Raw genomic sequence first — 1,153,433 nt, forward strand, 5'->3', positions numbered from 1 at the left:
GGCCAAGGCCCTCCAAAATTTCCATATCAAAGGGCCAGGGCCCCCCAAACTTCTTTGCACACCAGGGGGCAACCACATGTACATCATCACGCCCCAGAGTGTGCCTGTGTGACATCAGCATGCCACAGGGTGCACTGACGTCATGCACACAAGCTGAGCACGTGGCGTGCTGAGCACATGGAGCACCGATGTCATGTGGCTCTGGGACCCCTGGGGGCAAGGGGGCGCAAATGACAGGGACAGTTTTTCGGATATTTGGGGCTTCAGATAATTTAGGGCAGGCTTCCTCAACCTCTGCCCTCCAGATGTTTTGGGTCTACAACTCCCATGATCCCTAGCTAGCAGGACCAGTGGTCAGGGATGATGGGAATTGTAGTCTCAAAACATCTGGAGGGCCGAGGTTGAGGAAGCCTGGTTTAGGGCTTTAAATGCTAATGTGAGCACCTTGAATTGAGCCCAGAACTGAAGTGACGCTTCCCTCCCTCCTGGGACAGTCTCCTGCCGACAAGTGTGCAAGTTCATAGAGTCTCAGTAGCAAGAGGCACTTGACCCATCTGTTTCTTCTTAGACCATACCACTAGGCTGCAAGTAAGGGGTGTGCATTCAAATGCTTTCATCAGAAGAGTCCTGCTGGATCAGACAAACAGTCCGTCTAGTTCAGCATCATATTTCCAATATCAGCCAGAGAAATGTCTCTGGAAGCTCACAAATGAGGCACTCAAAGCAACGCTCCTGCCCTGCCAGCTGTTCGCAATTTGTATTCAGAGGTAAGTGCCTTTGAACATGGAGGTTCCATTTAGCTGTCATGGCTTATAGCCACACCTGCCCTCCACGAATTTGCGCATTTCCCTTTGGAAGTCATCTAAGCCTGTGGTCATCACATTTTGTGGCAGCAAATCTCAGAGAGAGATATAGATATATATATATTTATAAAATCCTTGCCTATGGAAAAGTAGCTTTTCAGAAAGAAGGCTTAAGCCTAGCCTTTCCCCCAACTTGCTATTTTGTTCACATATGGATTGTTTTGCAGGGGTGACGTTTTCAAATAAACAGCCCCACACCTGCAGTCAAAGTAATAAAACTCAGGGAGAGCTTTACTACTTGATTCTGCTGATTGTATAACGTGGCTCTAGGGTCAAACTACACATAATGCTAAATGAATCCTATAATTGGGCTTCTCTGTTCCTCTGTCTCTCTCTTAAGTCAGCGTGGCTGTGAGGGCAGGGGTGACCTGGAACAGAACTGGGGAGGGAGAGTTTAACCTTTCTCCATTGCACCATTTTCCTGCTGAAAATCCACCCTGGAGCCACTTGGGGAAGATTTCAGCGGAAAAATCAGGCAGGGTTTACAGTCTACTATCCCCTGTAGCTGCTGTGAGTTGAAAAAGAGAGAAAGAGAAATAAACAAAGAATTCTGTTTCTGGGATCCAAAATCATGTTTAGGGTGCAATCCTAAATGTACAATACAGTGGTACCTCGGGTTACATACACTTCAAGTTACATACGCTTCAGGTTACACACTCCGCTAACCCAGAAATAGTGCTTCAGGTTAAGAACTTTGCTTCAGCATAAGAACAGAAATCGGGCTCCGGCAGTGCGGCAGCAGCAGGAAGCCCCATTAGCTAAAGTGATGCTTCAGGTTAAGAACAGTTTCAGGTTAAGAACGGACCTCCAGAACGAATTAAGAACTTAACCTGAGGTACCACTGTAGGGGGGAAGTAGTGGAGCTTATTCCTGAATAAACATTCTTCTGTTAATGTCACATGTAGTTTGACCTTTTGTCTCAAGACAATAAACTGGGTAAATTAATCCAGTGGAAATGCATTTTGTTCAATTTGATATTCCACCATAATCTACCATCCCAAACAATTATCAAGTTCTCCTTTTTGTCACAGTGCCATTGTCCAAATCATAATAGACAGTTCTCAAAATCACAAAGGAATTCCCCTTTCTTGCACTTCCAGCATACGGATTACTACTGCTAGTAGTACTACTATTACTGTTGTTGTTACTACTACTACTACTACTACTACTACTACTACTACTACTACTATATTTATTTATATCCTGCCTTTTTCCCTGACAGGGTCTCAGGGTGGCTTACAGATAAAATAAGAACAGCTAAAAACATAGCAAAAAAAAATCATTAAAAACAATTATTGCTAGAATTAAAACTATTAATATACAACTTCTATTAAAAACATACAGATAATCACAACAAAGGCAGCATGGTGCCTGCCCCCTCATTTAAAGCAGCCAGATCCCAAAAGCCTGTTGGAAGAAGAAGGCCTTCACCTGCCAGCGGAAGGACAGCAAGGAGGGAGCCAGTCTGGCTTATCCAGGGAGAGAATTGCAAAGTTGCCTGGGAGCAGTCACTGAGAAGGCCCTCTCCCATGTCTCTGCAAAGCATTCCTGTGAGGGCCCAGAGAGGCTGAGGGAAGGACTTCCCACCAAGACCTCAGAGCCTGGTAAAGAAACGGAAGGTACATTCTTTCACCTTTGGTGGACGTGCCCAAAGATTAAGGCTTTCTGGGAAATGATATATAATGAACTGAAAAAGGTATTTAAATATACCTTCCTGAAGAAACCAGAGGCCTTTCTCCCGGGCATTGTCGGCCAATTGGTGCCAAAGAAGGACATAACTTTCTTTGTGTATGCTACAACAGCAGCAAGGATACTCATTGCAAAGTATTGGAAGACACAAGATTTACCCACTCTGGAAGAATGGCAGATGAAGGTGATCGACTACATGGAATTGGCAGAAATGACTGGCAGAATCCGAGACCAGGGAGAAGAGTTGGTGAAAGAAGACTGGAAGAAATTTAAAGACTATTTACAGAAATATTGTAAAATTAATGAATGTTAGAAGGATGTTGGATAGAAACTAAGGGGTTTCCAGCTGTAATGCTTTAGGAAATACGAAAAAAAAAGGTTTATAAATGGGTAAAAGCTTAATGGTAAGGATTTGCTGAACTAACAAATTGAAGTGGAATACAAAGAAGGGAGGTATGAGGAGGTCTGGGGAAATAAGCGTAAGGAAGATATGGTATGGAAAATTATTTGTTTTTTAACTGTTTTTATGTTGTATTTTGTATTTTGTTTCTTTTTATTTTTATTTTTCCATTGTTATATTTTAAAAAAACTTTAATAAATATCTTTTTTTGGGGGGGGGGAAGACCTCAGAGCCTGTGCAGGTTCATATGAGGAAATACAGTCTTTCAGCTAACTTGTACCTAAGCCGTGTTGGGCTTAGCACTTTGAGCTGCATCCAGAAACAGCCCATGGAGCTGTTGTAGCAAGGGCGTTTTATGAATGAGACAATCAAAATGAGTTTAGTCCAGCTTTTTCTGTTGGGCGACTTTTTGAGAGTCTTGCATTCTGGCACCAATACGGCGATATACTGTACCAAACTATATCACATGATCACACCGTAGTCGTCCTACAGGTTCATCTGGTTCACAATCGCAAACGATCTCTTTGTACCTTTGAAGTGCATCCTTTCCCTCAAACAATTCTGCTGTCCTCCTCCACCTGCTTGCTTTCATAAACATGAGTGGAGGTGGACAAAGAGATTTGCAGAACGATGGATCACACACACCCCTACCTGTTGCAGGTACGGTATATGTAGACTCCCCGGTTTGCGAGCTATTCACAGAGGCAAACATTACAGCAGTGTGGGTGGTGAATCATTAGTATTAACAAAGGGAACTAAATGATTATCAGTGTTGGGTTGAAAAGAAACGAATCCTTAGGGCGCTCCCACAGCTACATAAATTTAAATTCCTGTGGACAATACAACTTCCCACTTGGACTTAATGTGGACCTGCAGCTTGTGAATGCATAGTAAAGAATCGTATGCGCAGGGTCTTGCTTTGGAGGCATTGATTTGTGAGTGCCTATCAATGAATCACATTGGTCACCACAGTCTCCAACTGCTCCAAAAATGCTGGAACCGTAATGAAAACCCAAAAGCTTCTCACTTTGTCACAGGGAGCCCTGAATTCCCATCTTTGTTGAGTACGCTCACTGGAAATGGCTTCTTATTGAAGGAAGCAGGGGGAAAGAATGAGCTTGCCTTCTCCTCCCAGCTAAAACACAAAATATTATGTAAAGAAGCTTAATAATGCGACATTGTTCACTGTGGAACTACCCCATAGATGATAGCTTCATTTTATGTTTTATGTTGTTTCAGTTTAAGCCTTCTGCTACATTATATGCAGGGGCATACAAGGGGGGTGGGCCGTCCCGGGTGCCACCCGGGGGGGCGACAAGATGGCCCACTGCCTCCCCCCAGCTGTAGAGTGGCTGAGGGCGCGTGCGCAGTCAGTATGGGCGCCGCTCGCATGTGGTGTCCATATAGTTGTTTGTATGGGCTGCCACGCATGCGCAGTCTGTACGGACATCACGCATGCGCCGCCACGCTGTTCGCCTTGCCTCTCGGCGTCCTGCCCCAGGTGCCAGAGAGGGTTCCTCTGCCACTGATTATATGTTCTCCTTTAAATGTTTTGTGATTATTGTATACCGTACTATGCTTTTGTAGTTGTTGTTTTTTTTTAAAAAAATTAAGCTGCTTCCTGTGCAAAATAAATAATACCCACATTTAAAATAAATACCTGGTTGGGATTACCGTACTTATAATTGAGCAAGTAGCATTGCCTGCTGTAGCCAACACTCCTTCTGCACCGAGACGAAATGCCTTTGTTTTTTGTGTGTGTTTTTTTTATAAATGATATTAATGTTTCACAAACCATAAAAACCAATTCCAACATTTAAAATACAAAAGCAAAACGAAATAAAAAATACACAGTAGAAAAACAGTTGATAGAAAAAAGAAAGAAAAATAAAGAATAAATAGTAAAGACAAAGAGTGAAGACAAAGAAAAATACCAAAGTTCAGAACTAAAAACAAAAAAGATTAATATTTTCAAATCCTATATTTTCTTCACTAGTTTCCTGACCTCCTCACACCTCCCGTTTTGTATTCCAATTCAAATATTAAATTCAGCAAATCCTTACCCTCTAACATTTAACCTTACTCCATATATTAACCTATTATTATAAATATCCATTTCCAATTATCATTCCCTATTTACATTTTCTTAGGCATCTCTTTAACAATACCACTTATTTTCAATCAAACGTCATTTCAACATTTCTTAATTTTATAGTGCTTCTGCAGGTGAGACTAAATGCCTTTGAGGCATCCATGCCTCACTGGGCCATCTCAGAACCAGACCCCACCCTTCCTTCCGTAGGTGGCATCAAATGCTTCCTCCATCTCCTGTTCCTGCTTCAAGAGCATTTCAGCTGTTGCCTCTTTCCTGCTTAGGTTAGGCTCCTTAATGGCAGACTCCTTTGGGAGGAAGGGTGGGACAGAGATTTAAGAACAGGAACCATAGAGCTCACATTGCTTGTTCTCATTCATCTGCTCTGTAATGTTCTCCTTCAGAACCTGTCCCTGCTTTTTGCAATCTCCATCCCCCAATTAAAGAATCTAAATAAAAAAATAGCAGTGCTTCGGAGTCTTCTAGTTTTAGCTGGGCCTTCTCAGACTTATTTCCGAAGATTCTTCATTGTGTGAGGCTCAGTGTTTTTCTCCTGATGTTTCCCCTGCTGTGCTCCTCGTACTTCATCTATCCCTCCCAATCCTGCTGAGGTGTCCCCCCCCCCATAGCAAACTCAAGACTGAACTGCCATGGGTGGATCACCTTAATTCCGACTCAAAGGGATTCAAATACAGTGGAACCTCGGTTGTCGAACATAATCTGTTCCAGAAGACTGTTCAACTTCCAAAACTTTCAACAACTGAGGCACAATGGGCAGTTGGCAATTTCAATGGAGAAAATTGATAAACACGCCTCGGAAGCCATTTGACTTCTGAGGCATGTTCGAATACGGACGCAATTACTTCCAGGTTTTCGGCGTTTGAAAACCAAAACATTTGGCTTCTGAGATGCTCGAAAACCGAGGTTCCACTGTGCTACATATGAGACTGAGAAAGAAATGATATTGGGCTGGTCCCTCTATGTCAAGATGCTGTCAGCGCCTCCTGGCTGGTTTCCCAGGAAAGTATAAAGACAAGGAAAAGTTTCTTACCATCCTTTTTTATTTCAATCTTTACAGAGAGAGGCTATAGAACTGAGCCTGTTGGATAATGGTATTGTCCTGAGTGAATCTCCACCACCACCCCGTCTCTCCCACTACCTCATTCATCATTCTCACCATGTCCTCTGCAGGTGCTGCTAGGTGCCCTCTGTCTTTGAGCTCTTTGCTCTCCTACTTTTAAGGCCTGCCGGGTTCTGATAGATGGGGGGTCTGGAATGCCTTCTAATGATAACGTGTCAGCTGGGTGGTGTTCTGGCTCTCCCATGATTTCCCAGTTTCCCCCCTCATCTGCCTCTGAGCTGCTACCACCCTCAAACCGCTGTTGTAAATCTATACGGTCTTCCTCTTCCTCCTCCCTGGAAGGGTCCGGACGGGGAGGCGGTCTCCACTATTCCTCCTCTCTCCAGTCCCTAACATTCTAAAGCTCAAAGGTGAAGTTTGGGTGCATCCCATTCCTTGCGGACCCAGAGGAGTGTTGTTAACAAGAAGTGGTGTTCCAATATACGGTCACAAATGGGACGGCCTCTATCTGCTCTTGGAACCTGATATCTCCAACCCCCCAGACCCCTCTGTGTGGAATTACTTCCCAGTAGAAACCCTCAGCCTTACATTTTGTTTTCTAATGTAAGGTTACCAGACGTCCTCATTTCCCCGGATTTACAAATCAATCCCCTGACAAAAGCCCCTGAATTCGACTGAAGTTGAAAAGTGTCCCCGGATTCACTGGAAAACATCTGGTAACCTTATGGGATGAGGTTTTTAAAAAGGTTTTGAAGGATTGTGCCTGTGATGACATTTACCAGTGCTCCTTTGTCCAACTTGCATTCCACTAGCATTCCATTTGTTTTTAAAGGAATTGTGCATTCATCTGGCCCCTGGTTTGTTCTTGGCTCTTTGTGGCTCTTTGTTCTGTTCCCCTCCAGGGCTGTCTCTTCTGTGAAAATCTCCTCCTGCTGTATTTAGGATTCCTGGGGCTTCCACCTCCACAAACTATCAATTGAAATGTTCACAGTCCCCCACTTGCATTCTAGCCTCTATTGCAGCAGTCACTCGTGCAGGCTCAATTGCCCTTTCTAGAGCCAGATCAGTTTTCCATAAGTCTTTTTTGTTTTTTGCAATTAGCTGTCTCTAACTTCCAACACTATCTGAGCTCAAAGCAACAGCTCTGTTAGGGTCCCAAAGTTGCGTGCCTGACTCATCAGTTTAATGTCAGCAAGGAATTATTTTACTGATTCTCCTCCTTGCATAACAGATTCATAACTTTTGGGCATGCAATACCTCTTAATTTCTTTAGAATGGCTGGAAACTGTCCTGCTCCTCTGGCTTATTTGCATGACATGGAAAACTTCAGCTGCCTCCTACCCTGCTATATGCAAATATGTGGTTGGTTTTTGAGGGTCCTTTTCATTCATTCCTCTAGCTTGCATATAGATGGCAAAGCCTTGTTGCTTTGTCACTCTCAACTCTCTTGGGGCCTTGATGCACCTTTTTATCTCAGTTTTCTGCCCCTTACTTTCCATGCTGACCCCACTCCTAGTACCACGTAATGTTACCTCTGTTTAATGATGAGCAGGTCAGAGAAATTGAACAAGAAATAGTTTTATTAAATGATTGTGTACAACAGGTCATATTTAGCTGCTCTGGCTTCTAGCCTTGCCTCCTACTTGGGCCTGACTTCCTAAACTACATAAACTAGATACAGATAGGTAGCCGTGTTGGTCTTCCATAGTCAAAATAAAAAAATTCCTTCCACTAGCACCTTAAAGACCAACTAAGTTAGTTCTTGGTATGAGCTTTCGTGTGCATGCACACTTCTTCAGATACACTAGATACTGGAAGGAATTTTTTTATTTTTACATAAACTAGAGTTACTAGACTCACATTCCTTACGCCACATTGGTGTCAGCTGTCCTCTGAATACAAAACATCACTGGCAACAAATCAAGGTGTGCTACACCTGTGCCATTACACCTTTCCATATTTAGTTACTGCTGTGTGAGAGAGTATATATGATATACACATGGAAAGTGAACAGATTTTCTTAACTTGAGGGCTCCCCATCATCTCTTTGAACCAGGTATACGCAACCTAAAGCTGAAACACATGATCAGCAGGTTTGTGTTCTATATTTGTTGCTGCACTATATGTCTGTTTGGGATGCAGGTAGGGTGTGAAATGTTTAAATATTTTTTCATGGAAAATGCTTCCTTGCCCTTAGTGATGGGTATCCTCCTCCAAGTCTGATTCTTAATGAGCCTGATTAAAATTAATTCATTTGACAAGAGTTCAATGGGCGCTTGGATTTTAAATTGCTTTAAACTAGGACCATTAATAATCAAGACCATGTCATGCCCTCACCCAATTATGTCATCACTGTCATGTTAGGGCCCAGAGGGCTTCTCCCACCATCCAGCCATAACCCCGTTTCCATTTCCAAAGCATTTTTGGTAGCAGCAATGTAGAGGCCTTGCAGCAGGGCCTCTATTAGGTCTTAGATGCTGCCTTAAGCAGGCACAGGACCATCTAGGAGCACCAGGTATCATGGCCTCTGTGAATGGTAGGAGCAGAAATAAGAATCTGTTTGAGGCTGCCCTGCAAAAGTTCCTTGCCGATAGGGGCTGAATCTGGGGCTGGGTAAGAGAAGGGGCAGTTGTGGTTGAAGGGGCATCACACATGAGAGTCAGTTTCATTCTAGAGAACTCTGACCCCAACTTGGAATGGGGTCATGGTGGTTAAACCCAGTGAATTCATTGTTTTGTGCATATGCATTGTGCATTGTGGAGAAAGATTCTAGGCCAATCTTCACCGTGATAAGCTAATTTTGCATGCATATGTGTTTTAGAGGAGATTTTACATATGATATCTCTACAGACTGAAGTCCATAACAAATAGATCACATGAACTGGCTGACCTTGGATGACCTTTCTTGTAAAGTCAACAACAAATGTCAGATGTATTGAGCTTATTCATGCACTGAAGAGAGCCTATAGTCGACTAATGTGTCTACACCAAAGTTTCAGTGTTAGCTAAAGAAAATGATAATGTAAAGCAAATACAGACACATACAATCCACCCTTGCTTTTAAACACTCTTTATTCTATTTCTAAACACACCTAAGGGCCTCCGAGTCTCTTCGCAGCCTTGGTATTACACCAAAAGGAGAGGTGTCGGCCTCTGAGGAAAACCATTCAGAGCTTTATAAAATTAAAACCAACATCTTAAATCACACCAGGAAACTAATTAGGAAGCAATGCAGGTCCCACAGCGTTGCTAAGATGTAGGAAAAGGAAAATGAACTGTGTTTTGCTTTATTGACATCACAGAAGCAGCAAAGAAGATAAGAATACTTTTACATATGAAACTGCCTTACTCTGTCATCTAGTCTACTCTGAATGGAAGTATCTCTCCAGGGTTTCAGACAGAGGCCTTTTTTAGCCCGGCTGCTTGAAATTATTTTAACTGGAACGCTGAGGATTAAACCTGGGACTTTCTGCATTCATTCTGGTGGAAAATCCAAGCGGTGTCCCCTTGTGAGAATGAACGTGGTGCATGAGCATATACGTAATTGTGCTGCTGGCTGTTAGAAGTCTTTTGTGGGTATCACAGTAAAACCTCATTGCACATACAAAAAATTATCTGTGGGTTTACCATGAAATAGACAATGAATTCTCAAACATGGCATAGATTTAGAAGACCCAGGTAACTACTGTACCAGGAAAGCTCCTAAAACAGATGATTAAACGGTCAGTCTGTGAGCACTTGGAAAACAATGCTGTGATTTCTAAGACCCAGCATGGGTTTCTCAAAAACAAGTCATGCCAGATGACTCTCATTTCTTTTTTTGATAGAGTTACAAGCTTAGTGGATCAAGGGAATGCTGTGGATGTAGTAGTATATCTGGATTTCAGTAAGGCTTTTGATGGGAGAAAGTCCCATTGCACAGGTGGAAGTCCTTGCACAGGGCTGCTGCTGGTAGGGCTGCTTAGCTGAATCCCACCCTCTGCTTCTGCTGGGTCAACAGAATAAAGGAGCACCTGCTCTACTCAAAGTTTATTCTTTCCTCTAGGGTGCAGGTAGGAAACCTGTGACACCCCCTCCCCTGGTACTGTTGGACTATAATTCCCAGCACCCCCTGACCACTGAGCATGCTGGGAATCCAACAACATCTGGAGGGGCCCCCTGCTCTAGGATCTTTCCCTGGTAGGGAGCCTATTCTATGAAGCTATATTTGATTTTGAGCCCTTTGAAGATAGGAGTGGTTTTGTTTCTACTGTGTGGTGTTGATCAGGCTCTGTGGATCTGTGATTACAGATATTTTTTTAAAAATAAGAGGCATTCTTTTCATCAGCCTGAGCTGGGGGGCAACAGAGTTCAGGCAAGGAAGGGTAGGGAGAGAGCATTCTGGGATTGGAGCTAGAGGCCTTCAGATGTCAGTTAGCATCCACACTTTGGATGAGATGGGAAAACATATGCCCATGAGGAGCTCATGACTGTTTCTTCATAGCAGGATAACCTACCAGCAAAAGTGAATATCATGTGTAGATCTATTTGGGTTTTATATTAAGTAGGAAAGACTGGCTGTGGTGCTCTGGGCATGGGTACCATTTTCAGATTTCAGCAAAGGCAAACATCTCAGTTCATTGATTCCTTTCAAGTTAAAATTGAAAGGTTGTCTCTCTGAGGAGACTTTGTGAGCGTTTAAGTTAAAAGTCACCACAGAAAATTTATGAACATCCACCATTCATTTAGCAAGCAGTGAGTTTCTCCCCCTGCTGACTGTGTTTTCTAGCCACCCCTTATTTGACATCAGGGTGTTTTTTAAAAAAAAATTAACGATCTGTAGCTTAATATGAAACTGAAGTGATCAGGGAGCCTGTGCTAGCATGTTAGAAATGGGGCAGAGGGAGTTGGATATCATAGCTGTGAGAGAATTTGAACAGAGTTCCTACTTAAAAACAACTAAAAACAAAACAATTAAAAGCAAGTGTGATTCTATGGCTTGGGACAATAGAAATCAAGCTTTAAAATGTGTGTGTGTGAAAACTAGAGCACAAACAGAACAAATCACATTTTAAGCTAACCCAGAATTCTTTTTCTCAAGTATGATCATTTCCCACTACTGCTGCCACAGCAACTGCCCTTTTTTACTTCTGGCTAAAAGGACAAATATTGGCTTCACCCAATATAGAATGTGATATTCCGTGTTGAGTTCTGCTTCCTAGAAGTCTCTGCTTGCTTTCATTTTTCTTTTTTAAGTCGTTGTCTAGCCTTTAGGGAGGAAAGGATATACTGGAAAGAAGATGGGCAAAAATCTTGCACTTTGAAATCAAGTGGAGCAGAAAGAGTAAGCTCTTGGCTGCTCTAAAAAGCTCTTCAGAGCACCACTTAGCACTGCACTTTTGTGCACACTCTCATGTGTGCAAATAAAAAGGCGTGCTCATTCAGATGCAGATAGTTCTCTGATTTGTAACAGGGCTGCACACAACTCACCCAGCTCTGCCTCATGGCTCTGATCTGGAGGGGTCCCCAATCAGGTTGACCCACCCTGAGCCAACCCAGGGACCACCCACCCCACCCGGGACCTGGTTCAGCGAAAGGCTAATTAATTAAACATACAGCGGGGGCAAGAAAAGGAGAAGTTGCATTTATTTATTTTCGCCCCAAAGCTTTCTCTGTGAAAACCTGCTCTTTAAAGCTGAAATGTAACCATTGCCTTTAGGTTTCTCCACAGATTACCGTTTGTTCCTATTCAGCGATAAAGAGCAGGTTTTTGCGAGGATAGCTCTGGGGCAAAAAAATGAAGCTTTAAAGCATGGACTGTGCCTGGAAAGCACAGAGGAAGGAAAGTATGGGCAAACCCCAAGGCTTACTTAGTTCTGAAGTCAGGTCTGGACCCAAATTGTAATGAGTCTACATAATCTATCCCATCCAATGAGTTTAACCCATGATATCAGCCCTCTGGAATAAGTTACTGGCTGAAATGAGCCAGGCAGGTGGCGCCATGACATTTAGGCCCCCACTAAAGACATTTTTGGGACGCGGGTGGCGCTGTGGGTTAAACCACAGAGCCTAGGACTTGCCGATCAGAAGGTCGGCGGTAGGAATCCCCGTGACGGGGTGAGCTCCCGTTGCTCGGTCCCTGCTCCTGCCAACCTAGCAGTTCAAAAGCACGTCAAAGGCGGGAAGGTAAACGGTGTTTCTGTGTGCTGCTCTGGTTCGCCAGAAGCGGCTTAGTCATGCTGGCCACATGACCTGGAAGCTGTCTGTGGACATACGCCGGCTCCCTCAGCCTATAGAGATGAGCGCCGCTACCCCAGAGTCGTCTGTGACTGGACCTAATGGTCAGGGGTCCCTTTACCTTTACCTAAAGACATTTTTAGTGACGCAGGTGGCGCTGTGGTCAAAACCACAGAGCCTAGGGCTTGCCAATTGGAAGGTCAGTGGTTCGAATCCCCACAATGGGGTGAGCTCCCGTTGCTCGGTCCCTGCTCCTGCCAACCTAGCAGTTCGAAAGCACGTCAAAGTGCAAGTAGATAAATAGGTACCGCTCCGGTGGAAAGGTAAACGGCGTTTCCGTGTGCTGCTCTGGTTCGCCAGAAGCGGCTTAGTCATGCTGGCCACGGAAAAACTGTCTGCGGACAAACGTTGGCTCCCTCGGCCAGTAAAACGAGATGAGCACCGCAACCCCAGAGTTGTTTGCAACTGGACTTATCTGTCAGGGGTCCTTTACCTTTAAATTTAAAGACATTTTTATTTAAGAAAGTTTCCCCAGTCATTTCGTGCTTTATCATTTTAGAGCTTGCATTCTTATTATTTATTTTTTGTATTTTATCTCATTTTTACGTGGTATACCACTTTGAGGGCTTCAGTCTGTGAAACAGTTTATAACTTTGTAAAATAAATAAATAATGAACCTGGTGCCCACGGGATGTTTTGAACTCCCAGCTGTACTGGCTGGGATTGATCAAAGTTGCATCCTGAAACATCTGGAAGGCTTGATGGATTCTGCCATGAAGAATGTAGCTACAAACTTGTGGACTGTTGTTCTCAACCATGGGTACCCACTTTGGTGGGCTGGCTGTGATCAAGGGCACATGAATTTGGGATCTGTACCACCCATTTTTTGAGAACATAAATAATGCTATATGCCCAATCCCTGTCTGCACTGAGCCAAAGTGGTTAAAACCCTGCATCACAATTCGTGCATGCACTTGGTCTGGACATCCTAAAGGTTTGGGAAGTGTGTTCCAGCCACCCACTGACCCCTTTCACTCTAAGTGGCTGCAGGATTCGTGTCTAATACCTTGAAATGATGAGAAGAGAGGGAAGGACTTTGGCTGGCATTGGCGCAGCTTACAATTGGGACAACTGGACATGCCAGGGCCTCTTGTACAACCATATAAGCAAACTGTCAGGGAATCCATGTATTAGCTGTGAATTAATGTCCTGCAGAGACTGGAACCTGGATCATGCAGGGATTAAAGAGGCATTACCCTTTTGTTAAAGCTGATGTTTCGGGGATAATCTGGAAGCTTTAGCTAATACATTATTGCAGAAACTTCTTCAATCACAGTGGCAGACAGTAAGCAGATTTGGATATTACTGCATAACTGTGTGCGGAAACCGCTTCTGGCTGCGCTTCGTAGGCTGAGTTGGCGTCATGATGGCGGGCTCAAACTCAACCCGAACCAGGGCTGGGGGAGAAGGAAAAGGGTCCTTTCAGTCAAGGAGTCACAATAGGTAGACTTCTGGTCATGCTGTGAGAGCAAAGGGCAACTGGACACTTCCCCAGTGGGAGGGTGATCATTGGAATCACTGGGGGAGGCCAAAAGAATGCAGCCAAGACTTCAGTCTTCCATCAGGACAGGGTATGGTCATCTTGGACAGGAAAAGATCTTCTCTGTCATTGATGATAGCTGCTGCGTGTGGGAACCTTCTGATGCTGCCTTCTGATGATGAGGCATCAAAATCCAAGAAAGCCGGCCAGAGCCCTGGCTCCCCACCCCCTTGCTGCCCTGAGAGGACAGGGTGGCACTTCTATATGGATCTAGAGTGTCTAGCCCAGTACTAACTCTTCTGGCCAGGACAGGCTCTTCAAGTCCTCCCTAATCCTACTACGGGGAGGATGATGTTTGTAAAAAAGCCAAAGTCATGTAATTTATAACAGACTGTAAATAGTCATTGCTTTTTTTCTGGGGGTATTCAAAGGTATACAGTACCAGCAACCCCCTCCCCAATGTTAAAAGGGTGTCACTTACTGTTACAACTTCATGGCGAGTTGTTGACTGCTTGGTGCTTGGTGACTGCTTCATGGGCGCCACCACATGACTCAGGTAAGGGAGGCTTTGGCAGGGGTGTGGGGCACCTCAGGTGGCAAAATGGAACTTGCCACCTCTGGTGGTGGGACAGGGCAGCCTAAATTGTGCTGACTTCCTGTGTTTCTGATTGCTGTGCCTGCCTTGCAACTACCGGTACCCTGTGACATAGGCGCCGACCCCATGGGGCTTGAGGGGGCTCGAGCCCCCTCAAAAAAATTTTGGGGGGGGCTCAGCCCCCCCAATAATCTCGGGCGGGCGCCCTTCCATCAGAGCGCCGCCGCCGTCCCCCGCCTCCTCCCCACCTCCTCCTTCGCCAGCCAGCCAGCCGCGCGCCCTAATCGCCAAGGCACTGCCGGAAATCCCGCAAGAACAGGGGAATCCCGACTGGCCACACCTCCCAGCCAGCCAATCGGCTGGCTGGGGGGGCGTGGCTTGCCCTATTTAGGGCCGGAGCCACTTTATTTGCATATTCATGAGCTTATTTATTATTCATGAGCTTTCCCGGGCCCCCCCAATATTTTTTCTAAGTCCGCGTCCCTGCCCTGTGAGGCAAATTAGGCAGAAAGGTAGTGGCTGGTTCAATATTGTACCAAAAGCTTCACAGATCTGAAGTTAGGCCTCCCTCCTTTATGACCAAGACTCTAACCACTGTGCCACACTAGGTCTCTTTGTCTGAAACTGCTGTTGAAGGAGTTCCGTTGTCAATGGTCCACTAATACAATGGTCTCAATTCATGCAATTGTTTGGGAGTTTCCATTTTTACTCCAGGTGCTGCTTAGACTCTTGTGCACAACCCTCTGCTCCTCCCTTGTCCCTTCTCTTCTTCTACCCTGGAGTAGCAGATCTCTCCTGTGCGCATGCGCCCTGGGGCTGTGTGTCTGATTTTGTGCCTTTGGCCTCTCTGTCCTAAACATCATTTGCTGCTTCACTCCCCTGCTGTTTTTGATCCCCCGGCGCTGTGTTGAATTAATCCTTATGGGCTGATCCTTGCTTAATGCTGTACTTGCTCATGTTCAGACTTATAATAAAGCATGATTCTGCAATGACTTGTCCAATAGCTCCAGACAGTCTCTGAGATTGTGAGCTCGGTTAGTGGTGGCGGCAACAGCAACGCTCCAATTTGCTTGCTCTCCTTTCCAAGGATGCCAGTAGAGTCTAAGGAAACACGTTTCCTCCAGCTACTGTAGCCAGTACCCACCCACCCCTTCCAAGGGTATTTAGATTCAAGAAAAAGAACAAAGAGTTTTGTTTTGTTTTGTTTTGTTTTATAAGATATTTATTTAAAAAATTTGGATATAAGAAAAAAATGAAAAATAAACATACAGAATAATAAACAATTAAAAACACACATTAATTTTCAATGACATAACTTCCATACCCTTATTTCCTCCGACGTCCTCATACTTCCCTTCTTTGTATTCCAGTTCAATTTGTTAGTTCAGCAAATCCTTACCATTAAACTTTTACCCATTTATAATCCTTTTTTCATGTCTCCTAAAGCATTACAGCTGGAAACCACTTAGTTTCTATCCAACATCTTTCTAACATTCATTCATTTTACAATATTTCTTTAAATAGTCCTTAAATTTCTTCCAGTCTTCTTTCACCGACTCTTCTCCCTGGTCTCGGATTCGAATCCGAGTCCAAGAACAAAGAGTTTTGTGGCATCTTGAGGCCTAACAAGTGTTTGATGGCATAAGCTGTCATGGACTACAGTGTAGTACAAAGTGTTGTTTGAGTTACAGTTACAATAATAGACACACTTTTTTTGCAGAGGGTGGGATTGTAAATAGTGAGGTCAGAGGGAAATGAAATCCACAGACAGTGATAATTAAGCAAATAACAGTGACAAATCACAACACAGTTGTTTATAACACAAACATCCTGGCATCAGTAAACCAATTAACACAGGTAAAGGTAGAGGGACCCCTGACAATTAAGTCCTGTCGCAAACAACTCTGGGGTTGCAGTGCTCATCTCGCTTTACTGGCTGAGGGAGCCGACGTTTGTCCGCAGACAGTGTTTCTGGGTCATGTGGCCAGCATGACTAAGCCGCTTCTGGTGAACCAGAGCAGCGCATGGAAACACCGTTTACCTTCCTGCTGGAGCGGTACCTATTTATCTACTTGCACTTTGATGTGCTTTCGAACTGCTAGGTTGGCAGGAGCAGGGACCGAACAACGGGAGCTCACACTGTCACGGGGATTTGAACCGCTGACCTTTTGATCGGCAAGCCCAAGCAGCACAGTGGTGTAACCCACAGCGCCATCCGTGTCCCTAATTAACACAGGTATTGTGCTAGAAATTGTTTGTCTCAATATAGGACCTAATAATTTCATCCACAATGTCAAGTGTTCATTTACTTGCCTCTCTTCGAATATGATAAAGCCCATCATCTGCAAGCAATGCCCTTCTGCATTCTACTTAAGACAAACAGGCTGGTCTCCGTGCAAAATAATAAATAAACGACTATTTTCCAAAGCTAGTGAGCAAACATTTCAACCGCTGAGAACACTCTATAAATGACCTTAAAGTGGCCGTCCAGGAGCAAACGAACCTTAAACATGAAACCTCTGTATTACAACTGAACAAGATGTTCAGTGCAATTACTTTTGGATTGAATTGAGACAAATAATTTTCCAAGATCCTTCATATGTTAATTAGCTGACCAATGCCAGAATGTCTGTACTGTATTATCAAAAGCTGCTTTGTGAATTGCCACTGATGTTTACGTAATTATCACTTTCTGTACTTTTCTGCGTTTCAGTTCCCTCTGGTCTCGCTGTTTGCAACCCTGTGTATGTATGCCTGTAACTCAGGATAACACTTCAATGCAGCGATGAAGTGGACTGTAGTCCTCAAAACCTTGTGCCATAATAAATCTGTTAGCCTTGGGAGGTTGTTAGAAGTAGGATGTTGAAAGCACAATAGCCAACAATTGCAGAGCAAGAAAACTTGGGTGGGTGCAAAAGGAGCTTTCTGATGATCTCATATTTTAAAGGGACATGTATAGGAAACAGAAGGAGTGTCAGGGGGGCTTAAAGCTCAGAATGAGCTTAGGCTTTCGGGATAGGTAAAAAAATCACAATAAGGGATTTTCGACTGTGTTCAGAGCTAGAGGCAAAACAAGGAGGTGTAAGTCCGCTGTGTGGAAAAGATGAAGAAAGGGCAGCTTAATGAAGCTGCTGGAGACACTTCCGCAGGGGGGAAATTCTGCACTTAGGGGCTGCCTCAGGGAAGGCCTCTGCCAGGCAGATGTGTAAGGGCGAGGCGGTCTCTCGAGGAACTTGGTCCACACCTGTTTAGGACTTCGTAAGAACTTGGTCTGGTAGCAGATAATCCACTAGTGCAATGGCTTCGACAAAGTTGTGACGCGTTGGTACTGGTTAGCTCCAAACAGCAAACACATCTTCTGGACAATCTGCAAGGGCAGCAATACTGTGTACTATGGTCATTTTTGGTGGCGGGATGCAGTGGCGTAGCGTGGGTTGTCAGCACCCGGGGCAAGGCAAGTAATTTGCGCCCCCTAACCCATGGATTTGCGCCCCCTAACCCGTGGATTTGCGCCCCCTAACCCCCAGATGTTGCGCCCGGTGCGGCCGGCCCCACCTGCACCCCCACGCTACGCCACTGGCGGGATGTATTGTATTTTTTGCCTCAGACACAGAATGTCCAGGGCAGGGTTAGGCCCTAGTTGAGACAAGAATACAGTGTCTCTGTTTCTGGAGTTGCACCTGGGCAACAGAAAGCTTTGGGTGGGACTAGCATGGAAGGTGTGTCATGGTCTGGAATAAGGCTGCTACCATGCGAGTGTTGGGATGCGGGTGGCACTGTGGATTACACCACAGAGCCTAGGGCTTGCTAATTGGAAGGCCAGTGGTTCGAATCCCCGTGATGGGGTGAGCTCCCATTGCTCAGTCCCTGCTCCTGCCAACCTAGCAGTTCGAAAGCACGTCAAAGTGCAAGTAGATAAATAGGTACCGCTCCGGCGGGAAGGTAAACGGCGTTTCCGTGCGCTGCTCTGGTTCGCCAGAAGTGGCTTAGTCATGCTGGCCACATGACCCGGAAGCTGTACGCCGGCTCCCTCAGCCAATAAAGCGAGATGAGAGCCGCAACCCCAGAGTTGGCCACGACTGGACCTAATAGTCAGGGGTCCCTTTACCTTTTACCTATGCGAGTGTTGTTGCATGCCCCCCAACCTCTGAGCAGTGTGTGAGTCCAGGGGTTCCCGGTGCTAAGCCAGGGTTCCGTTTCCTTGGAATGAGGGAGAGCGGAGACTGTGGCATCTTTATGATATGTGGTTTATTTACACAAATGTACATGATCGTATGATGGAGGGGCTTACAACACCCCAGAACATCTTGCCTCTCCCATCCGCACAGCCTTGGATTCCAGCTGAAATCAAGTGAGGCTCTGGGCTCCTAGCTTCTGCCTCCTTCCAGCTCAGCTCTCTGCCTTTATCTTTCTTTATATCAGCCAGGTGAGGAAGGTCATTTGCCCTCTGGCTCAGAGCAGCTTCCCTTGTCAGTCTAATGACCCTACTTAGATGGTAACTATGGGCATTCCCCGTCCAACAATGGGATCCTCCTTGAGAGTTTAACCCTTGCTGGGTCCAGCTCTCCAGGGATGGTAAGAGATTCAGGCATCATAAAGACAAACCCCTCAAACTCACAACAGTATGCATCATGAATCATCAAATAGCAGCATCAGAAATATGAGCAGAACAGACCTGATCTTTTTGAGAAGTTCCAATTTAAATGGAAGTAAGAATAATCTTTACTGTTTTTATAAAACAGCAAATACACTAAAGAAGCATTAGAGCCTGATTGGCTGGGGAAATGAATGCAGTAGGATGTTCCTCTTTAGACGTCCTTTAAGAAATTTAATGCTCTGTCTCATTAAGTCCTCCTCACAAAATTAAATCCATTGGCATGGATGCATTGCTGTCAATTGGACAGAAAGCTGGCTGAACATCTTGAATAAAAGATAATGAGAGGTGTCAGCATTTCAGAGAATGAGGCGGTATCTGTTTGTGAACTGCGGTGATCTTATTTAAACACCTTTCCCTAGTGATCTTAGAGATAGAGTAAATACCTAGACTAATGGGATTCAAAGATGCTAAACTGGAGAAGATCCCGTGCACAGAGCAATGAGAGAGAGATGGGAGGAGAGAGAGAGAGTTTGTTATACATTTTTCATGATCAAGATGACTGCAGAGAGCAAATACTGTGTGCAAGAGTTTACTAAACAACAACAACCTGTTTCTTTGGCAGGATTGACCAGTTTTTTGCACCTTAACTGAAAATTCAAATAGTGCCCTCCCATCCAGCAGGAAAAAAACACACAAACGGAAACACCACTTGACTAAACCAGAAACCATTTTTCACCACCTGCCTGTCTGCTTTGGCATATTCAGGCAGAACATGGCAGGTACTGGAATGATGAGCAGTTTGTCACACAGATTCTTTGTAATGCGCTTTTAATTTTCAGTTGAAACTCATGAATCCTGTTACAGTTTTGTAGATCTGTTGGTTGTTAATTGTGGGAGGGATTCACTGCTATTAAGAACTGCGGCTGCTGCTCCATTTTGGTTTCAACTCTGTGGTGGTGGCCTTTCCTTGAGCTCAGAGGATGATTCCAACAGGCTGCATACTCCTGATGGGTTCAGAGCTGAAGCGGTTAGCAAATTCAGGGCCTGCATTGGCCCCAAATGCATGGCAGGAGTTGAAAGGATGAAGGCAGGAGGCCATTCCCTCCCTTCCGCCATCCAGCCCTTTAGCCTGGCCAGCTGAAGCCTGTGCCCATGTGTTGCTTTTTGCTGAGAGGGGTTTCCCACGGCCACATGTGGACAGGCTCAAGGACATTTGGCTCACAAATCTGGGTGGGAGAACTAGGGATTTGTGGTGGATTTCTTAAGATCATTGGTGGCCAGCAAGGGGTCTCTTTCACTAAGTGACTCCTTGCAGCTGCAGCAAATAAATGAATAAACTTTCTACCACCAATAGCAGCTTTGTGTGCCTGTGTAGTGGCTGCCCCCCCCCATCCTAGCCCAGTTGCCTTGGAATGAAGCTACATCTGGGGCATTAGGGCAAAAACTAAATGGTGGACACCAGCCCACAGCCACCACTTTGGACAGCTGCATGGCCACCCACTGCTTTGCAATGGTGTGTGTGTGTGTGTGTGTGTGTGTGAGAGAGAGAGAGAGAGAGAGAGAGAGAGAGAGAGAGAGAGAGAGAAAGGAAGGAAGGAAGGAAGGAAGGAAGGAAGGAAGGAAGGACTCCTTAAACATCTTTAAAATCACCAAAATTGATCTCCCCCCCCCTCCCATTCACTGCCTCTGATGAATTTTGAGGGTCAGATTGAGATCAGCATTATGTGTGAAGCTCCCCTTCTTGTACCTTGACCCCCAAGTAAACATTTCATGGGTTTTAGCTAGTTTGCCATTCTAGCAGTTTAATGCTTTTCTTCTCCCTTACATCTATTGCTTTCAAACCACTGGAAGGGACCACAAGGAACATTTAGTCCAACCCCCTGAAATGCAGGAAAACCTTTTGCCCAACGTGGGGCTCAAACTCACAACTTTGAGATTAAGAGTCTCATGCTCTGCTGACTGAGCTACCCCAGCAGTCAAGTTATGTAAAATCACTTTAATTAACTGCATGGTTTTAGGGTCTATTTTAATTGACTGCAAGTCACTTTGAGGAAAAAGTGGCTCATAAATGTATAACAATAGAAATACCAATAAATAATTCCATTCTTCAAGTGGGCAATTGGGGCTGAGACTTGCCGAAGGCTACCCACAGAATCTATGTTTGAAACACATTGGCTTTGAGCATCATCTAAGCACAAAACCTATTACAAGGGCTGACATTTGCTCACTCGTCTGGGATCATGTGTGACTCATGTGTGTGACACAAGGAGTTTGACAGCAGGGGAAGAGGGTGCCAAGAATGCCTTTGCTTGCCAGAGAATTGTCACATATTCACATATTTTAAGTTAGAACCAAGGCCATTATTGAGCTCATGCCTTAGAACGGTTGGGGGATTTCTCCCTCCTCATTCCTAGCATTCTGTTCCTGTCCATCTTGCTTCTATTGGCTTGTCTCTTTTTATATACTAGAACCCACTTCCAAAGGTTCCACCATACTCTTTTATGACTATTGTCCCCTTCACACGCAAACATGTGAATGGATCAATTTTTAACTTTGAGAAATCCTGAGCATGCTGTTGCTTGCACCCCAATCTCTGAGTGGTACGAGACTCCAGCCGTTCCAGTTCTCACCCAGGGTTCTGTTCCCTTGGAATGAAGATCACTGGAGACTGTCATGTGGTTAGGATTTGTGCTTTGATTCACACATATATACAACACGAGCATAAGATGGAAAGGCTTATAGCATGAACTCTCCAACAGCTCTGGCTGCCCCGTTCGGTTTATAGGCATGTCCCCAAAACCGTAATTTTGGATTCAGCACAGAGAGCAAAACAAGCCTCTGTGTATCTCTGCAGCTTCAACCCCAACTATGGTAAATGGAAGACTAGCTGTTGGTCTTTTGTTCTCCTAGATGGTGTAGTAGCCTCTAGCAGAGTGAAGGGGGAGGCCCACCCCCTCCTTAAATAGCATCACCAACCAGTTGTTGCAGTGGTGACACACCTGTCCTTTCCCAGCTCTTAAGGCATGTAAATTGAGTGCATACAGGCCCATCCCAGGGACATAAACTTAATAAAGAGACTGGCTTGACCAGTTCAGCAGCCCCTTCTACCACAAACTGCAGAGATAACATCACAGGCTTGATTGGCAGCCACTGACGTCAACCAAAGCAACCCCTCTGTCGTATAACAATAGTTATGGGCTGAAGATAAATTGATTAACCCAATTACATTACATTACACTTTGCATAATTTGCTCTTCTTAATGAGCATTGCAATTAGCATTATTTTAATATCCTGCTTTATTTACAAATTCAAAATAAACGAGTACCTCACAGGTTAAATGGAACTAAACTGGCAGGAAAGCTGGATATTATTTCATGGTTAACAACCCTAAACAGATTTCAAAAGAGCATGGCTTATATTAATAAATAAACCCCTGTCCTTCTAGGGCCCCAAGTCATTCCACAATGCCACCTTATTAATCTATCTGACCTTGCTGGCTGGGAAGCAGCTACGTGTTTTGTTACTGAGAAGTATGGTAAACTAGATTCATCCATTGGTATAATGCTACATTAGAACACAGCAAACCAGATACCTAGAAATTTAAGAAGCAGACTCTACTGCATTGGTAGCTTGTTTTTTTCAAACAAGAACACCTCTAAATATTATGCCAATGCAAGCCTTTCCAGTACAGTGGCCACCCCAGAAAGGTTGCCCACCTGAGCATCTCTGCACATAAGTAAACAACACTGAGGGGTTATTGATTTAGGGCTACCTAAGGCTGAAGCCGGTCAATAATAATTTTAAAAAAGCCTTTCCACTTATAACTGTAATCCCCATTGCTTGCCATGGTGGAGGCTGCTGTGGAGATGGAAGACATTACCTCATTATCACATGTCACTCTGGTTCTTGGTAGTATATTAACAATTAAGTACTCCCTGTGTTTCAAGAATCACTCAAGAATCCTTCCAAGTTTCTTGTAAGGTGGATCAGGATTGTTATCATCCCCATAGCAGTGTCCCATGGATTACTGCTTACCAGGAACGTGCTCTAACCATGCAAAATGCAACTGTCTATAAAACATGGGGTAAGTTAATGGAGGAATCTTACCTGTGTTCTTGCCCAAAGCAGGGCCTCAGGGTTAGAGATGGCATTGGAAATCTAAATGCTATCTTCCATGTATCATAGTTCTCAAGATATAATGGACAGCCTTATGGTTCTGCTATTCAAGCAGGCCATTTGCACTGTTGCAGTGTTGGTAGAATGTATTCTGTACCTCTCCAAGAAACACAGAATGAATCACCCATACCCACAGTAGAGGAGCTACTAACAGTGACCCCTGCAGTAGCAACTGAGTCCCTGGTTCCCCTTCCTGTTAGTGTCCCATAACACTCATCTGTAGCAACAATGAATTACCACAAAGAGGGGGGGCATGGACTCCTTGTTTGCTCACTCATTGTGACAAAGATGCAAACTTTTATTGAACAGTGCCAGGGATGGGGAGGGGGTTTCTGCAACATGCATATGGGTTTGCCAAGTGGTTGCTCCAGTAGGGCTCTTCCGCCTTTGACAGCTGCATGGCCAACAGCAGGACAGCAGGGATCACATTGCCTGTGACTCCATCTCTGCTCTGCGTATCTCTTTGCCTGTTATAGAACTGCCTCTCATGGAACTTGCAAAGGTGCAGGAACCTGACTAGAACAAGGTGGTTGTCCACCGCACTGAGGAACAGTTGGGAGCACTCAGCACCCTGCTGCTAGGCCTGCTGTGAGGCCTCCCTTGTGGTCTACAAAGAACTGCGGACATGGAAGGTCCTGTTCTCTGCAGAGCACCATAGAAATGAATATGCAGCAGGTATTATCTGGTACTGGGCAGCATCGAAATCAGATTGACTATATTCTCTGCAGCCAAAGATGGAGAAGCTCTATACAGTCAGCAAAAACAAGACCTGGAGCTGACTGTGGCTCAGATCATCAGCTTCTTATAGCAAAATTCAAGCTTAAACTGAAGAAAGTAGGAAAAACCACTGGGCCGGTAAGATACAATCTAAGTCAAATCCCTTATGAATACGCAGTGGAAGTGAGGAACAGGTTTAAGGATTTAGATTTGGTGGACAGAGTGCCTGAAGAACTATGGATGGAGGCTCGTAACATTATACAGGAGGCAGCAACTAAAACCATCCCAATTAGAAGGAAATGCAAGAAAGCAAAGTGGCTGTCCAACGAGGCCTTACAAATAGCGGGGGAGAGAAGGCAAGCAAAATGCGAGGGAGATAGTGAAAGATACAGGAAATTGAATGCAGATTTCCAAAAAATAGCAAGGAGAGACAAGAAGGCCTTCTTAAACGAGCAATGCAAAGAAACAGAGGAAAACAATAGAATGGGAAAAAACAGAGATCTGTTCAAGAAAATTGGAGATATGAAAGGAACATTTCGTACAAAGATTGCCATAATAAAAGACAAAAGTGGAAAGGACCTAACAGAAGCAGAAGACATCAAGAAGAGGTGGCAAGAATACACAGAGGAACTATACCAGAAAGAAATGGATATCTCGTATACCCCAGGAAGTGTGGTTGCTGACCTTGAGCCAGACATCCTGGAGAGTGAAGTCAAATGGGCCTTAGAAAGCACTGCTAATAACAAGGCCAGTGGAAGTGATGATATTCCAGCTGAACTATTTAAATTTTTAAAAGATGATGCTGTTAAGGTGCTACACTCAATATGCCAGCAAATTTGGAAAACTCAATTCTGTAAAATCAATAAAAATTTTATAAAAAAAAAAAAAAACAAATTTGGAAAACTCAGCAGTGGCCAGAGGATTGAAGAAGATCAGTCTACATCCCAATCCCAAAGAAGGGCAGTGTCAAGGAATGCTCCAACTACTGCACAATTTCACTCATTTCACAAGCTAGCAAGGTTATGCTTAAAATTCTACAAGGCAGGCTTAAGCAGTATGTGGACCGAGAACTCCCAGAAGTGCAAGCTGGATTTCGAAGGGGCAGAGGAACCAGAGACCAAATTGCAAACATGCGCTGGATTATGGAGAAAGCTAGAGAGTTCCAGAAAGACATTTACTTCTGCTTCACTGGCTATGCAAAAGCCTTTGACTGTGTCGACCACAGCAAACTATGGCAAGTTCTTAAAGAAATGGGAGCGCCTGATCATAGAATCATAGAGTTGGAAGAGACCACAAGGGCCATCGAGTCCAACCCCCTGCCAAGCAGATGATCACCTCATCTGTCTCTTGAGAAATCTCTATGTGGGACAAGAAGCTACAGTTAGAACTGGATATGGAACAACAGATTGGTTCCAAATTGGGAAAGGAGTACGACAAGGCTGTATATTGTCTCCCTGCTTATTTAACTTATATGCAGAATTCATCATGCGAAAGGCTGGGCTGGATGAATCCCAAGCCGGAATTAAGATCGCTGGAAGAAATATCAACAACCTCAGATATGCAGATGACACAACCTTGATGGCAGAAAGTGAGGAGGAATTAAAGAACCTTTTAATGAGGGTGAAAGAGGAGAGCGCAAAATATGGTCTGAAGCTCAACATCAAAAAAATGAAGATCATGGCCACTGGGCCCATCACCTCCTGGCAAATAGAAGGGGAAGAAATGGAGGCAGTGAGAGATTTTACTTTCTTGGGCTCCATGATCACTGCAGATGGTGACAGCAGTCACGAAATTAAAAGACGCCTGCTCCTTGGGAGAAAGGCGATGGCAAACCTAGACAGCATCTTAAAAAGCAGAGACATTACCTTGCCAACAAAGGTCCGTATAGTTAAAGCCATGGTTTTCCCAGTAGTGATGTATGGAAGTGAGAGCTGGACCACAAAGAAGGCTGATCGCCAAAGAATTGATGCTTTTGAATTATGGTGCTGGAGGAGACTCTTGAAGAGTCTGCAAGAAGATCAAACCTCTCCATTCTTCAGGAAATCAGCCCTGAGTGCTCACTGGAAGGACAGATCCTGAAGCTGAGGCTCCAATACTTTGGCCACCTCATGAGAAGAGAAGACTCCCTGGAAAAGACCCTGATGTTGGGAAAGATGGAGGGCACAAGAAGAAGGGGACGACAGAGGACAAGATGGATGGACAGTGTTCTCGAAGCTACAATCATGAGTCTGACCAAACTGCAGGAGGCAGTGGAAGACAGGAGTGCCTGGCGTGCTCTAGTCCATGGGGTCACGAAGAGTCAGACACGACTAAACGACTAAACAACATCATTACGTGGTGAAGGAAAAATGAGCTGAGCAATTTGGGCCATTCCCTCCCCACAGGTGCCGTAGTCCCTCCCTTCCTCCTCTTGGTCCGTGCTCTGCATTCTGTGTGGACTCCAAAGGCCGAGGTAACGAATTAGGTCCTGAAGAAGAGGGAGCTGGAAGGCTGAATGGGTGGGAGCGGAAATGCTGCTTCATTTTGAGAAGCAGCAGAACTCAGGGTGCCGAAGAAGCACCCTATACTGTACAGGGAATATTTAAAAAGGACTGGCATCTTCTTTTGGTATTTGGAATACTAGGCTCATAGGGGGAAATCTGAAAGACATGAGCAAACCAGTGATGTAACCATTAGCAGCCAATATTTCCCTCTCTTCCAGATTTCCTTCTGGGACTTGCTTCTCAAGGAACAGGGGAATCGACAGTCAGAAAGGAAAACTGACATCAAAGGGCAGTTTGGGGAAAGGGCAACATCAACTCAGAGGGTGCAGCCATCTACATCTGGTAATCTTCAGACAAGACCACGACTCAAGGGGCCTTGGGCTTATAACGGGAATTCTCCTCTAGCTCACAGCCTCTTCCTCTTCCTCCCATCACCGCAAGGTCTGCATCAAACTGGCATTTGCAGTGGCTGACACAAGCTGCCTGTGTTTTCTTATTTTTGTTATTTTTGAGAGGATATTTTAGCGCTGAACGCATTCCCTCCTGTTGCCATGGCAGCCGTGACAGGGGTTATATACCGTGAGAAAAATACCAAAATTAATGAGTGAGTGAAAGTGCAGCAGAGAGAAAAACAAGGTTAAAGAAAGAGTTAAAACAGTAATAAAAACAACCTCTTGATAATTTGGCAGCATGTATCCTACAGGCAAGAGGAAAGAGAGAGAGAGAAAGCTTTCCAGGGAAGAGCATACATCATGGCTTCCATGAAAAGCCCAGTGCGACAGGAATCACACCTACACAACTACACCTTCCTGGTGCCACTCCAATATGTGAGTGATGCTGCAAAAAACAGAAACAAACAAACAAAAAACCCACCACCCCAAATCAATGCAAAACCTTCTCTCCTGACAACCCCAGCCCAAGGTTTCAGTGTCTGGCACCCTTCTGACTATAACCTGGACTCAGGATGAGGCCACACCCCAAATCCATGTGAATATCATACAAGAATATCAGCACATGCATTCTATCTGAGGACCCCAAACTGGCACACTTCCTGCCTATACTTGCCGATCAGCATGACAACTCTGAGATTGTCATCACAATCAACACCCAGGAATTAGCACTGTGTCTTTGAACCACCAGCATAACATTGTCTATCTCATGTCTATTCCCCAACCCCCTTAGTGTGAGCTGGTGCCCCCTCCCCAAACAGTGGTTCCTTTCTGCCCACCCATTTGGTACTGTCAATTCTTAAAAGCAGCCCAGGCGGTCCTCGTATCAGCAGAACATCTCCCCAAGTGTGCCCTAGATACTATTAGAACCTGGCTTGAAAAATCAACATTGCGCTCAGATCTAGCATGGTGCCCAGGCTGCCACACAGAGACACCCATCTTTGTTTCGCCTTGTATTTGTTTGTAGGAGCAATACTGTATGGGGGAAGAGGAAAAAAGCCCAGAGTCTTTCATGTTGCTCATTTCCTCATGTTTGTTTTTCAGTGCCTTTTGTTTTTAATTGTAGGAAGGAGAGAATTGTCAGAACATCTGTGTTATTAGCATTAGCTGCCCGAATCCTCTCCCTCCCCCCTCCTGTGGAGCCCAGAGCTGATGAGGAGAGAACAGAGGAGCCTTTGAAACAGCTCACAGCAACCAGAAGCCAGGTTTGCAGCATTTGTGTTGGGGGAGAGTATTTATTCTCATGTAAGGTTCATTTGCTCTCCTATATTTCCCCTTTTCTGGAGATTTATCTGGCTACTCTCCCGTCACAGACTTTGTTTTCCTGACAAGGCCCCGTGGCACCACACTGCAGCTGTCTCTGTGCAATGTGCCACAGCAAGGTAGGGCTGATGGACTCTTCTGCGCCATGCTGGGCTCCCCAGTGTCCTCCGGAAGGGGCAGCATCAAAACCTGCGGGTGGTTGAGGGAGAGAAGCCAAGGCTGAGAGCCGCTCTTCCTCTGAGGATCACCCACGCTTTCATGAAGATTCGCTTCCTCCCCTTGAACACAGTAGGAACCAAGCTGAAGGACATGGGCAGAGCCTTTTCAGTCATAAGCAGCTGTACCCACAAGGCGCAGGCAAGGAGCTGCCTCAGGTGGCAAATGCAGAGGATCATGCCACTCAAGGACTGGGGTGCGAGATAAACAAAAGCAGCTCTCTGAACACCACCCACCAGGAAATTAATGGGATTTAATTAATGGTACAGATTTTGAAGGAGGGACATTCAAGTGACAACCTCCCTCCCTTTGATTCTTGTGTGAGTTAAGAGGAGGGACGTTGCTACTTCAATTTCTCTCCTCATAAATCTGTCTTATAGTAACATTCAGTTCTCTTTTAAGATCTGGAAACACCTGAAGGAACAGGAACAGGAAGTGTACTGTACTTCTGGGAAGACCATGTAGCTGAACATGATCTCAACCCATCAACGTCCTTGACGCTCCAGCAAGCTTTTGAAAGCAGACAGAAAATAAAAGGAAAAAGGTAACTTTTTAATACCAGCTGCATGCTTCCTAGTCTTAACAACCCAACTAGAATAACCCTTCCCCAGTCTCTAACGCAGGTGCGGCCTCACACCAGTTACCTGGGTATCTTATGCAAACAAAGCCTTGCAGGCCTACCTACAAAGTAAACAGAGCAAAGTCCGTTGAGACTGGGCTGGGCAAAAGGCACATTACCTTAGCCAGATTTGTAGCTACAATGGGAACATGCAAACGCCATCCTAATTGGGGTCAGAGTTCACTACTGGGTGAAGATCAAACTTAAAAGCTAGAAGTGGCCAGTTCCACTGCAGTGTGTTGCTTTTCCGAACATCAGCATCGAGTGATGTACTAGGGGAAAGCAAACTTCAAGCCTTGGATATGATTTAATTTAAGATGAAATGAAACAAAAGTGGGGGGGGGGAGGGATAAACATAGCTCCAGAGCAGTGGGCAGTAGCAGAAAAGCCTGGAGCAAGCAAGGAGTGGAGGATTAGCCTGGAGAGATGAGTAGGAGCAAAGAGGAGCAGCAGGAATCCTTAGAGACTCTCTTTTTTGGGGGGAGGGGAGAGTCTTTTGATAAGAAATTCACATTCCTCACAAGACCCCTCTCTCCCAGGAAGATGCAGATACTCTCTCTTTCTCTTTTTTACACACACACACACACACAGCCCAAGGACTCAAATTCACATAAAGCCCGTCATTCCATTGAAAGACAAAGCAGCCTCTAGATGGTGCAGTGGGTTATGGAAGGCGAATGGAGCATGTATGGGAAGAAGGAACGCGGGGGCTGCGCTGCGCAACAGGTTCATAGAGCTGAGCAGCATGTAAAAAATCTGGAGCTGCAGGAAAGAAGCAACACGTGTTTTTAACAGGTTGGCTCTGCCCATAATCTACTCCTAACGATGCTACAGAGTACCCCGTGCGGACTTGGGAGCTCGCCAGCAGGGCAGCCCGGCAGCCCCCCACCCCGGTAGGGCTCCGCAAGGCGCCTGCTGAGTTGCCTGACGTGGCCGGCCTGCAGGGGCCCAAGAGCCAGGAATCTCTGGAGCCTGGCAGCTTGGCACCGGGAGCGCCAGGCTGAATGTTAACGAGCGCTCAGTCCTTGGCAAAGGACCAGAATCCAGCTTGGAAATCCGGACCACTGGCAGAGCAGGGCCCGCGCCGCTTAAAGGGGCAGAGGAGCCGGCGCTCGGCAGCCGCTTCCCCGCGTGTGAGTCCCCGCTGTTTTCTCGGCCGCCCTGGATGCCGGGGCAGCTGGCAACCATCTTGGCCTCGCCAGCCCGGAGTTCTCCCTGCAAGCCCATCGCCCGCCCGCCTCAAAGGGCCTGCGGGAGGGTCGCCGCCTGCTCGGAAGCGGCTCTCCAGAGACGGATCCCGAGGGCAGCTCCGCCGCGCGATCCCCGAGGGGCAGGGGAATGGCACTGGCCAGCCCCCTCGGGGTTGCTGCAGTGGCGGCGAGGGGGAAGGGCGGGCGGCTGGGCAGGTGCGCAGTCCCAGCTCGCTCCCTCCTCCCCCGGCAGGTGCAGCCGGCGACGCGCGGGTGACTCACCGGAACCGGCCGCGAGGACAGCGGGGGAGGAGGAGGAGGAGGAGGGCGCGCGGGCGGCAGGGCTGGCGGGGGCAAGGTCAGCGGGAGTCACGCGGGGAGAGCGAACGGCGGGCAGGCGGCGCGGCGCTCCAAGCGGCTCCGGCCAGCAGGGCAGGCAGGCAGGCGGGCGCGCAGGCCTCGTCGGCGCCTCGTGGGGAGCAGGCCTCGCGCGCCCCTAGTGGCCGTGGCCGCCGCCGCGAGTGGGACGCCTCCTGCTGCCGGGCGCCAGCGCGCGACCTCGCGGCTGCAGCGACGGGCTGCAAATCCGCGGGGCGGGCGGGCATCTGGCGGCGAGTTCCCCGGGCAGCGCGGGGCTGCCCATCGCTTCCCCCCAAGCAGGCAAGTCAGTGGCCGAGGAGCCGGGCGGCGCGCGGGTCGCGATGATGCTCCCGGAGGCGCTCGGGGAGGGCTGGTCCCCTTCCTCGGAGGCGAGCGAGCGCGCGGCTGGGCTCGGCTAAGGTACGCGAGGCTGGCTGGGTCGCTGGCGCTGCGGCCACCTCCGCGCGGAGCTTGGCTTGGGCACCGGCTCTGCCAAGGCGCCGGAGCTCCGCCTCCCTCTCCCCGGGCAGCGAGGACGACGGCGAGGAGGAGGAGGCCAGCCGGGAGGGAGCGAGCGCGGAGAGGGAGGCGGCGGCGCGCGCGCGCGCGAGGAGCGGGGGGGGGGCGATGCAATCCCTGGGCTGCGCTTCCCCTGCACTTCCTCCTCACACACACCGAGAGAGCAGCTCCGGCTCGGACACAGCCCGGCTCGGCGCGCGCCCCGGCAGCAGCGGCTGCTTGGCTGGGCTCGTGGCACGGGCGAGCGGGGCAGGCGGGCAGGAGGGAGGGCTTCCTTCGGGTGGAAGGGACTGAACGGAGCGGCGCGGATTTGGAGCAGAGCGCGACGGCGCGGGGGGCTCGGAGAGCCCGGCTGCTGGCGGATTTGCTGCGGAGAGCAGCGGGCAGGCGACGGGAGGCGAAGATGCCCGGCGAGGAGCGGCGAGCGAGGAGGAAGCCCCGGGCGCCGCGAAGTAAGGGAGCGCGGCACGGCGAGCGGGCGGGCGGGCAGCCGGGAAGCGGCCAGGGCGGACCCCGCGGCGGAGGACCGCGCTCGGCTCGCGGCTGTGTCGGAATGCGGGCGCCGGGCTGGAGGGAAGCGAGCAAGGCAGGCGCCCGCTGGAGGCTGCGGGTGGCGGGGGCAGAGGCGGGCGAGCAGCCGCGCAGCTCCCCGAAGACGGACGGGCGAGGGGTGGGTGGAGGGGCGAGGATGGGGATACTTGGTAGGCAGCTTGTGGGGGTCAAGTTTTTGCTCCAGCCGGCAGGCGACTCGCCTGCGGTCCTGCGCCGGGTCCTTCTTCCTCTCGCCGCATCCAGCTGCTTCGCGCGCCCCCCCCCCCCCGCGAGCTGCGGCGCCTCCGTTGCTGCTCTCCCTCCCGGAGCCAATTCGATTCATTCTCTCCTCCCGCGCCCCTCCATTTCGGCACCCTATTTTTTCACGGATCGGGGTCTCAATGAATCTTTTCCAATCTGCGGAGACGGGAGCGCCCCCGAAATCGGAAGCAGTTCCCGGGGGGGGGGCAGTGAGGGCTCCGCGCACATTGCTACCCCCCCTCCCGTGACAGGCGAGAAGCAGCGGGGGAGACGACGACGACAGGGAGGCGTTTGTGGGCGACGCCTGGCTTCCCCCCGATGGCTGCACCCCGATGCGCTGTGTGCGCCCCCTCCCGGATCAGAAAGGGGGGCAAGTAGTCGGGCTCCTGCCAGGACCCAAGCACCCTCGCCTCCTGCCACTTGTTGGGCGTGGGGGGGGGGAGAACTCCGCTTCGCTCGTGTGCCCCCCCCGCCCCGCCCCGACTCCTGCCCCTGCCCCGGAATGCCCTGCCTGTGTGCGGGCTCCGGGGACGTGGCATCCCTGCAAGCGCCTTTTCGGACTGCGCGTGTTTTGCTGGTGCGGCGGGGGGGGCGCGGGCGGGCGAGGCTGGCAGCTGCCCTGGCTGGCGCTCGTGCTTCGCTCCTGCGCGCGGATGGCCGAGGCGGCAAGCGCGCCTCCTCTTCCCCGGGTGAAAAGTGCGTTGCATTCTCGCCCTTGCCAGGTCCCCCCCCCTCCCCGCGCGCTCTGTCCGGGGCATTTCTGTTCCGGGGTTGGGGTCTGGAGGAGCGTCTGCACGGGAAAGGGTGCTGCCGCGCAGCGGGTTCGGGCGTAGATGCGCCTCCTTTGGAGAGAGACCCCGAGGAGTGCTTGGAGAAGGAGCAGAAGGCAGCCCAACGGAAGGCTGGGGAATACGCACGAAAGAGGAGGAAGGCGAATGGGTGCGTGTGCATGCAAGAGCGGACAGGTCTGATGTGAACTTCAGGTGTTGGGCATGTAAAGGAAGTGGGCGGGCAAGGCTGGTGGAGACCCGGGTTTCAGCGCTGGCGTGCGCTTTTGGTGAGAACTCGCGTCCGTAGCATGTCGTCGGTGAATTGGGGTGTGTGTGTGCACAGATTAAGTATGATTGGTAGAAGAGGGGGAGATGTGGAAGGTGCACAGAAAAGAGGCGCCCCTGGGTATCCCGGGGGGTGAGGCAGGCTGGAAAGATGTGGCGGTGGCGGTGCATGTACCTTCCTATGGAGGAGGGGCATGTGATGCGTGTGTATCCTATGAGGATGTTCCTAGGAGTGAGGGATGTGTTAGGTGCGCCCTGCGAGAGGGGCTGTATGGATTTGATTGTGCAAAAAGCCATTTACTGTATTGTTGCCGGATTACTTGTTGCTATTCGCTCTTAACCCGACCTCTTTGAGGGGCTGGAAGGGTGGGGTGAGGCGGAGTCCCCTTTACAGCTAGTTATGTGCAGCCTTGTATGCAGATGCTAACTATGAATCATGCTCTATTTTCCTCTTCCCGTTTGTGGTTACTGTAAGTTTCTAGTCCAGCATCTGGGGACCTCTCATTTTCCCAGCGCTAGTACTGAATGTTTCTTATGTGTTACCCAACCAATGATTATTTCTTATATAAAAAAAACCTGCAGCAACATCCAAGCATTCCTTCCAACACAATATTTGAGACCAGAGAATAAGTTTATGCCTTTTTAGCTGTCATCACTACTTAGGTAGCTGCTGTTTTAAGGGTTTTGTATCGTTGTGCACAGCACAATCTGATTTCGACCCCAAGTCCCAATTCTCATTTGTGCTTCCTGGTGTTCCTGAGTGTGTGTTCTGCTGGCCGGAGAGCTTTTATTCTGGGATGTTTCCTGTGCGCAGTGCTTTCAGTGTATGGCTTTCATCCTATAGCATCTTCTAGTAAGGTAGAGGGGTTTGATATTTTGATAGGGAAGTTATGAGTTAACTGCCATTGCCAGCTTGCTGGTGACCCCAAGGGGTTCTAGGACTCGACTTCTAAAGAAATCTTTATTGCTTTCTGAGTTGCCTTAAGGCAGATCTGTTATCTATGTGTTTCCCAGAATCAAATGCTACAAAAGACCACCACCACTGTATCCCTATAGGCAGAACATGCTTCCAAATAGGAGCCAGGAGGCCTAAGCCCTGCTGAATAGTTTTGTATATGGTAATGTGTTTACACCTAAATGAGTTGGAGAATGGTCTTGCTAAGCCAGTTGTAAGAGGAAGGAAAAATTGGTCTAACAAAGCCAGGTGTAGATAACAGGTGCTTTCTTTGGGGATTTGAAAGCATCTCAGCCAGCATAGGCCTTTGGCCAAAACTCTGGGTTGCAACAAATCAGTGGAACCTACAGGGCAAAAGACTAGGTCATGGATCATGGATCATGGGCCAAAGCCATAATCCTCAGCCCCAGGGATGGGAGTGGTCTTCCAGAATACCTGGCGTTGGCGGCCAACACCCTGTTGGCGGCCTCTGGACTCAGAGCTGGATTAAGACATGCTGAGGCCCTAAGCTATGGCAGCTTTAAGAGGCCCCTGAGCGTTACCCAGGCTGTATTATTCTAACAAGAAGGACAATGAAAATAGAAATAATGAACTATTGTATTTGTATACATGCCGATGCATAGGCTCGGATGCAACTAAAAACTTAACAATCTTGCACGTCTTGCAATAAGCCTGCTTGCTTATGAAAATACCATATGATTTATTAGCATATATTAAAAGAATATTCTTGTTATTTCTGAATAGATATATAAACACAACATGACAAATTATTGTGTAGCCGTTGAGTATATTTCATCATATCAGAATGAGTTTGTTTTCCTATTTCCTTCATTAACCAATTATGCAAAACTCCAAATTTAGGTTAGTTTAGTTTGTTTGTTTTTTACTTAGAGGCCTCTCATAATCTGAGGCCCCAAACTGCAGTTTATTTTGCTTGTGCACAAATCCAGCACCGACTAGACTAGGCAAGCAGCTCGACAAGGTTAAAGCTCTGACCCTGACTCTGGCTTAGAAGCGTTGCAGAAGGAGCCTAACGAAGTGGTGGAGCTGGATTTGTTAGGCAAGAGCTTTGGCTTGTTCTGTTGTTTTTTTCTTCTCCTGGATGAAATGTGGCTTCTCTAAGATCGCACAAAAATAATAAGAAATGCACTATTGTGAGACGATGAATAGTCGATGTGCTGAAGGTTGGTGTTGAGCTGGGGTGTGTTGAGCATCATTCTGCAGGAATGCTGCAAGGGCTTAAGCTCATAATGCACATGCATGCTCATATTGTACAGGGACATGGATAGAGAGGAATGTATGGATGTGCTTGCTTCTACTGGGTATGCACATGTATGAAGTAATCAACCATGAATTTCTCAAGGGCAAATGCGGTGCAGAATCCGTGGGCAAGAGGCTGTGACAACTCACACTGCAGCCTTGACCATTCGTTAGCCAGGTGTGGCTCAACATATGGTGCTTGAGGTGGAAATGCAAAATGGTGACTTTATTTTAGTAATGAAGCATGGTTACAATCCACTGGCAAGTTCCTTTGGGAACTTCTCAATGCCCAGAGTCAGCTATCTTCCTTTGCCTGCATCTGGTCAGATTGCACAGGTAATTACGTTAGGAAATGCAATTATTTCATTTTTATCCCATGAAGTCCTAATGCGATGGACTTTAAGGAAGGCTTGGCTATCCTATTTCCACATTTCTGCTGTTGCTAGGCTCTGAATTGAATTGGCAGTAGTATGAGTTCCTTTTTCTGCTCCCTATTGCAGGCCTACCATGTTGGCTGCATCATTAGATGACTGAAATGCAGTTCAGGAATTGCTCGGCTCTCTGCTTTCTTGGGTTTTGTTAAATGTTTAGAAGCGGAGCTCTTCGTTTCAACAGGGTTCCTTCCATTGCATTGGCCTATACTGGGTACTAAGCACAAAGTATTTTCTGGGTGATACATGTCGCAAAACGTTGCCCTGTACTGTATTGTAGCATGCCTCCTTCCACTTTATCCTCTCGCAAATCCCTCCCACATTTTGGCTTTCCTCGCCCGCACCACTGCCCCCTCCCTTTTTACTGCCCATCAGGATATAAGGATATAATCTCTCTAGTTTACAGACAACCACCCCATCCTATCTGAGGGGCAGAGTCCAGACCTTTCACTACAAGGTGGATTGAAATCAAACATCCGCAGCAATAAAGATCTAATAGTAGGGCCTGCTTCAAAGCTTATCCTGGGTGGGGAGGGGGGCAAGGTTGGCTTCCCTATGGAGGGGGTCCTGTTCCATTGCAGCTACAACCCCCACCCCTCCCAATATGTAGGGCTATCTCTGTGCTGTATTTATTTTGACTGTTGTTTCTAAGGGCATTTGCTTTGCTCTATTCTGGTTTCTGTTCTGCTTTTTTAATTGGTTTTGTGTATTTTATTCTGATTTTTAATTGGTTTTGTGTATTTTATTCTGATTTTTAATTGGCTTTGTGTATTTTCGTGATTCTTTTAAAAAAAAAAATGCTTTGTTGAATTCAATTCTTCCCCAAATGTATGTATACCAACTAGTTGCCATAATAGCATTTTTTAAAAATTGCCTAGTGCCTTCAGTGCCTTATTTCTGGAAAATTCTGAACAGTTCTTCAGAAACATGCATAGGACCAGACTGTAAGCCCTACTTTGTTCAGTGGGACTTCTTTCCAAATAGTTGTCCATAAAACCACAGCCTTAATCTCCACATACATGATCTTGCTTAGTATCTTTACATATGTAAGACCCTAATGAAGTTATAACTAAATGAAATTAGGATTATATCCAAGTAGATAAAAGCCAAGCAGAAAACACTTAGAATACTCCAAATGTTTCCTATTGCTCCTAGATCAGCGGTAGGCAACCTAAGGCCCAGGGGCCAGATGTGGCCCAATTGCCTTCACAATCTGGCCCATGGATGGTCTGGGAATCAGCTTGTTTTTACATGAGTAGAATGTGTCCTTTTATTTAAAATGCATCTCTGGGTTATTTGTGGGGCAAAGGAATTTGTTCATTATTATTTTTTCCAAAATGTAGTCTAGCCCACCACATGGTCTGAGGGACGGTGGACCGGCCTACGGCTGAAGAAGGTTGCTGACCCATTTCCTAGATTGTCCAAAAGCCCCGTGCAGTTGCAACTCAGTACAGACCCAGTTCACACGGTATGCTAAGGCAATCGATGTGGGTTCCTTCCTACAGGGGAGATTGCTGCTGCTTTGCTGCTCCTCAGTGCCTGTTGCTGTGCCACTGTGAGCTAAGCCATGGTTAGGCTTAGTGTGTCATTGGAACCTGGGCTCATAGTTTCCCTTACTCCAGACAAATGATGAGCTATAGCCACGGTTTGTTTTATGGCTTACTTCTCGTGGGGTTTTTTCTAGGAGACATATCATGAACCTAGGTACGGATGATATGCTAAACCAAACCATTGCTTAGCTCTCAGTGATGCAGCAGGATGACCCAAGTAGGAGCAAAGCAGCTGTGGTCTCTCTGGGAATGCACATGCTTTTGCATTTATGCTAAGTCAGGGTTTTGGTTACCATGATGTGTGAACTGGTGGAAAGCAAAAGCTTGCGTATTTTGATCAGGAATCATAAATATTTTTTGAGCTGTGCATTTATAATCCCCATTTGCAGCATACTTTTAGCAATGCTGTGAATCTTATTATACTGTTTTATTAGCTGCTGCTGCTACGAAACATTTTGTGCTACTTTTTGTTGTTTATTGCTGGTTTGTCGTTACATTTTAATGCTGGATTGTTGTAAACCACCCAGGTAACATTGCTACCGGGTAGCACATAAGCACTGCAAACAATTAAACAATTAAATATTCACAGTTTGAGAGCTCAACACATTGCAGAGGCCAGGTAGTTAGGTGGAAGGAATAAAACAAGGACATAAGATTATCAATATGTGTTTCATGTAGTGATGGACCCTCGAGATATTTTTGAACTACAATTTCCATTTCCATGACCATTGGCTATGATTGCCTGGGGCTGATGGGAGTTGGAGTCCAACATTTGAAGGGCCCTAGTTTAGTGGATGATGCAGGTGGGATATAGGATGGCATTTCTGGGATCTTTTTTTTTTTCCTTCAAAAGATATTTATTAAAGTTTTTTTAAAAAATAGAACAATGAAAAAAATAAAAAGAAACAAAATACAACATAAAAACAGTTAAAAAACAAATAATTTTCCACACCATATCTTCCTTACGCTTATTTCCCCAGACCTCCTCATACCTCCCTTCTTTGTATTCCACTTCAATTTGTTAGTTCAGCAAATCCTTACCATTAAGCTTTTACCCATTTATAAACCTTTTTTTTTCCGTATCTCCTAAAGCATTACAGCTGGAAACCCCTTAGTTTCTATCCAACATCCTTCTAACATTCATTAATTTTACAATATTTCTGTAAATAGTCTTTAAATTTCTTCCAGTCTTCTTTCACCAACTCTTCTCCCTGGTCTCGGATTCTGCCAGTCATTTCTGCCAATTCCATGTAGTCGATCACCTTCATCTGCCATTCTTCCAGAGTGGGTAAATATTGTGTCTTCCAATACTTTGCAATGAGTATTCTTGCTGCTGTTGTAGCATACATAAAAAAAGTTCTGTCCTTCTTTGGCACCAATTGGCCGACCATGCCCAGGAGAAAGGCCTCTGGTTTCTTCAGGAAGGTATATTTAAATACCTTTTTCAGTTCATTATATATCATTTCCCAGAAAGCCTTAATCTTTGGGCACGTCCACCAAAGGTGAAAGAATGTACCTTCCATTTCTTTACATTTCCAACATTTGTTATCGGGCAAATGATAGATTTTTGCAAGCTTGACTGGGGTCATGTACCACCTGTATATCATTTTCATAATATTCTCTCTTAAGGCATTACATGCCGTAAACTTCATACCAGTGGTCCATAACTGTTCCCAGTCAGCAAACATAATATTATGTCCAACATCTTGTGCCCATTTAATCATAGCAGATTTCACCGTTTCATCCTGTGTGTCATTTCTGGGATCTTTTCAGGGCACAGTAGGTAGCTGAGGAGAAGGGAATTAAAAGCCAAGAAAGGAGTATTGAGGTCTGCTTTGCTGCAGAACAAGCAATGGCACATATTGCCTTCAGCTTACCTTTAGCTCCTTGTTGTTGTATGAGTGTGTGTATGCCTGATGCTTGGTCAACTTCCTGATACAGAACAGAAAAAAAGTTTGGGCTGAGAAAGTGCTGGGTCACGCAGGGTTAGCAAGGAAAGGAGTCTAGTGAAAGGAAATGGGCAGGAATAGGGAGGCAGCTAACCAGGAGAAAGTAAACGGAGCAGGCAAAAGGGACTGGGAGGAAGGACTAGAGAAGAAGAGTTTGGATTTGATATCCTGCTTTATCACTACCCTAAGGAGTCTCAAAGCAGCTAACATTCTCCTTTTCCCTTCCTCCCCCACAACAAACACTCTGTGTGGTGAGTGAGGCTGAGAGTGTGACTAGCCTAAGGTCACCCAGCAGCTGCATGTGGAAGAGCAGGGAAGCGAACCCGGTTCACCAGATTATGAGTCTACCGCTCTTAACCACTACACCACGCTGGCTCTCATCTGGGGGGCAGGAGGGACCGAGCAAGGGAAGGAGGCCCCTGGGCTGAGAAGCGTTCCCCACCTCTCAAGTCCAGCAGGCAGCCTTATCCACGCAGCATTTTCTGCTCCTTCCTGGTTCTACCCTGGTATCATGCCATCCAAAAGCTCCTGTCAAATCCAGTGAGGCAGGGAAGTGGGGCTGAGCAGCTGGATCCCGCTCAGACCTGGACAGGAACAATCTGTCTTTGCTGGCTGTTGCTAGGCAACAACTCCCACTGAGGTCCTTTCAAATGTAAAAAGAAATCACAAGTAGCTCTCAGTTTGCCTATTATTATTATTATTATTATTATTATTATTATTATTATTATTATCTGTAAGTTTGCATCCACAGATCAAACCAATTACTAGCTGCTTCCCATTTGGGTATCTTGGGTAGTTCCAAGACAGCAATGAGTACAAATTCTAAATAAAGTCTCATGATAAAGACCCAGAGCACTTATGACTGCTAAGAAGGGTTTAATTAGCAGTGATGCCTTATCCAAGGCATTTTGGTGTCTGATGTGGAAAACCTAAATGGCTAGTTATTTATTTTATTAAATGTATACCGTGCCCTTCTACCCAAAGAAGCCCTATTCTCTCCCAAATGAACACAATTCACCAGGAAATTGGTTGACTGATTTAACTTATATGCCACTTTCCCACATTGAGCTGTGCACAAAGCAGCTTACAGTAAACCCTGAAAACATTCAAATAGAGGACATTGGAAATACAAATATATAGACTATGTAAGAAATGCAAATATATAAAATGTCAAAAATCAACAATTTAGCAAACAATAAATTAAATATTACCAAAAAAACCAATCTAGGCTGAAGTATATAAATACAAAGCAAAAACGATAGATAGCCAACAATAAAGTTTCTGCTACTGCTCTTGCTGCACTCTCCTGCACAAATCCTGTTCAAATGATCAGTAACTTGTGCTCCATAAGTCACCACTGTTTCCCATTCCGTTGCCCAAAGGCAACTGCAGCCATTTTTCCAGGGTTTGTGTGTGCAAAGTACATGCATGAGTGTACAAAACTAGATCTGTTGAGTAAGTGGCAGTGAAGCCTGGGCAGCAAATCTACCAAGCTGGGTAGACCTGGTCCCCAAGACACTTGTACCACACCTACTCTTCCATTGTGCCTGACCTGGTGTCCAGGCATCAATTTTCAACCCAGAGCAAAAACAACTATTCCTGAAAAACAACAGCAGCAACAACAATAAGCCAGAGCAATGGTTCATATTTAGGAAGAAAGACTAGAGAGAAAAACATCCTGGTTCATTCGCTGGTGAAGAAGTGATTGCTGCCCCAAAGGGCAAGAGCAAAACCAGAAATTCAGCATTTGAGAGTAGCTGTGACTGGGTAGTAGTGTTTGTACCCAAAATCAAAGAAAAAAATGACAGCAGGATTAATGATTTTCCTTAGTCAGATCTTACTTAATGCCCCACCCCCCAGTTTATTTTTAAAAATAAATGTGATGGGGAAGAAGCACCAGTAAGCACCATTGTTTTTATTCAGGAGCTGGGCTTGTGGTTTAGAGAGTACAAGTTACACCAGCCCTGCAAAATAGTTCAGTGCTGGACCCTTTTTGTTAGGTAATGTATGGCAGCCCTGCAATTTAGTCCTGTAATAATTCTATTATTTGTACCCCACCCATTTGACTGGGTTGCCCCAGCCACTCTGGGAGTCTTCCAGCAAATTATCAAACCAAAGTAAAACATCACACATTAAAAAAAACTTTCCTATACAGGGTTGCATTCAGATATCTTCACAAAGTCAGATAGTTGTTTATCTCCTTTACATCTGATGGGAGCACATTCCAAAGGGTGGGCACCACCACCGAGAAGGCCCTCTGCCTGGTTCCCTGTATCTTCACTTCTTGCAGTGAGGGAACTACCGGGAGGCCCTCAGAGCTGGTCCTCGGTGTCCAGGCTGGATGATGGGTGTGGAGACACTCCTTCAGCTATACTTGGCCGAGACCGTTTAGGGCTTTAAAGGTCAGCACCAACACTTTGAATTGTGCTCGGAAACATACTGGGAGCCAATGCAGGTCTCTCAGGACCAGTGTTATATGGTCCTGGCAGCCACTCCCAGTCACTAGTCTAGCTGCTGCATCCTGGATTGGTTGTAATTTCCAAGTCACCTTCAAAGATAGCCCCACATAGAGCGCATTGTAGTAGTCCAAGCGGGAGATAACCAGAGCAGGTACCCCTCTAGTGAAACAGTGCGCAGGCAGGTAGGGTCTCAGCTGGCGTACCAGATGGAGCTGGTAGACAGCTGCCCTGGACTCAGAATTAACCTGTGCCTCCATGGACAGCTATGAGTCCAAAATGACACCAAGGCTATTCACCTGGTCCTTCAGGGTAGGGTTGCCATATGTCCTCTTTTTCCAGGACATGGCCTCTTTTTCATGGGTAGAGTCGTCATAGCGATCCATAGTTAAAAGTAGAGGTCAGCAAATGTGCCCTCTTTTCTGCTCATCAAAATATGGCAACCCTACTTTAGGGGCACAGTTACCCTCTTGAGGACCAGGGGCTCCCCCACACCTGCCCTCCCCGTGTCCCCCAGAAACAGTACTTCTGTCTTGGCAGGATTTAACCTCAATCTGTTGAATGCCATCTGAGTAAAACCTTTACAGGAGATCTTGGAGTCCTTATTAGACCCCAACAGTGAAGGTGGTTCTGTTAAACTTTGAAACACCTGAAAGAGTCTCCTGGAACTGTTTTCTGTGGATGCAATAGAGGTGGCGAATAAATTTTCTTTGCTATCGCCACTAGGTAGGCTCTCACCCGTTGAGCTCTCACCCGTGTTTGGTCTGATATGAAATGAGTTTTTCGCCACAAGCATTCTGGCCTTCTCAGTGATGACTCAGCCCTGGGGAAAACCTTGAGGCCATCCGGGGTCCATGCAATTGAGAGGGCACTTTGGAGCCAGACAGTTGATAGCCCTGTTTAACTCTGCGTTCCATCAGGCCACCAGGGAATCAGCTGAGAGGCCATCAACCTGGGAAAATTCATTCCCTACCACTTTCTGGAAGCCATTTGGATCCATTGTGGCAGGGGTGGGCCATTCAAATCTGTCGCCCCTCCCTGTGGAAAGGAAAGGGTCACAGAAAAGTCTAGTTGCACCAGGAAGTGATCTGACCATGGCACTTCTTTTGTTCTACTGGAACTTAGTGTTAGATCACCCACTTCCACAGAGGAAAATGTCAAATCTACGGTGTGTCCATGACTATTGAGTAGGGTCAGATTTATGCAAGGACAGACCCATGGAGGCCATGCTTTCCACAATGTCTCAAGCAGCCCCTTGTATGGCCAAGTTGGCATGGAGGTTAAAATCCCCTAGGACAGAGGTTTTCAAACTCCCTTGACCAGCTACATTCTTTCTGTGGCACCCCTGTGGGGCCCAAGGAGCCCAGTTATGTCACCCCTTGCCTGCAGAGCTGATCGCCTCTCACCCTTTTTAAAACACCTCCCCTCATCCTCCTCTCCTCTTCTCCTTGGGAGTCCTCCACGTAGCTGCTGCTGCCATACCTGGTCTCTGAGCTGCTCCCCCGCCCTGCCCCAGAGGCATCATTCGCCTGCCGAGCTTATAGCCAGGGCTGCTGCAATAAACAGGTGTGCAAGGTCGCAGCACCCCTGATGACCATCATTCAAGGCACCCCAGGGTGCCAGAACACACTGGTTGAAAACCATTGCCCCAGGACCACCAGGTTAAAGGTCTCCAGAACAACAGGCAGGGGATCTTTGGGAGGTTGGTACACCATTAGGAATCCTGTACTGCCTCTATTGCCCAAATTCCAGAACTAGTGTTATATAATCCAGATATATACAAATTCCAGAACTAGTGTTATATAATCCAGAAATATACAGGTAAAGGTACCCCTAACCATTAGGTCCAGTCGTGAACGACTTTGGGGTTGCGCGCTTATCTCGCTCTATAAGCAAGGGAGCCAGCATTTGTCCACAGACAGTTTTTCCGGGTCATGTGGCCAGCATGACCAAGCCGCTTCTGGCAAACCAGAGCAGCTTATGGAAATGCCGTTTACTTTCCCGCCGGAGCGGTACCTATTTATCTACTTGCACTTTGACGTGATTTCGAACTGCTAGGTGGGCAGGAAATCTAGATATGTAATTAGATACGTAATTAGATATATAATCTAATTGCCAAATGGCACCTTAAACCCAAGTTAGTCGCCACAGTGGAATGTCTAGGTGGCATTCCCCCACCACAACTGGAATTTGTTGCTGTTGTTAGTTTCATTTCTATAGCATTTTATATTTTAAAGAACAAATCTCAAAGTGGTTTACAGCACATTAAAACCTCAAATAAAACAATCCAGAATAAAACAAATTCAAGCTCCAAGGAAACTATTTCAGATCCTTATCTGAGTGACATTTTGCTCTTCCCATTCACCAACCTGGCATCCAGAGATCTCCACATGGTCACTGTTGGACCTGCCAGTTGTAAAATGCGCCCAGCACTTGGCTAATTTCTAACACTGTTCTAGAACATGCACTCAGAGAACTAGGTCTCCTTAATAGGACACCTGATGAAAACTGAAGGCTTCCTAGAAACCACTGCATTCACCTCTCCCTACCCACATGACCTGGGCTGCTGTGTGTAAGAGAAACATGGTGGACAAGCAGCAGCAAGAACAGGCCCATCTGCTTCATCCAACCAAGTCTCTGTTACATGTGGTCAGTTCCCCCAGCCATGATCAAGTCATGGATGGCACTGGTTTTCTTGGTCATTGACCTGGCGCTGCAGAGCAGCACCTTCAAGTCATGTAGGACACCCTTGTTGACACCTGTATCCTTCTGGGATAGCCTTCAGATAGTGACTAAACCTGCCTCCTTGGTAATGTCATGATCTGGTCCTGCTGCTGACCATGGTCACTGAGATTGGGTGTTCCATTGCTCCCATCCTAGTGGTACCTGCCCCATCCATAATATTGGCTAGCCTTGTGTTGTTATCCACTCAGCTGTTGTGTGGTTTTGGTTTTTAAGGAAATGCTGGGGGAGGGGGTAATTCCCACACACCAAAAAAATTCTCACATATGTTAGGGCAGGCTCTGTTTAATTTGACATGAGGTTTGCTATGACAAGGATTATAACTGCCTGTTTTCTATTTTGCGATAATTGCCTGGGAAGTTGGTGTCGTATCATGTATGGCTAGTGGAGTTATTTAGAGGAGGAGGAGGAATGACGAGTGGGAGGAAGTCTGGGTCAGTGAGACTGGTAAACAGGATGGTAGGCAGATGGTATGTTGTGACTTCAATGCGCTGCACACTGTTTGGAGGAAGTGAGTTTGGGTTGCACTTTGGCATGCTATTGGGTAGGCTGAGCCGAAGTTGGGTAATGACTTTGTTTGAATGTAAGCAAGATAGCGTTTGAAGATCCTTTCTGAGAAAGGAATGTACTTTGTTTTGAGGCCATGGAAGTGGGTGTGGAGGACACAAGTCTAAATAGGATGTCGGTGATTGGGATAAATGGCAGCTGTGCCTTGCTCCCTGAAAAACAAAGGATGTATCATAATCCAGTTTGTTTCTGGAAGTATTTTTTATGTAGCGGTGCAGTTGTTTGTGGGGACAGGTGCATGTTGTACTTGAGAGTGGAGTAAGTATTTGTATTAAAAAGTTGCAAATGTGTAATGCAGGCACATTTTCAATTGATGGAAAGGCTTTTAATTTATTGGTTTAACCAGTTTAAACACCCTTTAAGGACTAAATCCTGATTAACACAATAAGAATTACTTTTGAGCAAAAACAGGATTTTGCAAACATTTAGCAATATTAGAGTTGCACACCTGTCAGCTACAATTTCACTTGATTAATCTACTGATTAACCAATGGAGGGCCAACTATAATAGGTGAGAAATAATTTTCATCTTGGTTGTCTGTATATTATGTGTCATACCCTGTGTTGGTTCTGGAGAATTAATATAATGGAAAGGAAAAGAACAGATATCCTTCTTATTTTTGTCATCTTACAACTTCCTATTTTCTTTTTTTAAAAGCACTTATATTAAAGCTTAAAGATAAAGGTAAAGGTACCCCTGCCCGTACGGGCCAGTCGTGTCCGACTCTGGGGTTGTGTGCTCATCTCGCTCTAGAGGCCGTGTGCTGGCGCCGTCCGAAGACACTTCCGGGTCACGTGGCCAGCGTGACAAAGCTGCATCTGGCGAGCCAACACCAGCGCAGCACACGGAAACGCCGTTTACCTTCCCGCTATAAAGCGGTCCCTATGTATCTACTTGCACTTAAGAGTGCTTTCGAACTGCTATGTGGGCAGGAGCTGGGACCGAACGACGGAAGCTCACCCCGCTACGGGGATTCGAACCGCCGACCATACGATCGGCAAGTCCTAGGCACTGAGGGTTTACCCACAGCGCCACCCGCGTCCCATATTAAAGTTTAGTAATATGCAAATTTTATTTTTAGTATTCTTCATTGCAACTAGGTCTTTGGCAAAGCAGCATATTTTAGAAATGTGCGCATAAATGCACACCTAACCCACAACCCTGGCTACTGCAGAGAATACAGGACAAGACAGAACCCTGGCCTCCCCTGGTATATCAGCCCTTAGCAGTATAATGATAAACACTAAGAGCTGGCCTACCAGGTCAGACCAGTGGCGAGTGTTGGGTGACAAGTGCTCACTTTATATGCAGCTGGTTTTGGAAGTTACTGTACCTGTGGCTTCCATTACTGAGCAACCACTACAAGGGATCAGTCTGTGTCAGAAGTGCTGACTTCCTAAATGTAGAACAGCCAACTGCTTGCTTAGGTAGGTAATAACAATAAGGATAACAATAATTTTATTACTTATACCCCAGTCACTCTGGGCAGCTTCCAGCACATATAAAAATATAATAAAATGCCAGACATTAAAAACTTCCTGATTTATCTTTGAGTGAAACTTGTTGTGCAAGAAGGGTATACAGGTGATTTTCAACGTACGATAGTTTACATTCCTGGGACGGCACATAAAGCCAAAATTGCATATAGTCAAAACACACTGGGTGCAATGGCAGGTGGCCTTCCTTTTTAATTTTTCTTTAATTGCCAAATGTGTAAAGCTCAATACGGGCAAGTTAAATGTGCATAAGTTGCGAGTTATCAGTATCTGAAAAGAAGCTAATATCTCCTGTCTTAACTGGGTAGGTCGTACTTCTGTCAACATTGCGTCAAAAGTATTTTGTCCATGACGAGCTGTTTTAAGGAGCATTGCACTCAGATGAATTAGTCATCCCACGCAACTACCTCTGGAAAGTGGCACAAGGGCTGTGCCACACAGTTTTTCCCACACCCTATCAGGGTGACCACATCTGGGATGTTGCAAGAACTTAATTACTGCTGAACTTTTTCCAAGCTGTGCCTTCCACTGCCTACTGTCTCATTACCCAAGAATCAGAGAACACACACTCTGGGAGCCAGGAATATGACAGCTTCCTTGGAAAAGGGAAAAACCTTGCTAGTCCTCTCCCCCCCCCCTCCCACCGCCCAGCTGTTTGCAAAGTTAAGATGCTGGAAGCCTCATTTTCTGCTGGGGATCATGTAGATTGTTATTCAGCCCACCCGCCCCGCCCAATCGCCTGCAGAGAAAGATGCTTGCAGCAATGATTCACCTTTCCTTTGCAAACAGTTGGGGGAAGGAGGAGGCCTGGTGGGCTTCTCCTGTTCTTGAAGGAGTGATGTCTGCCACCCGCTGTGCACTGGCGCATGTCTAGAGTCTGCAATCCTCACACAGAACGCTATCGTTCAAAACAAACTGGCCTCCTCTTAATATAGTCAATGTACCTGAGAAAATACTATATTTAACAAAAGTGTGGGGGGGGGGTCCCATCTTTATTTTAAAATGCCTCAGTCCACGAGAGGGCCATGTGCACACTTGCTAGTTGCTACACTCCTTCCTCCTCCTCCTCTTCTTTTAAAAGTTTAATACAGAAAATCTATTTGATATTTACTTATAAACTTAGTTTCTCCAGTTACAGTTTTGCATTGTGCAAAGCATTTTAATGACACAGTACTTAAAAAGATCTTTACAAATTGAAATGTGATACCCTTTCCTCCAAATATTTAATTGCCATAAATTTGTTTAAAAATGCACATTAAACGCATATTTCAGACACTAAACTTTCTATAATCTCAATACCACAAAATACATAGATATACTATACTATACGGGGGGGGGAATCTAGTTAGTATATAATATTTTGCTCACCCTTAACATACATGAAATGCACATACTGACTTAGAAATCCTAATTTGGAGCCCCAAAGTACCCTTTTAAAATTTCAAATATTTTGCAAAGTCAAGTAAATGTTCTTCTTCTGAACATTGGGGCTCCATTGGGCCTATACATTCTGGAAATAATGGAAATGTTTAGAATTGGATGCATTTTAGTTTGGCAAATGTAACCTTGATAGCTGGGGGTGGAGTCAACTCTGTCTCCATTCATGTTATTTCTCCTCAGAAGCATGGGTGACTCCAGCTATAATGTTCTAAAAATCAGGGGAGGGTGGTTCCCTTTCAATTTTGCTAAATAGGTTTGATCTATCTAAGGGCAGGCCATCAGACCTTCCTCTAGATCCTTCCATCATAAACACCTCTCTGCTTCCCCGAAGTACCACAGCCTCCCCTAATCTGCAGACCTTCAGATGTGTTGGACTACAACTCCCATGAGCTTCAGCCATCATGACCATGCCAGCTGGGCCTGATGGGAGTCATAGTCAAAAACAACTGTTGGGTACCAGGATGGCAAAGGCTGCACTGCCCAAAAAAAATAGTTCATTACACTTCTATGCCACTCTTCCTTCCAAAGGGGAGCCCAAGATGGCAAACGTTGAAGTGTTAAAGTGACACAATTGAAGATAAGATAAAAACATATTTAAAGTAGTTAAAAACTCCACTGCTGATCATAGAGTCCCAAGATGGAGGAGATGCAGGAGAGCTACTCCCTCAAGGACTTGAGTCCCAAGCCGTGTAGGGCTTTCTGTGCTAGTGCTAACACTCTGAATTGGGCTCAGTAGCCCACTGGCAGCCAGGGCAGAGCTTTTGCAGCTGGCAAGATACGGTCCATTTGGGCTGCTCCAATGACCAACCTAGCATCCTTATTCTTGTGTAGTTGCATGGGTAGGGTATAAATAAAATTAGTAGTAGTAGTACTTTCTGGTGATGATTCCCACCCCACAGGCAGGCATTAAACCACTGTGCAGAGCCTCTGACTTCCAGTCCTTTGAGTTGTTCCAAAAGGGCACCATGATCAAAAACTATTGTGAGGCTGAGAATTTCCAAAATGGTACTCCGGTCAAAGCCTCAAGCAAACTAAGCTTGTGGCTTGTGGGTGACTATTCTGTCAGCATCTCTTCATCTTCCATGTAGGCTTCCAAGAAGCATTGCCATAGTTCAAGGACACATTCCAGGCAGCTGAAAGCTCTCAAGGAGGGCCCAGAAGATGACCATATGGATTGTGGCCTGGGAAGAGTCCCAAGGGCCAGGATAGACAGGATTGGAGGGCTACATTTGGCCCTTGGTCCCCAACCCCTGGTCCATACCAACAGAAGGAAAGTAGAACTGACCAAAGACATTTCTCTGCCTGAGGCGAATGACAAAATGGATTGGACTGGTAGCTGAATGTTAATTCAACACTAATGATAGGACAGAGGCAGCAGGTATGGGGCGGGGAGCAATACACGCTGTGAAAGATCTACAGCTCTCTCCTCCAACAGAAGGGAATGGCTGAGGAGTGACTGTCTTCAGCACCTGCCTCACCTTGCCCAATGGTAGGGTGGGTGGGCCCTGAAGGGGAGGGCTTGTCTTCTTGTTCCCTTTTCGTTCACAAGAACTAGACCACATTCTCAGTCCCCAAGTGGGTATTCACCAGCAAGAAACGACACCTGGGGGCATTGTGGGAGGGGAACACTAAAAAGGTATGGTAAAGGACCCCTGGAGGGTTAGTTCCAGTCAAAGGTGACTCTGGGGTTGCAGCGCTCACCTTGTTTCAGGCCAAGGGAGCCGGCGTTTGTCCGCAGACAGCTTTCCAGGTCATGTGTCCAGCATGACTAAACCGCTTCTGGTGCCAAAATGTTTCCAAAACTGAAATGTAAGGTCAAGCAGGCACCATAAAAGGAAAATGCCGTGGTGTGGAGATGGTGGGGGGTAGGAGAGTTCTGGACTTTGTTTATTGACAGCTAGTACCTGTACATCCAGGGCGAAGATGTTTGGAGAGGGAGGGGGGCTTTGCTTATTGAAACGGCCCTCTTGCTTCCAAACACAGTGCCTGTGAGGAGGGATGGCCAAGTCTCAAAAGCATGACCTTCCCCCCGCTGGCTTAACTCTTTTGTCAATTTATATATAGAGAGAAAGAGAACATTTGAAAGAGCTGGTGGGCAGTTTCTTTGGTGGGTTCGTTCCATTATTCACCTTGTCTTGTTTTCCTTTAAATCTGTGTTTGCTCGCTCCCAGCCTTCCCATTCTCAGTCCCATCCTCCTTATTTTAAAATAATAATTGTTGTCTGAGTCTTATCTTAGTTTTCGATTCTGAACCTGTTTTCATGGGCACAGATGTTTTCTCCTGGGTGGTGCGTGTCTCTTAGCAGTTCTTCCCGCAGCTTGTCTTTCCGTTAGTGCTGCTTTACGGCCCTGCCTTTTCCCACCCAGTCTCCCTTACCCTTCTTGCCCAGTACCCAGCCTTGCAGCTTCTCCAGTCCTTTCCTAATTCATCATTTCCCATCCTTCCTTGTAGTAGTTTTAAAAGCAAAATGGCTGTTCGTTGTCCGTGTGTTTTCTACCTTAACTGTAGCTTTGCCTTGTGTATGTTATGTGTATTGGGTGAATCTTGCATGTGTGCATCCACCATTGTACGAGCAAGCACATCGCAGCATCACACATTGAACATAGCACAGAATGAAATGATAATAAATCAAGGCACCTGTCTGGCAGCACCATGGTGCCGACAGAGGTGCTGGCAGCAGCAGAAGCACCACTAGCCAGACCGGTTCTCTCCCAGTCAGGCTGGTTCATCTGCCTGCTCCTGTTGTGGGGGGGGGCTGCCTGCCTAAGTTACCTGAATAGCCCCTTACTGCCAAAGCAACATCTTACCTGCTCCTGTGTAAATTGCCCCAGTAGCGGTCCATATCCAATGCTGCCTGTCTAGGCTGTACCAGTCACCTAAGACCACAAAGAGTTGGGGGCAACAGTCCCTCAGTGGGGAGGGTGTTCCGTATGTGGGTCCTGTGTTTAAAGCGCAGGCAGGTCAGTATGGAAGAAGGGGGTCTGCTCCTTGCAGATTTTGGTCCTAGGCCATTTGGGCTTTAAGCATCAAAGTCAGCCTTGGAGCCACCACCATCCCTGCGCCCCTTGGGCATCCCTGACCGGGTGCTATAGGGGAGCTGATGCATTGGGCTATTAGCTTTGGTAGCTTAATGCAGCCTCCACGTTCAGGGCTAGTGTACTTCGGAATGTCGCTTTCTTGGATGGGTGGGAAGAACACAGGCAGTTATATCATTTCATGCCTGTCTCAGGGACCTCTGGGGTCAGGAAAAAATGCTTGGCCTGCAGAGGCAGCTGCTGCATGGCTACCTACCTGTCCCCATGTTGGGTATCATTGTGATGTGCCTTCTATTTCTGCTATGGCCAGCTGCCTCACAGACTTCCTACTCCCTTGCTATCTCTTCGTCTGGGCTCAAGGAAGTCCGTGTGCCCCACAACCACCCCCTTCCAATGGATCTTCTTCTTAAAGGACAGGGCCTTGAGTCAAAAGACTTTTGAATAGCCCTTTCTCCTCCCTCACTACCCACTGACCCACCTACCACAAGCCCTGGAGGTAAAAGTAAAGGGTGCCACCCCTAGCAGACAGCCTCACCATCATTTCTTCTCAACTGCTTCCTGGCTCTACAGCCTTACACCTCTGCCCAGCTGCATGCCTCTGCTGCCAGACTAAGTTGGCAACCACAGCTGCCTGCCTCCGGTCTCCAGGACTGGAGAAATCAGCCTGCAGAGCCAGCTGTGCTGCATGCCTGTCCGGCTGCCCCCACCCCCACAAAGATCTCCATCTCCAAGGCTGCTATTTGCCTAACCTCCCCCTCCCTCCTTGCCTACCTGCATTGCTGCCTGAGTCACCTCCTTCTCTGCCGCCTCTTCTCTTCCTGCTGGCCACCCAGACCCACCCGCTTGTCTGCCAGGGGTGAGTACCTGCCACTGTGCCCAAAATCTCAGCACTCTCTGTGCATGCACTATGTGTTGTTGTTGTTTTCAGTTTCCCTGGGCCGTTTGCTGTGGCTGTTCGTGGCTCATCAGATCTGATTCAGAGCCTGCCACTTGGGCTCCTGCCGCCTGCCTGCTTCCAGTGGTCTGCCTCAGTTGTCCGGTGCATTTGGCATTGGAAACTTCAACTGCCTGGCTGACGGCCTCCCACTCCCACCCCACCCCAGGCTAAACTGGCCAACCGCCCTGCACCTTGTGTGTCTGGGGCCACTCTAACATAGAGTCCTCTTACTTAGTCAGAGCCGTCTTTCCCATTGGTCTTAGTGGTGCATCACGCCTCTCAGGGGCACCCTAGTGAGTGGGGGAGCTGCGCGGCTTTGCCAGCAGCCTGCCCTTTCCCTGCATGCCCACCAGCTGCGCCCTGCCACCTATATGACTGGCGGGCCTGCAGCTTCCTTCCCAAGCCTCCGCAGGAGGAGAGCAATCCCCACAGAGGCAGCTTCCCTCCCAAGCCTCTGCATCTGTAAAGATGGCCCTGCTCCGGTCGTTGTCCTCCTCCTGCTTCCTGGCGGAAGGCGGCGTGCAGCCTTCCCGGGCTGCCTTCTCGGGCACCCCGACGCTGGAGAGCATGTCCGCCAGCGCGTTTTCCTGCTGGATCACTGCCACCACACCGGGGATCGGGGTGGTGGGGGAGGCAGAGGACATTTTCCACCCCCCGCCCCCGTTTTGGAGTTACCGGGGGGGCGCCAGAGGGATCTTTGCACCACGGCGCCGGATATGCTTAAGACGGCCCTGTGTTTAGTTTTCCACTTCCAGGTACTTCCTGGGGGGGGGGGGATTTTATGTGCTGCAGTTCCTCATGGGTCCTCCTTTCTCACAGTCATGCTGAGTGTTGACCAGGAGACTGCTGGCACCCCAGTCTTGCAGGGCCATGAGGATCCCTTGTGCTGTGGTTTTTCCATCTCTGCTGCCCCATGTGAGCCTTCTTCCCCATCACCCTCTGTGGTGCCAGCTGCCTGCTGCTCTCTCCCTCTCTCGCTGCCAGCCCCCTCTTCCTTCCCTAGGACCGGGGAAATTGGTGTGCCAACCAAGACTGCTAGGCAGGCAGGCTGGTTGCAGCAACCCCATATTTGCTTCGTCTAGTCCACTGTGTCCACTGTGCTCATCCCAGTATGATTGCTGGTGCTGGTGCTGTTACTGCCTCTTAGGTTTTAGGGCCTGGAATCAAAATACAGCACACATTCCTATTTTCTCTCCTCATTTTACTGCTGCTGGCAACATTTTGCCCCATATATGACAGGGTCCCTCTCACGTTGAAAAAGCGACTCTTAATTCTTTCTTTCCCATCACCACTGCTGCTGACAACAATCTGCCCCTTATAAGACAGGGATTTGAGTAAAAAGTCTCCCGTGTTATTTTTCTGTGCCTATCTGCCTATTAGATAAGGCAAGTTAGTGGGGTTTCCAAGGATTGGTGGTGGTTTTCTGGATTGCAGTTCAGATTCAGTGGTTGTATTACTGAATCAAGTGGAGGCATAACAATTTGCACTGCCTTCATTTTAATGCTCCAAAATGCTATTTAAATGCTAAGGCTGCAGTCCTGGATGCACTAACCTGGGAGTAAACCCCATTGAACTCAATGGGTGTTACTTCTGAGTAGACTTGTATAGACTTGTGCTATATGTATAATTATTAACCATTTACATCAGGGATTGCAAGTCAGTTTATTTACATCCGTCTCCAGATGTTCTTCCCCCTTATTGTAGCGTGTGTGTGCAACAGTGATAAAGTGAATCTTCCCTCCTGTTAGCAGTTGACTTCTTGGGGAAGAAAAGGACAGGTGGTGTCTCCTAGAAAGAGAACTTGGAATAGTGGGTCTCTGCTTGGTATGGCACAAGAATTAAGTTGTGATTATCTCTTCCAAAGTGTTGTTTGCAGAACCTATGAGGTAGGAACAGGTGCCTTCAGTCAGACCCCTGCCCCAGTTCTGCTTATACTCTGGGTGCCTTTGGACAGTGGCTGTGGGTCACTTGCAGGCCATTCAAATGCAGTTCTTATGTGTTCACATTAGCTTCATTCCCTCATTCATTTATGCAGTTCCCAGATTTTTGTATATATACATAACATATTTTCCATTACAAGTCAATTGTCTTAGGACTTCCCAGTCCATTCCTCTATGACATTCTTTTTTTAAAAAAACAACAACAACCGCTTAATTCCCATTTTATTACACTTCCACCATTTGGAATCCACACCAGAGTTTGGCCTAATGTATCCAGGCTGTGATTATTTTGTATACCTGTGTGCGCACACTTAAAAAATAAAAAAAAATCACTCAAAGATCATAAGAACAAACATTGCCAGCCCTTAGTTATCATGTCCCATAATGGGGGAAACGGGAGGGGAGGGGTAATAGCTATTTCCATTTGGTATGTATAAATAAATAAATAAATAAATAAATAAATAAATAGGTCTTGCATAAGAGTAGTATTTAGCTATTTTAACTGTTTGATTTTTCTGGGATGGAGTGAGTGGAAATGTAAAATTAAAAAACGGGATATCGGATGGTCCCTTGTAACTGTTAGCAGAACAGCCAGCCGCACAACCATTTTCATTTATTTCTTCCCCCGAAAAAAAGAAGCCCTGGTGCCACTCCTCGTGTAGGAATTAATGAGATCTAATTGCTGGCTGGCAGAAAAAAAAAGTTATGCCTGAACAGCACAGAGATTTAGAGGAGACTCCCTAAAACACGTCCGGGTGTTTTTGCATGAAGTGCCGTAGCTCACGGGCGGGGAGCCTGCGGCCCCCTAGTCCGTGGGTGACTGTTGGCAATTCTGGCTGGGGCTGAGCATACATAAAGAATGTTCTGTCCTTCTTTGGCACCAGTTGGCCAACCATACCCAAGAGAAAAGCCTCTGGTTTCTTCAGGAAGGTATATTTAAATACCTTTTTCAGTTCATTATATATCATTTCCCAGAAAGCCTTAATCTTTGGGCATGTCCACCAAAGGTGAAAGAATGTACCTTCAGTCTCTTTACATTTCCAGCATTTATTATCAGACAAGTGGTAAATTTTTGCAAGCTTGACTGGGGTCATGTACCACCTATAAATCATTTTCATAATATTTTCCTTTAAGGCATTACATTCCGTAAATTTCATACCGGTGGTCCACAACTGTTCCCAGTCAGCAAACATAATGTTATGAACAATATCTTGTGCCCACTTAATCATGGCTGATTTCACCGTTTCCTCCTGTGTATTCCATTTCAACAGCAATTCTGGCTGGGGCTGAGGGGAGCCCCACAACTTTCACTGGGCTGGCAGCCTGCCCTGCCCAGACTGATGCTATACCATTGCCCCCCAGACCAGTGTGCCTGCCCACCTGTGTTGATGACGCCACCTTCCCATTCGTGTGCAATGCTGGCCTTAAAAAAAAAAAAATCATTCCTATGGCAGTGTTGGCAAAACCTGCCTCGTGGTCTGACTTGTGCAGTTTGGATAGCATAAGAGACTCTTGCCGTTGTGTATGGGGTTGTTTTTGTGTGTGTGTGAAGAGAGAGAGAGTGCATAATACTGGTGTTTGGGTGTGTTCTTAAAGAGCAGCTGTGCTTTCCTCATTCTCGTGTTAGGTATACTGGCATAGCTGTCAACGTTTCCCTTTTTTTAAGGGAAATTTCCTTATTCCGAATAGGATTCCTCGCAAGAAAAGGGAAAAGTTGACAGCTATGATATGCAGGAGCACACAGACATTTCTGTGAAGGAAAGCTCACGCCATAGACTTGGTACGTGGCATAGTCTGCATTTATGGCCCTTTGTCCCTCTGGGATGGCGCTGTCTGCCCACCAAGAGTCCATGGGGACATTGTAGCTGCCCCCCCCCGCCTTTCTGCATCCCTGGCAGCGATTACGAGTCTTCCTGTGGTGACTAAGGAGCAGAGCAGTGGGAGGTGCGGCTTCCGACAGGGTCGGGCGGGCGGGCGTGGCCAGTCTGGTTTCGGGGTTGGGATGATTGACGTCAGCACCTCCGAGGCTGGGCACTCTTCACCTGTTTCCAGGAGGCGGCAAGGCCCATACAAGTGTTTGCCTGCTCCACAGAGGACTGTGTACATAGCCCTCAGCAGCTAACATGCTGCCTCCTGCAAATATTCGGCGAAGGCTTCTTGGAGTGTACTAATGCCTGCTCTCTCCCTCCTTTCTTCCAGCTCTGCCGCCGTTCAGGATGCAGCAGCTGATCTCCTACCTGGGCTTGTGGCTCTTCTTCCAGCTCCCCTGCCTGAGCTCCGGGACACGTGTCGTCTACAAGGTACAGGAGGAGCAGCCACCCAACACACTCATCGGCAGCCTGGCAGCAGACTATGGCTTCCCAGATGTGGGGCACTTGTATAAGCTGGAGGTAGGTGCCCCCTACCTGCGTGTGGATGGTAAGACTGGTGACATCTACACTACAGAGACCTCCATTGACCGAGAGAGCCTGCGAGAATGCCAGCAGCTGTTTCCAGGGGACCCGTGCTTCCTGGAGTTTGAGGTTTCCATCACGGACCTGATGAACAATAGCCCACGCCTGCTGGAAGGGCAGATTGAGGTGCTGGACATCAATGACAATACGCCCAACTTTGCCTCTCCCGTTATCACATTAGCCATTCCTGAAAACACCAATATTGGGACACTCTTCCCCATTCCGCTGGCCATGGACCGTGATGCTGGCGCCAACGGTGTGGCTTCCTATGAGCTCATGCCTGGTTCAGATGCCCAGAAGCTTTTTGGCTTGCAGGTAGCAGAGGACCAAGAGGAGAAACAGCCACAGCTGATCGTCATGGGAAGCCTGGACCGGGAGCAATCAGAGTCCTATGACCTGACTATCAAAGTACAGGACGGGGGCAACCCACCACGTGCTAGCAGTGCCTTGCTGCGCATCACCATCCTGGACATGAATGACAATGCGCCCAAGTTTGAGAAGCCCCTCTACGAGGCCGAACTCTCGGAGAACAGCCCCATTGGTCACTCCGTGCTGCAGGTGAGCCCCTCCTTCTGTGGGGAAATGGGGGGAACTAAACAGCTCTCAGGTGGGACTGGTGAATGTATTTCCTGTTTGAAAAGCAGGGCAAGCTTGTGTGACTCAAGGTTTAGAATGACTGGCATTTTCAGAGGCCGTGCAGATATGCCGCTGCTTTTCCCAGCTAAATTTCACTGCTGTTTGACAATCTGGAGAACGGGAAGAGGGCGTGGGGAACGCAAAAGTGGCTTAGCAAGGATTTTCATGGGGGGATGAAAGCCAGCTTGGGTGGGAAGGGTAGAAAAAAGACAGGTGTGCATGGGACACACCGTCTTCAGTGCTGGCCCAACCCTGGCTGAGACCTCATCACTTCAGAATGGAGATGGCAAATCTAATGTTTGATTTATGCCCCTATAGATTTTTTCAATTTCATTGTTCTGTATGGGACAATGACAATAAAGATTATCGTAATACATATACACAGAGAGAGAGAGAGAGAGAGTTACAACCTTGTTGGATCAGGATAATGCTGATGACTTAGGTCAGAACCTTTCCTCCTGGCATAGGTGGAATTGGTGGTGCTCAGGCACTGAAAGGGATTCCTAGGATTTGCGGTTAGATCATTTTACTGTGGGTTTAAAATTCTAATTTTTCACTCTTCTATTGGGATATCACCGGTTTATGAAGCAGCAGCCCAAGCCGAGGGTGTGAGCATTTGATTCCTCCTTTTTTAGGAGAAGGGACGGGGGTACCACCTTCCACCTTGCGTGTGAAGGTGATACCTGGAATTGACATTTAACATCAGGGCCCTCCATCCATCCAGTACAGCAAAATGATAAGCAAGAGGAGCAGACAAGAACAGAAATGACTGGCTGTAAGAGAAAAGCAAACATTAGGCAGACCTTTTAAAAAAGCAAACAATGAGTATGGGGGTGATTTCTTGGAATAGGGCACAGCTTTGAGAAATGAGTAATCTGTGGCCAAGGTGACTGGCAACCTCTGTTACTGCAGCTCCTGATGCTTCATAAAGTGCTTCTATTGGGTTACCTGGCAGGAGGGAGGGGAGCCTATGAGGCGCCATTGGCTTGGCTGGAGCCAATCGCCACCTGGTTTCCCCACCTTCCCTTCCAGAACAATCTCATACAATGTGTCTGGATTGGCTCCCTTCCCTTTTGAATTATTCCCATTAAATTGTAAACTATTATATTCAACTGTGAAATCCGTGTTTATAAAGTGCTTTTCGTGTGTTCACAGTGTGCCATGTGCATTTTCGCAAAAGCTCTTTCAATCATTCTGTTAGGTATTTTGTAAAACAAATCTCTTTCTGTCTAGATGTAACACCTGAAGTGGCTTAAGTTACTGCAGGTAAACTTTCTCCTTCAGACACAATATAAGAGCTTGGGCATATATGGAACTGTGTGCAGCAAGAAGAGGAAGGGGTGGGTCTTTGCAATTCACCATTTTTCTTTCTTGCATTTTTGGTTGTTGTTGCTCTTGCTGTGGCCCTGCTTGGCTAGTTTATACCTTCTCCATGTTTATAATTAAAGCCAATTGCTGAGTATCCATTTTCTGATGACAGCAGAGAGACATGTTGTCTTGTCAGTAGGGCTGTGTTGTTGTTGTTAAGCTGCTACTTCACAGCCCCCTTTGTTGTCTACTGAGTGGTGCAATCTTATACCTGCCTATTCAAAAGATGCTTGATAGCATCAGCTCAGATTAGTTATCTCGTATTTTAACGAGTAACTGATCGGGCAAAGATGTACCCTTGGGACAGTCCCACTGCAGGAGCAAGTCCTCACAATGAGGCATTGTTGGGGCCCACCATGCGCCTGCCATTGTGAGACGCACTGTTTCCTCTAGGTTTTGCTGACACCTCTGGGTCCTGATTTTTGGAGCTGACACCCCACTCTAATGAATGCAAAAGGAAAGTGTGGTTTCCCACAACCCAAGAGGCACATACAGATCTAGGGTTGCCTCACCTCAAAAAGGATATTGAAGAGTTGAGAAACATTCAGGAAAGGGCAGCCAAAATGATCACAGGTGTGGAACACCTGACCTATGAGGAAAGACCCCATGATTTCAAGCTCTTTAGCTTAGAGAACAAGCAAGTGAGAAGGTAGTATGACAGAAGTTAATAAAACTATGCATTGCATGGAGAAAATAGAGAAAGGTTTTTGTCCCTCTTTCATAACACTTGAACTGAGTGTTGGAAGATTAGGAAAGATAAAAGAAAGCACTTCTTCACACAGCATGTAATTAAACTATGGAACTCGCTCCCCTAGTATTGATCTTGGGTTTGTCCCTTCTCAGCTAGGGAGTCATTCAATGGTTTATGCAGTAAGGACTTTCTTTGCGGAAAGCCTTTGGCACAGCCCCACTTCTTTCTATTGCTCAGCGTCAGGGACCTGCTGGGTGGTTTTTGGATTGGTTTTCTTGGTAAATTCTTTGCATACCAGAGTGGAAGAGGTGGCCTCTCAGCTAGACCAGCCAAGCCAGTTCCACCAGAAAGAGAAATGCCTCCTGTCAGTCTCAGGCAACACCTGGGCTTTTAGCCAAGAGCTGAAAGAACTGGGGAGCCTAGCAAGCTTCTGCTGGAGTCATGGGATGTGGGTTATGGAGTTAGCTGGGGCATTGTTGTATGTGCAGTTGGGGCACTTAGAAGACAGTGTTTGGGTGTATCAGGTATGGACTGTGGGTGTCATCTTTGACTAACAGAGGACTTGAATGGCAGGATGTAGTAATAGTGGTTATTTAATTGGGACAATTTGCATGTAGTGATAAACCACGTTTAATGACGATGGGGACGGCCAGATCACTCTGGCTTTGCTCCTCCTTTGGTGGAAATGGGAGTAGGAAGCTATGAAGCCTTTGCATGTCATTACCAAGGTTGCGGTTTGTTTCTCCCTAACAAACCATGATCAGCAAGTCAACAGCAAACCATGACTTCATGTTGGCTAATGATTGTGGTTTGTTAGGGAGAACCACAACCCCAGATTTGTAATGCTGTAATGACAGGCAAAGGCCTTATGGTTTATTGCTGCTGCTGCTTGCACCAGAGAAGGAACAAAGTAGGGAGAGATCCAGCAGCATTCATTAGCACACTTCTCAATTACCCTGACTTACTGCTACATATTAAAGAGACCATTTGTTGCATTTTACCACACCATTTCTCAAACGTGGGCATTGTCTCATTTTATCCTCCCCACAACAACCATGTGAAATTGAGTAAGGTTGAGAAAAAGACTGGACCAAGATCGCCCGGTGAGGTACTGTGGACAGTTCTGGTCACCCATCTCAAAAAAAAACAGAGTTGGAAAATGTGTACAAAAGGCCAACCAAGGGATTGTAGCATCTTCCCTATATGTTTGGGTTTGGGGGTTTTTTTTAATAAAGAACTTGTTGTTTTAGAGAAAAGGAGACATGATAGAGGTTTATAACATTATGTCTCATGTGCAGATAATATATGGAGATATATTTCTGTCTGCTTCCCAGAACACTAGAACGCAGGGCTACCCAATAAAACCTATAGCTCAGCTAGTATATTCCAGACAGACAAGGAAGAACACAATGCCTGCTTTGTAATTCCTCCATCGCAGGGTGTGGATGGCCACTGCGTCACAGTGGCTTAAAAGGGGATTGCACAAGTTCATGGAAGACCGGTTTATCAGTTAGAAGAGGCACCTGGAACCTCCATGTTCACAGGCAGTGTATCTCTAAATGCTAGTTTCAAGGGGGCAAAGTTTGCACCTGGCTGGCCACTGATGGAAATAGGATGCTGAAGTAGGTAGAGCAAAGCTCTTTAATTTTTCTTATTATTTATGGATGAGAGAGGATACGAACAGATCCAAATCTGTAGAGTCCACACTACAACATCTCTTTTAATGCTTTTATGACAAGACAAGGCATGCCTCATGCTTGCAGGGTTGTTTTGTATTTTGTTAGAACCAGGAGTGGAACAGCCCAGAGCTATGTGAAAAATAGTGATTCCTGGAGGTAGACTTACACCTAAGATTAAAGATGAGGGAACCTCTGAGGACATCTTCAGTCTAGGAACACCATTCATACAAGAACGCACTCATGGCTTTCCCTCGCTGTCTTTCATTTAGACAATCAAATTCAGATTGGGGGAAAACAACCCTTTTCGTTGTTGCTATTTGTCAGGGAACTGACATCAGAGCAACAGGAGAAGGAGAGGCTCTCCGATTCTGCAGGGGAAGGTACCAGCACTAGGGGGAGACGCAGCTTGATAGAGGGGGAAGGAAATCAGCGTAACACCAAGGAGCCAGGAGAGCAAATGGGAGAAGAGGTGGAAGGGCTCTGGGATTCTTCCTTGGAAGTCAGTGAGGAGAGCACTGATCCTCCACTACCCACGCCCTCCCTGCGCAGGAGACTCCCGCGCAATGAGAGGCGGAGACGATTGGGTGTCAAACAGCTTTTATGCTGGCAAAGGTTTAAGAAACGCCCACAGACAGATTCTGCTAGCGACTGAGGCAGCCACGCTGAGATGGGCTGTGCAGTCAAGACGGTTTAACCCAGGCAGCCAAGCTCCCAAACGGGGACAGTTTACGCACGAGTAACTCCCAACCACTACACTATTGTTCTACAGTTAAGAGTAAAAAAGAGTTGCCAACCTATTACAAATCACCATTGTAGATCCTGATGTACTTTCTGCCCACCGCTATTATAGACAACAGTGCTATAAAAGTTTCAGTGTGAAACTTTTATTGGCAATCACCAAGAAAAATATTGGTAACTTTTGGAATTTTGACAGGGATGGCTCCCTTTGGCTTGCGTCTTGCCCAGTGAGAAGCAGCTGTAGTGAACTAGTGCTCTTGGTGTCGGTGCAATTGATTCAGTTGACATCACACGATGTGACGCAACACTTTGCGATGGCTGAAGTGTTCTGTCATCTCCTTGGTGCAAGGGATAGTTGGGGCACATTCTTAAGGTCAGCAAGCTCGGTTTTCTCAGGCATAATTTATCAAGGTACCTGCTCACCACTTCCTTTTCTCATTGCAGGTGAAGGCCAATGATTCTGACCAGGGTGCCAATGCTGAGATTGACTACTCCTTCCACCAAGCTTCCGATGTGGTTCGCCGGTTGCTGCGCCTGGACAGAGCCACTGGACTTATCACTGTTCAGGGTCCCGTTGATCGTGAAGACATCAATGTGCTCAAGTTCTCCGTGTTGGCCAAGGACAAAGGGGCCAACCCCAAAACTGCCCGTGCCCAGGTGGTGATTAGTGTCAGGGATATGAATGACAACGCTCCATCCATTGAAATCCGTGGTATTGGCTTGGTCACCCACCAAGATGGCATGGCTAATATCTCAGAAGATGTGCCGGTTGAGACACCTGTGGCTCTGGTACAGGTGTCTGATCGGGATGAAGGTGAGAATGCTGTTGTGACCTGTGTGGTGGCTGGTGATGTACCTTTCCAGTTGCGACAAGCCAGTGACACCGGAAGTGACAGCAAAAAGAAGTATTTTCTCCAGACCACAACGCCACTAGACTATGAGGCCGTGAAAGAATACACCATTGAGATTGTGGCTGTGGATTCTGGCAATCCACCTCTGTCCAGCACCAACTCTCTCAAGGTGCAGGTGGTGGATGTTAATGACAATGACCCAGTTTTCAGCCAGAGCTCAACAGAGGTATCTTTCCCAGAAAATAATTCCCCAGATGACTTGGTGGTAGAAGTGAGTGCTACTGATGCAGACAGCGGGTCCAATGCTAAGCTGGTGTACTCCCTAGTGACAGAGCCTTCATCCAAAGGCATATTCTCCATTGATCCAGAGTCTGGTGAAATCCGGGTTAAGACTGTCCTGGACCGTGAGCAGCGAGAACGCTATGAATTCTTGGTAGTCGCAGCGGACAAGGGCAGCCCTAGCCGGAAGGGGACGGCCTCCGTTGCCATCAACGTCATGGACCGCAACGACAATGACCCAAAGTTCATGCTAAGTGGCTACAACTTCTCCGTCATGGAAAACATGCCCCCTCTGAGTCCCGTGGGCATGGTGACAGTAATCGATGCAGACAAAGGGGAGAATGCCTTCATTCAGCTCTCAGTAGAGCAGGACAACGGGGACTTTGTTATCCAGAATGGTACTGGCACCATCCTCTCCAGCATTTCCTTTGACCGCGAGCGGCAGAGCACTTACACCTTCCGACTGAAAGCTGTGGATTCAGGTGACCCACCCAGGTCTGCCTATGTTGGGGTGACCATCAATGTGCTTGACGAGAACGACAACGCTCCTGTCATCATTTCTCCATCCAATGCTTCCTACAAGCATATCCAGCCGCACACTAGTCCTGGGCAGCAGGTCATGAGTGTCGGAGCCGAAGACATTGACTCTGGGATCAACGCTGAGCTGCAGTACAGCATCATGGGTGGAAACCCCTTTGAGCTCTTCAAGATTTCGCCCCAGAGCGGAAACATCACATTGGAGAAGGAGATCCTCCGCAAGCACCACGGGCTTCACCGCCTGGTGGTGCGCGTCAATGACAAGGGCAAGCCGTCTCGCCACGGCACCGCTCTGGTCCATTTCTACGTCAACGAGACCCTGACTAACCGCACGCTGCTGGAGACTCTGGTGGGACACAGCCTGGACACGCCTATCGACATTGACATTGCCGGCGACCCCGAGTATGAGCGCAGCAAGCAGCGCAGCAACATCCTCTTTGGGGTCATTGCAGGCATAGTAGCCGTCACTCTGGTCATTGTGCTGGTTGTGCTGGTGCGCTACTGCCGCCAGAAGGAGGCCAAGAGCGGCTACCAGGCGGGCAAGAAGGAAACCAAGGACCTGTACGCTCCCAAGCAAGGCAGCAAAGGCAACAAAGCCAAGAGCAAGGTCAAAAAGAACAAGTCCCCCAAGCCGCCCAAACCAGTCGAGGATGAGGAAGAAACGGGCTTGCAGAAATCCCTCAAGTTCAACCTGATGAATGACTCAGTCAGCGACAGCCCCCGCATCCACCTGCCCCTTAACTACCCCCCTGGCAGCCCTGACTTGGGCCGCCACTACCGCTCCAACTCCCCCTTGCCTTCCATCCAGCTCCAGCCCCAGTCGCCGTCTGCCTCCAAGAAGCACCAGGTAGTGCAGGACCTGCCGGCCACCAATACTTTTGTGGGCACAGGGGACAGCAATTCCACAGGCTCGGAGCAGTATTCAGACTACAGCTACCGCACCAACCCTCAGAAATACACCAACAAGCAGGTAGGAGAGCTTGTCCTCCACCCTCCCAGAACCCCCTCACGCCGCACCCGGGCCATATGGACAGAAGTGTGGGAGTGACGTGGACTCCGCCCACCCTGAATGAATGGACCTTGACCCCTTGGCATGTTGCAGGCCGGAGCCTGCAGGTGTCCAGGTGCCAGTTGCTCAGGAAAGGACTGCTCAGGGAAGAGGCCTCCTGCCAGCCCAGCCGGTGGAGGGAACAACTGTGTGGGAGGCGGGAGGAGACCTTCTGGCTGCAAGGAACAGGAGCTGGCAGGTGGCACCTGGGGGGAAGCAAGCATGTTGCTTGGGAGGGGCAGGATCCACTGGCGGGTGGGGTCTCTGTGCGTTCTGCTGGAGCCCTTTCACGGAGCCCTCCATGTATGGTGCTCACTGAAATAAAACGGGTCGGAAGGCATGCATTCTGGGTCTTTGTATATGTGTCCCAGGCGCCAGCCTCTCTTCCACTCACAAATCTTATACCTCGGGCAAGACGCAGAAATGCCTGTCCCAGTTCTGCCGCAGAGCCTGATGACACGAGAGCCTCAGTGTATCTGAGGACGCAGGGTAAGAAAGGCAAGTATCTTGAGCGGTGGCACAAAGGGTGTGGCTGCAAGGCTTTTGCATGTGGAAATGGCACCTGCCCCCGCAGCTGGGGCTTCTCTGCTGCTTTGAGTGCGCCTCCGCTCTGTGCATGCGTTGGGATACATCCGTGGAGTACAAGAAAGAGGTTAGCTTTGAGCGCATGTAGGGCACAGAGCTTATTGCTTCTTTTTCTTCTTTCTTCTTCTTTTTGTTCTTGCTGTGTTTGAAGCAAGGGCTGGTATCTGCTGAAATAAGAGATTCTGAACTGCATGACAGGGTACTTGGCAGCTTTGGGAGCACAGGAGAGGGAGACCTTGCAAACTGGTTAATGCACCGGGAAAGTCCGTAGGCGGTGTGGCTTCGGTAGGCTTTGTCCTTTCCTGTCTGTGCTTCAACCTGTAGAGGGTTTTCTGTGCAGGGTTCTGCAACAGATCCAAAGTACTGAGAGGAGGGGACTTGTCTCCCTGATACTGTGCCATGTTCTCCTTCCATCCAGACTTGTATGTCCTCAGAGTGAAAAGGTGTTTGCCTATTGAAGGGCTGCAATAAAATACTCGTTGCTAGTGAGCATGTTGTGAAGTGTGAATGTCTGGCTGTTGTACCGCAGCCTCTGGGGCAGTGGAGGAGAAGAGAATGAGGAGGAGGGAAGGACTTTCCTTCCAGAAGTCATTTTGCCACTGGTATCCTCCATTGTTCCTTTTTTGTTTGTAATTTAATATGGCCTGTTTGTGTATTTTTTATTATTATTTTATATGGTATGTTGGGCAAGGAAAGGGGAATATGGGGGGGAAATCACATTAAATCATGTTTCTTTTTTAAAAGAATACCATATGAACAATATTTCACAAATTAGTTTGGAATAATGCTATAGCATTATCCCAACGGGACCTACTATTTTTTAAAAAAATTAAAAATCCCCAGTTGTTTCCACACACATGCATTTCTGTTTAACAAAACAAATGGGTTTAAATCACAGTAGTGACTTTGTGTGCACTCATAACAAACTGTATTTTCTGCAAAAAAAAAGAAGAAAGAAAATCCTCATAAAAAGGACTTTTTGAGAGCTCCAGTTTTTGGCACGAGGCGTTATTGCTGCATTATCAGTGTATAATCTAGATAGCATTATTTTAATCCAAAGAACTGTTTGTATTGTTTCTCACACCCATTTGGTGCTCAGAACAACAGGGATTTCAATTTTTTATATCCTGCCTTTCCACCAAGAAGAAGAAAGCAGCCTATATGACTCTCCCTGGCCGTGTGTCATCTTCACAACCACCCTTAGAAGGAGATTAAGCTGAGGGATATTACCTGGTCTAAGGTCACCCAGGGAGCTTCATGGCTGCATAGGGATTTGAAGCTGAGACTCCCCAGTCCCAGTCTGACACCGTGGTCAATACACCACGCTGTGTTTTTATGGGGGCCCTAAGTATTTAATTTTCTTACATAACCAGCAAATCTGCCAAACATCTGTAGGGTTAGATTTGCAGTACGCACACAGCAGATTTGCAGCACAGTTTGCTCAGGGGTAGAAGTGTCCCTGCTGAGAATGTAAACAGCTTTAACAATAGATTGTTGTAAGCCAAAGTGTCTAAAGAACTTTTTGTTGAAGTGTAGTACATGTAAATGTTCCAAATAAACACACAAGTGTTTTAATTCTTTTTTCTAGCCACATTTAAGGATACAGAGGTTGCTAACTTATATAGGCACTGTCAATCTTTATCTGAAAAACACACCTGCAGGTCCAATTCCCATTTTACCTTACTTGAAAATGGTTCAGCCTCTGTTGTAATAGTATGTACCCTTTTCAATATTTCCAAAGTCATGTTGTGGCTCCTATACACACTCGCATGGGAGTAAATACTTTTGAGTACAATTTCTGAGTTGACCTGCATAAGGTTGCCCTGTTTGTTTCCTTTTTATATTATATCATGTTTGGACATTAAGAACCCCATCCCTAATGTTGGTAGTTCTGTAATTATTTATTATAGCAGCAAAAGGTAAAATTATATTGATCATCACAATATCTACTCAATTTTTTCTTTACCATCCCCAAAACAATACTTATCCTACTTATTGAGAAATATTCAGCGCCCAAATTTTAGACTATAGTGCTGGTGATACTAGGGGCACTCCCCCAGATGTTTACAGTTGCAGACTTAATTACATGATTCTTTAATTTTATAGAGCTCCTCTCCTTCTCTGCCCCTTCCCAAGGTCTATCCCTGTTTGCTCTACAAACCGCCCCTCAAGTTCACTACCTGGCTCCCACCAAAAGGATAAAACCATTAAAATGGCAGCGTAGTAATAATTGTTGCCATGCTGAGAAGTCTCAAGCCATCCTTGGATACCAATTACTGTGAATTTTCTAAGCTAATTCTTGTGTCCCTCACCCTCCAATGGATTGATAGATTAATTAAGTGGATTTGAATCTTCTTAAGTGTTTTTTGAGGGTCATAGGTAGGGAGAGGGAGCTTTCATTTTAACAACCGGAAGCCTTCCTATCCAACAAAAACACTTTCCCCACCTGGTTAAACTGTAACTTAGCTGATTAAGTAAGAGGTCTATCAAGTCTTTAAACAACCACCAACAAAGGCACTCATTTGATTACAGGCAATTCCCCATTTGTGCAGGGTTTGTGTTCCAAGGCACCAGGCACACTGGCGGGATGTACATAAGCCCCCTCCTCGCTCTGCCCCAGCCTCAAACACAGTCAAATGGGGAAGAGTATCAGGGTGAAGAGGTGGGGGGTAGCTGTGCGCAGGTGCACAGCCTGGGAGTCATTTTGGACTCACAGCAGTCCATGGAGGCACAGGTCACTTCTGTGTCCAGGGCAGCTGTTTATCAGCTCCATCTGGTACGCAGGCTGAGACCCTACCTGCCTGCAGATTGTCTCACCAGAGTGGTGCATGCTCTAGTTATCTCTCGCTTGGACTACTGCAATGCACTCTATGTGGGGCTACCTTTGAAGATGACCCGGAAACTACAACGCCGAGACCATATAACACCGGTCTTGAAAGACCTACATTGGCTTCCAGTACGTTTCCGAGCACAATTCAAAGTGTTGGTGCTGACCTTTAAAGCCCTAAACGGCCTCGGTCATGTATACCTGAAGGAGTGTCTCCACCCCCATCGTTCTGCCCAGACACTGAGGTCCAGTGCCGAGGGCCTTCTGGCGGTTCCCTCATTGCGAGAAGGGAGATTACAGGGAACCAGGCAGAGGGCCTTCTCAGTAGTGGCACCCACCCTGTGGAATGCCCTTCCAGCAGATGTCAAAGAGAAAAACAACTACCAGACTTTTAGAAGACATATGAAGGCAGCCCTGTTGAGGGAAGCTTTTAATGTTTAATAGACTATTGTATTTTAGTGTTCTGTTGGAAACTGCCCAGAGTGGCTGGGGAAGCCCAGCCAGATGGGTGGGGTATAAATAAATTATTATTATTATTATTATTATTATTATTATTATTATTATTATTATTATTATTATTATTATTATTTTCCTGTTAAGGCGTGTCTCATAGTAGTTGTTTAAACTGTTTCTATAAGTGCAATTGTTTTAACTGTTTTTACATATGTAGCTGTTTTATATTTGCTTTTATGTAAATGATTTCGTGACACCTCATAGAAAGCAATTCATAAATGAAATGGTAACAGCATAATAATAAAATTGCACAAAGGACCGGCCCATCTGCACACAGCGCAAGGGGAGGCAGAGACTCTTTGCAACGTGGATGGGATGGGGGAAGAAAGAGATGGCAGCCTACACTTAATCCCAAAGCAGCAGCAGATAGGATACCCACAAAAACTTGATGTTGGTTTAAGTCTGGGTGGAGCTTGTGCTGGAGAAGGAGGAGCAGAAAATTGGTGAGGGTGGACAGACACATGAAACTGCCAGCCGTGTGGTCATCAGGAGCTGGTTTGGGAGCAAGGTTGTGCTACTTAACTGAAGCACCAGCAGGAGAAGAACTTTATCAGAAATTGCCACTGTTATTAGGCCCCACCATCTCCGACTGCTGACCAGTGGCTGCGCAGATGCAGCAGCCCCTGAGAGCAGCACTTTGTGGTTCAGCAGCACCCCTTTCTCGCTCTGTGGCAGCCGTGGCAATGGTTCACCCCCTCTCCCCTCTCCTGTTGTTGTTTTTTTAAATAAATATTTATTAAAGTTTCAGACAAAGAAATTGCATAGAAACGAAAAATACAAGAATAAAAGACAAAAGTAAAAATACAAGAAAAATACAGAATAAGTACACAGATAAAAAAATAAAAATAAAAGCTCAACCTTTCCATATCTTACATTCATATCCTTGTTTCCCTGACCTCCTCATACCTCCCTTTTTTGTATTCCAATTCAGTTAATTAATTCAGCAATTTCTTTCCCTCCTTATTATCCTGATCCTTGATCTTAATATATTATAACATTAAATTTTTGCCTATTTAAAAATCCAGTTTCCCATATTCTTTTATATCATTACAGCTAGAAACCGCTAGAAAACATCATTCTAACATTCATTAATTTTGCAGTACTTCTGTAGATAGTCTTTAAATTTCTTCCAATCTTCTTCCACCGACTCTTCTCCCTGGTCTTGGATTCTACCAGTCATTTCCGCCAATTCCATGTAGTCCATCACTTTCATCTGTCATTCTTCCAGAGTGGGTAAATCTTGTGTCTTCCAACCCTCTCTCCCCTCTCCTGGACCAAAGAGGGCAGGTAGCATAGGGCAGCTGTTGCTTCTTCATCCATCTACTAAAGCTGGCAAGTGTATGGCCGTTCTGAGGAGGAGGAAGAGGAAGAAGCTGCTCCTGCCCCCTCCCATTTTATTTGAGAAGTCCAGCTGGGTGATTCAGCTCAGTGGGGATACGCAAAGGGAGTAGGCCCTGCTTTCCTTTGTGCACCCTTTCTGGGTATTAGGGTGGTGAAAGTTTGGGCCTGTGATCTAGATTTCTTTTCAAGACCCCTTCCATATTGCATTGCATTGCATAAGCACTCCAGCATCCCATCCTGCCTTTAGTCTGTGCAACGGAGAGCAATGGCAGGAAGGAGGAGGGAGGGCGAAAGGGACCCTTCCTTTGCTCCATCCTGCTGAGGATGCTAAGGAGAATACAGTGGTACCTCGGGTTACAGACGCTTCAGGTTACAGACTCCGCTAACCCAGAAATAGTACCTCGGGTTAAGAACTTTGCTTCAGGATGAGAACAGAAATTGTGCTCCGGCGGCGCGGCGGCAGCAGGAGGCCCCATTAGCTGAAGTGGTGCTTCAGGTTAAGTACAGTTTCAGGTTAAGAACAGACCTCCAGAACGAATTAAGTATTTAACCCGAGGTACCACTGTAGAGTTTATGTTTGGGAGGAGAAGAGAAACTTGGGGAGGTTCGGGAGAGTGGCAGGTGGTGGGTGGGTTAGAGTACACCTTTCTAAACACTTGTATTGGGTATTTTCTGGGTTTCCAAAAGTGTCCGCAGAAAGTGACAGCATTAAAATCCCTAACCATAATTATTTCTTTATTATTATTATTATTATTTTATTTATGTATTACGTTTATATCCCACCGTTCCTCCAAGGTGCTCAGGTTTTCACACATGGTTCCTCTTCCTCCCCATTCTATCCCCACAACAACAACCCAGTGAGGTAAGTTAGACTGGCCCAAGGTCACCTGGTGAGCTTCACAGCTGAGCAGGGATTTGATCCCCTGTCTCCCAGGCCCTAGTCCAATCCTCTAGTGACCCCATCACACCGGCTGTCATTTCTGACATTGACCAATCATGTTCATTAAGCCAAAAATCCTTCTAAGAACTCTGGAGATGGCAGAGAAAATGCAAGCCATGGGAAAGTGCTGGCTCTGCTCTTCTCTCTTGCCCTCATTCTGGTGCTTCTACAAAAGCAGGTGGGGATTGAACAAATGTAAGGAGTTTGGGGCCTTGAATTGGGAAGTCTGTCCATAGGGTCCCAGTGCACCACCAGAGAAGCCCTTGGGAAGAGAGGGTCTCCAGCTTCATCTCTATTGTGTTGCAGTAGTGCCCTAGTAAAAGCCAGGAATGGGGTTGCAGCTTGGCACTCTGGCCATAGCATATGACGCAAGGAACTCCTATCTAGCTCTTGCTTCAGGTTTGGTTCCTCACTCTGAGCAACTCACCCATGACAGAAGATGCTAAACAGATGACTGCTCTGCCTTCCCTCAAGTTCCCTTCATCATATCATTTGCCCATTTTGGAACCTGACCATGGAAGAACCACCAACTCAAGGCCTGATCTAAAAGCCTGCGAGCGTCTGGTTCAAGCACCAGCAGAATGATCAGGCTGCTTGTGGAGTGCCCTCATGCCCATCCCTTCTGATTCCAAAGGACCAGCATCTTGCCTGCAACTGGTAGTGGAGGTGGGAGCAGATGCTCGAGGTCCCTGGTGCATCCATTTCTGCCAGGAATGCCACTGGGATTTTAAGCCCCAGCATTTCCAGTAGAAAAACTGGCTTTCCACTTGGCTGGGAGAAGGCCCTCTGGAGATCTTTCTCTAGAACCCTTTGGTTCATTATCTCCTTTGGAAGCTGATTGTGAGTCTGTTTGGACTCTCTGCCTCTAGTGGTTCCTGACAGCTTGCTCAGACTCCATTAATCTATGGGTTTACATTACAGTGGTACCTCGGGTTACATACGCTTCAGGTTACAGACTCTGCTAACCCAGAAATAGTGCTTCAGGTTAAGAACTTTGCTTCAGGATAAGAACAGAAATTGTGCTCTAGCGGCGCGGCAGCAGCGGGAGGCCCCATTGGCTAAAGTGATGCTTCAGGTTAAGAACAGTTTCAGGTTAAGAACAGACCTCCGGAACGAATTAAGTACTTAACCCGAGGTACCACTGTACTCCCAAAAACATAATGGATGGAGCCACCACTGGGCTCCAGGCTCTGCAGGAATAGATCATCACCAGGCAGAAAACTAGTTGTTCTTAGACAAGATTCCCAACTGCAAGCAGAAGACTATCAGAAAACCATTGTACCACAAGCCAGGAACTCACAGCTCCAAATGCCTTTACACAAATGTTTTAATAGCACCCAAACTTGCATAGTTTTATTGCCCAGTGCCAAGCTATTGTCTATGCTGCAGCCTGAGACCTGTCACATGGACAAGACTGAATTGGTTCTAGCACTATGGAGAGAAGATCTCGACTGGGTATCTCCGTCCCTGAAGGGGAAAGCCCACTTCTCCATCATGGGAGGCTTTCTTGGCTGCCTTTATGAAGATTTTTGAACCACCTAAGGCCTGCCCAGAACAGCACTTTGGTGACTTATGTCACTAGCTGGTCAGGTTCCACTTATGTGGCTCAATTCTAATCCCTTACAGGGGATATCAGCAACCAGAGATGAAGGATGAGTTGGCCGTTGTGAAAACCATCACTGAGTTATTGAGCATGCCTCTGTACTGACACTCGCCTCCAAGAGCAGAAGCATGGGGGCGTGGCCAAGGAGATCTTATGGGTGTGGCCAGTTCTGGTTTTCTCTCCACCCGGCTCCCTTGCAAAGATACTACAGATACAGCCAGGATACAGCTGCTGCCACAGTTGCTTCTCTGCAGGAAAGAAATATGTGCGGCCCCACCTGTTCTGGTTCTCTCCCCTTCCCTTTGCAATGAAACAGTGGAATTTTTTTATACCTAAGTGTTGTGCCTTGGTTCAGAGTTGCCACCACAATTTCTAGTGTGTGTTCAAGTCAAAGAAACCGTACATTACTCAGAAGCAGGCCTCAATGAATCCCTGGGATTGCCACTTCATAAGCTTGTACAGAATTGCAACCTAAGTAGGTTAGTCATAAAGGTGCCCCACAGGCACTGTTTGGGAGGATACAGCGATCTTAGTCATTTCTACATCATCTTTCCAGAATGTGGAATAGGGAGAAAGGATATTAAGTGGACCAGGAGCTGGCAGACCGGGATTCAAATCCTCACTCAGTCATGAAGTTCACTGGCTGACTTGGGCCAGTCTCTCAGCTTAACACACTCCACAAGGTCTTTGTGAGGATAACACGGGGGAAAGGAGACCCATGACTGCCACCTAATAATAATAATAATAATAATAATAATAATAATAATAATAATTTATTATTTATACCCCGCCCATCTGGCTGGCTTCCCCAGCCACTCTGGGCGGCTTCCAAAAAAATATTAAAATACTGCTATACATCAAACATTAAAAGCTTCCCTAAACAGGGCTGCCTTCAGATGTCTTCTAAAACTCTGGTAGTTGTTGTTCTCTTTGACATCTGGTGGGAGGGCGTTCCACAGGGCTGGTGCCACTACCGAGAAGGCCCTCTGCCTGGTTCCCTGTAACTTGGCTTCTCGCAGTGAGGGAACCGCCAGAAGGCCCTCGGTGCTGGACCTCAGTGTCTGGGCAGAACAATGGGGGTGGAGACGCTCCTTCAGATATACTGGGCTGAGGCTTTTTAGGGCTTTAACGGTCAGCACCAACACTTTGAATTGAGCTCCTTGGAGGAAGGGTGGAATGGACACAAACCCAATAATGATTAAAAGAAATGAGAATTGTTTAAAAATTAAATATCCAGCCTTCCTGCCCCTGGTTTTACATTGGGGAGGTGTGGAGGGCCGGTTTGGAATCATTAAACAAACAAATAAAAAACAGCAACCCAAAATCAAAGGGGGAAATGATCTGATCTACAGCTGCGATATGCGGACCTAGAAACATAAGACTTTATAGGTAGCTCTTCAGCAAATCCAGCATGTGCCTTGCCTGTTGCAACAGGCTTGCCTGGGTGTGGTGTGCAAGAAGAGACTGCAACCCGTGCACAGTGTTCTTGTTTGAGCCTTTTGTAATGCAATTTAAATTTGCATTAAGTGTTGAATACTCTTTTTATCCTTAGAAGCCTTTAAAATAGCTTGTACTGCAGTACAATTTCAGCAAAACAGAGAAAGGACCAGCACGTTTATTAGTGCATAAGCTTTTGGAGGCTAAAGTCCATTTCGTTCGATGCATCATTTGTGGTAAACCGTGAACATTTACGTAACAATACACTTGCAAACCCTTAAAGTGCTCCCAGTATCTCCATCCATGTAACAAAAATTGTATAAGTAAAACAAATACATAGGGAAAGACAACAAAGCCACTTTGCAGCCAGTCCTGCTCAGTTACACAAAAAGGTAGCACGGGAGCTCAGAGAACAAGTGCACTCCTAAGGCCTGGCTGGGTATGTGTGGTCTTCAAGGAAACAGCTCTGAGCATGCTCAGAACAGATGCCTGGTTCTGATCTAGGCTAAGGCTGTTCTTGAAGCAGTCCTAACGCCTCCCAAGTCTGCTATAGTGGCTGTGCTGGATAGCCCTCTTAACCACAGATTTTTTAGCTGGACAAGTCCATTCAATCACTTGCCTTTTTTGCTTAGAGATGCATGGGAGGAATTTGGGGTTGGCTGTGTGGGGCAGAGAGCTGATTGACAGCAACGTTTGCAGAACCTCAGACTTCAATCAGAATTATAAAATGGGGGGGCAGGAAAGAGAGTGTAGCTTTGAAATAAGTTTATTTTTAAAACGCTTGACATACACATTAGGAGGGCTGTGCCCGGTGCTATTTTTGTAGAAAAAAAGGTGACAGAACTTGCCATGAACACCTCCCTCGTTCTCTTAGAATGGCAATGGTGCCCACCTGAGAGGTGCCAGAACTGAGTTCCAGTGAGTTCCCACGCAAAAAAGCCCTGGCTGTGCCCTGATAACCCTGGTGGACCAGCTTCCATTTCCCGCTTGGACTACTGCAATGCGCTCTACGTGGGGCTACCTTTGAAGGTGACTCGGAAACTACAGCTAATCCAGAATGCGGCAGCTAGACTGGTGACTGGGGGCAGCCGCCGAGACCACATAACACCGGTCTTGAAAGAACTACATTGGCTCCCATTACGTTTCCGAGCACAATTCAAAGTGCTGGTGTTGACCTTTAAAGCCCTAAACGGCCTCGGCCCAGTATACCTGAAGGAGCGTCTCCACCCCCATCGTTCTGCCCGGACGCTGAGGTCCAGCGCCGAGGGCCTTCTGGCGGTTCCCTCATTGCGAGAAGCAAAGCTACAGGGAACCAGGCAGAGGGCCTTTTCGGTAGTGGCGCCCGCCCTGTGGAACGCCCTCCCATCAGATGTCAAAACGATAAACAACTACCTGACATTCAGAAGACATCTTAAGGCAGCCCTGTTCAGGGAAGTTTTTAATGTATGATATTTTAGTGTTTTTTTGGTTTCTATGGAAGCCGCCCAGAGTGGCTGGGGAAACCCAGCCAGATGGGCGGGGTACAAATAAATTATTATTATTATTATTATTATTATTATTATTATTATTATTATTATTATTCCATTGGTTCCCTGTACAGCCATTCTGCTGATGGCTTGGAACCTGCAAGTGGATTGTGTCTGACCTAGGGGGAGTCATACCAATAGCAGCAGTACTATTTTCTTTCATGGCTTTTTGAGTGTGTGCACGTGAATTTCGCTTTAAGGAGAAGGAAAAAGGCAGAGAGAGATGGTTAATAATAATAATTATAATTATAATTCTTGTACTCCACCCAACTGACCGGGTTGCTGCAGCCACTCTGGGTGCCTTCCAACAAAGTATAAAGGAACACATCAAACATTAAAAGCTTTCCGATAGCAATCTAGATCCTAGTTTTGCTCATCTTGGGGAGCAGGCAAGGATCTAAGAGGAGCCATGGTCTAGTGGGTATCCTCAGGGTCTGGGGTCCCAGTCTCAGGTGATATGATGAGTGCAGCACTGCTCAGACAAGCCAAAGTCAAGCACAGAGAATCCATCTAGGTCCAAAATACAACCCAGAGGTGTGAGGTGGGGCAACAGCTCAAGGTCATTATCAGAGGGACTTCAGGCAAGATACAAGGAGGGGTAACTGGACCAAGGAGTCACCAGCTTGAGTTATTTCCAGCAACTGGAAGGCTCAAGAGGGAGACCTCCTTTAATCTGCCCTTCCAGATCACACCATTGCAGCTAGTAATGAAGGCATTTCCGAGATTGCTTACTCATGAGGCCAGGCGACAACTCTGGGATTGTAGAAACATGCTGTGTCATTGCTGTCTGGCCTGGACCTTGATCTTTTGGTGCCAGCACTCACAAGGACCTCCTCTTCTGACAACGCCAAGGACTCTTCAGTGGGTCTTCTCAGCACTGATTCCAAGGGGCCCTGCCAGCTCCTTAACCAGTGCTGTTTCTGGTTTGTCTCTGAGGACAAATGTCTGGTACCAGGTCAGATAAAGGCATGGCAGCAAGTCACTGAAGCCCTTCACATAACTGGTGGAAATCTTAGCTGTCCATGAGGTTCTGAGGCTTCAGCAAGATGGTCTTTGAGGCCATAAGCAGAATAAACTTGTTGCTTCATCTGAAACAGGTTCATACCCTTAAATATTACTATGAGCCCTTAAGCCATCTCTCTCTGAGCACATCACATACTGAAAAATTTAAAAAAAAAATGAGGGGAGAACATAAATCAGATTCTTTTTGTGCTATTTGGTCTAAATCATTGATATACGTCAATACAGCAGAGACGGAACATGGACCCTCAACGGTCCAATTAAGTTTGTGGAGAGGATATATTTTAGAAGATTATGGTAGAATACTTTTTTCATGCCTTGGATTGTGACTATAAAAGTTGCATCACATGAATTAATGTAGGGTACTTTAATTAATTAATGTAGGGTACAGAGCCTAGGGCTTGCTGATCAGAAGTTCAACGGTTCAAATCCCCGCAACGGAGTGAGCTCCTGTTGCTTGGTCCCTGCTCCTGCCAACCTAGCAGTTCGAAAGCACGTCAAGTTCAAGTAGATAAATAGGTACCACTCCAGCGGGAAGGTAAATGGCATTTCCGTGCGCTGCTCTGATTCACCAGAAGTGTCTTAGTCATGCTGGCCACATGACCCGGAAGCTGTCTGCAGACAAACACCGGCTACTTCGGCCAGTAAAGCGAGATGAGCACCACAACCCCAGAGTCGTCCGCAACTGGACTTAACGGTCAGGGGTCCCTTTACCTTTACTGTTATTATCTTCTATTACCTTCCCCTCCATTTTATCTACTCTAGTCACTTGGCCCCTCTTTCCTTGTGTATCCGTATGTTTTGTGTTGTTTGTAGTTTGTCTATATTTTAAAAATTAATAAAGATTATTTTATAAAATAAGATGGCACAGGTTATGGCTTCAAATGCATAGAGTGTGCCCATGATGGACGGTGAACTGTTCCAATGGTGTGTGTAGCTTTGGTGAGATTCTTTTTCATTAGATTGTAAAGACTTTTTTTCCAAGGCGTGTTAAAATAATTCAGTAGTGGAAATTGCTGTGACCTGCAGTGCAGTCCTATGCAGAAGTAACTTTCCTTGAGTTCAGTTGGGCTTGCTGTCGGGGTCTAACTGCACACAAACTTTAGTTGGAAAGGTAGGGTCTCCTCTCTTACCTGCTATCTCCATCTTGTGGCAGGTTGCTGTCAGTAATATGGAAATTGGTTCCAGCTTGTCAACCGCAGTTTGTTATAAAATTGCACTGTCCACTAAAATGAGGCTTTCTGCTTCAGGTCTGTCCATCTTCTTTTGCTAAATTGTATTTTCAGGATAGAGGCTGCTTGAATTTTGATTTATTTGTTTGCAACGTTTATATGCCAACCAAATAACAAGAGTTCCCCAGGTGACTTACAATAAAGGTAAAACATTGCCTATGAAATTAAAACCGCAATATCTAAACACAGCATAAAAACAGAAGCAATATAATGAAAGCCACAGCAGCACCCAAAATGTCACAGTTCTTTAAAATCCAGGAATACCAAATCTATAAATCAAAAAATGTTTCACGATAAAAACCCTGGGAGTCCCGCTGATTACCCCTGATCTGTTGCTGCTAAGTCAACAGCCACCGCTGCCCCCTGCCCTGGTTTGTGCGTTGGTGTGGATTGCCCACCCCCATCACCAGACCTCTCCTTGTGTCAGCAGCTCTTTATCATCTCATCTGCTGCTGCTCCTTCCCACTGTTGCTCGTCCACAGTCTCCATCACCACCTCTCTTCTTTGCAGTGCTCATAACTCACTTGGAGGTAACCACTCAGTCACTGGGCATTTAGCCAAAGATTCTCAAAATACAAGAACCTTCACATGGGCAGGATAGGGGAAGAGACGATACTCAACCTTAGTCACTACCTCCTGCATCGTTTTTCTTAGGTGTCAGTGGCCATAGGTGCGTCAGCTGTCCCTGATCCCTGCTCTAGTGTGTCCTCTTGCAAAAGAAACTCCATTTCACTACACACCTTCAGGAGCAAGAAAGCCCTCCCACCATACTCTGGGGAGGGGATGCATGGCCAGTGATCCCCTTGTTACTGATTAAGACAACAACAATAAGTGAGGGCAAAGGTAAAGGTAAAGGGACCCCTGACTGTTAGGTCCAGTCGCGAACGACTCTGGGGTTGTGGCGCTCATCTCGCTTTACTGGCCGACTGACTAAGCTGCTTCTGGCAAAGCCAGAGCAGTGCACGGAAACAACATTTACCTTCCCGCCAGAGTGGTACCTATTTATCTACTTGCACTTTGACGTGCTTTCAAACTGCTAGGTGGGCAGGAGCAGGGACCGAGCAACGGGAGCTCACCCCATTGCGGGGATTCGAACCGCTGACCTTCTGATCGGCAAGCCCTAGGCTCTGTGGTTTAACCCACAGCGCCACCCACATCCCGAAGTGAGGACAAAACCAACTAGCAATTCCCGCAGTCATGTTCTTGCTTGAGGCTTTGTGCCACACCTGGACTCACTACCATGCTCTCCAGGTTAGTGTTGCACATATCTTCCTATATACATAAAAATGCAAGGCTGCTATGATTTGTAGTGCTGCATCACAATCCTGGATTTCCTTGAAGTCGGAGCACAGCCCCCACTGAAGAAAATGCATGAATTCAGAGTCGGGTCAGGGAGCAAAGAGAAGGCAGGCTGTACATCACCAGCAGCCACCATGGACAGGGAAAGTGGTGGTGTAAAACAGCAGGAGACATTTGAGTAAAACGGGTGGAGGGAACTGAGAATAAAATGGCAGTTTTACACCATGACAGAGGTCTTGAGTAAAGTTCCGCATCTTTTATCTCTCACATGAGGAAGCTGAGGTATACAAGAGGGAAAAGTTTGAGAATAAAAAGAGAGACACTGAAAAAGAAGTGGCTGTTTTAAATAAGGGCAGAAGTTTGAGTAAAGCAGCGGTAGAGCAACACTAAGGGAAAAAATTGTTTTAAACTACAGATATTTGAGTAAAGCAGGAGTGCAGTTTTAAACAACAGCAGAGGTTTGAATGAAACCGGAATGGAAACGAAATGGAAGAGATTTTAAACGGTGGCAGAGGTTAAAATAGTGTTGAGTAGGGGTGACAATGAAGGAAGGAAAGTGGCAATTTAAAACAGGGATTGAGTACAGCAGGAAGGAAGTTAGGGAAAGCCTCGGCTTTGTTAGCTTCTGCATTGTAGCTTCTCTTGCTATTTCTCCTTCTTCAAACTGCTTTGTTTCCTTGCTTTTAGAAAAACAAGCCCTCTGTGTTATTCCACCCTGCTTCACTCAAACCTCTGCCATTTTTTGAATGCGGCAAGAAGGGAGGACACTCAAAGGGGCGGGGTGGCTGTTTTACACCTCTCCTTCCATTCCTCAGTTGTCTCAGGTGAGAGAGAGAAAGGATGCAAAGAGCCCTCAAATATTCTAGGAGGCAGGGCAGCCCGGTGATAAATGGCTCCAGTCATCAACCTTGCTACTGCATTCTCTAAACGTATTATGAGTCATCTCAGAAATATTTTACAATAAAACCAGCCTATTATTATTATTACAGAGATTATATATATTATTTCAGAGTACCTGATATTTATTCACAAATATTTGTTGTACATCATCAGAATTAACACAAAGGATTGACTATTCAACTCTTGGTACTACTCTATATAGTGATCACAGTCCAATTAGTTTTACTATTAACTAAACAATATAATGCAAATATTAATTTGTTCTTAATACAGAATAAGTCTTTTGTTAAAACTTTTTCAGAGGAACTTAAAATTTAGCTTGATAGTAATGATACCCCAAAGATTACTGATTCTATATTATGGGAATCTGCTACGGCCTTTGGGGGGGTTAAAAAAGGTGCATCTAAGGGGGGAAAGGATGCAAGGAAATGATTAATGAAAAATTATTAGAAGCTAAAAGGCTATTATAGTGAAAGTACAGTTTGGTTTAGCAAGAAAACATGTTTTTTTAAAAATAAAGGTAACAGATGATAAATTACATATTATTTAAGAAAGAAGTTTAGAAAGGAAGTTATTCCACTTAATAGGAAGGATGATAATCAATATGTTCTTAATGAGCAAGAACTAAAGGAAGGGTTTAAGAAATATTATATCAAGTTATGTCTTCCAAAAATCCACAAATACAAGAAAAAACAAAAGTTTTTTCCTAATATAAGACTGTGAAACCTAACAGGTGTAGAAAAAGAATATTTGCATGCTCCAATTCAAGAAAAAGAAGTAAGGAAAATGATAGCAAAAGCTAAAGTTCAAATATCGTCCAGACCTGATGGATTTTCATTTGAGTTCTACATAGCACTTGCCTGCATTGCAGGGAGTTGGGCTAGATAACCATTGGGATATCTTCCAACTATACAATTGTATGTTATACAGGAAACTCCCCACTCACACAGAAGTGCATTCATGACCAGCCCCACCCCCTTGCAGTGCTGAAAATGGCACATGCATGCTGATCGCATGGACATGGGGCGATGCCTGTAATTCCATGTTGAAGGAAGGTAAAATCCTACAAAAATTGAATGAGGATTGTCATGATTTTTCCCAAACCAGAAAAGAATTTATTGCTACCCATACAGCATAATCCAGTATCATTATTAAATTCTGATTAAAAATATTTCCATCAACATTGGCAAGGAGCTTTGATGTGGTAATGCATAAATAAATTTATACAGAACAGTAGGTTTTTCTTCAAAGGAGAATGGCATATAATATCCTTGAAATGATAAATATAATAATTTCATCAATGGGGGAATCATTTATCACTTTTGTCGACACTAAAAAGCTTTTGATAGGGTTGAATGGTCCTATCTTTTATATGTGCTGAAAAAAGTTGTCTTCGGAGCAAGTTTTATAAAATAGATTCTGTTTACTCCAAGCAAGAGTTTTAGTGAAAGGAAGCTTATCTACAAAATTTAATCTGCAGAGAGGGCAACATCAAGGTAATAACTTGGCAACGATTAAATATCAGTTTTATATGGGCTGAAAAACAAAAACACCACAAGTTAAAGCTAAAATAACGTACACCAACAAAAATAAGGGAGGGTTGTCATCTCCTGATTTAATAAATGAATTTCAGGCAAATAATTTGAATTACCAAATGGTATTATCAACCAGGACAAGGAGAAATAGAAGCAGTAGAGGAATGTTTTGTAACAATCCCATCAAATGTATTATTATGGATGGACCCAAAAGACAGAATATTGGAGAAGGGTTGTTTCTCCAGCACTTTGCACTATATGGGATAAATAAAAAGCATACTGTGTCTATTGACATCACTAATTACATCTCTGCTATTTTATCCACCATTCAGTAAAAATGAAACCATGGAGTAGTTTGTTAACTGGCATAAAGGAGGGCTGGAAAATTATGGTTGAACAAACTGGTAATAATCAAATAATGTCTATAGATCAAACGAGGGAAGCTTTGGATAATGTAGAATTCATATTATATTAATATTTTTGAATTAGAGATTCTTAAAATAAATGGCCAAATAAGTTTGAGAAATCAATTTGTCAAAAACCTGGAAAAAAATTGCTCCAAAAATATCAAATTGTTATTCACGTGGGAGATGGAACAAAAATTGACTATGTTACAAAATGGGAGGAAATTACTAAAGTGCTATGTTGTATTTTATTTTATTTTTCTATACATTTTTATTAGTTTTTAACATATTAATTATTATTCATATAACAAAACTTCTCATCTTATACAATAATTTTTGGACTTCCATCAACACCTCTGATGATTTTCCATTCTTATCACTTATTATGCATTTCTTAATTTCATATTTAATTATCTTTAACTAAGAATTCTCCTCATTATCTTTTTTTGCAATATTTCAAATAATTCACCTTACAAAACTTCTTGCAAACCGTGCTGTGTTGTATTTTAATGCCATTTAACAGCAATGCTACATGGGCTAACAGTTCCTCAAGGCTGGATAAATCAATATTGATGTCTGTGAGGGGGGAGACTCTGTTAAACTTTGGATATTGTGGTATTTATACACAACATATGTTGTTGTTGTTGTTGTTGAGTCGTTTAGTCGTTTAGTCGTGTCCGACTCTTTGTGACCCCATGGACCAGAGCATGCCAGGCACCTCTGTCTTCCGCTGCCTCCCGCAGCTTGGTCAAACTCATGCTGGTAGCTTGGAGAACACTGTCCAACCATCTTGTCCTCCGTCATCCCCTTCTCCTTGTGCCCTCCATCTTTCCCAACATCAGGATCTTTTCCAGGGAGTCTTCTCTTCTCATGAGGTGGCCAAAGTATTGGAGCCTCAGCTTCACGATCTGTCCTTCCAGTGAGCACTCAGGGCTGATTTCCTTCAGAATGGAGAGGTTTGATCTTCTTGCAGTTCATGGGACTCTCAAGAGTCTCCTCCAGCACCATAATTCAAAAGCATCAGTTCTTCAGCGATCAGCCTTCTTTATGGTCCAGCTCTCACTTCCATACATCACTACTGCGAAAACCATAGCTTTAACTATACGGACCTTTGTTGGCAATACACAACATATACAAAGTGGGAAATGATGAGTGCTGGAAATGGATGGATGTGGAATGGATAGAGCAGATTTTATCCACTGCTGGTGGAACTGTCCTGAGGCTAAAAAAAGTAATGACATGAAATGGTATCTGATATAAGCTAAAAGGGGATTAAAACAGATGTGAATTTTCTACATGTCTGGATAAGTTTGCCTAAACAAAAACATTTTAAACAGGCACCAAAAAAAGTACAGCAAAGGTGTCTTCCAGATATCAATAGGCAGGGGGGTTCCAAAGTGTAGGTGCTGCCACACTAGAATAATGTTTTCTAGAGCAGAATGAATATTATGTGGCACCTGTAACTGTGCACAGTTCCGCAGATCAAAAAAGTTGGACCTAATTTTTTTTAAAATATAACTATTCTCATAGGTACCCACTCTGTGATACTGTGATGTCAAAAGTTTTTTTGGGGGGGATCCAAGGTCCCCCAAATTTGACCATTAAATTCCTTTTTAAAAAAATTAAATTACTGACTGCTCCCTCCCAGAATTCAACCCTTCCCTTACAAGTTGCCCCTCAAAACTCACCTTTTGCAGGGAGCCTCTGGAACAGCCAGCACCCTGTTGTAACTAAGCCAAAATTCATGTAATTGCAATGATCACATACTCTTCCCCTTTTGCCCTGTCTCCATTCTCCGCTTCCGCTGTTGTTTCACTTGTATTTATTTTAAAACTGTAAGCTCCTGTGATAGGAACCTATCAAACACAATGCAGAACACAATGTAGATAGCATTTGTTGTTGTTGTTGTTGTTTAGTCGTTTAGTCGTGTCGGACTCTTTGTGACCCCATGGACCAGAGCACGCCAGGCACTTCTGTCTTCCACCGCCTCCCACAGTTTGGTCAGACTCATGCTGGTAGCTTCGAGAACACTATCCAACCATCTCGTCCTCTGTCGTCCCCTTCTCCCTGTGCCCTCCATCTTCCCGACATCAGGGTCTTTTCCAGGGAGTCTTCTCTTCTCATGAGGTGGCCAAAGTCTTGGAGCCTCGGCTTCAGGATCTGTCCTTCCAGTCAGCACTCAGGGCTGATTTCCTTAAGAATGGATAGTTTTGATCTTCTTGCAGTCCATGGGACTCTCAAGAGTCTCCTCCAGCACCATAATTCAAAAGCATCAATTCTTCAACGATCAGCCTTCTTTATGGTCCAGCTCTCACTTCCATACATCACTACTGGGAAAACCATAGCTTTTACTATACAGACCTTTGTTGGCAAGGTGATGTCTCTGCTTTTTAAGATGCTGTCTAGGTTTGTCATAGATTGCATATCATTATCATTAGATAGCATATCATTAGATAGCATATTATTATTATTATTATCAACAATGATGATGATGATGATGATGATAATAATAATAATAATAATCAACACAACTTTATTATTGTTATTATTCTAATAATAACAACTGTTGTTGTTGTTGTGTGCCATGACAGTGCCGTCTGAAGTGTTTGACTCTGATGAAAGCTACATCAGTGGCTCCACCCTTTGCACCACTTTCCAATCTGTACAGAAGTACTTCTGTGTATAAAAGCCCCGGCTTCTTGTAACCCCAACCCCAACCCTCTCTCTCCCTCTCTCTCTCTCTCTCTCTCTGCTGTGCAGGGATGCCAGTAGCTCTGATTGATATTCCCGGCACTGTAGCTCATGCCTCGCACATTCAGCTGCATTGCTGTTTGCTTATTAGAACTTGTGAGCCCTTTGGAGCAAGTCATTATCTACTACCTCCTGGTATCAAGCCAAGGACCTTTTGTGACCTCATCTCGCAGCATTTGGAGACTTCTGTGTATTGGGCAGAACAGACACAGGAAAGGGAGGCTGGGGTGTGGAGTATTAAATGGTGAGAGTTTATAAGGCTCTTTCTGTTGACCTGTTTTCCTAAATTTTCAATTGCAACCAGTTATTGCATACCGATAGTGCTGCATGCATGCCATTTATTCGTGATTTGTAATTATTGTCATAATCCTATGGCAGTGCAGGAAAACCGTGGGTGCATAATTCATAATCCAGGTTCATAATTCATCTCCCAGTCATTCTTTTGCTCCTTGCCCTTCAACGCCTCTCTGTTGTCTGGCTGCAGCGGTAGAAATAAAGGAACCTTAAATTGCCTCTTTAATCTGCTTCCTGTTCTGATGCGAGAAGCAGCAGTTGGTGAGGAGACTTGGCGGAGGGAAGGGAGGTTATGTAAGTCTCCATACACACCCATTGCCAACTTTCTTCCTTCTTAATTTGGGGTCTGGCTACCCACTCCTTACAAAAGTTGTATAAAGAGGCGCCACCTTCTTTTCCTAAGACCCTCATGGGAACATGCACAGGAACTTAAAGCAGTCTCACTCTCCCTTTGAACATTCATGGCTCCCCCCAAAGAATTCTGGGAACTGCAGTTTGTTAAGGGTGCTGAGAGCTGTTAGGAGACTCCTCTTCCCATCTCAAGGCTACAATTCCCAGAGTTCATTGGGAAGAGAGATTGATTGTTAAACCACTCTGGGAATCACAGCTCTGTTGGAGGGAATAAGGGTGCACACGCAAGCCCTGCTATCCAAACACAAGGCGTTTTCAGGAAATTGTTCATTGGGTGAACGTTTCACATAACGAGCTAACGATTTCCATTGCTTACTATAGGGAAATTTCTAATGCATTCTTGAACATGGAGTTTTCACACACACACACACACACACACACACACACACACACACACAAACAACCCTGGAAAACCTCTGAAAGTTTGCAAAAGGAGGGAAAGGGAGACAGCAGAAAAATAAGAGAGCACCTTTTCCTTATTTGCCTGCTTTTTGCAAGTGAAACGGTTGCTGCAGACCAAAACACAAAAAGCAAAGTTTGTTTAAGGCTGTTTATGTGTTAACAATACTACATGTAGGTCTGGCTGTTTGGGTACCTGTGGTGTGTATTGCGAGGTCTGGGCACTAATTCCTCATCTTTGGATAAGTGAATTTTTGTACAATGAGCATTTGGATAGCAGGCGCTGTGAGTATACAGTAAGGGCAAAGGCAGCTGTTGAAATAAAGGGCAGTTGAGAAGGTACTTTTGCCCTAGACCAGGGGTCAGCAACCCGCAGCTCCGGAGCCGCATGTGGCTCTTTTACACCTTTGCCGCGGCTCCGGGGCGGATACTAGCGAGGGGAGGAGGCGCATTGTGCGCCCCAACACTCCCCACTGTGGCGGGCGCTGTACTGGCTGTGACGTCACATGGGGCGGTGCGTGCGTTAGTCACGCACCGTCCCGACGTCACCTTCCCGCCCGCCCGCTACATTGTAAGGGGCATGTACGCTGGTCACTGTTTTGAAGGGGAGTGAAGAACACACACACACAAAAAGGTAACTTGTTAATTTAACGTTTATTTCTATGAGGAGGAGTAATTCTGAGGGGTCAAACAAAGAAATAATTAAAAAAGTGACAAAAAAGTTATTTTTATAATGACGAGTTTTGCGGCTCCCAGTTGTTTTTTCTTCGGAAACGGGTCCAAGTGGCTCTTTTTGTCTTAAAGGTTGCAGACCCCTGCCCTAGACCTTTAAGGAAGTGTCTTTAGAGAAGCTTTGTTTTTTTAAAAAAAAAATTTATTGGTTTTTCCACTTTTATAAAGACAAAACACACACAAAAAAGACACAAGACAAGAACATGTATAAATTCCGAAAAACCTAGTTTCCTAACCCTATTCCCAGACTTCCCCCCACCCCCCCTCGTGCATCCCAATTCCCAAGATTGTGTCAGCAATTTGGTGTTTCTCCTCTTAACCATCTTATTACCTTTTTTATAAACAAAATATAGATTTTTCCTAAGTTGGACTCAAGTTCTCTTCCGTCGATTTCTCATTTTGTCTTAATTAAAAGTCATATTAACTAAACCTAAAGGTCTTGAGTGTTTTTAAGGTTCTCTTCTTCCCTCCCTCCCATCCCCGGTTTTTGTCCCTTCCCAATACATATCCAGAATAGCAGTTCTTAGCCTGGGTTCCTCACGTCCGAGGCTTTCAAGTCTCTTTCAGTCCCTCTCCGCCGGTCTTGTTGGTAGTCCTTTATGTCGGTCATCAAATCTGGAAAGAGTTCTTTCGCCATCAAACCATATTCTCTTCCCACAAGGACATTTGAAAGCCACTGCTGAAAAATTTCCACAAATCCTGCATCTTCAAAGTCAAAGTCAGGATGGAGGCCCCAATCATATTTCTTTGTTTTAAGTTCCTGTGTTCCATAAACTCCCGGGGCCTCCTCCTTCTTCTTCTTCATCTTTCGCAGACTTGTGATAGATGTAATCCAAAAATCTCCTTGCTTGTATTCCACAGATGTCGGCTTTTGGTTATTACTTCCCAGCTTTACTTTCTCTTTTTCTTGTTTAGTCTCCTCCACCTCTTCAGATATCAGTTCCCATTCAGCTGTGGATTCTTTCTCAGTCAGGTCCTCAATACATACAGCAGAGCTGCCTGTTCCAGAAGTCAAGGTCACAAGTTGTTTATTCATAGCTAAGCTCTGCTCTTGTAGAGTTCCCACCAATTGAAACATCCTTTCGATTTCCACTAGTAACTTTCCATCCACAGCCATTGTATCCATTGTAGTTCCACAGAATTCCCCCTAGGGGGAATCTGGTTACTTATTAGTCTTTTCTCCAACAATCCTTTAACTTATTTTTGTTACTTTGTTTCCAACAATTTTGGTTCAATTATAAATCGTCTTAGTCCAGAGGGATCTTAAATAGCAATTTTCCCACTCTAAACTGCCCGCTCGACAGCTTTGACAGCTGTCAAACTCCGCAGCTCTTACACAGGCACAGAGACAGGACGCTCCCGGGCCCGGGAGGGGGGGTTGTTTAAAACAAAAAGAAGGCTTCTCAGTCTCCACTCTCCAACTCAAAATTTGATTTAACTAAATCTTGGAAGTTAGTGTCCTTTTTAACTCACCCCTCCAAGGGTAGGCTCTCCAGCTTAGTACTTTGTCGTTGCTTAGATCGTCTGCAAGGAGGGGGGTGCGGACTTCCTTTTAGCACACCCCCCGGTCGTCTCCAATTCAGGGTAATGTTTTTTAAAATCCAATTCCGTCTTACTCACGGGTTCTTTCTTTTCAGTCCAAATTTCAAGGAAGGAAGTCAGCGCTCTCTGGTCATGGCTCGCGGCTTCACTCCACCGAGGTAGCGATCGACTCTCAGTGCCACGCCACCCTCCGTATCCTCTCCGCAGCCTTTAAAAAGGCTCTTCGTGGATCGGGGGGCGCTTAAGGCACCCGCCGAGTCTTCAGTCCGCAGGCTTCCGCGCCTGCGGTTTTTAAGGGTCCCCGCGTCGCCGGCGCGGCAAAGACCCGTCCTCGGTTGAGCCGATTCCCTCCGCAGCTCGGAGGGAATCCGCCATTTCCGAATCGCGCCAACCCGGAAGTCCCATCGTCTTTAGAGAAGCTTTGGGAGAGCCAGGGAGTCCACTTGACCAGCTGCCCCTTAGATTAATATTTTGAGCACACCTGCCTGCTCTGTTTCCCTGTTGTCAATGGGTAGATAGGGGAGTTCCATTCAGCACATCAAAGCATTGTAAAGGAGAGCAATTCTGTGGAGTTTCCCAAAATTCTCCACAATTTGTAGGGAGAAAATGAAGTAGAACCATTGGCAGGTCTGAGTTGTTTCTGCCTGGGGACAAGTTATCAGGAATCTCAGGGCTTTGGGGGAGATAATTTTGTACTCAGTACTCAAACATAAAACATGCGTACAGTTTTGCTTACTTCAAAATGGATGATACTCGGAACGGAAAAGAAAATGTCTCCAAAATGGTGGTCCTTGGAGGACTGAGCTCTGTGAAAAATGGTGGTAGCCCTACTTGTCTCTGCAAGGCAGACGATTGCCAGCTGCTTCTTTTTCATTGGCTGTGCTCTTGTGAATTTAGCAACAGCCAGATACACACAAAAAGCTAATGAGAACGAAAAGTAAGCTTATCAATGCTGCAGTCCTGTGCACTAATGAATAAAATCTTTTCATCACGGGGGAACTTACTTCTAACTATACATGTAGAAGCTCAGAATGGAAGTTTCTCTAGCCAGGTGATGAATAGCTTCATCTGTTTCATTTCTTAATCTTAGCATTCTGGAGGAGTAGGAGTGCAAGTCAGTAGCAGAGCATCTTCTTTGCATGCAGAAGGTCCTGTCGGGTTAATCCCTGGTATTTCCAGGTAGAGGAAAGGTCCCTGCCTGAATCCGTGGTCAAGTGCTGTGCAGACGGTACTGAGCAAGAGGAACCGAAGGTCTGACTTGGCAGCTTCCTGTCCTGGTTCCCACTGGACGAAGAACTCAAATTATGGGTTCAACAAAACCGTTAATACTGAAATCAGTGCAGTACATAAACAAAGGGAAGTTCAAGACCCTGCAGATGCAATGCATGGCTAAGCAAGCTAAGACGTAGGTCCAACAAGCAACCTCCTCCTCACCTATGATCCCATGATATGGGCACAAACTTAGCCCGGCAAGCAGGACTGTTCCTTAGACTGGAAATGCAAGCGGGCATTCCTTTGAGAAGACTGGGCTCATGCCTGTGCTGTGAATCTTCTGGAGTAGACAGGTTTCTCTTGAGGGGCCAAACCAGAGACAGACTCAGATGCCTTTGGAGGCAGGATTAGCCTCACAAGCAAGATGTCTGGAGTGCACCCTGGCAGCTCCTGAGATGCAGAAGCTGCATGCCTGGGTGATGGGATTGGGCAGAGAGGATCCCGCCAAACTTGCACCTCTCCCTGAATCCTCATCCACAAGCCCCTGGCAGGGTCTGTCCAACCCCACTGAGACCCTCTCCAGGAGCATCCATTGCATCCAGCCAGCCCTGCTACTTGGAACTCATGGCGCTTCCTATGGGCAAAGCAAGAGGACGTGGGGGCACCAACTTTTAGCTCCACCTACCACTCACTGCCATGTCCTCTGCCCCACCAGGCCCAATGCACAGACAGGGTCAAGCAGGAACTGGGAAGAAGCAGCTATTACCATTATTTCAATCATAGTCATTGCCAACATTTCTGGCACAGAGGGGAGTAGATAGCTTTGCAAGCCTCCATGGAGCCCATTGGCCCCACATTGGTGACTTCTAGTATAGAAAGCATTATTAGTGAAAATGCTGGGTAAATCTTTCAAAATAATAATGCTAATTTACATCATTTATGCAGGTTACAGATTCAGCTTTTCTTGTGGCCAATGCAAGTTCCTCTGTGGGGCAGTCTTTTCTTTTTCTTTAAAGGTAATGCAGAGTAAACTCTAGGCTTGCAGGCAAACAGTGTACGCTTAATAATGTAGTTTGCATATAAAGGGCATAATTCTCCTCCTTCTCATCTTACTGCTTCCCCTTGACAAAATGATGAGATGGATAGCCACATAAAAGTGAGTAAGTATTGAGTAGCATCTACCAGCAGGTGTCCCTGTGGCTGCAGCTGAGAAGGAAACAAACTCCGTAAGCGGAACCAGAGCACAGAGCAAGGAAGGTACGCTGCGGGCAGTGGAAGTGATAAGAGCCCAAGCAACTCTTCCCAAGGAACACCCAGAGCTGGCTCAGGTGTTGCTGGTCAGGAAACCAAGTGGTAGTGACATTACTGAATGATAATAAATGTGTTTACTTGCTGTGTTAGATGCACTGTGACTCAGGGATAGAGCAGGCAGAGGTCCCAGCTTCAGTCGCTGGCATCTCTAGGTAAGGCAAGGACAGACTCTAGTTTGAAACCCTGGAAAAGCACTGCCAGTTACTAGCAGCAATAGTGAGTTAGAGGGACCACTGGTCTGACTTGATATAAGGCAGCCTCCTCTGTTCCCAGACTACCAAGAAGTGTGGGTGTTGTTCACACCAAATTTGCAATGTGTTGCAGGAAACCAAATGCCTCATTAAAGAGGGATTTGTTCCCCAAGATGTTCCATATCACGCTGAACAGTAATCAAAAGAGCGTGAAATGTGCTGGCCAGGAAGAGTTTTCTGCCAGCCCACCTCTGCATCAGAATATCAGCTGGTTGGAACAGGCGCCTTTTCAAGCGACAGAAATGGACCACCCTCAGACCTCGATATATTAAGGGGAAAGGAACCACCCTGCTGTTGGCAATCTGGAATCTTTCTGAGACTGCAGTTCTTTAAGATCATCGTTTTGGAAGAGACACACTCCAGTGTGTTGTTTTAAATTCCGCACTTTCTAGAACTCCTAATGAATAATTATTATTATTATTATTATTATTATTATTATTATTATTATTATTATTACAAAGTAAGTTGCAACAAATATTGTGGGATGCATGTATACTCAGAAGAAAATCGCATTGAATTAAATGGAGTAAACAGTCAGATAGTGCCTGGTGTGCTCTGGTCCATGGGGTCATGAAGAGTCGGACACTACTAAACGACTAAACAACAACAACAAACAGTCAGATATGAGGGCAACAATCTGGTTTTCTTTCTAAGTTCAGAGTTCTGAAATTTCTTATTTGAGGAGTGGCAGCAAAGCATTTGCAATCCCTTTTTCGTCAAGCTTGCTGTCATGTGCAATTTGCTGCAGTTTTCAGTTAGTATGATTATGCACATTAATTAAACCATACAAAAAGGATTGAACAGGGATCTTTTTCATATGGATTTAGTTTTTGTGTGAGTTTGGTCTTTCAAGGGGGGTACTATTGCATCCAGAACCAGTTGTAAACCTCCTTCTGGATCTCGGGAACTCACAATCTTGCTCAGATTTAAACTCAGGTTATTCACCCTCACCCACCCCAGAACTGTCTCCAGCCATCGGTTCAGAACTTCAGCAACCCCTTGGATCAGAGGATGACAAAGAGAGGTAGAGTTGTGTGCCACCAGTGTACTAACAGCACTGCAAGCTTCTCAATGGCTTTCCTCTTTGGCTGAAAATCATATAGACTCCCATGGAACTCTGTAAACCCTGGCACCACCCTATTAAGTACGGCCACCTGGGAAGGGCCAAAACTACTGTAAGATGGCGCCCCCTTTAGCCCAACCCCAACTGGTGACCTAGAAGGATACCATGGTAGGTGATATTGAAAGCTGCTATGAGAGGTCCAGAACTAATATGGTAGCACATAACCCATCCATTCACCAGTGAAAGCTACTTTTGTCCCGCAACCAGGCCTGCAACCAGACGGGAATAGATCCAAATAATCACCATCATCCAAGACTGTCTGGAATTAAGAGGTAACCACTCATCCAGCACCTTGCCCTCAAGAGGGAAATTTGAGACCGAGGGGTCCATAAGGAGTCTTATCAGCACCTCCTTGAAGCAGATAGGAACAAACCCTTCCCTCAGGGAGGTATTAAGCTACCTCAGAAGCCTAGACACCCAGTCCTAAAAGGCAAGGGTCAAGTGAGCAGGTGGTAGGCCCAGGGACAGTCCATCCCATTTCACCACCTGAGCTGAAATGGGAAGGAGCCCTCCTGCTGAAACCTCACTTAGCAGGGTTGTGCAGCTTCCAGGTTCCAGTGAGATCTCGCAAGAGGCCTGCAAGATCTCACGGAAACCTGGAAGATGCTGCTTTCCCTTGCTTTTTTGAGCAGTCATGGCAGCAGGGGCAGGCAGAGTGCTCCCCCACCGCAGGAGAAGTGACTACAGTGGCTTCTGGTTAGATATCACAAGAACCCCATGAGATCTCACCAGAAGCCACAACTGTTTATCCTCACTTCTTCACCTGAGGTGGCTGCCTCAGATCACAGGAAGAAAGCAATCTATGAAGAAAGTTTAGTGTTTGACAAGATTAAGGGAGGGAGGAAACTACTGGAAACACTAAAGAGGCTAGAATCATAGAATTGCACCGTTGGAAGGGACCCCAAGGGTCATCTAGTCCAGACCCCTGCAATGCAGGAATCTCAGCTAAAGCATCACTGACAGATGGCCACCCAACCTCTGCTTAAAAACCTCCAAGGAAGGAGAGTCCACAACCTCCCAAGGGAGACTGTTCCACTGTCAAACAGCTCTTACTGTCAGAAAGTTCTTCCTGATGTTTAGTCGGAATCTCCTTTCTTGCAACTTGAAGCCATGGGTTCGAGTCCTGCCCTCCAGAGCAGGAGACAACAAGCTTGCTGCATCTTCCATGCCTTTTAGATATTTGAAGATGTGGTCTAAACCACAGAGCCTAGGGCTTGCCAATTAGAAGGTCGGCGGTTCGAATCCCCACGATGGGCCGAGCTCCCGTTGCTCGGTCCCTGCTCCTGCCAACCTAGCAGTTCGAAAGCACAAAGTGCAAGTAGATCAATAGGTACCACTCCAGCGGGAAGGTAAACGGCGTTTCCATGCGCTGCTCTGGTTCGCCAGAAGCGGCTTTGTCATGCTGGCCACATGACCCGGAAGCTGTACGCCGGCTCCCTCGGCCAGTAAAGCGAGATGAGCGCCACAACTCTAGAGTCTTCTGCGACTGGACTTAATGGTCAGGGGTCCCTTTGCCTTTACTATCTAAATTAAAATACAGCTTCCAGCTTTGAGGTTTTACTACATAGCAGTTGAATTCTGGTTTGATTCTGTATTATATATGTGAGTAAGAAGCCTACTTCATGCTCCTCCGTTACCAGATCGCTTTTATTGTTTGACTTTCTTGGTCCTACATTCTAGTTTGTGTTTTGGTTAGAGTAAAAATGGCTGTTCTGCATTGACCAGAGTACTTCCAAGATCTCATCTGACTCCAGAATGCTATGAATGATATGATTCTATGAAAACTTTGACACAACCGCCTAATTTCTGACCCCGAGGACAGACTGTTTAGGAATGGATCTACATGAGTTTGTATTAGGGATAAAGGTAAAAGGTAAAGGGACCCCTGACCATTAGGTCCAGTCGTGACCGACTCTGGGGTTGCGGTGCTCATCTCGCTTTACTGGCCGAGGGAGCCGGCGTACAGCTTCCGGGTCATGTGGCCAGCAGGACTAAGCTGCTTCTGGCGAACCAGAGCAGCGCATGGAAACGCCGTTTACCTTCCCGCCAGAGCGGTACCTATTTATCTACTTGCACTTTGACTTGCTTTCGAACTGCTAGGTTGGCAGGAGCAGGGACCAAGCAACGGGAGCTCACCCCATTGCAGGGATTTAAACCGCCGACCTTCTGATCGACAAGTCCTAGGCTCTGTGGTTTAACCCACAGCGCCACCCGCGTCCCTCTGTATTAGGGATATGCAGCCCAAATTATGAAGTGAATTTGGGTGAGGTTTTCACATGTCTATGTTGGACTGTACCAGCAATAAGGCATCTCACATCACACCACGGACCCTCTAAAGTCTGATGTTGATCTGTGGACTTAGCCACCCCCTCCCCCCAAACCACGACATTTTCCTATTTAAAATAAAGCAACTATTGCAATTAAACAAAAAACACGCTGAGCTCAAGTGGGAAGAGGGTGGAGAGGTGGGCTTTTTTTGGTGGTCAGATCTAGGTTTTCACGAGAGCGAAATATTCTTCCAAGGCATACATATTACAATGATTTGGAGGAGGAAAGTTGAAGTAAATAAAAAGCATTTGTTTCCTTGATGCTGTTCTGCGAGTTCTGCCTGAGAAAGCAGGGGGCTTGGAAGAAGAGTGGACTGTTGGCATTCTTCCCAGTTGCTTTCTGTTTCCTAGCAAACAACTGAAAATCAATACTTCAATCAATTTGACTTCATTCTGCTGTTTTTCATTTTTTCCAGATTGTGTAAGTTTGGTTGTTATTTTGCAAACTTTTAGGAGGGATCAGTATAGGGTCATTCCATTTTACCCCTGCCTTAGTTCAGTTGTACGGCTTTTATTTATGTGATTTATTTATTTGTTTCTTTTTTTCTTCTAACCACATTCTGTTTTTTAACAACCAACACCTGCTATAATTACTTGTTTTTAATTTTCTTTGTTCCATTTAATTTTTCCTTTTGTTTGTCTTCAAAAAAAACAACCCATGCCTTGTTGCTTAATGTGTCTGTTGCTTTTATTAATTTTGCAATTTAGTTGAATACTTTAAAAATATCAAGAATACTCAGGGATGTTGAGACCTTCTGAGAGTTGCTATGGGCCACCACCTTAAAACCTCTGCATAGAATCTGCAGTCTGCCTAGTCAGAATGAAACCCGGATGGATGGATGGATGGATGGATGGATGGATGGATGGATGGATGGATTTATTAATTAAATTTCTGTACTGCTATTCATCCAAGGATCACCTGGCAGTTTAAAATATAAAATCACAAAAACATATACCATAGCAACAAACAAAACAGTAACCCCCACCACCGCAGTTTAAAAGGCCATAGATGGTTTAATTAGCCAAAGGCCTGGGAGAAAAGGGATGTTTTTGCCTGATGCCTAAAGATTTGTAACGAAGGCCTCAGGTCAGCCTCCTGGGAAAAGGGTTCCCCAAATGGGGAGCCACCACAGAAAAGGCCCGTTTTCATGTTACCACCCACCAGACCTCTTGTGAGGGAGGCCCATGAAGAAGGGTTTCAAAGGATGATCACAGGGTCCAGGCTGGTTCATATGGGGAGAGGTGGTCCTTGACGTATTGCGGTCAGTGCCGGATTTATGTATAAGCTAAACAAGCTATATCTTAGGGCCCCACTCTCTTGGGGCCCCAAAAAAATTTAAAGGGGGGGGGAACCTGGATGTACATTTCCAAAATATAAGATAAAAAACAAATAAAACAAACCTACACACAGCAACAGTGTTTTGTATTGTGTAGTCTCCTATGATGTAAGTAATGGGCCCCGCCTGCTAGCCTGCTCCCTAAAATATCACTGGTTTGCTCATTTCTATATACAGTACAGATCGACAATTGCTTTGATAAAATACATATTTTGTTATGTGCAAATGGCTTTAGATACCTATTATGGCATATATTCAACACAAAAAAACCAGTGACAATTTGTTGTTGACAAAGGACAGCTGGACATATAAAAGGCCCCATTACCTTCAATGGGTGGCATTGTGGGTTAAACCACAGAGCCTAGGACTTGCCGATCAGAAGGTCGGCGGTTCGAATCCCCGTCATAGGGTGAGCTCCCGTTGCTCGGTCCCTGCTCCTGCCAACCTAGCAGTTTGAAAGCACGTCAAGTGCAAGTAGATAAATAGGTATTTCTCCGGCGGGAAGGTAAACGCCGTTTCCGTGCGCTGCTCTGGTTCGCCAGAAGTCGTGCTGGCCACATGACGCGGAAGCTGTACGCCGGCTCCCTCGGCCAATAAAGCAAGATGAGCGCCGCAACCCCAGAGTCAGTCACAACTGGACCTAATGGTCAGGGGTCCCTTAACCTTTTACCTTCAGTAGCTTAGGGCCTCATCAAACCTAAATCCAGCCCTGATTGCGGTCCTGAGCCATTTAAGGCTTTATAGGTCAAAACCAGCACTTTGAATTGGGTCCGGAAGCTAAATGGCAGCCAGTGCCGTCTGGGCAGGATCGGTGCAATATGCTCAAACTGCACTGAGGTATCACCACACCACCATATTCAACCTTGCAGTAAGGACAGCAAAGAGGAGCTTCAGACCTGGTTAATCAAGAGGGTTGCCATGAGCCCTGTGTGGGATGGGTGATCTGCCAGAGGGAGAAAGGGATTCTGAGATGGGGCAGTTCAAAGGCAGAGGCAGTTCAAACGCCTTGCTTGCCGTATCCACCATCCCTGCAAATCGGAACAGTTCAGACCAAGCCGTGCAATCGCTGCTTGCCAGTCCGCTGCTAAGTCATTGTGGGGTGATTTAAAGTAATGAGCAATGTCTCCACCATTTGACAGGTTGTTAGTTTCACGCCTTTCCCTGGTCGGAGCCCATCCTGCACGGTATCAGTTTCATTGGCGCTTGACAGCCCCAACTAAGAATGTTCTCTTTCAGGCAGATCTAATTCAGGGGGTTTTGTATGTCTCCTACCAGATGCCAGTTGCATTCCCCTGCTAGATTGTCCGTCTCAACAACTTAGCGCATCTAAGTTATGTTGGTATAGAGCAAAAAGGACCTTGGTGGGTATGGGAGAGATTAAATTATACAGCCATCTTGCATGCTGGCAAGCCGCCACCCCCACGACATACATTTTGGGGGACTGGCGTCTACTTCATCAGGTGCCTCTGTGACTATGGCACTTATGAGCAAAGAAACCACTTTGAAAGGGTACATAACTTGAAAGGAAGGGTAAAAATATGTAAAACAGTGATTTATTATAGATAGATAGATAGATAGATAGATAGATAGATAGATAGATAGATATAGATGATAGATATAGATAGATGATAGATAGATAGATGATAGATAGATAGATAGATAGATAGATAGAGATAGATATAGATATAGATAATAGATATAGATATAGATATAGATATAGATAGATGATAGATGATAGATGATAGATAGATAGATGATAGATAGATAGATAGATGATAGATAGATAGATAGATAGATGATAGATAGATAGATAGATAGATAGATAGATAGATAGATAGATAGATAGATAGAGATAGATGATAGAGATGATAGATAGATAGATGATAGATAGATAGATAGATAGATAGATAGACAGACAGACAGACAGACAGACAGACAGACAGACAGACAGACAGACAGACAGACACACACACACACACTAGGGAATCTTGGAGGTTTAGATGTACCTTTTATGTGCTTTCTACTTTTGAGGAGGCAGCATCACAAAGTGTGAGAAGGCATCTTGAATCTCTGCTTTATGTTTAGTACAAAGATCGTTGGCATTGACTATCTTCAGGTTGCTAACAGCTCTTAGTATTTATTACTGTTGCATGTACTGGGTACGGTCTAGCTCATCTCATGATCTAGATGGGCTCTCTTAATGGAGAAGTGTTTCTCAGGTTGCATTGATAAGTTGAGCTTCCTTGCTATTCACTGTAGTCAGTGGCGTCGCAACAGGGGCGGTGTGGGCGGTGTGCCCCGGGTGCCATGTCGGGGGGGGTGACAAGAAGGCACCTAGCGGGGGCTCGTGACGGTGCGAGCAGCCATTGCGCCGTCGCAGCCACATGTGGAGGATCCTCCATTTGCGGCTGTAGCCACGAGCAGAGGATCCCAGCACCATCCGTATGGCGCTGGAGCGACGCCACCAGCAAACTGCTATGTACGGCGCATGTGCAGCATCGCTACTTTGGCGCATGCACAGTACGTAGCAATGCCACACATGCGCCGTACATAGCGGTTTGCTGCCCTGGGTGTCACGACGCCTTCGTTCGCCCCTGATTGTAGTGGCAACATTTTGCAGTTCACCTATGGAATATGTTTTTGTGATTTGTTTTGTTTTTGTTTTTGCGCAGTTACCTCATCGCCGAGTGACATTCTCTGCAGCCAATCAGGCGCAAGATCTGCAGGACCCCTCCCAACACAGTTACTATGACAGTGGCCTTGAGGAGTCAGAAACACCAAGCAGCAAGTCGTCATCGGGGCCCCGCATTGGACCACTGGCTTTGCCGGAGGATCACTATGAGCGCACCACGCCAGACGGCAGCATTGGGGAAATTGAGCACCCTGAGAATGGTAAGGACCCTGCTCAAAATGGCTAAGGCTCTTTAGGAAACCCACCAGTATGAGTAGATCTGTTTCCCACTTGCCAAAGAGCGTGCACTGCTGCTACCAAAGCAAGGAAGAGAGCAGGATTGTGCATCGGACGTGAACAGTGGCAGGGAAATACTTTAATGGTAAATTTGCTGTAAAAATTTGGGACAGATCAATATCCAAAGAGTGGATAGGGGAAGGAATGAAAGGAGCAGAAGACACACAGAGAGGGTTTCAAGACATGAGTTTGTAGCAGACTATTCAGCATATGGATGGATTTACTCTATACCATTCCATGAGTTTGCTATGATCTGCATTCTGTTCAGTCTACCTTCCGACTTGGTGTAGTTCTCAACATAATTTCCAATTATGCCTTTTTTTGTGCACCGTTTTCAGTTTGCATCTATGTTCTTGCTGCTGGTGGTTACTGATGCACACCAGAACATATGCACAGGGCAAAAAGGGACCTTGATGTGATGACACAATAGGATTCACATTCCTTTCCGTGTTGTAAATTAGTCAGTCCCCATATGTACAGGTGCACATCAGTAAACCGTAAGAAAAGAAGATACAGACTGTGGACTTCAGAAAACTGCAAAGTCCAGAAAACAAAGTGGAAGAAAAGCAGATCACTAATGCATCAACATGGGGCGTGGGTGGCGCTGTGGGTTAAACCACAGAGCCTAGGACTTGGCAATCAGAAGGTTGGCAGTTTGAATCCCCGCGACGAAGTGAGCTCCCGTTGCTCGGTCCCAGCTCCTGCCAACCTAGCAGTTCGAAAGCACATCAAAGTGCAAGTAGATCAATAGGTACCACTCCAGCGGGAAGGTAAACGGGGTTTCCGTGCACTGCTCTGGTTTGCCAGAAGCGGCTTAGTCATGCTGGTCACATGACTTGGAAGCTGTACACCGGCTCCCTCGGCCAATAAAGCAAGATGAGCATCGCAACCCCAGAGTCGGCCAAGACTGGACCTAACGGTCAGGGGTCCCTTTATCTTTAATGCATCAACACTTATGTAGAAATGAAACCCCAAAACAAAGACAGAAATTTGCATGTTTGAGGAGCAGCTTGGGTACATGCTTGCCTTTGGCTGCTAAGGATTAAGGAAGTAGGAGGGAAGAAAAAGAGGAGGCCAAAAATAACCTACCTCAATTTATTATTAAGATTTCCAGTGCCACTTGAATGAAATAATTCACCCCACTGAATTTTAATGGTGGGGGGGAGGGGCAACAGGAGGTTAAGTAACAGGGAGAGAAGATGTTTGTGTGTGTGTGTGTGTGTGTGTGTGTGTGAAAGTTTTGAGTGTGAGTGTGCTTTAGGGGAATGTGTGTAAAAGAGAGTTGTGGGTGATCCTGAAAGAGAGAACTGTAGGTTAAGGAATGGTTTTATGCTTTTGGCATCAGCCCCCACCTCTGCCTTTGTCCTTGGGTTCTGGGGCAAGTTAACTGTCTCCTTAGTTAGTATCACTACTTTTCCTTCTGTGAAATGGGTTCCTGTTGGAGCATAAACCTGGCTTAAAAGAGGTGATTTTGTGCATTGGGTATCAGATCCTTTCCCCTGCCTTGCACTCAGGTTTGGGGACACATACTGTCAGAGCTGCTTGAAGATCCTAGCTCACAGAGGATCACGCTAGCCAGCGATCATTAAGTAAAAGTCTTTATTGAATTGCAGTTTCCATTCTCACGCTGCTGCGCGCAATTCTACGTCTAGTAGCTAGATCGGCGAAGCTCCGTCTGAGTCTCCGCCCCTTGTGCACCAACTTAATATCCTAGCCCTGCTCCACCTTTTCCGCCTGACTGTCCTCCTCTGGGTCCCTCTACCCCCCGGGGTTTCTTCCTTCCTGGATTCTTCTGACGCTGACCCGGACCCTCCTGCCTCCTTGCGCCGGGCTTTAGGACCTGGTTCCCTTTCCGGGCTGCTTACTGCGCCGCCTTCCTCTGCATTTGAACTTGGCGCGCGCGCCCAACCTTCCACTTTCCGTCTGACCGTTTCTTCGCTCCCCGATGGAGGTGTGGCCACTCCTGACTCATGCCCTCCCTCCTGTGGTGAGCTGCCAGCGCTTGCCCCCTGGCTCCCTTCTTCTTCCCTGCTCCCTGGCGGTGACGCTGGTCCCGATTTCCAACTGCTCTCCCCTGAGTCCCCTCTGGCTCTATCTTCCTGGGGTGCCCCCCTAGACTCCCCCCTTGCCCTGGCCACTGGTGCTCCTTTCTGTGAATCCTCTGATTCACTGGAAAGACTAGGAGATCTCGGGTCGTCGTCATCACTCATCTTTTCTTCTGCCTCCTCCCCTTCGCTCTCTGTTTCCTCCCTTGGCCTTGCCTCTGCTCCTAAATCCCTGACATCCATCCCCCCCTCGAAGCCCCCCATTCCCCCCTCCCCTCCTTCCGGTGCTGGAGCTGGGTGCTGCTGTTGCAAAGGGACGAACGTCGGATATCGTTCGCTTCCCGTGGCGGGCCTCCATCTGAAGTCTCGCGGGTCTTCCTCCCTGCTCTCGTCGACGACGGTCACCTCCGCTTCCATCTCTGTGCCGCCGTGCTCGAAACCAGGGTCGTCCCCGAAAACGTCCATGTCCGTTTCTCCCTCACTTCCTCCTGGCGGCGTTGCTCGTCCTGGGCCTTCCAGCCACCTTCTGCGGAACTGCTCCTCTGGTTTATCGTCCCACCAATACGAGGGTTCTGATGCAGATCCCGAGGGTGACCCCTCCGGGGAACGGACGTCTTGTGTCGGGTCCTCTTCCGAGTCGAACCCCCGGAAAGTGCTGGCCGAAAGCGTGGGCGTGAAAAGCCAGTCGTCGAAAAAGTCTGCTGGCATAGGTCTATGTGGGCAGAGGGCATGAAACTCGTCTTTGAGTAGAGGTTCGTCCAAGGCGTAGCCCGGCACCCAGCTGTTCGCACTGGCCGGGGTGCCCTCCTTGGCGAGAAAGTATTCTACCCCCTCTTCCCCCCATCTGGAGTCCAAAATCTCCGTGACTTCGTTGATGCGCTCCTTCTGTGCCACTCCCGCGTGCCCTGTTCTGTCTCTGACCGGACTCGGCGCCGTTCCGGGTTCCTGGAACCTGTGCGGTGCCTTGTAGGGAGTGAGCACCGATCTGTGGAACACCGGATGCATTCTGGAACCCTCCGGAAGTGCCAGTCTGAAAGCTACCGGGTTGACCTGCTCTTCGACTTGGTAGGGCCCCAGTTGTTTATGCCCTAGTTTCTTCTTGGCCAACGACCTGGCCGGCACTGCGTGGGCTGCTAACCAGACCCAGTCTCCCACGTGGAGCTCTTCGCCAACCCTTCTGTGTCTGTCCGCTTGTACCTTGTATGCGTGTTTGGCCAGCTCCAGGTGGCGCCTCAGCTGATCGTGGACTTCCTGCAGCTCCGACGCGAACGCATCTGCCGTCTGCGGCTCCCCCTCCCCCATTCTTTCCAGTCCCGGGAAGGTTCTGGGGTGCCTCCCGTTGTTGGCGAAGAACGGCGTGACCCCCGTGGACACGTGCTTCGTGTTGTTGTAGGCGAACTCGGCAAGCGGCAGGTAATCCACCCACGTCGCAGGCTGTTGATTCGCATAGCATCTCAGGTACTGCTGCATGATGGCATTGACCCGCTCCGCTTGCCCGTTGGTCTGCGGGTGTCTCGCCGACGCCAGGTTGATCTTGACGTTCAGGAAGCCCATCAGCTTCTGCCAGAAATTCGAGATGAACTGCCGCCCGCGGTCGGACAGAATAGACCGTGGCAGACCGTGAACCTTGAACACGTGGTCTATGAACAGTTTGGCGGTTTGCTCCGCCGTGGCCACCTTAGCACACGGAATGAAATGGGCCATCTTGGAAAACAGGTCCACCACCACCAGCACTGCCGTCTTGCCCCTCGAGCTGGGCAGATCTGTGACAAAGTCCAGAGCCACCCTTTCCCAAGGTTCGACCGGAGTTTGCAGCGGTTCCAACAGTCCGGCCGGCGGTCTGTGCACTGGTTTGGCCCTCTGGCAGGTGTCACACCTTGCCACGTAGTCTGCGACCTCCCCTCTCATTCCAGGCCACCAGAAATCCCTGGCTACTAATTCCACCGTCTTCTCCTTGCCAAAGTGCCCGGCCGTGGGCGCGTCGTGCAGCTGCTGCAGCACCTTGGCGCGAAGGTCGTCTCCCGGCACGTAGATGGCCCCTTTACGGATGAGCAATCCATCTCGTAGCTGGAAACCGTCGGCCACAGCCTTGCCCCTTTGCACCTCTGCCATCTTTGCTTGCGCGAAGGAGTCATCCTGCAACGCTCGTCGCACCGCCTCCAGGTCCACGGTGGCCGCGGCGCACGCCCATACTGTTGGTGCGAAGATGTGCATGGCTGCCGCTGGCGTTGCGTCCTCCAGATACTGTGGCTTACGGGAGAGGGCGTCCGCCATGATGTTAGTGTCCCCCGGGACATACTCTATGCGGAAGTCGAAGTTCGCAAAAAACTCAGCCCAGCGTATCTGCCTCTGGTTTAGGAACTGTGCCGTGCGCCAGTGCTCCAGATTCTTGTGGTCCGTGCAAACCTGCACCGTGTGCTTGGTGCCGATCAGGAAGTGCCGCCACGCTTTGAACGCTGCATGAATGGCCAGCAACTCCCTGTCCCAGATGGTGTAGTTCTGCTCGGACTTGCTGAGCTTCCTGGAGTAAAACGCTCCCGGTCGCCACACCCCCTGCTGGTCCTTTTGCAGCAGGACCGCCCCCACGGCTCTGTCCGAGGCGTCTGTCTCCACCCTCATCGGCCTGCTGGGGTTGACGTGAAGCAGCTGCTCTTCCGACGCGAAGAGACGCTTGAGTGCCTGAAAGGACTGCTCCGCCTCCTCCGTCCAAACGAACTTCTTTTTCTTGGAGCTAAGCGTGTCTGTGATGGCCGCTGTCTGCATAGCGAAGCCCTTGATAAACTTGCGATAGAAGTTCGCAAAGCCGACAAACCTTTGGACCTCTTTCCGGTTGCGTGGGCTCTTCCAGTCCAATACCGCTCGAACCTTGGCGCTGTCCATGGCGAGCCCCTTGTCAGACAACTTGTAGCCCAGAAAATCCACCTCCGTCACGTCGAATTGGCACTTCTCCAGCTTGGCGTAGAGCCTATGTTGCTTTAGTCTGGTCAGCACTTCCTTGACGTGCCTGTCATGCTCCTGCTGCGATTCCGAAAAGATCAGGATGTCATCTAAGAAACAGACGCACGTCTTGTAGAGAAGTCCCGCCAACACGTGATGCATGAAAGCTTGAAAAACGTGGGAGCCATTTTGCAGTCCAAAAGGCATAACTCTGTATTCGTAGGTACCCAGTGGCGTGAACATGGCCGTCTTCCACTCATCCCCCTCCCGCATGCGAATGAGGTTGTACGCCCCTCGCAGGTCTAATTTGGTGAACACTTTTCCCTTCCGCACCTTCGCCAGGAGGTCGTCGATTCGGGGCATGGGGAAGTCCGACGGCTTGGTCACACTGTTTAAAATGCGATAGTCCACGACCAGTCTTTTTTGGGGCGTGTCTCGCTTTTTAACAAAGAATACAGGACTGCCCCCCGCTGCCTTGGACTCTCGGATGAAACCGCGCTCCAAATTATGATCGATGAACTCTTTGAGTTCCTGCAGCTCGTCCTCCGACATGGAATACAGTTTCCCTTTAGGCAGCGCCGCCCCCGGCAGCAGGTCAATTTTGCAGTCATATGGTCTGTGAGGGGGTAGCCTGTCCGCCTCCTTCTCGCAGAAAACTTCCAAAAATTCTGCGTACTTGTGGGGAATCGCTTGCAGCGTGCCTAGCAGCAGCTGTGACTCCTCTTCCTCTCCTTCCTGCCGGTGCATGATGCAGTGTTCAGCACAAAAGGAAGAGCCGAAGACCAGCTGCCTCTGGTACCAAGCCAGCGTTGGGCTGTGCTTGTCCAGCCAACTCATTCCCAATACAATGGGCGTATCCGATAGTTGAGTGACATTGAAGCTGATGATTTCTTTGTGATTCCCAAGTCGCATCGCCATTGGCGGCGTCTGCTTCACCACTTGCCCCCCTAGCAACTCCCTGCCATCCACCGTGACAACCTGCAGGGGCAGTGTGGCCGGCAGCAACTGTATAGCGTGCTTGTCGACAAAGTCCTGCCCTATAAAGTCCGCGTTGCTGCCCGAGTCCACTGTGATGGGCACGTCCATGGTGATTCCATTGGGCAGCTGGAGAGATGCGGTGAGCCTCACCACTGGTTTGGGCGGGAGGGGGTTCACGGGCTGTAAAATCTCTGGGGACTGCGGCACTAACACGTCTGGCTGGGCCCCAGGGCCTCTTCCTCCAGCCAGACTGCTTCGTTTCCCTGCTGTGTTCCTCCTTGCTGCGTTGCTGCAGTCACCATTGCCGAGGCTGCAGTGAGCTTGTGGAGCCTCTGGGGACACTCTTTCGCCATATGCCCTGGCTCCTCACAGACGTAACACTTCCTGTTCCCTCTAGGAGGCTTCGCTTTCACTGCTGCCGGTGCTAGGGCTCTGGTTGCTGACTGAGCCCTTGCACCTCCAACCTCCATAGGTTCGGCTCCTCCTCCTGGCGGAGGCGTGGATTGCGCCCGCGCTGCTTCTCTGGGAAGGAAGGAGGGGCCCCTGGCTGGTTCGCGCCCTCCACGCCCTTCGTCCCTGCTCCACGGGCGTTCTTCCAGCCTCACCCCCACTGCCAGTGCCCTCTGAACGACCTCCTGGGTGGTTCGGGGTCTCTCCCCCCTCGCGATCTCATCTTTAATCGAGCTGTGCAACCCCTCCCAAAAGAGGTCTCTTACAGGGGCCGAATCTCTGTCCCAATCCAGGGCACTGACCAAGGCGAAAAAGCGGGCATGGTACTGCCTGACGCTGGCCCTCCCTTGTCTTAGCCCATGCACCTCCTTCCGGGCAAGATCCACGTCAATGCTTGATAAAAAACACCTATCCATCGCTTTAATAAAGGCATCTGCATTCTGGAGCGCCGGATCCTTATCTCTCCATAAATTGCGTAGCCATGCTTTAGCATCCCCATGCAAATGAGACATGATGAATCCCACTCTCTCTTGCTCATCTCTAAAGTCTTTATGCAGCAGTTGCAGTGCGCACAGTACGTCTGCTCTAAAGTTGGGATACTGTTGCAGGTTCCCATCGAAGTGAGAGACCAGCCCGCCTGTGCGTCTCGCCAACCCAATTCCCTCCTGCCGGGGTGTCTGCTTTGTCAGCACATCTAACCTGACCTGGAGATCCCTGCAGGCGGCAGCTGCCTCCTCCTCTCTCTTCCTGGATGCGAGAGCCTCGGCATTCAGTTGTGCCACTGCTTTTCTGAGTTCCTCTATCTGCTGCTCAGCCGTCATGTCGTCTGCCGTTCGTGAGCTCGCTAGTGGGCACCTGCTTCTCTCCCCTCCTCGAGGTGGTAGATGCCCACAATTGAGAAGAGACGGAGCTTACTGTCAGAGCTGCTTGAAGATCCTAGCTCACAGAGGATCACGCTAGCCAGCGATCATTAAGTAAAAGTCTTTATTGAATTGCAGTTTCCATTCTCACGCTGCTGCGCGCAACTCTACGTCTAGTAGCTAGATCGGCGAAGCTCCGTCTGAGTCTCCGCCCCTTGTGCACCAACTTAATATCCTAGCCCTGCTCCACCTTTTCCGCCTGACTGTCCTCCTCTGGGTCCCTCTACCCCCCGGGGTTTCTTCCTTCCTGGATTCTTCTGACGCTGACCCGGACCCTCCTGCCTCCTTGCGCCGGGCTTTAGGACCTGGTTCCCTTTCCGGGCTGCTTACTGCGCCGCCTTCCTCTGCATTTGAACTTGGCGCGCGCGCCCAACCTTCCACTTTCCGTCTGACCGTTTCTTCGCTCCCCGATGGAGGTGTGGCCACTCCTGACTCATGCCCTCCCTCCTGTGGTGAGCTGCCAGCGCTTGCCCCCTGGCTCCCTTCTTCTTCCCTGCTCCCTGGCGGTGACGCTGGTCCCGATTTCCAACTGCTCTCCCCTGAGTCCCCTCTGGCTCTATCTTCCTGGGGTGCCCCCCTAGACTCCCCCCTTGCCCTGGCCACTGGTGCTCCTTTCTGTGAATCCTCTGATTCACTGGAAAGACTAGGAGATCTCGGGTCGTCGTCATCACTCATCTTTTCTTCTGCCTCCTCCCCTTCGCTCTCTGTTTCCTCCCTTGGCCTTGCCTCTGCTCCTAAATCCCTGACACATACGTTTCATGGTCTTGCAGAGAGATTGTTAATTTTTAAATTAAATTGGGGGTGGGTGGGAAAATATATATCATATACCTGCATTCAGGTGTTACATGATGAGTATCCACAAGTAAATCCAGTGCCAGAAACAAGTAAAAAGATGTCTGAAAGACAAGAATATGAACAGGTAAGGCTTGCCTCACAATTGCATTTCCATGCTAGAAAAGGCTTGCCCTGTTTAATTTGTGCCAGCCACACAGTCGTTAAAAGCACAAGAAATCATTCACTTTGTTCCTGTTCCTGTACTTCTCACTGCCAGCTGCTCCTGTTGGAAGAGAACAAATCTCTTAATCAGGGAAGATACAGAAAATCCCTCACATTCCCTCCTTCTGGTTGCTTAGCAACAGTGATTAAGTGACTAAGCACCCTTAGCAACAGCAGTGCCTCCATATCTGCCTAATAACCCTTAGAAAGTTGCCTCCATGTTCTGCTTTCTTTAAAGATGTCGAACTGACGCCTTTTTAAAAATGTAAGCTAGGAGCCCAATGGAGGCAGGGAGAGAATGAACATGAAGATGAACTTGAAATTATTCAAAGTTCTACTCCAAAATGAACTTAATTCACCTTTAGTTTACCTGGCAACTTTGGGAAACTACTTTTGTGTGTAGTTCAGTTTTTTTTTTTTTAGCTAGTTCAGTGAACTTGGTTCAACTGAAGGAATTCATTCCAAGCACTGAGGATCCCTCCACCTTATTCTGCAACAGTACCTCAATCCAGCCTAGATGCTGGATTTAAGGTGCTGCCTTAAATATACCTAACATAATGTAACATAAGGAAAAAGGATAAATCCCTCATTTGATGATTTTATTCACTAAGCAAGTCCAGGTATTTTATGTCCACCAAAAATCCATAGCTGACAGCTCCAACTGGTTTCCCTCAGACCTTCAGAATATCTTAAAGAACAACATTTTTGAGCCATTCTGCAAGTTTCACATACCATTTGGGTGGTAGATTTCTAGACACTGGGTGATATTCAACTAAGTTTTACTTAAAGTAGACTTACATGTTGAAGTTAATGGACCTAAGTCAAGCCATGTTCATTAATTTCCACGGGTTAAACATCAGATTGCAGATGGGGGGTGTCATATTTTTGGATACTTCCTCACGTAAAAACTCCCTGCATGTTAGCTCCGGGGAGGGGAATAAAATTGGACAAAATACCTGTCGAAGTGCAGTATACTCTGTCCATTTATTATACATTACATTTATTTATATCAGGATACAAATCCTCCCAATGTAGCTTTGAAGTAACATAAAGATACATCAACAAAATCACAATAATAATATTGTTTACTCTTTTTATCCACTCACCATAGTACAGTAATGTACGCATGCATCTGTATACCATTGCACTATAAGAACTATATGTTGCTGTTGTTTAGTCGTTTAGTTGTGTCCAACTCTTCATGACCCCCATAGACCAGAGCATGCCAGGCCTTCCAGTTTGGTCAAACTCATGATTGTAGCTTTGAGAACACTGTCCCACCATCTCATCCTCTGCCGTCCCCTTCTCCTTGTGCCCTCAATCTTTCCCGACATCAGGGTCTTTTCCAGGGAGTCTTCTCTTCTCATGAGGTGGCCAAAGTATTGGAGCCTCAGCTTCAGGATCTGTCCTTCCAGTCAGCACTCAGGGCTGATTTCCTTCAGAATGGTTTGATCTTCTTGCAGTCCATGGAACTCTCAAGGGTCTCTTCCAGCACCACAATTGAAAAGCATCAATTCTTCAGCGATCAGCCTTCTTTATGGTCCAGCTCTCACTTCCATACATCACTACTGGGAAAACCATAGCTTTAACTATACGGACCTTTGTCAGCTATATAGTGAATTCTTAATGAGTGGCTGGACTTCAGCTCCTGCACAGAAGCATCCTCTTTGCAAAGTTTTCACATTTTGCATTTCCACTTACTGTGCTGTAGTATTTGCAGAAAATAACTTCGGAGGAGTCCCTGTTCTCAGGTGAACCATCATAGTAAACATGTATCCTAGCTTCTAAGATGAATGGAAGGGTTGGCTCCAGGTTGTTGTAGTTCTTTGGGCAACCAAACATTAGTAGACCCCCTTTGGTACCACTCCTTGCTTCTTGTTGATTTGGATCCTGAACCAAAAGCATAGACTTCTCTATTGGACTGCTCCATTAATTATGCTCTCTTTTTGTCAATAGTGTTTATATCCTTCAAACTATACAAATCCCATTACTGAATATTCCAAAGACACTTACCAAGGAAGAAGCCCCCACACTGAACATAGTGGGACTTAATCCTGAGCAGACATACAAAGCATTCTGTGGCACAGATCTGCTGCAAAGTGCACTCTTTGCCTGCCAGCCTGAAATTCCAGTGGGTGGCTATAGACTGTGAGGAAAGATGGATCTGAGATTTGGAGGTGATGCCATCTAAGGAGGGAAGAACTCACAATAGCAAGGGGAAGAAAGAGAGACATGATTAGGCTGGAAACAGAAGATGGAGAAGCAGGGAGACCCTGAGGGTTTTGCTAGGCTTGCTTGCCAAGAGAGAAGGGAGATTTAATACCTGTCCTTGGGTGGCGGCTTAATGGGTTGGCGTCAAGGCAGTAGAAACAATTGAAACAATCTGTCTTTGTTTTGCACCACCTGCATGCTCTCTCCTTCTATCTTAACCACTGATGCCTGAAACCTTTGGGTTGTAGCCAATGTTATTTCTACTCAGAGTAAACCCACTGAAATGAATCGACATGACTAGCTTAGCCCCATTAATTCCAATGCCTTACAGGCCTCTTCCTTTTCCTTCACTTGGGATCTGTTTGCAGGCCTGTTGCCTGCTGCATTTACCTCCAGATCTTTTCCCTGTAATGCTTCTGAATCTGAGGTAGGGAGGGCAACCAAAATGATCAAAGGTCTGGAAACCAAGCCTTATGAGGAACGGTTGAAGGATCTGGGTATTTTTCGCCTGGAGAAGAGGAGACTGAGAGGAGATAATATAGCCATCACCAAATATATTAAGAGCTGTCACATGGAAGATGGAGCACTCTTGCTTTGGAGGAGAGGACCCCAACCAATGGCTTTAAGTCACAGTAAGAGGTGTTCAACAGTTGAATGGACTCAGAAGGTGGTGCACTCACCTTCCTTGGTGGCTTTTAAGCAGAGATGGGATGGCCATCTGTCAACGATGCTTTAGTTGAGATTAGATGACCCTCAGGACCCTTTCCAACTCTACTAGCTAGCTATTATTCCTAGCAATGGGCTTAAGGAATATATTGTTTCCAGCTGCAGCGTTTTCCTTTTATGGGTCCCTCCTGCTGCAAATGCAAAACAAAGATTAGCAGCATCAGTAGATGTAAGTTCCTACAGCAATCTCGCTGCCTGCTCTACAGTGGCAGGAAGTTCCATTGATGAACATCCTGCTTACTATGAGTTCTTTGGTGCTTATTCTGTCAGGGAATAAATACAAAAAAAGTAACTGCACACTGCAGATTAAAGGAAAAGCTCATTAGCAGTAAATGCTTTGAAACAAACACCAGGGGGGGAAAGGTGCCTTCAGGAAATGCATCACCAAATGCTCTGCACCGGTGCGGGCAGTAATAGATGTCAACAGTAGCAGAATGTAAGCATCACAGCCAGACACTGGAGAGACCTGTCAGGAGTAAGCATGGACCAATGGTACCAAATAGTATGGGAAACAGCCCTACTAGAAAAATTAACCAATAAACTGAAACCGACACGGGGACAAATAGAAGAAGACGCCTTCACCCCGGTATGGCTCCCCTTTATCACATACACAGCCCAACAAGACAACGACAAAAACCCACCAACAGCATACAAATCAATATGGCTAACCTGATCCAAAACACCCACCCACCCCACTCACACATGAAAACAAAGACCACCACAGCCAACCACAAATGAACAGCCACACCCTAGGCCAACCCCAACCTCTCTCACCACCAAAGGAACACAAGCGAACAGCAAAGAACCTGCACAAGCAATGCTGACAGCAAACCCTACATATAGTAAGTAAAAGAGAAACATCACCACCCGACCCCACCCCCACTCACCTTTCCCCCCTCCACCTCTTTCCCCCTTTTCTTCCTAATGTCTCAACAAATGAAACTGATTTGTAAAAATGTTACATGGGGGGGGGAATACGAGAGAGAGACATTGTAAATCAAGAAAATTTTTAATAAAAAAATAAAATAAAGTAGCAGAATGTCTCATAAGAGGCCTCAAATAAGCAATCACCAGCCGCTCTTCCCCAATAGAAACTTCTAAGGTCCCAGTGGAAATCTTAGGGTGCTTTGCAAGACCCATCCATGTCATTACAATCTTAGTACCGTCAAGCTCAGACCCGGATGGCAGACTCTGAAGGGAGATGAGTCAGAGGTTGGAGGAGATGGAAGCAGTGGCGGAGGAACCCTCTCTGGCACCTGGGGCAGGGTAGCCCGTACGTATTGCGCACATGCGGCTCTCTTGCACCATCTCCTACGGGCATCCGTACGGGCTGCCTCTTGCACGACGACCACACGGGCTGCTGCACATGCGCACTCCATTCAGGATGCCACACATGCGCACTCCATACAGGATGCAGCACATGCACAGTCCGTATGGGATGCTGCTCATGCAACAGCCTGTACAGTCATCGTGCAAGTGGCAGCCTGTACGGACTGTGCATGTGTCGCATCCTGTATGGAGCGCGCACGCGCGGCAGCCTGTGCAGTCGTCGTGCAAGAGGTAGCCCATACGGATGGTGCGAGAGAACGTCAGCCCGTACGGATGCCATGCGCCCTTGGCCGTTCTACATCGGGGGGGGGGGAGGGCAGGAGCCATCTTGTCACACACACACACACCCCAGAGTGGCACCCAGGGCAGACCGCCTCCCACTTCGTATGCCCCTGGATGGAAGCCTTTCCCTCTCTCCAAACACGTACGGCCCCAAAGTTGAGACAGGAGTTCCACCCTCTTCCCCGCTTCCTGTGGGGGAAAGAGTGCTGTCGGAGTCTGGGGAGGGCTCTGAGCCACAACCTGGGGTGACTGAGCAGGATGTAGAGGTGGAGGCCGGTCCAGCGCTCTCTCCCAGGGGAAGGCAGCTCCTATGGGGAGGCAGGAGATCCAACCATCTAGATGTAGCACCTGCTTGGAGGCAAGACCTGCAAGGAGAGATTCTCATGAGTAAGGACTGCACCCTACCTCAGCTTTAAAGCTTGGCTGGTGGGTGTGAATACTTGTTGGAACAACTTCTCAGCTCCCACGAAGTCCGGAACTCCTTCTTGCTGATCCTGGATTCACAAGCCTTGGCCCTGGTTCTTAGGCTCACGCCCCAGGTGCCTTTCCACCTGCATGCCTGTTTTTATTGAATTACCGTATTTTTCGCTCTATAAGACGCACCAGACCACAAGACGCACCTAGTTTTTGGAGGAGGGAAACAAGAAAAAAAATATTCTGAATCTCAGAAGCCAGAACAGCAAGAGGGATCGCTGCGCAGTGAAAGCAGCAATCCATCTTGCTGTTCTGGCTTCTGGGATAGCTGCGCAGCCTGCATTTGCTCCATAAGATGCACACACATTTCCCCTTACTTTTTAGGAGGAAAAAAGTGAGTCTTATAGAGCAAAAAAATACAGTAGTTTCCTTGGGACCTTTGAATCTGTTAGCTCAAAGGGCAGAGTGGTCTGTGCTGTCTGCTTTCCCTGCTGCTCAATCTGTTCAGCTGCTTAATTTGCCTGTTAGTTTGGGTCTCCCCAGGCCCAGTCCATCCCTCTAATCTTTACACAAATGTGCCTGGCCCACAGTTTGGGATTCGATGTGTGAAAATGCAGGTTAGGAGCACAAACTTTGTCAATTTAGAAGGTGGGGGGGGGGAGAAGACTGTAAAAGGTGTTGATATGAATCAGAATACTCATGGGTTCCAGAACTGGCTGTTTCTGGGGGAGGCCAGGATCAGGTCTTGGAGAGATAGCATTGCCTTGCTTTGGTGGTGAAAGCCCCATGGGATTGCTGGATGGGTAGGTGGGACAGTGAACCCTTAGGGAGTTGAGAGTGGGGCCGTATCCTGAGCAGTGCCGGATTTACGTATAAGCTAAACAAGCTATAGCTTAGGGCCCCACTCTCTTGGGACCCCCAAAAAAATTAAAGGAAAGAAAAACTGGACGTACATTTCCAAAATATAAGATGAAAATAAAACCTACATACCGCAACAGTGGCAAATGGCATTAGATACCTATTAGGTCCACAAATGACCATATAGCATAAATTCAACACAAAAAACAGCGACAATTTGTTGTTGACAAAGGACAGCTGGACATAGAAAGGGCCCCGTGACCTTCAGTAGCTTAGGGCCTCATCCAACCTAAATCCGGCCCTGATCCTGAGTGACCCTCTCCTCCTTTTTCTGCTCCTCATTAGTGTCCCCTGAATGGAGCAGACTGTGAAGGGGGCTCTGCACCCAGGTAGGTGTGCATGGCTTTCCAGGGAGAGCGTGGGCGCAGGGACCTACGAATCCCACACACACACCTTGAGAGGGTTGCGGGGAGGCAATGGACGTGGGGCTCTAGGAAGCGCAGCCCCGCTTGGAGCAGCATGGAGATGATTTGGGAGGCAGCCTTGGGAGATGGAACAAAGGCACTGCTGGCAAACTGGCGTGGGTGGAAGTGCGAGGAGAGAGAGAGAGAGAGAGAGAGGTGCTTCCGCTTTGCTGCTACCAAAAACGGGGCAAAACCAAACAGAAACGTTCAGTCCTGCATGACTTGGGGAAACGCATGCTTTTGGGGGCAAAGAGTGCAACAGGCGACAGCTGATGCAATTTCAAAAGCTCAGGAAAAGAGGATCCTGGCATGTTCTGAGCCTCCCTGCAGATATATTATCCAGTCCCTTTGCTTTTTCCTTCCCTCTGTTGTTGCTGGAATCTCTGGGCGACGGAGAGCAAAGGGGAAGGGAGGTGGCTGAGCTCAGCTCATGATTTCCATCTTTATTGTTCTTCATTGATTTGCTTATTCATTAAAGTGTTTTAGTCTGCTTCCCCATCTGTGTGAATCCTATGCAGCGATTATAGTATATATCAAAAATGCCAATGGGCAAGAGGAATCAGTCTTGGCATTTTGGGCGTGGTTATGTGGGAGGGCAGGAAAGGTGATCCACATGATCCCTTGAGACAAAGCAGTGAACCAGTGGAGAATTCAGAAGTATAGCTGTAACACGATTTCCTGGTAAGCATAAGCATAAGCCTTAGGGGACATTAGCAGAGCTAGCATTGGAGTGCTCAGGATGGGTGGCAGAAGGGGATATTTTATTTTATATTTTATTTTTTATATTTTATTTTATTTTTATTTTTATATTTTATTTTATTTTATTTTATTATTGATAGTGTATCTGCCTGCAGTCTGCAGCACACCAGTATTTTATAGCCTTTTACAAGTTGTTAGGGCAACTTTAAAGTGGGACAGGGCAAATTTCCATAAGATATTACACACACACACACACACACACACACACACACACACACACACTATCTTAGACTGACTTGTCCTTCCTTAATTGGTAGTGACAATAATTAGCGTGGATAATTGGTGTCTGAGCTTGCAGGAATGGGCCCATAAATAGAGATATTGCAGGGTATTTTTAAGCATGTATAGTAGTGGGGAATTCTCCTCCTCCAGCCCTTGTGAATTCCCTTCTAGTGAGCTCAAAGTGTCGCCACTTTTCTGTTTGTCCAGCCTGCTTCTTCACCCTCAGGGCACAGATCCCTTGGCCCACCGCGCCCATTCTGTGCCCCTTCTTAGTAAAGGCAAGCAATTGCAGGTGATGGAATCATTTGAAAAAACCAAACACAGCACATCCCCTTCCACTGAAGCTTCACAGGTTTCTGGGGGGGGCAGCGGGGGGGGGGGGAGAAGCATTATGGATGGAAATTCCGATGGCGCAGAATGCAGAAAATATCATCTCGGGCATGCAGTTATTTTGAAAATCTGGGTGCTTTTATTTAAATGTAAATACTATTTTTTTAAAAAAATCACATTTAAATTAAAGTACATTTGTCACAATATTGCTTCATAGTGTGGATTTTATTTTAATGAAAGGCTAAGCCCTCCTTTTTGCATGATTAAAAATGCCCTTCCCCAATGAAAAATTCTTTTTATAAAAGCATGGCGAGAGATCTGTTAGGCACCTTTGGCCCAAACAGCTACAGTTGGGCAGAAGCAATAAGCACCCAAAAGCAGAAACATATAATTTATTTAAGTAGTCTGAGCTAATTTTTCTTTTCCATCTAGGCATCCCTGCGAGATAGGCCAGCATGGGACAGAATGACTGTCCAAGTCCCCTGGCAGCCTTCACAGCTGAGCTGGGAGCTAAATCCAGGTTTCCCTAGTTGAAGTTCAAGTCCGTCCTCTGCACCATAATACTAGTGAGGTGCCTTGCAAGTACTTAGGCATCTAGGGTTCAGTTCTGTGCATGGAAATATTCTCATCGCAACATACATATATATGTTTATTTTTCTATGTCCACGTCAGCTGTAGCCTAGGCAGAGGAGCAGCTGCCACCTTGGGGAGCGGCCGCTGGTTTTTGGTGCCCCCTTGGGAAGGAGAGGTGGGCTCTGCTGGCAAATAAAGGAAATCTGGCTGAAATGAAAACTGGTACTACGATCCTGTAGGGTGTGGGGTCGGGGGTATGTTTGTGCATATGCACATGTGCAAAAAAACAAACCAAACCAGAGGTAAACAGAAAGACAGAGTTCTTTACACTGGCCTAAGCTATAGGCTTGGTTTGCACATGAAGGAAAATAAGATGAAAGAATCCTGGAGGAGGTAGACTGTATAGGCATTTCAGACTGTAAGTTGGAGGAATGCCAATTTTTTAAAAAAAATATATCTGCAGGTAAAAAACCAAAACCTTTTGGGAGAAATTTTCTCTCTAGCCTTTTCTCTCCTTTGCTGTGTTTTCTGCATGTAAAGATTTTCCTAATGTAGAAGAGTAGTCACACATCTGATCCCTCATCTACAGTCTGAAGTGTTAGCATTCATTTTGCCCCATCTGGACTCGGTTATATATCAGTCCAGCCTCATTCTGTTGTCTGGATCAGGCCTCAGTCTTTTTGCCTGGCATATACAATGGGAAACGGGTGGCGCTGTGGGTTAAACCACAGAGCCTAGGACTTGCCGATCAGAAGGTCGGCGGTTCGAATCCCCGCGACCGGGTGAGCTCCCATTGCTCTGTCCCTGCTCCTGCCAACCTAGCAGTTCAAAAGCACATCAAAGTGCAAGTAGATAAATAGGTACCACTCCGGCGGGAAGGTAAACGGTGTTTCCGTGCGCTGCTCTGGTTCGCCAGAAGCAGCTTAGTCATGCTGGCCACATGACCCGGAAGCTGTACGCCGGCTCCCTCGGCCTATAAAGCGAGATGAGCTCTGCAACCCCAGAGTCGGCCACGACTGGACCTAATGGTCAGGGGTCCCTTTACTTTTATAGTAATACAACTCACCTAACCCATGAGGGCTAGTGCTTTGCTTGAGTCTCTAGTCAGTTGCAGACCTTGGGTTCTCAACTTTCAGCGGCGCCCTGCGCAGCACCAAAATTTGGCACCCTCTCGCCTTGCATCCTAGCGGTGCCCCCCCCCAAGGCTCTGTGCCCAGAGTGTCTGAACCAGTGGTGCTCCCTAACTCTGCCTCTGCTCCAGTCCTCACTTCTGGTACTTCTTCTGTGAGTATTGCAGCACTGGAATAATGGAAAGGACAGGTGAGGAAGATGGCTCCTGAGGGTGTGTACTCCCAGGCATGATTTGCCTGAAGTTTGGCCATAGCAGCTTCTCACACTGCGCACTGTGTCTCTATGCGTGTTTAATCCTCCTCCCTCTCCTTCCTTTTTGTTGTTGTTGTGGTTGCAGATCTCCGGCCTCTTCCTGACGTAGCCATGACAGGGAACTGCACCCGGGAATGCACAGAGTTTGGTCACTCTGACACCTGCTGGATGCCAGGTCAGTCCTCTCCAAGCCGGAGGCCCAAGAACGCCCTCAAACTCTCCACATTTGTGCCTTATCAAGACAGAGGGAGTCAAGAACAAGTTGGGAATGGCAGCCCCAGACTCTCAGAAGAGCGCAACACCAAAATGGCTAACCTCCACCTGCTCCCCACGTACAGTGCCTTCTCCAACAGTAGCCATGAGCCCTGCAAGGACTCCCCCATGGAGGAAATCCCTCTGACCCAGACCTCGGACTTCCAGGCAGCCACCACACCATCGTCCCAAACTGCCAAGCGGGAGATCTACCTGTGAGATGAAGAGGACCGTGGAAGGTGCCTGCGAAACACCTCAGACCAGTGTCTGGATTTCAAAGAAGAATAAAAAGAAGGGACTTTTCAAACTGTGATGCTTTATCGCTCGCATTGGTGGTTCTGTGCCTGCCAGGTGAGAATGCCTTGCCCAGGCCCTGGGCACAGGAACACTTTTTTATGAACTCATTGCTCCCAGGGCAAGAGAACCGATGTCAACATGAATTACCAAGCTCTCAGTAGAGTGGTCCCTAGATGCCTGGAAAGAGGGAGAGAGGAACGTAGCGAAGAGGGCTTGGCCTCATGGCTTCAGGGCTGGGGGTGGGGGGAAGGGCTGAGTTACCAAAGGTCCACGTAGACTTGGTGGAGTCCATTGGGCACAGGGCCAAGGGCACCTGGCACAGGTCCAGGGGGAAAAGCTGCCTCTCTTGTTACTGTAGACTCCTGTAAATATGAATCTTAGGAATGACATTTGCGTCCTGCCTGATCAGAAGTTTTATTGTCCTTGAAACAAAAAGACTTTGAAACAAAACAAAACCACAGGGAGCAATTTCCAGCTTGAATCTTTCACCACACAGAAGAGCACATGGGAGCAAGTGCTTCCAAGCAGCCCACCCTCGCCTTCCGCAGTGTAAAAAGGATGGGGCACTGGCTGGTGAGGGGAGAGCTCTGGCCGGTCACCAGGACTGGGAGGAAGGGCATTGCAGAGCTTTCAACCCCAATCTCTTTCCAGACTTCAGCAACTCTTCTCGTCACATGTGAGGAGGAGGAGGAGCCTTAGAGCTGCTGGTTGTGGCTTCCATCTGGTCCTCCTGTGCCCCTGCCCCCTGGACAGTGGAGCTAAGGCCAGCTGGAAAGGTGGAAGAGACGTCCAACCCCCTAACTTCCCAGTATCTCTTCTGCCTCACGCGAGGCAGGGAACTCCCATGGGGTCACTGGGCCCCAGCGCCATGATCCCGGCCTTTGAAAAGTCTGCCTGTAAGCCACCATTGCCTTTGTGAATGGAGCTTTGACTCAGGGTCACATTGGGGGCCACGAGGCCTCTGTATGCTGGAGTCACCCCCCTCCCTCCCTCTGCCTTGAGACCAGAGAGCCAGCCTCAAGGGCTCCAATGTTCTCTTTGGGTGCCACAGGTTTAGCCACATAGGAACTCTCTGGTGGTATCGTGGTTCCAGCAGGGCCCTATAACAAATCATGGAACTACCCTTGGAAGCATTGATCCCCGCAGTGGGTTGTCCCCTTGGATGGGTGAAAAGACCAGCCCCAACTGGGCGAGGGGCACTCTTCCACCTCCAGCCACCCACGGGCTGCTCAAGTAACTTGGTTCTTCAGTTGCTCGTAGGTGTCCTGACTTAATTGGACCTGGCTCCATATAGCCAAGAGCTCGTGGCCATCCCTGCCCATCAACCTGTCCACCCTGCAAGCGGTGGGGCTTCACTCCAATCTGCATGGCAATGGAGGATACAACTGTTTGTCCCGCACAACATTCATTGGTACAAACTCCAGTGTGGGACCTCTGTTCACCTGACCACTGATACTTGTTGGGCCCGGCTCAGCCCTCTTGGTCCCTGCATTGGACTTGGTTCTTCTGGTGCCCATAGACCCTGCCCCCTCCCCACATTTTGCCATGGGTCATGGATGTGTTCTTCTTAGCTGGGCTGCAGGAGGCAGACTGGTCGTCACCCTTTGCTGTGTCTCTGTTCAACTTTCTCTGTTGCATGGATCTGGGGAGATGGGGGGGAAGCACCTCGTGGTATCTGCAGGGATACTTCTCCTTAGCTTTTGTGGTACAGTTGTGTGTGTGTGTATGTGTGTCCGGGCTGACAGTCTGGAAGCAGGTAGGTGGGGAGGAGCAGTCTCCAAGACTGAACAGCCAGGCCAGAGCCAGAAGCTTTATAGGACCCTCTTGTCCCATTGTGTCATCTGGCTCCCACCAAGTAGGTTGCTAAACTATCATCTTCTGACCATTGGCACTGGTGACACCAAAGTGCAGAACAGAGCAAACAAGCAGTTTCCTTCAATGGCTGCCACCAACCAGAGAATTAGGTGTCTGGATCTCAGTACTAGAGTCCTCCGTTTGAGATCCCTGGTGACTTGCAGTCTGCACGAGAGCAAAGGACGTTCCTGTTCTGTTGCCTACACTCTCTGAGACTCAGGGCTGGTCCAGAAGCAACTCACAGATGGTAGGGGGCGCCTTGCACTACCTATTTATTCTGGTACCAAGAGGCTGGGTGGCCAGTGGTGAGCTTTGACCTCAAAGGAGCTGGAAATGGCTGTTCTTTCCATACCCACTCAAACACAAGCTTATATCTGCTCTGCCCAGGGATCAAAGGGATTTCAGCCACCCATCCTGAACCATACATTGTCCTTTCCAGACACTTTAAAGTGCCACTCTAAGGTGGAGAGGGGGCGGGACCCTCTTGCTCTTCCATATTAGTCCTTCCCTGCTGTGGAAGGCATAGATGGGAGCCAGGCTCACTCACCAGAGAATACCTGTGGTTCCCAGGTAAGGTTACCTTATTTCATTTTTAATAATAATAATAAAAATGCCTATGGAATGGGACATTCAAATAGGCCTGTCCATAAGTTGGGCCTGCTGAAAGAAAGCAAAAAGAACACAACGGAAAAGCCCAGGCCTTTCGCTTGACAACGGGCATTTTAAGGCTACCCTCAGCCGAACGCTGCTCCCATCCTTGGATGCATTGGCCACAGGGCTCCGTGGAGCAAAATGAGCATGTACCAAGCAGGCTAGGGTTGCTTGTCCCCTTCTTAGTTAGGCAAAGGCCGATACGTGAATGTGAATGACAGGCCGGATCAATCCACACTGGTGTATCTGGTGGTATCTGACATGGTGTGTGTGCGCGTGTGAGTGCGAGTGTGTGTGTGTAAAGTCTTCCACCTCTTCCCTCTTGGTTTGCCCCTGGAAAATCGGATAAAAGAAGGCGGAGGGAGGAAAGAGAAGGGGGCTTGGTCTCTGGTCCCATGAAGGAAAACCATGAGGAAAGCCACGTTCAAGACATAGCTGCCTCCCGCGTGCGGCAGAAGAGGTGAGGATGTTTTGGGGGGACAGCGGTAGTGCCATTGGGCTGAAAGGCCACGGAATAGGGAGATGCCACAGGGTGGTGCAGAGCCCAGGTGCCACCAGGAGAAGCTCATTTTGCACAAGTCAAAGCCAGAAGGAGAGAGCCTATGTGCGCAGAGATGGGGTGGGGAAGGAGGAGGAGCTCAAGGGTCCTGGGCTAGACAAGCACATTGAAGGGCGAGGGGGGAGGGAAGGACACTTTTGAGCACTGCACTAGGACAAGCCAGGGGTGAAACCAAAGGTGGGAGGCCAGGCACAGGCCAGCTGTGTAAGATGGAGCCAAGTGACCCCTTTGTAGCTCTTCGTGTTGGTTCTATTTATATGAGATTTCAGTTCCTTGCTTGTGATGCCTTGTTTTTTGTACAGTTTTATGTACATGCAGGTGTAGCTTTTTCTAAAAGGAGGAATCCTACGGCAGAATAAAGAGTACCCAACTATTTTTCAGATGGTGACCTATGTTTAGGCGCTGCCTCTCTTGCTAAGGTTGTATTGCTCTCAATGTGATGCATTCCCCTTGCACTGGGAAGGCTTTGGGCCCGGGGCTTCGTTCTCCCCAGGCACCATGAGCACAATTGATTCCCTTGTAATCCTTTTTGTTTGGAACAGTGAGCATGACACCTCGTGAGCCCTTTTCTGTTCTCTTCCATTCTGTTTGTTTGCTGAGCTGTCAGATGACAAACTCCACTGTAATTAGCCCTCCCAAAGCTTTACAATAAAAATGTGAAAACCTTCTGGCTTGATCTGATTTATTGTCTCGGCAGATCAGTTAGGTTAGGTGTTAGATATGTGTACCATGGGCTTCTTTCCGTATCATTTCTGAAGGACAAAATATGCAACCAGGAAGACCCATGACTAGATCTCCGTGTGTGTGTGTGTGTGTGTGTGTGTGTGTGTGTGTGTGTGTAAAATGCCACTAGGCTGTAAATAAGGGTTAGTTAGCCTGGAGCAGTAGCACCAGAAGGAGGGAAGGGGATTCAATGAATTCTCCCAGCTCAGTGTCCCCTGCCAGATGATATTTGCCCACAGGAGGGAAAGACACCTATATTATGCCCATTTTCATAGCAGAAAAAAAACAGTTGTGTAGCCTCTTATAAACTTAGCTTAAATATATCGAACTTGCCTTTCAGGGCAAAGTTCTCAAAAGGCATCTTGCAGACAGAAGTTAAAGGCTGGCAAAATGTTAAAGCCTGGCAATTTAATAATATTAATAATAATAATAACTTATTATTTATACCCCGCCCACTCTGGGCAGCTTCCAACAGAATATTAAAACACAATAGTCTATTAAACATTAAAAGCTTCCCTAAACAGGGCTGCCTTCAGATGTCTTCTAAAAGTCTGGTTGTTGTTTTTCTCTTTGACATCTGGTGGGAGGGTGCCACTACCGAGAAGGCCCTCTGCCTGGTTCCCTGTAACTTGTCTTCTCGCAGCGAGGGAACCTCCAGAAGGCCCTTGGCACTGATCCTCAGTGTCCGGGCAGAACGATGGGGGTGGAGACGCTCCTTCAGGTATACTGGACCGATTTTATTCTGGCATAATGTGGATCCACTTCATTGTGGATCCAATGAAGGATAATTATGCATATGATGGAGTGGAACTCTAGTCCATGAAATTTTCATTTCATTTTATTTATTCAATTATTGCATTTATGTTCCAGTTTTTCCTCCAAGGAGCTACATGGTTCTCCCTGTCATTTAATCACCACAACAATCCTGTGAAGCAGATTAGGCTGAGAGGCAGTGACTGGCCTAAGTTCACCCAGTGAGCTTTATGCCCAATTCCGGCACTTCAGGTCCTAGTCCAACACTCTTAACCACGCTAGCTTTAACTATAAGTTAATAAATAATTTTAATAGTCTTTATTTGCGTTGTGCCAATAGTCTGTGTTGTATCAAGTCCCTCCCTCCATCCATCATCCCCTGTGAGACTTTTAGCAGCTTCAGTGAGCAAGTAAATGGCCCGGTGGAATAAAATTTAAAGTATCCCTTGTGTGCCCTGCTGCCCTGAGCCAATTCCCCACCCCGGGGGGCTGCTTTAAGAAGACTGCCGAACAAGTGTCTGAGGTCAGCAATACGGCTGGATGAGAACGAATAAACTGAAACTCAGCCTAGACCAGATAGATCAAGGAAGTGGGGTTCCGCCTGACCTCAGGGATATTGTTTCTCATCTGGGAAAGCTGTCTGCCCCACACCTGGGACACCCACAGAGTAGCTGCAGCTGCAGTTTTCCTGGATTCCTCTCTCCCAAAATGAAACCAGGCTGCCTGGGTAAATGCCCGGACAGGGCTGTCTTTTGCAGATGCAGCTCTGAGGCGCAAATATCCACCCTGCGCCCCCAAATTACCATGGATAGTGTTGGGGTGGTCGTAGCTGCGCACTGCCAGCCATTGGGGGGGGTGCAACTCTCCCCCATGCCGCTGCGGGAGAGTGATCTTTGCAGTGGCTTGGGCAGTGGCGTAGCGTGGGGGGTACAGGGGGGGCCGGCCACACCGGGCGCAACATCTGGGGGTTAGGGTTAGGGGGCGCAAATCCACGGGTTAGGGGGCGCAAATTACTTGCCTTGCCCCGGGTGCTGACAACCCACGCTACGCCACTGGGCTTGGGAGTGACGTTGCTCCCCTCCCAAGCTTCCTCGGGAGGAGAACGATCCCCGCAGAGACTTGGGAGGGAAGCTGCACGCCCGCCAGCCTTATGGTTGGCGGGGTGCAGCTGGCAGGCATGCAGGGAAAGGGGAGGCCACTGGCAAAGCCCCACAGCTCCCCCACTTGCTGGGGTGCCCCTGAGAGGCCCTGGCACGATGCACCACTAAGCCCTATGGGAAAGACGGCTCTGTGTCCAGAACTTTAGAAAGGTGGGGAGATCTTTACTTATGATGGCAGGGGCCTGTTTGGCCACCTGAGGAAAAATAGGAAGGTGCTGCCCAGGGCTGTAGTTAGGGGGTGGTGAGGTGGGCCCCCCCAAGGGGCGCAGGCAAGGGGGCACACAAAATTGGCTTTAAAATATGTCCATAAATAAAAATATTGATTATTGCCTCATAAGAAAAGGTTTTTAATAGAGGATGAATTGAATGGGGGGGAGCGTTAGAGTGGAGGCGGAAAGAAGAGCTAATTTGGGGGCGCAATCTGGACAGTTTTGCCAGGGGCGCAAGATCACCTAGCTACGGCTCTGGTACCACCCTCCCCACTCTGCAAGCCTCGCTTACTGGGATCATGTGGCGGCAGGGGTGGGTGCTGGTCCCGTTGGGGTGGGGGGGAAATCCTGCCGGATGCCTGTACCTCATGGGTGGACTGGCCCTGTTCTCAGTGAATCATTTCCCCAGGACACCCCAGTGATTTGGGGAGGGAGTTTGGGTCTGTTTTTTAACCCGGATCTATGCCTTCCCCAGCACAAGCCAATAGAGATCTCTTGATAGCATTTCCCAAAATCCACGTAGGGGGAGTATATCAAACTGGGTTGCAGGAAAATGTCAAAACACCCTTGTGAAGTTCTGAGATAGTTCTGAATCTTTGGGGCAAGCTTGATGTGACTTGAACCAATTGGAAGGTCGGCGGTTTGAATCCCCGCTATGGGGTGAGCTCCCGTTGCTTGGTCCCTGCTCCTGCTAACCTAGTAGTTTGAAAGCACGTCAAAGTACAAGTAGATAAATAGGTACCGCTCCGGCGGGAAGGTAAATGGCGTTTCCATGCGCTGCTCTGTTTCGCCAGAAGTGGCTTAGTCATGCTGGCCACATGACCCGGAAGCTGTATGCCAGCCGCCTCAGCCAGTAAAGCGAGATGAGCACCGCAACCCCAGAGTCGTCCGCAACTGGACCTAATGGACCTTTAACACCTGGAGAATTCATGGCAAAGCTGAGTATACAAAAATCAAACCTACACACATTTTCTTTGTCATGAATGCTATTGAACGTGAACATGAACGTTGCTAACTGAGCTTTTCAAGTAACTATGCTTCAGACGGCAGCCAAACAGGATGGGGGAGGGCCCCACAGGGCTGCCAAGAATTATTTCAATAAGGTGAAATACCAGAAATACAGTGGTACCTCTGGTTACAGACGCTTCAGGTTACATACACTTCAGGTTACAGACTCCACTAACCCAGAAATAGTACCTCGGGTTAAGAACCTTGCTTCAGGATGAGAACAGAAATTGCAGCGCGGCGGCAGCAGGAGGCCCCATTAGCCTCAGGTTAAGAACAGTTTCAGGTTAAGAACGGACCTCCAGAAAGAATTAAGTTCTTAACCCGAGGTACCACTGTACTTCAAATGCAGTAGACAAGCATAGAACTACACTGTAGATGTTGTTATGGTTATTGCCAGAATTTGGTGCAAGGGACAAATATCAGCGGAGCTAGATTTCATAGAGAGGAGCAGGCTGGAGGTGAGGATCCCAACAAGAACGCGCATCGTGATGAGGACCACAGCCCAAGTTGTGGAAGAAGGGCCCACCATAATGGGAGGAAAGCATGTGACTATGCAATGTAATATTTTGCCTTAGGTGCTAAAAGACCAGAGGCTGAGCCTGCCTGCTGAACTCTGGGCAATCTCTCAACCCCTGTGATACCAGGTGTGCTTTATATCCAGCCTTTCCCTGCTAGCGTTCCTAGAGTGGAATGGGGAAGGGAGCCATTGAGTTGACGGCTTGGTGCGATTCACTGGAAGGAAATCCGCAAAGGGAGACCAGAATAGCTATTGTCTGGAAAGGAAACCCGGTGGAGTGGGGGTGTCAGCAGAAGGGAACAACTTTTCTTTCAGAGTGTGTGACTGAGAACAGGAGGAAATCCTGATCAAAGTAAAAATAAGTGTAGACAGGGGGAGGTGGCTGCCTCCTTAGTATTTATTATTTGAAAATTGCTTTATGGTTTTATATATATTTTCAGTTCCTTATTTCCATAACTTACACCCTGTTCTTCCTTTGTATTTCGAGAAAAGGGCTTCAGGATGATTAAAAGTGGGGCCTTGCCACCCTTGGGTGCTCGTAGAGGAAGTGACGGCATCTCGAGTGACCAGCTGCTACTGCACAACAGCACTTCTGGCACACCCTAGTTTGAATCCAGTTGGGCCCGGCTGTGGAGTTGGGCACCAGCCGCTGCCAACCTCTTACATCCAGTTGGTGCATAGTACTGAACAGCCCAGTCCACCACCTCACAGCCCATTCCACGCTAAACTTTTGAAAACAGCACAGGATGTGGAGCATCACACAATATATTTATTTATTTATTTATTTATTTATTTATTTATTTATTTATACATACCCCGCCCATCTGGCTGAGTTTCCCCAGCCACTCTGGGCAGCTCCCAATCAAATGATACATGTGAAGCATGTGAGAATTGCAGGATTCATGTGCAAATGTGACATTTCAATGCACAAAGGAGTAGCGTTTTCTTGTTGGACCTCACCTAGGAGAATGAAAAAAACACTTCTATTTCAACATCTCAAGGTAGGGTGGTGAATTTTAGGTACAGCTGTTGATCTAACCTAATACTGTATATATTAATATTTTTGAAAGCAAAAATGGGCTTGGTCCTACTCTCTCCTGTTAGTCTTTCTTAGCCTTGCTTCCTTCATCCATCCATGAATTACTAATATGATTTTCTTCAGTATTATAGGAATCTAAACTTATTGGAAGAGATTTTTCTGAGACATTTTTCTGAGAATTTTGCTTTTCTAAACTGTTTAAAAATCCCCCTACCCAATGCCTTGCAGAATAGTTGGTGAAATTCACATGACAACATATCTGATGGGATATGTTATGTTAGTCTCAGGAGTGACATCATAACGCCTTTCCTTGTTTAAGCATGTGGTCTGCAGAACTGGAAACTTTCATAGCCATGGAAATCAGGGATATATGAGAGACCTGAGCATACACAGCCACTTCCTAACTGAATCTAATCTACAGCAAGAGGCAGGATTGAAAAGCCAGGCTTAATACTCTCTACAGCAATTACTCACAGAAAATAAAGGAGCAGATGTAGGAAGGAGCCTTGAAGGATATCTTGGGTATCACTTGCTGTCCTTTGGCTGGATCTCAGTGCTGGCAGGTACAGTGGGCTTCCTGACACCCTGGACTTCCTGTCCTCAAAAGCAGCATGTCATCTCAACTCGCTCTGCATCTTGGTGTTGGAAGCGCTCATCCCAGATCTCTGAACCAGCAGTCCTTCCTCTTGGGTATCCAAAAGCCATGGATCAGTTTCTCGTGCAAATAGCACTGGCAATAAAATGTTCCGAGGTTCTTCAGCTGAGCTCATCGGAGGCACTCAAAAACAAGGAGCCAGGATCATAAGTGTTAAGTTGTGGGTGAACATATCAGACGACACAGCGATTCTTCAAACGGCTCTTGTTTATTCACAGGCCAGAACAGAACTGAACTGAAGGGTTCAGCCAGCCTGCTTATATAGAGCTCCAGTACAACGTAACTGTAACCACTTTCTGTAACTATCCAATCACTGAACGTCACTTTCAATCCCTTATTTGCATATGTGGACCTGAACTATCTACAGTATCCCCCTGCTGGCCCAGGGTGAGAACTTCAGTACATAACAATAAGCATTTTCAGCTGCTTTCAGGATTTCTCTGAATTTCAGACTGAAAGGTACAAAGCTATGAGATGCCTGCACCCCTGCCAAGAGACAGGTCTGTATTTCTCACAGCATCGTGGGAGTAATTGGTCAAGATTAGCTTAACAGGAAAAAAATCCAGTGCGCATTTGAGCCGCTAAGGCCACATAGACTTGCACTGACAGCGGGGTCAGGCATCAAAAGTCAGGCACCCACCAGAGGCCCAAACCCTGATTCTGACCATACTAACAGGAGCCTCGTGGGACTGCTCTTCCCCATGGTAGTGAGAAGGAACAGAAGCCACTGCCTGCTTGTTCGTAATTCTAGGACTGTCCCTGGAAAGTATGGACACTTGGCATGGTATAGAACCTCAAAAGAATGTAAATTATAACTGTCAAATGGTGGAAACCCAAAATACACATTGGGGGGGGGGTCTGATTTGCATATTCTATGTAGCAATAGTATCTGTTTGATAGTCTGAAGTACTCTTGAGTCTTCCGCAGTCGGCTCTACAGAAAGCCTAGGCGATGGCTCTCTCTGCCTGGCAGTGGCAATGCAAGCACAGATGTGCAGGTCTTGGTGGATAAAGGATCTGTGGATAATTTTTAAAAAGCTAAATGAAGGTCTGCCTGGCTCTTATTCCAAGAAGAGGTGAGAGAGCAAATGGGCCATTTTGTTTAGCAGTGGCCAGGAGCACCTTTCCTCAGCTGCAGCTGGTAAAACAGCTGTGACTGTTTCTGCACCAAAATAGTTTGATCACCGCAGTTTAGGCACTGGTGACTTCAAGACCTGAATGCTGCACTCAATGTGAGGCTTCCCTATTGATTGATCCAGAAACTGCAGCTCGTGCAGAATGCTGGCATGAGGCTGATGCTGTGACATGCATATCAAAGGGATACATTGCTGCAGTCATTATCCCTCCATGTGGCCTACCTTTCAGGGTTGTTGGGAGGATAAATGCTGGAGAAGAATCCTGAACATTCCCAAAAGCTTCTGCTCAGCCTCATTCTACACCTTACCACACTGCAACCACTGATTAAGGGGTAGGGTTGGAGTTTGCAGTGCACGAGGTTAGGATATTATATGACAGCTCATGTTCCCACATTAAATGTTGGAGATGTTAAATGTCCTGCAGAAATATTGGTGAGCCCTTGCCGGACCAAACTGATGTATAGTATTCCTTAACAACAAAAAGTAGGCATTGCACATAGCAGCCACTAGGTGGCTCTCTCTGCAAGCACTGCACTTCTGACGGGACGTGTGGCTTCATTTTTGGATCTGACCTTGCCCTGTGCGATCTGCCAGTACTTTGGTTTCCATAGGCTTCAGTGGGGCAGGGAAAGCTTAATAACTTCTGAACTGCTGCTCAGAACTTCTCCCAACCAATGCATGATCGTCTTCCATGGGAAACCTGAATAAAGTACGTAAGTCATTCACACAAAGATTGGAAAGAAATGTGTTGCATCATTTCTCAAACAAACAAACAAATGGGGCAGTATCAATTTTCAGCACTTTTTAATTTGCAATTAATTTAATTTAATTTAATTAATTTAATTTGCAGTGGCAATTTTCATCAGATTGGTTTGAAATCTGAAATGGTTGTAGACCTCATCGTGCAGATCATGTATGCAAAATTTCAAGGTGTTAGCTAAGCATGTGTCATTCCTATGAACTATAGAATCTTGAAAGTGAACTTTTCCCCCTCTCACCTTAACTAAAGGGAAACGCTTCTCACCCTTTATTGCACTTTTAATTGGCTTTTTGTTCATTTTAGTAAATAGAGTCATTTGATCACATTTTAGGTGGTTGCATCAGGAGGTGTGACGGGGAATGGGTATCAAGTCTTCCAAAGTCAGGTCCCAGGTTTCCCTAGGTGGGGTCCCAAGTGAGAAAAGGGATCCCTAGATCAGGACTGGTGAACCGTTTCCATTGACATTGACAGTCAGCTTGAAGGTTGCATGACCAGCACACACATATGCCCATGCACACAAACACAGACACCAGACACAGACACGAAGCTCTCTCATGCCAGCTCTTCAGGGATTGTTCCCTGAACAGCCAGGGATCAAATGACAACGTTTCCCACCCCACTGCCCAGTCTTAGCCCTGCAATATGAGGAGAGGGGAAGCCATCTCTTGGGGAATGATCCTTGAATACCAGCAGTGTATCCCATCCCAGCAGCCCTGCCCAAAAAACCTTCCTGAACATTTCTGCTGCTCTTGTTACTATTCCTGTGACCTGGACTGCCTGCACAAAATGTGCCGGCCTCATAGATGATTGATTGGGCTTTGATTGGGTTGCACAAGAAGAGGCTGGAATCAATGGCTTTTTGCTTCCAGCTTTATGAGATTGGGCTCTCATGAAAAATGCCCCTGCATGGTGGCTGCCTTATGCAACAGATGTAGCTAGGACTAACTAGTGCTAGGTGATTGTGTCCCAAGTTACAAAGAAAATGCTGTCAGGATGCTGACGGAAGCCATAGCATTCATTCATTCATTTACAACTTTGATGACCACTCTCAAGGTCAGGGGTAGGCAAACTAAGGCCCGGGGCCAGATCCGGCCCAGTCGCCTTCTAAATCCGGCCTGCGGACGGTCCAGGAATAAGTGTGTTTTTATATGGGTGGCGCTGTGGGTTAAACCACAGAGCCTAGGACTTGCCAATCAGAAGGTCAGCGGTTTGAATCCCTGCAGCAGGGTGAGCTCCCGTTGCCCGGTCCCTGCTCCTGCCAACCTAGGAGTTCAAAAGCACGCCAAAGTGCAAGTAGATAAATAGGTACGGCTCCGGCGGGAAGGTAAACGGCGTTTCCGTGCGCTGCTCTGGTTCGCCAGAAGCTGGTCACATGACCCGCCAGAAGCTGGCCACATGACCCGGAAGCTGTACACCAGCTCCCTTGGCCAGTAAAGCGAGATGAGCGCCGCAACCCCAGAGTCGGCCACGACTGGACCTAATGGTCAGGGGTCCCTTTACCTTTACCTTTACATGAGCAGAATGTGTGCTTTTATTTAAAATGCATCTCTGGGTTATTTGTGGGGCATAGGAATTCATTCTTTTTCTTTTCCCCCCACCAAAATATAAACAATATAAAATATAAAAATATAAAGGTCGGCGGTTCGAATCCCTGCGGCGGGGTGAGCTCCCGTTGCTCGGTCCCAGTTCCTGCCAACCTAGCAGTTCGAAAGCACATCAAAGTGCAAGAAGATAAATAGGTACCACTCCGGCGGGAAGGTAAACGGCGTTTCCGTGCGCTGCTCTGGTTTCACCAGAAGTGGCTTAGTCATGCTGGCCACATGACCCGGAAAACTGTCTGCAGACAAACGTCGGCTCCCTTGGCCTGTAAAGCAAGATGAGCGCCACACACCCCAGAGTCGTTTGCGACTGGACTTAAATGTCAGGGGTCCTTTACCACTGTAATACCAGAAACTGACGCCTCCCAAGAGACCTCGAAAGCTGCTCATTGAATTTTTTAAAAGGCCACACCCACTTCTACAGTTCAGTCACACTCACTTTGAAATGCCCCTCCAGAGCATTGGGTCAATATTGGCCCTCTGCCTTAAAAAAGTTAGCTACCCCTGCCCTAAAACATGCTCTAAACTCAAGTTCAGCCAAGAGTTCTTCAAGACGTCCTCTCCATCTGTGTTCTTAGCATTGTTCCCACTGCTTCGTTGCTCCCACTCACCCAGTCCAGCATCAAACTCTGTGACCTCTTGCCAGCAGCAGAGCAATTGTGGTCTATTCCCCCCCCCCTTTATTAATAGTCTTACAATACATTACATAAATATATGATACATCTCATAAAGTAAACTGAAGTTTCAATCATATACACACAAAAATAAGAGAAAAACATATACTTTATCTTTTCTTACCTTGAACTTCTGCTGTATTTATGCTACCTTTTATGCAATTATTAACAAAAATTCTTACCAAAAATTATTAACAAAAAATATCCTAAGGACTTTTGACTTCCTGTCAATTCCCGTTGTATAATTTTATTTTGATAGTGAATGTACCTACCATTATTACTCTATTCTTTATATATTCTCTAATACCTTCTTACAACAATTTGTACCGTTGATCTTATTTCTCATATATTTCTTTCTTTCTTCAAGTGCTGCCATAGATGATAAACCACTGGCATATTTTTGCACATATCTCTTATATTTGTCCCATTTTTTCCCCAAATTCTTGTCTTGAATTACCCCTTAAACTGTTGGTCAATCGCGCCATTTCCACATATGCTTGTAGTTTATTCTGCCACTCCATTAAAGTCGGAACATTTTCCCCTTTCCAATTTTTTGCTACTAGTGTTCGGGCGGCCACCGTGTCATATAAAAATATTTCTCTTAAGAAAAACGTAAGGCAGCAATTGTGGTCTAAGCTATCTCAGGACTTGAAAGACTGGCCAAGGTGTCAACAGGAGCACCAGCCATGCTAGGTGGAAACTTCCCAAAGGCTTTCAAGAATCCATCCGCTTGCACAGGTGGACCATGTGGCTGTATCAGCCTGCAGGGGGAGAAGAATTCCCATTAGGAAAGGGTTTGAAAAGGGAGTTCAAAGAAAGTCCCCCACATGCAGACCACCATCCTCCTGTGCTGATTAAATGTCAGATCCAGAGTGGAGAATTGTACTACAAAGTGATCTTTAGCTCAGTTGGTAGAGTGTGAGGCTCGTAATCTCAGAGCCACACAGGATTCTTGCACTGCAGAGGGTTGAACTAGAACAGTGATGGCCAAACTTGGCCCTCCAGCTGTTTTGGGACTACAACTCCCATCATCCCTAGCTAACAGGACCAGTGGTCAGGGATGATGGGAACTGTAGTCCCAAAACAGCTGGAGGGCCAAGTTTGGCCATCACTGAACTAGACGATTCTATGAACTATGATTCTATGAATATTTATGTGGATCTTCTTTCATGTGCATAGGCCCTAACAAGACAAGGCATGGTGTTACTGGTTTGCCATTTTATGTTGTTTTACTCTTAATAGTAGTGTATCCATCTAGAAGGTTCTTCATCTGGCTTCTCAAGGCTGAAATAATGAAATAGATGGCCAACCTTCGACGGACAAATAGCCAGCCAGAAAGAAGACTATCTGTCCTCTCTTGCTGTGTCCCTCGCTTGCACTGATCTCATTAGACTTGCTTGCATTAAAGCTCGTGCGGTGAAAGTGCCGCTGCTAATGTCTGCCTCAGAACAAGCAGATGGGAGAATCACGAGCCCACATCCCAGTGGGATTAGACAATCCAAAGCACTTCACGTGCTACAGCTAAGACAGCTTGGCTGTGGTGGAGGGAGAAGGCCAGGGAAGGAGAGGAAAAGTAGAGACTGGGGAGAAGCAAAATCTTAGGGATGCTTGAGGTCAAGAGTGTGTATATAACATGGAGGTTGATGCCAGTGGTGGATGTGGACTAACCATGCATTCAAAATGCTTGTTTACAAAGTTATTGTACTACCAACCTTACTGTCCGCTTGTGAAACATGGACCACTTATGAACTCCTTGAAAAATTCCATCAATGGTGTGTCCGAAAATTTTTACATATCACATGGGAAGACAGGTAAACTGATGTCCTGGAAGAACTCAGTAGTGGTGACCAGGACAGGGCCCTGTTTTGGAGTAAACGCCTTCTTCAGCGCACAGAGAAACGCAAGAAAACTTGGATTCAATTATCTAAGACGCATGTCAAAAAAGAAACATAAAAGAATTAAATGATACAGACTTCCAACAGATTTATAGTCCTCAAAAAAAACCGAGCTGAAGAAGGCGTTTACTCCGAAACAGGGCCCTGTCCTGGTCACCACTACTGAGTCGTACATCTGATTCACACTCCGGATAAGCCGTTTTGGCCCTATTTGATCCTTTATTCTTTATTCTTTATCCTGACTTTTTATATATATGGACTCTTTTTGACTGCCATTGAGACTTGTATAAAACAATTGTTGTGCACTGGCATTTCATGTACCTTTGTACCATATCACTGCATATTTGAAACTACATTATTTCTGTACTTAAACGTTGTAACCAAACTTACTATTACTTTAAAACCATCGTACTTACATGTTATATTTAAATTTACTACTACCTTCAAACTGTTATTCTTAGCAGAATATACACGTTTTTCATTTCAACTCTTGAGTAGGAATTATTCCTCAAATTGAAAGTTGTGGCCAGAGTTCTTGGTATATCTTTTTCAGTACATTTCCAACAAGAATTCCAATTTCTTTAGTGTTCTGGAAGAAGCAAAGATCACTAGTGTTGAAGCAATGATCCTTCAACATCAACTTCGTTGAGGTATAAGGTAAAGGGACACCTGACCATTAGGTCCAGTCGTGTCCGACCCTGGGCTTGCAGTGTTCATCTCGCTTTATTGGTCGAGGGAGCCGGCGTACAGCTTCTGGGTCATGTGGCCAGCATGACTAAGCTGCTTCTGGCAAATCAGAGCAGAAACGGAAACACCATTTACCTTCCCGCTGGAGTGGTACCTATTTATCTACTTGCACTTTGACATGCTTTCGAACTGCTAGGTTGGCAGGAGCAGGGACCGAGCAACAGGAGCTCACCCCATCGCGGAGATTCGAACCGCCGACCTTCTGATCGGCAAGTCCTAGGCTCTGTGGTTTAACCCACAGCGCCACCCGTGTCCCATTTGTTGAGGCATTCAACTGCTCTATTCCGAACATGAAAATGGAAAGCGTAATGCTGGTGATCAACAGAAGAGGTTTAAAGACGCTCTCAAGGCAAATCTTTAAAAATGTAGTATAGACACTGAGAATTGGGAAACACGGGCCTGCGAGTGCTCCAATTGGAGAACAGCCTTTACCAAAGGTGTCGTGGACTTTGAAGGCGCTCAAACTCAGGATGAAAGGGAGAAACTGTGGCTTGATGATGGCGTCCGGCACATTCTGCTGCGCTACACTGGACACCTGTGCGTAGCTAACTGTCAGCGTCCTTCAGCAGAGTCTCCGCAGCGGCAGAAACTGTTGCAATGTGTGTGCAATAAATCAGACTGTACGCAGGCTTGTTGCTTATCTCCAACAGTCTTTAATCATGTAGCAAAACATCTTAGATCATCCCGGCGAAATAGCACACATCTTTCGCCTCTCGGTTAAAACCGAAAGAAGACTCACACACAAAGAAACCACTCCCGTATGTGAACATAACTACGCCTCAGAATGTGAGACATCACTCAGAACTGTTTAACCCTGTAAGTTCTGATTCTCTTCACAGAAATGTGCTAAGAGGAAGGTACATTTGGCAAACCCTCACCGTGATCAACTCCCACCCGGAAATCTATGTCCCCACTGTAGAAGGACGTGCGGATCCAGAACTGGCCTCCGCAGTCACCTATGGACACACCGCTAAGCCCACGCTCATGGAAAACAATCTTACTCGGCTACGAGTGATCACTAAAGAAGAGCTAATAATCATACAGGCCAATTGCTAGGTGGCTGGCCGTAATGATTGATCTCTCATCCCTGCTCTCCCTATTTTTGCTCTGGCAAACTTGCAAAATACCAAATCAATGACCCTCTGCTCTGCTTGGACTCTAAAGCAGATCTAGTCAAGATACAATAAGATACAATTGAGCGCTTCCACTGGTCTCTCTGTGGCACCCGTTTGGGAAGAATAGGTAATGATTTGCATCTTTCCCCCTCTTTAAACCTATTCTTCAAGGCTTTTCCTAAGACCTACTGCAATTTTCCCTTCCCTCCACCGCCACCCCAGATCCCTGGCTCCTATGCCACCTGGGAGGGGAGATCTGGTCATATAGAATGTCTCCTAAAGAATATCTTCCTTCTGTTAAAGTTTCTCAGACTACAATGCCTCAGATGCCTTATTCCTGGTAATCCATGAAAACCTGTGCATATTTACTCTTTTTTCAAAGTACTACTGAGCTACTGTTCAGTATTATATTTAAGTGTTGTATTTTTGCTGCAAACCATGGCTAGTTGGCTGAAAGTCCACTATTTTGGCTTACGGAGAAAGAAAATGTGAGGCCAATCAAAACACGCTGCAGCCTAAGGAGGTTCATTTAAGTTGGGGGAGGTGTGGCTAAGAATTATGGACCTCAGAAATACACAGCATGAGCATGTGCAGAGTGCACCTGCTTGACCAATGAGGAATCTCTGTACAGTGGTACCTCAGGTTAAGTACTTAATTCATTCCGGAGGTCCGTTCTTAACCTGAAACTGTTCTTAACCTGAAGCACCACTTTAGCTAATGGGGCCTCCTGCTGCTGCCATGCCACTGGAGCACGATTTCTGTTCTCATCCTGAAGCAAAGTTCTTAACCTGAGGTTCTATTTCTGGGTTAGCAGAGTCTGTAACCTGAAGTGTCTGTAACCTGAAGCGTATGTAACCGAGGTACCACTGTATTTAATAAGATGATTTCTCAACAGCTGAAATATAACTCACCCCTCTCTGTCATTATCATTCACGTGATGCATAGAAACACTGCCTTTCATTTACTAGGCTAAAAAGCAGACAGGTTTTTTTGAGGAGTGGGGGCGGGGATGGGACAAGCAGTCATCACTGTAATGTTAAGGGAATCCATTCTGTATTTTATGTGCTCCGATTTACCAGAGCCGAGAGCAGCTCCAGTCCATGTTTTACAAAAAGCTGAGCAGCCTGAAGCAGCTGAAGGAATAGATTGCTGGTGGCTGTGTTTTTTCCCTATGCCTAATGTGTGTTCCACTTTATTCTAAATAAGGTGATTTGGTCATCAACCTCCACTTAAAGAGTAAATCCTACAATCACCACAGTATTAACAACAATTGAGCGCTGCACTCAGTCGTTCCAGCAGCAATCGGTACACTTCCTTACACAGTAAATGGCCCCAGGTCGAGGCTATAAGCGAACAGCCCCCTCCGGAGACTATGTTTTACATGACATTTCAGTTTCGGTTCCAGCCTTTAAAACACCCCACAATTTAACTGGAGCTTTCATTGCTCCAAAGTTACAGCTTACTAACTGAGAAATCTTATTTCTTTTTAGGGCATTTGTTGTTGTTGTTTAGTCATTTAGTCGTGTCCGACTCTTCGTGACCCCATGGACCAGAGCACGCCAGGCACTCCTGTCTTCCACTGCCTCCCGCAATTTGGTCAAACTCATGTTCATAGCTTCGAGAACACTGTCCAACCATCTCGTCCTCTGTCGTCCCCTTCTCCTTGTGCCCTCCATCTTTTCCAACATCAGGGTCTTTTCCAGGGAGTCTTCTCTTCTCATGAAGTGGCCAAAGTACTGGAGCCTCAGCTTCAGGATCTGTCCTTCCAGGGAGCACTCAGGGCTGATTTCCTTCAGAATGGATAGTGCCTAAAATTCATCCTTAAGAATTTTAGTGCATTTACATGCCACCTTCCCTGCCCACGTTTCTCTTCCTCCCCATTTTAGTCTCAGAACTACCCTCAGAGGGAGGCTAGGCTGAGAGACTGTGACTGGCCCAAGGTCACCCAAGTGAGGTTCGTGGCTGAAGTGGGCATTTGAACCCCGTTTGCCCAGGCCCTAATCCAGGAGTCAGCAAGGTTTAACTGCCATGGGCCAGATCACTCCCACAGAGATTGTCTGTGGGCTGGACTGGCGAGGTGTTACGCCAAAAATCGCGTCTGCACATGTCCGTGGCACTGGAAATTGCTTCTGCACATGCCCAGACGCTGAAAATTGCACCTGCACAGAAGCAATTTCCGGCATCTGGATATGCGCAGATGCGATTTCCGATATCTGCGCGTGCACAGGCACCATGTCCGGTGTCGCCCAGCAAGTCCCTGCACTGTGCTGTGCTGGTTTAGCGCAGCGCATGGGGGATTCGCCAAGCGGGCGGTTCGGTTTAGGGGCGGCTGGAGTACTGTGTCCAGTTCTGGGCACCACAATTCAAGAAGGACACTGACAAACTGGAACGTGTCCAGAGGAGGGCAACCAAAATGGTCAAAGGCCTGGAAACGATGCCTTATGAGGAACGGCTAAGGGAGCTGGGCATGTTTAGCCTGGAGAAGAGGAGGTTAAGGGGTGATATGATAGCCATGTTCAAATATATAAAAGGATGTCACATAGAGGAGGGAGAAAGGTTGTTTTCTGCTGCTCCAGAGAAGCGGACACGGAGCAATGGATCCAAACTACAAGAAAGAAGATTCCACCTAAACATTAGGAAGAACTTCCTGACAGTAAGAGCTGTTCGACAGTGGAATTTGCTGCCAAGGAGTGTGGTGGATTCTCCTACTTTGGAGGTCTTTAAGCAGAGGCTTGACAACCATATGTCAGGAGTGCTCTGATGGTGTTTCCTGCTTGGCAGGGGGTTGGACTCGATGGCCCTTGTGGTCTCTTCCAACTCTATGATTCTATGATTCTATGATTCTATGATTCTATGGCTTGTGGGCCGGTAAAACGGTCTTCGTGGGCCACATCTGGCCCATGGACCGCACGCTGCCGACCCCTGCCCTAGTCAGACACTAACCAGTATTTCTCAAACTTGGTTCTCTAGCTGGTTTTGAACTACAATTCCCATCATCCCTGATGTTAATGGAGAAATCCGAGGTCTCCCTTGGACAAAAAAACAAGGACACCAGCCAGGAATACCAGAGCAAAACAGCAGCCAGTAGGCTTGGTCTTTATTGAAGACTGTCACGACAGGACTCCCACCTGCCACCAGGTGAAACAAAATGGAAGCCCAAAACAAAAGAAGACCCCAACTTTTATTAGTTACTAATCCCCCAAACTACACCCCTAGAACTACATCACAACTACATCATGACTACCTCATTGACACATCACAAAAAGGAGGGGTTGAGGGAGGAGTTGTGGAGGTAACCTGAGTATCTTGTCACCTGGCTGGTTCCTCCTCTCCCCCTCCCCATAAGTCATTTCCAGAGGACAAAAGGGAGTTGGCAGTTTCCTGCCCCCAGAGGGAAGATCTGATCATTGTCCTTTGTTCCAGTCCATGTTGAATCCACTCCCATATGCAAGTCCTTTGTGACCTTGATGGTCTTCTGTCTAGGACCATCAGGGTTGGCATAGCAACTGGGCAGGGCTCCTGTGTATGTGCTGGTATGCTCAAGGGATTATGGCTGGCCTGTATCAAACCTTCCCCATTTTGTAGTCCTTCCTTCATGGAGTAAAATAAAAGTGGAACGGTGCAGATCCGATGTATGGTTGATTTTCTATGAATTTATAACAGAAGTGTAGCGTATGTCGTGTGTGTGTGTGTGTGTGTGTGTGAGTGTGTGAGTGTGTGTGTGTGTGGAGTTTGTACAAACTGAATGATGGGGGGGGGGTTCTTGTGACACCTGACCACTGATTCTGCAAACTGGGGGTGATGGGAGTTGTAGTCCAACAACAGCTGGAGACCCAAGTTTGAGAAGCACTGCATCTACCTAATACAAGATAGCCAAGCAAACTACTATCCTCACCATTCAGCATTTCTTTTCTATTATTTTTCACAAGCTTTATTTATTAAACATAAGGCAAGAAAAACAACAGTGTTCAAAATGCAAATCTGTATTTAAGATTATGAGAAAGGAGGAGGGAGGATAACCTGCAAAGTGCTATTTCTCAGGAGTCTGCAATTCAAAATGTAGATTTTTCACATCCCTCCCCCAACCCATCCCAGATGGATGGGAGGGACCTCCTGGCCACAGCAATATTGTTCTGAATGGGGATTGGCTGGATTGTGCAGAGAGCTGATTGGTCAGAGAATGGAAGATTGACAGAACTATTTTCAGGAGTTTCTCTAAATTCAGATGGAAGGATAAGAGTATGTGGAGACCAGGAAAGAGTGTGGCTTTGGTTAGTTAGTTTTATGGAGGGGAAGGGCTTTTACCTTTTTTTACTTGCAATTCTATTTACCAGTAGACCTAGTGGATCAGCCTCCTCTGTTTAATCTATTTGCAATGTGAGGATTGACTTGGAAAACTTGTAGGACTTGTTGATTTGCCTCTGCATGCAGCCGCAGGACTGGGAACAGACATAAAATATATAGATATAGGAATAATGGCCCCACTCAACTGCTCCTTAAGATGCTATGGAGAGAAAGAATGCACGATTGCCCATAAGAATTAAAAAGTAGTTCAGGTCTCAGAAAACAACTACTGGATCTTGGGCTAAATTAGACTTTACTTGTTCTGTTCCTTTCTATGAAAAGACCCTTGAAAGAACCCAAGAAAATATTTAATTAAAACATTTTTTAAAAAAAATAAAAGACCCTTGAAATGTTGTGTTGTGTTGTGTTGTGTTGGGACACCATTGTCCTCAGGCCCATGATTGGTCGCTGGAGGGGTGGGCATCCTCAAATCTGATTACTCACATTCCCACCCTATGCAATGTAGGTTCTGAGATTCAAATAGCATTCTCAGATAAGTGATAACAGTATTTTATAGGGAAAGTACCTACAAAAATGCTTATTTTAGGGGAAATGCAAGTATATCAATAATAGTATTTTCAGAGAAAGTGTATTCTGTAAATGCATTGTTCCTACAGGAGAACTTCTGAGTAGATTCAGACCTGTTAGTTGTTACAACATACATGTTTGTACTACAACTGAAGTACACAGTTTTTGCACAAGTGTTTACTGAACTTCACATAAATTAACTATAATGATCTACAAGATGGGCCAGTGGTTGTGATTGGTGGCTAAGATAAGGGGGTTTGCTGTGGTCACATAGCTGAGATTTCCTCTAGCTCCAAGCTCACATCCTCAGCTCTCCTGGAAAGAAAGAAAAAAATATGGATGAGAGATTCCAGCAAATGTTTGCCATGCTCGCACTTAAAGAAACAGGAAATAATTAATTAAAAATACTGGTTTGACTAGACAATCCTCCAACTCTACAATGCTATGATTCTGTGAAATACAGCAGCACTTTGGTAGGGATAGTTAGTGACCAGCGCCCATTGGCCATAGCTCAGTGACAGAGCACATCCTTGGCATCAAAGATTGAGATTGAATCCCAACAAGACATCAGTACTGTTTTTGGGGGACAGGAGGCAGGCAGGTGTGGAGGATTCCTTGGTCCTGAATGGGGTAACTGTGTCCCTGAAGGAGCAGGTGCACAGCCTGGGAGTCATTTTGGACTCATAGCTGTCCATGGAGGCACAGGTCAAATCCGTGTCCAGGGCAGCTGCTTACCAGCTCCATCTGGTACGCAGGCTGAGACCTTATCTGCCTGCGGACTGCCTCATCAGAGTGGTGCATGCTCTGGTTATCTCCCGCTTGGACTACTGCAATGCACTCTACGTGGGGCTACCTATGAAGGTGACCCGGAAACTACAACCAATCCAGAACGCGGCAGCCAGACTGGTGACTGGGAGCGGCCACTGAGACCATATAACACCAGTACGTTTCCGAGCACAATTCAAAGTGTTGGTGCTAACCTTTAAAGCCCTAAACGGCCTCGGTCCAGTATATCTGAAGGAGCGTCTCCACCCCCATAGTTCAGCCCGGACACTGAGATCCATCACCGAGGGCCTTCTGGTGGTTCCCTCACTGCACAAAGCCAAGTTACAGGGAACCAGGCAGAGGGCCTTCTCGGTAGTGGCGCCTTCCCTGTGGAACACCCTCCCACCAGATGTCAAAGAGAACAACAACTACCAGACTTTTAGAAGACATCTGAAGGCAGCCCTGTTTAGGGAAGCTTTTAATGTTTGATGTATTACAGTATTTTAATTTTTCTTTGAAGCCGCGCAGAGTGGCTGGGGAAGCCCAGCCAGATGGGTGGGGTATAAATAATAAATTATTATTATTATTATTATTATTATTATTATTATTATTATTATTATTATTATTATTAACAGTTTTAAAAGGCTCTCACATAGTACCATTTGGAAAGATTATTTACCTGAGATCTTAAAGAGCTGCTGCCAGTCCGAATAAACAGCCCTAGACAAGATGGAGTTCTGTCTAACAAAACGTGACTATTTTATATCTTTGGGACCTGCTTGATTCAGTGTCTGGTACAGACTGGCACTATTAAAGGCACCTGCACACCTTCTTTAATGCACAGAAATACTGTATGGCACATCAGCCGCTCTTCAGGAGGGTGGCTGTGGAAATACTGCTATTGTGAAGGAACTGGAAATGTTTGCGTTTTCCAGCCCGGTGTCAGAGAGTGAGCCTTGGGGTTGCCATGGAAACCTTTCATGCCACCACTGCAAAAGATGTGAAATCCATAATGTGCAACTGCCTGGCTCTTTGATTTGGTGTTTCTGGGGGAGAGAACATGTACAATATTGTGTGTGGAGTGGGGGGGAGAGAGAGAGAGGAGACCTAGACTACATTCAGTAATAAAAATGATACAGACAGATGGCAACATGGAGATGGGTCAAGAGAAATAAATCTCAGTAACAAAGGTAATGAACAATTCTCCCTTCCAATATTACTGAAGAAGATTCTGATAAACGAAGAATGTGGGAGAAATGTGATCGCTTTGGAAGTATCTGTCATTGCCTTCCTACATCTATATACACTTCTGAGTGGAAAAAAGAAGGCTGTGAAGCATAAATTTCTAGTCACAGAATGGGCAAATGAAGAATATCCATTAATGTAACAAGCAGATTCTCATTTTTCATTTGCTAACTGAAAGACACCACCCCAAACTCCAAGAGATGCTTATCAAGGTCTTTGTTTCCTGTTGAGAACATTGAGGCACAGTGGAGCCTGTGGTTGACCACCTGGCAAGTTGTATCATTATACTCCAGGGGTCACCAGCCCAGTGCCTGCGAGCACCATGACACGAGTGCCCCAAACCCAGACCCTGAGCTTTCAATAAAAAGTACCTAGCTCTCCTAGAAAGAAAGATATGGAACAGAAAGTGCAGGTCCCTTCTAAGTCATTTCTGAGAAATGGGAACTGGAACCGGGGAGTGTTCCCTGTTGTTATTTAGGCGGTGACAGCATCGCTATGGTGGGTGCATGTAAAATCAGGAGCAGCAGGACATAGCTGACTTCCTGCGGTTAGCATGAAGTTGTTGCGGGTGGTTGATTTTCTAATTCTGTGAGTGCCACACCTCACACAGCAGCCATTTTGTGACTGGCGCCCCCAGTATTCTCTCAACATTCAAAATGTCCCCACTAGTTCAAAAAGGACATACAGTACAGTGGCACCTCGGGTTACAGATGCTTCAGGTTACAGACTCCGCTAACCCAGAAATAGTACCTCAGGTTAAGAACTTTGCTTCAGGATGAGAACAGAAATCGTGCAGTGGCAGTGGGAGGCCCCATTAGCTAAAGTGGTACCTCAGGTTAAGAACAGTTTCAGGTTAAGAACAGACCTCCAGAACAAATTACGTTCTTAACCCGAGGTACCATTGTACTAGATAGTCATCGATCTATGAACTGGATAGTTCACAGGTAATGATCACACACAAACATCAGTATGAATTGTTTTCTGTGAAATGACGGATCTTTTATTATGAACTAGTTGGAGTTTCCTGTTCTGTTTCATAAACATTTCAGACAGGGATCTCTGGGAGGGACCCATTCTCATTGGTCGCTGTTTAATATATAGCCTATATTTTCAAACAAGGCCAGAAACCCCTGGCTAACGTCTTTTCCCCACCCCAGTTTGTGGCTATTTGATAATCTAGAAGATGCATATGAATCACATATGTGTCTGTTGTTTGGCTCTTGCACATATCTCCGCTGAACCAAACAACATACAAATGTCATTTAGATATTACAGTTTTACTGGAGTAGGTGTCGCTTTCAGCAGCTGGTCACAGGGAACGAATTCCCAAGGTACTGCTCCAAGAAGCTAAACTAGGGCAGGAAGGGCAAAGTTCCTGGAAAAGCCCTACCTTCAGCTGGGGGCTATTGTGTAATGTCCTTCCTTTTCAATTCCTCCCTTCCTTAATCTAGGAGAGCATTCACAATAAGATGCTTATCAGGCCAGGTAATCACATCCACAGCTGTTTCCTGCTTTGTCAAAACCAGTCTGAAGACACGAAAAATAAGAATCTCATCCAGCTGAAGAAATAGACACAAAAGGCATACACTGGGTGAAGGAAAAAAGCAAGACTATATGTCTTTCCAATCACACTGATGTTAACACTCAGCTAAAGGAACTCCTTGTTCCAGTTTGCTTTGGATATTGCCTGAAATATGAACTGTCCTTTAAAAAAATATTTTTGGTTGATTTTGAAGAAAAGGGACAACAAAAAGAGCTGTGTACAATAGTGTATGCGGACGCAGGTGGCGCTGCGGTCTAAACCACAGAGCCTAGGGCTTGCCGATCGGAAGGTTGGCAGTTCGAATCCCCGTCACGGGGTGAGCTCCCGTTGCTCGGTCCCAGCTCCTGCCAACCTAGCAGTTTGAAAGCACGTCAAAGTGCAACTAGATAAATAGGTATCGCTCCGGCGGGAAGGTAAACGGCATTTCCGTGCGCTGCTCTGGTTCGCCAGAAGCGGCTCAGTCATACTGGCCACATGACCCGGAAGCTGTCCGCGGACAAACGCCGGCTCTCTCGGCCTATAGAGCGAGATGAGCACTGCAACCCCAGAGTCGTCTGCGACTGGACCTAAAGGTCAGGGGTCCCTTTACCTTTACCTTTTACAATACAGTGTATTTCTGCATGTTCAGACTGTTATAGGAAAGCAACTCATATGTGTCCATGCATCTGGAACATCTGAGTGTGTCCAGGTTCCAACAGCAAACAATCCCAAGAAATGGGTAGCAGGGGGCCATGTGAGAAATGCAGGGTTGTGTGCCAACTGTGCTTCAAGGATAGCTGCAAGGCCCCCGAGGTTCTCACCAGCTGTCTCTTGTCACAGCCAGCAGGAAGGCTGTCTCAGTCTCTGCGCCCAAGTCAGGTTCCTCACCACCCCCACCTAGTGCTATGGCAGCTTTTGTAACAGTTGTGTCCTGATATGTGTTTGGATCTTTGACTAAGAATCATGGTGCACCATAATGATGCTTGGTGTTATGTACTGAGCTGAATCCTAGAAGAATAGGTTCCAGAATGCAGCAGTCTGATTGGTCTGCAGGAGCCACCCAATCCAACTCCAGGTGGAAGTGAATCAGTGACCTGATTGGCCTGCAGGAGCAGCCAATCAGGATTCTGGAGAAAGTGAATCCGCAACCTGATTGGCCTACAGGAGCAGCCCAGAATTAGCCAATCACGCAGGGCCCATTGTGTAAATAATGTATATACAGTGGTACCTCGGGTTAAGTACTTAATTTGTTCCGGAGGTCCGTACTTAACCTGAAACTGTTCTTAACCTGAAGCACCACTTTATCTAATGGGGCCTCCCACTGCTGCCGCGTTGCCGGAGCACGATTTCTGTTCTCATCCTGAATCAAAGTTCTTAACCTGAAGCACTATTTCTGGCTTAGCAGAGTCTGTAACCTGAAGCGTATGTAACCTGAAGCGTATGTAACCCGAGGAACCACTGTATAGCTAGACATTCTGGGGAAAGTTTCATTCTTTGCTACTACGAGCTGAATAAAGATCATGAAATTCACACTCGACTCCGAGTATATTTCAGTTGGGTTGCCTGATAGAGGGGAAATCAACAAAACAAAGTCTAGAATAACAAAATAGGTTGTAAACCAGACGTCTTCGTCTGCCCCACTTACAATAAAACATTTCTCTTCCATGTCGGTCTCCACAGCCACAGCAGGTGCTCTAGCTTTCCAATGGTTTAAATCCGCCGCCCCCCCCCCCCGGCGCTCTCTTCCCTCGTATCTCAAGACAGACAGATCCCAACAACATCATTTATTTCCAATCTGTAAGAAGGACCCAACTTGTATTACAATAATATAGTAGAGGAACCGTGTTTCACAATAGAGAAACATGCAGCTTATCTGCATTATTAAACAACAGCTATTACTGCTATATCTGAGACAAGCTGCAATGACCTGTGTTAATAGGGATTGGTTGGCATCTGTCTGCCTCAGGAGACATCGATCCTCAGGAATCCATTGGTGCATGAGTACAGTCAGACAAGACTGTCTTGGAATTTGTCAGGTGATGTTCTCCTGTGTAAACATAAGGAGAGAGTACACGTTTCGGATTTTGCTTGGATGGCTCCAAAGAATTTTTCAGTTCCTTTCTACCTAGGTGGTAGACAGCAGAATCCAATGTGAAGTGTGTGTGTGTGTGTGCGCACACACACGCACACGTAATAGAATGGTAGAGAACTGTAGAATTGTACAATTGGAAGGGACCCTGAGGATTGTCTAGTCCAGGGGTCTGCAACCTTTAAGACAAAAAGAGCCACTTGGACCCGTTTCCGAAGAAAAAAAACTGGGAGCCACAAAACTTGTCATTATAAAAATAACTTTTTTGTCACTTTTTATTATTTCTTTGTTTGACCCCTCAGAATTACTCCTCCTCATAGAAATAAATGTTAAATTAACAAGTTACCTTTTGTGTGTGTATGTTGTTCACTCCCCTTCAAAACAGTGACCAGCGTACATGCCCCTTACAATGTAGCGGGCGGGCGGGAAGGTGACGTCAGGACGGTGCGTGACTAACGCATGCACCGCCCCCATGCGACGTCACAGCCAGTACAGCGCCCGCCACAGTGGGGAGCGTCGGGGCGCACAATGCGCCTCCTCCCCTTGCTAGTATCCGCCCCGGAGCCGCGGCAAAGGTGTAAAAGAGCCACATGCGGCTCCGGAGCCGCGGGTTGCAAACCCCTGGTCTAGTCCAACCCTGGCAGTGCAGGAATATACAACCAAGCCACACAGGGATCAAACCTGCAGCCTTGGCGCTATCAGCACCAAGCTCTAACCAACTGAGCTATCCATAGCATGCGGAAGAATCAGTGTAAAAGAATGAAAGCTGGTGCAGTTGGTGTCAGTGGGTACAATCTATTCCCGAGAGGGGGGGGGGACATTACACAGAGAACAGTACACTCTTCCATAAGCATGGAGATAGAGGAGAAATGCAAATTCACATTCAGATGTATTTAATTAATTAATTAATTTTCTATACCGCCCTAAACCCGAAGGTCTCTGGGCGGTTCACATAAAATACCAAATACATAAAAAATCAAAACAAAACCAAAAACCCAATAAAACACACACACACACACACACACACACAACCAAAAGAGCCAGCCTTTTTTAAAAGGGTATAGGATATAAATCAAGTCAGGCAAAGGCCTGGTTGAAAAGAAACGTTTTTGCCCGGCGCCTAAAAGTGTATAGTGAAGGCGCCAGGCAAACTTCCCTGTGGAGAGCATTCCACAGACAGGGGGCCACTGCAGAGAAGGCCCCGTTCTCGTGTTGCCACCCTCTTGACCTCTCATGGAGGAGACACATGAAGAAGGGACTTAGAAGATGATCTCAGGTGATAGAGTACATGGAATTGGCAGAAATGACCGGCAGAATCCGAGACCAGGGAGATGAGGCGGTGGAAGAAGATTGGAAAAAATTTAAAGACTATCTACAGAAATACTGTAAAATTAATGAATGTTAAAGGGATGTTGGATTGAAAACAAGTGGTGTTGGTAAAAAGATTAATAAGAATATGTAAATATGGATTGATAATGATGGAAAATGTATTTTTAATACAGGTTAAGATGTTGAGTAAGGTTAAGTGATAGAGGGTAAGGATTTGCTGAACTAAATATTTCAACTGGAATACAAAAAGGGAGGTGTGAGGAGGTCAAGAAACTAGTGATTGAAAGATAAGATAAGAAAATACTAATCTTTTTTACTCTTTTGCTCTTTTATCTGTTATTATGTTAACTCTTTTTATTGTGTATTTTGTATGTGTTTTCTTTTGTGATTTTTCTATTTTTGTTATTTCTATTGGCTTTTGTATTTTATGTTTAAATTTTGAACTTACTGTTTTTCTATGAAACTTTAATAAATAGCTCTTAAAAAAAATAATAGAAGATGATCTCAGGGTCCGGGTAGGTTCATATGGAAAGAGACGGTCCTTGAGGTATTGCGGTCCTGAGCCATTTAAGGCTTTAAAGAGATGACACTCTTTACCATCTTTTGAAGGAGCAGGAACAACACAAGTCCAGTTCAGACATGCAGCTTTCCCCATGTTCTAATGATCATGGGAATTAGGGATGTGTGTGACCCAGTTATTCACATGTACAGTCTTACACACTGTTGTAACCATTTCTACTGTTGGAAATGGCACCTACTTTAGCCGGTTTGCCGCAATAAAGATTTTCTCAGACGCAGTGAGAGAAATTCTGAAAGTATGTGTGTCCATTTACAATGTGGAAAACCATTAGTACGCCATGGAGAGCAAAGGAGCCCACTCCTAGGCACTGCCATTCAAATGATGTGCATGCCCTATAACAGGGGTCAGCAACCTTTTTCAGCTGTGGTCCACTGTCCCTCAGACCATGTGGTGCGCCAGACTATATTGGGGGGGGGGGGGAATGAACAAATTCCTATGCCCCACAAATAACCCAGAGGTGCATTTTAAATAAAAGCACACATTCTATTCATGTATAAACACCAGCCAGGCCCCATAAATAACCCAGAGATGCATTTTAAATAAAAGCACACATTCTATTCATGTAAAAACACACTGATACCCAGACCATCCACAGGCTGGATTGAGAAGGCGTTTGAGCCGCATCTGGCCCCTGGGCCTTAGGTTGCCTAGGTAAAGGTAAAGGGACCCCTGACCATTAGGCCCAGTTGTGACCGACTCTGGGGTTGCGGCGCTCATCTCGCTTCATTGGCTGAGGGAGCCGGCGTACAGCTTCCGGGTCATGTGGCCAGCATGACTAAGCCGCTTCTGGCGAACCAGAGCAGCACACGGAAACGCCGTTTACCCTCCCGCCAGAGCGGTACCTATTTATCTACTTGCACTTTGACGTGCTTTTGAACTGCTAGGTTGGCAGGAGCAGGGACCAAGCAACGGGAGCTCACCCCGTCGCAGGGATTCGAACCACCGACCTTCTGATCGGCAAGTCCTAGGCTCTGTGGTTGCTTACCCCTGCCCTATATCTTGTGACTGATTACGCAGGGAAGAGCTTACCTGCCTCCCTATTTTATTCAGGTGGCACCCCTGATGGAGATAGATGGTTCTGGGAGCCATTGACTAGGACTGGAACTTCCGCAGGTCTTGCACTGACCCAGGAATTATATGCAGCACACGGAGTCAGGCTGGCAACAGCATCCATTTGATACCTGCTGAGAGTTGGTTTTGTGAAGTCCTCTGTAGTTTCACATTAGTTCTCTGGAATACTGGCTCTTCTTGACAACTTCACCATGCCCCGAAGCCCAAGGAAGCTTTGTCACAATAAACCCGGTTCAGTTTTCCTTCGACATCCTCATTTGATCTGTGAGGCAAAAGAGGAGGAGCATTAGAAAGCCACCTGAATTTGCAAAGGATGCTAAACAGGATGCTGCAAACAGCATTTAGAACAAAAAGGAGAGAGGGAGATAAATTTAAAGGACGCAGCACTGTGCTGACCTAGCAAACACAGGTCACCTCTGGGAAGGAAATAGCAAATGAGATGAATTCTAGGAAAGTGTGATATTGTCCATCTGGAGAATAATTTGCAGAGAGAGAGAGAGAGACGTTTGCATCCTTCTCTGGCTTCCCTCCGCTTTCCTAATTCATTCACCCTCCCTATTCACTCTTAATCAGATGTAAGAGTTTGATTTGTGTTGGCATCTAGCAAACCAAACAGAAAAAGATTTGAAAACGTAAGAAACTTGTTCCTTTTAAGAACCTTGTTCCTCCTCAACTGTTATTAATGAATTTACTTATTTAAAATGGATTTACTTATTTAAAAGGTCTTAAATTATATATTTATCAGTTATGTTTTGATGACTACAGCCATACCTCGGGATAAATGTGCTTCAAGTTAAGTATTTTCGGGTTGCGCTCCGCGGCGACCCAGAAGTAACCAAGTGTGGTACTTCCGGGTTTCGCCGTGCGCACATGCGCAGACGGTCAAACTGATGTCACGCGCATGCACGGAAGCGGCAAAACGTGACCCACACACGCGCAGATGCGGGTTGCATTCATTTCAGGATGCGAACGGGGCTCCGGAACGGATCCCTTTCGCATCCCAAGGCACCACTGTATTTTAGAAGCTATTTTGTAAAGTACGGCTCTTGTGAAGTGGCTGGTGAATGTGTTAAACTGGTGGGGGTCCCTACTTCCTCCGCTTGCCAACCCCCAACCCCCTGCCTCCCCCAGGGTTTCCTTCTCCAGGACCACAATCTCCTTTCCCCCAAAATGGATGTTTCTTTTCAGGACGACATCTTCTCTTCTCCTACCTCCTTTTCCCTCCCCAGGACCACCACGGATTCTTTCTTCCTCAGCTTCCAAACTCACAAGCAGGTCCCATTCCTGAGACCACCTTGTTTCCTATCCACAGCTGCTCCCCAGGATGATGATGTCACCCTTCCTCGGAGCCTCTCCTTCCCACGTTTTCTCCTGAGAAGCCCCATTCAGGTTCTGACTTGATTCTGAAAAGGTCACTCCGTGGGCCTCTTCTGCCGCCTAGTGGTCCAGACTGTTATCACAGCACGATGACGAACTTCAGTAAACGCAGTATAAAGAGGGAGAGATAAATATCATAGGAATACAGCCCAGCAATGAAAACAGAACAGCAGGGAGAGACAGATAGTGCCACCGGTCAGAACTAAAACTAGAAAGCTTGAGTGAATAAAAAAAAGAAGGTCTTCACCTGGTGCTGAAATGGTAACAGAGCTTCTGACAGGCTAGCCTTCTGCTGAGAGCATTCCTGAGATAGTGTGCCACAACTTAAATCGTTTTATCACTTGCCTCACTTCATGGTCCTATGATCAGGTAATGGAATGACCCCAAGAAAAACCTCTGAGGAGCACCTTAATACCTGGGCAGGCATGTGTAGAAGGAGACAGTCCTTCAAAAATCCTGATTCCACACCATTTAAAGGTCAAAGTCAGCACAATGAATTAGGCCTGGAAATGGACTGCGAGCCACTGCAGCTATTTTAAAACTGGCAAGATATATCCAGGTCAAATTAATAACCTAGCTGTCATACTTTGCACTAACTGTAGCCTCTGAATTGTAGTTTCTTTAAAGATGGCCCCACAAGCATTGCAATACAGTCATACCTCATGTTACGTCCGCTTCATGTTACGTTCTTTCAGGTTACGTCCCGCAGCGACCCGGAAGTACCGGAAAGGGTTATTTCAGAGTTTTGCCACTCGCACATGCGCAGAAGTGGCAAATAACAACCTGCTCGTGCGCAGACATGCCGCTGCGGGTTGCACTCTTTTCATGTTATGAACGGGCCTCCGGAACGGATCCCGTTCGCAACCAGAGGTACCACTGTATTACAAATGGTATATTACCATAATATGATAAACTATGTCTCAAGCTGCCTCTGACTCTCTAGGAGAAACCACAAGGGACACACCTGCCTCAGTCGGTGAAGGGTGCTTCAGTCCACTGAGGCCATTCGGATCAAGCTAAGGTTGGCTCTAACCACATCGCCAGGATGAAGAAATGGTCCATGCACCTGCAGAAGAGCAAAACGCCATCCTCCAAGTCAGATGAACCACCAACCAACATCTTGTCAACTTGTCAAGACATAAAAGGTAAAGGGATCCCTGACCATTAGGTCCAGTCGTGGCCGACTCTGGGGTTGCGACGCTCATCCCGCTTTATTGGCCAAGGGAGCCAGTGTACAGCTTCCGGGTCATGTGGTCAGCATGACTAAGCCGCTTCTGGCGAACCAGAGCAGTGCATGGAAACGCCGTTTACCTTCCCGCTGGAGCGGTACTTATTTATCTACTTGCACTTTGATGTGCTTTCAAACTGCTAGGTTGGCAGGAGCAGGGACCGAGCAATGGGAGCTCACCCCGTCACGGGGATTCGAACCGCCGACCTTCTGACCGGCAAGTCCTAGGCTCTGTGGTTTAACCCACAGCGCCACCCGCGTCCCATTGTCAAGACATAGCTTTATGCAGAGGCATTACAGGGATACAGCTTCACCTGGGTTTAAACAAAAGGGGAAAGGATTTGTGCATCCTCAACTAAAACCTAATGATACCTCAACTCAAACATCTGGAGGACCACAGTGGTTGTAGATGTTGAACAGCAAGGGGGACAAAGCAGAGCTGTGCTACACAGCATCACTGCCATGGACAAGAGCAGCAGTCTCCCACTCAGGGATCTTGACCCAAAAAAATATATTTATGAACAGAATAATACTGAAAATCCAAGTGTGTGGGTGTGTTTGTTTTCTTTCTTTAATTTATTCTTTTGATTAGGTTCAACTAACGATCTAAGTGCTTGCGTAGACTGGTGTGACTTTCTTAAGGAACAGCCTCACGACTCTCTTTAGAAAGGTATTTATTACCTCTGATTGGCTCATGAAAAGGTTAAATGATGTCTTTGCACAGCGGAGAGAGACCTTCTTTCAGAGTCTCACATTCCTCCAACACATTAGTTATCCACAACCAGTGTGTTGCTACTTACCTAAAAGATTTGTGGCATGGACCTATGGGTAAAAATTGGCATAACATTTTCTAATCTACCTGTGCAGATGAAAACTTGGAAAACATTTACATGAACTTTTGTGCCTGTCTGAAGAATCACTGTGTCGTCTGATATGTTCACCCACAACTTAACAGCTTCCCCAACCCACAACACACTTGGCCATCATTCAAGGTGCCCCAGAGCATCAGTTATTTAGGACCCTGCGTGTCAAAGGAAGAAGCCATGGTGGCTTTTCATGATGGTCCTAGCATTTTCAGGGCAGTTGGAGACTATGCAATTTTAAAATGCTATAGGAGATAAAGGATATGAAATGTCAATGCATGCACCAATATTGTCCTTGGCTGGCTGGCATTCCCATCTCACAGGGCAGGTGATTATACGTATTGCATGCAATGCAGGCAGAGGCCTTCTAGCCTCCTGGAGTTCAGGAGCTTCATCTGCATAACAAAAGACAGAAAGGATTAAAAAACCCACCAATGTCATTCTTCGTAGTTGGCAGACAGCCAGTGGCGCAGCGTGGGTTGTCAGTGTTATGTAGTGTAGTTTCACCCTGGGCCAACAGGGGGATATTGTATATAGTTTTCACTCAGGTCTGTAGATAGTTTTCACTCAGGTCCGCGGCAGTTAGTTTAGGCGGGAACTCTGAGCTATTGTGGTTACAATGTTGACAGCCGGCTGCCTATAAATACAGGCCGGCTGAGCTGTTCGCAGTCAGTTCTATTCCAGCTTGTCTTAATAAAGAGCTACTTGAAGAAATCGCTGTGCCGGCTGCTATGTCAACCCACTACTTAATACTGGCGACGAAGGTGGGATTGGATGGACATCAGAGCACAGCCAGATGCGGCCAGCCTCTGAACTGAGCTGAATCACAGAGCGAAATCACTGAGCGAAATCACTGAGCGAAATCACTGGGCAGAACCAATTCAGAGCTGACTGTTCTGGCTAGAGCACTGTGTTCCATCCATCGCCCTTCACGCCGGCATCGGAATCATGGCTTCACTTGTGCCTCTACCGCCGTTTGCGCCAGCCTCTGAGTCATGGGACTCCTACCTCGCTCGGTTCGACTGCTACCTCCAAGCCAACGAGCTGACAGCAGTATCAGTGGATCGGAAGCGGGGCCTATTTCTCAGCCTCTGTGGGCCTGAGGTGTTTGAGACGGCCCGAGCATTGGTTGCGCCTGAAGCAGTCCAGGCAACACCATGGGACACGATCCAAGAGAAGCTCCGCAACCACTACGCGCCAAAGCCGTCCAAGATTGCTGCCCGCCATGCATTCTACCACCGGAACCAGGCAGAGGGGGAGTCAATCAACAACTACGCCACCGCCCTGCGACAGGCTGCAATGCACTGTGAGTTCCGAGATTTAGACGATGCCCTGATGGATCGAATCGTCTGCGGAGTCCGGGACATCCATCTGCAACGGCGTCTCCTAGCCAAGCCAGACCTCACGCTACAGAAAGCCATTGAGGAGGCTGTGGCCTCAGAAGCTGCTGAACGCTCCGCCCAGGAGATCCGCAAGTCCAGCAGCCCGCGTCTTGCTAGGGGGCCAGTTCCGGTGCATCATGAAGAGGCCAGCAGTGATGAGGCATCCTCCAGTGAAGACGATGACGTGCATCAGACAAAGCGGGAGCGCCGGAAGCTCCAACAGAAGTCCAAGGGCCAACCAGAATGTGCTGGCTGCGGAGGCGACCATTCCCGTGCCAAGTGTCGATTCAGAGACGCCATCTGTAGGAGGTGTTCCAGAAGGGGCCACATCGCTAAGGTCTGCCGATCGGCTCCATCTGACACCCCCCCTTCATCGACTCGCAAGTTCAAGTCTTCACTCCAGTCCGCCAAGGAAAGTTGTTTCGCTCTCACCAACTGCCGCTGCCCATCTGGAACCACGATTGGCCAAACCGACTCGTCTACGCGACGAAAGCTGAACGTCACGGTGCTCATTGAAGGAGCTCCATGTGACATGGAGATCGACACCGGGTCTGCCCTGTCCGTCGTGTCATGGAGCACCATCAAAAGACTGGTACCCAGAGTATCCAAAAGGCAACTCGACTCTCATCGCGTACACCTGAGAGACTACCAGGGAAACGACATTCCCGTGGTAGGCGTTGGCCGGTTCCGGATCGCCTTCAAGGATTTTTCGGGCCTGCTCCGGTTGGTGGTGGTCGAAGGTCAGTGGCCAAGCCTCCTAGGGCTAGACTGGTTTGATGCCCTCGGCCTGGAAGTCACCGGCATCAACTGCATCTCTAACGCAGAGACTGAGGGTCTGGTCAAAGACTTTGCCGAGGTTTTTGACGGCACCTTGGGACAATATACTGGTACGCCCATCTCCTTTAGCCTTGATCCACAAGTCGCCCCCATCAAGCTCAAGCCACGCCGGGTTCCCTTTGCTCTCAAGGCTAAGGTGGACGAACAACTGGACAAACTGATCGCCCAAGGAGTTTTGGAGCCCGTTGACCACGCAAAGTGGGAAACCCCCATCGTCACACCTGTCAAGCCAGATGGGTCGGTGAGAATCTGCGCTGACTACAAGTGCACAATCAACAAGGCACTTCAGCAGCACGCTTATCCGGTTCCTGTTGTCCAACACCTGCTGCATTCCCTGGGTGAGGGTAAGGTCTTCGCTAAGCTGGACCTTGCCCAAGCCTATCAACAACTGCCAGTCAATGATGCCACTGCTGAAGCCCAGACGATCGTCACCCACCGGGGGGCATTCCGTTGCCGCCGGTTGCAGTTCGGGGTGAGTGTGGCTCCTGGCATCTTCCAAAGCCTTATGGAGCGTCTCCTGCAAGGGCTTCCGGGCGTGGTACCATATTTTGATGACGTCTTGGTGTCTGCAGAATCACACCAGCAGCTGTTCGAGCGCCTCCGTGCCGTGCTGACCAGGTTCCAGGAGGCCGGGCTCAAGGTAAAGAGGGAGAAGTGCCTGATTGCCGTTCCACAGGTAGAGTTCCTGGGCTATCTTATCGATGCCTCCGGCCTTCATCCAACCACATCCAAGATCCGCGCTATCCAGCAGGCCCCCACCCCAAAGGACAAAACGGAGTTGCAGGCATTCCTGGGGCTGCTGAACTTTTATAACATGTTCCTGCCCCACAAAGCCACTGTGGCTGAGCCTCTTCACCGACTCCTTAGCACTAAGACGCCTTGGGCCTGGGGTCATCGAGAGACGGCGGCCTTCAACGCGGTCAAGGCTCTCCTTTCTTCAGACAGTGTGCTGGTACAGTACAGTGAATCCAGGCCGCTGGTCCTTGCCTGCGACGCCTCACCTTTTGGCATCGGTGCTGTCCTTAGTCACCGTTTCCCAGATGGAAGAGAAGCACCGCTCGCCTACTTTTCCAGGACACTATCTCCGGCGGAACGGAATTACAGCCAGCTCGACAAGGAGGCATTGGCACTTGTGGCTGGAGTGAAGAGGTTCCATGAATACCTCTATGGCAGGACTTTTGACCTCATCACTGACCACAAGCCACTCCTGGGCCTCCTCGCCGGTGATCGTCCAACTCCACCGGTCCTCTCACCACGCATGCTGCGATGGACTGTTTTCCTGGCTGCCTACCACTACCGGCTCATCCATCGCCCGGGGAAATCGATGGGCCATGCCGACGCCCTCAGCCGTTGCCCTCTTCCGGCATTTGTGGAAGACCCGGCCCCAGCTTCATCGCTCCTTCTGATTGAGGATCTTCCAGCAGCGCCTGTATCGGCTGCCACTGTGGCCTCCGCGTCTGCCCAGGATCGCACCATCAGCCGGGTGCTCAACTGGGTGTGGAGGGGGTGGCCACAAGGGCCTGTTGCATCGGAGTTCCAGCCCTTCACAACCAGACAACATGAACTCTCAGCTCATCGCGGCTGTCTGCTGTGGGGAGACCGCGTCGTGATTCCCCAGGGACTCCGTCAGCGCGTCCTGGAGGCTCTGCACGTTGGCCACCCGGGAATTGTCAAAATGAAGGCGTTGGCTCGGTGTTACGTCTGGTGGCCTAATATGGACGATGCCATCACTGCCTGGGTATCCGCCTGTCAAGCGTGCCAAGAGTCGAGGCCTGCACCACCGGCAGCTAAGGGACACACCTGGGAGACGCCAAAGACACCCTGGTCGAGGGTGCACATCGATCTGGCTGGCCCCTTTCACGGCCGGACCTTTATGGTAGTGGTGGACGCCTATTCCAAATGGCTGGAGGTCGCTCTGATGCCCTCCACCACTACCGAAGCTGTCATCCGGGTGCTGCGAGGCCTGTTTGCAACGCATGGGTGTCCTGATGTCCTTGTCTCTGACAACGGACCGCAGTTCACGTCAGGCACGTTTGAGCGGTATCTTTTGGGACTGGGCATCCGCCATGCCCTAACGGCACCTTTTCATCCATCCAGCAACGGGCAAGCGGAAAGAATGGTGCGCTCGACAAAAGAGGCACTGGCGCGCCTGGACCGGGGAGACTGGCATGAGCGGGTCGCCGAATACTTGTTCGTGCAGCACATCACTCCTCATGCGGCCACAGGGAGGAGTCCTGCTGAACTGCTTATGGGCCGCCGCCTCAGGTCACCGCTCGACCGGCTACACCCAGACTTTGCCGTGGCTGAACCCCCAGGCTGTGCCAACGCACCACGGTCATTTGTCCCAGGAAACCAGGTCTTTGCCCGGAACTATGTGGGGGACATTCCTTGGGTGCCAGCCACAGTAGTGGGAGTCACTGGACCTCGCTCGTACCAGGTGGCACTCGAAGACGGACGTTTGTGGCGACGGCACATAGACCAGCTTAGGCGCAGGGTTGGCGACTTAGACACTACCGAGGTGCCCCCAACTGCGCTTGCGGCTCCAGAAGAGACACGTACAGATGGCGAGGCCCCACCTACACCTCCCTCGCAAACTGCCAGCGTGGAGCCGAACCAAGCCGTCTCAGAACAGACTCAGACCACTCCACTTGCGGAGGCTCCACCCACAGCAGCGGATCCAGGGGAGTTGGGTCCAATGCCACCTAGGGTCGCACCACAGCCTCCGCGAGAACTGTGTGGCCCTCCGGACTTGGCTACCAGCCCCCGGCGGTCTGGCAGAGTTTCCAAGCGCCCAACTCATTTAAAGGACTACGTTGTTGGACAGGTATCACTGTTGGTCTAAGTATGGGAAATGTAACCGATATGCTTTTGTGCCTAATTGAACCATTACGCGTAGTGCTGTATATAAGGAAACCATTATGATTGTAACTAACGCCTTATCTCGGTGGGGAGGGGTGTTATGTAGTGTAGTTTCACCCTGGGCCAACAGGGGGATATTGTATATAGTTTTCACTCAGGTCTGTAGATAGTTTTCACTCAGGTCCGCGGCAGTTAGTTTAGGCGGGAACTCTGAGCTATTGTGGTTACAATGTTGACAGCCGGCTGCCTATAAATACAGGCCGGCTGAGCTGTTCGCAGTCAGTTCTATTCCAGCTTGTCTTAATAAAGAGCTACTTGAAGAAATCGCTGTGCCGGCTGCTATGTCAACCCACTACTTAATAGTCAGCACCCGGGGCAAGGCAAGTAATTTGCGCCCCCTAACCCGTGGATTTGCGCCCCCTAACCCTAACCCCCAGATGTTGCGCCCGGTGCGGCCGGCCCCCCTGCACCCCCCACGCTATGCCACTGCAGACAGCCAATCCCTGCTGAGATAGGGCCAGTGTTGTGATTCGCTAATTTCAAGGTGACCTATTGCAGGTGAGATGTGTGTTTTGCCTGGGCCGGCTTAAGGTATATAAAGTGGGCCAAGTGCCCCTGTTTGTCAGTCTTGTTCTTCTTGCTCCTGATGTTCCAATAAATCCTACTCTTTCCAGTCATCTCCTTGGTCCACTGATTCCTTCGTTCACCAAAATGAACTCGTAATAGAGTTCCATTAAATGAGCGGAATAATTAGCATCCCAATTTTGCTGCCCACAAAGAATGGAGAATTTTGGAAAGCCGTTTTAGCTCAGCCCATGAGGAATCGAGCTCCTTGCCACTGGCATGCTTCTGTGTCTCCAGAGAGCAACCTGCAGGCAAAGGCTCCTGCACCCGTTCACAACCTTTCGATAACCCTCATCGAAAGACAGAAAAACCGCTCCGGCTTCTAGGTCTCCCTCCCTGCTGCTGTGCTTGTGTGTGGTGAAGCCCATAGCCGTGGGGCTGCTCTGAGTGCCAGCGCCAGAGTGTGTTAGGAAGCTTGTGAAACAATAACAACGGCTTGCCCGGTGATGGGGCGAGGGAAGGAGGGGGGGAAGGCGGATATTGCTCATTATCAGGCCTCCCTGCCTGGCCTAATTGCTTGCTCGAGCTGAAACAATTGTGTTAGATGCTGCTTTGCCTAATTATTGTGAAGCTAACAATCACTGGTAAGGGAGACCCAGCGCAGCACGAGGAAGCCAAGGTGTACGCGGGGAGGTGCGTGCTTGCTGGGCACTTAAGGGATGTGATGCTAAAGCTCTGAGTTAGAAGAGAGAGAGAAAACATGACCTGAAATTGGTTGAGCAGGTCTTCTGTCTGTCTGTCTCTCTCCCACCCACCCATTTCCTCTGCCAGCTCCATGGAGAAAAATAACAACAGATCTAGTGCCATAGCAGTAGATTTAATCTGCACCTGGAACTCCAGCAAATGTAAGCTCTTAGGGAAAGAAAAATGGGCACCACAACAGGATGATATTATTATTTATTATTATTGATCCCCATCCATAGCATTAGGTTGAGGCAGAGTTTGCAACGGACACCGCCACAAAGTGCTGCCTCCCACCGCAACTCACATGTGCACACATCAACCACAGGGTGCAGTATACAGGGCATGCAGTTCTCTGTACTAAATCAGGCAGCTGCAGCTCTCTATAGGTAGAACAGATGCTTACCCAACTAATTGCCAGCAGGGACCCCGCCATTCTTTGCAGGCTGCAAAGGCATCTAGTTGTTACACTGTGGAACAAAAAGCCTGCCAGCCTGTCTATTACGTACAGAATTTGCTCCATGTCATTTGGTGTTTTCTGCTCTACTAATTTTTTGTCCCTTCCTGATTTGTGGCTTCTTTAATCCCACACACATTTTAAAGATCCAGCTACCCAGCGTAGCAGTTTTGGAAAGTTAAGAGGCATTGAAAGGATAAATATACGTTCCAGCTATGAGGAGCTGGAGCTGGAAACTAGGACTTTGCACTGACTTCAGAACTGAATGTGAATTTAGGTTCAGCACTTTTTGTTTTGATTCGCTTCGTTTTCTGGGCAGTAGAGTGGGCACTGGTTCAATACATCTTACCCACTAAATCGGATCTAAACGGATACGAGGAAAATCTGAAGAGAGATTTTGCTTAACCAAGCTCCAGTTCAGAGGATAAGATTGCATTTTCACAGGCCACAGTTGTAGAACAGCAAGAAAAGCTCCCAGACCTGAGGTAATTAATCAGTATGTAATACGGTTGAAATAAATCTGGAGCTAAAATGTGGATGAGCAGTAACCACACCCTAACTGCTGCTGCTGGCAGTGAATAAGAGAATGTTTACTCCTGAGTAATAAATAATAATAATAAATTTTATTTATACCGCGCCCTCCCCAGCCAAGGCCAGGCTCAGGGCGGCTAACAAGCAATAATAAAAACAAGTTGAATGAATACAACTTAAAAACAAGATTAAAATACAGCATTGAAACATTGAAACATTAAAATGCAGCCTCATCACAGGAGGAGAAAGGGAAAAAGAGAGGGAGGGAGGGAATCAAATTGACTCCAAGCCAAAGGCCAGGCAGAACAACTCTGTCTTACAGGCCCTGCGGAAAGAAATCAGATCCTGCAGGGCCCTGGTCTCATGAGACAGAGGATTCCACCAGGCTGGAGCCAGTGCTGAAAAGGCCCTGGCTCTGGTTGAGGCAAATCTAACTTCCTTAGGGCCCGGGACCCCTAGGATGTTGCTATTTATGGAACTTAAGGTCCTAAGTAGGGCATATCGGGAGAGGTACAAGGGTCCTAGGCCGTGAAGGGCTTTAAAGGTCAAAAGCAGCACCTTAAATCTGACCCTGTACTCCACCGGGAGCCAGTGCAGCTGGTAAAGCACTGGGTGAATATGCTCCCATGGCAGGGACCCCATGAGGAGCCTTGCTGCAGCATTCTGCACCCGCTGGAGTTTCAGGGACAGCTTCAAGGGCAGCCCCACGTAGAGCGAATTACAGTAGTCAAGCCTGGAGGTGACCTTCGCATGGATCACTGTGGCCAGGTCGGGGCGGGAAAGGTAAGGGACCAACTGCTTGATGCGGTGAAGGTGGAAAAATGTCGACTTGGCTGTTGCTGTAACCTGTGCCTTCTTGGAAAGGGAGGAGTCAAGGATTACACCCAAACTCTTAACAGAAGGCAATGGCACTAATTGGGCCCCCGCAAGAGAAGGGAGTTGCTCCCTCATCCCATGCCATCCCAACCCAGCCATAGGACCTCTGTCTTCGAAGGATTTAGTTTCAATCGGCTCCCACGAAACCATCCAGCCACAGCTTCCAAGCATCTGGTCAGTGTGTCCGGGGCTGAGTTGGTGTGGCCATCCATCAGCAGATAGAGCTGAGTGTCATCAGCGTATTGGTGACAGCCCAGCCCAAAGCTCCGGACAAGCTGGGCAAGGGGGCGCATAAAGATGTTAAAAAGCAACGGGGAGAGGATTGTGCCCTGCGGCACTCCACACACCAAGGAGTGGCACGGCGACATCTCCCTCCCTAGCGCCACCCTCTGTCCCCGACCAGAGATAAAAGAGCACAGCCAGTTACGGACTATGCCCTGTATCCCCACGTCGGCGAGGCGGTGGTCCAGAAGATCATGATCGACCATGCTGCTGGCAAATCTAAAAGAATCAGCAGTCCTGACCCGCCTCGATCCAGTTGTCTACGGAGATCATCTGTTAGGGCAACCAAAGCCGTCTCGGTCCCGAAACTAGGACGGAACCCAGACTGAAATGGATCTAAAGCTGATGTTTCCTCCAGAAACCTACCAAACTGTTCAGCAACCGCTCTCTCAATTACCTTACCCTAATATGGAAGATTTGAAACTGGGCGGTAATTGGATAGGTCTAAAGGATCTAGTGAAGTTTTCTTTAAGAGCGGACACACCACTGCTTCCTTCAGTTCCCCTGGGAATGTCCCCGTGCCAAGGGACAAATTGATAATTTCAACCAGGAGGGTCCGTGCGACATCTGGACACGCCCTAATCAGCAAAAACGGGCACGGATTGAGGAGGCAGGTGGTGGGCCTACCAGCTTGGAGGAATCTATCCACATCAGCAGGGAGTATCTGATCGAAATGGTCCAACACTGGACCCGAAGACATTCGAGGGGCCTCCAGTTCAGTCACTGTATCTAAATTGGCAGGGAGGTCACGGCAGAGCAACAGGACTTTTTCCGCAAAAAGCTCGCGAATGCCTCACAGCTGTGGGTCGAATTTGTGCTTAAATTTGGTTGTCCTCCTAAGGAGTAGACCCTTATTCACAAATAGACCCCCTTATAAGTTCTGCCTGGACACTGAGGTCCAGCACCGAGGGCCTTCTGGTGGTTCCCTCGCTGCGAGAAGCCAAGTTACAGGGAACCAGACAGAGGGCCTTCTCGATAGTGGCACCAGCCCTGTAGAACGCCTTCCCACCAGATGTCAAAGACAAAAACAACTACCAGACTTTTAGAAGACATCTGAAGGCAGCCCTGTTTAGGGACGCTTTTAATGTTTAATAGGTTATTGCATTTTAGTGTTCTGTTGGAAGCTGCCCAGAGTGGCTGGGGAAACACAGCCAGATGGGCGGGGTATAAATAACAAATATTATTATTATTATTATTATTATTATTATTATTATTATTACTATTATTATTATTATTATTACTATTATTATTATTATTATTATTATTATTATTATTATTATTGATGGCTGAGGGGGGTGGGGCACTACACTTTTTCTTCTCACATTCCCAGGAGTTCTTCATCAGATATCAGTCCGCAAGGTGCCCCCAAGGGGAACCTCAGCGCTCCATTCAGGGGTCCCTGTCTGCTCCTCAGCCTGTGTGGTGTCTAGTTCATCCTCTGAGGAGTCCATGCCTGAGCTGGGCATGACAACTGCACAGGAGAGACTGTGTGGTAGAACTGTTAGACCTCATGCCCCTATGTCAAAATAATAATAATAATAATAATAATAATAATAATAATAATAATAATAATAATTTATTTATACCCTGCCCATCTGGCTGGGTTTCCCCAGCCACTCTGGGCGGCTTCCAAAAGAATATTAAAATACTGTGATACATCAAACATTAAAAGCTTCCCTAAACAGGGCTGCCTTCAGATGTCTTCTAAAAGTCTGGTAGTTGTTGTTCTCTTTGACATCTGTTGGGAGGGCGTTCCACAGGGCGGGCGCCACTACTGAGAAGGCCCTCTGCCTGGTTCCCTGTAACTTGGCTTCTCGCAGTGAGGGGAACCACCAGAAGGCCCTCGGTGATGGACCTTAGTGTCCGGGTAGAACGATAGAGGTGGAGACTCTCCTTCAGGTATACTGGACCGAGGCCGTTTAGGGCTTTAAAGGTCAGCACCAACACTTTCAATTGTGCTCGGAAACGTACTGGGAGCCAATGTAGGTCTTTCAAGACCGGTGTTATATGGTCTCCTCGGCCGCTCCCAATCACCAGTCTGGCTGCTGCATTCTGGATTAGTTGTAGTTTCCGGGTCACCTTCAAAGGTAGCCCCACGTAGAGCGCATTGCAGTAGTCTGAGCGGGAGATAACCAGAGCATGCACCACTCTGGCGAGACAGTCCTCGGGCAGATAGGGTCTCAGCCTACGTACCAGATGGAGCTGGTACACAGCTGCCCTGGAAACGGATTTAACCTGTGCCTCCATGGACAGCTGTGAGTCCAAAAAGTAAGTCCACTGTGGCTATTTTAGTTTTGCAATGCAAGTCAATCGGATTTCCTGAGATTTGGAAAATCTGGGTAGGATTGGACCAGGTCTAAATCGGTCTGGACCAGGCTGGGCCTGATCCGGATTTACAAATCGGAGCCACGAATTGAATCTGCTGGAATCTGAGCACAGCCCCAATATTTACTTACATTCACTACTTTGTGTGCTATGTCATATGACCAGAAAGCCTGCCGAAATCTGACAGAATTAATAGCAGAGAGCTTGAGACTTTTGAGAAGGAAAAGATATTAACAAGTTAATCATCTCTCTTCAAATTAGTCCAGAGGGAGCACATTCGAGCTCCTCATAAAGCACCGGAAAGGAAGAAAACTGACAGAGGGAAGCTGTTTGTATAAGAGCAATCTTACCACCCAAATACAAAATACAAATACAAAAAGCAGTTGCACTGCATATATAATGGTGGGAGAGGGAGATGAGAGAGAGGAGGGCAAAATTGCCTTGGCACTAATGACAAAAACCTCACCAATTAGCTCAGAGTTCCTTCACTGGCATCTCATGGGACTCCCAGCCCCATTTCTCAAAAACTCCCTGTTGGTGGAAGCCAAATCCTCACTCTGGGCTGGCTGAGTGAAAGGAAGGAGGGCTTCTAAATGTGCATCTAGTTAGTTCTTGCATCACAGGTAAGTACCTGAAGAGGGAACGTCCTGCAGAGGGGAGTGGGGAGAGGAAGCCAGTGGGGGTCTTGAGGCAGAAGAGGAAGTGGGGCATCCTGCCAGCAGTGGCGGAGGAAGCTGCTCGGGCCCCTGGGGAACCAGTTACAGGGAACCAGGCACAGGGCCTTCTTGGTAGTGGCACCCGTCCTGTGGAACACCCTCCCACCAGATGTCAAAGAGAAAAACAACTACCAGACTTTTAGAAGAAATCTGAAGGCAGCCCTCTTTAGGGAAGCTTTTAATGTTTAACAGAGCATTGTATTTTAATACAATGGTACCTCAGGGACGTGGGTGGCGCTGTGGGTAAAACTTCAGCGCCTAGGACTTGCCGATCGCATGATCGGCGGTTCAAATCCCCGCGTTTCCGTCGTTCGGTCCCAGCTCCTGCCCACCTAGCAGTTCGAAAGCACCCTTAAGTGCAAGTAGATAAATAGGTACCGCTTTATAGCGGGAAGGTAAACGGCGTTTCCGTGCGCTGCGCTGGTGCTGGCTCGCCAGAGCAGCTTTGTCACGCTGGCCACGTGACCCGGAAGTGTCTTCGGACAGCGCTGGCCCCCGGCCTCTTAAGCGAGATGAGCGCACAACCCTAGAGTCGGACACGACTGGCCCGTACGGGCAGGGGTACCTTTACCTTTACCTCAGTTACAGATGCTTCAGGTTACAGATGCTTCAGGTTACAGACTCCGCTAGCCCAGAAATAGTACCTCGGGTTAAGAACTCTGCTTCAGGATGAGAACAGAAATTGTGTGGCGGCAGCAGAGCAGCAGCGGGAGGCCCCATTAGCTAAAGCTAAAGTGGTACCTCAGGTTAAGAACAGTATCAGGTTAAGAACGGACCTCTGGAACGAATTAAGTTCTTAACCTGAGGTACCACTGTATTTTGTTGGAAGCCACCCAGAGTGGCTGGGGAAACCCAGCCAGATGGGCCGGGTATAAATAAATTATTATTATTATTATTATTATTATTATTATTATTATTATTATTATTATTATTGTGGTACCTCAGGTTAAGAACTTAATTAGTTCTGGAGGTTTTACAGGGCAACAGGAGCTCACAAAAAACCCAAAAAGTTTGTTGTTCCAAGAATCTTACAAAGTTCTGAAGGAAAGTACAGGAAAGGGAGACAGAACGAAATTATGCAAAATGATAAAAATGCAGAATAAAGAATACAAATCAGGAGGAAATTGTGCACATTTGCTTGATATAGATTTTTGAACAAGCAGAAGTAACCCATGATGGCTCAATCGCAAAAGCATATGCAGGTTTTTTAGTTCACCAGAATTCTGGAGAAGAATTTGTGTGAAAAGTATTGTGTTCTATTTTGTGTGTTTTTTTGTGGGACTCTCATAATGGTATTGTTTTATACTACTCTTTTATGGAACAATGCAGGTTTAACAATTCACCTTTTCTTGCATTAGACTTTGGATAATCTTGGGCAGGCATATATATGTGCCTAGCATTAATCTAGGGCTGCCATTGGTTCACCCAGAGATGTCGGTCCAAGATGTGAAATCACCTGAATGTCTGGAGGCTTACTGAGCTTGTGGATAAGCACAAAAGGGACGTAGCAGTGATACTATAACTGGTTAGTAGAAAGCACAGTGGCATTGTACTTGCCTTAATATTGTCTTGTGGATTCAATTTGCATTTATGAAGTGAGGTGAACAGCTTTGGGAGATGAACTGGTGAATTTCCCCATCTAATAGAGCAAGAATACACCGGGATCTGAAATATCAGATGAGCTAACTGAGCAGCACTGTGAATTGATGGTTTCCCAGCTTCTGGCTGAGGAGAAAGGCACATTCACCCCTCGGGCTGCCTAGCTATGCCAAGTGCAAAGCCAGCTGCGAGGCGAAGGGAGGCAGTGAGCGAGAAAATGCCCAGACCCTTGTGTTAAATTCCTATGCACTAGCCCTGTCACTTCCTGTCACTACACTTTGCCCTTCATGTGAATCTCCTGCTCAGTTAAAGGTGATGTATTAGTGAAGCAATAACTGAGGGGTGTCGGCTTCCTGTCCCGCCCCCCCAAACCTGCTACAAGCAACCTTCTTCACCTGGCTAGGTGCCAACCACTAGCTAGGGCGATCTCACAAAGGGGAAATGTTTGGTGCCACTTTCAATTACGGTATATAGTATATACACACAAAGTACCAAATGTGGTGACAGCAATAATAAAACAACAACACCACTAACTGGCTTATAAGTATAAAACCAAATTTACTAGAATAATAGCTAGAATAGAGATAGACTTGTAACCCTTCAAACAACAAACATACTAAGGTGCCATGTGCAAGACAAAGCCTGGAAATACTGTAAACATGGAGTGGATAAATGTACAACTGTATCTTAACAAGTTACATGTGCAGTAAACGCTATACAGACTGGATAAATGAACTGTTCCACAAGCAGCATAAGTCCAATCATAGAACGGCAACCCAGTGTGTTACCCTTGCCGTTGTGGCGGCATGGGGTTGCAGTTCCGTGATTGGACTTACACTACTTGTACAATTATCCATTGTGCTGCTCTGGTTCACCAGAAGCGGCTTAGTCATGCCGGCCACATGACCCAGAAGCTGTCTGCGGACAAACGCCGACTCCCTTGGCCTATAGAGCGAGATGAGCGCCGCAACCCCAGAGTCGGTCACGACTAGACCTAATGGTCAGGGTTCCCTTTACCTTTACCTTTAGCTCAGAAGCAGCTCTTGAGATGGGGTCACTACACTAGCTTCCCAGCATGTGGGTCTCTGCTGCTTACCAGAAGATGGAGGGGCAAAGAAAGGAGAGGTTGGCATGGTGCAAACGGACTGGTGGAGCCAATTGTCACACCTGCTGGTGCGTTTGCACCATACAAACTTCCCTGCCACCTTGCCCCCTTCAGCCCCAGTGAACAACAGCAACACACCTGCCAGGAAGCTAGCATAGTGACTCCACTTTACACCCCCTTAGTTTCAGTTTGGAGCTAGAAGGCTGTCAGTGACAGAGGGGTGAACCTAAGTCCCAGTTTTGTCTATTCACTGGAACGGACACAAGGAGTCCATACAACTGAAGCATTCCGAACTTAAAAATGGAAAGTGTAATGCTGGTGGTTAATAAAAGAGGTTTAAAGACTGTCTCATGGCAAATTTTTAAAAATGTAGTATAAATACTAACAATTGGGAAACACTGGCCTGCAAGCACTCCAATTGGAGAACAGCCTTGACCAAAGGTGTCATGGGCTTTGAAGACACTCGAACTCAGGATGCAAGGGAGAAATATGCTAAGAGGAAGACACACTTGGCAAATCCACACCGTGATCAACTCCCGCCCAGAAACCTATGTGGAAGCACGTGTGGATCCAGAATTGGCCTCCACAGTCACTTACAGACTCATTGTTAAAACCGTGTTTACTCGGCTACAAGTGATTGCCAAAGAAGAAGAAGACCATTCTATGTTGCAGGCAACCAATACAATCCACATAGAATGATAGATAGGAAAATATGTCTGACTTCCTCAGTGGCCAACACAAGAGGAGTGAATCACATAGCAGATGTACAGTCTTCTCCACAGGCAGAGGAAATGAGATTGCAGATAGGACAGAGCTGGGGTGGGGGTTTGGAGTAGCATTGTGGGTTAAACCACAGAGCCTAGGACTTGCCAATCAGAAGGTTGGCGGTTCGAAACCCCGCAACAGGGTGAGCTCCCGTTGCTCAGTCCCTGCTCCTGCCAACCTAGCAGTTCAAAAGCACATCAAAGTGCAAGTAGATAAATAGGTACCCCTCCAGCGGGAAGGTAAACAGCGTTTCCGTGCGCTGCTCTGGTTCGCCAGAAGCGGTTTAGTCATGCTGACCACATGACCCAGAAGCTGTACGCCAGCTCCCTCAGCCAATAAAGCGAGATGAGCACCGCAACCCCAGAGTCGGCCACGACTGGACCTAGTGGTCAGGGGTCCCTTTACCTTTACCTATTGCAGATACTAATATTGTGCAGCTTGAAGGAACTGGATGCATAAGAACTGTCTCCTTTTGGAATAAAACATTGTCCAGACCCATAAGTTTGATTCAAAGCTTTACTTGCAGAACTTTCTTCAAAACAGAAAAAAACAGTACATCCAAACATTTTCAGAAGATCATGTGCATGTTCAGCACAGGCTCAGCTTCTTCGAAATTAAATAACTTATAATCTGAGCTGATAAATATCTCATACACAGGCTCCGTTAGCCTGTATTCCAACCCCAAGCCTGTTGAGCTCCTGGAGTGAGTCATTCACACAACTTTCTCCCACAGAGCCTGGGAACAAAAGACCACCAAAGACCAACTCCCTAAGATGGCAATCTGCAATTCAATAACTCTCATGTGATCTACAGTTAAACACTCACATGTTAGCTAGCAGAGACAGTGACAGTTAATTATCAACCCATGTATGTGCTTTTCTGTAGCTTCAGTGGAATCTTCCACTTAAACCCTTTCAGCAATGCACACAGGCATTCTCCATTTCAGTGTGAATTAAACAATTATACTTAACAAAAACAAAACAAGAAACTGGGCTACATTAATGGACACTCTGCACGTGTTGCGGTGAACTACCATCATGAAAAGTTCATTTGGTTAATTGTGCATTGATCTTAGGTATTTTTGGAATTATCTTCTGCAAAGTTGTTCTCTGTTCATTTTCTCTTCCTATGTGTTTCTGTTACATTCTTTTAAAATTGAGGGAAATGATGACAGCAAAATGAAATATTTTAAAGCCCTTTTGCTTTGTATAGGATCAAACTGTACTGTGGCATTATTAACACCACTACGAAACAGGGGTGAGGCTTGTCACCCTCCTCCCAGAGACCCTCACAGACAACAGTTCTGAAGTTGAAGCTGTTGCTAAGCAACATAGCTTCCTACTGTGCATGTGCCACAGCATACCATATCACCACTCATAGGATAAAGTAGCCAAAAATAAAATGCTTTACAAAAACTACCTACATGTTATACACTTACTGTATTATGGCAAAACACATAGTTTGCATTCCTCCTAATTTAATGCAATAATCTTTCCTCAAATGGAGAAATCTGCCAACAAAGTCTAACCATATTTTTAAAAAGCCATTTGCAAAGCAGTTTACAGTGCAATCCTAACCCCATATGTCTATTCAGCAGTACCGTAGATTCCGGCGTATTAGGCGACAGGGCATATAAGACGACCCCCCCCCAATTGGCAGCTGCCAATTTGGGGGGTCGACTTATACGCCCATTCTTATATGCGGCAGCGGGCTCCGCACTGGGAGGGAGCCGCCCAGCGAAGTTGGCTTAGCATCGCTGGGCAGCTTCATCGGGCAGCTTCCTCCCGGCGCAGAGCCCACTGCCCAGTGGCGTAGCGTGGGGGGTGCAGGGGGGGCCGGCAGCACCGGGCGCAACATCTGGGGGTTAGGGTTAGGGGGCGCAAATCCACAGGTTAGGGGGCGCAAATTACTTGCCTTCCCCCGGGTGCTGACAACCCACGCTACACCACTGCCACTGCCCACTGCCACTGCCCAGCAAACCCATACCCAGTGTATAAGACAACCCCCGACTTTTTAGAGGATTTTCCGGGGTTAAAAGGTCGTCTTATACGCCGGAATCGACGGTAAGTTATATTGAACTCAATGGGGCTTCCTCCCCCTAAGCAGAGCCATAGTTATGGCGGGGGGGCTAGCCAGCATTTTTGCCCCAGGTGAAGCCCCCAGAGGGGCACCATTGATGCTCCCAGCCTGTGTGTGTGCACGCGCACACAAATGCATTTGGGAGCGTGCCAAACCAGTTCTTTGACCCGGTGAAATAATGCCTAGTTTTGCCCCTGCGGCCTCAGTGGGGTTAGGATTGCAGCCTAATTACACACAGGTCTCACTTACCGAACATAATGCATTCCCAAGAAAGTGTTTGCTAGGTGAGCATTTGCATAACGAGTTGATGATTTTCATATAATGAGTGGGAGAATAGCGGGATCTGAGAATCCGAGGAGTTTCCACTGTCCAATATCTCCCATTCAATATCCTTGTTGGTTCTCAGACTTGCTGCCATGCAGATTGCTTTTATTCCTTGCCCTGAGTTGGAAGCAAGGAAGGAAGGGGGCACCCTATTTTGTTTTAATGTGTTGACCATTGTTTTTAATTTTTATTCTGGCTAGGGGCCCCAAAAGGTGAAAGTGGCCTGGGCACCTCTGTGTCCTTGATGAAACAGCCAGTGGTTTCATCTGATACCATCTTCTCCCTCAATCAGGCATCTCTAAGGTCATAGAATCATAGAACTTTTTTGAATTGGAAAGGACCCTGAGGGTCATCTAGTCCAATCCCCTGCAATGCAGGAATATGCAGTTGTCCCATACAGGGATCGAACCTGCAACCTTAGTGTTAAGATATCAGCTGTGATGGCCTGGGACTCGGGCTCGGACTCGGACTCGGAGCCAGAAGAGTCTCAGTCCGCACTGGATCCTGTGCCTCAGGCAGCATCTGAACCTAGTCTGGGGCCTGATTCTGAAGAGCCCCAGTCTGCACAGGTTCCCCTGCAACAAGCACCAGCTGGGCCGAGTCAGGGGCCTGAGCCTGCCCTGGCTCCAGATGTGGGTATTACCTCATTGCCTTCAGCTGGGCCATCACTTACAGCTGCTCCACTACCAGTTGGGTCAGGGGAGGCTGAGGCGGCCTCTGGGTCTAGTAACCCGCCGACATATCCCGAGTTGCAGAGACTGAGGTCTGAGAGAAGGAGAGACCTGAGTACTCGCAGGAGGAGTGCTCACCTTCAGGCGAGACAGGGAGGTGAGTCACCGGGGGATCAGGACCGGCCATTACCCCGACAGAGATAAAAGGCTGCTGGACCCTGCTCCAGGTTGTGGGAGCAATGTTGCTGTTTGCCAGTACCTGCCTATGATCCTGTGTCTGACCTTGTCTGGTTTCCTGCCTCATTTCCTGCCTTGGCCCTGTCGGACTGACTCCTTGCACAACCCTTGGATTCGGGACCATACCTGGACCGTGTTACTCGGGTTACCCCCAGGCCCAGCACATCAGCACCGCATTCTAACCGACTGAGCTATCCATTATGCCACCCTAGCTCACCAAGCTCCACCCACTGAGCCATCAGCCACTTCTCTTTAGCACCAAAACTACACTTGGGAAAATGTGGAAATAAAGGGTGTCAAATTGAATCCAGATGAACCAGGCTGATTGCATTCTTTTCTGTGATGTAGACTTAACGCTGTTAATAATAATAATAATAATAATAATAATAATAATAATAATAATAATTTATACCCCGCCCATCTGGCTGGGCTCCCCCTTCCAAAAATATATATTAAAATACTGTAATACCTCAAACATTAAAAGCATCCCTAAACAGGGCTGCCTTCAGATGTCTTCTAAAAGTCTGGTAGTCGTTGCTCTCTTTGACATCTGGTGGGAGGGCATTCCACAAGGAGGGCGCCACTACCGAGAAGGCCCTCTGCCTGGTTCCCTGTAACTTGGCTTCTCGCAGTGAGGGAACCGCCAGAAGGCCCTCGGCGCTGGACATCAGTGTCCGGGTAGAACGATGGGGGTGGAGACACTCCTTCAGATATACCGTTATTTCAGCTGTAGGTGGCACTGAGTCCAGATGAAGCCACGAGTCATGCTGCTGTTCTGGACTGTACTTTTACAATAAAGCTGCTCTTCTTTTAAGCAAACATTTTGGCCTAGCTTCTTCCCTGAAATGACCTGACGCTTCCCCTGTTCCAACACTGCCACCCACCCTGGACTCTGCCTTTCACCTTTGGCCCTTTCCTGGGGCTAAATTCTGGCCAGTTGTTCTCCATTCCTAGTTCATCAGCTCTGTAATACTGGACTAAGTGGGAAGGCACATGGAATTGGGGTGCTTGCCTCACTTTTATGGGGAGTCAGCTTGGGCTCTGTGTTGAGCAATGTAGGGATGCCAACGCACTCCTTTGCCCTGTTCACCAGCCATTCAAGGACCAGCTGTAGCAGCATCTTAGTACAAAATTTTATCTCTTCAGACAGGTGGCTTACATTATGATGCTCTCTTGGTTGCCCAGGAAGACATCCATGGCAGGCAAAACCCCACACAAAAATAGCTTTGAATTTCCCCCCACCCTGCTCTAACCTGTTCTCTTCTGGCTGTGACAACCATACAGCCAGTCCATCACAACACTATTTCTAGGGAAGATCAAAGCATGCCTTCTTCTTTTTTGCACCTCTATCATGGGGCAGCACCATCTTTATTCCTTGCACTGGAATCTCAACCTAAATACTTTTGGGGAAATGAGGTATATCGTGTCCTCCCTTAAAGTGTTGTGGTGACACCTGGAAACTGAAACCCTGTGTTGTGGGTAGGTAAGATTGGTCAGCCACAACACCCAATTGATACAGTAGGTCCCTTGATGCTGGGTTCAATCTGACCAATGGGGTGCAGTCCAAACGGATCGAGGGACCTTTATATACCCATGCACGTGACCCAGAGCTTCCTCTTTCGGCGTGTGCATTCGGAACAGCAACAGCGTGTCCTCTGTGCGTCCAAGAGAGGGCTATTTACCTTCGATGGATCGTCCTGGTGATATCTTTCCGTTTTCCCTTCTTTCCCAAATCCAATTTATTTTCTTTGTTAATTTTTGCTCCTTTCCCTTCCTTTTCCTTCCCTCCTTCGGCCCCTGAGTGCTCCTGCTTGCGGAGCTTCCCGCTGCCCATTTAATCACCTTTGGTTTCCTTGCGCAGCGGTCTTTTGATTCATTTCCTTAGAAGGGCTTTCGCCCTCACCCAGGAGTGCTTCCTGTTCGGAGCTTTCCTCTGCCTGTTCAATCGCATTTGGGTTGCTTTGTGCAGCGGTGTTTAATTCAGTTCCTTAGAGGGGCCTTCGCCCACGGGGCAGGTGCTCCGGAGTGCTTTCGGTTCATGGACCTTGCTGCTGCCCATGTAGCATCGTCCTCGGGCTCCCCCTTGAGCAGTGGCTGTTGCGAAGTTCCTTTGAAGGCTTTTCGCCTAACGGGCCTGTGCCTCTGAGCGCTCCCTGTCTACAGAGCTTCCCACTTCCCCTCAGGCTCTTCGAGCAGCGGCCTTTCATATCGGATCCAGCTGAAGTTGCAGTTTTGGAAGGAACGCCATCTTGTGTGGCGGGAGCGCCATCTTGTTTTGGCAGGAGCGTCCTTTTTTTTTCTTTTTTTTTTTTGCTGCCTGGGTGTCTTTAATTTTGTTGTAGTATCCCTGCTTGTTACAGATGGGTTTAAAATGCCTGTTAAGAGGAACCCTAGTCCTGCTCTCCCTTCAAAAAGGGTAATTAGAGGACCGTCTCAGTTATTGCGTTCAGTGCAGGCCCCAGCAGTTCCTCAGCATACGCTGGATCGCTTGGGTGCTATTGTGGCCAATATTGGTTCAGACCCTGTGGCCTTGACAAGGTTTAATACTGAGCTTAAGTCATTGGCTCAGCAGTTTGGGAGGCAGCCCGGCCCCTCCACATCTTCCACTGTTTTTGAGGCCCATGGTCCCTCTGATGCGAGTGAAGGGAGCGAGGCCTATGACCCTTCTGGGGCCCTGCTCTCCCAATTCCAACCTTCTAGGATCCCAGCCCCAGCTAGGCCTAGGGGTCGTCCTAGGAGTATGGGTGCCATGGTTCAGTAGGCGTTTCGGTCCAGTTTGCCACATTCCCAGTCGGCACCTCCGGGGTCTTGGGAGCTCAGGGCCTTCAGTTGCACAACTTCTTCCCAGCTGAGTGCCTCCCATGTTTTTAGTTCTGTGCAGGATCAGCTCCATCGAGAGAGGCGCTCAGCATCCAGTCTTCGGAGGAGGATCTCCCGGTGCCTAGGGTCCCTTCATCCCGTGGCAAGTCATCACTCCAAACGCAGGGCCAAGAGGCGCAGAGGTGGTGATTTCTCCTCTTCTACTGGTACATCTTCTCAGTCCTCTGATGATGATTCAGATGTGGTTATGGGTCTTCATTGGGGCCACGGTGAGGGGGTTTCAGGCCTTCCCAGGTGGGCGTGGCAGCGTAGCGCCAACACGCACAGGGCTAGGTACGGCCTTCCCCTCGAATGCATTGATGGCGAACCGGTCAAGGATTTTAAAGTCTCAACCAATGCTGTCAGGGATATTATTCCCAATGTGCATTTGCCTCCCAGGTTGCGAAACAGGATTCTCAATGGTTGCTATGTGGGTATCTTCAAACCAGTGGCGTAGCGTGGGTTGTCAGCACCCGGGGCAAGGCAAGCAATTTGCGCCCCCTAACCCGTGGATTTGCGCCCCCTAACCCTAACCCCCAGATGTTGCGCCCAGTACAGCCGCCCCCCTGCACCCCCCACGCTACGCCACTGCTAAGGGGACAAGGAACACGCGTGGGGTGGGTGGAGAAGGATGTGGCTAATAATGCAGGAGGGGGGTCTAAGGGGAAAAGGAGCTCGCATGGGGTGGGTGGAGAAGGAGCTTTTCGGAGAGCTGAGCGGGGAGGGGGGAGGGAAAGAGCACTGTTGCTTTAAAGGAGCCAACCGGACAGCAGCCACTTACAGCAGTGTAAGCAGCTCCTTTCCACTCCCGCTTTGCTCCTTCTCTCCCTCTTTGCTGCTTTACACAGCTAATGGCAAATCCCCTGCAACCCAAGTCCTGCTCAGCGGATCAGCTGAGACGCTGGGAGAATTGTAATTTCCCCCTCTCCCTCATCCCGTGCCCTCCTGTCCCCAGCAGCCTTTTAAAAAACTTTTTTACTGGTTTTCACTGCGCTCGTGGCTCAGAGCCCTCCTGTTCCCTGCCGTCCCTCTGCAGCCTCATTGCTCCGTTTAGAGAGCGCACGGACCTTTGCAAGCTGAGGCTGCAGCAGCTGTTGCTGGCTACGCGGCGCCTTTTCCGGGTCCCTATGGCTCCCGTCTGTCCCTCCTCGCGTGTAAGCGGCTGCTGCCCGCTTTGCTGGCATGGCTCTCCTTCCCTCCCTCCTCCTCAGCTCCACCCCCTCCTCCTGGCTGTAAAGCAAGCATGAGTGCTCGCTCCACCTCCTCCTCCTCCCGGCTTTGCTGCTGCTGCTGCTGCTGCGCGGCTCTTTTCCTCCACCAACGGCGCGCTGCGCCTTGGAGAGGTTCCCGCTTCCTCGAGGGGGGCCGGCCAAACGCGCCCCCCAAAATGTTGCGCCCGGTGCGGCCGGCACCCCTGGCACCCCCCACGCTACGCCACTGCTTCAAACTCCTTCCCCCTAATGAATGCCCGGACAAGGATAAGCAGGCTATTTCGGTGAAGGGCAAGGCCAGCTCTCTTAAAGTGGAGAGAACTTTTGAGAGATGGCTTGATATCCAGACGAGGAATGCGTTGGAAGGAACTTCTCCCTACGGTGCGGGTGAAGGTGTCTGCGGAAGGCACGCCTGTGCAGCTGGGCGAGAACGATTTGCCGGAAGCTCCTGGCTTGAGCCTGTGGACTCAAAATGTTTTGGTCGCAGCTGTTGCAGCAACGTGTGTGATGAGGTAGCTGGTGCCCAGCTGCCACCGAAAGGGCCAGGAGGTGAGTCCAGAGCGCAGTGGCCAAGAAGGTTCTGGTCTTGGACCCATCACCCAGGCAATACCTTCCGTGATGTGTCCCTTTACAGGCTTGATGGGGTTCATCTGTCTGTGATTGGGAATGATTTGTGGCTGACCTCCGTGTCAGCAGGGTTAAGGGATTGGTTACAGGTGTGAGTGGTTGGTGGCGAGCGCAGGTGCTCGTGTGGTGGATAGGCTCTGGTTCAGGTGATAGGGATGGGAGAACAGTTTCGCCATCCCTATGTGAAGGGTATTTCGTTAAAGGAATCCAGGGACTCAAATGGTTTGGTCAACCCTTGAGAGGGGGTTGTGCCCATGCCTGAGTCCAGGGGGACATCTGGGTGGCGGACATAGTCAGTTCCCGGCTTTTCGCCTACGCAGGTGTTCACCCTTGGCTCACCTATGCTGGAACCCTGGGTCAGCGCTACCTGCATGGCAGGGAGCTAGTCAAACCAGAGCCTATGAACCACTCACTTTCTGTAATCAATAAAGTTGTGGCCTAAATTCTGCCAAAAACCAAACTAAAATTTGAGTCAAGTATGAATTTATTTAGGGGGAGGTTTCTGGGTCTGAACACGCAATTAACATTTTGTTAAACGGTTTTTGCAGCTGTGGCAAAGCAGTGGCACTCTCATGACTCTTTGGGGCCACCTACCCCCACAGTGATGTAGTGGCCTTCCTCACATCGAGGCATCATATAGCAAGATGGCCGGAGGGAACTGTATGTATCCTGCCATGGTAGCAAAATCTGTTTGAGAAAAATGAGAGGAGGAAACTCTGCTTTTTAAATTTGCTAATTGAAGCTCTTCTCCCCAAAAGTCTCTGGAGCATGAGAAGCTCTGGCAGCCTCCCTTTCCAGCTTCCTGGGCACCCTGCTAACATGCTGCCTTAGTTCCCAGCCTTGTCTTCTCTAAGCCCATCTTTCCTTCCATAATATTTTGCTGGTATCCCAGCACAAATCTTGTGGATGGAGATATATGAGGGTTTGTGTCGGAATAGCAGGGGTTTATTAGGTTTGAGTAGGAAGCTCTGAAGGGCTGAGTTCACAATTAAGGTCCCAAAGGCATCCTATAAAGCATTTTGACACGGGGGAATCTGCGCCTGATTATGAGCATCCTTCATCATCAAATATTAATGCCAAAGATGCTTAGAAGCGGGCAAAAGAATTATAGAATTTAATATCTACCCTGCTCTGTCAATAGACTGGGAGAAATGTACTCGCCCCACCCCATGCACAAAAATGTTTGCATTGCTTCTGTGTAAACTGGAAGAATGGCAACATTAACAAGCACGGCTCTTGTAGCAGAACCACTGGGAACTGCAGAGAAGGAAACACCAGGGATCAGAAGTGTTTAATATGCTGGTGAATTAGCTCATTAAACTGTAGTGGGGAATCTGTGCAGCCAAATTAAAATGCAACAGAGAAATCCATCTGAAGCAAGGAGGCTGAACTGCAGTCGCTGCTGTTTATTGCACATTCATGCACCCCTGGGCTCCTGGGCTCCCTCTACTTGGCTTGCCGCTGCTCAACATACCTAAATCCTGAACGCTATATCACCTCCTCTAAAGTCACATACCGTACTTAAAACTCAATGTATGCTGTTCCGTGAAGGACTGGGAAGTAATCACAGACTCAAAAGAGAGAGCATCAGTTAAACACAGTTATACTGCAGAGGTCTCCTACTTAATTCTGTTATTGCTGTAGTATCAGTATTACAGATTTACAGTACTTTAATCGTTATTTCCTCCCCATGGGAATATTGGGAATTGTGATTCTGTATAGTTATAAGAACTGTACTTCTGTATCATCGGTTCTCAAATACAAAATCCTTAACACTCTCACCAAATTCCTGTTTCCAGGATACTCTGGGAAGGCATGGTAATAAACTGATTAAAGTCAACGTAGGCTTATAGTGGGTTTCTCCAATTCAGTGCCCATAGGGTTCATTCAGCATAGGCATTCCTTGCCCTGCATCTCTTTCAAAAGCTACACTAACCATCTCAAAATTTGAAAATTTGGGGGGGAAATAAAAATTTCAAAAGTTTGCCAAAATTTCAAAATCAAAATCTTCACTGCCTTGGGCACTGTGAACTCTGAGGGAAGGGGGCGTTTGCTTATTCCCCTCTACACAATGGAACAGAAGACCATGTGCTTACCAGGAAGTACACTCAGAAAAATACTCTTTAGCATAGGATCTCCATCCTTTGTAATCCTTGAAAAATACTCAAAAATACGCAACACTGGGGCCAATAACCCTTTGTGGGAATGTTCAGGGTGGCAGGAGAGGATATATTGTTTATTAATATCCTTCCTAACTTACATTAGCAAGTTTCTTTACTTAGCAGAGTGCATTCCCCTTTACACAGCAGAAAACTGGTTGCAAACTCGTGTGAGTTTCTTAAGACAATATCATAGGCGCCGACTCCATGGGGCTTGAGGGGGCCCGAGCCCCCTCAAAAATTTGTTTGGGGGGGCTCAGCCCCCCCAATAATCTCGGGCGGCGGTGGGCGCGTCCGCGGCTTTTATAGGGCGCCCGGCGCGCACCAGCTCGATAACGGGCACCGGCGCGGCGGGGGGCGCCGGGCCGGGGGAGGGGGGCGGCCGGCCTGTCTCCTTGGCAACCCCACTGAGCAGCGCCGGCTCCCCCGGGAGGGCCATCCCCCCGCGCCGCCGATCGCCAACATCGCCGACGCTGTGGCTGCCCGAGCCCGAGCCCGAGCCTGAGCCCGACCCGGAGCCCGAGCCCGAGCCCGAGCCTGAGCCCGACCCGGAGCCCGAGCCTGAGTCCGACCCGGAGCCTGAGCCCGAGCCCAAGCCCGTCAGTCAGTCAGTCAGGAAGGAAGGAGAAATGGGGAGGGAGACGAGGGAGGAAAATTGCGCGCAGGGTGAAGAAAGGAGAAGGGCGAACGAGACGAGCTTCCAACCCAAAAAAGGGCTGGAAGACTGGGAGGATGCAGGATCGGGAAAGAAAGCGACGCCTTCCCCGCCCGCGACGTCGCCCGCTTGTCATTGGCAACGCAGCGGGCGCCCAGAGGGGCTGGGCACCGGCGCAGGGCCGCTCCGCAGCCGCGGAGGACAGCTGCGCGGCTAGCAAGGTGTGCCGCGTAGAGCGCGGCCCTTGTGTGGCCCGGTGGCCAGGCAAGCTTGGGCGGGGACCCCCATGCGAATCTAAGACGGGAGAAGGGGGCAGAGCAAAGGGGGTCCCTTCCCCAACCTCCGGCTCTGAGACTTCCCTGCGCCCCAGAAAAGCGAAAGGATTTTCTCTCTTTTTTTAATATATAAATATTTTATTAAGTTTTCAAATACAAAGTTAGAAACATACACTGAAGAAAAAAGTAAAAGAACAAGAAAAAGAAAAAAAGAAAAAGAAGAAAAGAAAACCAACCATTCAACACATTTTTTATATAACTAACTGGACTTCCTCGTATCTCCCTTACCCTGCATTCTTTATAATAAAGATATCAGCAAATTATTACCTTGTTTCGTACCTTATTTTGTACTTTTCAAATACTATACCTCTAAATTTAACATACTTTTCATCAGTTACTTATATCTTAAATTAAACATAGTATTACCTTAGATTTTGACCTTTTCTTACTTAAAATATAATTTCCTGTTTCCCAAATCTAATTGCTGAAGCTATAGTTTCCGAATCGTGTAAATTTTTAACATTCATACAACTTATATTGTTTTTGTAAATAGTCCTTAAATTTTTTCCAGTCCTCTTCCGTTGTTTCTTCTCCCAAATCTCGGATTCTGCCAGTCATTTCAGCCAGTTCCATGTAGTCCATCAATTGCGTCTGCCACTCTTCCAGTGTGGGCAAATCTTGTGTCTTCCAATATTTTGCGATAAGTATTCTTGCTGCTGTAGTTGCATACATAAAGAAAGTTCTATCCTTCTTTAACACTTTCTGGCCAACAATGCCCAAGAGGAAGGCCTCTGGTTTCTTGGGAAAGGTATACTTAAATACCTTTTTTAACTCATTATAGATCATTTCCCAGAAGGTCTTCACTTTTGGACAAGTCCACCAGAGGTGAAAGAATGTCCCTTCAGCCTCCTTACATTTCCAACATTTATTATCAGACAGGTGATATATTTTTGCAAGCTTGACTGGGGTCATGTACCACCTATAAATCATTTTCATAATATTTTCCTTCAAGGCATTACATGCCGTGAATTTCATTCCGGTGGTCCATAACCTTTCCCAGTCCTCAAACATGATGTTATACCCAATATCCTGAGCCCATTTTATCATGGCTGATTTGACTGTCTCATCCTGAGTGATTTTCTCTTCAACCTGCCCTCCATCCTCTTGCAGAAAACTCTTTGCCTGCCCTGCCCGTATCTCGTTTTTGCTTTTTAATTCCACACACGCACCCTTCGGACTTCGTGGCAATCGGGCGCGCGGGTGCGTTTCCTAAGAGAGTGAGGACCCCCGCCTCCTCCCCACCTGCTCCCTCGCCAGCCAGCCGCGCGCCCTAGCCGGAGAGCCCCGGCCGTCCCCGTCGCGCAATCGGCTGGATCTCCCTTCAGCAGGCCGTGCTCACAACTCGGCCCAGGGACCCCCAGCAGCGGATCTCCGGCTCAGCTGAAGAATCCGGCAACAAGCCCCCTCCTCCCCAATCGCTCCGCCGAAATACGCTCCAAAACCCCCCAGATAGGCCGCCGGCCGCCAAGTCTAGTGGCGCCCTGAGCGAGGGTCTCTCCCCAACACCGCCACCTCGAACTGCGTTCTCCCGGCTACCCGAGCGAACCAGCGGCAGGACCCCGGTATGGGCCCCCCCAATATTTTTTATAAGTCGGCGCCCCTGGACAATATGTAATTCAATCTGGCTTGTCCAGATTGAAATGTGTCTAATATTTTCCTGGTAAGACCCCTTGAATCCCTCCTAAAAGAATAAAGACACCACAATCTTATTCATTAGCAATAAAAAGGAAGTTTGCTCACGATCAGGCAGAGCACAGTGTGATCCCTGAAGGCAGGCTTAAGGCTTCAAGTTACAAGCATATGCAAACAGGTTTACCCTTGCAGTTAGCAGTCCGGGAAGTTCAAGGGTGGAAAGCAGATGCAAAAGGAGGGGAAGTGGCAGCATGCCTTGGCCTTTTACCAGGTCTGGAAAGGTCACGCCCACCCACTAGTCACATGCAAGGGAAGGATGCTCCAGGCCAGGAGGAACAGGAAGTTTTGACTGGCTGGACCAAACATTCCCTTGCATGTGGACTCGTAATCTGGTGAACTGGGTTCGCTTCCCAGCTCCTCCACATGCAGCTGCTGGGTGACCCTGGGCTAGTCACACTTTTCTGAAGTCTCAGCCCCACTCACCTCACAGAGTGTTTGTTGTGGGGGAGGAAGGGAAAGGAGATTTTTAGCCGCTTTGAGACTCCTTAAGGGTAAGTGATAAAGCGGGATATCAAGTCCAAACTCCTCCTCCTCCTCTTCTTCTTCTTCTTCCCTTGCATGTCCACTCTAGCAAAACAATGAATGTTGTACAGTGGTACCTTGGGTTAAGAACTTAATTCGTTCTGGAGGTCCGTTCTTAACCTGAAACTGTTCTTAACCTGAAGCACCACCTTAGCTAATGGGGCCTCCTGCTACCGCTGCGCTGCTGGAGCACGATTTCTGTTCTCAACCTGAAGCAAAGTTCTTAACCTGAAGCACTATTTCTGGGTTAGCGGAGTCTGTAACCTGAAGCGTATGTAACCTGAGGTACCACTGTATTTGACTGCTCCCAGTAGATCACATCCCACACGGTGGAGGACTAGAGAAGTGTCCCATTTTAGCAGAAAATAAAAATGCATTTCCAAGGGTCTGTGGCTGAATTTTGGCATAGGTTTAGTTCATAGGGGTGCGTGATTGTTTCAAATTAAAAATGGAAACAAATAGGGCCTCGTTTGTTTGTTTTTTATATGATACTAGCAAAGAAATGAGTTCCAGAGTCACAAAGGAGTTCCAAACATTCATTCAGCTCAATTCTCAGGGCAGAGAGCAGCACCTGACATCCTTGGGCAGCTGGCACACCAGCAGCATCCCAGAAGAGCCTACCACGGATGCCCACTTTAACCCCACCCCTGCTTTTTGCGACCTGGTGTAGCCTTATTGGAGTTCACCGATTGGGTCTGCGTTGCTCCGGGACAGGAGGAAGAGGTCATCATCTCCAAGAATGCACTCTGGCGCTGTTCCCAGACCGGGTCTGTGGTCTTTGTGGTCAGGACATAAGATAAGGCACAGACGTGTCTTCTCTGTTCTACTGGTACAGTGAAGGCCATACTTGCCGTCACAAACTGATAAAGGAGAGAGCTTTGAGCACATCCGGGTTTTTGTTTATACATTGACTCAGAGCTCAAGTTAGTGGATTTTAGCTAAGGAAAAATAGGGATTTTGGTGCAGTTTCAAACTGCCTGCACAGTCAGTTTTGGGTTTGGGAAACCCATTCCTTCCCTGGCTTTTCAAGCAGCACCGTGCAATGAAGTGTAGCTCTGGTTTTAATTTCCCTGATGTAACATCACTCTGAAGAATTGTGGGAAATTAAAATGGCAGCTAGATCCAATCGTCTGCCCCTGCTTAGAGAGTTGCTTCCTGCTGCCCTAGACTGGCAAGTCCACCAGAGCCATCTCACACTGCTCAGGGGCCCCTCACACCTGGAGCCAAGGTGACTTCTACGTCTCAGAATTCTTTAGTCAAGGTCTGGGGTTCATGATAAAGAACATGCACAGAGGCAGAGAACATAAAATTCTCAAACTTCAAACAATAACAGTATTTTTTTCTTAATGAATGCATGTAGACAATTATAAAAGCATCAAACAAGCACTTCATGCAAGCCTGCTCTGGATCCCTTTTAGGAGTCATTTAATCAGTTAAATAATATATATGTTACTGTGATTAACAAAACAGAGTATTTTTTATTTATGTGGCAAAATGTTTCGGCTTCTGCCTTCATCAGCTGCTCTGATGAAAATGAAACGATGCAGTTTCCAAAGGTGGGAGTTACAAAGCTTTGAGGATGGGGTGATCAGGGAAGCTTCATGCCCTGAAGCGAAGCGATGCTGGTGCCAGGTTGAGGCCATGTGGTGTCCATGTGTCCAGTGGGCACATCCATAAGTTAACATTATTAGATCTGTCGGCATCCGAGTGCCTTGGAGACATCAAAGGTCAGGCCATTGGCACCAGCTAGACTACCACCCCTCCCATTTTTCAGATTGTCTCATGCCCCTGCTTTCATCTTCAACCTCATTACCATGCCTCCTACCCCCTACTTTTTTGCAACCCCATTTCCACCTTCACCCCCTTTTAGAAGGTGATGAGGATGCTCAGCAATGCAATGCAGGCAGGGCCGGCCCACTCATGAGGCAAGGTAAGGCAACAGAAGCCCATGAGGCGGAACCCCTGCGGGCCCCCTGCCACCAGCAAGAAGTGGACCGGCAACAGCATCAGTTTCCAACAACATCTGGCCAAAATTGCAAGAGATTTTTGCCAGAAGCCATTGCCACTGCTCCACAGACCCTGCCACACAACACAGGTAAGTGGGTGGGGGGCTTTAGTGGTGGTGGGGAGCAGAGCAGCGGCAGCAGGCAGTGGTAGCCTCAAGTGGCAAAACAGGAGACATCTTCCGTGAATGTAGGGGAGGAAGAAGTTGCCGGAAGTTGCCATGGAGGTGGTTTGTGAGCCAAGGGGGGTTGCACAAAAGGAGGACCAAAGGAGCAGGGTGTGTGGATGTGGGTGTGATAGTGAAAATGTGTTCAAAGTGGGACTGTGAAATCGAAGGGAGAATTGGCTTCTGAAATGGGAAGGGGAAGCTCAAAGGGGTTAATGCCAGGCTGTTGGTCACATGGAGGGAAAAGATTTATGGAGGGCCACCAAACCCCTATTGGTTCCACATTTCACCCCGGGTTGCAGTCAATGCTAGTCCTATTTGTAGTAGACCCATTGAAATTAACAGACCTAGGTTAGGCATGTTAGGAGGAAGTGTTCCATCTTCTTATAAGTCTTCTTTCCTCATAAGCCCTTACAACTACAAAGGCAAGGAAAGATGCTTGTGGAATTCTTGCAAAAGAAGGAGACAAAAGTTTGTTTCGTCTGTGTGGATTCCTTCTCCCTGGAGACGGAGCATTTGCAGGTTCCTCTGCTAGCCTATTTTTCATTTTTATGCACCAGCCATTCCTCTTGCACGTCACTTCTTACAGCCCCCTTGAGCATTTTCAATCCATTCCACGCAAGGTTTCCCTGCCTGAACCCATTTCCTTATTGTTTTTTAATTGTTTTGTGGTGGGGTGGGGTGTGTAGATAGAGATGTTAGTTAATAGCATGATCTCTGTGGGTTGAATCCAGACTTTACAGTAAACCTATTGAAATCAGTGGCACATAAGTCATGACTAACTTAAACCCCACTGATAGACAAATAGGGATATTTTTCTATGCAGGGGCTCAGGAAGATTGGCTGACTGCCAGACCCCACAGCCACAAAGGCAAGCTATTTTCAGCCTGATGGTGGGCAGGGGGTTTCCCTTTGTGGTTGTTACTTCAGGGGTGAGAATGAGGGCAAACACAGGCTGAGCTTAGAAAATGACTTTCAATAGGGACAAATGTAAGGCTCTGCACTTAGGCAGGAAGAGCCAGATGCACAAATAGAAGATGGGGGACGTCTGGCTTACTAGCAGTACATGTGAAAGGGATCTAGGGGTCTTGGTGGACCACAAGCTTAACGTGAGTCCACAGTGTGATGCTGTAGCAAAAAATGATAACACTCTTCTATGCTGCATCAACAGAAGTATTATTGCCCAGATCAAGGGCAATAATAGTACAGTGGTACCTCGCAAGACGAATGCCTCGCAAGACGGAAAACTCACTAGACGAAAGGGTTTTTTGTTTTTTGAGCTGCTTCGCAAGACGATTTTCCCTATGGGAAACTTGCAAGTTTGTTTCCTTTTTCTGAACACCGTTAATACAGTTGCGACTTGACTTCGAGGAGCAACTCATAGAACGCGGTGTGGTAGCCTTTTTTTGAGGTTTTTAAAGACTTTGGTGATTTTTGAAGCTTTTCCAAAACTTTCCCGACACCGTGCTTTGCAAGACGAAAAAAATCGCAAGACGACAAAACTCGCGGAACGAATTAATTTCGTCTTGCGAGGCACCACTGTACTACTCTATTCTGCCTTAGTCAGACCACACTTGGAATACAGTGGTACCTCAGGTTAAGTACTTAATTCATTCCGGAGGTCCGTTCTTAACCTGAAACTGTTCTTAACCTGAAGCACCACTTTAGCTAATGGGGCCTCCTGCTGCCGCCGTGCTACCGGAGCACGATTTCTGTTCTCATCCTGAAGCAAAATTCTTAACCTGAGGTAATATTTCTGGGTTAGCGGAGTTTGTAACTTGAAGCGTATGTAACCTGAAGCATATGTAACCCGAGGTACCACTGTACTGTGTCCAGTTCTGGGCACCACAATTTAAGGAGGATGTTGCAAGCTGGAATGTGTGCTGAGGAAGGCAACCAAGATGATCAAGGGTCTGGAAACTAAGCCTTATAAGGAATGGTTGAAGGAGCTGAATATGTTTAGCATGGAAAAGAGGACACTGAGAGGTGATATGAGAGCCATCCTCAAATATCAAAAGAGCTGTCACATGAAGGAAGGAAAGCAATCTTGTTTTCTTCTGACCTGGAGGGTAGGATTTGAACCAATGGCTTCAAGTTACAAGAAAGGACTAAACATCAGGAAGAACTTTCTGACATTAAGAGAAATTAAGACAGTGGAACAGTCTTCCTTGGGAGGTTGTGGACTCTCCTTCCTTTTTAAGCAGAGGTTGGATGGCCAGCTGTCAGGGATGCTTTAGTTGAGATTCCTACATTGCAGGGAGTTGGACTAGATGACCCTCTGCGTCCCTTCCAACTCTGCAATTCTATGATTCTATGGAAATCCTTAAGTCTAAAACCCCAACACTGAGCAGAGGTACAGTATTCCCCATGGTGTGCATATCTCAGAAATCTCAAAAATACGAGTGTAAAGTATGCACAAAAGTGCATTAATTAGTGAAAATGACATACATACAAACATGCATTATCATAGGGGAAATTGCTCTTCCAAAATGTGCATATTAGGCAAAACTGAATTAAGAAAGTGTGTAGTAGGAGAAAATGGTGCTAAAATGCTGGGGACCTTTTAGAAAAAAATCACAAATTGATGTGGAAATGTGGAGAACTGAACTGAAGATTGGAAAAATGAGAAACTGAGATAAACTGAAATTGACAGATTTGCTCATCCCTAGCAGGCACTACAATTACAATGTCTGTTGGGCAAAGGCACGGCAATATTTTACGTGCTCCATTCACTCCTGAGCCTCCACTAGTGAGGAGCAAGTCTTTCCCTGGCACTGAGAAAACAGTAAGGGAGCTCAGCAGCCAACCTAGTCAGAAAGCCAGCTCCCAGCACTTGCTTTCCAGGTGTGTTGAAGGGTTGCTATGGCTACCAGCACTGCCACTTTACTCAGCATTTGCTGTTAAGATAAGCTTTGGTCTATGTGTCACAGCAAGAAGCTGTTTGTGTATACTCTCTAGGGCGCTGTCTGGTTTTGCTTTGAATTACTTGTGTGATGCAGCCTCTCTTCCTGCCCTTGAGGTGGAAAGAGATAATTGTGCGACCTGGAACCATCAGGGTTCTTCCCCAGACACATCTTCTGTCTCACAATTTTATCCCAACCACTCTTACTTTATCTTATTGTCATGGATTATCACTTTCTTAGCTCTTTAGTTAGGCATCATTAAGAACACAGCAGCTCAGGGAGCTTTGTACACCCCCAGTTCAGCCAAACCTAGGTAAAGGGACCCCGGACAGTTAAGTCCAGTAGCGAACAACTCTGGGGTTGCGGCGCTCATCTCGCTTTACAGGCCAACGGAGCCGGCGTTTGTCCGCTCCGCAGACAGTTCTTCCGGGTCATGTGGCCAGCATAACTAAGCCGCTTCTGGCACTGTGGAACACCGACACCAGAGCAGCGCATGGAAACACCATTTACCTTCCCACCACAGCGATTCCTATTGATCTACTTGCACTTTGAAGTGCTTTCGAACTGCTAGGTTGGCAGGAGCAGGGACTGAGCAACAGGAGCTCACCCCGTCGCGGGTTTCGAACCGCCGACCTTCCGATCGGCAAGCCCAAGGCTAGTGGTTTAGACCACAGCGCCACCCGCGTCCCACCAGCCAAACCTAAACTTCCCCCAAAAGCTGGAATTATGGGCTATGAACATACTTTCCAGCATTTCACAAATCAAAAGCGAGGCAGGCTTTCAACACCTCTATTACTGAGTATCAGTGCCTAATTCCTACCTCTACTTCCAGTTGCACATTGCTGACATCTTTACATCCGCTGTGTGGTCTATTCCTTTCCTTTGCAACTCCTTGAGCTGTATTGTTGTTAGAAAACAAATGAACCCCAAACCCCATGACATTTGTTTCCTGGTTAATCACCCTCAAGAAAAATACAGTACTCTTACAATCTCTTGTTATCATCCATTCAAAACTTTTTTTAATAATATTTTTTATTGCATTTTTTCCAGATAAAGATACAAAGTCGGATATACAAAGAAATAACAGAAAAAAGAAAAGAAAGAAAAAGAAAATCATCCTTTCAAAACATTTTTCCATAACCAACCGGACTTCCCCACGTCTCCCTCGCCGTGCATTCTTAACAATAAAAATATCAGCAAATTATAACCTTGTTTCGTGCATTCTTTTGTTTTTTCAAATAATTATATTTTAAGTTTAAAATACTTATTATCAATTTACTCTAAAGACAGATATAATGTTATTTTAAACAATAGTCCTTTCATTAATATAACTTAATTTCCCATACCATCAAATCTTATTGCTGGAGCTAACTTTTCCAAATCATGCGAATTCTTAACATTCATATAACTTATAAAATTTTTGTAAATAGTCTTTGAATTTTTTCCAGTCCTCCTCCATTGCTTCTTCTCCCAAATCTCGGATCCTGCCAGTCATTTCGGCCAGTTCCATATAGTCCATCAATTGCGTCTGCCATTCTTCCAGTGTGGGTAAATCTTGTGTCTTCCAGTGTTTTGCGATGAGAATTCTTGCTGCTGTAGTTGCATACATAAAAAAAGTTCTATCCTTCTTTAACACCTTCTGGCCGACAATGCCCAGGAGGAAGGCCTCTGGTTTCTTAGGGAAGGTGTACTTAAACACCTTTTTTAACTCATTGTAGATCATTTCCCAGAAGGCCTTCACTTTTGGACAAGTCCACCAGAGGTGAAAGAATGTCCCTTCAGCCTCCTTACATTTCCAACATTTATTATCAGACAGATGATATATCTTAGCAAGCTTGACTGGGGTCATGTACCACCTGTATATCATTTTCATAATGTTTTCTTTCAAGGCATTACATGCCGTAAATTTCATACCAATGGTCCATAACCTTTCCCAGTCTTCAAACATAATGTTGTACCCAAAGTCTTGAGCCCATTTTATCATGGCTGATTTGACTGTCTCGTCCTGAGTGTTCCATTTAAGCAGCAAGTTATACATTCTCGAAAGTACCTTAGTCTTTGGTTCTAACAATTCTGTCTCTAGTTTCGATTTTTCCACCTGGAATCCTGTTTTTTTATCCAACTTAAAAACCTCTTGAATTTGAGCATAATGAAACCAATCTTGCACCTTATTCTTTAGTTTTTCGTAGCTCTGTAACCTCCAATTGTCTCCAATTTTTTCTATTATTTCCCCATATTTCAGCCAGCCGGCCTCCATATTGGGTTTTTTTCGGGCCTTGGCCTCCACTGGTGATAACCATCATCCATTCAAAACTAACCTCACCGGCATGTGAAATGGCAAGCAGTGCAGTGATGATGCCTTAATGTGTGTGCATTTATTTCAGGGATGAGGGATTTTAGGCCCACCAGATGTTGTTCAACAGCTGGGCAGCAGAACACTTTGCAAATGGTCCCATGGGGCAGCTGCATTTCCCCCCAGGAGTGCTTCTGGGAACACCATCACATAACGGCATTCCCAGGTGTATTCTGTCCCTCATTTGAAAATTATAGGGCATCCAACATTATGCTGATATTTATTTCTATGATGTTTTTCAGCCAAAGGCCTCCAACGCAATGCATAAGGAATTTAAAATGCACAATAAACTTCAGCAAAATCAAAAACAAGTAAGAAGAAAAACAAGAAGAAACAAAGAAGAAAATGAAACAGCAACAATATCATAAGGAGCCAGAAAAATGGAAAGAAATCAAGCAGATAGAAATAGGAAGAAATGTGCTAATTATAAAAGATCCAGTGACTGAAAGTAGAAGCAGGAGGCAGTCATGGACACTTTCTGAGGGGACCCCACAATCTAGATGCTGCTATTGAAAAGTTCCCGTCCTGTGTATACACTGATTTAATCTTAGATCTAACACCGGTCCTGAGAGATCTGCATTGGCTCCCAGTACGTTTCCAAGCACAATTCAAAGTGTTGGTGCTGACCTTTAAAGCCCTAAACGGCCTCAGTCCTGTATACCTGAAGGAGCGTCTCCACCCCCATCATTCAGCCTGGACACTGAGATCCAGCGCCGAGGGCCTTCTGGCGGTTCCCTCATTGCGAGAAGTGAGGTTACAGGGAACCAGGAAGAGGGCCTTCTCGGTAGTGGCGCCCACCCTGTGGAACACCCTCCCTTCAGATGTGAAGGAAATAAGCAGCTATCCTATTTTTAAAAGACATCTGAAGGCAGCCCTGTTCAGGGAAGTTTTTAATATTTAACACTGTACTAATTTTAACACTTGATTGGGAGCCGCCCAGAGTGGCTAGGGAAACTCAGCCAGATGAGTGGGGTATAAATAAATTATTATTATTATTATTATTATTATTATTATTATTATTATTATTATTAGATCTTAGACTGGACCAGATCTTTATCTACCTCCTGCCCACCAAAGGCCATGTTTGAAGGGGAGGGCAGGGCTAATCACCTACCAATCATTTGGTGTCACAATGATGTCAGGTTTTCACTGCCAGTGTTTGAAATAAAGCCATGCAGGCAGAAGCAGTGACAATCCGTTAATTGCTGGGGCTTCTACACAGCAAGGTTTATCTCTCGCTCTTAGCACTTTAATTAGCTATTGCTAATATCACACCAGCTCAAGGAGCTTTGCACACATCCCAAAAGCTTCCACAGAGCTTCTGAAGCTCCAACAATCAGTTGTCAGGGCTTGCAAAGTGTTTTGCAGGTGCTACTGATCAGCTGATCACAGATGCCTGTAAACCCCATTTTAGCCCTACCTGCCCAACACCTGACACAGTATATCAGGGGTGAGGCAGGTGGACTTGGCTTGGGGGGAAATCTAGGAAAAATCATATGCCCTTGATTTCCTCCTTCACTGCTATTTGATGGCTGAATCTGCTTTGTATCTGCTTATCATTTTAGGTTTTAGGCAGAAAGCCAAGGAGGAACTATAAGGATGCTATTCTGGCTGGATTTGAGGCCCTTGCTAAGCCTCCGAGCAATCTAATATCTGCTTTTTCATCTATCATTGTGAAAATATGCTTAGGCATTCCAAGCTGAAAAGGAAGTATTACATAATTAACATTCTTTCAAACACTGTCAGTATATTACATATTTTATGCCCACTGGCAACATCTCAAGACACGAATTAATGGGTAAATTAGAGCCCTAACTGTATCAAAACTTTCAAAACCAAGATGTGCAGCAAACAGGAAACTTTTGCAGAGCTCTACTCATTTGCAGGATGCCTTGGCAAGGGCACTGCCAAGAGTTTCAGAGAGCATGAAACTCCGGGTTGGGGTTAGTATCATCCCATCTCTCCACCTCGGCTGTTCCCCTACAATTCTGAGTGGGTGAGGGAGGTTGACTCCAGTTAGGGTTCCTTACCCTGTTCCATAGGCCCCACAGCCCTGAGTGGCAGGTCTCTAGAATTCTCCATCACCTTAAAGATGATTCTGGGTGCTCACTGGTGTGAACAGCAATTTTTGAAATTATCTTTACCCAGCATCTTTGGGCAATGAAATATACTCGGAGTAGAGTGTGAATTTCATGCTCTTTATTTAGCTCGTAGTAGCAATGAATGAATCTTTCCCCAAAATGTCTATACTGTACATTATTTACACAATGGGCCCCATGTGATTGGCTAATTCCGGGCTGCTCCTGTAGGCCAATCGGGTTGCAGATTCACTTCCTCCAGAAGCCTGAGTGGCTGCTCCTGCTGGCCAATCAGGTTGCTGATTCACTTCCACCTGGAGTTTGATTGGGTGGCTCCTGCGGACCAATCAGACTGCTGCATTCTGGATCCTATTGTTCTAGGATTCAGCTCAGTACATAACAGGCAAGTAGCTAAACTCATGCTATACAGAAGAGGGTGGCTGAGTGCTGTGTGGCAATGCTGAGAGGACCTGGCGAGAGTGTGCCACTGCTTTAATGGCCCACTCACAGCAGTGCTGATGAAGTATGAGAAGGGCAGCCCAAGACATTTCGGCACCTGAGGCAAACCACAAAACGGCCAAAAGAAAACCCAGCCAGGGAAGATGGGGTGGGTGAAGATCTACATCAGGAACAAGGAGGAAATTGAACTGGGAATCAAATGGGGGGAAGGGGCCTACTCTGAATCCCCCTGGGGCAGGGGCAGAACCCAGGAGACCCCAGAGGGCAGCCCCCATCATTTCCTCTCGAAAGGTGGGAGGAGACCAGCAGCACCTCCTATTTGCTAAGAGGCCACTGTAGAGATGACATTTCGGAAGGAGGTGACAGATCCAGCTCCAAGGAGCATCTCACTGCCCCCATGGCAGCAGTAGTGGGCAATGCGTTCCTTGGAGGCCAGATCTGCTGCCCCATGGATTCTGCTATCCCAGACAGTTGGCCTCACCTTGCCTCTTGAATGGGCCAGGCTTGAGTGTGGGAATACACACAAATGTTCCCTGCCTCCATCAAGGGCTGCTGCAAACATCACCTCCACCTGAACCTTGCTGAGCCAAATGGGGAAGCAGATTTTTCAGCCTCATCTCATTCGTGCCCAGGAGTGACATCTCTATCGCACCACCCTGCTAATTAAACCATTTGATTCCTGGATGCAAATTTCCTTTTGCTGTTATATGTTATTGTAGGAAGGGGGCAGTTTGTGCCGGAGGGAACGAGCTTAGAATAATCATGGTTGGGTTCCATATTTATTTCTGTATATACAAAAGCAAAAGCAGCACCTTCATTATTCATCCCCCTTCAGGGCAACTATCTCATAATAATAAAAACGTCAAAAGGAATACACAGATACATATATCCACCAATAGAGAAGGTTCTACAAATGTGCCTGGAGAGACTGTGATTTATGACCTAGCAAAAATGGGGATGGAGTGAGGATCCTGCTGCGCCAGCTGAAATGTAACTCCTTCTTGACTATCTGTGTTGGTTACTGGAATCAGTCATCTCACGGGGCAATGCTCTGAGCACCTACGTATTAATGTTAGGTGTTTAGGAAGGTGATACACAAAGCCATATGTGCAGTGTGAATGTACACTGATAGCTCACGGCTGTGCCATTCTCTCTGAGTAAATCAACCCCCCACCCTTTCCCATGGGAGTAGCCAGGGGGGCAGCTGTCCCCCCCCCATCCAGTAAATAAATAAAAATACTTAACTAACTGACCATTCGCATCACAGATAGATAGGGTCTGCCCCCCCCCATAAATCCTGCCTCCCACAAACATAAATCCTGGCTACGTCCAGGCTCCTTTCTAGGAAAGGGCAGAGTGATTTGGACTGCACTTCTTTGAACCTTTCCACTGCACAATTCACATCTGCCTTAAGATTTCCCTCTCTGCATTTCCCTTTGTTTAGTGATTTCTAGTCTTGGGTCTTTTGTCCCACCGCATTCCCCAGTAAAACCTGCTGTTTACTGCTGAATCGGAACAAATATAAATAGTTTTTTTCTGCAGATTGCATTTTTTTGTGATTCACCTGCAGGGGAAGTCCCTAACTCACGGAGGGTTTGAGACCATTGGCTCCCCTCACCTGGTTTAGGCTGCCAGTCAAAGCCGTTTCCTGGAATTGTGGCCGCTGTCACATGCTGACAGCTTCTAGGAGCTACAGGTGAGAGCTGAGTGCAGGGTGAGGACCCAAGGTGGACAAACTACCCCTGAAGGAGCACAACATGCCCCCCACCAGGAGTCCCACCCCTCCCCCAACACCCTATGGACTCCAGAGATTGCAATACTGTGCAGCTAAATAGACGCCACACCTCAGCAATAAGAATGTCAGATCTTAGGGCTGTCGTTCTTCCTAGGCTTCTGTTTCGTTTCTGGCACTTGAAAATTCCCCTCCTCAACTTCCCATACCACTTCTGTCCCTCGAGTCCTTGTGTAACACTCCTTCATCCTGGGCATCTTTGCTTTTGACGTTAATCCCATTATCTCTCTAGCCTCCATCTTTTTTACTACCTCACTTCTTTATAACCATATCTTGGTTGCCAGTGGAGTCATAAATCTCTTTTATGCCTCTGGTGAGTGACACCATGGAAATGTTCCAAAGGAAAACTCATATTGCTATAATATAGCTTACTTTGTGCACCTCAAGCACCGTGGTGTCTGGTTCCCTCACTTATTTGTGCGTGTCTGCATATTTAAGAGAAAGAACACATCAAATGAGGAGGAACCATTAATGAGTACTCTTTGGGTTAAGTCAGTCAACCAGCTACAAATCCACCTAACGGTTACATTGTCAAGCTCACATTTGACCAGCTTTTCCGCAAGAATATCAAGGCCCCAGTAGATAAAAACAAAAATGGCCTCAAACCACATAGAGAAAGTTGAAGGGATGATGGAGCAGCTCTCACAGAAGCAGCTGCAGCAAAAAGACTTGACAAAGGGGTGGATTAGAGCCCTAAGACTCCTAGGGACACAATTCACATGAAAATCACAGAAGCTGAGGCTGCAGCCAGCAAGGCGTTCAGCCTGGGTGTGAGGCACAATGAAAGGATCCAGTCTGTTATAACGGCTAGTAAGGAACTCCAGCTAAAGGTGTGAACCTGGGGGACTGTGTTAGAAGATGGACTGGTTTGGGGGTCCCAGAATTCTCTGGGTGGGCTTCCTCCATCTAGCCTTACAGACTATGGATGTTGGAAAAAACCATAGAATCTGACATACGGTATAAACCTACCTCTGAAACTCATATGGCACATAGTCATATACCTTGAGTATTACCAGGTAAAATAAGAACTCTTGAATAAAAAACACCCCCTGAAACTGGCTTGGAATGAAAAACAAGTGCTTTTCCTCCAGGATTTGAGCAAGGGATATGCCATGCAGAGATAAAACCTTGATACCAGCTACAGAGAAACTGCAGGAGACAATCTCTGGTGCAGGTGGGACTTCCCTTTTCACCTCATTGTTCATGGAGGGCATAAACCATTCAGCCACAACACACAAAGGAACCAGGCACTTTATGTCTTTATTTAAGATGGAGCAATCCTGGTCACTGGAAGAACAGGACGACAAAGTACATAAGATACAGACAAAATGGCACATCAAACAGGGACATATTCCAGCAAAGAAAAACTACATTCAGCACCACTCCAGGACATCAAGATTTTTGTGATTCTACCAAAAGCAAAGTTTCCCACAGAAACTGGAAGTGCCTCTGTTGCTAGACCACATTCACCTGAATTGGCATGGCTATGGCATTATGAACACGTCACAATTTGAGCAGCTGGCAAAAGGCTACAAGAGCAGGGAAACATCTGCTAACAGCATCACCCTCCTTTTCCTTCTCCAGTGTTCTGCCAGACACCTGCAAAATGTTTGCCTGAACAGACTGCGGGAACCTCCCTCTGGAGAATCTCTAGCAAGAGGGCACACAATGGATCAAAAGGGTATTGTGTTCGAAAGTTCTTTGTCACACCAAAAGGTTGTAAGTTGAATTGGCATCTGAAACAGGGAGTGGGGGACCTTTGAGTCATATCTGGGAGATCTCATTAAATGAAAAAGGGTTTCCAAACTTCTTTAATAACATAAACCCAATATTACTTGCTTGCAAGAGAGGCATCTCACTAAAAGCAAGTGTTAAAAGATGGAGGGAAAGATTTTTCTGCCCCAGGCTTGTCCAACTCCAAGATAGTGACAATTGTATTATGCACCCCGCCCCAGAGTATAGGAAGAGGGGCGCGGTGGGTGCGGACCGTCCCGGGTGTCATCACTGAGGGGGGTGACAAAATGGCAAAAATATGTGTTTTTAAAATAAGAAATTCCCATTGTGTGGGGGGGGGGTTTAAGTGCTTATGCTCACAACATTAAGTAAATAAACCAGAAAATAACACTTGCAACTGTATCTTATTTTTCATTCTTTTAATAATTTCAATGTGGGGGGTGGTGACAAGAAATTTTCTGCACTGGGTACCACCTGACCTTGCTACGCCACTGCACCCCCCCCTTCCCTTCCAATATAAAGAAGTAGCAAGAGACCCTGAGGGGAAGATTTATATTTGCGAAATGCAAACTTAACAATTAAATATTGGAGAGGGAAAGGGAAAGTGGAGAGGGAAAAGGGGTCATAGGGAGAGAAAATTGTGGATGGGGTCAGGTCCGGGGGGGGGGGGGCAACCTCAGGCCAGGGGTCCTGCCAGGGACTGGTTGCTTTTTTGCTTGAGTTTATAACTTTGTTCTAACTAGACTTCTTCCCGGGCCTCAGGCAAGCTCTGCATGAGCCTGGATGAGATAGTACCATTTCTGCTCCCCATGCTGTTCACGCATGGCACTCGCAATGATGCAGAAAATATGTGATCACACAGGCTACTTTCTTCCTTACTTATGACCGTGTGATACTTCTAGTTATATGAAATGCCGCCTCCGACAATATATCTCATCAGTCAAGGGCGGAATGAAGAGAAAATGTTCCTGCCACACGACGTGGGGGGCAGAGTAGAATTATAGCAACAAAATTCTTCTGGATGTTCTCCTGCACATGCTTCACTGAAAGGAATGAGGGTCACACAAGAGCGCAATGCATTGGGGTGGCCTGGTAAAAATATGCAAGCTACCAGTGCAGTTATCACAGGGTGGGATTTGGACAGGTGACAGGTGAAACAGAAATTGTACATATGAAACAAAACAGAGCCATTACTGTTTGGTTTATACAGTTCTCTGACTTCTCTGGGGGTTAACCAAGTAAATAAACTCTGTTGCAGCATATTTCACTTACAGCATCAATAAACACAGGTAAACTCACCAGTTTCAATCAACCACTGACTGACAATGTGATAGACAATCATCGACACTTCAGGCAGGCTCCATTAGAGTGACACGGCAATCGCTGGGTTCCTGGCAGAGGAGTTGCCATGGCAACGCACCCGGGACAATGCATGCGATGAGATGCACCTGTGAGAGTACAAAACGTTAGGCAGAGAAGGGGAAATATTTCTGGATTCACAAATATAAAGCAGCCTTCTGTGTCCTTGGACGTTTAAGCATTTGCTATCCGAAAGGCTTTGAAAGCAATGTTCCCCCAAGATGTGGTGGCGAATTTCCCTTTAAAAAGGGGAAACGTTGACAGCTATGGGTATAACCTCCCCACTTCAGAATCCCCTCATTTATAGTTGATGTAAAAATTGGGGTTTGGCTTTTGCTGTCCAACTCCCCATGGGACTCTGAGTCCCCTAAGACCATGATTGGATGGAGGCAGGATCCAGCGGAGAGCAAGGCGGATATTTATTTTTCTGTTGCAACAGAGTTCGTGCCCTTCCTTCCAAGGAGGGAGACCCTGAACAAAAGTGTGCAGGAACCTTTAAAGACTGTTAACACTGCCCAACCGCCTTAGCCAAAGACCACGCCGAAATCATCACAGCAAGTGGTCTACAGCAGAAATCCTGTCTGCCAGGATACCAGATAATGGTCACTGACTGCATTACCTGGGCAGCCTGGCCATTCTTTTGTGATGGTTAATACTTTAGTTCCTGGTCACAGGCTTGCCCTAGTCATACACAAACACGTCCTTAAGACAGGATTTGTAAGCAAAAAGGCAATGGGAAGGCTTTCCCAATTTGCCTCCCTTACTGCAGAGGAATACTTGAAGTCATTGGGAGAGTCAAAATGGCTTCAGGATTGCTCTCTCATACTATTTCAGATACATGGTTTATATATTTAGATATGTGTGCATTTATGAATATTTATTCTATATTTGAGACCTTAAAAATTCTTATAACATAGTACAGTAGTTAAAGTATCAGCCCAGCTCCAAGTGTCTGCTTGCAGCCCTAAAAGTCAAGGCCACACACAGTCTCTTGGTCTAACATACATTTGACCATGGGGGGAGGGGGTGGCCTAGAGCTCCAGGGGGGGGGATTGGGGGGGATGAATGGCAGAGTCTAACTCAAGGCAGCCAACAATGTCCCTCACTAGTTGGCTCCACTGCACTCCACACACAAAAAATGGTACAAGGCAATCCACATACTGGCTTTTGGAGGCAAAATTACTAACTCCCCAACAGGGATCAATAGGAACCAAAACATCTATCTGCAAAGAGGAAGTGTTTCATTTAAATCACAGGAAGCCTAGGCAATGAAAACCTGAAACGTCTAAAATAAAATAAACAAATATCAAACATGCCATTTGCTCATCAGACAAATCCATAACATAAAGGTTGCTCCAGCTACTCCTGGCTTGTTTGTTTTTACTGGCCCCTCATGAGCCAGTGGGGAGCCTAAACTGGTCTTATGGCTGTGATGCCTCAGTTGTGGGACTTCTTTGTGACACTGCCTGAAACCGAGAGAGGGCTTATACAGATTTCTTCCCACAAAGGCTAGTATTTCCCAGCAAGCAGGCAGGAAAGTCCACATTGAAGTACCTTAAATATGCAAAGATTTTCCTCTCTCAGAGTTGCTTTGGTTAATTACTTTGGGAGATGTTTAACATATTTGAAGGATTGGCTCTTTGAACTTCAGAGAGACTTCTTCAGGTGGGATAATCTCCTTGTGAATAATCCTGATTTGAGATATATCTGGCTGACCTTCTTATGACCTGGTGCCCATGATTAAGAGTGTGGCCTTGCCTTTGTGGCATCATTAGGTATCTCTCCTATTAGACACTGTTCTAGTTTTTCCTACACCTCGTGAGAGGAGAGGTCCATGGCTGCTGCTGCTGCTGCTGCTGCTGCTGCTACGCAGAACCATAGAATCACAGACTTGGAAGGGACCCTGAGGGTCATCTAGTCCAACCGCCTGCAATGCACAAATCTCAACATGTCGCCTCTTACTTACCCCTTCCCTAAGCCCCAGATGCTGCAACCTTACTCCACAGGGGAGTTGATCGATCCCCTCGATCACTTTGGTGGCCCTTTTCAGAAGCTTTTCCCATCTCTACAATATCTTTTTTGAGATGAGGTGACTAGAACGGCACACCATCTTCCAAATGTGATCACACCATGGAACAGTTATGGACCACAGGTATGAAGTTTACGGCATGTAATGCCTTAAGAGAGAATATTATGAAAATGATATACAGGTGGTACATGACCCCAGTCAAGCTTGCAAAAATCTATCATTTGCCCGATAACAAATGTTGGAAATGTAAAGAAACAGAAGGTACATTCTTTCACCTTTGGTGGACGTGCCCAAAGATTAAGGCTTTCTGGGAAATGATATATAATGAACTAAAAAAGGTATTTAAATATATCTTCTTGAAGAAACCAGAGGCCTTTCTCCTGGGCATAGTCGGCCAATCGGTGTTAAAGAGGGACAGAACTTTCTTTGTGTATGCTACAACAGCAGCAATAATACTTATTGCAAAGTACTGGAAGACACAAGACTTACCCACTCTGGAAGAATGGCAGATGAAGGTGATTGACTACATGGAATTGGCAGAAATGACTGGCAGAATCCGAGACCAGGGAGAAGAGTTGGTGAAAGAAGACTGGAAGAAATTTAAAGACTATTTACAGAAATATTGTAAAATTAATGAATGTTAGAAGGATGTTGGATAGAAACTAAGGGGTTCCCAGCTGTAATGCTTTAGGAGATATGAAAAAAAAGGTTTATAAATGGGTAAAAGCTTAATGGTAAGGATTTGCTGAACTAACAAATTGAAATGGAATACAAAGAAGGGAGGTATGAGGAGGTCTGGGGAAATAAGCGTAAGGAAGATATGTTATGGAAAATTATTTGTTTTTTAACTGTTTTTATGTTGTATTTTGTTTCTTTTTATTTTTTATTTTTTTTCATTGTTATACTTTAAAAACTTTAATAAATATCTTTTGACAAATGTGATCACACCATGGATTTGTATAACGGCACCATGTTTCTGCCAGTTCTGTTTCCAGATCCTTTCCTAAGGATCCCTCTTTTCTCTTTCTCTCCTTTTGTGCTGATGAAAGGAGAATCCAGCTCTGCGGACAAGTCACGCTTTTGAGTGCAAAATGCTTAATTGGCATTAATTTATGATGACTACAGGACACAGGTTGTGAGTTTTTGCCTCCTTTGGTTTGACGGAGTCAGTGCGTGTGTCAGGGGCGAACGAAGGTGTCATGACACCTGGGGCGGGGACGTCACCATGTAGGACACATGTGCAACATTGCTAAAGCAGCCCCCCGCGACCCTCTCCCAGCTGGAGAGGTGACACACAGCTATGGCAGGAGCCTCTATAGCAGCGCGTCACCTCCCCAGCCGGGAGAGCGCGCGCGGGGCTAAAGCAGCCTCCTGCGACTCTCTCCCAGCTGGAGAGGTGACACGCAGCTATGGCAGGAGCCTCTATAGCCGCGCGTCACCTCCCCAGCCAGGAGAGGGTCGCGGGGTGCTTCTTTAGCCCCGCGTGCGCTCTCCCGGCTGGAGAGGTGACACGGGGCTGTAGAGGTTCCTGCCATAGCCGCGCATCACCTCTCCAGCTGGGAGAGGGTCGCGGGGCTATGGTGTCTTCGCTCCATAGGACGCACACACATTTCCCCTTCATTTTTGAAGGGGAAAAAGTGCGTCCTATAGAGCGAAAAATACGGTAATTCATTCCGGAGGTGCGTTCTTAACCTGAAACTGTTCTCAACCTGAAGCACCAAGTTTAGCTAATGGGGCCTCCCACTGCCACCGTAGCACGGTTTCTGTTCTCATCCTGAAGCAAAGTTCTTAACCCAAGGTACTATTTCTGGGTTAGCGGAGTCTGTAACCTGAAGCATCTGTAACCTGAAGCGTATGTAACCCGAGGTACCACTCAGTTTCAAATACCAGCAGTAATGTTTACACATCAATAACGTGACACAAATATTTTTGCAAAAAAAATACCAAAATGGAACTGTTCCCTTGGGAGCACGCTGATTCTTACACCCTGTGGGAATTAAACTTATGAGAGACCATGTTTACTTTACTGCTTTAAGCTACTTGAGTTTAGTTAACCTGGGTAGAATGTTAAGTCCTTTGAGGATTTTAAACTGCTTAAATTGCTCCGAAGATCAGCTTAGTCTTAAACTGTTCAAAAGGTTTACAGTGCAGCAATTAATGCACTCTAAGCTGATTTAAAAGCTTGAATTTTACTTACCGCACTCCCATTGACCCACCTCACTTTTTAAATGTAATTTCTTTGTCCAGTCATATCTTACCTGAAAATGTAAAAGGTAAAAGTAAAGGTAAAGGACCCCTGGACGGCTAAGTCCAGCCAAAGGCAACTATGGGGTGTGGCACTCTTCTCACTTTTCAGGCAGAAGCCAGAGCACATGGAAGCGCTGTTTACCTTCCCGCCAGAGCAGTACCTATTTATCTACTTGCACTGGTGTGCTTTCAAACTGCTAGGTTGGCAGGAGCTGGGACAGAGCAATGGGAGCTCAGCCCACCACACAGATTCGAACCGCCAACCTTCTGACGGCAAGCCCAAGAGGCTCAGTGGTTTAGACCACAGCGCCACCTGCATCCCTACACCTGAAAATGTAAGAAATATCCAGTCATATGGTGATTCTACTTAATAGATCCTTGACCTAAAAGTCATTGCCTTGAAGATGTTATTTGAATATCAGAACAAGAACCAAGGAAGTACAGCAAAAGCGAAAGTTGTCACAATCATAACATCTCCTTAAATACAGGAATTGCTTCACATCGACATGTATTACATGTATATCATTTGACCTGTCTATACTTCTTACTCTACACTTGAGCTCTATTCGCATGATGAATCTGTGTTACCTTCTTACTTCTTACTCTACACTTGAGCCCTATTCGCATGATGAATCTGTAGACCTCTTCCAGATCTCTGTACATTTAGCCAAACCTTTAAGCAGAGACTATGTGTGGAGGAGTTCTTTGTGATCTGCATCAGTATTCTGAACACTGCACAAAGAGCATGGAGATATCCACATGGTAAGCTCTAGCCAGAGGTACAGCTGAACATGCAGATAAGGGGGGGCGGGAGTGTAGGTATAAATTTAAGAACGTGGGCAAAATCTTAGATTAGATCAAAGTCTAGATTAGCTCCAGTCTATTCAGGAATTTTTCCATGGGTTTGGGGCCCAAAAGTGAATTATCAAAGATCAGACTTCAATATACTACCCAAATTACAACTTAAATTTGCACAAATGTGACAAATACCATTAGCGGTATCCTCATTTAGATATTTAAGTGTGCAGGTCTTCAAAAATAAACTATATTGCCATAATTATGGTCGATTGTGGTCCAAATTGAAGCCAGAGATAGACACTGTCTCATTGGAATCTTTCACTTTTCAGTAGAAGAGCTACCATAAAAATGCTGCTCTTACCTTGATTCACATACATTTACGTACTTATTCTATACACTACCTTGGGAAATACCATCATCTCTAGAGATGACATCACAAATAGAATTTTTCACCCTCAAAAGCACAAAAACCAGAATAGCAAAAACCATGAGATACAAATCCCCTTTAGAAGGTGGATGTGGATCCCACAACCTTTACTTTATAACAAAGCATCCCAATTTAGATACCTAATTACCCTCATGAATGACACAGGGGAAAAACAATGGGTACAAGTTGAAAGAAGACTTTATTGGCACAGGAAGATACAGATGGCATTCATTTTGATAAAAAGGCTTTAAAGGAAAACGTAGCAAATAAAAAAATCCACTATACCATCAATACTGCACTGAAGGTCTGGCATCATAGGAAAGGTAGTTTATTGCCAGGAATCTCCCCTCTGACACCGATCCAAAGATCTCCAGACTTCTATCAAAATGATAGGAACATAAACACAGATGCACCGAAGAAGGATTACTACATAAATACACAACCCATACTGAGAGATGCATGGAAAACTAATCCAAAAAAATAAGAGTTTCGGGTGGTTGTATTGATACCAGTTGAACACTTTAATAATATGGACCAAGGGCACAGAGATTTAACACATTTTGAAAAAATTATGCATGGTAGCTTAGAGAATAGCTCCTCCTCTTCCATTCCTCTCCTTCTATTTTGTCTTTCTCCCTTTCAGGATGCAGCTGGTAACAGAAGTCATGCAGGTCTATCTGCCTGAAAGGCAGAGCAGTGGGAAACCGACACATCCATCACAGATCTGCTGTTGGATTTATGAGAGCACCACAGGTTCTAACTGTCAGTCACCAGTTCCAGTTTGCTGCTTCCATATGCTTCCAGCCAGCAGACTCTCCCTCACAATCCCTGCCAATTAATGCCTATTAAGTTCACAGCTTCATTATTGTAAAACAGAACGAGCTGACCCCTCCTTTTCTCCAACAGTCACACACATTCACCGAAGCTTAGATTCATGGTACCTTAAGGAGGTGGTGCAGAATGGCCAATATTTGACCATATTTCAGGTCCAAAGAGGGGTGCCCTTTATCACCCCAGCTTTTCATTTCAGCAATCAAACCAGTGGTAAAACAGTGTTAGGCAAATTATCGTATTAAAGGTATTAAAATAAATGGCATGGCCCACACACTTAGTAAGTTTGCTGATGACATCACTCTGGTTTTCTCCGACTTGGAGACCTTGATGTCAGACAACATTCGGGTGATTGAATGCTTGGACTGGCAATCACTCAGAATCTGAAACACCGTGCTTGAACTTTCCTCCTGCAACTCAATCTAAATTACACAAAATTGTCAAATTCAGTTTTCCTCCTAAATATTTTTAAATATACAAGTCACCAGACACTGGTCAAAAATTTGTAAAATAAGCTTAGTATGGATTGTCTGACAGGGATGGCTAACAGTGCCCTACCCCACCCTTCTTATAAAAGCTTAGCTTGTTTATCTCTCTCTCTTTGGTTTCTTAAAGAGGAAGAGAAGGGAGGGGAATGAGCAAAAGACTCCACCTTCCTACCAAAGCCGCTCCTGTGGGATGGAGATACTGGAGACAGGGGTGGGACCTGCTGGCAGTGATTATTTTTGATTGGCTAAGAAGAGGTGGGCAAAGCATTTAAAAAGCCTTTGAGTCAGTGAAAAATTTATTAATGATTGTGACAGGAGAAAGATTGGGTTATGGCTCTGGAGGTGCTGGGAGGGCTACTTTGCCCAACAGAAGAGCTTCCGCTGTGAAACGGCAAGAATTGACAGGAGACATAGATATTCTGACATGCGCTCTCTGAGAGAGCTCACAACCCTTGCTTGCTTTCCTTGGTGCAGTGCTTTCAGATAAGCAGTGTACTTTCAGCTCACCGGAACCTCTTAAAAAATTCCCCAAAGGAGCTAATGCAGTTACTTCTACACCTGCCAGCGGTCTGGCTTCAGCACCTTACAGAAGTGGCAGGTGGGAGAAGAGCCATTGTGCAGTGCCTCTGATACGATTACGCTTTCCCAATGAGTTATTGCTAGGTTAAAGGGCTGTGATAGTGCCAATATCCAAAGCTGGGTTATTGTGTTATTTATGCGCTATTGTCACTGGATATTAGCTCTATGATCAATCCCAGTGACAGAGGCTGCTTAGCCTGTCACACTTTGTTTTATCTTCCATCCTTACTACCTCAAAATTGCTAATCCAATGTCTCTATAACCAATTTAGGGGAGATCAAACCCTGCTGTTACAGAGTGGTATGAAAGCAGGTTCTTGGTCTCCAACATTGCACGGAAGATGAAGTCTTCAGGCTTTGGAGCTAAGCTGCCGCTGCCTGTTGTCTGTCTGTCTGTCCATCTATTAGCAAAACACCCATCATTAGGTGTGTGTATGTGTATTTGTGTAGCAAGAGTGGTTCCTGCTTCTAGATCCCTGTGAGGGAGATCCCTGTATACTAACAAAAGGCAGAACAAGAATGGTAAATGTTCACTTGAATAGGGGAACGCAAAGAGATACATTAAGACAAACCATTGGAGTGGAGGCTAAACCTCCTTGCAACTCAGTCACTGAGAATTAAGCTTTTTCTATCCATATAGTTCTATTCTGGATTCTTCACGGCACAGAATCATAGAATTGTAGAGTTGGCAGGGATCCCAAGGGTCATCTAGTCCAACCCCCTGCAATGCAGGAATCTCAGCTAAAGCACCCATGACAGATGGTCACCCAACCGCTGCTTAAAAACCTCCAAGGAAGGAGAGTCCACCACCTACAAAGGGCGACTGTTCCACTGCCGAGCAGCTCTTAATGTCAGAAAGTTCTTCCTGATGTTTAGTTGGAATCTCCTTTCTTGTAACTTGAAGCCATGGGTTTTAGTCCTACCCTCCAGAGCAGGAGAAAACAAGCTTGCTCCCTCTTCCATGTGACAACCCTTGAGATACTTGACGGTGGCTATCATATCTCCTCTCTGCCTCTTTTCCAAGGCTAAACATACCCAGCTCCTCCAACTGTTCCTCATGTGGCTTGCTCTCCAGACCCTTGATCATCTTGGTTGCCCTTATCTGCACAAGTTCAAGCTTGTCAACAGCGTTTTTATGTTGTGGTGCCCAAAAGTGGACACAGGACTCCCAAGCGTGATCTGACCAAGGCAGAATAGAGTTGTACTATTACTTCCCTTGATCTGGACACTAGACTTCTGTTGATGCAGCCTAGAATAGCATTAGCCTTTTTTTTCCTTTTCTTTTGCTGTTGCGTCACACTGTGGACTCATGTTAAGCTTGTGGTCCACCAAGACCCCTAGATCCCTTTCACATGTACCGCTAGTAAGCCAGGTGTCCCCCATCTTCTATTTGTGCAACTGGTTCTTGCTGCCCAATTCTGTCTTTTGCGGCATTAGCTACCCCTCCCAGTTTGGTGTCATCTGCAGATTTGATTAACACCCCCTCCATTCCTTCTTCCAAGTGGTTTGGAGGAGCCCAAATCAATTAATTTCATAAAATTTCTCTACCGCTGGATTATAAAGCAACCACCACCTTCAAAGTAGTTTACAAAATGGGAGATATTTCCTGACTTGTTGCTAGGAGCGAGACTTCACCCTTAGACCTCCTCATCCCCGTTTCTTTCTTTTTCTGCCCAGTGTGTTCTGCCAATAAACAGCTTTCCTTAGGTTGCAAGGAAGTGAAATGTTATGAGTTTGTGAGTGCCAGACTCCCCCGTTTCATGAGTTTCTGGGTGCCAGGTATTGAACCCCTGGACACTGAACATCTGGGGAGTTGATCTAAGCCTTGTTTAGATGTACCCCAAGCTCTACATTTGATTATTGGCTATTAAAAACTAGTTGAAACCATTTTATTTCATTCACAAAAGAATTGGAGCAGTACTATTACTTCCATTGATCTGGACATTATACGTCTGTTGATGCAGCCTAGAATAGCATTAGCTTTTTTTGCTGCTGCATCACACCATTGACTCATGTTAAGCTTGTGGTCCACCAAGACCCTTAGATCCTTTTCACTTTTACTGCTAGTAAGCCAGCTGTGCCCCATCCTATATTTGTGAATCTGGTTCTTCCTGCCTAAATGCAAAACCTTACATTTGTCCCTGTTGAAATTCATTTTGTTAGCTTGTGCTCAATTCTTCAATCTGTTAGGGTCATTTTGAATTCTGATTCTATCTTCTGCAGCAATAGATACCCCTCCCAGTTTGGTGTCATCTGAAAATTTGATGATCAACTCCTTCATTCGAGTCATTTATAAAGCCATTGAAGAGCAATGGGCCCAGGACCCCACTTGTGGCTTTTTTCCTGGAGGACAAAAATGTCCAGGAGGACATTACTTTTTTATTATGATTTTCAGTTTTATACATTTCAATAACTTTACAATCATTCTACTTCTGTTCCCCTTTCTGTCACTTAATATTTTATATTTTTTCCCCTGCATAGCCAAATTAACTTAATTTGATCATTTATTCATCTACTTTAAATATACTCTTATAAAACTGCAGGTTATTACAATGTTCTTATCTGTTTACAGTTTATTTGTAAATATTTCCATTCTTTTGTAAGCAGTTTGTAAGCTGTGGGTTTTGCCATTTCTGCATATTTCATAAGATTTGCTATCCATTATTGGACAAGTAACCTAAGGGACCACACTGGAGACTCATGGTGTTTTTTAAATACTGTAAATTCCGGCCTACAAGGCGACTTTTTAAGCCCGAAAAAGAGGTTAAAAAGTCGGGGGTCGCCTTATACGCCGGATATCCCCCCCCCCCCCGCTGCTGCAGCGGTGGCCTCTGCTCTGCACCGGGAGAGAGTGGCCTAGCGCGGAACCCACCCAGTGCTGCTTCAGAAGCAACAGCAGGGTCGGCGGGCTCCGCTCCGTGCCGTCCGGCCTTCTCCCGGCACGGAGCTGCCCAGCGTATTAGGCAACTGGGCTTATAAGACTAATACGCCCAGGCACCTAATACGCCGGAATCTATGGTATATATCTATACCATAGAACTGGGTCTTGGTGGGAGGAGAGCTGTATTGGAGTTGCGGGCCTCACTGCTGTCGCTGCCTGGAAGAGAAAAGACGAAGAATGTTAGAATGATGTCAGAATGAAGTTAAGTGGTTTTAGCAGCAATGTTACAAAGGAGTATGTAAAAATGGTTTGTTAACAGGTGAGAATCCAAAGTTACAATATATTAAATTAAAGGATTAGGATAAAAACAAAGAGGGAAAGGATTTGCTGAATTAACTAACTGGAATACAAAAAAGGGAGGTGTGAGGAGGTCAGGGAAACAAGTAAATGAAAGACAAGACATGGAAAGATTGATTTGTTTTTAAGTGTTTTTATTTTTCTGTATTTTGTATTTTTTCTTTTTTTCCTTTTTCTTATTTTTGTAACCTTTTTTGAAACTTTAATAAATATCATTTTAAAAAAAGGAAGAGAAAAGACGAGAAACCCAGAAAGATGGGTTATCAACATAATAATAAATGAAAATATTAAGAATCATTTTCACTTATTATGTTGATAACCCATCTTTCTACAACAATCTCAAGGTGGCTTACATTAGCCTACCTGCCTTCCTTCCTCATTCCATCGCTGAACTCTTCTTGAATCAGGGAGCTGCCCCCCACCCCACCCCACAGCCAGATTCTCTCTGGCCTCCCTGTTCCTCATGAACAAAGATCAACACTCTCCATCCATATTGGCATCGGTGGCATTCATTCACTGGTTATACAGTCATACGTATATGGTTCTCATCTTCATTAACTCCTCCTTCTCATTTTTAATTACATTTACTTCATCATCCCATTGATGTGGCGATATTTCTACTTCCTCCTCCTCACAGACCAGGGGATGGATCTTTGGCATGTGACAGAAGGAGACCAGCAGCCCATGCAGCCTTTGAAACCTAGGGAAGAAGCGGGAAAATAATCAGGAAATGGGTTCTAGAGACTTCCTTGATACTCTATATCTCTGTGCTGAATTTGGAGCACCTGGCAACTAAACCTACTTTCAGAAACCTTTGTTGGAGAGTACAGCAAGCAGTTGAACCCACGGAGGAGGGCATCTTGTCAAAGGACCCGCCAAAATTGGGAGATGCTCTTCTTGTGATGATGCCCACAAGGGGGAACGCAAGCCATTTCCCTCAAAGCATCTAGGATGGCCCCGAGGACAATCTTCAAAAATCAATCTAACCATGACCCGATTCCCTATGTTTCTAAATCTTAAGGGGTAGCAAAAGAAGCAGACTGTGGAAAGAAGAAGAGCTCCGAATCTTACAGGCGAGATGAAGACATTTTCACTTTTCAGAAGACACAATTCATGTAAACAACCTCATTTCTTTGAACTATCCTCAAATAGTTGCTCTTCCCAAATTCTCAGCCAAGTCACTCAGGAGGGGTACATGTCACAATGGAGGACATGACCCTGTTCCTGTAGCTATCATACTTAACAATTGGCATTGTTCCCCTTAACATGCATTTTTCAAATACATCTTTCAGTGGGTTAAGCGGTTTTATTCAATTTATTTAGAAAAGATTGCGAGCTGGCTTTACAGACGCATTTCTCCTCTCTGTATTCTGTGCTTTTCCTACTTTCTTGCGCTGTAAACCACCCCCCTGCCAAGTTTGGGTGAAGGGTGGTGCTGTATAAATTGAATAGGCCACATACTCATAATAATTCACCTCTCTCTTCCAGAAAGCTCCCGCCCAGGCACTTTAAGGAGTCCCCCATTCGTCCAGGTTTTCCCCCTCAAAAACGTGGTTTTTTTTTGCAGAATCAATGGGGGGTGTTTTTTGCGGACTCAACAAAACCTGGACGTATGACAAGGGGGTTTATTTTCTTTTTCCTTTTGAAAATAACCCTTTAAAAATCCGAAAAGGCCCCCAAACTACTTCTTTTTTTCTTTTTTCGTTGGGTGAGCTGTTCCCCCCCCCAAAATCTCAACATATCTGTCCGGATTTTCACTTGAGGGAATATGGCAAAGCGCGAGGATGAGCCTCCTCGTCGCGCGCAGGCGCATTCGCGTCCCTGAAACCGTTGGTGGAGAGCACCCAACGAACCGCGCGGCCGGCTCCAGGGCGCACGCGCAGGCTCCTTCCGTTATTTCCCCCTCCCTCCCGCTTCGGCCTCTTCGAGGAAGGGGCGGGGCACCCGGAGCTCGCCGGAGACCCCCCCCGGAAGTCAGCCGCTCGTGGCGCGAGCCTGACGCAAGCCGGGCGCTCTGGCGGGGGCGACGAGGCCCCTCTCTATGGTCGCCGGGACGATGCTGTGGCGGCTGCTGTGGAGCCTCGGCCGGGGAGGTGCGTCCCGCCTCGGGGCGGAGGGGGGGGGGCGCGCGGCGGGGGCCTCTCGCCCCTCTCCTCATCTCTGTCTCTTTCTCTCCCGTGCGCAGTGAGGCTCCCCGGAGGAGGAGGAGGCGGCGGCACCGTCGCCCTCTGCCGCCACCGGCCTGTGGGCCCGGCCCGGCCCTGTGACGGAGACCCCTCGCCGACCGAGGACAGGTGAGGCGCCGAACCCCCGCCGCACCTGCAGCCGCGCTCTCCGTAGGGGGGGGGGCTGTCATTGCCGTTATCACTGTTATTTATTGGGGCTTGTGAGCCGCTTCGTCTTGCCCGCAAGCAGAGGCAGGAGAAATAAAGCACCAAGCAGGGCTGACGGGAAGAATCCCACCTGCTTCTGAAAAGGGCGAAGGGCTGCCCAGGGAAACGATGGCGCCAGGTGAGCCTCCCTGGGTTACCTGCGCAGGTGTAAACGACAACCCCCTCCCCCAGGCCTCCCCAAGTTGCTGGATCAGCTTCGTCCCTTACGTTAATTCAACGAGAAGAACTTGTAATTGGATTTCAATTAAACATGCAATTAATTGGTCGCTCTTTTGAATTTTATTGGGTTCTTAGCGGGCCATGCAAACCACAGGGGCTCCCAAAAAGTTTGGGAAACAGCCAATAAACCTTTGGCTGTTACACAGAGACTTCAGGTAGAGAGCAGCATCAGAAACACAGCAGGCATGGCTGTGTGGAAAGAAGCGAAGTGCTGTCGTTTCCTTTTAATCAGACTTTGCTCCTGTGTGGGTGGATTTTGAAAAGGCAGTGAAAGTAGAAAAATAACGAGATTTATCCTTGCTTGCAATCTGAAACATGTTTTGGGTTGGATCGCTTGTGGGAATCTAAAACAATCACTGACAGAAAGAGAATCACTTTCCTGTACAGTCAGGTACTATATCAGTGGGGCAAAAGGAGAAATAAAGAACAGCGACAATTTTCTTGTTTATTTCCCCAACAATATATATATATAAAACAATATTAAAACGAAAACCTTCTGAAATTGGACTACATAACTGGCAATCATTTATTACTGTACAGTAACCATTCATGGCTGAAATAAAGTTATAAGGCATGAATTTTGTGCTTTATAACTTTAGACTACATTTGGATTGGTAAGAACAATTGTTACTATTCTAAGTGCAAAAGAAATGATGGAAATCCATACAGTGGTATCTTGGTTTGCATACATCTTGGTTTGCATACGTTTTGGATTACTAACACATCAAACCTGGAAGTGCATGTCCCGGTTTGCAATCTTTTTTTGGATTACAACCCACGGGGGTGGGGGGTGGATTACGAACGAATTATTTTTGGAGGTCCCATTGGTGAAAGCGCTCCTTGAGTTACAACCTGTTTTGGTTTACAAACAGACCTCCGGAACGGATTATGGTTGTAAACCAAGGTACCACTGTATTTTTGCAAATTTTCTTTTTAAATGGTATCACAGCTGTGGCCTTAATAAAAACAAATTGGCTAGAAATGATGGCATAGAATTGTGATTTGCTATAGTGAGGATAATAATAAGAAATGTCTAATTTTAGTTCGTTCGTTCGTTCATTCGTTGGTTCATTCATTGAAGGAGACCTAGCTGACCAAGATTGACCCACAGGCTAGAAGTTTCTCACCCCTGGCCTAAACTGACACCTCACAGCAAGCCCAGAATCTGGGCAAAACCAGGCCTTAAGGCAGAAATGGGACTCTCCCCACACCACACCCCCTGGCTAGAATGTGTCCTTGGATTTTGATCATGCTTCTTGAATGGAGGATAGAGAGGGATGTCTGAGTGTATGTAAATACAAGTCTACTATATAAAGTTAAAGTTTGTTGCTCTAATTTTGCACTGGTATTCCCCCCCCCCCCCCGAATGCTAGCTTAAAAAGAATTCATTTCTCAGTCTGAAAACAGGTTCTCCATCCCAGCCCTAACCTTGGCTCTTTTCAGCATTAGTTCTGTCCTGCGATATTCAAGATGGGTGGCAGCTCAAGCAGTTGTCCAGAAGAAGAGTTCTTGTTTGCCTGAGGCTACATTCTTTAAAGCAGATTTCCAGTGTGCTTAAAGGGAAATATGTGCAATTTATATTCTCAGCATGTGATTGTAATGATCAAAGCCATTTTTTTCTCTGGAACAAGACTTTCAAGCTCATGCTCATTTTTCAGAGCTCATTGGCTTTGGTTGCAAAACTGTACAAATAAAGGGCTTTAGAAACTGCAAAGTTTATTCACCCTGGGGTTCTTTTTGTGGGGTGCGGAGCGGGGAAACCTTAGCTATTTCAGAGGGAAGACTTTTCACATGAGGGCTCTTCAATAGAGTGTTTGCTACCTTCACCTTAGTGTAGTCAAATTTTGGCAACTGTAAAGTGATCAGGAAATATTGCTCACTGCAGACACATAGATTATCAATATAGCTTTGGCAAGGATTGTGTTATTTTAATATCTTTGGGAGTCTTATGGAAATAAAGCTTTGAGCTTCTTGTTGCCTGTGCTTTTATGACTTCTGGTCTGCCCAGCTCCACATTACAGGTGTTTCAAAGATGAATTTTGGGCATAGTTATAGTTAAGGGTGGGTTGGGGGAGCTAATGTGCCTTGGAAGAGGGCCAGGTCTCTTCTTTCTCTTACATCAACCCTCCACCTTGTTGTGTTGTATCAGTTTTAAGCTCATAGAATTGTGCCTGCAAGCATGATATTCTGCCCCAACAAGACATGGGTCCAATTAGGAAACTCTCAAATAAGAAATGTACATTTTCCTCAATTTTTGTTCAACCCAATTTGTAATAATATTAAACACATACACACAATGCTCTTTTGACATTTGGAAAAAATGGCAGAAAAAATACTGTTCGTATATTCACCACTAATGCCAATGAAGTACTATTCTAAAGCTAATGACCTCTCTATTAAGAATACATTATTTTGACAACCAAAGGGTTATTGTTTGAAATATTTTTACCAAAATTCATGCCCAATCTCAAGAAAGCAATTAACCTTGGCATTAAGGAACCTTACCTGTAAGATGGCTTCACGCTTATCAACTTTTAGATCTATTGCAAGACCCTGTAGTCCACTCTCATGCCATTCATCTGTTCTCCTAATGGAAAGGTATTTGTGGTAGCAATGTTTAAGAGCTTACTGAATTTGTATTATGAGATTTTAAACAAGTTTAAAATCTAATTGGGAGATGAACCTGAAGGAAACCAAAGATGAAGCTACCTGGTCAGGAATGTGGGGGGAAGGCCCCTTTAAATCTAACACTGTTCTTACAAGGGAACAGGCATTAAAAATCGCTCATAAATGGTATTTTACACTGGTCAATTTTTCCGGTATCTCTTTGGAGTCCTACCATTTGTGCTGGAGAGAATACAGTCAACAGTGCACATATGTGGTGGGAATGTCCAAAACAACAAATATAGTTTGAGATATAAGTAGACATTTTAAAAATTATTAAAGACCATATTCAGTTTTCTCCAAAACTTGCTTTACGCTGGCTATTTGAAGGAATAAATGGGGATATTAAATCCAAAGAACTGCATGCCTTCCTGATTTCTTGCAGCCAGACTGTCTAACTCAATGCTGGAAGACACTTTTGATTTCAATATTACAAACTAGTGGAATAAGATTTGGAGCTTTGCTCTTCAGGAAAATAATAATAATTTAATAACAATAGTTTTATTATTTATACCCTGCCCATCTGGCTGGGTTTTCCCAGCCACTCTAGGTGGCTTCCATCACATATAAGAACAAAAGATGTCAAACATTTCAAAAAAGCCAAGACGGCATTTCAGATTCCTAAAGGGAAAGGTAGAATCAGGCTCCTTCATGACAGTCTGGTGGGGAATTTTTAGACTCTGTTAAAACCCATCAAATACATCCACCTGTTCCTTCGGCAGTTACGGACCTCTGGGTCAAGTAACTTGCTCCATACTCACCTTGGCTGGAAGAAACGCAACCATAATCCTTCTCAACATAATCCTTTGACCCTCAGCTTCTTAGTTGTCAGCTTAACCGCACTGATCCTTTATATAATAGTATAGCAATATTATGAACAATTGTTATTGCCCTATGCCTCATGTTTGTTTTTCTGTTAATGTATATGCAGAATATTAGTTTTGAAACTTAATAAATAAAAAACAGCTATGCCTGCCAGCTTTCCTTGGAAAACAGTGCCCACTGTCACCACGCAATTCTTTTGTAGCCAGAGGAGCTGGTCATGTCATTCCAGTTCTTTTTCCATCGCTACCTCTACACATACACTCAGCAAGGAGCTGTGGCCAGTCCTGGCTTTGATGAGTGTACCTGCATTATATATCTGTTTTCAAGCAGCTCCCCATTAATGCTTTATATTTTTAGGTGTGTGTTTTATTTTATTTTTTAAAGTGATGAGTTCTGAAAGTGGTTTGTGTCAGTGACCCTATTAGAATATTGCTTTGATGTGGACGCTGGTGCATGTTCTCAGATTAGCATACCATGCTCCAAGCATAGCCTAAGTCCCACTGCCTCCCTGAATCCCTGAGGCACTTGGGACAGCCATTACTGATACAGATTTAATAGCACTGCAGTTCATTACATGGTCACAGGTTATTAAACAGAGAAGACTGAGGAATTAGATTTCAAGACTTTAATAATGCTCCAAATGATAGATGTAAACCATAAAATAAGCTGCAATACAATATTCCCTCATCTTACATGGGACTCAGATCCAAGGGTTTCACGCAGCACTATTTTTCTAGAAAAAGAGGTGCTGGAACTCACCATGAATGCCTCCCTTGTTCTCCTATAATGGCAGTGCTGTCCACCTGAGAGGTGCCAGAACTGAGTTCTGGTGAGTTCCGGCTGAAAGAGAAACCTGGTTACATCAAGCCCTTGGATCCGCCCCATGGCTTGTGGGGAAGAGAGCATCCCCAGCACTCCCAGATCTGGCACACTAAGTGGGCCTTGCTCAGCAAGCAAAGCATAGAGCTTTAAAACCTTTTTTACACTGGGTTGCCAAAGCAGACCTGGTGCTAAAATAGCTTTTAAGATCTCCGCCTTGCTTGGGGAGCAAGGACTGCTTGGTGTGCTGGCATGAGATCACCCCCAAAAGTCAGATTGTCCCATGAGATCTTGTGAGAGTATTCCAAAGTTGGTGTGCCAAGTGGACCTAATTCAGAGAGATCTTTTAAGCTACCTGCCTTCCTTTGAACTTCCGGTCTGCCTTCAACAGCGTATTGTTGAGATCGCATGAGTCAAATGCATGTAAGGTGAAGGATTACTGTTCTTGGATTTCTCAGTTAAACAGAACTTCCCCCTTATCCCTTTGGGGTTTCGAGTGGAACATTGCACATGCAGGGACAGTTTTTCCAGGCCTGCACTTGAGTCCATGCCTTCCTGTCTCACCTGCAGGATACTGTCCTAGGTGTGGGGTTACTGTCTGTGGGAGACACTGCTCTCAGCTGTTGGTAGAGCACAGAGTGTTAAAGCAATACATTTTGGCCAAGACACAGTATACACATATAGCACAGTGCTGAAAAGCATGTTCAGGGCACGTGCAACTGCCCACAGGGGCAGCTGCAGAAACAATACCTTGTGGCATGGTTGCTGCCTTTCTTTGTTTACCTCTGTGGGGTACTTTCTTCCCGTTGTGGAGGTGGAGTGGGAGTTGCTGTTGAATATTTGTGTCTAGAGTTCCAAGGCAAGGTATAAGTCTGGGTTCTAGTTAAAGGAGTGTTAGCTATGTGCTCTGACAGGCTGCTTTGTGCAGAGTGCCCTTTCTCCCTAGATACCATCACCCTTGGGTGTTCTAAGTGTGCACACCCTGAGGCAAGAAAGTAATAGCTCCAGCATTTGAGTTCTCTCCCTCTGTGGGGTTCATAGGCTGTTGGTGGTATGTTGTAACTGGGGGCTGGTTTGCATCATATTTTACTTCATCATGAGGGTGGCTTGAGGTGTAGGGGTAGGCAGAGGTTGTTTTGTTTTCTTTTTCTCTCTACCGAGTTTTTTTAAAAATAAATTATTTATTTAAAGTTTATCTCATCTTCTGCTGCCATGGCAGGGGGGACGGGAAGGGGTTTCTGCCATATCCAGGAGATCATGAGTACAGAATTGCAATCTAAAATCCAAAAAAAAATTCATCACCCTCTAGAAATCTGCATTTTGCTCCAGCTTGAATTACATCCATGCTGGAAAGGCAGAACACAACCAGCATCAGGCTTACACAAGTTCACAGATGGAACCATGTCCTCTACTCAAACGTCACTATACATTGGACACTTACCCAGAGCTTCCAGTGCTATTGTTCTGGATCCACCTAACACTAAATCGAAGCAAACATAGGGTGAATAGTTCATAGGGGGAAAAGAAAAATGTTCAGTTAACTTTTCTACCTCTGCTTACATACAGGAGAAACCTAGATGAATATTAATATGAAAACTGAGTGGCGGGTAACCCCGTCCGCAAAAAAGGTGGTGTCTGAGTGTAGATTTTGGAGTAGGTCGCACATAGCCTTTTCTCCAAAGCTTTGGTGCAGGCTGAATTAAATGCAAGCTTATTTTCTGGTTTCCATACCCGTTTTCTTTTCTTGTCCTTCTTTCTGAAGCCGGCATGGTAGGCACCAGCAGCACAGAAGTTGTGGATGTGGGAACCTCTTGCATCACTGCACATCCTTCACCTTGGTAAGTAGGCCTGGAATGATTGCATGGTAAAAGAGAGTGGTCGCTTTGGGGGCAGAAGTCTTTATAATAGGAACAGAGTTGTATATAGCCTTTAACAAAGCTGTTCTGATAGTCCCTAATCCTTGCTCTCCTTTGTTAGAGTGCATTGGCTGTTCTTGCTGTGGAGTTGGTGAAGCATGTTCGAAGGCTGAGCTCTGTGCAACCAGGTGGAGGAGATGTTGGGTTTTACCAATTGGAGAGTCATCTTGCTGTTTTGCCCCAAAGTCAACATTCAGGTAAGCTTGCTAGGGAATAGCACAGTTGAGTCTAGAGCATCATGTGCTGGGAAGAATACACTGCACACACACACACACACACACACACACACACACTCTTCAGCTATATGTAATGCACTTGAAACTCCAGCAGCAAAACTGTATCAGAATTGTAAAGACTCCTAGATGTTTGAAGATCTGTCTTTGTAAAATAGGGATTGAGACAGCATCCTATGTACTTCTAATATGTTTCCTCTCCTTCAGTCCCTCCCACAGCCCCTTCTGCTTGCTCCAGTGGGAAAGAGGAACAACATTTCTTCGTGGGAGACGACTCCAGCTATGCACCAAAGAATCCATCTAGCAAAACTTCACAGCCAAAACAATATCAACATGTTTCAGAAACAGGTACAGATCTTGATTTTAGAATGCAAAGACACGTCAGAAGGCATGGGGTAGTGGCCAGCTGCAAACGAGGACAGGCAAATCAGCAGGTCATGCAAGCAGCCTGTTCTGAGGCAAAAGCCTGGAGAGAATTTGGCTTGGGACATGGTTGCCTGAGATGTCTCTGGTTAAACAGGAGATTCTCTTGTGGGCTTTCCAATCAGTAGCTGCTTTATGGAACTTTCCAGTCAAGTACCTTGTGTTTCAAAAGCATTTGTTCTTATTTGGGTTGTTAAATAATGGGGAAGACAGGTTAGAATGAATATATCACCCTTATTTTCATACTTTTAATGAAAGGAGAAAGTGGGACTTAAAAATGTCTATAAAAAGAGGAAGTTTAAAGTCTTGTTGAAACAAACTGATGAGCAACATAGTCATCAATAAACTATTAGTAACACAAATAGCTGCAATTTAAGAAGAAAAATTGTTTACATTATGGTAATTACCTTCTGGCCATAGGTGAAAGGGAATATTAAAATATATTTGGGGTTCTTGTAATCAACAGGTATTTGGGTCATTACAGAATCTCTACAATTCAGTAGAGAGAGTGGGTATAGCTGTACAGTAGCCTTGTGGCTAATGTGAGAGAAATCCTGTTTCTATGAACCAGTGAAGTTTCCTTACTGTTTAGCCCAGTACTGTCTTCTCCAGGTGGCAACTGTTTTCCAAGGTTTCTGCAATAGCAATTCCCATCCCTCCTCTAAGATCCAGGGGTTGAACCTGGGACTGCTATATGCAAAGCACGTGTTCTTACACTAAGGTAATGTGGAGGCGCAGGAGCGTGCCCATCTAATCACACAACTGCTAATAAGGAACCCCCTTATTAACCACAGGTTTCATCCCAGTCTGGTGAGCTTTTGTGGAGACAGGCAGCAGTATAGGCCTAGGTATAGTGCTGTACCTGACTGAGCTCTCCTGCTTCTGTCCAAATGTGTCACAGATTCTTGGTCCTTATTCCACTTCCATGGACTAAGGACCTTATTCCACTTTCATGCCACAGGTTGCTACCCATGCTGTGCAAAGAACGGTTCTGGCCAAATTATTTATTTGACTGAGTTCTCAAAGATGAGCAGGATGACTGTTGAGTCAGAATAGACCCATTTAAATTCATGGGTAAGGTTGAGTTAAACCTGTTAATTTCAGTGGGTTTATTCAGAGTGAAAGTTAGTTGAAGGGACATAGAAGAGAGCTGTCCGCTGTAAGGCATATCACAAAATATTGCTGATTTAACAGAAGAGTAGGAGAGGAAGCTGCAACTTCCAGATCTGTGCAACCAGAACTATGGCAGGGAAGGCAACTCGGTATTGAGGCCCAGACGGTCATTGCCTTATCTTTTTTTTGTTTTTTTGCAGGGGACATCCTCTTCCTATCCAGCACAGGCTCTGAACCAGACTCGTGCCTATTACGCTTGCAGGTAATGCCTCTTTTCTTTTTGTGGGACTTGACTTTTAGCATGAATTTAGCTCAGGGTTTCTAAAGTAAGAGATAATGAGCTAGGGAAGGGTTTTTAATTTTTCGAAAGCATGAACACACTCTCTGCATAACCTTGATACCACTTGCCATATTAGTGTCATGTGGATTTCATGTACATTTTGGTATACTTCAGGGACACCCGTGATAGCTTTGAGACCAACTAAATTCAGGGTAGAAGCAAAGGCACATATTTTAATGTTTGCTTTGGAACTCCTACCTTGACATGGTTGTACAATGAGAGTAAGAAATGGATATGCCTATGTAGATTGAGCTATAAGGCAACACAGTCTTGGGCCATGATCACTAGCACCACCCCAGGTGAAGAATCTTGGCTTGTTTACTGAAGCGGTATTGTCCACGTTTCCTTTTGTTACCCAGAATTTGCAGGTATACCTTGTCTCTTGAAATGTGCCAAACATTGAGACAGCTCACTTAATGCAAACTGTATACATTGACATAAAAAGTGTTTAAAGATTTTGGCTTGACTCATCTGACAACAGTTGGTTGATGTGCAGTCACACAATGTGCATGTTCCAACTGTTCAGGGGATAAAGCCGCTAGCAACAGAACGTTCTCCAGCTTCTGTGAAAGAAGAAGAAAATACCAACTTTGGCTGGGATTAAAATTCCTATGCCTTCCCCATTCTGGCACTCTCCAGATGGTTTGGACTTCAGTGTCCATCAGCCCCAGCCAGCATGGCCCACGGTCCAAGATCATGCAAGTTTTAGTCTAAAACATGTGAAGGGCACCACATTGGGGAAGGCTGCCCAGGAACAGTGAGGAGAGGTTCAGAATGGAGCAGAGCCTCAGAAGGAGGCTGAGTAGTTAGTACAGGCTTCCTCAAACTCAGCCCTCCAGATGTTTTGAGACTACAATTCCCATCATCCCTGACCACTGGTCCTGCTAGCTAGGGATCATGGGAGTTGTAGGCCAAACACATCTGGAGGACTGAGTTTGAGGAAGCCTGAGTTAGTGTGATGAGATACAGGAACCCAAGGGAAGGATAGGTGAAAGAGACTGAAACCTTTAAAAAAGCAGGACAGAGAAGACCAAGTGGTATCTGATAAGAAAGTGGAAAGCTCACATGGCTGTACAGATAGAAGAAGCTATATGGTAATAGCAGGAAGTAGGCTTGTCCAGGTAAGGAGAATATCTAACAGAGAGTGGTGGTGTCTCAGCTAAGTGGTATCAAGTAGATGTGGGGTGAAAAACAGAGACTTGGGGAAATAATGGTGTCACAACCGAGATTGGAGATGGAACTGGATAGTGAACTTTAAACAACAGCCTTGCTGTGTCTGCCAGGTTGTTCAGGCCTGAGACACATGGTTCGGGAATTTTTCACCTAGTGCCTTACTAGGATTTCCAGTTTTACTAAAATCATGTTTAAAGATACAAGATGCATTTTAATCATGACTGTAGAAGTTTGGATTGATGAAAGAGGCAAGGAGAGTAAGGCTGGGGCAAGAGCTCACACAGTGCTGTGGCTGCGTACTCTTGAATTCAGGTTGTTGTCATTATTGTTGTTGTTGTTACAATGGTACCTTGGTTTACAACCATAATCCGTTCCGGAGGTCCGTTTGTAAACCAGAACAAGTTGTAACCCAAAGCACGATTTTGCCAATGGGGCCTCCAAAAAATTGTTGTTTGTAAGCCAAAAAAATGGGTTGTGATCCAAAAAAAGGTTGCAAACCAGGACACGCACTTCCGGGTTTGACGTGTTTGTAATCCAAAACGTATGCAAACCAAGACATATGCAAACCAAGGTACCACTGTATTATTATTTCCTGCAGCATGTTGCACTCAAAATACCATACAAAAGGAAAATACGGGCAATGACCGATTAACACGCGTCTGAATGATGCGCAATCATGCACATGTGAACGATGCCAAACCTGGAAGTGACCCCAAAAGTCTCTAAACACTTCACTAAAAGGGTGGAATGGGGGCAGGGCAGGGTGGAACGGGGGTTGCTTACCCGCACTCCACCGGTGCCCACAGGGGCCAGGGACAGGTGGGTAATTTCTGGATCCAAATCTGGAAGCACACTTTTCATGCCAGAGAGCTGCATTCACATCTTTTGTATTATTATCAAGCCAGGCTTTATAGCTTCTGATACAAAAGCATTTTTAATTTTCCATAAGGAAGGACTAACCCATCTTGCTTTCTGGCAACAGTCCTTCCTGCCTCTTAATCCCGACAAGATGAAGAGTATCCTGTAATATATACTTCTGCCATCTGATGGCACCAAATCATTCCAGTACTGAAATTGCTGACTCTGTAGATTTGCTAAAGATTCACTGAAAAAATAAAACACTTACTTGGCTTCAGTAAAATTAGCATGTGCTAACTTTCTGAACTTTCTGAAATCTTCTTTTAAAGTGTTGACTTTAATGTCAAGAAATAAGGGATATACTGAAGAGTTAAGAGGGCAAAAAAACCATTGTGTATACTTCACTTAAAAAGCCCTCTAAACATCTGACAGGAAGTGAAATAGCTATGTTGTATCTGATGATAAGAGATTCTCCAAATGTTCATTGCTAGTACCAGATTGAGAGAGGCTGGACTCAGTGAACCCTGTGATCAAGCAGAGCTGCTCTTGCTATAGCTGCATGTAAAGTCTTGAGTGCCAATAAGTTATGAGTGCCGCAGCTGTCAGGCTGAAACAGAAGGGAATAGTGTTAAAGGTGGAACTGCCTAGACCATCTCCCCACTAATGTGGTTTTCCAGGGCTTGGGAAGAGGTTTCCCTCCTCCACCACCACCCTGCCGCCTGATTTCTGTGACACGTTCCAAGTCTTCTCTTAGTAGATCCAGGGCATAGACCCCTGGGAAGAGGGATTGATTGAAGAACCACCGTGAGGGGAGTAGAAGTCTCCTAGCAACTCTCAGCACCCTTAATGAACTATAGTTCCCAAGAATCTTTGAGGGAAATTCCTCCAGGGAATCTTGACTAAACACCCCAGATACAAAATTAGTTTGATCAAGACTTACAAGAAAGGGACATTTGTTTAAATGTAGGTCAGTTAACGCACAGACATGCAACCACAATTCAGTTCTGAAGCAAACTCCAAGAGCATTTTCTTCTACTACTGCAAATTTAGCATGCATTCTAGAAAAGTAGTACAGTTTATGTGTGTAAGCAATACCATTCTGTTCTACCATAACTGTGCAACAAACATGTAACATGATAAAGAAGGAATCTGTTCTGAAGAGATGGAGAATATGATTTAAAATGCATCATTTTGGGTTTTGGGATGTAGCCATTAAAAGTGTGGCCATATGTCATGAGATACATCTGAATGTATCTAAATTTCCAATTGAAAGGAAGGATAATGGCATTTTTTGATATTTTGAACTGATCTCTTACACTATATTTCTGTTGAGTTTTTAGTTCCCTCTTTCCATCTGGGGCCTATTCACATGGAGTTGGTATATTAGATTATTTGTAAAGAGTACCAAATTCACAGCCAGGATAGCATATTTCATGTCACCAAGGTCTGCAGTCCAAAGCAGTGTGAAAATGCCAGGACAGCCACTTGTGACATTTGTCAGTTCACACCTCTGAACTGCGGGGTCACTGCTATGGCAACATTCTGACCAGCAGTTTCCCAAAGCCCAGTGACAAGTCTACACTTCAGGAAATGACTCCACCTGTCCAGTCCAGCAGGAGACTGGACGATATGATTATCAGTATATTAGCCTTGATATTCTCAGCAGTGATAGGAAATCAGACTTTGTGTTCAACACAAGTGGGAGAATGAAATAGTTTTTATCTGTCCACTTGCAAATTGCTGCAGTTGCTCCAGAAAACCATCCACTTCTTTCTCTCTTATTTTCGTGATCCTTCGGTTAACAGCCATTAGGAAAGGACAGTCTTTTAATTCTCACTCCAAATGTCTGGTGACTGTAGGATTGCCACACAGTATGAGCATTTCTTTGGTACAGAACCTGGAACTAGTCCCAAAACATCATAAAGATGTCACAGAAGGGGCGGAATGTGCGGGTTTGGAACATAACGCCTGCACAAAATGCAGATTTCCTATATGTGAAATTGCATATAATGGGGAGCACCATCTAAAAAGCCAAACTCTGCCCCAAATCCACCAATCTCCATCACAATCATTTCTTCCAAACCTCCTTTCTCAAACGCATGTAGGTGGGGAAGATGCCTGTAATGTGAAAGCTAGTGCAAAGAGAGGATTGTCCACAGATGGGCAACCTATACACGGTTTTCATTTTTGCCTCCTGTGCAGGGTAATCTGGAAGAGGAGTCATCTGTTGGTGAAGCTGCTTCTCAAGTGCACCAGGTGTTTCAAGCCAGCATTTCCGTGGCATCAAACATCCTTGGTAACAGCTTATAGAGTTACTTATCCAGTCTTCATCAGGCAGGGGCTTCTGTCTTCAACTGTGTCATAGACCTGACAGAGATACTAGAGGTTTATGCCACTCACTTATGTTAAAAAGGGCAATGACTCAGGCCCAGAGAAAGGACTTATCTAGCACAGTGTTCTGTAGGTCCCTTTCCTTTCAGTTTTATGCAGTTTACTCAGCCCCCTAAGTATTCTGCATAGATTTATCTTGTAACATTTGCTGGGAGAGCAGAGCTGTTTGTTCTGGGATGCAGCAAAAACTCCCTCTTTGCCCCCCTTTTTATATGGCTAAACCTTTCCTTGGTCTTTGGTTAAATCACCTTAGCTTGCTCCATTCTCTTGGATGACCCAGTCTAACTTTGTATAAGCCAGTTATCTTGTATACACCTCCCCCTGCTCCAGTACTTTCCCCATGAAAACCCACCCTTAACCGCTGAATCAGAGCAAACGGCAATCCGCAGAAAACTCAGAATTGCCATTCGTTCCGCTTCAGCGTTAAGAGAGCAGGTTTCCGCAGGAAAAGCACTGGGGGGAAGGGGAGTGCTCAGACCTGGCACTTTAAAGCACAGACCTTCCTCTAGGAAGTGCAGCACAGAAGGGAGTGTGAATGAGCCCTGAGCATCGCAGCAGCAGGGAGAAACTCAAAAATCCTTCTGATGAGTCTCAAAATACAGTGGGAGCTTGAAATAATAACAATGACAGTTAACATGCTGGGCTGGGGAAGGAATGAATTAATTAAAAACCATGATTTATAAACCTTTATACAGTTTTTTTGTGGGGAGGGGTTGCGGGGAAGAGGAGATGGAAGAATTAATAATGTGATTTGCACTGTCTTGAGGGGGGAAATGAATTAATTGGATGAAATGAATTAATTGCACTATCTTGAGGGAGAAATTGATTTATAAGAGTGGAAATAATAATTAATAATTTTTCGCACGCTGTCCCAGGGGGAGCGGGGATAATTTGTGCACTTTGGATTCAGTCATGGCCATTTTTGTGTGCAGTGCCGGATGGGTGGCCATGGGGGGGTAGGGAAGACCTGGGGGAAAGGTTCACCATCACGGCTCAATGGTTTGTGGCAATGATAGAGAGCATGTGTTGAATCTAGAAAGTCTCAGGTTCAGTCCTCAGCAACCTACGTTTTCAAAGGGTCTCAAGTTAGAAGGCATTGGGGGGGGTTCTCGCAATGAAAACTGCTGTTGTTGAGAGTAGATACCAAGATGTAGATACCTAGATGTACCAAAGGTATGACTTCATACGAAAGAGCTTCATAGGAGCTGTGCTTTAAGGTAGTTTCTTTCCATGTGTGCCTGGGTACATGAAATGACATGTGAAATATTTCGCATTTAAGTAAAAAAAAGCATTCATCCCGTGATGACTAGATAAGTAGGTGAGAGTGTGGTGCATTTGAACATTTTTTCACCAGAGTGCTTTTTTTGCAACAGCATCCTATTTCACTATTGTCATGTCCTGCCTAGTTAAATAAGATTAAAGGAAGACTTTGCAGAAGTTACATGACCAGCTGCTTGCTGCGTAACTCTGTCCAATTGTATACTCCGTGCCACCTTAAGTACCTGAGTATGTACTGTTTTTAGCTGTAAAACAGAGATAGTAGGACTTGCTGGATGTAGTGTAATGCAGTGGGAACTTGTCTGAAAATTAATTTGAAGGTGCATAACAGGAGGTACTGGAATCAGTACATTTTATATTGAATTGCCACTGCCTGCCTCATCTTCACTGCAGGATAGCCTCTGAATTAGCGAATAGTTTGAAGCATAAGTGTCCTCCTGAGGGTATTCTCTCTTTGATAATAGGTGCAATCACCATCTCAGGTTAGAATTTGGACCACTGTTTTTACATTATTTTCCCAGGGCTTGAGAACATGCATGACAAGCAGTGGAAAATGGCCTTTTCCTGCTTCAAGCTGGCTGCAGATCAGAACCACAGCAAAGCCCAGTTTAATGTGGGATTGTGCTACGAACACGGAAGAGGCACCAAGAAGAACATGGCCAAGGTCCTCTATTCCCATTTGTTTCTTGGCTTGTGTGTTGCTGCTGTGCACAAGAGGGAAGGAGAGTGTGGGTGCAACTTCAGTGTGTGCCATATGTGTTGGGAGACATAATTTGTTTCTCTTTCTGAGTCACAAGCTTTAACCCAGAGAACTGCAGTGGGATACTTGCTGCAGTTCATCACACACATTGGATTTGTATGTGAAAGTTCCCAGAGTCAATCCCCAGCATCTTCAGGTAGGGCTGGGAATGCTCCCTGCCTGAAACCCCTGAATTCAGCTTCCGGTCATTGTAGGGAATGCTCAGGTGGATGGTCTGACTCAGTAGAAGGCAGCTTCCTGTGTCCCTTTCTCATATTTTCCCTGATAGTCTTCCCAGCTGATCCCAAGAGAGCATGGCTATCCCTGTAACACTCACTGTCATAAGAAACTAGCAACAAAACAGCTTTATGTGCAACGGCAGGCTAGAGTGGAGCATTTGCCATAACGATGGAGGTGGGGGTAGGGGGCAGCCACTCCAGCTGCAGCAGTGACCCAGTTCATCTCTTGCTCCAGGCTGCCTGAGCTTCCTTTGTTTTTGCGTCCTTGCTCAAAGGGGGGTCAGGCTCTAGGCAGGAAATATCGGTCCTCCAAGTTGCGCCTTTTCCAAGTGTTCCAGTACAAGAGAAACTCATTTATTCAGTTACGAAGAATCTTCCATTATGCCGAAGCTCAAAGAGAACCTCAGTAGAGGTACTTAACGTCCACATTATAGCAGAGCCTCCAGTTGCATTATGCAACTTGTGCCTGCAGCTTAGTCAAAAGCTACCCTGTAAGGAGCCAATGTTTTCACACAAGAGAGCTAAAACATTCAGCAAGAGAGAGAAAGATGTCAGGGCTGTCCAAAGGAGTCTCCAGCTGCTGCCCCCTCCTCCCCCAGGCAGGTATTCCACTTTGTAGTAGTTCTTCCTTGCAGTGGGGTTGGGGCTAACATGCCAGGCCACTTTCCTGCCAATCATGTGTGGGACTGAAGCCAGCAGGGAGGAACACTTGCTTGTCTGGCAGGAGTACAGTTTATCGGATGTGTAGTAGTGTCCCTGTTCTCTGTTCTAGGCAGTCTTCTACTACCAGCGGGCTGCTCGCCAGGGACACCCCATGGCCCAGCAGCGCTACACTCAGTGTCTCCTCCGCCACTGCCCAAGAGCAGACAAGAAGGAAAATGTGCCCCAGGAAGGCGTGGGTTTGTTGGACGAAGGCGCTGCTGCTGGGCTGACAGAGGTGAACATCAGCTTGGAGAGATATGGCGTACTGTTCAGAAGTAGAAGTAGGCTGTCCATGGGTGACATGAGAATCCTTTTCTTTTGCTCTTTACAGTTTAGCTGTTTGGCATGCTTAGGTGAAGAGGTGCTTGACTGGCTCAGTCAAGGCATGTTAATGCAGGCTGTGCAACTATCCACTCCTCTTGCTTTCCATCTGGCCACAAACACAAGATCCATGAGCTGCTATGCCTCTGTTTTTGCTAGGCTTTCTTTGTTCCTTGATAGCTATTCTTCAGTTCACTAAAACAAATGGCAGCCCAGTATCTGCCACAATCTAGGTATTTTTAAAGTGAACATAAGCCTTGGCAGCTGGGCTTTTCTTTTTAATTATGCATAGTGATAGATCTGGCTTTGGAGAATTTGCAGTTTTTTAAAAGGCAGTGCATGTGGAAAGGCCCAGGGCGGTGTTTACAGCTTAAGCATGGTCTTTTGCCTTGAATTGGATGGTTCTAAAATAATAATATACTGCATTTCAGGTGCATTGGAGTGGATGGTTAATGCTCTTTATACACATGTACTTGCATGTAGGATTTCTCAAGCAGCTTTCATTTGTGTGTTTGCTGTGAAAAGGGCACTGGAGTCTCCCAGAACTCACCGACAGCAAGACAGCGTTACCAGGAAGCAGCAGCTGCTGGCTCCAAGGCTGCACAGGAGAGAATCAAAGTAATGGCACAGGAGGAGATAGCAGGTACTGAGTTGGGGGGGGGGGCGCGGAATGGTGTGGAAATGGTGCTTACTGGAGAATGAATGAAATGTTGGCTACTGCAGTTGTGATAATTATGTGATATTCTCTCTCACTTAGCTACACAGATCCGGGACCAGTCACCACTGGCAGCAAAAACCTCTTCATCCAGCCCTTGCCTTCAGCTCCTGGATCAGCTGCCAGCTTCTCACTTTGGACAGCCAGCTTTTGGCCTGCTTCACTCCTGGAGCACAGGAAGCCTTAGGGATGCAGCAAATAGCTCTGCAAACTGCATGCCTACCACAGCTTTCCCAGATAACCTCAAGCTGCAGTCTTTAGCGTGGTCTTCAGGAGTAGCAGTTGGATAACATGGCTAATGAGAAACTTTCTGCTCTAGATGGTGGCTGTGTTACCGGCTGCCACAGTGATCCTTTTAAGAGGCAAATCACATGGGCATAGCCGGCACCTGTTTCCGTCTCTTCCTAAATGTATAACTTCTTATTTGACAGTTTGCCCACAGCATAATGATACAGTGGAGGCTATCCACCTGTGAATGGAGTCAGGATACAGGGTTCCTGCTGAGTGACCCTGAGTTCCTGCTGAGTGACCCTTGCACCATGGAAGCAAATGTTGCATCCGCAAAATGAACACGGGGAGCCTATAGACTGCAGTTTTGAGGGCCAAGTCTTGAAGCACTTGGTGCTGAAGTTAAGCAGATGTGGACTTCCACATCCCATGTAAAGGGATACAATCATAAATGGTTTCTGAAAATCAGACAAGCGATTTCACACTGTAGTCAGAAATTGGGGAAGGAGTCTGCCCTAGTCTTCTTTCTCTAAAAGATTTGAGCTTACTGAATTTAATTGCACAAGGAATTCTGCTGATTCTCCCCTTCATTTCAGAAAGGAAAGGAGATTTTTAGCCACGTTTCAGAATCTTAAGGGAGCGAAAGGACCTTCTTTCTAATGGGAAGGAAATTTTAATGCAATAGAATAAAAACAGGAAGTGGAGTTTGGGAGGTAGACTGAATAATTCAAAGAACAGAATTTGGTTCCTGAGAGTTTTATTTTTATTATAAATAAATAACGGACTCAAGCAGCAGCTTCTAAATTTCATTGTTGTATTAAAGCCTGGTAATGGGTAAGAAGCACCTGCTGGAGACTCAGTGCCTGACCAAGAAGCAGCATTTCCTTACCTTAGCTCCTGCTCCCACTCAATTCAAAATAATTAAATAGTGGCCGGGAGGGGGTGGGCAGGGAGCCTTATTCTCCAGCTTGCCTTTCATTGTCCCATAGAGGTATGCTGATTTCCTGCAGCAGGGATGTGGTAAGAACAAAGAGGACTGGCCGCTAGTAGTTGTTCCGGAAGAGGTGAAGGTCTCCTTGCTACTGCAATTGCCAGTTCTGTTGCCCAAAGCACTGTCCGTTTCAGCCCCCACATCATCTCTAGTCAGATCTTGGGGCTCGCTACATTCTGAGAGTTGCTCAAGAGCCCCAATCATCAATCTACCTGGGGACTGACTTTCTGAGCCAAGATCTTCTCAAAAAGTGTATTCATCTCTGAGAGGAAGGTACTGGAAAGCCTGGGCTCTTCTGAGTTTGGCTTGTGCCCAGCTGCTTTGCCAAAGGTTGCAAAAGTGTGAGGTTCATCTCTGCCTGTGGTTTCCTCGCTCAGTGGAGACGGTACTGCCCCTGGTGAGACAATATTGTCCTTGTAGTCAGTTGAGATGGGAAAGGACAGCCTCGCCATCCATGCTGGGTCTTCCACGTTCAGCTGATCAAGATCCAGCCCTACAGGGTGGGGGAAAGAATAAATTAGGCTTCATTGATAAGGATAGACTCGGGGCTACACGAGTCCTGTAATTCCATGTGAGTACTGATTTCAGAACTCTGCATCATGTTAATCTCATTACTCGTTTTAAAATCAAAAGCAAATTTCTACCCCTTAATGTTTCCAATGCTTTGTGGGTCGGGGGGACACCACAATAAGATTTTTGTTGTTCATCAGCGGTTGACGTAACTGCTGCCCCCTCCATTTCTAGCAGAAGCAGAATGAATTATGTACTCAGGATTTTACACAGAGAGCCAGTGTGGTATAGTGGTTAGAGCAGGCATAGTCAAACTCCGGCCCTCCATATGCTTGGGACTACAATTCCCATCATCCCTGACCACTGGTCCTGTTAGCTAGGGATGATGGGAATTGTAGTCCCAAACATCTGGAGGGCCGGGGTTTTTTCCTGTGCCTGGGTTAGAGCGATGGACAGAGACTTGGGAGACCAGAGATCAAATCCCTGAAGCTCACTGGGTGACCTTGAACGAGTCACTGCCTCTCAGCTGACCCTACCTCACAGGCTTGTTGTGGAGATTAAAGGAAGAGGATGAGAACCATGTATGCTACCTTGAGCTTGGAGAAAAAGAGAGTATTTTAAATAAACAGATAAGCCTGTCTACCTCCTTCCTTGGAGGTTGGATGGCCATCTGTCATGGATGATTTAGTTGGGATTCCTGCATTGCAGGGGGTCGGGCTAGATGACCCCTGGGGTCCCCTCCAACCCTATATAATTCTATTATTCTACCTTGATCACTAGGAAGAGGATCCCAGCAATGCACTACTCTTCCTGTGTCTTTTCCTAGGTAGCATATGGGTAGCATAGGTAGCATATCACAGAACAGGGATTAGAGACAGAAATGTGTCTCTAAGGGTGCCTAGTCAGCTATTATGTGATGGGCCCGTGAAAGGATAAGATCAGCTAGGATACAGCTTCAGAGACTGCACCACTGAGACGGAGGAGACACGAGTGATGGTATCTCACCAGATGGGCAGTCCAGTAGGTTCCCTAGCTCCTTTCCCAGCAGCTCCCAATCATGATGTTCACAGCCGCTGCCCTCCTTGGTGATGAGATCCTCAACATTTGAATTGGGGTTCCTGTGGAAAAGGAGAAGCATCTTAAGTGATTGGGTCTTCACCCAACACAGGAGAAACTGTCCCTTCCATTGTCCTGCTCAGTCTGCGCTTTGCAGAGATCCCACAGTGACAAGCCTAAGGGGATATGCCCAACAGCAGCAGTGGATAAGAGAGAACGTGCATTAACTGTTAATAAACAAAACCACAGTACTATGCCTTATACAACCTTCATTGTAAGAGAACCATTAGACATTCAGTTCTTTAGACATTCAGCACATTATCAGTCAACTCTTTAAAAAAATGTAGGAACTGGCTGCACCTCTACCGAAGACTTCCTCTCAGCAAAAGTGCCTGGCTCTTTAAATGTAAAGGTAAAGGTACCCCTGACCGTTAGGTCCAGTTGCGGATGACTCGGGTTGCGCGTTCATCTCGCTCTATAGACCGAGGGAGCTGGCGTTTGTCTGCAGACAGCTTCCAGGTCATGACTAAGCTGCTTCTGGTGAACCAGAGCAGCACACTGAAATGGCATTTACCTTCCCGCCGGAGTGGTACCTATTTATCTACTTGCCCTTGACATGCTTCCGAACTGCTAGGTGGGCAGGAGCAGGGACTGAGCAATGGGAGCTCACCCCGTCTCATGGATTCAAATTGCTGACTTCTGATCAGCAAGCCCTAGGCTCTGTGGTTTAGACCACAGCGCCACCCACGTCCCTTATCTTTAAAGGTACAGGACCTATTAAACAGTGGGCAAACCTAACACCAGTGATAGGGAGACAAGTTTCTACAGGACATGAGGGATAGGCCAGTCATTTCCAGTGAAGGAGAAAAGCTGCTTTACAAGGCTGGGCATATAAGCTGCACAAAACTCACCTGCAAGAAGCATTCTTGGCAGTGTACTTGTTTCCTCTGTGGTTGGGCTTAGGCTGCACTTGGCCCTGATGCAGTAGAGACAACAACTGCGAGATTTGCTGAAAGACAGGAAGAGCCGGTATCCGCATACAATCCTGACCAGAGCTGTTTCCTAACAGGATATCCCCACTCCCCTATGCTCCGCTTGAGCTATTTATAATGTCTAGTGCTCTTCCCCTCTCTGCAAGAAAACAAGCCATTTGTGTCTATCTGCATTTCTGTTTACTCACAGCAGCTACCACCCATCATGCAAAGCTGGCAACCGCTGCAGCGTTACAGTGGTTTGAATGGTGCTGAACTTGCCAAGTTGGACAGTTTCCTCTGAGCAATTTCTAATGCACACTCTAGTTGCAAGCCTACGTAGGTTGGCACTGCTTATAAATCTAGCAACCCTGAATAGAACAGCGGAGGAACTAAATCTCACCCCTTGCCCACCACTGGCAGCTCAAAGATGTAGCCATGCAGTGCCACAGCTAAGTGTTTTGAAGCCTGGGCTCCCAATTCCTTTCGTCCCTCAGCTCTCTGCGATCTGTCACTATACAGATTAAAAGGATGATAGGTGAAGTGGCAGGAAGTTACAAAACAGAAGCTGCCCCTGGACAGTGATTTGTAAAACCAGAGTGACATATGTGAGGCTGAAATCCTAGACACATAATACAGAGCAATCCCCATTACACACCATGGGACATAACTTCCAAGTAAACTTCCTGCACAGGACTGCCCTGTAAGCAATGCTGAAGTAAAAGGGGTAGAAATCAATCCTGCTACAAGTGTTTACTGCTCAGATAAAGAAAACACAGAAATGGGTGCAAAAATAAAATTCTGCCAGATCCGACTGACTAGTTTGTCACGGCTTTCTTGAACAGAAGGACCTCTTCTTTCCTCGCTCCATCAGCCATATTTAATAGATGAACCTGTTTTACAAGGTTAGGCAAAAAGAGTAGAATAAAACCAGCTGCCCTCAGTAAGCCTATCCGTTTGCTGGCATCTGGGACTTTGTCTACCACTTTGAAAACAAAATTACTTGAATCTGAAAAGGAAGCATAATATAATTTATATTTATTTCAATAGCCAACTATGCATCACCACCCACAAGAGATGGATTACTATATATCCCTATTCTGTGGTACCTACCCCTTTCCCACAACCCACCCTATTCCCGTCCTGAAGTCTCTTACCTGGACGGGGGCAGATTCCATGGCTAGTTGTCCTCCGGGGCCTTGCTCAGCAAGAGCTGCCAGAGAAAGCCTCACAAGGCTTCTCAAGATGTGCTGGCGACTAGGAGCCTCCTCTGGACCTGCTATAGCCTTTTCCGACAAGTGGTCTTTAGGCCAGAAGATGGAGTCGAGCAGTTTTTTATCCGTGGGCTGCACATCCCGGGCGCTGGGGCTTCTGAACCTTTGTGCATAGCAAGGAGCCTGCTCAGCAAGGCTGCTGGAATTTCTCTGGTTCCTGAGGGTCCTGTACAGCGTGGGCGTCATGTGGCATGGCACCCCCAAGGCCTTAAGCCAGGCAGCTTCCGATGGATTCTCTATCTCAGCCGGAGGCTGCTGGACATCCTCCTGCTGCAGCACAGGCACAACATGGATGTCTGCTTTCTGGATGGGTTTGGGGGGTTTCTTCGGCTGCTGTTGGCTGTAAGCCTGCTCTGCTTCCCGACAGTTATATGCCATGCTGCCGTGCTTCTCCCTTTTGCACAGGGACATAATCAGCCCCAAGCCTACCAAAGAGATGGCAAGCAACCCTAGAAGGCAGATCCCCGTCACCACAGAGGGGCTGAGGGGCTGGGACACCGGGAAAGAATCAGGCATGCGCTCACAATGGCTCTTGAATGTGATCTTCACCAGAAATCTGGTGGAGAGTGGCACCGGGCCTCGGTCACTCACAGATATCAGCAGGTCCCATTCCCTGCCCAAAAGGCTGCTAGCATTGCTACCATTCAGATAAAGCTGCCCAGACTGGGGATCAAGGACACAGATGCCGGCTTCGTTGCCACTCAGGATGCTGTAGAGCAACGTCCCATTCAGACCAGAGTCTGCATCGGTTGCCAGTATAGTGAGCAGAAGGGGTGCATTAACCGAGGCGGCTAGTTCGGAGCTCCCTTCTTCCTTGGGCACCAGCACATGTCCAGTGTCAGGATCCACAAGGGCAGTGACACTTGCACGGCCACCTTCCAGCTCTGGCTTTATTACCACTGGGGAATTGTCATTCACATCAAGCACAGTGACCGTCATGGAAACGTTGGCCGATAGCTGAGGCTGGCCCATATCTTCTGCTATTACAAGGAAGTCAAGGCTGGTAATCTTCTCGGCATCAAAAGCCGCATGGGCTCTGATTTCCCCAGTGCTGGCATCAATAGCGAGCCACTCTAGAACTAGTGGATCTGGGATTCTGTACACAACTTTCCCATTAAGGCCTGAGTCTGCATCTTGGGCCCTGACCATAACTAAAACAGAAGACGGCTCACTGTTCTCTGCAATGGAAACATGATAATGGTTGGTTTCAAAGCAGGGCATGTTGTCGTTGACATCACTGACATGGACAGTGAAATGTCTGGTTGTGGCCAGCAATGGGGTCCCTCGGTCCTGGGCCAGCAAGGTCAGGTGATGCTGTGTCCAGCTCTCCCTGTCCAAGGGGGCATTTGTTAGCAACATGTAGCTGCCAGGCGAGAACCTTTTCAAGGCAAAGTGTTCTTCACCTTGCCTGAGGTAACAATCCACCTGCCCATTACGGCCTGAATCGGGGTCAAATGCTGTCACTAGAGCAACAAAGCTGCCCTGGGGTTGAGCTTCTGATAATACGGCTGCTTGTTTCGCCCAGGTGACTTGGATCTCGGGCGTATTGTCATTGACATCCAGAACACGTATGAAGAGCTTGCAGTGAGCTGGAATGGAGTTGGCACCCTGGTCTCTGGCTTGCACCTCCAACTCATAGGCTGAGTTCTTCTCATAATCCAGTGACTGCTGCAAAAGGACACTGCCTGTGTGACGCTCCACAGCAAACGTTCTTAGCACCTCCTCAGAAACATGTTTGCTGAAGGAGTATTCAATCTCTCCGTTAGGTCCTTGATCAGGATCAGTGGCAGTGAGGTTGATCAGAAAAGTCCCGGGTAAAGCATCTTCCCTGATCTCCACTGACACAGAACCCTGGGCAAACGTGGGGCTGTTATCATTGGAGTCCAGCACATGCACAGTCACAACAGTGGTCCCAGATCTAGGGGGAACTCCATGATCAACTGCAGTCAAGACCAACTCAAACGAGGAGTAGAGCTCCCGGTCCACTTCTTTAATGACCACCAGCTCTGCCTGCTGAGTTCCGTCAGAACCGGCTGTGACCTCTAAGGCAAAGTGCTCACTGGGTGACAAGAAGTAGGAACAGAAACCATTAGAGCCAGCATCTGGGTCCAGGGCTCGGCCCAAAGGGATTCGAGTCTGTAAGGATACACTTTCAGATATCTCCAGCTCCAGTGCCGCTTGAGGAAACCGAGGCCCATTGTCGTTGATGTCCAAGACGTGGATCTCCACATGGATCAGGGTGAAGTATTGAGCCGCTAGAACGCTGAATGAGAGGACACACGGGTCTCTGTGGTGGCACAGCTGCTCCCTGTTCAGCCTCCCTGTGGTGCTCAGCAAACCGTCTCGAGAGTCCATCTGTATGGGAAACACTGCAGAAGACTGAAGCAGCTGAAAGGTTCCCCAACTGCCCTCTGTCCGGCCAATTTCTTCCGACAGCCTTCCCAGAACAGTCCCAGGCTGTACTTCCTCCAGAATCTGATACTGCATGGTGAATGTAGAAACTTCCTGACAATCCATCAGCAGAAAAAAAGAGCACAATATCGGAACACATAACGCCAAGGACATTCTTCTGAATGGTGGCATTGCAAATTTCAACCCCTCTGTACGTGGGGTTGGTCTGAAAGTTGACTATCCTAAAGACTCCAAAAGAACACAAAGCCTTCCTTGGAGGCAAGATCCATTTCCACCTTTCTGCTGCAGGAAAATCAGACTCTCCAGATAATGCCAGCGATTGTACAGCTGCTTCTCTTGCTAGCGCTCAACCCCCCCCCCCCTGAGCTGGGGGCTTGGAAAGAGCAGAGAGCGTGTATTCTGCCCCCCTAGAAATGTAGACTTCGCCCTGCAGCTTCCTGCCAAGGCCATTTCCTAGGGAAACTCCACCTACAGGAAAGGGGAGGTAGACCAGCTGCACAATGGCCGGCTCTAGGTGGGATTTGCAAGGAAGCTGGGAACAGGAGTGGTCTTGCCTACATCCCAGAGCAGAGGTAATGCACAAATCTAGGGCGTGGTGATGATCAGCCTATACCTAACCTAGATATGCCAAAGCAAACAACACACATGGATCTGCTTGGATCAGCTTCTAGGGATCTGCCCCCTCTTCCCCAAGGTGTTCTTGTATAGTGTGAACTGTAGGCTCACCTGCCAAAATCAACAGGATGAAGTGTTTAGTGGCACGGAGATCACTACTATCACCTGCTAAATGTGACAGCAAGGACAGCCTTACTTCCTCTTCCCATATGTAATAATAATAATAATTTTTATTTTTACCCCACCCTCCCCGGCTAGAGCTGGGCTCAGGGCGGCTAACACCAGTAAAATTACAATAAAAACATAATAATAAATTTTATTGTACCCTGATTACAGCTGCCCCTGCTCCTATTCTCTCTTGAACACTGTCTACCACTCTGACTGTCCCATCATATGAGAAACTACAGCTGTTTGTGATTATGAAAGAGATGAGGAAAGAAGGAATTTCACATGAGGAAGCAGCAGCGTTGTCCATACTTCCCGTTTTTGTTATTTGTTTAAAGAGGACCACCACACTGCGTGTCATTTTACAGAGAAAATATGGAGCAAGAAAAGGAAATATGCCTGTTCCTATGCACCGGGAGGTGGGCGGGAATGTCAACAAAAGGGAGAGACATTGTGAATCATGTAAGCAAACACAGTTACCATGTTAACATTATCCACCAAGTATTATTTTGTCTGGATTAAAGAATCCAGTTCTTAATAAAGATTGTGCAGCAGAGGGAGCGCTAACATCACTAAGTTAAATCGCTGACCGTGGCTCTCTGTTAGAAGATCTTGCTGAAAAGATTGCCAGCAAAAAGGTTCTTGAGGTGGGTTGGGGAAACCAAAAAAAGCTTATTTAGCACATCTGAAGATACAAGTTCCCAGATATATTGTCTCAGGATTGCTTTGTCAGGGAATCCAAGAACTGTAACCCATAGCCCCTCACATTTACCTTCCCACTTAAATACACAATCCCCTCCAAAGCTCCTACAGTGGGGTAGGAGAGCTGGCGGGGGGAAATCACATCTGAAACCCAATGTGCCACTTTGGTTTCAGATGGGTAAAGAATCATAGAATCATAGAATCATAGAGTTGGAAGAGACCACCAGGGCCATCGAGTCCAACCCCCTGCCAAGCAGGAAACACCATCAGAGCACTCCTGACATATGGTTGTCAAGCCTCTGCTTGAAGACCTCCAAAGAAGGAGACTCCACCACACTCCTTGGCAGCAAATGCCACTGTCGAACAGCTCTTACTGACCCCTGACCATTAGGTCCAGTCGTGGCCGACTCTGGGGTTGCGACGCTCATCTTGCTTTACTGTCCGAGGGAGCCAGCGTACAGCTTCTGGGTCATGTGGCCAGCGTGACTAAGCCGCTTCTGGTGAACCAGAGCAGCACATGGAAACGGCATTTACCTTCCCGCCGGAGTGCTACCTATTTATCTACTTGCACTTTGACGTGCTTTCGAACTGCTAGGTTGGCAGGAGCAGGGACTGAGCAACAGGAGCTCACCCCATCACAGGGATTCAAACCGCCGACCTTCTGATTGGCAAGTCCTAGGCTCTGTGGTTTAACCCACAACGCCACCCGCGTCCCATGGGTCAGATGGGTAGACGAGTCTAAAAAGCCCAGGACACAAATTTTCATGGCCTTCTAGCGGCTCATTTACCAGAAGCGATGCATTTAGTGTTAGCTCTGGGAGTATATACAGTACCAGAGTCTGACCAAAAAAAGCCTCCTAGAGCAAAATATAGATCAGGATTATAGCAACATACTCTATGTGGGGCTTCCCTCATGCTAGATCTGGAAGCTGTAGTCGGAATGTCAGCATATAGTACCTGCGCTCAGAGATTTGCACCGGTTGCCAGTTTGCCAAAAGGTCAAGTTTAAGGTGTTACTATTAGTATATAAAGTCCTTAAAAACCAGATAATGTTTCCCCACATTTGCCAGCTCAGCCACTTCGATCTGCAGAACTTGTACTGTTACAGGTGCCACACATAAAACCTATTCAAAAAGGTAAAGGTAAAGGACCCCTGACAGTAAAGTCCAGTCGTGAACGACTCTGGGGTTGCGGCGCTTATCTCGCTTTACTAGCTGAGGGAGCCAACGTTTGTCCGCAGTTTTTCCGGGTCATGTGGCCAGCATGACTAAGCTGCTTCTGACCGGAGCAGTACCTATTTATCTACTTGCACTTTGACGTGCTTTCGAACTGCTAGGTTGGCAGGAGCTGGGACCGAGCAACGGGAGATCACCCCGTCGTGGGGATTCAAACTGCCAACCTTCTGATCGGCAAGTCCTAGGCCCTGTGGTTTAGACCACAGCGCATTTGTAAAAAAAAATGTATTAAAGTGGCAGCACCTACACTTTGGAATTCCCTGCCTACTGACATTATACCTTAACTGTACAGTGGTACCTCAATTCTCAAACGTCTTGAAAGTCAAATGTTTCGGTTTTTGAACGCTGAGAACCCAGAAGTAACTGCTTCGGTTTTTGAATGCTTTTCGGAAGTCAAACATGCTACACAGCTTCCATTTTGAGTTTTCTATAAGTAAATTCTTCCGGAAATGCATGCTTCGGTTTTCAAACGTTTCGGAAGTCGAATGGTCTACCGGAACGGATTACGTTCGAAAACTGAGGTACCACTGTACCTCGGGGGGGGGGGGGGACAAGCCTACCCAGATATGCAGAATGTTGATGTGTGTTTTGTCTTCAGCTTATCTTTTCTCAATGTTTCTCTTTTTTAACAACATTTTATTGATTGTTTCAAATAGTTTTAAAAGTTTTTACTGATTTTTTCTTCTCTTTGTAAAACATTTTGAGGTTTTTACAATCAAGCGGAATATAAATTTCATGAAATAAATGAATATTTCTCTGTATATGAGGAAAGAGGACAAGGGATCATCAACAGATTATTGCCCTCCGGAAACTACAAAACCCAGTATATTGAGGAAGAAGTCATGGCTGTAAACTGATATAAAAATGTAAGTTGATCATATAAATACCCCAAGGCAAAACAAGTTATGAAACATCCTGTACACTAAAGTTTGAATACTTGACAGTAATTTGGCCAGGCCTGTGGAGGGTGTGTGCAAGTTTATAACCACATGAATGTGCTGGGAAGGCAAAGAGACCTTCATTTTCCTTGCTGAAGCCGGGGGTGGGGGGGTTGGGGAGGAAAAGGCGGCAGCAGAGCTAAAAGTAAGAGAACATAACACAGAGAAGTGGGCAATGCTCCAAGCAAGACAGGAAATGAAGCTCAAAGTCCGTCAACAGAGAGAAGCTACAAGCAAAGAAAATTGCTGATCTAATTTCCTGCCTTCCAACCAGTAGAATCCACTTGGACATCACTCACACTCAACTTACAATCCATTGTTTTCGCTGAATTGGATTTTACAATTTAAGACAAGTACCTGGAAAAGATTTGCCAGAACAGAAGATGTAGAACTTACAAGAATATCTCCGCTTCAGCCCACTTGTGTTCCTATGCACCTCCCAGTTACATGGATAAGGCTTCAACAAGAGAACATTTGGGTGGATTGTGCCCACCCAGTACCACAAAACAGGGCTGCTTCTTGTTCAGCTGCTCTCTACCACATTATGATCCAAAAGGCACACTGTGGGACTCAATGGCAATTTAAATTATTTATTTTTGGAATCAAGAAATCTCCCAAAAGGTCAAAATATAACTTGCATCTCTAAAAAATAGGCACAACTCTGTGCCTGCATACAGTTCATACAGGAAGCAATTTCGGAGTCTTGGCCCCTTTCTTTCCATGTGTCCAGTCAGTGCCCGAAGAGAGATCATAGTCTTTGCCACAGCAAAGACACTGTCAAGGATTTTTTGAATTCTTCTTCAAGAAAAGCAGTGTCCATAATTAGAAGGTTGATCAACCTAGGTTGCAATAAGCTCTCTCCACTTACTGCTAAAATTCTAACCACTCTACCATATAAATACAATTTGATGGAGATATCTCACCACCTTCATGGCAGTCATCAAAAACCTAGGAAGAGAATTAAACATACATACAATTAGTTTATGCCATTTGCTAGATCAATTCAGTTATATGTGCATACAGTACACCCCCATTCAGCCCCAAGGACTGTATATTAGTTTCTCAATCATATCCTTAGGGCATGGGGAGGGGATCATATGGATTTAATAAGGTACCACTGTGGCGGGAAGGTAAACGCCGTTTCTGTGCGCTCTGGCGTTCGTCACAGTGTCCCGTTGCGCCAGTAGCGGTTTAGTCCTGTTGGTCACATGACCCAGAAAGCGAGATGAGCGCCACAACCCCATAGTCGCCTATGACTGGACTTAAGCATCCAGGGGTCCTTTACCCTTTTACCCTTACTACGTTTCTGATTTTTTTGTAAACACAGCTGTTGTTGGTTCCCCCACCCCCAAATAGTTATATCAAAATAGAAGCTAATAACACAAGAGCAAATGCTGGAAGTCACAGATGAGTGTGTTGTGCTTGCACTCACACCCTGCTTGCAATTTCCCCACAGGCCTCCGGTTGGCCACTGTGAGAACCGAATGCTGGACTACATGGGTCACTGGCCTGTTCTATTCCTGCTTAAACATTTTACAGCTTATAGGATTTGTTATGTATGTTCTCTGCAGTCCTGCCTGAATGGCTGTCTAAATGAGAAATAAGCTTAAATATGTCAGATTAGCTAAATATCTTCATGTTATTCCTGAGAAGTAACTCACCGGACAGAGTCCACAAGGCGTCCGAACTAAGCCTGTAGGCTGGATGATGGGGTTGACGGCTCTGTACAGTTTCATGTGCCCATCCACACTGCCGGCAGCTGCCTCTTTTGCAGCAACAATGGTCATTTCTACCTTTCCATCATAGATTAATGTGTTGAGAATGGTTTCAATATCTTCCATTGACAATTCCACCTTAAAAAATGAAACAACAGAAGAAGCTTTTTCAAACAAAGAAGATATGTATCGATATCTTAATTATCGATATTTTAAGCTTTATTTCAAGCCGTATTTTAATTAATTAACTTTTTTTCTATTACGTTTTATTGTAATTTATATTTGGTGTTAGCCGCCCTGAGCCCGGCCCTGGCCGGGGGAGGCGGGGTATAAATTATTATTATTATTATTATTATTATTATTATTATTATTATTATTATTATTATTACTTATAGACTGCGACTAACACTGCACAAAAATTGAAATTAATGCCGCAGAAATTAGAGGTGCTAGGAAATAACAGTATGAAAATCAAAGGGTTATTAAGCAGGAACTTAAGGCAGTACGGAAAAAACCTCATCTATTATTGTTAAAAACAATTTATATACTGCTTAACCACACCTTCTTGGGAGCCGAAGAGGGAATCAGGAGCTGGTAGTGCAACAACAGCATCTTCTGCTGGACCTAGACCACCCGCAGGCCTAATTAGGACCAGCACAGGTCTCCATTTGACCTGCAAGGCCCTTTTTACCAAGCCATGGCCACCTGCCCTATACCTGACATTATATGTGACATCAGGTGTGGAGCAGGTAAGGATGCGGTTCCACAGGAGCAATGAAAGCTCCTGATTATTCCTTTCAAAACTGGGGCTCACTGATCAACCCACTGGGAGTGGAGACACAGGGATCATGGCGGTGCTTGCAAGGCCAGCGCCAACAATCAGCTGAATGCCTTTACCTGAAACACTCTGATTTCACAGACAAAGGAAAACAAGCAGTAAAAAAAAAGTTTTACTGACTGCTCCCATAGTTCCCCCCAACTGTGAAGCCATAAGGTTTATTTTATCACTTTCCAAGCCCACGCCTGAATATTTGTCCTTTTTTTTTTAACTGAGCATTGTTTTTAAAAACTTTAGCAAATAACCATAGGAGATGAATTTTTTAGGGGGGAAATGAAAACCCGATAAAGTAAGATTACGCAAATGCAGACTGTAATAACGATAAAAAGCTTTTACAGTGGTGCCTCGCAAGACAAAATTAATCCGTTCCGCAAGTCTCTTCGTCTTGCGGTTTTTTCGTCTTGCGAAGCACGGCTATTAGCGGCTTAGCGGCTATTAACGGCTTAGCGGCTATTAGCGGCTTAGCGGCTATTAACGGCTTAGCGGCTTAGCGGCTTTAAGAAAAAGGAAACAAACTCGCAAGAACTCGCAAGACGTTTCGCCTTGCGAAGCAAGCCCATAGGGAAATTCGTCTTGCAGAACGACTCAAAAAACAGAAAACTCTTTCGTCTTGCGCATTTTTCGTCTTGCAAGGCATTCGTCTTGCGAGGTACCACTGTCATGCTCTCCTATACACCAACAAAGAAGTAAGTATTTCCCTGGGAAGGATATTTCTAAAATATAGGCTCATCAGAGAAATATGTAGCTGAAGTTGAGTTGAAGCTAAAAAAATTAAAAATCCAATTACAGTGGTGCCCTGCAAGACGAATGCCTCGCAAGACGGAAAACTCGCTAGACGAAAGAGTTTTCCGTTTTGGAGGTGCTTCGCAAAACGAATCTCCTATGGGCTTGCGTCGCAAGACGAAAATGTCTTGCGAGTTCCTGCGGGTTTTTTTCCTCCCCCCCCCTTTTTCTAAGCCGCTAAGCTGCTTATCAGCTGATCCGATATGCCGATAAGCCGCTAAAAGCCACTAAAAGCCGCTAATAGCGCTAATCGGCTAATCCGTCAATGGGCTTGCTTCGCAAGACGAAAAAACCGCTAGACGAAGAGAATCACAGAACGGATTCTTTTCGTCTTGTGAGGCACCACTGTATCCATAGCTACAATGCAGTATTGATCATTGTGCAGAAAATGCAAGGAAAGAAATAGAACGACGGCTTCACCTTACTGACACCTAACTCACTGATGTATTTCCACACCTCGTGAGAGGATGCAAACGAGCTGTTTCTCTGGATCATAGGGTTCTGCTTGCTTTCTCGAGCTGCTTCGGCCTACAAAATACAGAGAGAAGCACGGTGTTTGGCAGGGCCAGTCTGCATCGGTAAAGGAGGATACGTTCCTAGTTTAACATAGTTTTAGAGAGATTATTGGACGTGGGAATCAGTGGCAAAGCACATGCGGTAAAGCACATGCATCAGGTTCACTTGCATAGGGGTGGTTCTCTTCCAGTATTTAATCTCACATTCTGGGACGCAGTGAGGTTAATTACGTGGGAAATATAGCAATGCATCCCTGTGAACCATACGGCATGTCTTTAGCCTGTCCAGCAGTCAAACCACTAGGCAACACTGCCTGCCAGCACTGCACTGTTAGCACCTCAGTGCTCCTGTCCCCAATGGAGGGGAAGTGTAGCGTAGTGGTTTGACTACAGAGCTAGTTGCATTCCCTTCAGAAGGAGAGAAAGCGAGCAGGCAGTCTGGAGGGCAGTAGCCACCCTCCCCGCTGCATCTGGGCCTGAAAGGCCAAGGGAACCTGCGGGTGGATGGAATGTGTTCGGAAGCACAACTTGGATCACAACTGTGCATTGTTGCCGATTGTGGGGCATGCATGTTAAGGCACTGTTTTTGGTTTATTAATTTAGGAAGATTACAGACACTTCAGGTTACAGACGCTTTGGGTTACAAATTCCACTAACCAGGAAGTAGTTGCTTCAGGTTAAGAACTTTGCCCCAGGATAAGAACGGAAATTGCACGCCAGTGGCGCAGTGGCAGCAGGAGGCCCCATTAGCAAAAGCACGCTTCAGGTTAAGAACCGTTTCAGGTTAAGAACAGACCTCTGGAATGAATTAAGTTCTTAACCCGAGGTACCACTGTACATAACAAAAATGTAGAAAAACACACACACACACAAACCACAAAAATATTTAAAAAACAAATATACATAAAATAATTATACAACTAAATTAATTAACTAAATTAATTAACTAAATTAATTAACTAAAACCAGCCAGCTTTGTGGTGCTTGAACTAACATGAGACACCCTTAAACCGCCAGTTTTTTTAAAAAAAAAATCACTGAGTTTACTTTGTTCCTTGCAACCATATGGAAGGCATTTAGTGTCTAATATATTTGCAGAGCCCCATCCTATATTCTGTATCTGGGTAACACTAGAGTGTGATGGAACCCTTCAAACTAACAATACCAGGGCTCATCACCAACAGCACTCCCAAAAACGCGACCAGCACTGGTGACAAATAATATAACAATATATTTCTTCTACAGAATTTGGGATTGCCTTTTTAGGAATAAGGAAAACTGGAGACAGTTAAAGGACTTTATGAGTTTATTCCTGCAGACTGTTCCTTAGCAGCTGCTCCTTCCTGCTTCAAGCTGGCCAGCCAAGATATGCTATCAGTGAAAACCGCAAAGCAAAGATCTCTTTGGCACATTATTGGGATTGCAGTCTGACATGGCACGAAGAATCATGCACAAAACAAGGACACTCACCTTGGTCTGTAAGAACTTAAAACACTGTTGGTTAAGCACCTCTACAAATTCAGATTCAAAGTCTTGGTCGCTATACCAAGCTCCTCCTGTCACAGAGCGATCTGGTTGAAGGTTGTATAACATATACACTTTCTTCTTGGAAGCCTGGTGAATTAATGGTACAGGTTTTGTTCACATGTTCTCTTTCATTAAGAGAGAAAAATTAAGCCTGGATTGCTGAGTTGGTTAGAGCATGAGACTGAGAATGCCAGTGCTGCAAGTTCAACCCCTGTCCGGGACAGCTGCATGTTCCTGCGTTGCAGGGGGTTCAGGGGTTGGACTTGGGGTCCGTTCCAACTCTACAATTCTATGAAAAAGTGTGTATTCTGGAAAATGCCACAAGCAGTTTTGTGCATGCATCTCTCTGACTCTGCCAAAGTGAATTGCTTAAGCACAATTGTATATTCACCTCTACCTGCCCTACATTGTGTGTGCTCATTTTGTTTTTGTTTTTTAAAATATTTTTCATTGGCTTTTACAAAAACAAATTCAAAATAATGAAGGAAAAAAACTTTTACCATATACATATATGAGATTCTCTGAATCTTGCGACCTCCCCCCATCCCCTGCATGGGTCCTTAAAATAATTTTTCTAAAACTACATACTGTACAGTGGATGCTCGGGTTGCGAACATGATCCGTGCGGGAAGCACGTTTGCAACCCACAGTGCCATGTCTGCACACGCGCAGGTTGCGATTCAGCTCGTCTGCACACGCGCAAAGCGCATTTAGCGCTTCTGCGCATGCACCGAAACCCAGAAGAAACACATTCCGGGTTCGGCGCAGTGCGCAACCCGAAGCACCTGGAACCCAAGGTATGACAATAATAATAATAATAATAATAATAATAATAATAATAATAATAATAGTAATAATAGTAATAATTTTATTATTTATACCCCACCCATTTGGCTGGGTTTCCCCATACCTTCTCTAAATTTTCATTTCTAAATTTTCATTTCTAAAGTCTCTAAAGTTTTCATTTCTCTAAATTATACATATTTTTTCGTTTCTTTACAAGTTATTTCTACAGTCCCGCTAACATTTTTATTTGTTTACAATGGTCTCCTAAGTAAATTATAATTTTTTCCCATTATTTTTTTAAAGTCGGTATCGTCTCGATTCCTGAGTCTCATGAGACACAGGCACAGCCATGGTGTGGGCTATGGGTGGCTCTGGCAGTGTCCGTGGCAGAGGTTTGGGCAGCAGCAGCACTGCTCATTTCTTTAAGAGCATAAGAACAGTCAATGGATAAGGCCAGTGGCCCATCGAGACCACCATCCTGTTCTCACAGGGGCCAAGCAGAGGCCTGTGGGAAACCAGCAAGCAGGACCCGTGTGCACATTATCACAGAACTTTTAGATTTGGAAGGGACCCCTAGGGTCATCTAGTCCAGACCCCTGCAATGCAGGAATCTCAACTAAAGCATCCAGGACAGATGGCCATCCAACCACGGCCACCACCTCCGGGAACCAGGAATGGCTGCAGCTCCTGGTAAAGGGCGCTCATTAGAGACTAACCCATTATTTCTACCATTTAACACAGGGGTCAGCAAACCTTTTCAGCAGGGGGCCGGTCCACTGTCCCTCAGACCTTGGGGGGGGGGCGGACTATATTTTGAAGGGGAAAAAATGAACGAATTCCTATGCCCCACAAATAACCCAGGGGTGCATTTTAAATAAAAGCACACATTCTACTCATGTAAAAACACCAGGCAGGCCCCACAAATAACCCAGAGATGCATTTGAAATAAAAGGGCACATTCTGCTCATGGAAAAACAACCTGATTCCCTGACCGTCCGCAGGCCAGATTGAGAAGGCGATTGGACCAGATCTGGCCCCTGGACCTTAGTTTGCCTACCCATGATTTAACAGGTGAAACCACAATTAGACGACGACTCTTAAGAGCTATTTCTTCTGTGACACGATAGAAATGCTTTACCCCCAACACAACGGTCAGGCAGTACAGACTGTTTAGTTAGTTCAAAAGTATGAGCTACTCACCGCTACAGACTTCACAGCTTTAATGAGTTTCTTGCTTTCCAAGTTCTTCAGGATCTTGTTGATCTCAGTTAAAGGAAGATTGCTTTTATATCTAATATCCCTGCTCCAAATACCTGTTTTGGTTGTTTACAAAAAGGAAAATTAATTCATCTTGAGCATGAATCATATTTTTACATATTACATGTATCCAGGTTCTCATAATACCATCCCCATATCCTTTTCCTGTATTGAATGCCATTTCCCCAAGTAAAATAAAAACCTTTCTAACTCCACTGCATTCAGGAATTAAAAAGCTACAGTGAAGAAGACCATAAAGAGGAAAACACAAAGCAACAGACCAGCACATTACCTTTGTTTCCTGCATCCTCTATAATCTGATACACCAGCTTCTCCTGATTGTCAGATCCCTTCATTTTACTGCAGAAAGACAAAATAAGAAGTGAATAGTGTTTGGTTTTTGAAAACCTGAGTGGATTTGATCGATGTGAAATTAAATACTAAACAACTTTCAGGTCGTCGTCCCCGACAATCAAGAGGCATATACATTTTATGAAATAAATAAATACTATACATATTTTGAGATGTCAAAAAGAAACTAGAATTTGACCTCGGATGAGAGAGCTTACTACTGGTTATTTAGAAAGGTTCCTTCACCTAAGGTGATTTTCTAAGCTACAGTATCATGGTAATTACAATTATGTCCATCAGTGACAGAAGCAGAAAAAGTGTTGATGCTTTGAGAGCACAGCTTACCCAGCATTCTGAGATTCCTTGATCCTGTAGAGGAGGCCAGTGCTGCTCCTCAACAGATCCAGCTGTCCCTAAGAGAATACACATTATTGTAATATTTTGACAGATTTCTAAAATAATGATTTGACATTAGGATGCAATATGAAAGACACTCAGTACTAAACTTAGACTGTATTAATTTAATACTGCATATTCCCTTATATAATTAATATTCATTCTTAATGGATCAGAAAAAAATATTTTCCCCTTAAGATGTTATACATTTCATTTTCGTGACTCTGAAGGACACCTAAATGGATTACATTTTTAGGCATACTCTACAAATTGTAATGTGTGCACATATTTATGGATATGCATGGCACACGTTTATGGGCACGTGTGGCAAACAGATATATTTGTCAGGGAAATCTGGCTGCAGTTCTCTGTTGAGCCTATGTTCTATAGTAAACCTTGATTTGCTGTTGTACAATACAGTGGTACCTCGGGCTAAGAACTTAATTCGTTCTGGAGGTCCGTTCTTAACCTGAAACTGTTCTTAACCTGAGGTACCACTTTAGCTAATGGGGCCTCCCGCTGCTGCCGCAGCACAATTTCTGTTCTCATCCTGAAGCAAAGTTCTTAACCCGAGGTACTATTTCTGGGTTAGCAGAGTCTGTAACCTGAAGCGTCTGTAACCTGAAGCGTCTGTAACCTGAAGCGTCTGTAACCCAAGGTACCACTGTATGTGAAATGGTTCTAAGCAGCAAAGCTAGACAAATGGATGAAGATTATGAGATGAGCTAGATTAGCGGCCTTCAAGAGAAGACTTAAATCTGTGATGTTGCTTGCTGGACGGGGTTGGGATATGAGCAAGGACCCATTTGCCACCAGAGGCCCCTGCTTCACATGCAGAGGGCTCAGTGGGCAGAACACAAATGTGGTGGTGTTTCTGCCAGCAGTAGAAAGAGTAAAGCAGCATGTTACACATATTGCCCAGAGAATGTAGCCAAGATACAAACATTCTCCAATAGGCTTTGAATAAGGTCCATATCCTGGCTGCATTCTATACATTCTCTGAGCAATATGCACATTCTCTAATAAGTATGTAAAGTCTCCCAGAAACATGCTCCCCCCTTACACGCAATTCCATGAGTTTTCATGAATATGCACAATAGCTGGTTGTTACGCACATTAACCGCTTAACGTGCATTATCCCGATATATAATCCAGTTTAAATACTGTCAAAGAACTAGGTGCACTCTGTTGTCTTTTGAGACAACCAAGAACAGAACGAGGGATGGTCTTACCATTGAGAGCAGCCTGTTAATGGCCACTGCCCGTTGCTGAGCCTCCATGTGAGGCATGTCATTCTGAATCACCTGGTCTGTGATACCCTGGGGAAACTGATGGCACAGCTCAATGATCCTGGCAAAAGTAGAAATCGCAAGTAAAGTACCACTAATTGTGGAACAAATCCACAACTAACATAACATAAAGCCTCTATATCTACTCTTTTCTTAAGTCCCAAATAACTAATAAGAAAAATATAAATTGCAATAAAAAAAACAAGAACTATCACGGAGAAAACAGCAGCAGAAAAAAGATGTAAAAACAAACACCTATAACAATAAGAAAAATAATCAAGAACACGCAAGCCATTTGTTCTGCACCAGGGAGTAAAAGGCTAAAAGCTCCCTGGAGAATCAAACCTAGTCAAATTGCTGGCTGAGTGAATATGGCCTGGTCCACAGCCTGCCTTGCTACAAGAAAAGTGTCTGCCACACTGCTCCTTAAGGACCGACTGACAAAAGACTAGGAGAGGGGGCTGGTTTGGTACCAGCCTGGTATATTCTCCTACCCAGCAAGACTGTATGGTTTTTGCCTGCATTATTCTGTTTGTCCAGTGAGATATCTGCCTGCAGGTAAGAGTGGCGACTGCAGTGTATGATGCTATTTGACTACTGGTTGAATGCCACTGGAGTGTGGTCCAGAGCTTGCCTTGCTGTAAGAACAAGCTCTGTTGTGGGCAGTGGGGATGACTGTTTTGGGTTGCTACAGGGGTAGGGTAGTCTTGCACTGTTTGTCAGGATATGGCATTGTAGGTCAGGCACAGTGACTCTCACCTGGTGTGAGACCATGGTAGAAAAGTCTGGTTTGTTTCGGTTTCCCCTGAGGAAGAGACAGGAGGGATACTGAAAAGGACATCATCTGCCATCTGAGAATGTGAGATGTTGCCTGCTACTGTGCCTTAATTTATTATCTGTGGCCTAAATCTCCCAGTTATATATGCTGATACTGGATGGTGCTAAAATGTGCCTGGAGAGATGTATCTCCAGAGACTCCTCATAGAATCAGAGAGCTGGAAGGGACCCTAGGAGTCATCTAGTCCAACTTACTGCAATGCAGGAATCTCAACTAGATCATCCAACCTCTGCTTAAAAACCTACAAGCAAGGAGAGTCCACCACCTCCCAAAGAAGTCCTTTCCACTGTCAGACAGCTCTTACTGTCAGAAAGTTCTTCCTGATGTTTAGTTGGAATCTCCATTCTTGTAACCTGAAGCCATTGGTTCAAGTCCTACTCTCCACAGCAGGAGAAAACAAGCTTTCTCTGTCTTCCATGAGATGGCCATTTAGATATTTGTAGGTGGCTATCATATCTCCTCTCAGTCTCCTCTTTTCCAGGCTAAACATACCCAACTCCTTCAACCTTTCCTCCTAAGGCTTGCTCTCCAGACCCTTGATCATCTTGGTTGCCGCCCTCTACCTACATTCCAGCTTGTCAACACACTTCTTAAATTGTGGTGCCTAGAATTGGACACTGAACTCCCAAGTGTGGTCTAACCAAGGCAGGATATAAAGGTAAAGGTACCCCTGACCATTAGGTCCAGTCGTGGCCCTTGATGTGGACACTACAGCGGTACCTCTGGTTGCGAACGGGATCCATTCTGGAGGCCCATTTGCAACGTGAAAAGCCTGCAACCTGAAGCGCCATATCTGCGCGGGTGCGCGGTGCGATTTGGCACTTGTGTGCATACGTGAAGGGTGATTTAGTGCTACTGCGCATGCGCGAGCGGTGAAACCTGGAAGTAACCCTTTCCGGTACTTCCGGGTTGCCGCGGGACGCAACCTGAAAAAACGTAACATGAAGCAAACGTAACATGAGGTATGACTGTATATTTCTGTGGACGCAGCCTAGAATAGCATCAGCTCTTCTTCTTTTTGCTGCCGCATCACCCTGCAAACTTCTGCTCAGTTTGTGGTCCACCAAGACCCCCTCGGTCCCTTTCACATGTACAGTGGTACCTCGGGTTAAGTACTTAATTCATTCCGGAGGTCCGTTCTTAACCTGAAACTGCTCTTAACCTGAAGCACCACTTTAGCTAATGGGGCCTCCTGCTGCTGCCATGCCACTGGAACACGATTTCTGTTCTCATCCTGAAGCAAAGTTCTTAACCTGAAGCACTATTTCTGGGTTAGCGGAGTCTGTAACCTGAAGCGTATATAACCTGAAGCATATGTAACCCGAGGTACCACTGTACTAGTGCTAGTAAGCCAGGTGTCCCCCTCCCCACCTGTATCTGTGCAGCTGGTTCTTCCTGCCTGAGTGAAGGAGCTTAACCTTTGTCCCTCCTGAGGTCCTGAAGTAATAGTGCCACTGTATTCTGCTCTGGTCAGACCTCACCTGGAGTACTGTGTCCAGTTCTGGGCACCACAGTTCAAGGAGGACACTGACAAACTGGAACGTGTCCAGAGGAGGGCAACCAAAATGGTCAAAGGCCTGGAAACGATGCCTTATGAGGAACGGCTAAGGGAGCTGGGCATGTTTAGCCTGGAGAAGAGGAGGTTAAGGGGTGATATGATAGCCATGTTCAAATATATAAAAGGGTGCCACATAGAGGAGGGAGAAAGGTTGTTTTCTGCTGCTCCAGAGAAGCGGACACGGAGCAATGGATCCAAACTACAAGAAAGAAGATTCCACCTAAACATGAGGAAGAACTTCCTGACAGTAAGAGCTGTTTGACAGTGGAATTTGCTGCCAAGGAGTGTGGTGGAGTCTCCTTCTTTGGAGGTCTTTAAGCAGAGGCTTGACAACCATATGTCAGGAGTGCTCTGATGGTGTTTCCTGCTTGGCAGGGGGTTGGACTCGATGGCCCTTGTGGTCTATTCCAACTCTATGATTCTATGATCCTTCCCCCCCCCCCCCGCTTGTGCCGTAATCCCTTTCAGGGAATCTTGTCTCCTGCGCTGTTTGGCACCCCTTCCCTTCCCCACTTCCAACCCAGCAGAGTGGATGCGCCTCCCCTCCATTCCTTCCTCCACGTCGCTTGCGAAGACGCGGCTGAGGACAGAGCCCTGCGGCACCCGGGTCCCCTGGGTGCAGGCGTCGGTTTTGACTCGGGCTCGGCTTTTACCTGCTCTCTATCTCCAGCGGCTCCGGGGCCTTCGCTTCCGCCATCGCGGAAGCCTCCGTCGCAAAGCGAGACCAGGGGAGTCGGGGGGGGCGGTGACGTGAACAGAAGGCGCCCGTCGGGAAGGCGGGGCTGGCGTGAAAGAGCGGCTGCGGTTGCCGGGGCGACGAGGTCGGTGACGTCAACAGAAAGCGGCCGTCGGGGGGGCGGGGCTGGCGTGAAAGAGCGGCTGCGGTTGCCGGGGCGACGGGGTCGGTGACGTCAACAGAAAGCGCCCGTCGAGGGCGTGGCTGGCGGGAAAGAGAGGCTGCGGTTGCCGTGGCGACGGACGAGGCTTGGGCCCGGAGCGAGGCCGCCGGTGAGTGTCGCCTGAGGGGCGGCTGGGGCTGCCTCGTTCGCCGGGGGGAAGGGCGGTGGCTCCGGGGCTCTTCCGTTGCACCTGGTGGTTCTTCCCGATGACGAGGACCGTAATAGATACAGGACGAAGGGTGATGCTTGGTTTTCTATCTCCCAGTTTCCTCCAGGGAAAACAATGATGAAATTGGTTTGTGGTGGTTGTTTTTTTAAAGCTTACTGAAAACAGGATAATCACGATCAAATTCTGAGGCTCAGACAGCATAAAATGGTTCCAGCGATATTTTTGAGGTCTAAAACTAAAGGGGGGCAAGTGAGCCCACTGAATGAGGGACTCCTAGAGCAGGTGTGGAGAACCTCTGGCCCTCCAGATGTTACTGAACTACAACTCCCATCAACCCTGGCCATTGAGCATGCTCGCTGGGGGTGATGGGAATTGTAGTTCATTAGCATCTGGAGGGCCAAAAAGTTCCTATCACCTGTTGTAGAGCCTAGATCCAGGTGACCTATCTCATTGACTCAGCAAGTGCGCCTCAGACAGTGCCACTGAGCTTCCCTGGAAGATACTGGCATGCAAACAGACTTTAAAGGATCCCAAGAGGAGAAGTTTACAGCAATCCTTCTGCAATTCATAGCATGCACAGTTGAGATCATAACCATTTCTATTTAGATAGAATTACTGTAAATCCCACTGGCTACAGTGGGCTTACTGTCGGGTAAGTATGAATAGGATTGCAGCCTCAGTCTTGGAGTGGATGTACATATGTATTACTTATTGCATTGTTGTGTTCAAAATAATAATATTTTGCTTTGTTCCAATAGACCTTGAGGGGGAAAATGACTGCTGGATCCATCTTAGTGCCTCAAATTATACCACTACGATTGCCAACACCAGGCAAAGCTAAACATGAAATAGATACAAATACACTTATAGAGATCAAATCAGGTATTTGCAACAGCTCAGAATGCATGCTATATGTTTCATTTTATATGGGCGACACACATACTGCTGGTCTTTCCGTTTCACTTCATAAGTGATTTCATCTTGTAAAAAGGAAGACACTTTAAAACAGAGGTGGCGAACCTCTGGGCCAGAGATGATACACAGCCCTCCAGGCCTCTCTAAATGGACTTTAGGGTACTACCAACACCACACTTCTCCCTAGATCACACTTCATTCCAGCTCTGCCCCAAATCCTTCTGGGCGAGAAGGTTGCATGTTCTTGAACTGTGATAATGCCTCTTGTTTGTCCTGGATGGAGAGAGGTGTGCATAGGAGTGTGAATGAATGAATAAATGAATGAATAAATGAATGTAACCTGATGTACAAAGGTAAGAATCACACCTGTTGGCTCTTGTCCAACCCACTACAGGCATTTTTATCTGGGACAGCATAAAAACAGTGGTTAGAGGTACTGTTTTGGGGGGACAGGAGGCAGGCAGGTGTGGAGGACTCCCTGGTCCTGAATGGGGAAACTGTGGCCCTGAAGGAGCAGGTGCGCAGCCTGGGAGTCATTTTGGACTCACAGCTGTCCATAGAGGTGCAGGTCAATTCTGTGTCTAGGGCAGCTGTCTACAAGCTCCATCTGGTACACAGGCTGAGACCCTATCTGCCTGCAGACTGTCGCACCAGAGTGAGGCATGCTCTGGTTATCTCTTTGGACTACTGCAACGCCCTCTATGTGGGGCTACCTTTGAAGGTTGCAACTTACAGTTACTAATATTTGGGAAAGCTTGCTTCCAGGCTGTACAAATACTGTACAGTGGTACCTCAGGTTTCATACGCTTCAGGTTACATACGCTTCAGGTTACACACTCCGCTAACCCAGAAATAGTGCTTCAGGTTAAGAACTTTGCTTCAGGATAAGAACAGAAATCGTGTTCCTGCGGCGCAGCGGCAGCAGGAGGCCCCATTAGCTAAATTGGTGCTTCAGGTTAAGAACAGTTTCAGGTTAAGAACGAACCTCCGGAACAAATTAAGTACTTAACCCGAGGTACCACTGTATAGATTGCGGCTGAATACTGTGTGCATTTTTATGTACAGAGAAAAATGTATTCATGATCTTTAAGGGGGGAGATAGACATCTGCTCGCAGGAAGTCTATTCTTGTAATTTAAATTTGTGGGGTGTTTTTTTTAAAGGAATATTTTTATATAGAAATTATTGTTTGTGTGGAGAAGCGATAACATCCTTTTTTCATCTTTCAGATACCCCTGATGTCACCATATATTATACTATTGATGGAAGTAAACCACAGCTCTGTAGGAAACTTAATTACAGAGATCATAATACTTTTAAGTATAATGGACCAATCACATTACCAGATGGGAAAATAACAATTAAGGCACTGGCAGTTACAAAGTAAGTGTTATCACTATGTAATCCAGCTTTTAAACAAAGGCAGATTTCGGTGTGTGTGTGTGTGTGTGTGTGTGTGTGTGTGTGTTGATGGGCAATTATTATTTTTTGTATCATCTTTGATATATAACAAATATAGGTGAAATACTACTCTGTGTTATCATCTAAAGCTAAACTAGATATGACTATAATTGCATTAACACCACTGAAGCATACATTTTTTAAAATGTAAATAGCAACCAAGGAGAAGCCTGAACAGTCTAGGGGTAAAGGAAGTTTAACTTTTCTTTTCCACTGTCTCAACACAAATCCCCTCTCAAAAGCTGGTATGTACATTTTGAAGCAGTTCTTTGCTGACACTGTAACGCTGCCTGCCCTTTTAGAAATTTTGTGGCCCAAAGGCTCCCTTGCTTGAAGTCTGGATAGGCAAATACCAAGTATCACTCCTCCCCGATATACAATAGTGTTTTCTCTTTGGTTAAGAAGAGCCCAAGACAAGATTCCTCCAACTCACACCTCTTCCCTATCTAGACAAAGGAATTATTTCCCCAAGCACAACTCTCTGAAGCTTTTCTGCCTCATGCTGCTCCAGGTCTCCACTCCATTAGCTGGTTCTCCTGCCTTCTATTTTATCCTCACAACAGCCCTGTGGTTAGGCTGTGCGATAGTGACTGGCCCAAAGTCTCCCCAGACCTAGTCCAACACTGTGATGCTGAAGGTTTACTGGTCACTGTAGGTCACTCTAAATGTTTATCTCCCATGAGGTTGCTCTAGCAATACATGCCCAAGATTTGGGCAAACAGGGAATCAGGAGACGTTGGGCTGGCTCTTCCTCCCCAAAGTGACTGGAGAAAGTCTGTAAGTTTCCCCATCTCCAGAATAAGAGACTAAAGTACTAGTGAGAGGTTGGGGTCATGAGTTGCACTTGAGGGTGCCATCCACAAGGTAGAATTATACAGAGGCTTTGTAACCGTGCCAAATGCAAAGAGCAGCTTCAGCAAATAGATTTCTGTTAGGACCATGATAGAGATCAAAAGAGGTAAAGTTTCATGAGATTGAAGCATAGAATCACAGAACTGTAGAATTGTACAGCTGGAAGCGACCCCGAGAATCGTCTAGTCCAGGCATCCCCAACCTTCAGCCCTCCAGATGTTTTGGCCTACAACTCCCATGATCCCTAGATAACAGGCCCAGTGGTCAGGATGATGGGAATTGTAGTCCAAAACATCTGGAGGGCCGAAGGTTGGGGATGCCTGGACTCTAGTCCAGCCTCCATCAATGCGAGAATATATATCTCCATGTGGAAATTTCTACTGTTGTTTCTGTTACGTATTGGTTGGATGTTATTTTATGTTATTGTTTATTTTATGGATTGGTTTTGGTTTAGTTTAACTTTGATTATTGTTACCTGCATTGAGGAGTCTCTTTGAGGACTTAAAGGCAAGATAAAAAAAAATTTAATTAAGTAATAAAGTTGAAATATATTTAATCCTTATTTACCTATTATTTTCCTACTGTGTTAGAACACAGACAACATGAGACCCGCAAAGCCAAATTCTTATACATTTACCAGAGGCAGCAAAAAGAAGAGAATCCCTTATATGAGACACAAATTATGAGGCCTGATCTAGAGTTTTTTGATTCTTAACTTACAGAGACGGCAGAGAGAGTACCGTTGTAACAAAAGTATTTATAGTAGAATATGTAACTCCCAACGTACATGTACCTGATGAAGATGAGAATGAGAATTTCCTGGAAGATCTCATCAGTCAGGCAAGTTATAAAAATGTTAAATCTACTGAAAAGTGTTATGAATCATTAATGCTGTTAAATATGAAGGTCTTGCAGCATAATAGGTCTTGTTGCTGGGGAGATCTATGAGGAATGTTTCAGAAAACATTGAGGTACTGGAAACAAAAAGTAGAATTCAACGTCACGCTAACACAGTTGTTCCATCAGCATGACCATTTTTGTTTGCCAAATGGAACAACCTCCCCTTTCCTTCTCTCAAGTTCTGTTCTGGGGGTTCTCCTGACCCTCCAGAGTGGATTTGTGGGAGAAGAGAGAAAGAAAGCCCCATTGTACCAGCAGGAGTTCTTCCATTGGCTTCCACTAGTGCACTGGGTTAGTTGGATCTAACTCAAAGTAGCTCAGGTTTATACAGGGGAAGCATCTATTTAAGTAAGTCATCAGAACCCTCATGGAGCAAGTTCATGGTCAAATAAGGCTTCTTCCATTCCTGCTGCAACTTAGGGAACAACAGTGGCTTAATAATCCATGTTCTTCCTGTCTGCCTGGGGTGTCACAAAAAGTGGAGAGATATTGAGCATCTGCAGAAGTTATTCCCTCCACCCCCAACCCCTATTCATGCATACCTGGTGGTCTCCATTCATATTGGAGGGGTCACAAGTTGTGCAAGCCTGTTATAATGTACAAAGGGAGATAGGTAAAAGGTGAAGGACCTCAGGAGGGTTAATTCCAGTCAAAAGTGACTGGGGTGTGGTGCGCTCATCTTGCTTCAGGCCAAGGGAGCCAGCGTTGTCCACAGACAGTTTTCTGACGAGTACCAGAGCGCACGGAAACGCCATTTACCTTCCCGCCACAGCGGTACCTATTTATCTACTTGCGCTGGTGTGCTTTCAAACTGTTAGGTTTGCAGAAGTTGGGAGAGAGAAACGGGAGCTCACCTTGTTGCAGGGATTCGAACCACCGACCTTCCAATTGGCAAACCCAGGAGCTTCAGTGGTTTAGTCCACAGTGCCACCCGTGTCTCCCTACAAAGGAATATAGAAAGCTGCCTTACATTAAATAAGAATCATTGGTTCATTTAGCTTAGTATTGTCGGCACCAACGGGCTCATATGGCCATGGGTATCATAGAATTGTAGAGATGGAAGGGACCCCAAGGATCATGTAGTCCAGCCCTCTGCAATGGAGAGATCAACTAATGGTTGAAGATGTGGTGGAAAGGGGGAGAAAGGATTTTAGTAAGACTTAGAAAAATAAATACAGTGGCGCCTCGCAAGACGAAAAGAATCCGTTCTGTGATTCTCTTCGTCTAGCGGTTTTTTCGTCTTGCAAAGCAAGCCCATTGACGGATTAGCGGATTAGCACTTTTAGCAGCTTTTAGCGGCTTATTTGCTGATCGGATCAGCTGATAAGCGGCTTAGCGGCTTAGAAAAAGGGGGGGAAGGAAAAAAACCCAGCAGGAACTCGCAAGACATTGTCGTCTTGCGAAGCAAGCCCATAGGAGATTTGTTTTGCGAAGCACCTCCAAAACGGAAAACTCTTTCGTCTAGCGGGTTTTCCGTCTTGCGAGGCATTCGTCTTGCGGGGCACCACTGTAGGAGATACAAGAAGAGAGAGAATTATTGCCCCTTTTTGGACACCAAAGAAATGGGCAAGGAGCCAAGGGAGATAATCAGCCAAGAACTCATATGCTTCAGGAATAGCAGGGGCCAGGAAATGCAAAGAGAAAAGGGGAAACAAGACTCCAAAGAGAATTTCTGGATGAAAGGCTCCAAAGGGAAAAGAAAAGAAAAGAAAAAGAAATATTCTGGCATGCTGAATGTAAACTATACATTTGTCTTGGCCTCTGGTTTATCTCCATCCCTAATCAAATTATGGCTCTGAAATAAAAAATGGGTGGAATCCTGAAATGTCTCTGGATTGTAGAGTGTACCTAGATAATACAAAGATTAAGTGGAACATTTCATTCCATGCATGAGATGTTGTAGCAATTTATGCCAACAGATGCAGGGATTATGTTGTTTCTAGATAGCAGTAGAGGCCAACAATGTGTAGGGTGTCCACAGATGCAGACATAACCTGTCACTTGCTACCTTGCCCCATTCATAATTCCCTCCTTCATTCCTACCCCAAGGCCTATTACAAAAGCAGGCTGATAAGAGTTCTTTCAGAATGGTTAGAGCATGTGTAACAGACCAAAATATGTATATGGGATTATAAATCAGAATCTTTTTTCTTAGGAGATGGAAGATGAATTGTCTCATTTGAATCTAAGAAAGAAAGAAGCAAGTGCTGAAAGCAGATTCCATTTGCCTGATGTAGCACTGGAATTACAAGGTACTGTATTGTTAAATCCAGAATTGAGAGAACTGCAAAAAGGTCACTGGTTCAAAGAATTTGAACTGGCAGCACATGAGCTTTATGGATAACTTCCTGAACCCATTCTTTTCTGTACTCAAAGTTACTCTCTTGGATATTACCACTTTAATTTTGTATCAAAATGACCAGTGAAACTGGCAGTTCTGTAAATTTGACCTTGTGCAACTTTATCACTCCAGTTGTCAGTAAGCTTTAGGCTACCAGTTTACCAGTTTAGCATACTTATGCAAAGCATACAACCGCCTCCTCTGCGTTTTGTATTGCGTGCAAACGTGGTCCATATGGAATAACACCAGTGGACCAGTTCTTTATTATATGCCTAGTACACTTTTTGAATCATTGAACAGACTTTCAAGATACAGCAGTGCCTCGCAAGATGAAATTCGTTCCGCGAGTCTTTTTGTCTTGCGATGTTTTTCGTCTTGCGAAGCATGGTCCGTCGCAACTGCGCCTCTTCAAGCGGCTTTAAGAAGAAAGCGCAAGACGTTTTCGTCTTGCGAAGCAAGCCCATAGGGAAATTCGTCTAGCAAAGCAACGCAAAACCGAAAAACCCTTTCGTCTAGCGAGTTTTTCGTCTTGCGGGGCACCACTGTAATAATATAAATAGGGGTTAAAATAACAATAGTCTAAACTATGGGGCAGCACCTATATGTTATTATTTCCATGTATGTATTTTGTTATGTGTGAATTTGTCATTGATTTAACTCTTTTCTAATTTATTTCATTCCAGAACATGCTTTAGATGCGTTTTACACAGTTAGTCAAGGTTAACATTCTTTTGAAGTGTGATATTGAAAAATAATGAAATGAAATGTGTGCGTAATTTTAGGCTTGCCAAAAGAAAAATCATTTGTGCCCTCACAAATCATTGGAACACATCTGTTGAAAAATTACTTGAATACCTCAAGTGATGGAGAAAAGTCTAATTCTGCCACATGGATGCCTCGATCTCAGGTAATGAAAGTGGCTAGTTGGGTCAAAGGCATGTTAAGTGTTTGCACTGGCTTGTATAAAGAAGTAGTGTTAGAAAGGATTTGCAGATCTCGACTTTTTCTTAGTGGACACACAGATTTGCCCCAACCATGTCTCCAGTGTTTCCATTGCCACCAGTGTCAGTTCTTGCCACCATTGTCACTACAACACCAGGAATTAATTTCCTAGTATTTTCATAGATATGCTGAAACAGTAAAGTCTTGAGTGTGGTTGGCTGCTGTTGACGGTTCTTCCCTTTCAAAGTTTGAGGATTATTGTCCTGGTTTGGCAAGAAGATGGGTACAAATGTGTCTGTTATTTTCCTACAGATGGAATTGTGCAACAAATGCCAGACTATGGTGCCAAGGAACTCACCAACATGTATTGTATGTGAAGCTCTGATGACGCCACGGCTGCAAGAACAAGCCAGCATCCGCCAAAAGGTAGCTCAGAGTGGATGTAAAAATAAAAGATTTCTTTATAGAAACAGTTTCTTTTTTGGGGGGGGGGGTCTGCTGTAGCAGTGAGAACATAATACCTGATATATTCCCACATTGCTTGACACTTACATTTACTGAAATGTGCTTGTTCTATAATCCATAGGGCAAAGTAGTCTACTGTGTGTGCGGAGCAGGAAATCCAATTTGCATTACGCAGTGTGTGGTCTGTGGGATCCAATTTCCAGAAGCGCAAATGGTAAGGAAATTTCCGCGCAAAATAATCACACACAAGCAATCTGAGAGGCCCAGGACCACTTGACAAGTTTCTCAGTCATCTGGTTCAAGTGAGATGCCATTAAATATTTTACAGATTACTTGCTGTATAATTTGCATAATAGAATGAAAGCCTTAGTATCAAAACCAGGTCTGCTGCATAAATAAGACTGCCAGTACACAGAACTGCATTTCATTTGGGTGCCTACAAATCACTTTCTAGTGCTTTGTATCCCTTATCAGTAGCTCAAGGGAAGTCAAGCAGACAATTGCACAATCCTATACATATCTAAGTTCTACTGGGTTCAGTGGGGCTTTCTGCCTGAAATGGCTGCTTCTGACCAGCAAATTCCAAGCAAGAAAGAAAGTCGGCAAACTCCGGCTGTTCGGATATCTGAATCAGCCACTTGTATAGCAAGGTTTGGATATACTTTTTTGGATTCAGGTAACTAAGTTTTCAGAGAATGTGTGTTACGATAGTGGGACCAGCATGTAATAAAGGCTGAAGAGGAATTTTCTATGTGCCTTAGGCTGAAAATGAAAATGAGTCTGCTTTAAAATAAGCCAGTATATTGCACTTTGTTATAGCCTATGACTAAAATAAATAACAGTGAACAACTATAAGCCATTTATGATGCACATCTATTTAGACTACAGTGGTACCTCAGGTTACATACGCTTCAGGTTACATACACTTCAGGTTACAGACTCCGCTAACCTAGAAATAGTGCTTCAGGTTAAGAACTTTGCTTCAGGATGAGAACAGAAATTGTGCTCTGGCGGTGCAGCAGCAACAGGTGGCCCCCCATTAGCTAAAGTGGTGCTTCAGGTTAAGAACAGTTTCAGGTTAAGAACAGACCTCCGGAACGAATTAAGTACTTAACCCGAAGTACCACTGTACAATACTGATGAGACAGTATCTGCAGGAGGCACCCCTGCATTTTGAACCCTCAAAATGGTGAGTGTAAATGTATGTTCAGACCACCGGATCAGATAGAGAATGTCAGAGTTCCTTCAGAAAACATTTTAATTTATTTAGGGAAAATATATTGGTGGGATTTTTTGTGTGTATCTGATAAGCTGTGTCAGCCTTTTTACCTATAATACAACCTATCTTTAACAGAGCAACAGCTTACAGACCAGGCAGCAATCAGTCATTTCATTGCCACCATCAATACCTAATTTGCTAGAGAAAAAAGAGCAAGGAACTCAAACCATTGGCTTGTACTACCCATCCATCAAATTTCTAGAGAAGAAAGAAAGTGAGCTCCTTTCTCAAAAGGAAAAATCGAATGAGACAAATTATCACAAACCTCTGCTCACAGCCATCAGTCCTGGAAGAGGTAAAAAGATGCTATTCAGAATGAATCCGTCATAAAACAGCCCTTGGGTTTCTCCTACTCCTAGACTCCTTTGCAGATGAAGAACTTGAGTCATTGTGCTTACAGCAACTTTCAGCTATCCTTTTGTACTATGTTCAGTTTTTTATGCAGGTTCTTAGATTTTGATGCCAGTATGTTCTGCTGTATTTTTGATATGTGATTGATTTTGATTGGGGGATTTTAATTATCGTATACTGCCCAATTAACCATACCCTCTGGGGGATTCACTATTTATTTTTAAAGGTGATTTGTTACCCACCTTGGAGAAAATATTTTTAATGAAGGGAAAATAAATGTTTAAAGATAAAATAAATAACAAGGTTTTCAATCTGGCTGCTTAGGGGAAGTAGGGAGGGAGGGGAGATCTGGTCCAATAAGTTCCTGGAAAATGGAGACAGGATTCCCCTCTCTGCTGTTTGTGTTCATCAGGGCCATTATATGCAGTCCCACTTTCAATACTGTTTGTCCCTGCAAAAGTTTCAGGGCAGTCATACGGCTTCATTTCCAATCAGTGCATGTTCCGCTGCCTTCCTAATGAAATATTGTTGTTTCTTTGTCTCATTTTTGTTGCCCACCCACCCAAGCAATAGTGTAATAACATTGGGGAAGCATCGCAGAACTAATAAAATGAAATGATTTGTGGATGGTCCAATATGGATCCACCACTGTTGTGTTTATGACATGTTGTAGAAATCACCTGCAAGAGCCACCAGTTTTTCTTGAGCTACTCTGTAACACCAGTGATATGTTCAGTCTATTTTCCTTCATTCAGGTTACTGGAGGAAGCAACTAGATCATGTTTGTGCACACCTCAGAAGTTACACGCAAAACAATCTGGAGTTCAGGACTTTGATTGGAGAGCCTCAAATGGGGAAGGTAAGAGAAAGAAGGGACCCTTTATGGCTCTAATCTTTCTCCTGTGATGCTGATGCATAAAGGGAATTAGGGTAGTGATTTAAGGCAAGAGGTGAGATGACTCTTGGCTTTTTTAAAATAAATAGAGGCTTGCTGAGAAGAAGGGAGACAGTCCTTTTTTCCATGCAACTGGTGAGAGAAGTTAGTATCTGGATTTGTTCTATATCACTTTCTCAGTGAGAATGAGGAGGTCGAGGTTAGGATGGATATCCTTTTCTCTGGCAACATTTTCTATAGATTTATAAATTCCTTGAGTCTTCAGTTTTATAAATTAGCTGGCCAGTTTTAAGCCTCTTGCTGACTCAAGCAGTCTGCATTATGTAGTATTCTTTTCATCAGACTGAAGAGAGGCCAAACTCTGGAGGTGCAAAAGATGCTTGAAGAGAGAGACTGTTTACAAATGTTTATACACTAATGCTAGAAGCCTCCAAGCCTAGATGGGACATAATGGAAACCTGATGGAATGGGAAGAACCAGTGGGGCACAGTTTTGTCTCTGGGTATCCACTTCGTGGGAAGGACGTATCGGAGGTGGTGTCTCTCTGTGTGTCAAAGAGAGCATTGAGTCCAGCAAGCTAGAAATCCCCAAAGAGGCAGACTCGTCCACAGAATCACTGTGGGTGATAATACTGGGCTCCAAGAGTATGTTAGTATTGGGAGCATGCTGTCATCTCCCTGATCAAAATGATCAGGGAGACCTTGAGATGGAGAAGGTTAATAATCAAGCCAGTTGTAAGAGTTAATGATAAAAGGGTTGATGGTAATGGGGGGCTCAGTGGTCCACTTGGCTGGGGTCATGCCTGTTTTGGATGGGATCACACTCTCCATTCTCCTGTGAGGGTTGGGTTTGCCATTAGAACGTACTACTGAGCCTGGTGTTGCTCCTGGGTGCCTTGGTTTTAGGTCTGGCTGATTCAACAACTGCACTGCTACTGAAAGATAGACCCTAGATACCTTGGTTTAACCAGAGGATATTACTGCAGTGCACTCCACTTGGAGCTGTTTTTTAAAATAGGTCAGGAACTTTGGCAGGTGCAAAATGTTCCTGCTTGCCTCTTGGTGGGCTTGAGTCAGCATAATCATATAGCACCTATTTTTGGCAGCCAGTTTCTGCACCCAATACAAGGTGCTGGTTTTGACCTTCCAAACCAAAAATGACCAGGTCCTGATAAGTTCTTTGAAGTACCCTTTTCTTCCCTGCCTGTCAGCCATTTGAACCTCCACGTTAAAAAGAAGTAGAGCCCTTCATATTCCATCTTGTGTTGAGACCACAGTAGCCTCTGCAAGAAGCAGGGCCTTTTCCATTACAGCTCTGACATTGTGGAATACTTTCTGCAGGTGGTGTTTGGGTCCCCTCCTTGGTATCTTCTTGCCAACTGGTCAAGGCTCATCTCAAAACGCTTTGTACTGCTGATTTATTTTTCTTACTGGTATTCCGCTTTTCAACTAAGATTTTAACTGGTTTTCTATATAACTTAGCTGTATTGTACACTGATTTGAAAAATCTTTTTTGAAAGTAGCGTGTGTAAGGATCATAGCTATTTTTATTTTTAAAAGTTGAAAAGAAAACTTAATGACATTTTTTCCTTCTATAGCTTATTTCTGCTACAGTCCACAAGGACAGCTATCAAGTCAGTCTCCAGATAAATTATGCACTTGCTATAAATAAGGTCAGTGTGGAAATCAAAGCTGATAAAAATGAGAAGGTGCTATAATGAGAATCATTGGTAGTCAGGAGTTAGTAAATCGCAACTTGGCTAATCAAGGCTCATTGCAGCTCTTTTAAACCAGTGGTATTCCAAATATCTACCTTTAGGGAAATCTTTCTTCAACACTGAGGAATCTGTGTGCAGCTGCCTTAGAGCATTTTACATTAGGGGTGACCCTCCAGAAGTGGTTTTTTTCTATCTATCCTCCCACCTTTTTTGTAACTATATGTTAGACAGGCTTATTCCCTTTCCTTAGCTTTACACATGTGCAGAAATGAGGTCACATTCTCAGAGAAAAAGCATGCCTGTATTACCAGAGCTAGATGACTGGAGGATCAGTTTCTACTTTCTATCTAATCTGAGGCTGAGGTTTTCCTACACAAACATTCTTGACACGTTCTTAATACAGTCTGGGTAAGCAGATTCTCCTAACAAATATGCTTTCTAATATATTGCCCATCTGATCTTCCTTTATATATTCTTCCAAAATAACACTTTATCCTTCCTTCTTATATTGCCACCAAAATCATAGTCTGTATCCAGGAGTGGGATAGGTCTGTAATGGTTCGTGCTTTTCAGGATTGTTCCCAGATTACTGTATAATCACTATATGCACTTTCCCCAACATTAGGCACTCTACATTACTATTACTTCACTGAATTTTTTTGGTCAATCTAAGTGCCATTAATCCATTAAATTCCTGGAAGAATTCTCCACTTAGCCCATCTGGACATGGGTCCTTTTTTATTCCTTGGTCTTTTTCACTTAAAATAGAAAAATCTAATCTATATCACTGTTGTCTTGTGGTCTTAGGGATTCTACTGCTATTCATATACCGTATTTTTCGCTCTATAACACGCACCCGACCATAACACGCACATAGTTTTTAGAGGAGGAAAATCCGTAGGCATGCCACCCGTAGGCATTCCCTCCATAACACGCACAGACATTTCCCCTTACTTTTTAGGAGGAAAAAAGTGAGTGTCATGGTGCAAAAAATACGGTAACTTGTTTTATCTACTTCCAAGGGTTCTTTTTATTTTTATAGCTTCAGGTAACAACCCATACACTGATTGTTGTCATGCTTGAATTGAGAGTTTGATTAAGGATTAGTCCACACAGATTAATATGAGCAGGTATTGTACTTGTGGATGCTCCTCAAAAGTTTGTTCATTCTTCCCTTGCGCTGTGAATAAAACAAACCAGAGACTGAACCTAGGCTCATGGTTTGTTTCCTCATAGCCATGAGTGGGCTTGTATTCTGTTTTCTTCCTTACACACCATGAGTTATAACCAAGATTTGCTCTTGGCTTACCACTTTTGGTTTGTTCAAAGGAAACAAACCATGAGCCCAGGTTGGATAACTCAACAAGCCAAGACTGTTGAGGAGTGTTGCAGAACATTGAGCGTGGTGCACCAGCATGGTGCTCATTCGAATTAAACCATTGTTCGTCTTTAAACTGTTATTTAAATTTTTATGCAACATGCAAATTGCACCTAAGATTATTCCCAACACTTGCTGTAGCTACACATCATAGAACAGTGGTATGCAGATTGACTTTCAGAGAAGCTTATCTGCCATAACAGATCTTCTCACCAATAAAGTTTGCAATACAGTTTACAACCACTGTGTTGAATTATAGCTTATGTTGGTATGGCAAAGGTTGTCATATAATATACTGTTTATGCTTCTCCAGGATATTTTGACCAATAAACCACTGACATTTGGCTATCACGAACTGAGCCCCAGCAAAGCAGGAAGAGCTGGATTATATGAAAGTCAAGCCGGTCTGGGTGAGCATTCTGGTGTGATTTGGTTCAAATGCTATCCTTGTTTTGTACATTTTCAAACAGTGACTTGTACCCAGAAAAGTATGTACTACTTAACACATCTGAAAATTAAACCTTAAAGAATTGCCAATGCAATTCTGGGCTGCATCAATAGGAGTATAGCATCTAGATCAAGGGAAGTAATAGTGCCACTGTATTCTGCTCTGGTCAGACCTCACCTGGAGTACTGTGTCCAGTTCTGGGCTCCACAGTTCAAGAAGGACACTGACAAACTGGAACGTGTCCAGAGGAGGGCAACCAAAATGGTCAAAGGCCTGGAAACGATGCCTTATGAGGAACGGCTAAGGGAGCTGGGCATGTTTAGCCTGGAGAAGAGGAGGTTAAGGGGTGATATGATAGCCATGTTCAAATATATAAAAGGATGTCATATAGAAGAGGGAGAAAGGTTGTTTTCTGCTGCTCCAGAGAAGCGGACACGGAGCAATGGATCCAAACTACAAGAAAGAAGATTCCACCTAAACATTAGGAAGAACTTCCTGACAGTAAGAGCTGTTTGACAGTGGAATTTGCTGCCAAGGAGTGTGGTGGAGTCTCCTACTTTGGAGGTCTTTAAGCAGAGGCTTGACAACCATATGTCAGGAGTGCTCTGATGGTGTTTCCTGCTTGGCAGGGGGTTGGACTCGATGGCCCTTGTGGTCTCTTCCAACTCTATGATTCTAAGTAGATCCCAAGCGCATGGTATTTCCAAGGACCCTTCACTGCTCTCAGCACCTTTGCACTCTGCAGAGCCAGGGATCTTTGAGGATGGTCCACCCTCAGATGGGTTTCCAGATGGCTCTGGGGGATTTTCCAGCTAATATGACTGACGCTCCTGTCGAAGCCCTCACCAACCTCTGGAACACCCAAATGGCTTGGGCCATTGACACAATCTCCTCTGAGCGCCCTCTCCTGCTTTGTGGAGCCGATTTGGCTTCCTGATATACTCCAGAGCTTAGGGTGAGGAAAGAAGCTGGGAGACAGCTCAAACGCAAGTGGAGAAAAACTCCAGTTGAATGCATTCAAACTCTTGTGAGGGCTCATCCTGGAGCCTACCTAGTGGCAGAGAAGGCAGCAAAGGTGGCTTACTTGGCTGCCTCCATTGCATCCTTGTTGTGCTCTCCAACAGAGCTTTTCCAGGTAGTGTGAGTCTGGCCCGAAAGAGGTGGTGGAACCAATGGTAGCTCACTGTGACTTGTGACTTGTTTGCAAAGCATTTTGAGGACAAAATCGCTTGCATCCACCGGGACCTTGACTCAGTTATTACAGCAGATGAGTCTCAAGGCATGTCAAGAGGGTGGCAGCAGAATGGGCATTTTTTGCAGTGGCTCCCTGCTTATGGAACGAGGGAGGCTGGCCTGTTGCCTTCGTTGCATATCTTTAAGTGCCAGGCAAAACCATTCCTCTTCTCCCAGGCCTTTGGCTATCAGTTATAGCAACTCCTTCCAGTAGCACCTTAAAGACCAACTAACTTAGTTGGTCTTTAAGGTGCTACTGGAAGGAATTTTTTTATTTTGACTATGGCAGACCAACACGGCTACCTATCTGTAGTTATAGCAACTCAACACAATGACCCCATGGGGCTTTGCCTTGTAATTCACCTGATGCCTGATGCTTCCATCTCAGATGCTGGTCTCTTTGATAGTGGAAATGTAGCCTGCTGCTATATCTCAGGCTGTGAGGTACAGACCGAGAGCCAAAAGAGGTGGCACACACACCTCTTGCCTAGGTTTCTTGGTGTGGAGGGGAAAGGCGCTTCCATCAAGAGCTTCAGGTATTCACTGACCTGAAAAAGAGAATTTGATCAGCAGCAAAGTCAGAAAGCCATACATCTTTAAAAAGAAGGAAAACGTCCCAGGCATCTCAGTGCAAATACCGGAAGATATTCTTGGGGAGAAGACTGCAGGATTTGTTAAGAATATTGCAATAAACAAAAAACTTTTGTTAATCAGCTCATGCTGCTGTTAGGTGGGGCTTCTATGTTATTTTGCTATACTATGGGGCATCACTTGAATATCATTGTAGCTTTCTCTATTTTAGCCCAAGAAGAGAGTCAAAGAGTACCAAGCCCCAGCGAGAAAGTCAAAAGGATGATGAAAACAGGGACATGTCTAGAAAAAGAAGACAAGCTCACTGTATGTATGTGCTCTTAGTATGGCGGTTAACATCTCTGTAGGGATGCTGCAGCATAAGCAGTGTTAGTACCAAGCTGGTTTTAAAAATGAATCTTTTCTGGAAAGTATTATTTCAGGTGGGGAAAGCACAGCAAATATTATTACTTCCATTGCCTTTTCCCTTCCTCCTACTTCTGCTCTGAGGAGGGCATTTCCTTTTTTGTCTTGGTAGCCAGAGCAATCCCACAGAGAGAGCATGTAGAGCAGGTGCATGCCTGGTCAAGGCCATGCAGTATATCCCTGGCCTTGGCACCAAAGTGGGTGGGTGGCGGAAATATTGGACAAGAGCTATTGGGTCATGCTTCCATCCTGTCACAAGTGGGTCATCAGCTGGCCTGCCATGCACTCCAGTATCACTTTTGTCCGTGCAAACGGAACTGTTTACAGTGGTACCTCGGGTTACATACGCTTCAGGTTACATACGCTTCAGCTTACAGACTTCGCTAACCCAGAAATAGTACCTCGGGCTAAGTACTTTGCTTCAGGATGAGAACAGAAATCGTGCTCTGGCGGCGCAGCAGCAGCAGGAGGCCCCATTAGCTAAAGTGATGCTTCAGGTTAAGAACAGTTTCAGGTTAAGTACAGCCCTCTGGAACGAATTAAGTACTTAACCCGAGGTACCACTGTATACAAATCCTGGGAATTTGCATACTTGACTTAGAGGTCAAGTACCATGTGGCTTGTCCCTTTTCCTCACACTTGTTGCGTGCCTGCAGATGTTCCTTCTGAACAGGGCTTCCCTCAAGGTCATATGCACACTCTTGGCAACATGGCTCTGGGGAAAGATGCCTTCCAAAGCGAAACAAATCTGTTGTGAAACTGGGGCTGATGTCTCTCCAATATGTAGCCAGTGGTGATTTTCAGTGGGATGTCTCACCTCTCTGTTAGGAGCAAGGCTGGTTTGCTCCAATGAGCTCATCATTTTCCTCTTGACTGAGTTCCCGGGGATGATTTGTGTGGTTGACTTACGTCACAATTCTGGCACCACAAACCCATCCTGACGTCTATTATCCAGAACTGACCTTACCAGCAAGCAAGCAATGTATAGCTCCATTCTGCCTGCCCTGTCACCTGACTTGGGGTTGCGATCACCTAGAAAAGGGTTTATATACTGATGGAGGGCGTGCAGCCATTGTTTGGTCAGTGTGGTATTCTTTGAAATATAGCATTTCTGCCAGTAGCCCAGGGTGGTGGTGTAGGGAGGCACCTCTTGCACATGGAACACCCTCTCCAGGAGCTGAATGGCTGTTTTGCTTCTGCATTTTTCTAGACTGAATCTAGGCAGTTGCTGAAGGAAGTGGGTCCAAAAGGCCAAGGGCGACCTTTCGTTGTAGAACAACTGATTGACGAGGCAAGTTTCAGTAGTGTGGCATTCTGAAGCATTCTGTTCAACTATTAGGAATACATTTGTTTCTTTTTTTAAAATAACATTTCCCCAAAAGAAAATCAAACTATCCAATAGATCTATACCACAAAGGTACCTAAATTGTCGATACGTAGTTCTTTATGCTACTCACTTAACAGGTATAAGCTTGAATAGGTGATCCACTTAGAATTCTTCCTCTGTAGGTACACGTTTCCCTGGCATATGTTAGTCAAACAGTTCAGACAAGTTACAGTATCTGCATGTGGTAAAGGGGATGTGGGATGAGAGCTGGTGAGCTCGGCCTTGTTCCTCTCCCCGCTTCCTGCGTGTGAATCGTCAGCAAGTCCTGCTTTTATAGCCACTACTTATTATGCACAATCCTCGTTTCCTCCAGTTTAGTAAACGTGTGTGGATGTGTGAACCACATTGCCAGGATTCAGCCATCAAAAACAGTGTCTGGGCAGAAATTGCTTAAATGTCCGGAAATCCCTGTTGGCAGCGTAGATTTTGCGAATTTCCTTAAAAGTAGCTCAAAAAGTTCTCTTTTTTTTTTTTGAGATCTTGCAAAAAAAAAAAAAGTCAACAACTTTTTAAAAATATGGCAACCCTAGTATATATATTCTAATAGTTGTAATTTTGCTTAACATTAACCAGATCTTCCTGTAATTCAAATACCATTTGAGCAATGTGTAATGTGCAGTACTTTAAAAGAGGGAAGGAAGGGAGGTATGTTTGATTCTCTACTTTTCCCACACACTCCAGGGAGCTGACCCCAACTGCACCAACAGCAAGGATCAACCTGCTTTAACGCTGGCTGTGCTGAACAGGCATCATGAAGTTATTCCCATTCTCGTGCAGAAAGGTGCCAACGTGGACCATCAGTCAAGACCGTACGTCAGCCTTCTGCATTCTGATTAACTGGTCTGATTGTTTATGCTTATTTTGTTTATGCTTATTTAGGAAGAACTTCCTGACAGTAAGAGCTGTTCGACAGTGGAATTTGCTGCCAAGGAGTGTGGTGGAGTCTCCTTCTTTGGAGGTCTTTAAGCAGAGGCTTGACAACCATATGTCAGGAGTGCTCTGATGGTGTTTCCTGCTTGGCAGGGGGTTGGACTCGATGGCCCTTGTGGTCTCTTCCAACTCTATGATTCTATGATTCTATTTGGAAATGGAAGCTGTTAACATACAGAATGAACTCGAATACTTTTTAGCGGGAAGAAACTCCAATGACAATCCTTCTTGTTACATATTTTTACATGGCTGTTTATTTGTATATATGTTAAAATTTTATATATGGATGTTTTATGGTGGCCTATATTTGTAATACCTGATAAAGGTTTGGTGAAGTAACTCTGAATACAAGGGGGAAATCTAAATGGCATTTTTACATGCCTATATAGTTCACACGGCTTGCACTGCTGCCTGAAGCAGTCAACAGGTTGTTTGAAATATGCCATACCAATGTGCAGCCATTCTCACAATGCACAGTTATCCTCTCCCACCCCCTTTTAAACATTTAATCTCACATGGAAATGTGTATTTTGTATGGAAGCTGCACAGTCACACTGAATGCTGCAGATGGGACACAGAACGATCAAAATGTCAGTTCCAAGCCATCTGACCAGGGGGGAAATGAACTTCTCTGGTATGCAGCCATATTGCATATTGGTTTTTGTTCTTATTTTGTGTGTTTATACATTGTTATTATTATGTTGTGAACTCAGATGAAGTGTGGTATACAAATTTAACTAATAAATAATAATAAGTGCCTGTAGTTAATTAAAAGCAGGTTCCCATTTTATATGTTATGATTTAAAGGTGAGTTCTTACTGCTACTTGTCATTTGTGATGGCTGGAAGCAAGCCGGCCTCACAGTTGGCAGCCTAGGTTTCTTACACCTTGTCCCCTTTCCTCGCTCTGCTTTTACACAGGCTTAACAATACAGCTCTACATGAAGCAGTCTTGCTTGGATTGGAAGGATGGGGATGCATGGGTGCTTTGCTAGGGTAAGTACGGAGAAACCTTGGCTTAAAAAAGGGGTGCTGAGTGCATCCAGCACCTACTTCTTCTCAGGATAAGTATAGAGTTGACATAGTATCATTGGATGAAGGGACCCTGCGATGTTAGTTCCCCCTGCAATGTTAGTTCTAGTAATTCAGCCCCGTTCTTCTAACAGATACATCATTATAAAATAAATTTTAACTGGTTGTCCACAGTCCACCCACACTGAGGCCATGTTATTGTGATACACTACAGCTGCAGGTTTACATCTTCTCTGACAATGGTAGCAGGAGTAGTGGGATTGAGTGGCACAGCAGTCTGGGACCCCCGAGTTGGCGGTGGATTCCAGTTGTGCCATCTGCCTGCATTGCAAGGAGAAGCTGAGCAGGGAACAGTTCCAGAGACTACGCCAAGAGCAGCCTTAAAGTATACCTTTAAAGAGCCAGTGTGGTGTAGTGGTTAAGAGCAGTGGACTCGTAATCTGGTGAGCCAGGTTCGCTTCCCTGCTCCTCCACATGCAGCTGCTGGGTGACCTTGGGCTAGTCACACTTCTTTGAAGTCTCTCAGCCTCACCTCACAGAGTGTTTGTTGTGGGGGAGGAAGGGAAAGGAGATTGTTAGCCGCTTTGAGACTCCTTAAAGGTAAAGGCACCCCTGACCATTAGGTCCAGTTGTGGCCAACTCTGGGGTTGCGGCGCTCATCTCGCTTTATTGGCCGAGGGAGCCGGCGTACAGCATTATTGGCCAGCATGACTAAGCCGCTTCTGGTGAACCAGAGCAGCGCACGGAAACACCATTTACCTTCCCACCAGAGCGGTACCTATTTATCTACTTGCACTTTGATGTGCTTTTGAACTGCTAGGTTGGCAGGAGCAGGGACCGAGCAACGGGAGCTCACCCCATCACGGGGATTTGAACCGCCGACCTTCTGATCGGCAAGTCCTAGGCTCTGTGCTTTAACCCACAGCGCCACCCGTGTCCCTTAGGGTACTACCTTGAGATTCCTTAGGGTAGTGATAAAGCGGATATCAAATCCAAACTCTTCTTCTACACCTGCACATACGGTAGTAGTTCCTCTTGCTTAGGTAAGAGGCAGAGGCAGAGATGTCAGGCATGAAAAAGGTGTCCAAACAGAGGAAAAGAGAAGCCCCCACTCACTCTCTGCTCACCCCAAGAAGTAGGAGCAGCTTGGGCAGGTGACTGAAGAGGAGGAAGTATGGTCCAGGAAATGAAAGTTTCCAGCACCCAGACCAGCCGCCCCCTCAAATCTTGCTGCTCTGTGTCCAGTGCCACCCAACACCATTGAATCAGTGTCCACAAACAAAACTACTGGTAGGAAACTAATCCCTTTAAGTTTTTTCTCCTTAGCCCACCTCCCTATTTAAAGGCACCTAGAATGCAAGTGCTGGGCCAGTTTGTCTGAAATTTGGAAGCATGCATGCTATGGATGCCACTTTAATGTATGTTGTTTTTAGACCAGTTGCACTCGAAATACTAGTGAAGATTATTTTTTCCCTTTTGCTACCTACCCCACCCCCCAACTCTAAAGGTTGCCCATGTGGGGAAAGCACTGCAGTTATCCTTCTGAAATTTGGCAGGATTCATCCCTTGGGATGGGTCTATGACATGGGTAGGCAAACTAAGGCCCAGAGGCCAGGTGTGATCCAATCGCCTTCTAAATCTGGCTCATGGATGGTCCGGGAATCAGCGTGTTTTTTACATGAGTAGAATGTGTGCTTTTATTTAAAATGCATATCTGGGTTATTTGTGGGACATAGGAATTCGTTCATTATTATTGTTTTTCAAAATACAGTCCGACCCCCCACAAGGTCTGACAGTGGACCGGCTCCCTGCTGAAAAAGTTTGCTGACCCCTGGTCTATGATACCTGCAGATTTAATGAAATTCTTCCTAAAAATAAAAAGACGCTTTTACTTTGTGCTGGAGAGCTTTTAAAGTTTAATTTAAAAAACAATCATGCCAACCCACACCCACAAAACCCCTTATTTCACTGTAATTTGGTAGGTATTGTTTACTCCAGGATGGGGAAAACTCTGCCTGTTGTGAAAAGAAGTATAACTAGTTTTGACTTCCCAGTGGCAAGAAGTGGGAGGGAACAAACCCTCATTTTTCCTGAAGAGGATGCTGCCATGGACCATGAGTCGAATCAATGGGCCTCGCTTCACACCATGGCATGTTGTTTTCTGAAACAGCAAATGAGGCTCCAAAGTTAATTTTGTTGCCCGGGAGCAACCCTAGTATTAACACATTTTTATGTAGTTTTGTTATAACTGCTGACAGCAGTAAGAGCTATTGACATTGTTTGAAACAAGAATCGTGACTTCATTTTCCTGGCACAACAATCTAAGCCCTCCTTCCGGCAAGCGAGAGAAAGGCAGTTGCATTGGGTAGAGGTATCCCTGATAAAAGGTCTTTTTTTCACAGATGTAATGCAAACGTTAAGAAGAAGAATTCCAGAGGGCTGTCAGCCTGTGATTTGGCACTGAAGAGTGGCATTGACAAAATAGTTTCATTGTTTGCTAGAAAGCTAGGAAAGAGGATGTTAGACAAAACTTCCACAACACAGGCAGAGTCCACCTAATGGCTCAGGGCCGCAATACCTCAAGGACCGCCTCTCCCCATATGAACCGAACTGGACCCTGCGATCATCATCTGCAGCCCTTCTTTATGTGCCCCCTCCACAAGAGGTCCAGAGGGTGGCAACATTAGAATGGGCCTTTTCTATGGCAGCTTCGTTTGTGGAATGCTCTCCCCAGGGAGGCTCAACTGGTTCCTGCATTGCATATATTTAGGCACCAGGCAAAACCTTTCCTCTATAACCAGGCCTCTGGTCTTGTATAACTATCTGTGGCCTTTTAGAATCGGGCAGGATGCTTTTAATGTATCCCCCCCCCCCCGATTGCTTTTAAGGTATCAATGTGCCGGGGTGGTGGTGGTTGCAAGTCGTTTTGCCTTGCCTTTGGAAAAATAAAGTTTCTAACAAAACACCTCCACAATAGACAAAATCCCTAAGTAGCATGATTAAACCAACAAACCATGACATCAGACTGAGGTCACCTTGAACATGTTTGATGCCAGCATGCCTTGCTCACCTGAACATCATCACACTTATGGATGACTGCAGGAGATGTGAATGGCCAAAGGCAGGCCTAACCTACTTACTTCCAGGAGGAAATGCAAATGAGAATTAACATGGTACTAGACAAATCCCTGATAATGGACTATATCAATATAATAATTGGATACATACCTGCAACATATCTGTTTAGCATCAGTAGCATGTATGCTAATTCTCTTTTTGATAAAATAAAATTGCATTTGATTTCTCTTGGTTGTCCTTGTTAACTCTTGGAGTGTTAACGTGTGGAGCACGTTCAGGTCTCATTGCCAAAATATCCTCAAAAGGGGTGACAGGGCCACATGTGCTAACTGCATACCTCATAACACTTTATTAGTATTGAATAACTACATTAGGGATCCTATAAATTTCATGGCATTATGTGAGTCCCTAAGAATTTGCACACAGCCTTTTTATTATGTATATATCCAATCTGAATTTTGACAGGTCAGATCAGGCTTCCTCAACATTGGCCCTCCAGATTTTTTGAGACTATAATTCCCATCATCCCTGACCACTGGTCCTGCTACCAAGGGATCAAGGGCCAAGGTTGAGGAAGCCTGGGTTAGATTTTTCCACCTAATAAATGTCATGTCTAGAGAGACTGAATCAAACATTTTATTGCTTTCTGCAAAGAATAGTTTGAACATTTGTATCTTCATTCAGTATGAGAACTCGTTGGGAAACATCAACTGGTTTGTCAAAAGGGTTCTTCATGAAGAACAGGGCGACCAATTCCATTCTTACAGAAAAAGGAAGGAGTTTTTGTATTTCTGTCTTGGCCAGACAGACACTATTGTAGTAAATATATATATATATACTAATCTCAGTAAAGACCACAGACAAATAACTTGATAGCAATAAAGGCAACAAAGCACCTCAGTAAAAGCGCTAAACTGTCTTTTATTGTAGTGACCAGATTTCCCTTGCAGTATCATCGCCGCAACCTCAGAAAGAACGCATGTTTGCATTCCTTACTGTCCAAAGGGTAGTATTTGTCATAGAAATCTAAAATGTACTCCTCAGTTTTAAATCCAAACTTCTGGTACAGCAGCATTGCAGAATTACTTGCAGATACATGAAGGGTTGCATCTTTGCCCATACAAGTCTGTGAAAAGAAAAAAGAGTTGTATTACATGTGAGGAAGGAAATGAGGAGATAACTAATTATGGGAGCACTGTGTAGTCAAAGCAAGACAACTTTCAAGGAGGAAGAGATACTAAAAGCAGACAGAAGTATCATGCATTGATATACATCATAGATGGATAACAGATGATATAGTAAAGCACAGGTTACATCTTATACCAGTTTCTCTTGGGGAACTGAATTCAGGATACTAAATTTTCAGAATTGATAGCTTCCAAGTTTGACTGTCCTTCAATTCTGCTTGATAAGGACCTCAGTCATTCAGTACTTACAACTGGTAAATTACAAGAAGTAGCAACCTTCAGAAGATGCAAAGTTACAGCAGCACTGGCATAGCCTTAATTTCACTGAATAAATTAAGAAAGGTACCAGAAAGAAGAGCTGGAAGAGTGGTGGAAAGTGGAAGTATCTCATTACTTGCAAACGGGGTAAAACAATTAGCCCCAGCAGATAATAAATTTGGTCAATGAACTAACAGGTTTTGTGATGAGGAGCTTGTGAAGTCATTTAGTCTGGATATGAAAGCTACAGAACTCAAGACAACACATAAAAAAGTAGATAGTTTGCTCCGGGCTGGCCAAAACTGCCTTTGGGAATTGAGGGTTGTGCTGCTATTGGACCGACTAGGCATCTGTACCTGAATCCCAAATGCAAGCCACAAATTTTACAAGGATGTTCTCCCGTCCTTAACGAATCTGCACCAGTAGCATAGCGTGGGTTGCCTCAGCCGAGGTGCAAGAGGAATGGCAGCATCACCATGGGGAAGGGGGCTAGCACATCATCCTGGGTCCTCCCCCTTTTTTGTGCAACCTCCGAGATCTGAGCTCTCCTGGGAGGTGCTGGACGTGGACTCCAACCTCACAACCAGAGCCCCTCTTGCACCACAGCTCACCCTGCACCAGCTACTTCAGCTGCTCGTAGCACACCCACAGAAAGCTCCGCCAGTCCAGCCAAGGAGCCAGCATGCTGCCAGCCGAGGCTCGCATGGTTGCCTCTTCATTCACACCAGGCACTCCAACGGCACCTGCCGTGCCTACGGCTGCCTGCTCCCATACAAGGGCTGGGCTGGGGGCTCTGCGGTGGCCCCAGGGCAGAAGGGAGATGAGGGGACCACACAGCATAGCAGCAACCCGGCATGCACAACTGTCAGCACCAGCCATGGCATAAGAAGCGTGTTGTGCACAACACCTGCAAGCTAAGGATACGAACCTGTGGAACCAAAGGGGGCAGGGAGCAAGAGGGGGTTCTGCCCTGGCACAGGAAGGCCCGGCCAGCTCCCCACTCCCCACTCACAGCCCACCCAACCACCCAGGAAAGGTTCGCGCCACACCCATTGCCAGGCTAGAGTAGGAAGCCCCCTCCTAGTTTTGCAGCTCCTTTGGGACCATTGCAGCCCATCGGTATAACATGGTGTCAGGGGTTCAGAAGCAGAGACGCAGAGAAGGGAGGAGACAGAGAGCGAGGGGGAGGAATACGAAGGAAAGATGAGTGGGGATGACGAACCGAGATCGCCGAGCTTATCCAGTGAGTCCGAGGATTCCCAGAAGGGAGCGCCAGCGGTCAGAGCAAGGGGGGAAAGCAGGGGGACACCCCAGGAAGAAGGGTCCAGAGAGGAATCAGAGAGCAGCAGTTGGAGATCGGGACCCACGTACCCAGACGGGAACAGCGGGGAGAAAGGGGACCAGATATCGGGTTCCGGAGGCTTTCAGAAGGAGGGAGGGCATGAGTCAGGAGTAGTCACGCCCACCTCGGGGAGCGACGAAACGATCAAGAGGAAGGTTGAGAGTTGGGCGCGCGCGCCAAGTTCAAATGTAGCGGAAGCTGGCGCAGTAAGCAGCCCAGAGAGTGAACCAGGTCCCAAAGCCCGCCGCAAGGAGGCGGAAGGGTCAGGGGGGTCCGCGTCAGAAGAGAGTAGGAAAAAGGAGACCCCGGGGGGCAGAAGGACCCAGAGACGGAGGGAAAGGCGCAGGAGGTGGAGCAAGGCTAGGGTATTAAGCTGGTGTGCTAGAGGCGGAGACTCAGACGGGTCTTCGCCGGTCTGACCTAGAAGAAGTAGGGCTGCACATTGCAGTTTGGAAATGGAACCTGTAATCCAATAAAGACTCTTTTAACCTAAACGCTGGCTAGCGTGGTCCTATGTGAGCTGGGACTGAGTGGCAGCCCTGACAGTAAGACCCGTCTCTTTAAAGCTTCGGACACCTGATACCTCGCAGCGGAGGCAGAAGCAGCGAGAGGAGGAAATTGGTGTTTGGGAGCGAGCTCACAACGGTTGGCAGAGATGACGGAAGCAGAGAAAATTTCAGCGCTGCAACAGGCAGTGACCCAATTGAACGCGGAGGTACAGGCATCCAAGAAAAGGGAGGAGGATGCGGCAGCCGCCTACAGAGATCTCCACGCCAGGTTTGAAGCATTGGTTAAGCATGGGCAGCCAGGACCCAGACCGGAGGGGGTTGGGTTGGCACGGAGAGCAGGAGGGCTTGTGGCTCACTTCGATGGGAATTTACAACAGTACCCCAATTTTCGAGCAGACGTAATGTGCGCACTGCAACTGCTGGCGAAAGACTTTAGGGATGAGGAAGAGAAAGTGGGGTTTATACTATCCCATTTGCATGGGGATGCGAAAGCGTGGCTACGCAATTTGTGGAGGGATAAAGATCCGGCGCTTCAGAATGCAGATGCCTTTATCAAAGCGATGGATGCGTGCTTTTTATCTACCATTGACGTGGATCTTGCCCGACGGGAGATTCATGGACTGAAACAAGGGAGGGCGAGCGTACGCCAGTATCACGCCCGCTTTTTTGCGCTGGTCAGTGCCTTAGAATGGGACCGGGATTCGCCCCCAGTCAGAGACCTCTTCTGGGAAGGTTTGAGCAGTGCTGTTAAAGACGAAATTGCGAGGGGGGAGAGGCCCCGGAGCACGCAGGAGGTGGTCCAAAGGGCGCTGACTGTGGGGGTGAGGCTGGAAGAACGTCCATGGTGCAGAGACGAAGGACGTGGAGGGCGCGAAGCAGCGAGAAGTTTCTCTTTCGTTCCCAGGGAAGCTGCGCGTGCGCAATCCACACCTCCGCCAGGAGGGGGAGTGGAACCTATGGAGGTGGGAGGCGCCAGGGCTCAGTCAGCTACCAGAGCCCCTGCACCGGCGGCAGTCAAGACTAAACCTCCTAGAGGGACCAGGAAGTGTTATATATGCGACAGCTCTCAACACTTGGCGAAAGAGTGTCCCCAGAGGAGCTCCAAGCACACTGCAGCCTCCGCAATGGTGAAAGCGGCCACGCAACACAGCGAACAACAGCAGGGAAACGACGATGTCTGGCTGGAGACAGAGGCACTGGGGCCCAGCCAGACGCATCACTGAAGCAGTCCCCAGCAATCTTGCAACCCACGGACCCCCTCCCACCCAAACCAGTAGTGCAACTCACAGCATCTCTCCAGCTGCCCGATGGCGTCACTATCGAAGTGCCGCTTTCTGTGGATTCTGGAAGCAACGCAGACTTTATATCACAGGATTTTGTGGAGCAGCACGCTATACAGCTATTACCGGCCACTCTGCCCCTGCAAGTCGTCACAGTGGATGGTAGAGAGTTGCTGGGGGGGCAGGTGGTGAAGCAAACGCCGCCAATGGTGATGCGCCTTGGCAACCACAGGGAAGTCATCAGTTTTAACGTCACCCGCCTGTCGGACACACCCATTGTGTTGGGCATGAGTTGGCTGGACAGGCACAGTCCGACACTGGCTTGGTACCAGCGACAGCTGATCTTCGGCTCCTCTTACTGCGCAGAACACTGCATCCTGCCCGAACAGGAGGGAGAGGAGGAGGAATCACAACTGCAGTTGGGAACGTTGCAAGCAGTCCCCCACAAATACGCAGACTTTCTGGAGGTCTTCTGCGAGAAGGAGGCAGACAAGTTACCACCGCACAGGCAATATGACTGCAAGATTGACCTCCTACCAGGGGCGACGCTACCGAAGGGGAAGCTGTATTCCATGTCGGAGGATGAACTACAGGAACTCAAACAGTTTATAGATCACAATTTGGAGCGCGGTTTCATCCGGGAGTCCAGGGCAGTAGGGGGCAGTCCTGTTTTCTTTGTGAAGAAGAAGGACACGCCCCAAAAAAGGCTGGTGGTGGATTTTCGCCTCTTGAACAAGATGACCAAGCCCTCTGATTTCCCCATGCCCAGGATTGACGACCTACTGGCGACGGTGCGCAAGGGACGCGTGTTTACCAAGTTGGACCTGCGAGGGGCGTACAATCTCATCCGCATGAGGGAGGGCGATGAGTGGAAGACGGCCATGTTCACGCCTCTGGGAACCTACGAGTACAGAGTGATGCCGTTTGGATTGCAAAACGGTTCTCACTGTTTTCAAGCTTTCATGCATCATGTGTTGGCGGGACTCCTCTACAAGAAGTGCGTCTGCTTTCTGGATGACATCCTGATATTCTCCGAGTCGCAGCAAGCGCATGACCAGGATGTTCGGGAGGTGCTGGAGAGGTTGCAGCAGCATAGACTGTACGCCAAACTGGAGAAGTGCCAGTTCGACACGACGGAGGTGGATTTCTTGGGTTACAAGTTGTCGGACAAGGGGCTAGCCATGGACAGCGCCAAGGTTCGAGCGGTGTTGGATTGGAAGAGCCCGCGCAACCGGAAGGAGGTCCAGCGGTTTGTCGGCTTCGCCAACTTCTATCGCAAGTTTATCAAAGGGTTCGCGATGCAGACGGCGGCTATTACGGACACGCTAAGCTCCAAGAAAAAGAAATTCATCTGGACGGAGCAGGCGGAGCAGTCCTTTCAGGCACTCAAGCGTCTCTTCGCGTCGGAAGAGCAACTGCTGCATATCGACCCCAGCAGACCGATGCGGGTAGAGACAGACGCGTCCGATAGAGCAGTGGGAGCTGTCCTGCTGCAGAGGGACCCACAGGGGGTCTGGAGGCCGGGAGCGTTCTACTCCAGAAAGCTCACCAAGTCGGAGCAGAACTACACCATCTGGGACAGGGAGTTGCTTGCCATTCATGCAGCCTTCAAGGCGTGGAGACACTTCCTGATCGGCGCCAAGCACACGGTGCAGGTCTGCACGGACCACAAGAATCTGGAGCACTGGCGCACGGCGAAGTTCCTGAACCAGAGGCAGATACGTTGGGCGGAGTTCTTTGCTGACTTCAATTTCCGAATAGAGTACGTCCCAGGCGACACCAACATCATGGCGGATGCACTGTCCCGAAAACCGCAATACCTCGAAGAGGCGACGCCAGCGGCAGCCATGCACATCTTCGCGCCAGCTGCGTGGGCGTGCGCTTCAGCCACAGTAGACCTGGATGCGGTGCGGCGGGCGTTGCAGGACTCATTCGCGCAGGCGAAGATGGCCGAGGTGCACAAGGGCACAGCGAAGAGCGACGAGTTCCAGATACGGGACGGCTTGCTCTTACGTAAAGGGGCCATCTACGTGCCGGGAGATGAACTTCGCGCCAAGGTACTGCAGCAGTTGCACGACGCACCCACGGCCGGGCACTTTGGCACGGAAAAAACGGTGGAATTAGTCGCAAGGGACTTTTGGTGGCCCAGACTGAGAGGGGAAGTCGCGGACTACGTCGCGAGGTGCGACACCTGCCAGAGGGCCAAACCGGTGCACAAACCACCGGCGGGACTGCTGGAACCGCTGCAAACGCCGTTTGAACCGTGGGAGAGGGTGGCCCTGGACTTTGTCACGGATCTACCCAGCTCGAGAGGCAAGACAGCTGTACTAGTGGTGGTGGACTTGTTCACCAAGATGGCACACTTCATACCGTGTGCGAAGGTGGCCACGGCAGAACAAACAGCCAAACTGTTCATAGATCACGTGTTCAAAGTGCACGGGCTGCCGCGGTCTATACTGTCCGACCGCGGTCGCCAGTTCATCTCGAATTTCTGGCAGAAGCTGATGGGCTTCCTGAACGTCAAGATCAACCTGACATCAGCGAGACACCCGCAGACCAACGGGCAAGCGGAGAGGGTCAATGCCATCATGCAGCAGTACCTGAGATGCTATGCCAATCAACAGCCTGCGACGTGGGTGGATTACCTGCCGCTCGCCGAGTTCGCCTACAACAACACGAAGCACGTGTCCACAGGGGTGACGCCGTTCTTCGCCAACAATGGGAGGAATCCCAGAACCTTCCCGGGACTGGACAGAGTGGGGGAAGGGGAACCGCAGACGGCGGACGCTTTCGCGTCTGAGTTGCAGGAGGTCCACGATCAACTCCGACGGCAGCTGGAGCTAGTGAAGCACGCTTACAAGGTGCAAGCGGACAAGCACAGGCGGGTTGGCGAAGAGATCCGAGTGGGAGACTGGGTCTGGTTGGCAGCCCACGCAGTGCCGACCAGATCGTTAGCCAAAAAGAAGTTGGGGCACAAGCAACTCGGTCCATACCAAGTCGAAGCGCAGATCAACCCAGTAGCTTTCAGGCTGGTGCTCCCGGAGGGTTCCAGGATGCATCCGGTGTTCCACAGGTCGGTGCTCACTCCCTACAGGACACCTCACAGGTTCCAGGAACCAGGAACAGCACCGAGTCCGTCTCAGGAGCGGTCGGAGGCGGGAAGATTGCCACAGCAGGACCCCATCAACGAAGTCACGGAGATTTTGGACTCCAGATGGGGGGAAGACGGAGTGGAATACCTCCTAGCCAGAGAGGGCACCCGGGCTAGTGCTAATAGCTGGGTGCCAGACTACGCTTTGGAGGAACCCCTGCTCAAGGACGAGTTTCATGCCCTTTTCCCACACAGACCCATGCCAGCAGGCTTCTTCGACGACGGGTTGTTCACGCCCACACTTTCCTCCAGCACGTTCCATGGCTTCGACTCGGACGGCGAGCCCGCACAGCGCACACATTCCCCAGAGGGGTCACCGGAGGGTTCGGCGTCCGACACCTCGTATTGGTGGGACGATCGGCCAGAGGAGCAGTGGCGCCGGAGGTGGCTGGAGATGCCAGGTCAAGCGACCGACGCAGAGACTGACATGGACGTGTGCGGGGAGGATCTCGGTTTCGAGCACGGCGGCACTGAAATGGAGGCGGAGCAGCTCACCGTTGACGAACGCGAGGAGGAAGACTCGGAGGTCTTCAGTTGGCGGCCAGCAACGAGGAGCGAACTGTATCCGGCATTCACTCCTGTGATGATGGAGCACCCTGCAACCACCCTTGAAAGTGGGGAGGGGGGAAGGGGGGGCTTCGAGGGGGGGATGGATGTCAGGGGTTCAGAAGCAGAGACGCAGAGAAGGGAGGAGACAGAGAGCGAGGGGGAGGAATACGAAGGAAAGATGAGTGGGGATGACGAACCGAGATCGCCGAGCTTATCCAGTGAGTCCGAGGATTCCCAGAAGGGAGCGCCAGCGGTCAGAGCAAGGGGGGAAAGCAGGGGGACACCCCAGGAAGAAGGGTCCAGAGAGGAATCAGAGAGCAGCAGTTGGAGATCGGGACCCACGTACCCAGACGGGAACAGCGGGGAGAAAGGGGACCAGATATCGGGTTCCGGAGGCTTTCAGAAGGAGGGAGGGCATGAGTCAGGAGTAGTCACGCCCACCTCGGGGAGCGACGAAACGATCAAGAGGAAGGTTGAGAGTTGGGCGCGCGCGCCAAGTTCAAATGTAGCGGAAGCTGGCGCAGTAAGCAGCCCAGAGAGTGAACCAGGTCCCAAAGCCCGCCGCAAGGAGGCGGAAGGGTCAGGGGGGTCCGCGTCAGAAGAGAGTAGGAAAAAGGAGACCCCGGGGGGCAGAAGGACCCAGAGACGGAGGGAAAGGCGCAGGAGGTGGAGCAAGGCTAGGGTATTAAGCTGGTGTGCTAGAGGCGGAGACTCAGACGGGTCTTCGCCGGTCTGACCTAGAAGAAGTAGGGCTGCACATTGCAGTTTGGAAATGGAACCTGTAATCCAATAAAGACTCTTTTAACCTGAACGCTGGCTAGCGTGGTCCTATGTGAGCTGGGACTGAGTGGCAGCCCTGACACATGGGCTGCACCCTTAAGAATTCTGCACCCGGGGGAATTGCCCCTGCAGCTCCCCGTTCTATGCTACACCACTGATCTGCACAACATAGATGTGACAACTGAACGACGAGTAGGTCATCAAAGGGATATATATCTTCTTGAGTAAACCTGCCCTGTTTGCACTTATATTTAAAGTAAAAGGTACAGATCATACTTTTCAAGATAATAAATCATAAAACTACCTGAATAAGATGATAGATCATAAAGGTTGCAATTCCTGATCTTCTCCATTCAGGGTGAACAAACAGAAAAGAGATGTATGCTTCATTGTATTTAACATCTGGTACCATAAAACCAAACGCAACAATGACCTTTTTGTAAAGGACAACAACACTGAAGTCTGGATATTGCAAGCATTCTGAGAGGTCGATTCCTGTGGGAGAGAAAAGCACACCACAAATGATCACAGATTGTTGATGGAAAAGGAACATTATAATAAATATCTATTTAAGGCTTTTTTTTAAAAAAGAAAGAAAAAGCTTTGCTCATGTGGAGCTCTCCTATTTTCATAATTTGACATTAGCATGGAAACTAGTTCATAACATCCTAAAGGACTCAAACTCTAATTACGGGACTGGTAATAAATAATCCTACAATGAAATGTTAAGGATATTTCCACGTTAAAGGAATAATATACTGTTAGGTATTATAATTATGTGAATAAAATGACCCAGTAGTTGAATCCTGTATGCATGCATGCATGCTTACTTGGAGGTATGTCCCACTAAATTCAATGGGTCTTTGACCAGAAGTAAGTATGTGCAGGATTACACCCCAAGATCACAGTAAATGTCTGCAGGTTATTCAACTTTTCCACATATACCGTATTTTTCGTCTTATAGGGCGCACCAGCCCATAGGACGCACCTCGGGGTTTTTTTTTGGGGGGGGAAATGAATTAAAAAAATTTATTCCCCCCCCCCGCCGCGGCTGCCGCCCCAAGCCTTGTGCACACCTGCCCGAAGCACAGGGCACCCTCCGGAGGGCTCCGCGTGCTTCGGGCTGCAGGCTGCCACCCCAAGCCTCGCGCACTCAGCGGGACCTCCTGCCCAGCGCGCAAGGCTTGCGGACACTCGCCGGGGCTGCAGGCTGCTGCCCGCAAGCCTTGTGAGCCTGCGGGAACTCCCGCCGGGCTTGCAAGGCTTGCGGATAGCTTCCTGAAGCCTGGAGAGCGAGAGGGGTTGGTGCGCACCGATGCCTCTCGCTCTCCAGGCTTCAGCGAAAGCCTGCATTCGCCCCATAGGACGCACCCACATTTCCCCTTCATTTTTGGAGGGGGAAAAGTGCGTCCTATGGGGCGAAAAATATGGTACTTTCAAAAGCTACATTTATTCAGTCATGAGAGAGAATTAAAAACAGTTTTATAAGGTTATAAGATTCCATTGGGAACCAATCAGAAAAATAGGTGCTTGTTCTATTAGGAACAGGTCACTTCAGCCAATAGAAAATGCACTGATACATGCACACAGGCATTTTATTAATATTACCATTACATTTCTTTTTATTCCACAAGAGTGACTAAGCAACATACAGTGCAAAAACAAACATTTAAACTAAGTATAAGAACAATAATAAAATAAGAACCCACAATGTACAGCCATAATATATATATAGCCAACTCAACCCTCTCCACTAAAAAGACGTCACAAACATACCTAAGTAGCCTCCAAATTAAGGGCCAAAATTCAATGAGAATAAAAGTATTTTTGCCCAGCGCCTCAACACAGATAAATGATGGCACCAGGCTAAGTACACATTAGGCACAAATTCATTAATCAACGTCCCAAAACCCATTCTTTTCCTTTTCAAGAAAAGCAGCTTCATAGCTTTTTACTACCCACTAGGTTTCTTTTCCAACTGTCCCACCCATCCTTCTTCCATCTTCTCAGGATTCAAAACTAATGTATGCCTTGTGGGGGCAGCTGAAATTCTCTTAGGGAAGGGAAAAGAGAAGCAGTGGCAGCATTAGAGCCGAAGTACATCTACCAGAATGGAATGAGTAGTCGCCCCATTATTTCCCTTGACCACCTAGTAAATCCTACCTGGCCAAAAGAACTCATGGCACATTGAGTTAATAGTGGGGATGTGATTAGGGCGCACATAGCAGTAATCAATGGGTGCCTCTTGCTCAGCAGTCCAGCTGGGATCATTCTTGTGCGAATGGGCACGAATCTCATTCAGCAACCTTAGCTTTGGAGGCTTGGTTTCATAATCACGCCTGGAGGGGACACAACAGCAATATTTGTCATTTTCAGAGTATAACAGCAGTCAGACTCAGTCGGGCCTGAAATTAAGACACAGGTATGGTGCAGAGAGAACAGGAGAGATTTGCTGTTGCTGGGGTCTAGTTGTCAAAGCCAGTCACAAGTTGGAGAGCAGCCGTGTTTAAGTTCACGGGCGCAGCATTCTCCAGATGTCTCTCAAGTCTTATTGTGATACCAGGCTGGAAAGCAGGTGTCTGGACTTGGAGAGGGCCCCTTCCCTTTTCTGTCCATGCACTAAATATTTCAATCTGGGACCATGTCCATCCACCAAACTACCAAAAAGGTAACCATATCATCTATTTCACAGCAATTCAGGGACCCCATTGATGAAAATATTTTGCTATCTGTTCAGTCCTTAAGGTGCTCCATATTAATTCATTAAGCTATAAAGTGCCTTTTATTTTACTTTGTTATGAAACCTTCCTTTTTGTGGAGAGTATTCAACTACCTAGACAAAATTTCTAAAGTTGTGCATGCTGTGCTCCTGTACATTTGATAAATGTATTTGTTTCTGTCCCAACTCTAGCACACTCACAAGAAGAAGAGACCCTGGGCTGCAGAGAGAAAAGATTCTCTTAGCATTAGAGTTTTGCATCTTATAAAGTACCACCAAAACAGGAAAGATTAGCAAGTAATACTTCCTGTTTCCATGCTTTTGGTATAAAACACAAAGGGGGCAGTTGAGTATCTGCCCTGCAAGGCCACCTACACTGAGAACCCATACATCTCCCCACGACTATGGACTTAAAGGTAAAGGTAAAGGGACCCCTGACCATTAGGTCCAGTCATGACCAACTCTGGGGTTGCGGCGTTCATCTCGCTCTATTGGCCGAGGGAGCCAGCGTTTGTCCACAGACAGCTTCCGGGTCATGTGGCCAGCATGACTAAGCCGCTTCTGGCGAACCAGAGCAGCGCATGGAAACGCCGTTTACCTTCCCACCGGAGCGGTACCTATTTATCTACTTGCACTTTGATGTGCTTTCGAACTACTAGGTTGGCAGTAGCTGGGACCAAGCAACGGGAGCTCACCCCATTGTGGGGATTCGAACCGCTGACCTTCTGATCAGCAAGTCCTAGGCTCTGTGGTTTAACCCACAGTGCCACCCGCGTCCCTATGGACTATGGACTTACTTGGTGGCAAAATCACCTCTGCCAATTTCAGTTCTCCATCTGTAATATGGGGATAATAGTGATCTATTTAACAGAGTAGACTTAACAGACTGTTTTTACAAACTTTTAAACATATATTTCAGCCTGAAGTCATGGCCCTAAGAGTTGAGTGTTCAACAACTGACCAGAAAGAGAACAAATCTGTAGGGGGAAAGGAGAAAGAGTCATCTGCTCGTAAGTGAAAACAGCTCTGTGGTCTGTACCTGATGTAGGGTTTCAAAACACGGGAAGTGTAGGGACTGATAATGCTGTGGTCAGTCAAAGCATCTTCTGAGCCTACGAGTCGGCACAGAAATTTTGTTGGCATTTGTCGAAACCCCTTCACAGCAGACAGCTTAGTCTGTAAAGCAAAGCCAAAAAACAAGGAAATCAGCCTGGAATGAACATAAACAAGAGAGGTGACAGAATACAAATAACATCTGCAACTGATCCTTGCAACTTGGTAAAAAAATGCCAATGGCAAGTTAACTACAGTGTACCACTGGCTATTTTATAAATGCTAATTTGCACCAACCACATGGTGGCTGTTACTGTTGGGAAAAAGCAGCAAGGCAAAAGCCAGCTCCAGATTGCTGGAATGCAAAACAGGATGTTGTGGTTTGCTGCTGTACTGCTAGAGAAAGGGTGGAGCCTATTCTCTGTACTGAGCACCGGATGTTAGCTCAGAGTGTCATGTGACCTGTGCTGGAAGTACAGGGGAGGAGTAGAGTCTCTTCTGATGGAGACTGAAGGGTGCAGTCACATTTCTATCTACTGTTGAGTGACAGGAATAAAACATGTAGAAAGGACTCCTGTCTGTCTCATTTCTCCTCCCTGGGAGAATGCAGGGAGGGAGAGAGAAGCAGAGAAGCAGAGGGTGTGTTCTTCTCACGACTAATGAGAAGAATCGCCGGGTTTGTTTACCTAGCCTGCTGGGGTCGCAGACGGAAGGTAAACACAGTATCTCGCTCAATTGCCTCGGGGGAGGCCAGGTACCTCTGCCTGTGAGCGAAGATACTAACAGTTACTACTGTCAAGTCCAGTTTTGAAAAAGGAGAACGGACAGTATTCTGCTAGAAAGCTGCACTAGCACAATGGGATTCCCTCCCTTTCCTCCCCACATGCCACCCCCAAATGTGTACCGGGGGGTGGGAAACCCAGAACTGGTTTAGGGGTCACACAGAGGGAGAAGGGAAGAATGTTCCATTGTGCAAAGAGAAATTTTTGCACTACACATTGAACACAACCTAAGTTACCCTGTCTGCAAGACGTTGAGATTACCTAGTCCCTCTTAGGAATTCAAACAGCATTAGATTACTGGTCTTAAAAATGGAGTTACTGTGACACTGTTATCTCTTTAATGGCTGGAGGTTACCCAGGAGTTTTTGCTACCCCCCCCCCTTTTGCTTCAAGGGCAGAGCTATGCAAATGACTTTGTGACTCGTCTTCTTTCAGTGGAAGAAGCCTCCCTCACCCAGTTTCAGGGCACAGGGAGGGATTCACATTACAAGCCCATAAGCAGAATCTCTCAGCAAGGACTTCGGCTTGTGCAGCAGGGCTTTCCCTACCTCTTCTCCCAACCCCCTTGAAATTGGCTCTAGGGAGATCAGGAGAACCATCAGTGAAGCATGCAGGGGGAGGAGACGTTGGATATTTTTGTGGCAAGCTGAAATGCTTGCGCAGGTGGAACCTTTGCTAGCACAATGTTGAATTCCACCCATAATATGCTCAATAAAAACGTAACTTGGTTTCCGGTTAACCAATAACTTCTGTAGCAGTAAATTATAAATTAGTGCGTACATTAACACCCAAGCATATACAGATAAAATGTCATTCCTAGGATTTGGACAATGTTAGCTATTGATCCGAGGAGTCACAGAATGCTCCAGATGTCTACAGCAGTAGAGAAACAAGCTGAGGTGTTTCGGGATGATCTCCATCGAGCCAAGAGTGTAACTACAGATCCCTCACTAGAGGGCTCCTTAGAGCTTTATGGATTTATAGAATTCCTGAGGTCCTTTAAAGCTGAAGAAGGATAAACACATATCTAGGCTTTAGAGCTGGGTGATATATTAATACATTGTCTGAAACCGAGATGGCATTCAGATTGCGATACCAGCTTCAGACATTTTGAGCTGGCAATACATTGTGCCAGCTCAAATTGCCTACAGACAGCAAAGGCACAGGCAGGCAGGCAGATGGAGCCTGAAAGTGAACACCTGAAGGTGAACACCTTTTCAAGCTCTGCTTAACTGCCTGTCTGCACCTTTGAGAAAGGCCCCCACGCCGTCCCTCCGTCTCACCTGAGCCAGAGCGGTATGGGGGCTTGCTCAGCGGAGCAGCGGAAGGCTTCCCATCCTCCAGCTAATCAGTTTAAGGAAGTCCCGATGTCCCTCTGGCTCACACAAGCTGGAGCGGTATGGCGGCTTGGGCTGGGCGATATACCAGACATTGTGGTATATCAGAATATTGCGGAATTTAACTGCTGCTATAACACAATGATGAGAGCCAGATACTGCCCCGCCCTACTAGGCTTTGTGGTGGCAGGCTCTTTTGTTGCCCTAGAGAACACTTCCTTGGTCCTTCCGGACATAAAAGCATCACCTAAGTAAGCCTAGAAGAAATGGATATAAAGTAAATGAAAACTGCCACATATAACTTCCATAAAAACAGCAAAGCACTCACTCACTCTCTGGAAAAGAGAAGTGATTGAGCAGCCAGTGCCAAGGAATACATTGTCCCATTCCATTAAGAGAAATTTCACAATGGATGTGATCATGGGCAGTGATTCACAGATAATGACCTAAGAAAGGGTGCCTAGGCGTGTGGTGTATGGACTAGCAGGTTGTGTTCCCTTAGCCCACTATCCCCATCCAGAGTACGGGAGCTATCGAAAAAACAGTTGAATTGGAAACATTAACCTGGTATCGATCCAAGATTCTGAAATCCTGGCTGGTAGTTCTGTACATTGCGTAATTTGCTGGGGGACAGGGAGCAATTCCTTCCTTGGGTCCATAAATCCGATCAACCAGGAGAAGGGCTGCATTCACAATACTGTCCAAGTCAAAGAGGGGCAGCCCTCTCTCGCGCTTGGCCTGCCGGATTATCAACTTGCGCCGCAGTCTCTGAGCTTCGGGGGTCATGGCTGCAGCATTTGGGCAGCTCTCCAAGTTCCTCAAGAGAAGCTTTTCTTCATAGATGCTAACAGGTGCATACTTGGGCATGCCGAACTTAGCATTCTTATGTTCCAACTGCATCCTTCTTTTGTCTCGGCCCTGGTCCTGAAGGGATGTGCGAGTATTATCAGAGTTTTCAGTGTCACGTTCAAGTCTCTCTGCTTTTTCTTCCTCGCTCTCCATCTCTTGCTTAATCTGCTCTGGTGTCTTCACCTTCTTTCGGATCATTCCCACTGGACCACTCGGGGGTGGGATATACTCTATTCCTGGATCTATAACACCATCACCTTCCATCTCTTCATCATCTATAAACAAAACAAAATATTCCATAAATTTTCTGAGAGTGTAATGAATGCAACTTATTTGAAGAAGTGTGCATGCACATGAAAGCTTATACCCAGAACATACTTAGTTGGTCTCTAAGGTGCTACTGGATAACTTTTTAATATTTTAATTTATTTTGACTGCATCAGGCCAACACAGCTACCTACCTGAATCTAGAATACAACTGTGTTTTCTTCCTAGGAGACTGTGGCTTTAATATGAAAGGGTACACAGCCATTCCCCATTAATATTCAGTTGAGACTGACCTTTCCAAAGTAGTATTCTCCACATTCACTAGTTAAAGAGGTTTTGATTTATGAAAATCAGGCCACTTTAGTAGATCCAGTGTGGCTCTGAATAGGGTGCTTAATTCAGGAAGGAAGATGGACCACAAAAATCTGACAGCAGAAAAGACAGGCCTTTCTGTAGCACAAATATATCTAAAATATATCTAAAATATGATAGAATAGCCAGGAACAATAACTCAATATAAAGTATATAAAGACTGTGGCAAGTTGGTCAGAATGAAATGCTAGACTTACTAAAAGGTAAAGATAAAAGACCGCTGGACAGTTAAGTCCGCTCAAAGGCGACTATGGGGTTGTGGCGTTCATCTCACTTTCAGGCCAAGGAAGCCGGTGTTTGTCCACAGACAGCTTTCTGGGTCATGTGGCCAGCAGGACTAAACTGCTTCTGGTGCAACGGGACACCATGAGGAGTGCCAGAGTGCATGGAAACACTGTTTATCTTCCCGCCACAGTGGTACCTCTTTATCTACTTGCACTGGCGTGCTTTTGAACTGCTAGGTTGGCAGGAGCTGGAACAGAACAACGGGAGCTCACTCTGTTGTGGGGATTCAAACCGCCGACCTTCCAATCAGCAAGCCCAAGAGGCTCAGTAGTTTAGACCACAGCAACACCCACATCCCTATTAGACTTACTATGAGGTTCCATTACAGCAAAATATGTATCAGGAGGCTTGGTTTGGTCAAAATCGAGTATACACTCCCAGAATTAATGCTAAATACAGCGTTTCTGGTAAATGAGCCACCATAGCCGCTAGATCAGTGATGGCCAAACTTGGCCCTCCAGCTGTTTTGGGACTACAACTCCCATGATCCCATGCTAACAGGACCAGTGGTCAGGGATGATGGGAATTGTAGTCCCAAAACAGCTGGAAGGCCAAGTTTGGCCATCACTGCACTAGACTAGAGCAGTGGTTCTCAACCTGTGAGTCCCCAGATGTTGTTGGACTACAACTCCCATCATCCGAGCTCTGGCCTTGCTAGATAGGGGTGATGGGAGTTGTAGTTCAACAACATCTGGGGACCCACAGCTTGTGAAAGGCTGCGCTAGAGGATTGTGAAAATTTGTGTCCTAGGCTTTTTAGACTTGTCTACCCATGTAATATCTGAAACCCAAGGGGTGCATTGGTTGTCAGATGTGAAATATTTTCAGCATAATTTTCAGCTCTCCTGAAATTAGCTGTTTGAAGGAAAGGCAACATAAATTTTAATAAGCAATAATAAAGCATTAGGAAAGTTAAAACACAACTGTTTTGACAGGGAGGGGGTGGAATCTCCAGAACTAGCAACCTAGAAGGGTCAACCAAAACCAAAACAGCAGCAAACAAAAAAGGCATTTTTCTATGTTCTAGTGTTATTGCTTATTTTGTTTGTTTGTTTTGGTACAGTTGAGAAAATTATTTTTTTCCGCATTAAAGTACTATAATAATGCCCTTTATACAAGACCAAGTACACATAGTATTAAGGAAATAGCACTTGCAGCATTTTCTTCTTTTTCGCCCATATATATGCTTCCAGAAGAGTACATCAGAGAAAGTTTAACATTCCAGCAAGTACCGTATATACTTGAGTATAAGCCGACTTTTTCAGCACATTTTTTATGCTGAAAAAGCCCCCCTCCCCTTATACTCGAGTGAGGCGGGCGACGACGACGGAGGGATGAGTAGCCCAAAGGGAGCCCTTTCTCACCGCTGGTCCTGCCACCACCGCCAGCCTCTTGCAAGGGCAGGCACAGGAGAGGCTGCGCTGTGCCTCTCCCAACCACGGCTCCTATGCCTGCTCTTGCGAGTGGCAGAGGCAGCAGCGGAGGGACGAGCGGCCCGAAAGGAGCCCTTTTGGGCTGCCTCCACCACCACCTTTGCCGCTGTCGGCGGCGGAATGAGCAGCCTGAAAGCTTGTTCTTCTTCCGTCACTGCCGCCACCACCAGGTTTGTAGTGTGGTGAACCGGCTTATACTTGTCAGTAAGTTTCCCCACTTTTTTGTGCTAAAATTAGGTGCCTCGGCTTATATTCGGGTTGGCTTACACTCAAGTATATACGGTATCTAGCAACACAGATGGCACATCTGTGATTGTCAGAAGCACTGGTTGGGTACACAATTTGCTATATGAATTAACACTAGACAAGGAATAATATTACTGATAAGTTCTTGAATATTTTTCACATTAGAAAACATTTTCCTTGGCACGTTAGTGAATATAATTATTGAGAGTAAGTATCACAGTTCCTGGTAGATGTTAAATACCACCAACAATAGAACGGTGGTCAAGAAATGGTTGTGGAAATGAGATCCAATAGAGGTTAATAGACAAGGAAATGTTAAAGTAGCTTTTACCATGAAACAGGGCCTGGGGTGGCATTATATCTGGAATAAGGTCTGCTTCTGAGAGCAGGCTCGGTGTAGCTGAGTGAGATGCTGGTGTTCCGGGAGCAGAGAAATCTGGAGAAGGAGATGGAGATGGGCTTGTCAAAGGAGTTCGATCAGAGGAGCTCAGGGAAGAAAAGTCAACCACTTCCCCCTTCTCAAGTATAATGTCAGGACGCCGGCTTCGACTGATGAATTTGACTGGTGTGGAGGATGTGCTTCTGTCCAGGAAGGCGGCTGCCTCCTTCTGAGCTCTCCTGATGTCCTTGGCTTCCTGAGTGCGAGATCTCTTCTCCTTCAGCTCCATGGCAGATTCTACTGGATTGCGGCTCACTCTTTTTCTAAGTCCCTCCACTGTAATGATAGGGTCTAATGATGGTTTTGAACCTGCCAGAGAACAAGTAGTGTGTTTGTTCCGACATGCAGAGAGAACACCAATTTTAGAACTTTAGGGAAGCTTTTAACATTTGATGAATTATTGTATTTTAATATTTTGCTGGAAGCCACCTAGAGTGGCTGGGGAAACCCAGCCAGATGGGCGGGTTTAAATTATTATTATTACTCCAAAACAAAGGCAGCATCTATTTCTACAGAAGGTATCCAACATAAACAGCTTTTTAAAGACAATAAAAATACACCTTTCCTGATACAGGAAAACGTGACAAGCAGGTGCTAACATTCTTTAATTCCAGACTGCATATAACAGAATGTGGGAATGCAATATATTTTGTCACATACACTGAAAAATTTCCACCAAATTTTTAAGAGGAAGAAGAGAGGCAAGAAGTAGTGAAAAAGAGAACTGCAAAGCGGTAAAAGAAGCTGGGGAAGAAACTGGTGAATAGAGAGGCTGAATAGAGGGGTGAGCTTGGGAGTGGCTAGGGAATGAAAACAAGAGTGGCTGAGAAGGAGAAGCAGTAACCAAGAAACATATAATGGGATGTACAAGGGGCAAGATACCTATACATTACCGACCCTTTGCAGAAAGTTCACGGGTCTTTAAAAACTGAGGATGTCTGCATGATGCCGTACCCTTCACAAATTTCTACATTTGAAATTTATTGTTTTTATTTTGATTGAAATCCATAATGTCAATAGTACAGAAGAGTGCAAACCCTCTCTCTCTCTTCATGTACCCCCACCCTGCCAAAACCACCAGTTTTAAGACTATTGCATCCTTAAATGTGCAAATGATATGCAGTTTACAAATTATTACCTTTTGTTTTTAGGGCAGATGCAGAAAGCTTCTCTCCTTCTGGCTTCATTGTAGGGGGCCTATTGTGGACAAGTTTCCACCATCCTGGTTCTCCAAACTCTTGAGCCCCTGAACGGAAATATAAAGGACTCCCCACAGAAAGACAACCAGCAACAGTGCTCCACCAAGTAGAAGTCTTCTTCCTAAATCAAAGAAAGAGAAAAATGTCTCTGAAAGAGAGCTCTGTTTACTACATTGGTAGCAGATTGCTAGTTCCTCTTCAGATCTTAAGTGATATTAATGGGATGAGCACAGTAGCAAGGACTGGAAGCAGGAATCAATTTCTGCAACCAACTATAGCTGAAAGGTATACGCATTATTTCAAATTTTATTCTGGATTCTCAAAATCATAGGACAAATTACAAACGAGGGCTAGTAGATGTTAAGAGACACTCTCAACATGGTGCAATCCTGTACTATTTTGAAAGACCAGAATAAACTTTGAAATAAAATGGCCGTATATTTTGGCCTTCGCTGCTTGCAGAAACCAACTGGAGGGAGACAAACTAGGGGAAGTCATACTATGCAGAACTATACAGAACTGAACTAGCTATTGACCTTCACCCACTATGGATACCTTCTCTCTTTTACTCTCAACTAGGAGGAAAAAAATGTTTTCCTACATTTTAATTATATGTGAACGTTTTGTTCTTTACCTTCAGTTTCAAGACAACATAATGGCATTACCGGTTTCCTAGTAGAAAATTCCAGTGTTTTTCAATGAAAGAACAAATGTCTTCCTTCCACCTGAAGTAGCCTTGGCGGCCAGTTCCTTCCAAGGATAGATTGTACATTGCCAGCATAACAACCTGAAACACAAATAGGAACCTCTCATTTACAATAGGTAAGAACGATTTTTTTCTGGGATAAAATGATTCTCTTCTCCTAACGGGGTTATATAAAATAATCAACTCTTAGATAATATAGGGTTTTGAGGGGGATTAATCTGCCTGGATTAAGATTTTCCTAAATGCATCTATTTCAGTTAACGAATGTTCAGATATGTTTTATCCTTAAAAAGGAACACGACAAATGTGTCCTTTATTACCCTATCTGGGGCAATAAAAATACAAATGTAAATACAAGGAGCTAAGATCAGACAAGAGCAATTTAAAACTAACTGGTATGTGGATGAAGTCATCTGGGAAACTCCTAAATTTGTTTTACAGAATTCAATGCAATTTCCAGATACAAATTGATTTTCACAAGGCCTGAATGGTTGGGCTTCAACTTGGATAGAACTACAAAGGGAAAAACAACAGGGTACAGTATCTGATTCCATGGAGGGACTTTCTAATTAAATACTTAGAAATTTGATACTACTATAGTCCTAACTACTATGGGAACTCATGGAAGAGTTTAAGGAAGATTTGTAGCAATGGGCATACTTGAAGATACCCTAATAAGGGAAAATCTCAGATTTTTTTAATCTGTACCATTTGATAGTATTTATATTTTTAAATATCTCTCTGCAAGTACTCACTACAGCAATTACTAATTGGCAAAAACTCAAATTGCATTTCCTATTGAATTGGAAGTAGCAGAAAAAGTTATATCATGATGAATAAAAAAACAATGATGCATTAAAGAACTTTTGCAATGTCGCTATGTCAATGCAATATAAGGTCTTGCTTTATTTAGATGAGAATATTTTTGGAACAAAGTAACAAATCAATGAAACTTAAAAATACACTCTTGCAATGTAGTTAATCTGATGACAGACTTGGTTAAAACACATACAGTGGTGCCCCGTAAGACGAATGCCTCGCAAGACGGAAAACTCGCTAGACGAAAGAGTTTTCCGTTTTGGAGGTGCTTCGCAAAACGAATTTCCTATGGGCTTGCTTCGCAAGACGACAATGCCTTGCGAGTTCCTGCAAGTTTTTTTCCTTTCCCCCCCTTTTTCTAAGCCGATAAGCCGCTAATCAGCTGATCCGATCAGCAGATAAGCCGCTAAAAGCGCTAATAGCGCTAATCCATCAATGGGCTTGCTTCGCAAGACAAAAAAAACGCTAGACGAAGAGAATCACAGAACGGATTCTTTTCGTCTTGCGAGGCACCACTGTATTTAACCAAGCAAATGCTTTAAGAAGGAATTGGAGCATAAACCTTGTTAGGCAATTTACAGCTTGGAGAAGGATAACTGAGAAATTTATTTATTAAAGAAATTTTGAAATTTTATAACTGATTAGATTAGCCAACACCATTCCCTTGACTCCAATATTCACAAATAAAACATAGTTAATAGTTTTTCTTCTATATTGTGGGGTAGTAGTCCTACTTGCAATTTACTTCAGGTACTGTATCTTCAAGAGGCAATTTAGGGAATGGGATTAGCATGTCAGTCAACTGACTACATGTAATTTGTCCAAGTAAGCCACTATGCAAATGGACTTTCTCTATTTCATTATGGTATGTCATCTGTCAGCAAGGAGTAAAGGCAACTTGTCTCTTGGCACTGGAGCAGTCTGGCTAAACTGCAAAGTATCTCCCACAGTTTACCTAGTATAATATCTAATTTAACTGAAGACATCGCCCAAGAGCAGCATTAGTAGTCTTCAGTAGTTGGAAGAGTGTTGGAATAGGAGCAGGGAGCCCAAGAAAAAGGCTTCTTCCCCTTACAGAGGCACTGTTGGACTTGAACTAGTTTCCTGGGGTTTCTCCCCACACATGTGCAATACTGAACTATCTATGCTTCCTTCTCTGTATGTCATTCTGTTGAAAGAATTGTTGTATGCGTGTGCATGTTAAATTTAATGGAATTTAAGCTTCCGAATGCAAAGATGTTTAGAATGTACTCTTCTATGTACATTACTATGCTTTCAGTAAAAAAAAAGTAAAGGACCCTCTGACAGTTAAGTCCAGTTGTGAACGACTCTGGGGTTGCAGTGCTCATCTCGCTTTACTGGCTGAGGGAGCAAACACTTGTCTGTAGACAGTTTTTCCGGGTCATGTGACCAGCATGAATAAGCCGCTTCTGGCGAAACCAGAGAAACAAGTTTACCTTCCCGCTGGAGCAGTACCTCTTTATCTACTTGCACTTTGACGTGCTTTCAAACTGCTAGGTTGGCAGGAGCTGGGACTGAGCAACGGGAGCTCACCCTGTCGCGGGGATTCGAACCACCGACCTTCCGATCGGCAAGTCCTAGGCTCAGTGATTTAGACCACAGAAGGAAGCGCACTCAAATTGTTGAAACATATATATACTTGTTTGTGGGGTTGCCATTTGTGTGTGGTGAGGTACAGCAGTATCAAAAAGGCATTTCTCCGTCAATATCGCTTATGCGGGTGTATCCTCAGCACACTGTATTTGTGGTGTTGCCTTGGACACGGGTGAGTCTGGTGCTATTGCTAAATGTTATCTCTTACTTAAAGTGACATCATGGGTATACAGAATATCTAGGTTATTGATACATGGCTTAAGGTTGTTTCAAACATTTGCAAATTGATTCACATGTAGAAATCAAAGCAGCCTTGGAAATGTAACTTAGGGGTGACTATAGAGAAAGTAATGTCTTTTACAGTATGTCTATTGTTAAAAACACTGCTTCCCAGTAGCCAACATGGTGACTGAAAAGTGTACCAGCTTCAGCACCAGATAAAATCTTACTAAGCTGACACACCTAGAAAACCAGGCCTCCTATACGTGAAACAATTTACAGAGCTGTGAATCATTCCTTGGCTAGTCATAAGATTTCGTTGTTGTTGTTGTTGTTGTTGTTTCCCCAGCCATTCTGGCGGTTTACAACATATCTGAAAACATACCGGTAAATACCAAGTGTTAAAATCTCCCGATACAGGGCTGCCTTCAGATGTCCTCTAAAAGTTGTGTAATTATTTATCTACTTGACATCTGAAGGGAGGGCATTCCACAGGGAGGGTGTCACTACCAAGAAGGCCCTCTGCACATATAACACATTGAGTTTCACAGAGTCCACATTACTGTCAATGTGGTTCCCCATCTATCCACTAGAGGAGATGCTGGACCAGCACAAGTTGTATTATCTACCTTGCTAACCTCCCGAGTTTTTGGAGAGTCAAGTACTCTATGAGCACATTTCATGTTTCTCAGTTGTGTACTGCAATGCCAAAAAGGCAGCACAGCTGATTAAATTTGGAACAATTATTTTAACAATCCATGGCCAAAAGATAATTTCCTTTCTGTGTTTACATGACAAATAAAGAACTCTCAAATAAAAAAAAAATCTGGCTTTTTGCAATGAGTTTTTTAGACTCCAAAATAGTCATGTACCTTTAAGGGTAAGCAAATAAAAAACCTTAGATTCACACTTAGAAGCTTGCTAACAACCCCTCCCCCTTGCACCTTATTGTAATACACAGAAATGTGAAATCCAGTTTGGGTGCAATTACTAAGGGTCTGCTTGTTACTTACCTGCTGCCAAGTTAGCCTCAGCCGTTCAAACTGTTCCTTCCCATCTTCTGAGCAATCAGAGCAAGTAAATCTGAAAAAATTATCACCTTTGAGATAGGTGATCTGTTCTCTCACCTGATCTGTAAACAAGCAAACAAAACTTTAGGCCTTCTTTCCCAACAAATGGGGCCTACACACCAACACACTATGAGCAAGGTCCAAAACAGCATAAATGGGGTTCATTCCAACAGCATTCATCCACTCTGCATTTTGCTTTGTTAATCACCTCTTACAGAAATCCATGTAACCTCAATTGGTGGGCACATCTGTCTCTATTTTGGAGATATCACATATATATGTATCATAAGTGCAATTCCTTTTGAAATCTTAAGAATTGTGCATGCAGATTTTTTCCCCCTAAAACAGAAAAAAATTCTTATCTATAGCTTTTATGTAGTTCTTGGGAACGCCATCCAGCCACTCCCTTGAAGAGGCTAGTCTAGCCCCTTCTAAAGGGATCACTGGAGAGGCTAGCCTTGGCCTTGAAGTCCACATGCCAGTAGACTCTGCTAGAGCTGAAAACTGAAGAGCACATGCAATTGCGTCTCTGTGTAGGAACAGGCTTTAACTACTTTTCACAGTCCCTAGCGCTGATGGGTGGTGCTATGGGCAACATCCAGCAGAAGGGGCTGAGCTTAGAGGAAGCATACACTTGCCATGAGGGAAGCTGCCATAAAGGCTCTGATGGCTAAGGCTTGTGGGTCCTGCACAGCATGATCTCTGCCTTCCTTTCAATGGGGTTCTTCGGGAAATCCTCCCCATGCTTTAAAAAGGGGAATGGGGCATCCACCCATTCTTTCTTCTGAAAGGGGCATAGCTGATTTACCAGCAAGCAGGAGGCCCAGGAAGCTTCTGAGGTCTGCCACTCACTCATGATAGTGGACTACAAGTCATGTGGAAAAAGGAATCCCCTTTTGTTAGGTTTGTGCCTTGGGAGAAGGTGCTTTCAACTGGCTTTCGTCTGATCTGCTTCCTGAAGGCCCAGCTCAGCAAGAGTCACAATCTTGTAGGTCTTCCTGGCCAAGGCCTTGAGGTCAGAAGGGCAAAACAAATGACACATTTTTATTATTTAAAATAATCCATAATTAGGAAGCCTTACTTGCTGGTATCCATTTCTGACATCTTTCACAGTAATAAGACATCTCTTCTGTCCAGGATGTGTCCCCTTCATCACTATTTATAGAGTCTCCACTCTGATCATGACTCAAATCCACAGATGCCTGATCTTCAGACTCTACTATGAGAAGAGTTTCTCCTTCCACTTCTCCTTCTTCCAGCCCTTCTGAAGGCGATGTCCTTGTGGCTTCATCATCATGACGGCTCATCATCTCGCTCATGTACACATTAGTATCCATTGTGAATTGACAGTCACTTTTATTATGCAAGAAGCCCAGCAAAACAAAGACTGTTCCAACAAGTACGAAGACATTTAAATAACTGAAATGGAAAGGGAGATCCCAACTCTTCCTGGCCCTTACTGTGAGGATTCTTTTCCCATGAGCATTTTGCTTCTTTCCATTTCAAGTTGCTCAGTCAAGGCAATCTGTTGCTCCAAAAGGCGAAGATTTTCTTGCTTACGATTCTGCCTCTCAAAGTCTCTCAGAACTCCTTCACGTAGCCTCTGAAAGAAAAATCTCATCATATTATGGTATATATCTCTTAATAATCTACTGTTCAAAAACTTGAGAAAGTGTAAAGGTACTGCTATAGGAAATTAAGGCCAGCTGTGAATCTTACAAAGCAATCATACTGTTGCAAAAGTAACTTCAAAGGTTTTGCTAACTGTAGGAAGTATACATCCTCATTCCAATACAGGACTAAGCCATCTGCAAATCATAAAGGGTCATTACCTGAAGATCGCTATATCACAAACCAATAATCAGAGGCCTTCTGTGGCTATGAGAAACACTGGGGCATAAAATGCTGGGGGAAATTTATGTTACAAAGTGCAAAGATACAGTGGTACCTCGCAAGACGAATGCCTCGCAAGACAAAAAACTCGCTAGACGAAAGGTTTTTTCATCCGCGATTTGCCTCGAAAGACAAATTTCCCTATGGGCTTGCTTCGCAAGACGAAAACGTCTTGCGACTTTGTTAAGCCGTTTAAACCGTGCTTCGCAAGACGGAAAATTCGCTAGATGGCAAAAATTGCGGAACGAATTAATTTCGTCTTGCGGGGCACCACTGTAACATGGAATGGTTGAATTGGGGGAAAGGGCAGCAACAGCAGATGCAATTTCTCCTCCTATGCAAAGTGTCAAATACCTCTGTTCATTTTTGCTTCCTTTTCTCTCCAGCTCCTATACACCTTTTTGAAAAGAAACATATGAAATGGCTTCATAGCAAGTGTATGTGTGTGTGTGTAAAAAACAGCTGGCTATATAGGAAAATTTCCTACTTCTATCCCTCCAGGCTTTTGGACAGAAATCCAGGGAATATTCTCATGACTACTTGGCAGTCCAGGCAGCCCCCCCCCCAATCTCCCATTTGTGTGGGGGTTACGTTTGGAGCAGGGCTTTTTGTCAAGTGGGTGCCACTACCATGCTAGGAGGGAGGTGTTCATGGTGAGTTCTGGCACCTCTTTTTCTAGGGAATACAGCATGGTTTCCGAGGCACCACACACATTGTTGAAATTGCGTACAATTGAAAACTCACTGGAAAAGACCGCAGACACCCTGTCCCACCCTTTGAGAGATTTTCCAGTGACATCTTTACAACATTTCGGGGTCCCTTCTGGGTTCGTTGTGATGTGTGATGTGTGATACTGAACCCGTGCAGTGCTTTTTTCTGGGCAGACGCAGGGGTAAGCATACCCCTAAACATTTTGTCAATCTAACGGGAGAATAAACTAAAAATATTAAATTTTTAGTTGCTTCTCTAGTGCAGTAAATCTGTTGCTAACCCCCGACGGGTGTAGAATGCGGATGTGTGGAGTTTTACTGATGGAAGTTTGGCCCCATTGAGGGGCAGCGTTTCAATATGAGTAGGAAAATTACTGTAAGCTGTCAGCTGTGTAATACAGTGGTACCTCGGGTTAAGTACTTAATTTGTTCCAGAGGTCCGTTCTTAACCTGAAACTGTTCTTAACCTGAAGCATCACTTTAGCTAATGGGGCCTCCTGCTGCTGCCGCGCTGCCGGAGCACGATTTCTGTTCTCATCCTGAAGCAAAGTTCTTAACCCGAGGTACTATTTCTGGGTTAGCGGAGTCTGTAACCTGAAGCGTCTGTAACCCGAGGTACCACTGTATGAGGTAATGTTGCATGTTCTTTGTACTTTTGTCCATTTACTGTATTTATTTCCCCCGACTTGAACTGTACAATGGTGATTTTCTAGAGTCAAAACGAGAGTACCCCTAAACATATTTTTTTTAGGGGGGGAAGCACTGAACCCGTGTAAATTTGGGAGAGGGGGCGTGCCCGCTGCCTGTGCGCCTCCCACAGCCATCTTACCCGTTGCTTAGCACGGTTCAGTCCCTACTCGGTAAAAGGGTCGCATGCATTCACCCTAATAATAGCGCAGCCCCCGGCATGTGGGCGCCCCGGAAAGTCAAGGGCTCTTTCTGCCGCCGAATCCGCCCCTCCCCCGATGCTCCCGCCTGGCGGGGAGGGAGGGAGAGGCCTACCTCCCTGACGCGGCTCTGCTGGAGGTGGACGCCCGCGACGACGGCGCCCGAGACCGCGACGGAGGCCGCCAGAACCGCCTTGGACACCGCCGACATGCCCGGGGGTCTCGGCCTTCCCCTCAGCGCCCGCTGGGACCCCAAGGCGCATGCGCGGCGTCCTGCGCATGCCCAGCGGCTCGGCGCCTTCCGAGCGCTCTTTCGGCCGCGGCTTAAAGAGGCAAAGGCCCTGGATGCTCTCCTGACTGCCGCGATTTCCGGTTCCATTCGGAGCTCGCCGTTCCGCGCCGCGAGAGGGGCAAAGAGCGCGCAGCGCGTGTCTTATGACAGATTTGGTTCGGGTTCAGAAATCCCGGGTTTTTTTGCTGCAGCCACGAGGCTTGAACTCCCCCCGGGATGGTCGGAGGGAGAAACACGGGCTTTTCAGTTCGATGTAAGATTTTTATGGACGTTTTTCATAATTCAGTAATATATAGAAGACTAATCTAAGCAAGAAACAAACCAAAACAGCTACCCAAAATATGCAAACAGAATAAATAGAAGCTGGAATCCTGTGCTTCTACCACCCACAGAAGGTAGCAAGAAGGAGAAAGACAGAGAAGGAGAAAAAGAGGGGCAGTTTTCCTTTTTCCTCCCCCCTACAGGGTGAGCTCCCGTTGCTCGGTCCCTGCTCCTGCCAACCTAGCAGTTTGAAAGATCATCAAAGTGCAAGTAGATAAATAGGTACCACACCGGCGGGAAGGTAAACGGCGTTTCCATGCGCTGCTCTGGTTCGCCAGAAGTGGCTTAGTCATGCTGGCCACATGACCCGGAAGCTGTATGCCAGCTCCCTCGGCCAGTAAAGCGAGATGAGCGCCGCCACCCCAGAGTCAGCCATGACTGGACCTAATGGTCAGGGGTCACTTTACCTTTGTGTTTCGGGGAGTGGTGTCTCTGTTTAGGTGCAAAAACGGAGTCCTGTTCGTGGGCGTAGTGCCAAATGGGGACAGGAAGGGGCAGCTACCCCCCATCAATAAAAATACATAGCAAATTGAGGTTCTCCCCCACAACAAAAGGCCTGCCCCCCCCCCAACAAAAATCCTGGCTACGTTCGTGGTCCTTTTTATATGGAAAATAAAATTTCTGCACCCAAATGAAGGAAACGGTGAAGCTGCCATCCAAAGTCCTTCCTATGATTTGAAAGGAAAAGGTCACCAGTCCCTTTTAAATCCATTAATTGCAATGCTTCAGGAGCCAGCCATTTCTTAGGAAATGTTGGTTCCCTTGTGAGAGTCTTGCTATGGCAAAGGGATCTGGCTGAGAGGGGATGGGTATTTTTCTTTATCTTATTGCTGGAGAGGGGGCAACAGAAAGCAAGAGTTAATTCTGGAGAAGCTTGCATTGTGATGTGGGGGGCGCTGGCTGAAGAAGAGAGGAGTGGCATTCATTTTACAGTATTATTTAAAATAAGTCCAGAGTACCGTTTAAAAGAAACTAAATAAAAAAATTCCTTCCAGTAGCACCTTAAAGACCAACTAAGTTAGTTCTTGGTATGAGCTTTCGTGTGCATGCACACTTCTTCAGATACACTGAAACAGAAGTTGCCAGATCCTTCTATATAGTGAGAGGGTGGGGAGGGGTGTTACTCAGAAGGGTGGTGGGAATGGGAGATAGGCAGATAGCTGGGAGAGCCTGTTGACGACTCTTAACGACTGTAATAGGTCTTACAGGAGAAGGCAAGGGGTGAGGAGGTGAGAAATGGTTTAGTCATGTATAGTGAGATAAGAATCCAATGTCTTTGTTCAGCCCAGGTTTTTCCATTGTTTTAAGTTTGGTAATGAGTTGTAATTCAGCAGCTTCTCTTTCCAGTCTGTTTCTGAAATTCCTTTGTAGTAAAACAGCTACTTTGAGATCTTGTATAGAATGTCCTGGGAGATTGAAGTGTTCTCCTACTGGTTTCTCTGTTTTGTGATTCTTGATGGGGTATTAATAATAATAATAATAATAATAATAATAATAATAATAATAATAATGTCAGATTTATGTCCGTTTATTCTTTGGCGTAAGGTTTGGCCTGTTTGTCCAATATAGAGAGCTGAAGGACACTGTTGGCATTTGATGGCATACACAATGTTAGACGATGAGCAATTAAATAGTCCCGAGATGGTATGTGTGATGTTGTTGGGGCCAGTAATGGTGTTGTCCGGGTGTATGTGGCAGCAAAGTTGGCATCTGGGTTTATTGCAGGCTCTGGTGCCAGTGTCTGTGTTAAGTCTGGTTGTAGTATTATTGTGGGTTAGGAGTTGTTTAAGATTGGGTGGCTGTCTGTAGGCAATGAAAGGTCTTCCTCCCAGAGCTTGAGAAAGAGAACTGTCATTGTCCAGGAGAGGTTGTAGATCTCTGATGATGCGTTGTACTGTTTTAACTTGGGAGCTGTATGTGATGACTAGAGGTGTTCTGTTATTTTCTTTTTGGGGTCTGTCTTGCAGCAAGTTCTCTCTGGGTATCAGTCTGACTCTGTTGATCTGTTGTCTAACTTCATCTGCTGGGTATTTTAGTTCTGAGAAGGTTTGCTGTAGATCTTTTAGGTGAGAGTCTCTGTCTGTAGAGTTGGAACAGATGCGGCTGTAACGTAGTGCCTGGCTGTATACAATGGACTGTTTGGTATGTTTGGGATGGTAGCTGGAGGCATGTAGATATGTTTGTCGGTCAGTTGGTTTGCGGTATAAGGTGGTGTCTATGCGCCCATCCTGTATTTTTATAGTAGTGTCCAAAAAATGTATTTCTTGCATAGATTGATTCATTGTAAGGTTGATTGTGGGGTGAAAATCATTAAATTTCTGGTGAAAGGTGTCCAGGGTCTGTTGACCATGTGTCCAGATGATAAAAATATCGTCAATGTATCGCAGGTACAAGAGAGGTTTGAGTGGGTAGGAGTTCAGGAAACGTTGTTCTAAATCTGCCATGAAGATGTTGGCATACTGTGGGGCCATGCGGGTAAAAGAAACTAAGTTAGGATTCAAGCAGCCTACAGACTTATCATGGAGTAAGCTTACTTCTGAGTAAACATGTGTAGGCCTTTGCACTTAACTGCGGGATAAACCCACTCCAGCCCATGGGGGCAGCGGCTGTTATTACTGCAGCCTTAATAAACACAAGCACAACCTTCATGTGAGTGTCTCCAAGTGGATTAAACCTCCCCCCTGTCAGGAATTGTGCTTTGCGCTAGGAATTGGACAGTTAATCCAGTTTCAGCCCTAGATAACAGAAGCTTAGTCAGCCTGTAGGATTCCCTTTAAAACAGGTCACCAGTGGTAGAAGAGAATTTGACAACTAACTGCTTAATCCTAACCATGGTTCTATTCAGAGGTAAAGTCCGTTGAAGTCAATAGGGAAAGGATTACTCCCAAGTAAATGGGTTTAGAATTACAGGATAAACTGCAGTCCGAACCCTACTTCCTGGGAGTTGTAAGGTCTATTGAAGTTCTGTGTGGCACCTTTAAAACTAACCATTTCAGGCTCCAGTCCTAACTGGGAGTAATCCCTATGGCATTTAATGGGGCTTATTTCAGAGTAATGCATGGCTATAGTGACAGTTACTCAAATTATAAATTTTGACAGCAGGGAGTCAGGGACCCCTTCTAAACCAAGGTCAGATGCTTTTTGTTTTAGTTAGGTACTATGTACAGTGGTACCTCAGGTTAAATACTTAATTCATTCCGGAGGTCCGTTCTTAACCTGAAACTGTTCTTAACCTGAAGCACCACTTTAGCTAATGGGGCCTCCTGCTGCTTCCGTGCCGCCAGAGCACGATTTCTGTTCTCATCCTGAAGCAAAGTTCTTAACCTGAAGCACTATTTCTGGGTTAGCGGAGTCTGTAACCTGAAGCGTATGTAACCTGAGGTACCACTGTGCTTTATGCAACTGCAACGCTTTTGTGTCCACACCTTTGCAAGCGAGGAGGATGAGGGGGAAAAGCAAAACAACTTGGCCCCATCCATGTGACTTTATTGGCCTTCCCTACAAGTAACTTCTGGGGTAGCTCAGTCAAGCATAGAATCAGAGATGGAAGGGACCACAAGGGTCATCTATTCTAACCCCCTACAATGCAGGAAGCTTTTGCCCAATGTGGGATTTGAACCCACAGCCCTGAGATTAAGAGTCTCATGCTCTCCATGAAATTCTTAATCTCAGGGTTGTGGGTTCAAATCCCACATTGGGCAAAAAAATCCCGCATTGCAGGGGGTTGGACTAGATGACCCTTTGGTGCCTCTTCCATCTCTACAATTCTATGATTCCTTCCTGACCACTGGTCACCCCAACTGGTCCAGGCGGTAGCAGCCACCAGTGCACTGTGGTCTAAAAGACATCTCATTAGGTCCAGTGGAGGTGCTATTGCTGTATTATCCACACTGAGCAGCCTCCCTGATGGAGCTTAAGAAGGCATCTCTCAGGCATGGTGTTGGACGCAGGGCTGGGGCGAGGGGCAGCAGGGACCACAGGGCAGCAGACACTTGTGGGCTCCCACTGCCTCTTCCTCTGCAATATGGACACCTGCCACCATGCACCCACCTGCTGCTACCTGCTGCTAGGTGGGGGCACAGCAGTGGGTGGGTGGCAGTTGGGTGCACAGTAGAGGAGAAGGCAGGGGTAGACTTGGGTAATATTTTGTAATGTGGCTTAGGGCCCTCGTATTTACAGGACCGCCTCTCCTGGTATGCCCTGCAGAGGACCTTAAGGTCCATGAATAATAATAGCTTGAAGGTCCCGGGCCCTAAGGAAGTCAGATCATTCTCCACCAGGGCCAGGGCCTTTTCAGTGATGGCTCTGACCTGGTGGAACACTCTGTCCCATGAGACTAGGGCCCTTCAGGATTTAACCTCCTTCCGTTGGGCCTGTAAGACAGAGCTATTCCGCCTGGCCTTTAATTTGAATTCAGCCTGATCTTTTATTTCCCTTCTCTTCCCCCCCCCTCCCCTTTTATGAAGATTACCTGCTCTGAGACCCCACAGCTAATTCTCCCCTGGCCTCCTCGCTGGCCCAAGTAGGACCAATTCAGCCAGCTAGCCCTGGGGATTATCTAATGTTTATTTCCCCCTAAATTTATTTCTGAATTTTGAATTTTATTGTTATTCATGTTTTTATACTGTATTTTATGCTGTTTTTACAATTAAGTGTTTTAATTTTGTTGTTAGCCACCCTGAGCCCAGTTTTTGAACTGGGAAGGCGGGGTATAAATAAAATTTATTATTATTATTATTATTATTATGGTGCCCTGTGTGAGGTCAAAATTCAGTGCCCCAAAATGGATCTTCTCAAGTATGGATCTTCTTAATTTTGCCTCTCCTTAGCTCAGAGCCCTGTGCTGGGGAAGTGCTGCTCACACTACCTTTAATCCGGCGCCGCAGGGGGACAGAATATTCTGTTTTGCCTCCAATGCCAAAATATCCTGGGTCGCCCCAACTGGACGACTTATGGAATCTGATGGGGATTTTCCAATGTCAGCAATCCCTTGAGCTCCTTACCTCACTGTGGACCAGGGAGATAAGGAGGGCTATTGACTCAATCTCTTGGGAGCGTCCACCCGGACACTGCGCCGCTCATTGTGCTCCTTAGTTTTCCTCAAAATTAATGAGGACTGAAGCAGGCCAGGCAATGTCCAGCTGGCTAGCATGGAAGTGGCAGAGTGCAGCTGACTGAATAGCAAAGCTGCCTGACTGACGGGGTGCTAGAACTGTCAAAGACCTGCTGTGACAAGATTGCTAGACATTTTGAGGACAGGAGGGCTCGCCTTCATGCTGATCTTGATGCTGCTGTAAATACAGTCTCTGATGAGGCCTTGAGAGTGTTGCCTTAGTCGATTCTCCAATTGCTGAGGCTTTTCGGTTAGCATAAACTGTATATTGCCCCCTATATAGATAGTTGTCTGGGGTAGGAACTTACCGTAATTATGCTGTTTAGGTTGTATTTCAAAAAAATCAAATGTTGTTCTTGCTGCCTTCCAACTCCACCAGAAGACTCTAAACACAAACCTTGAACGAACAGGGCTTTGTCAGTAAAACTGTCTGAATGCCACCGCTGGAAATAAGAGCAGGTGTGTTTAGGATTAAAGACAAGGCAAGTCTAGAACCATATTTCACATTTTGGGTTCTTAACTGCGACATGGTTATAACATCGTCCCATGTGTCTCCTACAAAATACAAAGAAAAATGTAGACCTCAGGACAACAGAGATTTGAAATGTCTTCCTGTTGGCCAGGGGTCAGTCACCTAGGGGTGGTAGGCCCATCGTGGCCATGAGAACAAGATGGGCCCCTCAGCACGACAACAGGGTCTGATCCCATGCTGTATTGGTCATTGGATGAGGGGCAGGCCACCCTAGGGGCATGGAAGTCACTAAAGGCACGGGGGCATTTTAAACATGAGCCTGCACATTGTGGGTACTTGGAAGCAGCAACCTTGGAAGAACCAGATGCACAGGAAATAATATATATATATACAGCATATGATTTAACATTGAATTCATATCCTTTCCTATAAAAAGGTGGGACTTCTGGTGAAAAGGGATATCGAGTTCCTGCCACTTTTTTCAGTGATTGACACATGTCTTATATTCATCTTTTGTTTATGGATCTATACATCAAAGTTATTGTATTATAGGTTTTATATATTTGGTACTCACTTTTTTGGATTTTTGTTTTATTGCCTTTCTGTGCCTTTTTTAATAATAAGATTCAACTCTATGTAAAAAAAAAATTATTTATGGGCATCACAGCCATTAGATTTTGTGTATATAGATAGATTATAAAGTTCATTTAAGTTTCTTACCCTTGATTTATTTATCTTATGTTGTTGCCTTATTTATCAGGGGTCATTTTTCCTTCTTTTGGTTCTAGGGAGAAGTGGCCTATACTCTACATTATTTGCTTTGGAGCTCTACATAAAACACACAGCAGAGTCCTTGATGTACATAGCAAGCAGCTCCATCCATTATTATTTTTTAATGCACATTAAAACGTAGGCTCTCGTGTTTCATCTAGACATTCTCACGCTTACATGCTGGAGAAGCACCCTTGCCCTACCCCTTGCAGTGCTGGGAGGCATCTTCATCACCAAACTCAGAGGAGAGAGAGGCCTCTCAAGATGACTGCATGCAAAGCAGACAGCAAAAAAATAACTTAATATAAGTGCCTGGAGCTGCTTGGCTTTGAATGTCAGCTTGTAGTTACTTCCCATGGATGCACTGCGTGTCCACACACACACAAAACCTAGCTAGAGGGAAATTCTTGCATGTCCCGCAGAAGCATTCATTATATTAATATGAAATTAGCTGGTGTGTTTGTACATGGCAACCAGATACACATTTAGAGCCCCAAGGGGAGAGCAGCTCAGCGCCCAAATCAGCTTCCAGGACCTTGGAGACAGCAGCATGCAACCCCAAGGCTCCATCTGGGGGGTCTCCGCTAGTGTCAGGAAAAGGGGTGCTTGCTCTTGCTGGTGACAGAAATGACCTGGGGAGGGAAGAACTACGGTCCTAGGAATCCCCCCTCCTCATTTTCAGACGTTACATTCTTTGCAAACATTCATGCCTAAGGAAGGGCTGGAACAAAGCAGCTGCTCCAACCGGTCGGACAGGTAGAGAGGCTTGTTGACACCGTTATGTTTGCAGCACGCATGCTCCCTCCAAGTTTCCTGGTGGTGCCTTTCCTCAGATACACCTTTGGAAAGGGGGTGGGCGTGAAGGGGGGCACCTCCGGCTCCGGCGTGGGGTCTCTTGCTCTCCTTGAGGAGGGGGATCGGGCCGGGGGGCGCCAGCAGAAGCCGCGACCCATTGCCAGCGCGCCTCACCTGGAACCCCAGGGAAGGGCGGAGTTCCCAGAAAACGGAACGGCCAGGAGGAAAGGTGAAATCGCGGATCTCATCATGCCCAGAGTATTTCTGGTGAAGAGGAGGAACCCGCTGCCGGCCAGTCGCAGCTGGGACGAGCTGCCCGACGAAGAGAGGGCCGACACTTATGTCCCAGGTAAGGCGGAGGAAGCAGCACACCTGGCCTCCCCCCCCCCACCGCACCTCGGCCTCAGCCTGGCCGCTGGCGAAGGAGGGGAGCCGGGCTCCTCTCGCCGCCCCCAAACCGGTTAGGCTCTTCTCCAGGAGGCAGCAGTTGCCCCAAACAGCTGGGAAGCCGGACTGAGACCGGCTCTGAATCCTGGCTGCAGGGGACCCAAGCAACGGGCAGAGAAGAGAAGGGAACTCTGCGTATGCTTCGATGCACCTTTGCTACCACTTCGTAGACGTTAGCGCCGAGTCCGGCATTGAAAAGTTTCTGCGGCTAAGCCCTGGCGGATCTGAAATCGGTTTCTGCAGGAGAAGTTATAACGTTTTCGGCTGCAGCCCGAACCTCCTTTCCCCGGGAGCGAGCCGTACTGAAGTCAATAGGAGTTACTTCTGAGTAGACACGCTTAGGAGCAGGCGGGACGGGACGGGAGTCCCGGGCCGGCCAGTCTCCGCAGGGCTGCTCATAAATGCCGCCCCGCCGCCGAGTTCCACGAGGCTTCCTTCTGGCCAAGTTCACGCGAATCGGATTGCAGCCCCATCCTACCCGTGTATACTCAGAAGTGAACTCACTCCGAGCAAACCTTGTTTGGCTCCCGCTTTGAGCCGCCCTTTCGGCGGATTGCGGTCTCAGGGGTCCTGAGGTCAGGGGCGGGGCTTCGGCGGCGGCTCTCGGCCGGGAAGAGGCCGCGTGTCACCGTTTCACATGACCAGGGAGAGACCGAGCGGCCCTCTCTGGCTTTTAACAAGAGCCGCGCGGGAGGGCTGCTAGTCTCGCGCGCGCGACTCGAGGGCTGCCTTCCCCGAAAGGGCAAACGGAACACGTGTCACGACGACGCGGGAGCTGCGGCGGCGGCGCCTCGCCCGGGGCGCACTTGCGCTTGGCGGAGCCTCGTCCGGAGCGGGCGGCGGGGGGCGCTCGAGGCGGAGCGCGGTGACCTTTGCGCTCGGCGGCGGGCCGAGCGCTCCCGGTTGAGGCGGGCGAGGCGCCGGGCGGCCGCGGGACCCGCCCTGAGATCAAACAGGCCTCGGGAGGGAGCGCCTTTGTTTGCCGCGCCGCCCCCGGGGAGCTCCTGGCCCCGGAAGGCAGCAGCAGCCCCGCGCTCCAGGTGGGACTGCCCGGTGGGGATCACGAGAAGAGGAAAGTGAATGGCCCCCAGTTAATCAGCCCTCATTCGGAAGATCATTATTATTTCACTTTCAGTAACTTTCAACTCAAGTTACTCCACCCCCATTCCAGAGCATTGCCATTAACTGTAGATTAGGAGAATTCTCCATTTCACTTGCAAGCATGAAGGCAACAGCTGCTACAGGTGCACTAGGGTGTTTCTCTTCCTAGCCAGGCCTACCAGCTCTAGGGGGCCAAAGGCTCCTCGGCCCCCTCAATATTTGTTTTAAGCAGGTTGGGCCTCCTCAGTCTTCAGGCATCCCTGTGCACATTGAGCGCTGCAGGTCCAGTGTCTGAACACTCGGCCTCCAGTATGATTCACATGTACACAATGCGTGCTGATCTTGGGAGCAACCTGGCACCTCTGCTCTACCTGTGGTCACTGCTGGGGATACAGGCCTGCCTGTCTGAAGGCACTGCGATTGCCTGCAAGGGATTTCCACATGGTGGGGTTGATGTTGCCAGCCTTGCCAATGGGCCTGGTGCCTGAAGCCAGCACATCCTTGGGTATCCTGCCACCTTCCATTCTACGTTCTTGACCAAGCCAGCATAGACATTACTGAGACAGAAGTGCAAACATGCTAGGAATGTAGTCTTGGAAGAGCACATCTTCGTTTGAAACTTCCCTGCCATGCCCCGAATCTTCCCGATACAGTGCATGTGGAAGGCATTGAAGAGTCACTCCAGACGGTTGTTAGTTACCCTCAATTCACTTCCATAAAGCAGCCTGCTCAACACACGCGCCTGGGAGACTTTCATCTTGGTGCTGGACATTAGCATCCCATTCTTCCATACCCTTACGGCCATTGCCATAACTGCCTTGCCAGTACGCTTGTCCAGCTTAGCATCAATGGAGAGGTTTCTGGTTATGGTGGAAACCAGGTAGACAAAATCATCTACCGCCTCAAGTGTGTGGTCACCAGTGCGGATGTGTTTAGTGCTGGTGACATCCTGACCCATGATGTTTCATCAGGCTGACAGTAAGGCCGACTGAACGCCCTGCAAGCTTGGGGCAAAATGGCAGGTCTTCCTCTGAATGTGCTGTCAAGGCTACATCATCTGCAGACTACATCTCTTGGATAAGGACCCTTCACATTTGACATCAGTCGAGAAGGAGGTTTCTGCACTTGCTGTTGGGGAAATGAGGGGCAGATGGGGCTCATTAACCTAGGAAGGTAGCCCACCTAAGAGAAAGAAAACTGATCTTAAACCCTTACTGCCTTGTGGCTATACTCATTCATGAGAAAGGCTTCAGAGTAAGTTCTGAGGAATAATTAGTATCCACTGCCTTGCAGGACATCTTTGAAAGAAGGCCAAGGAGTAAACCCCTATACAAATCTGCAGTGGAGTCCCTAAGGCAGTTGGATGGCGCCTTATATGTCTCCTTCTGGCAATTCCTGCAGCCAAGCTGGTGCCAAATGTTTTGCTTTCCTTTGGACCACATCAGTGAGGGCAAGAGGTGGGTCTTGTCATCTGGGCAGCCACATATATTGCCCAGGTTTGTGCCCTGGAGAGGCCACTTTAGTGTTGTGAATGCAGCAAAAACAACACGGGAGGCAGTTAGAAGATATAAGCTCAACCTGACTGGTGTAAGGTACAAGATCTATGGGTTGCCTTCATTGGTGGGAAAGATAATTGTGTTGCAGTGGTCAACTACTGCCCACCTTAAGCCAAGCAGCCCTCAGTCAATAAAGTGCCAATCTGGCACTGTCCTCCTTCTTCAGTGGATGTTTGGAACCCAAAGAACAAGAGGAAAGAAGCAAAAGAAAAGAAACAAACCCTCCTGCACTTAGTAAGCTGGAACATCAGGACCATGCGTCCTGGCTTAGCCAGTGACCTGCTTATCCAGGTGGGTGGCTCATGGAAGACAACCATCATTGACCATGAGCTGAAAACATTCAACGTCAACATTTTAGAGGAGACCATACTCGCTTGGAATGGCAGCCTCCGAGAGAAGGACACGTTTTTCTGCCAAGGAAGAACCACGTATTCCCTACATAAGCCTCACAGTGAGGAACTCCCTTCTGTTTGTGACAGAACCACCCAGCGAGGGATCAGAACACTTGCTTTCCCCCCATCTCTCAGCCACCTCCGGGTTGGTCAACACCTTGAGCATCCATGCTGCCACTGTGTGCATTGGCATAGAGACAAAGGACCAGTTCTAGGAGAAAGTAGACCAGGCTATCAGGAAAGTCCCAGCCTCCAAACACCTATTCCTGCTGAGAGATTTCAGTGCCAGAGCTGGGGGTGATCATCACATCACAGCCTTTGCATCAGGGGCCTTTGCTTTTCTCTACCAAGGCCAGGGAGGTGAGCAATGCCTCCCTACGACACGGGAGTGGCCTCTGCCTGTTTGAAGGAAGCAGTGGTAAAGCCACTCCGTAAGAAACCCTCACTGGACTCAGAACATTTAAGGAACTACAACTGCTATTCTCCCCTTCTTGGGCAAGGTTATTAATTGGGTGGTTGCAGACACTCTTGGAGGAAACTGATTTTCAATATCAATTTCAATCAGGGTTTAGGCCTGCTTTTGGCACAGAAACTGCTTTGGCCACCCTATATGATAGGGTATCATATGCGGGTAGCATATGATAGGGTAGCATATGCGGCACTGGGGTGCAAAGATCCGCCTGGCGCCCCCCCAGTTGCCCAGTCCCAGGTGCGCAGGAGGGGAGAACCGGCTGCCTCAGCGTCTCGCTGGCTTAGTCACCCCTGAACTCGTGGCACAGAGCTGCCTGCAGCAGAAGAGGCCACTGTGGTGCTCTGACCGATGGGCAGGCTCTTCCCTGGACTCCACTTTCGGGCCCTGGACTCGGCCTGGCACCCCTGAGAGTCTTGCACCTGTACCCCTAGCGCCTGTGGGTAAGACGGCCCTGGTGATGACCTGTCAGGAGAGAGACAGGGGAAATCATAGAATTCTTGAGTTAGAAAGGACTCTTCTTGATGTAGTCGGAATCTCCTTTTTTGTAACCTGATTCCATATGATTCTACAGAAGCTTATGACAACCTTATGGTGTTGTTATCCAGCCTCCTGGCGGTGTTTTTAAATAAAGGAGCCCAGACAAGCTGCTCAGGTGTAGGAGGTATTTTGCAGACAACTGTGTTAAATATACAGATATCGGAGGGTGAGGCTGGTGTGGGAAAACAGTGTCAGGAGGAGGACAGTAGTTCCTGCTTCAAACTCTGGGAATCCAACACGCAGGCAACCCATTTACTGAAACTGGCTTTTTAAAGTCAGGTGTGATGCATAATGATTAGCTGATTGTTTCTGTATCCCAAGTCTGTGAAACAGATCAGGCCCTATCAAATAAGTGAGTAATTCCAGGAGTACGATGCAAAAATCATTATGCATATGAATGCTCCCTGTTTCTGTCATTTAACCGTGTGCTCAATCTCCAGGAGAGGTGAAGCATGCCCTTCTCAACTATCGCAGTGAAGATAGCTGCAGCTTAGAGAGCAGCAGCAGCAGCAGCAGCAGCAGCAGCAGCAGCAGGGACACAGAGGCTGCCAACACCTCGGCTCCTGAATCCACACCAGAGGAGGCACTTCTGGACTCGGCAGTGAACCGCCCCACAGTCAGATCCAAAATCAAGGTACAGACTGGCATTGTGAATGAAGGTCATAGGTGGTCAGGGGACAGGAGGCAGGCAGGTGTGGAGGACTCCCTGGTCCTGAATGGGGCAACTGTGCCCCTGAAGGACCAGGTGCGCAGCCTGGGAGTCATTTTGGACTCACAGCTGTCCATGAAGGCACAGGTCAACTTTGTGTCCAGGGCAGCGGTTTACCAGCTCCATCTGGTACGCAGGCTGAGACCCTACCTGCCCGCAGACTGTCTCGCCAGAGTGGTGCATGCTCTGGTTATCTCCCGCTTGGACTACTGCAATGCACTCTACGTGGGGCTACCTTTGAAGGTGACCCAGAAACTACAACTAATCCAGAATGCGGCAGCTAGACTGGTAACTGGGAGCGGCTGCTGAGACTACATAACACCGGTCTTGAAAGGCCTACATTGGCTCCCAGTACGTTTCTGAGCACAATTCAAAGTGTTGATACTGACCTTTAAAGCCCTAAACGGCCTCGGCCCAGTATACCTGAAGGTGTGTCTCCACCCCCATTGTTCTACCCGGACACTGAGGTGTGGTTCCCTCACTGCAAGAAGCCAAGTTACAGGGAACCAGGCAGAGGGCCTTCTCAGTAGTGGCACCCGCCCTGTGGAATACCCTCTCACCAGATGTCCAAGAGAACAACTACTAGAATTTTAGAAGACATCTGAAGGCAGCCTTGTTTAGGGAAGCTTTTAATTTTTGATGGATTACTGTATTTTAATATTTTGTTGGAAGTCGCCCAGAGTGGCTGGCGAAACCCAGCCAGATGGGCAGGGTATAAATAATAAATTAATTTAAATTATATATGTTCCTTCTGTATGACATGGGGATCACTTGTGCGGTTAATCTGACAAAATATTAGATGATTTTAACATTTCTAGACACCCATAAAGAAGCAAGATTTAGACAAGCAGCACGTGTTGAGGGACACACAGCAGGCTGGTCTAGCTAATTCGCCTGTCAGTATTGCTCCTGCAAGCTTTGAATTTTGCAAATAAATAACTAACTGTAATTGAAAATATCTACTCGTCACTGCTAGTGGAAAGTCACTTTCTTATACAATGACTATTGTTTGACTAGAAGCTGATTCCAGTTTTGGAGCTCTAGTCATTGCCTACCATTAATACGTAGAGCAGCTACTCACCCTGTCCTTCCATCAGGTTTCATAAAATTGGAATGTGATTTGTAGAGCATTGATACAAACCTCAGACATTTGCCAAAACTCAGATCAATGCGGTTGAGGGCCTCTGACCAAGTCAAGGCTACTGTTGGGCAAAACCTCATCTTGGAGCCTTTGGTACCGTTCCCCATGGTATCCTTTCAGATTGTCTTCCTGGGATTAAGAATTGGGAGCACTGTATGGCTGCTGAGTCTAGGGAGTAGTACTGGGATATTGCTTTTTTCATGCCCCTGGCAGTAAGGATCTTGCCTCCATACCCCTACCTCCATGTTATCATCCACACCAAACTTGTGAGAAATCACCAAAATTGTGAGAAATAAGAAATCATGTGAGTTAACATTCCAGTAGAGGAGCAGAAGGGGATCACAAAAGTTGTCGGATAAGAAATTACATTTAAATTTTATATTTTTAAATATCTATATGTCATTATCCCAAGGAAATAAGGCAATTGGCAGGCACATAGTATGTCAGTCGCAGATTGGCAGACCTAAAGTTCTGCAGGCTTGCTCCAGGACATACTTTAGTTCAGGCTAGGTAAGATCTGAGGGGCCTCACCAGCTCCTCAGTCAGGACCTGTGACTCTTTAAGATCCTGTTTTATTTTCCTCTCTTAGTTCACGACTGGCACTTGTGGTGAGGCCTTGTTGTACAACTGTGAGCTATGCGGCAAAGGATTTCGCCTGCAGCGCATGCTGAACCGCCACACCAAGTGTCACAGTCAAGTGAAGAGGCATTTGTGCACCTTCTGTGGGAAAGGATTCAATGATACTTTTGATCTGAAAAGACACGTAAGGACACACACAGGTAAGAAATGAGGTGCACTTTCCATTCCTTCGGAATGTCCATAGGAAAGTTTGCACTATTGACTGTTTGTGTATTCATTTAAAGCATTTTTCTTCTACTCTTCTGGAAAAAAAGAAAAGTTCCCAGAGCAGCTTAGAAATCTCAATGATAAAACAGATAAGCCCATTTGCTTTTTGCATATGAACACACCAAGTGTTAAAAACAGGAATGGGGGACTTCAGGGCCAGGGTGCAAATGTGGACCCCCAGACCTCAGTGTCCAACTGTGGAAATCTGCCCAGGCCACGCGCTCTTACTGGCCCTGCTCTGCACCCTTCTCTTAGTGATTTTACTGCACTGGACTGTGGCAATACCGCTGGCCATGGCCTCTTCCCCCACCCCTGCTCATCTAAGGTTGCTAACAGGCAACTCAGAGCTTGTACACGTTTAAGCTGTGCAATCGCAGCTTTATGCGCCTGGTGGCTGAAAACCCACCAATTAGACACACACAAGGCAGAGTGCTAAAAAGCGCTTCTGGGTTCTGGGAAGGTTAAACATGCGTTCTAAGAGCCTCCAGAGCCCGGTAAGCAAGGTAGAGAGCAAGGCCTGCTGCCTTCAGGCAAGTAGGGGTAGTTGCACTGGGGCGCTATCCGGGGTCGTTCTGACTATACACGATTTTGGCTTTACAAGCAATCCCCCAGAACGTAACCCTAGCATAAGTTGCAAGCCTACAGTATTCCTTTGAAAAGGAGAAGCAAATACTAACACTGCTGTGTGCGTGCTCTGTTTTGTGTTTGTTTCAAATTAAAAGGCAGCGTTCAGCTAATGCAAATACTGCACAGTTAATCTTGAGCTCTCCAGCACACTTTCCCCCCGCCCCAAATGTTCATATTTTTTCCAATTTTATATAATTAATCATGCATTTTTAAACTAATTTCTAGATTTCCCCTCTAGTTTTGACAGCTTTGGGGAGGGAAAAGAAGCTATGCAAGACACTTAAGCCTGGTGCAACTATTATAAATATTACCCAGTTTCTCCCTTATAAGTATTTTCAAACATATATTTTCAGCTATAAAGGACAGAAGCAAATTTCTGAGTTCTGCAGAAATATTAATTTTGTGACCTGTACCACATTCAGCCCTTTCCCCCAAAGAATTAAAACATAGCAATGAGAAACATCATCAGCTACAGTTTGCAGTGATTAAATCTGTAAATGTATGTAATGGAGTTAAATGCTGGGGATTATTTTTAGAATGTTCCTTAAAGTTCCTAAAAATTACATTGCAGGAATCCGCCCATACAAATGTGAGATCTGCAACAAAGCCTTTACCCAGCGCTGTTCCCTGGAATCACACCTTAAAAAGATCCACGGAGTGCAGCAGCAATATGCTTACAAACAACGAAGAGATAAACTGTATGTCTGTGAAGACTGTGGCTACACCGGCCCAACCCAAGAGGACTTGTACATGCACATCAGTAATATTCATCCTGGAAGTGCTCTTCTGAAGAAAACATCCAAAAAACTTGCAGCTGTTTTGCAAAACAAACCCATCTCTCCAATGGAGACGAGCCCAGAAGAGACTGGGGAGCAACAGTAATACTGCACTGCATTGTAGTGGCCAAACGAGTTGGAAGTTTACAATTGTCTGAAGTCGGGTTGCCAAGTGTCATGGTCTGACAAAACGTTTCAGGGTTTTAGTGGCCCCGTTGAAATCCCTAGAGGAAGGGAAGACTGAAATCTTTTGGGCAGGCAAGCTACCATCTGTTTGGCTTACGAGTTTTTAACTATTCTCGCTGTTAGTACACACAGGCCCATTAGATCAGACCTGTCAGGTGCTGCCTTCAGCCTACATCTGATGTCACTAAACTCTGCTCATAACCTTGCAGGATTTACCTACCGAGCTGCAAAGCGCCATCCTTTAAGCTCCCTATTCTCTGAACCCTAGGAGACATGGCAACCCTGACCAGAACTGAATTCAAAAGGAAGACAGCACTCAACCTGGTCTGATCAAACTGTCTAGTTACTTAATTTCTGAACGTGAATAAAATCTCCCCAGTATGGGGCAAACACAGTACAATACATAGCACAATCTGAATTGTGCTTCGTTCTCTCTCAGCCTTTGTACAGACATCTAATACGTGCCTTTGATAAAGAAACAGTTACCTATGGCTATAACGTATTTGACCAAAATAAATGTATTTAATTTGAATACAGGTAACTGGCCTAGAATTCAAATAAAATATTTTTGTCAATAACACACTAACCATCATTTGTATTCCCCCTCCCCCCAAAAAAACAAAGTCTGCTATGAAATATTCCAATAAAGTTATTTATGACTCTATTTGAAAGCATGTTTTGTGTCCAAGCTTGTGGTGGCGCTCCCTCTGTGGTGCCCGCCCAGCTCCCATTGTGCTTAGTGGGAAGAGAACTGAGTTATGCTAGCTCAAGGGCTGGTGTCAGAGGTGCTTCTGGGGGCATGTCGGGGAACAAAAGGGCTTATGTGCCTGTGGATCCTCAGTCATGGCAGTGTACGTCCAATGCCCAGCTCCCACACCAGCAGGGCATCTATGGGATGGGGTGGCATAAGTCCCCTCCCTGCATCAGACTTCCCTCTCTGCTGGTAGAGCAGGACCTCAACTGTATCCTCAGATTACCCTTGGCTAGCTTTGGAATGGCACCCAAATTAGCAATAGATTTAAGTGTGGATTTCCACACAGCTATATTACCATATAACACCGGTCTTGAAAGACCTACACTGGTTCCCAGTACGTTTCCGAGCACAATTCAAAGTGTTGGTGCTGACCTTTAAAGTCCTAAATGGCCTCGGTCCAGTATACCTGAAGGAGCATCTCCACCTCCATCGTTCTGCCCGGACACTGAGTTCCAGTGCTGAGGGCCTTCTGGCGGTTCCCTCACTGCAAGAAGCCAAGTTACAGGGAACCAGGCAGAGGACCTTCTCAGTAGTGGCACCCGCCCTGTGGAACGCCCTCCCACCAGATGTCAAAGAGAAAAACAACTACCAAACTCTTAGAAGACATCTGAAGGCAGCCCTGTTTAGGGAAGCTTTTAATGTTTAATAGGTTATTGTATTTTCGTGTTCTGTTGGAAGCCGCCCAGAGTGGATGGGGAAACCCAGCCAGATGGGCAGGGTATAAATAACAAATAATAATAATAATAATAATAATAATAATAATAATAATAAATTAACTATTGAATCAGAGCTATGTCCTGGAAACACAATGTAATCCATCTATGCAAACCATTTTTCATTCAGGCAATGTCTTCCTAGAATATATTGTTTGTAGTCAGGTCACCTCAAAATAGCACCTCAACAGTTTGGAGCAAGGCAGTCAGCGTTTGTGCAATTTCAAATTTAATCTGCTGCTTGGAATATGATTCACGTTATAAACTTTTCACGCAATGGAAATTACAGTGGAATCCCTCTACAGCAGGAGCAGTCCTGACCCCAGGGACAACTGATTTTGGTGTCAAGAAGAATTCCACCCTCCCTTTTTTTTTTTACAGTAGACCCAGCATAAGATCTCTTCACCATGATGGGAGTTGTTAATCACCTGTCATGGATGCAAAAGAGTGGTGGGAGGTGCCAGGTGGGGAACCCCCAAGGGAACCACCAGGGGACTGGGGGTGGGATGACTATGACTGGTCAGAGAGAGAAAGCACAGCTGTGCTCCCTGCATCAGAGGCCCAGGCAGTCAATTGTACCTCAGCTAGGCAGAATTAACCAGAAGGAAAATTCTGTATGCAACCACGGCTGCCAGAATGAGAAACTCTTAGCTTAATATCACCCACTATGTTTTCCTGGTAGCATTTAGTTCCTCCATTTGCTTCAAAGTAAAAAAAAAGCAGTCTGCCTTAAAGGGGCTTAAATTTAAAAAGGGTCACACAATTCCAAAGTCTTTCTCTTTATATTCTTCCAGGCGAAGCAGCCACTTGTTCCAGTACTGACAGCATAGCTCAGAGTCTATGTAATGTGCGTGTGCAGGAGAACCGTCTTTGTAGGCGACCACAAGGAGGCCACAGTCAACCTGAGGAACAAAGCAAGTTCAGCAGCAGTTATGCAAGTGACTTTTTTGTTCTAGACTTAGTCTTCGACTCTTTCTGAAGAATCAATTTGCTAAACGTGCACATAGAGCTAACACTACAGTGCGGACTGGGCAAGTGAGTGATAGTCCTTACTCAGGCAACTTACCTGGTTTCCTTCTGGAGGAGGGCAGGAAGAGGCCTCTCTTACCCCATGCCCATCACAGAAACTAAGCAAACAAACTACTTTGCCCCAGCTCACCCAAGGTATAGCAACAATACCTTTTTCCCCCTCCCTACCCTTCACTGTCCTTATTTTTCTGGAATGTCATAGGATAAAACAGTTTCACCTCCAGAATGAGCATGTGGAAATAAGAGGCGGCAAGTGCAAAAATTTATTTGACTTGTCATGCTAATCAGCAGCTGCCCAGATTACCGACCTGAAAGTTGTAATTGGCATCATGGTTAATGGCTCCTATGTATGCTGCAACCTGGAGTGGATTGTCAAACGTATTCCGAAGAAATGGTTTCGCTTTCCCTGATGTCTTCCATTCAATTGCACATAATTTCCCTCTGTGTGCCCAAGCGTAAAAAGAAAAGAGTTATGAATCGGTCAGCCAAAATGCTTGTGCTTGTTACAGACCCTCCTCGCTGAGGGAGGGGGGTGAGGGCTTGTCCAACACCACACTGAGCAAGGGGCTCCCTGTTGGACAAGTCCACCCCTCTTCTCCAGCTCCAGTGAGATGAGGCTGCTTCCGGTTGTATAAATTCATCAGCGAAGTTTCTCATTGCTGACACAAGTGCTTCTAAAATCAGCACAACATAAGAGAGAGCCTCCATCCCAGGGCCCAGGTGAAGAGTGGGGACGTGCTGATGTCAGGCTGCAGAGCTTGTGGAAACCACACAGCTAACTGAGGCAGAGGCAGCTCCTTCTCCTCCTGTTTTGTTACTTCAACAGAGGTGGAAATTTAGATGTGCCAAAGCTCTCTGGAGCCTCTCTCCTGATGGTCCCTTCATCTGATGAAGGGACTAAGGAATGTAGGGTCCTTCAAGAGTGAAGAACTGTGGACAAGGTACCCCTGAGGAGTGCTTGTACACAATCTGAAGAGAAATCAGATTTAATGTATTTGTTATGTGTGTGTTTTAATCATATATATTTTTTTAAGGTGCTTGTACTGCAGCTTTGCTGCCATGGCAGCAAATACAAGGTAGCGTTACAGCAGTAAAAGTAAAATCTATCAATCTACTACAGTGGTACCTCAAGTTACAAACGCCTCAGGTTATGAACGCTTCAGGTTACAAACTCCGCTAACCTGGAAGAGTTACCTCGAGTTGAGAACTTTGCCCCAGGATGAGAACGGAAATCATGTGCCGGCAGCGCAGTGGCAGTAAGGGGCCCCATTAGCGAAAGCAGGCCTCTAGTGAAGAACAGTTTCAGGTTAAGAACGGACCTCCAGAACAAATTAAGTTCATAACTAGAGGTACCACTGTACTTGGCTATTATACCATTTTAAAAAAGCACAAACCATTTAATGCATGAAATAAATATATATATGCAAAGGTGGTACAAAAGCAAGGTGGCAATGACTATGTAGAATCCCCCTACACTTTTTCTCTGAGTGGCCTGTTTTGCTGGTCTAGTAAGTACAAAGCCACCCAATTTATTATTAGGGAAAAGGATGACCTAATTGAGTCACTTTGGGCAAGCTACCTTGGCTTCACTCTTGACTCAACTCCCAGAGTTTGGGAGAGAATGAATGGGGTGCGGATTCCTGTGTCTCAGTTTGCAGCATAGGGCAGGTATAAATCTAGATAGTTTTAAACATTCAGGGCACAAGACACCTGAAGTTAGACACTTTTGTCCCATTGCTTTCAATGGGAAAGCAAAGCATATGCCTAAGTCAACATGACTTTAAAGCATTTAACATGGTTTGGAGCGTTCACGTACAGTATTATGCAAAGTTGGCCACTCACCGATATTCTGCCACACAATCCACTAGGCCTTGGTAATGAAGGGTCTCATGCTGTACCGCACTTTCAAGGACTCTCACTCCAGTAACATGTTGCAGCACATGCTGCACACTTTTTATGTAGCCAGATACATTGGTGTCTTCTTCCTGCTCCACAGATATTTCTTCAGCTAAAAGTAAAGTTTCCATGGCTGCATGGAATAATTTACCTTGTTGAAAGATATCTGCAAAACAAGAAAAAATAATTATACTGAGTACTTAATCAAACTTTGGCTTTGCAAGGTTAATGCTGTGGACCATTTCACACATAAATTGAACATTACTTTATTTCATAACCTGATTACTCAGAACTTGATGACTTGCAGATCACTGTATGAACTGCTTTGACTGAACAGTATCTTGTTCATAGTCATCTACTGTATACAATGGTGCCTCGCAAAACGAAAAGAATCCGTTCTGTGATTCTCTTCGTCTAGCGGTTTTTTCGCCTTGCGAAGCAAGCCCATTGACAGATTAGCGGATTAGTGCTATTAGCGGCTTTTAGCGGCTTATCAGCTTATTGGATCAGCTGATAAGCGGCTTAGCGGCTTAGAAAAAGGGGGGGAGGAAAAAAACCCCGCAGGAACTCGCAAGACATTTTCGTCTTGCAAAGCAAGCCCATAGGAGATTCGTTTTGCAAAGCACCTCCAAAACGGAAAACTCTTTCATCTAGCGAGTTTTCCATCTTGCGAGGCATTCGTCTTGCGGGGCACCACTGTATTTTGATGGCTTTTGAGTTTGTCCACTATACAAAGTATGAAAGTAATAAAAACAAAAACTGGGGAAGACAACTCGGGGTATCAAGAGAAGGGCAGTATATGCACTTTCAAGGACTCTCACTTAACATCTTGTTAAATTAGGACTCGTAGGGAAAGTGCTTCATAACCCAAGACCCATGGCACCTGACCCTCAATAATCTATAAACAGCCTAAGCAACCACAGCATTCTAGTGCCAAGAATGACCTGATTCACAGTAATAATAATAATAATAATTTATTATTTATACCCCGCCCATCTGGCTGGGTTTCCCCAGCCACTCTGGGCGGCTTCCAACTGAATATTAAAAACAGTACAGCATCAGACATTAAAAACTTCCCTAAAGAGGGCTGCCTTCAGTTCTCTTTTAAAAGTAAAATAGTTGTTTATTGCTTTGACATCTGCTGGGAGGGCGTTCCACAGGGCAGGCGCCACTACCGAGAAGGCCCTCTGCCTGGTTCCCTGTAACCTTACTTCTTGCAATGAGGGAACCGCCAGAAGGCCCTCGGCGCTGGATCTCAGTGTCCGGGCTGAACAATGGGGGTGGAGACGCTCCTTCACCAATGTGGTGAAGGACGCTCCTTCACCAATAATGATTCCAACCTGCACCAATTTCTACTGAGCCAGTCAGCTGCTTAAAACTAATAAAGTCTATAATGGGTGCCTTTTACCTGGGTTGCACAGTATGTCCCTTACCTATGGTTTGCTAATGATGGCTTGTTCATGAAAATAAGCCATGGTTTGTTGCTGACTTACTGACATTAACTATGACTTAGTGTTACAAGTGAAAACAGACACCTGTAGTCTGCTGTGTCACCCCACCCAAATCACTTGTCAAACAACAAAGGTGCTAGACAAGGGTGGCTTGAAAATAAAGCCACTCTCAGTTCCCAGCTCCTCTCACTGGTGCTTTTCCTGAAGCTGACATTGCTGGAAATTCTGCCTAGTAACTGGACTCCTTTTGCTACTGAACTCCACTCCACTTAAGCTGAGTCACAGCTGCAGCTTAAGCTGGAGTTGCAAACTTCTTTGAACAATCACTTTGCGACAGCTGCATGCTTGGCTGATTTTAGAGGGTAATGAACCAAATTTGTGAGCATGCTGTGACCCTTAAATTTCATCCCTTGTTTAGCTTGTAGCTGATGCAGTATCTGCAGCTGAAAAGGTTTTAAAGCTGCATCTGTCCTATGTGACCTTAATGTAAAGTTCTTGCAACAACAACACACCTTCTGGGTATGTTATATTTATGCTGTTAGGATGGGGGTTCAAACAGATGGACTTGCACAGTTGGAAAAGGGGAGGAAATGGGATGTGTGTGAAGTGCTGTCTTGAAACACATGCACTTTATCCAGGTAGGAAGAGCTCACAGCTTTGATAGCAAAGCACAGAAGGAAAATGCAGAGTGGGAGCTGAGCAAAATGAGGTTAAATTTCTGACACTGATTTGACTAACATATTAAACTTACTGATATGTGCATTAGTAAAAGCAGTCAAGGCCGCCAGCAGCAGAGGAGTAGGGGAAAGGAAGTGGTGATTTGTTACTAAATTACATTGCTGATTCTTACTAAACTCAGAACATGGAATCATTGATTAATTCGCCCCTTTTTTTTCTTGCTGATTTCAATCAACCCACCCTATGATGTTCCATATATATATATATATATATATATATATATCAATGCATTTAGTCATTGCTTACTTTTAGTGTATTCGGCAAAACCCTCTATCCCAAGTTCTAGAATCATCCTCTGTTTCCACTTCTCCAGATAAAAAGCTTGCTCCACAGGCATGGTCTGTTGTAGAACAGCTGTCACACTAGCCAAGTTTTTCCTTTGCAAACTGATTTGCAAAGGCTGCCCCGGAGCAGTTTCTTGAGGCAAAGAGCTCTTATTGGGATTCATTAGAGGACTCCAGTTCCTACAAACTTTTGGTTCACCCTCCTGGTCCGAGTTCTTATATTTCCTTTCTGGTCCATTTATCATGTTATCTTCTTCAAATACCAATTCAGGTCTTTGAGAACAGTCTTTGTAGGATGTGAGGTAGTTGATCAAATCTCTGTATTTTTCTTGGTCAATGTTTTCATACCGGATGGTTGTTTTCTTCTTCCCATAGAGCGAGCACGAAGCAGCAAGTGATCTAAACCTGAATCCTTCCTGGTTCAACATTCCTCTCAACAACATTGGGGCTCTCCAACATTTTCTGTTAATGCAGAGAAATGACATCATACTGCAAGACAGTATTTACAGAAGGCGGACTCCAGAAGGTGTTTCATTGAGAAATGCTTCTACTTTCCCATAATTCTCCTATTAGATAAATATAAAAAGCTTTGGTTATTTGTTGTGTGCTGTCATCGGGTCTGCCACTACTACTGTCAGGGTGATACATCAAATATGCTTCAGATAGCAGAGTTTGAGGTAACAGTGAAGTGCAGCAAAGTATGACATATTCAAGAAATAATTGCATTTTACCACCAAGAGGGGCACAATTTGATCCTAAAATGTATTGGGCTCTCCAACTACTATCATGTCTTTTTAGCTGCACTGACAATTCTCTCTGAGGCACATTTCCTCAGAAGGAAGTGCCATCAGTATCAGAGATAACCCGTTTCCCCCCAAAACCTGGGTCTCCAGCTGTTTTCGGACTACAAGTCCCATCATCCCCGACCATGAGTCCTGCAAGCTAAGGATGATGGGAGTTGTAGTCACCACGGTAGCTTTCGCAGCTGAATAAAGCCGGAGCCTTGAAGAAGAGCAGTCGAAACGGGAAGCGGCTGAGGGAAGAAGATGCGTCTAAGCGGCTGGAGCGAAAGTCACTCCTTAAGAGCCACCTGAATAAGAGGCGGGAGTCACCCGGCTCGACCTCCACGTCCCGCGGGAGCCACGCCGGCCTCAGACGAACATCCCGACGGCCTCCTTCAGCCGCTGGCCTCACGACGTCACTTCCGCCCGCCTTGTCCGCCGGAAGCGAAGACAGGCGGGCGGAAAAGGAGAAGCCGAGAGCTAGAACATGGTAAATGCTACGCGCGGGAGGATATTCCGGGTTTCAATACACTTCCCCTTCCCCTTCCCTCTACCCACCCACCCGACGGGAGGAATCCAAAAGCAAAGCACAGTTCCTGACCTTACTCCGAGGGCATATTTTTATTTGTGTGCTTCAAGCCATTTTGCATGGTGCGATTTAGTAAAAGCTTTCTGTGTTGGGAGTCTTTGCTATGCCGGGAGGGATCCGCACACGCCTCTTGTCTTTGACCACAAAGGGACAGGGTTCCAGGTTTTAGGGGGGGCCTCGGCAAAGCGCCCCCAAACAGCCTCTCCACTGGCATGCCTGGACAGCTCTTCCAGTGCCCCGCCACGCAGCCGCTGCACGATGCGGGTGGCCCTCCCCACCCCGGCTTCCCCTGGAGATGCAAAGTGCCCCCCCACGCAAGCCGTCAGGTCAGTCACCTGAGAATCAGAGCTCATCCCCCGCTCTCCGCTCACCTGCAGGGAGTCTGCCCTGGGTGTGCGAATTTTGAGGCCACACCCACCGCTGCCAGGTGACTCCTGCTAGGTTGTTGTTTAGTCCTTTAGTCGTGTCCGACTCTTCGTGACCCCCTGGACCAGAGCACGCCAGGCACTCCTATCTTCCACTGCCTCCCGCAGTTTGGTCAAACTCATGTTGGTAGCTTTGAGAACACTGTCCAACCATCTCGTCCTCTGTCGTCCCCTTCTCCTTGTGCCCTCCATCTTTCCCAACATCAGGGACTTTCCCAGGGAGTCTTCTCTTCTCATGAGGTGGCCAAAGTATTGGAGCCTCAGCTTCAGGATCTGTCCTTCCAGTGAGCACTCAGGGCTCATTTCCTTAAGAATGGATAGGTTTGATCTTCTTGCAGTCTATGGGACTCTCAAGAGTCTCCTCCAGCACCATAATTCAAAAGCATCCATTCTTTGGCGAGCAGCCTTCTTTGTGGTCCAGCTCTCACTTCCATACATCGCTACTGGGAAAATCATAGCTTTAACCTTAACCAAGGGTTAATGCAACCCTTGGGCCATAGAGGGGTGTGTTGTGTTGCGTGTTGTCCAGGCTTACATCGCGACCTGCTGCCCCGTGGGTCCTGCCGCCGAAAGGCGGTCGCCTCAGCTCTCCTCCTGGGCGGCCGGCGCTGCCCACCTATCCTCCCCATCCCCGGACACGGGACTCAAGGCGGCTTAGGGAGGAGAAGATGCGCGGGCAGCTGCAAACGGGGCTCGTCTACCCTTTTCTTATCTCTAGGGCGGGGGCGGGGCCGCCGCCTCCTCCCGAGCGGCAGAAAAGGCGGCGCGCGGGGGAGCCTCCGCGGCTGCGCAGTGAGGGCCGAAGAGGCAAGGCGCTGTCATGTCTGTGGCCGCGAAGGAGCAGCTGCCGCGGGAGGAGGAGAAGGGGAGCCGGGAGAAGGTGAGGCTCGCGCGGTGCGGGGGGCGAGGGGAGCCCTTCTCTCCGGGCTTGGCCTGGGGGGGGGGAGGGAAGGGAAGCCTCTCCACAGCCCCGCCGGAGAAGAAGCGCTTCCCGTCCCCTCCCCCCCCGCCTCTTTCCCCCTCAGAGAAGCGCTGCTCTGTCAGGCGCCCGCATATTTTGAGGGGGGGTGGGAGGGACTGCGCGCGACTTTTACCCAACTGAACCCCCTCCCCCCTCTCTGAGGCCAAGGCGCGGAGCAGAGAAAGGCCTCCGGAGTCCGGGCTGACGGTTCCCAGGGAGCGAGTCGGTTCCGCTTCGCTTGTGGACGGGCGTCGCGTAACAGCACCGCTTCCGGGGAGGGGAGGGGGCCGCTTACCTGCGCCTGCCTGCACGTGTGGACGCGGCAAAGCCCGCTTCCTGCGCGCCGTCCGGCTCCTTCATGCGGTGCCTGCTTCACACCCCACACCCCCCCCCCCCCGTCAGGCGCCTTTTTTCTCGGCCGTTCCGAAGCCGAAACGAGGGCTGCGGGGCTTCTGCCTCAAGCCTCTGCCTTGGGAAGCCCCGGGGGGGGGGGCTCTTCTCGGGCTGCGCCTCCAGCGCGGGTGGGTCGGAGGTGGGTGGGGCTGCAGTCAGGACACGGGGCGATGCGCTCGTAGGAAGCTGCCTTCCACCATGCCAGGCCTGTGGTCTGCTAGCTCAGTACTGCTGGCAGGGGCTGGCCGAGGGATTCAGCCCGGACACTGAGATCCAGCGCCGAGGGCCTTCTGGCGGTTCCCTCATTGCGAGAAGTGAGGTTACAGGGAACCAGACAGAGGGCCTTCTCGGTGGTGGCGCCCACCCTGTGGAATGCCCTCCCATCAGATGTCAAAGCAATAAACAACTATTTTACTTTTAAAAGTCATCTGAAGGCAGCCCTGTTTAGGGAAGTTTTTAATATTTTATGCTGTATTGTTTTTAACACTCGATTGGGAGCTGCCCAGAGTGGCTGGGGAAACTCAGCCAGATGGGTGGGGTATAAATAATAAATGACAGTGGTGCCTCTGGATACGAACGGGATCCATTCCGGAGCCCCGTTCGTATCCCGAAGTAAACGTAAGACACGGCTGCGTGTCTGTGGTTGCGTTTTGCCACCTCTGCGCATGCACGTGACATCATTTTGAGCGTCTGGGTTGCCACAGAGCCCAACCCGAAAATAATCATCACAAAGATACTTCAACCCCAGGTATGACTGTATTGTTGCTGTTGTTGTTAGCCGCCCTGAGCCCGGCTTCAGCTGGGGAGGGCGGGATATAAATAAATTATTATTATTATTATTATTATTATTATTATTATTATTATTATTTGGCCAAGGTTCCCTCCGAGCCCTAAGGACTGAACTTCATGTATGCAAAAGAGATGGGCGCCTGTTGCTGGAGGTGTCCGGTTTGGCCACAGTGACACGCCACCCTAGTGATGTCCTCTCTGTGTGGGGCTGCGCTTGAAAAGTGCTCAGGGACTCCAGCTGCCTCAAAGAGCTGCAGCCAGATTGTTATAGGGGAGCAGACGACTTGCTAGAAGAAGCTCCCAACTGGCTACCAGTCTGTTTCCGGGCACAACTGAAAGTGCTGGTTATGACCTGGAAGACCGTACTCCCTCATACATACCTGCCCAGGTTTGGAGATATTTGGGGGAGGCCCTTCTCTCTGTCCTTCCACCCTCACAGGCAGGCTTGGTGGGGATGTTCTCGGTGGCTGCTCCTAAACTTTGGGGCTCCCTCCCTAGGGAATCTAGATTAGCTCCATCCTTCTTTCCTTCCACCAGCAGGTGAATACTTTTCTGTTACAGCAAGCTTTGGGGAACTGACTGTTTTTAATGAAAGTGCTGGTGCCTTGCTGTTTTTTTGTAATTATTGGTATGATTTTAATATATTTTATATCTGTATATAGTTTTAATTCTATCAGTAGTTTTTCAGTGATTTTTTTTCTTTGTGCTTTTCGAGGTTCTTGTTTTTATCTGTAAGTCAGATTGAGTCATGTCAGAGAAAGAGGGGAATAAATAAACAATGCCAGTGAACTGCAGCCCATCTCCAGTCAGTTTACTTTAAAAATTTGTTGTGCTTAAATACAAAGAACTACTACCATCCTGTTCAGTTCAGCCCTAGATCAGTGGGACTTCTTGTGCAATTCTCTGCAACTTTACTTGGAAGCAACTTCCACTGTTTTCAGTAAGGCTTATTCTTAGGAAAGTGTGCATAGAATTGCAGCCTAAAATTTATTTTTTTAGAACGTATATACCATTGATTGATAAAAAACAAACACACACAACCCCCCACTCAAAGCTGTTGAATGCTAAGATTATGCTGTGCCCACATTTTTAATATGCCTTCATCTTAACATCAAGTCGACCTCAATTTGTGACCCACATTTTTATATTTTTAATAGAATAATGCTTAATAAATCCTTACAATATGTACTGTGGTTCCCTAGATGGTGTTGGACTGCACTGCAACTCCCATCATAGTTTCTGACTGCTGCCAGTTGAGTGTGTTGGCTGAGGCTAATGGAACTCTAAGTCCAACAACACTGGAGGGCTACAGCTTTCCTTCCTTGTTTGCCTGGGATCATTAATTATTAGCCTGCAGGCAAAGTCAGCTCTGAGTAGGAGTAGCATTGCGTACCACAAGTGGACATGCTGGAAACCAATCTGCACGTAATGTGAAGTGATCCTAAATTGCACTATGAACTTCATGCATAATCTCTTGCTTATTCTGGAATAGAGTGATATCTGAGCGGAAGCTGTTTCTTTTATCCAGTATCCTTCCCCCCCCCCCCCATGTACTCTGCAATATATATTGTTCTGACAACAGAATGTGCCTGGGCAGTTAAGATAAGTAACTTCAGAATAGCTGTATAAACCTTTTGGCAATTGAATGTGCTGACATGGCACACAGTCTACGGGCAACTCCTGTTTTGTGTGCGTTCAAAGAGTGCGTGACCGTAAATGCTGGAGTTATTTTTGGACCCGGAAGTGGGCAGGGTGGGCTTATGTGCACTCCACTGACGCGTGTGATGACCCAGAACGTAACCCCCACACAAAATGGGGGTTGCCTGTATATACATGTAACTTCAGAAGTGCAGGAAGCCCTGATCCAGCTAGGTGACAGAAGTTAGGGTCTATTTTTTTTCTTAGAGTTTCAGAGCATGGGACAATGTAGTACATCAAACAAGCAAGAATATACCACAAAGCAAAAAGAAAATCTAGCCAGTTAAGCACTCCAAAAGGCAATAGAAGAAAATTAAATGATGGGTAGGGTAGAAGAGGAAAGGGTAGAAGAATGAGATGATGTAACAGCTTCCCCCAAAATGTATTTTGGGTTCAGAGGGAGGCTAATATGACCACCTGCTACATTAATAAGGAAAGGGAACCAAATTGGTTGAAAACTCTGTCCGTTTGAGCCTGTTGAGCAGCAAGCTTCATAGGTCTGTTCCTCACACAGGGAAACATACAATATACCAGGCTGTAAGTGTAAAGTCAGATGAACTTGGAGGGGGAAAAGGATGCAAAATATTAATTAATTAGCAATTTGTCTGTTTTCTGAATGGCAGCAGGCAGGCTTTTCTTTACCCTAGACATGCTACAATACTGAGAAGTCTAGTGCAGACATGACTAAGAATTTTTTGCCACGCTCCCTGTTGGTCCAAGTTCGTAGAGGCACATAGCAGCAGCAAATGTGACGACGTGGACATGACCATACCTGTGCACACTTTTTGTACACACGGGCCACAGACATGCATACATATAGACAGGCGGCACTTTTATGCACTTTTATGTGCCTGCTGCGTCAGCATTTGAAACTAACCGGGAGCCAGTCGCCTTTTGGAACTAAGGAGCGCCCCCTTGTGACCAAGTGGAGATAGAAATCTTGCCACTTGTTTGTGACAGAAATCACCACCACAGGAGCGCAAGAGTAGTGTTCCTTGCTGACTAAAACAGCTGAAAAGCTGTCACCAGCTATTGAGCTTTTGGCTTTCCTTTTCATCGCTGCTCCCCTGAAGCCTTTTCAGGGCTTTTTCTCAGCTTGAACTCACCGAAACTCAGTTTCAGCACCTCTCAGGTGGGCATCATTGCCATTCTGAGAGAACGAGTGAGGTGTTCATGGTGAGTTTCGGCACCTCTTTTTCTAGGAAAAGTAGCACTGCGCCTTTTGATGTGCTGAAGAGACTCCCTTGTGGTACTCTTGGCATAAGTAAACAAAACTCTTTCACGTGGTTAAATGGATTCCTTCTCACTTGGGAGCTGGGAGCGGTATGAACAGCTAACTTTGCAGGTAGCAACTGAAGACCAAAGCAAACTGTCCTTCTGTGGTCTGGCCATTCCCACTCTCTACCCAGCATTCAAAAGGCAATAGCAACTCATTTTTCAGCCTGCCCACCCTAACCTCTCCCTCAGCCCCTGTCTGTCTTTGCTCCGCTGTTTCGTTTCTGTTTCCTTTCCACTCGGCTCAGCTTTCAGTTCCTTGCTCCTAGATAGACGACATCTGATTTTTCACATTGTGATATATCACTATTAAAAAATTCCTTCCAGTAGCACCTTAGAGACCAACTAAGATTGTTACTGGTATGAGCTTTCGTGTGCATGCACACTTCTTCACATACCAAGAACTAGTGATATATCACTAGTTAACATAGGCGCCGACTCCATGGGGCTTGAGGGGGCCCGAGCCCCCTCAAAAATTCGTTTGGGGGGGCTCAGCCCCCCCAATAATCTCGGGCGGCGGTGGGCGCGTCCGCGGCTTTTATAGGGCGCCGGCGCGGCGGGGGGCGCCGGGCCGGGGGAGGAGGGCGGCCGGCCTGTCTCCTTGGCAACCCCATTGAGCAGCGCCGGCTCCCCCGGGAGGGCCATCCCCCCGCGCCGCCGATCGCCAACACCGCCGACGCTGTGGCTGCCCGAGCCCGAGCCTGAGCCTGAGCCCGAGCCTGAGCCCGACCCGGAGCCCGAGCCTGAGCCTGAGCCCGACCCGGAGCCCGAGCCCGAGCCCAAGCCCGTCAATCAGTCAGTCAGGAAGGAAGGAGAAATGGGGAGGGAGACGAGGGAGGAAAATTGCGCGCAGGGTGAAGAAAGGAGAAGGGCGAACGAGACGAGCTTCCAACCCAAACAAGGGCTGGAAGACTGGGAGGATGCAGGATCGGGAAAGAAAGCGACGCCTTCCCCGCCCGCGACGTCGCCCGCTTGTCATTGGCAGCGCAGCGGGCGCCCAGAGGGGCTGGGCACCGGCGCAGGGCCGCTCCGCAGCCGCGGAGGACAGCTGCGCGGCTAGCAAGGTGTGCCGCGTAGAGCGCGGCCCTTGTGTGGCCCGGTGGCCAGGCAAGCTCGGGCAGGGACCCCCATGCGAATCTAAGACGGGAGAAGAGGGCAGAGCAAAGGGGGTCCCTTCCCCAACCTCCGGCTCTGAGACTTCCCTGAGCCCCAGAAAAGCGAAAGGATTTTCTCTTCTTCTTTTTTTATAAATATTTTATTAAGGTTTCAAATACAAAGTTAGAAACATACACTGAAGAAAAAAGTAAAAGAACAAGAAAAAGAAAAAAAGAAAAAGGAGAAAAGAAAACCAACCATTCAACACATTTTTTATATAACTAACTGGACTTCCTCGCATCTCCCTTACCCTGCATTCTTTATAATAAAGATATCAGCAAATTATTACCTTGTTTCGTACCTTATTTTGTACTTTTCAAATACTATACCTCTAAATTTAACATACTTTTCATCAGTTACTTATATCTTAAATTAAACATAGTATTACCTTAGATTTTGACCTTTTCTTACTTAAAATATAACTTCCTCTTTCCCAAATCTAATTGCTGAAGCTATAGTTTCCGAATCATGTAAATTTTTAACATTCATACAACTTATATTGTTTTTGTAAATAGTCCTTAAATTTTTTCCAGTCCTCTTCCGTTGTTTCTTCTCCCAAATCTCGGATTCTGCCAGTCATTTCAGCCAGTTCCATGTAGTCCATCAATTGCGTCTGCCACTCTTCCAGTGTGGGCAAATCTTGTGTCTTCCAATATTTTGCGATAAGTATTCTTGCTGCTGTAGTTGCATACATAAAGAAAGTTCTATCCTTCTTTAACACTTTCTGGCCAACAATGCCCAAGAGGAAGGCCTCTGGTTTCTTGGGAAAGGTATACTTAAATACCTTTTTTAACTCATTATAGATCATTTCCCAGAAGGCCTTCACTTTTGGACAAGTCCACCAGAGGTGAAAGAATGTCCCTTCAGCCTCCTTACATTTCCAACATTTATTATCAGACAGGTGATATATTTTTGCAAGCTTGACTGGGGTCATGTACCACCTATAAATCATTTTCATAATATTTTCCTTCAAGGCATTACATGCCGTGAATTTCATTCCGGTGGTCCATAACCTTTCCCAGTCCTCAAACATGATGTTATACCCAATATCCTGAGCCCATTTTATCATGGCTGATTTGACTGTCTCATCCTGAGTGATTTTCTCTTCAACCTGCCCTCCATCCTCTTGCAGAAAACTCTTTGCCTGCCCTGCCCGTATCTCGTTTTTGCTTTTTAATTCCACACACGCACCCTTCGGACTTCGTGGCAATCGGGCGCGCGGGTGCGTTTCCTAAGAGAGTGAGGACCCCCGCCTCCTCCCCACCTGCTCCCTCGCCAGCCAGCCAGCCGCGCGCCCTAGCTGGAGAGCCCCGGCCGTCCCCGTCGCGCAATCGGCTGGATCTCCCTTCAGCAGGCCGTGCTCACAACTCGGCCCAGGGACCCCCAGCAGCGGATCTCCGGCCCAGCTGAAGAATCCGGCAACAAGCCCCCTCCTCCCCAATCGCTCCGCCGAAATACGCTCCAAAACCCCCCAGATAGGCCGCCGGCCACCAAGTCTCGTGGCGCCCTGAGCGAGGGTCTCTCCCCAACACCGCCACCTCGAACTGCGTTCTCCCGGCTACCTGAGCGAACCAGCGGCAGGACCCCGGTATGGGCCCCCCCAATATTTTTTATAAGTCGGCGCCCCTGCTAGTTAACCATCGCAATACAGTACACCAATATATTACAACGTCTGAATTAAGGAGGGGCAGCTGGGCTGTGGAGGGAGGGAAGGTGCAGGCAGGCAGAGGAGCACCTTCTTAGGCTTCCTCTGCCAAGGCCACCACAACGTGAATCGCTCTCTGTGGTCCTTCCCAGCAATCGCCGCCCAACAGAGGTGCACGCTTGCAAGCTCAAAATTTACCGCGATCTGATCTTCAGACCGGTTTCAGACAATGTATTGATACATCACACAGCCCTAGTTATGACTCTGATTTCCATATATATATATATATATATATATAGTGGAACTCAGAGAGAGACCTCAGTTGAAGATCTTAATGCACTAAGAGTGGTGTGGAAAGAGGTCATCATCATACATGGGGGCAAGCAGTTTTGATAAACAATGTTGAAATTAATTCTAGCCCTTCTTTTGAAATAAATTTTGAAATAAAATTCAAATTAACTTTCTGCCAGTCCTGCATAGGCTTCTCTGAGATTGCAGTATACAGTGGTACCTTAGATTACAAACGCTTCAGGTTACAGACTCCGCTAACCCAGAAGTAGTACCTCGAGCTAAGAACTTTACTTCAGGATGAGAACAGAAATCGTGCTCTGGCAGCGCAGCGGCAGGAGGAGGCCCCATTAGCTAAAGTGGTACCTCAGGTTAAGAACAGACCTCTGGAACGAATTAAGTTCTTAACCAGAGGTACCACTGTAATTCTAAACTACCTAAATGTCATACTGCTCCTAAGGAAAGAAAAAAGAAGTAGTTTTATCTTCCCCACCCCCAAGTCCTGTTTTTATTCAATTGATCTTATAATAACCCTCTCATATATTTTTCATGTATTGTTACTGCTAATGGTTACAAATAGAGATTGAACTCTGGTAAGGACAATTGTTTAAAGAAAAGACAGCCGTTCCATCTCCTCCCAGAGATATGTTCACCTTTTCACTTAAGTGGGTCTTTCCTATCAATCACAAGTTGCAGCGCCTGTTCAAGTGCCCAGTTAGCAACACCCCTGGTGCCTGCCACCAAAGGACTCCTCAGCAGCAGTACCACGGTAAATAGGTGACCCGAAGGTTGCTTCCAAAGAATTGCTATTCCTATCCCATCCTCCTAGCTGAGGTTTGACGGGTATGGAGTTGGTGTAGGAAGCTATTGCTGAGATCTCCAGCCTTCTGAATTCCTTCTGCTTTCATTTCAGATGAGGTCTGTTTCTGTGGATCTAAATATTGACCCTTCACTGCAGATTGATATCCCTGATGCTCTTAGTGAAAAAGACAAAGTGAAATTCACAGTCCATACTAAGGTAAGATGGCAGGGAAGAAGGTTAATTAATGTTGGAACAAAGCTACAACTTTGCCATGTTGAGTGACCAAGGTAACTTCTATGAAGTTACAGATTAGTGAACATGACTTGGAAAATAGCCTTACCTCACGTAAATTGAAATGAAAGCATTTTTATGCCAGTTTTTTAAAAGATGATGTGCTCTGTCTCTCCAAAATTATCTCTTGGGAAATTTCTTTCTACTTCTTATTATATTTTATTTTTTCACTTGCTTCCATATACATCTAAATACCTCTTGTACTAATCAAGATTGAGCAATGTGTTGAAAACCACCTGAAAAGCTATATATCACGTTTTAAACCAATATATATGTCCATTTATATAAAATTCAAAATGAACCATGGCCAAAATAAGATGAGATTTTGTTTAAATTGAACAAAAGCAATATTTCAGGGATGGTGTTGCTCATGGGTCATTTTAAGATACTGGTTTGGGGTTAAGAAATTTAAGAAACTGGTTTTTGGTTCAATTGTTTAATCTCACTTTATATTCACACATTATATTACTGATTTTAATAACATGTAGTAATTCAGATTTGATTTCAGTAAGGGGGGCAAGATTTGGGACTTAGTCTTTAAATTTAAATAAAAAAATTCCTTCCAGTAGCACCTTAAAGACCAACTAAGTTAGTTCTTGGTATGAGCTTTCGTGTGCATGCATACTGAAGATCTGAAGAAGTGTGCATGCACACGAAAGCTTATACCAAGAACTAACTTAGTTGGTCTTTAAGGTGCTACTGGAAGGAATTTTTTTATTTTGACTATGGCAGACCAACACGGCTACCTACCTGTAATTTAAATTTAAAATCAGTTCAGTCTTTTTCTATTTGTTTGTATCTTGACTTCTAAACAGTTTTTGATGGCAGTTGTGCTGCCTGCATGGATCTGAATATGGGATATGGTTGCAACAGCAAGTGAGGAAAGCTAATAGTGGAGTTTTGTGTAGAAGGGCTGTAAACTCCATTTCTGGCATTCAGAACAAATTTCTCATCTCTTGTCTCAGAATCCTTTAATTTTACATGTGTTTCTTTACACCCGGCTCCAGTTGGTGGTTCTCAGGGTTCTAGTTTAAAAAAAAAAAGTAGATCCTACAAACCTGAAGTCTTCCCACCCATGTTCCAGCTTAACAGTCTCAAAATCCTACACTATTTATTATTTTTATTTTTTGTATTAATGAGGTCCAAAGGAGTAACTGATTTCTGCTTTCAGACTACATTGCCAGTTTTTCAGAGCACAGAATTCTCCGTTACAAGACAGCATGAAGATTTTGAGTGGCTGCATGATACATTTAATGAGACAGAAGAGTATGCAGGCCTAATTGTAAGTACTTACAAAATCTGATTTAAAATGTAGACATCTTTGCTAAACAATGAAATTGCAAGTTGCAAACAAGTAATTCTGTGGTTTCTGATTTTTTGTTTTAGAATTTCATAGTACTGATTCTTAATCTCCAGTGTATATTGGTATATATCTGTAGCCTTGAAACTCATTTCAATGCATGAGTGGGGTTGCTATGGATATTTCAGTTATGCTGCAGTTCTGTACCCACTTAACCTGGGATTAAACCCCATTGGGTTCAGTGAGACTTACTTCTGAGTAGACATGGGTAGGATTGCACTATTAAGTAACCACATTTCAACTCTTTACAATAACTAATTTTGAGTTTATCAAATAATGAGACCTTATTGAGGGCAGCAAGATGATAATTTAATGAAATAGTGATGCTATAGTGGATTCTTTTGTGAAATTCCCTCCAAAAGGAGATCTGAGAAGAGCCAGAGATGTGGATCTTGCGGAAGTGCAGTTAAATTCTTCTTTATTTTGTTAATCTTTGAATTGTGTGATTTTCTGAGTTTTCTCCAGTTTTAAAAATAAATGTAATTGTACTATTGTTGGTTTGAATTTTTTAGCTTGTTGGTTTTATTGAAGACTGAAGTAGTTGAGAAATGACATATATGTTTAGCAGCAAGAGTGTGTGTGTGCTTGTGTGTGCTAGAGTGCTGTTCTCAGTTTCAGCTCCAAGAGCATTTGACACCCCTCAACAGTTGCCCCTATTTTTTGTGCAAGGGGCTCATACAAAGGCAATGAGATTATTGTCAGGACTTCTCACACTTCAAATTTCATCATTTTATTTAAATTAGACATACAATACAATACTACTTTTTTGAGATGCAGTTTTGCATTTACTTGCAATGTGCTACGTCTCCACCACTGTCTATCTTCAATCTCTGTCCCACTAGATCTGTAGCTACAGATTTGCCCTTAGAACACTCTGCATACATTGGTCATATTTTAGTTCCTTTCACATCTTTTCAGCATTTACACTGCCGTTCTATAGAGAAATATTGTTATACTATACTGTACCTAAGTTATTTATTTATTATTTGCTTTAACAAATTATATACTACTTAATTACAGTAGGAGACACAATACAATGAAACTAAATATGACTAAAAGCTATTATTCTATTCTATTAAAAAATGAATAAAAAAGTCTTCAGAAAGCACTGAAAGCTCAACAGAGAGGTGGCTTTTCTGACCTCAGCTGGAAGGTATTTCCATAAAAATTAGATGTTTGACTTGCAGTGTTCTTGTAGAAATTGCTAGGCAGTAGAAATTACTGAAGTTCTCTTTTTGGACAAGGAGGTTCCTAACAACAGATCTTTTTGTCTAAGATTCCTCCAGCACCTGCAAAGCCTGACTTTGATGGCCCCAGAGAGAAGATGCATAAGCTTGGGGAAGGAGAAATGTCTATGACAAAAGAGGAATTTGCCAAAATGAAGCAAGAGCTGGAAGCGTGAGTGTGATCATACTTAACGAAAAGACCCTCTATATCCCATGTAAATGTTTGCTTGCTGACAAATCTATGCGAGTGTAAAGAAGGCTTCTGAACTGTCAAGACTCTACAGGTTAATACAGCCTAGTAAGTTTTCTGAATTTGCATTGTCTTCCCTCTCCTCTGCATGGTCTGTTAGTTTAGTTTAGTTTGTTGCATTCATATCCTCCCTTTATTCTAAGGACAATATATGGCCCTGGATAGCTCAATTAGTTAGAGCATGGTGCTGATAATGTCAAGGTTGCACGTTTGATCCCCTTATGGGACAGCTGCATATTCTTGCATTGCAGGGGTTAGACTAGATGATCCTTAGGGTCCCTTCCAACGCTACAATTCTATGGTTTTATCCTCTCAACAAACCTTGTGTGCAGGTTTGGCTCTGAGGTAGTGACCGGCTTAAGTTCACCCAGTTAAATTCCAAGTGCCAATGGGGATTTGAAGCCAGTTTCCCCAGTCCTAGTTAAAAGCTCATGTTATTTAAATCTGTTTATACACCACTATTCAGACAATTTGTCATTTACAAGCTTAGGAAACCTATAACATAAGTAAACATTTCAATAAAGGTACAATACATGATAGCAGTCTGGCATCCAGTGTTTGTGAATGGTTGGGGTAGGCAAATTCGCCATTCTCCAAAAAGAGAATAGACCTGTCTTGGTAGACTATTCCAGAGCATCAGAGCTGCTACGAAGAATGCTCCTCTCCTGTTTGAGGGTAACCTAGGCTTCCCATAAGACATGTTTCAAAATAGGATCTCCTCAGAAGATCTCAAGTCCTGGGAGAATTTGCACATTCTCAGAGATTACTAGAACCAAGTTGTTGAGGGCTTTAAAGTTAAGAACCTGTGTTTTCGATTAGGCCTGGAAATCAACTTGGGAGCCAGTTTGAAGGCAAAGTTGCTGTTAGTGTGAATGTCATCTGTCCAACTAGCTGGTAATCAGTCTGTTCTGGAAGGAGTTAACACGCACACACGAAAAAGAAGAGACAGGGAGCCTGTGGCTGTCCAGATCTTGACTGACTATTCTGACTGGATCAAATTAGGAATTGGAGTCAGCAATGGAGGGCTACAGGTCCCCCATCCCTGCCTAGAATGATCTGGCTTGTAGACTCTTTGATCCAGCATTGTCATCGGAGACAGATATGTATGGTGGCTTGTAGCACCTTTATCAGCTTAGGGTCACAGTCGATCTATCAGCCTGTCATGACAGAAAGCCTTGCACTATTTTTTTTAGTGGGATTAAAGGGTAGGTCTTAAGTCTGAGAGGTTGAATACTGATTTAAAATATCAAGATATGGGTGTGTGTGAAGAAGCTAAAGTTCATATCCAGATACAAGAACCAGTGCTTTTTTTCTAGGGGGATGCAGGGGTACCCTAGACATTTTGTGAATCTAAGTTTGGCCTCATTGAGGGGCAGTATCTCAATATGAGAAGGAAAATGAGAGTACCTCTAAACATTTTTTAGGAAAAAAGCTCTGACAAGAATTGTACGTGATGGAAGTTATCCCAGTTCAGCAAGGGAGATGAGTTTGCTGTGAAGCAGGAGCCCAAAGTCCTGCTTCTGGGGATGGTCTATAATTCCAGCCTCTGGCTGGACCTGTGCACATAATTTGAGGTATACGGTCATTGCAGCCACTGATTGTACAGTCGGGTGGGAGAGTGGCATCTAATCTGTCATCTAAAATGTAAATAAGAAGTTATGGCATTCATCATTGAAAGCAATTACAGTCATACCTTGGTTTTCGAACAGCTTACTTCTCAAAGGCTTTGGCTACCGAACGCCGCAAACCCGGAAGTGACTGTTCCGGTTTGCGAACTATTTTTGGAAGATGAACACCCGCAGCTTCCAATTGGCTACAGGAGCTTCCTGCAGCCAATCAGAAGCTGTGCTTTGGTTTCTGAATGTTTTGGAAGTCAAATGGACTTCCAGAACGGATTCCGTTTGACTTCCAAGGTACAACAGTAATTGACTGCAATTAGCTATGATTCCTGAGGGGCAGGTGACACTTTGAGTCCCTTCCAGCTCCTCGATTCTATGCAAGAAGATACCTGCAATGCTTGTATGCACAGCGCACTGCGATGCAGGTGCACCTTAGGCCGAAGTGTGCACAATGTGTGGCACATTTTTTTTTCCATTCCAATATTATTTTTCTTCCAGGGAGTACCTTGCAGTCTTCAAGAAAACCGTATCGTCACATGAAGTCTTCCTTCAGCGAATTTCTGCCCACCCTCTTCTCAGCCAAGATCACAACTTCCATGTCTTCCTTGAGTATGATCAGGATGTAAGGCACATCTGCTTTTCATTTATTTGCACTATTTCTAAACCAGCCTCCATCAAAAATATCCCAGGATGATTTACAGATCATTAAATTAAAACATCAAAATTCATAATTAATATAAGCATTAAAATATAAAAACAAAATTCTTCCATTTAAAACAATCCAGACAATTACAAGAACCACTGAAAGAATCAAGCCCCCAAAAATCCTGTCAAGGGAAGGAAAGACTGCATTTACCGTATTTTTCGCCCTATAGGGTGCACCGGCCCATAGGGCGCACCTAGTTTTTTTTGGGGGGGGGAATAAAGAAAAAAAAATTATTTCCTCCCCAGGCGCGGGGGAAGCCCAAGCTTCCCCCGACCCCAGCCCCCAGAACAGGCTGCTATCCGCAAGCCTAGGGAGCCCGCGGGAAGTCGCGCCGGTCTCCCCAGGCTTGCGGATATCTGCCCGAAGGCTTCGGGATGCAGGCAACTCTGCAAACCAGGTCGGGGAATAGCGGGTTGGCGGCGCTCCGCCTCCCCGCTGTGCCCCGAGTTTGTGGGGCTGGTGGTGAGGAGAAGCGCGCTTCTCCCCACCGCCAGCCTCCAAACCAGGTCGGGGAATAGCAGGGTGGCGGCGCTCCGCCTCTCCGCTGTCCACCGAGCTTGTGAGGCTTCCTGATATCTGGAGGAAGCCCGGGGCGCGCTGTGCAGCGCGCCCCGGGCTTCAGGATGCAAGCTGCTATCCGCAAGCCTTGGGAGCCTGACGGGAAGTTGCGCTGAGCTCCCAAGGTTTGCGGATAGCTTCCTGAAGCCTGGAGAGCGAGAGGGGTCCGTGCGCACCGACCCCTCTCGCTCTCCAGGCCTCAGTGAAAGCCTGCATTCGCCCCATAGGACGCACACACATTTCCCCTTCATTTTCGGAGGGGAAAAGGTGCGTCCTATAGGGCGAAAAATACGGTAAGCCATATACAACTTCACATTGCTTCCGTAAATAATACCTATTTAACTTGAGGACAGCTGAACTATGGAACTCCTTGCCACAAGGAAAGTGCTGTGGCAAAGAATTCAGCAATTTTTGAAACGGGATTAGAAATAATAAAATTATGTCTGCAGTTGCTGATTGACTATGCCAAACTCCATCTGCCACAATTTTGTAACTGGCTCTGCTCCTGTAGTGCCAGTTTGTCACACATAGTCCTCATTAATAGCTACCACTCTAAAGTGGGCTCTGTGGGTAGAATGCTGGAAATGCATGGGTTAGGGTATGGTGCCAATAGCACCAAGATCACAGGTTTGAATTCCAGCATAATGATAATGGATAGTTTATCTCTGCCTAATGTGTCTCTTTCCATATCTCTCTTAGCTAAGTGTTCGGAGGAAAAACACAAAAGAAATGTTTGGTGGCTTCTTCAAAATTGTGGTGAAGAGCGCTGACGAAGTTCTGTTCTCTGGGGTTAAAGTAAGAATTCTTAAAGCTAGATTGTCTCTTGCGTTATTTTCCATAAATCTGTATGCCCGCTTACATATACTGTATTACTAGCATTTAAAAACCTTTATTCCAGTTTCTCTCTTGGATTTTAATAATTTTCATATAAATGCTGATGTTGTTTTGAACTGCTTTTATATTTATTTTTTAAAAATCTTTTTATATATGCAATTGTTTAAACTGCTTTTTTTGTATGTTAACTGTTTTATTGTAAATCACTTCAAGACTTTCTGGCATGAAATTGTGCAAATTGCGTCGCTAAGAACAAACACTTAGGCTCATTCTTTAGCAATGGAGTGGGTTGGAGGGGGGCAAATCGGGGGCTCCAGGACACCATGAATTCAGTACTACTGTGAGCACTCCTCCGCCCTATATTTGGAGGTATAGACTTAACAACAGCCATGCTGGATGAGAGCAAAGTTCTATCTTCCCCACCACTTTCCTTTCCACTGTAAAGTAAAACTAACTTATCAGGATTTTTTTTATGGGGTAGGGAACAGAGCTGAGGGAATGGAGATTGCTTGTGCAGTGAACCTAACAGAGCATGACTTTTAAAGTGTTTTTCTTAAGGGTGATTATTTTGAAAAAGATTTAAGTAACTTTCAGGTAAAAGGGGGTTGGGGCTATCGTACTCCTGCACACGTACACAGACCTTCACATGATGTTCACTTGTTTCAGGGAAGGCTTCAAGTAGCTAAATATTTTGTAAATGATTCCAAAAGCCAAGCTCGTATTGCATTCCTACTAAAGAGGGTTGATGTGAAAGTAACTGTAGCCTAATTTTCACGTTTTCTTGGTCAAAACACTACCTTAATCATCCGAAAATCTCTTTCCAGGAAGTAGATGATTTCTTTGGACAAGAGAAGACGTTTCTTATAAACTACTACAACAGAATCAAGGATGCATGTGCAAAGGCAGATAAGATGACAAGAGCTCATAAAAGTAACCTTTTTACCTATAGAGACACTTAAAGAGTATTTTCCAAATACTGCTCAGTTCAGAGACAAGACTGAAAGTGTTTTGTGTTCTTTCTCAATAGATGTTGCAGATGATTATATTCATACTTCGGCTTGCTTAAATAGTCTGGCTCTAGAAGAACCAACTACCATTAAAAAGTAAGTCCATGCCATTCCTCTTCAAAAATAGCTCTGGCAAAGATTCTCAAACTTTCATTGTACACAGGTTGTACATTGACAATAAAGGTATTATTATTATTATTATTATTATTATTATTATTATTATTATTATTTTGTCACAGTGACAAAGGCCACTAAGGTTCAAAGTAGATGTGATGTGTCAGATTCATCATCTGCTATCCTGATAACTTTTTATTTTATTTAAATGGTAGCAGGACATGTTAGGGGTGACACAGTTGAGACCTCTTGTATAATTAAGACAAATCAAAAACCTGAAAACAATATTAAAGGGAAATTAGAATTCAGAATATTAACTTTTGGTGCCTTCTGTAAATTTGATTAGTTTTCATGCTATTTCCTTTTATTTTTCTGCCTTTGATTTTCACTTTCTGTATTTCTTTCCTATTGATTCTTTTTTGCTAGTAGGTGATATCCAGCTTAGGGAGTTATCCAACTGTACTGTTTCACTAGGACAAGAACTTTCAGCTGTTCAAGAGAACCATCCCCGCTTCTCCCTGTGCTGCCGCCCCCTTCCAGCTTGACCTTTGAATCTGTTGCAGGGGATCCTTCCCCTCTCTGGAGCAGATTTACAGGGCGTGCAGGGTGAGGAGAGGGTGAGGAATTTCCATTGCACAACTAAGAATCCTTACACTAGTGGAACTGCTCAGTTGGATACTGTCCCATGTCGTATTCAGCATAGACCTATTTATTTCAGTGGGTTTTCTCTTGAGTATGATGAATGTTGAAATCACCTAGTGTCTGTAAATTTCTCTGTTCTTTGTTTTTGTCTTAATACTATTGATTTCTCAACTGGCAGCTAGCTGCTTCTGCTGCCTGCATTCTGCTGTTCTTACCCTCTCGTGTAACAGCAATTGACTCCTGTGGATTCATTGGGCTGTATTCAACTAAATTGGTGCCCTAGCAGAAGCCAGTGTAATGAGTCCCACTAGGGTAAGAGGACTGCCCTTGCTTCTCCTTGCCACCCACACCCCGATCTGCACTGGAAGGTCTTGAGAGCCCCCAGAACAGCATACAGAGTGAGGAGAGGGGAGAACATTCCATTGGGCAAGCAGAAATGCCTGTACTGATGGAACAATCTCCTTAGGACCCTCATACCTATGAGACCACCTCTGTAAGGTCCCACAGAGGACCTTACAGTCTTCAAACACATCTTGGAGGTGTGGCTGGCCTCAACCAGAGCCAGGGCTTTTTCGGCTGTTGCCCCGATCTGGTGAAACGCTCTGTCACAAGAGACTAGGGACTTGACATCTTTCCGCAGGGCCTGCAAGACCGAGCTGTTCCACAGGCCTTTGGCCAAGGCACAGTCTGATAGAACTCTAGCTCAATGGTTGCCATTAATTTGATTTTGAATTGATTTTAGAATGCTGTTTTACTTTTATTGTTGTTTGCCGCTCTGAGCCCGGCTTATTTATTATTATTATTAGCGCTAATTTGAATGCAACCCCTTATGGTATTTTTTGCTGACAGTAAAAGGTAAATGTAAAGGACCCCTGGATGATTAAAGTCCAGTCAAAGGTGACTATGGGGCACGGCGCTCATCTCGCTTTCAGGCCGAGGGAGCCGGCGTTTGTCCACAGACAGCTTTCCGGGTCACGTGGCCAGCATGACTAAACCGCTTCTGGTGCAATGGGACACCATGACAAGTGCAAGAGCGCACAGAAGCACCATTTACCTTTCCACCACAGTGGTACCTCTTTATCTAGTTGCACTGGCATGCTTTCGAACTGTCAGGTTCTCAGGCCGCAGTCAGAGGTAACTGGCCTCACTCCAGGCATTCGGCTTGAGATCCTTGTTGACCTCCCCGTCTGCGTCTCCCGGCAGGATACAGGCAAGGTCACCAATCGGCGATCCCACTCAGCGTGAGAGGGACACACCCCTCCTCCCTCCTCCCTGCTTCCCTCAGGGAGGGGTAAAGAGACAGACAGAAATCTATTTACATGACTTTATTCCTGTCATTCCAGCAGTACAGAGAAACGTGTCTGCACTCTCCAGTCTCCAGCAGTAGTGTGGAGAAACTCCACCCCTGTACTTCCAGTACAGGTCAGATGACATTCTGAGCTAACATCCGGTGCTCAATACAGTGAATAGACTGCCCCTTTGTCCCAATAGTACAGTCCCAGACATCAACATCCTGTTTTGCATTCCAGACACCTGCAGCTGGCTTTCGCATTGCTGCTTTTTCCTGCTAGGTTCGCAGGAGCTGGTACAGAGCAATGGGAGCTCACCCTATCATGGGCATTCTAACTGCTGACCTTCTGATCAGCAAACCCAAGAGGCTTGGTGGTTTAGACCACAGCACCACCTTTTGCCAGTGCAGTGCTCTTCACTTGAGTGTGCTGTCACCTACTAATACAAAAGCGTTCTGAAACTCAGGTTTAAAATTTTGCAAATGCACAATTGCTGAACATTCTATTCCAGATCCATGTATGTTTCTGGTTCTTTGCACCAGAACAACACCAGCCCTCGTTCTTTTTCTATGGGGTCTCCTTTTTGGGCCAGTGGGCACACCTGGAATTTTGAGAGAGTGCTGTGGGCTCCAGTCACAAAATGGCTGCAGTGGGGGTTGTTGCCTAAACCAAAATGGCTGCCTTAGCTAAGAGCAGAACAAGAGGCAGGACTACAAAATGGCACAGGCATGCCCCATTGCCCCACTCCAATCAATTAGGGGGAGGCACTACATCAGGCACCCCCACATTTTCCCTCTGTTCAGAACAGAAGTGAAGGTGGGTGTCCAGTCTTGGCATCCAATGAAAAGTGGACATGTTTGGGGGAAAGTGTTCATTGTAGGAAAGGGGAAACCAGTGCTAATAGGGACTGAGCACGAAAACCAAATAGTCCCTCATGTGTTGTGCACTTTTGAGGCTTTTTGGGGGGCACATTGATGCTTGTGGGCTCCATGTTGGCAACCTCTAATCTAAGTTGTCTTCTAGTACTATATTATCTTCCTCAAGCATAATTCCTGACTCATCTCTGTTGGACTTGTTTATAGTGATGAAAATTGAGTTCCCTCTGGAAGACTCTGCTAAAATTTCATTACTGCCTAGCAGGTTTCAGTAGCATAAATAGGGACTGAGCACGAAAACCAAATAGTCCCTCATGTGTTGTGCACTTTTGAGGCTTTTTGGGGGGCACATTGATGCTTGTGGGCTCCATGTTGGCAACCTCTAATCTAAGTTGTCTTCTAGTACTATATTATCTTCCTCAAGCATAATTCCTGACTCATCTCTGTTGGACTTGTTTATAGTGATGAAAATTGAGTTCCCTCTGGAAGACTCTGCTAAAATTTCATTACTGCCTAGCAGGTTTCAGTAGCATAAATACATTCACCAGATTATCCAGTTAATAAGGTGTGGTAGCTTCTGTTGGTCAGGGATGTCTGCACCTCTTGTCTTTCGCATGGCTTCATACCTCTACTGTTAGTACCTCCTTCCTTGCCCTGTGTTCTTCTGTGTCGTCATAACTCTGGAGTCTTACGGAACAGGCCAATCTGTTCAGGCAGGTAGAATCAGAATCTAGTCTTATATAAATAAGCCCACAAAAGTTACCTGCAGTGCCATTTCTTTTACATGCCTGCTAAGGGGCTAGTAGCCTATGTCACTGTGCTGGCCATAGAAAAGGGGGAGCACTCTCCTTCCCAGCCAGCCTGGAAACACAGACTAAAAAATATTGCTTTCCTCCAGGTAGACTGGTGGAGGTGATCCAACCTGGAGGTTTCTATCCTGGTTGTGGAGGAAAGACTTCCCTCTACAGTTAGCACAGAAGCCAAATAGTTTGGCAGAGGAGGCATGGAAGAAGAAGAAGAAGAGTTTGGATTTGATATCCCGCCTTTCACTCCCTTTAAGGAGTCTCAAAGCGGCTAACAATCTCCTTTCCCTTCCTCCCCCACAACAAACACTCTGTGAGGTGAGTGGGGCTGAGAGACTTCAAAGAAGTGTGACTGGCCCAAGGTCACCCAGCAGCTGCATGTGGAGGAGCGGAGACGCGAACCCAGTTCACCACGAGTCCACCGCTCTTAACCACTACACCACACTGGAGTCAGGTCACTGCACCTATGAATTTAACCACTAACTTGGCAGCCATAGCTGATGTGGCCCCCCAACTCCTTGCCCCAGTGCAGGAGGTTTGCTGCTAATATAAAGCTATTGGTGTGAGTTCAGGGTTTGGGAGATACAGTTAACATTCTCTTCTCACCCTATTCCTCCCCAGGTACTTGGTGAAAATTTCTGAGCTCTTTGAGAAACTCCGGGTAACTTTTATTTTATTTTATTTTTTATTTAAAATATTTATATCCCACCTTTCAACAAAAAATAATCCGACCATAACATCCCTCTTAAAAGCAATCAAAACATTTAAGAATGTATTATAAAACATAAGTAGCATAAAACAGCAAGATAAAAATGTAATCTACAGAGAAAGCAGCAGGAGACAAAACAAAAAACTACAATTGGCACATGTCATCAGTATAAAATGGAAGGTATTTGCCATCTGACAAACTATTGTAAGGGAGGGGTCAGCATTCACTTTATCAGGAGGGACTTCCTATGAGAAAGCCTCTCCTTAGACACAGCCTGACGGACTGCGCTGGTCAGTTGGGACACACAAGAGGGCATCTGACCATGATCTTAGTGGGCAGACCAGTTAATAGTGCAGAAAACAGTCCCTTTAGTATCATTAGCCTAAAAACCACAGGCCAGTTCAACTAAGAAGGTGCTTTAGCAGGAACCAGCACAGCAAACTGAATCGGGGTATGTGTGTGTTTCAGGGTCTGGAGAACCCCCAGAACAGTGCCTGGCGGGAGGAAAGGGGAGAATGTTCTATCAGCAAGCTGAAGTGCTTACGCTGACAGAACCATTGGAAAAGTGCAACGTTCAATTCCTCCCCATAATGGATGTAAAAGAGTATTGCACTCTGGACCAAACTGAGTTTCCAGATACCTTTTCAAAGGAAGCCCCGCTTAGAGTGCATCCAGTAAGAGTAGTCCAGACAAGGTGTAACTAAGACATGTGTTTTCATGGCCAGATCTGTAGTTGGTGTACCAGCTTGTGCTGGGCAAAGGAATACCCACCACAGCTGTCGCCTGAACATAATTTGTCAGAGTTGGGTCCAAGGGTATTCCAAAATAATAACCTGTGTTTAGTGCCACACAGCCTGAACCCCTGTTTCTAGAGCAGCAGTTCTACTGAACTGAACCCTAGTGATGTGCACACCATCTTGTGTTTCTGCATGCTCTGTTCTGGATAACTTTGTTGATTTGTTGGATTATTGGGGAAATGTGTGATGTGTGGTGTGATATGGCTTAGCAGCTACAGTGCCATAAAGTTCAGTATGCCTGCCTGCCTGCCTGCTGACGCAGAGCACCATAGCTATTCCTCAATTAAGCTTAACTTTTTAGCCTACAGGCAGTCCATGGAGGCCCCAGGCACTGATCCAGAATCTCAGCAAGGTTGATCTTTGAGGCACCCTATAAGCAAATGACCAAGGTGTAAAATAGAAGTTCCCCAGCACTACTGTCTAGTACAGGCTTCCTCAACCTTGGCCCTCCAGATGTTTTTGGCCTACAACTCCCATGATCCCTAGCTAGCAGGACCAGTGGTCAGGGATTATGGGAATTGTAGTCTCAAAACATCTGGAGGGCCAAGGCTGAGGAAGCCTGGTCTAGAATCATATCCTCAAGTCACACTCCTGTGTCCTTGTGTGGGTCATTCAGCAGGGCTGCCAAGGTTGTTTCCATTCTTAAACAGCCCAGGGCCAAATTGAAATGGAACTGTTTATTCTGCAGAATTTAACTTTTTTTTCTTAAAGATGCTACAGCCAATATGCACTAAATTTTAAATTGTTTGTCTATACAGTAATTATGTTTTCTTCTCCATAGAAAGTAGAGAATCGTGTTTCTTCTGATGAAGATTTGAAACTATCAGAATTACTAAGATACTATATGCTCAATATAGAAGCAGCAAAAGTGAGTCCTCTCTGAACATTTTCTCCAGTACTTACACTATGAGAACAATTTGGCTGAACTTTGTACCACAGTTTTGATAGCAGTGCATTAACATGCTCCACATGATCACAATCTGAAGGTTGAAATGGTACCAAGATAATGGGGAGACCATGTTCGTTGTTGATTGGGTACATTTTTTTGTCATTGAGGTTCAGAACTTCTTTGGCTACTCCTAGACCAATTGCCACACCTGGAGTTCACGACCTTATTCATCTGCTTCTGATGAGAAACTTGCAGCCCTTTCTGATTCAACTATATCACTATCATGAAAAAATCAGGAGGTTGCTGTGCTCAAGGTCAGCTTATTGCATCCCAGCTTCCAGCATCTCTGAACCTTGGCCCTGCTCGCTTGGACTGATGGAAGATGGGAGTCCAGCATCATTTGGAGGGTACCACGTTGGGCACCACTGACCTAGATTGGCAGGCTTGTGCTAAGGAGATAAGCTTCATATCTCTGCTTGGCTATGACTCGCGAAACGGTTCGAAAAGCAAGGCGCAGCTTCTGATTGGCTGCAGGAGCTTCCTGCACTCAATTGGAAGCCGTGTCGGATGTTCGGCTTCCAAAAAATGTTTGCAAACTGGAACACTCACTTCCGGGTTTGCAGCGTTCGGGAGTCAATTTGTTTGGGAGCCAAGCCGTTCAAGTCCCAAGGTACCACTGTAATAAGGTTTATCTTAAACTTCTTCAAAAGCTCTTTGTGCATTTCGGAATGCTTCTTGAGATATAGATGAGGCTGCATATCTGTATAACATGGGGTGTAGCTTTGAGTTAAATTCTCTGATCAAGAACTGTTTTTTCTTTCACTCAACCTATTCAGGATCTCTTGTACAGACGTACACGGGCCCTTGTGGAGTATGAAAATTCAAATAAAGCTTTGGATAAAGCTAGGTTGAAAAGCAAAGATGTCCAGTTGGCAGAAGCACATCAGCAAGAATGCTGTCAAAGATTTGAGAAACTTTCTGAATCTGCAAAACAAGGTAAAACCACTTCAGGACACCACATTAAGGCAAAGCTTTGCAGTGGATGTGCCTGAGATGTTCTTCCAGAGTTTTTCAGTCTAGAGTTTACTTGCCTTGTAGAAAGATGTAACTTCTGCTTGTGATATGCAGTCTAGGGTGCTGATGACTTTATTCCCTAGCAATCAGCATAGGGATAAACATTGAAATTGCTCTGAAGTGATGGGCGGGATCTCATTTTTCTGCATCAAGTTCAACAAGCAACATCTGAATTGTGGGGATGGCAAATGGAGTCTGGCCCCCTCAGTAACTGTGTCGAGCTTTACAAGAGCATGATTTGTCTTAAAGGTGAGGAGGCAGGAAGCTTATGAATTCTTTAATGGCCTCCCTACCACTTTCCTTGTAATTTGAACACTGACCAAGAGTACTGGATTACCCGATGGGCAGACTTACATTTTGCAAAGCAAAAAATGAGTTTTTTGAAGCAAAATGACACTTGATATTCCCCCCCCCCAAAAAAAGAGAAAAAACCCAAACCAGCTGCCATGGGAAAAATCAGAACTTTGTTAAGACATCCTTAAATGCCACTAGAGTTTTATTTTATGGTTTAGTATTGTTTTTGTTTTGAATTACACATAAGGGTAACTATAATAATTTCTGTACTTCGTGTCTCTAAAGGTTTGCCCTACTGAGCATGAACTGAAAATAAAACCCCACCTGCTTCACCCAGTGTATTCCACATATACATGCTCTGCCAGCATTGAGCTATTTCTGTGAATGAATTTTGTTGGTTTGATTGCTATTTTCCCTTTCTTTACCTTTACAAAATCCTTCTAAATTTATTACTAGAGCTAACACTAAGAGTTTGGGACAAGTATTCATTACCTTCATCCCAGACTTTTGATTCAGCCGACAACCATTTTGCACGGGGGTTCCTTTCACGGCCCCCGTATGTATTGGAGGAACACGTATGAGCCTGCCCTGCCCCCATTACACCCTTTTAGCGATGTGTTAAGTGACGTTTTCAGGTCACTTCCAGGTTTGGCACCATGGATACGTCCACGATCATGCATCTTTCAGACACACACATTCATCAGTCGCTGCCTGCATTTCCCTTTCCATAGTGCTATGGAAATCTTTCAGAAAAACTGGGTATTATTTGGAATAGATATATATCAGCATGTTTGGCACTTATTTATAGTTTGACAAAATGGGTTAATTCAGTTACCAAGTTTCTCAAAAGACATAAAACATTTTGCTGCGTGTAAAAGTTACTCATTCCTGTTGGCAAGCACTCAACATCTTTATGCTAATGATTTGTTCATGTGTTTGTCATTAAACTCAATTAAAATGACAGTGGCTTAAGCTATTGGAGCATTAACCCTACCCAAATGAATTCCTACACTAATGGAAGTCCATGTGTGTTAGGTTCTGGCATGCAGGCGTTCTTCTGTAGTAGCAGCACTCTTCTCCTACCCAGCCCATCTGTAATGCACAGGGTAGATTCTTGTTGGTGTGTCCGCACCCCCCATCCCCCCATTTGTGCCTAATAATGAAACTGAAAACAATTCTCTCCCCACCCTATTAGAATAATTTTCAGATTATGCAAAAATAATGTAGTGATTTAAAATTATTTAAGACGATAAGACCCCCCCCCCGAGTCCATCTCCAAGTGATTTAACATCTCTGTTCTCCCAACGGCAGAACTGATCAACTTCAAACAGAAGCGAATAGCAGCATTTCGTAAAAATCTAATTGAAATGTCTGAGCTCGAGATCAAGCATGCAAAGGTATGTGTTCTAAAGTAAGACACTGGTTGGAGGCTGCCTTAACTGTAGAAAATATTCCACAGTATGCATTTGGGGGCATTTCAGCATATTTGTCCTTTAAGGGCTAGCAAACAGGCCTTTTGCAATATGAAGACTGTTCAGGTGGGGGGGGTCGCTAATTAAGTAGCTTGATTTAGATTAGTGTGTTTTATGCTGTCAACCAAAACTTTCAGTATCACTAAATAAGCCCTGAAGTCTTTTTTTGGCATGGTAAAACTTTCCAAATATGGACAGAAAACTTGTTTAAATTTGTTTCAAAGAACTTCTGTTCCACTGCTTATCTCTGGGTGCAGGGAGGACTTATATATGTCTGAATTGAGGACTCTGACCTTTAAGGACATTCTCTTAGAGCCTTTTATATGAATAAGAGTCAGCTATGAAATGGCACGGTTTGTTTAGGAGGAGGGACTACTGGAGCATATAATTAAGAGCAAGGTGCCCAAAATGTTGAGAATTCACACTGCGTAGTCATATCCAGGGGGAGGGATGTTTTGTTCTTATTCTTACACAGAAGACCTACTTCATGTGTCTACTTAATTTTAAAACCTCCACACAAGTGCATGAAGCTCTTTCATGTCAAGCCTCAACTCAGGAAGGTGAAGGTGTGAAGAAAGGAGCCTCCTATACTCAAGGCTTCCCATGCAATTTTGAGACCTCGTACAGGAGAATCCCAGTGTCCGACCATACACTTCCACACAGTGGCAAAGAAAGCTTAGTATGCTCACTCATGACCTATTAGTTCTTGGAAAGTTCATTTTTAAAAGAATCTAGTTCTGGTTCATCCTATCCATACAGGAACTAGTTCCAGTTTATCCAAATGAACCTTTAGTCCATACAAAGTTCATCCTCTGCAAAAGAAAAATAAATCAGCATTCAGATCCTATAAGCTGCTGTGCTGAAGTATAAGGTCCAACAGTGAAACAGTGAAACAAACAATAAGTGAAGCTTTCCCCCCAATTGATTTCCCATACCAGAAAAGACTTACCCTGTTTAATATGTTTCAGCCACACAGCTGTTAAAGGCATAAGGCATCATTCACTTTGTCCCTGTCTCTGTATTACTTGTTGCAAGTTGCTCCTGTTGGAAGAGAGCAAACGGCTTCAGCAGGGAAGATAAAGAAAACCCCTCCATCTGATTGTTTAGAAACAGTGACTAAGACATTAACCACAGCAGCATCTCTATCTGGCTACTAAAGTCATACCATGTTGCCTCCACGTTTTGTTTCCTAACTTTCTTTACTAATGCTCAGTAGTTTGTTTGTTTTTTAAAGTAACAGCTAAGAGTTTGGCAGGGGGGAGGTATTGAATGTGAAGATGAACTAGAAATCATTCAAAGTTTTGCACCAAAATGAATTTAACCCATAATAATAATAATAATAATAATAATAATTATTATTATTATTATTATTTATTATTTATACCCCGCCCATCTGGCTGGGCTTCCCCAGCCACTCTGGGCGGCTTCCAACCAAGTATTAAAATACTGCAATACATCAAACATTAAAAGCTTCCCTAAACAGGGCTGCCTTCAGATGTCTTCTAAAAGTTTGGTAGTTGTTCTCTTTGACATCTGGTGGGAGGGCATTCCACAGGGCGGATGCCACTACCGAGAAGGCCTTCTGGCTGGTTCCCTGTAACATGGCTTCTCGCAGTGAGGGAACCGCCAGAAGGCCCTCGGCGCTGGACCTCAGTGTCCGGGTAGAACAATGGGGGTGGAGACGCTCCTTCAGATATACTTTAGTTCACCTGGCAGTTATAGTAACTGCGTCTGCATAGGGCTACAGTGTTGAGTTTATGTATGTAAACTACCAAACTGACTTCAGTATTTCGGATAACAAGAAAAGCACGTTGAACAAGACTATTTGAAAATACATTGGATTATCTTATTCTGTGGTTAGGTTTGATGGCTCCCTGTCTCCTCCACCTAACGGACTACTTCTTTTGCCTTCCAGAATAATGTTTCTCTCATACAAAGCTGCATTGAAGTGTTAAAGAAGAACTGAAGGCAACTTACCTGTGGGGGGGTGGAGTGAGGAAGGCACTTGGAAATTGCATTCAAACGGCCGCATGGGACTGTTTCTAGCTTGGTTTCTCTATTCCACCTTTTTGGGCTAAAAACCTAACCAAGCTGACACTAATGCATTGATCTCAATGATAAAAAAAAAAATGTATTACATATAGATTTGCTTGAATTTCCACTGACGTGTTAAACCTCAGGGTAAGCAAACAATATGTGTATGAGTTTGATAACTGGCAAATTACTATTGTGGAAGAAACTGGTTTCTGGAAAAATGCCTTAGCACTGGAAATGAGTTTGTGCAGTGGAAGATTTGAAATTACAATCTGTCATGGTGCCTGTTGCATATATACCATAACCCAAATATCTCTATTTCCATGTGCAAATGATTACAGCTAATGCTTTGCAGTTTTATAAGGAAATGCATTAACATTAAATTTCATAAACCTCTACTGCAATATTTTTTGATTCACTGTGTATGTACTCTTGAATACAAAATAAATGTCTACTCTTGATTTATGTAGCATTTAATTGATGTGGAGTCTTCTTTGCTCTTGTAACAGTAATAGGCATCTATGTTCCATGGCTATTTTACATATTGAAATGTGCAGTGTAACTCTCATTCCACTGGCTGAAACGACTTAGTATTGCAACAGAAAAAGATGAGTTTATTTGATTTGATTTAATAATTGTATTCCACTTTTCCAAAAACAAAGGTGGCTCACAATAACTACAAGAACATTAAAAAACAAACAAACATAGAAATCACAATAATAAATTGAAACAATGATTAGGTAAAGGGGACCCCTGACCATTAGGTCCAGTCGTGGCCGACTCTGGGGTTGCGGCGCTCATCTCGCTTTATTGGCCGAGGGAGCAGGCGTACAGCTTCTGGGTCATGTGGCCAGCGTGACTAAGCTGCTTCTGGTGAACCAGAGCAGCGCACGGAAACGCCGTTTATCTTTCCACTGGAGCGGTACCTATTTATCTACTTGCACTTTGACGTGCTTTCGAACTGCTAGGTTGGCAGGAGCAGGGACTGAGCAACGGGAGCTCACCCCATCGCGGTGATTCGAACCGCCGACCTTCTGATCAGCAAGTCCTAGGCTCTGTGGTTTAACCCACAGCGCCACCCGAATGATTACTGTTCAATAAAGTCAAAGTAATTCATAGTTTTGCCAGGATACTTCCTAATCACAAGAAGCCTTACTCCACAACAGCAGCAAAATGAATTAATTGATGGCTTGGTAACTACATTTGTATGTCACCAGGGGAGTCCACAACTTCCCAAGGAAGACTGTTCTAATGTTGAACAGCTCTTAATGTGAGAAAGTTTTTCTTGATGTTTAGTCGGAAATCTCCTTTCATGTAACTTGAAGCCATTGATTTGAGTCTACCCTCCTGGTGATATTATACCAGTTACCTGTCATCTGCACTAACTGAAAGTCTGTTTCTGGGGCCAATGTCTGATATTTAATCAAACTCCATTGAAGCAGAATTTGTTTTTTCTGTAAATGGTTGCTGTTTGTATTATTTTGGAACAATAAACTAATTTTCATCATTTCTCTATATGATAACTCATGCCTCTCTATATATGATAACTTAATGGGTGTGTTTTTGTGTTTTTCTGTAATGTAAATAAAATGTAATGCCCTCCCCTGAAAGATGGGGATGTTAAGATCTGAGGCATCCTATCTCCTGGCCAGACACCATTGTCTGTTCATCAGCACCTAGATACAAGCACCATGGCTACTGCTACATACCTAATCACACATTTCCATCCATTTGTGAACAGGGCTGCATGAACTACAGAGATGGTCAACTTCAGCGCCTCCCAAGTTAACATAACCCAAAGAAGCAGGTGAGCAAAACCTTAGCTGTGGAGTGTCTTGACTGTAGAGCATAGTGGGTAGAGTATGACACCTGGTTTCAAATCAGAGAAAGGACTGTGGCTCAGTGTAGAGCACATGCTTTGCATAGCAAAGGCCCCAGATTCAGTCCTTAGAATCTCCAGGTACAGTTGGGATAGACTGGAATCCCGAGAGCCGCTGGCTCTCACATGAACCTGACCTTTGGTGAGTTTGTAAGTAAATCATTTTTAACTTACCAAATGTGTGGTTTTTTTTTATGCTAGGGGAAGGAGCTTACAAGGGCATATGTTAAGAGGTCAAACTGCTTACATTTCCATGCTTTGTTGCTTATTTTATGTCTCTCCTGGGGTTCTCTCACCAAAGAGAACTTGCTCCAAAGGGAACTTGGATCTTGGCATTCAGGAATTGTCCTTTCACACGTATTTTTTCTTGCCACCAGCAATCTGGATACTAGACCTATTAATGCAGCCTAGAATTGCAATAGCTTTTTTTGCTGCTGCATCACACTGTTGACTCATGTTAAGCTTTTGGTCCACTATAGATCCTTTTCATATATACTGCTGTCAAGCTAGGTGTCCCATTTGTTCTGCTAGTTATTCCTGCCTACATCTGCCCCTATTGAAATTGATTTTTCTTACTTTTGGCCCAGTTTTCCAATCTGCTAAGGTCATCTCAAATCTCCATTCTATCTTCTGAGGTACCTATCCCAATTTGGTGCCACCTTCAAATTTGATGAGCATCCCATCTAGTCCTTCATGCAAGATGTTTATTAAAGATGTTGGACAACAACTGGGTGCATCCCATTTGTCCCTTTCCCTCCCAGGAATGCAAGGAACTATTGTTTGCAACATGTACTTGCTTGTGACATTGCAATCCAGACTAGCAGTAATGGTGACGGCACAACTGCACAACACAAGGAACCCTTTTGTCAATTGTCAGTGAAAGATCTAAAAAGATTAGGACAAAAGACTACAAATCATAACATAAATGTAAAATCTTACACATTTTACAAGAAGTCATACGCCATTGTGAGGCAGTCTCTCTCTTCTCTTCTCTTCTCTTCTCTTCCCCTTCCCTCCTTTAGCTACAATGAAGGGTCTGTTGTGAGCATGAAAAGGAGATCTTTATATACACACACCAGGTGCAGAATTTAGCACAAATATAATAGTACACTAATAGCCTCAAGTGACTTGGGGATGCAGTATAAAATATATAACACACCCACTTACACAAATATACAAACACACCTCATAGGTGACATAATGAGCATGCCTCCTGATTATATGTATGTCTACTCACATGTAAGCATTACCAAGTGCAATATGCTTGCTGTCAAGTGCGCCAGAAGTTGTAGCCTTTGTATGGAAACACAAAACCTAAAAAAAAGGGGGGGGGTTGGAGGCTGCGAAGGGGGAATGGCAGAGAAAAATATTCCTGAATCAGGGTTAGCTGGTACAAAAATTGGTATTGTGCATAGGGCTCTATGGTCCACCTTAGCAGACATCTCTCCATCTCCTCCATAACAACTCTGGTTGTTGGGAAATGGGCAGCCAGCTGCAGCAGAATAAACACTCTGTCCCCATAAATACAAATACAGTCCAGTGCTCACACAGGCAGGAACTTGGCAAGCGGCATGGGAATATGCGTGTGCACACAAGTAAATATTGCATCTAGAAAAAATATGGCTAGAATCAGATCAGGCATACTATTTCTGGCTGAGCTGGTGCCTGAATGGTGGTGAAGCCTGGGAAGGCGTGGCCTCTGAGAAACTTGCATCCCACCCCTTGGGTCTACTCTTCTGTTTCTTAATGGGCATCCTGGCTGTCCATCTAGGGATACTTCTTCTTTGGCGATCACTCGTAGCCAAGTAAGATTGTCTTCCATGAACACAGTTTTAACAGAGAGTTCGTAAGTGACTTGTTGTTTGTTGTTTAGTCGTGTCCGACTCTTCGTGACCCCATGGACCAGAGCACGCCAGGCACTTATGTCTTCCACTGCCTCCCGCAGTTTAGTCAAACTCATGCTGGTAGCTTCGAGAACACTATCCAACCATCTCATCCTCTCTCATCCCCTTCTCCTTGTGCCCTACATCTTTCCCAACATCAGGGTCTTTCCCAGGGAGTCTTCTCTTCTCATGAGGTAGCCAAAGTATTGGAGTCTCAGCTTCAGGATCTGTCCTTCCAGTGAGCACTCAGGGCTGATTTCCTGAAGAATGGATAGGTTTGATCTTCTTGCAGTCCATGGGACTCTCAAGAGTCTCCTCCAGCACCATAATTCAAAAGCATCAATTCTTCAGCGATCAGCCTTCTTTATGGTCCAGCTCTCACTTCCATACATCACTACTGGGAAGTGACTATGGAGGCCAATTCTGGATCCACACGTCCCTCCACAGTGGGAACATTGGTTTCCGGGCGGGAGTTGATCACAGTGTGAGTTTGCCAAATGTGCCTCCCTCTTAGCATGTTTCTCCCTTGCGTCCTGAGTTTGAGTGTCTTCAAATCCCATGACACCTTTGCTAAAGGCTGTTCTCCAACTGGAGTGTTCGCAGGCCAGTGTTTCCCAGTTGTTGGTGTTGATACTTCATTTTTTAAGACTGGCCTTGAGAGAGTCTTTAAACCTCTTTTGTTGACCACCGGTATTTCGCTTTCCATTCTAAAGTTGGCAATAGAGTAGCTGCTTTGGAAGATGATAATCAGGCATCCAAACATCACCAGTCCAACAAAATTGATGTAAGAATCATTGCTTCGACACTGGTGATCTTTGCATCTTCCAGTACACTGGCATCAATTCACCTGTTTTCACAAGTGATGTGTTAAATTTTTCGGAGACACCATTGATGGAATCTATCGAGGAGTTGGAGATGGCGTTTATAAGTGGTCCATGTTTCACAAGCATACAGTAAGGTAGCATACACCTGGCACCCCACACGCTGAAATCCTGCATTATTCCTCAGTCTCACCCTGTCCCCTCAGGAAAATAAATCACAATTTTTTTTGGTATGCAATAAGATCCAAGTTCCAGAGATACTGAACTCTCGCCATTGCTGCTATCTTTTTGTGTTTGAGTTGACATGTTGCTCCCCAGTCACAGCTACACTAAGCCTGGGTGGATTTGATGTAAATCAAAGCAATTTAAATCACTAGTCAGTAAGGCTTGATTAAAATCATTATTTTACAGAAAGACTCATTTTTGCTGGTATAAGGTTTCAAATATGGAATAAAAAAAATTCAGAGTAGTTTTTACAGTTATATCAAAAATTACTGATTTGGTTATGCTGTTAGAAATGCATAGAGAGATAGTTATGAAATTATTGCGAGGTTTAGTAAATTAACTGTTTCTATTTGGACAACTTTTCTGCTGTACTTTTTCTAGAGGGGAGGGGGGAGGAGAGATACAGTTGGTAGGCCTAGGCTGGAACGGGCTTGCAGAAAAAGCAGGCCGAGTAGAAACAGGCTGGTAGAAAGCTGGAAAAGGGGAACCAAGGACTAGAGCAAAGATCTTCAGGGATTCCTGCTGCAGAACTGAAGTTCGAGGCAGTGGCGTAGCGTGGGTTGTCAGCACCCGGGGCAAGCAAGTAATTTGCGCCCCCTAACCCGTGGATCTAGGTAGGGGCAGAGAGCTGTGAGTGCGAGTGCGCCTCCCCAGATGTTGCGCCCAGTGCGGCCGGCCCCCCCTGCACCCCCCCACGCTACGCCACTGGTTCGAGGTAGAGACTTTATTGTTTGGACAATGTCAGGCGAGCCCTGGGGAGAAGGGCCTGGAACCAGTGAACTATTATTAGTTGACTGGCAAGCACTTCAAAGTCTCACCAAAGACTTACAGATCCCAGTTACTATTTCCACCCCTTTGGATTTGTTTCTACATTCAGGTGCCTATTCTGTCCAGTTACAGGTGTTAATGCAGTTGTTGGAACCCAGTGGGATTGGGAAAAGGTTGCCAGCCCTGAAGTGCCTTCAGCACTTGCCTCTAGTCTTGAGTTGCACAGACATGCAACTGACTTGCACAAAGATCCCAAGACTTGTGGAGTATTCTGCTCACAAGGCTGCACTATCATTTTTACTGCTTTACACTGAGCTACTTGTGCAGATAGGGACGCAGGTGGCGCTGTGGGTTAAACCACAGAGCCTAGGACTTGCTGATCAGAAGGTCAGCGGTTCAAATCCCCGTGATGGGGTGAGCTCCCGTTGCTCAGTCCCTGCTCCTGCCAACCTAACAGTTCGAAAGTATGCCAGTGCAAGTAGATAAATAGGTACTGCTCTGGCGGGAAGGTAAACGGTGTTTCCGTACGCTGCTCTGGTTCCCCAGAAGCGGCTTTTTCATGCTGGCCACATGACCCAGAAGCTCCCTCGGCCAGTAAAGCGAGATGAGCGCCGCAAACCCCAGAGTCGGTCACGACTGGACCTAATGGTCAGGGGTCCCTTTACCTTTTACTTGTGCAGATCTATTCCACTCCAAACAATCTATTCACTGAACCTCTTGGAACTTAGCATTTACAAGATAAGGGGTTGATTCTGTGTATATAAATTTGCAAAAAAACAAAGGGATTAAGGGTTTTTCCTCAACTCTGTATGTTTATTTTATAACATTTTTCCTGTGAAAAAAAGGCATTTATCTCTGCAGACACAAACTCACACTTTTGAGAACTGCAAAAACAAGCATCTGTGATAATATCTTCTTGTTAGAAGAACTGTCTCAAATAATCTTACAGAAACCTCTGGAAGCGCATGACATTGTGAACGGATTAATGGAATTAATTTACCAAAAAATTTAAACATTGCATATAAAGCCTCATGCTACATAATTAAAAACAAATCCTTATTTGCTGATGAATTGCCTTTGGACTATAATGTAACTTAAAGATTTTTCCTCCTAAAGCATTTTGTTTTTAAAAATCTAATTTAATTTTTTTAAAAAATCAACTTTTTTGATTTTTCTAAAAGAATATATATTATTTTTATCCACCCTGGTAGGCACCAAGCTTATTAAAGCACGTGTGTGTTGCACAGATTCGATTTTTCCATGTGCACTTTTATTCACATATGAGCACTTTCAGTTTAAATCTATTTCCCACCCACACTTGGGGTGATGCTTGATGGAATCTATTTGTAGGGTGTTCCCCCACAAAAGCAATACCTTTGTCAGTAGCCATGGTTTAAAAAGGCATCGGAATACCGTCAATGCAGAGGAATTGCAGCCTTCTCAAGGGAGAAGGAATTTCAGTGCTGAGACACTGCTATGGACAAGGCCCACCCTCATGTCTATCACATGGTGGTGGAAGTCTTAGGAGGTCTCCCCAGCAGATATCCACCCCTGGGCAGGTATTTTCTTCTGTCAAGAGCTTGGGTGTATCCTTCAACGCCTCCCTTTCCATGGAGGCGCAGGTTGCAGCTAAAGCAAAGGTGGCATTTTCCCATCTCTGCTGTATTAAGCAGTTGGTCTCTTACCTTTCTCGCACTGACCTGGCCACAGTGATCCATGTGACGGTCACCTCCAGGCTTGATTATTGTAACTTGCTCTATGTGGGTCTGCCCTCGAAGCTGACCCAGAAACTCCAGTGGGTGCAGAATGCCGTGGTGAGGCTCCTTACAGGGTCCTTGCCACGGGATCACATTCATCCAGTGCTTTACCACATGACCCACTGGATCCTGGTGGAGTACAGGTGCTGGTTTTGACCTTTAAAGCCCTATGCGGCCTAAGACCCACGTACCTACGGGACCCTCTCTCCTGGTATGTTCCACGGAGGACCTTAAATGACAACATATTGGAGGTCCCAGGTCTCAAGGTGGTTAGATTGGTCTCACTAGGGCCAGGGCCTTTTCAGTACTGGCCCCGACTTGATGGAACGCTCTGTCACAAGAGACTAGGGCCCTGCGGGACCTGACATCTTTCTGCAGGGCCTGCAAGACAGAGATGTTCTGCCTGGCCTTTGGTTTGGACTCAGTCTGACCCTTATGTTTCCCTCCCCTTATGGGTTTGATCTATGGGCTATTATTAAAATGAGGCTGCTTTTTAAATTGTATTTTAACTGGTATTTTAAATTGGTCCCCCCCTTATGTTTTTATTGTAATTTTACTGGTGTTAGCTGCCCTGAGACCAGCTCTGGCTGGGGAGGGCGGGGTATAAATAAAATTATGATGATGATGATGATGATGATGATGATGATTATTATTATTATTATTCCTCTGTCTTGCCTTCTCCTCTTTGAACTATTCTAGATAATGGCTATCAGAAGCACGAAATTCCGGGACTTTGTATCTGAGCCTATGGGTGACAAACCTATTATAGTAGTTGATGGCATAAATGAGGAGCTTGGAGCAAAACTAGCGGCAAAGGGCTTTGACAAGGTAATTGTTTTAATGCTTTATGCCCCGCAGCACTTTTTATTTACTAGCCCACGTAATTCATGATTTACCTAAATCATGTTCACATAAAGAAATGTCTTTGAAACCTGGTATTTCTGACATTTGTGTTGCAATAGTTCGCAAAGCCTGACCACCATTGGACAAATTTTGTACTGTATTATACCAGATACCATTGCTTTTATAGACCAGGTCTGTCAGTGTGTCCATTTTTGCTAATTCAACACAATTCAGGAACAAATCCTTCACAGATAGAACATAATGAGGTGGTGTATTTCCGTCTTCTAGCCCGTTCCACTCTGGCTGTGACTATTAGGACTTTTGTTAAGGACTTCTGTTGCTGTCCCAAAAGACCTCTGTTGAAGCCCTGCCCTGCCCTGCCCCCAGTGCTAGATCATTCCTGACCAGTTTCAAAGCGGACATTATGACAGATAGAGTCTAGAAGGCAGGGAGTCTTGCGTCTTATGTCTTGCCAGTGGTCACACAAGACGGGAGATGGAACTGCACGGCCACTTTCCATACATTGCCAACTTGACTTCCTTGCCAGATGGAAAACTTTATATTTGTAACCTCTGGCCAAGCAGTTAAGAGATCCCAGGTTTTCTGCATCCATGGAGCATGGCGGCGTTTATCTCCCCAGATGCCAAAACCAGCTGGAGCCCAGGCGTTCCAAACGGGGCTTAGGTAAGCACACAGGAAGACAGAGTACGCACAAGTGTGCTAGCCCTGTCTCTCATCCCACTCACCTTCTGCATGTTCCAGGGTGATTGTCTCCAAGGGAAAGGACTCCAGTGCTTGCAGAGGTTTCCACGTTTTGAAGCCCTGGTTTTCCAGGATTTCAAAATGCCCAGGGGCCTCTGTGAGTACAGGAGCTTTCCCGCTACACACAGCCACCTTTGAACCCATGGAGGGCGATGAGGATCGAGGACAGTGCTAGTTCCTCTGTCTCTCTTCCTTGCGTGTTTACTTAAGCCCCGTTCAGAACATCTGAATTGGACTTGGCTCTCAGTTTGATGACAGTGTTTAAACTGCAATCATGGACTGCCTCCTCTGTGAACCCAGTCTAGCTTTCAGGCTAAAACTAGTTTGGCCCTTAACATTTCCCTCAAAATTATCCACTGTGGGTGCTGATATTGAATATCTGACAAATGTTTCATCCACATTTGGCTGAACTGAACATACTAGGAAGCCCATAGTTAAACTTTGTAATGATTTCATTATTCAGCTAACCATTCCGAAAAGCTGAATGGGTAATAAACTGACCCCGTCCACCCCCGTCAGAAGGGGGGGTGGGTTCAACAAAAAAATCAAGTGTTGAAAATTGAATGTTTTGGGCTCAAATTTCAATCTCAAATTCCAAACGACGAAATTCACAGATTTGCCACATTTCCCCTCTGTTTATTTCAACATTCATTTCAGGCTTGCTTTTCTTGCTACTGGGGGAAAATACTAATTCTGCTTCCTGATTTTCCTTCCAGGCGTACATCCTCCTGGGCCAGTTCCTCCTCTTGAAGAAGGAATGTGCTACATTTCAAAAGTGGCTGAAGTTGTCCTATGGAGCTAGCAGCTACCAGGCTGAGCGCTGTTCCCTCTGTCTCTTGGAGTGGTGCCTCACATTCCTGTAGGATCACAGGGATCCGCCACACCCCAAGCACACACACACACACCACAAAACAACAACCTCTTCCCCCTCACAGACCTGAAACCAATGATTTCTTGCAGTCATGATGTTATTAAACCAATGAAGCATTTATCTATCCAGCTGAGACTTTATTTTAAATCATTTATATACAGTGGTGCCCCGCAAGACGAATGCCTTGCAAGACGGAAAACTCGCTAGACGAAAGAGTTTTCCGTTTTGGAGGTGCTTCGCAAAACGAATTTCCTATGGGCTTGCTTCGCAAGACGACAATGTCTTGCGAGTTCCTGCTGGTTTCCCCCCCCTTTCCCCCCTTTTTCTAAGCCCCTAAGCTGCTTATCAGCTGATCCGATCAGCAGATAAGCCGCTAAAAGCTGCTAATAGCGCTAATCCGCTAATCCGTCAATGGGCTTGCTTTGCAAGACAAAAAAACCGCTAGACAAAGAGAATCACAGAACAGATTCTTTTCGTCTTGCGAGGCACCACTGTATATACAACTTTTTATTTTTTAAAAAATATTACAGTGGTTAACAAATCTAAAACTCACTAAACATGCTTAAAAATGGGACATTCCCCCCAAGAGATGCAAGAACACAGCAAAGGAGCCACAAGAATTGAGCACAGTAGTAGTTTTTGGAGACTTTAAAAAGGAATCCTGAATGCTGTTTTGACTAATATACACATTTTTTCAGGCTGCTTCCCTAATACTATGCATTTTGGTATGTTTTCACAAATAAAAACACACTTTATTCCAACATATGCATACGCATTACTTGACTGGAAAAATGCATCCCATAATTCAGAGAAGTGCAATATTTGAAGGATGGCTGTTGTTTCAGAAAATGCAAATTTGTTAAGTTCACCTTTAAATGTGAATTGAATTGACTTTCTCCCCCTCCCTACTCAGCACCAACTGGTATGAATAGGTTTCACCTTTCTGTGTAAAGTTAGCAGGGAGAAGTTGGGAATTCTCCCTTTTAAGAGAATTTCTTTACAAATGAACTTTTATGTTTATATATTTAAAAGTTTTACAAACCATGAACATTAAATCACAAAACACTGAAAAGTTCCTTCCTCCTTTGCTTCTGCAAGAGGAATGGCCCCATGCATGAAATTCTGGACTGGATGAGTGCCAATGAACTGAAGCTCAATCCACACAACAACTGTCAAGGCTGCACTAGCTCCAAAAGAGCAGGTACGTAGCTTGAGGATCCTTCTGGATCCACTGATGTTGCTTGAGGCTCAGGTAGCCTCAGTAGCGGGGGATTGCCTTCCATCCTCTCAGACTGGTGGCCCAGCTGTGCCCCTATCTGATCAGGGACAGCCCAACGTCTGTTGACTATGCTCTGGTAGCCTCTTGGTGAGACTGCTGCTTTTGAAGATGGTTCGGAAACCGCAGAGTTGCCAGGGTTTCCCAAACTTGGGACTCCAGCTACTGGGGGACTACAATTCCCATCATCCCCGACCACTGATCCTACTACCTAGGGATGATGGGAGCTTAAGTCCGAAAACTGCTGGAGACCCAAGTTTGGGAAACCCAGGTGTAGACTGTAGCAGCTAGGTTCTGGCTGGGGTATGGCAGTTTGAGTCTATCATGCCAACCTTGGCCTGACTGCATTGGCTATCCATTAGCTTCCTGTCACAGTGCCACAACTAGACCTGAAAGGCTTGTACCTCCTGGGAAGCTTTTTCCAGCCTCAGGGCAGGTTTATCAATCTACTAAGGTGCTGGGGATGGGAGGGTTTGTTGGCCTACTCAACTTAGGCATTAGGTACCAATATGTTGGGGGTCCCTTGCCGACAAAGGTCCGTATGGTTAAAGCTATGGTTTTCCCAGTAGTGATGTATGGAAGTGAGAGCTGGACCATAAAGAAGGCTGATCCCCGAAGAATTGATGCTTTTGAATTCTGGTGCTGGAGGAGACTTGAGAGTCCCATGGACTGCAAGAAGATCAAACCTCTCCATTCTGAAGGAAATCAGCCCTGAGTGCTCACTGGATGTACAGATCCTGAAGCTGAGGCTCCAATACTTTGGCCACCTCATGAGAAGAGAAGACTCCCTGGAAAAGACCCTGATGTTGGGAAAGATGGAAGGCACAAGGAGAAGGGGACGACAGAGGACGAGATGGTTGGATAGTGTTCTCCAAGCTACCAGCATGAATCATAGAATCATAGAGTTGGAAGAGACAACAAGGGCCATCGAGTCCAACCCCCTGCCAAGCAGGAAACACCACCAGAGCACTCCTGACATATGGTTGTCAAGCTTCTGCTTAAAGACCTCCAAAGTAGGAGACTCCACTACACTCCTTGGCAGCAAATTCCACTGTCGAACAGCTCTTACTGTCAGGAAGTTCTTCCTAATGTTTAGGTGGAATCTTCTTTCTTGTAGTTTGGATCCATTGCTCCGTGTCCGCTTCTCTGGAGCAGCAGAAAACAACCTTTCTCCCTCCTCTATGTGACATCCTTTTATATATTTGAACATATATATTTGAGTTTGACCCAACTGTGGGAGGCAGTGGAAGACTGTCATAGCTGTCAACTTTTCTCTTTTCTTGCAAGGAATCCTATTCGGAATAAGGGAATTTCCCTTAAAAAAAGGGAAATGTTGACAGCTATGATAGGAGTGCCTGGCTTGCTCTGGTCCATGGGGTCAGGAAGAGTCGGACACGACTAAACAACAACAAATGTTGGGGGCCCTGGGCGTTTCCCCCCACGGCGCACTATAGAATCCTGAGAACAATCAGACTTGTGCCTCCCCCGCAAGTCTGTTTTCAATCCGTGCCTCGCTGTGTGAACGCGCAAGAGCAACACGCGTGCTGGGACCAAGGGGTCTGTGAAGACCACCGTGGGAGCCGGCTTCTCGGGACCGGGAGACGAGATCGTCGGGGCCGCCGGCTCCCTCGGCTGCCTGCCTGCGCCCAGGCCCCTTCGGAGGTCGGCGGAGGCGGCGAAGGGCCCGGGTCCGTCCCGCCCCTTTCCTTCTCGGTCCCGGGCAGCCGCCTCCTTCGCGCTGGGCCTCGTCCGCCTGGCGGCTGGGCTGCCCTGGCAGCGGCTGCCCTCCCCTCGGGCGGACTTCCGAGCCGCGGGTCTCCCCACTGGGCCGGAGCGCCTTTGACTGGCGGGCCGGACACCAACCGCAGCCCGGGAACCTCCTTCGGCGCCGGCGACGGGGCGGGGATCCTCGCGGCGGCCGCGCTGGGGAGGTTCTCCGAGGAAAGTGCCACGACTTCAGCGCGCCCGCGGCAGCAGGAGGGCCACGCGAAGAAGGGAGCGCGGGAGAGCCAGCGGAGCGAGGTGAGCGCGCTCCGTCCGCGGGCGACGCGGAGAGACAGCAGCCGTCTCGGCGGGCGGAGCGCCGGGTCGGGCAGCGCGGGCAGCCCGGCTGCAGAAGGCAGCGCGGAGCGGCGCCTGGACTCCAGCTTCGGGCGCCCGTCGGATGCTGCGAGCAGGCGGCCGGCGATCCGAGTTGCGGCTGAGGAAGGGGCCCCTCCTCACGGTCGCCGCCCGCGCGGAGCCCCGCTCGGCCCCTCCAGGGATGCAGCGCAAGAAGGGGAAACCTCGCGGGGCGGGTGGCTCCGCGGCCGCGGGGATGCTTCCGACGGCGCCGAGAGCAGAGCGCGAGAGGGGGAAGGCGGCTGGAGCGCCCGAGCGGGGCGTCGAGCAGGAGGCTCGGCGTGGACGGGGAAGAGCGTGGTCAGCTGCAAGGAAGGAGCGGGCGAAGCGGCGCCCTCGCTGCAACCGAGTCTCTCCGGACTCGGCTGCGAGGGCCGCCCCGACAGGCGCGGGGCTCTCTTTCGCCCTCGGCCCGGCGGCCGGACCCTGGACCCCGGGCCGCCCCCCGACGGGCCCGAGTGGCGACGTGTCTTGCTCTCCGGCGGGGAGGAGGAGCCTGGCGCCGAGTCCTGCGGGCTCCTCCCGCGGCTGCCCTCTCCGCACCGCCTGCGGCTGCCTCTCCGCAGCCGTCGGGGGGCTCCCAGCCGGGCCTTCCACCGCCCGAGCTGCCGCAGCCGGCCGCTTTCCCGCTGGCCGGAGAGTCCTGGACCGGTGATCCGCCCCTTCAGCCCCAACTTCGAGGGCTCTGGCGCTTCTCCTCCGCAGCGCAGGAGGGAGATCGCCGCCCGCTTGGTCGTCGGGGATAACTGCGTCTGTGGGGAAGAAGACCCCACTCTGCGGCTCCCTTGCAGTCCTGCAACAGGCTCCTTCCTCTACTTCACCAAAGCTGCTCTTGTGACCCACTGGTTGCTGGTTTTTGCGCACGCCATGCTGGCTCGTGTCCCTCGGTCAGAGGGCAGCGGCCTCGACGCCACGGCTGCAGATTTTTCTGTAGCCGCTCCCCTCCTGCTCCTCGCTGTCACCTCTCCACCACCTGGCCTGGACTCTCTGCTTGCTTGCACTGTTGCAAGCCTTTGGCTGAAACGAACGGCCTCCCCCCACCCTCCACTTTTGCAGGGCAGTGGCTGTCTCAGTGTGGCAGCGGCAGCAGGGCAACGGGCTGCTACCCTCACGGGGTTGCACAGCATCCTATTTGTGGAAAAGACTCCCTTCAGAGGCGGTGGACTCTCCTTCCTTGGAGGTTTTTTAGCAGAAGTTGGGTGACCATCTGTCAGGGATGCTTTAGCTGGGATTCGTGCATTGCAGGGGGTTGACTAGATGACCCCAGGGGTCCCTTCTAATTTTCAGATGCTACTATATTTCTATTAAATCTGTTAAATGCTTTGCTGGCCTCTTCAGGGACAAACTAACTTCCATATTGTGTTGTTAATGAAATGACTCTTGCTGAATGTTTATTTAAATTCCAGAGAAAGAGAGAGTTCCTTTAACCCCTGCTGGAGAAGCTATTTATCTTGCCTGGGCTTCTGCAAAATTTGATCCATGCTATAACTGATATGTGTCTCGCTCCTGCCACCAGTTGCTTTGCACTAACTGTGGTTTCCAGACAAAGTGCAAGGGAAGCTCGCATACTGAAAGCATTTCAGTCATGCCTGAACTATTGTGGTCAAGCTATCCTGGTCCAGTAATGGCCAGCGCTGTTCTATCAGCTGAAACTGATTTTAAAATGCTCCTAACAACCAAAGCCACCCGGGTCTCCAGTAACAAAATTGAATCTATAAGCAGTCCTATACTTTGTACCTGCTCCTTCAGAGGGAGCGCAATCTTGTCTTGATTGTGCAATTCGGCATTTATCGAATGTGATTGCTGGTTTAATTCTAATTATTCTTTTAGTAGGAGCGCCTTGTTGCCGTTGTTCAAAACTTCTAGTTATACAGTTGTACCTTGGTTTCCGAACAGCTTAGTTCTTGAACATTTTTGGCTCCTGAATAGTTCCAGTTTGCGAACTATTTTTGGAAGCCAAACGTCCGATGGGGCTTCCATGGCTTCCGATTGGCTACAGAAGCTTCCTGCAGCCAATCAGAAGCCTCGCTTTGATTTCCAAATGTTTTGGAAGTCGAACAGACTTTCGGAACGGATTCTGTTTGACTTCCAAGGTATGACTGTATAGTGTGGAACGCCACAAGCTAGTCTTGAGTAGAATTCTACTCTGAGTACACTCTGCCTAGGTCGCTTCTGAGAATGCCTCTAGGTCAGCTGTGCAAGCTGGCCATTCTGCTATGTAAACATGCATCTGCAAACATCCGTCTAGCTCAGCATTAACTTTCTGACTTTGTTTTGCAGGTTAAGACTACAGAGCAAGAATGGATTTTTATGACCCTCAGACCCTGGGCGTCATGGTCTTTGGAGGATTCATGCTGGTCTCAGCAGTTGGGATATTCCTGGTGTCCACCTTTTCCATGAAGGAGACGTCTTTCGAAGAAGCTTTGGCAAAGCAGCGCAAGGAGCTAGAGAAAGCCAGCCACCACAAGGTGGAGAGGAAGAAGAAAGAGAAGCCTGCTGAGAAGAAAGGGAGGGCGAAGAAAAAGGAGGAGAAACCCAATGGAGTGCTGGAGCCAGACGCAGGTCTGGATGCCTCCGATGGAAGCCCTGAACCAGTCTTTGAGGCACCCATTGTGTCTCTTCCAGCTCCTGAGGAAAAGCCAACCCTGTCTCCTAAAGACAAGAAGAAGAAGGAGAAGAAAGTGGGGAAGGTAGAGTCGGTTCCCAGCCTGGCAGCGTCTTCTCCACCAATAACTGCTTCAAAAGATCTGGTTTCTGATGTGGTTTCCAAGGAAGTGTCAGTAGCTGCTGCCCCACTAGCTGCAGCTCAACAGAATGCTCCCTTAACTAATTCCGTGAGTGTCAAAAAAACCCAAGCTCTTGGAAACAAAGAGGAACAACGGCACGACGGCGCTTCCAACAAGAAATCCATTGCCCCAAAGAAAAAGGAATCAAGTAAGTCAATTGCTGTAAATTACATATGTGTACTTACAGTATATATGTGTATTAATTATTTGAATAATATCTCACCCATTCCTAAAGGTTTAAGGTGGGTAAGCTATTCACAAAATCCGAGGCAATTAAACCCTTATCTTCTCCCTACGTTTTCTGGCCACCCAAAGCCACTTTTCATAGTTCCAGATGCTCACACTTTATCTTTGGTCCCTTACCTTTCCCGCCCCGACCTGGCCACAGTGATCCATGCGACGGTCACCTCCAGGCTTGACTACTGTAATTCGCTCTACGCGGGGCTACCCTTGAAGCTGTCCCAGAAACTCCAGCGGGTGCAGAATGCTGCAGCGAGGCTCCTCACGGGGTCTCTGCCATGGGAGCACATTCACCCAGTGCTTTTCAAGCTGCGCTGGCTCCTGGTGGAGTACAGGGTCAGATTTAAGGTGCTGCTTTTGACCTTTAAAACCCTTCACGGCCTAGGACCCTCGTACCTATGGGACCGCCTCTCCCGGTATGCCCCACGGAGGACTTCAAGGTCCATAAATTTCAACACCCTAGAGGTCCCGGGCCCTAAGGAAGTCAGATTAGTCTCAACCAGAGCCAGGGCCTTTTCAACACTGGCCCCAGCCTGGTGGAATGCTCTGTCTCATGAGACCAGGGCCCTGCAGGATCTGATTTCTTTCCGCAGGGCCTGTAAGACAGAGTTGTTCTGCCTGGCCTTTGGCTTGGAGCCAATTTGATTCCCTCCTCCTCTCTCTCTTTTCCTTTCTCCTCCTGTGATGAGGCTGCATTTTAATGTTTCGATGTTTTAATGTTGTATTTTAATATTGTTTTTAAGTTGTATTCATTCAACTTGTTTTTATTATTGCTTAAAATAAAAAAATTCCTTCCAGTAGCACCTTAAAGACCAACTAAGTTAGTTCTTGGTATGAGCTTTCGTGTGCATGCACACTTCTTCAGATACCTTATTATTGCTTGTTAGCCGCCTTGAGCCCAGCTTTGGCTAGGGAGGGCGGGGTATAAATAAAGATGATGATGATGATGATGATGATGATGATGATGATGATGATTATTATTGTGTCTTTTGATGGCCAGAATAGTGCTAGGTATAAAATTATAGATGGTGATTATCTTCAAGGAAAATAGATTCCATAACTGAAGGGAGGCAATTATTGCAGCGGAACAGAATTCGCAAGAAAGGTGAAGGCCCTGAATACTTTTCTCGTGAAGAAGGCAGCACCCTTAAGGTAGAAAAATGTATCTGAGCTCTGAGTGTTACATACCCAGAAACCATTCTGTAATGTGCTAGTTTATCTTACGCAAAAATATTGGTACTACATGCTTTGAGTAAAAGTTGCCTTGGAAAGCTTTTGACTTACTCAAGGAAAGAAAATATTTCATACGACTTCTCCTTTAATACCCCCCAACTTATATTGGAAAAATTGAGAAATGGGGTGGTGGTGGTATTTTTTATGGATTTTTCTGTCCACTCCTTCATAGACTTTATATGTTTGGCCAATACATTTCCTCCGCCCCCCCCTTAGGAAATGGGTTCTCTCATTTCTGTGTTGATCCATTGAAAACATGGGTTGCTCCTCCATCTCCTAAGTACAGGTTACTCTCACCTGGTTACTTTTGGCAGGAGACCAGCAGTTACAAAAGGTTTTTCATTTTCTTCCAAACCACACGATGCCTGTGCGATAGGCAGCCTATTACATTTTTACTGGGTTTGTAACTTCAGCGAGTGGACTTGTTGCAAGGCTGGGGAAATGAAACTGTAAGCTGAAAAAAGTAGTGATAAATTTCTCACATTTTGGGGGTAAAGGTAAAGGGACCCCTGACCATTAGGTCCAGTCGTGACCGACTCTGGGGTTGCAGTGCTCATCTTGCTTTATTGGCTGAGGGAGCCGGCGTACAGCTTCCGGGTCATGTGGCCAGCATGACTAAGCCGCTTCTGGCGAACCAGAGCAGCACACGGAAACACCATTTACCTTCCTGCCAGAGTGTTACCTATTTATCTACCTGCACTTTGATGTGCTTTCGAACTGCTAGGTTGGCAGGAGCTGAGACCGAGCAATGGGAGCTCACCCTGTCACAGGGATTTGAACCATTGACCTTCTGATCAGCAAGCCCTAGGCTCTGTGGTTTAACCCACAGTGCCACCCGCGTCCCTCATTTTTGGGTAGACTGTCATTTTTGTTGTTGCTGTTGTTGATAGGTTTTTTTAAAATTCCCAACTTACTTATCTCCTCACCCTTCTGTTTTTAGGTACCGCAGATGCTGAAAATATGCTTTATGTTCCCTATAAGACCTTATGTTCCATAATTAGCAGCATGGTTTTTGGGGAAGGCGAGGCCCAGCAACTGATTGAAATCTTGACTGAGAAAGCAGGAGGGGCTCAGCACCCATGGCTGATGGTATGGACATCTCTTGATCATCAAAGGCTGCTCTTATGCTCTTATTTTCTTACGTTCATCTTGAGGACATTGACTCTACTCCACAGACTAAGGAAGAGCCAGACCATTTGGTTATTTCTTCTACAGCTGAGAAAGCAGCAGGTCTCAATTAGGGTGTCCTTCCCCATTGAAATGGCCATGACAGTAGGCTCATATCAAGGGGATGTAACTCAGAGCCTCTGACTTGGTCCAGTTTATATATATATATATATATATATATGGTTCATCAGCCCCAAATAAAATTAAAGTTGCATAATATAAAATATATGCTACTTAGAATGGAGTTATAGATTGTCTATGTGAAATTTCTATATTTAGATATTTTGCAACTTGTTCTGTGATTTAAACAAATTAGAGCTTGAGGCAAAGGTCTCTGGTAGGTTAATGAAGGGCTGAGCTTGCTAACCAATGTGTTTTGGTATAAGCTTTTGTGAAGTGTTGACTATAATGGAAGCGGGAGGCTAGGAAAGCCTGCTTATCCCCTTCGTTCCACAACAACCTTGCAAGTAGGCCAGTCACACCTTAGAACTGTTCAGTAATCACTGTGACCACCATCTGTCAACAGTTATTGAGTGTTGCAGAGTGAAGAAGAGGGGATTATGGGGCGCTCATGGAAGTACTAAAAACTGGGACCCCAATATAGCATTCGGTTTCCTTGATCTTTCCTGGGGTTCAAGAAAGTTGCCTTTCTCTGCTAAGATCCCCCTCAGTTCACGAGGGACAACAGAGCAAGCATCCGACTGTTTTCTGCACCATGGGGTCCAGTGAAGCCTGCTCTTTCACCCCAGTAGTGTCTATACAGAATCCTGCAGTTTGACATGAACTCATTTCAGACCTCAGCAGCCAAATTATATGAAATTTTATGAAGAATACAAAAGAGGAGAAAAGAGCAAAAGCAGGCTATTGAAAATAAAGAGAGCTTTTTAGCTGAGATCTACCTTTCCCTCACCTGGTTACAAAGAGGCTTGTGGTCTCCTCATGTGCAACACAGTGTAGGCTTTCACTTGCAGAGTTTTCTGATGGCACCTGGAATCAAAGGTGAGGGAGATGGACCCTGGTGGGGCTGCCCATTCTTATTGGCTCTCCCACCCACGTTGGACTCAGTGATAGTTGGCATTTTTTAGCCAATCAGAACACAGGTCAGGTAACTAGTGTGAAACTTGCCAGGAGTTGGGAAGGTGGTAGTTGCTCCCAGGGGGCAGGAAAGGATGATTATCGCTGGTGGAAATTGCCGCTGGATTTCTCCATCTTTCTGCCAGACAGAACCTGTTCTGGTTTTGTGGATTCAGGAGTTGGCTGGAGCACAGGCTTGCCTTGATCAAGCAAAATGGAGGGAGAGAGAGAGCATGGATTTTCTACGCATCTACTTTTTCTGATAAAAACAAGGAAAAGAAAATTTGGATAACACTCTGTCCTTCCACTGATTGCCATTATGATACCAAGCCATGGCACTAAGCACTCACTTTTTGGTCTGATAGCTGGCTGGCATACAAGAGAATACTGTGGTAGTTCTGAAGCACTTAATTCAGCATTGAATTGATTCTTGTTGCAGGCAACTCAGAAAGGCGATCCTGTTGCTGTTCTGAAACGACACCTAGAGGACAGAGAGAAGCAACTTGCAACGGAACAAGAAAATGTAACTGTCGCAAAAGCTAAACTGAGAGAACTCTCCAAGGTAGGTTCTTACACTGGCTTCAGAAGTGGCGCTTCTAATATTCAGAACCTACATTTTGGGCCCCGTTGTCTGGATACAAGCTCCTTATCTGTGTCCAGAGTGTGATTCATATTTTCCTTCCTGCTTATGGCACCTGCTGGCAATGGGAACATTCTCTCATTCTGCTCTCAGTCATTTATTTATTTATTATCGTGGCGCTTCACTGTTTGCTGTGAATTACATAGTCTCAGCAACAACATTCTGAAGTAGCCCACTTTAGGATGGATTTGCAAATATACATACCAAATCTTGGCAACAGGTTTTCTGCACCAATGGGCTTCCTGCTTCAGTCCATGCAAGAGGTGCTTACTGGGTGACCTGGTACAACATACAAAGAAATGTATTGCAGAATGTAATCAGTCATTTTCTCCTTCTGAAGAGCTGTGGTCTGATATTCTTTTGAGCATATTTAGAACAGTCCCAGGGCTCAAGTGAATATTCTGAATACTATACGAAAATGCTCAAAATTAGACTGAAAAGTTTGTCAATCATCATCATCATCATCATAATTTATTATTTATATCCCGCCCATCTGGCTGAGTTTCCCCAGCCACTCTGGGCGGCTCCCAGTCAAGTATTAAAAACAATACAGCGTTAAATATTAGAATCATAGAATCATAGAGTTGGAAGAGACCACAAGGGCCATCGAGTCCAACCCCCTGCCAAGCAGGAAACACCATCAGAGCACTCCTGACATATGGTTGTCAAGCCTCTGCTTAAAGACCTCCAAAGTAGGAGACTCCACCACACTCCTTGGCAGCAAATTCCACTGTCAAACAGCTCTTACTGTCAGGAAGTTCTTCCTAATGTTTAGGTGGAATCTTCTTTCTTGTAGTTTGGATCCATTGCTCCGTGTCCGCTTCTCTGGAGCAGCAGAAAACAACCTTTCTCCCTCCTCTATGTGACATCCTTTTATATATTTGAACATGGCTATCATATCACCCCTTAACCTCCTCTTCTCCAAGCTAAACATGCCCAGCTCCCTTAGCCGTTCCTCATAAGGCATCGTTTCCAGGCCTTTGACCATTTTGGTTGCCCTCCTCTGGACACGTTCCAGTTTGTCAGTGTCCTCCTTGAATTGTGGTATTAAAAACTTCCCTGAATAGGGCTGCCTTCACATGTCTTTTAAAGATAGGATAGCTACTTATTTCCTTCACATCTGAAGGGAGGGTGTTCCACAGGGCGGGCGCCACTACCGAGAAGGCCCTCTGTCTGGTTCCCTGTAACTTTACTTCTCGCAATGAGGGAACCACCAGAAGGCCCTCGGTGCTGGACCTCAGTGTTGGGGCTGAACGATGGGGGTGGAGACACTCCTTCAGGTATACAGGACCGAGGCCGTTTAGGGCTTTAAAGGTCAGCACCAACACTTTGAATTGTGCTCGGAAAAGTAGTCAGTGCCTTTTCTGACAGAGTGTTATCAAATATTACATTGCTTATATCGAAGAAGACACTTTCCACCTCAGGGGCTTTACCTGACACCATCAACCCTTTCTAAGTGACCCTCCAATGACACCTTTTTGCAGACCAGGCCTTTAGATACTAAAGTGATTTGTGGGAGTCATCTTGTCTTGCTTCAATCTAATCTGTGAAACTACCCACACTTTTGAGGTGAATGTGTAACTTCATTCCAGGTCAGTCCTTTAACTAGGAGACCTCAACTAGGAGAGCCAGTGTGGTGTAGTGGTTAAGAGCGGTAATCACGTAATCTGGGAAACCGGGTTCGCTTCCCCGCTCCTCCACATGCAGCTGCTGGGTGACCTTGGGCCAGTCACACTTCTGTGAAGTCTCTCAGCCCCACTCACCTCACAGAGTGTTTGTTGTGGGGGAGGAAGGGAAAGGAGAATGTTAGCCGCTTTGAGACTCCTTAGGGTAGTGATAAAGCGTGATATCAAATCCAAACTCTTCTTCTTCTTCAACACTTTTTAGTGGTTATAGCATCAGGTAGCTACAAAGTGCAAATGAACCCACTTAAAGTTCAAGGTGTGAGCTGTGTTCTCTGCCACGAGGGGTGGAGAATCTCAGGCCGGGGACCGAAGACGGCTTTGAAGGCCTCTCTGCCCTTGGGTTTCTTCCACAAACCCCACCTCTCACTGCAGGGCACATGAGGTTGTGGTCTCACAGCAGAGGCTCCAGACAGCTGGAAGGGTTGGCGCTGCCACCACATGCCCGCTGCTGCGCCCGCCTATCATAAAGAAACAGTGACTATGATGTGTGAGTTTGTATAGTTTGTGTGTCATATCCTAGGAAATCATGGGATCATAGTTCAGAATGGCATGCTGCTGGCATCCAAAAGCAAATGGGTTATTAATGCAGGTTTAAATCTGTGTTTTGGTTAAACTGAGGCCTACTGTAGTACTGAGTAATCCCAAGAATCAGCACATTCTTGAGTTTGTCCTACACTGTATGTTCAAGACCTTGACTCCACATTTTATGCATGTTGTTTAGTCGTTTAGTCGTGTCCAACTCTTCGTGACCCCATGAACCAGAGCACGCCAGGCACTTCTGTCTTCCACTGCCTCCTGCAGTTTGGTCAAACTCATGTTGGTAGCTTTGAGAACACTGTCCAACCATCTCTACCTCTGTCGCCCCCTTCTCCTTGTGCCCTCCATCTTTCCCAACACCAGGGTCTTTTCCAGGGAGTCTTCTCTTCTCATGAAGTGGCCAAAGTACTGGAGCCTCAGCTTCAGGATCTGTCCTTCCAGTGAGCACTCAGGGCTGATTTCCTTAAGAATGGATACGTTTGATCTTATTGCAGTCCATGGGACTCTCAAGAATCTCCTCCAGCACCATAATTCAAAAGCATCAATTCTTCGGCTATCAGCTTCTTTATGGTCCAGCTCTCACTTCCATACATCACTACTGGGAAAACCATAGCTTTAACTATATGGACCTTTGTTGGCAAGTTGATGTCTCTGCTTTTTAAGATGCTGTCTAGGTTTGTCATTGCTTTTCTCCCAAGAAGCAGGCGTCTTAATTTCGTGGCTGCTGTCACCATCTGCAGTGATCACGGAGCCCAAGAAATTAAAATCTCTCACTGCCTCCATTTCTTCCCCTGAAGCTCAACATCAAAAAAACGAAGATCATGGCCACTGGTCCCATCGACTCCTGGCAAATAGAAGGGGAAGAAATTTTATGCATACCTCATTATAAATGTCTTCTCTTGAAGGAACTCACAGCTGAGAAGGCAAAAGCCCTAAGTGTGGAGAATAAGTTGAAGGAGCAACTGCAGACACGTGAGCAGGAGGTGACTGCTCTACAAGCCCGGATGCAGGCCAGTTACCAGGATCGTGAGACTGAGACCCAACAGTTGCAAGGAAAGGTGGGATAAGCGACTTAATATTGTTCAACACGGGTTTATTTGTTGTCAAGGATCCCTTTAGAATTCTTTTTCTAGTGGGAGAATGTGAAGAGCAATATTAGAGCTTTGTCCTGTTTGGATCTTCTGGCTGTGTGACGAAGCATTCATAGCTACTTTCTCATACACTAGATTTGGCCCCTTTCTCTTTGGCTCAAATATATTCAGTCTACACCAAGGGTAGGGAAGCTTTTCAGATGGGAGGCCGCATTACCATGGTGGAAAACTGTCCGTGATTGCATTCCGCAATTCGGCAGGATCAAGCGCACCCACAAAATCCCCACCCCAAAGCTGTTTCCCATGGAAACTGAGGCATATAGTTAATTCTTAAAAGTTTCACCTTCCGGTTTCTCCGTAGACTTTTAAAAACAAAATTGGTTAAAAAAGCTCTCCTTTAACCTATTCCAATAGTGCAAAGGGTGAAAAGAACTCTGTAATGCTATCAGAGAATTGCAAATAATCAATACCCATCAGAATTGCAAACCCTGCCTTAAAGGTAAAGGTAAAGGGACCCCTGACCATTAGGTCCAGTCTTGAACGACTCTGGGGTTGCGGTGCTCATCTCACTTTACTGGTTGAGGGAGCCGGCGTACAGCTTCTGGTTCATGTGGCCAGCATGACTAAGCCGCTTCTGGCGAACAAGAGCAGCGCACGGAAACGGCATTTACCTTCCTGCCGGAGTGGTACCTATTTATCTACTTGCACTTTGACGTGCTTTCGAGCTGCTAGGTGGGCAGGAGCAGGGACTGAGCAATGGCAGCTCACTCCATTGTGGGGATTCGAACCGCTGACCTTCTGATCGGCAAGTCCTAGGCTCTGTGGTTTAACCCACAGTGCCCCCTGGGTCCCTGAACCCTGCCTTAGAGCTATTCAAAGCCTCACGCTTCAGAATGCAATGGCGTATAAAAACTGCATGTATTTGCAACAGAAACCAAGTATTCTTCTCTGCGGAGACATGTTCCCTTTGTGTGGCAGAGGAAGGAGCTACGATTGCACACTTGGAACAGCACCAAAGCCCTTTTCCTTCTCAGCTACTCCCTGTGAAGACATCTGGCCCATGAGCTGGGGTTCTAGTCTACATCCTGGTTGACATGCCGGTTGACTCTCAGTTAAAAAACAAAAGAGAATAAACAGTGTAGAGTCAAAAGAGAGGCCTAGAATCTTCATGGTCAAGCTTTATGCTTTCCATGCTGAACCCTGAGCTGCCGCATCTAGATGTGAATGATAGCAGGGAGCTGTTCTGATGCTGTTCTTCTTCACTGATTTCCAGATTCGAACTCTACAAGAACAACTGGAGAACGGCCCTAACACCCAACTTGCTCGCTTGCAGCAAGAAAATTCCATTCTCAGAGATGCTTTAAACCAAGCCACAAGCCAGACCGAAAGCAAGTAAGATGAACAGCGTTTTAGTTAATGTGAAAATGTAATGTAAGAGGGAAGAATTTTATAGCAGTGGGCTGTGCAGACAATAGGTGCGGCTTCAGTGTGAAGTATTTGAGTTAGTTACCGTATTTTTCGCCCTGTAGGACGCACTTTTCCCCCTCCAAAAATGAAGGGGAAATGTGTGTGCGTCCTATGGGGCGAATGCAGGCTTTCGCTGAAGCCTGGAGAGCAAGAGGGGTCGGTGCGCACTGACCCCTCTCGCTCTCCAGGCTTCAGGAAGCTATCCGCAAGCCTGGGGAGCCCATGGGAGTTCCCGCCGGACTCCCTAGGCTTGCGGATAGCAGCCTGTTCTGGGGGCTGGGGTCGGGGGAAGCTCGGCTTTTCCCGCCCCAGCCCCGCACCTGGGGGGAAAATATTTTTTTTCTTTATTCCCCCCCCCAAAAAAAAAACCTAGGTGGGCCCTATGGGCCAGTGCACCCTATAGGGCGAAAAATACGGTAGGTGCTAACACTGAATAATTTCTTTATTGTGTGAATTCTGTTCTGAGAATATTCACTTAGTAGGCAACATCCAGAACAGTTGATCATTGTCATGATAGACATTTTTTCCCCCAACCCACTCCAAAAAGGTAGGGGTTGTACTCTTTTTCCAGTCTCTTGCTATCGCTGATTTTGCAGCAGCGATCAATTTAGTTGTCACTTCTGGATCATTTTTTAAGATGACCGTTTTAAAATAACCAAATATAATAATCTTGGGCATGAAAGGTATATAGAATTTCCCAAATAACCACGGATATTGAATTCCAGAATTGCATTTGAGGGCATTCCTTCCAAATATGCATAAAATCTGTTTTAAATAACTGCTTCTCCAACAGTTATCATGCCCTAATATCTATACAGTATTAAATTTAACTTACGTGGAGTATCATTCTCAAACAATATTATAATAGTTCTCCTTCAAATCAGCAGATAACAATTTAGGTGGAACATTTGCCTGTAACCATTTCCATTATTTCATGTTCCTGTCCCTTATATATGCTTGTGGCAAGAGGAAAAAAATAGTGACCTACCGTATTTTGCGCCCCATAGGACGCTCCGGCCCATAGGACGCACCTAGGTTTTTTTTTGGGGGGGGAATAAAGAAAAAAATTTTTATTTCCCCCCCAGGTGCGGGGCTGGAAGAACCAGGTCGGGGAACAGTGGGAAGGCACGCTCTGCCTCCCCGCTGTCCCCCGAGCTTGTGGGGCTGGCGATGGGGAGAAGTGCGCTGATCCCGGGACGGCACGCAGCTCCGCGCCGCCATCTGGAGCGGGGCGGGACTTAGCGCCCCACTCCCGATGGCCGCGCAGAGCTGTGCTGAGCCGGGGACTGCAGGCAGCTCTGCGTAACCCTCGGAGCCGGTCTCCCGAGGGTTGCGCAGAGCTTCCTGAAGCCTGGAGAGTGAGAGGGGTCGTTGCGCACCGACCCCTCTTGCTCTCCAGGCTTCAGCGAAAGCCTGCATTCGCCCCATAGGATGCACCCAGATTTCCCCTTCATTTTTGGAGGGGAAAAAGTGCGTCCTATAGGGCGAAAAATACGGTATATTGCTAGGAAAATATGGATGGTGAGGAAACAAGTTGCTGACACATTTTCATTTTTCAAATGTTGCATATACAGTGGTACCTCGCAAGACAAATGCCTCGCAAGACAAAAAACTCGCTAGACGAAAGGGTTTTTTGTTTTTTGAGCTGCTTCGCAAGACGATTTTCCCTATGGGCTTGCTTTGCAAGATGGAAACGTCTTGCAAGTTTGTTTCCTTTTTCTTAACACCGTTAATACAGTTGCGACTTGACTTCGAGGAGCAACTCATAGAACGCGGTGTGATAGCCTTTTTTGAGGTTTTTAAAGACTGGTGATTTTTGAAGCTTTTCCAAAACTTTCCCGACACCGTGCTTCGCAAGACGACAAAAATCGCAAGACGGCAAAACTCGCGGAACGAATTAATTTCGTCTTGCGAGGCACCACTGTAGGCAGATTTTACAGTTCTTTAAAATCAGAATTGTTTTGAAGCAAGCTTGATCCACACCTTACTGTTTCAACTTTTGCAATTCAGACAAAATGCTGAACTGGCCAAACTGCGTCAGGAATGTAGCAGACTAGGCAAAGAGTTGACTGAAAAGTTGGGCACATTACAGCAGGTGGAAGAACAGAAAAAGGTCTTGGAGACAAAGGTTGCTGCCTCTGAAGAGCAAATCCGTCAGCTCCAGGTCAGTAACAGACAGGCACCAATAATTCTGTGCTTAACAGTGAAAAGATTGCTAGAAGTTGAAAGATTTGGGTTCTGTTCCTAGTCATGGCAGATTTGCGTCCCACTGTAAAGGTCCTTTAGATATCCATGGGGCAGGAAATCAGTAGGGTGGCCCTGCCCCCTGCTTGTGTATGTTACCATTCAATTCACACGGTTGCAGGGTTATTATTCATCTGTGCACCCTGATGTTGTATGGACGTGTCATATGCAGCTGTTTGACTGATGCACAGTCTGTAATTAAGGAAAATTTGTTACTCAACAGATAATCATTTGGGTTTAAATGGTCCGTTTCATAGACAAATCCTTTTCCCCACATTGGAGGAATGAAAGAATGAGTGAGTGAATGAGTGAGTGAGTTGGTTAGTTAGTATACCATCCTTCATCCGTAGATCTCAAGGAGTTTCACAACAGAAAAATCACAAAATGCATAGGAATTACATTCTGTAGGAAATAGTTTTCCATTTATACACAATACTGCATATTCATCTTAAGACCGATATGAAACTGTCTCTTATCTAATTCAGATGCATCTGGGGCCATTATAAAGGGTCTCAAAAGATCTGGCCGTTTTGGCACAGCATCTAAGGCAGGCATAGGCAAACTCTGGCCCTCTAGATGTTTGGGACTACAATTCCCATCATCCCTGACCACTGGTCTTGTTAGCTAGGGTTGATGGGAATTGTAGTCCCAAACATCTGGAGGGCCGGAGTTGGCCTATGCCTGATCTAGGGCACCTTTCCATTCAGGAAATCAGTGGATGGGGTCTTTCATTGCTTTTTCAGCAGATCTGTTTAGGGTTCTGGAAGCATGGCACATTGGGGGATAAGAAGACTGTTGTATCCCTCCAGTCCCGGAATTTGTCATACTTTGTGTCAGCTCTGTGGCCAGTGGGAAACAAACAGAAAGCATGATGGGCTTTAGAGACAAGTGGACAGGGGGGATCTGGCCAGGAACTGCTGTTCACTGTTCTGCCATTACAACAACCCCATGCCTGCACGTCTCAGGGTGATAAAATGGAATAAGCTCATGAACAACTCTAAGGAAACTGCGTTGGACGCAGATTCATTTATTTATACCTGCTTTCCTGAATGTACCTGCACTGGAAAGCTGCAGCAATTGTTGCTTTCTGGTACTCGTGACAAATAAATATGTGTGCTTCACGTGTGACAAAGTTCCTGAATAGCAGTGATATCCATGGAGTCATCTGTGAAGCTGTCTTCATAACTGTATGCATGCTTGAATGAATGAATGAATCTTTAGTTCCGTCATCCATCGACCATAGCAATAAGACGACAATACGATATACAAAGCATAGAAATAAAAAGTCAATTATATAAAATACATTTTAGGGTTTTGAATTAATAATCAAACAGTGGATGTTATTCTAATTGCCCCAGCTAAAAACCTTAGCACCTGCTCATCTTGATCTGTATGCATGCTTTGGGAAGTACAGGACAGGAATTGTCACGGCAATAATCAGGGCCATCCCAGGATGTTTTGCCACCGAAGGCAAAACGGAAAACATGCCTTCTCCTCTGGCAGCGGGTGGTGGGCTTTGGTTGTGCAGTGGATGAGGAGGCAGCCAACAGGTGCAGGAGGCAGTGAGGAGGGTACTCCATGGAGGTTGGATCTGCTGCCCCGAGGCAACTGCCTTACTGTACCTCATATGCACAGTGCCCTGGTACGACATGCTAGAAGCCACGTGGCTTTCAAAAAGTCACCCTGTCCTTTTGTCTCCCGTCTTAATTTTTATCCCCCCTCCTTCATGCAGATATCTCAAAAAGAAAAGGAGGCGCCACTGCAGAAAAGCTTGGAAGAGATGAGCGAAGAACTCTCCAAATCCCAAGCCCGCTATCAGAGCTTGCAGAAAGAGCTGGGAAAGGCAAAAGAGCAGCCGTCCAGTCTGGCTGGTGAGATCGCATTGCAGGGAGGATATCACAAAATCCTCCGTCTGGCACACACCCCTCTAAAATAAGTCGTCCCCCGCACTATAATGACCCCCCAACTATTAGCTAGTACAGTCATACCTTGGGTTACAGACGCTTCAGGTTGCGCGTTTTCGGGATACGGACGCGCCAAAACCCGGAAGTATCGGAATGGGTTACTTCTGGGTCTTGATGCCCGTGCATGCGCAGAGGCGCCGAATCACAACCCACGCGTGCGCAGGGTTGCGGACGTGCCTCCAGCACGGATCACATTTGCAACCCGAGCATCCACTATAGTAAATCTGTTTGGGGTCATGGTGCTTCTGTAAATGACGGTTGCCCAGTTCCAGGCTCTGATACGTAATCCTGATTTTTAACATCCATTTCAGTTGACTTCTAGCTTGAATTTGGACAAAAACAGCTTGGCACCATACTCTGGTGGCTCCAGCTCTATCTGGCAAGCAGATTCCAGATGTTGGTGCTAAGGACTGTTCCTTGGCTTTGTGACATTTATGCTATACAGTTCTTTAAAAAAAAACCACAATAACAACTTTTTCCTCCATCATGTTCAACATCTACAGGTAGGTGGGTAACCTGTGGCCCTCCAGATGTTGTTGGGTTGCGACTCTCCTCCTCCCTGATTCTTGGCTGCTCTGCCTGGGGGTGATGGGAGCTGCAATCCACCAATATCTGTGCCTCAGAAAGAAGATGAAATGCCTGGACATGGTTCAGAAAAGGGGAACCAAAATGATCTAGGGACTGAAACAACTCCCCAGTAAGTAAAGGTTGGGAGCTTTTCAGTTTTGAAAAAGAAAAGTCACATACGGGAGAGACATGATTGTTGTTGTTGTTGTTTAGTCATTTAGTCGTGTCCGACTCTTCGTGACCCCTGGACCAGAGCATGCCAGGCACTCCTGTCTTCCACTGCCTCCTGCAGTTTGGTCAAACTCATGCTGGTAGCTTCGAGAACATTGTCCAACCATCTCGTCCTCTGTTGTCCCCTTCTCCTTGTGCCCTCCATCTTTCCCAACATCAGGGTCTTTTCCAGGGAGTCTTCTCTTCTCATGACGTGGCCAAAGTACTGGAGCCTCAGCTTCAGGATCTGTCCTTCCAGTGAGCAGTCAGGGCTGATTTCCTGAAGAATGGATAGGTTTGATCTTCTTGCAGTCCATGGGACTCTCAAGAGTCTCCTTCAGCACCAAGAGAGACATGATACCTGCGTACAATATTATTAGAGAGAGTGGATCGAGAACACTTCTCTCTCTTTCTCTCATAACACCTGGGACCACCAAATGAGGCTGAATAGTGGGAGATTCAGGACAAGAAAAAAGAAATGACTTCATCACACAGCACATAGCTAAAACTGTGGAATTTGCATCAACACAGCACAGTGATGCCCCCCCCCAAACCTGGACAGCTTTAAAAGGGGATTATTCATGGAGGATGAGGCTATTAAGGACTACTAGTCTTGATGGCTGTATACCACCTCTGGTGTCAGAGGCAGTAACCCTCTGATCATCAGCTGAGAGGGATGCTGTTGTGCTTATGGGCTTCCTATAGGCATCTAGTTAGCCACTAAAGAAAAGGATAATTATTAGATTGGCCTTGGCTGTCATCCAGCAGGCTTCTTTTAATGTTTTGTCACAGTTAAATAAATGTGGCTGCCGGTGCCACCATCTCATCTAATTTGGCCCGAATTCTGAAAGAAAATGGACTAGGGCAGGCACCCTTAACAACAACAACAACAATTTATTATTGATATCCCACCCATCTGGCTGGGTTTCCCCAGCCACTCTGGGCGGCTTCCAACCGAATATTAAAAACAATACAGCATCAGGCATTAAAAACTTCCCTAAACAGGGCCACCTTCAGTTGTCTTTTAAAAGTAAAATAGTTTATTGCCTTGACACCTGCTCGTCCAAATTGTTTCTTTTGAAGATTCTTGCAACTAGTGGTGCGGATCAGAGACGGCATCAAGGAGTGCCGGAATCCCACAGGAGGGCTTTGTGCCTAGTGCCCCCACCCCCACAAATTCGGGGGTGGTATAGGGCACAGCAGGCAAGGGCCGTCCCCCCCACAATCCTGGGGGGGGGTTAAGGAGGCTAATTACCCCCATCATAGCCTCCAAATTACCTCGTGTGGGTCGGAGAGATGTTATTGTCAGCCATCTTCCGATGCGCCACCTAGTGGCCCCCTTATCTTTTATTTATTCCACCAAGCTGGATGCACAGCACACTGTTCTACACTTCAGAAAAGCTTTGTTTCCAAACTGTTAATGATTTTTGTATGGTGTAATAAGATGTCTGGATCAACCTAGTTCTATCCCATACTGGTTTCCCTCTTGTCCTGTTTGTGGGTGGAATTTTTAAGGGGAACCTTCTAAGAAATCTGTCAAGCTTTTTACTCTGTCTCTCTCTCTCTCACTTAATACACACCCTTTATGTGGTCGTCCCAAGGCTGCCTCTTTCTGTAACATTTTACAGCTGCTCAAAGCAGCTAATACCTCCTCCAAACAGTAAGTAAATAAATAATCTGCACATCCAGTTTGGTGGAATACATGGAGGACAGTAATCTTGTCCCATTCAATGTCCTTGTAAGACCACTAGGGATGTTGGAACAGGGTGCAGGGAGGCTATCTCCATAAATACATGGGGGCATCCATCTGTACAATTTCCCGAGAGTGACTGCATTTTATGACACATTCAAGGAGGGTATTTTTGTTTTTGTTTTACTGTGTGCTCATTATTTATTAACTTAAAGGTAAAGGTAAAGGGACCCCTGAGTCCAGTCGTGGACGACTCTGTGGTTGTGGCGCTCATCTCGCTTTACTGGCCGAGGGAGCCGACGTTTGTCTGCAGACAGTTTTTCCGGGTCATGTGGCCACCATGACTAAGCCGCTTCTGGAGAACCAGAGCAGTGTACGGAAACGCCGTTTACCTTCCTGCCAGAGCAGTACCTATTTATCTACTTGCACTTTGATGTGCTTTTGAACTGCTAGGTTGGCCGGAGCTGGGACTGAGCAACGGGAGCTCACACCGTCACAGGGATTTGAACCCCCGGCCTTCTGATCAGCAAGCCCTAGGCTCTGTGGTTTATTATTTATATAATAAACTATATAAGTTTGTTAATATATAGTGCTTATTTACCAAGATGGCTTCTAAGCAGTTTACAAGTACAGTGGTGCCCCGCAAGACGAATGCCTCGCAATACGGAATACTCGCTAGACGAAAGAGTTTTCCGTTTTGGAGGTGCTTCGCAAAACGAATCTCCTATGGGCTTGCTTTGCAAGACGAAAATGTCTTGCGAGTTCCTGCGGGTTTTTTCCCCTCCCCCCCTTTTCTAAGCCACTAAGCCGCTTATCTGCTTATCTGCTAAGCCGATAAGCTGCTAATAGCGCTAATAGCGCTAATCCACTAATCCGTCAATGGGCTTGCTTCGCAAGAGGAAAAAACCGCTAGACGAAGAGACTCACAGAACGGATTATTTTCGTCTTGCGAGGCACCACTGTATATTAGCTGCTCTGAGCAGTGGCTGCCCTGGGACTACCGCGTAAGCCACAGACCCATTGCTTGATTCACGCATCTGTGTTCTGATCTGTGCTTGGGCCCTGAGGAGGACGGCCTGGGTAGATTGACTCCGAAAAATGCATCCCTGTAATGTAAGCAAGAGGAATGATGGGGGCAGCTTAAATTGCATGTTTATGACCACCAGCATTTTATCCACCTTTAACAGAACTTCAGTCTAAGCTGCTGCACTCTGAAATGATGGTGAAGACTAAGGCAGAAGAACTAAACAGTGTACAGATTAAGTTGTCAGAAGCCACTTCCAAGAATGCAGAGCTTGCAGAGAGGATTCAATCGGCCGAAGCCCTCCTAGAGGCAGGACAAATGAGAGAAGTGGAGAAAAACAAAGATGTTCAGGTCAGAGTCTTGCAATGTCCTTCCCTGCTAGCTTCTGCTTCTGATAACTTTGCTTCTTTTTCAGGGGTCCCCACTCCTTATGGCACACTACTAAAGCAGCATGGCATTATTACTTACAGTGCCGCTTCCTATGTTTTTAGATACAAGGACTGCTTTGAAGACAGTAATGTAATTTCATTTCCTTCTCCCCCTGTATATTCAGGAAGCAAACCAAACAGAAGCCACTCAAGTGCCGTTAAGGTAAGGTTGGTAGAATACTGTGTTTTTGACACTGATCATTAAATAGTTGGTCTGTGATAATTTATAAAAGAACACTGTGATTAAAAATAGCATGCAAGACTATTATATCTTTTATTTATAGACAGTGCTTTTTTTCTTAAAAAAATGTTTAGGGGTACTCTCATTTTCCTACTCATATTGAAATACTGCCCCTCAAGGAGGCCAAACTTAGATTCACAAAATGTTTAGGGGTATGCGTACCCCTGCGTCCCCCCAGAAAAAAGCACTCTTTATAGAGCTACAAGTGTGGCAGATAAGGAGGATTTTGTCCCTGTAATATACTGTATTTTTCACTCTATAAGATGCACCAGACCACAAGACGCACCTAGTTTTTGGAGGACGAAAACAAGAAAAAAAATATTCTGAATCTCAGAAGCCAGAAGAGCAATAGGGATCACTGCACAGTGAAAGCAGCAATCCCTTTTGCTGTTTTGGCTTCTGGGATAGCTGTGCAGCCTGCATTCGCTCCATAAGACGCACACACATTTCCCCTTACTTTTTTGGAGGGAAAAAGTGAGTCTTATAGAGCAAAAAATATGGTATCTTTATTTCAGCAAGGATTTCAACAAGCTCCCTCACAATGTTCTTGTTGACAGGCTGGGAAAATGTAGGCTAATAAGTGATGTTACTTCTGGGTGGATTTGTAAGTGGTTGATGTACTATATCCAAATAATGCTAATTAATGTCTCCTCATCACCCTGCACAAGTGTGATAAGTAGAGTGCTGCAGTGATCTGTCCTGAGTGCAGTGTTGCTCAACATCTTAAAACACACACACACATACACAATTGCATGAAGGGAATGATCATCAGATTTGCAGATGAATATCAATCTAGGAGGAGGAGATAATACCTTAGACAGAAACGATTAGAAAAATGTACTTGACAGGATGAAGAACGGAGATGAGAGCAGAATGTTACATTTAGGTATGAAAAATCAGATGCAAAAATGGGATGTGTGGGATGCCTGGCTTGACAACAGTGTTAGTTCAAGGGGAAAATATTGGTTTTAAAATGAGAATTTCCTGGATACCAAGATCCAGGTTTGGGGCTTGTACTCTTTGGTGAGAGAACCCCAGCAGAGATTTAAAATCTCAAAATATGCAGCAAAGTAAAGCATGGAAATATAGGCTGTTGGTCCTTCAAAATATGTCCTTGTGAGTTCCAAAACTTCCCTCTTCCCCCAGAGTAGGAAAAGACCACTTATTTGGTAAGTTAAAATTTTGTTTACTTACAAATTCTTCAATGGTTCATGAGCTTTTCCATACAGCACCCAGAAAAAAGTTGCCCAGGCAGTAAAACCTGTCTTAGTTTTAGTGGTGAAAGTCCCTAAATTATTGGTATAGGAATTCAAGAGTGGCTTATAAGAGCCATGCGGTCTTAGCTGCAACTACCAGCTCAGACCTCCTCACAGGCTTGATTGCCCAGCGCCTCCCAGGGTGAGCTAAGCCCAGCAGGATAGTTTACTCTGTTGTTGTTGCTTGTTTTATTTCTATAATCCTTTGTATTTTAAAGAAAAAAACTCAAAGTGGTTTACAACCTACATCATATAAAAGAATCCAGAATAAAACGGTACAGAATAAAGTCAACTATAAAGTATATTCAAAGCAACATAATTAGCAGGAAGCTAAAACAGGGGCCGGCAACCTAAGGCCCATGGGCCGGTAGCAGCCCACGAGGCTTGTCTAACTGGCCCATGGCGACCCCCGCCGCCACCCCCCGCCGCTGCCCACCCACTCTTACTGGTGTGGTGCGGCGCGGGGACTGACTTCTGGGTTGATGCCGCCTGTGTGGCTGTGCATGGGCACTCCTCCGACCCGGATGTGTGCCGGAAATAGCGTTTGCGGGCTGGAGAAGCCCCAGTGCGCATGTGCACACGCTATTTCCGGCGCACTTCTGGGTTGGAGGAGCGCCAGAAATAGCGTGTGCGCACGGACACGCTCCGCCCCATCCTCTGACAGATGGAGCGTCGACCGGCCCATCCTTGGATAAGGTTGCCGACCTCTGAGCTAAGATACCGTATTTTTCGCCCCATAGGACGCTCCGTCCCATAGGACGCACCTAGTTTTTTGGGGGGGAAATAAAGGAAAAAAAATTTCCCTTTATTTCCCCCCCAAAAGCAGGTCAGGGAAACAGAACCAGGTCGAGGAACAGCGGGATGGCGGCGCTGCGCCTCCCTGCTGTTCCCCGAGCTTGTGGGGCTGGCCGATGTCTGCCCCACGCGAGGGGCGCTCTGCATCAGGGCCCCCCCCCCCCGCTGGGCCGGGAGGCTGCTATCTGCAGCGTGGGGAGCCTTGCCGGGACCTCCTGCAAGGCTCCCCACGCTGCGGATGTCTGCCTGGCGAGGGGGGCGCTCTGCTTCAGGGCGCCCTGCCCGCCGGGCGGCAGGCTGCTATCCGCAGCCTAGACATCCCTGCCAGACCTCCCGTAGGGCTGCCTAGGCTGCGGATGTCTTCCTGAAGCCTGGAGAGCGAGAGGGGTCGGTGCGCACCGACCCCTCTCACTCTCCAAGCTTCAGCAAAAGCCTGCATTCGCCCCATAGGACGCACCCAGATTTCCCCTTCATTTTTGGAGGGGAAAAAGTGCGTCCTATAGGGCGAAAAATACGGTAATATCTTCAAGATTTCAAAATAAAACATTACTAAAGGAAGTCAAATATAAAATGAGCATTTAAAACAGCATAGTTTTGTTGTTGTTTAGTCGTTTAGTCGTGTCTGACTCTTCGTGACCCCATGGACCAGAGCACGCCAGGCACTCCTGTCTTCAACAGCATAGTTAGCAAGGGAATAAAATATTGTAGTAAGCATAGAGCGTCGCTGCTACTGCTGCTGCTGCTGCCAATCCTGCCAATGGTGGTTCATGGTTCATGGCGGATGGCAGCTGTGGAAGCTCAGGATTAGTGACCTGGGTCTGCGCTAAGACACAGCCAAGATAGTCTCTGGCCTCTTCAGCAGCCTCAACTTCTGCAGTTGGAGCAGATCTTCCTGAACTCACAGTCAAGATTGCTTCTGGCCTGTCAGCAGCATCAGCTGTTGGTCTTAACACCTTCATACGTTGATTAGGCTAACAATGGCTAAACCAACCTGTGTGTTGCAATAAAGAAATCACACCCTATCCTACCATGCCTTTCATTCCCAAAATTGCTAAATGGCTACCATTGATGCTCAAATTGGCTCATTCTTTGCGTTCCTTGTTTTATCTGTGGTGTTCAGCTATGGGTGGTGTTCAAGTTTTACTCAGAGTGAGTAGATCCATTGAAATTAATTTCAGTGAGCCTACTGTGAATAAAACTTAGTTGAACACCACCCTTTGTTATTTAATGTAGGGTTGCCAGTTTCCATAATTTAATTAATCATTCTTTTGAGGAAGGAAGCCCACCATATTAACATATATTTAAAGGTTATCCTCTGGGGGAGTGCTGTACAGTGGACCCTCGGCTTACGTTACCCTTGGGTAACATAAACTTCGGGTTGCGAAAGTGGCAAACCTGGAAGTATTTTTCCAGGTTTTGCCACTCGCGCATGCGCAGAAGCACTCTATGTGCTGCGCGGGTGCACGGAAGCGGTCCTCTGGTTGCGAATTCCTCGGGATTCAGCTGGACCTCCGGAACGGTACAGAGGTACCACTGTATCTTCAAAATAATAAATAATTGTGTGTGTGTGTAAAACTGTATATTGTGGAATATTACAGATAATTAATTTGTAAATCTTCTTTCTGCTTTAGATTCCAAGGCTCATCCACACAGGTCACCACATTAGAGAATGAAGTTGCTGAACTGAAAAATACAGTTGAACAGCTGAAAATAAAAAACAATGTGAGTTAAGCCGACTGTATTATTTCCCTAATATAACGAGGACTTTGGGCTGGTTTTATGAGAGCTGTCCTCCATTTTGGGCACCTGCAGATTTGTATCTATGAAGATTGCTTATATAATGAAAGCCAGGAGATAATTAGAAAGAATTAAGAAGGGAGCCTAGTGAAGGTATCTGTAATGGGTTTGAGTTACTCATGCGTAAACTGTCCCCGTTAGGGAGCTTAATTGCCTGGGTTAACCCATCTTGACTGCACAGCCCATCTCAGCGTGGCTGCCTCAGTCGCTAGCAGAATCTGTCTGTGGGCGTTTCTTAAACCTTTTCCAGCATAAAAGCTGTTTGACTCCCAGTCGTCTCCGCCTCTCACTGTGCAGGAGTCTTCTGCGCAGGGAGGGCATGGGCAGTGGAGGACCAGGGCTCTCCTCACTGATGTCCAGGGAAGAATCCCGGAGCTCTGCCTCTGCTTCCCCCATCTGCCCTCCTGGATCCCTGGTGTTACGCCGATTTCCTTCCCCCTCCACCAAGCTGCGTCTCCCCCTGGTGCTGGTACCTTCTCCTGCAGAATCGGGGAGCCTCTCCTTCTCCTTTCGCTCTGATGTCAGTTCCCTGACAGTATCTTAGCCTTCAAAGCAAGTATGAGATAGGAAACTGAAAGAATACACTTAACCTGAAAGGCACTGCAGGGTTCCAATTGGTTGGTATGTTTTTTTTAAAGAGCCAACTGTATCAAATACATGAAGTGGATTGACAAGGAGCTGGAGGCAGGGGTGTGGGTGGGTGTCTGTCTTTCTGTCCGTCCATGTGCAGATGTATTTTTCCATGCATCTGCAGGCACAAATACGGAACTGGCGTAAATTTGTAATTAGAATGTTTTAACAAGGCAATACCTTAAAAATAAAGAAACACAGAAGAAACCATTTGGGAGATAAGCAAGTAAAGGAGAATATATGTAAAAGACGATAAAGAAGAAAAGTTGTTCTCAAGAGAAAGTGATACAGTGGATGCTCGGGTTGCGAACGTGATCCGTGCAGGATGCACATTCGCAACCCGCAGCGCTCGCAACCCACGTCTGCGCATGTGCGGGTTGCGATTCAGCGCTTCTGCTGTTCCGGTACTTCCAGGTTTCGGCAGTCCATAACCTGAAAAAACGCAACCTGAAGCAGCTGTAACCCGAGTTATGGCTGTATTTGATTTAAGTTGCAGCAACATAAATCACATTAAAGATTCCAGCAGTTTTGAAAACGAACTTGAGTTTCCTAATGGGGATGGTTGAATTGCTGTCCATAAAGTTTTGTGGCAGCCTTCCTACAAATAAATGGTTTGTTTTTGGTGTTTGTTTCCAACAGGAGCTGCAAGAGAAGAATTTAGAAGCCATGGAAGCCCTGGCTTCTGTGGAAAAGGCATGCGAAGAAAAGCTGCTGTCTTCAGCTAAGGCAAAGGTTAGCTTTCCTGTAAACCAGGGGTCAGCAAACTTACCATGCCTTGGGCCAGTGTCTCCAGCACTGATCGCGTGACGAGCTGGAGGGCGGGGGAGCGTGTGCCCATACGCATGCCCATACACGTGCGCACACGCTATTTCCGGCGCACTTCCGGGTCAGAGGAGCACAAGAAATAGCTTGTGCTCATGTGCACGGGCCTCCTCCGACCCGGATGTGCACTGGAAATAACGCTTGCGCATGCGCAAATAATGCTTGCACATGTGCACAAGCTATTTCTGATGCTCCTCCGACCCAGAAGTGGGCGGTGGGGGTTGCTGCGGGCCGGATAAATGAGTCCCTCGTGCCTTATCTGGCCCACGGGCCTTAGTTTGGGGACCCTTGCTGTAAACTCTGCAGTATTTTGTACCATACAGTGACATCATATATGAGCCACACAGCTTCACCAGGACTGGACTAGATTTGGCACGCTCTGGTGCAGGAGGAGGAAGAGGAAGGAACCAGGAAAAGAGTGGGAACCTGAGTTGCAGGAGAGGAGGTCTCCCCTTCCCACCTTTATGTCTGTTCTTTGGGAAAGGGCCTAGGGTTGCTGGCTCTCCCCATAGACTTTCCTGTGAAACGCCTCATTAAAGACTAGGGAAGGCTTTGATCAGCCAGTGGTGGAATTTGAGCAGATGACCACAAGTGAACAAGAGCCCAAACAGGAGGGTGCAGTCTTGCCCCCTAAAACTAGACACCCGTTTGTGAGTGGAAGCAGACTCCCCAGTCTTCGAGGAACACACATTTTCAATCTTGACATTACCACAAGTCTTGTGAGCGTAAACCACCTCGTCTTTAAAAGAGGGTTGGGGAAACTTGTTGGGACAACTTCATTGCTTCTGCCCAGTTCTAAACCCCTTACGCTGCCCCAGAACTTATGTATTGTGACTCCTGAGCACCAGGTCTGCTTTCCAGCTTGTACTTGAATACGGTTACAGAAGTAAAGACTTCTTTCTTACTTCCAAGTAAGAGTATCTGTCTATATGCAGGGGTAGGCCACCTAAGACCCACTCGCCTTCTAAATCTGGCCCATGGACGGTCCGGGAATCAGCGTGTTTTTACATGAGGAGAATGTGTGCTTTTATTTAAAATGCATCTCTGCATTATTTGTGGGGCATAGGAATTCGTTCATTCCTCCCCCCCCAATATAATCCAGCCCACCACATGGTCTGCGGGACGCGGACCGGCCCATGGCTGAAAAAGGTTGCTGACCCCTGGTTTATATGTGTTGTACGGGAGCCTCACCACTCTCCACACCCCTGTTTCTGGTGCTGGAAAAAGTGGGAAGGCAAGAGATGAGCTGGAACTCATCCTTGCCCCTTATCTTGCCCCCAGAGGAGGGGAAAAGTTGGCCACCCAACCAATTGAAGTGGAAGAACTGCAGTGCACAGCAACATGAAGCCTCTTAAAGGGTACCTGCGCATTTTGCTTCATAGCTTTTTCCCCCTGGAAGAGCTAGAGACATAAAAAAAATTCAAACTCACTCTCTGACTTCTGACAGGGGCTGCTAAAGAAGGCCTTCATGGACCCCATGGGGCAGAAGAAAATATCCCCATGTACTGTTCAAAATTGGTTCATAGACAAGAAAGAACTCTCCTTTTCTAACTAGACAAAACACACTCCATGTGTGTTGCTCTTAATACCCTTCCAGGCTAAACAAGAAAATGATGATGATGATGATGATGATGATAATTTATTATTTATATCCCGCCCATCTGGCTGGATTTCCCCAGCCACTCTGGGCGGCTCCCAACCAAATATTAAAAACACGATATAGCATTAAACATTAAAAACATCCCTGAAGCAAGGTGATTTTCAGACCAACCATCTTGAGTTGGCTGAGGGTCTGCATTCTTCTGTTTTAGGAGTAGCTGGGTAACCCAAGGGCATAAGTAATCCTTCGGTGCCCCCTTTTTCATATCAGTAGGTGGTGGCCACTGGTCCTACAAACACATATGTCTTGGGTAGCCTGTTATTTTTTGTTGACTTAAGAAAGAATATGGAGAAACAAAACTTGGAATGTGGGGACAAATTGGAGGCAAACCTATGCTCTCTGGCAACAGAGTGGGCATTCAACAGAGAAGTACAGTCAGTCCTGTCTCCCTGGTGAATGAACCTGTTTGGCATACATGCCTGCCACATTCACTCTTTAGGTGTACATTTAAGGTTGTTTGACTGTGGACAGTGTTAGAGTTGCTGCGACGGAATCCCTGATCCCTATAGAGTAGAAAAGAATTTGCTCTCCATCACAAGAATGAGTTTCAAAGCTTTACTGAAAACAGTCTTTAAAAAGTTACAAAGAAATATTACAAAAATACAAAGGAACACATTGCTGTTTAACAAGTTAGCAATGTGGTCCTGTCTTCCTTTTAGTCCTTAATACTGTTTAATAAACTGCTGGCTCCATTGCTGACAAAGAAGCTGACCTTCTCAGTTTTCACCTTCCTGTTTTGAGAGATCTGCAGCTTGGGGTACTGGGATGAGTCATCATTTAACCCAAAGACTGAAACAGAAAACTCTTAACCTTTTCTGCCGCATTTGCCAGAGTGAAACATCTTGCTTAGTGCATACTTCCCTACTTTGCAAATGCAAACTTTTACCTAAGATTTTTCAAACTTCAATGCATATAAATATTACATTTTATACATATTAAACTTATATCTTTAACAGACAGGCTCGTAGACTGACACACATCCGCTCAAGAGATACTCAAAGATGTCTTAAGATTCCTGTTAATCAAGAGAAAGGTGTAAAGTCATTTTCAATTTCTGAAAGTCCTTCTTTGTTCTTCCAGGAAGCATTGGAGCAACAGCTTGGAATGATTCAGGAACAAACAATGAAGGTTCTCTTGTCCCTCTTCCCACAGATCCAATTAGGTGATCAGCAGGTAAGCAGCATTTGTTGTTTAATGCTCTCCAGACCTGAAATGCTGGTGATTCAGGCAGTTTCAAATGGAAATAACATTAAAAAAATAAATAAAGGGAAAGATGCACAGCAAAAGAATGCTATGCATGCATGTTTCTGGGTTCAGTCCTCTGTACTTCCAGTAACAAATGCCTCTGGCAGTGGGGCTTGAAGAGTTGCTGCCATTCCAGGGGCACCATGGTTCAATGGACAGTTTCATCACTTAACTTGCTGTTGTTTAGTTGTCTTAGTTGTGTTCGACTCTCCGTGACCCCATGAACCAGAGCATGCCTTGGAAACTCACTTTCTTCTCAAAGCGTATCCTTTTTTATGTCCATGGTGTTTTCTTGGCAAAATACTGGAGTGGTTTGCCAGTTCCGTCTCCAGGTGGATCACATTTAGTCTAAACTCTCGGCTATGACCTGTCCGTCTTGGGTGGCCCTGCACGGCATAGCTCATAGCTTCTCTGAGTTATTCAAGCCCCTTCGCCACAACAAGGCATTGATCCATGAAGGGGCATCACTTACATAGGAAAGCGAAATTAAGACAGTGAGCTACCTAATGGCTGTGAGCAAATGGAGTCGTACTGGCACATCTTTTAATGCAAACTATACTAGCAACACGGGACGCGGGTGGCGCTGTGGGTTAAACCACAGAGCCTAGGACTTGCCGATCAGAAGGTCGGTGGTTCGAATCCCCACAACGGGGTGAGCTCCCATTGCTCAATCCCTGCTCCTGCCAACCTAGCAGTTCAAAAGCACGTCAAAGTGCAAGTAGATAAATAGTTTACCTTCTGGCAGGAAGGTAAACGGCGTTTCTGTGCGCTGCTCTGGTTTGCCAGAAGCGGCTTAGTCATGCTGGCCACATGACCGGAAGCTGTACGCCGGCTCCCTCGGCCAATAAAGCGAGATGAGCGCCGCAATCCCAGAGTCGTCCGAGACTGGACCTAATGGTCAGGGGTCCTTTACCTTTATACTAGCAACACAGTTTATGCTAAGGACCCAAGTCCAGTGGGAAGCCCTTTCTGTGAAGCTCCTTTAAGTCTTATTAGCAAATGTGTTTCTGAAAGGAAAGTTTTGTTGGTTAAAATCATTCCCCACAGGAAAGTGGTGAGGAACCACTGTACATTAGAGATATTTTTTAAAATATTAAGGGTTTTATAAATGGTGTAAATAAATAAATTAAAAAATGGTATCCCAAACCCAGGACAGATGGTTTCTGTGCCTTCGGCTACTGGGTAACTGGTTTTTATTGGACTGGGATGTTAAAGTCTTAAGCCGGTTGAGGAGAGAAGGAGTGTTTGAAGGCAACAGACAATGTTAAAAAGGGATCCATAAAGGGAGATTAAGAGAAGGTAAGGAAGAAGAAATTGAGACAGAGTGATTAGACAAGTACAAGCTCTTAAAAATGGACACACTGTTGAAAGTTTGAGCTGGAAAGGAATATAATACTTGGCAATGTTTATGCACTTCATAAGCCCTGAGTGGCTGGGGAGGCCCAGCCAGATGGGTGGGGTATAAGTAATAAATTATTATTATTATTATTATTATTATTATTATTATTATTATTATTATTATTTTCCTTCTCAGGCGTATGCTGAATGGTTGCAACAGTTTAAAGAAAAGGCTTTGGAAACGCTTCAGTCGCAGGGTGCAAGAACAGAACCTGTAGGTATAATCTGCAAATACCCTCACATGAAAAGTGTTATACAACACAGTAACAAATATTGTGGGTGGACAATACTAAAAAAGCCTCATTTGGAGAACTTGGCATTGAGCCGCACAATAGCGGCGGAGGTTTTCTTTGTCGAATAGCAGCTGAACGGGCAGCAATAGCAACGTCCCTCCTATGGAAGGGAGGCAATTTTTATTGGGAATGCAGTGCAGAGGGAAAGAATGGTAGAAAACCCAAGAACCCCAACTGGGCCTGTCTGTGGCTACTACAATTGTACCTTGGATCCTGAACGCCCTGGAACTCAGACGTTTTGGCTCCTGAACGCCGTAAACCCGGAAGTGATTGTTCTGGTTTGCAAACGTTCTTTTGGAACCCGAATGTCCGACGGGGCTTCCGCAGCTTCTGATTGGCTACAGGACCTTCCTGCAGCCAATCAGAAGCCGCAGTTTGGTTTTCGAACGTTTTGGAAGTCGAACGGTATTTCACAAACAAACAGAAAATCACACAAACCCAACACATTGGATACAATCACACACATTGTAACATATTGTGTAGTTTGGTCATTTGTCTAGTAGCAGATATCCATGTTTGAGGAAGGCTAATAACTTGGTGTTAAATAAAACATTTGTTTATATAAATAATTTTTATTGGTTTTTACACGCTTTCCAAACGTAACATCCCATTTTAAACACCATAACAAACCTTTGGCTATCACAGCGTAGGACTTCCGTCAACCTCGACTAATGGTTTTCTAACTTCCTTTCTAATTTTGCATTTTATTATTATAATTATTGCTATCAAATCCAAATCCTAAATAAACTCCTTCTTAGTCCTCTTTCGCAATAATTCATATAGTTCTCCTTACAAAACTTCTTGTAACACTACAACCAATGTTAATTGATTACAATTGTCTTTCAAATATATCATGAATTTCTTCCAGTCCTTCAGGAAAGTCTGGTCTTGCTGGTTCCGAATTTTCCCAGTTAATTTCACCAACTTGGCATAATCCATCAATTTCATCTGCCCCTCTTCTTTTGTTGTTAATTCTTCCTGCTTCCATCGTTGGGCTAACAGTATCCTTGCTGCAGCTGTCGCATATAAAAACAATTTTTATCACACTTATGAATATCTATACGTACAATACCAAGTAAAAGGGCTTCTGGGGTTTTTTACAAATGTATATTTCAACATTTTTAAAATCTCATTATAAATCATTTCCCAGAAGTCCTTCACTTTCTTACATTCCCACCACATATGGTAAAAAGTGCCTTCTTTTTCCTTACATTTCCAACATTTATTACGGTATTTGTTTCATACATTCTAGCTAATTTCACTGGTGTTATAGACCATCTGTACATCATTTTCATTATATTTTCCTTTAAAGCACTGCAGGCGGTAAAATTTATTCCCTCTCTCCATAATTTCCCCCATTCTTCTAACTGTATATTATGACCAATATCTTTAGCCCAATGTTAAAGAAAATATTTGGGCTCACCCCTCCTGCAACTCTTAGTCAAAATACCTTCCAAAGCCCTGGAAGCTTCCTCCTCCCATATTCTGCTTCTCCCCACCCCAGTGTGCACACAACAGTTTGAAAGCCTTGAATCTCCTTAATGTAACAGGTCTAAGTAAGCAAAATGTGTTGCATGGACACATATTTTGCTTAAAGGTAAAGGGACCCCTGACCATTAGGTCCAGTCGTGGCCAACTCTGGGGTTGCAGCGCTCATCTTGCTTTACTGGCCGAGGGAGCCAGTACAGCTTCCAGGTCATGTGGCCAGCAGGACTAAGCCGCTTCTGGCAAACCAGAGCAGCACACGGAAACACCGTTTACCTTCCCGCCAGAGCAGTACCTATTTATCTACTTGCATTTCATGCTTTCGAACTGCTAGGTTGGCAGGAGCAGGGACCGAGCAACGGGAGCTCACCCCGTTGCGGGGATTCGAACCACCGACCTTCTGATCGGCAAGCCCTAGGCTCTGTGGTTTAACTCACAGCGCCACCCGCATCCCTATTTTGCTTAAAAGAGGATGGCAAATGCTAAATCACACTCTAGAGGAGAAAACAAACAGCATCTAAATCTACATTTTATTTTTCCCAGATGTGAAGTGGGTCAAGCCGATTTAAAATGGCACCAGGGGACGATTTTGAGTCCTGGGCGTGGGAGGGCTTCTCCCCTTCCCTCAAGCTTGAGAAGACCACCAGCGATCACGATGAGTTATAGCCAGTATAGCTCTAAGTGAAGATTTTGTCAGCACACGGATTTCTGTTTGTACAACATTTCCCTCTGTCCTGCCCACATGCACCCCCCCAGTTGGTTCTATGGGTTTCCCTCAACCCTATGGAGCAGATTTGAGGAGATTTGCAGCATGTACAGGCAGATTAAAGGGGAGGAAGGTCCCATTGCAGAAGGGGAAATCCTTGCATGGATGGGATGAATTAGTTCCATATTGGCCAAGTCTAGCAAGTAGTTTTGCCTTTCAGTATTTACTTGTGTATTCTCTGAAATTATTATATAAATGCATTTGTGTAGTATATCATACCCACTCTGATTTTGGCATGCTGGATTTTGTGGCATTTTTAGGTTTGGGGTTGATGGACTTTTTGGCTGCTTTCAACTCTGGTACTGAATCTACTCAGTGCAGTTTCCTCTAAGAGCTTGTCTCTGAAATGTGTTTTTAGGAGATGACACTTCCTTTAAGAGAAGCAAATGAGGCAATGAGTGCCCTGCAAGCAGAATGTGATCATTATAGGACCATTCTCGCAGAGACAGTAAGTGAAATTGTTTATACCAGATAGACATATTACATTGAGTCCAGTTGACTGGATACTGCTCAGAAAAGTTGTTTTCCCGTAAGGGCCATTGTTTCTGTGCTTTGCTTGTCCTGGATGTTATGTACTGAAGTTCTCACCCTGGGCCAGCAGGGGGATACTGTAGATAGTTTTCACTCAGGTCCACATATGCAAATAAGGGATTGAAAGTGACGTTCAGTGATTGGATAGTTACAGAAAATGGTTACTGTTGTGTTGTACTGGAGCTCTATATAAGCAGGCTGGCTGAACCCTTCACTTCAGTTCTGTTCTGGCCTGTGAATAAACAAGAGCTGTATGAAGAATCGCTGTGTCGTCTGATATGTTCACCCACAACTTAACACTGGGATAGATGCCACTTTTGGACATTCTACTCCATAAGAGACCTGTTCTGCTCCAGAGGAAGAACTGAGGGGAGAGAGATTTTCTGCAGGCAATGGCTTTTCCACCTGTCTTGCCCCACCCTCCAGCCCCAGGAGCCTTTCCCAGACTATGACTCTGAAAACAGCAGAAACAACCTGGAAGAAAGGAGTTCAGGGAATTTTCTCGGAACAACGGATGTGGTTAATTATTCTGTGTTTAACAGTTTTTAAGTTGTTAGTTTTTCCAAGTTCTGGAACTGAGCAGTCTCTTGCTCAAGATTTGCAGAGCTAGTGGCAAGAGTACCGACTCATCTAATGAGGAGAATGAACTTCAGATGTAAAGTCCTTTCTATTCTCAGTTGTGTTTTCATGCTTTGTTTTTCAAAACTAGGAAAGGATGCTCAAAGACTTGCAGAAGAGCGTGGAGGAGGAGGAGCAGGTGTGGAAAGCGAAGCTGGTTGCATCTGAAGAAGCACTTCAGAAGGTACTTGCCGAAGGAGAGTGTGTGTATTCGCGTGCATGCTTTGGAGTTGTTACCGAAACCACTTTCTCCTTGTGACCAGTATGAGCACTTCACTGTGCAAGGAAGGTGTTTGATCAGGTCAACCATCACTTCCCACTGTGCAGCGCAGAGGAGATGGTGAAATATCTCATTGGTTTACCCCTCTGCCAACGATATTATTCCATGTCCAAAAATTAGGCACTTCCCCTCAGGCGGTTTAGATAACGGAGGTGAACGTATGTAGCTTTTTCAGTTATGTGTTAAGGAAGAACCGCCTGAGATCTATGGGTGAAGAACAGTATATAATTTAATTAATTAATAATGATGATGATGATGATGATGATGATAATAATAATAATACACAGCTGGAAATTCTCTACCTGCAACTTCACTTTCAGCCAATAGCCCTTAGGTGTTTTGTCTTGTTTTCCTTGAGCCCAAGGCATGTAAGCAGAACTCTAGATGGCATATTTGTGCCAAGATATCTCTCAAGTGAAAATATTAACGGTAAATGCTATACACTAATGCTCTAATTTCTGGTCCCTTGGGTGTGGGAAATGCTTCATTTAGTCCCAGGACCAAATGAAATCTCTTGAAGATGATGTGGAGAAGTTAAAGATGGAACTTCAGAATACAGACAAGGTATGGAAGCATTCGAAGACTCCAGAAGGAAAGTACATGAAAAATTTGAAAATGGGGCATTTTACCTCTTTCCTTTAGACTGTGGGACATGAAATTGGCTAACGCAGAGCAAGCCCAAAACATGACTGGGATGTGTAATCCCAAAACCCTTTCCTTAAGAGGAGGGAGGATTTCTTGTGGTGTCCAGGAATGTATAAATATGATTTCAATGCAAATTTTCTGGTATAAGGGGGAAATGTGATCTTAACAGCTTCCTGTTGTTCTGCCTGCCCCCCCCTTTTTTAACAGCTGAAAGAATACACCTCTCTTTTGGAAGCACAGCTGGAAAATCACTTGGCAACAGCCAACTCCGAACGGCAGAATTACATGAAAGAAGTTGAGCATGTAAGTGTTTGTGAGACATTTGAGTTCTTAGGGAAAGATCATGATTTGGAGAATTGGTGGCTGAAAAGTTTAAGGAAATAATCATGTGGTGTCCGCGAAGAAAAGTAGATGCACCTTTTCAAGCTCGTGGTAAAGGAATAGGCATTCTTTTGAGTTACAGAGGACTATTCTGTGATTCAGCAGAAAGTGTTCACAGGTTCAGTGTGGGGGAAAATAGTAAAAGGGATTTGCCATTTCATAATCTAGACCCCTGATTGTTAAAACACTTCTTTGAATGCAGTCCTACTGGGTGAATAGAATCTTTATTGACTTTTGCTTTGATTTTAAGTTGCATTGATGGCTTAACAATCCAATGAGAAGTCAAGTTATAGATCTCAAATATTAACACAAAAAGTTGTGTTTGTCGTCTTTCATAACACTTGGATTTCCAGTGAAGCTGAATGTTCGGAGAGTCATGACAGATAAAAAAGTGTTTCTTCCCGCAGTTAAACTATGGAACTTGGTCCCACACTAAGCAGTGTTGGCCACCAACCCTGATGGCTTTAAAAGAGAATTGGACAAATTGATGGGCATAAGGTTACTGAAGGCTACTGGACTACGGTGGCTGTGCTCTGCCTCTACAGTTCCAAATTCCAGTTGCTGGAAACCACAAGAGGGTTCTTTCGCTTGGATCCTGCTACTGGTTTCCCACAGGTTTTGGCCACTGTGAGAACATGATGCAGTCTCTCATTAGATTCTTAGGTTGTCTGTTCTTGGAAAACCAAGATCAAGGAAGAGGGAGGGTGTGGCGATCACACAGGGCCCCCGGAGGTTTGACAGTCTATTGACCCTGTGCCACCACTGTGATTGCCTTCTTCGCAGCCACCACCCCACTTCTCACAGGGACACACGGAGTCCAGACAGTTGTTAACATTAACAAATAATCAAATTTATTTTTAAATGCAGGGACAAGCTTATGGTTTCAATTGATTTTTCTTGTCAGTTTCTTAAATCTTAGTTCCTAACAACTTCAAACTGATTAGTCCCAACTATCTATCTTACTCCACCTGACAATTCCTCTCACTCTCTCACAATACAACTCTACCAACCCACACCTAATCCTCCCTCTTCCTTCTCCAATTCCCAAACCTCAACTCCCAAACCTCCACTCTAACTTTTACTCCCCTCTTGCATTCTCACTGGCCAATCACATCACACCCATTTTAACCCTTTCCTTATTACCCATCCTAGGAGGCAAACGCCACAGAGGGTTTGAAGCACAGTGTGCAGAACTAAGTGCTTAAATAGAAAGCATGTTCTGTTGTCAGGAAATCCTCAGAAATACAAGAAAATATTTAATTAAAATTTTTTTTTGTTGTTGTTTAAAAGAAATAAATCATTAAGTTTAACCCTGATGGATACCATAAAGTATCACACTGGATGGAGGAGAAATCTGTTGTAAATGGATTTATGCATGGAATTTTATGCGATGTGAGCTTTGTTTGCATCAGACTGCCTCCTGTATTGAGCTCCTGCTTCTGTTAACCACTGATACGTTTTTGTTTTTTAAAAGCCTGTGTATTATATTAATACTAAACATAGAAAAGAGTCGAGCTCTATGCCTTGCTGTATTTCTGCAACATTAATGAGGGCAGCTGATTTGCATTAGAGTCAACATCAGTCACATTTTTGAGCTACAGCTCAACATTTTCTGCATTTTTCAGCTCAGTGGCAGAGCTGAGTTCACTGTTGAGATGCTCTGTGCTGAGCCCGACTAGGCGGATAGAAAATTTATTTGCATTAGCTACTAGCCATAGCAATAAGATAAGATATACTGGGGATAGAGCTAAATAGTTAGCTATACAAAATACATTCTAGAGGTTTACATCAATACAAAACAGACTTAAGGTTCAGCACAAACTGAACCTGCATGGTGAAAACCATGAGCGCTGAAAGAACACAGACAAGCAGTGACCCCATCCTTAGTTATATGGTAGCAGAAGGTTATGGCTCTTCATCTTCAAATAAACTCTGTTTATATACTAAGGCAGGCATAGGCAAAATTGGCCCTTCAGATGTTTTGGAACTGCAACTCCCATCATCCCTAGCTACCAGGACCAGTGGTCAGGGATGATGGGAATTGTAGTCTCAAAACATCTGGAGGGCCGAGTTTGCCTATGCCTGTACTAAGGTAATGCAATTGTGTCTCTGTGTGTTTTAGCTGAGACAACTGTTATCTGAATCCCAAGAACACCTGGACTCAAGAAAAACAGAAGCACTCAAAAAAGCCCAGGAGCTGGCTCAGGTAAATGATTACATCAAGACAGAGTTTCCTCGTTGTTGTCAATAGAATAGTAAAACTTATAGGCCACTGGTAAACCACAAGCCCACATAACAATAGTTGAAGTCGCTTCGCCACTGATGCCAAGATTGGGGGCTCTTAATTTGGAGGTCTTGCAACTGCTGCAAGTTATTGTGTTAACAAGAGCAAGTTTGTTTTCACTGGTGTCTGTTGACAGTCCTATAAAGAAACACAAGCCTCAGCCAAGTCGGTTTGGGTTCCATACAAAAAATAAAATAAAATAAACCCTGTCCACAGAAACTAGTATGTGAATTTATTCTCAAATTCTTCACGTAGACATTTTGGGCCAAACCACACATTATACTTTATGCATAACATGCAGCAGTGTCTCTTGGTTTTTTCCCTTTCATTACTGGCATAAAGGTAAAGGGACCCCTGACCATTAGGTCCAGTCATGACCGACTCTGGGGTTGCGGCGCTCATCTCGCTTTATTGGCCGAGGGAGCTGGCATACAGCTTCCGGGTCATGTGGCCAGCAATGACTAAGCTGCTTCTGGCAAACCAGAGCAGCACACGGAAACGCCGTTTACCTTCCCGTAGGAGTGGGACCTATTTATCTACTTGCACTGGTGTGCTTTCGAACTGCTAGGTTGGCAGGAGCAGGGACCGAGCAACGGGAGCTCACCCCGTGATGGGGATTCGAACCGCTGAACTTCTGATCAGCAAGTCCTAGGCTGTGTGGTTTAACCCACAGCGCCACCCGCGTCTCCCCATTACTGGCATAGAGTCTCCCAATTTCTTATTGAGATTACTGAGAGGAAGATTCATCCCTTCTCTTACCAGCCAGGATTAGGCCAAAAACTTCTCCTCACTTTGTCTACACCAAGAGCTTTCTCTGGTGTGTTTCTAACACACACACACACACACTGCGGCTGTGCGATTTAGGGGACAATCAGAAGCAAGAGGGGAGCTAATAGATAAGTAACACAATTATGAGATATTGTGCCCCATACTTGGAAAAACTACCGTATTTTTTGCACCATAACACTCACTTTTTTCCTCCTAAAAAGTAAGGGGAAATGTCTGTGCATGTTATGGAGGGAATGTCTACGGGTGGCATGCCTACAGATTTTCCTCCTCTAAAAACTACGTGCGTGTTATGGTCGGGTGCGTGTTATAGAGCGAAAAATACGGTATATTTCCGTTATATTACAAAGAGGTCCTTGTCCCAATGTACTTTTCATTAACATTTCCAGCTTCCAAATCAGCACAGCTATTTGCATGGGGTCTAATCAATACCCAGCAATTACTGCTTGTACCATACTGGAGCGGCTTTGTTTTGTGTGCCCCCCTCCCCAGTGTTTTTCAGTTCAGTATTAGAAGTTTAGCTTTGTATGTGGTTTTGGACAATGGTTTCAATACTGGACCTTTAAACGGGCCTGACATTTCAGTGTTTAATGCTCCAGATTTGACCACATTTTATTAGCATCATTAGTGTAATAAAAATATTCTAGATGAAGTTTTATGTGTTTATGATCCGCCTTCCAATGCCTGTCCTGAGAAGTTTCCAGCTTGATAAGTCTCTTTTTTATTAAAGTGTTTGTTAATTCGGCTCTTCAAGAGTGCAGCTGATTTAAACTTCAACTTTTTTTGAAATTCAAGGCTCAGGACTTGGTGCGCAGCTTGCAGGCTGAACTGGAGAAGCTAAAACTTGGTGGAAATGAGGCTGCCAAGGAAGATGTTTTGCGGCTCCAGGTAAGGCTTCTACCACTGGGTTGCTTTAGGCAGAGGGAGGAACAAGGCAGAGATGTGGGAACTCAACACTGAATTCCACCTCCTTGGAAATACCACAATTATTCAAATAATTGTTTGTTTGTTTGTTTGTTTGTTTGTTTTGCCAACTGAAGGAAACACTAGAGAAGGAGAAGAAGTTAACAAAGGACTTAGGATGTGCAGCTACCAAACTAAAAGAGCTTTTGCAAGTCACCCAAGAGCAGCTGGCTAAAGAAAAGGACACAGTGGTAAAACTGCAAGAACAGCTTAAGGAAACGGTATTTGAATGCCTTCTCTTTCCTTGACTCATCTGCCCACATTAACCTGGCATTGTCTCCTACTCGAACAAGAAACAATTTTTGTTACTGAAGAACTTGGAGGGCAGCGCTAAACATGGTTAAACATATAGGGCTTCAGTTGACTGTGGTAGCCCATCCCCTGCTCCCCCCCCCCATTGCTTTCTGCAACATGAGATATAATTTGTACAATGTAGTAAGATCAGAGCATGCAGATAAGCGCATGATGTATTATGCAGGAGATGGGGGGATTGTACAATTCAGAAACCCCGAAATTCCTACATTAATTTTGTCTCTGTAAGACCCCAGTATAAACCACATCTGAATTCCTCACATCTGTAATCTTAATTTACAAGGTTTCTTTAAAAAAAATTCTGTTCTGTTCTTGAAAACTGTTTAGAACACAAAGTGCAATAACTTACTTTTCATCCTCTTCAGGGAGAAAATGAAGACGTTGCCAAGGAAGGCACATCTGTTTGACTGAACCGAAATCCAGGACATGTTTTTCACCATATGAAATGCCTTAACACTTTCCTAAACTATGCACTTGTTTAATGTAGAGAGAAGCAAAAGAAAGAAAGAAAAAAGACACTATTGACCAGAATTTATTTAGTGGTGGTTTTTTTTAAGAATAAAAGTAAACTGTGCAAGAACCCATCAATAAACACACTCTTTGACTATGTTGTAAAAACTGCACTAATTCCTGCTGCAGGAAAAACTCTGTGCCATGAGGAGGAACCCGGTAGCTTTGGCATCATGCCTGATCGATGGGGTGATTGCCACCATCAAAATGGCCTTGAAAATTGTGTGAAATACTATTAAGACAAACATGGCTTGGGTAATCTCATAGATTCATCGTGAAACCCCATCCATTGCCTGGGAAGCATTTGATGAAGTTACATGTGGCTATAAGTAGCCTGCCTACACAATCACGGCAGTTTGTCTCTATGTGAACACCTTGCAACATCTGGGAGAGGACATCACGTGTCGCTGTTGCTTGCAAGGGACAGACAAACACCATTCCAAAGGCAGGCTGCGTCCACATTCTTAATACTGGAGTCTCTTCCAGAAGCAGGGAACCCTTCCGTTTCCCAAATGTGTTCCAGGAAGGCTGGGACTCTGTCTTCTTAAAGGCTCCTTACTGTCCTAGTTGCTGCAGCACAAACAAGTTACAGGTGCTCCTGTCATGCCCTGCTTATGGGCTTCTCCCAAACAGCTGGCTGATTGCAATTAAAAACGGGATTCTGCGCCTAGCTTGAGTAGAGGTATTATATTTTTAAGAAGATTAGTAATGGCAGCTTCCCTAATATTCTCTGGCAGCACACATGAAAACATGGAGTGTGTTCATAGTTTGACTTAACATTAGAGCCCAACAGGACTGATTTGTGCTGCACGTCAACTGTGTGTTGTACTGCAGTCCAGAATATGCCCTACGGCAGTGCTTTTCAACTCTTTTGAGTCCACAGCTCCCTTGACCAAACACATTCTTTCCGTGGCACCCCAGTGGGAGCCACTTACACTGGGCTTCCCCCATTCTGCTGCTGCCCCATTCCACCCCGCCCCCTTTTAGCGCCGGTTTTGGCGCGCATGTAAGTGGGAGCACATGCGAAGATGGGAACCCAAGCAACACCACTGCTCTGCTGGACTGAGCTGAAGCACTCCACATGGTAGCACCTTTCCTGAAATTAGTGTGCACAATGGGGGTGGAGAGAGCAAAACAAGATAAAGTGTGCGGCCAACACAGAATGGGCTGTTATAATGCCTCTTCGTCCAATTACCGTATTTTTCACTCTATAAGACGCACTTTTTCCCTCCTTACACAAAAGGGAAAATGTGTGTGCGTCTTATGGAGCGAATGCAGGCTGCGCGGCTAAGCCAGAACAGGGAGAAGGAGCGCTGCGCAGTGCTCCATCTTGCTGTTCTAGCTTCAGGCTTAGCTGCGCAAAGCCTCCACAGGGCAGCAGGATGAAGGCACCCTGCTGCCCTGCGGAGGCTTTGCGCAGCTAAGCCAGAAGCTAGAACAGCGAGACAGAGCGCTGCGCAGTGCTCCGGCTCGCTGTTCTGGCTTCTGGGACAGCCTGTGAAGCCTCTGGAGGGCAGTGGGGTGCCTTTATCCTGCTGCCCTCCGGAGGCTTTGCGGGCTTTCCCAGAAGCCTCCGCAGGACACGGGGATGAAGGTTCCCCACTGCCCTGCGGAGGCTTTGCGCGGCTCTTGTGGGAAGTGGGGGAAGGGACAGAGCAGACGACTCTGTCCCTTCCCCCACCTCCCAGAAAAGCCCCCAAGAACCGCACTCCCTTTAAAAAGCATGCGGTTCTTGCGGGAGATGGGGGAAGATACAGAGGGCAGCTTACCCGCACACAGCCTCTTCCGGCCAGGGGGACCCTTCATCCCGCTGCCCGGGAGAGGCATCAGTGGCTATCCCAGAAGCCAGAACAGCAAGAGGCTATCCTAGCAGCCAGATCCCTCTTGCTGTTCTGGCTTCTGGAATTCAGAATTTTTTTTTCTTCTTGTTTCCTCCCCCCCCCCAAAACTAGGTGCGTCTTATCGTCTGGTGCGTCCTATAGAGCGAAAAATACGGTACTTTGTCCCTTTGTATTTCGCAGTGTGTCTGCCCAGTTTGATAATGAAGTGAGAAATGTTCCTGGTGAAATGTATGCTGTCCAATTAAAAACAGAATTTATACATCCAACTACAATTATTTGTGCATCCAGCTCGTATTGGAGCTTTGGATCTGTAATGCTTTTTGCACAAGCAAACCTAAGAGCTGCCAAAGACAGAAATACATTGCTGCTTTGCATTGCGAAGCACATTCAAGAATATTGTGGCATTGCACTGGAAGAAATTACGCAAATTCCCTGAATAAAGAGCTGCCTCCTTAAGGAATCATGGTTCAAGAGAAATCAAGTGTAGAGGAATTTGCTGTGTATTTTTGTAATTCTGAATGATAACTTGTAACCACAGAAGAGCTCCCAAGGTCTCGCAGTTCATGGTGACGCAACTTCTGCCAGCCAACAAGCCCAAATAAATGCATTATGTGCTATTTCATCAGTGCATGGGAAAATATGAATTTGTACTATCCAGATGTAATGGGGCTGCTATAAACAGCTTATTGAGGAGGGAAATGCCTCTTTATTTGAGGATATGAATAGCACATTAGTTAGCCTTCAGCTATGAATTGCCAGAAATGTGCCGGAAGCAGCTCTTCCTGGGAAGCTGAAGCCTGCAGAGGACATCCTTTCAGGAAAGTCCTCTGCCTCGATATCTGAAGTTATTTTTATATTATAGTCAACATTTCGGAACTACAGACAGACTTCTCCCTGCTCAGATACAGAGTTTGGATCTATTTTGCTCTGGCCAAACTGCAGTGATGTAGTGTAAGCCTCTGAATAATAAAATAAATAACCAATAAAAGGAAAAAAACCCACTCCACAAGTTTCCTAAAAAAAACCTGCTGGCTACTGAACCATTGCAGTGAAAGAATTTAAAGCGGATTGGCTGCGTTTTCCTTCAAAATTACAAATGCGAAGTGCTTTTGTCGCATTTTCTTCGCTTTTGTTTTGAATATAAACTCTTGTTTTTGCAGCTGATCGCGTGTCTTCTCGCGGTGGAAACGCGCGTGTTGACCTCTAGATCCAAACACACACACACACACATACAGAGAGAGCACACACGTGTCATAAGCAAGCGGTCCTTGCCCTTTAAATTGTTCCATCCTTAACCAAAGCTCCTGTTTCCAAAATAAATAAAAAAGCTTTCTTTTCTTTTTCAAGTGAATTTTTTCCGGATTTCATCTTTTTTTGTGCGACCAGCCTCCTTGAGGTTCATCTGCAGCAGGCAAGCGGCGTCTGGAACGTGCGGAATAAACCCGCGAATAAACCCGCGGTCGGAATCCCTCCGCGCTCGACCGGCGGAGAGGGGCGGGGCTTATCCAGGCCCCTCCCCCTCCCCATCGGCCAATCGCGAGAGGCGGCCGGGGCTCGCCGTCTCCGTCGTCGCGCTGCTCCTGCTCAGCGGGCGCCACAGGTGCCCCTTCGGAGGCCTCGCTCGGCAGGCGAGCCGCGGGGCTTCGGCCTGGCTATGGCGGCGGCGGCCTGGTCGGCCTCCCCGTGAGGCGGCGGCGGCGGCGAGGTGAGCGCTCTGAGGGGAGAAGGGCCTCGCCGCCAGGGAAGCCGGCGCCGGGGCCTCGTCTCCCTCCGCGCCGCCGGGCAGGAGCAGCGCCCGTAGCCGGAGAACCGGCGCGGGGGAGCGGACTCTGGAGCCGCCCTGGAAGCGGCGCGGCGAGGCGAAGGTGCCTCCCCCCCCCGGAGGGGGGGCGCTGGCGGGGTGGGGGGGGGCAGAGCCTCCCGGGGTCCCTGTTTTGGATTAGACCCGGCAGACAACGTCCCTATTTCCACCAGAGAAATGATGAAGGGACGCCAGGATGCGACCCTCTGGCCACCTGAAGGCAGCCCCGCGTAGGGAACTTTTCAAATGTTTTATTACGTTTTTAAAGATGTGGGAAGCTGCCCAGAGTGTGTGGGGCAACCCAGTCAGATGGGGGTGAGAATAAATAAATAGTAGTATTTATTATTATTATTATTATTATTATTATTATTATTATTATTATTATTATTATTAGAGTAGGAGGTCCCTATTTCCACCAGAGAAATGATGAAGGGACGCCAGGATGCGACCCTCTAGCCACCTGAAGGCAGCCCCGTATAGGGAACTTTTCAAATGTTTTATTACGTTTTTGTAGATGTGGGAAGCTGCCCAGAGTGTGTGGGGCAACCCAGTCAGATGGGGGTGAGAAAAAATAGTATTTATTATTATTATTATTATTATTATTATTATTATTATTATTATTAGAGTAGGAGGTCCCTATTTCCATCAGAGAAATGATGAAGGGACGTGGGGATGCGACCCTCTGGCCACCTGAAGGCAGCCCCGCATAGGGAACTTTTCAAAGGTTTTGTTTTTTTTTTGGTAGATGTGGGAAGCTCACCCAGTCAGATGGGGGTGAGAATAAATAGTATTTATTATTATTATTATTATTATTATTATTATTATTATTATTATTATTAGAGTAGGAGGTCCCTATTTCCATCAGAGAAATGATGAAGGGAAGCCAGGATGCGACCCTCTGGCCACCTGAAGGCAGCCCTGTATAGGGAACTTTTCAAATGTTTTACTACGTTTTTGTAGATGTGGGAAGCTGCCCAGAGTGTGTGGGGCAACCCAGTCACATGGGGGTGAGAATAAATAGTATTTATTATTATTATTATTATTATTATTATTATTAGAGTAGGAGGTCCCTATTTCCATCAGAGAAATGATGAAGGGACGCCAGGATGCGACCCTCTAGCCACCTGAAGGCAGCCCCGTATAGGGAACTTTTCATTTTTTTTATTTTTTTTTTGTAGATGTGGGAAGCTCACCCAGTCAGCTGGGGGTGAGAAAAAATAGTATTTATTATTATTATTATTATTATTATTATTATTATTATTATTATTATTGTTATTGTTATTGTTATTATTAGAGTAGGAGGTCCCTATTTCCATCAGAGAAATGATGAAGGGACGTGGGGATGCGACCCTCTAGCCACCTGAAGGCAGCTCCGTATAGGGAACTTTTCAAATGTTTTATTACGTTTTTGTAGATGTGGGAAGCTGCCCAGAGTGTGTGGGGCAACCCAGTCAGATGGGGGTGAGAATAAATAAATAGTAGTATTTATTATTATTATTATTATTATTATTACTATTATTATTATTATTATTATTATTATTAGAGTAGGAGGTCCCTATTTCCACCAGAGAAATGATGAAGGGACGTGGGGATGCGACCCTCTAGCCACCTGAAGGCAGCTCCGTATAAGGAACTTTTCAAATGTTTTATTACGTTTTTGTAGATGTGGGAAGCTGCCCAGAGTGTGTGGGGCAACCCAGTCACATGGGGGTGAGAATAAATAAATAGTAGTATTTATTATTATTATTATTATTACTATTATTATTATTATTATTATTATTAGAGTAGGAGGTCCCTATTTCCACCAGAGAAATGATGAAGGGACGTGGGGATGCGACCCTCTAGCCACCTGAAGGCAGCCCCGTATAGGGAACTTTTCAATTATTTTTTTTTGTAGATGTGGGAAGCTCACCCAGTCAGATGGGGGTGAGAATAAATAAATAGTAGTATTTATTATTATTATTATTATTATTATTATTATTATTAGAGTAGGAGGTCCCTATTTCCACCAGAGAAATGATGAAGGGACGCCAGGATGCGACCCTCTAGCCACCTGAAGGCAGCCCCGTATAGGGAACTTTTCAAATGTTTTATTGCGTTTTTATGGATGTGAGATGCTGCCCAGAGTGTGTGGGGCAACCCAGTCAGATGGGGGTGAGAATAAATAAATAGTAGTATTTTTTATTATTATTATTATTATTATTATTATTATTATTATTATTATTATTATCATTATTAGAGTAGGAGGTCCCTATTTCCATCAGAGAAATGATGAAGGGACGCCAGGATGCGACCCTCTGGCCACCTGAAGGTAGCCCCGTATAGGGAACTTTTCAAATGTTTTATTGCGTTTTTAAAGATGTGGGAAGCTGCCCAGAGTGTGTGGGGCAACCCAGTCAGATGGGGGTGAGAATAAATAAATAGTAGTATTTATTATTATTATTATTATTATTATTATTATTATTATTATTATTATTATTAGAGTAGGAGGTCCCTATTTCCATCAGAGAAATGATGAAGGGACGCCAGGATGCGACCCTCTAGCCACCTGAAGGTAGCCCCGTATAGGGAACTTTTCAAATGTTTTATTATGTTTTTATGGATGTGAGATGCTGCCCAGAGTGTGTGGGGCAACCCAGTCAGATGGGGGTGAGAATAAATAAATAGTAGTATTTATTATTATTATTATTATTATTATTATTATTATTAGAGTAGGAGGTCCCTATTTCCATCAGAGAAATGATGAAGGGACGCCAGGATGCGACCCTCTAGCCACCTGAAGGCAGCCCCGTATAAGGAACTTTTCAATTATTATTTTTTGTAGATGTGGGAAGCTCACCCAGTCAGATGGGGGTGAGAATAAATAGTAGTATTTATTATTATTATTATTATTATTATTATTATTATTATTATTAGAGTAGGAGGTCCCTATTTCCATCAGAGAAATGATGAAGGGACGTGGGGATGCGACCCTCTAGCCACCTGAAGGCAGCTCCGTATAGGGAACTTTTCAAATGTTTTGGGTTTTTTTTGGTAGATGTGGGAAGCTCACCCAGTCAGATGGGGGTGAGAAAAAATAGTAGTATTTATTATTATTATTATTATTATTATTATTATTATTATTATTATTAGAGTAGGAGGTCCCTATTTCCATCAGAGAAATGATGAAGGGACGCCAGGATGCGACCCTCTAGCCACCTGAAGGCAGCTCCGTATAGGGAACTTTTCAAATGTTTTGGGTTTTTTTTTGTAGATGTGGGAAGCTCACCCAGTCAGATGGGGGTGAGAAAAAATAGTAGTATTTATTATTATTATTATTATTATTATTATTATTAGAGTAGGAGGTCCCTATTTCCATCAGAGAAATGATGAAGGGACGCCAGGATGCGACCCTCTAGCCACCTGAAGGCAGCCCCGCATAGGGAACTTTTCAAATGTTTTGGTTTTTTTGTAGATGTGGGAAGCTCACATAGTCAGATGGGGGTGAGAATAAATAGTAGTAATTATTATTATTATTATTATTATTATTATTATTATTATTAGAGTAGGAGGTCCCTATTTCCATCAGAGAAATGATGAAGGGACGTGGGGATGCGACCCTCTAGCCACCTGAAGGCAGCCCCGTATAGGGAACTTTTCAAATGTTTTATTACGTTTTTATGGATGTGGGATGCTGCCCAGAGTGTGTGGGGCAACTCAGTCAGATGGGGGTGGGTATAAATAGTAGTATTTATTATTATTATTTGAGGTCCCAATTTCCACCAGAGAAATGTTGGAAAGTGTGCAGGAACGCGACCCCTGAGCACCTGAACTTTTCAGATTTTTTATTTTGTTTTTTATAGATGTGGGAAGCTGCCCAGAGTTTATGGGGTAAACCCAGTCAGATGGGGAGGGTAAAAATATTATTATTGTTGTCTTGTTGTTGTTATTGCTATTATTTGAATAGGACACCCCGATTTTCATCAGAGAAATGTTGGAGGGTATGTGGTTGGGAAGGGGATAGTGGGGGGCCATGGCTGGGGACCCCTGCCCCTGTGTGAAGATCTGGCCCCATACAGATCCGTGGGGCAACAAGCATGTGGGATGCTGTGCTCAGGTTTCTCTCCAAAAGGGGGGTGGGACTGGGGCCAGCCTTGGGAAAAGTGCCCAGATAATCAGAGCCCAGAGCATCTCCCCTGTGGTGGAAAGGCAGTAGCAATCTGGACCTTTTTAGTTTATACAAAAGGTGACTGAGGCAGAGCATGGTAGAGGTTGGGGGCATTATGGTGTGGAGAAACTTGGGTAGAAGATTGACAGCAGACAAGAAAGTACTGTGAACAAATATATGAAATGTACAGCACAATAGCAACTTAACACGTAAAGCCAAAATCACATATAGCTAAAATGCAATGGGTGCAATCGCAGGCGGAATTGCCAGTTTGGTTTTTTGGGATGTCCACCCAGTTTTTGCCTCCCTTCATTTTTCTTGCAAAAAAAATTAAAGCTGAAAGTTCACGAGTTAAATGCACATAATTTCCAGGTCTGCTGTATTGTCACAGGAAGTGGTGGGGACCACTAGCTTACATTTTTAAACAATAATAATAATTTATTATTTATACCCTGCCCATCTGGCTGGGTTTCCCCAGCCATCTAGGCAGGTTACAGCATATATAAAAACATAATAAAAAGATCAAACATTAAAAACCTCCCGATACAGGCTGCCTTCAGATGTCTCCTAAAAGTTGTGTATAGTCGTACCTTGGCTCCCGAACGCCTTGGGAGTCGAACATTCTGGCTCCTGAATGATTACAACTGGAAGTGAGTGTTCCGGTTTTTGAACGTTCTTTTGGAAGCCAAACGTCTGATGGGGCTTCTGTGGCTTCCGATTGGCTGCAGGAGCTTCCTACAACCAATCAGAAGCCACACTTTGGTTTCTGAACGTTTCAGAAGTCAAACAGACTTCCGGAATGGAGTCCATTCGACTTCCGAGATACGACTAGTTCTTTATCTCCTTGACATCTGATGAGAGGGCGTTCTACAGGAAGGGTGCCACTGCTGAAAAGGCCCTCCGCCTGGTTCCCTAGAACTTCACTAATTGCAGTGAGGGAACCAGCAGAAGACCCTTGGAGGAGGACCTCAGTGAAGGATAGGGGTGGAGACGCTCCTTCAGGTATACTGAACCGAGGCCAGAAACACACTGGGAGCCAATGAAGATCCTTTAGGACTGGTGTTATATGGTTCTAGTGGCCACTTCCAATCATCAGTCTAGCTGCCGCTTTCTGGATTAGTTGTAGTTTCCAAGTCACCTTCAAAGGTAGCCCCACATAGAGTGCATTGCAGTAGTCCAAGCGGGAGATAACCAGAGCATGCACCACTCTGGCAAGACAGTCCTCGGGCAGGTAGGGTCTCAGCCTGTGTACCAGATGGAGCTGGTATACAGCTGCCCTGGACAGAGAAACAGTATTAAGAAAAGTAGAAATACTCATGGAGGATACTTGGATCACTGAGTGCTTGCCGTACATAATAGTTGTATGGAACCTTGGAGGCAATGTACCAGTTGCTTTGAGAGGGGATATTGTTTTCATGCCCTGTTTTTAGACACAATCTGATTTTCCACTGTAAGAAATGATATGATGTTGATCTAAATGGAACTTTTGTCTGATCAAGCAGATCACACAAACTACGTTCCAGGGATGGCACCTAAAGAGAAAATTGCATATAGTCAGAACACAATTGGGTTCAAATTAGTCACATAATAGTGTGGCTGGTGTGTGGTGTTTAGCCATTATCAGAATATTGGGAGATACAAAATTAACACAGGTGAACATGAAAACCTACTGCATAGTGAATAAAAAGTGGATCATTGTATGATTTTCAGAGGAGATCCTCTCAAAACCATTGAAAGAAAGCTTACATTGATATTCCCGCACTGCAGAGGGTTGGACTAGATGACTCTCAGGGTCCCTTTCTACGATTCTGTGATTCTATGCTTGATCCATAGGCTATAGAGTAAAAATTACAGATCTGGCCCTTGCCAGCACTGCTATGATTCAAACATTGACCCAAAGCACCAATTCCAATGGGTCTGGTCTTCCATGATTTTTGCATCAAATCACAGAGCACATATCTGTTTGCAAAAGTAGGTTCAAAGTATGGTGCAAGTATTCATTTACATCCCCTAAAATTTGGTTGGAGTTTAGAGTCCCACTGGAATCCACTCCCAAGAGTTCACTAATGCTTTTGCACATATTAATAGTCATGCTTATATAGTATACTTTTGGAAAGGGAACATTGTAGGGCAGCTCCCTATCTTATAGCACAAAGAATCCCTAGCTTCATGCTGCTTGGACTTCCAGGCTGATTTATGGTGTCTCAGAGGAGTCTAGTGTGCTCTGTAACCTTTAACACACGGAGTGCATCTGAGCTGAAGACCTTCCTAATTCAGCATTGCAACTGAACATGTTGCACATAGTGAGAGTCAGGACTTGGACTTGAGGTTCTCAAGTGATCATAAAGTTTACTCGTTTACTTGTGATTTATTTTCTCAACTTCTCTTTCTGCCTAGGCTCACGGCAAGGACTATTTTTGCCCATTTGGAATTTGATTTTCCCATTTGGGAGACTGTGCAGAAGTAAGATTCAAAGGTGTGGTTGCCCTGGCTTGCCATCATGTCAGGTAAGAATGGGTTTGGGTTTGGGTTTCTTGAGGCACTTTGACCTCAGAGATACCCAGTGGCTGCCCTGCTCCCCTTGTCTCACTTCCACCAGCTATGAGGTTGTGATAGATGCTGAAACACAGCAGGTTAATTCTCTCAACTATTCACTGTAATTGGAGTTTTTCTTTGCAATATAGTGTCAGGTTCCTGGTCCAAATAAATGGTCTAAGTACAATAGTTGGTTATTCTGTTGAAAAAGGATTGCAGAATATGAATTGGAGGCACAAACATGTTAAAAGTGTGGCATATTCATTTTCATGTTTTTATGTCTCATGAGGGGAAATAGAATATTTAGTTATTTTATAAAATATTTTATAAAATAAAATACTTAGAACTGATAATAATGGGGTCCAAATTAATTTTAGCAGCTGACTTAATGTCTTTTGCTACTATGATATAGGCATTAAAATTTTCCAGTTTCCATGTAAAAGGCCAGTTGAAGCTGGCAGGTAACATAGAAATAGCACTCAAGTCTGTTTTTTGTTTTGTTTTGATGTGTTTATACAAAATATTGAAACTGAATCCTGACAATACGGAAGCGCTGTGGCTTAGTTCCTAGATCCAGCAAATAGGAAGACAGCTTGTTTTGGTGTGTAGTCTTTGGGGTACTGATGGATTCTACGGTGATTTGTGACCTAAGGGGGTCTGGGTGATGTGGAGTGCCTTTTTCCAATTCAAGTGGGTTTGTTAGCTCCAGCCATTTTGGGCCAGGAATTGCCTGGTCACAGTCAACTATGCTCCTGTTTCTGCTGTCTTTATGAGGGGCTACCTTTGAAAATGGTTTGGAGGCTGCAGCTAGTGGAATATGTAGCATCTGATATTCTGATATTCTTTACCTTTCATGACCATGTCCTTAAATATCTGTACTCCATGCCTATTCATCATGGAGCCCAATTCAGTATATTCATTTTGATATGCAAAGCCTGAGTGGCTTGGAACCCATTTTCTATTCTGCATGGGATTGGGGAGCCCCTCTGGGTGATACTTTTATGCAATGAGGACAGAGGATCCATGACCTACCAGATGTCCTTCTCAGTGATGGCATCCCAATTAAGGAACACTCTCCCCTCTCCTCTCCTGCAAGATAAACCCTTTTTGCAGTTCAGCCTCCTTTTCCCCACACTCACTTGTTCCCCAGGTACCTTGAGTAGCATGGGGCAGTGAGGGGAGGGAATCACAGGGAGGGGACAGGTTTAACTTTCCTCCTCGCTCCCATTATCCTGTGTTATGTACCAGGAAAAAGAGGGCTGTGAGAGAAAAGAGAGTGAAGTCCCTCTGACCACAACCACCAGCATTTATCGTCCACTTGCTGCTGACAGATTACTTCCAAGAGAATCCAGGTCCCAATGGAAAATAAAACTTGCCTACTCCTGCTTTCATTGCCGTAGCCTTTCCAGGACTAGTTGTTGGCAGGTCATAAACTTAGGCAATATGCATATAACTCTTCTTCAGCTGGTCAACTCTTCCTTTACCTGTGATCCTGATGATGATTAACCCCATGCCACAATTAATTCTTTGATCAGCTGAAGAGTGGGGTGGGCAGGCTTTTTGCTGGTTTGTGGGTCTCAGGTCTGCATTTGAATGTGTGCTTTGATGTGCAGTGCATTCTCTTGTGGATGTGTGCATATGTGGTCTTCTTGGGCCACATTCACCGCTGACATGTGGCCTCAAGGGGGGCTGAGAAGGAGCAGTGCAGTTCTCGAAAGGGCTAGAGATGGTGTGCCTCCGCTGTGCAGCCTGGTTTAATGGCATAGGCAAGAGATGGCAGTGTTAAATTATGGAGAAGTTCTGACAGTTATTTTATTTTATTTATTAAATTTGTATACCACCATTCATCCAAAAATCACAGGGTAGCTCACAACATAAAAATACAAAATGAGGACACAACATACAGAATTAAAAGAACAAACCAATAACACCCTCCCACAAAAACATTTAAAAGGCCATAGAATATTAATCACCCAAAGGCCAGGTTATAGAGAAACATTTTCACCTGGTGCCTAAAGGTACTTAATGAAGGTGCCGGACGAGCCTCTCTGAGGAGAGCATTCCATAAATGGGAATTATTAGGCTGAGATAAGGAAAGTGAGGTGTCAAAAGAAATAACTAGTTCCATAAATGTAGCCAATTAGGAAACGTAATATTTTACACCAAATATGTGTATACCGTACAGAACTGCATTATTTTATACCAATTGATTGGTCATGGCTACCCTCATGTTTTTTAATTTTTATTTTTTTCAAACTAGTTTGCTGAGGGTGCTGAAAATTTATTGTTATAGAGACCTGTTATCTCTGCAATGGTATACTGGTTTTATTCTGCGTTATATTTTATTTTCATGTACTTTTACTTGTAAAACACCCATGAAACTTTTGTTACTGGGTGGCATATAAATACAATATTGAAAATAATTTTCTCATCAGTTTTCTGCTAATTCACCCCATGATATTTATTTTTTAGGTGTATGGCTTAGCAAAGGCAGATAGTGCACTTAATATCCAGAACGTCATCTACAAGAGAGGGCCAATTCTATATTGGTGGTGTGATGAATATGCCATTGCATCAAATCTCTGTGATTCCAGCCCGGGATGTAACTTTTTCCAGAGTCTCTAAGAACAAGGTGAAAGAGAAAGAACAGGTATTGTGTAATACTTCTTTATTTTTCTTTTGTTTAGGAGATTTGAGGTCTCTACGCTTATCATTCTTACTGAATTTTGTGTATGCTTATGTCAATAACCATTCTGTGTGAAAAATGACAACAGTATTTTTAAAAAGGGAGGTGGGTGAGAATAAGATTTGTTTCTCATTACTTCTTTTTGAGAAATCCATGCTGGCTCTTAGTATTCATGAGTTTTGAATCTTTATCTGTGCCTCTGGGGATGTTAGAGTTTCATTACTATTTGTCACGGATGAGTTTAGCCACATCTTTGTGGATAGGTTTTTAACTCTTATTCATAATTAAGTAATTTAATATATTTTGTGGTCATGTGGTGTCATACTACGGCTGTATATCATTAGGTAGTATGTGGACTATATGGGTTGTTCACACCCTCAACAACGCCCATCAAGTTTTTTTGGGGGCTCCCTCACATATTTTATTGGGGGGCTCCTATTCTTCTGCATAAGCATGCATGGGCCTGGTTCTGTGAGAGCAATATCAGTAGTGAACTGATCAGCAGAAGGGTCTTGATCCTGCCACATCATGAACATTGGTAGCTGGAGAGGGAAAGTGGAATGATGACAGTTGTGTTACCTTAGGCTGCCAATACTCTGGGTTCTCGATTACTCCGATGGGGAGAAGAAATGGGAATTGGTGTCCACAATGCACTGAGCACTTGGGTTGTTGAAGGAAGGTATTTGTGCTGCCAAAGGAAGAAGTACCTCTGAAGTGAACAGCACAGACTTTGCAGTAGGCATGCCAAGGACGGGCTGAGTTTGGGTCTTGCCATGTGTACATGAATTCCAACATTATGACAGGTGCTGCTGTTTCTATCAGGGGGGCGTTCTCAAACAGACTGGGATTATCTGTGTGTTTTGGGACACATCTTGGAGGAGCAAAGTGCCCTCTCCACCCCCCTTCTCTCATGGGGCATGCTGTGTGCCCTCTCTGAGTTCTGGGCTCCTAGATAGCCATTTTCCCTGGGGGTTGAGATTCCTTACTTGGGTCATTTGTTGGGTGGGCTGTGTGGTGGCTGGCTCTGGAGGTTTGAAGTACAGTGGTACCTCAGGCTAAGTACTTAATTCGTTCCGGAGGTTCGTTCTTGACCTGAAACTGTTCTTAACCTGAAGCATCACTTTAGCTACTGGGGCCTCCTGCTGCTGTCAAGCCGCCAGAACACGATTTCTGTTCTCATCCTGAAGCAAAGTTCTTTACCCCAAGGTACTATTTCTGGGTCAGTGGAGTCTGTAACCTGAAGTGTATGTAACCTGAAGCGTATATAACCCGAGGTACCACTGTATCCCGAGAGCTGTCATTTATTTTGGGCACATGTCAGAGACTTGTTGCAGAGGTGGATTTAGGAGAGTGTGACTGGTTCAGTTGCTCTGGGCGCGGAGAGCGAGAGGTTGGGTGCGTGCCGAATTTTGGCGTTGCACAGGGCGCTGCTGAAAGGGATGTTTTGCAGTTCAGGTTGTATTTGGTTATGTCTGCCTACATGATGATGATGATTTTATTTTTTATTTATTTATTTATTTATTTATACATACATACATACATACATACATACATACATACCCCACCCATCTAGCTGGGTTTCCCCAGCCACTCTGGGCGGCTCCCAACCAAATATTAAAAACATGATACAGCATTAAACATTAAAGACTTCCTCAAACATGCCTGCCTTCAGATGTCTTTTAAAAGTAAGATAGTTTAGATAATTTAGACTTTGGGGATTGTGGGTGGAAATGTCCTTGAGCGAATGATGCAAAAGATACTCTGTACTGGAACGGCGCCCCACTCTGCACAGCACATTCCATTTTCACCTGCCCTGAGTGTGCAGTTTGGAAGGCAGTATGAATTTGAGACTGGGAGGGCTATAAGGTTGGAGAGGTTTTGACCTTGGAGTTTTTAGTCCAAGTATTGGGAAGAGCCATCTCCAAAATCACGGTACTGCTTCTGATATACCTTACCACCAGTCAGTGGCCATTATTGAGCCATAAGGTTTTTCAGCTCACCTCCCAAATTAGATTCTTGCAGAGGGAGCATGCAATCATGTATTTTAGAGAAGTTTATAATAGTAATTAAAAAAACTGAAAAGAGCAAGGAAACCATTAAAAGTGCTAAATTGTACTCAGATGGGGAAGGTGCTGCATTTCACTAAACTAAAAACATTTGAGAAATGAAGAAGGTAGAGAAGGCAGACAAACTGCTTGTTATTTTACTGAAAAAGAAGCAAAATGATCTCATTCCATCACTGCAAAAAATGTAGCCAATAACTTAGGAAATAGCAGGGGGATTTCTTAATTTTAACAGCAGATTCTATGCTCTAGAAAATTTATTGGCAGACAAGATTAGAAATTTTGTAGCAAAGGTAAGACGTTGTTCAATACTCAGAAGAAGAGGTTACAAGAACCTGTATCAGCAGAAATATTAAAGTAGACTATTAAAAAATCAAATCTTAAGAACATAGGAAGAGCATGCTGAATCAGAGCAGTGACCCATCTAGTCCAGCATTCTGTTCTCAGAGTGCCAGTCATATGCCTTGGGAAACCTACAAGCAGGACCCATCGTTCTGCCCGGACGCTGAGGTCCAGCGCCGAGGGCCTTCTGGTGGTTCCTTCATTGCAAGAAGCAAAGCTACAGGGAACCAGGCAGAGGGCCTTCTTGGTAGTGGTGCCCTCCCTGTGGAACGCCATCCCATCAGATGTCAAAGAGATAAACAACAACTACCTGACTTTCAGAAGACATATGAAGGCAGCCCTGTTTAGGGAAGTTTTTAATGTGTGACATCTTAGTGTATTTTTGGTCTTTATTGGGAGCTGCCCAGAGTGGCTGGGGAAACCCAGCCAGATGGGTGGGGTACAAATAAATTATTATTATTATTATTATTATTATTATTATTATTATTATTATTATTAACACAAGAGCACCCCCACCCCACCCCCAATACAGTTTCTAGCAACTGGGAATCAGAAGCATCACCATGGAGGCAGAGCGTATCCATTGATAGCCCTCTTCTCCATGAATTTGTCCTGTCCTCTTTTAGAGCCATCCACGTTGGTGGCCATCACTGCTCCTGGGGGGAGGCAGTTCCATAGTTTAAGTGTGCACTGTATGAAGAAGGATTTTCTTACCTATTCTGAATATTCAGACATTCAGCTTCATGGGCTGTCCCTGAGTGCTAGTGTTGTGTGAGAGGGGGGGAACTTTCCCTTATCTACTTTCTACTCTCTATGCATCATTTTATACACTTCTGTCATGTTGCTTCTTACTCTCCTTTTCTCTAAACGTAAGAAGCTCCAGATGTTGTAATCTTTCCTCATTGCTCCATCTCCTTGATAATTGTGGTTGCTCTTTTCAGCTCTACAATATCCTTTTGGAGGTGAGGCAAACAGAACTGTACAAACTATTCCAAATGTGGCTGCACCATAGCTTTGCATAACAGCATAATTATTATTATTATTATTATTATTATTATTATTTATTTATTTATTTATTTATTTATACCCCGCCCTTCCCGGTTCAAAAACCGGGCTCAGGGCGGCTAACAACAAATTTAAAACACTTTAAAACACTTAATTATAAAAGCAGCATAAAATGCAGTATAAAAACATGAATAACAATAAAATTCAAAAATCAATTAGATAATCCCCAGGGCTAGCTGGTTGAATTGGTCCTACTTGGGCCAGCGAGGAGGCCAGGGGAGAATTAGCTGTGGGGTCTCAGAGTGGGTGATCTTCATAAAAGGGGAGGGGGGAGGAAGAGAAGGGAAATAAAAGATCAGTCTGAATTCAAATTAAAGGCCAGGTAAAATAGCTCTGTCTTACAAGCCCGACAGAAGGAGGTTAAATCCTGAAGGGCCCTAGTTTCATGGGACAGAGCATTCCACCAGGTCGGAGCCATCACTGAAAAGGCCCTGGCCCGGGTGGAGGATAGCCTGACTTCCTTAGGGCCCGGGACCTCTAAACTATGGTTATTCATGGACCTTAAGGTCCTCTGCGGGAGGATTATGATATTGGCAGTTTTATTTTCAGTTTCATTCCTAGTGATGGACTTCACCTTTCTCAAAGTTTCTGTACACTGGGTCAACATCTTCATTATGACCTCAAGATCTTGTCCCCAGTCAGTCACTGCCAAGAGAATTGGGGGGGGGGGGTATTGTCCCAATGTACATCACTTTACACTTGTTGATGCTGAATTTTTTATACAGTGGTGCCTCGGTTTATAAACTTAATACATTTCAGAAGTCTGTTCTTAAACCGAAACCATTTTTAAACTGAGACACGCTTTCCCTAATGAGGCCTCCCGCCACTGGTGCCCTTCAACCATTTGGCTTACGTTCATAGACGAGGTAAAGTTCGCAAACCAGAACACTACTTCTGGTTTTGTGGAGTTTGTAAACCGAATAATTCGTAAACAGGACTGTTCTTAAACTGAGGTACCACTGTACTGCATTTCACTCAGTTTGGAGAGTTCCCTTTGGAGCTCTTCACAATCTTTTTTTTGTTTTAGCCACCCTAAAAAGATTAGTATTAGCAAACCTGGCCACCTCACTGCTCATCCCTAACTCTAGATATGGGCAAGTTAGAAAGCATGGGGCCTAGTACTAATTCTTGAGGGACTTCATGTTTCACATCCCTCCATTGGAACACTGTCCATTTATTCAGATCTCTGCTTCCTGTTGCTTAACCAGTTCCTGATCCACAAGAGGTCCTCTTACTCCATGGCTGCAAAGCTTACTCAAGAGATTTTCACAAGGTGCTTCGCTGAAAACCCAAGTCCATTATGTCAACTAGGTCACTACTAACTATATGCTTGTTGACACTCTCAGAGACCTTTAATTGATTAGTGAGACATTACTTGCCCTTGCAGAAGCCACGCAGGTTCTGCTTCAACAGGGTTTATTCTTCTATGGACCAGACATTAAAATAACTGGCCTGTGATTTCCAGGATCTGCAGGATTCCTTAAAAAAAAAAAATCTCACATTAACTGCTTTTCTATCCTCAGATATGAGGCTTTATCTTAGGGACAAGTTACAATTTTTTGTTAGAAGTTCAGCATTTTAGTATGTGAAATTGCAGAAGGAGAGGGCAGAATGGAAACATTGTAGGGTGGTTGTTGTTGTTGTTTTAAATCCTTTATTGGGACATTTGTTAAATGCTATAAGATTTCCCAGAGACTTGAAGTATATCAAACCTTATAGCTGTAGGTAAACAAGGGGAAACATCTTACACTTTCAGATCAATAGCTCGGCTCAGCCAGTATCTTAAAATCTGGCTATTTGGCCAAGAGATTGAACTATGTAATTAGGAAATGGATCGCAGATTATTAAATGGGTCTACTGACAAGACTTCTTTAATTTTGTTTTAACAATTTGTATACCACTTAATCACAGTCAACTTTAAGCAGTGCTTTCATACAACAGTGCAGCAGTAAATATAATTCATGTTGTTAAAAAACTAAAAAGGCAAGAGGACTGTTTTTGGATGCTGAACAAAATTGGTCATCAAAATAGAACATCTGCACTGGGTATTGGAGAAGGTTGCCATAGGAAGCAAATGCATACAATAAATTATAGGCTATTCTGGCTCCTTTAATTGTATTATTTTCTCATGTCAAATCACTCATTCCATTCTCATTATCAAAACTAGGAAGGGAAAGAGAAGAGGCTCCACCAGTAATCGGATGGCTGTTTATGAAGATGTAAACTGACCGCTACCTTTTTCCTCTCTCTACACCCATGTGTACTGCTCTGGATAATGTTCTCTCTGAGTGTAACAATTATCGTGTATTGTAGTTAGAAAGAGAATCCTGTTGTGTGAAACACACTTACATGAAAACATACGTGTTATTTTTCTTGCAGGCTGGTGGGTTAACCTCTGTTTCTGCTCCTCGCATCTTCTGTCAAACATCTGTTACACCAACCAGTCAGGATATATGCAGGTAAAGTACTGGTTGTGTTGTTGCAGTAAAACATTACTTTCAGTTTTGCACATGATGGCTATTCACAAACATTCTCATGTTGTCAGAGATGAGATGCATGGATTACAGTGCAAAGCAAGAATCTCAGACACCTGACTCCTCCAATATGCAGCCATTTGTCTAGTGTTCTCAAAATGAAAATACAGAAAAGCAACAACAGAAGTGCCTTTCCAAGCAAAACATACACAGGAAAGTTAGCAGTCTTGGAGTATACTATTAAGGGCTGAAGTTGTTGTTAAGGCGGCACAATTAGTGTGTTACATTGCATGTCATGCCAATTTCCTATAAATCAGAAAAAAGACTTCCCACCTGTGGAATATAAAAGCATAATGAATGGAGTGTTCAGGCCAGAATTCAAGGTAAAAGCACGGAACAGCTTCTTCCCTTTTTCTCTTTAAATAGATTCCCTATTTATATTACATATATTTTTATTTACAATATTTGCCACACATCAGGCCTCCACGATGGCTAACATAATATACATAAATAAAGCAGTAATAAGATTTCTTTAAAAGCTTGTGGTGACTTACAAAACTCTAGGGCAAGAGATGCCAATGTGGTGCCCTTCTGATGTTGTTGGGCTACAGCTCCATCAGTACCAGTCAGCAGGGACATGGGTAGGGATGATGGGAGTGGTAGTCCAATAACTTCTGGTGGACATCAAGTTGGCTCTCCCTGCTCTGGAGGACAGTGATGGAAAATGCCTACTCCAAGCTTTAGGTGTTTCTGTTGCTGCTGTTGCAGCTGCTGGTCTTTGAAGGTTACTTGGTGACCCTACGGGACAATCCTTCTCTGAAGTGTGCTACCTTACAACTCAGGGCCAGGTAGGATCAGATGTTTTTCGTCCCCAGGACTAGTGCATATGCTTTGCACTACTGTTACCTGCTGCTGTTGGTTTATGCTGTTGCTGGTTTTATTCTGATTTAGACTTCATGTTTGTATTTTACTTCTTTCTTACAGTTTAATTTTTTACTCTAAACTTCCCCAAGAACCTTGATAAATAAATTAAATAAAGCCATTATCCTCAGCTGCTTTCCCTCCGGTGGGGGTTGTTTCTGATCTTGGAGCTTCACCAGGAGAACAGTTGTTAAGAGTACTTTTGGAGGGTTCAGCAGTCCCTGCCCACACATGCTGTGCTTTGAATGGCATGTCCACATCGCTTAAAGGAAATTGGCATGGCACACATGGCATCATATTGATTTGTCTGTTTAATGCTACTGTTTGCCACTTCTGTTCTGCTTGCTATTTGTCATTCCCACACTAGCTGAAATTGTCATTTCTTCACGTAATTGTATGCATTCTTTTTATAATTGTTTTTACTTTCTGTGCTTTTATTCCACTGTTCTGCATGCAGTTCCAGTGCAGTGTGTTCTGAATGTTGTCATCACAGTCCAGTGCAATCTGCTGTTGTCTTGAAAAATCCTGTCTCCCAGAATTCTCTGACTCAAGGGGCCACTGTGACAGTAATCTGTCAGGATATGGTGCAGGCTTCCAAGAAAAAGCTCCATGGGCATGATTGTGGCCATGTTCTCAAGTCTAAGAATGGAAAAGCTATCCAGTCTCTGAAATTCTCCAAGTCTCTCAGTGATATGGACCAGAAGGCTCAGAGTGCATTCAAGAGCTTTCACTACGCAGAACGAACCTGTTCAGAAGGCAAACTCTCACAAGCCCAGGAGCAGTGTTTAAAGCTTAACACATTTTATCACAAGGAGAAGAAAACATTCAACCTCAGGCCCTTTAATTTCAGTAGCTCCAAACTCTCTTATTTCCAGACTCTTTCCACCAATTACTCTGGCACTTCTGGGGCTAGTGCAGTACACATCCCTCTCCTGGAGGAGAAGTGTGAAGGTGAAACATCCCGGAGCAAAAAGTTGCTGCACTACCTTTTCTCTTCTCGTAGCTCCAGCGCCAGCAGTCATGAATTGGATAACAACTCAAGCTGCCTGCAACCAAAGAAATCATCCAGTGTGGTGGTAGAGAGCACAGGTTTCTGTTCAGATGACATGGGAGATGACGATGTCTTTGAGGACAGTTCCTCTGTGAGGCTGAAAATTACAGAGCTACGAGCACCACTCTGTTCGGTTGAAAAGGATAGTGACCTAGATTGCCCTTCCCCCTTGTCAGAAATGTCCCCCCCGCTTTCCCCTGTGTCTGTATCTGGGGATGCCTGCAGGTCGGTTTACAAAGCACCGTCTTTTTCTTCTAAACCCTCCCAACTCTGTTGTAGTCTACTCTGTCCCTTGTGTTTCCACTCTTGCTTGCTTCAGCACATGCAATTTTAAGACCATGCTGCTCTCCCAGCTTACTGATCTTTCCTTTTAGCATAACTTCCTCTTGAGTTAGTAAACTCTTTGAAAAACCAAATCAATTGAGTGGCCAAGGTAAACCCCATAAATACCCAGGTGAAGCCATAAATAGCAAAAGAAAATGGGCTACTTGTGTGAAAGACGAAGGTGAACTTAAAGAATGAAATAACGTAGAAATGAGGTGGCTGCAATCCTGCACCCACTTACCTAGGAGTGAGTTCCATTGAACTCAACCGGACTGAGTTAGATATATACAAAATTTCTCCATAAATGGATCTTGGGATCCTAGCCACATAGTCAAAGACTTACTAAGGCTTATCTGAAATCTCCCCTCAAAATTCACTTGTTCCCACGTGACATGGTAATCTAATCTGGTTGGTTGGGGTGAACGAGTTTAACTTGGAATGGGGGGAGAGACATTTAGGCATGTTTAGCGTGGCACCAGAAGTTCTTTTAAAAAACACCACTTGTGATGGCAACCAGAGCAGAGCTTCAGCCACCTTTCCAACCCCCAGGATGGGCTTCTGGAATAGCGCTCGCGTTGTTTGCTGAAACAAGGTGAACTGGAGGAGTTATTCCAGTCCTACAGTCAGCACAACATTTGGTGTATTCCTTAGAGAAAGGTTGGGCTGCATGACCAGCTGTCTGAAGCCTATTTAAGAAAAGAAGTTGGAGACAGGTACCGTATTTTTTGCACCATAACACTCACTTTTTTCCTCCTAAAAAGTAAGGGGAAATGTCTATGCGTGTTATGGAGGGAATGCCTACGGGTGGCATGCCTGCGGATTTTCCTCCTCTAAAAACTACGTGCGTGTTATGGTCGGGTGCATGTTATAGAGCGAAAAATACGGTAATTGCACTTCTTTTTCCTTTCTCCAAATAGCCTCAGGTGTTGAAGGAGAGAGAAAAAGGCTGGCACAAAAAGCGAATTCCTTCTTGACTGCATGTGTCCCCATCAATCTGTCTCTGGAGGCAATAAAGAAATATTGGAGATCTTGGGAAAAGGGGAAGTGGATATGGTCACTTTGTACAAAGTTCCAACAAATCCAACCCTTCCTCCCTTCCTTCTTTATTCCTTCAAAGGCAACCAACAAATATCACTGAATCCTTCAGTATGTAACAATTTAGATTTTAGGACAATCCGTTCCCCCCCCCCCTTTATTCCAGTACTTCTGGACAGAGAGCCAGTCTACCTAATAGAACTGTTGTGGAGGGAGATCTTCTTGGATCCCCACCGGTAGAGAGATCATTCTGTTTTTTATACTTCCTATGACACCAAACATAAATAGTAACTTTACTGTGCATGAATCTCTCCTGGCCTATGACCTGTCATTTGGCATGGTATCATGGCTACATTGAGGACTCATCCACACGTCTGTCTGTGCCAATAAGCGCCTTTTTTTTTTGTCCTGCCCTTCTCCCTGGCAAAACCCGCTGTTTCCCTCTTGGTAAGCAAAAGTGACCCACATGCCAAGAAACTAGCATGGTGGCCTTGCCCCACCCAGCAAGCCACTTTGGCTGTGCCATTGTAGAATTCAGTCGCACTTTCAATTAACCGATTCCCCAAAACTAGAGGACTTTATTTGCTCTGTCTGAATAAGCATGTTGTAGCTGGGCATACTGTCAATCTATTTCCTGAAACAATTTAAGTAAGAGTCTTGTAAGTGGGTGGAGTTGGGGGACGACAACATTGCATTTATTGAGTGTAGTGCTCACATACACATAGCACAGCATACGTTACACACATTCACACATGCTCTGTAGCACGAGTGCTCTAACTGCTAGGTGGCCTGATTAGGAGTGTGAAAGGAGGAGGCAGGAGTGGAGCTGTGGTGTCAGCAGCATCATGCTGCTCAAGGTGGATGAGGAGTTCTTGCCGCTCATTTTGTCCCAAAAGGTTCTGCTTCTGCCCAGGCTTTTGCACTGTTCCCTAGGGGATCAGTTGCTCACACCCCCTTCTTTGACACACTTGATCACAGGTTGCCAGCACATGGTCAGAGAGGCCTTAGTCCCATAACATCAGTGATCAGATACAGGGGCGAATCTACTAGGAAATTAATGACGCTTAATCTTCAATGCCCTTAATCCCAGAAGCACCGGGATTAAAAATCTTGCTTTAAAAGGGGGATCCTGCATGTATATAACGTTTCCCTAATTTCCCCTAATTTTCATCCCCCCCCCATCATAGAATAGTTGGAAGGGACCACAAAGATCATCTAGGCCAAGCTCCTGCAGTGCAGGAATATTTCATCACCTGTGGGACTCAAAGCCATGATACTGAGATTAAGAGCCTCGTGCTCTACCAGCTGAGCTGATACTCAAAAATGATAAAGCATAGGAAAATTTTGTTCACACCAGTGACTTTGACATGTGAGTACAGCAATTGTAATCAAAATGTGAGATGTAACTAAAACAAAACTGGTGATCTGTCATGGAACAAAGCCACTGAAGAAGTTAGCAGTGGTTACCCAGACTTCATTGCTGATTGCAAAGGGAACCCCCATATCAGTTCAAGCTTCAGGGGCCCCCAGAATGTAGGTGCGCCACTAATCTTGGTGTGTTATTTTGGCCTGAGGTCACACATACAGGAGCCTGACTGAGTGAGTGCTGTTTCTTACAGTTGACAGACGAGGCCTTTCAGACTTGGGCATCTTCAGCCAGTTTTGTTGTGTTGGAATACCAAACATGATGAACTAACATTGCCTGTTGCTTCTTTCCTAGTAGTAGAGCGAATTTTTCTAAGCCAAGCAGCATTCATTCCTCGCTCATTTACAATTGATCCATATTACATTGAGGATATTAAAGACTAATATACTTTGAGAAGACTAAAGGTACAATGTTGTAGGAATATAATAGCAGTTTATAAAGAATAAGATGGTGTCTATACTTTAAAAGTTTGAGTGGAAAGCATTGGAGGCTTTGTGCAAGGGAAAGAACATACATGAAAACATACCCCATAAACACATGCCTAACTTATTTAAAGGTGTATTATGTCCTGGTAAGTAGTGCAGTAAGTAAGATATTAATGTCCCTGTAGAAAGATGAAGTATTATAATTATTTTGCCCACCCTCTCTTTGTTACCAGTTCTTTTCTTGGCTTTATTTATCCCACCTCTTGAGCTTTAGAAAAGCTAGAAAGACAAAACTGTGTCTTGTGCTTACGTAGTGTTATGTGTATATAGCATATTTGTATTACTGTATCTGAACAGAAATCGTCCTTGCAGTCCTTTGGAGATCTGTACTGGCTAGCCATGCATGATCTTCAATGTATATAACCCCTTCCATATTGCTTCACATGTAATGTTAAGTCAAGACATGGTGTAGCGTGATTGAGCAAATGTGCAAATTCCTGGAGCGAAGATTGTGACTTCATCTCTTGTCACTGCGCCTCAGTTCCTCATACTTCCCTCCTGCAAAAGTTCATTCAGGCACCAGGGATTCTGCCCTGTATCTTACATTTTGAAGACTGATGCAAATAATTCATTCGGCTTCTGTGCAGTTCCCTTATGCTCCTTTAGCACACCTATGGATTCCTTATCATCCAAGGGTCTGATCACCTCCCTAGACATTCTCCTGCTAATGTATTTAAAGAACTTAATGTTGTTGGTGCTACGTTTTGTTTTTTGTTTAGCAGTGTTCTCAAATTCTTCTTTTTTTAGCATCCCCTGTCATTGCTGCCAACATGCACCATAAACACTGACTCCTCTCCAGGCTATCTGGGTGGCGAGCAACATCAGCTACCTTTGCGCCCAGCAGACAATTTACCCTGTGTCTATCACACACCCTCCTATCTATAAGTTCTTACTCCCACGATTCCTCCACCCCCTGGAGAAGTATCCTCAGAATAGAGGATAGCCGCTCCCACCCCCCGGAATGGTCCTTTCTAAGTGAATGCTTCCCTCTTCCTCGGAGCAATGCTCTCCTCCCTGACAGTAGGGGAGCTATCATCCTCAGAGTGGGACACAGCTATAACATCCCTGAAGGCCTCATCCACCAGTCTCTTTGCCTCTTAGCTTTTCCAGTCTGGCAACAAGTGTTCCCAGAGAGCCTTGGGCTCATTGCACCTTGGGCACACACACAGTCATAGGTGTAACAGACAGTGGAAGACAATCTGGGCCAAGTTGAATGTTAAACTAGCCAAAACAAGGGCTTAGCCCCACGTAGTGCAACAGCAGCAGCGGACCTGGGAAGGAATGCAATGCGTGCAATCTTTCCTGCAGGAGCCCACCTCTTTGCTCACTTGTGCTAAGCCATGTCTTGACAAAGTATTACGTGTGAATTGGGCCTGTGCTTTCTTGGTTTGGTTCACAGATCTTCCCCCTAACAACTTGCTTTGCTCCTGACATAGGATATGCCATTGTGAAGGAGATGATGAGAGCCCTCTAATCACTCCCTGTCACTGCACAGGGAGCCTTAATTTCGTGCATCAGGCTTGCCTGCAGCAGTGGATCAAGAGCTCCGACACCCGCTGCTGTGAACTCTGCAAATATGAATTTATCATGGAGACCAAATTGAAACCTTTAAGAAAAGTAGGTGCAATGAATGGCTTTGAATCGTGTAAATTGTAGATTTCCTCATTACCTCAAAGGGCCACTTCACACACATTTAAGCAGCACACATTACAGGTATCTGAAGTAGTTTTCTTTGTTCAAGTGAAAATAGCAGAGAGCTGTGCGGTATCTATGCCGGGGTCGGGAGGGGTCACAGCCAGAGAGTGTCCATGCGGCTTTCAAAGATGTGCTGCTCCCTGTGCAAAGAAATATGTTTGAGGTGCTGCTGAAACTGAGTGTACACCCAAACACTACACGCGACTGTGAGGTGACACTGTGTGCGAGGGGAGGGGAGAGAGGTGCTGTCGGAAGGCAGGAGGGAAACCTGAAGGGGTCTGAGAGTAGTTTCAGGGAAGGGTGCATGAGAAAGGTGCTCCTGTGGGGATGGAGTGAGAGAGGGGCTGTCACTACTTCTGCAAAAGGAACTGCTGTTGCACGTGCAGCAGCACTAGTGGGCATGCCAGAGGTGTGTGCTTGTGTATAAGCATGAGAGAGACTCTTTGACCTGTTGCGCAGGCTGCATCCCTGTTGTCTGGGAGAGAGGGGTGTGTGTGTTGCTGTCTTGGCTTGAGGTCTCCCCTCAGGGCAATATAGAAAAAACAGCCATGGGTTATAAACAGTGAACCATTGCACAGACTATTGAGGTAATTAAAAACAAGAATGATGCAACCCTTGTGGGATTGATGTAAATATGATATCGGCAATGTCCTCTCAATACCTTAAAACTCTATTTGATATGGTTGGTATAATAGGTTAGAGTCACAGGAAATAGCTCTTTTGTTGGGTTTTATTATTTTATCATTCTTTATTAAATTTATATGCCACCTTTCATCTCAGGGCAGTTTACAGTATAAAAACAAAAATATGTAATGTAGTATCAAACAAAACAATAACCCCCATTGTAGCATAAAAGACCATAGATGGTTTAATTAGCCAGAGGGCTGGGGGAAGAGGATAGTTTCTGTCTGGCGCGTAAAGATACGTAACGAAGGCACCAGGCGAGTCCCCCTGGGGAGAGCAATCCACAGGCAGGGAACCACCCTAGAAAAGGCCCGTTCTCATGTTGCCACCCTCCGGATCTCTCACAGAAGGTGCACACAAAGAAGGGCCTTAGATGATGACCTCAGTGTCTTTGTCAGTTCGTATGGCGAGAGATGGTCCTGGAGTTATTGCGCTCCTGAGCCATTTCATGCCACCAAATTCTGCACCAGCTGAAGTTTCTAAAGCATCTTCAGAGGCAGCCCTGCGTAGCATGGTTAAGCACTAGCTGAGTTCCGTTGCCCAGCAGAGGTGCCTTTGTAATCTCCTATTTCTTTTCCTTCTCTCCCTCTCTCAAACTGTGGCGGGAGGGAGAAGTGTGGGGAGGAGATGTCAGGAGTTGAGAGGGTGACAGGAAATAAAGGTGTCTGAAGGAATGGGGAAGAGAGGAGAGAAGGCCTTTCCTACCTATACCATGCCCCTTCCTAGACAGAAACTAATATGCGTGCATTCTTTAATGCAAGACACCAGAGAGAGGGCAGCTGCTGTTGGCCATATAGGGGAAACTCTGTGGTCACTCCAGTGCAAGAAAATGTGGCCATAAAATGTATCCGGTGGGAACAGCTTTTTGAACATTTAACTTGACCTAGTGGAGCAACTTCATAATATTTTCAACATAGCTGAGGTCGTTAAATTTATATAAGTGATGGAGAGAAAAATCTGGACTAATATGTTTATGGTATCAAATAATTCTGAGTTGGCCTGTCAAGGATGTGGATAGTAAGTAATGTGCCATGGCTAGAGGGTGTCTATAAGCTGCTCAGATCACCTGCTAAGCAGGGAACAGCACTTTTAAAGTGAAATAAAAATTAGTTTCTGTCTCCAGTAAATACAACTTGCCTCTTCTGCCGTGTTCTGGCATTCCTTTTATGATCTCACCACTTGTTCTGCTTTCTGGATTTCTTCCTAGTGGGAGAAGCTGCAGATGACAGCCAGTGAGCGAAGGAAGATCATGTGCTCTGTGACTTTCCATGTAATTGCTATCACTTGTGTGGTGTGGTCTCTCTATGTCCTCATCGACCGAACTGCTGAAGAGATTAAACAGGGGGAGTCCACTGGTATGTTACTTTGCTTTTTTCAACAGAAAACGGGCAGACAAAAAATACTTGCCTGTTTTGCTCCAAGGGAATGTTATAGCAACATAAAAGGCAACGGAACCTTTTTGTTTTTACGCTCTTTGCTAATCTAATTATACCTCTGTTTTATGTGCCATCATACAGAACTTATCTGGAGGTAAAAAGTATTGCAGGGGAAATAAAAAGCTTATGCTTATGCTTTTTGCAAAAAAACCCAAAACATTGTGGACTAAGACCTGTGGTCAGTAGGCACAGCCAACCACCATTTCGTGTGGGAGTTCTGCTCCCGGCCCCCGTGCGCATCGGTGGAGCATGTATTAGTGTGCCCTCTTACGCCCTTTTAGTGACGTGTTGAGTGATGTTGCCAGGTCACTTCTGGGTTTGGCACGATGCCTGTGTGCAATCACGTCTTTTGGATGCGTGTTAATTAGTCGTTCCCTGTGTGGGGCAAGGAAGCCATGACAGCTTTGGAGAAGGAGGATAAGCAGTGCTCTTCTCCATTTCTGATCATGGCAATGTGCAAGCTGTGATAATGAGACAGAAATTGGGGAACTGGGGCCTTTCCCTTAGCACATATTGCCATATTTTACTTGCTTAATCTTCCATTATGTCACCTCTGTCTGTATTTCTGTGAGGAACACGGATGCTTGCCTGTTCTTCTTCATTGTGCTGCTACTTTGTCCATTTTCTTTGTCTTTCTTACATATAAAATCCAAAATCCCATTCTTGCGTCACATTCTTATTGTACGCCTCCATGTACTCCCTTCCTTCCTTGACTCTCACAGATTTTTGTCGGCCACTCGGCCTCCTTTTTGTTTATCTGCTGGTTCCTATACCTAAAATGGGGATAAGCCTCAAAATCATTTCTTCTGCAAAGGCTTTTTCTAGGCCAGCATCAGTTCACCTTTTGAATCCCCTTACTTTGCACTTGTAAGCATTCACATTGGTTATTGTTCAGGGCTGTACGTATTCTACAAATGCTGCAAAAAGCATAGGACTTCAGATGAAAAATAGAAAGTCTCAAGTAGTGGGAGCCAGCATAGTGAGGTGATGAATCCCAGTTTGGAATTCCCACTCAGTGTGAAGGCCATTCTCATGGACACAGCACCCCCTCGGCCAACAGGGCTTTGTGGAGGAGTGGAGTCACTGCTCTAACCGCAGCCTGGCCACACATGGAGACTAGGGAGGAAAGTGGGCAAGGCAGGCAGGTGCCTGTGCCTCTAATGGAGCAATCAGACAAGGCAGTAGCAGGGCCAACAGACCCTTGGAGAGCTTTCTGCTTCATGGAGCTTTCACCTGCCTGCATGTTTATTTGGTGGGTGGAAGGAGAAGCCCCATGCCAGGTGGGACGCTGCCATCATTTTACAGATGCCAGCTGACCGCAGACCCTTGGAGCTGGGCAGAGGAATGCCATCTCCCAATCCACACACCTCTAAGCCATCTAAGCCTGGTGCAAAGTTGTTAGGAGAAAAGATAGTACACAGGTCCTCTCAGCTGCTTAGACATAGTCTGGTAAAAATGTCATAAGAAGAGGAGTTTGGATTTGATATCCCGCTTTATCACTACCCGAAGGCGTCTCAAAGCGGCTAACATTCTCCTTTCCCTTCCTCCCCCACAACAAACACTCTGTGAGGTGAGTGGGGCTGAGAGACTTCAGAGAAGTGTGACTAGCCCAAGGTCACCCAGCAGCTGCATGTGGAGGAGCAGGGAAGCGAACCTGGTTCACCAGATTACGAGTCTACAGCTCTTAACTACTACACCACACTGGCTCCAATATTAGAGATGCCTGCCTTCTGTACATTTTCCCATAGGAGAGTTGGAAATGCGAGTGGGGATTGAACTGGAGTTTGAATGCAGAGTATTCTGAAAATATGTAAGAATTCCTATTTCATTTTTTTATATATAAAATATTTATTAAAGTTTCAGAAAGAGGAATTACATAAAAACAAAAAATACAAAGGTAAAAGACAAAAATAAAAATACAAGAAAGATACAGAATAAAAAAGTAAGTATACTTACAGAAAAAAGGAAAAAAATATAAAAAATCAATCTTTCCATATCTTACATTCATATCCTTGTTTCCCTGACCTCCTCATACCTCCCTTTTTTGTGTTCCAATTCAATTAATTAATTCAGCAATTTCTTTCCCTCCTTATTATCCTGATCTTTAATCTTAATATATTGTAACATTAAATTTTTACCTGTTTAGAAATCCAATTTTCCATATTCTTTTATATCATTACAGCTAGAAACCACTTAACTTCAATCAAACATCATTCTAACATTCATTAATTTTGCAATATTTCTGTAAATAATCTTTAAATTTCTTCCAATCTTCTTCCACCGACTCTTCTCCCTGGTCTCGGATTCTACCAGTCATTTCCGCCAATTCCATGTAGTCCATCACTTTCATCTGCCATTCTTCCAAAGTGGGTAGATCTTGTGTCTTCCAATAAAGAATTCCTATTTCAGATGTAATACTTGACCTTAACTTAACTGTAGTTTGTTGAGCTTATAGTTTGTTGCTGGCTTATTTTGCTGAGCATTGATTTCTTCTCTGGAAAAGTAAGAAAGGTATTTTGAAATCTCCAGGCTTGCCCCTTACTCCCAGAGGAGCCAAAGGCAGCTTTCACCCCAGACCCCTCTGGAGGGATGTACTTCTATACTCCCAGGCAGGTCTTTGTTGGGCTCCTAAAAGCCCACTACATAGCGCTTACAAGACTTTCTGTTGCTGGTTTTCTTTTTTCTCTTTCCTCTGTCCTCTTCCTCACCTCTACCTGTCACTTCTGAAACGGCCTGCTGACTCCCCCTCTTGCCCCGCTACTGGCCTTTGAACTTTGTGGCTGGTCCGGGCCACCAAAGGAGGGAAAGGGCCATGGCATTCCTGCTATTTGGCTCTGTGAGCAGCTGCTTTGCCCCACTCCCATCCTGCCAACCCCCACACCTCTTGGAATGGAGCTGTGGAGCCACTATTCAGTGTAAGTGCACACTGTTAATGGATCTGCTTGTAGTTGTTCACACCTAGATCTTGGGGTATCTTTAATTGGGAGGTGATTTTGTAGTTACAGTATTGTATTATGTTACTACCCATTTTAAAATGCCAGTATTGTTCTGCTTACTGGCCAGAATTAGAAAAGAACCAACAACAGTCAATATAAATGAATATAGAATATAGAATCTACACTAATGGCAGACAGTGAGTAGAATGGCTTTAGGGCTTGAAGACCTAATAGATAAAAAAGATGTTTGATTGTACAAATAGACAGGCTACCCAAACTCTTATTGCCCAGACCATTAGTTTAAACAGTTCCTGTAACAGAGACAGCAATACATGGAGGCAGATTTTGTCTTTTATGAGTTACTGTGGAAGCCAAAATGCACCATGGCAGGATTGGGGGGAATGCTTGGCACATGACTCTGCTTTGGATAGCACAAGGGTTGAAAGGACAAGAGATGATGAGATTAGGAAGGGAGGAATAAGAGAGAAGGACAAAGAGAAATGGTTTCCTGAACTTCACCATCTCCCGTCCGTTGCAACATAGCATAAGCAGCTCACCACAGCTGCATGACTCATCAGGGCTTTGTGGCCATTTGGCAAAGTTCAGGCTCAAAGAAAAATGTCTGATGCTACAAGCAGTTTCTCCTCTACTGCAGGAATCGTCAGTTTAGTGCCCTCCAGATGTTGCTGGACTCCATCTTCCCTGACCACCGGCCATGCTGGACGGGACTGATGGGAGTTTGAGTCCAGCAACAACTGGAGAGCACAACGTTGGATATAAAAACCACTAAGACACGGTTCCACAGGACCAGGGGCACTTAGGAGTTTGTTCAGTCTCTCCCCCAAATTCTGAATCTGAAGTGTTTCATACAAATTCCTAAAGAAGCAACACATCAGGGTGGATATTTTAAGATTAATTGATGTCAGCCATAGAATCTCAGATTTGTGGCAAATGAGAGCACTGTGATGCCAGTTCAGAACCTGGAGCACCCAAGAATTCAGCTGGACATTTCATCTTACTTCATGCATTTGTCAGAAGAGAAGACGGGGAAATTATAGTTCCGATTAGTCTGGTGTTGACATTTTGTTCGCATGTGGTCCTTGCAGAGCATCCTATTGCCTTACCGACTGCAGATCATAAACACAGCCAACATTTCAGCATTTCAGTACTAGCGTCCAGCACACTAAAGGAATCAGTGATGTGATGACTGGATCAGAGGCTCTCTGAAGGGTTCAGTCTTGCAATACACTGATGGATTGTAATTACTCCAGATGTGAATCCTCTGGCTCTGGGGCCCGTATGTTAGGCCAAGCGGCAAAGGGTGTATGGAACAGTCAGGAGGTGAGCAAAAGTATAAATTGACTGAGCAATCAAGCTGGTGCTGAGATCATGTCTAATCCATAACAAGGGTCGTCATGTGCACACATACATGTAGACCATACTTCAGTGAAGGTATTTGTCAAATACCAGTGAAGGTATATGTCCAGTCCCATTCCCTCCACCAAAAAGCCAGCAGAACTTTCAACTGGACAGAAAGGCATTTGGCCCTGTGACAGCAGGTACATCTGATGGTAGATTGACTGAGCGTCTGGACTAGTCCTTCACCCACAGATTATGCAGTGCTTCAGAAAACCAGTGAGGCATCTGTTTGCAATGCAAGCAAACTGACAGATACAGAGATTCATGTCAAGGTACCAGCATCCCAGAGAAGAGGACGTAAACATCCTGGAAGAACAATGGCCAATGGGACTTGCGTATGCTTTTTCAGGGTGTTGAAGTAACTCAAACTAGCAGCAGAGATCATTCTGATTATGCATCAGTAGTCAAGGAGCCTGTGGTTCCTAGATCTGGTAGAAATTGTTGGAGGAAAGCAAATCCATTTCCTTCTTCTAAATTCATAGTCAGTGCATGTGTTACTTTAAACCAGCAGAGGCCACTGTATTGTACAGCACTTGCATGTCAGCACTTGCATGTCGTCTTTGTTTAAGTTTACTCCACTCCTAACAGCTGAGCCAGTTTGTTCTTCTCTTCAGACAAGATGCATGCAACTTTCTTGCATTTCCACTCATCCTGCATGAATAAAGCCTTTGAACTTTAATTCACACAAGCTGCAAGAGAAATAACAGTCAAGACACATTGCAATCTACTGGAAAGGGTGGATTTGCTTTCACAAGGACTAGTCCTCTTTCTTCAACTCTAAATATGCCTTGACTGCGTAGAGCAGTGTTTCTCAACCTGTGGGTCCCCAGATGTTATTGGACTACAACTCCCATCATTCCTAGCCAGCATTACCAGTGGTCAGGGATGATGGGAGTTGTAGTCCAATAACATCTGGGGACCCACAGGTTGAGAACCACTGGCACAGAGGCTGAAAATATCTGACTGCAGTAACTTGGATAATCACACAGTTTTTGAAGCCCTCTTTGCTTTGAGGAGAAAATCAATGGGAACACCTGGAAGGCCTTTGTATAGTGGTACACTTTGAAAAACAAAGCTTAAGGCCTTGAGAAGTCTTGTTAATCTTAAGAGATTTTAGAGGATTAGTCTGGTCTAGCTGGATGGTAGCATCTCCAGTCAGAGGAGTCGAAAGTGGAAGATGACCCTGCCTCTTGTTGGCGTGAGAGGCAGATGCAAAGCATAAGAAGGAACACCTTCCTTACTCTCCCAATAGCAGGATATTTATGGTAATGAAAATTCCTGTTGCCACTGCCTCTTTTGTTTGTACTCCTCTGATACCCCACAAGCCTTTGTAGCAGTCCAAGACTGGTGCTGCCTTACCACATCACCACTTCATTTACCATTGGCTGGCAGCAGAAACACAACAGAAGATGCAACCACTGCTGCCAAACACACTTCCAAAACTTCCCTCAGTTCTAGCGCACTCCACTCCACAGAGGCCTGCTGCCATTTCCCAGAATCCTTTCCTCCCAGTTCTCTGGAACAAAATAATATCTTGCTACAAGATACCTGTCCGCGTCTCCATAAAGTTTTTAGAAAATGGTCTAGAAGCCCCAAAAGGTGCCTGACCTGTGGTGAACGGATTTGTGAAATATCTCTGCTGGAAACCCAGATACCTAGCATATGAGGGAAATCTCTGAACAGTGACTGTACCAGTCACTAGTTCCCAGCCTGCAAGCACGACTTCGTCATCTTCTTTTGCTCCCTGCCCAGAGAGGTTGAGATGATTCTGCAGAAGAATGTCCTCCTCCATCTCACAGATGATGTGGAAGATGCAACAGGCCACGGTCATGTCAGCAGCTAAATCTTCCTTGATGTCCGCTAAAGACACTCTTCACCAGCAGGCTGGCCCAGCTTTTACAGCATTTGTACTGTAGTTCTTTTTTACAGCTATTCTTGGAGTCGAGTCTGGCAAAAGGATGAGTTGATTCTGGTTTGCAATAATGAGTTGTTACCAAGAGGCTCAGTTCAGCTGGCCCTCTGACCATCAGCTTGGATGGCTTTATAAAAGGATTAGACAAATGCATGGAGGAAAAGGCTATCAATGATTGTTAGTCACGGTCAAAGTAAAAAAATTCCTTCCAGTAGCACCTTAAAGACCAACTAAGTTAGTTCTTGGTATGAGCTTTCGTGTGCATGCACACTTCTTCAGATACACTGAAACAGAAGTTGCCAGACCCTTCTATATAGTGAGAAGGTGGTCTGAACAAAGACATTGGATTCTTATCTCATTATACATGACTAAGCCATTTTTCACCCCTTGCCTTTTCCTGTAAGACCTATTGCAGTCGTTAAGAGTCGTCAACAGGCTCATCTCAGCTATCTGCCAATCTCCCATTCCCACCACCCTTCTGAGTAATACCCCTCCCCACCTTCTCACTATATAGAAGGGTCTGGCAACTTCTGTTTCAGTGTATCTGAAGAAGTGTGCATGCACACGAAAGCTCATACCAAGAACTAACTTAGTTGGTCTTTAAGGTGCTACTGGAAGGAATTTTTTTACTTTGACTATGGCAGACCAACACGGCTACCTATCTGTAACTGTTAGTCACGGTGACTGTGTAATGCCTTGAATCTGAAATGCAGCAAATCTTAACTATGGTCAGTTGCAACAAACTGATTCCAAACTATAACTTATGAGATTAGCTTGATTCAAGTAATTATGATTAACGCTTAAAGTTTGAAATAAATGCTAAGTGCTAAACTGTCTGATTCCTTCAACTTTGCTCAGCAGGAGATAGTGCAACAAATGTGGTCTCATTGCACATGCAAAGAGGAAGTGGATCTTGGCACAATCTGCCTTCATTAAGAAGAGACTACTTCTTGTTACCTGTATTTTTCATGGGTCTTTTTATTTATTTTTAGAATTCTATTAGTATTTAATTACTTTTTAATTATTATCTTTTCTATTTTTTGTACTTGTGTACTTTATTTTGCATTTTTGCATTTTACAATGTATTAACAACAAAAAATAAATCTCAACAAATTCATCCTACATTTTCTTCAACTTCCCTCCCCTCTCTCTGCAGTTCCTTATTTTATATCATTTTCTTACTGCATAACCAATTCAAACCTATTTACAAATTTATTTTTTATGTTCCCTTTTAAATATTTCTTGCTGCACGTGTTTATGTCAATCCTGCTAACATTTTTAATTGCTTAAAGTTGGTCTTCATATATTCAGCATACTTTCCCCATTCCGTTAAAAAAATGTCTCTCATCCTGATCTATAATTCTTCCGGTAACTTTTGCGATCTCTGCGTATCCCATCAGTTTTAGTTGTCAATTGTCTTTCATTGGAACTGCTTCTTTCCATCTTTGGGTATATACCATTCGGGCAGCTGTAGTAGCATACATAAATATATATATTTCCTATTCTTTTGGTGCCTCTCTACTGATTACACCTAAAAGGAAAGCTTCTGGTTTTTTAACAAAAGTTATTTTCAACGTTTCTTTCCAACTCTTTATAAATCATTTCCCAGAAGACTTTTGCTATGTTACATGGCCACCACATTTGAAAAAAGTGCCTTCCTTCTCTTGACACTTCCACCAGGTATTTGATTCCGCCTTATACATTTTAACTGGCTTACTAGGGCTGCCCTAGGCCCCTTTGGGAGAAGGGTGGGATATATGTTTTGTTGCTCTTTAGAAATAGCAGAAGCTGAGTGAATTTATGCCAAATGTGTATATATATATACAATTTTCTTTATCAGTTTTAATGCAGTTTCTCTTACGTGTTTGCACAATGTTTTTAGCTCTTACAATAAATCTGTTCCCATAGTCTAGAGAACCTTGAATTTAAACATTTTGGTGGGTTATATCTTTTGTTAACAGAGACTCACTGTGCCAGCCCTTTAAACTTCCTCTTATCTTCTTTCCTTTAGGTATTCTAGAGTGGCCATTTTGGACTAAACTAGTAGTGGTAGCTATTGGTTTCACTGGAGGAATTTTGTTCATGTATGTTCAGTGCAAAGTCTACATACAGCTTTGGAAAAGACTTAAGGCTTACAACCGTGTTATATATGTTCAGAACTGTCCAGAAACAAGCAAAAAGAACATATTTGAAAAACCCGTGCTTATTGAACCAAATCTTGAAAATACAGATATGCTTGCGAGTCATCATGCAGAAATGAGCAGTTTACATTATACAGAGCCTGAAGACTCCAGGGCAAACATTCTTCATATCTAGCATATTTCCCTCCATGAAGATCTGCACCAGCATTGTTTACCCTGCTCAGCAGCTCAAAATCAGCAGAGGCTGAGCTGGTGCAGCTTTTTTTCTTTTGCACTTAATAAACACATTACCAGGGTTGCAAATCTCAAACTGACCTGAAAGAAATACAGGATTGATTGCAAGATTTGTAAATGAGGTGAAATGTCCTTGTCTTCTGTAAAGAATTGTCAGTTTTTGGAGCCTACTTCCCCCGTCCCCCCCAAAAAAACCATCCTCCGCTATTCCAGGGCCATGTAAGAACTGATGAAGCAACCATTACTGCGTGAAACAACCAAAAGCGACCTCTAGGAGCTAAAGCATGCCATCTTCATCTATAAATGATATGTCTAAATGCTTCCCAGCTGCGTAAAAAGAAAAACTTCCTTGCAAGGGATGGACAGACCCTTTACAGACTACTCGGGGATGCAACTAAGTCCACCCCATCCTTTAAAATCTCTGTTCGAGAAATAAAAGTACTTAAAAAGCTGTCTGAGGGCTCCAGCCTCAAATCTGTTCCCCCAAAAAGCCCTTTTGCAAAACTCCAGAAATCTTCCAGCCACTCGCAGCGTAGAGCACCTCGTGTGGTGGCTTCATACTGTGGTGTGTTTTGAGTAGAATAGAGAGCAGCAGGACTTGGTGGCTTTCTGTTGCTCTGAGAGGGAGGGGGGAAAGTTTGGCTGTCCCAGTTTTTCCATGCGGCAGCCCCCTCCCCCTGCCCAGTACAGTCCCCTCCTGGTGCTGGAGCGTCAACAGGTTCCATCTCTTCAGAAGGAGACTTGCTCTGTTGAGTGCACACAATGTCAAAACCCCATCACAGGAGCTGTTCTAAGCTGTGAGCATCTGGAAGACTTCTGGAGCTCTTATTTTGGAGAAGCAAACTTCTAAAAGGAAAAACTGCTAGAGGCAGCACTGGAGTCCGCAGACCACCCTCTTATTATGAGACCTGCAGGGCTGCACATTCCAAAATGAAAAAAAAATCTGGGCCGTGAGCCTCCCTGATCGAATCCACTTAGGAACCAGTTCTGGTCCACTTAGGCACCAGTTCTACAGGTTTCTCCATCCTTACTTCCTGCAAACACAAAAAGGAAGGCGGCTCACCACCACCACCACTTGTAAGCCTGCAAGTCTTAATGTAGTTCTAATATTACCTCAAGCAATCTGCTTAAGTTCCAGCTGTGAGATGTTGCTGAATATTATAACAGGAAAAAAGAGGTTCCAAAGCATAGAGCACTTTAAGGGAGCAATCCTACCTATCGAGGGAGAGAGATCTGTGGCAACCAGAGCAGGAAGTGGTGTGGTTCACACCTCCCTTTGTTTTTCATTTTGTTCCCTCCCATTGCAGCCAGTGGGACAGAATTAACTGCACCAGCACTTAAGGACCTTTTTGGAGGCGTGCCAGGGGAACAAGTAGCCATATTATCCTGCAGACCCACAAACTCCCTGGTCACACATCCAGCAACTGCTGTTCCTTGCTCAGTCATAATCTCAGCAGTGACAACAACATAGATTTTCACCATCACACTTGCAAAGCTTACAGCAGACTGTCTCTGGTACCAGAGGTCCACAGCATCTTACGACCCCTTTGCCACCCTTTCAGGGAGCCTAGGATTGCTCCCTTAATTGTTTTTATTTTATTTTTGAAAAATTAAATAATTTCTTTTCGGTTTGTTCCTTTGACTTAATCAAGACTCAGTTGCAACATAGAGCTAACCACTTGCCTTAAAACAACAAAAAGGAGACATGGTTTATATTAAGAATCTACAAACATTCTTAAGCCTAACACTACAAGTTCTCTGGGCATTTTTCCAGGAGTATATTTTTTTCTGGGAATATTGCACATTTGAGTTTTGTAACAAGGAAAAATTGATATAACCATAGATTAAATGTAGACTCATTTCAGTGTTTTGAATTGCTTGTCTGAAGAGCGAAGACTCGGTCGATAGACTAATTTCTTATACAGAGAATTGCAAAGGGAATTTTGATGCTGCATTTTGAAGGCCTTGGGATGCTGCTTATATGTATGTTTTCTGTTATTTCCACCTGGGAATTTCAAGTAGAACATTTAACAAGAATTCATAAAGTGAACTGTGTGATGTTGGTTGTTTTTATCAGCTGATCACACTTCCTAAAGGGGATAGGATCCTTTAAAATAACTTGAAAAATACATTGGTCCATGTGGCCACATACAACTCTGTTTTCCATTTTGACTGTTTCAAACATTTTCTATAAACTTCTGATTTATTTCCAAAGAACTTTTGCAAATCAAAGTTCTCTAACAAAGGTGTTTAGACCAACATCGTTAGTTAATGTAATAAACAAAACCAGTGACTGTGAACTTATTTGTATCAAACTTAAATGTACTTTACTGTTTACTATGAAGACCATGACATGTGTATGATTTAGTATTTAACATCGTATTGCTTTGTAAATTTATGAAATCTTAATTGTAGTGCAGTCCAAAGATGGGGAGGGAGGGGAATATGAAAGTGGTTATATTACTCAAGAGCGTGGCTGGATATCTCCAGTTTGGGTGTGGACCTTCAAATGCTCTCCATTTTGGTTGGCCCTGCTGATGTTGGATCTCCAACGATGGCTTGGCCAGGGCATTGGAGGAGCCAGAAGTTGGGATGTTGCTTCTGACATCAGAGCTCTGTCTCCAGCATAGGAGGAGTTGATCTGATTTGTCCTAGGGGCCCTTAGGATTCCATGCTAAGTGCCTTAATTTTTACTCGAACAATAATTCTAAACATATCACTTGTGAAGAGTTTCAGCCTACTGAATTTTAAGGTATATCTTTTTTCTAGTTGAGAAAATAGGGAAAGAACATTGTAGCAAACAAATTTTACCTGCTCTTAAAAACAGGGCAAATGTTTAGTTTTAGAGGGGGGCTTCCGTGGGGCAGAAAAGCAGGTCGTCTGACTGCCAACAGCTAAAAGGCTTTTCCTTTCCTAGCACCACAGCTTCAGTAATCTTTGCAGTGCCCATCATGCTTCTGCTGTAAGATCTCCCATGATGGAAGTGTACCTGCCTGAATTTCAGTGTGAGTTCTGACAAAATGTGTTTAAAGAAAAAAGACTTGAGAGACTGTGTTCATGAAAAGCGGTGCACTTTAAAATAGCAAGCATTATTTTCAAAGATTGTTAAAGAGCCCTTTCTATAAAGAGCCTTTTCCAAAATGACATTTCTGAGCTGTCGCAGTGGAGAAGAGAAGAAGCCGTGCTGTAACAGTAAGACACTTTTCATGATGCAAAGACCAGGGAGTTCTGGTGGAAGGAACCTAATTTACTGTACAGATTGCTCTAAACATAATACTTTAAGATTGCAGTTTGATGTCCCTTCCTTTGACAACGCCCCCCCCCCCCAAGTATTTGGCCTAGCTAAATCATGAACTTCTTGAAATGTTACTAAGCCTCCAAAATATTCAATCTCATATTCATTTATGTCATAAGTTTAAGATATTAGCATCACTCCCTTTGTTATTTATTCAGCTGGGTTTCCTTCGAATTCCTTATCTGCACTGTATGTTATATTTTCCTGCATTGAAGAATGTACTATAAGTGCTTTTGGACAAAAGGTTTTTGGCACTGACAAAGATTGCCTAGCTAAAAACAAAGTGGAAAGTGGAAGAATTTTAAAGAAGAATCATGGGCCTGAATAAATTCTATTGCATCTTTTCATACTTTTAACATACTGTGAGAGGCAGGCAAGCAATAATGATACAGATTACCAAACAAGCTTATTACACAGCAAGAGTCTTACACGGTTTGGGAATACAAAAGATGACACAATGTGAGTTATAAAGATAGGCAATTTTACAGTTTACTATCATTTAAGGTTTGATCCCTGTATGGACCAGCTGCATATTCCTGCATTGCAGGGGGTTGGACTAGATGATCCTCAGGGTCCCTTCCAACTCTACAGTTCTGTGATTCTGTGAAAAAATTGGAATTAACTACTAATGGGTTGTTTTACAAGTCTTGTTTTAATTTTTCCCCAGAATACAGAGGGGATGTTCAAAAGGTGCAGAACGGAATGAGTAATTCTATCCGCATAGGAGAGTCATTTGCTGTGCCCAAATGCCAAGCTCAGGGCTGGCAAGGGGTTTGGTGCAGAAGCTCCCCAGGGCCTCACAGCCTGGGGCAGCGCTGGGGCCTGGCAGATTTGATTTGGCCATGGGGCAGAGATTTGCATGCCTGCTCTGAGACCTGTTGCAAACTGATAGGACTGGTGGTACTGACTGTTCCTTGAATACGAAGGACATGTATTTCTCAACGTCAAGTATTTTAGTTCCAATCTTTTAAGAAAGGCAGGTGGGGTGTCACCCACTAATTTGTCTTGTTCCCACAAATATATATATATATGCATGACATCTTTTAGGTAAGTTAGAACAATAGATTAAGGAGAAGGAGGTCCTCAGTCCTGTAGCCAATCCAGGCTGGCTTTCTGAATAGTACAATTGATCAATGATGACGACTACAACGTTTTACAAAAGTATATTAGCAGTCCACCCCCCAAAAAAATGTGTGTTGCATTTGTTGAACTCTCATCTGACTTTGGGGGGAATATACAGCCAATTCACTGAATAAATGACAAATGGCTGTTGTTCCTTAGAATGATGCAAAAATTTGAACTGCACTTGCAGGCTGTCTTTTGTATTCAATATTTACATAAAGGGAGTACAACAGTGTTGTATTTTGTGCCCACTACTGTTTTTATGTAATAACCCTCATACAATAACTCTCTTCTCTCCCTGACTCCCCTCAATTGATAATCGAAACATTCTAATGGAGAAGATTGCTTCTCCAGTCTGAAATTTATTGTAAGCAGGAAGATTTATACTGTAATAAGAACAAAGTGGTTGTGTTTCTTAAAAGGCATAAGTGGATCCCGAATGGTCAAACGGTGTTGCTTCATTTTTGTGAAAACACCCTGTGGCACACACCCATTAGGAAGCAATTAAAATGTCACCTGCCCATTCATTGGATGCTATAAAGACACTTTATTGTGACCCTTAGGTCATCATTTGTTAGAAATGACAATAAAAAATTTTGTTGCTAAAACTGTCTCTTGCTTTTTATATGGTGCAGCAACTGGAGTAGCTCTGGATAAACTGGATACACAGTCATACCTTGGAATTCAAATGACTTGGTTGCCGAATGTTTCGGCTCCCGATCAAAAACCAGAAGTGATTGTTCTGGTTTTTGAATGTTGTTTTGGAAGCCAAACACCCAGCAGGCCTTCTGCAGCTTCTGATTGGCTGTAGGAAGCTCCTGCAGCCAATCGGATGCAGTGCCCCAGTTCCTGAACGTTTTGGAAGTCAAATGGACTTCCGGAACGGATTCCATTCAACTTCCAAGGTAAGTCTGTAATGTAAAATAAGTTCCTACATAATACTATTTAGAATCCCACATAGTTGCCCTGATATCTGGTGCATTAACTTCTAAAGATATCTAAAAACACTTATTCATAAATCTGTGATTTTATCCTGAATGATTTGGGGAACTTTGCAATTTTAAGGGCTGACAGCTTAAATTTTTGCTCTGGAGTTGCATTGTAATGGCCATTGGCTAAAAACACTGGAAACCAGACTTCTCAGGCATTTCTGGAAATTGAAGCCAAGACAGAATTGGACACAAACTGATTCAAAATTGCTATCGTCAATAAATTGCTAGAGAAATGACTAGAGTAGGAGTCTCCAACTTTTTTGCGGGACCAGGGGCCTGCTGGAATTTTGTGATTTTTTTTGTGTGTACAGCTCCCAAATTGACTCCTGGGGGGTTGTAACTAGCCACAAGATAATCTCTAGGTAGACCACGCACAAACCCCTTTTGCCACAAAAACAAAAGGCTTTCTACTCACCATGCAGAGCAGCATGAATCCTTCTGCCAAAGAAGTCAAAGGATGCAGAGGGAATGGCGTGCTATGGGTCTCAGGATGTTATTACTGGGAGGAAAAGGGCTAGGAGAACGGGAAGGGCTGGGAGAGGTCAAGGAGGAGGCATGCATGGGAAAAGGATGGGTAGTGATCAGGGTAAAGGAAAGGAATTTGATACCCTTTGAGTATTGTTTTAAGCCTTTAAAAAATCCATTTCAGTTGGAATGGCTAGAGAGCAAACTGGAAAATGGCATGAGGCAGTCCCAGTTTTATACAAGCTACGAAAAGAGTGAAAAGTCACACCGGCACAGGAATAAAATGCTGTTTGTTTATTTAATATCATTTATAAACCACTTTACTATTTTTAAAAACACCTTAAAGCCGTAACAATATCAAGCATAAAATATATTGGGGGGGGGATGTGGTCTTGGAAACATGCTGAGCTCATCGCTATTTTCAGACAACTAGTCTCCTTTTAAAATACAAAACAGAGGAAGAGAGAATCTTTCTCCTGAAGGACTTTAACCAACCAGCTCCCACCACAATTGCCCTTGTTCTGTTGAAGATGGTGTCACCTCCAAGGGCTGCTTAGAGCTCTGCTCAGCTGCTCAGCTTCTGGGGAACTTGAGGGCTTGAGGGTTGCCTTCCTTTCCTGCACTTGAAGGGATGTGGTTTTAGGCTGAACGTGCTTAAATGTTGGTTTACTACATTACATTTTGCCTGTTTGCCTGTGTTCCCACACCAAAATAGGAGATCCAATGCTGGTCAATTCACAGCGATGGCAGTGAGCACTACCTATTGGAAATGTTCCAAAGAAAATCCTAATGCCTTCCTTACCATGGTTCGTTTGTGAAGGACTGTGTTCTAATGATAGCAAAGGAAGCATGAAGCACCTGGTGAAATATTGAAATCTCAGTGTTATTTAATATACTATAGAAGTTGATTAACCAGGTTTTGGGGGGGACCCCAAATTACTCAAATTTTGAAAAAGAGGATAATTGTGATAAAAATGAATTTGAGCAACAAGATTGCAATGGAATTGGGACCTGCTAAGAAGGCTTGAAATAGCTTAGTGATCTTATTTTAGCAACTGTGGAACTGAAACTATGATATCTTGGAAGAGGAAGTCGTTGGATAAGCAAAAGTTCTTATGATTTTTGCAGTCAGCACTATGTAGTCACTGTGGTGAACAGAAAACTGATGAGCTTTTAGTTAATCTGAAAAATAGGAAGTGGTGCTCATCTCTCACACTATCAAAACCCTGCATAATTTTCATGTAAAACAATTTAGACTGCAATCCTATGTGAATTTACGTTGGAATAAAACCAGTTGAGCTTAATAATAATAATAATAATAATAATAATAATAAATTGTTATTTATATCCCGCCCTCCCCAGCCGAAGCCGGGCTCAGGGCGGCTAACAACAATAAAATAAGACAACATTTTAAAATCATTTCATTAAAAAATTACTTCAAATCAAATTGATGGCAACCATTGGGTAGATTGCCAAAGGAGGGAGTCACAGGCTGTGATGGGTTTTACTTCCAAGCAGACATGCAGGCAATGTGCAATGCACTAACTAAATCTATGCACTTCGCAAACAGTGGCGTAGCGTGGGGGGTGCAAGGGGGGCCGGCCGCACCGGGCGCGACATCTGGGGGTTAGGGTTAGGGGGCACAAATCCACTGGTTAGGGGGCGCAAATCCACAGGTTAGGGGGCGCAAATTACTTGCCTTGCCCCGGGTGCTGACAACCCACGCTACGCCACTGTTCGCAAAGATTCGAATTTCGTATCGCCGTTGCATTATACAACAGTATGTCAACTAGAATTAGTGGGTTTCCAGCAGAATAATTTAATTCAGATTCAAACTCCTAATCCGCCTTGTCTCCCTCCACCAGCCTCTGCCCACGGATAGACATTCGCATTACTCCACTGGAATAAAGCTCTCTGTTCAACCAGCTCAAAAGTGTGGGCAGGAGGCAGTAACCACCAGTAGTAGGCTTTCTGCCAGTGACAGCAGCGCACAGGCAGCCCCCAAATGGTATTTGGGGGGCGGGGGCTGATCCAGCTCAGGATCCACCCCTGGATAGCATTGGGTCCCATTGCTAGGCCAGCTCCAATGTTTTGCCTGCCCTTTCTGCCCTGACTGGCAGGGCTTCTGTGTGCAGTACTCTGTGATGGGCTGTCACTATTAGGCCAGGGCTTGGGCTGCTCTGATATTTTATCAATCCTTTCCCAATTTAGTAAATAAGTGCATTTCAGGACCAGCTACCTCATCTTTTTAAAAACACAAAGCTTTTGCATGCCGAATAAGAATGACATTGTTTTTACATTATTTTAAATACTTCAGAACCAAACAAACAGGAAAGTGGGGACATAATAATCCACTTTATCCATTGAACATGTAAGGAAGGATTTTTGTTTACATGTTAAGGAATCACAGAAGCAGTTCAACAAAGTGCTTAAGGAAGCTGTAAAATCTTTCACAGAACCTTCCAATGAAAGCTGGTATTTATATATTACATTGTGGATGGTCAAGGACCAATAGTACCACTCTTCTGACTTGGGGAGATAATGAGACCTTGTTTCCTGCTAGGCAACTGGTAGACACCCCCCCAAACTGGGCATGTATGAGACTTGTAAGTATTCTTATCATTATAAAAACGACAACCAGGAATGTCTCAAGCATTTGAAGGGGGTCGTTAAAAACGTGACTGACCCCATTCGAAAGCCTGTGTGCATATCCAAAGCAAGCAGAGCTCAGCTCAAAATCTGCTGAAAACTCCCAAGTCCAGCCTGCTCACCTTACAAAGGTCAACCTCCAACTGGACTCTTGCAGCTCCCGCTCCCTTAAAGGAAGCACAACACTGCTGGGTGTGTGTGTGTGTGATGATCTGGGGTTCTTCTTTCTGATGGCAAATGAAGGGAGCAACTTATGTTGCTACTCGTCCTTCTGCCTCAGATAATATTGTGGGTCCTTGGGTGGCATGGAAATCTGAGGTAGGGTCAAGCTTCTGCTCAGACACTCCTTTGGCTTCAATCTTCCCCAGTTCCATGTCCCCCAGACCATCCTTAATGTCTTCATCTGTTGTTCTGAACCCCAACAAAAGCAATTTTTAAATTGCTGGTGAACTCCTGTAAAAACAACCAGACCAGCCAACAAACATTCCTTATGGAAATCATACATTCACTCGGTTCCTAAAAACAAAAACTTACTGAAAACGGGGTAACAGCTTCCAAAACAGAGGTGTTCTGACCACAAATGTGTGGAATAGAGTTTCTCCATTGGTAAAGGTTCTGTTTTTAAGGTAAAAAATGTTCCTTAAGGTTCTGTATTTCCTGACAATTATAAAAATTATTATCGAACAGTAACACGGTATCAACTAATTATATATGAGGGATAGATATTCAAAGAAAACTTAAAACTACAATAGTATCTAGTACAAATTAAGACCCAATTTGGTTTGAATCCAGCTGATTTGCTTGCAGATAATTTGCCATGATTGTCACTCCGGTTCACTGCCTTTTCATGCCTTCAAAAAGGCTAATTCAAACAGCCACACTGTTAGGTATTTGATCCGGGGAAAGATAATAGTAGGGGAGTTTTTTGTTCCTGTTCCGCTCAGCAATGCAACTGGTAATTTCATCAAGATTCTTGCGGAATTTCCTCATGGCCTCTTTCACTGGCTTCTCTATGAAATGTTCATCTGGATACATCCCCAGAAACACCTAGTTGGAGAAGAAGTCACAAAACGTATCTGTTGGGAAATGTCTAAAAGAAATAATGCAGCTAATTTTGAGACACTGCAAAAATAGACCCTTCCTCGTCTAGTGAGCAAATATGATATTTAAATAACAGCTTCTATACGTTGGCTGTTAGGCTGCTGAAGGAAAAGATAACAACAGGGCAACTGACTTTCGGGTTTGGCGGGTGTGCGTCAGTAAACGAGGGGAATTAAGACTAAGAGAGCTGAGTGGGGGGTGCTTGTGTAATCTCACTGTATACAAGTTGTACGAGTGACAATAAAGTATTTCCAGTCATGACCGACTCTGGGGTTGCGGCGCACATCTCGCTTTATTGGCTGAGGGAGCCGGCGTACAGCTTCCGGGTCAAGTGGCCAACATGACTAAGCTACTTCTGGCGAACCAGAGCAGCGTATGGAAACACCATTTACCTTCCCTCTGGAGCGGTACCTATTTATCTACTTGCACTTTGAACTGCTAGGTTGGCAGGAGCAGGGACCGAGCAATGGGAGCTCACCCTGTTGCAGGGATTCGAACCGCCGACCTTTTGATCGGCAAGCCCTAGGCTCTGTGGTTTAGCCCACAGCACCACCCCCATAGGGATTGGCAAGAACTAAAGCATCTTTCAGTTCCTGCAGTTAGAGCTGTCCAGAAGTGTGTTTACGGGAAATGTTAACAGGCCCCAAATTTTTGACAACTAATCAAAATGCTCTGAAAGCACTATGGAAAAACATGGATTTCCAAGCTAAGCACTGACCTGCAGCTTTGGCCTCATGCATTATGACTGAGATATACAAGGGGAATATCTTAGAAGTTTCACTTACTTCATTCTCTTGAAACTGACTCAAGGCCCAAACAGCACCAAGATGCCAACAAGAGCGCCCTCTATCCGGTAAACTCTCAACAATATACTCAATGGTGACGCTTCCCTTTTCCGTAGGGGGTGGGCGACGCATCGTTGGAGGGGCGTTAGGAATCCAGGAACACCAGTCGTACTGGGAAATAACAGGACAGAGCCAGTAAGATACAGGAATCTCTATGAAGCATAGAGGGTGCTTGTGTGGCTGGAAGACACTCCTGTTTATACAAAAAGGGTTTTTCACTGGAGCTTCAGTCCCATGTAGCATAATCCCACATTGGAACATGTTTTTGAGGGCTGCAGCTAGAAGGAGGAGACAGGATTCTCATTTCCACTTCCTCTTTGTTACTGCAGGATGAGCTAATATAAGAAGTCATAACTGAAAAGTCATGAAATTTAGTCCAGAGTCTGGAATGGGGCACTGTTTTTTGTCCCCCCCGTGACTTACTCTTTGATGTCAGGTTGGTATTAAAGGCAGTGGAGGGAGTGGGGAGTAAAAAACCCTAATGTCTAATACACTTTCTTTGGAGCAAGTCCTATGTATTCAGTAGGGCTCACTAAACCTGCTTTGGATTGGACTTTGTGTGGTAAAATAACTGTTTACGATGGTTTCTCTATTGGAAGGATGTACTGACACAATCTGTAATGAACAGGCATACTGCTGAAATGTGACTTAGCTGTGACTACAACACAACCCTATGCATTTACTCAGAGGTAACTCCCACTGCATCCAGTGGAACTTTATTTTATAGACGTGTGCTCAGTACTGCAGCCAACTACCTATCATTAGCTATCCTGTGTCCCACCAATGTAAAGAGCCGGCAGCAGCCACTAGCCTAAATAGCTCAAAATAATGCCCCAGATTAGCAGATTATCTTTAGGGGAAATAATGCCTAAAGAGAAAATGGGTAACCTCCAAGAGAATAACAAGTTTAGCATCAATTGAGAATTGCGATTCGGCAACCTGCCCTTTCACAGCAGTTTCAGTTCACATGGTGCGCTGATTTTATGCATCAAAAGAAAAGACAAAGCGCAGATACCTAAAACAGAACTCTACGTGAACTGCTCTATATAACACGATGTACCAATACGTGAGGTATTTTCCAAAATATAAACAGGTGTTGTTATGTACTGAAGTTCTCAGCCTGGCCACCAAGGGTATTGTGTATATAGTTTTCACTCAGGTCCACGTAAGTTAATTTAGGCGGGAAACCCTGGGGTGTTGTTACAATGTTGTCAGCCAGCTGCCTATAAAAGCAGGCCGGCTGAGCTGTTCAGTTCAGTTCAGTTCAGTTCCAACTTACTTATAAAGAACTACTTGGAGAAATCTCTGTGTCGTCTGCTTTGTCCACCCACAACTTAACAGGTGTGTTATGTACTAAGCTTGGATCCTAGAACAATAGGCAAGTAGGACCCTAGAATGCGACAACTGATTGGCTTGCAGGAAAAGACCAATCAGGCTCCAGGAGGAAGTTAATCAGCCTATTAGGCTGGTAGGATCATAGAATGCAACAACTGATTAGCCTGCAGGAGATGACCAATCAGGCTCCAGGACAGAAGCAGAATCAGCCAATCAGACAGGACTCATTGTGTAAATAATGTATATAAAAGCCTGAGGTTTGGGGGGAAATTCAATCACTGTTTTACAAGCATGAAATCACTACAGGAGTCCGAGTATATTTCAAGGTGATGGGTGCAGAAACATGCATGTTGATGGGGGCAGCCATCCTCATTTCTCATCTTCTCAAAACTGTTATGTTAACTGTTGCAAATACCGTGGTTTCCTGTACTTCACAGATGTGCAAACTTTGGCCCTCCTCTGCCCTCACCACATCTCAATTCCGAGCATTTCCAAAGTCTTTCCTTTATTCTCTGGTGAAACTGCAGTCGGATTATCTCTAATCTACTGCAATCCCTCCTTCCTCCCTTTTGTCATTTTTTTCTCCTCCTCAGTCTGGTATGCCTCTGACCTGGTTCACATATCATGTTAAACTGTGGTTTAAGTAAAAGTGAATTAACAGCCTGTGACTTATTATTCCATTTGAACACAGCTTTAACTATGGCTTACTGATCTTAACATTCAGTGTGAACCTCTTCAGCTATGATTTAAGCGTTTCATTGGCCAAGCCCATGCCAAGCCAAATTGTCCACCAAGCAGCAAAGTTGCTAGGCTGGGAAATAAAGCTGGCTTTCAGCACTCAGACGCCCTTGCTGGTGCTTTTCTTGAAGCTGATACCAGGGCTAACTGCTAGCAGGATCCCTCCCCGCCCAACCTCCTTCAATTCATGTTGAAGCTCAGATGGGCTTGAAAAGGGAACGTCTTTCAACTTCACTGCTAGATAATTGAATGGTGGTGTTGGTGAATAGGTTTTAGGCATTACAAAAGAAGACTTATTTTTTTAAAGAAAGACCTTGTTAACGTGTTTTTAGGATAGGATGGTCACACAGGTGCTGTTTTGTTTCCTTTACGCCATTCCTAGCTTTCTCAAGACTGGTGCCCGCCAAATGTTTGGGACAGAACTGCTATTAAAGGTAAAGGTACCCATGACCGTTAGGTCCAGTCGTGGCCGACTCTGGGGTTGCGGTGCTCATCTCGCTCTATAGGCTGAGGGAGCTGGCGTTTGTCTGCAGACAGCTTCCGGGTCGTGTGGCCAGCAGGACTAAGCCGCTTCTGGCGAACCAGAGCAGCGCACAGAAATGCCGTTTACCTTCCCACCGGAGTGGTACCTATTTATCTACTTGCACTTTGATGTGCTTTCAAACTGCAAGGTGGTCAGGAGCTGGGACTGAGCAACGGAAGCTCACCCCGTCGCAGGGATTTGAACTGCCGACCTTCCGATCGGCAAGCCCTAGTGGCTTAGACTGCAGAGCTAAAGGTAAAGGTAAAGGTACCCCTGCCAGTACGGGACAGTCGTGTCTGACTCTAGGGTTGTGCGCCCATCTCACTTAAGAGGCCAGGGGCCAGCGCTGTCTGGAGACACTTCCGGGTCACGTGGCCAGCGTGACGAAGCTGCTCTGGCGAGCCAGCACCAGCGCAGCACACGGAAACGCCATTTACCTTCCCGCTATAAAGTGGTACCTATTTATCTACTTGCACTTAGGGGTGCTTTCGAACTGCTAGGTGGGCAGGAGCTGGGACCGAAAGACAGGAGCTCACCCCGCTGCAGGGATTCAAACCGCCGACCATACGATCGGCAAGTCCTAGGCACTGAGGTTTTACCCACAGCGCCACCCGCGTCCCAACTGCAGAGCTATCCGTGTCCAAATCACCTGGAAGACAACATTTTGGTTAGGCTGCTCTATGCATTTTAACAGGCACTCAGGTGACCCCACTATTCACATCGTTGATATTTCTTAATCAAACTGTAGACTATCTGGACTGGTGTGTAAACCAACTTTAGAAGTTCAAGGACAGAATTGCTTCCAGATAAACTGTACCTGACCAAAATTTACTGCTGCATGTTGTGCAGATGCTGTAAAGATCACTACGGTAAGATATTCTGACAGCTTCTGGCGTGTCTTTATTGTCTTAGGAAATCCTGAAAAAAGAAGAGTTAAATTAATAAGAGCAGTACTAGTAGTAATAATATTAGCAATTAATAAACTAAAGGAAGGCTGTGGAACTTTTCTGAATTCTCCCCCACCTGGAAACACAACATTTATTTTTCACTGTCCCGTGAGATGAGACCGGATGGAAGGGGAGCTTGCCTGCTCTTGATAATAAATTAATAATAAATTTTTATTTATACCCTGCCCTTCCCAGTTTAAAAACTGGGCTCAGGGCGGCTAACAGCAAATATAAAACATTGATTAAAATGCAACTTAAAAACAGTATAAAACAACATAAAATACAACATAAAATGCAGCATCAATATCAATAAAATTCAAAAATTCAGGGGTCATTTTGGGGGAAAACAAAAAACCCAGTCAGTAGACATCAAATGATCACCAGGGCTAACTGGCCAAGTTGGTTCTACTAGGGCCAGCAAGGGGAACAGGGAAGAATTCAAATGTGGAGTCCCAGAAAGGGTTTCTTCATAGAAGAGGAAAGGGGAAAGGGAATAGAGGATCCGGCTAATTCAAATTGAAGGCCAGGCAGAATAGCTCTGTCTTAGCCCTGCGGAAGGAGATCAAGTCCTGCAGGGCCCTAGTCTCGTGGGGCAGAGCATTTCACCAGGTCGGAGCCATCACTGTGAAAGCCCTGGCCCTGGTGGAGGGTAGTCTGGCTTCCTTAGGGCCCAGGACCTTCAAGCTATTATTATTCATGGACCTTAGGGTCCTCTGCGGGGCATACCAGGAGAGGCGGTCCCATAAGTACGAGGGTCCTAGGTTATACTCCTTCTGAAGGAGCAGCTACAAAGGTTGGGGCTACTTATGGATCATTTTCTGTTGCTTGAGCCTCAGGTGGCCTCAGTGGTGCAGATTGCTTTCCATCAGCTTTGGCTGGTAGCCCAGCTGCCCCCCTATCTGAACAGGGACAGCCTAACGTCTGTTGTCTATGCTCTGGTAACCTCTAGGCTGGGTTACTGAAATGCGCTATACATAGGGTTGCCTGGAACACAGTTCAGAAGCTTCAGCTAGTGCAGAACTCAGTGGCCAGGTTGCTCATTGGGGCAAGAATCCTGGTCCAACTGCACTGGCTGCCAATTAACTCCCAGGCCCAATTCAAATGCTTGTTTTGACCTATAAGCCTTAAACGGCTCAGGACTGCAATGCCTCAAGGACCACCTTTCTCCATATGAACTTACCCGGACCCTGAGAACAACTATGATTAAGCTAATTTATTACAAAATAATACATATAAACCAGCCTACCAGATTATGGAAATTTTCCTATTTTTTAAATGTTTTGCACTAAATTCATTGATAGTGTCCAACCCTATGCTGCTTTCAACCTGATTAATAAATAAAATTTGAATGCAGAAAGAAAGAAAGATCTGGATTGATATCAACAATATATCGATTTGACTTGGATCTTAAAATGTTTTTATTCACTTTTTTTAAAAGCCCAAATTATTGATGTTAACTTTTATCACACATTATTATAGTGGCTAGAATAGGCATGAATAAAAATGTCCCTAATGCAAGTAAATGGTAGAACACAATTAATGAATTTTTGATATTTTTTTCAAGAGATTAGCAGATACTTTATCAATTATGGCAATGCTCATATTTCTTTTACAAGTGAAGTTCAGAGCACATACAGTGGTGCCCCGCAAGACGAATGCCTCGCAAGACGGAAAACTCGCTAGACGAAAGAGTTTTCCGTTTTGGAGGTGCTTCGTAAAACGAATCTCCTATGGGCTTGCTTCGCAAGACGAAAATGTCTTGCGAGTTCCTGCGGGGTTTTTTCCCTCCCCCCTTTTTCTAAGCCGCTAAGCCGCTTATCAGCTGATCCGATAAGCCGATAAGCCGCTAAAAGCCGCTAAAAGCCGCTAAAAGCGCTAATCCGCTAATCCGTCAATGGGCTTGCTTCGCAAGACGAAAAAACCGCTAGACGAAGAGAATCACAGAACGGATTCTTTTCGTCTTGCGAGGCACCACTGTATATGATATATTGAGAGACGCTTGTGCTAACAGTAATTTTGATGCTTGTCCTGCCTATTCTTTTGTTATTAATATCTTATTTTCTGTAACTTTTGAATGGGGTGATAAGAAAGCATTGCATACATTTCAGATTGTCTTCCAAATTTCCATTTATTCCAGGAGAGGAATGGATTCATTTGCTGGAATTTTTACATCTCTAACTCAGCTTCAGATCAAAGGAGGAATGCATTTCTGTTCATTAGCCAGCAATGCCACAGGACAGAGAATCTGGCTAGCAGGTCTCACCTGAAGCCTTGGTTCCTCTCAACCCATAAACATAGACGTCCTTCACAAAGGCCTGGAGTTCTACGTCTTCACAAACCATCTCTTCGCTATCGTAATAGAGGTCCACAACATCTGTCACAAAGCTGCAGAAAACAGAAAGGAAAGTGACTAAAAGCTTTTACATTCTCTTGAACTGCTCCGTTAACAATGAGTGCACGCACACAGGCACATAAAACTTTTGTCAAAAATGCAACTGGGAAGAGGGAGGGTCGCAAGCTTTCGCGATATCTGGAAAAATCTGTATTTCCCCGTAGAAAAACAACAACAGGCTGCTTTGTATGTCAATACTCAGCATCCTGTTAGGTTAGAGACAGAATAAAAAGTCTGGATGAATTATATTTTGAAATTTTCCTTAATGGTGTCCAATGGTACGCTGCCCATCTTGCTTCCACATACTTCTCTGGGCGGAGCCAATATATTTTTCAGAAGCAGGGTTTATAATTGTGTGGGAAGACTCCATGAGTAGAGAAGGCTCCCTGTTTCTGATCTTTACCCTCGAAAGCATGGAGGTCACTAAATTACGTGCTGATGGCAGCATACCTCTGCTTCTCTTGTGTGTTTCCTTACACGTGAGAAGTCTACGGCTGAATGAGGCAGAAAGATAATTTCTGTCATGGATAAACTGTGTGTCTTCCGCAAGGCATTACGATGTGATTTGTTACAACAGGTAGCAGGAGTCCCTTTCAACTCTACAATTCTAAGATTCTCTGATTCTATACCACTCTTCATCTGGGAATTATTTATGTCATAAAGGGAATGTTTCATGTTGCCAAATCGCAGGTGCCAAGATTTCTACTTCTGGCCCTGCAGACAACCCAGCAAAGCCATGCTACAAATCCTTATTGCATGGTAAGCTGGTTGTCTGTATTTGCGTGCTCAGACCTTTAAACCTCCCCCTTAAATTCAGACAAGACTCAAATTTTGGTTTGGTTTTTGGCAGAATTTAGGCCACAACTTTATTGATTACAGCAAGTGAGTGGTTGCATAGGCTCTGGTTTGACTAGCTCCCTGCACCTTCGCAGGTAGCGCTGACCCAGGGCACCAGAATAGGTCAGCCAAGCGTGAACACCTGGATAAGTGGAAAGCCGGGAACAGGCTATCTCCACCACCCAAATGTCCCCCTGGACTCAGTCACGGGCACAACCCCCTCTCAGGGGCTGACCAAACCATCGAGCCCCTGGATTCCTTTAACGGAATACCCTTCAAATCGGGATGGCGAGAGTGTTCCCCCATCCCTATCACCTGAACCAGAGCCTATCTGCAACCTTATAAGTTGTGATGATTTGCTACACAGCAGGAGAAACCCAAATGGCACCAGCCAATCAGCCAAGTGGGGAAAATCCCTGCCGTGCCCCTGTCCCAATGACAGACGACACACGACGGCATAGTAAGGTCCAAGCACAAAGCCCTAAAAGTAGGGAGAGGTGGGCGGGTGTTCCGATGCAAGCACCGAAAGAGGAAGCTCTGTGTCACGTGCATAGGTAAATATAGGTCCCTTGATCCATTTAGCTTGCGTCCCATTGGCCTGATTAAACCCAGCATCAAGGGACCTACCAATTGGGAGTTGTGGTTATTCAGTCGAACCTGTTGGCTTTTTGCAGTATAGTGACGCTGCAGAGAGCTTGCTGGGGAGATCATGCATTAAAAAGAAGGGACTCAAAAATAACTTTAAGAAGGTTTTAATAAGAAAAACAAAAACTCCATTTACACTAAATACATCAACAAACCAGACCCAACCACCAACCCATCCCCCAGGGTAATGGGAGAGCTAGGTGCTGCTCCTTATATACTCTACCCAGATGCTGACACACCTTAATCAAATACAACTCAGCAGCACCTGCTATGTTTCACAGCTGTAAAGCTGGGTCTCGTTATCTTGCTCTGGCCCTTGCTCCGGCCCCTTAAAGACATACACATGGAATGGAACAATGATGAACCTTTACATTTAAAGAAACCATTCAACATTTCCCCTGCGGTTCATCATTGTGGAACAAAAACATAAAGCATACTTTGTACATGTTTTTCATGTGTAACCTTTGTCAATACTTGATGTAAACTGCAACCTATAATGTTTGGTATGTTTAAGGTACATTACCACTCTCTTAAGAACAGAGACATTGCATAGTAGGCTTTTCCACATTGTGATGCATCTTTTAACAAAAGCTTAACTGTTTCATATTTTACACTTAGTGAATAACACAAATCATAATCTTCTCCTGGAATTTGTTGAAAACCCCTAGCAACTAGTTTTGCCTTGTACCTTACAACTTCATTTTTGTCATTCATTTTAACTCTATAAACCCATTTTGAATCAATAAGTCTCATATCTGGGGTTTGTGGTACAAGAGACCAAGTGTTATGCTCTTTTAAAGAAGCTATCTCAGAGTTCATAGCTTTATACCAATTTTCAGCTTGGTGCTTAGGTAAATTCTGAACATCATTGTAGCTTTTTGGCTCAAAAACCGCCTTATTGGCATACACAGTATTAAAATGTTCATCTGCAAATCGTTGTGGCTTCTGCCTCTTTCTATCTGAACGTCTCAGTCCGGAAGGAGAGTCAGACTCCTCAGACTTAATGGGACTGAGTGAACTACTAGTTTCAGGTTGTAAATCATCATTGTCAGACTGAAGAGGTGCCTGTAGGCTAAGCTCATGGTCAGAAAACTCAAGAGAATCTAACCTCCCCTCAGGTGCCTGTGGCTTTAAATCATCAAACAAATTATCAGATTCAACAGGCTTTTTGTCTTTTTCTATTAATTCAGAATCACCATTTCCTCCTGCTGCTGCTGCTGCTTCCTCTTCTTCCTCAGTATCATTTTTACCATCAGTATCTTGGAAAACAGCAACCCCATTCCAATTTACAGTTTGTATCATGCTTCTGGTAATATGAAATTTGCCAGTTGCTGGTATGTAAATTCTGTACACCCCCTGCTGGTAGCCCATTAATTTTTCCTGAACACTACGTTCACCCAATTTCTGCTTAGCAGGATAATGCATAATTACATCTGAACCCCAAATGCGTAGGTATTTCAGATTAGGGCGTTTTTTAAACAGCTTCTCATAGGGGGTGACATCTAAACCAGAATGATAACTGCGATTTCTAACATAACAAAAGGCATGGAGCGCTTCAGCCCAAAAGTCTTTGGGCAGATTAGCATCGTGCAGATAAGTTTTAACCCCTGCCTGCAAGTCACGCTGCACAACTTCAACAAGCCCATTTTGCCAGGGACTTCGGGGGCAAGATAACTCATGAGTAGTCCCCTGCGCTCCCAGGAATTTCTCAAAATCCTCAGAGACAAATTCCCCGCCCCGGTCAGAAAACAGGTTCTTAATAGGTTTGTTAAAGTGCGTTTTTACCCAGTTGCAAAAAACCTTATACTTCTCAAATGCTTGGGACTTCTCAGCTATTGCATAAGTCCAACAATATCTACTATACTGGTCTATCAGGGTAAGCCAGTACTTTGAACCTCCTAATGATGGTGGGAGTGGCCCAACTAAATCACAATGTACACGCTCAAATGGCTCAGTTACTTTCCTATCTGAGCACCTACCCTTGCGTGCAACCTTAATCTTATTCTTGCAACAGGATAGACACTACATAAAGAATTTACATGGTTTTAAGTTGAGGCCATTGACAATATTCTGTGTCTTAATTACATCAGCAATATTCAGGTGTCCCAGAATTCTGTGCGCCATGTGGACACACCCAGAATGTGGCCTCAACCCCTGGCTTGACTGTGCTGCTCTGCAATTTATAGGCGATTGTGAGTAGGTGCGAAAATACAGTCTATATAAACCATCAGATTCCCGGGCATACAGCAGACGTTTGTTCCCCTCGAAAAACTCACACATAGACTTTAAGAAACGCACAGTTATGCCTTGACGGGCAAAGCACCTTACTGACAATAAATTGTCCATTGACGGGCAGTAAATGCAGTTCGCTATTGTAATGTTTAAAGAGTCAAGTTTAACGGTACCCCTGCCAAGCGACTGCAGGACTTGTGAATTGGCTAAATGTACATTACCAATTTCCTCTTCGAAAGAAATAAACAAGCTTCGATCATTGCAGATATGCCGAGATGCTCCTGAGTCGATAACAAAAGACTTCCACTTGGCATCTTTAATTCTTTTACGATCTTTAGTCCGAGCGTGAAAAGCTCGCGGCTCGTTTCTGTCTCTACTATACGATGCCGGCTGCTGGGCTGACGACCGTGATTGACGAACAGAAACAGGCTTGGGAGTACTTTGCTTTCTTTTGGATCTGCAGTCCCTTGCAAAATGTCCTTGCTTATTGCAGAACCAACAACACTTTGCAGCTTTAAATGCAGTTGTATCACCACAGGTTTGCATATGGCGTTCCTCATTCTTTCTGGAAACAGGAGTGCTTATGGCACAAGCCTCCCTTCTATCCAACTCGCCCATTAATCTTGCCGTTACCCCTTCCACAGTTAATTGTGCTGGTGGAATGGCAGATATCTGGCTAGCTATACCATCAAAGTCCTCATTAAGGGAACATAGAATGATAAAAACATACTGAATATCAGGTATCTCCATGTCCCTTCGAATTAACTCGCCGCATATTGCCTCCAGACGTCTCAAGTGTGCTGCCAAATCACCACCAGGCTGCAACTTCGTCTGGTACAACTGCTTGAAAAACGTCAATGCAGACGCTGACTCTTTTCTAACATGCACTGCTGCAAGACTGTCCCACATTTCTTTGGCAGTTTTCTTATTTCTTATATAGACTACTTGCTGGTCGCTGACTGCCAAATTAATTATCGCCCTGGCTTTTGCATCTCCTTTCGACCAAGCATTAGTTACAGGGTTAGGAGGGTCATCAGTTACATAGGTCCATACTTCTCTAGAGGTCAAAAGCGCCTCCACCCGAAAAGACCATAAACTATAGTTCTCATCTGTTAGCTGTGGGAAGACCAGAGCCTTCTCAGCTTCAGGAACCCGGTCGACCATTCTGGAACTCTTCCAGACCCACAAAAACTACGCTAACAGGAGAAGGAGTTTTCAAACCTTTCTCAGAGTCCAAAAATATGCAGTCATCCACTCAGCAGCTGGGCCCATAACCAAATATGTTGGCTTTTTGCAGTATAGTGACGCTGCAGAGAGCTTGCTGGGGAGATCATGCATTAAAAAGAAGGGACTCAAAAATAACTTAAAGAAGGTTTTAATAAGAAAAACAAAAACTCCATTTACACTAAATACATCAACAAACCAGACCCAACCACCAACCCATCCCCCAGGGTAATGGGAGAGCTAGGTGCTGCTCCTTATATACTCTACCCAGATGCTGACACACCTTAATCAAATACAACTCAGCAGCACCTGCTATGTTTCACAGCTGTAAAGCTGGGTCTCGTTATCTTGCTCTGGCCCTTGCTCCGGCCCCTTAAAGACATACACATGGAATGGAACAATGATGAACCTTTACATTTAAAGAAACCATTCAACAGAACCCACCCACAACACAGGGTTTGGTTGCGAGGTCTCACCGCAACACATGCCCTCTTTAAGGGAGGACCCGATTAGGCACGCAGCTAGGTCCAGAGAGATACTCCTAGAAATATAGTATGAGTGGATCTGGATAAACGATATGAGCAAACAAAGAAATGTTGAGAAATCCAACTCAAGGGTTATAGGGAAGACTTTGTAGAGGTAGGTGGCAGAGCCATGCCTATTAGACCCTTCTAAAATGGTGGCTAACAGGACCATCCCCAATACTGGTCCCCTGCCAATAATATGAGTCATCTGTCACAGAGCAAAACAAAATGGATTCAATATGACCTAGTGGCCATGTGACGATTCTCAGCTCCTTCAAAAAGCACCTCATGTGGACCATTGTTAAAAGGAACATGCAATAGGTAGATTCACACTTCCAAGGTCTCCGTTAGATTTCCTGGTTCTCAGCATGACAAAATAAAATTTATTTCCGACCATCTCCTACCTCTTTATGGCTTCCCACACTTTGAGACCGTCATCCCGATAAAAGTAGTATGGAATGTCCTCCGTGCTTTCCATGCCTCTTGCCTTGATTTCTTCAGGGAAGCACAGGGAACTGTAGGTGAGGTGCTTCATCGCTCGCTGGAGTATCTGCGCAAGCCCTCCTCCTCCGGTGGCATTGGCCTTTGGCACCCAAAACAAGTGGCAGAGAGCATTAAGGAATGGAAGCTCCATAGAAGAGGGGCCAACTTGAATAAAACATGTGGGGATAGGTAATTGATCACATGATATGGCACACACACACACCATTTGAATGGCAATACCCATCAACTTGGGGAGGGGGCAGCCCCCTCAAATCTTTTATTGGACCTTGGCCCCTAAGAGTTGGCTCCTGTGTTCCATAGCCTTAAATATGAGTGTTCTTAACAATGGGGAGGATCTTACTGTACAAGGGGATTTGGAGATGAGGGCCTAGGCCACACTGGAGTGAAGTTTTGATACCTGCATCACGCAGCCGTGACATGGTGCACATGGATCCACATGGAGTGGGATTAGTGCCATTGTAAACCTCCTTGACGGAAACACATGCCCAAGGCATGGCCGTTGACCACTTCCAAGTCCTCCAAAGAATGCATACAACCTTGTCAGGCCAAGCAAGAAATAAGGACGTGTGCTTTCCTTTACATAGTCATTGTGTAAAAATTCTATTTATTATTCCCTTTACAGAATAAGAAACCTGCCAGCTAAGTGGATGGTAAACATAATATGAAAGACACTGGAATAGGTTATATCCAATGCTAGACCTACTCAGAGTAGACCCACTTAAATTAATGAACCTAAGTCAGTCATGCTAGTCCTAAATAGAACCAGCATAAAATCTCACTCTACAGATTAACTGCTTAACTGCAAATCAGTATTCGTAATGGTATACGTTCGCTTGTTTTAAAGAAGCCAAGTGTAACAGTAACTGGAGACTGGAAATTATGCAATTAGCTTGAGTCCAAATAAAATCACCGTATTTTTCGCCCTATAAGACGCACTTTTTCCCCTCCAAAAATGAAGGGAAAATGTGTGTGCGTCCTATGGGGTGAATGCAGGCTTTCGCTGAAGCCTGGAGAGCGAGAGGGGCTGGTGCGCACCGACCCCTCTCGCTCTCCAGGCTTCAGGAAGCTCTCCGCTAGCCGTAGGAGCTGAGCTCCGCACGCCCCAAGCTTCGGGATTAGCGCAGCGCTCCGCTAGCCCTGGGAGAGCCGCGCGGCTCTCCCACAGCTAGCGGAGACCTTGTCAGCACCCAGAAGCTTGGGGCGCGCTGAGCTCCGCACGCCCCAAGCTTCGGGATTAGCGCAGCGCACCTGGGGGAAAAATAAATTCCCCCCCTTTTATTTCCCCCCAAAAAAACTAGGTGCGTCCTATAGGCCGGTGCGTCCTATGGGGTGAAAAATACGGTACTTTGGGGAGATTTTCCTTCATGTAAAAGGCATGGCTGTTTGAGGCACAAGCTGTCAACTTTCAGATTTGAAAATAAGGGATCAGCAGCCTCGAAAATAAGGGATCAGCAGCCTCACCTGTCCCGGGGACAGTCTACGGGATATCTAACAATCCGGGATAGCAGCAGGAAGCAGCGGGAAACGGCGCTGGAATAAGGGAATTTCCCGCAAAGAAAGGGAAGCTTGACAGCTATGGTTAGAGGGCTTGTGAAGGGGATTTTCTTTAGGTCAGACCCTGTGGGTTTTTCTCTTTGGTGCATTGGCTTGGGTTTACTTGATTATTTTACAGTCTGCTCTAGCTTTGTAATTCCAAGCCCCTATTTTGAGTTCTGTGTTTTCTCTTCTGCCAGCATTGTGTCAGCTGCATGTTCTCTGGCCTTGCTATTCGGCCTTGCTATTTTAGCTGCTCATATCTGCTTCAACATGGGCAACTCTTTACTGATAAGAAGCCCCTTTACAACTTGTACTGTATTTCAGAGTAAAATCCACAGAATATAGTGGAGCTTACTTTTGAATAAAATTGTTATGTACTGAAGTTCTCACCCTGGGCCAGCAGGGGGATACTGTAGATAGTTATGCAAATAAGGGATCGAAAGTGACGTTCAGTGATTGGATAGTTTTAGAAAGTTGTTACAGTAACGTTGTACTGGAGCTCTATATAAGCAGGCTGACTGAACCCTTCAGTACAGTTCTGTTCTGGCCTGTGAATAAAGATGAGCTGTTTGAAGAATTGCTGTGTCGTCTGATATGTTCACCCAAAACTTAACAAAAATATGTGGGATGTAAACACAGGAGCAGTCAATGACAACATTCCTAGAGTGTACATGTTACAACATGGGCCTGCCCGGGAGGTCGCATTCATAGTCCTCGAGGTACGCCGGCGGCCTACGTGTGCGTTGCGGCCTGTGGTGTTCCCTGGTCTGGGGTTCAGGTTCTGGCTCGTGTCCCAATGATGCTGGCTGTGATGGGCCTGTTTGGTCTGGCGCAACCGGCTCGCTCAGTCGTGGTTCTGGTTCCGGTGTCCTTTCGGCCTCGCGGGTCCTCTCTGTATTTACTGATTCTGCCTCTCCTGCTGGCCCCTCCTGGTCTATGGGCCTCACTGCCCCTCTGTTCCCTTGGGACTCCTCTGACCTTTCCTCCTCCTGGTTTTCTCCTGGGAATCGTCGCCGTATCTGGTCGCAGTGGCGGCGCCAGCATTGCCCCCCATCCGTTAGCACCTCGTACGACACGGGGCCAGTGACCCTGGTGACTGTGGCGGGTACCCATGCTGGGCCTGCCCCAAAATTCTTTGCGTACACTGGGTCCTGGGCCTCGAAGGTCCGGGGGTTCCTGCCTTCCCCCACCACTACCTCATCCTGAGCTCTATCGGGGTGAAGGCGGTCCAATCTGATTGCAAGGCGCCGACCCATTAGTAGTTCAGCAGGGCTCCGGCCAGTCGTTGAGCTGGGGGTGCTGTGCTGTGCTAGGAGGAATGTGGCAAGGCGGTACTCCCAATCCCCTTGCGTCATGCGGCGAAGGGTGTCCTTGGTGGTCCGCACCATGCGTTCTGCTTGGCCATTGGTGGCAGGGTGGAATGGTGCCGAACGGATGTGGCGGATGGCGTTCTGCGCTGTGAAGGTTTGGAATTCTCCTGACGTAAATGCAGTCCCGTTGTCTGAGACGAGAGTGTCCGGGAGCCCGTGGGTTGCAAACAGCCTAAGTAGTACCCGGATGGCTGCGGACGTGGAAGTGGACGGTACCAGTGCGACTTCCAGCCATTTAGTGTAGGAGTCCACCACTATGAAGAATGTTTTCCCCTGAAAGGGGCCAGCGAAATCCACATGCAGGCGTGACCATGGTGCTCGGGCGGACTCCCAGGACTGGACTGGGGCCCTTGGGGGATCTGAGCGGGATTCTTGGCAGGCCTGGCAGTGTTTGACCCAGGCCTCTATCTCTCCGTCGATCCCTGGCCACCACACATAACTCCTGGCAAGGGCCTTCATTCTTACTACCCCTGGGTGTGTCTCGTGTAGGGCTGTGAGGACCCTTTTGCGGAGGGGCTGGGGAACAACGACCCTGCTTCCCCATAACAGGCACCCCTTGTGGGCCGACAGTTCATGTTTGCGGGTTGTGTAGCCAGCGAATTCTGGCCCAGGGCTGCTGCTGGGCCATCCCCTCCACACCCAGTCCAGGACCCGGGAGATGACCCTATCTTTCTTGGAATGGTGTGCAACTTCTTGTGCCTGAATGGGGCGGTCGGGAAGCAGCTCCAGGCTCATAACCTCTTGTGCAGGTGCTGGGTCGGGGCCTGTTTCCGGTAGTGGTAGCCTGCTGAGGGCGTCCGCATGGCCCATTGCCTTCCCCGGGCGGTGAATCAGTGCATACTGGTAGCTGGCAAGGAAAATTGACCACCTGAGGACGCGAGGAGACAGCACTTGGGGGGTCTGCTTTTCGGGGGCAAACAAGCCAAGCAACGGCTTGTGGTCAGTCACCACGGTGAAGGGCCGCCCGTACAAGAAATCATGGAATTTTTTTACTCCCTTCACGATTGCCAGACCCTCCTTGTCTATTTGCGAGTAGTTCCGCTCGGTTGCGTTGAGTGTCTGGGAAAAGTATGCCACCGGTACCTCTCTTCCATCTGGGAGTTGGTGCCCCAGGACAGCGCCAATGCCATAGGGTGAGGCGTCGCATGCTAGCAGCACCGGCAGCCTCTCGTCGAAGTGTGCCAAGACCGAGTTTGAGACAAGCAAATCCTTGACTGCCTGGAATGCGGCCTCCTGGCGCTGGCCCCACACCCAAGGGGCCTGCTTGTCCAGGAGTCTGTGTAGGGGCTCTGCTACCGCCGCCTTGTGGGGAAGGAAGGAATGGTAAAAGTTCAATAGTCCCAAGAAGGCCTGAAGTTCAGTCTTGCTCTTGGGTGCTGGGGCATCACAGATGGCCCGTACCTTGTCCCCAGTCGGGTGGACCCCTTCTGCATCCACCATAAATCCCAGAAAGTCCACCTGAGGCACTCCTAGTAGACATTTTTCCCGCTTCACCTTGAGACCCGCCGTCTGGAAACGGTGCAGAACGGTGCGGAGGCGGTCCTCAAACTCCTCTGGTGTGGGCCCGGCAATCAACACATCATCGAAGAAGGGGGTGACACCAGGAATCCCTTTAAGGAGCGAGTCCATTAGATTCTGGAATATGCCTGGTGCCACACTGACACCGAATTGCAGCCGCTTTACCCTGAACGCTCCTCTGTGCGTCACAATCGTCTGTGCCTCTGCTGTGGCCTCATCTACTGGCAGCTGTTGATATGCTTGGGCCAAGTCCAGCTTGCCAAAAATTTTCGACCCAGCCAGGGTGGCAAGGACATGGCTGACCACTGGCACTGGGTATGCATGGGCCATGAGGGCCTTGTTTATGGTACATTTGTAGTCTGCGCAGATGCGGACCGAACCATTAGGCTTGACGGGTGTGACGATTGGGGTTTCCCAGGGGGCATTAGGCACCGGCTCCAGCACTCCTTGCTCCACGAGGCGGTCCAATTCCTCGTCTATACGGGGTTTCAGGGCGAACGGGACCCAGCGGGCCTTGAGCCTGACCGGTCGTACTGCAGGGTCAAGCTGTAGAGCAATGGGGGGGCCTGTATACTGTCCCAATTTCCCATCGAAAACCCCTGGAAATTCCTTGCAGATGGCGTCCACATCCACTTGTAAGGTAGTGTGGTTCACCCCGGTGATGGCTAGCCCCAGCGGTCCAAACCATGCCAATCCCAGTAAGCTAATGTAGGGGCCCTTGACCACAAGCAAGTCCAGTTGCCGCGTCCGCCCTCGGTATTGCACCCTGAAGGTCCCCACCCCCATTGTGGGGACCTTACGTTTCTGGAAGTCCCGTAGGGTGAATGGGGCCGGCCTGAGTTTGGGACCCCCAGTAGGACACAGTTTCCTTAAGGTCCTTGCCGAGATTATGGATAGAGTTGAACCCGTGTCAAGTTCCATGCGGCATGGGGTCCCCTCTATCTGTACCTCTACATAAATTTTCTCTACGTTGGGGTGGGGCAACTGGTATACCTGGCAGTCCGTGAGCTCCGTCAAGTTGCCTTGGTGCGTTGGGCCCCGGGACCTGGGGCTCTTGGGTTGGTCATCTGGTGCCTGGTGTCGGGTTGGCCGAGCCCGACACACCCGGGCGATGTGTCCCGATTTTCTGCACTGCCTGCACTCTGCGTTGCGGAAACGGCAGGTCCTCCTCTCGTGACTCTCCCCGCAGCTTGCGCAGTTTCCTCCTTCTCGTCGAGGCAGCTGTGGTCTGTGCGCTGCTTGAGTGCACTGCTGTACTCGGTGCACCTCCTCCCTGTCGGATCCTGAGTCGTCAGTGAGGTCTTCGTGGTGGACCTTCGGTTGGGATGGCAGGCTCGGCCGTGCCTCTTGCGTTGACCTCTCGGCAGCTTCCGTTGCCAGGGCCTCCTCCAGAGCGACCTGGAACGTTAGGTCCTTCTTAGCGTAGAGGCGTCGTTGCAGCTTCTCATCCTTCAGGCCACCGACGAGGCGGTCACGAAGCATGTTCTCCAGCTCTGAGAAGTTGCAGAACCGGGCGGCTTGGCGGAGAGAGGTCACAAACCCAGTTATGGTTTCCCCAGGGGCTTGACGCTTTGCGTAGAAGGCATTTCGACGAGCCACCACTGAGGGCTGCGGTGAAAAGTGCCCCTTCAGCTGTTCCATTATTGTTTTGTATGGAACAGTAGCGACGTCTTCAGGCGCAAGGAGAGCCCGGGCGATTTCAAACGTCTCCTCTCCACAGACGCTGAAGAGTATCGCCCTCTTCTTGGCGTCTTCTTCGTCGGTGACCCCTTTGGCTTCTAGGAGGAAGGTGAAACGGGAGGCGTACGCTTCCCAGTCTCCAGATGCTGGGTTGAATGGCGAGAAGCTGCTGTTGGCTGCCATTCTGAGTTCCTTGTGTCCCGGAGCTGAAGCCTGGATACACGGTGCGAGGCAGCGGTGCGGCAGGTGGCGGTGCTGCGGTGCTGTGTGTGGCAGTCAGCTCAGCGGGATCCCACCTTCGTCGCCAGTGAAATATACTCAGAGTCGCAAAGTGATTTCATGCTCTTTATTCAGCTCATAGTGGTGAGGAGGAATGAATGAAAGTCCCCTCAGAGTATCTGCTTTATATACATTATTTACACAATGGGCTGCACATGATTGGTTAATTCTGGAATTCTACTGTAAGCCAATCAGGTTGTGGATTCACTTATATCTGGAGCATGATTGGGTGGTTCCTGCCAACCAATCATACTGCTGCATTGTTCTTGGACCAATCAGACTGCTGCATTCTGAATCCTATTGTTCTAGGACCAATCAGACTGCTGCAGTTTGGATCCTAGTCAACTCAGTACATAACAGGGAGGGATGTCTGTCCAGCAAGCAGGTAAACTTCCTGGGGACGGACTTCCTCCGCATGTGACCAGAGGTGGGTGTGGCCTCACCTGTGCAGGTAATGACAAAAGCACAGGGCAGGCAGCCATCTCTCTCTCTCTCTCTGCCATCACCTTTCGAAGAAGCAGGATGCCCTCTTGGCTCTCAGCCAAGAGAGGAGAGGGCTATCTTCCTATAAGATAGATTCTAAGTGTATTTTACCTTTTTAAGCCTGTCTGCCATCTGGGATCATACTGTGAACAGATCGTGAGTAAACTCTTTTATACTTTTATAAAGACTGTGTTGTGTCTTGTATTTTAAGAGGGAACAAAGGGGAAATTACCAGAGTAATTATTATAGAGGTTCTAGCGAACCTGTGCACACGTTACCGTTGCGAACAAAAGGGGAATGTCTTTAAACTCTGCTGATATTTTGGGAACTTGTTAGCACAAGTTGGACAAGGATATAATTAGTCAATATATCCTCTCCTGCACCCCAGAACATTCCCACAAAATATTGATCTTACAGGAAAAAGGAAGGGGTGAGGTGGCTAAAAATAGCTTTATCTTATCTCATTATACATGATAAAGCTATTTTTAGCCATCTCATCTCTTGCTTTTTCCTGTAAGACCAATTGCAGTTGTTAACAGTCAACAGGTTTACCACACCTATCAGTCAATCACCCATTCCCACCACCCTCCTGAGTGATACCCCTCCCCACCCTCTCCCTATATATAAGGGTCTGGTGACTTCTGTTTCAGTGTATCTGAAGAGGTGTGTATGCATACCAATAACAAATTTAGTTGGTCTCTAAGGTGCTACTAGGGACATGGGCGGCGCTGTGAGTTAAACCACAGAGCCTAGGATTTACCGATCAGAAGGTCGGCGGTTCGAATCCCTGCGACGGGGTGAGCTCCCGTTGTTTGGTCCCTGCTCCTGCCAACCTAGCAGTTCAAAAGCATGTCAAAGTGCAAGTATATAAATAGGTACCGCTCCAGTGGGAAGGTAAACGGCGTTTCCGTGCGCTGCTCTGGTTTCGCCAGAGCATGCTGGCCACATGACCCAGATGTACGCCAGCTCCCTCGGCCAATAAAGTGAGATGAGCGCCGCAAGCCCATAGTCGGTCACGACTGGACCTAATGGTCAGGGGTCCCTTTACCTTTACCTTTAAGGTGCTACTGGAAGGATTTTTTAAATTTTTAAATTTAATTATATTTATTTTATGGAGAAAAGTCATTGAAAGAACTATGTGAAAGACACTTCCTTGAGGTACAAACTTATGAAATCAGGGCTCTCTCACCTTGTCAAAAAGGCCATATTCACAGATAAGCTGTTCTCGGGCTTTAGTGTTGATGGCTATTGTAAACCGCACATGGGATACCAGGAGCTGTAAACCAGAAGAGAAAGTAGATAAGAATGAAATATTCCTTCAGTGTTAACAATGGAATATGATGGGCTCCTAAAACAACTTGCTTTTAAATAAGGAACTACAGCTTTAATATAAATTATGTGTATGTTTCTCATACTGTAGATCTGATATCTAGCAGCATCTATCAAATTGTAAAGGACTATGCTTTGAAAGACAATTTCAAAGCATAGTCCTTTACAATTTGATAGATGCTGCTAGATATCAGATCTACAGTATGAGAAACATGCACTTTATACTGCCAAAAGGCGTTCAACATGTAGGTAGTATTCAAACATGTTGGACTGCACTGCACCAGAATTGAAGGTTAAATAGGGTTCTCCAGCAAAATAATACAAATATACTGATTTGTCAATTTGGGCAGTTTAGAGAAGGCTTACGGACGCACATAATTCAGACCAATTATACATAGTGTTGTTGTCAGGGTAGACAATTTGCCACTTGAAGACACTATTTGTGTGCTTTATTTATCTAATACTGGTCAAATTAAAATGGCTCAAAGAAAATTAAAATGGCCAGGTTTTTTTAAAAAAAACACCACTGCACTTAAGAAGACTGTTTAACTGTGTTAGCTTTTTCTTAGTGGAATATTTTAAAAATGAGCCATTTTACAATTCAGAAGAGGTAATTTTTTCTTGCCACATTTCATAGAGCTGGGACAAATTATCTTGAATATATATATATAACATGTTCCAGTCTTATAATGATAGAATGCTGTTTGCCTTATCTGCCTTAAATATACAGGGGCTCTCTCGTCTGTACAATACCAAATATTACTTTTATTAACAATACATTTAACAGAAAACTGAAGATCTTGCAGAAACAAAACAATTATGTCTGATATGCACATCTTCCTAGCATCCAATTAACCCACCTTAAAGAGAGGATGGACGGAAGGCAGTTGCCGGAACATGGCTACTCCAAACACTTCAGAAATTAAGTGAGTCCGAAGGAGGTGAGTAACAGTCTGATGGATGTGGAAATCAGAAGAACGTACCCAAATTTTGGCCAATAACCAGTCATACTTTGCATCTGATGGCAGGAAAATAGGATTCCCTGGCTCAGGAGCTTGTTTTATCTGGAGAGTGTAACAAAATAGTTAACAATTCTTTCAATAATGAAAGATTATTATTTTAGTGGGTAAAACATAGATTACCTGGATTGCAATAGGGACAATCTTCTTCTCTAAATTCTTATATAATAAGCAGACTGGAGCAGACAGATATTGCACAGTGCAGGGGTCAGTCTTATTGCCTTCAACACCATCCAGAAGTTCATAATCCACTATGAAAATATTCCCTTGCTGTAGGAAAAATGAAAGAAAACATGCACACTTGTTTACTTTGATTAATGGGTTATTCCATGAAAATGCCAACCTACAGATTCAGCTTTCATTTTTGGACATTGCTAACATGTTCTATATCATTCTAAATGTAATTTTCAATATATATATAATTTTCAAGAGTTTCATATGGCAACATTATTTTGAAATTGGAGTAAACAACCAGAAGTGTGACATAGAAGACGACTCAGAATTTCTCTACCCCCACCCCCACCCCCAGGAGAATAGGTTATTGATAGCTTTACTTTCTCATTTGGTGAAATGACAAGAAATTTTATGTTAGGAACAAAATCAAATGAGCTTAAAGGCAGTATGATGTATGCTCTTGATCATGTTACATTAGTCACAAAAATACATACTCTCCCCCACAACAAATGAAAAGAAAAATCTATGTTTTAGCTACATCCTTGTCTTGTGAGGTTCTTAAAGGTAAAGGTAAAAAGTACCCCTGCCCGTATGGGCCAGTCTTGACAGACTCTGGGGTTTGTGCGCCCATCTCACTCTAGAGGCCGTGAGCCAGCGCTGTCCGGAGACACTTCCAGGTCACGTGGCCAGCGTGACGAAGCTGCTCTGGCGAGCCAGCACCAGTGCACGGAAACGCCGTTTACCTTCCCGCTAGAAAGCGGTACCTATTTATCTACTTGCACTTAAGGGTGCTTTCGAACTGCTAGGTGGGCAGGAGCTGGAGCTCACCCCGCTGCGGGGATTCGAACCGCCGACCATGCGATCGGCAAGCCCTGGGCGCTGAGAATTTACCCACAGCGCCACCCGCGTCCCTTGTGAGGTTCTTAGCATTAAGGAAATGTGGTGAGATATTAACTGAAGTATGTTTCACATGCAACATTACTTGTGACCAACATAACATCACAATGTTGCAACAATGTAGCATAAATGTGTTGTCATGTGTGTCCTTTAAGCCTCTTTTTAGGAGCATCAAATTTTCGTCCCTTAGAATGTACTAAATTCTTAGGGCAGCAATCCTATGCCCAAGAAACAACTGGCTTAAAGAAAACAGGTTAAGCCAGAGTAAAGTTACACCGGATCCAAAATCTGTTCAGCAGCGGGACAGCTGCTGTTGTTCTCCCAAAGCAAGGCAGAAGCAAAACAAGCCTTTAAAAGAGCGTTCTACATTGGGTTGCTAAGTCATATGGCTGAGCTGGACAAGGTTGAGATCCAGCCTAAGTCTCCCTGCAGGACATCCCTTTTGGGGGATTAACACTGGTCTTGCTGACGTCCCAGAAGCCAAGACCGGCTGAGCCTCAGTGGAACCAGGATGAGCAAATTATCTTTGGCTGAGCCAGCGTCAGGGACTTAATGCTGATGGAGACGTGGGTGGCGCTGTGGGTTCAACCACAGAGCCTAGGACTTGCCAATCAGAAGGTCGGCAGTTCAAATCCCCACGACGGGGTGAGCTCCCGTTGCTCGGTCCCTGCTCCTGCCAACCTAGCAGTTCGAAAGCACATCAAAGTGCAAGTAGAAAAATAGGTACCACTCTGGCGGGAAGGTAAACGGTGTTTCCGTGTGCTGCTCTGGTTCGCCAGAAGCAGCTTAGTCATGCTGGCCACATGACCCGGAAGCTTTACACCGGCTCCCTCGGCCAATAAAGCGAGATGAGCGCCGCAACCCCAGAGTCGGTCACGACTGGACCTGATGGTCAGGGGTGCCTTTACCTTTACACTGGGTTGCTAAGTCATATGGCTGAGCTGGACAGGGTTGAGATCCAGCCTAAGTCTCCCTGCAGGACATCCCTTTTGGGGGATTAACACTGGCCTTGTTGACATCCCAGAAGCCAAGACCGGCTGAGCCTCAGTGGAACCAGGATGAGCAAATTATCTTTGGAGACCCACTGTATCCTAAGTTTTTGATTCCAGCAGATCTTGCCTCCAAAGCCTGTTAGATGTCTCATACCAGGCATGTATCTCACAGAGTTTTACAAAAAGAGACAGGTGTCTGCCCTCAAGACGCTTCCTGTCTTAAAGACAAGTCAGACAATGGGGGTGGGCAGATGTTATTGCTTTAAAAGAAATATAAGATAACAATGTGTTAATAGGTTTAGTAATCTTTTTATTTATGTGATCATTGGAGGAAGGATAACTTGCTCCCGGTGGTTCACAGGACCATCATTACTCATGGAGCCAAGGAAGAGGTATTATAATTTCATCAAAATGTTCAGCATTAAAAAGTGCACCCCATAGTATAGTATAGTAGGCATTCCCTATCCTGACCTGAATGTTGCCTTCAAATTACGTACTTTACATACAAACTGATTTACTGAATTTCAACTCAGTGTTCAAACTGCAAATCTTCTGCTTGGATGACAAAGCACTCCTCTCCCAAAGAATGCAATCTGCTTCTATACATTTCCTGAGAAGCTTTTAAACTGATGAGTACTATAACACTGAAATAAATCCGTTCCATGTTTATACCTTGATTTCCTCTTCCAGAGTCAGATTTCTCTCCAAACTGCATTCTACCATTTCCGTAGTCACGGGAAATTTCTTTGGTAACTCTGTGCACTTTTGGATCAAGACAGGATTGCACCCGTTCAGGAACTGGTATCCAAACATAAAATCTTCTTGCCAATGCTGCATCACGTACTCTAACAGGAGAAAAAAAGAGAACGAAACCCAAAGACTATTTTTAGCAGAACTCCTTCCAAAAAATAATAACTATTCTATATTAAACTATATCAAGTAAAACAAAAAATAAAATAAAAAACCAAACAGAGAAAAGGAAGGCAGAGCCTGAAAATGAGGCTCAGGGTAAATTTATTTAACAACATGATATGACCAGCACACATGCAATCTACATTAGAGGCGCTGGGAGAGACTGAGATTACTGGATATCAAAATATTGTTACATAAAAAGCATACATACACATAATGGGCTCCTTTGCTAAATTGTTCTACATATATAGCCCTGTCTAGTTGATGATGAAACCAAATAGAACAAGAAGTCAAACTATTGAGCTTGCCAAATTCCAGTGAGCAAGAATGGCATGGCAGATGGACTGAGGTCCATTTAGTGCTGTGAGAATGGGGATGTTTGTGAAGGGCAGGGGTCAGCAAACTTTTTCAGCAGGGGGCCGGTCCACTGTCCTTCAGACCTTGTGGAGGGCCGGACTATTTTTTTTGGGGGGGGGATGAACGAATTCCTATGCCCCACAAATACCCCAGAGATGCATTTTAAATAAAAGGACACATTCCACTCATGTAAAAACACCAGGCAGGCCCCACAAATAACCCAGAGATGCATTTTAAATAAAAGGGCACATTCGACTCATGTAAAAACATGCTGATTCCAAGACCATTCGTGGGCCGGATTGAGAAGGCCATTGGGCCGGATCCAGGCCCCAAGCCTTGTTTGCCTACTTATGGTCAAGGGCAGGCATAGGGAAACCTGGCCCTCCAGATGTTTTGGGACTATAGCTCCCATCATCCCTAGCTAACAGGACCAGTGGTCAGGGATGATGGGAATTGAAGTCCCAAAACATCTGGAGGACCGAGTTTGCCTATGCCTGGTCAAGGGAGTGGATACTGGGTGGTGATTAAGTGGGGATGATACAGAGGCTATGGGGCAGTTGGAGCCCTCTAGGACTCCCTTTAAAAGCTTTTTGAAGCTGACTACCATATTTTTCGCTCCATAAGACACACCTGACCATAAGACGCACCTAGTTTTTAGAGGGGGAAAGCAAGAAAAAAATATTCTGTGCAGAGCATGTAAGCGGCTCTCACTTTTCTTGCTTTAAACTCTTCCATCCCTCCTCCCACTTTGCTGAGAAGCCAGCAGAGCAAGCTGCGCAGCTCTCGCTGAAGCCAGCAGAGCAAGAGCGATAGCTGCGCAGCGGCTCTTGTTCTGCTGGCTTCCCAGCAAAGCGGGATGAGGGACAAAAGGGAGCCCTTACAAGGGAGCGCTGAGCAGAGCCTGGCAGCGGCTCTTACTGGCTTTTCCAGGAGGTGTGGGAAGGGACAGAGGGCAGTCAGTCCCTTCCCCCACCTCCTGGAAAAGCCAGCAAGAGCCACGCGCTCTTTAAAGGGAGCGCTGAGCAGAACCTGTATGCATCCCAGATGCGAATGCAGGCAGGAGGCTCCATACGATGCACACACATTTTCCCTTACTTTTTAGGAGGGAAAAAGTGCGTCTTATGGAGCGAAAAATACGGTAGTTGAGAAGTGGTCTTATGCAGAGCTGAAAGTAAGGATGGGGGAGAAATTTGATTCGGGACAGCTGACCCTATCTAATTTGCATTTTGCAAAACAATATGCAAGCCAACATGTAGCCTTCCTTCAGAAAACCCACACGTCTCAGAATATTGCGGTCCAGATCTCCAACCAAGTAATGTGTACAAGAATGTGCATTCAAGTGTTCAGAACTGAGTTCAATGTTGCAAAGAGGAAAAAGTGAGAGAAACTGACGTTGGCAATTTCACCCCTGGCTAAGACCTGGATGGAGGACTATCCTTTCACTTTCAAGGTGCTCTTGACAACCTTAAGTCAGGCCTGCTTTGTTCTTAAATCAAGATAAGGGCAAGTTACCCCACAGTTTTAAGCTGCAATTTGCACTCTGGTTTTGAAAACTGCACGAAAAACTGAAGCTTTCAGCAAATACTTCTTTTTTTTGCTCGGTTTGCTGCTCTTTCCTCCCCTAAAAACTAAAAGTTACACTGACTTTGAGGCGAAAGCTAAGTAGACTTTTCTGATTCTAACTCGACTTTCCCCACTAGCTAGGTCTCTACTGTGCAAAACTATTAGGGGCGGGTGGCCTATTTTATACCTCTTTTCCAAAAGCTTATTGGTTTACCGTGGCCTCTCAAGGCTTCCCTGCTTTGGTGAAAATGAAAACTCGGTTTCTACAGGCTTATCACTCCATGATTTGGCTCCTGAGATACACGTTTACAGGGTTTACCTCCTAACACACATTGCCTTTAGTGTACCATTATTAGAGTACAGTATAAGTGGATGCTGTAATTAAATTAATAAATTTACATTACTTACCTTTAGTTTCTTGAGTGCCCTTCGACTTGTGCAACCGCTGGGTACATAAATTCCAGTAATTATTGGCCTAACACATATCCCAAAGGTTTTTAGCTGAAAAACTACTAAATGGCGTCCAAACTAAAATTTTGGTCAGCAACATAAAGATTAATTCATCTTGTGATGCTAGTGTCAACAACTGCAATCAATCTTACCAGAAATTGTATTGCTTATTCTGACAAAGATCTTCTCAAAATCTGCAAAGTCACTCCAGGAAGATTGGAACATGTGCATGAAACGATTAACATAGAGATTTTCCATCCTAATAAAACAAAAAATTCTGTGAGGTCATTGGCTGTAATCTTTTTTGTTTCATTTCTCTCCTTGTTCATTTCACTTTTCCCATAACTTCTTTACTTCTGTATGAAATGTTCAGAAATGAAGGACGTGGATTAAATGAAGGGGAATAAATCTAGGAACTAAATCTCACAAGCGAAATGGTACCAGTGTTTTAAAACGTATTGGACATTGGCACCACTTCTAAATCATCTTATGTTACCTTCCAAAGAACTGCACCAAAATTTCTCAGGAGACATTTTACCGCGTATATATCTAAGATTTTTCTTTTTCTAATCCTCCTAGAAAAACAAGGTGGAGTTGCAATTTTTTTGCTGAACATTATCCACCATTTTTAATGGTAGCTGCTATTTCTCCATCACGATTCTCTGGAACGCCAAGTCCAGGGCATCATGGAGGATTAAAAAAAGGCAAACACCGTCTATGACTGTACTAAGCTAATTGGATTGGATGCAAACATAGCTGGCACTGCAGCAGCAACAGCAACAGCAACAGCAACAGCAACAACAAACCTTAGGAAAAACTGTATTAATAGCACTGCCAGTGCTGTGAGCCCCACCACTGAGAAACTGTTGGAGAACTGCTACTCCCCTTGGAGAAATTTGGTGAAACGGCCACCAATTTCTCTACCCCTTAACAAAGTGGAGAACTTTAAGGAGTCATTTCCACACAACTCTACTTCCAGTTCACCCTTGCATGTAGTCCTGCGCATGCAACTTACTGCTAAATGAAAAGATTTGTGGATTGGGATCCAAACTCAACAATGCCATCATAAAGAAGTGAACAAGACATCTTTGAAAAACATTATGTGGTTTTTTTTAATGCTTTTAAATAAATAAATACAGCAATAATTGAGACAGTAGCTGGACAGACAGGCAAAGCCTCCATACCAAAGATTTTTTTAAAAACTTAGACTATATTAGAACTGGCTAATTTTACAAATTTAGCTAGACTGTGAGAAGACAGGGTCTGGGTAGATAAAATTAGAATATGTTGTTAGAGTTGGCATCATTTTATTAATTATTTGGGTTGTACTGTAAAGGTAACATTTATGAAGTATAGTCATAAGTATTGTGTTTGTTACCATTGTTCTGATTACTGAAATTTTACGTTCAAAATGGAATCATGTGCTGTTTTGCATCATCATTTAAAGTGCTACGTGATTAAAATATTTGTTTAAATTGTACTTTAATCAATTTTGTCCTTTCCCCCATTATCCCAGACCAATCTGGAATATCGCTACCAAATAATGAGAGCCACCATAATACTCACGCTTTAGTATAATTCAAAACAAAGTCGACTCCTTTCTCGCTGTCAAACTGGATGTTTCGAGGCAAGTCCTTGTGAGATTTGGCATCTATGTTCAGGGGAAAGCCTGGGTGCCATTCTGCCCACCTGGTTAAAAATGAAAATAACTCAGAAGGCAGCTTCTCCATTTGAGGGCAAGCTGCGACAGGAAACACAACCTGGCCACGGTTCCTTCTTCCATCCAATCCATTTGGCAGCAAGGACAGTGGCGACTCCCCTCCCCCCATCTGCTACTGCCCACCAAATAGCCAGAAATGATCACACAACTTTTAGTTGTTTCCTGCATATACAGTGGTGCCCCGCAAGATGAATGCCTCGCAAGACGGAAAACCCGCTAGACGAAAGGGTTTTCCGTTTTTCAATGCGCTTCGCAGGACGAATTTCTCTATGGGCTTGCTTCGCAAGATGAAAATGTCTTGCGAGTCTTGAGATTTTTTTTTGCCCCCCCCTTTTCTAAGCCGCTAAGCCTTTAATAGCCTTTTAGCAGCTAAGCCGCTAAGCCGCTAAGCCTTTAATAGCCGCTAAACCGCTAATAGCGCTAATCCGCTAAGCCGCTAATAGGGTTGCTTCGCAAGACAAAAAACTGCTAGACGAAGATACTCGCGGAACGGATTAATTTCGTCTTGCGAGGCACCACTGTACCTTAGTCAACAACTGGTGGTGGTGGTTATGAACTGGGCAAGCTATCTTTGGGTGTGGAATAGTGCCTCTGGGTACCTGAGCATGCCTAGATGTATCTTTTGCTACCAAACCCAGCCATAATTTGTAGTCCCTGCATACCGTATTTTTTGCTCTATAAGACTCACTTTTTCCCTCCTCAAAAGTAAGGGGAAATGTGTGTGCGTCTTATGGAGCGAATGCAGGCTGCGCAGCTATCCCAGAAGCCAGAACAGCAAGAGGGATTGCTGCTTTCACTGTGCAGCGATCCCTCTTGCTATTCTCGCTTCTGAGATTCAGAATATTTTTTTCTTGTTTTCCTCCTCCAAAAACTAGGTGCATCTTACGGTCTGGTGCGTCTTATAGAGCGAAAAATACAGTATATGTAATACGCAAAAGGCTTTTAATTGCACTCTATTCTCTGGTTTAAAAAGAAGAAGATATATGAATGCCCCCCTTTCCGGCTCTGCAACTAATCAAAGTTTCTTGGGTCGTGAGTATACTACGTTTTCTCTATCTCACTAGTGCAGAAGACGAAACTTTACTTTGACCTAGATCAGAAAACTGATGTAATTGAAACTCATATGAATTTGATTCATTTTTAATCAGAGAACTTTCCCCCCGTTACCGCAAGAGTCCAGAGTTTGCGGAAAAATTTCAGACAATCTATGTGTTGATAAATTGCTGTATTACTGCTGGGACTGGACTTCACAGCCAACTAGTAGAAACTAACACTTGCCTAACGAACTCAGCATATATGGAACGTGCAGAATGCCCTTGTACTTTATGTAGCAGTTCCAGAAGTGATGGCTGTGTGTGGCTCTAAGTCTCTATGAAATATGCAAGCATTGTCCAAGCATTGTCTGAGAGACGTTTGAGAGCCACAGCCTGTAGGCATTGGTGTTTCATTATATAGTAAAATTAAAGCTAGGTCTCCTTGATCACAACTTCAGGGTACTATAGAAAAATTATAGCGCTAAATAGGAAGTTTTAGGAAACTGACCGATACATCTTCTGACGATCCTCCAGCTCTTTGCGTCTGTGATGCTTGAGGACTTGAGTCTTGTCATCCGCAGAAAGCTTGGCTGTGGAAGGTGATGAAAAGATACGCAGACTGAAAAATGCACCAACAGCTTTATACAAAGGACAAGCACAGTTCTCTCCTTCGTACTAATAAGCTAAAGGCCAAGAATGCAGCTGATTATTTGAAGTCATTACGAACTTCAAGCTGCCTCATCTTTGCAATTCGCCATGTTCACCTTCCTCTCTGCCTATTCTTCCTCTACATGTTCCTTCCTGTCTCAAACTCTTAATCTTCAGGGCTGGGGTAGGCAAGCTTTTTCAGCCAATGGTCACATTTCTTTGGGCTTCATTTGTCAAGGGCCACCAGCTGAAGGAGGAAACAGATCACCTTCTGGAAGTCCAGTTGGTTTGTCCAATTATTTCTCCATACTTGTTGGCAAGGGTTTTTGCTTTGCTTTATTGTCTTGATTTACTGTTTGTGCTTCAGATATAAGTGTCACCAGGATGTGGCAGGTGATGTAACACACCCACACCCACACCCACACCCCACACCATCCCAATAATGACTTCTGGGACAGGGTGGAAGATTTAGATATCAGGCCTGGAGGCACTCAGCCACCAAGGGACTGAAGTATATAAATTTGAGCTTTGATGTAAGCCCTGACTGGTTGGGTGTTGTGTGCTAGTCAGTTGGAGCTGTTGTTGGTTCCTGGAGCTCTAGGCAACCAAATGGAGATAAGTTTCCTATCTTGCTTATGTAATGTTATTCTGCTTAAAGTCCATATCACTGTAGTGGTGCATTCTCAACTACTGCTTTGTTTTTTTAATTAGCAATCGTTAAAGAATAAATAATATTATTGTAGTTGTGCCCGATAGAAATGTAATACAGCAGATATAAACTATTTTCCATAAGTGCTTACATGTGATCTGGTGGACTATCATAGCAAAGGAGCTACTTAGCAACCGTTTTAGACTGAACAGAACAATCTGATTTACATATTGGGGGTGATGAGTCGTATCTCTTGTCTGGATACCTTGGAGTAATACAACAAGTAGGGAACTAAGTAAAGAAGTTCTCTGGCTTTGCCTGGTGCTCTTAGTCAAGGACACTGCAAAGCACTCACCTCGTCCGTCTCGGAGTACCACCTCTTTGTCATCTGTAATCCATCTGTAACAAGGAAACTCTAAGTAGTCACCCATGGGTGTTTTCACGGTGACATACTTCAAGTACCAGTCATCAGGAAACCAGTACTTCCGTTTCTCAATTTTTATCAGCTGGATCTCCCCGAGGTCTTCAGTTACTGTCACATCGTAAGTATCAATCTAGAAGAATGAAATTCAGAGGCTCTGATCTGTTGGAAAACACTGAGTGTCTATGAGTCTAAGGGCAGCCACACCTGAAAGATGTTATTTGATCCTCACTGAACAGCATAACTACAATAGTTAGGGCCATTCCATGCTATGACGGCTCTTGACATGTCTTTGGTGAGCCCCTGTACCAAGGAGCTCAGTTCACCTGGAACTCTGCACAAGCTGAGAGCTATGTGCCTATTTTGCTACTGCTCTGAGCCACATAGCTCATGTGGGACCCTCCTGTTGCTGGACTGCCAGCTCCAGCCAGCAAAGCCAATGGAAAGGGATGCTGTGAGCTCTAGGCTGACAACATCTGGAGAGCACTACATTGGTTGCCTAGGCCAGGCTTCCTCAACCTCGGCCCTCCAGATGTTTTGAGACTACAATTCCCATCATCCCTGACCACTGGTCCTGCTAGCTAGGGATCATGGGAGTTGTAGGCCAAAAACATCTGGAGGGCTGAGGTTGAGGAAGCCTGGCCTAGGCTTTTAGCAACAAGTGCTGTATTACTGCAAAATTACAGAGAAAGCTACAGTGGATTAAGCCAAATCTCCACCCACTGCAGCTGACACACATGTGATTCAACTTACACGTGGGCCACAAAATTAGTGCAAGCTTAATGAGTTCCTGGAACCTCTCCTACATCCAATACAAACATTGAGGAGTCCAACTGCTGTCAAGGCCACTGTCTTAAGGAAAAACTATGTGACTGGTGCAGCTTTCCCTTGTGCTCAACATTTTCACCTGATCTGCTCTTGGGTTTGAGCTTGCTTTCAAGGAGGGCAAGACAGCCAGAACTACCACTGATATCAGCAAGGGAGGAGGATAAAAGGTAAAAGGCAAAGGACCCCTGGAATGTTAAGTCCAGTCAAAGGCAACTCTGGGGTTGTGGCGCTCATCTCGCTTTCAGGCCGAGGAATTTGGTGTTTGTCCACAGACAGCTTTCTGGGTCATGTGGCCAGCAGGACTAAACTGCTTCTGGTGCAACGGGTCACCGTGACAGAAGCCAGAGCACACGGAAAACCGTTTACCTTCCCGCCACAGCGGTACTTATTTATCTACTTTCACAGGCGTGCTTTCGAACTGTTAGGTTGGCAGGAGCTGGGACAGAGCAATGGGAGCTCACCCTGTCGAATCACCGACCTTCCAGCTGGCAAGCCCAAGAGGCCCAGTGGTTTAGACTACAGCACCACCTGCGTCCCATCAAGGGAGGAGGACAGCTCCATCAGGCCCCCTCCTGCAGTAAATAAATTATATGTCTCTGGGGTGTGTGGGGGTGTTAAGGGGTGGTACCTCTGGTGGGGGACACATCATGCACCTTCTGGGTAGTATGTCTACCTTTGGTCACCAGTACTTGAGTTATTTAGATTTTAATATCTCTTCTGTCCAGCATTGCCATTAAAGTAATCGACCTCTTTTGTCAGAGCCAATGCCAATCAGGAAGCTTATTTCTTATAACTGACCACATCATAGATCCTCATACTATTTCCCTTTTTGGATACTCAGAAGGCTATTCAATTTTTCTCTGCTTCAAGCCTGTTCCATTCCCATGGATGTCTGCTGAAGACTTATTCAACTTAGCTAGATCCTTTTCTTTTCCTCTTATCCCCAGCTCCCAGCTTTTTAATCATTTTACTCAGTTTATTTTATTTCTTTTAATTTATTCTATTTGTACACCACCCTTCATCTGAAGATCACAAGCTGATTTACAAAAAAGTATTGTCATAATAATAATAATAATAATAATAATAATAATAATAATAATAATAATAATAGTTGTTGTTGTTGTTGTTGTTGTTGTTATATTTGTACCCCATCCATCTTCCTGGGTTGCCCCAGCAACTGAAAGGCTTCCCACATATATAAAAACATATTAAAACAGTAAACATTAAAAAATCTCCTTATACAGAGCTGCCTTCAGATGTATTCTAAAGGTTGTATTGTTCCAGAATATTCACACATAAAAACAGAGTCACATGAATGTCTCAAAGGCATTTTTAGTGGTAATTGCGAAAACGCTTTTGGGTACTGCATCCACATGGCAAATGCATTCCTGGACGAAAGCGCCTGCAGATTGGAGAGTTTTCTTTATTTATCCCAGAAGATGAACTACTGACTGCTGCTTAAACCATCAGCCTTAACTGATAGTTCTTTTCTTAACCAAGGCCATGCCTGCTTCCTTTTGTCTGGTGATTAGCAGATGATAAAGATAATTCTGTGAGGCAAAACTTTCATGGAAACAAGTAAGGGTGGCCCTCTTACTGTGAAAAATAATGAACATAGCTATGCAAATACTATGGATCCAAGATGAATCCAGATGGTCAAAAAATATTACCTGAAACTGAACACAAAGTGTATATTACTTCTGATATGATGAGGGATAGCTTACAGTTTCATTCCCTGTAAAGCTAAGACAATCGCCCTGTGATCCCAGTACTTTGTTTATATGCAAACGGGCATGGATTAATCATTGAACTAAGAATCCCAACAATGGTGCAATTGTTACCCAGTAGCTTCCCAGCATGGTGTGTGTGGGGGGAGTCACGTAATGCCAAACTATACCAAACTATCTTCACTGTAATGTTATGTTTCCACCTCCCTTAGGAGACTATCATACTCCTGGTATTTTGAAAACACTTACCAATTAACTAGGCGCTGTGTGTTCTGAAAGGAGCTACTCCAACAAAATGTTTTCAATCAGAAAATGTATTTTTTGAAATGAAGGTGGAATATATAGTGCAAATCTTCATCATCAAACAATATTTACACATTAGCAAGATAAGGTATGAAAGTGTGGATGAAGCCACAATTTACTGATTGTCACAAGCAAATAATATTTCAAAAGTTTTCTTAAACTTTTACCTATAATGATATGTCTGACAGACACACAGCAATAATGAGTTTCCTAACCTAAAAGCCCAGGAGGCTCTGATGGACTGAATCTGATGTCTGTATAAACATCTCTATATTTATAGATTTTTGACAGGGTGATAAATCAGAATTAACAAAGAAAACATTATATAGCAATGCATTTTATTGTAAATCTCAGGCCTGCTCTCTGAATAATATTTTATTCGGCATCTTTCCTGCCCCGCTGCAAAAGAAGTTTTCTTTTAAGTTTTTAGTTTTTCTTTTATGTTTCAAAATAAGATAAGCGACCTTTAGGTCATGGTTGAGCTCCTTCCTTTGACATCTGCCATTATTTTTGGGTTAGTGGAACAATGAACTAACTACCTCACATTGTATTGATACCCCAAAATATTCCCTCTCCTGCATTTATGTCAAACACTGAAAACCTGTGGTCCTTGAGCCATATTAGGCCCATCAGGGATCCTAATATGACCTGTGAGGCCATTTTACCCAAGCCACACACACCTGCCCCACAAGATCATATGTGACATCAGGTGTGCTGCAGGTAAAGAAGACAGCTGCACAAATATAGGATGGGGACACCTGGCTTACTAGCAGTACATGTGAAAAGGATCTAGGGGTCTTGGTGGACAATAAGCTTAACATGAGTCCACAGTGTGATGCAGCAGCAAAATAGCTAGGGATATTCTAGGCTGCATCAACAGAAGTCTAGTGTTCAGATCAAGGGAAGTAATAAAGGTAAAGGTAAAGGGACCCCTGACCATTAGTTCCAGGCGTCACCGACTCTGGGGTTGCGGCGCTCATCTCGCTTTATTGGCTGAGGGAGGCGGCGTACAGCCACTTCTGGCGAACCAGAGCAGTGCATGGAAACGGCGTTCACCTTCCCGCCAGAACGGTACCTATTTATCTACTTGCACTTTGGTGGGCTTTCGAACTGCTAGGTTGGCAGGAGCTGGGACAGAGCAACGGGAGCTCACTCCATCGCAGGGATTCAAACCGCTGACCTTCTGATCGGCAAGTCCTAGGCTCTGTGGTTTAACCCACAGCGCCACCCGCGTCCCAAGGTAATAGTCCCACTCTATTCTGCCTTGGTCAGAATCCTGTGACCAGTTCTGAGCACCACAGTTGAAGAAGGAGATTGACAAGCTGGAACCTGTGCAGACGAGGGCAGACAAGATGATCAAGGGTCTGGAAACCAAGTCTTTTGAGGAATGGTTGAGCATCATATTATGTGCATCATATACTTCCCTCCCCTCACTGTTGCCTTTGGACTGGGGGAAAGTTCTGACACTGGCAGAAATTTGCTTAAGCTAAAAACAAGTGAAATGGGCAGAGCATAGATTGAAAAAAGAAGGACATTGAATCGAGCTAAGTATATTCCATCTTTTAAACATACTATTTTGAGGCACAGGTAACAATAACATAGACAGGTTGTCGTACAAGAATTTTACAAGCATCAGGAAAGCATAAGGTAAAGGGACCCCTGACCATTAGGTCCAGTCGTGACCGACTCTGGGGTTGCGGCGCTCATCTCGCTTTATTGGCTGAGGGAGCCGGCGTACAGCTTCCGGTCATGTGGCCAGCATGACTAAGCCGCTTCTGGCAAACCGGAGCAGCACATGGAAACGCCATTTACCTTCCCGCTGGAGCGGTACCTATTTATCTACTTGCACTTTGATGTGCTTTCGAACTGCTAGGTTGGCAGGAGCAGGGACCGAGTAACAGGAGCTCACCCCGTCGCAGGGATTCGAACCACTGACCTTCTGATCGGCAAGTCCTAGGCTCTGTGGTTTAACCCACAGCGCCACCTGCATCCCTCAGGAAAGCATACGAAGCCACAATAAGAATGAGCAAAAGCTTCCAGGACTACAATTAATTTATTTTCCTGTAGGCCTGAGAAGCAGAAGTAAATGGGGTGATTGGTATGAATAAGGAAAGACCTGAGAACAATAATAGGATTATTACTTTTGCCGATTTCACTTCTGAAACTCTTATTTTCACATTAAGACCTTCTGTCTTGCAATAGACTTCCTATGTAGGATGTGATACTATACGGTTTCTAATTTTAATAATATTCACTTTGGTGCTTAATTCTGGAATGGATCTGGTTGTAATGTTGGCAGAGCACTTGCCATTCACAAACATTCAGTAATGCTATCTGTGTTTGTGATTTTTTTGGGGGGTGGGTCAAAGAACAGAAGCCGTGAACAGGCCCCATTGGTCCATGGACTCAGCTGCACACCCAAGTGAGTATGTTATTCCTTCAGAAACAATTCTTGCCCTGTGAATATAACACTGTAACTTGGCAGAGATATTAGATATTAATGGTCACAGAGTGAGAAAGATATCTCTAGATCTCTTTTTGCTGCAATAAGCAAAAAGTCCTGCAACAACTATTTTTTAAGTTTCAAAACAACTCCCTGGGAAGGATAGTAAACTAAATGAGATGCGGAACTAAGACATTATGCAACATTATTTGTGAAAGAATCTATACAGGAAAAAGAACAAAAGCAGACATTAAGAAGCAGAACTAAGTCTGAAGACGTGTGCCCACTGGGTGTACTTCCAGCACGCCTGTTCCAGAAGGGGAGCCATGCTGATCTTTCTTTCTTTCTTTCTTTCTTTCTTTCTTTCTTTCTTTCTTTCTTTCTTTCTTTCTTTCTTTCTCTCTCTCTCTCTCTCTCTCTCTCTCTCTCTCTCTCTCTCTCTCTCTCTCTTTCTAATTGTCTTTTAATGATTTAGTCCCGCATGACCCCACTATTCTGACTTTTCCAAACAAACCACATATCCAGCGGAGTCTAGTACACTCTAGATAATCTTCTAGTTATGATCAGAATTAGGTTTACAAGTAAATTTCCCTTTCAGACTTTCCATATCTGCTGCTTTTATTGAGTATTTGGCACGCAGCAGCTCATAAGGCTTGTTCTGTTATCGAAAGGACCCACCACAAATTTGAATGACTTCAGAGGAAGCGAGAGCTGTGGTGATGGAACCAAAAGAGTCTATGCAAAAGAGGAAACCAAGGATGACACTGTAGGAAGCAAGAGGCCACCTTGCCGTATGTGTGCACCAAACTGGGTCTTTGACCCGAGTGGAATGAAGTCTCCTTTTGCCCCTGGGGAAAGAAGCTCTTCGGATGGAAGCATGCCTCCTTTGTGATCAGCAGAAAAGTGGGGAAAGGAAGTCAATCCCCCCTCTCTCTCTTTCTTTCCCTACCCCCCACCAGAGCTTTCTTGAGGCAACACACAGATGTTGTGTGTTAGCCATGGCCAGGGTGCCTCAGAGGCTCTGTCAGCCAGCCACAGAGAGCCTGAGGGGAGCAACTCCTAGGCAGCTCTTCCCCCTCAAGGGGATACTGCTCATTGTATCCCACCAGGACAAGAGCAGAAAGAGCCCTCCAGAGGAGGATGCTCACCCAACCACAGACTCTCTTTGGAAAGCCCCCCCCCTTAAAACAAATAGCAAGCCCCTTCCTGTCCCCACCCTTCTTGCAACCCTCAGCTGACAGGCGGGTCTGTTTCATGAAGTCTCTTTAATGAGAGAGGTGGCAAGGCAGAGAGGGGAGATGCTGGGGGGGGGGAGAGAGAAGAGGAGAGAACAGGTATCCCTTCCCCTCCTCAAGTCTTTCAGTAATTTTTTATAGTGACAGCAGCCTCCTCTGAGAGAGATCCTAAGAAGATCTCCCGGACAGAAATCCTAGCCAGGCAGACTCAGTTTCACTCATGTAATCAACGGGGAGATCTTGGACGGGAGGATTTTATTTTATTTTTACTCCCCCACCCTCTTTCTTGGGGAAGGGGGAGAAATACCCAATCAGCCCCTCATTTTGTTTCAGTGTGTTCAGAGATGCTTTCTCTGGAAATGTTTATTTAAGGAGTGTTTTACACAAACCAGCAGCTCTTTATTTTTTTATTGTTTAGCAAAACAGCATCATAGCAATAATGAAATGAGTTGAAGTTCAGTATGTTAATGAGTGGGCTTGTTTTGTTTATTTAGAAAAGTGAAACTGGTTGGTCAAATGGATCTAAGGATGTGATTGATATGCCGTATAGAGTTATATATTCTTCCACCTACCAAACACCCCAAAAAAGCAGAAGAGAGGTGAAAGAAATTCTACAATTGATGAGGGGGGTTTCATGTCATTTCCCACTTTTACGCATCCTCATCAAAGAGCTTTCCCTCTCTCACAACCGTTTTCTATGCTTCACAATACTTTTTTTTTTAATAGGGAGAAATAAATAGCGTGACAGGAATTATTAGCCTTACAATGTTGAGACTTTGTTAGTAGATTTCTAGTACAGGTTTGTAAAGAGGTCCAAAGTTAAAAAACAGTAGCTTTCTCCCATGGCAAATATTCAAGATGCACTTGGGCTCCTCACGAGACTTTCCTGCATATCACATCAGGACCAGGGCTATTGCAAATATACATTTTGTAGAGGGGAAGAAAAACAGCATGCAAACAGCAACAAGAGGAATACCGGGACCGTTTTTTCTAGAAAAAAAGCGCTGATGACCCTGAAAAATTTGGTATCATCATCAAACTTGGCTATGTCATTGTGCACCCACCCCTAATCTAGATGGTTTATGAACAAGTTACAAAGCACAAGTCCCAACGCAGATCCTCAGGGGCTCCACGCTTTATATCCCTTCGTTGGATGAATTGTCCATTCATTCCTACTCTCTGCCTCCGGTCTCATAACCAGTTACTGATCCGCAAAAGGACCGGCAAAGTGAGAGAAGGATGCTCTTTGCAGAACCAGCCACTCCCCTTTCAGGATAACACATCCCCCTGCGTTTCTTTCAGTAGTATGGCAGAATCAATCAGACAAGAGATGGCTGTAAGGCAGAGGTGGGTTCATGGATCCTTCTCCGGATGGGCCAAATCTGACAGGTGAGGGGTGTTCACCTGTCAATCATTGGTGTCGTTATGATATTGCATGATCGACAGGTAGGTTACCCCCCCCCTTGACAAAACTATTTTTTCCTCTTTGCCCTCCCTCCCTCTGCTTCCCTTTGATTCCCCCCTCCCAGCCCATCAGTCCTCCCAGCACTGCTGTGGGAAGAGTGAAAAAGAAGCCTGTATTTTCCAAGCTTTCCCTGGCTTCATGCGCCAGTTCCCTGGGCAGAACTAGTGGCATCAGCCGATGGAGGTGGTGAGGGGAGAATGGCCTCAAGGGCCCAATTGGACTTCCTGTTCTCAGGCACGCCTGCCACTGCTCCTGATTGCTTATGTTCCCCTCTCTCCTTGCTCATTCATGCACTCTCTTTGGGCGGGATGGTAGACAGGATTGGGCCCTGCGACCTCACCCTGAGGGAGCAGGTGGAAGCTGTGGCTTTTCTTCAAGAGTCTGTGCTTACACTCCCTGCCCTTCTCTCTGGGTGGCGCCAGAGGCTGCGCCACCCACAAAGAGAAGGCAAATGGAGGGAAAGTTCCCTTTAGGAGCCATCTGATTCTGCTCACTTGCACACCTTTTGGACCTTGAGGTTTTTGGGGTCAGCACCCAGCTGCAGGGTCTGAAAAAAGATGGCTGCTGTTACCTGTGTGCTGTTAAGAGAAAGAGGGCGCAGCAGGCAGAGGGAGCAGGTTGTCTTGCAAAGCAACCCCAAAGTCTCCTTCTCCCCACCACGCCCTTGGATAGCAGCCAGAGGGAGGGACAGTCAGAGGCAGCTGCGGCTGTCCTTGCAAATATCGTAAAGTTGCCCTCCTTCGTGGGCAAGGAAGCTTAAGCTGCCGGTAACACTCATTGCTGTGGGCAGAGGAGGTTGCGTGGTTGTGTGTGGTGGCAGGGAGCAAGGGGCGCAGTCAGAGCAGCCACCCCATGAGCCCAAACCTAGACTCGGACTGAACCCACCCTGGCTGAGCCCCTCGAGAGCTTATGCCAGCCCTCACTAAACTGAGCCAGAGCGACCACAGCAGTCCTCGACTATGGTTTCTTAAGCTCCCTGCCAGGGCCGTCTTAAGCATATCCGGCGCTGTGGTGCAAAGATCCTTCAGGCGACCCCCGTTTCCCAGAGTTATTGACCTTTTCCCAAGCCTCTGCAGGGATCGCTCTCCTCCCGCGGAGGCTTGGGAGGCAAGCTGCATGCCCGCCAGCCATATGGTTGATGGGGCCATAGCTGTCAACCGTCCCTTTTTTTGTGGGAAATTGTGCGGGTGGCGCTGTGAGTTAAACCACAGAGCCTAGGACTTGCTGATCATAAGGTTGGCGGTTCAGATCCCCGCAACGGGGTGAGCTCCCTGCCAACCTAGCCATTTGAAAGCACGTCAAAGTGCAAGTAGATAAATAGGTACCGCTCTGGTGGGAAGGTAAATGGCGTTTCCGTGTGCTGCTCTGGTTTTGCCAGAAGCGGCTTAGTCTGCTGTCTGCGGACAAACGCCGGCTCCCTCAGCCAATAAAGCCAGATGAGCGCCGCTACCCCAGAGTCAATCATGATTGGACCTAATGGTCAGGGGTCCCTTTACCTTTACCCTTATTTCAGCGCCGTTTCCCGCTGCTATCCCGGATTGTTAGATATCCCGTAGACTGTCCCCGGGACAGGTGACTTGCTGATCCCTTATTTTAGAGGCTGCTGATCCCTTATTTTCAAATCTGAAAGTTGACAGCTATGGATGGGGCACAGCTGGTGGGCTTGCAGGGAAAAGGGACGCCTCCGGCAAAGCCGCGCAGCTCCCTCACTCGCTGGGGCGCCCCTGAGAGGCCAGCGCCCTGGTGCAACGCACCAGTAAGCCCAATAGGAAAAGACGGCTCTGCTCCCTGCAGCTGGTCTGTGCCAGTGCCGCCCGCCACGTCTAAGATGCTGCGCCGGGACCAAACGGTGCGCCGGAGAGGTGGATGGGTGCGAGGCGTGCAGGACGGGCGTAAAAGGGAAGCGGGCAGAAGTTTCCATTGTCAGTAGGAAGCCACAAAATGGGGAACCCGCTTGCTAGACGGGGAGAAACAGCGCGGGGGGAGAAGCCCCCCGTCTCGATGCCTCTCTGTGGAAGGAAGGCTCTCAGGCAGCTCTGCAGCGGGAGAGGCGAGCGGGTTTCTGAGCCTGAGCAGAGCGCGGGCTGCCGAGGCGCCCCATCCGCCCCGTCCCGTCCCGTCCCGTCCCTCACTCACCGCGCCGCGCTCGAAGTCGTCGTAGAAGGGCTTGTCGAGCAGGTGCCTCTCGCTCGTGCCGCCCGAGCCCACCAGGCTCAGGTAGACGTAGTCGTCGGTGCCCGCGAACCACTGGCTGCCCGTCGCCACCGTCACCGAGTAGGACGGCATGGCTGCGCCGAGGAGCCGAGCAGAAGTCGCACAAGGAGGCGCCGCCCCGCCGAGGAGGGCGAGGTCCCGCTCCGAGGGGAGGCGCTGGCGCGGCCGCCGCAGAGAAGGCGCCCCCCCACCGCCGCCGCCGTCGGGGGCCAGTTCAGGCGCTGCCGCTCCTCCGGGGCTCCTCCGGCAGGAACTTTGCTGGCGCTCTAGCAGAGCATCTTTCCTTCTTCCAACTTAGCCCCCCAAGACCAAGCAATCCTTCGGGGGGAGCGGGGTTTGTTATTCCACTGCAGAAGTTTCTAACTCTAGACGAGAACTCAGAGAGGAAGGAAGCCACAGCAAACAGACACGGAGGTTGGGAGGCATCAGCAGGTGGGAATCCTGCAGTGGAATTGCCTAGTTACGGTTTATATCTCTATATAAGATCTAGATCCTAGATATGGTTTATATCTCCAGTTCCGTCTAAGTCTTGTTTTGCATCCTCGGGTGCAAATATATTCAAATGATATACATCTGCCTCGATGACTCACTGCCTCGTGTGTGTGTTGCTTTTCGTTTGTAAAGGGAGATTTAAAGTATATTTCAAATTGGTTCCATGATTCCCCACAGCACACAATATACAAAATAATGCAAATGCAAAATAATGCAAATGTTCTTGGGTGGTTGCTGGACCTCCTCAATACACCCCATTGGTTTTCCTTGTGTGTGTGAAGACAGAAAAAATATAATGGGAGAAGTTCTACTGTGGCTCCAGTGATCAGGGGAGCCTCCCCGCCCCCCCCCCCCCACAATTAGGACAATGGGAGAGGTGAAATGCCTCAGAAAAAATGGGGGGGGGGAGAGAAATTGGTAGGGGTGGGATTGAATGAGATAGGTAACAGGTTAGATAAGTATCATAAGACATGAGACCAGAAATTAAGAACTACATTCAACACATGGATAACGAAATAAGGATTTCAACCCAGTACGTTTCCGAGCACAATTCAAAGTGTTGGTGCTGACCTTTAAAGCCCTAAACGGCCTCGGTCCTGTATACCTGAAGGAGCGTCTCCATCCCATCGTTCTGCCCGGGCACTGAGGTCCAGCTCCGAGGGCCTTCTGGCGGTTCCCTCCCTGCGTGAAGTGAGGTTACAGGGAACCAGGCAGAGGGCCTTCTCGGTGGTGGCGCCTGCCCTGTGGAATGCCCTCCCATCAGATGTCAAGGCAATAAGCAACTATCCTTCTTTTAAAAGACATCTGAAGGCAGCCCTGTTTAGGGAAGTTTTTAATGTTTAATGCTGTATTGTGTTTTTCATATTCGATTGAGAGCCCTCCAGAGTGGCTGGGGAAACCCAGCCAGATGGGTGGGGTATAAATAAATTATTATTATTATTATTATTATTATTATTATTATTATTATTATTATTAAATGTTAAAGGGATGGGGTCGATTCTGAAAAGGAGGATAGAAACATAAATAGCAGATAGTCAAATCTGGGGGGAAATGTGGAAGAAACGCACTTTGAAAATGTTGTCTATTAGGATAAAAGAAAATTATAAATTAGTTTGGAGGTGGTATTTAATACCAGTCAGATTAAATCAAATAAACAAGGGATATTCAGTGTTATGTTGGAGGGGATGCCAGGAAACAGGGAATTATGTTCACATGTGGTGGGGGTGTAAATATGTACAATTTTGGGGGGCAAAGGGTGTTTAAGGAGATAACAGAAATCACTGGTTTCTGACTGAAAATCCAGAGGTAGCATTATCATCAATTCATAATGGTGTGGAAGTTTTGCAGGCTATGAAAGACTTGCTCACAAATTTATTGACACCTGCGTGAGTTATTATAGCTAGGAAGTGGAAGGGGAAAAGTAAATACAAAATAGAAGAATGGTATAAAGAGGCATGGGATATAGCTATTAATTAACATGTGCTATTAAGGCAAGATGGGGAACATGCAGGAGAAATGATTCTGAGGCGATATGGAAGGTGTTTGTAGAATTTGTACTGTTAAAACCATCGTCAAGAGGTGTTGAAATATTGGGAGGTTGGATAGTTACAATGGAATGGTCTCAGGAGTACGGTGCACATTTTTATTCTTATATATTTATTATTATTACTTTGTCAAAATAAAAAATAAAACAATTTTTAAACAAAACTAATGTGGACAAAAGGAAAATGGAGCAAGACACCTGGTGCTAGCTTGGTTGCCAGAGCTATTGGAAGGCGGCATACAATGTACCATCCAACCATCTTAGGGCAGGGGTTGGCAAACTAAGGTCCGTGGGCCAGATAAGGCCCAAGGACCCTGCCACCTGCCCAGTCAGTCCCCGTGCTGAACTGGCATGGCGACATCTTGCTGCACGGGGACTGAATTCTGCGACGGGTGCACGGGCTTCTTTGGATTGGCTCCAGGAATATCCCGCAGCCAATCTGAAGCAGCGGATGCCTCTGGGCAGGTGGCGACACTGGCCAATCCGAAGCCTTGCCGCCCGCACGCTGAGAAAACCCGGTGCGGCTTCGGATTGGCTCCAGGAAGCTCCCGCAGCCAATCCAAAGCTGCGGAAGCCTCTGGGCGGGCAGCTACACTGGCCAATCTGAAGGCACACTGAATTTCCTCTGTGCAATGGCATCACAGCCATGGACAGAGGGGCTAGTGGGCATGCCGCAAGGCTTCAGCCGGAGCTTAGCGTGCCTGCTGGCCCCGCGCCTGGGAAAGCTCTCCCAAAAACGAGAGGCGCTGCCACCGCCATCAGCTCCCAACTGCTGCCAGGAAGTAGGAAAGCAGGAGGAGGGGGAGAGAGAAGCCCCCCTCTGCCAGTGTGTGTGTGTATACATGTGCCTGTGTGCAGTCTGGCCCACCAGAAGATTTGAGGGACAGTGAGCTAGCTGGCCTGCTGGTAGAAAAAGTTTGCTGACCCCTGGTCTTAGGGACTCCGCTCCAGATTTGTGCCTTTTCTTCTTCCAAAGATGTCCCACCAGGCAGCTGGTACGGATTTTTACACCCAAATCCTCTCACACAAATGTGTTTAGCCACAAGGCAGAAGAGGTTTAGTACGCTTGCCTTCTCCTAGATGGGCGAGCTTCCCAGGTATGGGGGTGTTAGGGAAAGGTTAGTACCTTTGGTGGGAGACACGCTGTGCTTTCTCTGGGGTAGTTTGGCCACCTTTGGTCCACACCCTGCACTCACCTCTCACCTGTGGCTCCTAGAGGCTGTCAGCATGCAATAGCGGCCACACCTTGGGAACAGCTTCGACTGCCCATCTAAACCAGGTGACGGTAGCCGATGGGTCTCAAACCCTCAGGGACTTAGGGACTTCCCCTGCATGCAAAGACAGGCCCCAGAAGAATGAGTGGACCAGACCAACAGTGGGTCCAACTGTCAAGAAGGTGGTTACTGCACTGTGCTGCAGAGTGAAATGAGAGGCAGATGGGGCTTCTCAGCGAAAATGTAGTATAGGGAAATAAGCATCCCCTCTATTCATCCAAGTCATTTATAAAGATGTTGAACAGCACAGGGCGAAAGGCAGAGTCCTATGACACCCTACTTGAGATTCTTCTTCCATTGATGCCGTCATGAATGAGGGATGTTTGGGAATTCGTTTTAAAAAGCTGAAGATCCATCTAACCGTGGTATTATTCAAATTACCGTATTTTTTGCACCATAACACTCACTTTTTTCCTCCTAGAAAGTAAGGGGAAATGTCTGTACGTGTTATGGAGGAAATGCCTATGGGTGACATGCCTACGGTTTTTTCTCCTCTAAAAACTACGTGCGTGTTATGGTCGGGTGCATGTTATAGAGCGAAAAATATGGTACATTTTACTAGCTTGTCAGCAAGGATATCCCAGGAGACTCTGGCTTGTTCCCAACAAAGTCATTGCATGAATGGAATTCATTCTACTCATACAATGGAATTCCCCCTCTCTATTCTCCCCCTGCATGCATGCATGTACGCAGTCAATCAATCAATCAATCAATCAATCAATCCACATACATACACACAGACACATATGGCCTGGAGCAGGTTTGGGGATGGAGCAGGGAGGGCGAATTCCATTCCTTCAGTCATGTAATTACTTTAGCTGGATACAACCCAATGTCCACTACAACATTCCCATGAGCTACCAAACTACTAACTATCAAAAAAAGGGTGGTTATATATATCTGCTTGAGCTTCAAAACTTCAAATTAAAAATTGTTCGATAAAATGCTGTGAATTCACCTTTTATTTTTAAGAGAGAGCTGTAATAATGCGCTTGCCAATTGAAATAAATAAAACCAATTTTCTTTTCATTATCTCTGATGGAAACATAGTATGTGGTGTTCTGCTCTTCAACTCCTTTTCTCTTCCCCTTGCAAATACTCAGACAGGCTGCCTGAGAACACATGGGAGATTAGTTCTACTATCTCCTTATCTGAGATTCGCTCTTAAGACACATCTGAAAATACTTTTCACACTGCATGATAGCATCCCTTTGAGAGTCAGCAGTCCTCAGACACAGATACCAGAGTTCAGGACACTAACGGTTTCTGCTCCACAGGTTTGCTATACAGAAGTGGGAAATAGACAAAGATACAGTGAAGAAGAGAATGACAAAGGAGCTTAATTTTTCAAAGCACAGACTGTCAAGAATTCAGGAAGAGACCTGCTCTTCTTCAGCCCTTTCGTGTGCCACGAGATCCAAATAGTAGGTTGTCTTACAGACTGCACAAAGCAAAAGAAATAGTGACATTTGCGGGAGAGAGGAAAAACCCAACAAGCAGGAGACGCCAAGCCCCTCCCTGTAAAATATGCAGAGAATGTGGAACTTGCTGTTGGTTTTAAAAACATAGATTTATCTGAAATGAAGATGAATTACGTGCTTGTAATTTAATTCTGTGACAACTATTTCAACATTATACTGAGCACTTAATGAAGTCTGCTGAAGCAGAATTTCTTATCTACTTTCTAAATCAACGGTGTAATGATTCAATATATCTAGCAATAATGAAGTCTACTGAACCAGAATTTCCTACCTGTTTGAGAAATTAATGGTGTAATGTCAGTATGTCGGAAGTGCACTAAAGACTCAGCCTTTAAACAGGAATTTCTGCACAAGTAGCAAGATCCAGACCCTTAAGAAAATATTACTAGCACCAGGAATGTTCATTAGAGTCCCTTTACTATGAGGGCTGGGATCATTTACAGGGAAAGGGGTGTCTACTGCAGCATCAACGCAAAAGCTGTGAATCAGCCTGATAAGCCAACTCAGGACTTCCCTCTCACATTAGGGATGGAAATCGTGCTGCTAGTGGGATGGACAAATTTCATGTCTTCTAAGTGCAAAAGAAAATCCAGGAAGCTTTGACATTTGGGAATTAAGATTCACCGGAAAGTAGCAGCAATTCTCACTATACAGTCATCCCATTTGGGGCTTCTAATGTACATTCCAGTGATCTTGGCATCTTGCAACTATGCATCTGCTGTGTTACTAGCTGTCCCTCTTTGGTGCCTGGAAACCTCTCAAAGCCACCAGAACCTCACATAGACAATCAACATGATAAAGAACACGGCGACAGCCGCGAGCTTGGCATAGGTGGAACGCATGTTCAAATATTTTGCATCCTGGCGATATTTCTTCGACAAACTGGACAGATTGTTTGCCTTGGAATCCAAAGCTGTTTCAAAAGAACAAATAATAAGACACTTTAGTATTTGTAGGTGTGCAGTTATGCATTTATATCGCATTGCCATATATTCATGATATGTTTCAAATTAAAGTCCCAAACCTACTGGCTTCAGTCTGACCTAAGAGCAGACTTTTTCATTTTCCTTGCTGGAAAAATTACAGGAGGATGACAGTTTCTGTCTAGCACCCAGTGTCTATTATCTGCTGTTAATCAAAAAGTTTGCTTTTCGTTATAGAAAGTGGCTTACATTTATTGCAGCAGCCACCCTTCCTCTGAAAAGTCTTTCTGGAGGGATGTGGGACTCCCTCATAGGAGGGATGTGGGAAGAACGTAGGAGGGGACATGGGGGGGGGGCTGCCCATAGTCAGGTTTGGATTCTAAGGTAAGTAAAGGAAGTTCACAAAAGGGATGTGTCTTCTCCCATCCTTCCTCTATTGATTTGAAGGATGCTCCCACCCCACTTTCTGCAAAGGTTTTCAGAGGGGTCGCAAGCAGCTGCAAGTGGGGAATGGGAGGGAAACTGCCCTTCCATTTATTCCCGTAGGTTAATGTATCTTAGGACCCAAGCAAGAGTTTATTAAAAACTTCTCATTGGTTTCTAGAACGCTGACGTTGCGGCGATAAGGTGGTGGAAGTACTAGCTGAGAAACTGAGGCACTGCCTGGGAAGTCATGGAATCCAGAAGCTGCTATTGGCAGGATGAACGAGGACTGAGCGAAACCATCTTCCCTTACAACTTTTGAATTGTGTTACAGCAAAGATTTGGTCAATATGTGATGCGTATGTTTCTCTTTCAAAAGTGTCCCAATCAATAGCTAATACTGTTAGTCACTGTTCTGAGTTTACTATTCCCCGTGAGCTCTGGTGTATCATTTTTAACGTGTAAACTGAATGCAAACTGTGCATCCTAAACTCATGTCAGAAGCATGCAAAACTGCATTCTTTCTCTGCAATGCAACCCTCTGAATAAACCAGTCAATTTTTTTTCTGAATCAATGGATGTCTGCCTATGTAACAGAGCCTGTGCACCTGCCATTTATGGGGACCTCAGGCTGCTCCCCTACCCTTTCTGAAACTACTTGCAAATAACCCTCCCTCACAGACTTTCAGTTCTTGTATTCTGTGGGATACATGCCCCAAATATTTATATACGAAGATCCAACTACTGCTAATAGCTCATCACCTGCTCACCGCCTCCCCTGCTACCGCCACCACCCATCCCCTTCTTTTCCTGTGCCCTTGGAAGTAAGCCCCACTTCTCCATTAAAAGAGAAGCTGGACACACATATTATGGGCACAGCAAGTGGAAGAACAGTTTGTCAGACTTTCAAAAACTGCCCTGAATTCTACAATAATGTACCTCCCACATTTTGGGTCTGGGGTGGGACACGTAATGGCAAACTGTATAAGTTCACATCTGAACTGCTCAATTGCTGCTCAAACAAAAGAGGAAGCAAGAAATTTTGAAAAGTATGAAGCAAAAGCTACAGAGGTGGAGAAGCAGAAGCTACAGAGCTGGAGCTCCATCACAGAGAAGAAAGGTGCTATACCATTTGCCCAAGTGATGGGTGACTACTGCAACCACTGCCAAGTTAGGCATGGTTCCAGGCCAGGTCCCATTGCTGAAGCAATGAGGTATGAAGATACCTATACCATAAACAAGCCAGCTTGTTCAACATACAATTGAGATGGACATTCTGCCTGCTTTGGCTTTAGGGCAAAATCAGAAAAGGCAGATCTCTGTTCTGAGGATCTTATAATTTAAGCATGATGAACAAAAGAGGAAAAAAAGATGAAGAATGGGATATGCAATGGTAACATGGGAAGAAAGCAAGCAAAAGAAGATACATATATTTAGGCCTGATTTAACTGGGAATAAGGGATGATCAATATGACGAAGGATTTGGAAACAAAGGCTTATGAAGAATGGTTGAGGGAGCTGGGTAGGTTTAGCCTGCAAAAGAGGAGACTGAGGAGATAGGATAGCCATTTTCAAATAACTAAAGAACTGCCACATGGAAGATGGAGCAAGCTTGTTTTCTTCTGCTCCAAAGGGTAGGTCCTGAACAAGAAAGGAGATTCTGACTAAACATCAGGAAGAGCTTTCTGATGGTAAGAGCTGTTTGCCAGTGGAACCCACCTCAAAGGGTGGTGGACTCTCCTTCACTGGATGTTTTTAAGCAGATGTTGGATGGCCATCTGTCATGGATGTTTTAGCTGATATTCCTGAACTGCAGGGGGTTGGACTAGATGACCCTTAGGGTCCCTTCCAACTCTATGATTTAAAGAAAAAGATATAAGGAGTAACACCCAGGTGTTATGGGGGAGAGCTCAAGGTACAAGGGATCGTGAGAGAACAGAAAAGAGTAGGAGACTTTAAGACACTAGAAGAGTGCAGTCAAGTTTGGGCAAGATCATAGGGCACAACATATCATTGACTAAGGGCTTAACACTAGTACAGGGCAAAGCTGTAGGGTGCTTTAATTCTAAGGAGAAGAATAAAGATTTGTTGAATGGGAAAGGAGATGAGAAACCAGAGCAGAGATGACTGCTGGAGCACCACTAACAGAGTTTTGGGGAACAGGGGTCAACAGGTTTTTGCCTGGCCAAGGCTGGAAATATGTCGTGCTTACTACACCCTTTAAGCAAGTTTCCAGGGGACTTAATAAAGCAAAGCAAATCAGAATAAAAGCAGTTAACATATACAGATAATACTGTAGAAGCAGGAAAAAAACATGTAAGAGCAGAATAAAATCATGAGTAAATATAAAACATGTATAAACAAACATTTATGAAGCCTGGATATATTAAAAAGTGTTCTCATTTATTTATTTTATTTATGTCCCACCCTTTACCAAAAAAATCACAGGGCAAGCCACAAAATGGGGGGGGGGGAGCCTACATAAAAAGTCATTTGAATATTTATGACATGACATCAAAGCAACATCAGAGCTGGAACACATTCCATCTTAGAGCACCACAAGGGAGAAAGTAGCCACTTACTGCAATTCCAATGGTGTGGGCCCCCGTAATAAAGCACCTGTTGAATATCTTAATGTAGGGAAAGCGCATGTGCAGACAGGGTGTGTTATATCGCGCAAAGCAGCTTGCCACAGCTTCCCCCGTTCCTACTGCATAGGCTACAATCGCACCTGATCATCCCATAAAAAGGCAGGGCACCTTGTGCATGCAACAGTCACCGTACCTGAAAGTGCCTCGCCTCGTTGTAGAACTTCTTCAATGTTAGCTACCATGATTCTCTGTACATCCTGCAACTCTGTGTTGATGGAGCCAAGGTTTCTTCTTGCACGACTGTCAATATATAGTTTCTTGGTTTTCTGGATATAAGTATCTGAAACAAGAGGTAGCTGCTCATGAATTAGTCTCTCTTCCCTTCAGTGTCCAACAGCTAATTTATGTCTTTTATTTATCAGTTCCACACATGTGGCCAGTCTTGGTTGTCCATCAATTGTCCTTTTTGGTGGCAATTTTCATTGTGACAGTGGCATTCAGGGAGAGGAGGTTTAACCCTTGTATCCACAATCATGGTCCTAATGAAAATTGGCTCCCCAAGACTGTTAGCTCCATTGGCATGCTTTAGAGCATTTTCTTCTAAAGCTAATAATAGGGTGGGATGGGAATTGTCACTGTGGTAACAGTTAGGAAGGGTTAAATCTACTCTCCCTGTGCACTGAGATACTTATGAAAATTGGAACTCACATTCACCTATTGCTAAATAGGTGTTTTTGTGTAACACAGATGTGCAACTTAATGATGGTTGCAGCATCACATGTAATATAGTCCATAATTTTCCTATCAAGGTTGAGCAACCATGGTGGCAAGCATTCAGAAACTTTCACTGGTCCTAAGTACAAGAGTGTTTATAAGAGATGATGATGATAATAATAATAATAATAATAATAATAATAATAATAATAATAATAATAATAATAATAATAATAATTTTATTTATACCCTGCCCTCCCCAGCCAAGGCCGGGCTCAGAGCAACTCAGATGACACAGATCACCCAAGAACAAAGAATGTCAGAGTCCACTGTATTTGTGTGAGGGAAAGGGATATTTGCATAATCTGACCTGATATTCTGTAAAGCTTCTGGGAGGATCCAGTCTCCAGGGTCTTTTTAGAGGACAGGAATTATTATTTTTTAAAGGACTGTGCTAATGCAAGAAACTTTCCAGGAGGGAGAACTAGGGATGGCACAAGGAGGAGAAGCCGCCATCAGGACTACTAAAGGAACCTTGCAGGCAGGCCTTTGCCTGATGAGGAAGGGGAAGAACCTCACCAAACTCAATGAAAGAATAGGGCCTGGACACCGTTGGGACCTTCTTTCCATGCTGCTCATCGAATTCTGAGTGCAAATCTTCCAGGTATGCAAAGGCCAGCTTTTTGGGGAAGGCAGCTTCACACAACACCAGGTAACACACCCCTCTCTCAATGATGTAACTGCAAAAGAAGATACAACAGGTCTGATGTTAGCTTGACAGCAAACCAACTTCCATCTTTCCCAAATTTTCCCTAAAGACACAGAGCAATCATCTTCTCTAGCAACCCCTAATCCAGCATATGGTCTACAACTCCCTATTGAGCCTCTGCACCGGAGTTTCTGTTGTACTTACTGAAAAGTCATGGCTCCTGCTTCCAAGGTGCACCTGGTCGGAGACTGTTCATTGAGCTTCCGGAACAGCTGTTTGGCTTGGCTCTGGTACTGCTGCAGGTCTCTACCAGACTACAAAACAACACAAATCTTTAATGCAAAGCTCCAACAGGCTGACAAAGCACTGGCCTTTGCTCAGAGCAAAGTGTCAGTCACTGAGCCAACAGGATCTGGGTCAAGAATAACCAAACCGAAATGCTTCCCCTTCTGCTGCTGCTACTAGACTGTTTCCTCTATACAGCAACAGAAAAGGCACCCAGCTGGACCCCCGAAATTTCAGCTCAGGATTCCCAGCCCCCACAATGTGTTCTTCTAAGAAAGCAAAATATTCAGAGCAAAAGAAGGAAGGCTGTCCCTGCCTGCCTCATCTCTTAGATGGGGGGGTGGGGGCTCTCTCTTGCGGTGGGGGGTGGGAAGAGAAGCAGATTCATCCGGCCCTGGACTTCAGGAGCCAGGAGGGCCATTCTCGGCCGGGCCCGCTCGGCAACCGCGGACCTCCCAGGCAGGCCTGGCGGGGAGCCCCGAGGCCGACATCGCCAGCGGACCGACGGAGGCGGCGCCTTTGGACCCAGGATCGCGCAGGGCTCCTGCTTCCGAGTAGCCGCGCCCGGAGTCCCGGGAGCAGGAGGTGGAGGCCTGGCTTGGCCCGGCCGCCGCTCACCTGCTCGTCTTCCTGCATGGAGGCGGCCAGAGGAAGCCCGTCGGCCACCCGCGCGATGACGGTGAGGAGCACCATGGCCGCCTGCCTCGCACCCGCGGTTGCCGCTGCGCCACGGCCCACACAGCGGAGCTGGCCGGAAGGCGAAAGGGAACTTCCGGGTTCGTGAGGGGAAATGCTCCGGCCCACTTCCGTTCCGGTCGGTTTAAAGGCCCGGGCGGAACGCGGCGCCCCCGGAGCTCGGGTTCCGCTGCTGCCCTCCCGCTTCCCTGTGGCCGTCGGCTTCTCCGTGGCGTCGGGGAAAGGACGGCGCGCACGGCCCCCAGCGCCCAATCCTCCCGCTCTGCGTGGGGAGCCTTGGAACTCCCTGCTGCAGCAGCGCGGGGCTGGGAAGCGGGCGGGGGGGGGGAGCAGCCGAAAACAGGCTGGTCGCGGGGAGGGAGCACAGCTGTCAACTTACAGATTTGAAAATAAGGAACCAGCAGCCTCGAAAATAAGGGATCAGCAGCCAAAATAAGGGATTTCGGCTTGGCTTATACAGAAATCCGGCACTGATGGAACCATGCTGCTTTTGCTGCCACTGACTGTGTTTTGCAGGGGGTTGGACTAGATGATCCTAAGGGTTTACCACTCCGAAGAGGGGCAGACAAAACCGATGAATGACGTCCAGATGGCAAAGCTTACAGGCAGAATTAGAAACCGGGAAGAGGACCTCTTTAATAAAGAATGGGGAAAGTTTATAATTTAGTTGAAAAGCTATTGTAAAGAGTTACATACATTGGTAGGATTGACAGAAAACTTGTAGTAAAAATTTGAACGATGGATGGACAAATGATTTATAAAAATAGAGTTATGAAAGGGATGCAGAGGGGGAAATCACTACATTAAGATGCTGCACTGGTTGGAGGGGATGCTAAGCAGCACGTTGGGGCTGCCGTAGTCCTGGTGCGAGGAGTTCCATTGGCCCTTCCCCGCCCGTGAGCCCAGCATGAGGCGGTTGCGGCGCCGCGGTGGCCGCTGAAGTGCCACCCTTCTGCGTCCCTCCCCATCCCCTCCTCTTCCTCCTCCCTCAGTCCGCCTCCTCAGCCGCTGCCGCCACTGCTGCCTCCGGCTTCCCCTGGCAGCGCGGCTGAAGTCTCGCAAGAGGGGTTGCCTGCCCGCCCGCCGCCACCCGTCTCCTCACGATGCGCCCCTGAGGGGGGAAAGGGAGAGACGTGTGCGCTCTCTCTCAAGGTGGAGGACCCCAAGCTGCTGCTTCCCTCCCGAGCATGAAACCCGGGAAATTTAAGGGACATCATCAATAAGGGACAGCAGCGGGACACGGCGCTGGGATAAGGGAGTTTCCCGCCGAATAAGGGACGGTTGACAGCTATGGGAGGAAGGCGGCTCGGCAAGCAGCGGGGACGAGGCGCCTGTAAGCCGCCTGGGGTGCCTGCCAGGGGGAAAAGGCAGTTACAAATAAAGATGTCGATGTTATGACGGAGCGGTCGGGAAAGGGACAAGGGAGGTCGGGTCGGTGTGCTTCAAGCAGACATAAGCCGAGGGATCCTGCCCGCTGAGCAGATGCCCCAAGTGGGGAACCCTCGAACATAGCTGTCAACGTTTCCCTTTTTTAAAAGGGAAATTCCCTTATTCCAAATAGGATTCCTCACAAGAAAAGGGAAAAGCTGACAGATATGCCCTCGAGCAGGATCTGGGCGGGAGAGCGACCCTCGCTTTCTTGGACTCCAGCAAGCCGTCTCCGTGGGGCGCAGCCTCCGTGGGGGCTCGTAGCCGCCCACAGCCCCCTCTCGCCCCCGCCGCCACGAAGCTGTCGGACCCTCTCCGAAAGCCACCTGGGGGAAACTTGAAGGAAGAATCGGCGCTCCATCCAGGGAACCGCGCTGGCCACTTTGAAAGGGTGCAAAAGACATGTCATGGGTGTTTAGCACTTCGCAGATGCGTGCAATGAAGAGGATGAGCGGGAAATGTGCTTCCTCCTTGGTCAGGATGCAGCAAAGAGTTGGCATTTTTGCTGCAAAAATCGGGTGCATGCAAAGAATTCCGTTTCAGCAAGATCCGGCGCTCAGTGGTCCAGAGTTGCACTCGTTTTTCCTAGATGCAAGAGGCAGTCCTTGGCTGAACCTTCATGGGGCACTTAAAACCAGTGGCGTAGCGTGGGGGGTGCCAGGGGTGCCGGCCGCACCGGGCGCAACATCTGGGGGGGGCGCGCTCGCTGCCTCCGGAGTTGCCGAAGAGCCTCGGGCGCAGGCTGTAGCGGAGCCGCATGTCTCGCGGAACTGACGAGCTGTGCGCGCGTCCGGGCTGAAGGCGCCCGGCAGGCAGCGGCTCTCAGCGCTCGCCGCGGAGGACGTGCCAGGCAGCCCCTCCTCACAGCCCCGCCTCCGCCGGTGCTGCTGCAGCTGCTGGGCCGTTGCATTTTCCTCGCCTCTCTGCCCCCCCTCCTCCTCCGGGCAAGCAGCGCCGTTTGGGCGGCAGCGCCAGCGGCAACTCGCAGGTTAGGGGTTAGGGGGGGCGCAAATTACTTGCCTTGCCCCGGGTTAGGGGGCGCAAATTACTTGCCTTGCCCCGGGTGCTGACAACTCACGCTACGCCGCTGCTTAAAACTCACGGATAGAAGAATGGCAGATGAAAATGATGGATTTTTCGGAGCTAGCCGACCTAACAGGAAGAGTCCGTGACCAGAAGGAGGAGGAGCAGGAAGAGTGGATTAAATTTAATGATTACTTAGTTAAATATGTTAAGTTAAATTAACTGAAAACAGCTTGCATATACTTAATTGCCTTAGGATTTTATTTATGTTAAGTGATGAATCTATATGTTTAATTTCATAAGGTGAAGATCTAAGGATGTTAATGTTTATTTTATAAGAACTGTGATTTGGAAAACCGTTAAAAGGACATGCAATGAAATTCAACCAAGGGGAAGCGAGGAAGTCACTTAACAATGTTAATAAGTGAAATTTTCATTAAGGCTATGATTTATGTTTGTCTTATGTGTTTGTTTAAAATGTTGTGAAAACCAATAAAAAATAAATAAAACTCGCGGATGTGTTTTTCAGTTTACAGTGCTTTTATTTTATTTATTTATTTTTTTTGCACGGCATACAATACGGGGAAGCCAAGGAGGCCGGGCACCTGAGCTCCCCAGTGCAAAACCAAAGGCGGCATCGGGGCGGCGTTTGCGGCTCCCTCCCTGCATCCCGCAAGGGCGTCTCGCAGGGAAGGGAGACCCGCGGAGCGAGATGCAGCAGCAGCAGCAGTCCCTCTGCTCCTCTGGCACTGCGGCGGAACCAGCGCTGCCGCCCCCCTCCCTCCCTCCCGTCTCGGAGGGGCAGGAGGAAGGGGGGGCTCTCTTGTGACGTCACCCTCCCGGCGCCCCTCCCCCCGCGGCCGGTCACGCGCGTCCCGGGCGAAGGTCCGCGGCTGCTGCGCCGGCGCGGAAGGGCCGTGGCGGCCGGAGAGGCGAGCCGCTCGCTGCATCCCCTCGGCCAGGACCCAGCCATGGCGGCCGAAGCGCGCGGGCGTCCGGGCAGCCCCCCGGGCGGGGGGGTGGCGGCGGCGCCGGGCGGCCCGCTGCCCATGAACCTGTTCGCGGCCTGGGAGGTGGACGGCTCCGGCCCCAGCTGCGTCCCCAGGTGAGTCCCGCCTCGGGGCCGGCGCGGTGGTCGTGTGAACGCAGGCGGGCGCGGCGCCTTACGGGGATACCCTGCGGGAAAAGCCTGGGACAGGCAGCCTGGGGGTTGGAAGCGTAGCGTGGGGGGTGCAGGGGGGGCCGGTCACACCATGGGGGGGCGCTGGCACTCGCAGCTCTCTGCCCCTACTAAAATCCACGGGTTAGGGGGCGCAAATTACTTGCCTTGCCCCGGGTGCTGACAACCCACGCTACGCCACTGGTTGGAAGCCTTCCCCTCTCCCTGCCCACCCCAGCCGGACGCCCAGCTCGCTTCCTCGCTCTTTGCATTGCAAGGCAAACTGCTGCTGACATCGGCAGAGGCCTCCGGCGGAAAGCAAAGAGCCCTTTTTGTCCGGCTGCAGAAGGGAGAAGGAGGGATGCTCCGGCTTCCCCCGCGGCTGCCATTTATATAGCAAAAAAAGGGAGCATGGCAGCAGCTGCGTTCACGGCAGTTCAGGTGACATGTAGTTTGGCCCGCAGACCAAGAGAGAGGCGCTCTCTCACGCTTCTTCCTTCCTTTCTGCTCTCTGGTCTGTGCATGGGGAAGATCTCCCCGGTGCTGCAATAGGAAACTACCCTTGATTGCTCTGAAACTGGTATGAAATTCAACTGTCCCCCTGGAGGTCCCTGAAGCAGCTCATTTCAAACTTATCTGCTCCTCCTGGGGAAAATGCACCTTTCTTCCCCCCCCCCCAATTTTTTTTTATTGGTTTCCACAACATTATAAACAAACAAGCACGCAAGACAAACAAACATAAATCATAACCTTATTGAAAATGACACTTATTAACCTTGTTAAGTGACTTCCTCGCTTCCCCTTGGTTGAATTTCGTTGCATATCCTTTTAGCGGTTTTCCAAATCACGGTTCTTGTAAAATTTAACTTAAACATCCTTAGATCTTCACATTATGAAATTAAACATATTAATTCGACACTTAACATAAATCATGGGAAAATGCACCATCAGGGACAACCCGCTCTATGGCTACCTCCAGTTGTGGGCATCGCCATGGGTGACCACAGTGAGTGCTGCTACTCTGCCTCTCGCTTCTGGAAGGACTGGCCTCCTGTCATGGTCCTTATTGCTCCTCTCCTTTCTCATCCAGATGGTGAGTGAGGTTCGCGTGACTAAGCCATCATTGTCAGCTAGCCAAAAATAGTGGCCATTCATAATAGAGGTGACCCAGGTGACACAGCGCACTTGGACATTAAAAAAACCCACAACCTTCTGAAAAAAATACCTTGCTGAGTCAATAAGCTTAGCAGGCATGGAACAAGAAGGAAGCAGGGATAAATGGATAATAGAAAGTGGAGTCCCACAGGGATCAATATAGCAACCTGTGCTTTTTAGCTCTTTCATAAACAATCTAGAGTTAGGGGTGGTCAGTGCAGTAACCCTGTTTGCTGATGATATTAAATCGTGAAATTGATTTTTAGTTTTGGCCCAGTTCCCCAATCCCTAAGTTATTTCCCCCCAATATCACAGGTTTTGTTTCGTTTTTAATTTGCAGGTTGTGCAGCTTGACTTTGAAGAAACTGATTGTGTTGAAAGAATTGGATAAAGATCTCATTTCTGTGGTAATTGCAGTCAAAATGCAGGTAATGCAAGCCTCGCTGGGTATAATAGGCTAATGAGGTGCTTTACAATTGAGCTGCTAATACACTATTTATTGGGAGTTGTGTGATTTATTATACTATTGTAATATACTATTTTTTGGGAGTTGTGTGATTTATTAGTGAGAAAAAACGGTTTCATTAATATACTGTGCTACAAATGGGTACTGAGAAATCTATTGATACAGAATTGATGCTAATTTATATCAATTCTTGAAACAAAGCTGTTCACATAATCTTAACTAGGTGTTATGCCGTTCATGACAGGAACGCTCAGGGACGTCTATACCCGGGAGTGCAAGAGGTGTGGGGCACCCACTGCCTAAGCTCTTAACTATCTACCTGTTATGAAATAATAAATAATTTTGATCAAGCTAGAAAAACAAAATACATATATACCTAGGTATTACCGAAATGTATACCTACTGTTTCACTAAAGGACTTTCGACTTTGTGTGCTCACTTACCAAAGCCGCGCCGCGCCAGCGGTGGTGTTTGTCATTCACAATGGCGGCGCTTCTCAGACTCAACGACGGCACATGTCATTCTCAACGGCGCCGTGCGTGCAAAGTTAACTAAATTTGGGGGCGCTGTGTGGATCTTTGCACCCCGCCAGCGCATATGCTAAAGACGGCCCTGGTGGCGCTGTGGTCTAAACCACTGAGCCTCTTGGGCAGGCATAGGCAAACTCGGCCCTCCAGATGTTTTGGGACTACAACTCCCATGATCCCTAGTTAACAGGACCAGTGGTCAGGGATGATGGGAATTGCAGTCCCAAAAGCATCTAGAGGGCTGAGTTTGCCTATGCCTGCTCTTGGGATTGCGGATCGGAAGGTCAGCGGTTCGAATTCGCGTGACGGGGTCAGCTCCCGTTGCTCTGTCCCAGCTCCTGCCAACCTAGCAGTTCGAAAGCATGCCAGTGCAAGTAGCCAAGTTACAGGGAACCAGGCAGAGGGCCTTCTCGGTAGTGGCGCCCGCCCTGTGGAACGCCCTCCCACCAGATGTCAAAGAGAACAACAACTACCAGACTTTTAGAAGACATCTGAAGGCAGCCCTCTTTAGGGAAGCTTTTAATGTTTGATGCTGTATTTTAATATTTTGTTGGAAGCCGCCCAGAGTGGCTAGGGAAGCCCAGCCAGATGGGTGGGGTAATAATACTAATACTAATACTACTACTACTAATAATAATAATAATAATAATAATAATAATAATAGATAAATAGGTACCACTGTTGTGGGAAGGTAAATGGTGTTTCTGTGTGCTCTGGCCCTCGATAGCCCAGTAATTGCATTAACTTGGACATTAGTCTGTGGGAAGAGTGGGGGGGGGTGTCAGTGCCTCTGCAGCTGTTGTGGGTCTCCTTCAGAAGCCCAAGCCAGTATGGTGAATAGTCACGGACAGTGGAAGAGGTCATCAAACAACAGCTGGAAGCCGCCGTTGCCCTTCCCTGGTCTGTAGCGACACTTTCTACAAATCTGTAATTATTGACTAACAATAGCTGATCTGTTTTCCTTTTTCTGTGCAGGGTTCAAAACGAATATTGCGGTCTCATGAAATTATGCTGCATTCTAGTGGGCACGTAGAAACAGAGCTTGCTCTGAGCTTTTCCCTGCAGGTAATGTAGGAATCCTTAATATTTCCCTCCTGCCCCTTACTGTGAGCAACTTAATCTAGGACATATTTTTAAAAACTGAAATGAAAAAATGACTCGTTGCTTCATCTGATTTCCCACGGCACTGTAGAGGTGGAAGAGACTAGAAGCTTGCCTTGGGATAGGTAGGGTGTTGTGGAAGAATTAAGAGTAGGGGTTCCAGCCTTCTTCGGCCTTCGGCACAAACAAATGAAACACAGGCTAAAATCCAGACAAATATTCGAATAGGCAACCCTTCCAAACAGCCTACCAGTTTAATAACAATAATAATAATAATAACTAGCAGTGGCAAAGTTTTTATCGGTGGTTGCAAGATCAAATGAGCCCTATATTCTAAACAAAATGCTTGTTAGATAAGGAAGGGTGGGATGTAAATGTAATTAATAAATTAGTGAACTAATTTATCATCCAGTCTGATCAGGATACAAAGTACTCTGTCTACTCTTTAGGAGAGTGGGATCCACTTTTTTTATTTCTTTATAGGTGGAGAACCAGCTTTCATTTATGGCTGCTGATTCATCTCCCAACCTCTTCCATCAAATTTCTGTGCAGTATTATTTAGCAGCACTATATCCCAGTAGCTGTGGTTCGATATGGTACAAAACCAGCCAATAAAAGTAACAATATGTTGCTTTTTCAAGAGATTCTGTGTTTTAGGCTTGTTCCTTGCCCAATTCTTCTTTCTGTGAAGGGTCTAATAATATTAAAGTCTAGTGTCATTCATCTCAGGGTACTTAGAGGCCACTTGACAGCCTTTCCAGGTGCTTCCTTGAGAAGGTGACGTTAATATCCTCCTGTTTATGCAACCTAGGACCCTCGTACTTATGAGACTGCCTCTTCTGGTATGCCCCGCAGAGGACCCTAAGGTCCATGAATAATAATAGCTTGAAAGTCCTGGGCCCTAAGGAAGCCAAACTATCCTCCACCAGGGCCAGGGCTTTTTCAGTGCCGACTCTGACCCGGTGGAATGCTCTGTCCCACAAGACTAGGGCCCTGCAGGACTTGATCTCCTTCCACAGGGCCTGTAAGACAGAGCTATTCCGCCTGGCCTTCAATTTGAATTAGCCTGATCCTCTCTTCCCTTTTCCCCTTTCCTCTTCTATGAAGAAACCCTTTCTGGGACTCCACATTTAAATTCTTCCCTGGTCTCCTTGCTGGCCCTAGTAGGACCAACTTGGCCAATTAGCCCTAGTATGACCCCTGAATTTTTGAATTTTATTGATATTGATGCTGCATTTTATGTTGTATTTTATGCTGTTTTATACTGTTTTTTAAGTCACATTTTAATCAATGGTTTTATTTGCTGTTAGCCGCCCTGAGCCCGGTTTTTAAACTGGGAAGGGCGGGGTATAAATTATTATTATTATTATTATTATTATTATTATTATTATTAAACCTTTACATGTTTTATTTGCAGTATCCTCATTTCTTGAAAAGAGAAGGCAACAAACTTCAGATCATGCTTCAGAGGAGGAAACGGTATAAAAACAGAACAATTCTGGGTTACAAAACTTTGGCAATGGGATCTGTGAACATGGTGGAGGTAGGTGCCCCTCTGTATAGGTCACTAATATAAAAGGTGTTAACATACTTTTTTCTGGTCTTCTGTAAGGTTGCATTGCAAAAGCATTGCTAAGGTTCTTTCAGATGTTGTGTTTATCTCTGACCGATAGCGGACTTGTAGGGACTTGGGGACTTGGGCCGTAAAAGCCAACCCCAGTTTTCTGACAACAAACATAAAGTGGGTAAGAAATAGGGTGTTAACTTGTAAGCACGCTCTCTCTCAGACATTGGTTCTCGTAGGTGTTGCAGCACCCAAAAGAAGGAGGCCAAGTTTTGAACCTTTTCAGCAGCATCAAGGAAACTGCAGTCAAAGTAGCAGAGATATGGATCTTCTCACTGTCCAGCCAACCAATAGACCAAGAAGACAGTGCTATACACATGAGCCAGAAAATCAAGTCTGCAGGTATCTCCAGAACTGTAAAAGTCCATGCTAATATCCATCTTTTCCACTTTCTGTTAAACAATATTTCTTTTAAGTCAAGATGTCTCAGAATCTTTCATTTCTTTTCCCCACAAAAAGTCCAAGATAGGTTCCATAATTGCTATTGTTATTGCTTAACGTCAACCATATTTTTTCTTTGGACTTCCTCTTTTGTATTTGCAATTGTATCCCAATCTCCTTCTCTAGGACCTTCCATTTTCAAGAGAGAGTACCATAACTTTAGTAGCATCATTCTCTGAATTCAGTCCAAATTGTACGCAGACTGCTTTCACTCTGCTAGAACTGAGTAAAGGCCAGGATCGAAGTTTCCCCAAAGCTCCCCCCCGCCAACTCTTGCAGTTCCTGACTTTGCCGTCTTCAGATGGTTTTAAGAAGAAGATTAAAACCAGAAGACCAGAAAACAGCAACTGTGAAATTGCCATAACGGCCCTTGCAGTTTTCTTCCTGGTTTGCCTTTAAACCAATGTGCAGTTGGTGTTTTTAGTAAGAGCATAATCCAATTGCTTCTGTATTCTTCTTCTTTCAGACAACTATTCCGAAGAGGAATATGAAAGCTTCTCTTCAGAACAAGAAGCCAGTGATGACGCTGTTCAGGGACAGGTATTGTCTAAGCAAATAAGCCCTTTGTAATTATCTTAAAAGTCATAAATGCAAGGGAGTGGACCTGATTATTTCATTCATTTATTTTATTCAAAACATTTAGCCACTTGATAGCCTACTAGAGCAGCTTCAGAGAGAAACTGAAGGACTTATTAGGATTTCCCAGCCCACAAGATGTTGGATCCAAATGGTTTTCTTATGACTTGGGGAAATTTTTCTTGTCCCTCGTTGCTGGCAATCCTTTGAAATCCCTAGTCCACTCCTTCAGTTGGTCGTTGATGCTCCTTGATGGTTGATTCTGAGGAAGTTGATCCTCTGAATCACCCTCAAAGAAGCAACCTGGTTCTCCAATGAAGATCTGAAGGTCTTGCTAGGTTCCTCCGGTCCATATCCAGAAGATATCGAGGTGCTGAGCTTTAAAGGGGTTTATGTCAAAACCAGCACTTTGAATTGGGCTCGTAGCTGCTGCTGGCGTGGTAACAGAATTAGTGTTGTAGGATCTGTTTGCCTTAAATCTGTTAACAGTTGGGACAGCTTAGTGTATGTTTGCATACATTTTAATTAATTAAAAAAACGCTTGCAAGGCATTCCATCTGCCTTGATGTTGTAACACCCCTATTCCCCTCATTTGACCTTTGTTGATGATCATAACAAACGCTTCTTTTTCTTCAGGATTTGGATGATGATGAGTATGAGTTGGGAAAGCCAAAGAAGCAGTGGAGATCGATAGTAAGAACAGCATCCATAACCAGGGTTGGTGGAAATTAATTTTACTAACATTGATGTGGATTGGGACCAAGTGTCTGCCCAGAGTGAAAGAGTGGACTAGATATGGCATGAGGTTTGGACGAATACAAAGCCACAGTAGTTGTATTCATATTTTTGTTTTGTCGTGCTTTGTTGTGAACCGCTTTGAGTGTAATGCATACAGAACAGCATTATAACAAGTAATAAGCAGCTAAAAGTGACTCGGGTGGTTGCATGCATGACAGGGAACCTTTGTTTTGGTGGACTGAGATTGCCTTTTTGTTCTGACCTCTTCCAAGGAGCCCAAGAGGGCATACAAAAATTGCCCCCTCTCATTTCATCTGCCATTGCCTTGAAGGGGGGCTAGGTCGGAGCGATTGACCCAAGGTCATTTGGGGTGCTTCATAGCCAAGTCTGATAATTTGAGGCACATGTCGCGTCCTGCTTTAATAATAATAATAATAATAATAATAATAATAATAATAATAATAATAGTAATAGTAATAGTAATAATAATAATAAATTTATTGTTTATACCCTGCCCATCTGGCTAGGTTTCCCCAGCCACTCTGGGCGGCTTCCAACAAAATATTAAAATACAATAGCCTATAAAACATTAAAAGCTTCCCTAAACAGGGCTGCCTTCAGATGTCTTCTAAAAGTCTGGTAGTTGTTTTTCTCTTTGACATCAGGTGGGAGTGCGTTCCGCAGGGCGGGTGCCACTACCGAGAAGGCCCTCTGCCTGGTTCCCTGTAACTTGGCTTCTCGCAGTGAGGGAACTGCCAGAAGGCCCTTGGTACTGGGGTAGCACACCTACCCCTCTGGAAATTTTTATTAAACATGAGCCTGATTCAGTAATAGCTTCCTCCTTCCAAAGAGTATGGAGATAACAAGGTGCCCTTTGCACCTTTTCTGTCTATAGGGCACATTCAGGGGAGCATTCAGCGTTCCAAAGAAACGTTTTTGAGCTTAGGTCAGTGGGCTTAATGAGTCTTGGCTCACACTCTGACACATCTGGATACATGGAGACAACTACCGGCTTGTGGCCTGGATTTGAAGTACAGGCCTCCAGGCTGGAAAAACAAAACAAAAACATGACTGTTCTCACAGGCTAGAGTTTCTTCTGCAACCATGCTACTTCTGGTACCTTAAGACTGGATCTTGGACTTGGGGGAAAGAGAAATCCCCCATGATCTATTTGATTAATATCTGTTCCTACAGCCGAGTAGCTTAGGGCAGGGCCGGATTTAGGTTTGATGAGGCCCTCAACTACTGAAGGTAATGGAGCCCTTTATATGTCCAGCTGTCCTTTGTCAATAACAACTTGTCGCTGTTTTTTGTGTTGAATATATGCTAGATGGTAATTTATGGACCTAATAGGTATCTAAAGCCATTTGCGCATACCAAAAGGAGCCTACACCAACACAAAACACTGTTGCTGTATGTAGGTTTTATTTTATTTGTTTTTTATCTTATATTTTGGAAATGTACATCCAGTTTTTTTCTTTTATTTTTTTGGGGGCCCCCCAAGAGAATGGGACCCTAAGCTATAGCTTGTTTAGCTTATACGTAAATCCGGCACTGGCTTAGGGAGCTGTTGCGTTGCATTTGCTGTATGGGTTCAAGTTAGGATCTCCTTCTTTTATGCCTTTGACACAAATGGTATTTTCACAAGCATATAAAAGCCATTCCCCTCTTTCACTTGGCGGGGCTTGAAGTCCTGCCTCTTGCTTGAGAGCCAGTGTGGTGCAGTGGTTAAGAGCGGTGGACTCGTAATCTGGGGAACCAGGTTCGCGTCTCCGCTCCTCCACATGCCGCTGCTGGGTGACCTTGGGCCAGTCACACTTCTCTGAAGTCTCTCAGCCCCACTCACCTCACGGAGTGTTTGTTGTGGGGGAGGAAGGGAAAAGGAGAATATTTGCTGCTTTGAGACTCCTGAAGGGGAGTGATAAAGCGGGATATCAAATCCAAACTCTTCTCTTCTTGCTTCCCAACTACATTCTATACCAAGAGGCACAATTCTTTCTGTACTCTGTACATGCCTCTGGCTGCCCTTGTTGCATGGCCCTTCCCCCCCCCCCAGGAGGCTTGACAAGAGTATTTCTCACCCAGGTACGTCTTAAATCTTTGTCCCTGGCGGGATTTGTGTTCTTTATACAAGGCCCCTGGCAAGGGAGCTGTGTGGCTGATCCATTGTGTTGAATCCTCTTTCTCCTCCCATACACATTGCTAGCAGGCTAGCATTTATATTTATGTGCACTCCAATTGTTTTGGAATTTATTTATTAATTATTTGGGGTAGACACTCAGACATGTAGAGGGATAACTTAGTGCCATGTCCCCATGCAGAAATACAACCTATATTCTTCAGACATCATCTATGTGCCATGGATTGCAGATTTTGTTGCAGAGTCAGTTTGTGGAAAACTGTGTTCTGTTTAAAAAAGTCTCCGTTTTCTGTAATTACTTGTTTTTAATCTTGTGTTAAGAGTAAAAAAAAAAATATGTTAAAGATTTGTGTTAATGGAGCTGGCTTTGGATGAAATGCAGAGCTAACTGTTCCTAACAAACTAATACAACATTAGACCTCTGTTAGACATTTCTAGTGGCAAAGAGTTCTAGGGTTGAATATACGTGATTGGAGATCAGGAGTGAGAAGAGCTCATTGGCTTCTTGGCAAAAAAGTGAAAAAAAGTTACTTATCAGGAATTATTTAATCCTACTCCACTAAAACTGCAAAGTGAATGGTGGAATCCAAGCACAAACAAATAGCAAAACAAGGGAGATTGTGCTAGACCTCTGTGGGCTTGTCCTCAGGCCTCCAGGGCAATGAGTGGCCAGCTATGTCATTGCACTAGAGGAATATGAGACATCTCTGCCAACACAGAGACATCAGTTTGCACGCTCTTTCCAGTATGGATCTGGAACTGGCTGTCCTAGCTGAACCGGAAATTCTGGCCCAATTCCTAGTTGGGATGGAATTTAAACAGTCCCTCAGATGAATGAGCAACAGCCGTGGCCTGCCTTTTGTAAGCTATTTGCACTTATTGACTGAGAATAAATGGTGCATGGTTTGTCGTGGCGCTGTGCTTCGACACACAGAGACTGTGTGCTTTAGTGTTGTATTGATTGCAGTCATTTACCTTTACAGCAGCAAAACTTCAAGCAAAAAGTAGTGGCCCTGTTGAGACGATTTAAAGTATCTGACGAGGTAAGCTGTCTGTGGTTGCTGTCTCCAGCAACTTCCTTAAATTCTGCATGGGTTTTGCATTATCCATCAGGCTAAGGGCACTTTCGTCAGAAACGCAGAACCTCTCTTCGCAGCAGGGATTGGAAACCTTTATCATCTCAAGGGCTGAATTTCTTCTTGGGGACCGTGATGGGCAGGGATGGAGGCAAAAGCAAATGCCGCAACAGATGTGACTCTTGTTTTTGCACAATAGGCTGCATTCAGCTGGGCATTTCTGCGCACACCCCCATGCATTCATCCTTCATTCCAGCCAAGGAATGGAACTTGAGGAAGCTGTGCCGTGTGACCTGGGCAAAGTTCCAAGGGCCAGATAAAGAGGCTTTAGTCTCTGGGGCTGAGGTTCTGCACTCCCGAGGTTTTACACCAAGGCAAATGGTGTAAATGTACCCCCTAGTTTACCTGTCTGATTTTAATGATCTGGCAAATACTGTCTTTTGCATATGAAGCTTTGTTAGCCTTCTACAAGTGCATTAATGTCATTGCCGAAACTGAACGGTCTGAGTAACCTTCTGTACTTAGGTCTCTTCTAAACTGCAATAGGCTAACAGGGGAAACTTAAGAGCACAAAAACATTATTTTTGTATAATGTGAGTGATCAGTGTTTTTGAAACATTCAGCCACTTATAAATTATTTTTAATAAATAAAATATAATGGCCGAGGTGCCGCTTACCAACTTACTGTTTCATGTGAAAGCACCTTAATTCTTTTATGAACTTTAGCGGTCTCCCTGTCCTGCTTTCTTTGTAGGGGTGAACTTGACTTCCATTGAAATCAATGAAACATCATGATAGATCTGTCCCATTGATTTCAGTGGGACCTGAGTCCAGGTAACGTAGCCTGGCTCTCGCCCTCTGTTTCTGTAAAATGTCCTAAGTTATTTTGCCTGTATCTCGCACAACAAAATATGGGCCCTGGTAACTTCTGAAAGTAACTTCTGCCCAGTCTTCTGCCTCTCATAAAAAAAACCCCTGTTATTTGTAACACTTGCTTAAGGCAGAACTTGTTTTCTTGCCCAACATATATGCCCGATATACTCACCAAGACAACAAAGTAATTTGTGCAATTACCTGAGGGCGGGGAATCATATAAAACAAAGAATAAACCTTTGGAGCAAAAATTCTTTTGAAAACGATGATGCCATTTCCTGCAAAATAAGTTTGAGCAGTGTACAGATATTTTAAAGGACAACAATCAATATATTATCACTGTAAACTTGGAAAATGAATTATAAAACCCGTTCCTGCATATAGTTACACAATTTGTGCTTGGAAAACATTATCTCCCTGGTACTTTGCAAGCTGTATCAAGATTTCACAAGCTACCTCCTGATCACATCTTGGTGGCAACACTGGTTTTGTTTCAATTAGCTTCTTAGACTCACAAAAAATGTCTCTATACCCACTTACCACTCAAACAGAATTTATTTTCACAGTGCAAAGGCTGCAGCCATCACCCCAAATGTGAACTTTGAAATAGGCTGTCTGGAATTGCCAGTACATCAGAGGGTATCCAGTTTTATTAGGAAAGGTGCCATTTGTAATCATCTGAAAGGTTTTTCTATGGACACCACCAGATGGACACCAAGTGGGGATCTCATTATGTTCCCACTTCAATTAAGGCACAAAAAATGTCACCACTTCTGGAAGCTTCTGTGTTGCCTCTTAAGTGACATTTTGCCTCCTGCTGAAAGGTAAAACAATCATGCAAGGCGACACAAAGAACAATAAAAAGGCAAGACACAGATACCAAAACTCACAGTAAAACATAGCCAGCATCGTGTCCTAGTGTCTCCTCTCGCAGGAATACAGATGGAATCTTCTCCAGTGGACACTGGGAGACCCTCAAGGCCAGGGCAAGAGCTGGCTCACTGACATGAAGGAATGATTTGCTGGGCAACATGCCTTCACTGTTGTACTTGTGAAAACTCCCGATATGAGGGGTCTAAATCTCACAGGGAGCTTATACCACTTTTAAATCGTTATACACAATGCTTTGTTCCTAGAAAAAAGGTGCCGATATTCTGGGCAGTTGCCCTGGCTGAAAAATTTCCTCCAGGCCAGGAAAAACAATTACATGTAAGACAATTACATGTTTTATTGGAACTTCATTAAGATCTTGGCATACAGTTATTCCATGATGCATGAATATTAAATGACTTGCTGCAATGCCATACCTTTTTCTGTGCTCTCAGTACCTTACTGCCTGGCTTTGGGAAGAAAGCATTGGGCTCCAGGATCCTGTCAGAGCCTCGTGCTTACTTCCCCAAGCCTGGGAAGTGTTTGACCGGCTTAGGGAAGGAGGTGCGAAGCTCTACCAGGGTCTGGGAGCCCTCCCGTCTCCATCTCCTCCCCCCCCAAAAGGTGCTTGCCGATCAGAAGGTTGGCGGTTCGAATCCCCACAACGGGGTGAGCTCCCGTTGCTCGGTCCCTGCTCCTGCCAGCCTAGCAGTTTGAAAGCATGTCAAAGTGCAAGTAGATAAATAGGTACCACTCCGGCGGGAAGGTAAACGGCATTTCCGTGCGCTGCTCTGGTTTGCCAGAAGCGGCTTAGTCATGCTGGCCACATGACCCAGAAGCTGTACGCCGGCTCCCTTGGCCAATAAAGCGAGAGTGCCGCAACCCCAGAGTCGTCCGCGACTGGACCCAACGGTCAGGGGTCCCTTTACCTTTACTATGTATGCTTTTAAATAAATAAATATGAGTGGAGAAGGCTCCCTGCTGCAGAAGATCAGCACCAACATGAGAAAAGCAGTTGAGCTGAGCAACGAGAATGCAACAGAGAGGCAGAACTTGGTCTCTTCATACAGTTCTAATTTTGTGTATATGGATTTGTGCAGAGGACCTAGATATAAATACTTGAATGCAATTAATGACCAAGATGATATTTGCATTTCAAGGAAGCCTCCATTTAACACACTTTTATGCTGCTTGTGCTTTTCTGTCTAGGTTTTGGATTCTGAGCAGGATCCAGCTGACCATGTCCCAGAAGTAGAAGAAGACCTAGACCTTCTCTATGATACACTTGATATAGAAAATCCTAGTGACAGCGGCCCTGACATGGAAGATGATGACAGCGTCCTCAGTACTCCTAAGCCAAAGCTAAAGTAAGAAGAGATTTTGATGGCAGCTTTGCGGATTCTCAAACCGACGGTCTGTTAGGATGAGAGATGCTGGGGCAGCTCTGGGGAAATAATAATAATAATAATAATAATAAATAATAATAATAATAATAATAATAATAATAATGCTTTATTATTTATACCCCACCCATCTGGCTGAGTTTCCCCAGCCACTCTGGGCGGCTCCCAATCAAGTATTAAAAACAATACAGCGTTAAATATTAAAAACTTCCCTGAACAGGGCTGCCTTCAGATGTCTTTTAAAGCTAGGATAGCTACTTATTTCCTTCACATCTGAAGGGTGTTCCACAGGGTGGGCGCCACTCCCGAGAAGGCCCTCTGCTTGGTTCCCTGTAACCTTACTTCTTGCAATGAGGGAACCGCCAGAAGGCCCTTGGTGCTGGACCTCAGTGTCCGGGCAGAATGATGGGGGTGGAGACGCTCCTTCAGGTATACAGGACCGAGGCCATTTAGGGCTTTAAAGGTCAGTACCAACACTTTGAATTGTGCTCAGAAACGTACTGGGAGCCAATGCAGATCTCTCAGAACCGGTGTTATGTGGTCCTGGTGGCCACTTCCAGTCACCAGTCAAGCATTCTGGATTAAATGCAGTTTCCGGGTCACCTTCAAAGGTAGCCCCACGTAGAGCGCATTGCAGTAGTCCAAGCGAAAGGGGTGGTGGTGGACTGTGTTTCGGTACCTGCCTGCTTGGTCAAACGGCTACTTGGGCAGCAGTTTTGCACATGAGGGAGGGAGAGATCTTGGGAAGGACTGACAGCAGCCTCTCACGTTTTGGCACATGGTTTCTAGAGGTTTCTATAGCCTTGGCCATGTTTTGGAGCTCCTAGCAAAAAACAACAACATTACGATGTCCTTTGTTTTCTTACTGTAGACCTTACTTTGAAGGAATGTCACATTCAAGCTCTCAAGCAGAAATTGGAAGCCTCCACAGCGTCAGAAACCAGAGAGAGCCACCCAGTCCTGTAAGTGCATAAAATAAGTGCATAAAAATAATTGAATGCAACTGATAATCACAAATGCATTGCCATAAAGGGGTTGTGAGTCAAGTATGGCAGTTTTATACAGTGGATGCTCGGGTTGCGAATGTGATCCATGCGGGAGGCACGTTCGCAACCTGCAGCGTTTGCAACCTGCAACGCCACATCTGCGCATGCGCAGGTTGCAATTTGGCGCTTCTGCGCAAAGCGCAATTTGGTGCTTCTGCACATGCGTGAGTGCCAAAACCCAGAAATAACCCATTCCGGTACCTCCAGGTTTGGCACAGTGCGCAACCCCAAAACGCGCAACCTGAAGCGTCTGTAACCCGAGGTATGACTGTAAATCTATGGGTTTGCCTTAACCAGAGGTATTTGCTGTTTGAAGGGGGTTTCACACAAGGGGAATTGTGAATGGTAGGTCTATCTGGAGAAGATAATTCTCTGCTCCTTCTCACTCATGTCTGACAGACCAAGCTATAGATTTGCATTGTTCAACAGAAAATGCAGCATACTGCATTTTATGGGGGGAAATGTGGATTATTCTGTTTCAGTCATATGCTCCAGCCAGGACTTGCTCCTGGATAGTGTTTGTTTGCAATGTTGCTGTAATGCTACCTCAGGACTAGCCAGTTTCAGGACCAGTGTGGTGTGTGCTCCTTGTTTTACCGACTCTTGTACAAAACAGGTTGAAGTGCCTGAAGAGGACAAGAATATTGGAAGCAGACAACCAGCAGACAGCGTCTCTGACACCGTGTCTTATGTAAGTGCAATTGCCTTTTTATGATTCAGACAGGGATCGCTAGAGTGAAACACAGAAATATTTAACAGCTCTATAGAACTTCAGGGTCATTTGGCAAAACAGACGACAACTTCTGTTCTAATCTTTTTGTTTTCAGGGCATTCATTTTGGATTGGTGCCTGTTTATTTTGTTTTTTTAATCTCTGCCCAAGTGTACTGCATTTTCTCCTTTCTTGGAGAAAACCTTGTTTTTTGAAACCTTGCATCCTTTATAGGCCACAATTTGAATATTTAAAAAAGAGCAACCACTATCAGCCTACAGCCCAGGTACACATTCCATGCAGGTGTTTGGGAGAGAGTCAACTGGGAACTGGGGTGGGGTGTCTATTTTACGTAGGAAAGGTTGGTTGGAGATAGAAACGTTTTGATGGAGATGTTTTTTTTTATTATTAAGGATTTTCTTGTTTTACAGAAGTGTAGTGCCTCATATATATTTTTTCCCCATGTAACATTTTTACAAATCCGTTTCATTTGTTGAGGCATTAGGGGGAGAAGAAAATAAAAATAAAAATAAAAATAAAAAAAGGAGAGAAAAAAGAAAGGGGGGTGGAGAGAGGGAAGATGGATAAGGGTGGGATTGGGTGGCGGTGTTTCTATTATGTTTAATGTATGTAGAGTTTGGTGTCAGCGTGCTTTTGTTGTTCACTTGTGTTCCTTTGGTGGTGAGAGAGGTTGGGGTTGGCCTAGGGTGTGATTGTTTGCTTGTGATTGGCTGTGGTGATCTTTGTTTTCGTGTGTGAGTGAGGTGGGTGGGTGTTTTGGATCAGGTTAGCCATATTGATTTGTATGCTGTTGGTGGATTATTGTCATTGTCCTGTTGGGCTGTGTGTGTGATAAAGGGGAGCCATACCGGGGTGAAGGCATCTTCTTCTGTTTGTCCCCGTGTCAGTTTCAGTTTATTAGTTAATTTTTCTAGTAGGGCTGTTTCCCATACTATTTGATACCATTGGTCCATGCTTACTCCTGACAGGTCTCTCCAGTGTCTGGTTATGGTGTTTCTGGCTGCTGAGAGCAGGTGGGTTATGAGTTCTTTGTGGTGTAAATGGGCATTGTTGTCTTGGAAGATGTTTAGTAGGGCCAATTCTGGGGTGGTGTCTATTACTTGCTTAGTTATTTTACAAATTTCTTGTATGGCTGTTGTCCAGAACAGTTGGATTTTGGGACACTCCCACCACATGTGGAAGTATGTGCCTGTGGAGGTGCACCCTCTCCAGCATTTTGGTGAGGTTCCTGGGTGTATTAGCGCTAGTTTCCTTGGTGTTAGGTACCACCTGTAGGTGAGTTTCAGTGTGAGTTCTTTTCTTTTCGTTGATATGGATTTAAAGGGGGGTTTAGACCACATTCTGGTCCATTGAGTGGGGTTTATCTCATAGCCTATGTCATTCTCCCATTGATTTTTGATTGCGTCTAGGGGATTTGAGAGATTTTGGAGTAGTATTTTGTATATTGCGGATACCATCCCTTTACCGTTTCCCTTTGTTGTTAGAAGGAGGTTTTCGAAGGTTGTCAGGGGCCTAGTTGCTGCTGATTTTACTGTTGGGTTGTTTAAGAGGGCATGTAGTTGGTGTTGTGTTAACCAGGGCATTTGGGTGTCTTCTAGTTTGTCTTGTATTTCTTGTGTTGACAAGGGTTTGTTATTTTTATAAAAGTCTATTAGGCGATACAAGCCTTTGGTTCGCCAGGTTTTTATCTTGAGGTTTTGTGCTGCATGGTGGAATAATGGGTGGTATGCCAGGGGGATTAGTGGGGATGGGGTTGGGGATAGTTTGCCTATTTGTGTTTTCCATGCTTTGAGCATGGTCTGTGTGTACCTGTTAAGTGTTGTGGGAATTTTCTTTAGTTTGTTTGGGAGGAGTGGGTATGTTGTGGTGCAGGTGTTTTCAATTGTGTCCCTCTCTAGGTGTACCCATTGTTTTGTCTCATCTTCTAGTATACAGTGGTACCCCGCAAGACGAATGCCTCGCAAGACGGAAAACCCGCAAGACGAAAGGGTTTTCTGTTTTGGAGGCGCTTCGCAAGACGAATTTCCCTATGGGCTTGCATCGCAAGACGAAAGCCCATAGGGAAATGCTGGCGGTCGGGAGCAAAGACTTTCGCCCACAGCTGGCCTTCAGAAGAGGACCTCTTCTGAAGGCCGGCGGGGGGCAAAAGTCTTTGCTCCCCCCCGCCTGCCTTCCCCCCACCTGCCCCGGGCGATCTTAAAATGCTGGCGGGCGGGAGCGAAGCGTTCGCTGCCGACCCCCAGCATTTTAAAATCTCCAAGGGACAGCAGAGAAGTCTCTGTCCCGGGGAGGTTTTAAAATGCTGGGGGTCGGGAGCGTTCGCTGCCAACCCCCAGCATTTTAAAACGATGTTCCGAAGTGGGAAGGTGGGGCGGGAACATCTGCCCCAGCCGCCCCACTTCGGAACGATGTTCCGAAGGGGGGAGGGGAGGCGGGAACAGCTGCCCCATCCGCCCCACTTCGGAACGATGTTCCGAAGGGGGGAGGGGGGCGGGAACATCTGCCCCAGCCGCCCCACTTCGGAACGATGTTCCGAAGTGGGGGGGTGGGGCGGGAACAGCTGCCCCATCCGCCCCACTTCGGAACGATGTTCCGAAGGGGGGAGGTGGGGCGGGAACAGCTGCCCCATCCGCCCCACTTCGGAACGCTGTTCCGAAGGGGGGAGGTGGGGCGGGAACAGCTGCCCCAGCCGCCCCACTTCGGAACGCTGTTCCGAAGGGGGGAGGTGGGGCGGGAACAGCTGCCCCATCCGCCCCACTTCGGAACGCTGTTCCGAAGGGGGGAGGTGGGGCGGGAACAGCTGCCCCATCCGCCCCACTTCGGAACGCTGTTCCGAAGGGGGGAGGGGGGGCGGGAACATCTGCCCCATCCGCCCCTCTTCGGAACGATGTTCCGAAGGGGGGAGGGGGGCGGGAACATCTGCCCCATCCGCCCCTCTTCGGAACGATGTTCCGAAGGGGGGAGGGGGGCGGGAACATCTGCCCCAGCCGCCCCACTTCGGAACGATGTTCCGAAGGGGGGAGGTGGGGCGGGAACATCTGCCCCATCCGCCCCACTTCGGAACGCTGTTCCGAAGTGGGGAGGTGGGGCGGGAACAGCTGCCCCATCCGCCCCGCTTCGGAACGCTGTTCCGAAGGGGGGAGGGGGGGCGGGAACATCTGCCCCATCCGCCCCTCTTCGAAACGATGTTCCGAAGGGGGGAGGGGGCGGGAACATCTGCCCCAGCCGCCCCACTTCGGAACGATGTTCCGAAGGGGGGAGGTGGGGCGGGAACATCTGCCCCATCCGCCCCACTTCGGAACGCTGTTCCGAAGTGGGGAGGTGGGGCGGGAACAGCTGCCCCATCCGCCCCACTTCGGAACGATGTTCCGAAGGGGGGAGATGGGGCGGGAACAGCTGCCCCAGCCGCCCCACTTCGGAACTATGTTCCGAAGGGGGGAGGTGGGGTGGGAACAGCTGCCCCAGCCGCCCCACTTCGGAACGATGTTCCGAAGTGGGGAGGTGGGGCGGGAACAGCTGCCCCAGCCGCCCCACTTCGGAACGATGTTCCGAAGTGGGGAGGTGGGGCGGGAACATCTGCCCCAGCCGCCCCACTTCGGAACGATGTTCCGAAGGGGGGAGGGGGGCGGGAACATCTGCCCCAGCCGCCCCACTTCGGAACGATGTTCCGAAGGGGGGAGGTGGGGCGGGAACAGCTGCCCCATCCGCCCCACTTCCGAACGCTGTTCCGAAGTGGGGAGGTGGGGCGGGAACAGCTGCCCCAGCCGCCCCGCTTCGGAACGATGTTCCGAAGGGGAGAGAGGGGCGGGAACAGCTGCCCCAGCTGCTGGGCTTCGTAGCGCTGCTGCGAAGCCGGGCGGAGGGGTGGGAACACCTTCTGAAGGCGGGCAGGGGGTGAAAGTCTTTGCTCCCCCCTGCCTGCCTTCCCAGGGGCTTTTAAATCGCCCCGGACAGCGGAGAAGTCCTCCGCTGTCCGGGGCGATTTTAAAATGCCGCCCGCCAGCATTTTAAGATCCCCCGGACAGCGGAGAAGTCCTCCGCTGTCCCAGGGTTTTTTAAAATGCTGGGGGTGGGAAGAAAAGCCCTTGTCCCCCCCCAGCCTTCAGAAGAGGTCCGGGGACAGACTGTCCCCGGACCTGGCCTGAAGGTGGTTTCCCTAGGAACGCATTAATTGATTTTCAATGCATTCCTATGGGAAACCGTGCATCGCAAGACGAAAAACCCGCAAGACGAAGAGAATTGCGGAACGAATTAATTTCGTCTTGCGGGGCACCACTGTATATGGGATTATATGGCGTATTTGGTTGGCGTTGTAATATGCTTCTATGTTGGGGATTCCCCATCCTCCTTCTGAGGTGGGGAGGTGCAGGTATTTGGGGCTTATTCTTGGTTTTTTATGTGAGAAGATGAAAGAGTGTAGTTTTCTCTGCCAACTGTGAAGTTGGGTTGAGGGGATCCAGATTGGGAGGGTTTGGAATAGGTAGGTTAGTTTTGGGAGTGTGATCATTTTGATCATGGCTATTTTGTCTGAGAGAGTGAAATTCATGTTATTCCATCTCTTTAGGTCTTTGTTAATTTGTCGCCACAGGGGCTTGTAGTTGTGGAGGTACAATTTATTGAGGTTTCTGGTTATTTGTACCCCTAGGTATCTGAACTTGGTGTGGCAAAGTTTTATTTTGGTGACCTTCGTGAGTTCTTTTTGGGTGTGAGGAGGGGTATTGAAGCACATAGCTTCTGACTTTGTGAAATTTACCTGTAGGCCCGACACCATTGCAAATGCGTTGAGTTCTCTGATTAGGGAGGTTGCTGTGCTTACGGGGTCTGGTGTTGTGACCATTAGGTCATCTGCAAAGAGCCCTAATTTATAGGTCCTGCCTTTTATTTCCACTCCCTTGATGTCTGTGGCTGCTCGGATGCGGATTGCTAGGGGTTCCAGAGCCAGGATAAATAAGAAGGGAGACAGTGGGCATCCTTGTTTCGTGCCTCTTTGGATAGCTATAGTGTTAGAATCCATATTGTTAGTTCTGCATTTTGCTGAGGCTTGGGAGTATATTTGTTTGAGGATTTGTAGGAAGTTGGGGCCAAATTTCATGTTAGTTAGTACTGCTAGTATGTATTTCCACTCCAAGCAATCAAAGGCTTTGAGGATGTCTAGGGACATAATTGTCAATGGGAGTTTGGTTGCCTTGCTGTGTTCGATCAGGTTCAGTAGTTTCCTGATGGGGTCTGTTATATTGCGGCCAGGGACAAAGCCAGTCTGGTCTGGGGCTATTAACTTGTGTAGGAAGATTTTTAGGCGGTTGGCCAAGATTGATGTGAATATCTTGTAGTCTTGGTTTATTAATGAGATTGGGCGGTATGATTCTACTTTGAGGCTGTCTTTTAGTGGTTTTGGGATGGAGACTATTTTGGAGTGGGTCCAGGTTTTGGGGATGGGGCCCCCTTTTATGATGTCGTTGAATAGGCGGGTCATGTAGGGCATCAAGGGTTCTTTGAATTTCTTATAGAATTCTGCTGTGAAGCCGTCTGGGCCTGGGGCTTTGTGTGGTTTCAAGTTTTTGAGGACCGCATCTATTTCCTCTGGGGTGATAGGGCTATCCATGAATTCCTGTTCCTCATCAGTTAGGGTAGGCATGGTCAGTCCTGCTAGAAATTTTTTGATTTCCCTCTCTGGTGGGTTATGGGAGGTGTATAGGTTGGAGTAAAATTCTGCAAATTCTGAAATTATTTCTTTGGGGGAGAATGTTATGTTGCCGTCTTTTTTGGTGATGCAGTGTATTCTTGTTTTGAGTGCTTTTTTCCTACATCTATTTGCTAGTAATCTGGAGTTTTTCCCTCCATATTCATAGAAACGTTGTTTAGAGTATAGAATGTTGATCATTGTTTTGTTGATTTCTAAGGAGTCTAGTTCTCTCCTTTTCTGTTCTATAAGTTTGAGGAGTTTTTTAGATCCTGTTTGTTTGTAGCGTGATAAGAGGACTGTGATGTCTTGTTCTATTTTGCTAATTTTTGAGGAGGTTTGTTTTTTAAGGAATGTTTTCTCTTTTATGCAAGCTCCTCTGGTGACCGCTTTCATTGCGTCCCATAGGAGGGGGGTTGTTGTATTGTTTACATCGTTTTCTTTGAAGTAGTTTTGGAGGGTTTTTGTGAGACTCTCTCTAATTTGTTTGTTTGTAGTTAGGATGGGACTGAAGGACCATGATGGGGTGGTTTGTGTTCCTTCTCCTATTTTAACAGTGACTTCTACTGGGGCGTGATCTGTGATTTTAATGTTACCTATGTTTGTTGATTCTACTGAGGGAATCAGACCCTGTGTGAGTAGAATGCTGTCCAGTCTGGACACTGTATCATGGCGTCCCGATTGGAATGTATGGCTGATGTCTCCCGGGTTTTGCTCACCCCAAATGTCGTAGAGACCCCTGTTTTTTAGCATTTTTAGTAACTTGTAAGGGTTCCTGGTTGTTGGGGGTTTCCTTCGGAGGAAGGTTGCCCATGGGGTTGTGGGGTGGATATCTTTCAGGGATATACCTTTCATATTTAGATTGAGGTCCCCTCCTAGGATTGCTTCCCCTTCAGAGAAGGAGAGGAATTTGTTTAGTGTTTTCTGGAAGAATTCTAGTTGTTTCGTGTTTGGGGCATATATGGAGCCGATTGTCAGTTTGATTTTGCCATCTAGTGTCCCTTTAGCGAAAATGAATCTGCCTTTTTTGTCCTTGAGGACTGTTGTGGCAGTGAAGTTCAGGTCCCTACTGAGTATTATGGCTACACCACGGGCTTTCCCTGAGCCTCATGCGACCCACTGTTGACTAAAGCGGGGGTCGCTCAGGAGTTTGCTGCCTTTGGGTGGGTTGTGTATTTCTTGTAGGAAGGTGATGTGTGGTTTCATGGTGTTTATGTATGAGGTGATGCGTTTTCTTTTGATGGGGTTTCCCAGCCCCCTCACGTTTAATGTAATTGCTTTTAGGTTAGCCATTTTGTTTATCTATTATGTGGGGCGATTCCCTGCCAACCCGTTCGGGTTGTCTTGTGTCTCTCTCTTTGTGTTGTTTAAAGAGCCAGTGGGGTTGCGCTGACCTAGGGTGTGGTGGGTGGGGGGCTAGTAGGATTAGAGTGAGATTTGGGTTAAAGAGTAGGGGGTAAGTTGTAGGGAGTTTCCTATATGTAGTCATATAGGTGTTTGTTTGGGGTATTTTAGGCCATCTGGCATTTAGCCAGTTGGTCCTAGGTCTCAGCTGATGTGGAAGGCCGTGTTCAAGGACAGGCCATCCCCCCTGTTGTTTGCGATAGGGGGAGATCAGCGAGACAGTGTGAAGTGACTTTGTAGTGTTGCTGTCAGGTATAAGGTTCATAAGCAATGTTGCCAGTGTTATAAGCAACATTGTTGGTGTGTTGGGGTGGGGATGTGGGTGTTGGTACGCTCTGGTGCCACCATAGTGCTGGTTGGGTATCAGATTTTAGCCTGATTGTGGATCGTGTTATTAAGGTTGGAGTTGTTTTTCCTTAGTATGGAGTATGAGGATGTTGAAGGTGTGGGTGATGGGGAATGTGGTTGAGGTCGTCTGGACTGGTGTTGGGGTGGGGATTTCTGTGGGGGTGCGGGGCTGGGGGGGGATGTTGATGGTGTTAACTAAATCTATGTTTTTTGGGGGGGAAAGGGGGGGGAATCACCAGTCCTTCAGTTTGTGGTTTTTTCCTGGTTGCTTCTTTCGGCTGGGGTTGTTGTTGTTGTAGGGTTGTCCATCTGCGATGAGTTGGTTTGGTTGATCTTGGTCTGGTTTCTTGTGTCGTATGGCCGGCGAGACGGTTCTGAGCATGATGCTTGCCTGTATTGGTTTGCGTTGTTGCGCCGCTTCTGTTGTATCTTTTTCTTCTGTACCGTTGTCCAGCTGTTTGCTGTTGTTTCCTTGTGGTTGGGGCTGTCACTTGGTGGGTTTGTCGGTTTCCATTCTGGCGGGAGGTCGAGTTCAAGGTTCTTTAGTAGTTGCAGGGCCTCAGGTATGTTGGTAGCCATGTGTTGTGTTGTGTTCGTTGTTACAATGAGGCGGAAGGGGAAGCCCCATCGGTATTTGATCCCTGCTTGTTGGAGACGCTGGGTGCATGGGCGCAGGCTTTTCCTCCGGTTTAGGGTATCCTGAGACAGGTCCTGTAAGGCCAGAATGGGGGTTTCTCCATATCGAAGGTTGCTTGAGTTTCTGAGTTGGTGCCATATCTCTTCCTTCTTTTTGTAACGTGTGAAGCATACAATGATGTCTCTTGGGGGGGCGCTGGGTTTTGGCATAGGTTTTAGGGCTCTGTGAGCCCTCTCCAAGTCATCTGCCTCAAGTTTCAGGCTTGGGATTGTGTTTTTCAGCCAGCGTATAATTAGGTCTGCTGGGCTTTCCTCCTCTGTTTTTTCAGGAAAGTTGCGGAAGCGGATGTTACAACGTCTATTGCGGTCTTCAAGGTCGGCTTGCTTAATTTTCATCTCGTTGTGTTCTGCTTCCATTTGGTTTACCAGTTCGTCCAGTTTCTTGTTCACACGTGCATTCTCCTCCCGGTATTGTTCTATTATTCTTTCTTGCATTTGGTTCTTGTTCTCTAGAGCTTCCACTTTGGAGGTTAGATTGTTGATTAGTACCTGCATGGGAGCCATTGTGGCCTTCAGTGTTTCTTCTAATCGTGCTTCCATTTCCCTCAGATCTCGTTTCGTTATTGGGTGGTCATCATCTTGAAGGGGAGTTACCATCTTAGCATTGTTTGCCATCTCCCTGGTTGGTGTCATCTCGGTCTCCCTGATGGTTTTGGTTTGAGGTTGGCTTGGCATCCTCTTGGGGTTGGGCGTGTGATGGTTAGGAGTTGTGGCAGTGGTGATTCCTGGGTATTGTTGGGTTGCTGAGCTGATCAGGCTTTGTTGGCTGGTGGCTTTTACAGAGCGTTTGGATTAGGTGGTCATTTGTGTCACTTCTAGCCTTGTTTTAAGAACTTCTCTAGGGCTTCTGTAGATGCCTCAGCGGTGCTGCCGAGGCGGGGGGGGGGACAGGTAGGCAGAGATGGGTAGACTAATGGACAGACAGTTCATATAAAGGGAAGGGGGTTAGCAGGTAGAGATGCAAGAGATTAGAGGGTATATGTTTAATTTTCCTCCATTTTTAATTACTTTCCCACAAACAAAAAATAACAACAATAACCAGGGGAAAATATTATTCTTAAGAAAAACAAATCAAACAAAACCATACAATTATTTTTTATTCTCCAAATGGGTATATGGAGGAAATTTTTGTTTTAAAAGAGAGTGGTGGTCGTAGCTGGGGGCGAAAGATTCCCCCCTCAAGAACAAGCCAACAAGAGCTTTTAAAAAGAGAAAGAAAAGAAGAATAATTGTATGGCTCTGCTCTGTCTTTTAAAAGATAATAATACTATTTCCCCCCAACCACCGCCACCACTCTCCGTCTGCAAAAAAGCAACCAAAAATGTACGGGTAAAAGATAAAAATGAGAATTAAAGGTAAAAAAAAAGGGGGGGGGTTGTCTTTAGATAGAGCTTTTTATTTTTTTTTAAAAATGAGTAAAGTATAGGTAAAAGAGGGTAGGTAAAAGAGAGTGGAAAGTCTGGGGCGAAGTGGCAGTCCCAGGAAATGGCCTGTGATGGTTCAGGGCTGTTTTCTGGGTACTGCCATTTTAAATCTTAAGAGGGGAGTTTGAGGTGGAAATAAAATGAGGTTTAAATTGAGGATGTGTGTGTGGAAAAGTGTGTCTTTAAATAGTGAGTAGAAAAGATAGAAATAAAAGTAAAGATTCAAATAAAGGGTGGCTGCAGTAGCAGTGGCCCCTCTTTTTAAAAAGAAAAATGGTAAAAGTAGGTATATGGGGGGGGAGGGATAAGAAAGATGTATATATATATTTTCTTTAAAGGGAGGGAGGGAGGGGGAGGAAGGGGTTAAAAAGGGGGAGTTAAAAAAAAAGGGGGGGAAAGGTTGTTTTTTCTTTTCTGTGGTCTCCTTTGTTATGCAGCTTCTCTGTGTTTTCCTTGCGGGCCGGCTGGAGCTCCCGGTAGGGCTCAGCCACGTGCGTTTTTTTCCCTTTGCTTCCCCGAAGCCTTCACCGTGCTCACCTACCTCTCCTCTGCTTTCCCGTCGGCAGAGATGGGGGCAGCAACGGTAAATTTGGGGCTCCTTTTTCTTTTTCTTTTTCTTCCTCTCTCTCCCTTTCTTTCTCCCTCTTTGCGTTAGCTCCCGATGGAGATGTTTTTAATGGACCTTTGAGAGGCGATTGCACTGTTGAGCTATGTGTAGAAGGTTGTTTTTACTGTTTTTAACTTGAGTGTTTTAAATTCAGGGTTGGTATTGTTTTATTTGAAAAATGCACCTGGGGTGAGAGTTGCTGAGGTGGGGGGCAGTTACAGTAGTTCAGGGCAGGAAGGAGGCATGGTGTAGGAATTGGGGCAAGCCAGGTTATACGTAGGGCTGCCTCTGAAGATGGTTCAGAAACATCAGCTGGTGCAGAATTCAGCGGCCAGGTTGCTCACCGGGGCAAGACAATTTGAGAATATTACACCAATCCTGACCCAACTGCACTGGCTGCTGATTAGTTTCTGTGCCCATTTCAAAGTGCTGGTTTTGACCTATAAAGTCTTGAATGGCTCAGGACCGCAATACCTCAAGGCCCTCCTCTCTCCTTATAAACCAACCCAGACTCTGATCATCATCTGAGGCCTTTCTTCATGAGAGGTCCAGAGGGTGGCAACACAAAGACAGGCCTTTTCTGTGGTGGCCCCCCCTCTGCCCTCTCTGGGGAGGCTTGCCTGCCACTTTCATTGTACATCTTTAGGCGCCAGATGTAAACGTTCCTCATCAACCAGGCCTTTGGCTGATTAACATCCTACGGCCTTTTAAATGTGTTTGTGGGAGCGAGGGGTTATTATTTTGTTTTTTGTTTCGACTACAGTGGTACCTCGCAAGACGAATGCCTCGCAAGACAAAAAACTCGCTGGACGAAAGGGTTTTTTGTTTTTTGAGCTGCTTTGCAAGACGATTTTCCCTATGGGCTTGCTTCGCAAGACGGAAACGTCTTGCAAGTTTGTTTCCTTTTTCTTAACACCGTTAATACAGTTGCGACTTGACTTCGAGGAACAACTCATAGAACGCGGTGTGGTAGCCTTTTTTGAGGTTTTTAAAGACTTTGGTGATTTTGGAAGCTTTTCCAAAACTTTCCCGACACCGTGCTTCGCAAGACGAAAAAAACGCAAGACGACAAAACTCGCGGAACGAATTAATTTCGTCTTGCAAGGCACCACTGTATTTATTTTTGCTTTTGTCCTGTATTTTTATCTTGTGAATTGCCCTGAGATCTTTGGATTAAGGGCGGTACATAATTTTTACTCCTACTATGACTACTGCTACTACTACTACTAGGAGATGGGAACGGAGTGGGGTTGGTTTATGGGGTTAGAAAAAGGAAGTAAAATGTGCCGTTGAGAATGCTTTGACCCACTGAGAGTGGAGGTATGTATGAGCTTTGTGGGTGGGTTGATTTGGGTTGAGGCAGGAAGAGGTGGAAAGTAGTGAGAATGTGAAGTAGAGATGTGACTGAGTAATGTTTGGTACCTTTGGGTTCTGCTGGGTATAGCATCAGCTGCAGAGAGTTTGTTATCCAGTGCCCAGCTTGTCAAATACCATGTGCCTCTGCAACATTGGAGACCTGGGACAGAGTGAGGTCTCTGTTGGCATATGGACTACAGCAGAAACACGGGCCAAAGTGGCTGTTTTACAGTTCACGTTGAAGCCAGGCCAACTTGGGGCTTCATAGAATCTATGATACTATTTGGGATAGATCCATAGCTAATGGATTGCTTGATGTTTTGCACTGGTCTGGCTATGGTCATGGACTGACCATTATTTATTGGCACTTTTTTATTATTATACGTGCTGGCAGAGCACAAAGTCTTTCACAGAACATCCACTCCAGTGTAATTTGTTGTTTGCAGGAAAATAAACAACAAGAAGACGTAGAAACTGAACTGTCTCCCCTGGATAGCTTCATGGAAAAGGCTCCACTAAGTGGCAGGATGACAAAGACAGAATCTCTCATAATTCCTTCCAGCAGGTAACCTGTCTGTAAACTGCAACATCAGCTCCGAAACTTACCTTGTTTGTAAATATGCAACTTGAGACAGATGAGCTTTTAGCTTGTGGCATCTGAACATCGTTTTGTATGGCTTTCAGTCCCCGTGTTTTGTTCCAGATGTCATGCACCTTGGTGACCATTCTGCTTTCTTACCCAATTTTTTAAAAATATGACTCAAAGTAAGCTTGCAAAATAATATTTAATAGCATCACCAGTACAGTGATTAATTAAAGAGACAAAAGTTATACCTAAACAATGAAATAGACATGGCAGAAATCTACTGACAGCTGAGCAACTGCAAACTGCACTTTCCTTTTTCTTCCAGTATTGAGATTTGTGGAGCTATCAATGATTTATACCTCAGCTGAAACTCTTTTATTTGTTCCAGTTCCTTCCGCAAGTAATACAGGGTGTTCCAAATCTGTAGAGCAAATTGTGGGGTTGCCAACAGTGAGGAGGAAGAGGAGGAGAGGAAGAGAAAGTCCTGTTGTTCAAGCAGGAGGACACCATAGGATGTCACTGCTTGTGCTTTTCTAAAATTTGACCCCACCAAACTGCTGCATTCCTAATTCTGATGCACCTTGACTGATAGATTGACTTATCCAGGTAGACATAGATTTTTCCTAATGAGGTAGCCACTTCTGAGAAGACTCTCACAAGGCACTTTGTTTGAGGGTGAATTCCCGTTGCTCGGTCCCTGCTCCTGCCAGCCTAGCAGTTCAAAAGCACATCAAAATGCAAGTAGATAAATAGGTACCGCTCCGGTGGGAAGGTAAACGGCATTTCCGTGCGCTGCTCTGGTTCTCCAGAAGTGGCTTAGTCATGCTGGCCACATGACCCTGAAGCTGTACACCAGCTCCCTCGGCCAGTAAAGCGAGATGAGTGCTGCAACCCCAGAGTCAGCCACGACTGGACCTAATGGTCAGGGGTCCCTTTATCTTTACCTTTATTTGAACTGTAACTTTAAAAGAGACTTTGGCTGATAAAGGTTTTTAGTTTTGTCCTTATCTTATGATAATAGAATCATGGAATTGTAGAGTTGGAAGGTGTGGTGGTTTGAGTATGCTGTTCGCAGTAAGCACTCCCTGCTCGCTCAGAGAGATATTTACAGTTCTTTATTTTACATATGTACAAGCAGCACAGTACAATCCTGCATCCGAATCCTCCGGTTCAGTGGTCTTCTCCTGCTTCTCCTCCAACGAAAGAGGCGGGGGAGCTTCATGGGACGTCTCTGATCCTTGCGCTTTAACCCTCTCCTTTCCTGTGCCAAAGGCATAGGCTCCCCGTCTGTACCTGAGCTTCCTGTGCGGTGCTGGGGCTCTGCTTCAGCATCGGAGAGCCTTGCCTCCTCCTGGCTCTCCCCCTCTTCCCCTTCCGTCATTTCCCAACCATTTCCTTCTGACTGTTCCCACTCTGACTCTTCTTCTCTCCCCCCCCCCCCGCCGACTGCAAGGCATCCCTTGGCAGTCCTGTGACAGAAGGGACCCCAGGGGAACATCTAGTCCAACCCCCTGCAATGTAGGAGTCTCAACTAAAGTATCCCTGACAGATGGCCATCCAACCTCTGCTTAGAAGCCTCCAAGGAAGGAGAGTCCACAACATCCCAAGGGAGACTGTTCCACTGTCAAACAACTCTTACTGTCAGAAAGTTCTTCCTGATGTTTAGTCAGAATCTCCTTTCTTGTAACTTGAAGCCATGGGTTCGAGTCCAACCTTCCGGAGCAGGAGAACACGTGCTTGCTCCATTTTCCATGTGCCAGCCCTTTAGATATTTGGAAATGGCTATTATACCTCCTCTCCGTCTCCTCTTTACCAGGCTATATATGCCCAGTTCCCTAAATTGTTACTCATTTAGATTTATAGCAATATTTGTGTGGTTGTGTTTAATTTGGAAATGTTTTTTTTTAATATGCTGTTGTTGATTTGTTAGCTGCTTTGTGCTTCATTCAGTTACAGTGGTACCTCGGGTTAAGAACTTAATTCGTTCCAGAGGTCTGTTCTTAACCTGAAAAGGTTCTTAACCTGAAGCGTGCTTTCACTAATGGGGCCTCCCACTGCCACTGTGCCGCTGGTTTCCGTTCTTATCCTGGGGCAAAGTTCTTAACCTGGAGCAACCACTTCCTGGTTAGCGGAGTTTGTAACCTGAAGCGTCTGTAACCCGAAGTGTCTGTAACACGAAGCATCTGTAACCTGACGTACCACTGTATTAGGCAGGATAGAGTTTTAAAAGATAAATAAAAAAACAATTGCACTTTAATCTGCTGGTAGGTTAAAAAACCAGCAACCAACATTGATATTTCCTGCTGGCCCAGGAAAGTTGTAATACAGTGAGCAGCATGTGTGCCGTTTTGGTTTTCTTGATAAAGGTCCCCATGTTCTCCTTTGGCAGATCGGAAGCAAAGTATATGGGACGCAGAGGCAGAAGCACATCTCTGAAGGAAAGGCAGCCGGCGAAGCAGCAGAATGAGAGAGCCAACAGCCTGGACAACGAACGCTCTCCAGGCACCAGGCATCGCTTGCAGGTGAAATGGGCTGTTCAGTGCCAAGGGGGCATCCTCCTCCACATGTATGGTACTTCTGGGGGCATGCTGCAAAACCATCTCAAAGCTTTGTCATAGTTTTGGAGGGGATCTCAAGTTTTGGGGTTTGGAGTTAGTAACAGCTCCCAGCATGTGCACCAGAACGTGCAATAAAGATTCTCTATTTTTTAGGAATATAATATATATATATATATATATATATATATATATATATATATATATAGAATCATAGAATCATAGAGTTGGAAGAGACCACAAGGGCCATCGAGTCCAACCCCATATATATGTGTGTGTGTGTGTGTGTGTGTGTGTGTATGCTCAACACACAACAAAAGAGACAAAATAAACCAGAATAAAAGTACCACCAGTCTCATCTTACAGAGAGAAATAATTAATATTATAGAATCATTAAACTGTTTTTAGCTGGGGCAATCAGAATAAGAATAAGATTCACTATTTGACTACCAATTCAAAACCCTAAAATGTATTTTATATAATTAACTTTTTGTTTCTGTTCTTGTGTATATTGTACTGTTGTTTTATTGCTATGGCCGATGGCTGACGCAAATAAACATTCATTGCTTCCTTCATTCAAAGGAGGCTATATGAGATCTAAATGGAACCCCAGCCAGTAACTCAACTGTTATATTTTGGACCAGCTGAAGTTTCCAAGTCATCTTCAATAATCCCTTGATCCTCAGCAAGTCAGGAATTGGCAACTCTATGGACAAGTGGCAAAACAGTGTGCCTAGATGTTCAAATCAAGCCAATTATTTTGGGTGCGCTTCATATTTGACATCACTTCATAGATGTCCTAGCTTTATGGGCTGAAGAAAAACACATAAGATTGTGGGAGTGATTTAGACTGAACATTTATTTAAATAGCTGGGTAATAGAGCTTGTTCCAATAAATGAGGAATCTTAAGGGCTTCTTTCATTTATTTACAGATCCCTAGGAAAACTGTGTACGACCAGTTGAATCACATCTTGATCTCAGATGATCAGCTACCAGAAAATATCATTCTGATTAATACCTCCGACTGGCAAGGACAGGTAAGGAGATTTGGAGTGATAAATACACGGTCATTTTAGCTTAAACCACAAAGGGCCAACTGCAGACAGACCCCTAAATCAGGCATAGGCAAACTCCGGTCCTCCAGATGTTTTGGAACTACAATTCCCATCATCCCTAGCTAGAAGGACCCACTGGTCAGGGATGATGGGAATTGTAGTCTCAAAACATCTAGAGGGCCGGAGTTTGCCTATGCCTGCCCTAAATGTTCCAGTCCCCAGATCATTTGGTTGCCCTTTTTCACCTGTTCAATTGCAATACTGGCAATTTTACTTTCAGTCCCTTGTGAAATAGAATTTCCTCTTGTCATGCTGCCGAATTTGTCCCTTCTGGTTAGTCACCGAAGTTCTTGTTGCAATTTTTTGGTTCCGTGTGCATCAGTACATTTACAGGGCAATCCTAACCATTCCTACTCAGAAGCAAGCCCTTCCGAATTCAGTAGATATTACTCTCAGGTAAGTGGGGTTAGGATTGCAGCTGCACATTCGTTGAACTTAATTTACCGCCCATGTGTTGCCCATTTGTGGCGCTTCTATTGCAGTACTTCTATGGCAGGCTCCTTGGATGTTCGCTGAGTAGTCCGGTGGCTTTGCCAACTTGGCTGCTTTACTGCTCACTAGATAATTAATGCACAAATTAAATAGTACCAATCACAAATTTGGTCCGCCCAAGCTGGGTTTGGTTCATTACGTAAAAAGTACTTTACATATTTTTTTGTCACAAAATTTGCATCCGCTTTTGGACAGCGTTCAAACCCACGGAGGGTCCCGAACCTGGAATCGCAGGGAAATCTGATTGCAGTAGGTGTGAAACTTATCTAGCTCTCACCAAATGAAGAAACTTCAGGAACATACCACAAAGGAAGACTCTCAACCAGGGGTCAGCAACCGTTTTCAGCTGTGGGCCGGTCCACCGTCCCTCAGACCATGTGGGGGGGCCGGACTATATTTTTTTGGGGGGGAAACAAACAAATTCCTATGCCCCACAAATAACCCGGAGATGCATATTAAATAAAAGGACACATTCTACTTGTTATGTACTGAAGTTCTCACCCTGGGGCAGCAGGGGGATACTGTAGATAGTTTTCACTCAGGTCCACATATGCAAATAAGGGATTGAAAGTGACGTTCAGTGATTGGATAGTTCCAGAAAATGGTTACTGTTGCGTTCTAGTGGAGCTCTATATAAGCAGGCTGGCTGAACCCATCAATTCAGTTCTGTCCTGGCCTGTGAATAAACAAGAGCTGTTTGAAGAATCGCTGTGTCGTCTGATATGTTCACCCACAACTTAACACTACTCATGTAAAAACCACGCTGATTCCCAGACCACCCGTGGGCCGGATTGAGAAGGCGATTGGGCCGCACCCGGTCCACGGGCCTTAGGTTGCCTACCCCTGCTCTCAACAATAACAGGGCACAGATAGTCACTGATATTCTTTAATCGTTAATAAGTATAAAAACATTAAGGTCAGATTTGCTCGCTCACCTGAGCTATAATGCCCCTAGCTGCTTGGTTCTCTGTGCTATGTTGCCTCCCCAACAGCTGGACGCAATTTTGAAATACAGAGCTGTGCTTTGAAATAAAGTTAGGGAACGTTCTTGTCCTCACAACATATTTTGCTGTGCTTAACAGATACCCCCACTCAATGGCATCCAGTGTTTCTTCTTTCGAAGAGTTCCTTAGAGCTAGGACCCAAAGCAGTGGATTCAAATTACAAGAAACATGGGGGGGAGGAATTCCTGACAGTAAGAGCTGTTTGACAGTAGAACTCTCCTTCCTTGGAGGCTTTCAGGCAGAGGTTGGATGGCCACCTATTAGGGATTATTTAGTTGTGGTGTAGTGGTTAAGAGCGGTGGACTCGTAATCTGGTGAACCGGGTTCGCTTCTCCGCTCCTCCACATGCAGCTGCTGGGTGATCTTGGGCCAGTCACACTTCTCTGAAGTCTCTCAGCCCCACTCACCTCACAGAGTGTTTGTTGTGGGGGAGGAAGGGAAAGGAGAATGTTAGCCTCTTTGAGACTCCTTCGGGTAGTGATAAAGTGGGATATCAAATCCAAATTCTTCCTCTTCTAAATGACCCCCAGAGTCCCTTCCAACTCTACAGTTCTTGGATTCCAGGAGACCTTAACAAACCCCAACAATTTTCTCAAGCTAGTTTGCTTGAAGGATTGTTGGCCACTGCGGCCATGTTTGAATCAATTTATGTTAATAAAATACGATGTAAATTGCCAGGAGTGTTTTATAAAAGGACAGTACAGAAATAACTAAAATAAATCAACAATGCATTAAAAATATATATAGAAGGTCCTTTTTTTTACAGACTTGTATATCATTCTCAGTTTCTTTCAGATATCTTGCAAAAGCATGGCCTTCCAATCGTCTGCACGTGCTCCTCTGCAGATATCCAGGCAGCTTTCAGCACCATTGTCTCTAGAATACAGAGATAGTAAGTTCTTTTTTTAAAAAAAATGATAGTTGTGTGTGTGTGTGTGTGTGTGTGTGTGTGTATACACATTCCCTCTCTGCAGATATACACACACCCTCCCAGGGCCGCCTGCTGTGTCCCAGACTCTTGTGCATGGGCCCAGCAGAGCAGCCCTAAATTTTATTGCTGGTAAAAAATAAGGCCACAACTCTCGTCCCTAAGGAGAATTTGAGTTGACTTTCCCTGATGAAGTCTAGCAAGAGAGATGTTTTTTCTAAAACCACTTCACTATTTTACCAATATGTTTAAGTTTACAAGCGAAAGTTTTTACAATGCGTCTGTCTGAGACATAAGAAACCGACTTTTCTATAAAGGCAGATGGGTGAAGCCAACCACAGATGTTCAGGGAGGGAAGGCAAGGCTCAGGAGAGATTCTGCAGTTGACACTGTCACCAAGGCAGCTCTCTGTAAACGTCCATAAAAATGGCAAAAGTAGTTTCTTTCCCAGATAGGTTTCGTCTTAAACAACTGCAGACACAACAAATAAAGAGCTCACTTGTAATATATCAGTAGTTCCGTGCTCATTTCTTCTCTTTCCAAAATGGATTTTATCTTGAACAATTGCAAACGTAATACAGAGTCCACTTGTGATATTGCAGTCGTCATTGTATCACCACCCTGTTCATTGTTTTATCAGCGGAGATGCTGGTAGATAACCGTGTCATAGAGGGACGCTCACTGAGGAAGCTGGGCACTCAACATAATGAATGACCCAGCCTCCCTACAAACTGAAAGACAGATGAAACACATTTCCATAAATTTGCTAGCTATAAGCACCAGGCTGTGTGGTACCCCACTGCTTTTACTGCTTGAATCCAAAATTACTTCAGTCAGTATCCATTTTCTATGTTGCCCTCTGCAGGAATGCATCCCCCCCTTTTAATTGTCTGTATTTCCCTATAAAGAGCCTGAAACTTGGTTTAAAACATGCCGTTGTAAGCTAATGTCCTCCCCAGTAGCTTCCTAATCTCCTGGTGAGATACCATTATGTATTGAGTAGAAGCCTGCTTGTAACATCTGTATAAAGACAACTCTTGATAGATGGCTGTTTTCTGGGACGAGCGTAAGTGGCGAGCTGAGCTTCTGCAGCACATGACCCCCAACAGCCCCAACACAACCTTTGCTGTCACAGCAAACTGGCCGTGGCACAGGCACTTTCGTGGCCATCCCACGCAGAATGACTTGCTCTGAGGAAGGCCCCTTTTGCTTCTTCCTAACCACAGAGCCTAGGACTTGCCGATCAGAAGGTCGGCGGTTCAAATCCCTGCAACGGGGTGAGCTTCCGTTGCTCGGTCCTTGCTCCTGCCAACCTAGCAGTTCGAAAGCATGTCCAAGTGCAAGTAGATAAATAGGTACCGCTCCGGCGGGAAACTAAACGGTGTTTCCGTGCGCTGCTCTGGTTTGCCAGAAGCGGCTTAGTCATGCTGGCCACATGACCCGGAAGCTGTACGCCGAGCAAACTCCAGAGGTCATAAACGGCAGTAAACAGGAGAGGAAGGACAGGTAGTATTTACCATCTCCTTGTGAACTCTCTTCCTGGCCCTTAGATTAACAAACTAAAGAAAGGTACATCAAAGAAGCTACCTACTATCTTTATGGCCCAGGATGCCTGGTGAAGCAACCGGCAACTGGTCTGTGTTTAGAATGCTTATACGTGCCTGTCAGGCGTAGAGAAAGCAAATGGCAGAGGTGCAGAGGCTTGTGGGATTTGTCCAGAAATTATTGTCAGTGAATCAAACCCAGTCACCGCAATTCTTTCATTGCTGACATAATGGCTTGCTCCATATTTAATAATTCCTCATAGTAATCCCACCTGACCCCCCACAGGAAAGCTGTTCCTCCCCCGGTTGCAGCAAGAGCAGAGGAAATAAGGTAGAGTCCTTTTTAATGAGTTTATTCATTCAGAATAGTGAGAGACAAAAGAACGTGGTAAGCCTGGACAGTGGCGTTGCTCCAACTGGGCTCCTCCTCCCTCCTTCCTAGCAACAGCATCTCCCCCTATAAAGGCCGTTCGTGGCCATATGTCTCTGATTCTTCCTTCCGGAACTCTTAACAAACGCCGCGTTCTGGGAGAAGGGGGTTAGAAATACTCTCCAGTGACAACGTGTCAGCTGGCTGTCCTGCCCTGCCTCTGTCTCCCTGCCCCCTTCTTCTAACACTTCCCAATTCTTTGGTTCATCTGTCTCTGAGCTGTGACTTTCCTCCAACCCCTCAACCCCCTGCTGTAAATCAAAGCTGCATTCCTCTTCTCCTGCAGTGTTGGGACAAGGAGGGTGTGTGTGTGTGTGTGTGTGTGTGTGTGTATGTGTTTGTGTGTGCCCTATTCCTCCTCCGTCTCAACCTCTTGAGTCCATTCCCTGAGACTCAGGCAGTGTGACCGCTTGTTAGATTTCTGTCATGACACTGTGCAGTTTTTGGAGTCACAAGACTCTGTTTACATTCCAGACTTTTGGAAGTCTCATGGGAGACGGATGTTGATGTTACTGGTTTCCTGTTTCTTTGTTCCAGTTGTTCACTGACTCTCACAGAGAGCAGATGCACATTCTTTTCTGTCCTGAGTAGTTAGCAATAAACGTAGCGATGTAGCATATATTTCTCGCCCTTCTGCTGTTTGGATACTCTGCGTAATGGGGAAGCATGCCTGAAGCCTCATTAAAGGCTTAGGTCGTTAATCACTGTCGGAGGAGAGCGATGGATTCCGAAGTATGTCATGGAGGAGAGCCATTTGAGCTCGGGCGCAACGGAAGCTCCAACACCGCTTAGGCCACCCTTGGCTGTAACTCGGTTGATGCTCTGTATGCAAAAGGTCTCCGGTTCAATTTGAAACTCCAAAGAGCCACCGCTGAGTTGGAAGGATCGGTTTTGTAACCTGGTCTAAGGGAGCTTCCTAATACTGGCAAGTACATAGGAAGCCACCTTAGGAGAAGTCAGCCCATTGGTCCATCCCGGCAGTGGCTCTCCAGGGTTTCAATCCAATGATATTTCCGACCCTACCTGGAGGTGCCAGGGATAGAATGTGGAACCTTCTGCATGCGAAGCAAATGATCTGCCCTGTAGCTAGCGTACTGGTGGTGCCGAAGGTGACTTGCATACAAAATTAAGATTGTTGTGGACTATTTGTCTGATTAATCATAACTTTCTTACAGTTGGAACAAAAACATAGCAAAAAGAAGCAAGCAAACCAAAGAAACAGCACGCATGCCACTGTTCCTATCTTTTTAAACAAACCTCCTGTCCTTTGACTAAAGAAAATGGGAGTCACGTGAATGATTCTCTTCTGGTTCATAAGCTGCGTTCCCAGGCTGTCTAAGAGACCAAAGCACAAATTTGGAAGCCCCTTGTTTAAATCTGTGCTCTGGTAGGAAGTCGCTGAGTGCCTACTTGCTTTCAGTCTTGACCTTCTGTCATGAGTATGTACTTACAGTTAGGTTAATAATGTACGTGGTACAAAATACCCATCAATCTCTGGATTTTATTTAAAAGCAGTAATGTTCCCTCTCTCTTCAGCTGCAACTGCAATTCTCAGCCTCCCAATCCAATTAAAATTGCAATTGCGGGAGCCCAGAATTACCTCAGTGCTGTGCTGAGGCTCTTTGTAGAACAACTGTCTCACAAAACCCCAGACTGGCTGAGCTACATGAGATTTCTTATCATACCAGTAGGTAAGCAAGCTTTTCTGTCCTTTCTTCTTCCTTTGAATTAACCTCTTTCTCACTACATCACAACACAGGAACTGTTTGTCTGTTCAAGTTGTGTTGTCTGCTCTGGTTAGAATGCTCTTGTACAGGGTTGCTGGATATTAAATATAGCAATGGCAGCCTCTAGAATACCAGCACTTTCCTATCACTCCCTTTCCAAACTCTGTGGCAGAATGAGAAGGATAGCTAGCAGTCAGAGCTTCAGCTGGAGTGGAGGTTATTTATAGTTCCTTCCAGTGTGCATTGCAAATTGGAACTGAATCTAACCAAGACAGAAGTGCTATAAGTGGACTGTTCCAGTGTGCAGGAGTTGGCAGAATGACCTGTTCTTAATGGGGCCACACACCCCTTGAAGGGGCAGGTCCATAGTCTGGGATGCTCCTGGAACCATGGTTGTTCCTTGAGGGCCAGCTGGCCTCAGTGGTTAGGAGTGCCTGTGCTGATGTGCCAACCACTGCCATTTCTGCATAAGGGATAGCCTGGGCACGGTTACTTGGGCTGTGGTAACATCTAAGCTGGACTACTGTAATTCACTTTACATGGGTCTGCCCTTGAAGACATCTGGAAATTGCAGCTAGTGCAGAATGCTACAGGAGGAATCTCAATAGGGGCAACAGGCCGCAAGCATATAATGCTGTAGTAATCTGACGTCTCCCAACACCACGGAAGATTTTTATTATGTAACAAAGTTGTATATAATAAGGAGCGTCCTGCTTTATTTCCTACCTTTGTTTCTGCCGCCTTGTTTGTGACCACTTACTTTCCATTTAAAAACACTAAGAACGTCTCACAACCCAGAAGAGGAAGAAGAAACTGAATTTCAGCGGCTTTTCACAATTTTGAGCACATCTTCACCCTGAAGGCAATAAGTTGGGATTTCCTTTCTTCTGACCACTAAAGGGGTATAGACGTAATATATTCTGGACTGCTAATGTGCATCTGCCATACAGAACGGATTTATTTTTTGTGTTATTTACAGGTTGTCATCCGGTGGCAAAGTATCTGGGTTCCGTTGATTGTCAGTATAACTACTTCTTCCAAGATTTGTCCTGGAAAGATTTATTTAACAGACTTGAAGCACAAAATGCTGGTAAGGCTGTCTTAATACTTATTTGCATAAGGTTGCCTGAATTGATAACTTTGAAAAAGAATAATTGTTTACTGGAGGGCATTACCGCTAATACCTGTTGTGTCCCATTAGTGGAAATGCCCTCCGGTGCCTCTGGAAAAGAGGAAATTTCCTTGCCACAAATTTCTATCTCCAGAGGGTGCCAGAGGACATTTCCTCCCTTCATGTTCTGGGGGTGCTTCTTTCCTGTCTATGCCAGTTGATGATGGGTGGTCCTCCATGGTTCTGCAGTTTTTTTGTTTCAGTTGCAGCATTTGGAGGGAAGCTGCTTTCTGCTGCCAAGAGGGTCTGGGCAGCGAAGAAGCAGCATTGCCTACTGAGCCTGCTGGCTTCACTAGGAGGCAGCATCTCATTAGTGGCAATGCCCTAAGGCATCCTCTGAAAACAGAATTTCACAGTAAGGCAATTTCTGTGCTTTGCTTTCTGAATCTTTTGCCTTCCCAGTTTCCAATGTCCGTCCGTAACAGCACTGGGGGCATCAAAGATATGCCGATTCCTTCCCATAATTCCACAGCTTTCCACAAATTCGGTTTGATTCTCCTTGAGATGCAGAATATTGTATTCAGCTGTTGAATTTTCCTTTTAGAGTCTAATAGTATCTCAAGTCCTCCCACCTGGAGCTGGGAGAAGGTAGCCGTGGTTGGTATCTTCCATTCTACCCTGTTGAATTCGGGTAACAGATGCCATGTCACAACACTCTTAAGCAGCTACAGAGAAAATAAGGCCGTTGGAGGTGACGTGGCCATATTATTTTTAAAAGTAAATGTGAAAAAGAGGTTTATTTGAGGAAAAAATGCTCTATGGATGTGTTGTATACAAAGATCAGAACAGTCATCACCATCCTTATGACTCTGACTGGTTGTTGTTGGAAACAGAAAAGTTGGGAGTAGGTAGATTCAGCAAGCAGTTCTTGCTACTCTGGGCCCCTTCGGGAGGAAGGGTGGGGTATAAATTGGGTGGATGAATGGATGGATGGACTTGCAGATCCTTCCAAATGCATGGCAAATGGTCGTTGTGCTTCTTTTTCTCTCTCTCTCTGTTTCAGTCCAGGAATCACCTGATATTGTCTCCAGAATAACTCAGTACCTAGTGGGAGCAAACTGTGCCCACCAGTTGCCCATTGCAGAAGCCATGTTGACCTACAAGCAGAAAAGGTACATTTTTATGAAAAAGCAACTTCTCCTTGGTAGCCAGGAAATCCGGGCAGCTGGACGACATTTTCCAAGTTGGATAAGCCAGTCAATAGCACTTTCGATAATAATCAATTCAAAGCAAAGTACTGTTTGCGGAAATATTTGTACTTTGAATGCAGCCCAAGTGATGTTACAGAAAGGCAGCTAGGTCCTTGTACAGTGGAACCTCGGGTTACATACGCTTCAGGTTACAGACTCCGCTAACCCAGAAATAGTACCTCGGGTTAAGAACTTTGCCTCAGGAAGAGAACAGAAATCCCTCAGCAGCAGTGGGAGGCCCCATTAGCTAAAGTGGTACCTCAGGTTAAGAACAGTTTCAGGTTAAGAGTGGACCTTCGGAATGAATTAAGTTCTTAATCTGAGGTACCAGTGTATTGGCTTGGTAGTGTGGGAATCTCAGCATTGCCATTTTGTCCTGTGCCATCTGTATAACATGAAGAGCTTTTCAGCTGCACAGCACATGTGATTCAGGCTTCTCATGTTACTTTAACAACATTGGAAGGTGCAGCGCTGCTGGATGTAACTATATGACACAGCCTCACAAATTAGAGAAGCTTCGCTTTCTTGGAAATTGATAGGATGCCTCCTCCACCCCAAACAAAGAGTAAAGCTTAACATTGGGGGGGGGGGGAGAATCCCAAAATCCTGGTGTAGAAAATCAAAGGCAACAAGCATTGCATTGCAGGGGTTAGACTGGATGACCCTAGGGGCCCCTTAAAATCTACACAATTCTACGATTCCATAAGCACATCAGACTGAATGCAAATCCGTTCAGGCTGGTTTAAAGTTTGAAAAGGTGAATTGAGTTATCATTGCTACCTATAATTTCTGGCGGTTCCCTCATTGCGAGAAGTGAGGTTACAGGGCCTTCTCGGTAGTGGCGCCCGCCCTGTGGAATGCCCTCCCATCAGATGTCAAGGAAATAAGCAGCTATCCTATTATTAAAAGACATCTGAAGGCATCCCCTGTTTAGGGAAGTTTTTAATGTTTAATGCTGTATTGTGTTTTTAATATTCGATTGGGAGCAGAGTGGCTGGGGAAACTCAGCCAGATGGGTGGGGTATAAATAATAAATTATTATTATTTATGATCTAAAAACGGTTTAGTAGTTAACGCAATTGGGAAAGGTGCTTGCCTACCAAAGTTCTGACCGCAGTCTCTCTCATCTATCCAAAAGCAGGCCATTCCTGCTAGTCCTTATTAAGGTGGGAGATGCCTGTCACTCAGCAGAACTGGACTTGCAGCAGTGCTGAGTTTTCCCACACTACCACGATAATGTGAGATGGGACCACGTGAGAGAAGCCGACACTGCAGCTCCTCTCCACGCACTGCCCCCCCCCGAAAGAACTGGGTTAATGTCAGAATGGGGAGGACCCACAGCGTGGCAGCTTCTTCTCCAACATGGCCCAAGGCGGTTGCCATAGCAGTGGAAAGTTAAGGAGGATTGGCTCTGTTGTGGCTTCCAACCCTCTGGGATCCAGTGTTAACATTTTGTTTGTCTCCATAAGTATAATAATTTATTTATTTTTCTTTTGATTGCTTCTGAAAAGGAAAAAGAACTTTCATTTTGAATTTAATATAAGGTACTTGTCTGTCTGGATCACCCTCTTGTTATCCTGTACATATTTTTTTCCTTTCCTGGTCTTTCACCACCTTCATGGTATTTATAAGGCTGGAATGTTCAATTTGTATAATATATATATATATATATATATATATATATATATATATATATATGCACAACTTTTGACATTATTTGAAGAGGCAGAATACATTGTCCAAAAGAATCAAGAGTAAAAGGCATTTACTCAAGAATGACTTCCACAAATACAGAACAGATGGGGTAAAGGTTGTATAGGTCATTCCGTAAGTTAGTGCTCACGCACTTCAATGCTGGCTGGTTGGTTATTTAGCTCAGCAAGTTCTGAAATAGCCCATATAACATTTTTTCCAATTCACATACCCCCTCCCTCTCTGCATATGCTGTAGCAATTGTGGTAAGGAGGCTGGTATGGCTTGGACCATTCTGCATGCTGCTTAGCTTGCCCTCTTTGTTCTACATAAGGTGTTTGGAAGACACACTAAAGTTGCATTTCTCTGGAAAGCAGTGGCCATGGGAACTCCAAAATCATCAGCCCCTTGTCTCATTGGTGGACTTTAGCCTAAATGCTAGGGATGAAGAGGTTGACACCTGCTTATTTTTTTGCTTTAGGAATTGCTATGCTATTATCCTGTAGTAATACAGTGGTGCCTCGCAAGACGAAATTAATTCGTTCCGCAAGTTTTTTCTTCTTGCGAGTTTTTCGTCTTGCGAAGCACGGTTTCCCATAGGAATGCATTGAAAATCAATCAATGCGTTCCTATGGAGACCGTCCGGGGACAGAGGGGAAGCGCCGCGCGCCTTCCCCTCTGTCCCCGGACCTGTTTAAAGCAAGGGGCAGCGGGGAGAAGATTGCTTCTCCCCGTTGCCTTCCCCGCAATCTCCGGGGACAGAGGGGAAGGCGCGCGCGCTTCCCCGCTATCCCCAGAGCTTGCGGGGCAAGCTTCATTTTGCAAAGCAAGCCCATAGGGAAATGCGTTTTGTGAAGCAGCTAAGAAAACGAAAAACTCCTTCGTCTAGCGAGTTTTTCGTCTTCCGAGGCGTTCGTCTTGCGGGGCACCACTGTAATGGTTTTGTTTCATCTTCACTTTAGCAATATTAAATTGATTTGGAAGAGAGATAGAATTTCCCCAAATATCTTTCACAATGGACTTTATCCATCCCTTTTTGGTATACATTCAGAACTCCAGAAACAAGAATGGAGCCTGGGAAATCTTTCTATTGGAAAATCCCAGCTTGTATTGGCTTGAATGGGTTTTTTGGAAATCCATATTATTAGGCAACGAAAGCAAATGTGGAAATGAAAAAAAGCAAAGTCTTGAAAAAGGTGGGGACATAGACACTGTAGACAAATCTGGAGCTATCATGGGGCACTTATTCATATTAAACGGTCCATAAATGGACCATTATTCTGTTCCAGTTCAGTTAAATGATCCGAGTGACTCCATGATAGTAAGTGTGCTCACATTGCTGCATCACAGTATTTACATATAGAGGGAAAAGAGCACCCTCCATTTTATTGTATTTATTAATGTCCTAGCAGATACGCTAGGTTTTTTCTTGCCCCAAGTAAAGTCTATCAGTGGTTTTGGACATTCTATAATTACTTAGGTCCATTTTGAGTAGAATATTTTTTTAAAAGGAATAATATTTTTGGAAGTGTCATAATTGTATCTGTTGCCGTCTTTCCCATCCATGCTTTCCATAGAAATGTAACTTCAACGAGTGTGGATACGACTGTGTTTGTGTGTCACACTCAGAGCGTAACAGTCCCAATTAAGCCACTCTGTTAATAATAGTATGTGAAGCAAAGTTGGTGCAATTTTACTAGTTCAGGATTATGTAAGTACAGTGGTGCCTCGCAAGACGAACGCCTCGCAAAACGAAAAACTCGCAAGACGAAAGAGTTTTCCGTTTTTGAGTCGTTCTGCAAGACGAATTTCCCTATGGGCTTGCTTCGCAAGACGAAAGCCCATAGGGAAATCTCCGGGGACCTCTTTTAAAATGCTGGCGGTTGGGAGCAAAGACTTTCGCCCACCGCCGGCCTTCAGAAGAGGTCCTGGACCTCTTCTGAAGGCCGGCGGGGGGCAAAAGTCTTTGCTCCCCCCCCGCCTACCTTCCCAGGACAGCGGAGACTTCTCCGCTGTCCCGGGCGATCTTAAAATGCTGGCAGGCGGCAGCGAAGCCTTCGCTGCCGCCCGCCAGCATTTTAAAATCGCCCTGGGACAGCGGAGGCTTCGCTGCCACCCGCCAGCATTTTAAAATCGCCCCGGGACAGTGGAGGCTTCGCTGCCGCCCGCCAGCATTTTAAAATCGCCCCGGGACAGCGGGGGCTTTTAAAATGCTGGCGGTCGGCAGCAAAGCCCTCCTGTCCCCGGAGCTTGCGGGGCAGGAGGTGGGGAGAAGGGCTTTCCTTCCCACCGCCAGCCTTCAGAAGGCTGGCGGTGGGAAGAAAAGCCCTTGTCCCCCCCCCCCCCAGCCTTCAGAAGAGGTCGGAGGACAGACTGTCCCCGGACCTGGTCTGAAGGCGGTTTCCATAGGAACGCATTGATTGATTTTCAATGCATTCCTATGGGAAACCGTGCTTCGCAAGACAAAAAACTCGCAAGAAGAAAAATCTTGCGGAACGAATTAATTCGTCTTGCGAGGCACCACTGTACTTGGTACAAAAATGATAGCCATTTCAAAGAATGTTAGGGTGTACTAGGAATGATTTCACAGGGCCTTGCTTTCTGCCCCAAACAACTGCTGTATCTGAGCTGAGCTCTCTAATGAGCACTTTAATTTCTCTTTAGACCTTCCCTTTTCCTTTGGGGCTTTCCCAATTTCTTATGTGGCCAAAGGCAAGCAACTTGAAATCTATATGGGCCTTGAACAGATCTAGTGCAAGGGCGGAAAATTCTACAAGACAGCAATTAGCTGGGAGTAGGCCAGTGAGACTCAGTAGAACTTCCTTCCAGAACTTCCTTCTGAGTAATTCTGCATAGGATTACTCTGCCAGTGTATTTGGGATTTTCAGTTTCTTTTATTGCATTCTTTCAGTCAGCCCTAATGACCTGAGGAATTGAAAAAGAGAAACATTTTTAGAGTTATTTAGTACATCAGTATATGTGAACTCTTTCCCAAGCAGTTTCCCAACAATCTCTGTCATGCTGCCTGACCATGGCTGTCAACTTTTCCTTTTTTTAAAGGGAAATTCCCTTATTCCAAATAGGATTCCTCGCAAGAAAAGGGAAAGGTTGACAGCTATGTGACTGACTCAAGTCCCTGCCTCCTTTCCTTCCTTCTCCATTCTTGGTCATGGCAAAAACGAACCAAAACACTGTTGCATGAATGCGCATGTGTTGTGCAGAAGCTTCCTTCTGTCTGTTTGGGAGTACTGTATATGGTGATGAGTTCAGGTGCTTGGAAGAGGAAGAGTCCCTGGAAAATCTAATGTGGCATTTTAATCCTTTTGAGGTAATTCCGCTTGAAATCCAACCAACCTACTTCTTTGGGTTCGGTCCATTTCAGCACCTGATAAATTGGACTCTTAAGGCCCTAAGATGAATTTTTTAGTTTTCCAGACTGTCATCCCTATGTAGGGACTTACATTCTCTGAACTATGCTTGGGTTTGAAAGCAAAGGCACTAGTGGGGGTATAGGAGACTCTAAGTAAAAATGAAGAAAGAGTGCAATTCAACCATTTGAGCAGGATTTGAGTACAAGCGTCCAGCAACTGGCGTTCAAAAGCACACTGTCTCCAAATGTTCAAAACTTATATTTCACACTTCACTTCCTTCCTTTCTGTCATAATATGTAGTTGATCCCAAGGCTTTCTCACTGGCTTGGTTTGACAATATACCCCCCGCTTCTCAAAAACACTTCATTTGGAGCAAACGAACCACCTTTGGTTGCAGTGAAAGAAGCCATTTTGAGCATGTGTTGGTTTGCCCCTGACTAGAGCAAACTCTGGCAGTTCTTTCACAACCTGGCAGTAAAAGCTATCCATTATATAAAAAAGCGATGAATGGGAGTATAAGCTTTAGATAAATATGCTGTGCGCTTGCTGCGATTTTTAAAAGTTGCCTTAAGTGGAGATACATGGTCTGGACACATGGACTGGATGGGAATTTTGTGTTATTAGGTTACCTGAAGGGTTGCCTCTCCTCATATAAACCTTCCCAGACTCTTATGTTCATTCTCCGAGGCCCTTCTTTGTGTCTGAAAGGTGGCAAAACCAGAACGGGCCTTTTCTGCAGTGGCTCCCCGCTTGTGGAATGAATGCTTTCCCCAGGAAGGCTCACTGGGCGCCTTCATTATTTATATTTTAGGTGCCTGGGGAAAAGGTTCCTCTTCAACCAGGCCTTGGGCTGATTAATATTCTACAGCCTTTAAAATGTGTCTGTGGGAAGGTGTGGGGTGGGGTTCTTTCTTCTGTTGTTTTTCTTTCAAAACTTGTGTTTTTATATTGTATTTTACTCATTAAACTGCCCTGAAATCTTGTGATGAAGGGCAGTATATGAATATAATAAATAGAATACACTAAAATAAGTAAATGGTACCTAGTTTTACATTGCGAAATGCATAATATTTGCTTGTAATGGGCAATTCAACATAATATACATATACTGTTAGTCACCTCTTTTATATATTATTTGAATAAATTTTCTCTTTATGTTAAATCATGTTGCTCTAACTACGCAAGTGTCAAAGTAAGGAGAAGTGTGCTGCTTTTATGAGTGTAGGGTGTGTCTGCGCATGCTTGTGTGCACATGTCCGTGTGCCGGCTAAATTTCATTCTGCATGGGTTTGCAGCAGAAGAATTATTCTGGGCATATAGAGAAGTCTATGCTTGCATGTTTTTTGCAACCACTGCATGCTTGATAGTAACAATAAGAAAATTTCCAGCTTCTGGCTTTTGAAATGATCATGATTCTCTGATCTTTTTAGCCCAGATGAAGAATCTGCTCAGAAGTTCATCCCTTTTGTTGGAGTGAGTAGCATTTTTTTCCATTAAGAACTCTGACAAATTTTCATCCTCAAATATTTTCATGATGGAAAGTGTGCTTTCAGAGATTACAACAAACACCCCCAAATCCCCGTCTTTCATTTTTCCACATTTTTTTATGCCTGTTTACAGCTGGTGGCGCGGGTGGCACTGTGGGTTAAACCACAGAGCCTAGGACTTGCCGATCAGAAGGTCGGCGGTTTGAATCCCCGTGACGGGGTGAGCTCCCGTTGCTCAGTCCCTGCTCCTGCCAACCTAGCAGTTCAAAAGCACGTCAAAGTGCAAGTAGATAAATAGGTACAGCTCTGGTGGGAAGGTAAACGGCGTTTCCGTGTGCTGCTCTGGTTCACCAGAAGTGGCTTAGTCATGCTGGCCACATGACCCAGAAGCTGTATGCCGGCTCCCTCGGCCAATAAAGCAAGATGAGCGCCGCAACCCCAGAGTTGGCCACGACCGGACCTAATGGTCAGGGGACCCTTTACCTTTTACAGCTGTTACGTCCATAATCTGTGGCAGCAGCACAATTTTTAACAAATCTGAAGATGACCTTTTCCTTCTCAATCATAGATCATGTTAGTTGATATCCTGATGTTGTGGAGCTACATAGTCAGTCATATTTGGCTATGTTATGCAACCAAAGCTGTATTGCCCTCACTCTGAAACTCTGACCCAGTTCTACATGCACATGCACACATTGAATCTTGCGTCCCATTAAGAGCAATTGCAATATTTCCTTGGATACTTCATGACTGATGCTTCCCATTTACTGAACTGCGCTTTGGCCTCAGCGCAGGTAACCAAATTTATTTATTTTACTTTTTTATTTATTGAATTCATATACTGTCCTTCACCTGAAGATCGCTGTGTAGTTTGCAGCATTGAAATTCAAAATGAAAACACAAAATATAGAATAAAACAAAAACAAACCGGTAATACCCCACCTCCCACAAAACGGTTAACGTTAGCCTGATTAGTAAGTCAGTGGGGACACATTTCCCACCCCCAAAGCACTTCTCTTTTGAGCTCCCCTCAACAACAAAGTCAGCTGCTTTTCAATGGGGACAGGAAACTGATTAAACTGTCATTGCAGAGCTAATAATTCTATGTAAAATGTTTTTCTTCCTCCAGGTGGTAAAAGTTGGAATAGTTGAACAGTCCTCTGCAACTTCAGGTAATAAAAACTTTCAACGATGTTGTAATTTCTCACTAAAGCATGGCATGGACGTTGGAGGCCGGTAGTCTGACTATAGTCCAGGCGATCCCAGTTGTCTGTTTTTCAATTGTATTTTATAATAGTGCCCCAACAGAAGTATATTGTCCAGATCAAGGGAAGCAATAGTCTCGGCTCTGTTCTGCGACCAGTTCTGAGCACCACAGTTGAAGAAGGATCTTGAAAAGCTGGAAGGTTTTCAGATGCTGGAGCCCTACTGCCTTGGCAAGAGGACCCTTGGTCCCCATCAGAGCATCACATCTCCCTCCCTAAGCCGGGCAAAAGCTTCCCGGGCTTTGGGAAGGAGGCACCAGGCTTTAATGCTTTAATACTCTAATTTACCTTGAACATTTAGGGGACTAGTGTAGTCTCCCTAGTCCACTGACCTCACTCCATTGCATGCTCACAAGGTCTTTCAGCTTCCGAACACAATTCAAAGTGTTGGTGTTGACCTTTAAAGCCCTAAACGGCCTTGGTCCAGTATATCTGAAGGAGCGTCTCCACCCCCATCGTTCTACCCGGACACTGAGGTCCAGCACCGAGGGCCTTCTGGCGGTTCCCTCATTGCGAGAAGCCAGGTTACAGGGAACCAGGCAGAGGGCCTTCTCGGTAGTGGCGCCTTCCCTGTGGAACGCCCTCCCACCAGATGTCAAAGAGAACAACAACTACCAGACTTTTAGAAGACATCTGAAGGTAGCCCTGTTTAGGGAAGCTTTTAATGTTTGATGTATTACGGTGTTTTCATATTTTGTTGGAAGCCGCCCAGAGTGGCTGGGGAAGCCCAGCCAGATGAGTGGGGTATAAATATATTATTATTATTATTATTATTATTATTATAATTCCTACCCATAGCCTCATAAAGATTAAAGGTAAAGGGGACCCCTGACCATTAGGTCCAGTCGTGACCGATTCTGGGGTAGTCCTTTGCTATAGGTTGAATGCTGTGTCTGTCAGTATCATTTTTCATCCACATGGCTCTCCGTAGACCCCTGACTAACTTCCTCTCAGCAGTAGCCGTCCCCTTCAGACCATGTTCTGAAGCAGAGCACACAGCAAAACACGCACAAAAGCGAAGCCTCCAAACGACACAAGCTCACTTTGTTCTGTCTCCTCCACTGATCCCTCACAAACACCCTCAAGGAAATCAGAAGGAAAGCAGGCTGGATGCTCACTGCCATAGAGACACCCTGAAAACCAATAAGAATGAATGCTCAATAAAGAGAATATAATTTAACCTCCATGTCAGCTTTGTGTGAGCAAATTGGGATCAAAGCTCTGGAGAGCCCCTACAGCAAAGCTGAATCAGCAATTTGTTATCATTTATCTCATTTCTTTGGAAAAATACACTAACCTGGCTTGTGAGTAATTTGGGAAGGTATAACTTCATTTTCATTATACTCTTTCTTATTCACATTAGTTTTCTTTCCCCCTCTCTGTGTGTGTCGTAATATGTGTACTTCAACTTCAATCGAATATTGAAAAAATATTCATAAAAGGATTGTGGAAAATTACAAAATTTACACTTTAAAACAAATTGCTACTCCACTTTTCTACTCCCCCCCAGCCTGATCTAGATCCTCTGAATTCTTCTGCCATTGTCAATATTACAGTATTACTACTACGACTATCATCACTGATAATAATAAAGCATAATATTATATGTTAATTACTTAATAAGTGCCTAACATTTTCTCAGTGCTTAGCTAATATTAAGATAGCTCATTCTCACAGGCTTATTTTATAATAGGCATGATAGCAATATCTGTTATTCAGCTGGTAGCACCTCAGAATCTTAATCTCAGGGTTGTGGGTCCAAGCCTCACATTGGGCAAAAAGATTCCTGTTTTGCAGGGACTAAATTATCCTTCCGATATTACAATTCCGTTCCACTATGAAGACAAAGGAAATTAGTATCTCAATAACTTTTACATATATTTTTTCCTCCATTTTGCTTTAGAACTTTCCTCATTTTTATTCCACTTGTATTTTATTTACCATTTCAAAAAATTAAACTCATGTTCCTCCTTGTGATTGATCTGCAATGACTGTAACCATAACTGATGCAGTCCTCAGTTTTGCTTCTAGGAAAGTAAGCCCAGGCTACTAATTACACCTACTTACCACGGCCAGATCCTGCCCTTAGGTTTGCCAGGCACAGAGGTTTTCCATGCTACTTTTATTTTAACTTTTGTCTTTGGAGGGGCCATAGCTTTGCTTTCTCTGCATCTCTTGTTCTGCTGAGATGTCTGTCGCACCTCGCCTGCCTTCTTTCTATCTATCCTGTAAAGGTCATTGTTTGCCATATGATGCTTAAAGTGGTCTTTGTTGTCTGCAGACCAACCATTTGAATCCTGTTTTTAAAGGTGACTCGGATGATGCTGCTGCTCCCTGCACTTCAAGTGTCCTTTCCTCAACCCCACCTTCTGTGTCTCCTGCTCTGAAGGAATCTTCTCCCACCCCACCCTCCTCCCCATTGGTCACAGGCACCTTTGCTTCCTCCAGGTAAAGCACCTTCTCCCTTTTCCTCTCACTTCTATTATGAAATACAGAAGAAGAAGTAACACCCCTTTATATGACCTTGAATTGCCAGTTTATCCTCGTGATTTGCTCATATTCTCTTTCATCTCAGCCGATTCAACACCTTTCTGAAAATCAAATCTCCACCCCAAAGCAATATTTAGTTGTTTACTTCAGCAGGTCTTCCTGATAGAGTCTCCCTTGCACCTGTTTTTGACACTAGGTTACGCTAGCAGCCTTCAGACATTAACTCAAGTTTTTTCCTGAGTAATCACTTCACTATGAAACACAATAACATAAATAAAGCAAATGACAAAAAAATTCATCAAAATGGTTAATACAATTCAATATCAAATTAATAATTCAAAATAGTAATTGGAATATTTCGAAATAGTAATTTCAAATAGTAATTCGAAATATCAGAAAAAGTTCTAGTTTTATGAGATTGGGAGAAAAACTTTTCTATGTGCGTTGCATAATGAAAGTGGATAATTTTATAAATTTCTACCATGTCATAAAATCATAGAATTGTAGAGTTGGAAGGAATCTCGGGGGTTCACACCTTGCAATGCAGGAATCTCAGTGTCGGAATGCTGACTCACCTTTTCTCTAAACTAAAAAGTCCCAAATGTGGCAACTTTTCTTCATAAAGGAGTTGCTCCATCCCTTGGATAATTTTGAGAGCATTCCACAAACACAGCCACTGCAGAAAAGGCCTGCTTTTGTTGAGGACACACGAAAAAGGCCTTAGATGATGATTGCAGGGTGCAGGTTGGTTCATATAGAGAGAGGCAGTCCTTGAGGAATTGCAGTCCTGAGCCTTTTAAGGCTTTGCAGTATAGGAATGTTCAGGGAGGCAGGAGAGGATATATTGTTTACAGTGGTACCTCGCAAGACGAATGCCTCGCAAGACAAAAAACTCGCTAGACAAAAGGTTTTTCCGTTTTCGATTTGCCTCGCAAGACGAATTTCCCTATGGGCTTGTTTTACAAGACGAAAACGTCTCGCGACTTTGTTTCCTTTGTCTAAAAACAAAGACATGTTTTGTTTATAAAGTTAATTTATTTTCCCTTCAATTTTTGAACTGCTCTTTACAGTATGTGTGACTTTAAAGAGCAGTTAATAAACTGCTGTTGTACCAAATTTGGCTTCGTTTGGACTTTTTTTGACCATAGGAACGCATTAATTGATTTTCAATGCATTCCTATGGGATTTCGTGATTCGCAAGACGAAAAATTCGCTAGACGACAAAACTTGCGGAACGAATTAATTTAGTCTTGCGGGGCACCACTGTATTAATATCCTCCCTAACTTGCGCTAGCAAGTTCCTTCACTTAGCAGAGTTTCACATTCCCCCTTTAAACACACAGTGGGTAGCTAGTTGCAGGCTTGTGTAAGCCTCTCACTTGTATACAATTCAGTCTGTCTTAGACTGAATTGTACATTCGTGGTAAGTTCCCTTAAATCCCTCTTAAAAGAAAAAAGACACCACAATCTTATACAAAGTGAATAAAAGAAGTTTACTTACATCAGGCAGAGCATAGTGTGATCCCTGAAGGCAGACTTAGTTACAAAGTATATACATGTGGATCTATCCCATATGGGGATAATTCCTGTGTCCTCTGTTGGCTGGAAGTGAAAAGCTGCTCCAACAATGGAGGAAGTCAAAAAGAGAGAGAGTGCTGCATGCCTTGTCCCTTTTGTTACCTGGACAGGTAAGGTCACGCCCACCTGTAGTCACATGCAAAGGAAGTATGTCCCAGCCAGGAGCAAACAGGAAGTTTTTGACTGGCTGGACCAAACACTCCCCTGCATGTCCACTCTAGGAAGTTCTAGTTGAACTTCACTGCTACTTACATATCACATCCCACATGCAGGTCAAAACCAGCCTGCATTTGGGGACTTTCCTTAGGGGTGTGGTTCATTAGGGCTGCTGCGATGATCTCCTGCACTACAAAATTTTCCACTACGCTATGTAATACTCTACAAAGAATTGTTCCCCGATATATCAGGGCATTACATCTATGTCCCAGATACCTCGATATCTGTCTACTTTATCGGCTGCGTCGCATAGATTCGCATTTGTTAGAGCCAGATTTAATGTGTTCCCCTCAAATGTGCTGAGCAATAGATTTACTAACGGTAAAATCTCTGTTTTATGCGCATGTGACAACAAATCGATAGAATCCCTTTATCATATCTTGTTTAATTGCCCCTTATACAATGTTCCCCGATCAAGGATCCTGAGTTCAATCATTCTGGAAATTGCTGCTAAACCACCTGAATTACATCTAGCTTATCTACTCCAGGACATTGACTCTTATAGAACATTACAGGTTGCTAGATTCCTGATTTCAGTTCTGTCATATAAAAGACTTCATGGAATGTTGCATGACTATTAAAAATTCAGTAAACTCTATGCACCATCTTTATCTTCAAGGCCATAACACAGTACATCTAGAGATTATGCGTTGAAATATTTTAGTTGATATTTTAGATTGTAAAATGCTATTGATTTTATCTATTGATTTCTATTGATTTTTATCTATTGATTTGTTTTACCTTGTGGGCTTATAGCCGAATAAAGTATTATCTATCTATCTATCTACAAAGAAAAGGGTTCAGAGCTTCTCTCTTCCTTTGCCTATGCAGCACTTTTAATATCCCCATCATTTCTGGGCTTTAAGAAGAATTAAGCAGAACATGACCACATCTAATTTTGCTCTTAAGTCAGCAATGTTATATAGCATTTAGTTGGAATCTGTTTTTAAACAAAGTTGAAATTACATAAATAGATCTGTCCTGTTAAGTTCTAATTAAGATGGTCTACATATTAGATAGGAAGTGGTCCAACTGCTATATGTTGCTTCTTACTGTTTTTGAAGACAGATGTGTACCTGCAAGTCACACTCAGTTCTGAAGAGGCCTCAAACTCTGGTTCCTAGGTGCCTCAGTGCAAAGACATACCTGGCACAAGATTCTTGAGGAGGCTCTAGTATTGAGTTGTCATTTGGGTCTCGTTACATTATCTATTTTCAAATATATGTGCCAGAGTTCTTTATAGTAACGTGAGAAGTCTTTTGGCTGCAGCCGTGCAGCCAAGACACTTGAAAGGTAGATCACAGTGTCAAATACTAAGCACCGTTCCAAGAATGCTTTTCAATTTGGTATCATCCGTGTTTCTCACCTGGGCTCTCTGGGACTGTCACAGCTTACAAATGATAGTATTTTCCTAACGTATTTCAGCTGTGGCCTTGGTATGGAACTGATGGGCCTTCAGGTGGATTACTGGATTGCAACTCATCCTACGGAGAAGAAGAGAGACTCAGAAAAAAAGGACCTCTCTGCTGCCAAAAACACTCTGAAATGCACTTTTCGGTCTCTCCAGGTCAGCCGGCTGCCTACGAGTGGGGATGCCATTTCCACTCCAACGATGTCAATGACGGTTGTCACAAAGGAAAAGAACAAAAAAGGTGCAGAAAAGGGACGCTTCTTGGCTATTATAACATATGTTCTATTGCTTAACACTAGCATTTTTCAATAGTAAAATATTCCTGGAGGTCGAACTCACTGACTTTGTTAGTGTGTGAGATGCATTTAATTCCACTAGTTTCCAATTAATTTTAGCATACCTTTCTGTCTTGCTGGCTGCTCTAAATCTAGCTCAAGCTAGGACCAGTTACTTCACATGTGGAAACTGATCATAGTGTAAACTTTATTTTCTCATGTTGGAGTGGCTTGTTAGCATTTGTGTCTACCGTCCAATGAGCATAGAAATTCACCTCGAGCTTTCCCCCTGTGGTTAGAGTGGAAATAGAACTACATTGAATTTGTACTGTCATTCCCTCCTTTAAAAATAGTATAAACAAGACATTACAGGTGCTTGGGCACCGTATTTTTCGCTCTATAGGATGCACTTTTTCCCTTCCAAAAATTAAGGGGAAATGTGTGTTCATCCTATGGAGCGAATACAGGCTCCTTGGCTTCAGCAATAGCAACGCGAAGCCTCCGAAGGGCAGAGGGAGCGCTCCCTCCGCGCTCCAAAGGCTTCGCATTGCTTTCGCTGAAGCCTGGAGAGCGAAAGGGATCGGTGCAGACTCTCCTTGCTTCAGCGAAAGGCACCCAAAGCCTTCGGAGCGCAGCGCAAGTTCCTGCTGCGCTCTGAAGGCTTCAGGCGGCTTCGGAGCGCAGCGGGAACTCGCGCTGCGCTCCGAAGGCTTCAGGTTCCTTTCGCTGAAGCCAGGAGAGCAAGACTTTCCTGGCTTCAGCAGAGAGGGAGAGCTGCGCAGTGCCCCTTCAGCGAAGTGGGAGGAGAAATGGAAGGGGCTCCGTTTCTCCTGCCGCTTTGCTGAAGGAGCGCTGAGCAGAGAGGGGGAGAATTTTTTCCCTTGTTCTCCCCCTCTAAAAACAAAGTGTGTCCTATGGTCGGGTGCGTCCTATAGAGTGAAAAATACGGTAATTGTGGCCAACTGGCACACCAGCCTTACCTGGAGGAAGGAGCTTTGTGCCACACTTCATGCTTTAGGAGCTTGATCCTTTAGGACGGGAGTGGAAAACCCTTTCAAATCCAGGGACCAAATCTTTTTTCTGGCCACACCCTGTGGTCCGAATTTGACAGGTGGGGGGGGGGAGTACAAGTTGAATGTGAAAGGAGAACAGGAGAAGATATAGGAGATGGGTAAACATACTTGGAGAGGCACAGGGGTAGGTGGGAAGGAAAAATATAAAAGAAAAACCCTCTGCTTAGAGCAGGCATAGGCAACCTCGGCCCTCCAAATGTTTTGGGACTACAATTCCCATCATCCCTGACCACTGGTCCTGTTAACTAGGAATCATGGGAGTTGTAGTCCCAAAAAAACATCTGGAGGGCCGAGTTTGCCTGTGCCTGGCTTAGAGCTTCTGGATCAGTGGATTTTGTCTCAAATGTGGGCTGGGGAGGTCACAATATCTCCAAAGCCAGAGTAGATATCAATAGAAATTGTCAATAATTATGCCAAACTCTGCCACCATTTTGTGACTGGCTTTGCCCCTGTAGTAGCACCATTGTGTGACTGGTGGACTTCAGCAGTTTTCAGCCATCTCAAGTGGGCCCTGTAGATAGAAAGTTTGAGATCCCCTAGCAGAAACCAGATATGTACAGGCACCTCTCCACTTGGCGTGCAACGAGCATGCACACGACTGCTGCTGTGTGTGCCATTTTCGATGCTGAAAAGGGGCGGGGCGGACTGGACTTGTGCGTGTCCTTCTGGTGCACGCGGCGGCTAGGAATGGAATCCCCATGTATGCAGGGATTCCTTTGTACTGTAAAAGGTCCCATCAATTCCCAGCCTTCTGGATCTTAAGACGTTCACTCAGGAGAGAGGACACCGAAAGATGGTGCTGCTGTGTTTACATATCTGCTTCATTTCCTCTAGTGATGTTTCTGCCTAAGAAAGTGAAAGACAAAGACTTTGATTCTAAGAGTCAGTGCATAGAGGGGATCAGCCGGCTGATTTGCACAGCGAAGCATCAGCAGACTATGTTGCAGGGTAAGTGCTCCTTATCCAGTGCTACGACTGCCAGTCAGCTTTTGGACATCCTCCTTAGTTCATTCTTTATCTCTTGTGTTTATGGGTTTAGTTCAGCTTTAGGCCCAGATTCTCCGACCAATCCAGAACACCCCCATTTGAAGAGAAGAGGTCATCACTTGCCTCTTTCCTCCTTGTGCCTGTGATTGTTTTCACACAGCCTATATTAGTGTCGCCCAACCTTTTTACGACTGTGGCCCCGGGTGGTGCTGTGGTCTAAACCACTGAGCCTCTTGGGCTTGTTGATCAGAAGGTTGGTGGTTCAAAACCCCACGACGGGGTGAGCTCCCATTGTTTGGTCCCTGCTCCTGCCAACCTAGCAGTTCAAAAGCACATCAAAGTGCAAGTAGATAAATAGGTACCGCTCCGGCGGGAAGGTAAACAGCGTTTCCGTGCACTGCTCTGGTTCGCCAGAAGCAGCTTAGTCATGCTGGCCACATGACCTGGAAAAACTATCTGCGGACAAACGTCGGCTCCCTCAGCCAGAAAACGAGATGAGCTCCCCAACTGCAGAGTCGTTCGCAACTAAACTTAACTGTCAGAGGTCCTTTACCTTTTTAGGGAAGGGTTTTGCAATGTATCTGGATGAATTTTGATGCATTTATTTTTATGGCAAGGGGAAATTGCTGGGGTGTAAGTTGAAACCAGGTCCCCAAGCACTTCTGTCCTAATCATCTTTCTTTGTTTATCTCCTGCTGCAGTGCTTATTGACGGAGTGGAGTGGAACGACGTGAAGTTCTTCCAGCTAGCAGCACAGTGGTCTTCCCATGTCAAGCATTTTCCCATCTGCATATTTGGGCATTCCAAATCCTAACAGAGCAGGAATTATGGGACAGTTCTGCAAGCCACAACACATGAGTACCAGCTGTTTGTGCTCTCTTACTTACGTGCTTGGATAACAGCTCAGATAAGCTTCTGTTTGTTCTTCTGTTGTCTGCAAGGGAAGGATAATACTTAAAACCTCAGCAAATCAATATTCAATCTAGCCAGCCATCTAAGATACTTGCAAGAGCCCTTAATAATTTTTTTAAAACCCAAGAGTAACTTGCTTATTAACGTAGAACCCGATTAGATGGAGAGTGGGAGCATGCTTGTGAAATTTTCCAAATTCAGCTGGAGAGTAACTTCCAGGGTGCCCTTCCTTAGCACTCATCCAGCCTCCCCCACCCAAATTACTCCCTGCTTTCAACACAACTTCTCCATCTAGGACATCTGATCTACGCCTCCTCATTGCCACTGCTTGTCACCATGATCATTATGAGTACAGTGGTGCCCCGCAAGACGAATGCCTCGCAAGACGGAAAACTCGCTAGACGAAAGGGTTTTCCGTTTTGGAGGTGCTTCGCAAAACGAATCTCCTATGGGCTTGCTTCGCAAGACGAAAATGTCTTGCGAGTTCCTGCGGGTTTTTTCCCCCTTTCCCCCCCCTTTTTCTAAGCCGCTAAGCCGCTTATCAGCTGATCCGATAAGCCACTAAAAGCCGCTAATAGCGCTAATCCTTCAATGGGCTTGCTTCGCAAGACGAAAAAACCGCTAGGCGAAGAGAATCACAGAACGGATTCTTTTCGTCTTGCGAGGCACCACTGTACCAGGATTAAGATCCCTGATAGACCTAGGCAATGCCATTTTTCCCAAGGGAAAAGAGAGAGAAGGTGTGAGGGTGTGTGTGTCAGATTTTCCTCACTTCCTCTTACCAGCAACACCCCCCTCCCCCAGTAGCACCAGAAGGTCCAGTTTCATTGAAAGCAGGAGAAATTTCAGAGGAATGCTGGACTGAATGGGTGGAAAGGAAGAATTGGGGCAGCTTGGAAGCTAAATAATGAGTACCAGATTGGCTGATAAAATAATCCAAGTTGCTTTTTATTTCTGGGGAAATCACTTGTATCGCTTCTGAACCAATCCAATATGAGGTTGCCCATTTTGACATCTTTTTTTGTGTTAAAATAAATGCTAACCCCTAAATTTTACATAGAAGCAAAATTGTTGAAATCATTCTCTCCTTGTCCCAGAATGGACAGCCTGCCACAATTGATTGCAAATCGCTGCTCATGCAAGTGACCCTCTTCTGACTGTGATTATGTAATCTGATCCCCCCCACCCCCAAACTCGTGGCTATCTGACTTGTGGTAGAGCACTTTTCGAAACATACATTATGAACGTTATTTAGAAATGCAGTACTGCCTATATCAGCAATATTTAAAAGCAGCCCAATTTCCGTCTGGGAACTTCCGATGCAATTACCAGCATGTAGAATACCAGTTTGGGGCTCGGTGTGTCTAGCAGTTTGCACTTACTAATGTTGACCCGTTAATGTGAGATAATATTTGCAAACATTATGTTGTCACGAAAGAGAAGAAAAGAGAATGCCCGGGAGATAGAGCTGGTGCCCAGCATGGTGAATAGGACTTATTTCAGCACTATAGCAATGTCTGCACCTACAGAATAGCACAGTCCTGCAGATACTCCACACTAGTTCCTTATCCCTTTACCTTTAAGTCTTGGCAAGAAAGGTCTTCCCCCAAACACTGGTGTGTTTCTGTGTGTTGGGGAGAGGAGTGATAAAATTATTGTACTACTGGACCCAGATCTTAGGAAGATTTCTGTGAGCTTTTCCTTGGCCACAAAGTCTCCACAGTTTCATTTTATCATTTGACCAATTTCCTTACTGTTCAAAGTTGGGTCTGCAAGTTGTTCCGTATCGGCCCAACTCTGTATAGCCCTGAATCACCCTGAAAAGGAGCCAATAGACAAAATTGTTGGTAGAGCCCAGCAATAATGAGTAGCTAGGCAGATGAGCCATCTGAAAACTTCCAGAAGGTTTGGGTGCCTTGTCAGTTCTCTCTTCCCTTGCCCCCAAGCCGCAGGTTTGGGCTCATTTGGCATATCTTTCTTAAGACAAAAACAAACAATAATTCTGTTGAAGATCCCTGCAATGCCACTCTTGTATGGTGTGCTGATGTGTGCATGTGTGTCCTGAGATGACTACTACAGGCATATGTTCAATTTTTTAAATTTTTATTTCTCTTATTGTTTGTTCTTATTGTTGGGAGGTGAGGAACCTACGGCCTGGGGACTGCGTATGGCCCTCCAGTCCGGTCTAGTTTTTGGGCCTTTCCTTGGGCCAACCCCTTTCCCCAGACAGCACCCCTCACTCATCTCTCCTGGAATATTTTTGCCCCATTGGAATGTGTCCTTGAACTCTGCCAGGATGGGAGAGGTGGGGGGGGGGGCATCTGTAGAAATTGACCGGCTGTACAGTTGCATCTGTTGCTTCCTCCATCTCTGGCCCCATCCACTGCGGTATGTGGCCCTCAGAAGGCTGCCCCTAAGGAAAGGTAGCCCTCAAGATGGAAGAATGTTCCCCACTCGTTCTTTACACGATTACTTCAGTTTGTGCTGGACTTTGGGAATGTGGCACTGCCTTTCCATAAAGTTTTGTGAAAGAGCAACCCTTGACTTTTCTTAGACGGCAAGTCCAATCCAAGGTGATTTAAGCTTGCTGCTTGCTCTAAGATAGCTTCCAGCATTGCCTTGGGGAAAAGGAACACAAGCACACACATATTTCTGATTGGAGAAAGCAGCCCTTTAAAGGAAGTTGCTTGGTTTCCTCCTTCCGTCCTCCTTCATGCTTGTCCAACCACAATGACTAAAGCACATTTCATATTCCGTGTCTACTTCACCAAGTTCTGGACTGGCCAGCAGTGGTTGAAATATTCTTTGCTATAAATGGGTGTAATTAAATTTTCTATCCATTATACATAGAGACTAATTCCAGGACTGGGGTCAGCAAACTTTTTCAACAGGGGGCTAGTCCACTGTCCCTCAGACCTTGTGGGGGGGTGGTGGACTGTATTTTGAAAAAAAATAAATGAACGAATTCCTATGCCCAAATAACCCAGAGGTGCATTTTAAATAAAAGCACACATTCTACTCATGTAAAAACACCAGGCAGGCCCCACAAATAACCCAGAGATGCATTTTAAATAAAAGGGCACATTCTACTCATGGAAAAACACGCTGATTCCTGGACCGTCCGCGGGCCGGATTGAGAAGGCGATTGGGCCGGATCTGGCCCCCGGGCCTTAGTTTGCCTACCCCTGGTCTAGGACTCCCACACACCCCATGGGGTAACTATTTTGTGCTCCTATTGGGTGGATTTAGACTTGCTCACACACTTCAGAAGCCACCAATAGCAATATCACATTTACAATAAAGTACTAGGCCATATTCCATATCCATGCTACGAGACAGTGTGACTTTGTCCTGAGTTAACTGCTCAAACAGTTGCAAACTGAGGTGTTGGCAGCAATAGCCTTGTATCATAGATGCCTCTCTTGCCATGTTTGGTTTGAGGCACTCGGGAAAGTTTGTAACCAGAAAACATCAAAACTGGTAATGGTTGCTTTTGTTAAGGAAAAGAACTTTGTTCTTAAAAACAGGTGCTGTTGGAGGTCTTTGGGGCTACTCTCTTCTGTTCTTCCATCTGAAGCAATGTGTGCTCACACTGACTCCGCTACCAGTGTGCTCCCACTGCTGGTATGTGAATCCATGAACACAAGTTAGCCACAACTGGCATCTATACTATAGTTTATTGAGAAATACTGTGTTTTGATGTGTTTCCCACCAAACCAGCTTCCATCAGATTTGAAAATGTAAGTCATACGAAGATATCCACACATCCTCTCTGCCCAATGGGAATCTGGGAGCGCACCAATCTGTACTGATGTGTTCAATACTTTGCAAAAGCAATTTGAAACACAGTCGGGGGGTGGGGAGACCCCCATTACATCTACAAATGATGGTGGATATGCTACTAAAGAAACTATTGCTTGTTGCCTAAAATTAATGGCACTGAATATTTTTGATGATACCACTGTAAATATAGTCAAAATAATTGGTCTTATATATGAACTTGGAAGCACAAATGGTAATAGCAACTGGATGGAAAACAGCCCAGTATCTTACATGGGACGCTTCGTACCATTCGCTCTGGAATATAGCTATAGTGGAGAAAATCATGCATAATTTGACAAGGACTACAAACTCTAGACACTTTTTATATGATTTACCAGTACTTTATGACATATAAAGTGAAACCATCATTTTCAAAACAACCTTGGCAAAACTGGACTAGACTTGATGATCTGATAAAGTTGATAGTCATTACTTGGACTTCGTTATTTTAATTCATGTTCAACTACGCATTCTATGTGCCTGCTTTATTTTCAATCTTTTAATTTTTGTCTGTTATAATTGTTTCTGTTTTATAAATATATTGTAAAATGAAATAATAAAAAAACTTTATCCCCCCCCCCCAAATGATGGTAGATTTGTCTGTAATAAAGGCTGTGTAGATATTATGAGCTTAAAACCACCGGTAAATTTCAAATCACATTTGCATATTGTACGTATCAGCATAGTTTGATGTGCTTCCATGTTGCCCATTGTATTTTTACGCTACATCCCGCTGGTTTCTCCACCCACCCCTGCAACCCACCCACCATTTTCATTCATGAAGCTGTCATCTGTGCATGCACACAGGTTGACATCAGCCATGTAAGACCACCCACCTGTAAGAAAGGCAGTGTGTAAATGTACACACCTCAGCTTGTTTTCAATTCAGATTAAAACTGGTTTGGCAGGAAATGCATCAAACTGCTGTATTTCTTGATATATTTCTTGAATTTCATAGCCGTTTGGCCCCACTGATTACTGGATAAAATTATGAATATGTTACCCATTTAGTTCCTATGTTCAAGTCACCCCTTTCTCTCAAAACTGCTACTCAAGCAGTAGCTTATCAGTCCTTTGAGCAAGAATAGGAAGTGGAGTCTAATGATGGAGGGACCTTAGATCTGGCAACTTAGCTCAGTGCTTCTTTCAGTAAGCAAGCAGTTTGTGCATAGTGTTTGTGCAGCGTGACCTTTCAGACAAGGAAAAATGAAGGAATGTTGTCCATTTATATGTATTTTTAACAGTCCATCTCTTTCATTGTACTGTTAGTTTGTTTTTAAATCAAGACTGTAAGTGTACATAGCCTTTTTGGAATAAATTGCAATGTACACTACTTTGTGAAATATTTTATGGTACTAATGCCATACTAATAAAATTGGATTGGAAAGCACATACCTATCCTGTCTCTTGCTTTGAAATGACACCCCCCCCCCTATTTTCTGCCTCAATGACATTTGGATCTTGTATGTAAATATTTGGGTGAAAATTAAAATATTTTAGTTAGTACTAAAGGCATCTGTGTGCGCGTGCACACACAACTAATAGAAGGAATGTATGGAGGTAGCTTCCATTTCTGCATCACTATCTGCTTCCTTCTGTTTAGGTACTGCATGATCCAAAACTGCCAACATTTCATCAATTTGGTCTGAAGCTTCTAGGTATTCCCCATTTCTTTTTTCCAACATATTCCTCTGTCTCATTTTCTTCATCTTCATCAAACATTGATCTGATCATTTTTAATTGTTCAGCCATCAACTGTTTAACAATACCAACCAACACTGGTTGATCCAAAAGTACATTTGTCATATAGGATGCTTTTAATATTCTGGATATTATTAGCCACTGAATCCCCCTTGATGTTTCCCCCTTAAAAATCACAGGTGTGGTTGCGCTCTCGCAGAACAGACAAATTCCTTTCTCATGGTTAAGGATGGTTGCTTAACTTTTGATTTCACCTGTTCTTTACTGGCAGGAAACAAAAACAAAAGGATTAAAGATGAGAGTTTATACCTGTTTTAATCTTTCTTGTCCACTATAAATCAAGCCTTTTGCTTTGCTTTAGACACTTTAACAATTAGTTTCCTTTCTATTTTCTCAACAACAGAAGCACATGGGCCAGTGTTTCCGTATCACCATTTCTGCATTGTTACGGCTAAAATCTGGGTGCAGGGCTACTCTGCCACCCAGCTCGTCGGACTAGGTCCGCGGGTCCATGCGGAAGAAAATGAGCTCAGCCGGAAGCAGGAGCAAACTGCAGAAGATCCAAGTTTATTGCGCAACAGGTTCAAGGCGAGATTGAACAGCGAGAAAGGGGTGACATGAACTTTTGAAATTTCCCTCCATATCCCAGAATACAGTGCAAAATACATCCCAGTTACATCATGAATACATTAAGAGGTTGGGTTACACAGATTAACATATGGAGGAGGGAAGGGGGAATATGCAGAGAGCTGGAGATATGGAGGAGGGAGGGGGGAATATGCAGAGAGCTGGAGATATGCGCAGATAAGCACATCCTGAGAAGACAATGGTCCATGTTTGCATAGTCTGTCACCTGGCATCGCCCGGAGGAAGGGCTTGGCAGATGGAAATAAATGGATATATTGTAGCGAAGAAGAAGGTGAAGAAGACATGCCCCCCCTTCCGTATCAGCATGGACATGTATGATTATGAAATGGGGTTCCCTGACTGCTGAAGGAAGCACCTTCAGTTGTGCACTCAAGAAAGCTCTTCTATCTTTAGAATCTTTAGATCCTGTAGCTAAGATGTCATAGTATGAGGGGGACTACTTTGAAAAGGGTCATTCGAGGGATGTAGTTTTTTCATTGCAGGAAAGCATAATGTTGCCCACCACCCCAATCTCTGAGCCGTGAGATTCCAGGGGTTCCAGGTGCCCACCCACCCAATGTTCAATTTCCTAGGAATGAAGGAGACTGTAGTGCCTTTAGGATATGTGGCTTACTTACACACATATACACATCCTGAGCCTACACTGGAAGGGCTCACAGCCTTAACTCCCCATATGGTCTTGCTTCATCCATACAGTCATACCTCTTGTTACGTTTGGTTCAGGTTATGTTTTTTCAGGTTGCGTCCCGTGGTGTTGTAAATAAAAATATGCCCTTTTCCCTTATGGGGTATCCAAGAGCCCATATAGAGTCCTTACATAGGTTCCCTATTGGTAGGAGAAAATAACAGAGGCCAACCTGAGAATATTGAGAAGCAAAGCAGCTAGTAAGCTTGATCTTTATTAATCTGTTGCAACAGGGTGCTCCCCTCACACGCAGGAGAGGAAGAGGACCCCCCAAAATTGCTGTGCAAGGGCTTATAAAGACTTTTGAAATTCCCATCCTCTAGATCAAGACCACCCCCAGAAACATTATGCATACATCACAGAAGGGGTGTAACCTAAGACCACCCCTCAGATACATCCCACCTACATCACAGAAATTTAAATGTTGTTTTTCTCCTGTCACAGTTTATCTCCTGTCTGGCAAGTTGCTTGATTGGATTTCCTGGGGAGCCTGGCCATTCTTTTGTAGTGGTAAAATACTTATTTCCTGGGCCAGGTCACAGGCTCACACCTTATTCATATCTTTGAGACAGGATTTGTGAGGAAAGAGACAATGGGGAGGCTTTTCCAGTTTAACCTTGCAGAGAAAGGATTTGGTCAGTTTAGGAATCAAAATGGTTCCAGGTTGGTCTTCCTGTGCTGATCTATGTATGTGCAGTTATGAACATTACCATATATCTAAGACCATAAAATTCCTATCACAGTGGGGACCCGGAAGTAACAGAACGGGTTACTTCCGGGTTTCGCCACTCTTGCATGAGCAGAAGTGGCAAATTGCGACCTGCACACACGCAGACACCGGTTGTGTTCTGCTCATGTGAACGGGGCTCCGGAACGGATCCTGTTCGCAACCAGAGGTACCACTATATATGCACAGCTTCGGATCGCAGAGGAAATCAAGCATGGCTCTTCGTCTCAGGCTTCTGCCTGCCTCCTGCTTTTAGCCCAGCTCATCCACACCTCAGCTCTGGCCTTTGTCCACCTAACTACCAGCCAGGTGAGGGAGGGGGCTCAACCACCTACCTATTTGCGCCCCCCCAGCACAAAGCAACCTCCTTTCTTAGACTAAGGGTCCCGTAAAGTCACCCAGAAACGTGGCTCCTTTGACAATGGAATCCTTCCCCCCACCCCAGCCCAAACTCACCACCTTACATTTATGTATTGCACCCCACTGCTTTCCTGTGAATCAAGCACACCTGAAGAAACAAGGCTCGATGGCTAAATGCAGACCAAATGGAACGCTTTAAATACATAACAGTGTAATTTTTTTAATATTTAAGTTGTCTGTTTTTTAAGCTTTTTGTGCACCACTTAGAGATGTTCTAAACATAGTAAGCAGTATAGAAATTAAATAATCAAATGGCTAAATGTCGCGATCCAGGCGGTTTTTGGAAAACAGAGGTAAGGCCAATGCTTTCTTTTCTGGAGGGACGCAGGGGTACGCACACCCCTAAACATATTGTGAATCTAAGTTTGGCCTCATTGAGGGGCGGTATTTCAATATGAGTAGGAAAATGAGAATGTTGTAAATAAAAATATGCCCTTTTCCCTTATGGGGTATCCAAGAGCCCATATAGAGTCCTTACATAGGTTCCCTATTGGTAGGAGAGAAGAACAGAGGCCAACCAGAGAATATTGAGAAGCAAAGCAGCTAGTAAGCTTGATCTTTATTAATCTGTTGCAACAGGGTGCTCCCCTCACACGCAGGAGAGAAAGAGGACCCCCAAAATTGCTGTGCAAGGGCTTATAAAGACTTTTGAAACTCCCATCCTCTAGATCAAGTCCACCCCCAGAAACATTATGCATACATCACAGAAGGGGTGTAACCTAAGACCACCCCTCAGATACATCCCACCTACATCACAGAAATTTAAATGTTGTTTTTCTCCTGTCACAGTTTATCTCCTGTCTGGCAAGTTGCTTGATCGGATTTCCTGGGGAGCCTGGCCATTCTTTTCTAGTGGTAAAATACTTATTTCCTGGGCCAGGTCACAGGCTCACACCTTATTCATATCTTTGAGACAGGATTTGTGAGGAAAGAGACAATGGGGAGGCTTTTCCAGTTTAACCTTGCAGAGAAAGGATTTGCTCAGTTTAGGAATCAAAATGGTTCCAGGTTGGTCTTCCTGTGCTGATCTATGTATGTGCAGTTATGAACATTACCATATATCTAAGACCATAAAATTCCATCACACAGTATAGAAATTAAATAATCAAATGGCTAAATGTTGCGATCCAGGCTGTTTTTGGGAAACAGAGGTAAGGCCAATGCTTTTTTTCCTGGAGGGACGCAGGGGTACGCACACCCCTAAACATATTGTGAATCTAAGTTTGGCCTCATTGAGGGGCGGTAGTTCAATATGAGTAGGAAAATGAGAATAACCCTAAACATTTTTTAATGAAAGAAAGCACTGGGCGAGGCCATCTTGGAAGCACCCAGCAATCTTCCAAAGCGCATCCTGCTTCCAAGGACATTTGCCTAGGCCCTCGGGAGAGTGCATGGGGTTTCCATGGGCCTCAGCCCACCTCAGGACCCCATAAGTAACTGAAGAGAGGGGGAGGCTTGGCCTTCAAAAGTGGCCTTTTGCCGGGGAAGACCCCTGACCGAAGAAGGCCAGGACCCGGCCACGACCCCTTTCCCCCCGGGAAGAAGCCCTTCCCACGGCAAGGGCGGCTGGGGGCAAGCGAAGGCGCCCCGCGGGGCGACACTCCTGGCGTCTTCGCAGCGAAGCGCCTTCCCGAGCCGGCCTGGCGGGGAGGGCCTGGCGGCGTCGGCGGGCTCCTCCCAGGCCCCTTCCCCCTCCTCCCGCCTGGTCTCCTCCCTCTTCCCCGGTCTCCATTTTCCAGAGGATCCGGCGCCGACGGCAGCGCGAGCAGCCGAGGCAGCAGCGGAGGCTTCAGCATCACCGTCGGCGCCTGCCGGGCCTTCCTCGCTCCGCCGCCGCTATGGCTGCCAACATGTACCGCGTCGGAGGTGAGGCCGGCGCCTTGCTCCCCCGACACTCGCGGCGCCGGGGCCTGGCGGGCGCGCCCTCGAGGGAGGCCGGCGGCGGGGTGGGGGGCAGCGAAGCCCTTCCTTCGCCCGGGCGAGGCCCGAGATGCTGCCGCGAAGGGAACCGAGGGAGAGGGCGAGGCAGCCAGAGGGGGCGCCGGCTCCTGGCTTGCGAGGGATTGGGACCTCCGCCACCCCGGGGAGAGCGGGGAAGGAAACGCTGCCTGCCCGCGCTGGTCCGCCTTTCTGGGTAGGGCCCGTGTCAAGCCTAGAGAGGGAAGGTGAAGAAATGCGGGGAGTAGGTCCAGCAAGACCAGGCTCCGTCTTCCCTGGGCATCGCCTGGGAAGAGGGGCCAGCAGGCGACTGGGAAGCTGCAAGGCATCCCCACTGGCTCCTTCTCAGCTCCCTCGCCTGCCAACCTGCCCTTGCAGAGCTCCAGACCCCTCAGTCCATAATACAGTCATAGGTAAAAGGTAAAGGGACCCCTGACCGTTAGGTCAGGTCGAGGCCGACTCTGGGGTTGCGGCGCTCATCTCGCTTTATTTGCCGAAGGAGCCAGCGTACAGCTTCCGGGTCATGTGGCCAGCATGACTAAGCCGCTTCGGGTGAACCAGAGCAGCACACGGAAACGTCTACCTTCCCGCCGGAGCGGTACCTATTTATCTACTTGCACTTTGATGTGCTTTCGAACTGCTAGGTTGGCTGGGACCAAGCAACGGGAGCTCACCCCGTCGCAGGGATTCGAACCACCGACCTGCTGATCGGCAAGCCCTAGGCTCTGTGGTTTAAATACGTTTCCGGATAAGTATTTTCGGGTTGTGTCCCGTGGCGACCTAGAAGTAACGGAGTGTGTTACCTCCAGGTTTGGCCACTCGCGCATGTGCAGACGGTCAAAATGACCTCATGCGCAGAAGCGGCGAAATGCGACCCGCGCAGACGCGACGTCGCCTCTTACGTTCCATTTGGGATGTGGATGGGGCTCCAGAACAGATCCCGTTTGCATCCCGAGGTACCACTGTATTGTGCTCAGGGTGAGATGGCATGGGAGGCAGAGGCAGCTGTTCTTCGCAACCCGCCAACTTGCCTGCTTTCCTAGGCGTGCTGCTTCTTTGGCGATCACTCGTAGTCGTCCATAAACACGGTTTTAACAATGCGTCCGTAAGTGACTGCGGAGGCCAGTTCTGGATCCGCACGTCCTTCCACAGAGGGGACATTGCTTTCTAGGCAGGAGTTGATCACGGTGTGGGTTTGGCAAGCGTGCTTTCCTCTTAGCACGTTTCTCCCTTGCGTCCTGAGTTTGAGTGTCTTCAAAGCTCGTGACACCTTTGGTAAAGGTCTAATGAAGTTGATATTGAAGTGCAGGCAGCCTTTGCCCTCCTTGGAGGAGGTTGGGTGAGGGGTAGCGTGCAGGACCCCCAGAGCAGGGGGTACAAAGCAAAGGGCTCACACAAGTGCAGCCTGGGGGGGGGGTACTACACATTAGCAACAAGTTTCCTGCACCCACACAAATATACCAGACATCGTTGGAGCCCTGTTTTATTTTTCCACCTATGCGTGGGTGTTGTAGACAAGGGTATCTGGCTAACAGTGGGAGCCTAACCAAGGCTCCTCAAAAGCTAGTCCTGTTGAATTCAGTGAGGTTTTCTCCCAGGTAAGTGGGGTTCGGATTGCAGCATCAGTCACACACTGTGTAGATCCACTGTAGATAAACAGGGTTAAATTACACACATCAAAAGTGCATTGATTTTTATGGGTCTGCTCTGTGTGTGAGTTAGTCAGATAACATCCAGGGCCTTTTTTGTAGTGGGACCAAGGCAGGGATTGCCCTGCCAGAAGCTGGCCATATTGCTGCTCACCTATTTAGGTAGTGCTTTAGAAATTAGAATTTTGACTGCTGCTGGCTTCTACATTAAGGTACAGTGGTGCCTCGCAAGATGAAATTAATCCGTTCCTTGAGTCTCTTCGTCTAGCGGTTTTTTCGTCTTGCGAAGCAACCCTATTAGCAGATTAGCGCTATTAGCGGTTTAGCGGCTATTAAAGGCTTAGCGGCTATTAAAGGCTTAGCGGATTAGCGGCTAAAAGGCTATTAGCGGCTTAGCGGCTTAGAAAAAGGGGGGGGGAGCGAAAAAAAATCGGAACACTCGCAACACGTTTTCGTCTTGCAAAGCAAGCCCATAGGGAAAATCGTCTTGCGAAGCAGCTCAAAAACGGAAAACCCTTTCGTCTAGCGGGTTTTCCGTCTTGTGAGGCATTCGTCTTGCGGGGCACCACTGTATTCAGCTAAGTTTTACTGAGAGCAGACCCACTGAAATTATTGGCCATGACTAATTTGGATCCATTAATTTCAATGTATAGTGGTGCCCCGCAAGACGAATGCCTCGCAAGACGGAAAACCCGCTAGACGAAAGGGTTTTCCGTTTCTGAGCTGCTTCGCAACACAAATTTCCCTATGGGCTTGCTTCGCAAGATGAAAACGTCTTGCGAGTGTTCTGATTTTTCCCCGCTTTCTCCCCCCCTTTTTCTAAGCCGCTAAGCCGCTAATAGCCTTTTAGCCGCTAAGCCTTTAATAGCCGCTAATCCACTAAACCGCTAATAGCGCTAAGCCGCTAATAGGGTTGCTTCGCAAGACGAAAAAACCGCTAGACGAAGAGACTCGCGGAATGGATTATTTTCGTCTTGCGAGGCACCACTGTATCTACTCAGAGTAAAAGTTAGTTTACCTTTTGTTTTGATTAGTTATTAGCTGTTTGTTAAATTTTATCCTTTTTTCTCTTTAAAAAACTGTGTTTTAAAAGATTTTTTTACAGAAATGTCATTTCCCTAGTTAGAGAATATCAATTTGAAGGAGTGTGAGAGATCAACCTGTTGTTAGCATAAGAGTTTTCCTGTAATACATACTGGAGGCAGACCCTGACTTGAAATTGTTTTGGGATGCAGCCAGAACATTGACTTCTGAGATCTGCCTTATGGCCCAGTGTCTGTTGAGACGCTTGCTTTTTTGCAGTCAGGTAGAGAAAGCAAAGTAGGTGTGGCTGGAACTCTTATCCTGCTTTTTTATTCTTTCATTCCTTTCATATTATCTGCTTTCATTCTGTTCTGACACTGTGTTGCATTTGTTTGTTTGTTTGTTTGTTTGTTTGTTTAGTATTTATATGCCACTTAATCATTAGCATCTCTAAGCGGTGTACATAAAATTACAAAAAAGTGTGTTGATTTTTTACCTACCTGTAACTGTTGATTTTATGGTAATTGTTGAGGGTGTATGAGTGGGAATACTGCTGAACTGTGATTCTTTAATTTTATTCATTTATATCCTGCCTCACTACCAGCATGGCTCACAGTTAGGTTTGTCATATTCTAGTTCTCCAGATCCTGGCAGCTTGATTTATATATTATGTAAATCAAGTGAGGATTTGGGAAATTACGCTGCTTTTCTACTCCAGAGTACTCCTTACAAACTCTTTATAACAAGGAAACAGATCATTTGGCTTATTTCTGTATATATCTTGCAGGTGAGAACGAGGGCTGGGCGATAGCTGGTTTTCAACATTGCGATATATCACCACCCAAACATTGTTTTTTAGTGATATATCACAATGTCTGAAACATGGAACTATGTAGGGTGTGTGTGAAGTTTGGGCAAAGGAGCAGTCATTGGAGAACATGTGGGTGGGGTGGTGGAGATCCTGCGAAGAAGCAGTCAAGGAGATTAACAGGTATGTGCTATGTGCACTGCGGATTCCTCCCCTTGCTTGTGTTTGGAGGGCAAACTCCTTCCAGTCCTCCTTAGACAGAAGAAATCCAACTTCATTGCCTTCATTGCATCTCCTAGGAGGCACCCACTGGAGCTGTTCTGTATGGTCCAGAGGTTTATTACTCCTGACTAGGGGGGTGAACCTCTGAAGCACACAGTAACTAGCTGTAACTGAATGGCTAAATACTTCACTGATAAAGTTGCTCGGTTCTGCAGTGATTTAGATGCTGCTATTGTAACAGTACCAGCTGAGATGTCCAATGCAACGTCGAGTCTGGTGTTGTGGGATCATTTCAGTTGATGTGGGCTGAAGATGTGGACAGAATACTTTAAGTGATGTGCTTGATCACCTGCTCATCAGATCCTTGTCCATTCTGGTTTATTAAAGCTACCCAGGGTCAGGTTGGTGATTGCTGCTCAACTATCCCACCCTAGACCCAACAGAGTAACAACTATAGACCAGTCGCCAACACCCCTTTCTTGGCAAAGGTGGTGGAGAGGGTAGTTGCAGAGCAACATCAGGTATTCCTGGAAGAGACTGATTATCTCCACCCCCATCGTTCTACTGAGGTCCAGCGCCAAGGGCCTTCTGGCGGTTCCCTCACTGCGAGAAGCCAAGTTACAGGGAACCAGGCAGAGGGCCTTCTCGGTGGTGGCACCCACCCTGTGGAACGCCCTCCCACCACATGTCAAAGAGGAGAACAACAACTACCAGACTTTTAGAAGACATCTGAAAGCAGCTCTGTCTAGGGAAGCTTTTAATGTTTGATGGATTACTCTATTTTAGTATTTTGTTGGAAGCCGCCCAGAGTGGCTGGGGAAGCCCAGCCAGATGGGCGGGGTATAAATAATAATAATAATAATAATAATCTACAATCTGGGTTCAAACCTGGTTTTCGAACTGAAACAGCCTTGGCCATTGGACGACCTTTATCGTGAGACGGACAAGAGGAGCGTGACCATGTTACTTTTTGCTTTATCTCTCAGTGACTTGATGCCATCGATCATGGTATCCTCCTGCATTGACTCAGTGAGATGAGTATCTGAGGCATTGTTTTACAGTGGTTCTGTCCCTGTCTTCAAGGCGGTTTCCAGAGAGGTGCACTTGGTGAGTGTTCCTTGGCCCCCTGGCATTTGTGCTGTGGGGTTCTGTAGGGTACTGTTTTCTTTCCAGAGCTATTTAATATCTGTATGAAGCTATTGCGTGTAGTTGTTAGGTGTTTTGGAGAGAGGTGTCACCAGTATGCTGATGACATGCAACTCTTCTCCGTAACAACCTCATCAGGAGACACTGGAAGCTGTGGGGTGGTGTCTGGACGCAGTGATGGACTGGATGAGGGCCAATGAACTGTGCTTGAATCTTGGGAAGACAGGCTCTTTGGGTGGGTGGTTCCCATGTTTGGGCAATTGGCAAGTTATCTGTTCTGGATGAAGTTGCACTCCCTCTGAAGGAGCAATTGCATAGCTTGGGGGTACTCCTGTAGACACCTTTGTCCCTAAAGGCCCAAGTGTCCTGTGTGGTTAGGAGACCTTTTACCAGTTTCCTGTGGTTCACCCAACTATTGCCATTCCTGGACAGGGATAGTCTGACCACTGTAGCTCATACATTGGTAGCCTCCAGGCTAGATTACTGTAATGATGTCTATGTGGGGCTACCCTTGGGTCTGGTTTGGAATGCTGCAGCCAGAATGCTGTTGGGACTTTTGGTCAAGAACGTGTGACACCATTGTTAAAACAGCTGCATTGGCTGCCCATCTGTTGCCAAGCCAGGTTCAGGGTTCTTGTTTTGATTTTCAAAGCCTTGGACAACTTGGGTCCAGAATATGTTAGGGATCTCCCGAACCTTTATATTCCAGGTCGACCACTGAGATCACCTGCAGGAGCATCTTGGGTGAAGTGGTGAGGCTCATTTGGCAACAATGAGAAATCAAGTCTTTGGTCCATTTCTGTGGAATGCCCTGCCAATATATATTCAGTGGGCACCTTCTGTACCAGTTTATGTTTGCTGAAAACTTTTCTGTTCCTCCAGTCCTATGCTGGCAGTTAAGAGCACCCCCATGGTAAATTTAATTTCTTTTTCTTTTAAACTTCTCTTTTTAACGTCTTATGATGCTATTGTTTGGTTTCGTATTTTTATACTGTTGTAAACTGCTATGATATATTTTTAATGATACAGCAGTATATTAATAGTTAAATAAATAAATAATATAAATAAAACTATTAAGTGCAAGGCAAAAACATTCCTCTTCTCCCAGGCCTTAGCTTTGGCCTTTTAAACTGTGATTTTGTGTATGTGTATGAGGGTTATTGCTTTTGTTTGCTATTACGTTACACATTTTTGTGTTTCTATACTGTAAACCGCCCTGTGATTCCCAATTGAATCACAATTGAAACTTGATATATAAATTTAATAAATAATAATAAAATAAAATAAATAAAATAAAATAATAAAATAATAATAATAATACTGGTGAAATCACCCCATGTAAATTGTTGCCATTAAGAGGAATGCAGATGAATAAAGTTTAGGATTCCCCGACAAATGTGTTTACTGCAGAGTAATTGTAGCGTGTTTTATTTATTCAGGTGCTTCTTCCCTGGTCTTCAAAGCTAAAAGCCATCACAAGGTGACTTAGAATATTAAGCTAGTATAAATGCAATGCAAAGCAATAAAAATTCAGGCTAGAAAACAATTGCAGTAAAAACAGCTGTTTAAAATAGAAAAAGAAGACAGTCAAAAGGTCTTTTGAAGACCATACTTAAAAACCACGAGGAAGGGGGCTTTGACAGATCTGCTGTAGAGTGAGTACCACAATAGCAGTGCTACCACCAAGAAGGTCCTGCCTTCAGTGTATCTCTCCACTCCCTGTTTTTGTCCTTCAAACTTTCAGAGATTTTTCTTGATGACATTTTTCTTTGTGCTGCAATGACAGCTTGTGGAGGAGACCAGATGCAAGAGCAAGAACTTAAAAGTCTCTTCTCTCATGTTCAGTCACTTCAGCTGAGATGTGCATTTTTTGATGTTTGTTCCACAACAACAAGGCAATCACCTCACCTTCCTCCAAGCATTTGGCAGAGCGATACTCCTATATACAGTGGTGCCCCGCAAGACGAATGCCTCGCAAGACGGAAAACTCGCTAGATGAAAGAGTTTTCCGTTTTGGAGGTGCTTCGCAAAACGAATTTCCTATGGGCTTGCTTCGCAAGACGACAATGTCTTGCGAGTTCCTGCTGGTTCCCCCCCCCTTTTCTAAGCCGTTAAACCGCTTATCAGCTGATCTGATCAGCAGATAAGCCGCTAAAAGCCGCTAATAGCGCTAATCCGCTAATCCGTCAATGGGCTTGCTTCGCAAGATGAAAAAACCGCTAGGCGAAGAGAATCACAGAACGGATTCTTTTCGTCTTGCGAGGCACCACTGTAGTTGGAAGATGTAGAACCCTTTCACTAGAGTGGCTGGGAAACCCAGTCAGATGGGCGGGGTATAAATTGAAGAAGAAGAAGAAGAAGAAGAAGAAGAAGAAGAAGAAGAAGAAGAAGAAGAAGAAGAATTGGCTGATTTCAAAGCTGCACCCCTATCTGGACAGGGATAACCTAACTTCCGTTGTCTATGCTCTGGATTACTGCAACACATTAGAAGTGGGACTGTCTCTGAAGATGGCTCAGAAACTTCACCTGGTGCAGAATTCAATGACCAGGTTGCTCCCAGGGCAAGACAGTTTGAGCATATAACACCAAACCTGGCCTGACTGCAATTCCAAGCCCAATTCAAAGTGCTGGCTTTGATCTATAAGGTCTTAAATGGCTCAGCACTGCTGGATCAAGATGGAGACAATAAAATTTCAGAGCTTTGAAAAATTGAAAAATAAAGTGCGAGATTGGCTCCATTATTATCAAATGATGGAGGCATACAATTTGGACAAAAAAGTTGGTTTCCAGGTGGAAAAAATCAAAATTGGAAACAGATTTGCTAGATTCCTAAACTAAGAATTTGTCAAAAATGTATAACTTGCTGTTGAAATGGAACACTCAGGATGAAACGGTGAAATCTGCTATGATTAAATGGGCACAAGATGTTGGACATAACATAATGATGGCTGACTGGGAACAGTTATGGACCACAGGTATGAAATTCACGGCATGTAATGCCCTAAGAGAAAATTTAATGAAAATGATTTATAGGTGGTACATGACACCAGTCAAGCTTGCAAAAATTTACCATTTGCCCGACAATAAATGTTGGAAGTGTAATGAGACTGAAGGTACATTCTTTCACCTTTGGTGGACATGCCCAAGGATTAAGACATTCTGGGAGATGATTTATAATGAAATGAAAAAGGTATTTAAATATACCTTCCTGAAGAAACCAGAGGCCTTTCTCCTGGGCATGGTCAGCCAATTGGTGCCAAAGAAGGATAGAACTTTTTTATGTATGCAACAACAGCAGCAAGAATACTCATAGCGAAGTATTGGAAGACACAAGATTTACCCACCTGGGAAGAATGGCAGATGAAGTTGATGGACTATATGGAACTGGCGGAAATGACTGGCAGAATCCGAGACCAGGGAGAAGAGTCGGTGGAAGAAGACTGGAAAAAGTTTAAAGACTATTTACAGAAATACTGTAAAATTAATGAATGTTAGAAAAATGTTGGAATGAAGTTATATGGCTTTAGTAGAAACGTTATACGGAATTAAGTATAAATAGATTAATAGAGTATTAAAGGAAAAAATAAGGTTAGAATGAGTTAAGATAATTATAGGATAGAAAACAGAGGAAGATGGAAAGGAATTGCTGAAACAATTAACAGAAGTGGAATACAAAAAGGGAGGTGTGAGGAGGTCGTGGAAATAAGTGAATGAAAGATGGGATAATGAAATTGTTTGATCTATTTTATTGTTTTTGTTTTGTTAGCTTAATGTATTGTATTGTCTTTTAGTGTTTAAATTTTTGGAAAAGTAATAAATATTATTTAAAAAATAATAATAAATGGCTCAGCACTGGAATACCTCAAGGACTGCTATAAACCAAACTGGACTCCGTAAGCATCATCTGAGGCCTTTCTGCATGTGCCCCCTCCACAAGAGGTCCAGAAGGTGGACATGAGAATGGGCCTTTTCTGCGGTGGCTTTCTGTTTATGGAAGTTCTCCTAGGGTCTCCTAGGCTCATCTGGTGCTTTTGTTATGTAACTTTAGACACCAGGCAAAAATATTCCTCCTCTCCCAGACCTTTGGATGATAGTGAGGAAGTAGAAGAGTAGCTGAATTCTTGTATATAGAACTCTGTAACTAGTATTTGAGTTTATTTTTTTCTTACTCCCACCCCATCCCTTTTTCCTTTTATGTAGTGTCTTTTGGATTGTAAGACTGAGGGCAGGGACTCCTTTATTAATCTGTAAGATGCTCTGGGAAACTCCTCAGATGTGGAGTGGGATAAAAATGCTCTAAATAGATAAGTAAAATAAAGTTCCTTTGTCTAAGATCTCTAAGGTTACTGTAATACTTTGAACAAAGAGGGGAGTGGATTTAGAATTGGTAGTTAGAATTTATACACTCTTTTGGGTGTTCCAGGTTCTACTTAAGGCATGTAATTTTCAACACTCAATACTCTGATAAAGTTCTATGTCAATTTGTAATAAATTTTGTTTTTATTGGTATCTGTGATGAATATTTTAGATTATTCTTTGTATACTGCTTAGAGGCTTTCTCTCAAGTAAGTGGTATATAAATTTGGTTAAATAACTTTATATCCATGACCAGTAATACAGTTCTGACAGTATTATTATCCCCATATTGCAGGTGTGGGGCTGACCGGTTGACAGACAGCTAGACATTTTCCGCAGAAAGTCACCTTACCCATCAAAGGCAAGATTTCATGTGGATGTCTGTGGATCTTTTATCTTGCTCCCAGAGACAGCCAGGCAGCCCCTGTTTCAAAAGAACACTTCACTCATTACATATAAGTTGAAAACTATATATACTCTCACCATAAACACCACATCTATGAATAATGATTCCTGATTTCTTTCTAACTTTCCAGCACTAGACAGATTTAAATTTTTCGTCTCTCTCCAGTCCTTTCTGTGAGGACAATCGCTTTACAGCACGCTAATGGTCTGAACAAATTGACAGAATTTCAGCTACCCACTGTCTTCTGATTTCCTTTGTGCTCAGATTCCTGCATTTATCTGAGAGAATTCCATAGGAGTTACTTCTGAGTAGGTGCAGTTAGGATTGCAGCTTTGGTCCATTTGTTGCCCTGTCTACTCTAGCAGAACATGGGTTATGTTGAGAGAGTTTTGTATGATGAGGTTGCAGGGGCAGAGAGCATTTCAATGGTTGAATCTGGAAGTTTAAGCCTTGATAGTGTGTCAGGCCTGAAGGTTTATCTGCAACTGGTGTAACCTCTCTGTATCTTGTACGTGTACAGTGGTACCTTGTTTTGAGTCTGGGATCCGTTCTGGAGCCCCGGACACTCAACGAAAGGGATGCTCAACAAAGTGCTGCTCTGCGCACACACGCAGAACAGTTTGTGCTTCTGCGCATGCGCAAAGTGCAATTTAGTGCTTCTGCGCATGCACGAGCGGCAAACCTGGAAGTAACCCATTCCGGTACTTCTGGATTTGCTGCGGACGTTCGCCAAAATGGACGGTCAACGGAGTGAAGGTTTGCAGAGGTATTACTGTATCTAAAACACACAGAGTTAAATAAGTTCATACTGTAGTAACAAGTTTTTTTTATGGATCAGCACTGCCAGAGGAAATTAATTTAGAACAATTTATTTAAACTTCTCCATTTCTCTTATGGCTAATTCTGTATAAAACCACAAGCTATATCATCAATATCATTTTATTTGTATGTCGCCTTTCCATAGTTAAAACAATGCTCAAGGTGGCTTACAACATGACAAGATTTACATAATTACCAACATAACAAAAATCATAAACAATAAACAAAACACATCAAAAGGTACGCAACCAAATGGAAAACAATTTCCACATAAATCACAAAATCTAAAACTAAAAATACATCTAAAAATAAATATATATAATATATATAAGCATGGCATGCACAGCAAACAAACACAGCAACTTCTTTATTCAGGGATCTGATCTCCTCATACACTACAGAGTAGAGGATTTCTTCAAAAGCTGCACTTAGACTCACCTATTTGTTGCTTGCTTGCAGGGCTGTCCCAAAACATTTTGCTGCCTGAGGCAAAGGACAAGATGGCAACTCTCCCATTCTAGTCACAAAAGCTGACCTGACGGGTAGCTGAACATGACTTCAACACTGACAACACCGCTGCATGATTTTTTCCTATTTTTTCCCCAAACAGCTTTGGGGAAAAACTGAAAAAAACTGGTTCCCCCCCATTTCCCCCCAGTTTTTTTTCCAGGCCTTCCCATCTCTAACTGCACCTAAGGGCAGTTTCAGATGTGGCAGCAGAGGCCACCTAGCACACAAAGATTGGGGGGGGGGGCTTCCTGTTGGTATATGCTACCTGAGGTGGTTGCCTCATTTTGCCTAATGATAGGGCTGTGACACTGATTGCCTGGCTTTTGGGACTTTCTGATGCATAAGTGACCAAAATGAGCTAAATGATTTAGAATGGAATAATGAAAACATTATAGTCAAACAGCAGGTTGGACATCCGAAGGAGTGTGCAGCTTTTTGAAACCTTTTGGGCAGCTAGCACATTATTTTCTTAATCTACCATTGTGTTCTACAGCATTCTTATCTCCTGCTTAAATTGTTCTGCTGTGCTTTATTATTTACTGCTTGAAAGAATTCTTAAGACACTTGTGTGTAAACCTCCGCACCCTGGCAACTTTTCATTGCGTGTTAGTGCTCTTAATGTAATCTTTGTGGCAATTTGTAAACTTTTGATACCCCTTAGTATGTGCCAGTGTTAGATATGTGCACACTGCAGGCATGTTCTGTGCAGTTTGTCCTGCAATTGAATACATGCCAGTGGTTTTGATGTCTATTATAGCCCGTTTCCATGGAATTATAGTATTGACTCTTAGGCTCTAGGTGAATGTTTTCTTGTAACTTGGATGCATGAGCTGCCACTAGGCATGTGGCATGTCTTTACATCAGATATGTAATGAGACTTTAAAAAATGATGACCTATTCCTTTTTTAAAAGGCCCTTTTATTACAAATTGATATACTGTATTTTTCCATGTATAAGACTAGGTTTTTAACCAAAAAGTTAGGTTTGAAATTGGGGCTCGTCATATACATGGTGTCTTCTTAATTTGGAATCCCCCAAAATAGGGGGCGTCTTATACATGGAAAAATACAGTATTTATTGGTTTGTCTGGCTTACTGTTCATGGTTTGTTTAAACCAGGGTGGGGGAACCAATGAGGAGGGGAGAAATAAAGTTGTCTTTTGAAAACATTGCAAGTAACTGTTGTTTGCAAAAGACACCTTTTGCAAACAGCTTTCAAAAATTCCCTCCACCCCTGTAAAATGGGGCGATGGGACAATTTTTGCCAAAGGGAGAAGTCTGGTGTGCAGGCAATGCTTTCAAAGGGCAGTCTTCTTTTGAAGCCTGATCTTGCTGTCATCTCAAAGAGGAACAGATTCACAAAGGCTTTGGGGAGTCTCTCACACCAACTCCATACCACCCTGCCTCTGAGATGGCAGTGGGATTAGTTTTAAAAGGGAAGCAGGGGAGGAGCTCACTGTATTCTCAAAGGTTGGCAGAAAGAAGCAGTCGATTCGAAGCACCGCGCCGCTCACCCCACGTCGCTCCGGATCCCCGAAACCGGGTTTCCCCGCAAGTAGGGGAGGTGCAAAAGGTGCCAGCCGAATCCCACGTCCACAGCCTTCTCCCGCCTGTGGTTTTTAGTGGGTCTCCGCCTCGCCGTGGCGGTCCACACCATGATTTCCACGGAGCGGATTCCTCCCGATCAGAGGAAATCTGCCATTGCCGGAGGCGCTAACCCGGAAGTCCCTTTAGGAGTTCCCTCCCTTCTCTTTTAAATCTCCCCTCTCCCCTTAATCTTTATTCTCAAACTACCGTATTTTTCTATGTATAAGACTAGGTCCCCCCGCCCCCAATATGTCAAAAATCACTGGGTGTCTTATACATGGATAGTGCCGAGGGTGGACTGGCAATTGGTTGTTTCCCCCCAAATAGGGGGCATCTTATACATGGGGGCATCTTATAGACAGAAAAATACGGCAATTTAATCTCTCTCTTTAGATCCATTCCTGGAATCATCCTCTAAAACCCACACATCTGTATGGGTTTATTATTATTTATTATAAGTCTTTTTATATGGTCTGTCAATGATATTCCCATCTCAGTATGCAAAAGCAATCTGCAGCAGGTTTTTTATTTATTAAAAATAAAAAGATTTATGCTGAGTTGTTCTCTGCCAACAATGGTTTTTGACCTGGCAAATGGGCAAAAGTGTCCGTCTGAGTGAGAAGGGTGGAATTTTGAGCCCTCCGTTGCTGTCAAAGCATTCATGCAGACTGGCTGCTTTTTCTCTCAAGTGATATTGCTGCCTAACTGTTGTGGAAGGACCAGAAGTGGGCAGGTCCAAGCTAAGCTGCCTGTAGGCCAGAATCAATGAGTGCGGGAGCAATTTGGGGAGGAATATGGGTTGGAATGGATTTGATGTGTCATGACTTCCTGAGCCCATGGGGAGTGAGTGATGCACAAGTATTGGTACTGGGGAGGATATAAGTGCATTTGATGATGGCACAAACAAGCTATCTTTAAAGGTGGGGTGAATGTGTGTCTCTGGGAGGGAGTGGGTAAAAAAAAAAGTAGTCATTTTTCCTTATTTATAAGCTTTAGGTGTCTAAAACTTGTACTTCAAGATTGGTTTTTTCCCCCCTCCCCAGATTATGTCTACTTTGAAAACTCTTCAAGTAATCCATACTTGATAAGGAGAATAGAAGAACTCAATAAGGTAAAAAACACACACCAGTGCACTCAGTGACTTTTGAAGGTATTGGCTGTACTTGTTAGCTTTGCTAACAGTTTTTATAATTTTCAACTAACTCTCAGTTACCTTTTTGTAAAGTGGTAGAATAAAAGAAAATATTGAAATAGGGGGTCAGCACATGGAAGGAAGAAGCAGGCAAACTGTCCCTAACCCATCCCCACTAATCCCCCTGGCCCACCACCCACTATTCTGCCATGCAGCACAAAACTTCCAGATAAAAACCTGGCAAACCAAAGGCTTATGCCGCCTAGCAGACTTTTACAAAAATAACAAACCCACATTGACACAAGAAATACAAGACAAACTAGGAGACACCCAGATACCCTGGCTGACACACCACCATTTACATGCCTTCTTAAACAATACAGTGGTATCTCGGGTTACATACGCTTCAGGTTACATACGCTTCAGGTTACATACGCTTCAGGTTACATACGCTTCAGGTTACAGACTCCGCTAACCCAGAAATAGTACCTCGGGTTAAGAATTTTGCTTCAGCATGAGAACAGAAATCTCGTGGTGGCGGCGGCGTGGCAGCAGCAGGAGGCCCCATTAGCTAAAGTGGTGCTTCAGGTTAAGAACGGTTTCAGGTTAAGAACAGACCTCCGGAACGAATTAAGTACGTAAGCAGAGTTACCACTGTACAGTAGTGCAGTGATGTCCAAACTTTTTTCAAAGAGGGCCAGATTTGATGAAGTGAAGGGCCATGGGGGCCAACCAAAGTTGTTAACCTTTTTTTAGGATTGAAGTTTTTTTTTGGATTTTACCCTAAGAAATAAACTGCTACAGAGGCCGGATTAAACTGACCGGCGGGCCGGATTAGGCCCCCAAAACGGACTTTGGACACGCCTGCAGTAGTGAAGTCAGCAGCAGCTAGGCCCATGATAATCTTTGAAAACCTCCTCCTAACAGCAAAGGGACACGGCAAGGGGATGGTATCCACAATATACAAAATACTGCTCCAAAATCCCACAAAACCCATCAACATAATCAAAAAACAATGGGAGGATGACATAGACCCCACCCAATGGACTAGAATGTGGTCTAAGCCTCCCTTTAAATCCATCCCAGCTAAAAGGAAAGAACTCAGATTGTACCTAACGCAAAGGAAACTAGTGCTGATACGCTCAGGAGTCTCACCAAAATGCTGGAGAGGCAGCGCCTCCACAGCACATACCTCCCCATGTGGTGGGATTGTCCTGAAATCCAAAATCTTCTGGACATCAGTCATGCAAGAAATATGCAAATAACTTTGCGGCTGCTTTGGGGTTATTCATTGTCCTATTTTGAAGTGAAAGTGTCTGCCACATTTAAAAATGTTTCCCATTCATTTCACTTGGACATGCTGCTCAGTTTCCCTTGTAGGAATACGAACAGCTATAGTTGTATATGGTTATAGCTGGGCATTAAGATAATGTAATAGAATTTGAAAATTGAGTACAGTGGTGCCTCGCAAGACAAAATTAATCCGTTCCGCGAGTCTCTTCGTCTTGCGGTTTTTTCGTCTTGCAAAGCACGGCTATTAGCGGCTATTAGCGGCTTAGCGGCTATTAACGGTTTAGCAGCTATTAACGGCTTAGCGGCTTTAAGAAAAAGGAAACAAACTCGCAAGAACTCGCAAGACGTTTCGTCTTGTGAAGCAAGCCCATAGGGAAATTCGTCTTGCGGAACGACTCAAAAAACGGAAAACTCTTTCGTCTTGCGAGGCATTCGTCTTGCGAGGCATTCATCTTGCGAGGTACCACTGTATGAAATAATTGCATAAATATAAAAAGTCCATAGTGCTGACTCAGATATATGACAAAAGTTTGCTTTAAGTAAATCCTGTTCATAGACAGTCCTATAAATAGCCCTGTACAATGGCAGCTTATACATAGTATAAATATTATATCAATTTCATTGAAAACTGGCCATTTGTGTGATTCTTAGTGCCTTTCATAATTTCATAATGATTAATCGAAATGAGTAATTGAAGCAACCAAAACAAGAGGTTAACGGACAGCATGGATAACTGTAGGAACTCTGTAACTCTCCAGTTCAGGTTGAAGTTAATGTGTCTGATTTCCCCCAGAGCTGATCTCTAGGTTTTAATTAGAAAATTGTCTTAAGATCTATAGTAACAGAATATAGTTTGATGTTTAGAATATTACATCGGACCTTTTTCCTTCACTCACTAATGATTGTGTGTACTAATACGCAAAGAAAATTAATCAAAATGAAATCATTTGGTTGCAAAGTACATGATAAATTGAGTATTATAAAATTTGCATTCTGCTTCATTTTGGTTTTTAGTATTGGTGTTCTGTGGTGTAGTTAGTAATAAAGCATTTATATGCCTACCATTTAAGCTTCCCACCTGAAATTAAATTTTTATTATTATTTTGCTCACTATGACAGACAGCCAATGGAAACGTAGAAGCAAAAGTGGTGTGTTTCTATAGACGGAGGGACATCTCAAGCACATTAATTGTACTGGCTGACAAACATGCAAGTAAGCTTTCTATATTATTAACTTAAATTATAAACTGTTTACTTAGTTTTAAATAACATGCTAAAGGGAGCTGCTGGATGGAACGCAGTGTTGTGCTCTTCCAATTGTTTTGTCTGCACAAATGTTCAAGCATGCCAGACAGAATGATTCCCCCCTCCCCACTCCTCATGTTCCACCCTGGGGGTTCTCTCAGAGACTCTGAGATTACATCCACAAGCTCCCTTGGGGGCAGCTCATTAGGCCTTGGAGATTTGAATTCATTTAAAGTAGCTAGGTGTTCCCTTACCACCACTATTCCTGTCTTGGGCTGCAGCTCCTTCCTTCCATCATTTATTCTGTTATCACCAGATGGGCATTGCTTTCCTTTTGGGTGAAGACAGAGGCAAAGTACCGTATTTTTCGCCCTATAAGACGCACTTTTTCCCCTCCAAAAATGAAGGGGAAATGTGGGTGCGTCCTATGGGGCAAATGCAGGCTTTCGCTGAAGCCTGGAGAGCGAGAGCGGTAGGTGCGCACCGACCCCTCTCACTCTCTAGGCTTCGCGGATCTCTCGGCAAGCAGCAGGAACGCTCCCGCTGCTTGGGGAGAGTTGCCGGCATCCCGAAGCCTGCGCGCGCTGATCTCAGCGCGTGCAGGCTTCGCGGATCTCTCCTCAAGCAGCGGGAACGCTCCCGCTGCTTGGGGAGAGTTGCCGGCATCCCGAAGCCTGCGCGCGCTGATCTCAGCGCGTGCAGCCTTCGCGGATCTCTCCTCAAGCAGCGGGAACGCTCCCGCTGCTTGGGGAGAGTTGCCGGCATCCCGAAGCCTGCGCGCGCTGATCTCAGCGCGTGCAGGCTTCGCGGATCTCTCCTCAAGCAGCGGGAACGCTCCCGCTGCTTGGGGAGAGTTGCCGGCATCCCAAAGCCTGCGCGCGCTGATCTCAGCGCGTGCAGGCTTCGCGGATCTCTCCTCAAGCAGCGGGAACGCTCCCGCTGCTTGGGGAGAATTGCCGGCATCCCGAAGCCTGCGCGCGCTGATCTCAGCGCGTCCAGGCTTCGCGGATCTCTCCTCAAGCAGCGGGAACGGTCCCGCTGCTTGGGGAAAGTTGCCGGCATCCCGAAGCCTGCGCGCGCTGATCTCAGCGCGTGCAGGCTTCGCGGATCTCTCCTCAAGCAGCGGGAACGTTCCCGCTGCTTGGGGAGAGTTGCCGGCATCCCGAAGCCTGCGCACGCTGATCTCAGCGCGTGCAGGCTTTGCGGATCTCTCCTCAAGCAGCGGGAACGTTCCCGCTGTTTGGGGAGAGTTGCAGGCATCCCGAAGCCTGCGCGCGCTGATCTCAGCACGTCCAGGCTTCGTGGATCTCTCCTCAAGCAGCGGGAACGCTCTCGCTGCTTGGGGAGAGTTGCCTCCATGCCGAAGCCTGCGCGCGCTGAGATCAGCGCGTCCAGGCTTCGCGGACCTCTCCGCAAGCAGCGGGAGCCACCGCTGGGCTCCCACGGCTTGCAGAGAGCTGCCTGTTTGGGGGCTGGGGTCGGGGGAAGCTCGGGCTGCCCCAGCCCCGCGCCTGGGGGGGAAATAATTTTTTTCCCTTTATTTCCCCCCCAAAAAACTAGGTGCGTCTTATGGGACGGTGCGTCCTATAGGGCGAAAAATACGGTAGGTGTTGAGCTGTTATCTGTTACCCAATCGCATTTCTTCGTCTTTTCCACTACTCCTGCTAATTGCTTGTTCTTCATCCTGCTTCAAATATAGCTGAAAAATCCTTTGTTTTTAACTTCTCTTGCAAGTCAGAGTTCATCCTGAGCTTTGGCCTGCCTGACATCCCCCCTGCAACTGTTGGCTACTTGCATATACTCCTCCTTTGTGATTTTTTTCCCTTTCTTCCATTTCTTATACATGCCATTCTTAACTCTCAGCTCATCTGTAAACTCCTTATGCAGCCACACCAGTTTTCTAGATGCCTCCCACTTTTCTTCTTGTTGGAATTTTCTGCCTTTTTGCCTTCAACATTTCACCTTTAAGAAATCCCCATCCATCTTGGACTTCCTTTTCTTTGAGTATTTCTGACTATGGGATCTCACCCAGTAGTTCCTTAAGCTTTCTGAAATCGGCCTTAAAGTCCAGAGTGCATATCAAACTACCCTCAGCTTTCCTTTGGCTTTGTATCATGAGACCCAGGAGAACATGATCACTTTTTCCCAGGGCTTCCAGCACTTCCACTTCATCAATCGGTTCCTCTCTGTTGATGAGGACCAGGTCCAAGGTAGATGATCCCCTTGTTGCTTCTTCAACCCTCGGGAAATGAAATTGTCAGCGAGGCAATGGAGGAATTTGACAGACCCTACATTCTTGGCCACTGGTCCCATCACCTCCTAGCAAATAGAAGGGGAAGAAACGGAGGCAATGAGAGATTTTACTTTTTTGGGCTCCATGATGACTGCAGATGGTGACAGCAGCCACGAAATTAAAAGACGCCTGCTTCTTGGGAGGAAAGCAATGACAAACCTAGACAGCATCTTAAAAAGTAGAGACATCACCTTGCCAACAAAGGTCTGTATAGTTAAAGCTATGGTTTTCCCAGTAGTGATGTATGGAAGTGAGAGCTGGACCATAAAGAAGGCTGATCGCCGAAGAATTGATGCTTTTGAATTATGGTGCTGGAGGACACTCTTGAGAGTCCCATGGACTGCAAGAAGATCAAACCTCTCCATTCTGAAGGAAATCAGCGCTGAGTGCTCACTGGAAGGACAGATCCTGAAGCTGAGGCTCCAATACTTTGGCCACCTCATGAGAAGAGAAGGCTCTGTGGAAAAGACCCTGATGTTGGGAAAGATGGAGGGCACAAGGAGAAGGGGACGACAGAGGACGAGATGGTTGGATATTGTTCTCGAAGCAACCAGCATGAGTTTGACCAAACTGCTGGAGGCAGTGGAAGACAGAAGTGCCTGGCGTGCTCTGGTCCATGGGGTCACGAAGATTCGGACATGACTAAACGACTAAACAACAACAACAACACATTCTTGGCAGAGCTGAGTTCCAACAGATCATGGGGAAGTTGAAGTCTCCCATTACTAATATATATCTCTTTTTTGAATGCTTGGTAATCTGCTCTAGGAAGACATCATCCAAACCTTCAGTCTGTCTTGGTGGTCTATAGCAGACACCTACAGTAATGTCACTGTTGTTTCTCTCTTCTGAAATGTTCACCATTATGCTCTCAGTCTGCCTTCCATGTTCCAAGTCTTGGATCTCTTCACATCCTTTACATATAATGCTACTTCTCCCTTCCTGTTTGGTCTATTCCTTTTGATAGGTTATACCCATCTCAATTTCCATATTCCTGCTAAACTGACAGGACTTGCTTCTGAGTAAACTTGCATGGGATTAGACTGTGCATGCATAGATCTGTCACAGTGTCTACATGTCTGTCAGCTTGGTGCCACACCAGCTGCAATGAAGCTGTGGGCAACTACTATGCTTTCAATAAGTCCTAGAAAAAGTGGTGAAATAGGATTTCTGTTGAAGTGGTTGGGCTCTAGGCCTTAGCAGCTGCTTGATTATGTCAACATCTGATGCCTCCTTTAGTGTATTGAATGACAATCTTTTGGGCATGTCCTAGCCCAGTAACCATGAGACCAAGGTAGTTCACAAATTATGCAGTGAGTTCACTAATTCTACTTTCTTTGCATCCCTAGAATGCACATGCAAATCATGACCTGTAGCAGGAGATAACAGGGTTGCACCTTTTTTTTTTAAAAAAAGGTGGCCATTTAGCAGTGTTCTGTTACAAGAATGATCTGATGCTATGCTGGGTAGTTAAATTTAAATGTAAAAATTGCATCTGGCAGTGCATTGAAGTACTATTTCAACCGTCTTCACAGATTAATGTTATTTCATCTTCAACTAGGAGAAATGGAAGAAGAGATGGAAAACCCAGAAAAGATTGATTTACCAGAGAAACAGAAACATCAGCTGCGACACCGAGAACTGTTTCTCTCACGTCAATTGGAATCCTTACCAGCCACTCATATTAGGTGTGGACTGAATAATTAAGTATAATTTTTGTATAATGATTATTAATAAACCTAAGAACATATTTGTATTTTATGTAATGCAGGCGTTCCAAATGCCCTTTTTTCTCTTCTTATTTTTCTTTCTTTTTTTTAGAGGCAAATGCAGTGTTACACTCTTAAATGAAACAGAATCCCTTAAATCCTATCTGGAACGTGAGGTAGGCACACATATATGAAACTGAAAATCTTCCAAGTTGTTTTGCCACACTTGTTTAAAGCACTTGTCCAATGTTTAAAAGGTAAAGGACCCCTGACAGTTAAGTCCAGTCACGAACGACTCTGGGGTTGCGGTGCTCATCTCGCTTTACTGGCCAAGGGAGCTGACGTTTTTCTGCAAACAGTTTTCCTTGGTCATGTGGCCAGCATGACTAAGCCGCTTCTGGCGAAACCAGAGTAGCGCACAGAAACGCCGTTTACCTTCCCGCTGGAGCGGTACCTATTGATCTACTTGCACTTTGACGTGCTTTCGAACTGCTAGGTTGGCAGGAGCTGGGACGAGAGCTCACCCTGTCACGGGGATTCGAACCGTCGACCTTCCGATCAGCAAGCCCTAGGCTCAGGACCAAATGGCATGCTCCACCTTCCTCCTTGATTTTCGGGTTCATAGCCCTTTGCTGTGGCATCCAAACTGCACCAACTGTGGTGTGTGCAAATCGTAGCTTGCCTCTAAACGAGAATTAGAAACCATGGTTTGAAGGTGGCTTCTGCCTTTCTAAAAAAGCAAACCATAGTTTGTTCGATTCAGATGTAATGGCAAACTGTGGTTTGTTTCAAACCAGGAAGCTGTGGCGGAGCACAATGTGCAGTGGCTTCTGGGACCACAATGACCAAGTCATGGTCTATAATAATGCTCTGAAGTGGGACAGTATTACCACCATCTTGGGATCGTACTATGAAGAAATACCACCTAATTTACAGGTGGGCATGGCTGGGAGTTGTCTAGTGTATTTCACTTTTTGTAAAATATAAAGTTCTAAGATACTACTTTCGTCTTTTCTGAGGCTTCAGGAGCTGTGACGGAGCTTCTATAAACGTTTAGACTCCCATGTAGTTTGTTTCGGCATAACTTCTTAGTGTTGCATATGAAGGCAATTCTTTAAATAGTCTATTTGGCATTTCTTGAACATCTCTGGTATATTTGGTACATTCATGAACATCTCTTAGAAATCAGTCTGCAAATGGAGTCATGCGGTCTCCTAGGTACGTTAACTTAAAGGTGAGGCTTTATGAGGGAGGAAGTTCTCTTACGATAAGCAAGGTTGACGCCTTGTCTAAAGGAGAGAGGGATTTTTCCATAACAAAAAGTGGAAATGCTAACTGATCAGAGGTATGGGACACAATGTAGAAGGGACAGAGTTAAGGAGCAAATGAGAGGTTGCCTGCAACAGTGGCATAGCGTGGGCGGTGCAGGGGGGGCCGGCTGCACCGGGCGCAACATCTGGGGGTTAGGGTTAGGGGGCGCAAATCCACGGGTTAGGGGGCGCAAATTACTTGCCTTGCCCCGGGTGCTGACAACCCACGCTACGCCACTGGCCTGCAAAACTGAATAAGGAACTTTAGTGCCAAGTGCAAAACTGGAGTGCCAAAATGTCCTAACCTGAAGAAATGGAAAAGAACAACCAGTTGATTAGGTGCCAAATAGAAGTGTGTGCCTATGTTGGCAAATGGAGCAGGTGTCGAAGTGTTTGTATCCTACTGCTTCTCTCCATAAATGAGAGTCAATTTAATTCATTGATGATAGTAGCTAGGCATGCTTGCCCAAGCATGCTTTGCACAACCACTGTAGAGTGAAGTTTGAGGAACCAAGAAATGGAGAAACAAGTTCAGGGGAGCCAGCAGGACTGTGTAACCCCACAATATTCTGCAATTTTTCTGCCATTAAGTGCCAGCAATCTGTTTCATTTCACGTCGAGTAGAGCTCATCGTTTTTGGTCAAATGGTTTTCTGGTGCCTGCACAGCTATATCTAGCTGACTCCAAACATGGAACAGGTAGCATTTCTGAGAATACTACCTTGGAGATCCTGGATTGGAACATCCTGCCTAGCGACTTAAATTTTACTTTCACAATACACACCTGCATTTCCCAATGTATTTGGTGCACATTGCTGTCTCCTTCCTAAAATGATAATTTGTAAAAGGTAATTTTTATTTTTTTCATGACTACATACTTTATATGCATTTGATTTCTCACCACCAGGTTCTCTGTTGTCATTTGATGGTGCAAAAATTGTTAGGAGTGGCTCTATACTCATGATTCAAGTGGTTGGAAATGCTATAATTTTTACTTCCCTTCCTGTCCCCAGGACTTCTTTTTTTATTCACTGGTATATGATCCACAGCAGAAGACTCTTCTAGCTGATAAGGGAGAAATCAGAGTTGGAAACAAATACCAGGCTGATGTAACAGACTTACTGAAAGAAGGTAGTTTCATTTTTGATTTCTGCATGAATCCATAAAGAATTCATGTTGTGTTGTGGAAGGTTTGGGGAACTGTTGGGCTCTAAGGTTTTTGTTTGAGGAACTGCGGAATGCTCTCACAGCCTCTATATCCCATGATGTGTTACACTAACTAGTCCTTTCATGCTGTCCAAACATACATAGTTTCTGTAATGGGACTTGATCTTGGTTTACCTCTGTTAAAATACTTTTACTGTGTAGTGTTTTTCTAAAATGTTTCACAGCAGCTTCCAGCATTTTAAAATAATTCCAGAATAAGAAACACAGACATTTAAAATTCAGATTCAACTTTACACTAAGCTTAAATCTGAAAAATTCGGAATAAATTATATGGAACACTCTTTAAAAAACACAAAAAAACTTTTGGACTGGAGGACATTCAGTTAATAGGATGGCACCTCCCACTGGACAAGGATATGCAGCCCCCTTCAAGTGTTTTGCTTGGGGAGGAGCTATTCCACCCTCCAGATCTTCCCTGCCTCTAGTCAGGTCGGTTGGGTCCTATGTTCTAGGCAGAACTTAGCATTTGTTCACTCTTGAAATGGTTTTTGTTTTGTCTTTACCTTTTTCTGCCTTGCCTTAAATCCTCTTCTGTGTATGTTGTTTATCTGTCTTCTTGATCATCATCATCATCATCATCATCATCATCATATCATCATTGTTAGGTTAAAGAAGGGTGTCCTTTCTTTAGCTTCCTTTTCCTGTAAGTCTGCAGATCTGCTGTGTTTTTCTTGTGGTTTCCCCCCCCCCCTTTTCTTTTCCCTGGCACTTTTTACCAGCATGAGACTTCCTCTGGTGGCACCTAGCACCCGGGGCTCGCAGGGAATGGAGCTAGCACAGAGAGTTCGCTAACTCAGCCTTCCTGTCAGGAGGGTTCTTTTGACTTCTCCCCTCTTGTGTTATTAGCCAGCAGTTTTTTGTGAATGAGGGGCGGACATGACGCATCACAATCTTAAATTCATCTCTGCTGCACAAGAGAGGAGGAGAGAGACAAATCAGGAACACTCCTGCATTCTGTCTCTCGGACCACTGTACTATTCTGCAAAGTTTGTTGCTCCAATAGCAAGCTTGCCTTTGTTGTCATTCTCCTTGTCAGGGAGTGGGATCTCATTTAAAAGATCAGCAGGTGTGGTCAGCTCTTTTTTTGGATCAGAACTGCCATTTTTTGTTCACTTTGAGCAGGAGATACCTAATGGTTCTGTATTTCCAAAGCTTTTGTGTACATGGGAATTAAGTGGGTTCTTTGGGGAAATGGGGCTGGCATATGAAGCGCTGGATAGTTGGATGTGTACTTTTCACTCATGTTATTCTGCGGAGGTAAACTCTTCTTGGCAATACTACAAAAGAGACAACCGTAGCATTTTTCACCAGTGAACGTTAAATGTTTTCTGTAGTTTCCAAGATTTGTGGAAGGCAAGCTCCTCATCAGTACGCTATTTGTTTTGCCAGATTGCCTAGATAAACCCTTTTTTTATTTGAATTTGTTTAGGTGAAGATGATGGCAGAGACCAATCAAAACTTGAAACAAAAGTTTGGGAAGCATTTAATCCACTAATAGACAAACAGATAGATCAGTTCCTTGTAGTAGCACGGTAAGGAGAAAAACACCACAATTTGCGTCTTAATCTGGTTATTCCCCCGCTTTCTGATTATACTGTTTTGTTTGCCGTTGCATCATTATGGTAATTATAATCTTAATGTTTATATACCATTGTTTTGGGATTGAGTCATTCATTAGCAATGATTTGATTTGCTAGTAAAGCAGATAATTCACTGATCTCTTCCACTGTGTCCCCAAATGTTCAGTAAGTTTGCACAAGGGCGGTCTCTGTACTAAGGCCGTGTCCTGATCGTTAATGATATAGTCAACATTAATAATGTCTTCATTGCAAGCTTTTTGGAAGTTGTTACTGAGTTTTAAATGTATGGCTTGTAGCACTTGCATGCATCGGATTGGGTGGTGCGGATACTTCCCACATGGAGGAATGAATATAGGTATATTGCAAATGATACTTGACCGAAGGAGGCAAATTTTCATTCTTCAACTTGCTGCTGTTCTAAAACCATTTGTGAATGGAAATCCTCGCAATAGCAAATATTTGCTCTGACCTTTCCTGATTCTGTTGATTTGAAAGACTGGTAGTGGTTTTTCTGTATCCTTCATGCAGGTGTGAACATTCAGTTAGCAATAGTTTTCAGGTGTGTGGCATATGAAATAATTAGAAGGAAAGGAGATGGGAGTTGCAGTCAGGCCTGAGACAAGGAAGTAGCATATAGATGTAAAGCAAGATGTTTGGAGAACTGTCTTGAGGGCATTAGACTTCATCTGATGCAGTCCCTTGTTGTTGAGTTCTGTCATTGGCTTTATAGAGCATTGTCCTTGTATGGCATGAGATTGATATGTGCTTTGAAGAGCATGGGCATCATGAGCATCACAGAGGTCCTTGAAGGAAAACAAACAAATGTTAGCAAATGGTACTTGGACAGAAAAGTGTATTCATCAGTTGCTAGTACCTTTTTTTGGATTCCCTGATGGCAATTCAACTTGCTCTAGGCATAGGCCTCTAGTAAGGTTTAAACATGCGATAGGTGCCTTATTCCACATTTAGGCACTGATTTTGTATATTCTCACTTCTTAAACTGTGATTTTCTTCAGGTTTCAAGCTCATGAAAATGAATTTCATCAACTTGGGGGAGAACTAAAAATGAGGTTACATGAGATAAATAAGCAGAGGTCCTCCTTTTCCCTCTGGTAGTGGTAAACAAAAAGGTCAAGGTATACATTCTGTACAGAACTCATTGCCACAAGCAGTGAATGCCAAAGAAGTCATTTTGTCACTCCGGCAAGTAGTGTGTATAAGCCATCATATTGGAAGACAAGATGACGGTTTTGAATTAAAATTTTGGTCAATATTTCAATCCGCCACCTGGGTTAGAAACCAGCGTTGCATGAACTAAGGTGATAGTCACACTGGATTTAAAAAAATTATGGTCACGTTACACAATTCTTCATTATTACATAACCAAAAGATGTGCAAAATTGCTACATCAGTTGTGTTCTGTTTTCAGATTACTTTGACATGAAAACCTCAGATGGAGCTGATAAAAGACTCACACTTAAGCAAATGTTTCGGTGGAGCTGCTGGCAGCATGGAGTCCAGCAAAGCAGAGGAGGTAACGACTTGTAATCTACGAACCTACATCAAAACATAAATATGCCTGCTAGAAATGTGCACATAGGCAATCATTTAACACAGGACAGTTGCTGAATTTGGCACATTTCTGGCATTCTGATTCTCATGCTAGTTATTCATCCCTGATAAAGCACAGAGTATATTGACTTCACTTGTGCGTTCTTCCTCAAGTTATGGAAGCAGTATGAAAATCAATGGGAGATGCAGCAAGAGTTCTTTAGCCACATTCCTTCTTGCTTTGCAGACATCATTTCTAAATGCAACAGCTTTGTTGCATTGATTCAGTGTTCGATAGCATCAGAATCTGATTCTTTGCTTGGACTGAGCAGCCACACAATGAAGTTATCAAAATAGGCCATGCATAGTGGTGCAATATTACTTTCAAAATATCGGTGTAATCTCTTCTGAAAAGAATAGAAGTTTGGAAGTGGCCGAGATCTGACCAATCTCACACAATACAATACAGGCAACACTCAATTTGTGCGGGAGTTGCGTTCCAGGTCCTTGTGTGCAGTGGCAGAGACTTACAAGCCCACCCCATTCTGGTCCCTTCCCCTTTTCCTGCCACTTCTGGGTTTGCGGTGATGCACGTGTGCACGGTTGTGCATGCTTTGAACGTGCGCAAAACGGTTGTTGCCTGTACAGTGCCGGATTAGTCACTATGGCGCTGCTGTTGTCTGAGGCAGTTGTTTCATATCATACAATGGCTGCCCAAGTGGGATTCCAGCTGGATGACTGTGAGAGTGTTTGTTTTGAGCTCATTTGATATATATATATATATGCAGGTTTTGGTGTCTTCGGGTGTCTTCCCGTGTAAGAGTTGGGGTGTCTAGGCGACGTTTCGACGAGGTCTCACTCGTCATCTTCAGGCTGGTGCTTTCGGCTTCTTGTTACTGGAACAAGAAGCCGAAAGCACCAGCCTGAAGATGACGAGTGAGACCTCGTCGAAACGTCGCCTAGACACCCCAACTCTTACACGGGAAGACACCCGAAGACACCAAAACCTGCATTCCTGTACCCGTGAAAATCTACGAAAGCATATATATATATATATATATATATATATATATATATATATATATATATATTTAACATATTTAAAATGTTGCAATTGACTCAGCAGTCCTAACGGCTGGGTATTGAGCATATTTGCCTTATCTTCTTTTACAGTAACACAAAAGGGTTTTACAGTGGTGCCCCGCAAGACGAATGCCTCGCAAGATGGAAAACTCGCTAGACGAAAGAGTTTTCCGTTTTGGAGGTGCTTTGCAAAACGAATTTCCTATGGGCTTGCTTCGCAAGACGACAATGTCTTGCGAGTTCCTGCTGGTTTTTTCCCTTTCCCCCCCTTTTTCTAAGCCGCTAAGCCGCTTATCAGATGATCCGATCAGCAGATAAGCCGTTAAAAGCCGCTAATAGCGCTAATCCGCTAATCCTTCAATGGGCTTGCTTCGCAAGACGAAAAACCGCTAGACGAAGAGAATCACAGAACAGATTCTTTTCGTCTTGCGAGGCACCACTGTATTTTGTTGGAAGCTGTCCAGAGTGGCATATAAATAACAGACATTAATTAATTAAAATTAATCTCTATTAACTGCAAGATACAAGTTTCTGGCTGGGAGTCCATAGTCGTGCAGAGTCTTTTGGAGTTTTAAGTTCTGAAAACCAGTATAGCACACGGATATTCATCATCTCAATAACTTTTCTGGCTTACCCTGAAGATGAGCTAAGCACCTAGATTTTGAATAAAATAGGTAAGGGTCCACCCGCTCTCCCACCCTGAAGTAAGAGGACATTGAAGGACAGAGCGGAAGAGCCTGAGGCTATGAGCCAAGCACTTCAGAGAAGCCCTCTGTGTGTATAACCTGGAGTCGCAGGTCTTACTACACAAGGGTACGAGAAACAGGGAGCACCACTTGTATCTGAAAATGTTTCACATGTTAGATAAAGAAGACAAAATAAAATTACAAGCTTCTTCCCCCGAGGGATGAAGTAGCTGGCAGTGAACCTACATCTCAATCTCCAGCCGCCAGTCTTGTCTATATTGACTACAGGGGTGCAGCGCAAGAGGCTAATTGGGGATAATGTGTCATTAATCTGGCCATGGAGATGGCTTTGGCTGAAAACGCACTAGCTGCTGGTAGGATGCAACCAGTGGAGCGAAGGGAGCTATTAGATGATCTCATGTTAAAACAGGTGAATGAGCTGGCCAAGTGCCATACTCAAGAGAATGAGACTTCCCTGCCTAGAGTGGAGCAGAGGGAGGAGAAAGACATTAACTTACTATTTCAATGGACCAAGTATATCACAAAGGAAGAGGAAGTATTAGAATGTATTCAATATGCTGGATGAAAATTCTAGAAGAGTGTCAAAAGCCTATAAGGAAATGTGGCACCAAAAAAGGGAATAAAGTCTCTATATATGATCAACATACCTCTGTCTCTCCCCCAGCAAAAGTTGATAAGGAAACAGCAATGCAAGATCCCTGGTTTGGTGTTTGAGAAGGGTATAGAACTGAGAAGTATCTCAACCGCTGTCACAGCCGTCAAGTCTACAATATTATGCTGATTGGGATTTACAACTAGTATGTCAAAATAGGGCTTTTGTATCTACCCAAAACAAAGTGGGCTGCTCTCCCAGAGTGAACAGAATCTTGTCTAACCAATATATCACAACCAGCAATCACTGGCTTATATATGACTATCCAAGTGGTGGTGTTCTGCTTGCACAACTTTCCTATTTCTCACAGTTTGGAAGATTAGTAGCAGAAGAATTGTATTTATTTGGTGCTTAAACAGTGGTTGCCATGAAGCTTGTGCTTTTCAAGGGATGGCTAACACCTTCATCTTTCAAGTACATTGTTCAGACTGTACACACTTTCAATGTAAAATAGCACCGTTAGCTCACGTTATAGTATTATGTTAAGAAAAGACTGTCTTCTTGCACAGTCTCCACATGCAGATAAAAACATACAACTTCTACTTCTTCCTCCTGCCTTGCTTAGGATGATAATGTGCCTCAGCAGCTATTAGATCTCATTCTTCTCTGTCAACTGGTATTGCACTGAATGAGTCAAATGACTCATATTCAAATGACACTTTTAACTGCCTTTATAGCGAGCTGCTGGAGGTATTTTTTTTTTGCTTGATAATGCTTGTGCTTTTTTCACTTGATGATGAAGAAAGGGTTTCACTTTCAACTTGTATCTTGTATGAATTTCTTAGTGATCTCTAAATGTGCGTAAAATAATTGTAGCAAAACCACTGGCCATTGAGGCTTTTGGAATGTTGCACTGTAGGATTAAAACACCGTGAAAGTTGATGGAAAATACATTTATAGGAAGTGTTGATTTCAGCAGCTGTCCTTTGTTAAACAGATTCCTAGTTTTCATTAGTACAATTCCAGCAGGTATGGTTGACTGTGAGCGTACTTCACTGACACCATTATGCATGTTGTAGATTCTGAGTCGTAGCTCCCATGGTTCACTGGACTCAGCGATGCTACATGACACATGACGTTTGCTAAAGAGTGGTGAGGGCAAGTTTCGTACTGACAACCTGCATTTAAATGTTTTCCTTCTGAGGGAATCTCAAATGGAATAAAGTTGATGTAGCAAATTTCCATCCTTTTGGGGTATGCAAAAATGAATAATAAAAAAAATTTGCAGCAGCCATCTGTGAACCCAGTATAGCTGTGACGATGGACACGATTTCTCTTCTTGGTTCCTACAATGTTGACTTTGTCATCTAAATAAGTTCCTAACCTGATGAGGGAGTGAGCTGAAACATGGCATTTGTGACATCTGTCTTAGATTCCGGTACACACACTACTTATTTTCCCCAGATAAAGGTAGACAGTTTTCTGCGATGACAAAATTGAGAGGGGGTGGGCAACGGTCACTACTATGTGTGGGGAAAATGTGTATTATCATTGAAGTCAATGAAAATGTAGCAAAAATGCTTTTTCCCCTCGTACAAATAAATGATACATACGAAATTGTTTTTGAAAGTGCTTGCTGTAAACTTGTTACTTTCTTCGCTTTGTGTGTGTTTTCTTGCACGGAATGTCAACCTTCTCTTCATTTTTTTTAGCTCTGTGGGTACATTTGCTCGCGCTCTAGACTGCAGCAGTTCTGTTCGGCAGCCAAGCTTACACATGAGTGCTGCAGCAGCATCTAGGGATATCACACTGGTAAGAATTTAAGAAAATAAATCCTAATGCTGGATTTTCAGTTAAAAGTAATACCTCTATAGCATAAAGGCACAAAGAGAGTAATATATCAGTTTGAAAACACTGGAAGAGTCCTGAAGCATTTTACATTGGTGTCGGTTGTGTGCTTAAGAGACAGTTCAGTTAGGAGCCAATTGGAGCTGTGAATCTATAACACACACAAAAAATCTAGGATGTACATAGTAACTTTTAAGCTTGTGATCATTTACAATGCTTATTTAAATGATTTGTATGACTGATGTGGAGTTTATTAATTGGGAAGGGGTTTCCTGTACCAGTTCAACAGAATTTAATCCCTACTCATTGGTGTTCACCGGGTGGTTAAATCCTGTCCAGTTGGGAAGTTCAGTGCAAACCATTGAACCACTGCTCCAGTGAAGGTTTCTTCCTTAGTTTAAGCAGTACCTTGCCCATGTTAAAACAAGGGGGGGGGGGGAGAGCTTTGTTTTAGCAGCAACTTTGGAGTCCTGACCAGATGTCATTGTGACGCTGGGTGATTTCGCCACCCACCTGTCAAATTTGGCCTGGTAAGGATTTGGCCTGTGGAGCCAAAAATATTCCTCATGCCAGCATTAGCGGAGGATGATGATGATAATAATAATAATAATAATAATAATAATAATAATAATAATAATAATAATAATAATAATAATAATATATTCCTTCCAGTAGCATTACCCTGCCCATCCTTCTGGGTTTTCCCAGGTACTCTGGGTGGCTTACAGCACATATAAAAACATAATAAAACATCAAACAGCCCCCTGATATGTATCAGTCCCCTAGTTTCATTCATAGCTTTTTATTTTGAAATGTGGTGCATTTTTTTATGTAGTGGGAACTTCTTTTTTTACACTTTGTATTTGGTTTGTTTTATGTAGTTCCATGCCATGGATACTTTGCACAAAAACATCTATGACATTTCCAAGGCAATTTCTGCCCTTGTGCCCCAGGGTGGGCCTGTCTTGTGCAGGGATGAAATGGAGGAATGGTCTGCTTCTGAGGCAAATCTCTTTGAAGAAGCCCTTGAAAAATATGGAAAGGATTTTACTGATATTCAGCAAGATTTTGTAAGTAGGCAAACGGCATTGCACATCTAGAAAATCGTGGACAGCATTCTCCAGTTAAAGGAATTAGGGCAGTATTCAACTAAAAAAGTGTGTAAGCAGAACATCTTCCATTTGTGCAGTGGCAAATTCTCTTCTCCATGTGTCCCATGCCATTTCCAAATTGCTGCTATAGTTTAGGGATACTGAGTTACATGCTTGGGGAATAAGCCGAATGCTGTGGACATAGCGCATCTTGATTTAAGTAAGGCTTTTGACAACGTCCCCCATGATATTCTTGCAAGGAAGTTGGTAAAATGTGAGCTTGACAATGTAACCGTTAGGTAGATTTGTAGCTGGTTGACTGACTTAACCCAAAGACTACTCATTAGTGGTTCATCCTCATCCTGAAAAAAAGTTAGAAGTAGGGCGCTGCAGGGTTCTGTCCTGGGTTCATTGTTGTTCAACATATTTATAAATGACTTGAAGGAAGGATTTGAGGGGCTGCTCATCCAATTTGCAGATGACACCAAACTGGAAGGGGTAGCTAATGTCACAGAAGACAGAATCATAATTCAAAATAAGCTTAACAGATTGGAGAACTAGGCCCAAACTAACAAAAAGAGTTTCACTAGGGACAAATGTAAGTTTCTGCACTTAGGAAGGAAGAATCAGCTGTACAAATATAAGATGGAAGACTCCTGGCTTACCAGTAGTACATGTGAAAAGGATATAGGGACCACAAGCTTAGCATGAGTCAACAGTGTGATGCAGCAGCAAAGAAAGCTAATGCCATTCTAGGCTGCATCAACAGAAGTCTAGTGTCCAGATCAAGGGAAGTAATAGTACCACTCTATTCTCCCTTGGTCAGACCACACTTGGAATACTGAGTCCAATTCTGAGCACCACAATTTAACTCATAGAATCCTAAAATCCCCCTGCAATCCAGGAATCTCAACTAAAGCATCCATAACAGATGGCTATTCAACCTCTGTTTAGAGCAGTGTTTCCCAAACGTTTTTGGGCAACGGCACACCTGTTTACTGAAAAAAAATCTCGCGGCACACCACCATTAAAGCCCCGCCCCGTGACGTCAGCGCACAGCGTCACGCCGGGAGGGACGCACGAAAGTGAAAGTTTTTTCCCTCCCCCCTCAGTCCCTCGCTCGGAATTCAGCTCGTTTGGGGCATCGCTCCGGCTGCTCCCTCTCCCGCCGCGCAGGAGCGATGCCTCTCTCTGGCTCTCCCTCCGCGCAGGCTGAGGGAGGGAGGGAGGTGCGCGTGTGACCCGTCTCTGCTGGGAGACCAAACCCAGCGAGGCAGAGTCGCGCGGAGGCGCCCAGGCAGCGCTGCCGGCTGCGAGGAGGAGCGCCAGGCAGCAGCAGGAGGCGCGGCCTCTCCTCGCCGCCGCCGCCCCGCCTCTCGCCGCCCGACTCGCCCGCCTCCCTCCAGGCATCTCGCGGCACACCAGCCGATGTCTCACGGCACACTCGTGTGCCGCGGAACACCGGTTGGGAAACACTGGTTTAGAGTACTGTGTCCAGTTCTGGGCACCACAGTTCAAGAAGGACACTGACAAACTGGAACGTGTCCAGAGGAGGGCAACCAAAATGGTCAAAGGCCTGGAAACGATGCCTTATGAGGAACGGCTAAGGGAGCTGGGCATGTTTAGCCTGGAGAAGAGGAGGTTAAGGGGTGATATGATAGCCATGTTCAAATATATAAAAGGATGTCACATAGAGGAGGGAGAAAGGTTGTTTTCTGCTGCTCCAGAGAAGCGGACACGGAGCAATGGATCCAAACTACAAGAAAGAAGATTCCACCTAAACATTAGGAAGAACTTCCTGACAGTAAGAGCTGTTCGACAGTGGAATTTGCTGCCAAGGAGTGTGGTGGAGTCTCCTACTTTGGAGGTCTTTAAGCAGAGGCTTGACAACCATATGTCAGGAGTGCTCTGATGGTGTTTCCTGCTTGGCAGGGGGTTGGACTCGATGGCCCTTGTGGTCTCTTCCAACTCTATGATTCTATGATTCTAGAAACCTCCAAAGAAGGAGAGGTTTGTCTCACCATCTTCTGGAAGGTGTGCAGAGGAGGGCGGCCAGGATGATCAAGGGCCTGAAACAGTTGAAGGAGCTGGATATGTTTCGCCTAGAAAAGAGGAGACTGAGAGGAGGTATGAGAGCCATCTTCAAATATCTAAAGGGCTGTCACATGGAAGATGGAGCTAGTTTCTTTTCTCCTGCTCTGGAGGGTAGGACTCCGACCAATGGCTTCAAGGTACAAGAAACGACTAAACATCAGGAAAAACTTTCTGACAGTAAGAAGAAGAAGAAGAAGAAGAAGAAGAAGAAGAAGAAGAAGAGTTTGGATTCGATATCCCGCCTTTCACTCCCTTTAAGGAGTCTCAAAGAGGCTAACATTCTCCTTTCCCTTCCTTCCCTACAACCAACACTCTGTGAGGTGAGGCTGAGAGACTTTAGAGAAGTGTGACTGGCCCAAGGTCACCCAGCAGCTGCATGTGGAGGAGCGGAGATGCGAACCCTGCTTCCCCAGATTACGGGTTCACTGCTCTTAACCACTGCACCACACTGGCTCTCAGTTGGTGTCCGACAGCGGAAAGGTCTTCCTAGGGAGATGGTGGACTCTTCTTCCTTGGAGGTTTTTAAACAGGTTGGATGGCCATCTATCAGGGATGCTTTAGTTGAGATTCCTTCATTGCAGAGCGTTAGACTGGATGAACCTCGGGGTTGCTTCCAGCTCTTAAGATTTTAGGATTCTATGAGTTCTGACACCATTTCCCCAGCTGGAAATGCATTGTGAAAAGCCAATGGTGATCAAGGCTTTAAAGGTTTAGTCTTAGGAAGCTGGAACAGATTAGACATTGTACTTGTTTCTAACATCATCTAGAACATTGTACCTGAGGCATGTTGGAAATCATACGACTATGTGTGAGATGCAGCCCATAGGGCCTCCATACTGGGACTGAAACCACCCAAGTTTGGCTCTGCAGTACATCCTTGCACAGCAACTAGGTTGATAAAAACAGCTTTCACTGGTGTTTTTTAAGCCTAATTGCAGCATGGGGAAGGTGAAGGGGGTTGTACAAAGCTCGATAAAGAAGAGTTAACTCACTTCTTCAACATCTAGCTTTGTGGCAGTTGGGTAGCCATATGCTTGGGAACTTCTGAGTTCTGACTTTTTGCTATTAAAGTCTTTTGTTCCCAGGATGATGTAGATTTGACACCTCATGGGCTTTTTTTGGTTTTGTTTATACGTGTTCTTAGCTTCCATGGAAGTCCTTAACCAGCATAATTGAGTACTACTATATGTGGAAAACAACAGATCGATATGTTCAACAGGTAAGAACAATGTAGTTACATTTCTCAAAACAGATGCTTCTAACTTCTAATTGCAATCTATTGTAGTAGTCATTATAATCCTATATACTCAGTTTTGCTGACATTTGATGAATGATTTGAAACTTGTAACTCCTTTTTGAGTGGGTGAACATGACTGCCAGATGTCTCATTAAGGTATTATTGTATGGATTGACTTTGGGTGGATCTCTCCAACTCAGAGATCTCTTCTGGAAAAAGCATAGGAGGGTCATTTGCCACTGAGACTAACAAAAAACTATTGTGTTCAGTATGTTTTTAATTAGCTGTTTCTTACCCATTTTCTTATTATTGAAACTTCGCAATGGAATTCAATATTTTCCCACTGTCTTAGCAGATAAATTATTTGAAGTCTTATGGTTACATGTGTCTGTAGGAACATGCATATACCGTATTTTTTGCTCTACAATATGCACTTTCCCCCTCCTAAAAAGTAAGGGGAAATGTCTGTGCGTCTTATGGAGCGAATGCAGGCTGCATTGCTTTTGGTGAAGCCAGAATAGCAAAGCCTCTTCAACAACATTTGATTCAGAATATTTTTTTCCTTGTTTTCCTCCTCTAAAAACTAGGTGCGTCTTATAGAGCGAAAAATACGGTATACCTGATCTACACATGAACCCCCAAGCACAGTGTAGTGTGATGGTTAGAGTTTTGGACCTGGGAGACCAGGGTTTGAATCCCCACTCAGCCATGAAGCTCACTTGGTGACCCTGGGCCAGTCACCATCTCTTAGCCTAACCTACATCACATTGTTGTTGTGAGGATGAAATCATAGAATTGTGGAGTTTGAAGGGTCATCTAGTCTAACCCCCTACAATGTGGGAATCTCAAATAAGCATCCCTGACAGATGGCAATCCAACCTCTGCTTAAAAACCTCCAAGGAAGGAGAGTCCACCACCTCCAGAGGGAGACAGTTCCACTGTCAAGCAGCTCTTAATATCAGAAAGTTCTTCCTGATATTTAGTCAGAGTCTCCATTCTTGTAACTTCTGCCTTCTGTGATCTTACATCTATTGCCTTAACTAAGTGGTGTGCAATTGGTTCAGTTTCTTTGCAGGGCTCTAGCCATGATTAAAATCTGTTGCTTTAATTTCTTATGGTATGAATTCATTTCTTTAATGTACTGATTGATATTTTCAGCCCTGCTGATCAGTAATATTCAGAAACTACTTTATAAATCCATGATGCTAACATAAATGGATGAACTGCAGCCCTTGTTTCCTCAAGGTGAATTGACTTTTTGTATACCTAGAGAGGTATTTGTTGAGAACAGGAAAATGTATCAGATTTAGTTATAATTTGTATGGATTGCTTTTATGTTCTAATTTTATTTTATTGTATTGTATTCAGAAAAGGTTGAAAGCTGCAGAAGCAGAAAGCAAGCTAAAGCAAGTATATATTCCTAATTAGTAAGTGCCTGTTCTTATATATATTTACAGATGGAATGCAAATATTATAGCCATTCTTACTTGTCTTGCAAACTTATGTATGTGAATTTTTAACCATGAAATAGATGTTACATTCTCTAACAGGGCAATCCAATGCATGCCTACTCTGAAGCAAGTCTGATTTTCTTCAAGGGATCTTAGTCCCATGGATGTGTGTACAGAACCGCAGCATAAATTTTGTAATGTTTGTTTCTGCTAAAAAGCTACACTTGTCTCAAAACGTCAACCAAAACAGCTTTGATTCTCCTAGGGATCCCAAGATGGATTGTACAAATGCAGGCTATCATCTCTTGTGAGACAGGGCATTGTATTTGTTCTGTACTAAATCGAAAATGAAGCTATGGTTAGAGAGAGGAAAACAAATTTTTGATCCATTGCTGTACATTGGTGAGGGTGTTTTCATCCCCTCCCAGATGTGCACAAGGGTGGGCTGTGTTTGTGACAGTGGCTTCACATTTTAAACCATTAATATGAACATTCTATTAGAGATTCAGGTAATAATAATAATAATAATAATAATAATAATAATAATAATAATAATAAATTTATTTATATCCCGCCCCCCCCCCAGCCAAAGCTGGGCTCAGGGCGGCTAACAACAATAAAACAGTACAACACAACACAACACTCTAAAATCATTCAGGCCCCTGCGGGACCTGACATCTTTCCGCAGGGCCTGCAAGACAGAGTTGTTCCGCCAGGCCTTTGGTCAGGGCGCAGCCTGACTCCCTCCTCTGGCAACCTGCACAGAATTTTGTTTAATCGGTTGCCATCAATTTGATTTTAACTAATTTTTATAATGAAATATTTTTAGAATGTGTTATTATTTGATTGTTTATTTGATTGTTGTTAGCCGCCCTGAGCCCGGCTTGGCTGGGGAGGGCGGGATATAAATAAAATTTATTATTATTATTATTATAAAATTAATTCAGATCAAACCAATGGCAACCATTGGGCCAGATAGGTAGGTAGCCGTGTTGGTCTGACGCAGTTGAAATAAAATTAAAAAATAAGAAAATTGTCCAGTAGCGCGTTAGAGACCAACTAAGTTTATTCTGGGTATGCACACTTCTTCAGATACCCGAAGAAGTGTATCTGAAGAAGTATGCATGCACACGAAAGCTGATACCCAGAACAAACTTAGTTGGTCTCTAAGGCGCTACTGGACAATTTTCTTATTTTTTTATACTATTAGAGAAGAGCATAAGGAAGAACTGCTCTTCTCTCGCTCTCGCTTACTCTCACGCAGGGCTGCAAAGGCAAACACCAGCCAGAAGCTCTTGATCCTTGGGAAGGGAAAAGAGGAAGAACTAAGCAGGAAAATAACTCGGAAGGGGAAAAGGTATCCAGGAACGTCTGGCACGTTCGGGCTGTCACAGGTTCAGACATTGAATACATTAGAAAAGAATGGAGTGGCTCTAGGATGATGGTTTCCAAACACACAAAGCTTGTTTTAAAAAGCCTAGTGCTGTCCTCCACGAATTTGTCTTATCCTCTTTTAAAGCCATCCAAGTTGGTGGTCAGTTCCACTAGGTGTCAAGCTCACTGATCAGTAGTTACCTGGTTCTTCCTTCCCCCCCTTTTGAAGATAGCTCAGTGCCCAGGGAATTGGTGGTGGGACATTGAGGAGAGGTCATAGGGAGAGACTTGGGGGGAGGAGCTGGATGTTGAAGGAGCAACAGGGTTTAGTGGGCAGGAAGAGACAGGGAGCAGCAGTTCAGACTCTGAGGCTGAAGCAGAGGAGGGAAGTCAAGAGGCTGCAGAAGAATCCATGGAGTCTCCCCCTCCTGCTGTGACGAGCTCCCCTTCCCCTTGGTATCCCAAGAACACACAGGATGAGGAGGAGGGCAGAACAGAGGCCAGAGGTGCATAGACACAGCTTGAGACTGCATGGGAAACATCTGGGAGAGGAGAAGCCTTAGAAAGGGTGGAAGGCAGGGACCTTCAGTCCTGGCAACTGCTCCATAGGGGCAAGACCTGCTGGGAAGTGTTGTTGAGTTTTATGCTATTTCCTTGAATAAAGAGACAACTTCACTGACAGCAGAGCCGTATGTCATTTGTACTGACCTGTGTCTGACAGTTATTATTGCTTCAAAACTAAAACTCAAATTCAGGAATGAAGATACCGTATTTTTCGCCCTATAAAACGCACTTTTCCCCCTCCAAAAATGAAGGGGAAATGTGTGTGCGTCCTATGGGGCGAATGCAGGCTTTCGCTGAAGCCTGGAGAGTGAGGGGGGTTGGTGCGCACCGACCCCTCTCGCTTTCCAGGCTTCAGGAAGCTATCCGCTAGCCGTGGGAGACCCAGCTCTCCCAGGGCTAGCGGAGAGCTTGCCTGTACCCAGAGGCTTGGGGCGCGCTGAGCTCCGCACGCCCCAAGCTTTGGGATTAGCGCAGCGCTCCGCTAGCAGAGACCTTGCCAGCACCCAGAAGCTTGGGGCGCGCTGAACTCCGCCCGCCCCAAGCTTCGGGATTAGCGCAGCGCACCTGGGGGGGGGGAAAATAAATTCCCCCCCTTTATTTCCCCCCCAAAAAACTAGGTGCGTCCTATGGGCCGGTGCGTCCTATGGGGCGAAAAATACGGTAGCTATTGGTTTTTCTGTAAATTGTTGATCTTCTGTCGCTCTTTGAAAAATGGATCATGTATTTAATATGCTATAATGTAACACTGGTGCAGTGTTTACTATTTATTTCTTTATTGCATTTATTTATACCCCGTTCTTCAGAACACAAATCTTTCCAAACCAGGTTATAGGAAACATTAAACAATTTTTTTTAAAAAAGCACAAATAATGAAAGCCAATCAAATCATTTCCAAAGTACAATTGATAGTAGGACTGCTGGAAGGGAGGATATTTGCATTTTGTGAAGAACAAATAAAGTTTGATAAAAAATAAGTAAACAAATGTAATACATTGTTTTTCTGAGATGTAGATGAAAACTCAATAATGGCTGTGGAACTTCTGCAAGTCTAAACTGCATGTATAGCTTTTAGACACCTGTTCCTTTTCAATTATGTAGTTCTTGAACTGTTTAGCACTAAGAGATTTGACTGGGCGATTGACAGTTTCATTTGGCAGAAGGGGGGGGCTGGGTGCACTACATTCTTCTCTAAGTTAGTGAAAATATTTTATGTTAGAACTACTAGAAATGGGAGGTACTCAATATTTATTTACCATGTCTGAAGTATCAGAAGGTTGCATGTTCCCTTGGTTCTTGGCATCCGTCTGTCTCAGGAGACAGTGGAAGAGTGTGCCTTTGGGGGTGAAGTCAACCCATTGGAGAGTTACAGTACCTGCTGTGGCTGTATAGGCCGATAAAAGGAGAGACATGTTTTGTTGCAGCGGGGGCAGGTGAAGGCGTCTGGTGGTGCTGATGGCATTTCTTCCCATAAACTAACCACCCATTTCCTCTTTTTCATTTCTTTAAGTAACAAGCCAAACCCCAACCAGATCAATGTCAATAATATCAAGCCAGGAGTGGTAAATGGTACAGGAGTTCAGGCACAGAACACGGGAACGGGACGAGCCTGCGAAAGCTGCTATAGTAAGTGATTTGTGAATGTAGCCCTGTGTGCAAGAAAAAGAAGCCTATGAGGGGATGCAATTCCAATCTTATGTGCCCTTTTCTTTTTAGAGTAGACACATACAGTTGTACCTTGGAAGTCGAACAGAATCTGCTCCAGAAATCCGTTTGACTTCCAAAACGTTTGGAAACCAAAGTGCGGCTTCTGATTGGCTGCAGGAAGCTCCTGCAGCCACTCAGAAGCCCCGTCGGACGTTCAGATTCCAAAGAAAGTTCACAAACTGGAACACTCACTTCCAGGTTTATGGCGTTCGGGAGTCAACACATCCGAATACCAAGGTGTTTGGGATCCAAGGTACGACTATTTTAAATCTGTGACTCAGGGCCAAACGCTTACCACCTCCCCTCTTGTCTTGCTTCCTGGAGAAGCCTGGCTTGTTGACTGTGCCAAGTTGCTAGGAGAAGCACCACTAGGACAGGAAGTGGTTGTATGATATGGGACTGGTCCTATCACCATGTCTCCTGGCATCATTTGGTGCAGTAATGGAGGAGACTAAGGACAGGGGGATTGCCATCTGAAGCCAGGAGAAAGACCACACTCAGACATCCTAGAAGGAAGAGGAAGCTGAAGATGCTGGAATCCCAGCATATCTATACCCTTAAAGCAAGACTGGCAGGTGCAGATTCCTCTTAGGGAGAGCATATGGAGATTTCTAAATGTGACATATCTGGGACTTGAACTGAACTTGCAACCCTTATCACAGAATAGTAAAGGTAAAGGGATCGCTGACCATTAGGTCCAGTCGTGGCCGACTGGGGTTGCGGCGCTCATCTTGCTTTATTGGCCGAGGGAGCCGGCGTACAGCTTCCGGGTCATGTGGCCAGCATGACTAAGCTGCTTCTGGCAAACCAGAGCAGTGCACGGAAACGCCGTTTACCTTCCCGCTGGAGTGGTACCTATTTATCTACTTGCACTTTGATGTGCTTTTGAACTGCTAGGTTGGTAGGAGCAGGGACCGAACAACGGGAGCTCACCCCGTTGTGGGGATTCGAACCGCCGACCTTCTGATCGGCAAGTCCTAGGCTCTGTGGTTTAACCCATAGCGCCACCCATGTCCCTTTTATCACAGAATACTATCAAGCATTTGATAATGAGAGGATACTGAATGAAAAGGTTTTACCTAGGAGCAAAGCTTTGGCATAATTTCTTAACTTGTTTAGTTTCATTTATATGTATTTCTTAACCTAGAGTGGATCACAAAGTGCCCACAGGGAAATACCGTATTTTTTGCTCTATAAGACTCACTTTTTCCCTCCTAAAAAGTAAGGGGAAATGTGTGTGCGTCTTATGGAGTGAATGCAGGCTGTGCGGCTATCCCAGAAGCCAGAACAGCAAGAGGGATTGCTGCTTTCACTGCGCAGTGATCCCTCTTGCTGTTCTGGCTTCTGAGATTCAGAATATTTTTTTTCTTGTTTTCCTCCTCCAAAAACTAGGTGAGTCTTGTGGTCTGGTGCGTCTTATAGAGCGAAAAATACGGTACATAATCTAAATCAGTATCGCTTGGTCAAAATTGGGTTGGGGTGGACAGAGAGTTCAAGCAATGTTTTAACTTGACAAACAAGCACAACGCTCCTGCTTTTGTTTATTAAAGCATCCTAGAATAGAATCATAGAATCATAGAGTTGGAAGAGACCACAAGGGCCATCGAGTCCAACCCCCTGCCAAGCAGGAAACACCATCAGAGCACTCCTGACATATGGTTGTCAAGCCTCTGCTTAAAGACCTCCAAAGAAGGAGACTCCACCACACTCCTTGGCAGCAAATTCCACTGTCGAACAGCTCTTACTGTCAGGAAGTTCTTCCTAATGTTTAGGTGGAATCTTCTTTCTTGTAGTTTGGATCCATTGCTCCGTGTCCACTTCTCTGGAGCAGCAGAAAACAACCTTTCTCCCTCCTATATATGACATCCTTTTATATATTTGAACATGGCTATCATATCATATCCTTCTGCATCCCTTTCTCACTCCCTTTTGCCGAGGAACTATAGCAGGCTCTTGACCTCTGCACAGAAGATTCTCAGGTCAGGGTTCCTTACTCCACTGCCCAGGCTAGACATGGAAAGATTTCCCAGCCCATTGTACCATTTTATACTATGGGGTGGTTTTTAAAAAGAAAGGAAAAGTATCCCACCTCTTAATGCTCTCAAGTGCTCACTCTTGCCATAGAGCAGCTAGTCCAGGTTTTAAAAAAACCACAGCCAAAACCACACCCATTGTCTCACTGCTGAATTATTTGCTTCTTATCTGAGATTATAGATGCGCCTTTAGAAGTAATATTGATTTATCCCAGCACAGACCTTCCAGACGGTGGTGCCACGACTCCACAGTGAACATTGCCTTCAAATTATAAAATTGGTGCAATTATCTTGCAAATAATTATTAACAGGATGGTTGCTCGCCTTCTGTACTTATCTCGCCACAGTGGTACTGTGAAATAGCTTCTAATCTCTTTATATACCAGTTTGCTGAGTAAACACACAAGGGGAGTAGAGCGAAGAAGGTAATCTTCCAGAGTATTATGCTAAAAATAGGGCAGTACTATGGAGGCTGCACTTTCTCACTTCTTGTTTTGAAAGTCAGTAATCCTTTTTTGTTATTAAAAAGGAAGCAGTGCAGAAAACGTTCTTTGTTTCACATAATGAAGCTGTGTGGTTACTGGTCTTGACTGGTTCTTCTAGTTTTCATAGAAGATTGAGCCATAAATTTATTTGCTAGACTGCTGCATCTACGCAACGCAGTGCCACAAAGTCTACCCAGCTTTCCATGTAGCTGTGGGAATAATAATAATAATAATAATAATAATAATAATAATAATAGTAAATTATTTCTACCCCGCCCATCTGGCTGAGTTTCCCCATCCACTCTGGGTGGCTCCCAGTCGAGTGTTAAAAATACAATACAGCATTAAATATTAAAAACTTCCCTAAACAGGGCTGCCTTCAGATGTCTTTTGAAAATAGGATAGCTGCTTATTTCCTTGACGTCTGATGGGAAGGCACTCCACAGGGCGGGTGCCACTACCGAGAAGGCCTCTGTCTGGTTCCCTGTAACCTTACTTCTCGCAATGAGGGAATCACCAGAAGGCCCTCGGCACTGGAAAGAGCCTTCTGAAGACCAATGCAGTTTGTCCTGTAGGTATGGGGGGGGGAGTATTGCTAGTCAACCCGGGAAAGATGCAGATGGCACAGATTGAGCAAAAACACTTGCAGAAACTGATCCCCATTTCCACCAGAACAAGCTTAAACGTATCATTTTCTAAATGTGCTATTAAAATTAAGATATTAGTATGTTTCTGAACATGGCAAAATACTTTTCCTATTATAACACAAAAGTAAGCCTTTATTGCCATATACTGTAAAAGCAAGCTGCTGTCATATATTGGAAAGCTAGGTTGTTTATCTTTGGCAGTGGCAAAGAGTCTCAACAGATATGGCATGCAAAGGAGTCCTAACTGGTATCTGCTTTTGCTGTTCCCAGTGACGCAGTCTCACCAGTGGTATTCTTGGGGTCCCCCGAACATGCAGTGTCGTCTGTGTGCATCTTGCTGGACCTACTGGAAGAAATACGGAGGCTTGAAAATGCCTACACGGCTAGATGGAGAACGGCCGGGGCCGAATCGAAACAATTTGGTAGGCACATTCACCATATTCAGTTAGTAAATCAATCCGCAGTTCACCACTGTGGTTCCTTAGGCCAAGAACAAAAAGATAAGGCAAGGTCCAAGGTGGACCAAGGCTCCTCCTCACAAATTTTCCTTTTCCCAGAGTCCTCACAGTGGACCCTTGAGGAACAATGGGAGCCCCAAGTTTGCCATGAAAACGCGACAAGCTTTCTATCTCCATACTACAAAGCTGACCAGACTCGCCAGACGATTATGCAGGGACATCTTGCGTCCGTGGCACGCGGCACGGCACCCTCATTTGCCTATCAACAGTGGAGCAATCAAAGCCGAATGTGAGTCTTTCTCGTCCTAATTGCATGATGTCAGCTTACATGCCTGACAAGAGTCTATGCTATCAGAATTGTGGTAGGAGTTGAGTTGAGCTGAGCTGAGCTGAGTTGAGTTGAGGGAAATGGGATCTAAAGAAATCAGGCAAACTCTCTGACTCTCTCAACCTCTCTATGGTTGAGAGCAACTGGGGTAGCAGAAGGAAGAAAAATGGGGGAAGAGAGTAAAATAGCTTGTCAAGCCGTTATAATGCTATAACATGCTCACAATTGGTGCTGGCAGCCCTGTATGCAGCACAGCAGTGAAAGATCTGGGGGTGGATGAAGAAAACTCCACAGTTTGTCCTCACCAAGCCTGTAAAAGTACACTCCAAGCTGGGCAAGAGTTTGGCCATTAAATCCTGCAGTCCAGTCAGCGCTTCCCTGCGCTGACCTGGGCATCTCTCCGTACTAAAAGCATACACAGCTTCTTTTGCAGCCTCTCTCAGTCTAAAGTGAAACCAACTCTCACAGACAACACAGACAAAGCCTGTGACCTACGGCCCTGCGTCAGGCCCCTCCCCAGATACAGGACACCAAGGAGTTTTAACCCTGTAAACTCCAAACTCCACAAAGAGTACTTTTATTAAGGGCTGGGAATAATACTCCCAACATTGTGATTCAGGCCTAATTTGTATTAAATGTTCCTTTTTGTGCATTCCTTTTGTAGATTTCCTTTACGTTGAAATGCTTCAGAAAACTCTGGCTTTGGTGTCAAGAAGACTGTTTGTTAGGTTTTTTTGTTAGCATGTAAATGAAGTCTTATTTGTTCCAATATTGTCCTCAGGTGCATCTCGTTTACCAGAAGCTTCAGAAGATTTGTTGCTATTAAAACATGTTGTCAGAAAACCTTTAGAAGCAGTACTTCGGTATCTAGGTATGACCCGTATACATGCATTTTGGTGGCTTCAGGTATAATATTATTCACTAGCAAAAAGTGTCATATTTGACAGGCAGAAGAGGGTTAACCCAGTGTCCCTTCCCATGCTACTAACTCTGTTTCACCAGCTAATTCTGCCCACACCACAATATTGGCCCTAACGTTAATTTTCTCCATAGGAATAAACGACATTTCGCTTGTACTGTATGGGAGAAAGTCATGAGATGCCCATAATATACGGATTGCACCTTACCACTATTGATCCCAGTCACTAAGCCAGAAGCCCTTGTTTGCATGTTCCCTGGGCTGATGCTTTTTCTTGCTCGTGCTAGATGGAACAGAATGTCAGGATATAAATATCATACAAATAGAAGGATATAAGTGACAATGAGAGAGAGAGAGAACCACACACAAAATAACACAGATCTTGGAAGGACACCCTTGTTTTCAAAAGCTTTATTTCTCTCCTTAATATCTGCACATGAGTGTAGTGTCTAACTGTCTATGCGCTGCTTCTAAGGCAACTGTAGGGTCTGATTCCTGATTCAGCCTCTCTCACCTGCATACATATTTTGTTCTTTTTTTAAAAAAAATGTGGCACCCCTCTTCTTCCTGCTTTATTCATGACTGGGTCAGAGTTGGGTTTAAAAACAACGGAGTCTGCCACTGTCCTTTGTAATATGCTCCTAATATGCTGTTCTCACCATACAGAATCTCATCCCTGCTCTCTGAAACCTGATCCTGCTAAGAGTTTGTCTGGCTCCCTCAACAGTGTGCCTTGTGCTAAGTTTACGCCAGTGATTAACAATGGATCTCCAACGATCTTGGGGAAAAGAAACTACGAACAACAAAATGGGATGGATGGTAAGTATTTTCCGGTGCGAACGTGTTGGCAGGGTTTGCAGGTTAATTTTTAAGTCTGCAGGACTAATTGTCTTGGTGGCTTTTCATTTTCAGTGTTGCTAATACTGCTTTTGTCAGAACTGTTTAATACTTACTTTCTGTTTGAAAAATGTATTCTTCCCAATTGCTATTACCAGATAGTGCTTCAGAGCTTTCCACTTTTTGAATATATAGAAATAGCTATAGGGCAACTCCTGTGTTTTATCCACCCTTAAATATCATGGCTTCTGATCTTAAAAATCTAGCCTAGGATTGTTTAATTCATCGGAGAAGAAACAAGTTAGTAGTGTGGAAAAAGAGAGCACCGAGCACACTTAGACTTCATTGTGCTGATAGTAGTTCAGAATCCTTTTCTCTGCTGGAAAAAAATGTGTTGCTTTTAACTATATACAATTTGCCTTAACCAAAATATGAAGGTGGGAAGAAACTTATGTCTAGAACAATGTCCCACAAAACATGGAAAACTGGCTCCTTTACACAAACATAAATTTGCCTCCCTTTATTTGCTGGCGGCGGCTTTTAGCATGCTCTGCTTGCAGGTGTTACAGAGCAGTTGCATGAGAATGCTCTGGCCAAACAGGCTTGAGTGGCCAGGATTGCTTGGCCAGACCCCCAAAGGGGGCCACACATACTTAGGTATGTAATATACAGCACAATTTTAGTGGGTTTGACTAGTGTTGAACATTGCGAATGCTTTAAAGTAATCTGCAGTAGTTCTAAGAGAAATACTGTAGTGGACTCTGCCCTGACGTGCAGCCGGGGGGGGGGGGGGAGATGCCACGGAAAGCAATTTTAATGTGTAAGTTTGTTACATTGATTGATTGATGAATCACTTGATAAAATTGATTGCTAAAACATCCCAAAACTATTTAGCAACCAAAACCTATATTAAACCAAGTCCAATACAGACTAGGATAAAAAGCTCTGCTAAAAAGCTTTGTTGGAAAAGTAAGCCATCCAATTTAAGGTGCTAAAACGATTAAGTCAGTTGTTATGCATAGCGAAGCAAAATTCAGCTGAATTCTTTTCATGGAATTATAGAGTTGGAAGGGACCCCCCCCCCCCGAGGGTCATCTAGTCCAACGCCCTGCAAGGCAGGAATCTCAACTGAAGCATCCCTGACAGATGGGGTGAGCTCTCGTTGCTCGGTCCCAGCTCCTGCCCACCTAGCAGTTTGAAAGCACGTCAGAGTGCAAGGAGATAAATAGGTACCGCAGGGGCAGGAAGGTAAACGGTGTTTCCGTGCGCTGCTCTGGTTTTGCCAGAAGCGGCTGAGAACTGTCTCTGGACAAACATCTGCTCCCTCGGCCAGTAAAGTGATGAGCGCCGCAAATCCAGAGTCGTTCGCGACTGGACTTAACTGTCAGGGGTCCTTTACCTTTAAGAATATGGAAGTTGTTGAACGTTCCCCCCCCCCAACTATACAACCATAGCTTCTGCTATCCTAGATGTGCTATCCTGTTAAATTTTTTGACAAAGCAAGCAAACACCTGCACAGATAACATGTCATTTGTTTTAGTTAAGCTTGTGAAATAATGCAAATCTGATTGTTGATCTTTATGTTCACTGTGTTCTACCAGGCCCCGTGAAGAAGCGCCTTTTGATGCCAAGCAAGGGTAAGATTACGGAGTTGTTCTCGGCTTGTGCTTGGACAGTGTAACCTTTTCTCGATTCATCCGCTGACTTTTCAATTTTGCTTCTTTGTGCTTGTGACCACCCATTTCGTATTGTGTGTACATGTTGTTTTTGTGATTTCTAAATACATCGCCTCCCTTCATAGTTTCCCATGCGGTATTAACGCACCATTATCAGTTTAACTGCAGCTGATAAAAATATCCCGATTTAGCAACCCTTCTGACGTATGTTTGAGTTTTGGAAGGTCTCTAGAGGAAGGGTTTTTCATGATTAGAGAGCAGCCACCCAAACCTTCGCTGTACACAACCTTTTGCACAGAGGTGGGGAACTGTTTTTTCGACTGAGGGCCACATTGCCCCAGTTGAAAGCTGTTGGGGGCCTGACCTGGATCTAAAGTGGACAGGGCCAGACACGGGCATTATTGCATGCTGTTAACACACAACCAAATATGTACACGCACATACAGTCTTAACATATGCACAGACATGCACAGTTAATACAGGGCTGCATCTTCTTCCCTGCTCCTACAGATTTTTTTAAAACCCTCCTACTGAAGCCAAGAGGAGTCCCCCCCCAATCCTAAATATGGAGCAGTGGGGTCTAAATGTAAAGCCTAAATGTGGAGCAGGGTGGAGAGGGCGGTTGCAGATGCAGAGATAAAGTTTAACCCTTCCTTACCCAGCCACAACTTTCCCAGTGCCACCTCGCACTTAAGCTTCATTGGTAGGTTTTTAAAAGCCTGACTGTGGTGCCAAGATAAGGAGGCTTTGGGCTGTATCTGGCACACAAGACTGGTCGTTCATCACTCCTGCTGTAGTTTCTTGGGAGATGTGGTAGCTTCAGGCATCAGTGATATTTTCTGAGGTGTGCAAGGCCAAAATTATTTAAGACTTTATAGGTGAAGAGCAGCAACTTGAATTTTGTCCAGAAGAAAACCTGTATAGGTGGAATTCTTCCTTGGGTGACTGTTCTGACCGAAAGGGTGAGATGTACATTTCAAAATAAAGAGTCTTGCAAGAGGATAGCCACGCTTGTCTGTTGCAGGACGGTTTGGCAAACCTATTATAGCACAAGCTGCCATGGATTCCAGGGTACTTCGCCTGATGCATGAAGATTCATCCTCAGCTGGCAGGAATATGTGCATATAGGTGTAGAAAAAATGTACAAAAAGAATAGTAAGCATTAATCAAGCTTCCATTATTAACAGCTTTAATCAGCAACTAAGCTGTCATTCCTTGGTGACTCCTCTTGGTATGACGACTCAGAAGTCTTCAGGTCTGTCTGTCAAGAGTGTGTTGTGGTAGTAAAGCCTCAAGAACAAGCAGTACGAAGCGTAATTGTTTTTGCCAATAGGCAGCGTCTGGCATAATTGCAACCCAACGATGCAGTAGCCCCATAAGGCTGAGAAATGCACTGGCTAGGAAAGGGATTGCTTCTCACTTTAGGTTGGAATAGAATACACTCATCATGATTACCTGCATGTAATCCAGAAACTCCAGCGGGTGCAGAATGCCGCGGCGAGACTCCTTATGGGGTCTTCGCTGCGAGAGCACATTCATCCGGTATTATACCAGCTGCACTGGCTCCCGGTGGAGTACAGGATCAGGTTTAAGGTGCTGGTTTTAACCTTTAAAGCCCTATACGGCCTAGGACCCTCGTACCTACGGGACCGCCTCTCCTGGTATGCCCCACAGAGAAACCTACGGTCTGCAAATAATAACATCCTCAAGGTCCCAGGCCTCAGAGAGGTTAGGCTGGCCTCAACTAGAGCCAGGGCCTTCTCGGCTGCAGCTCCAAACTGGTGGAATGCTCTGTCAAAAGAGACTTGGGCCCTGCGGGACCTGACATCTTTCCGCAGGGCCTGCAAGACAGAGTTGTTCCGCCAGGCCTTTGGTCAGGGCGCAGCCTGACTCCCTCCTCTGGCAACCTGCACATAATTCTGCTTAATTGGTTGCCATCAATTTGATTTAATTAATTTTTATAATGAAATATTTTTAGATTGTGTGATTATTTGACTGATTATTTGATTGTTGTTAGCCGCCCTGAGCCCGGCTTTGGCTGGGGAGGGCGGGATATAAATAAAATTTATTATTATTATTATTATTATTATTATTACCTCATCCATTCCTTGATTCTGTTTCACTGACTAAATGAGATGAACAAGGTCTCATAGAATCATAGAATTGGAGAGCTGGAAGGGACCCCAGGGGTCATCTAGTCCAACCCACTGCAATGCAGAAATCTCCGCTAAAGCATCCAACCTCTGCTTGAAAACCTCCGAGGAAGGAGAGCCCACCACCTTCCGAGGGAAGTCCGTTCCACTGTTGAACAGCTCTTGCCATCAGAAAATTCTTCTTGGTGTTTAGTTGGAATCTCGTTTCTTGTAACCTGAATCCACTGGTTCAGGTCCTACCCTCCAGAGCAGGAGAAAACAAGCTTGTTCTTCTATGAGAGCCAGTGTGGTGTAGTGGTTAAGAGCGGTAGACTCGTAATCTGGTGAACCGGGTTCGCTTCCCAGCTTCTCCACATGCAGCTGCTGGGTGACCTTGGGCCAGTCACACTTCTCTGAAGTCTCTCAGCCCCACTCACCTCACAGAGTGTTTGTTGTGGGGGAGGAAGGGAAAGGAGAATGTTAGCCGCTTTGAGACTCCTTCGGGTAGTGATAAAGTGGGATATCAAATCCAAACTCTTCTTCTCTTCTTCTATGTGACAGCCCTTGAGATATTTGAAGATGACTGTCCCATCTCCTCTCAATCTCCTCTTATCTTGAATTGCATAAACTCATTTTTTAAACTTTAGCCACCTTTTGTGCAGGAGGGATATGCAACTCAACATTAGTTCTAAAAGAATTAATTAGAAATTTATGCGTGTGCACAGTATCACAAAATATCAGTCGTATAGAGGAATAGCGCTAAAATAATAAAACAGAAAGAGCAATCAATTAAATTCTTTGAGCAGGTGTCTCTTTAACATCTGAAGGCCTTGATACAAGTTCCATGATCGAAGAAGATACCGTGGGCATCTACTAGGAGCAGAGAAGTTAGACAAGCTATATTCTTTACAGTTCAAGATCCATGCTTGATGGACTTTGGGAGGTCATTTTGCATTGTGGGGGCCTTACAAAAAAAGGAGCCAGCTCCTAGTAGCTACTCACCATCGATTCCTCAGCCGTGGATGGACCTACGGGGGAGAATATTTGAATGAGAGATCCTTAAGATACCCAGATGCCAAGTTTAGGGCTTTAAATTTTAAAACCAGAACTCACCATCAAATTTTGTGGTCTAATGCCTTCTGCATATGCTAGGCATGAAATGAGGTTACCTCTGGAAAAAATGGAGTTTTGTATACTTAAGTGTTGCCACCAGTATGGGAAAAACAAAAAGACCCAAAATGGCCTGACATAAGATCCGTGTTTCTATAACCAATGGAACATTGAGGGCAGCTGAGTATATTCATTCATTCATTTCATTTATTTTATTAGTTTCTATACTGCTCATCATCTGAGGATCACAGGTTGTTATAGTATCAGTTGTGGGAAGCCCAGTAACTGAGTTACTGGCAAAACTAAGCCCTTTTTAGTCCAACTGATTATATCAGAAATTGGGGGTTGTCCAGTAGCATAATTTAGGACTAGCCTGTAAGGGAGTGGAAGGGAGTCCCAGCTGCAAATGCACACTCCCTCCTTGGCAGCAGAGCATAAAGGAAAACAGGAAGCAGCGGGGGGAAAGTTTAAAGTTGATGGAAGTTTAGCAGCTGGAAGAGGAGGCGAGGGCAGCACAAGATGTTCTGGAACATAACTGGGGCCATCCCATCCCATCTGGGCAGCAGGATCTACACGGACGGCACATCTGCCCCCCCAAGGGAACGCATTGCCTTTCACCACTGCTGTGGCAGAGGCAGCTGTGATGCTTTTCTTGAAGGCTGGATCTGTGGCCTCTGCTGCTGCCATGCACAGGCGCACCAGCACTGCAGTGGCCATCCTGTGTCCTGTGCCTGAGCTGTGGTGAGATAATTGGGAGAAGGGGCAAGATGGCACAGGCTCACTGAGGCTCCAGCCGATACTGGAGCTTAAGCAAGGTGGAAGGTACTGTTACAAGGGAGGAGGAGGCTGCAGCTGAGCGGGGCCAGGATCTATCACGGCTGAGCCTCTTTCCCTTCCCCTCCCAACCAGAAGTGCTGCTTCAGTTCCGAAGACAGATTTTACTTCCACAGTCAAGACAAAGGCTGCCTCTTGAAGAGACTTAGATACGTTCAGCCCGGGGAAGAAATTTGAGCTGCACATGCACTGGCAGGTTTGGGGTAGGGAGAAGAGTCTCAGGTGAAAAGCAAAGTTCCCAGGGAGATTCATAAGGGGCGAGGCAGTTCTAAGATAGTCTGGTTCCAGGCAGTTTAGGTTTTGATCAGCATTCTGGCTTCGCTTGCATTCAACCGTTTGAGCAATGGGCATTGTCTTTTGCACATGCTTGGGTCTCATACATTGTACCTCTCTCTCCTGGGGCCACCAGACGTCCCTGAATTGTTGTTGTTGATGGATTGTTCTGTACACTCTGAAATGCCGCTCCATTTTTGGAGCAATCCATCAGCACACCAAGAGATGTCAAAATCTGCCCAAGGAACTCTGTTCAGTCCACGTTGTTTGATCTAGCCACTAGAGGACAACTTGCTTAGCATGGAGCTGTAGCGTGAGTGGGTTTATCAGAATGTTGCCCAGGTTGTAAATCGTGAACTGCTGGAACACTTAAGAGGAGTGACGGAGGCCTAGCAGCCTGAGCGTGTATTTGAAGTAGCCGTAGCAGGTTTGGAAGGCCATTTTTCATCCATCGTCATGCTCCTGTGATCAGTGTATATGGCGGCAGGATGTAACTGGTCAAACAACCGTTGGATGAGAGGCAGCCTGTGGTCTTCCTTAGTGCCTGATGCAGAGATGTAATTCTCCGGATCTGCTCTTGCTGCTGGAGATATCCTTGTGTGAGATGCTAAGGATCTGATGAACCATCCAGAATGGGGCTGTATCACCAGCCAAACATCACAATATAGTGATACATTGGGAGGTTGAAAAGTGGAGGAACTAGCTGCGTTGGCTCCGGCGCCTTGTTAATTCTCCTTGACCTCTCAGTTGGCTTTTGATACCATCAGCCATTGTTTCCTTCTGGAGCGGCTATCTGAATTGGGGGTAGTGGTTTCCAGTGGTTCTGGTCCTACTTGGATGGTCGTTCCCAGAGGGTGATGCTTGGGGAGTGCTCTTCAGCCCTGTGGAGCCTTCCAGGTGGAGGTCCTCAGGGCTCAATTTTATCCCCCATGCTGTTTTAACATCTACATGAAACTGCTGAGAGGGGTTATCTGGAGTTTTGGAGTTTGGTATGGCAGTGGAGTTTTCTTGCCTCAGTAATGGACTGGATGAGAACCAATGAAACTCAATCCAGATAACACAAAGGCACTGTGGATGGTTCCCTAGACCAGATGGCTGGGAGATTGCCTGCTCTTGATGGGGTTTCCCTCTGAAGGAGCAGGTATGTGGCTTGGGGGTCCTCAGTGGGGTTGCATGCCTTCTATCAGCTTTGGCTGGTAGCCCAGCTGCACCCCTATCTAGACAGGGACAGCCTAAGTTCTGTTGTCTATGCTCTGATACTGTAACCTCTAGGTTGGATTACTGCAAGGTGTGACACATAGGGCTGCCTCTGAAGGGGGGTCAGGAACTTCAGCTGGTACAGAACTTGGCAGCCAGGTTGCTCACCAGGGCAAGACGGTTTCAACATATAACCCCCAATCCTAGCTTGACTGCACTGGCTACCAATTAGTTTCCGGGCTGGTTTTGACCTATACAGCCTTAAAACAGCTCAGGACCACTATACCTCAAGGACCGCCTATCCCCATATGAACTGACCTAGACCCTGAGATCCTCCTCTGAGGCCCTTCTTCGTGTGCCTCCTCCACATGAGGTCTGGAGGGTGGCAGCACAAGAATGGGGTCTTTTCTGCAGTGGCTCCTTGTTTGTGGAAAGCTGTCCTCAGGGAGGTTCATCTGGCACACTCATAGAATCATAGAATAGAATCATAGAATCATAGAGTTGGAATAGACCACAAGGGCCATCGAGTCCAACCCCCTGCCAAGCAGGAAACACCATCAGAGCACTCCTGATATATGGTTGTCAAGCCTCTGCTTAAAGACCTCCAAAGCAGGAGACTCCACCACACTCCTTGGCAGCAAATTCCACTGTCAAACAGCTCTTACTGTCAGGAAGTTCTTCCTAATGTTTAGGTGGAATCTTCTTTCTTGTAGTTTGGATCCATTGCTCCGTGTCCGCTTCTCTGGAGCAGCAGAAAAAAACCTTTCTCCCTCCTCTATGTGGCATCCTTTTATATATTTGAACATGGCTATCATATCACCCCTTAACCTCCTCTTCTCCAGGCTAAACATGCCCAGCTCCCTTAGCCGTTCCTCATAAGGCATCGTTTCCAGGCCTTTGACCATTTTGGTTGCCCTCCTCTGGACACGTTCCAGTTTGTCAGTGTCCTTCTTGAACTGTGGTGCCCAGAACTGGACACAGTACTCCAGGTGAGGTCTGACCAGAGCAGAATACAGTGGCACTATTACTTCCCTTGATCCAGATGCTATACTCCTATTGATGCAGCCCAGAATTGCATTGGCTTTTTTAGCTGCACTCGTTGTATATCTTTAGGTACCAGGCAAAACCATTCCTCTTCAACCAGGCCTTTGGCTGATTAATAATCTACAGCCTTTAAAATGTGTTTATGGGAGGGGGAGTTTTTGTTTTGTTTTAACTATTTATGTTGTATGTTTTTATTTTGTGAACCACCCTGAGGGCTGTTCATAAAGGGCTGTATATAAATCTAATAAACAAATACATACATACCTTTATACATACATAACTGTATCTGTGGAGAACTGCTACTTCATGGGCCCGCAGAGGCATCTCACAAGACACTGTTAGAAAAAGGATGCTGGACTAAATAGATCTGATTCAGAGGGGCGACGGGCGTATATTTGAATCAGTTGGTAGGTTGCTATGTGACTTGCCGTAAATTGGCAAGGCTCCCAATTCTTTGACAATAGCAAAAACAGAAAGGCTGCCAGTGAAACCAGGAATGGATTGTGTGAAAGGAATGTGAACTCAGTTCTGATACTAAACACCTTCCTTAAGACCAAGGCAGACTGAAACACAGTAAAGATTTCTGCGCCACTCCCCAAACTTTTTTTTTTTAGAAGTAGAATAATTCTTCACTGATAAACCACATATAAAACTGATTTTATGTCCAACCAAGAGATAGAAAACTATTTTTAAGAGGGCAGGAGTTGGATTATTAATTCAGATCCCTCATTTAACAATGCCTCAGAGAAGATGGCTCAATGCCTGCCTCCTTTTGAGGCTGCCTTGCAAACAGCAGGATTTTCCCAATGTTTCCCAGAGGAAAATGTGAGTCTCTGTTAAGCTGAGCTGAGCCAAACCTCAGCTTGTCAGATAACTAATGGTAGGCAGGCTGGTTGGTTGGCCGGTCGGCCGGCAAGTAAGGAAGCCAACAACTGCTTTCCTATAACTACTGCACACTTTCTTCTGCTGCTTTCATTGCCATTAATAACGATGGACAGTATATTTAAATATTTTTGCAATTATTTTTAGATCACTTAAGGAGCTAATCTCATATATTTACCAAAGAAAGCAAATGTGAAAGCGTTTCCTGTTTTGGAAAGTGAGTCATTTTCAAACATTAGCCATGCTGTTTTTATTTTTGTGCTTTCTTTCTTTTTATTTTTCTCTTTGGAAAAGCAATGGTGTCTTACGAGCTCTATTCTCTTTCCTGTTTGTTAGGTCTGCCCAACCACGGACAAACCAGACAAATGGTAAGAGAATGTTCATCTAAAAAAAGATACAGTAGACCACCATCCCAAGCAGAAAGCTCTAAGGCAGGCGTAGCCAATGTCGTGCCCTCCAGTTGTTGCTGGACTACAACTCCCATCAGCCCTAGCCACCACAGTGAATGGTCAGGGATGATAGGAGTTGTAATGCAACCTCTTGAGGGTATCTCATTGGCTACCTCTGCTCTTAAGGTGCACTTCTGCCACTGCTTTTCTTAGCTCTTACTGCATTCTTTTTTTAATTAAAAAATGGCTCTGTCTATTAAAACAAGGAAGGGACCAAATAAACAAGGAAGGGACCAAATCAAATGATCCACTAAAATGGATAAACACCTTATGTTTGACGAGATCTTTTTACCTAGAAAAAATTTATGAAAGTGATTGATGTTAGTACCTGGGCAAAGTGTTCAGCCCACATATTTTTGTAAGTTTTACAGGGGGGATGCCCCTCCCCCAAGATTGTATTAATTTTTATAGAGTGTGTAGTTCTAATTTTGCAGGGGAGGGGGGGATCTTATCTTTAAAATCAAGGTGACCAAGGCTTTGTTGGGAAACTGTGTACATGCAGCTACTCACACAGAGTCAGTTAAGGTTTGGCAGACAGCCAGAAGGCAATCTGAAGGAGTAAGTCTGCCTGGTGATAACAGAGGCATGGATACAGCTCCATGATTGGTCAAGCTCTTTCAAGGGAGTGCTAATTAATGGCCTACTAACTGAGATGTGTTCAGTGTTCAGAGGTTCAGTGGTTCAGTGTGTCAGTGAGTGTAGGAGTTGTGAGTCATGTATGGGAGAGCTAGCAAAATATCCGTGTTCTGTTCCTGTAAATAGTCCACTGTATATAATAAACACCTAACTATAAGTTCCTGGTTCCTGCTTCGTCTATCCTGCCTGCAGCCAAGTTGCCAATTTCTTCTGTGGATTCTGCGTGTACTCTGCTAGGTTTGGCTAAGGTCCTGCAACTAGTCAGAAAGTTGCGAAACACCCAATAGGTTTTGCCAATAGGCTTTTCTTCCTTCCACTAACGATAAAAAGCCTTGCCACCATTTCAAGCAGTGGCAGCCCAGTGTCATTCCTAAATAAGAATTCCCAGGAAATTACCGTATTTTTGCTCTATAAGACTCACTTTTTCCCTCCTAAAAAGTAAGGGGAAATGTGTATGCATCTTATGGAGCAAATGCAGGCTGCGCAGCTATCCCAGAAGGAAGCCAGAACAGCAAGAGGGATTGCTGCTTTCACTGCACAGCGATCCCTCCTGCTGTTCTGGCTTCTGAGATTCAGAATATTTTTTTCTTGTTTTCCTTCTCCAAAAACTAGGTGCGTCTTATGGTCTTATAGAGAGAAAAATACAGTATGTTATGGCGTAGAGCTTGCTCACCCATAACACTAAGGCAAACCATGGATTAACACAAATGCACGGGTTCACGGCCTCTTTATTCATTCTCTGGTCCTTGCCACTGCTGCATTGCTGTTGACTAAGCTGTGGTTTGACTTAGTGTGTCATCTGAACCCCAAACCAGAAATACTAGATGTTTGTTAAAAAGGAGAAAAATACCTAGTATGGATTTGGGTTATTTAATAAAATACTAGAAAAAGGAGATTTGCCTAAATCCTGGAAACCAGGCAGAGTAGTTGTGCTGCTCCAACTGAGAAAGGATTTAGGCTCAGAAAGACCCATAAGCTTAATTAACCAGGAAATCAGCAGTATTGATAGCTAGGTTTAAGTCCATAGCTCATTATTTATCAGAAGAGGAGGCACTTAGCAGATTCTGTGAGACAGGTGTTAAAGTTTATTTGCAGCCAGCAGATCATTATAACATTTTAACAATTAACAATAACGTCAGTAAAAAGTCACATTAATACAACTGAATTACACAGAATTATAATTACAGATAGGTAGCCGTGTTGGTCTGCCATAGTCAAAATAAAAAAAATTCCTTCCAGTAGCACCTTAAAGACCAACTAAGTTAGTTTTTGGTATGAGCTTTCGTGTGCATGCACACTTCTTCAGATACACTGAAACAGAAGTTGCCAGATCCTTCTATATAGTGAGAAGGTGGGGAGGGGTATTACTCAGAAGGGTGGTGGGAATGGGAGATTGGCAGATAGCTGAGATGAGCCTATTGACGACTCTTAACGACTGCAATAGGTCTTACAGGAAAAGGCAAGGGGTGAGAAGGTGAATTATAATACTGTAAAATATATGTATCAAGCAACCTTAATAGATCAAATAAGGATGGCCATATTAAAAAAACTTTGCCGCTTGTCTCATGACTGACACATTGGAGCCCCGAAGGAAAGTGATCATAAGAGAGTCAAAGCAGATACAAGGGTTGGGCTATATAATAGGATATATTAGGTCTCTCCTAGCCACTTGATAAAAACTACAGAAAGAAAGGACATCAATGCTACCTCAGCATTGTTACAAGGGCAACATCTATTGTTCATTGGAGTTTTATTGTATCTGCCATCTAATAAATTAGAAGGGAGGGCATTCAGCCTTGGCACAGAGAAAACTTTCCTATAATTCAGGGCATTTCATCTTTGCAGGGGAAGTATGGTAACCCCAATGACTGAGGGGAGCAGGGTCTCTATGCAGTAGTTTTGTAGCCTTATTGGGGTCCACCGATTGGGTCTGCGTTGGTCCCGGACAGGAGGAAGGAAGTCAAATGACTGAGGGTTGGTTCAGAGAAAGAGTTCTTTATTTCTGCTCTCCGGAACAGCAGAAAGGCACTTGCGTGGTCAGTCCACAGCAAGTCCAAAGAAATGAGAAATTTCATGCAGTATATATATCCTCCAGGCACCCTCTCCCTCCTTCCCCAGGAATCCAACCACGTCAGCCTATACACGCAGGTTGACATCACATATGTTCTTGCTTTGGTATTCTTAACCATAAAAGGGAATTCCTTCCTGTACTTCTGACCATAAAAGGGTATTCTTGTTCCTACTCTTATCTTGGAGCAAGAGGTCACCAACTCCAAGAACACACTCTGGCGCTGTTCCCGGACTAGGTCTGTGTGTCAGAGTGTGGTAAGATAAGACCCAGACATGTCATCCCTACTCCACTGGAACAGCCAAGGTCATCCTTGCCGTCACAAACTGATAAAGGAGAGGGCTCTGAGCACTTGTTTATACAGCCGGGTTTTTGTTTATACATTGACTCAGAGCTCAAGTTAATGGATTTTAGCTAAGGAAAAATAGGGATTTTGGTGCCCGTTTCAAACTGCCTGCACAGTCAGTTTTTGGGTTTGGGAAACCCATTCCTTCAGTTTTCAGTTTTTTCATAGAACTGTGGAGTTGGAAGAAACCACTAGGGTCATCTGGTCCAACCCTTGGAAGCTCCTGAAAACCTACATCCAAAATCCTCTGTTTAACCACTGATTTGGCACCCTTTAGGTCAAGGGTCAGCAAACTTTTTTGTGGGTGGCCGGACTATATTTTTTTTGGGGGGGGGGATGAACGAATTCCTATGCCCCCACAAATAACCCAGAGATGCATTTTAAATAAAAGGACACAGTCTACTCATGTAAAAACACGCTGATTCCCGGACCGTCCGCGGGCCAGATTTAGAAGGTGATTGGGCCGGATCCAGCCCCAAGGCCTTAGTTTGCCTACCCATGCTTTAGGTTCATGGTCAACAGGTAAGATGGTTATAGATCTGTTGAGGTGAAGGTGTTAAACATCATTCTCATACGAGGCCAGTATCGGTTTTCACACTGAATGCTATAAAGACTTTGGCAGTGGGCCTTCCTACCTAAACCACTGACCGAGATAAATTTTGGAGCCAAATTTATGATTTTGGTGAACCAGGTGTCTTCACCATAAGATGGAGTTTGTGTCTATGGCTTGGGTTTCCAACCACTAAGTCTCACTAGAGGCAGCAGGAAAATGTCTCCCTTGTCGCCAGCTTTGTTATTGACTATGGTGGTGGAGGTTTTAGGAGAAGCAATTTACAGATCAAAGGAAAAGCTCACAGCATCAGTATCTTTGCTGAGCCTGCCCTGAGCAATCTGAAAGAGGAAATTAAGGAACCTGAAAATCCTATATCGGGATTTTAGCCTCATAGCAGGTCTAGATGCAGACGAAGATAAATCAAATCTCCTCTGTTTCAGCACCCCACGAGCTGAAGTTGGTGAACTTTGGAAACATTCAGGGCTACAAATACAACAGCATTCTCACGTTTTAGGGAAGAAATCTCATTGTGGGTTTCAAACAGCTGAAAAACAGAAAGAAAATATTGATCCAATAATGGAATAAAATAACTCTTTTGTAATAGAGGAAGATTACTGCCACCAAAATTACATTACAGTGGTACCTCAAGTTACAAACACCTCAGGTTACAAACGCTTCAGGTTACAAACTCCGCTAACCTGGAAGGGTTACCTTGAGTTGAGAACTTTGCCCCAGGATGAGAACGGAAATCGTGTGCCGGCGGCAGCAGCAAGAGGCCCCATTAGCAAAAGCGTGCCTCTAGTTAAGAACAGTTTCAGGTTAAGAACGGACCTCCGGAACGAATTAAGTTCGTAACTAGAGGTACCACTGTATTGCCAAAAGTTATTTTCCTGTTTCATACACTACTGATTGAAATTTACTCTGACAGGCCTTTGCTGCTGTTTTAATTTTTAATTAACCAGCCACTTTAATTAGCTGTATTTTTATTATTTTTACATGCTGTTGTATGTTTTGATGTTGAACACCACCCCAATATTTTGTGATTTTGCGTTATAGACACGCTTTTATAAATAAATAAATAAAAAATTTTCTAGGGTGTGATTAAAAGTGGAAAGGAAAGCTTATGGAGTTTAGTAATTCTAGCAAAAGGTCCAGATTTTGTGTGTGTGTGTGTGTGTGTGAGAGAGAGAGAGAGAGAGAGAGAGAGAGAGAGAAAGAGAGAGATGCATATGAGCTGTGTCCACCTATAATAGTTTACCTGGGATTGGGGAATGATCTCATTTGTTATAATGCACATTTGTGGCTGGCACCCACAGCACTTTCTCAAAATTTGAAGTGTGTCCACAAGTCCCAAAAGGTTGGCAACCCTTGGAGTATACTACTCAAATGGTTATTAAGCCTAATTTAGAATCATAATTACATCACATGAGTTTCCGTGGAGCTCACTTTCCTTCTTTGAAAACTATCCCTTTTATGTCTGTTATGCTCTATTCTTTCAAGGATTAAAAATTCCTTTTTGAATTCTGGGGAAGGAAACAATTGATACGGATTTTACCACTGCTTGTCTCATCATTACTTCCTTTTTCAGACTATCCTCAATTCATCCGTGCACATAAATCTCAATATGTGGGCTAGGCTGCACACAGAATCGGAGATCTACATGTGAGGAACCAAGTCTAGCTTTCTGAAGCTAGACTAATGGAACTAGTATGAGAAAGGCAAATTGGTTTCAAAAAGTAGCAGACTTTACACAAACAGTATTTGCCACAAGTGGCGCATGATGCCCACAGAGAGATAAGACTTGGCGCAATCTGCCCATACAAATCGCATCAGCCAGAAATTGGCGCACCGAGCACCTCTGTGAAATTGCATTACATGAGCGGCAACATGTCTTTTGTGTTGAAGAGGGTATAGAATCGGAGAATCTTTCTTTCACTTCTGGGCTTGTCCACTAGGTCAAGCTGTCTTCGAGCAAATATTACAGCCAGATCCAATGTTTGCACTCCTTTTCTGAACTCTGACAAAACAGTTCTTTCATAATAATTTTGTCTTAATGCTGTTAGCAACTACTTGCAGGGACTCCTTGTCCCCCATCTTGCATTTGCGCAGCCTGTTATTCCTAAGTGCAGAACCTTAAGATTTGTCCCTGTTGAAATTTGTGTTGTTAGTTCTGGCCCAGTTCTCCAATCTGTTTGGTTGTTTTTTTTTGTGAATTTGCATTTTATTTATTTGTTAACATTCTTATATTACATCAGTAAAAGTTGCCATATTACATTACAGGACTTACTATAATATAATTTCCAACATGTATACAAAAATTATATACAAATATTATATACCAAGAAAGAAAATGAAAAAGAAAAAGAAAGAAAGAACAAAGAAAAGAAAAAACAAATTCCCCCCCAAAAATCATATACATACCAACACACTAGACTTCCTGTCTATCCCATTGTATATTCCTTTTTTACAAATGAATGTACTCTTATTATTGTATATTTCTTTACATTTTATCTAATACATTCCTATATCAATATGTGTTCTTAGTCTTATTTCTCAACTCAGTCTCACTCCAGCATCAATCAAATGCTAGCATAGATAGCGAACCTTTACTGTATTTTTGAACATATGTTTTATATCTATCCCACTTTCCCATACATTTTTGTTTTGAATTGCCTCTCAGGGTATTTGTTAACTGCGCCATTTCAGCAAATTCTTGTAGCTTGTAATGCCAGTCCGTTATTGTCGGGGCTTCTTGTTCCTTCCACCCCTTTGCCACCAAAGTCCGAGCTGCGGCCGTTGCATATAAGAATACCTCCCTAAAGGCCTTCAGGATGTCCCTGCCAACAACACTTAACATCATCTCGAATCCTGAGTCTTGTCCTCTGTGGCAGGGTATAAATAATGGGCGGGGTATAAATAATAAATTATTATTATTATTATTAGTTGCTCCTCATTTTAAAAGTCTCACTCCTCTCCTACAGGGGGTGCCCCCCAGCTCTTCCGACCAATAAGATCTAGAATCAGTTGGCCAGGTTGATTCCCTCTCCCAGGTGGGCATCTTAAAGACCATTTTTGCATTAGCCTGGCTTAAAGAAATGGCGGGGTACATTAGAGCCTTTCTTCACAGTTGTGACCTTATATGTGACACCCCCAACTATGAAATTGTCAATGCTGTAATTTCAGCACCCAACCGTGTTTTTATTTCCACCAGCTTTTAAATCTTCTGTATGTTGCTTATATGCTGAATGCTGTTTGTTTTCTGTGCTGCCGTCTACTTTTATACAGTCAGTAGTGCAGGAGTCTCTTAATCTCTGGATCATAGATTCAAGCCCCAAGTTGGGCAAAAGATTCCTACATTGCAGGGGTTGCGACCCTCGTGGTCCCTTCCAACTCTCAATTCTATGATTCTACACCAGGAGGGCACAATGTCTCTATGGTGCTACCTATTCTGTTGCTGCTACTTTCATACTTTTGCTTTTCTAAACTGTCCTGGGAACATGATGAACACATATTGAGTACCCTTCAAACTACATGAAAGAAAACAGTATTTTTTCTTCTTCTTCCCATAAATCTCTGCATGCAAGGGAGGCAGGAGGTTATTTTACCACTTCAGCTGTTGGGGGTTAGAATTGGTTCACCCTTCTATTGACATTCCGCGATGGAAGGCGAGGTAGTGCGCCCTTGAATCCAAACAATCTTTCTTGGTGAGCTTACTGGGGTCGGTACTGTTTGCACACCCAGCAGCCTTTAGTTTATTTTTTCCGTAAGATTTTATTCAAGCTTTTTCATAATACTGTCAGATGAAAAAAATAATGTGAATAAAAACAAAAAAACAGAGAAAGGGAAAAGAAGACGCAGTCCTCTCTCAAAGGTAGCTCTTTAATGCTTGTCACCCACAGATAGTGGTGGACCCTCCCAACACCCCCCCCCCTTTATATAGGGTCTCTGCTGTCAACTGCTAATGCTCTACCTCCTGTCAGGGATATCTCACATAATACTGGATGTTCCCCTGCCTCCCATCAGAGCAGGAATTTACAGCAAGAAAAGGTCTCATTTTCTGTCCATTTAAGAGATACAGTGGTACCTCTGGTTGCGAACGGGATCCGTTCCGGAGGCCCGTTTGCAACATGAAAAGAGCACAACCCGCAGCAATGCGTCTGCACATGCGCGGGTTGCTATTCGCAGCTTCTGCGCATGCGCGTGACATCATTTTGCGCTTTTGCGCGAGCGGCGAAACCCGGAAGTAACCCTTTCCGGTACTTGCGGGTCGCCGCGGGACATAACCTGAAAGAACGTAACATGAAGCAAACGTAACGAGGTATGACTGTACTTGTTCCTAAAGTGGTTTCTGCGGGGACCCATAACGTTTTTGTTGTTCTTTATGTATTGCGTTAGGGACCAAGTCGAAACTTGCTACTCAATGGGAAATCATACCAAACAAAAGTCCGGTTAATCCGTGGTGGAACCATGTTTCCAGTGAAAAGGAAGAGGATGAACTGGATTGACGCTCCTGACGATGTTTTCTACATGGCCACCGAGGAAACCAGGTAACATGTTCACTTCAGTAAGAGTCTGTTCTGTGATTCTATTAAGAGCGATCAAATGTAATTTACAATTGGTTAACGACTGAGCTTCTGAAAAGATGGAGTAAGATTGAAATGAATCAATAGTTTCTTTATTGAAAAAATTAGACCTGGTGAAATGGCTGTCTTCAACCAAAAGTTGAGTCCTCCTTAGCCTGCTGTGCTGAATTTACCACTTACAGGTGAAACTCGAAAAATTAGAATATCGTGGAAAAGTTCATTTATTTAAGTAATTCAACTTAAAAGGTGAAACTAATATATGAGATAGACTCATGACATGCAAAGTGAGATATGTCAAGCCTTTATTTGTCATAATTGTGATGATTATGGCGTACAGCTGATGAAAACCCCAAATTAACAATCTCAGAAATTTAGAATATTGTGAAAAGGTGCAGTAGATATTCAATCCATAACACCTGCAATGGGTTCCTGAGCCTTTAAATGGTCTCTCAGTCTGGTTCAGTCGGAAGCACAATCATTGAGACCCTCCATAAGGAGGGAAAGCCTCAAAAGGTAATTGCAGAAGAAGTTGGATGTTCCCAAAGTGCTGTAATGAAGCACATTAATGGAGGGTCTCAATGATGGCTTTCTGCACAACTGTCAGGTCAGCAGCCTTCCCCATGATTGTTCTTCCTATTGAACCAGAATCTGTCCATCGTGACAGATGGACAGCCAACCTCTGCTTAAAAACCTCCAGTAAAGTTTTACGAAACATACTTTAGCAAGCAAGCAAAGTTAAATGAGAATTGGATAGTAAAACACGTGTAATATAATACATAAAACACATAACTAAGTGGCACATGTTGTGAGGCCAGGCACACAGGTTTTCATGAGTTAGGAAGCTTTTGATGCAAACTTAATGCTGTATTGAACATTACAGACTTATCCATGCTAGACAGCAGACCTTTCATTTTGTCAATGTCACTAAGGATGGCAATCAGCTCTAAGATTTTCTTTAATAATTTGCCATTGGAATTCAATACAGCTTTCAGCATAACATTGCGGCGGAAGACAGAATTGGGATTCAAGTTGACCTTAACGGTTTGAAGAACTGAGCCCAAACTAACAAATAGAATTTCAATAGGAACATCTGTAAGGTTCTGCCCTTAGGCAGGAAGAACCAGATGGACAAATATAGAGTGGGGGGACATCTGGCTTGCCAGTAGTACATGTGAAAAGGATCTAGGGCTTAACTGAGTTAACTGATGCAGCAGCCAAAAAAGTAAATGCTATTCTAGGCTGTATCAACAGAAGTCTAGTGTCCAGATCAAGGGAAGTAATAGCACCATATATTTTTTAGGACCCACCCTACTTTTGTGATTATAGGTTGTTTTAAACTGCTTTTAATGCTGTATTTTAAATTATTGTAACCCGCCTTAGGGTGAAAAGCGGAGAATAAATTAAAATAATAATAGAACAAAGGAAACAGCATGTTTATACAGCCCCCTAACTGAACAGATCTTGAAGCAACTGATAAAAACAGGAAAAGAAAGTTACAAGTATCTAGTCTCGTGACAAGGTTTTCTTTTCATTCTCTGCCAGGAAAATCCGGAAGTTGCTTTCTTTCTCTGAAGCGAAACAAGCTGCAAGGCGGCCTTACAAGCCTATTGTCCTCTGGCCAGTAGCAGGTTTACATCTACAGCAGCCTGAGAATGATGAGCCAATAATTATCGAGGACTAAAATGAACCTGACTAGCCCTTGAAACACTGATGGAGTTGCCAGAGAACTTTTCCCAACTCCCACATACTCTGCTGTAAGCTCTGTGGCCACAGAATGGGAATCCGCTGCTGATGAATGAGAAGGAACAAAACTATGCCAAGACGGGTCCAAGGCGGAAGTTGGGCCTGCTCTGGTTCTCGATGGCCACAGATGACACACGCCCGCTCTTTCTCCTTTAGCAGATTTTCTTTTGCTTGTAGTTTATTCTGCTCTTTTTGTAAGCAAGTGGGAAGCAATGTAAATGTAACTTATTGGAGACACGGATATTCCACATATTCTGTTTTTTCTCTTTTCGTAAAGCAAGACCCTCCATTTTATGAGACGGTTGTGTCGTGTTCGTGTGTTTCTGTCAACAGTACCATTTTGTGTTTATTCCTTTGTAGATAAAAGTGCCAATGTGTGTCTGTTACACCTGGAAATATAGGATTTAGAAACCAGCTACAGGTTTGGTGGGCTTTTTGCTCCTGGGTTCCTTTTGGTTTTAGGAAACTTGTGGCAGTTTTGCCTCTACACGGACGCATGACAGGGAGATCCAATGGACAGTAGGAGTATTCTGCTACAAGGGCCCCCCCTGTGCATTTAAAGCTGTCCCTCATCCCAAGTAGGAATATTATTCTTGATCTCTCTGCGGTTTCATGTATAGCATGGGTAGGCAACCTACGGCCCGGAGGCCAGATCCGGCCCAATCGCCTTCTCAGTCCAGCCCGCGGACGGTCTGGGAATCAGCGTGTTTCTACATGAGTAAACTGTGTCCTTTTATTTAAAATGCATCTCCGGGTTATTTGTGGGGCATAGGAATTCATTCATTCCCCCCCCCCAAAAAATATAGTGCAGCCCCCCACAAGACCTGAGGGACAGTGGACCGGCCCCCTGCTGAAAAAGTTTGCTGACCCCTGATGTATAGGATTGATTGCAGTCACAACAGCAGCCACACAGGGAAATCTAGGGGGGATCTCTTGCCATTATGGGTTTTTTTTTAGTCTATTTTGCGGGTAGGGAGTTAATTACAGAGCCTTTACTTTTAAGCTGAGAAATACAGTGGTACCTCGGGTTAAGTACTTAATTCGTTCCGGAGGTCCGTTCTTAACCTGAAACTGTTCTTAACCTGAAGCACCACTTTAGCTAATGGGGCCTCCTGCTGCTGCTGTGCCGCCAGAGCACAATTTCTGTTCTTATCCTGAAGCAAAGTTCTTAACCTGAAGCACTATTTCTGGGTTAGCGGCGTATGTAACCTGAAGCGTATGTCACCCGAGGTACCACTGTACCTCACTTTCTGTGTTCCAGTATTTTCCCCAGCATGGCTGCAATATAGCAGGCATTATTTAAGTGCCCTGGTTATAGGGGGCTGGTTTCCACTTTGGAGAGGCACTGCCATTCTCCAGCAATTTTGGGTTATGTTTGGAAAGTTTTCTTCCCAGCAAGAATGATACTAAGGTTTCCTCTCAGCTTGTCTTGCTGACAGGCAATATCTGGCTATATCAATTTGAATTTTGCTTCAGCATCTCATTTAATTTGTGGGAGAAATGCATGCTTTCAGGCAGGGACTCATTCCATACTTGTTTGTACACTGACCCAAATCCTGGACAAAAAAGTTTTCTTGAGGAGAGAAGGCCTTCATCTCCAGCTGGAGCTTCCATGGCTTTGCTTCTTCCTTCTTCACCAAAGTTACCAACAACTGCTATATTTAATAGATCTGGACCTCAGTGGTTTTACATCCAGAATAAAAGGTGTTCCTCCTCTGAAGGAGACAGCATCTCTCTCCTTTGAAAGCCTGTGAACATTTCTAGTGAACCCTCTCACTTCATCATTATATGAACCAGAAAGACAGCTCTGACTTTTTCTATAAAATTATACAAGATTAATTTAAATCTAAGCCAAATCTTACTGCTAGAATTTCTGCCCATGACTTGTTAAGCATCCCCGCCACATATGGAGAACATTTGCAGGAGGAGGATTATACTTCTTACAAATAAATTGTGTTACAGGAAACTTGTTGAGCCTCATGGGCACAAAACAAAATAGATTTCAAAACGTAACATAAAATTCAGTCACACTTTAAAAGGTTTTAACATATATACATACATAAAGAAAAGAAAAGCCTTAAAATACATACCCAAAATTTAAGTTGTCACAGATGTCATCAAATTTTAAAAAATCCATGAATTATTCAGAGAAAGAACACAGACAAAACTCGGATCAGGACCAGGCCAGGATATCTGCATTTAACCAAGCAAAATGCCCTACCCACTTCACCATACTACAGTAATCTTGCTTGTCACAGACCATAATAGTTGTGTTAGGTTATTGTTTATTCTTTGTTACATTCCTTGGAAAATCAATAAAAAGAGTTTCAAAAAAGAAGACAATTTTATACTTGGAAATATTATATTAAAACCAGAGCAAAGTCTCTTCACCTGAGCGTGCCTGTTTCCCTGGCACATCCCCCTCAACTGTCGGTTGTGATGGTCAAATCGTAGATCTGCATATCTATACCTTCGGGTATAGGGCGGTATTTAAATTAAATATCTTCATGGTATCAACAGTTGAATACTTCCATCCACTGATGAATTAATATTCTTAATGTCTCCAAAGTAATATTTATCATAATCCATGTGAGAAGAAATCCTGAATCAATTAACCACTTATTTGATTTTGTATCACAGTTATTTAAAGTTAGACTCTTCCCGTGCAAAAGAAAATAGCTTATTTTGATTCCCTTGGGATTTGGTTGCTTTAGTGAAGGGGATTTTGCTGGGTTTGGGGCTTCACAACAATTCGATATTTGTCCTCCTTCATTACATCTGAAACAAATATGTTTCGGATGGAGCCTTGGCTATTTTCTGAAATTGGGTTTTTCGTTCCCTTCTCAAACGAACAATGACATCAGTTAGGGTTACTTTTGCCTTTGTTACTCCAAAAAGTAGCAGACTCTCAGTACATCATCCACTTTAAAATCTGCTTGTTCCAGTTCCTCAATAATGGCTAGGAACTCATGATTGTTAGTCTTTCTTGGACTCAAGCTTTAATTTGAATAGTTCCTTCGAGCTAGATGAGAATGTGTGCTTGTAAATACGAAAGACTAGTAAATTGTCAGTCATCTCGGTAGCAGTATCGCAATGTTTAGCGTGGACAATCTGGGTGTCTGAAAAACTATCCAAATTAATAGACACTGCTATGTCATTCTGCTGTTCCCATTTTATTAATTCTGCACCAGCTCTAGGCTTTTCTTCCTCGATGCAAGCTATAATGCCTCTTACTTTCATAATGGTTTCCAACCTGTTCCATTGAGTAAAATAAAGCAGTCTGCAGCTTTGAGCAGCAACAAGATTTTGGCTGTCTTATCGTAAAAAGAGACACTTCTAAAAAAAATCTCCAACAAAGAAAAAAAAACTTCTGCCTACTGCAGAAGAGGGAGAAAAATCTTTCTCCACTCTAAAAAAACAAGTTTTTAAATTCCTTTAACAAGCTGAAACCCTGCATAATATTCCTCACTAGAATCTCAACAAAAGATTCCACATTCTGAGCCCATAACCTGTGTAGTTATTTGATTAGTTTAGTAAAGAAGAATTTGCTGGATCCCTAGATCCAAATGTAAGGCAGAATACTCCCCAGTAAGAGAGAGCCCCAGGAGAGGTTTTAAAGCAAAACATGCAGCAAAGCATTTACAGACCCTTTAAATATCCTGTTTTAATGCACTTTTTAAATTGTTCATCACTAAAGGTGAGGGGGCGTAACCTAGCTGAGTCTAGGAAAACAGCTTACTCTATGGTCTTAACCCCTTCATGCATCAACTAGAGCTAAGCATGCTGAATGAGGCTGAACTTCCCACATCAACTTCCTAAAAGCCAGGAACTCTGGAGACCAACACACCCTGAGTTTCTGAGACAGTTACCTTATAAATTACAGTGTAAAGGCAGCCCAAACTCCCCAAGTCTCCCATATCTCAGAAGAGCGTGCTGGACTTTCACAACACTGGTCCGAAACTTTCAATAGCATGGACTCCATGCGTCTCGGTACAAGGGGATTCTAGAACCCTGAGGTTGGCAGACACACACACACTGCAGTGGTCAGATTAGGAAACTATATTGAAAAAAGTAGGGGGAAAGCAGGCAGAAGGTTGGAACAAGACTACGCAATAAACCAGAGCCCTGTGGCTCTAAAACTGGACTAATCCTAGCCTATTCATTACAGTATAGCTGTTCGGTTTACTCATAATCAGCAAAGATGGCCAGCTCTGTCGAAAGTCTGGTCTGGATTCCAGATGTTGGGAGGGATCAATCAAGGCTCTCTTCCCCTCTCTTTGGACCCTTGACCCTTGTTGGAGAGTGGGAGGCCAGAGCTCAGGTCCTGCCCATCTCTCAGGTATGGGGTGTGTGGATATGATATGATATGATATGTCCAGTCTCTTTGTTTTCAAAATTACTTTCAAAAACATATAACTGAGAAGAACATACCTACAATCTCCTGCTTATTCACTTTGTTCCTTATAGAGAGCACAGGTTTCTTCCTCGGAAGCATCCAGGGAAACCTCTCCCGGCAGCCATTCTACTCACATAGGCACACCCAGACGGAAGAAACAGAAAAAGCTGATAAAAACGACAGTTCCTGGAATAAGAGTCACAACAGAATGGAATGCCTCTCTCATGTGACTCAGCCAATCACATGAGAGAGCTACTGCCAAAAGAAAAACGCCATGCAATAAAATACACAGCAATTCAATAGAAGCAAACATTCCCATTTCAGGAAATTAAACTATTATCCTGAAAAGGTGGGCATTTGAAGAGCCTGTTTTGCATTTGAAGAGGAGATATGTGACAAGTTGGCTTAGAGAAAGCACAATGTAGTACTACAGTTCTTGTTTGGCTGTTTTGGTCTGTTTGGCATATTGTACAGGCGATGGAAATCAAGATATTTGTTGAGTATTATCCTGAGGCATTTCTGGGTTGGGGGCACTCAGGAGTTATCACCCAAAGCAGGTGACTTTAACTCTAACCTTGACACTTGACACCTAAGCCTGATCGTGATCTCTCATCCCTATACCTTGACCATCAACCACTGTCCCCTTGACCCTGGCCCAAACCATAACCATAAACCCTAAGTTTGTTTCTGATCCTAAATCTAACCTGAACCCTGACCCTTGAACCCTAACCTTTAACCCCTAACCCCCAGATCCCGACCCCTGACCCTAACATTGCAGTTGGTGTCTCAGATATTAAGCTGATGGAATATGGGTTTCTCAACTCCAAAGTTTACTGCGTATTTATGGCTGTTTGCCTTCCCATTTAATTTGCATAGTCCATATGACGTTACCCTCAAACATCACTAGTCATGCTGCTTTATTGGGTAAATTCAAGTTTACCCAATAAAGGGACAATGCAATAAGGTGGGGAAATCTGGGGTGACAGATTATTTGTTTCAATGTTTTGGGAGGATAGATTATCACTTTTTGCTATTCCTCTTTTCATACCTACTGCTTCCTCAGTGTTTTCATTTCTTTTTCATCCTGCTCATAACTATTTCAGGGTCAGGGATAGATGATAGATAGATAGATAGATAGATAGATAGATAGATAGATAGATAGATAGATAGATGATAGATAGATAGAGATTTCTTTAATCCCTCAGATTTGCACAAAACCAGAAAACTGCCAAGGTGTGTGCTGATTATTTATATTAATTTGCATACCACCCTATGCCCATAAATCTCAGGGCGCTTCACAGAATTTACAGCTGGGCCCTGAACATTTGTAAGAAACAAGGGGTGTTCACAGTTATCTACACATAGGACCCATTGATACTGAATTGGCTTAAAATAACTCACAAGTGAGAAAGTGGGGAGAAGCACAGAAGGGAACACCTACTGGCAATGCAAGGGAGAATGGACGAAGTTGCTCCTCATCTAGGAATTAGAATATTATTATTAGTAGTAGTAAAGAAAGAAAAAGTTTTGCTGTTGCAATTTGTATCTTGGGCAACAGATGGCAGTGTTGTGTTGTAATGCTGAGTTATTGTGGAGGGATTAAATATCCCTTTCAAATCAGTACAGGCAGGATTTTTGTAATTGTGGTTTTTGCATCCTGATAATGTTTGAAATGCTAGCATTTTTGCATTGTACATTTTTGAGGGGGGAAGGATTTTTTAATTGTAATTTTTGGAAGGGTTTTTTGGGGGGAGGTTGGGGGTTCTGATTTTTAAAATGGCTAATAGAAATTCAGTTGTTGATGAAATCCCCCAATTGCCTAAGGTTACCCAAGGCAATTGCAGCACAAGAAGATGGGGGTGGGGGGAGCAGCTTTTATGGACTATATATTTTAGAACACATTAAGAAAGCAAAATCCAGTGAAGGTAAGGCCTCAAAATTCTGGGAGCAGCAGAACAAATGAGCAGTGTCTATCTACCGTCTTAGATAATATCACAGACACCTCCCAAAGAAGGTGAGGCTGTTGTTCAGGTGTACCAAAACTTAGAAAAAGCATATGGATTCTCCAGCAAGTGTTCACATGGTATCTCTGTGAGAGATTTATATTATCTGAAGCTTGAATCCAAGAAACATTGTAAGGTAAGGTAAAAGGTAAAGGACTGTTAAGTTCAGTCAAAGGCGTCTATGGCAGGGCTAGGCAACCTAAGGTGCGTGGGCCGGATCCAGCCCAATCAGCTTCTCAATCCAGCCTGCGGACGGTCCGGGAATCAGCGTGTTTTTACATGAGTAGAATGTGTGCTTTAAAAAAAAAAAAATTATTAACTGGCCAATCACATCAAATTAAATCATATCACATAAATTCCGAATTACAAAGCCGAATTTTAAATTTTGTTGGGGGGACCCATATTTCAAGATCCGAAGGGGGATTCTGATCATCTTCTTGCTGCTGCGTTAATGTCCCAATCAGTCCAAATCTGTCCAAACAAAGTTCATAGATCTATCCCATCTTATCTTGCTGTTTCCACATCACATCTTGTTCATATATTTTCTCTTTTTTCTTTATGATCTCTTCTGATAGTCTCCTTAAGCCGATAAACACCAATAGTAATAATAGTCCTGTGTGAATTTTTCGTTCTTCCAATCCTCAAATCGAGATGGTTTCCATATATCGTCTCCTTCATAGATAACATCACTCTTTCCATCATAGTCTCGTAAAGCTGTCGCTCTTAAGTCCCACTGAGGAGTTTAACCCACAATATATAAACAGCTCTATTTCTCTCTTTCTCCTCCCAGACTCAAGACCTCCGACAGAACTTCCCAATATGGCGACGGCATCTTTAACTGCGTCATTCCCAAGCTCTTACACATTCCACGCTCTTCTTAAAACGTGCTTTGGTTCGAAAGTTTATCTCCACACAGCCTTAAATCCACAGCTTAAGTCCTTAAAACAACATTTTTGACTCATAAGGGGAAGGGATTCTTGTTTAATCACATAGGGAAAGAAGGAAGAGTTTTTCCCCCCCTCCCCCATCAGTCATTTGCCGTACCTTGTCTTGGCGTATCTTCTCATGTTTTATTCTTATCTTGTTTTGTCAGAGATCTCTTCTGTTAGCAGTCTTTACTCCCCCTTCTTTCTTGAAACATGTGCATAGAATGTGTGCTTTTATTTAAAATGCCTCTCTGGGTTATTTGTGGGGCATAGGAATTCGTTCATAATTCCCCCCCCCCCAAACTATAGTCCAGCCCACCACAAGGTCTGAGGGATGGTGGACCTGCATATGGCTGAAAATGGTTGCTGACCCCTGGTCTATGAGGTGCGGCACTCATCCTGCTTTTCAGGCCGAGGGAGCCGTTGTTTGTTCACAGACAGCTTTCCGGGTCATGTGGCCAGCATGACTAAACCGCTTCTGGTGCAACAGGACACCGTGATGGAAAGCAGTGTGCATAGAAATGCTGTTTACCTTCCCGCCACAGTGGTACCTATTTATCTACTTGCACTGGTATGCTTTCAAGCTGCTAGGTTGGCAGGAGCTGGGACAGAGCAACGGGAGCTCACCCCGTTTAGACCACAGCGTCACCCGCGTCCCTTAAGAAACATTGTAATGAACATGTGGCACAGTTCCTGACTGTTATTGAAAAGCTAGACATTTCAGAATGCAGAATGGATGAGGAACACAACATTTGTTATCTACTAGGATCCCTAGGACATAAATTTAGTATGTTTACAGCTCGCATGGACACTTTACTAAACTAATCACTCAGTTATGTCAATGGACACCTGAGGGGAGAATGTGTGGAAAGGAAAGCACATTGTCCAATTAGGAACGACTCCCCACACAGGAGTCGTTCCTAACTTATCCTTTTGTTTGGTGCAAGGCAGGGATGGCCTAAGAACTTTTGCTGCCTGAAGTGAACCAGAAATGCCCCCCTCACCTGGTATTCAGATATAGACTGCCCCTGAACATAGGGGTTCTAGTTCAGCTAGGCCATTTAACAGGCCTTGCAAGACAACCTTGTGTCTGTGTGCCTCTTGCCTGCTTTTAAAGCTGTTTGACCTAGCAGCCAAATCTTTCCAGTTGGAAGTAGACAGATGCCCTGTCTTGGCCTGCACATGCCCGTCCCGCATGGAAGGGCCACCTCCCTGTGTCTTGAAGGACTGAGGACTAGCCACATGGTTGGGAATCATGGGTGGTTAAAAGCCCAGCCCCCCTCACTCTGGCCCACCTTGAAGGGGGTCCGCCATGCCTTCTAGCAAAGTCGGCAGCATGAATTGGGGGGTGGGTGACCTGGGCTGAGATTGCACGCAGACAGACAGGGCACAGTGGGTCTCTGGTTTTTATTTTTAGGGGGTGCTTCATGACTCCACATGCATCCCTCTCCAAGTCCACAACCTCCCTCCTGCCCTTTAGCTCCTGCTCCCCTGCCTTCCTCCACCCATCCCATCACCAGGAAGGCTGCCTTGCCCCAGGAGTGCCATGGGGAGTTTTGTGGCCAGCTCCTCAGCTGCCGGGCTCACTGTGGGGGCTGCCACCTGCCCCTGTGAAATGTACTCGGAGTCGAGTGTGGATTTCATGCTCTTTATTCAGCTCAGAGTAGTGAGGAATAGAAGTTCCCCCGAAATGTCTGCTTTATATACATTATTTACACAATGAGCCCCACGTGATTGGCTAATTCTGGGATTCTCCTGTAGGCCCAGTGGCGTAGCGTGGGGGGTGCAAGGGGGGCCGGCCGCACCGGGTGCAACATCGGGGGGGGGCGCGCTCGCTGCCTCCGGAGTCGCCGAAGAGCCTCGGGCGCAGGCTGTAGCAGAGCCCCATGTCTCGCGGAACCGACGAGCTGGCAGCGGCTCTCAGCGCTCGCCGCGGTCCCCGTGCGTCAGGGCCACGGAGGGCACGCCAGGCAGCCCCTCCTCACAGTCCCGCCGCCGCTGCTGCTGCTGCAGCTGCTGGGCCATGTTGCATTTTCCTCGCCTCTCTGTCCTCCTCCTCCTCCGGGCAAGCGGCGTCGTTTGGGCTGCAGCACCAGCGGCAACTCGCCTCAGATCACCTGACGCGGCAGGTTAGGGGTTAGGGGGCGCACATTACTTGCCTTGCCCCGGGTGCTGACAACCCACGCTATGCCGCTGTGTAGGCCAATCATATTGCGGATTCACTTCCACCCAGAGTTGGATTGGCTGGCTCCTGCGAACCAGTCAGACTGCTGCATTCTGAATCCTATTGTTCTAGGACCAATCAGACTGCTGCATTTTGGATCCTATTCAACTCAACTCAGTACATAACACCCTGCATCCCTCTCAGCCTGGCCAGGTAGCAGCTGAGCACAAGACAAGGAGTGCAACAGCAGTGGGGCTCCCCCTGACTGGAGCAGAGTGACAGGTCCCAAGACCAATAATGGCTGAGGAGGCAGACATACCTGGCCCCACGCAGCCAATCTGTGCCTGGGGAGGTAGGATTTCCTCAGCTGGGCCTCAACCCCTTCCTTGTGCCCAGGTGTGCAAAGGAACCTGCTGTGAGAAAGCAGAGGTGTGTCAGAGTCTGTCTACTTAGCTCCACCCCAAAAAACATTCTTGAGGGTGCAAATAATATTATAATTGAACTGTTTAACCGCTAGTTTTTATTTCTTGGGTGGGGGAGATGTTTTCAAATTTTGACATAAATCCAGCAGGAGAAATTAAATAAAAAAATGAGATGTTTTGCAATGCTAGCTTAGTTTCTTCTGGTGCATTTCGACTTTTAAATCTAGACCCGTTCTCAGAACTGAGCAACATTGAGCATCTTAACCATAATAAAAGACAGAAGTTTGTTACAACATAATTAAAAGAGATAGTAAACCGCAAATGAACCTGAACAGAAACATTGCATTCTAATAATTGCTAGATTAAAATGCCATTTCTTTGCATTAATTACCTTGTTATTCATGCCACGGTTCAGAAATATGCTTTGTTTTTTTCTTCTTTTATTCTTCTGTTTCACCCTTCCAATATGTAATACCAGTATTTGTTTAGCCTATATTTTATAAACTATTGCCTTAGGTAACTGACCTTATTTTCTAACATCCTCGTTTTACTTTGTAATCTTCCTGTTTATACATTTTTATTTGCATTTTAATAAAACACCAAAAGATGCTTGAACCCAGCAACTAAATTTAAAACTAATTATCATCCTGATGATTCTTTATAACAATTCAGGAGTAATTAGCTACAGTAGTGGGTAGTACTGTGAGTTGCTTGGTACTTTAGTGGGAAAGAATAATGTAATAAAAAAAGGATTTAGAGGTCCCAATCTGTACAAGATTCACATAAGGCAAATCCCACTTCTTAGTGTTCCTGTAAGCAACAGTAATTTGGCTATTTATTTCCCCAGGACATATTCTTACATTATTTCCTACCTAGCCCCCTGAGAATTACAGATGAAGGGTGGTATACAACTTATATAATAACAACATTTATTATTAATTCTGTTGGGAGCCGCCTGGAGTGGCTGGGGAAGCCCAGCCAGATGGGCGGGGTATAAATAATAGATTATTATATTATTATAACATCAATAATATTCTAATTTCTAGACGAGGAGCAACTTTGGCCTTTCCTATTTGCATCATCAATAGGTTGGGATTGAGGGGTGCATGGCTGTCGCATTTCCACACTGCCTTCCCTGACCGGCCTTGCAAGGCTCAGATCTGGGGAGGGTGGCGTGAGGAAGGTGCAACAGTCATGCCGCTCAGGGCTTGTGCTGTTCAAGTGGCGATGGCACTTTTCTTCCATGCACCTTCCCCTTTTTGCCTACTTAAAGCTTCTTTAATAAACATCTTTAAATTGACTATCAAAGGGACCGTTTACCCCTCACATGGCCCTGGACCCTTTGGCTTCATGCTATTGCTTTCCCAAACCTGGTGCTCTCTGTAGGATTTAGACTACTGCTTGCATGAGAAGTTTTTAATGTCTGATGCTGTATCGTTTTTAATATGCAGTTGGAACCCAGCCAGATGGGTGGGGTATAAATTAATTATTATTATTATTATTATTATTATTATTATTATTATTATTATTATCCAAAACACTGGGAGGCAGGGCTGCATTAACTATTAGGCAAAATAAGCCCGTGCTTAGGGCATCAAAGGAAAGGGGGCATCATATAAATGTTCCATTGCCAACCTTACCATGGACCATACAGTGCAGATGAACAAAAATAAATATTATTTATACAAATATACAAAAATAAACATTTTCCATCTTGCTGTAGGTTTCATTTTTTAAAAAATTATTTTATGGCTTGCTGTTGTTTATGTTTTGAATTAGATATATATGAGGGCACCAAAATCTTGTAAGTGCCATTGGCCTCTAAACGTCTTAATCCGGCCCTGTTAAAGGTAAAGGTAAAGGGACCCCTGACCATTAGGTCCAGTCATGGCCGACTCTGGGGTTGCGGCGCTCATCTCGCTTTATTGGCCAAAGGAGCCGGCGTACAGCTTCCGGGTCATGTGGCCAGCATGACTAAGCCGCTTCTGGCGAACCAGAGCAGTGCATGGAAACGCCATTTACCTTCCCGCTGGAGTGGTACCTATTTATCTGCTTGCACTTTGACGTGCTTTCGAACTGCTAATTTGGCACGAGCAGGGACCGAGCAACGGGAGCTCACCCCGTTGCGGGGATTCAAACCACCAACCTTCTGATTGGCAAGTCCTAGGCTCTGTGGTTTAACCCACAGCGCCACCCGCGTCCCCACCCGTGTAAAAGAGATTTGACAAAGGAAATCAAGCTCCCCCAGGGGAGCGCTAGGAATGTGAAGGATGCTCCCTCATCCTGAGAACTAAAATAAATCCCTTGGAGCCTTGAGAACTGCCCTCAACTCAGGGTCAGAGCAAAAGGAGGGCTGGGACAGCAAACTTCAGTTTCGGGACACCAGAGCTGTTCCTGGTCTCTGTTCCTCTTTTACAACACACACTTGGTACTTTTAGGTATTTTGGATTCACAGGCTATCCACTCTGCTCCTGCCCCATTCCTCTCCTTTTCATGATGTCTTTATGATGTTTTGGGGCTACGTCCAGGTTTGGCACTATGTGCTTGTGCATGATTGCACATTGTTCAGATGCACCTAAACTGGGAGTTGCCTGTATTCAGTTTGGGAAGAAAATAAGGGATTAAGCTGAGGAGACTGTGGTTTCGCCACAACTCTATTTGTCATAATATATCTCCCTGCTGCTCTCATACACCTTCATCTCAACTGAAGACGGACGTTGTGTACATCCATTCAAGGAGCAATGGGGATCGGTTCAAGCTGGCACATTTCCATGCAAAGAGAAAAGTATGGCAGGTTCTTAACTGCAAGATGTTTTTTTTTTGGCAGATGATGCAGCCTTGACAGTGCACTCTGAGGAAGCTCTACAGAGACTCATCAACCATTTTGCCCAAGCCTGCATGGAAATCAGCTTCACAATCAGCGTAAAAAAGACCAATATCTTGGGTCGGGATATCACCAGCACCCCATGTTTCACCACTGGTGACCACATGCCTGAGGTGGTAGATGATTTTGCCTGTCTGGGCTCCACCATAACCAGCAACCTCTGCACTGATGCTGAGCTGGACAAGCCTATTGTTCAGGCAGGTACAGCAATGGTTCACCTCTCTAAAAGGTTATGGAATGCTAATGACCAACACCACAATGAAGTTCTACCAAGCCTATGCACTGAGCATGTTGCTTTATGGAAGTAAATTGTGGGCAACTTGCATATGCCTCAATGCCTTCCATATGCGCTGTGTCAGGAAGATTTTGGGCACCATATGACTGGACAGAGTCTCAAACAAGAAGGAAGCAGGTGGCCTGGAGAATTCTCGATGGACAGGAGATTGCTTGGAAGGAATGGGTAAAAGTGCCATTGTGTTATGATCTATTTTATGATCTGTTTTAAATGTCCTCATTAACTTTTATGGTATTCTTTTACACATCTATGATGAGATGCCTCTTTCTAAGGGGGGGTGATGTTATGAGTTTGTGGGCTGGGACTAGATCCCCTTAAATGTGTTATGATTTAGTAAAAGTTAGAATTAGCCAATGTTTGATTAAACTTTGCCTAACACAGAAACCTCCTGGATTTAGTTGACACCTACTCTTTATAGGGAAGCCATCTGAGGAATGAGCCATCCTACTGGACAGTGCTGCACATGTTCTTGTGGAAGAACACAATCATCTTGTGGAGCTTAGATGGGCATCCTATCTAGTTGAGCAGTGTGAAGAGTCATTTTTGTCTGACAACGTCAAAGGTCTTCATCAGGTCTATGAATGAAACAGACAAGGGGTGTGTCTCTGCTCTCTGCATTTCACCTGCAGCTGGAACAGGGAGAAAATCACGTCAACTGTTGGCCTCTGGGCCCTAAAGCCACAATGTGAATTGGGATAGACCGTGTCAGCGAGTGACTGTAATCTGTTGAGAACTACACAGGCAAAGGCTTTCCCCATGGATTCCACAGTAGTTGTTACAGTTGTGGCGGTCACCTTTGTTCTTGTAGAGGGTCACAATGATGGAGTTGAGTGTGTCTTGTTGCATGGATCCTGTTTCCCCAAACTGCTAGAGGTGCTCATGAAGGGGCGTTATGAGGGAGAAACTGAGGCTGACTTTCAGTTCTTGTGTTGCGATTCTGTTCTTTCCTGGGATTTCACCACATGCCTGAGAGTCGATGGCATTGTCGAGTTAGGTAGGTACAGTACATCCAGCTCTTCTAAGACAGGCAAAGTCTGGATGCTGTGACGAAGACCATGGTTTCCCACAAGGACTGTTCTTGATAGTGCTCTGCCCATCACTTCAACTGCTTGCTGAGGTCTATAATGATCTCTCCAGACAAGGTTTTGGGAGGTGGAGTTTTTCTGACTGTTGGTCCAAAGGCTTTCCTCATACCTTCGTACATTTTGCAAGTGCTGCCAGGGTCAGCAGCAAGTTGAATGACACAGCTTTGGCCAGTAGTCACTGGCACATCATCTAGCAATCTTCTGGACATCCCTTCTTTCATATGGCAGCAAGTGTCTTCTCACAAGGCGCACACCTGTAGTTCACAAGAGCTTTGTGAACTTTGCAGTGATAACAGGCTCCATGTCCTTCATGCCAGCCTCAAACCAGCTGGGGATCTGCTGCTCTCTTTTGGCCAAAGAGTTCATAGCTATGTTGTAGGTTTCCTCTTTGAGGTGGTTCCACCTTGCTTTGACGCTGCCTCTGGGGCAGTAGAGTTTTTTTTTAAATGTATTTTTACTAAAGATTTTCTTGGTTTACAAAAGTATGTGCAATCTCTCTCTCTCTCTCTCTCTCTCTCTCTCTCTCTCTCTCTCTCTCTCCTCCAAGTAACATTTTTTACAGATCAGTTTCATTTGTTGAGACATTAGGAAGAAGAGGGGAAAGGAGGGGAAGATGGGTGGGGGTGAGATCGGGTGGCGATGTTTGTATTATACTTAATACATGTGGGGTTTTGTGCAGGTTCTCTGCTATTCACTTGTGTTCCTTTGGTGGTGAGAGAGGTTGGGGTTGGCCTAGGGTGTGGCTGTTCATTTGTGGTTGGCTGTGGTGGTCTTTGTTTTCATGTGTGAGTGGGGTGGGTGGGTGTTTTGGATCAGGTTAGCCATACTGATTTGTATGCTGTTGGTGGATTTTTGTCATTGTCCTGTTGGGCTGTGTATGTGATAAATGAGAGCCATACCGGGGTGAAGGCGTCTTCTTCTATTTGTCCCCGTGTCAGTTTCAGTTTATTGGTTAATTTTTCTAGTAAGGCTGTTTCCCATACTATTCGGTACCATTGGTCCATGCTTACTCCTGACAGGTCTCTCCAATGTCTGGTTATGGCATTTCTGGCTGCTGAAAGTAGGTGGGTTATGAGTTCTTTGTGGTGTAAATGGGCATTATTGTCTTGGAAGATGTTTAGTAAGGCCAATTCTGGGGTGATTTCTAATACTTGCTTGGTTATTTTACATATTTCTCATATGGCTGTTGTCCAGAATAGTTGGATTTTGGGGCACTCCCACCACATGTGGAGGTATGTGCCTATGGAGGTGCTTCAGTAGAGTTTGTTCAACAGAATCAGAGAACTGTTTACCAAGTTCAGGTATGACTTTTCTGGCAGTGCTGATTCGAGGCTGCCACTTTCTGCTTTGTGATATGGGTTCTCTTTGGCTGGAGAAGGGTCTTGATCGCCACCAGGGAGTGATCCATGTCATAGTTGATGGCCTGTCCCTGTAGCCCTGCCTCTACCTTGCTTACTGAAGTTGTGCGGCAGCAGCTTCTGGTGAGATCTTGTGAGAGTCCCACAAGCTCTTGCTGGAAGCCGCTGCTTCTCTGTCAGCAGGAGTACAGTGGTGCCTCGCAAGACGAAAAGAATCCGTTCTGTGATTCTCTTCGTCTAGCGGTTTTTTTGTCTTGCGAAGCAAGCCCATTGACGGATTAGAGGATTAGCGCTATCAGCGCTATTAGCGGCTTTTAGCGGCTTATCAGCTTATCGGATCAGCCGATAAGCGGCTTAGCGGCTTAGAAAAAGGGGGGGAGGAAAAAACCCCCGCAGGAACTCGCAAGACATTTTCGTCTTGCGAAGCAAGCCCATAGGAGATTCGTTTTGCGAAGCACCTCCAAAACGGAAAAGCTCTTTCGTCTAGCGAGTTTTCCGTCTTGTGAGGCATTCGTCTTGCAGGGCACCACTGTAGTTGGGGTGCCCTACAAGGGCATTTCTCTGTGGGATTCTGCCACCAGGGTGAAATGGTCCCTGCTTGTGATGATACTTTCTGCAGATTAGTGGGAGGCAGAAAGTTTACCTGAGAAGACTTTATTCCGCCTTCTTATTCCCCACGGCTACAGAATTGCCTGCTAGTAATGGTTTTTGTCCGTGCATGTGTGTGTAAATAACAACATGGGTTATTTATACTGTAATTCCCTGGCCTACTTGACAAGTGGATTAGGAAGGAAATGAATGAGAAATTAAGTACCTCCAAATGTCCAGCCCTTCCCCAAGCCCATATAGGATGCTAAATGAAATTAGTCTGTTAGTTTTATACTTAGCAATTTGGCTTGCCTAAGTTCCTCGGGAAAGATAATAGTCTGATGAAGCAGGAAACTAAAAACAAAACCTGAATGTGGAAGTTCAAGTAAGCAAAATTAAATGCGGTGAAATCATTAATTTATGTACCGCTGTAACACCTGCACCCCCCCCAAATAAAGACATTGGTAATTAAAGTCTCATCTCCCCAAGACAGCAGAAACCAACTAAATAAGTGACAATTTATCACTCATCCCTCCAGGTGCCCTGAATCTGCAGGGGGTGGGGGGTGGGGTGGGGAGAGCTGTGAATTAACGCTGGACAGGATCGGTGCTGAGTACAAGTTACTTGTGAGTAAACAGTATAAGGTAAAAGGTAAAGGACCCCTGGATGGTTAAGTCCTGTCAAAGGTGACTATGGGGTTGCAGCACTCATTTCACTTTCAAGCTGAGGGAGCCAGCGTTTGTCCGCAGACAGCTTTCTGGGTCATGTGGCCAGCAGGACTAAACCACTTCTGGCACAACGGGACACCATGACGGAAACCAGAGCACATGGAAATGCTATTTACCTTCTCGCCGCAGCGGTACCTATTTATTTACTTGGTGTGCTTTCAAACTACTAGGTTGGCAGAAGCTGGGAGAGGGCAGCGGGAGCTCACCCTGTCACGGGGATTTGAACTGCCAACCTTCCCAAGAAGCTCAGTGGTTTAGACCACAGCATCACCTGCGTCCCTGTAAACATTATAGGACGATCTTGTCCACGGGGAAGGGCACTGATGGAGAATATGGTGCTATTTTAAGTTGTATAAGGAGCCGCCTCTTTAATCCCACAAACAGTTCATTGCAACATCTCAGCAGCACGTAGCAGTTCTAGTGTGGAAGCAACTTATATGTGCCATGGTTATTATGACTTATACATATTCCTATAGATTTATGACTTCCATCAATAAAATGTCCCCCCAGGAGACAGCTGCTTTTCAGCTGAATATATCACTATTTATAGCATATTGTTGTTTACTGTTGCAATCACATTCCTACAGTAATTATTGCGGCAGGTTTCTTTTTCTTCATTTTGCAGTGGAAGCCGGGAACATAATTCCGAACATGGGACAAAACACTGATGTTGATCTTCACGTTTTAGCAGTTCTCAAAGTGAGGGGAAGAGATGTACAGTGGAAGTTCAGAACTTATTGTTGCTTGCATAATGAAAGCTATAGTTCTTAGTGTGTGTTTGTGTGTGTGTGTGTAAAAAGAAAGACAAAACTCAGGAAAAAGGTGGGGAAAGTAAAGCTGTTGGTGTATTAGCATGCGCTGTGCATAACGAGCAAAATTTAAATCATGACATTAAAACGTTCTCTGACAAGCTGTCAAGATTATTACTAATTATTATGAGCACACCGTGTCTAAAAGCAGCTAAGTAGTTTGCAGGCAAACATACATTCAAAACATCTCAGCAATCTGAAGAAAGGGAATGGGCGCTGTTACAAAAACACACACAACTACTTTGATTTTGATGAATCAAAATTCCTTTTGGACAAACATGCAGCTTCAAGGATCTGAGCAGACAACTTAGCAGCTCTCCTATTCTTGTAATTCTGATTGCTGTAGAGTCCCTTTTTCTAGTGCCCTATCCACTCACAGTTCTGTCTCCTTCCCCTTCTCGACCATGTACATGCTGTGGCTTTTGCTAAGACAGGATCTGCATTGATCAGTGTACGGTGTGGCAGTGCCACTTCCATTCTGTTTGAGCTTCAGCCGTCAGTATTTCTGCCTTTGGGTTAATGCTTACTATTTCTCGTCCCAAGACTGCACTCGTGGGGCAGGGGAGAATAAGTTGATTCTCTTGGCATGGACAGGGTCACATGATTTTGCTATTCTTTTTTTTTTCTTGGTCCATCTCGCCCGCTCTCATGTCCAACTTGCTCAAGACCTGAATTTCTTTGCTAGTGCAACATTACGACTCACAATGTTCCACTAGTGCTACTGACATGGTTCAAATTTTGCACTGCACGGAGAGCTATGGGATCAAGGCACTGGTGATTCGAAGGGCTAGTTAGCTGAAATAAATTATCTTTCTATCTCTTCACTGCCGGAATATGCAGAGCAGTTGAAGATATTACACAACCATCTATATCAAGGCACATTACCACAGGAATAAGAGTTCACCAAAGAAAATGTGGAACTTTGTTGTTATAAGTGAATGATTCAGGTCTGCTATTTTCTTGGCGCTATACTTAGTTCCACAAACACTTGGTTGATTTTGAAAAAAGGAACAATTGATTTTACAGTTAATTTAAGTATGTCTTACATCTTTCGGAATGCTTGATATAAAGTTATATTCTGGTGTGTATTCGCAGGACAGGGTATATGGTTAAGTTGTGTAGGATTATTTTTTCTGGTACAAAGAAAATGAATTTGCATGTCTAGTAGCAATTGCGCCTTGTTTTCAAAAATTAATTATTCAACTTGTCCTCCACCCCCCCTTTTAACAGATGACTGTAAATGGATGAAAACTGACGTGAGTCTTTCCGTCCTGCACCAATTCACCTTGTTTCTGACAAAGAAATGCCAAAATGAAGATTACGTAGGTCCCATTGTGCCTAGCAAGGGGTTTCCTTTTCCCTCCAGAGCATAAGCAGTTAACTCACACACCTTAAAGCAGTGAATTAGGTTTGAACGCTTTGCCCTTTACATGGATGTCCTTGAGTTGCTCAGTGTAATTTGTGTCAGTACTGTTCCGTTGTCACTGCACCAACTGAAGCCGTGACACGTAGCTCTGCCAGCCAGCCAGAGGGAAAAGCCACACACCGAGGGAAGACAAGCCAGTGTGACTTAAATCAGGCAACCCAGTAGCATGAAAATTACTTCGGTTGCAAAAGGGTGGGGGGTATAAATCAGTTACCCAAAACATGTGCAACTTTTCTGACTATGTTTTAATAATGCTTTAATACTAAATCCACCCTCTCCCTGCAAAATACCTAATGGGAATACAAAACATAAGTATTATAATGCTCTACCAAATAAGCCATCACATAACCATAAAAAAGCACATCATGGATTCAACACAATGATCACAAGTTGTGCCAGTAACCGACATAAAATATTACTGCAGACATACATAACTTGTGGTGCCTCCTTTTTGGAAAACTAGATGTTGTATAGTCAAGAGAACCTGTAAAACTTCCCCCCCCTCCTCCTATTAAAATAGCACAACACCTATGAATATACTCCTAACCAGAGGTAATAAGAACATACATATCTTGAATTTTAATATACTGCTTTAATCTCCTTTTTTTTTTTGAAGTTCAGAATGAGTCTTGTCATCCTGGCTTTTCTGCTGGGCACAGTTTGTATTATGCTGTTGCCACTCACCCCAATCTCTGAGCCGTGTGAGATCCCAGGGGTTCCACGCACTTACCTAGGGTTCAGGGACACAGGTGGTGCTGTGGGTTAAACCACAGAGCTTAGGGCTTGCCGATCAGAAGGTCGGCGGTTCGAATCCCCGCGACGGGGTGAGCTCCTGTTGCTCGGTCCCAGCTCCTGCCAACCTAGCAGTTTGAAAGCACGTCAAAGTGCAAGTAGATAAATAGGTACCGCTCTGGCGGGAAGGTAAACGGCGTTTCCGTGTGCTGCTCTGGTTCGCGAGAAGCGGCTTAGTCATGCTGGCCACATGACCCGGAAGCTGTACGCTGGCTCCCTCGGCCAATAAAGCGAGATGAGCGCCACAACCCCAGAGTCGGCCACGACTGGACCTAATGGTCAGGGGTCCCTTTACCTTTACCTAGGGTTCAGTTTCCTTGGAAATATCACAATATATATCACAATATATGGGTCATTAACCGGAAGCGGAGGTAACCTGAAGCGTATGTAACCTGAGGTACCACTGTATTGGTGTCAAGTTTAGTTGAGAAACTAAAATATTAGCCACAACATGGATGAGCAACAAAACTGTGGATGAGCAACAAAATTATCATGAAGTGGGAGTATTGATAAGATGATATGGCAAAGAGCTTTATTGGAGGGAGCACAGCATGTCCTTCAGGCAGTTAACACTAAATCCTGGCAGCTGACTTATATGAACATAAGCATCTTACAACTTCCTTGGCATTTATCTTCCCTTTCTTGTTCCCTTTTTTCTTTCTGGACATATAAGTGAATGTGGGAGAAACCTTACAATACCAGTCAACACAGCAATCCACCAACGAATCAGTTTTTAATTCCACAAACTTAAATGGAGATTGTCGTTTGGAAAAGGAGAGAGATATTATTTATCGCTGCTTCAACCCAAGAAGCTTTGTTTCCCAGCTGCGTTTATCTGCTCGTGGTGTCTTGAAATGTGCTCTGCTTTGAGATCCTTTTATTGTGCGCAGGCCTGAGACTGCCAGACGGAAAGGAGCCAGAAGAGGGGCAGGCAGATTCTTCGGCACTCATCGCCATCTCAGCCCTTTCCCCCCTTTCTCCCTGTGGGATCACACCGCCAGACTTCCAGGATCCCTCCCTTGGTGCCTCATCTATAATTTAAGACATGATTTACACTGTAACTCAGCCAACAGAACCCAGAGCATCTTTTACCTTCTTTAGTAGCTAATGAAGCCTCACTTTCCCTTTGTTGCTGTGGTTCTGCTGGGCTACACTGGCCACGGAGTGCCTGGCTTTTATGCAAAGACTAAGCAAAATGCCAAGAGTCTGTATTAAGGAAATACAAAGTAGGAAGACTCAAAGCAATCTTGGAGACTAAGTGGTGTCAAAGAAAAGATCAGAGTGCCCCTCCTGCCCCTCACTCTTCTGCTTCCTGATCTATTGAAGAAGCTCTCACATGTCATTCTCGCAAGGTCTCTGCATCTGCTACTGAGTGAACTGCCCTTTCACTATTCTTTCCCAAACCTGGTGCTCTCTGTAGGATTGGGACTACTGCTTGCATGAGAAGTTTTTAATGTCTGGTGCTGTATCGTTTTTAATATTCAGTTGGAAGCTGCCCAGAGTGGCTGGGGAAACCCAGCCAGATGGGTGGGGTATAAATAAATTATTATTATTATTATTATTATTATTATTATTATTATTATTATTATTATTATCCAAAACTCTGGGAGGCAGGGCTGGATTAACCATTAGGCAAAATAAGCCCGTGTTTAGGGCATCAAAGGAAAGGGGGCATCGAATAAATGTTCCATTGCCAGATTTACCATGGACCGTATGGTGCAGATGAACAAAAATAAACATTATTTATACAAATCTACAAAAATAAACATTTTCCATCTTGCTGTAGGTTTCATTAAAAAATAATTATTATTTTATGGCTTGCGGTTGTTTATGTTTTGAATTAGATATATAACAGGGCACCAAAATCTTGTAATTGGCCTCTAAATGTCTTAATCCGGCCCTGTTAGGAGGGCTCCAAATTGGGGAGGGCTGCTTTACTAACTCCAGCTACTGAGATTGCAAGGGCGTGGGGTTCCACCTTTTGAAAGGACTATTGCTGGGGAGGGAACGGGGGAGCAACTCCCAAGGCAACTTGTTACCCCAAGATTTTGCGTCCGCCTCACCTGCCCTCTGGGCAGACTGGAGGGCTGGAGATCAGCTTCCTGCAACCTGGCGACTGCCCGGCGGGGAGTTCTAGCCCGAACCATCTGGCCGCCTCCCGGGTACCGGAGCCCGGACGGGGAGCGCACGCCAGGGGGAGCCGCGCGCTCGTCTTGGGCGGCCTTTTCCCCACATCCCTTCCCCTCGGCGCCCCGTATGCGGTGTCTCTCTCTCGTTCCTCCCTAAATCCAAGCCCTTCTCCGGTTTTCCCTTCCACAAACGAGGCAGGGAGTTTTCTCTGCGCCCCCGACGCATTTCCAGCCCGATGCCGAGCGAGGGATGCTCGCCTCCCGCAACCCGGTGGGCGCTCCCGCCAGGTGCGCGCCTCGACGGCTGCCTTTCCCACGCCCCTCCTCTCCGCCTGAAAGTGCGCGGCGGCGGCGCGCAAGTCCCTCCCCGGCGCCCCGCCCCGGCTGCGCGGACTCGCCGGGGCTCCTTTGTGTGCGCTTGGCCGCCGCGCCGGAATTTCGCCCCGCTCCCTGGCAGACGGCGAGCCGGAGAGGGAGGGAGGGAGCGGGGCCGCCGCGGCTCCTCCTCCGGCTCCTTCGCCCAGCCTCCTGCTCCGCCGACCGCCTGCCTGCCCGGCCGCCCGCCCGCCCGCGCTGCCGCTGCCGCCGCCTCCACGCGCGTCGCCGGAGCCTGGCGGGCGGCTGCTCGGCTCCTGGTCGCCGGATCCCGGAGGCGCCGCGCCCCGCGGGGGACCCTGCGCGCAGGTAAGGGCGAGGGGCGGCCGGGTGGGCGAGGGGCATCGTGCCGCGGGGAGAGCGGCGGCGTCCCGCCTCGCCCGCCGGGGATGCTGCTGCTACCGGGCGGGCGGGCTGGTGACGGGGCGGGCGCCTTGCGCGGGGACAGGCGGAGGCAGCGCGCCCGGCAGCTTCTCTGCGCCGGGAAGGCAGGCAGGCAGGCGGGCAGCAGGCCGGGCCGGGCAGCGCTCCGCGGCGGGCCGACCCCGGACGGGAGCCCCTCGCTGCCTCTCCGCGTCCCTTGCGCGCCTGCCTGCGCCCGGGCGTCTCCAAAAGTTTCTTCTCTCGCGCGCTCCGCTCCGAGCTTGGCGTGCGCCCCTGTGCGCGCAGCGGAGGCGTCCGAGGTGCCCGAGCTCTTGCGCGCTAGGAGGCACCGTCCCGGGAAGGGCTCCTGCGCTGCGCAACCGGTGGCGCCGCCGGGCTGCTCGGTCGCTTGCCTTGGGTGGTGGGAGAGGGCGCCGCACCTGCCCGGCAGAAGCAGGCGACGCGGGTCCGGAGGAGGAGAGGTCCGGGCTCGGGGAGGAGAAGCCGACGGTGGCATCTTCTCCCCCTCGAGCGGAAGGTTCTAGGCTCTGTTCTGTGCAGCTCAAGTTCGACAGTCCTGGGATGCGGGGCGAGGAAACATTATTGGAACTGTTGCCCATCAGAATAGACCATCCTGGGCTAGCCGACCTGACCTGCTAGAAAACAGCTTGCTCAGTTTGGGTGTTCTCCGGGCTTCCAGAAAGCAGTGTTTTAGGGCTGCAGCCAGTAACCCAGATGCCGAGGTGTGTTACATTGGATGATTGTCTAATCTGGAATAATGTAGGAACACGGAAAGAGAGAATCCGCAGGACGCATAAGGAGGCACTTCCTCCATTTCTTCCCCTTTCATGGAAAGATGCCCAGTGGATGGCTATTGCTTGGCTTCAAGAAAGAACATCTGAATTTTGGGGCTGAAAGATTGGCACAATCTTCTGTTACTTGAGCTCTCTGAAAAATTATTTAGTTTTTTTTAAAGGTTAGGTATGTGCACCCCTGCACGTCATAGCTTTGTTTTGCTTTGTTTAGAAAATGCTTTGTTTAGAAAAGGCGTTATTTGTTTCCCCCTCTTAGATTAGATTGCAGCAATAAAAACCTAAAGTACTAAGTATTCATAACAGGAAAAAGCCTTTGAAATGGCAAGAAAAGTGCTTGGCAGGCAGCTCCAGAAATTATAGGTTTCGTTGGAGTGGAGCTCTTTCTGAAAGTTGGGAGGTGAGCAGGCTGGGTTACGCTTTCTTTGGATGTGCTGAGAGGGCTCTAAGCTCCCTAGCAGAGCACCTGCCTTGTATGTAAAGGGCCCTGTGAATCCGTACCATGTCTGATTAAATGATGATGAGATAGCTGGGTTAAAAAGCAATCTCTACCGGAGACCAGATAACACTTTCCTTTTGAAAGTCGACAATATTGGGCAATGGACCAGCTGTCTGGCCGTGTGGTGGGCTTATTATGTTGTTAAACCCTAACGTGTAGTCTTCTCCTCTAAAGGAGACCCTATGAGACTCTAAAGTCCCATTGAAGCTGGTGCGCCTAAAGCAACTGTTGCCAAATAAATGCTTAAAGCTGGCAGACTTGTGCAAGGTTCTAAATAATAATGTAATTCTGCCCTTGCAGAATAAAGAAGAGCTGGCCAACCATATCCTTATGGACAACACTCTATCAGGACATAAAGACAACCATGTGCTCCTCCTGTTATTTCCCAACAACTGGTGTTCGGAGGCATGTTGCCTCTGATCCTGCAGGTGGCACATAGACATCATAACCACAGATTAGTAGCCCCTCGTGTACTTTTCCATCATGAATTTGCCCAGTACTTTGTCGGTGGCCATCCTCACAACGTGTGACAATGCATTCCCCAAGTAGGTGTTGTGTGGGCAGCACTTCTCTTGTCTGTCCTGAATGTCCAACCTTTTAGCTTTACTCTTTCACCCTCTGTTATATTGTATGAGAGAGGAAAGCACTTTCTAGCTGCTTCTGCTCCTCCCCTCCCCTTTCTTGTCTTTTTGCTAAATCCCAAACCCCTCAACATTGCAAGCTTTCCTCGAAGGGCAGTTCTTTACTATGTAGATTGTACTTTCCCTCCTCTACTGGACAACATTTTGCATCTTTTGAGGATCAATGGTCTAAGGAACTCAAATTTAGGTAGAATGCTTTAACCAGCTATAAGCTCAAGAAAATCTCTGCTTGGCATTGTTATCATTTTCTGTGTGATATTTGCCATTGTGTGGGTAAAACTCTACACTGCTGATCAGGAGCGGGCAGGTGTCCCATTTTGACATGGGAAAGTGCCCCCACCACTGGTGGGGAAGTGGCGCTGCCATCAGCGCACCAATTTCCAGCGAGCTCTCGCACATGGCTCCCAAAATTTCTGCTGATGTTGGCACCATTTCTCCAGTGGTGGTGGGGGCAGTAGGGAAAGGTGGGGTGCTCACAAGTCACCCTCAGGGCCTTTTTGGGCAGCCCTTGGCAAATTTTGGCCACCCCCCCAGTGATGGCCAAATTTGGCCCTCCAGCTGTTTTTGGACTACAAGTCCCATCATCCCATTAACAGGACCATTGGTCAGGGATGATGGGAATTGTAGTCAGTTGGAGGGCTGAGTTATTAACTTACCGGTTCTGCTTCACACACTCTCGGCCTCACCCATCAAGTTTTGACCCCATTGTAGACTGTATCACTGCCTTGTTTGAAATAATTATTTGGTCAGTTGTGGTTGGGAATGTTGACCAATCTAAATGGCATATTCTGTGGATGCTGTTTCACATCCAGTGTTGACCACTGTCTTGATGCTGGCTGAATTGCTTATCTTATTTGATGCCTACTGAACGTGAAACTGTTGAGAGCGCTCAAAACTAAACACAGCAACTCCCATTTTCAACAGGCTTGTATTTCTTACTTGTGTCATGCATTCATTTATATGTAGCATAGTGTGTTTATAAGGAATAATAGAAAGCAATAAAAGGTTTGTGCCATGCAAGGGAAAGAAGAATGCCGGTTCCTTGGACAAGTTAGGAAAAGAGATATATTGGCTCTTTAAAAATGTATCGCTGTTGGTTTCAGTGACCTTACTTCCAGATATTTCTGAGCTTCCCGGTTACATTTCCAGCTCCAGGGAATTATCAAGTTCTTATTTAGCTTACGATTTTAATAATGTTGCCCCATCTTTCCTCACCCGCCTCCTCCAGTGACCCTGTGTTGAGTTTTAGAAAGAATCATTGCCAGACAAGCTGGGCGATAGTTCACAGGATGAGGTAATAGTATCTTGTTTCTTAGTAACCACCCACTGAGCTCAGAAAGCAGAACAATGCAAGGTGAAGCCCACCCTCCTCCCTTCCGAGTCTGAGATTTCCAAAGTCAAAGCTCATCCTCACTGGACTGAACAAAATTGGCTGAAGCAAAATGATGCAGGGAACTTAGTGCCACAATTAAACAGCGAAAACTTCAGCTCGTTAAAGCTCAGTCCATAATCAAAGTGTCAAATTCAAAGCTTGAAACGTAAACATATGCAGAGTTATATATTTTTCTCCAGTCCTGCACATGGAAACAAAATTAACACTGTAGGTACGCATGGAAGATTCATGTATTATAATAACATTCGTATTTAAAAACAAACTGAAGTGTCAGCTCAGGAGAAGGAATTTATTTACTACCTGCGGAAGTGAAGTATATGTGCATTGGAAATTCATAACATGCATTCTGTCCCTGTTACCAGGTGCCGGTTTATTTACAATGGTGTTGTGTTCTGCTTTTTTTTCGGTATACCCCTCCGGCACCCTCTCTGTTAGCCCCTGTCACAAACTCTGTGTGTCCCTGTTTTCCTTTCCCTCCATTCTCCTCCCCCTGACTTCGAGCTGTGGTTAATACTTCAAACCTGGTACACATCTTCCACACATTTGTGGGTGCATCTTCCTTTGGTACTTCTGTGTGCATTGGGTGTAGAGGGGGGGGGGCTCTCCCATTTCTTCTCCTTGAACCTGGGGCCTCTTACGATACGATAATCTTTATTGCCATTGTCCCATACAGAACAACAAAATTGAAAAAAAATAAATCTACCTAAGATATTCAAAACCAGCAAGCCTGCTATCCCAGCTATCCCAACCTGGTTAGCCCCCTAAAAACTCTGATACCCCATTTTTAAAATACAATATACTCCCATAGAGACTCCTTACACTGCGTTTAAAACCAAAATCGCATCTGGATAGAAACTGTTTCTCAGGCGGCTAGTCCTAGTCTTTATAACCCTGTACCTTCTTCCAGAAGGCAGAAGCTGAAAGAGAACTATGAGCCCACCTTGCTGGCCATGGATCCAGCCTTACCAAGGAGCTGGTTGGAGCAGGGGTCAGCAACCTTTTTCAGCCGTGGGCCGGTCCACCGCCCCTCAGACCATGTGGTCAGCCAGACTATATTTTATGGGGAAAAAGAACAAATTCCTATGCCCCACAAATAACACAGAGATGCATTTTAAATAAAAGCACACATTCTACTTATGTAAAAACACCAGGCAGGCCCCACAAATAACCCAGAGATGCATTTTAAATAAAAGGGCACATTCCACTCATGTAAAAACACGCTGATTCCCGGACCGTCCGTGGGCCAGATTGAGAAGGCGATTGGGCCGCATCCAGCCCCTGGGCCTTAGGTTGCCTACCCCTGGGTTGGAGCGAGGGAGGCATTTGGGGTCACATCCGGTCCCCCCCACTTTAAATGTTAGGGTCTGGTTTGGCTCCTGCTTTAGTCAGTGCTAAAACTCCAACCGGAGGAGACTTTGATCCTGAACCATGCAGTCATTTGATATAAATCATCTGTTTTCATTCTTTTATGTCTGAGGCTTGAGATACTAACCAGAAAAATGTTTCTTGGCACTGGGCTGTAGGTTAACTTCACATGCATTTAATGTGCATTGCTATTGATCATGAAGAACAAAGGCAGGCATTTCATACTATGTCCTGTCAATCAAGCCCAGCAGCTGAGTTTTCTGGTTGCCAATTTGCAGCTGCTTAATGGTCCTGAGACTGTAACCTTCTAGGGACCTTGCGCTTGCAAGCGGAGCTGCTTGTTTAAGCAGCGCTAGAAATTCCCCAGGCGTCTTTTGCGACTTGCCTGGGTCCAGTCGCGACTGGGGGGGGATCTCTGGATGGCCATGTTGGCGACAGACATCTCCACCTGGCTTACCCCTCCAGCTTTCTTAAGCAGGTAAGCAGAAGAGTTTATTTACAGCATTTATATCCCACCTTTTTTATCCAGGGATTACATGGTTCAGTGGATCTCCTCTGAGTAAAACAACGCTCTTTACTTTTATCAGAACTGGAACTGTGCCTTCTGTTCTAATGTCTAAATAGCTGTCCCAGGAGTCTGCTGTCCAGTAATCACCCAGTTCAAAGTTGGAGTCAACTCTTTATTAGCAAAACCACAATCTCCACAGATTTGGTGGAGTGTCAGGCCTAATGAGCAGAGCAGCTTGTTCCCGGCGATCTTGTAGAGCTTTACACACCACTTGAGCCAACCGCTGGCAGGGAGGCATCGCTTCTAAAACCTACCATTGAAGGGAGAAGATGTTCCAGAGCTGGAGGCATCTGGAAGGTCTCTCCCTTCCATGGTGAGTGGTCCATTCTGAAGAGCTGAGTGCCTCTCATGGCTGCCTCTGTGCTGCCTAGTCGTCCTTCAGTTTTCTGCGTGCTGAAGAATTGGCCTGTGCCACTGGGTGTCTTATCCACAAGAGGGACCGAACTCTTAGGAGTGCTGAATTTGCTTGGACTAAGCCACCACTGGAGCAAGATGCCTGCATTGCAGGATTAACAGGGTGCCTTCCAGCTCTCTAATTCTATGATTCAGTCTGTTTTTGACCCCAGAAATATCTCTTCTGCATCTCTCCTGCGTCACTTTATTTGATGAAAAGGGGGGGAAACGAGCATGGTGTTTTCACTATGCTGTTAACATTCCACCTCAGATCCATAGATGATTTAATTCAGTGACTGTTAAGCAGCATGGAGCTGGGCAGGGGTGGCAACTTGAGTAAAATATTTTTTTTTGGGGGGGCAGGTAAGCTGCACCTCATGTAATTGATCGCATGATGTAGTGCATGCACACCATTTCAATGGCAATGCCACCCAGACTGGCTGTGGCAACCCAAGTGAGATTAATATTTTAGCATTTTCTTTTTCCTGTCTTCTCCTTTATGTCAGATCTTTCCAGAGATCCTTTCCAATGAAAGTATAGCCTCTCACACCACAACCTCCACTGGTTACAAGTTTCTCACCAACCCTTGAAATATTCTACCTGAAGGAGTGCCTCACCCCCATCATTCAGCCCAGACACTGGGGTCCAGCTCCAAGGGCCTTCTGGCGGTTCCCTCACTGCAAGGTTACAGGGAACCAGGCAGAGGGCCTTCTTGGTAGTGGCACCCACTCTGTGCCACACCCCCCCCATGAGATGTCAAAGAAATAAACAACTATCTGACTTTTAGAAGACACCTGAAGGCAGCCCTGTTTAGGGAAGTTTTTAATGTTTGATGTTTTATCGTGTTGTTATTATTATTAATTATGTTGGGAACTGCCCAGAGTTGCTGAGAAAACCTAGCCAGATGGGCGTGGTATAAATAATAATATATCACCACCACCACCACCATCATGAATTGGACTGCAGTGGTCAGGGCCCAGGGCCCAACTTCATCTGCTCCATGGAAAACCATGAGTAGCCTGGAGAAGAGGAGGTTAAGGGGTGATATAATAGCCATGTTCAAATATATAAAATGATGTCACATAGAGGAGGGAGAAAGGTTGTTTTCTGCTGCTCCAGAGAAGCGGGCACGGAGCAATGGATCCAAACTACAAGAAAGAAGATTCCACCTAAACATTAGGAAGAACTTCCTGACAGTAAGAGCTGTTCGACAGTGGAATTTGCTGCCAAGGAGTGTGGTGGAGTCTCCTACTTTGGAGGTCTTTAAGCAGAGGCTTGACAACCATATGTCAGGAGTGCTCTGATGGTGTTTCCTGCTTGGCAGGGGGTTGGACTCGATGGCCCTTGTGGTCTCTTCCAACTCTATGATTCTATGATTCTATGATTCTAGGACCAGCTTACAGATGCCCCGTGTTGGACCCCAGCAGCAACGTAGTCCTTGCTTCAGTCAGTCACTTAAGCAAGTGTGCCGTGTTGGTGAGGAGCAACAGCTGCTTGCTCATCTGCGTTCCCTCTCCCTTGGTGTGGAGGATGTGGAGCTGCTGCCACAGGTGATGGCATGGTGCTGACTGCAGGGGCTATTCAGTCCTTGTTGCCGCTCAGAGAGACTCCAATGGCAGCGGAAGCTCTTCAGTCTTGTAGTGCCTGATGATCCTGATGCTAGTCCTGAACGCTAGGTCTCTGGGAAATAGTCTGCATGTTGAAGGACAACTTCTGCACGTCTCAGATGATGCAACTGCCAGAGTTTCATCTTAATAAAAGCAACAAGCATGGTATTCTACACAAGCAGAGGTGGATCAGTTATGCTATTTTTAACAGTTTTGCTCTTTTACATTTCCCACAAAGTTCTTCAGGTATCAGGATGCCGAGTAATGATGAAACCAAGGAAATAATGAGCCGCATGCTGCTGTGATGGCCTCATCAATTGATTGAAATTATTGAATGTTTTTGCTGCAGCAAAAGAGGGATCCAGTATAAAAGGATGGGCAGCTGTTTCACGTGGCAACACCCTGCTTTCCTGTATACACAAAAGCATGTACAATGTCAGGTATAAAATGCAGTTTTTTCTTTATGGAGCAGTCACACATTTTCCTACATGAAGGAATAACACGTGACCTGGCTTTGATGCAGTGTTAGAAACTCAGATATATAAGCTAATTGCCAAATGGCACCGTAAATCTAGATTACAGTCGCCACAACAGAATGTTTAGGCACCATTTTTACTATTACTATTAGTAGTAGTAGTATTTTCATTTCTATTCTGCTTTATATTTTAAAGAAAAAAAATCTCAAGGCGGTTTATGACGCATTAAAACACCAGATAAAACAATCCAGAATATAACAATTCCAAGCATCAAGGAAAATATTTCAGCTCCTTCTGCTTTCCCCCATATTGATTTACCTGCTCAATTTATATAGCTGCCCCATAGTACTCCCAGAAGCCAGGGTGGTGTATTGGTAAGAGTGTCGAACTAGAAACTGGAAGATCAGGGTTCAAGGCCCCACTCTGTCATGACACTCACTGGGAGACCTTGGGCCAGTCACAGCCTCTTAACCTACTCCACAGGGTCATTGTAGGGATCAACTGAGGAGGGGGTGAACCATGTACTCCCTGGAGAAAAGGATGGGATATAAACGCAATAAATAAGATCTTCTGCTTACCTGGAGAGGCCACCAGAGATCTCCAGGTGGTTGTAATTGGACCCATGCCAGTCGCAAACTGTGCCTGACGCCTGGGAAATTTTGAGCAGTGCTCTGATAATAGCTCAGAAAGAATGATTGAATCTAGACCTATGGCCCAATGGAGGACCAAGCAGAGGAAGAACCAGCAATGACTATGTCAGACTCTCAGTCTCCTTTGAACCTTTGCTCAGTTAACAGCACCCTTTTGAGAGAATGAATCTTCAGCCCTTTTTCGGCTCAGCACCTGATCTAGTTTCAGCTCGGACTCAGGTTCCAGCCACTACACCAGCCGTGGCTTGGTACATGATCAAAAAATGGGGATCAAAAGCATTACAGTAATTCAGCCTGGAAGTTCCCAGAACATGGATCACTGTGCTCAGGGTCTTCCTACCCATGAAAGGTCTAAACCGAAGCTCATAAGAAATGCTGTGTGACTCCTTCTGGGTCAAGTGATGAGCCTGTTCCTTCCAGGGGAGTGCTGCTCCATCCAGAACAGGTAACACACCAACTTCCTGGACCTTGGAACCACCAACATACAGTGCCCTAGTTTCTCACTATTCATCCTCAGTAGGGGTACTCGTGTTTGTGTGAGTAGAACAGGCTTAACAACATTTTGCTATATTAATTAAATCCAAATATAAGATAATGGAAGTGGTTTAGCAGAACCATTCTTCAAAATTTGCCGTACACGAAGACAACTCTGAACGCCTTTCAGAGATGACGCTTTTTCAATTAACTCTGTGTGCCATGATGAACACTCAAAATCTTCGGTGAATAATGTGTGACACACGTGACTTTGTAGCCACGTTCTCTTGGATGAGTGGTTCACTGTAATGAACACTGTACTTCTAGGGAGGAGGCATATTTATCTGTCTAAACAGAAAGAGGGGCCGTAACTCTTGTTGACACGTGCTGCACAAAGCAAAGTTGTGACACCAGTCAAGCAGTGGCTCAATGCCAGGATATAAATATAATCAGTGCGGAGCTATAATTTGCATTTCTCGCTCCTTGATGAGAATGCCACTCAATAAGTCCTCGTTCTTGTGAACAATGTGCCTATGATTGCAGGCTCCTTTCCTGGAATCTATGCTTCCTTATCTGTTACCATGAGACATGAGCCCTAAGGGATTTGGGTTGGGAGCCTCTTCATTGAAGAAAGGCCAGCAAACCTATACATCCAGACAGTGCGAACTCCATACAGCTATTGTACCACTCTGTTCCATAACTGCTCAATCATACGGCACTCTCAATAACTTGAGTGTTGCCACTATTCTCAAGTGGAGAGAGATCCACTTTGTTGTTATTTCCCATTAAAAGGTAAAGGGTAAATGACCCCTGACAATTAAGTCCAGTCACGTACGACTCTGGGGTTGTGGTCCTCATCTCGCTTTACTGGCTGAGGGAGCCGACGTTTGTCCGCAGACAGTTTTTCCGGGTCATATGGCCAGCATGACTAAGCTGCTTCTGGCAAAACCAGAGCAGTGTACGGAAACGCCGTTCACCTTCTCGCTGGAGCAGTACCTATTGATCTACTTGCACTTTGATGTGCTTTCGAACTGCTAGGTTGGCAGGAGCAGGGACCGAACAATGGGAGATCACCCCGTCATGGGGATTCGAACCACCAACCTTCCGATCGGCAAGCCCAGAGGCTCAGTGGTTTACACCACAGCGCCACCCTCGTCCTGCGTTCACATTAACTGGATGGGAAAACAGTTTTTTTTTGGGGGGATGAGTTTGGGGGAACAAAAGGCAGAAAGGGAAATAGTTAAATAACACTCCTCCCTACCATTCTCTTGCTCTTGCAACCTTGAGGATGTTTTTCATTTAAAAATTGTGAACAGTTTCCTTTTGTAAAAAAGAGCAAAACACCCTCCGTTGTACAAAAGAAATCATACAAGGGAGCGCCATGTGTAGTTTGGCCCAGAGTTGAAATGTTAACGAGGTTCCTCCACCCTCCCTTGAAACCCATTTAAAAGTTATTTCATAAAGATTGTTTAACTAATTGGCTTAACAGACAACATCTGATCCTGATAAATGGGCCATTGGCAGGTGAAAGAACTGTTACTGCTGCACAACATAAAATGGTTTTATAACCCCTTAATTGGCAGGCCTTTTAATTTAGGCTGCGCTGGTATTTCTCCCCATATCTTCCTGTGCGCTATGGGGTGTGTTCTTATGAGGCGTGGTGATGCTGCCTCCGTAGAGCTAAAGATTGAAGGTGTGAGGTGGGGCTGCAGATCTGTAGACTTGGGGCAAGAGCCGTTGCAACTACATTAGGCATTGGGTCAAAGAAGTAAATCTCACTTTAGTTGAGGGTCACTGCAGCATGCCTTACAACAGGCAGCCCCAAACTCGGCCCTCCAGATGTTTTGGGACTACAACTCCCATGATCCCTAGCTAGCAGGACCAGTGGTCAGGGATGATGGGAATTGTAGTCCCAAAACATCTGGAGGGCCGAGTTTGGGGATGCCTGCCTTAGAAAGCAGGAATAAAGCTATAATTCTGTGCACCAATCCTTAAATTGGGAAGTAAGCCCCACTGAAATTAGTGGTACTTGCTTCTTGGAAAACATACTAAGGTTTGGGCTCCACAGGATGGCATTTCTGACCCATTTATTGTTTTAAAATGCACATAACTCCTTGAAATTTGAACTCACAACTATTGTAACATGACCTTTTTTATTCCAAACCTCAATGAAGATGCCACCCTTTCCCATGTGTATCATGTTCCTGTCTTCCTTTTTTTCTTAACATGCGCATGATTAGTCAATTTAGCCATCGTTGGTACATTTCTGTTCCTCTCGTTTCATAGTTGCCATAAAAAAAACTTTTGCCCTTGTGAAAATGATACATGAAATAATATTCCTATGCTTTAGCTTATTTTTTTTCATAACTGACAGCAAAAACAACAATGGGTCCATTTTTAAATTAAAATTAAATCAAAACCAATAATCCAATAATTTTTGAGAGCTTGCAAGTCCAAAACTTTGACTCTACTGGACGTGGCTTGTACGCTATGTCCATGTGAGTTTGGTGCTTCTTGTATCAATGCTTGGTGCAGCTTCTAGAAGGTCTTTGGGGAACCCCTAAACCCCTCAGGGGTTTGTCTCAGCTGTGCTTTCTGGACTCGCCACTGCTGACCCGCCTTGCTATATTTCCTTGGCACCATTCACACACCTGCTCCCAGAGAGTGGAATTCAAATAAGCATTGCTTGCAGCAGACCCACTAAGTCAGGTCAGGTCATTTAAGTGGGTCTGCTCCCAAGTAAATCTTCGTTGAATACCACCCAGTGTTTCAGTTGTTTCTTCCTCTCTCTGGTTAGTGGAGCTCCATAAGGCTAAACGGCCTTATTGTGTAGAGACCAGAGCGTACGGCATTCAGGGAGGCATTTATTATGATAGATGGCTGTGTAAATTGTTGAACAGGGAAAGGAAAACAAAGGGAGATGTCGACAAGGCTTAATTATAACCATTTAGTTCCTCCAGTGTTTGAAGGAGCTCCTAATATTTCTGAAGATCTGTGATGTGTTCCTGCTAGGTGCTGCAGAAGACCTTGGGGTTAAAAGGCTTTCTGACCTTTGTATGGACTTTCTCAGGGACGCGGGTGGTGCTGTGGGTTAAACCACAGAGCCTAGGACTTGCCGATCAGAAGGTTGGCGGTTCGAATCCCCGCGACGGGGTGATCTCCCATTGCTCTGTCCCAGCTGCTGCCAACCTAGCAGTTCGAAAGCACATCAAAGTGCAAGTAGATAAATAGGTACCGCTCCGGCGGGAAGGTAAACGGCGTTTCCGTGCGCTGCTCTGGTTCGCCAGAAGCGGCTTAGTCATGCTGGCTACATGACCCGGAAGCTGTACGCCGGCTCCCTTGGCCAATAAAGCGAGATGAGCACCACAACCCCAGAGTCGTCCGTGACTGGACCTAATGGTCAGGGGTCCCTTTACCCTTTACTTATTCTGATGAGCATAATGTACTGTATTCTGGTTGTCTCCTCCCTGCAGTACTGTTGTACCCAGCTGTCCCCACTGCTTACCACTCTCTCACCTGTCCTGCCGCACTCTGCGCTCCCCTGTTGCCGCTCCCACCCTCTTGCACTGCCTGTCTGTCTCCACTGCCATTGGACGCTGCTCAGTGTCTAAGCAAGTGGCTTAAATGCCGCACATAAACAAAAGTCTCTTGCCTATTCTGCCGCACTTCCAACAAACTGAACATTAGTTTTGCTCTCTTGTGAATTATTTACCCTCTGGGCAGAATCCTAAGTGGGGCTTCCTTCAGTGAGGCAACATCAGAAAAGTTCTGCCTTGTCTTGTGTCCAGAACATGTGTGTTTTTGCGCTACTTGCGCTCTTATTTTCGGAGGGAATTGGTTCTTCCTGCAGGGGACTGCAAACTGTCACTCTCCCTATGCACAGTCATCCTGCTTTTCGTCTGCTACGTGCAATATCCCAGTTTTCTTGTGTCGGAGGCAAAAAGAGTGGGTTGTAAGTTATGTGATATGTGAAATAATAAGCAGTTTGGTTTTTTTTAAGAAAGAAAATGTAGCATGCTTTTATTGTTTTTGTTTATTTTAAAAATATAGCATGCTTAAAAAATAAAGTCAGGACATTTTGCCATATTTGGAAAGACTCTTTTTGTTTTTGTCTTAAACTTTTTTTATCAGTAAAACTGTTAAATAGAACTGAATGTTGACATGAAGGGTAAGGGGGAAAGTGAAGTTGCATTTGGAGAAAATGGAGTTTTCCTCCAAATAAGTTGGGTAAACAACACCACTTCCATTTTCCCCCTCCTGAAAAAGCTGCGATCTTATCTCTATAATTGAAAATAATCCTCCAAAGGCACTTTTTAACTAGAGTTACACAATCGCCTTTTAAATCAACTGTTATCTTCCACTGAATTTCACCGCAAATGCTACTGCTTGCACTTGGGACTTGTAGAACAAGCCAGGCCCAGCGACCGAAACAGGTGAAATCCTTATGCTAGTCATAGCGCCTCTTACCAGTCCTGGAGTGCAGACAGATAGTTTTGCCGGTGTTGCCGTTATACGTTGAATTTATGTCAGCATATCTTAATTGCTAGTTCTTGCCAGGCAGAAACACACAGAACTCTTCAGTCTGATATTGATTTTTTTGTGCTTTGTAAGATTTTAGTTAGAAAGGCAGCACTGAGTCCTAGAACATCCAAAAGTTCTATTGGCTTATTTGACTCTGATATAACTTGTGAATGTTCATCCACGTCCCAAACACTTTGCGTTCCCTGGAAATACCGTATTTTTCTGTGTATAAGACTACACCTATTTATTTTAATCCATAATTAAGAAATTAAGTTGTTTAGCTTTTTGGGGGGGTTGGGGGAGGTCACTTCCGCCAATCGCTCACCCGCCTGCCTGCCACTGCCGATCGCTTGCCACAGCCACTGCTGATCGCACACCTCGCCGCAGCCGCCCATTGTCTGCCCACCTTGCCACAGCTGCCAATTGCCTGCCCGATTGCCGCAGCCACAGCCAATCGCCAGCAGGCCTTGCTGCAGCCACCAATCACCTGCCCAATCGCCACTGCCAATCTCCTGCTTGCTGCTGCCGTGAATCGCACATCCCCCCCCCCCTGCATTCACTATCCGTGTATAAGATGACACCCAATTTTTGCCTTTTTTTATTAAAGCAAAAAGCATTGTCTTATACACGGAAAAATACGGTAGTTTGTTAGGGCGGCATTCACACAAGGAGCTGATGATTTCCATGAATATTTCTACTCCATGCTGTGTCCGTTCTCTCTCCCTCCATGGTTTCTTCCTGAAACTGGTGCAGCCAACCAGCAAAAAACAAAGAACTGATTTGTCCTGCTCCTCCATTTGTACAATCTCTCTTCCTGCCTCCATGGTTTCTGCCCAAAATTGCTGCTGCCAACCAGCAAAACACAAACAAGTGTGGAAGTGGGCAAACTGGCTGTTCAGATATTTGAATCAGCCAGACTGGATTCACTTAACATGCAGCGATTGCTACGTCTTGGTGTTAGAATCACTTGCTTCTCTTCTGTTTTTCTTTTTGGTAAAATAATAGAAGTGATCCCATAAATAGTGGCTGTCTGGCAATGAAGGTGTGAAGCCAAGGCGGTTCCTACTTCTAGAGTAGGCCCACTGTAATTAATGAACATAACAGGTTATTTTTCAGATTTTGGAATTCCATTGCATTCTGCTTCTATTGCACGCTGGGCTGAGTTTTGTCCTCTGCCGCCTGTGTCGCTGAGAACTCTTGCACTCTCGGTCATTTGTTCTCAATACCCAGAGATGCAGTAAAATTTCCAAAGGTAGGATTCTAACTGTGTTATCTTGGTATGACTGCTGCAGAGTGCAGATCTGGCTGCCTTGGACTGTGGTAAAAATGAATGATTGTCAAGACATGTTCTTTAGCCATTCATGAAACTGTAGAACAGAGGCCTTCTGTTTTATGATACTGGCGGATAGGCTCACATTCTCGGTGATGGTTGCATCTATTGCAATCGCCTGTTGGAATGAAAAGTGGGGAAACCTATTGGGTACTTTATTCAAGATGAAGTCTTCTCCCCAGGACCTAATTTTAAAAAGAAAATGCTTACCTAGTGGCCTTGGCTTCATGGGGAGTGCTACTTCCTGATTTTCTGAGCTGAGGTGCTCAAAGGAAGACATGCCTGCAATGTTGTTTACATGTGCTTGGGAGGAACATGTGTTTGGGATGGAGGGACATGCATGATATTACCCCAGTTTCAGTGATTGTAGGATGCAGAGACCTGGCCATGGCGGACGAGTACATTTCCAAGCACAATTCAAAGTGTTGGTGTTGACCTTTAAAGCGGCCTTGGCCCTTATACCTGAAGGAGCGTCTCCACCCCCTTCGTTCTGCCCGGACACTGAGGTCCAGCGCCAAGGGCCTTTTGGCGGTTCCCTCACTGTGAGGAACAAAGTTACAGGGAACCAGGCAGAGGGCCTTCTCAGTGGTGGCACCCGCCCTGTGGAACACTCTCCCATCAGATGTCAAAGAAATAAACAACTATCTAATGTTTAGAAGACATCTGAAGGCAGCCATGTTTAGGGAAGCTTTTTTATGAATCATTGTATTTAAATATTCTGCTGGAAGCCGCCCAGAGTGGCTGATCAAACCCAGCCAGATGGGCGTGATATAAGTAATAAATTATCATCATGATTATAAATTGCCATGGAAGAGGAGGCTGTTTATACATGGCTTTTTGTCCCTAGCCAAATGCGGGGTTCCTGGGTACTCATCTCCTTTGTGCACTCATCTGCTGTGCATTCCGTTGCTCAACAACAAATCGGTGCATAAAAACACCAGCCCCCCCATGATTTAATTACGGATGAGGATATTGATCTGGCATGTATTACTGAGACCTAGGTGAAGAAGAAGAAGAAGAAGAAGAAGAAGAAGAAGAAGAAGAAGAAGAAGAGGAGGAGGAGGAGTTTGGATTTGATATCCTGCTTTATCACTACCCAAAGGAGTCTCAAAGCGGCTAACAGTCTCCTTTCCTTTCCTCCCCCACAACAAACACTCTGTGAGGTGAGTGGGACTGAGAGACTTCACAGAAGTGTGACTGGCCCAAGGTCACCCAGCAGCTGCATGTGGAGGAGCGGAGACACGAACCCGGTTTCCCAGATTACGTGACTACCGCTCTTAACCACTACACCACACTGGCTCTCACACCACACTGGGTGGCTGAGCTTGGAGATGTTGAGCTGACCCAGCTGTGCCCACTCAAATGCTCAATGCGGCATCAGCAGCGGCTGTGATCTGTAGAAAGTCCAGCTGTATCCCTAGGAAGCCCCTCTATCTTGGAGCTGGCTGTTATTGTGTTGTGGTAAAAAGGTAAAGGGACCCCTGACCATTAGGTCCAGTTGTGGCCGACTCTGGGGTTGCGGCGCTCATCTCGCTTTATTGGCCAAGGGACCCGGCGTACAGGTCATGTGGCCAGCATGACTAAGCTGCTTCTGGCGAACCAGAGCAGCGCACGGAAATGCCATTTACCTTCCCACTGGTGCAGTACCTATTTATCTACTTGCACTTTGATGTGCTTTCGAACTGCTAGGTTGGCAGGAGCAGGGACCGAGCAACGGGAGCTCACCCCTTCACGGGGATTTGAACCGCCAACCTTCTGATCGGCAAGCCCTAGGCTCTGTGGTTTAACCCACAGTGCCACCCGCATCCCCTGTGTTGTGGTCGTTCCTTTGAAATGCTTCATGGGAAATGATTGATAAATGAAATAAAGATTAAATAATGTGAGCTTCCTGAATAGAGATCAGGGAATTATCCGAGGCTCAGCTCTTGTGAAGCCAAAAGGAAGGTCTCATGAAGTACCTTTAATTTATGTGCATCTTTTGCAGATCTGTGAGCTTTTAACTTGGATTCTGGAATGGGTGGCATAAAACCTTCCCTCATAGAAAAGAGATAAACTTGCTCCTTTTTTTGTTAGTACTTCTGTAGGAATAAGCCTGGGTAAGGCCAGCCAATGAAACTTCCCTTAACATGAGAATTATGTACCAGTGAAATCCTAAGGTGTGGTGTTTGGGCTTTTGTGACTAGGATAAGGAAGAAGAAACTATGTAGGAAAATGCATTTTGGCGCCTACGTTTTGAGAGATTCTTTCTTTACTTCTCATGCAGTTGTATTTTGAAAGACAACACGATCAAATTCAAAGTTGCATTTTTGAAGGCTCAATGTATTCATCTTGGACGGGGAAAAATATTAAAGGTGCCCATTTCTTCTTTATTTTTGCATGTTGCATACGGCAGATGGTTGAATTATCCCAGAATGTGTTTCTTTTGATTTTTCTCTGCAAAAGGTCACTGGTAATTGTGTGGGGGTCATTGTTTTTAATCCTTTTAAATAGAGATGGTAAGTACCAAGCTTGTAACAAACAAAGTTCAAGTCAGGCAAGCAGTTTTTAAATTCAGAGCAAGCTACAGAAATGCTAGGAGTAATCTTTTGTGCCCATCATTCATAAATTACAATTAAGTAGTATATACAGTATATCCCCCTCACAATTAGACTAATCACACTGGGTAGTTTAGCACCATGGAGAGCGATTTCATGACTGAATATGGGTTCAAGGTTGAGGTTAGTTTCTTTTTATTAGGCCTCAAGCCTATTTTGGCAGGAGCTGATTTCTTAATGTATGAAAGGAATGAATATCTTTAAATTTAATAATGAAAAAGTACTGAAGGCTTCAGAGTCAGCACTGATAACTCCTTTGTTACAAGCATAATTAAATGTGAACTGACTGCTGGTTTGTCCTCTGTGAAGCTCTGAAGTAGTAAGAAATGCCATTTCAGAGGTCATCGTTTTAGAGGACAAATGTGGTCATTTAAGTCTGTTCCACCATAGCCATCCACTTTAATCCTTACTTAAAACAATTCCAATATATTGACTAGTATTTCAGTGGACACATGCAGCCCACAATTATTATTATTTTTAAAGTGAACATCATCACCATGTTTAATATAGTCAACTAAGTTTAACTCAAGAGCAGACCACTGAATGATACTGACTAAATTGGGTTTGTTAATTTCTGTAGCTCTATTCTGAGTAAAACCTCCTCAGATAACACCTCGTGTATATTGTACCCAAACATGGAATCTATTTTCTGTAAAAGTCCTCATAGGTTTATAGCTGCGCCAGACATTTCTGCTGATTTTAAGGTTTTGAATGCAGATATCGTCTTTCCTTCCCAGTCCTGCACCTGCAATTGACGACAACCAAGAGGTCTATTTGATGTTAAAATACAATTGTCCGTTTTTGGGGTTGCATGGGCCTTATGTTCTTATATTGACACAATCTCCCCAAGGAAGGAGATTGACACCTGTGGTCCTTTTTTTGGTAAATGGAAAATGCCTCTCTCATCCCTTCTCTCTTCCTGTGCATCTCCAACTTCTCTGTTGAATTTGTAGGTAATTTTTAATTAAATAGAACACACACACACACACACACACACACACACACACACACACACACGTTCGAAATTAGTCCAGTAGCAGGTTCATTTTGCAACTGAGGATTCCCTGATTGCCAGCACTTCCAGAAGTCTTGTTGCATTATATGGTGACTGACCGAGACTCAAGATCAGGAATAAGATTGCCACTGCTGACCTCTGAGGAAGCAGGAGGAGAAATGTCTCCCTGCCCAACTCCCAAGAGAGATTGATGCTGCGTCAGGCCGGCTGAGAGGTGATGTGGGGCAGGCCGCCTGTCAGCTGGCCTTGCAGAACAGGCAGGCAGGAAGCCAGCATTCTGCAATGCAAAGTACAGGGCTGCTTCCTGCTTGCTGATCTGCAAGGCCAGCCGACAGGTGGTGTGCGGCATGAGGGCTCTCATATATATATGTATGTATATATATATATGTGTGTGTGTGTGTGTGTATATATATATATATATGTGTGTGTGTGTGTGTGTGTACACACACACACACACACACACACACACACACACCCCATTTCCAACAATCATTTAACATAACTTCTTATCTTATACAGTGGTACCTCGGGTTAAGTACTTAATTCGTTCCGGAGGTCCGTACTTAACCTGAAACTGTTCTTAACCTGAAGCACCACTTTAGCTAATGGGGCCTCCCGCTGCTGCCACACTGCCGCCAGAGCACGATTTCTGTTTTCATCCTGAAGCAAAGTTCTTAACCTGAAGCACTATTTCTGGGTTAGCGGAGTCTGTAACCTGAAGCGTATGTAACCCGAGGTACCACTGTACAATATTTTAGACTTCTGTCAACAACCTCTGAAGATTTCCCATTCTTTATCACTTGTTCTGCATTTCTTAATTTCTCTCTTACTTTTAAGTATCATAGTCTTCCTTGCGATATTTCACAAAACCCTCCTTACAGAACTTCTTGCAATCCTACTTGTGTAATCTGTTTATTACAATTGCTTTTCCAATAGTTCAAATATTTACTCCAGTCCTCTAAGAATCTCTGCTCCCGCAGGTTTCGAATCCTTCCTGTTAATTTATCCAATTCTGCACAGTCGATTAGTTTCATTTGCCATTCTTCTTTCGTCGCTAATTCTTCTTGCTTCCATTTCTGTGCCCATAATATTCTTGGCACGAGGGGTCTCAAGTCACTCTGTAGCTTGTGATCCAGGGAAGCAGGAAAAGATATTCTAAAATGGAGTGAAATTCAGTTTACCCCTCTACAGTTGGAGAGGATAAGCGAAGGAAAGGAAACAGTGAACATGAAAGAAACCAGATCGGAGGGAAAAGCAAGTGTCTGACATTTCCGAAGGGCAAGACGATTCCCCAATGACTTGCAAAGAGCTCGCTTAGGTGCAAAGATCAGGGCTTCTAGCCCTTTCGCCACTTTCTAGAGACCCAGCAGAACAAAAGCGGAAGCCAAGGCACGCTGATCGCCTGATTGCGAAAAAGAAACATCTTACTTTGCTGATTGGTAATCTCCCTTCCCTCAAGCTTTGGGAAAGCGAGTTACTCGCAGACAAAGTGTGTGTGTGTGTGTTTTAAAAATATTGCATCTCTGCAAGAGTCTCTGTACAACCATCTCCAAAGCAAAACTTGGCTTTTCAAGCACTTCCAAGGTGATTTCCCACCCTCTCCACAAGAAGCACAGCGGCCTTGCAGATTGGGCAGACAGGAAGCTTGCCTTCATATTGCACTCAAAGGACGCAATGGATCCAATAGCAGAAAAACAACCCATTTCTAGTGTGAAAAAAACCTTAGGGCAGTGTTAATAATTTATTCTCTATATAAATATTTGCACATATGTACAGAACACATGGGAAGACCTTCCTGGTGAAATTGATTCATGTACAAGCACACAGATAACCGCATTAGTCCACACCGATGCCTGTTACTACTGTTGAGGAATTGACGATGGTTCAGAGGAATGGTCTCAGGCTGGAGGATTTCAGCGCTGCAAATGCAATTAATTTGTGGTGAAAGGATGTTGCTACAGGACATATTAGAATACTGGACTTAACGAGCTCCCGTTGCTCAGTCCCTGCTCCTGCCAACCTAGAAGTTCAAAAGCACGTCAAAGTGCAAGTAGATAAATAGGTATCGTTTCCGTGCGCTGCTCTGGTTTGCCAGAAGCGGCTTAGTCATGCTGGTCACATGACCCAGAAGCTGTACACTGGCTCCCTCGGCCAATAAAGTGAGATGAGTGCCGCAACCCCAGAGTCGGTCACGACTGGGCCTAATGGTCAGGGGTCCCTTTACCTTTACCTAGTTTTTAATAATAATAATACAGTCATACCTTGGGTTGAATACGCTTCAGGTTGAGTGCTCTGCGGCGACCTGGAAATAACGGAGTGCGATACCTCCAGGTTTCGCCGCTTGCGCATGCGCATGCGGTCAAAATGACATCGCATGCATGCGCGGAAGTGGCAAATCGCAACCCGCGCATGCGCAGACGCGGGTTTTGTTTGCTTCAGAATGTGAATGGGGCTCCGGAACGGATCCCATTTGCATCCTGAGGTACCACTGTAATAATACAGTGGTACCGTATTTTTCGCTCTATAGGACGCACTTTTCCCCTTCAAAAATGAAGGGAAAATGTGTGTGCGTCCTATGGAGCGAAGAGGCCATAGCCCCCATGACCCTCTCCCAGCTGGAGAGGTGACGCGCGGCTGTGGCAGGAGCCTCTATAGCCACGCGTCACCTCTCCAGCCAGAGAGCGCGCGCGGGGCTAAAGAAACCGTAGCTCCGCGACCCTCTCCCAGCTGGAGAGGTGACGTGCGACTATGGTAGCAGCCTCTCCGCTGCGTGCCTTTCCGCTTCTCCCCAACCTGCTCTTTGGGGCTGGTGGTGGGCTTCCCCCCGCCAGCCCCAAGGAGCAGGTCGAAAGGAACCTGAAGCCTGGAGAGGAGAGGGGTTGGTGCGCACCGACCCCTCTCCAGGCTTCCAAGATAGCCGCCTGAAAGCGACTGAACTTGTTTTAGAGGGGGAAAACAAAAGGGGAAAATTCTTCCCCTCTCTGCGCAACGCCTCCTGCCGCTTCGCTGAAGGGGTGCTGGGCAGAGAGGGGGAGAATTTTTTTTCTTGTTTCCCCCCCTCTAAAACAAGGTGCGTCCTATTGTCCGGTGCGCCCTATGGTGCGAAAAATATGGTACCTCGGGTTACATACGCTTCAGGTTACATACGCTTCAGGTTACAGACTCTGCTAACCCAGAAATAGTGCTTCAGGTTAAGAACTTTGCTTCAGGATGAAAACAGAAATCGTGCTCTGGCGGCAGTGTGGCAGCAGCGGGAGGCCCCATTAGCTAAAGTGGTGCTTCAGGTTAAGAACAGTTTCAGGTTAAGTACGGACCTCCGGAACGAATTAAGTACTTAACCCGAGGTACCACTGTATAAGATAAGAAGTTATGTTAAATGATTGTTGGAAATGGGGTGTGTGTGTGTGTGTGTGTGTGTGTGTGTGTGTGTGTGTGTCTGGTGGCACGGTGGCAGCAGGAGGCCCCATTAGATAAAGTGGTGCTTCAGGTTAAGAACTGACCTCCGGAACAACAACAACAACAACAACAACAACTCATTTATTTATTTATTTATTTATTTACACCCCGCCCACACCCCGCCCACCTGGCTGGGTTTCCCCAGCCACTCAGCAGCTCCCAACAGAAAATTAATAATAATAATAATAATAATGATGATGATGATGATGATGAAGCAATGAAACATTAAACATTAAAAACTTCCCTAAACAGGTCTGCCTTCAGATGTCTTCTAAAAGCCAGATACACTCTACCTCCGCTTACGTATCCCTCTGGGTACGTAAACTTGGGGATGCGAACGTGGCAAACCTGGAAGTATTTTTCTGGGTTTCGCCGTGCACGCATGCGCAGAAGCACTAAACCGTGCCATGCGCCATGCGCAGAAGCGGTCCTCTGGTAGCCCCAGAACGGATCCCGTTCGCAACTGTAGGTACCACTGTAGTTGTTTATTTCCTTGACATCTGATGGGAGGCCATTCCACAGGGGGGTGCCACCACCGCGAAAGCCCTGAGCTGTATCTTCCCCAACTATTACTACTGCTATGGCCGGCATCAAACCCATTTGGACACTTGTCTGGCTGCAGTTTGCAGGGGCCTCTCTTGTGCTGCAACAACGCAAACCGCTTTAAAGGCACACAGTGTAGCAATACTTGCTGCCTGTGGAGCTTACAATTAACTTTGTCCCCTGCGCAGGGGCAGCTGTTAATATTTGTTTTCTCTTTGATTCTTGCCAAAGACATTTTGACTTCACGCTTACAAAAATATATATATTTTTAAGCTATTATGTGGATTTTTGCTCTTAATCGCACATCAGATTTCCAATACAGTATTTGGAGAGTAATTATGTGATGTTCACGCTGTGGCGTGGGTTTCTTATCTCCTTGCCCCAACTCCAGAGCAACCAGCGGGTTTTCTGCTATGACACTGGCAGGCAGCAACCAAAAGCCATATCCCTGGCCACCAGCCGCTAGCCGGGTGGCTCAGAAGCAGGGTGAATTTGATTTAAATTAAATTGATTTAAATCACTATTTAAATCATGATTTAAATCACTAGTCAGTAAGACTTGATTTAATTTTTTTAATTTTTTATGTAACAGAAAGACTCATTCTTGCTGGTATAATCTTAATATTTACAACCAGAGGAAGGTTTCATTTTTGGAATATTACATTTTCAGAGTAGTTTTTACAGTTATATCAAAAATTACTGATTTGCTTATACTGTTAGAAATACACTGACAGAGAATTATGAAATTACAGTGAGGTTTAATAAGTTAACTGTTTATATTTGGAGAACTTTTCTGCTGTACTCTATTGGAAGGAGAAAAACAATCATTTTCTTAATAACAATTTAAGCAATTTATTTAACTAAAGCAATAACATTATTGCATATGCATCCATGTTTGTTAACTGATGTGGTTAAACTTTTTTTTTTTAAACCCTGTTTAGATTGAAAAACAATTCCTTATTTCCTGATGAATAGCCTTTGGACTATAATGTAACTTAAATAGAAAACTATCTTTAGAAAGATTTTTTCTCCAAAAGCATTTTATATTAAAAATCTGATTTAAATTTTTTTTTTAAAAAACACACCACAGATTTTTATCCACCCTGCTCAGAAGCAGTGGAAGATGCCTTTTATGTGCTCACTAGCATGGCCAGTGGGTGGGGTCCAACTGGGTCCCAGACATCTGTGGGGCGTCCCATGGAGGAAGCACTGAGACAGAAGAGCAGAGAGCAAGGTGAGATATCTGGGGCACCCCAACAAAAGCCGGCTAGGGGGACAAAGTAAGATTCCTTGTGGAAGTGTCACAACTAATAATAATAATAATAATAATAATAATTTATTATTTATACCCCGCCCATCTGGCTGGGTTTCCCCAGCCACTCTGGGCGGCTTCCAAAAGAATATTAAAATGCATCAAACATTAAAAGCTTCCCTAAACAGGGCTGCCTTCAGATGTCTTCTAAAAGTCTGGTAGTTGTTGTTCTCTTTGACATCTGGTGGGAGGGCGTTCCACAGGGAGGGCGCCACCACCGAGAAGGCCCTCTGCCTGGCTCCCTGTAACTTGGCTTCTCGCAGTGAGGGAACTGCCAGAAGGCCCTCGGTGCTGGACCTCAGTGTCCGGGTAGAACGATGGAGGTGGAGACGCTCCTTCAGGTATACTGGACCGAGGCCGTTTAGGGCTTTAAAGGTCAGCACCAACTATTTCTAAAATGTCTGTTGCTTTTAAGTGCGGCACTTCTTGGCTTCCCAGTTATATTATCCACAGTAAGTACATCATAGATCTTAGATGATAGTCATCTTAGCGCTGGACTGTGAGGTCATTCTTTTTTATATATAATCAAGTTAGATTTCTGTTTATTACATATGTCACTGAGGTTTTTAAGATACAGTATCTTATCTGAAAATGCTTATTAAAATAAATGTCCATGTCCTCCCATTTTATTACAGATTTCACCGTATTGCAGAATTTGATTAATGCTGGGGAAACCCAATGCTATTAAGAACCAAATGGTTTCCAAATATCATTATCACTGAGGAAATGCCTTCAGATCATATTTCTTTTTGTAAAAAGCAATGACATTAAAGGCAAAAACTTAGAACTTGCTGCGTGTGGCTTAGTGTAGCATACTCTTGATTAATAGGGTTTTTATTCATCTGGTTAAACCTGGGGAAAACTGTTATGGCAGAACTATAATCAAGTGGTAGCATGTTAGCAGCTCCTTGGAACTGGAGGATATTCCCCAAGCATCACCCTCTGGTATCGACCATCGAAATGGGAACAGAACCACCACAAATCTGTGCCACCTACACCCAACTCAGACAGCCTCTCTAGAAGGACACCATGTCTCTCTCCCAACAGAAGTCATCGTACAGGGTGACCAAAGCAGTTTCTGTGCCAAAGCCAGGCACAGACGCCTGATTTAAATGGATCTAGAACAGGGGTTGGGAAGCGGGTGGCGCTGTGGTCTAAACCACTGAGCCTTGGGCTTGCCAATCAGAAGGTCGGCGGTTTGAATCCCCGCAACGGGGTGAGCTCCCGTTGCTCGGTTCCAGCTCCTGCCAACCTAGCAGTTCAAAAGCACGTCAGTGCGAGTAGCTAAATAGGTACCGCTCCGGTGGGAAGGTAAACGGCGTTTCCTGGCGCTGCTCTGGTTCACCAGAAGTGGCTTAGTCCTGCTGCCCACATGATCCGAAAGCTGTACGCCGGCTCCCTCGGCCAGTAAAGTGACATGAGCGCCGCAACCCCAGAGTCGGCCATGACTGGACCTAATGGTCAGGGGTCTCTTTACCTTTACCTTTAGAACAGGGGTCAGCAACCTTTTTCAGCCGTGGGCCGGTCCACCGTCCCTCAGACCTTGGGGGGGGGTGTCTGGACTATATTTTGAAAAAAGAAATGAACAAATTCCTATGCCCCACAAATAACCCAGAGATGCATTTTAAATAAAAGGACACATTCTACTCATGTAAAAACTTGCTGATTCCCGGACCGTCCGCGGGTTGGATTGAGAAGGCGATTGGGCCACATCCTGCCCCCGGGCCTTAGGTCCCTGATCTAGAAAATCAGTTTCTGAAGGTCACCAGTGGAGATGTCAGCCTATCAGAAAAAGGAAAATAATTTTAAAAATAGGTTCAGGTAGGTAGCCGTGTTGGTCTGACGCAGTCAAATAAAAAAATTAAAAAATTGTCCAGTAGCAATTTACCGTATTTTTCGCACCATAGGGCGCACCGGACCATAGGGCGCACCCAGTTTTTAGGGGGGGAATTCAAGAAAAAAATCTTCCCCCCCCCGCAGCCCCACAGAGCAGCGTACAGGCTGCACACAACCTCTCCCTGCCGGAGGGGTTGCGTGCAGCTATGGATCAAGCCAAGGCGGGATCCATCCCGCTCGCTGTTTTGGCTTCCCCTTTAGCCCCGTGCAGCCTCTCCTTGGCGGAGGGGCTGCACAGGGCTTTCCTGGCTTTACTGGGAGGTGGGGGGATTCCCTCACCTCTCCCCAAAGCCCGCAGAAGCCGTGCAAACCCTTTAAAGAGATCGCGGCTTCTCCTGGCTTTCCTGGGAGGTGGGGGGATTCCCCCACCTCCCGCAAAACCGGCAGAAGCCGCGCACCTTTTAAAAGGGCTGCACGGCTTCTCCTGGCTTTCCTGGGAGGCGGGGGGATTCCCCCACCTCCCGCAAAACCGGCAGAAGCCACCTGCCTTTTAAAAGGGCTGCACGGCTTCTCCTGGCTTTCCTGGGAGGCGGGGGGATTCCCCCGCCTCCCGCAAAACCAGGCTCCCCCGCCCCAGCCTTCTAGACAAGTCGGGGGACAGCGGCAAAGGCGCGCTGCGCCTCTCCCGCTGTCTCCCGAGTTTGCGGGGCTGGCGACGGGGAGGAGCAGGCTTCTCCCCCCGCCAGCCTTCTAGCCAAGTCGGGGGACAGCGGCAAAGGCGCGCTGCGCCCCTGCCGCTGTCCCCCGAGTTTGCGGGGCTGGCGACGGGGAGGAGCAGGCTTCTCCCCCCGCCAGCCTTCTAGACAAGTCGGGGGACAGCGGCAAAGGCGCGCTGCGCCCCTGCCGCTGTCCCCCGAGTTTGCGGGGCTGGCGACGGGGAGGAGCAGGCTTCTCCCCCCGCCAGCCTTCTAGACAAGTCGGGGGACAGCGGGAAGGGCGCACTGCGCCTCTCCCGCTGTCCCCCGAGCTTGTGGGGCTGGCGGTGGGGCTCTCCTGAAGCCTGGAGAGCGAGAGGGGTCGGTGCGCACCGACCCCTCTCGCTCTCCAGGCTTCAGCGAAAGCCTGCATTCGCACCATAGGACGCACACACATTTCCCCTTCGTTTTTGGAGGGGAAAAAGTGCGTCCTATAGTGCGAAAAATACGGTAGTTGGTCTCTAAGGTGCTACTGGGCAATTTTTTAATTTTAAAGGCCGAAATATTGGGAAATTCTGGAACAAGAGGGAGATAAATTGAAATTGCAGAGCTTTGAAAAATTAAAAAACAAAGCGCGAGATTGGCTTCACTATTATCAAGTAATGGAGGCATACAATTTGGACAAGAAAATTGGCTTCCAGGTGGAAAAATCAAAACTGGAAACAGAACTGTTAGATCCTAAAGTTAAGAATTTGTCAAGAATGTATAACTTGCTGTTGAAATGGAATACTCAAGATGAAACAGTGAAATCTGTTATGATTAAATGGGCACAAGATGTTGGACATAACATTATGATGGCTGACTGGGAACAGTTATGGACCACAGGTATGAAGTTCACGGCATGTAATGCCTTAAGAGAGAATATTATGAAAATGATATACAGGTGGTACATGACCCCAGTCAAGCTTGCAAAAATTTATCATTTGCCCGATAATAAATGTTGGAAATGCAAAGAAACTGAAGGTACATTCTTTCACCTTTGGTGGACGTGCCCAAGGATTAAGGGTTCCTGGGAGATGATCTATAACGAAATGAAAAAGGTATTTAAATATACCTTTCTGAAGAAACCAGAGGCCTTTCTCCTGGGCATGGTCGGCCAAATGGTGCCAAAGAAGGACAGAACTTTTTTTATGTATGCCACAACAGCAGCAAGAATACTTATTGCAAAGTACTGGAAGACACAAGATCTACCCACCCTGGAAGAATGGCAGATGAAGGTGATGGACTATATGGAACTGGCGGAAATGACTGGCAGAATCCGAGACCAGGGAGAAGAGTCGGTGGAAGAAGATTGGAAGAAATTTAAAGACTATCTACAGAAACACTGTAAAATTAATGAATGTTAGAATGATGTTGGAATGAAGCTAAGGGGTTTTTAGCAGCAAGGTTATAAGGAGTATGTAAAAATGGATTGTTAACAGATGAGAATATACAGTTATTACATATTAAGACAAAGGTTTAAGATAAAAACAAAGAGGGAAAGGATTTGCTGAATTAACTTACTGAACTGGAATACAAAAAAGGGGAGGTGTGAGGAGGTCAGGGAAACAAGCGAATGAAAGACAAGATATGGAAAGATTGATTTGTTTTTAATTGTTTTTCCTTTTTTGTATTTTGTACTCTCTTTTTTCTTTTTTTTCTTTTTTTACTTTTACTTTTTCTTATTATTACTGTTGTAACTTCTTTTTTATTTTTGAAACTTTAATAAATATCTTATAAAAAATAAATTAATTTTAAAAATAGGTTTTTGTGAGGTTTGCCAAAAAACAGTCCATGCAGCCCTACTCATTGCAGTAGATCTGATAGTCAAATGGAAAATTGCCCCTTTGCAACCATGTGTAGGAGGCTTCTTCCATACATCAAGCCCCACCACTGGTCCACTTAACGGTGTACTACTGTTTCTAACTGACGGTGTTCTGCAGGGTCTTTCCTAGCCCTGCTAACCGAGTTCTGTTTTACTAGCAATTCCAGTGACTGCTGCTAGGGCCCTTCTGCTTTCAGAGGACACTTGGGACCCAGATTCCTTTCTCAAGGGGGGCAGTTGCCATGAGACTGATGTCTGGATCTTGCCGAACCATTTAATAACAGCAGCTTGTTCTTTGCATGCACACTTGCAGTCAGCTTGACAGAGAGCATCGCTGCTGTGTTAGGCAATATTGCTGTTTTTATTGTCTAGGGACAGTAAAAACTTTGGACCAACTTGTGTTGATTTAGACGTTTGTGGATCTGTGGGGCTCTTCAAAGGCTTAGTTGGACAAAATGCCCAGGGCATGCTGCAAAATCTAAAAATGATGAGTACCTTTGATTAACTGAGCTGTACTCTTGCCTGAAAGCTGATTGCAATAGGAGCTGGGCATGGCTGAGTGGCTTCTTCATTTTGGTTTTATTTCTGCTAAATAAATCCTCATATGGTGTATTACGCCATGTGTTGTTCATCTGAGGTTGTATTTACCTAATTTTAAGACCTGCTAAGGAACAGATGATTGTTGTTATGTAAAACTGTTAAGTTGTGGGTGAACATATCAGACGACCCAGCGATTCTTCAAACAACTCTTGTTTATTCACAGGCCAGAACAGAACTGAACTGAAGGGTTCAGCCGGCCTGCTTATATAGAGCTCCAGTACAACGCAACTGTAACACTTTCTGTAACTATCCAATCACTGAACGTCACTTTCAATCCCTTATTTGCATATGTGGACCTGAGTGAAAACTATCTACAGTATCCCCCTGCTGGCCCAGGGGGAGAACTTCAGTACATAACAAAAACCACAGAATTCAAAGAGGATGTACTTTCTTTTTCCCATATCTGCATACAAAAGTTCAAATTTGGAGGACCCAGCCATAGTGTTTGGGGACTGGAATTCAAACAGTGAAATGCTCCGGTTCTCCATAATCATTCTGGCACAAGCATTTCTGAGTTCCAAAATCATTTCTAATAAATTGAATGTTCTAGCAATCTTTTTTTTATAAAAAAAATAAGTTTCTTCATTTGAAGAGGAACCGGTGCATGAATATTAGGAATCTGGCACATTACATTCAAACAGCCTCCAACAAGTTTTTACTTAAAACAGGATCGACCAGAGGGTTGATTCCAGTACTGGGACAAGAACAACGAACTGGGAAACAGAAATTAAAATGATCCTGAGAATATTTTCAGATGAATTTGCAAGATTTTGGATTTCCACAGGATAAGCACTGTCTTCATCCTTCTATCCTGGGACACAGGTGGTGCTGTGGTCTAAACCACTGAGCCTCTTGGGCTTGCCGATCGGAAGATTGGTGGTTTGAATCCGTGTGATGAGGTGAGCTCCCGTTGCTCTGTCCCAGCCTCTGCCAACCTAGGAGTTTGAAAGCACACCAGTGCAAGTAGATAAATAGGTACTGCTGCGGCAGGAAGGTAAATGGCATTTCTGTGCATTCTAGCACTCATCATGGTGTCCCGTTGCACCAGAAGCGATTTAGTCATGCTGGGCACATGACCTGGAAAGCTGTCTGTGGACAAACGCCGGCTCCCCCTAGGCCTGAACGCAAGATGAGTGCTGCATCCCATAGTCACCTTTGACTGGACTTAACCATCCAGGGGTTCTTTACCTTTACCTTTACCTTCATCCTTCTATGAAAATATGGGCCACAAAATAGAGACTTTTAATCATCTTACATAAACCCAGAAAATTGAGGTCAGTGTAAGATAAAAGTTGGCAATTAGGACCGATAATTAGCCTGCAAGTTATCTTGCTGTTGCATATTATGTGAGCGTCCAAAAGTGCAATGCATGATTTTTTTACATATATGCTGCAATCCTTGGGCAAAATGGGGTAAGCTAAGGACAGCATGTCAGATATAATTCTCATCCTTAAGTCTGATTCTGCCTGCTGTTGTGGATTTGTCAGACCTTTAATACAAGTATTGTGCTTTTTGAATTTTAAAGCATTTTTTTATTAGGTAAAATCTGCTACTAAAAGACAGTCTTTGCCTTCTGTGTATTTTAAAGTTACAATTTTCACATTAAAGAAAACGATTGGCATGGCACAACGATCACAAAAAACAATTTTAGTGTCCTTTCATTTTTGACAAATACTACAACGTGTCTTGTTGGTTGCAAGTTCGGTGGAAATAATCAGTTGGCTCAACTTGTGTCTGTGTAGCTCTGTTTCATTAAAGGTCAACCTTTTTACCAGATAATAATCTTAAATGTCAAAATCGCATATAAGTGTTGAGTATTACCTAGATTTCAGTATCTGGCTGAATGAATTTTGAAAACTGTCCTAGCCTCTTTGGAAAATGCCTACCGTGCTACAATCCAGGACATAAACTTTCCAGGACATAAATCGTGGCATGCCATGTGTAGTTCCTATGTATCAATTAAATTGTAAAATGTGGTACATCTTACATTGAAGACCAGTGCTCAGATGTGTTTCTAAATTCATATTAGAGAGATTTGCAAATAAATTTACTCTCCAGTTACCACTGAAGGATAATAGCAGGTCTCCCTCTATGGGTCAAACTAGACTTGATGATGGTTTGGCTGTCAACCAGATATTGCATCTCATCTCTGTTGAGCTTCACACCTCTGGTGTGGGCACATTCAAGTATTTGTGTTGGAATGATGTCATGCTCTATGCTGACTTGTCTGCAGCAGCTACGATCACCTGCTATGATGTGGACACCCAGGATGTCTCCAACAACCCCAAAATTATTCTGCAGGAAGACCTCAGTGGCTGATTAAATGCCAAAAGGGAGCAGATTTAAAACCACAATGCTCCTATGGTGTGTTCACCATACATAGTTCAGCTGCCTGATGTGTTGGACTGGGGGCCATTTGAGAGAGACCCATGGTTGTGTGTTGAGGTCCCCTAGCCACCCTCTAAGAAAATCACAACTCACACAGAGATTCTTGTTTAAGGTTTTTGGCATAATTTTGGCCACAACTTTATTAAAATACATAATGTGAGTGTTTGCTTAGACATTGGTTATGACTATCTGTCCGCAACCCTGCGAAAGTCAGTAAGGGAAAACATTTTGGGGAGAGAAAGGAGCTGGGCGCCAGACCCTCACCTCTCCCCGAATGCTCCCAGGGGCTTGCGCGGCCCAAGCCCCACGCCAGGGATTCGGACAAAAGCATGGTGAACCCCTGGATTCCTTTAACGGGATACCCTTGCAGCAGCAGCATTGGAGGGGCAGGCACAGCCAATCCTTACCTCTCCACCAACCAATTTTTAACCAATGCCTAACCACAACCTTACAAGTTGTGACGATTTGCTGCACAGTAGGCAAAAACCAAATGGCACCAGCCAGTCTGCCAAATGGACAAAATTCCTACCAGGCCCCTGCCCCAAAAGCAGATGATCCCACAAAAGACCCAAATTATTTGACCCGATGCACGCAGCGAAAGAGAACGCACCACGCTACGTGCAAGAATATATAACCTATGGGCCATCTCACAAATTGGTAACATCAAAATCTCCCCAGCAACCCAAAATAGCCCAGTCACAGGCATGGCCATCTAAACGATCCCACCCAGCAACCAAAAGGGGTGTCCTTCTAGACCCCACCGCAACACGTGCTCTCCATGAAGGAGAACACGCTTGGTCGGAGGATAGGGCTGGATGATACCTGGAGTAAATAAGGTGGAGAGGAAGAAGCAGCTGAGATACATTGCCCAGCCCTATCTGCTCTCTCCATATTGGCCCCGCATTAGCCAGGTATCCTGATGGCGGGGTTCCCAGCCCCCACTGTGCACAACACAGCACACAACCCTGCCTCTTCAAGGCAGGTTTTCAGTCTCCCGGCAGCCAGCCAGCCAACCCTCTGCAGCCAGCCAAGCAGACGACCAGCAACACTGTCAGCAAGCTGTGCCGCTCCTTACCCTGCAACTCCCCGCTTGAGGACCGTCCAAAGGATCGTGCCCTGATCAGAGAGGCACTGCTGGCCTTCCCGGGCAGTGCCCCCGCCCACCTGTCAACCCTGGCCCACATCAAAGTCTGCCCCTTGTCACTTGCACGGCCACTGGGAGCCACCCTCTGGAGCCCCTGTCCATTTAAGACCCTGGGGTGTAGCCAGTGGCGTAGCGTGGGTTGTCAGCACCCGGGGCAAGGCAAGTAATTTGCGCCCCCTAACCCGTGGATTTGCGCCCCCTAACCCTAACCCCCAGATGTTGCGCCTGGTGTGGCCGGCCCCCCTGCACCCCCCACGCTACGCCACTGGGTGTAGCACCCACCCTGGCGTGACCGGAGGTGAGGAAGAGAGACTTGAGCGCACGAGCCGTCTCTCTTCCCCCTTGTGATTCCCAGAAACTAAATCTCAAATTCTGTAGACTGTTAATTTGAAAGACAAAATCAAATGTGACTTGAGTGTTTAAACATTTAGCCCAATTGATTACTGATAGGGCTATTGTCCATTTACGTTCAAGTATGGCAATTTTGGCTGGCTGGTGGATCAGGAGGAAAATAAACTGATGTCTGGCTAATCCATAAATTTTGAAATTTTAGGCACTTAACAAATTAATGAGGCGAGACAAATGCAGCATCTTCAGACTTACACGCTATTAAGAAACTCTTACCCAGATTAGAATTTCATTAATTGTCAATTCAGCAAGACCTTCTTAAATCAAGCTGTTTCTAGTCTCCTGAAGAATAAGCCTCAAAGAAAAGTCACTGAGAATTATGTAAGCAGCAAAGCAATTTCCATGGTAGACCATTCCTTGGGTCCGAACCTTCCAGACCTCCTGACCTTCCAGACCCGCAAGGGTGTTTTTCTTGTGTCAACAGACTGCGCCAAAAAGTGTCACATTCTGAACTCATATCAGAAAAAGGAGAGGCAATCACATGCAGCCACATAAATTACATTCAATTGCACTGCAATAAGGGTTCCCAAATTTTTTACCCCCAGGGCTCACTTGCATAGCTGTCAACCGTCCCATATTTGGCGGGAAACACTCTTATCCCAGCGCTGTGTCCCGCTGCTGTCCCTTATTGATGATGTCCCTTAAATTTCCCAGGTTTCAAAGGAAGCAGCTCCTCTCCCTCCCTCCCTGCCGGCCAGGGAGGAGGGAGGCTCCAACTCTGTTGCTTGGCTGCGTTGCTCACCCAATAAGGAGTCTAAGAATGACTGGGGGGTGGAGCTTGCATGCCTTGTGTTGATCAACTCGGCCGCGTTGCCTGGGGACTCGCCTTTGCTCAGCGCTTCCCAGCGGAGAGGTGATGGTGGTTTTCCTTGCTGCATCCCCTTTGCTGGGTTGCTGCACTGTGGGAACCACTGCTTGAGGCTTCGTTTGGCTGCTGGTTGACTAAAACCCCTTATTTTGGCTGCTGATCCCTTATTTTTGAGGCTGCTGGTCCCTTATTTTCAAATCTGTAAGTTGACAGCTATGCTCACTTGAAATGGCTGAAAATTACTGAGAGGCACCAGTCACAAAATGATGCTGCAAGGACAGAACCATCCATAAAATGGTGGCAGACCCAGGCGGAGTTTGGCATAATCAGCTACTAATTACATATACAATTTTCTACCAATATCTAATCCATCTTTGGAAATTGCTTACGGATGCTTATTTAACCATTACCAGTTTTTGGAAAGAATTACATTTATATTGAAAGTAAGTAGGGGACAAGCAAAGAATGATTACTTTGTAGGAGAGTGGTATGACTCCCTCCCCCCCCCTTTGTCAACGATAAAACTCATTATATGTGGGGCTGTATGATTTGAAGTAAACTACTTTTTTGATAGATGTGCTATCTTTGGGTATACATTATGAGTCGTGTTGAAAATTGTTATTCTACCGTACATGGGGATATCATTTCAGAACCCAGAGTATCCAGAGGAGTCCAGGTCCAAATGTCTTGTTCCTTCAACAAGAGCAACAAAAATTCCGCAGTGGATCAGAGTGACATCCAGGAAAATATTTCAGATTCAAATGGCCAAATTTTAGCATTCAATTTTAACAAATAAAATTTAATGCTGGTTAAAATAGAATAACTAAAATCCACCAACTGGCTAATAATGCCACGTTCCTATTATTTAAGCCCTAGCTTCTATGTTATTAAGATATTACAGTGGTACCTCAGGTTAAGTATTTAATTCGTTCCGGAGGTCCGTTCTTAACCTGAAACTGTTCTTAACCTGAAGCAGCACTTTAGCTAATGGGGCCTCCTGCTGCCGCCGCGCCGCCAGAGCACAATTTTTGTTCTCATCCTGAAGCAAAGTTCTTAACCTGAAGCACTATTTCTGGGTTAGCGGAGTCTGTAACCTGAAGCGTATGTAACCTGAGGTACCACTGTACATGCTTCTTAAATGAAGACCTAGGTGTCAACTCTATGGGGCTGGGATGTTCTCAGCTCCCTCATCCCCATAAGTTGGGATGGAGCTGATCTCCCCCAGTCTTGAGGGGTTGGACCTTGCTGGGCCTCCCTGTTCTGGTGCCGGGCTTCGCCAGGCCTTGCAGCCTCCTCCCAATGCATATGATGGGCTCCCCCAATGTCTGGTAGAACTCAGCATGCTTGAAGGAAGATAATTTTTAGCCAAGATAATTACTGACATCACTTTCTACTGATGTCTAATCCATTTCTGGAAAATACTTATGACTGCTCCTTTAACGACTATCAGATTCTGGAAAGATTTAAAGGGTGCCATGTTGGACGTGGGAGAGTCTGGGGGTTAGCTTTAGTGGGAAAACTTGCATATAAATTGAAAGTAATTAGGGGACAAGCAAAGAATGATTATTTTGCTACTTACCATATTTTTCGCTCTATAACACGCACCCAACCATAACACGCACGTAGTTTTTAGAGGAGGAAAACAAGAAAAAAAATATTCTAAATGAAACAGTGGATGTATGAGTTTTGTGGTTCATGCTATGGCCACAGACACGTGATCTGACAGTGAGTTTGGAATAGCCCAATGCAAAAATCCTGAGGATCCATGTGGATCCATGCTTTGTAACCATGTTTTTGCACCACTGCGGCCCCAGGCAACAGTGATTTTTTTGGTGCAAGATGTAGCCATGGACATGCTATGTGATCTGATGGTGAATTTGGGGTGACCCAGTGCAAAAATCCTGAGGATCCATGTGGATCCATGCTTTGTAACCATGTTTTTGCACCACTGCGGCCCCAGGCAACAGTGATTTTTTTGGTGCAAGATGTAGCCATGGACATGCTATGTGATCTGATGGTGAATTTGGGGTGACCCAGTGCAAAAATCCTGAGGATCCATGTGGATCCGTGCTTTGTAACCACGTTTTAAGTGGGGAGGGAAGGAAAAGCACTCAAGGGAGAAGGAGCACGCATGGGGTGAGTGGAGAAGGATGCTGCTAATAATGAAGAAGAGGGGTTTAAGGGGAGAAGAAGCATGTGTGGGGTGGGTGGAGAAGGATGCTGTTAATAATGAAGAAGAGGGGTATAAGGGGAAAAGGCTCCTCTCCTCTCCCACTTTGCTCCTTTAAAGCAAGCAGGCTCTGCTTTTCTCCCTCCTCCCCGCTCATCCCTGGCTTAGCGAGCTGTAAAACTTTGCTGCTATGTAGCGAGCTGAGTGGGGAGGAGAGAGGGACAGAGAGCCTGCTTGCTTTAAAGGAACCAACCGGACAGGAGCTGCTTACACTCGTGTGAGCGGCTCCTCTCCTCTCCCACTTTGCTCCTTTAAAGCAAGCAGGCTCTCTGTCCCTCTCTGCTCCCCACTCAGCGGCTCTTCTCCCGCTTTGCTGTTTCAAAGCGAGCCACGGAGGAGGGAAGGAAGGGGAACGATGGATCCTCTGCTCATGACTGCAGCAGATCCCCCCCGCCACCCGTAGGCATTCCCTCCATAACACGCATAGACATTTCCCCTTACTTTCTAGGAGGAAAAAAAGTGAGTGTTATGGTGCAAAAAATACGGTACCTTCATTGGAGGCTCCTAAGTAGAGTCTCTTGCTTTGGTTGAGACTTCTGCATTGCGGTGAGTGGACAAGGTCTCTTCCAACTCTACAAGTCTATGGTTCTACTGTGTGAGGAACAATGGGACATCCTTATGATACCTGGAACCAAAGAGTTGGTTGTGGGGGATAACTTAATGTTGCAAGGGGTTATTGGGTTTTTTTTGGTTACTATGGTTATGTGTTTTTGTGTTCTTTACATTGTAAACTGCCCCGTGATCCTCGGATGAAGGGTGGTATAGAAATAAAACAAAATTGTTATGTACTGAAGTTCTCCCCCTGGGCCAGCAGGGGGATACTGCAGATAGTTTTCACTCAGGTCCACGTATGCAAATAGGGGATTGAAAGTGAGGTTCAGTGATTGGATAGTTACAGAAAATGGTTACTGTTGCGTTGTAGTGGAGCTCTATATAAGCAGGCTGGCTGAACCCTTCAGTTCTGTTCTGTTCTGTTCTGTTCTGTGAATAAACGAGAGCTGCTTGAAGAATCGCTGTGTTGTCTGATATGTTCACCCACAACTTAACAAAAATAATAAGGTATGTGCCTGTGTTTATTATTCTCATTGTGTTAAAAGAGGGGGATAGACCTTTGCTTGTGGATATGATGCGGAAGAGAGAAGTGGAAGCAGAGCTTTGAGTTATACAGCGTTGTTTGGTGCAGATACAAAGGATGACAGGTTCCAAAGAGCCCAATTTCTGCAAGAGGATGGGGAGTTTTTCAGTGTCTGCCAGGTCACTGCTGAGGTTGATAAGCAAAAGATAAAAGTTGTTACCTGCAAATCTGAGACCTTACTGTGCTCCAAAACAGAATGTGGCTTATGAGAGACTTATGTTCTTTTCCAAAGATCAAATGAAAGCATTTATCTTTATGTCACAGATTTAGAGATGCTTGTACAAATTTGTTTTGGGAGCAAAAGAGACTCTGAATCCATGTAAACATACATTGGTTTGGTCTAGAAGTTGCCACTTGACTCATTATCTCTGTTTCACATAGAGAGGGCTAAGGCTGAGAAGGCGAATTGCCCAGGTCGTCCCACTGAAACAGTGACTCCGTTGGGGTTTGAACCCAGATCTGATTGTTTATTCCTGTTATCGAACAAAGCATTCGGATGATCCGTCTCAAGCAGAGTGGTTTCCCTTCAACATGCAGAGCTTTTATTGATTCCTCTTTCCCCAGGGGCTCTTTCCAAAAGCTTGGGCTTAGTTCACCCAAAGTGATTTATTAAGAACCAGCATGATTTGGTCAGAAAGATTTATTGAGAGATAATCTGATAGCAAATGACATCTATTTCGAGTAGTACAAGAATGGTTTTGTCGTGCTGCTGTGTTTGCCCTGGGCCTTTAAGCATTTTATAAACTCTCAAGATAGTTATCTCTTGCTCCTTCATTTATTATAAATGTGGGTATTTGTTCCACACTTTGATTTCTGGTTGTAGAATTTAGCACACACGAACCAATAGGGGGTTGGTTTTTTTTCCCTTTTAAAAACATGTTGAGGATTATTTCAGTTCTGGAGGTGTTGCTGAATATGATAAGGGAAGACCAGCAGGTTAAAGGAGTGCAGGTCGGAGCTAAACATTACAAGTTAAGAGCGTTTGCAGATGACCTAGTATTGACTTTGCAAGAGCCAAACACTAGTACAAAAAAGGTCTTAGAAATAATACAACAGTTTGGCCAGGTGGCTGGATTTAAGTTGAATAAACAAAAAACCAAAGTCTTAGGAAAAAACTTAACAGATACTGAAAAGGAGAAGTTTCAAGAGGAGACAGGGTTGACACTGGTTAAGAAGGTGAAATACCTAGGGGTTTATTTGACATCTAAAAATGTGAATTTGTATAAAGACAACTACGAAAAATGTTGGTCAGAAATTAAAAAAGATCTAGAAATATGGTCAAATTTGAAATTGTCAATGTTAGGCCGAATTGCTGTGATTAAAATGAATGTATTGCCTAGAATGCTATTTTTGTTTCAGACCTTGCAGATTCTGGATAAGATGGAATGTTTTAAGAGGTGGCAGAAAGATATTTCGAAATTTGTCTGGCAGGGCAAAAAGCCCAGAATCAAATTTAAAATATTGACAGATGCTAAAGAAAGAGGGGGTTTTGCCCTGCCGGACTTGAAATTGTACTATGAGGCAGCAGCATTTTGCTGGCTGAAAGAATGGATGCTCCTCGAAAATACAGACATCTTAGATCTGGAAGGCTTTAATAATGCTTTTGGCTGGCATGCATATCTATGGTATGATAAAGTCAATAGTGCCTTTAAGAATCACATTGTTAGAAAAGCATTGTTTAATGTTTGGATAAGATACAAAGATCTGTTGGAAAACAAAACCCCTAGATGGGTCTCACCAGTGGAGGCCAAGGCAGTGAAGAAACTCAATATGGAGGTCGGATGGCCGAAGTATTGGGAAATCTTGGAACAAGATGGAGATAAGTTCAAATTGCAAAGCTATGAGAAATTGAAGCATAAGGTACAAAATTGGTTTCAATACCATCAAATAATGGAATTTTTCAAACAGGACAGGAAAATTGGCTTCCAGATGGAAAAATCAAAACTAGAAACTGAATTGTTAGAACCCAGTACTAAGAATTTATCTAGAATGTACAACTTGTTGCTGAAATGGAATACACAGGAGGAAACAGTCAAATCAGCTATGATTAAGTGGGCACAGGATGTCGGTCATAACATCATGTCAGATGACTGGGAATGGTTATGGAACACCGGTATCAAATTTACGGCATGTAATGCCTCAAAGGAAAATATTATGAAAATGGTATACAGGTGGTACATGACCCCAGTCAAGCTGGCAAAAATTTATCATCTACCCGACAACAAATGTTGGAAATGTAAAGAGACTGAAGGTACCTTTTATCACCTTTGGTGGACATGCCCGAAGATTAAGGCTTTCTGGGAAATGATCTATAATGAAATGAAAAAGGTACTTAAGTGTACTTTTCCTAAAAAACCAGAGGCCTTTCTCTTGGGCATTGTCGGCCAATTGGTGTCAAAGAGGGATAGAATTTTTTTTATGTACGCTACAACAGCAGCAAGAATACTCATCGCAAAGTATTGGAAGACACAAGATCTACCCACTCTGGAAGAATGGCAGATGAAAGTGATGGACTATATGACATTGGCTGAGATGACAGGCAGAATCCGTGACCAAGGAAAAGAGACAGCGGAAGAAGAATGGAGAAAATTCAAAAATTATCTTAAGGACTATTATAAACTTAAAGAATGTTAGAGTGTTGTGGTTTTCAGAAACAAAGGGATACAGTGATATAAGGTTAGAATACAGAGATGACTAAGATGACAGAGGCTGGAAAGTAACAATTGGGAGTTGCTATAAAATTATGGACATTGGGATGCAGAAAGGGGGGGTATGGGGAAGTCCTAGAAAAGAGGTTTATGAAAATATGTCATGAAATTATACATGTATGTTTGTCTTTTTAAGTGTTTGTTTGTTTTCAAAAATTTTGTAAAACCAATAAAAATTTTATAAAAAAATAAAATAAAAACATGTTGAGGCTGTTCTAGGAAAAATGCCTTTCTTCTGGACCAGGGTGTGAGGAGGCTATGGTCCTGCACATGTTGCTGAAGAGCATCTCCCATCAAGCACACTCAGCAGGGCTGATGGCACCTGGAGGGCCATGATTCTCCCGTCTTAGAGAATTATGACAAAATATAAAGGTAAAGGTAAAGGGACCCCTGACCATTTGGTCCAGTCATGACCGACTCTGGGCTTGCGGCGCTCATCTCGCTTTATTGGCTGAGAGAGCCAGCGTACAGCTTCTGGGTCATGTGGCCAGCATGACTAAGCTGCTTATGGCGAACCAGAGCAGCGCACGGAAACGCCGTTTACCTTCCCGCCGGAGCGGTACCTATTTATCTACTTGCACTTTAACGTGCTTTCGAACTGCTAGGTTGGCAGGAGCTGGGACCGAGCAACGGGAGCTCACTCCGTCGCGGGGATTCAAACCACCGACCTTCTGATCGGCAAGTCCTAGGCTCTGTGGTTTAACCCACAATGCCACCCGCATCCCTTCTATGACAAAATATATTAGCGTCAAAATTACCTTTCATTGGACTTTGCCTTATGTCAGCAGAATAATCTGTGGCTATGGTGCAAATCTGTTAAGTCCTGCATGCATTATGGGGGTTATAGCTTCTGGGAGAAAATTTTGGAAACTCGTTTAGAAAGAGATCTCAAAGTAGAGTTCCGTTTCCCTCACACCTCTTTTAGCAAATCTTGGAAGAGCGTATTGTATCCTGAAGTGAACAGTTGCCTTCTCACTTGTCTTAAATCAAGCGATCTACTTGCTACCTTCACCCGCCTCTCAGTTTTCCTTCTCTCCTCCCTCCTTCCTATTCCCTCAGCACATTTTCTGCCACTTTGTCTCCCCTCCATCCCAGCAAACACCAGCTCCACTCATTCCGAGTTTTAAGCTTTCCTCCCTGTCCCTTTACTCAGTCTGTTTACTGCTTTCTCACTTCCAAATGATCTCACTTTTGACCGATAGCAGCCACTGAGAGAACAAGGAAGGCACTGTCCCGGCTTAGGAAACTGCTCATGATCACAGAGGTGGAGCCTTAGGGCTTGCCTTGCTTCCCGCATGCGAAGACAGGCTCTGGTGGATTGAGCAGAGAAGACCAATTGTGGGTCAAACAGCAAAGAAGGTGATTTCCGCACCTTCACTGGAAAGGAGGGCAAATGGGGCTTGTCAACCTGGGAAGGTTGCCACCAAGGTTGCCACTGATCCTAAACGTCTGTCTCCTTAGTTAGGGGTAGCCTAACTAATGTTGTCTATGCTCTGGTAACCTCCAGGTGAGATGACTGCAATGCATTAAACGTAGGGCTGTCTCTGAGGGCTTATGAGAGCCTTCAGCTGGTGGCCAGGTTTTCAGTGGCCAGGTTGGCTCACCAGGGCAAGATGGTTTGAGCATATTACACCCATCCTGACCCAACTGCATTGGCTGCCAATTTGCTTCTGGGCCCAATTCAAAGTGCTGGTTTTGACCTATAAAGCCTTAAACGGCATGGGACTGCAATACCTCAAGGATTGCCTCTCTCTATATGAACTGACCCGGACCCTGAAATCATCCTCTGAAGTCCTTCTTTGTGTGCCTCCTCCATGAGAGAGCTAGAGGGTGGCAACATGAGAACGGGCCTTCTCTGCAGTGGCCCCTCATTTGTGGAAGGCTTTCTATGTCCTTTTAAATGTCTTTGTGGGAGTGGGGTTATTGGTTTGTTTTTGAATTCATTTTATTGTGCTTTATGCCTCATTTTGCATTTGTCTGTTGTGAACCACCCTGTGGTCTTAATAGCAGCAGCAGCAATAATAATAATAATAATAATAATAATAATAATAATACTTAATAGATGGTCAGGGAAGGAAAGGATGTTTAATTGCTGGAACAGGGAAAAGGCAGGGCAGCCAAACAACAAAACAGTGACAATTTCAACAAAACCCTTGTATCCACCTGCATTTCATGGTAGCTGCACTTAGATTTGTGCATCTGTCTCTCCTTGAATTATCTCCATTATCTGATATGAGTATGGGGCACTTCAGATTCCCCTCAAACCCTCTGAAAAAAATAATGATGGGGGAAGTGATTAAAAACTCATTGAAAACAAGGAGTGGCTTTATACACGACAACAATTTTATTCATTCTCAGCCTTCCCCTCACCCCCAAAGAGACACAAAGTAGCTTACTGATAAAAATAAGAACCACTGAAAACATAGAATAAACCAATTTAAAAACTAATAAACATATATCTTCTAACACATCTGTTAAAACCATGCCAATAATTACAATAAAAACAGCATGGCATAGCCTTTTCATTAAAAGCATTCATTTCCCAAGAGCCCGTTGGAGCAAGAAAATCTTCAGCTGCCAGCAGAAGAACAGTGAGGAGGGATCCAGTTCTCCAGGGAAGGAGTTCCAAAGTCCGGGAGCAGCCACTGAGAAGGCCCTCTCCAAAATTGGCTTTTGCATTTCCCAAATCAGTGATTTGAAAGTATTATCTACGTTAGCTCGGTTTGATATAATGGCCCGCTTCTATGCGTGCAAAGAGCGCAGGAGTGGCTCAGAGAAGTAGCTGTGTCATGTCTGAAGATGCCCCAGGTCAGAGTCAGCCAAGGCTGCATGTCCATAGACTGCAGTAACTATGGCAACGCAAATGGAGAAGTTCATCAAGCTGCAAAGATCACAGACATGGAGAGCTGAAACCTAAGACAGCCCTGCTAATGCGTCCTACTCCCATGACAGCTTGCGGGTGGTGTCAGCTCCCACGATAGACTGGCCCTGACCCTTGCCACAGACCTCATGGATTAGATTCCAGTAATATATTCCAGTAATATATGATGGTGTAATAGAAGAAGCAGAGGACGGCTTGTGGATCTGAGAGACCGTTTGTGATGCAGAAGCTACTGGTATCTAAAATGCTCTCGCAGGCTATTATAATCTGGGGTCACTGCTGGGAACACAACTTCCTGGTGTTTAAAGGAGTTCACTGGCTCCTAATCCATTTCCAAATATATAATATCAGAAGTGGAGTTCTGAATCAGGCCACTGGCCCATCTAGTCTAGCTCTGCTAGCATGTTTGCAAAGCTAAGCAGGGCCTGCTATGATTTCAAAGTGAACCGCCCCTATTAACATACCTTCATTGCTGGGGGCTGGACTATATGCCTCTTGGGGTCCCTTGGGTGCCCTGGAGATCTGAAATCATTTAAAACCTGAACTGTTTAATGCAAAATAAAAAAATTCCTTCCAGTAGCACCTTAAAGACCAACTAAGTTAGTTCTTGGTATGAGCTTTCGTGTGCATGCACACTTCTTCAGATACACTGAAACAGAAGTTGCCAGATACTTCTATATAGTGAGAAGGTGGGGAGGGGTATTACTCAGAAGGGTGGTGGGAATGGGAGATTGGCAGATAGCTGAGATGAGCCTGTTGACGACTCTTAACGACTGTAATAGGTCTTACAGGAAAAGGCAAGGGGTGAGAAGGTGAGAAATGGCTTAGTCATGTATAATGGGATAAGAATCCAATGTCTTTGTTCAAACCAGGTCTCTCCATGGTTTTAAGTTTGGTAATGAGTTGCAATTCAGCAGCTTCTCTTTCCAGTCTATTTCTGAAATTCCTTTGTAGTAAAACAGCTACTTTGAGATCTTGTATAGAATGTCCTGGGAGATTGAAGTGTTCTCCTACTGGTTTCTCTGTTTTGTGATTCTTGGAGAGACCTGGTTGGTCTTAGTTGGTCTTTAAGGTGCTATTGGAAGGAATTTTTTTATTTTGACTATGGCAGACCAACACGGCTACCTATCTGTAACTGTTTAATGCAGCCAGAGTTAAGGAATTGGAGAGTTTCAATCATAGGATCATAGAGTTGTAAGGGACCCTGACGGTATTCTTGTCCCAATTCATATTGTGAAATTTAATGCATCCATTCACTAAATAATATCTTCCGTCTCTCAGCACCAATCTGGAGCTGACCATGGTTGCTTTTAAATGAAATTTAAAATGTCGAAAGAGCCTACCACATATCTCTTGTGTCGTGTGTACACTGGCCAGAAAGGCAAAAGGAAATAGTTCCATTGGAAGGTATTTGAGAAATAGCTGGTAGAACACAATCCAGGATGTGATAACATTTCAAAACAATATTCTAACCACCAGTGTGCTCCAATGCATTTTTAAAATCCTAGTAGCTTACAAAAACTAATCTCGCAATGTGCCAAAGTAATTAAACCAAAGTAAATAATCTCCAGTGCTCTTATTCCCCACAGAAATTGTTTAATATCTTATCTTTCAAAGCGGGTTTCCTGTTTATTCATGATGTCTGTGAAAAAGGTTCTTCAGTATGCAAGGAACAAATCTTGTTCCAACAGGGCAAGAATGTCTCTATAAACCATTCTTGGGTGACTAGTTCGCTTTGAGAATTGCCTTACCTCCAAGTATACTGTTGGCAGGGACAGGCAAGGTCAAAGGAGCCTGGCCCACTGGGAATAATTGTGCAAGTTCCATGGAAATGAATGGGACTGAGCCACACTTTTGTGCTGCTCCCACTCATATCTGTGGAGTTTTGTGCCAGAAATTGCCACTGAATGTCCATCGTTTTGGCACATATTCCCAAGGCCAACACTGAATGCCTTACCCCAACACCCATGGATCAGTATAGGTACAAAAATGTATAAGGTTCTACCCATCTTGTGGTAGCAATTGTCTGTCAATGAATAGCTATATTTATGATGTTTAACTTTTTTTGTTTTGTTTTTATTTTAATTTTTCTTCACTCTGCCTTGCAGCCCATAAAGAACTCCCAAGTTTAGGTGGGAAGTTATACAGCAATGAAGTGTACAGATGGCCATTGAAACAAAACCAGTTAAAATAATTCCTAAGACAACATCATCATCATTGTTACAATTACTGTTACTATTAGTAGTAGCAATAGTAAACCTCAACCAACTCTATGGATGTACAGTGGTACCTCGGGTTACATATGCTTCAGGTTACATACACTTCAGGTTACAGACTCCGCTAACCCAGAAATATTGCTTCAGGTTAAGAACTTTGCTTCAGGATGAGAACAGAAATCGGGCTCCGGCGGCGCAGCGGCAGCAGGAGGCCCCATTAGCTAAAGTGGTGCTTCAGGTTAAGAACAGTTTCAGGTTAAGAACGGACCTCCGGAACGAATTAAGTACTTAACCTGAGGTACCACTGTAACTCAAATCAGATCTGATTCTTATTCAAGTATCTAAAAGAGAAGAATATGCTTTCAACTTGGATAATACTTTCAAGTAGTCACATACATTATTTTGTTCCAATTTGCACAATAATACTATAAAGTAGGCCAGTTTTATCATGCAGCATTTTTTTGGGGGGGGGCAGTGTCTTAGCAAAGGGACTCTAACCTACCAATGGCATTCATAGTGGAGGTGAGTCTCAAATCAGTAAAGCGTGTTCTCCTTCATGGAGAGCATGGGTTGCTGTGGGGTTAACAAGACACCTAGCTGTTGCTGGGCGGGTTAGTTTGGATGGCCACCATTGTGATTGGGCTCCTCTGGTTGTTGGAGAGAGTTTGATGTTGCCAATTATTGATTGACAGCCTTAGGTTTTAAATTCCCTGCACGCAGCATTGAGCTTCCTCTTTTCGCCGTGTGCGCCAGATCACCCGCCCACCTCCCTAATTTTAGGGCTTTTGAGTTTGACCTTGCTATGCCTGTCATGGGGTCGTCTGCTTTTGGGGCAAGGGGCCTGGTAGGAATTTTGTCCATTTGGCTGATTGACTGGTGCCATTTGGTTTTTTGCCTACTGCGTAGCAAATCGTCACAACTTGTAAGGTTGCGGTTAGGCATTGGTTTTAGAAAATTGGTTGGTGGAGGGGTAAGGATTGGCTGTGCCTGCCCCTCCAATGCTGCTGCTGCAAGGGAATTCCATTAAAGGAATCCAGGGGCTCACCATGCTTTTGTCTGCACCTCTGTCAGGGGGCTGTGTTGTTCTTGTTGTTTAGTCGTTTAGTCGTGTCCGACTCTTCGTGACACCATGGACCAGAGCACGCCAGGCACTTCTGTCTTCCACTGCCTCCCGCAGTTTGGTCAAACTCATGCTGGTAGTTTCGAGAACACTATCCAACCATCTCGTCCTCTGTCGTCCCCTTCTCCTTGTGCCCTCCATCTTTCCCAACATCAGGGTCTTTTCCAGGGAGTCTTCTCTTCTCATGAGGTGGCCAAAGTATTGGAGCCTCAGCTTCACGATCTGTCCTTCCAGTGAGCACTCAGGGCTGATTTCCTTAAGAATGGATAGGTTTGTTCTTCTTGCAGTCCATGGGACTCTCAAGAGTCTCATCCAACACCATAATTCAAAAGCATCAATTCTTCGGTGATCAGCCTTCTTTATGGTCCAGCTCTCACTTCCATACATCACTACTGGGAAAACCATAGCTTTTACTATACGGACCTTTGTTGGCAAGGTGATGTCTCTATTTTTTAAGATGCTGTCTAGGTTTGTCTAGGGCAGTGTTTCCCAACCTTTTTTGGGCAAAGGCACACTTGTTTGATGAAAAAAATCTTGAGGCACACCACCATTACAGCCCCGTGACGTCAGCGCGCAGCGTCACGCCGGGAGGGACGCACGAAAGTGTAAGTTTCAATTTTTTTCCCTCCCCCTTGCCGGGGAACCTCCAAGCTTTGGGGGTGGGGGGGGGGAGGAGGCAGCAAAGCAAGGCAGGAAGGAGAGCGCAGCTTGGCTGGGTGAGCTTTGGCAGGGGCAGGGAATGAGAGCCACGAGGCGGGCGCTGCGGACGGAGGCGCTGCCCGCCGAGCTCGCAGGCAGCCAGGCAGGCAGACGGCGAGAGCCCCGCGCTGGGCGGCCTCTCCTCGCCGCCCAACTCGCCCGCCTCCCTCCAGGCAACATCTCGCGGCACACCAGGCAACATCTCGCGGAACACTAGTGTGCCGCGGAACAGTGGTTGGGAAACACTGGTCTAGGGGCTAGGGCCACGCAAGAGCCCCTGGGAGCATCTGGGGAGAGGTGAGGGTCTGGCACCCAGCTCTATTCTCTCCCCAAAAATGTTTTCCCTTACTGACTTTGCAGGCTTGTGGAAGTCAGTTTTGTCCCGGGGGGGGGGGACAGATAGTCACAACCAATGCCTAAGCAAACACTTACATTTTGTATTTTAATAAAGTTTTGGCCAAAATTATGCCAAAGACCTTAAACAAAATTCCTGTGTGTAGTGTGAATTTATTCAAGTGTGGCTTCGGGACCTCGACACACAACTTACTAATTCATACTTCAGCCTCTTATTCACTAATCCATTCATCCCATCTCATGCTAGGACCTTGAGCGTTACGATAGTAAAAAAGGAATCAGTATCTTGGCCTGACATGACACCGACTTATCGCCTGGAGAAATGTGGCAGTGTGAAAATTAAGAATATATAAAATCAGTTTAAATGTACGTAATTAATGTATTTGGGGAAATAAAGGTGGCTTTTTGAACCCAAACTAACTTCTGCTTGTGAGGCACCCCCCTTCCCCCCCCCGCTTGCCCAGAGGTACAAAGGGGGAGGGAGGAAAAACGGGGCTGCAGTTTAAATAGAGGTGGGGACCAAATAGATGCTGTCTTTAGGGGTGGGCAGCAGCTGACTGGAAAGACATGGCTGCAGTGACAATTGTGGCAATGGGCTGCCCTGTGGGTGGCAGATGGGGGCCATGCAACCTTCTGCCCATAGCTGTCAACTTACAGATTTGAAAATAAGGGACCAGCAGCCTCAAAAATAAGGGATCAGCAGCCAAAATAAGTGATTTTAGTCAACCAGCTGAAATACGAAGTTAAAAGGGAGCAGATAATTTGGGAGAGCAGCGCCGGTTTTTAGCCCTTCGTTTCCAGAGGTTGCTGCTCAAGACACCAGCTGATGAAACACTGCAATTAAATAACTACAAGCAGCAACCACTTTTCACGCAAAACGAAGTCCAAGCTACAAAGATGCTGCTGTAGTTCTGTATCTTTTCTCTCGTGCTCCATCTGCAGCTCCCAGTTCCATCAAGCGGAGCGGGAGGAAGAGGGGTGGGGAAAATAGCGCCCAAAGTAAACCTGCAGATCAGACCATCTATGCTAGTCTACCACTACAAATCTATGGGAGAAGCGCTTGCCGTCCTTCCTCCGCTTTCCCCCTCTATGGTTAGCCCTTGGAACACCTGCCCGCGCCTCCGCCTCCACTCTCTGAACTGCTTTCTCTATGGTTGCCCTTGCTCTCCTCTCAAGGCTCCTCAGTCCCGGTGGGGAGGGGCTCCCGGGGGCCAAGGCTGGTGAGAGGAGGCCGGAGGGGGGCGGGCCGGGCAGCCAAGCAACACAGTTGGAGCCTCCCTCCTCCCTGGCCAGCAGGGAGGGAGGGAGAGGAGCTGCTTCCTTTGAAACCCGGGAAATTTAAGGGACATCCATCAATAAGGGACAGCAGAGGGACACGGTGCTGGGATAAGGGAGTTTTTCACCAAATAAGGGACGGTTGACAGCTATGCTTCTGCCCCTCCTGAGCCACGTGGCTCATTCTTGTCGTCTTCACTGAGACTTTTACAAGCCATAACTCTGGCCCTTTGCGTTGCACGAAAATAAAAGGTGCTACGTAGACCTTGACTGAGTCTCACTAGAGCTGCCAGTTTTCCTTCTGTGAGCATTTCAAGAGAAAGAGCTTTCACTTTCTCGTGAGGCTGTTTTCGCTGCTGAATTTGCGGTTTGTGGACAGCGGTAGTTTGTCATAGAGGGAGTGAGTGGAGATGAGGAGCCGGAAAATGAACCTGTGTTTTGCTATTGTCAGCTGTTGTGTCTGGTCAGCGGCAATGCAGTAATGCGTAATGGCTGCAGAGAGCAGCCCTTCTGGGCTCCAGTCCTCCTGCCTTTGAAACAGCAGATTTGGGGGCTGGGAAGGAGGGCATGGTAAACAGCAGGAAAGATGGCCTTGGGGTCCGCAGGAAACACTCAACCTTCTCAAGAGGCTATTTAAAATGGTCGGTTCTAGACCAGCTTTTTTCCGTCTTCTTCTTTAAATTGACCCATTCTTTGAATACTGCGGAAATAGCGGAACCAAACAATCATCTGAAGACAAGTGAAGCAAATGGACTCCTGGCAGCTTACAGTGTATAGATTCTTATTTTTTATATATATACTACTTGGAAGTTTGAGACTTTGGAATTTGAAATTTCCAAGTCTGTATGTCTTGATGAAGCTTGTAACTTTGCCTGGTTTGTGTCCACTGGTACCTTTCTGTGTATGATCATTTGAAACCGCCATGTTACTAAAGCAATATTTCATTTCCTGGCTCCAGGAAGCAAGAGACTGCTGTTTATGGCAAGGAGGCAAACAGGAGAGAGGGAGGGTAAGAGGAGAGACTTTTAATCCTCCCGCCACCTACAGCTGCCCCCTCCCTCCTGCTAGCCTCGAGCCTCTCACCATTGGGCAAGCCAGCCCCAGTCTAGTGACTGCTGTACCTGCTGCCAATCTAAATCTCCTGGCAGCAACAGCAGCGGCAGCTACAAGTTCATGAATCAACACCAGCACCTTCAGTTTGAACTAGTAGCCTTTAGACCACGGGTAGGCAAACTAAGGCTTGGGGGCCGGCCCCGGCCCAATCGCCTTCTAAATCCGGCCTGCGGATGGTCCGGGAATCAGCATGTTTTTACATGAGTAGAATGTGCCCTTTTATTTAAAATGGGCCGGATTTGGCCCCCGGGCCTTAGGTTGCCTACCCCTGCCTTAGGCAGCAAAACATCATGGGCTGCCCCTGGAGCTCACTTGTCTTTGCTGTGATATTAAGATGTGTTGATTATTGTATTTCTTGGCTCATTCATCACCCTTTTGATTAATCTGACTTGCTTGAATTGCACAGCAGTTATTGGAAGCAGCAGAGGTGGTGAATCACTGAAATGTCTTTTGCAATTGTTTTATGCACTTTCAAGGACAATAAATTTGATTGAAGCCCCACCCACCTACCACCACAACATACACAGTTATTAGATCCCATTTTAGAAAGAACATTAAAACATGACAAACAATATCAACAACTTCAGAAAGATTAATTTTTGTAAAAAATCTTATCAGGTTTCTGAATGCCTCTACCCATTGTAGGGGCCTCAGATTGCCCGTATCAAGTTCTTTAACATCTCAAAAAGATACAGACAGCTATGTTGTATCTTCTCCTGTCGATCTTCCTTCTTTTTTTCTTCTGTATACCTTTGCCTTCAACACATTGTATAAAAAATTTGCATCTGTATCCACTAATTCATCATTTCCTAATAATCTTACAATGTATTTATCTCTTGTTTTAACCTTATTGTTGTCTAATTTCCCCCGGAAAACTGCTCATTCTGTACATGTAAACCAAAATGTTCTGATAATAATTTTTCTTCAAAATAAATAGAAAAGGTACTTACAAAAAAGAAATATTCCCATAGGAAATAATGGAAATTGTCAGCTCGTTATGCGAATGCTTGTCTGATGAATGATTTCTGGGGAACACCTTGTGTCAGGAAAGTGAGACTTAGATAAGTTGTGGAGGATACAAAATACCTGGATGTAATAGCTGGGTCTCATCTTCCCTCTTCTCCTCCTCCTTCCTCCAGATGTTAGGCAACTGGCCTGTGAAGGGAGTTGTGAAAATGAAGTGATTAATCTTTTAGGAAACATTGTAGTTTATAGGAGCTTTTATGACTTGCATGTTGTGTGGGTGTAGAGTATTTGCTAAAAGGAAGAGGACTTTACACTCCACCATATATCCCAGTGACTTAGGACCACAAACCATATTGGAACATTATCTTTCCCCAAGCTTACCTTGTTTCTTAGCCTTCCTAATTCTGTCCTTCCATTTTGACTGATTTAAAATATTGGAAGTATAAAAGTACAATATATAATCATATTTTTTGCTCCATAAGACACACCTGACCGTAAGACGTACCTAGTTTTTAGAGGAGGAAAACAAGAAAAAAAATATTCTGAACGAAACAGTGGATGTATGATTTTTGTGGTTCATGCTATGGCCACAGACATGTGATTTGATGGTGAGTTTGGCGTAGCCCAATGCAAAAATTCTGAGAATCCATGTGGATCTGTGCTTTGTAACCACGTTTTTGCGCCATTGCGTCACCACGCAACAGTAGATGCGTGGCTGTAGCCATGGACATGCTATGTGATGTGATGGTGAATTTGGGGTGACCCAATGCAAAAATCCTGAGGGGTCCCTGTGTCACAAAACACAAACAACAGAAAGACCCACGGGATGTGAACATTCATTTTGTCAATCGCTTTGAGGTTTTTCTTTACAACAAGCAGTATATAAACTAATAAAATAAATGGAAATATACTATAATGTACTCAAAAGGCATATAGAAAAGAGAATAAATACTGATGCAGATAAGACAATAAACAATACATGACAGAACAACTGTTGTGGATCCATTTCAACGAATACATCTTTTTCAAATATGACCCAACAGATGTTGTCAATAATGGAGCTTCCAGAATCCAACAAAACAACATTGTAGAGATAGGGAAGAGGTTAGCATGTTCTCATACCTCCTTCAGATCTACCCTATCTCTGAATCCATAACCCAACCTCCGCTGGGTGGGCCCTGCTTTCCAGGAACCCCCGGGAATAGAAATTCAAGGTAAGAATTTCCATTTTCCCTCAGAGGTTCCTGAAGGGCATCACTGAGCGTGTCTAGGGTTATCATAGCTTGAACGTGCCCAATCTAGTCTGATTTCAGAAGATAAGCAGGTTCACGGTAAGAATTTCCATTTTGTTTGTTTGTTAGGGAAAATATTACGACCTGTATCAAACAGGGGTTGGAACGATAACTCTCTCCCTTTCTTGGCCCCAGAATTGCCTATAAAGCATTGGCCTTTAGGGCACAATCGTTTGGCAAGACCACCTGAGTTGAGTGGCTTAGGATGCAGCCAGCATCAAGTCCCCATCCCCGCTCACCCGGATACACGAATGTAATTTGCTCAACTGGAGCTCAGCAGATGGAGCTGAAGGTACGTTTCACAGAAAGGGTGTTCTGGGATCATGGTGAGAGCAGGATCAAAGATGGGGGACTTTGGCTGGACCCTAAGCCCATGTACCTCAATAATACCCCCGCCATATTGCTCTCCTTAGAGTTAATTGGATGCACAATTGAAATTACAGAGATTACAGCATTTAGCCACCACTTAGTAAGCCTAAACACGGTTTATTTTCACTTCTCCTTGTGATAACTTTAGAAACCACTTGCAAAACGAATTAGTTTCCATTTCCCAGACTATATAATAGAAGGGTATGTCAAGCTCATTTTCTAAATGTCCTCATTCCCTGCCCATTGTAATTAAATTTTAAAAATTAATAAGAGTATTAGTGCAAGAAACCTAGTGCATCAATCCTCTCATCCTTTTCTTGAATTGCTTCGGAAGATATATGTAAGAACATTTTTTTTTGTTTGTTTCTAAATCTGGATGAAGGAAGCAGAACTGATGCACACAGCCAAAAGGAACGCCTTTAATTATGCACAGATGGTCCCATTATTTCCATTAAAAACGTGTTTCAGATTTCTTATTCCGTGCAGTCCAGCAAACAGAACAGCACTGTCAAATCTGTTACTTTCATATATTTAGATATTAATAAATGGAGAAGGTAAATCTAAGACTAGATATGGAATATGTGGCACTTGAGAAACAGTGCAGTGCACATGCTACTATACATGTGTCATCTGCTGAAATAACCTACGTGGAAACATAAAAACGGGCTAAATAATAATAACCAGGGCTTTTTCCCCTGGGAGTACAGTACTGTACTGGCACCTTTCTAGAAGAAAGCACCAATAATAACAATCGTTTTGTATAACAGCATTATTATACCTTTAGTTTTATTTTCCATTCTTTTCCTCATGCTCCCCAGCATGGATTTTGCCTTTCCTGCCGCTGCCACACGCTGGGTTGCCTTCATTTCCGCCCTCCCCACCAACCTGCCGTGATCACTGGCTACTTCTGTGGGAACCATGTTTGTCTTTCTCGCTTGCCTTGTTCACATATAGAGGTGGGGGGGGGGGAGTCTTCTTCTTTACATTTTTATTGGTTTTGTTACATATAATTTCCAACAATCATTTAACATAACTTCTGATCTTATACAATATTTTAGACTTCCGTCAACAACCTCTGATGATTTTCCGTTTTTTATCACTTATTCTTCAGTTCTTAATTTCTCTATTACTCTTAATTATCATTAACTAATCATTCTCTTCATAGTCTTTCTTGCAATATTTCAAATAGTCCTCCTTACAGAACTTCTTGCAGTCCTACTAGCGTAATCTGTTCATTACAATTGCTTTTCAAATAGTTCATATATTTACTCCAGTCTTCTAAGAATCTCTGGTCCCTCAGGTTTCGAATCCTTCCTGTTAATTTATCTAATTCTGCATAGTCCATTAATTTCATCCGCCATTCTTCTTTTGTCAATAATTCTTCTTGCTTCCATTTTTGTGCCAATAATATTCTTGCTGCTGCCATTGCATATAAAAACAACTTACAATCCTTTCTGTTTATATCATCTCCTACAATGCCAAGTAAAAATGCTTCTGGTTTCTTAATAAATGTATATTTCAACATCTTTTTCATCTCATTATATATCATTTCCCAGACGTTTTTCACTTTTTTACATTCCCACCACATGTGATAGAAAGTTCCTTCCTTTTCTTTACATTTCCAACATTTATTACTTGTTTTATACATTGTAGCTTATTTCACAGGGGTGATATATACCACCTATACATCATTTTCATCACATTTTCTTTCAAATCATTGTGGGGGGAGTCTGTTTTCTTGCACCAAAAGCGGGCATCAGAGAGCTCCCTTTTCTCACCTCACCATATTCTGCCACTTTTGGCCCCCAGTCTAGATTGGTGCCATTATCAGAGCTGAGCTGGGAAGAAAGGTCCATGGAGCAATGGATCTCAGAGAGGAAAGTGGGAGGGCTGATCTCTCCTCATCCATGCGCAACCTTTCTTCAATAAAATTAACCGCCCTCCCCCATGTCCTCGAACCGAACAAAATGGTCAGTTAACAAATGTAGCTGCCTCCTTATATTTCGTGAGGCCCTTTCTTCCACAGAGCATAAGGAGTTTTGTATAGATGTCCTGTCCTGAGGAGCAGTTTGCTCTTAGTGCTTTTCTTGACACTCATTGGCATTTGAGCTCTGTGAAGCTTAAGCAAAAATCATGATCAATACCTGTACGACCTCAGGTCATTTCTCTCTCTTGTACTGCTATTTGTATGAGAAGAAAGAGCAATAGTGCAATGTTGTTATTTCAACAACCAATTGACTATTTTTTAAAACATTGTGGTTGTGGCAGGCTTTTCATAACATACCGTATTTTTTGCTCTATAAGACTCACTTTTTCCCCTCCTAAAAAGTAAGGGGAAATGTGTGTGCGTCTTATGGAGCGAATGCAGGGTACGCAGCTATCCCAGAAGCCAGAAGAGCAAGAGGGATTGCTGCTTGCACTGCGCACTGATCCCTCTTGCTGCTCTGGCTTCTGAGATTCAGAATATTTTTTCTCTTGTTTTCCTCCTCCAAAAACTAGGTGCGTCTTGTGCGTCTTATAGAGTGAAAAATAGTTTGCAGTCCTTAGAGTTAGAGGAGTGTGTTTGATAGTAAGCCTGTTTCATTGCTTCCTCCTTTCTGAAGAGCGTAGATAGGACCAGGCAACTCTGTGTAGCACTAAGGGCTACACCAGTAATATGCAGCCCTTACCAGCAAGACCAGGGTGGTACATACTGGGGTGGCAGATGACTCCATTGTGGCAAACTGTCCATATTGTGCTAGATTTTCGAAAGGCAGTTTAGCTGCCAAAATGGCCAACCTAAAGTCGGTGCTTTCTTGCTCCTTATGGCTTAATTGGACAAATTCCATTAAATCACCCAGAAGCCTCTAGCTTCTGATTTTCACAAAAAGGGCCACGATGGACAGTCAAGTAAGAGTTCTTTATAGTTTTGGAATTTGTTCCTGTTCAGAATTTTCCTAACCTAACCTGAGTATTTTTGAGTGAAGGTTCATTCTAATAAACCTTACGTTTCCTAAACATAAAATAATTCTGTTGATTAAATTATGGGGGGGGGGGGCTAATGGGTTGTTTTTATTTTTATTATGTATTTTGTGGTTTTATATCTTGATTTTATTCTGTGAACTGTCCTGAGACCCCCGGGTATAGGGTTGTATATAAATTCAGTAAATAAAAATAAAAATGATAATGATAATGATGATGATGATGATGATGATAATAATAATACCTGCTACATTTGTTTTAAAATGATGGGAAAGTATGCACATATAATTACAGTATATAAAATGTGTTAGGGAGTGCCTAGTTTAAAACCATAGATTCCTCAATACAATTAATTGCTATCTTCTGCTATCCATTCGCATTCTTACTAATTAGTAAGTGCTTTAGGTGGCATAAGTTTCTAGTTGATTTCATTTCCTCTTAAATATTTGCCTTTTGGATTATTTTCTCTCCAGATGCATTAGTCTGGCTTTCCAAAGCGGAATTTTTCTTCCAGTTATTCTCCTGCTTCGCACCATTACATGGTTGGTTTAAAATGTGATTACTCCAATTCCTTTAGTTTGTGGCCTCATTCAAAAGGCATTACAGTTAAGTAGAAAGCGTGAACATACTTTGGAAATATTGTAAACTTATTTCTTCAACTATCACCAAAGTGAAATTGTTGCTTAAGTCTACTGGGAAGATTTGCCATGTTCAGCATTGGAGCTGTGTTGGGCCATTCTGAAATCAGGGACCTTGTGACAACGGCCCAAATATGCTTAGGTTCTTTTTGTGTGTTGGGTGTTGAGGTTTTGCTTTGCTGGAGTTGCTGTTACATAAACACTGGTGACTTGTTCCTGCCCTTTGGTTTTCATTTTTCTGCTGTTGCAAGGGATTGTAACACCCTTGCAAATATGTCTGCAAAATCTCCTGGCCTGCCTACCGCACATATCAGTGTGAGTCATTTGACAACAGGCTGAAAGGAGAAAAAGAGTCTCATTTATTCCCGTTTATCGTAACTTCCATGTCTGACCATCTAGAAGCAATTGATAAGCCAAGGGTGAGTGTGTTTATTATTCACACTAGGGAAAGCACAAATGATTTTTTCTTGCCTCAAACTTGATGCTTGGTTTTATAATATATTTCTGCCCTCCTTACTGACTCTTGCACCATAATATTTAATTCTGCATATGCCGCTTCTTCCAGGAATTAAGGCTGCCAGTACTTTTCTCTCTTGATAATCAGCCATAAAACAGAGTTAAACAGCATGTCTGAAAAGTAACACTGTTGTTTGCAGGGAACTGTACTCTGTGATGTCAACACCCTTAACAAACTACAGTTCCCATGATTCTTTGGGGGAAGCCATGACTGTTAACATGGCATAAGAGTACTTTACATGTACAATGTGGATGTGATCCAGTTCTCTGTGGCCCCTAGCCAAGGTCTTTTTTCCTACTACTGTGTGTTTATACTAAATATTGCATTATATATCTCCTGACACACACAGAGAGATATCTATTAGATAACACCTTCCAGGAAAAATATGTCGAAGTTACCGCTTGGTGACAGTAATACAGCCATTTTGCATTTTTGAAGCAAGAAATTTTCCTCAAATTTTTAAGGTAGTCATACTGGTGGAATTTATTCTCCAACCTCCTGAAGTATTGAAACTTCTATCAGAGCTTTCTATCACAGCATTTTATTTATCTTTGCCTACTAAGTATACTCTGGGAGATGTTAACAAGTGTGGTTCACAACATAAAAATACAAAAAGAGAACACAAAAGTACATAATAAAACAGAAACCAACACAGATTCACAACATTTATCTGTTGAAAATGTACTCGGTTCAATCTTTCTATCTAATGTGTCCTCTTGTTGCAGTGGGGGAACTTTTGTTAAATTTGGCTCACAAACCATTAGTGTAGCTCAGTTTGTAGGATTCAGAGGCAGCAAGAAAAAGGAAGTAGAATGGCTATTCCCACTGAAAAATAGTTTGTTTCAGGTGTGCAGTCAGGTAGACCATTGGAGGTCAAAGCTGCAACACCTACAGACTTTATTTATTTTTCCAGAAAGAGGTCTGCATACCCTAAATGTAAACAACTGAAAGCATTAAAATGTAAATGACTGAAACTTCCCAGTATAAGATGGAAGGGCACACAACCCACCAGTATGTTTTCCTCTTCAGCCTCCATAAAATGAACAACTATACTCTTGCTTCTTTCAGTGAATCTGAGGCATGAGACGTTCCTGGAGAATTGTCTGCAAGCATCTCCCCAAGTTAACTCAGACATCTGGAGGTGAATTTAGGCCAACTTGCAAACCCATGTGGAAAACATCTGCTGCGCTTTCTCTCTTGGCAACTGTTTATGCCATTGTCTCTTGCTCTGAAAAGTCTTGGCTGTGTCTGTACCATATATTTAAGGCACACGACTTCCCCTAAAGAATTCTAGGAGCTGTGGATTGTATTCTTTGAGAAGGGTAAGCTGTCAAGAGGTATAGAGGCAACAACCTCCTGTCTTTCATGCAAATTTTGATGACATACATATACGAACCCCACTGCATTGATTTCCTTAAATATTCTATATTACAGCAATGTACCAGAAAATATGTATTAATGCAATGATCTTTTCTTCGCAAATAAAAGTCAGCCTTTTCTTTAGAAATAAAACAACAACGAAGGGCAGAGAACAGCTTCTACATGTTCACTTCCTGCCTGTGACTGTAGTGAAATGCTTATAATCTTCCCTTCTAGGAGACTAAAATACTGGTTCACTGTTTTGTGTAATGAAATTATCTTGAGAAAACCAACAAGCTTTATTTAAAAAACAAATTGGATTGCTGTATCTCTATAGATTTCCTCCTAAGTCTGTTCCTTACTGAAGTGGTCCCAGGCATTTCCTATAATCTAGCAATTTGCATACATTCATTAAGCTAAGTGACGGGGGCATTTGAAGAGGTTTTTGTTCCGTGCCTTACTGCATCTTTATGCCAAGCAGTGTTTAAAGGATGTGGCCTTCAATTTGCCAGCATTTATTCAAAGAAGGATAGAACCTTTTTTATGTATGCAACTACAGCAGCAAGAATTCTCATTGCAAAATACTGGAAGACACAAGATTTGCCCACACTGGAAGAGTGGCATACGCAATTGATGGACTATATGGAATTGGCCGAAATGACTGGCAGAATCCGAGATTTGGGAGAAGAAACAGTGGAGGAGGACTGGAAAAAATTTAAGGACTACTTACAAAAATATTATAAGTTATATGAATCTTAAGAACTTGCATGATAGGAAAAACTAGCTTCAGCAATAAGATTTGATGATATGGGAAATTAAGTTATAATTATGAAAGGACTAAAGTTTAAGGTAACATTATATTTATTTTAAGGCAAGAGTAAATTGACAATAAGTATCTTAAACCTAAAATATAACTATTTGGAATTATAAAGGAATGCACGAAACAAGGTAATAATTTGCTGATATCTTTATTGTAAAGAATGCAGGGTGAGGGAGATGTGGGGAAGTCCGGTTGGTTATGGAAAAATGTTTTGGATTGTTGGATTTCTTATTTCTTCTTTTTTCTGTTATTTTCTTCTTATATCTGACTATATATCTGTATCTGAAAAATGTAATAAAAAATATTTATAAAAAACAACAACAATTTGCCAGCATTTATTTTTAAAGTCCAGTAGAGGCGATTGATAGTTGAACATTAGAGAACTGGCACAGCATAGTGGACTAAGAGACGGAGCTATGCATTAGAAAGCTCTTGGTCTGCATCGGACCTCTGCATGTTCTGGCTAGACGGCTTATGGCAAGCTGCTCATTTATCCTCAGACTCCAAACTTCACTTTGGAGATAATAAGGTGAAGGTAAAGGGATCCCTGACCATTAGGTTCAGTCGTGACCGACTCTGGGGTTGCGGCGCTCATCTTGCTTTATTGGCCGAGGGAGCAGGCGTACAGCTTCCGGGTCATGTGGCCAGCATGACTAAGCCGCTACTGGTGAACCAGAACAGCGCACGGAAACGCCGTTTACCTTCCCGCTGGAGTGGTACCTATTTATCTACTTGCACTTTGACGTGCTTTCGAACTGCTAGGTTGGCAGGAGCAGGGACCAAGCAACGGGAGCTCACCCTGTTGCGGGGATTCGAACCACTGACCTTCTGATCGGCAGGTCCTAGGCTCTGTGGTTTAACCCACAGCGCCACCCGCGTCCCTTTTGGAGATATTACTCACCTTCTATACATGGTTTTATGAAGCATTTGGAGCACTGGAAAGCACAATGCAAATAGAGCTTTTAAAAACATTAGTATAGAAATGGAGAAGAACATTAATTCTCAGCCGGCTTCATGCCTAGCTTGGCATGCCAACCACCTAGTTGTTTGCTCACAATGGGAGACCTCCTGGCAACTGCATCCAGTTCAAGTGGCCTCGTTCTTCCGCAGACTCATTTTGGTTGAAGCACTTCTTCACCCAGCATATAGTTCCACTGGAATTTGCTACCATATGAGGGAGTGATGTCCCTCAACTTGGATGGCTTTAAAAGAGCCTTAGACAAATTCATGGAGGATGCTGTTGCTGGAAGTGTGCTTCTGAATACCAGTTGTTGGAAACCACAGGAGCTTTTGCGCTCGGGTCCCGCTTGTGAGCTTTCCATAGGTATCTGGTTAGCCACCGTTAGAACAAGATGTTGAGTGAGATGAGCACCAGCCTGTAGCATGGGCAGCTGAATCCCCAAAGTGCTTCCGCTTTGAACCATGGTAACATTCCCCCCATTTTTGACCAAACTGCGGGAGGCAGTGGAAGACAGAAGTGCCTGGCGTGCTCTGGTCCGTGGGGTCACAAAGAGTCGGACACGACTAAACGACTAAACAACAACAACATTTTCCCCACTTTCAGCAATGCAGTGATTTTCTAGTGGTCTTAATGACCCGGGGTTTATAAAGCTGCTTGCAGAATAAAACCAATTAATACTTAATACAATGGTTTGTTTTTATTCCTACTTGTATCTCACTCTACCCCCAGGGCTCAGAGTGATGGACAAACGTGTTTCCCCATGTTCAAAGATGGAATTTGCTGCCAAGGAGTGTGGTGGAGTCTCCTGCTTTGGAGGTCTTTAAGCAGAGGCTTGACAACCATATGTCAGGAGTGCTCTGATGGTGTTTCCTGCTTGGCAGGGGGTTGGACTCGATGGCCCTTGTGGTCTCTTCCAACTCTATGATTCTATGATTCAAAGATGAGGCCGTGGACTCCGCAGAAGTCGGGTGGGGGAGACACATTTCTTCTACATTAACTCTACTTTCCCAGAGGACTCAAAAGCCCATCTGACCACCACATTCCCAGCTTGAGAAAGTCATGCTGCCATCATGTTTCCACACCCTCGTGTTCCCACTGGAACCCTTTTCAAGGCTTGTGTGTGTGGACCATGCTGAATAGTAATATAAAATCAATCTAATACCCTTGTGGCCTGGATCTTCAGCACATCTGAGATGTATCTGAGATGCTGCCTGCAGGCTAAAGAGGAGGGATTGACCGGAGAAATAGGCATGAAAAGAAATGTTTGTGCTGGGGGGGGGGGGGAATCTGGCCAGCCTAACTATTATTGTTACTATTATTATTTTATTATTTCCCGCCCTTCACCTTAAGGACCCAGGCCAAGTTACAAGATGGCAAGCAATTTAAAACAATTAGGAAAAATAAAAAATAAGATAGGCCCTAAAAACATGCACATTGAGTGTCAAAAGCCACTTAAGAGACTGTTGTAGTTAAGGGGTATATAAATTGCTTAAATAAATCCATGGTGAATTGAGGAGTGTCAATGAACAAAGGACAAAGGTTTGTGGCTCCCAGTGAGGGACTCCATTGATTCTCTGAACCAAATAGCTACCGCACGGCTGAGCTTTCTGTAGGCAAATGCCTTTCTGCTTTTCATGTTTACTTCAATGGAATTCTCTTTGTAGTCCTTATATTTCTCATCTGTGAAGTTCTGTCACTGTGGGGATTCTGTAAAAGGTGCCACAAGGTATTCTGTCGTTTTTGTTTCTCTCTGTGACAGTTTTTGAATGTTGATCTGAATTCAACATTAAACCTGGGAAAATGGTAAGCAGGCATATGGGTTTTATCATCATTGAAGTACAATCTCAGAATTGTGTTCGCAGTGGCTGAGCATAGGAGTATAAACTGGGGAGGAAGATAATTTGTAAGCACAGCACCACTGAATGTCTTGTAGCTCCTGGAATGTTTTCTAGCCTTGGTAGTTCTAAGGAAGTGTCCCACCCCCCAAAATTAGATCAAGATTTGTGGAGCCTTGGGGGGTCAAATAACTTTTCACTCATGCCTACATGCACCATTCTGCACTCAACCACTGCAGATATGGACTGTACGCACATATAAAAAAAATAAGTTGGAATTGGCATGCCCAGTCCTATAGCTAGGATCAGACCACAGGGTCATTTTTTCCTGATTGCCCCCACCCAGTGTAACAGAAGCTGAGTGAAGAGGGTAAAAAAAAGGAAACAATTATTTCAGATACTTTTGGCTTTGGCAGGTTAACCCTGTCCACCCCTTCCACCATTTGACCTTATCCCGTATTTGAAGAATCTTGTCTCTTTCCGTCATTGTCAGGTGGCTGGTGGGGCAGAGAACATTGACGATATGGCGCAGTGGAGGAGACCCAGAGGGAAACTGCTCTGTATAGATCCTCTAAGGCACTGTATTTTTCACATACTCTAGGGGAAACTGTGGTGTTATAATAGAGGGCAGCTTGAATTTTGGTCCACAAAACAGGCACAATTTTAAATGTGTAGTTTTCTATCCTTTATTCAAAAGCAACATTTCATTCCCTCTTTTAATAACTTTTCAGTTGTCTTTGTGAAAGGCTGGAATGTTGTTATTTTATTGGGTGGTAAAGCTAAATGAATAACTATAGGGAGCTTTGTGCAGGACATATGTGAGATGCTTTGGTTCCAATCCAGATTTGGTGCTTTGTAAATCAGCCCCCACCCCAGATCTGAGGTGCTTCATAGGTTGGCTCATTTCCTCTCGTCAGTCTGAGCCCATATCTTCCTCCTTCATCCATTCATTTCCTTTCCTTTTGACAGAAGTGGAGGAAATTTGCAGGCCTGTTAGCACCTCTAGAATAGATATAGCCTGTTCAAATACCAGCAAATAGATCCAGGGGGTTTGTGCTCAACACATTTAAATTATTTTTTTAAAAAAGAGAAGCCTCTCTAACATTTTGGGGCAGAATTAGATGAAATTTGTGGGCATGAATTGTGGCAAATTTCAGAAAGATGCCTGTAGTGGTTTTCCCAGATGGACCGTCATTATAGTTTTTTGGATCTACTCAATTGCCCCCTTTCATTATTGGGAAATTAAACATTAGCTATAACTCTTGTTTTATTTTGACAAAAATGGATGAAATTTGCAGGATAGCTGCAGTGTTTTTTCTGCAAGCTTTTGGGGTGTTTAAACAAAGGTTCACTTTCAGACAAATTTCCCACAAAACAATGTAGGAGCCCCTGGGGCTATTTGTCTGAAAGTAGCATGAGAGAAGGTACCCTTCGGTATGCAGTCAAATAGCTCCAGGGGCTAGGAAGTTTCTAGGAATTTAGAAACTTGACCTGTCAGTCACAATAGAGATTTCACATTGACCTCTACCCACCCTGTCCTGTTATATTCCTTAGGCTTAAAGGAGACCAAGTATTTTGCTCTTTGAAAACTGTCCCTGTCCTCAAAGCACTGGGATTGGTACGTGCTGGTAAAACCATCCCTTCTGGTTACCAGCTAGACCTGTCAGTCACAAAAGAGGCCCCTCCCACTCTTGATCCTCCTTAAGGCAGAGTTGTAGATTTTGATTTGGCAAACTTCTTACATCTCTCCACATGTCCTAGCCTTAACAGTTAAGCTGAGAAACATAATTTCACTATTCACATAGGCTTGTCTGTAGCTTTTCTTATTTCAAAAGAAAAAGTCAGGATCACCGAGGCTGCGAAGTGCTCAGGGGTTTCTGCCGCAACACATGCCTGGCCTGTACAGATTAGCCCCATTTTGTAGAAGTCCCAAATCTTTCCAAAGCACCCCACCTTTGCTCATTATTTAGGGTTCATATCAATCTTTTGCACACCTAATACGTAGCAAATAAGAAAGAAGAGATGTTGTAGACTGGCTTGGATTGAGTAGGCTCAGTGGGCGCAATGGACTTACCCAAGTGTAATGGAATGTGTGAATGTCTCTGCCACTATTTGTACTTGATGTACAACATGTTCTGCTGTAAGAAAGGATGAAGCGCAAGGAGAGATTATCCAGTCTTTTTAATTCAAAAAGGATTTTAGGATCTAAGTAGCTTCCCCTCTCCCCACGTAGATCTAAAGAACAGGTGGATTTGATCACATTCATTTGATCTCTAGAAGCTTAAAAGGGCCAAGAGTTTAGGCGGAATGGATTATTTGTAAGAAAAGACTAGAGTCAACCAGACGAAATCTGAGATTAGGTTTGTTCATCTTTAATAATATCATTTATATTTCGCCTTTCATCTTGCTCTCAGAGATCATTGGAGTAGGAATGTATCTGGGTTTTTTTTAAAATGGGAAAATAAGTGGAATAGAGAACTTATCAGGAACGGTAGTTAGCTTAAGTCATTCTTAGATTCAGCTGCTAGCTTGACCCCTGTTGGCCACCTCAAAAAACTGAAGTTGAATTGTCATGTTTTCCTCCTCAGGCAGTCCCAAATCAAGGGATGTAGCTATTGTGGTGTTGTTTTTTTTTTTTTTGGGGGGGGGAGCCTATTTATTTTGAATTACCAATTTATTTTGAGGAGGATCTATAGGAAATATGAAACTTACGTTGGCATCATTGAACTACCTAAATTTGGATCAGCTTTCTTTCCTCACCGCCCAGATTTGTTTAACAACATCATTCTGGACAGGACAGTCACAGAGATCTTGCACAAAAGTCACCTTGTGGTTATACCAAAGCCAAATAAGAGCCTGGAATCTCAGGATGACGTTAGTGTTAGGTTAATTTGTAGCTTGTTGACTTGACTCAACCCAAAGAGTTCCTTATCACCTTGGAGAAATGTGGTCAGAATACTGCCTGTCCATTTCCTACCAGGGTCAGAGACTTTTTGTTACTGAAAGCTTAAAATCTGGACCATTTCATGCCTAAAAGGATGCATGTGTTTGAAATCTCAGCAAAATCTGGTTATTTGGGGGAGCGCTGAATTGTCAGAGTGTCCAGATAGTTCCTATTCCTAAATGTTTGGCATAAGATTTGTAACAGAGTTTGAGCAGAACAATTGAACCCTATGGGCTACCGTACATCCTCTGGAGCATTGGGAAAAGGGATGGGTTGTACAAAAGATAACAATCATGAATGCATTTTTCCCTAATCTTTAAAAATATGTGTTTAGCAAATTTCCAGACATTTGAAAGCCACTGGAGTTATGCAGTGGCTGAACTGGTGTGAAGCTATATGTGGGTGGATTTCGTGAGGACAGGTTTATTTAAATTCAGAAAATAAGATACTTTCCATCATCTCAGCATTGTCAGTCAGGTAAAAATTAACTCAATTATTTATCAGTCATACATCTGCTAATGAGTCCTGACAGTCTAAATTGACTTTCTGTCAGGAACTCTGTCGCCAACTATTTTGTAATACCAGCAATTACCCCAGAAGGACGTAGTCACTCTAGTCTTTATAAATGTAAAGCAAATGCTTTTTTATTTTTGTAATGCTTTCAATTCTAGGCTGCTATCAACTTAATTACATTTAATTAGTTTGACAATAAAGAGCCACTGTCTTAATTCCCCAGCCTGGTTCTTGAAATTCTATTCCTAAGAGAAATGGCTCGGGCTGCTGATTAACAGCTGAATAGGTTTTGCGTGGGATAGTGGATGTGGAGCCCACTCTTCATGGCTGCCATCTCATTGTTCCACAACTAACATAACAAAAGCAAAAGTCTCTGTATTCTTGCTTCCCGCACGCACTACACATTTTCTCCAAAAGCTATTGATTACTAGTGTGAGATGGGCACTTTGCAATATGCTAAATTTGAAGGAGTTTCCCAGTAGTGATGTATGGAAGTGAGAGCTGGACCATAAAGAAGGCAGACCGTCGAAGAATTGATGCTTTTGAATTATGGTGCTGGAGGAGACTCTTGAGAGTCCCATGGACTGCAAGAAGATCAAACGTCTCCATTCTGAAGGAAATCAGCCCTGAGTGCTCACTGGAAGGACAGATTGTGAAGCTGAGGCTCCAATACTTTGGCCACCTCATGAGAAGAGAAGACTCCCTGGAAAAGACCCTGATGTTGGGAAAGATGAAGGGCACAAGGAGAAGGGGACGACAGAGGACGAGATGGTTGGACAGTGTTCTCGAAGCTACCAGCATGAGTTTGACCAAACTGCGGGAGGCAGTGGAAGACAGGAGTGCCTGGCGTGCTCTGGTCCAGGGGGTCACGAAGAGTCGGATACGACTAAACGACTAAACAACAAACAACATTATCAGTAAAAGAGTTTAAACTAATCATGTTCTAAAATCATGCCGAAAAACTAGGATATAGGGAAAGGGGGCGGGGGATAGCTTGCTGAATAAGACAGGAACAGAGCTAAGGCTCTAGTCCCCTATAAGGAAGGTAACCAGAAGGGCAACATGGTCAGGCATGAGGCCAGTCCAGACGTTTGGCTGTAGGCGGTGAAAGTGGTACCCAAAGGAAAAGGGAAGCCAACAAGAGCCACTTACTCTAGGAAGAGAAGGTGAGGTGGTCAGAAGAAGAAGGGAGTTTGTAGACCTTTGTAAAAGTTCCAAGAATCAGAAGAAAAGAGGAAATGGCGAGGATAAACGTTTCATTTCGACATTGAGTTGCTGTGGATAGTGAGGGAAGGAGAATGCGAGATTTGGGACTGAGGCGGCCAAAGAAGAAGAAAAGAGCATCGCGTGGGGAAGAGAGAGAAGTGGTCTCCTCAGGAAATGGGGACATGACTGAACTTAAAAGCAAATGCTAGGCTAGGGGAAAGGGAGAAGAAAAAGTGGGGATTTGGCCAGTTGATGGACTTGCCAGAGATGGGAGATTTAATAATACAACCATAGAATGGTAGAATTGGAAGGGACTCTGAGGCTCATCTAGTCTAACCACCTTCAATGCTGGAATCTCTACTAAAGCATCCGTGACAGATGGCCACCCAACCTTTGCAAAAGAAAACCTCAAATGAAGGAGAGTCCACCACCTACTGAAGTTGTCCATTCCACTGTTGACCATCAGGAAGTTCTCGTGATGTTTAGTCAGAATCCCTTTCTTGTAACTTGAAGCCATTGGTTCAGGTCCTACCCTCCAGAGCAGGAGAAAACAAGCTTGCTCCATCTTCCACATGGCAGCTCTTTAGATATTTGAAGATGGCTATCATATATCCTCTCATCCAGGCTAAACATACCCAACTCCCCCAGCTGTTCCTCTGTGGCTTGGTTTCCAGACCCACGATCATCTTGGTTGCCCAGTTTTCCTGTTCTGTGAGGTCAGGGAGAGAGAGGAAAGAGTGATATTTTAGGTGATCATATTTTGGCTTAACATTTCCAGAAAGGAGTCTAATGCTCTTTTGTTTACTTTAAATTTACAAATGATAATGGAAGATAGCATAGATTTGATGGGTATTAGTAAGAGGGTATATTAATTATAATTGATCCTCTACAGCAGTGTTTCCCAACCTTGGGCCTCCAGCTGTTTTTGAACTACAATTCCCATCATCCCTGACCACTGGTCTTGCTAGCTAGGGATGATGGGAGTTGTAGTCCAAAAACAGCTGGAGGCCCAAGGTTGGGAAACACTGCTCTACAGCAGTGTTTCCCAACCACTGTTCCGCGGCACACTAGTGTGCCGCGAGATGTTGCCTGGTGTGCCGCGGGAAAAATTAAAAAATTTGAAAGATTTTTTTTTTAAAGTCAAATTTTCGATTGGGGCACCGTCACTAGATGACCCCTGGGGTTCCCTCCCTCCCTCCCGCTCTGCGCCTCCCTCCTCCTCCTCCTCCGGGGAGGCCCTTCCTGGCTCTCGGCCAAGGCTTGGCGGCTGCCACTCACTCACTCGCTTGCCCACCCGTCCCTCCATCCCTGCACCCGGCCTCTCCCCCTCCGTCCCCGGCGCGGGGGCTGCCGGGATCCGTAGTCCCCTTGCCCTTGGGCTCCGCACCCGCGCGGGGTGCGCGAACTACGTTTCCCAGCGTGGCCTGGCGGGCCGGGCGTTTTGTTTGAAGCGCTCTTCTCCCGGCCATGGAATGAGCGCAGCGGGGGCGGCCGGGCGGGCAGGGGCTCTTCCGCGCAGACCCCGCGCAGCCTGCCTGCGCCCCCGCGGAGATCGGGCGGCAGGATGGAGCCCGGGGATCCCCGCGGAGGCGGAGCGGCGGAGGCGGAGGCTGCCCCCCAGGTAGGGCTGCGTCGGGGGGGGGTTTATTTTTGCAATGCTGCATCCGCGCCGGAGGGGACGCATTGGACCGTGGGGAGACCCCTTGGCGGGCGTGCAAAGCAATGCATGCGTGCAGGCGTTGCATGGAGTGCAGTGCAATGCAATGGCAACGCGGCGCCCTGCATGCATGCATGCAACTTCCACCGGCGCTCCAGACTTGGCAGGTGAGGGGGGTCCCCAGTGGGCGGCAGAGAGAGCCGGGAGGGCGAAGGGGAGCCGGGGGGGAGCAGCGCTGCTCTCCGAGCCGAGCCCGGGGGGAAACTTCGGCGTCGTTGCGCCGGTGTTGGAAGCGGAGGCTGGCGGGGGCCCGTCACCTGCAAAGCCTGGTCGCCTCTCATATATTTCGTGCATTGCATTCATCGCCTGCTTTCTCCTCCAAGGAGCTCCCTGGGGCGCGCGTGTTTCTCCCCGTGTTATCCTCGCAACAACAGCCCTGCGAGGTGGGTCAGGCGAGTGGCCCAAGGGAGCACCCAGGGATTGTCCTGGCCAGGTGGGGTGATTTGAACCCTGCTCTCTGCCCGGTCTTCGTCCTCATTTAGCCCCCACATGTGCATGACTGTGCATGACTGAGGTTTTCCCCCCTCATCTTGGCTATGGTGTGAGTCTGTGCTGTTAATTAATGGGGTTCTGCCTTCGGAGAAGATGAGCCAGCCCTCAAGGAGGTCATTATGTAATTTGCTAGCAATTCATGTCCCTCCTGGCGTGACGCTGCGCGCTGACGTCACGGGGCTGTAATGGTGGTGTGCCTCGAGATTTTTTTCATGAAACAAGTGTGCCTTTGCCCAAAAAAGGTTGGGAAACACTGCTCTACAGAGCCATGTGGCGGGGTGAGGGGTCAGCACAAGGAAAAAATGGCCAGCACCTGTTTTTTTAAAACACAGGACTTATACATAAAGAGCCCCAGTAGCAGAGTTAAAATCCCTTTTGTTAGGCAGATTTACTGAAGCATTGGAGTTGGTTTTAAAATCTTCTTTTGATAACGTTCCAGCTCCTGAAGGCAGCTGGCTCCCTTTCCCCCCTTTTTCAATAAAACAGACCACAGACTGCAAGGTTAGTTTAAAATGCTTTACTCACTAGGTTTCAGACTTGCATTTTCCTTAATAGCAGTGATAAGAAATGTATGTAAATGTTCTTTGTTGAAAATGCAGCAGAAGCTGCCTCTAAAACATATCTAAAGCAGAGAAAGCTATGTTAAGGCATGTCTGCTCTGTTCCAGTGTTCCTTGAGAGAGATCGGAGAGACCAAGAAATAGTCTCACTTCTTCCCTAAAGTTGAGTGTGACCTAGGCGAGTGTTCTCTAGAAATTTATAGCTCTGTGGTCCTTAACCCCTTCATTTACTAACTAGCAGAAGCATGCATTGTTAGGTTTGCCAGGCAATCTTCCACAAGATTCATGTTGAAGGAGACAGTAAGCAATGGATTCACCAGGAGCGATTGCCAGTGGCGTAGCGTTGGATGTCAGCACCCGGGGCAAGGCAAGTAATTTGCGCCCCCTAACCCGTGGATTTGCGCCCCCTAACCCGTGGATTTGCGCCCCCTAACCCGTGGATTTGCGCCCCCTAACCTTAACCCCCAGATGTTGCGCCTGGTGCGGCCGGCCCCCCCTGCACCCCCCACGCTACGCCACTGGCGATTGCAACTCAACTTGCTTGGAGATGCCTGTGTGGATTCTTGTAGCGGGAGGAGTAGCTGAGATTTTATTATGATTTTATATTGAGGCATCAGGCATAAGCCTGCATTTTATTAATGTTTGATCAGGACTTGTATATTAAAGAGTGAGCTTAAAAGATTTTCAAACGATTCATGCCAGGCAAGAAGGCTAGCTGCTTGAGAAAACCTTGGCCATTCTCCTAAGACAAGGGGCCCCTTTTGATTGATAGCAGAAAACAATTCTCAAAGTCGTAAAAGCTGAAAATACAGACTAAGAGCAGGACATTGACCCTACATGTTACAGAAGATAACAAAGGCAGAGATAAACATAATTAGGAATGGGCAAATAGTAAAATGATACCATGGGCCTCTCTTAAAACCTTGAGCTGTATTTTCTAAGGCCAGAGGCAAATGGGAGAAAAAACATCTAGCTGGCAGAAAGAGAGGCTTTTTGGGAAGTCTTTTTAAAGCATCTAGCTGGGAAGTCTTTTTAAAGCTGTTTCTTCCTTAAACAGATAATGGGAAAAGCAGCTTGCTGAAGGGGGGAGATGTAAACTGAAGAGCCTTCTTCTGAAACTGTTTTAAACTGAGTTCTTTTTTTCTCTTTCTCTCTCTACTTTAAAAAGGCCTTATTCCTTTTAAAAGGTTACCTATGATAATGTATGAAATATATTAGCTTAAATATATTGGCTTAAATGTAACTATGCAAAGGATTTAGAAAGTAACAAATTTAGATGTTAGATTCTTATTTCATAGAATCATAGAGTCCTAGAGTTGGAATAGACTACAGGGGCCATTGAGCTCAGCCTCTTGCCAGACAAGAAGACGCCATCAAATGCTGTCCAGATATATTAGCTGTCAGAGAAACCTTCAAATGAAGGATATCTTTCAATGTTGATGTGAAACTCAAGATCCTTGACATATGTTTAAGATAAAAATTTAAGATTAACCATTTGTTTTAAAAGGCAATAGGGCAGGGAGGGCAAGAGGTGAGCTGGTAATTAAGATTCCTTGTTGAGACACATGTAAGATATATTACTACTTATTTGTCATTTATAGATGTAACAATATATAGCTCTTTGTGTTCCTTATAAGGACAGGAGGATATGGGTGTATCTTTTAGGATTGGATATAGCAATCAGCCAATAGGAAATCCAACTAGGCTGATTGGACAGAGGCAGCCACAGGAGGAGCAAAGGGGGCTGGATTAAGGGAATATAAGTGCTGGCCATAATGGCAGGAGCCAGGCCAGAGCTTGGTAACCATATACCACTGTGCCTCTCATTTATTTGTCTGACAAATAAATAATTATTTTAATTTCTCTATTGCTGCGTTGAATATTTCATTCCAGCTAAGCGTTAACCACAAGCAGGGTGCTACATTTTATGGTGCCTGCGACTCGGATAAGTGGTCTGCTGGAACGCAGCCCCTTCGCTCTACTGAGCAGGGTACAAGAGAGAGGATCTTTAAACTGCCTACCCAGCGCGCACTGGAAAAATTTTTCCAGGGGGAACGCAGAAGTCTCGTCTGTCTGATACCCTGCTCACTGGCGGCGACGGACCGGGGGGAAACGGAACCAACCAAGGGTAAGTGCACAAAGGGATTTTTGGCCCTCCAATTAACTGGGAGGAAGAGAAGTCTTGATCAAACTTCTGCGTCTCAGTAAGTGGGAACTGAGTACGCTAGGTGGTTGGATACATCAGATGGTGATCTGGTGGGGGAAAAGGGAAGAATGGGAGGTAGTGTGTGGTGAAGTATCTAACGCATTGTATGTGTGAGAAAGTACAGAGCAATCTGTAGCTGACCTGAGTGTGGAGTGGGTAGTACTTCGGTTCCCAGTGAGGCGACTCCATCTGGGCAAGGAAACCCACGAAGCGTGTGTGTGAGTGACTGAGTGGATACTTCACAGGGCCATACAATGGGAGTTGGGGGTTCAAAGGGGGGAAATACACCTTTTGAATGTATGTTAAATAATTTTAAGAAAGCCTTCTCAGGGGCATATGGAGTCAAAATGACGCCAGAGCGCCTGAGAACGTTATGTGAATTAGAGTGGCCGAAGCAAAATACTGAATGGCCATCTCAAGGAACCTTTGATATAAATTTAGTAAGCAAACTTTGGTCTAACATCGCCAAAGAAATTGGAGGGTGCCCAGAACAATTTTCATATATAGATTCCTGGCTGAGCACATTAAATAAAAATCCTCCATGGATAAGGGAATGCAAAGTCCAACGATGCAAATTATTGGCTGTAAAAGCCGAAGCTAGGAAAGGAATCTTGCCAAATAAACTCAAACCCATTTTTGAGGGACCAGAGGAAGAGCTGCTTCCACCTCCACCTTATGCTCCACATCGAAGGGAGCCTAATCCAAACCCTCCACCAGTTGTAACCCCAAGGCAAGAAAGTGGAATGAATAATGGGGCTGGAGTCACAGAACTTGATTCCTTGATAGATTATGATAAATATCTTCAGGAGGCATTGGAGGCCTATAATAAAGCCCAAGCAGAAGTGGTTATTCCACCTGTGAGTCCCAGTAGAACTCCATCTACAGTCTCTTTTAGTGAAACAACTGATTGCCTACCCCAAACTCCTGTACATCCAAGTCCTAGAGAATTATTACAGAAGTTACAGGGAGACCTTAATCGGTCAGCAAGCAATACAGCCAGGCGTATAAAGCTGCTAAAAGAACGCCTTGGGACAAATACCATCCCCTATGATTTGAGGCCTCTAGAGCAAAGCGAAGAGAAAGATCACGTAGTAGCCCCTCTCAGAAGAGTATTTGATGCACTTGAGGAGCCTGTGCTGGTTAACGGGCAACTCGGACCACGGCCACCTCGAACTTCGACCCTGCAATATATTCCATTCACAACTACGGATCTGATGAATTGGAAAACACACACCCCATCTTTTGCAGAAAAACCTCAGGCTATGATGGACTTGGTGACTTCAATAATAAATACTCATAGTCCTACTTGGACAGATTGCCGCCAGCTCCTGAATACTCTGTTCACCACTGAGGAAAGGAGAGACATAATTGAAAAGGCACAGATATATTTGCGTGAGCAGGCCAGAGTGGGAAATATTTATAATATTGACCGTCATCTCCAAGACAACTTTCCCTTGGAAGATCCTAATTGGGATCCAAACAATGTAATTCACCTGGCCAGACTTACCACCTACCGCCAGACGCTTGTGCAAGGTATCCGCAGGGCATGCCAGAAGCCCACTAATATGTCTAAAGTCTCAGAAGTAGAACAGAAACCAAATGAGAGTCCAGGAGACTTTTTAGAGAGGCTGCAAGAAGCCTATCGTATATGGACTCCTTTTGACCCTGAAGCCCCTGAAAACAGCAGAATGATTACTGCTACATTTGTGGCCCAGTGCGCTTCTGACATTCGTAAGAAAATTCAGAAATCAGAAGGATGGGAAGGGATGCTGATGAGCCAAATTATGGCCATTGCACGCCGAGTTTATCGGAATAGGGATGAGGCTGAGAAACAAGAGAAGAAGAAGTGGCAGAAGGAAAAGATGGTGATGCTAGCCACAGCAGTGATGTGTTACCCATAACACACTGTTTCGTGTTCGGTGCACACCCACAAAAAGACTTAAGTTGTCACCTTTTGAGCTCCTGTATGGGAGACCGCCCTCCTTTGTTCAGGATATTCCAACTGACCTCAAACAAATAGGAGACCATGCGATACAGGGACAAGTGCAATCTCTCTCCCGTGTTTTTGTCTCTCTCCCGTGTTTGTTTGTTTCTCTTAACAGGTGGGTCCTCGAGCGCACGCCGTGCAGCATTGCCGAGCCGATTCATCAGTTCCAGGCTGGCGATAACGTATGGGTGAAAGAGTGGAAACGTGATCCACTTGCACCTAAGTGGCGTGGACCTTACACCGTCTTGCTCTCTACTCCAACAGCGGTGAAGGTAGCTGAGGTGACCCCCTGGATTCATCACTCCCGTTTGAAGAAGTCCGAAGGCAGTTGGACGTGCAAAGGTGACCCCTCTAATCCTCTTAAACTGACTCTCTCCAAAAACCCCTGTATCTAGCCCTACCGGGAACGGGCTAGGTCACGGGCAACATTAGACGACCGGCCTGCTGCAGCCACAACCTGGAAGCTGGCTGACCTGCGCACGCCTGAAGCTTGAGGAGCGTCTGAACCAGAGACTGTGAGCGGGAAGATTCTCTTATACAATTGATTGACTGCCCCCTTGTGGAACAATTATCAGGGATATTACACATTGGGGATCCTCGGGATATATGTTTTGGTCTTGGTGGTTCCCCATTCCTGTCACTGGGGGAATTATATTGGGACTAATATTTATTTGCTATCACTATAAGGTAATCTTTTGTGGAAGGAATGCATATGCTAGACATCAACATGATTCTATTATTAATCCTGATCCCTTGGGAAGGGGAAGGGTCCTTGAATCTGGCCAAATTGACTAAATATGGATTCCACCATGACCACAATATGTGGGTAGGTTTAGCTGAAATGGTAGCCAATGTTGCAAATAGGACCAATTGCCTTGTTTGCTCTCTCGGGCCAGATGATTCAGAGGGAGGTATGCCCTTATTACCGATACCATTAGATGCCATTGGTATGGTAAGCGAAATACCACACCAAACAGAAGTACAGAATTTCCCCGGATGGAACTCAACTAAACCATTACGAGTTATACCTGTACAAGGGGAATTCTGTGTACATAGATCATCAGATGCAGCTGATTCTACCATGATAGGCTCTTCTCATTGTCACTATACTTGGGATAATATTAAGAATACCTGGGCACACGATACTACCTATCGAACTCGGGATGCCTTGCCCTGTGCACCTCCTTTTATTCATGCATGGAAAGTGGTATGGAACATAACTGTGACAGAAAAAGGCAATCTAACATACTGCACTGTGAACTCTCTACCTCTTTTGCTATTTCGCCTTCTGTACTCCACGTACCAAAGACCTCAGACACGATGGTTGTGGTGGATATGTGGAGAATGGGCATACAAGAAACTCCCCTCCAAATGGAGTGGGACTTGTTTCCTGGGATGGGTATTACCACCAATGTGAATTATGCCCACTAGTTCGCCCAAGCGAACACGAAGAAACGCTGATATTTCTCATATAGCAGGAGGAAGTACCCAAAGTTGGAGCGGTACTGATGATTGGCCACCAGAGCGCATTATAGCCTATTATGATCCTGCCTCCTGGAATCCTGGTGAGCTCATACAAGGGGCACGGGATCCTATTTATAATCTAAACAGAATAATTCGATTGCAAGCAGTAGTGGAACTTGTAACCAATGCAACGGCCCGGAGTTTGAGACTTATTGCACAACAGTTGGATGAAAGTAGAGCCGCCATTTTGCAGCTGAAAATGGGAATGGATTATGTACTTGCCAAGCAGGGAGGCCTATGTGGAGTCTTGAACTTGACAGGGAATGCCTGTTGCTTTAACATTTCAGATAATGGTGAGGCAATCCGTGTGTTGGCCACAAAGATGGAGAATATAGCACATGTCCCAGTACAAACATGGGAAGGATGGGATATGGGATGGCTCACCAATTGGTTACCTAATGTCACAGGACTCAAAGGGATACTATTGTCTTGCTTGTTTTTCTTGACAGTAGTGGTAATGGTTTTATGTATGATGCCATGTATCATTTCATGTTTTAGAAGTACAATTAGCAAGATGGTTTCAAATGAAACTCTACCTCATATCATGGCCCTATACAGAGCTTTACCTCAGGAATATGCTGAAGGTCAAGCTATCAAGGACACTTGGGATGAAGGTCCTTGAGCTTGAAAGGGGGGAATGAGGCATCAGGCATAAGCCTGCATTTTATTAATGTTTGATCAGGACTTGTATATTAAAGAGTGAGCTTAAAAGATTTTCAAACGATTCATGCCAGGCAAGAAGGCTAGCTGCTTGAGAAAACCTTGGCCATTCTCCTAAGACAAGGGGCCCCTTTTGATTGATAGCAGAAAACAATTCTCAAAGTCGTAAAAGCTGAAAATACAGACTAAGAGCAGGACATTGACCCTACATGTTACAGAAGATAACAAAGGCAGAGATAAACATAATTAGGAATGGGCAAATAGTAAAATGATACCATGGGCCTCTCTTAAAACCTTGAGCTGTATTTTCTAAGGCCAGAGGCAAATGGGAGAAAAAACATCTAGCTGGCAGAAAGAGAGGCTTTTTGGGAAGTCTTTTTAAAGCATCTAGCTGGGAAGTCTTTTTAAAGCTGTTTCTTCCTTAAACAGATAATGGGAAAAGCAGCTTGCTGAAGGGGGGAGATGTAAACTGAAGAGCCTTCTTCTGAAACTGTTTTAAACTGAGTTCTTTTTTTCTCTTTCTCTCTCTACTTTAAAAAGGCCTTATTCCTTTTAAAAGGTTACCTATGATAATGTATGAAATATATTAGCTTAAATATATTGGCTTAAATGTAACTATGCAAAGGATTTAGAAAGTAACAAATTTAGATGTTAGATTCTTATTTCATAGAATCATAGAGTCCTAGAGTTGGAATAGACTACAGGGGCCATTGAGCTCAGCCTCTTGCCAGACAAGAAGACGCCATCAAATGCTGTCCAGATATATTAGCTGTCAGAGAAACCTTCAAATGAAGGATATCTTTCAATGTTGATGTGAAACTCAAGATCCTTGACATATGTTTAAGATAAAAATTTAAGATTAACCATTTGTTTTAAAAGGCAATAGGGCAGGGAGGGCAAGAGGTGAGCTGGTAATTAAGATTCCTTGTTGAGACACATGTAAGATATATTACTACTTATTTGTCATTTATAGATGTAACAATATATAGCTCTTTGTGTTCCTTATAAGGACAGGAGGATATGGGTGTATCTTTTAGGATTGGATATAGCAATCAGCCAATAGGAAATCCAACTAGGCTGATTGGACAGAGGCAGCCACAGGAGGAGCAAAGGGGGCTGGATTAAGGGAATATAAGTGCTGGCCATAATGGCAGGAGCCAGGCCAGAGCTTGGTAACCATATACCACTGTGCCTCTCATTTATTTGTCTGACAAATAAATAATTATTTTAATTTCTCTATTGCTGCGTTGAATATTTCATTCCAGCTAAGCGTTAACCACAAGCAGGGTGCTACAATATGTCCAAGTTTTTTATTCAGGGTCTCTGGGGAGAGCCACAACAAAGGACTTATACAGAGGTAAACAAAAGTATAAACTCAACTACCTTAATGATAGGCACATAAATACAGTCATACCTCAGGTTGAATGTGCTTCAGGTTAAGCGCTTTTGGGTTGCGCTCCGCAGCAACCCGGAAGTAACGAAGTGCGTTACTTCTGGGTTTCACTGCTTGTGCATGTGCAGACGCTCAAAATGATGTCACACACATGTGCAGAAGCTGCAAAACACGACCCATGCATGCGCAGACGCGCCGCCGCATCTTACGTTCCATTCAGGATGCGAACGAGGCTGCGGAACAGATCCCGTTCGCATCCCGAGGTACCACTATATGTGCATAGCAGCTGGAGGCCGAGGAGAGGACAGAGGGTGAAGAACTGAGAGCTGGGCCTTTTCCTATCCTCTGGAACACCTGGGAAACTCAACAAACCTGCTTAACTGGGTGTAGGGAGGGCAGCTGAGTGGGACATAGTGGGGGGGGGGGCAGCCTGAGGAAGGACCACCCACCTTGGGCCTGCCCATAAAAGGCAAGTTTCCAGGAACTCTTGTCATTGTGAGACTTTTGTGGGTGAGCTGAGAGCTTGTTTGGACCCTGGTGGCTGAGAGGGAAGGTGTGTCAGAAGGAAAATGAATTGAGATTGGGATATAGATAGGCAATTTTGTTTTACTGTAACATTTTTATATGTAACTATATTTTTTAAATATTTTATTTAAGTTGTCAGTTGTTGCTTCAGCTTTTTGTACACTGCTTGGGGAGATATTAAGCAGTATAGAAATTAAGCAATGAAAAATAACCAGTCAATAGATAAGGGGTTTACATAAGTGACCCAAAGCAGTAAACCGGGGCACTGTCAGTGCAAAGCCAGTCCCAGCAGTACCTCTCCGCTGGCTCACTCTCAACACTAGCAGGTCTCCCTGAACCTTGATCTTGCTGTCAGCTGCAGAGAGAAAATTGTCTCTGTTCATTCACCTCAGCTCTACAGCAGTCTTCTCAAAATGGCTGCCTGTGCCAAAAACTCTGTAAAAAAATAATAATAATGGAAATTCTCAGTACCCTTATATCAGAATGCCCTTGTGAAGTTTGCATCACAAACTAGGCTTGATTTTGGGCCACTGCAAATTGGACATAATTCCCAGGAATCTGATAATTTCCATATTAGTTTATGGTGTGTGGGGTAGCATCATAATAATACAGAAAAGGGAGTTAGTCACTTTAGGCGAATATTGCACACGCCAAAGAGAAAGTATCTTGCAGTGGCAGTAGGAGTTAATTTCATTCTCATCACGAGAGTACTCAGAGGGAATAGTGCCTTGCCTTAGCTCCTGTGTTATTTCCAATAAATATGGAAATAATGTCTCAGTACTTCAACCTGTTTGGAGATCTCATGGGAAATATCACAAGATTACGTGATGAGTTTGAAATTAATCCATGGAACACACTCTAGTCCTGTTTCTGTGTTTGCTTGCAGGGGACAGTAAATACCTTTGTCCAAACTTGGCATTGCACTTTGCCTACAATAAGAGTATTTATTTACATAAATAATGGAAAAGTAGAAAATGTAGCTTTACAAAATCAACGGACAACATCACATGGCCGTGTGCTGGTTTTATTTCTCTATTTAGGTAGCTTTGTTACTACATTGGCCAGCCTTCCTTTTTTAAGAGCTATTCCTGATTTGTTGGTTATTTCTTAGGTTGTGTTTGTGTGTGTTTCACGACAAATGAATAAGAACTATAGGAGAAAAGAGAGAGAGAGAGGTTTTTGTATGAATATATGCTTCCAGGAGGTGATGGTATCTGTTCCTGTGTTGTTTCTGGTCACACACACTTTTCTTAAGAAATGTTCTTTTTATTTCAGGTTTCACTGGAATCTTGGGTGGTTTCTCTTGCTGAATACAAAAATATATCTTGCTGAAAGTAACTGGCTGAGAAATATCTTCACCTTAGAGCCAGCATTGAAAAGTAAGTGGTCAGAATTATTCCTTCCAGTGATGGCATTTAATATATTAGTACTGTTGCTGTTGTCAACAGCATTGTGAAATGTGTATCTCTTTCAAAGCACAGTAGTTATGCCCTTTTGAGTAAATGGCTCTGTGTTGTTTGACAGAAAAAATGAGGTATAAGTTTTGACAACCATCACCACCACTCCCTCCCCACCAAAAACATTTTTGCGTGCTTACAGGAGGCCTTGCTCAAGGTTATCCTCCGATGGCACTGGACACCAGTCAGGCTGGCAAAAATTAATCCCTCCCTTTCCCCTTTATGTTGGGAGAACTGTGGAAAGCTTGGTTCATTTGTTCATGGTTGGTGAGAATGCCCTTACGTTACAAACTTTTGGGATAGAGTATTCTCCATGATATCTGCAACTGCAGCCCAACCCCTTTCCCCAAATCCTGCCTTCGCCCAACTATCTTTGGACATAGACTTAGTCTTGTGCCCCAATGAACTAGTAGGCTTCCTACTGACCGCAGCACGATTAGTGATAGCTCAGCAATGGAAGAACCGGACAGAAATACAGTGGTGCCCCGCAAGACGAAATTAATTCGTTCCGCAATTTTTGTCGTCTAGCGAATTTTTCGTCTTGCGAAGCACGAAATCCCATAGGAATGCATTGAAAATCAATTAATGCGTTCCTATGGTCAAAAAAAGTCGAAACAAAGCCAAATTTGGTACAACAACAGTTTATTAACTGCTCTTTAAAGTCACACATACTGTAAAGAGCAGTTCAAAAATTGAAGGGAAAATAAATTAACTTTATAAACAAAACATGTCTTTGTTTTTAGACAAAGGAAACAAAGCCGCGAGACTTTGTCGTCTTGTGAAGCAAGCCCATAGGGAAATTTCGTCTTGCGAGGCAAATCGAAAACGGAAAAACCTTTCGTCTAGCGAGTTTTTTGTCTTGCGAGGCATTCGTCTTGCGAGGTACCACTGTACCCTTGAAGATATGGGAAAATAATATCTGGGATACAGCAATGTCTGAGCATCTCATCAGAGACAGGAGGGCAATTGAAAGGCATAACAAATAGAGACACCTTCCAAGAAACGTGGACCCAATTTTTTTTATTATGTTAATGGCCAAAATCAAGACCTTCTTATCCCAAGTGCTCCATATTCTCAGTGGAGGGGTTACTTAAAGTAATATGTTTGAATGCTGAATGTGTATGTCCAGAGACAATGGATAAAACAATGGACAGAACAAACACTGCTGGATAAATGTTGTATTTGTGTAAAAACCAGTACAAAATTGTTTAACATCAACCACCACAACCACCTCTTAATGGAAGATGCACATTGTGAAAAATGGTTTTGAACAACTACACAATGTTTCCAGGGTTGTATTATCTTATGGTTGAAATAGCCAGAAAAGTAGAAAAAATGTGGCTGGTTGTGAGTGAATTCTTTGCCGCAGAACGGCTTGCAGTCGTGGTTTTGCTCAGTTCCCTCTTCTTGTGTATGCTAATTTGTCCTTCCAAGCATTTTTATGCCAATCTGCCTTGTATGTTCATCTCAACAACAATAGCATTTTGGAGTGAAAAGGAAACCGTGCTTGTTTCCCCATTATAGCAAAAAGATTAAAAGAAAATCTATGCATATTTTCCCCAATCAAATTTGAGTCTTCTGTCTGTAGGAAGCAGACATTCTGTTACAAATGGGGTAAAACCCATGTTGAATTGCGCTGATAAAAACATCTCGGCAAAAAATGGATCTTGTGAATAAGGTTGCAGTTCTCCTAGTTCAGTTTCATTTGCTATATGTGGTTGTCTCCCATACTTTTGCAAACAGAAGATTATTTAGAGCAGAAAGAAACCCAAAAGTAAATGAAAAGGCAGGGATTGACGGCCTCCTTGGAAAGCCTGCAAGAACAGGTTATTTTTAGTTGTTGACAGCTTTCAGATGCCTTTAGGGTGCTGTAGGGAAGAGGGAGACCAAATGTGCCAAGGAGCCATGGATCTGTGTTGCAGAGAAACAGATTTAGGATGGCAGTGAGAAAATACTGCATGTTAAATTGAAAACAGAATGTATTACGCAAGGTTGCAAATGGGAATGGCACATTTTATTTTTAGTAATTAAAAAACTTAAGATTTTGTTTTCTGATTAGTTTTAGTGAATGCTGAAAACTAGCTTATGCTTTTAAATAAAGGGGCTGCACAGAACTATAGTTCAGTAGTGGGGGCAGCGCTTGGGTCTGGCTGAGCATGTTGGTCAGCTCTTATTTATTGCGTTTTGCTCGTTCTTTCCCACATTTTACCCTATGTCCCAAAACGGTACCTGTGACTGTCAGGCAGGCAGGGAGCACACCGCCTGTTCCCACATTTGCGGCGGGACCCCCACCCCCAATCCCTACAAGACAAACTGCTGGCCAACTAGCTCTTTTTTGCTTAGTAAGGATCTCAAAACTAAGCAGGTCAAGGTTTGTTCTAGCCCTCCATTCTGTGCCTCACCTGTGAATTCACAGGATAAACAACTCTGGCCTCTTATACCTGGAAGACCATCTTCTTCCATACAGACCCTCCTGGGCAGAGGGCACCCACCTGGTTCTTCCACTACCCTCAGGTGCTCGGTTTGGGGGGCAGTAGAGGACATTCTCTGTGGCTGACCCTAAGCTGTGGAACTCCCTCCCCACAGAGATACATCAGGCATTTCAATATAAAGCTGTCGCCGAATGCTGAAGACCAACACACACACCTCTTTGCTCTGGCTTTTGACCCTTGAGATGTATATTTTAGGACCTGCCTTCTTTCTTTCTTTTTTTTTAATTGATACAGCAAGAAAAGAAAAAAGAGAAAACGCAAATAACAAATTACACACAGAAATAACAACAGATACTGAATTTTCTTAACAAACAATAAGACATAAATTGGTCTTAACACTAAAGACCCAACCTCCCGTCTGTTCCATATTTTGATTTCATATAACTTATTGCCAGTACACACTTTTATCATTATTAAACTTTTTCTTAATATATCTTAATTCTTATATCTACCTTGCAACTGTTACTGAAGTTCCTCGAATGCTGCAACCGAATTTAAACTACTATATTATATTTCAAATATTCTTTGAAAACCTCCCATTTTTAAACAAATTCCTGTTTTGATTTATTCTTTATTTTTTCCAATAGACCGTCTAATTCTGCATATTCTGTCAGCTTTTGGATCCAGTCTTGCAATCTTGTATAGAGGGAATTTCATTAACTCTTATTTCTGTTTTTAACATGGTGTTTAATGGTTGCAACCAGCCCTAGGACCCTGGGGTGGAAGGTGAAGGATGGGAGAAATCACCATGTCCATCCTCTTCCTTCAACGTAGGCAACAATTTTGTTGAAGGAATTAGGCACCTGCTCTACTTTATCAGTGATGTGTATTAAACAGACATCGTTTCTCCCATCGTGTTTGGCTTGGCTGTAATAAATTGCAGACAAAGGAAGGGAACGGTAATGAAGCCATGTGAGTGCTGTGGCTTTCGCTGGAGGGGGAGGCCAGCTTTTGTAGCCTGGAGAATGACGGCTCAGGCAGGTGGTGACCTGCGACCAGGCTCTCTCACTGGCATAGAGCTTGCTGGCTAATTACTTGTTTTGTATACATCCCATTCTTCCTGTCAAGGGCAACGTCGTTTTCCCTTCTCTTTGGCCTACCTTACGGTGTGTAAGCTGAAGGAGGCGGAAACAATTCCTGCTTTCAGCCTTCATCCACACCAGTGTTATTTATTGCACTGTACATTGGGGTCTGAATAGTGTTGCTGAAAAAAGAGATGATTATATAGGATGTCATTGTCAGCATGTTTACAAGGTCAGTGTGTCAGCTCATTATTAAAGGAAATTCAGGATAACAATAAAGGGACACGGGTGGCACTGTGGGTTAAACCACAGAGCCTAGGACTTGCCAATCAGAAGGTTGGCGGTTCAAATCCCCACGACGGGGTAAGCGCCCGTTGCTCGGTCCCTGCTCCTGCCAACCTAGCAGTTCGAAAGCATGTCGAAGTGCAAGTAGATAAATAGGTACCGCTCCTGCGGGAAGGTAAATGGTGTTTCTGTGCGCTGCTCTGGTTCGCCAGAAGTGGCTTAGTCACGCTGGCCACATGACCCAGAAGCTGTACGCCGGCTCCCTCGGCCAATAAAGTGAGATGAGTGCCACAACCTCAGAGCCGGTCATGACTGGACCTAATGGTCAGGGGCCCCTTTACCTTTACTTAAGGATAACAATGAGCAATAAGCCCAGGTGAGTCCACTTTCATAGGCCTTGGAGAGGATCCAAAGGAGCGATAAGCTGATGCGAGTAAAATCATGCATGCAAGCGAGCCATGGGCATCATAATTAACACAAAACTGTGTTGTTGTTGTTGTTGTTGTTGTTGTTGTTGTTTGGTGCTATTTTAGTGCCCTGAGTGCAAACAATGTAGTACACATCTGTCGAAAAGATGGTAGTGATACCACTCTTGAATTTTCATACTTTTCCGTCTTGCAGGCCAATCTTATAATAATAATAATAAAATTTTATTTATATCCTGCCCTCCCCAGCCAAAGCCAGGCTCAGAGCCCCTTGGGGGTTCACTTGGGCCCCCCCTGGTTCTTTCCCCCAAACCACACCTGCCAGCCCATTACCTGACATCACTGGTGATGTCAGATTATGGGCAGGATGACAGGGTTTAATCCTGCATGGGCTACACTGCCCAGTTCTCAGCTGGGAACAGGACCATGCAGCCTATCAGCTCATCATTTAAAGGAGAAGCACAGTACCATTTGAAACAGCCCCCCCCTCCTTTAAAGAGGAGGAGAGGCTCATTCAAAGTGTCATTTTAAGTCAGCCACTGAGCTTGCAATGTTTGCAAAGTGTCATTTGAACTATCCTCTTCCTCCTCCACCCCTTTTCAAGGGGACTTTGCAAAACAATGGAGGGGTGTTTGACAGGTGGGCAGGCCGGTCCCACAGCTGCCTCCGGACCTGGAGGAGGAACGCACCCTGCACGCGCTCAGGAGTGCATCTCGGCGCTGCCCACGTTGTTGTTTTTAAAAAATATTTTTATTGAAACTTTTCTTGGTTTACACAGGTATGCGCAATGTCTCTTTTTTCAAGTAACATTTTCCATAGGTAACTTTCATTTGTTGAGACATTAGGGTTACATTAAGAACAAAAGAGGGGAAAGGTGAGTGGGCGTGGGGTCGGGAGGCAATGTTTCTAATTTACTTAATGTATGTGTGGGGTTTTGTGTCAGCGTCCTTTGTGCGGGTTCTCTTGGCTATTCGCTTGTGTTCCTTTGGTGGTGAGAGAAGTTGGGGTTGGCCTAGGGTGCGGTTGCTTGCTTGTGACTGGCTGTGGCGAACTTTGTTTTTGTGTGTGAGTGGGATGGGTGGGTGTTTTGAATCAGGTTCGCCATATTGATTCGTATGCTGTTACTCGCCGGCGTAGTTGATGAGCAGCAGCCGTTCCATCAGTCCATCCCCGCAGAGCTCCCAGGTGGCAGGCACCACACGCTGCGGCCTGTCATCCAAGGCCTGGTTGGCAGGCAGGCTGCGCATGTGGAGTGCTAGGCAGGCGGCACACAGCTTGCCCTCCAGCTGCTCCAGTGCGGCCTCCGAGCGTGCCATCACCAGCAGCGTTGAGCCGGGCGCCGGGCAGGCTTGCCAAGCAATGGCTGAAGCCCTGCGATGCACCCATCACGATGCCCATGGCGCGGCTCAGACCAGCCTCTCCATCCATGGCCACACCGGGTTTACCTCAGCGCACAGGTGGCGAGGCTTACGGAGTCAATCCGAAGCTATGCCAGCGCTGTGGAAGTCAGTCCCCGCATGGTGAGGCGTCCGTGGCTTCTTTGCAAGGAAATGCTGTGCCGTGTCGGTTTAGCTCAGCGCGGGGACTGACCAAGCGGGCGGCAGGGTACGCGGGCGGGATTTACGAGCCTGGTGGGCCACATCCAGCCCCCGGGCCGTAGTTTGCCGACCCCTGCTCTAGTATTACCGTGGTCTTGGCCACACCACATGCACCCATTTACTGGCCATGTTGTGTCCCTCATGTCCCAGCTTTTGCAATGGACCCCTTTGTCAGGGCACCATTTGGCTTCAGAGTAATCTGGCTGAATTCCCAAAGGGTCAAAATTTTGATGAATGTGAAGAGCTGTCCACTCTGTGGGTACTTCCACAGACTACAGGAAACATTCGCTGGCTGAGAATTCATTCCACACCTCCCACAGTTCGGCAGAGTGAATTTTAATAGCGGAGATGTTCAAAGCCCTGAGCTGACCTCGTTGAGACATAACGGGTATATACTGAAACCTCATTATAGTGGAATCATCAGGGAAGTAAAGAAATCTAGTTTCAGATATTTCTTGTTCTGCCCTTTGCGATAAAGGGGTGGGGACGGGGACTGAGTAATAAGATTCCAGCAGAATTGTGTTCTGGCTGCAATGTTTTCTCTGCATGTCTTGGTTTTTTAAGGCCTTTTAAAATGGTCCTGTGGAAATAAGCATTTCGTGTTCAGCAGCTTCCCTCGATGTGATCTTCTGGTGGAGTTCTGGTGTGTCTTGCATTGCAGGCCACATTTACTTTGGGGGGGGGGGAATCCTTTCCCTAAAGGTATTTTCCATGACGAGGATTGCATCAGTTTAGAAATAAGAAACCATACTTAAGCACGCAGTCCAGTTATTGGGGGGGCTTTTGCAGCACTCTTCTATGCAGGCCTGTGGTTTTTCTAAATTTGTTTTTGTTTTGATAAAGATATGTATCCCAGTCACCCAGTCACCATTTTCAGATAGGTAGCCGTGTTGGTCTGCCATAGTCAAAATAAAAAAATTCCTTCCAGTAGCACCTTAAAGACCAACTAAGCTCTTGGTATGAGCTTTCATGTGCATGCACACTTCTTCAGATACACTGAAACAGAAGTTGCCAGATCCTTCTATATAGTGAGAAGGTGGGGAGGGGTATTACTCAGAAGGGTGGTGGGAATGGGAGATTGGCAGATAGCTGAGATGAGCCTGTTGATGACTCTTAACGACTGTAATAGGTCTTACAGGAAAAGGCAAGGGGTGAGAAGGTGAGAAATGGCTTAGTCATGTATAATGAGATAAGAATCCAATGTCTCTGTTCAGACCAGGTCTCTCCATAATAATAATATAAAAATAATATTGGGCTTGCCTCACAATAGGGGAGGGGACATAACTTATTAGTAGGGGACATATGTCACAAGTAGAAGGTTCCAGATCCAATCCCTGTGATCTACAGGGCTGGGAGAGATCCCTGTCTGAAATTATTGAGGTAGATGAACTAAAGGACTTACTCAGTATCAGATAGCTTAATAGTGGCACCCTAACTCCCTCCGATTGGAAATAAGGTTGTCCCTACCAGTACAGTCATACCTCGGGTTAAATATGCTTCAGGTTGAGCGTTTTCAGGTTTCGCCAGTCACGCATGCACAGACACTCAAAATGACGTCACGTGCATGTGTAGAAGTGGCAAATCACGACCTGCGCACGCGCGATCGCGGATTGCATTCTACTCAGGACGCGAACGGGGCTCCGGAACAGATCCTGTTCACATCCAGAGGTACCATTGTACTTACATTTCAATGGCAATGGAAGGTGTGCTCCGTGTCCCCACCCCGGTCTTTGGGGGTGAACAGGACAACAAGGCTGAATGACTCCCATAGGAGGAAGCTATCTCAGACTGAGTTGGGTCCATCTATCTTAGCACTGTCCACACTGAATGGAAGAGCCTGTCCAGGATTTCAGGCCGGGCTCAATCCTGCATGCAGAACAGATGGTCTCCTAAGCTTTGGGCCTTACCAGATTCCAAGATGTTCTCATTCTGCGGTGTAATATATTTTAATCCGATTTCTAAATTGTTGCATCGGGATTTGATATGATTATTTATACACTTTAAAATTTCTCTCTTCTCCCAGGGATTTGATTAATTCAGAACTGATGAATTCTGGTTGATAGCCTATTGGATTAAATGTTCTTGCTGCTGACCATTTTGTTGTTTTTTTCTGGTGCGTTTATTCATTGAATGGTTTTATTGGGATGTGTTTTTTGTATGTGTCAGAGCTGCTTCCAGATCCTAGCTCACAGAGGATCACGCTAGCCAGCGGTCATTAAGTAAAAGTCTTTATTGAATTACAGTTTCCATTCTCACGCTGCTGTCTGCAACTCTACGTCTACTAGCTAGATCGGCGAGGCTCCGTCTGAGTCTCCGCCCCGTGCGCACCAACTTAATATCCTAGCCTTGCTCCACCTTTTCCTCCTGACTGTCCTCCTCTGGGTCCCTCTACCCCCCGGGGCTTCTTCCTTCCGGGATTCTTCTGACGCTGACCCAGACCCTTCTGCCTCCTTGCGCCGGGCTTTAGGACCCGGTTCCCTTTCGGGGCTGCTCACTGCGCCGCCTTCCTCTGCATTTGAACTTGGCGCGCGCGCCCAACCTTCCACTTTCCTCTTAACCGTTTCTTCGCTCCCCGATGGAGGTGTGGCCACTCCTGACTCCTGCCCTCCCTCCTGTGGTGAGCTGCCAGCGCTTCCCTCCTGGCTCTTTTCCTCTTCCCTGCTTCCTGGCGGTGACGCTGGTCCCGATTTCCAGCTGCTCCCCCCTGAGTCTCCTCTGGCTCTATCTTCCTGGGGTGCCTCCCTAGACTCCCCCCTTGCCCTGGCCACTGGTGCTCCTTTCTGTGAATCCTCTGATTCACTGGAAAGACTGGGAGATCTCGGGTCGTCGTCATCACTCATCCTTTCCTCTGTCTCCTCCCCTTCGCTCTCTGTTTCCTCCCTTGCCCGTGCCTCTGCACCTAAACCCCTGACATCCATCCCCCCCTCGAAGCCCCCCAGTCCCCCCTCCCCTCCTTCCGGTGCTGGAGCTGGGGGCTGCTGTTGCAAAGGGACGAACGTCGGATATCGGTCGCTTCCCGTGGCAGGCCTCCAGCGGAACTCTTCCAGGTCTTCCTCTCTGCTCTCGTTGACGACAGTCACCTCCTCTTCCATCTCTGTGCCGCCGTGCTCGAAACCAGGGTCGTCCCCGAAAATGTCCATGTCCGTCTCTCCCGCACTTCCTCCAGGCGGCGTTGCTCGGCCGGAACAGTCCAGCCACTTCCTGCGGAACTGCTCCTCCGGCCTATCGTCCCACCAATACGAGGGTTCTGAGACAGATCCCGAGGGTGACCCCTCCGGGGAACGGACGTCTCGTGTTGGTTCCTCGTCCGAGTCGAACCCCCTGAACGTGCTGTCCGAAAGCGTGGGCGTGAAAAGCCAGTCGTCGAAAAAGTCTGCTGGCATAGGTCTATGTGGGAAGAGGGCATGAAACTCGTCTTTGAGCAGAGGTTCGTCTAAAGCGTAGCCCGGCACCCAGCTGTTCGCACTGGCCGGGGTGCCCTCCCTGGCGAGAAAGTATTCTACTCCCTCTTCCCCCCATCTGGAGTCCAAAATCTCCGTGACTTCGTTGATGCGCTCCTCCTGTGCCACTCCCGCGTGCCCCGTTCCTTCTCTGAGCGGACTCGGCGCCGTTCCGGGTTCCTGGAACCTGTGCGGTGCCTTGTAGGGAGTGAGCACCGATCTGTGGAACACCGGATGCATTCTGGAACCCTCCGGAAGCGCCAGCCTGAAAGCCACCGGGTTGACCTGCTCTTCGACTTGGTAGGGCCCCAGTTGTTTATGCCCTAGTTTCTTCTTGGCCAACGACCTGGCCGGCACTGCGTGGGCTGCTAACCAGACCCAGTCTCCCACGTGGAGCTCTTCGCCAACCCTTCTGTGTTTGTCCGCTTGTACCTTGTATGCGTGTTTAGCCAGCTCCAGGTGGCGCCGCAGCTGATCGTGGACTTCCTGCAGCTCCGACGCGAACGCATCTGCTGACTGCGGCTCCCCTTCTCCCCTGCATTCCAGTCCCGGAAAGGTTCTAGGGTGCCGCCCGTTGTTGGTGAAGAACGGCGTGACGCCCGTGGATACGTGCTTCGTGTTGTTGTAGGCAAACTCTGCAAGCGGCAGGTAATCCACCCACGTCGCAGGCTGTTGATTCGCATAACATCTCAGGTACTGCTGCATGATGGCATTGGCTCGCTCCGCTTGCCCGTTGGTCTGCGGGTGTCTCGCCGACGCCAGATTGATCTTGACGTTTAGGAAGCCCATCAGTTTCTGCCAGAAGTTCGAGATGAACTGCCGTCCGCGGTCGGACAGAATAGACCGTGGCAGACCGTGAACCTTGAACACGTGGTCTATGAACAGTTTGGCGGTTTGCTCCGCCGTGGCCACCTTAGCACACGGAATGAAATGCGCCATCTTGGAGAACAGGTCCACCACCACCAACACTGCCGTCTTGCCCCTTGAGCTGGGCAGATCCGTGACAAAGTCCAGAGCCACCCTTTCCCAAGGTTCGACCGGAGTTTGCAGCGGCTCCAACAGTCCAGCCGGCGGTTTGTGCACCGGCTTTGCCCTCTGGCAGGTGTCACACCTCGCTACGTAGTCTGCGACCTCCCCTCTCATTCCAGGCCACCAGAAATCCCTGGCTACTAATTCCACCGTCTTCTCCTTGCCAAAGTGCCCGGCCGTGGGTGCGTCGTGCAGCTGCTGTAGCACCTTGGCTCGAAGTTCGTCACCCGGCACGTAGATGGCCCCTTTACGGATGAGCAAGCCATCTCGTAGCTGGAAACCGTCGGCCGCTGCCTTGCCCCCTCGCACCTCTGCCATCTTCGTTCGTGCGAAGGAGTCCCCCTGCAACGCTCGCCGCACCGCCTCCAGGTCCACGGTCGCCGCGGCGCACGCCCACACTGTCAGTGCAAAGATGTGCATGGCGGCCGCTGGTGTTGCGTCCTCCAGATACTGTGGCTTGCGGGAGAGAGCGTCTGCCATGATGTTGGTGTCCCCCGGGACATACTCTATTCGGAAGTCGAAGTCCGCAAAGAACTCAGCCCAACGTATCTGCCTCTGGTTCAGGAACTGTGCCGTGCGCCAGTGTTCCAGATTCTTGTGGTCCGTGCAAACCTGCACCGTGTGCTTGGCGCCGATCAGAAAGTGCCTCCACGCCTTGAACGCTGCATGAATGGCCAGCAACTCCCTGTCCCATATGGTGTAGTTCTGCTTGGACTTGCTGAGCTTCCTGGAGTAAAACGCTCCCGGCCGCCACACGCCCTGCGGGTCCTTCTGCAGCAGGACCGCCCCCACTGCTCTGTCCGAAGCGTCTGTCTCCACCCTCATCGGCATGCTGGGGTTGACATGAAGCAGCTGCTCTTCCGACGCGAAGAGACGCTTGAGGGCCTGAAAGGACTGCTCCGCCTGCTCTGTCCAGATGAACTTCTTCTTCTTGGAGCTAAGGGTGTCAGTGATGGCCGCCGTCTGCATCGCGAAGCCTTTGATAAACTTGCGATAGAAGTTCGCAAAGCCGACAAACCGTTGTACCTCCTTCCGGTTGCGTGGGCTCTTCCAATCCAACACCGCTCGAACCTTGGCGCTGTCCATGGCGAGCCCCTTGGCAGACAGCTTGTAGCCCAGAAAATCCACCTCCGGCACGTCAAATTGGCACTTCTCCAGCTTGGCGTAGAGCCTGTGTTGCTTTAGCCTGCCCAGCACTTCCTTGACGTGCTTGTCATGTTCTTGCTGCGACTCCGAAAAGATCAGGATGTCATCCAAGAAACAGACGCACGTCTTGTAGAGAAGTCCCGCCAACACGTGATGCATAAATGCTTGAAAAACGTGAGCGCCATTTTGCAGTCCAAAAGGCATAACTCTGTATTCGTAGGTACCCAGTGGCGTGAACATGGCTGTCTTCCACTCATCACCTTCCCGCATGCGAATGAGGTTGTACGCCCCCCGCAGGTCCAACTTGGTGAACACCTTTCCCTTCCGTACCTTCGCCAGGAGGTCGTCGATGCGGGGCATGGGGAAGTCCGACGGCTTGGTCACACTGTTCAAAATCCTGTAATCCACTACGAGTCTTTTTTGGGGCGTGTCTCGCTTCTTAACAAAGAATACAGGACTGCCCCCCACTGCCTTAGACTCCCGGATGAAACCGCGCTCCAAATTATGATCGATGAAATCTTTGAGTTCCTGCAGTTCGTCCTCAGACATGGAATACAGCTTCCCTTTAGGCAGCGCCGCCCCCGGCAGCAGGTCAATTTTGCAGTCATATGGTCTGTGAGGGGGTAGCCTGTCCGCCTCCTTCTCGCAGAAAACTTCCAGAAATTCTGCGTACTTGTGGGGAATCGCTTGCAGCGTGCCTAGCAGCAGCTGTGACTCCTCTTCCTCTCCTTCCTGCCTGGGTACGATGCAGTGTTCAGCACAAAAGGAAGAGCCGAAGACCAGCTGCCTCTGGAACCAAGCCATCGTTGGGCTGTGCTTGTCCAGCCAACTCATACCCAATACAATGGGCGTGTCAGACAGTTGAGTGACGTTGAAGCTGATGACTTCCCTGTGATTCCCAAGTCGCATCACCATTGGTGGCGTCTGCTTCACCACTTGCCCCCCTAGCAGCTCCCTGCCATCCACCGTGACAACCTGCAGGGGCAGTGTGGCCGGCAGCAACTGCACAGCGTGCCTGTCGACAAATTCCTGCCCTATAAAGTCCGCGTTGCTGCCGGAGTCGATGGTGATTGGCACGTCCATGGTGATTCCATTGGGCAGCTGGAGAGATGCTGTGAGCCTCACTACTGGTTTGGGCGGGAGGGGGTTCACTGGCTGTAAAATTTCTGGGGACTGCGTCACTAACACGTCTGGCTGGGCCCCAGTGCCTCTTCCTCCAGCCAGACATCGTCGTTTCCCTGCTGTGGTCCTCTCTGCTGCGTTGCTGCAGTCACCATTGCTGAGGCTGCAGTAAGCTTGTGGGGCCTCTGGGGACACTCTTTCGCCATATGCCCTGGCTGCTCACAGACGTAACACTTCCTGGTCCCTCTAGGAGGCTTCGCCTTCACTGCTGCCGGTGCTAGGGCTCTGGTTGCTGACTGAGCCCTTGCACCTCCAACCTCCATAGGTTCGGCTCCTCCTCCTGGCGGAGGCGTGGATTGCGCTCGCGCTGCTTCTCTGGGAAAGAAGGAGGGGCCCCCGGCTGGTTCGCGCCCTCCACGTCCTTCGTCCTTGCTCCACGGACGTCCTTCCAGCCTCACCCCCACAGCCAGTGCCCTCTGAACGACCTCCTGGGTGGTTCGGGGTCTCTCCCCCCTCGCTATCTCATCTTTAATCGAGTTGTGCAGTCCCTCCCAAAAGAGGTCTCTTACAGGAGCCGAATCTCTGTCCCATTCCAGGGCGCTGACCAAGGCGAAAAAGCGTGCATGATACTGTCTGACGCTGGCCCTCCCTTGTCTCAGCCCATGCACCTCCTTCCGTGCAAGATCAATGTCAATACTTGATAAGAAACACCCATCCATCGCTTTAATAAAGGCATCCGCATTCTGGAGCGCCGGATCGTTATCTCTCCATAAATTGCGCAACCATGCTTTCGCCTCCCCATGCAGATGGGACATGATGAACCCCACTCTCTCCTGTTCATCTCTAAAATCTTTATGCAACAGTTGCAGTGCGCACAGTACGTCGGCTCTAAAGTTGGGATACTGTTGCAGGTTCCCATCGAAGTGAGAGAGCAGCCCGCCTGTCCGTCTCGCCAACCCAATTCCCTCCTGCCGGGGTGGTTGCTTTGCCAGTACGTCTAACCTGACCTGGAGATCCCTGCAGGCGGCAGCTGCCTCGTCCTCTCTCTTCCTGGATGCGAGAACCTCGGCGTTCAGTTGTGCCACTGCTTTTCTGAGGTCCTCTATCTGCTGCTCAGCCGTCATGTCTCCTGCCGTTCGTGAGCTCGCTAGTGGGCGCCTGTTTCTCTCCCCTCCTCGAGGCTGCAGATGCCCACAATGCGGAGACGGAGCCTACTGTCAGAGCTGCTTCCAGATCCTAGCTCACAGAGGATCACGCTAGCCAGCGGTCATTAAGTAAAAGTCTTTATTGAATTACAGTTTCCATTCTCACGCTGCTGTCTGCAACTCTACGTCTACTAGCTAGATCGGCGAGGCTCCGTCTGAGTCTCCGCCCCGTGCGCACCAACTTAATATCCTAGCCTTGCTCCACCTTTTCCTCCTGACTGTCCTCCTCTGGGTCCCTCTACCCCCCGGGGCTTCTTCCTTCCGGGATTCTTCTGACGCTGACCCAGACCCTTCTGCCTCCTTGCGCCGGGCTTTAGGACCCGGTTCCCTTTTGGGGCTGCTCACTGCGCCGCCTTCCTCTGCATTTGAACTTGGCGCGCGCGCCCAACCTTCCACTTTCCTCTTAACCGTTTCTTCGCTCCCCGATGGAGGTGTGGCCACTCCTGACTCCTGCCCTCCCTCCTGTGGTGAGCTGCCAGCGCTTCCCTCCTGGCTCTTTTCCTCTTCCCTGCTTCCTGGCGGTGACGCTGGTCCCGATTTCCAGCTGCTCCCCCCTGAGTCTCCTCTGGCTCTATCTTCCTGGGGTGCCTCCCTAGACTCCCCCCTTGCCCTGGCCACTGGTGCTCCTTTCTGTGAATCCTCTGATTCACTGGAAAGACTGGGAGATCTCGGGTCGTCGTCATCACTCATCCTTTCCTCTGTCTCCTCCCCTTCGCTCTCTGTTTCCTCCCTTGCCCGTGCCTCTGCACCTAAACCCCTGACAGTATGTTATGCCTTTTTGTGTGTTAATCTTTTTTTAACAGACTGCTGTCTGTAATGAGGCAAATGAATAAATTAATATACTGCCCTAAGATCTATATCGCTGAAGCCTTCCATCATCCCTAGTTAAGAGGACCAGTGGTCAGGAATGATGGGAATTGTAGTCCCCAAACTGCTGGAGTGCCAAGTTTTGCTATCACTGCCTGAAGGGCAGTCTAGGAATAAAATGAAATAATCTTCTGCCTATAATAATTAAAACCAAGATAAAATTATCCTTGAGGCATGTGACTGAAGGACAACACTGACAAGATTGGCTGTTTTTAAACAATCTTAACTTTAAAAAAAACACTTTGCAGCTGGACTACTATCCAAATTTAACTGTCCTCTAATTCATATACAAGCTGATTAAAGCAACTGTTGGCATAAAGGTACACACACCATTGTCCCACACAAGATACAAATATCCAGAAAGGCTTCCTGCAGTACATCTGGTATTCTAATCTGTTGGCTACTTTTCAGATTTGGATGAAAAAGCCCATACGGCTAACTATGATAATTAAATCCTCTGTCAGACAGCTCAACTAATATTTCACACAATAGCAGCAGTGTAAAAACCCTGGTAATTCCCAGACCTGGTCATGTAATTGGATTAAAAATCTTGTTAATTATTATTATTTTTGAAAGCAGCTGCTTTTTGAAGTTTGGTGCCTTCTGGTGACTGCTGTTACCCTTTCCCTTCCTGCTAATGCAAATAGCCAAGAAGTATTACAGATTCCTCTGAGTTCTCACACCCACATTTCAGTCTGGATAGCTATATTATCCAAACAGCTGCACCTCTTTTATTTTCCACGCTAATTCAGCTGAACAGAGCAGGGTGGACACAAGAGTAATGTTTAGCAAACAATGACCAGACTCAACAGGAAGGTCTCCTGCACATATGAAAGTATTGGCCTGCTCTTCCACAGCCCTCTTTTAATAAGTTTTTCACATGAGAACCTCGTGCACCTATCTAAATCTCTTAAGTGGACTTTTTTAACCTTTGACTCTTTTCCTTAGAGGATTGGGGACAAAGAACGCTCCAGTAGCCCTTAACAGCAACAATTTGTTGCATAAGCATTTCTGAGATGTTACATCACTAGAAACTCCCTTTTCAGCTGTTGTTCTTCAGTTTGTGGGTTCTGTTTCCCAGAAATAGTGAATAAACTTGCCAGGCTGGAGGCCCTCTGTGGGTTTGTCTTAAAGCAGCAGTCAAATCTACCACAGTGTCAGGGGCTGGCTGGACACTGAAGAGCGGTGGCTGGATATTGAGAAGAGGGCACCAGGAGAAGCAGGGGTGGAGACTGACATGGAAGATGGGATCTTGAAGAGGGAGAAGCAGAAGCACACAGAAGGTGAGGTTGGGAAGATGGCCTCTCTGTTGCTGCAACTGTCTCATCAGATGCGCATCTAGGGGTAGCTGAGAGACGTAGGACTGATAGACTGAAGCCTTTCCCTGACTTGTAAGTGTACTTTTCCCTATAAAGAGTTAATTCCTTTCTCTCAACATCCCTTGTCTGACAGCGCTAGGACAAACAGGTATCTGAAGCTCCTGAAGGTTCAAGAAGGACCAACAGTGTGTCTTCTTCCTCTCTCTTGAGATAACAAATCCATCCCATTTGTGTCCCGCCTTTTCTCCACGGGGCTCACTGAGACATTTATGGGGAGTTATTCCCCTTCATCCTCACACTGGCCATCTAAGGTAGACAAGATAGAGACACATCAGCTAATGGTCACCCAGAGAGTAGAGAAGTAGTGTATGACCATATGACTTAGATTTTGGATGTCAAGGAGATGAGTAATTATATAACATTTAGGAAACACCTGAAGGCAGCCCTATATAGGGAGGTTTTTTAAGATTTATTGTTTTGCTATGCTTTTATATATGCTGGAAGAGTGGCTGGGGCAACCCAGTCAGATGGGTGAGGTACAAATTCTTCTTCTTCTTCCTCCTCCTCCTCTTCCTCTTCCTCCTCCTCTTCCCCTTCCCCTTCTTCTTCATTCTGACCCAGATTACTACCATGGTGTGATCTTTTGATAATCCAATGATTCTGTTCCCCTTTTAAAAATGGCAATAACAAGCCTAATAACTTGTGAGGCTTGTGATTGTAAAATGAACAGTAGTGGTTCGAAAATGAATAGTAGTGTAGTTCTGAATAGAATAGTAGTTCTGAATTAGGCCACTTGTACCGTTCGGCAGTGAATAAGATCCTTTCTTTTAAGTATTTTAACATGTTTGGAGTAGTGTGAAATCTATTTTGCATTTAAGTGGTTCATTTTGCGGCTGATTTTAATTGGGATACATTAAGACAGTAGCAAGATGGCTCTTAAGAAACCATCTGGAAAAGGTACGCCCAGCCCTTCCTTTGACATCTGTTTAGTGGCTGGGGGAGGGACATCAGCTTGTCAATCTACCAACCCCACAAAGGCTGCTTTCCATCTCTTTCGTTACGTGCAGGAACAGTTTTGAATTCATCAGGAACAGAACTTAAGAAGAACTGGAGGTGGGAAGAGAAGATAAAATATAAGAACAATATGTAGAATATGAGGGAAATGAGAAATGTGAACAATTTCATTTTTTATATAAAGTGCTTTTTCCCATAGATCTAATATCTGGAACTGGTTTCACAGCAGTGAGAAATGTGTTGGCATTTATCCATCTTTGTGGAATGATGAATCTGCACTGTCCCTTCTGGAAGGTTTTATTGGTTTCAGCTTCATTTCCTCTGGTGAACAAAGACGCTGGACTTAAAGGCTTGCCGTAAGAAAGTCACCTCTATAATTCCTGTGGATAAATCATGAGAGGCACTTACGTTCTTGTCTTCAAACTTGTCCCAGAGCTGTAGAAACAAACAGTCATGGGTTTGTGTGCTGCCCCAGGGTTTGTGATGTCCCAGTAACCAAGACTTCCCTGCTCAGTGAAATCTGTGTCAAAACCTCATGGATTACATTTGCAAATATCCTTAAATCGACTCTTTTGGTGTGCCATAGCTCTTCTGATTGCTGGATATCACAATATAACGCAAACTGGGGCTAATCCCCCGTTCAGGAGCCTGAGACAGCTCCAAGCCAATTTTGTTGCCCCCTAAGATTTGGGAAACAGGAGCAAAAGGGTTTTCTAAAAAGTAGACACAGTGGTGCAGTGGAGAGAGGGCACCAATTTCCCCCTCCTAGCTCATCAAATTGATAATCTGATGAGTAGAAAGAGGGAAATAATCCCCACTCCTCAGTTAATTTGTGCAGATCAGCTGAGAAGGGGGACTGTGTGTTGCACGTGTGCGTGTGCGTGCGTGCATGCACAAATGTGCAAGAGAGTATGGGTACCTGCACCCCCTTTTTGCTACCCCTACTGTAAAGCATTCTCCTACTAAGAATCACCTTCCTTCCAAGATGGTACACATGTAGAATTACTACTAATAGACCACTGTCCGTTCATATTACTGATACAGTTAACATCAGTGCACACATCTTGAATTAAACAGGTAAGTTAATATAAGCCCTCTAGATATCCAAATAGGGATCCACATGAAACCATCCTGAAGGAATGGGTTTCCCAAAACCCAAAACTGACTGTGCAAGCAGTTTTAAACTGCACCAAAATCCCTATTTTTCCTTAGCTAAAATGCATAAACTTGAGCAAATGCATAACAAGAACACAGCTCTCTCCTTTATCAGTTTGTGACGTCAAGGATGACCCTGACTGTACCAGTAGAACAGAGAAGACACGTCTGTGCCTTATCTTATGTCCTGACCACAAAGACCACAGACCCGGTCTGGGAACAGCGCCAGAGTGCGTTCTCGGAGATGATGACCTCTTCCTCCAAGATAAGAGTAGGAAGAGGAAGATCCTTTTATGGTCAGAAGTACAGGAAGGAATACCCTTTTATGGTTAAGAATACCAAAGCAAGAACATATGTGATGTCAACCTGCGTACATAGGCTGACGTGGTTGGATTCCTGGGGAAGGAGGGAGAGGGTCTCTGGAGGATATATATACCGCATGAAACTTCTCATTTCTTTGGACTTGCTGTGGACTCACCACGCAAGTGCCTTCTGCTATCTGGAGAGCAGAATAAACTCTTTCTTGGAATCAACCTCGGTGTCATTTGACTTCCTTCCTCCTGTCCCAGAGCAACGCAGACCCAGTTGGTGAACTCCAATAAGGCTACAATCCTATTTTGGGATGCAGCCAGGGCTGTGAGGCCCTCAGGCCGTTCTGCAATAGATGATCCTCACAGGCTCAAAAGTATAAATCTCTTGGCCACCATAGGTTATCTGTCTATCTCGGAAGACAAACCATTGGAGAGTTGCAGAGCCTACTGTGGCTGTACAGGAGAGACATGTTTTGTTGCAGCTGGGGCAGGTGAAGGTGCTTGGATTCAGTCATCTGCAAGGGATTCCCAGCCTCCAAGTCATGTTTGCAGGCATCTTTGTAACAGAGAATTGGTCCGCCAACCGGCTTCGTGCTTGAAGCCATAAAGCATAAAGGTAAAGGGACCCCTGACCATTAGGTCCAGTCGTGACCGACTCTGGGGTTGCGGTGCTCATCTCGCTTTATTGGCCAAGGGAGCCGGCGTACAGCTTCCGGGTCATGTGGCCAGCATGACTAAGCCGCTTCTGGCGAACCAGAGCAGTGCACAGAAACACCATTTACCTTCCCACCGGAGCGGTACCTATTTATCTACTTGCACTTTGACGTGCTTTTGAACTGCTAGGTTGGCAGGAGCAGGGACTGAGCAACGGGAGCTCACCCCGTCGCGGGGATTCGAACTGCCAACCTTCTGATTTGCAAGTCCTAGGCTCTGTGGTTTAACCCACAGCATCACCCAATCAATCTCAATTTCAGGTCCATGGGAATATTCTGAAGCAATTTGCCATTGTTTGGGCTGTATAACACCTTCTAACTCCACATTTCTCTAAGTTCCTTACCAATGTCCATTGGACATTTACAGACTGTAGTTACTCGTTTTGTTTTCTGTAAGGATCCAATAATCTCTCCAACAGAAGAGAATCACCCAAAGCAAATGGGCTGTAAATAGACGCCGGCAGATGTTTGTAACCGAATATATTGCCATTCCGCACTCATTGGAAATTGATACTTAAGCTGTGGAAAAAGAAATGATAAAAAGCTTGGTTCACTCCAGAATGGTTTAAAATATGCCAACTCTGCAACACACTAGCTGGTCTTGCACCTAGATTAACACCTAGCTTTTTGTATATGCATAAACATGAGCACTACCATTTGAACTTTCACGTCCTAAAGGAAAGGGAGAGAAACCTTCTCTTGAGCCTTACTTTTAAAAAATTGGCAATGCTGGAGATTGAATCTTGAGCCTGCTGCAGACCAAAGTTGTTTTCTGTCACTAGGCTATGGCCCCATGGGATCCAGCTGCGTTTATGCGAATGGCTATAAATATTTAAAAACCCAACCAAATTTTATTGGTTTACCTATTAGCCCGAGGCAAATATGATTGTCATAATGGTGGGCTATGTGTTTTCTTTTCTTAATTGTTTTTTCACAGTAAAACTGTTTGAGAGTCTGCTTTAGCATAATGGGAAATGGCATTGTGTGAAACAGATAATTCATGGCACTGAGGCACTGGAAGAAAATTCTGCATCTCTCTTTCGCGGCGCATAGAGAGTAGCTTTCCTTTTTATGCGAGACAGCAATGAAAACGTTAAGCAAGATTAAATAGCTGCAATATGGTGAGTGGAATGGCTGTCAGATTGTTTCTGAAGGGTACCAAGGTGGATGCTCAAGCCAGAAATAAGGCTTTCTTCATTATCTCCTCCTGTTTTGTACTATGACCAAATAAAGCTGTTTATATTCTATGGCAAATATTTTGTAGCACAGCTACAAAATTAACTACATTTTGTGATCTATTTTTTAAATACATAATGCTCAAATTCAACTGATATTGCCCACACATTTTCAAGTGTATATTTGCTGCTAGAATGGATAGATCAGGCATAGGCAACCTCGGCCCTCCAGATGTTTTGGGACTACAACTCCCATGATCCCTAGCTAACAGGACCAGTGGTCAGGGATGATGGGAATTGTAGTCCCAAAACATCTGGAGGGCTGAGGTTGCCTAGGCCTGGGATAGATACAGTGGTAACTCAGATTAAGAACTTAATTCGTTCTGGAGGTCTGTTCTTAACCTGAAACTGTTCTTAACCTGAAGCACCACTTTAGCTAATGGGGCCTCCTGCTGCTGCCATGCCACTGGAGCACAATTTCTGTTCTCATCCTGAAGCAAAGTTCTTAACCTGAGGTACTATTTCTGGGTTAGCGGAGTCTGTAACCTGAAGCGTCTGTAACCTGAGGTACCACTGTACTTGATTTTAAAAGAAAGAAAAAGCTGAGGCTCTCAGGAATCTGAATTCTGTTCCCAGTGGGAACAGCTGGGAGTCCCTCATGACCCATGGCTAATAGAAGTGAGGTCTGACTTGACTTAGCAAATACAGAAGCCTGCAAATAACCTTCATAGCATCGCTGTGCATTCCTCCTGGATGTGTTCCACTGTGTTCCACTTGAATTTCCAGACAGGCACTCCTGCGAGTGCCACCTTGGTGGCAAATGCCCAGCAACAGAGATGCTAATTCGCAGGCATTTCATCCGTCATTTCAAAGGAGAGGTCACTCAGATAAGAAAAAATGAACAGCATGCTGTAGGCAGAGCTGTGACATTCGATGAGTCCTTGTCACTGGGACCCATTAGCATGCAAGTTGGTGTGGTTTCTGTCTGAGCAGTCGGTGAGCATTGCTTGACCCAGGCAGTGAGCCTTTCGAGCAAGCGATGTAGCAACTAATACCATTCAAGCTGTGTGTGTTTTCCCCCCCTTTGGAGCAATGCTTGTGTACGTGTTTAAACCTCTCTGCGCTTGTGTGCCTCTTAGAATAAGCAGATCACGGTGTTTAGATGCAGAAGTAACGGAATGACTCAGCCGTATCTGTAATGAGGATGGTGTAATATTTTCGTGTCCCCAAGGCATGAATTGATTGCATATGTCAACTGGAAACTTTTTCTCTGAGGGATACCTGGATAATTATCTTTAGCAGCTGCCAGAACTTGGATTCCATGAGGACTCAAACAACCCACAGCGGATTGAACCTGCCTTGACATCACCGTTGCCACAGTGGAAACCACAGCAAGGGCTGCAGCCGAAGGACTGGAACTTTTTCTTTCCCCAATACAAAGGCCAAATGTTATGCATGCATCTTTCTCTCCCCGACATTCCTTAAACAAAGAAGACAGTCAGAAAATCTCTGCTGGAGATCCAGCCCAGCATCCTGTTAGCAACAATAGCCAACCAGATGGTTTTTGGAGGGTTTATGAGCAGAGCATGAAGGCAGCAACCCTCCACTGCTGTTTGTCTCCTAGCAACTGACATTTAGTGGCACATTGGCTTGGAGCACCGAGGCCTTATTTACCTGTCATGTCTAATAGCCCTTGATAGACATCTCCTCCTCTTCCTTCAATTTCTGTCATGCCCCTTTAAAGGCATCTAACAGCGGCCACCACTATTTCTTCTGGTAGCAAATTCCACAGGTTAACTAAGTGCTCTGTGAAGAAATCCTTTTTTTAATTTGCCAACCAATTTCATTTGGATAACCCCACATTTTAACATTATAAGAGGCAAAAAAAAAAAAAAAAAAATTCACTTCCTCCTCCTTGTGCATCATTCTAGAAAGCTTTTGCATAAGATAAGCCTTGGATGCTGGTAGGAAGACCTGAAAAGTAGCAGCGACCAAGGAAAGGGGCTGCTTAACCCTTTCCCTCCCTTCCATTTTCCTGCTCAGTCTTTGCATTTGCTGCTCCACATCTTCCTCCAGGGATAAAAGAAAATATCAGAACAGGAAAATCTCTGTTCTATTGGAGAAAATAAGTTTGGTCAGATGAACAACTGGGGGTGGGGGGAGGTCTGGAGGATTAAGCCATCCCTTGCGTGGCTGAGCTCATTCTGACCTTCTGTTTGCAATTTTGGCTGCTAATGTATACTCGTCTTTTGGGATTTCTCCTTTCTTCCATTTCTTATACATGCCCTTCTTAAATCTCAGCTCATCATACAGCCTCACTGGTTTCTTTAGCTGGCTCTGACGCTTCTTTGATTACTGGAATTGTCTGCATATGTGCCTTCAATATTTCACTTTTAAGAAACTCCCACCCATCTTGCACTCCCTTCTCTTCGAATATTTCTGACCATGTAGCTCCTTAAGCTTTTTGAAATCAGCCTTCTTAAACTCCAGAGTGTATGTCCTCAGCTTTCCCTTGCCTCTGTATCATGAGATTCCTCCTGAGGTGGAGGAACTGTAAGTAAAGGTAAAGGGACCCCTGACCATTAGGTCCAGTCGTGACCGACTCTGGGATTGCGGCGCTCATCTCGCTCTATAGGCCGAGGGAGCCGGCGTTTGTCTGCAGACAGCTTCTGGGTCATGTGGCCAGCATGACTAAGCCGCTTTTGGAGAACTAGAGCAGTGCATGGAAATGCCATTTACTTTCCCGCCGGAGTGGTAACTATTTATCTACTTGCACTTTGACATGCTTTTGAACTGCTAGGTTGGCAGGAGCAGGGACTGAACAACGGGAGCTCACCCTGTCATGGGGATTCGAACCGCCAACCTTCTGATCAGCAAGTCCTAGGCTCTGTGGTTTAACTCACAGCGCCACCCGCATCCCTGGAGAAACTGTACTGTATTCATAATGACGGTGGGTGTCAGGTGAAAGACTGGATTACGGCTTTTGAGGTTTTGTGGCCTCAAAGTCGTGCAAGCGCTACATCCCACTTTGCCCAACAGAGGAGTCTTTGCTCTGGACAAATTTGCATGTGGTTGTTCAGAATACAGTGGTACCTTGGGTTAAGAACTTAATTCGTTCTGGAGTTCTGTTCTTAACCTGAAACTGTTCTTAACCTGAAGCACCACTTTAGCTAATGAGGCCTCCTGCTGCCGCCACATGATATCTGTTCTCATCCTGAAGCAAAGTTCTTAACCTGAGGTACTATTTCTGGGTTAGCGGAGTCTGTAACCTGAAGCGTCTATAACCCGAGGTACCACTGTATGTGCAAAGGCAGTCTTGAGAGCATAAATGCAAGTATGCATGCAAAGCTGAGCTTCTTCCTGAAAATTTTCTGCTACAAGGGGCGGGAAAGTTTACTGATATTGGAAAGACCAATCAGTGCACTCACAAGACTATTTTGAGTTTCATTGAACTAAAAGCCGACAAGTGCCACGGCTAGAAAGAAATGTTTACCTCTTTTGATATGTTATATGTTTGAAAATGCACTCTAAGATGCGTGCCGTAGGCATTTCAAAGAGAATATATGGAATATAATTGAGGAGGCATTCCTTTTATCCTTTTCAGTTGTGCATGTATATGCTTCTCATGCATCAAAACAATTTCTGGAGGCCTATTCAGACAGGAGGTTTTGCCTTTGTGTTTTCTGCCGTTGGCCCTAACATGATTCCGAATGCTTATTCTGGTGGCGGCAGGGTGGTGGTGGGGAACCATTGTGCCAAATTCTGAATACTGGCCCCCAAATGGTTACTTTAGTCCCATAATGTCACCAGATGTACTGATCCATGGGTCACACTTACGTAATTCTTCTGGATTTAGTAAAACTGGGGAAGAAGTGCAAGATTCTGCAAGACTCTAGCACAGATCTCTGTGTGCTCAGCTTTTTGGTGCACAGCTGAACTGTGGCAATTCCACCCAAATCACCATTTCCTATGCCCAGTGCTGGATTTGCATATAAGCTAAACAAGCTATAGCTTAGGGCCCCACTCTCTTGGGGCCCCCCCAAAAAACTAAAGGAAAAAAACCTGGATGTACATTTCCAAAATATAAGATAAAAAACAAATAAAATAAAACCTACATACAGCAACAGTGTTTTGTGTTGTGATGGCTCCTATGATGTAAATAACGGGCCCCGCCTTCTAGCCTGCTCCCTAAAATATCACTGGTTTGCTCATTTCTATATATAGAATGCCTACATTCTGCATGGACTGGTTGCATGGCAACGTCTGCAAATGGCTTGCGATACCTATTAGGTCCATAAATTACCATATAGCATATATTCAACACAAAAACAGGGACAATTTGTTGTTGACAAAGGGCAGCTGGACATATACAGTGGTACCTCAGGTTAAGAACTTAATTCATTCTAGAGGTTTGTTCTTAACCTGAATCTGTTCTTAACCTGAGGTACCACTTTAGCTAATGGGGCCTGCCGCTGCTACTGCACCGCCACCGCACGACTTCTTTTCTCATCCTGAAGCAAAGTCCTTAACCCAAGGTACTATTTCTGGGTTAGTGCAGTCTGTAACCTGAAGCATCTATAACCTGAGGAACAACTGTAAAAGGGCCCCTTTACCCTCAGTAGCTTGGGGCCTCATCAAACCTAAATCTGGCCCTGCCTCTGCTTTTTCCAACGCATAATTAGTTACCTGTTAATAACTCTACACCACACGTTTCTATAATATATGATAACCAGCTACAGTAGTGCCTCGCAAGACGAAAAGAATCCGTTCTGAGAGTCTCTTCGTCTAGCCGTTTTTTCGTCTTGCGAAGCAAGCCCATTGACGGATTAGCGGATTAGCGCTATTAGCGGCTTTTAGCGGCTTATCTGCTGATCGGATCAGCTGATAAGCGGATTAGCAGCTTAGAAAAAGGGGGGGAAGGAAAAAAACCCGCAGGAACTCGCAAGACATTTTCGTGTTGCGAAGCAAGCCCATAGGAGATTCGTTTTGCGAAGCACCTCCAAAACGGAAAACTCTTTCGTCTAGCGAGTTTTCCGTCTTGCGAGGAATTCGTCTTGCGGGGCACCACTGTATTGTGTACATAAACTCAAACCCTGCAAAATGCACAAAGACACCCTTGTGTGGGATGGGTGATGAACAAATGTTGGAGCACTGCCTTCTCTGGGATGTCCCCACTTGCTTGTTCTGTGAATTTGCCCTCTTTCGAAGTTAATTTTTGTTTCAGAGAAGTCTTCTTCGTTTCCTTCCACTTTGTTGGTCCTTGTTTGTTTTCTCTCTGTTCCTTCAGATGGATTCACTTTGTTTCATGCATTCTAGCAGGTGACTGGCTTCCAGCAATGGAAGGTTTGCATTTAGGCTTTTTTTTTGGGGGGGGGGTTGTAACTGTTAGAAGAATATTCTTGAGGGGGTTGAGAGTATAAGAGAAAAAAGAATTGTGTGCCTTTCCAACATTGCTCCGATGAAAATAGGGACATCCTAAGGAAAAGTGGGACATTCCGGGATCAAATAAGAAACCAGAACGGCTTCTCTAAATCAGGGAAGTCCCTTGAAAATAGGGACACTTGGATGGTCTGGAATTTATTTTTATTTTAATAGACCATAAAAACAAATGGAACACCTCCTGGAGCTTCTGACTTTGAGGGAAACATTAGTTTCCACTATTTTTTCAAGCAGTTCCTTCCCCCTGAGGTTGTGGTTTTTATGTTCCTAAGAGTTCTTTTTTTCCTTTTTTATTCATTAATTTTGTGTGAGCTAATTGTTTAAATTAGGGTATATTAAAAGAAAATGCAGTAGAACTATTTTTAAAAAATCTGTTGTACATCTCAGTGAAATATTTCTCATGCACAGGATAGCCCTTGGTAACTTTTCTGGTGAATACCATTGCTCCAACATATCACGGTAGAGAAGAAAGGCAAGACAGAGGCTTTAATCATGGGCTGGTAGAGAACTGACTCTTCCAACAAGTGCTAGCTGGCCATTTGGCAGCAGTTTGGCAGGTGACGCTTAGCCAATTAAATTTTATTGCTTTTCAAAGTTATTAACAAATTAACATCAAATCAAATTTAAAAGTTGACTTCCTACCCTGCTTCCATGATGTTTCTCTTCCCACCCTTACTTCCTACTCCTTGTAACATTGTTGATGTTTAGTCGTTTAGTCGTGTCCAACTCTTTGTGACCCCATGGACCAGAGCACGCCAGGCACTCCTGTCTTCCACTGCCTCCCGCAGTTTGGTCAGACTCATGCTGGTAGCTTCAAGAACACTGCCCCACCATCTCGTCCTCTGCCGTCCCCTTCTCCTTGTGCCCTCCATCTTTCCCAACATTTGGGTCTTTTCCAGGGAGTCTTCTCGTCTCATGAGGTGGCCAAAGTATTGGAGCCTCAGCTTCAGGATCTGTCCTTCCAGTGAGCACTCAGGGCTGATTTCCTTCAGAATGGAGAGGTTTGATCTTCTTGCAGTCCATGGGACTCTCAAGAGTCTCCTCCAGCACCAGAATTCAAAAGCACCCATTCTTCAGCGATCAGCCTTCTTTATGGTCCAGCTCTCACTTCCATACATCCCTACTGGGAAAACCATAGCTTTAACTATACGGACCTTTGTTGGCAAGGTGATGTCTCTGCTTTTTAAGATGCTGTCTAGGTTTGTCATTGCTTTTCTTCGAAGAAGCAGGCGTCTTTTAATTTTGTGACTGCTGTCATCATCTGCAGTGATCATGGAGCCCAAGAAAGTAAAATCTCTCACTGCCTCCATTTCTTCCCCTTCTATTTGCCAGGAGGTGATGGACCCTTGTCACATACTTTTTTTAATTTCAATTCAATACTTGAAACATTTAAACATTTTATCATTAATCCCCACCACTTCTTCATTCCCCATCAGCTGTACATATCCCGATTCCTTCTTAGACTTTTACTTAACTCTAACATATTTCCAAAATGTCAAGTAGAGTTACTCTCCACTTTGTCAGCCCACAAAAATCGTTAGTTATAAATCAATAATTGCACAAATACAACTTATCCCTCCTGCCGTTTTCCTTGCGCAAAAGTCTTGACAGGTGATAGTAAATAAGAAATTAGTCTAAGTGTGCCTTTTACCAGTCCCAACTAGAGCCATATCTTGGTCAGGATAACCTGGCCATGGTAGTCAGCTCAACAGCTTTGCCAAAAAAAAGCTCAACACCTTTTCTGCCCGGATATTCGTTGTTTGAAATACAGCAACCCAATCTGTGTGGGGCTATCCTTCCCTCTGATCTGGAAGCTCCAGCTAGTGGAGGATGCAGCAGATGGTCTGCCCCAGATGGCTGGCAGCATGTAGCATCCTTGCTAAAACATAGGCCCATATGTCACCAGGACAGGTTGAAGGTTCTTGTATTAATATACAATAAAAGGCCCTGAGCAACTTCAATCCAGGATACTTCCTGAGCTCTTATCCCGCAGCTTGATCACTGATATTGATAATCCACAGGAGCACTATAACTTTACCCCCCATCACCACCACATTCACCCCCATTTCTTGACTAATAGTCAGTCCCTTTATTGCACATAGCCAACGGCTACTGCAATGTACACAGAATCGTTCAACAATTAAAAGAAAATATTGGATTGATACAAAAAACTTAAAACCTTTATATTATCAAGACATTGCCTACTCTAAACAGAGCTATAAAAGCATCTTAATATACAAGTTGACGTTAAACAATAAAATTTATAAGCTAAAATTATCACATGGCCACTAATATATTAAAAATAATGTTAATTAGTATAATGCATTTCTCAACTAGAAGTTGAGCATTTAGTGCCACCACTCCCATGCTGTAGAATATTCTTCCAGCAGAGATTCATGAATACTTTTTGTGTGTGTTGACAGGCCTATTCAGGGGTTTAAGCTTTTTAACAACCTGCATTGTTTTAATGGTATTTTATCTCTTTTGTAAATCATTTTGAACACTGCCCTGGGATTTTTTTAACGAGAGATGGTCCATAAATATATATATATTTTAAATAAACAACCTACTTCACAGCATTACTTCAATGACATAAAAAGCTAATATTGTTAATCACTCTACCACACTGGAAAACCCGGTAGAAATTATTGTTCATTTCAGCTGGTCCCAGATTTTGCAGCTGTTCACAAAAGGATTTCTTTTCTAAGAGTTCCCTGAGCAAGGTCCTGACAACTACTAGTTTAGGAGTCGCTGTCACTGTGCATTCTAGAAATCTTTCCATGAACAGACCGCACATTCCGGGGCCTTATCAGCCAAGAGAGGCATCGATCCAATTTGCAGGTTACAGCCTGATTCTCTGTAAGCACTTGGAAAGTCTGACTGAGTGACACTTGCTGAACTTGGCACAATAATGCACTTTCTCTGTCAAGCTTTTTCTGCACTGAGTTTAAGTAAGCAAACCCTTTAAAATCCAAGTGTCACTAGAGCTGGAGGACAGTCTTTTGTTTTATTAACCGGGACATAGCTGCTTGTTCCTGCCTGATGCTTCCATCATACTATATTCACTGCTTTACAATCCAGTGTGGTGTAGTGGTTAAGAGCAGTGGACTTGTAATCTGGTGAACTGGGTTCGATTCCCTGCTCCTCCACATGCAGCTGCTGGGTAACCTTGGGCCAGTCACACTTCTGTGAAGTCTCTCAGCCCCACTCACCTCACAGAGTGTTTGTTGTGGGGGAGGAAGGGAAAGGAGAATGCTAGCCTCTTTGAGACTCCTTAAGGGGAGTGAAAGGCGGGATATGAAGTCCAAACTCCTCCTCCTCCTCCTCCTCCTCCTCCTCCTCTTCTTCTTCTTCTTCTTCTTCTTCTTCTTCTTCTTCTTCTTCGTAGGTTGCCATTAGAATCTGCCCCCCAACTTGTGTAATGACACACGTTTAGCTCAAACAAATTTGATGATTCCTCTTTTATATTTAGTTGTTGTTTAGTCACGTCCGGCTCTTCGTGACCCCCATGGACCAGAGCACGCCAGGCACTCCTGTCTTCCTTTTATATTTACCTGCCTTTAAACCCACTTTCATATTCAAACAAAATTCGGGGTCCAATTGCAAACCACAATTTAAGAAGGATTTTGACAAACTGGAATGTGAGCAGAGGAGAGTGACCAAGGTGATCGGGGGTCTGGAAACAAAGCCTTATGAGGAAAGGTGGAAGGAGCTGGGTATGTTTAGCCTAGAAAAGAGGATACAGTGGTACCTCTGGTTACTTACTTAATTCATTCTGAAGGTCCGTTCTTAACCTGAAACTGTTCTTAACCTGAAGCACCACTTTAGCTAATGGGGCCTCCCGCTGCTGCCGCGCTGACGGAGCACGATTTCTGTTCTCATCCTGAAGCAAAGTTCTTAACCCGAGTTACTGTTCTGGGTTAGCAGAGTCTGTAACCTGAAGCATCTGTAACCCGAGGTACCACTGTACTGGGAGGAAATAGGATAGCCATCTTCAAATATCTCAAGGGGTGTCACATGGAAGAGGGAACAAGCTTGTTTTCTCCTGCTCTGGAGGCTAGGACTTGAACCAATCAAATTATAAGAAAGGAGATTCCAACTAAACATCAGGAAAATCTTTCTGACAGTAAGAGCTGTTCAACAGTGGAACAGTCTCCCTCAGGAGGTTGTGGACTCTCTTCCTTGAGGTTTTTAAACAGAAGTTGGGTGGCCATCTGTCACAGATGCTTTAGTTGAGATTCCTGCATTGCAGGGGTCTGGACTGGATGATTCTCAAAGTCCCTTCCAACTCTACAATTCCATGATTCTACAAAATCTTAATTTATTTTTGTGTTACCTATTAAAATGTTTTGTTCATTTCCCTGCAACGTCAATAAAAGGGGTGTGTGCCTTTTGTTTGAAAGCCTCTTTGTGGTTAAATAAGAACAGAGACATCATAGTGTGGCAAGCCATCGACTGTTTCCATTACGGATGGAATTTCAGTTGCCACAAAACGCTGTGTTTTCTCAAAAGCACTTCTAGTTTTTACCATCTATGATATCTGCAGCAAACAGGATATCATCTGCTAGCTCCATTGACACAGCCTTGTGCATATTTACTGCCTTGCTCATTGAGAATGTGTTATGTTCTCCTCTCCCTGTTCCCATTTCCCCTGCTTTTTTGCCAATGATTCAAAATGCTAACCTGTCTAGCATTTTGTTTTGTGCTTCGAGTTTCCCTTTGTAAACCAATTAGGTCTTTGCAATTTAAATTGTGTTTTATTTGCCAATGGGGAAGCATCTTCCTTGGTGGAATAAGGTTTTCTTCATCCTGCAACTGCTGCTTGATATAATGATTTATTAAGGTACTAGGAGAAATATTGATCTGGCTAATAGCTTCTTCCTCGCTGCATAATGTTTTACATTTTACTCAACTGAAAGGGCCCCATATTCCTTCTCTCATCCTCTGATTGACCATAAATGTTTTGGCCTTTCCCCCAGCAATTATCACACTTACCAAAGAGGTAGGTAAAAGTCAAGTATCTGTAGGCTAAATTAAAAGAGTCAGCGCATCCAAATAATGTCCTGTGCATAAGGGATAGAATCCTTTGTAAGATTAAATAATGTTTCTATAGCATTCCAAAAAAGAAGATGTTGCTTTCAAATTACCATATTTTTTGCTCTTTAAGACTCACTTTTTCCCTCCTAAAAAGTAAGGGGAAATGTGTGTGCGTCTTATGGAGCGAATGCAGGCTGCGCAGTTAGCCCAGAAGCCAGAACAGCAAGAGGGATTGCTGCTTTCACTGCACATTGATCCCTGTTCCGGCTTCTGAGATTCAGAATATTTTTTTTCTTGTTTTCCTCCTCCAAAAACTAGGTGCGTCTTGTGGTCTGGTGTGTCTTATAGTGTGAAAAATACGGTACCTTAGCACTAGAAGGTGTACCAGTGCAGAATGAGGCCTCGGCAGGGTTGCCTGGAAAAGAGCTTTGTAGGCAGAGATCTGAACATCTTTTTCACTCCAAGAAGCAGCTATGTGCTCAAGTCAGTATGCTGGCTCAAGACGGCTCAAGATGTTTAAGAAGATTTATGCTAATCAAACTTTGGTCTACAAATCCTTGCCGCTTCCCCAATTTTCAGAAAATTACTGGTTGGCAAGCCGCCATGAGGAGGCTCAGTTCTTAAATCTGCACAAGAAATGAATTTGGGGAGCTTAGGAAGTGAAATATAGGATTGGAGGTTCAAACCACCCCTCTGTTTTCTAAGGACCAAAGTGTACATTACATGCAACTTTGGGATAGGTTTGTTTTGAGCAGAGGAATGTGGTATTTCCTGCTGAGCATTCGTCTGCTCCAAATTCATTTTCCCGACATGCCTGACACTTCTTGGCACAGGGAGTGGGGACAACTGGGGTGTGTGTGTGGTGATTTGAAATTGGGAAATGTCCCATTGGGAAAGTATGGGCCCTTGGAAGATAAAGGTAGTACAGTAAAAGGTAAAGGTAGTACAGTAAAGGTAAAGGTACCCCTGCCCATACGGGCCAGTCTTGCCAGACTCTAGGGTTGTGCGCTCATCTCATTCTATAGGCCGGGAGCCAGCGCTGTCCGCAGACACTTCTGGGTCACGTGGCCAGCGTGACAAGCTGCATCTGGCGAGCCAGCGCAGAACACGGAACGCCATTTACCTTCCCGCTGGTAAGCGGTCCCTATTTATCTACTTGCACCCAGGGGTGCTTTCAAACTGCTAGGTTGGCAGGCGCTGGGACCGAAGGACGGGAGCGCACCCCGCTGTGGGGATTCGAACCGCCGACCATGCGATCGGCAAGTCCTAGACGCTGAGGTTTTACCCACAGCGCCACCCGCGTCCCTATAGGTAGTACAGTACATGTATATAAATAAAGTAAGTCTATGTATAGGACAAGCTGAGCCTAGGAGCTGACCAGGGTTCTGAAACAATCAGCAACCAGGAATGGGGTTGATTGGAATTAAGTACAGTATGATATGTTTGTCCACATTCTGCAAATGAAATTCCGTTCATTTTTCTGCAATAAATACTTTTGGCAATTTGTAATAAATAATTTTCTTTTGAAAATATTGATTTGGTTCCAGTTACACTTTAAAATTGTTGCTGAGTCTCAACAGGACCATTCAGAGCTGTGTTTTATTGTGGAGTGGATTGTAGCTCTGAAGAGGCAGTCACGTGGGCTCATGAGTAGCTCATCTGTAGCTGGTGGCCTCCTTAAAAGGGCTTCTGTCTGGGGTCATTTGGGAGACCCACAGCCCTTTGAAGCCTTTTCTCACTTCTGGTTTAAACCCACTGTCATTCCAGATTGTAATACCAGCCACTTGCCAAACTTGTTGGTTTTTTGATGTTCTGCCTCAGTTACGTTTGACCTGACTTGGAATAGTTTCCTTTTTGTAAAGCTCACCGGAAGAAAATGTAATGAACAAGTCCCTGTAGGGTGATGTGATCTAAATCAAATTCTTCCTCTGAGTGCTTCCTATGGACCAGCTAACACTAACACAGTCACATATTACTTCCCCCAAAATATTGGGTAATGTTGGTTTTAAAAAGCAGAGGACAAGCAGTGAGTACTGGGACATAAATAAATATTAAAAGTACATATACTGGCAGTTGTGATCATATTTCCCGTGTGCCCAGTGCATAGTTGCCTAGTATGTTAACTTTTATTTTTGAAAAGTTATTATTGGGGGGAAAGTTACGGTGCAACAGGTCTCCCTATATGCAGACACATTCCGGAGTGTGTGTGTATTGGGTTAAGGCTGCAATTTTAACCCCACTGGTAGGAAGCCCCATTGACTTCAGTGGGATTTATTCCTCAGTATGCATGGATGGGTTTGCACTATAAGTCAATAGCTTCCCAGGGAAGAAAAAACAAACCACACCACTCCAGGCTAATCCTGTGAAAACAAGCAGCTCACAGGCCTCCGTTTAGCTGCTCCTTTCTGACTTCTCAATATGGATGATTGTCAGCTGCCTTCTGTTTGTATCTCACCTGCAAGAGGACAGAATCCTGATGGGCTTCTGCATCTTTACCAGAAGGAGGCATATAGCAGCTGCTACACATTGGTGCATGTTGTTAGGAGTGTCTGCTTTTAAATAAAATAAACACTGAGAAATGCTTTCCAGGCTGCCCAAAATCTGACCTAAAGAATCTATTGAAAAATCTCTCTGTTCCCACCTCAAGACTACAGAGCCTTAGAAATTTATTTTCCCCTCCCTTTGAGTTTTGGGTTGTTTACCATCAATCCTGACGGCGAATTCTGTGTAATTCAGAATTGCATATGACACCAATGAATTTTCGTTTAGCCTAATATAGTTTCAATATCTTTGGATATTTTACAATGGATTCACACAGCTACCTGGGATTTTGTTTTTTAAGGTAGTTTGGAGACTGTCCACAGGCCTATATGGGCTTTTAAATTTTAGGTCATTTTGGCATATATCTAATGTTTTAATTGCTGTTTAACAAACATCAGCTTGGCTTTATTTGGAAGGCGTATTCAGAGACGTATGAAATTTTGCCTTGTCCCATCTTCTTGGTTCTTAAATAACCCTTCAGACATGAGGTAAACAACAGTGGCAAACAAAGGAAGCTGTAAATCTTCCTGAGCTAAGTCTGGTGCTCCTAATTGCTTCAAGGTAAAATCAGGCTTTTCTCTGCTGTTCATAGTTGACCTAGCAAAAGATCACTTAATTTTTCTATTAAGACTGAGTGTGGCATAGATTTTTGTTGTTCCTAGCAATTTTTTAATGGACCTAAGCAGCCAAGAAGGCTTTTAGGCAGGTATGTTCTAGCCCAAAGGCCTTTGAGATTAGCTTTTAATGCATTCAGCACATAACCTTCCGCATGACATTTCGATTTCTGTTAAGTACAGCAAGCGTTCAGAGGTGAGGCTTGTCTTTCTGCAAACTATTCAATACTCTAAGCAGTCAAAGATATCAGACTATGGGCACAACTAGCTATGCTTCTGTTCAGCTCATATTTATTTCAATGGGACTTGTGCAAGAGAATTTCACAGAGACAAATGTTCAGTTGTCTTGCTTTGTGAAACCTTTAGAAAGCAAGGGCTTAGCCACACTTACTTTCCAGGCACAGTCTGCGCTTCAAAGTTCCGTGTCTGAGCATTTTATTTTGTTTATTTTTTGCTCCAGAGCTTTCCCCATGAAAAGCCTGTCTTTAAAGCTCAATCAGAGTAAACAGCAACCTGCAGAAAACTTGAGTGGACATTTGCGCCGATTAAGCTTTTCAGAGTAGGTTTTCATGAGGAAAGGAGCTTTTGAACATGGATCTGTGCCTGGAAAAAGTTCAGCAAAAGGTCAGTGTGGAAAAGCCCTAAGTGATGTCCTGTGAATTTCAAATGCATTTGGGGAACAGGGGTGGGGTGCTAGTATTTTCAAATTGTGATGCTTGCTTCATTCTGTATAACTGTGTATTATAGTTAGAGACTTTGGAGGACTATATAAATAGGCTTGTTGGGTATCCTGATAAGCTAGAAAACATGGCGGAAATTAGCTGTCTTCCACTGTGTCAGGCCACTAGCACATTGGCTTGGATAGTATCTTGTGTGATTGGCAGCAGCTGTCAGATTCTTTCGGTTGTGCTGCCAGGGGCTAAAACAGACATTTAGTACACAGAACAGGCATTCTGCCACCAAGCTATGGCTTGCTCCCCACTCTGTAGATTCTGTCTCTCTCTCCCCCCCCCCCATTTTCTTTCCTGTTGGCATTAGGTGGTGTCACACACATACCCCATTTCCCAGTTCATCTTAATTTTTTTTAAATTTTTTAAAAAACTTTTTAAAATTTAGCCCTTCATTCTTTTTGATTTCACAGTATCGTTGTTGTTTAGTTGTCTTAGTCGTGTTCGACTCTCCGTGACCCCATGAACCAGAGCATGCCTTGGAAACTCTCACTTTCTTCTCAAAGCTTCTCCTTTTTTATGTCCATGGCGTTTTCTTGGCAAAATACTGGAGTGGTTTGCCAGTTCCTTCTCCAGGTGGATCACATTTAGTCTAAACTCTCGGCTATGACCTGTCCGTCTTGGGTGGCCCTGCATGGCATAGCTCATAGCTTCTCTGAGTTATTCAAGCCCCTTCACCACGACAAGGCAGTGATCCATGAAGGGGTCACAGTATCATACAATTATATATATATATATTCCATCAGATTAAAATGCCTTTGTAACCAAATGCGTTTTAGCCTAGTACTAAAAATCTGAACCTCTCTCTTGGGAGGATGTTCTATAGCTGGAACATAAGCCCTCCAGCTATTGAATGCTGCCAATAAATAATAATAATTTTTATTTATACCCCACCTTCCCCAGCCAAGGCTGGGCTCAGGGCGGCTAACAAGAAGAAGAAGAAGAGTTTGGATTTGATATCCCGCTTTATCACTACCCGAAGGAGTCTCAAAGCGGCTAACATTCTCCTTTTCCTTCCTCCCCCACAACAAACACTCTGTGAGGTGAGTGAGACTGAGAGACTTCAGAGAAGTGTGTCTAGCCCAAGGTCACCCAGCAGCTGCATGTGGAGGAGCGGAGACGCGAACCCGGTTCCCCAGATTACGAGTCCACCGCTCTTAACCACTACACCACACTGGCTCTACACCACAAGCAATAATAAAAACAAGTTGAATGAATACAACTTAAAAACAAGATTAAAATACAACATTAAAATATTGAAACATTAAAATATTAAAATGCAGCCTCATCACAGGAGGAGAAAGGAAAAAGAAAGAGGGGGAGGGAATCAGATTAGCTCCGAGCCAAAGGCCAGGCAGAACAACTCTGTCTTACAGGCCCTGCGGAAAGAAATCAGATCCTGCAGGGCCCTGGTCTCATGAGACAGCGTTCCACCAGGCTGGAGCCAGTGCTGAAAAGGCCCTGGCTCTGGTTGAGGCTAATCTAACTTCCTTAGGGCCCGGGACCTCTAGGGTGTTGCTATTTATGGACCTTAAGGTTTCTCGATAAAGTTTTCAGCAGAAGATGTCAAAGCATTGATATGGGGAGAGGCACTCGTGGGGTATCTTGAATTGGGCCCAGAAACAAGCAAGTCAGTCAACCGAATTCTTTCAGATTTTAGACCTGGCTGTCATACTCAACTTGCCAGGACCTGCATTTTGCAACAGGTCTTTAGTGGCAGCACCATCTACAACACAGAGCAGATACCAAAGTAGGAGGTTACAAGAGCATGGCTCACCAGGACCAGATTGTCCCTTTCCAGGGGTGGTTGAAGCTTTCTAAAGGCACTCCAAGCCACTGACAGAACCTGGACTTAATAAAACTGGATGTAGGAGTACTCTCAAACTCTGTTCTTTCACGGGCAGCACAGTCACTTCTAAAGCAAGACATGGATCAGTTTCCTAGACTTGTGCTGCAGTGCCTCTGTTTCGTCAAGGTTCAGTTTCCTTTATTAGCCGTCATCCAGCTCAATACAGCATCCAGTCAGAGCTCCAGTATCCCCATAGCCTTACCGGATTCAGATTGTAAGGAGAAACAAAGATGGTGGACAAGGCCAGTTTCTTCGCAGGGTTGCCATATCCCACTCTTCGCCTGTATACTTGTTGCCAAGCCCCATAGCAGTAACTTCAAACAATTCCCCTCCAAGTGCAGGCATTGTGCTCAAAAGTCAAAGCAGGGTCGACCTACCTACCTGTAGAAACAGAAGCACCTGTCTTTTATAATATGTCTTTATAATATGGCACCATCATTGGCTGATTGGGACCCGATCCCAGACCAGCTGTTTTGCATTGGCAGCAGTAGAAGGAACATGGGGTGCAAGTCAGGCCTCAGGTGCAGAAACAAGAGCAGTCTAAGGATGTCCACAAGAATATAACAAAGCTTTAGCTTCCTGAAGAGTTACAGATAGGTAGCCGTGTTGGTCTGCCATAGTCAAAATAGAACAATTCCTTCCTGTAGCACCTTAAAGACCAACTAAGTTAGTTCTTGGTATAAGCTTTCGTGTGCATGCACACTTCTTCAGATACACTGAAACAGAAGTTGCCAGATCCTTCTATATAGTGAGAAGGTGGGGAGGGGTATTACTCAGAAGGGTGGTGGGAATTGGAGATTGGCAGATAGCTGAGATGAGCCTGTTGACGACTCTTAACGACTGTAATAGGTCTTACAGGAAAAGGCAAGGGGTGAGACGGTGAGAAATGGCTTAGTCATGTATAATGAGATAAGAAACCAATGTCTCTGTTCAGACCAGGTGTCTCCATTGTTTTAAGTTTGGTAATGAGTTTTACTACAAAGGAATTTCAGGAATAGACTGGAAAGAGAAGCTGCTGAATTGCAACTCATTACCAAACTTAAAACAATGGAGACACCTGGTCTGAACAGAGACATTGGTTTCTTATCTCATTATACATGACTAAGCCATTTCTCACCGTCTCACCCCTTGCCTTTTCCTGTAAGACCTATTACAGTCGTTAAGAGTCGTCAACAGGCTCATCTCAGCTATCTGCCAATCTCCAATTCCCACCACCCTTCTGAGTAATACCCCTCCCCACCTTCTCACTATATAGAAGGATCTGGCAACTTCTGTTTCAGTGTATCTGAAGAAGTGTGCATGCACACGAAAGCTTATACCAAGAACTAACTTAGTTGGTCTTTAAGGTGCTACAGGAAGGAATTGTTCTATTCTTCCTGAAGAGGAAGGTGAAGTAGAAGAGTTTCTGGCCCCAAAGAAGGAAGGTATTGTTTGGGAATTTTAAGTATGGAAACTGAGTGCATTCTACACTTATATGTGTATGTTGATGCTGTCTGTTGTTTTAAGCAGTGTTAGAAACTGAGATACGAAAGCTAGGAGCTAAGTGGCACCTTAAATCTATGTTATGGGCACAACCACAGCATAGCTAGGCGTGCTTTTTTAATAACAAGAATACAAAGCTGAAAATGAATGAACTGCAGCTAAAATATTTCGTTCATTTTTCACATGGTCTAGTCCTTCCCCTGCCCACTCACCTAATATTCTTAAGAGGGTCTCTTCTCCAGTCTTCAGAGGGTAGCTGGAAGTGGGGAGGCAGAAAAAGGCTCTCCTTTCCTTCTACTCTGCAGTTTTAATCTGAAATCTTAGGTGCAGAACTATGCCCAAAGCTCAGAAACTGCTCGTGCTAATGAAATTCCCTGTCGCAAAATGCACCTAGAATAATATGAGTTTCGAACACTGGTTTTAAGTGCAGTGGTACCTTGGGTTAAGAACTTAATTTGTTCCGGAGGTCCGTTCTTAACCTGAAAGTGTTCTTAATCTGAGGCACCACTTTAGCTAATGGGGTCTCCTGCTGCCACTGCGCCGCCGCCATGCGATTTCTCTTCTCATCCTGAAGCAAAGTTCTTAACCCGAGGTACTATTTCTGGGTTAGCAGAGTCTGTAACCTGAAGCGGCTGTAACCAGAGGTACCACTGTACTTCAGTACCAACGGCATAATTTGTTTTCTAATTGCACGCTAAAAAAAAACTTGGAGTGAGATTTTCATGTGAAATCTTGGCTGTTTCATGGGGAAGAGCAGGAGGAGGCCACCATTACTGAGCGACAAATGTAGCATAGCGTAGAATACAGGGCAATAAACCAGCTCAGCCTTCTTCAGCTCTTTCTACCTCTGCCTGTCTTCATACAAAGCGTGTTCTCCTTCATGGAGAGCACAGGTTGCGGTGGGGTTCACAAGACACCTCGCTGTTGCTGGGTGGGTTAGTTTGGATGTCCACCATTGTGATTGGGCTCCTCTTGTTGTTGGGGAGAGTTAGATGTTGCCAATTATTGATTGACAGCCTTAGGTTATATATTCTCTGCACGCAGCGTTGAGCTTCTTCTTTTCGCTGTGCGCATCGGATCACCCTCCCTAATTTTAGGGCTTTTGTGTTTGACCTTGCTATGCCTGTCATGGGGTCGTCTGCTTTTGGGGCAGGGGCCTGGTGGGAATTTTGTCCATTTGGCTGATTGGCTGGTGCCATTTGGTTTTTTGCCTGCTGCGTAGCAAATTGTCACAATTTGTAAGGTTGCGGTTAGGCATTGGTGTTAGAAAATTGGTTGGTGGAGGGGTAAGGATTGGCTGTGCCTGCCCCTCCAATGCTGCTGCTGCAAGGGAATTCCGTTAAAGGAATCCAGGGGCTCACCATGCTGTTGTCCGAACCCCTGTCAAGGGGCTAGGGCCACGCAAGAGCCCCTGGGAGCATTTGGGGAGAGGTGAGGGTCTGGCACCCAGCTCTATTCTCTCCCCAAAAATGTTTTCCCTTACTGACTTGGCAGGCTTGCGGATGTCAGTTCCATCCCTGGGCGGGGACAGATAGTCGCAACCAATGCCTAAGCAACCACTCACATTTTGTATTTTAATAAAGTTGTGGCCAAAATTATGCCAAAGACCTTAAACAAAAATTCCTGTGTGAAGTGTGAATTCATTTGGGGGTGGCTTGGGGACCTCAAAATGGAATAGAGGTGTCCTGCTTCCCAGTTTCCAAGCGCACGGGCCCTGCTCCACACTGTTAATGTGGACTCGGACCACCTTTGGCCTGTGCAGTCCTACAGCAGGTAGCAGAGAAACAATGACATTAATTAGTCAGAGATCTTATAACCGAATCTTAGACTTATATGATTCATGTAATCCCATGAATTCATGTGATTGATGTAATCACAGCAGGCTAAATTACACAGCCTTCTTTAAAAGCAGCAGGGAGGCAGCATTCTGAGTAGCAGACCTTTAACTATGGTTGAGACCAGATATTATTTAAAGTAGATATATACAAATGCCAAAAAAAATATTACTTTTTCCCCATTGGAAAGGCTATAAAATGCATATTGGTCTCTAGCCCCATTCATCAATGTCTTTATAGTGTAATTACAAATCCTGTGAATGTTGGGATCACTAAATTGAAATACAGAGAGGCGTTTGGAAAATGGTGCCATGTCAGCACTGTTACTGCAATAAATATGAGCCACAAAGTAAACGCAGACTTTGAAGCTGCCTAAGCAGGCGTCATTTTTCTTTTTTCTTGACATATGGTTCTCTGGCCCCTTTCTTTATCATTTCAAGGTTATATTATGTCTCAGTTTCGGAGAGTTGAGGAATTACCACAGACCAAGGGGGATTTTTTCCCCTTTTGTTTTGCAGCTATTCTAAGCTTTATTTCTGCTCCAGATTGCTCCAGTAATCCCTATCAACGTGTTGTCATCTCTCAACTTATAGCTGACATATGAAGCAAGGAGGAGGATCGCCTTCTGCCAGAGGTCATGGCTATCACTGCAGAGAGAAATAGGTGGTGGTTGTTGTTTTCCAAAGCAGGCATCCTGCATGTAGCTCTCTTCAGCTAAGCCCTTTATCCTGTAGTGTAGCTGCTCCAAAGGCTGGTATAATTTTGCTCCACCCTGTTGCTTCAGGCCATTTTCTCTCTAAACTGAGAGGCCCAGCACTCTTCCAGGATTGGTCAGAAGGAAGGTTCCTGAGCAAGGGAGATGCAGGGAGCAGGATCCTGCTTCTTCCCCCCATGTGGCCTTTTCTCCTAGAAGTTAGGACCTACCCTCCATTTTGTATATGAACAAGGAAGGCACGTGAACGCCAGAAATCTAGGTTGACTCATACAAAATTAGGCACAGGTTTTTGGGCACAACTTGGTGTCCTACTCCATTTGGAATCCTGGCCATCTTTATTGTAAACTTTCACTAAACTGACAGGGCTCAAAATTGGCAGGGTTGAGGGTGAAGAATGGGCAGAACGATAGACAAACACCTCCCTTCGTGTCCTGCTTTTCAATGGACTACAGTGGTACCACGGGTTAAGTACTTAATTTGTTCCAGAGGTCCGTTCTTAACCTGAAGCACCACTTTAGCTAATGGGGCCTCCTGCTGCTGCCGCACCGCCAGAGCACGATTTCTGTTCTCATCCTCAAGCAAATTTCTTAACCCAAGGTAATATTTCTGGGTTAGCAGAGTCTGTCACCTGAGGCGTTTGTAACCTGAAGTGTATGTAACCCGAGGTACCACTGTACTAGCAAAATGTCAATCCTTATAACAGATCAGGAAGAGAAGGGTGCAAAGTTTTGTTTCCAGTTCCAGTTTTCCTTTACTTTTCTCTTTCTGGCAGGAGTATGTTTTCCATATTATGGGGAGCTGCCTGCATAGCAGAACTTACCTTGGAGCCAACTAAAACAATCAGTTCTTATTCGCATAGCCCTGCCTTTCATCTACTTAGCCCTGGCCAGGTTTGGGTTTCTTGACTCATGCTAGAGGAGCCTTGTTCAGAAATTTGTTTTATATAGAGAAAAATGCATGAAGGGGGAGTTGGAATTGCACTTCCAGGTCCCACTCTTCCATATTTCCCTGTAACTCCGTCACAGAGAGCTTTATGCGCAGACTCTGTGTGTCCAAATTGGACCCAATGGATACCCATAGAGGCCCAGCACAGAAAGGACCATGAATGTGTGGAGTTGAGAGGGCAGAGCCAGTATGTGATGTTCTGATTTTCCCTTCCATATAAATATTCATAACTACAGTGGTACCTCAGGTTAAGTACTTAATTCGTTCTGGAGGTCCGTTCTTAACCTGAAACTGTTCTTAACCTGAAGCACCAATTTAGCTAGTGGGGCCTCCCGCTTGCCGTATCACTGCTGCCGCGCGATTTCTGTTCTCATCCTGAAGCAAGGTTCTTAACCCGAGGTACTACAGTGGTACCTCAGGTTAAGTACTTAATTCGTTCCGGAGGTCCGTTCTTAACCTGAAACTGTTCTTAACCTGAAGCACCACTTTAGCTAATGGGGCCTCCTGCTGCTGCCATGCCACTGGAGCACGATTTCTGTTCTCATCCTGAAGTAAAGTTCTTAACCTGAAGCACTATTTCTGGGTTAGCAGAGTCTGTAACCTGAAGCGTCTGTAACCTGAAGCGTCTGTAACCCGAGGTACCACTGTACAAGGATGAAACATCTGCATAGAGTTGGTTTACAGGACCCAATGGTTTTGGTTTTTCTAATATTGCAAAACACTGACTGTTATTTATTTGATGCATCTGTTTATGTGGGGACTGATAGGGAGAAGCTGTAGGTATGTGGGAAAGAGGGGTGAATTCAGCTCTACCCCCATCTTTGCCCCGTGTCTGGCTTTTTCCTAGCAATGGTTTCAGTCAAGAGACTGACCCTTTTGCTACCAATTTCCACGGTTCGCATTTGATGGGAAACTGCATTTGAGCCAGCCAATTCAGTTTTCAGGGGTGGTTTGTTTTTTTTGGTCTCCCTCCGAAACCTACGAAAAATTCTAGACCAAATATGTCAGCACGCCACTAGGATTAACCAAGTATCTGCTTCCTGGAATTTGGCTTAAAAGGTCAAAAAGAAATGCATTGTTACCCCATATCTGCTAATTACATGCAAAGGCAAACTCAAATCAGCTTTTCTCCATGTGATCTGTCATTCAAGAGTGCATTACAGCTGATTTGGAATTACTGTATTTTTACGAAAGGCCTTTGCAGGTCAAAGTAATTGGCAAGCTTTGCTGGCTGGAAAAGCTGGGAGGTCAGGGACTGTCAGCAGTTAAGAAATATATGTTTCTGGAGGAAGAGACATTGTTCCTTGAAAATCTTTTGGGTGCATGAAAGTAAATTGCTCCTTTCCCATTCCTTCTATCTCTTCATTCTTGCACAGCCCAGGCATTAATTCTAAAAATACCTTCAGTGTCTTTCAGGCCTTATCCCTTTAGCCAGCTAAGAGTACCATGTTCAGGAAGGGCACATTTTCAGAATCCTTCTGAATAGAAATCTGGCAGTGGAAATATTTCATCCCCCCCCCAACTCAGTCTAATTTTAGGTCTGTCGGTGTTGTTGTTTTTCAAATCACCTGTGATTCAACCTAGTCAGTAGAGACAAAACCGCATTTTCTCATTAGACCTTTTAACAAAGGCCTTTCGCTTCCCAAACTTTTGTCTGGACAAAAGTAAGTACCGTATTTTTTGCTCAATAAGACTCACTTTTCCCCTCCTAAAAAGTAAGGGGAAATGTGTATGCGTCTTATGGAGCGAATGCAGGCTGTGCAGCTATCCCAGAAGCCAGAACAGCAAGAGGGATTGCTGCTTTCACTGCACATCGATCCCTCTTGCTTTTCTGGCTTCTGAGATTCTGAATATTTTTTTTCTTGTTTTCCTCCTCCAAAAACTAGGTGTGTCTTGTGGTCTGGTGCGTCTTATAGAGCGAAAAATACAGTAAATAAGAGTTGGAATAAATAAGCAGTGGCAATTAGGCTCTTTCAAATAAGTTGTTGGTGGACAGCTGGGAATAAACAGGGCAGTCACTTAAAAAATAGTCATCATCTTCATGATGGAAGAGTAATAATAATAATAATAATAATAATAATAATAATAATAATAATAAATTTATTTATACCCTGCCCATCTGGCTGGGTTTCCCCAGCCACTCTGGGCAGCTCCCAACAGAATATTAAAAATGGAATCAAACATTAAAAACTGCCCTAAACAGGGCTGTTTTCAGATGTCAGATAGTTGTTTATTTCCTTGACATCTGATGGGCGGGCGTTCCACAGGGCAGGTGCCACTACCGAGAAGGCCCTCTGTCTGGCTTCCTGTAACCTCACTTCTCACGGGGAGGGAACCCCAGAAGGCCCTCGGTGCTGGACTTCAGTGTCCAGGCTGAATGATGGGGATGGAGACATTCCTTCAGGTATAGTGGGCCGAGGCTGTTTAGGGCTTAAAGGTCAATACCAGGGGTCGGCAACGTGCGGCCCATGGGCCGGATGTGGCCCACGAAGACCGTTTTACCGGCCCAAGAGCCGCCCCCAAACCAAGCTAAAACTAAAGTGAAGCATTCCTTAGTGTTCAGTGTTCCCCAATACTGAAAAAAACCAGTAAGTTTATCTGTAATACATTGTTTTTGACATAAGGGACAGTTGTTGCCAGCTGAAATGGTCTGCCTTTTAAATGCTGTCATTTTAAGGAAGGCAGGAAGCAATTACTTTTTTCTCTTGTAAGCAGTGACCTGCACCAGCTCATTTAGGCAATTGACACCTCTGCAGACAACATAAAGACCAGCTTATACTTTACACAGCAAATGAGTTTGGATTTTTCAGTGAGCCAGAACATTTGAAGGGCTGGTATTCGCTGGGAGCTACTTCATAGTTATTAAAAATGGCAGCTGAATTTTTACAATGTCATTTGTAAATCAAGGTGGAGTTGCACAGGGCATGTTGTTGCTTGTGGTGGTATTTTTGGTTTCCATCCACACGTAGCTCGTTTATAAGAAGAGGGTGGAAACCTGAGATTTACTTAGTTTATGCTGATAAAGATAACATGGGTCAACAAAATACAACAGAATAAGGCTGTCTAGGGTGCTATGGTTTTCCCAGTAGTGATGTATGGAAGTGAGAGCTGGACCATAAAGAAGGCTGATCAACAAAGAATTGATGCTTTTGAATTGTGGTGCTGGAGGAGACTCTTGAGAGTCCCATGGACTGCAAGAAGATCCAACCTCTCCATTCTGAAGGAAATCAGCCCTGAGTGCTCACTGGAAGGACAGATCCTGAAGCTGAGGCTCCAGTACTTTGGCCACCTCATGAGAAGAGAAGACTCCCTGGAAAAGACCCTGAGGTTGGGAAAGATGGAGGGCACAAGGAGAAGGGGACAACAGAGGACGAGATGGTTGGACAGTGTTCTTGAGGCTGCCAGCATGAGTCTGACCAAACTGCGGGAGGCAGTGGAAGACAGGAGTTGGACACGACTAAATGACTAAACAACAACAACAGGGTGCTTTGAACTTCTGTACAATGACCAGAAAGCTGAATTGAATCAACTTTTATTTCTGGACTAAAACTGAACCTGGACCATTATTTGATTAATTTAATTTAGTCTGAACCAAAGAAGAAATCTGGTTGTCGGTTCAGAGTGTAGGATTGACAATACTAATGAGATGCAAAAATCTTTGTGGCCACCCAGAAGGAATGATGAGTGCATAAACCTGATATCCGGATAGGCCTTTCATGGCGTATTGTCCTTTGCTTTTGTACTCTCTCCTCTGGGAATCTGCAGGCAGGAGAGAGGCTTGTTGGTTTAAGGCTGCATTTCAGAATAGCAGACTGATTATACACTACCTGGTAGTGGAAGGGGGTGGGTAGGTAATATTACTGTGCACAATAGGTTGTCTTCCCCCATAGCCTCTCTGTAGCCATCAAAAGTGTGGCAAAAACCTTTTCTTCCTATTGCAAGTGGTGTGTTTGTGTATGTATGCAACATATGTATGCACACTATATGCAGTTCCTTGCAGACAGGAGGAGGCATTGGTGATGGCTGATCCTGCTGAGGGCAACAGTCTTCCAGTTACCTAATGGTGAAGAAAAAGAGCTCCATGTGACTTGCTCCCCTCTGCTTCTACAAATCTACATCTTAATCTTCAGCCAATCGGAAGCTGTGGAAGTACCACCAGACGTTGGGCTTCTGAAAGAATGTTCAGAAACCGGAGCACTCACTTCCAGGTTTGCAGTGTTCGGGAGCCCAAACATTTGACTGCTAAGGCGTTCGTCAACCAAGGTTCGACTGTATTTAAAACTAATTTCTGACCTGAACGCAATAAAAGTGGAGCAGTTAACTTGAACTGAATCCCAAAATATACCGTATTTTTCACCCTATAGGATGCACCGGCCCATAGGACGCACCTAGTTTTCAGTTGGGGAAATCAAGAGAAAAAAATATTATCCCCCCCCCCCAGCTCTGGGAGCAGCGGACAGGCTGCACGCAGCCTTTGTGCTACTCCAAGACCTTCTCCCTACCTCTGCCACCTTCCCACTGCCTTCCCGCTGCCCCCCATCCTCTGGGGCTGGCAGTGGGGGGAAGCGCTGCTTTCCCGCACTGACAGCCTCAAAGAGCAGACTCTTCTGGCTTCAGTGAAAGCAACGCGAAGCCTCCGGAGCGCAGGAGCCTGCATTCGCCCCATAGGAGGCACACACATTTCCCCTTCATTTTTGGAGCGGAAAAAGTGCGTCCTATGGGGCAAAAAATATGGCAGTTGCTTTACCTTGACTGCTGCCACCTTTTGGTGGCTGAAAAGTGTGATCCTTTTTATTTTTTATTTTTTTTATTATTCTTCTGCATCTCTTTCATGCTCAGATAAGGTGGACACTATTTTTTCTTATGGGACTCTGATCCCACAAAACAGGGAGCTTATTAAACCCCCAAACTGCTTGGGTTTCTCCCCCCCTCCCACAGTTCTTTTTACCAATATTTCCTCCAAAATCCAATATTTAGAAATGTTTAGCCAAGGATCTAAATGGCAGCATAAATATATGTCTCTGATCACCACAGGACGATAAACGCATCAAGTGGTCTTTAAAAGGCGATTTAACATCCAGCAATTTACAGCTCCAATAAGGTAATGTTCCAGGGACTACGAGGTCCAAAAAGCAAAATTGTAAAACTTGATTTAAGGGAGGAAATAAATAGTATCTGTTCTGAAGCCTCAGACTCTGAAATGGCAAAGCGGGGGTGGGGGTGGGCTACATCAGCAAAAAGGCAGGAAATCAATCAGCTCTCGATATGGAGGCTGATGGGGAGTCAGATGCTTACATAGACAAAATCCAAAAAGCGCTAGCCTTGGACTGGGCAATTGCTCCAGCCCCCTTCGAAAGACAATTTGGCACACCACTGGCAGACCTTAAGGAAATCTCCAAAACAGGCTAATGAAGCTACGAATTGAAAATCAGCCTGAAATTCAGTTGCTTCAAAAAGCAACTGATGACCAGTCACTTAAGCCAGAAGAAAAATTGGACGGAGACAGGCAGAAAAACCTTAAACTTAATGGTTTACCTGGAGAAATGGAAAAGGGGGAAGATAATGGTTTCATTTATAACCGACTGGCTCCTGACCTTGACACACAAGGACTTTGCGTGGACGCCTAGAGTCCCAATTACGAAAAGCAGAGCAGGTGAGGTCCCAAGGGACGTTGTGATGCAGTTTGAGCACTCCAGGCTCAACGATACAGTCTTCAAAGCCCTTAGGAATATCCGGAATATAAAATATAATGATTCCACAACTGAAATCTTCCAAGATATTAGCTTTGCTACTCTCAGCAGGAGTTTGAGAATGTAAAAACGTCCATATATTCTGGACCAATGGGGTCTTTGATATCATTGCTAAAACCGTTAAACACTCTCTCCCGCCAAATCCAGCGTTAGCCTTGCTTTCATTTAACATAGATACTGACCTCACTATTCAACATAAATATTTAGTTTTCTTTCTACAGACGGCTATCTCAGAGTGACAAACTGGGCTTAGAAGGGTAGCAGAAGGTGTTACAAAGAGAGATACCTTTGTTGAAACCTGGGCTCCTTTATTTTCATATGTAAGGCAAGAATATAACAATTATCTCTCGCCAACTACTCAAATTTGTATATGGAGAGGCTATATTGAAGGTTAATGTCTTAAGAATATGTTTGAAATGACACTACAAACTGAATGTAATTTTTGTGTGTGGAGATTGTATTATATAGCTTGACTTGTACCCAGTTATTCTTGTGAAAAGTTTTATTATTTTGGACAATAAAATTTTTACTGAGAAAAAAGGGGTTTAGAAAACACAGTAACCTGCACTGGAAGCCACACCCTTTAAGCTCATAACAATAAGAAAATATTTTTCCAGTGGTTGAACTAAGTGGTTGTTGATCTTTTCTATAAAAAGCAATTTAGTTAGCACAGTTTTTTTAAATTGTTTTGGCCATTATAGAATATAAAAATCTGTAAGCAAAAACCGAAGGAACTATTGGCAACTACTTTTCATATGTTTAATGTATTTTCTGTATCTCTCTACAATCAATTCTGGCAGACTCCCCTTGCCTCTTTGAGTCCCTTCTACTGCAGTATTTTCTGCTGTCTGCCCTGTCATGCCTGGAACCTATGACATTTTTCTGGAATTGATATTAGGCGAACAAATTAGCCCACACAGATTAGTTCAAGAGCCCCGTCACTGTTTTCTCTCCCCTGGCCTTGATAAGGAAACCAATTAAAAGCCATGAAGCATGTTTAGCGACAGTGCTAAATGGGCCACATCACAAATTAAAAATTCACCATGCACAAAGAAAGTTATTTACCGTGGTTTACTTAAGAAAATAGTATCCATTATTTTTATTCCTGCTTTTAAGGGCCACAACCAGGAAGACAAATAAAACCAGGAGACAAATAAAAGTGGAAGAACCCTGTTTTTCACCTTACCTGCATGACCTTCCATTTCCCCTCTGGATTTCTTCCCAAGAAGCCCACCTGACTGATAGACTGCAATTGCGGACTGTCAGGCAGGCATACCTTACCACCCATTGCACTTTGCTCTTCCCCATTTTTTCTGTGCCAGATATTGAAAGGGATCGATAACTTTCCAGCCTTCAGTTCTGCCAGTCTCTCAACAGTGTCCCTAGCTGATACAGTGGTACTTCAGGTTACATACGCTTCAGGTTACATACGCTTCAGGTTACAGACTCCGCTAATCCAGAAATAGTGCTTCAGGTTAAGAACTTTGCTTCAGGATGAGTACAGAAATCGTGCTGCGGCGGCGCGGCAGCAGCAGGAGACCCCTTTGGTTAAAGTGGTGCTTCAGGTTAAGAACAGTTTCAGGTTAAGAACAGACCTCCAGAACAAATTAAGTACTTAACCCGAGGTACCACTGTATATTTATTCACTTGTCAGTTTATTTTATATGCAACTTTTCTCCCAGTGTAGAACACGAGGCAGCTCACAGCATAAACAAAAACAAGGAATTTCACCCATCCACCCATGAGACGCCTTTGCCATCCCATGGGCAGAGACCAGCAGCTCCAAAAGGAATGGTTTGGGGCTGGCTCAAATAGGGAGTGGCTCCAGCCGACGGGGGGTGGGGAATGTATCCAGGTGGATTATAGGAGGCTGTGTAGAACAGGAAAGAGTGTGGCTTAGATTTTTGGAAAAACTATTATTATTATTATTACTTGGTAGGTTGTGCCCATGGGACGCGGGTGGCGCTGTGGGTTAAACCACAGAGCCTAGGGCTTGCCAATCAAAAGGTTGGCGGTTCGAATCCCCGTGACGGGTTGAGCTCCCATTGCTCAGTCCTTGCTCCTGCCAACCTAGCAGTTAAAAAGCACGTCAAAGTGCAAGTAGATAAAGAGGTACCGTTCCGGCGGGAAGGTAAACGGTGTTTCTGTGTGCTGCTCTGGTTCGTCAGGAGTGGCTTAGTCATGCTGGCCACATGACCCGGAAGCTGTACGCCTGCTCCCTCACCCAGTAAAGCAAGATGAGCGCCTCAACCCCAGAGTCATCCGCAACTGGACCTAATGGTCAGGGGTCCCTTTACCTTTACCTTTAGGGTATGCCCTGGGTGCCTTAATTCTCATTGTGTTGGAAAATAGAGAGTTTTTTCGGTGGACAAGGGAGTTCCAAGTTATTATCTGTCTCTCAGAGTGAACCAGTACAGTAATACCTCCATGAACGTCCGCCTCATCTAGCGTGCATTCCGCCGAACGTTTGCGGCAAACCCAGAAGTACCGGAATGGGTTACTTCCGGGTTTGCCGCTCGTGCATGCGCAGAAGTGCAAAGCGCTCCGCGCACGTGCGCAAACACAGCACTTTGCCCTGCGTCCTTTTCGGCTAGCGGCCGGGGCTCTGGAACGGATCCCGGTCGCAAAACAAGGTACCACTGTAGTATCATTTGGGTCAATGGTTTCTCTATAAATCTATTCCAACCCGGTCTTTACCAATTGATAATTCTGTTGATTAGTAGCTCAGTTTTGCAGTAGCAAATGTGGTTCTAATTACAAGCAAAATATGAGTCTGATCTCATGTGTGGGAGATATACAATCAAATCTAACAAAGCATGTTTTTGCTAGTTAGCATCTGAAGGGGTTAAGACCATAGAACCGTATTGCTTATAGGCAGACTCGGACCATAGAAACATAATTGTAGAGAAGGCTCTCTGTGATGTCGTTTCTCCTCCTCTCCTGGGAGGCAAGAAGTAAAATAAGTATTTCCTCTTCTTTCTCTCTCCACCCCACCTCCTTCAACCAGCCATGAAGACGTCTGTCCGCTTACTGCAGCATCAGGTACCATATTTTTTGCTCTATAAGACTCACTTTTTCCCTCCTAAAAAGTAAGGGGAAATGTGTGTGCGTCTTATGGAGCGAATGCAGGCTGCGCAGCTATCCCAGAAGCCAGAACAGCAAAAGGGATTGCTGCTTTCACTGCACAGCTATCCCTCTTGCTGTTCTGGCTTCTGAGATTCAGAATATTTTTTTTCTTGTTTTCCTCCTCCAAAAACTAGGTGCATCTTGTGGTCTCGTGTGTCTTATAGAGCGAAAAATACGGTATATGCCTGAAGCTGTTTTTGCTGTAAACACAAGTCTGTTACCAGCATTGACTAATAATGCTGTTGTTGCTAAGGACAAATGCTTGACTGTGAGTAAACTATATGTTTTAAACTTACTTTTCAGTCTGTAGCCTACTTCTTTGATAAATGAGGTGGCAAAGGGGCAGACCAGTCTAACTGCTAACTGTGTTGCTTTCAGTTAAGATGGGATTTCAACTTTGCTCAGTCCTGTGCTTTTAAATGCAAACTGTAAGCCGATTCTTTTGTCTGTTAACCCGCATACATGGATCTGTAAGAGGGATAAAAAAACCATCATCACAGACATGCGGAGCGAGAAAAGGAGAGGATCGAACCGTAATAGTCAACACTGCGCTTTGGTCAAATCCTCACCTTTTTGAAAGAGCTTTGATCTCAAATTTAGAGAAAACGAATGGAAAATTTTATCATTTGAAATGTGTCAGAAAAAGGGCCCTGCAGTTCCTTCTGCAATTCCTGAGATGATCAAAGAGATATTTTTAAAAAGACACAAACTAAGGCCCATTGCAGGCTGAGGCCCATTCTCTGTGATGTGGTAAACCTGTGGTGAGGAAAGCAGCTTACGGAGGACATGGAGGCACTCGTCTTTTTGATGTGCATATTTATAGCCAGGACTTAGATAGGAAGCTTTGATTCTCCACCTCCTGCCACTTCCAGGAGAATCCTCAGAGCATCATTGTATACTTACATCAGAATATACTGGCCAGGGCTGCTGCTACCAGAGCTCCAGCACCCTCCTGACTGGCAAGCCTCTCCAGGGCTTGTCCTTCATCCTGCTTCCTGGTACCTAGTTTCTTCATGTTCCACCAATCTCCCGGTGCACCACTGGGACTCTTGATCACAGACTCTGACTCTATAGTCCAATTATTATTACCCCCAAGCACTGCGGGTGGTGCTGTGGGTTAAACCACAGAGCCTAGGACTTGCCGATCAGAAGGTCAGCTGTTCGAACCCCCATGACGGGGTGAGCTCCCGTTGCTCAGTCCCAGCTCCTGCCAACCTAGCAGTTTGAAAGCACGTCAAAGTGCAAGTAGATAAATAGGTACCACTCTGGCGGGAAGGTAAACGGCGTTTTCGTGTGCTGCTCTGGTTCGCCAGAAGCGGCTTAGTCATGCTGGCCACATGACCCGGAAGCTGTCTGTGGACAAACGCCGGCTCCCTCCGCCAATAAAGTGAGATGAGTGCCGCAACCCCAGAGTCGATCACGACTGGACCTAATGGTCAGGGGTCCCTTTACCTTTACCTTTACCTTACTGCGTGCTGCCTCCTTCAAATCCCATTTCTTCCACCTTCAGATCCCGTTTCTCCTCACATTTCTCACCATCTCTATTCCCCTGTGTTGCTCACTCCATAAGTGGAATGGAACGCATCCCAGCAATTTCTCTTCTGCTTCTCTTTCTCTTCTGCTTCTCTCTGCTTTCCTCTTCCTGATTCCTAATCAAGGTCCTACCTCTCTCTCAGCTCTTCTACACGGTCATACCTCTTCTACTATTTCAATACTTTTTTATTGGGTTTTTGATAATTTTATACATATAAAACAAAACCATTTCAAACATTAGAATACAAGTAGTAGATAGGTAGCCGTGTTGGTCTGCCATAGTCAAAATAAAATTTTTTTTTCTTCCAGTAGCACCTTAAAGACCAACTAAGTTAGTTCTTGGTATGAGCTTTCGTGTGCATGCACACTTCTTCAGATACACTGAAACAGAAGTTGCCAGATCCTTCTCACTATATTAGAATACAAGGTTCTTTTGAACCTTCAGACCTCCCTCCCTCCCTCCATGGGTTCCATGTTTAAGTTAACTGCATCTTTTACCTTTATCCATCTATTATATAACCATAATTCCCATAGCCTCCTTTCATCTTTCTGGTTACCTGCCACCAGCCAGACCTTGTTTCTTGCAAGTGGGGTTTCCTAGGGCCTCCCAGAGGCACAACACAATCGCTGCTGCCTCCTCACAAGGTTTACTGCAGGGGTAGGCAACCTAAGGCCTGGGGGCCGGATCCGGCCCAATCGCCTTCTAAATCCTGCGGATGGGCCGGGAATCAGTGTGTTTTTACATGAGTAGAATGTGTCCTTTTATATAAAATGCATTTCTGGGTTATTTGTGGGGCATAGGAATTCGTCCACCCCAAGAAAAATATAGAGTTCAGCCCCCCACAAGGTCTGAGGGACAGTGGACCGGCCCACTGCTGGAAAACGTTTGCTGACCCCTGAGTAAAATGGTTGAATGAAATTATTTCAGAAATAAAGGAGTGCTCTTTCAGATTTTTGAAGAACCACACTTCCCAGGTTTTTCAACCACACACAGTAATATGAATCACGTGGAATATGGGAGCAGTGTGTGCTTTAAGAATCTGCTGGGACTGTCACGTTCCCTGACCTTGACCCACACTCAAGCACAGAATAGGGCACTGATTAAAGCAGGGGTAGTCAACCTTTTTATACCTACCGCCCACTAATGCATCTTCCTTGATGGTAAAATTTCCTTACCGCCCACCAGTGCTCGATGGAAGGAGGATTCAGCTTGTGCCGTAGAACCCCCTACCGCCCACCTAGAACCCTGAAACGCCCACAAGTGGGCTGTGTTAAGTTGTGGGTGAACATATCAGACGACACAGCGATTCTTCAAGCAGCTCTTGTTTATTCACAGGCCAGAACAGAACTGAACTGAAGGGTTCAGCCAGCCTGCTTATATAGAGCTCCACTAGAATGCAACAGTAACCATTTTCTGGAACTATCCAATCACTGAACGTCACTTTCAATCCCTTATTTGCATATGTGGACCTGAGTGAAAACTATCTACAGTATTCCCCTGCTGGCCCAGGGTGAGAACTTCAGTACATAACAGGCTGTAGGGACCAGGTTGACAACCAGGTTGACCAGGTTGACAAGTAAAGCAATGTCCTCTGGACTGGAAGGGCCACTGCCTCCCACTCCAAGTCCTTCCAGTCCAGAGGACATTGCTTTACTCCTCAAATTTGGAAGACTTGCTCACAGAGTAAGGCCCCATCACCCCCTTGCTGCTAGTAATGTTTAAATGTTTAAACACATGTTTAAAAACCAGTGGTGTAGCATGGGGGGCAGGGGGGGCAGCTGCACCGGGCGCAACATCTGGGGGTTAGGGTTAGGGGGCGCAGATCCACGGGTTAGGGGGCGCAAATTACTTGCCTTGCCCCGGGTGCTGACAACCCACGCTACGCCACTGTTAAAAACACACCGTGTAACCTAAAACCTCCTTGTTATTTAAAACTCTCCATTCCCCCCCCGACCCTTAAGAAACTTGAGCAATTTACTCGTCACTAAATATTTAAAACGTGAGGAAAACACACATCTTTTCTGCTAGACAAAATGTTTATAGTTCCATGGCTCTATAGGACATGGTTATGGAGATTGGTTTATTTTGCTATATTTCTGCGATTGCTGGCGGCTGCCTTGAACATGTCTTGTCAGAAGGATGGGAAACAGGTTTAACTTGATAACTAATAAGTTAAAGTACACCTCTCTTGGAGATATTTCTGTTAGACCACTGTCTTCCTGAGGGATGGAAGTGCATGTATACCTGAATGGAATGAAAGATTATGAGTTGTTGAGAGGGAGGGATGAGTGTATTTGTGTGTGTGTGCAAGAGAGAGAACAGTGTTTAGCATAGTTTTAGATGTTATGTTGCTAATATTGTTTTATAGATTATATTTTTTTTATTGATGATTTGTTAATTATATAGTAGGACTTGCGCTGTTATTGTGATCTATAGCCTATTTTTTTTAGTTGCTGGTTCACTAATAGTGTTTCATAGAATGCAATTATTTTATTGATGTTTAGTTAATTATATTATATGATTTATGGGGTACTTGTGGTGTTTTGTCAGGTTATTGGTTTTAAGTTGCTTTGGGATTCATGTGAATGGAAAGTGGCATATAAGTGCAATCAATCAATCAATCAATCAATCAATCAACCAACCAACCAACCAACCAGACACAAACATTTAGGTAAAGGCAATGGCCAATTTGTTCCTGACCCCTGCATATTCACAAGCCCACTCTGCCCTGTCACACCCCATTTTGCCCACCACACCTGTCCCACCCCCTTTTCCAGCCACTTCTGGCTCGCCGCAGTGCGCATGTGCATGATCCCACGTCAGTTGGACACGCGTAAATCGGTTGCCTATACTTAACTACTTTCAAGGGATGGGTGGTCTCCTGTGGAGACAGAAGGGACAGGATCCTACCATTCTTCCATAAGGCTCTCCCACAAACTAGAAGGCCAGTTTGGGACAGTGTCTAGGGTGATTCATTCACACTTTAAAAACATGTATTTTAGCAATTCTGCATCTCCATTCTTTCTATCAATCAGTTATATAGAACCCACAGCTGCTACATAATAAGCATTCTTAAGCACACTTCCTACTTAAATTTAACATAAAAAGGATTGGGAGTTTTGTTCACTTCAAAGGAGTTATTCTGACAAAGGCCTGAAAACTGAATTTGTGAATCAAAAAAAGCTCCCCAGCGTCTTTCCCCCTATTTCTAATGCAAAGCAGTGTGATAGAGCTGATACTGTGACAATCCTCAAACCTTTTCCTTCAAAAGGAAGTCAAAGGGAACTATTCCAGAGTAAGAATTTAGAGGATTGCTGCCTAAAGCAGTTGAACTTATTCTGTGATGAAAAAGAATTTAGATTAGCATAAAAGCAAGTAAATGTTTAAGCAACCCAAGGAAACCTTGGGTACAACTGTATCTGCAGTGTCTCATTATAAAGCCCCAGTGAAAGAAATATAAGAAATATAAATGCACATTCTCTCTTATCTTGAACTCTGTTTAGATTTTTCCCAAAGACCCATCAAGACTCTGTTGACACAGACATCGTTCCTTCTTTATCTGGCAAAAATATAAGACTCACAGAGCAATACTTGCAATAGTCCCACAACATCTGAACTACTGGAGCAAGTCAAACTACAGTGACTTTTGCTTGTAGCAATGACATGATGGATGTTTGCTTGACTCTCTCCCAATGCATTGAAGGAATGCACAGAGAAGCTGAGGTTTGTCCTGCCTTTTGCCATTGCCATCTGCACATGTCATGCTGCCCACCAGTTGGATCATGTGAAGATGCAACTGTGTCTGCACAGTTCTCCGTAACAGGGGAACACCATCAAACACACTTTCAGTGTATAATGGGGAGGGAGGTGTTCCAGTAAACCAGGATTCAGCAACCCTTTTCAGCCATGGGCCGGTCCACCGTCCCTCAGACCATGTGGTGGGCTGGACTATATTTTGGGGGGAAAATGAACGAATTCCTATGTATTTGGAATCCTGCCTCTTAGTGACACAAGTCTGTCATTCACAGCTGTTTATTTCTGTTCAAACTGTAGATGCAGTGCAGATAGAAGATGTGGATTTTGTTCATTATTTCATATCATTGAAATTATTCTGTAGAATGCAGTTTAAAAGCTGCTACCATTGCATCTATGATGAGTTACTTCCAAGTGTCTATAAAGAAATAATAATAATAATAATAATAATAATAATAATAATAATAATAATAATAATAATAATAATTTATTTGTACCCTGCCCATCTGGCTGAGTCTCCCCAGCCACTCTGGGCGGCTTCCAACAAAGATTTAAAATACATTAAAATGTCACACATTAAAAGCTTCCCTAAACAGGGCTGCCTTCAGAGGTCTTCTAAAAGTCTAGTAGTTGTTCTTTTCTTTGACATCTGATGGGAGGGTGTTCCACAGGGCGGGTGCCACTACCGAGAAGGCCCTCTGCCTGGGTCTCTGAAGCTTTGCTTCTCGCAGGGAGGGAACTGCCAGAAGACCCTCGGCGCTGGACCTCAGCGTCTGGGCAGAACGATGGGGGTGGAGACGCTCCTTCAGGTATACTGGACCGAGGCCATTTAGGGCTTTAAAGGTCAGCACCAACACTTTCAATTGTGCTCGGAAACATACTGGGAGCCAATGTAAGGTCTTTCAAGACCAGTGTTATGTGGTCTCGGCGGCCGCTCCCAGTCACCAGTCTGGCTGCCGCATTCTGGATTAGTTCCGGGTCACCTTCAAAGATAGCCCCACATAGAGTGCATTGCAGTAGTCCAAGCGGGAGATAACCAGAGCATGCACCACTCTGGCGAGACAGTCTGCAGGCAGGTAGGGTCTCAGCCTACATACCAGATGGAGCTGGTAAACAGCTGCCCTGGACACAGAATTAACCTGCACCTCCATGGACAGCTGTGAGTCCAAAATAACTCCCAGGCTGCGCACCTAGTCCTTCAGGGGCACAGTTACCCCACTCAGGACCAGGGAATCCTCCACACCAGCCCACCTCCTGTCCCCCCAAAACAGTACTTCTGTCTTGTCAGGATTCAAACCAGCTAGCACCCCCGTCCTCAATTTTTGCCTGTATTCTCAGTGAAATAAGGTGGTTAAATGTGAATATTGTGTTCTGCTTACTTAGTTTTACTTCCAAAATCTGCATGGTCAGAGGAACTTCCAGAAGAGGCTGGTTCAAATTCTGACATTGCTAGAGGATTGTCATTTGTAATTGAGTGGCTCTCACTCTCATTATTCAACAGCTAAACAGGGGTGGAACTTGAAGTCTCAGACAAGTGGTGGAATGAAAAATCAATTACCAAGTGAAAAAATGCTTTGGTTGTTTCCCAGTCAACGTTGCAAAGAAGTTTTGGTGAAATGTCACACATCGGATATTCCATCTGCACTGAAAATAGGGCATGTTTTCTTGGCCAAGTGTAATAATTGAAAGTATCCTGCGTTTTTTTAATCGTTTGCCTTTTTCTTCCCTGTCTGCAATGTACATGTAACATACTCCAAATGACTTAATTGCATTAGAAGATGCGTTCTGCATTAGGCCGCAGCCTGTGGGCTTTCACTGAAGAGAGACCCACAAAGAGCACATTTATTGCAGTTATAACACCATGAATTACAACTGCCGGTATTGGACCAGGGGTGTGAGGATTTGTTATGTTAGAACCAGCTAGTGTTCCTCCTCTCAGATTTTGCCAATACTCTCACCAAAGGGATGTGGTTAAAGTTTACTTTATAGCTTTAGCTGGAGAAGATATTTGAAGCCAGTGCATTTCCAAACCTGGCCATTTAATTCCCTGATGCAGCCAGAATATTCAAAATGTCTTACGTAAGAGACAGGCACTTTCATAGCTGTTAAACGTCAAGTGGGGAGGGGAGTCTTCCAGTTTTCTTACCTCCAAGAGTTGGTGAAATTCACTCTCACTCCCTGTAGCAACTTTAATGTTCTGGGTTCACCACTGTGTAGTATTCACTTAATCCCCAAAGACTGCAAAACTGAGAAAGAACAAGTGCTTTCTGTTGCTTTTACTGCTCAGCCGAAGTCCCTATCAGTGAAATAGACGTATGGTAATCTCCTCCAGTATCCTGCATATGTGATAATGCGCTAGAATGATCATTCCCAGCCAGAGGGGCTGTTCCATAAATTGATGTCAAAAGGTGTTTGTGTTCTCATTGAATGGGGAAGGCTGCAGTAGTCCTAAGTGGAACATGATCTAGAATGCGGGTGGAAAGCCGCACATTTGTAAACAGTCCATAGTTTAGCATATGAGACTAGGTGAGCAAGGAGGGTAATAAGAGATCATTATTTATTGTAAAAGGGACATGGGTGGCGCTGTGGGTTAAAGCACAGAGCCTAGGACTTGCCGACCAGAAGGTCAGCGGTTCGAATCCCCGCGATGGGGTGAGCTCCGTTGTTCGGTCCCTGCTCCTGCCAACCTAGCAGTTCGAAAGCACATCAAAGTGCAAGTAGATAAATAGGTACCACTCCTGCGGGAAGGTAAATGGCGTTTCCGTGCGCTGCTCTGGTTCGTCAGAAGCAGCTTAGTGATGCTGGCTACATGACCCGGAAGCTGTACGCTGGCTCCCTTGGCCAATAAAATGAGATGAGCGCCACAACCCCAGAGTCAGTCACAACTGGAGCTAATGGTCAGGGGTCCCTTTACCTTTATTTATTGTAAAGAAGAAAATAATGCTCAGGTGAAAGAGCTTAGGGCAGCTTTGTTGATGTATGAAGGCATGTGAAATCCAGCTGGCCCCTTTGCGGAGTCCACCTGGCTTTGCAGCACTTTGCAATGGCCACCCACATTGCAAGCACCCAAGAATAAGCCATAAGCACCTCCCTCTTTTGGCCAATAGCCATAGTTGTACAGGAGGTAATGTTGGCTGCCAGAACCTGCACCATGAATACTGTAGTGCAGCCAGCGGGGGTGAAACGACGGGCCTTCGTGGAGCTACCTTTGAAGGTGACCTGGAAAGTACAACTAATCCAGAATGCGGCAGCTAGACTGGTGACTGGGAGTGGCCGCTGAAACCACATAACACCAGTCTTGAAAGACCTACATTGGCTCCCAGTACGTTTCCAACAACAATCCAAAGTGTTGGTGTTGACCTTTAAAGCCCTAAACGGCCTCGGCCCAGTATACCTGAAGGAGCATCTACACCCCCATCGGTCTGCCCGGACGCTGAGTTCCAGCGCCGAGGGCCTTCTCACGGTTCCCTCATTGCGAGAAGCAAAGCTACAGGGACCCAAGCAGAGGGCCTTCTCGGTAATGGCACCTACCCTGTGGAACACCCTCCCATCAGATGTCAAAGAGATAAACAACTACCTGACATTCAGAAGACATCTTAAGGCAGTCCTGTTTAGGGAAGTTTTTAATGTATGACATATTAGTGTATTTTTGGTCTTTGTGGAAGCCGCCCAGAGTGGCTGGGGAAACCCAGCCAGATGGGCTGGGTACAAATAATAAATTGTTGTTGTTGTTGGTCTCTAAACTCCCCTCAGCCCCAGCCAGCAGGGTCAATGGTCAGTGGTATTGGGAGATACAATCCGCAATGTCCGATAGGCCACAGAAGCTCCACTTCTGCTTCATTGCATGCTGAGATTTAAGTCTGGGGGAAAATATGTGTGCGACATCTGGAGTGCAACTATAGAGGATGAACTGGAAGCAATGGGCCTTGAAGTATTTGGCAACACATGCGCAAATTAAATCTGCATCATAGGGGGGCAAGGGAAGCAAGGAGAAACAAAAGCACATTTCTCTGTGCTCAAACACCCACATACACACTCATCCACCCCCCCACTGTTTCCACATTGGTCTTTCTCGTGGTTTCAGCCCCTAATAATTGTACACAAGAAGAACAAACCTATCCATTCTGAAGGAAATCAGCCCTGAGTGCTCACTGGAAGGACAGATCATGAAGCTGAGGCTCCAGGACTTTGGCCACCTCATGAGAAGAGAAGACTCCCTGGAAAAGACCCTGATGTTGGGGAAGATGGAGGGCACAGGGAGAAGGGGACGGCAGAGGACGAGATGGTTGGATAGTGTTCTCGAAGCTACCAGCATGAGTTTGACCAAACTGCGGGAGGCAGTGGAAGACAGGAGGGCCTGGCGTGCTCTGGTCCAGGGGGCACGAAGAGTCGGACACGACTAAATGACTAAACAACAACAACAACAACAACAACAATTGTACACAGGGAAATAGAAGTTCTAAAGTAATGAGAGAACATACGGCTTGCTTACACTTCCAATCCTAGAAACTATGGGTCCATGTGGTTTTCCGCTTGACCCACACTTTCTAGGCACGAGTCCAAGCAGTTTTCTCCTTGCCCCACTCCTTTCCCAGGGAAAACCTGCTTTTTAGCTCTAAATTGGAGCAAACATCAATCTGGAGAGAACCCGCATTGCCATTTGTTCCGACTGAGGGCTCAAGAGCTCTTTTCCCTGGAGAAAGCAGCGGTACACAAAGAAGTGTGCATAGGCACTAACTTGAGAAGCACTTCAAACAGAGTTCTCTTAAAGTTGTCCCACTCAGCCTATTAGTATGTATTAATTTTTGGTGTGACTTTTAAACTTCCCTCATTATAATAATTGCTCTGCCTAATGTGATGGGAGATCACTGGATTTTCATATTACTGTTCAGACCAGGGTGCAGAAACTACCTGCAGCCATTTGACTTGTTTGCATGATGCTCTGCTGATGTTTTTACATCAAATTCTTGGGTGGTTTTGGATTGGATCCCTTCCAGCTCATTTCTTGGATGCCAACAAGCAAGAGGTGTTCTTTATCCTTCCAAGTCAGCCTTACTCTGTCCAAAGCCAGAAAGAAAAGGTTGCTCTTTGTGTGGTTGTGTTGGGGGTGTGTGTGTGTGGAGAGAAAACCTGAAGTAGTTTTCCAGGTACAGTGGTACCTCGGGTTAAGAACTTAATTCGTTCCGGAGATCCATTCTTAACCTGAAACTGTTCTTAACCTAAGGTACCACTTTAACTAATGGGGCTTCCCGCTGCCACCATGCGATTTCTGTTTTCATCCTGAAGCAAAGTTCTTAACCCGAGGTTAGCGGAGTCTGTAACCTGAAGCGTCTGTAATCCCAGCATAAGGGGATGATCAGAGTCTGCCTCTGCCTCTGTTTGTGCCAGTCACCTCTGTGCTCAAATCACGGGCTTCCCACAAGCATCTGTTTGGGCACCATAAGAGCAGGTTGGGACATGGGCCTGATCCAGCAGATACTTACCATATTCTCATGTTCTTATGACCCTTGTGGCACCACATACCGTATTTTTCGCTCCATAAGACTCACCTGACCATAAGATGCACCTAGTTTTTAGAGGAGGAAAACAAGAAAAAAAAATATTCTGAACGAAACAGTGGATGTATGATTTTTGTGGTTCATGCTGTGGCCACAGACATGATATGTGATTTGACGGTGAGTTTGGGGTAGCCCAGTGCAAAAATCCTGAGAATCCATGTGGATTTGTGGTTTGTAACCACGTTTTTCGCCATTGCGGCCCCACAAAACAGTGGGTGTGTGGTTTTTTTGGTGCAGGTTGTAGCCATGGACATGCTATATGATCTGATGGTGAATTTGGGGTGACCCAATGCAAAAATCCTGAGGATCCATGGGCTTTTACCTCCCCCCTTCCAGGCAGCCTCCTTTATCTCCCTTATCTCCCTCCCGATCGCTTAGCGATCAGCTGCTTCCTTTCAACACTCCCTTCCCTCTTGTTTGCCTTAAGTGTCTTTTCCTTAGCTGGAACAGTTTTTTTGCTCCTCCTTTTCTTCTAATTTCTCTCCTCATTGCTTTAGTCTTCCTGTCTCCTCTCCTTGCAAGTTCGCTGTCTTTACCTCCCCGCTCCCAGGCAGCCTCCTTTATTACTAGCGTCCCTTATCTCCCTCCCTGATCGCTTGCCGATTAGCGGCTCTGTTTCAACACCCACTTCCCTCTTTCACAAAAAAAAGAGAGAGCATGATCTGCTTTTTACCCGTGGGCAATTCAGCTCCAGGGACCACGCATTCACTCCATAAGACGCACGGACATTTCCCCTTACTTTTTAGGAAGAAAAAGTGTGTCTTATGGAGCGAAAAATACGGTAACTCTTTGGCAATGGTGATAGGTACACCAAGTGCCCCATCCACACATAACTGCCTCAGAAGTCCTCAAAACTCTGAGCCTGTGTGTCTCTGGTTTACCAACTGCACAATGTCACTTCCATGACGCCACCTGAGTGAAATGCACACGGAGAAGTTCTGGGTTCCCCAGCAATCTTCCTTCTGTGTGGCAAATGTTAGCTCGCCTCCGTTGGCATCACTCGAGTCCTCGCCAGTAAGAATGGTGGCTGGGTGGGCATGACCCATACTATGCAGGCTGTAATCTCTGGTCTCTGTTTGGCCGCAGTTCAGAAGTAACTTTCCTTCACTCGCAGCCTTTATCAAATGTACATTGTTTTATGTCCAACAACCATCCTTTGTACACAGCAATGAATGATCTGTATATGTGCACAAACTTAGGAAGTAGTTTGCTAAAATTAACATTTAGGAGGCAGGCATCACTAGTTATTTCACACGTTATTAACTTATATTACAATTCAAATAAGCTTACAGCTGGCAAAAGGAAGTCTCTTTTGTAAAGTGATCTCAAACATAATAGGCTTAATCAGAGATAAATTAAATTAAGCAGCCATGCATACTGCAGCATATTAGCTCTGAGTAGGTATTAAATACACTTTCTGCTATCAGTTGCACAAGCGAGGATTGTAAGCAAACAGAAGATAACAGGCTCCAGTAAATAAAGTTTGTTAGAGAAGCCCTATTCCTGACAACACCTTTTCTCTTTTCTTCTTCTCAATGTGTAGCAGGGTCTTTGCAACTAATACCGATGCTCCCTTGTATCTGCAGCTATGCTCGAACTCCACTCCCAGGCAATTAGCCAAAAGCAGAGCAGACAGAACTAATGAATACCTAGACAACAGATGTTCAGCATGTTTCCTGAATGGGAATTTTTTCCAAAGCAGTTTTTTAAAATGCATGAACGAGTCATAGCTACTGATGTGGAAGATGATCATGGCAATTTGCAATTGTTCTGAAAAGGGACTTAATGATTAAGCCTTTGCAATGCAAATAGTCCTAGGGGTTGGGAGATCCCCTTTATGGATCCGTCCTCAAATCCAAGCCATGGCAAGCGAAAGGGGCTGCTGCCATGTGAAGCTGCTGCCATCTGAATTGGTTTATCACTCCCAGCATTGTGCATTTGGCCAAGCACTGCAGCCCTCCAGACGGCCTTGGCTATGATTTCTTCTTTTAACAAGAGATGCCAGAGAGGGAACACGGGACCTTTTGTGTTCTATGTGCCACAGGGTAATTAGCTTATTGTGTCTGCTGTGGACAAGCTTCACAGATATAAATATGCTACTCCAAAAGATAAGGATTTATAGATTTAGGCCATCGTGACTACAAGCAACTCCTAGTTTGCGTGGGAGTTGCATTCTGACACACTGCGCATGTCGGTGGGGCTGGTATAAGCCTGCCCCATTCTGCCCCCTTCCAGGGCCGAAAACAGTTTGTGTATTGGTGGTTGGGTGTGTGCTGGGTGCACACAAGCCTTGCCTGCATTACGGACTGTTAAAGAATAATTGAATTGCGTGTCGAGGTCCCCAAGCCACCCCCCTAAATAAATCACAATTCACACAGAATTTTTGTTTAAGGTTTTTGGCATAGTTTTGGCCACAACTTTATTGAAATACATAATGTGAGTGGTTGCTTAGGCATTGGTTCCGACTATCTGTCCCCGCCGAGGGACAGAACTGACTTCCAGATTCCAGTGAAAGCAGTAAGGGAAAACAATACAGTGGTGCCTCGCAAGACGAAAAGAATCCGTTCTGTGATTCTCTTCGTCTAGCGGTTTTTTCGTCTTGCGAAGCAAGCCCATTGATGGATTAGCAGGTTAGCGCTATTAGCGACTTTTAGCGGCTTTTAGCGGCTTTTAGCGGCTTATCGGCTTATCGGATCAGCTGATAAGCGGCTTAGCGGCTTAGAAAAAGGGGGGAGGGGAAAAACCCGCAGGAACTCGCAAGACATTTTCGTCTTGCGAAGCAAGCCCATAGGAGATTCGTTTTGCGAAGCACCTCCAAAACGGAAAACTCTTTCGTCTAGCGAGTTTTCCATCTTGCGAGGCATTTGTCTTGCGGGGCACCACTGTATTGGGGAGAGAATGGGGCTGGGCACTATACCGTCAGCCCTCCCTGTGTGCTCCCAAGGGCTTGCACGGCCCTAGCCCCTTGCTGGGATACGAATGAAAGAATGGCAAACCCCTGGATTCCTTTAACGGAATTCCCTTGCAGCAGCAGCATTGGAGGGGCAGGCACAGCCAACCCCTACCCCTCCACCAACCAATTTTTAACCAATGCCTAACCGCAACCTTACAAGTTGTGACGATTAGCAGAGTGATCGCCACAGATGCTGATGGAGGCAGCAATAGCATCTCTTTGCTTAGTTAGAGCATCTTTTTGTGAGAAAGAACGAGACATAGCATCACTCATCAGGAGTGCTCTGATGGTGTTTCCTGCTTGGCAGGGGGTTGGACTCGATGGCCCTTGTGGTCTCTTCCAACTCTATGATTCTATGATTCTATGATTCACTCAGGCCTTCCTGACAGGAAAATTACATGCGTGGCAGGATTCAGGCAGCTTGCCTTGCTCATTCATCCATCTCTTGGAAACCTATCAGTTGTGCATTGAGAGCTGCTAAAAGTTCCCGAACGTGACCTTAAAATCTTTGGAAAACATCTGACATTCTGTTGCGTTGTGCACACTTAAAGCTCAGTGTAAGGTGACAAGAGCATTAAGCTGCCCACAGAGCAAATTGTGTAAGTAATCTTTTATCTGTGCTGAGCCACAGGTACAATAATTGGAAAATTAAAGTGCCTGTGAACTATGCAACGTTTTGAAATGATTAATGAAGTCAAAGCTATGCAACTATTTCTGTCAACATGCACTTCAGACAACATGCACTTCAGAAAACTGTCGAGAAAGGGTAGCGTTCTGTTTAGCGCTTATTTGCCTTGGAAATTCCCCACTTAAAATTATTCACAAACACTTAAATTATTTAACTGGTGACCTGCCTTATTTCACCCTAATGTAGAAGGAAACCCTAGCAATGCTAATTACAGTATATCAGCTGTCGATGTTACAGAGTAAAAGTCAAATCAGCAGTCATAAGCTTATAGCTTATGTGTGTGGTACGGAAGCTGTACTACCCAGGACAGGATGGGGTTGTGCAGGGTTGTTAAGGCAGCAGAGAGCATTGTTGGCTGCCCACTCTCCACCTTAGAGCAGATTTATGCCTTCTGATCGGAAAAGCATTAGCAAAAAAGCATCATCAACAGGCTACATCAACAGAAGTGTAGTGTCCAAATCAAGGGAAGGAATGGTACCGCTCTATTCTGTCTTGGTCAGACCACACCTGGAGTACTGTGTTCAGTTCTGGACGCCTCAATTTAAGAAGGATATTGACAAGCTGGAAGAGAGGAGGGCAACCAAGATGATCAAGGGTCTGGAATCTAAGCCTCATCAGGAACAGTTGAGGGAGCTGCATATGTTTACCCTGGAGAAGAAGAGACTGAGAGTAGATAGGGTAGCCATCTTCAGATAACTAAAGGGGTGTCTCATGGATGATGGAGCAAGCTTGTCTTCTCCTGCTCTGGATGGTAGGACCCAAACAAATGGATCCAACATACAAGAAAAGAGATTCTGACAAAACACCAGGATGTACTTTCTGACAATGAGAGCTGTTAAACAGTGGAACAGTCTCTCTTGGGAGGTGGTGAACTCTCCTTCCTTGGAGGTTTTTAAGCAGAGGTTAGATGGCCACCTGTCAGGGATGCTTCAGTTGAGATTCCTGCATTGCAGGGGGTTGGGCTAAATGACCCTCGAGATCCCTTCCAACACTACAATTCTGTGGCTATAAAATTGGCTTAAGTAGATTCTTGCAGCAGTTGTACTGATCAGATGCTAACAGTCTCAAAAGCCCATTATATGAATTCATTAAGTACTGTTAATGTACAATGCAGCACAAGATATTCAAGGCAGAGGCTGGGAGTGTTTATATAACAGTCTTTTATTAGCCAGAATACAAGACGTGTTTTAAGGTCGCAAGGTTCTGTTATTTCCTTGAAGGCTGTCCTCTTCCTTGCAAAAAGCAAAGAAGCAACCCCCGATTGCATGTACAGAATGTTAATTTCAGCCTCAGTTTCACTCGCATTATTGAGCCTCCCCTCTCCCTCTCTGCCCCCGGGCCTTAATTTGTTTGAGGGCTCAGCTAGTATTCATAAAGCAAAGAAAAAGAGTTTAAGTAGCTCTAAAGGAAAAAAAAAATCCATATTAGGGCAATATCCTTATTAGGCCAACCATACAAGTGTTCGAGTTCCCCAATACCCAGACTAAATGTTTAAGAAAAATGGCTGGGGGAGGGGAGGAAAAGGCTGCTAACGATAGTTGGGTTTAGTAAGCCATCTCTGTCTGTCTCTGGTAACTTGGATTTTGGGAAGAGCTTGTAGGCATTCAGATGAGATGCTTGCAGGTTTCATGACTGATCTTCCATGCACATTTACTGCAGCTAGCTTTTACTAGCCTCTGTCCTTAGGCGATTCAACTTTGCTAAGTGGAGAACAGGAATAAAGAGAAACTAGGCAGCCCTTAGATAAAGAGAGGCGGAAGGCAGCACAGGTTTTAAAAGGTCCATTTTGAACACGATTGCAGTTGTACTCACTCTTCACTCGGCCGCCGCTAAGAAGCCACTCGATGAATTACTTTTAGATTTACCTTTTCCACTTTTCCATTTAACCCTCTTGGTTTATTGAACCGTGGCAATGTCTGGTGACGTTATCCATAACCTCCGACATTCCTCAGATGAAAATGGGGACATTCTGTTCTACATCAGTAAAAGTGACGATAATAATAGGGTGAAGCACAGCAGAAGCCTGGCACCCTTTTGGGGGGAGACAGAGGAAGTAGATGAACCCATCTTTTGAAACCTCTTCAGCATTCACCCATTTTATTCCTTATTTTGGGGTGGGTAGAGCAACCACCCACACAGGACGACACTGGAAAGCAGCTATTCATGACAAATCTCCTTAGATTTTCCTCTTCAACTCAGCAGGAAACTGAGATATTTCTTTCACAGTTAGCTCTTTAAATGCTTATTGTAGAATGTTTTCTTTGCCTCTGTATAGTTATCATTCTACAACCCATATCAAGGATGGCTTTAAATCAGGCGTAGGCAAACTCAGCCCTCCAGATGTTTTGGGACTACAACTCCCATGATCCCTAGCTAACAGGACCAGTGTTCAGGGATGATGGAAGTTGTAGTTCCAAAACATCTGGAGGGCCGAGTTTGCCTATGCCTGCTTTAAAGAGAAGGATTTAGGATTTTTCCAACAAACCTAACATTTGTATCTTTTTCTTTTCCCATAGATGCTGCAATTGCAAATCCAAAGACTGCACTCATCCCAAAAGAATGCCCAGAAGTTTTCACGGCCAAAAGGAAGAAATCTGAGTAGGTAGGTACCGTGTAATGTTTCTGGAACATTCCATGGAAGAGCCCCTGCAGGCAAGGGAAGAGAGTAATAAAGAACAAGAGGAATTCCTTCAAAGCAGGTTGTGTGTAGGGAGGAAAGGAGGGAAATGTGGAATTTATGAAGCGTAAGAAACCTAGCTCGGGTCTGCAGTGTTAACCGGTGTGGCTGCATAAGGAGCTTACAGATGAGCTGAGATTTAATAAGGGCATGTATAAGAAATGGAAGAAAGGGGAAATCACAAAGGAGGAGTATACACAAGTAGCCAACAGTTGCAGGGGGGATGTCAGGCTAGCTAAAGCTCAGAATGAGCTCAGGCTTGCAAGAGAAGTCAATAATAATAATAAAGGTTTCTTCGGCCATGTCTGAAGTAAGAGGAAGAGTAGGCAAGTGGAGAAGACAGCTTAATTTTATTGGGTAACAGAGAGAAGGCAGAACCGCTCAACACCTCCTTTGCCTCTGTCTTCACCCAAAAGGAAAGCAATGCCCAACCCGGTGATAACAAAATAAATGATGCAGTGAGGGAGCTGGTAAGGTGTTGTTGTTTAGTCGTTTAGTCGTGTCCGACTCTTTGTGACCCCCTGGACCAGAGCACGCCAGGAACTCCTGTCTTCCATTGCCTCACGCAGTTTGGTCAAACTCATGTTGGTAGCTTCGAGAACACTGTCCAACCATCTCGTCCTCTGCCGTCCCCTTCTCCTTGTGCCCTCCATCTTTCCCATCATCAGGGTCTTTTCCAGGGAGTCTTCTCTTCTCATGAGGAGGCCAAAGTATTGGAGCCTCAGATTCAGGATCTGTCCTTCCAGTGAGCACTCAGGGCTGATTTCTTTCAGAATGGATACGTTTGATCATCTTGCAGTCCATGGGACTCCTTCAGCACCATAATTCAAAAGCATCAATTCTTTGGCGATCAGCCTTCTTTATGGTCCAGCTCTCACTTCCATACATCTCTACTGGGAAAACCACAGCTTTTACTGTACGGACCTTTGTTGGCAAGGTGATGTCTCTACTTTATAAGATGCTGTCTAGGTTTGCCATCGCCTTTCTCCCAAGGAAAAGGCGTCTTTTAATTTCGTGACTGCTGTCACCATCTGCAGTGATCATGGAGCCCAAGAAAGTAAAATCTCTCACTTCCTCCATTTCTTCCCCCTCTATTTGCCTGGAGGTGATGGGACCAGTGGCCATGATCTTCGTTTTTTTGATGTTGAGTTTCAGACCATATTTTGCGCTCTCCTCTTTCACCCTCAATAAAAGGTTCTTTAATTCCTCCTCACTTTCTGCCATCAAGGTTGTGTCATCTGCCTTTTACTAAAATAGCCTGAACGTAAAAAGCAGGCCTGTGTTACTTCCACAGCCTGTTGGTAGCAATGTTTAAAATAATGCTGTTCAGAACATAGTGCTGTGTGAGCAAGAGACATACTATACAAATGAAAATAACCTGCCAGAACAGTGATCCTGAAAGCATAGCCTCATAGTTCTCTCCGTACTGTCACCAAACTGTAAGTGGAATAAAACAAATCTCGTGGATTTAAAAGGTCTGGGTTGCTCCTTGATATTTTCCTCATCTTTACTTGTCAGTTTCTCCCTAGCTTTTTTCTAAAACCTCTCCTATATACCAGCATTATTCTTAAAGCCAACACATTGCATTACTGCCCTTACAGGACAGATGAGATTATCTCTCACAATTTCATACCAAAAAAAAGTAGATTTCCGTTGTTCAAACCATTCATCCTCCCCTTGTTTTCGATGTCTGTTCTTAAAATATTAGCTCACTCCTTGTTTTCATTCACTGACACATAAACACACCTTTGTGTATAATTTGCTTTCCTTTCATCAAGAAATCCATCTCAAATCCACACCACTTTTATGTTGTTGTTGTTTGTTGTTTAGTCGTTTAGTCGTGTCCGACTCTTCGTGACCCCATGGACCAGAGCACGCCAAGCACTCCTGTCTTCCACTGCCTCACGCAGTTTGGTCAGACTCATGTTGGTAGCTTCGAGAACACTGTCCAACCATCTCGTCCTCTGTCGTCCCCTTCTCCTTGTGCCCTCCATCTTTCCCAACATCAGGGTCTTTTCCAGGGAGTCTTCTCTTCTCAAGAGGTGGCCAAAGTATTGGAGCCTCAGCTTCAGGATCTGTCCTTCCAGTGAGCACTCAGGGCTGATTTCCTTCAGAATGGAGAGGTTTGATCTTCTTGCAGTCCATGGGACTCTCAAGAGCCTCCTCCAGCACCATAATTCAAAAGCATCAATTCTTTGGCGATCAGCCTTCTTTATGATCCAGCTCTCACTTCCATACATCACTACTGGGAAAACCATGGCTTTAACTATACAGACCTTTGTTGGCAAGGTGATGTCTCTGCTTTTATGTTAGGATTGGCATTTGCCACTTCCAGGCATCTTTGTCTCTTTGCAACTGATGTTGCATTTTAAGCCCTTTGACAGAGCCAGCTCTTTTCATTTGCTGGCTGACAGCTCCTCCAGTTCCAGATGTCACAGATGTATGTGGGTTGCAGAACTGAGACCATTGCAAGGAAGAATTCTGCCATCCTCCACAGACATGGCCAGCGACAAGAGATATGCAGCACACACTTTCTGTAAATGTTGCCCAAGGACCACGCCCAACCATAAATCGGGTCCTCCCTTAAAGAGGGCATGTATTGCGGTGAGACCTGGAAACCAACGCCCTGTGTTGTGGGTGGGTACAATTTGTCAGCCACAACACCCGATTGGTAGGTCCCTCGAAGCTGGGTGCAGTCTGGCCAATGGGACGTTCAAGGGACCTATTTATACCCATGCACGTGACCCAGAGCTTTCTCTTTTGGCGCGTGCATTCGGAACACCCACCCACCTCTCCCTGCTTTTAGGGCTTTGTGCTTGATCTTGCTATGCCATCGTGTGTCGTCTGTCATTGGGACAGGGGCACGGCAGGAATTTTCCCCACTTGGCTGATTGGCTGGTGCCATTTGGGTTTCGCCTGCCGCGTAGCAAATTGTCCCAACTTGTAAGGTTGTGGATAGGCGATAGTTCAGGTGATAGGGATGGGAGAACACCCTCGCCATCCCTATGTGAAGGGTATTCCATTAAAGGAATCCAGGGACTCGATGGTTTGGTCAACCCCTGAGAGGGGCTTGTGCCCATGCCTGAGTCCAGGGGGACATTTGGGTGGCAGAGTTAGCCTGTTCCCGGCTTTCCGCTTATCCAGGTGTTCACCCTTGGCTGACCTATGCTGGTGCCCTGGGTCAGCGCTACCTGCGAAGGTGCAGGGAGCTAGTCGAACCAGAGCCTATGCAACCACTCACTTGCTGTAATCAATAAAGTTGTGGCCTAAATTCTGCCAAAAACCAAACTAAAATTTGAGTCAAATGTGAATTTATTTAGGGGGAGGTTTCTGGGTCTGAACATGCAAAGGTTCCATATGAATCTGCCATATACATTGTTTAAGTCATAATATATATATATATATATACCGCTTGGTTGCAGGAAACCTCAAAGTAGTTTAGAGAACACAACTCAACTGCTGATGGGGAAATGCTGTTATTGTTCAGTGCCAGCACTAATGAAGAGTTTAAACGAATGCAAGCCCAAATGTGGGCAATTCAAACAAGAAAGGAATGTGGGAGGCATCTAAAGAAACTGGTGTGGCTGCATAAGGAGCTTATAGATAAGTTGAGATTTAAGAAGGGAATATATGAGAAATGGAAGAAAGGAGAAATCACAAAGGATATCACAAAAGAAAAACAGTGCCCAATGTGGTGAAAACAGAAAAAACAATGCAAGGAGGGACCTGCAGCCCAAGATAAGAAAAGAAGCAGTAAGGGAACACCCACCTACTTTGAATGAATTCAAACCTCCAAGGGTACTAAAGGAGCTTGCGGATGTAATCTCAGAGCCTCTGTCTATAATCTTTGAGAATTCTTGGAGAACAGGTGAGGTCTCTATACATTGGAGACTGGCAAATGTTGTTCCCATCTTCAAAAAGGAAGAAATGAAGACTCCGGTATCTACCGACCTGTGAGCTTGAGATCGATACCAGAAAAGCTCATAGAACAGATAATTCAACAGGTGGTCTGTGAGCACTTGGAAAAAGATGCTGTGATTACACTGGTACCTCAGGTTACGTACTTAATTCGTTCCAGAAGTCCGTTCTTAACCTGAAACTGTTCTTAACCTGAAGCACCACTTTAGCTAATGGGGCCTCCTACTGCCGCTGCGCCACCGCCGCGCAATTTCTGTTCTCATCCTGAAGCAAAGTTCTTAACCCGAGGTACTATTTCGGGGTTAGCAGAGTCTGTAACCTGAAGCGTATGTAACCTGAAGCGTATGTAACCCGAGGTACCACTGTACTGAGACCCAGCATGGGTTTCTCAAAAACAAGTCATGCCAGAGAAATCTCATTCCTTTTTCTCATTTCCTGCACCTATCGGCCTCCTACTCTGCCACATGCCTGCTGTGCACCCACCTACCTGCTGTCATGTGTCCGCCCACAGTTGCCTGTGATCCTAGGAAGCAGGCATGTTGGTGGCACATAGCAGAGAAGGATGTGGTGGTGATGGGGGACATTTTCTGTCTTGCCCCTAGTGGCAAAACATCCTGGGCTGGCCCTGATCCACCCCCCCATATCTCTCTCTCTCTCTCTCTCTCTCTCTCTATATATATATATATATATGACCATGGGATCTCACTCAGTAGTTCTTTAAGCTTTTTGAAATCAGCCTTCTTAAAGTCCAGAGTGCACATCTGAGTACACTCAACTTGCCCTTTCCATTGTAGAACGAATCTCAAGAGGACATTATCACTTTCTGCCAAGGTTCCCACTACTTCCACCTCACCGATCAGTTCTTTCCCATTGGTGAGCATCAGATCCAAGAGAATCAATCCACTCGTCGTTTCTTTCACTTTCTGGGAATGAAATTGTCAGAATGGCAGTTGAGGAATTTGTTAGGCTTCCCAATCTTGCCGGAGTTTGAGATCCAATAGATATCATGGTAGTTGAAGTGAAGTCCCCCATGACTACTGTATCTCCTTTTTGAATGTTTGGTAATCTGCTCAAGGAAGGCAGTCATACTCCCATAATGAAGTCACTGTTGTTTCCCTCCCTCACAATTTTTACCCCAGTGCTCTGTGTTCTATGCTGCAAACCATGGATCTCTACATATCTGTACACATCCTTCCTTTTTGGCCTATGCCTTCTGAATAGATTACAGTGGTGCCTCGCAAGATGAAATTAATCCGTTCCGCAAGTCTCTTCGTCTAGCGGTTTTTTCGTCTTGCGAAGCAACCCTATTAGCAGCTTAGCGGATTAGCGCTATTAAAGGCTTAGCGGCTATTAAAGGCTTAGCGGCTATTAAAGGCTTAGCGGATTAGCGGCTAAAAGGCTATTAGCGGCTTAGCGGCTTAGAAAAAGGGAAAAAAGGGGGGGGGGAATCGGAACACTCGCAAGACATTTTCGTCTTGCAAAGCAAGCCCATAGGGAAAATCGTCTTGCGAAGCAGCTCAAAAACGGAAAACCCTTTCGTCTAGCGGTTTGTCCGTCTTGCGAGGCATTCGTCTTGCGGGGCACCACTGTATACCGCTCAGTTACTACCTTCCAGCCTTATCCCACCAGGTTTGTAATGCCTACTAGATCATATTTGCCATCCTGTGTTCAAGAGATCAAGTTTGTCTTGCTTACTTCCCATGCTCTGTGCATTAGTATAGAGACAACTGAAACAATGTGTCATTCCTTCAAGCTGTTTCCTTTTTGTTTTTTCCTGCCCATTAGTAGGTTCATTTAGCAAGACCTCAGTTTCCAGTACATCATTGACGTTATTGCCCCCAGTACTTAGTGCCCCCTTGTGCTCTGAAATATTGTTTTATTGGCTTTTATCTCCAGGAGTTGCCTCCTCAAAGATAAACTATTTTTTCAACTTATTTCTAGCTTTGGAATTTTGAGAATTTACCTCAGTTAGCTTTTACAATCTTTGGGTAAATACTTCAGGTTTGAATCTGTGGATAAAGCATTGAAGCAGTTTGTAGGATGTCATTTCCCCCTATTGCTTCAAATTCAGGGTTTATGAAAAGTAAGCTATTGTGAAAAATAGCTATATTTTATCAGCTTTTAATGTGTTCTTAAAAAAACACTGATCTACAGAAAGGTCAACAATGTTTGATAGCAGAATCTTAAAAGAAAAGAGTGTTATCCCAAGGTAGTTAACACAAAAAACTGAACCCTCTTTGTGTTTTATAGTTTAAACTGAAGAAATTATAGTTAAGGAATTCATTAATCCAACTTTCTATCAGATGATTGTTGATTAACATAGACTCATTCTTCCCATAGTAACTGAAAGACAAATGGGGCACTCTCTTGAAAGGATTAAATAGATGTGATATATTTTAATCTCCAGAAAGGATTGGATAGATTAGAGAACATTGTTTCTTCCCTCTAGCTGGCTCTACTGCTCTTCAGAAGTTGATAAGGTATCATTGAAATAACAAATAATATTGAATTCACGCTTTATAAACTGAGATTGCACATTAGCAGGGGAATACATTTGAATAACATTTAATCCATCTCCTCTCTTGTCACATGTAGCAGTAGTAGTAGCAATAATAATAATTTTATTATTTATATCCCGCCCATCTGGTTGGGTTTCTCCAGCCACTATGGGTGGCGTACAGCATATATAAAAACATAATAAAAAAATCAAACATTAAAAAACAGAATATCTTATATAGACTATAAATAAACCAATAAATCAAATAATAATAAACAGTTTACAGTTATACCCAAATTAAAACAACTGCCAACCCCAACTAAATAGTTAACCAACCCCAACCCAACAAAAACAAAACAGAGGAACCAAAATTAAAACCATTTAGAACATTTTAGCCAGTTGCCTCAACCCAAGAGTTGTTCCAGCAATGTCCCAGGAGCCTCTTTTAGCTGTTCAAGGTGAGTCTGGGCCTTGCCCCTTAGGCCAGGTGGAAACAGGACTTGCAGCAGGGAGCAGTCTTCCTTCCAGCATTGATGGCAGCAGTATAGTGAGACACCATCTTTAATATAGCCATAAAAGGTAAAGGTACCCCTGCCCATACGGGCCAGTCGTGTCCGACTCTAGGGTTGTGCGCCCATCTCACTTAAGAGGCCGGGGGCCAGCGCTGTCTGGAGACACTTCCGGGTCATGTGGCCAGCGTGACGAAGCTGCTCTGGCGAGCCAGCACCAGCGCAGCGCACGGAAACGCCATTACCTTCCCGCTATAAAGCGGTACCTATTTATCTACTTGCACCTGGGGGTGCTTTCGAACTGCTAGATGGGCAGGAGCTGGGACCAAAAGACGGGAGCTCACCCCACCGCGAGGATTCGAACCGCCGACCATGCGATCGGCAAGCCCTAGGCGCTGAGGTTTTACCCACAGCGCCACCCGCGTCCCTCAGTCATACCTCGGGTTAAAGATGCTTCAGGCTGAGCGTTTTCAGGTTGCGTGCCGCAGCAACCCGAAAGTAACGGAACGGGTTACTTCTGGGTTTCGCAGCCCATGCATGCACAGATGCTCAAAATGACGTCACGCGCATGTGCAGAAGCGGTGAATTGTGACCCGCAGACGCCAGTTGCGTTCTGCTCAGGATGCGAACGGGGCTCCAGAAGGGACCCCGTTCACATCCAGAGGTACCACTGTAACAGAAATATACTCAAGGGCATCACAACTGTGCCAGATAAGATGATAAGATAAGATATAAGATATAAGATATAAGATATAAGCAGATGCAACTGATAGACTATATGGAATTGGCAGAAATGACTGGCAAAATCCGGGACCTGGGAGAAGAGACGGAGGAAGAGGATTGGAAAAAGTTTAAGGACTATTTGCAAAAACATTGTAAATTGTATGAATGCTAAGATGATGCAGGATAGAAGATAACCTGGCACCAGTAATTTAGTTGAAAGAAGGAGGACAATAAGTGACTTTTAAGAACAAGGATGAAATTTTATCTAATATTATGTCAAATTTAAATATTCAAGTATGTGAAAATAGAAAATAAAATTGGAGACATAACATTTGAAAATCATAAAGTAGGAGTTGAAAGAAGGTGAAGCATTGCTGACTCAACTTTATAACTGGGAACGCAGATAAGGGAGATGTGAGGAAGTCCCAAAAGAAGGTTATGGAAATATGGTTTATTTTGAAAATTAATTATGATGTATTTTTATTTTTTGTATGTTAATCTATTGCTTCTTTCTTTTCTTTTCTTTTGCTCTATGTTGGTGATGGTGTTTTATGTGTTTGGTGATATACTGTTTAAAACTTTTAATAAATATTTTTTTAAAAAAGATATAAGATATAAGATATAAGATATAAGATATAAGATATGATATTCTCCATCCCACTAACACAATTAAAAGGCTGTAAAACGTTAATTGGGCTGCGGGTGGCGCTGTGGGTTAAACCACAGAGCCTAGGACTTGCCGATCAGAAGGTCACGGTTCGAATCTGCGCGACGGGGTGAGCTCCCGTTGCTCGGTCCCAGCTCCTGCCAACCTAGCAGTTCAAAAGCACGTCAACGGGCAAGTAGATAAATAGATACTGCTCCAGCGGGAAGGTAAATGGCGTTTCCGTGCGCTGCTCTGGTTTGCCAGAAGTGGCTTAGTCATGCTGGCCACATGACCCGGAAGCTGTATGCCAGCTCCCTCGGCCAATAACGCGAGATGAGTGCCGCAACCCCAGAGTCGGCCACGACTAGACCTAATGGTCAGGGGTCCCTTTACCTTTTAAAACGTTAAACATCCAAATGGCTGCTTGAAGAGAAACGTAATGAAGGTGTCAGGAAAAGCGTTGCACCAACAGGGGGCCACCACAGAAAAGGCCCATTCTTGTGCTGACATCCTCCAGACCTCTAATGAGAGAAGCATCCAAAGAAGGAGTATCTGGATCTGGTCCACCACTACCTGTTCAAGAATCTTGCCCAAGAAGGAGAGATCAGCAACTGGCCGGTAGTTACCAGTACTTAGATTTTCCAAATCTAGGGAGTGTTTCTTAAGAAGTGGTCTTATCCCTGCCTCCTTCAAGCAAGCAGAGACCATCCCTCTTGCAGGGAGGCATCAGTCACCTCCCTGGCCCAGTTAGCTGTCCCCTCCTTGCTAGCTTTTATCAGACAAAGGGGCAAGGGTTCAGAGCGCTGACTGATCCAAGCACCTTGTCCACATCCTCAAGCCTATCAGCTCATTCTCTGTTATTGTTTCAGGATCATCTGCACAGAAACAGAGAAGCTGTAATAAAGCAGCCCTTTTTCATGGAACTCCTGAACTGGAATTGATGAAAAAAACTTGGGAAAAGGTAGGAATTTAAGTAAATAACAGTCGCAATTGTATCTTGACAGTGCATTAAATGTTCTTTTTGCGCTTTTCACATTTCATTTATGGTGTACACTTAATCTGATTGCCTTAGGTTACCTGTAGGTGGTATATATTAATGTCCCAACGAAATTTCTGCATGAAGAATTATTTTGGAAAAGAAAATTTTTTGCTTCAAAAAGTAAACATGCAAATCAGTGGAATGCATGCAAAGTCCTATATTTTTAGTTTCCTGATGTGGATTTGTTATATTGCAACCAGGGACGAAACCAGTCTGGTCTGGGGCTATTAATTTGTGTAGGAATTTTTTTTAGGCGGTTAGCCAAGATTGATGTGAATATCTTGTAGTCTTGGTTTATTAATGAGATTGGGTGGTATGAGAAGTCCTATATTTTTGTAAACATTTATTAACTTTGCAAAATTTATTCAAGTTACAATATATGAAATGTGGCTGAACACCCATGCTCCTCTCCTAGGATATGTTGACAGACATAGTTTGAAATGCATCTTTACAAACATAAATACTTGAAACTGGTTCTCCCCCCAAAAAACCCAACACTGAATTCCTGTGAACATTTTATTGAGAGTAAACGCAATTGTTTCAGTGAGACTGCCTAAAAATTTATATGTGAATGGGCCATGAGATACTGAGAATTCCTGATTCTGTCCCACTTAAACAGTTTCACATAGAATCATAGAATCGTAAAGTTTTTTCTTTGCAAAGTTGTTGCAAACGTTTAACAGCATATTTATTAATGTGGTGGTCTCTCTTAATATGACCTCAGGAAGAATCCTATACAGTGGTGCCTCGCAAGACGAAAAGAATCCGTTCTGTGATTCTCTTCGTCTAGCGGTTTTTTCGTCTTGCGAAGCAAGCCCATTGACGGATTAGCGGATTAGCGGCTTATCGGCTTATTGGATCAGCTGATAAGCGGCTTAGCGGCTTAGAAAAAGGGGGGCGGGGAAGGAAAAAAACCCCGCAGGAACTCGCAAGACATTTACGTCTTGCGAAGCAAGCCCATAGGAAATTCGTTTTGCGAAGCACCTCCAAAACGGAAAACTCTTTCGTCTAGCGAGTTTTCCGTCTTGCAAGGCATACGTCTTGTGGGGCACCACTGTACAGTCATACCTCGGGTTGAAGTAGCTTCAAGTTAAGTATTTTCGGGTTGTGCGTTACTTCTGGGTTTCGCCGCTCGCGCATGCACAGACGCTCAAAATGACGTCACGCGCATGCGCGGAAGTGGCAAAACGCGACCCACCCATGCACAGACGCATGGTCGCGTCTTACGTTTACTTCAGGATGCGAACGGGGCTCCGGAACGGATCCCGTTCGTATCCAGAGGTACCACTGTGCAGTCATACCTCTTATTACGTTTGGTTCAGGTTACGTCTTTTCAGGTTGCGTCCCGCGGCGACCCGGAAGTAACGGAACGGGTTACTTCTGGGTTTCGCCGCTCGCGCATGCGCAGACGCTCAGAATGATGTCACGTGCATGTGCAGAAGCGGTGAATCGCGACCCGCGCACGCGCAGGGTCCCATTCGCAACCAGAGGTACCACTGTATTAGGATGCACTGGGATTAGTGGGGTTAGGATGCAGAAGTTCTGCAGCTGAGCTTCCGGGCTCTGCCAGCTTAACTCCTTCCTTACTGGATCATCCAGAGTTATTCTGGGTGTCGCCCCATCCCATCCCAGCTGGGATCCCAAGCCTGTTCACTTGAGTCACATGAACTGGGACCACAGCCAAAATTAAGCTAGCCAAAAGGGTGGTGTTCCTTGAGTACCATTTTAAAGGCTTGCTTTTGCCCTCTGCCAGGCATCATCATCATCATCATCATCATCATCATCATCATCATCATAATAATATCTTTATTGTCATTGCCCCCTCTCGGGGACAACGAAATTACTAAACTGACTCAGCCAGCCGTCGCCCCGCTCTTGAATGGAATTTGGATATGCTGGCTTTATTTATGCTGGCTTGCTTTACGCCAGCTTCTTGTGTATAGGATTCCTGCCTTAATGTGCTACACAGCTAAAGATGCAAGGTTACTGTAATGGAATTGTGAGACTGAAAATGACGCTCAGCCATTTACAGGTCTTTAAAGCTAACTATGTGTTACATAAAGGTCCATATAGTTAAAGCTATGGTTTTCCCAGTAGTGATGCATAGAAGTGAGAGCTGGACCATAAAGAAGGCTGATTGCCAAAGAATTGAATTTGGTGCTGGAGGAGACTCTTGAGAGTCCCATGGACTGCAAGAAGATCAAACCTCTCCATTCTGAAGGAAATCAGCCCTGAGTGCTCACTGGAAGGACAGATCCTGAAGCTGAGGCTCCAATACTTTGGCCACCTCATGAGAAGAGAAGACTCCCTGGAAAAGACCCTGATGTTGGGAAAGATGGAGGGCACAAGGAGAAGGGGACGACAGAGGACGAGATGGCTGGACAGTGTTCTTGAAGCTACCAGCATGAGTTTGACCAAACTGCGGGAGGCAGTGGAAGACAGGAGTGCCTGGCGTGCTCTGGTTCATGGGGTCACGAAGAGTTGGACACGACTAAACAACAACAACATGCGTTACATGTGTGGGACACGGGAAGTGCTGTAGTCTAAACCACTGAGCCTAGGGCTTGCCGATCAGAAGGTTGGCAGTTCAAATCCCCATGACGGGGTGAGCTCCCGTTGCTCGGTCCCAGCTCCTGCCAACCTAGCAGTTCGAAAGCATGTCAAAGTGCAAGTAGATCAATAGGTATCACTCTGGCGGGAAGGTAAATGGTGTTTCCGTGTGCTGCTCTGGTTTCACCAGAAGTGGCTTAGTCATGCTGGCCACATGACCCGGAAAAACAGTCTGCGGACAAATGCCGGCTCCCTCGGTCAGTAAAGCGAGATGAGCGCCGCAACCCCAGAGTCGTCCGCGACTGGACTTAACTGTCAGGGGTCCCTTTACATGCATTACATGTACCCACATACAGAGCTGATGTCTCCCCCTCCCCTTTAGGAAGCTCTTTTAAAAAGGGCCATAGGAAGCTGAGAAGGAGGGCTTAATGCCTGTAGGACATTTCTTCAAAGGAAAATTGCTTAAGAACCTGCCTTTTTGTTCTGTTGAAGGCAGAAAAATAGCCCAGGAGGAAAGAGTTAAGGAAATGTCAATCCTACCAGTGCTCTGCTCAGGATTCCAGTCTTCGTTTGCTACTTTACATGAAACAAAAACAAAAGGAAGCCAGCCAGCCAGCGCTTCTGTGCATACATGTGCTTAATTTAAAACATAACTTGAGGAAGCTGCCTTCACTCTCTCTTTACTAACCATTTCTTTCCTAAATGTGACTGGGGCTAGATCTACATTGATCTGTAAAAACACTTTTTAAAAACCCCGTAATATGGCTCTCAATGCAATTTTCCATTGATGATGATGGATTGCTGCTCTGTAGTGCCCTCTGGTGCCACATTTTTATAATGCATTTTAACGTTATAACTGACCAGTGTAGATTATTCCTGGGTAGAATCTCATTAGTCAAGGGGAGTAGAGTCCTCCAGATGTTGTTTGACTTCAAATCCCACCTGTCCCCACTCCCAGTTGACCAGGGATGATGAGAACTGGAGTCCAACAAAATATGAAGGGCACCATGTTGAGAAATGTTGCCCCAGATGCTTTTGCCTCTCTTCACCAATTGCTTTAAAAAATGGGTCATGTAAAACATGAGCAAAACACTGTGTATGATTTGAATATTATGATGGTGAAGTTTCTTGATTATGTACTTGTGTAGTGCATAATTTTTATTTTCCCCCTCCAAATCTCTGATATTGAAAATCTACCCCTTTTATCGCCCTGCCCTCCAGCTCTTTGCTCAAGTTTGTTTCGGGCAAATTATTGTTCGTAGCCATCACTTGTAGAGCAGGATAAATGTACTAGCCAAGAAACTAGCCAGTTTCTTTCCAAAAAAGTCATTTGTCAAGGGGTAATTGTTGCGTTACAGCTTCTACATCCTGCACAATCTTTTTTGAGCGATCACACAAATGGACACAGTAAAAATAAATTGCGTGCATATATTGCGTGAGTTCAGTTCGGTGCCGAACGTCTTATACAAGTGAAAACGGAGAAGAGGGGGAATTTAAAATGGGGATGGGTTTGGTGTTGTCTCCGTATTCTTACAGAATTTCTAGGTTTTTAAAGAAAATATACAATAGCATTTGTTCTTGCATTATGTAGTCAGGCCTCAGATAATTGAGGGCCTGAGGAGCAGTTGCATCCTGCTCATCTCTTTCGATATGCTGAAAATTGGAATTGCTGTTCGTTTTTCAGGCTGGGCTGCTGTGCTCCTTCCCTTTCCTTGGACAGATTCCTTCTTGTGTGCATTTCTGAGCTTTCTCCGGAGTGCTTCTTGCTGACTTCCTCAGTGCCCACACATTTTCATTTCCTTCTCTCTCACTTCCTCTTACTTTCCCCCCCATAAAATGTTAAACCCCAGGGGGCCCAAGCCTGTTTTTTATCATCAACCCATCCAAAGACTCTTCTTTCTTCGATCTAACTTATCTATATTTATAAGGTTACTTCTTCTCAAAGGCAAATTTGCGTCTGGCTAATGCCTTTCCTCAGCAGTCTTTTGGAAGCAATGATAAATAGTACGCTGTGTTAAACCTCCTGCTGATCTTCAATGGTTGCTGTTTTGTCAGCCTTTGGGTTGCAAATAGTGAAGGATAAGGGATGGACATGAGGTTTCTAGGCAGATAATCTGATAATCTGAATAACTGCATTGGGGCCCTGGTAACACACTGAAACCCTGATTTATCAGTGAAACAAATACAGTTCTGAGAGTTAAGAGCCAGTCCTATGCATGCTCACGCTGAAGTAAGAACCACTGGTTTTGGTGAGACTGTTGTAAACAAAAATTGCCCTTTTCCCTTATGGGGTATCCAAGAGCCCATATAGAGTCCTTACATAGGTTCCCTATTGGTAGGAGAAAATAACAGAGGCCAACCAGAGAATATTGAGAAGCAAAGCAGCTAGTAAGCTTGATCTTTATTGATCTGTTGCAACTGGGTGCTCCCCTCACATGCAGGAAAGGAGGAGGACCCAGAAAAATGGTGTGCAAGGCCTTGTAAAGACTTTTGAAATTGCCACCTTGTAGATCAAGACCACCCCCAGAAACATCATACATACATCACAGAAGGGGTGTAACCTAAGACCACCCCTCAGATACATCATACCTACATCACAGAAATTTAAATGTTGTTTTTCTCTTGTCCATGTTTATCTCCTGGCTGGCAGGTTACTTGATTGGATTTCTTGGGTAGCCTGGCCAGTCTTTTGTAATGATAAATACTTATTTCCTGGGCCAGGTCACAGGCTCACACCCTATTCATATCTTAAATGTGCCCTTAAGACAGGATTTGTGAGGAAAGAGACAATGGGGAGGTTTCCCACTTTGACCTTGCGGAGAAAAGATTTGGTCAGTTTAGGAATCAAAATGGTTCCAGGTCGGTCTTCCTGTGCTGATCTATGTACGTGCTTGGTTGGTATGCTTATGAACATTACCATATATTTAAGACCATAAAATTCCTATCACAAGACTCACTCTAGAATTGAAATCTAGCAGAGAGAGGCTTGTTCCATCTGATGTATATTTCTGTGTTGTTTACCATAGTTAGGCATTTGTGGATAAAATCATTTGCATCAATTGTGGTCAGTAAAAATACAAGGATGTGTTCCTTGTGAAATTTCTGTAAGAACCTGGAGCTGGGGGACTTGCCCTCAGAGGCATACCTAGTAGTTGGCGAAACCAACCCCCACTGGGGGCGCAGACCCAAGGGGGGGGGATGTGCAAAAAAATCACCCCCCCCAAATAAGGGACGTATTGATTCTGTGTTACATGCCCCTCCCCAAAAGTAATAAATAACCTTCCCATGTTTACAAGATTTTGTACTCTTCTACAGTGGTACCTCGGGTTAAGAACTTAATTCATTCTGGAGGTCCGTTCTTAACCTGAAACTGTTCTTAACCTGAAGCACCACTTTAGCTAATGGGGCCTCCCGCTGCTGCCACGCCGCTGGTGTGCAGTTTCTCTTTTCACCCTGAAGCAAAGTTCTTAACCCGAGGTACTATTTCTGGGTTAGCGGAGTCTGTAACCTGAAGTGTCTGTAACCTGAGGTACCACTGTATAGGATTTTTGGACTTCTCCTAGAGCAAAGCACCATTTATCCAGCCTGGAGTCAACAAGAAAAAGAGAAAATAAAAAAATTCCTTCCAGTAGCACCTTAAAAACCAACTAAGTTAGTTCTTGGTATGAGCTTTCGTGTGCATGCACACTTCTTCAGATACACTGAAACAGAAGTTGCCAGATCCTTTCAGTGTATCTGAAGAAGTGTGCATGCACACGAAAGCTCATACCAAGAACTAACTTAGTTGGTCTTTAAGGTGCTACTGGAAGGAATTTTTTTATTTTGACTATGGCAGACCAACACGGCTACCTACCTGTAACAAGAAAAAGAGAGATTGTCTAATGGGGAGGAGGAGAGTCCCTGCAGCCTTTTGCTCCTTCTTTGGGTTTTGGGACTCCAGCAAGCAAAGTACCGTAGCTCTGGGCAGAGTTAAGGGGAAGGGGAGATGAAGGAAGCAGCAACAGCACCAGATCCGGAACCCTGTACAGTGGTGCCTCGCAAGACGAAAAGAATCTGTTCTGTGATTCTCTTTGTCTAGCGGTTTTTTCGTCTTGCAAAGCAAGCCCATTGACGGATTAGCAGATTAGCGCTATTAGCGGCTTTTAGCGGCTTATCTGCTGATCGGATCAGTTGATAAGCGGCTTAGCGGCTTAGAAAAGGGAGGGGAGGAAAAAAAACCAGCAGGAACTCGCAAGACATTGTCGTCTTGCGAAGCAAGCCCATAGGAGATTCGTTTTGCGAATCACCTCCAAAACGGGAAACCCTTTCGTCTAGCGGGTTTTCCGTCTTGCGAGGCATTCGTCTTGCGGGGCACCACTGTACTTGGGGAGTGGGCGGCGGGGCCATATTCAGCCCACAGGGCAGGGGAAGAAGCAGCAGCAACTGTGGCTGGCAGAGTTGCAAGGCTGCCTTGCCTTTGCTGCAAAAGGAACCGCTGCCTTTGAGGAGCAGGTGGTCTAAGCAGGTTGTCAGCTGAGAACTCCCAAGCAGGGCATCCCCTGGGGCCCTCCTTCTACAATTGGGTGAGCAGCATGTGTGCCTCTCTCTCTCTCTGTTTGTGTGTGTGTGTAAGAGAGGAAATGGCGAGGATTTCTCCATCCCATAATCTACACACCACACATTTTAGGCAGTTTGCAAAAAGGGATGGAGAAGTATTTATTTCATCATTTACCACATTTCTCTTCCAAGGATATCAAGGTGGTTGGTCACATGGTTCTCCTCCTCCCCATTTCCTCTTCACAACAACCCTGGGAGGTAGGTTAGGCTGAGAGATGGTGAGTACAGTCATACCTTGGGTTACAGATGCTTCAGGTTGCGTTTTTTTGGGGGTTACGGTCCACCGTAACCCGGAAGTACTGGAACGGGTTACTTCTGGGTTTCGGGAGTCGCGCATGCGCAGAAGCGCTAAATCACACTTTGTACATGCGCAGAAGTGCCAATTCGCAACCCGTGTGTGCACAGATGCGCTGCTGCGGGTTGCGAACACTGCGGGTTGTGAATGTGCATCCTGCATGGATCATGTTCGCAACCTGAGTGTCCACTGTACAGTGGTACCTCAGTTTAAGTACTTAATTCATTCCAGAGGTCCGTACTTAACCTGAAACTGTTCTTAACCTGAAGCACCACGTTAGCTAATGGGGCCTCCTGCTGCTGCCGCGCCGCCGGAGCCCGATTCCTGTTCTCATCCTGAAGCAAAGTTCTTAACCTGAAGCACTATTTCTGGCTTAGCGGAGTCTGTAACCTGAAGCGTATGTAACCTGAAGCGTATGTAACCTGAGGTACCACTGTATCTCCAAAGTCACCTGGTGAATTTAATGGCTGAGTGGGGAATTGAACCCTGTGATCTCCCGGATCCCTAGTCCATCATTCTCATCTGTTCTGTAGATGAATGAGCCAGTGGAGGTTTTTTTGCAGCTTTTGAATAGTTTGGAATCGTTTTCTGAAAGAAAGAGCAAGCTGTTTCTGAAGAGAGCCAAAGTCCATCTAGGACACAGCAAAGGCATATGCTTATGTAGGAATCTGCTTCTCCGACTGAACAGGTCCACCTTGGGGTTGTGGTGCAGCTGGATGGCGAGTTTGAAGTTTAATGGGTCAGATCCTGAGGCAAGAAGTGCTTTGTTCCCCACCCCACTAGATGGGTAGATTGAATGCCCACTGGCAGTGGACTCTCAGTGATTCACGTTGAAGAAAATTGGAAAAAAATTAAAGATTATTTACAGAAATATTGTAAAATTAATGAATGTTAGAAAAACGTTGGAATGAAGTTACATGGCTTTAGTAGAAATATTATAAGGAATTAAGTATAAATAGATTAATAGAGTACTAAAGGAAAAATAAGGTTAATATGAGTTAAGATAATTATAGGATAGAAAACAGAGGTAGATGGAAAGGAATTGCTGAAATAATTAACAGAAGTGGAATACAAAAAGGGAGGTGTGAGGAGGTCGAGGAAATAAGTGAATGAATGATGGGATAATGAAATTTGATTTATTTTATTGTTGTTGCATTGTTTTGTTAGTTTAATGTTTTGTATTGTATGTGTTTTTTCTTTTTTTTAGTGTTTAATTTTTTTGGAAAAGTAATAAATAATATTTTTTTAAAAAAATAGATGGGTAGATTGAATGCCCACTGGCAGTGGACTCTCAGTGATTCACATTGAATTTGGGGAGGTGGCTAAACATTTACTATCCCGTCATTCTAGTTCGATTTAGGTAAAAAGTAATGCGAAGAGAGCTGCTCTTTTGTTCTTACGGTTTCTGATACACAGAATTAGGAGTGGGTTGTTGAGAGTCTCCTCTGTTTAACTTCTAATTCAGAACTACCCCAGCGCACGGATTCTGGCATGCAGTATCTGTTGCTATTTCTGAATCCGCGAGAACCTTGAAGCTTAGAGGAGGAGAGGGCAGAACAAAATATTTGGAAATTGTTGTATTACACACCTAATATTGATTACAAAATGCCCAAAGCTCATCACTTGATGAAATCTTTATTAATCAACATGTCCTTAGAAAACAGACAGGTCAAGTGCTACCTGAGTATTGCTAGGTAACAGACTTGACATTTTTCTTCGTCTTGTGGCAGTTAAGGAGAGAAATGCTTAAAATACCATTTAAGTTGCTCCCTGTAGCGTAATTACAGCCTTTTCAGTAAGTGAAGTAATTTTTAAATTATAGATTAGTTCAGTCATTTAATTTGATGGGAACAATTGTGGTTAATTTTACAATTCCTTATGCTACCAAAACAGTGACAAAAATGGTTTTGTATCCGCCTGCCTTTGCTCTAAAATGTCTATTAAAACGGGTGGTTGGTTGTGTGTTGTTGTTGTTTTCAAATTAGAAAAGGTCAAAACTTACTTTTATTGAACAAACTTCTTAAGAAAGATTAATTCAGGGAGCACAGATCAAAAAAGTGAGGCAGAGCCTGCATCTCATCCTGCTACTACAGACTTGAGAATGTGCAAGTGAAGCCATCTTGGAAATTTTGAAACGCTTTAACAAAAGGACTTGTGGAATGTGTGTGTTTGCTGTGTAGCACCTCCTATCGAAGACAAACGCTGAGTGGTAACCCTTCTTTCTATTTGCCAATCTTATTTATTTATAAAAGTATTAATATATCACAAACTCATCTAGAAAACATCTAGATGGTATGCAGCCTATATAAAACTACAATAACCATAAAATGGGATAAGGAACTGGCCAGTTACATAAAATTCAACTGACTTAAAAGGTCTTTTGCAGTCAGATGTGCAGGTGATCTATCCATAGTAGGCAAAAGTCAACAAGAACTACAAATAGGCTGTCAAATCTGCAGTTTTGTAGTGCTTGTTGTAGTGCTGCTTTCAGTAGTGTTGAAAACTCCTCATAATCGATGAATCCAGTGCATATAGGTGTTTTTAAATCAATATGTTAATAGATTATCTGTTGTGGAATATCCTTTTCTAAATGCTGTTTGTTCATTGGGTTGATATTCATCTAATTCTTATTAATTTCTTGGTTAGTGATTATTTTGGTTAGCAATCTGTGTATATGCAACAAGAGGCTTATTCTTCTAGAGTCATTGGAGACTGAGCGCTTGTCTTTTGCACATACACAATCAGGAGCTATTGCATTTTCTCCCCCTGGTTTCTCCCTGGTCTTCAAACAATATGTGTGCGCACACTTGAGACTCCCACCTCAAGTTGTTTTCCTCCCCCTCCCTCCCTAGCAAAATCTGCTTTTGGATGCTACCAGTGTCTGTTCAGTGAGTCAACTAATGGCAGGTGCCTCCTTTGTAGGCTGAACGCTCGAAAGAATAGGCTGGGAATTTGCCGTGTCTATTTTACTCTTCAGGAATCAATTGCAGCAGTAACGGCAACCTCGCGAGGTGAAGGTGATACTGAAATGAAACTGTTCTTCCCGTTCCGAATTGCCATCTGCTTCTCTTATGGTACATTGAATTTCTGTTCTGCGTCTCGATTTAATTACAGTACATTTAACACAAACATGACCTGGTTCAAGCAGATATTGTAGGCTTTTACACCCTGCAGCATCCCTACCTGCCCTGTAGCACAGCCTAATGCTTTCCCAACTCCTTGCACATGTGATGGCCTGGGAATCCGATTCAGAGGCTGAACCGGAGGAATCCCAGCCTGCACAGGAGTCCCCGCCTCCAGGGCCGGCTGAGCTGGGGCAGGGGCTTGAACCTGAAGGGTTCTGTGGATCCTGTGCCGGATCCTCAGGAGCAGACACCAGCTGAATCTGCTCTGGCTCCGGAGGGGGTTGAGGACACAGTGCCTACAGGTGCGCCTCTCCCAGCCCTGTCAGGGGAAGGTGAGTCTTCCCCTGGGTCCTGTAACCCTCCAGCCTCTCCTGAGCTGCAGAGGCTCATGGCAGAGAGGCGGAGGGAACTACCGTATTTTGCGCCCCATAGGACGCTCCGGCCCAAAGGACACACCTAGTTTTTTGGGGGGGAAATAAAGAAAAATTATCCCCCCCCCCAGGTGCGGGGCTGGAAGAACCAGGTCGGGGAACAGCGGGAAGGCGCGCTCTGCCTCCCCGCTGTCCCCCGAGCTTGTGGGGCTGGCTATGGGGAAAAGTGCGCTGTTCCCGGGACTGCAGGCAGCTCTGCGCGGCCGCCGGGAGCAGGGCGGGACTTTGCGCCCGGCTCCCAGTGGCCGCGCAGAGCTGCGCAGAGCCGGGGACTGCAGGCAGCTCTGCGCGGCCATTGGGAGTGGGGCGGGACTTCGCGACCGGCTCCCGGAGGCCGCGCAGAGCTGCGCTGAGCCGGGGACTGCAGGCAGCTCTGTGCGGCCATCCGGAGCTGGGCGGGACTTCGCGCCCCGCTCCCGATGGCCACGCAGAGCTGCGCTGATCCCGGGACTGCAGGCAGCTCTGCGCGGCCATTGGGAGCGGGGCGGGACTTCGCGACCGGCTCCCGGTGGCCGCGCAGAGCTGCGCTGAGACGGGAACTGCAGGCAGCTCTGTGCGGCCATCCGGAGCTGGGCGGGACTTCGCGCCCCACTCCCAATGGCCACGCAGAGCTGCGCTGATCCCGGGACTGCAGGCAGCTCTGCGCGGCCATCGGGAACGGGGCGGGACTTCGCGCCCGGCTCCCGGTGGCCGCGCAGAGCTGCGCTGATCCCGGGACTGCAGGCAGCTGTGCGCAACCCTCGGAGCCGGTCTCCCAAGGGTTGCGCAGAGCTTCCTGAAGCCTGGAGAGCGAGAGGGGTCGGTGCGCACCGACCCCTCTCGCTCTCCAGGCTTCAGCAAAAACCTGCATTCGCCCCATAGGACGCACACACATTTCCCCTTCATTTTTGGAGGGGAAAAAGTGTGTCCTATAGGGCGAAAAATACGGTAAGTTCTCTCAGGAGGAGTGCTCGCTTTAAGGCCAGGGGAGGCGAGTCACCTGTGGGCCAGGACCGCCCCAGGCCTCAGAGGAGATAAAGGCCAGTCAGCCAAATCCCAGGTTGCAGGAGCAACATCATTGGAAACCTCTTCCTGCCAGCACCCTGACCTGCTCTTCTGGAGTTCCTGACCACGCCTGGCTCCGCCCTTGTCAGACAGCCTCCAGACCCTCAACCCAGGACCGGACTCAGATCATGCCGCACTGTAACCCCCCCCCCCCTGGGACCAGCACAGCACATTTGCAGACAGTTGTGAACAGGATCCGTTCCTGAGGCCTGTTCACAACATGAAAAGCCCACAACCTGAAGCGCCATATCTGCGCAGGTGCACCATGCAATTTGGCATTTGTGCGCATGCACGAAGCGCGATTTAGCGCTGCGGCGCATGCGCGAGCGGTAAAACCCAGGAGTAACCTTTTCTGGTACTTCCGGATCACCACCGGAAGTAACCTGAAAAAACGTAACATGAAGCAAATGTAACATGAGGTCTGACTACAAGCACCGGCAGAGGAAGGGGGCGGGGGGGGGGCAGGCTGCCCCGGGTGCCATCAATGAGGGGGGTGACAAAATGCAACTCAACGCTGCCTGTGGAACTGAGCATGGTTGAGTTGCACCCTTCCCAGCGATCAGCCAAGCTCTCCCTGGATGTCTCGTCCATGTCCCGCCTTTGCCTCATGAGCAGCAGCACATCTTTGAGCATAGCTGTCAACCGTCCCTTATTTGGCGGGAAGCTCCCTTATCCCAGCGCCGTGTCCCACTGCTGGCCCTTATTGATGATGTCCCTTAAATTTCCTGGCTTTCAAAGGAAACAGCTCCTCTCCCTCCCTCCCTGCCGGCCAGGGAGGAGGGAGGCTCCAGCTGTGTTGCTTGGCTGCGTTGCTCACCCAATAAGGAGTCTAAGAACGACTGTGGGGTGGAGCTTGCATGCTTTGTACCGATCAAATCGACCGCGTTGCCTGGGGACTCGCCTTTGCTCAGCGCTTACCAGCGGAGAGGTGACGGTGGTTTTCCTTGCTGCATCCCCTTTGCCGGGTTGCTGCGCTGTGGGAACCACCACTTGAGGCTTCGTTTGGCTGCTGGTTGACTAAAATCTCTTATTTTGGCTGCTGATCCATTATTTTCAAGGCTGCTGGTCCCTTATTTTCAAATCTGTAAGTTGACAGCTATGGCTTTGAGTGCGGCCGCACGCACACACTGAGGGGGGTGACATTCAGCATGCCGCCTGCACATGACTCCCAAGCCTACCCCAAGCTGTCGGTGGAAGGCAGGGAGCTGCGCTGCTTTGCTGGTGGCCTTCCCCTCTTCCCCCTTCATTTTGACAGCCTGGGGGAGGCTTGAGAGTCGTGGGCGGGCTGCACGCCATTGCCCCCGCACTCCCGGGCTGCTGGAGGAGGGCAGAGCATGGCTTTCTTTGGCGGGGGGAGGGAGGGAGGGGGATAAGGCAGGATCTACATCGGATAGCTGCCTGCGCAGCTTTCTTTGATGGGGGAGGCGGAGGGAGGAAGGGGGAATTTCCATGTGGGAGGGTGACAAAAAAATTCCGCGCCGGGTACCACCTGACCTTGCTATGCCACTGTGTACAAGGGGCTGAATCAGTGGATTGTAAGAGCTCCAGAGAGCCCTGTTGGGATGGCCCTTTTAGTTTGTCAGCAGATTCTGCCCAAGGGCAACTGCTGTTTGTGATTCAGAAGTGAGAAGCACATTTTAGGGTAAAGACTACGCATGTAAAGGTAAAGGAACCCCTGACCATTAGGTCCAGTCGTGACCGACTCTGGGGTTGCGCGCTCATCTCGCTCTATAGGCCAAGGGAGCCAATGTTTGTCTGCAGACAGCTTCCAGGTATGTGGCCAGCATGACTAAGCTGCTTCTGGCGAACCAGAGCAGCGCACGTAAACGCCTTTTACCTTCCCACCAGAGCGGTACCTATTTATCTACTTGCACTTTGACATGCTTTTGAACTGCTAGGTAGGCAGGAGCTGGGACTTAGCAACGGGAGCTCACCCCGTCGCGGGGATTTGAACCGCTGACCTTCTGATCGGCAAGTCCTAGGCTCTGTGGTTTAACCCACAGCGCCACCCGCATCCCTTGACTACGCATGTACAGAAGACTATTTGTGTACAACAAGAATTACCATACAGTAGTAGCACATAGCAAGCCTACTTTTGAGCGTCAAGCACAGGACTAGCCTACTTAAAGCATATGGAAACCTCAGCTGCATAGCTAGCCCACACAAAGTCTGATTAGCTAAGTCTGGTTACCATTTGGAGGTGTGCACACATAATAGTACAGGAAGAAACAAAGGCTAAGAGGGTAAAACTAAGCCCTCCTGTTGGCGTGCCCTCGTCTCACCAGTTTGCCCAACTTTGGCTCATAGCTGTCAACTTAGATTTGAAAATAAGGGACCAGCAGCCTCGGAAATAAGGGATTAGCAGCCAAAATAAGGGATTTTCCTAGCACAGGTATGTTCAACTTCTGAGCCCCTCTGAGCCAAAGGCAGAAAGCCCAGCCAGCAGCCAAACGAAGCCTCAAGCCTCAAGGAAAACGATCGTCACCTCTCCGCTGGGAAGCACTGAGCAAAGGCGAGTCCCCAGGCAACGCAGCTGATTTGATCGGCACAAGGCATGCAAGCTCCACCCCCCAGTCATTCTTAGACTTCTTATTGGGTGAGCAACGCAGCCAAGCAACACAGTTGGAGCCTCCCTCCTCCCTGGCCGGCAGGGAGGGAGGGAGAGGAGCTGCTTCCTTTGAAACCCGGGAAATTTAAGGGACATCATCAATAAGGGCCAGCAGCGGGACATGGCGCTGGGATAAGGGACTGTCCCGCCAAATAAGGGATGCTTGACAGCTATGCTTTGGCTCATGGGATGTCAGGCAAAGGTGGCCTGCAAGAGGCCCTGTAACAGCAGCCTGAGCAAACTGTAAAATGAAAAGTAATGATTTTTTTAAAAAATACAGATTTAGTCTGAGAAGACAGAAGCTTTGCACACTTATGTAAAAGGCACTCCAAGAAGATAAGCACTGAGCTACTGAGATCTTTGCAGCTGGGTTGCTTGCCATTGGCAGCTGAGAAATGCCTTTTTATGTTAGCTAGACAATTGCTCTTGGGAGATGCCTCTGTGGCAGAACGTGAGAAGGTGCTGCAGGGAACACATAACAGGATCCTTCATGTGATATGCAGATCCGGCTGCTGAGTAAACACTTCACAGGAGAGACAGCAAGAGGTACCTTAAATCACTGAATAAAGTTCCAGAGATTTTGAGATTTTTTTAAAAAAAAAATCATACCCAGGAATAGGAAAAATACAGACAACCCGTGAGTCCCTCCTCTCCATTTTTAAACTGTTTTAAGTTTTAGCCTAAGCTTTTAACTGTGATTCATTGTTGGATGACTTGTCCTTTACTTCAGCTAATTTTCTCTGGTGATGGATAAACATTGCTGGGTTTTGTTTTGTTTCTGGAGCATTCAGAAGAATTTTGAGAAATAGAAAGGACTGCTTGGCTCAGGACAGAAAAGTGAGATCTGAGGCAGTTGTGAAATTTTACCTAGTTCTTAGAGCACAGTAACACCCAGATCTCAGGGTTGTTGCCTTGTTTTTGTAAAAAAAGAATAAAGGCAGTAAAAATATATATGAAAATTTACTATTTTGAGCTTCACTACAAACTCAAAAACATTTGACAGCAACATCTAGAGTTCTACTTAATTTATTCATCCTGATGCTGGTATGTGGTATACTGCAAGTCCTGCATTGCAGAGTATCATGCCCCCGTGCATTCCTTAATTTTTTAAAAATGTGAACCAACCATATTTCAAATAGAGCATGCATTCTTAAAGAGAGAGAGAATGTAAGTATGCTTGCCCTTACCTGGCCCAGTGGTGTTGCGGACTGGTGCTGCCAGCCCAACACAACCCAATGGTGGGTGCCCCTTTGGGCAGCAGCCACCATCTATCAGAGAATAGAGTGGTACTATTAGTATTGTTACTATTACTATTATTAATCTGGCCTAGGAAGGCATCGTCCAAGCCTTCAGTCTGTCTTGGAGGTCTATAGCAGACCCTCACAGTAAGGTCTCTGTAGTTTCCCTCTCGTATAATTTTTACCTATATACTCTTGATCTGCCTACCATGTTCCAGGTCTTGGATCTCTTCACAAGTGTATTCATCCTTTACATATATTGTGACTCCTCCTCCTTTCCTGTTTGATGTATTCCTTTTGAACATTCCAGTCATGAGTTTCAACTCACTAGTTTTCAGTAATGTCTACTAGATCATATTTGCCATCCTGTATTAAAAACTCTAATTTGTCTTGCTTGTTTCCCATTCTCTGTGCATTAGTATAGAGACAACTGAAACCATGAGTCATTCTTTCCAGCTGCTTCCTTCTTGTAGTTTCCTACCTAGCAGGTTTCTGGAGCACCACCTCAGTTTTCTGTGCATCAGTGAAGTTCTTATCCTCAGTACCAGGTTTTCCCATGTCTCCTTACCCCCTAGGATTCAATTTAAAGCTCTCCTGATCAGGTTTGTGAGACTCATAGCAAACACAGTATTGCCACCCACTGTGAGGTGCAACCCATCTCTTACCAGGAGTCCTTCCTTTCCCTTCTGTTTTTTAACAGAGGCTTTTGTATGTATTGTATTTGGAACTCTAAAGAGAGAAACCAAAATGTTTATTTAATATTCAAAAGGAATCAAAACATAAATCCAGCCACTGGTGATGCAAAATGATACAGCTATTTTCCCCAACAGGTGACAATAACCACCTGACGGTTCTTCTATTCCAGTGCTATGTTTTCTGCAGTCATGTTTATTCATAGCTGTTCCATCCAGAATTTCCACCTCTGGATTGGGACCCATGGCAATAAGTAAGATGAACATGTGAATGCCATCCGTGGGCACAGCATTGCTTCCAGTGGCCTGTTTATCTGGTGCACAAGTAAAACTGGATTGTGGCAAGTGTGTTCTGTTTGTTTTGTGGCAAATCAGGGTATTTGACATGCTTGGCTTGCGTTATATTAGTTACTGTAGATATGCCATTAGCCCAGAATTTTTGAAATCTTGATGGAAAACATACATGTAAAGAGACACAAATGTACACGGCAAAGCCCCTGGTGGTTTCTATTCCAAAATTATTGTTTCAAGAGAGTTTGGGGTGAGTGGGGAAAATGTGTTTTTCTCTCTGGGTTCTGTTCAGACTTCTTGTGTGTTAAATGAGAAAACAGTATAATTTATTCAATGAGCATCCTTTACCTTCAAGATTGGAGAGTGATGCACATTTTAGAACCAACTTCTAGGCAGAATGAAAAATGGAGACATAGTTGTTGAGATATGGTGGCATTTTGTGTATGTGCAACGACGGGATCTGCTTTTTTTTTATCACCAGCACAGCGACCAGCAGGCTTGCAAACCTACTTCCCTCTGGGTGATGATTTTGTACTGCATATGCTTTTGTTATCACTATACTGGACTTCCATAATGCATCATGTAATGGAATTCCAAATTGTGCTATTTTTAGATGCAGGTTTAGTCTGACTGCAGCTGCCAGCATGATAAAATAAAAATAAAAAGAGCCGCACATTTGACACATGTTGAGCGCATCCACCAATTAACAGTGGCCAGGATTTAGTTTAAAATAGTGCTGGAATAATATTTAAAGGAGCACTCAAGGCAGCAGCTATTTTATCTTGCAGGTTGTTGTTTTGAGACTTTTTATGTCTTCCTGTGTTCTGCTTCTTGAAGGAAGTTTGACTTACATCTACATTATCAGTGCTCTATTCAGAAACTGGGGCAGTCATACGGCTTTGCTGGAATTGAGAATAACACATCAACACATAACTTGCTGAGAACTAAATTGCTATTTTGTCTCTGGAATTATGAACACTCTCTATAGATTGTGTGTACCTGTTGCCTACATTATAATATTGGCAAAAACTATATAGCCCTGTGCTTTGCTAGGCCATCGGGGGTAGGTTGAGCTTGCGCGAGTCATCATGGTAATGATTCTCTGGCAAATTGATGCATGCTACTTGCAAATGGAACATGGTTAGAAGCTATTTCCCTGGGGATGCCATGATGGACCAAAACTGCTTTCAGCTTTGCCACTTCCAATCTGAATCTCATCCCTCAAGGGCCAATAATAAGGTGAGTGGAGACCCAAAGATTGGCTCTTTCCCAAATCAAAGATGCTGTTAGGTGGTGAGTTAAGGGAGCCACAGCCTCAGTATGTTTGCGCTGGGCTCCAGATCAATCCTCTCGTCTCCCATTTTGCATTTATACACTTTGTTTAACAGGGCAGGTGGGTGCTATACAAAGCCACTTGCCATCTTAATTTGCCCAGAGGTACTTCGTTTAGATTTAGTATGTACATAAGCAGCAGTTGTTGCCGATAGATTACAGGCGGGGCAGAGGGCCCAATCCACATATCCTATACTGGCCCCAGAAAATCTTGTTGATACCTCAGCAAGCTGCCAGCAAGAGCCAGTTTCTTTTTCTTTTTAGTCTCTGAAAGCCTGAACTAAATTGGTGGCTGAAATTTTGTTCCATGGTCCTGTGCCCAGAATCATTTGAGTACCCGTCAATGTCCTCACCCTGGAAAACTCGGAATATTCCCTTTTCACTTTATTAAGGAGACTTTCTGGTTTCACACTGGGCTTGCCAGCTCTCAACCAAGAGCTCTAAAGTGTGGCCACCTGCCGGTCTTCTGGCCTGTTGAAGTAATACGGAGGTGGATGGGTGAATTGGGCCACCGAGGCCTTGGCTTGTGGTTGTCAACTGACACAGCCCCACTGAGTCTTCATTTCATCCCGAGAGCTTTGGTTTGAAGCCTTTGCTGTCTATAAAAAACCAGCAAGGTAAAAGTTGTGAACTGCGCCGCATTTCTAGCTACAGGCCAAATGCTTTATTCATAATGCTGCAGAACGTTTGTTTAAAGAGTAACTAACACGCTGTTTGTGACTCTTGTCCTAAAACAGAACATGCTGTTGGCTTATGGTGGTTACATTCTACAGTGTGTTCCCCTTGCAGGCATGCTGATGCAGATTTAGTTTTGTGCCACAAAGAGGAATATAGGTACCTAATTTACAAAGGTTTGTCATTCTTTACTTCAAGGCTGACCACTCACCTTTGCTAGGGATCATTTACCCTCAGCTCACCAGCGACTGGGGACACATTGACTCGGCTGGGTTGTAATTTTGAATCTTGCTCTTTCCCTAACAATAGGATCTGTACAGCACAAATTTAGGTAAGCATGACATTACACATGTGCAGAGTGTCATTATCTCCATACTGAAGATCATCTGTTACTCTCTGCACATCTGTGGTCCGAGAAAGAGCTTCTGCGTAAGAGAATTCAAGTACGATTTTCAGACAAGATTGACTCTGTCCCTCTTATTTAGAAAAACGCCCGTTTATGTTTAGTGGCACTTACTCCCAAGAAAGTGTGCATAGAATTGGTTGGTGTATGATAAAAAAAAGCTTGATGCCCCCACCACAAACCTAGCCTTTGGTCCTGAAGCAAAAACCAGTGGGACTGATAAATAAAAAATACAAAAATAACCCAATGGCAGGATTAGGTTTGCAGGACAGCACTCTGAAAGTAAGACCTCTAAGGCTGCAATTCTCAGTACGCATGTGAGACCAAATTCAACATAATGGAGATTACTACGGAGTCAATACATACAGGGATTGGACTGAAATTTCCAGCAAAAGATCGGCTTGCTTAATTATTCCATTGAAATCAACAGGAGTTGAAATGCTTTAATTGATATCAAGGTCACCTCTTTTTCTGCCCCAGCCCTGTAAGTTTGACTCTGGGGAGATTCAAAGGCATCTATGTGATCAAATGCAGCCTCACTGACTTCGTTTAGGCTGCAGGTGAAGAATGTGTGTGGATCTGGTTTTTTACTGAAATGGTGCATTTGAGGAGACACTTGAAGGAAAAGAAAAATGTGTAACAGTAGCTGCAAGTTGGTATTTTGGAGAATGGAGTGAAAAATAAATAAATCTTCTCCTGAATTGAACTTCCAAGAATATCCATCCGCTTTCTTTTGACAGAATGGACATGAGAATCCCTTTGAGGATGCAGATCCACTGATCCCAATCCACTTCTATCAAACCGATCTTGTTGCTTTTAAAAAGCCCTGCTATAGAGTGGGACTTGCAGCCAGGGCCGTCTTAAGCGTATCCAGCACCGTGGTGCAAAGATCCCTCCGGCGCCCCCTTGGCAACTCCAAAACAAGGGAGGGGGCGGTGGAAAATGTCCTCTGCCTCCCCCACCATCCTGATCCCCAGCATGGTGGCAGCGATCAAGCAGGAAAACGTGCTGGTGGACATGCTCTCCAGTGTTGGGGCACCCAGGAAGGCTGCGCGCTGCCTTTTGCCAGGAAGCAGGAGAAGGACAACGGACCGGGAGCAGGGCTGACTTTAGAAGATGCAGAGGCTTGGGAGGGAAGCAGCTTCCATTCTAAGCCTCTGTGGGGATTGCTCTCTGCCTACGGAGGCTTGGGAAGGAAGCTGCACACCTGCCAGCCATATAGTTAGTGGGGCGCAGCTGGTGGGCGTGCAGGGAAAGGGGAGGCTGACAGCAAAGCAGCTCCCCCACTGGCTAGGGTGCCCCTGAGAGGGCGGCGCCCTGGCGCGATACACCACTAAGACCAATGGGAAAGACGTCTCTGCTTGCAGCCAAATCCTATGAATGCTTACCCTGCTGCAAGTCCTACTGAGTTGAAAGGGATTTGCAGCCTGATCCTGTGCAGGCTTACTCGGAAGTAAGTTCAAAGGGATTGCAGCTTGATCCTAGTTCAACACACTGTTTCACAGGTCCCTTCCACTGCTGCCTCCTCCTGCCCCCCCATCAACCGCTGCTCCGGAGGAAGGGGAGCTCAGAGCCTGGTCTGCCACTAAAGTGTCCGCCTCAGCCAGGCACATGTACAGCCGGCTCTGCACCCCACTGTTTCTTCCAGGGCAGGGGTCTGCAACCCGCGGCTCCGGAGCCGCATGTGGCTCTTTTACACCTTTGCCGCGGCTCCGGGGCGGATACTAGCGAGGGGAGGAGGCGCATTGTGCGCCCCGACACTCCCCACTGTGGCGGGCGCTGTACTGGCTGTGACGTCGCATGGGGCGGTGCATGCGTTAGTCACGCACCTTCCCGACGTCACCTTCCTGCCCGCTGTCAGATCGCGGCTCTGGAGATATATTTGTTTTAAATGTCGCAGTGGTTTTGCGGCTCCCAGTTTTTTTCCCCTTCAGAAACGGGTCCAAGTGGCTCTTTTTGTCTTAAAGGTTGCAGACCCATGTTCCAGGGCTTAAGATTTGCCAGGCTCAGTAGTAAGGCTGGATGAGACCCAGCTGACCAGGGATGGGGGAGCTACACCAGTGTTAAATGCAGTGGGGTTTATTACTGGATGCAGATGCCCGGGACTGCACTGTGCAGGTTTTGATGCAGTACAAATACCATTACGATGCCAGCGTATTTAAAAAGAAACTGGCCGTCGGTCAATTGTGTGGCACCCCATCCTCAACTCTAAAGGATGTTAAAAGTTATCCCAAGGTGGTTTTCCCTTCCTCCCCCCCTCCTTACTGTGCTTAGCAGGCAACAGTTTTCTTCAAGCTTTCAGTATCAATTAATATTTAACTTTTTAAGAAAATTCATTTGTAGCCTCAAGTCCGCCCATCCAGTGTAAGCCAGCTCGCTAAGGCCGCTTTGCAGGTGCTGATAAGACGTAAACGGCTGAGAGGTTGCCCAGCCCAGAGGCTGCGCATTAAACAAGTTATTATATAGCACTATTTGTTCTGTTCTCAGGCAGCAAAGCAGGGTGGGGTGGGGGTTGTTGCCTTAACATCCTTTCTGATGCCTTCGAAAGGTGCGTGGTCAAAACAGCTCTGGAGACCCAACTTGGACTGGAAGGTGGATTGCCCACCACAATCTGCCTTGAAGAGATATTTTAAAGCAGTATTTAAATTGTTCTTTTTCTTTTTCTTCCAGAGCATGCCCATTCCAGGGATGAAGAGCACTTACATTTCAGGATGTTAAAACAATAGCAGGTGAAGAAGTGAAAGTGGAACAAGCTGAAGAAAACCTTCTAGAACCATGGCCACAGGTGAATGCCTCCATGTGATCATCAGTGGTGTTTTGTGTCTGATTTTATTCATTGCCTCAGCGCTGGATTTCAGCGTTTCTGCTCTTAATCAGAATGTGGTATCTCCCTGAGATTTGCCATCTTGACCTGGCTCTTTCTTCCTGGCACCTTGCTAATGTCTTCATTTTGGTGCGAAACTGAAAAGCATTCTAAATTGGTTATTCTTGCAAATGCATCAATGTCCTTGGGAATTTGTTTCCATAGGAACCTTTGCCCTTATTGGATTAGGTTTCTTTGTGCACTGGTTTTTGTTGGTTGGCTGCTGTGCTGCAAGTTTCCCCACAGATGATCAGGAGAGAATGACTAACAAGAAGTCCTAAAAGCCCTACGCTGCAGCAATCGGACAGATTATTATTTTTGTTTTTTTTTTTTGCTAATTTGCAGCTTGTCATCCTTGCTTCTTTGATTATGAACTAAGAAGGTGTTTTTACCCCCTCCTGCAGCAGCAGATGGTGTGGGCAGCATAGCTATAGATACCTCGCAACTTAACATGTCAGTCACTGAACCAGCAGCCTGGGCAACTGCAATGAATAACCTGGGGATGGTTCCAGTGGGACTGGCTGGACAACAGCTGGTGACGGGTAAGATTTTCATTGAGATCTGTTGCACTGGTTTATGGATTTTTTTAGAACCCTAAGATAAATGTCTAATTGTTTTCTGAAGGTGCATGCTTCTTTTTTCAGTGTGCTTCTGGAACACTCCCCCCCCCCCCAGGCATAGGTTCCCTTTCTTAATATTGTGAAGAAAGCGTTTAATCTCTTGGTATTAACAGCCATCTGATCCACGATAAAGTTGGTGGAAGCTGACAAAAGCCCTTGGGGAAATTTGAATCTTTAAAGCCTCCAAATAATCTCTAAGACCTGTTCTGCATTGAATCCGAAAGAGAAGCCTCATAACAGATATATTTAACATTTTTAAAAGCTGTTTCCCCACCCCCACATGGAAGCCTTTGCTAATATTCTGCCAAGGAGCAGCATGGGAAATTGGCTAAAAGCTTCTGCAGAGAGAGGATGAGCATTGTTAGGCTGACACAAGAAAGTACAGCTATAAATAGAGACGTTATAAAAATCTGAATCTCAGATACCTGCCTACACCATCAGGTGAGTGGACCTGAGAAAGAAACCCTTTTCTTATTCACTCTTCACTGAGACCTTTTTCATCACACGGTAGCCTCTGTAGCTTGACATTCCACTAGTGTCTTCTGCGGGAAACACGAGGGAGGTTGAAATCTCTTGACCTACAGTGGTCCCAGGATGGGTTCCTGCAGCACCCACTTCTCCCTGCACACATTCCTGTACTTGGCATTGCACACGTCCCCTTTATACTTTGTGCATTTACTGCAACACACCTTGGCTCTTTAACATCCCCAGACTGCATGACTTCAGTTGTGAAGTGCTTTTGAGTTTCCAGTAAAGGGCAGAGATTGGGGAACAATCAGAAGGAAGATTTTCATTTCTGGCTCTCTGACTGCTTATGAATGGGTTTGGGTTTACTGGGAGAAGAATGAGAAGATCAGGTTCCTAGCATCTCCAAGTTACAAAGCTCTTGGGTACCAGGCCTGGGAAAACACTCCTGTCTTAACACTTTCATAGAATCATAGAATTGTAGAGTTGGGGTCGCCTACTGCTGATGGCCATCCAACCTCTGCTTAGATACCTCCAATAAAGGAGAGTCCACAACCTCCCAAGGAAGACGGTTCCACTGTTGTGGCGTTTGCCCATTCTTTTGGAAATGTCTGTATAGGGGGAGAGAAAGGGTTAATTAGGTCGACCAATAGAAAAACCCAGAGGTGGAGCCTACCTGTTTTAAAAAAGGCTTAGCCAGAGGTTTAGACAGTTGGGGGGGAAAGCAGTTGGAAGACAGATGGAAATAGAGAGACAGTTAGTGCAGGTGGTTCTTGTGTGAGGGGAGGTAGAAGTGTTAGAGAAAGGATAAAACAAAGCTAAGAGGGTAAAGGATAACAGCGTTTCAAATGCATTTAAAGTTTATTTGTGTTTGCAATAAACTACAATCTTTGTTGTTAACTTGAGAACCAGACTGAGACTAAGTGTTTTACCGGGGAGAACCTGGTTGGTGGCAGCGGATTAGTGGTAAGAACAGAGATCAACTATTACAGAAGGATATTTTCTTCATTGGTACCACAGAAAGGTTTTCAGTAGGCGCTTAAAGATTCAAACAGAAGGTGCCTGATGAATCTCTATTGGCAGAGCATTCCACAGGATTGGGCCAATGGCACTAAAGGCTCAGTTTCTTTTACTTTTTTATTGAAAAGAAAATTACAAACTGAACACCCGCTCCTCCTCCCCTCCCACAGCCCAAAGGCATAGCTCAGATGCAAACAATAATAGTTTCTACAAGCACTAAAGTGAGGAGAGATGTGAGTGTTGCTCATATAAAAAAATGTTAATATAACTAGATATTATGGAAAGTAGCTTGGTTTCTTGTTCCTGTCGTATGAATCTTGCCATCTTGAAAGACGAGCTTCTGCAGATGACCTCCACATTCGAGCCGAGATATAATGGTTCAGGTGTTCCCTAAGGTACCCTGGACCTAAGTTGTGCAGGGATTTGTCTATTAATTCAAAGACCTGGAACCTGACTCAGTATTAGATGAGCAGCCGGTACAAAAGTTTTAACTGTTGTGTCACACTTTGCCAGCCCCCATCAGCATTCTGCATCAACTGGAGCCTTTGAACCAGGCCCAAGGGCAGCCCCACATAGAAACCGTGGCAGTAATCGAAGCTTGGGGCATAGCTGTCAACCGTCCCTTATTGGGCGGGAAACTCCCTTATCCCAGTGCCATGTCCCACTGCTGGCCCTTATTGATGATGTCCCTTAAATTTCCTGGGTTTCAAAGGAAGCAGCTCCTCTCCCTCCCTCCCTGCCGGCCAGGGAGGAGGGAGGCTCCAACTGTGTTGCTTGGCTGCATTGCTCACCCAATAAGGAGTCTAAGAACGACTGGGTGGTGGAGCTTGCATGCCTTCTGCCAATCAAATCAGCTGCGTTGCCTGGGGACTCACCTTTGCTCAGCACTTCCCAGCAGAGAGGTGACGATGATTTTCCTTGCTGCACCCCCTTTGCCGGTTTGCTGCGCTGTGGGAACCACCACTTGAGGCTTAGTTTGGCTGCTGGGCTGGCTGGGCTTTCTGCCTTTGGCTCGGGAGCTGGTTGACTAAAATCCCTTATTTTAGCTGCTGGTCCCTTATTTTCAAGGCTGCTGGTCCCTTATTTTCAAATCTGTAAGTTGACAGCTATGGCTTGGGGTTCCCGATGCATGGACTGCAGTGGTCAGGCTGTTCAACCTATCTGAGAAAGAATGGACTTCTGAAATTGTATTTGCTGGTCTTTTAGGGTTGTATCCAATTAATTCGTTGCACTTGCAGAATGACTTTCATTTATGTGGTGGAAGTTCTTCTGCCCTTGCACACCCCCAAATCTGTCCTGGGTTTTCCCCCAACTCTCCAAAGTTTGATGTTTGCAGCGAGAATGTGAGGAGAAGAGAAAGGGAAGTTGTCTTGTGCAAACACAAGTCATTCTGCAAGAACCATGTCTTTATTAGATTCAGCCACTAATTTTTTTTCAGTTCAGGGTGTTTGATTCAGTAATAATTTAAGTGCTATATTTTGAAAGTAACAATCCAGAAGTGAGCACGGTGTGGTGATTATAATACATGTCCCATTCAAAAATTAATGTTTCATGATATTGAAATTCTTGACCCTGGGTCTGGGATTTATTGCTAGTTAAATGTAGACAGTGGGTTAGTTTGTGCAATTGTCTAGTTCTCTATGAGTCGATAAATTTGTTTCTGGGCAGAACCACTTCAGGCATGGGTGTAGCCAGGATTTTTGTTTGGGGAGGCAGGCTGTTTGTTAGAAGGGGCAGGCCTTCTGTGGGGGTGGGGTTACTTATTGGGGGGAGATACACCCCTGCCCCCCCCTGGCTACACCCATGACTTCAGGTGAGGGCTCACTTGAACGTTTTCTCCCTGGATACTATTCTATTTGTTCAGCTAAAACTATTAAAATAATATCAAGTTAAAAGCACAGGAAATGGGGCAGCTAAGGCAGAAGTAAGTAACTGAAACAGCGTGTGTGGTGAAAAGTTGAGAGGCACAAGCAATGTTAGAATTCCTGCTCCATGATTGCAGTCATGGGATTGTTGTCTATTGACGGAAGTCCAGCCGTCATTAAATGGTGCTGTATAGCATTTGAATAAAGACACAGTGAGACAGCAGTATTTTCAGGATGGTATGAGCAGCTCCTTTCGAACTTCTCTCCTCTCCCGTAACTTTTATTATCCTTTGTTCTCTCCTCTCGCATGGCCGTTTGCCAATGTCTCACATTACCTACATCCGGTCATGGCTTAAACCCACCCATTGCCATATAGGGTAATTACTGCCCAGAGGGGGAACATAACTCCATATAAGGCTATGCACTTAATACACTGCAAGGCACGGACATGCAGGTCACTGAGGTCAGTGAGGCACCAGGTGGCGCTACAAGCCTTTGCCATGACTTCATGGCTCCCACAATCTATCACATGACGGTATGTGTTTTGACTCCACAGAGTGGGAAGTGATGGAGACAGGATGTTTGTGTTACTGTGTTCCATGAAGTGGGACTGTTGTCCTTTGTTCTTTCTCTTTGCTGTCTGATGCTAGAGAGAGAGGGAGCCATGTTGCAGTGCTCCTTGTGTGTTTATATGTAAATAAAGTAGATTAGCCAAAATGCTGAGTTGCTGAGGTCTGTTACGCATGATGCACAAACTCTGTGGATCCCTAAGTGTGCCGGTTTCTGTTGGCATCGGTCACTGTGATGTTCAGGCTGAAGAAAGCTTTTGAAGCTCCTGAACGATCAGCCAGGAGGGAGGGAACATGCCAGTCGGGCATGTGTCTCTGTCAGGGTCCTACTCGAGTGTAGCAAAAGGCATGTTCCTGAAGTTCCAAACATGGTCTGGTGTTCTATCCAAACTAAGTCTTCGAGAATTAAAGGATGAGGCAAACGAAGACCACTTTAGAGAAAAATTGGTGTGTTCGAACCCTTGATGCCACACACATGCAGACTCAAATCCTTAAAAAGCCATTCATCCAGAAGGGTTTTGAAAGTGTTTATTGCAGCTGATCACCTGGTTCCATAAGGTAACAACATATGGTGGTGTAAAATTGTGCCCATATCATGATACCCAGCTAAGTCATACTCTGAGTAGATCCATTAAAATCAATTTTATAGGACAAAATAAACTCTAACACCACATACGTAATGTCTGGAATGATGGCTGTCACCTCTTCTGTAGTCATAATTCGCAATGAGGATTAAAATCCCCATTTCATCCATAAATAGTCATTAAAAGGAACCCCTGCCTGCCTGCCCTGTATGATCACGTATTAGGGGATAATTCTTCTGTGTTACACGATTTCCACCCATTTGGATGTACATTTAAAGTTTTTGTCTGCCAGCCTCTGTCGATGCAGCAGTAGCTTGATCACTTTATAGCCTACAAGGGAAACTCTCTGAACAATGGAAAGGCTTTAAAATGGTGTGCAACTTCTGGTTTGTTTTTCTATAGCACTCTTGAGACATAGTTTGCTTGGCCTTGATGGCGAATCAATTTCCAGCACTACTAGCCTTCCAGGACTCAAAGTACCCTATATAATTCCTTATTTATTAGTGCTGTAAAATTGGATTTTACATCTAAGCAAATGTCAAGGTTTTAAATGGTAGCAAAGTTTCCGATTGTATAGAATCTCTTTTGCTATTTGCTCTGTCGGTTGCTTTCTTCTTTATGTCGCGTACCCTCTGAAGTTGCCACACATTTAGTAGTCAGTGTGTGCAGTTTAATGCTAGAATATGATTTAGACCAGTGTTCCCCAACCCCCGGGCCGCGGCCTGGTGCCGGTCCGTGGATCAATTGGCACTGGGCCGCCCGAGGAACTTCAAATCATTTCACTGTGGCAGGCGGCCGAGGCGCAGAGCATAGCGCCCTCTCAAGCCCGCCCATTGTGTGACAATAGCGAATGAAAATTCGCTATTGTTACACTGATGCTCCTCCTGGCCAATCAGGGAGCGGGTCCTCCCGCTTCCTGATTGGCCGAAAGGCAAACCTCACGCCATTGGCCGAGGAGGAGGTGCCACGGGAGGACTGAGGACTCGAGGTCGGAGACGCGGGGACTGAAGAGAAGCTGCCGTGAGGTAAGTGCATGGAGGGGGGGGGGACTCAGCTCAAAATAAGTGGGCCACGGAAAAATTATCAAACATTTACCGGTCCGTGGCGATAAAAAGGTTGGGGAGCACTGATTTAGACAACGCATAGTTCCTTAACGATGTAGTTCTTAGAACTGTTAAACGCTGATCAGTATATCGTGCCTAAAATTAGGGTTGCATAGATGAAGTTTATGTATGGAAGTGAAAGCTGGACCATAAAGAAGGCTGATCGCCGAAGAATTGATGCTTTTGAATTATGGTGCTGGAGAAAACTCTTGAGAGTCCCATGGACTGCAAGAAGATCAAACCTATCCATTCTGAAGGAAATCAGCCCTCAGTGCTCACTGGAAGGACAGATCGTGAAGCTGAGGCTCCAATACTTTGGCCACCTGATGAGAAGAGAAGACTCCCTGGAAAAGACCCTGATGTTGGGAAAGATGGAAGGCACAAGGAGAAGGGGACGGCAGAGGACGAGATGGTGGGACAGTGTTCTCGAAGCTACCAGCATGAGTTTGACCAAACTGCAGGAGGCAGTGGAAGGCAGGAGTGCCTGGCGTGTTCTGGTCCACGGGGTCACGAAGAGTCGGACACGACTAAACAACAACAACAAGATGAAGTTTTATTAAATGGAGATTAATGAGACTAAGTTACCTATGTCCATTAATTTCCGTGTGTCTACTCTGAGTAGGACTAGTGTTAGCTACAACCCTAGCTTACACACAGTTTGATGTTGTTGTTCTAAATTAACTTCAGTGGCTGAAACATTTTCTGGCAGGTGGCCGTCTGCCATGGCTGTTTTAGCATCCCTGCATTCCATGGGGTTTGACTAGATGACTCTCAAGTCCCCTTCCAAATCTGCAATTCTGTGAATGATCGAAGTAATAAAAAATATTTGACACGCATTTTTGTTAAATATTAGGATTTGTTTCCTTAGGCTTCATAGTTGTATAGGCTTCATCTGGCATTCAGCTGAACACGTGAACAAAGTGTGGGCCAGGGCAAGGGTCAGTGCCGGACTTACATATAAGCTAAACAAGCTATAGTTTCAGGCCCCACTCTCTTGGGGGCCCCCAAAAAAATTAAAGGGGGAAAAACACTGGATGTACATTTCCAAAATATAAGATAAAAAACAAATAAAATAAAACCTACATATAGCAACAGTATTTTGTGTTGTGATGGCTCCTATGATGTAAGTAATGGACCCCGCCTGCTCCCCTGCTCCCTATAATATCACTGGTTTGCTTATTTCTATATATAGGGTGCCTACATTCTGCAGGGACTGGTTGCATGGCAACACGTACAAATGGCTTTAGATACCAATTAGGTCCATAAATTCCCATATAGCATATATTCAACACAGAAAACAGTGGCAATTTATTGTTGACAAAGGACAGCTGGACATTACCTTCAGTAGCTTGGAGCCTCATCAAACCTAAAGCCGGCCCTGGCAAGGGTAGACACCGAAATCCTGCCCTCCATGTTCTCTTCCATGCCATGCCCCTCCCCATTGCTGGCATTCCCCATGATGCACATGGAAGGTCTGTAAGCAGGTTCGCTTTGTGTTTGCTTGAGCAGAAGTAGACCAGCTTTACCTGCTGAGGTTGATTTGAGCACATCATTGGATAACGTAAGTGTTAAGTTGTGGGTGAACATATCAGACGACACAGCGATTCTTCAAACAGCTCTTGTTTATTCAGAGGCCAGAACAGAACTGATCTGAAGGCTTCAGCCAGCCTGCTTATATAAAACTCCAGTACAACGTAACTGTAACAACTTTCTGTAAGTATCCAATCACTGAACGTCACTTTTGATCCCTTATTTGCATATGTGGACCTGAACTATCTACAGTATCCCCCTGCTGGCCCAGGGTGAGAACTTCAGTATATAACAGTAAAGCCAAGGAGAAGAAGGCAAAGAAGGAACTTCTTTGTGGTGCCCACAGGTCTTCTCTAGAGAGGTCTGCTGTAGCCCAACACTATGGGTCTTTTGGAGATATATTAAGATGGTTTTGTTGTGAAGCTGGTTTAATAATTTGTGTAGAAAAGCAGGTGCTGACAAGTGTTTTTCGATAGCAATTTATACATCCATGAGGAAAGTCTTCTAACCCAACAGCAGCTGAAACCCAATTTGGATTATATCAACCTCTCTCCCAAATCTGTCCTAGTGAAAACTGCTGAGACGTCGTTGCTCCTAGTTTATTCACATGGTTTCCTGCTCGTTTTTTGCTTGAAAATGGCTTTGTTAAATAAGCAAATATCCTTATATACTTGCAACAAATGGCGCACACGTGCTTCACTGGGACGGAATCATCAAATCCTTTAAACTCTAATGATGTTACTCTTGTTTCCTGTGCTTCTAATTCTGTTTCAGCAATGTCATCTGAGTTTTTGTTTGGCCTTCCACTCATTTGTATACATTATGTGAGGAACAAAAGGAACCCTCCAAAGCATTTTTATTTCACTTGTAATCCTATTACAGTTGGGAAATGGCTATCCTTTGTTTGCCTCTTCCTGGAGTGCAGATCCACTCTACAGAGCTGAGGAGAACATGTGTTTTTGGGTGTCACAGTCACTGTATTAAAAGCATAACTTTGTTTGGTTTTTCATAATCAAAAGAACTGGTTTTTAAAAAGCATGTGCTGGCTCTTTAACCTCTTCCCAAGAAGGAAGAAACTAACTTGCTGTTTATACAAATATGAAGTTTAAAGCCACAAAAGAGCAAGCAGATTCTCTGATTTAATAGCAGCCAGGAGGGACTCTAGCAATGCTCAAGGGTTTTGCTATGTCTCTTGGGGGGGTTTCCTTACTGTTATCTTGGAAGCCGCAGAGCCCATCTGCCAGGGCACAACAAACAGCTTTTGAGCCCTTTTCTCTCTTGCGAAAGGAGCCTGTTACATGTCGCTGCTGTTTAAGTAACAAAAGAGAAGTCAGTTGCGCAGTTCTAGCTAGAATCTTGGTTGTAAACCTTTTTGTCGCTCTTGCAGAGACCCTGGTGGCCAAGCCATTTGCTCCAGGATTCCCTCAAACTACTACACTACTCTCTGCCCACCCCTCACCCCTGTAGCAAGAGGAGTACATTTACTCAGCTCATTGGTTGCTAAGTGCAGAAAATAGAATCAATTTCCGAGCTCTGTACTAAGAAAGACATTTGCTGGGTGGGTGTGTACGTCTGTCTGTCTGTGCTTTCTCTCAGTTCCACTTCAAAGACTCGAATGCTGAAGGAAGCACACAGTCTGTTAAGACACTGATGTTACCTGTGTGAAACCTTGCTCAGAAATTTTATTATTTATTATTTGTTTACGAATGAATGAATGAATGAATGATAGCAGGGACATAGAAGTCCTGTTCTAGCAATAGGGGAACTTATTATAGGGGAACTTATTATTTTCACCTCTGTGAAAATAGAATTCTTGGTTGCATTATTTATTAATGTTAATATTATTATTTATTAAATTACTGTACACCCATCCTTCCTCCAAGGATCACAGGGCGGATAACAATAGAAAAACACAAAAATATATACAGTAGTAATAAACGAAAACAACAACATCCCAGGAACTTCCGGGGAGGAAGACGGTAGATTAGTCGTTGACCGCTGACACTTCTGTCAGCGGAAATAATTATGCAGTGATCAAAAGCAACCAAGGCATAAATCTTGATTGTCAAAGCTCCCTTTTGAGATAAGCGGGGCATCGTGGATTAACCTCTTATGCTCAGAAGAAGACATTCATCAGGATACAGTATAATGGCCAACAAGAAATGGGACTGGAGTATATGGAATTGGGTGTGAAGATATAACAAATAATTATGGACTACCACACTGTTGGGATTTGTTGGAACCCTTGTAGAGAAATTCATAATACTGGGTCAGATAAGAACTATGATTGACATTTAATGATAATAAAAAATGAAGAGCTTCTTTTGGACTTTTTTTGGGGGGGAAGGTAGATGCAAAAGGACTGGGAATGAAGATTGAAAAACCTTCGTCTAGCAGATGGCGAAAGAGGTGGACAATAGTGCAGCCAGATGTTATCTTGGAGTGCATATTCTGAACATTTTGAATAATTGTTACATACATAATTGGCAGACAGAGAATTGGCAGCTCTTATTTCTTTTTCATTAATTCCTTTTCTATCTTCCTTTTCTATGATTTTCCTTTATACTTACATTTTGTTTTGTAAATTGAAGTTCTCTATCTTGGAATAAGGAAGATAACACCCATCGTCAACAGTTTTATGCTCCCATTGTGAGTTTAACTCATATGTGAGGTTTCTAATTGTTAACCCTTTAGGACATTAAGGAAATAAGAGAGCAGGCTAAAAATTGTACGCTCTAGTGGAGAGCTGCACATTGGTTGCAGATTTTGTCATTGTGATGATTTTTCGCAATACTTGGGTTCATCATCTTACTGACCTATACTTTAAGTCTTTTACATGCAGATTTCAGAAAAGTGTCATGATGAACCTCAGGCAGTATTTTGGAGAAAATACTGCTCACCAGTTTGGTGGAATGTATGTAGTTTTAAGTGTTTTTAAATAATGAAACACTCCAGTCACACTTCTGTTTCTGTTTCACAACTTCATATATGCTTTATTTTATTCCTATTCTTGCTTTCAAACTACCCTTTTCTTTTCTTCTTGTAATTGTGCTACTAAGATGAATGTAGATCAGCTTAGTTTTGATTACCATAAATTCAAAATGGCAACCATTTTTGCATTTATTGTAAACACAAAAAATTGGAAACTCTTAAAATGTAACAAACCCTTAGGTAAAAATGTAGTACTTTTATATGTATATGTATACAGTCATACCTCAGGTTAAAGTTGCTTCAGGTTAAGCATTTTTGGGTTGCGCTCCGCGGCGACCCGAAAGTAACGGAATGCGTTACTTCCGGGTTTTGCTACTCGCACATGCGCAGACGCTCATAATGACATCACGCACATGCGTAGAAGCGGTGAATCGCGACCTGTGCATGTGCAGATGCGGGTTGCGTTCGCTTCAGGATGCGAATGAGACTCTGGAATGGATCCCGTTCACATCCAGAGGTACCACTGTATGTATATGTACAGTGGTGCCCCGCAAGACGAACGCCTCGCAAGACGAAAAACCCGCTAGACGAAAGGGTTTTCCGTTTTGGAGGCGCTTCGCAAAACGAATTTCCCTATGGGCTTCCTTCGCAAGACGAAAGCCCATAGGGAAATCTCCGGGACAGCGGGGAAGCGCAGCGCGTCTTCCCCACTGTCCTCGGACCTCCTCCGAAGGCTGGCGGTGGGGCGGAAAGCCCTTCTCCCCGCGCCAGCCTTCGGAAGGCTCCTCCGAAGGCTGGCGGTGGGGCGGAAAGCCCTTCTCCCCGCGCCAGCCTTCGGAAGGCTCCTCCGAAGGCTGGCGGTGGGGCGGAAAGCCCTTCTCCCCGCGCCAGCCTTCGGAAGGCTCCTCCGAAGGCTGGCGGTGGGGCGGAAAGCCCTTCTCCCCGCGCCAGCCTTCGGAAGGCTCCTCCGAAGGCTGGCGGTGGGGCGGAAAGCCCTTCTCCCCGCGCCAGCCTTCGGAAGGCTCCTCCGAAGGCTGGCGGTGGGGAGAAAAGCCCTTCTCCCCGCGCCAGCCTTCGGAAGGCTGCTCCGAAGGCTGGCGGTGGGGCGGAAAGCCCTTCTCCCCGCGCCAGCCTTCGGAAGGCTCCTCCGAAGGCTGGCGGTGGGGAGGAAAGCCCTTCTCCCCGCGCCAGCCTTCGGAAGGCTCCTCCGAAGGCTGGCGGTGGGGCGGAAAGCCCTTCTCCCCGCGCCAGCCTTCGGAAGGCTCCTCCGAAGGCTGGCGGTGGGGAGGAAAGCCCTTCTCCCCGCGCCAGCCTTCGGATGGCTGTCCTGAAGACTTGCGGTGGGAGGAGGGTTTTCCTTCCCACCGCCAACATTCAGAATGCTGTTCTGAATGTTGGGGGTGGGGAGGAAAAACCCTCCTCCCACCACAAGCCCCGGGAACAGAGGAGAAGCGCTGCGCCCCTTCCCCTCTGTTCCCGTACCTGTCCTGAAGGCTTGTGGTGGGGAGAAAAGCCCTTCTCCGCACCGCCAGCCTGGCAAGCGGTTTCCATAGGAACACATTAATTGAATTTCAATGCATTCCTATGGGAAACCGTGCTTCGCAAGACGAAAAACTCGCAAGAAGAAAAAACTTGCGGAACGAATTAATTTCGTCTTGCGAGGCACCACTGTATATGTATATGTATATGTATATGTATGTAACAGTGGTATTAAATTGAGGAAATGTTGAAACCCTACCCCTCTGAAAACCCTAAACGGTGATTCCTTATACGGGCACAATTCACGTTAAATATATATTGGTCAACTTCCAGAACATAGATTGCCACTGGGAGCAAACCTCCACCTGCAGAGGCCTTCTCTGGTACCAGTGGGGTCCTGTGTCTCCCCCCCCGGTCAAATTAGGCTCAAAAGAAGCCCCTTTCAAGTCTAATTGTGTGTGGGGGGGAACAGTTTCAGGAGGAGGTCACAGCTGGGGAGGACGAGTTCTTTGAAAATGTCCCTGTGCCTCAATTAGGCTTCAAAGAAACCTTCTGTTGGTTATATTACAGCGTAGATTTCAGATGTCACAGCCCAAAATGGCCCCCACTGCAATTAAACTTGAAAGAAGCCAAGGTCTACTCTTGACTACAGCTCAGGGTCATAGCTGTCAACCGTCCCTTATTTGGTGGGAAACTCCCTTAGCCCAGCGCTGTGTCCCGCTGCTGTCCCGGATTGATGATGTCCCTTAAATTTCCCAGGTTTCAAAGGAAGTAGCTCCTCTCCCTCCCTCCCTGCCGGCCAGGGAGGAAGGAGGCTCCAACTGTGTTGCTTGGCTGCGTTGCTCACCCAATAAGGAGTCTAAGAACGAATGGGGGGTGGAGTTTGCATGCCTTGTGCCGATCAACTCGGCCGCGTTGCCTGAGGACTCGCCTTTGCTCAGCGCTTCCCAGCGGAGAGGTGACGGTGGTTTTCCTTGCTGCATCCCCTTTGCCGGTTTGCTGCGCTGTGGGAACCACCGCTTGAGGCTTCGTTTGGCTGCTGGCTGGGCTTTCTGCCTTTGGCTCAGAGGAGCTCAGAAGTTGAACATACCTGTGTTTGGAAAATCCCTTATTTTGGCTGCTGATCCCTTATTTTCGAGGCTGCTGGTCCCTTCAAATATTAAAGTTGACAGCTATGCTCAGGGTTAGAGAGGAGAGCGCTTCACCATGCCAAGTCAAGTCCAGGGTGGAACGAAGCACATTAATGATCTTACTTCCAATGTATGGTCGAACTCTGCTAGAAAGGGTTGCAACATTGCACTCCCTGGCCAGCTTTTGACCTGTCTGGTTAAAAAGCTGAAAGTCAGTAGATACTGTTTACTTATCTTGCTGTGTATAGATCGGGTCTTCTTCTTCTTTGTTTAGGGATTAATTTTGCTGTTTAAAATTGTATTTTATTGATATAGTTTTTATTAAATATTTCAAAGATTTCTGTCCTGTCTTCCTATAAATATGCTAATCATCCATTCTGAGCCACTTAGAGCATCTGGGAAATAAGTCTTTAATATTTTAAATGCAAATAAAGACTTATTGAAGCATTTTTTTATTATTACAAATAAATTAAAAAGCATCCTTATGCAACAAGACAAATATGACAATACTCATAAGTGACACAAATACATTTTTCTTTAAAAGAATTGTCTGCCAAATGAAACCTCTGTGACATAATTTGGTTTAATTTTTTAATAAAAAAATGGTATTAGTAATTGTATTATAAATTGGTATTGTTATACAGTGGTACCCCGCAAGACGAATGCCTCGCAAGACGGAAAACCCGCAAGACGAAAGGGTTTTCTGTTTTGGAGGCGCTTCGCAAGACGAATTTCCCTATGGCAGGGGTCTGCAACCTTTAAGACAAAAAGAGCCACTTGGACCCGTTTCCGAAGGAAAAAAAACAACTGGGAGCCGCAAAACAAGCCAAATGTAAATAACCACACATTCTTCCCCTTCCCCCATTCTCTCTCTTTTACCTGAGTCTATTTCAGATAGCAAAGAGGGGTATGGTACCTCTCATATCCATTTTTTGCAAAGCACCATGTGCATAGAGGGCATTATACAAATTAATACATAGAAAAGTGTCTGTCCCTCCCTGCAGTTTAACTCCCTCTCTTTTTACTAACAGTACATATCCATTCCTTCTGCTGGTGCAACTTTCTCATCATTTCTACATAGCAGCATTTATAAACCAGTGCCAGAGAAACTGGGTGAAAGGAAGGTGAGAGGGAAGAGATATGAATATATGTGTATATGTATACATACATACACCTGCACAATTACAGGTTTGAAGCCAACTTAAAATAAGCAAAGGAATCTGCAGTGCTTTCCATGGGATCCGGGGACATGCCAGCTAATACTCTTCCCTTCTTCATTTGCTTGTCTCTGCAGCAAATCTTGAGGGGGAAGGGAGAAGGGCAGGAATTGCATAGGCACAAGAGAACGGGGGAAATCCCGCATGCAGGATTTTGGTGCCTAACAGCCCCCCTCCTTCTGTAATTGCTCTCGTGCTCCCCCGCCTCTCCTGCTGGCTACCTCTGGACCCCCTCCTCGTCACTGACGTTATTCACCCCTTCCTCCCTGACAGGGAGGGCGGGCCCATTTTGTGGTTCACCTCAGGTGCTCTCCCTCAACTCGGTGGCCACTCAGAAGCAAGGCACGGAAAAGGATCCCGAAGCACCACTGCCACCCCCCCCTCTCTCTCTCTCTCTCTCTCTCTCTCTCTCACACACACACACACACACACATACCGCCCCGCCATCTCGAGCGCGCGCTCTCTCTCCCCCTCGCCTCAGGTGCCTCGCGCGCGGGGCTGAGGAGAGCGTGGCCTGGGTGGACGGGGGAAGCTATGAGCCATGAAGCCGCCTGGCAGAACTTCCCTCCGGCGGCAGAAGCAGCAGCAGCAGCAGCAGCAGCCCTTCTCTGGCCGCCGCCGCCTCCTCCATCCCAGCAGCCGCCGCCTCTCGAGCTCCGCTGCCGCCGCCGCCTTGCTTTGCCCGGCTCGGCTGCCCAGCTCCATCCCCCTCCTCTTTCTGGCGCTTCTGCTTTTCTGCTCAGGGTCCCCGAGGATCTGCGGAGCCGCGGCAAAGGTGCAAAAGAGCCGCATGCGGCTCCGGAGCCGCGGGTTGCCGACCTCTGCCCTATGGGCTTGCATCGCAAGACGAAAGCCCATAGGGAAATGCTGGCGGTCGGGAGCAAAGACTTTCGCCCACAGCCGGCCTTCAGAAGAGGACCTCTTCTGAAGGCCGTCGGGGGGCAAAAGTCTTTGCTCCCCCCCGCCTGCCTCCCCCCCGCCTGCCCCGGGCGATCTTAAAATGCTGGCGGGCGGGAGCGAAGCGTTCGCTGTCGACCCCCAGCATTTTAAAATCTCCCCAGGACAGCAGAGACTTCTCTGTCCCGGGGAGATTTTAAAATGCTGGGGGTCGGCAGCGAACGCTTCGCTGCCGACCCCCAGCATTTTAAAACGCTGTTCCGAAGCGGGGGGCGGGAACAGCTGCCCCAGCCGCCCCACTTCGGAACGCTGTTCCGAAGCATGGAGGGGGGGCGGGAACATCTGCCCCAGCCGCCCCGCTTCGGAACGCTGTTCCGAAGCGGGGAGGGGGGCGGGAACATCTGCCCCAGCCGCCCCGCTTCGGAACGCTGTTCCGAAGCGGGGAGGGGGGACGGGAACATCTGCCCCAGCCGCCCCGCTTCGGAACGCTGTTCCGAAGCGGGGAGGGGGGACGGGAACATCTGCCCCAGCCGCCCCGCTTCGGAACGCTGTTCCGAAGCGGGGAGGGGGGGCGGGAACATCTGCCCCAGCCGCCCCGCTTCGGAACGCTGTTCCGAAGCGGGGAGGGGGGGCGGGAACAGCTGCCCCAGCCGCCCCGCTTCGGAACGCTGTTCCGAAGCGGGGAGGGGGGGCGGGAACAGCTGCCCCAGCCGCCCCGCTTCGGAACGCTGTTCCGAAGCGGGGAGGGGGGGCGGGAACAGCTGCCCCAGCCGCCCCGCTTCGGAACGCTGTTCCGAAGCGGGGAGGGGGGGCGGGAACAGCTGCCCCAGCCGCCCCGCTTCGGAACGCTGTTCCGAAGCGGGGAGGGGGGCGGGAACAGCTGCCCCAGCCGCCCCGCTTCGGAACGCTGTTCCGAAGCGGGGAGGGGGGGCGGGAACAGCTGCCCCAGCCGCCCCGCTTCGGAACGCTGTTCCGAAGCGGGGAGGGGGGGCGGGAACAGCTGCCCCAGCCGCCCCGCTTCGGAACGCTGTTCCGAAGCGGGGAGGGGGGGCGGGAACAGCTGCCCCAGCCGCCCCGCTTCGGAACGCTGTTCCGAAGCGGGGAGGGGGGCGGGAACAGCTGCCCCAGCCGCCCCGCTTCGGAACGCTGTTCCGAAGCGGGGCTGGGGGCGGGAACACCTTCTGAAGGCGGGCAGGGGGCGAAAGTCTTTGTCCCCCCTGCCTGCCTTCCCAGGGGCTTTTAAATCGCCCCGGACAGCGGAGAAGTCCTCCGCTGTCCGGGGCGATTTTAAAATGCCGCCCGCCAGCATTTTAGGATTCCCTGGACAGCGGAGAAGTCCTCCGCTGTCCCGGGGTTTTTTAAAATGCTGGGGGTGGGAAGAAAAGCCCTTGTCGTCGTCCCCCAGCCTTCAGAAGAGGTCCAGGGACAGACTGTCCCCGGACCTGGTCTGAAGGCGGTTTCCCTAGGAACGCATTAATTGATTTTCAATGCATTCCTATGGGAAACCGTGCATCGCAAGACGAAAAACTCGCAAGACGAAGAGACTTGCGGAACGAATTAATTTCGTCTTGCGAGGCACCACTGTAATGAGGCTACTATTGGATTGTAATTGAAAACTAATCCAAATTATTATTAAGAAATCTTTTTTAAAAAAAACCTGCCCCATTAAAGTGGCTAATAGTTTTTTGTTGCTCATAAAATCAGCACGTTATTGAAATCACTGTCAAAGTGAATCATATATAAAGTTTCAGAACCAACGGGATGACAAATAATACTTTTTATATCAAATTATTATGTGTTGTAGTCCTGGGGGATGATGAAGTAAGACAAGTAAGGAGGTTACCAAAATGAAAGAAAAGAGGAACATTCTAACAGCAGTTTTGTACATCGAAGAAATAATTAAGTGGAAGATGTATCAACATGCTGCAATCCAATCAGGATGAATGCTCATTGATGTATAACCTCCCCACAAAAAAAGATCAGAATTAATGCTCAATAAAGACTGAATAGAATTTAACCTACATGTATGCTTTGAGTGGGAAAATCAGGAGGACTGCTCAATAAATAGGTTGTCTGGAGTCTGGATTTAGCAGTTACTGACAGAGAGCTAAACATATTTTAAACCTAGCATCACAGCTGTGTTCTTCAAAATATGCTGTTCTGTTTTAAAGTTAAAAGATTTTCCTTCTGTGAATAATGAATAATGAAACCATTTGTTGTTGGAACATCTAACTGCTGCATTTTAAAGAGGTGATTTTTCTGCTGTATGGCTTACTTTTAAATCCCATTGCAGAACCTAAAAATGAACTTCGAGTGAGCCATTTCTCTTTTTTACAGATATTTATCAGTTTTTCTATATCTATGCAAATAAAAAAAATATTTTGTGTGTGAACAATGTAGAATATGTACATTCCCAGGCCAAGTTTGTTAAGGTGGTGAAGTAACTTCTTTCTTCTGTGGGTCCTTCCTTGCCTACACAAGTATCTTCTTCTCCTTGCTGGCCTTATCCTCTGTGTTCTCACTTCCCCCTCTTCAGCCATTGCAAATGCCTCACTTTGCTTGTGAACTGGCCAGTGTGAGCTGAAGTCCTTCCAGTTGGAGATTTTGTCCATTGTCAACACCAGTCTGGAAGCTGAGGTGGCAACTGAGTCTTGATTGTGTGTTCCTTGTGTTGTTTTCTAGCGATGGCTTGGGGATTCTCCTGGTGCGCTTTCTAGAGGTGTTCTTGAGTCTAGGATTTTAGGTTTCCAGATTCACTGCTGTGAAATTGCTACATCCATGTCAAGTCCTTCTCCAGCAGCCATTGATTAGGCCCAACACATAAAAGGTCGCATGTGGAATTCATGTTTCTGCCCTTCTGAAGTCATTCAAGTGAACGGTGTGGTTGTTTCCTGCAGAAGCAAAGAGCTCATTTGCTTGGTGAATGTAGAAGATTTTCCTTAAATTAAGTTCCAGTGCCATACTTTGTGTACCACTAAGGCAGCATATCTAAGAGCTGCAATGTATCACCTAGAGCAGTGTTTCCCAACCACTGTTCCGCGGCACACTAGTGTGCCGCGAGATGTTGCCTGGAGGGAGGCGGGCGAGTCGGGCGGCAAGAGGCGGGGCGGCGGCGGCGAGGAGAGGCCGCCCAGCGCGGGGCTCTCGCCGTCTGCCTGCCTGGCTGCCTGCGAGCTCGGCGGGCAGCGCCTCCGTCCGCAGCGCCCGCCTCGCGGCTCTCATTCCCTGCCCCTGCCAAAGCTCACCCAGCCAAGCCGCGCTCTCCTTCGTGCCTCGCTTTGCTGCCTCCTCCCCCCCCACCCCCAAAGCTTGGAGGTTCCCCGGCAAGGGGGAGGGGAAAAAATTGAAACTTACACTTTCGTGCGTCCCTCCCGGCGTGACGCTGCGCGCTGACGTCACGGGGCTGTAATGGTGGTGTGCCTCAAGATTTTTTTCATCAAACAAGTGTGCCTTTGCCCAAAAAAGGTTGGGAAACACTGACCTAGAGATACCACCTGGGCAGGTTTATAAGCTTCACCAGCTGGCTTAACACATACCCTCCAAGTGTCCCTATTTTGCAGGGACCGTTCTGGATTTACTAATGGTATCCCAGCTTCTAATTTTATCCTGGAATGTCCCTATTTCCTCTGCCAGTGCTGCCACCACAAAGCTCAGGGAAGAGGATGAGTCGGTGTCACGTTCTGGTTCACGGGCGATCGAAGTCCCGGCAGGGGACATCAGGACCGGGGGCAAGATGGCGGGGTGGGAGCAGGAACGGGGTCCAGAAGCCAGGAGTCAGGAAGCCAAGAGTCCGAGGGTCAGAGAGCCAGGAGTCACGAAGTCAGGGGTCCGAGGATCGAGGATCAAGAAGGAGGAGTCAAGAAGCCAAGGTTCAAGGATCAGGAAGCAAGAAGCCAAATGCAGCAAGGCAGGACGTGTGTTGCTGTGGCAAAGAGCCAAAGGGAAATGCTGACCTTATATCCCTTCCCAGCTCTTGCCTCCAGGTGCTGTGAGTTACCAATCAGCCTCACCTGTGAGGCCGCGCCTTGCCTCTTCAGAACAAACCGAGGAAGGCCCCAGTCCTGCAAAGTCCTATTGGTCACAAGGCCTGGCTCCTGCACGCACTCCTGACAGTCGGTGCTTGTTCTGAGCTGCAGCATTGGCAGTTGCAAGGGAGCAGGTGCCTCTCCATGGCCATCGCTGCCAGCCTCTTCCCTTGGGCAGCTCATAGTGGCTGCTGGAGAGCAGGCAAGGAGGAGAGGCTGCCGGCGCTGAGGCCCAGTCCCGTGTGATGTGCCGGTTTTGATGGGCACACAGAGGGCAGGACCACCTTGCACCCACATCTAATCACTGCTTCTGGAATCTGGCCTTTGGACTAGACTGCTTGCCTCTTGCTCATCTGCTCACCAGCTCCCGATTCTGGAACCTGACCTTTTCTCTTGTCTTTTACTGTGCTGCTTGCCTCGGACTCATCTGCTCATTCTCTTTCACCTCCGAAACCTTGACACTTGCCTTTCTGGGACTACACTAGTCTGGCTTGTTCCCATCTGACATCGGGTCTCTGGTCTTGGAGTACTCACCTCTGGCAGAGCATGGCACATTGTGATGCAGATGTGAGTATAAAGCTGGGTTGTCTAGCCCAGTGTTTCCCAACCACTGTTCCGCGGCACACTAGTGTGCCGCGAGATGTTGCCTGGTGTGCCGCGAGATGTTGCCTGGAGGGAGGCGGGTGAGTCGGGCGGCGAGAGGCGGGGCGGCGGCGGCGAGGAGAGGCCGCCCAGTGCAGGGCTCTCACCGTCTGCCTGCCTGGCTGCCTGCGAGCTCAGCGGGCAGCGCCTCCGTCCGCAGCGCCCGCCTCGCGGCTCTCATTCCCTGCCCCTGCCAAAGCTCACCCAGCCAAGCCGCGCTCTCCTTCCTGCCTCGCTTTGCTGCCTCCTCCCCCCCCATCCCCAAAGCTTGGAGGTTCCCCGGCAAGGGGGAGGGGGAAAAATTGAAACTTACACTTTCGTGCGTCCCTCCCAGCATGACGCTGCGCGCTGACGTCACGGGGCTGTAATGGTGGTGTGCCTCGAGAATTTTTTCATCAAACAAGTGTGCCTTTGCCCAAAAAAGGTTGAGAAACACTGGTCTAGCCTGCCTCTGTGCATAGATATCTCGTCCTGGATTGAGTTGAAAGGCTGGCTGTAGCCAAGAAGATGGGAGAAGGATGTGGTTTATTAGATGATAGTGTTGGATGCTGAGAGATGAAGCTTGGGAGAACTAGCTCTGCCAGGAATTGCTGCCTCTCACTCATTGTCAACTTTTAAAAGAATAAGCAGATATGTATATAATTTCACATTGTGGCAGAATTTCTCAGCAGAGGCTGTTTCTGAAGAGATTTCTCACCACTTCCCACTTCTTGAAAAAGATGAAGCAAAGCACTGAATCATGTTGCTATGGAATACCTGAATCATGTTGCTGTGGAATATCTGCTTGATCTATTAAAAGCATCCCCTCTGCCTGCAAATAATTGGGGAGAAGTAATCTAGAATTTTACCTCAACTCAAAAACTTTAAATTGATGCAGGTTTTCCAGACTCTCAAGAAACTCCAAATTAAATGTCTTTGCATCAAGAAATAGTAACAGTTGCTAAAGAAAACAATTTACCATCTGGAAGCCGAGTCGGTTTCCTTTGTGTGTTATTTTCGAATAGAACATCCAGAGACAAAAATGTATTGTCAGTACCAGCAAGGCTGAGAATTTCACCATATGTTAACGTCTCACTCAAAGGAAAAGGAAGCAGCTCTCATTATTTTGCTGCTTACTCAAGATGCATTTTTAAAAATTATTGATGGAGAAAGGCAAACATGGGGGAAAAATTAAGAAAAGATGTGGAACTTCTAATTAGACCAAACAGCAGATAGAATCAAAACTTGCTCATTCTGAATTTTGCTCCAAGTGTGCCCAATTCTACAAATTGGTCTCCAAACTGGTGCCAATTGCCAGGGGTGATGGCAGTTGCAGTCCAAAATCATATCAGGATGGCACCTGTCTGAGGATGGCTAGACTAGAAGCTGTTCTGTTTCCTTGATCAGCTGGTATTCATGGGACCATAGCAGGAGTTTAGGTCCTAGGCAGCTGAGTGCCACAGACCAAAGCAAACTACCAAAATATGGTATATGCATGGGGGAAGCAGTGAAACTTAGGCTTAATGCTTGGGTTCAGATAACAGGTGTGCCATACAGTTCAGTCAAAACTAAACAGTTGTGAACCCCATCAATTTCAAAGGGAGAGATTAGCATTTGCCAAATCTCCCACAATTCAGTAGGACAAGGAAAGTGCTTGCTTTTGGCTGCATTGCGTCCTATGTGAGTGGTGTGTCACTTCAGAAAAGTGGACTTGTGAATATCTGCTTGTGTTAATGGAAATAAAAAGTATGGACACTGAAGTCCTTTCAAGTGTAATGGAGTCCTTGTTACTATTTTGCTTAGAAGATTCACTTTGCAATGGAGAAGGTCATGTTTCATTTTTAAACCTGGATGAGGTTTGTGGCATCAAGGAAGGTTCATAAAAGTAGAATCGTAGCTTTGGCTCAGCCAGAGATCTCCCGGATCCTAACTTGCTTATTTTGGCTGATCTCATGTTAGGTTTGTGTCTCCCCCCCCCCACTTTTTTTAAACAGGAACCTTAGGTTTTAAAATGTGAATGTACAAATACAAATGCTCACTTCCAAAATGTATTCTAGGGCTTTTTAGAGTTACTACATTATAGGGAAGAACACTGCCATGTGGTTTCAGGACAAGGCATAGTTTTTATTTTCAAGCTTTGCTCTTTTTTGTTGTTGATTAGTTCAGCCACAACTCCCAGGCTGCCAAACCCTGGATTTTTCATGTTACCATTAAATATTGCAGCATTGTGATCCGAAAGCTTTTGGGAATGCCCAAACCACTCGCCATTGCCTCTGAATAATTGATGGTATCAAATTGCTGCAAAGTGTTGCCAGCAGAAGGATCCGAAAGGATTGTTTCTTAAGAAAGAAGCAAGTTTCATTTTTCTAACCCCCCCCCACACACACACAAAGAAAGGGCTCATGAAGTTGCCTTTATAGTATTCAAAAATATCTGCTGTTTTATGTTTTATCGTTGTATAATTTTTGCTGCTGTAGAGCAGACATCTGATTCACCTTTGTAATGATGGGGGGGGGGAGAAGGGAGGGGGTAGGAATGACTTTCATGCAGTAAAAAGTACCACCCGCCCTACTTCTCATCAGTCTCCCTGGCAGTTATGACCAAGGTTGTCTCAGGTGTGGTGTTGGGGGTTTTGTGGTTTGGGCCAGTTCAACATCCACACTGAGAATTCTTCAGCTCCTGCTCAGGTTTGCATGGCCTCCCCAAATGATCATTGGTCTAATGCATGGATAGGCAAACTGTTCGGTAGATTTATTGCTTTATTGTTCGGCGCCCAGCCACGCTTCCCCTGCCAGCCTCTGTAGCTTCTGTTTACGCAGGGTGGCTTTGTAGCGGCCGTAAAGCAATTAGCAGAATTACGCAGTGTATCGAAAGAGCAGTAATCAAGTCCCACACGTTTCTTCTGTCCTAATATCCCTTTATTTGCTCAAATCAATATCTGCCATCAGAATCAAGCTGCATCTTCTCCCTCTGTTTGCAGCTACACAACAAAAACTGCTTTCACTTTTTCACTCAGCTCACAGCATTCCAAGCTGCTTTCCTCACGTCCTGGCGTACTTCCCTTGTACGCGCCTCCTCTCAGCCTCGAGACACAGAAGGTTAACCCTTCACTACACCCAACACAAACTAAGGCCCAGGGGCCGGATCTGGCCCAATCACCTTCTAAATCCGGCCCGCGGACGGTCCAGGAATCATCGTGTTTTTACATGAGTAGAATGTGTCCTTTTATTTAAAATGCATCTCTGGGTTATTTGTGGGGCATAGGAATTCGTTAATTTTTTTCCCTTTCAAAATACAGTCCGGCCCCCCACAAGGTCTGAGGAACAGTGGACTGGCCCCCTGCTGAAAAAGTTTGCTGACCCCTGGTCTAATGCATAGAGCAGAGCTTTCCAGACTTTTCACGTTGGTGACACACTTTTTAGACATGTATCATTTTGCAACATTCAGTTTTGCATCATTCTGCGACACAGTTAATTTACTAGCAAACTGGAGGTTAAACTAACCCCTTTCCAGCCCTGGGAGTTGTGTTTGACACACTAACGTGTCGTGACACATGGTTTGGAAAGCTCTGGCGTAGCGCAAGTCATGCCCTTGATTTTGTCTTCACTCCGGGGGGTGGGGGGTGGTCCTGGAAATTGGAGGGTGGGTTAATATCACCCCATTGTCATGGTCAGACCACTTCCTGGTGAGGTTTGGCCTTTCAGCAATGATTCTCAACCTGCAGGATTTGTGAACCAGATATATAATAATAATAATAATAATAATAATAATAATAATAATAATAATAATAATTTATTTATTTATACCTTGCCTATCTAGCTGGGTTTCCCCAGTCACTCTGGGTGGCTTCCAACTAAATATTAAAATACAATGGTCTGTTACACATTAAAAGCTTCCCTAAACAGGGCTGCCTTCAGATGTCTTCTAAAAGTCTGGCAGTTGTTTTTCTCTTTGACATCTGGTGGGAGGGTGTTCCACAGGGCAGGTGCCACTACCGAGAAGGCCCTCTGCCTGGTTCCCTGTAATTTGGTTTCTTGCAGCGAGGGAACCACTAGAAGGCCAGATAGAATGGTCCACCTTTGGAGACTGGTCAAATCTGATGGAGTCCTGACTGCTCCAGGCAATTCTAAAATGGATAGACCAGGTGATCCTGTTGAGGCCTTTGTTTCACTATGGAATGGTGAGACCCATAGAACCCTTGACACGACTGAGCACTCTCTGGTGCTGTGGAGTCATTTTGCCCCTTGGTATCCTGAGGAGCTGCGGTAGAGGAAATGGATTTTAATTTCTATTTTTTGAAAAATTTAATAAAATATTTAAAATCAAGGCATAGATCTTACTTAGGAACTGACTGATCACAACTTCAGAGTTGTGGCGCTGAGGACAGTGAAGAGATCCTTCTTCACTGCCTCCATTGCAAACTTGGGGAACTATCCTGCAGAGTTGTTCTGTGTTATCCGGAGGCTGGTTTCTCCTAACCAGATGGCTAAACACTTTGCAGATAAAACTCCTCAGATGCCGCTGTTCTAACAGTGCCAGCCGAGGTGTCTTAACGCAACATCAAGCCCATTGTTGTCGGATTAGTTCCAGTTCATACAGCCTTAGGATGTGGACAGGATATTTGCAGCAATGTATCCAACCACATGGGATGCAGGTGGCGCTGTGGGTTAAACCACTGAGCCTAGGACTTGTCAATCAGAAGGTCAGCGGTTCGAATCCCCGCAACGGGGTGAGCTCCCGTTGCTCGGTCCCAGTTCCTGCCAACCTATCAGTTCGAAAGCACGTCAAAGTGCAAGTAGATAAATAGGTACCGCTCCGGCGGGAAGGTAAACGGCGTTTCTGTGCGCTGCTCTGGTTCGCCAGAAGCGGCTTAGTCATGCTGGCCACATGACCCGGAAGCTGTACACCGGCTCCCTCGGCCAATAAAGCGAGATAAGCGCCGCAACCCCAGAGTCAGCCATGACTGGACCTAATGGTCAGGGGTCCCTTTACCTTTTTATCCAACCACATGCTCATTAGATTTTTATTTTTCCTGGCTTATTATAGCTGGCCTAGATGGTGTGAATGGGTCAGAAGAATGGTAAATGGATACTTGCAATGATGGAGTGATACCCACTGTTATTAAAGAGGGTGGTAAAAGCCTACTCTAGGCACCCAGTGAAGTGTAAGAACAACAGACCGGTCACCAACACTCCTTTTTTGGCAAAGGTGGTAGAGAGGGTAGTCATAGGGCAAGCACCCTCTGGGACCCCATGACCAGGACATGTCAACAGGGCTGTTTTCAAGGGTTTGGTGGAGGAGACTGTGTCTTTTGGATCAAGGCTGGTTGCTTATCTTTTTTTTAATTTTTTTTATTCAAAATTATAACAAGACATATTATCCAAAAACTTATCATCCTTGTTTCCCACCCCTATTTTTCCTCCCTCCTCCCTCCCACACAAAACCCACCCACCCCCACCCCACCCCCTGACTTCCCTCAGTTCCAGTCTTTGGTTTCTCTAAGAATGCTGTTTTCTGCATGTTACAAAGTTGTATAGATCCTCAAACTATTTAGCTGATTATTATCAATAAAAAGTTTGTGAATGTTTATTCAAAACCTGCCAAGGGGTCCAGTTCGCTTTGTTGCATCTTCAGATACTTTGCAAAGGGTTCCCATTCATTCTTAAAGTCACAGTTATCCTTGTCCTGTAGCTTATATGTCAGTTTTGCCAGTTCTGCATAGTCCATCAATTTTTCTTGCCATGATTCTCTAATTGGGGTTTCTTCAGTCTTCCATCCTTGCGCTACCAGAACTCTTGCGGCCATTGTCGCATGCATGAAGATGTTTTTCAACTTTTTTGGCAGGTCTTTCCCTACAATCCCTAATAAAAAGGCAAGGCTGGTTGCTTATCTGAGCTGTTTGCGTGGGGTGGGGAAACATATAGATCACCTGCTTGCTTTTGTGACTTTTAAACGCTTGCTAGGGAGTTAGCACCATGCAGCTGCAGACCTCAGAACACTCTGAGGTGGGTTTGGGAAGGTACAGTGTACAGAACGATTCCTGCCATTCCCCAGAGGGGGCAGAGACGAGTGGCGGTGGTAGTTGACTCCCTTCTGATCGAGATAGAGGCACCAGTGTGTGGAGGAAACAAGATGTCCCGGGAGGTGTGCCATCTCCCAGGTGCAAAGATTCATGATGTGACAGAGAAGATGCCAAGTCTTATACACAACCCCTTCCTTCTGATTCATGTGGGTACAAGCGATACTGACAGAGATTATCCATCTAAACCTTTAATTAAAGCAGCGATACAGTGCAGGATAAAGTTTAGCTGGACGTTTTCCCACATAGGCACCAGTGAAATGAATTGAGCCTGTACAATAGTAGCGACAATTTTTACACAGCTGTCAAGAATTTCACAGAACCATGACCATTAATTGTACTATCCAGTACTATCCTAAATTTATATACACTTTCCTTCTTCCTGCATATTTGGGTCCCCCCCCCCCAGCCTCTGCCTCAGTGCTTGGCTGAAACACCGAAGGGGGTTAATGTAAGGTTTAGGTTTTGGGTGCGTGTGAGCAAACAATGATTTCTTAACAATAAATCTAAAGCAAGATGATCTCCGCAAGAAGGCCAAAAGTCATTTCAAAGGGGCTAAAGCAAATATTTTATTTTCTACGTTTGCAGATTCAATTTGTGTACGAGGCTTTGATCCAAACATCAACATGGTCACCGGAATAACTCCAGTTAACCCCATGTTGTCAAGTATGGGATTAGTAGCCCAGCCGCCACCAGCGGAGGTGCCTGTCATCAAAGAAATAATTCACTGCAAAAGCTGTACGCTCTTCCCTCCAAATCCAAGTAAGTGTGCTTGGTTAATTTAATTATTGCTCCAAATTGCTAGTCCAGTTCAGGCTGTCCTAATCAGTTTTTACCCAGGGTAACAATGGCAATTTACCTAGTTATCCCTTCACTTAATGTTTCCACAGGGAAAAAGACTTCACAATTTGGATAACATGAGGCAAACTTCCTTCCTTCCTTCCTTCCTTCCTTCCTTCCTTCCTTCCTTCCTTCCTTCCTTCCTTCCCTTAGCACAGCTCTGATATATTAGCATCCCACAACATAGGGAGCGCTCACTTTATACAGTGGTACCTCGGGTTAAGTACTTAATTCGTTCCAGAGGTCCGTTCTTAACCTGAAACTGTTCTTAACCTGAAGCACCACTTTAGCTAATGGGGCCTCCTGCTGCCACCACGCCGCCAGAACACAATTTCTGTTCTTATCCTGAAGCAAAGTTCTTAACCCGAGGTACCATTTCTGGGTTAGCGGAGTCTATAACCTGAAGCGCCTGTAACCTGAAGCGTATGTAACCCGAGGTACCACTGTACCTTGGTCTATGTACCTCAGGGCTGCCAGCATCTCTCCAGGGCTTCACAAACAAGGGGACGCTCCCAGGCCTACCTGGAGATTGAAGCTGGCTTCGTCTTCTGCACACCAAGCCGATGTTCTGCCACTGAGCTGAAACTTCTCTGCAGGTCCAATATTTGCCCCAGTCCCCGTCTAGGGGATCCTTCTTCGCTTGTTGCTGCAGCCACGGGTTCAGTCTTCACCCCCTTTTAGTAGACTCTTCCCCCTCCCCCCATCAGGTTTTTTTGTGATAGGACTTTTATGGGATAGGTCTTGTGTCATTTTGATTTATTTTTTTACCTTTTGTTCATTGTGATGATCTTCACCTGAACAAAAAATGCTTTGATTAATTGGGAGTTGATAAAGCAAACAGCACTGAGCACATAAGTTCCCGTCTTAACGGCAGAAATTTGTGGTGTCAGCTGATTAATATTTTAATAACCAAATAAGTTCTGTGAGGACCTGATCTGATTAGATGCCTTTCTGATTATTCAATGTTAAACTTTTATTTAAGCAATTTATTTTATGTCTGAAATGACTTATGGGGCTGAATAGGAAAGCAAGTGAGAACTTTAATTTTTCTCTTAGATCTTCCGCCACCTTCCACAAGAGAGAGGCCACCTGGATGTAAAACCGTGTTTGTTGGAGGATTACCAGAAAACGCTACTGAGGAGATTATTCAGGAAGTCTTTGAGCAGTGCGGTGACATCACAGCGATTCGGAAAAGCAAGAAGAATTTTTGTCATATCCGTTTTGCTGAAGAGTTCATGGTTGATAAAGCCATTTACCTTTCTGGTATTTGTCACATTCTTTAATGGGTTTTCTTTGCGGCTTCTCATTTGCATTTTGCGATGTTGATTTGCTGTTATGTTCTTTAACTTTTATCGTAGCAAGTGTTTGCAAAGCTCAGGAGTTTGGGACAGAAACTGCAAGGGCACAGGCACAATTCCTCTATCCCTAATGTATGGTCAAAATAAAAAAATTCCTTCCTGTAGCACCTTAAAGACCAACTAAGTTAGTTCATGGTATGAGCTTTCGTGTGCATGCACACTTCTTCAGATACACTGAAACAGAAGTTGCCAGATCCTTCTATATAGTGAGAAGGTGGGGAGGGGTATTACTCAGAAGGGTGGTGGGAATGGGAGATTGGCAGATAGCTGAGATGAGCCTGTTGACGACTCTTAACGACTGTAATAGGTCTTACAGGAAAAGGCAAGGGGTGAGAAGGTGAGAAATGGCTTAGTCATGTATAATGAGATAAGAATCCAATGTCTTTGTTCAGACCAGGTCTCTCCATGGTTTTAAGTTTGGTAATGAGTTGCAATTCAGCAGCTTCTCTTTCCAGAAGCCATTTCTCACCTTCTCACCCCTTGCCTTTTCCTGTAAGACCTATTACAGTCGTTAAGAGTCGTCAACAGGCTCATCTCAGCTATCTGCCAATCTCCCATTCCCACCACCCTTCTGAGTAATACCCCTCCCCACCTTCTCACTATATAGAAGGATCTGGCAACTTCTGTTTCAGTGTATCTGAAGAAGTGTGCATGCACACGAAAGCTCATACCAAGAACTAACTTAGTTGGTCTTTAAGGTGCTACTGGAAGGAATTTTTTTATTTTGACTATGGCAGACCAACACGGCTACCTATCTGTAACTGGAACCTAATGTATGGTATTCCTCTTAATTCCAGGTGTGAAGGGGGCTGTTTCACAGGGTTCTGTGAGCACAGGATGCTCGACTTGAGGGGCCATTCGCCTGATCTGCTGGAGCCGTTCCTATGGTCTTAGTTGTTCCTGTGTTCACCAGAACTTTCCCCTGTTTTCTGCTGCTTTGTGATAATTCAGTAGAGAAGAGAGGCTCCCCAAATGGTGCCAAAAACCATTGTTTCAAATGGGGTTTTTATATATGGTACTGGCCCTATTCAGTCAGGACAGCTGGTTTTGATATCAGTAGCCTATACTGCGTTCTCTATAAACAGCCGAGTCCCAATCAAAACTTACCTGACTTACTGAAAATGGCTAAGTCAAATATATATCTCAATCTGTCTTCTCTCTTCTTAGCCGATGGATTTCCTAATTCTAGGACAGGATGTGGGCAATGCAAAGTATTTTTAAAATATGGGAATAGGCAGAATCTTTACAGCTGCATTTGCAAAGGGCATCTAAGGATATCGGCCAGTTGAGCAGGCATGAAAATTGTCGTGTAGACGATGGATCAGAACTGGGTCATTGATGCAAGTGGATAAACCAGGCACGCTAATGAGCAAGATCAGAAGAGACGAGGCTGTAAACATGGGGTATAAATATATCACTTTGGGATATGTCCATCCGTACTTAATTTGCGCATCTGTGGTTGTGTTATTGAACAGGTAATGACCCCAGTGTAAGACCTGGTTTGCACGTGCAGCAAAATGAATGGGAATGAGGTAAAAGTGAGTCAAAAGGACTGTACCACTTAAGACATCATCATCATCATCATCATACCTTCATTGTCAATGTACAACCTGTGTACAATGAAATTAACCAAGTCTCCCCCCCCAAACACTCAGTCTCATTGCACTCTGTGTGCTTGTCGCACAACACACCAACCCCGAAAGTCAGTTGCACTATATTTATTTCCATTCAGCACCCTAACAGCCCACGGATAGAAACTGTTTTTTAGCCTGTTGGTACGATTGGCTATACTTCTATATCTCCTGCCTGAGGGTAGAAGATTAAAGAGCTGCTGGCCAGGGTGTGAATCGCCCCTGAGAATTTTTCTCGCTCTCCTAAGGCATCGATCCCTTGTGATGTCATCTAGCGGGCTCAGGGGACAGCCCATGATACCACCCTCTGTAAAGACTTTCTGTCCGTGGCTTTCAAGCCAATTTTCCACACTGTGAGACAATATGAGAGGACACTTTCTATTGTGGACCAGTAGAAGGAGGTCATCAATTGTTGATTAACATTGTTCTTTCGCAAGACCCTGAGGAAATGGAGTCTCTGTTGGGCCTTCCTAACCACCTGAGTTATATTGTTTTTCCAAGTGAGGTCTTCACTAAAGTAAACTCCCAGGAATTTAAAGGAAGAGACTCTCTCCATACACACACCCCTGATATACAATGGGGCTAGTTCCCCTCTCTTCCTCCAAAAGTCCAACACCATCTCCTTTGGGATGCTTCTCACACTGCACATGCAAACCAGGTCCTACAATGGAATCATGAGGAGAACCCCTCATAACCTATGTGAGGATCCCAAACTGTTACTGCATCGTATTACGCTAGAATACTCATTCCATCATATCTCAAACAATACCAGAAAGAGGAAAATAGCTTTGTATTTACTGGGTCTCCTCCCAGGCTTAATTTTCGTAAAATAATGTAGCAAAGTTCTAGCTTCTAGTGTGACAGAGAAGCTGCCGTGGGTTCGGCAGATGCTTTGTTTTAATTGCACTGAATTACTGTTTTTCCTAGATGATCTTTATTATGTTTTCAAACATAAAACATTCTGAAGAGTGTAATTTTTCAAGCCTGTAATAGACAAGAGACATAAAAATAGAATACATAAGTTATTGCGACTACAGTCTTCATGTTACATGAGGATACAGCCCTGTTGCTGTCGTTTACGGTATAAAGGTGGATCACACACCACTCCCAGATATGCTCTGCTCACAGAAATCCCACACACGCCATTGAGGTTTCTGATGTAAACAGGGCCACACGCAGTGGTGTAGCGTGGGTTGTCAGCACCCGGGGCAAGGCAAGTAATTTGTGCCCCCTAACCCATGGATTTTAGGTAGGGGCAGAGAGCTGCGAGTGTGAGCGCCCCCCCAGATGTTGCGCCCAGTGCGGCCGGCCCCCCCTGCATCCCCACGCTACGCCACTGGCCACACGGATTGAGTTCTCACTACGTCTTTCATTTACTTGCCAATTTATGCCATCGTATGTGGGGGGAAATCATCAAAAAAAGGAAGTAGTAGGCTTGCTCCATCTTCCTTGTGACAACCCTTTCAATATTTGAAGATGGCTCTCATATCTCCTGTCAGTCTCCTGTTTTCCAGGCTAAACATACCCAGCTCCTTCAGTCGTATTGGTTTGTAGACCCTTGATCATCTTGGTCGCCCTCCTTTGCACACCTTGCAGCTTGTCAACATCCTTCTTAAATTGTGGTGCCCAGAATTGGACACAATATTCCAGGTGTGGTCTGACCAAGGCAGAATAGTACTATTACTTCCCTTGATCTGGACATTAGACTTTGGTTGATGCAGCCTATAATATCCCTAGCTTTTTTGCTGCTGCATCAGAAGGTTGACTCATGTTAAGCCTGTGGTCCACCAAGTCCCCTAGATCCTTTTCACATGTAAGCCAGGTGGTCCTCGTCTTATTTTTGTGTATCTGGTTCTTTCTTCCTAAGTACAGAACCTTACATTTGTCCCTACTGAATTTCATTTTGTTAGCTTGCGCCCAGTTATCCAATCTGTCAAGGTTATTTTGAATTCTGATTCTGTCTTCTGTGGCATTAGCTACCCCTCTCAGTTTGGTGTCATCTGTAAATTGGATGAGCAACCTCTCAGTTCCTTCAACCAAATTGTTCATGAAGACGTTGAACAACAATGGGCCCAGGACAGAACTCTGCAGTACCCCACATGTCACTTTTCCCCAAGATAATGAGGAACCATTAATGAGTACTTTTTGGGTTTGGTCAGTCAACCAGCTACAAATCCACCCAACAGATCCAACAGATCCTACAAATCCACTCTTCCAGCCCACATTTTACCATCTTACTCACAAGAATATCATGGGGGACTTTGTTAAAAGCCTTACTGAAATCAAGATACACTATGTCCACAGCATTCCCCTGATCCACCAAGCTTGTAACTCCATCAAAAAAATAAATAAAATGAGATTCATCTGACATGAGGTATTTTTGAGAAACCCATGCAGTACATACATTGATGCAGAAGATTTTAAAGGTTAACATTTCATTGAAGACAGAACTTTTCCTGGTAGGAATAATGGAAATACAATTAGAAAAGGACCATGGAACATTATTTCAATATATGATCACAGCAGCAAGACTTATATACACAAAAGTAGAAGGGTTCATCATGACCTACCATGGAGGAGTTGATATGTTTAATTACAGAAAAATCAATGTTGATATTTACTAAAGATTGGAAACCTCTTGTGGACTTTTTGCATGAAAAAGAAAAAAGAACTTGTTATATCTGGGTTCTAGGAAGAAAATAGAAAGTGGAATCGTTGGTTGTTGCATTGGAGTGGGTGATTAGAGTATATATAACTGGCAAAGAATCAGAAGTTCTCGTTTTTTTCTCTTTTCCAATTTTTACTTATTTCTCTTTTTTTCTTCTTTTCCACTTCTTGGTTTGCATTTTATGTAGATTAGGTTTTTTTATCTTTGATATATTAAAAAGATTCTAGGTATTTAATATTAACTTTTGTATATCATTTTTCAAACTTTAATAAAATATATGGGGGGGGGATAAGCAAAGACTGATAAGTAAGCTATTAGGCAGCAATAAAAAGTTCGTTTTAACCAGGGGTGTCAGTTTATTGTGGAGTTGTTGCTGCTCCTGAAGGCAAGTTTTATGCAGCATCCACATGTTTTCCTCATTAAAATGTTGTACCGTACTGTTTCCCCATTAAAACCAGTACTGTTTCCACAAAGAACCCTACAAGTGTGTATATATATATATATATATATATATATATATATATATATACCCGACAAGTGGTGAATCTGAATTAAAGATGTGGCATTTTGATGAGGACGTTGTGTGGATGATGCAAAAACTTGCATGGGTGTGCAACACCAAGTCCACAATAAACTGCTGGGTGGAAGCACAGGGATCACATTCACAATACAGTGGTGCCTCGCAAGACGAAATTAATTCGTTTCGCAAGTTTTTTCTTCTTGCAAGTTTTTCGTCTTGCGAAGCACGGTTTCCCATAGGAATGCATTGAAAATCAATCAATGCGTTCCTATGGAGACCGTCCGGGGACAGAGGGGAAGCGCCGCTCTGTCCCCTCTTTTGAAGCAAGGGGCGGAGGGGAGAAGATTGCTTCTCCCCGTTGCCGCCCCTTGGTTCAAAAGGGGTCCGGGGAGAGAGGGGAAGGCACGCGCCTTCCCCTCTGTCCCCTCTTTTGAAGCAAGGGGCGGAGGGGAGAAGATCGCTTCTCCCCGTTGCCACCCCTTGGTTCAAAAGGGGTCCGGGGAGAGAGGGGAAGGCCCGCGCGCCTTCCCCTCTGTCCTCGGAGATTGTGGGGCTGGCAACGGGGAGAAGTGATCTTCTCCCCGCCGCCCCTTGCTTCAAAAGAGGTCCGGGGACAGCGGGGAAGACGCGCTTGCGGGGCAAGCTTCGTTTTGCGAAGCAAGCCCATAGGGAAATTCGTCTTGCAAAGCAACTCGAAAACGAAAAAACCTTTCGTCTTGCGAGTTTTTCGTCTTGCGAGGCGTTCGTCTTGCGGGGCACCACTGTATCAGTCTTTTTTCCTCTATTATTGACAGCGCATTTGGCTCAACAGAAGTGTTATGTGCCTTCAAAATGCAGATGGGTGCATTTCTTTATTTAAGCCATTGTTAACCATTTTTTAGTCCAATGCAGGGTTTCCCAAACTTGTGTCTCCAGTTGTTTTTGGACTACAGTTTGCATCTTCCCTGACCACTGATCTTGCTAGCTAGGGATGATGGTGTTGGGATTTTCCATTTAAGTTGCAGACGTGTGAGATTGTTACATGTCACATGTCTGTTTACATTCCAGCACAGTTTGCTGGAAACTTCCGCTGTGTATCACTTTTGCTTTTGACTCTCTCTCTGAGGAGACGGAAAGAGAGACAGCATGTTTCTTTGTCCTGATTTATGCTTAATAAATCCGTAGCTTGTTAGTATGTTTCCACAAGCCTCACACCTCTTCTGTTTGCGCAGTTTGCTCTGCTGATAAAGTGTTCTCAGGCTTTGAAGCCTGAGTCGCTGATTTACGTTGCACCTGAGGTCGGGGGATCGTCACGGCTGGAAGGGCATGATCCAGCTGGGGGTTAGCCAGCTGGCTTCTCGACCCCCGAAGGATGCCAGCAGATGGGAGTTGTAGTCCAACCACAACTGGAGACCCAAGTCTGGGAAACCCTGGTCTAATAGTTACAAATAGCAATAAGAAGGTTGGCCCCGCTCTCAAGTTAACAGTCTAAAATATGACATAAATGGTGAAATATACTCAGAGTCGAGAGCGGATTTCATCCTCTTTATTCAGTTCATAGTGGTGAGGAGGAATGAAAGTCCCCCCAAAGTATCTGCTTTATATACATTATTTACACAATTGGCTGCACATGATTGGCTAATTCCAGAATTCTTCTGTAGGCCAATCAGGTTGTGGATTCTTCCATCTGGAGCTGGATTGGGCGGCTCCTGCAGACCAATCATACTGGTGCATTGTTCTAGGACCAATCAGACTGCTGCATCTTGGATCCTATTGTTCTAGGACCAATCAGACAGCTGCATTTTGCATCCTATTCAACTCAGTACATAACAAATGGGAAAAGGTGCTGAGAGAGAGGAGGAGGTGAGAGAGAGGAGGAGGAAGACATCAAACTCAGACAATGGGTTTCACATATGGAGTATTTGTAGCAGCCAGTTCAAGGAGTGAAGCAGCTAAGCTAGCTGAGAGAGCCTACAACCCTCTCTTCTTCTTTATATCTGGATGGAGTGCTGTTGGCTTCTTGTTTTCCACATAATGAAACCACCGTTTTAATAGGCAGGCTTCAAGCAAACCAGCAAGCATAAATGTTAACTCATTGACAGGATGCGACGCGTATGGACATAAATAAAGGAAAGGAGACCTGACGTGGTTTTTGCTTGTTGTTTCCAGGTTATCGCATGAGATTAGGATCTAGTACGGACAAGAAAGATTCAGGCCGACTTCATGTTGATTTTGCACAGGCAAGAGATGACTTTTATGAATGGGAATGTAAGCAGCGGATGCTGGCCCGAGAGGAGCGTCATAGGCGCAAAATGGAAGAAGATCGGATGCGGCCCCCCTCTCCACCTGCCATTATGCATTATTCGGAACACGAAGCAACTTTGCTGGCAGAAAAACTGAAAGGTAACGGGACGTTTCCCAGCCATGTTTTCGGAAGGTCGATAAATCTACAACTGTGTCACAATAAGTTGTGTGCATATTAATGGGTAACAAAACAGGTCTCGCTCTTAACTTCCCTATAGCTGTTCAGGTGTGATAGTGCAGGCTGTAAAGGTAAAGGGACCCCTGACCATTAGGTCCAGTCGTGGCCGACTCTGGGGTTTGCAGCGCTCATCTCGCTTTATTGGCTGAGGGAGCCGGCGTACAGCTTCCGGGTCATGTGGCCAGCATCACTAAGCCGCTTCTGGCGAACCAGAACAGTGCACGGAAACGCCGTTCATCTTCCCGCCGGAGTGGTACCTATTTATCTACTTACACTTTGATGTGCTTTCGAACTGCTAGGTTGGCAGGAGCTGGGACCGAGCAACGGGAGATCACCCCGTCGCGGGGATTCAAACTGCCGACCTTCTGATCGGCAAGTCCTAGACTCTGTGGTTTAACCCACAGCACCACCCACATCCCTAGTGGAGGCTGTAGCCTGTAGCAAAAGAGGCAGGCATACCAAACAAGACACTCTGCCTCCTCTCTCCCACCACTGCTGCCACATGGGTCTCTCTCAATTTGTGTGTGTGTGTGTGTGTGTGTTTTAAAAAATAAGTCTGGGAACAAACATTTAACCAAATGCATGTACCGTACTTTTCTGTGTATAGGACGATGTTGTTTTTTTATTTTTGAAATTATGTAAAAAATTTGGAGTTGTCTTATACATGGATAGTGCATAGAGGGGATGTGGGATTGGTTGCTGCTGCGAGCCAGAGATTGTCAGTGGCTAATGGGTGTGTTATTGGGGGGTGCGGCAAGGGCTGGTTTTGATTGGCTGTCGCTGCTGCAATTGGGCGGGCGACTGGCGGTCAGTCGAGTGAGCGAATTTTGGCCAATCCCCCTAAAGAAAGCTCAACAATTCTGGGCAATCATCCCCACAAAAAGCTCAGCAACCCCATTTTCTTAATTAGGACTTATACACACATGGTGTGTGTGTGTGTGTGTGTGTTATACATGGAGAAATACGGTACATGTGCTTAAAAATAATGGCAATGTGTTTTCCATCCACACATGATATCCTGAATGCACTTAGGGGTGAATAATGCAAAGACAGTCAAGATGTTTGTAACAGTTCTTGTTTATTATATGCTATCTATTGTAAAATTACACAGAATGAAATAAAAATATAAGAATAAGAAGAATAAGAATAACAACTAAAGATGCACACCTGGTGGGTAGGTGTAAGATAATTAACTGCTCAGCTTCCAGATTCTTGTATCTGTCACTGTTGTTCACAACGTGGGAGGCAGTTGGGTTCATCCCACAAGGGATTCACTGCTGTCCTCCTCCTCCTTCTCCTCCTCCTCCCAGGTTGCTGATTTCAAATACTGTTAAAAATCACACAGCACCTAGGCAGTATGGTACCATTTCTACAACAGACAGAAAAATGTTACATGGTCCGCCAAGTCCCTCAGCAATTTTCAAGTGGTCTCTGGTGGAAAAAGGTTTGGGAACCGATGCTAAGCTCATACAGAACAAGAGGCATTGTCCAGGGTCACGCAGCCAATGAGATGGCTGTAATAGGGGATACCCAGCTTGATAAATGCGCAGTGCCAACTTTGTAGGCAAAAAGGACCAATGGGTTGGTTCATATTTGTGTGCTCAGACTCAGAAAGCTCCCCCCTAAATAAATTCACACATGACTCATATTTTTGGTTTGGTTTTTGGCAGAATTTAGGCCACAACTTTATTGATTACAGAAAGTGTCTGGTTGCATAGGCTCTGGTTTGACTAGGTCAGGGGTCTGCAACCCGCGGCTCCGGAGCCGCATGTGGCTCTTTTACACCTTTGCCGTGGCTCCGGGGCAGATACTAGCGAGGGGAGGAGGCGCATTGTGCGCCCCGACACTCCCCACTGTGGCAGGTGCTGTACTGGCTGTGACGTCGCATGGGGGCGGTGAGTGCATTAGTCACACACCGTCCCGACGTCACCTTCCCGCCCGCTGTCAGCTCCGGAGATATATTTGTTTTAAATGTCGCAATGGTTTTGCGGCTCCCAGTTGTTGTTTTTTCTTCGGAAACGGGTCCAAGTGGCTCTTTTTGTCTTAAAGGTTGCAGACCCCTGGACTAGCTCCTGCACAGTTGCAGGTAGCGCTGACCCAGGGCACCAGAATAGGTCAGCCAAGGGTGAACACCTGGATAAGTGGAAAGCCGGGAACAGGCTATCTCCACCACCCAAGTGTCCCCCTGGACTCAGGCATGGGCACAACCCCATCTCAGGGGTTGACCAAACCATCGAGTCCCTGGATTCCTTTAATGGAATACCCTTCACATAGGGATGATGAGAACATTCTCCCATCCCTATCACCTGAACCAGAGCCTGTGTGCAACCTTACAAGTTGTGACGATTTGCTTTGTGGCAGGCGAAACCCCAATGGCAACAGCCAATCAGCCAAGTGGGGAAAATTCCTGCCGTGCCCCTGTCCCAACGACACACGACGACATAGCAAGGTCAAGCGCAAAGCCCTAAAAGTAGGGAGAGGTGGGCGGGTGTTCCGAATGCATGTGCCGAAAGAGGAAGCTCAGGGTCACGTGCATAAATAGGTCCTTTGAACCGTTTGGACTGCGTCCCATTGGCCAGATTGCACCCAGCTTCGAGGGACCTACCAATCGGGTGTTGTGGCTGACCAATCATACCCACCCACAACACAGGGCGTCGGTTTCCAGGTCTCACCGCAATATATGCCCTCTTTAAGGGAGGACCCGATTTATGGTGGCGCCTCAGTAGCCCCAGAAGGGCTGCTGTTATTCTACTGATTTTGGTGGCTATGCAAAGATGTTGGATCTAACAAATACAGCTTCTCTGAGTGTCCCCCAGCAGTCACCCCTCTCAAGAGGGTGGGGGGTTGCAACATGAAAACTTTATCTGCAAATTTGAAGACCTGAGGTTCAAACATTTGAACAGATACTTTACATTGGACACCCAGATGGTTGACTTTCATCAGCTGATGGCATTCAAATATGTAAATCATGACTTTCAAGACAAGTCTGTGTTGCAAGGTTTTAATGGCACTTCCCATAAATATGTGTATGCTTGAATAATTGACATGCTGCCATCAGTGCAATAATTTCCTCTAAAATATACTTTACAGTTGGAGAAGAATGACTTTTTTAATATAAGAAAGTGCTCCAGTATACTAAACAACAACAAAAAGATCAGTTATGCAAATCAATTATAGCTAAGAGCATTTATATAAGCAACAAAGCATTATATTTTTTTATTTTCGTTCCTCTGAAGTAATATTTTTGAACGGTGTCAGCTTGACTCTGAAGGAAAGGCTGTGAAAGGCTGGAAACCAAGCCCAGCTTTTAAATTGGATTCTATTATTTGCATTCCATTAGATATCTCCAGCAGACAAAAAATAAATTTACTGTCAGGGATCCAGGTGAACTTACAGAAGCTGAGGAGGAGGTCTGCGTTCTATTTTCAACGTAGATAATTATTTCAGCATGTAAGCCACTGGGCAGTCGGCTCATCAATTTAGAAAGCAAGGAGTAAAGATGAAATTAGGATTTTAAAAATAACCCGTAGAGAGGGCATTATGTTAGGTAATGTAGTTGAGCTGTGAATAATTTCCCTCTAGCACTTGTTAAATTGTTAGCAACTTGTATCTCCTAATTACAGAACCAATGAAGATTTTTCTCCTTGTACAGAACCGTCAATTAACTGTTAATAGGCTTGCAGGCCCATGCAGCTTGCCGGTGATGTGGACCTAGATTTTCCTGTGAGCCCTCAGGGAATTTCCCCAACCCTGCAATGTTGCACACACAATTGCAGCCGAGCTCAGCAACAACAAATGCTGTTTCCATCCAATTAAATGGTTTTGCAACTGTGGAAACTTTGCTACCTGTTTAGTGATGATTATGTTTTTTAAAAAAAATCTCATTTTTTAATAAACAGTTGTCTCTTGAATGTTACTACTGAGTGTCCTATAGTGGAATAAGAAATGTGTGGAATTTTATATATATAATTTTTATTAATTTCAACATACCAATTATTATACATTCCACAGAACTTCACATCTTATACAATCTTTTTGGACTTCCATCAGCACCTCTGATGATCCACCATTTTTATCATTTCTTCTGCATTTCTTAAATTCCTATTGCCTTTAATTATCTTAACTCACAATCCACCTCTTTAACCATTTTTGCAATAATTCAAATAATTTACCTCACAAAACTTCTTGCAAACTGACAAACGTAATCTGGTCATCACAATTACTTTTCAAATAGTCCGTAAATTTACACCAGTCTTCTGTGAATCTCTGGTCCCGCAAGTTTCGAATTCTTCTGGTTAGTTTATCCAACTCTGCATAGTCCATCAATTTCATCCATTCTTCTTTTGTCGATAATTCTTCTTGCTTCCATTTTTGTGCCAATAATATTCTTGCTGCCGTCATTGCATATAAAAACAACTTACAATCCTTTCTGTTTATATCATCTCCTACAATGCCAAGTAAAAATGCTTTTGGTTTCTTAATAAAGAAGTGTGTGGAATTTTTAATATGTTGACTTTTGAAACGTCAGTGGTGTGACAATTCTTATTTAAAAGTCTACTGCAGAATTAGAGTTCTCTTATTAAATTACAGGGATGGATCTGGACAGAAACACGCAAAATATGTGCTCTTTTGTTCAGACCCATTTCTACCATTCTCTGCCTTTTAGTCTGCAGCCTTCAGGTTGTTCCTGCAAAGACCAACTTGATTGGAAAGCGCTGTATAATAAAGATACCTATTATAATAATAAAAATCACATTTTCTGTTTGCTTTAACCTCATTTCCAGCTTAATTTCCTCAGTTTACATGTTACTCTGTGCAGCAAATGTCACATGAGAATAACATTTCTGAGTTTTTGTTTTTGAGAAAGAAAAAGCAGCTTTAGAAGGCTGCAATTTCAAGTGATGTAGTGGTTCGACTCATTCCATATTGGCTATGTTTCCCTTTAAAATGGCTCCCCTGTTTTCTTTCCTTGGGCTCCAGATGAGGAGGGGCAGATGGTGAGGTAGAACGAGTCATTTATAAGGAATACAAAGCTGCCGTCACTCCGTGTCGCTTTGCTCCATTTTTCTTTGAAAATCGAATGGAATGTTTGAGGTATTGCTAGCATGTGAGAGCTCCTCCCTCCAGATGGGCGCATGAGGCAGTGGTGCAAGGAACATAGGAAGTTGCCTTGCGCCAAGTCAGACTCTTGGTCTGTATTGTCAGAGGCACTCCAGTGTGGTGTAGTGGTTAAGAGCAGTAGACTCGTAATCTGGTGAACTGGGTTCACATCTCCGCTCCTCCACATGCAGCTGCTGGGTGACCTTGGGCCAGTCACACTTCTCTGAAGTCTCTCAGCCCCACTCGCCTCACAGAGTGTTTGTTGTGGGGGAGGAAGGGAAAGGAGAATGTTAGCCGCTTTGAGACTCCTTAAAGGGAGTGAAAGGCGGGATACAGTGGCGTAGCGTGGGTTGTCAAGCACCCGGGGCAAGGCAAGTAATTTGCGCCCCCTAACCTGTGGATTTGCGCCCCCTAACCCGTGGATTTGTGCCCCTAACCCTAACCCCCAGATGTTGCGCCCGGTGCGGCCGGCACCCCCTGCACCCCCCACGCTACGCCACTGGCGGGATATCAAATCCAAACTCTTCTTCTTCTTCTTCTCCAGGATAGGGTTGCCACCCATCCCTTAAAAACAGGATTGCCCCGTTTTTGAACATCAGTGTCCCCTGTCCTATTTGGGATGCCTTTTGTCCCATTTTCAAAGTCATGAAAAAAAGTCACCTCCACCAGTGGCCTGGTCCACCTTTATCTATGTCATCCTGGCAGGGTTGAAGTCATGGGACAGGGAGTTACAGCTAGTCCTAGTTTTCCATTGAATGTCCAAATTACCTTTCCTGTTGGTACCAGTGTGCCCAGTTTGGTCCGAACTTAAAAATGGAAAGCATAATGATGGTGGTCAACAAAAGAGGCTTAAAGATTGTCTCAAGGCAAATCTAAAAAAATGTAGTATAAACACTGACAACTGGGAAACACTGGCCTGCGAGCGCTCCAGTTGGAGAACAGCCTTTATCAAAGATGTCATGGGCTTTGAAGACACTTGAACTCAGGACTCAAGGGAGAAACTTGCTAAGAGGAAGGTAAAGGTAAAGGGACCCCTGACCATTAGGTCCAGTCGCAGATGACTCTGGGGTTGCGGTGCTCATCTTGTTATATTGGCTGAGGGAGTCGGCGTACAGCTTCCTGGTCATGTGGCCAGCATGACTAAGCCGCTTCTGGCGAACCAGAGCAGCGCACAGAAATGCCGTTTACTTTCCCACCAGAGTGGTACCTATTTATCTACTTGCACTTTGACGTGCTTTCAAACTGGTAGGTTGGCAGGAGCTGGGACTGAGCAACTGGAGCTCACCCCGACACGGGAATTCGAACCGCCGACCTTCTGATTGGCAAGCCCTAGGCTCTGTGGTTTAGTCCACAGCACCACCTGGTATGCTTGCCAAATCCACACCGTGATCAACTCCCGCCCGGAAACCAATGTCCCCACTGTGGAAGGACGTGTGGATCCAAAACTGGCCTCCAAAGTCACTTATGGACTCATTGTTAAAACCATGTTTATGGAAGACAATCTTACTTGGCTACGAGTGATCACCAAAGAAGAAGAAGAAGAAGAAGAAGAAGAAGAAGCTCAGTTTGTAAAAACAGGCTTTCAATTTGTGCTAAAATTTTCTCCCTGTTATTTTAAAAAATGAAGTATTTGTGGAATTAAATATTTAAATGAAAAAGTGATTTAGTCAAGTTAAAAATGAGTTAAAATAGCCCCACTTCCTTTTTGATCAACACCAATTTAGGTACCACGTTAATTTCCTCCACCCCCTGCAAATATTTTCATTAGCACTAGAAGACTTTTTTTGCCCACCTTTTAAAATAAGCTGTTAAAGCCAAGTGATTATTCAGTGGTACCTAAATAAGATGTCCTTAGCACAAATTAAAGAACCAAATTATTAAAGGCAATTGAAAACATTGATTAAAAAGCTCAGAATTGTCCCTTCCCAGTGCACATGCCAATGTCATGATCATTAGTGAAGATAGCAGCATACGCGCGCACACATACACACACAATTACCCCCCCAGGAAAATCAATTACGATTTGGCAGCCCAAGACATTTGGGCACCTGAGGTGAACTACAAATTGCTGCCCGCTCCCCACCAGGGAAGAAGGGGTGAGTGAACAAGGGAAAAATAAATATCTTTATTAAGATCTGCTGCCCCTGTGGATCCTGCTGCCTGAGTCGGTTGCCTCACCTTGTCTCATGGGTGGGCAGACCCTGGCTCAAAGCTACAAAGCTAGAAGGCTTCAGGGTCAAAGCAGGGTCACTGAAAGCGCTATAGACAAGATAAATTAATAGTTTACATTTAAATGATTCTTCATCTTACTCTGACTGTGAGCAGGGAGAATCCTTATCATATAATTATTCCCAGAGTGAAGCTGTTTCATATCGCTTTATTGGATGAAAATTCAAGCCACAACATTTTACAAGACTCGTAGTAATTAGGACTTTGGATGACAATTTATAAAGTTTTATGTTAGGGTGTTAAGTGAAGTCTAGTGTAAGAAACATCATAAATGTTATTTATGAGACGATTAATTCATAAGGGCAGAAGTGTATTCATAGCACAAAGCATGTAATCGTAATTTAAACTTCTTGAATTGATTGTAGATGACAGCAAATTTTCAGAAGCTATTACAGTGCTGCTTACCTGGATCGAGAGGGGAGAGGTGAACCGCCGGACGGCCAACCAGTTCTATTCCATGGTGCAGTCGGCAAATAGCCACATCCGCCGACTCATGAACGAAAAGGCAACTCACGAACAAGAAATGGAGCAAGCCAAGGAGAATTTCAAAAATGCCTTAACGGGGATCCTCACTCAATGTAAGTAACACCCGTTAGTCTTCTGGTGGTAGTGGTGGGGTGTTAGGTAATCGGTGGTGGTGGTGTTGTAACCCTGAGGGTAAGTAGTTTTGATATAGTCCCTTTCACTGTGGAAGATCAAGGACCATTCATAAGATTTTACTTCTCAAGGTGAGCAACGTTATCTCAGTGGTGCTGTTGTCGTTTGTCAGTAAACTCGAAGCAATGGGAAATGCAAGGAGACTGACCGGGCGATTCCTCTGTCATTGCTGTGAGCAAGCCCAATTATTTTTGCATTGAGATTCATCTGATAGCATCTTGGAGTTTTGTAGGAAGTGGCACTTGTTTTCACTCTTTTGGGAGGGGATTGTAACTAGACAAACAATAAAAAGATGTCTAGCTCTAGGAAACAAGAGTATATCACAGAAAACCCAGTCGCCTTTACTGAGCATCTCAGCTGAGGCCCAGCTGCTCTCTTTGCCCTCAAAAAGTAGAAGGACCTCACGTTCTTCTACGACAAAACAGTACCATATTCCAGAGGAGGTGGAAGCCGTCCCAGTTTACCTGTCAAAGCAGGTCTCACCTGATTCCTGTGGATGTGATTTGTTTTAACTGTTTTTAGTTTTGTATTGTAAATTGTTGTCACCTGCTTAGGGATTTGCTGGTGAAGAACAGGTGGTATTATTATTATTATTATCAGCAACAACAACATGATATTTTATATATATTGGGGATCCTTATAGATTGCCAGGTGGCAGAAAAATCTGATAAATAAATTGGCAGTACGAATTCTGCCTTGTGTGCAACAATTAATTATCCAAGGGGTTTGTGTGTGTAAAATATAATCAGTTCCATAACCTTAATGGGCCTTCCTCATAAAAAATAATCAGAATAATTTCTTGGCAGATTCTTTTCTCTTTTTTGTATTAAGACGTACTTCCTGCTCCTTTAGTTATGAACATTAAAGCCAACTTTTATTTCACTTAGACCATGTGGAAAATAGCTTGGATCCAGTAAAATGGTAGACAAATCACCTCAGTAAAAGCTTCTCCGTTATCCCAGCATGGAGTCACCTTTTCAGAATAGCAGAGGTTAATCCCCTGTTTCCACTGTTCCCCCCACAGAGAAAATGTGATAACCAAGATTTACCGTATTCACTAGAGTCTAATGCGCCATCAAATCTAATGCGCACCTCAATTTTCAGAAACTTGAAACCAAAAAGAGAGAGTATTTGCTGGCGAATGTAAATGTGCCATCAAATCGAATGTGCACCTTAATTTTCGCAACATAATTTGGCCACAAAAGGTGAGCATTAGATTCGAGTAAATACAGTATAACTTAGCTATCATTAGTCACCACATAATTATCTTTGTCGGCAGAGTGTCAACAAGAGATGTCTAGTGTGCCACCTTCCCTCCCTGAAAGTCCCCCGAAGCCTATTAAGTGTGCCATATCACCAGTGTAAGGCATCTTCCAGAGTTTTACTAAAAGGTTGCCTGTCTTCAAGAAGCTCATAGTCAGAAGGACATAGCCAGACAAAGGGACATTATTTCTTTCAAGACATTATTTCTTTCAAAAGAATGATGAATATGTGTTAATGTATTTACTAATCAGTATTTAATTAATCTAGCAATCAGTAATTAATCTTCCTTAGGTTAATTATCTGTAACTTCAACCTTGGTATGGTTTAGAACAGTGTAGAATTTGTTTTCCTCTACCAGACCCCTTTTCTTGAAGCTTGGCCTTTGTTAGCTAGGCTGAATGGGTACAATAAAGTACAATAAAAACAAAATAATAAAGATTGAAAACGTTTTATATCTAGACTCTACCTGCTTTCTTTGGTGTGTTGGTTAGGTGTTAGATTCTTGTTCCCTTTTTTAAATGTAACATGGGAGTTTAATGGTCTTGCTGTGTTTGAGATTTATCTTTTGGGAAGGGTGTCTTCAAAGCCTTGTGTGACACCCGCCCGCCCGCCCACTGCTTTTGTTGTAAAATGGAGCACATTTTGTGTTGAAAGCATTCCCCAAAGATTTTCCTGGGGACATCCGATACTCCTCTCTCTTTCCTCGTTATCCTGTTCTTCCAAAGTGTAACAAGAACCGCCACTTCATTTCTGGTCGGAGATGCTTCTGAATTATTGATCTCAATCCTCAGAACATGGGACGGTACATGTTTTGTTATGGAGTCTGAGGCAGATGGAAGGGAAAGTATTCCCCAGATATCACAGAGCTATCTTTGCCATTGTGCTTTCTCATTCCATGAAAAGCCAATGCAGAGAACAAGCTGTATCAACGGATCAGAACCGTTCATGCAAATACCTTGGAGTGGTGGGTTAGTCTGTGAGCCAGAACTCTGATATTGGGCTGACTGGTGCCAAGCAGAGATGAGACAATGTTTTTTCTTCTAAAAGCTTATTGCCTTTATAAATATGCATGCTGGATTTCTATAACTTTCAACTTTATGAGGTGCTCATTTGTATTCGAGCCAAATAGCTAACTATCCGTCAATTTCCCAGTTATTTGTTGGGTGCAGGGCACTGGCAATTTTAGGGCACAGTGAAATATTGTTGAAATCTGGGTCCTGGTTTACAGATTAGGCTCTTGCAAGATCCAAGGAGTGTCAGTTTACTCACTTGAGTAATGATCCAATTGCTAGGTAGATGGAATTGCATGGATATTCCCAAGAAAAAATTGTGGTCATCGGTCTCCGCCCATTGAGCCCTCCTGCCAGCCTTTCCCTTGAAAAAGAGCATTGGGCAGGGGAGCGCCCCACATGAGTCCAACACTTCCTCTCTCCCACCCCCTGGCAAACCTGGTGTTTCCCAATGGTGTGCAACCTATTTGACTCTGCTGCTTAAATGCCAAAAGAAGGGCTGGCATCACATTGGGCACCCATTAGGCCTGGGCAATCTATCAATATATCGCTCAGAACTGGTATGAGGACTGCGATGTCAGCTTCACTCAGCGGTATATTGCTGGTGAAACCGCCACAGCTGCTGAGTCCCTCTGCTAGCAGCGTCCGCTGGAGGGACTCAAGAGTTCCTGGCTATTCCCCCCTCCCCACCTCCTTCTCTCTTTCTGTCAATCACACTGGTCCAAACTGCAGCAGGCTTAGTGAGTTTTGCAGGAGTTCCAAATGATAGCAATTATTATTATTATTATTATTATTATTATTATTATTATTATTATTATTATTTAAATTTGTATACCACCCTTCATCCACAGATCTCAGGGCAGTTCACAACATAAAAATACAATATGAAAGCACAAAATGCATGATAAAAGCAAGAACAAAAAAACGCAAACAAACCAAAACCCTTTCCCTCCCATTTCTTTCTCTGGCCTCCACTAATGCCAGCAGTTTCTCATAGCCATATGGTGTGTTCACATGAATCTCTGCACATTCACCTAGTTCCCAGAGAGTTGGGGAATTTAGAAGTTGGGCCAAGCAACAAATGATTGAGAAACGCTGACTGCACTGCAATATTGTGTCACTTCACCAGTGGATAATTGTAGACTTGGGACTTAAGATTTCCACACACTCTGTCACCAAATAATCTCTGTTGCAAAGCCGTGTTCTTTGGAAAACATCACCCTTTCTGCTCCAAAGCTGGCCTGCAGACACCAACTCATTAATTATCGTATCTCCCCTTGACTGCTATAATTCTTTCTGCCAATTCGGTTGTCAGGCTTCAGCTTTTTCAGAACTCAGCCGCCAGCTTCTGACTAGGATCAGATTGGCGGTGTAAATCCCCACTTTCATGGGATCTGAACCTGGGCTGCCATGGAGAAATGAACCTGAGACTTCACAAGGCGAATGACGTCCTGACATTATACCGCCACCCTCCACTCTCTGGTCAGAGCCCCATTTCTGACCAGGGCTTTGCTCAAAGCAAAGTATAGTGGCTCTGGGTCTCCCTCCTTCAACTGTCAGTTAGAAAGACAAAAGGCCAGAATGGAGAACTGAGTTATGTGAGCTGGGTGCAAAAGCTACAGGCTGGGAAGGCAGAGAGAGAGTTGGAGAGAGGCCTAATTTCTGCTAGAACCCAAGGCTGTGAGCTTAGGGGAAGCAAGACCCTCTGGCTCAGGTTGTATATATGTCTAAATAAAGATCCTAAAGACGCCACCGTCCCTGCTGTACCTTAAACACAGACCCGGAGTAAGCACCTGGAACCACTGGAATCTGGCACTGCTCAGAGATTGGGGTGGCATGCAATGGTATCTTGAAAAGGGCTTGTTTCAGGTTTAAACCAGAGTTGACAGTGGCACCTGTCTTTTGTTCACTCATTTCCCCACCCACATATAAAGAAATTAGAGGAGACATATGTCTTCTTCCTTTTTATAAGGAGATGCAGGCCCTATGCTCTGTCACGGAAGGTTCCTTTTCCTCAGCCCAACTTGCTTCTGGTAAATTTCCTGAGGTGTTCCTCTCGTCAGCTTGGAGGAAGAATTGAAGTGTGAATGGACAAGGCTCCTTTTAAGCAGAAAAGGCAGGAGTAGAGTTAACCACCCAGACAGAGCTGCAGCTTCCATCAATCTGGGGTTATCTGTTTCTGAAGGAATGCAAGAAATGTGCTATAGCCTGCTCTATACATGGCGCTGGCTATTCCAAATGCCTCTCTGCTAGAGCTATCCATTGGCGCTGAATGGTGGCAAACCATGGTGAAGTTATACAGGGGAGGGTTTATTTACACATGCATACAATCGAAGCCTGTGATGGAGGGGTTAAGATCATTAACACCCCCCAAGAGGGTATTGCTTCTTGCCACAGCCTTGGATTCATACAGAAATCAGTCACAGTGCTCTCTCTCTCTCTCTCTCTCTCTCTCTCTCTCTCTCATTTCCCAGCCTGCAGAATTCTTCCAGCTTCTAGTTCACCTATCTCCCTTCTCAACTGTGGCTTTTGTCTTTCTAACTACCATCCATTTGCATCTGGCACCAAGCCACCATCTTTGTTCCATTACTGGCTCACCAGGTAGCCAGGCATTAGAAATGTCTCAGCATACAGCCTGCCTACCCCCCAGCAAGCCTATCACAATACAGTTGTGTATTGTGTATTTCCATTTATCCATACAATTTACAGAAAATACAGTGGTTTTCATGAGAACGTATTCTTGCATCTTCTATCTTCTCAGGATACTCTAAGGGGGAAATTGCCTTTCAGTGCTTCCGTTATTGACAGCAAGACAAAATGTTGCATCTGGCTAATGAAAATTTTATATGACGTTAGATTAATCAACAGATGCTTGTTGATGAATATTTAACCATGCTTATTGCATAGCACTTCAGCTGAATGATGCTGCCCCTCCGCCATTCTCATTAAGACTCATTATACCCTTTTCCCTTCTGAAGCTTGCATTCGTGTGCGCATCACTGTTTTCCTTGCCCAGAAACCCTTGAGATCTCTTACTGGTTCAAGACGGGTGTTGCTTCCTTCAAACATGCCAGTTTCCCCCCTCATAACACAATATATTCTGTGAGTCACAATCCTGTTTGTGAAGCAAGACTTTATTGGCAACATGAAGGCGAAATGCTAATAAAGTAATGCATTGATGCCACGATGTGTGCATTTAAAATGCAGGTGAGATGCCAAAGGCAGCAATTCCCTCAAGACATCTACTAAGGTATCCAATCTCTTATCTCAGACAGGGCATGGCTGGACTCTGATTTCTCCCAAACTGCTTAAACCTTTCATTCCTCCTTATCCTTGTGTGAAGTTCTTCATTAAAATCACATATTGCTATTGTTCTGATATGCTTGGAACTGAAACAGCTGCTAGAGATCAAAGTGGTCTTTAGAATAGAAAATAAATCATAATGATATAGACCCTTTCAACCCAGCACTGATGTGCAGGGTGTTCTATAAAAAGCATTCTCTGCAGCATGAGGGGCATTTTGCAAAAATCTTAGGCAGTAACGTAAGAGGTAGCCTTTTTTCGGCAGTCTTGGGGGATCCACGTGAGAAGGCTGCAAATGCGTTCATTTGGTGATCTCTGATTATTTGTCATATTTGCCAGCATTCCTCTCGCAGAAAATAGCGGTTCCGTTCCTTCATGCTCTGGTCGATATCATGTTGTGAAGCCATCAGTATGTGGTACCTTCCTGTAAGGCTGAACTACCAGCCTGCCAAACCTGTAGAGCAGGGGTAGGCAACCTAAGGCCCGGGGGCCGGATGCGGCCCAATTGCCTTCTAAATTTGGCCCACAGACAGTCCGGGAATCAAACATGAGTTGAATGTGTCCTTTTATTTAAATGCATCTCTGGGTTATTCGTGGGGTGTAGGAATTCGTTCTTTCCCCCCCTTCAAAATATAGTCTGGCTACCCACATGGTCTGAGGGATGGTGGACCAGCCCACGGCTGAAAAAGGTTGCTGACCCCTGCTTTAGAAAATGCCCACCAGGCCCAGTTTAGCACTGCCAACAACATTGGCCCTTGCAGAGGTGGCGGAGAGGGAAACAAATTAAAATTACATGTAGGCAGGACTAATGCCTTTGTTTGCATTAGTATGATCTTTAAACCAGGTGTCGGTGCTGGTAAGGACGCTCTGCAGCCCCCAGCAGGCTGTCACTGGCAGTGAAATTTGCAGAGCACAATAAATAGTAAGTCTCTTCCGCTGTTCATTGCAATCAAGCCTCAGCATAAGACTCCACCTCCTTCACTTTCGGTTGCTGCAGGGATTTTCTCTCAGCTGCAAGAGCCTTTTGCATGATTTCCAACTCTCTCCGGATCTCAGTGCAAATGAGATAGTTCTGTTACACTGGGGCACGTTGAATTTTTCAGCTTTCAGTTTCCAAAAAGGAGAGGTGCCAAAGGGTTGTAACTTGACTTGGGATTTCAAAGTATTTTTTGTTAAATTAATATAATTTAGTTTTGGTTGGTAAAGGACGACATAAAAATACTGACTTTTAAACATTTTTGTTGAATTTCTAACAATTTTAAACTTGTTCATGAAAAAAATTATGTAAAATTGCATAAAAATCATTAGAAACGATTGCCAAGTACCTGCAGTTATCTTATATATTAATACTTTTTATTTTTATGTATTATGCATATCTTATATTAAATTGCATGTTGCGCGCGCACACGCGCGCACACACACACACGAACTTGCTTTCACTGAAGGCCAGAAGACAGTTTCCACATCAGATTGGCTTGCCAGACCTGCCAGAGTGTAACAGACAAGTCAAAAAGCACAAGCGTCAAGAAGACAGGAGAAGGTGGCTTTCTGAATGTAAGCAGAGAAGAAAGCAAGCAGGATGCTTCAGTGCCATCAAATGAAATAATTTTCTATGCTCATGAAAATGAAGAACAAATAGCTGATGCCCAAGATGGAAATGACGGAAGTTATGAACTGGCTTTAGGAAAACCAAGAACGCCTTCCATAAAAAGGCCAACGCAATAGAAATACATAATGTTGCTGTGCAGAGCATCAGATATAGCGTTGGCCTCCGTGCTACAGCTGCCGTAATCACAGCCCCCTTTATGGATGCTGGCTTGATCACTGAAGAAGGCAAGAGACTTGTAGCTGATCACAATAAAGTCAAGAAAAAGTTATGATACCTCTGGATCAAGACTTTGATGATCTTTGTCAGAAGCATGAAGTTGACAGCATCTTCTTTGATGACTGCACATCATCTCAGAACAGCATTGTTCTGTGTGCTATGAGCCAGGTGGAAGATACCTCTCTCTACCTCTTCCCTCTAGAGCAGCGGTTCTCACCCTGTGGGTCCCCAAATGTTGTTGGACTCCAACTCCCATCATCCCTGAGCTCTGGCCTTGCTAGCTAGGGGTGATGGGAGTTGTAGTCCAACAACATCTGGGGACCCACAGGTTGAGAAAGGCTGCTCTAGAGAAAGGCTCAAAGGGAGAAAAACCATCAGATGTTATTGCCAATAATCTTGTAGATTTCACGAAGAAGGGCATTGATAAGCACCTGTAGGCCATTGGAGGTGATTCTACCAATGTTTACACTGGCTGGGAAGGTGGAGCCATGCATTGGGTAGAGGTCAAGCTTGGTCATAAGCCGATCTGGTTAGTTTGTGCCCTCCACACCAACAGGTAACATTGGCAAGATGCTAGACGCAGCTACAGAACTTGAAATTGATCATTCGCCAAATCAGAGAGCTAATAATAATAATTTATTATTTATACCCCGCCCATCTAGCTGGGCTTCCCCAGCCACTCTGGGCGGCTTCCCAAAAAATATTAAAATACTGTAATACATCAAACATTAAAAGCTTCCCTAAACAGGGCTGCCTTCAGATGTCTTCTAAAAGTCTGGTAGTTGTTGTTCACTTTGACATCTGGTGGGAGGGCGTTCCACAGGGTGGGCACCACTACCGAGAAGGCCCTCTGCCTGGTCCCCTGTAACTTGGCTTCTCGCAGTGAGGGAACTGCCAGAAGGCCCTCGGTGCTGGACCTCAGTGTCCGGGCTGAACGATGGGGGTGGAGACGATCCTTCAGATATACTGGACTGAGGCCGTTTAGGGCTTTAAAGGTCAGCACCAACACTTTGAATTGTGCTCGGAAACGTACTGGGAGCCAATGTAGGTCTTTCAAGACCGGTGTTATATGGCCTCGGTGGCCGCTCCCAGTCACCAGTCTAGCTGCCGCATTCTGGATTGGTTTCTGGGTCACCTTCAAAGATAGCCCCACGTAGAGTGCATTGCAGTAGTCCAAGCGGGAGATAACCGGAGCATGCACCACTCTGGCGAGGCAGTCCGCAATCAGATAGGGTCTCAGCCTGCGTACCAGATGGAGCTGGTAAACAGCTGCCCTGGACACGGATTTGACCTGTGCCTCCATGGACAGCTGTGAGTCCAGAATGACTCCCAGTGAACTCTTGCTTCACTGAGTTTCATGTAACATGTTTGACATGCCTGAAGGCAATTCCAAACCAGGTTGTAAAGGACATGGCTTAAGCTCCATACAAAATTCTGTGAGTACAGAAGTGCTGCTTCCATGGAGCAAGTCTCACTGAAGTCAGTAGGGCTCACTTCTAAGAGGCCATTCCTCTTAGAAGTGCGGGTGGAAGTACATGTAATCTTATGCTTGTTCAGCATTTAAATTCACACTTCGTATTTGACAAAATGTGTCATAAATGAATTCCTTTTCACATGATTTTATTTTTTTGAAAAATTCTGTGTAAGGTTTGATTTGTGGTTGGTTTATCCTAATATATGAAAAATTGGGAAAAATGAATTTCTTTTGGTCTAGTGCCTGAGGCATGGGTTGAATTGCACATTTCTATACGGTAAGGCAAGGTATCCAATTTTAAATTCAGCTCCATAGTGTGGGGTCAGTACTATTTGTAGTTACTTCTCACAGATAGTGGAACTCACTAATATTTGCATTAAAAATTGCTCTCTGCAGAGCTGAGAATTAGTGGGTTGTCTTTTCAGCAGATGACTATTCTAGTTTCATTAGAAAAAATTGCATATTTTTTTCACAACCAGAAGTTTGGCCACTACATATTGCCAAGCAACTCTCTTCAGGGCAAACATGGAAACAACCATCTGTCTATGGTAATTAAAATACTGCAGTATTTTATTTTTCTACTTTCATGCATTGAAATCTTTGAGTGATCACAGAAGTATTTATAATTAATTCTAACACCTGTAGAAAAGAGCTCTCAGCCATTTTCATAATCAGAAACTTCAAAGTTCAAGGGTTTCAGCAGAAGAATCATAATGTTCCAACTTGAACATTTCCGGTCGGAAAATGGTAGAATATCATTTCCTTGCATCTTCAGGAATATTTTCTGCTTGAATCTTCTGTCACTAATTAATTACACACAGATTGTTGATTAAGTTTAGTGCTCTTTGCACTTATGATAGACAAAACAGAATTATGTCTGGAATCTAAATCTCCTTGTTAATAAACTAGATCCCTTAATGACAACCTTTCCACATTTTCCTATACTTCCAGTTTAATTCAATAAAGCTGTGAAATAAATACAGGCCACTAAAGCAGCTAAATGCACTGTACCAAACACTGGAAAGTGTTGCTTTTTGTTTTTTGTTTTTTTACTCCGTGTTGCAATCAAATTATCTCCTAGACTGCTTGCAACGCATTGCAGCAAAGCTAAAAGCTACCCAGCAACACCTTGACCAATGGATGAGGCCAGACTTCTCCCATTGGCGCGCCATGCAGGGGCTGGCCAAGCCCACAGTTACCTGGTGGGTGAGGCCGCAAACTCCGTCCACCTGTTGGGAAGGGGTGAGCAGGAATTTCTGCTTCTTCACTGGCCAATGGATGGAGCCAGGTTGGTCTCCCCTTTGCTACTGGTGTTCTTCTTGGGAAACAGGGGTTAAGTCTCCCAGGAGCCCTCCATGCCCTGGTCAGACTGTGCTTCCCTGCAGCTCCAGGCAACTGACAATTGGAGCAGAGCCTTCTTTCTAGCTGCAGCAGATGGGGAGTCATTTGACCAATGGCTGCAGCTACAGGTAGTCTTCCTATTGCTATAAGGTTCTTCCTGGAAGAGGGAGGGATGCAACTTTCCCGGTTGGTGGGAGAAGCCAGAGTGTCTTTCACCTCTCTTCCGAAGTCCCAGGGCAACTCACAGTTTTGTCCGTGAGATCATTTTGCTCCCCTGGCTGTCAGGTTTGACATTCCAGAATTTGATTTGCAGCAGCACATTTGCTTGGCAGTCACAACGTTTCTTCTCTGGAAAATTAAAATAGGATTTGAAAGCTCTGCTGTCCCCGTGTCTGCAAATATCCCTCATGTTTAACTCTTAATGGATCTGTGTAGCCCTAAATCCAACTCATAGTGCCTGCATTGTGCAGCTTCGTTGTGTGGAATGATCACTTTGGTTCCTGTGTTAAGTAAGATGCTCACAAAAAGTGAGAAGCCGTTTTTTAAATGGACAGGTAACTTCCAGGTGAGAGGTGATGTCACGAGGTGGTTTCTGTGGCCTAGGCTCAGGCGGCAGCCTGGACAACATCTGTTTAGAGTATAGTCAGAGAAAATGCATACTTATCTTTCAGTAATCTGTGTACAATTTGTGTAGACTTAAGTTATGGAGACAGACATGAAGGGGGACACCTCCAACAATTCTGAAATGTAAGTACAGAAAGACACTTGATTGGATGGATATTGGTGATGTCGTATCAGCAGTGACATCATCCATAGACTCCTAGTGTCTTTGCTTTTGCCTTTCTCTAGTGCTCACAACATAAATTGCTTGTCTTGTTTGACTTCCTTGTTCACCAAAGTTGAGCAGATTGTGGCCGTTTTCAACGCCTCCACCAGACAAAAAGCTTGGGACCATTTCTCGAAAGCTCAGCGCAAGAACATAGACATTTGGCGAAAGCACTCTGAGGTGGGTGAATTTCTTCTCTTTTATCTCATAGCCTGGACTAAAGCAAGTGGGGGAGCAAGTTTGTCTCCAGTTGGTTGTGTTGCATTCAGCAATATCTAGTTGCTGCAATTTTAGAGAAAAGCAATTCAGAACTGGCTAGACAACCTCTTGAGAGAGTATCTGTGGGTCCCGTTCACCTCTGTAACGATGTAAGTTGAAATAAAACTACAGTTTTATTTCCTCCAAGAAGTCTGAACTGCCTGGAGGAGCATATTTACCACACCAAAACACTGAAATGATGGAATTAGCCAGGCCACTTTAAAATTATTGCTTTATCTCTGCCCATAATTTACAGGTATATTGAAATTTTATTCTATTACTGAAAAGTGTTGGGACAAAACAGTTTTCTCATTTCTCATTCCTTTCCATATTAGAATGGTTTTCCTGTTGAGATATATCCAGATTTCTTAATAATCAGTCTAGACAAAACGAAGGACCTGTCAGGTCTGGGGGTGGTTGCTCTTGAGTAATCAGGCAAAACCCTGACCTGTCTTTTACAGGTTTTATTGGTGCAAACTCTTTACAGTGCAAACCCCAAAAGTTCATGTCCGTCTCAGTCACTTGCAGATTCCGGGAGTGCCCCTTTCCGGTGTCCCCCCCCAGCATAAGAACTTAGACACCCCAAATCTCTGCCTCCCCTCCTTATGTTTCACCCCTCTGCGCAAGCAGGGTGATGGAAGCAGCATGTGTGTCTCCTGGCCAAGCCCTCGAGCCCTCCCCTCACCCGGCTACCCCTCTCCCCCTTGGCTCCAGGGAAGGTGTGGCTTTCTCCACTGCCGGACGAAGAGCTGCTTCTCAGAATCACCGGAGGCTCTCTGTATCTCTCTGCCTCCCTCCCCCATTCCAGTGGCAGTCCCCTGACAGGACCCATCTCCCATTTATTTTTTGACAAAATAAAAATAAATCATTTGCATTGGCCACAACCTAAGGAGCTATTTTAGGTTCACCCACGACCCTCATACTATAGAAAATTCCAAACGTTGTTTCTTTAAGAAGCAGCCTGGCAAGGTTGCATTAAAATATTTTGTGGTGGTTTTTTTTTTTTCCAAACTTAGAAAGCAACAAGATTTTCTAGCATCCAGGTAACAGGAGAGACCAGCTTCTTTTTCTCTGCAACAACCCAGCTACCGTTTTCAAGTAGGGTTGCCAACCAACTTGCAAAAAAAAAAAAAAAAAAAAAAAAGGCTGACTGGTTTGGGGGGGGTTTCCTCTGTCCCAGAAGGTAGAGCTAATTTTCCTAACTAATTAAAGTTAGTTTTCCTAATCAATCAATTAATTAAACACCTGCAAACTGGGTAGGACCATACACAGAAATAGAGGCTGTGCGTAGCACTAGTTCACTTAAGTAAAATTCAGCTGGTTGGCCTGTCTGCTCATTGTTTTCCTGGGCTCCCTGGGAGTAGCATCATGACAAGAACTTTGTTTAAATGGTCATGCTTCGTTTGCTTTAAATTCAGTATAGAACGCTATGAGACTTTTTTTGGGGTAAAGTAAGTACCACCATGTTTGTTTCTTCTCCTTTAAATCTTTTGAATAGTATACATCAATTTGCTTAGCACTCTGTTAGTTCAGCATGTCAGTTATTAACATCACAGTCCTCTTAATGTTTCCTTGCCTAACAACAAAAAAGTTTAGAAGGTAAGATGCATTTATTTAATTATTTTATAATATATTTGTAAAAGAAGTGTTGCATGTTTATAGCTTGAAAAGGAATAAGATTATGCTGTGATCTAAATCATTTGGGTAACATTTTAAGTGCCCATTAACAAATGCTAAATTGAACAGTGGATGCAACAAACGAATGAATAAACGGATCCCTTATTATCTCTGCTGTTATGGTGCATATCAAATGGCTTCCTCATAATGGGGTCCTTCATATATAATGGTAGCCTTGATTTATTAGCAAGGGTAGCACTAAGAATTCATACAAGGGGCAACAATGGCATCAGATTTTGTTAATCTGGAAGCTGCTAGTTGTTGCTTTTCTAATCTGCCACAGATATATAAACTATGAAGTTTGTTTGCTTTACATATTAGCTGCATTGGCAATATTCAAGAGGGAATTAATTTGTTAGCATCCGAATTTTTCATGCGGCAAAATGCACTGAAAAAGTCTTTCGAGTAATGTAAATCTACAAAACATCTTTGCTTAGTTAACAATGATGATTCTCCTGTCTTTTGTTGCTGTGTTATCTGAAAGCAATACAGAGTTTTGGGGGGCTGGAATAGCACCTTAGGAGGAGCCCGTGGTTTGGATCCATAGATCCCACAGCAGGAGCAGAAAGCCGCTGGGTTTGCATGCTTGGGAAGCTGGTAGTTTATCTTCTGCTCGGAAGCGATCTCTGACGTTCTGCTTTTCAGAGGGCACTGGGAGTTTGAAGAAAGGTGGGGCGGTGATCCTCGCCCAACAAACAAAACTGCCTTCCAGTTGCTCAGTGGGATCTTTTCATCACAGCCAATCTCTCCAAGTCAATATTTACGTTTCTTTTAGGTGATGCCTTGCCTTTCTGGTGTCTCAGAGGAGACCCTGTTCCCTTTGCTTTCCCCTTCTTTCTCTTTGACATAAATGTTTCATGGTCCGATCTGGTGGCCAGCTGTTCCACCCAGGCACATAATTGGCATGGTCCTCAGCTGACAACCCAGCCAGAAGGCCAGGGGGGGGTCTGGAGCTAGCCTTCATTGGTCTCGATTCAGCACCTCGAATTATATGATGCCAGCATATTGTTTTGGTATTCGGCTGCATTAAATAATTCCTTATTTTTGTTCTAACTTCATCACATATATTACCTCCTAATTGGACTTCTTCCTGGCATTGATTAGGGTTCAAGGACATACTTTTGACATGTCGTATGTCCCTTCCCAAAACACCGTATCACCAACTGAGCAGGCCCTCAGTGGTAAAAGGAGCTTGCTATGTGGCAGGGAAATGCCAACCTCTTTGTCAGGATACCTTTGACCTGGGATGTAGAGCAAATGATTTGCATGCAAGTAATTCCAGGTTCAGGGACGCGGGTTAAACCACAGAGCCTAGGACTTGCCGATCAGAAGGTTGGCGGTTCGAATCCCCGCAACGGGGTGAGCTCCCATTGCTCGGTCCCTGCTCCTGCCAACCTAGCAGTTCGAAAGAACGTCAAAGTACAAGTAGATAAATAAGTACCGCGCTGGCGGGAAGGTAAACAGCATTTCCATGCGCTGCTCTGGTTCGCCAGAAGCGGTTTAGTCATGCTGGCCACATGACCCAGAAGCTGTACGCCGGCTCCCTCGGCCAGTAAAGCGAGATGAGCGCCACAACCCCAGAGTTGGTCACGACTGGACCTAATTGTCAGGGGTCCCTTTACCTTTACCTAATTCCAGGTTCAAAACCTGGCATCTCTAGTTACCGTAAATAATTTCTGAACAGCAAAGACCCTTACATAAGACTTTGGAAAGCTGCTGCCATCCGAGGAGACAATATAGGGTTAGACGGAGCATTTTTTCTCATTCAGGATGAGGCAGCTTCATTTTGTTAACCCCTTGGGGAGGGCTCATAACTCGGGAGTAGGGCAAACCTTTGCATACAAAATATTCACTCCCCTTCTTATCCACTTAACTGCTCATAGGCCGCAGATTTGAGAAAGGCCTATGGTCTGAGACTCTGCCAGTCAGAGTAGGCTGCCCTGCCTAAGTGGATCACTTGTCTAAGTGTAAAGACAGCTTCATATTTTCACTAGACTGATTCCTCTTGGGTGCATAGTATTCTTTGAGTAGTTATGTGAACCCAGCGCTTAACGAATCTGGTTCCCTATGAGGGTAACATCCATTCTTAACAATATGCCTATCACGATGCAGATATCGGTGCATTATTCCAAAAGGCCCTTCCACAACTCTCTCTGACTGTTGTTTGTGCATCTTAGAATACAAGTGTGGTTCATCGCAGCAGAGACAGTTAAGCTGCTGCCCTCCAGATATTGCTAGACTGCAGCTGAACAACATCCTTGACTATTGGCCATGCTGGGGGGGCCACAGTTGGCCCAGCCCTGCCTTGGGCCCCCCACTTGCTGTTTTTACAGTGCCAGAAACATTCTGCAACATCCAGGTATTTTTATGTAAAACATGCATCAATCCACGTCAGAGCCTTTGCGGTGATTACTACTCACACCTTCGCTATAATGGGTTAGATTTATTGATGAACTCTGGGTGCGTCTCTCAGAGGAATTCTCTCAGCTTCTCATTAACGAATAAATAGCATGTTCTTTCGGTAACATTTATCCCCTGAAAGTGACTTCTCTTCCTTGTTTCAAAGATTTCAGACCACCTCTGTGGGAATTGGGCTCTTTGTTGATAGAAAAATTAGCTGTCTGCCGACTGAAAAGCGCTACACTAATCACTGGGCTTGCATCCTTGTGTTGCGCCTGACAGTATTATTAGGATAAAATAGAATTCCCTCAATCTTCCTTTTGCTGCTGTTAAGGAAGGCAGCCATTACACATGCTCTTATGCTTTTCTGTGAGAACAAAAGTGATCTGAGCTTTTCTAAAGCCATACATTTGCTGACTGCATTCCCTGCCAGCCTTTCCTCCCAGCAACATCTCTGCTCAATCAATCCCGCATTTATTCCAACCCCTTTCGGCAATATTGGCTGTTCATCCTCACATTTATTCCATAAATGCACACGTTTCCGCAGAGGATTAGGGGCTCCATCTTTCTACTTACGGTGCACTATAATCTGTCTGATACGGACAAAATTTTAGAGATCCATTATGTGGAAGATGGGATCCTGCTTTCTCAGTATGGAGAGCATACAAAATAGGTGAGGCAGTAACTCTTATTGGAGCACCTACTGTCAAAAGACAATGGAAACTTTCACATTGCTCAGAACTACCAAATACGACCCTAGTATTCAACACAGAATCTGGTAACTGTCACAATATCCCAAAGATCTGAAGTCTGTAAGCTTCAGGAGGACTAGGATGTTGTTGTGGTGGTGGTGGTTTAGTTGTTTAGTTGTGTCCGACTCTTCGTGACCCCATGGACCAGAGCACGCCAGGCACTCCTGTCTTCCACTGCCTCTCGCAGTTTGGTCAGACTCATGTTTGTAGCTTCGACAACACTGTCCCACCATCTCGTCCTCTGTCGTCCCCTTCTTCTTGTGCCCTCCATCTTTCCCAACATCAGGGTCTTTTCCAGGGAGTCTTCTCTTCTCATGAGGTGGCCAAAGTATTGGAGCCTCAGCTTCAGGATCTGTCCTTCCAGTGAGCACTCAGGGCTGATTTCCTTCAGAATGGAGAGGTTTGATCTTCTTGCAGTCCATGGGACTCTCAAGAGTCTCCTCCAGCACCATAATTCAAAAGCATCAATTCTTCAGCGATCAGCCTTCTTTATGGTCCAGCTCTCACTTCCATACATCACTACTGGGAAAACCATGGCTTTAACTATGATACAGTTTGACTAGGATACAGTTTACAGTTCTTTGACTAGGATACAGTTTACTAAATAGGTAGTGGGAATTCTCCCACTCTGGGTACCAGTGCTTGTTTAACTTCTTTTATAACTCGGAACAAATTGTTGGTTATTTGGGCAAGGATCCTAAGATTTCTGGTGCAGAATTCCAGAACCTTTGGTTTGATGGACAGCAAAGTCAGTTACTATGAACAAGCACAACACACACACACACACACACACACACACACACACACACACACAAACAAACAAACAAAAGTTGAAACTGCAGCAAAGTATTTGGCATAGAGCAATTTTCCCTCCCACGGCACTCCTGGTGTATGCCCATCACAGACCATCAGCTGTCACTCTGAAGAGATTGGCTTGTGCCCAATATACTTGTGGCAGGAAAACTATTCAAATAGCTTTTACTCATCATTTAACTGAAGTGCTTTAAACGTATTTATATGTTTATGTTATAATTGATTTTTATATTAAGATGTATTATTGTTTCATGTAACATTTTGATATCTCCTTGAAAAAAATATATAATTAGCTGACTGCCAATTCACACTACAAAACATAAAATGACAACATGAAAAATTACCACTTAAAACCACATATCAATGTGTGTGTCTCAATCTAAATTACTTTTAAATCCTTCAGTGTTTTTTTGTGTTTTTTTTAAGGGTCTTGTCCTGTTTATAATCGATGAGCTGTCCAAGAAACCAGTATAACTCACCAAGTGAGGTTTGGGTCTTTGTCATTTTTAGGAACTCAGGAATGCTCACAGTGAACAGCTCATGGGGATCCGGCGGGAGGAAGAAATGGAAATGTCTGATGAGGACAGCACTGACAATCTCAGTAGTAAAAAACTAAGAGTGGATGAATCAGGTAAAGCTGCAAACAGTTTCTTGCAATATCAAATGATCTATTCAAATTGTAAATGCTGTTTCTGCTGCAATCGCGGTGGGCTAATACTGTTGAGAGGAGCCAGCAGCACCTTCCACAGGCCAGAAAATATGACGGACACAATGTATTTGTCAAACTCTGACATTTCAGCTGTACAAACTGGCACCAGACTTTTACCCCTCAGCAAAAGTCTGCCGAAACAACAGGTAAAGGATTCCACTTTCTGAGAACATTTGTGCATGATTATATAGCTAATTAAGAGGAGGGCAAAGTAGAAAATGGACTCTGGGACAGCCTATTGATTGGTGAGGAAATGTTTGTGGGAAGTGCCTTAATGGTAATCGTTCCTCAGGTTCCTGCACATTTGCCCTGTTATCAGCTTAACGACTTGGGAGAGTTGCATCAATACTGAGCCTTCCAACTTTCTACCCTAAAAGACAATTCCTTGCCAGAAAGTGATTTTGTGCCTTCAAATCAGAGCTGGGCTATATATGTGATGTGTCCAGAAGTGCAGTTCTGTGATCCCTAGGAGGGTGGCCTTAGGACACATTGGATCTCTCTCTCTGATGTCAGAGCCTCCCTTCCTACGACCTCCTCTCAAGTTCTGGACTAGCCAATATTAGAGTTCTAACACTGGGAGGCCCCCAAAGGGAGAGCGTTGAGGTTGTGCCAGTAAACAGTGAGTCTCTGGGAGGCCTTAAGTAAAAGAGTTTGGATTTGATATCCCACCTTTCACTCCCTTTAAGGAGTCTCAAAGCGGCTCACATTCTCCTTTCCCTTCCTCCCCCACAACAAACACTCTGTGAGGTGAGTGGGGCTGAGAGACTTCAGAGAAGTGTGACTGGCCCAAGGTCACCCAGCAGCTGCATGTGGAGGAGCGGAGACGCGAACCCGGTTCTCAAGTCATTGTCCCATGGCACGCTGGCTAAGCATGGGAGAGATTTTGGCACACCCCTTCCCGAATTGCTCCCTCCCTATCCGCATATATATCACTCTGCACAATCATTTTAGGATGGCCCTGCAAAACAAGGCATTGCACTGTTGCTTAAAAACAACAATTGAAACTTGCGAAATGAAAAACAATCTCCAATGAGACATTCATTTGAGGCTCACGTGCAATGCAATCTCCACCGGCATCTTATGCCTGCAGTTGGGTAGTTGTGCTGGGGTGGGTGTTGAGTTTTGGGGTGGGTGGGGTTTTTCCAGTGTTTTTTGCCTTTCTGATTCATTTTCTGTTGTTTGCATTTAGTCTTTCCTAGGAAGAACATTAGTCTTCTAATACTTCTGTAAGTAGATTAAGCAGAGAGTTTGAGATTTGCCCAGGGCTTTTCAGAGAACATCTTAACTCAGCAGGTATATAGATTCTAATAATAATAATAATAATAATAACAATAACAACAACAACAACAACAACAACAACAACAACAACAACAACAACCCTGCATTTCCCACCTGAAATCCATGCCCTTGGCATGGCATCCATGGTGGTGACATGGTTAAGAACAGCAAGTGCCCATTGGAAAGTTATCACTTGATTCCCACTTTTATTTAAACTAAATAAATACTATCCCTTAGTTTAAAACATACTTGGCTCACCAAGTTAAGGGAGCTGAAAGCAGATGTGAGAGAAGCCTGCTTGGCCTGGTTCCTTTATGACCAAGATTTCAAACCTAGATAGCAAATTATATTTTTGTTTCCCCTAGTTGCGTGTCAAGGTCCCCAAGCCACCCCTCAGAAATAATTCACAAATCACACGTAATTTTAGTTTAAGGTTTTGGGCACTCCCTCGCTGCGAGAAGCCAAGTTACAGGGAACCAGGCAGAGGGCCTTCTCGGTAGTGGCACCCGCCCTGTGAAACGCCCTCCCACCAGATGTCAAAGAGAACAACAACTACCAGACTTTTAGAAGACATCTGAAGGCAGCCCTGTTTAGGGAAGCTTTTAATGTTTGATGTATCACAGTATTTTAATATTCTTTTGGAAGCCACCCAGAGTGGCTGGGGAGGCTCAGCCAGATGGGCGGGGTATAAATATTATTATTATTATTATTATTATTATTATTATTATTATTATTATTATTATTATTTTGGCCACAACTTTATTAAAATACAAAATCTGTGAGTGGTTGCTTAGACATTGGTTATGACTATCTGTCCCCCCGCCTGGGACAGAACTGACATTCCGAACTCCATCGGACGCCAGTGAAGGGAAAACAATGTTGGGGATCAGTTGAGCTGAGTGACAGTCCCTCACCGCTCACCCAACCAGCTCCCCAAGGCTTGCCGGCCCTGGTCCCATTTCAGGGATTGGACGAAATCGTGACAAGCCCCAGGATTCCTTTAACGGAATTCCCTTCCAGCACCATTGGAGGGGCAGGCACAGCCTATCCTGACCCCTCCACCACCAATTTTTATAACCAATGCCTAACCGCAACCTTACAAGTTGTGACAAATTGCTAAGTAGAAGGCAAAAACCAAGTGGCACCAGCCAATCAACCAAATGGCAAAATTCCTACTAGGCCCCTGCCCCAAGGCAGACGACCCCATGACAGGCAAAGCAAGGTCAACTGGAACACAGGGCGGGCGGGCGGGCGGGTGAGTGATCCGATGCACTCTGCGAAAGAGAAAGCAAAAGACAGAGTGCCTCAATATTTAAAGACTATGGCCCCACCCACCCAATTTGTTACATGCAATTTGCCCCAGCAACCCGGTCAGCCAATCGTTGCGCCAGGCAATACCCATTAACCTGTCTGGCAACAGAGGGCTGGCTTGGCGGCCCACACTGCAACACGCACTCTCATTTTATGGAGAACACGCTTTACCATTAGAGCTCATCCACACTTCCTTTTGTGTCGCCCTTTCTAGGCACAGGTCCAGGATTTCCAGGTCTGTGTCCAAGCAGATTTTTCTTTTTTGCCTTGCTGCTTTCCTGTTGGCAGCCCGCCGGAAACCTGATTGCTGTTTGCTCTGATTCAGCAGTAAAATGCAGATTTTCCCGGAGATGATAGTGGCAGAAGATGAAGAAGAAATGCTCAGACACGGACCTGGAATGAGCCCTAAGAGAAGCTTAACTGTATATTTGACAGGTCTCTAATTCTGAGGTACATCCATATCGCTCAAATTGAATTCATTTTTAATTTTATACTTGCAGTCACTTCATATTCTAGGAGAGAAGCAGAACAAAACTATATTTTTTTAAAAAGTGAGAGCAAAATTGCTCTTCCTAAGCAAGCAGAAACAAAATAAGTATGGGATTATATTCATTGTAGAACTAACTACAGAAGAATATTCAGGCATGATAAAAATATTATGCTGTATTGCTGCAGTTCAGGGATCTCCTACAACTGAGTTTAGGTTTTTTCCTAATCCCCTGGGCACCACGCACGAATCATCTCCATGCCGCACCTTCTCTAAATTTGTAAAGTTGAAATCCTAACTGATGATAACAGAAAAATGTAGACCCAAACGGAACTGGGAACCTGGACCTCAGTTCAGAAGAACCTGAGGAATCCCATCTCTGAGTAAATCATATCATAACGTGTTCTGCAGTACTATCATCTTGTATCGAATCTTGAGATTTATTATCTGATCACAACAGCTTGTGGTTTTACCAGTCAACTGAGACAAGTTTGTCACATTATTACGTGATAACTGTCGCCCCCAACTGAATTTGCTCTTAGGCATTGACAATCCTAACAGCTGTTTGCCACATCTTATTACCACATGGAACACAGGTTTATTGGATGAGATCCTAAAGTCCTTTGTTATCTCTCACACAGCTTATGTTCCCTATCGTGTTTTTAATATTCTGTTGGGAGCCGCCCAGAGTGGCTGGGGAAACCCAGCCAGGTGGATGGGGTATAAATAATAAATTGTTGTTTGTGGTTGGGGGAGAGCAAGAAAGAGGCTATATCTTTCCCCCTATGGACTCACCTTCTGTCTTCAGTTGCGCTAGGTGCAGAGCCTTGGGGGCATCTCAGGGAGCGTTGCAACTATGATATAGAATGGAAGGTGAGATGTAAGGGACACCGGATTTTGGCATTGCACAGGACACCACTGAAATTGGAGACCCCAAAGTCCGTAACTGATGCTGATCTCCTGAACCCCCTTTCCCTCCATGTTTCAGGCAAGCTAGTCACATTTCCCCTCTCTTTTTAAATAGCTTATCATTCTTATTCTTCAAAGAGTTTTATATGTTTGAAAATATCCACGAGGTAATTGGGAGAAGGCTGCTTCTCGGTTGTCACAAGGCCCTTCCAGTAAGACCTGTGCACACCCTTTCTGGCCACAAACTGGTTTCTCTTCGGCTTCAAGCAAAGGTTGAATGTCTGACCCAAATGGGCTGTGAGTGTGGTGCTAGAAGAACTATATTTAGAATGTAGATTTCATATTCATTCTGCATGAGCATTTCTAGGGCATCATGCAAGCAGTTCATGGTGTGGACATCTTTTCTGTAAGGACTTGTCCTTCATTGGGCAACGTGTTTGCAGCTCCTTTCATGGCAGAGTTCTTGGTTTTCTCTTTCAGTTCATATCACCTTGTTTGTTATTATGCCACACAGTTAACCTTTACTGGTCCTTGACTGATTTACTTAAAGATTCAGGTACCTGTTCTGTGCTGGGTCACTAATCTAGACCTAGGACAGCTATTTAGGTTGGCCTAAGGCCATTTCGGGACGCGGGTGGCACTGTGGGTTAAACCACAGAGCCTAGGACTTGCTGATCAGAAGGTCGGTGGTTCTAATCCCTGCGACGGGGTGAGCTCCCGTTGCTCGGTCCCTGCTCCTGCCAACCGAGCAGTTCGAAAGCACGTCAAAGTGCAAGTAGATAAATAGGTACTGCTCCGGTGGGAAGGTAAACGGCATTTCCGTGCGCTGCTCTGGTTTGCCAGAAGCGGCTTAGTCATGCTTGCCACATGACCCAGAAGCTGTACGCTGGCTCCCTTGGCCAATAGTGAGATGAGCGCCGCAACCCCAGAGTCGGCCACGACTGGACCTAATGGTCAGGGGTCCCTTTACCTTTAGCTTTGAGGCCATTTCACCCAAGACAGGAACAAGTCAGGTCTCCCAGCTTGCCAACATGTCTCTTCTGTAATTTTATTTGGAGGAGGAGAGATCTCTGTGTTACCCTTGGAAACCCAAACTCTGGGGGCCACGTATAGCTGTAGCTGCTGCCAGACAACTGTCTTCTACATATCTGCATGCATGTGTCTCCCTTTGAAAGTGACACAAAAGGTGGGACTTGTTCCATTGTGGAAATGACAGGGATTATCTTGTCTGCAACAACGGAACAGTCCTTACCATAGTAAAGGCATAAAGAATGCCAGGTAAAATATCATTTGTGTTTGTGTAGAAAAAGCGAGTTAATGTGCCGTAACAATGGGCTATTTGGGGTGCATTCATCTATTTGGGGGGACGACAACCCAGTTGACCATTCTTTCTAGATTTGCTTTCTTTCATTGCACATGGAGCCATCTGGTTTGCAGAACAGACATTCATAAATAGTTGGTCCTGATTTAGCAGCCGCGGATTGGATATTTTTTTGTGGGTGGGTTTCCAAAGTGTGCCCACAATGCAGCAGCTTCTACAGAGCTAAGGGTATTCATTTGTAGGTTTGGAGCTGCAAGTCAGAGGTGATTCCCAGAGGGAAAACATCCCATTTGTCTTTTTTCATTTTCACCAACGGCATGTACTTAGCTAAAATGGTGATTGTTATAACAGAAATTCTGCCTCATTTGCATTGCTGCTGATAGAGAGTGGAATGAAAAACAAAAGTGGCTGCTTGCATAGAAGACTTTGTTTAAAAAGAGAAAGAGAAAAGAATGGGCCGCCGACCAAATTAATTTGTATAAAAAGGGAAAATTAAGGCCTGGCTACAGAAGCAATTATTCTGGAAGGAAGAAACTCATGCTAACCATAAAAACTGTAGCTCAAATACCATCTTGTAGGATCTCGCTCCTCTACCTTTTGGCACTGAGAGCAAAGATCTGGAAGTAAGAGACCCTGAAAGTAATTTTAAGAATTATTGAAGTGCAGCTGTGTGCAGGCAGCTAGCTGGAAAGATTTTTACCCCTAGGATATATTTCTAATTTCCCATGTCGTAGAAGGGTAGTATTCTTATGTTCCTAATGTAGCAGAGGCACACGGAGGTCGCCTATTACAGCTCCAATAAGTGAAATGCTTTAGCAGAAAAATGGTATTAAATTGGGGGGGGGGGTTGTATTTTCTAACAGAAGGCCACAAAATGAAGAACCAAGAGCATCACTGGCCACGAACTTGCTTGACCACTGTCAAATATTTTGGGATAAGCCCTGGGTTATTTTATTATGTTTAGAGCTTGGCTGTCGGGTGAAAAGTGGCTACATGCAGGTATCAACAAATCATCATCCGTTCAAAGTCGACAGAAAAAAATTGTATGAGTTTTGCAATAACAGTAATAATAAATCCCCTGACGTAATGTATTTGTGTGGGGTATTTTCCCTAAATAGAGGCACGACTTTACATAATTTAATTCATTTTCGTATGCTATGTTTGGGTCACAAATGTCAGATGATAACTGCATCACCCCTAATTTTTTCACTGTATTAAGGAAGCCAAGTTTCTTCCTTGGCCAGCATCATAAGTAGATATGTGGGGTTTGTTTTTTTTCATTTCTGCTGTTCAGCACGGTTGCATTAGCCTTTTATTAAACGAAGGGGCATCTGGCTTAGACCTAACTATAGGCCACACTACCTTTTCTACTTGGTTCACTGACAGCAGAGGGAGAGAGAGAGAGAGAGAGAGAGAGAGAGAGAGAGAGAGAGATGGGCCCGTCCACAAAGAGTGGGGTGAATGTATGAGGCTGCCTTAGGCTGAGTTCTACTGGCATGTACCTCGCAAGACGAATGCCTCGCAAGACAAAAAACTCGCAAGACGAAAGGGTTTTTTGTTTTTTGAGCTGCTTCGCAAGACGATTTTCCCTATGGGCTTGCTTCGCAAGACAGAAACGTCTTGCAAGTTTGTTTCCTTTTTCTTAACACCGTTAATACAGTTGCGACTTGACTTTGAGGAGCAACTCATAGAACGCGGTGTGGTAGCCTTTTTTGAGGTTTTTAAAGACTTTGGTGACTTTTGAAGCTTTTCCAAAACTTTCCCGACACCGTGCTTCGCAAGACGAAAACAATCGCAAGACGACAAAACTCGTGGAACGAATTAATTTCGTCTTGCGAGGCACCACTGTAATGTCTCCTGAATGGCACAGCTCTCCAAGATCTGAAATGAGGGGTCTTTCCCAGGAAATTGCAGAATGCACAAAGAAGTATACATTACGTGCAAAAGAGACACAAAACTTTTGATTCCTGAGTATGCTTTCTGAGATTCCTTCACCTGGATATGCCAAGGACTGAACCTGTGACTTTCTATAGGACATGTGTATTTTATGTTTGTGGTTCCTCCCCATGGAACACAACAGAGAATACAATCTAAAACATGCAGGGTCCAGCCTGCTTAGATTTGTACTCTGGCTACTAATCTTGGACTCTTGAACCTTGGTCCTTCATCTTGGATGATTTCTTGCCAACACCATGCATCGTGCATCATTTTATTTGCATGCCGCCTTTCCATACTTCAAACCACGTTCAAGGTGACTTACAATCTGAAAAAATTACAAACATCGCAAAAGTGGTGTTGTTTAGTTGTTTATTCGTGTCTGACTCTTCGTGACCCCATGGACCAGAGCACGCCAGGCACTCCTGTCCATGGGACTCTCAAGAGTCTCCTCCAGCACCATAATTCAAAAGCATCAATTCTTTGGCGATCAACCTTCTTTATGGTCCAGCTCTCACTTCCATACATCACTACTGGGAAAACCATAGCTTTAACTACCATATTTTTCGCTCTATAACACGCACCTGACCATAACACGCACATCGTTTTTAGAGGAGGAAAACAAGGGAAAAAATATTCTGAATGAAACAGTGGACGTATCATTTTTGTGCTTCATGCTGTGGCCACAGACATGTGATCTGATGGTGAATTTGGGGTGACCCAATGCAAAAATCCTGAGAATCCCTGTGGATCCATGCTTTGTAACCACGTTTTTGCACCATTGCAGCCCCAGGCAACAGTGGGTGCGTGATTTTTTGGGGGGGCAGGCTGTAGCCATGGACATGCTATGTGCTCTGATGGTGAACTTTGGCTGACCCAATGCAAAGATCCTGAGGATCCATGCTTTGTAACCACGTTTTTGCACCATTGCAGCCCCAGGCAACAGTGGGTACGTGATTTTTTTTTGGGGGGGGGACAGGCTGTAGCCATGGACATGCTATGTGCTCTGATGGTGAATTTTGGCTGACCCAATGCAAAGATCCTGAGGATCCATGTGGATCCATGCTTTGTAACCACGTTTTTGCACCATTGCAGCCCCAGGCAACAATGGGTGTGTGATTTGGGGGGGGGGCAGGCTGTAGCCATGGACATGCTGTGTGCTCTGATGGTGAATTTGGGGTGACCCAATGCAAAGATCCTGAGGATCCATGTGGATCCATGCTTTGTAACCACATTTTAAGTGGGGAGGGAAGGAAAAACACAGAAGGCTAAGAATGCAGGAGAGGGCTATAACGTGAGGAAAGGAAGGCAAAAGTTTCCCCCCACCCACCCACACAAGCCAGCCAGCGTGCTCTCTCTCTCTCTCTCTCTCTCCCCCTCTCCCTCTCCCTCCCACCAGCATGACAGAAGAAAGCATTTTAACTGCATTAAGAACTATTTAGCAGCGAAACCTAAGCTTTGCCATCCCTTAAGAGGTACAGACACTGTAATCTTCCAGATCGCATGAATTTACAGGCAAAACACTGTTTAAGGATTTCATCCTTTTAAATGGAAGAAAGCATATTTGAATGCTGTGTGTCTCCAAAAACAAAAAGCAGGAAGTCAAATCAGAATTTTAAGCCGAACCTGTAATCTCTCTTCCCTTCACAAACATTGTTCCCTCCGGAGCAGGGAGAGGATAGAAGGAGGGACGCTCCTTTCCTTTCCTCTCTTCTTGCCTGGAGGGGAGGGGCTTTCCCTGCTCTTTGTTCCGTTTGAGCAAACACAGCAACGAAACAGAGCGGGTGGGCAGTAAGACCCTGAGGCAGAATGCAGGAAAGCTGCCACTTCCTCTCTCACGGAGCTCCCTTCTCCCTGAAGCGCGGTTTGATTTTTGCCTCATTTTTCGGCTCCAGGGACCACACATTCGCTGCATAACACGCACAGACATTTCCCCTTCCTTTTTAGGAGAAAAAATCTGCGTGTTATAGAGCGAAAAATACGGTATGCGGACCTTTGTTGGCAAGGTGATGTCTCTGCTTTTTAAGATGCTGTCTAGGTTTGTCATTGCTTTTCTCCCAAGAAGCAGGCGTCTTTTAATTTCATGGCTGCTGTCACCATCTGCAGTGATCATGGAATCACAAAAGTAGTCACAAACAATAAATAAAATGCACCAAAAAGTACACAATGACCCCCGCCCCTAAAAATACCCCAGTCCAAGAGTCTGTTCAGCAGCCTCAGCTTTGGCAGCTGAAGTCAGTCAGAGCCCATGGGAAAATGGAACTTCCAGGACTCACAGCCAAGATGGTCAAGCATCTCAATACGATATTGAACCTCCTACTGTTAAAAGTTTCAATGTTTGAAGAGGCTGGTGGACATGGCTCAGTCTGGGACCAAACAACCTCCTCTTCAACCATCCCTAGTTGTACTACTTCAGACCACAGTCTGATGTGGTCCAGCCCAGGCATAGATATCTAAGACAGGGACTTGGGTTCTCCGTTCTTCCCCAGAGAAGTTCTGAGACCTCCAGCCACATGCAGGGAGAACATCAGTTCATGCACCCATATCCAGTCCCATCACCAGTTGCCAGCTGGTGTTCCAGGCTAGAGCAAAGGCCTTCTAGAACCTCCTCTTTTCTGTGGGGTGGGAGGAGGCTGCCCCAGGTGTCCCCTTCAGGAAAGGGAAGTGCTGTAGGCCCTGTCAGTAGCTAAGCCCTGTTCAGGCATTTACCTGCCCTACCCCACCCCACCCCTTAGAACTAAATGAGGCAGAGGGCAAGGCATGTTCTCTCCCACTGCATTCCCATTGCTCAGCCCCATCAACTTCCATGAGTTGGAAGGGTAACTGGAGGAGTTTTACTGGGAACCTGTTCTCCTCATTGGGCTCCCCATATGATTTATAACCCTGCCCAGTTAGGTTTTGCATTGTGCCGGGAGCTTACATGGGTAGAGCAGACTTTAATCCAGCAAATGGCTCAAAAATTACTCAAGGGAAATTATTCATCGACTGTAAATAACAGAGATTGATGGATTGATTTTCAGGGAGCTCACAGGTTGGAGACAATGTTCTGGTTCAGAAGGTTAAAGAAAGAGAAAGAGACTTGGCTATTTATTTATTTTTAAAGGTTCTGCTCTAAGAAGAACTGACAGAGAAAATGAGGGTAGAAGAGGAAACATATGTGATAACTGGGGGATAGATGAATATTAAATTATAGAGTTTGAGATCCTAAAGCAGGCATATCCAAAGTCTGTTTCGGGGGCCTAGTGTGGTTGGTTTAATCTGGCCACTGTGGCAGTTTATATCCTGGGGTAAAATCCCCCCCCCCCAAATCTCCACAACTTCAATCTTAAATAATAAAAAAAAGGTCAACAACTTTGGTTGTCAGCCCTCACGGCCCTTCACTTCATCAAATCTGGCCCTCTTTGAAAAAAGTTTGGAAACCACTGAAGAAAGAGAGTAGCGAGACAGAGTCTAGGCTTTAGAACAGCAGGAGCCTAAATGAAATAGGAGATAAAGGAGGAAATTGAGATTTTTGGCAGTGCTAAAACAGTTGTTTTGAAACGTGTTTTCTTGAAGGTGTTAAGAAATGTGGGAGTGGCCCCTGACTAAAATGATTTCAACAAGGGACATCCTGTTTTGGGGCATCATCCATCCAACTGCGGGATCCTTCTAATCCACTCAGAAATGCAAAAACCCTCCAGTAGAAAGTTGTCATAGTTTGGCAGGCTGTTTTAGGACTAATTCTAATACTTTTCATGGCCAGTCAGTGACCGCTTACATATAGAAAATGAGCATTAGCTTGAATTATTCATTCAAGAGTGCAGGATCCAGGAGAGAAGATAACAGCTACTTCACTCCTCTCTGGTTGTGTTGTGCTGAGCCAAGTCATGGTTTAACTTCATGTGTCATCTGAGCCCAAGGCTCCCAGTTTAGATCCTGGACAAAGCACAAGTTGGAAATCGCAGAACACAGAGCTTGCTTACAGCTCAGGGTCCGTCTGGAGAGAGCTAAACCTGGCTTTGGATGGAACATTGAGCCAGCACAGCAGCAAAATCACCAGGGAAGAATGAAGCAGACACAATCTCCGCTCCCAGAACTCACATGCTCGTTCATTCACGTTAAGCTGTGGTTTCGCTTAGTGTAACACGTGAACCAAACCAGTGGGAGTTTCATTTGAGAGTAAGTTATTAATGTTAAATAACTTCTGTGCGGGCAGCTACAGAATAGCTGACTTGAGGCATCTGGTCTGCTAAATGTGGATATATTTAACATTCCGAGCTGAAAGAGAACATCTGTGGGAAACTGCTCAGTTTGTAATTTGAGTGTTATAAGATGGATGCATTCATATATGAATCATATTTATGAACGTTGGCGATATTGCTAGCAGAATCAAAAAGGAATCTCAGACTTGGCTCATGAGTTCTTACGAACTAACATTACAAGTGCAATCCATTCTGAGGAGTATCTCCATATTTAGAATTTGGTTATTAGACTATAAATTGTTGTTAGTTTCTAACTTTTCATTGTTCCTTTATTTTTTGCCATGTAGGTGTTATAAAACCATTTTTAAAAACAACAGCTTGTCCATATGGATGCATTCATGGAACGACAATTTGGGTGGCAGTGGCAAAAAAAATATTTTTAAAGAAGAAGTAGAGGAAGAGAAGAACAGGGCACTATCCTGATAGGGATGTGAATTTCTACTTCCCCAGTGATCAGATTGATCATTTCATGAGTGGGGAGGGGGCAACAATAAACTGTGGAGGAGGGGCTGTGTGCAACCGAAAGGGTGCGGCCCTTGGCGAGTGAACCTGGCCCCCAGGTCAAAGGGGGCTAGGCATCCTTGCTTTGAAATTAGGCGCTCTCTATTACAAGGTACATATCACAAAGCAGGCAAGGGACACAAAGCACACAAGATATTTAGGGCAAAGCAGAGACGGCTCTTCAGTGAAGAGCTTTTGTTGTGTAGCAAAGTTCCTGACTTCAGCATATCAAAGGACGCCGTCATACTTCAATTCATCACAGCAATGAAAGGTTTATTAACCTTATTCTTGTTTTTTTAAAGAAAGGGAGAAAGAAAATAGAACTTTCAAGGAGACATATTTAATAAGGGCTTTGGAAAAATTGACGGCCTAACTACAAACTGTATTGAGACGCCTGTGGTGCTTTGATGCCTTTGAACTGCCAGGAAAGCCATTATCTAGATTACATTTTATTATGTTTTCTGCTTTTTCATCCTGATAAGGTTTAATGCAGGATCATTACATATGAGAATAGATTTAATCCTGTTTTCTTAGCAGGCTTTAAGGACACCAAGGGGATTATTCATATAATAAGATGCAAGGTTGCTATGGAAAACTCTATAGCAACCCAACATCTTCACAAAAGCAAGCAGCCACTTGTGACAGCAATCTAAATTTACATTTATTTTAGTGTCATTTTTATCGACACTCTTAGTCTCTCATTTTGACAAGATGCTAAAATATATTTTGGTGCCTTTGCTTGAACAAAATTAACACTGTAGTACTGGAATAGAAACAGTTCATAAAAATATTGGGAAATAATAATAATAATAACAGTAGTTTAGCAAAATAAAATTCTAAACTAACATAAAAAATGCTTTATTTCCCCCCACAAGAAAATATTGCTACTTTTTCACAAGTATTATCATTTATCATTTACCTTGCAGTGATTTACTTCATAATGAAGTGTGATGTAATAGTCAGAAAACCTGCTACTAAATGTTTGTGCTGGCTAAATTGCCTGGCATCAGTGGCATCAATGCATATGGTTTGAAATTAAGAGGCCCTGGTAGTTATATACTGGATACTCATAGCTAATAATACATCAAGCCTCAGGATAGGGGTGTAACAGATCACATCAGCAAGGCATGCTCTATCTAAAATTAAGCACTGATTTTCAAGGTATGAAAAAGTGACTTACTTTGACAGAATCATGCCCTAATTAAATGGCTTTCTTCTTATACCATGAGCAGTGTGTGGCAAAATATTTTAATGAGGAAATGAATTGTAATAGATTTTATGCACTTCTGAAATATATGGTTTCTAGCTGTATTCCAAGTTAATATCCAGCTGTTCCCCATTATGCTAGGTGATGTTTTCCCAGTACTCAACCCCAGACATTCCCAGTTAATTCATTCTCCTTTCCACACAAAAAGTCCAAAAGGGATTCTCCAGTTGTTATTATTGTGAAATGTTAAGAATAGTCTTCCTCCAGTCCAGTATGTCGAATTTATCTCCGAAAAACCCCCAGCATCCATTATTAGCATAATAATCCATAGTTATTTACTAGTTGTATATTAATTCCTACCCAATTCCATATCTTCCAATCCCTTTTTATGTTGGCCATGATTTCCCATCCTAATTTAACAGGAGAGAATGAGAAAAAAGAGACTCCTCTTTCTATTTATTCCATTATTTTTCCAAGTGTATCACCATCCCCTCCCTCTAAATTCACTCTAAATTGTGTTAAAAGCATTTCAAAATGTTTCTTAATGTCTCTGTCAATGGTTTCATTATCATCCCCTCCATTTCATCATCTGCTGCCTCCCGTTTTACTATTCCACTCTCATGTTCTGGCAGATGTTGATCAGTACACACCCACACACACCCTCCGCAAAAGGCTCTGTGTATTCTTTGGTCTGGTCTTTCTCCGATCAATTTCCATTCCCCATTTTATCCATCTTATCTCTGAGGTCTTTCAGTTGCTCATCCAATAATTGCTGCACAATACCAACAATCAGTGGTGTGTTTTGTTAGTTTGTTAACAGTCTCCACCTTGAAAACTTGCATCTGTCTCTTTCAGAAGTGCCTTCTTTCCGCGGATGAAGTTTCATTTTTGCCAGCACTGCACAAAAGGGACGGAGAGTTAAAAGTAATAGAAAATGAAGATTCTTAAGATCCAGAACTCCCTTATCCATTTATAATCTTTCTAAATCAGAAACAATTAGAATAAGCTTTTTGCTTTATTTTTCAGTCTGTTTGTTAATGCCTCTTCTTATGCCAGCAGTCAGTTTGCATTCCAGTTGAACTATTAATTGGCAGACCAATCACCACAGTCATAATTCATCCCAATCTCCAAAGTAATTAAAAGAAGGGAAGTTTAGCTGACCTGATGGCCTGAGGCTATTCAGGACTATTATGTGGTGTCTGGGCATGATGGTGGATTGGGAGGGAGAAATGGTTTCCACTGAATGGAAACCTTCAATGGCGCAGACTCATACCACCCAACTTACCACTGATGGGAATGTGCCTGGCTCCAGTAAACAAACCGTTGGTCACCCATGTTAAACTTCCTTTGAATTCCTGCCCTTACCCGTCCCACCCTTGGCATGATGTAGGCTGAAAGGTGTAGGGAGGGTGCCCGTGGCTGTCCCAAAATGGCCTGAGGGGCCAAATGGGGAGGTCTGCTGGGGCAATATTGCTCTGTGGGGTGGAGGTTCCCCACCCCTGTTGTAGTGGGGAGTTGAAGCCAAAGGTGCTGTGACTCTGCTAGAAGGCAGACTAGTGCACTTCTGTCTGAAAGCCAAAACGGGCCGGACATTATTTCAGGCATGTCCAAAGTCTGTTTTGGGGGCCTAATCTGGCCCGCCAGGAGGTTTAATCCCGCCCCTGTGGCAGTTTATTTCCTGGGGTATCCTAAAAAAAAAAAACAACCTCAGCAACTTCAATCCTTAAGCCTCAACAACTATGGTCGGCCCTCACGACCCTTCACTTCATCAAATCTGGCCCTCTTTGAAAAAAGTTTGGACACCACTGCATTATTAGATTTCTCTTTTTGTTAAAAGCAGCTACAGTGGTGCCCCGCAAGACGAATGCCTCGCAAGACGGAAAACTCGCTAGACGAAAGAGTTTTCCGTTTTGGAGGTGCTTCGCAAAACGAATCTCCTATGGGCTTGCTTCGCAAGACGAAAATGTCTTGCGAGTTCCTGCGGGTTTTTCCCCTCCCCCTTTTTCTAAGCCGCTAAGCTGCTTATCAGCTGATCCGATAAGCTGCTAAAAGCCGCTAATAGCGCTAATCCGCTAATCCGTCAATGGGCTTGCTTCGCAAGGCGAAAAAACCGCTAGACGAAGAGAATCACAGAACGGATTCTTTTCGTCTTGCGAGGCACCACTGTATAGGGGATATCATACTCGACTGGGACTGGGACACAGGCTGTGGGAGTTAAACTCCCCCCTCCTCAGTGCCATTTCTCTAATTTTATTCGCCCCTCAAAGCTGCTGTTTGACCAAGGCCAGAATATCTGTGGTGCAACTGGAGCAATTGTTTTGTTATTAGGATGGTTTGTCTTATTACTGCACTTCATAAGCTTTTTTAGCTGAAAAGCTCTGTCTATTGCAGTTGTATAGTATACAAAAATAAAATAAAATACTGATGCTTCAGGACAGTGGAGTTTCCTTTGCCCCTGGTGGCTACAAGCCTAAAATAACTCCTTAGGAATCAACTGCCTGGGCACGCTAACCTGAGCATAAGCTCAATTGAACACAAGTGGGATTTATGCATCTGGAACATGCAGTCATCAGGCCAGATTCAGATTGGTTCAAGCCTTGAGGCTGTACTCATTTGGGAGGAGGCAGAAGAACATGACTCTGTATCATACAAAGATGCATCGCTCCCGTAAAAGGAACCATATTATTATTATCATTTATTTATTAGTTCATCAATTAAATCTCCACGCTATCCTTCATGTGAAGTTCACAAGGCGACTTTATTGTAAAGGGCAGTTTACAGTATGGCGCATGGTTTCTGGCGATTTCATGCTCCCTTAGCTATCTTCACAACAGGAGAGGAGGTGAGCAAAAACAGAGATGAATTAAGTGAAAGAAAGTTTAATCTGTGTAACGACACATGTTCAGAGTGTTTTCATTTTTGTTTATTAAAGTTGGCAAAATGCTGCTTCCTGGTGTTTTGCTGAGAGTTGTGAAACTCTGCCAGCTCAAGAATATTTTATTGTAGTCCACAAAAGCTTATGCTGTAATTAATTAGTCTTTAGACTTGCTATGTGGAACCTTTGGGGGGAGAAAGAGGCCCTTTTTGGGTAATTGCACCAGGGCCCCCAACCACTGCATTTGACTTCCTGGAGAAAACATACATTTAAAGGTGGATATGTGTCCGGCTTTACAGAGCATAGTCCTCTATTAGAAGGTGCTCTGCATTTAGTGTAGTTTCAAGGGAAATAATGCTAAGAAGGGGAGGCAGGCAGGACTCGGAATTTGCCCATCAACCGTTTGCACCAGCACAGACCAAGCAGGCAGTCAAGGGCACCTGGTCACAGTGTCTTCTCCTATCGTATCTCTCCCTTTGGCCAATGGGAGCTGTCACCCAAAAGATCTGGAAGGCACCAGCTTGGAGAAACCTGACTTAGAGGAAGGCGTTTCTGGTTTTCAGGGCATTTTATCTTTTTATCTCTGTCCTGGCAGCAGGAAAAAAAGAGAGAGAGGTGAAGTTGGGCCTCTGGTGTGCCTTAATGTAATTTTAGAACTGCATATGCCCTAGCCCAGGGGTGCTCAAACTTTTTTGAAAGAGGGCCAGATTTGATGAAGTGAACATGCGTGAGGGCTGACCAAGAAATAAACTGCCACAGGGGCCAGATTAGGCCCCCAAAACAGACTTTGGACATGCTGGCCCTATCCGTATTTGAGAACAGCTCTGAAATCCTCTAAAGATTCCACCATGACTTGAGATGACGGGAGGCTGTGCCTTTGTTGTGCTCTCCCTATCTCTCTCTCTGTGCCTCTATTCCTTCCATCCCTCTAAATCAGTGGTTCCATTTGGTGGCCTGGGGGGTTCGCCTATCCCAACCAGGGGGTCTGCGGCACCATTCACATAGCAAAAGCTACCATAGAGAAATCAAGAATGTCAAAAGTAGGGGGTCCATGGCTTGGCTTTTGAAAAACAGGGATTTACGGACCCTGACGGTTAAGTCCAGTCGTGGACGACTCTGGGGCTGCGGCGCTCATCTCGCTTTACTGGCCAAGGGAGCCAACGTTTGTCCACAGTTTTTCCGGGTCATGCGGCCAGCATGACTGAGCCGCTTCTGGCGAAACCAGAACAGCGCACGGAAACGCTGTTTACCTTCCCGCCGGAGCTGTACCTATTGATCTACTTGCACTTTGACGTGCTTTCGAACTGCTAGGTTGGCAGGACTTAGCTAATTGGGAACCACTGCTCTAAAGCACACAAACACACACCCCTTAAGACCTTTTAATTCTGCATATGTTCTTAAGAATCTGCTGTTCTTTCCCCCTTAATAAATATTTCCTCCCCCCACCCTTCTCTTTAAAAATATTTGAATAATTTTATGTGATTTTAGTATTTAAAAAAATGTTCCGGGAGTCTCCAGGGTATTGTTTGGTCTCGTAAAATACCCTAAACACCAACTGTTGGGTAGGCATGCATATAAATATGGCCTGGATCAAAAGCATTGCATCATTTGAGATGTGGGTAGGCTCTGCTATTTAGAGTGGGAGGGGGATTAAAATCCCAGAAGACCTTGGGCATGTCTAAAGCAGCATTTTAGATCTTCGCCTTTGGTTTCAATCTAGGTAAAATTGGTTGAGCTGAAGTCCTATTCAAGTGGGCCAGAAGTTTTCCCACGGCAAGTATTTTCAGCTCCTTAAGAAAGCTTCCCACACAGTTGGAGATTTATGGGTTTAAGACAACAGAAACATAATAATTAAAACAAAATACACTATAGGCTTTTTTTAAAATTCACTCCATTATTAATCACCTCATGAGATGGCCCCAAACTGCTCCATTTCTCAGCTGAAGAGAGGCAAAGCACTTTATGTTTGATTAATGGCACTTGAGAACTTGAGGAAAATGTTCATGTAATTTCTGGGTGAGAATAAAACATTACGATATGATGAATTAACCTTCTAAAGAAATTGTTTAAAATCATGCCAACAAGTGTGGGAAATCTTTCTTTCTCTGTCTCTCTCTTTTTTAACCAACCACAGAAAATTATATCAATTATAAGGAACTAATGTTTCCATACTTTACAAAAGATATTCTCAAGTAATTTTATTACCCCAAAATGTCTATTCTTCTCCAAGCGTAACTTCAAAAAAAGGAAGCAGGCCAACAGGGAAGGAAACTAAAGGCACTTCCAGGCCCTTGCTATATTTGAGGGGTTGAGATTCAATTATATACCAACCAATTCAGATTGCACAATTAAAGGGCCTTCCAGACTGGTATTTCACTGTGGCACATTAGAGTTAGTTGTGGATATATACTGATTAATAAATAATTCCATGATGTGTCCCTAACACAACCACATTATTCCTGTCATATAGCATATAGCACAAAAAATGCAGGACAAAAAAAAACCAGCAGTGTAGGTGGTATGACTTGTTACAGGATTTCAGCAGGAAATTACAGGATATGGACTGACTAAAAATGAAGCAATTATATGCCTGCCCCAACACATTTGCAGGCGCAAATAATATTGAAAGTGGAGTTGTATATGACTGCCCTGATCCCACTGTGACCACAAATAATCATGAATGTGCAATAGAAAGAACGTCTACAGGGGCCGAAATTGGATTTGGTGCTCTTGTGCAACAAACTGGACTTTTTGCAGTACAGAAAGTGATGGGAAAGTGCAAGAGAAAGTGTGGGATAACAATGAGGAATACAGGTGATCAAAAAATTTTGTTTAATTCAAAAGAGTGACAAAGTTAAGCAGGAATTTCAGAATGCATCCCTGGTTTTTTGAATTCTTTTCTCTTTACAGTACCTCATCTTCTATATAACATTTGTACCTGGGCAGGACATCTATGACCTGTTGTTGTACATTATGCAGTACTCATCTTGGCACTGTAGATTGATGGCCTCTTCTGACACCATGTTGCACGACATTATGACATTGTGTCCTTTGTTGAGACGGCGATGGTATATTACAGTGTCATCTCTGTAGTCACTATAAATATTTATGTGTGTCAGCTTCTGAACATCTCCTCTTGGCTCTTTTCTCATATTTTTGTGTTGATAACACCTGCTTCAGCTTACTCCTTTTTGCTGGGCTGCCTCTGATGGGGCATTTGCAAATATTATTTTACTCTGGTTCAGGTTATCCTACATTTTAATACACGTGCATGTATATTTCTGAGTGGAGACTACTAAACTGAGGATTAAAACTTGTTAATTTCCCTGTCATTCCATGAATATTTCATTGGCAGGATCTCAGTCCCAATAAGAGCGCCCGGGGATTCAGACTTGATGGCAATTCCTGCTGCTGCTCCATCTCTCCTGGGTGCCTGAGAGATCAGTGTAGCTATAGGGTGTTCATCACTCGGGTGTCTCAATCTGTCCTTGGGGACCCCTGCAATAGCTGACCACTGCCCTTTATCTCACAATCCCTACCTCTCTCCTCCCCTTGTGAGCCAGTGTGCTAACCTGCCCCCACCCCCCTCTTCACCTCCTTCCAAAACTGGAAGTCCTTGAGAAATTGCCTGCTGCTGATGAATTGCAATGGTGAGGAATTAATTTGAATCCCTCATACTAACCTATGTATGTCACCACATCCTATTAGCATTGCTTCCCTGAACTGTGATCGCTGCTTACAGCTTCTGTTGTGAAAGTAATTTGAAGGGTGGCTCACAAATATCTTCCTGTGCTGCTTTGTACAGTGTTCCAGGCAATTATTTTCCACCAATACTTCCGGGGATGTAAAACTGGTAACCATTAATAGCACCGTGTTCCTTTGTTTTGATTTTCTTTCTAATAAGAAAGCTTGTCGGCCATATTCAGCATGTTTAACAAAGAAAGTTGATGTCATTCATCATGATGTATCTGGATCCGTGCTTAGCCACAAGGTTCAGGCTTCCAGGACCTCACATGGGGCCTCGGAACAAAATAAAGACAAATCTCACATATGGCCCTAGGGGCATGATAGCATGATATGGAAGACAGTCGTACCTCGGAAGTCGAATGGAATCTGTTCCGGAAGTCTGTTTGACTTCCAAAACTTTCAGAAACCAAGGTGTGGCTTCCAATTGGCTGCAGGAAGCTCCTGCAGCCAATGGGAAACATTCCCAGACGTTCATGTTCCAAAGAATGTTCACAAACCGGAACACTCACTTCAGGAGCCAAAACGTTTGACTCACAAGGCATTTGGGAGCCAAGGTACGACTGTATACAGGTTTTATCTGTATGTTGTTGATTATTTTACTGTTTTATGCACATAGCTAAGAGATTTTATTTTTATTATTGAGCAGTTTACTGCATTCCTTAATTGAATAAACGGTGGTCTGCATGCTCCTCTGACCGGAAAGGAAAATAGACATTGGGAAGCAGATAGGCTGAAGGGCCAAGAAGAAAGAGATATTAGGAGGCAGAAGAGCTAGGGAAGAGGTACCCACAAAGCAGGAGTAGCTAAGAGATGGAAAAATAAGCAACTTATTTTAACATGCCACCCTAATCTCGGCTGAGCGTCTGCACAAGATTCCAGGAGGTTCCAGACTCGCACTCAGGATTGTATTTCTGTTGGGAAATTGAGGCACAGCGGAGATTAGCATCTTTAAGAAATATGGTTTATTTACACATATTTACTACACCTAAAGCCTTCCATGGAGCAGGTGCAGAACACCCCAAGATTGTCTCTCATCGCCGCTTCCATAGCTCCAGCAGCCGGTCCTGCTCCCGGGTCTCTCGGGGCAGCTTCCTCCAGGCAGCACCACATGAAGTTGTTGTCCTTTCTCCTCCCCTTCCCAGCAAACTTTGTAGAAAACAGCTCCTCCCCATCTGTCCACTTGTGAGCGTCTTGCTAAGCTACTGCACTTGGTTCTGGTGTTTCCCTATGGAAGCAAGTGGGTGGAGCCATCCTCCCAACACCAGACCTACTGCTTCTTACCTTGATGGGTCTGAGCTGGTGGTGAGGTCATCTCCACGTGACCTGCCCTGCAGGAACCCTAGGTTGGTAGGCACTGCTCCCACCAGGGCAATTGCCCTGCCCCAGCCCTTTGCAAGTAAGCAGCAGAGATGTTGGTGTCATGGAGGCAGTTGCATGTGTCTGTTGTGCCCCACTAGGGCATACCACCTGCTTTCAGGCGTGCCTGCAAAGCCTTCCCAGTTTGTCGTAAGAAATACTTCAGCATTCAGCTTTATGGTTCTGCAAGGGGAAATGGACTCTTTTCCGAAGTATGTTCCCATGCCTTTTGAAGTTCCTGCTGCCTATAATTTACATATACTGCTCCTGTCAGATGACAATTAAAGATTCCATAATATAGAATGTGAAAATTACGCCATCACTGGCGTGAATCAATAACATGCCCTTACTTATGAATGCTCATGGAATTGTTTGCAGTTATGAATTTGATTACAGCTGCTTTATAGTGATGTGAATTCACAACAGCACCAGAATAAATAATATACAATATTTATTTACTAAGCCAAACAGTCCTTGATGTTGCCAAAAGGAAAGTTTTTTTTCTGGAGGAGCGTAGCAGTGTCCCTAAAATGCTAGATAACACATTTGCCGTCCTGTCTATATTTATGCTCAAATAATTTATTTAAATAATGTTGCTGCTGCGATCTTGATAGCTTCCTGCATTTTGCCACACAAATTTCAGTCTACACTGCAGACGGTGCAATTCATTTGCTAAATGTAATTTCCATCTCTGCATACTAATCGATTTCCTCACAAGCACCTGCTATCTGTTATGATAATAAAGCTGCCATTCTAAATTGAAAAGGGGCCAAATTCAGCTTCCTAAGGAAATGACTTAAGTGTCTTTCAATGCTACTAATGCAGTAATGCTTCTGTAGTGCCAACATTTTTTTCCAGAGCATTTGCATTTTATATCACTTGGTTCTGTTCCATAATTTCTCTGTCTATGCATAGCCCAATGCTGAGGAAAGAATCCAAAGGGGAAAATCTTAGTTTTCATCTGCAGGCTTTCACTCTAGTACTGACCCGCAGTGTGTGTGCAAATCGGAAACAAGGGCACGTTTCTTGGAGACTGGATACTGACCAGAAAATCGAGATATGCATATCCCCCAACTGCTGTTTTAGATTAGGCATATTGTGCACATTCTCCATGAGGTCTGGGGAATGTGCACAACGGCTGGTTGTTATTCACATTAACCGCTCACATTATTCTCAACATATATGCGTATAGGGCTGTTTTGCAGAAGATAGAGAGACTTACCGTATTTTTTGCTCTATAAGACTCACTTTTTCCCTCCTAAAAAGTAAGGGGAAATGTGTGTGCATCTTATGGGGCAAATGCAGGCTGCGCAGCTATCCCAGAAGCCAGAACAGCAAGAGGGATTGCTGCTTTCACTGCACAGCGATCCCTCTTGCTGTTCTGGCTTCTGAGATTCAGAATATTTTTTTACTTGTTTTCCTCCTCCAAAAACTAGGTGCGTCTTGTAGTCTGGTGCGTCTTATAGAGCGAAAAATACGTTTTTTTGTTGCTTCAGAGGGCAAGATTAGAGCCAATGAATGGAAACTTCAGCAAAGCAGATTTCAGATCAAGAGAAACTCTCTAACATTAAGAACTTTTCAGTAGTAGAATGGACTGCCCCAGGAGGTGATGTGTAAGCAGAGGCTGGATACTCATCTGTCAAGGCTACTGTAGTTGCATCCTGAACCACAGATCCTGCACTGAGCAAGGGTTTTGACTAGATGATCTCCTTGCTTCCTTCCAACTCTATGGTTCTATTATTTTCCCCAAAGATGCAGCTGATAGAAATTATCAATCAATGTCATTTTGGGAAAAGTTTTGTTAAACTTGTACAGCGGAAACCAGCTGAAAGTTTAACCTGTGTTCATAGCTATTGTCTATTTTTCTAGCGAAAGAGGTGCAGGAACGCCTCCCTCGTTCTCTTATAATGGCAATGGCGTCCACCTGTGAGGTGCCAGAATTGAGCTCCACTGAGCTCCAGCTGGAAAAAAAAGCCCTTCATATTGCACAATTCTCTGGTTTTCTTTCAGTTTTGGGGTGTGTGGATGGGGTGGAGATGTCCCTCCACGTAACCCAAAACGCTTTTAATGGCACCCTCCTAGAGAGGGATACTGGGTTCAGCCCTCCAGCATTGAGCCCCATGTTCCACCTGCCAAACGTTGAGGCGGGACGAAGTATCGCAAACCATGCTGCAAAGATCCTGAGCCAATCCAAGTGGGGCTTGAAGTCACCACCAATCAGCTGATCAGTGCTGACTTCAAGCACCGCTGGGACCAATAAGCGATTAGGAGCTCCCGAGTGGAAGCAATCCCAGTGGAGATTGCATCTGGCACCAAATCTAAAATACGCCAGCCCCACTTTCCAAGGAACAATTTGGAACACCTTTTGAGGCTGTCAGTTGCAGAGGAAGGAAAATAAAGCAGAAAAGCAGGCCTAAACCATGGTTTGCCTGGTGTATGCTTGAAAGCTCATACCAGGGTTTGAGTTCTAATCTGTGGTTGGCAAAACCATGTTCTGTTGTGATGTCTGAATTAAGCTTCTTTCATGGTGCCCATCTGCGTTCCGCTGCAAATTGGCTTATCTAAGATTATCTGCTGGCCTGCCAAGCAAATGAATTTCTTGTTACCTGTTGAATGCGATCCCATTATATTAACTACCAGAGTGTTTCCCTTCTTTCAGCCTTAGCTGCTCAAGCTTATGCACTTAAGGAAGAGAACGACAGTCTCCGATGGCAACTGGACGCTTACCGAAATGAAGTTGAACTCCTGAAACAAGAGAAAGGGCAGCTCTTTCGAACAGAAGAAAGTTTGACAAAGGACCAGCAGTTGCAGTTCTTGCAGCAAACGTTACAAGGCATGCAGCAGGTATTCCTTTACCAGAGGTTTGAACTGCTTTTAAAATAATCCTCCCAAACTGATGCATGCTGGGGGGGCATACGTGCAATTGAGAGCAGTCACCAGAAAGCCCCCGCCAAATTTGGTGCAGTGCTCTGGAAGAGAACTGATTATTACTCCTGTAACCCAGACAATAGGATGTGGGTGGTGCTGTGGTCTAAACCACAGAGCCTAGGGCTTGCTGATTGGAAGGTCGGCGGTTCGAATCCCCGTGATGGGGTGAGCTCCCGTTGCTCAGTCCCTGCTCCTGCCAACCTAGCAATTTGAAAGCACGTCAAAGTGCAAGTAGATAAATAGGTACCGCTCCAGCGTTTCTGTGCGCTGCTCTGATTCGCCAGAAGCAGCTTTGTCATGCTGGCCACATGAGCCGGAAGCTGTCTGCGGACAAACGCTGGCTCCCTCGGCCTATGGAGTGAGATGAGCGCACAACCTCAGAGTCGTCCGCGACTGGACCTAATGGTCAGGGGTACCTTTACCTTTAACGCAAACAATGGAGAAGCTGAGTATGCTCATTATTTAAAATTTAACACATAAAATTTCAAAAAAAAGAACCTTAAAAAATTATCTGCCTTTTCTTTTCTTTTCTTTTCTTTTCTTTTCTTTTCTTTTCTTTTCTTTTCTTTTCTTTTCTTTTCTTTTCTTTTCCTTTCCTTTCCTTTTCTTTCAATATGTGTATGTTCCCCTCTGAGGTACAGGGAGTGTGCATTCACAAACTAAGATTTTAAAATGAAGGGGTGTAAAGTGTAATTAAATGCCAGGGCGGTATTTCAAAAGAGGAAATAGACTGGCTGATATTTATCCATCTGTACATGTTCTCAGACACGTTTTTTGAAACTACATGAATTCTGCCGTTGGAGCTGTGCAGCAGAAAGCACCAAGTCACTAAAATAAAGGTGCAGAGAAAAGAATTCAAAATTGCTCAAGCATTGGAGAGTGTATTCCTAGTTGTTTGTGAACGTGGAAGTAGTAACCAACAAATGCCCATTGACACTTGTTGTCCTCCCATTCTCTGTGGCAATTTTAAGTACAATGGGTGGCCTAATAGGTGGAGAATTGTGCTTTACTAGGAACAAAATAATGCTTGAGTATGGGGGAAATGAGATATCCCTACAACCAAGTTCCAGCTGGGAAAAATACATTTGTATTCCTCTGCCATTTTAATTCCTCTGCAACTGCTGGGATAAGGATGTTTGTATCTACTTCAGCTGCACATAAGGACTGCACATTATTTCTGCAATTATCTAATCTTTTGGAAAAGCCCTCTGTCTGAGAAGAAGCCTATCAGCAAAAATAAGTGCATTTTTTTCTGTTGAAAAATAAGGTAAATATGGCAAAACTGGCTTATTTGCAAGCTACTGCTCCCAGTTCTTCTTTTCTCTCTCTTTTCTTTTCAAGATTTCTTCCTACATTTAAAGGACTAGGCAATCAAAAATTGTATTATCATTTTTTTCCCTTGGGTATAAAAATGGCAACCCTTGCAATTGATATTGTCTGGAAATGAAAATCCATTTGATTTAAGGGCAGTTCAGGCGTTGCACTTATACTTTTTTGAGATAATTCTCCTCATAGAGCTACGTTACAGTTTAATTTCTCACCCAGTGTGAGATCTCTAACAAACAAATTGAAATAATGTCCTGTATCCATGGTAACAAATGAGATATGCTTTACCTGATCTCATGATGGAACTGAATGAGGAAACTACGGAATTTAGCTCTGAAAAAAGCATTCGAGAATTATCCGAGCCATTCCCTTGACCTTAAAAACAGGTATTCCATCCAGCCCACATCTAAATTAGGAGCAAATTGTTTTTGGCATCTGTCTCAAGAGACAATAGAGGAATGTGCCTTCGGGGGTGGGGTGGGGGTGAAGTCAAACTGTTGGAGAGTCACAGCGCCTGCTGTAGCTGTAGAGCCAATACAGGAGAGGCATGTTTTGTTGCGTCTGGGGCAGGTGAAGGCGTCCAGTTTCGCTGGTGCAGAACAAAATTTGGAGCAGAAGGTTCTCATGTCCCATAACCCCTGTGCTTTCACAGATGGTTATTATTCCTTATTACCCAAATTGTGGTCACAAAGTTCAGGTAAAGTCAAATCGCCACTGCATGAAATTCAGCACCTCCTCTTTGACCCCAGCCTTCTGCCTCCAAACTTCTCTCTCTCAGCCATCCACTGCTTGCCCCCCAGAACTGTACAGTCCCTTTTGGTTGGGTTTGTTTCTGTTTTTCTCCCCGTCTTCTCTTCTCCAGGATATTCTGCTTCCGCTCTAACAGGCTCCTTCCGTCTCCTTGTCCCTTCCACGGCCCACATTTTCAAAGAAATATATGGAGTGTCTTTGCTGAATCAGACTCTGGCCTGGGGCTTTGTCTCCCTTAAGGGTCAACCTGTTGCCCCAAGCTCACAAGAAAACAGAGTACTAATTCCTGCAGTTTTCCTCAAAGTTTTTTTCTGCCCCTACTGCCTTTTCCTCCTTCCCTGCCAACACAGCATGCCTAATTCAGCCCCTTGCCCTTGAATGAGCTTTTCACCTGCGCATGGGAGATTGCATTGCAAACTCAACTGGGTTCTCAAAAAAGAGTCATCTGCACTGCCCAATATGATAAATTTATAGAAAGATGGTCCTTTTGGAAACGAAATGTGGATTATAATATTCTTTACCTCCCTCTAAAGGTAACTTTGCAAAGGTGGGGAGGGGAGAATATACGGGGTTTTTTATAAGTTTTTATTTTTCCTTTCCCATTTTGCAAAAAGTCTAAATAAGAATAAGAATGCTTCTAAAAGAATGGAATCAAGGAGAAAATAATAGTGGCTGGGCTCTGTGAATGGATCTGTAAGCTAAATGGATTGTGGGGGTTGTAATGGGATACAGAGATTATTGCCTCAAGGTTTCTGATTCATATCATGCTTGGGGGAAACAGGATTCAGGAAAGGTGACTCACCTGAATGAGGCTTTCAAGGACTGCTTTAAGAACCTGATGGCAAGCTTTTCATTTAGTGTCCATTCGTAATGGCTTTTGAGAGAGTGAGAGAGAGACAATATAAGGTTGCAGTTTCCTATATCTCATATCGCTACTCCAAAAACTGGGAGCAAATCTCAAAATGTAATGTAGAGTTTTGTTTTGCTACTGAATAGCTGGTTATATATTATTATTATTATTATTATTATTATTATTATTATTATTATTATTATTATTATTAAACCCAGTTACCATTTCCCTCTCAAATTGGATCATTTCACATGAGGTGTCATCTATAACCTGACAGTTATTAAGATTCTCAGGTTCTGTAGTTCAGGGAAAATAACCTTAAAATACTAGTGACAAAAAATGGCAACGAATCATTCAGTATGGATTGCAGAATATTTCCAGAATAAATGTTGCTTCAGCAGCACATACACTAAAATTGGAATGATACAGAGAAGATTAGCAGGCTAAATGTCATGCAGGGTTCTGGGAAGGGAAAATGCATTATATTCTAAGATGTTGTGTTATTCTGTAGTAAGAGATGCACATTTCAAGTCAGAGTTGGCAGATAGGTGTTTCTTGAATTGGGGCAGGAATGAGGCAGCAGTAGCAGAGCAACTTAGGGACGCGGGTGGCGCTGTGGGTTAAACCACAGAGCCTAGGACTTGCCGATCAGAAGGTCGGCGGTTTGAATCCCCGCGACAGGGTAAGCTCCCGTTGTTCAGTCCCAGCTCCTGCCAACCTAGCAGTTCAAAAGCACGTCAAAGTGCAAGTAGATAAATAGGTACCGCTCCGGCGGGAAGGTAAACGGCATTTCCGTGCGCTGCTCTGGTTCACCAGAAGCAGCTTAGTCCTGCTGGCCACATGACCCGGAAGCTGTCTGCGGACAAACGCCGGCTACCTCGGCCAATAAAGGGAGATGAGCGCCGCAACCCCAGAGTTGGTCACGACTAGACCTAATGGTCAGGGGTCCCTTTACCTTTACCTAGCAGAGCAACTTACTGTCATGGTGTTTACTGGACTCATATGTGAGCCCTGGATTTAAATCAGGTGAATGGAGTCCATAGGGGTGGGGTGAATTGAGATAACACAAGATAAGACAGATTGGCAATAAGGTATATTATTATTACTTATTCAATGTGCATACCGGTCTTCATCCTAAAATCACAGGGTGGCCCACAACATAAAAAATACAAGTTGAGAACACAAAATACATCATAAAAATAGGAACAAAAATAAACCAATAACCCCCTCCCAGAAACACATTTAAAAGGCTATATATTGAAGATGAGGCAGTTCTCTTGCCCATAGATACTCATGACTTTTTTTATCAATGCATAGTCAAGTTGTGACCTCACTTATTTTATATATGCTAATAATTTAATACAGTGGTTCTACAACTGTGGTCTAGGACTGCTGGTGGTTCATGGTTCATTTCAGGTCCTTGAAACTGTGCTGAGAATATCGGAGGAGAAAAATTCTGTGGCATGTCCACATTAAGTATTCATATTTATTTTTAATTATATTTATACTGCTTCTAAGTGGACTCCGGAGGCTCTCACAAGATTTCAGATGCCCCCCCCCCGAGATTTTGTAAGAACCTCCCAAAGCAAAGTAAGCAACCCTAGCACTTAAAAGCTCTCTGCCTTGCTTGGGGGAGGGGTGGGGGGGTAAGAACCATTCAGCGTGCCTTCTCTGAAATAAAAGAAACAATACTGTTAAAAATTATGGCATCTAGCACTGCCATTACAATTACTAGAACAGGCAGAAAAAATTCTTAAGTCCGCTGAAACACTTGAATTTTTTCAGTTGGTTCATCGGGGGGGGGGGAGTTTGGGAACCACATATGTATTTGATATACGGCGATGTGGGTTAAACCACAGAGCCTAGGGCTTGCCAATCAGAAGGACGGTGGTTCGAATCCCCACGACGGGGTGAGCTCCCGCTGCCCCGTCCCTGCTCCTGCCAACCTAGCAGTTCGAAAGCACGTCAACGTGCAAGTAGATTAATAGGTACCACTCCAGTGGGAAGGTAAACGACGCTTCCATGCGCTGTTCTGCTTCACCAGTAGCGGCTTAGTCATGCTGGCCACATGACCCGGAAGCTGTACGCCGGCTCCCTTGGCCAGTAAAGCAAGATGAGCACCGCAACCCCAAAGTCGGTCACGACTGGACCTAATGGTCAGGGGTCCCTTTACCTTTACCTTTACATACTACACAATATGGGAACGCAGGTGGCGCTGTGGTCTAAAACATTGGGCTTGTCAATCAGAAGGTCGGCGGTTTGAATCCCTGTGATGGCGTGAGCTCCTGTTGCTCGGTCCCTGCTCCTGCCAACCTAGCAGTTCGAAAGCACGTCAAAGTGCAAGTAGATCAATAGGTACCACTCCAGCAGGAAGGTAAACGGCGTTTCTGTGCGCTGCTCTGGTTTTGCCAGAAGCGGCTGAGTCATGCTGGCCACATGACCTGGAAAAACTGTCTGCGGACAAACGTCGGCTCCCTCGGCCAGTAAAGCGAGATGAGCGCTGCAACCCTAGAGTCGTTCCCGACTGGACTTAACTGTCAGGGGTCCTTTACCTTTACCTTTTACATACCACACAACAGACCACAAAATCTCAGAATCCTGTGTTTAATATATATTAGCGAGAGGGTGCCCTTGTGTCTTTCATTGAGGCTGGTCTGAAAGGGACACTGCAGATGGCGGGGAGAGAAACGTTGGTTTGTATTTAAAGGTACGCATTTGCCTAGTTCTGAGAAGCTGCAAACCACAATATGCCACCAGTTCAATGAAATATTCTTGAGAATGGCAAGGCCTGCTATTAAATCAGTAGGGTATGCAAGAGTAATTCAAATGCACCTGGTCCAGTACACCCCAAAGCTCCAGATTACTCTTATTCGGTTGTAGCTTCCTATATAAGTGGCTTGTGTTTGCTCATTATGCGTACCAATTATCAGATGAACTTACACATTCTCGTGTTTAGAGGGGATAAGACTTTGTGGCAGGGTGCTACTAGCAACAATTCACACAATCCTGCATTGGCCTTTGGAATTTGTGTATGCTTGGGAGCATTTCATGGGTGTTAGCATTCTGGGCCACGCTGACAATATTCATTGCAGAGGCTTGAGCAACCCAGCTTTTGTCTATAGTGCTTTCTATATTTAATGCTTCAGAAACGCTCAAGATTGGTTTTGAGATGATGATTTTTCTGTGGTGTATTTATGAGATCTGAGACATAGGATGATGGTTGCAGGAAGAGAATGAGCACAGGATTTCAAGAAATCAGCTAAACTGAATATCAGCAGAGATAATTTTATAATTTCTAAGTGCTATTGTCACCTTTTTGAATTACTCTGTAAATGACAGCAGAGACTTGGGGGGGGGTTCCTATTCATCTTAGAACCCAATCGCAAGAGCTTTAGCTCTAACAAGGCTCATTCAATCTACCCATCCTGTGGTGGTATCCAGGATCTACAGGTTACAGCCCCCAACCTCCCCCCATCAGCACTTCATTTGAGCATTGGGGAGAGCGTTAGTATTGCAGCACCCCCTAATCAGCTGCTCATTCACCAAAGGTTGAGTTCCAGTGAAATCATTGGGGATTACTTCTTCGTAAACCAGCACAGGATAATTTAAGTAACTTGAGAATTGTCCGTCTTTGACCAAATACTTCACCATACATTAAAATCAAAAACATTAAGAAGCTTCATGGTTCCATATTCTGTGAACAGCCCTGAGAACTGCAAGTATAGGGTGGTATCTAAATAATAATAATAATAATAATAATAATAATAATAATAATAATAATAATAATAGTTGAAGGCAGTGGATTTTGCTTTCACTTTGCTATTTGTAACAATTGTCCACTCATTAATAGGTTTGAAGTTGACCTGCCCAACAGCTTATTTAAAGGAAGTGGTGTTGGACCACTTAGTTTCTAAGAAACGAAGTGGTCTATGGCTGTAATGTTACAAGAGAATATGAGAAAATGGTTATTAATAGGTAAAAATGTAATGTTAAAATATTTTTTTAAAAATTGAAGATTAAGATGATTGAAGAGGGGGGGGTTGTTGAATTAACAATTTGAGTTGGAATACAGAAAAGGGAGGTGTGAGGAGATCCGGGAAATAAGCAAATGAAAATATGTGATGGAAAGACTGAATTGTTTTTAACTATTTCTATTTTGTATTTTTCTTTTTTTTCCTTTTCCTTTTGTAATTTCTTTTTTGAAAATCTCAATAAATATTTAATAAAAAAATAAAAATAAAGGAAGTGGTGTTGGGGGGGTGAGTGTTTGGATCCCTGGGCTCTCACTTGTGGGTGTCTCAAAGCTCCGTCCTCTCCCCAATGCTTTTTAACATCTATATGATACTGCTGGGAGAGATCATCAGGTGGGTTGGGCTGGGTGCTCACCAGTATGCGGATGATACTCAGCTCTACCCAATGCTATTTTTCTAGAAAAAGAGGTGCCAGAGCTCAGCATTATTCTCTTGGAATGGCAATGGTGCCCACCTGAGAGGTGCTGGAGCTGAGCCCCGGTGAGCTCCGACTGAAAAAAGCTCAAGTTCTACCTTTCTTTAAAATTGGAACCAGTGAAGGTCCTGTGTGAGGGTGTTGAGGCGGTTGGAGGATGGATGGCCGCTAAAAGATTGAGGTTGAATCCTGACAAGACAGAAGTACTGTTTTTGGGGGACAGGGGGCGGGTGGGTGTGGGGTACTCCCTAGTCCTGAATTGGGTAACTGTGCCCCTGAAGGACCAGGTGTGCAGCCTTGAGGTCATTTTGGACTCATAGCTGTCCATGGATGCACAGGTCAACCTGTGTCCAGGGCAGCTGTCTACAAGATCCATCTGGTACTCTGGTTAAGGCCCTACTTGCCTGTGCACTGTATCACCAGCGTAGTACATACGCTTTCCAAGAACAATTCAAAGTGCTTGATGTTGACCTTTAAAACCCAAAATGGACTCAGCCCTGTATGCCTGAAGGAGCATCTCCACCCCCATTGTTCACTGAGGTCCAGCTCTGAAAGCCTTCTAGTGGTTCCGTCACTGCAAGAAGAGAGGAGAGGGCCTTCTCGGTAGTGGCACCCACCCTGTGGAACACCCTCCATCTTGGTCTCACTAATGTGGACCAAAAGAAAGCAGAGCAAGACGTTTTGCACCAGCTTGGCTGCAGGAATTGCTGGAAGAACGCAGTACAGGGCACCATCCAACCGTCTTAGGGCTCCACTCCAGATTTGTGTAGGATTTACTCCTCAGCTTTTTACTTCTCCTGAAGATATCCCACAAGGCACTGGAGGTTTATGATTAGAATTTTCCTTCTCCTGCATGGGCTATATTCCCAGGTTGACAAGCCCCATCTTCTTGGCCATTGCATCTGCTATTGGTCTCATCCGCTCAAATTGCCGACGCCTGTCTTCACATGCAGGGAAAGTCCCTAAGTCACTGAGGATTTGAGACCCATCGGCTACCCTCACCTGGTTTAGATGGCCAGTTGAAGCTGTTCCCAAGGTGTGGCTGCTGTCACATGCTGACAGCCTCTAGGAGCCACAGGTGAGAGCTGAGTGCAGGGTAGGGACCAAAGGTGGATAAACTACCCCAGATGGAGCATGGGTCCCCTGCGAGAGGTACTACATGGATCTTTTACAGATAGGTAGCCGTGTTGGTCTGCCATAGTCAAAATAAAAAAATTCCTTCCAGTAGCACCTTAAAGACCAACTAAGTTAGTTCTTGGTATGAGCTTTCGTGTGCATGCACACTGTGTATCTGAAGAAGTGTGCATGCACACGAAAGCTCATACCAAGAACTAACTTAGTTGGTCTTTAAGGTGCTACTGGAAGGAATTTTTTACATGGATCTTTGCAATACACACAAGTTGGCTGCTTCATCCATGTTCAAATCAGCATTCACAAGCAGCACCATCAAACTGGAGCTCTGGCTGGCAGGGCAACCCAATAACTCCTGGGTTCCCAAGATCCCCGTGGCCTTGAGATGCCCAACCTTTCTCCAAATCTGGTCCTACCATCCTCAGTACATAATTCTTTATGCCTGTGACTACTTTCCCTGGTACACCCTGGCATCCTCCACTTTGCCATCACTGCCCAGGCACATACTGCCCCCCTCGTTAGAATACCATTGTGGGCTGAGGAATGTGCTTTCAGGGAAACCACGTGCTAAAAGTCTGCCTTCATCCTGTTATGTGGTTCCGTACTGGACTAGTCAATATGACGCCCTTTTTAGAAAGCTTAAGAGTTCCCATCATCAGTCATCCAATCTTTGGATAATTCCCAGCAGCAGTTTCCTTTTTTGCAGGCTTTGTTCTCAATAGCAGCTCGGGAAGAAAAGCCACATTTGCCTTCTTGGCAACTCGGCATTATTTATACCCCACCCTTCCCGGTTTAAAAACAGGGCTCCGGGCGGCTAACAGCAAATATAAAACATTGATTAAAATGCTACTTAAAAACAGCATGGAATACAACATAAAATGTAGCATTAATATCAATAAAATTCAAAAATTCAGGGGACATTTTCTGGGGGAGGGGGAACCCCAGTCAGTAGACATTGAATGATCACCAGGGCTAACTGGCCAAGTTGGTCCTACTAGGGCCAGCAAGGAGACCAGGGAATAATTTAAATGTGGGGTCCCAGAAAGTGTTTCTTCATAGAAGAGGAAAGGGGGAAAGGGAATAGAGGATCAGGCTAATTCAAATTGAAGGCCAGGTGGAATAGCTCTGTCTCCTGCAGAAGGAGATCAAGTCCTGCAGGGCCCTAGTCTCATGGGACAGAACATTCCACCAGGTTGGAGCCATCACTGAAAAAGCCCTGGCCCTGGTGGAGGATAGTCTGGCTTCCTTAGGGCCCGGGACTTTCAAGCTATTATGGACCTTAGGGTCCTCTGCGGGACATACTAGGAGATGCGGTCCCAAATGTTGCATTTCAGATGCAATTGATGCATTTCAGATTATGGCTTTGGGCAGAATGAGGTGGCTATGGCCCAGTGACTAATTATATTAAAGGACTGCATTAGTAAATTATTTAGGGGCTGAAGTGTTTACCTCGGTATTATTAAAACCAGAGTCTCTACAAATAAGGCTTTGGCTCAGATGGATGTGACAGCTTCTCTGCAGATGGCATACCCAACCAAGAGTTTGTGTTCTAATGTGTGGTTAAGCTATTTGTTACATTAAGAGAAGTGCCTTTCTCTGCTGAGTGGCAGAAAATGCAGACAGAGATAATTTATGTCTTGTTCAGCTTAGACACAACAGTCACAGCAATAAAAACAGAAAATGAACAGTGTTGCTTGCATGAGACTCTGCAATCGTGAATATTTATTCACAGGCTCAGGCATCAGTAATCAGAAACATCTTTTTTATTTTTCCCGTGCAGCAATTGTTGAAAATCCAGGAAGAATTAAACAATAAAAAGTCAGAACTTGAGCAAGCAAAGGAAGAGCACATGCAAACCCAGACAATACTGAAAATTCTCCAGGACCAGGTGAGTGTGAGCACCCTTAGCGGAGTTGGGTTCATTGTGCCTCGGTACTGAAAACCTGGCCCGGTGGCACTTGAAATTAGTGCAACACGGATTTCATTGTCTCTCTCTTGTTAATCACATACGATCCATGTCCTTACAGTTGTTTGCATATGTAACTGGTTTTAAAGGAGCACACAGTAGAGTTGAAGAAGACAGTGTCAAGGCATAATGGAGCCCTGCCTCTGTGGCAGCGGGAGATCTTTAATCTCATCCCTTGTAGCACATTTTCCTCCGCACAGATACCAGCAATGCCTGAGTGTTTTTCTATCTGAAGACAAATGGATTTGGGGAAAGCTAAATATGCCGGAAAAGCAAACGTATTTCAAATAAAACAGCCATTTCTTTGAAGACCAGTAGCGGGTAAAATGAGTTTAGCATCTCCTGTCTCATTCATGCAGATGCATGCGTGCAGGAGAGTGAATCATGATGACAGCAAAAGATCCCCAGTGTTTCTCTACACTTCCCCAACAGTGGCAGGAAGCAAGCCTCTTATAAACCTAAGGATTCTGTTGGAGACAGTTTTCTCTGATGCTGTATGATGCTGAAAAGCATGCTCCAGGGTGAGATAGTTAAGTCTGTAGTAAGGGGAGAACCTAATGATTCTGGAATAAAGTATTGGACACAGTTACATACAGTGGTACCTCGGGTTATAGACGCTTGAGGTTACAGACTCCACTAACCCAGAAATAGTACCTCAGGTTAAGAACTTTGCTTCAGGATGAGAACAGAAATTGCGTGGCGGCGGCAGTGGGAGGCCCCATTAGCTAAAGTGGTACCTCAGGTTAAGAACAGTTTCAGGTTAAGAACGGACTTCGAGAACGAATTAAGTTCTTAACCTGAGGTACCACTGTACTATGTTCATGTGCTATATTGGTGTTGGAAGTTTAGAAGTGCTTATACAGTGGTGCCTTGCAAGACGAAATTAATTTGTTCCGCGAGTTTTCTCGTCTTGCGGTTTTTTTCGTCTTGCGAAGCACGGTTTCGGAAAAGTTTTGGCAAGAAATCATTCAAGATGAAGGACCAAGGTTCAAGAGTCCAAGATTAGTAGCCAGAGTACAAATCTAAGCAGGCTGGACCCTGCATGTTTTAGATTGTATTCTCTGTTGTGTTCCATGGGGAGGAACCACAAACATAGAATACACATGTCCTATAGAAAGTCACAGGTTCAGTCCTTGGCATATCCAGGTGAAGGAATCTCAGAAAGCATACTCAGGAATCAAAAGTTTTGTGTCTCTTTTGTACGTAATGTATACTTCTTTGTGCATTCTGCAATTTCCTGGGAAAGACCTCTCATTTCAGATCTTGGAGAGCTGTGCCATTCAGGAGACATTACAGTGGTGCCTCGCAAGACGAAATTAATTCGTTCCGCGAGTTTTGTCGCCTTGCGATTTTTTTCGTCTTGCGAAGCACGGTGTCGGGAAAGTTTTGGAAAAGCTTCAAAAATCACCAAAGTCTTCAAAAACCTCAAAAAAGGCTACCACACCGTGTGCTATGAGTTGCTCCTCGAAGTCAAGTCGCAACTGTATTAACGGTGTAAAGAAAAAGGAAACAATACAAGGGCTGCTTTAATCTTTATTGATGCGGAGAAAGCATTTGACAACATTTCTTGGATGTTTATGAAGAAAAACTTGAAGGGGATGGGAGTGGGACGGGGGTTTGAAAATGGACTAGAAGCAATTTATTCAGAGCAAAAAGCCAAGTTGATAGTGAACAATGTGGTGTCGGATGAACTTCTAATTGAAAAAGGGACACGACAGGGGTGCCCTTTATCCCCTCTGCTATTTATCTCTGTTCTGGAGGTATTGCTGAATATGATTAGGGAGGACCAGTTGGTGCAAGGTATAGAGGTCGGAGCGAAACAATACAAACTGAAAGCCTTTGCAGACGACCTAGTCTTGACAGTACAGGAGCCAGTATCTAGTACAAAAAGAGTTCTGGAACTTATCCTGGAGTTTGGTCGGGTGGCGGGATTCAAGTTAAATAAACAAAAAACTAAGGTTTTGGTCAAAAATTTGACACCTACAGAGATAGAGGGGTATCAGAAAGAGACAGAGCTAAGTGTGGTTAAAAAAGTGAAATACCTGGGGGTATACTTGTCCACCAAAAATTTAAATCTTTTTAAAGATAATTATGAAAAATGTTGGTTGGAAATTAAAAAGGATTTGGATATTTGGTCAAGATTGAAACTTACCTTGTCAGGCCGAATCGCAGCTATAAAGATGTGTGTTTTGCCAAAAATGCTATTTTTATTTCAAACCCTTCAGGTCGTGGACAGAATGGAATGTTTTGGAAAATGGCAGAAGGATATTTCTAAGTTTGTCTGGCAGGGCAAAAAGCCCCGAATAAAATTTAAAATACTAACCGACTCAAAAGAAAGAGGGGGGTTTGCCCTGCCGGACTTAAGGTTGTACTATGAAGCTGCAGCCTTCTGCTGGTTGAAGGATTGGTTCCTGTTGGAAAACACTGATGTCCTAGATCTGGAGGGGTTTGATAATGTGTATGGCTGGCATGCATACTTGTGGTATGACAAGGCGAAGGTTCATAAACTGTTCAAAAACCATATTGTCAGAAAATCAATTTTTGCCGTCTGGATGAAGTACAAGGATTTATTAGAAAACAAGACCCCGAGGTGGTTATCACCTGTGGAAGCCAAGATCTCAAAAAAAAAGCCCAATATGGAGGCCTATTGGCCAAAATATTGGGAACTGATCGAAAGAGTTGGAGACAATTGGAAGCTCCAAAGCCAGGACAAATTAAAAGGTAAGGTGCGAGATTGGTTACATTATGCTCAAATTCAAGAGGTATTCAAAATGGACAAAAAAGTGGGTTTCCAGTTGGAGAAATCGAAACTGGAGACGGAGTTACTAGAACCAAAGATTAAGGTACTTTCGAGGATGTATGACTTGCTGCTTAAATGGAACACACAGGATGAGACAGTTAAATCTGCTATGATAAAATGGGCACAGGATGTAGGACACAACATTATGTCTGAGGACTGGGAAAGGTTATGGAACACCGGTATGAAATTCACGGCATGTAGTGCCTTGAAAGAGAACATTATGAAAATGGTATACCGGTGGTACATGACCCCAGTCAAGCTGGCTAAAATATACCATCTTTCTGATAATAAGTGTTGGAAATGCAAGGAGGCAGAAGGGACATTCTTTCACCTCTGGTGGACCTGCCCGAAAGTAAAGGCCTTTTGGGAAATGATACATAATGAGTTGAAAAAGGTATTTAGATATACCTTTTCTAAGAAACCAGAGGCCTTTCTTCTGGGCATGGTGGACCGGAAGGTGCCAAAGAAGGACAGAACCTTGTTTATGTATGCAACCACAGCAGCTAGGATTCTCATCGCTAAGTTCTGGAAAACACCAGATTTACCCACACTGGAGGACTGGCAGACGCAGTTGATGGACTATATGGAGTTGGCAGAAATGACTGGCAGAATCCGAGATCTGAGCGAAGAAACTATGGAGGAGGACTGGAAAAAATTTAAGGACTATTTGCAAAAACATTATAAGTTGTTTGAATGTTAAGATAGCGCACGATTAAGAAATGTTATGTTTCCGCAATTTATTTTAAGAAATGATAAAGTAAGTAATGATAGAAAAAACGAGAAATATTTGAAACAAATTATTATGTTTATTAACAATGTCAAAACTAAATTACAATTTTTTGAAATTGGTAACATAATACATTTAAAGGTATAATAAGATGGGAAACAAGATAACAAATTGCTGAACTGGCTAGAACAATGAATGCAATGCTGAGAGGATGCGAGGAGGTCCAAAAGTGAATTGCTGAAAGATGTTAAGGAAGGTTTCATAACATTTTTTCTTGTTTTTATTTTTCTTTATATATATATATAAAAAATGTTTCTTGCATGTTGCCATGTAAACAAATTTGTTAATCTATGAAAAGAAACGCAATAAAAAATCTTTTAAAAAAAAAAAAGAAAAAGGAAACAAACTTGCAAGCCCATAGGGAAAATCGTCTTGCGAAGCAGCTCAAAAAACCAAAAACCCTTTCGTTTTGCGAGTTTTCCGTCTTGCGAGTCATTCGTCTTGCGAGGTACCACTGTATTGTCAAGATTGCCATTGTCCATATTCTTTTCTCTCTCCAAGACGGTCAGACTAGCCAGGGAAGGGATAGCCTGCCATGTGTATAAATGTGTCTGCCCCACCCTAAATCTGGGTGACAGGTATTTTAAAAAATAAAAACAAAATGTGCCTCCTTCAGGCAACTTTCACTAGTCTGGCCCACTTCCATTATCTGAGCCATGCCGGAAGAAAAATGTGTGGGGTGACAAGAGTCCAGGAAGGTACATTGTGGAAGAGAAAAGGTTCAGCGCATTCCATTGTCAATAATGGATCCCACCCACTGCTTTAGGGTAGGGACCAAATATGGCTGGCTGGTTCACAAAGACTCAACAGAAATCCCTCATTTTATGCTGGGAAGAGGTAGTCATTTGCAAAAGGTGTTTTGGCTAGCAATGAAAGGCAGCTGCGTCTTTGCCAGTTTGGTGCCAGAACTCAGGCTACTAATTACTTTCAGCATTTCAGAAGCCAAACAACGTTTACCTGGCAACCATGTCCCTTGCATGGAAGGCCCACTATTTCCCAGCGTAAAATCCAACTCAAGTTTGTCCTGTCACCTTTCAAGCCCTTTGCTGCACACCTTAAACTTTTAGATGATACACTCTGTGGTGTACAAGAAAGGTCCCACAATCAAAAATATTGTAATTTAATATCATCATCAATCTGTATTACAGTCCAGAGACCCAACAAATCGTTACAAAGCAATGCACAATTCATACAGCCTACCTCCGGGTTAAACAAGCATTTTGTTCAAAAGATAGGGATCATTGGTTCTTGCAACCACCGATAAAAACTTTGCAGTTCTAATGTTCTAGCATTTGTCTGGTCTTCCAATAGGAACCTGACATAGTGAGCCTCTGATTTTCCCGGGAAAGGTACCAGCAAGGGTAATATCCGTTCAGCCCTGGCTTGCTCGTATTTCGCACAGTGCAGCAAAATATGTTTTATGGAATTGATGTCTTGAGCACATGAGCAAAGTCTTTTCCATTCCTTTCCTGAGATATTCCTTTCCTGAGATTTTCATGTTTTGTGTTCCAACCCCAGGGGGAAACACATGCCCATGTCCCTCCCCAGAGGAGAGGATGGCAACCCCTAAACATTCTTCTCCTGGCTTGTTAATCTGAGATCAATGTAAGTTGTTCGTTGCAGGTGTTGAAGTCTTAAGTGGGTCAACACAAATCTTGCCTGTTACAGGCACTGAACAACGTAACAAGAGCTCTGCAAGGTGTGTTGCCTATTTCCAAAGCTTGAGGAAAGAGACGACAGATTTTTTAAGACAGCAAGGAAAGCCAGAAACTGCACTTCCTGTAGGCAACCTCATTGCCTCACGATATAGCTGTGGTTTCAGGCAAGTTGTAATTGGTCAACTGAGAAATTGCCTGCATAGAAAAGGGCTGGGAGTTAAACATTATGTCATTGTAGTTGGAGCCATTTTAACTGAAGCTGATAAAGCTTTGTAATTTTGGGATCTAATTGAAGTTAATTCATTCTTGATTATCGAGAGATTAAGCAGCTGCCTGAATTAAACAAGGGACCATGTTTGATAACTTGCCTTAATGACGCAGCCAAGGACTTTCACACGTGCTCTCAGCAAAGCTTAGTGGACTCTTGCAAAGATGCCGTTCCTAATACTGAAATCTGAGCATCTGCAGCAATGAACCTTCTATATTATCTAATATTCCACAGATTTAGGCAGGGGCATTCTTGCACATATTTAACTACAGGGTATGCAATATTTTTTAATTGCTGTCCATTCATTCTCCTTGTTAAGGATCTCAATTGTTTTGTAATCTGTTGGTTAAAACCACATTCATTATACAATCCATTTGTTAGGATAAACAGTCTGGGGGTAAGTATTGATCCAGCACTGAAGTGCATTTTCTTTTCTTTGGTTAATATGCCAGCTGGGACCTTTTTGGGATGGAGACAGCTTGGCCAGCTGTCTAGACTACTGCAATGCATTGTACAAGGGGCCACCTATATAAATGGTCCAGAAACTGACATTGGTCCAGAACAGGGATTCAAGATTATTAACGTATTTTTCACTCTATAAGACGCACCAGACCACAAGGCTCACCTAGTTTTTGGAGGAGGAAAACAAGAAAAAAAATATTCCAAATCTCAGAAGCCAGAACAGCAAGAGGGATCACTGCGCAGTGAAAGCAGCAATCCCTCTTGCTGTTCTGGCTTCTGGGATAGCTGCGTAGACTGCATTCGCCCCATAAGACGCACACACATTTCCCCTAACTTTTTAGGAGGGAAAAAGTGAGTCTTATAGAGCAAAAAATACGGTAGCTGGAATGGGTGTTTTGACTATATGGCCCTTGTGCTTTTTACCAGCACTGGCTCCCAGTCGATTACTGGACTGCCACCTAATTTAAGCCGCTGAAAAACCTTAAAGCCCTAAACAGCTTGAGACCAGGTTAGCTGAAAGGGCATGTTCTCCCATGTATACTTACCCAGACTTAATACTGTTTCTTGAGGGCCTGCAGAGGCAATCCTAATAGCCCCAAGATGGGCTGGACATTTTTAGTATGCAGACCTAGTGAAGCTGGTGGCTGGGAAACATTTCTCCACCTCCGCATCCAGCACCAGTTTCCAGACTTCCTGAAACTGACCACTTGAGGACTGAGCAGGAGCTGCTAGCCCATCAGGTCACAAGGTTGGCCTCCAGGAGAACTCTAACAGGATTTACCAGCTTATCTGGTAAGCTAATACGCTGGTAGGAGGGGCCAGCAGCAGCTAGGGAGGCCGACCACCTAGATATTCTGCAGGATGGACTACCAGCACTGGCAGAGGAAGAGGAGTGTGGGGGGAGCGCACCGCCCCCGGCAGTGTGATCCCAGTGGTAGTCCATCCCCCCCGCCTGCACTTGGCGCCACACCCCCAGGACACACGCCAGTACCGCCCCCCCTGCTCTCCGCCACTGACTAGAAGTGGGTCTTCAGCCAACAAGAGAGAAAAACAATATACAAAATCACAAAATCTCCCTCATCCATGATCATTGGCCGTGCTAGCAGGAGCTGCTGGAGTACAGTGGTACCTCGGTTTACAGATGCTTCAGGGTACAGACGCTTCAGGTTACACACTCTGCTAACCCAGAGATAGTACCTCAGGTTAAGAACTTTGCTTCAGGATGAGAACAGAAATCGTGCTCCGGCGGTGCGGCAACAGCGGGAGGCCCCATTAGCTAAAGTGGTGCTTCAGGTTAAGAACAGATTCAGGTTAAGAACGGGCCTCCGGAACGAATTAAGTACTTAACCCGAGGTACCACTGTATCTGGAAGGCTACAACATCCCCATCCCTGCCCTTTTGCCTTCCCTGAATGGCTACCCTGCTTCCATGGTGTGGTGTGGTGTGGTGTGGTGTTTTCTTTTATACAGTGGTACCTCGGGTTAAGAACTTAATACGTTCTGGAGGTCCTTTCTTAACCTGAAACTGTTCTCAACCTGAGGTACCACTTTAGCTAATGGGGCCTCCCGCTGCCGCTGCACGATTTCTGTTCTCATCCTGAAGCAAAGTTCTTAACCCGAGGTACTATTTCTGGGTTAGCAGAGTCTGTAACCTGAAGCGTCTGTAACCCGAAGTACCACTGTACTTAGAAAGATTTCCCTCTCTCGCTTTCTCTCTCAACGTCTTGTAGTCACACGGAATCTGAGAGATCATTCTGTTTGCAACCGTTTGGGATCTAAATGAGCTGCTCTTTCTTCCTGCAGATGTTCCCCTGAGAAGGAAGCCTATCGTAGCATGTCAGCCTTTTGAACCAGCCAAAATATATTGCTCAAAAGTAATCATTAGCTAACTGCAATTTAGCAAGCAGCAACTTGCAACCACAGCAAAGTTTCAAATTAACAGCAAGAGGAATGGAAAATGCAATCATTTATTACTCATAAAAGCCAATTTTACATACTTTTTATGCCCTGAGACTGCTTTCTAATCTTATTATTTAAAAAATAATGATCCTGTCTCAGAATTTGCTTCCTTTTATTGTTTTTATTTTCAGCTAACCTATTAGCTTCAAACTAGTTCCAGCAAAAGCTGAAACTATATGTTCCATCTGTTTTGCTCATTGGGAGCCTTATAAAAAGCAGTGCTCCAAATAAATCAACAATAAATACATGAAATACTCCAGTAAAAATAATAATAATTTTTTTTTGTCTTCACAGTTAAAAAAAAACACCAAGGAGTTTGCAGAAACTAATGGTCGTGACGAATCTCAGGCAAATGTAGGTGCAACTTTGTATTTCTTTGTCAAGACCACATGCTTACTATTTGCACTCTGAAATAAAAGTAACTGCATTGAGTTAATGGCTAGGGAAACACCTGCCTTTCCTTGGAATCATAGGTTCACTTCCAAGCATGCTTATTTCAAGACAAATGAACTGAATTTCCCAATCTGCCTTTTGGAATTAACACGTCTCTGGTAAGAAATGGCTGTCCTGCTTTGTAGCATTCATCACAACAAAGCTTTCTTGTTTTTCACTACTGAAAAATGTATGGGACCTAGAAGAATTGTGAAGAATGAAAAAAACAAAAACCTGCAGCTTTCAACAATGAGTTTTCAGAATCCTAGGGTCCCCTCTTTAATTCTCACACCCCCCAAAGCAGCTTTCTAGACCTCGTAGTAGCAGTGAAGTTTCAGGGCCTAGTTACATTTTAATTATTCTGGTAAAGGTAAAGGTAAAGGGACCCCAGACCATTAGGTCCAGTCCTGGCCGACTCTGGGGTTGCGGCGCTCATCTCGCTTTATTGGCCTAGGGAGCCGGCGTACAGCTTCCGGGTCATGTGGCCAGCAGGACTAAGCCGCTTCTGGCAAACCAGAGCAGCACACGGAAACACAGTTTACCTTCCTGCCGGAGCAGTACCTATTTATCTACTAACACTTTGACGTGCTTTCGAACCACTAGGTTGGCAGGATCAGGGACCGAGCAACAGAAGCTCACCCCGTTGCGGGGATTTGAACCGCTGACCTTCTGATCGGCAAGTCCTAGGCTTTGTGGTTTAACCCACATTCTTTCACAACTTTCTCAGGGCAGTTTACAATAATGCATTAAAAACAATAATATAGTAATGGAATACAGGCAAGAACACTTACAAATCTAAAACAACAAATGGCAGAGCAGAAATGGCTTGTGGAAGCCATTTGGAGCAGAGATGTGCTGGGATGTCTTCCCCTTCTCCATTCCAAATCCCTCTCCCCAAATCTGCCTTTCCCAGGAAAAGGATTGATTTTGTTACATATAGATGCAACATGCAGTCCTACCCTTAAAATTGCTTTTCTAAAGACCTTGAGCTGAGTTGCTTGCCATCCATACCTGATTTTCTGCGCAGGGGGATTCCTGCTTCCTATTTCCTCCTTCAGCTGCTCCCCATGAGACAAGGACTGAGGAAAACAAGAGTGAAGACGAGTGGGACTCTCTTCCAGGAGATCTGTCTGTGCTTGTGAGCAAGTCACAGATGAACATGATAGCTCTGCAGTAGCACCCACAATCCCTGAGGCAGACAGAAAATCTGGCCACCTCAAACCCTTCATCCTCTGCTTGTATGGATGATGATGATGATGATATTTATACCCCCATCTGGCTGGGTTTCCCCAGCCACTCTGGGCAGCTCCCAACAGAATATTAAAAATAGAATCAAACATGAAAAAGCAGTTTAATTTATGATAAAACCATTTAAAAGTTGGAACATAATATCTGAGATTTATAAAATAAGAATGGAAGTAAGGTAACAAATTGCTGCATATAACTACATGAATGAGAACGCAGGGAAGGGCGATGTGAGGAAGTCTTAAGATTATGAAAATATGTTTTATGAATAACTTTATTTTATTTGTATTTTCCTTTCTTATTCTTTCTTTATCTTATAATCTTACTTTGACTTTTTCTGTTTGTTATATGGTGATGGTACTTTATGTGTTTGGTGGTTTGTTTGTTATTTAAAAATTGTAATAAATATCTTTTAGAAGCAAAAAAAACCCAAACCTTCCCTAATCAGGGTTGCCTTCAGATGTCTTCTAAAAGTCAGATAGTTGTTTATTTCCTTGACATCTGATGGGAGGGCGTTCCACAGGGTGGGCGCCACTACCGAGAAGGCCCTCTGCCTGGTTCCCTGTAACCTCACTTCTCGCAAGTGAGGGAACCCCCAGAAGGCCCTCGGAGCTGGACCTCAGTTTCTGGGCTGAACGATGGGAGTGGAGACGCTCCTTCAGGTCTTCCTTCATCTAGGAGCTGGGAAAAAGAGGGCTGTGGGCCTGGGGCACAATCTCTCTCCTCCTTAGCTCCACAGCATTTTCTGCCTTTGCACTCTAAAGAGAAATTGCTTTGTTGCAGATTTGGAAGTGGTTCCAGAGAACTATAACTGAGAAATAGGGGACATAGGCTCCAATAATAATATTAATCATAAATAATGCTGAAGGTTTCATTTGCTACAGTAATGAGCATCATTGATGGATGAGAGCCCTGTAAAGAGCATTTCAAGATTAATACTTCTTCTAAAATGGTGGTTAGTTAATATGCAGCAGTGACTTTTGGGGGAAAGCTTTCAAAAGTACATTTATTACTAAGGAAAGTTTACAGTTCTTTTCCCCTTGAGGCTAGTCTCTAAATCTGAGCAGATCAAAATGCCCTGAGAGGGAAGGATTTGGTGGCTCATGCTTGGTTATTAGTGGTCTCTGATGCATTTAATGGGATTAGTACCTATTTGATACAGTTGACAAGTTGGATTTAGCAAATACCCTCATATTCAGCGCAAGATCCGTGTGGTGTTGGGAAAGAAATGCAGAGATGCCTGTCCCATATTTTAAAACATCTGTGAGAGGGTGTTACTTAAACTAGTATAAAGAAGTGCATTCCAGACAGGGCTGACAGCCAAACTGTCATCGTGTGCACAACAAAGATGCACTGCAAGAAATGCTGATCTTTTAGCGTTGCTGTGCAGAAACTAATCCTCCTCAGGACCCGTGAAGCTCCTCCTAGCTTGGAGCTGGCCTTGGTAAGCATCTTTGCAGGGGAATCATCCTTGCTCCTTTTCCTGTTTAAAAAAATAAAATAAGATTGCAGGCAAATGAGACAGGCTTCTTTAGGGAAGCACATAGTTGCCAGGGGAGATGCTATTGCCCTTTCGTTTCTGCTGGACCGATTTGCTCCATTACCCTACCCCCAAGTCAAGGCAAAGTGGAAAGGGAAATGGTTTGTATGTCCTTTCCTTGTTTGGTGGTTGTTTGGTGCTGAGAGCCAGCAGCGCAACATCTCAGAGCAGGCAAATCTAAAAAAATGTAGTATAAATAACTGGGAAACACTGGCCCTTGAGCGCTCCAGTTAGAGAACAGCCTTTACCAAAGGTGTCATGGGCTTTGAAGACACTCACACTCAGGACGCAAGGGAGAAACGTGCTAAGAGGAAGGCATGCTTGGCAAATCTACACCGTCATCAACTCCTGCCCGGAAACCAATGTCCCCAACTGTGGAAGGAAGTGTGGATCCAGAACTGGCCTCCCCAGTCACTTACGGACTCATTGTTAAAACCGTGTTGATGGAAGACAATCTTACTCGGCTACGAGGAATCACCAAAGAAGAAGAAGAAGCTCCCCAGATATTGTTGGATCCCAGTGTTCCTCAGTCACAACCAACATGGCCATTTGGGCATTGTAGTCGGACAGTATGAGAGGCTACCTTGACTGAGAGGATTTTAGTATATAGCAAAGGGCTGTGGGTACAGGAAGTTCTGTCTCTTTCTCTTCTTGCCTTTGGTGCCAGAGTTTTTCATTTGATATGAAAATCCTTCATCTAGACTATTTCATGCTCTATTTGTTTTGTTTCATGATCAATTTTGACATCTGTAGTTTTAGATTAGAGTGTTGTGGTGGTTCTGGTTCCCCATGATGAGAGACAAGGAACAGATAAAACAATAATAAGCTTTTATCTATAATATGGTCCAGCACAGTTTCATCTGGCAGGTCGGGCGCCCCTAGCGCATCACGGCCTGATCCAAGGTGGGTCACACCAGGAGCACAACCACCATGCAAATACATGGGGAAATATTGAGAAATGAGTCCCCTAAATGCATGTTTGGGTTAGAAGGGGGTCCTGAGTTTTAAAAAGGTTGAGGAATACTGTAGTAAAGAAAAGAGGAATCTTTGAATCTCTGTATTTCTACCTTCATTTTCACACCACAGGTTCTAGCAAGGTGGAACATTGATAAGGCAAAACTAAAATGTTAGCTAGTTTGAGAGTAATTTCTAAAACACCCCAAGTAAAAATGTGGAGGCTCTGGCAATGATCATGATTTGTTCTGAGAGGAGCCACATGATGAATTAAGTCAATCTGGACATGAGCTGGTTGTGTTGAAAGCTTTGATCCAGTCGGCTCAAGTTGTGACCCATCGAGCCCAACACTGCCCAGCAGCCATAAAGGTAAAGGTAAAGGGACCCCTGACCATTAGATCCAGTTGTGACCGACTCTGGGGTTGCAAGTTCATCTCGCTTTACTGGCCGAGGGAGCTAGCGTAAAGCTTCCGGGTCATGTGGCCATCATGACTGAGCCGCTTCTGGTGAACCAGAGCAGCACACGGAAACGCCGTTTACCTTCCTGCCAGAGCGGTACCTATTTATCTACTTGCACTTTGACGTGCTTTTGAACTGCTAGGTTGGCAGGAGCAGGGACCGAGCAATGGGAGCTCACCCCGTGGCAGGGATTCGAACCACCGACCTTCTGATCGGCAAGTCCTAGGCTCTGTGGTTTAACTCACAGCGCCACCCGCGTCCCATATAGTGACCGGCAAAATGCTTAACTACTGCCATGTTCTTTGCAGTCCAAGCTGGGGGGAAGGGTCGGGTGCAGGATGTTGTAACTGTGATGTAGTGAACTGAGCAGAATGGAAGGCAAGAGGTGGGAAGGGGCACTGAATTTTAGCCTTGCACAGGGTGCCACTGAAATTTGAGACCCAAGTCCGCTCCTCTTCCTCATACAGCCACACCGGTTTCTTTAGATGCCTCCCACTTTTCTTTCTTGTGGGCCTTCGATATTTCACCTTTAATAAACTCCCACCCATTTTGGACTGCCCTTTCTTTGATTATTTCTGACCACATTGGGATATCCTGTGTTTGGGCAATATTTTTTACAATGCAGTCAATAAATTAGAGATTTATAGAGATGCCTGTAAATTAGAGATTTCTCGCCCTTTTATAGGACTACAGTTCCCTAGATGCTGTAAATGGGAACCTTGCAAACTAAACAAGTTTCAAAACTGGTTTTTTTTTTTTAAAAAATGTAATATAGACTATCCTAGACATCAACATTGATTTAACCTGTTGATTCTGTCGTTATATATATGAGCCATTTTCTTGCAAAAACAGCTTTTGGTAAATGCCTTTTCTCAACTGAACGCTTTTCAAACAGAGGTGCTATGTTTATTCAGTTTGTTATGGAATTCTGAAGCTATGACCATCTCTACAAATACAGGTGCTTCAGTGTTTGGGGCGGGGGGAAGCCCATATTATCTCTGCAGCAAAGGGAGCAAAGACAGATGACAGATAGGTTCCCTTGAACAACTCTTATTTATTTTAATGGTGTGCAAAAGAACTTCCCGGTGGATTGGGCTCAGCGTATGGTAATGCTGCGTCCGTGAGCAGCAGAGCAACAGGAACGGGGTTTTTTGCTTGCCTCTGCTGCGTATTATTCATAACAGAGCAAGAATAACTTAAGTTCAAGGCTCTGCCTGACAGTTGTGAAGCTATTTCACGAATGGCTGGCCAGCTGCATATGGAAATATTGGTTCCAGCTAGCTGCTTTTCACATTGTTTGAAGCAGCCTCTCACCCGTTGCCTTCTGCAGCAAGGAAAGCTAAACAGAAGGGGACTCTCAGGCCTCCTGGAGTGGATCTCAGGCCCCTGTGATGTTGCTCTGCTGGCAAGTCTGAGCAAGTAACCAACCCCCCAAACAGCACATGTAGGAGAAATTGCAAAGCACAACGGCCAGGTCACGTTGGTGCTGACCTTTAAAGCCCTAAACGGCCTCGGTCCTGTATACCTGAAGGAGCGTCTCCACCCCCATCGTTCTGCCCGGACACTGAGGTCCAGCGCCGAGGGCCTTCTGGGGGTTCCCTCACTGCGAGAAGCCAAGTTACAGGGAACCAGGCAGAGGGCCTTCTCGGTAGTGGCACCTGCCCTGTGGAACGCCCTCCCACCAGATGTCAAGGCAATAAATAACTATTTTACTTTTAAAAGACAACTGAAGGCAGCCCTGTTTAGGTAAGCTTTTAATGTCTGATGCTGTATTGTTTTTAATATTCAGTTGGAAGCCGCCCAGAGTGGCTGGGGAAACCCAGCCAGATGGGTGGGATATCAATAATAAATTATTATTATTATTATTATTATTATTATTATTATTATTATTACTGCTACTTCATACTCCATTTGAGGATGGTTTGGCTGCAGTGGCTCCTTGTTCTTAGTGTAGCTCCAATTGCAGCTGCTTAAGCCAGGGGTGCAGATCATCTGGCCCAGGGGTCTGCAACCTTTAAGACAAAAAGAGCCACTTGGACCCGTTTCCGAAGAAAAAAAAACCTGGGAGCCACAAAACTCGTCATTATAAAAATAACTTTTTTGTCACTTTTTTATTATTTCTTTGTTTGACCCCTCAGAATTACTCCTCCTCATAGAAATAAACGTTAAATTAACAAGTTACCTTTTTGTGTGTGTGTGTTCTTCACTCCCCTTCAAAACAGTGACCAGCGTACATGCCCCCTTTCAATGCAGTGACCAGCATACATGCCCCTTACAGTGTAGCGGGCGGGCGGGAAGGTGATGTCGGGACGGTGCGTGACTAACGCACGCACTGCCCCCATGCGACGTCACAGCCAGTACAGCACCCGCCACAGTGGGGAGTGTTGGGGCGCACAATGCGCCTCCTCCCCTCGCTAGTATCCGCCCCGGAGCCGCGGCAAAGGTGTAAAAGAGTCACATGTGGCTCCGGAGCCGCGGGTTGCAGACCCCTGATCTGGCCCATAGGTCAGTCGTGGCCTGCTAGGTAGTCCAATTTGACCTGCAAGGCCATTTCCCCCAAGCCATGCTCAGCAGTCCATCAGCCGACGACATGGGTGACATCACCGGTTGGGGCAATGCAGGATTCCTGCGTTGGCTGTACACACCTGTTGCCTCAGCCAAGGCAGCAGGATTTCAGGGTGGATAATAATCTGCATTGTTTTGCTGCTGCAAGAGCAATGCATGAGACAAATTGAATTACATTATTTTTACTTGCCTTGATTGTGAAATCATCCATGGTAATCTTGAGGTCTTAGCTAAATTTGCTGAGGAAGGTAGCAAATCCTAAAGAGACGATCACACAATCTGGACCTTTTCCTTCCTCACCTCCGAGAAAGAAAAAAAAGAAGAGACAAAGCTGATCTAGTTTGCAATTGGGAACAGAGAGCTTCCGGAAACAGATCAATAACTTATAATTATCTTTCCTGTAGTTGTAAATTAAAGTAATGATCTTTTTTTATTGAGATGAAAAATGCCAGCAATACTTATTGAAATGGATAAATCCTACATAAGCACCTCTTTTATTTAGTTTTGTTTGTAAACTTTATAGGAAATCAATGTGTTGACGGTACCAGTGGTCAGCCAAGACAGAGAAAAAAATCCCGAGAAGCGAAGCCAGCCACTAAAATCAGAAAAAGAGGCCCTGTTGATAGGTAAGGTGACCTGGGCGCCACTTCTGAATCATAACATCGCCTGCAGCAAACCAGGGGTGGCTGTGCAGGAATTAGCGGCCTTGAAACCGTGTCTTATTGTGTGAGAGACAAAGAATGTCATTGTGACCAGATACATTTGGTGAATAACACTGCAAATGAAAGCATCGTTGCAACATTAAGCATAAGTGTAAAAGAATTAGATCAGTAGAAATGGCACAATCAGTGCAGAGGTTGCAGGCGTGTCCTAATAGTTTGATTCACCCATTGCTTTTTTTAAAAGGATAAGTATACCCTGCAGCAGCAGCAGTTCAGGTTTTAGTGGAGACTGGGCAAATGAAAAATGACAGCAGAATAGTTTTGCTTCCTTCCTTCTTTCCTTTCCTTTCCTTTCTTTCTGCATATACCCTTTGACTTCTCAAACGCAACCTGTCCCTGGCTCTTTTAGATTTTAAAAAAGGTGGGTTAAGAACCACAAAATGCTTGTGCATACCTAAAACTTGTTCTACTGACTCTATTAGGTAAAGGTAAAGGGACCCCTGACCATTAGGTCCAGTTGTGGCTGACTCTGGGGTTGCGGCGCTCATCTCGAGGGAGCCAGAGTACAGCTTCCGGGTCATGTGGCCAGCATGACTAAGCTGCTTCTGGCGAACCAGAGCAGTGCACAGAAACGTCGTTTACCTTCCCGCCGGAGCGGTACCTATTTATCTACTTGCACTTTGACGTGCTTTTGAACTGCTAGGTTGGCAGGAGCAGGGACCGAGCAACGGGAGCTCACCCCGTCACGGGGATTCGAACCGCCGACCTTCCGATCGGCAAGTCCTAGTCTCTGTGATTTAACCCACAGTGCCACCCGCGTCCCACTGACTCTGTTACCAGTGCTCAATAGTTGAGGTCCTCTCTCCTCTTCACCAACTTGCCCGTACAGCATCCCTTTGTATGTCCTCAGCGGTTTGGAGCCAGACAGAATAGGTGCACATGCATTCACAAGAAATCCAGAAGAAAACCAGTTTGAGTCACAGAGATCCCAGCATTTTGGCCAAGGGACCAAATGTCAGATAATTCAGGAAGAGTAGCCATTTTAGTCTGAGGCAACATCATGACAATAATCTGGTGGCACCTAAAAGATGCAACTAGTTTTTATGTGGACTGTATCATTTGATGTGGAGAAAGATAAAGGCAGGGAGAGGATCTCTCTGGACGAAAGCACACACTACCAGCTTCTTCTGGTAAGATGTGATTCTTTTTTCTTTTTCTTTTTTTTTACTAAGAAATAAGTAATACAGATAAGACAGACAAAATGGGTAGTTTTAAAATGGAAAAATAGAAACCCGCCTGAAAAAAAAATTCTGTTTGCTCACTAATCTGGATTAAACACAATCCATGCTGAAATTATTAGAGCAATTCAAGACAGTGCAATTTTGGATGCATTTGGTATCCAACATTTTCATGACAAGAACAACTGAAGAAGAAAATGCACAATATTCTCATTTCCATGCCTACAATTTTTTATTGGCAAATTAAGCATTAAACTGAGAGCTGAAACAAATGCTTCCAGAAAGTATTTGCTGTGAAATCTTCCCCTTCATCTTGGTCAGCTGTTGGGGAACTGCAGTCATTGTTGAAAAGTGAGTGATTGCTTTTAAATGTGGTCGTCCTAATTGTTTAGCAGATATAAGTGACCTAATTTTAGTAAGAAGCAGGGCATGGTCATATGCAAACCTTATTTTGTTTTGCCATGTTCTGTTTGGCCTAAGGAAATGTTCAAGTTTTGTGTTTGTTTTAATACAGGTATCATCTCTACCTTCCTTCACGTCCATCCTTTTGGAGCTAATATAGAATATCTTTGGTCTTATATGCAGCAGTTGGATTCCAGGGTAAATTGAATTCACTATTATCAGTTTTGGGGTTATAGAAATATAAGATTGTGTGTAACTGTGTGGAGCAGATGCAGGACAGAGGCAGAAATCCTAGCCATTCTTGATCAAAGAACTGTCCAAAAGATGTATTGAGTCCCATTCTCTACTGTTTTTGCTGTAAAAGCAAATTGATTAATGGGCACCCTTATATACATAGCCAGGAGCACCATTAAGATGATTCAATCTGTCTACACAGTCCAGCCAAACATTTGTCACAGCTGCCCAGTGAACTTGCCCCTAGGGCAAGGGTCTGCAACCTTTAAGACAAAAAGAGCCACTTGGACCCGTTTCCGAAGAAAAAAAACCTGGGAGCCGTAAAACTCGTCATTATAAAAATAACTTTTTTGTCACTTTTTTATTATTTCTTTGTTTGACCCCTCAGAATTACTCCTCCTCATAGAAATAAATGTTAAATTAACAAGTTACCTTTTTTGTGTGTGTGTTCTTCACTCCCCTTCAAAACAGTGACCAGCGTACATGCCCCCTTTCAATGCAGTGACCAGTGTACATGCTCCTTACAATGTAGCCGGCGGGCGGGAAGGTGACGTCGGGACGGTGCGTGACTAACGCACGCACCGCCCCATGCGACGTCACAGCCAGTACAGCGCCTGCCACAGTGGGGAGTGTTGGGGCGCACAATGCGCCTCCTCCCCTGGCTAGTATCCGCCCCGGAGGCGCGGCAAAGGTGTAAAAGAGCCACATGCGGCTCTGGAGCCACGGGTTGCAGACCCCTGCCCTGGGGGATGAGCCACACTACCTGCTGAAGGGAAGGGAGGAACCCCCCGACAGCTGCCTCTCCCAGTCTTGCCATTTTGCCACCATCTGTTTTAACAGGAGTAGCCAACATGGTGCCATGCTGATGCGATGAAGCACAACTCCCATCAGTTTCAGCCAGCATGGGCAGTGCTCAGGGGTTGTGGGAGTTGTGCTCCAAAGCAATTGAATGGCACCATGTTGGCTAGTCCTGTTAGACTCAAGTTAGGTAAGATTTGACTACCAAAAGTGTTACCAGGATATCTGTTGCTCCACTCCCTTCAGACACCAACCTAATTTAGATATGTGCTTCCAAGCAGGAATAGCTTTCCCCACTGTTACCAGGACAGGGATCTTAAATCCATCCCTAGTTCATTCACAGATGAATGCCAAGTGAGCCAGTGTGGTGTGGTGGTTAAGAGTGGTGCACTTGTGATCTGGTGAACCAGGTTCGCTTCCCCGCTCCTCCACATGCAGCTGCTGGGTGACCTTGGGCCAGTCACACTTCTCTGAAGTCTCTCAGCCCCACTCACCTCACAGAGTGTTTGTTGTGGGGGAGGAAGGGAAAGGAGAATGTTGGCCACTTTGAGACTCCTTCGAGTAGTGATAAAGCGGGATATCAAATGCAAACTCTTCTTCTTCTTCCCTGCACTGTTTGCTGCTGTTGTGACGGGTGGAAAATATATGCATTTCACAACAAAATAAAAGCGGAGGTGCAGCCATTAAGCCCTGGCAGAACCGGCAAATGTCACGGAAGCTTTTGAACAGTGTTCTCCTGGCGGGAATTTCTGAGCTTTCAGGCTAGGACAGCCAGGAAAAGGTTCCCATGTGTCAGAGGCAGCAAACGTGGCTACAAGGTCCCTTTCAATCTTACTCAAAATTAAGGTGTAATGCATCAGAGTAATATCTGCGCTGGGTGATTTGCAGAACTGCCCACCTCTCTGCATGAATTATTCTGAGGGCATTCAAGGAGGGCAGATGAGAGAATGTCAGTGATGCAAACAGAGTTCTGCCTCAGCCATTATGGCAAGGGTCCCCAACTTCTCTGGGTTCAGGCGTACCTGGAAATCTATGAATTGTGATGGCGATATATCTAATTAGAGCCACACAAAGGGCAGTCCCCTTCTCAAGTTGCCACCCTCTGGACCTCTTGAGGAGGTACATGGAGAAGGGCCTCAGATGACGATCTCAGAGTCTGGGTGGGTGCATACGGTTCATTGATCTGACTAAATGTGCTCATGAATGCAGTTCTGCTACTCTCAGCTGCCCAAAGGTACTTAATCTCTTAAACTATTTTGCCTGTTCTCCCAAACACACCTGGCCAGAGGTGGGAGCAGCCAACAGCAACTTGTAGAGAGAAGAGAGGCGGGAAGTCCGTTCCTCACCACCACCACCACCTGAAAAGCGCAGTGGCTTTTGCAATTTGTATTCTTCCCAAGAACTACTGCAAATGTTTTCATCTGAGCTGCGGAAGAATTTGGGGGCTTCAACCCTTGCCGCTTGTCTGAGGCAGGTTTTCATGACCTCCGAAGTTCTTATTCAGACCTGCCTCAAGAGCGTTCCGTAGACATCTCCTAAGAGAAATACAAGAGATATCCCTTAATTAATGGGTGGGGGAGACGTATCAATTAATGGCATAAATTGCCCTAGACAAACGATCATGAGAACCCACCCCTGGCAGGATCTGAGCATATCCATCAATTATTTGAGATCGCAAATGGAATGTCTTTTGCTGTGTTTTCTTCCTTTTCCTAGATCTCTGCAAATGAAATAGAAATGCTTTTGATGAGGCTTCCACGCATGTTTAAGCAAGAATTTTCTGGAGTCGGAGCAACACTGGAGAAGAGATGGAAGTTCTGTGCCTTTGAAGGAATTAAAACAACTTGACTGTGGACGGGAATGGAACTGTGTCGGGGGGGAGACTGGTGGGCATGGCAGGGGCGAGCGGAAGTATTAAAGGGCAACCCTTAGGTTTGGCATACACCTTCCCAGAGTGCTCCAAGCCTGGTTTTAGTTGCATTTGTGATGTCCTCTTGTGAAAATGTAGTTGTGTGCCAGTTCCAATAAAAAAGGGGAGGGGGGGAACAAGACTTATGAAATGTGACAGTTCTGTTTCCTATGAAAACTCAAAATTAGCTCACTGAGCAGACGAGAAGAATTTTCGGTTACTAAGCTCAGCGATATAAATGTAATATGTGGTAGATCTTCCTCAAGTTCCATTCCTGAGAGTCTTTCTGTTTAGTAAGAATACAAAAGTGATTTCACAGTAAGAGAAAGTATACCAAAAGCAAACTTGAAAATGTGTCTCAACGGTTATTGTATTTTGTAAATTAAGTTATCTCCTGTACCAGGGACTTTTGCCTTATTGCTAGAGGCCTGAAAAAAATATGTGATTGGATTCCTTGAGAATGCTTTATCCAAAATATTATTTTTCTATTGTAACTATTCTCCGTTCTAAGTTCATTTAACATAGATTGCATATCGATTTTCATAAACATGTAAATAACGGAGGAAGTCAGTGTTATTGTATTGTATTTGGTATGTAACATTCAGGGTTATTGCATCCAAAAATAAGTATCCAGTTGCATTACTGTTATGGATTTTATAGCAAATATATTAATTTTTCCCAATAAATAGGACTTCTACCATAATGCCTTTTTCACGAGCTGTTATTTGATCCCATCTTATTAAAAATCCCAGTTCAGTGTAATGCCATTGCTGTCTTTCTGCTGCAGCAGAAGCCAGAATTCCCATTCATTCTGATGCTGTGTGTTAGACGTCTGTGTTCTAGTAGGGACAGAATAAAGTAATGTGAGACAGGATCTGGGGACTGAGAATGGTCACCAAAGAAGCCTTTCACATTACCTATTTTTTGCTGAAATGAACAAATTCTATCTTATCTATCATTCATCATTCATTTAACTTATTTGCTGCTCTTCATCCGAGGATTACAGGGCAATTTACAGTATAGAAACACACAAATACATAACATAATAACAGGATAGTAACCCACCCATCCCCACAGTTTAAAAGGCCATAGACGGTTCAATCAGCCAAATACCAATGTTGCTTTAAAACTTCATCATCCAGATTTCCTTTTTAACTTAAAAAACACAATATGAAGCATATACATTGCCACATTATGCAGGATATCTAGAAGACCATCAATAGTTGTTTATAGCCTTTTCAAAGTAGGCTGAAGAAATATATTTGTTGTCTTAAAGTAAGAATTGTCTTTTTCTGAAAGCATAGTGTATTAGAATATTCTATTCAGAGAGAGAGAAAGAGAGAGTGAAGTCTCACTGAAAGGTAGAACCTTGTTTTGCAAAAATAATTAGAAGTGAAAGACCCCCCTTCCCTCAGTAACAAAAGGATCGTTACAAAAGGTCTGCAAACATGTTTGTTTATGGTAATTTCCATGTGAAAATTATAGGGAACAACTTATGACAGCCAGTTACATCGGTTTCTCGTTGCAATTATGACAGTAGAGGGATGTATGAGTTTCTATTTTGAAAAATATCCATATGGAAAATTTACTGCATTTTGGCCTCACACATTTGGAAACACCTGCATGTGACATCTCCACGACTGGACTCAGCTCATTATTTCTTATTTTAATCAGCAAAGGGAGGGGACTGTGTTTCAGGGGCAAGAGACAGCAAAAAAATTTACACTACAGGCATATTTGCTGAAATGATGTCAGGTGGTAGTTGAGAATCAGCAGAAGAGTGACGGTGTTTTCATTTTCTTTTTTTTCTTTTTTGGGCAATGTGCAGTTTGGAAGCTGAAGTCTTATTTGTGTGCAGAACATTGTGCCATGCGGTATAAGAACACAAGGCGCACTTCTTGTCCCCACCACCTCATGTTACCATCTGCTGTAGCTACAATAAAATATCTGTTTTATTGGACTCCCATTGCCATGGAACCACGGGAACCGCCCGTTTCCAAATATATTTATTTCCACCCATGAAGGAGAAAGGGAAGCGTTACTGTGATGGGAGATTTCTACAGTACAAAAATCTAGAGGAAACTTCCACTTCCCCAGTGACTTCCCATCAAGTATTTAGTGAGCCACAATATTGTGAAATCAGCTCTCAGTATCCCTCCAGGCCTACTTAACCTGATCTATTTTGCATCTGAGGAAACAGCATGGGTGGGCTCGTTCCATATTGCTTGCTCTCAATGTGAGGGGGGGAAGGAAACTGGAGGAAAAAGAATGCCAAGACATGGCTAAAAAGCAACACTGGCAGCTGGTGTAGTCTTTGTGCCAAGACGATGAGGTACAATCAGCTCACCCCTGGCTCACATATTGCCCACCTGGTCTTAGGCAAACCACTTTCAGCACAACAACTCCTGTCTGCAGCGCAAGTCTCCTCCACCTGCTCAAGGTGTGCTGTGCCTGTGTCAGGCATTTCGGAAGAGATGCTTGCTTAGCAGAGTCACGCACACACCTGCCTGTTCCTGCCTCTCAGTGCTGAGCCAATAACTACTGGGATCACAGACAAAACGGCTTATTTATAGATTGAACTGAAATACTTTATTGTCACTTGTACAACTTGTATACAGCGAGATTACACGATTGGGAGCTCAGAGCCACAGCGTATGAATGTGCCGCCATCTTGGAAGACAAACGGACTATAAAAGTAATGGTTATTTTATTAACTGTCATGGTCGCCCCGAAATCTCCGTTTCAAAAGAGAGAAATTAGTGGTGCTCAGAACCCCCTACATGAAGCAACAAGCAAAACACACACACACAAAACCAATAAAAAACAAAGGAGTAAGCAAACACACACACACACACACACACACACACACTTAAAAACAACAACAGAAGGAGCAAGATGTCTGGTGTTACCATGTTGGAAACGCCAAGTTAAAATTCTAAGACTATCAAATAAGGGAATCACTGTGCAGTGGGGAGTTCCTGTGTCCCCTTTATGTGGCTGGATCCTTTGGGTCTTTGCTCCAATCTGGAACCCAGCCTGACACACATTCCAAACCATCCCTCGAACCTTACACAAATGCTGACTTTCAATAGGTTTATTCCTCGGCACAGAGGAAGCTGCTGGGGTCAGACTATTTGACCATTCGCTTTGGCTGGCAATGGCTCTCCCTTACCCTGAAAAAATGGAGATAATTTTTCCTTGCTAGCTCGCTCCCAATTTACAATATTATAAGAGTGTTTGTTCTGCTCATGGTTTTATTTCTTCCATTTCATACAGATAAAAGAAGGGAAATATGAGTCAAACTGCTTAGTCCGAAGTAAAATAACTTACTTTCATCTTCTCTGGGAGTTTCTGACCCAACTCCATAAATCCCTTCTTGCACCCATTGCCTCCCAGTCTAGCAAGACTCATGTAAGTCCTCCAGCTGCTTGTTCTCCTCTGCGTCAGGTGCCTTTAATTAGTTTGTTATGTAATTTGTTTTCCTGGAACTCTTATGAGTAAAATTAATTGCAAAGGAGGGAGGATCATCTTATCAACCCACATAGTAAAATAAGTAAAATATGTATAATGACAATGTTCCATGTACAACACATTTACATGCAAATGGCCACCCATATAATTTACAAAGAAAGCCAGAAGCCAGCAATTGCAGGGAGAAACCCATAAACAGGGATATAAATTCACAACATGAATTAGCCCAGAAAGATGAAAGGCAACTTGCAGGCGGTTATTTAACTCCTGAGAGAGGAGCGGCTACCAGCTCACCGGCATATAGATTTGCATCCCGATTTCTCCTATGTGAAGGGGCAGAGGGAGTTCAGCCCAGCACATGTGGCTCTCACTATGACAGCAGCCACAGAAAACGTCTTCGGTCTTAAGACAGATGGTTGGCATCAGAGAACTGCGTTTCCAAGCTATTACAACACTCTTATTACATCCGTGCAATCTCATCCTGCCGGCCTCGCACATTTGCATAACAAGGAACGTCAGCTATCCAAATCTTAAGAGACAGTTTCAAGTCAGCAAATTCTGTGGTTTGCTTTGTTTCTTGGGGGAGGTGGGGGCTGAGAGACAGATATGCTGAGCACCGCAGCATGTGAGCGTATGTAGCAGAAGACACGCTATGGACCTTGTATGGATGGTTCTAGAAAGATGCTTATGAACAAGGACACCAGCAATGAGGATTCAGGGCAAGCCCAAGGCAATCTTTCTAATCTCTTGGTCTATTTGTGAAATTTTGGCAACATGAACACATTTGAGTATAACTGACAGTGAACAGATTTCTGTAGTTTTGCATCAGTTGAAGTCCTGTTGTGAAACATTTTGTAACCAAGCTACTGTCTGAAGTGACGAAAAGATTTGTTTCTAAATAGGCAAGAGTTTGTATAATTCAAAACTTTGCACCAAGGAAAGTTGGTCACCCAGCTGTTTTGTATCTGGCAGAATTAAGCCCCTCATGACAACTGAGAAAGCATCACCTCACTGAGATGAGAGTAGGATGGGAAAAGTGACAGTCACTGAAGCCAAAGGTCAGCACAAAAATATTTTAAAAATTGGTGCAAATACAAAATATCAGGAGCAAGACAACCAAAATATATTTACCGTATTTTTTGCACCATAACACTCACTTTTTTCCTCCTAGAAAGTAAGGGGAAATGTCTGTGCATGTTATGGAGCGAATGCCTGCGGGTGGCGGGGGGGGGGATCTGCTGCAGTCGTGAGCAGAGGATCCATGGTTCCCCTTCCTTCCCTCCTCTGTGGTTACAAAGCATGGATCCACATGGATCCTCAGGATTTTTGCATTGGGCTACTCCAAACTCACTGTCAGATCACATGTCTGAGGCCACAGCATGAACCACAAAAATCATTCACCCACTGTTTCGTTTAGAATATTTTTTTCTTGTTTTCCTCCTCTAAAAATTACGTGTGTGTTATGGTCTGGTGCGTGTTATAGAGCGAAAAATACGGTACTTAGATTGGTCACCTCAGCGCAATACAGCAGCAGACAGTGCCCAACAGAAATCCTCTCTCTTGCAGATTTATTCAGAAGCTTTTATAGGCATTGCATAATTGTAAGATAAGTATTTGTCCAAGTCAGCCAACACAAAGCAGATCGTATCAGAATCAGATAATTAAACATTGCCATGAATCAGACTCCTAAAACATTTTTCTCTAGGAACCTGACAAAAAGGACAGAATACTACACAATGGACTGCTACTGTATCGTGTCCACAGTCACAAAAGTATCATTCTAGCTGTATACATCCTTACATCTGCTGTCTGCGTATATGTACTGGAAATGTCTAGAAATGCAGTTTCAAGGTGTGGAAGGTCATCTCCTCTAAGTAACATTGTGGGGCATCATCAGCCCAAAACAATGGCTAATGTGAAGCAGGAGGGAGGGGACAGGAAGTGTTAAAAAAAAAGGACATGTCAACAACTGGCTGGCTAAGGAAGCCAAGATGGAGATGGACTCAGAGGAGGAAAGGATAAAGCCCTGCTGCTGAATGGATTTTTGATGCCGTGCAACTCAGTGTCTCTTCAAGTAACACCAGCTTGCTTCTTGTGTTGCTCCCTTCATTTGTTACAACAAAACAACAATGGAGTTGATTTCCAGTCCTTGGAAGTGGAAGCTATAATAAACCTGCTAATCGTTTAGGTGCCACAAGACTTTCTGCCATCTTATTGAAATTTTCGTTAGTTTCTTTCTTTGCATCCCTCAAAAAAATTCTTTACATGGAAATGTATGGCAATTCTAGCCTCAGGTCTTAATAACTTTATTGACTGTGTGGAGAGTTTCTTCATCAGCTCCAGTTTTTCAACAGAACATTTTATGCTGGTGAGAGAGGATCCCCACAGCAGAACTTCAATTTCCCCACTTTGGGTCCCATAAACAGCTTTTCAGACACCCCTGAAAAATGCCCTGAGTCATTCTGAAATGCTTGCTTCCTTCGCAGGCCCTTGCTTGCTCCACCTGAGTAGCAACTTCCTCTTCTTCCATTGCCTGCAAAACCCAAACCGCAGTCACTATCGTTGGCAAAGATGTGGCAGTCCTGAGGCACAATGGCCTCCAGACCCAATTAGGAGAACAAGAATCCTGTGAGCGATCAATTAGAGAACCTGCAGATGCAAACAACCTGGCAGCCGTAAATCCCTCCATTTACAGGCAGCTGCTGTGTTTTAATTTTTTGTGTATCATAAAAAATACAAAGAAATGGATCTAATATTGATCTGGCTTAAGGGGTGAAGGCTGGTTCAATTGAAGAGTAATGAGAAACTCATTTGAACTCAAGTGGGTGTTTTTTCACGTTCTTCCTTTGCAAACAGTATTTACATAGCTGTGTTCGTAGGACTGGGAAGGAGTAAAGACTATCTACAGGAGGGTAGAGAACACAGAGATATTGTGAGTTGGCTGACTTGATCACAGTCCCACGTTTTGTCATCTCCACTGGTAACTCAAACACATGCAGCTTCCAAAACCCGTGGAGAGTGGAGACCAGTGAACGCATTCTGCTGCAGACATTACTCCTCCATCCATGGGCGTTGGCAGGAACCATGCAAGTGTGTGGAATTAGGAGGCCCAGTCTCACTCTCCCTCATCGAGAGAGGGGTTTAGAGTGCCTGCATAGAGCTTCTGTCTCTCTTTCCAAGTGTGTTGCTATGGAAGTGTGATTCCCTCCCTCCCTCCCTCCCTTTCTTATAAGGGAAAAGGGAGTTTGAACCTAACATTCAGCACTGCTACTTCTTCTGAGCCAGTGTGGTGTAGTGGTTAAGAGTGGTGGACTTGTAATCTGGGGAACTGGGTTCGCGTCTCTGCTCTTCCACATGCATCTGCTGGGTGACCTTGGGCTAGTCACACTTCTCTGAAGTCTCTCAGCCCCATTCACCTCACAGAGTGTTTATTGTGGGGGAGGAAGGGAAAGGAGAATGTTAGCTGCTTTGAGACTCCTTCGGGTAGTGATAAAGCGGGATATCAAATCCAAACTCCTCCTCCTCCTCCTCCTCTTCTTCTTCTTCTTCTTCTTCTTCTTCTTCTTCTTCTTCTTCTTCTTCTTCTGCATCATGTCGATTCAACTCCTACCAGCTTCCGTGACTTTCTTGATTCCATCCCTAATCTAAATGTTCTCCCTAATCTAAATGGCATGACCGTCCTCCATCCCAAAGCACACATTAATTTGTATGAAAGAACTGTCACTGCCAATTGCATCTTACTGAGGTTCTCTAGCCTTGTTTGATTTTAGTGAATTCTCAGGTGCATGGGAGATCTCACGGCCTCAGCGGTTTGAGGAGCCCCTCCATGGATCCCCAACCCCACCTCCTGCAGGCAAGGCTCAAATCCAGCATGCTCATTAACACTATCCACGGATGGATAAACCAAACAGCATCAAGGCCTGAAGTGAATAAAGGACGCAGAGTGGGGGTGAGCAAACAGAAAAAAACAGCATGTGGGAAAATCACAAATGTTAAACAGTAGCACCAAGCAAAGCTGGTTTTTTAAAAAACTGTTCATACTGTTTTACAATTCCATCCACTTTTAATGAGGGTGAACTTCTGCGGGAAATGTGGCAAAAACATTTTTAAAAAACCTTGCCATCACAATCAAGCCAATTATTTCTTAAAATGGTAAAAGTAAAAACAAAACCCTCAGTTTATTTTACAAAAGACTCACTGTCTGTCCAGTGGAGCTCACTCACACAAATATTGAAATAATGAAACTACAAAGCTGGCCCAGAGCTTTGCTAGTGTGCAGGTGTGGCCTTCAAGGAAACAGATCTGAGCATGCCCAGAACAGACGTATTGGTTCCTGGGTCTATCAGGATTGTCATCATGACAACAGGAGGCCGGGGAAAACTGCTAAGAGGCAGTAGCTCCATTAAGCAAGGGTGGCAAATTTGTGGCTATCCTGACATTCTTGAATTACTGCCCCACCATCCCTGACTGTTGGCCATGCCAGCTGGAGCTGATGAGAACTGAAATTCAACAACATCCGGAGGGCCACAGGCTCCTCATTCCTGCTGTAAATAATGCCTCATACTAGGGGCACACAGCGGCAATTTTCATATTTCCTAGAGATGATTTAATTTTTTATAATTCAACACACGGGATAACAAACTTTGCCAACTCAGCAAATCCCTCCCAGCAGGAGCAGGAGGAGATTTTATTCTGCTCCGTTTTACTTGAGATGTTGTCATAGTCTCAAAATCCTTCCAACTGATTTCCCTTGGGACTTTTAGAACTTGTAATCCTCTTTATCTAGCTCCACTCTAATTACTTCTGTTATATATTAGAAATTAGGTTGTGGTTTGAAATGGACATTTTTTTGGTCAACTGCTCTGAATTAAATGGGAAGAAAATATGGCTTCGTTCTAGCTTCTCTGCAGAACACCAGGGGGCACAAAATGCTAAACTGTCCATTGGCCAGCTGCCGCCACCCACCCGCTTTTTCTGGTTGTGAGTTGATAAGGTTGTGAGAAGCCCCAAAATGGAGAGAAGACTGAAGCTTTAAAACCAAAACCCTTAATCATCTTGGTCTGTGTGAATTTATTTTTTATATTGCAATTTATTTATTGATTTTATTTCATGAAATTATACACCCCTTGATTGTAAAATCGTCAAAGCGGGTTACCAAAAAAACAACAACCCACCCACACCCACACTAAAATTCAGAATGACAGGAACATGGCTGTGATTAATGTAGCAAACTGAACATGGCCAGCCTTAGGGGTTCCTTGTCTTCACTGCACGGCCCTTAGTATGGAGACCTTTCCTGACAAAATCCTCCCCACTTCCATTAAAAACTTTAGGGGAAACAGTTGTAATTCTATGGTATGTGTTATGTACTGAAGTTCTCACCCTGGGCCAGCAGGGGGATACTGTAGATAGTTATGCAAATAAGGGATCGAAAGTGACATTCAGTGATTGGATAGTTTTAGAAAGTTGCTACAGTTACGTTGTACTGGAGCTCTATATAAGCAGGCTGGCTGAACCCTTCAGTTCAGTTCTGTTCTGGCCTCTGAATAAACAAGAGCTGTTTGAAGAATCGCTGTGTCGTCTGATATGTTCACCCACAACTTAACACATCCCATGCAACCAGATGATGTTTCTCTGTGCGGTGGGGCATGAATTCAATTCAATTTGCATTAAAACAATATGGGAACTTAAGCACAGCCATGCTTTGAAATTCACACTTCTCCGAATTTTGCAATGCCATTCTGGAACCAAACAATGTTTACAGAAATGCCTATATTAAGGGGGAAGTGTAAATAAAAATGAATAATTGAATGATAGTAAATGGTATACAAACATGTGCTTATTAGGAGAAATTCACATTAAAATGCTGATGGATTCTGTAAGGATTTTTTTTAAAGGAGATTACTGCAGATATGTGGACGACAATTAAAGATTGGAAAAATGAGAAATTAAGAAAACCTAAATTAACAGATGCATTTGCCCCTCGTTTCAAAGAAGTGCGTGTCCAGCTTCTCAAATCTCTGGACAGGCCTAGAAAAGACTCATTTCTGACAATCTGGAGAGAGTTGGCAGCAGGCAGCTTCTCTGTCCTTATCCATGTGTCAATGGTCCTTTCAGTATGGCCACACAAACTTGCTGCCACCCCCAGCACCAACATGCAAACCATGCTGCTAGTTCCTAGAGGACTGGAAAGACTCTTGTACACCTGTAAAGCCTGCAGTAATAGATGTGATTTAATAGAATCAGGAGCTGCAAAGGAGAATTTGCTGTTGCTGGTGGCTGCCTCAAATTCCCTTGTCGGAAGGACAGGTCACAAGCTTAACTTAATAACTAAGAAGTACACCTTACTTGGAGGTCATGAATGAGACGTTTGGAGGAGCAAGTGTGTGTGTGTGCGTGCATGCCCGTGTGTACATAATTGTGTTAAGCTTATTTTTAGTTCTCTTTTCTTAATACTGTTTTATACTTTTACATGCTTTGTTGATAATTCATTAATAATATAATAGGATTTATGCTGTAATTGTGATATATAGACTATTTTTAGTTGCTGGTTTGCCAGTAGTGTTTTTATACATGGCAATTGCTTTATTGTTGTTTCGTTAATTATGTTATATGATTTGTGCTGCACTTGTGATGTTTTCTTAAGTTATTGTTATTTATTGTTTGTAAGCTGCTTTGGGATCCATGTGAAGGGAAAGCAGCATATGAAGTCCAGGACCCTCGTACCTACCGGACCGCCTCTCCTGGTATGCCCCATGGAGGACCTTAAGGTCCATAAATAGCAACACCCTAGAGGTCCCGGGCCCTAAGGAAGTTAGATTAGCCTCAACCAGAGCCAGGGCCTTTTCAACAGTGGCCCCAGCCTGGTGGAATGCTCTGTCTCACGAGACTAGGGCCCTGCGGGGTCTGATTTCTTTCCACAGGGTCTGTAAGACAGAGTTGTTCCGCCTGGCCTTTGGCTTGGAGTCAATTTTATTCCCTCCCCTTGTTTCTTTTTTCCTTTCTCCTCCTGTGATGAGGCTGCATTTTAATGTTGTATTTTAATCTTGCTTTTAAGTTGTATTCATTCAACTTGTTTTTATTATTGCTTGTTAGCTGCCCTGAGCCCGGCCTTGGCTGGGGAGGGCAGGGTATAAGTAAATTTTATTATTATTATTATTATTATTATTATTATTATTATTATTATTAATCAACTCCTTTGCTACAACCTGTTCTGCATAAAAACATTCCATCTATTTATGGGTTTAGTTCTACTGGAAGAAGGCTAGTACCGTGGTACCTTGGGTTACATACGCAGCGGGAGGCCCCATTAGCTAAAGTGGTGCTTCAGGTTAAGAACAGTTTCAGGTTGAGAAAGGATCTCTGGAACGAATTAAGCTCTTAACCCGAGGTACCACTGTACATCGTTTCCTTAGAAATCCTCACCTAGGCGCCTCTTTGCAGTCTTTTAATAATGAAATATGGAGGTTTATTTTAGGCTTCCATATCTTACGGAGCTGCTTCCTTCTTTTCTGAGCTGGTTGTCTTTTCCCTTCCTATTTCTGCCTGTGTACCCACAACTCATCCTGGTCTTCTCCAGATCTTGGGGGACATCTCTTCAGCAGTACCCTGGCTGCCAATTGTCACGGAGGAGGAGGGTTTTTGTTTTGTTTTATTTTATTTTATTTATTTATTTTATACCCCCCTTCAGCTGAGGATCACAGGGCAGTCTGTAGTCTAAAAGCACAAGAATGCTATGGCACAGTAACAAAAAGGACATAGATTGTTTAATTAGCCAAAGGCTAAATACTGTATTTTTCATCCCATAGGACGCTCCGTCCCATAGGACGCACCTAGTTTTTTGGGGGGAAAATAAAGGAAAAAAAGTTTTCCTTTATTTCCCCCCCAAAAGCAGGTCAGGGAAACAGAACCAGGTCGAGGAACAGCAGGATGGCGGTGCTGCGCCTCCCTGCTGTCCCCCGAGCTTGTGGGGCTGTCTGATGTCTGCCCGGCGCGAGGGGCGCTCTGCATCAGGGTGCCCTGCCTGCCGGGCGGCAGGCTGCTATCCGCAGAGTGGGGAGCCCTGCGGGGAACTCCTGCAAGGCTCCCCACGCTGCGGATGTCTGCCTGGCGCGGGCGGCGCTCTGCTTCATGGCGCCCCTCGCGCTGGGCAGCAGGCTGCTATCCGCAGTGTGGGGAGCCCTGCGGGCAACTCCTGCAGGGCTCCAACACGCTGCAGATGTCTGCCCGGCGCGGGGGGCGCTCTGCTTCAGGGCGCCCCTCGCGCTGGGTGGCAGGCTGCTATCCGCAGCCTAGACATCCCTGCGGGACCTCCCGCAATGCTGCCTAGGCTGCGGATGTCTTCCTGAAGCCTGGAGAGTGAGAGGGGTCGGTGCGCACAGATGCCTCTCACTCTCCAAGCTTCAGCAAAAGCCTGCATTCGCCCCATATGACGCACCCAGATTTCCCCTTCATTTTTGGAGGGGGGAAAGTGCGTCCTATAGGGCGAAAAATACGGTAAGTGGCTTCTTTTTGCTGGGCACCTAAGGATATGTAACAAGCACACCAGGCAAACCTCTCTGGGGAGAGCGTCCTACAAGTTGTATCCCCAGAAAATCTGGAAGGCACCAGGCTGACAAAAGCTGCTGTTTCTGAAAATGAACAGTTACGGTCTCAAGTGATTTCTGGAAGTAGTATTGACCTTTACAATGAAAAGAACTTTACCCATGACTATGTATCTCTGTATCTCTGTATCTATGTCTATATCTATCTTCTAGCTGCTAAATATTTCCCCTATGGAACTAGTCATTTGTACTCCCCTCTTTTTAAATGTCTCGTAGTGATATAAATGGTTTGTTTATCATTAACAAAAGCAATAAACCTCTCAAGAATTGGTTGTTGACAAACACACTGCTATTCTGTTTAATATTCAGTAGCAAGTCCTAAGTGCTGAAAATCACCAATTTATTGCAGATTATTGCCTGAATACATTTCAGAAGCAAATGCAGATCATTAGAGTCTACAAGATAAAGTTTAAAATTTAAAAAAGCTAACTAAAGCTACTGATTTTCACTGAGCCAACTAGTGACATACTTTTTTTAAAAAATTTGAATGTTAAATGAAGCTTTGTTCATTTAAGGATTGCTGTTATCTACAAAAAATAAGCTCTAACCCGTTCCCATTTTTCTTCAGCAGCAGAGAAAACAGTTATGCATTTTAAAATGGGTGAAGACTTCACATCTATGTGTGTGTTTGTATATGCATATATCACAAGAGAAGCATACATCTCACACAGTCTGCAGTATGTTAGTGAACTGCACTTACTTCAATAGCAAAAATATATTCCGATGGATCGTGCCATGGATGCCACCTTTTTTTGCAATGAATGGCAGGGACCTTCCTCACCATAGCAACTACGCTTATCTCCAAAGAACGTTAGTCTCCTGCATTAGCAATTTTACATCCTTAAATATAAGAAGCAGTTGCATGGCATTTGGCTAGATTATATTGTTTAATATATATGCAGTGGTACCTCGGGTTAAGTACTTAATTCGCTCCGGAGGTCCATACTTAACCTGAAACTGTTCTTAACCTGAAGCACCGCTTTAGCTAATGGGGCCTCCAGCTGCTGCCGCGCCGCCGGAGCACAGTTTCTGTTCTCATCCTGAATCAAAGTTCTTAACCCGAGGTAATATTTCTGGCTTAGCGGAGTCTGTAACCTGAAGCGTATGTAACCCGAGGTTCCACTGTAAATATATATATAATATAGCGTGTGTGTTTTCTCTCTCCCAGCACTTACTAATGAAAAGCTGAAAAATACGGTAAGATAACTGAAGAGCTAAGAACATACAAATCACATCACCCCATTATTAATGGGGGGGGGCGAGGAACAGAGGCCTTCTCTCACTCTGATGCTCTCTTCTCCACATCTGATCTCCCTGTTGTTGAGAACATTTGCTAAGTGTCTGACTTTTCTTTTAAAAAAAAAAGGCTGTGAGCGGGGAGGAAAGCAGGAGGAGAAAAGATGAAAGACTGCAGAATTTCTCCTGATTGGCATAATATCTCATTTTGCATGGCAAATCTGAATAAACTCTTATGGTTTACTCTGCCAGAAAGCTTCCTTTGCGCCAGAGGTTCCCAAATACCTAAATACTGCGGACCTTCGGTTTTTCAAAAGCCAAACTATTGACTCCCTACTATTGCTATCTCTTTGGCAGTTTTTGTTATGTGACGGGCACCCCCCGGGGGGCCACTGAACACCCATTGGGGAACCAGTGCGTTAAAAGAAGCTTGCAGACAAGCACGGCAGGCCTTGTCCCACCATCCACCGTAATCTCAGTAAATGTCCAAAGGGCCATGGATGGAGGGCAGGAAGTTTCTCTTGTTCTTTTTGCCCTGATGTTTCCTCTCTCGGAAGCCGCACCTCAAGGCACAGAACAAAAATTGGGAGATAATCGGGGGGGGGGGGTTGAGTTTGGCGAAAGCCCCACTCAATGCCATCATGTGGCTGTGTGCTCCTTTGTGGCAGAGCACATCTTTCCACCCCAGCGATGGCAGGGGGGGGGGGGGGAGAGAGAGAGAGAGAGAGAGAGAGAGAGAGAGAGAGAGAGAGAATTGATTTCCTTATTTCCTTTCTCATACCTTCCAAGTGTCCCAATGTAATGTGCTTGGATTTTTCTTAATCAGCTGAAATGGTGCTTACTATGTATCTATGTATCTTGATTTTCCTGTAGCTAGTCTTTCTTTCTTTTTTTCTGGCAATCATTCGTAGCCGAGTAAGATTGTTTTCCATAAACACAGTTTTAACAATGAGTCCGTAAGTGACTGTGGAGGCCAATTCTGGAACCACACGTCCTTCCACAGTGGGGACATTGGTTTCCAGGTGGGAGTTGATCACGGTGAGGGTTTGCCAAGCGTGCCTTCCTCTTAGCACGTTTCTCCCTTGTGTCCTGAGTTCGAGTGTCTTCAAAGCCCATGACACCTTTGGTCAAGGCTGTTCTCCAACTGGAGCATTCGCAGGCTGGTGTTTCCCAGTTGTCAGTGTTTATACTACTTTTTTTAGATTTGCCTTGAGACAATCTTTATACCTCTTTTGTTGACCACCAGCATTACGCTTTCCATTTTTAAGTTTGGAATAGAGTAGTTGCTTTGGAAGATGATCATCAGGCATCCGCACAACATGACCAGTCCAACAAAGTTGATGTTGAAGAATCATTGCTTCGACACTGGTGATCTTTGCTTCTTCCAGTACAGTGGTACCTCGGGTTACATACCCTTCAGGTTACATACGCTTCAGGTTACAGACTCTGCTAACCCAGAAATAGTACCTTGGGCTATGAACTTTGCTTCAGGATGAGACCAGAAATTATGCTCCGGCGGTGCGGCAGCAGCAGCAGGCCCCATTAGCTAAAGTGGTGCTTCAGGTTAAGAACAGTTTCAGGTTAAGAACGGACCTCCGGAACAAATTAAGTACTTAACCCGAGGTACCAATGTACACTGATATTAGTTCGCCTGTCTTCCCAAGTGATGCGTAAATTTTTTTGGAGACACTGTTGATGGAATCTTTCAAGGAGTTGTAGATGGCGTTTATAAGTGGTCCATATTTCACAAGCATACAGTACGGTTGCTAGTACAATAGCTTTGTAAACAAGCATTTTGGTTTCCCTGTGAATGTCCCAGTCCTCAAACACTCTGCTCTTCAGCTGGGAGAAAGCCGCACTCGCAGAGCTCAGGCGATGCTGGATTCTGGCATCAATGTTGGCCCTTGTGGAAGGCATAGCTGTTAACCGTCCCTTATTTGGTGGGAAAGTCCCTTATCCCAGCGCTGTGTCCCGCTGCTGTCCCTTACTGATGAGGTCCCTTAAATTTCCCGGGTTTCAAAGGAAGCAGCTCCTCTCCCTCCCTCCCTGCCGGCCAGGGAGGAGGGAGGCTCCAGCTGTGTTGCTCACCCAATAAGGAGTCTAAGAACGACTGGGGGGGTGGAGCTTGCATGCTTTGTGCCGATCAAATCGGCTGCGTTGCCTGGGGACTCGCCTTTGCTCAGCGCTTCCCAGCGGAGAGGTGACGGTGGTTTTCCTTGCTGCATCCCCTTTGCTGTGTTGCTGCACTGTGGGAACCACTGCTTGAGGCTTTTTTGGCTGCTGGCTGGGCTTTCTGCCTTTGGCTCAGAAGTTGAACATACCTGTGCTCTGAAAATCCCTTATTTTGGCTGCTGATCCCTTATTTTCAAATCTGTAAGTTGACAGCTATGGGAAGGATAACTGCCTAGGTAGGAGAAGTGATTGACAGTCTATAAATGGACTAAATAAAGCAAGTAATGAAATGCACCTTCATGTCAGTAACTGCAAAGCAGCTACAGGAATGTATGAATGCAGATTGCTTCAGGGCCTTCCAATGCTATCCATATGTTCCTCTGGTCAAAACATGTTAAATCAATTGGAATACACGCAGCACCTCCTCCTGCCTTGGTTTGTAATGATATCCAGCCTGAAAGTGATGGGGCATTCTGGTAACATCTGCAGAATGGTGCTTATTATTACGTAGGTGGGTAGGTAACCTCGACTGGCTAGACGCAGCGCAAAAAACAAAAGCCTAATTGTGTGTCATCAACATACATAGGTTGCAATTGAGCATGAAAACTACTTGCAGATGTTACATCTTGCCGCCTTCACACCTGGTTTGCAGCAGCCTACAAATTCCCAGGGCCTTTGCTGAAGTGCTGTCTTCATGCTAGAAACGGCGTTTCAACACTCCGTGGAGAACACAATCAAGAAAAAGCAGCACCCTGCCTTACTCCCAAGATTCAAGGAGCCCCTCAGCTGTTGAGCACTTTTGTATACAGGGAAAATGTAGTATCAATTCATCTACAGTGGTGCCTCGCAAGACGAAATTAATTCGTTCTGCAAGTTTTTTCTTCTTGCGAGTTTTTCGTCTTGCGATGCACGGTTTCCCATAGGAATGCATTGAAAATCAATTAATGCGTTCCTATGGAAACCGCCTTCAGACCAGGTCCGGGGACAGTCTGTCCCCCGACCTCTTCTGAAGGCTGGGGGGGGGACAAGGGCTTTTCTTCCCACCCCCAGCAAATTAGAAAACCCCGGGACAGCGGAGGACTTCTCCGCTGTCCGGGGCGAGCTTAAAATGCTGGCGGGCGGCATTTTAAAATTGCCCGGGACAGCGGAGGACTTCTCCGCTGTCCGGGGCGATGTAAAAGCCCCTGGGAAGGCAGGCAGGGGGGACAAAGACTTTTGCCCCCTGCCCGCCTTCAGAAGAGGTCCTGGACCTCTTCTGAAGGCGGACGGGGGGCGAAAGTCTTTGCTCCCCCCCACCTGCCTTCAAAAGCCGTCCGCGATAGCGGGAAACGCTTCCCTGCTATCCCGGACTGCTTTTAAAATGCTGGCGGTGGGGAGCAAAGCCTTTCGGCCCCCGCCGGCCTTCCTGGACCTCTTCTGAAGGCCGGAGGGGGGGAAAGGCTTTGCTCCCCACCACCAGCATTTAAAAGAGGTCCCCGGAGATTTCCCTATGGGCTTTCTTCTTGCGAAGCAAGCCCATAGGGAAATTCGTCTTGCGAAGCGCCTCCAAAACAGAAAACCCTTTCGTCTTGCGGGTTTTCCGTCTTGCGAGGCATTCGTCTTGCGAGGTACCACTGTATTTAGGCTCCCTTTTAACGTATCAGCACAAGCCGCATTTACGCCCTTTGGTTCTCATCCCTGCCACCAGAACTGGATCTGCAATTCTCCATGTTAAAATCCTGAAATTCTTCCACTGGAAAATGTAAATTAAGAGGGCATGCAGAGGGTCAAGTGGGGAAGCCTCTGTTGGTGCAGACTCCTTAAGGATGCTGCTGTTGGGAATTCCATTCCACCCTTTGCTGCAGATATGTGGATTGTTGCATGTCACATGTCACAGATTGGTGTGAGCAGAACTTCCGCTCTGTATTGCTTTTGTTTCAGTCTCTCTCCAAGAAGATGGCAAGGAGAGAAGCCATGTTTTCTTTGTCCTGATTTATGTATAATACAGTGGTACCTCAGATTAAGAATTTACCGTATTTTTCGCTCTATAAGACGCACCAGACCACAAGACACACCTAGTTTTTGGAGGAGGAAAAGAAGAAAAAAATATTCTGACTCTCAGAAGACAGCAAGAGGGATTGCTGCGCAGCCTGCATTCGTTCCATAAGACACACACACATTTCCCCTTACTTTTTAGGAGGGAAAAAGTGAGTCTTATAGAGCAAAAAATTCGGCAATTCATTCTGGAGGTCTGTTCTTAACCTGAAACTATTCTTAACCTGAGGTACCACTTTAGCTAATGGGGCCTCCTGCTGCTGCCACGCTGCCCCCACACAATTTCTGTTCTCATCCTGAAGCAAAGTTCTTAACCCGAGGTTCTATTTCTGGGGTAGCGGAGTCTGTAACTGTCAGTGTTTGTAAAAAGCAAAAAAGGTTCAGACCTCCCTTTGTCGCCTCAGCCTGGTCCTCGGACCCTTGTTGGCATAAAAGAGTCCACGAGAAAAATATCCTTGCAGAGTACTTTCTGCTTTTATTATTAAAAGTCTTTCTGCAAAAGCGACTGACCAACTATACACATCAACACTACCAGCTTTCACTAACCAACCAACCAACCAAACCAGCAAACTAACATTTCTCACTCTATATATACAACCCGGTGCAGGCCACTGACTCATGCTGACCCAGCTTTTTTAAGCATTAAAGAAACAGTGGCCATTTTAGCAGTGACAGTAACCTGAAATGTCTGTAACCTGAAGCATATGTACCCCGAGGTACCACTGTAAATGCGTAGTTTAGTATCATGTCCACACCTCAAGCCTCATCTGCTGTGCAGTTTACACTGCTGAGTAATGTGTGCTCAAGCCTGCTCTGCAGCTTGAGTCACAGATGCACATCAGGGAGGATGACTGATGGATCTCTGCAGCGGCAAGGCTGAGAGGGGAGACACGCCAGCTGGGGCCAAGCCAGCTGGCTTTTCATTCCCCGGTTCCAACAGCTGGGGACATCACCTCTAGGTGAAAATGTTTCTGTGAATGCAGAATAAAAGCCAAGGAGGAACCACTCACATTCCCTAATGTCTCATCAGACTGCTGTTTCTCCTAGTCTAGTGGAGGAGAAGCTGCATTCATGGAAGCCATGGGATTATCTGGAAGCATCCTTTGGCCGTCCTTAATGAGAATACCAGAATCTGCCAATCCTGGTTTCTCTCTTTCCCATTTCCCCCGTTCTTCACATTTCTTCATACTTGTGGTTTTTCTTTTAAAGTGCTGATGGAAATTTGTCAGCATTTTAGTGCAAATTTCTCCAGATATGGAAATTTGGAAATGAGGCTTTGCCTGATGTATACATTTTTCCAATTTCTCCCCATGTTAAGTGCATTATATTTCATGTTTACAACTATATGCTTTTTATGCACACTTTCCCCTAACAGACACATTTTGTACACATTATTTGGTTGGAGAAGTGAATCACACAAGATGGATACGTGCAAATTTTGAAGGATACCTGCATTTCACTATGTGTATTGTTTCAGGAAGTGCAAATCAGGTAGGTTCACATTAATATCCAGCCCAAATCTAATTTATCCTCAAGATCTAGCAATGGGTAATAAAGTTTCCTGCAACACAGTTTGCCCATTTATCTCTCCATTTTCCTGCAAAGCCACAGTGGTTGTGGGGATGGATGAGAGACAACACACAGATCACAAAGGGTGGTGTTTTATATGAACAACCTTTTCCTTAGGATACTCAGGAGTTTTTTGTAACTTGCAAATAAGTTGGTGTGGAAAGGGTGCCTTGAATGCTGCAAGTCTGAAAACCTTTACTCCACTGTGTTGCACTGCTAAACCCATGTCAGAGCCTCCCCTGTGTTTTCTGCCATGTTATCAGAAAAATAAGTACTGTAAGCTTCCTAGCTGAAAAAACAAGGGGAAAGAGCTTTCAACTAATCTTCACAAGCTGCTATTGCAAAATAAAGTAGCCCTCTCTCCTGGCATCCAAAATATGACCACCCAAAATATGTATGTGCATTATGCATCTGGGAACCATACAGAAAATATAAAAAACTGGGAAAAGTGTGAGCAAAGCATCCTGAAGGCACATATGCCAGGAGGCAGATAAGCTTCCTTGACCCTGTTAAGTATCCCTCTAGGAGCTAGAGCAGGGGTCTGCAACCCGCGGCTCCGGAGCCGCATGTGGCTCTTTTACACCTTTGCCGCGGCTCCGGGGTGGATACTAGCCAGGGGAGGAGGCGCATTGTGCGCCCCAACACTCCCCACTGTGGCGGGCACTGTACTGGCTGTGACGTCGCATGGGGGCGGTGTGTGCGTTAGTCACGCACCGTCCCGACGTCACCTTCCCGCCCGCCCGCTACATTGTAAGGGGCATGTACACTGGTCACTGCATTGAAAGGGGGCATGTACGCTGGTCACTGTTTTGAAGGGAAGAACACACACACAAAAAAGGTAACTTGTTAATTTAATGTTTATTTCTATGAGGAGGAGTAATTCTGAGGGGTCAAACAAAGAAATAATAAAAAAGTGACAAAAAAGTTATTTTTATAATGAAGAGTTTTGCGGCTCCCAGGTTTTTTTTCTTCGGAAACGGGTCCAAGTGGCTCTTTTTGTCTTAAAGGTTGCAGACCCCTGAGCTAGAGGGACCCCTGGCTGCCAAAGTGTCAAGGCCAGTTAGCAGATGGGAAAGTTCAGCAGCAGGGCGAAGAGGCCACTCTGCCCAACAAAATCCTAATCCCAAAAACAATTATGGCGGTAGAAACCCAACAGGGTGTGGGCAGGGGCAGCCCGCGATGTTTTGCTGCTGTAAGCAAAATGCCCCACCACTGCCCTTGCAGATCTGGGCCCCCTCCCTGGCCTTGCCATCATGAACACAGAGTTTGGGAAGTTTAGGAAACTGCAGAATTTGTTGGGGTTTTTTAAGGCTGTATTTTCTGCCATCAACAATATCAGCAGCTCTTTTTTGAACAGAATCTGGGTGGCCAACAATTAAAGCAAGAGCTTTGCTCAGTTAAAGTATATATATTTAAAAATACTACTATGCCTATTGAGTGTTTTCCTGCTCTGTGCTATATGGAATTGGGCAGTAACCAACTCTGGGAAGCAGCTTATCAAGATGTTTTAGACTATTATCATTTTCCAGAACTGAGCTCTGCTTTGACCTTGAACAGGTGTCAACTAAGAGGTTGTCTCTTCTGGGTAGACTCCAGAAGGGACCTGCAACCCATTAGAAACATCAATTCTCTCTCTCTCCCCCCCCCCCCCAATCTTGAGAACAGAGCATTTCAGAGCTAGTTAGCTGATCAAACTCACCAGCTTCCCTAAGAAATTACTTTAGTGAGCTGCGTTTCCAAAAGCTGCCCATTGGATGGCTGCTACAAGGTCCTGTATGCAGACAGACTTTGCATTTGTGGTCAACCTCAGTTGGAAGACATCACACATTATCTGTAAGTGTGCTGGAGTGAACACAGGTTTCAGAAAGCAGTACAGTGGTACCTCGGGTTACATACGCTTCAGGTTACAGACTCCGCTAACCTAGAAATAGAGCTTCAGGTTAAGAACTTTGCTTCACGATGAGAACAGAAATCGTGCTCCGGCAGCGCGGCAGCAGCAGGAGGCCCCATTAGCTAAAGTGGTGCTTCAGGTTAAGAACAGTTTCAGGTTAAGAACGGACCTCCGGAACGAATTAACTACTTAACCCGAGGTACCACTGTATCTATATCGCTTTCTGAAGCCCTTGTTCACTCCACCAGGCAGGCACACCCCAGCAGAAACCGTCTGTTTCTTTGGAGTGACAATAATACCTTCTTGACACACAAAGTGGAACTCTATGCACTGGCTGCAAAAACAAAACCATGAAAAAGGAGTTAGATAACATCACTATAAATGGTTGTGGTGATTCAGGAGTTCTATTTGAAATCAAGCTAGATTTGGCTTTGTTGGGGTCTCTGGTAACCTCTCTTACATAATAGATGCTGGCTCATCAATGCTGGATGTTGTTTTATTGGTACAGTGCTGCAGGTTTAGTATGGACTTTGGCTAGAATAATAAACTTATACCTCAGGTTAAGAACTTAATTTGTTCCAGAGGTCCGTTCTTAACCTGAATCTGTTCTTAGCCTGAGGTACCACTTTAGCTAATGGGGCCTTCCGTTGCTGCTGCTGCGCCGCCGTGCGATTTCTGTTCTCATCCTGAAGCAAAGTTCTTAACCCGAGGTACTATTTCTGGGTTAGCGGAGTCTGTAACCTGAAGCGTCTGTAACCTGAGTACCACTGTATTGTACTGCATTATCTCATTGGGGAGGTCTTCCTCACCCAGGCTGCCATTGCTGATGTCTCTCACTGTTTTGGCTCCTAGAGGCAGATGCAAGGGCCGGGGGGGGGGGGAGAGTTTATTACCCATGCAAATATACTTCCTACAAGAACGGCACATGTGAGGTTTCTAATACTGAAAGTGAATTTTATTATTAAGTGCTTGAAATTACAAATTCAACTTTCTGAATACACTGTAGCTGAAGATCAGATCCAACATTAGCACCCAACACAAAACAGAAAGCTGCTTTACAGGAGTAAGCTGAATGATCTACGATGCTTCCTAACGAAACAGAATCCTGGAGCCCTAATGTTTACTGCTTGATTCCAACAAATCTTTTGCTTCATTGATTTTCGTTGCCAAGTAAGGAGAGCCACCTAAATAAAGAGAAGAGAGAATAAAGTGAAGACTACATAATGCTGGATTTAACAATAAGCCTACTCCGCAGTTATGGAAAGTAAATTTCACATGTCATCTCACCAAGTTTCATTAACTTTCTAACAAGAAATTGACACAAGTATCACAATGAACCACAATCCTAAGGGCAATTAAACTGCTTTTTCTGCGCAATTCTATCTCTGTCTACTTGGAAATAAATTCCATTAGAGTCCACTAGGGTTCAACTTACTCCCACGTATAGTATAGCATATGACACAAGACAACTGACTTTCCTAAATCTATTGACTGGCTAATGTCTCGTTTTGTTAGGCAATGGGTTCTCTGGAATATCCACAAGCAAAATTTTGGAGTGTTGCAGTTCAGAGCCTTCTCAGTGGTGGCACATCATTTGTGAAACCCTTCCCAGTGAAGCCTACCTAGTGCCAACACATTTTCAGCACCAGACAAGATGTTGTGTTTTCCCAGGCTTCTTAATAAGCTGCTTGTGTTTTGTCTTAGCCGACCCGCAACTTCTGCTGAAGAGCAATATAGACATCTTTTGAATGAATGAATGACGTGAAGCACTGATTTCTTCAAAGTCATTCCAGTCCAGTGCTGGGCTTTGAAGTCTATGTCAGGGCTGAGGAACATTTAGAACCCGGGGGCCGTATTCTCTCATGGGAAGCCTTTCAGGGGCCGCATGCCAGTGGTGGGCAGAGCCATGGATGAGGCTCTTCACCAGGCCCTGAAGTTCCCCACTCCTGACCTAGAGGCAAGGAAACACAGCTCTCCATCATAAGAAAGTTAGGATTGCTTTCCCAAGATCAATTCCACAAGGACAGATATATTGTTGTGCAGTAACAGCGTCAAATCCTCAGACCACAGGCAGATTAAGGTACCGCACCATGTTTAATTTATTTTTGACAGCATGCTTTGAAGGAAACTCCAGCAGGAATACTTTAACGTAGAATCATTAGGTGTGCACTGCAAACATGCCCCATTTTTCAGTTAAGGCACAGGCATACCAGCCAAATGCGTCACATTAATGCTGTTAGGCACAGAATACTGCCTTCTTCTTCCCTGTCCTCAACTGCTGCCACTGCTTTCCAGTCCATCTAACAATCTGATTACAGTTCAGCAGCCTCGATGTTTGTTTTTTCCACTCTCCTCGAGTGCCAACCATCTGCCTCCTGCCACTGAAAATAACAACCAAAGGTCTGTTGTCAGGAGCTCACCGTGCAGCAACAAACACCTAGATGTTTTTCTGGGACAACGTGCTTTCCACTGCAGAACATTACAAACAACCTTTTCTAAGCATCTGCTCGGAGGAATCACATACAATAGAAATTCCATCTACAGATTACTATGCTATGAGAACCCTGCACTCGGTTCCCTTCTTTTTATAGTTTTTAATCCACGTGCCGACCCCTCTGCATTTAGGGTCTGGAGGGAAGGAAGGAGCAAAGTTGTGCAAAGCTACATGCATATAGGCCCCTGCATAGAATAAACACCATCTGAAGCATGATGCCGCAGGATACATGAAACCTTGCATGGGCAAAGACATTTTGTACACCCCACATCTTGTATAACATTATGTTAGCATCAGAGAAGCAAGAAGACAAGTGGGAAAGATACAAGACACTCTACTGCAATTTCACAGCAGGAATCTGAGCATGCACACAACAAAATCCTAACATGCATACTGAAGTCCATAGTGCCTTTACACCATTTAACAGGAACAGAAAACCCCCACAAATAATTAGTACATGTCGACAGGATACAGCTTCTCAAAGTGAGGTGTCTAGATCACCTTTGGTTAATGTGGGGAGGGAGAGGGGGCTAGAAAATTGGGCGGATGTTGCTATACAGGTGGGCTAAGGGAAAGAAGAGAAAAACAAGTGAAAGATGAGGAAGGAAACTATGCTCTGGTGAGGTGGAAGTGGGGTATCTTGTGGGTAAAAGGAGAACCCTGAAGCCCCAAACTCTGAAGAGGGGCAGGGAGTGTTGCATTGCACATGCTCCTGATAAGGATCTCGACAAACAGGAACAGAAATACCTGGTAGATAACAAACATATCGTGGAATATGGATGTAACAGCAACAACACTTGTGATTCTTTGATACTGTATTATGATCTCCCATCAGGAGATTTTACCGTAGTCACTAATCAATATATTTTTATCTGTGTCTAGGAACGTGCAAATATGTACGCCAGAAACTTGCCCCAACGTTTATTCAGGTATATAATGCCTGAATACACAATATTACTCTGTCAGAGCAATGCTGTAAATTGGCTGGTCTCAAATCTCATTGCTGAAAGTGCAGTAACTGGGAGAATCCCAAACAGATGATGTTCCTTATCTGTGTTAGCCTTGGAATCACTAAAGAGCAGCATATAGCTTACACAGCATAGAGATTATTACCACAGCCTCTCAAAATGTCCCATGCAGGCACATATTACAACTGGCTATAATACGGCCTCCGTCAGAGGATAATAGGCATGGAGACAGAGCAAAAATACAAACTAGGCCACAAATATGAAAACATGATATTATCTACATTTGTCAGCTGTGTATTTTCAACTCTTCTAATATTTGCATCTAATGTTATTTCACCCGTTGCAATTGCTTTTTCAATTTTTCAAAGCAAACCTCCATTAAGGAAATTGGTGTTGTGCAAGACACTGTACCTGCAGCATTCCCACGGCTGCTCTTGGAGCTGCCACAGCTTCTGCTGCTGACAATGACTGATGTCTAGGAAGTTGACTGATGCCAGCAGAAGTGTCATAGTCAAGGCCCACCCCCTAAAAATGATCAGAATGAGCTTGACCTCCTGTGGGAAACTGGAATGGGAAAATCCCATGAAGGTCGCTTGGACAACTAAAACTTCAAGCTGGGCCAAGAGATCTGATATATGTCCAGCCCTTTTATGTCTTGGAATGATGGGTGGGCTGGATGTAACGGAAGGAAGGATTGTGCCCGGTGCTGTCTCAAAAGCATTCTGCACATGTGTAAGTGGGTGCTGGGGAACCATTAGAGTATTGTGCTATAGCAACTCCCCCTTCACTGCAGCTGAACTGCAAACCTCTTCCCTTTGCCCGTGACTCTCCAAGGTTTTAAGCAGCAGTGTTTTGACCACAGAATTACACTTGTTTGCCTCCAAAAGCATTTTCTTCCATCACTGTCTCATTCCTGCATCTACAGAGTAAATCCAATTTTATTGATTTATTTAATGAATAAATTACTAGTAAAAAGAGGGGCAGGGAGAAATAAGAAATGGCGTGCTCCACACCTTTCACCTTAATGAGGTCAGAATTAATTTTATACTCCTGAAATGAGAAGGAATAAACTATAAATCTGTCAACGAGATATAAACGTCTTCACTTCCCCCCCTTCTGGCTTTTTAAATACTGTGCAACTCTATACCATCTGTTGTATCAAAGTACAAACAGCAACGAACATATGGGCTTTCCTTCTCAACCAGCTGTAGTGTAGTTAAAGTTATAATAAGAGCTTTTTGGGGAGATACATACATTAAAAACCTGGCTAGTCAAAACATCTGTGCCTGGTTTTATAGTTTTTAAGAGCACTAAAATCTAGTACATACATTTGTATGACGTTCTGCTCAAAAATGTGTTTGTCTATTTATGGCTGCACATACTCTGTTCATATAGACATGGATTTTTGCAGCTTCATGGTGAATGTTTCCCCTTCTTCAAAAGCCAGCTACTTCACACAGTGGTTCTTCACGCTATGTTTGACAGCTACTTAGTTTGTGATCAAGTAAATGACCACAAAGGCAGCTATACATTCCTTCCTTTGGATCACAGAGACCAGATGCAAATCTGTCTCATACTGCAGGCAACACTTCCAAGATATGTCTGGAAATGCACTGCAGTGAATTTGTGAAGTTAGTGATTAGCGTTTTGCTTCATACACATGTGAAGAGAGAAGGTCTGGCAGCACGTTACCTATCAACTAATATTTATGAAACGCAAAGCTTACCTTTATCAGGGTGATTCAAAAGCATGATTCGTCTGTGAGCATTTCTAATCTTGGCCTTCCCAGCGGATGGACTGTAAAGATCAATTTAGAGTGTTTATCATAAATAAAGATTCTTGCGGGCTCTAAATTAGCAAAATTGTTTTCTTCTGATAAACAACATCTAGAGGTAGTTACAGGTAGGTAGCCGTGTTGGTCTGCTATAGTCGAAACAAACAAAAATCCTTCCAGTAGCACCTTAGAGACCAACTAAGTTTGTTCTTGGTATGAGCTTTCATGTGCATGCACACTTCTTGAGATATCAAGGTATCTGAAGAAGTGTGCATGCACACAAAAGCTCATACCAAGAACAAACTTAGTTGGTCTCTAAGGTGCTACTGGAAGGAATTTTTATTATTTTGTTTTAACATCTAGAGGTATTTGCCATCTGGTGGAGAAGCGACAGTATTACATCCTTGAAGAATGAAGTTTCAAAGTAATCCATAGCTTTGCGTTTTGGGGATCTTTTGAGAGTGGTCTACACACATTTACACATGAGTATTCACCTGTGCTGATCAGTGGTACGAGACACATGCAAGCAGTGCCAACAGTCAAAACACACGGCACTGACAGAAAGTGTCTTGCTGGAGCATGAGATGGAGAAATCCCCTCCTAGTGGTGCAGCAATGAAACTGCTAGCACATTTGCAAAGCTAAGCGGTTGCTGAACAGCTTGGTAGGTTTCTGGATGAAACATCTGCTCTGGATCCATTCCAGTCCGGCTTCCGCGCTGGTCATGGGACCGAGACGGCTCTGGTTGCCCTAACAGATGATCTCCGCAGGCAGCTGGATCGAGGCGGGTCGGGGCTGCTGATTCTTCTAGATCTGTCAGCAGCCTTTGACATGGTCGATCACGAACTCCTGGACCACCGCCTTGCCGACGTGGGGATCCAGGGCGCAGTCCTTCAATGGCTGCGCTCGTTTCTCTCTGGTCGGGGACAGAGGGTGGCGCTTGGGGGGGAATTGTCATCACGCCACTCCTTGGTGTGTGGAGTGCCTCAGGGTGCAATTCTCTCCCCGATGCTTTTTAACATCTTTATGCGCCCCCTCGCCCAGCTTGTCCGGAGTTTTGGGCTGGGTTGCCATCAGTATGCTGATGACACCCAACTCTATCTGTTGATGGATGGCCATCCTGACTCGGCCCCAGACACACTGACCAGATGTCTGGAAGCTGTGGCTGGATGGTTACGTGGGAGCCGGTTGAAGTTAAATCCTTCAAAGACAGAGGTCCTCTGGCTGGGGCGGGACGATATGGGATCGAGGGGGCAACTCCCATCTCTTGCGGGGGTGCAATTAGTGCCAGCACCGGCCGTTAAGAGTTTGGGTGTAATCTTCGATACCTCCCTCTCTATGGAGGCGCAGATTACAGCTATAACAAAGGCGGCATTTTTTCATCTCCGCCAAGCTAAGCAGTTGGCCCCTTATCTCTCTCGTCCTGACCTAGCCACTGTGATCCATGCGACGGTCACCTCCAGACTGGATTATTGTAACTCACTCTACGTGGGGCTGCCCTTGAGACTGACCCAGAAACTCCAGCGGGTGCAGAATGCCGCGGCGAGACTCCTTATGGGGTCTTCGCTGCGAGAGCACATTCATCCGGTATTATACCAGCTGCACTGGCTCCCGGTGGAGTACAGGATCAGGTTTAAGGTGCTGGTTTTAACCTTTAAAGCCCTATACGGCCTAGGACCCTCGTACCTACGGGACCGCCTCTCCTGGTATGCCCCACAGAGAAACCTACGGTCTGCAAATAATAACATCCTCAAGGTCCCAGGCCTCAGAGAAGTTAGGCTGGCCTCAACTAGAGCCAGGGCCTTCTCGGCTGCGGCTCCAAACTGGTGGAATGCTCTGTCACAAGAGACTAGGGCCCTGCGGGACCTGACATCTTTCCGCAGGGCCTGCAAGACAGAGTTGTTCCGCCAGGCTTTTGGTCAGGGCGCAGCCTGACTCCCTCCTCTGGCAACCTGCACAGAATTTTGCTTAATTGGTTGCCATCAATTTGATTTAATTAATTTTTATAATGAAATATTTTTAGATTGTGTGATTATTTGACTGATTATTTGATTGTTGTTAGCCGCACTGAGCCCGGCTTCGGCTGGGGAGGGCGGGATATAAATAAAATTTATTATTATTTATTATTATTAAGCAGGGTTTCAAATTGGATGGGGGACCGCGTGTTGAGATTCCTGCATTGCAGAGGTTTGGACCAGACGACCTTTGGGATGCCTTCCAACTCTTACCATTGAGTGGAGAGAGTGGACTATCAAATCAGGCTGTAAGAGTACATCTTCTTCCCAACAGGTCCACCAGCCTGGGCACTGCTGTGTTGCAGCAGCCCTGTTGGGAATATCCAGCCCAGAGATCTATGGAAGGGCCTCATCCCCTTTGTCTGTCGTTTGGATAGCTGCTGTTTGTGGGGGGCAACTGGTGTATCCTCTTTGTGAGGCCATCACAAAGTTTACTCCAATCTGTTTGTCAGAGCTCATGTTTGTGGAAGAGTAGCCTGGCTGGGGACGCAGGTGGCGCTGTGGGTTAAACCACAGAGCCTAGGACTTGCCGATCAGAAGGTTGGTGGTTCGAATCCCCGCGACGGAGTGAGCTCCCCCCTGCTCCTGCCAACCTAGCAGTTCGATAGCACATCAAAGTGCAAGTAGATAAATAGGTACCGCTCTGGCGGGAAGGTAAACGGCGTTTCCGTGCGCTGCTCTGGTTTGCCAGAAGTGGCTTGGTCATGCTGGCCACATGACCCGGAAGCTGTATGCTGGCTCCCTCGGCCAATAAAGCAAGATGAGCGCCGCAACCCCAGAATCGGTCACAACCTGCCTTGTGAATTTCAGGGAAAATAGTTTACCTTTAGCCTGGCTGGGAGTAGGGCTGATGCCCACAAATCCAGGTCTACATGCCTGGTGTGTGGGAGACTGAGTGCTTGTTATAATGTAGTTCCGCTTGTAGGCATTGGGCCATGTAGTTTAATGAACTGAGCAGAGTGAATGATCATGGGCTTGGGGGAGGAAGTTGGGAGGCTGCTTGGCAGGGCTGGTCTATCAGGTAAAATATTGAGGGGTGGGAGGGGGAGGGAATGGGTCACATGCGCTGCTGGAAGGAGAAAATGTCCCCAAATGACTGGTTGAACCATACAGAGGGTACACTCTTAGTCTACACATGACTCCTTCTGACTAGCTCATGTGCACAAAGCATAGATTTTTAAGCCATCCAAGTTCTGAATCATGTAAAATTAAACGTGCAAAACTGCAGAAGTATAACTGAATGCGCCACTTAAAACTGTTTTTAATACGGGAGAATTAGTACCCAAATTTGCTAATTTCCCCCCTTCCATCTTCATCCTTTTTGTACTGTCCAATTTGGTATAAGCCACTTTTTTATTTTGTAAGCTATTTTGAATTTATTGGCAGAGGTATACAAGTATATAAAGGTAAATAAATACCAAGAGTTCTTTCAACACAGCAAACTGGGTAATTTTTGAAGGCCACTTCTTTTAGTGTTTTTTATCTTTAATAAAACTACTGGATAAGATGGGCCTACCCCACATTTCACACCACTTTTCTTTCAGGCTTTGGCACTGAATAGATTCTGTTTCAATGCAAAACACTTACCTTGTGCCTAAAATAAGACTAGCTTCTCGATGATTCATTTTCTGTTCGAATCCGCCTTTATAATAGGAAGAAAGATTCTGTATGGGAGAGACAAGATGAAGTAATTTGATCTGTGTGTGAGGTATAATGACCTTGATTCAATTTTGTAGCTAGGGCAAAAAGTGGCAGCTAGGCATCTCAACGTTTTGTCATGCTGCAGTCGCACGGGATTGCTTTCAAACGAGCTGCGCTGCCTACCAATAACCGATTGGGCCAAGTTTAAGGTTTTGGTCCTCACCTGTAAAGCCCTAACACAGGCATAGGCAACCTCGGCCCTTCAGATGTATTGGGACTACAACTCCCATGATCCCTAGCTAACAGGACCAGTGGTCAGGGATCATGGGAATTGTAGACCCAAAACTTCTGGAGGGCCGAGGTTGCCTATGCCTGCCCTAACAGTTTGGGAGCAGGTGATGTAAGGGAGCATCTTCACCTCTCTTGTACTATTCAAGTGTTACAGTCAGAGGAAGAGGCTTTTCGGTGATGGCACCCTTCTTAATAAATCACCTCCCCTCTGAGCTCAGGCAGGTGCCAACACTGATGAAGTTTTGATGCCTACTAAGAATATATCTTAGGGGGACGCAGGTGGCGCTGTGGGTAAAAGCCTCAGCGCCTAGGGCTTGCCGATCGAAAGGTCAGTGGTTCGAATCCCCACGGCGGGGTGAGCTCCCGTCGTTCGGTCCCACCTAGCAGTTCGAAAGCACCCTTAAGTGCAAGTAGATAAATAGGTACCGCTTTATAGCGGGAAGGTAAACGGCGTTTCCGTGTGCGGCGCTGGTGTTGGCTCGCCAGATGCCGCTTAGTCACGCTGGCCACGTGACCCGGAAGTGTCTCCGGACAGCGCTGGCCCCCGGCCTCTTAAGTGAGATGGGCGCACAACCCTAGAGTCTGTCAAGACTGGCCCGTACGGGCAGGGGTACCTTTACCTTTACCTTTTAAGAATATATCTGTGTTCCCAGGACTTAGTGTTTAGTTCCAACAGACTGTTTATGTTTCAGCTCTGCCCTGTGTATATTGATTTTAATGTGAATGGTATATTTTATACATGGAGGCCTCTGCCTCCAGACTGATGTGGCAAGTGGTATGGAATCATAGTTAGAAGGGAACCCAAGAGTCATCTAGTCCAACCCTCTGCAATGTAGGAATCTCAACTAAAGCATCTCTGACAGATGGCCATCCAACCTCTGCTTTAAAAAGATCAGATTTGGTTTTGAAATATGATCAACGGAACAAGATTTTTGCTGTTGTTGAAGAGTTATCATTGCTAGAGGAGATAAAATCATATTGTATCTACTGTAAAGTAGTCGTATTTGACACAATAGCTGAGAGAAAAAAGTAAGTCATAAGGTCTCTTTGTAGTTTTCAAAAATGATTCTTAACTCCTAAGTCCTAAAGTATTAGTAGGGTGCTCTTTCCTACATTTGTGTGATTCTGAATATACTGAACTTCTATTTAAAGCTGTAGCTTTAATATTGATCAAAGTCCCTTTGAATCTAATTTCATTTGCATTGAGGGATCAAAAGATTTCCTCCAAGCGAACTAGTTGATCTGGAACCTGATTTATACAACTATACTGACTAAAACTGGAAGGATGCACTTATTCGCTCTGTAGAAATGCATGGGAATTACGCATAGTAATGGTTTACAATCTCAATCCATTATTTGAATGCACGATTTTTAAAAAGATATGATTGGCAAGACCTAGGGAAAACATGTGTGCACAGAACCAAAAGAAGGGGGGAAAGTTTATATGGAAGACATGAAAGGGATAGTTGAACTAAAAATGTTCATTTTTCTTAAAACTTAATTCTGCTTTTTACGCCTGTCCTCTTGCCTTTTCTAAACAAGCTTCTTAAAATTGGCTATTGCCTGCAAGACTCAAGGAGATACTGTCATGCTCATCTGCCCTAGACCCTTTGGCTCAATGCTACATGAGGTGTAAGTGGGATTTGACAGAAGAAAGCTAACTACTTTGGATTCTAGTGAAGGACAAATAGGCTGGCTGCTTGCCTTGCACCCCCAGGTTTCACTTCCACCCAGGACTGGAATAAATGTAAAGGAAATGTGGTAACCATATACCTGAGAGTCCCTTGACTGCCTGGCCAACCCAGACTTACAGCCATGGTGGGACAGGAAGTGAATGAGTCCCTGTTCTGTTATTGTAGTCATCACCTAGTTGGGTGCAGTTTATCCTGCAACGTTATCTCTGTCTCTCTCAAGCTTCTAATCTCACCAGAGAGACCTGAGCTCTAAACTTACAGCGGCTGAAATTTTCCTTGCTGTTTCCGTGATTACTTGTTCTAGTGGTTTCCAGAGCTGGAATGCATAACGACCTATAAAATATTGAAACAAAAGGCAATTTAACATCTGTTCATCTGCTAAGCAAGCATGCAGCAACAGTAATTTCTGCAAGAAAACAGAGAAGAACCCAATTTTTCATCTCATTTGTCTGAAGGTCCAAATTGTTGCCCTTTCCTGATTCAAAACGTTCCCTGAGTGGCTGCTTTTGGAGGCAAGCCCAGCAATGCACCACGATGAGCTGGCAGGCATATCTCCCATTTATAGCATCACCAGGAAAGCTGTCTTTTAAGAGAATCATTAGGAATAGCAAAATTCTTAGGTTAATAAGCAAGTCTTTTATGAACCTGCCCTGTGAATTTCAGGGGAAATCTTTCTACTCAAATTTATTTCCTTGGTTGGGAAGCCTCCTGCTTAGGATACTGGAGAGTCACTGGTAAGCAGAGTAAGCAATCCAGGGCCCAGCGGGTCCATTATAAATATAGAAAGTATACAATATTACAATATAAAAAGAAGTTCAAGTCCTTTTCTCATTAAAACACATTCCATTACTATTCAGTTTGTCTTAAGAAATGCAGTAATGGGTGACACATTTGTTTCTAAACACACACACACACACACACACTTACCAGCAAAAGCAATGGCTGCAACACCAAGGCCAAAACTTATCATAGATCGAGCCTGTTTAAAATAATAACATAATACAATTATATAGGAATGCATTAAGTTGCAACTAGTCAAGCTGGCAATACATATAACAAACAGTGGAGGAAAATACAAAAGGAGTCAAAGTAATTTTAAATATTGACACCAGATTTATAGGTGTCAATATTTAGTATTTTAATATGTTAATATGTTTTCTAAGGCACAGTACATACAGCCCTGCCCATAGCTCAATAGGCAACTTCCTTTCCTTTCCTCACAAAATCTTCCCTGCAGCACTATCTCACGCCTGATGTAACTGGATTTTCAGCAGACTGAACCACACCTCTCACTTCCAGCCACTGTTAGAAATTTCCCAGGCGCCAGACGCTTTTTGCGACTGACAAGGGTCCAACTGGGACTACGTGGAGATCTCTGGCTGCCAGGTTGGCGACAGACATCTCCCTCTGGCTGGCCTCTCCAGCTTTCTTAAGTAGGTCAGCAGCAGAGCTTAATTATAGCATTTATACCTCACCTTTTTCTCCAAGGAATACAGTGGTACCTCGGGTTACATATGCTTCAGGTTGCAGACTCCGCTAACCCAGAAATAGTGCTTCAGGTTAAGAACTTTGCTTCAGGATAAGAACAGAAATCGGGCTCCGGCAGCAGCAGGAGGCCCCATTAGCTAAAGTGCTGCTTCAGGTTAAGAACAGTTTCAGGTTAATTCATTATTATAATTATATTTTTATATAATAATATATAATTATTATATTTAATAATATATAATTATTATATTTAATAATATATAATTATTATATTTAATAATATATAATTATTATATTTAATAATTATTATATTTAATAATATTATATTTAATATTATTAAATTAATTTATTTTAAATTAAATTTTAAATTAAATTAAATTATTAAATATAATAATAATAATAATAATAATAATAATAATAATAATAATAATAATATAATTACTATACTTATAATTCAGGTTAATCCGACCTCTGGAACGAATTAAGTACTTAACCCGAGGTACCACTGTACATGGTCGCCCCCCGCCCCACTTAATCCTTACAACGACCCTGAAAGGTAGGCTAAGAGGTTGCTACTGACTCTTAAGGCATAGCTGTCAACTTTTCCCTTTTTTAAAGGGAAATCCCCATATTCCGAATAGGATTCCTCGCAAGAGAAGGGAAAAGTTGACAGCTATGCTCTAAGGTCACCCAGTGAGCTTCATGACAGAATGGGGGTTTGAACCCTGAACTCCTCGTCCGACACTCTCACTGCTACACCCCACTGGCTCTCTATAATCCTTCTGCTATGGAGCAGCTATATAAACTGAGCAGGTAAATAAATATGGGGAAAGCAAACTGTCACTTTGTGAAAGATCCGAAATATTTCCCTTGAAGCTTGAATTTGTTTTATTCCAGATTGCTCTATTTGATGTTTTAATGTGTTGTAAACCGCTGTGATATTTTTTCTGTAAAATATAAAGCAGTATAGAAACCTAGAAACGAATGATCAATTTCACAGTTTAAAAAAAGCGCTTGGACATTACACTGTGGCAACTGCAACCTATGTTTAAGGCACCATTTGGCAATTAGCTTATACACCTGAGTTTCTGCTTCCAGCAATTTCCATACTTTGGGAAACATGGAACCATGACGGTTTATTACCAAGATTCTACACATTTTATTTTACTTTCAGACCACTCTTCAACCTGCATATCACAAAATATAAACATTAGATTTAACAGGATTAAAAACACTGCATCCAACCATTAAAAAATAAGCAGGCTTAGGGTTGCACACATACCCAGTGCCTGGGTTGATAATATGTGTTTTAAGCTGCCACTGAGAAATCATTGATGAGGGATAAAATTGTACCTCCAAAATGGTGGAACATCTACATATGAGGTGCTACCATAAAGAAGACTGTATCCTGAATCACCATAATATCAGCTATACCCATTGGTAGGATATGGCTTCCCCTGAATATAAAAAGGCTTGGATTGGCAGATACGGGGAGAGGCATTCCTGTACAGTCGTACCTTGGTTGACAAACAGAATGCATTCCGGGAGTCCATTCAACTCCTGGAACCATTCAAAAATCAAGGTGCAGTTTCCGATTGGCTGCAGGAAATTCCTGCAGCCAATTGGAAGCCACGGAAGCTGCATCGGACGTTCAGCTTCCGAAAATTTTTCAAAAACCAGAAGACACACTTCCGGTTTTTGATCATTTGAAAGCTAAAACGTTTGGCAACTAAGCCGTTCATCAAGCAAGGTATGACTGTACTTTGTTTCTCAACAAACTAGCAAATGTAATAGTTGCAACACCAACACCAGTGGTGATGAAGTCATTCAGGGCTTTATACATTAAGATCAACACCCTGAACTGGCCAGTGCAGTTCCTGAAGAGTCCCGTTTGTTGCACTGCTCAAACCACTTGTGGCTGCAATCTGCACCAGCTGCAGCTTCCAGACCCTATTCCAGGATAGGTCCACATAAGACTGTGTTAAGTGTCATCTAGCTGGGAGGTTATTAAACCATGAATAACTGCAGCCACGTTACTCTAGTCCAGGAAGGGCTATAGCTGGCAAGCCTGATGCAGCAAGAAATAGGCCCTTCAGCACCAAATCCATCTGGGCCTCAAATAACAAAGCCTCCCATTTTCAAGTTCAGTCCTGTTATTTCAACAGGAGCACAACTCTATCAAGAACACTGTATTACCACAATGCAGTGTGCTCTATATAGGGCTGTCCTTGAGGCTACTGCAAAATTCAACAGCTTGACTGCTCACTGGGGCAGTATACAGTGGTACCTTGGGTTAAGAACTGAATTCATTCTGGAGGTCTGTTCTTAACCTGAAATTGTTCTTAACCTGAAGCACCACTTTAGCTAATGGGGCGCCTGCTGCCGCTGCGCTGCCGCCACACGATTTCTGTTTTCATCCTGAAACAAAGTTCTTAACCCGAGGTAATATTTCCGGGTTAGCGGAGTCCGTAACCTGAAGCGTATGTAACCCAAGGTACCATCGTATTATGGTGCTACTGACATAATTGCTTTGGCTGTCCATTCTCTACCAGACTAGTTTCAAGGTGCTGTTATTGGTGTACAAAGCCCTACATGGCCCATGACCATGCTAATATCTATAAGATGGGTTGACTATGTAGGGGGTAAGACCATCACCACATTCCACAGGAGAGGGTACCCTGTAGTTCCAACCCATTAGGAGTGTCATTGCACACAATTGCACCCAATGTTGGAACGGGACTTTCAGTGCAGCCGCAACCACCTTTTGGCACTGCTAAAGACATTCCTCTTTCAACCAGCCTTCTAAATGAAGATCTTTTCCCTAGTTCCTGTCTGCACTGGATTTGAAGTGATTTTACATATGTGCTGTTATTTTAAACTGTATCAATTGTTTTTTAAAATTGCTCTTATATGCAGTTGACCCACCATCAAAGGCAAAATCTTGCAAAGTCAGGAATCCTCAGAACTTAAAGATCTACTGCCAGTAAGAACTATAAAACCATTTATGTATCCCCAGTGGTGTTTCCACAAACTGCAGTATGAGAAATCTTGCTATAAACATGGATTCAATGAGAAATGCAAGGTCACATTTAAAACAATTTTTAAAGTGTTCAATGACAGCAAGACCCAGCCCAAATCCTATAGCACTATTCAATTATTTTCTTGCCATATGTCTAATTTCCACATCGCTTGCTTCTGCATAAAGAGATTTAAGGTTTTTGTATCATCCACACATACAGTTGCTGAACATTTACAGCTGCATATTCTTGCATGGCAGGAGATTGGACTAGATGATCCTAGATGATCCTCAGGGTCCCTTCCAACTCTACAATTCTCTCTCTGGTGCACTAATAATATTGATTTCACGGAAAATAAAATTGTTAAGACTTTCTTTTCCTAGTCACATGTAAATAAATAACATGTGGAACTATCAATAAAGGGACTCAGTACTGTTCTAAGCTAAAATGCAAAAGAGCTTTAAAGGTGCTGCACTTAATTTAATTGAAGTAAATTGTAACTTTTCTCTATAAACTCATTGTGAAATGATAGTAACACTTTCTAGCATACAGATCTTTAAACAGGATGAACTTAGAAATTCTAACGAACTTCATCTCACCTGTTAACGTGGCTACACTTTATGGCCCTGCATAGAGTGAATATGCTGTACTGATTCAGCGCTTGCTTTCATTCCCTAAGAAATCACATTAATATTCTTTAACACCCCAGCAGATGCACCACTTCAAGTGATTACAGTTCGCTGTTGGAATTCTTGTCATGTTTTGCCTGGTTACAAAAACCTAACTCATCATTTTCAAGACTAATTCTTTCCACTTGTATGGCATCTTTAATCTAAACCTCTTGAAGCAGTTTACAAACATTAATTCTTACAATAAGAGACACAAGGTAATTAGATTGTTCATTTTGCTAATGGGAAAAGGCTATGTTTGCTGCCCCTGACCTCCAATCTATGCCAGAAGAAAACAGGTACTTTGTGTTAAGTGATCAAGAGGTTCATAGTATATTAGTACAAAACTAAAACAGATAACAGAAGTTGATCAGGAAGGGACTGGTGGTTGAGTGGCTCAATATGGCAGCAAACAACTAAAGTAAATGTCATTTAGGTTTCTGACCTGCTCTATTGATCTCTGCAATGAAAGAATGATATGCATCCCAACCCTGCAATTAAAATGTTTACATAATACACATTTTTATTTGCCTACAATCCCCAAGCCTACCATGACATTTCATTTTGATATATTCCTACATAAATCATGCAGTCTCATTGGAGCAGTGTTAGAAACTCAGATATGTAAGCTATTTGCCAAATGACCCCTTAAAGCTAGGTTACAGGTGCAACAAAGGAATGCCAAGTCACCATTTCCCCAAAAAAATTACAAAGCAAAAAATGAATTTTGTATATTGTCAACGTTTTAATATATTTTACAATTCAGTCACACATTTTACCAATTACAGTCATCTTTTTTTTGAAATGTGAATTAATGCATAATTCACACCAGTGACACATTTTTAATATCACATTTTAAATACCAATTGTTAACTGGATACCACATAAATAAATGGGCTCAGCCACAGCAATAGTGGCCAACAATATTTATAAATACCAGTATGTATATCTATATATACTCTTAACCCAATATGTCGCAGCTTCAGCAAGTACTGCAGTCACAGTTAAATTTGCCTTTTAATCAAAGTTATTGGAAGAACGGGCCTAACAGCACAATTCTAATCATTTCTAAATAGAAATAGATGTTACTGAATTCAACAAGGCTTACTCTCAGGCAAATGGGATTGTGATTCATTATTTTTGAGCAGTCTCTCCAGCAGCATGCTTATGATTTGCAAGATAGCAGTGGAAAACTACCTATGTAAATGTTAATTCATTTTGCAGACCTTCCTTTTAATATCCAGAATTTGAGAATCTCTTAAAACATAAAAAGATTAATGTAAGCACTACCCTCCCTCTCTCCCTTGATGGCTGCCATGTCCACTAAGTAATGTTTTCTTGTGTAAATACAACGAATGGGGCTCCAGTATTAGGGATTCATCACAATAAAACAACAAGGAGATGTCAGACCTACAACACTGTAGCCTAAGCGAAACAAACATTTGTAGGTTACAGTTGCCTTCATCAGATGCATACAGCAGTCTGACAAAGTGGGCTGCTTAAGTCTTTAAAATGTCATAGTATTAATTTGCAAGAAAGGGTGGTATACAAACTTAATATAAATTTATATAATGTAATATAACTTGACTATCCCTCAAAATGCCCATTTTGTATTTACGCTTTTCCATCAGCTTATCAGCTGTGACAGAAAGGTATGTAACATGTTCTAGGTAACTTTCTGGGTATAGGAATGCCATCTTTTTCCTGGCGAGCACCTGTGGCTGCAGCATATGTAGATCAGGTAGAAATTCAACTGGTGATGCTTATTTTATCACCATATGTCTGAAATGGGGAGGTTCCAGCAATCTGACCTCTGCTGGTCATCAAGCTGTCACAGGTACAGAAATCCTGTCATTAAAAAGTTGTAACTGTGGGTAGAAGCTTGTTTCTCAAATAAGAACAAAACCAGTTGCTTTAATATATTTAGCTATGTTAAATGTGTAGGAGGAAGAAAACAGAAGTGAAAAACTGGACTGCAGAATAGAAGAATTGGCTTCAGAAATGGGTTGGGCAGGTGAAAGCAAGCTTAGTAACTGAATGGTGTAAAAGGCAAAATATTTGTATGAGAAACCAGAGGGTTGGTGCTGTGGTGTACTTATTGTAATTAACTATGTTTTAATAGATCATATAGATATGTTGTTCTATTTTTGTTTAATTGATTTCTAATGATTGCCCCCCCCCCGTTTTTAGCTGTTTCTATTTTATCTGTAAGTCACTCCGAGTTCCTATCGGGGGGGGGGGGGAAGCAGGATATAAACATATAACAAAACTTACATCTATCTGGCCACTGGAGCAAACACCGAAGCCTCACAAGCCAATCCTGTTAAGAACTAGTGCTATATATCTCTAGTTAACAAAGCGAAAGAACATTTCCACTTTTCTTCTTGCCTATCTGCACAAATCAGTGTGCCCTGTGGCACGATGGGTTGACAGGCGTAAGCACCCTATAGAAATACTCTTTTATGTTTCCATGAAGTCGTGGAAATTCACATAAGGAACTGCCAACACCAGAAACCCCAAATGGAGAAAGTGCCCAGAATCTCGCAACGCTCATTGGGCAAAATCGGGTGGTGAAGTTGGGAAGAACACCCCCCCCCAAAAAAAAATTCCCCCCTAGCACCAGTTTGAGTGTAGGGCAGGGGTAGGCAACCTAAGGCCTAGGGGCCAGATGCGGCCCAATCGCCTTCTCAATCCGGTCCGCTGACGGTCCGGGACTCAGCGTGTTTTTACATGAGTAGAATATGTGCTTTTATTTCAAATGCATCTCTGGGTTATTTGTGGGGCATAGGAATTCGTTCATCCCCCCCCCCCAAAAAAAAATACAGTCCGGCCCACCACATGGTCTGAGGGACGGTGGACTGGCCCACGGCTTAAAAAGGTTGCTGACCCCTGGAATAAGCAATGGTCAGCAGCTGCAAGAGACGAGCCCCGAATGTTGGTGCTTGATATGTATGTGAGCACAAGTGACTATGAGAGCGCATGTGAGAGAAGGGCTTTCCTAGTCTCCTCCCCTCAGACTCCTTTCCCCTGTTGGGGGAGAACATAGAGCAACGGAGACAACTGTGTGGGAAGTTGCTATGGCACTCCCTGTGCAGTGGTGGTTTGTGCTGCTCAGACTGTCTTCCTGCAATACCAAAAGCACCATGACTGTGTCCTCCGCGCCATGCCGCTTGTTCTGCTGGGCTCCTGTACCTTTTTTAAGCTGCAGGGTGCAAATCAACTAACATTTTGCTTGCTTTCCGATTCACTCTCTTTGTAGCTCATCTCAGCCATCTTCCAGGTAGGCTTCTCCATGAATGACTTGTCCACTACCTCATCCCAGCAGGGCTCGGGGTCTGCTCTCAGCCCCTCTGAGCTTCCGCAAGGGCAGATGCCAGCCTCCCTCACACTGCAGGCATAATGGACACACAACATCCCAACCTCCAAGCAGGGCAAGATTCCAGGAGTTCCAGGCACATACCCAGGGTTTGCGTTCCCCTTGGAATTGGGGACAGTGGAGTAGAATGTGTACAGTGGTACCTCAGGTTACATACGCTTCAGGTTACAGACTCCGCTAACCCAGAAATAGTGCTTCAGGTTAAAAACTTTGCTTCAGGATGAGAACAGAAATCGTGCTCCGGCGGCGCGGCGGCAGCAGGAGGCCCCATTAGCTAAAGTGGTGCTTCAGGTTAAGAACAGTTTCAGGTTAAGTACAGCCCTCTGGGACGAATTAAGTACTTAACCTGAGGTACCACTGCACTTTTATTCAGGGGCCAAGGAGGGCTCCCCACGTTATTTGTGGGGCACAGGAATTCCTTCATTTTTTCCCCAAAATACAGTCTGGCCCCCCACATGTTCTGAGGGACGGTGGACCGGCCCACGGCTGAAAAAGGTTGCTGACCCCTGGCATAGGGCAGGGGGGTCTCCGCACAGGCCCTGCCCTCCTCTCTCGGGCTTCCTCTCATGAGACTGGGGGGAGCTGGGGGGGGGTTCCCTTTTCGAAAGGGCTTCAGTTTAACGGCCGACCGGCCGCCTGAGTCAACGACGTTGGAGGAGGAGCTGGAGGCCGCCGCTTCTCGCCCCTCGAGGTCTGCAAGGGCGACGGCGGGTCCTGCGCCGCCCAAGAATGACGAGGGGCGACAGAGAAAGGAAGGCCAGGACGAGGCCTCCCTACTGCGCAGGCGCGGCCGAGGGACGTCGCCATGGCGACAGCCGGGCGCTCGAGTAGGCGCCCAACTCCCGCTAGGCCGCAGAGGCACTAGGCACGCCGCTGAGGCAACCCCCCCCCCCATCCGACCCCGTCCACTCACCAGCCCCTCGTTCATGCCGGGCCCGCCGCCGCCGCCCTTGTACTCGGCGTAGCGAAGGCGCTCTCCCTCCGAGGCGCCCTTCGCGCTCCCCATCGCGGCCAGGCAAAGCGAAATGGAGAAAGCGGCGGCTACGGGGCGCCGCGAGGGACAAACTCGGCACGCCTCTCTTCGCTTTTGCCCTCCCATGGACAGGGGAAGCTGCACTGGGCATGCGCGACATCAGTCAGCCGCCTCGAGCCCCTGCTGGGAAAAAGGCGGCGTGTAAACGAAATACGTAGTCGAAACAAAATTTTAAAAATCCCGTAGCACCTTAGAAACCAACTATGTTTGTTATTGGTATGAGCTTCCGTGTGCATGCACACTTCTTCAGATACACATTTCATGTGCATGCACACGAAAGCTCATACCAATAAGGTGCTACTGGAAGGATTTTTTTTAATTTTGTTTCATCTGCGGCAGAGCAACTCAGCTACCTACTTGTAATGAAATACGTAGTTATCTTGGGGATTTTTTAGTGCTCTGGGTTAGTGGCTGGCAACCCTACAAAAGAGATGCAAGAAAGGAATTAAGTCATTCTGCTCTAGGTGCTTAGCATGGGACTGATAAATGCTCACTCCGTTTTTCAGGAGGCGTTCACATGGTATCAAATCTGTGTTCTGGATTTTCCTGGTGTTTCTTCCCCTATCCCCCTGTAATGACCCAGCTTGAAAAGGCCTGCCATGAAGGCTAGGGGACCCTTCTGAAGTGTAAGACAACCCTGCCATCTTTCCAGTCACCTCCCAGTCTGCTGAGTTTACCTTAAACACCTATTTACTTCTGATCCAAAGCAAACCTTGTCTTTCTAATGATGTAATGGACAAAAATCAAGTAAGCGCACTTAAATTAACAAATGCTTTCAAACTAATTACGGTAAATAATCACTGAATGGTCAGGTGAATTTACCCTTCCCCCTCACCACCACAGAAGTTATGTCATGCCACTGGTATGAATGGAATATCGCAAGAAGTTCGCACAATACCTCCCAAGATTGTGGAAAGCATCTTACAGTTTTACCTGAAGAGCAATTATTGGATAATGCTGGGAGCCACTCATTGACAGAAACTTCCAAACAGAATGTTGGGCTCTGGGAAGATGGCAGTTGGGACAGGTGAGCCAGAGAAGCTCAGTGATGTGCTTTGTATGTTGCCAAATCTGGCAGCAACCTGTTGACTGCTTGTATAAGTGTAATAGATGTCGAGTAAAAGGCCTCAGCATCAGTTGGTGCCTTTGCGCACAAAAACAAAGAAAGATCCCAACGTGAAGAAAGGCCACAAAATGGGGTGAGTTTTGACTTGCCACACAAATGCCAACACAACAAAAGAACCCGTGAGTTTGTTGTGTTTATGATAAAGGCTTAGGCGCATCTCTCCCTCAGTATGCAATGCAGAGTCAAAAAATTTCCCTCGGCTCAATTCAGAAAGACTCGATGCTACGAACTTGATGGACATTTCTCAGAGCAGTTTCAAGAGTTCTCACCTGGGTTGTAAGGTTGGTGCAGAGACACTAAACCTTTGGGCTGGATTCAACTGACCGGTCCCACACCAGGACTTCAGCTAGTACAACAGGACTTCTCCCCCTGGTGCCCCCAAATTGTCTTAAAGGTAAATGTAAAGGGACCCCTGACCATTAGGTCCAGTCCAGAGATGGAACTGCGGCGCTCATCTCGCTTTATTGGCCGAGGGAGCCGGCGTACAGCTTCCAGGTCATGTGGCCAGCATGACTAAGCTGCTTCTGGCGAACCAGAGCAGCACACGGAAATGCCGTTTTCCTTCCCGTCGGAGCGGTACCTATTTATCTACTTGCACTTTGATGTGCTTTCGAACTGCTAGGTTGGCAGGAGCAGGGGCTGAGCAACGGGAGCTCACCCCGTCACGGGGATTCAAACTGCCGACCTTCTCATCAGCAAGTCCTAGGCTCTGTGATTTAACCCACAGTGCCACCCACTTAGGGGGAGATTATTATGTTGGGCAAGCTCCAGTGGCGTAGCGTGGGGGGTGCCAGGGGTGCCGGCCGCACCGGGCGCAACATCTGGGGGGGGGCGCGAGTCCAGAGGGCCCAGCCGCGTCGTGCCCTCGGCCCGCCCCTATTGTCAGAGGCTCAGCGTGGAAGTGTTAACAAAGTTTCAGAGGGGGGAGCGAGTGGGGGGGTGCGGGGAGGGGAGGGGGTCCCCGCTTCTCCGGCCGCCTTGCAGAAGCGGCCACCGCCCGGCGGCTCTGCCTTTGCTCGCAGGCCTGCCTGGGGGCTCCCTCCGCTCCACCGCTGAGCTGGCGGCCCCGATCCCGGGAGCAAAGAGGCGTCGCGGGAGCGGCTAGGCCTGCGCCAGGGCCCGGACCCAACAGCTTCTCCGGCTCCCCAAGCCGAGGACAGCTTCGGCTGTGAAGCTGCGCCTTTCGGGCTGGCCCCTTCTCAGCTGGGCCTCGCCTCTCCAGCTCCCGGTATGTGTGCTCCGCGGTGGTCCCCGCTCCTTCCAGACCCTTCCACCGCAGCTGGGGGGACGATAGAGGACCCTGCCTCCCCCCGAGGGGCTCATCTCTGGCAACTGTCTTAAGCTGCCGCAAGTGTCTCTGCTCAAGGAGCCCCCTGAGTTTTGGCATTGTCTCTTCGCGCCCCCCCCCGCCTCTCTCCAGGAGCTTTATGGAGCCGCCTGGATCGGGTCTGCTTTGGAGGAGGGAAGCCTTGCTTGACCAGCATGTGGGGCGCCCTTTGCAGCCTTTCCCTCTGGAGAGATAGTCACGCTCCCTCTAGCGCAGTTCCCAATCGCCAGTCGCCCTTCTGTGGCGAGGATTCTTCCGAGCCGGGCTCTTCCGGGGCCCTCCGGCTGCTTCTCTTTCGGGCGGCGGCGACCCTCCAGCCAAACACCCCTCGGGGGTTTGTGGCAGCCTCGCTTATTGTTCTCGGGACTCTGGTTTTACCTCGCCGCGCAATTAAGCACAATTGCAGCGCCTTCACCAGCAGTGGCATAGCGTGGGGGGTGCAGGGGGGGCCGGCCGCAACATCTGGGGGTTAGGGGGCGCAAATCCACGGGTTAGGGGGCGCAAATTACTTGCCTTGCCCCGGGTGCTGACAACCTACGCTACGCCACTGGCAAGCTCAAATGGGAAACATTTGGGAAAGCGTGGTGTTGAATTTTCCCCCTTGACACCTGAGATGTATATTTTTAGGACCCACTCAAGTTGGGATTGTAATTTGTTTTATACTGCTTTTTGTTGTTGTATTTTACATTGTTGGGAACCACCCTGGATCTTCTGGCTGCATTTGCCCTGCACCCACCCCACAGTGCCTGCCATTGTGCGTACAGTTGTACCTCCTTTTGCGTCCCGGATCCCGACGAAAGGGACGCTCGACAAAGTGCCGCTCTGCGCATGCACGAAGCACAATTGGCCGACCCGAAGTAACCTGTTTTGGTACTTCCGGGTTTGCCACGGACGTTGGACGAAATGGACCCTAAACAGGGCGGACTCAAAATGAGGTACCACTGCAGAGCCATCTGGATTTTAGATCTGGATGGTAGACAACATCCATGTAAAATAAGAAATAAGAAAAGAGTGGTTGGGGAAACCCAGCCAGATGGGCGGGGTATAAATAATAAATTATTATTATTATTATTATTATTATTATTATTATTATTATTATTATTAGTCTACTTGGTTGTATGTGTTGTTTGCACAGCTCATAGCCACTGAGAGTTTTATTTAGAACAAGGGGCTAATATGAGTTTGCCCCTGAAAAGGGAACATATTTCAGAGGCCATTTTCTGTTATTAGTTTAGTCACTTGAGCACGAGACTCTGAAGCCCAGGGTCGTGGGTACAAGCCCCACATTGGGCAAAAGATTCCTTCATTGCAGGGGTTTAGACTAGATGGCCCTTCGTAGTCCCTTCCAACTCTATGGTTCTGTGATTCTGAGTTTTGCACGATGATCTACAGAAGAACTCCAGAAATAACTGCTGGGACAAACCGTACTTTACAGGTTTGCAGGAGAACATCTGGTGAAAATGGTGCTCAGAAATAAATCTAGCCATTACAAAATGGACAGGTTCATAGTCTGAACCAGAATATCTTTAATGTGAAATGAAAAGAACTAGAGTATATTTCCCTGACGGAAGAAGCTGTTTTCCCTATTGCCCAACAACCACACCTATTTCTGGATTTATTTGTTACATTTTAATCCTACTCCGTCATCCCAGGTGTTCAGGGTGGTCATATGGTGTCTTTGCCTCTTTTTAAACCTCCGAACAGCCTTGTGAGGCTAGGATGAGTAATATTGTTGATTAGTCCAAGGTCACTAGGGAATACCTAGATTTCAAATCCTATATTCAATAGGATTCAAGTCCAATAGTTACCCACGACAGCACCACTACAACACATTTAGAGTAGGGGACTAGACTCAACAGTAGCAGATTCGTGTGCCAGAATTTGCCCATGGATTTCTTATAAAGGTGGTGATTCAAAGTTCAGCAGGAGAGGGAGGAGAGCTGAATTCTACCCCTGTTGAATTTCTACCCTCCTGCTGCTTCTCTCTGGCTGTCATCTTTTGAGGCTCCAGTTCTGAAAGTAACCCATAGCAGAAGAAAAAAGGATAGGGAAAACCAGGAGGGGGGGGGCATGTAAAGCGTTCAGTTCCTCCTTCCTGCCTGCCCAATCTGTGCTTTAAGTTACTTCTCCAACTTTATATGGAATTGGTCAAACTGCATACCGAAACAAATGCTGTGTACCATCTAGTTTTGCCCTTAAGGTCTCTTTTCTTAAGCAGGATTGCCACACACATCGCTCTTCTGTGTGGGATGGGAGGCCCCCCCCCCACAATTATGGGGTTCTGTATGCCAGAAGGAGCAGCAGACCACCACGACTCCCATTTCCACGCCAGAAAAGTCCCCACCATAAATTCTTTCTGTGGTGTGGCTATTAAAAGCACAGGCGGAAAAGATGTCACCTGAATTATTCCAGAGAAATGTGTTTGCATACAGCAGTCTAGAAAACTGCAAGCCATTTTCAGAGTGTGTTCCTATTGATATTCCTATTGACTTCAGTGGGGCCAAACTGTATTTGCTTCAGCAGCAGAAATTATGTTGGTGAACTTATCTCCTGTGGCTGGGAAATAAGTGGAGGGAAAAGACTTGCCTGCTCTGCGTCAGGCTGCTGTTAAAGGCACAAAGCAGGCCCAGTAGTTTAACGTTGTGGGTTAAACCACAGAGCATAGGACTTGCCGATCAGAAGGTCGGCAGTTCGAATCCCCGCGACGGGGTGAGCTCCCGTTTCTCGGTCCCTGCCAACCTAGCAGTTCAAAAGCACGTCAGAGTGCAAGTAGATAAATAGGTACTGCTCTGGCGGGAAGGTAAACAGTATTTCCGTGCGCTGCTCTGGTTCGCCAGAAGTGGCTTAGTCATGCTGGACACATGACCGGGAAGCTGTATGCTGGCTCCCTCGGCCAGTAAAGCGACATGAGCGCTGTAAGCCCAGAGTCAGTCACGACTAGACCTAATGGTTAGGGGTTCCCTTACCTTTACCTTTTTAGGCCCAGGAAAGTGAAAGGAAAGGCTGGAAACCTTGGAGCTGGCAAAGGCCTTACCAGGTAACCATTTCCAGGTTACCTTCCCAAACATACTGCCCTGCACAGCTTGGCTCTGGCAAAGTGAATGTCCTTTCCACGTCATGCCTACTAGGCAGGTTTGCTCAGAAGTGCCCCCCAGCATCTAGTCCCCCCCCCTTAATTATCCCACATTGAGGCTACAGTTGTCAACCCACATCCTAGGGCGCAAGGGACCATAGCTGTCAACTTTCAGATTTGAAAATAAGGGATCAGCAACCTCGAAAATAAGGGATCAGCAGCCTCACCTGTCCCGGGGAGAGTCTACGGGATATCTAACAATCTGGGATAGCAGTGGGAAGCAGCTGGAAATGGCGCTGAAATAAGGCAATTTCCCGCAAAAAAAGGGAAGGTTGACAGCTATACAAGGGACCCACAGAACTCGCACCAGAGGACCGTGCCAATAGGATTCTTCCCTGAGCCGCCACTTGCAACTCACGAGAACGCTGGTCCCAGTCAAAAGGCAGTGTGCCTCAATGAGCACAGATGGGGCTTGTCCTACCCCTCTTGTGCCACACAGTGCCAGGAGGGAATTTGGAGAGGCAGAGCTGAGGAAAGTGGCACCTGCCAAGGGGCTGGGCCTCGCTTGCCTCCTCTTTGGGTGGGTGTCGTGGGGAGCCCGCCTTGGCCCCTGAGCTTCCTCTGCGTGGAGGCAGCACGCAGGTCATACAGCGCCAGCCCAGCCATGCCTGCCCAACAGCGAGTCCTGTTGCATTGCATTGCGATTGTTGTTTAGTCGTTTAGTCGTGTCCGCCTCTTCGTGACCCCATGGACCAGAGCATGCCGGGCACTCCTGTCTTCCACTGCCTCCCGCAGTTTGGTCAAACTCATGCTGGTAGCTTCGAGAACACTATCCAAACATCTCGTCCTCTGTCGTCCCCTTCTCCTTGTGCCCTCCATCTTTCCCAACATCAGGGTCTTTTCCAGGGAGTCTTCTCTTCTCATGAGGTGGCCAAAGTATTGGAGCCTCAGCTTCAGGATCTGTCCTTCCAGTGAGCACTCAGGGCTGATTTCCTTCAGAATGGAGAGGTTTGATCTTCTTGCAGTCCATGGGACTCTCAAGAGTCTCCTCCAACACCATAATTCAAAAGCATCAATTCTTCAGCGATCAGCCTTCTTTATGGTCCATCTCTCATTTCCATACATCACTACTGGGAAAACCATAGCTTTAACTATACGGATCTTTTTTGGCAAGGTGATGTCTCTGCTTTTTAAGATGCTGTCTAGGTTTGTCTTTGCTTTTCTCCCAAGAAGCAGGCGTCTTTTAATTTCGTGACTGCTGTCACCATCTGTAGTGATCATGGAGCCCAAGAAAGTAAAATCTCTCACTGCCTCCATTTCTTTCCCTTCTATTTGCCAGGAGGTGATGGGCCCAGTGGCCATGATCTTCATTTTTTTGATGTTGAGCTTCAGACCATATTTTGTGCTCTCCTCTTTCACCCTCAATAAAAGGTTCTTTAATTCCTCCTCACTTTCTGCCATCAAGGTTGTGTCATCTGTATATCTGAGGTTGTTGATATTTCTTCCGATATTTCTTAATTCCAGTTTGGGATTCATCCAGCCCAGCCTTTCGCATGATGAATTCTGTATATAAGTTGAATAAGCAGGGAGACAATATACAGCCTTGTCATACTCCTTTCCCAATTTTGAACCAATCAGTTGTTCCATATCCAGTTCTAACTGTAGCTTCTTGTCCCACATAGAGATTTCTCAGGAGACAGATGAGGTGATCAGGCACTCCCATTTCTTTAAGAACTTGCCATAGTTTGCTGTGGTCGACACAGTTAAAGGCTTTTGCATAGTCAATGAAGCAGAAATAGATGTCTTTCTGGAACACTCTACTTTCTCCATAATCCAGCACATGTTTGCATGGCGCTTACTCGCAGGTAAGTGGGATCCAGGCTGGCCCTGCAACCGAGCCTGCTCAGCGGGGGCGGCCCCGCGCATTTGGGCCCCTGGGGGGGTGTGACTCCATCCTTCATGGAGATCACCTGTGTTCCGCGGCAGGTGAGGCGAGGGGGCGTGTGTTCGAGGGCGGGGAAAGCGAAAGTAAAGCGCCTGCGGCCAACTTTCGATTTCGTTTCCTGCGGCTGGGCGAGGGAGCAGCTGTTCTGGGCGCGCGTGTATCTGCGAGCGGAATCCTTGCAGCCAGAGCCATGAGCTGGACGCGTTCGGCCTCTCCGTCTCCCTTGCCAAGGGGCGCCTCGCCGGGCGACGCCTCTGCCGGCCCCCGGGATGGGGGCGCTTCGGGGCCGGAGGGCGGGCAGGAGCAGCGGCCGCAGCAGTAAGTAGCCCGGGCGCCGTCAAACTCCCCCGTCTGAAATAATAAGAGGGAAAGATAAGCAGAGCCGTCTCATTCCAGTGACCCATTTCGTCCCGTATTAGGAGCTATTTCTTTATTTATTTCTTTTTAAAAATAATTTCTTACTGAAGACTTTCTTGGTTTGCAAAAGTACATGGTTGCTTCTCTTTTCAGGTTGTGTTTTCCACCGGTCAGTTGCATTCGTTGCGATTGTATTGCATTGAATATTTCTTGCTTTCTCTGAAGCTCCTTATTTTCTTCCCTTCATTTCAACAGGGACCCCAGTCATGTCCGTCGGTCTTGGCAGCTCCCCTTGTTTCCTATCCATTCTCGACTTGTTCCCAGTGGGTGTTATTTATTCGTTTATTTATTTAGTGTAGCGCTACTCCGTTGTAGTGTATCAAACTCTAGCGTTGCCGGCACAGGCTTGTCATTAAGAAACCTAGTTGTCGACTGCCAAATAATATATTTCAAGAACCTCTTTGTGGTCACAGGAGATTTTGGGTTGAATTTGTAAAGTATCCTGGATAAAAGGGCCCTTACAAAGTCCAGTAAACTACTGCGGTTTTCAGAGTATGCTGCCATCTAATGTGAATGATGCTAACAAGGTACTACCAGCTCTATTATAATAGTTTGTGCACACTTCCACTTCTCCCTCACTTAGAAAGCATGGTTCCCAGCAGTTTACCATTTGTCCCACAGCTCTCCATGGAAAAACCTGTCATTTTCCGCTGAAGTGGAGCAGATGGCGATCCATTGAAACCCGGTTGACATTTTCTCCAGTTGAGTGGCAATGAGGGGGCTTCCCTGTGAGAAAGCAGCAGGGCAAGCAGAAGTCCTGCTTGGGCTGGGTGTTCATCAGTATGCAGATGACACCCAGCTCTACCTCTCCTTTAAATCGGAACCAGTGAAGGCGGTGAAGGTCCTGCGTGAGTGCCTGGAGGCGGTTGGAGGATGGATGGCGGCTAACAGATTGAGGTTGAATCCTGACAAGACAGAAGTACTGTTTTTGGGGGAACAGGGGGCGGCTGGGTGTGGGGGATTCCCTGGTCCTGAATGGGGTAACTGTGCCCCTGAAGGACCAGGTGTGCAGCCTGGGAGTCATTTTGGACTCACAGTTGTCCATGGAGGTGCAGGTTAATTCGGTACGCAGGCTAAGACCCTACCTGCCCGCGGACTGTCTCGCCAGAGTGGTGCATGCTCTAGTTATCTCCCGCTTGGACTACTGCAACACGCTCTACGTGGGGCTACCTTTGAAGGTGACCCAGAAACTGCAATTAATCCAGAATGCAGCAGCTAGACTGGTGACTGGGAGTGGCTGCCGGGATCACATAACACCGGTCCTGAGAGATTTGCATTGGCTCCCAGTATGTTTCCGAGCACAATTCAAAGTGTTGGTGCTGACCTTGAAAGCCCTAAATGGCCTTGGTCCTGTATACCTGAAGGAGCGTCTCCACTCCCATCGTTCAGCCCAAACACTGAGATCCAGCGCCGAGGGCCTTCTGGCAGTTCCCTCATTGCGAGAAGTGAGGTTACAGGGAACCAGACAGAGGGCCTTCTTGGTAGTGGCACCCATCCTGTGGAACACCCTTCCTTCAGATGTGAAGGAAATAAGCAGCTATCCTATCTTTAAAAGACATCTGAAGGCAGCCCTGTTCAGGGAAGTTTTTAATATTTAATGCTGTAATGTTTTTAACACTTGATTGGGAGCCGCCCAGAGTGGCTGGGGAAACTCAGCCAGATGGCGGGGTATAAATAATAAATTATTATTATTATATATTAAGTGTGGTTCAGCCCTAACTGGCATGTTCCGGAGTCTTTAGGAGTCATTTTTCGGAAGCAGCCAAACTGCTTCTACAGGTATGAAGAGTAAACCAAAAATCAGGTCTGGTCAAAACTTCTGTCTCCATTGAAGGCAGCCAGCTCTCATGCGCAAAGCATGTGAAACCTCCTTTGGCGTAGCGTGTAGACATTTCTCATCTTGCAAAGGGGAGTTTGGGAAGCTTTGCAAGACCACGCCCTACCTAGAAACTTGATTGAGTCATGCTCTGGAAAACTCCCATGGCTACATAGCAGGAAGTAAAAATAGGAAGTGTTTAGTAAATCCACTAGCTCAGTTTGTTGTGGCATTTCCAGTACTCAGTTTTTTAGAAGCTTGAATACAACATTAATTGTCTCTTAGGACGCGGGTGGTGCTGTGGGTTAAACCACAGAGCCTAGGGCTTGCCGATCAGAAGGTCGACGGTTCGAATCCCCGCGACGGGGTGAGCTCCCGTTGCTCAGTCCCTGCTCCTGCCAACCTAGCAGTTCGAAAGCACGTCAAAGTGCAAGTAGATAAATAGGTACCGCTCCGGTGGGAAGATAAACGGCATTTCCGTGCGCTGCTCTGGTTCGCCAGAAGCAGCTTAGTTATGCTGGCCACATGAAGCTGTATGCTGGCTCCCTCGGCCAATAAAGCGAGATGAGCACCGCAACCCCAGAGTCGGTCACGACTGGACCTAATGGTCAGGGGTCCCTTTACCCTTTACCTTTTAGGTGCAACTACTCAGTCCTTGTGTGTTGCTGTTTTCGAATACATTCTGAAATCGAGACAATCCACAAAATTGGAACAACAAAATGCACTCTGCTTGTTAGCTCAGCTTTTGGTTAATTGGAATTGGGTTTTGAATAAACAATTGGGGGCTTTTTCACTAATCAGTTCATGATCTGATCACCACCTCCCTCAAGCACTCCAACAGCATTATTCTGAAGTCTAATGTAGAAGAAATGAGAGTGCCGTTATCATAGCTGCCAATACGTACTTTAAAAGGCTGCATGGGGCTCCAAACTGGATAAATAAGGGCTGCAGTACTGAGAGTTTATGTGAGAATCATTTTTCTCCATGTAATTTCGCTTAATCTCTTTCCCTGAGCTGCTTTTGCCCTGCTGAGTTATTGGGAGTCTTCCGGACCCATCCAACTGGGTCCTAAGAAGAAGCTGTTTCCCTAAGAGTTTGACTGTTTCCGCTGCAGCGTGAGCAGCATGAGAACCTAGGATGTATTGTTTGTAGTCAATGATGAGCATAGCTTCCTGCAAAAATGCCCTACCAATTCAAAACAGGCTTGTATTAAAAAACAAAAATGTACAGTGGTACTTCAGGTTAAGTACTTAATTCGTTCCGGAGATCCGTACTTAACCTGAAGCTGTACTTAACCTGAAGCATCACTTTAGATAAAACCTAGCAATGGCAGTCTCACGTGCAGTGTGTTAAAGTAAGGCAGCTGGGAAATGACCAGAGCACAAGATACAGTGGTACCTTGGGTTACACATGCTTCAGGTTACAGACTCCGCTAACCCAGAAATATTACCTCGGGTTAAGTACTTTGCTTCAGGATGAGAACAGAAATTGTGCTCCAGAGGCGCGGCGGCAGCAGGAGGCCCCATTAGCTAAAGTAGTGCTTCAGGTTAAGAACAGTTTCAGGTTAAGAACGGACCTCCGGAACAAATTAAGTACTTAACCTGAGGTACCACTGTACTTAACCCAGGGTACCACTGTACTGTGGCCAAACACTCTCTGTCCAGAAATGGTCTTAACTGGGGAACCATCTGAAGCCAAAAGAAGGCCACAAAAGACATTTTCATCTCTAGGGACAATGTTGGATCCAGGAGTCCTCACAAGTTATGTAGATGCTCCCTGAGAGAGACTGCAGTCCTATCAAGAACAAGCAGGGCACCTCAATCTCAGGTTGGAGAACTATCTCAGTCTTGTCAGTATTTGGTTTGCTGGTCTCCCGCTTAAACCAGTAGAGCCCACAGTCCAGAACCCCCAGGTCAGGTAAGTGCAGTTTTGAGGTGGCAACGGGTAGGGCTGGGAGAGCCGGAGCTGCTTTTTTGCTGTCGCCAGTGCTGGGTCCGGTGGCAGCCTGGGCCTGACTCTGCAATGCGCAGGGTGCAATCCACCCCAGCGCCTAGCGCATCATGGCCTTCGGATGTTGCCAAGGGGCACAGGGCCCCTTGGCAGTGTTGGCCGGGTCCGCAAGGGGTGGGGTCATCTGGTGCTACTGACATGCATCTAGTAAATAACAAAGTGTCTACTCAGAAGAATGTTGTTGTTGTTGTTTAGTCGTTTAGTCGTGCCCGACTCTTCGGGACCCCCTGGACCAGAACACGCCAGGCACTCCTGTCTTCCACTGCCTCCCGCAGTTTGGTCAAACTCATGCTGGTAGCTTCGAGAACACTGTCCAACCATCTCATCCTCTGTTGTCCCCTTCTCCTTCTGCCCTCCATCTTTCCCAGCATCAGGGTCTTTTCCAGGGAGTCTTCTCTTCTCATGAGGTGGCCAAAGTCTTGGAGCCTCAGCTTCAGGATCTGTCCTTCCAGTGAGCACTCAGGGCTGATTTCCTTCAGAATGGAGAGGTTTGATCTTCTTGCAGTCCATGGGACTCTAAAGAGTCTCCTCCAGCACCTTAATTCAAAAGCATCAATTCTTCGGCGATCAGCCTTCTTTATGGTCCAGCTCTCACTTCCACACATCACTACTGGGAAAACCATGGATTTAACTATACATACCAGAAGAAAGCTGCACCGAATTCAGTGGGCCTTACTCCCAGGTGAGATTGTGTGGGTCTGTCGGGTTTTATCTAGGCCAGGCTTCCTCAACCTCGGCCCTCCAGATGTTTTGAGACTACAATTTGCATCAACCCTTATCACTGGTCCTGCTAGCTATGGATCATGCGAATTGTAGGCCAAAAACATCTGGAGGGCCGAGGTTGAGGAAGCCTGATCTAGGTAGCCAGGGCTCCTCCAGATAACAAGATCTTTTTCCATCAGGTTAGTGAGGACCACTTGCTTTTTAAAATTCTCTCATATATACAGAACTCCCTGCGCAGCTTTTGGACTTTATCTGTAGGTTTCCCCCTCTGTGTCAAATAACTAGGGTCAAATAAGTGTTGTTTTCTTTTTATAATACCTGGAAGATGGATCTACCTCGGGAGGTTCTGGACTCTTCTTCCTGGGAGGTTTTTAAGCAGAGGCTGGATGGCCTTCTGTCATGGATGCTTTAGCAGAGTTTCCTACATTGCAGGGAGCTGCACTAGAAAGATTACCTTTGGGGTCCCTTCCAGTTCCATGATTCTCTGTTTTTCTGCTTCAACATTATTTCATTATGTTCCTATCATTTTATGTAATTGTATTTTGTATAAATTATAAAAGTATAAATAAAACATCTTCTATTTACAAGCAAAGCATTTAAATAGCTACCTTTCTACCGGTAGGATGGGGGTAGCCAAGATTTTTCTTGGAGGGAAGGCAGAACCTCAGATTTGTATTGACTTTTTTTCTTATTGGGGGGCAGCTGCCCCCCTGCCCCCCTTGGCTACATCCACGGGGGGCACAGGAAAGAAGCAAGGTCAGAAGGGGGCCCCATTCAGAAAAAGGCTGTGAAACACTGGTGTACACAGATCAGATGCAAGCTGATATTGATAGTTTCTTACAGCAACTCTCTAATGAAAGCTTTAAGAACAGTCAGCCTGAGAAGCAGCCGCTTGCATTTCTGCAGGGCGCAGAAATTACATAATTAGGTTGTACAGATGTTAAAATCCATTTGCTACACGTTCATGTGCCTAATTAACTGAAAACGTGTCATATAGGAAAGGGTCAGCAAAGAGATGTATTGTGCGAAAATGCAGCAGTTTTGCAACAAAGGTAAATTAGGTCAAACTGCCACATGGCATTTTTAATCCCCCCACCGAACTCAGAATATTGATGAGTTTAGATGCACTATATGTTATCATCACTCTCTAATGATGTACAGTACAATAAACAGGGATATCATACTAAAAGAGGAAATCAGGGTATGTGCAGTCTAGTCTTTGGGTATCTCTTTAATTCTCTGCTAGTGTTTGGCAACCCTTTCCTTCTGTGCTCCAACTTATAAATCACTTTGGCTTCTCCTTTCCATACAGGTGTCATTGCTATTCTTGCTGACTTGCAGAGCTATCATACAGAGTGTTAAATGTATTTGGATCTTGCCTTGACAGATTGTGTAGAAGGGCTCTTGTTCCCAGGCGGTGTTCTGTAAGCGTCTCACAGAACTGAGCGAAGGCCTCTGTCTGCATAATAAAATAAGATTTGTTGCCTTTTCCCCGTGTGCTGACATTTCCTGTGTATGCCACAACTTTCTCATATCTTAAAAAAATGCTAGAATCTATCTTTTGCTATTACCAAAAGCTACACAAGCCTTTAACTTTGATGCCATGGAAATGAAATGAGAATCTGGCCAAGCTGTGACAGAGTTCTGCTACTGCGCTTGGCAGCAGACATTACGATTATGATCTAGGAAGTTTTGTCCTGGGAAATAAAAAGACATCCTTCCGACTTCAGAAGCGTCTGTAAGGACACATTCACCACTCGTCTTCCTCTGTAGCAGGGAGAAGGCAGCATAACTTCAGGTAGGGTGATGGCGGCGGTGAAGGAAAAATTTTGTTTTCTGTTCGAAGTACCAGAGAGGTTAGAATAGGTAAGGAAGCAAATAGAAGCGCTAGGGTAGCCATTCTGAAAATGCTTAAGTTCATATTTCTTCTGATAAATACTAATTAAAAGAAATATGAATGAATATTTATATGTTACTTACTATAATTATTTATGGCCTGTGTTTCAGGATAATGCTTCCAAGGCAGTATACAATTAAATTGATCCCAAGGGAGTCTTTTTTCTTTTCTTTGGGGCTTCTCTTTCTGGAGTCTTCTTTCAGATTTATTTAGCTTCATACATTTCGGGAGAGAAGCAGCTGTATCTTTTCATAGCTGGCAAAATGAAACTACGGATGGTATTGAGCTGTGGCTGTGTACACATTAATGGCTTAAATGTTGAAGTAATTTACCTTCTCCCTCTGAATCTCAATTCACATTTGGCCTTTGCTGTACACACCAGAGAGGAGTCGGGGATGTCATCACCCAACAAGCATTGCCTGCTTGGTTTTCCTGCCCCTGCAATGCGCGCACACACAGAACCCCTGTTTGTGAAGGTGTCACCTGTGAATGCTCATTCATCTGAACGTGCACAATGATTCTCTCAAATGCACACACCAGATTCAACATGAGAATGTGGCCCAACTTTTCTAGTTGCATTGAAGCAGGTTTGAAGAAAAACACAGCAAATACCAGTGGTTATCTAGAACTCCGCCCCTCCAGATGTTTTGAGACTACAATTTCCATCATCCCTGAACACTGGTCCTGTTAGCTAGGGATGGTGGGAATTGTAGTTCCAAAACATGTGGAGGGCCGGAGTTTGCCTATGCCTGATCTAGAAACTACAAAATCGGTATGGATTGTAGGTAACGTGTAAATATGGCTTAAAAAATAGTGGGAGTGCACTGGATAGCAATGTGTACTCTATGTGTACCCATGTTTTTACTCAGAGGAGACCCATTGAAATTAATGAGCATGGCTAACTTATGCCCATTAATTTCAGTAATTCTACTATAAAACATTGGGTTTTTTTACTCTTATGAAATATGGTTGCCATCTTTCACAGCGACCATCACCATTATTTTCCATTGAGGGGAAAGACTGGATCTGTGCAAGAAATAGTTTTGGAGGGTGGCATATGAATGTCCTTGTCTCAAATGAAATAAATACAACTAAAAATCTACAACAATCTAAAGATACATCTAGTGAATGCTAGATAGTAAAGTATTTTCTCTCTCTCCCTCCCGTGTCTCTTCTTTCAACCTGCAACCTCTCTAGTCTGGGTGCCTTTGCTGTGATTCCTCCAAATCCAGTAAGGAGGAATCAGTTACAGAAAAGTAAGTACGTGATCCTGTTGACGAACCTCTTCATAGTGTATCAGTTCCTGGGTTGTATGTTGACTTTGTGGGCAGGAATAGACCCTTGCTCACAAGTCTTTCTTCTTGCTGACAAGTCCTGAGAAGAGGATGGGTGTTGCTAATCTAGAAAGTTGCAGATGATGTATGAAAGTGCCTCAGACCATCTGGGCTAGATTAGTGAATGGTAACAGGCAGCTCCTTATGCTTCAATTTTAACAAAGTGCACCTGCTAATTGGTGTGCTCTATAGCTTTTTTCAGGACACGGATGGCACTGTAGTCTAAACCACTGAGCCTCTTGGGCTTGCCGATCAGAAGGTCGGTGGTTCGAATCCCCTTGATGGGGTGAGCTCCCCTTGCTCGGTCCCAACTCCTGTCAACATAGCAGTTCAAAAGCACGTTAAAGTGCAAGTAGATAAATAGGTACCGCTCCAGTGGGAAGGTAAATGACGTTTCCATGCGCTGCTCTGGTTTCTGTGTTCCCTTGTGCCAGAAGCGGCTTAGTCATGCTGGCCACATGACCCGGAAAAACTGTCAGCGGACAAATGCCGGCTCCCCCAGCCTATAGAGCGAAATGAGCACTGCACCCCCAGAGTCGTCTGCGACTGGACTTAACTGCCAGGCATCCTTTAAAGGTAAAGGGACCCCTGACCATTAGGTCATGGCCGACTCTGGGGTTGTGGCGCTCATCTCGCTTTATTGGCTGAGGGAGCCGGCGTACAGCTTCCGGGTCATGTGGCCAGCATGACTAAGCCTCTTCTAGCAAACCAGAGCAGCGAACGGAAATGCCGTTTCCCACCGGAGGGGTCCTTTACCTTTACCTTTTTATAGCTTTTTTCAGCTAGAGAATATTTTTATTGGGCAACTCATACGTTATTAAAGTAAAAACAAACATCTGGCCTTCTCAATTCAATTGCACGTGAGTGGATCTGATGAGATCTTTCCATTCTGTCTTGAAAGTATTATGAGGATTACAACCTCACTTCCGCATTTTGTATATCCACTGAAACATTGACTGAATTGGATCTCACTCCTTTCACTACTGCAAGACTTCTGCCCCTGTGGTCAGGGTATCATGACCGACTTCAGCTATTACAGTGTAATCCTACAAATGTGTTGTTGGAAGCAAGCCTACACCTTGCAAGTGGCCTTAAAGTTCACTCTTGCAAATTATAGTGCCCTGTCGAAGTCATGGGCGTTGATGAGTGGCAGAGTTTTGCTCTCCAGGGCCGGCCCACCCACGAGGCAAGGTGGGGTGACTGCCTCAAGCAGCCGAAGCCCCTGTGGGCACCTTGCCACCAGCATGGCGACACATTCCCATTTTGCCTCAAGCAGCACTTGAGTCCACCATGTGACCACTGACACTAACCTTGTGAGACACGTGGGTTTTCTGCCTGGCCTGATACCTTTTCCTTGCAGTATTTTGACTCTTTGCTTCACTTACCATATTTCAGTTGCTACCAAAGAGTTGGAAGACCTGGAGAAATGGAAGGAACGGCACAGGCCGGGGCTAATTACCTTGACACCCCAGAAACTGGGTAAGCGAACAAGGGGGGGAAAGGGAAATACATTTCAGATGCTGTGTTTTTCTTAGCTTATTTTGAAGAATTGTGGGAATTAAAACTTCCTCTCTTTGGGGAAATGGAAGCTTCAGTGGCCAGATCATCAGGCTTCTATAACTTTGAAGCTTTACATCACACACTTGGTAACCTTGAACAAATAGTGTAGGAATTCCCATAATTATTGAAATATTCCATGTCCACATCTGACACCCAGGCAGGCAGCTCCAGTGTCTAGCTGATCTACAGAGCCAGGGATAAAAGCAAATAAGATCACAGAACTCGTTGTCTCTTCCGTAATGGAGTCCCAAGCAATAACTAGCATGGTTTTATAAATAGTTTGTGCCTGAAAAACATGATTGGAACTGTTTATCACTTTGCATTAAGTGATTGTGGCCATGTTAGCATTTTGCCCTGAGTCAACCATATAATGTACTTCATAAACGTACCTGGAATATCAAAATTTCACTATTGAATAGCTTGAATAAACTGACGGAAGTGATGGAAAATACAGTGGTGCCCCGCAAGACGAATGCCTCGCAAGATGGAAAACTCGCTAGACGAAAGAGTTTTCCGTTTTGGAGGTGCTTCGCAAAACGAATTTCCTATGGGCTTGCTTTGCAAGACGACAATGTCTTGCGAGTTCCTGCTGGTTCCCCCCCTTTTTCTAAGCCGCTAAGCTGCTTATCAGCTGATCCGATCAGCAGATAAGCCGCTAATAGCGCTAATCCGCTAATCCGTCAATGGGCTTGCTTCGCAAGACGAAAAAACCGCTAGACGAAGAGAATCACAGAACGGATTCTTTTCGCCTTGCGAGGCACCACTGTAGCAATGATGTGTTGAGTAGAGGCAGAAGCCCAGAATATCTGCTTCAAACATTGACTAAGCAATAGTAGGGTAGCTTCCACACGAGAGCTCTTCAGTGCTGCAGAAGCATTCTGCTGGAAGCAGAATTTAGTACTGTATAGTGCTACATTATGCCTCCTGGAACCTTCATTTCCATTAGCAGTGTCCTTTCTCATGCCTAGGGACGCGGGTGGCGCTGTGGGTTAAACCACAGAGCCTAGGACTTGCCGATCAGAAGGTCGGCAATTCGAATCCCTGCGACGGGGTGAGCTCCTGTTGCTCAGTCCCTGCTCCTGCCAACTTAGCAGTTCGAAAGCACGTCAAAGTGCAAGTAGATAAATAGGGACCGCTCCGGCAGGAAGGTAAACGGCGTTTTCGTGCGCTGCTCTGGTTCACCAGAAGTGGCTTAGTCATGCTGGCCACATGACCCGGAAGCTGTAGGCCGGCTCCTTCGGCCAATAAAGCGAGATGAGCGCCGCAACCCCAGAGTTGGTGACGACTGGACCTAATGGTCAGGGGTCCCTTTACCTTTACTTCTCATGTCTAAGATCTATGCCAGGGGTGGCCTGAAGTGAAGGACATGAGGCAGGAGTTGATAATGCAGGTGAGCTGTGCACAGGTGAGCTGCAAGCAAGCTGCCCGCCAGCTGCGTGGAGGCTCCTTTTATTGACGCAATATGCAAACCCAGGCAGATACATTTTGGGCAGTGACCTTTACACATCTTCCAGTCCCAGGATTGTGGGGTGGTACAAAGTTATTTTGGCACCTGTTTCCACCGCGTCATTTTCCCCTTGCACAATGTATGACGAAAGAGACAAAGGTCTTAGAGACAAAGGGTACAGCCAGGACACCGCAGACTACTGAGACCGCAAAAGGTTAGACAGAGGGCACGATGTGGCCTTATCTGTGAGGGGGAGTGTGCTCCACACCCCAAGGTCACACGTGCAGGCAGGCTGAGGCTGCCTGCGGGTGGGGAGTGTGCTCCGCACCCAGCGGTCATCCCTACAGTGGCCCCCTCTCAAGACACTGCGATCTACTCACAGAGTTAAAAACTGGCAGTGATCAACCCCATTTTTGGGGGTGCAGAGCAAAAATGTTGAGCTTTTTTTAAGGGGAGTGAAAGTTTCTGAGCTTCTTTGGGGGTTGATCTACCTGTAGGACACGTCTGATCTACGCCATTCAACAAAGGCCTCTTCCCAGCATTAAGGAAAAGTTACCTGTCTTTAATGTTTACTTGTTTTACCGGGGGGGGGGGTGTAGTGGTGAATAGCCTCTGCCATGGGCATCCTTCAAAGCTTCCCCAGTTTCTGTCCTGGGGTGGGGTTTGTAAAAACTGGGGAAGGAAAAAAGGCAAGAACTTAAAAGTAATCACCCTGCAGAACAATACAGGGTTAAACGCCATCTCCCTCTCCTAAACTAACGGATAGTGCTATGTAGAGAATTAAATATATTGTCCTAGGTGGGGTTTTGTCTCCCTGTTGACTTTCAATGGGGATGTCCTAGATACGTCCCTGCATCTGCAAGCTTTTTTTGTAGCCATAACCATTGTGTCAGCAATGAATCCCTCAGCTAGCATACAATGTAGTTTAATGCTGCCTCTGATAATGCCATTTTGTTGAGAGTGAACTTCAGAACAGATTTTTGTATTTATAGGTGGAAGAATATCGGAGGCCGAAGTGAGGCAGAAACAGCAACTTGAGCACATCCAATCTAAATACCAGCAAAAGGTCAGGCAGGATGCGACTGTCAGTTCCTTGGTCACAGCGTGGAACCAGGAGATGAATTTGTTTGCCATACCTTAACTTTTTTATTTTTTGTAAAGGAAACAAGTGCATGGAAACACTGGTCACAAGAGGATAAAATTCTGAAGCAGAAATTTCTGAACTCAATAATTATCCTTTATTTTTTATTTTACAAGAGTCCTTTTTAAAAGTTTTTTATTTATACAACAAGAAGAACAAACAAACAAAAAACACAAATACCGAATTACACACAAATTGCAAAAATAACCATAGACACTTAATATTCTTAGCAAACAATAAAACATCTATTGGTCTTAACACTAAAGACCCAACCTCCCGTCTATTCCATACTTCAAATTCATATTACTTATTGCCAATACACTTTTTTTCCATAATTAAGCTTATTCTCATTAAATCTAATTTCTTATATATACCTTGCAACTATTACTGAAGTTCCTCGAATGCTGCAACAGAATTTAAACTACTATATTTATTTTTCATATATTCTTTGAAAACCTCCCATTTAGAAACAAATTCCTGTTTTGATTTATTTTTTATTTTTTCTGATAAACCATCTAATTCAGCATATTCTGTCAGCTTTTGGATCCAATCTTGAATAGAGGGGATTTCATTACTCTTCCATTTTGCTGCGATCAAAACTCTTGCTGCCGCCGCCGCATATAAAAAGATACCCTTCCTCTTTTGTGGAATATCCAAATCTGTTATTCCCAGGAGGTAGGCCTCTGGTTTTTTATTGAAAGAGATCTTTAGCATTTTTTGCAGTTCTGCATGTATACTCTCCCAGAATACCTGTATTTTCCTACATATCCACCACATATAGTAGAATGTTCCTGAGTCTCCGTATCTCCAACAATTACTTGATACATTTTTATACATTTTTGAAAGCTTCCATGGTGTTAGATACCATCGATGTTGCATTTTTTGAAAGTTCTCTCTAATCGTGTAACAATTTGTGAATTTCCAATTGATCTTCCATAAATTTTCCCATTGGGCCATGGTTATTGAGTGGCCAAAATCCTGGGACCACCTCACCATTGCCACTGTTACCTCCTCCTCCTTGACTGTCCAGTCAAGGAGGAGTCGGTAAGTTTTGGAAAGAGTTTTTCTTTTAGAATTTAGAAGATCAGATTCGAATCGGGAAATTTCTGTTGAGAACCCCTTTTGTTTGTCAGATTTAAATTCTTCAAATAACTGATGGTATTGGAACCAGTCTGAAATGTGGTCTCTTATTTCCTCAAAGTTTTTTAATTATAATTATTATAAAATATAATATAATTTTACAAGATTCCTTAACTGCCGTTTACCACAAGGTCCCAGGGTGTGTCTGTGTCTGTTAAAAAACAAATAAAGCTGTTACAGCCATAAAATACTCTATTTACTCGAATCTAATGCTCACCTTTTTTCACCAAATTATGTTGCGAAAATTAAGGTGCACATTGGATTTGATAGCATGTTTACATTTGCAAATACTATTTTTTGGTTTCGAGGTTCTGTTTGTCAGTTTCCTCCCTGAAATGTGAGAAGGGTAAAAGTTAGCTTGCAGGTAGGTGTCTGGTCTGTAAAGTGACAGAACTTTTTCTCTCCTTGTAGCTGAAGAAAGAAGAATATGAAAGACGCAAAAGAGAAGCTGAAGAAGCTGACATTTTAAAAATGAAAATGATCCAGAGAGAGAAAGTAAGAAGACACACTCAGGCCATTTTAACATTTTTTCCCCCTCATGTAACCCCTTGCAAATGGGCGTGTGGGTGTGCCCTTCAAACAAACTGATACTACTTCATAGAAATATAGTTGTAATTACTTGCCAGGACGCGGGTGGTGCTGTGGGTTAAACCACAGAGCCTAGGACTTGCCGATCAGAAGGTTGGCGGTTCGAATCCCCGCAATGGGTTGAGCTCCTGTTGCTCGGTCCCTGCTCCTGCTAACCTAGCAGTTCAAAAGCACATCAAAGTGCAAGTAAATAAACAGGTACCAATCTGGCGGGAAGGTAAACAGCGTTTCCGTGTGCTGCTCTGGTTCACCAGAAGCGGCTTAGTCATGCTGGCCACATGACCTGGAAGCTGTCTGCGGACAAACGCCGACTCCCTCAGCCAGTAAAGCGAGATGAGCACCGCAACCCCAGAGTCATCTGCGACTGGACCTAACAGTCAAGTAATTTTTGATATAACTGTAAAAACTACTCTGAAAATTTATTATTCCAAAAATGAAACCTTCCTCTGGTTGTAAATATTAAGATTATACCAGCAAAACTGAGTCTTTCTGTTAAAAAAGAAAGAAAAAAAAAGATTTAAATCAAGTCTTACTGACTAGTGATTTAAATCGTGATTTAAATCAAACCCACCCTGGAAGAAAGTCAACTTTAAGCCATGGTTTATGACCTGGGGAAGATCCCTAAAGTAACCATAGTTAAGATTAACCATGGTTTTGCCTTTGCACAGAATATCAAACCATTATTAATTGAAAAGATAAGCCAAAGCTTCCAATATCCTCAGCAGCCGGAGGGAAGGGAGGATCGATACTAAACCATCAGCGCTGAGTCCAAAGCTGACCATTGTCCCACAAACTGCTAGGAATGAAACCCTGGTACCTTTAATGAGGTTGGCCCTTGTGAATTGTGTCAGGGGGTGGGGGAATAAGTCACTGTTACACTTGTACATTTTTTCATTGTCCTGTGTGTCTGGTTTTAAAAAGGCCCTCAAATGAGAGCAAGTATAATAGTTAGCATCTGCCTAGATCTCTACTTGGCTATGGAGCCTTCTAGGCTACTCATAAGTTTGAGATTTCAGAATAAAACAGAGAAGAAGCCATGTATGCCACCCCGAGCCCATTGGGGAAACGGCAGGATAAAAACGCATGAAATAAATAAAATATATTTACTAGTACAGTGGTACCTCGGGTTACATACGCTTCAGGTTATGTACGCTTCAGGTTACACACTCCGCTAACCCAGAAATAGTGCTTCAGGTTAAGAACTTTGCTTCAGAATGAGAACAGAAATCGTGCTCCGGCGGCGCGGCAGCAGCAGGAGGCCCCATTAGCTAAAGTGGTGCTTCCGGTTATGAACAGTTTCAGGTTAAGAACGGACCTCCGGAACGAATTAAGCACTTGACCCGAGGTACCACTGTAATAAGGGACAAGCAGATTGCAGAAAAATATGACTGCAGAGAATCAATATTAATTTTATACCTTTGGGTCTTCTCTCAGCATGTGTGTGTTTAGCTTCTGGCTGATCTCTGTTAATTATTTTTTACCTGCTGAGATGACACCTTGTTTTGATGCTTTCCTATTATAGGCCAACAAGCTTGAAGAAAAACAAAGGCAACAAGAATGGCAAAGACATTGGATGTTTGCTGAAGACCACTGCTTGTAAGTTGAGCTTTGCCTTCAGCCTGAAAGGTGATGCTTTTTGCTTCCTGTGCCCAGACAGCTTGCCACCAATTCCTGATAACAAGCAAACAATATCCTTCAGTTCTTTTTCTTTTTTTAAAAAATATAATTTTTACATATTTTTTATCATTCATACAACAGAACTTCGCATCTTATACAATCTTTTTGGACTTCCATCAGCCCCTCTGATGGTCTTCCGTTCTTATCACTTATTCTGCATTTCTTAAGTTCCTATCGCCTTTAATTATCTTAACTAACAGTCCCCCTCGTTACCTTTTTTTTTTTTGCAATATTTCAAATAATCCACCTTACAAAACTTCTCGCACACCTACAAGCGTAATATGATCATCACAATTACTCTCCAAATAGTCCGTAAATTTATGCCAGTCTTCTGTGAATCTCTGGTCCCGCAGATTTCGAATTCTTCCTGTTAATTTATCTAATTCTGCATAGTCCATAAGTTTCATCCTCCATTCTTCTTGTTTCCAATTTTGTGCCAGTGATATTTTTGCTGCCGTCATTGCATATACAAATAATTTACAGTCCTTTCTTTTTATATCATCTCCTACAATGCCAAGTAAAAATGTTTCTGGTTTCTTAATAAAAATATCCTTCAGTTCTGGCAGTGTCCTTTTGGATTCAGGCTCCTATGCTATAGTTGAATAGTCCTGTCCCCTTTTCCTTGTTACATGACATTTCACTCGGCGCAGTGAATGTGTGACCTACTCTTCTCCTTCAGGGTAGGCTAGCTCCTATAAAGCATGATCACCATATGGTTCCTGTCGACACAATGGCATCTGAGGTCTTCCCAGTTCCTATGTGATGATCATATTACGCTTGTAGGTGTGCGAGAAGTTTTGTAAGGTGGATTATTTGAAATATTGCCAGTTCCTCTGACCCCACATCTGCTCCCTGGTCCCTTGATGATGAGGTGGGGAAGATAGTTAGCTTTTTAATAGAGCGGAAGGGGGAAGTTGGAAGAGCGACATTCTTTCCTATGTGCTTTTCAAGGCTTAGATTAATTTTACAGGATCTGATTCTCAGCATCCCCTGCTATAAATAAATAGTTGCAAACTAACACAAGGCATCGGAAAGGTAGCTATGTCCTCTTGCAGAATCTTGGAAGTGGATAAAAGGGTCCTTGAAGTTTATGATGGACAGAGTGCAGTACTGCATTTTTCTGGTAAGATAAGAAAGAGAAGGTCATTGACAGGTCCTTGGGGTGGTTCATCTACAGTCCCTGAACAGGTCGGAATATGTTTTAGCTTATTATTTTCAAGGTTATTTCTTCTGACACTAAAACAGGTTCTAAATTTTTGAACTGTATCCAGCTTATGGAATAAATTACACATTTTAAAAATTACTGCACTACCGAAACATTTTTTAAAAAAATATTGGGAAATATTCAGAAGAGAAGAGTTATAGAATATATATAATCAGAGACTGCTACAACAGAATAACCATCCAGGACCTGTCTCTGAATATAAAATGCCATTCATTACTCAGAATTATCAAACCTATTACCAGCAAATAAAAGTTGATGATTGAAGAGCATTCTTTGTTAAGAACTCCATAAACAAAAATAAAAATCTGTCTAATTATAAACATGAATCAAACTTAATTTTAATAATATGACTGTCCCATTAGGGTAATAAAATCAAAGGGAACGTTTGAGAATTGTTCTAATATTAAAATAGATTCTCATCCCATTAGATGGAGCAGTTTTTTCATTCACTGTAAATTTCTATTTTAGCTACAGTAAATAAACAGTTCTCCATATTTGTAGGAATCAGACTAAGAACCAAGGGCAGATGATTTTCATGTCTGCTGGAGTTATTGAAAATTCCGTCTTTTTGCAAAGAGGTTTGGATGATTAAGAGATACAAGCCTGATAGATTCACAGGTGACCTCTTTTGAATATTCCAAATGGGCTCCCAAAGGGTGTTGACAGTAAATTGCATCTTTAATTATGAAACCATGTTGCCAAAGGACTTGAATTTTTCAGTAACTCCGCTGTCCACAAAAATTATTTGCCTCCGGTACTTGGCAATATCACAATAAATCTGGAAATGTTGGGGGTTGCATTTGTGTAATTTTAATAGGTGTAAGGTGTCCTCTATAGAAGACCTTAAAATCTTGTTCCCTAAGAGCAGTGACTATACATAGAGTATTAACTTCCTCATTGGAAACAAGTTTCTGCATTTATTAAATTTAGTCCTTTCTCAGTCATTTTCCAATAGAAAAATTCAGGGGCATGTGTGGAGAGGAGAATGCAGGCCAGTTCCATTGCACAGCTCAAACTCCTTGCACTAGGGGAAGTGTCTAGTTGGATAGCAACTGAGGATTAACCCTGTTCTACTCTCAGCAGTGCAACCTACAGCTGTGCAGAGCCTCTTTGATTGCTCAGCGTAGATCTTGAACTCCAAACTTTTTAGCTACCGTATTTTTCGCTCTATAAGACGCACTTTTCCCTCCTAAAAAGTAAGGGGAACTGTGTGTGCATCTTATGGAGCGAATGCAGGCTGCGCAGCTATCCCAGAAGCCAGAACAGCAAGAGGGATTGCTGCTTTCGCTGCACAGCGATCCCTCTTGCTGTTCTGGCTTCTGGGATTCAGAATATTTTTTTTCTTGTTTTCCTCCTCCAAAAACTAGGTGCGTCTTATGATCTGGTGCATCTTATAGAGCGAAAAATACGGTACTTTGTCTGACCATTTATTGTCATTATTTAAAGCCTCCCCACTACAGTCAAGAGTGTGAATCCACTGCAAATGGGAATATCAGCTTGTTTCCCCTGTATGGCAGAGGTCCTTTTCAGAAGTACTAGATGTGGTGGTCAAGCTGTCTCTTGCAGGATGGCAGGAGGCAGAGGGTCCCAATAACTCCCCAGCTGCTGTGTATGTTTAATATTCTGCTGACCATCTGATTTTAGTAGAACTTTGCCAAAATGTCGCAAGGGTCTGGTGTCTTCAAATGTAGGATATGAACCTTGCCAATGGAGACCTTTTAAAATTGTCTATCCACGTAACTATTCCGTGTCGTAGAATTGATTACATACGATTCCAAATAGGAATGCCTTAGGAGCAGGGGGGGGGGGTTTTCCGCCAGAGTTAACAGGAGCTCAGCTCCAGCACCTCTCAGGTGGGTGCCATTGCCATTCTAAGAGAACGAGGGAGGAGTTCGTGGTGACTTCTGGCATCTCTTTTTCTGGAGAAATAGCACTGCTGAGGAGGAATGGAGCCATTGCCGATCTCGCTGCTTTGTGCCTGTTGCTAAAAGGCTGAAAACCCATTTCCTCCCCTGAAGCCCTCTCATTGTGTCAGCACTCTAAAGCTTTCTAACTAGGTCTGCTGGCTGCTATGCCCAGTTTTGTTTTTGCCCCGGTTATTTGGGCATGGTCAAGTATTGATGGCTAACCAGCAGAAAACTAGGCTCCTGTAGGCAATCTCTTGAGCATCCTAATGAAGGCAGTTTGAATGCCTGTGAGGGCGCTTTCTAATTGTACCCATTAATCTGCCCATTCAAGCTGGCTGAAAATGTAGAAGCAGATTGCCCACACAGATGGCTTGCATGAGTCAAAACCCCTGCAATATACACTTCATGGCTGTAATTTCCTATGCGCTATGGGATTTATGTCAACTGTTTCAAAATAATAAATGAAATCTTGATGCCTGAAATTGCCTCCAGCAACACACTAATAGGTTAGTGTAAAAAGAAGGTAGGCAGGCAGAGAAGCCAAGTCTGCCAGCCAAGAAGGAGACATGAAATAACATTAAGGTATTGGCAATAAAAAAAGCTGATTGGAAAAGTTAATGAGAACTGAAATAAGATGATGCCGTGAAATTTTCTATTGATCTTTTTCTGCCTACTTGCTATCAAGGAAAATAAGGTTAGATTACCAGATACTTGCACCGTTTATCAAAATTCTATCTCTCTGTGTATTCATTCCACTCTTGAGGGGAGAGAGAAATGAGTGTTGGGCACTGATCAAGTTTAGTGACTTGATCTCCATCTTCAGGTTCTGTGAAGGACCAGATGAATTATTTTGGGGGTTTAGAGAAAATCAAAATAATAAGTTTTTTTTAAAAAGCATCCTGTTATGTACTGAAGTTCTCGCCCTGGGCCAGCAGGCGGATACTGTAGATAGTTTTCACTCAGGTCCACATATGCAAATAAGGGATTGAAAGTGACGTTCAGTGATTGGCTAGTTACAGAAAATGGTTACTGTTGCGTTCTAGTGGAGCTCTATATAAGCAGGTTGGCTGAACCCTTCAGTTCAGTTCTGTTCTGGCCTGTGAATAAACAAGAGCTGTTTGAAGAATCGCTGTGTCGTCTGATATGTTCACCCACAACTTAACACATCCCTTATAAGAAATGAAAGCAGGACATTGTTCTGACAATGATTCAACAATTCTGTCACCTCCCTAGGATATGATGAAAATGAGAGAGCAGAATCTCATTGGTAAACTGGAGACATCTCAGCCTAGATCTCTAAATGACTTCACTCAGCTGTTTCATGTAGATGTTCTTGCTGAGATTTGTTCTCCCCCCCAAACTGGAGCTACCTGAGCATGGTCAGAAAAAGAAGCCCTCTGTGTTGCATTGCTTCCCAATTCATTTTCAGGAACTTGATAGCTAACAAGCAAAAGTCAATTGAGGCTACATTTTAATATTTTAATGTTCTATTTTAATTTTGTTTTTAAGTTGTAATCATTCAACTTGTTTTTATTATTGCTTGTAAGCTGCTCTGAGCCCGGCCTTGGCTGGGGAGGGCGGGGTATAAATAAAAAATTGCACGCCTTTAAGACTTTGTGGGCAATGTTTTATGCATAGTCCCCCAGAATCTGTCTTCCAAATACTGCAGGAGTTTTCATTGTACCTCTTTTGCAGCATTTAGTTAATTTTGGCTGGTATTCAACTCAGTTATGTCTATAAATTTGAATCGGTTGACTAAATTGAATACCACCCCATATTTTTGTATTCATTTTAGTTATGGCCATCTTTCTGAAAATTGCCCTTGGAATATAATTCAAGGATGATATAAAAATTCATTTTTTATTTCTCTTGTGACTGAGCAACAGGGAAGCCACCCAGCTTAGTCTGCCACAACTTTAACTAACTTTAGATGAGCAGGTTTGGATGAAACGCAAGACATTTGCTGCTGCACATCCCATGTTTTCTGTGGTTGAGTGTGAGGAATATAATTTTGCTTCTGCTATATCCAAGATGGAAAAACACCTCGGATACGTGGTTCCACATGTTTTAGTATGGCTAATGATATATTTTTTAAAAAATGAATATTTATTAGCGTTTTCATGAATAACAAAACATATAACAAACACAAAAATAAACAGAAAAAACAAGAAAAATACAAAAATCTAAAACATAAAAAAGAACAATTAAAAACACCTGATTGTTCATATACTTATTCTCTTTTACCCTGTTTCTCAGACCTCCTCACACCTCCCCTTCTTGTATTCCAATTTGAATTATTGGTTCAGCAAATCCTTGATCTACTTCTCCATTTTAACTTAATTTGATTTTATTATTATTTAACCTTTCTTCTTTCCTCCATTTCCTCCATTCATATTTACTCACTTTATTTTCATTTAATTTAGACCATTTTAAAAATAAAACAATTTCAACTTATTCAATTTTACCCATCATTTTCCTAAGATCGACCAAGAGTTTCCCTTCCACGTCTTTCCCCATTTCCATGCCAGTAGCAAAACAAAATAAAAATAAGACAAACTATATTTATATACCCTTTGGATTCCCAAACTCCACCCACCCTTTTCCCGGTTTCAGTCCCCAACAACAAACATCAGTCCCAATATTCTGTTTAGCCTGGCGATCTCACGTCCGAGGCTCTACTATGGCTAATGATAGCTTGAATTCAAGCTGTCCTTGACCCCTTTTTAGAGGTAACTTAAAATAGAACAGACTGTTTAGATGGATCACAGAAATGGGAAGGTGGGAGAACCTGTGAGAATTTTCAGGCTGTTGGACAAAATGAATGGACTTGTTTGGAGACAAGTGGAAACTACTGCCTGCTGAATGGCAGAGTGGAGAGAATGGAGAACAGGACTTTACTCAGTGTCCAATGGGCTTTTCTGGTTCAGCATGTAATCCAAAAGCAGGTGTGGGGTTGTTTGGCTATAAACTCGAGAACAAAACTTGGTTGCAGCTTATGGTTTGTCTAGAGTGAAACAAACCATGAGGCTGGCTTCAAATGGCCTGCTAAGCCAAACTATGGTTTAGCTCATAGCTATGCAGCAGCAGCAGGACTGCGGGAAGAGCAGAACTCCGGTGTGGTCATGCTAAACTATGGTTTGGCTTAGTGTTACATGCAGATCAGATCAGCGTGAGAGAAGTTAGCTGGAGAAGAGAGATTTGGGTTGAGAAATCAGAGTGGTTTCTACATGGCAGGGATAGAAAGAACAAGGAACAGACTATATTGTAATTTTATGTTGTGAACTGCCCTGAGATTGATGGGTGATATACAACTTTAATAAATAATAATAAAACACCTTGCTGACAGCTAAGTAAGCAATTCTCTTTTGTAATCGGCTATTTTCTTTGGCATCTTACTTTCTGGACTCTTTCTGATCTTTAGTTCTGCTTGATGTTTCTTGGTCCTCTTGCAGATCTAGCTACAATCCAGGGTCTGATAAAATGCTGTTCCTAACACCCTGAAAGCTCTGACGGCCATATTTGTATCCATCTTACAGAAAAAACACTGAATTGTTGCACAGATTGGATGCAAGCCCATTCAACAGAACACCTTGTCCAATGAACCACCATAACCTCCAGCCTACCGCCTGGGTAAATGCTTTGCGTGAATTTCTTTTGTTTAGCAAGTGTCGATCGTCCTTTCTGTTTTGAAAACCACAAGGGCTACAAATTACATAATCATGGTGTCAAGGTCTAAATTCTAGATAGTTATTAATGTATATCTTTTTTGCACATGATTTACTTTGCAACAGACCAGGAGCCAGTCATACAAGCAAATGCAAAGAGAAGAAGAAAACAGGAAACTTCAGCAGATGAAGGAAGAGCAGCGAAGAAAGGTGAAGAACAGCAGCAATCATAGAACAAGCTTTTTCCATAGCTTATTCTACAGCTGTTCCCTTGTTTTGCCCATGGTGTCTTAAAGATGAACAAATTTATGATGGCATAAGTTTTCGTGGATTTTGTGGAGTCCACTTCATTAAATGCAGGAAATAGTCACCTGAATTGCAGGTGTAAACCTGGTTGGAGAGGTTTGCAAACAGTGAGGTATCAGGGATAACTTCGAAGGATCCTTGTGGAGCAAGCTTCAAACACTGTTTAGAGGACATCTTGGGGATGTCCTCTAATTAAAAACTATTATGTTTTTAATTTGTTAATTAAATTTGTATACCACCCATCCTCTGAAGATCGCAGAGAAATACAAAATGAGAGCACAGAATACATAACGAAACAAAAACAAGCTAATAACGGCCGCCTCCCACAAACAAATTTAAAAAGATAAAGAATGTTAATTAGCCAAAGGCCTGGTTATAGAGGAATGTTTTCGCCCGGCTCCTAAAGATATGTAATGAAGGTGCCAGGCAAGCCTACAGTCTTAAAGGTATTATCTGCCAAGCTTTTTAAAAAAGAAAAAAGAAATGTGGTTAGTGTTGCACATTTAACCAAGCCATGTAGGTCTAGTTTTGCTTCCGGGAGAAAACATCAACTTGCATACTTTTTCCACATTTTTGAAATCCAGAGGTGATTACTTCTTGTAGTGGAGGACAAGTGCAGAGTTCCATACTGTTAAGTTGTGGGTGAACGTATCAGACGACACAGCGATTCTTCAAACAGCTCTTGTTTATTCACAGGCCAGGCCAGGATAGAACTGAACTGAAGGGTTCAGTCAGCCTGCTTATATAGAGCTCCAGTACAATGTAACTGTAACAACTTTCTAAAACTATCCAATCACTGAACGTCACTTTCGATCCCTTATTTGCATAACTATCTACAGTATCCCCCTGCTAGCCCAGGGTGAGAACTTCAGTACATAACATACCATAGAATTACAACTGTTTCCCCTAAAGTTTTTAATGTGCCTGAAACATTGGAGGATCCCTCCTTCCAAGGAGACCCTTGCCAATGCTTCTGTGATGATTGAGAACACTAATTTGCGTACCAGTGATAACTTGACAATAGTGGAACCGGTTGTGTTGGTGTTGCTTGGCAGGGCCTTTGATAGTGAAGTATAATGCTAGTTTATTATCACAGGATAATTGCCTATTGCGTGTTCTGCATGACTGTTAAATGTTAACTCACAGTTTTTTTTTGCTTTTTATTGTCAGGCTGAATTGTTGGAACTTAAGAAAAGGGAAGAGGAGAGAATAAGAATGAAAGCGCATCAGAATGAGCAGAGGAGGTAAAATTAGTGGAAGGAAGCCTGTGACTTGTCGTGTGAAACGTTTTTTAGGTTTGAATTCAGATGGCAGATTTTATGTATGCTTCATATAATATGACAATTGGTTATAGTTCTGTAGAGCACAGGAGTGCTTTGTGGACCAAAGAGCAGGATATAAATGATGTTGTTTTAAAATCTTCTGAATAAGCTGCATTAATCTTTTCCCCATACCAAAGCTTCCAAGCCTTTTGCCGTGTCTCATGTGAAGTGTGTAGGAAATCTGGTGGAATGCATTGCCCAAAAATGCCCATCACTTTTATTCTAAACAAATATAATGGGTCCCTCCCAGCTACATCTCTTGACTCCGAAGGAGACTTCAAGTATTTAATCTTTTGTTTTCCACTTAAGTTAAGAGAATTCATGCGACTAACTCAAGCACTGCCTTGTATTACAGCATACCGCTGGATTTTTAAGAATCAGGTTCTGCACTGATAAAAAAGCAAGGTTGGTTAATGAGTATCAAGAGCCAAGGGACGCGGGTGGCGCTCTGGGTTAAACCACAGAACCTAGGACTTGCCGATCAGAAGGTCAGCGGTTCAAATCCCCACGACGGGGTGAGCTCCCGTTGCTCAGTCCCTGCTCCTGCCAACCTAGCAGTTCGAAAGCACGTCAAAGTGCAAGTAGATAAATAGGTACCACTCCAGAGGAAAGGTAAATGGCATTTCCATGCGCTGCTCTGGTTCGCCAGAAGCGGCTTAGTCATGCTGGCCACATGACCCGGAAGCTGTACGCCGGCTCCCTCGGCCAATAAAGCGAGATGAGCGCCGCAACCCCAGAGTTGGCCACGACTGGACCTAATGGTCAGGGGTCCCTTTACCTTTACTTATCAAGAGCCATATTGTAAAAAGTTGCCATTATAGTCAGAGGTAGCTTTGCAAAATGAGGAAGCTGTGGGTTTTAATCAAATATAGTCTTCAGGCTCAAAAGATACCTGCACAATTGGCTGTTGTCATGAAAAGCAAAGCAAATTTCTGTACTGAATTCAATTTCATAATCTCTGCCTTTTGCAAGATTCTGTTAATGTTCATTTCCTCATTTCTATTTCTAAGGGTGAATAATGACTTTCTGGACAGACTACAAAACAATAGTCAGCCAGGTGGCGTGTACCAATCTGGATGTCTTGGGAATATGCCTTTTATTGCTGACAGCTGGGTAAGTAACAAACCTCATATTTCAAAATCCTGAAGAAGAAAAACAGTGAGGTGTTTTAAAAAAGTCACGCTACCTGAATAGCCTGTGTTCACTGTCTGGTGTGGGCATGGAGCCAGGCTGATGAATATAAATTCAACAATCACTTTCGAGGAGAAAGGAATCGGGACTTAAAACAAGCTTATCTAAACACAAAATGACAGCTGCCCACTTCTGCAGAGTTTAGATTGCCTTGAATGTTCTGTTTTATCACTCCTGTATACCACAACAGAAAGGGATCTTGAGAAAATGTGTTTATCTGTGGAGGCAGAAATAATAACTCATATATAAGCATGGCAAGCAATACAGTCTGTTCAACCTCTAAATATAAAATGTTTAGAAGTTGTTTAAGGGAGGAGCATTTGGTGCTCTGCTATCGCAGCTTCTGCTATTTTCACCTGCTCCGAGTAGTACAGGCTGGGGGGGGGGGAAGAACTAAAATGCAGGTGTCCAATTCTCTGAGGACTGAGAAATAGGGGAAAGGAGGCACTGATCCCCCTAATAGTTGTGACCTTGATGGGCCCTGTCCGCACCCTGGCATTTGCCTCGGCGTACCTACTGCTGACACCAGGCCTGCACACAGCTCCAAATAAAGTGTTTTGTCTTTATTCCAAACGTGCCCTGCTGCATCCCCGTCGATCTTAAAGGTACATTTGCTCAGAAGCATGTCTTTCCACCTCACTGTCTTACCTTCGAGCCCCAAAGAAGATTATCTTCATGACTGAAGTGGCTCCTGTTTTTCCTGTAGCATGCTTGAAATGGCTTGTGGAGAAATTGTACATTTCTGAAGTCATACCTCGGGTTACAGACGCCTCAGGTTGCGTTTTTTTGGGTTATGGACCACCGAAACCCGGAAGTACTGGAATGGGTTACTTCCGGGTTTCAGCGGTTGCGCATGCGCAGAAGCGCCGAATCGCAACCCGCGTGTGTGCAGACGTGCAGCTGCAGGTTGCGAACGCTGCGGGTTGCGAACGTGCATCCCGCACGGATCACGTTCACAACCCAAGTGACCACTGTATTTTGTTTTAAAGGAAGGTATAAAGCAGGGGTCAGCAACCTTTCAGCCGTGGGCCGGCCCTCAGACCATGTGGTGGGCCGGACTATATTTTTTTTGGGGGGGGGGAAACGAATTCCTATGCCCCACAAATAACCCAGAGATGCATTTTAAATAAAAGGACACATTCTACTCATGTAAAAACACGCTGATTCCCGGACCATCTGCAGGCTGGATTGAGAAGGTGATTGGGCCGGATCTGGCCCCCGGGCCTTAGGTTGCCTACCCCTGGTATAAAGGAATGCACACACTTGAACACTGAGGGTTAACTGGCTGCAAACTTTCTGCTCAGAGATCGGAGGAATCAGCAGGCAGACTGCAGGTTTAACTGACCTTACAGCATTGTCAGCAGTGGGATTGACTTTGCTGTCCCTGTGGATTGAAAGCTGTTGAGTTGTCATTTCAGTATCACCGCTGCAGGAAGGAAAGAACAAGTATAAGCACCAGATACTGGAGAATTTTAGATAAAAGGTTTTTTTGCAGTGTATTAGGAGACAATTAAAAAAAAACACTCATGGCGTAATAAAATCACAGAGAGGAGTGAACACAATCCTAGATGTATATAGTAGTGTTTGGATGGTAAAAATTAGTGTTTGGGGAGATCATCGGACCAGAAAGGCAGCGGAATGTCTGGAGGTTGTCTAAGCAGAACCAGGATGGGCGAGAAAAGCCACCAAGTAGCAGCAGCTTTGTCTGATTTTATTCTTCTTTACAAAGTCTGCTTCGCTGTGTCAACTTGTTCCACTCCCAGTTCTTTCTCCAGCCTCTTCTCCTCCAGCTGCGGCAGGACCTGCTTTTAGAGGCAGGCACCAAATTGCGCAGAGAACTCTTGCAAAATGTATCCTAGGATGGAATCTCCCTCCTTGGAGGTTATTAAGCAGAGTTTGGGCATGTTAAATTTGATAGCGCTGTAGTCACTGCTCCTACTTGGTTGAACAATATCTTCCATTTCTTGCCAGGTCCTGAGTGCCACTTAATCTTAAATCAAGGGTTTCTGGCCCTCTGCTTGGTTTCACAGCCTGTTGTTCTAGGGCACCTTTATTTAGGATGTCTAGAAATTTTGTGTTATGTACTGAAGTTCTCACCCTGGGCCAGCAGGGGGATACTGTAGATAGTTTTCACTCAGGTCCACATATGCAAATAAGGGATTGAAAGTGACATTCAGTGATTTCTGTGTTTCAGCTCAGTGATTCAGCTCCGCTCAGAGGGTGGCCGCATCTGGCTGTGCTCTGTTGTCCATCGATCCCACCCTCGTCACCAGTGTTAAGTTGTGGGTGAACATATCAGATGACACAGCGATTCTTCAAACAGCTCTTGTTTATTCACAGGCCAGAACAGAACTGAACTGAAGGGTTCAGCCAGCCTGCTTATATAGAGCTCCACTAGAACGCAACAGTAACCATTTTCTGTAACTATCCAATCACTGAACGTCACTTTCAATCCCCTATTTGCATATGTGGACGTGAGTGAAAACTATCTACAGTATCCCCCTGCTGGAGCTCCACTAGAACGCAACAGTAACCATTTTCTGTAACTATCCAATCACTGAACGTCACTTTCAATCCCCTATTTGCATATGTGGACGTGAGTGAAAACTATCTACAGTATCCCCCTGCTGGCCCAGGGTGAGAACTTCTATTTGAGAGCCAGTGTGGTGTATTGGTTAAGAGCGGTAGTCACGTAATCTGGGGAACTGGGTTCGCGTCTCCGCTCCTCCACATGCAGCTGCTGGGTGACCTTGGGCCAGTCACACTTCTCTGAAGTCTCTCAGCCCCACTCACCTCACAGAGTGTTTGTTGTGGGGGAGGAAGGGAAAGGAGAATGTTAGCCGCTTTGAGACTCCTGAAGGGGAGTGAAAGGCGGGATATCAAATCCAAACTCTTCTTCTTCTTATTTGCATATGTGGACGTGAGTGAAAACTATCTACAGTATCCCCCTGCTGGCCCAGGGTGAGAACTTCAGTACATAACATTTTGCCTCTTAGTTGTGACTGGAGCATGCGAAGTTAAGTGAAGACACTGCAACACTTCTTTGTGTGACTCCTTCATTTCATCATCCATTTAAAGATCACTCTGGGGATTTTAGTCGTGGGGGATGAGGGTACAACCACTGTACTGAAAATTACTCTTGGATCTCAGTATTGCCACCCAGAGTAATTCTGTGGCAGTGTTTGCCCCTTCTGGGATTTCTAGCTTGTTAGACTCCGTGTCCTCTTTGTTGCACACCCTTCCCTGGCTCTCCTGTGCAGTTTGCATCCAGAGATAACCATGATCCATTGGTTCTCCCCATTCCACCAGGTTTCGGTCATGCCTTCCAGATCTCTGCACTCCTTTAAAACCATACACCCCAATTCACCTGTGCTGATTCAGGGGCATCCAGTATTAGCACACATGCATATTTTACTCTGTAGCACTTTGACCTCTTCCGTATTGTTTCCTTGCAACTTTGATCCCCTTACGCCCCTTTGTAACTAGTTGTTGTGCCACAGCATAAGAATGTACTAATATATCATGATTTTTTATAACAGCCTGAACATTTCCAGTAAAAATTGATCTACGGAACTCAAACTACAGAGGGTAAGTGGTTTTTTCCCCCCTCCTCTCAAAATGGAACTAGATTTCTATTAAAACATTATGTTGGCTGCCTGAATTTCTCAGATAGATAGATAGATAGATAGATAGATAGATAGATAGATAGGCAGCTTGCCTCCAGGTATGTGAATGAGAGGTGTTCTTACAGGTATACGGCATCGCTGTATGGGCCTGCAGGCCTACACTTGTTGCCAACAATATTGCCCTGTATGCAGGGACTCATACAGTTTATCCACACTTACGATTGTCCCGTGACTTCTTCTATTTGTCCCGTAAACTCAGTGTTTGCTGCTGAATTGGAAAAGGCCTCAATCCGCAGAAAACCCATGTCAGAGAGGCCGCTCTCTGATGCTGCGGTCCTCGCCCAGTAGCCAAATACAGGCTCCAGTGGGTGAATGTCCCGGGCAGCAATCGGGGAACACAACACTCCTGGATCAAGGGGAATAATAGTCCTGCTCTGTTCTGCCTTGTTCAGACCACACATGGAATCCCGTGTTCTGTTCTGGGCACCACTATTTAAGGAGGATATTGACAAGCGGGAAGGTGTGCAGAAGAGGGCAACCAAGATGGACAAGGGTCTAGAAACGGAGACTTGATGAGGGATGGTTGAGGGAACTGGGTATGCTTTGCCTAGAGACGAGGAGACCGAGAGGAGATAGGATAGCCATCTTCAAATATCTGAAGGGCTGCCACATGGAGTATGGAGCAAGCTTGCTTTTCCCTGCTTCAGAGGGTTGGAGTCGAACCAATGGCTTCAAGTTACAAGACAGGAGATTCCGACTAATAATCAAGAAGAACTTTCTGACAATAAGAGCTGTTCAGCAGTAGAATGCGCTCTCTTGGGAAGTTGTGGGCTCTCTTTCCTTGGAAGTTGTTATGTACTGAGTTGAATAGGATCCAAACTGCAGCAGTCTGATTGGTCCTAGAACAATAGGATTCAGAATGCAGCAGTCTGATTGGTCCTAGAACAATGCAGCAGTATGATTGGTTGGCAGGAACCACCCAATCATGCTCCAGATAGATGTGAATCCACTGGCTTACAGTAGAATTCCGGAATTAGCCAATCATGTGCAGCCCATTGTGTAAATAATGTATATAAAGCAGATACTTTGAGGGGACTTTCATTCATTCCTCCTCACCACTATGAGCTGAATAAAGAGCATGAAATCACTTTGCGACTCTGAGTATATTTCAGAAGTTTTTAAGCAAAAGTTGGGTGCCAGGGATACTTTATTCAGGGTGGATTTTATTTAAATCACTAATCAGTAAGACTTGATTTAGATCAATTTTACAGAAAGGTTCAACCTTGCTGGCATCCTCTGAATATTTTCAATCAGCTGAAGGCTTCATTTTGGGAATAATAGTTTTTTGGAGTAGTTTTTACAGTTATATCAAAAATTACTGATTTGGTTATACTATCAGAAATGCATAGACAGATAATTAGAAAGTTATTGTTTATTATTTGGACAGCTTTTCTGCTGTACTTTATTGGAAGGAGAAAAATCATCATTTCTTTAATAACAGTTTAAACAATTTATTTAACTAAAACAATAACATTATAGCATATGTATCCAGGTTTGTTAACCGATGTGGTTAAACGAGTGTGAATGAGCCTTAACAGCCAGGAGGGCTGAAAGATGCAGAGGAGGAGAAGCCCGCGTCTTAAAATGGACACACTGCCAGAATTTTCATTTATCAGACAGAGGAAGCATACATTGCTGTTGATCAACTGTAGATTTTGGAGTTCTTTCTTTTTACTTTTTTCAACAATAGACTTTGGACCAATACGGGTACAGTGGTACAGTGGTACCTCGGGTTAAGAACTTAATTTGTTCTGATGGTCCGTTCTTAACCTGAAACTGTTCTTAACCTGAAGCACCACTTTAGCTAATGGGGCCTCCTGCTGCCGCTGCACCGCCGAAGCACAATTTCTGTTCTCATCCTGAAGCAAAGTTCTTAACCCGAGGTACTATTTCTGGGTTAGCGGAGTCTGTAACCTGAAGCGTATGTAATCCAAGGTACCACTGTACCTTGGTTTCTAACCATTTTGGATTACAACCATGTCAAACATAGAAGTGTGTGTCCATTTTTTGTATTACAATTATTATTATTATTACAACCCATTTTTTTGGAGGCCCCATTGGCGAAAGCGTGCCTTGGGTTACAACCTGTTTTGGTTTACAACCGGACCACTGTAACGGGTTATGGTTGTAACCCAACGTACCACTGTACTTTTGTGCCTTATATTTAGTATGAAATACATTTTGAATTATATGTTTCTTCTGCTGTCCTTTGACTAGAAAGGGTATTATATACTTTTCACATCTCAAACATGGAAAGCTTCAAGCTTTCCCTACCATTCAGCTCAATAGCTTTAGTTGTTTTTTTTCCTGAACACGATAGCACTAATTCCAACTTCATCTTACAGGATTCCAGGCATATTATCTTGGAGAAATTATCTTGGAAAAAGCTTCAGGGATCTATTCTTCCTCTGCCTGCACATCTCTCATCGCTTTTTTTTTTAGCCTTGCTGGTTTGACCTGCTGTCTTTCCTCTCCAGCTTATGAGTATTTCAAGCTATTGATTATGGTGCTGCTATTAAATCTCAAAGAAATTGTTTCTCTCACAGCTTGTCTTGCTTGTTGTGGCAGTTTTTCATCTCTCAGAAGTTTTATGTCCATTTACTCTTGACTAGCACACCATCTGAGCTGCAGAAACCTGGCAGTTCCGACATGTGTGTACATGCTCATTTTTAATATTCCTGAGAGAAAAAGTAATTTTTTATACTGTATGTTGTAACTGGTTTTAATTCAAAACTCCTCTAATGTACAAAAACATAATAAAATATTACATAAATAAATTAACAGTGCCATGGTCATTTGTACCACCTGATACCTTTTTGATGTTTTGTGTCTTGTCGGGGAAAACCTTAGAAGAACTCAAAAAATGTTTATTTAGCAGTCCTATGGGAAAAACAATACTGGACAAATGTTGTGAGGAAAGCTTAAATAGCTGATAGAAATATTGTTAGGTTATTTAAAAAATAGAGAACTATAAATACAGGGGAGAAGAATTTAGATGATGTAATAGCTAAGATACCTCAAGCTGAGGTATAAAAACATAATAAAACATTACACATTAAAAAGTGCTGCCTTCAAATATCTTCTAAAGTTTATATAGTTGCTCATCTCCTTAACATCATCTGGGAGGGCGTTCCACAGGGAGGACGCCACCACCGAGAAGGCCCTCTGCCTGGTTCCCTATAGCTTCACTTCTCACAGTGAGGGAACCACCAGAGAGCCTTGGAAGATGACCTCAGTGTCCAGGTTGAGTGATGGGGTAGAGATGCTCCTTCAGGTATGGTGGGCTGAGGCCATTTAGGGCATTAAAAGTCAGTACCAACACTTTGAATTGTACTTTGAAATGTACTGAGAGCCAGTGAAGATCCTTTAGGACTGGTGTTACATGGTTCCAGTGTCTGCTCCCAGTCACCAATCTAGCTGGCTGCTGCATTCTGGATTAGTTGTAGTTTCTGGGCTACCTTCACAGGTAGCCCCACACAGAACACATTACAGTAGTCCAAGTGGGAGATAACTAGAGCATGTACCCCTGTGGTGAGACAGTGCGCAGGCAGGTAGGGTCTCAGCTGGCATACCAAATGAAGTTGGTAGACAGCTGCCCTGGACACAGAATTAACCTGTGCCTCCATAGACAGCTGTGAGCGCAAAATGACTCCCAGGCTGAACAGCTAGTCCTACAGGGGCACAGATCCCCTATTCAGGGCCAGGGAATCCCCCACACCTGCCCACCCCCTGTTCCCCAGAAAAGTGCTGCTGTCTTGTTGGGTTTCAACCTCAGTCTTGTAGCCGCCATCCATTCTCCAACTGCCTCAACATGCTCACACAGGACCTTCACCGCCTTCACTGGTTCCGATTTAAACGAGAGGTAGAGCTGGATATCATCCGCATACTGGTGAACACCCAGCCTAAACCCCCCTGATGATAACAGTCATAACATGATAGGGCCAAGAAGGCAGGGAATACTAGAAAGACACAAGTTGGTCATGAGCCTCTTCCATGCCATAAGCCTTTCCTAACCTTTGCTCCCCAGATTGTATTGGACTACTACTCCCATCATGCCTAGCTCACAGGCTCAGTGGTCAGGGATGATGGGAATTGTAGTCAAACAGCATCTGGGCACCCAAGCTTGGGAGATGCAGCCATAATGGGATCCACCTGGGCAAGGAATTTTGAGATAAGTCAAATGAAAATGATAAGGATATACACAACACCTGGAACAAGACTACGCCTTACTGGACAGCAGGAGCTCCTGACTTGGCAAGAGTCTTGCAAATTGGCTTGCCAGGACAGCATGCCAACTTGATGTTGAAGGTGGTATACCATTAGATATTAACTGATATTACTGATATTAGGGACGCGAATGGCGCTGTGGGTTAAACCACAGAGCCTAGGACTTGCTGATCAGAAGGTCGGCAATTCGAATCCCCACAATGGGGTGAGCTCCTGTTGCTCGGTCCCTGCTCCTGCCAACCTAGCAGTTCGAAAGCACGTTAAAGTGCAAGTAGATAAATAGGTACCACTCTAGCAGGAAGGCAAATGGCGTTTCCGTGCGCTGCTCTGGTTTGCCAGAAGTGGCTTAGTCATGCTGACCACATGACCAGCTGTACGCTGGCTCCTTCGGCCAATAAAGCGAGATGAGCGCCACAACCCCAGAGTCGGTCACGACTGGACCTAATGGTCAGAGGTCCCTTTACCTTTTTACTGATATTAACTTTTTATATCTTTATTTTTATGTGGAAATTGTTCAGTTTGGTTATGTAGTTTTTAATGTGTTTTATTTATTTTTATGACTACTTTGCTATGTTTGTAGTTATGTAAATCTCTTCATAGGGACGCGGGTGGCGCTGTGGGTAAAAGCCTCAGCGCCTAGGGCTTGCCGATCGAAAGGTCGGCGGTTCGAATCCCCGCGGCGGGGTGCGCTCCCGCTGCTCGGTCCCAGCGCCTGCCAACCTAGCAGTTCGAAAGCACCCCCGGGTGCAAGTAGATAAATAGGTACCGCTTACCAGCGGGAAGGTAAACGGCGTTCCGTGTGCTGCGCTGGCTCGCCAGATGCAGCTTTGTCACGCTGGCCACGTGACCCGGAAGTGTCTCCGGACAGCGCTGGCCCCCGGCCTATAGATGTGAGATGGGCGCACAAACCCCAGAGTCTGTCAAGACTGGCCCGTTCGGGCAGGGGTACCTTTACCTTTACCTTTAAATCTCTTCATATTGTAAGCCACCTTGAGCATTGTTTTAACTGTGGATACAAATAAAATGATGATGATGATCATGATGAGAATAGGCCGTGTGCATTGAGGTGAAATGTATTAAGAATTGTATTAATGAACATCAGAGTGAACAAAGCATTAAAAAGGCATTTTGTGTCTGTCTGAACTTGGGTCTGTAAAAAGGAATGCATGTGGCAATTGGTAGCTGTATAACATCTTTTAGTATAATCAGGCTATTTAGTGATCAGTAACCTCTGGAGAAGTTAAATCAAGGATCGATTCACCTGCTGCAATGGGGCAGGGCATTCCCTTCTCAGGGTTCCTTGAGACTGCGACTATTTTGTGCGACAGGTTCAAGCATTGGCCGGAAATGATCGGTTTGCTCAAAGTGTTCCGTCACCCTAGTGCAACAAATTCCCCCTTTTTAAAAAAATAAAATGGACATTTTGCATTTTGTTAAGAGACGTGGAAATGCACAGAAAAGGATGCATGGATAAAGTATTGATGGGAAGACATAAGCGCCTCACAAGCAAATTGAGATGAATAGCAAATAAATCCGAATGAACACTCAAGAAAGATTGGACACAGTTCCATCTCTGAATCCAAATCTGGACGAATGGCCAGAGAAGAGGTCATCTGAAAGAATGTTCAGTTTTACTTTGTAGCAAATGTAGGGTTGCTATATTTCAGAAAGTGAAAATCTGGGCAGAAAAGTTGTTGAGCTTTCTTTGCAGAATCTTGGGGAGAAAAGGAAGTTTGTGAACTATTTTTAAGGGAAATCGCCCAAAATGACACTGCCGACGTGGGTTGCCAGACGTCCGGATTTTCCTGGATGTTTCAGCTATTTCCGCCCAGACACATCTTCTGACGGCCAATTGCCAACTATGTCCGGTGTTAAGTTGTGGGTGAACATATCAGACGACACAGCGATTCTTCAAACAGCTCTTGTTTATTCAGAGGCCAGAACAGAACTGAACTGAAGGGTTCAGCCAGCCTGCTTATATAGAGCTCCAGTACAACATAACTGTAGCAACTTTCTAAAACTATCCAATCACTGAACGTCACTTTCGATCCTTCATTTGCATAACTATCTACAGTATCCCCCTGCTGGCCCAGGGTGAGAACTTCAGTACATAACCGGGAAAATCCAGATGTATGGCAACCCTCAGCAAATGTGTTTCTTCCAGCAAAGAAAAGTACGAGGCCTGGGAAGAGAAGCGGCTTTTCTAGAATGCCACTGAACTGTTTGATGTTCAGTAGGTAACGGAATAGAATTCCACAAGTACAAATTGCAAGTGATTTTTTTAAAAAAAATAAAAATCTCAAGTCTCCTTCAGCTTCACCTTTTTAAAATGTGGAACTGTGATTCATTTCCTTTTTAAATGCCTTGTCTGGTCAAATGCATTGGTATTCCCTCCCTTCTCTGCCTTGTACAAGAGCCAAGCAATAGGGAGAGCTGGAATTGGAAATGCTCCCCCCCTTTAACTTAACCTGCCACATCATTAAAAATGGCCCCTAGGTTCTCATTAGGTGCAGTCAGGATTCAAAGCAAACTTCTTATAAGCTCTGGATACCTTTGGCACCCTCTAGTGCCATTGAGGCAATTGTACACCTGTCGTTTTAAATGTGTGTCTGAGAAGCTGGTCTGGGTTGAAGGCTCAAAACTGGAAGCTTGCGGGCAGAGAGATGGTGCTGATTTTGAATGAAATGCAATTTTGCATTATTTAAAGGCTTCATACGACCATTCATGTGATGAGCGGTCCCTGCTGCATGGAAACTTACCAATGCGGAACTTGTCTAGTCTTCCAAGGCTAGTAATAAATGCTCTTGTTAAATTTTATCAGTAGTCATACCTCGAGCTGAATGTGCTTCGGGTTGAGCGCGTTCAAGTTGCACTCCGTGGCAACCCGGAAGTAATGGAGCGGGTTACTTCAAGTTTCACCGCTCGCGCATGCGCAGATGCTCTAAATGACATCACGTGCATGCGCGGAAGAGGCGAAACGCGACCCGCAGACGTGCCGTCACATCTTGTGTTCCATTTGGGATGTGAACGGGGCTCCGGAATGGATCCTGTTCGCATCCCGAGGTACCACTGTAGTACTTCACTCATAGAAACAATGCGCTCTCTTCAACAGAATCATAGCTTTGTAGGATGTTTATACCAGATCAGGTGCACATCAAGTGCTTGTGAAGTCAGCGGAGGTCCAGCTTCAGGCATGCTTGGAGGAGACTGGATATCTGGATGCATTTGAGTCTGGCTTCCAACTTGGTCATGGTACTGAAACTGCCTTGGTCTTCCTGGTTGATGACACCAGTCAAAGAGAGATTGGGAGAGTTCAGCCCTGCTTTTGATACTGTTGACCACGGCATCCTTCTGGGGTATCTTGTGGAGGTGGGGTTGTGGGCATTGTACTTCAGTGGTTCTGCTCCTCGTGTATGGTAGCTCCCCTGTGCTGTCCTTCAGGGTCTCATCTTGTCCCTTGTGCTATTTTAACACCTATGTGAAGCCGCTGGGAGCTCTCACCAGGAGTTTGGGAGTGAAGTGTCACCAGTCTGCAGATGACACCCAGCTCTATCTCTGTGTCATGTGAATCAGGAGAGGTGACTGAGGTGCTGGACAAGTGATTAGCTTCCTAAACGTCGTAGTCCCGTCAACCCAATCCAGGTCACTTCAAGCTAAGCTGTAGCTAAACTGCCTGGGAATGGTAAAAGTAGTAGCCCAACACTGTCCAGGGACCCAAAGTTGAAGAACATGGAACTGTAGACCTGAACTGGTCTAATAATTATTGCCTCTCTCCAGGGGCGTCTTGCCCATAGAGGCAAATGGCGCGGAGCACCCAGGCGCCAGGTTCTGGAGGGTGCCAGGGAAGAGGTGAAGGCTGGGTCTGGTGCCTCCCGGCATCAGCTCGCTGCCCTTGCCCACCTCTTCCCCGCCAGGGGAGCCACCCTCCAGCTGCTGCCTGCCTCCTCCAGCCCCGCAAAGCTGCCGACAGCGCCGTAAAACGGTCGGCAACTCTGGGAAACGGTGTGTGTGTGTGTGTGTGTGGAAGGATATTTGCACACCGGCGCCAGATATACTTAAGATGGCCTTGCCTCTCTCCAAAGAACTCTGGGAATTGTAGTTCTGTTTGTAAGGGGGGAGTCTAAGGATCTCCAACAGAGACTTATCACCACCCTCCCAAAATGCCATTCCCTTGAATCTTTGGAAGAAGTCATGGTGACCGCATGTCTTACTTTATTCTCTCCCCCGCCCCCCAATGTTATTGAATCTTTTCATCAGACAATACAATAAAAAACCAAGCTAATCTAAATAAATAAATAAGAAAGAGTGAAGAAAACACTTCACTCTTAAAGGTCGTTCTTAACCCTTGTCTCACCCAGAAGGGGGTGGACCACCGCAGCTCTCACCTGAGGACTTCCCTTTCTACTTCCAGCCTCCCACCCTGGGAGATCTTCCTTTCCCTGCCTCTCACACAGGGTCCTTTACCAGACAACCCTCATCTTCATGTATGTACAAGAAGAAAAAGAAGCAGGAACATAAAAATAATGGAGGGAGAGAGAGAGAGAGAAATGGCTTGGGATTCTGCACCTATCAGTTATTTATATATAAAGAAAAAATAAAAAAATTCCTTCCAGTAGCACCTTAAAGACCAACTAAGTTCGTTCTTGGTATGAGCTTTCGTGTGCATGCACACTTCTTCAGATACCTGAAGAAGTGTGCATGCACACGAAAGCTCATACCAAGAACTAACTTAGTTGGTCTTTAAGGTGCTACTGGAAGGAATTTTTTTATTTTTATATATAAAGATTATTCAAAGTACAGGCAATGACTGATTAACGCGTGCCTGGAAGATGCATGATCGTGCACACACAGTGCCGTACCCAGAAATGACTAAAAATGTCACGAAAAAGTCATGAAAAGGGCAGAACAGGGTGGGCCACACTAATACATGCTCTGGTGACACATGGGCCAGAAACGGAACTCCTGCACAAAATGGTCATTGACTGTATTCAGAGAATACAGAGTATACAGATGGTTTCCTTCTGCTAGGTGATATTTTCCCAGTCTTCGGACCCAGACATCTCAAGTTCATTCATCTTCCCTTCCACACAAAATTATTATTATTGGTAAATGTCAACCATAGTGTTCCTCCAGTTCAGCATAATAACGACTTTACATCCAGCGTTGAGAAACAACAACGCCTTCATCTTTCTTCATACAGAAGTCTCTGTTGTGGTTATATATTAAAACAGCAACCCATAGCTATTTGCTTCTTGTATATTCATTGATTCACTCCCTGTTTGATACCTTCCAATCCCATTTCCTGCTGCCTGTGATTTTCTGTCTTAAATTGGAAAAAGGATTCCCTTCCATTTCTGCTTCTTCCATTCTTTTTCCAGGAGTGCCCTCGATTTGAAGAGCTGTCCAGTTCAAGCCTAAAGGTAAAGGGACCCCTGACCATTAGGTCCAATCGTGGCCGACTCTGGGGTTGCAGCGCTCATCTCGCTTTATAGGCAGAGGGAGCCGGCATACAGCTTCCGGGTCATGTGGCCAGCATGACTAAGCCGCTTCTGGCGAACCACAGCAGTGCACGGAAACGCTGTTTATCTTCCCGCCGGAGTGGTACCTATTTATCTACTTGCACTTTGACGTGCTTTTGAACTGCTAGGTTGGCAGGAACAGGGACCGAGCAACAGGAGGTCACCCCATCGCAGGGATTCGAACCGCTGACCTTCTGATCGGCAAGCCCTAAGCTCTGTGGTTTAACCCACAGCGCCACCCCTGTCCCAGTTCAAGCCTGGTTTAGAGATAAACTAGAGGGGCATTCAAGCTGCCCATTCACAGTGACTGAGAGGCACAAAGCACATCTGGTCACAGGTTTCCCACTATGGTTGAGATGCATTTCTATTTAAATGATAGTATTTTTTTTTAAGTATACCTATAGCATATGCAAAGCTCAGACAAAATTGTACCCTCTCATTTCTCAATGCACACGAGGCCACTCTGCATGAAAATTAGCAGTACAAAACTATAAGTTTTCCATGTAGAGATGACCTCAGATATTGCCTTTTTGCAAGTTCCACAAGATGCCTTTTAATTCAGGCCTTTTATAGCAGCATCCCACTTCAGTTGTGCATCACTTGACCTTGCATGCGAAGATGGGGAGTAACAGGTCAAGTCTCCTGCAAGGAGTGTTGAATACTGATTTGTCTAACCCACTTTTGCTTTGCTGTTCTGATGACACAACCTTGATGGCAGAAAGTGAGGAGGAATTAAAGAATCTTTTAATAAGGGTGAAAGAGGAGAGCACAAAATATGGTCTGAAGCTCAACATCAAAAAAAACACGAAGATCATGGCCACTGGGCCCATCACCTCCTGGCAAATAGAAAGGGAAGAAATGGAGGCAGTGAGAGATTTTACTTTCTTGGTCTCCATGATCACTGCAGATGGTGACAGCAGCCACAAAATGAAAAGACGTCTTCTTCTTGGGAGAAAGGTGATGGCAAACCTAGAAAGCATCTTAAAAAGCAGAGACATCACCTTGCTGACAAAGGTCCGTATAGTGAAAGCCATGATTTTCCCAGTAGTGATGTATGGAAGTGAGAGCTGGACCATAAAGAAGGCTGGTCGCCGAAGAATTGATGCTTTTGAATTATGGTGCTGGAGGAGACTCTTGAGAGTCCCATGGACTGCAAGAAGATCATACCTATCTATTCTGAAGGAAATCAGCCCTGAGTGCTCACTGGAAGGACAGATCCTGAAGCTGAGGCTCTAATACCACCTCATGAGAAGAGAAGACTCCCTGGAAAAGACCCTGATGTTGGGAAAGATGGAGGGCACAAGGAGAAGGGGACAACAGAGGACGAGATGGTTGGACAGTGTTCTTGAAGCTACCAGCATGAGTTTGACCAAACTGCAGGAGGCAGTGGAAGACAGGAGTGCCTGGCGTGCTCTGGTCCATGGGGTCACGAAGAGTCGGACACGACTAAACAACTAAACAACAAAACAACAACATCCTTTGCTCATTTTTTATTTTTTATTTTGGACTGCACCACAATAGCAGCAGCAATTTCACCATGCAGCTATAATCAATGTAGAAAAGGAGAAAGAGCAGGGAAGCTGGGAAGCTGTCAAGGGCTTCTGTGAAAAGTTCAAGGTGTGTGAGCAAAATAATAACTAAAGCTAATGGAAATATGATCTTAAAAATTAGGTTCGGTATCACAGTGTGACTGCGCCCGTCAGTGCCAGATTTACATACAGGCTGAGCAGGCTGCATCCCAGGGCCCAGGGTTTCATAATCTAGGGGAACCTCAGCCTCTGGCCCTTTTAAAATAAAAAATAAAACACCTGTGCAACCTGCAACAAAATGTTCCCCTGTGTAGTGCATCAACTCATTCATACATCTACCAGCTTGTTGGTTATATGAGGCTGATTAATCCCACATGTTCATCAAGCTGTTTGGGAGAACCTACTCCCCACTTTTAGAGGCTTAATTTTTTTTATTTTTTATTTTGTGGGGCAGTGGCACCTCTGCAACTCTGAGATTTACTCAAGCCTGCAGATAGCTGCTTCAAGTGCCTAGATGCAGTGCCAAATTTATGTATATGCTAAACAAGCTACAGTTTAGGGCCCCACTTTAAAGGAAAAATAAACCTGGATGTACATTTCCAAAATATACTTGTTCTTAATTGTATTTCAGTTCAACAATTATTTTGATAAAATACATATTTTGTTATGCGCAAATGGCTTTAGATACCTATTAGGTCCATAAATTACCATCTAGCATACATTCAACACAGAAAACAGTGGCAATTTGTTGTTGACAAAGAATAGCTGGACATATAAAGGGCCCCATTACCTTCAATAGCTTAGAGTCAACAAGGTGAAATGCTGAGATGGGAACAAGTATAGCTGAATTTTTAGGGACGCGGGTGGCGCTGTGGGTTAACCCACAGAGCCTAGGGCTTGCCAGTCAAAAGCTTGGTGGTTCAAATCCCCGTGATGGGGTGAGCTCCCGTTGCTCGGTCCCTGCTCTTGGCACCCTAGCCGTTCAAAAGTACATCAAAGTGCAAGTAGATAAATAGGTACCACTCCGGCGGGAAGGTAAAAAGCATTTCCATGCGCTGCTTTGGTTTGCCAGAAGTGGCTTAGTCATGCTGGCCACATGACTCGGAAGCTGTACGCCGGCTCCCTTGGCCAATAAAGCGAGATGAGCGCTGCAACCCCAGAGTTGGCCACGACTGGGCCTAATGATCAGGGGTCCCTTTACCTATAGCTGAATTTAAAGGGTTCACAGGGACTGTATGTTGTCACTAGGCTTCTGCCATTATAGCAAAACGTGCATCCTCCACTTTCAAGCAATTGCATGAGTTTGACCTACTGGGTGCTTGGACATAAAAGATGTGTACCAAGATCCTACACAGCTTGTGATGTCCCTTATATGCATTGCACTCTGGCTGCATTTCTGCTCTTTCAGAAAATTGTGCCTAATAATAATAATAATAATAATAATAATAATAATAATAATAATTTATTATTTGTACCCCGCCCATCTGGCTGGGTTTCCCCAGCCACTCTGGGCGGCTTCCAACAAAGATTAAAAATACATTAAAAGATGGCTATCTTCTGGGGGGGGGACGCAGGGGGACGCATACCCCTAAACATTTTGTAACTTGGAAGGCACTGGACATAGTAAAAGATCCATCGCATCCTGGTCACTGTCTCTTCGAGCTCTTGCCGTCGGGACGGAGATACAGGACGATGAAGACAAGAACGAGCCGTCTTAAGAACAGCTTCTTCTCCAGAGCGATCTCGGCCCTGAATGGGAAGCCCGGACTTTGAAAGTCATCTAATCTCCCTTGCTGTATTATACTGTATTGTTTAATTAGTGTTTTTATGGAGCAGTCAAGTAATTTCGTTGTCCCCGAAGGGGGCAATGACAATAAAGTTGTTGTTGTTGTTGTTGTTGTTGTTGTTGTTGTTGTTGTTGTTGTTAACTCTAAGTTTGGCCTCATTGAGGGGCAGTATTTCAATATGAGCAGGAAAATGAGAGTACCCCTAAACTTTATTTTAGAGGGGGGGAAGCTATTTTCAACATTTGCAACTTGGTGCGTGAGAAAGAAATGGTGCTGTGCTTCCACATTTCTGCCCTGAGCTAAAGTCTTTTGCTTTCTTTCCAAGATTCTCTGCCATATTTTAGTTCTCGTTTAGAAAGGCTCTTTGCATGTCTGCTTATCTATAAAGACTTCTGCTCAATGGCGTTTCAGCAGGCGATGAACTGACCGCAGCAGGAAACTCCAATACATTAAAAGGAAAGGAATCTCAGATGTTATACGGCAACTGCTTCATTCGCTCCCCCTCTTCCCGCATTAATTTCTCATTCAGTCTTTGGGCAGTTAAAGCACTGATATTTTAAAAGCTATCCACATTTTTATAAACAAAAACTTACCTCCTTATTTTCCCAGTTCTCATAAAGAATAGTTTCCCTTCTTTGCGGCTTTCGGGGTATCAGCCAGGGTTCTCTTTAGCCACCCCTTCTATCAGTTCACTGTTTTCACTAGTTTAAGACTCAAAGGTGATAACATAATCTGGAACTGTGAAAAGGGGAAGAAAAATCCAGGTAAGTAACAAATATGGAACTCCTTGTACAGCCAAGGACACAGAACTTTACAAAATGATGTGCTTTTATGCTTCAATTTCTCATAATTTATGTGCTTCCCACATCTCAAAATACTCTTTTTGGAGAAGGATCCATACTGCCAGCTCAAGCCCCTGGGTTGTTTGCGATTCACTATACAGTGGTACCTCTGGATGCAAACAGGATCCGTTCCGGAGCCCCGTTTGCACCCTGAAGCGAACGCACCACACGACTGCGCGTCTGCGCATGTCGCCGCTTCTGCACATGCATGTGAAGTCATTTTGAGCGTCTGCGCATGCTCGAGAAGCAAAACCTGGAAGTAACACACTCCATTACTTCCAGGTCGTCGCGGAGCGTAACCTGAAAATGCTCAACCTGAAGCACATTTAACCCAAGGTATGACTGTATGTATAGAAGTGAGAGCTGGACCATAAAGAAGGCTGATCGCTGAAGAATTGATGCTTTTGAATTATGGTGCTGGAGGAGACTCTTGAGAGTCCCATGGACTGCAAGAAGATCAAACCTCTCCATTCTGAAGGAAATCAGCCCTGAGTGCTCACTGGAAGGACAGATCCTGAAGCTGAGGCTCCAATACTTTGGCCATCTCATGAGAAGAGAAGACTCCCTGGGAAAGACCCTGATGTTGGGAAAGATGGAGGGCACAAGGAGAAGGGGACGGCAAAGGACGAGATGGTGGGACAGTGTTCTCGAAGATACAAACATGAGTCTGACCAAACTGCGGGAGGCAGTGGAAGACAGGAGTGCCTGGCGTGCTCTGGTCCATGGGGTCACGAAGAGTCGGAAAATGCTCAACCTGAAGCACATTTAACCCGAGGTATGACTGTATGTATGGAAGTGAGAGCTGGACCATAAAAAAGGCTGGTCGCTGAAGAATTGATGCTTTTGAATTATGGTGCTGGAGGAGACTCTTGAGAGTCCCATGGACTGCAAGAAGATCAAACCTATCCATTCTGAAGGAAATCAGCCCTGAGTGCTCACTGGAAGGACAGATCCTGAAGCTGAGGCTCCAATACTTTGGCCATCTCATGAGAAGAGAAGACTCCCTGGAAAAGACCCTGATGTTGGGAAAGATGGAGGGCACAAGGAGAAGGGGATGACAGAGGACGAGATGGTGGGACAGTGTTCTCGAAGCTACCAGCATGAGTTTGACCAAACTGCGGGAGGCAGTGGAAGACAGGAGTGCCTGGCGTGCTCTGGTCCATGGGGTCACGAAGAGTCGGACACGACTAAACGACTAAACAACAACAAATGACTGTATGGGTAATTGCAAAGCATTTCATGGGGGAAAAGAATAGTCCTAATTAAACAACAATTTCTAGTTGAGATTATCTCCTTGTGAGAAGCCGTTGTGCAGTTCAAACCCCCCCCCCGCCACCCCCACCGCCGCCACCCCTCATGTGCTCAGCAGCGAAGCTTTCCTTGAGGGAAAGCCTTTGCAGAGCCTTAAGTTGCTGCTCCTCATTGCAGGGGTAGCAGCAGGGTCCTCAGGTGAGAAAACGTCTTGGGCCACCCCTGCCATGGTGGAGCAACTGCACGCATTCTTGGATGGTCGCCCTGATGGATCGCCTTTGCAGAGAGTGGGGTGGAATACACATACACACACACACAGAGTGAAAAGGCTTTCTAAAAAAAGTTTTGAAAAATACATTGAATTTGGCATAGCTCACTCTCGCCCTCTAGTGTCACATTTGTGTATTGCACGTTACAACACATTTGAAATGTTTCATTTGCAGCTGTATAGCTGAGTCCTGGACAGGGGAAGTGCAAGTTTGCTCTTGATCTCTTGTCAGCATTTGATACCATTGAGTACTATATCCTCCTAGACTGGCTCCGGGAAATGGGAATTAGTGACACTGTATCACAGTGGTTCCAATCCTACCTTTAGGACCAAGTCCCTGGCAGCTACATTAGTAGAAGTCCTCTGTCCCCACCCTGTGTTCCTCCAGAATGCCCAATATTGGATTGGCATACTCACAGCTATTTATATGCCTTATTATATTCTGCCTCCTTCCACATTCAAGTAGCTATTAAAACAAACATAAAAGCAAAATAATCATTATACAGCTTTTAATGACAAATAGGAGACCCAATTGATTTATACTAGGGTATTCTTCTCCTTTATTTGGGTTCTGCAATGGGCTGTGGAAGCATTGCACATGGAATATTTAGGTTGCACAGGTACAGCTAAGTACCTTCTTAAAGAACAAACAATCTTAAAAATGTGGGTTAAACCACAGAGCCTAGGACTTGCCGATCAGAAGGTCGGCGGTTCGAATCCCTGCGACGGGGTGAGCTCCCGTTGCTCGGTCCCTGCTCCTGCCAACCTAGCAGTTCGAAAGCACATCAAAGTGCAAGCAGAAAAATAGGTACCGCTCCGGCGGGAAGGTAAACGGCGTTTCCGTGTGCTGCTCTGGTTCACCAGAAGCGGCTTAGTCATGCTGGCCACATGACCCGGAAGCTGTACGCCGGCTCCCTTGGCCAATAAAGCGAGATGAGCTCCGCAACCCCAGAGTTGGTCACGACTGGACCTAATGGTCAGGCGTCCCTTTACCTTTACCTTATTCTTCTCCTTTATTCGGGTTCTGCAATGGGCTCTCGAAGCATTGCACATGGAATATTTAGGTTGCACAGGTACAGCTAAGTACCTTCTTAAAGAACAAACAATCTTAAAAATGAGGCAGACTCGAATGTGACCAGGTGTTTCTAGAAGGAAACTGGCTCCAGTCTGTGGGATGTGAAACTCAAGAGCAGTCAAGTATAACATTCCTAGAGTGAACATGTTTACACATGGGGAGGAATGTTTGTCCAGCCAGCAGGTAAACTTCCTGTTTCCTTCTGGGCTGGGACAGACTTCCTCTGCATGTGACTAGAGGTGGGCATGGCCTCACCTGTGCAGGTAACGACAAAAGCACAGGGCAGGGCAGCCATTTCTCTCTTTGACTACATTCATTGAAGAAGCAACATCTTCTAGCCAAGAGAGGACAAAGGGACTGTCTCCTTATGAGATAGTTTCCAGGTGTATGTTACTTTTCTAAGCCAAGTCTGCCTTCTGGGATCCGATTGTGAACAGAATGTGAGTAAAGTCTTTTTATACTTTTATAGAAGACTGTGTCGTGTCTTATCTTTTATAAGGGAATAAGGGGAAAATACCAGGACAGTTATTATAGAGGCTTTAGCAAATCTGAGCAAACGCTGCAAGTTTAAAACGGGGAATGTTACTCTGCTAAATTGTGAACTTGTTTACACAAGTTGGAAAGGCTAGAATCAAACAATATATCCTCTCCTGCCTCCCTGAACATGAACATTCCCACACAATTGTCTACAGAAAGGGGAAATTAGCACAAACCAGTCAACAGAGATGTTGGGTCATGTCTGTTTGAACCAAATGCTTTTTAAAAAGCTCAGAAGAGGCTGCTCTGATTTATGAATTAGAGAATTCAAACTCGGGGGGGGGGTCACTACCCAATAATCCATGTGCTGTGCTACTTTATATAGCTACACAAAGCCTTGACCTGAAAGCCTGGGATTAGGAAAGGTATAAAATGTAAATCTCTTTGACTTTAGTGGAAAATCAGAATTCTATTAACAGCTCAGAGTAATTTGGGAAGTTTTATATATTGGATAATGCCACCTCCAGAAACCATCATATGAAATGACTGCAGTGCCTTGTCCAATTTGCTCCAGAACGGGGCTGTGAGATCTGTGGCTTTCAAGTATCGTTGGTCTCCAAATCCCATCAGTCCCTGCAAAACCAGTGCCCAGGGGGATGGGAGTTGGAGACCAGTAACATGGGGGGACGACGACGACAACGACGACACACAAATTCCACCACCTGGGATCTAGAGGTAGTGGATAAGGGCACCATCCTTCTCTCAGGATTATGAACTGCATTTATAGAAACCTTAGCAACAATTATGGGATATGTTAATGACATCGTAGGTGTTACTGTTGGCTCCCTGTAAGTTTCTCTGTTCTGTGTGCTGATATGCTACAGACAGAGTAATTTCTCGTTGTTGTTTGGTCGTTTAGTCGTGTCCGACTCTTTGTGACCCCATGGACCAGAGCACGCCAGGCACTGTCTTCTACTGCCTCCCGCAATTTGGTCAAACTCTTGCTGGTAGCTTCGAGAACACTTGTCCTCTGTCGTCACCTTCTTGTGCCCTCAATCTTTCCCAAGATTGATTCCCAAGGGTCTTTTCCAGTGAGTCTTCTCGTCTCATGAGGTGGCCAAAGTATTGGAGCCTCAGCTTCACGATCTGTCCTTCCAGTGAGCACTTGGGGCTGATTTCCTTAAAAATGGATAGGTTTGATCAATAGTACATATTTAACATTGGTGTTATGTACTAAGCTTGGATCCTAGAACAATAGGCAGGTAGGATCCTAGAATGCAACAACTGATTGGCTTGCAGGAGAAGACCAATCAGGCTCCAGAAGTGTTAAGTTGTGGGTGAACATATAAGACGCTTCTTCAAACAGCTCTTGTTTATTCACAGGCCAGGCCAGAAGGGTTCAGCCAGCCTGCTTATATAGAGCTCCACTACAACGCAACTGTAACCATTTTCTGTAACTATCCAATCACTGAACGTCACTTTCAATCCCCTATTTGCATATGTGGACCTGAGTGAAAACTATCTACAGTATCCCCCTGCTGGCCCAGGGTGAGAACTTCAGTACATAACACCGGCTTGCAGGAGAAGACCAATCAGGCTCCAGAAGGAAGTTAATCAGCCTATTAGGCTGGTAGGATCATAGAATGCAACAACTGATTGAGCTGCAGGAGAAAACCAATCAGGCTCCAGGAGGGAAGTAGAATCAGCCAATCAGACAGGATTCATTGTGTAAATAATGTATATAAAAGCCTGAGGTTTGGGGGGAAATTCAATCACTGTTTTACAAGCTGCAATAAAGAGCATGAAATCACTGCAGGACTCCGAGTATATTTCAGTTATCCTTTCAAGTCATCAAAGCACTTCAAGTGCATTATCTTGCTGTAGTCCTTACAACAAGGACGGTGGTATTTTTATCTATTTATTTTAATTTTTGTCCTGTATTTTGTATTTTCATACTGTCAACTTCCCTGTGATCTTTGGATGAAGGGTGGTTCATAAATTTAATAAATACTAACGAGTCTTACGGTATTTCAGTATTATATCCCCACATTTTACAGATCAGAAGACTGAGTCTGAAAGAGTGTAGTTTCTGTACAACCACCTAGTGAATTCCTGTGGAGACTTATTTAAAACAAGGGCTTTGCAATTTGTAGATCAGTCTCTCGGTCACTACTATAGTACAGGCAGCTCCCCACTTATGTGGGGCTTACGTTCCAGGTCCCTGCGAGCATAAGCAAAATGTGCATAAGTCCTTGTAGCTCACGAGGAAACCCTTTCCCAGAGCCCAAAGAGGACACCCTCTCCAGGCTCTGGGGAGGGTCTCCTCATGAGCTACAAGGACTTTCCCGTTCTCTCCTGCCACTTCTGGGATCCTGGCACCGCATGTTTGCGATGTCACACACAAGTAAGGAGTTGCCTGTAGACCAACTCTCTGAAATGCTCCTTGACAAAGTTACATTGATGTGCTGAAATTTCAGGTCACAGCATTAAGGAATCCATGATCCTGACCAGGATCGAAAGAACAATTAAACTAGTTTGACTAGCTGCATTGGATTTGGATTTGTGCTTGTCAGACGGCAGCCCACCGTAGTGAATGATAAGCTACGGGGGAATTGTCTGCAGAAAGAACAAATGTCAATAATGTCAGCGAATGTATATCTGTAAAGCAGAAGGCTGGTGGTTCGAGTCCACCTCAAATGGCTGTGGGCACAATTCCTGCATTGCCCACAATGACGCTACAATTCCTTCCAATGCTACAATTCTATGAGCCTTTGGATAAGCCTAAAATATATCCTGAACATATCACAACTTACTCTGCAATCCTGCACACACTCACTTCAGAATCAGCCCCAGTTAAGACAATGGGAATTACTTCTGAGTAAACATGCATTGGATTGCACTGTTAATCTTACCTAATAAGACGAGGCAGTGAGAGATTTTTAAAAATACTGGGACTTTTAAAAAGAGACGATATTTCTTGCCTTGGATTTTGATCAGATATCCGAAGGATCCATTAGCCACTGTTTCACGAAATCATCTAAGACTTGAAAATATGGTGAGAATTGCAATTCTCATGATTCAGAAATGTCAAGCCAGAACATTCTTCCTGGCTGAAAGAAGAGAAGCTTCCTAAAACCCTGTTTATAGTTCAGTCATTGCTAATATATATATTTATGTATAAACTGAAACAATGGCAGACCATATTGAATATTCATTTGGAAGGCTATTCATTTGGAAGGCTTAGTTTAAGTACCTCAAAGAGGTATATTGAAAGGCCCGCTAGCAAAGCCAAATTTAAATCTATATTACCAGGTGGCTTGGTGGGTGTCTGTGAAAGCTTAGTTAAATCCTGAACGGAACAGGATTGTTATTCTTTTGGAACAAGAAGTATCAAATATTTGCTTTGAAATATCTCACTTGGCTGTATAAATAAAAGTGTACTCTTGGCTCAGTGAAATATAATAGTAAGCCCAATCATGGAAACCTGGAATAAATAAGCATTTTCTTATATTCTACATACATATAAATTCACTTTGTAATTCACTTAAAGAGCTACCCAGATTGTTAGGGTACTTTGACATAACCAGTGTGGTGTAGTGGTTAAGAGCGGTAGACTCGTAATCTGGTGAACCGGGTTCGCTTCCCTGCTCCTACATGCAGCTGCTAGGTGACCTTGGGCCAGTCACACTTCTCTGAAGTCTCTCAGCCCCACTCACCTCACAGTGTTTGTTGTGGGGAAGGAAGGGAAAGGAATGTTAGCCACTTTGAGACTCCTTAAAGGTAAAGGGTAAACGGACCCCTGACCATTAGCTCCAGTCATGGCCGACTCTGGGGTTGTGGCGCCCATTTCGCTTTATTGGCTGAGGGAGCCGGCATACAGCTTCCGGGTCATGTGGCCAGCATGACTAAGCCGCTTCTGGCAAACCAGAGCAGCGCGTGGAAACGCTGTTTACCTTTCTGTTGGAGCGGTACCTATTTATCTACTTGCACTTTGATGTGCTTTCAAACTGCTAGGTTGGCAGGAGCAGGGACCGAGCAACGGGAGCTCACTCCATCGCGGGGATTTGAACCGCCGACCTTCTGATCTGCAAGTCCCAGGCTCTGTGGTTTAACCCACAGCACCACCTGCATCCCTTAAGACTCCTTAGGGTAGCGATAAAGCGGGATATCAAATCCAAACTCCTCTTCTTCTTTTTCATAACCTGGAGAGCTTAAACGAGGCATGCTCCCATCCAAGGCACTGTGATTTTATTAGGAGGCAATATTTGAAAATGGGGAAATTAGAGCAGTGCTCGTTAAAAACCTATAGTAGAAGCTAGTGCAGTTGATACAAACATGGCCAAGCAATGCACTGTTTCCTGCTTCTGAATGCAATCAATGAAATCACCTTCCGTGATGATTCTCTGGTTTGCTGGAACTGTGTGCCTGGCAAGAACCTCCTTCTGTAGAACACATGAGTACTTCCTTGCTGGTTCATGAAAAGAAGGGACTACCAAGAGTTGGGGAGTATGCACCCCTTTTGCTTAAGCCCTCTAGACAAACAGGTTTGGGCAGAGTAGTGTAACAGAAATGTGTTCCCTCTGCAAAGAGACATTAGGAACTACCTTCAGCTGAATTTGAGAGAACACAACAGTGTCTTCTGTGTGTGCTTTTCTCTCGGTACAGGTAAAACCTTGTGGGACAATAGCAACACATGAGAGAAGACGTGTGCGGTTTTTAAAATATTCTGTTCTGGGTTGGCCTTGCTACTCCTTGCTGCATGTTGTTAAGACACCCATGTGAGCGGTGCTTGTACAAGGTCAAGAATGTAAGAAGAACTGCCTTGCTGCAAAGGCCTGGCCAGTCCAACTTGTGTTCTGCTCCCAGATGGAGACAATGGACCACTTGCAGAGTTTGAAGGTAGCTCTCATCCTTCATTCTTTGCATAGGCACCCAGTATTTAGTACAGTCGTACCTTGGTTTTTGAACAGCTTAGTTCTCAGACATTTTGGCTCCCGAACGCCACAAAACTGGAAGTGAGTGTTCTGGTTTGTGAACTATTCTTAGAAGCCAAACATCCGACGGGGCTTCTGCAGTTTCTGATTGGCTGCAGGAGCTTTCTGCAGCCAATCAGAAGTCGCGCTTTGGTTTTCAAACATTTTGGAAGTCAAGTGGACTTCTGGAATGGATTCTGTTCGACTTCCAAGGCACGACTATATGCTGCTACTTAGCCTAGAGGTCCTATTGAGCTACTATGACTGAGGGCTCATCTGCACAGAAGAAATTTTAGGGTAGTGCCCTATATCAATACATTTAATGTGTGTGCATGTGAACACAGCACATTTCGGATCATTTGTTATTTTGCAGAGAGGGAAAGGACCACTCGACTACGAATGAAGAACTATGGGGTATATGTCAGCACAGTTCAGAAGGGCTGCTGTTTATTTCCAAGCTCTGTGTCTCACCTCACAGAACCCTGCTCCGTCCAACAGGTGGCAGTGTCTATTTGGCAATTTTATGTAACATGGAAATTACATGCATATCCTTTACCACAAAGAACTAGTGTACAAATGAGAGGTGCTGAGCAGAACATTTGCTAAATATTTCTGCAGAGTTTCCAACTGCAAGTCTTTAGAGTCATGCTTTGAAATAACGTGTTTTAGGGGGTTCATGACGCTTCTGTAAGAAAGCCTTACAGCAGGAGAAAGTTTAGTATTACAGTGGTACCTCGGGTTACAGATACTTCAAGTTACAGACTTCGCTAACCCAGAAATAGTACCTTGGGTTAAGAACTTTGCTTCAGGATGAGACCAGAAATCGCGCGGCGGCAGCGGGAGGCTCCATTAGCTAAAGTGGTACCTCAGGTTAAGAACAGTTTCAGGTTAAGAACGGACCTCCAGAATGAATAAAATTCTTAACCAGAGGTACCACTGTACTAGCCCGTTGCTGAAGATGGGGATCAAAGGGCCAACTTAGACAAAGCAAGGACAACTCTCTTTGTTTCTTCATGTCTGCCCTGCATCTATAACGGATATGGAGAGAGTGTGGATTTTCAGAGGTTGCTCCACAAACTCCCATCATTATTGACAATTCGCTGTGTTAGCCTTACAGCATCTCTTCAGTCCATACCAAAAATACTGTATCCAAAAATATCCACAACTAGAATTGAAGCTCTGGGGCCAGGAGGAAGCTGGAGGGCACGCGGGGAAGTGTCTGAGGCTGCGCTACCCCACAGATCAGCTGTTAGGCGGGGAGGCTGAGCAGCGTAAACAAAGCCCTGTTGTGCCTCTGGTCTCTTTGGGACTTCCTCCACCCTCACTGATATCCTCTTCAGGCTCCTTGCAAGCCACCCACTATTTCCAGGTTTGAATCTATTTATTTAATTATTTCCAACGCCACATGTATTCAAGGTCACACGTGCGTCAATCGCATGTAGTTAAACCCTCACTGAGATAGCCTCTAACCTCGAAAACTTAGAGCTTATCTGCACATCTTCACCTGCAAGGGGAACTGCTCTTTAGTGCTCAGTCGGAGCAAATAGCAATTTGGGTTTTCTCTAGATTAATATTTGCTCTAATTTAGCGCTAAAGAGCAGGTTTTCCCTTGGAATGGTGTGGGGCAAGGTGGAAACCACTCAGATCCATATCACATGAATTTTCATAATTAACAGGGCAGTTTAGTTTCGTCAAGCCATTGACCCTGGAAACAGTAGCTCCTTGTGACTTCAGATGAATTACCTATATGAATCTGTAGTGTTCTTTATGCATGCACTTGTTTATTGTTCATCTATTCACCAATACACCAGAAATAAATAAAAATGGTAGCCAGGAAGGATAAAAACTAAGTAGGAAAAGAAACCTATATAAGGCATGTGCTTGCTGATTTGAGCTTTGGCTTGCTGGCTTGCTGGCTTGCATGCATGCATATAAAAGCTAAAAGTTAAATATAACTGCAGCACAGAAGAATACAGAATTAATGAAATTCTACAGATAAATTTGATAGCATCCAACTTCATTTTAGCTCATATCATGGAACATTTTCGATTTTTACTAAATGCTTCTGTAAATCAAGGTTCAGTTCAAAGAGACATCCTGATTTAACCTTTTTGAATGGAAATATTTCACTATTATTTTCCATTTAAATTGAGTTAAAGGGATTTATTCTGTAAATCATGTATATGCGCTTTAGTGAACAGACCAGTATTGTTTCAATCCATGGGTTGTTGTGCTTTTTCGACATTGTCTTCTCCCAACATTTGCTCTAATTGTCTCTTTTATCATCAGATCTGCTGCTGCTTTCAATAACTTCTGAGATGGAGTTTATCCGTGCAGCAACTTAAATCATTTGTTTTCTCATTTACTGAGCGCTGACTAGAGACTTCCCATGTGCAGTCAGTTGGATTGTTATGAGTTTGTAATGTCCCTGTTTTCTCCCAGGAAAATACAAGGATTTCAAAATAAAACTATTTCCTTCTGGTCTCTGGATAGAACAGTTGGCATTGTGCTGAATGCTTTTCTTCCTTCAGATGTGCTCCATTCAAATGCACATTCTGAAATGTGATAAGAATCTGCTCAGAAACAGAGCAGATGAGACTGCGGCTGCTTTGCTCCATCACAAAATCTTGCTGTGGGGTTGCCATGTGCCCTCTTTTTCCAGGACACGTCCTCTTCTTCAGGGGTAAAATTTGAGACAAACTGCATTTATTTGCTTTGAATGGCCATCATAGCGTCTTCTTTTTTGCTCATCAGAACATGGCAGCCCTATATATGGAGTCATCCTGTTCAGGATTTCAGCGGCTCCAGTGCCGGATTTACGTATAAGCTAAACAAGCTATAGCTTAGGGCCCCACTCTTTTGGGGGCCCCCAAAAAAATTAAAGAGGAAAAAACCTGGGTGTACATTTCCAAAATATAAGATAAAAACAAATAAAATAAATCCTACATACAGCACAGCAACAGTGTTTTGTGTTGTGTAGGCTCCTGTGATGTAACTAATGGCCCCCCCCTGCTAGCCTGCTCCCTAAAATATCACTGGTTTGCTCATTTCTATATATAGGGTGCCTACAGTCTGCATGGACTGGTTGCAGGGCAACATATAGTATGCAGCTGCAGACTACAGTGCAGCGCAGTTGAATGTAGGTCAAGCTGTTGTCAGTGGCACAGCTTCATGCTCCAGCACGGGGGGGGGGCAGAGAGCAGGCGGGGGCGGGGCTGACACATATCCTGGGGGCGTGGCACTTCACCTGCAGGGGCGTAGCTCTCACCTTGGGTGGGGGGGCAGCCACGATGGCACCCCACCGGGATCACGCTGCCAGGGGCGGTGCGCTCCCCCCGCACTCCTCTTCCTCCACCAGTGGCTGTTGTACCCGTTGTGATGCTAACATATGAGAGTGCTGGAGGTGAAATAGTTAAACAAGTTACCCAATCAGGACCCAGGGGGTGGAGCCAGAGGGACTATAAAACCAGCTCTGGGAGTTGGGTGGTTGATTGGAGTGGGAGTGAATTGGGGTAGAGTTTGTGGGTAGGTTGAGTTAGTGTAGTGAAATAGGCTGAGTCAGGAACAGTCAGGGGCTAGGAAGACAAGTAAATATCTGAGAGGTGGTTTAGTGAGTGAGAGCAGGTAGCGGAAGTTAAAGGACTGGATAGGCACCCCATGATTGTAATTGACTGATACCATTTAGGGAACCACACGCTTGTTAAAATGCAATAAATAAACAGAAGTTTATGTTCCAATTTAACCCTGACTGGACTCAGTATTGTCCAGTGGTGTAGCGTGGGGGGGTGCAGGGGGGGCCGGCCGCACCGGGCGCAACATCTGGGGGTTAGGGGGCGCAAATCCACGGGTTAGGGGGCGCAAATCCATGGGTTAGGGGGCGCAAAATACTTGCCTTGCCCTGGGTGCTGACAACCCACGCTACGCCACTGGTATTGTCCCAGGTAGGGCCTGGGTGGTGGCAGCGAGAAATAGTGGTGGCACAGGGATCAATAGATGGTGAAACGTCTAGGGACCCTGTGTGATCGGCACACCTGTTATCTAATATTAAAGATTGCTTATAGACTGATGATCAGGCAGCATGGACTAAGGGTATGAGTCTTATGCCTACTGATTGATTTCATGTAATACACAATTTATTTATTTTGATCCCATTATAGAATTACTTTAGAAAAATATTCATCTTTATTATTTAGTAGGCCTATATTATTACAGTGGTACATCGGGTTAAGTACTTAATTCGTTCCGGAGGTCTGTTCTTAACCTGAAACTGTTCTTAACCTGAAGCACCACTTTAGCTAATGGGGCCTCCCGCTGCCGCCGGAGCACAATTTCTGTTCTTATCCTGAAGCGAAGTTCTTAACCTGAAGCACTATTTCTGGGTTAGCGGAGTCTGAAACCTGAAGTGTATGTAAGCTGAAGCGTATGTAACCCGAGGTACCACTGTATTTACTAGTACAGTTCCCTATTACCCCCACTTGCTACTATAATACTATATATAAATGTTATAATTATATTAATTATTTTACTTACTGACTTATAAACGGCCCCATTACCTTCAGTAGCTTAGGGGCTCATCAAACCTAAACCCAGCCCTGAGCGGCTCCATTGCGTTTTTTGCCCCATTTTCCTTTCCTCTCCCTCTCCTATAGTCACCCCCCAGAGATGGTTGATCCCTCCTACCTTTCAAGTCATTGGATCTCACTGTTGCTCAGTCCCCCAACCCTACCCCTTTCAACATTCTGTGCCACTGAGTTCTTTGGGACTTTGGAGATTTCCCCCATTAATTGTTGTTGTTGTTTGAACAGCTGCAAAGATCTTCACCTTTTGGAATATGGCAACCCTAAGCTATGGTTTTCCCAGTAGTGATGTATGGAAGTGAGAGCTGGACCATAAAGAAGGCTGATCGCCGAAGAATTGATGCTTTTGAATTCTGGTGCTGGAGGAGACTCTTGAGAGTCCCATGGACTGCAAGAAGATCAAACCTGTCCATTCTGAAGGAAATCAACCCTGAGTGCTCACTGGAAGGACAGATCCTGAAGCTGAGCCTCCAGTACTTTGGCCACCTCCTGAGAAGAGAAGACTCCCTGGAAAAGACCCTGATGTTGGGAAAGATGGAGGGCCCAAGGAGAAGGGGACGACAGAGGACGAGATGGTTGGATAGTGTTCTTGAAGCTACCAGCATGAATTTGACCAAACTGCTGGAGGCAGTGGAAGACAGGAGTGCCTGGCGTGCTCTGGTCCATGGGGTCACGAAGAGTCGGACACGAATAAATGACTAAGCAACAACAAAATCTAGTCCAACCCCCTTGTCAGGGACTGGACTGAAGGGGATGAGATTGAGGAGGAATGGTGGAGGTCGCCCTCACCCTTCCTGAAACTTCCAGAGAAGAGGAAGGCAGTATTGAATTACAGCAGTGGTTTAGTCTTAATAGCACAAGGATGGAAGAATGAAGAAACCCCGACGACAGAACTGTGGCAAGAAAAATTGATGGACTATGCGGAATTAGCAAAACTAACACACAAACTACGTGACAAGGATAACTGTGATTTTAAAGATGAATGGGAACCTTTTACGAAATATTTGAAGAAACAACAATATGAATTGGACTCTTTGGCAGGTTTTGAATAAACATTCACAAAATCTTTATTGGTAATATACAGACAGATAAATTGAGGATCTTTACAACTTTATAACATGCAGATAAAAATATATGTTGAGAAACCAGAGATAGGAGCTGAGGGAAGTCGGGGGTGTGGGAATGGGAGGGTGGGCATATGTCGGGGGGGGGGAATCAATGTGGATGATGTAACTTTGATAAAATTATTGTGTTGAAATACTTAATAAAAATATTTTTAAAAAATGAATTACAGCAGTGGTTTGAGGAAGGTCACAGCTCAGAGAATGAATGAATGAATGAATCTTGATTTGTGTCAACCATCGGCCATAGCAATAAAACAACAATACAACATACAAAGAATCAAAATTAAAAAGTAAATTATATAGAATACAATTTAGGGTTTTGAATCAACAGTCAAACAGTGGATCTTATTCTAATTGCCCTAGCTAAAAACCTTGCGGAGACACGCGGACAGAAGAGTTGGGAGGTGTTAGGAGAAGATAATGAGGAGGCGGAGTCAGAACAGCCAGCTGACACGTTATCAGTGGCATAGTGTGGGGGGTGCCAGGGGTGCCGGCTGCACCGGTTGTAACATCGGGGGGGGCGCGAGTCCAGAGGGAAGGGACAAGCAATCAAGGCTTGTTTGGGGTGGGGGGTCGTCGTCTCCGTTTGGCCGGCCCCCCTTGAGGAAGCGGGAACCAATCCAAGGCGCAGCGCACCGTCGGTGGAGGGAAAAGAGTCGTGCAGCAGCAGAAGCAAAGCCGGGAGGAGGAGGAGGTGGAGGCGCCGCCTGCCGCAGGATCCGATCCGAGCCTGCTAATCGCTTGCTGGGAATTAAGCGGCTCAAAGAGGCAAAGGAAGAGGTGGAGCTGCTGGCCCGGCCGGGAGGAAGCTGGAAAAAGCAGCGGGCCTGGGCGCGGCGAGGTTGGGTAGGTGCACCCTGGCTGGCTACCCGCCTCCCGGGCTCAGTGCCTCCACGACCCCTCCAATGGGAGAGATGGGGGGGAGTCTGGAGCAGCCCCGGCTGGCCTGCTCCTGCTTCTTCTCCCCCGCCTCCTTCCCGTTGCCGGCGCCTTGATCTCATCCGGATCAGGGACGAAACACGCCCATCCTTCGCTACTCCTTGTCGGGTCACTGCTTCATTTCTCCAGGGAGAGAGAGAGAGGAGAGGAGAGGTGCCGGGGATTGCCAAGCGCGCGTGACGCAAAGGGCCTGCCCACACGCAGGCTGAGCTCCGCGTGGCGGGGGCGGAGGGAGGCGCTCTGCACATGCTTAGGAGGCGCTCGCGAGTGGCGTAGCGTGGGGGTGCAAGCGGGCTGGCTGCACCGGGGGCAACATCTGGGGGTTAGGGTTAGGGGCGCAAATCCACGGGTTAGGGGGCGCAAATTACTTGCCTTGCCCCGGGTGCTGACAACCCACGCTACGCCACTGCACGTTATCACTGGAGATTATTTCTAACCCCCCCTTCTCCCAGAACCCGGCATTCGTTGAGAGTGCAAGAACAAAGGACTCAGAGACAATTAGCCCCTGGCGGCCACCGTCAGGGGAAGGGCTGTTGGTAGGAAGGGAGGAGGGAGGAGAAACTGACTGCCTTCCTTTGTCTCTCGCTGTGATGATTGAATAAACTCATCAGTAAGAACTTCTCTTTGTTTTTCTCTGTTTCTTGCTGCCACTGGGGGAGAGATAGAATTCCCTGAGCCCTGACACCCCTGCAATGCAGAAATCCCAGCTAAAACATCCATGACAGATGGAGTGATCCAGCCTCTGCTTAAAAAACTCCAAGGAAGGAGAGTCCACCATTGTGGCGTTTGCCCTCCTAGGTGTGTGACATCCTACTGGGTTCATAAGGAAAGGGTTAGCCAAATGTAAAATGACTAACCAATGGGAACCCAAGGGGCAGAGTTAACTGTGTATAAGGTTTAAGCACAGAGGTTTTTTGAGAGAGTTAGAATTAGGGTGGTTGAGAAGACAGTCTGGAGTTAGAAGAGAGAGAGAAGATAAGTCTGTGGGCTAGTCTGGTGTGAGAGAATGAGAGCATTTGTTAAGAGGAGTCAGTCAAACAGTTGAGATAATCAGTCAGAAGGTATTAGGAAGGTATAGGCCAGTAAAGAAACTAAAGTTAAGATACTGACAGGAATATTATCTGAGAAACCATAAACTTGTTAATGTTTATAGAATAAACTTGTTTATTTGGTTCACTTTTAAAAACTGTCTGGACTCAGTGTTTTACCCGAGAGTAACGGGTTGGTGGCAGCAGGGAAGCGAGCACAGTGGTGGCACAGGGATCGACAGACCATTAAACGTCTGGGGACCCTGTGTGATCGCCACAAACATCTCTCATGGGAGTCTGTTCCACTGCCGAATAGCTCCTGCTGTCAGAAAATTTTCCCCCAAATGTATAATCAGAATCTCCTTTCCTGTAACTTGAAGCCATTGCCTCAAGTCATATATATATATATATATATATATACACACACACACACACACACACACACACACACACACACACACACAGTGGTGCCTCGCAAGACGAAATTAATTCATTCCGCGAATTTTTCGTCTAGCGAATTTTTCGTCTTGCGAAGCACGGTTTCCCATAGGAATGCATTGAAAATCAATTAATGCGTTCCTATGGTCAAAAAAAGTCCAAACAAAGCCAAATTTGGTACAACAAGAGTTTATTAAGTGCTCTTTAAAGTCACACATACTGTAAAGAGCATTTCAAAATTTAAACCCAGAATTTTTTTTAAAAAAACAGCAGAGTGGCCCAATGGTCACAGAAAATCATAAAAATGCAGGAAAAAAACCACAAGCTTCCAGATTCTTGCAAACCCCTTCCCAACACCAAGTCCTTGAATTCCAAACACCCCAACCCAAAATCCAAACCCCCCAAAAAAGTTTTAAAAGCTTAACTTACCAAATGGCTGCAAAAGAAGTTTTGGAAAAGCTTCCAAAATCACCAAAGTCTTTAAAAACCTCAAAAAAGGCTACTATGTACACTGCGTTCTATGAGTTGCTCCTTGAAGTCAAGTCGCAACTGTATTAACGGTGTTAAGAAAAAGGAAACAAACTTGCAAGACGTTTTCGTCTTGCGAAGCAAGCCCATAGGGAAAATCGTCTTGCGAAGCAGCTCAAAAACGGAAAACCCTTTCGTCTAGCGAGTTTTCCGTCTTGCGAGGCATTCGTCTTGCGGGGCACCACTATATATATATATATATATATATATATATATATATATATATATATAATATTTTTATTTTGTTCTGTGAACTACCTTGAGACCTCTGGGTATAGGATAGTATATAAATTCAACAAATAAATAATAAATAAATAATGCCCTCCAAAGCAGGAGAAAACAAGCTTGCTCCATTTTCTATGTGACAGCCCTTCAGCTATTTGAAGGTGGCTCTCATATCTCCCCTCCTCTTCTCTGGGCTAAACATGCCCAGCTTCTTCAAGAGTTCCTCGTAAGCCTTAGTTTCCAGAGCTTTGGTCATCTTGGTCGCCCTCCTCTGCACACCCTCCAGCTTGTCAACGCCCTCCTTAAAATGTGGTGCCCAGAATTAGACACAGTATTCCAAGTGTGGTCTGACCAAGGCAGAATAGGGTGGTACTATTACTTCACTTGATCTGGACACTAGACTTCTGTTGATAGGTGTGAAGAGAGCTTGATTTTAATAATAATAATAATAATAATAATAATAATAATAATAATAATAATAATAATAATAATAATAATAATAATTTATTATTTGTACACCGCCCATCTGGCTGGGTTTCCCCAGCCACTCTGGGCGGCTTCCATAGAAACCAAAAATACAGTAAAATATCACAGATTAAAAACTTCCCTGAACAGGGCTGCCTTAAGATGTCTTCTAAATGTCAGGTAGTTGTTTATCGCTTTGACATCTGCTGGAAGGGCGTTCCACAGGGCGGGTGCCACTACCGAGAAGGCCCTCTGCCTGGTTCCCTGTAGCTTTGCTTCTCGCAATGAGGGAACCGCCAGAAGGCCCTCGGCGCTGGACCTCAGCGTCCGGGCAGAACGATGGGGGTGGAGATGCTCCTTCAGGTATACTTTTATGAGTGCGAGAGCATCCCCATCTCTTGTTGCAGTCAGGAGCGAATGGGTGGGTGTGTGCCAGAGGGGCTGTGCCCTGGGGGCAGATTTTTGAGGGGGCACAAAGCAGGTCCCCCCACCCCACAGGTCCCCCAGCGCAGCCCAGCCCAGCACTCCTTTCCCAGCATAAAACTTTTGAGTTTTGCAGAATTCCTATTCAGGAGGAAGTGGTGGGAGCAAAATGCAAATCTACTTTTAAAAAAGAAGAGCAGGAAGGATGACGGGTGTCAAGTTGGCTTGGCTAGTTAGCACTTCAAAGCCACTGGAAAACAAAGGAAGTTCATTTGTGCGGGCATTTATATGCTAATGTAATTAGGAACAATGCTCTGTTCTTGCCTTTGTTCTGAAATATCATCTTGTTAAGTTCGATGTGCCTCTCATTACGGCTCTCATTTGAGCTGCACACAGTCTTTGTCTGTAATCTCACCTTCTCATTCTGCCTGCTTTCTCTCAGTGCTTTTCTCTGTATTAATAAGCCGCCTGAGTCACAAGACAGTTGAGACACGACACTCGGGTTGTCATCAGTGTAGCCCCATTAAAGTAAATATGAGCAATTAGGCTCTAGCCCAGGTACTTTGGCTTAACTGCCTCACATACGAATTGGGTTATAAAACGCCTAATTTAGCACAGCCCATTTTTGTATTCCTTTTTTTTTACCAGTTTTGTCCCAAGTACTGTTGTAGGACACGGCTTCTCCTTGTTGTTTGCATTTCTATCACCAGATTATTCAAACAAGTGACATTAGCCAAGATCCACAGAGTGACTTTTTCACTTTTCCCAGTTTTTACACCTGTAATCTCTTTATTTGCTCTTATGTTTTTGGCAAGTACTTCCAAGACCAGAATAAACAATAATGGTGACAATGGGCATCCTTGTCTTGTTCTTTTTTGGATCTTACAATCATCCGTTATCACCTGATTTATAATTAGTTTGGCTTTTTGTTCTGAATAGATTGCTGCTATTGCTTTTAAAAACTTAGGACCGCTTCTGATTTGTTCTAACAGCTTTATCATGAACTTCCAAGAAACATTATCGAAGGCTTTTTCAGTGTCTATAAACATCATTGCCACTTTCTTTTCATTTTTAGCCTCCAAATATTCTATTATATTCAAAATATTCCTTATATTCTGCTTCATTTGTCTTCCTGGTAGGAACCCAGCTTGATCTTGGTGTATATATTCATTATTATTTTTTAATCTGTTAGCTAGAATATTTGCAAACAATTTGTAATCGTTATTTAACAAGGGGATAGGCCTATAGTTTTTAATTTGCAGCAAATCTGTGTCTTGTTTTGGAATTACTGTTATATAGGCCTGTTTCCATGTTTCTGGGATTTTGCCTGTGCTCAATATTTCATTCATGACATCTTTCAATGGGTTCGCTAATTGTTCATTTAATTTCTTATAATATTTTGCCGTAAAGCCATCCGGGCCTGGAGACTTGCCATTTTTAGAGCTTTTCATTGCCTCAAGTATTTCTTGCATTCTTATCTGGCCAAGATCCACAGAGTGACTTTTGATGCACCCAAGGACTTGGATGAACATGCCGGGTTTATTAATTTCCCCCACATATTTAGTAGAGCAGAGGCCCCCAGACTGTATCGCAAACTGTTTAGGAAGTTCCACTCTGTTTCAAAAGAGGTTTGCCGTCTGGAATGGGACCACATTTCCATACTTCCATCAGGTGTGTAGAGGGAACGACACACTGTTCTTCATATCTAAACCATAATATGTGTCTACCTGCTCCAAAGGTCCGTATATTTACAGCCATGGTTTTTCCAGTAGTGATGTATGGAAGTGAGAGCTGGACCATAAAGAAGGCTGATCACCGAATAATTGATGCTTTTGAATTATGGTGCTGGAGGAGACTCTTGAGAGTCCCATGGACTGCAAGAAGAACAAACCTCTCTATTCTGAAGGAAATCAGCCCTGAGTGCTCACTGGAAGGACAGATCCTGAAGCTGAGGTTCCAGTACTTTGGCCACCTCATGAGAAGAGAAGACTCCCTGGAAAAGACCCTGATGCTGGGAAAGATGGAGGGCACAAGGAGAAGGGGACGACAGAGGACGAGATGGTTGAACAGTGTTCTCAAAGCTACAAACATGAGTTTGACCAAACTGCGGGAGGCAGTGGAAGACAGGAGTGCCTGGCGTGCTCTGGTCCAGGGGGTCACAAAGAGTCGGACACGACTAAACGACTAAACAACAACACCTGATCCATCCTTTTCTTTCTGGGCACCAAACAACTGAAGAATGTTTCATTTTGCTGAACGTTTTTGGTGTAAAGGTGCTGTAAGAGAGTGAAATGATCAAAGCTGAATCTTTCAACCTGTTGTGTACCTGTTTCCATCCATTTTTAACCTTATCATGAGGAATTGCTGGCAAGGCCTCATACATAAGCTGATTTCACACTGTTTAACTTAATCTAGCCTTTGTTTGATTTGATTTTCCTCCTCTTAAATGCAGATTGTCACTGCTTAACTTTTAATTTTAGTTACTGTATTTTTATGAGCTGACTTTTTATTTTGCTGTTCCCTGCTTTGAGAACTCAAGTATTTTAAAAGCCACATGTTTTAAAAAATAAATAGAAGTACAATCCTATGAATGTTTACCTAGAGCTTACTGAAAGCCACTCACTCCCAAGTATGTGTGCATTGGACTGAAGCCTAAATATTTTAAAAATGGTAATCACCACATCTCCATAATCTGCTTCATGGACATAGCCAAGGAGGGGCAGGGAGGAAGCTGTCCCCCCAATAAATAAAAATAAATAAAAATACATAGCAAACAGAGGTTCTGCGCACACACACACACGCACACACACACACACACCCCCGCTAAAAAAAATCCTGGCTATGCCCATTATCTGCTTGCTATATATCATGCAAATGCTGCCTATTGTATGCATATTGCTATTTTTGAAAATTGGGGGGGGACTCCCCTAAAATCTCTGGATTCAATAAAGTGATTAGGATTTGAACAAAGCTCATAATCCCCAGCTTTATTAAATGTTGGAGTTCAATCAATGGATTTAGTAGCACAACAATACAGGCTGGACTTCTTTTCCTGACCAGGGAATCGCCAAGGATGGATCATTGTGACACAAAGGCAGAGTCATTAACCCATCAAGAAAACCACTTAGGCAGCCACTTAGTCTCTCAGCTGGACACAAAAGGGGGAGAACCTGCCCTGAGCTCTGGGTAATCAGCAAAAGACAATCCCAGAGCTAGGAGGGGATACTTTCCAGAATTGCAGTGGATGATGAAGTAAGTGAACAGTAAAAAAGCGTCCCTTTTGCAAGGAGGAGGGCAGGGCCAGGAATCTTCTCAAGTCTCAGGCTGAGACCCACACTGCCCGTAGACTGTCTCACCAGAGTGGTGCATGCTCTAGTTATCTCCCGCTTGGACTACTGCAACATGCTCTACATGGGGCTACTTTTGAAGGTGACCCAGAAACTACAACTAATCCAGAATGCGGCAGCTAGACTGGGGACTGGGAGCAGCCGCCGAGACCACATAACACCGGTCCTGAAAGACCTACATTGGCTCCCAGTACATTTCCGAGCACAAAGTGTTGGTGCTGACCTTTAAAGCCCTAAATGACCTCGGCCCAGGATACCTGAAGGAGCGTCTCCACCCGCATCATTCAGCCCAGAAACAGAGGTCCAGCTCCGAGGGCCTTCTGGCGGTTCTCTCCCTGTGAGAAGTGAGGATACAGGGAACCAGGCACAGGGCCTTCTTGGTAGTGGCGCTCGCCCTATGGAACGCCCTCCCATCAGATGTCAAAGAAATAAATAACTATCTGACGATTAGAAGACATCTGAAGGCAGCCCTGTTTAGGGAAGTTTTTAATGACAGATGCTTTAATGTATTTTTAATCTTTTGTTGGAAGCCGCCCAGAGTGGCTGGGGAAACCCAGCCAGATGGGCGGGGTATAAATAAATTAGTAGTAGTAGTATGGATATTCTCAATTTTGCAGCCCTTTGGCTTGGTCCCCTGTGTGGGGTGACTCTAAATCTGATGCTGGTTGTACATATGTGAAAATAAACCATATATCATAAAGACATCACAGACTCTGCTGTGCCTCATTGTCCCCAAAGGAAACACGAACCCTGGTAAATGTGCTTGCAATCCCTGGAATCTCACTTGTGGAGATGGGGGTTGCATGTAACAAGATCCTTGCTCTGTGTTCCTTGATCTTCCCCTTGTACAGATCTCTTTCAGCCTGAACCTGAGAAAGGCCTCCATCCTTACTTTCTCCCTCCCCATCATTACGTGCCCCCAGTTTTCTTCCTGTTTTCTTTAGGATCAATTTACTAAAAAGTGCAGAAGGATGCAACTCAGTTGCTGCATCGATGGGCAATATACATCAAATTGCTTTGGTAATGTCTGGAAGGTCTATAATCAATAACATTTCTCAACATAGCACTAAAACATATTGCAAAACAATATACCGTGTTTGGGGGGGAAAGTACCAGGAGGAAATAGCATTCAGCTACAGTTTGCATTTACTTCCACCTATTCCTCTCAGAGCAAAAGACAATAACCTTGTGCGGAAGGTTACAGGGAGCGGCATGAATTGGTGTGTGAAAATTGGGCCTTCTGAGGCCACAACCTCAAGATGTCACATCTCCACACATTCAAGGTTATACCTGCCTGGAATCTATGCATAGTCTCTTTTTAAATATATATATATACATTTTTATTAATTTTAACTTACAAATTATAAAATGTACCACACAAATTATTACAAATACACTTTTTTTAGACTTCCGCCAGCCCTCCGATGATCTTTACCTCACTTGTCTTTACCTCACTTAACTTATCATCTCCCCTTTTCCATTTCTACAATACTTCCTACAATACTCCTCACAGAACTTGCAAACCTGCAAACGTCGTCTGATCATCACAAATACTTTTCATATAGTTTGTAAATTTACTCCAGTCTTCGGTGAATTTTTGGTCCCGCCGGTTTCGGATCCTTCCTGTTAATTTGTCTAATTCTGCATAGTCCTCCATTCTTCAATCATTGGCAATTCTTCTTGCTTCCATTTCTGGGCCAATAGTATTCTAGCTGCTGTTACTGCATATAAAAAAGCTTACATTCTTTTCTATTTATATCACTTCCCACCATTCCCAATAGAAATGCTTCTGGTTTCTTTGTAAATGTATATTTCAAAAAAAAATTCAACTCGTTATATATCATCTCCCAAAAACATTTCACCTTTTTACATTCCCACCACATATGATAGAATGTTCCCTCTTTTTCTTTACATTTCCAACATTTATTGCTAGTTTTATACATTTTCGCTAGCTTAACAGGGGTGATATACCATCTATACATCATTTTCACCACATTTTCTTTTAATGCATTACATGCAGTAAACTTTAAAACTTCTTTCCATAATTTCACCCAGTCACCCAGCTGTATATTATATCCAAAATCTTTAGCCCAAGAGTCTCTTCATAGTCTCATAGGAACATGGGAAGCTGCCGTATCAATGACCTGTCAGATCCTCGGTCCTTCTAGCTCAGTCCTGCTTGCACCCACTAAGAGTAGCTCTTCAGGGTTTTCCAGCAGAGTCTCTCCCAGCCCTTGCTGGACCTTCAACTGGACCTTCTATATGCAAGGCAGATGTTCTACTACTGAACAACAGCCCTTCCCCACAGAGGCATAGGAAGGGGGTGTGGGGGTGCGGAACGCCCCGGGTGTCATCGCTGAGGGGGGTGACACTTGGCGTACTGCCCACTTGCAACTCCCAAGCTACCCCTGAGCTGTCAAAAGGAAGGTGGAAGACTGCCGGCAAAGCGGCGCCGCAAAGAAAGTGGCACAGCTTTGCTGGCGGCCTTCCCCCTTCGTTTGGGCAGCTCGAGGGAGGCTTGGGAGTTGCAGGTGGGTGGCATGCCAAGGGAATGACATTCAGCGTGCTGCCCGCCCATGACTCCCATGCCTACCCGGAGCCATTAATGGGGGGGGGTTACAAAAAAAATATCCACCTTTAAGTACACCTTTCTAAAAAAAACCCAAAGCCTTTCTATTCAGACTGACAGGGAAGGAAATTAAATAGAAAGATAAAAATCTTTTTCTGTACGCCACGACGGCAGCAAGAACTATGTTGGCCCAGAATTGGAAGACAGATGTGATACCTACTACTATGGAATGGCAGGTTAAAATGTTGAATTATGCAGAACTGGCCAGATTATCAGGAAAAACACAAGATCAGGATGAACAGAAGTTTCATGAAAGTTGGAGTAAATATTTGGTGTATATAAGAGACAATTGTAAAACCCTAAAGACACTGGCAGGGCTGGAATAACTCTAACAGCATATAGTAAAACGGTTAAACAAACAGAATACACGATGTTAGAAAATATATGATACCTACCGAAGGGGCGGAGGGAAGTCCAAAGCTCGGCAGAGCCAAATATATATGTGGGATTTATTTGTATAATGAATTTATGTTTAATGAAAATTAATAAAAATTTATTCGCAAAATAAATAAATAAATTTCCACACCGGTACCACCCGACCTTGCTACACCTCTCCTTCCCTAATTCAAACTCCATGCCCTAGAAAAACGGAAGATACGGATCATGTTTTCAGGGCCTACTCACCTGAGGATGTTATATGCATAGGCTCAGATGCAAACAGGACCTTGAATATCTAGAGATCAGTCATGCAAGTGTCACTGGTAGAGCCAGTGAGTCCAACCCACATCACTGCCATGCATTCAGGGTATCCAGAGCTTTCTAAACTGTGTGTCACAACACGTTAAGTGTGTCGGCTGTAGTGTGTCGCACGAACACTCCCCATGCTCCTTCCAGGGCTGGAAAGGGGTTAGTTTAACCTCCGGTTTCCTAGTAAAACTGAATTACTGTGTTGCAAAATGATGTAAAACTGAATTACCGCGTCACGAAATAATGCATGCCTAAAAAGTGTGTCACCAACATGAAAAGTTTGGAAAGCTCTTGTACAATCTGCATACAGGTACTGCGGCAACACATTGTAGCAGTGAATGCATTAAGCTAAGGTTACCAGATTGTTTTCAATGAATCCGGGGACACTTTTCAACTTCAGCAGATTTTGTATGGGGACTGATTTGTAAATCCGGAGACTGTCCCCGGGTAACGGGGACGTCTGGTAACCTTACATTAAGCCACATTGATTTCAGTGGAAATAACTACAGTCGTATTTTGGTTCTCGAAGAGAATGCATTCTGGAAATCCATTCGACTCCCAGAACCGTTCAAAAACCAAGGTCCAGCTTCCGGTTGGCTGCAGGAGCATTCTGCAGCCACTTGGAAGCTGCGGAAGTCGCGCCAGACATTCAACTTCTGAAAATCGTTCAAAAACTGGAACACTCACTTCTGGGTTCTGATTGTTTGGGAGCCATTTTTTTCGGTAGCCAAGGCATTTGAGATCCAAGGTACGACTATAACCTCCTGGATTGTGCCCCATGAATTGCTATATGCTACAGAATCATTCATATATTATATATATGTAATGGGAATTGGGGTTGCTTGTGCGTAAACTGCAAACTGCTCCAAGCTGGTCGTATAGCTAAACCTTTCCCTGGTTTGACAGCCCTTATAACGCGACTGTCTTAGTCACTAGCAGAATCCGTGAGTGGGCGTCTCCTAAACTTCCTCCAACATAGAAATTCTTTGACGCCAAGTCTCCTCCTAGATTCTCTGCGCGGAAGCTTTCTGCGCAGCGTGGGCGTGCCAAGCGGAGGTCCTGCGCTCTCTCCGCTGATTTCACTGGAAGAGTCTCGGAGCCTCCCCTCCGCAGTACTCTCCGCCTCTCCTTCCTCCCTAGTGTCCCCTGGATTTCCTTCCCCAGCGGAAGCTCTCTCTCTCTCCTTGCTAGTTCCCTCCCCTGCATCATTGGAGCGTCTTACCTCTCCTCTTGCCTCTGATGGCAGTTCCCTGACAATATATATGAATAATTCAATGACATTTTATACAGAGAGGAAAATGGAAGCTAAGATTGTGACCTAAAATTTGCCAGTGCTGAAAACATCTATTGCAAATATGACTCGTGGAGGCTACCATTACGGTATCCATGTAAGGAATTTTTTCCACACTGTAAGGAAGGTCACGTATGAATTAGACCCAGCTACCTTTTTCCAGGTATGGATGGAGAATTTTCAGCAACAGGCAGGAATGGGAACGTAAGCGCAGGAAAATCTAGGCCACATTGCACAAACAACTAGCAAGAATAGAATTTTCTGGATGGTATTCTAACCAGCCTGACTTTGTTGGATCAACATTAGACATTTTTTGGACTTAAAGAGCAGTTGTAGGAAGAAAGTCGGGGAAAACGAGGGAAGAAATTGCGGCCAAATAACAGGCTAAGAAATGGGGTGCACAAAGAGTGAAAATGAAAGCTCTGGAATGAGGCACATCAGCTTGCTTTTATCAGAACAGCCATATTTCACTGACAACCAACCTCTTGCAAAGTTTTATGGCAGGACCCTGGAAAGTAACAAAGAAGAGAGGCATTAAACCTGGTAGAGACACACTTGGCAGTCAGGAGGATGCAGCTGGAATGAAAAGGAAGGGAGCTAAACCATTCCTTTAGCAAACAGCATTTCCATTGGGGATCTAATCTCATGTTTAACACGTCCAGCATTTTGTAGGAGGGATTCAAGTGCAGACTGGGGACTTTATGACTACCAATGAAAGTAGATTAAAAGCATTCTGCACTGATAAGTGTGGGATGGAAGAATGGTGAAGGGAATGACATGTAAACACCCTGCAAGCGAATCAGGATGAATGCAGAACGAATGCTCGTTGTCATATAGCCTCCCCACATCAAAACAAACGCTCCATAAAAACGGGATGTAATCTAACTTTCATGTAAGCTTTGTACAGTATGAGCAAATCAGGATGAATGCTAGTCAGTAAACAGGTCATCTAGCGGAACCCACTGGGCTGATGCAGAATGCATGGTTATGTGTCAGTTTCCGAAAAAGCACAGAAATAGAGAGTAATAAAGGTTTATGGAGCAGCTTTTTCAGAAAGAAAGCCATCTGCCGGAAAACAACTGGTGACGCTTTTGACCTGTCAGCATACACATTGATATAAATTTTATTTGCATTTGTTACATATTTCATTTCTTATTTAAAGCTGGAAATTAATTTAAAGGTGTCAGAGACAACTTAGAGTGTCAGTTTCCATACACATCATCGTAATGCATCCAATGTTAACCTGTAATTTTCATTCTACAGTCGGAAGCTTTAAGCAATCTGTCCTATACCATCGCTCAGAGGGCCCACTCTGAAGAGGCTCCTCTCTGTAAGATGACATCGGTTTTGTACACATCTTTACCAAGTAGTTCAGAGCTGTGATTACAGATAAAGGTAAAGGTAAAGGTAAAGGTACCCCTGACTCTTAGGTCCAGTTGCAGACAACTCTGGGGTTGCGCTCTCATCTCGCTTTATTGGCCCAGGGAGCTGGCTTCCAGGTCATGTGGCCAGCATGACTAAGCCACTTCTGGCGAACCAGAGCAGCGCATGGAAATGCTGTTTACCTTCCCGCCAGAGTGGTACCTATTTATCTACTTGTACTTTGACATGCTTTTGAACTGCTAGGTGGGCAGGAGCGGGGACCGAACAACGGGAGCTCACCCCGTCATGGGGATTCGAACTGCCAACCTTCTGATCAGCAAGATAAGAGGATACAAATTCCTCCTCAGGCAAAATCTTACACTGAATCACCACTTTCATTTTATTTGAGCAAGTTTCTAGCCATTGTGTATATGTGTCTATAGAGGGGGAGGTCTGTATGTGTGTGTGTGCATGTGCATGCACACGTGTTTGAAAACAAGCAAGTTTAGGAACTGGAACATTCTGCATTCTTGGTGGTTTCCAGGTCTTGCTTCAAATATGTGTCCACTGCCCCCCATTTATCCCAGGTCTCCTTATTTCACATTTACCCTTACTATCCCCCCCCCTCCATGGCACAAAATGGCAAATTCTGCAAGATTTCAAATATCTATTTTCATATATAATGCATGCAAAATTATGGAAATTTTGAGCAGTTTTTCCTAGAAGAGAGTGTGCATTTAAAAATAAAATAAAAACAGAAAGACGAGTTACCAGCTTGCTTTGTAAGCATCTAGCGTAACTTCTGGATGTAACGTTAAATGTCCAATTCTCATGGAAGAAAAGTGATTCATCCTTTTTCACTGACCGTGAGTCATCTCTGGTTTCTTTGATTCACATTTAATTACAGAAGCCGTGCTCTGCCTTCCTGGGGTCTGTCTTCAAGGGAGGTGCAGTTCCCAGCCTTGATTCCTCTGCGGGGTTTTTTAATCTTTCAGGTAGGATGCATAATATTTGACTTGCTGCTTTGTGATGAGCCCTTAAAAATATTTTTAAAGGAGTCAATAATGGTCAAAGGCACCCGTGCATCAATACATGGGGACGAGGGGGCAAGCGGTGCGTTATTCTGATGGCCGGTTATTCCTTTGGGCTGGCAAACGTGTCCAGGACAGCTGAACAACTGGTCTAGTGTCATCACATTAGTCAGCATGTGCAGGAGAGGCCATAAAAGTTGATGGAATGAATAGGGCTCCCTGCCACGCACAGAGCATGGAGTCAGAAAATAACAACGGTAATTGCAAAAAGGAGTTGGTGAGCCTTCTGCTGTCAGCTGTTGTCCTGTGGCGATGTGACATGGTTTTCAATGATTGCAGGAGTGAAAGATGAGAAAGACCTACTTTGTGGAGCCTTAATTGTGAGATGAACGTTTCGACTCCCTCTTTCCTTTTAGAACTGCTGTTTTGTCTTTAATTTACACAAGCAAGTCTCCTGACATTGGGAGCAATCAAATAGTTTGAAAGGGGACCAGCCTGTTTCCCAGAGTGTTGGGGAAAGCGGCAAGCCTTTCCTTTAAGAAAGATGGTTCTTAGCACTAGGTAGCGATAGTTACCTTGTTCTCATAATAAATCCAGTTTAATGGGAAGGCTGCCTCTAATTTAATCAATCAGAGTTTAGCAGAACATAAAATAGAGAATGCATACTTCACAGAATAATTACATCTGATTTTACTCCCCTGTTAACTGCTTCTGTTTTGCCTGTGCATTTTTGTTATTCCTGTGACAAACAGGGCCATCAGTAGGATTTTCTGAACTTCATATTTGGTTTGTCACTAGGGCCTTCGCATTAAAAGCTTTGACAAAATAGTAAGCACTACAAGGCTAAATCATTCGTTAGTTTTACACCTGCAGTTCTGAGGCTGGGACTTGCTCATTTCTATTCTATAAATCATATTTTAAAACCCAGCCACCCGAATCAGCGAAAAAGAAAAGAAAGAGAAAATCCAGACCTGCCTTTCTGTGCACAGGTCTGGACTCTCCAGGTTTAATCATCTGCCTTCTCCAGGAAATGGCTCCAGGAGCAAGTGATTGCGCCTGTTTCTCCTACCTTACAGTTCACGCTAGAAATGGCAAGTCTACATTCTCCTGCAGAAACGATACAGGGAGCATATACAGTGGTGCCTCGCAAGACGAAATTAATCCGTTCCGTGAGTCTCTTCGTCTAGCGGTTTATTCGTCTTGCGAAGCAACCCTATTAGCAGTTTAGCGGATTAGCGCTATTAGCGGTTTAGCGGCTATTAAAGGCTTAGCGGATTAGCGGCTAAAAGGCTATTAGCGGCTTAGCGGCTTAGAAAAAGGGGGGGAGCGGAAAAAAATCGGAACACTCGCAAGACGTTTTCGTCTTGCAAAGCAAGCCCATAGGGAAAATCGTCTTGCAAAGCAGCTCAAAAATGGAAAACCCTTTCGTCTAGCGGGTTTTCCGTCTTGCGAGGCATTCGTCTTGCGGGGCACCACTGTATACTACACCAGAATACAGGTCCATCTAGCTCAGCGTTGTCTATAATACACTGACTGGAAGCAGCTCCACAGAGTTTCAGGCGCAGGTTATTCTCAGCCCTTGCTTTGGAACACACTTGTGTGTGTGTGTGTAGTAAGGTAAAGGTAAAGGGACCCCTGACCATTAGGTCCAGTCGTGACCGACTCTGGGGTTGCGGCGCTCATCTCGCTTTATTGGCCGAGGGAGCCGGCATACAGCTTCCAGGTCATGTGGCCAACATGACTAAGCCACTTCTGGCGAACCAGAGCAGCCCATGGAAACACCGCTTACCTTCCTGCTGGAGCGGTACCTATTTATCTACTTGCACTTTTTGATATGCTTTCGAACTGCTAGGTTGGCAGGAGCAGGGACCGAGCAACAGGAGCTCACCCCGTTGCGGGGATTCGAACCGCCGACCTTCTGATCGGCAAGTCCTCAGCTCTGTGGTTTAACCCACAGCGCCACCCATGTCCCATGTGTAGTAAGTGACAAATAAATAAAATAAACAATGAGCTGGCAGGGACACGCATCCGCTGTGCAAGTTTAAAAGGGGAATGTTACTCTGCTAAATTGTAGAACTTGTTAACACAAGTTGGAAAGGATATAATTAAACAATATATCCTCTCCTGCCTCCCTAAACATTCCCACAGCACTTTGGATGGGAGTTAAGCTTGGCTCCCATCTGTGGTTGCTGCCTGCCATCTTAGGTCTCCCTCATGGAAACCTACCCTTAAGTTACATCAGTCAGGGCACTGAATTAAGGGCAACTTAAGATGGCAGGTGGCCACTGCAGATGAGAGAGGAGCTTGGCTTCTGTTCAAGGGCATCCAGGGATCTAGGACAGGCATAGGCAAACTTGGCCCTTCAGATGTTTTGGGACTACAACTCCCATCATCCCTGACCACTGGTTCTGTTAGCTAGGGGTGATGGGAGTCGTAGTCCCAAAACATCTGGAGGGCCGAATTTGCCTATGCCTGATCTAGGATCTGGTGGATTGGGCTGGTGAGGAGGTCCTCAGCCAGTATCTGACCTGGCTTACTGATGGGGTCAGGCTTGCTACCTCCAGATGTTCAGGACTGAATCAAGGTCAGGGTGTCTCAAACTTGTGTCTCCAGCTGTTTAGGGACTACAGTTCCCATCATCCCTGACCACTGGTCCTGTTAGCTGGGGATGATGGGAGTTGTAATCCAACAACAGCTGGAAGCCCAAGTTTGGGAAACACTGACCTTTTGAATGCAAACAATGGCTTGTATCACTGAGCTAAAACCTTGAATTGAACATGAAAAGTCTGGGAGAACACAGAAGCTGTCTTTTCTGAATCACAGAACTGATCACACAATCTTTTTAATGCTAACTCTTCATTTTGAAGTCTTTGTTCCTGAGTGGCTCTCCTAGAGAAGGTTTCCAATCCTAGTTTTAACGTCAAGCGTTTGTGAGACATGTGGAGGAAAGCCCCCGGTGTTTTGTGCGTCTGGGAGAAATGTGTTGGTTTGATATTTTTCTAAGGCTGCTACGAGAGCTAAACATTTATTCTAAAGCATTTGTCTTTCAGCTGTCTCTGTGTGTGTTTGTATCATTTCTGCGGAGAGGAACCGAAGACAAACTGCACAGTGGATGAATGTAGCATAAATAACACCAGACCTACATCATTTCACTGCCTGTTCTTCCCCTCATCCCTGCTGAGAACGGCAGAGCCTCTTGGCTGAAGACTGTGTGAACTCTGCCTATAAACCACCATGTGCTCCGGCTGTGTGTCTGATGTACCTTCATGGCCCATAAACCTTGCCTCATAATCCCCTCAAGTCTCCGGATTTTCTCTGCTGCTCTCCAATTTCTCGGAGGTGCTGATGCAAGGAGATGCCTTGGCTGAACACTCACCCTGCACGTTCTGGTGCTGGAGATTGATCACATACCGACGGTACAACATTTCCCTCGGCGCTTTGCTGTCATATATTCTCATAATGCTGTAAAAGTAGCGCTTCTGTCCTCTTTTCAAATCCTGTCGGAACAAGGCCTAGACTAGTTACAGATGGCAAACAGCACCCCAAACCCCCACCACCACCCAAACAATGCAAAATGAGAATGTACGAGGACCCTGGAATTCCTTCGCTCCCTCTTTTGTCATGGAAAAAGCAAAGCAACCAAGGCAGAAATGTGCTGAGGTAGAAAATAGCCAGGGCTGCAAAGCTAGATTATTATAATGTATTCTACATTGGGCTGCCTTTGACAACAGTCCAGAGATTGCAGCTGGGGCAGAATGATGACTGAATGGCGCTGCAGCATGTGGTCATATAGCCACCAATATTGTGGGATTTGAGCTGGCTGCCTGACTGCTACAGGGTCCAATTCAAGGTTTTAGTACTGGTTTATAAAGTCCTTCATGCCTTGGCACCTGGCTGTATTCCTCTCCCATATCATCCATCCCAGGTCTTACAGTTGGTGGTGAGAGTGGTTCTCTGTCACCCTGAGAGGTGAGACAAGCGTGGGTTTCTGCCATCAAATAAAGACACCCCAATTCCCCCAGGCATTTGGGGTGAACCATTTTTTTAAAAAATGTATTTTTATTAAAGATTTTCTTGGTTTACAAAAGTATGTGCAATCTCTCTCTCTCTCTCTTTTCCCCAAGTAACATTTTTTACTGATCCGTTTCATTTGTTGAGACATTAGGAAGAAAAGGGGGGAAGAGGTGGAGGGGGGAAAGGCGAGTGGGGGTGGGGTCGGGTGGCGAAGTTTCTATTTTACTTAATATTTGTGGCGTTTTGTGTCGACGTCGCTTGTGCAGGTTCTCTGCTGTTCACTTGTGTTCCTTTGGTGGTGAGAGAGGTTGGGGTTGGCCTAGGGTGTGGCTGTTCATTTGTGGTTGGCTGTGGTGGTCTTTGTTTTCATGTGTGAGTGGGGGTTGGTGGGTGTTTTGGTTCAGGTTAGCCATATTTATTTGTATGCTGTTGGTGGATTTTTTCATTGTCTTGTTGGGCTGTGTATGTGATAAAGGGGAGCCATACCGGGGTGAAGGCGTCTTCTTCTATTTGTCCCCGTGTCAGTTTCAGTTTATTGGTTAATTTTTCTAGTAAGGCTGTTTCCCATACTGTTTGGTACCATTGGTCCATGCTTACTCCTGACAGGTCTCTCCAGTGTCTGGTTATGTTTCTGGCTGCTGAAAGGAGGTGGGTTATGAGTTCTTTGTGGTGTAAATGAGCACTATTGTCTTGGAAGATGTTTAGTAGGGCCAATTCTGGGGTGATTTCTAATGCTTGCTTGGTTATTTTACATATTTCTTGTATGGCTGTTGTCCAGAATAGTTGGATTTTGGGGCACTCCCACCACATGTGAAGGTATGTGCCTGTGGAGGTGCACCCTCTCCAGCATTTTGGTGAGGTTCCTGGGCATATTAGCACTAGTTTTCTTGGTGTTGGGTACCACCTGTAGGTGAGTTCCAGAGAGGCCTAGGGCTGCCAGACCTTCGGGGTTTATCTGAAGTCTCCTGGTCTGGCACCTGCCTCCCCCTAGATTGCAAGGAGGGCTTTAATCTTCTTGTCACAAAGACTGTGCGTTCAGCCTTCAAGCTTCACTTCTCATTTAAAGACAAATCAAATCCACACACCCTGAAACAGTACATGAACTAAAACATAGCTGTACTTCGGGATTTTCACTTAATCTTATTATGTGGTACAGTTCTCCAAACAGTGTTCACAAAATGCACATATCCGAGGAAATTGTGCACTGACAGGAATGGATATTAATGAAGGTAACATACAAAAATGCATAACATTCGGGATAGTTGCTTGCAAAGAAATTTGTGATGGCCTGGGAATCCGATTCAGAGGCTGAACCTGAGGAATCCCAGCCTGCACAGAAGTCCCCGCCTCCAGGGCCGGCTGAGCTGGGGCAGGGGCTTGAACCTGAAGGGCCCTCACCTGTGCCGGATCCTCAGGAGCAGACACCAGCTGAATCCGCCCTGGCTCCGGAGGTGATGGAGGAGCCATTGCCTGCAGGTGCTCCTCTCCCAGCCCTGTCAGGGGAAGGTGAGGTTGCCTCTGGGTCCAGTAACCCTCCAGCCTCTCCTGAGCTGCAGAGGCTCAGGGCAGAGAGGCGGAGGGAACTAAGTTCTCACAGGAGGAGTGCTCGCCTTAAGGCCAGGAGAGGCAAGTCACCTGTGGACCAGGGCTGCCCCAGGCCTCAGAGGAGATAAAGGCCAGTCAGCCCAGTCCCTGGCTGACCTGCTCTCCTGAGGTCTGCCAGGCACCCTGACCTGCTCTCCTGAGTTCCTGACCATGCCTGACTCCTCGCTTTGGACCTTGCTTCGCCCCTGATGGACAGCCTCCTTACCCTCGACCTAGGACCGGACTTAGACCACACTGCACGGTAACACCCCCCCCACCCCCCCGGGACCAGCACAAAATTGTACATTAGTCAAAACTGCATACAAAATGTGTTTGTTCACACTAAAAATGCTGATGCGTTTTCATCAGGACTTTTAAAAAACAGACTTGCAAATAGCTGCAGAAATGTGAGTACCTAATTCAAGACTGGAAAAATGAGAAACTGAGAAAACTGAAAATAACGGTCTTCCATCCCTACTTCTCCAAAAAGCAGTAATTTGGGGAAGTCTTGCAGATGGCAGTGCTCACCTGGGAAATGGGACACAGCCCTGGTGTTCTTAGATGTCAGAGTGCAGCACATTGAGGATGACACTGTGAAACAAGACAGGAGACCCACTCTGCACTAAGAACAGGAGACCTTTCTAAGCTAAGGTTAACAGATTTTTTTCAATGAATCTGGGGACACAATAAATAAATAAATACTACACATTCGGAACGTTGATGCTGCAGCAATGGCGGTGGCAGTGAGCAGCCACTGTCTTGACCTCAACCACCAGGTTTCCTCTTCCTCCGAAGCTTCTATCTCCTTTCTCCATGAGCGTGGGCAACCCCTGAGTTGTTGGTTCTTCGGTAGTGGTGGTGGTGAAGCGGTGCGTGGTGGGTCAGGCATGGAAGGCGGAGAAGGAGGGCCGAGAGCGGCGGCTCGGGCAGCACAATGCCTCCCTTCCCACTGGAGCAGCCCCAATCCCATTCCTACTTGCGTACAAGCAGGAGGGGATGGGGATCGCTCAGCTGGGAATGGGAGGCTTCACACTGCCTTACAGAGCAGCCCCATCCCAACTCCTACTTGTGTGCAAGCAGGAGGGGGCAGGGATCCCTCAGCTGGGAAGAGAGGCTTCCCGTTGCCTAACTGAGAGATCCCTGCACCCTCCTGCTTGCACGCAAGCTCGGATAGGCAGTGTGAAGCCTCCCTTCAGTGATGAAATCCCCGCCCCACTCCTGCTTGCATGCAAGTAAGAGTTGGGAGGCTGCTCCAATAGGCAGCATGAAGCCTCCCTTCGCAGCTGAGTTGCTGGGGTCAGGGAAGGTGGAGGCAGCCCGGAAGCTGCATCTTTGAGCCTCTGCACCACCATCATATGGGGACTTCTGAGCAGCTCCTGAAGCCAGCCAGAGCCAACTGCTCCGGGCTGCAGAGACTGCCGCTGCTGCGTTTCCCGGGGACATTAGATGAAATCCGGGGACATTCCGGGGATAGAATTTGTCCAGGGACTTATTCACAAATTCATGGACTCTCCCTGGGAAACAGGGATGTCTGGTAACCCTATTCTAAGCACCAAGAACTGTTTTATTTAATAAAGGGCTTAGGTCGTGAGATTGGCACAGCTCTAATGTCAGCAGTCCTCCTCAGATACCTTCATTAAGGAGGTGTCCTGAGCAGATGAAGGGATCTGTATTCGTGGAAGTATAGGACCATGGCAGACGCTGGGCTTTCTTTTCCAGTTGTCTCCCATCCTTATCCTGTTTCCATGCAACAGAAGGTAAATCAACCTGTGATAACAGAGAAAAGTGAGTCAACTGTGAGAGCCAGTGTGCTGTAGTGGTTAAGAGCAGTAGACTCGTAATCTGGGGAACCGGGTTCGTGTCCCCGCTCCTCCACATGCAGCTACTGGGGGACCTTGGGCCAGTCACACTTCTCTGAAGTCTCTCAGCCCCACTCAATTCACAGAGTGTTTATTGTGGGGGAGGAAGGGAAAGGAGAATGTTAGTCGCTTTGAGACTCCTTTGGGTAGTGATAAAGTGGGATATCAAATCTAAACTCTTCCTCCTCCTCCTCCCCTTCTTCTTCTTCTCATTGAGAGGCATGCCTTTGTTTCCTAAAAAGAACTATGTAGCCAAGGTGAAACTGAACAATTATGTTTAGTTTGCACCTCAAATTCCATTAAGGAAGGTTTTTAAAGGGCTTCCATATTTCGGGGCCCCATGTGCTTATTTTATTCAGGAAGACCTGTGTGACTTGGCAGATCCTTGGGCCTTTCTGCACAGACTGATCACTAATTCTGTGGATTTTGATGCCAATTGTGCATGCTATGAAAGTACTGCGTTTGTTTTGGTACCAATTATGACGTTTTCCCAAAAGTTACTTGTTTACTTCTTCTCCAATGACTTCAGGGCATGTGGTCCTCTTTCCTCCCAATTTTATCCTTCAGGCAATTTTTCAATGTCTGAGCTGGGTTGAGAGCTCCGTTTCATTTACGAGCAAGGGCATGAAGTTCTGTTTCCCCAGTCAAGTACTCTAGGCCCCACACACCTTGTCAAATGGTAGCAACCGTGAGGAGGTCTGTTGCCCCCATGGAAACTTCTCCTAGGTCTCTACTTGGCCACTGCAGGGAGAAAGGTGCTGCACTAGAGGAAACTTTCGTCTGATCATTTATATTCTTACATTGTGAATCTTCTCCTGGTCCAGATCTCTTTGCTGTTTACTTTCTAGCCACAAGACCATGCTTTATCAATCTGTGTCCAAACACTTTTTGTTTTGCTCTGCTGCCTTCCCGCAGGAAAACCCGCTCTTTACTGCCAAATCGGAGCAAACAGCAATGCAAGTTTTCTATGGATTGCCGTTTGATCCGATTCAGCAGTAAAGAGCGGGTGTCCAAGGGAAAAGCACTGGGGAGGGGGAGCGCTGAGACGCAGACCTGGACAGCCCAGGCCTGTGCCTAGAAATGTGCAGCAAAGGTAAGTGTGGATGAGTATCCCTGGTTTAAACAGCACAGTGACCGAATTGCAACCTTCTTTTTGCCCAAATTGGCTATTCCACAAAAAGGGGTTATGAACAATGTTATTCAGTTTAAAATAGGTTCAGTCTATGCACAGTGACAAAATTAAAAGCCTAAAAAAAACCACACCTGAACCATGATGAAAATGGGGTTCAAATCATAAATCAGCCCTCCTGGGGCAGCCACTCCTTCATTTTAATCTGCTTTAAAGGGTAAAAGGTAAAGGGACCCCTGACCATTAGGTCCAGTCGTGGCCGACTCTGGGGTTGCGGTGCTCATCTCGCTTTATTGGCCGAGGGAGCCGGCGTACAGCTTCCGGGTCATGTGGCCAGCATGACTAAGCCGCTTCTGGCGAACCAGAGCAGTGCACGGAAACACCGTTTATCTTCCCGCCGGAGCGGTACCTATTTACCTACTTGCACTTCATGCTTTTGAACTGCTAGGTTGACAGGAGCAGGGACCGAGCAACGGGAGCTCACCCCGTCACGGGGATTCGAACCGCCGACCTTCTGATCGTCAAGTCCTGGGCTCTGTGGTTTAACCCACAGCGCCACCCACGTCCCTCGTTTTAAAGGGTACTTGTGAGAATAAAATGAAGGAGGAGCTTATAAAATACCCTTGAACATAGGATTACTCTTGAACCCTTGGCATAATAAATAAGTAATGATAATGTCACCTAGTTACTAAACCTTATCATATAATTATATTTTCTACACCGATGATTGCTCACGATTCCCTTTTAATTCTGGCCAAAGTAATGCTGGAAACATCACGACACTTTAAAAAAAAATCTTGCTTACTGAGGACTAAAATGCCCACCACCACCAATTTAAATTGTTTCAAATTTTACATGTTTAAATATACATAGGCTGAAACATTCAACTAACCCAGGTATTGCTTTGCAAATCTGTAGCCTCCTCCTCCAGATTGCTGGAATTTAAAAGATTCCATATGAAGTCAGATTCATCGATCGCAGCACTTTTTCTTCACGAGACAATTATTAATATTAGATTCGTTATCTCCCAGGAGCTTCAGGTTCTGTTGACAACTATCCTAGCAACGGGTGGGGGTGAGGGGGGTGGGAACGGAGCGTGGCTGAATGCCCAAAGCAACCCTCCAATTGGTCTATTCATTTTGTCAACATGTTTCTCCCTAGTACACGCCTGGCCATTATGGATTTGGCTTTCTCCAAGCAACTAAACTAAACAATTGCCAGCCTTTGTGCGGTGGACATGTGCTAATTTGTAAGCAGGAAAATGACACTTGTGGGAAGAAAAAAGCACACACCTTTTCCAACCGCTCACCTGAACATGTGACCTTCCTCCAATTAAATGTATTGTGGTTTGGAGTGAAGATGTCAGGTGATAGCAGCACTCTGTACACAGTAGCTGATCTGAGGTTAGCATTTCACGCACGGAATCCATCACTTGATGCCATAGCCTTTATGTGGTGAACATTCCTTTACTGTACAGTGGTACCTCAGGTTAAGTACTTAATTCGTTCCGGAGGTCCGTACTTAACCTGAAACTGTTCTTAACCTGAAGCACCACTTTAGCTAATGGGGCCTCCCGCTGCTGCTGCACCGCCGAAGCACAATTTCTGTTCTCATCCTGTAGCAAAGTTCTTAACTCGAGGTAATATTTCTGGGTTAGCGGAGTCTGTAACCTGAAGCGTATGTAACCTGAGGTACCACTGTATTGGCAAATATTGTTCTGTAACTCTCCCACCCAAACGCTGCAGAAAACAACATTTTAAGAAGTTCTATCCAAACAAGTGCACTGTGAGCCTCTGCTCCCAAATGCATTTATTTTTTTCCATTTGCATGCTGTTGCCATCCATCCAAGGAAATGAAGCAAACTGAGTTTCAAAGCAAAGTAAGGATTTACGTTCGGATTTCCTGAATCTTCTGAAGTTCCTGCTGTAGTCAGTACAGAATGTAGAGCAACCTGACTCAGGTGTGGGTTTCTCCCTGACTCCCCCTCCCCTGCCCAATAGTTTGTTTTGTTTTGTTTGTTCTTTAGGTGAAAAGCCACCTTGGAAACTGCAACTGAGAGCAAAAGACTGACAGGAGAGGGGCAGTTCTTTCCCGCTGGCCATTTCATTTCTCTCTCTCTCTCTCTTTTGAAAATGAAATTCAAAAAGTTCATTTAATTTGTATATTTCTGAGGAATACACTTCATGCAGTGGACCACAAACATTTGCTCTGTTTACTGAGCTACCAAGGGTCATGCCTAATTTAAGGTGCTCATATATGCACTGCCTAAAAATAAAAGACATTCATTTGCATAAATTTGCATATGCTGATTTATATGTATGGATACAAATTTAGAAGTGAATGCGATAATTTAAATTAAATGCAATACATCTCACCACAGTGGGGTGGACCTTGACCAGGTGGCCTGTGGGCTTGGTCTTTTTCTCCAGGTGCTAATTTGATAGGCTGCTACTCTCCTTTCTTAAGAGGTTTTTTTAAAAAAAAGTTTTTAAATCTTTAAATCAAACTTGGCTGGACGGCCCTTCAAACAGAGGACTCCTTCAAACAGACATCTGAAGGCAGCTCTGTTTAGGGAAGCTTTTTATGTTTGAAGTTTTATTCTGTTTTTACTGTTCTGTTAAGGGACGCGGGTGGCGCTGTGGGTTAAACCACAGAGCCTAGGACTTGCCGATAGGAAAGTTGGCGGTTCGAATCCCTGTGACGGGGTGAGCTCCCGTTGCTCAGTCCCTGCTCCTGCCAACCCAGCAGTTTGAAAGCACGTCAAAGTGCAAGTAGATAAATAGGTACCGCTCCGGTGGGATGGTAAACAGCGTTTCCGTGCGCTGCTCTGGTTCGCCAGAAGCAGTTTAGTCATGCTGGCCACATGACCCGGAAGCTGTACGCCGGCTCCCTTGGCCAATAAAGTGAGATGAGTGCTGCAACCCCAGAGTCGGTCATGACTGGACCTAATTGTCAGGGGTCCCTTTACCTTTACTAATGTTCTGTTGAAAGCCACCCAGAGTGGCTGGGGAAACCCAGCCAGATGGGTGAGATAGAAATAATAAGTTGTTGTTGTTGTTGGCGGCCATCTTGGTGAAGTTTTAATTGGCCCTGTGGTGCTTTAAGAATCATTTCTTCAAAACAGTTCCTCTACTTTCCACCCTGGTGGGAAGTCCATGTGTGACTGTAAAGAAAGGTGGAGAATAAGGATTTTCTGCAGCCCTCTTGGCAAATATTTGCCTCTAAAACAAATTCATCAGCTCAAACATATGTTCAATTGGTGGACTTTGTTTTGTGTGATCAGTAGATGCCACTCAAGGGTGTTCAGTCACCATTATGATTGTTGGAACAGGACTTAACAAATGGACATAAGAGCAGGAAAATGAACGGATCCTCCTCTTCCTTATTCAACATCCTGAAAGGAAAGTCGTTTAAGATGCAGATATTATCCCCTTTTCCCTTTCGGCCTTCTTCTCACACAGAAGCGGCAGCTCAGGGCAAGCAAAGTAGGTCTGGAGCTGGTTGGTGCCATGATGGTTGACCAACTGGGACCTTGTCTGTTTTTTTCTCAAAGGCATTGCATGCCAGACAAATCTCCTTCCTTCCTTCCTTCCTTCTTTTCTTTCTTTTGAGTTACAACTGTGGTGGCTCAAGGGAATGCTGTGTACATAGTGTATCTTGATTTCAGCAAGGCTTCTGACATGATATTCCTCCATTCATATTCTTGCAATGGAAGCTGGTAAAATGTGGACTGGACTGTTAGGGTGGATCTTTAGCTGGTTGACTAACCAAACCCAAAGAGTGCTCATCAGAGGTGCCAGCTTCCGAAGAAGAATTTGGGGGCTTGCGGTGTGCTGCACATGACTTTGGACGCGTTATTTCAGGACATCAGAGGAGCTGGGGCAGAGCCAAGCATGGCAGCAGCAGCAGCAGCACACCTTCAATGGCCATGGTTTCTCTGCTGCTGCTGCCACTAGATTGGGGCCTCCTGACTCCTTCCCCTCCACAGTAGGAGGAGGAGGAGGAGCAGCTGGCCTGGGGCTGTGCTTGGCTCTGCAATTGGCCTCCTCTACCACTTTTGGACATTGGGGGCAGTCCTCTCCCTGAAAATATTCAACGGCATGAATAAGAATAAGAATAATATATTATTATTTATATCCCACCCATCTGGCTGGGTTTCCCCAGCCACTCTGGGAGACTTCCAACAAAATATTAAAATACAATAATCCTTCAGATATTAAAAGCTTCCCTAAACAGGGCTGCCTTCAGATGTCTCCTAAAAGTCTAGTAATTGTTTTTCTCTTTGACATATGGTGGGAGGGCGTTCCACAGGGCAGGTGTCACTACCAAGAAGGCCCTCTGCCTGGTTCCCTGTAACCTCGCTTCTCACAGTGAGGGAACCACCAGAAGGCCCTCAGCACTGAACCTCAGTGTCCGGGCAGAACGGTGCACCTCCATGGACAGCTGTGAGTCCAGAATGACTCCCAGGCTGTGCACCTGGTCCTTCAGGGGCACAGTTACCCCATTCAGGACCAGGGAGTCCTCCACACATGCCTGTCCCCTATCCTCCAAAAACAGTACTTCTGTCTTGTCAGGATTCAGCCTCAATCTGTTAGCCACCATCCATCCTCCAACTGCCTCCAGACACTCACACAGGACCACAAGGGCTTAGCCCCTAGGAGGTGGCACCCCTGGTGCTCATTAATGGTTCCCTATCCTTCTAGACCATAAAGAAGGCTGATCGCCGAAGAATTGATGCTTTTGAATTATGGTGCTGGAGGAGACTCTTGAGAGTCCCATGGACTGCAAGAAGATCAAACCTCTCCATTCTGAAGGAAATCAGCCCTGAGTGCTCACTGGAAGGACAGATCCTGAAGCTGAGGCTCCAATACTTTGGCCACCTCATGAGAAGAGAAGACTCCCTGGAAAAGACCCTGATGTTGGGAAAGATGGAGGGCACAAGGAGAAGGTGACGACAGAGGACAAGATGGTTGGACAGTGTTGTCGAAGCTACCAGCGTGAGTTTGACTAAACTGCGGGAGGCAGTGGAAGACAGGAGTGTCTGGCGTGCTCTAGTCCATGGGGTCATGAAGAGTCGGACACGACTCAACGACTAAACAACAACAATCCTTCTAGGAAAAAAATTGACAAGTGGCGTGCCTTTAGGGTCTGTTCTGGGCCCGTTGTTGTTCAACATCTTTAGAAACAACTTGGACGAAGGATTTGAGGGGCTGCCCATCAAATCTGCAGATGACACCAAACTTGGAGGGGCAACGAATGCCACAGAAGGCAGAATCAGGATTCAACATAACCTTAACCAGAATGCCTATCTGTCATGGATGCTTTAGTTGAGATTCCTGCATTGCAGGGGAATGGACTCTACAATTCTGTCATGAATCTAATTATAATTTATGGTTTGGGGGCAGGTCCCGATAATCTCTACATCCAGTGAAGCATTAGAATTAGCTACATATAAAGACCTAGCAAGCTTATTGAGAAACAACACAATCCCCTACAGGTGGGAATTCCCTCAAGGATTATCTTTCACCTTGAAAGGGAGGAAGGTAAGAATCAGAACAGCAGAGGAGCAAGAAAAGTTCCTAAACGACCACGGGGAGGACCTTCGGAAAGGAGTAGCAGGAGCTTGGCCACCTCCTTCGTTTGGCCTCAACCCGGTTCCACCTCCAGATAAAGAAGACAAAGGAGACACCCCTACTGGTAAATAAACTGATCCAGGATGTCTCTGCAGCTTCTTAGTTGGAATATTCATGGCGCAAACTCTCCCGAGAAAAGGAAAAAAATCTTTCATATATTGAGAAAAGAACAACTGGACGTCATTTGCCTTCAAGAAACACATGTGACTAGGCTCCACAGGAGAGTGCTAATTAATAAGAGACTAGGCCAAGAATTTATTTCATCAGACAAGGTTAAAAAAAGAGGAGTAGTGATCTATGCAAAGGAGAGCCTAGCACCAAAATTGGTTTTTAAAGATGAACAAGGAAGAATTTTGGCGATTGAAATACAATCACAAGGAGAAAAATTTTTGATAGTTGGAATATATGCACCAAACGATGGGAAATCGGAATTTTATAAGAGGCTGCATGAGATAATGCTGGACCACATTGACTATACCAACATTATCCTGATGGGAGACATGAATGGGGTAGTCTCCACGTACATGGATAAGTCACAAAACCAAAATTTGAACAAAGACGGCAGACTTCCAAAGACTTTTTTTGAACTGACAGACAATATGGACTTGATTGACATCTGGAGGACAAAGAACCCTCTAGGTAAGGAGGGAACATTCTTTTCTGAGGCCCACCTATCTTGGACAAGAATCGACCAAATCTGGATATCTAGAGGACTGGCACCTAAGACAAGAAAAATAGAGATCTGCCCCAAAACTTGCTCCGACCATAACGCTTTGAAAATGGACTTGAGACTCACACCAGCTGGATCCTTCAGATGGAGAATGAATGACCACTTGTTTAGAGATCAGGAGATCGTGAAGAAGGCCCAAAAAACGTTGAAAGACTATTTTGAAATAAATTTGAATACCTCGGTGGAAAAGAAAATAATCTGGGACGCGAGTAAAGCTGTTATGAGAGGGTTCCTGATACAACAGAACACTATTAAGAAAAAACTCTGGAATGGTAAAAAGGACAAGATTTTGGACAAAATAAGAGATGGAGAGAAAAAGCTGAGACTAAATCCAAAATCAAAAGAAGTTTTAAGAGAAATAAAATTCTACCAAACACAATATACGAAATTGATAAACCAAGAAATTGAATGGAAAATTAAACAGATGAAACAAAGATCATTTGAATCGGCAAACAAATGTGGGAAGCTGCTGGCATGGCAGCTGAAAAAGAGACAAAAATTGAACTTTGTTACCAATCTGGAGGTCGAAGGTGAATGTATTCAGAAACCAGAAGAGATTAGAAAGTGTTTCCAGAGATATTTTAAAAAACTCTATACCCAAGGACCCCAAGCAGAGATAGAAATAAATAACTTCTTAAAAAGTCATGGCCTTCAAAAGCTAACACAAGACAAACAAACAGCCCTGAACTATAAAATAACACAACAGGAAATTGAAAGTGCCATTCAGAACATGCAAACAGGCAAATCCCCAGGCCCAGACGGACTTACCTCCAAATACTATAAGACACTGAAGGAATATTTGATACAGCCACTAATGGAGGTATGTAATCAGATTTTGGAAGGGAAGGGGGCACCAGAATCGTGGAAAGAGGCATTCATCACCCTGATACCAAAATTGGAATCTGAAAAGACTCAACTTAAGAATTATCGTCCCATCTCACTCCTAAATGTGGATTACAAAATTTTTGCTGATATTTTAGCAAACAGACTGAAAAAAGTTTTGAATGAAGTAATTCATAAGGACCAAGCAGGCTTTCTCCCTGGTAGACATTTGTCTGATAACACTAGGAATATTATTGATGTCTTGGAGTTACTACAGACAAATATGAATACGAAAGCAGCTTTGATTTTTATAGACGCGGAGAAGGCCTTTGACAATATATCTTGGAAATTTATGAAGAAAAATTTGGAAGGGATGGGAGTGGGAAGGGCGTTTCAAAATGGTATCGAAGCAATCTATTCAGAACAAAAGGCTAAATTGATAGTAAATAGTGTGGTGACAGAGGAGTTTAAAATTGAAAAAGGGACACGACAGGGGTGCCCCCTATCACCCTTGTTATTTATTTCTGTCCTGGAGGTGTTGCTGAATTTGATTAGGAGGGATCAGCTGGTGGAAGGAATACAGGTCGGAGAAAAACAATACAAATTGAAGGCCTTTGCAGATGACTTGGTTTTGACATTACAGGAGCCAGAAGCTAGCACAAAAAGAGCTTTAGAACTAATTTCTGAGTTTGGTCGGGTGGCGGGATTCAAGTTGAACAAACAAAAAACTAAGGTTTTGGCAAAAAACTTGACACCTTCAGAAATAGACGGGTTCCAGAAGGAAACAGAATTAAATGTGGTTACAAAAGTGAAATACCTGGGGGTTAACTTGACTGGGAGAAATTTGAATCTATTTAAAGATAATTATGAAAAATGCTGGTCGGAAATTAAAAAGGACTTAGAAACTTGGTCAAGATTGAAACTTTCCTTGTTGGGAAGAATTGCAGCAGTTAAGATGAATGTATTGCCAAGAATGTTGTTTCTGTTTCAAACCCTCCAGATCGTGGACAGAGTGGAATGTTTTGGAAAGTGGCAGAGGGATATCACGAAGTTTGTCTGGCAGGGCAAAAAGCCCCGAATAAAATTTAAGATACTAACAGATGCAAAGGAAAGAGGGGGGTTTGCCCTGCCGGACTTAAGATTGTATTATGAAGCTGCATCCTTCTGCTGGATGAAGGATTGGTTTCTGTTAGAAAACACTGATGTCCTAGATCTGGAAGGGCATAGTAATGCTTTTGGGTGGCATGCATATTTGTGGTACGACAAGGTAAAGCTTCATAAACTGTTTAAAAACCATATTGTCAGGAAAGCTCTATTCATTGTCTGGACTAAATATAAGGACTTACTTGAAAGTAAGACCCCGAGGTGGTTATCACCGACGGAGGCTAAAGCCATTAAACTACGTAACATGGGGAGTGGCTGGGCAAAATACTGTGAGTTAATTGAAAGAGATGGTGATACTTGGAGGTTGCAGAGCTTTGAAAAATTGAAGGGAAAGGTGCGAGACTGGTTTCATTATGCCCAAATTCTAGAGGTGTTTAAAAAGGATAAAAAAATTGGTTTCCAGGTGGAAAAATCAAAACTAGAGACAGAACTACTTGAACCTAAGACGAAAGTGCTTTCAAGAATGTATAACTTGTTGCTTAAATGGAATACTCAAGACGAGACAGTTAAATCAGCTATGATAAAATGGGCTCAGGACATTGGGTACAACATTATGTCTGAAGACTGGGAAAGGTTATGGACCACCGGTATGAAATTCACGGCATGTAGTGCCTTAAAAGAAAACATTATGAAAATGGTATACAGGTGGTACATGACCCCAGTCAAACTTGCAAAGATATACCATCGGTCTGACAATAAATGTTGGAAATGTAAGGAGGCTGAAGGAACACTCTTTCACCTCTGGTGGACATGCCCGAGGGTGAAGGCTTTTTGGGAAATGATTTATAATGAGTTGAAAAAGGTGTTTAGGTACACCTTTCACAAGAAACCAGAGGCCTTCCTCCTGGGCATTGTGGGCCAGAGAGTGTCAAAGAAAGATAGAACTTTCTTTTTATATGCAACTACAGCAGCAAGAATCCTTATAGCTAAACATTGGAAGGCACAGGAGTTACCCACGCTGGAAGAGTGGCATTCGCAGAAGATGGACTACATGGAATTAGCCGAAATGACAGGCAGAATCCGAGATCTGGGAGAAGAGGAAGTGGAAGAGGACTGGAAAAAATTTAAGGACTATCTACAAAAACACTATAAGTTATATGAATGTTGAGAATTTGCTAAGCCTTTGGAAAAAACATGCTTCAGTATTGAGATTGGTAAATGATGGAAACCAAGTTATGATCTAGAAAAGTATAAATTGCAGACTATATAACCAAATGAAAACACAAAAACATATGAAATAAGGTATTAATTTGCTGTTTATTTTTATTGTAAAGAAAGCAGGGGATGGAGGACGTGGGGAAGTCCGGTTGATCATGAAAATTGATTTGAAAAAGTGAACTTTCTTTTATAATTTCTTTTTTCTTTCTGTAAAACCGCTTTTGTTGTGTTACTGACGATGTATTCCGACCTTGGAAAAAAAGCAATAAAAAAAAAAATTATTACAAAAAAAAAAATAGAATTTGAGCAAGCTCATAAATTCATTGCAGTGATTTGGATTAGATTGCCCCTGGCAGACCTTCCAACCATAGCTGTCAACTTTCAGATTTGAAAATAAGGGATCAGCAGCCTCACCTATCCCGGGGAGAGTCTACGGGATATCTAACAATCCGGGATAGCAGCGGGAAGCAGCGCTGGAATAAGGGAATTTCCTGCAAAAAAAGGGAAGGTTGACAGCTATGCTTCCAACTCTGCCATTCTATGATTCTATGTGCCCTACATTGGTTGGTACAGTAGGTCTATTCTCTGTGTTCATACTCCATGGATGAATAAGATTCAAGTATGTGTTTGTGAAAGGTGTTAGGGATCATCAATTAAACTAACAGTGGTGTCAAAGACAAGCCCCCACCCTCCTTTGCTTAAGGAGGAGAGTATATATAAAAATAAAGACATGCACTATTAGCCTTCTTGTGCAAAGGAAAAAGCTCCAGTCATCCAAACGTTGGATAAATACTACTTAAAGTGGCTGCTGCTCATTACTAGTGTTAAAAGAAGGGAAGAAAAGGGAACAATCTACAAAACAGGTATTTCTCTAAATAGACATTTCATTAAAATGCATATATTTATTTCAAACATGTGAAATAACTTCCAAGGTGGCATACAATTATTCCTCTTTATGGCGTCACCACCCATATCAAGGAATGGAGGAGAGATTTGATTCAGGTCTCCTTTGAATGGTCTCCTATTAAATCTGAACTTTCCAAAACAATATGAAAAGTGAATCGCAGCTATCCTTCACAATTCATAGCTATGTGAATTTTGTCATGCAACTCACAACCAGTGTTTACATAAGTGCAAATGTTAAGGGAGAGAGCACTTAAACATGCATTTACTGGTGAAAACAATGTAATAACTAATATTAAATAATATTATGTTAGGATAAATTGCTTGCAAAAATTTGTACGTTAGTCGAAACGGTGTTTATTAGGATAAATTTGTAATAAAAGGCTGATGAAGTTCTGCAAAGGTTGTTGTTTTCTAACTCGCTAATTGCTGCAAAATCTGGAGAACTGCATTTAAGATTTGCAAAATGAGAGAGGACAAAAACTTTAGAAAAGAATGGGGAAAATTTGTAAGTTACTTTGGAGACCACTGTAAGCAGATGGAAACAAATGCAGGATTTTGATTTCACTTGTAGTGTAAAAATTACCATGGATAATATGGTTTGATATAAAAATTGGAGTATGGATGAATATGCAGTGGTAGATGTTTAAAATGAGACACCATGGAGGAGATGGGGGGGAAGTCCTGAGATCCAGAGAATCTCTTTATATAGATACATTTTTTATTCTCAGTTTGTATTTGTATTTGTAAAACTAATAAAAATGATTTAAAAAAAAAGATTTGCAAAGTGAGAAACTGAGAAAACCAAAATTGACAGGTCCTTCCATCTCTACCCACATCCCACAGATCTCCTATGTAACAGAAGATACGACATGGCATATTTAGTGCTCCAATCACTGAACATGTTCTGCACCTTTGTGCATTCCCTCTCCTGCTCCCCCTCTCTCTCTCACACACAGTGATGGATCAGTAATCCATTTTTTATCTGCTCTATCATCAGGCTTTAGGTGAGACTGCCACTTTACTGAAAATTTAGCTCACAATCTTGCAGTTTGGGAAATTCAGGTCATGTCTGAGTTGCACGTGTCTTCTCAATTAATCAACTAATTAAATTAATTTGAGAGATTCAAATGGTCTGAGTTCAATTTCAGGTACCTGTTAAAGTGGAAGAAGATGGGAATTTTGATCTTCATACATGAAAACAGGTGTTCACGCAAGCAGTCTTTCCTTCACTGTAGGTGAAAGTTCTGCTACCAACGGGCAATGAAGCCACATTCAGTTTTGATGCTCTACCTAGGAGTGCTGCTTCTCCCTGTATCTGAAGGTGAGATTAAAGTGCCTCGTGATCTTGATGTGAACTCATCTCCTGACACATCACGTTGACTTTTTACTATATTCCCGCAGTGGTATAACTAGATACTTTTAGAACGTGGACTAAGTGGTTTGATTTGCACAACCCTTTTAGACAAAATCTTTGCCCGGACATGCTCCTGTGTTAACTGAAGGTTATTGGCTGATAACCTGGGAAAGGGGCAGGAAGTGGACTCATCCTTTCGTCTTCCCTGGAGCCCAGCAAGCAGCGGGGAAGCTACGTCTGCAGTTGAGACAGAGGCCAGAGCTGTAGGATTCCCAGGGAATGATGAAGGAACCATGTTCCTCCCCAATGGAGGAAGCAGGGTCTACTGGGGTAGGCTGAACTGTGAAACTATGCTTACGACCCACTTCTGCATATGTAAATGAACGAAAAGTACTACAAAAGGAGACCGAACTGTAGTATGTTGCGCCCAAAAATTCCTCACTGCTCTGGCAGTGAGTGAGGTTTGGGGTTATGCCTTGGTAAGTGGCTGTAATGATGAAATACTTGGATTGACTGGATGCTGACTGGATACAAGCAGACTCTAAAGAAAATTTTGCATTGACCTCAATATTTTTCCAGGCCACCCAAATCTCTGCCAAGCAGGATTCCGGGTGTCTTGGCACTTAACCAGGGTTCGTGTTTCCTTGGGGGGAAATGAGGCACGGCAGAGAACCTGTACCTTTAAGAATGATGGTTTACTCACACACCTGAGTTTACAGAGAGAGTTCAAAGCATTTACATCTCCAGAACGGCTTGTCTTTTCCAGCAGCACAGCATTGGATTCACAGGCGTCTTAAGCGCCATGCCCCTGTCTCTCTGTCACAGCCTGCTCCAGCCAGCCATCATAGTTGCTTCCCATCAGTCCCCACGCGAAGTTCTACCCAATGTCTCCTCCTTCTCAGCAGCACTTGCACAAAACAGCGCTTTCCCTTCCACTTCCAGTATCCCCCAGCCCCAGTCACCCTGGCAACGCCCTGTTTCTCAGGCCCACTGTAAGACACCTTTTCTTCCTGTTGCTTACATCTGGCCAAGGGCAATCCTACCCCAAAAGCTCTAATCAGCCTTTTGCTTCTTCAGTGATCCATCCCCAGCAAGTCATTGCCAGGCTGGCCCTTGCTAAATTCATGAGTTTGAGTTAACTCAAATTCTAACACTTCACTGAATGTAGAGCTTATGGGGGGTCTACCACCCCCCCAAAAAAAACCTCATAACAATATATTTAGTAAGATAATATAAGGTAAAGGTAAAGGGACTCCTGATCATTAGGTCCAGTCGTGACTGACTCTGGGGTTGCGGCGCTCATCTCGCTTTATTGGCTGAGGGAGCCGGCATACAGCTTCCGGGTCATGTGGTCAGCATGACTAAGCCGCTTCTGGCAAACCAGAGCAGCGCACGGAAATGTCATTTACCTTCCTGCCAGAGCAGTACCTATTTATCTACTAGCACTTTGACGTGCTTTCGAACTGCTAGGTTGGCAGGAGCAGGAACCGAGCAACGGGAGCTCACCCCGTCACAGGGATTTGAACCGCCGACCTTCTGATCAGCAAGTCCTAGGCTCTGTGGTTTAACCCACAGCGCCACCCACGTCCCTAATACAATATACAGGAATACTATATAGGAAGACTATAAAACCTGTTGTTAACATGTCCGCTTTGCAAGGAATAAAACCTGACTGAGCCATTTTGAAAGTGCTTCAGAGGACTAGCCTTGCCAACTCTTCAATTTCCACCCTATTTAGGGTCTTCATATTTTCTTTAAAAATGATTGGGGTGTTTTTCATGGGGTGTCTGATTTCGTGCTTTTTTCCAGGCAATGGGCTTCCGGAGGTCAAGTCCCGCGAACGCCGGTTCTTGCTGGGAAACGTTTTTGATTGGAACAAGCCTCCTTCCGGGGACAATGAGGTCCCAGTATCCCGTGACTCCTCTGTGGTCGAGCCAGAATTGTTTTGCCAAGGTGGCTGCCTTAATGGCTGGATAAGTTACCTGGGCCAGTGCTACATGTTTGTTCAGAAACGAGAGACGTGGGAAGAAGCTGAGGTAGGAGCATCTTCAAAATGAAGATTTTCTTGGGGGCTCATCTTTAATAAATAATAATAATAGATTTTATTTATATCCCACCCTCCCCAGCCGAAGCCAGGCTCAGGGCGGCTAACAAGAATAAAATAATACAACATTCTAAAATCATTTCATTATAAAAATAATTCAAATCAAATTGATGGCAACCATTGGGCTACAGTTCTGTGAAGATTGCCAAAGGAGGGAGTCAGGCTGTGCCCTGGCCAAAGGCTTGGTGGAACAGCTCTGTCTTGCAGGCCCTGCGGAAAGATGTCAAGTCCCACAGGGCCCTGGTCTCTTGCGGCAGAGCGTTCCACCAGATCGGAGCCACAGCCGAAAAAGCCCTGGCTCTAGTTGAGGCCAGCCTAACCTCTCTGTGGCCTGGGACCTTCAAGATGTTTTTGTTTCAAGACCGTAAGTTCCTCTGTGGGACATACCAGGAGAGGCGGTCCCGTAGGTACAAGGTTCCTAGGCTGTGTGGGGCTTTAAAGGTTAAAACCAGCACCTTAAACCTGATCATTTCCTTCCTTGCTTAGACTTTGTGCTGCATAAAACTCCTGCTGCCTGCAAGTCCCTGTTACGCTCCTCCCTTCCTAGGTTGCAGAAAAGAAGCCAGTCTCTACTTTGTTTTGTTCTTCAAGCATTTTTACAAAAAATACACATGAAAAAGGGAAAGGGGGCTGTGGCGTTCGAGTTAATTTTAAGTAGCACCCAGGACCTGCTGTGGGATGTAAATGTTCTTGAATCAACTGGAAAGAGTCGCCATGGTGCTACTAAATTCAGAGCGTATGTGATGATTAAAACATGCAAAACAGTCATATCTAACTTAAAAAGAGGATGCTTCTCAGAAATTAACCAGGATCCACCTTGGTGAACACCTCTCTTCAGATCTTATGCATCTTCATTGGCTTTCAGTTTGTACCTAGGTAAAATTTGAGGCTTTGTTTTTTACCTTTAAAGCCACAAATGGTTTGGGACCAGGTTATCTTAGGACTGTATTCTCCCGTATGGACCTGCCTGTGGCGTTTGCACAGAGCCACCGGTCGTTCCACGGACTATTGACCCTGCACCACCACGGCTTATCTCTTCCACTTCCACCAACCAGGTTTCCCCGGTAGTATATTCAGACTCAGTCAGGTTGTAACGTATTAACAAAGATTCCAGTTTATTGTGAATGCAAACAAGTTTTAAATACTTTGAAACACTGTAATCCAATTCACTCCCTCTGTCTCCCCTCTGTCTCTAACTCACTCGGACTCCTATGCTTCCCACCCACAAGAAACCAGCCAAACTAACTGCCAAAACCCCTGTGTTGAGCCTTAAACACCGTTAGGCTCCGCCCCTGGGCTTTCTTATTGGTCACAGCTTATTAACCCTTTCTCTCTCCCCCAGTACGACATCTCCATAATGAGTGGGCAAACACCACAGGGGCAGTCCTTCCCGCCTTCCAAAGCATCTTTCTTTCCCAGAGTCCAGACGCAAAACACTCTGAGGAAAGGAAGATGGTGGCCACGACTGTCGGGAGCTTCAGTTTGCAGCAGTGTATCTGCGGGTGGCGCTGTGGGTTAAACCACAGAGCCTAGGACTTGCCGATCAGAAGGTCGGCAGTTTGAATCCCCGTGACGGGGTGAGCTCCCGTTGCTCTGTCCCAGCTCCTGCCAACCTAGCAGTTCGAAAGCACGTCAAAGTGCAAGTAGATAAATAGGTACCACTCCGGTGGGAAGGTAAATGGCATTTCCGTGTGCTGCTCTGGTTCGCCAGAAGCAGCTTAGTCATGCTGGCCACATGACCTGGAAGCTGTACGCTGGCTCCCTCGGCCAATAAAACGAGATGAGCACCGCAACCCCAGAGTCGGCCACGACTGGACCTAATCTTTACCTTATCTACTTAGTACAAAGGAAAGGAGACACAAAGGAAAGATTATGCAGTGACTGTTGCTGACGGGGTGCTGTCATCCACCCCACTATTCATGTCAGGCCCTGGACCTGTGCCCCCTAATGGTACCATTGGGTGGCATAAAAGTGGCCCACTCAGTCTCCTGTAAGGGGTCGTTTGTGTTTCTGTGACTCACTGCTTCCATATTATTTCGCCCCTGTTGCATAAAATGGTGGTCATTTGCACAGAGATACTCATGCTGATTCTTCAATACAAAATCCGACGGTAGCATTTCCTGAGGCATTTTCTCACCTTCTTCAGTTGCCTTCTCATTTCCAATTTACTTTCCAGAGAACTTGCCAGCGTAAAGTCACAGGTGGACATCTGACTAGCGTCTCAAGTGCAGAACACAATGACTTCCTTGTAAGTCTGGCGACTTACCACGGACAACAGACAGCCCAGTTCTGGACAGGAGGAAGCCACAAAAAGGCAAGTCCACCTAGCACAACACTAAAAATGGTAACTCCACACCTCTCTGAAGAGAAGAAAAAATACAGTGGTACCTCTGGTTAAGAAGTTTAATTCGTTCCGGAGGTCCGTTCTTAACCTGAAACTGTTCTTAACCTGAAGCACCACTTTAGCTAATGGGGCCTCCTGCTGCTGCCGCGCTGCCACCACGTGATTTCTGTTCTCATCCTGAAGCAAAGTGCTTTTTTTAAAAAATATAATTTTTATTAAAATTTTTCATTATATCAATTCCAACATCAAACAAATTTTCACAAATTTCAGTTTTTGGACTTCCATCAGCTTCTTTGTCAAACATCCATATTTTCCCATTTTTACACATTTTCTAAGTTTAATATTGCATTTTAATATTACTTTTTCAATCCTCTTTCTGTTTAACAAATATTCCTCTACCTTTCACAAAGCCTCTTTAAATCCCACTAGCGTTGTTTGTTCATCACATGTACTTTTCAGATATTCTTTTTTTTATATATAAAATTTTTATTGGTTTTACAAAATTTTAGAAAACAAACAAACACTTAAAAGGACAAACATACATGTATAATTTCATCACCTATTTTCATAAACCTCTTTTCTCGGACTTCCCCATGCCCCCCCTTTCTGCATCCCAATGTCCATAATTTTATAGCAACTCCCAATTGTTACTTTCCAACCTCTGTCATCTTAGTCCTCACCATATTCTGACCTTGTATCACTGTATCCCTTTGTTTCTGAGAACCACAACACTTTAACATTCATTAAGTTTATAATAGTCCTTAAGATAACTTTTAAATTTTCTCCATTCTTCTTCCACCGTCTCTATTCGTTGGTCGTGGATTCTGCCTGTCATCTCGGCCAGTGTCATATAGTCCATCACTTTCATCTGCCATTCTTCCAGAGTGGGTAAATCTTGTGTCTTCCAATACTTCGCGATAAGTATTCTTGCTGCTGTTGTAGCATACATAAAAAAAGTTCTATCCCTCTTTAACACCAATTGGCCGACAATGCCCAGGAGAAAGGCCTCTGGTTTTTTAGGAAAAGTACATTTAAGTACCTTTTTCATTTCATTATAGATCATTTCCCAGAAAGCCTTAATTTTCGGGCATGTCCACCAAAGGTGGTAGAAAGTACCTTCAGTCTCATTACATTTCCAGCATTTGTTATCGGGCAAATGATAAATTTTTGCCAGCTTGACTGGGGTCATGTACCACCTGTAAACCATTTTCATAATGTTTTCCTTTAAGGCATTACATGCCGTAAATTTGATACCGGTGTTCCATAACCATTCCCAGTCAGCTGACATAATGTTGTGACCAACATCCTGTGCCCACTTAATCATAGCCGATTTGACTGTTTCGTCCTGTGTATTCCATTTCAGCAACAAGTTATACATTCTAGATAAATTCTTAGTACTGGGTTCTAACAATTCAGTTTCTAGTTTTGATTTTTCCACCTGGAAGCCAATTTTCCTATCCTGTTTGAAAAATTCCATTATCTGATGATATTGAAACCAATTTTGTACTTTATATTTCAATTTCTCATGACTTTGTAATTTGAACTTATCTCCATCCTGTTCCAAAATTTCCCAATACTTCGGCCATCCGACCTCCATATTGAGTTTCTTCACTGCCTTGGCCTCCACTGGTGACACCCATCTAGGGGTTTTGTTTTCCAACAGATCTTTATATCTTATCCAAACATTAAACAATGCTTTTCTAACAATGTGATTTTTAAAGGCACTATTGATTTTGTCATACCATAGATATGCATGCCAACCAAAAGCGTTATTGAAACCTTCCAGATCTAAAATGTCTGTGTTCTCGAGGAGCATCCATTCTTTCAGCCAGCAAAATGCTGCTGCCTCATAGTACAATTTTAAGTCCGGCAGGGCAAAACCCCCTCTTTCTTTAGCATCTGTCAATATTTTAAATTTGATTCTGGGCTTTTTGCCCTGCCAGACAAATTTCGAGATATCTTTCTGCCACCTCTTGAAACATTCCATCTTATCCAGAATTTGCAAAGTCTGGAACAAAAATAACATTCTAGGCAATACATTCATTTTGATAACTGCAATTCGGCCTAACATTGACAATTTCAAATTTGACCATATTTCTAGATCTTTTTTAATCTCTGACCAACATTTTTCATAATTATCCTTGTACAAATTCACATTTTTAGATGTCAAATAAACCCCTAGGTATTTAACCTTCTTGACCACCGTCAACCCTGTCTCCTCTTGGAATTCCTCTTTTTCCATCTCTGTTAAGTTTTTTCCTAAAACTTTGGTTTTTTGTTTATTCAACTTAAATCCAGCTACCTGGCCAAACAGTTGGATTATTTCTAAGACCCTTTTCGTACTAGTGTTTGGCTCTTGCAAAGTCAATACTAGGTCATCTGCAAATGCTCTTAACTTATACTGTTTAGCTCCGACCTGCACTCCTTTAACCTGCTGGTCATTCCTAATCATATTCAGCAACACCTCCAGAACTGAAATAAAGAGTAATGGGGAAATTGGGCACCCCTGTCGTGTTCCTTTTTCTATTTTAAGTTCCTCAGTTATTACATTATTTACAATCAATTTAGCTTTTTGTTCAGAATATATTGCAGCCATACCATTCTCAAAACCTTGGCCTACCCCCATCCCATGAAGATTCTTTATCATAAAGCTCCAAGAAATATTGTCAAAGGCTTTCTCCGCGTCCACGAAAATCAGTACTGCTTTAGTGTTTATATTCACCTCTAGCTTTTCCAAAATGTCTATTATATTCCTTACGTTATCTGCTAGGTGTCTTTTTGGAAGAAAGCCTGCTTGGTTCTTATGAATCTTTTCCATCAACACTTTTTTAAATCTTTTTGCCAAAATGTCTGCAAAAATTTTGTAATCCACATTAAGTAGTGATATTGGGCGGTAGTTCTTCAATTGGGTCTTTTCAGTCTCTGTCTTTGGTATGAGTGAAATATATGCTTCTTTCCACGATTCAGGTGCCTTTTTTCCTTCAAGGATCTCATTACAAACTTCTTTTAGTGGTTGAATCATCCATTCCTTCAGCGATTTGTAGTATCTGGAAGTCAGTCCATCTGGTCCTGGAGATTTGCCCAGTTGCATATTCTGAATGGCAGCCTCTATCTCTTGTTCTGTTATTCTCTGGTTCAGATCCGTCTTACTTTGATGAGAGATTTTTTGTAATCCATATTTATCAAGGAATTTGTCTATATCTTCTTCGTTTTGCGGGCCTTGAGTATAAAGTTTTTTGAAGTAACTCAAAAAGCAATTTCTAATTTCATTGGGTTTAGATATATTTTTTCCATCCACTTCTAGGCTTGTAACTGTATTTAATTTCTGCCTTTTCTTCAGTTGCCATGCCAGAAGTTTGCCGCATTTATTTGCTGATTCGAATGTCTTTTGTTTCATTTGCTTTATCTTCCATTCAATCTCTTGGTTCATCAATTCCATGTATTGTGTTTGATATAACTTAATCTCTCTTAAAATCTCCTGGGACTTTGGTTTTGTTCTTAATTTTTTCTCTCCTTCCTTTATCTTTTCCAAAATCCTTTCTTTTTTCTCATTTTGTTTTTTCCTCTTTATTGAGTTTTGTTGAATCAAGAAACCTCGCATCACCGCTTTACTTGCGTCCCAGATCACTCTTTTCTCCACGTCGGCCCTCAAATTTATTTCAAAATAGTCTTTTAAAGTTTTTTGGGCCTTCTTAAGGATCTCCTTATCTCGAAAGAGGGTGTCATTCATTCTCCATCTAAATTGACCAGTTGTTGTAAGTTTCATCTCCATTTTCACGGCGTTATGGTCGGAGCAAGTTTTTGGGCAGATTTCCACCTTCTTAATCTTTGGAGCCATGCCACTAGTAATCCAAATTTGATCGATTCTGGTCCAGGTCATCATTGCTTGGGAGAAAAAGGTTCCCTCTCTCTCCAGAGGGTTCCTTGTTCTCCATATGTCTATCAAGTCCATACTTTCCGTCATTTCAAAAAAAGTCCTAGGAAGTCTCCCTTCCTTAGTAACTGTTAGTCTTTGTGCCTTGTCCATGTTAGTGGAGACCACACCATTCATATCTCCCATGATTATCATATTGTAATCCAAATAGTCCGTCAGGGTTTCATGAAGTCTCTTGAAGAAGTCAGATTTACCTTCATTTGGTGCATAAATTCCAACAACCAAAAGTTTTTCTCCTTGTACTTGTATCTCCACTGCCAGGTATCTCCCTTGCTCATCTTTAAACATCATTTTTGGGGCCCATTTCTCTTTCACATATATCACAACTCCTCTTTTCTTAACTTTGTCTGATGAAATAAATTCTTGTCCTAATCTTTTATTTATAAGTAGTCTCCTGTGGGCTCTAGTTATATGGGTTTCTTGTAAACATATCAAGTCCAGTTGCTCTCTGTTCAAAATATGAAATACTTGTCTTCTCTTCAAAGGCCCATTGATCCCATTACAATTCCAGCTAAGGAATTGCAGAGCCATCTTGTTATTTTTCTGACACTCCTCCAACAGCTCCAAGTTGTTGCTCTTCTTCTGATGGTGGTGGTTTTTGTCCAAACGAGAAATTCAGGATGTCTAATGCTCTCCTCTGTTCTGCAATTGGGTCCACAGTCCCCTTCTGCAGGTCCTCCTGGTTTCTTCCCAAAAATTTGTCTTTGTCTTGAATTGTCTTTATTTTCACCTTCTTTCCGTTGTAATCAAAAGACAGTCCTTGTGGGAATTCCCACCTGAAGCGGATAGAGTTTTTCTTTAACAGAAGAGCTAAATCCTTGTAGAAGTTTCTTAAATCCAAGATATATTTTGGGATGTCTTTGAAGATCTGTACAGCTGAGTTTCCAATTTGCAAGGCCTTTTCAAAATGTAGCCCTAATATTTTGTCTCTTTCCTCCTTAGATCTAAATGTAATCAGACAGTCTCTCGGAGTCTTTCTGTCCTGCTTTTTGCCCAGTCTAAAAGCCGTTGTAATTTTAAATTCGTCTTCTTCCAGGTCCCAACAGTCAACAAACTCCCGTGTCAAGTATTCCACAAGGTTGTCTCTTTCGTTCTCTGGAATCAATCTTAATTTCAAATTTCTCTCTTTTCTCTGTAGTTCCCACAAGGCCAAAGTTGCGTCATGCTCATGGACCTTCTTAGCAATCGGCTCTAAATTCTCTTGTGTCTCTCCAGCGATAGCTTTCGCTTCTTCGGCAATTTTTCGTGTGGTAGAATTTTCCTCTACCAATTTGTTTATAGATTCTGTATTCTGGTTTAGTCTTACTGATATTTCTGTTAATTTTTGTGTATTTTCTGAAGTCTGTTTTGTCAGAGACTCCAGAGATTGATTTATTTTAAGCAGAGCTTCTGTCACAGCTTCCATAGAAACAGCTGTCCCTCTTTCTTGTCCTGTTGTTCCTGCAAGTCCGGCAGTTACGCCTGAAATTGAGCCTCTTTTCTTTGTCTGTTGCTGCTGCAGCTGTTGTTGTTGTTGTTGCTTGGTCTTGGCTCTTGTGATTATCTCTTCTTGTGGGCCACTCATGTCAAGGTCGTTTCCCACGGGAGCTGTTCCCCGTTGGAAATTTCCACTGACTTAAGCCGTGCCAACCTTTACTTTACCCTCTAGGGGGAGCAAATCAAAATGGCCAAAAAATAAAATGTCCAAATACAGAGACAAAGGGGAATATCCAAAGATGTAGAGAAATTAACGCAGTTAAAACAAGTATAGCTGGAAGTTGCTGCGAATTGCCACAGTTTCCCAATAGATACTGTTTCGTCTTACTCTAATGTACTGTAGCCAAACAGTATATAAACTTTGTATCACAGTGGAACTTTTACAGGAGAAAGTCAGTTCAGTGTCCTATTGTCCTAAAAGGCAGACCGTTTCATGCTCTTAAATGACTGAGGCAGCGGAGGATTTTCTTTTAAATAAATCATGCAGTTGCCAAAGTCTCTTTCACCTCCCCTCTGCCCTGCTAGCTAGAGGGGAGATCTAAGGTCCAAATGTCGAGTTTTATTAAATAAAGGCAAAGTTTTCACGGATGCAGGTTTAAAGTTCCGTTGCTTTCGCTTTCATGCAGTCGGGGGGAGGCAGACTTCCTTGATTTTAACCTCCCCGCTTTCAGCCCAATTTTCAAATTTTAAAGGGTCCCAATTCTTTTTCTGCTCTTACTCACGGGAATTCAGTCCAGATTTTCTTTTCAGGAAGGAATCGGCGCTCTCCGCTTATGGCGACGCGGCTTCACTCCGCAGGCTGGGTAGCGACTCTCAGCACCGCGCTCACTCCCGATGCCGCTCCGGAGCCTTTAAAAAGGCTCTTTCACAGTACCGGGGGCGCAAAGGTGCCCACCGAATCTCCTTGCTCTCAGGCTTCAGCGCCTGAGATTTTAGGGGTCCCCCGCTCGCCGTAGCGGGTAAGACCCGAACTTGCGGAGCAGTCCTTCTCCGGAGCTCGGAGGTAGGACCGCCATTAAGCGCTGGCACCGACCGGAAGTCCTCTGTACTTTTCAGATATTCAGTAAATTTTTCCCAGTCCTCGATGAACTTGTGTTCCCGTTGATATCTAATCTTCCCAGTTAGTTTGTCCAGTTCAGCATACTCCATATGTTTCATTCTCCATTCTTCAAGTGTCGGTCTGAAGCAAAGTTCTTAACCTGAAGCACTATTTCTGGGTTAGCAAAGTCTGTAACCTGAAGTGTCTGTAACCTGAAGCGTCTGAAACCCAAGGTACGACCGTATACGGCACAGTTGCATTACCAAAGCAAAACATGGCACTTAAATGTTTTGCAGATACAATTTTTACCATTCTAACTCCTCTACCCAGAACTCTTCCCAGTGCTATAAGCCTGAGGGCTCGTTCACACTTCTGCTGCTCCCATGCTTTCTAAACACAGGTTCAAGCGGTTTTGCCTTTGCACTCTTTAGTGATAAATTGGAACAAACAGCAACCCACAGAAAACCTAGTTGCTGTTTGCTCTGATTCAGCGCTCATCTCAACCACAGGTTTCCCAAGGGAAAGCAGTTGGGCAAATGAAAGTGTGGCTAATTAAGAAAGAGCTGTCAATCCTTTCCATGTTCTGATTGATTTCTAGGTTCATCACCCCTGTTCTATAGGTGGTTCCCCTTCAAAATGAGGGGCATGACGATCCGAATTTGGGCACAGACACAGTGTGCACACCACACATTTCCTTGCCAAGTAATTCCCCCCCCCCCTTCCCTATACCACAGGCCCGGTGTGGGGCAGGTAAAGAGCTGACTCAGCCTGAAATATACTCAGAGTCGAGTGTGAAATTCATGCTCTTTATTCAGCTGGTAGGAGCAATGAATGAAACTTCCCCCAAAACGTCTAGCTATATATATATTATTTACACAATTGGCCCCACGTGATTGGCTAATTCTGCAGGCCAATCAGGTTGCTGATTCACTTCATTCAGGAGCCTGATTGGCTGCTCCTGCAGGCCAATCAGTTCGCTGATTCACTTCCACCTGGAGCTGGATTGGGTGGCTCCTGCGGACCAATCAGACTGCTGCATTCTGGATCCTATTGTTCCAGGATTCAGCTCAGGAAATAACACAGCCCAAATAGGACAAAGTACAATCCAAGGGATGCGGGTGGCGCTGTGGGTTAAACCACAGAGCCTAGGACTTCCTGATCAGAAGGTCGGCGGTTCGAATCCCCGCGACGGGGTGAGCTCCCGTTGCTCGGTCCCTGCTCCTGCCCACCTAGCAGTTCGAAAGCACGTTAAAGTGCAAGTAGATAAATAGGTACCGATTCGGCGGGAAGGTAAACGGCATTTCCGTGCGCTGCTCTGGTTCGCCAGAAGCGGCTTAGTCATGCTGGCCACATGACCCGGAAGTTGTACACCGGCTCCCTTGGCCAATAAAGTGAGATGAACGCCGCAACCCCAGAGTCGACCACAACTGGACCTAATGGTTAGGGGTCCCTTTACCTTTACCTTTACAATCCAAGGCTGCTGGGTCTTGCGGAGCCCTTTGCTGAGCACTCTGCGAGACACAGCAACCAACCGATCGCTGCTGCTTTGCAGCCTGTGCCTCTGCCTTTGCAATCCAATTTCAAATCATGTGGACAAAAATTACCACATGGTGTAACAGTGACCAGGAGCGAAACTGGGCTTTATTTCACCAGGGTCAAAGAGGCAGTTTGGCACATACACACACACACACACCACACATTTGCATACACATGCAAAGGGACTGGAAACCTCAAAGGCACTCCTCTGGAGGCTTCCCCCGGGGCAAAGAAATCTGGCTAGACATCCCCCCCCCATAGCTGTGGCACTGTAGTGACATCAGGTGATTGACAGGTAGGCAGCCTCACCCTCTTGTCCAGCCATGCAGCAAGGAAATTATGTGCCCAATGGCGGAGGAAGAGGTGTGCGGGAGGAGTGCATCACCCCCAGCAGTGCAATCCTGGTGGGGCGCCATCACGGCTGTCCCCCCGCCCGCGCTGGGCACCATGCCCTTACGGCCAGCGCCAGCCCTGTTCCCGCCTGCTCTCTGCCCCTCCCCCCGGTGCCTGAGCATGAAGCTCCGCCACTGTATGTGCCAACTCCTCTATGGTCTCCACCCCCATTGTTCTACTTGGACACTGAGGTCCAGCGCTGAGGGCCTTCTGGCGGTTCCCTCACTGCGAGAAGCCAAGTTACAGGGAACCAGGCAGAGGGCCTTCTCGGTAGTGGCGCCCTCCCTGTGGAACGCCCTCCCACCAGATGTCAAAGAGAACAACAACTACCAGACATTTAGAAGACATCTGAAGGCAGCCCTGTTTAGGGAAACTTTTAATGTTTGATGTATTATAGTATTTTAATATTTTTTTGGAAGCCGCCCAGAGTGGCTGGGGAAGCCCAGCCAGATGGGCGGGGTATAAATAATAAATTGTTGTTGTTGTTGTTGTTGTTGTTGTTGTTGTTGTTGCTGTTGTTGTTGTTGTTGTGCAGAATGCAGCTCTGCTTGAGTGTGTGAACCAGGCTTTGAAAAATGATACCACACTTCAGTGCTCATGTTTTCAGCTAAAGAAATTGCACGTTCAGAATTAAAAGTCATAGTTGCCATTAATATTTGACAGAGAAACCTGTCTAACATGGTTAATAATGGAGCAGAGCTTTAGGTGACATCTAAGTAAAAGGTTTGGTTTAGATTCTTGGAATAAGCTGTGCACACCGCACATTATTCATGCCCTTTTAAAGTATGGAAACCCCCACTTCATGCAAGAGGCTTTTGTGCGCATCCCTTTGGAAACGCCTCTCACTCATTCCGTTTCAGTCGTGCTTGAATGTGGAAATTCCTAAACAGTTTACCGGGTGGTGTGATGGTCTTCATTCAATTCCTGTTTGGTTATTCGGCAGGGATCTTCGCTGGAATGGACGGATGGCTCCGGGGCAAATTTCCTTCAGCGTCCACTGAGCTCAATTCTTCATGTTTTTGGGGAAGCAATTAACAGTTTTCTGCACAGTCGCATTTGCTTGAAGATAAATCTAGGAGGTACACTGTGATCCACAAATATGATATATGTATTTGTTTAGTTCATCCTAGAAAGCTAGGTTTCCTCTACTTTTCAAAATTCTAAGTATTAAATACTCCTCTGGTCACTTTCCCGGCAATTGATGCCTTAAGCAAAAGTGATATTTAACACTTTACATGTTGGTTGTGTTTTGTTTGCTTTGTGCCATTGAAATGCCATTGGATACAGCAGGCTGATGTTAATTTTAGGACATCATTGAGTGCAATTTGCATCAAAGTTCCATTGCAGAATAGAGTGAACTCCCTAAAAAGGAAGTTTAGAGCTGATTCACTCCCACCCTCCTCAAATTAGGCATTATTTTTATCAAACTAGTTCAAATCAGAGTTAAATGCCCAGCTGAACAACACTGCAGCAGTTGGTTGTCCAGGGATTTCATTTTGGGATAACATCTACATTCATCTTCAGTTTCACTGTAGAAAATTTGGTGGCTGCCATGTCTTGAGAAATTTGGCAAGCGTTAGCAAACCTGTTTTGACTTTCCTTGAAATCACTCAGTATATGAAATCACTCAGAATATGGATGAATATCCATATTCTCCTTAGGTGCAACTCACCTTAGGTGCATTTTCAGTCAAAACTCTAATTGCTAAGTTTACGTTCAAATGCAAAGTTTACATTCTCCAGGCTCGTATGTTGCTTGGAACTTTTAAAAGTAGTTTGGCAAACCTATTGAGGACATAACTGGTGCTCCAAAAAGGCTAGGAGCACACAACTTCATCGGGGAGAAATTCCAGAAGAGTGGTCATATTACTCTGTTCTTTATGCTGGAGCAAAAGGGCTTTTATGATGGCCATATCATATCATTCTGTGTGTGGTGGAAGTAATTTGAACATACATTTCTTGCCCTGAAAACAAATGCATTTTAGTGTGCCCAAACCACCTCTACCACACTAAAACTGTAACATCTCCGCTCCCCCTAAAATAGTAAGGGTACCAGATGCATGTAAAGTGAGTAATCAGCTGCCCAAAGAAAATCACTCACCCATTTTGTGGCAGATGTACAATCTTCTCTTAAGCGTAAAACTCAGACGAAACAATTGATTCCTCTTTGCAGTGAAGGGAGCAGAACGCAACCCTCGCTGGCTGATCATTTTGCCTATCATGTGGCTATTTTTCCTCTCTGCTCCCCAGAGGGTATTTTCAAGTTTTAATAAACTGAATGGGTTTAATATAACCTTGTAAGTTTATTCAATTAAGCTTTTGTCTAGTGCTTGCTTCGGCAGCACGTATACTAAAATTGGAACGATACAGAGAAGATTAGCATGGCCCCTGCGCAAGGATGACACGCAAATTCGTGAAGTGTTCCATATTTTTTGTGGGACGCGGGTGGCGCTGTGGGTTAAACCACAGAGCCTGGGGCTTGCCGATCAGAAAGTCGGCGGTTCGAATCCCCACGACGGGGTGAGCTCCCGTTGCTCGGTCCCTGTTCCTGCCAACCTAGCAGTTCAAAAGCACGTTAAAGTGCAAGTAGATAAATAGGTACCACTCCAGCGGGAAGATAAACAGCGTTTCCGTGCGCTGCTCTGGTTCGCCAGAAGCAGCTTAGTCATGCTGGCCACATGACCCGGAAGCTGTACGCCGGCTCCCTCGGCCAATAAAGCGAGATGAGCGCCACAACCCCAGAGTTGGTCACGACTGGACCTAATGGTCAGGGGTCCCTTTACCTTTACCCTTTACCTATATAGACAAGCTTAATTGAATAAACTTACAAGGTGCTTGGCATTTGTGATGAGAAGATAATATTTTTCTAATGGATGCTTGGATTTTATTTTGTTTTTATTCACTACTTGCTTTCCTTCCAGGCCAGGGTAACTGGGACGGTTCTGATTGCAAAAAGAAGCTACCCTTCGTCTGCAGCTACAAACCCAACCTGACACCCCCATAATCGCAACAGAAAAATAATACAACCTCTTCTACTTAACCTGCTTTAACAAACACGGACACGGACAAAATCAAGTTTTTTGCTTAAGTGCTACTTGTTAAATGTGGTCCAGTTATTGACACATGCCATTATTTAGAGTTGGTACTACTTAAATAAAGTCTGGCTCAATTTGAGTGCTTAACAAGATCTATGTGCTGCTTAACCTCCACGGGGATTTGAGGAATATTGACGAGAAACCTTTAATTTAAAAATAATTACAAATCATTCATTAAAACATTACTTATTTCACCATTTAATGGCCTGGCCATACATTTTAAATGCTGAAAACACTCTCCTTAGGCGTGTCAGATAAATCCATGAAGAGTTAATTGAATGCTGTTATTGGGTTTAAAGAAAAAAGAAATGGTTGTAGTTTTAATCATCAGTTCAAAGAAAAGTCGCACAAACATGAAAGGAAGTGCAAATCCAATGGAAAAATCATGGGTATATCATTGTACACACAAAAGATACAGAAATTTGCCAACAGCACTGTTGAATGCAAACTTGTTATTATGGTTATGTATGTTTAATTGCTTTGCATTATACATCACTGTGTCCTGTATAAACAGACAGCTTCCCTTTGTTTTTTTCTTAATTATAACTTGTGTATCATTTGTTAGGCATAATAGATATGTCTGCCTATGTGAGGCACAATTCACAAAGATATTCTCCTGAGCAGCAGCCCATGGAAGAAATAGGGCAAAACGAGAACACATCTCTTTGTGCAACGATCTTGATGGATATCTGACAGAGAAGAACATTGCAATGGATTGTGTTTATAGTCAACAAATGACAAAAGCGTTGAAGGGAATTACAAAAAATAAATAAATGCTCAGAGGTTATCAGGATTTGGTGGTTATCAATGGCAGATACTTACATGTTTAAAGAATAGACACCTTTTCCCTTATGGGCCTTATTGAAGTTAAAAATGAACAAAAAAACGCTGGATATGGATGGCATCCACACTGGAGTTCTTAAAGTAATCAAATTTGAAATTGCTAACCTTTTTGGAGAAATATGTAACATGTCCCTAGAATCAGCCTCCATGGTAGAGGACTGAAAAGCAGGTGATGTTTTAAAAAGAAGTATTCCAGGAAGGATACGGGAAATTACAGGTGCATTAACTTAACGTTTGTTTGAGGGAAAGCGGTAGAAAGCATCATTATTAAAGATCAAAACACCAAGAACATACCTTGCTGAAGTAGAGTTGACCTGACCTCTCAAATGTAAGTTCTGTCTAGCAAACCTTTTCAGGGTTCTTTGAGAGGGCCCATAAGTAGGTGATAACGGTGACCTAGAACACATCACATACCATTAGAGCTCAGTGCCAGCAAAAGGCTGATGGCCTCCAGCTCTACTTCCCATTGTCCTTGGAGGCAGGTGAGGCTGTGCAGGTGGGGACCAAGTGCTCGGAGGCAGTCGGGAGCAAACACACTTCTGTAGGATTCTGCTTCAGTGGGTGCTGTCTGCCAGCGGGCAGACCACACAAGGCAGTCATCCATTTTTGTTTCTCAAGAGATACAGAAGACCCCATTCCGAGAGAACAGTTTGCTCCCCTCAGAGTCCTTGAATCCAGTGGCATAGCGTGGGTTGTCAGCACCCGGGGCAAGGCAAGTAATTTGCGCCCCCTAACCCATGGATTTGCGCCCCCTAACCCTAACCCCCAGATGTTGCGCCCGGTGCGGCTGGACCCCCCTGCACCCCCCACGCTACGCCACTGCTTGAATCCAGTCACACTCACAGAATTGCAGAGCTGGACTCCTGCAAAGCAGGAATCGCAGCTGACTTGTGACTTCCAAGGTCACAGTGGAAGATCCACCCAACTCTTTCCTTCACCGTCATGACAAGTTAACCATCTATTTTACTCTCTCACTTGTGTCTGTCTTTCTTATTTCACAAATCTCACCCGTATTTTACACTTGTGAGATTTTGAAAGCTATTTACATGTGAAGTTTCCCCCTTACTGGTTTCTTAACCCTCTCCTTATCCAAATGGAAGTCTGAGTTTTACTTCCTCTCCCCACAAGCACTTGTTTATTCCTGACAGTAGCAAAAGTTCATACCTGAGCTAACACCCTGGGAAAGAATATTTCATCCACCTCTGCTTAAAAGCTGTTTAATTCTCCACATTGCTACGCTCAAAGATGCTCTGCGCCGGAGAAGGAAGACACTTTCTGTAAGGGATGTCCCTTTTCTTTTAAAGTTGTTTGTGCAGGCTAATTCCAAATCTGTTTGTAGATCTGCACAAAGAAAATGATAAGGCTGTTTGCAGACTGCAATGTTCCTTGCAAAGTGTGAGGGGTGAGCCTGCAAAGGAGAAACAGATGAAAATGGTTCTGATCTGCTAATTGGATTTTTAAAAAAATCTCCCCAGCTAATCTCAGCTGGAACTCTTAAAAGCAATTTCACTTGTGTGACTTTTGAGGTAACAGTGAAAAAATACAAATAACAACCACCACTCTGGCATCATCTTGGCCCTCTAAGCTATACTGCCATTATTCCCATTCTACTTAAAGCCACCAGCTGGCCATATTCAGATGTCCTGATAAACTGCAGGGCATGGTTTACTGTGAATGAGCTCGTATACGCTTCTGATTCACTCCTGCTACACTCCTCCCTTGATGCCAAGATTTGTTCCTGACTTTTCAGTTGTGCTTTGTTTGGGTGAGGAGTGCAGCCAGGGTAATTGGGCAGTGTCCACAGCAAGTATGCCACATGAATCTCTGGTGATACTAGACTATTGTTGAAAGCCACCCCAATCTCTGAGTGGTGCAAGATTCCTGGGGTTCCAGGCTCTCACCCAGAGCCAGTGTTTCCTTCTGGAAATTAGGCACAGCAGAGACTGTGTTGTCCTTAGGATATATGGTTTATTTATGCATATATACAACCTAAGCCTACCTTCTTCTTCTTTCTTTGGCGATTACTCATAGCCAAGTAAGATTGTCTTCCATACACAGTCTTAACAGTGAGTCCATAAGTGACTGTGGAGGCCACTTCTGGATCCACACATCCTTCCACAGTGGGGACATTGGTTTCCAGGTGGGAGTTGATCACGGTGAGGGTTTGCCAAGTGTGCCTTCCTCTTAGCACGTTTCTCCCTTGCGTCCTGATTTCAAGTGTCTTCAAAGTCTATGACACCTTTGGTAAAGGCTGTTCTCCAATTGGAGCACTCGCAGGCCAGTGTTTCCCAATTCCCGGTGTTTATATTACATTTTTAAGATTTGCCTTGAGAGAGTCTATAAACCTCTTTTGTTGACCACCAGCATTACACTTTCCATTTTAAAGTTCAGAATAGAGTAGTTGCTTTGGAAGACGATCATCAGGCATCCGCACAACATGACCTGTCCAACAAAGTTGATGTTGAATAATCTTTGCTTCTTCCAGTACACTGGCATTATTTTGCCTGTCTTCCCAAGTGATGTGTAAAATTTTTCGGAGACAATATTGACGGAATCTTTCGAGGAGTTGGAGGTGGTGTTTATAAGTGGTCCACGTTTCACAAGCATACAGCAAGGTTGGTAGCACAATAGCTTTGTAAACAAGCATTTTGGTTTCCCTCTGAATATCCCAGTCCTCAAACACTCTGCACTTCAATTGGGAGAAAGCTGCACTCACAGAGTTCAGGCGATGCTGGATTCTGGCATAAATGTTGGCCCTTGTGGAAAGATAACAGCCCAGGTAGGAGAAGTGATCAACACTTTCCAGTGTTACACCACTGAGCTGGATTTGCCTGCGTTGAGGTATAATCTCGATAGCTATCATGGAACATATTAATCATAGAATCATAGAATCATAGAATCATAGAGTTGGAAGAGACCACAAGGGCCATCGAGTCCAACCCCCTGCCAAGCAGGAAACACCATCAGAGCACTCCTGACATATGGTTGTCAAGCCTCTGCTTAAAGACCTCCAAAAAGGAGACTCCACCACACTCCTTGGCAGCAAATTCCACTGTCGAACAGCTGTTACTGTCAGGAAGTTCTTCCTAATGTTTAGGTGGAATCTTCTTTCTTGTAGTTTGGATCCATTGCTCCGTGTCCGCTTCTCTGGAGCAGCAGAAAACAACCTTTCTCCCTCCTCTCTGTGACATCCTTTTATATATTTGAACATGGCTATCATATCACCCCTTAACCTCCTCTTCTCCAGGCTAAACATGCCCAGCTCCCTTAGCCGTTCCTCATAAGGCATCGTTTCCAGGCCTTTGACCATTTTGGTTGCCCTCCTCTGGACACGTTCCAGTTTGTCAGTGTCCTTCTTGAATTGTGGTGCCCAGAACTGGACACAGTACTCCAGGTGAGGTCTGACCAGAGCAGAATACAGTGGCACTATTACTTCCCTTGATCTAGATGCTATACTCCTATTGATGCAGCCCAGAATTGCATTGGCTTTTTTAGCTGCCGCGTCACACTGTTGGCTCATGTCAAGTTTATGGTCAACCAAGACTCCTAGATCCTTTTCACATGTACTGCTCTCAAGCCAGGTGTCACCCATCTTGTATTTGTGCCTCTCATTTTTTTTGCCCAAGTGCAATACTTTACATTTCTCCCTGTTAAAATTCATCTTGTTTGTTTTTGCCCAGTTCTCTAATCTGTCAAGGTCGTTTTGAAGTGTGATCCTGTCCTCTGGGGTGTTAGCCACCCCTCCCAATTTGGTGTCATATTAATCAGTGATCTGTCCAGCAGTCATCAGCACTCATCATAGCTCTGGTAAGGAGCACATCACAGCGAACTTCAGCTTGGACAATTACATAGTCTCAGAGGTGCCAATGGTTCAACCGAGGGTGCCTCCATGATATTTTAAATTATTATTTTGTTGTCAAAAGAGTGTGTTGGTAAAAACAAGGTTGTGTGGTGCACATATAGTCAGAAGTAAGATTCTGTTCTGGTTGCTGTTGCCAATTCCTTGTTTCCCAATAGTTCCAAGCCACAGATCAAAATCTAGCCCAACTTTTGCATTAAAATCAGGAAGATAATTTTATCCTCCTTAGTCGTCTTTGATAGGATGGCATCCAGCTGGCAGCAAAAAAAAATCTTTAATGTTTTCATTGGCATCCAGTGTTGGTGCATAAGCACTTAGAATAGTAGCCTGTTGGCTTTTGGTGAGTTTTATTTGAAGGGTTGAAAGTCGCTCATTAATGCCGGTGGGGACTTCTGACAAGAGCGTCACAAGATCGTTTTTGATAGCAAAGCCTACTCCATGTATTCAACGTTCTTGTTCAGGTAGAACTTTCCAGAAGAATGTGTACCATGGAGGGACTCATAGCATTACCAGCCTGCAACCCCTTCCCCTCTCAGTCACAGCACAGCCAGCTCTTACACTGCAATTCAAATAGTGGCTTTGATTTCTAGCTGACTCTGAGTTGAGGGAGGGGTCCCACCCTTTGCCATCTAGCTCAGAGCTTTTGGTTCCTAATGGTCCATTTCATTCGCCTTGTTCTCTTAATGGCTCATCACTTTTCCTTTGTTTTCTTAATGGACCATCTCCCAGGCAATCTCCTGAATATGGGAAGATGGGCCCAGGGATTAGGAGTCTGGTACCCACTTTAACAAACAGTTTAGTTTATTGTTAGAATGGTATACAAAAGACGAAGAAGTAAAGGAATCAGTGATAAAATGGGCAGTCGATATTGGGCATAACATTGAATTGGATGCGTGGAAAAGACTATGGAAGGAGGGTTTGAGATTTACAGGATGCATGGCTTTAAAGGAAAACTTACTAAAAATGATGTATAGATGGCATTTGACGCCAGTAAAATTAGCTAAAATGTACAGAAAAAAAGAAAGAAAATGTTGGAAATGCAAAAAGGCAGATGGGGACTACAGTGGTGCCCCGCAAGACGAATGCCTCACAAGACGGAAAACTCGCTAGACGAAAGAGTTTTCCGTTTTGGAGGTGCTTCGCAAAACGAATCTCCTATGGGCTTGCTTCGCAAGACGAAAATGTCTTGCGAGTTCCTGCAGATTTTTTTTCCTTCCCCCCCTTTTTCTAAGCCGCTAAGCCGCTTATCAGCTGATCCGATAAGCTGATAAGCCGCTAAAAGCCGCTAAAAGCCGCTAAAAGCCGCTAAAAGCCGCTAATAGCCTTGTTGGTCATTGACCGTATTAAAGATATTTGAAATTTGCCGCTAATAGCGCTAATAGCGCTAATCCTCTAATCCGTCAATGGGCTTGCTTTGCAAGACAAAAAAACCACTAGACGAAGAGAATCACAGAACGGATTCTTTTCGTCTTGCGAGGCACCACTGTATTTCCATATGTGGTGGAATTGCGATAAGGTAAAAAAAAATTGGGAATTAATTTATAATGAACTCAAAAAAATATTTAGATATACTTTCCCCAAAAGACCGGAAGCGTGTCTATTAGGCTTAATAGGAACAGAAATTAAAATGGGAGACCAAAATCTGTTCATGTATGCTACAGCTGCCGCGAGGACCCTTCTGGCCCAAAGATGGAAAGTACAAGACATACCAACTATACAGGAGTGGCAGGCGAAGTTGACAGAATATGCAGAACTTGCCAAACTGTCAGGGAGGATCCGGGACCAGGGAGATCAAAGATACCAAAATAACTGGAGTAAATTTATCGAATATTTAAAGAAGAATTGTAAAGAGGTTAAGACACTAGCAGGATTAACATAATACCTCCAATGTATAATAGTATTATTATGAGAATGATGTGCGCGATAGAAAGGGGTTAAATATACCAATTGTGGGGAGGGAGGGGAGTCGCGACTCGGCAGAGTCAAAGGGAATGTATGGTGTTATTATAATTTGTTGGAAAAGAATATGTAAGGAAAACAATAAAAATTTACTTTAAAAATAAATAAATAACAAACACAAGTCTTGATTAGACTCTAACACTTACTGGACCCAGATTTAGGGGATTCTGGCACCAGCAAACTCATAACAATATAAAGCTGGCTCACGTTGGTCCAAATCCATTATTGTGACTGCACTGCTGTGAAGGATTTTCATGGGGAATGTGGTTTTGTGTTCTATTCATTTCATTGCTAGAACATTGAAGAATTAGGTCTCCTGCATTTATGTATGAGATGAAAATTTCCTATTGATTTTTTAAAATCAACAAATGTCAAGGGAAAAAGACATTGTTTAACTCATGACCAATTCCAATTTTGTAATTATATTTCCAAGATTATTAAAATAATATCTTATAACAGCGAAGGAAAATAAATGGCACAGTAAATTGTATCCTATTTTTGCTCTTATCTTTGTCCTCATTCCATTGTTTTGCATTGATATTATTATATTTTGTTAAAGCTTGCTTTCATTTTTCCTCGCTCTCTGGAGATTAAGTCTAGGTGAACAATACAGGGTTATCAAGACAAATTCAATTTCGCAGGATCCTAAAGGGAAATATTTATGAAAATGCTACCATTAGAAAAGATAAGATGCCTGTCTCACTTGTCTTCCTGTGGCTGAGATTATAAATCAAAGCTGAATATATCAAGACCAACACTTTCTGAAGCAAGGCAAGGGGCATAATATTTCAGCAATGGAAAAGATCGTCTTTTATTTTACCAAATACTTTTATTTTAATTTATCTGGTATTTTCAGTTTCTTTCTCCTCAAGCGATAAAATTAAAATTATTATATTGTTACATCTGGAAAGTCAAAACATTTAATACATTTAATTGCAGGCTGGCTCTTCCTTAGTTGTTTCTCGACCCATCAGCAGTTGGCAAGGGATAGGATGGATCATCCAAGACTCAATGACCCAAGCTTCATCTTCTTCTTCCTCCTCCTCCTCCTAGTTTTTGTTCCAAAGGCCTTCCTCCCTGCATTTGCAACTGAATACAGCTAGAATTCCTGCGTGCTACACCTGTTGAGCAGGTGCCAATGAGAGAGGTCTCCATTGGTGCCTTAATTTTTTTCCTCTTGTTGATCCCTTCCTACAGAGGCTTAAATTATAAACCCCGGTGATCACTTTCTTGACACTGTTTCCAGAAGAGCTAGTGTTGCTAACTAAGCTGACTGCTGTTAATTTTAATTAGGGGATGCAATCAACGTTAGTGCTTTCTTTTGGTGATACACCCATGTTCATTGGGTTCTCCAATCAGGGTTCAAATTTTTCACAGTGGGACAGTGAGTAAAGAATAAACAGTGATAACAATTAAGATTCGAGAGCATAACAGACACAAATAAGTTCATTGGTGTACAATGCTTCATTTAGGCATATTATAATGTTCAATAGAAGGTAATGATACAGTATTATGAAATTTGAATAAAATAAAGCAAGGTGAAGGAATCTAAGCTGACATCTTTATCAAGCTATCCACAATGACCCCAAGGCCTTGTTGCTGGTCAGTCACCACTGGTTTCCTTCTCATTAAAGCATATGTGAAATTAGGGTGTGTGTCCCCCACATGTGTGACATTACACTTGCTGACCTCAAATTGCATTTGCATGCCTATGGTTTTGGGTTACTGTGGTGTTGCACAAAAGATGACTTGCGTTCAGCCCTAGAAATCATGGGACACGCAGACGAAATCCTGAGACAAACAAAAGTGTGTCTGAGCCCTGCAATCAGTGAGTAAAATCTCTTACCGGTAGGCCGGCAGCAACCACACCAGAAGAGACCAACTCTCAGTCTGATGCCAGCAAAGCACAGACCATCTGCTACTGGCTGGGAGACCAAACCAGGAAGACTCCAGGCAGCCCCTTCAGCCTAGTCCTCCTGTATCTATGGTCGCCTACAGAAAATGCTGATGGGGTGTGTGCTGAGAGCTTGTCCACACTGTGGACACTGCCAGTGTGGTGTAGTGGTTAAGAGCGATAGACTCGTAATCTGGGGAACCGGGTTCGCTTCCCTGCTCCGCCACATGCAGCTGCTGGGTGACCTTGGGCCAGTCACACTTCTTTGAAATCTCTCAGCCCCACTCACCTCACAGAGTGTTTGTTGTGGGGGAGGAAGGGATAGGAGAATGTTAGCCGCTTTGAGACTCCTTAGGGTAGTGATAAAACGGGAATCACATCCAAACTACTACTACTACTACTACTACTACTACTACTACTACTACTACTCTTCTTCTTCTTCTTCTTCTTCTTCTTCTTCTTCTTCTTCTTCTTCTTCTTCTTCTTCTTCTCCCCTGCCTAGAAAGCACAGGTCCAAGCAGTTTTCCACAGGTCTGAGTAGTTTTGCCTTTGCCCCATTGGTTTCCCCTGGAAATTGGAATAAATGGCAATCTGCAGAAAACCTGATTGCTGTTTGTTCCGATTCAGCTGTAAAGATCCGGTTTCCCTGGAGGAAAGTGATGGGGCAAATGGAGGTGAGGATAAGCCATGAACATATGAAACTGTTCTTACTTCCTGTTCTCATTTATTTGCAGAGAACACCCTGGAGCTTGGGGTCCCGTGATGAACTAGCCAAAGGATTTGAGCAGCAGTTTGAGCACAGCTCTCTCTCTGATCTGCTTCCACTGGTTCCCACTGGCTTTCATTAAAGGTCACAGAGCAACCAGTGCTTTGTTTTTTGCCCTATGCATGAACCCTCTGCAACAACCGTTTAGAAGGCCTCCTGCCTTATATTTTCTTATGATTTCATGATGAGTAACTCCCATAGCCATCATCCAAAAACACTCCAAGATTCAAATCAATTCCAGATGGAAGTCCACATGAAACCGCGGAATCTGCCTAGGCTTCCACCTCAAGTCATATATAAGCCTTATAATTCGAGCTTAATGTCCTGTTCCTTCTAACCACAGTTCTGGCTTGTCCAAAAGTTAGCGGACGTTTTTGGTAAATATTGTGGAGACTCTAGTCTGAATGTGGTGTGCTTAATAAAACCAGCATCTGACCCAACCAAGTTGGTCCATTGCTTTGCTTACTTTCCGACATTTACCAGATAGACAGAGGGACGAGCTCTTTTCTGAGGTGCAAGGGAAGCAGCGGGCAAAAGAAGCTTCTCAAGAACATCCTTCTACACCACACTGACGGTATCTGCCCTACGATTCAGACATTTATTTTTACACGGAGCAGACGTGTTTCCCACACAGCAATCCTTGGGAGTTTTGTTGTCATGTCAAGTTGAGGGAAATAACGATAGGAACAGCATTGCTTTGGGCTTATTTACTTGTTTCTATTTGTTAAATTTATATACCATCCTTCATCTGATGATCACAGAGCACCGGTTTATGCAATCTCTTTTTCTCACAAGGCCCTTGTGTTAAACTTGATTCATTTCATCCCATGGCTAGTGCAATGCACACAAGCCATGGCCCACTTTATTTTGTTAAAATGATGCAGTTCCCCCCGATTCTGCAAGATCTGCTGCGAGAACTCCTTTTGCTATTTGCAAATCCCCAGGCATCCACCCGCATGGCCCCAGTGGTGCAGTCCTTGGTTTGACTTGCAGAGTCTTGTCCATTTCCTCTTCTGCCCACCCTCTATGCGGAAATAACCACTGCCCGTTTTCTTGCAAGCACAGTTGCTAGAAAATGCAGGGAAAACAGAAATATTTTAAACAGGACCAATATTTGATTTTATGGCATGGCTTGGGTGAGTGGGGAACAGCTTTTCCATGAAAGCAGGGACACAAAATACAGGGTTGCATGGATGACAATGGGCCCCTTCTCTCTGCAAGCAATAACATGGTGCAGAGGCTTTGAGAGCTGAGCTGGCTGATTTTTTCTGTGATATTTAGTACAGCAAGGTAAGTCCACTTACCTGTGCATATGCATCGTTGCTTTAAATGGGACTTAGGTCTAAGGTGATGTGGTTAGGATTGTGCTGCTGTATAACATTTAGGGCACATCTCAGAAGTTTTTGTCTCATTTTACAGTGGGAATTCCTGAGGCTGATAGACAAGCAGCCCAATTGAATCAGAATGGGTGAATTATACATAATATCCCATCAAACAGATCCTCCGTTCCTTTTTTATCTTCCATGGGGGACAGAAAAGGAGAAGAGCTCAGAAACAGGGCAGAGAGGAGAGAGAGAGACCCACAAAAAGGACAATGGACAATAGAGCTTCTGCAGGACTGACATATTCATTGGCAAGAATCTTGTGTAGAAAGCATTACTACCTCCCTCTCTCACACACAAACACACACACAATCACACACAATCATGCAATGAGACCCTTAGATGAGACCTACACAGTGGCGTAGCGTGGGTTGTCAGCACCCGGGGCAAGGCAAGTAATTTGCGCCCCCTAACCCATGGATTTGCGCCCCTAACCCGTGGATTTGCGCCCCCTAACCCATGGATTTGCGCCCCCTAACCCTAACCCCCAGATATTGCGCCCGGTGCGGCCGGGCCCCCCTGCACCCCCCACGCTACGCCACTGGACCTACAGGTAGCAGACTGGTAAAAAAACATAGCAAGAGACAGTGAGGTGTAGTGGTTAAGAGTGGTAGACTCGTAATCTGGTGAACCGGGTTCGCTTCCCTGCTCCTCCACCTGCAGCTGCTGGGTGACCTTGGGCCAGTCACACTTCTCTGAAGTCTCTCAGCCCCACTCACCTCACAGAGTGTTTGTTGTGGGGGAGGAAGGGAAAGGAGAATGTTAGCCGCTTTGAGACCCCTTCGGGTAGTGATAAAGCAGGATATCAAATCCAAACTCTTCTTCTAATGGCTACCATCACCACCTCAAGAGAGCAGTTCCAAGAGATTCACATTTCTGCAACACAACAAATCTGACGAGGAACCAAATTGACTGTTGGGAAGTTGCCATTGGATCGGTTATCTTTTGTTTGCTACAAAAGATCCCTGCTACTAAATACTACTAAGTCACCTGAACCTTATCAGCTTGTAACCATTTGCAAACATTCATGAACATGCCAACAGGACGGAGCTCAGTATCAAGTTTGATATTTGCGAAATTTACTACCATCCCTAATTGGGGACACTCCATTGAACACTTTTCAACATTAACTCCAGACCGCAAAACAGGTTAACTGCTTGTGCTTTGCTGAAGTGGGGGGGGGGCGAGTTTCTTCTTGTTATGCTTGCATGTGCCTTAAAATAAAATTGAACTTGTCTATGGGAAGTCGTATGCAAGGACTACGAATGGTGTGCTGCATATGGGCTTGTTATTCTGGAATATGGAAGAGTCACATTTCATCTTCAGGAATTCAGCTTCCCCTGAAGGCCTTGTGAGTCCTGAGCTCTGCGGAAGGAAGAGCCTTTCAGCGCATTTGGCATCACACAGTTCTCTTGGGGCGGGAAGACGGGGAGGAATTAAAATTCAAGAGCCACCTTCCTTTACCGGAGAATAATTCCTTGCCATCAAAATCAGTGAGCAACCAATTAATTCTAAACTTCCTGCCCTCAAGCGGGCTGCGTTACCTCTTGTAAAATAATTTATTTTCAGCTTCCTTCATTTTCCCCTTTCTTTAATAAAGATTGAACAGAACTGCTGAATTCCATCACGTTGAAGACGGACTTTATCAAGGGTGTTTTATATGGCAGGAGAACTAGACTTTTCAAACCATTCACCAGGAATAAAAAATGTTAATCATGTCTTTGTGGAAGAGGCTGTCAGAGCTAGTCAGCCTTCGGTTCAAAAGCTTCCAGGGCGCTGGTCAGAGCAGAGCTTGATAAAATCACAGTGCTGAACTGTGCATGTTTCTCTAAACGCAGAAATATCTATTTTTCTGAACAGGGGGGAAGAAGACGAAGACGAAGACAGAGAAGGAGAAGGAGAAGGAGAAGGAGAAGGAGAAGGAGAAGGAGAAGGAGAAGGAGAAGAAGAAGGAGGAGGAGGAGGAGGAGGAGGAGGAGGAGGAGGAGGAGGAAGAGGAGGAGGAGGAGGGGGAGGGGGAGGAGGAGGAGGAGAAGGCCATTTATATCATTTAAAATGTTGGTATTTGACATTTAAAAGGTTGACACTTCACATTTATTGAAACATGCAAATTTAGGCTCCCTGTCTGAATACGATGAGGAAATTGCTAGTGAGCATTTGGGGGGGTATACAAAACCCCCCTTGTGGGACATGGGTGGCACTGTGGGTTAAACCACAGAGCCTAGGACTTGCCGATCAGAAGGTTGGCGGTTCAAATCCCCGCGACGGGGTGAACTCCCGTTGCTCGATCCCTGCTCCTGCCAACCTAGCAGTCAAAGTGCAAGTAGATAAATAGGTACTGCTCCTGTGGAAAGGTAAACGGCGTTTCTGTGCGCTGCTCTGGTTCGCCAGAAGCGGCTTCGTCATGCTGGCCACGTGACCCGGAAGCTGTACGCTGGCCAGTAAGGCGAGATGAGCGCCGCAACCCCAGAGTCGGCCACGACTGGACCTAATGGTCGGGGTCCCTTTACCTTTACCTTTATGCAAAGCCCCTTACTTGGGAGCTGCTGTCTATTTCCTGGGCGAGGCAGGATTTGCTGGTTGGCTGTGCTGTTGTGGTGGGGAGTTGTGGCTGCATCGGCGCAGCACCGGGTTTGTGTGGACATTGCTTTCTCCATAGAAGAGGGTCAAATGCTATCTTTTGCAATAGTTCTCTGCAGGGTTAATAAAGCCCTCCTGTTTAAAGGCCCTCAGATTCCCAGCTCAGCCATTAAACTCACTGCGTAACATTTTGGCCAGCTGAAGTCTTTTTCAGGTTCTTTTCTGTGCAATGGTGGTTTGGAATATATGGGAGAAGAAAAATCCACTTTATTTATTGATTTATTTCACTGAAAATGCTGCCATCTGGGGAAGGGTTCTCTAAGCAAGAGACTTTCTAAAAGAGGAAGAGCAACAGCAGACCAGTTTGCTTTGCACCTCACTCACACACCTTCAATGGCCCCCCAAAATGTGGAATATTTGACGCAGAACTAATAAAGTCCATTCAAAGCTACCACAGACCCAAAACAGAAAAAAAAGCTGGTTCTGGGTATAGACCCATAAGTAAGGGTTCTTATAAGGGAGAAGTCTCTCAAAACAAGTAACAAAGATTAATCAGAGCTATGGGAATCTCATCAAAGAAAAAACAAACGCCATGTGAAAAATATTACAAGCACCGATTGTTGCAGGTGTTTCTCTTGTTGTTGTTTAGTCGTTTAGTCATGTCTGACTCTTTGTGACCCCATGGACCAGAGCACGCCAGGCCCTCCTGTCTTCCACTGCTTCCCGCAGTTTGGTCAAACTCATGCTGGTAGCTTCGAGAACACTATCCAACCATCTCGTCCTCTGCCATCCCCTTCTCCTTGTGCCCTCCATCTTTCCCAACATCAGGGTCTTTTCCAGGGAGTCTTCTCTTCTCCTGAGGTGGCCAAAGTATTGGAGCCTCAGCTTCAGGATCTGTCCTTCCAGTGAGCACTCAGGCTGATTTCCTTCAGAATGGAGAGGTTTGATCTTCTTGCAGTCCATGGGGCTCTCAAGTGTCTTCTCCAGCACCAGAATTCAAAAGCATCCATTCTTTGGCGATCAGCCTTCTTTATTGTCCAGCTCTCACTTCCATACATCACTACTGGGAAAACCATAGCTTTAACTATACGGACCTTTGTTGGCAAGGTGATGTCTCTGCTTTTTAAGATGCTGTCTAGGTTTGTCATTGCTTTTCTCCCAAGAAGCAGGCGTCTTTTAATTTCGTGGCTGCTGTCACCATCTGCTGTGATCATGAAGCCCAAGAAAGTAAAATCTCTCCCTGCCTCCATTTCTTCCCCTTCTATTTTTAGACCCCTGGATGCATTTTTGAGAGTGTGCATAGAGAGCCTGGCAGGATACAACATGGCTGCCTTGGTAGGCGTGGCCTAACACAAAACCAGCGCAGCAATGGGGAATCTTTCCCCATAATTGTATTTGCATAATAGAAAAGGCTTAACCTGCTAAGTTTCTACTTGCTACACGGCAGTTAAATGCACAAGCCCTTCTTCAGGCTCGTCTGTCCTGGGGGTGGGCAGCTGCCGCCACCAACACAGATACCTCCCTGTCTTGGTAGGGGACTCAAAAGTTGTCACCTGCACCCAGATGCCTTCTTCTGCACATGAAAGATTCCTGCGTTGCAGAGGGTTGGACTAGATGACCCTCATGGTCCCTCCCAACTCTACAAATCTATGATTCTAGCAATATTGCTACTTCTTGATTGCTATGAAAGCAAACCTAAAATTGCTTCCAGCATATTTAGTCTACACCCCCCAAAAAAAGAGTCAAAGTAAGGTTGATGTGGGAAAACGTAGCCCATTCTGTTACAGGAATCATGTTACATTATACAGTATGCATGTTGTGACATGGGCTTTTTAGAACAAAGGTATTAGTCAACTGCAAAGATGAAAGTTCAAATATTACCATGCCCAAACATATTGCAGATGTCCTGTATATGGAGGAAGGGAGAGCACATAGAGACATACACACCACTAAGAGTCTTTGGAGTCAGTTTAATTTAATCCCACCACAATACAACAGGAAATTCAGATGATAGATCAACAAAATCTGAGAAGATCCACATAAGTTAACACATTTCTGGAGCAGCTACTACAAAAAAACGCAGCTGTTGCGGAGGCAACAGTATTTGGATAACCAAGGAATAATTAGAAGTTACCCTTTAGAATGGAGTACCGAGTGCGTAAACAGAGCGTGATACAAGAGACAAAGAGCAGCTTTCTCCTTGCATTCAGTATTTCCTATATTAAAATGTTTTAAACTTTAAAATGGTTATGTGGCTTGACATTTCAGTTCTGATGAAGCAACATAAAAGTCAAGTTGCTAAGAGTCAGCAATTCCTTACGGCAGTCCTTTGCATGCACTCTCTGGCTCACTCCGAAGGAGGCAGCTCACACAAGCTGACTCTCCCTCCTTTCATCTTGCCCGGCCTCAGTGCATCTCCACAAATGAGAGGAGAAGGAGGAGCAGCCCGTGACAATCTGGTGATGACTGCAAAGACTTTCCAACTGGTCTAGTGAGCCCTCAACCTTCCTGCCACCTCACCCCAGCGCCCCTGCCGCTCTGCCCCTTCGCGTGCCACTGCAGATCTATGCCATGGGTGAATAGAAGAGCTCCAGGAAATGCAGTTATAGTGGACAGGTTCATTGTTGAGCTGGGACCTGAGAGACCTGGGTTGAAAACCTCACTCAGCCATGCAGCTCAGCTCACGATGTGACACAGGGGGAATTGCTATGATTCGATTTCAGGGACTGCCTGCAATCCTCTTTCCACTTACACGAGAGTAATGTTATGTACTGAAGTTCTCACCCTGAGCCAGCAGGGGGATACTGTAGATAGTTATGCAAATAAGGGATTGAAAGTGACGTTCAGTGATTGGATAGCTACAGAAAATGGTTATTGTTGCGTTCTAGTGGAGCTCTATATAAGCAGGCTGGCTGAACCCTTCAGTTCAGTTCTGTTCTGTTCTGTGAATAAACAAGAGCTGTTTGAAGAATCGCTGTGTCGTCTGATATGTTCACCCACAACTTAACAAGTAAGTTGCTCCAAGCGCCTCTGCTGCTTTCCACATTGTTCAGCGTAGTGGGATCTTGCTTCTTCCACATGTTGTATATGTGATTTCCACCCCTAGACGATGGAGAGCAAAGCTTCCGCTTACTTAAGGCATAATAAACCAGTTATCCTCGGTCTTGCTGCTGTTTATAAGAGGTTTTAGTTAGTTCAAATCCTAACTGGGCCAAATTGGCTTGAATGCTGCTTTACTGGGCAAAGAAAACAAGTTTCTTGCCTCTGAAAGTCTCTTCTTTCTATATGGAGGGATGATAAAAATAAGAACGGCACCTTTTTCTTGACCTGTTCGACTTTTGCCTTGTGTGCAGCTGTTACAGCACAGAATCTCTGCTTCTGGGGAAAATGTGATCTTTACAAGATAATGGGCAGGTATAAGGTTGCCTAGAGATTTGCTTTGTCTAGTTCCTATCAGAGGGCTGCACAAATGGATTTGTAACATAAATGTCCTCCCATAGGTGAGAACTGCTTAGGAAAAGCTTCTTTCCAAGAAAGAGAAAATGGATTTCCGGTCTATAAAACAGATTTATAGGCCTGCAGTGATTCCCAGTAGTGTGAGCAAGCAGAGTTAGGTGTGCTGGGTTCCCAGGTAGCAAGAAAGAACAGCCAGACTTCATGGCATTTTTCTACGGGAGAGTTTGACTCAAGCAAGGCGTGAGAGGCGGTGGTCAGTTTTCTAAGCTTATGATTCTCTCTGCAGCGGAACAAGCTGATCGGGTGGCTAGGGCGGCACACATGCCCTGCGCCCAGGGGCGGGGCCAGCTGGGGCAGGACGCTCCGTGGGGCCTCCAAGGAGTCTACCAGCCTTCTCCCACTCAGCCGCCCTAAAGCTGAGGGGGAGGCGTCGGGCAGACTGTTTGGCCAGCGCGGAGCCTACGCGCGCCTAAGCCACCATGTCTCTCCCAGGAGAGACGCGTGGCTCAGGCGTGCTGCGGACCTTGTGGTGAGTGCCGCCCGGCATTTTGTCATCCCCCTCAGTGGTGACACCCGGGGCAGACCGCCCCCACCGAACCCCCTTCCTCCACCCCTGTCTCTCTGTAGTGGGCAGTAGCCCTGTTTTGCTCTGGTGGAGAACAGCTAGCTCCATCTTGATAGCATTGATCAGGGTTCAGCGAGGCTTTCTCCCATTTTCCATTTGATAACTATAACTACACATTATATATAATGTCAGTGACAGTTTCTCTTCCCATTCCATTTTTAGGTAGGAGACATATTTCAGCCCTCTTCTCATTACGATGATAGTGGGTTTTTCTTCTAATCACAAATGCTACCTCTTGAAAGCTTAATCTTTCTTGTTACGAAACCACAAAAGCATTAAATGGAGATGTCATCTTCTAAATCTCACTGACAATATTTAACCAACCAAAAGTCTTTCTGAATTACAAACCTTAGGCAGCATTTGCGAACAAACTTCTGTCTTCCAGTTATAAATCTAGGAATAATGAGGTGGGTTTAAGGAGAGAGAGAGAGAGAGAAAACAGAAGTCAATTGTACACTGTGAATTGTAGCAGAGCAAATTGTATCACTGCAAGAGAAAGTTAATGACAAGTTAATGGAAACTACTTTTTTGAGTCTAATTCTTAATTTATTGAAACTCCATCACTTAAAATACATCCTAAATGAGGGAAGCTGTATTCAAAGGATGCAGCATCACAATTTGGAAAGCACTGAGGACCTAACGACACATAACATTAATGATATGCTTAGAAATCACTTCATGTGCTTTTAACAATGAGATAATGGGTTGGAGGAAGAGTCTGCTATCAAAATGGCAGCATGTGGGGAGAGGAAAATTGTGCCTTCTCTTCCCAGCCACAGAATCTGAAAAATGCCCCACAACAGCAGTACCAGTTAGCATGGGGGGGGGGACACCTCCCATTATGACAGAGGGGGGAAATTGTCCAGCCACATCTCCCATCACCCGTTGTGGACAGGATGAGGGCAATAAACTGAGTTGGAACCCCAGGAACATGGCGGCCACTTGACTGGTCTGAAGCTTCAGCTGCTGTCAAATGCTGCAGCTAGGCTTTTCGTGGGGGCAGACTACTGCCAGCCCGTAAAAGATGGTGCCCATCGTTCAAGGTTCTCGTGTTCATTTGACTGGCCCTTAACAACTTGGGTCCGTCCAGGATATCTTAAGGACCGTCTGGTTCCATAGATCTCCGCGCAGTCATTAAGGTCTTCATTGAAGTCACTGTTGGTGGTCCCTCATAGTTCTGGTGCGCAGCTCACATTCACCAGGAGCTAAGGGCTGTGTGTCATGGTTATGGCCAGTTCTGTGGGCCTAGTGAAGAACTGTCATGTGTCCAAGTTCCCGACTTGATAACACAATAAGCCTTGTTAATTAGACGGAGGATTTATTGCAAAAGCAAACAGATAGCTCCGGATGGCTGTAACATAGCCTCCAGCATCATCAATCAAGATGACCCTTCTGAAGACTGTTTCCGGTTTTTACACAATATATGGAATTTGTGAACCTTGCGTCGCTTGCTTTGTTTCCGGTCTAACAGCCCGCCCCTTAGTCAACTCTGATTGGCTCAGTTCCAACCACTTCCCAGTCTGACAAACTACTTCCTTCTCTGTTCCCTCCTGATTGAATTTCCCGAGAGCTTTGGCTGGGTTCCAGCCCACTCGCAGTTGTTCCCTTATCAACTGGCATTCCAAGGGACGGGGGAGCTAGCTCTCTTTACGTTTCATCCTGTATGAAAGTTAACCCACTCTGTTTCTGGCTGCTTTCTGCAGCTGGCTGCAAACCTTCACTGGGAGCTGGCTCATTCGTGACAAGAACTTTTTATTTCAGTAGGCATTTTAAGTAAGTTCTCTGATCTTACGGTTGGTTTTTAACTGATTTTTATCATCATTTTATCTTTTTAAAGAGACTACTTAGAGACTACGGTGTCCACATCATGGACATTTTTTGCTTAAAAAATGAACTTTTGTAATGATTATTTCAACTAAAATTCACAAATTGCTGCAGAAATGTGGAGAACTGAGTTTAGGTTTGGAAAAATTAAAAACTGAGAGAACTGGAATTGACAGATTTGTCTATGACTACCTAGGCATCACAGGCCAGGACAAAGAGGTGTGTGTTTAGCACACAACAAAAACTACATTGTGAAGGTCTGGACACACTATTTATATTTTTCTTGTTGTCCTTATTGCCACAGGTGGTTTGCCCAAAAGGACCTGGAGACTACAGGGACAGAACAAGTGCACTGAGCTGTGCCAGTGAATGCATGTGTCCAAAAAGCTGGGGGGGGGGAGTTCGTTTCGGTTTCTTTTTGCTGTTTGACTTAAGTCCGTGTCTGCAAGATGGAGGCAGCCAATGTCTTGGCAGGGAATGTTGCAGCAGGAGCGTCACCGGTGGGTGATGACAGCCTTGTGCTACATTTATATAAGGAAAGGAACTGGGGGAATTTAGAACTGCATATATGTCCTCTCATTTCTCATACTGTACATTTTTCAAGAGTAAATAATATGAAGCAGATATTCATCGATAATGTACTTTTTGTCCTCAGCACCTGTTATATTGGCATAGCTGTATCGTCAAACTGCTCTCGACTGATATATCACAGGAGTTGCTGCTCAGTATTTCTGGAGCATAGCAGTTCCCATGTGTACATATTATGCTGTCCACATATAAATAAACCTATTTACAATAGTATATTGTTTACAATAATAAAAAAACGGTATTTGATGCACCACTGCGTGGTTAGGAGGTACCACAGAAAATGTCCTCTACCAGGCCACTTCCACCCAACTTCTGAGGGCTGTGGAGCTACTAAGAGGACCTCATTCGCTGATCTTAACACCCAAGAGGATCTGTAGAGAAGAAAATATCTTTTCATAGACTCTATACTGCTTCATATAGCAACTACTGGAGAGGGACTTCACTATGATGATTCAGATAATTTCTCTGCAGCTTCTAGCCATTCCAATGAACTTTGGAAGGCTTCCACATGGACCTTTAAGAGAGCAGCCTTAGTCTTGCCCTTTGAACAGGAGACTAGAGGTCGGGGTGATGAACATTTGGTCCTCCAGATATTGGGGCGCCATAATTCACCTCATACTTTCCTACTGGCCATGCTGGCTGGGACTGATGGGAAATGTAGTCCAGCAACATCTGGAGGCCCAGAGTTTCTCTCTCTGGGCTTCAGATATTCCAACAGTGGTGACTCTTGAGCTCTACTGCCTCTGATTCCTGCTAGATTAAAATTATCTAAGTAATTAAGGCAAATAAGACAGTCTAATGGAAACCTAAATTGTGGTTTGAGAACAACATAAGAATGATTAGAGGAAATGCAGAACCTATTAAAAGATTATTATAAAAAAGCAATTTGGAAGGATTATAATGGTAAATATTTAAATATCTTTAAGTAGCTAAGAGGCTGCCTATGCTAATATTTCTTTGGTAATCCAGATTTAAAAGCATTTTTGGAGATTTCTGCCACCTTATGTAAGACATGAGATAATTTATCATGGATAGTGTCTTCTTACTATTGTTTATGAGCGTTAATACACTGTTGGCAACACTGTGAAGGCTTTGCCTGCTCACTTCTCAATGCCACTCAGGACACACATTTTGGCATGACAGTTCCTGAGATTGAGAAGAGGGTTTTGATCTATGTTTGGAAGCGGCTGAATGTCGTTTTGAATCAAGGAGACTGACAGAACCGTTCCTAACGGCACCGATTCAGATGTGTCTGAAGATATTGTCTCCCAACCTGGCTTGCCTTCATTCAGTTTGGCAGGATGGAAAGCCAGCATGGAAGAGGCTTTGCTTGGCATTATTACACTCTGAAACGGTCAAATGGTCGATCCTTGTGTGCCAATCCTTAGGATTCTGAAGTGAGCAGTCAAACCATCTAAACAGTAGCAGCACCAGGGTGCAAAAATTATGCACAGAAGGGACAAAGTGTTTTTCTCTGTCTTCTTTCCACATCTCTGAGAGAAAAATAACAATATATGTTAATGAGAGAGCCCATTGGGGTCAGGAAGTGAGGAGTGAGCCCATGTTTGTGGGAAGATCTCATGAGGACCTCCAGAGCTGAGTAAGTAAAGGGTCTCCGGCCTGTATGTATGTATGTATGTATGTATGTATTGGTGGTCCACATATATCTACGATTGTGTACGTAAAAGCCAGCATAAATTGTGATCCTACAAAGCTCACAGGTTCACCAATGCTGGTCCCCGTAACAAACTTCGCAACAGGATCCCAAGCAATATGGCACCCTGACTGCTGGTTTCTAGATTACGTGGATGCCCTATGGTCAAAGTAGCCATTTAATGTGACACAAAACTCTGACCTGAGGGAATATTTCAAGTAATGCCCATTCGCCAGACCTGTCAGTTAACTTGGGATGGGGTTAGAGAGGGAAATTGGCTAGAGGTATAATTTTTATTTTGTAATTATAGGTAAATGCAGAATAGGTAAAAAGTGGTCACAAAATTTAGCGAAGAACCTCAGTTTTAAGATTCTAGTCTTTACAGCAGAGCATACAGGTGTGGAAGAGAAATCTTAGGAGCTGAGAACAAGATTTTGAGTGGTTGAGGAATGACTTTGATGTCCTGCATAGTTTCTTTAATCTAATAGCGGAACAAACTATGCACAAATATGTAGAATCTATACGAGTTGCAGAATAAAGGTAAAAGTAAAGGGACCCCTGACCATTAGGTCCAGTCGTGGCCGACTCTGGGGTTGTGGTGCTCATCTCGCTTTACTGGCCAAGGGAGCCGGCGTACAGCTTCCGGGTCATGTGGCCAGCATGACTAAGCCTCTTCTAGCGAACCAGAGCAGCGCACAGAAACACTGTTTACCTTCCCACCGGAGCGGTACTTATTTATCTACTTGCACTTTGACGTGCTTTCGAACTGCTAGGTTGGCAGGAGCAGGGACCGAGCAACGGGAGCTCACCCCGTCACGGGAATTTGAACCACTGACCTTCTGATCGGCAAGTCCTAGGCTCTGTGGTTTAACCCACAGCGCCACCCGCGTCCCTATTTTTTGTGCATAATTTGAGTTAATTTGACACAGGATGTTGATGTGAGAATTTTTTCCTACATGATAGCCCTTTAACTTCCATCACTTACTGAATACTTTCCTTTGGCAAAAGGGCTTGCAGATACAGTGGTACCTTGGTTCCTGAATGGCTTAGCTGTCGAACAAATCGGCTTCTGAACGCTGCTAACCCAGAAGTAACTGTTCCGTTTTGCAAACGTTTTTCAGAAGCCAAATGTCCGACACGGCTTCCACTTGAGTGCAGGAAGTTCCTGCAGCCAATCAGAAGCCACGCCTTGGTTTTCAAACCATTTCAGGAGTCAAACAGACTCCCGGAATGGATTAAGTTCGAGAACCAAGGTACCACTGTGTACCTTGTGCTTGAGGAAATGGGCAAGAATAATTTTAGTAAAGGAGAAATGCTTGACATTTTTACGAATTTCTGTGTATGTGTGTGCAAAACGAAAGCTGATCATTGCGCAGGTCTGCTGCCAACGAAATCAAATCTTGGTTTCAAACTGCCGTACAATTTTTATTTACTAAGCTGTGTTGCACATTTATAGTAAGCGGCAACATTTCCCTTTCCCTCACACATCAGTTCATTTTAGAGAGACCATCAAATGCTTCTGCTTTCAGCATTGCAGCAGAGCCAGTAAGTGGAAGCTCCTCAGTGGTAAATAGAGTCACAGACTTTATTCTGCACCTTCAGCAAAATTGGAAGACTCTTATAATTAGCATTAAAACTCAATGGAGTTGAAGGACAAATTTGATAACCGCGTAAGTGTTGATTCCTGCAATATTTTGTGCAGGTATATACAGGGTGAGTCCTTTAAAAGAGACCCCATAGATACAGAATACACATGTTCCACAGGGCCTCTTTTAAAAGATTCACCCTGTATATACTTAGATAAAAGCACTCAGCAACAGGAACCTGGCCACAGTTACTGCAGCACTCTCAAAATTCAGATCCACCACGGTTTCTCTTCCATTACTCAGAAAAAGAACATTTTATTTTATGCAAATAAAGAGCTGCAGTCATACTTTGATTATAAAATATAATCTGAAAGGAAAATCTGGTGGGCTGACCTTCCTCTACAGAGCTTTATCTAATTGGGTCAATTCGAGCATTAAAAATCCCAGGGAAAGCAGTGCTCTTTTTAAAAACTGACAAAGATGGTTACTTGCCTGCAGGGGCCGGTGTGGCTTCTCAGGCAGAGCGAAGCAGCTCATATCTGCCTCCCACACACAAAGATACAATGCATGTGTCTGAACCCAGACACCACATGTCCAACATTTGCATGCATTCACACATGCACTACTGTTAAGTTGTGGGTGAACATATCAGACGACACAGCGATTCTTCAAACAGCTCTTGTTTATTCACAGAACAGAACTGAACTGAAGGGTTCAGCCAGCCTGCTTATATAGAGCTCCACTACAACGCAACAGTAACCATTTTCTGTAACTATCCAATCACTGAACGTCACTTTCAATCCCTTATTTGCATATGTGGACCTGAGTGAAAACTATCTACAGTATCCCCCTGCTGGCCCAGGGTGAGAACTTCAGTACATAACAACTACCAAGAGGTTTAGGATCTTTTGCTAGAGTTCTGCCTTGTGTTGGTTATGAATACAGGCAAGCCTCCACTTACGCACATTCAACATGTGCGTGACTGCGCACTCATGCATCGCGCTGAACCCGGAAGTGACCCAAAAACACCATTAAAAGGGACAGGGCAGGGGCAGAACAGGGTACTCGCAGGCTTTTCAAATGTAGGTGATTTCACGGAAGCACACAGTGCCTTGGAATGTAGAATTTCTTACCAGCCCTGTGGATGATTTAATGCAGGCCTTAGCTGAGAGAATCCATTTAAAAATATTTATTTATATTTTTATTTATAGTTTTCATTTATATGCATTTCAAACGTTTGACAATAGTTCTAACATTTCAAACCTCGACTTCCTTCCTCCTCTTTCTGCGGTTCCTTAAATTCAGTGCTTCTTTTTTCTAAAGAAAAAAGGGGTACTCTCATTTTCCTACTCATACTGAAATACTGTCCCTCAATGAGACCAAACTTAGATTCACAAAATGTTTAGGGGTATGCGTACCCCTTGCATACCCCCCAGGAAAAAGCCCTGCTTACATTTATGTTATCATTTCCCGCGTATTCTAAATTAACCTCTCTGCAGCAGTGCCTCTTCCCCTCCACCCCTACCATATATGAAGGTCACCTATTCAAGTAATTAGATTCACATTTGAAGCATATATTAACATAATACTAGCAAAAAGGCCTGCACTGCTGGCTTTTTATCTTACAGCTGTATTATATGTACTTATTTCAGCAGCATTGATAATTGATTTGAACTGAATGGAGATTTGAGACCTGCTTCCTGGGCAAATATTTTCATATCTTCATCCTTTTCTCCATAGCATCTGAAAAATGCCTGTAAGACACTTGAATTCCTCAACTGTTTCAGTTCATTACAATTCACGGAGTAGTAGAAGAATCCAGATGATTGTTTCAGTCTTTATTACACTAATTTCCATTTTATAGATCTCTCTTCAGTTATTTGTTTATGTTCTTAGAGATGATTTTGTCATTTAAAAATATGAGCCATCTATCTAGTTTATCAGGCTGTGTCTCAATCTACAATTCATTTGAATGGTGTGAACATAGCTGTCAAGTGTCCTTTATTTGAAGGGACAGTCCCTTATTCCAGCGCCATGTCCCACTGCTGTCCCTTATTGATGGATGTCCCTTAAATGTCCCTTAAATGATGTCCCTTAAATTTCAAAGGAAGCAGCTCCTCTCCCTCCTTCCCTGCCGGCCAGGGAGGAGGGAGGCTCCAACTGTGTTGCTTGGCTGTGTTGCTCATCCAATAAGAAGTCTAAGAACGACTGGGGGGTGGAGCTTGCATGCCTTGTGTGTGGCTAGTTAATGCAAGCTGAGGGGGTTTTTGAATGCTGGACGCCATTTTGTTGCATGTGCTGCTGCAAACTTTGCAGTGCAAAGCTAGGCCGGGGAGCCATCCTGGGTTGAGGCTGCATAGGCCTTGTGGTGCATGTGATTCAGATTCTATTCAGTTGAACCTCTGGTTACAAAGTTGGTTGGACAGTGTTCTCGAAGCTACCAGCATGATTTTGACACAAACACATTGAGGCCATGGATTCCCCTCCTTCGGGGGGGGGGGGGACCATTGAAGTTGAGCCAAAATAAGTCCAAATAAGTCAGAACATTCAGGTAGCTGGCCACTATATCAGAGGGAGGGGGGAATATATCAAGTTTTGGTAACTTTACCACATTGCCTCCCATCTAAAAATGCCTATGATGGCTTTTCTGGCTGATATGATTGCAGAAATAATTAGCATCAGAGAGCTAAGCTCCACTGACTGAAAAAGTGACGCATCTTCTGGGTTAAAACACACCTTGAATCAGGGCATATAGAATAGAGGAACTGCAGACAGAAGGTAAGGAAGTATACCCCTGGTGAGTATTTTCCTAATGCTTGAAATTTCAGATCACAAGTACGGTAATTAATCGGTGCTATATAAATATAATTATATAATTTATATAATTATCTGTACTTAAAAACAGATGAGGTAAGTATGAAGCAATCATTCAAACCCGAGTCGCTTTTGGGAGGTGGGGGGGGGCGTTATTGAAGCATACCTGCTCCTTGGAAGGTTCTGTTGCTGTATCTATAGTAGAACTTTCTTTATTTGCATTGCTGATCAAGGCTGAGAAACTCTTGAGACACAGGAGATCTTCCATCAGTTAAAAAGACATTGTGGGGGCTAGATGGACCAATGGTCAACCTAAATGTAAGGACAGGGTCATTGTTTCAGAACCTTGCTAATACTTTTGTGCAAGTTCCATTCTTGTTTCTATGTGCAAAATATGTACATATTATGTGCATAATATATTCATAATATGTACATGAGTAATATGGCAAAGACAAGCGTTGAAACTGCACTAGTATTGTGGTATCTTTCAATAAATAATATTTTGACCCTACCGGAGTTTTCTTTAGACAGTGATTCCAGTATCCCACAGCGTTCGAGGTAGAGTACAAACAAACAGTGCCATCTTTTGGAGAAGGCTTAAATTCCATACAGATATATAAAATGCAGACATTCTTTCTGCAGCGATCAACTCTGGGGTACTACCCTCTGAATGGAAGAATTTGCAGCCACAAAAAGGCTTGTGAGCACAGCAGATGACTTTGGTTGCACACATGTCCCATGAAGTTGTCTTAATTCCTTTTTAAAACCACCTAAACAGGAGGCGCTGTGGGTTAAACCACTGAGCCTAGGACTTGCTGATCAGAAGGTCGGCGGTTCGAATCCCCGCGACGGGGTGAACTTCCGTTGCTCGGTCCCTGCTCCTGCCAACCTAGCAGTTCAAAAGCACGTCAAAGTGCAAGTAGATAAATAGGTACCGCTCCAGCAGGAAGGTAAATAGCATTTCCGTGCACTGCTCTGGTTCGCCAGAAGCAGCTTAGTCATGCTGGCCACATGACCCGGAAGCTGTACGCCAGCTCCCTTGGCCAGTAAAGCAAGATGAGCGCCGCAACCCCAGAGTCGGTCACGACTAGACCTAATGGTCAGGGTTCCCTTTACCTTTAAACTAGTAGCTATCATTACATCATTAAAGTAACTAAAGTAAAGTAAATAAATAAGGCCTCCTTGGAGAAAGCAGATGATTTTGTTTGTCCTGAACCTACTCCATCACACCACAAAAGCTATTAGGAGTATGCAAAGTTATCCATCATACCAACAAAAATGGAATGGCAGACAAAATTATTTGAGTATGCTGAGATGGCAAGATTAATGGGGGAAATTGAATGACTCCTGCAATGTGACGTAACTTATGGAAATAATGGATAAATATTAACTAGATACTATTTAATATGCAGTTAACTTAGAAAGGTAGCGGACCCGTGATGGGCTGAAGGGAAGTCTCAATACTTCATTATTTATCTTTACTTTATTTCCAACATCTCAGTATATTCTTTTATGTATATTTTTGATGGAGAAGGTTAACTGTGATGTATTCCAAAAATCAATAAAGATTAAAATGCCAAAAAAAAGAAAAACACCAGAGAAGACCCTCCATCATCTTCCCACATAGACTTTAGATACTTAGGTAGCGACAGCCCTTAAAGGGGGGTTTTTTTTTGCATGTGAGAGGCCCCGGGTTCAGTTCCTGATGTTTTCAGGGAGGGCTGGGGGAGACTCCCATCTTACCCCCCTGGGGAGTTTCTGCCACTCAGGGTAGAAAACACTGCCCTAGATGGACCGTGGTGGTCTGACTTGCCTCAAAGCAGCGCCCTGTATTCCTATGCCAAGTGGTTGCAGAAATATGACAACTGTCACCATCTCCCTGTGCCAGGCATTGCTGATGCGTGCCCTTCGCTGCGTCTTCACACCAGTCTGCAGGCAGGCAGGCAGGCAGGCAGGCTGTATTCACAGCCCTCCCTGGAAAATGCACAATTAGATCGACTGGGGGATAGTGTTGGCAGCTATTACTTCATCTTAGAAAGACGTTGACCACAATATAAACTAAAAGCAGGTCAGAAGAATTAAATTGCATTCAAATTTTTCTCCATAAAGGTCACAGATGTCTGAATCACCCCCCAACTCTGCCCACTGTAATTACATTGTCTCCCTCCGTATGCAACTCGCTAATGACAGGTTCTTCCTGGGTTCCACCAATACTGGGGCTGAGAGGGGAGTGCTGTCACCCTTTGAAACCCACAGTGGATCCCAGAAGCAGGGAAACACTCTTGAGCTGTAGGGACGCAGCCTCTTCTATGACCAAGCTCTTATGAGAAACGTTTGGGGCAAAGGATTCCCTTGCAGGGAAGTCATTCTGTTCAGCCTGCAAGAGTTGCAAGGTTTGAGCTGAAGCAAGATGTGCACAGGACGCGGGTGGCGCTGTGGTCTAAACCACAGAGCCTAGGGCTTGCCGATCAGAAGGTCGGCGGTTCGAATCCCCACGATGGGGTGAGCTCCCGTTGCTCGGTCCCTGCTCCTGCCAACCTAGCAATTCGAAAGCACGACAAAGTGCAAGTAGATAAATAGGAACCGCTCTGGCAGGAAGGTAAGCAGCGTTTCCTTGCGCTGCTCTGGTTCACCAGTAGCAGCTTAGTCATGCTGGCCACATGACCCGGAAGCTGTACGCCAACTCCCTCGCCCAGTAAAGTGAGATGAGCGCTGCAACCCCAGAGGACCTAATGGTCAGGGGTCCCTTTACCTTTACGATGTGCACACGATTGCAGCTGAAGTATACAAGGGACTGGAGCAGGGGGGATAAGTTTGAAAGAGCCGTCCAGTAGAGAGTCTTAATTGAAAGGATGTGGGTAGAAGCAATCATATGTCTCAATTTTGTGGTGTTCAGCTTGGGAGGCAAGCCCAGCAGAAGGAGGTGAGGTAACACTACAGATAATATACTTTACAGGATGAGCTGCTGAAGGCAAAATGAGTGGTGAGCAAGTGCTTCAGGACATGAAGGCCAGAGCAAGAAAATGATAATAGTGAGGGGAAGTATTTTTATTCAAACTAAATTTACAATTGAGCTCAAATCCTGCAGGACAACTCAACCATTGCAAACAACAGGTAAATAATGTGTTTATCTTCACAAAACCTCAGACTGCTGGTGGTGGACTGGCTCTGGTTAAATTACCACATTATTCCCACATCCTTCAAATAACCATGGAGTGGGATCTGCCCAACCCCCAGAATTCCTAAAACTGCCTCCGGGAACTTTCATGATCTTCCCTCGTTTTCTCCCAAACATCAGTTTTCTCAGGTATTGTGTTCTTCAGCTTGAGAACTCACAGCTTTGAGTCAGGTGGGCATGCAATTGGCAGATACCGTTCCAATGGAAGCCCTAAACAGGAAATATCAACCCATGTGAGAAGCACTGTGTTGTGAACACTGCTCCCCCCCCCCAAAAAAAAATATCTCTACCTTCCTGCATAGAGTGCAACAGAGGACTGGAGAGGACATTCCCCATAACTTCAAGTGTCCCTATTTGCAAAGATAGTCTCAGAATTATGAAAGCAACCCCGGCTTCTGATTTGATCCCGGAATGTCCCTATTTCCTCCGCCAGTGCCACTGCTTGTCCTGGGCGACTGAGGCAATGGCTGCTTAGGGAGCATCCCATTGCCTCTCCATGCTGCCGCTGCCGTCCACCTCCCTTGGACAGCTCGTAGCTGCAGGGCCACCCTGGCCAGGAAGAAAGGGGGAGCAGAGCAGAGCGCAAGGAGTCTTGATTTCAAAATAATAATACTTTGTGTGTCAGCATTAAGTCTCCAATCCTGGCTCAACATCCTGGCTCCTGGTATGCTCCGCGGAGGACCTTAAGGTCCACAAATGACAACATTTTGGAGGTCCCAAGTCGCAAGGTGGTTAGATTGGTCTCAACTAGGGCCAGGGCCTTTTCAGTACTGGCCCCGACTTGATGGAATGCTCTGTCACAAGAGACTAGGGCCCTGTGGGACTTGACATCTTTCCGCAGGGCCTGCAAGACAGAGCTGTTCCGCCTGGCCTTTGGTTTGGACTCAGTCTGACCCTTATGTTTCCCTCCACTTATGGTTTTGATCTATGGGCTATTATTAAAATGAGGCTGCATTTTAAATTGTATTTTTAACCTGTATTTTAAATTGCTTTTCCCCCCCTCCCCTATTATGTTTTTATTGTAATTTTACTGGCGTTAGCAGCCCTGAGCCCGGCTCTGGCCGGGGTATAAACAAAAAATTAATATTATTATCAACAGAAGATACACCAACGTAACTTGTTCATCCTGGCTGAGCCAAGACTGGTGTAAGCACCCCACAAACCCTCCAGCATTTCTGCAGTGAAAATAGAGACGTCCTATTCCATAACCGTAAGTTTACTATTTATTCCCTCCCATCTGATGGGGTTGCCCCAGCCACTGGGTGGCTTCCAACCTATATAAAACCATAAAAAACATTGCACATTTTAAAAAACTTCCCTTCAAATGGCTAGGGGGGTTGGATAACCCCATACCCTCCAAAATTTCTCTAATTAAAATAGGGACGTCCTAAGGAAAAGCGACGCGGGTGGCGCTGTGGGTTAAACCAGAGCCTAGGACTTGCCAATCTGAAGGTCGGCGGTTCGAATCCCCATGACAGGGTGAGCTCCCGTTGCTCTGTCCCAGCTCCTGCCAACCTAGCAGTTCAAAAGCACGTCAATGTGCAAGTAGATAAATAGGTACCACTCCGGTGGGAAGGTAAACGGCATTTCCGTGCGCTGCTCTGGTTTGCCAGAAGCGGCTTAGTCATGCTGGCCACATGACCCGGAAGCTGTACACCGGCTCCAACGGCCAATAAAGCGAGGTGAGCGCCGCAACCCCAGAGTCAGCCACGACTGGACCTAATGGTCAGGGGTCCCTTTACCTTTAAGGAAAAGCAGGACATTCTGAGATCAAATCAAAAACTGGGATGCCTTGTATAATTCCAGAACTGTCCCTGAAAAATAGGGACACTTGCCGAGGATCTGAAAGGGGTGTTCTGGGAGTGGTACTTAGGTGAGATCCTAGGCATGCTCAGCTCAGTCACATGACCTGGCAACCTGATGTAGAACACTATTTCAAGGGCTGTTTTCCTTCTGCCAGGCTTAGGGTTTGGATCCGGTGTAACTTTACGCTAGCTTCAGTTACGCTAGCTTGCTTTACGTCACCTTCTTGTGCATAAGATTGCTCCCTCGTTCTCCCATTCAAAGTAATTACATCTAAATATGCTTAACTATGGGCTGGGGGCATGCCCAGTATACATTTTAGGAAAAGTGACTCAACTTTCCCAACGTGCAAAATAGAGCTACTCCATTTCAGACTTCTGTAGACTATTCAAATAAAAGGATGGCCAGAGTGGCAGAATGATTATTGCCAACAATCAGGCAGCTACAATTACAATTACACTCAAATGGAAGACATTTCATAGCACATTCTTCAGTCTGCTTATTTAAGTGGCTTACAAACCTTTGTTTTTTGTCCTCTCCAGGAAAGGAAAATGGGAGCCCGAAGGTCTTGCTGCTCTTTTGGTAACTATCCCGTTCCCATTGTTGATACAGACTGTCTCATGTTGGTAGCCAGCCCACACTTGACCAAATTTCATTCCTTCCTAACCTAAGATGACCTACAGCTATTAAAAAAAACACCCTGTGTCTCTCATATAGACACAAACAGAAAATGCTAGATTGAATTCTCAATTACCCTTGTTTTGCATGGTCCAATACACACACCCAAGCCACAGTCTATCTAAGATAATTCAATTTGGTTTAATTACTGATTTCCGAAGTTTGACATATTATTTTTGTAGCAAAATTTGCTGAAATGCCAAAAAAGGAACAATCTCACGAGCAGATAACAATGTGTAAATTGTGTGGGTTTTTTCAATTTAGACCCTCTAGTTTCCTTCTTTGAGCCATTACCCAAACTATGACCCAGTTGCCAAAATGCAGAGAGGGAGATTGACTGTACACATGCTGTAACTGACAAAAAATGGAGCAAAAACACATAAACATATCTCAAATGGGAAAGACCCACCACCTGAAAAAAATAAATTTTCATTACACTGTTCAATTCCTGAAGTGCATTTCTTGAGAACAAAATCCTTGCTTTATAATCCCACTTAATAATGAAGTCATGTAGGGGGCAATCCTATGGCAAGATCCACCAGACTTAGGATGCAGCAGATCTCAGTTGTAGCTGAGGGATGACTGGCTCAGATAATATTCAGTTCCTGACCCCCAACTCCACTGAAGATACTCTGCCATAATTTGCTCAGCTAGCCACTAACCTAAAGACAGCAGGACTAGTTGCGTAGGTTTGGCATTATTTGAATTTATGCTGCTCACAGTTAACAGAATTTGCATTCCATATGTCTCAAACTAATAGCAATCACATTTGTTACAATCCTTTGCTCCAACATGGTATAGTGCTAGTACTAAGATAAGAAATCTACAGAGAAAGGATGTGGGGGCAGAAAAGAAATGCAAACCACAAACTCTTTTTCTTAGAAATGTGTTTATAAAAAAAGTCATAGCATTCAAAAGCAATGCTTATTATACAATATAAAATAATAGTAACATGGGCCTCTATGTATTTATTGGAAAGGTTTGTATTGCAAAAATCTATTACAGCATTTACAGTATTGCAACATTTGCAATAGGATAAAATGTCTGTTGAAAAATTACATAAATACTCTTAACAAATCTCTTTGTCTGCTGTAGACTTTTCCATATTCCCAGCTGCGTGGTGTTAATCTAATTCAAAGGCACAATCTTGAAAATATTGCTGCCATTTCTCAGTCCTTCCTGAAAGAACCCAATTTTTTGCCCCTCAAGAATTTCAACATGACATGGAAGGACTTTGCTAGAATGAAGACTTTTTGGAGATGCGAAAAGTACCTAAAATTATCAACAGTTGTCTAATGACACTTGGCCCTTGACTTCTCAGTAACACTGATCAGATCGAAGAGAAGCTGTTAAATTAATAAAACACCAAGAAACATCACATTTGCTAGTTGCAAATGATCATATTAGCTGCAGTTTTCCCCCAACGGGATTAACAAAGTGCACCAGTTATCTGTACAATTTTCAAACATTAAATACACATACAGTAAGTTTTTAAATATTTTGTATCAAATACTTTAGGACAAATATAAATTACAGATTTTTTTTTCAAACAAAACATACACCTGAAATTATAACTTGATATTACAGAATATAAAAATACCCATTTTGCCTTTTTTTTGGAAACTTATGCATTTGCAAGTTCTGCATGACGCTGAGAATCCATTGGCAGGACTTTCTTTCAAATTAAAAAGGCTCAATGCTCAATGTGTGGGACTCCTATCCTTTCTTGTACAACGGCAAGCCAACTGCAGAACCAGAGAATCGCAAGAAGATCAGGCCAGCCTCAAATAATTTTATCAGCTAATGACTAAGAAGTTGATTCTGACCTGCGGTTACCATATTTTTTGCTCCGTAAGACGCACTTTTTTCTTCCTAAAATGTAACGGGAAATGTCTGTGCGTCTTATGGGGCGAATGCGTGGTCCCTGGAGCCGAATTGCCCAGGGGAGAAAAGCAGATCATGCTCTCTTTTTTGAAAGAGGGAAGTGGGTGTTGAAACAAAGCCGCTGATCAGCAAGCAATTGGGAGCGAGATAAGGGACGCTAGCAATAAAGGAGGCTGCCTTTATTGGGGAAGTAAAGACAGCAAACTTGCAAGGAGAGGAGACAGGAAGACTAAAGCAACGAGGAGAGAAATTAGAAGAAAAGGAGGAGCAAAAAACTGCTCCAGCTAAGGAAAAGACACTTAAGGCAAACAAGAGGGAAGGGAGTGTTGAAAGGAAGCAGCTGGTCGCTAAGCGATCAGGAGGGAGATAAGGGACACTAGAGATAAAGGAGGCTGCCTGGGAGGGGGGAGGTAAAAGCCCATGGATCCTCAGGATTTTTACATTGGGTCACCCCAAATTCACCATCAGATCATATAGCATGTCCATGGCTACAGCCTGCACCAAAAAAACCACACATCCACTGTTTTGTGGAGCCACAATGGCGAAAAACGTGGTTACAAACCACAAATCCACATGGATTCTCAGGATTTTTGCATTGGGCTACCCGAAACTCACTGTCAAATCACATGTCTGTGGCCACAGTGTGAACCACAAAAATCATACATCCACTGTTTCATTCAGAATATTTTTTTTCTTGTTTCCTCCTCTAAAAACTAGGCGCGTCTTATGGTCAGGTGCATCTTATGGAGCGAAAAATACGGTATATTGTGCATGCCACAGGAACCTTTTTTGTGGCATGACTGCAGGGAAGAAGGGACATACATCTCCAGGAACACTGATCAAAAGCTTCTGTGCTGGGTTAAGAAGACCAGGTTTACAAACTCCATGTTCTTCTAGTCAAAGCACTGAAGCTTTAAATCTCCTTCTCTTATATGTGAAGGGCAGGTGGGGGGTGTATGAACCTGAGGCTTGGTTGTTGCACATAAACCAAGCCAGCATAATTCCAGCGCTTAGTAATTCTGCACACTTTCTGTAGCAAGCCTCACACGAGACACGGTGGCACACAGAAGGGAAGGTGTTTTGTACTGAAAGCATGTGAAATTTCAGGGAGGTTGGTTGTGACATACAAAGAAGGCTGGAAGCTTAGAAAACGGGGAGAGATGGTCCCAGCATTCAAACTAGTTGCCCACCTGTGCTCTAGCTCCTATTGAGCAATGTAAGGGTTTTTTTTAAAAAAAAAAAGCATGCTGAATTCATTTTGATGGACTCATGTCAAAGCAGCCTTTCTCAACCTTGGGTCCCCAGATGTTGTTGAACTACAACTCCCATCACCCCTAGGTAGCAAGGCCAGAGCTCAGGGATGATGGGATCCAACAACATCTGGGGACCCATAGGGTGAGAACCGCTGCTTTAAAGATTACTTCTTGTAAGGAACAATCAACACCTTCCCACACCTAACTATATTTTATTAGCACCTCTTAACACACCAAGTGGGGACATTTCTTGGGTCTGCCGTTACATCATTGAACAGCTTGTTTGCTAAACCCAAGTTGCTCCACAGTACGCATTTCAAGGCAGCAAACACAGGTTGTGACACATTGACAACCCTGGATCTTTGATGGGAGGACCTGTATGTTAAATGTGTTTCTAGATATTACAGGTTACATCAAGATTAAATTAGCTGAATTTAATTCCTACCAGAATCAATGGGACTGAAGTTAGGATTAACGTTTTCCACTGATTTCAATGGAGTCAAAGTTCAACTAACTTTAGTCTGGATCCAACTCAACTTTTTCTGTGTATAAGGTTTTCTCCTTCAAAAATTATGGGACGTCTTATACACGGATACATCTCCCCACCCCACCCCATTTTCTTAAATCTGAGTCCCCAAAAATAGGGGGTGTCTTATACATGGGTACGTCTTATAGACGGAAAAATATGGTATGTTTAGAAAGGCACTAAAACTCTTGGTAGATGTATGTAACCTTTTAAAAAATGGGATGTGAGTTAGTCCTCATTATCACTGCATTGTCGAATAGTCAATCACCCCACACTTCCAGTGTCACCTAGATATGCAATAACTTTTCCCTTTTTCATTGCTGGTCTTCCATCACAACAGTAAAAGCACTCTTACATTGCAGGAGAAAACACATGTGGCAACATGCAAGTCAGGAACAACTTCAGTGACAGAAGTTACAAAATGTACAACACTGGAACCTTTGGCGGCATATCCCTTGGCCAGAGCGGGTTGGGGGGAGTGGAACAAAAAGAAAACCAATTAAGGCACATAGGTACAAAATACAACACACACAAGATGCAATTCTGCCTGCAGAAGAACAAATATTTTCATCATCTGGAAAACAAACAAGGAGAAGTGGCAATTCTATTTTTAATTAAAGATTCTAACATTTTCCCTGAATCCAGGTCTAGAGAGACTTTTAAACTGGGCAAAATAAAATTGGCTTTTCAAATGCTTTGGTTATGGGGAAAAATAGTACTAATGTTTATTTAAAAGTGCCATCAGTGCACAGGTTGCTTCGCAGACCAAACATGCAAAATAAAGCAAATGTTAAAAATCCACACTTCTAAATCTTCCATCAAAATGAAAGCTGGAATCCTTTACACACTTACCTAGGAGTAAACCCCATTGAACTCCTTGAGATTTACTTCTGAGTAGATATGTACAGGATGGTTTTGTAAGTTAGTTGCATTTAGTTCCCCCAAAATAAATGGGACTTTTCATTATTGATTTCAATGGAACTTGCATGCAACTAACTTAGACCGGATTCCACCTTTTGTTTCTTGAGCATCACGAAAAGTGTGCTCGGGTTTTCAAGTATGTCTCTAAAAAAATAGTTTAGATGCTTATTATGGACTGATGCCAATTTATATCCACATATCCCAAATCCATAACCCAGATCTTCACAAATAAATTTCAAATTGAGCATTGGAAAATGAACTATCCTAAGTGCAATTGGACTATAGAGAAGACTGTCTGCAACAAGGATAGCCAATGTGGTGCTCAACGGATGTTCTCGGGGTACAACTCCCATCAACCCCTAGTCAGCCTCTCCAATGGCCAGCAGTTATGGGAGTTGTGGTCCGAGAAAAGATGGAGAGCACCACACTGACTACCCCTGGTCTAGGGAGAAATGATTGTTCCTGTACAATTGGATCCGTAAAGCCGTTCCATCACATCTCCCATAATCTGATCCAGTTGAATGAATAGGCTACTTCCCCTCTGAAAAATCCTGTAGCAAAACTCAATCGATATCCCTTATTTTAAAGGCCCCAAAGTAAGTTCCTTCCGGAGAGCGATCCAGTAATGACGGGTATGATACCTGGATACTTATTATTTCGCCAGATTTCAGTTTGAAAAACCCTCCTACATTTACAGAATAAAAATGAAATTCTGAGTCTCCTGACCAATTCTTTGTACTTCCTCCTTTCATCAAAACTACAGGGTTTCTCCTTTTAGCATCTGTTTTCGTGACATATACCATCAACTGCAGAATTTGTCCAGTTAGGTTTCCCAAAGCTTCATGGTGTCTAAAACATACATTGGTGTACAGATAATAAAAGCCATCATGATTGACTTCCAATTTCCCATCACTGAAGGTCATATTCCGTATGTTTGCCCAGCCTTTGTCGTGATGCCAAGATGTAAGGTTCACTTTTTTGGTACCTATGAGGGAAACAGATAAGAAAATGTATATCTTACTTTAAGTTTAATGTCACAGGTGCATAATATATTGTTTTTTCAGCCATGAGTTGGTCTATACCTAGAATTGGTTTTACTGTTATTAAGGCAGCCCTGCATAGAGATGCTTTTTAATGTGTAATGTCCAGAGCCTTCAACTTGACTTTACTCTTAAATCTCTCTTAACTTAATTTCCTCATTTTTTTATGGTCTCATTCCAACTCCACAAGTCTATGATTCAATGACTCTTCTAGCTATGTCTGGGGAAGCAAATTCAGATGGCCATTTAACGACACCCATGATGGCTCTAGTCATGAACAGAGATGCTCATCTCTCGGCGCCAGCCGAAGGTTTACTATGTTCCCCAGCTGTTTCAAAATGGGATGTGGGTAGGGGACATGGAATAATCTGCACAGAGAGCAGATTATACAGATTATAGGTTTTCCACAGTATTAGGCTATCCATTCAGTGAAGTGTGGCTAAGAATATTGGATTCCACTTGGACAGACAGAAGTGGTCAGAACAGAATCATAACTGTCATCTGATTTTAGCCAATTAATCATCAATTCATTTTAAGTAAACAGTGATTCTGTACGCTCTGGTTTCTGTCACCGTGTTCCGATGCGCCAGAAGCGGTTTAGTTATGCTGGCCACGCGACCCAGAAAGCTGTCTGTGGACAAACGCCGGCTCCCTTGGCCTGAAGCGAGATGAGCGCCGCAACCTCATAGTCGCCTTTGACTGGACATAACCGTCCAGGGGTCCTTTACCTTTTTTACCTTACCTTTTAAGTGAACATTCATACTACCTGAACTGAACATATATGTATTTTGGAGTTGTTGAAGGAAGTGTAACATAACTTATAATTTAATCAACAGAAGCCACCATATAACTAACAATGCAATTTACTCAACAGAAGTCTGCATTAAAAGGGAAAGACCATTTTAAAACATTTCCTTTTTCATCCTCTATTCTGGAAACACACCAAGAGCCAAGATAACCCAGATAATGGGAAGTATGCCTTTATATTCCAGCCCTACAAATTATTGACATAATTTAGGAGACATGCTTGTGGATCAACTATCATACTAGCTTGGAATATTTCATGAATTGTGGTCATGACCACTGCTGACCAATCCTTCCTTGCTTTCCAGAATTTCCACTGCAAGATTTTTCCAACTTTATGCAAAGTTAAATAATTACATGCCTTACTGGGGGTGAGGGAGATCTGAAATCAGGAGGCCTCACAGAAGTTTGCCATCTTACAAAAACTCCACGACAGTTTGGACTTAATGAAAGCTTAATTTAGAAGTTTAAAATATCTATTTTCATACTTGTTTATATATTGGCTCAACTTCAGCTACAGCGAACCAATTATTTGCATAAACCCTAGTTCAATTCAACCTGCGGCTTGGCCTCCCAAATTTACAGATAAAACAACAGGTTAGAGCCGCTTGTCTCGTTTCATTTTGCATCTGCTCAGTTCACCATTCTAGGCAATGAAAGGAGACAATTGCCATTAAAATGGTTTGTCAATTTGGATTTCCCATGAAGCTACAGTTAATGCAAACCAAGGTTTTCAAGCCAACTTCAAATCATGACCAGATTCTACTTTGCCAGCCAACTTCAAACAATGGTTTATCAATTCAGACACCACACCATAGTTGAGTGTTCTTAACCATGGTTTTGCACAATAATGTAAACTGGCCCAATTCAGACAGCATAATACTCATAGAAACAAGATGAAAAAGGAGCTTACCAGCTGGAATTTTATTGCCATCGATTATGAGATGGGCAAGGGGTGCTTTGTCAGGCTTGTTTTTCTTGGGCAAATCTAGCCATGACGCTCCCATTGTAGCTAAAAGCAAGACATCTTGTTAAAATCACCACAGAAATCTCATAAGATTTAAATAATATCAAGTAATGAAGCCACTATCATACTTACATTTATCTGATCTTGACTGATCCTTGCCAATAATAATACGCTGGACTTCCTAAAAATGGAAGAAACAAAACTTAATTTTGCATAGTGAAGCTACAGCTAAATTTGTCGCACGCTCACAAATCCTGAAAAACTAAGAAATGCTGAAGTTTGTGACAGTTTGCAAACCATACCATCTAGTTAAAGTGGCAGCAAGATCGCAAACTGCTTTGCCCACTATGGGCTAATTTGTATGTAATGCTGTAAGTTTAAACCATAGTGTTTAGTGTTTGAAAAAAGAGCTGCAGCAAATCTGTAGGTTCATAAGTGTAATAGGTATGAGTTATTCGTGTGTAAACTGCTGCCTTTCTCGGTTAATTTGCCTTGTTAAACCTTTCTGACTGCACAGCCCCTTCTCATCGTGGCTGCCTCAGTCACTGGCAGAATCCGTCAGTGGGCGTTTCTTGAACCTCTTCCAACATAAAAGTTGTTTGACACCCAGTCTCCTCCTCCTCTCACTGCGCGGGAGTCTTCTGCGCAGGGAAGGCGTGGGTAGCAGAGGACCTTGGCTCTCCTCACTGATGTCCAGTGAAGAGTCCTGGAGCCCTCTCTCCAATTCCCCCATCTGCCCCCCTTTATCCCTGGTGTTGCGCTGATTGGCTTCCCCTTCTACTGAGCTGTTTCTCCCCCTGCTGCTGGGTCCTTCGCCAGCATCATCTGGGAGCCTCCCCTTCACCTCTCACTCCGATGTCAGTTCCCTGACAATAAGGTTCTCTCTCCTTCTTTGCCATGGCTGCAAGGAGGAGTTTGGAACTTTCTACTTAGCATTTTAGATGAACTGCAGCTTGCAGTTGGAACAGACATTGGACAGATTTGGGGCTAATTCAAACCATCATTTATTAAGCTGGCTTGCTTTAATTAACTATTGTTAAAATTAACTAGAGTTTAGCAAAAATGGCACCCACAAATCAAATTCTTCATACATTTCCCCAGCCACTCTGGAAGGCTCCCAACAGAATATTAAAAACACAATAAAACATCAATATTAAAAACATCCCTAAACTGGGCTGCCTTCAGATGTCTTCTAAAAGTCTGATAGTTGTTTATTTCCTCAACATCTGATGGGAGGGTGTTCCACAGGGCGGGCGCCACTACCAACAAGGCCCTCTGCCTGGTTCCCTGTAATCTCACTTCTCGCAGGGAGGGAACCGCCAGAAGGCCCTTGGAGCTGGACCTCAGTGTCTGGACTGAGCGATGGGGGTAGAGGAGACCATTTGAACCCACCTCTCGGCCAGGCTATCATGTCGCCTCTTGTGGTTCATACGTGGACATATAATTATGTTTGCTGTGGCTGATTGGGGATGTTGCCTCATATCTTGTTATTTGTTAAAGGCGTGAAGCTGGATTTGCATGGCTTAACTGTTAGGATTCTTGCTCCATGCTTGCAGTCATGGGATTGTTGTCTATCACATGACGGTGTATGTTTTCATTCCACAGTGTGGGAAGTGACAGAGACAGGATGTTTATGTTACTGTGTTCCGTGATGTGGGACTATTGTCCTTTGTTTTTTCTCTTTGCTGTCTGATGAGAAAAGGAAGGAGCTAAGTCAGAATGCTCTGACTATATTATATGTAAATAAAAGTAGATTAGCCAAAATGCTGAGCTATTGAGTCTGTTCACAAACTGCAAATACTCTGCAGGATCCTGAGTGTGGTGATGCCCCTTGGTATCAGTCACTGTGATGTTTGAGCTGGAGAAAGCTTTTGAATGTGTCTCTGCCAGGGTCCTACACGCGAGTAGGACGATCCTAACATTAACACACTGCAGCAGCAGAAAAAGTTAACGAATTTCAATAGGGAAAAATAAAAGGTTCTACACAGGAAGAACCAGCTGCACAATTTAAGATTGGGGACACTGGCTTGCCAGTAGCACATGTGAAAAAGATCTAGAGGTCTTCGTAGACCACAAGCCTAACATGAGTCCACAGGGTGATGCAGCAGCAAAAAAGCTAATGCTATTCTAGGCTGCATCAACAGAAGTATAGCATCTGATCAAGCAAAGTAATAGTCCCACTCTAGTCTGCCTTGGTCAGACCTGGAATGCTGTGTCTAGTTCTGGGCACCACAGTTGAAGAAGGGTGTTGACAAGCTGGAACATCCCAAAACGAACAAGGGTCTGGAAACTAAGCCTTATGAGCAACTGCTGAAGGAGCTGGATATGTTTAGCCTGGAGAACAGAAGACTATGATAGCCATCTTCAAATACAGTGGTATCTCTGGATGCGAACGGGATCCGTTCCAGAGCCCCGTTGGCATCCTGAAGCGAACGTAAGCCGCATCTCCGCATGCGCGGGTGGCAATTCGCGGCTTCTGCGCATGCACATGACATCATTTTGAGCATCTGCGGACGGCGAAACCCAGAAGTAACGCGTTCCGTTACTTCCGGGTCGCCGCGGAGCGCAACCAGAAAACGCTCAACCTGAAGCTACTTTAACCTGAGGTATGACTGTATCTAAAGGGCTACATTCCCATGAACACTGAAGAAGAGTCAGTGTTCAATAACTCTCTCTCTCCCCCCCCCCCACCAACACAATAGAGAGAAGTGCTCATATTTCTGTGTGAATGCATGTGACAGAAAGAAGTACAGGTTGATGTTCTCCCAAAGAAGCAAGAAGGAGAAATCTGTTGGAAGGAGAAAGTGGAAACCTCTCAGAAGGAACTGCATGGCCTGGTTGGGTCATGGACAGAGGGTGAGTAGAAAGAAAGAAAGAAAGAAAGAAAGAAAGAAAGAAAGAAAGAAAGAAAGAAAGAAAGAAAGAAAGAGTTTGTTTGAACGTTTATCTTCAACTAAGTAAAACTATGCCCCTGCTTTGTGAATAAGTACTTTGCACATATTCTTGTTTAGCTATAGGTTGTGAAAGGAAAAGCTTTTGAATATTTTAAGAAGTGTTTGGGCATTGTTTTAATTTCAAGGAAAGTGTCAGTAGCACAATCTGAGCATAACCCAGATAGGCTGCCTAGAAGTGACTGTGTAACAGGCACCGAGAAAGAGAAAAGATCACAATCATTATCTTCCAGGAAATTCACTGGTTTCTATCTCTGCAGCTCAGGAAGTAAACTGCAGAGAAAGCAAACTGGTTCAGAATGCTGAAGCCACAGAAATTGGTCCAGTGAATCTTTATAACAACAAATAGCACAACATGGGAAAGGGGACCGTCCACTGAAAGCAAAATATCCCAATACCTGACTGGCTTGCAATATTTGCCAGGTTGAACGGGGGGGAGGGTGCAGATGAGGAATGGAGATTGTGGACCAGAGGGGGCAGCCCTACAGGCGGCTTCATCCAACACAGAAGTCTGCCCCCACCCCACCCCCGGTCACATCATCTACAACTGGGTCAAAGAGTGAATTCCAGAAGGCCAGATTCTGTCACTCCTGCACAAGTTGCATCTATCAAAATCCCCTCTATTCTACAATTATGAGAAGCCACGCACTCCACGTATAGTTACAACATTTAAAGGGGTCCCTGTTGCAGGTTGCAGTTTAGGTGGGCCCTAGCAATGGGCACACTGAAGAATATTCACACAAGTCACATTTGTCCTGATGCCAAACAGTTTTTAATTCTAACCCTACGAAAAGCCCTTTGCCAACTCAAAAACAGCAGCGACATTGAAGATGGCTTGGCAGAGTGCCTAAATGAATACCTCAAAAGTCAAGGTTCGAGGGCAGAAATCTGGCTGAGTCTGGAATAACCTTGTGAAGTGAAAGGATATGAAAGAAGGATTTATAGCTAGATGTTAGGATAGAGATGATAAAGAAATGGATAGAGATGATAAAGACACAATGAGAGATAAAGGAGGTGCTGTGGGATTGGTGGAAGTCAATGTCTTCTTGTTGCTGTTTTAGTGTTTATAATATTAACTTGTAAGATATGGATTTGTTTTTGTTGTTTTGTTTTTGTTGTTTGTTTTAGTTTTTGAATGTTGATTTTTGTGTGTTGTGTATTATTATTTTTTGATATCTTTCGTGTTGTTGTTGTGTGGAAAATACTAACAAAATTCATTTTTTAAAAAAGAAGATGGCTTTGCAGTCTTCCAAATGCTACACAACATTGCAAAACGAAAACAGCCTCTGTGAGATAATATTTTTACCCCCTTGTTGCAGAGAAGGGTGGGCTGAAGAGAACGTGGTTTGCTTACGGTCACCTCCAGAGTTCATGGCAGAGGCAGCATTTGAACTATAGGGCTTCCCTGACTCTCAGCTCCCTGCCTCAACTTCTCCCCTTCCGCCCCAGGACTGCGAGGCCAGACTCTCCTCAAGCACTCTCTCAGACGCCAACGTTTCCTCATGAAAGGCCACCCTGGAGGTCCAGCCGATGGAGTGCTTTGTTGCCATGCGCAAGACGAGTCCAGGCCTGAGTTTTCCCAAAGCTGACGAGGTCTGGAGCCCAGCCAAGGGGACGGGGACAGAGAAAAGTATCACTCCACAAACTGTCTCGCTTTTTTCTGTTTGCCCGTCTTGCCCTCCCGCTTTTTAAAGAGTGGGTTCTGCCGCTCTGGAGTGGCAAAGGCCTCAAGCAGGAAATCAACAAACAGACTA

General features: G+C 45.1%; 22 protein-coding genes and 5 long non-coding RNA genes across 60 annotated transcripts in view; 17 read left to right on the forward strand and 10 right to left on the reverse strand.

Moving 5' to 3' along the window:
- The first annotated feature begins 31,240 nt into the window (after positions 1 to 31,240).
- PCDH1 (protocadherin 1) lies at positions 31,241 to 119,930 on the forward strand. 3 transcript variants are annotated; one of them, XM_081206179.1, is made up of 6 exons: positions 31,242 to 31,518; positions 55,872 to 56,683; positions 61,682 to 63,874; positions 97,477 to 97,696; positions 112,264 to 112,307; positions 115,735 to 115,873. In XM_081206179.1, the coding sequence occupies exons 1-5, from the start codon at positions 31,470 to 31,472 to the stop codon at positions 112,287 to 112,289; spliced, it is 3,300 nt and encodes a 1,099-aa protein (XP_081062305.1). In that variant the 5' UTR covers positions 31,242 to 31,469; the 3' UTR covers positions 112,290 to 112,307; positions 115,735 to 115,873. The 3 variants fall into 3 exon arrangements, with proteins under 3 accessions (XP_081062303.1, XP_081062305.1, XP_081062304.1); XM_081206177.1 differs by lacking the exon at positions 112,264 to 112,307 and having other exon boundaries at positions 31,241 to 31,518; positions 115,735 to 119,930; XM_081206178.1 differs by lacking the exons at positions 31,242 to 31,518; positions 112,264 to 112,307 and adding an exon at positions 32,497 to 32,554 and having other exon boundaries at positions 115,735 to 119,930.
- LOC308594061 lies at positions 84,936 to 90,554 on the forward strand. Its single transcript, XR_014011279.1, has 2 exons — positions 84,936 to 85,330; positions 87,643 to 90,554. It is a non-coding gene; the product is annotated as an uncharacterized lncRNA (long non-coding RNA).
- Positions 119,931 to 137,228: 17,298 nt separating the features above from the next.
- On the reverse strand, positions 137,229 to 193,654 carry LOC308594007. Of its 3 annotated transcripts, none has more exons than XR_014011214.1 (4): positions 193,389 to 193,654; positions 146,833 to 146,984; positions 143,581 to 143,700; positions 137,229 to 138,436 (listed from the first exon to the last, which is right to left on the reverse strand). It is a non-coding gene; the product is annotated as an uncharacterized lncRNA (long non-coding RNA). The 3 variants fall into 3 exon arrangements; XR_014011215.1 differs by lacking the exon at positions 193,389 to 193,654 and adding an exon at positions 170,383 to 171,372; XR_014011216.1 differs by lacking the exon at positions 193,389 to 193,654 and adding an exon at positions 147,934 to 148,328.
- Positions 193,655 to 206,017: 12,363 nt separating this feature from the next.
- DELE1 (DAP3 binding cell death enhancer 1) lies at positions 206,018 to 224,465 on the forward strand. Its single transcript, XM_081206495.1, has 11 exons — positions 206,018 to 206,177; positions 206,270 to 206,378; positions 212,767 to 212,842; positions 212,982 to 213,117; positions 213,361 to 213,501; positions 214,890 to 214,951; positions 219,263 to 219,356; positions 221,251 to 221,393; positions 222,480 to 222,644; positions 223,256 to 223,373; positions 223,488 to 224,465. Exons 1-11 carry the CDS (start codon positions 206,126 to 206,128, stop codon positions 223,733 to 223,735), a joined length of 1,344 nt encoding a protein of 447 aa, XP_081062621.1. The 5' UTR covers positions 206,018 to 206,125; the 3' UTR covers positions 223,736 to 224,465.
- Positions 224,414 to 231,889, reverse strand: PCDH12 (protocadherin 12). Its single transcript, XM_081206214.1, has 4 exons — positions 228,359 to 231,889; positions 227,142 to 227,239; positions 226,180 to 226,292; positions 224,414 to 225,157 (listed from the first exon to the last, which is right to left on the reverse strand). The coding sequence occupies exons 1-4, from the start codon at positions 231,056 to 231,058 to the stop codon at positions 224,868 to 224,870; spliced, it is 3,201 nt and encodes a 1,066-aa protein (XP_081062340.1). The 5' UTR covers positions 231,059 to 231,889; the 3' UTR covers positions 224,414 to 224,867.
- A 3,227-nt stretch (positions 231,890 to 235,116) lies between these two features.
- POLR3F (RNA polymerase III subunit F) lies at positions 235,117 to 247,168 on the reverse strand. 2 transcript variants are annotated; one of them, XM_081206589.1, is made up of 9 exons: positions 247,049 to 247,168; positions 243,943 to 244,060; positions 242,660 to 242,727; positions 242,256 to 242,323; positions 241,907 to 242,019; positions 239,864 to 240,007; positions 238,299 to 238,406; positions 236,204 to 236,395; positions 235,117 to 235,490 (listed from the first exon to the last, which is right to left on the reverse strand). In XM_081206589.1, exons 1-9 carry the CDS (start codon positions 247,090 to 247,092, stop codon positions 235,413 to 235,415), a joined length of 933 nt encoding a protein of 310 aa, XP_081062715.1. In that variant the 5' UTR covers positions 247,093 to 247,168; the 3' UTR covers positions 235,117 to 235,412. The 2 variants fall into 2 exon arrangements, with proteins under 2 accessions (XP_081062715.1, XP_081062714.1); XM_081206588.1 differs by lacking the exon at positions 247,049 to 247,168 and having other exon boundaries at positions 238,335 to 238,406.
- A 149-nt stretch (positions 247,169 to 247,317) lies between these two features.
- On the forward strand, positions 247,318 to 270,287 carry DZANK1 (double zinc ribbon and ankyrin repeat domains 1). Of its 5 annotated transcripts, none has more exons than XM_081206401.1 (17): positions 247,318 to 247,403; positions 248,222 to 248,345; positions 249,607 to 249,760; positions 251,413 to 251,530; positions 253,746 to 253,842; positions 254,714 to 254,838; positions 255,186 to 255,299; positions 255,460 to 255,552; positions 256,693 to 256,912; positions 257,724 to 257,827; positions 259,461 to 259,535; positions 261,272 to 261,368; positions 263,427 to 263,536; positions 264,846 to 264,930; positions 265,708 to 265,831; positions 266,873 to 266,947; positions 269,386 to 270,287. In XM_081206401.1, exons 2-17 carry the CDS (start codon positions 248,237 to 248,239, stop codon positions 269,540 to 269,542), a joined length of 1,857 nt encoding a protein of 618 aa, XP_081062527.1. In that variant the 5' UTR covers positions 247,318 to 247,403; positions 248,222 to 248,236; the 3' UTR covers positions 269,543 to 270,287. The 5 variants fall into 5 exon arrangements, with proteins under 5 accessions (XP_081062527.1, XP_081062525.1, XP_081062526.1 ...); XM_081206399.1 differs by lacking the exon at positions 247,318 to 247,403 and adding an exon at positions 247,410 to 247,533; XM_081206400.1 differs by lacking the exon at positions 247,318 to 247,403 and adding an exon at positions 247,410 to 247,533 and having other exon boundaries at positions 263,442 to 263,536.
- A 675-nt stretch (positions 270,288 to 270,962) lies between these two features.
- On the reverse strand, positions 270,963 to 298,291 carry KAT14 (lysine acetyltransferase 14). Of its 2 annotated transcripts, XM_081206340.1 has the most exons (11): positions 298,131 to 298,291; positions 295,607 to 296,128; positions 294,469 to 294,587; positions 290,763 to 290,884; positions 290,037 to 290,218; positions 288,791 to 289,207; positions 285,573 to 286,132; positions 282,876 to 283,012; positions 281,281 to 281,456; positions 279,422 to 279,612; positions 270,963 to 271,187 (listed from the first exon to the last, which is right to left on the reverse strand). In XM_081206340.1, the coding sequence occupies exons 2-11, from the start codon at positions 295,860 to 295,862 to the stop codon at positions 271,014 to 271,016; spliced, it is 2,334 nt and encodes a 777-aa protein (XP_081062466.1). In that variant the 5' UTR covers positions 295,863 to 296,128; positions 298,131 to 298,291; the 3' UTR covers positions 270,963 to 271,013. The 2 variants fall into 2 exon arrangements, with proteins under 2 accessions (XP_081062466.1, XP_081062467.1); XM_081206341.1 differs by lacking the exon at positions 288,791 to 289,207.
- Positions 298,292 to 305,764: 7,473 nt separating this feature from the next.
- OVOL2 (ovo like zinc finger 2) lies at positions 305,765 to 315,233 on the forward strand (the record flags this gene model as incomplete). 2 transcript variants are annotated; one of them, XM_081204130.1, is made up of 4 exons in its annotated part: positions 305,765 to 306,128; positions 310,725 to 310,918; positions 312,724 to 312,913; positions 314,179 to 315,233. In XM_081204130.1, 4 exons carry the CDS (start codon positions 305,765 to 305,767, stop codon positions 314,487 to 314,489), a joined length of 1,059 nt encoding a protein of 352 aa, XP_081060256.1. In that variant the 3' UTR covers positions 314,490 to 315,233. The 2 variants fall into 2 exon arrangements, with proteins under 2 accessions (XP_081060256.1, XP_081060257.1); XM_081204131.1 differs by lacking the exon at positions 305,765 to 306,128 and adding an exon at positions 307,179 to 307,266.
- Positions 315,234 to 316,245: 1,012 nt separating this feature from the next.
- MGME1 (mitochondrial genome maintenance exonuclease 1) lies at positions 316,246 to 322,657 on the reverse strand. Its single transcript, XM_081204132.1, has 5 exons — positions 322,525 to 322,657; positions 321,397 to 322,000; positions 318,908 to 319,127; positions 317,374 to 317,506; positions 316,246 to 316,938 (listed from the first exon to the last, which is right to left on the reverse strand). Exons 2-5 carry the CDS (start codon positions 321,920 to 321,922, stop codon positions 316,792 to 316,794), a joined length of 1,026 nt encoding a protein of 341 aa, XP_081060258.1. The 5' UTR covers positions 321,923 to 322,000; positions 322,525 to 322,657; the 3' UTR covers positions 316,246 to 316,791.
- Positions 322,658 to 323,973: 1,316 nt separating this feature from the next.
- SNX5 (sorting nexin 5) lies at positions 323,974 to 351,540 on the forward strand. Its single transcript, XM_081206511.1, has 13 exons — positions 323,974 to 324,110; positions 332,348 to 332,452; positions 333,699 to 333,809; positions 335,164 to 335,285; positions 337,481 to 337,604; positions 338,946 to 339,041; positions 339,905 to 340,010; positions 340,108 to 340,183; positions 344,432 to 344,471; positions 346,098 to 346,184; positions 347,042 to 347,201; positions 348,885 to 348,970; positions 350,961 to 351,540. Exons 1-13 carry the CDS (start codon positions 324,051 to 324,053, stop codon positions 351,009 to 351,011), a joined length of 1,224 nt encoding a protein of 407 aa, XP_081062637.1. The 5' UTR covers positions 323,974 to 324,050; the 3' UTR covers positions 351,012 to 351,540.
- A 468-nt stretch (positions 351,541 to 352,008) lies between these two features.
- On the forward strand, positions 352,009 to 361,005 carry BANF2 (BANF family member 2). Its single transcript, XM_081206724.1, has 3 exons — positions 352,009 to 352,886; positions 359,112 to 359,240; positions 360,734 to 361,005. Exons 2-3 carry the CDS (start codon positions 359,115 to 359,117, stop codon positions 360,878 to 360,880), a joined length of 273 nt encoding a protein of 90 aa, XP_081062850.1. The 5' UTR covers positions 352,009 to 352,886; positions 359,112 to 359,114; the 3' UTR covers positions 360,881 to 361,005.
- A 3,025-nt stretch (positions 361,006 to 364,030) lies between these two features.
- RRBP1 (ribosome binding protein 1) lies at positions 364,031 to 404,051 on the forward strand. The gene is made up of 22 exons (XM_081206239.1): positions 364,031 to 364,186; positions 366,566 to 367,219; positions 369,485 to 369,633; positions 371,225 to 371,347; positions 374,553 to 374,705; positions 376,012 to 376,130; positions 378,216 to 378,369; positions 380,182 to 380,320; positions 384,068 to 384,255; positions 384,458 to 384,495; positions 388,256 to 388,346; positions 389,691 to 389,783; positions 392,614 to 392,706; positions 394,313 to 394,390; positions 397,079 to 397,168; positions 397,961 to 398,053; positions 398,642 to 398,713; positions 399,002 to 399,097; positions 401,298 to 401,381; positions 403,041 to 403,133; positions 403,286 to 403,429; positions 403,886 to 404,051. Exons 2-22 carry the CDS (start codon positions 366,586 to 366,588, stop codon positions 403,925 to 403,927), a joined length of 2,766 nt encoding a protein of 921 aa, XP_081062365.1. The 5' UTR covers positions 364,031 to 364,186; positions 366,566 to 366,585; the 3' UTR covers positions 403,928 to 404,051.
- Positions 404,052 to 414,216: 10,165 nt separating this feature from the next.
- On the forward strand, positions 414,217 to 441,136 carry LOC308593242 (uncharacterized protein). The gene is made up of 7 exons (XM_081205354.1): positions 414,217 to 414,326; positions 416,827 to 417,004; positions 422,890 to 422,969; positions 424,363 to 425,181; positions 429,663 to 429,843; positions 431,813 to 431,960; positions 440,320 to 441,136. The coding sequence occupies exons 2-7, from the start codon at positions 416,912 to 416,914 to the stop codon at positions 440,622 to 440,624; spliced, it is 1,626 nt and encodes a 541-aa protein (XP_081061480.1). The 5' UTR covers positions 414,217 to 414,326; positions 416,827 to 416,911; the 3' UTR covers positions 440,625 to 441,136.
- Positions 441,137 to 448,893: 7,757 nt separating this feature from the next.
- Positions 448,894 to 492,395, reverse strand: ALOX5 (arachidonate 5-lipoxygenase). The gene is made up of 14 exons (XM_081206367.1): positions 492,222 to 492,395; positions 482,019 to 482,217; positions 480,875 to 480,956; positions 479,179 to 479,301; positions 477,765 to 477,871; positions 475,003 to 475,175; positions 472,391 to 472,537; positions 472,109 to 472,312; positions 471,109 to 471,195; positions 462,954 to 463,132; positions 456,959 to 457,080; positions 454,566 to 454,666; positions 451,093 to 451,263; positions 448,894 to 450,253 (listed from the first exon to the last, which is right to left on the reverse strand). Exons 1-14 carry the CDS (start codon positions 492,369 to 492,371, stop codon positions 450,074 to 450,076), a joined length of 2,025 nt encoding a protein of 674 aa, XP_081062493.1. The 5' UTR covers positions 492,372 to 492,395; the 3' UTR covers positions 448,894 to 450,073.
- On the forward strand, positions 491,494 to 567,230 carry LOC308594073. The gene is made up of 2 exons (XR_014011292.1): positions 491,494 to 491,571; positions 564,385 to 567,230. It is a non-coding gene; the product is annotated as an uncharacterized lncRNA (long non-coding RNA).
- Positions 496,553 to 503,512, reverse strand: SEC22B (SEC22 homolog B, vesicle trafficking protein). The gene is made up of 5 exons (XM_081205473.1): positions 503,353 to 503,512; positions 502,654 to 502,763; positions 502,320 to 502,480; positions 501,220 to 501,366; positions 496,553 to 498,002 (listed from the first exon to the last, which is right to left on the reverse strand). The coding sequence occupies exons 1-5, from the start codon at positions 503,425 to 503,427 to the stop codon at positions 497,848 to 497,850; spliced, it is 648 nt and encodes a 215-aa protein (XP_081061599.1). The 5' UTR covers positions 503,428 to 503,512; the 3' UTR covers positions 496,553 to 497,847.
- PACS2 (phosphofurin acidic cluster sorting protein 2) lies at positions 506,829 to 562,909 on the forward strand. 8 transcript variants are annotated; one of them, XM_081206244.1, is made up of 25 exons: positions 506,829 to 506,986; positions 508,536 to 508,623; positions 510,164 to 510,253; positions 511,707 to 511,832; positions 512,093 to 512,255; positions 512,821 to 512,894; positions 513,567 to 513,647; positions 516,792 to 516,851; positions 519,837 to 519,994; positions 520,902 to 520,992; positions 521,693 to 521,767; positions 533,770 to 533,888; positions 536,299 to 536,431; positions 537,398 to 537,502; positions 539,862 to 539,968; positions 543,515 to 543,669; positions 544,685 to 544,795; positions 545,880 to 545,988; positions 547,578 to 547,610; positions 552,560 to 552,602; positions 553,746 to 553,788; positions 556,191 to 556,329; positions 559,591 to 559,817; positions 561,759 to 561,872; positions 562,613 to 562,909. In XM_081206244.1, the coding sequence occupies exons 1-25, from the start codon at positions 506,853 to 506,855 to the stop codon at positions 562,723 to 562,725; spliced, it is 2,691 nt and encodes an 896-aa protein (XP_081062370.1). In that variant the 5' UTR covers positions 506,829 to 506,852; the 3' UTR covers positions 562,726 to 562,909. The 8 variants fall into 8 exon arrangements, 6 of the variants coding, with proteins under 6 accessions (XP_081062370.1, XP_081062371.1, XP_081062373.1 ...); XM_081206245.1 differs by having other exon boundaries at positions 513,567 to 513,623; XR_014011039.1 differs by lacking the exon at positions 556,191 to 556,329 and having other exon boundaries at positions 559,733 to 559,817.
- A 5,200-nt stretch (positions 567,231 to 572,430) lies between the features above and the next one.
- On the forward strand, positions 572,431 to 638,020 carry MTA1 (metastasis associated 1). 4 transcript variants are annotated; one of them, XM_081206359.1, is made up of 21 exons: positions 572,451 to 572,692; positions 582,264 to 582,329; positions 586,333 to 586,400; positions 588,834 to 588,927; positions 592,788 to 592,940; positions 593,074 to 593,137; positions 595,284 to 595,401; positions 596,927 to 597,029; positions 602,723 to 602,822; positions 603,740 to 603,928; positions 607,188 to 607,262; positions 608,649 to 608,707; positions 612,177 to 612,292; positions 615,809 to 615,960; positions 616,096 to 616,285; positions 617,106 to 617,195; positions 617,910 to 618,062; positions 619,682 to 619,717; positions 627,565 to 627,596; positions 635,676 to 635,827; positions 637,406 to 638,020. In XM_081206359.1, the coding sequence occupies exons 5-21, from the start codon at positions 592,792 to 592,794 to the stop codon at positions 637,542 to 637,544; spliced, it is 1,917 nt and encodes a 638-aa protein (XP_081062485.1). In that variant the 5' UTR covers positions 572,451 to 572,692; positions 582,264 to 582,329; positions 586,333 to 586,400; positions 588,834 to 588,927; positions 592,788 to 592,791; the 3' UTR covers positions 637,545 to 638,020. The 4 variants fall into 4 exon arrangements, 3 of the variants coding, with proteins under 3 accessions (XP_081062484.1, XP_081062486.1, XP_081062485.1); XR_014011045.1 differs by lacking the exons at positions 582,264 to 582,329; positions 637,406 to 638,020 and adding an exon at positions 627,376 to 627,445 and having other exon boundaries at positions 572,431 to 572,692; positions 592,814 to 592,940; positions 635,676 to 635,800; XM_081206358.1 differs by lacking the exon at positions 582,264 to 582,329 and having other exon boundaries at positions 572,431 to 572,692; positions 592,814 to 592,940.
- Positions 638,021 to 660,199: 22,179 nt separating this feature from the next.
- On the forward strand, positions 660,200 to 954,278 carry ENOX1 (ecto-NOX disulfide-thiol exchanger 1). Of its 8 annotated transcripts, none has more exons than XM_081206405.1 (18): positions 660,201 to 660,295; positions 738,191 to 738,294; positions 805,754 to 805,839; positions 815,077 to 815,168; positions 837,197 to 837,311; positions 837,794 to 837,931; positions 864,113 to 864,286; positions 865,421 to 865,627; positions 872,690 to 872,923; positions 880,697 to 880,909; positions 892,104 to 892,210; positions 898,441 to 898,561; positions 922,467 to 922,651; positions 933,019 to 933,126; positions 941,432 to 941,491; positions 948,856 to 948,958; positions 950,747 to 950,832; positions 953,383 to 954,278. In XM_081206405.1, the coding sequence occupies exons 5-18, from the start codon at positions 837,302 to 837,304 to the stop codon at positions 953,512 to 953,514; spliced, it is 1,878 nt and encodes a 625-aa protein (XP_081062531.1). In that variant the 5' UTR covers positions 660,201 to 660,295; positions 738,191 to 738,294; positions 805,754 to 805,839; positions 815,077 to 815,168; positions 837,197 to 837,301; the 3' UTR covers positions 953,515 to 954,278. The 8 variants fall into 8 exon arrangements, with proteins under 8 accessions (XP_081062538.1, XP_081062531.1, XP_081062535.1 ...); XM_081206409.1 differs by having other exon boundaries at positions 837,797 to 837,931; XM_081206411.1 differs by lacking the exon at positions 837,794 to 837,931.
- LOC308594054 lies at positions 944,462 to 946,519 on the forward strand. Its single transcript, XR_014011271.1, has 2 exons — positions 944,462 to 945,677; positions 946,036 to 946,519. It is a non-coding gene; the product is annotated as an uncharacterized lncRNA (long non-coding RNA).
- Positions 954,279 to 971,181: 16,903 nt separating the features above from the next.
- The window catches only part of LOC308594052, a 294,546-nt gene continuing 112,294 nt past the window's right edge, over positions 971,182 to 1,153,433 (forward strand). Inside the window, exon 1 of the long non-coding RNA XR_014011269.1 lies at positions 971,182 to 971,285. This is a non-coding gene — a long non-coding RNA (uncharacterized lncRNA). The remainder of the gene's footprint in view (positions 971,286 to 1,153,433) is intronic.
- DNAJC15 (DnaJ heat shock protein family (Hsp40) member C15) lies at positions 975,485 to 995,057 on the reverse strand. Of its 2 annotated transcripts, none has more exons than XM_081206682.1 (6): positions 994,887 to 995,057; positions 986,355 to 986,406; positions 985,687 to 985,760; positions 983,389 to 983,465; positions 979,740 to 979,810; positions 975,485 to 975,735 (listed from the first exon to the last, which is right to left on the reverse strand). In XM_081206682.1, the coding sequence occupies exons 1-6, from the start codon at positions 994,977 to 994,979 to the stop codon at positions 975,665 to 975,667; spliced, it is 438 nt and encodes a 145-aa protein (XP_081062808.1). In that variant the 5' UTR covers positions 994,980 to 995,057; the 3' UTR covers positions 975,485 to 975,664. The 2 variants fall into 2 exon arrangements, with proteins under 2 accessions (XP_081062808.1, XP_081062809.1); XM_081206683.1 differs by lacking the exon at positions 994,887 to 995,057 and adding an exon at positions 994,478 to 994,502.
- Positions 995,840 to 1,034,306, forward strand: EPSTI1 (epithelial stromal interaction 1). Of its 4 annotated transcripts, none has more exons than XM_081206594.1 (12): positions 995,840 to 996,033; positions 1,010,538 to 1,010,596; positions 1,012,070 to 1,012,153; positions 1,014,674 to 1,014,747; positions 1,016,374 to 1,016,457; positions 1,018,073 to 1,018,146; positions 1,024,896 to 1,024,989; positions 1,025,151 to 1,025,234; positions 1,026,501 to 1,026,574; positions 1,027,663 to 1,027,765; positions 1,031,383 to 1,031,431; positions 1,033,875 to 1,034,306. In XM_081206594.1, exons 1-11 carry the CDS (start codon positions 995,855 to 995,857, stop codon positions 1,031,398 to 1,031,400), a joined length of 927 nt encoding a protein of 308 aa, XP_081062720.1. In that variant the 5' UTR covers positions 995,840 to 995,854; the 3' UTR covers positions 1,031,401 to 1,031,431; positions 1,033,875 to 1,034,306. The 4 variants fall into 4 exon arrangements, with proteins under 4 accessions (XP_081062720.1, XP_081062722.1, XP_081062723.1 ...); XM_081206597.1 differs by having other exon boundaries at positions 995,993 to 996,205; XM_081206595.1 differs by lacking the exon at positions 995,840 to 996,033 and adding an exon at positions 1,002,594 to 1,002,795.
- FAM216B (family with sequence similarity 216 member B) lies at positions 1,073,438 to 1,083,202 on the reverse strand. Its single transcript, XM_081206725.1, has 4 exons — positions 1,083,050 to 1,083,202; positions 1,080,801 to 1,080,936; positions 1,076,948 to 1,077,068; positions 1,073,438 to 1,073,576 (listed from the first exon to the last, which is right to left on the reverse strand). The coding sequence occupies exons 2-4, from the start codon at positions 1,080,897 to 1,080,899 to the stop codon at positions 1,073,524 to 1,073,526; spliced, it is 273 nt and encodes a 90-aa protein (XP_081062851.1). The 5' UTR covers positions 1,080,900 to 1,080,936; positions 1,083,050 to 1,083,202; the 3' UTR covers positions 1,073,438 to 1,073,523.
- Positions 1,092,420 to 1,110,046, forward strand: LOC308593878 (snaclec coagulation factor IX-binding protein subunit A-like). 2 transcript variants are annotated; one of them, XM_081206662.1, is made up of 6 exons: positions 1,092,420 to 1,092,527; positions 1,093,789 to 1,093,891; positions 1,095,734 to 1,095,960; positions 1,098,205 to 1,098,342; positions 1,107,694 to 1,107,829; positions 1,109,671 to 1,110,046. In XM_081206662.1, the coding sequence occupies exons 2-6, from the start codon at positions 1,093,831 to 1,093,833 to the stop codon at positions 1,109,751 to 1,109,753; spliced, it is 645 nt and encodes a 214-aa protein (XP_081062788.1). In that variant the 5' UTR covers positions 1,092,420 to 1,092,527; positions 1,093,789 to 1,093,830; the 3' UTR covers positions 1,109,754 to 1,110,046. The 2 variants fall into 2 exon arrangements, with proteins under 2 accessions (XP_081062788.1, XP_081062787.1); XM_081206661.1 differs by having other exon boundaries at positions 1,093,806 to 1,093,891.
- Positions 1,145,028 to 1,153,433, reverse strand: part of TNFSF11 (TNF superfamily member 11) — a gene marked incomplete at its 5' end in the record, with an annotated part of 32,120 nt that continues 23,714 nt past the window's right edge. The window contains 3 exons of the mRNA XM_081206579.1: positions 1,145,028 to 1,146,902; positions 1,148,675 to 1,148,773; positions 1,148,861 to 1,148,909. Of these exons, the coding sequence (XP_081062705.1) occupies positions 1,146,481 to 1,146,902; positions 1,148,675 to 1,148,773; positions 1,148,861 to 1,148,909 (570 nt within the window). The 3' untranslated portion in view covers positions 1,145,028 to 1,146,480. The remainder of the gene's footprint in view (positions 1,146,903 to 1,148,674; positions 1,148,774 to 1,148,860; positions 1,148,910 to 1,153,433) is intronic.

The sequence above is a fragment of the Podarcis bocagei genome (assembly GCF_964188305.1).
Source record: "Podarcis bocagei genome assembly, chromosome: 8".
NCBI lineage: Eukaryota > Metazoa > Chordata > Lepidosauria > Squamata > Lacertidae > Podarcis > Podarcis bocagei.

Excerpts from the sequence above, each read along its gene's own strand:
- PCDH1 (XM_081206177.1), top strand. The coding sequence starts at position 31,470 with ATGCCCGGCGAGGAGCGGCGAGCGAGGAGGAAGCCCCGGGCGCCGCGA. Across the intron at positions 56,684-61,681 it reads TTGGTCACTCCGTGCTGCAG|GTGAAGGCCAATGATTCTGA; the intron begins GTGAGCCCCTCC and ends TTCTCATTGCAG. Across the intron at positions 63,875-97,476 it reads AGAAATACACCAACAAGCAG|TTACCTCATCGCCGAGTGAC; the intron begins GTAGGAGAGCTT and ends GTTTTTGCGCAG.
- DELE1 (XM_081206495.1), top strand. The coding sequence starts at position 206,126 with ATGGTCGCCGGGACGATGCTGTGGCGGCTGCTGTGGAGCCTCGGCCGG. Across the intron at positions 212,843-212,981 it reads ACTGCACATCCTTCACCTTG|AGTGCATTGGCTGTTCTTGC; the intron begins GTAAGTAGGCCT and ends CTCCTTTGTTAG. Across the intron at positions 222,645-223,255 it reads CTGCTGCTGGGCTGACAGAG|GGCACTGGAGTCTCCCAGAA; the intron begins GTGAACATCAGC and ends TGCTGTGAAAAG.
- PCDH12 (XM_081206214.1), bottom strand. The coding sequence starts at position 231,058 with ATGCCACCATTCAGAAGAATGTCCTTGGCGTTATGTGTTCCGATATTG. Across the intron at positions 227,240-228,358 it reads TGGAATCTGCCCCCGTCCAG|CAAATCTCGCAGTTGTTGTC; the intron begins GTAAGAGACTTC and ends CCTGTCTTTCAG. Across the intron at positions 226,293-227,141 it reads GCCAAGAATGCTTCTTGCAG|GAACCCCAATTCAAATGTTG; the intron begins GTGAGTTTTGTG and ends CCTTTTCCACAG.
- POLR3F (XM_081206589.1), bottom strand. The coding sequence starts at position 247,092 with ATGGCGGAAGCGAAGGCCCCGGAGCCGCTGGAGATAGAGAGCAG. Across the intron at positions 240,008-241,906 it reads AAGCTGTGAAGTCTGTAGCG|GCTTCCAAGAAGAAAGTGTA; the intron begins GTGAGTAGCTCA and ends TTAATTCACCAG. Across the intron at positions 235,491-236,203 it reads CGCCTTGTGGACTCTGTCCG|GTTTTTGATGACTGCCATGA; the intron begins GTGAGTTACTTC and ends TTCTCTTCCTAG.
- DZANK1 (XM_081206399.1), top strand. The coding sequence starts at position 247,501 with ATGACGAGGACCGTAATAGATACAGGACGAAGG. Across the intron at positions 257,828-259,460 it reads GAGAGCCTCAAATGGGGAAG|CTTATTTCTGCTACAGTCCA; the intron begins GTAAGAGAAAGA and ends TTCCTTCTATAG. Across the intron at positions 259,536-261,271 it reads ATGCACTTGCTATAAATAAG|GATATTTTGACCAATAAACC; the intron begins GTCAGTGTGGAA and ends ATGCTTCTCCAG.
- KAT14 (XM_081206340.1), bottom strand. The coding sequence starts at position 295,862 with ATGGATACTAATGTGTACATGAGCGAGATGATGAGCCGTCATGATGAT. Across the intron at positions 290,885-294,468 it reads TGAGGCTAACTTGGCAGCAG|GTTGTTATGCTGGCAATGTA; the intron begins GTAAGTAACAAG and ends TTTGTGTTTCAG. Across the intron at positions 279,613-281,280 it reads CCATGAGTTCTTTTGGCCAG|GAATCGACCTCTCAGAATGC; the intron begins GTAGGATTTACT and ends TCTCTCCCACAG.
- MGME1 (XM_081204132.1), bottom strand. The coding sequence starts at position 321,922 with ATGATGTCATTTCTCTGCATTAACAGAAAATGTTGGAGAGCCCCAATG. Across the intron at positions 319,128-321,396 it reads TTTTGCCGAATACACTAAAA|ATATCTTTCAACAAGGTAAA; the intron begins GTAAGCAATGAC and ends CTTGTTTTGCAG. Across the intron at positions 317,507-318,907 it reads GATTGTGTGGCAGAATATCG|AGGGAAATTATGTGCAATTG; the intron begins GTGAGTGGCCAA and ends TTGGGCACACAG.
- SNX5 (XM_081206511.1), top strand. The coding sequence starts at position 324,051 with ATGTCTGTGGCCGCGAAGGAGCAGCTGCCGCGGGAGGAGGAGAAGGGG. Across the intron at positions 324,111-332,347 it reads AGAAGGGGAGCCGGGAGAAG|ATGAGGTCTGTTTCTGTGGA; the intron begins GTGAGGCTCGCG and ends CTTTCATTTCAG. Across the intron at positions 347,202-348,884 it reads TTCTGAATCTGCAAAACAAG|AACTGATCAACTTCAAACAG; the intron begins GTAAAACCACTT and ends TCCCAACGGCAG.
- BANF2 (XM_081206724.1), top strand. The coding sequence starts at position 359,115 with ATGGCTATCAGAAGCACGAAATTCCGGGACTTTGTATCTGAGCCTATG. Across the intron at positions 359,241-360,733 it reads CGGCAAAGGGCTTTGACAAG|GCGTACATCCTCCTGGGCCA; the intron begins GTAATTGTTTTA and ends TTTTCCTTCCAG.
- RRBP1 (XM_081206239.1), top strand. The coding sequence starts at position 366,586 with ATGGATTTTTATGACCCTCAGACCCTGGGCGTCATGGTCTTTGGAGGA. Across the intron at positions 369,634-371,224 it reads CTCAGCACCCATGGCTGATG|GCAACTCAGAAAGGCGATCC; the intron begins GTATGGACATCT and ends TTCTTGTTGCAG. Across the intron at positions 389,784-392,613 it reads TGTCTTCAGCTAAGGCAAAG|GAAGCATTGGAGCAACAGCT; the intron begins GTTAGCTTTCCT and ends TTGTTCTTCCAG.
- LOC308593242 (XM_081205354.1), top strand. The coding sequence starts at position 416,912 with ATGAATATGCCATTGCATCAAATCTCTGTGATTCCAGCCCGGGATGTA. Across the intron at positions 417,005-422,889 it reads AGGTGAAAGAGAAAGAACAG|GCTGGTGGGTTAACCTCTGT; the intron begins GTATTGTGTAAT and ends TTTTTCTTGCAG. Across the intron at positions 431,961-440,319 it reads TAAACAGGGGGAGTCCACTG|GTATTCTAGAGTGGCCATTT; the intron begins GTATGTTACTTT and ends TCTTTCCTTTAG.
- ALOX5 (XM_081206367.1), bottom strand. The coding sequence starts at position 492,371 with ATGCCGTCCTACTCGGTGACGGTGGCGACGGGCAGCCAGTGGTTCGCG. Across the intron at positions 482,218-492,221 it reads ACGACTTCGAGCGCGGCGCG|ATTGATACTTACGATGTGAC; the intron begins GTGAGTGAGGGA and ends TCATTCTTCTAG. Across the intron at positions 477,872-479,178 it reads GTTTTGAATTATACTAAAGC|GATGGAAAATCTCTATGTTA; the intron begins GTGAGTATTATG and ends TTGTTTTATTAG.
- SEC22B (XM_081205473.1), bottom strand. The coding sequence starts at position 503,427 with ATGGTGCTCCTCACCGTCATCGCGCGGGTGGCCGACGGGCTTCCTCTG. Across the intron at positions 502,764-503,352 it reads CCATGCAGGAAGACGAGCAG|TCTGGTAGAGACCTGCAGCA; the intron begins GTGAGCGGCGGC and ends GTTGTTTTGTAG. Across the intron at positions 502,481-502,653 it reads GCAGGAGCCATGACTTTTCA|TTACATCATTGAGAGAGGGG; the intron begins GTAAGTACAACA and ends CTTCTTTTGCAG.
- PACS2 (XM_081206244.1), top strand. The coding sequence starts at position 506,853 with ATGGCGGCCGAAGCGCGCGGGCGTCCGGGCAGCCCCCCGGGCGGGGGG. Across the intron at positions 537,503-539,861 it reads CCTCCGACTGGCAAGGACAG|TTTCTTTCAGATATCTTGCA; the intron begins GTAAGGAGATTT and ends TATCATTCTCAG. Across the intron at positions 559,818-561,758 it reads AAAGGAAAAGAACAAAAAAG|TGATGTTTCTGCCTAAGAAA; the intron begins GTGCAGAAAAGG and ends CATTTCCTCTAG.
- MTA1 (XM_081206358.1), top strand. The coding sequence starts at position 572,665 with ATGGCTGCCAACATGTACCGCGTCGGAG. Across the intron at positions 586,401-588,833 it reads GAATAGAAGAACTCAATAAG|ACAGCCAATGGAAACGTAGA; the intron begins GTAAAAAACACA and ends TCACTATGACAG. Across the intron at positions 595,402-596,926 it reads AACAGACTTACTGAAAGAAG|GTGAAGATGATGGCAGAGAC; the intron begins GTAGTTTCATTT and ends GAATTTGTTTAG.
- ENOX1 (XM_081206405.1), top strand. Across the intron at positions 837,932-864,112 it reads TGGACAACAGCTGGTGACGG|ATTCAATTTGTGTACGAGGC; the intron begins GTAAGATTTTCA and ends CTACGTTTGCAG. Across the intron at positions 898,562-922,466 it reads ACTAAGAGTGGATGAATCAG|CCTTAGCTGCTCAAGCTTAT; the intron begins GTAAAGCTGCAA and ends CCCTTCTTTCAG.
- DNAJC15 (XM_081206682.1), bottom strand. The coding sequence starts at position 994,979 with ATGGGGAGCGCGAAGGGCGCCTCGGAGGGAGAGCGCCTTCGCTACGCC. Across the intron at positions 983,466-985,686 it reads CAAGGAAAATTTCAGCCGCT|AATCTTTCTTCCTATTATAA; the intron begins GTAAGTTTAGAG and ends TCTCCCATACAG. Across the intron at positions 979,811-983,388 it reads AGTCTTATTTTAGGCACAAG|TCCATCCGCTGGGAAGGCCA; the intron begins GTAAGTGTTTTG and ends TGATCTTTACAG.
- EPSTI1 (XM_081206594.1), top strand. The coding sequence starts at position 995,855 with ATGTCATGCCACTGGTATGAATGGAATATCGCAAGAAGTTCGCACAAT. Across the intron at positions 1,014,748-1,016,373 it reads AATCTAAATACCAGCAAAAG|CTGAAGAAAGAAGAATATGA; the intron begins GTCAGGCAGGAT and ends CTCTCCTTGTAG. Across the intron at positions 1,025,235-1,026,500 it reads AGGAAGAGCAGCGAAGAAAG|GCTGAATTGTTGGAACTTAA; the intron begins GTGAAGAACAGC and ends TTTTATTGTCAG.
- FAM216B (XM_081206725.1), bottom strand. The coding sequence starts at position 1,080,899 with ATGGGAGACAACTGGAAAAGAAAGCCCAGCGTCTGCCATGGTCCTATA. Across the intron at positions 1,077,069-1,080,800 it reads AGGACACCTCCTTAATGAAG|GATTTGAAAAGAGGACAGAA; the intron begins GTATCTGAGGAG and ends TTGTTCCGACAG. Across the intron at positions 1,073,577-1,076,947 it reads CCAGCACCAGAACGTGCAGG|GGCTCATCACAAAGCAGCAA; the intron begins GTGAGTGTTCAG and ends AATATTTTTAAG.
- LOC308593878 (XM_081206662.1), top strand. The coding sequence starts at position 1,093,831 with ATGAAGCCACATTCAGTTTTGATGCTCTACCTAGGAGTGCTGCTTCTC. Across the intron at positions 1,093,892-1,095,733 it reads GCTTCTCCCTGTATCTGAAG|GCAATGGGCTTCCGGAGGTC; the intron begins GTGAGATTAAAG and ends GCTTTTTTCCAG. Across the intron at positions 1,107,830-1,109,670 it reads CTTGAAGATAAATCTAGGAG|GCCAGGGTAACTGGGACGGT; the intron begins GTACACTGTGAT and ends CTTTCCTTCCAG.